The sequence below is a fragment of the Emys orbicularis genome, chromosome 2 (genome assembly GCF_028017835.1).
Source record: "Emys orbicularis isolate rEmyOrb1 chromosome 2, rEmyOrb1.hap1, whole genome shotgun sequence".
Lineage (NCBI taxonomy): Eukaryota > Metazoa > Chordata > Testudines > Emydidae > Emys > Emys orbicularis.
The window spans coordinates 226299608-227453040 of record NC_088684.1 but is presented as its reverse complement, the minus strand read 5'-3'; the positions used below and the strand labels follow the sequence as shown (position 1 = coordinate 227453040).

Genomic DNA, 1153433 nt, shown 5'->3' with positions numbered 1-1153433 from the left:
TCGCACCTTTTTCTGAAGCAGCTGCTACTGCTCGCCCTCAGAGGCAGGATACTGGATGAGAAAGACAACTGGTCTGATCTAGTATAGCAATTCCTGTGCAATGGAATTTAGAGCCTTTCATCTCTAGGTTACAGCTTTGAAACTGGCCTAAGCAAATGGTGACTGGAAATCATTATCTGATAGCTACTACTAGTCAGCATTCTGTGTGAAATGAACGAGGAGTACTTGTGGCACCTTAGAGACTAACACATTTATTTGAGCATAAGTTTTCATGGGCTAAAACCCACTTCATCAGATGCACGCAGTGGAAAATACAATAAGCAGATATATATATACACAGAGGACATGAAAAAATGGGTGTTGCCATACTAACTATAATGAGGGTAATGAGTTAAGGTGGGCTATTATCAGCAGGAGAAAAAAAAAACCTTTGTAGTAATAATCAGGATGGCCCATTTCCAACAGTTGACAAGAAGGTGTGAGTAACAGTAGGGGGAAAATTAGCATGGGAAAATAGGTTTTACTTTGTGTAATGACCCATCCACTCCCAGTCTTTATTCAAGCCTAATTTAATGGTGTCAAGTTTGCAAATTAATTCCAATTCTGCAGTTTCTCGTTGGAGTCTCTTTTTGAAGGTTTTTTTGTTGGAGTATTGCGACTTTGAGGTCTGTAATCGAGTGACCAGGGAGTTTGAAGTGTTCTCCGACTGGTTTTTGAATGTTATAATTCCTGATGTCTGATTTGTGTCCATTTATTCTTTTGCATAGAGACTGTCCGGTTTGGCCAATGTACATGGCAGAGGGGCATTGCTGGCACATGGTGTCATATAGTTAGCATTTTCAGGCCACTTCCTAGCTGCATCAGAATTAGCACATCTGTTAGCAGTCTGCAAGAAGCCTGAACACTGAATGGGATAATGATTGAACTAACCTTTTGTACCTAGTGGTGGTCTTTGAACAGTTGAATTGAAGTACACTGCTCAATTCACTTAAACTACATCCAAAGAGGGAGGAAAAATAGGATTAAAAATCAAGTGAAAAATGTAGTGCGACTAGTCATAATGGCTAAACCCATTAGACCTTCTGCTTAATCCAGCCCAGCCACAGTTTAACTGTGCTTCAATTTGATGTGTTCAGAAATAATAATAATAATAAAGGTCTTGTGGGAAGAGTGGAAACATTAACAGGATAAGTGAAGGTGACACACTTGGCCCAAAATATCAGAGTTGGTTTGTTGGCTGCAGAAGAATACTAAATATACCCAGGAATGCCTTTAGAGATATCATGGCAATGCACTCAGAAGGGATTAATTTGCCACCAAAAATGCAGAAGCATGAAAACAAAAGGTAGCACAAAGGGATGTGAAATAAAAGCAGTTCAATTCCCCATGGCCAAATTTTAAAGAAATGGGAACATAAAGTGTGCCTGCAATATAAGAATAAGCAGTTGCAATTTTGTTGCATGCACAAAAACCTGTATGTGTGTGAGGCATGGCTGGTTTTTCCAAACATTCATATGAACAACAAATAATTTGCACAAGCATTTGTGAGTAGCAAATAAAAAAGAGCACAAACATGGTTCAAGTAAACAGCTGTTCAGAATTTGAATGAGTGTTGGCATACACTGTTTTTCTGTATTTACCCAACTCTGATAGATAGATATTGTTCAGTATGTAGATGGTGCTGTTATAACGGTGTATACCTGAACTTGACACTTTCCGCTATATCTGTTTAGCTTTAAAAATACTTCAAACTGAAATGGAGTATGTTTAAAACAGTTTTTATATAACTTCATTTGAATAATTGAAGATACAATCCATTTTCCCTTGGGGGAAAATGCAGTTTGGAAACCTAAATCAAGTTATTATGGAACAGGGGTCATCTGGAGATGAATATTTTGAAATGTTGTTGGAACAGTCTTTATAGGGGGGAAAATGCAATGTTATTAAAGATTACTGAATTGTGTGGCTGCCAGGAAAAACAAAACAAAAACCAAAAAATTCCATATGGTTCTAGATGAAAAGAGAAGACTTGGATTTAGGTGAGTACAGTAGTTCTTAAAATGGTGCACCGGTTAGAAGAAATATTTTCAAGTGCAAAGAAAATATCATTAAAATTATATGAATGTTACTTCCAGAGTTATTTTGGCAAGAACTAATGTTATCCTGAAGGGATTCTGACTTCTTGAAATGAGAAGACAGGGCTACAGTTTGCATGTTGCTTTTGAAAAGCTCTAGAGCTGATCCTGCTGTATGAGAGCGTTGCCATTTACTTCAATAGGAGAGAGTTTTTTTTCTTCTCCTTCCCCATTGTTTGTATGAAAACCCAATGTTTACTAGGTGGTGCAGTTGAAGTGACATGGCTGCAGGAGGTACAGAAATTCTTTGTGACTTAGGAGTGAGGTTCTTCTTGAGTTAGGATAAAAAGTTATTTGTAGTTGGCTTTGATTCTGCCCATCCTCACACATCTGAGACCCTTTAAATGAAAATGGCACAAGCCTGTCATGTGAATCTACTAGAACGTTCAATTTCATCTAAACTGACTTCTCAGTCGTTTATGTGGTGTATTGATTCTGGAGGGGTTGTCAAATGTGGCTTTAAGGAGAAAATGAAGATTTGGAGTCTGCTTCTTTACTCCATTACATTGTTTTTTTTTTTTTTTTTTTTTAAACTGCATTGAATTCATGTTCTCTGCCATTAATCTCTAGTTTTCTCCAGAGTATTATACCAATGATTGAACCCTGAGATAAGGTTCAGTGGGGAGTGGTAGAAGCATGTTAAAATTGGCATTTCAAAAGACATTGCCATGTTCCACAGTGACACCGAAACTGGGCATTTACACCACATGCTGTATAGGTGTGTATATATGGAGTGATAAACCTTTTTAAAACAAACAAACAAAACTTTCAGCAACATCTCCCATTGAGGGACACATACCTTTATTACTCAAGCTGATGTTTTGTGGGCATTAGATGTGGAAAGTAATCCAAACTAATCATCATCGCTAAGAAGCTTAGACATGATGGGTGAGGATATGTAGATTGGTCTCTTCATGTTCACAGCCACAAAAATTATCTTAACCGGTTGGCTTAATCACACTCTCACAATTATGCTTATATTGACTTTTGAGGTAATTGTGATGGGGCATTTGCCCCACACTGGCAAGGAAGTGGCTGTTAGAGCCCTAGGGAGGCTGCACAAGAAGCAGCCAATAGGAGAGGTGATGTAAGGATCAGCCAGTCAGAGCCTAGCAGGCCTAGATAAAAAGAGCCACAGGACAGAGCAGGGTCAGTTGCTACTGGGAGCTCAAGGAGTGAAGACTGTCTTTAACAGGCTGAGAGACCTGCAGCACCTTGGACAGAGTAACTGCTGGCAGAGACCAGGGGGGCAAGAGGCACTCCTGGCTGGTGGCCAAGGCTGGGTAGTTGCAGGTCCTGAGGAAAGGTGAAGAAGGTGCTAGAGCCATGGGGAAGTGGGCCAGGGAGATATAGCAGCAGTGAGAGGAATTTGAGGGGCAGCAGGAGGCTGCAATCCACAGGGTCCCTCAGCTGGGACCTAGAGTAGAGGGCAGGCCTGGGTCTTCCCAACTTGCCACTGGGGAAGTGGCTGGACTGTAGAACTGGGATATGCCCCTCCCCACCCCCCCGGAAGGGGGAAAACATGGATGGTGGCATGGCCGGAGGGCCAAGTCATGAAGAGGACGCTGTGGAATTTGGACTGAGGCGGGTCTGCAGGTGGAGACGATGATGGGAGAGGCACCATCAGGAGAGGGCATGCCGGCTGAGAGAGCTAATCCCCAAGATAGCCAAAAGGTCCAAAACAAAATAATAATGAATGGATCATTGACTAAACTGCAGTCGATAGGCGATTATAATTTTCCTTAATACAGCAATATTGCAGAGTTTTAGTTTATCTGAAAGATTACAGTAACTGAACAATGACTATAAAAACAAACATGCATAAGAATAATAATGAAGATAAGACACACAAAAGCATCTAGATAGTCTAACAATGACAAGAAGGCACTTAAAAGCATAATTGTGTCAAGAGGAGGAAAGATGTTTTTAAGGCCAATCTAATTTAGAATTTGCATGTTCTTTGTCAACTCAGATCAGTATTGCTTCTGCTGCTATGCACCCTGTGCTTAGTAGGGATGGGCAAACTCCCCTCGCCTAACTTTGGATTCACATAAACGTTGTTAATTCAAAAGCCTGACTCCTATTTTATTATTATTGGATTACCATTTCATTTAAGAAACACAGTAAAAATTGGAGGAGGGCGGGGACAGAGTTGTTAAAGGAGTCGAACCAAATTGCTTGTTGTCCAGAAATGGAACATTTTGGGGGTGGTTTCCAGCTGATTTTCTTTTCAAACGACCCCTGATCCACAATTTCTATTATGTGATATTAGAAATGGCAGCAGCCATCTTACGGATTGTTCATCTGCAGCATATTAAAAATAGCTCATGGGCCTTTTGGAATAAAAAATGTTTGTTAATCAGGGTAATATAAAGAGGTCTGTTAGTGTAGCTCATGCAAAATGTTATAACGCTCAAATCAGATCCCCCTTTGAAAAACTCTGAATATTCAGATAAACATAATACAAGAAATGGAGGAAATTATTGAAGGGCTTCCACACATAGGGGAACTTGTTAGAAGGAGGTGGTTATTGATTTTGTGATTACAGGCCACATTCAGACTAAATGACTCCTATGAGTGCAGTCAGCTAGACAGATGTCTATCTTCCATCAGTTGCACCTGCAGTTAATTGAGTCTGCAATTAATGGGAGGCTAGTTTTCAAAATCAGACCCTGAGAGACTAGCAGGGGAAAAATAAACAGTAGGAAAATGCCTATGATTTTCAGGTGTTGGAGGTGGGGGAAGATATTTGCAAGCTGTGAGGGGAGGTGTTTCCTGTCACCATTGTGTGTGGTGTTTCACGTAGTTAACAAGGCAGATAGTGAAGTGTGTCACTGAAGCTGGTGTGACCTCACCAAACTGACAAAAAAGATGAATCATGAACACGAGAAAGGATAGTTAAAAATGGATTTGAGCACAAATACAGTTTGTGTGCAGCAGATAAACAGAGAAGCAACCCTATAGCACATGGAGGCAGATCCTAAAATAAGTAACACAGCTACCTTGGACAGCTGCTCCCGTCATATAGTTATAGACAGCACAAGAAGAAAGCCAAGAGTAGAAGTAGGCTGGGTTGCAACATAGTCAAGAAAATGAATGACATGATGAATGCATTGAGCTGGAAACAGTGGGCCTTCCATTGCTTTTTAGCAATGATGGATGGCGCCAAACGATGCATCAAAATGATGCTGAGACATGTAGAAAGGGAATTACAATGTGGTGTTAAGAAACCCCCCCCCCCACAAGGGATAGTGACGGATCCCTGGGATGCAACCTGGAACTGTGGGACCACTGTGCCCCCTTAACTTTCAAGCCTGGGCTGTGTCTTATGATGCTATGCTAGTGACAAGCATCAAACTATTCCAGATGCTGTAATCAGTTAGGGAACAACATGCAGAAACACACCCAGGTAAACTGCATGAATGCTCTCTAAGCCATTCATGAATTATACAGAGGGAGACACCAGCAATGATGAATATAGGGGCTACAGGGTGCAACCTTGAGGTACAGTGTGTCACAGGGATACAATAAATTAAGTCAATATTGGTGAGAAGATGTAGCAAAACCCAGCAGGGTATTTGGTACAACTCATCTCCCTCCATGAGGTAAATGAATAGCAGTGGCCAAAATATGAGATGAATTCATAAACTTGGGGGTCATACCCTATGACTGGAGCACTGCTAATATAGTACCAATTTTTAAGAAAGGGGAAAAAGTGATCCAGGAAACTACAGGTCTGTTAGTTTTACCTCAGTTGTATGCAAATTTTGAAAGAGGAAGTAGTTAAGGACATAGAGGTAAAGGGTAATTGGGATAAAATACAACATGGTTTTACAAAAGGTAGATTGTGCCAGACAAACCTGATCTCTTTCTTTGAGAAGATAACTGATTTTTTAGACAAAGGAAATGCAGTAGATCTAATCTAGCTGGATTTCAGTAAGGCATTTGACACAGTTCCACATAGGAAATTATTAGTTAAATTGGAGAAGATGGGGATTGAGAGGAGAATTGAAAGGTGAATAAGGAACTGGTTAAAGAGGACACTACAAAGAGTCATACTGAAAGGTGAACTGTCAGGCAGGAGGGAGGTTATTAATGGAGTTCCTCAGGGATTGGTCTTGGGACCAATCTTATTTAACATTTTCATTCAAGGCTTTGGCATAAAAAGTGGGTGTGCGCTAATAAAATTTGTGGATGAAACAAAGTAGGAGGTATTGCCAATACAGAGGAGGACCGGAATACAAGAAGATCTGAAGGACCTTGAAAACTGGAGTAATAGAAATGGGATGAAATTTAATAATGCAAAGTGTAAGGTCATGCACTTAGGAACCAACAACATCAATTTTTGCTATAAGATGGGGACTTCTCAGTTGGATGTGACAGAGGAGGAGAAAGACCTGGGTGCATAGGTTGATCACAGAATGACTATGAGCTGCCAATATGATGCAGCCATGAAAAAGGCTAATTCAATCCTAGGATGCATTAGGAGAGGTATTTCCAGGGGAGACAGGGAAGTTGTACAAGGCACTGATGAGACCTCATCTGGAATGCTGTGTGCAATTCTGGTCTCCCATGTTTAAGAAAGATGAATTCAAACTGGAACAGGTGCAGAGAAGGGCTGTGAGTAATGGAAAACCTACCATACAAGAGAAAACTCAAGGAACTTGGCTTGATTAGCCTAACCAAATGAAGGCTGAAGGGAGATATTGTTCTCTAGAAATATATCAGAGGGATAAATACTAGGGAGGTAGCAGAGTTATTTAAGTTAAGCACCAATGCTGACACAAGAACAAATGGATATCAACTGTCCAAGTTTAGGCTTGAAATTAGATGAAGGTTTCTAACCATCATAGGAGTGAGGTTTTGGAACAGCCTTCCAAGGGGAGCAGTAAGGGCATGATAAGTTTATGGAGCTTGATAAGTTTATGGAGGAGATTGTATGAGGAGATGCCTACATTAGCATGTGTCCCATCTGCAACTGCTTGTAGCAAATATCCTCAATGGCCAGAGATGGGGCAGTAGATGAGGAAGCTCTGAATTACTACAGAGAATTCTTTCTCAGGTTTCTGGCTGGTGAGTCTTGCCAACATGCGCAGGGTCCAACTGATTGCCATATTTGGGGTCAGGAAGGAATTTCCCCCCAGGTCAGATTGGCAGAGACCCGGCTGGGGAGGGTAATATCACTTTCTTCTGCAGCATGGGTCACTTGCACATTTAAACTAGTATAAATGGTGGATTCTCCGTAACTTGCAGTAAGACATGATTTGAGGACTTCAGTAACTCAGCCAGAGGTAATGGGTCTATTATAGGAGAGGGTGAGGCTCCGTGACCTGCCATGTACAGGAGGTCAGATTAGACTACCACAATGGTCCCTTCTGGCCTTAAAGCAGGGGTGGGCAAACTTTTTGGCCTGAGGACCACAACGGGTTTCGTAAATTGTATGGAGGGCCGGTTAGGGGAGGGAGTCATGGCCTGGCCCCCACCTCCTATCTGCCTCCTCCGGGACTCCTGCCCCATCCAACCCACCCATTCCCTGATGGCACCTCTGGGACCCCTGCCCCATCCACACCCCCCTGCTCCCTGTCCCCTGACCGCCCCCGGACCCCCGCTGCCCCATCCAACTCCTCCTCTCATTCCTGATGGGCCCCCCCCGGGACCCCTGCCCCATCCAACCACCCCTTCTCCCTGTCCCTGCCTGCCCCCGGAACCCCTGCCCCTGACTGCCCCCTACCGCCCCATCCAACCGTCCCTCTGTCCTGACTGCCCCCTGGGACCCCTGCCCCCATTCAACCCCCTGTTCCTCCCCCGACCCCTATCCACACCCCCACCCCCTGACCACCACCCCGAACTCCCCTGCTCCACCCCCCTTACCGCACTGCTTGGAGCACCGGTGGCTGGCGGCACTACAGCCGCGCCGCCCGGCTGGAGCCAGGCCATGCAGCCACAGCGCAGCACAGAGCACCGGTTCAGGCCGGGCTCTGCAGCTGCGCTGCCCCAGGAGCTCACAGCTCCGCCGCCCAAAGCATTGCGCCGACGGCGGAGCTAGAGAGCTGAGGCTAGAGAGCCTCCTGGGCCAGGAGCTCGGGGGCCAGGCAGGATGGTCCCGCTGGCCAGATGTGGCCCGCAGGCCGTAGTTTGCTCACCTCTGCCTTAAAGTCTCTGAGATTCATTTTAATGGAGTGCTATGAGACAACCTCAGTGCCTCACAAAACTGAATTAAAGAACAAAGCATCAAATTCTTCCCTCAGTAATACCTGTGTAACACAATAGAAGTCACTGTTGGATTGGTGTAATCATGTGCAGGATTTGTCCACAGTCTAAAACACTGCTATAGTAGTCTGGGCTTCGCATTTGTAACTACGTATTTTTAATTCAAGAATTATAAGGAGCAGAATACTGAAAAGCAGCTGCATTCCTTACATGTGAACACATCTGCCAAATAAGCTTTTGTCCCCAATGCTATACTCAAGGTCAGAATGAGTAGAATCTGTAGTGACCTAGAAGAGGCTACTACAGCTGTCATTTGAGGATGATGCATTCTGCTATGACAAGATTTGAGGCTGGGGTTTTCAAAGGAGCCAGAGGGAGTTAAGCATCCAAATCCCATTCAATGAGATTTGGGCACCCAGCCTAAAAGCATAAGGGACCACAAATTCAAAGGTTTGAATATACTCTGTCTTTTGTGAGCAGAAATGCACTTTTGCTCATGCAGTTACGCATTTTGCCTGCACAAATACAAGTTTACACAGACATGACAGGTATATATGGCTTATTGTCTCTTTAAAAGAAAAAAATGCCCAAAATATCCTGCCTAAGTGCTAACAAAAACCCAGCCTTTGCTCAGTTTATAAATGTTTGATGTAAATTCAGTATTATTGCATGTATTTGGCTGAATCTCTGATGTCCTATGGAGTCCTCCTATATCTTTTGTACTTCAGGAGCTTTAATCTTTTAGAAATGCTTATCAGCTCTAGAAATAACTGTGTTCTTTCACCTGGCAATGCCAACTTCCCTCCCCTGTTTTTTCCTTTTCCTTTTGTTTTTGTGTTTAATTGAATTACATTTCTGACTCATGCTGAGTGTGGTATACTATGGTTCTTGCATTTGTTGTTATCAATGAATAGAGATGGGCCTCAGCCAAATCCCTATATCTGAACCATCTTGAATTTTGGGTGGAGTTGAAATTTTAATCTGAAATGTTCACCTTAGATCCATCTCCATCAATAACCCTTAATTGTTTTAGAGAGCTGGAGTGAATCTCCTTTATACAGGAAGACTCTAAACCTAAACACTAAAAATAACCTTTCAAATTCCATAACTGAGCTAGTTCTGAGAGTTCTCTCCCACAAAGTACATACAATACTATTGATTTGACCTCAGCCCCACAATTTATTTTACTGAATTTTCTCACAGCTGTAATCCCACTATCTGTGCATTTTTAGACTATCTTTTTATAAGCAGAATAGCTGGGAGAAGGGCAAGTCTAGTTGTGTCACCACTATATAAGAATGGCCACTAGGGCAGACCAATGGTCCGTCTATCCCAGCATCCTATCTTCTGACCATGGCCAGTACGAGATGCTTAAGAGGGAATGAACAGAACAGGACAAATACTGAGTGATTCATTCCCTGTTGTCCAGTATCAATTTCTGGCAGTCAGACCTAGGGACACCCAGAACATGGGGCTGCATGGCTAACCATCTTGGCTAATAGCCATTGATGGACCTATCCTCCAGGAACTTATCTAATTGTTTTTTGACCCCAGTTATACATTTGGCCCTCACAATCTCCCCAAGCAACATATTGCACAGGTTAACTGTGCACTGTGTGAAGAACTACTTCCTTATGTTTATTTTAATCCTGTTACCTATTAATTTCATCAGGTGACCCCTGGTTATTGTGATATGTGAAAGGGTAAATAATGCTTCCTTATTCACTTTCTCCACACCATTCATGATTTTATGATATCCCCCTTAGTTGTCTCTCTTATGTTGGACAGTCCCAGTCTTTTTGATCTCTCCTCATGTGGAAGCTGTTCCATATCCTTAATCATTTTTGTTGCCCTCCTCTGAACCTTTTTCAATTCTAATATATCTTTTTTTGAGATGGCGTGATCAGAACTGTAGGCAGTATTCAAGGTGTGAGCATACAATGTATTTACCATAGTGACACTATGCTATTTTCTTTCTGATTATCTATCCCTTTCCTAATGGTTCCTAACATTGTTAGCTTTTTTTGAATGTTGCTGCATGCTGAGCAGATATTTTCAGGGCACTATCCATGATGTCACCAAGCTAATTTAGACCCCAGTACAGCTGGGGTTAATTTTTTTTCCAATGTGCATTACTTTGTACTTCTTCTGCCATTTTGTTGCTCTGTCACCCAGTTTACTGAGATCCCTTTATAACACTTCACTGTGTGCTCTGGCTTTAACTATTTTGAGTAATTTTGTATCATCTGCAAACTCACCTCACTGCTTATCCCTTTTTGCAGATCATTTATGAATATGTTGAAGAGCACTGGTCCAAGTACAGATTCTTGGGGGACCCTGCTACAGTAACTCCTCACTTAACGTTGTAGTTATGTTCCTGAAAAATGCAACTTTAAGTGAAACGATATTAAACGAATCCAATTTTCCCATAAGATTTAATGTAAATGTGGGGGGTTAGGTTCCAAGGAAATTTTGGGGGGGCAGACAAAAGGCATTATATACTGTACAGTATTGTACTGTAATGTGGTTGGGAAGTGCCCCGGCTTACCCCACATAGGCACAGCCTGCTGTAGGCAAGGACGCTAGGAAGCACCTTCGCAGCAGCGGCAGCTTCCCCGGAGAAGAACAGGCGCTGACTTTGCAGGGAATGCTCCAGGCCCACCTCTTCCCATCCCCGCTCCACTCCAGGCCCACCTCTTCCCACCTCCACTCCACCTCCTCTCCGGAGCACACTGCATCCCCGCTCCTTCCCCCCCCAAAAGTCCTAAGCGCTGCCAAACAGCTGTTTAGCGGCACTTAGGACTTTCTGGGAGGGAGGGGGAGGAGTGGAGACGCAGTGCTTCCCCGCTCTTCCCCCTCCCTCCCAGAAAGTCCTGTTTGGCAGTGGGGGAAGCACTGGGAGGGAGGGGGAGGAGGCTGAGAAGAAGAACTTGTGCAATTCTCCCTTGTAAAGTCGCTGCTCTTCCACAGAATCTTACAAGCAGTGGACAGAGCAGGCAGCCAAACAACGTTATAAGGGAGCATTGCACAACTTTAAATGAGCATATTCCTCAATTGAGCAGCAATGTAGCTTTGAAACAATGTTAAGCAGGAGGACGTTAAGTGAGGAGTTACTGTGTTTACCACTTTCCACTGTGAAAATTGACTATTTATTCCTACCCTTTGTTTTCTATCTTTTAACCAGTTACTGATCCACGAGAGGACCATCCCTCTTATCCTATGAATACCTATTTTGCTTAAGAGCCTTTTGTGTAGGACCTTGTGAAAGTCTTTCTGAAAGTCCAAGTACACTATATCAACTGCATCAACACTATATCTACTGGATCAACATACTTGTTGATACCCTCACAGAATGCTAATAGATTGGTGAGGCATAATTTCCCTTTATAAAAGCTGTGTTGATCTTCTCCAACAAATAGTGTTCATCTATGTGTCTGATAATTCTGTTCTTTACTATAGTTTCAACCAATTTTTCTGTCTGGTATTGACATTAAGCTTATCAGCCTCTAATTGCCAAGATTGCCTCTGGAGCCTTTTTTAAAAATTGGTGTTGCATTAGCTATCCTCCAGTCATCTGGTACAGGGGCTGATTTAAGTGATATCTTACATACCGTAATGAGTAGTTCTGAAGGAATTCACATATGAAATTTCAGAAATCTTGGGTCAATACCATCTGGTCCTGTTGACTTATTACTGTTTAATTTATCAATTTGTTCAAAAACCTGCTCTATTGACACCACAATTTGAGACAAGTTTCTCAGATTTGTCACATAAAAAGAATGGCTCAGATGTGGGAATCTCCCTCATATCCTCTGCAATGAAGACCAATGCAAAGAATTCATGTAGCTTCTCTGCGATGACCTTGTCTTCCTTTAGTACTCCATTAGAACCTTGATCGCCCAGTGACCCCAACTAATCGTTTGGAGGCTTCCTGCTTCTGATGTATTTCAAAAAAATTGCTGTTAGTTTTTGTGCCTTTTGCTAGTTGCTCTTCAAATTCTTTTTTGGCCTGCCTAAATATACTTTTACACTTGACTTACCTGAGTTTATGCTCCTTTCTTTTTCCTCAGTTGGGTCTGACTTCCAATTTTTAAAGGATGCCTGTAGTGAAGAGGCGTGGCCACTCTCGGAGACTGGCAGTTAGAGGCGGCCAGACAATCCCTGGTGGGCGGAACCTGGAAGGCCAGGCTCTCCACGCCAGAAGCAGAGGGGCAGGACAGGAACAGGAAGTATAAAAGGCAGGCCCTGTAGCTCAGTCGGGAAGCAGCTGCCAAGGGAGACAGACGTGTTCTCCCCGCTGCGGATGCAGGAGCCCACAGAAGACTTCTGTTGTCCCGAGGAAGGCCCCGAGATACCTGTATGATCAGACACGCCGGATGCTGAAGAATTGCTGTGACAGCCACTTGCAGTGTACTCTGGGGAGACAGAAGCCGATCCTTGGAAGGATAGGAAGCAGCCTAGGAGAACCAGACTACCGTCTGGCTGTGGCACCACTGGAGACTTGGTCAGTGTGTTGTGAGTGGATTCCCCACTGACCCAGTGGCAGACCACTCTGCTGCTGTTTGGGCCCTGGGCTGGGACGCAGTGGAGTTAGGCGGGCCCATGTCCCCCCTGCCACCCTTCCCCTGGGGTGGCAGTACTCCCCCTACCCCTTAGGTTGGGACACCTGCGCTTGCTGGGGCGCTCACCCCTTGCTGGAGTCCCCTAGACTGTGTTCGGGTACTCACCCCTTGCTGGAGTCCCCTAGACTGTGTTGGGGTGCTCACCCCTGCCTGAAGGCTGGGCTTCTAGACCCATATCTGCTTTACCCTGCTTGAGGATTGTAGTGCTAGACTGCCTGGTGCCCTGTCCTGCCTAAGGGCCCAGGCCTGCGAACTGGTCACTACTCAACCCTGCCTGAGGGCTTGAGTCCTAGAGACAGCTAATTTCCTCCTGTACAGACTGTTGTTCCAGGTGTGTGACAGCGAAGAGGCGTGGCCACCCTCAGAGATTGGCAGTGAGAGGCGGCCATGTAAGCCTACACCCCTACAATGCCTTTTTGCCTCTAACCTCCTCTTTTACTCTGCTGGTAAGCCATGGTGGCATTTTTTTCGTCGTCTTACTGCTGGTTATTATTATTTTTTTTTAATTTGGGGTATACATTTAGTTTGAGCCTCTGTTATGGTATTTTAAAATAGTTTCCATGCATATTTCGGGCATTTCACATAGCTACATTCTTTTGTTATCATCCATAACACTAACTGTATAATCCGCATTGCTGAAGTATGCGTCCAAGGAACATGTTGTGAGATGGACATAGGTATTATATGTTGTCTTTAGTAACTACTAACTAAATATTAGGTTACTTAGTAACTAAATATTTCCTTCTTTGTTCTTGAAAGTAGAACATCATAATACTGCCTGCTATAATGTTGTTCTTATTCCCATTCTCCATAGAGCTCATGACAAATGTGCTTAGAATACTTGAGAGACTTCAGAGAATTTATGGTTGGAGATATTGGACATACAATAGAGGGTCAAATTTTGAAATAATGTCCTTCATTTGTTTGTGTGCTGCTCCAAAATTCTGCACTCACATGTCTATTTTGTGTATGCTCTTAATGGTGTGCATCAGTACATCCCCAGTACTCACATATTTAGCACCAGTCAAGTACAAATAGGGTTTACATATGTATTATTTGCACAAACAAATGATAACGTGGAAACAGAACTTCATGAAGAATGAATGCTTATACAATTGAGCCTGCGTAGGGGACGCTGGTTTTAAATCCCTTCCAAAATTTAGCTCAAGACCTGTATGTTGATGACTAGTGTTGAAGTTGGGACCAGCTTCTGTCACTTTTGTGATCTCAGCCACAGAAACATTATTTCCCCACTTTTGGCTTTGTATCAAACTTACCAATGTCAAACTTTCCCTAGGGGGAAAATTGGATATGTATTAAAAATAGTAATAATGAATGTAGGATGTGCTGTATGTTTATACACCTCTATCTCGATATAACGCTGTCCTTGGGAGCCAAAAAATCTTACTGCGTTATAGGTGAAACCGCGTTATAGTGATCTTGCTTTGATCCACTGGAGTGGGCAGCCCTGCCCCCCTGGAGCACTGCTTTACCGCGTTCTTGCGTTATATCGAGATAGCGGTGTATTAACAAAAGCAAGGTTGAAGAAGTACACTTTTCACTTAAAACAGAAGGTAGTGAGGTTTGTGATGCTGCTCATGTCTCAAGGGAGTTCATTCCACAGTCTTTGACTAGCCCCCAAGAATGCTGTCTCCTGTACAGAAAAGCTCTACTCTTGTAATAGGCACTGGTAGTTCTGTCATACCAGAGGAATAGATTTCTTGGTGGTGGTAGCAGACCAAGAGCCCTGGGCAATCTTTTAGGAACCCCATCCCTATATTTTTAAATTCTTTGGAGGTAAGGACTAAGATCTTGAATTGGACATGATATTCCATGGAGAGTCAATGTAGCAAGTGAAGGACGTGTCTGATGTGCTTGCCATAGCTTATGTTGCTGCATTTTGCATTTCTACAGCACCACAACTATGAGAACAGAAACAGGAAAACTCAAGTCAGTCACAACCAGTATTTTAAGATAGCAATCCCTAATGAAATCAGCTATGCATAACAGAGGGATCTTTCTCAAAACTACTTCTAGAATAATGCCAGCAAGAAATTAACCAGATAATAATCTCCAAATAGAAAGAAAGTTGAAGATACATAAAGAAAATCCTGCTTGCATATTGCATCCATTTTCCCAATCCTTCATGGGTTATTTTTTAGGGTTGTCAAAAAATTAAAAAAATTAATCCTGATTAATTGCGAGATTAAAAAAAAGTAACCGTGATTAATCGCTGTTTTAATCGCACTGTTAAATAATAATCAAATGCCAATTTAAAAGTATTATAAATAGTTGTTGGATTTTTTTCTACGTTTTCAAATATATTGATTTCAATTACAATGCAGAATACAAAATATAGATTGCTCCATTTATATTTTATTACAAATATTTGTTCTGTAAAAAAGGTAAACAAAAGCAATCTACCAGGTGAAGCATGAAGGGGCATATGAATGTTTAGCATATCTGGCACATAAATACCTTGCAATTCTGGCTACAAAAGTGCCATGCAAATGCCTGTTCTCACTTTCAGGTGCTATTGTAAATAAGAAGTGGGCAGCATTATCTCCTGTAAATGTAAACAAATTTGTTTGTCCGAGCGATTGGCTGAATAAGAAGTGGGACTGAGCAGACTTGTAGGCTCTAAAGTTTTACACTGTTTTGTTTTTGAGTGCAGTTATGTCAAAAATAATTCTACATTTGTAAGTTGCACTTTCACGATAGAGATTGCACTCCAGAACTTGTATGAGATGAATTTAAAAATACAAATTCTTTTATCTTTTTTACAGTGCAGATATTTGTAATAAAAAAATAAAGTGAGCACTGTACACTTTGTATTCTGTGTTGTAATTGAAATCAATATATTTGAAAATGTAGAAAAATATCCAAAAATATTTCAATTGGTATTCTATTATTGTTTAACAGTGGAATTAAAACTGCGATTAATCGCCATTAATTTTTTTTAATTGCGTTAATTTGTTTTGAGTTAATGGCTTGAGTTAACTGCGGTTAATTGACAGCCCTAGTTATTTTGTCTTCTAGGTTGTAAGCTGCTCAGAGCAGGAATTAGTGCTTCCTATGTGTGCTCCCAGCTCCAAGCACATTTGGGATGCTAGCACTAATATATATATATATATATATATATATATACATTAATAAAATAAACACTACTACAGAATATGAAACAGTGAAAAGATGTAAACTTTCCCCTTAGAAACCAAACCCATTCTTCAGATTCATATAGGAAAGGGAGCTGAGACTGAGGGAGAGTAATAGGCACAGAGTTATAACTACCTAGCAAATGTGTTTTTTTTTTTTTTTCTTTCTTCCCCCCCGTGGAGGGTAGAATAATAGGAAAGCAAGCTGAAGAAGTACCAGATGGGAGACCTTACACACTGTAAATTGGTCAGGTGAATCACTAAGAGATTTAATGCAGAAGAGAAAAGGAGCTGGAGAATGTAATATGGACTCAGATGATATCTTTGCTTGGCCCTTCTGAGCATTTCTCTACAGTAGGAAAGTAGAGGTATTTATAGCATTTCCACTTCCCTCCGAAAGATTTTTTTTTTTAAATGATTTTGGTATAAATTTTTGAAATGGAACCTGGAACATTTTGCAGAGCCATATCCTCTTCCTTGCCTATGGCGCTTAATATGATAATGTTGGAATGCTGGAAAGAGACTTTGAGCTGTTCTATTAGCAAGTTGTATAGCTCACTTATTATAGTAATGGAAATTATTCTTGAAATGCACTCTGCAGCACAGTATAAATGACTATGTGAGAATGAGTTAATCAGCTGTCTTTGTTAAATGTTTTTCCATGTGTGGGAGGCGTTGGCAGTGAATGCACCTTTCCCTGATTTGCAGCTACTGTCATCATTGCTATATGTGATTGATATGTCTGCCTTCACAGATTTGCAGCCTGACACTGACACTAATAAACAGCTTAAAAACACTGATAATAATTTCCGAAGAGACTCGCAAAATGTGGAGTTTTGGGGGCCATTTTTAACTTGCAGTTTTGTGTCCTAGTAAAGGTGACACAGCTTTGGCAGCCTCGCTTTTATTTTGGCACATGAGTACTTGAGGACAGGTTTGCACTGGGTTAACTGCAACCCCCCCCCCCCAACCTATTAAGCCAATAATGTAAAATTAAATGTTCTGCAGTAGGAGGATCTAATTACAACATTCATAGTAGGTAGTTACAGAACTTCAGGTAGCTCTGGATTTCAGGGCCTGGGCCCAAGTCTAGCCCTGTTGTAACTCTATTGCCTTTAGTGGAGTTATGCCAGGGACCATTTTGGTCTGCTTCATTTTATTAAATTGTAAAAAGAAATTAATGAATCAATAGAACTAAATAGAGGAAGCAATAATTTCTCCTATGACTCTAGCTGGGTCTCACAAGAGTGGAGGAGGCCTATATCTCAACTTTCCATCTTAGTAACTACGTGGTTTAAAAAAATCTATATATTTAAGATCACTTGTGGCTGGGAATAACTTTCAGTGCCGGTGTATAAAAATCCTCAGTAAAATACTGTGTGCACATTGCCAAGTCTTTTCTATAACTACTTTTCACTCGCTTGTTGGGAGCTTTTTAAATAACCTGGGCCTGCCTTGACTGATGCATATGTACTGTAATATAGTTGTCATCCTTAACCGTGTACTGCTTTTCATAGAATCATAGAATATCAGGGTTGGAAGAGACCTCAGGAGGTCATCTAATCCAACCCGCTGCTCAAAGCAGGACCGACACCAACTAAATCAGCCTAGGATGGGGAATTATAGCAAATACCTTTTAAATGGTTGTATTGAGAAGTGTCAAGTTTGAAAGATGCCTTTGTAGCTCTATATATTCCTTAGTACAGCATATGGATGAATACCATATGCATTATTTAACTGCCTGTGTGCATGTATATGTATGTACAATATAGTATGGATATGTATGAAGCTATTCCCGTGTTGTTCAGCTATCTGTATAACTGTACATATGTATAAATGCAGGAATGCAATAAATCTGTTTGTTTCTTTTTTGGACTGTCAGTTGTCTGAGACGAGTGCAATTAGATTTGCAATTGGCTGAAACTTTTTGCACTATTGCCTTTTGGGCATGACATTATTTTACAGTCACGCACCTTAATTCAGAAAAGTATCCCATCAGCACATTTAGGGTTAAAAGGCCTTGAATCAGTAACATTTCATTGAACTGGTTGCTTGGCAAATGCATGATTAGTGCTAGAATTCTTAATCCAGGAGGTGAAGCATCTCCAAAGCGCAGTTGAAGAAGTAATCCATTATGTGCCTCTGCTGTGGCTGGAGGAACCCAGGGCTACATTTTGTCATTTTGTCAAATGTGCATGGAATGCCACTGGGGGTGCTAGTGAGAGTTTGGGCTGCTGTGTCATTAAGATACGGTATTGATGCCATTCATCTGTAAGTTTCATTTTCAGCAGACCAGGATGGTGGTGTTTATCTGTCATTTCCATTACTTGACCTAGATCGGGGTCGGCAACCTCTGGCATGCGGCTCGCCAGGGTAAGCACCCTGGTGGGCCGGGCCAGTTTGTTTACCTGCCGCGTCGGCAGGTTCGGCCAATCGCGGCTTCTACTGGCCGCGGTTCGCCATCCCAGGCCAATGGGGGTGGCGGGAAGCCACAGCCAGCACATCCCTCGCCCGCGCCGCTTCCCACCGTCCCCATTGGCCTGGGACGGCAAACCGCGGCCAGTGGGAGCTGCGATCGGCAGAACCTGCCGACGCGGCAGGTAAACAAACTGGCCCGGCCCACCAGGGTGCTTACCCTGGCAAGCCGCATGCCAGAGGTTGCCGACCCCTGACCTAGATAGTATTTTGGCTGAAGGTCAAGCAAGATGCTGGTAGGCAGAGTGAGCTCTTGTTACTGAGGGCTTCTGTAACTGATGTTCACAAACTGGGGATGATTTTGAGACCACATTTGTTTCTGGATTTTCAGATAATGGTAGAGGTTAGACTTGCTTTTTTTTCCATCTGTGTTTGGTTGGAATATTGAGAACTTTCTTCTTTTGATTCAGACCTCTACACAGTCATCCCTGCATTTGTGATCTGTAGAATACATTACTACTATGTGTTCTATAACAAGCAACTTTTGAAGATCCTTCATAAGTTTCAGAAAATGCAGAACATAACAGTTCACCGTGAATGGTTAGTTGTGGGGAGCATATTGGTAGAAGTGTATAAGGGGGCTGTAGTTTACTTCTGGGTGCAGTTCCAAATATTGATTTTAATTGGCCCTTAGAGCTTTATGAGAGTTGAAAAATACTCCGCACTCACACTTGGGGCCAGAGGAACTCGGATCCCATTTAGGCACAAGAGCCAAGTGGCCAGATGCTCAAAAGAGCGCAGTGTGATGTGGGGTCCTGAGCTCATTTGAAAGTCTGGCCCTAATTGTTTGTCCCCAAGTGACCTTAGAAGCAAACTCTATGTTCCATCACAACATTTGAGATCAGTAAGGGGCACTTTGCTAACAGTTTCCATATATTAATTCTGGGGTCTGGGTGCAGGGGCCTTTGACTCTGAAATGTACTTTCTTTGTTTGCCTGCCATAGCCTGAGTTTGTTGACCTTCTGGGTATAGTATAATGTCATCTTTTTGTTCAGTATTTTCCCTAAGGAGGTTGATGTTGGACAAGAGCTTAATTCACCCTGTGTTGGAAAAGTTCACATCATGAAAATTGGTCAATATGTATACATATTACCCCTGGGGGAATTCTGTGCCAAAAATTTAAATATTCTGCAGCAAAAAATAAAAATTCTGTGCACAATATTTTAAAATTCTGCATATTTTATTTCTCAAAATAACACAATCTAATCACACCAGTTTCAATTATTTTTGGTCATTTATTTCAAAATGCCTGTCAGCAAGTATGTCTGTAATAATACAGACAACAAAAAAGATTCAGGAAATGTTTCTTGACAAATAGATTCCTTACTAGGCATATTAATACATTACAGAGTAATACTTCATTTTAAACTACAATACAGAACTGTATTTTCTGCGCCCCACAGAAGCAGTGCAAAGGCTTGGGGGAGTCAGGGGTAATGGAGGAGCTGAGAGAGAGTGAAGTAAATTGCTGGGAAGAAGCCTGGGTGTGAACTTGGAGGGTTGTTGGGTATGAGTATGGAACAGGTGTTTTTTTGGGGGGAGGCGGGGAGGGATTGTTAGGGAGCTTCCCCCCCCCCCATAGAGAACCTGCCTGACCCCTAGCCTCTCCCATTCAGTCAGGCACATCTGGCCCTGTCCCCATTGTTCCTGCACCCCCATGTGTCCGTGCACCCCCCTGTCCATGTGTCCCTCCACCCCCACTCAGATACCCACCCCCTGTCCCTATGTGTCCCTGTATACCTGCCCCCATCACCATGTGGTCCTGCACCTCCCTCCCTCCTGTGGCCCTGTGCCTCCACTTCCATTCAGCCCCCGCCCCAGTCTGTCCTCCCCCACTAGCCCTTATGAGCCCCTGTCTGACCCTCCCCGCCAGCACTCCATGCTGTCTGTCTCCCCATAGCATTGTCTCCTGACCTGGCCTGACAGGAGCTGTGAAGAAGGCAGGCTGTTTCTCTTCTCTCGCTGGCTGGGAGCTGCTGCTGTGTTCTATCGCCACTGCGACCTCTGCTGGGCAAAAGGCGGAACTGCAGCAACATTTCAGCAGAAGCTTTTTTCTGCACAAAAAATTAAAATTATGCACAGCTCATTAATTATGCACATGCAGTAGTGTAGAATTCTCCCAGGAGTAACATGTGAATGGGGTGAATGTATTTAATAAAATACATCAACAAATAAAATAGAGTAGCATTTTTAACTAGGGCTATCAAGCGATTTAAAAAAATTAATCGTAATTAATTGCGCAATTAAAAAAATTGTGCAATGAATCACACTGTTAAATAATAGAATACCATTTATTTAAATATTTTTGGATATTTTCTACATTTTCAAATATATTGATTTCAATTACAACACAGAATACAAAGTGTACAGTGCTCACTTTATATTATTTTTATTACAAATATTTGCACTGTAAAAAACAAAATAAATATTTTTCAATTCACCTAATACAATTCCTGTAGTGCAATCTCTTTATAATGAAAGTTAAACTTACAAATGTAGAATTATGTACAAAAAAATAACTGTACTCAAAAATAAAACAATGTAAAACTTTAGAGCCTGCAAGTCCACTCAGTCCTAGTTCTTGTTCAGCCAATTGCTCAAACAAGTTTGTTTACATTTGCAGGCGATAATGCTTCCCGCTTCTGGTTTACAATGTCACCCAAAAGTGACAGCAGGTGTTTGCACAGCACTGTTGTAGCCGGTGTCGCAAGATATTTACATGCCAGATGCACTAAAGATTCATATGTCCCTTCATGCTTCAACCATTCCAGAGGACATGCGTCCATACCGATGACTGGTTCTGCTCGATAATGATCCAAGCAGTGCAGACCGATGCACGTTAATTTTCATTATCTGAGTCAGATGCCACCAGCGGAAGGTTGATTTTCTTTTTTGGTGGTTCGGGTTCTGTAGTTTCTGCATCAGAGTGTTGCTCTTTTAAGACTTCTGAAAGCATGCTCCACACCTCGTCCCTCTCAGATTTTGAATGGCACTTCAGATTCTTAAACCTTGGGTCGAGTGCTGTAGCTATTTTTAGAAATCTCACATTGGTACCTTCTTTGTGTTTTGTCAAATCTGCAGTGAAAGTGTTCTTAAAATGAACATGTGCTGGGTCATCATCTGACAGTGCTATAACATGAAATATATGGAAGAATGTGAGTAAAACAGAGCTGAGGACATTCAATTCTCCCCCAAGGAGTTCAGTCACAAATTTAATTAACACATTTTTTTTTAATGAGCGTCATCAGCATGGAAGCATGCCCTCGGGACTGGTGGCCAAAGCATGAAGGGGCATACAAATGTTTATCTTGTCTGGCACATGAATATCTTGCAATGCCACCTACAAAAGTAACAGGAGTACTTGTGGCACCTTAGAGACTAACAAATTTATTAGAGCATAAGCTTTCGTGGGCTACAGCCCACTTCTTCGGATGCATATAGAATGGAACATATATTGAGGAGAAATATATACACACATACAGAGAGCATGAACAGGTGGGAGTTGTCTTACCAACTCTGAGAGGCCAATTAAGTAAGTGGAAAAAAAACTTTTGAAGTGATAATCAAGATAGCTCAGTACAGACAGTTTGATAAGAAGTGTGAGAATACTTACAAGGGGAGATAGATTCAATGTTTGTAATGGCTCAGCCATTCCCAGTCCTTATTCAATCCTAAATTGATTGTATCTAGTTTGCATATCAATTCCAGCTCACCAGTCTCTCGTTGGAGTCTGTTTTTGAAGTTTTTCTGTTGTAAGATAGCTACCCGCAGGTCTGTCATTGAATGACCAGACAGGTTAAAGTGTTCTCCCACTGGTTTTTGAGTATTATGATTCCTGATGTCAGATTTGTGTCCATTAATTCTTTTGCGTAGAGACTGTCTGGTTTGGCCAATGTACATGGCAGAGGGGCATTGCTGGCACATGATGGCATATATCACATTGGTAGATGTGCAGGTGAACGAGCCCCTGATGGTATGGCTGATGTGATTAAGTCCTATGATGATGTCACTTGAATAGATATGTGGACAGAGTTGGCATCGGGCTTTGTTACAAGGATAGGTTCCTGGGTCAGTGTTTTTGTTCAGTGATGTGTGGTTGCTGGTGAGTATTTGCTTTAGATTGGGGGGTTGTCTGTAAGCGAGGGATTGGAGCAAATGCGGTTATATCAGGCCCAACAAAGAAAATAACAGAACACCACTAGCTGTCACCTTCAGCCCCCAACTAAAACCTCCCCAGCGCATCATCAAAGATCTACAACCTATCCTGAAAGATGATCCCTCACTCTCACAGATCTTGGGAGACAGACCTGTCCTCCAGCAACCACACATCACTGAACAAAAACACTGACCCAGGAACCTATCCTTGTAACAAAGCCCGATGCCAACTCTGTCCACATATCTATTCAAGTGACATCATCATAGGACCTAATCACATCAGCCATACCATCAGGGGCTCGTTCACCTGCACATCTACCAATGTGATATATGCCATCATGTGCCAGCAATGCCCCTCTGCCATGTACATTGGCCAAACCAGACAGTCTCTACGCAAAAGAATTAATGGACACAAATCTGATATCAGGAATCATAATACTCAAAAACCAGTGGGAGAACACTTTAACCTGTCTGGTCATTCAATGACAGACCTGCGGGTGGCTATCTTACAACAGAAAAACTTCAAAAACAGACTCCAACGAGAGACTGGTGAGCTGGAATTGATATGCAAACTAGATACAATCAATTTAGGATTGAATAAGGACTGGGAATGGCTGAGCCATTACAAACATTGAATCTATCTCCCCTTGTAAGTATTCTCACACTTCTTATCAAACTGTCTGTACTGGGCTATCTTGATTATCACTTCAAAAGTTTTTTTTCACTTACTTAATTGGCCTCTCAGAGTTGGTAAGACAACTCCAACCTGTTCATGCTCTCTGTATGTGTGTATATATATCTCCTCAATATATGTTCCATTCTATATGCATCTGAAGAAGTGGGCTGTAGCCCACGAAAGCTTATGCTCTAATAAATTTGTTAGTCTCTAAGGTGCCACAAGTACTCCTGTTCTTTTTGCGGATACAGACTAACACAGCTGCTACTCTGAAACCTACAAAAGTGCTATTCGAACGCACCTGTTCTCACTTTCAGGTGACATTGTAAATAATAAGCAGGCAACATTATCTCCCATAAATGTAAACAAACTTGTTTCTCTTAGCGATTGGTTGAACAAGAAGCAGGACTGAGTGGACTTGTAGGCTCTAAAGTTTTACATTTTTTGTTTTTGTGTGCAGTTATGTAACAAAAAATTCTACATTTGTAAGTTGCACTTTCACGGCAAAGAGATTGCGTTACAGTACTTGTGTAAGGTGATTTGAAAAATACTATTTCTTTTATCATTTTTACAGTGCAAATATTTATAATAAAATAATCTAAAGTGAGCACTGTACACTTCGTATTCTGTGTTGTAACTGAAATCAATATATTTGAAAATGTAGAAAAACATTTAAACAATAGAATACCAATTGAAATGTATTAAATATTTTTAAAAGTGCGATTAATCAAAATTATTTTTTTTAAATCATGATTAATATTTTTTGAGTTACTTTCGTGAGTTAACTGTGAATAATTGACAGCCCTATTTTTAACACATTGGTAAACGTATCCCATTGTTTGAAAAAGTGATCTTTTGTAGACAATAGATGGTGGGTATTAAATCTCAGTGACAATCTATTTTTCAACCCTTTGTGTTTTAAATAATGTATTTCTATTCATATCCTGTGCAACCTGTACACTTGAGGGTGTCAACCTACTGTTTTAAGAGTCTGAGACAAGTTATTCCTAAATAAGTGCAATTCTGTTCCTCCTTGGTTAGAAGACTATCTCAGTTAAGTAACCAATTATTGTCTATCTCCTGAGTAATTACATAAATTAGGTTTCATTGTGTATTTTATATTTCCATACAGGATAACTAGATTCCCCTTCTTGGTCTGTGTGTGACACACAATTACCTGGCTACTTTGTGTGAGTAATTACTGTGTCTAACTCTCCATCAGTCATGAATCTACTGGTTATATGATTTCTGTGTTCAAGTAAAGGAATTTCATGCACAAATAAGACACATAATTACATGCACAGTTACATGTACACATTTCTAGGAATTGGTTCCATAATGACCAATTACAAAAGTGTGCTATTCTAAAAACTAAAGTATGGCTGAGATTTTGATAAATGGTAGCCTAAAATTAGGCTGGAAACCAACATTTAGGTACCTAAAGTAGCCTGACTTTCATAAGTGCTGAGCACCTATCAGCTCCTATTAAATCAGTCCATTGTTTGTGCCTCTGTGTGGATTTTCTGCTCCTGTTTTTTTTTTTTTTTAAAAGCTTGTAGTATGGCTTTTGCATTCACTGACAAGACATGAAGGGACTTGTTTGACCTTGACAGCTGATGGTGCAAGAGAAGGCATTGCATTATCTCCTTTGTCTACTTTTTTTCACACTAATGTAGATAAAAACATGATCTGTCATGGATATGTCATAAGTGCTCAACACATTTCTCTTCAAACATGACTATCATGTCTTTTAATACCAAATAGAGTTCTCAGCCAACCACTGTGTTATGAAAAGACTTTTATATGCTGCAGCACTTGTCTCAAGAGAACAAATTGATTTTAAAAGCCACAAAAAATAAAATGTGTTTTGGTGCTTTCAGTTCTCTGAAGGCAAATTAAAATGATCTTCAAGCCCGAGCCTTCCAAGGGCAATAGGGGTGTGTGTGTGTGTGTGTGTGTGTGTGTAAGATAATCAACAATGATGCATTTGCATTTTACTTGCTAATAATAAAAACATGTCCCACCTAAAAGGCTCCAATCATGAAATGAGCTAGGCATATACTTAACTTTGCACACTGTGAGTTTCCTTATTTAAACCTTTCCAGTATTTAACTGCTAACAATTGTAATCCCTTGAGACTATTCATATCTGTTGTTTAGTGAGCACCAATAGTGTGCTCAGCACTGTACATAGAGGAAGACCTAGAACTCGCTGGATGATCATCTTCAGACAATCGAGGAAACTCTCCATGGGGGAAATGTATATTTAGGAAGGACTTTCAGGAGCAGAGGGAAATAGTGATGTGCTCCAAAAATTTTAACAAGGGCCTTCCTCAATTTTCTGCTTTAATTGAGTAAAATCTTAACACTTCCTCCCCCCAAATCCACTGATTCCATACTCTTTCCCTCTGCCAAAAATGCCATGATCACTTCCACCTCTATCCCTCTCTGTCCACCATGAGTCCCCTTCCCCATAACTTCATGAAGATTCTTCTAAGGTGGGACCTCTGTCTGGCACCTGTTCCTCACCACAACAGCAGTATTACAAGAAGGTGTGTGCCCAGGTGCTTTACTTGGCTGCAGAATTGGTGAGATAGGTGGCCCTGCAGTCTCCATCTGTGGAGTGGTGGTAGTTCTGGTGGACAGCTGGTGCCCTTTGGTGGTTTCTGGGGGGAGGGGGATCAGTTGAGGAATGACAGGACTTTCACTGCTGTTGGTGGTCTCTCCTAGCTGATGTAAGGATCTGGAGGAGGGAGTTGCTCTCCCCTGATTTAAGGTGGAGGCTGGTGGCTGGGTTTCCCTTATATCATGGGGAAGCTGGGAACAAGGGGAATGAGATTTTACATTCCCTCTCAGTAGAAATTATTCATACACCAGTCTGGGGATGGTCAGGCAAGAACTAGCAGGAAGGTAGGCGAATGGCTGAACATGTACTCAGTGTGACTGAACCTTTAGTAACTACGTGCATGAGAGTGGAATATACACATATCTGTTTCCCAGCTCATTCTGTATGCATGGTGACTCCTCCTTTAGGGAGGAAGAATTTGAATTATTAAATGAGTACTTATTAACATTCCCTATGGTGCAGTTTTCAGAAAATCTCGAATGTTCTGCAGAAATACTAGGAGCTCTACAAGTAGCAAGAACCACACCAGTGGAAAAAAAAGTTATTTTTCAGTGAAATTATCTGTACAATCAGCTTGGAAACTTTCCTAGCCAGGAACTTTCCCAATGCTAACATCTAGTCATCAGAACCAATTGAATACTAACAATACCAGACAGATAGATTGCATCGCAACAATGGGTGCCGTTCTGCCTCATTAACAATTACACCAGGAAAAGTGACATGTGTCTAATCCTTACTGTGACAGTATTTTTAAAAAGCACCTACATTTTCCAGACCAAGAACATTTATTTTACTTTGAAAATTAAAGTGGGACTTTTATTCTCCCTTATTAATGTGATTTTCCATGTTGCAATTTTTCTGGAATAGAAATGAAAGTTTTTAAAAAATGGAGACAGGGGAGTGGGGTGGTGAACACAAGCTTCCATTGTTTCCCATGTTTGTCATCATTGTCCTGATTATGCTAATTAACTAATGTGTATGCATAGGAAGGGTCATGGATCCAGGATGCAGTGGTCAGACATCTTGTAGGCACAGAGAGCAAGTCAGTTCCCCCACACAGTGCAACAACCAGCAATACAGTTACTATTAACAGTTGTTATGTTATACATATTAAAATAGAAATCCTCTGTATTAAACAACATAAGCCTCATGAAAATGGCAGAATATCACCAGGAGTGGCCGAATGGGAGAGCGCTGTTTGGAGAACACTTAATGGCAGCATGTGAAGGAGAGAGGGACTGTTTCAAGCAGCCATTACAGCAGAGAGCAGATCAGAGATGCATCAAGATAGATAGCATAAAGATGGATCGCATAAAGCCTCCACCAGAACTCAAGTTACTGGGGATTATGGAGGAATCCTGGAAGAACTTTAAACAGTGGGGTTTTTTTGCTGTACATGATGGCAGTAGATGCAGGTTCCTTGAGTGGAGCCCAGAAAGCAACTTTACTGCTAACTATAGCTGGTGGGGAAGCTCTAGATCTTTTTAAGAGCTTCCTGCTCTCCCCTGAGGACCGTGAAGATTTTGATAAGGACTTAGCACAGTCTGAGACTCACTGCATTCCTAGAAAGATTGAAACTTATGAAAGATTCCTTTCCCACACAAGAGTGCAAAAGGAACATGAAGGCATTGGGGATTACCTCAGACTTGCAGTGTACTTGACCCAAGAGTCAGTCTTGCAACTTTGGGCCCCTAAGAGATTCCTTGATTAGAGCTAGGCTGATGGTAGGTTGTAATCATGCAAAGGTACAGTAGTGTCTACTGAGAGAGTGTGACTTGACTTTGGAAAAAGCCATAAACATCTGCAAAGCAGGAGAACAGGCACAACTGGAAATGCAGGGTTTTAAGCAAAGAGGGTACCAGGGACACTGTGCAGGAGGTCACTACACAGCAGGACAAGAAGGCAACGCACACAAAAAAGCAATACACTGACAAGGACAAAGGAAAGGCAAAATATCACTTGATGGAAGGGCCAGCCCAAACAAATGTGTGGGAAGTGTTGAACCAAACATGCTTGCAGACAGTGCCAAGCATTTGGACAAAAGTACAGTGTGTGTAATAAATACAACTATTTTGCTAACCAGTGCAGACAACAGAATGCCATGAATGCAGTACAGGAATATGGTGATCGCTGTAGTGAGAAGTCAGTGTATGTTAATGCCATACAGCAATATCTCCCATAGACAAGAACCAGTTTGTTATTTTTAATACTAATGGCTCACAAATCACATGTAAAGTAAATACGGGTGCTGACACCAATGTAATTCTAGAACAATTGTGGTGAACTTTAAAATACAAGCCCATACTGGAGAAACAGGCAAATGTCCTGACAGTTTACAGATCTGTGGTGGGCAGATGTCTTCTCAGTCTCACACATAAGAAAGAAAAGACTAAAAACACATTTGTTGTTGTTATAAGAGATAGAACCCCTATTTTGGGCCTGGAATCCAATCAACAATTGGGACTGATATACAAGCAATTTAATATAGAACAAACTTGTCACAAGGCATTGAAATTTAGTAGCGGGATATATGGATGTGTTCAAAGGCTTGGGAAAACAGCCAGTCATGCATAAAATAACTTAGAAGTATGGACACCCTGTCATACATGCAGCCAGGAAGGTACCTGAGGCCATGAGAGGTGGACTCTGGCAAGAACTGCAACATCTCCTAGCCATGGAAGTAATAGAAAGTGTTGAGGAACATGCAGATTGGGTGCACTACCTGCTGATAGTATAAAAGAAATCTGGATTGTTGTGCTTTTGTCTTGATCCCAAGGAATTAAATGCTAACATAAGAAATGAGTGTTATCATGTACCGATGAGAAAAGAAATCTTGGGAGAGACAGTGGGTGCCAAATTTTTCATGGTTCTAGATTCATCTAATTTGTTTAGTCAAATCCCTTTGACTAGACTAAACAGAGAGTTTATAGCTATGTACTCTTAACACTATTAACAGATACTGCTTCAAACGTCTACCTTTCAGAATTTGCTTTGCACCTGAAGTATTCCACAGAACTATGCAACATTTATTGAAGGTGTCAAGGTGTAAATGGATGATATTCTCATGTGGGGCATTACAGAACAGGAATACAATGTGGGACTGGCCACAGTTCTTCAGATTGCCAGGGATAAAGGATGAAGTTGAACAAAGAAAAGTGCCAGTTCTTGCCAAAATAATTTCTCTATTTGGGTAAATCCTGTCAGAAAGTGGTGTGAAGCCAGATCCAGCAAAAGTGCAAACTATCCTTAGGATGGCAAGCCCAAAACAGAAAAAAGACTTACAAAGGTTTATTGGCATGGTGACTTGGCTGGGCAAATTCATAGATAACATGGGTGATTAAAAATATATGACAAAGGTATTACTTAATGGTGTGGAATAGAACTGAACTAGAAGCATGAACATGAATGCTCCCATGCTACAATACAAAGTTATTCACAGATGCTTCAAAGGAAGGATTAGATGCAGTGCAACTTCAAAAGAGAGGCTGTGCCTGGAGACCAGTAGCATCTGCATTGAGAGATTTCACAAATACAGAGTACAAATATTCACAGATTGAAAAGGAAACGCTAGGAACTGCATATGGCTGTGATGCTTTTCACAACTAAGTTCATGGAATATCTTTTGTAATTAACACCAATCATAAACTGTTGATAACCATTTTAAAAAGAGACCTGAGGAAAACACCACCTAGAATTCAAATATTACTAATGAAGCTTCTAAAATATGTCTATACAATCAAATTCGCTCCAGGAAATCATTTAATCCATAGCAGTTACCCTATACAGCATCTGGGATAAATCTGAGAGAGGTGAGGGTCTAAATATTGATATCTAGATATAGATATTCACATCAAGATGCAAAATATTCAGAACCTGTTTCATCTCACATGTGGGCACAGTTAAAAATGCTACAGTAAAGGATGAGATGCTGCAGTCAGTGATTCATGCTCTATTCTGGATAGAAAAAACAATTAATGCCTAAACAGTATGTTCCCTTCAGGCATGAGATGTCTATGGGTTCTGGTGTACTTCTCAAAAGAAAGTGCACTGTGATTCCATTTGAACTCAGAAAAAACATGCTAAGGGCCATTCACGAAGGACACTTGGGTATATAGAGAAGTGCAAAAGAAGAGCACAATAAGCACTCTATTGGCCAGGCATGAATGATGACACCATTGACATGATAAATACCATTGCCACATGCCAAATCTATAGGCCAGCCATACCCAAAGAATCATTATTAAATATGGATCTGTCAGCTGGTGTTTTGGGACACTGAGAGAGTAAATACTTTTACCTTAGAGGACAAAGATTATTTGACTATATTTGATTCATCCTCGCACTACCCAGAGGTAGAAATATTGATGGATGCCGCATGAAACCAGGTCATCCTGAAACTCAAAGCTTTCCCCCACCCCCAGATTTGGGATTCCACAAGTAGTGAGGGCTGACAATGGACCCCAGTTTGCTAATAGAGACTTCAATACTTTTGCAGATGAATATGGATTTGAATGTATTATTTTTAGTCCTAGATATCTGCAAAGTAATGAGCTTGTTGAACGTGGTGTAAAAATTGTTAAGAGACTGTTAACAAGACATGCTATGGAAGACCTTCTCTTGTTGATTGCTGAATTACAGACCAGCACCTTTAGAATGTGGCTTCTGCTACTAGGTCGGACATGAACTAAACATCATCAGCTGAAGATGAAACAGGGTGCAGCTCATGAACAAACGCACGAACGGGTGCAGAAGTAAGGCATAAAGTCCCATTATGAGAAAACCAGGGTGCACCTGAGGGAAATACACCCTCGAGAATCTGTTAAAATTTGTTGGGGAGATAAGGCTGAGGTGCTTCATCTGTTTGCTCCAAGATCATATAGGGCCCTACCAAGTTTACGGCCATGAAAAACACGTCACGGACTGTGAAATCTGGTCTTTTGTATGCTTTTACACTATACTATACAGATTTCATGGGGCAGAACAGTGTTTCTCAAATTGGGGGTCCTGACCCAAAAGGGAGTTGCAGGAGAATCACAAGGTTATTTTAGGGAAGTTGCAGTATTGCCACCCTTACTTCTGCGCTGCCTTCAGATCTGGGCAGCTGGAGAGCAGCGGCTGTTAGCCAGGCACCCAGCTCTGAAGGCAGTGCCCTGCCAGCAGCAGCGCAGAAGTAAGGGTGGCAATACCATACCATGCCACCCTTACTTCTGCGCGGCTGTCTTCAGAGCTGGGAGCTGGAGAGTGGCAGCTGCTGACGGAGGGCCCAGCTCTACAGGCAGCAGTGCAGAAGTGTAATGAGGCTGCCTCGGGCAGGACACTACTGAGAGTATCAATTCAGGACAAATTGCTTAGAACAGGGCAGTTACAGCTGAAGACTGGTGGTCTCTTGCACACCAAACCAGCCAAACAGAGAGGACTTCAGTTTTACTCCACTGGCTAACCAGAAGTCACACAAGCAATTCCCTTAGATACTCCAGTTTCCCAGTATCACCACTAGCACCGCTCCTTATGGGGATGAATGATTATGAAAACCAATACCCCAGTAAAAGAAAAAAAGTTCTCCCGATCCCAAAGGACCAATCCCCAGACCCAGGTCAATAAACGAGTCAGATCTTACCCACATATCATGCTGTTGCCAATCCTTTAGAATCCAAAATCAAAAGGTTTATTCATAAAAAGAAAAAAATATAGATGAGAGCTAAAATTGGTTAAATAGAATCAATTACATGCAGTAATGGCAAAGTTCTTGGTTCAGGCTTGTAGAAGTGATGGAATAAACTGCAGGTTCAAATCAAGTCTCTGGAGTACATCCACAGCTTGGATGGGTCATTCAGTCCTTTGTTCAGAGCTTCAGTTTGTAGCAAAGTTCCTCCAGAGGTAAGAAGCAGGATTGAAGACAAAATGGAGATGATGCAGCTGCCTTTTATAGTCCTTTTGCCATGTGGCTTGTGCTTCCTTTGCTCCAAACACAAGCTACCCAGCACATGGCATGGAAAAACCTTAGCGTTCTCTCCATAGGCATGTCCCTGCATGCCTTGCTGAGTCACAAGGTGTATCTGCCTTCTCTCAATGGGTCAGTTGTATAGCTGATGGTCCTTAATGAGCCATCAAGCAGGCTAGGCAGTGCTGAAGCCAAATTGTCTGGGGTGTCACCCAGAAGCATAGCACAAATTTGAAATACAGACGGTATAGAGACAATACCTATAACTTTAAATACAAAAATGATACATGCATACAGATAGCATAATCATAACCAGCAAATCATAACCTTGTGATTGACACCTTATTTGATCTCCTTTGTACAAGATTTGGAGCCACTACAGGACCTTGGTTGCAACAATGATCTATAGGTCACAGTTCATGTCAATGACGTCACAAGAAGTAAGGGTGACAATACCATACCATCCTCACTTCTCCACTGCAGCTGGTGACAGCTCTGCCTTCAGAGCTGGGCTCCTGGCCAGCAGCTGCCACTCTCCAGCTGCCCAGCTCTGAAGGCAGCACCGCCGCCAGCAGCAGCACAGAAGTAAAGGTAGTAGTACCGCAACGCCCACTACAATAACCGTGTGACCCCCCCAAAACTCCTTTATGGATCAAGACCCCTAAAATTACAACACTGAAATTTCACATTTAAATAGTGAAATAATGAAATTTATGATTTTTAAAAGCCTATGACCATGAAATTGACCAAAATGGACTATGAATTTGGTAGAGCCCTACATATGAGATGAAATCAAAACAAGGATTTCTGTTGAGAAGGTAATGTAAACATCTCTTTATTGATGCCAGTAAAAACCATCTTAGATGAGCTACCTCCTTTGGAAGAATAACACAGTTTTTGCTCTTAGGTTGGTTGCAACATGTCAGAGGCAGTTTATTCTTAAGCAATATTGCAAGGGGAAGAGTGCACAACGGCAGGTCTTCCCAAAAGATAAACAATTAAGGCAAGCATTTATACCTTTTGTTACAGGCAGTAATGATCAACAACTGCATTTTGTTTATATATATTCCTTTTTGGTATTTTACTTTTCTTAACAGTTTTTGCTATAGTCTGCGTTTTATTTTTATTTAACACAAGGTCAAAACAACCTCTTTTACAGTTCTTTTGTACTTGCCCAGGCCCTGCCTGGAAGTCTCACGTTATTAGCTGTTAGAGTTAGCCTGACTCTTGCTCTTCCTAGAAAACTAAGATGTTTGCGCTTTTTTTTTTTTTTTTACTTTCACACTCCACATGGAGAGCAGCAGTTACCAGTAAAAACACCTCCACATTAAAGTAGGGACATCCCAGTAATAACAGCAACCCCTACCAAAATGATACTGCCTGCTGTGACTACAAGGGATGTGGACCTGTCAGATACAAGATCATTGGATACCCAGGTCAATTATCCGGGAAACACACCACCATGACCACAGGCAACTGATGCTGTCCCAAGGCTGCTAGTGGAGGAAACTATCTCAAAGGAGAAGAGAACAGACAGTAGCAGAATGGTCAGAAAACCAAAGAGTAATTGAAAGCTACTGCAACAGATGAGAGAAATAGATCTTCCCCCCCCCCCCAACTTCTATTCTTCTTCTAGTGTTGTGTGGCCCAGCCTTTTAGAAATGAACCTCAAACGTTTATAAGAGCTGATCCTCCCTCCCTAACAAACCCGAATTATATGAACCGAGTTTGGTTTTAGCAGGTCTTTACGCAAGCTTCTTCTGCACTACTCTGCCAATGCCTTTCAGTCCTGACTTCTAACATCTCTACTTTTCCCAGTCTTGAACTTCTCATGAGCTGAGACTGCCAGTTAAGTTACAGCTAATAAAAGTATCATAATTTGAAACAGTCCTACAATAAAAGTAGAAAGATTTGGTAACTATCAATGAAGAAATGATATCATAGGCCAAATTTTTCCCTCAGTTACACCCATGTAAACTCTCTGAGTTCAATGTGACCTGTGGAACTCAATGGGGCTACATGAATTCAGAATTCTGTCCCCTGGAGCAAATTTATCACTGATCTACATCTTGTGCAGTCCCAAGGCAGCCATGCATTTGTCTGCTCATATTTATACTCCACTGTGGTGAAACTCTATTTGAACTGGTAGCTGCCTAGGAGCATTGCTCAATCTAAATTATATGGCTATTTCTTCAGTGTAGTATTTCCAATTCTTTAAATGGACTGTGTAGTGAATAACACTTAATAAACAAAGCTTTTGAACTTGGATTATAACATCATCTATATGATGTTAATAAAAACAAGTGCTGCATGGACTAACTTTCCTTAAGAGGAACCAGGTGAGATTTTATTCGCAAGATCTGAGTTCAATGTTCTATGCTTCCCTTTCAGTAGCTTGTAATCTCATTAATACCTAAACGGTGCAGAGCTGCATGCCCTCCCTTCTTCAACTATTAATAATTTAATCAACTAATGTTACAAAGGGAAAATGGAAGTCTGAATGTAGGTCTTGGCAGGCACATGTTCTAGGAAGAACAGGTTTTCAACTATTTTATTTGTGATTTTTAAAAAAAATCTACATAGGCATTCTGGAAATGATTTGGAACTTCATCAGGTTGGGTTTTTTGTATTTTTAAGGGGTGTGACATAATCCTTATGTTATGGGAGCGCTCTATATCTGCAATCACTGTGGGGCAGGAGACCTCTCTTTGTTCTGTGTTTTTGTACACTGCCTAGCACAATGGGAGTCCTGAGTCTTGACCGCATCTCCTAGAATCTATGGTAATACCAATAATAAATAAATAATGATAATAGATATGGAACTAGTTAATAACTAAAGTGCCTGTTGATGGCACTCCAGAATATGTAGCATAGTTCCTGATTAAATTCCCTCTCTTGGAATATAGTGAAAAAAAACTTCTTGTGCTCTGTAACTGGCTTCTTCTGTGCAGCTCTTTTCATTGGTCCATAACACCATGGAAGGTCAGTAGAATGGAGAAAGTATAGCCCAGTCTATTAGATAGAGTACTGGAGTACGAGTCAAGAAACCTGTGCTATGCCACTGCTTGTCTGTCACCTAACCACTCTTTGCCTCAGTTTCCTCATCTACAAAATGGGGATAATACTGCTTACCCAAAGGGCTTTGAGATCTAAGGATGAAAAGTGCTATATATATCTTAAGTATAAAGTACAGTTATATTACAAAGGCTGCAATTCTTCTTGCTCATGTCCTGGTAGCTCACTGAGAGCTGGCCAGAAGTCAAGCCCCCATAAAGAAATTATATGGTTCAGATTCTCAAAGGTAGGTAGGCATCTAACTCCCATTGATTAAAAATGTGTTTGGAACCAAGGAGAGAGTGGGAGTCAGTTTAGGGGTGCTGAGGTGTCTACCCAATGTGCAGGATTTCAGAGGAGTGGGAGCCAGTGGCAGGTGAAGCAGCAGGTATCATAAAACTTTGATCCTATCAATAACAGCTAGGATCACATTTCTAGGTTGATAATAAATTAAGCCTTTTTTTTTACAAGCATTTCAGTTCACCTTTAAAGATTTTACTTGGATGTTTTGATGGTATGGGAGACAGGAACTACAGAAGGTCATTGAGAAATCAATATACCATAAGCAGATCTCAGTACTGCAATTAACATGCTATTGTACAAATTAACTGAAGGCAAGTTGTTCAGCTGTGCACTAGCTCTAGATAATCAACTCAGAGACAATGGGTGAGATTTACACAATGTTGCAATGAGAAGAAAGTGAGTCAAAACACTAGGGTCTTTTCAATGCATTATCTATCAATCCTCTAGTCAGATTGTATTCAATCTAGATGAAAGGAATCAATGAAACATTTAATTAGGAGTGTATTACTTTTGAGAGAGATTTACAGAAGGAATTAAGATCCCCAAAAGGTGTGATCAGTGTCTGCCCCAGCTCCTCCTCCCCAACACATCGTATCAAGGTTTACATTTCTAACACAAAAATTAAGGCCAACCTTTTTCAAATGTGGATTTTTGCATATTTAGATACTTAAATAAGTAACCTGCTTTCCATAGGTGCAGGGCATTGAGTTCAATAGGAGCTTGGAAGTCCTCAGGGCCTCTGAAAATCAGGCCACTTATGTAAGTACCTAAATATGGATTTTGGGGGCATTACTTTGGGCTGCCAAGTTTGACAATTTTGACTTTAATAAATAAAACAACCCTTCCTAGCTGAAACTATATCAGCAAACGTGTGCAACAACAAAATGTGCATCCTTTGGGCTCATTCCACAAACTCTTGAGACATGCCTTGCAAAAATCCCAAAAGAAACAGGATGGGGATGTTAGTTTGCAGTAAGCTAGAGTGTGAATTTAAAGTACACTAACTACTCCATGCTAACTCCCCAGGTGAACACTCTTCCTGCACACTCAGGCTTTGTCTACACTGGGGGCAGTGTGTTGGCTATGTGTAGCCCATTCAGCAGTGAAAAGCAGCCTGCAGCCACACCACAATGTGTAGCTACATTTGGCAGTGAAGGGCTCTGGTGTGGGTGGGTGGGGGGAGTGGGACACTACACTGCTAAATATTACAGCGTGGATATGGGAGGCTTTGCTTGGGTGTGCGGAGAGTCGTGTAGGGGCATATACCCTAAGGTTCTGAGCATGTCTATCTATACTCTACTTGCCTAAGCAATGCCTCATTCTCTACACTGCTCTTTATACCAGTGCTAGCTGGTTGTGCTGTGTATATACTCTACCCGCTGTGACAGACCCAGACCAGTGGGGTACAGGAGTCTGGTAGAGGGCAAATATACTGATCACTGGATGAGTAGTTTTCTGTTCCCTGAGTGACCAGAGAAGGGGCTGCAGTAGAGTAATCAGGAACCTGCTAGAACCAGTTAAGGCAGGCAGGCTAATTAGGACACCTGGAGCCAATTAAGAAGAAGCTGCTAGAATCAATTAAGGCAGGCTAATCAGGGCACCTGGGTTTTAAAAGGTGCTCACTTCAGTTTGTGGTGTGAGTGTGAGGAGCTGGGAGCAAGAGGCACAAGGAGCTGAGAGTGAGAGGGTGAGCTGCTGGAGGACTGAGGAGTACAAGCGTTATCAGACACCAGGAGGAAGGTCCTATGGTGAGAATAAGGAAGGTGTTTGGAGGAGGCCATGGGGAAGTAGCCCAGGGAGTTGTAGCTGTCATGCAGCTGTTACAGGAGGCACTATAGACAGCTGCAGTCCACAGGGCCCTGGGCTGGAACCCGGAGTAGAGGGTGGGCCCGGGTTCCCCCCCAAACCTCCCAGTTGACCTGGACTGTGGGTTCTTCCAGAGGGGAAAGTCTCTGGGCTGTTCCCCAACCCACATGGTGAATCTCTGAGGCAAGAAAATCCGCCAATAAGCGCAGGACCCACCAAGATAGAGGAGGAACTTTGTCACACCTCGTTGTAAGTGTAGCCATAGCCTAAAGAGTGCCTTTGTGTGCATTCGCTTAATGCCCATTGGAAGTGTATTAAGCTAAACCACCAGATGGCACTCTGCACCGTAAGTGTGTCCACACAGGGAGTTAGAGTGGAGCCCCATGCAGACAAGCACTAAATTGTTGTAAACAATCAAAATAAAATAATCTCTTGTATTATTTTCTTTTACGGTGTTGGCTGTTGTACAAGGTAAATGTTTTGACAGACTATCACTAAACCCCGTTCTTATTAAAAATAAAATCAGACAGTCTAGTTCTCTTTTCAGATAGCTTTGTTACCAAAGCAGGCATGTCCGTAGCCTTCTCAACAACTTCCTGACCAACAGCACCATGCTCTGCTCCTCCTGGGGGACTATTCATGTTTTATAAAATCAGGGCTGCATCTCCAGTATTGGAATTCTGTGTGGCTCCTTTTGGCCTTTGGAGCTGCAGATTTAGCCTTTGATTTCAGATGCTGAATATGCTTTATACTGAACACAAAGGGCCAGATTGGTAGCTGGTGTAAGTCAGGGTAGCTCAATTGCAAGTCAATGGAGCTATGCTGATTTGTGCCAGGTGAGGCTCTGGCCCAAAATACAGATGCCAAAGACAAAGACATTACTCATTAGGCTCCCTAACTTTTTTTAATAGGCAAACTAATAACTCAGCATCCTAGAATGGAATGGTACCGATTTACATTTAATTATGCTGCTTGTTTTAATGGTGAGTCCCTTTAAGGCCACCATATGGCTGTAACCTAAGAACCCCAGAACTGCTGGTAGAATCGGTCATTAGAGCACAATCTGTCAGTGTAAAGCAGACTGCTGGACCTTTGCCAGCATAACAGTGTTGGATCTGTTCCTGTGTGCGCGTCTGGATTTACTTCCCACAAGACAGTATGCTCGTTGCCTTCACAGATCCCTGCTTGGTCTGCCTTTCTTTTCTGGTGTGTGTGTATATATACACCTCTACCTCGATATAATGCGACCTGATATAACATGAATTCGGATAGAATGCGGTAAAGCAGTGCTCCGGGCGGGCGGGGTTGCACACTCTGGTGGATCAAAGCAAGTTCAATATAATGCGGTTTCACCTATAACGCGGTAAGATTTTTTGGCTCCCGAGGACGGCGTTATATCAAGGTAGAGGTGTATTGCGCATGGCCTCAAAGGGTGAGATCCTCAGCTGATGTAAATCAGTGTAGCTCTGTGGAAGTCAGTGGAGCTATGCTGATTTAAATCAGCTGAAGTTCTGGTCTGAAGTTGGTCACTTTTGATCCATTATTTACGGTTTGCCGAAAGTAACCGCATATGGTCTTCATTATTAACAGCTTTAACAAAGAATGTTAACCAGGTAAAAATGTAGGGTCCCTGCACATATATGGGGAGAAGGATGCAAGGATCCTTTTCTCTAACCTCCTGCATCCCTGTGCAGAACTGAAGCAGTCAGGACTAATTACAGTCTTCCCATTCTCCTGACGGTTCCTGGCTAGTGCCACTAGAGACAGCAGGAGGAGGCAAGGTTGTGCTTCCAACCCTTCTCCACGTTGGTCAGTGACCAAGCTCAGAGGAGAACATATGCTGTCCCCTCTAAAATTGTGGCATTGAGCACTGGGAGGCATTGTGCCCCCAGTGAAGGATTGTTGCACCTTAAAAGCATAAAAGAGCCTTAAGGGAATAATAATAAAAAAAATCCCCTGAGAAAGGGAAATAGGATTTAACTCACTTACTCACCCTCTGGGTCACAGGGGAAGCCAGGCCTTTCCTGATATCAGTAACTGGCCTAGTGTTGATTGCCAGACCTGCTGAAGTACTGAGATGGATGTCAGCCAAAGCAGACAGTCTGCTGGAGTTCAGCAGGAAGGAGGGAGAGAGGTACTTGTGTAGTAGAAAGACAGCACTTCATAAATACTGAATTGTGCTATTATCTACATATGTGCTGGGATTCTATTAACATAGCACTAATTTTGCTTAAATGCAGACATTTGGTACTTATCATTAGAAGTGTGCATTTGTCTGCCTTTTATTTTAACTAATAAATGCTATTTGTACGCTAAAATTACAGATGGTCCCGAATCTAAACCCTGGATCCAAGCAGCCTTTTTTTCCCCGTCAGGGTGGTGGTGGTTCAAAATCTAATTCTGAATTTTGCCTCTCTAATAGGTTGAATCCATCACCTGGGTCTGAAAATCCCTGAATATATTTTAAGTGGCATTTTGGATACAAATTTTGCCCTTCTCTAGCTAAAATTTGAAAACCAAAATAATTTAGCTCTGTTGCTCTTTGATAAATCTGTCTCATTGCTCTCCATAGGGAATAGAAAAGTGGTATGCTTTCAACTGGCTATTTCATCACAAAAGCCCACTCAACAGGACATTTATTTGGCAGACAAAAGTTTAAGTCTAAATCTGATACATGCACCCAAAACTCCTATTGAAGTCTTCATTGGGAGCTGCATGCATGTATCTGATGGCAGAATTCAGACCTTGCACTCTCAAGTCTGACTTGCAGAATTCTGCATGAACCTGTTATAGTAAAAATGTATGCTTAATTTATGCATGCCACCACTGTGATTTACATGCAAAATTGTGGCATTTTCTGGTGAAAATTGTAGTTCACAAAAATCTGGGCTAAAGAGTCACATTTGCAAGTTTTATCAGCTCAGCCTCAATATTGGCATCCACAATTGTGACAGTGCAAACAATAGTTACATGTACTAATTGGGTCGTTAGTAGTTAGAATTTCAAAAACACTCACCTAATTCTGCTTCTACTGAAGTCCATGGTACCCCCTTCCCCCCTGCCCCCCCCTTAGTTCAATGGGAGCAGCTTTAGGCTGTTACTGAGTGCTTTTGAAAATCCCACCCTACATAGCTGTCTATCTCATCTGTGCCTGCCAACATCAACATACGAATAAAGTTTTCATTCACAAAATTTCAGATACAGAGCTAGAAGTTAGGCTGCAGACTCCTTTGAAAATCTGGGTCTTGGGGTAGGTTGCATACAGATAGCTTAGCATTTTCCTTGGTTTAGTCCCCAAATTACCTATGTTGCCCACAACTTTGTTGCTCTTTGTTGTTTACAGCAGAAATAAAACATCACAGAATTGAGGTTAAAGTTATTTCCATTAAAGCAATGGGTCCCACAGCATTTCAAGTTTCCTTCATGAGCGAGTCATCTGTCTTCTACATTGAGTCTTTGTCACACTGTCTCACACTGGTGTGTGGAACACAAGCTGAATGCTCACTGGGACACAGCATTTTGTGGAAACTTGATGCTATCCTATAGAATTGTTCTGCCAGCCTAGGTTAGCTTAAATTTATCAATAATGGCTCTCCCTTCAAGGTGAAATACAGGCAGAATATGATGAATTGTTGTGTATTACTCTGTTAATATAGTCCTGATTCAGGAATGCATCCCTATTCGGGATTAAGATTAAGGTGCTGTCCTGAATAAGGGTGGACTGAAACAAAAAGATTAAGTGCTTTTCTAAATTAAGGCTATGGAATCAATGCTATTATTATTAGATTCAAATTCAGATATGATATTGAGCCAAATAGCACAGTACATTCAAAAATGGGATTATTAGTATGAACATGAATAGCATCTGCAGTTCCACCTGCTAAGAGACATCAGCATGCTTTATTGAAGAAACTGGTCTGGAATTGGGGACAGGAAGAAATTTACCCCCATTTTACAATATTGCAGCGTTAGGTGAATTATGGAGGGTTTACATCTTCCTTTGTTCCTCTGAAGCAACTGGTATTGCCCTTTGCTGGAGATTGGTCCATCAAGTCTGGAATCCTATGGTTTATCCTACTATGCTTCCAAGTGCCACTTTTGGATGTTCAAAACACTTCTAATCCCACTGTTGGGCTCCCTCTCGTCAAAGCAACCTGCTTTCTGAACAGTTTTACTACAGAGCTGAGGATGAGCTTCATTAAACCTGTTTCCATTTGGTGAATTAAGCAACACTTATCTGAAGCCCGTTTGCTTGCCTGATTATGACTCTTAGGTAGTGGCTCAGCAGTAGGGCTTTCACGTCCTTCATTCTCTGAAAAACTGACAACATAGTAGAATGAATTGTCATAGCCAACACAGAAGCAGGTTGTTGGATATTCTCGTGTAGGGCCTGGGTGGATGTGCTGGACTGAGAGATGAGGTGCTTTGCAGCCTCACCCCTCCCTTCCCAAGCACACCTGTGCCAAGAAACTGTAACGGAACCTGCCACTGCTGTAAATAATGGAACATTAAATTAAATGAATTATCAATTGGTGCATTGTAAGAGTACCTGAAATGAAACCCATTAAGCATTAATTGAACTCCTTAAAAACCCAGCCGCCTTGGTTTTACGTCGGATTCCTAGATGAGGAGGTTGTTTAGTGTTCCAAGGGGAAAGCCACCCTCCTGAGATGCCCTGAAGCAAATTGACTTAGCTATCAGTCACCTCTCTGACTGTTCCCATGTCCAAACCATGGGAACAGCCACGGGTACTAGGATAGCTCCCCAATATGGCAACCTCTTCATGGACCACCTTGAAGAAGAAGTTCTTGACAAATGCCCCATGAATGAGTAGTACACCTCAATTGTCTGCTTTAAAAACTATAGAAAGGCAATGATCATTTTAAGTCTGTCTTTTAGTAAAAACAATAGAGTAAAAGAGTTTATTGCTGACCTGCAGCTTGTACATTCTATTTATCTGAATATCTATTGAAGTACTAAACTTAATGGGAGCCCCCCTCTTCATGAATATGTAAAAAGACACTTATTGTTGATGGGTTGGGACTTTTAACTTCTTGTGAACCAAACCTCTAGGGGTTAAAGTAAATGTTGGGCCTGGGACAAAATCACAAGAAAAGCCAAACCAGGAATAAAACTGTACAATTGTTATAAGTTTTCTATATCTGTTTAGATGTATAGGGGGCTCTTAAAGATTCAGGAAGGTGACATCTAAAAATGAGAGACTGAGGACAAAAGATTAAAATAAAAGTTCCCTCAAAGTTCTCTGTGATTCCATTTTGTGAAAGCCTTTTATGCAGGCATGCATTTGGGAATCACACGCTGTTCATCAGGCTTTGTTCATGAAAGCTTTGCCCCAGAAGTATAACTAACACAATTATCTCTCTTAATTTTTGCATTAGTCATGGAACACTAATTAGGAAAAGTCTTCCAGGGTTAGGCATTGTGTCACTGTGTTATATGATTCAACAGACTGGGACATAGTGTACAGTAACTGCACGAACTGGAACTGGCACTGTAGCTAAACGGATGCACATGAGATCTCCCTCGCAGATTGGTTAATTGTTTTCTCTTAGGGAAAGATCTGAAAAATTGGCAACATTTGTGCAATACCCTTGTTTTATAAGTAAATCACCAGCATACTTGGTGTTCACTCAGTCATGTAGCTACTGAGCAGAGGTCATAGGCAATGGCCATCTTTGTATTCAGTACTGGATTAAGGCAGCCTGGGGCCTAGGTACACCATGGCACAGTTCTACCCCAGCGGGTCTGCCCTCTGGCCCTACCTACCACTTGGAGTGATGGTGGCAGCAGTCCAGCTCCTTTCCCAGAGAAGCCTGAATAGCAGCATGAGCTTTCCTTCTCCCTTCCGGTAGCAGCAGGGACCCACCTTCCCATGTGAGAAGTAAGGCTAGCATTAGCCCTCCCTCTTGTCAGTGTGTGTGGTGGATAGGGTGACCAGATGTCCTGATTTTATAGGGACAGTCCCGATTTTTGGGTCTTTTTCTACTATAGGTTCCTATTACTCCCCCAACTCTGTCCCAATTTTTCACACTTGCTGTCTGGTCACCCTAGTGGTGGAGAGAGGCACAGTATTCATCCAGCAGCTGGGGTGTATCTGCCTGGGACAGGGGATAAGCATGCAAAGTGTGAATAGTCCCACTGAAGCCAATATGCTCATGAGTATATCAATGAGACTATGCACATGTATATGTGCTGAACAATGTGAATAAGGACTACAGAGTTGGGTCCATAATGTAGATAGGCTTTAGAGTCCATCAACTGAGAGTTTTGTCCATAATATCCTTCAAGAAGCCAGATTAGAGAATAATGAATAATGCATTGTATTATCCATGCAGTGACTTGAATGAAAATGATTTGCAAACAAGACTAAACTGGCTGAACAAATGGTTATTTTTCCAATTGGACAAATTCACCCAAGGGTCAGTAATGTATTATTACATGCACTTTTCTCACCAGAAACACTATGTTGATTGCCTGGTCGCAAATTGGTTAAAATTTTCTCACTGCCTTATCTCTTCATCATACTAATCACTCACACTGGTTCTCACCTGATCATATCTTTTCAAAGTGCTTATTTATTCCTTCCTTGATTGCACACTTTGTTTTGCTAAGGCCTAATTTCCGTTTGCCGGGGTTCTTAAAATAGAGCATCACTGAAGATCTATTTTAGACTCTCAGTCTGTAATGTAAATACAGTAGATGTTGTTGCTCAGTCCACGTTCAGTCTTTTACAAAGCATGTTTATGTCTTGCTGGAAAATAATCTAGATAATCTTTATTCTATAAGAAAATTACTCTAAAATGGAGAATGGTGGCTTTCTAAATTTAGCTTTTTGATTTAAAAAAATGTTCACCTCAGAAGCTGCAGGAAGGGAAGGGAACTTTTTACATCTTTCACTCTAAAAAAAAATCCTATTTTTGATTATAATTATAGCACTACAGTGGTAATTAGAGAGAGCTGATAGAAATGCTATGCAGTGCTGTTTTCCTAAAATATCTTGGGGGGGAAAAAACCCTCTTTTGAATTAGATCACCTTATAAAGGAAAATCCAAGCCTTTTAGAAAGGTAGAGCTAAATTCTCTACTGCTATATATTACCACAGCTCCATCAAAGTCAATGGAGCTGTGCCAGTTTATACTAGCAGAGATTTAAAGGGCCTGATTCTGCTCTTGTTAACACCACTGTAAATGAGGAATGACTATAATGAAGTAAATCAGGTGTAAAACCAGTGTAAGTAAGATCTGAATCAAGTCCTAAAAGTGCAACTCCCAAGTTAGCCAGTGTGAGGATTATGATGCATGGCTTTACTTTATCTGAAAGAAGCAGACTCTGCTTTTTCATGTAGTGTTTGATGTTCCTGTTCTTAAAAATATGCATGCAATTTGTTGGATAGAGTGACCTGCAGTGGATCTATCTTTTAAAGACTTTAATTTGTATTCATTTCATACAATTATTCTGCTGTAAACTCACCATGCAAGACACCATTCTTGATTACATTCACCTTACTGGTTCACTGAGCAGGATGATAGGAAATCACACATCAGACTAGTCATTCAAGGTACAACTGCCTGCCTGTCACTTAATCAAGATTCAGCCTCCTTGTGGCTCCGTAATTTAAAAGCGGGCACTAAAAGTATTTCATCCCTATTTTTAGTCATAAGATTGCTGAACCAGCAAATCCAGCCATCTCAGAAAGTCTGATCATATCCCTTAAAATAAGGTGATATGCTATCTGGTTACTGGATTGATGTACATCATGGTGAATCGACCACCACCGCTTTCAAAGAGCATTGTGACCTCCAGTAAGTGACATTTTCCCTGCAGTTGCTTTTTATTAAGTGACAAGCTACTGCTACTTGCTTAAATGTTGAATGTTTAAAAGGAATTGACCCCTCCCTTGCTTTGTATTACCTGTCTATTATCCCCAAATATCACAAAAGAATATTATACTATGCTTTAATATATTTATATTAAATATAGTAATATTGTACTTTACATAGAGCCTTCCAGGATCTCAAAGGATTCTGAAAACAGTAGTGGTATTATTTGTATTGCTGTGACACCCAGGAGCCACAGTGATGGACCATGACCCCGTTGTTCTAGTAAGTTCTCTGCCCCCAAGAACTTACTGTCTCAGTAATGAATTAAAAAACAGTGCATTCTTGTGAAGTAGTACTGGTTGAATCTCTCTAGTCCGGCACCCTTGGGACCTGACCAGTGCCTGTTGCCAGACCAGAGAGTGCTATACTAAAGAGGTTCAACCTGTAGTTTCCTTGTTTTCCAGGTGGGGGAAACTGAGGCATAGAGCCGGTTAAGTGACTTCTCCACAGTTGTACAGCAAGTAAATGGCTGAGCCAGAAAGATGGAGACAGCTCTTGCGACTCCCAGTCATGTATTTTAACCACAAAACCATACGCCCTTCTGAAAATGAAGCACATTTTCCTGTAAAATATTTGAAAAAGAATTTGGTATTGACTGACTTCAGTAAGCACAATGTTATCTCTTACCTTTGCCGAGTCTTCCTTCTTACCTTGCAGCTACACTGTTAATTGTCAATGTTTCAAGTTAAAGAAGGAACCCGCTTTTGATACCAAGGAGGACTTTAGAAGATAAGGCATGTACTTTATTTTATTTTTTTTGCTGTGCGTAGCATGTAAGGCTATTAGACATAACATCAGGGACATTTTGTAAATCGTGTGGTTGTTATTTAGTAGTGTAATTCCACAAGATTATGATTGCAGTAATGTACAAAGTTCTCCTGGTCTACACTGGGGGGTGGGGGAATCGATCCAAGATACGCAACTTCAGCCACGAGAATAGCGTAGCTGAAGTCGACGTATCTTAGATCGACTTACCTCCCGTCCTCACGGCGCGGGATCGACGGCTGCGGCTCCCCCGTCGACTCCGCTTCCGCCTCTTGCCCTGGTGGAGTTCCGGAGTCGACAGGGAGCGCGTTCGGGGATCGATTTATCACGTCTAGACGAGACGCAATAAATCAATCCCCGATAGATCGATCGCTACCCGCTGATCCGGCAGGTAGTGTGGACGTCAGGATCAAGACCCCATTGTGCTGTACAAACACTTAGTTAGATTTTGTCCCTGGGCCAAAGAGCATTTAATATAAAGACCAGAGACCACCATTGGATGTAATAAACAGTAGGAGGGAGGATGAGGGGAGGAGGAAAGAAATCCAATGTGAAATGAACCCAGGTCTCATTATACATTTTATGTTGAGGAGGATTAATTGAAAGCAGATTGTGTTTGTTTTCGCAGCATGTGTGCACGTTTGTGAAATATGCAGAGAAATTACTAAATGACTTTGAGACAGAGGAATGACAGCATGCTGCCTCTGTAGGCTTACAATGACATCAGTGAATACAGAACCTGTTCTGTAAAGCTAACTCTGCATTGTTAGCATGGAGTCAATATGGTCTGGTCTGAAGCCCACTGAAGTCTTCCATTGATGTCAGTGAGCTTTGGAGAAAGCCCTGATGCAAGTGTAAATCAGGAGTAGCTCATCCCCTGAGGTTGGTCAAGTTGCCCTCTGGTAAAACTAATGTAAGAGAGAGGAGAATCCGGCGCTCTAGCACCTATCTTCAGAGCTGCACCGAGGAATTCCAAAGTGTGGCAATCTCTCTCTCTCTCTCTCTCTCTCTCTCTCTCTCTCTCTCTCTCTCTCTCTCTCTCTCTCTCTTTTCTCACACAGGACTTACTGTGGCCTTTCAGCTCTGCTATTTTGGTGTTGTCCTTTAAAAAGGTTGGATCTCCATGTCCTTATGTCATCCTCATTATCTCACCTGCTTCCCGTGAGGTTTAATTAATATTTGTAAAGGGCTTTGAAATATAAGGGTTTCAATTAAATATTTGATGTAAGTGCAAATTACTACGATTGTTGTCACAGGGCTGCCACACCCAGTCTCCTTTAAGCAGGTTTGTTCTTTAATACAGGCATGTAAACAAACAGAAATGGGCTTTTAACTCACTCCTTGCTCTCAGGCACCAGAGCCACCTGCCCTTCTCTTTCCTGCTTCCCAGTTTTGATCAGCTCTGCTTCCTTCCTGGAGCAGTAGCTCCAGAGCTGGATCCTCGAGCACCAGGTCTCTTGCTCTAGGGACCCAGCACAGGAGTTATCTCTATTCCATGTGGCTTCCCTTTCCCAGGTACAACCTGTCCCAATTAGTCCCTTCCACTTCCTTATTTCCTGCCCTCTGACAGCCCTTTTTACGCCCAGGTGTGGCCCAGCCCCCTTTAACTGGCTGGATTGGGCTCACTTGCTCTGGCAAAAGGGAGCTGAGCCCAGTTCCACTCACAGGGACATAAGAACAGCCATACTGGGTCAGATCAACGATCCATCTAGCCCAGTATCCTGTCTTCTGACAGTGGCCAATGCCAGATGCTTCAGAGGGAATGAACGGAAGAGGGCAATTATCGAGTGATCCATCCCCTGTTGTCCAGTCCCAGCATCTGGCAGTCAGAGGTATAGGGTCTCCTGGAGCATTCCTGACCATGTTGGCTAATAGCCATTGATAGACCTATCCTCCATGAATTTATCTAATTCTTTTTTGAACCCAGTTATACTTTTGGCCTTGACAGAACCCCTGGCAATGAGTTCCACAGGTTGACTGTGTGTTGTGTGAAGAAGTACTCCCTTGTGTAGCACTCAAGTCCATCATATGGATTTGGGAGTGGTTCAGATCCTTCTTGTGAAGGAAAAAGTTGTGTAGCATTTTGTCTAAATTAGAAGTATTTGTTCTTCAGTGTTTGGCAATTGGGATATTTTCCTTGATATGTTCAATATAAATATTAAATTGTTTATTACTTATTATTATTATTTGTATTACTATAGCACCTAGGAATCCCAGTCATGGACCCCGACCCCATTGTGCTAGGCACTGTACAAACACTGAACAAAAAAGACAGTCCTTGCCTCAGCAATCTTACAATTTAAGTATTAGACAAGAGACAACAAATGGATACAAATAGACAGATGGGGGAGTACAAGGAAACAGTGAGACCATATTGGTCAGCATGATAGGCAGTGGCATCAGCACACCATTCACCTAACCATCCAGAGTTTTTGTAGGCATCACGGCAAAGGAATTTTGAGGAGGGATTGGGAGGTGGATAATGAGATAGCTTTGTAGATGTTTATGGGAGCACCTCTCAACCACAAGGGGCAGTTTGGGAGGAAGCACAAAAGTGCTTGTTTGGAAATTTAAAAAGTGGGTGCTGGAGGCTGCCATCATTGGCTGACTGAAAATGGGTGTCAACATTTTGATAGCGAATGAGAGATAACAAGTAGGATGGGGATAGTCTGTGAAGGGCTTTGTAAGGCAAACATCTTACGTTTGATGCAATACAGAAGGGGAAACCAGTGGAGGGATGCAAATATAGGGATGGTATGAACAAAGTGGTGGTCTAGAAGAGTAAACTTTGCTGTATTTGTAGGGATATGAGTGAGGCAAGATTGCATTTGTCAAGATCAGAGAGAAGGATATTGCAGTAATTGAGATGTGAGCTGATCAGAGCCTGGCTGAGAGTTTTAGCCATATAGATGGATATGAAAGAGTGCATCTCAGAGATGATATACAGAAAGAATCTGCAATATTGAGACATAGCCTAGATATGAGGACCTAGAAAGAAGTTTGAGTTGAAGATGATGTCCGGGTTACTGGCCTTAGTGAAAGGCAGGATGGTGATGGTGTCCACAGTGATCAAGCAAGGAGGTAGCAGGAAGGGCCTCAGGGGAAACATTAAATGCTCTGTTTTAGACATATTGAGCTTGAGCTGAAGGCTACACATCTATGAGGAGAAGTCAGAGAGACAAGCCAAGATTAAGTTTGGACAGAAGGAGACAGGTCTTGAGCAGAGAAGTAGATCTGTGACTTGTCAGCATTTGTGAATCTGAATTTATGTTTGTGGGTGAGACTACCCAGAGATAAGTATATCAGGGCTAGTCTACACTTACCCGGTAGTTCGACGGCTGCGGATCGAAGTTCCGAGTTCGATTTATCGCGTCTGGTGTGGACGCGATAAATCGAACCAGGAAGTGATCCCCGTCGACTGCGGTACTCCAGCTCGGCGAGAGGAGTACCGCGAAGTCGACGGGGGAGCCTGCCTGCCGCGTGTGGACCGCAGTAAATTCGAAGTAAGGTATGTCGAATTCAGCTACGTTATTCACGTAGCTGAATTTGCGTACCTTACTTCGACTTGGGGGGGTAAGTGTAGACCAGGCCTCAGGAAAAGAGAAAGGGACCAAGGACAGAGCCCTATGGAACCCCCAGAGAAAGTTGGAGCAGGATTCTCCGAAGGACATGCTGAAGGAGCCACTACAGAGGTAAGAGGCGAGGCAGGAGAGATCAGAGTCATGGAAGCCAAGGGAAGACAAGATTTCAGTTATTTCTACTACTTGTTTAGTTGTTTCTAGCTGATGGCTTGATTTAGTAAATATGGGAGGTTTTCTCCAGTAGGTGTTGCTCTTCTTAGCTCTATAGCTTGCTATGTGTTTAAAGACACACTGCCAAAACTGGTATGTCAAGTTTTAATCAGTTTTTAAAATACCATAATTATATTCTCACTTCCCTGATTGCTTGAAATAAATCCATTCAACCAAATGAAAGCCGCAGTCTATGTAAAACTGAATTTACTTTGCGAGGTCAACTCTACAGTCGCAACTCTAGAGGAGCTTAAGTTCCTTGTGGCTATGTGTAAGGACCTGGGATCATGGGGGCTGGGCCGCTGACACTTCCACATCGCCACTGGAAGCTTAGGCTTGCTTTTTTGCTAGAGGATCCTGTGAACCTAGGCTCAGCAGGAAGTAGCGCCCATCAGAATCTGAGTGGTGGTCCCCCACAGCCCACTGATTGGCTGAAGCTAATAATTAAACCAGGAAGCCATCAGGGGGCATTGTCTGAGCAACAATGCAGACTGCCTGCCTGCCTCTGCTTGCTCTAGACTCTAGATGCTGGCTTCTGAGCATGGTTTGTCCTCAACTTTGCTATTTGATTGCTGTCTATAACCTGGTGCCTGACCTTGACTTCCTGACCCAGCTTTACCATGACCCTGCTATCTGCCTGTCACCTGCACCTTGGTGCCTGACCCTGACTTCCTGGTGTTTTGACCTGGCTCGAACCTGACCCCACTAATCATCACCTGACTGCAACTTAGCAGCTGACCAATGCATGCAGGCTACCTGTGGCCTAGCCCTCGCATTGTTTCTGCACCTGTGACATTGTACTTCTGTTGTTTGTTAATTCCATTCTTATGAGCAGTCTAGAGTATAGAAATATATCAGAAGATGCTTGTTCTCTGCAGTGCTTTCAGTTTAGGATCCTTGCATTGACAATGGAGAAACAGGCTGCAGTAGAAATGAAACATTTGAGTATCCAACAGCTCAGCTTTGAAGGATGACTCTGCTACACCAGGCCTGTGTTGCAATAATGCACAGGGTGTTTGGACACACAGGGTCAGTGGGAAGTATTTGGAGGAAAATGTGTTATCTTCTCTATTCTCTGTTGAAAGGTTATGTATATAGCAGTTTTTACTGTGGGATTTATCTGTGCATACTCATTGCATAAACTTCCTCCTGTCAGTAGAATTAGTAACCCAACAATATCTTATTTTCCACACGTGCATTTATTTTAATGTGTGATGATTCTTGATCCCTAAGGGCCTTGTCTATGCTAGGCCACTGCTGCTAACATCATTTCAGCTGAACTAGTTTTGGCAACATTAAGAGACCTAGATTAGACAGGCCTCTGGCTGCCAACACAGTTTTCAATACACAGGTATGTATCCCTTCTGGGAAAATGTCTAATCTATGTGGTGCTGAAAAATGTGCTGACAGTCAGTGGGCTGTCCACACCAGAGCTCCCAATGGTGCTAACACAGGTTCAGCTGAACCAGTGTTAGTGACGGTGAGTATTTATTCAAACAATTCCCTAGTGGAGACAAGGGTCACCTGATCAGCCAGCTACACAATGAAACTTGTTGAACCTTTTCAGTGAAGGCTAAAATAAATGAGGCTTTTGCTTTCATCCAACTGTCTCTTACTTTGAAGGCATAAAAATGTTCAACAGTGACTTGTGAGTTTGGGTGCCTCACTTTGTGGGTGGCCAACTTGAGACACTGGAAAGGGGCCTGTTTTTTTTTTGGGTGATGGGTGTCCCAGACTTGGCTCCCCACATCACTACCCCTTTTGAAAATGTAGGCCATGGTGTTTAAATTTACCAGGTTGAGGTGTCCTCTTTAGGTCCCTCCATAATATTGAGTAGCAAGATTCAATGGTTAGCCTCTCTCCCTCATGATACTATACTCAGTAATGTACAGCTGGATGGCCTGTTTTTTTTCACCTCTCCATGAAAATTTCTAGAATGTATATCCCGAGAGTTTCCCTAGCTACTGGCCAGCAGGCAGTATAACACTGTCTAGCACATACACACTCATTTCAATAGTAGGAAAATCTGAATATATTTTCAAAAGACAGTGATGATGGACCCAGTCTTCCTTGGTCACTGGAACTCTGGTAACTCCTAACAGAACTTTCCACCTTCCCCTGGGATATTTTTGATAGCTGTGACAGGGTTTAGAAGTCTTCCTTAGAGAGGAAGGATGGTGCAGTGCTTAGGGTATTAGCCTGGGACTTGGGAGACCTGAATTCAATTCCTTGCTCCTCCACAAATGTCTTGTGTGACCTTGCGTAAGTCAATTAGGGCTTGACTTCATGAAGACTTAGGCCTGGTCTACACTACGACTTTAATTCGGATTTAGCTGCCTTAATTCGAATTAACGCTTGACCCGTCCACACAACGAAGCCATTTAATTCGAATTAAAGGGCCCTTTAATTCGATTTCTGTACTCCTCCTCGACGAGAGGAGTAGCATCAAAATCGGTATTGTTAATCCGAATTAAGGTTAGTGTGGCCGCAATTCGATGTTATTGGCCTCCAGGAGCTATCCCACAGTGCACCATTGTGACCGCTCTGGCCAGCAATCTGAACTCGCATGCACTGGCCAGGTGGACAGGAAAAGCCCCGGGAACATTTGAATTTCATTTCCTGTTTGCACAGCGTGGAGAGCACAGGTGACCACAGAGAGCTCATCAGCACAGGTAACCATGCAGGCTGATAATCGAAAAAGAGCACCAGCATGGACCGTACAGGAGGTACTGGATTTGATCTCTATATGGGGAGAGGATTCAGTGCTAGCAGAACTGCGTTCAAAAAGACGAAATGCCAAAACTTATGAAAAAATTTCCAAGGGCATGATGGAGAGAGGCCACAATAGGGACACAGATCAGTGCCGCGTGAAAGTCAAGGAGCTCAGACAAGCCTATCAAAAAGCAAAGGAGGCAAACGGTCGCTCCGGGTCAGAGCCGCGGACATGCCGCTTCTACGCTGAGCTAAATGCAATTCTAGGGGGGGCCGCCACCACTACCCCACCTCTGACTGTGGATTCCGAGATGGGGATAATCTCATCAGGTACACCTGATGATTCCGTGGAAGGGGAAGAGGAGGAGGAGGAGGACGAGCTGGCAGAGAGCACCCAGCTCTCCGTTCTCCCCAACAGCCAGGATCTGTTTCTCACCCTGACTGAAGTACCCTCCCAAGCCTCCCAAGCCAGCACCCAAGACCATGACCCCATGGAAGGGACCTCAGGTGAGTTTACCTTTTAAAATATAAAACATGTTTTAAAAGCAAGCATTTTTAATGATTAATTTGCCCTGAGCACTTGGGATGCATTCGCAGCCAGTACAGCTACTGGAAAAGTCTGTTAATATGTCTGGGGATGGAGCGGAAATCCTCCAGGGACATCTCCATGAAGCTCTCCTGGAGGTACTCCAAAAGCCTTGCCACAAGGTTTCTGGGCAGTGCAGCCTTATTCCGTCCTCCATGGTAGGACACTTGACCACGCCATGCTAGTAGCAAGTAATCTGGTATCATTGCCTGACAGAGCCTGGCAGCGTATGGTCCCCGTGTTTGCTGGCATTCAAGCAACATCCGTTCTTTATCTTGCTGTGTAATCCTCAGGAGAGTGATATCGCTTAGGGTAACCTGGTTGAAATAAGGGAATTTAATTAAGGGGACAGAGGTGGCCGTTCCTACTGGGCTGTTTGCCTGTGTCTGAAAAGAAATCCTTCCCTGCATTTAGCCAAGTGCAAAGGGGGGGGGGGGAGGATTGGCCCAGAGCTTTTCGCGTTTTGCTAGCAGGGATCTTCCCTGATACCAGCCACGCGGTGGGGGGAGGGAGAAAGCACTCATCCCAGAGAATTCATGGCGGGTGTGTGGGGGGGGGGGTGTTAGTTTGGTTCCTGCAGGGATCTTCCCTGATACCAGCCACGCGGTGGGGGGAGGGAGAAAGCACTCATCCCAGAGAATTCATGGCGGGTGGGGGGGGGGGGGTGTTAGTTTGGTTCCTGCAGGGATCTTCCCTGATACCAGCCAGGCGGTGGGGGGAGGGAGAAAGCACTCATCCCAGAGAATTCATGGCGGGTGTGGGGGGGTGTTGTTAGTTTGGTTCCTGCAGGGATCTTCCCTGATACCAGCCAGGCGGTGGGGGGAGGGAGAAAGCACTCATCCCAGAGAATTGGATGGGGGGTGTGTGTTAACCTTCAGCAGCAGAAAACAAGCTAACAGGAAAACTGCAGCACAACGGGCTTTGCTTGGTATGTGGGAAAGCAGGGCGCAGAAGCCTAAAGACAGTGGCTTACCATGGCAGCATGCAAGGTGAATTCTGTTGCCCGGACCTGCGTCTGTGATCTCTAGCAGCAAAGCCACAGGCACTCAATATTAAGAGGCAAAATGCGACCTTGCACAGAAATCACATGTGCTATGTAATGTGAATAGTATACACCGTGAAAGAGTATAAGCATTGTTCTGAAAAATGTATCTTTTAAAAAAATTCTCTCCTTTTTTCACTCCCTCCAGCAGGTGCAAATGTTTCAAGCCTCCCTACTCCTTCCCGAAGGCTATCCCAGATAAGGCGTCGTAAAAAAAAGACGAGAGAAGAGATGTTTGCCGAAATCATGCAATCCACCAGGAGTGAAAGAGCTCATCTGAATGAGTGGAAGGAGACGGTTTGCAAGTATAGGAAAGAAGCCAGTGACCGTGAGGACAGGAGGGACCAACGTGAGGACATGAGGGACCAACGTGAGGACAGAAGGGACCAACGTGAGGAGAGGAGAGACGCTCGAGATGAGAGGTGGCGGCAGGAAGATCAGAGGAGTCGGGAAGCAACGCTGGGGCTGCTGCGTGAGCAAACAGACATGCTCCGGCGTCTGGTGGAGCTTCAGGAACGGCTGCTGGAGAACAGAGTGCCGCTACAGCCCCTGTATAACCCCCCTACCTCCTCACCATGTTCCATAGCCTCCTCACCCAGACGTTTAAGAACACGGGGGGGGGGGAGGCTCCGTACACCCTCCCATTCCACCCCAGTGGACAGCCCAAGCAAAAGGCTGCCATTTTTTTAACCTTTTTTTACTGGGCTTTTCCTTCCCGCAGATCCTCCTCCCAAACCCCACTCAGGTTCTGTGCCGCTACAGCCCCTGTATAACCCCCCTACCTCCTCACCATGTTCCATAGCCTCCTCACCCAGACGTTTAAGAACACGGGGGGGGGAGGCTCCGTACACCCTCCCATTCCACCCCAGTGGACAGCCCAAGCAAAAGGCTGCCATTTTTTTAACCTTTTTTTACTGGGCTTTTCCTTCCCGCTGATCCTCCTCCCAAACCCCACTCAGGTTCTCTCCCTCTTTTTATAATCAATTAATAAAGAATAAATGATTTTTAAACAATGGTGACTTTATTTCCTTTGAAAGCAAGCTGGGGGAAGGGGGAGGGTGGGTTCCTTACAGAGAATGAGTCAATAAAGGGGGCGGGTTTTCAGGAAGGATAAACAAACATAAATTTCACACTGTAGCCTGGCCAGTCATGAAACTGGTTTTCAAAGCTTCCCTAATGCGCAGCGCTTCATCGTGTGCTCTTCTAATCGCCCTGGTGTCTGGCTGCGAGTAATCAGCAGCCAGGCGATTTGCCTCAGCCTCCCACCCTGCCATAAAGGTCTCCCCCTTGCTCTCACAGAGATTGTGAAGCACACAGCAAGCAGTAATAACAATGGGGATATTGGTTTGGCTGAGGTCTGAGCGAGTCAGTAAGGATCGCCAGCGACCTTTTAAACGGCCAAATGCACATTCTACCACCATTCTGCACTTGCTCAGCCTGTAGTTGAACAACTCCTGACTCCTGTCCAGGCTGCCTGTGTATGGCTTCATGAGCCATGGCATTAAGGGGTAGGCTGGGTCCCCAAGAATAACAATTGGCATTTCAACATCCCCCACGGTTATTTTCTGGTCCGGAAAGTAAGTCCCTTGCTGCAGCCGTTTAAACAGATTGGTGTTCCTGAAGACGCGAGCGTCATGAACCCTTCCCGGCCAGCCCACATGGATGTTGGTGAAACGTCCCTTGTGATCCACAAGTGCTTGCAGCACCATTGAGAAGTACCCCTTGCGGTTTATGTACTGGGTACCCTGGTGCTCCGGTGCCAAGATAGGAATATGGGTTCCATCTATTGCCCCACCACAGTTAGGGAATCCCATTGCAGCAAAGCCATCCACTATGACCTGCACATTTCCCAGAGTCACTACCTTTCGTAGCAGCACCTCCGTGATTGCTTTGGCTACTTGCATGACAGCAGCCCCCACAGTAGATTTGCCCACTCCAAATTGATTCCTGACTGACCGGTAGCTGTCTGGCGTTGCAAGCTTCCACAGGGCTATCGCCACTCGCTTCTCAACTGTGAGGGCTGCTCTCATCTTGGTATTCTGGCGCTTCAGGGCAGGGGAAAGCAAGTCACAAAGTTCCATGAAAGTGCTCTTACGCATGCGAAAGTTTCTCAGCCACTGGGAATCGTCCCACACCTGCAACACTATGCGGTCCCACCAGTCTGTGCTTGTTTCCCGGGCCCAGAATCGGCGTTCCAAGCCTATAACCTGGCCCATTAACATCATAATCTCCAAAGAACCGGGGCCCGCGGTCTCAGAGAATTCTGTGTCCGTGTCCATGTCCTCATCACGCTGGTCGCTGCGCTGCAATCGCCGCCTCCTCCTCCTCGCCTCTTTTTTCTGGTCCTGTGTAAGCATAAACTCCACGAGAACGCGCGAGGTGTTTATAATGTTCAAGACTGCGTTCTGGAGCACAACGGGATCCATGCTTGCTGCGGAATGGAGTCTGCAGAGTTCACTCAGGAAAAAAGGCGCGAAATGGTTGTCTGCCGTTGCTTTCAGGGAGGGAGGGGGAGGCTGTACCCAGAACTACCTGCGACAATGTTTTTTGCCCCATCATGCACTGGGGTCTCAACCCAGAATTCCAAGGGGGGTGGAGACTGCGGGAACTATGGGATAGCTATGTAAAAGCTACCCACAATGCAACGCTCTGGAAATCGATGCTACTACGGTAGCTTGGACGCACACCACCGAATTAATGGAGCCTAGTGTGGCCGAATACATTCGAATTTATAAAATCGGTTTCCTAAATTCGAATTATATAAATTCGGATTAATCCTGTAGTGTAGACATACCCTTAGTTCATGGTGAGCTGGGGTGGGGTGGGGGGGTAAATCTACCCCACACTAGTCTGCCGCACACCAAGTATCTGTGTGCACCCTGCTGCCACATGCTAGAAGTTCTATAGTGCACTTTGATCTACACTGCTTTGAAATGGGAGTAGATTAAAGTGCATTAAGGAATTGTTAGTGTGAAGCAGTAGCAGGATCCACAATGACATCTAGTGTGAGGCAGGCAAGTGTGGGGTAGATTTACACCCCAGCTTGCTGCAAACTAAGTGTTTGTGTAGGCAAGCCCACAGTTTCTCTCTCCCTATGTAAAATAGGGATAATAGTGCTTCCCTACCTCACTGGGGTGTTGAGAAGATAAATGTGTTGGAAATAGTGAGCTGTTCTGATATTGCAGTAATGTGGTCAATACAAACATCTTACATATATTTTTGGTATTGTCTGGATGGGTTTCACAGCCAGGATGCCTTATAGTGGTGGCAACACAGAGAAGCCCCAATGAGCCAAAGAGTGGCATGGCTTTTGGGTTTAAATTCCAGAAGAGTTTTTCCATCTAGGAGTGGCTCCCTGAGCTTAGTGAATCAGATGCATCTGAGTCTAGTTAAACTGGGATTTTATCAGAGAGGAAACAACTGGAGGTAGGGGATTACAGTGGATGAAAAGCTGAATATAAATTATCAGTGTGCCCTTGTTGCCAAGAAGGCTAACGGCATATTGGGTGCATTAGTAGGAGCATTGCCAGCAGATCCAGTGAAGTGATTATTCGCCTCTATTCGGCACTGGTGAGACCACATCTGGAGTATTGCATCCAGTTGTGGGCCCCCCGCTACAGAAAGGATGTGGATAAATTGGAGAGAGTCCAGTGGAGGGCAACGAAAATGATCAGTGGCTGGGGCACATAACTTACGAGGAGAAGCTGAGAGAACTGGGCTTGTTTTGTCTGCAGAAGAGAAGAATGAGGTGGGATTTGATAGCAGCCTTCAACTACCTGAAGGGGGGTTCCAAAGAGGATGGAGCTCAGCTGTTCTCAGTGGTGGCAGATGACAAAACAATGAGCAATGGTCTCAAGTTGCAGTGGGGAAGGTCTAAGTTGGATATTAAGAAACACTATTTCACCAGGAGGGTAATGAAGCACTGGAATGGGTTAGTTATGGAGGTGATGGAATCTCCATCCTTAGAGGTTTTTAAGGCCCAGCTTGACAAAGCCCTGGCTGGGATGATTTAGTTGGTGTCGGTCCTGCTTTGAGCAGGGGGTTGGACTAGATGACCTCCTGAGGTCTCTTCCAACCCTAATCTTCTATGTTCTATGAGGCTGTGTGCCTAGAAGACAGGCAGCTGCCTTGTTTATATTGTTTTCCTTGGTGTTTATATATGGTTTTTTATTAGGGTTTAGGGATTTAGGGTACATTTATGGCCATCCTCTGGAAAATAAGCCTGAAACTGCAAATAGGGTGTTTTAGCTTGGAAATTGCAAATTTTCTGTTCAACCGCTGAGACCTTGACCCTGCTGTAACCTACCTAAAATGAAAACAATGTTTTGTATGAAATATAGGAGATCATGATTGAAAATGTGTTGTTATTGTTGGGCAAGATTGTATTGCCTCATAAGTGGCCTGCATTTCAAGCATTCCCAGCTTCTCCCACTGGCTTCACATTAAAACTATGAATGTGATATAGTGACTTCAGCATGAAACCAAAATGTGCCCAAGTTGACATGAAACTGGACTAAGTTTCACCCAAAAGATTTGTGAATGTCAGGAACATTTTTGATGATCTGGTCTGAGCTCTGTGTTTGAGATGAAACAAACCATGTCCACTTAATGGGTTTGGGTTTCATTGCACACAGCTTTTCTCAGCAAGCAGCTCTGCCTGTTTCTAGCCTTCTTTTGCTGGATTATGTTGTTCTTGTAAAGATAAAGGTGGATTTCTAAGGGCTTGTCTACACTACAAAATTAAGTTGACAAGTCGGCATACAGCCACCGCAGTTAAAGTGATGGTTCACATCCACATTACGCCCCCAATCCAACCCCATTGGAGATGTGTGTCCTCACCAGGAGCACTTCCACCAACTTAACTGTGTGGGGCATTGACAGCTGGAGCCCCACCGCCAGGGACTGACCGCCTGAGCTGTCAGCCCCGGGGTGGGGTGGGGCTCCAGCTGTGAGCCTCGGGGCAGGCCTGAGAACCAACATGTGATGTAAGTAATGCAGTGTCTACACGGACATTGCATTGCCCTAACTATATCGACCTAAGCGCTACGCCTCTTATGGAGTGGGCAACTTACGTTGGTGGGAGCTACACTGTAATGTAGATGCTTACAGAGTTAGGTCGACATGTGCTGCCTTATGTCAACCTAACTCTGTAGCATAGACCAGGCCTAAGTCTGAGCCATTAGACCATCTTACTAGATGCCCTTACCTAAGCTGTGTTAGACCTTCATCAGCATGTGTCATTTTGTCACTGAGGCAGCAGTTAAGTGTTTTAGAGCAAGTTTGACTTGAAGCCGTTTCTACTAACGCTACAAATAATGGATATTAAATACTTAATTAAACTGGGAATGTTTCAGGTTGGAGGAGATTCAACCAAAACACTCAGATAACAGCTGACAATCTGTACCTCCAGGGGAAACACATCATTAAGTGGTCCTTCAGTGGTTTATGTTCAAAAAACCATTTCATCCAACTCCAAGAATGTACAGCTCACTCATAACACACGTAGCAAAGAATATGAATCTCACATTATCCTTCAGATTCAGGCATTAATGGATTTCTCAGACACTGCCATTTTTCAAATGCCAGTGGAAAAACTGTTTCCCGTTTTTGTGTATAAAAAAAAGAATATGGATTCAATCTCGCTCATGCTGAATATTAGTGCCAGCTTGGAAGCTGCTTCAGTGACATGACGACATTGTGTAATGTACTGAAGAGCTTGTGGCAGCAATGTAGAAAAAGTCTGAGTTTCGCTCTACAGCCTTGGCAAACACCATTGCAAACTGTGTGTTGTAAAAAAGCTGAAGATTAATCCTGCCTCTTTCTGTCCAAATTCTTATCTAAATCTCTGCTCTAAGTGTTACACTTTGTTGATCTCTCCTGAGAGTAGGACTCCTATTCTCTTCCCTCCCCTCTTCTTCGTGGCAGATTGGACCCAGGTCCAAAACTGTAATGTCTCCTACTTCAAATCTGACTCTAGGAAATGAAAAGAGATTTAATTGTTGCTCAATATGTCTGAAGAATGTTTATTTGAAATTATATTCTCAACTAAAGTAAGGAAGAAATATTTTAATTCCTTTATTTCTTAGGTTTATGTTTATATTATGAGTGAATGAGATTTTCTGTTATATTTGATTCTATTTTCAGCTCAATTTGTTACACTAAAACCAACATAACGAGCATACTAAAAACTATCCATTGAATAATCAATTAAGCACACTGACAAATCACTGAGTGGCATATGTACTGTATTGCACAGAATAAATTACATTAAAATACTATTAAGGCTGCAAAGTCAAGCAGTCTAAAGTTAGGAAATGTCAGCATTAAGGTTGCCTTTGCAACCTTAATTTGATCCCCTTGTGTGTGCATTCATAGATTCCAAGGCCAGAAGGGACAACTGTGATCATCTAGTCTGACCTTGTGTATGATACAGGCCATAGAAATTCCCCAAAAATAATTCCTAGAGCAGATCTTTTAGAAAAACATCCAGTCTTGATTTAAAAACTGTCAGTGATGGAGAATCCAGCTCATCCTTGGTAACTTGGTTCCAATGGTTAATTACTCACTGTTAAGTATTTATGCCTTATTTCCAGTTTGAATTTGGCTAACTTCAACTTCCAACTATTGGGTCATGTTATACCTTTCTCTGCTAGACTGAAGAGCCCATTATTAAATATTTGTTCTCCACACAGGTAGTTATAGACTGTACACAAGTCACCTCTTAAAGTTCTTTTTGATAAACTAAATAGATTGAGTGCCTTGAGTCTGTCACTCTAAGGCATGTTTTCTAATCCTTTAATCATTCTTGAGGCTCATCTCTGAACCCTCTCCAATTTATTAACATCCTGTGGGCACCAGAACTGGATGCAGTATTCCAGCAGCGGTCGCACCAATGTTAAATGCAGGGGTAAAATAATCTTTCTACTCCTACTTGAGCCTCCCCTGTTTATGTATCTAAGGATTGAATTATTATTGGTATTATTTTATTTATTGTTATATTAACACCCCGAGGTCCCATTGTGCTGGGTGTTGTACAATGGGAGACATGGTCCCTGACCTGAAGAGGTTACAATCTAAGGGCTAGATTCTGACTTGTATTATGTGCCCACAAAAGGGAATACGAGGCCATTTTACATTCTTATGTGTGATAAATGGACTTTGAGTCCAGGTGTCTGCTTACTTCCCACCCCAGAGTAGGTGGGCATGGAATGATCAGGGAATAAATAAAGCATTGGCACCACCGTATACCTCCTCCTTTCTTACTGGCTTGAGTAGCTGAACCAGAGCCGGGAGATGGTTAATGATTTACTGCTGGTATAGACTAGGAGCAGATGTATTACCTTCTGGGAGCAAGGAGAAAGCAGAGGAGGAACTGTGATTCATAAGTGTGTCTCTGGATCTCAATGCCTTCTAGTGCTGCTCCTGGATTAGTGCAGTTTACGCATCACCCCTTGCACAAGTTTAGTCACAGTCTAGCCCCAATTTAAGAGAGACTGAACAAATGAACCTGCACATATATACATTGGATAATTCTTATACTCATATGTGGATCCATGAATGATATTTGAATCTTAGTAGTGTTATCCCAATACCATACGAGTGATGTTTAATCTAAGATCTCATTCTGATAGGAATGGATCCTGAGAGCTTGTAAATGTTAAAGATTTGCATACAAGTAAGAGTAATTAGTACACCTGGGCAAGTACTGCCAAATAATAATAATAATAATAATGTTGGTGAATAGTTATATGAATGAAATCCACAAATAAAATGCATAGATGGTTTCCAGAATCCCCTTTATTGCCTTATGAAAATATTGATAAAATATAACCTATCAAATACTATTAGTTGACTTCATTATTTGATGAATTTTGCCATTTATCATCAAATAAAACACTTAACAAAATCAGGGTTTTTTGGAGGGAAGCGGGGGGAGCATTTGACCTGCTGCACATACAACCAAATTTTTGGTCACAAGAATTCTGCTTGTTCTGAGACTATGTTTCTGCTAAGCTCAGTGTTATCATTCCCGTGTCTTCCCCCTGTAACTTCATCCCCATTTCTCTGTCTTGTCCACCTGTCTGACTGCAAGCTTTCTGGGGCAGGAACTGTCTTTTTTTAATGCTTGTCTGCACAGTGCCTAGCATAATAGGGCCCTGACTGGGCTTCCAAGGTGCTCTCATAATATAAGAAGAAGGATTTTGATGGAAAGTGGAAGCGTTTCTGAATATTTGTGCAGGGCCCCCCGCGAAGCTAAGTTGCTCAGGCTCTGGCTTCAGCCCCAGGTGGCAGGGCTCAGAGCCCCAGGCTTCAGCCCCATGCGGTGGGGCTTTGGCTTTCTGCCTTGGGCCCAGCAAGTCTAACACTGGCCATGTTTCGAGGACCCCCTGAAACCTGCTTGCCGCCCCCCCAGAGGCCCAGGACCCCTGGTTGAGAACCACTGCTCTAGGGTACGTTCTCGTTTCATTTTTACATCAACTAATATTACTTCTAACTAATATATGTTGTGGATGTTATCAAGAATAGTTCTTATAGGCTTTGGCATGGGGCCTTCAGACATATTGATAGGATAATAAATTACCTCCTGACAAAGCTTTAAATAAAAATATTCAAACAATAGTTTAAAACAAAATCCTTCATAGCAGACAGGTAAATCCTGAAACAAGGAAAGGAGACTTAAAACATTCATTTTAATCATCCACTTCTTCCTTCCAGAAAGAGGAGGTGGACAAGCCATCTATTTAAATCCATTTTCATTTCCTCAAGTTGCTTATTATAATTATTCTTATGCAAAATCTTCATGTCTGGATGCAAATTAATACTTACATATTTAAAGCTGTTCCCACTCCACAGACGTTGGGTCAAATCAGGAACTCCTCTAGGATCAGAGACATTTTATCATCATTATAGCATCAGTCTTTGATTTAGTTGGGGTCCAATCCTGCAAGACCGTTGCATGCAGAACTTCTACTCATGCCAATGGGACTTTCATATGGGTAGTGTCTGGATTGGGTTTGTATTTTGTACCCCAGAATAAAGATGAATTAGAGAAGAAATGTGAAGACTGATTTATGATTCTAAGCCTATATTTGTGTTTCAAACTCTTTGGCAATTACTGTGCACTGTCCCAGACATAGCTGCATATTCAATGTGGTTGGAAAATTTTAATAGAAAATTTATGAAGCAGACTGGCTTTCCAAGTAATTTTTTAATGAAAAATTGAGACCTGAAAATGATTTAGTTTTTGAAAATTGATAATGTTTACTGGAAAAGTTTCAGTTTTTGATTTAAGGAAACAACCCCAATGTTAGTTTTCAATTTTGGCAAACTGAGAAATTTTACCAAAACCCAAAAATGTGTATTGACATGGAATACCGTTGGGTTTCCAAAACTTTTTTTTCTAGTTTTGGTTTTTCATCGGACGTCTTTCAGGATTGTCCTTCATTGTAAAAACTAAAAAATTGGGCATTTTTCGACCAGCTCTCCTGCATATAGGCAAAGTAATAACTGGGAAACATGTAAAAGTAAATGGGAGCCTTCTCTAGAGTTCCTCCTAACTGCTTGTTAGTGAGGTTCCCAGGTTTTAGTTCAGTCAGATTCTTTGGTCATAGAAAAATACCTTCCCCTTGCCCCCTTCCTTACTCATGTAACTCTAGTGCCTTCATGGCCAAGATGGAGTCTGCTCTGCAGGCAGCTCAGGCCAAGAAAGGCACGTGCAGGAGTGCAGCAGGGAAAGTCCCTTCCACCCCAGAGGCAGCTGTTCCACACACACACACCGGAGTAGTACAGTGAATATAGGAAAGGGAAATATTTATTTACAGAGGGATGGATAGAGAAAAAAACAACAGGGGGGAAGTTAGGCGGAGCAAGACAGCGGGGTTACATCCACCACGAGGCCCCACAGGCCTAGTGGTACCACAATATGAAAGGGCAGACACCGAGCAATGCGGCTACACTCAGAGTTTAGGAGTTTTGGGCAACGTTCCAGTCTGGCAGTGAGTCTTGTATGATCCCGGTTATCTTCGACACCAATAAACTTTCTCCAACAAATGCCTCCGGTGCCCTCTTCTGCCACGCTCTGCAAAGCCACACAGAGTGACAACCTCCATACTTAGCTAGCTACAGTCTCCCTCCTTATCTCAATTCAAAGTCACAAGCCCCAGTACTCACAGCCCCATACAGCTCTGGGCAGCAGTGATACTGGGTCCAGGTCCGGTTTGTCCTTCTCGGGCAATTCCTCCCTGGCACAGTGCTCCTCCAGGCTCCTGTCCTTGGGCATCCTTTTCGGCCACTCTGTACCTCCCAGGCTTTGGGCAGGTTCTTGGCTCCTTCACTCTGTGAGGGCCTGCTTGCTGTAACCCTTCTGTCTGGAGGTACAGACATACATCCATTCACTCTCCTTTCCACACTCCTACAATAACCAGCACTTTCTCTTCCTGCAACCATCAGCACATCCTTGCCCTCAGGACAAGGTTTTAAAGGAGTCATGCTGTCTAAACCCCAAAGGGTTTACACTTGTGATGTTAGAGGGTCTCCACATTTCTGGAATCTTTCTGTTTAACCTCGTTGATATCATGTCAGGATCATTAATGAGAAGACAAACATCACAGTGAAAACACTACCAAAAGTGCATAAAAGGCATCTCTTACTTTGTTTACTGTGTTACTGCTTTCATCTGGACCCTGTTTCATCAGTAGAGTATCAAGGAGGGACCATGCACTACCTAACTATTTAGGGTGGTTTGGAGGGAGAAAGCAATCGGAAAGAGCCTGTTATATTACTTAACAGCTAGAGTGCCAGGCTGGGTTTCCTTGAGGAGAAGTCGCACTATGGTTGTCTGAAAAAAAAAATCCTAATCTTGCTTCTTTTTAAATTTTTTTGGTGACAGCTTTGGTTTTGTATGTGTGTTTTTAGCCGATCTGTTAAATAGAATCCCTGTTCCCCTAGAGATGTAGCCTGGAGATGGAAGGAAGAAAATTACACTGGGTTGTGGCTTGTAGATTTTCTGAGAAGGCGGTCTTTCAGGAGTGTCTCATTTTTTTCTGCTTTATTCACGCCTTTCAATAGCTCCCAGCTTGCCCAAGGAAGAAATCTGAGGCCTGTCAGTGTTGCTCTGAGTCTCCCAGAGGGGCTTCTTGAGACAGACAAAAGGCTCTTCATCCTCTCAGGGGCAGTTCATCCACAAAGGTTCCCAGCCCTTGCTGGTGTGCTGGAAGTGAAGCATCAGATGAGAGGCTGCCAGACTAGCCCTGTTTTTTTTTTTTTTTTTAAACAGTGCTCACATTCAAGAATTTTTTTTGATCAGATGAGCAAACACAAGGGCAGGCTGGGACAAGTGTTAGCAATGGAAAGGATGGAGTAATACACAAGTACTCGAAACCAAATACCACTGTTTGCACAATTTAATAATCATGTGAGTGGAGATAGATTTGTATCTTCATTGGGTTATTTTATTTTTTTAAGAAAATAGTTTTAAATTGTGCATTGCTTCCTCAAACAGACACCTGGTGAAAATCTTACGTTGCTACTTCAGTGAGTATGAGGTCCTGCCATAGGATTCATGCTGGGAGATCCCACTGCCCGCATGGAGCACTATTAACTTCAAGAGGGTCATCTATCAGGATCCTGTTGAAGTGCCTTGTATAGCTATTTTAGTAGCTATTTTACGAATTAAAGTAACTAAGGCCATGTCTACACTTACCGGGGATCGATGCTGAGGAGATTGATGCACCGGGGATCGATTTAATTGACCACAGATCACTCTCCTGTCGACTCTGGTACTCCACTGGAACTAGAAGCGTAAGGTAAGTCAACGGGAGAGTTTCTCCCATTGACCCAGAGCGGTGTAGACACCGCAGTAAGTTGACCTAAGATACGTTGACTCCAGCTACATTATTCACGTAGCTGGAGCTGAGTAACTTTCCCCTGTAGTATAGACCAGGCCTAACATAACTTGTCTTGCTTATTTAAATGTCCAAAAGTGCCATATAATGTTCTGGGGCATTTTATAAGCATTATAAAGTAAGTATTAATAGATCCCAAACATCATTTTAAAAAGTCTTTCCATCCACCAAAACAAACTGCTCCATATCCACCCACTGCACATCCCTTATTAACCTCCTTCATTTTCTCCACCTTGACACTCTCATACAAAAAGTGTGGGTGGGGAAAACAGATGAAACTTATAGCATGTCCTGAAGGTCCCCCAATCCTACCTAGCTTTGGTTGCACCTAGGGTGAAAGAGCATTGTAGAATCAGGACTTTTCTACATGGGGAAATTGATTAGCACAGCTATAGTGGAGAAATCATATTAGAATAAAGTCATTTTTGTGCTGGAATTGAATGTCACAGGGGAGTTATACCAACATGACTATGGAGGTAAAAATATTCCACTGTAACAATGCTGTAACAATTTTCCGTGCATAAAAGAGCTGTAAAGGCATACTCACCAAAAACACCCTGCCACTGTATCCATCCCCTTTAAACCAGGGAAGCCCCATAATAGCTACAGTATCACACAGGGATAGAGACAGGGCCAAAATTTCCCCTCCTTTGTGCTATTCCACCAGTGCAAAGTGGCCCTAAAAGTCTGCTTAGCAAGGGTCAGAGCAAGGATGTCTCTGAGCCCTAGATCAGGATGTCCCGGGTGCATGTAATAGTCCCCTTCTGATCATTTGCAGCCATCTTTGCACCCCTTCCTCCAGAGTTGCATCAAGCTGTCCTCTATTACAGTGGTCTCCAAACTTTTTTGATCGTGCACCCCATCAGTAAAAAAATTTTGAGCACGCACCCCCTGTCGCGCCGAAGGAAAAAAAAAAAAAAGCCGCTCGGACTCCCGCCTGACGAAGCAAAAAACCCCCAAAAAACAAAAAAAACCCCACTCCTCCTGCCGCGCACCCCCAAGGATCCTCTTGCGAACCCCCTGGGGTGCGTGCACCCCACTTTGGAGACCACTGCTCTATCAGACCCACAGTTCCAGGCCATGGTTTCTCTAGTTGTTATTAAGTTGTTATTAAATATCCATAATTTCTGGCTGCTCAATGATAGTTTGCTGTATGAACATTACAATAATTAACAAGAACGTTATAAAAATGTTAATGGAGTAGATTTTGTATTTGTAGAAAAGTCTGTAATCTAATGCTGACCTACATAATGTACAAATACATAAGCCATGCTATTAGCTGCATAGAAAAAAAAATCCGGCAAATATTACTGTATTAGACTGCCAGCACTTCCACACTAAATTAAAATATATGTTCTAGAAGTCTGAATGCTTAGTCAGCCTTTTCACATTCCCCACTCACTGACTTCACTGGGAGTTTGGCCTTAGTAAAGACTTCAGGATTTGGCCTTGAATGAGTTTTAAAGGAAACAAACGTGCAATTTGCACATACAAAGCAAGGGTATGTCTGCACAGCAATGTAAGCCTGGGCTTGAGCTTGGGCTCAAATCTAATCCCTCTCGTGTCCACACACCATTATGCTAACCTAGGGCTCAGACCTAGGACCCAGGACCCTGCATGGCTGGAAGGCAAGCCCATGTTAAGCTGGGACCCTGGGTCCAAGCCCTATTGCTTTCCTGTGTGCACGCAGCTCCAGCTTGATTCGGGTCCCAGAAGTCCTCGGGATGTATCTCAGTGTTCCTGGCGGCAGAGGGGAAGTGCTGCAGGCAACCAGCGCATTGGCTGGAAGTGCCACTACTGCCTGATCAAGCACGCTCCTCCCTCTGGCTCTGGCTCCTCCTTGCTGCTGCATGGAGCTTGCCTGGAGCAGGGAGCCAAGCTGACAGGCAGGAGGCGACTCCTGGCCACTGGTATGTTGGGGGTCATCCCTTCCCTGGCTGTGCTGAGCTAGGAGCTCTGCCGCTTCCCCTCCTGCAGCCACCCCCAAAACTTCCCCACAGTGAGACGATGCCAGAGCCCCTGCTGTGGAAGGCTGCAGGGAAGTTTTGGGGCAGGATCCCACTCACCGCCCTCACAGTGCATTCAGCGCCAGGGAGGGAAGTGGGGGCCTGCGAGCAAGAGCGAGAGAGCGGAGCGGGGACTAAGTGGCTGCCCTGCAGGGAGGGGGAACAACAGAGCTCCCAGCTCAGCATGGCCGGGGAAGAGATGGGGGAAGAGATGTAGACATACCCCAAGAGGGCAGGGAGGACATGGGGGAAGGAATATCATTGTTGTGTTAGCAAAGCTAGTCAATGAAATGTGCAATATATTTGGTTAAAGCAGCTTGGCAGAAGGAGTTATTTTTCACTTCTTAACATATCTTTAGCTTCCAAATTTTGCTGACATCCATTCCTCTTTGCTGTATTGTTGTTCCCAGTAGAAAGGGTAGGTCACTTGCAGTAGGGGCATGGAGATTTGTGTGAAGGACAAGAGTCAAGACTGAAAGTATAGAATAAATATTAAGGCATGGTATATGGTAGTGGAGACTTTAGGGGAACGATGTGGTTTAAGATGGAAAAAAGAACTGAATCACAAAACATGAGAGAACAGATTTTTGCCCTGATATTATTTTTCTCCTTCCTAGCCCAATAAACTGAAAATATAATATGTTTTTTGTTAAATTGGATTCCCCACACAATGATGTCTTCAAGATTTTGGTCCCACTGCACAGGATTCATCTGAGGTCTTCAACAGGCACTGCGTCTGAACTTGTCCCAACACCTGCCCAAACTTTGGAGATGTCTTGATTCATTTCTGATTAGAACTTCAGGACTTGGGTCTATCTCTATAATGGGCTGAATTGCTGTACAGAATCTGAACAACTCATGTTTTGGGGAAGTTTGGATTTAGATGTGATTGTGTATCTGGGCATTGCCACTTGGGTTCATTGCTACTCTTAAATAATATTACCACTGAAAATAGAACCCAGCTCAAAATAGTAAAGGTTTAAAAGACAGTAGCATAGGACATTCAAATGTTGATATTTCAGTGTTTGTCAACCTGATACTTTCACCTTCACTGTATAATATCATTGTATAAAGGGGATGAAAGCTAAACTTTGATGTTTTGTTTTGTTTTTGCAGTGATGCTTTTCTAAAGAAGATATTAAGTGGGCCATGCTTGACCCCTATTTCTGTTTGCATTCTGCAAAGTTGAGCAGTAAGTTTTACTGGCACACATATTTGCAGAAAGCAAATGTCAGAGTTCTCTGCAAGGGAAGGTCTTCTGGTTAAAGAACATGTCTGGGATGCAGGAGATATGGGTTCAGTTCTCAGTTCTGCCTGAGGCTTCCTGTTTGGCCTTGGGCAAATGATAGAATCTCTCTGTTCCTCCTCTGTAAAATAAGGATAATAATACTTGCCTACCTCTCCTGGGATACTGTAAGGATACATTTGTTAATGTCTGGGAGGAGCTCAGATACTGTGGAGATGGAGCCAACTAATTCCTATATGGACATATATACTCTCAACCTGAATTTGCACATGGCAGTATTCAGGCCAGAAGTCCATTCAGGGATCAGAAAAGGACTGATCTGACCATTCATGAACACCCATCTTTACTTTTGAATATTCATGATCAATTCATAAAATATAATATTTGGTGTATAATATCGAAGAGTGAATAAATTCTAGAAAACTGCAATTGGCAGTTCCATGGATGTTCTGCAAGCAGAAAAAGGGGCTAAATTCACTGAATAAATTATTCTTGGTCAATCATTTGGTCAGTTCTATGAAATATCATCATCATAACACAGTGTTACCAAACAGCAATATCAGGTTACAACATAGTGATATTTCCATTGTGAAATTGTGATGCATCACCGCTCTGTGCTGCAGCAAATACCAAGATATCACAGCACAAATGATTCAACGTTGTGACAAGATGATGTGGACCTGGAGGATAAAGTTGGAAAAAGCAGCCAACTCTGTTCTGCAAATTGCCTCAAAATGCACCTCCATCATGATCTCCAAGTTCATCATATCTAGTCCAGAACTGGGCCTCTCCCCAGCAAGTCACTGCTTAATTAGGTGATGGTAGTTTTGAGAAGTAGACAAATGTCCACTAGGGACTAGCCTGAAATTACCAGAGTTATTTTACTTGCAACCTACTTTGAATCCAGGTCTCCAGAAGTGAAGGGCAGGCAATTGCATTAACCTATGTTTTTCTAAGCCCTTGATCATTTGCCTTTCAAATTAGGACTATTTTTTGAAAGTTTCCATCCATCTCTAGAGACTTTTTTGTAAGAGGAAATGGGACTTTTGCATCCCAGCAAATCCTAAAGAAAATGAATCACTGAAAGCTCTTTTCCTAAACGCCATCACAATTTGGCTATTTTTGTAGACTGCAGCTGTCCAGAGTCTATCCCTAATTTAATTCCTTCCAGCACAAGGAACTGCTATCAGAAAATTGCCCTTCAGGTGTCCCATCAGGTGCTCTTATAGCCTGGTTACCAAAAAAAAATCCTTTGATTAACCATTTTGGGTACTGATTTGCATTGCACTGCAGATTTCCCACTAATCCTTGTATGCTTAGCTGGAATTCATCAGTTAACAAAAGTAGTTAAGCATATACCATTAAAGGCTAAATGCTTAGGGATTGCTCAAAATCCACAGATGCTTCTTGAAAGAGCTCTGGTTCACTGCACAGAGAGTAGTAATGTTGTCTGGGCTGAACATAGCTGAAGAGATATGTGGCTGATGTAACTTTGGAAGGTCACAGTGGCTGTATTTGCTGGAGCTTATTATTAGCTGGAAACTCTATTTTTGCTATCGAGTGCGCTTGTCAAATGCAGGCTCATTGTCAAGGGGCACTGAAGAAGTGATATTCCCTGAGAAGCTGTCCTTCTTATGAGCATTCAATAGTATCCATTAATGAAGATTTAATGTGTTTTGTATGGAAAACAGAATCTGTATTTTATCCATTTTGAGTCACAGAAAAACAAAAGCATAAGCAGCACTGAGCCCTCTCTCCATGGATAATTTTGTGAAGAGCAGCAGGATTTGGGCAGCATATCTGGCTTCAGAAAACAACCACAGTTATAAAACACAGGAGTTTGGGGGTGGTATGGTTAGTGAAAATGGCATATTTTGAGGCACAGACTTCAGTGATTCCTGAAGTTCCCTTCTTTATTTTCCAGTTGTTTTTTTCTGTGTATCATTTTCTTCCCTTTCCATGTGTTGCACATCTGCTCGGCAGGCTCCAGCCAGGAGAATAGCCATATGGGGACCTGGAAATCTCCTCTGCACTGATGCCAGAAGACAACTTTATATTCATTCCAAATGGCATGAAGAACCATTTGTCAGTTTTCCCTTTACCTCCCTTCTAGTGACTTAAATGTACGATGTTGTCTAAAACACACAGAAAATTACCTATTTGATGACAAATTTAAAAGACTCTTCATGTTAGTTTAATTCCTAAAACACTGAAAAACATAAGGCCAGAAAGTCCCACTCTTTAGCTCTCTGTGAGCTAGCAGAAGGACTAACTCCTCCCACCCCCCCCAAAAAAATGTTTTCAGTAGTTTTCACCCATGTTTCTTTTGGCATTTTTTTCTCTCTCTGTAGCGATATTGTCTCTGGAGGCAGATACATTCATTTAAAATTTCTCCAAAGTCTGGCCATTAGCTTAAGTTAATGTTCAACCCTCTGCATTATCTTCAGAATTTCAGTGACGTTCATATTAATTTTCAGGAAATATAAATCAGGGGACAGTGTACAGGAAAGACAGCCAGCTTAAAAACGGCTACACCTGACTCGCATATCGACAAGATATATAGATATCGTCGCTTCGTGTTTGTCTCCTAGGAGTTGCTTGTCAGAAAATGAAAAGTCAAAGAAAGTGAACTTGAATTGTATTGGACAGAGCAGTGTTTAGAAAAAAAGAATCTAAGGGCCTAATCATACTCCTATTCAAATCAACAACAAACCATCCATTGATTTCAAAGGAGCAGGGCTGGGTACAATATTCTCTTGGGCATAAATATCTATTGGAAGCTATATGTGAACTTGGGACAAACACTAGCTTCACATATGAATCTGGTATTAAAGGAATGTGGGATTTGTTCACAGAGGGTGAAATTCCCTTCACTTGCATAACGCTCAAATAACCCGGTTTATGATGGTGAAATGCAGGCAAAATCCACCTTCCTTACTCCCTGGCATGGGCTCTGGGATGCAGCACAGCCCTAGCACTGCCCACTACCAATGGCCATAGATAGACCCTTCGTGCTACTTGCACAGCGTGTTGGATTTACATGTCAATCAGCCCCCGGTACCATGCCAGCCTATGCACAGTTGGTGCAGAGACCTCTTGGGCTGATGTTGCAGTCTGAATGGTTGTGTGGATTGGGAGGAGTGTACAGGCACAGAAACTCATGCTTGGGAAGCTGAACAGAAACATATTGCAATCACACTCAAACCATCATTTACAGTAACTTCTCTGGATATCTCCTTAGTTTCCCAGGGCTCTTCCCACCCTTGCTTCGTCCTGAACATGGTTTGGACTGGGCATCTCTGACTGTCTAACAGTCACTCCTCGTGCTGAAAGGCTCAGTCATCTCCCCACTACCACACAAGCTCCCCATTTATTTTTTAACCTTCTAGATTTGGCTTTCCTGTCCCCACCTACTCTGCTTATCTGCCAGATGGGAGTTACAATGAACAGCTCCCCCCAGTGGTCCAGTTTGGAAATATATCTCCGATTTTAATAGTGGTCTGATTATCATTATACTCTCCACAAATAAACATCAGTTCTGAAAATGTCCACAGCCTTACACTGGTCCTCTGTACTCTCTTTTTCACTCAGAGAAAACCCAGATGGCGGCAACAGGAACAACTGGTATACAGTGTTCAAGCCCTGTGCTTTGGAATACTGTCACAGTTTGTGTGTGGTAGCAGCGGTAAGCATTAATCCCCAGGGAATATAGGTACTTCTCAGAGGATGTAATGTACTAGGTACATTGGGCAATACCAAAGGTACACTTTTTTTCTCTATACATGATATGGCATACACCATGTTAGATACATACATACACCAGTAGTCTCTTTTATCTTATAATTGGAGCGTAAACTCTTTGGGCCAGAGACCATCTTTCTGTTCTGTGTTTATACAGTGGCTATCACAATATGGCTCTGGTCTATGACTGAGACTGCTAGGTACTACCACAATATAAATAATAAAAATAGTACATGGGGTGGGGAAATTGGGAATAGTAATGCTAACTAAACATGAAATGATTGTCTTGATTTGCTGTGAGGTCCTCTTTAAGCCTTAACATTTGCTGTGTTTTCAGTCAGCTTTTCCAATGTTACTTGCCATCTCCCTAATTGTTGAAGTTGTTTTGAGTCTATCTTTTAAAACAGGTTCTTCTTGTTGCATTCACCAGTTCATATCTGACTTCAGACACTTCTATTCTGGCACAATCTTAATTTCCCCTCAATATTCCTTACGGATTCCCTAGCTAATATCTGTCTGCTTCTGGAATCTTTTCCTGTTACTTCTTCGTAAATTCCAGCGCAAGTAACATGTATTGTTTTTTAGAAATACCTTCTTCATTATCCCAGCCTTCTTTAAAAAGCTCTATTGTCTTTTTCACTGGTCTTTCGTTATTTTCACATGTGTAAATACATCTAATTTTTATGGTGTTGAATTAACAGTGCAAATGTTATCTCTGATTCTCCTTAATATTGTCTGTCTCTTTTGCTGTTCACTAATGGCCAGATTCTTTCCCCCCTTGTTCATCAGTGGTTTGAGCATTGGCCTGCTAAACCCAGGGTTGTGAGTTCAATCCTTGAGGGGGCCACTTAGGGATCTGGGGCAAAATCAGTACTTGGTCCTGCTAGTGAAGGCAGGGGGTTGGACTCGATGACCTTCAAGGTCCCTTCCAGTTCTAGGAGATAGGATATCTCCATTAATGTTGAATGGTACCTTTCTTCATGAGAAGCCCTGTTCGTGTCAATAGGACTACACATGGAGTAGAATATCACTCACTGTAGGAGTGGCAGAGTCTGGCACTAAATTAATATTGTTTTTCTTCTCTATCTTCATTTCTTTTTTATATATCCCCCTCATATGCCTGAGTTCAGTGGGAGTTGGATCAGGATTTGACACTCAGGTCTAGATTGTTCAGTGTTCCAAATTTCCTTCTCTAGAGTGTAAGCAGAATACATTCAAGGATTGCCTTTATTAAACAGAGGGTGTGTGTGGGGAGGGAGTGAACGGAGGGAGGAATCAATTTTCAAATGGAAGATGACAAAGCCAACTTTAATATTCTTCCCTTATCTTAATTTCCTCTTGGTTTCCTTGATTAGGAGAAAATAGTTTGAAATATAGAAGGACCCTCATAAACTTAATTTTACCAGTTTTAAAAGATCACAGTTAAGGTGACACAAACTGTGGCAAAGAACTCCTTATTATGTCAGATTATAGCTTTTATAACACTGAACATGACCTCATTTTGGATTAAGTAAAGTTCAGATTGCAGCTGGGAGTCTAGTTGAAAACCTACATTTAAATTGCCTTTGAACTTCTGATTGCTAGGGGAGATTAAAAATAGGAACTCACCCCTCACCACCACCACCACCACCACCACCGTTTTTGTGGCACAGGGAAGTTTTAGAACCAATGGATGACATACAGTAAACAGCAACCTGTAAGTATCAATTTTTGTGCCAATCTGAACTAGGGATGGTTGAATCTTAAGAAGTTTGAAGTTCAGGTTTGGATAAGCACTCCAATGTTTGGTTGTATATCTGGAATTTATTCAAAACCCTCCAGTCTGCAAAATAGACTTAGATATCTTGTAAGAACAGGCTTTCTTATAAGATTTCTGGCATTTTTATTTCTTTCCCCTAAACCAGTTGATTCTTTCCCGCTTATTACAAGCCTATAGTCACTGGGTACAATTATAAAATTGTTATTCAGTCCTTACTCAGAACTGATATTGGACTAAATTCTATTCTGTAGTACGCTCATACAGCCCCAGGGAATTCAGGCATTTTAATGACATTATGGAGAGCAGAATCCGGTCTGTTGTTTTCAAATGAAATCCCTCTAACGTTAGTGTGAACTTTGCCTGTATAAGGAATGAGTGAGAACTTTAGTATAGCATCTCAACGCAGCATTGGGGGAGTATAAGAAGAACGGAGACAGTCTACATAACTGCTCATTTAGAGATAGAGCCAGTAATTATTTTCCTATTTCTGTGGCTTCTACTGGTTTTATAAAGAACGTTGTTTTCTTTAAATAAACCCACGAACTTTGTTGGACATTTCAGATGTTTACATGAGAGCTGTTATCCTGGATTGGCTCCCATTCACCCCAACAGATCTTCTATTTTAAAATTATTTTTCTTTTCCGGTCAGAAGTATGTTTTCAGTGTGAGTATTCTGGGATCAATATTTTGCAGGTAGAAAAAATTAAACCCACTTTCATTTTGCAGATTTTCTTGTTAGGAGAAAATCAATCTAATCAATAACAGCAAAGTTTTAAAAAACACCCTGCTATTATGATTTCTACCTATCAGTTTGCTTTCAGATCACTTATTGACATTATTTCTCAGCATGCAAACAATTAATGTAAATTCTTTGACACGTGATTCCTAATAAAACTGAAATTATTTTTATTTTCCCATTAACTTTCAAGTGGAAACCTCAGCATTGGTGTTTTACAGCCATTAACCGTTACAGTCACAGTGTATTGATGCTGAGCAATAGATTTTGTTTTCTCGGCATCTCCTGTCAAATCTCCCCTTATTCTTTTGATAGGAAAAGCAAAAGGCTTTGGCAGGGTAATTCAACCTTGCCACTCTGTGCCGCTGGGAGAGGTGCTAGAGGAGATTCGATGATATGCTCATTCTTACTAGCAGTGAAGACTTTTTACAAGGTCTTTCTACAGAGAAGATGAACAGCCTTTCCTGTGTACATCCTTCCCTCATGGCTGACTTCATCACTCGTATGGGAGTGATAGGCTTCCAGCCATAAATTCAGCAGCAAACATCAATTATTTTGAATAATTCTAAGAAGATTTTTGTTTAATCCTTTCTACTCTGTCCCAAGTAATATTTTTGTAGCACAAACATATGCTGTCTCAGTAAAAAAGAAGCCATATTTAGACTGAGTTATGATGGAGTGAGTTGATTCATTATGTTTGTAACTGAGTTCTTCATGGAGAAGACAAGAAGCAAGAAACTGTATTTCCTTTCCAAGCCATTTCCACTTCATAGCAGCAACTCCACTCCCTGTCAGCATTGTTATCTGTTATGCTTATATCTCTGCTTAGCAGTCAGTCCTGGTTTGGGGATGTAAAGGTGTAATGAGTGCTTTGGGTTTATGGATTTCTGCAGCTGCTTAAAATGGAATTAAAACAATCATGAGCTAACCTCAGATTTAAGCCTTTTGAAAATCCAAGCCAGGTTGCTTTAATCTTCACAAAATCCTCTTTCATTAAAAAAAAATTCAAATTCGCTTTCTTCCCCTGCCAACGATACAGTCATTGTAGTGAAGCAAGAACATGAAGTTGATTTTCTAAAAAACGTACACTGCCACTTTTGAAAATCTGCCCAGCACTAAAAACCAGACACTTGGAGTTTGTGGTGTACGTTGTAGAATTAGCATGGCATTCTCTACTAAAGGCAGTGATACCTTGATAGTTTTTCAGGTCCTTGTGTTTAAAGAGAATCGACATGCTCCCATCAGACATTTGTATTTGGCTAAACCCCAGCCAGAGGATGGCTAATTATTTTTTATGCTTGTGGGTAAAATTATTATTACAGTATTAAGCCAATGTACCCACCTAAAAGGTCAAAACAGAGTACAAATACTCACATTTTTAGAATTTTGCTTATAAAAGTGAACAGTCAAAAGGTTTTTTGCCCTTGGACATCCCAGGTTGTGCTGTGTGTTTTTAGTTACTGTTTACTTTTGCAATTCCTTTAGTTAAGCCAGTCTACCTTCCCACTAAACAATGACTTTTACCTTATCCCTGCCAAACTCAGTCATTTATTTTGTGCCCCAGCCAGATGTATATGTTTCATTCTTGGGTCAACCCACCTATTATCAGATGCCTACATGGTTGTAATAGCTGGAGAGTTTACAGCACTTGCAGTCAGGGTTTGTGTTGTGGTTATTACAGCTACCAACCAGGGTCTCTGCGCACCACTGCTCTGATGGGATCAAGCTCATGCCTACCTAAGGCAAGGAAGGTGGTTCTGTTACAATAAATTGCAATAGACATACTTGATTTGAGGTTTCATCTGAGAAGGTTCACACAGCTTTACTGTTAATGTACTTTGTTTTTTATTCATTAAGAAATAAAAGCACAAAGATAGTGTGTGTTGGGGCGGGGAAGTTCCCTCAAACTTTTTTGCAGATTTTTTTTTTTATTCCCAATCTGCCATGTGAGCTGCACGCTTGCCTGAAAAGGAAATAATGTCTTAAGTGGATGTTGACCAATGTCAACATGTTGTTTATGTCAGGTCACATTTGTATGCAGAAATCAAACATTGGTTTGTGGAAGCATTCAGATTTGCCGATAGGTGAACTGATCCAGTGGCCAGCTATGGGAGCTTATCTAGCGTCTCACAAATAGAATGGCAGCAGCTGCCTTCCCATGGAACGCTATTGAGCAGAGAACTGTCAGATGTAATAATTCATTCTCTCTTTTTTCTTCTGTCTTCATAATTTCTTTTAAAGACCAGCAAAGAAAGAGAGAATTTTATGCAAAGGAAAATTCCCCTTTCTCTTCCCCAAAGCCCCCATACTATGCAAGAACTGGATGTATTGTTACTTGCTGAAATACAAGGCTTACTTTCCAGTTTTTAAGCCAATAAAACATGTACAGATGTCCTAATGACATACCACCTTGGCCTTTTTATATAAAGTTATTAGACAACAAAAAGTTGAAGGGGAATGAATGTGCAAAATCAAGTTGGCAACTAATCCTCTAAACTGTTTTCAGCTCTGATTTTAGTAGTTATCCCATCCGTATTTGGTTATTTTTACTTGCTCACTCATTTTTATACTGATTTTGTTAATTTCTGAAATTCCAAATTGCTGTTACCTCTTTCAAAGTGTTGTTGTAATTTCTTCTTCTCTATTTGTTTGGAGCCAGGCCTGGTTTGCTAGTGGCTACCACAGAACTGAGCTGAGGCTTGAGCTTGCCTATCATTTCTGACACACCTCTGGATATTGCTGAACTGTGCTGGGTTTATGTTGCTACCATTGGACTATGCTAAATTCCTAATTGACTACTGCTGCAGAATTGGGTGCGTGTGTATTCGGACTTACCAACTTTCTGGACATTTTGGCTTTTCCATATGTGTATCTTTCCATTCTTGTCTCAGGAATGCCTCAGTTAAAAATATTTAATGGAAAAGTTGGAATCTCCATTCCCTCCTTTATGAAGATTCTGACTTCAGAAGGAACATGTTCTGATTCTTGTGCTGAGTTTGGCCTTACTGCTCAAGTAGTATCCTTGAAATCTATTACTTACTGCAGATTCATAGATTTTAAGGTCAGGAGAGACCATTACGATCACGTCGTCTGACCTGCAGAACACAGGTCCAGAATTTCACCAAACATTCCTGCATCAAAACCATAGCTTCTAGCTGAGATAGATCTTACCTTTTATCAAAGCTGGGTGTCTTTCTGAAAGATATCAGAATGTAGCCCACAGAAAGCATGACTCCCATTCAAAAATCTGATAAGTTATTGGCCAATATTAGATCATTGGAACCAGCCCTGCACTCACTGGAGTCGATAACAAAAAATCCAAGTCGGTGCAACAGTCAGTATTGGGCCCATTATTTCCAAGGTAAGTTCTGAAGAAAATAAAAACCCAAATCCAGACTCACTTGTCCATTAATGATACATCTACACTATGAGCTAGCTGTGTGATTCCCATGCTTGTGTACACATACTCTCACTCATTGAGCTAGCAAGAGTATAAATAGCAGTGTAGCTATGGTAGCCTAGGTAGCAGCAGTGGACGCATGGCTTAGCCAGGCCAAGTATGTACCCACCAGATTCAGGCAGGTTTGTATTAAGCATGACTTCGCCACCCTCCACTGCCGCGATCCACACCACCACAGCTACACTGCTATTTATACTCACACTACTTTGAGAGCTACTACAAGAATGTGTACATGAGAAGGAGAATCACACCTCTAGCTCACAGTGTGGACATAGCTTAAGTGTTGAGACTATACCAGAATACAATGTGGAATTGCTGGTGTTGTCATATTGAGCTATGATGGCATGATTTTACATGATTGTATTTGCAGAACTTGTAAACATCTTGGGTCTTTGAACTGAGCTTTGTTAGCATGTCCTTCTGTAGACTGCTTTAATAGAAAAGTCCTATAGAACTTAATAGGTATGAAACCAATAGGGCTCTATGGAAATGACTCTAAAATATGTAGAATATAATAAAGAATGCATTTTCTAGTCATAGAATTCTGTAGGATGGTTCAACAAATCTATAGAAAGATGGTTAATTTCTTTTACATTCCATAGGGCTTTTTCCATAAGGGATAGTTTAGCTGCTTCTTCTAAGTTGTCTCCTTCTGTCATTTTGCAGTAGTGATAGTTCCTGCTGAGAGTCTGTCTAGCATCTCTCGGGGCGCTACTCTAACTCCTAGTGTCAGTCTAGACATTATTGTTCTAATTGCCAGAAATGTCTCATCTTGGTATCTGAAAATCAGATCAAATTCTTCATGCATTTTTACTAGCCACTATCATCAATAAAGATTCCAAAAGGAGAATTTGACTGGCAATTTTGCTGATGATTCATAAGGCAGAAAAGAATACCTACCCTTTTCCAGCACTACTACTTCTTGTGTATAACTTGGATATGTGGCAATGATTACAAATGTATATCTAGTCCTTCATGCCCCTGGCGAAAGAATGAAGGGGACACTCAGATATGATGTGCTCCATCGTTTGTGCCTGGTGACCACAGTCACATACAGGAGTTTGCCTCATTTTCCATTTAAAGAGGGTTTGTCCACATCTCTCAGGAGATGTCCTGATGCGATTCAATCTGCACCAATCTTTCCGACATACATCAAAACCTGGTGGCTCCTCTGCAGGGCCAACAATAAGCTGTTTGTTTTGAGCAGTTGAAATGCTCCATGTGGCTCTCCACTGAGCCTCAGCGTCGAAGTTGGGAGTAAGGGTCTTGATGTGGTTCCATAAAGGATTGCAGGATCTTAATCTCATCTTTGGCAGATGTCAAGGCTAATTCCCCACTCTGGCACTTTGAGTGCAGAAGGTGGGGGCCCGCAAAGATTCTAAAAATTAATACTGGCCACTCCAGGCTTGTATTAAACTCCCAAGATTACAGCTTTTCTTTGACCTTGGATTGGTAGATGCTGCCACCACCCAAGTGCAGAACCCCTTTGAGAGCCCAGGAAGGCACACTTGGGAATTCCTTCCTTTGGGGTACCCTCAAGCCCTTTCACCCCGCCCCCTCCAGGGAACAGCTGAGAAAGAAAACAAAAGGAAATCAGTTGCTACCAGCTAATTAAACAACATGTGCACAAACCTCTTAATACACAAAAATCCAATTCTGTTCTCAAAAAAGGTACATTTTATTAATAAAAAAGAAAGAAAATACATCTGGGAACTCAGGCTATTGCTAGATTTTAAAAGAGCAACTACAAGGATTAAGCACCAAGAATAGCTTTCTTGAGGTCCAGCTTAAAGGTTACAAGCAAAACAAAAGCACCTGGAGTTAGCAAAGAGGAGTCCACAAGCCATAAAGAAATAAAAAGAGATAAAACTAATCCGTCTTTCTAGACATATCCTGATCTACTTACGTGTCTGGGAGTTCAAATGAATAGTTTCCAGGTATGATACTGAGGATTTTTCATACCTGGCCCAAAGCTTCCTACAGCATAGCTGTTGCCCCGTCTGCCTCTCCCCGGGAGAACAACAACAGACAGACAAAAGGGGAGTCTTTCTTCAATTTTAAAAAGTTCTACCCTTCCCATTGGCTCTTTTGGCCAGTTCCTTTTACCTATGCATTGCAGTGAGACTTTTTAACCCTTTACAGGTAGAGCAATTAGAGAACAGCTACTAAGAGGGATTTTATAGCTACTGGCTGTCTGGGTGTCCATAAAAGGGAGCTGACCCCCCTTCATTTATTACAGCGGGTTCTGCAGCTCATTGTGCAGTGGGAGTCTCGCATGTGCCTTGACATGGTTGAAAAAGCATGTGATAGGTGCTGTGCATGGTCTTGTTCACAGAGAAAGGCTATGTTCTTTGTTCACAAAATTTTTTTATCTTTCTGAGGAATTCACTCCCTTTTTCCCATCCCACAGCTGCGACTGTCTCCCGACCTACCCTGGCATCACACTCCCAGAGGCTAGCGCAGATTAGGCGTAGGAAGAAGAGGACACGGGAGGACATGTTCTCGGAACTTATGGGCTGCTCCCGAGCCCAGGCAGCCCAGCAGACCCAGTGGAGGGAGAACTTGTCCCAAATCCACCGATATTACATTGAACGGGAGGAGAGGTGGCGGCAGGAAGACCAGCAGGCGACTCAAACGCTGCTTGGACTAATGAGGGAGCAAACGGACACGCTCCGGCGCCTTGTGGATGTTCTGCAGGACCGGAGGCAGGAGGACAGAGCCCCGCTGCAGTCTATCTCTAACCGCCCTCCCCCGCCACAAAGTCCCATACCCCCCTCACCCAAAGTCCCAAGAAGGAGGGGCGGCAGAGTCCGTGAAAACTCTCACTCCACCCCTGCAGACTGCTCAAGTACCAGAAGGCTCTCATTCCCAAAAATTTGATAAGTCCTTTCCTTCCCGCCTCACCCAAGCCCCCGTCCCAGTTTCATCCCCCAGTTTCATGTGTAGTTGCTAATAAAAAATACGTTTCTGTTAATTACTGTTTCCATCATGTTCTTTTAGAGGAGAGTCTGTTTGAAGGGGGGGAAGGGGGTTGGTAATTGGACAGGACAGTCACCTTTACCAGGGTACAGACGCGGGGGCAGGTTCAGCAGCAGGGCACACACACATTGCAGTCACTAGTTACCCTGGTCAGTCTGGGAGGTGGTTTTCATGTTCTGGGGGGGGGGGGGGGGGAGGGGCTATGTGACTTTGTGGCGGGGGAGGGCAGTTAGAGATCTTATGCAGCGGTCCTTATCCTGGATCACAGAGCCATGCAGCAGGGGATCTGTAACCGTCCTCCCCCTGCCACAGAGTCACGTAGCCCCCACACACAGAGTCCCGAACAGGAGGGGTGGCAGGCTCCGTTGAAACAACCAGTCCACCAGTGCGGAGCCTGTCATTCCTCGAGTTTAGAAGCGTCCTTTGCATCACTACACTACACCCGCTCCCCACCACAGTCTGCGTCCCAGGTTCAACACTTTACCGCGAAAACAGTAATAAAGAAAACGGTGTTCATTAACAAATGTCAAGTGATTTTATTTTTAAACGTGTGTTGGAAGGGGGGGAACGGGGTGAACGGGGTATGTAACTGGAGAGGATAGTGAACATTCACTGGGTAAAGAAACGGGGCCAGGTTCAGCTTCTCTGTAAACAAACTTAATAGTCACAGGTTACCCTGCTCACTCAGGAACCTAGCTTTCAAAGCCTCCCGGATGCACAGCGCGTCCCGCTGGGCTCTTCTAATCGCACGGCTGTCTGGCTGGGCGTAATCAGCAGCCAGGCTATTTGCCTCAACCTCCCACCCCGGCATAAAGGTCTCCCCCTTGCTCTCACACAGATTGTGGAGCACACAGCAAGCTGCAATAACAATGGGGATATTGGTTTAGCTGAGATCAGAGCGAGTCAGTAAGCTTCTCCATCTCCCCTTGAGACGTCCAAAAGCACACTCCACCACCATTCTGCACTTGCTCAGCCGGTAGTTGAAGAGTTCTTTTTCACTGTCCAGGGCGCCTGTATAGGGCTTCATGAGCCAGGGCATGTAAAACGTCCCCTATGGTCCACCAGTGCTTGCAGCACCATTGAAAAGTAGCCCTTTCGGTTAATGTACTGGCTGGCCTGGTGGTTCGGTCCCAGGATAGGGATGTGAGTTCCATCTATAGCCCCACCGCAGTTTGGGAATCCCATCGCGGCAAAGCCATCTATGATGACCTCCACGTTTCCCAGGGTCACTACCTTTGAGAGCAGTAGCTCAACGATTGCGTTGGCTACTTGCATCACAACAACCCCCACGGTAGATTTGCCCACGCCAAAGTGGTTCGCGACTGACCGGTAGCTGTCTGGCATTGCAAGCTTCCAGAGGGCTATGGCCACTCGCTTCTGGACAGTCAGGGCTGCTCGCATCCGGGTGTCCTTGCGCTTCAGGGCAGGGGACAGCAACTCACAAAGTTCCAGGAAAGTCCCCTTCCGCATGCGAACGTTTCGCAGCCACTGTGATTCATCCCAGACCTGCAGCACTATGCGGTCCCACCAGTCTGTGCTTGTTTCCCGGGCCCAGAATCACCGTTCCACAACATCAACATGACCCATTGCCACCATGATGTCCTCGGCGCGGGGTCCCGTGCTTTGTGACAGGTCTGTGCCACTCTCAGACTTCAGGTCCTCACCGCGCTGCCGTAGCCTCCTCGCCCGATTTCTCAGCATCTGCCTCTGGGAAAGGTGGATGATAAGGTGCGAGGTGTTGACAACGGCCATAACTGCAGCGATGGTCGCAGCGGGCTCCATGCTCGCAGTGCTGTGGCGTCCGCGCTGTCACTCACCAGAAAAGTGTGCGAACTGATTTCCCGCCGGCGCTTTCAGGGAGGGAGGGCAGGAGTGACGGTTGGATGACGACAGTTACCCAAAACCACCCTCGACACATTTTTTCCCCAGAAGGCATTGGGGGCTCGACCCAGAATTCCAATGGGCAGCGGGGACTGCGGGAACTGTGGGATAGCTGCCCACAGTGCACCGCTTCCAATGTCGACGCTTGCCCCATTAGTGTGGACTCACAAAGTCGAATTACTGTCCTTAGTGTGGATACACACGTTCGACTTTGTAATATCGATTCCACATATTCGATTTAAGTAAAATCGAACTACTCTCGTAGTGTAGACATACCCTTAGAGACAGCCACTCATGGACAGTGATCAAAAGCTTTGTTAAATTACATAAAAGCAAATGTTTCCTTGAGGTAAAGAATGCATTTTGTGTTTTCCAGAATAATGTATGTAAAAGCTCAGAAGCATGAGACAAATAAACTTTTATGAGCAGGTCTTTTTGTTCTGATTCTTAATAGCCTATATCATTTTAAATTGACATATTCTGTTTGATAGTTGCAATTTTAAGTAAACACATCTAAAACAGTCATGGAACAAAGCATGGCCAGTTGCTAAATGTTTCCATTTGAAGCAGTGTTGCTCTGTGCAATATGCCATTTGAAGCGGTTAGTGTTTTGCAAGCAAATGTGATCGAATATCAATAAGAAAAATTCTGTGAAAAATTCTGTGAAGCAAATGCTTGTATTGTTTTAATTATAAAGACTGGCATGCCAGCATTTTCCTTTTGTTTTGTGAACCGTTGACAAAGAGGCTATTGGGGACCATGGCAATGGTCATGGAAATATTGCTGATAGCAATGTGTACTTCCAAAAAATTAAAACCTCTAGATCCTAGCGCTTTAGCTGTAAATACAAGCTCGAGCCCATTCTTAATACATATGGGAAGGGTTGGTTTAAAAAAAAAATCTAGCAACCATTTGTTAAGCATTTGTGCCATGAGTACACATACATATAACAGTGGGAAATGTCACGTTCAGAATTGAAGCTTTAAGCCTTTCAGTTAAACACAAACAACAACAACAACAACAACAACAACAACAAAAATGTAGCTCAGCTAGTAGAAAGAACGCACACACAGACACACACACACACACACGCACTCCTGTCTCTACTAGTTTGTAACCAGTTACTTAAATGTTTTTTGTCCATGCACAATATGGTTAACACATATTTAGTAATTGTGGTAGGTAATGACATGTCACTCTTATGCCTACTACATGGTGATCTTTCTGTAACCAAGTTGCTTCAAAGACTCATCTTACCAAAAGTGCACCTATGTCACTGATGGTTGGTTGTCCTTCCTCCCTGAGTTACTAGGACATCTCAGCCCGATGAGCTGCTGATACTGCTCAGTGTGAATGTCCTGTAGGCATTGTCCCTGGCTGACTGGCTGCCCAGAATGCACTGATACAGACACAGTTAAGCAGAATGGTAAGCGTGGATGCAGAAACGCAGCTGACAAATAGTTCTGTTGTGAAAGCAGCTGCTTTGTGGATGAAACACAACTGAGTTTGTTGTATCCAGATCAGAAAAGGGTGTCATGAGCTGGTCATAAGAATGTCCATACTGGGTCAGACCAATTTAATCTAGCCCAGTATCCTGTCTAGCCCAGTATCCTGTCTTTTGACAGTGACCAATGCCAGGTGTTTCAGAGGGAATGAACAGAATAAGCAATCATTGAGTGATCCATTCTCTTTTGTCCATTCCCAGCTTCATGGGCTTGCATCCTTGACCATATTGGCCAATTCCATTGATGGACCTACCCTCTAGGAACTTATATCTAATTATTTTTTGAACACCATTGTAGTTTCGGCTTTAACAACATACCCTGGCAACAAGTTCCACAGGTTGACTGTGAGTTATATGAAGAAGTACTTTCTTTTGTTTGTTTTAAACCCACTGCCTATTAATTTCATTGGGTGATCCCTGGTTCTTGTGTTATGTGAAGGAGTAAATAACACTTACTTTTTCCACACCATGCATGATTTTATAGACCTCTATCATCTCACCTTTTAGTTGTCTCTTTTCCAAGCTTAACGGTCCCAGTCTCTTTTAAGCTGTCCTCATATGGAAGCTGTTCCATACCTTTAATAATTTTTTGCCCTTCTCTGTACCTTTTCCAGTTCTAATATATCTTTTTTTGAGATGGGCCTCCCAGAACTACATGCACTATTGAAGGTGTGGGTGTACCATGGATTTATATTGGCATTGTGATATTTTCTCCCTTATTATCTACACCTTTCCTAATGGTTCCTAACATTCTGTTAGCTTTTTTGACTGATGCTGCACACTGAGTGGATGTTTTCAGAGAACTATCCACAATGACTTCAAGATCTCTTATTGAGAGGTAACAACTAATTTAGATCCCATTATTCTGTATGTATGGTTGGGGTTATGTTTTCCAATGTGCATTACTTTGCATTTATCAACACTGAATTTCTCTGCCATTTTGTTGCCCAGTCACCCAGTTTTGTGAGATCCCTTTGTAACTCTTTGCAGTCTGCTTTGGACTTAACTATTTTGAGTAATTTTGTATTGTCTGCAAATTTTGACAACTCACTGTTTACCCCTTTTTCCAGTTGATTTACAGTTGTATTCATAGTGTAGAAGGGGTCGTAGTATACCTCAGTGCCTCACAGCATCATTTGATTACATGATGGAAAATGTGTAATGAAAAGGTTGCTTGGCACATGGTAATTCACTAGTTAAGTATTAATTATGAGAAGAGAACAATCATACCATTCTAGTATCATTCCAGAGGAATTTTTTATACTGGGTTCTCAATCTGGGGCTCATGGACGTGTCAAAGGTCACTACCACCGTATCCTTCCCATAATGCTAAATGGGAGAGGGGTCCCAGCTAGATCCAGATTAGAAGGAAGCCAGGTGCTGAGTGTGGGGAGAGGATACTATGGAAAAGGGAGTCTCATTATGGAAAATTATTGTTCTCTGCCAAGCAGTGTAGTTTAAGGAAGGATTAAAATTGCTTTCTTTGGTACTTAAATGCCCCCTTCCATCATCATAGTAGCTGAGCACCTCACAACTTTTATATATTTACTCACCCAAAACCCCTGTGAGTAGAAAAGACTATTACTCCCATTTTACAGATAGGAAACTAAGGCCAAGGAGACTAAGTGCCTTACCCAGGATGACACAAGAAATCTGTGGCAGAACAGGAACTTGAACCCAGGTTTCCCCAGTCCCCGACTAGTTCCCCAACAACTAGACCATCCTCCTTCAGAAAAACAGTGGAGGGGAATCAGTGACAAACAGGACCCTTCAGCAGAGCCCTTCCACTAGGGATGCACTCCTTTTGCCTCAAGTGCACCCATCTCATACCTTAAGAACTTCACATACAATAAGAAGACAACATTCAACACAAACAGTTGAGATCTCACAATATGTTCATAATAATTATTATTAATATTGCAACAGTGCCCAAAAAAGATGCTAAGCGTTGAAAAGAAAACATTTGGGAAGACCCAGGACCTGCTCTGTGCAGCTGATTTTGCTAATATCTGCAATTTAGACATTTATTAAGCAGCCAGTTGCTAATTAAAAGCAACTCCCTTTAAAAACTGGGTTTGCTAACATTGCTGCATCGAGAACTACTCATTTAATGAAAGACACAGAGGAAAGTATGAAAGCAATTCAGAGTACAGGATTAGGAAGCCCCTCGAGTTCATTGCAGTGGAAAGAATTGGACATGATACAAATTACTATTCTGATTTGGTAGCCTTTATCGCCCATATTGCATAGGTGAGTGTGACTAGACAAAGTGCAAGGCAGTGGACTCTCACACCCTCAGTTTCTCATGTTAGGCATACAGAATTTCAGACATACAGAATTAGATAACACTTTTGAAAATGTGGGCCTTTGTGTGTGAATACATCCATTGGGTCAGGTTTGGAGAAGGGAAAGAAACACCAAGAGGGAGAAATGGCATGTGTATGTGAGCAATGCAGTAGTACCAAGAAGACTGCCGCACCACATACCATGTGTGTAATCTGTTGCACTAGGTGAAGAAGATGATAGCTAAATCACTGACCAGATACTCTCTTTCCCCCAAGGTTTGGCCTCAAACGATGAGACCAGTGTGGCACATGGAAATACAACCTAGGTGGAGCTACTATAAGGTGAGTGAATAACTGGTTGGAAAACCATTCCCAGAGACTAGTTATCAGTGGTTCACAGTCAATCTGGAAAGGCATATTGAGTGGGGTCCCACAGGGATCAGTTCTGGATCCAGTTCTGTTCAATATCCTCATCAGCGATTTGGATAAAGGCATAGAGAGTACACTTATAAAGTTTGTGGACAATACCAAGCTGGGAGGGGTAAGTGCTTTGGAGGATAGAATTAAAATTCAAATTGAGCTGGACAAACTGGAGAAATGGTCTGACGTAAATAGGATGAAATTCAATAAGGACAAATGCAAAGTACTCCACTTAGGAAGGAACAATCAATTGCACACCTACAAAATGGGAAATGACTGCCTAGGAAGGAGTACTGCGAAATGGGATCGGGGGTTATAGTGGATTGCAAACTAAATATGAGTCAACAATGTAACACTTTTGCAAAAAAAAGCAAATATCATTCTGGGCTGTATTAGCAGGAGTATTGTAAGCAAGACACAAGGGGTAATTCTTCCACTCTACTCTGCACTGATAAGACCTCAACTGGAGTATCGTGTCCAGTTCTGGGCACCACATTTCAGGAAAAATGTGGACAAATTGGAGAAAGTCCAGAGAAGAACAACAAAAATGATGAAAGGTCTAGAAAACATGACCTATGAGGGAAGATTGAAAAAAATGGGTTTGTTTAGTCTGTAGAAGAGAAGACTGAGAGGGGACATAACAATTTTCCAGTACATACAAGGTTGTTACAAGGAGGAGGGAGAAAAATTATTCTCCTTAACTTCTGAGGATAGGACAAGAAGCAGGGCTAAAATTTCAGCAAGGGCGGTTTAGGTTGGACATTAGGAAAAACTTCCTGTCAGGATGGCTAATCACTGGAATAAATTGCCTACGGAAGTTGTGGAAGATTTTTAAGAGCAGGCTAGACAAATACTTGTCAAGGATGGTCTAGATAATACTTAGTCCTGCTATGAGTGCAGGGGACTGGACTAGAAATCCTCTCAAAGTTCCCTCCAGTCCTATGATTCTATGGAGTATAGGATTTCCATTGGGAAATAGAGATAAGAAGAGTATTAATTAAATGCTGAAGAGGCATTGTGGTGGAGTGGATTAGCGATATGAGTAGGCATCAGAAGACATTACTTTTTAATCCTGGCTCTGACACTATGTATGATGTTGGAAAACACACATCAGTATAGCTGGGTGAGAAACAGGAAGAAATGGCAATGAAAATTTTAACAAAGGATTTTTGCCATTTTTTTATAGAAATAAAATTGAAATTGAAATTTCTAGATGGCTCTACTTAACAGGACTGTGTTGCCTTTTCCCCAACCATAAAAGAGAGATAATTATACTTTGTCTTACCATGAGCTACTGAACTGATTTTCTTCACGCTTGATTTCTTATGTCTCACTGGAGTTTAAAATGAAACTGAGTCTCAAGACTGCATGCACTTTAATGTAACTTACTATATGTAAAGATGTAGAAGAGATGCCAGTTTGTATTACATTATACAGAATTATATTACTCTTATCATAATTATCTATTAGAAGGGCTATGTTTTAAGGCCTAAGCACAAGAGGGCAGAGTTAAGGCTGAGCTTTCAACTGTAACTGCATTTTCTGACTTGTGTGAGCACTTCATTTCTCAGTCTTAACAGTTACTTGACACTCTATGTTCTCCTACTACGGCTTGGTAGGTGATCAGAACATTGTAGAGAGGTTAATGGAAATTATATTTAACTCTCTGGGTACGTCTACAATACCCGCCGGATCGGCGGGTAGCGATCGATCTATTGGGGATCGATTTATCGCGTGTAGTGTAGACGCGATAAATCGATCCCCGATCTCTCTCCCGTCGACTGCTGAACTCCAGCTCGGTGAGAGGCGGAAGCAAAGTCGACGGGGGAGCAGCAGCCGTCGATCCCGCACCGCGAGGACGTGAAGTAAGTGATTCTAAGTCTATTCTACACTATTCTCGTAGCTGAAGTTGCGTATCTTAGATCGATCCCCCCCCCCCCCCCCAGTGTAGACCAGGCCTCTGTCTCACAAATCCAGCTTTAACTGTGAGGACTCGAAATGCCAATTTGTACAATCTGAACCTTTTACTATTTAAAACAGAATTTGGTATTCTATCTAGTTTGTTATTCATATTGTACACATTACTATAGATGGATCCAGCCTTCAAATCAACATGTGCCCTTTTAAGCCCTGTTATCATGAATTTGTTTATTGGTTGCATAAAAAGGAGTTCCTCTAAGATTGGCATTAGTACCTATTTTACTCATAGAAGAGTAGTATGTTTGTCTTCATGTTAATTGGGGTGTCAACCCAGTTATCCGAGATCAGAAGATGCCTTCCTAGTTTAATCTTAAAGTTAAATAAGAAAGGTTTATGGAAGATGTCACTATGATACATAACCCGCATAGAATCCAATAATTTCATTTTAATCAGTTGCACATTGTTGATAACATTGAATTATAACTTTACTTGTTTTTCAAGGACATTATGACCTTGTATAGTTGTAGCAAGTGAATCAAATTCTGGATCTGTGTGCTACACTCTTTTCAGAACAGTTTCTTTCTTTCTTTCTTTCTTTCTTTCTTTCTTTCTTTCTTTCTTTCTTTCTTTCTTTCTTTCTTTCTTTCTTCTCTAAAATATCATAGAAAAATAATCATCCAGCAAAAGAGTCCTTGGTGATTATACACTGATCCTTCAGCTGGGATAAATATTGGTGAAAGTGAAGAAGACGTACTGTACTGGAGGTGGTAAAAATAACTATGTGCCCAGCTCTTTGTGTTTTCTTTATATCTACAATCCAATATATATTTCAGGAAGAGGAATATCACTTTGACAATTTAATATGAATACCTAATTCTTTTTGGATAATTTAAAAGCAAAATTGAAGAATAACATTTGCTAAGAGATAATTTACACAGCAAGATTTATTTTGCTTTACACTATATGTTTTTATTAGAATTTCAAAATTGAAAACTAAGATATATTGCCTTTCTCCATGTGTATAATAGCATCTCAGAATATATTTATTTTTAGTGTGCTGGAGTTGCTGAGACTTTTGTGGATTTTTACTATAAAAGCATTTTTAATATTCCTTTTGATAAATATAAAGGAAAGGAGTTTGTTGTAGGAACATATATAATCATATGGTTCAGTTTTGAGAAACAAACGAATGTTGACTTTCAAGCAGTAAAGATGTTATAGATTTTAACATGACATATCTAAAAATTCAGTGAAACAGTGCACTGTGTATTAAAAAAAAACAGACAACTTTTCTCCCCCATCTAAATTTTGGTCTAACTTTCCAAAAGAGACTAATGATTTTGGGTTCCTCGATCTTTGGGTTCTCAATTTGGGGCACATTAAAGAGACCTGATTTTCCGAGGTCAGCATTTTCTGAAAATCAAGCTTTTGTAACAGATCTCATTCTGACCTCCCCCCCAAAATTGAGACACCCAAAATCACTATTCACTTCTAGAAATTTAGATCATAATACCAATAGAGCTATGCTGATTTACATGACTGGAAGATCTAGCCTTAAATGTACATGAAACCCTGAACCTCAGTTGGAATACATTACAAACCTGACCTACTTATTCTTGTGTACTTTTTTCTGTAGCCTTTGCCTGAATATTTTATTAACATTATTACAAAGCTGTAAAAGTGAAGCACAGAAGTTCTGGGTGTACTGACAGGTTTACAGTCCATGTGGTGACTTCAGTGATGTACTTGTTTTCACTTAGGGCAAGATCATCCCCACCCATGGAGAAACCTGTGGGAGAGAACATAAAACTCATGTTCATTTTGTTCATCTGAATTATTCAGAAAATGCATGTCTGTGGGTGAATGCGGTAAAGCTGTACATGCAAAACTTGCACCAATTTGAATTCAGTGATTGTGAGCAATGGGTGTAATTTACATGCTGACGGGGTGCCTGGGGAAGAGCAGTAGTGAGAAAAACAGTTAAGTTTGTTTGCAGTATTGTAGCCGTGTTGGTCCCAGGATATTAGAGAGACAAGGTGGGTGACGTAATATCTTTTAATGGACCAACTTCTGCTGGTGAAAGAGACAAGCTTTGAAGCTACACAGAGCTCTTCTTCAGGTCTCAAGAAGAGCTCTGTGTAGCTTGAAAGCTTGTCTCTTTCACCATCAGAAGTTGATCCAGTAAAAGACATTACCTCACCCACTTTATCTGTCTAACAGGACGGTCTAAATTTGAATAAATTATGGCGTATAGTGTTTAAGATAGATGCTCATTCTCTCTCCCTCAGTACGTGTATTCCCAGACAGAAACTATGCTAAGATGCAGTTAAGGCTGAGTGCACATATCAGTAATTTAGGGTGAATTAATTACAAGGATATCCCAGAACCAAGCATTATAACCCAGCAAAATCATAGTTAAGGTTAAATGTAAAAGAAATTCAAACATGACAAGGTATGGTAATGTACTGTTAGGGTGCCCATAACAACTTTAACTCATTCCTGTAGTGACACCCTGAGATAACCATATGATTAGATGTTTTCATGTTTGTGGTCATAATTTAGATTAAACTGATTAAAGTCACATTAGATTTTTTTTACCCACTTCCACTGAATCAGTACAGAGCAGAATTGCCTTCATTTAAAATGGCTGCCATTATCTATAATTCCTGATGGGACTGAGACCCCACAGGTTCTCAGTTACTGTGCCATCTTTCAAAATGGCCACCATATCCCATTGTTTCCAATAGCCATCTTTGTTAAAAGTCATCTATGTTAAGAGCATCTTGTGGCCTCAGTCCCACTGAGAACAATTGGAGATAGATGATGTTCTCAAAATGGTGATGTAACGGTTCCATTGAGAACAATTGAAAATGGCAGCCATTTTTTTAAAAGGGCAGTTCTACATGAAGTTCTCTGTAGTAGAACATTTTTCATTAGCTTCTGCTGAAGAAGAAACTCAGTTATGAAGAATTATGGGAAAAGAAACACCAAAGAATGAATACATTTAATCATCTCAGGGGGAGGCTAAACCTTACTGTGGGGATCCTGAAACATGCCTGCAGGAGTGAGAACCTTTTCCATTGATTGGGGGAGGTGTAATACCCTCTTCTGGGACAGAAACTTGGGGTTACCCTCCCCTTCCTCACCTCCTTGTATGTTTTTAGCATCACAGCTCATGCCAGTGTCCAGCTCTCACTATGAAGAGGTGGTGGTAGGACTTTTTGATGTTCCACTTAGAGGCTTTCCTCAATAAGGGGCTCTTACTAGGTCTTGGCCAGGTCCCCTGGGAGGTGATTGGAGTACTCAGGTCTGGGAGTAATGAATGTTCTGCTTGGCTTTCATCTCAGCTTTCCTTAACACTCACTCCATTGGATGTCCTATGGGGCGCCAAAACCTCCCTTGGCCATCTGAACCTGGCAGCTGATTGGGAGCCAGAGACTCATTTGGTAGCTCTCAGGAGAGTCATAGTTACCCTGCACATGAATGCAGGGTGAGGCAGCCCAGCAGCACTGGTAGAAAGCCCCTTTCCTGGCTCAGAAGTCTAAAAATTCCAAGTCTGAAACCTCAACTTTAACTCTGACCCTTGGCATGTGCCTTAAAAATAGTCTCATTTTATCTCAATTTAAATTATTTTGCAAATAATGCAACCTATAATTTCATACCAACTAGAATTGTACATAGACCTCCTACACAATAACTCTCATGCACACTCAGCAATATCTCAGTGCTTTAAAGGCTACCCTTGCACTCCTTCCTCAGTTTCCCTGGCAGCCTTTAAAGGACTGATGGCCAAGTTAGCATACAGCCATGAAAATAGCAGTGCGAGTTGGCCCAACCCACTGTTCTACACAGTTCTAATCCTATCACTGACCAACCTGGTTGTCTGAAACATTACTATATCAAAGTCCCAAGAAAGATATTTTTCTCATAGTGGACAGACTGTTTCATAAGATTCCCCTCTTCTGGATGAAATGCTGTATCTGCTTTCTGCATAGATTGGTCCTGCTTTGAGCAGGGGGTTGGACTAGATGACCTCCTGAGGTCCCTTCCAACCCTGATATTCTATGATTCTATGATTCTAGATTGCATCCATGGGTTGTGATCATGGAGCTGCTAATTTTGCTGTCTCTACAGCTACCTGGGCCTTTGGCGATGTCACAGATGGTATTTCTTAATTTCTCTACCTGCAGTTGGTTGTCCATAGTGTATGCAGCTATGCTTTGCTACATGCTGTGCAGGAGTTGAGTGTCCTCCAACCAATCAGCTCTCTGTCTCCCTCATTTATTTAGTTTCTTTTTATTTTAAACTGAATGTAGATTTTATTAAATGTGACAGACAGAAGTTCTGTTAATCCACAAGATAGATACAGAAATGGCCAGTAGCAAAGCAAGCATGCTACCCCACCAATATGTTTCAATCTTGACCTGGAGGAGCCATTTTATAAGGAAGAGGTTTCTCATTTTCCATACCAACGTTTATTTCAGAGATGGCTAACAAGAGTCTCAATTAGTGTGAGTTGTGATGATGATTATTTGATTTTATACTTGTCTGCTAGAAATTAGTTTAATACCAGCAACTCATTTCACTTAGGCCAGCAGATTTTGGACACTACTAACATTTGTATGCAGTGTAGTTCTAGCAATGTCAGTCCAGGAATATTAGAGAGCCAAGTTGGGTGAGGTAATATTTTTTATTGGACCAACATCTGTTGGTGAGAGAGACAAGCTTTTGAGCCACACAGAGCTCTTCTTCGAGTCTGGGAAAGATACTCCCAGCATCACAGCAAAATACAAGGTGGATCAGACACATTGTCAGACTCATCCATTTCATCAACCATAACAATCTTACATTGAACAACAAACACTTTGTCCAAACTATGAGAACAGCCATGGGTACTAGGATGGTTCCCCAATATGCCAACCTCTTGATGATCCACTTTGAAGAAGAATTTCTGGACAAATGCACCATAAAACCAATGACATACCTGAGATGCATCAATGATATTTTCATCCTCTGGACAGATGGCTTAAAGTCCCTCATAGATTACCATCACAACTTCAGCAACCACCACCCATCCATTAAACTCTCTCTGGAACACTGTCAAACAAGCATCAACTTCCTGGACACCACAATCAGCTTCAAAAATGGAACCCTATACAAGAAACCCACAGATTACCACACTTAACTTCATAGATCCAGTAACCATCCAGATAACCAAGAAATCTGTTATCTGCAGCCAGGCACTCAGATGCCCAAGAATGTGCTCCAAGAAGAAAGTCTATGATATGCACCTGAACATACTTAACACCACTTTCACCACACAAGGATACTCTACCAAGGAAGTAGATTGCATCATGTAATGGGCCACCCAAATACCCCAAGAGAACCTGGTTCAATACAGAAATAAAAACCCCTCTGACGGGGTCACCTACCACCCCACACTGGAACCCATATGGGATATCATCAAACAACTACAACCCATACTCAGTGAGGACCCCATCCTGAAAGAAATTTTTCTTGAACCCCCACTTCTGGCCTTCAAGCAACCTCCCATCATCAGAAGCAAGGTCCGCACAGACCAGGACACACCAACTCAAAATGGCACCAGACCCTGCCAGAACAACTGATGCAAAACCTGCAGACATATCTCCACTGCTACAATGATTAACACTCCCCACAACACACCCTTTCAACATCTATGGATCCTACACATACCTATCACAACATGTGGTGCATCTCATCCAGGGCACTAAATGCCTCAGTAACAACTATGTGGATGAAACTAGACAATCACAACACTCTCTTGAATGAATTCATACAGGAAAATGGTAAAAGACAAAAACATTCTATTACCTCTGGGTGAACACTTTTCACAAAGCAGTCACTCAATATCTGACCTATCAGTCCTAATACTCAAAGGAAACCTGCACAACACTTTCAAAAGACGAGCCTGGGAGCTTAAATTCATTACTCTACTAGACACTGAAAATCATGGACTGAATAGAGACACTGGATTTATGGTTTATTACAACAATCTGTAACATAGTAACCTCCTCTTTCTTCCTATGACTGCAGAGGTGGTATCGGACCACTCGACCTTGAATGGTCCCTTACAATATGTGCTAACTACTTATGCTGAACAATCTGTTCCACCTTGCATTTAGCTGTGATGCTGAGAGTACTTTTCCCAGACCTGAAGAGGAGCTCTGTGTGGCTCAAAAGCTTGTCTCTCTCAGCAAAAGAAGTTGGTCCAATAAAAGGTATTTATTTTATCCAACTTGTCTCACTAACTGTCTCACTGTCAAACAGATGACCTATAATTGCAAGGTTGCATAGTCATTCCCTGAACAATCCAATACTCTGTGCTTATGTAGTTAATTTAAAAAGAGAGTTTGTCATAACTATAAAGGGAAGGGTAACAGCCCTCCTATGTACAATACTATAATCCCTCCTGGCCAGAGACACAAAAATCCTTTTACCTGTAAAGGGTTAAGAAGCTCAGGTAACCTGGCTGACACCTGACCCAAAGGACCAATAAGAGGACAAGATACTTTCAAATCTTGGGGGGGGGGGGAAGGCTTTTGTTTGTGCTCTTTGTTTTGGGGGTTGTTCGCTCTTGGGACTAAGAGGGACCAGACATCAATCCAGGCTCTCCAAATCTTTCTGAACAAATCTCTCATATTTCAAACTTGTATGTAACAGCCAGGCAAGGCATGTTAGTTTTATCTTTGTTTTCTCAACTTGTAAATGTACCTTTTGCTAGAGTGTTTATCTCTGTTTGCTGTAACTTTGAACCTAAGGCTAGAGGGGGTTCCTCTGGGCTCTTTAAGTTTGATTACCCTGTAAAGTTATTTTCCATCCTGATTTTACTGAGATGATTTTTACCTTTCTTTAATTAAAAGCCTTCTTTTTAAGAACCTGATTGATTTTTCCTTGTTCTAAGATCCAAGAGGATTGATCTGGACTCACCAGGAATTGGTGGGGGGAAAAGGAGGGGGATGATGATTAATTCCTCCTTGTTTTAAGATCTAAGGGGTTTCGGATCAGTGTTCACCAGGGAATTGGTGGAGGAGTCTCTCAAGGCTACCCAGGGAAAGGAGTTAGCACATTGGGAGTGGTGGCAGCAAAAGCAGATCTAAGCTGGTAGAGAAGCTTAGAGGTTTTCATGCAGGTCCCTACATCTGTACCCTAAAGTTCAGAGTGGGGAAGGAACCTTGACAGAGTTGAATTGGGAATGAGGTCAAATGGAAATTTTTGGATGGCCTGTGTATTGAATGTATTTGTAAAGATGGGTGGTAGCATCAACTGAACAATGTGTTTAGTGAAGAAGCCTGAATTCCTGGAAGCTGTTTCTCTAACTCATATGTAAACTGCAATAAAAGAGAGCTCTTTTTTGACACTCATTATATTAGTCATTTGGAATATACCATACGGTGTCTGTGTTACATTTTAAAAGAGTCATCTTCAAGTCCTCCCTCATCAGTTGTTCAGGATCTTGTCAGAAGCAATTATCTATTTCTTGTCAGCATCTCCAGTCTCTGTGGCAGTGAGGCATCCCTGTGCATAAAGCCACATCTCAGGGATGATGATGATGATGATAAATGATTCTCTTCCTTTGTTCTTGAAGTGGGACATTACATTTCAGAAGCTGAAAGAAACTTAAAGCTGGAGTTTAGCTTGCTCTCATGTTGCTGCAGCCATAGCCTTCCACTGTACATGTGACTCCTGTCTCTCACTAACTTCATTACATAGGAATGTGCTCCAGGAGATAGATAGAGTTGGGCAGTGGGACTCTTGTTTTCTTTCCGGAACTGCCATTCACTTACTGTTTAACTTCAAGCAAGTCATTTAAACGTCTTTGTTCCAGTTTACTCATCTTAATAATGGGCCAGGTCCTCAGCTGGTGTAAATCTTACTCACTTTTCTGGGCTACTGCTGTTCCTGGTCTAGCATGTCACTGTAGGACCAACTGACTAGGGCTGGGGAGTGGGTGGAACTGTGGCTCAGCTCCCTTGCCCCACGCACTGCCAGCACAGCTGAACCAGTAACGAGGAGGAAGTAAGCTATGCCAGGTACTGGGCTGGCACAGCTTACTTGTCCCACCCAGAGCCAGGTGGAAGCAAAGACTGAATTGTGTCTGTCTGAGTCCCTGGTTTGGAGGAGGGCAGCTACAAAGCTGCCTCTTCTTTAGGGTTCATGATAATTCCACTGTCTAGGCCATGAAGTTCTTATGTTTGCTCTTTCAGGGTGACTGGATCTTTTAGGAAACGGAGGCAGGCAGCCTTTCACTACTAGGTCATCAGTTTAAATCTGGCCCAAATGACCAAGGGTTTGTAACATCTAATGACTGTATGAAATATACTGGTATCTCTGGTCAGCTCCTAGTGGACAAGCAGCCGCATCTCAAAAACCCTTCACTATACTTAGCACTGACTGCCTTGCCGGCAGTTTCAGAAGAGAGCCCCTGGTATGAGTGGCTTTGGAGAGTAAAATACCTTGTTCCTCTCCTAGAGGTGGTTTCTTCAGGTTGGTTTATGAAGCAATTGCCTATGTAACAGCTGGTCTGTCGATGCAAAGGGGACTTCACTTTTCAGGGCTCTCAAGCCTTTGAATTTCACAAGCATTGCATTGATTTTAAAAAATGATGCAATGCTTACCTGCCGTTAAAAATAATATTAAATCCAGAATTAGCTCTAATTTCTTTCAACTGTGTATTAGCTCAGTTTATTAATGAATAGGGACAAACGTAGTTAAAAGAACTGAGACCAAAAATAAATCTCATTCTATTTTCCATAATGAGCAGAATTAATCACAGATTTTCATTTGAATGCCCCATGATAGTATTTAGATAATCAAACGAACTCCTCTAACAAACTCAGTGATAAAATGCTTAGATGGAAAAAAACCAAAAGAACAACTAGCCAAAAATAGAGGTCCTCTTTGGGTGAGAATTCATCAAAGCTTGTTCCTTCTGTGATTTACGTACAACACAATCTGCCTGGTCCTCCTCTTCCTCCTCCTTCAGAGCATCTGTAGGAAAAATACAGATTTGTGAGGGTTCTACAGTAAACTCTCAATCTGACAAAAGAAAGCAAGGCATGATACAGGCCTGTATTTACTGTCAGCCTTTGTCTGAGAGTTAGAAGTCATGCCGTGCAGCTTTGAAGGAGAATTGCAGGGAAAATTCAGGTAAAAATGATTTATCTACACCCACAGACTAGTGTTTAAGTGTAGAAATGGTAAAATGATGAGCAACAAGAGTGTATGTAGCAGAACTGCCAGAACTGGAATTGTGTCCTTCCCCCCTTGAACACAAAGCAGGGAAAGTTCCATAATCCATCACTTTCCAGACAAGTTAGTCTCATCGTAAGCCATAGTTGTCAAAAGGGGCCAATAATTTTAGGTGCCTAACTTGAGACAACCTAGGGCTCTGATTTTCCCCCAGAGGTGCTGAGTACCACAACTCCAGTGGAAGCCAATGCTAGCTGTGGGTGCTCAGCACCTCTGGAAATCTAGCTTTCTCAAGGACATCCAAAAACTGAGGCAAGTGAAATTAGCCGTTGTGAATATTTTGGCCATAGTCATTTTAATGCTGGCAGAGCAGGTGCCAGCTCATGCCAAGGTCTCCATGTCTCAAATGAATACTGACAAATACATAGCTGGAATCAGTCTTACTCACCTGTGTGTTAATATTGTTAAAATAGATATTAGAATTATTACAATATGTTTAGAATTTAGACTTTATTGAATGCTTGTGAGTTGCTGCATGCATTAATCTCACAACATCTGTATCCCATTTTATAAGGCAAATCACCAGACAGGAAAGAGACATTAATTAGTGTGAAGGGCTGATCTTCAACAGAAGGTGTTATGCCCTTTGTGAAAGGAAAGGTCCATTAATACCAGATGGAATATTGTGGGATGTTGCAACTGGAATTTTCCCACGTATTGTCAACAAGAGTACAAGAGACTTTTGTTGTCCTGCTCTTCTCCCTGTGAAGATGAGTCATGCAAAAGGACTCCTCCCATCAGCTGAGTTTGCAGCTCAGAGCACATGGCAGCAGGAGGATAAAGAACCCAAACAAAAGGATATAGGTATCTCTATGCTGCTTGGACTCTGGGATGCAAAGTGTTTCTACACATAAGCAAGAGCTACCCAACTGCTTAAATTGCTTAAGACATACAGAGCTTGCTGATTATAGAAGCTTCTATTACCTTTTGGAACTTAAGATTGTAACTTATTAGTGTATATGTTTCCCTGCTTTAACCTTATAAATAACTCTCTAATTTCTTTTTTCCTGTTTAATAAATCTTTATATAGTTCATTAAAGGATTGGATACAAGCATTGTCTTTTGTGTGATATCTAAGGTGCAATTGACCTAGGGTAAGTGACGTCCTTTTGGACTGGGAGTAACCTGAATATTCCTATGATTCTTGGTGTCAGGGATCATCTGTCACAAAGGTACGCTCACCTGGGTGGCGAGATAGATTGAAGTACCCAAGGGGACTGTGTGTAACTCCACATTAAGGCAGTTAAAGTGCCTGAGGAGTTTATACTTGCAGGGCCGGCTCTAACTTTTTTGCTGCCCCAAGCAGCAAAAAAAAGCGCCGCCCCCCGAGCCCCCCCGCCGAGCGCCGCGCCGCCGGAGCCCGCCCCCCCCCGCTGAGCGCTGCCCCCCGCCGAGCGCCGCGCCGCCGGAGCCCGCCCCCCCCCCGCCGAGCGCCGCCGGAACACCCCCCCCCAGCGCCGCGCCCCCCGCCGCCCCCCCCGCCGAGTGCCGCTGGAACCCCCCCCCAGCGCCGCGCCCGCGCCACCCCCCCCGTCGAGCGCCGCGCTGCCGGAGCCCGCCCCCCCCCCGCCGAGTGCTGCGCCGCCCCCCCCCCCGGAATGCTGCGCCGCGCTCCCCCCGCCGCCCCTTACCAGGTGCCGCCCCAAGCATGTGCTTGGGTGCCTGGTGCCGGCCCTGTATACTTGATAATTGGTTGGTGAAATCTAAGTATAGAACTCCCAACCAATTTGGGGTTTGTGCCCTGCTTCTTAACAGTCTGCCCTGAGGCTGGTACTAATGCTCTTGAGTCACTGTGGGCAGCATTACAATCATTATGGAAAACCCTAAGGTAGATTGTATTATGTTCTGTACTGAATACTAGCATTGTTATGGTGCACTCCCAGTAAAATCTCTAATTATATAAAGTGCATTACCTACTGCTTAAATATATCCTTCTACTGCATACTGATTGACATTCCAGTTTAAATAATCCAAAATTGTGTGGAACTGCGGATTCTCTAATTGCCGTAGGGGTTCTTATCTGACTGTCCTTCCGGCAGGGGCGGCTCTAAGCACCAGCAAAGCAAGCACGTGCTTGGGGCAGCCCATTTGCAGGGGCGGCAGGGATCCAGCATGGGAGCTGAGAACCAACAGGGGGCCCTGGGAGTTGTAGTTCCTTGGTTAGCTCCCTGCCTATAGAGCCAGACCTGGAGCAGGGAAAGAACTACATTTCCCAGCATTCCCTTGGCCACTACCAACAGGAAAGAGGGGGAGGGAGTGAGGTAGCTGAGACCTCATGCTGCAGTGAATGGAGAGTTGCACTGTGAAGGGTAGGGATACCATATTTTAACATTCAAAAAATAGGACACGCCACGGGGAGGGAGGGTAGCCCCACCCTGCCCCCATCCACTCCCTCCGACTGCCCCCCACAGAAACCCCAACCCATCCAACCCCTCCTGCTCCCTGTCCCCTGATCACCCCCTCCCGGGACCCCTGCCCCTAACTGCCCCCCAGGATCCCACCCCCTATCTAAGCCTCCCTTCTCCTTGTCCCCAACTGCCCCCTCCTGAGACCCCCCCCAACTTCCCCACTAGGATCCCACCCCCTACCTGTCCCCTGACAAACCCCCGGGACTCCCATGCCTATCCAACCGCTGCCTGTCCCCTGTCTGCCCCCCAACCCCTGACCCATCTAACCCCCCCTTCTCCCTGCCCCTGACTGCCCCCCGAACCTCCACCCCATCCAACCCCCCAACCCCCTTACCGTGCCACTCAGACCAGCGTGTCTGGCTCCACGCAGCGCCAGACACACTGCTGCATACATGCTGCCGTGCTCCCCAGCAGAGCCACAGCCCCCTCCCCCCCCAGCACCTGCCTTCCAGATTTGAACACCTCAAAATTCAGGAGTGCTCAAGCTCAGTTTGGGCAGCTGTTACTTCATTTCTCCCAAATCAAATATACTGATCCACTGTAACTTGCTGTAGAAAAAGTAGCATAAAATTGAGCAAGAAATGCTTCCCAGTGGTTATTAGGACTGGAATTGCTATTTTCAACAGCCATTGTCTGTTTTGTTTGTTTGTTTGTTTGTTTAAAAGGAAGACAGTGATATTGCATTGGCAAATTCCCCATAGAAAGAAAGAGAGGGACAAAAGAATAATAAAGGCACCTCAACTTTTCTTCATTTATGTAGGACAGTCTTATAATATGCATCCAGATATCCTCCAGTCACACAAGCTGAAAATTGTTCCACTTTACTGCAGTTCTGTAACCATATGGGAACCAATCCTGTCTGTGTTCTGTGCACATCTAAAATTTCTGCTGAATGACCTGCTGTGGGAGCGAGTTACCAGTGACCCAGGGCTGCGGCGGAAGGAGGGTGCAGGTGGGGTGGGGGGAGAGCCCAGGGCTGGGGCAGCAGGAGGTGTGTGTGTGGGGCAATGGTAGGGGGGAATGAGGGAGCCCAGAGCTGGGGCGGCAGGGGGTGTGGGTGGGGGGGTCCGGCGAGGAGCCTAGGGCTGGGACGGGGGGGGGGGCAGCCAAATTTTTTTTTGCTTGGGCGGCAAAAAACCTAGAGCCTGCCCTGCCTTCCAGTGTAATATGGCATGCTATGGGAGATTGTGTAGGGAGTTTCAAAAGTCCATTTATCCCCAGCACCATCATAGCATTATCAAAAAGGTTTTTACTTTCCTCCATTTCATTGCCTTTAAGTATCCTTCCCAATCTTTGCTAAAAAAAATTTCTCCGGCATTAAGTTGATTTCTGCATGCCCTATAACCTCTACCATCCACAGAATGCAGCTGCTTGGTGTCCACTGAGTACTACAGCACCTTCCATTTTTTTCCTTGCCTTGAACCAAAGATTTCAAACTTTTTATTTGATTGCAGCCGTTATTGCTTGAGTTATGTTTAATAAAAGCCATCTTTTGAATAATAATTGCCTTCTAACTTGGTATTACTTCATTAGACATGTTTGGAGGTATTCAGTTTTGAACATTTTCTGAAAACTTGTCACCCAGTCAGTATGATATAGTTCTAGGGAGTGGCTTGGGGCTGAGGGAGAGGAGGCAGAGAGAGAGAGAGAGAGAGAGAGAGAGAATATAATTTAATTCCATGGCTTGATTTTGCCATCGAAAGATACAAGCAAGTCCTATGGTTTACAAGGGGACTCCCTTGTATTCCACTTGGGAAGAAGAAGGCATCTGGAATCAGTTTAATTTTCTACATATCTTTTATTTTAAGAATGTGTTTCCAGGCCTAGAAGGTTAAAGATGAAAAGCCAGATTTACTGCTGACCTATACCCTGCTCTAGGTCTGTGGTAAATTTGGCCTGGAGTCTTCAGAAATTTATCTTTGGTCGAACACCCTATTAAGTCAATAGTGAAATCAATGGAGTTACACCAGGGGTGAATGTAGCTCAGTGAGGTTGCAAAAAAGTAAAATGTGCTTGTGTGTGTTAGGAAGGGAGTCTTTATTGACCTTACACATGACAGTAACTACAAAAATCATTGCAATGTAACTTGTAAACATTTCTATGTCCCGTGACATCCTAGCAAGTGAGGAGCATCCAGATCCCAAATATATTTTAGTTTGTTTGGTTTTTGAGTAGGGAACTTAAACATAGCCATCAAACAACTCACTCTACCATGCTGCCTATAGTGAACATTGTTGATTTGTATAAACATTTTTGTTGGTCTCCTTCCCTATCCTCTGTCAACTTGTTTGTCCTTAGATTGTGAGCTCCTTAGGACAGGGACTGCCCTTCTCAAAAATCTGGAAAGTGCTTAGCACATTGTAAATAAATAATAAATAATAATAATTGTCCATGGTGAAGCCCCTAACGAATGGACAGGATAAACAGGCTTACCACAGTTGGATTGTTACATTTGTCACTTAGGTCTGAATGGAGCCATTTCTCTGTTATGTTTATGCACACAAAAGTCCAGGGGTGTCTGATAGAGCCATGTGAATCCTAAGGCACATGGTTTGGTCGGTTTCTGTTGGATCAATCCCTGCTGGTTCTCAGAAGTGGTTGCATTTCAGTGCTGGCTGAACTGATCCATGCAGTTTTTAAAATCTGCTTGAAAGTTTTTAGGGCAATCTCTGGATGAAAGACACTAAGCTAAATGTCAGTTATAATTGCTACTTATAATCATTTTAAATGTACAGTAATTTTCTGTCACATCTCTTTAATATTAGGGACACATGGAACTACACTGCAAATTACCCTACCCATCAGTGATGTTCCAAGGATAATTTCTCATCAATGAGTGATGTTCCAAGGATAATTTCTCATCAATGAACTGTTCATGAATAATTTCTTAAATGTATTAGACATTCTGGCATTTATGTCTTTCACTTTCCAGCTACCTCCTGGTTTTCCTTTAAACTCTTTGGGGGCAGGCTCTGTTATGTCTGCATGTTTACAAGGTGTGCAGCACAATAGGGCCCAGGACGATTGAGTCCCCTAGATGCTACAGTAATATAAGTGTTGGTACCTCATAAAACATGTCAGAGTAATGATGTACTGTAGCATGTCATTCCAACTCAAGAATATTTTTTTCAGTCCTCTAAAGTTTTAGTCTAGAAGATTAGCTGGTAGTACTTATATTACTCCCCCCAGTATACGTGCATGCTGTTTAATCATCAAATTTGTAGAAGCTGCAATTCAGCTAATGCTTCCATCTTCCCTTGCCTAAGAAAAGAAGATTCTAGTGGACCAGAAGCTCAGGTGGTGCCAACAGAGTTATGCTGCTTTATATCAGCTGGAAATCTGTCCCAGAGATGAACTTCATAAGAGTCTTAAAACTTTACAAATTTTGCCTAAGAATTACATCTGCAGAGGAATGTATTTTCTGTGGAAAGGTCTGCCCTATGCAGTAAAATCCTATTATAATAGGGCCATATTCTGAATTCATTAACACCAATGAAAATCCAGTGTAACTCCATTGATGCTGGTGGAGTTACTTTGGATTTTTACTAGTGTAACTGAGCTCAAAATATGGCCCACGATCTTTACTGTCAACAGTTCACTTTCTTACTAGACAAATGCATTTTTAGTCGTTGTGTTTGCCCTTTTCTCTACTGTCTTGCTGACAGGTAGATACTGTAGTTACTTTCAAGTACCCCAAGTCCCAGTGGACAGAATAACAGGGCTGATCATTGCAACAAGCTTTCTATTGACTGCTGGAGCAGTCTGAGTTTAAGCTGCTATCCATCTCCTAGTCCTTTCTAGCTTCCAGCATGTCATTTGGCATTAGCCCTCCTACTCAACTGAACTAATCTGGACAACACTGGCCTCCTGCCAGCTCTGTACTTCATCATTAGCTCCTCTACTAGAATCTCATTTTTTGTGTGGGTATCCATTTTATTCTGCCTCAACCACTTCCATTTAAAACTCTTCAATCTTCTAAGCAATAACCTTTTAATCTGCATGCTATAATATTTGTTTAAGAATTTATGGTTTCTCCATTCCTCTTCCTCTCCCTTCTTTATGTGAATTGTCACATTAGCCTGCTTATAGGAATAGTTTGCAAATATTCAGTGGAAGGTGACTTATCTTGGTCCTTTCCTCTTCTAGGGAAAAAAAGAATAAGCCTTTAATGAACTTGCTGCTAAAGTAGATTAGCCATTTTCTGGTGACAAGATTGATGATGCTATCAACATTAAGTCACTAGGTTTGAATTCCTCATTGTGTAAATCCAATGAAATAACCACTATTAAAGCTCCTGTCTATCCATCTCAGTGTTGTCTTTTTAGTGTCCTGTCCAAAATGAAAATTGAAAAAGAGAGATGCCTAGTTTTCAAACTGTGGTACTTTCGGCTGCTTACATTTTCCAGCTTTGGATGTTTGGATGACTGGTTTGGAGAACACAGAACACCTAATTACCACAGGATATAATCCAGGTTTGTAAATCAAACAATTGACCTATGCTGGCCATGGTCCCATGGAGAGGAATTTATTTTCTGAAATCTGGTTCTACTCCATTTAAAAATTAATGCTTAGTTTTAAAATTATTCTCATTATTAGGACATTCTAGGGTGGCAGTCACTGGACTATTTTGGCATCATTTTAAGAATTTAAAGGAATCAGATTCTTTTCTCCTTTCCTCCTCACCAGATTATTACGGTTTACTTCTGACAAGTTACCAGGTCTACTTGCAGGAGTCGCAAAGCCAGGGCAATGTCAAACCTCATTTGTGTGCTAGGAGAATTGCCCAAAGTGGTGAACTATGTGATACACCTAGAAGGTCATAGGACTTGGATTCCATCTGATTTTTTGGGGGCAATGAGATCCAGCACCAAGGATGCTGTGCTAGTCTCTGGCCCCCAAAACTTGTATATTTAGATAGTCCTGGGCTTCATCAGAAGTAATTTCCCTATTGAGTGAAGCTGATCTATAACTTAGGGTGGGCTGAGAAGTCAGTATCTGAGTTAGCCAGGTTCCAGGTAACCATTTGTTGGTTTATCAATGAAAAACAATAGCTTGGATATGGAATTTAACAGGGGAGAACAGAACAATCCTGAGGGTTATTTTGTCTTTCTCAGCATTTCTTCCCTCCCCAGCTGCCCCTCTCCCCCCCCCCTCTTTTTCCCCCCCCCATGCTACTACTAGGAGAGGATGCCTGAAAGGAGATTGGAGTGGAAAGCTAACCAAAGAAAATGAGCGTTGAGGACAATAGGAAGAGACGAGGGTATGTCTACACTACGAAATTAGGCCAAATTTATAGAAGTCGTTTTTTTAGAAATCGTTTTTATACAGTCGATTGTGTGTGTCCCCACACAAAATGCTCTAAGTTCATTAAGTCGGCGGACTGCGTCCACAGTACCGAGGCTAGCGTCGACTTCCGGAGCGTTGCACTGTGGGTAGCTGTGGGTAGCTATCCCACATTTCCCGCAGTCTCCGCCGCCCATTGGAATTCTGGGTTGAGATCCCAATGCCTGATGGGGCAAAAACAGTGTCGCGGATGATTCTGAGTACATGTTGTCAGGCCCCCACTCCCTCTCTTCCTCCCTCCGTGAAAGAAACAGCAGACAATTGTTTCGCGCTTTTTTTCAGCCCAGATGCCATAGCATTAGGATCATGGAGCCCGCTCAGATCACCACGGCAATTATGAGCACTATAAGCACCACGTGCATTATCCTGGAGTATATGCAGAACCAGAACCTGCCAAAGCAAAACCAGGTGAGGAGGCAACGGCAGCGCGGTGACGAGAGTGATGAGGAAATAGTCATGGACATAGACTTCTCACAAAGTACGGGCCCCGGCAATGTGCACATCATGGTGTTAATGGGGCAGGTTCATGCCATGGAACGCCGATTCTGGGCCCGGGAAACAAGCACAGACTGGTGGGACTGCATAGTGTTGCAGGTCTGGGATGATTCCCACTGGCTGCGAAACTTTCGCATGCATAAGGGAACTTTCATGGAACTTTGTGACTTGCTTTCCCCTGCCCTGAAGCGCCAGAATACCAAGATGAGAGCAGCCGTCACAGTTGAGAAGTGAGTGGCGATAGCCCTGTGGAAGCTTGCAATGCCAGACAGCTACCGGTCAGTTGGGCATCAATTTGGAGTGGGCAAATCTACTGTGGGGGCTGCTGTGATCCAAGTAGCCAAAGCAATCAAAGAGCTGCTGATATCAAGGGTAGTAACTCTGGGAAATGTGCAGGTCATAGTGGATGGCTTTGCTGCAATGGGATTCCCTAACTGTGGTGGGGCGATAGACGGAACCCACATCCCTATCTTGGCACTGGAGCACCAAGCCAGCGAGTACATAAACTGAAAGAGGTACTTTTCAATGCTGCTGCAAGCACTGGTGGATCACAGGGGACGTTTCACCAACATCAACGTGGGATGGCTGGGAAAGGTACATGACGCTCGCGTCTTCAGGAACTCTGGTCTGTTTCAAAAGCTGCAGGAAGGGACTTTCTTCCCAGACCAGAAAATAAACGTTGGGGATGTTGAAATGCCTATAGTTATCCTTGGGGACCCAGCCTACCCCTTAATGTCATGGCTCATGAAGCCATACACAGGCAGCCTGGACAGTAGTCAGGAGCTGTTCAACTATAGGCTGAGCAAGTGCAGAATGGTGGTAGAATGTGCATTGGGACATTTAAAAGCGCGCTGGCGCAGTTTACTGACTCAGATAGACCTCAGCGAAACCAATATTTCCATTGTTATTACTGCTTGCTGTGCGCTCCACAATATCTGTGAGAGTAAGGGGGAGACATTTATGGCGGGGTGGGAGGTTGAGGCAAATCGCCTGGCCGCTGATTACACGCAGCCAGACACCAGGCCGGTTAGAAGAGCACAGCAGGGCGCGGTGTGCATCAGAGAAGCTTTGAAAACCAGTTTCATGACTGGCCAGGCTACGGTGTGAAAGTTCTGTTTGTTTCTCCTTGATGAACCCCCCCCCTTGGTTCACTCTACTTCCCTGTAAGCTAGCCACCCTCCCCTCCCCCCTCGATCACCTCTTGCAGAGGCAATAAAGTCATTGTTACTTCACATTCATGCATTCTTTATTAATTCATCACACAAATAGGGGGATAAATGCCAAGGTAGCCCGGGAGGGGTTGGGGAGGAGGGAAGCGCCGGGTGGGGTGGGGGAGGAGTGCTGTAGTAGTGCTTTTCCTCTAACAGCCCAATCCTGTATTCCTAATCTGGGCACCCAAGTTATGTCAGTCACCTCAGCGACCATGAGTTTCACTCAGAGGCTGTAATTAATGTAATTTTATTCCATTAGCATTGACTCTTCCCCTTTTCGGTGTCACTTACCTGAAGAGCTTTTTTATGTGTGAGATTATAGACCCTTTTTTCTTTATACCTGGATAAGGAAAGGGCTGAGTTGGTCAGGGCTTTGGGTTTCTTTGGGGAATCACAGGGCTGGGAATAAGTTGAGTTTAATTTTTCTTGCTGACTGGTTCTTTCGTGTTGGGTGGGGCCTGCTCCTGTTTTGTTGTTATAGGTGTGGATGGTGGCTGGGATTTTGAAAGCAGCCTAAGGAATTGGATGCCCAAATCACACTGAACTTCAGTGGCATTTAGGCAACCGACCTCCCTTGTGCTCCTTTGAAAAGCCCAATCTGTATTTTTAATAGATGCCTATTTTAAAAAGAGATTTTGGCAAATCCTATTGAAAGTCAACAGGGCTTAGCCTCCTAAGTTTCTTAGGTGCTTTTCAAAAATGTACTCATGGTGCCTAGAGCCTCGTATGGGCATCTTCTATGATGAAAAATCAAAAATAAATACAATTAGGACCAAATGATGTCTTCCATGGTGCCAGTGCACTGGGGTACAGAAGGTGGAGAGATTCCCTTTCCTTCCTCCTCCGTGATCTCATACAGGAGATAGCTCGAATCTGGCTCTCTGCAAAGGGTGCTCGTGTGTGTGTGTGATGGAAGAGGTGAATGGTCCAAAGGGTGTATGTTTGGGCCAAAACCTTGCTCTCCTGAGCACTGAACAGTGCTTGGATTGCTACACAAGGAGGTGGGGGAACAGATGCTACACTATTTCAAAAGCTGCAGCAGGACCTGCCACTGACCATGTTTCCTTGCATTGCTTGGGGCAGTATGCCTGCTCCTACTCTTCACAGCCCCCAGAGTTTGCATAATTCAACTCCTTTTCCATCCCCGTCTCAGTTTGAGCTGTGCCAGGGCCTTAAATTTGCCCTTGATGTAATTTTTCAGGTTGGAAAATCTGGGTGCACTCTTACAGGCCAGCCTGATAATCAGATGCTAATTTGGAGGGTGTGATTAAAGTGATAAAGGGATAAAGTGAGAAGTTAGCCTGTTAACATTCAGATCTCCTGCAACATTCAGCTATCCAGGGCTAAATGCTACAATTCCCCATGTCAGAATCACGGTATGTCAAGTCCAATGCCATGGCAGTTTCTTTGTGCTGAGTATGTGCTGTGTGTTCTAGTTTCAGGTGTACTAAACTGCTGGATGTGAACTGGAGAACAGTATAAGTTAAAAGATGCACAGTGGACTTATACAATTCTTGTTGTATTTTAAGGCAGCTCAGTCGGTGGCAGTGACCTAGTTATATTTTTGCTGGCAGGAAGGATGACCATTTCTTTGTATGTCACAACAAGTGATGCTTTTGTAAAAGATTTCAGCCATGTTATTCAAGTAAAACTATTTGCTTCTGCTTAAACCTAAACAGATTGGTTTTTATCAGAGCAAGCGGCTATTGGCTACTTTTGCTCAATATAGTGTTGGAGTCATGAAAGTTTTGATAGGATTCCTAACCATCTCAGCGACAGCACAGGCAAACTTTCCCCCTGTGTCAACAACACTAAGACAAAAGGTTTATCCTAAGTCTGCTCTTCTCCTACATGTATTGTGTAGAATGCTAAAATGAGGTCAGGCCTAGGACTTTAGAGCTTTTCTTATGGTGGGACTGAGCAAGCCTCAGGGTATGTCTACATGCAATGTAACCCCGGGCTCAGGCTCAAACCTAGCCCCCCTTCCGTCCACACACAAATCACACTGACCCAGGGTCCCAGTATCCTGCAGAGTCTGAGCCCAGCTCAAACCTTGACCAAGGGTTTGAGCCATTATATACTATCTTGGATGATATGGAGACAGATATCACAATGTGAAATTGAAAGAAATCGTAAAGTAAAGACACAAGGTGCTACAACTGACTAGACAGGTTATGTTGTACCACAGGGGTACTTCAAGCTTTTCATTCTGCAGACTACTTTATGAGAGAGAAAGGGGGAGAGAGAGGAGCAGCTCTCCTCCCAACTACCCCAATTCCCTGTTGTTTGATTCTCAAAATATTTCATTCTGCAGACTGTCAAGAAGGGCTCCATGGACCATGGTTTAGAATCACACGTGTGCAGTGAGTCTACCTCTGATGACTGCAAAAAGGGAGAAGATAATACAGTTCAAAGATTCTTCTAGCCTCCGGGCCGGATTTGTAAACAGATCCATGTGCAGGGCAGACCCTTGCAATAGGACTCCATGCGGAAGTAAGGATCCACAAGAGTGGATCTGTTTGCAGGAGCGGGCCCTAAATTACTACAGGATGTGTGGCATGTGGGAGTCAGGGCAACATTGTAGGCCCATTGAAAACCAGGGCTAAAAATGTAGTTAAAACCTAGGGAATGTCTCAGGCCCCATGTTCTGCCAGCTTCTACCTTCCAGGTTGGTGGACGAGTCCAGGCTGGTGAGGAAGAAAAGCTTTCATTTTTGGATATCCTATATTTCAGTAGGCACAGTACTAGGATCTTTTTAAGGAAGGGTTCATAAATCGTGAATTATTTATATTGAATTTGATTTTCCACTTTCCTTCATAACAATATTTTATCCTTAATTAACAACTGAGATTGAATTTGAAGGGTAAGGATTTATGTCTCTCATCAATCTCCCCCACTTTTAGGAAGGTAGTAATTTGCTCCAGATCCTGAGTTTTATCCACAAGCCCATTTACTAAATTAGACATGTGACCTGATTTTCAAAAGTGTCCAGCACCAACAGTTTCCCTTGTTCTGCTGGGCATAGGTCACTTTTGAAAATCTGGCCACGTACAGAGCTGCTTTAACGGGAGCTGAGCACTTTTGAAAATCTGGCCAATAGAATCTAGCTTTAGTTCCAGATGGTGCAAAGCAGCGGTTTTCAGAGTTCCAGTAAATGTCAGAACTAGGTCAATGGAATCAAAACATCAGAGAGGATAGGTTGCATGTGAGAATGGTGTGGATTTTTCTTGGATAATTATGAAGTTGTTATATTTGAAGCTCCTCCTTAGTCCTGGATGTCAGAAGAAAAATCCAGAGAAGTTACATATTTCTATGAAGGAGGATGTTGTGTTAAACATAATTTAATATGGTCTGCCTAGGGCTAGGAGTACTTGACCAACTTGAGTCATTCTTCCTCTAGCTATTGTGAGGCATTTTTAATAGTGGGGGTTGGGAGAGAGGAAGAATGCCAGCTAACAACAAACAACAAACAATGCCGAAAGGAAAGGGAGAGAATATCCTTCCTCCCTCCCTCTGTCCTCCAGTTCCTATGAGTGAGAGAGGCTGCCGAAATACTGTTCTTTCTGATCTCCCCTTGGAGAAAACAAACACACAATAAAGAGAAATCTCACTCTTTCAATATCCAATGGGAGAAAGCCAAGGTTTCTAATGGGGACTACTTCAGGAGAATATATCTTAGAAGCAAAGAAAAAAAATGGAAGCTTCTTAAACAAAAATCCCCAAGCCTTAAATTACATCAGAGATAACAAAAGGTATGTAGAGCCATCAAGGAGTGTAATGTGACTTAAATGTTGATAGATGTTTCACATTTCTTCTCAAAGACCTGGACCATACTGTCTTCTAGTACTGGCCCTCCACAGTTTTGATACTGTTGGTGAGAGAGCCTTCGCCTCTGCAGCTGCTGCCATCTACTAGTATTTTTATTCCTCTACTTTTCCACGTCACTGATTTTCTATCTTGTTTAAAAATGTCAGCTGAAAACGCATCTTTTTCTTCATTGTCTATACCACTTAATTCATCTCTATTTCTATCTCTGCTGCTATTTATTATTTAGCACTATAATTCTGTATTTTAACTCTCAAAAGTGTTTTGGGATTTGGTTTGTATGAAAGAGAAGTTATACAAACGAAGAGTGTAGTACATTATGGTTGTTTTGATTAATGTTCTCTAGAAAATAGCACTGCACAATAACAGCATACAAATTCGTTAGCTCCAAGCTTTATAGAGCACTTCTCAGTACAGATTTATTGGCAACATATCTACAAGGAACTAGAGCTATTTAGGCTTCTTTCTTCTTTTCAGCAAACAAGGCTTTTTTATCTCCTGGGGCAAGCCCTCATAAATGGTAAATGTATTTGGGGCCCTCTATACGTCTGTCTCTTTCCATATTACAGTAACTCTCATTTCTACATCTAAAAATTCCTACATCTGTAAAAAAAATCCTGTCGTCTTTTTTCTGCTGTTGCTATTATCTCTGGTGCAGGGATATATATTTTAATTCCAGGTAGAGAAGGAATCTGTTGATGGGATGAATTACAGCTCTTTGCAGCAGCTCCTCACAAGCAGTTCATTTAAACACCTCCGGTAGGGCTGTTTGACTTCTGTGTGTGTTTGTGCTGTTTTCCTACAGCAGACACCATGCAGGGTGCCTGGAGATGGGAACTGTTGGCAACCAATTTTTAAGGCAATTGCGAGTATACACATGTGGAAAGGGCATCTTTCTGGGGCGATTAAAGAAAGCAAAGACATCCTATCATAATCAATATAATAATCAACCACTTGTGTTCCCTTAGAAAAAGGCAGGAGCTTTCTGAAGCACAGAACTTACTTCTTTTTCCTATTCTTACCACCTTGCCTTTTTTCTTTGGGTAGCAACTCTCCACTGGAGGGAATGATACTTTCTAGGGTCCACATGTACACTTTCTGGTGTATGCTGTTGTTGATTTTTTGAGATAATTAATGTAATTGTTTTTTGTACACAGTTGTTTATGCTGCCAGAATGTACATCCTCTTCCTTTCTGTTCAGCTGTGCCATTGTAACTGGATAAAACCTTATGCAATGGGGTCAGCTAAAAACTTGCTAACAGCTCCTGAAGGTCTTGCAGGGTTTTACTGTACTAGCTGGCTCTAGGCAAAAACAGTGCATTGTAACGGAGAACTATAAAGCTAAATACCTCCACTCAGGATTTAGCTGTGCCTTCAGATTCATAATATGCCCACATTTATGGTGCTACTATTTCTGAGCCTACTAGTCTTGTAGAGCTGGGTGATATTTCTTGTCTGAAACATTTTTCATCAAAAAATGCAGATTTGAGTTGACCAACACATTTTGTGGCGTCCTGTCAAATTAGGGTGACCAGATAGCAAATGTGAAAAATCGGGACGGGGGTGAGGGGATAATAGGAGCCTATATAAGAAAAAGACCCAAAAATTGGGACTGTCCCTATAAAATCGGAACATCTGGTCACCCTATGTCAAATTCACCCAATTGTTTCAGTTATTTTTATTAGAACAATCAATGCATTTTGTGTTGACATTTTTGAAGAGAGATGTTTTGATTTTTTTTCAATTTGAAATTATTTTTGTTTAGAAATTTGTCAATTTAATTTAAAAAAAAAGCTAACTGCCCTGCCCGAAAACAAAATCAAATGTTTTGTTCAAACCTGAAATCATTCTTTATTTTTTTCAGATCAGCTAACAACCCAAAAAATCAGTAATCTGCACTGCTGTAGTCAAGGAGTTATTTTAAATCTTTGTTTTAAATCCTGCATCCTAATTCATCTGATTTGATATCTATCGTCCTTCTCTGTCATTGTTTATGAGCTAAGATTATTGGCTCCTCCTAAATCTTCTCTGTAGCTTATTTACTTGGAACATGAAATCTTTAATTTTTAATATGGCACTGTGACTTGTGAAATCTAATGATCTCAGCATGCTGTGTTCAGTCCTCGGTACATCTGGAGCATGGCATGCTGGGACCAGTAATCTCCACAGGCCATTCCACCACATTGAAGGCAAAGATGCCTTGCAATTTCTTCTGTATAGTGCAAATTAGGTGCACCTTTCAGGCTCCTGGCAAGCTGTCAATGTAGCATCTTAAACTGGATAAAGTGTAGATGCCCTGTTCTATATTTTATTCTTATATTGTCTATCTAGCATACTCTATTTCGGAGTATATTTCGTGAAACCTATACTGTAAGTATATGTTATTATTTCCATTACAGTAATGTCCAGAGGCCTTGATATGACTAGGGCCCATTGTGCTAGGTGCTGTACAAACACATTTACAACACACATGAAAAATAATAATGCTATTGCAGATGAGCCTCAGCTACAAAATTCACATCTGGATCCAGTTTTTGAACTCCCCCAAATTTGTATTAGTGTTCAGTTTGGTCCATTAGAAAGGTAGGGTCAGCAGTGATATTTAGATCTAGATCCTAAACCTGACTATTCCTCCTCTCAAGTGCTCCCTCACTCCCACCCCACCCCCTCACTAGAAAAAAGGTGGAGGGTGTTCAGATCCAGGATTTTGGTTCAGACTAATCTCTAACAAATACCTTTGAAAGTAAACTGTGCTGGTTGGCCAGAGAGTATATGCTGTGAGAATGTTATATTGCTCTATAACTCTGGTGTAAATCTGAAGTAATGCTGTTACCCTTGGTATTACTTAACCTTTATACCATTGTAAGCAAGAGCAGACTTTGGCTCCCTGTTCGTAACATTTGCTTCTTATCTTAAAGGGGTAGATGGAACTGGATAATTTGGAGTTCTGAATATAAGTACTTGCAGGATTCCAAGCAGAAATATGTATGGCCAAATTCTTGAGTGTGATGCTCAAAATTTCCTCCTATAACTAAATGATAAGAAAGACAGCAATATAAGTAAGATAGCTGAAGCAGCATTGTCCAGTGGCTAGGAAACTGGACCAAGACTCAAGGGACCTGCCAGCTAATCCCAGCTCTGACCTGCTGAATGACTGTAAGCAAATCACGTTCTTTTTCTGTGCTTCTGTTTCCTCACCTGTCTTGTCTATTTAGATTGTAAGCTCTTCAGGGCAGGGACTCGTCTTACTATGTGTTTATACAGCACCTAGCACAATGGGGTCATGATGTCAGTTGGGGCCTGTAGACACTATTGTAGTAGTAGTAGTAATAATAATAACAATAAAGGGTCTTAATACATGGTGTGCTAGCCCTTTAAGGGAGGCTAAAGGCCCAGCACAGCCTGTTCTTCTTTGAATGCTTGCTCATATCGATTCCAATTAGGTGTGCGCGCGCCGCATGCACGATTGTCAGAAGATTTTTACCCTAGCAACACTGGGTGGGTCGGCTGAGGCGCCCCCTGGAGTGGTGCCGGATATATGCCCCAGCCGACCCAGCGCCCCCTCAGTTCCTTCTTACCACCCATGACGGTTGTTGGAACTGTGGAGCGCGGCTTAGCTGATCTCCACTTCCCTAGCTCTTAGCTCGTTTATACTTGTAGAAAGTTGTTATAGTGTAGTTGTTAGTAGTTTCTAGTTGTAGTTAATAGTAGTTATTGTTGCTAGTGTACATAGTAATTGGGGTTAAGGGGTTTCTCCCCTTCCCTCCCTCCCGGTACCCGGGCTCATGCCTAGGTCTCCGGGTTTCCAAGAAGGAGCACAAGCAACCTGCTGCTCCTGTACAGTTGCTGGCACTGCCTGTGCCCCCCTTGGAGCAGCGTCCCGTGCCGGACCGCCCCGTGAAGGCTCCAACTCCGGCACCGTCGATTCCGGCACCACAAGTGCCGTTGAGTCCAATGCACATAAGCTCCCCGGTGCGTACCGTGGTTGAGCTCGGCCTACCTTCCACCCCGGAGACTTTCTCCATGGCACGCGACCTGATGGCGCTCACCGAGCCGGGACCGTCGCAACCTTCGGTACCGCTGGTGCGGGCTGTTCCCTTGAAAGGGAAGCCCTCCATGATGCGCCTTCCGTCGCAGACCGAGATGGGTCGGCACCGATCTCGGGTCCCAATCCAGGTCACAGTCCCGATCCAGAAGCTGGTCTCGTCCACGGCACCGCTCGCAGTCCCAGCATCGATCACCATCTCGGCGCCGGTCGCACTTGCGGCGCCGCTCCGCCTCACGAAGATCTTCGTCCCGCTACGGTTGGTACCGGTCCAGCTCCCGGCACCGATCCCGGCGCCGATCTACTCAGAGACAATCCCGGCACTGCTCCACCCGTAGATCTTCGTCAAGATCCAGATCTGCCTCCTGGCACCGATACGACTGTCGGTCCCGATCCCGGTTGCGGTACTGCTCAAGACCGCGGTGCCGATCTCCATCTGCGCAGCGCGAGGCGACAAGGCAGGACAGTGCGACCCAGCATGAGCGCTCGGCTCCGCCTTGGCTGTCCTGCCCTAACTTGAGGTCGTCCCAAGCGGAAAGTGGCTACCACGTCCATGACCAAGACGCGGACGGCGCTAGCCAATGGCACGACGAAGGGCAGAATCCTGCTCAGGGACCCCCACAATGGTCCTTTTGGACCCCTTGGGCATACCATCAGGCCCAAGGTGTCCCCGCGGGGGCTTCTCGCTCTGCCCACTCGGAACCCCGGGTCCCGGAGGCCACTGTCAGTCGCCCCCTCCAAGGGGCTCGGAGGCAACGGCTCTACCCTCAGCTCAGCCCATGCCCCTAGCATGGTGGACCTAGGGCAGCCGGACCCCCCCCCGCCCGCAGCAAGACTTTCCCCAGGACCCGTTAATCCCAGGCGTATCCTTCTCATCTTCGCCTGATGAGGCAGTGGCGGGTACGTCCTCCTCTGGCCCCCTCCCTATAGACCTCTGTGCACACCAAGACTTGCTTCGCAGGGTGGCACAAAACATGAACCTCCAGGTGGAGGAGGTGGTGGAGGTCGAGGACCCGGTAGTCGACATTTTATCTGCTGATACCCCAACATGTATAGCCTTGCCGTTTATTCAGACCATCCAGGCTAATGCCAATACGATTTGGCAATCTCCGGCATCTATTCCTCCCACTGCCAAGGGAGTGGAGAGGAAGTACTTGGTCCCCTCCAAAGACTACGAGTACCTGTATATTCACCCCCAACCGTGCTCCCTCGTCGTACCATCCGTTAATGAGAGGGAAAGACATGGCCAACAAGCTCCCGCTTCTAAATCCAAGGATGCTAGGCGCCTGGATTTGTTCGGGCGCAAGATATATTCTACCGGTGGCCTACAACTCAGAGTGGCTAATCAGTAGGCCCTCTTGAGTTGCTATAATTACAATACCTGGAACTCTATAGGAAAGTTCAAAGAGCTTATTCCTCAGGAGTCCAGGGAGGAGTTCAGGGTCTTACTGGAGGAGGGCAAGAAAGTAGCCAGGACATCTTTGCAGGCCTCAATAGATGCGGCAGACTCAGCGGCTAGGACTCTGGCCTCGGGCATAGCAATGCACCTCGTTTCATGGCTGCAGGTCTCCGGTCTCCCACCGGAACTGCAGCAAACTATTCAGGACCTGCCCTTTGATGGCCATGGTCTATTTTCAGACAAAACTGACTCCAGACTCCAGAGTCTGAAGGATAACCGGGCCATCATGCGCTCATTGGGCATGCATACCCCGGTGATGCAACGTAGGCCCTTCCGACCCCAACCACAGCGCACCTACCCTAACCCCAGCCAAGACAGGACTTCTCTAGAAGACGCGGCCGGGGTGGTAGGAGGAGACAATCTGGTCCTCAGACGGGCCAGAACCAGCCCCCCCCCCCAAACCATCGGTGGGGCCCAAACAAAATTTTTGAAGGTGCACCCGAGGGCGGAGCACCAGTCTCCTTCCAGGATCCTTTCCCACCTTTCACCAACCGGCTCTCCTATTTTCTCCCTGCGTGGTCCCGCATAACATCAGAGTGCTGGGTGCTACGTATGGTGGAAAGTGGATACCGCCTTCAATTTGTTTTGTCCCCCCCTTCCCACCCTCCCTCCCCATCCCTCTTCAGGGACCCCTCTCACGAGCAACTCCTCCTACAGGAGGTGCAAACGCTCCTAACTATCGGAGCTATAGAGGAGGTTCCAATGGAACTGAGGAGTAGGGGGTTTTACTCCCGCTACTTCCTAATCCCCAAGGCAAAGGGGGGGCTACGGCCCATTCTGGACCTGCATGGGCTCAACAAATTCATGGTAAAGTTGAAGTTCTGCATGGTTTCCCTGGGGACCATTATTCCTTCCCTGGATCCTGGAGACTGGTATGCCGCCCTCGACATGAAGGACGCGTACTTCCACATAGCGATTTACCCGCCGCACAGGCGCTTCCTTTGCTTTGTGGTCAATCAACCGGCTCTCCTACTTCCAATTTACCGTCCTTCCCTTCGGCCTATCCACAGCACCAAGGGTCTTTACAAAATGTATGGCCGTTGTGGCTGCCTCACTCCATCGGCATCGGATCCAAGTGTTTCTGTACCTCGACGACTGGCTCATTCGGGGTCGTTCCAAGGTCCAGGTGCAATCTCACGTTCAGTTTACCATGAGCTTGTTCAGACAGCTGGGCCTGCTGCTCAATGTCGAAAAGTCCACTTTGCATCTGACCTTGAGAATAGACTTCATCGGAGCAGTCCTGGATTCAAATCTCGCCCGTTCGTGCCTACCGCACGCCTGCTTCCAGTCCATGGCAAGCATTATTCACGGCCTCCAAAGCTTCCCAACCTCGACAGCACGCACGTGCCTCGGTCTACTGGGACACATGGCGTCCTGCACCTTTGTGACCAGACATGCCAGACTGCGCCTCCGGCCACTTCAGGCCTGGGTCTTATCCGTGTACCGCCCAGGCTGGGACAGTTTAGACACAGTGCTCACGGTACCGACGGAAATCAACCTCCCTGATCTGGTGGCTGAATCCTAACTCGGTATGCGGAGGGATGCCATTCCATGCCCCACAGCCCTCCCTGGTCCTAACCATGGACGCATCATCTCTGGGCTGGGGCGCTCACCTTGCGGACCTTCACACACAGGGCCTTTGGTCCACACAAGAGATATCCCTGCACTTCAACGTATGGGAACTGAGAGCAGTACGCCTGGCATGTCAGGTGTTCCACAAACACCTTCAGGGCCATTGTGTCGCAGTTTTCACAGAAAACACAACGGCCATGTTTTATATCAACAAACAAGGGGGATTGCGATTGTCCCCCTTCTGTCAGGAAGCCATTTGCCTGTGGGAATTCTGCATAGCCCACTCGATCGACCTGGTGGCGTCGTTTCTCCCAGGAGTCCAAAACACCTTGGCAGATCGCCTCAGCAGATCCTTTCTGGTTCACGAGTGGTCGATTCGCCCGGACGTTATCCATTCTGTTTTCTGGAAATGGGGATTTCCCCACATAGACCTTTTCACCTCTCGCGAGAATCGGAAGTGCCAGGTGTTCTGCTCTCTCCAGGGGAGCTCCCCGGGCTCCCTGTTGGACGCCTTCCTGATACCGTGGAAGGACCACCTGTTCTACGCCTTTCATCTATTTTCGTTAGTCCACAAGGTCCTTCTCAAGTTACGCAGAGACAAGGCCCGCTTAATCTTGATCGCCCCGTTATGGCCCAGGCAACACTGGTATACCACTCTCCTCGATCTGTCGGTGACCACCCGAATACCATTTCCGTTGTGGCCAGACCTGATCACTCAGGAACATGGCCGACTGTGTCATCCGGACCTGCAATCCCTCCATCTCACAGCATGGATGCTGCATGGCTAACCCAATCTGAGCTATGTTGCTCCCACTCAGTGCAGCACGTACTTTTGGGTAGCAGAAAGCCCTCTACTAGGTCCACATATCTGGCCAAGTGGAAGCGTTTCTCCTGCTGGTGTCCCCTGACCAATACTGCCCCTCTGGAGGTGCCAGTACCTACCATCTTAGACTATCTCTTGTCCTTGAAGCAGCAAGGCCTAGCAGTTTCATCCATCAGAGTACACCTAGCAGCAATTTCGGCCTTCCACCCAGGCGAAAATGGGCGCTCGGTCTTCTCCAATCCCATGGTCAGCAGGTTCCTCAAGGGATTGGAATGTCTGTACCCGCAAATTCGGCATCCGGCCCCTACGTGGGACTTCAACCTGGTCCTATCCAGACTCATGGGTGCCCCGTACGAGCCGATGGCCACTTGCTCGCTTCTGTACATTTCCTGGAAAACAGCTTTCCTCGTAGCCATCACTTCGGCGAGACATGTGTCGGAGCTTCGAGCCCTCGCGTCGGACCCACCGTATATGGTGTTTCATAAGGACAAGGTACAGCTGCGACCACACCCCGCCTTCCTTCCTAAGGTGGTGTCTGCCTTCCATGTCAACCAGGACATCTTCCTTCTGGTCTTCTATCTGAAGCCGCACACTTCTCAACGAGAACAACAGTTGCACTCCCTAGACGTTCGCAGGGCCCTCGCCTTTTACATCGATTTTACAAAACCTTTTAGGAGGACGACCCAGCTGTTCATAGCTGTGGCAGACTGGATGAAGGGCCTTCCAGTCTCCACACAGTGCATCTCGTCCTGGATCACATCATGCATCCGTGCCTGCTATGACTTGGCTGGTGTCCCAACTACGCACCTTACCGCCCACTCCACTCGGGCTCAAGCTTCGTCCTCAGCCTTCCTGGCTCATGTACCCATACAGGAGATCTGTAGGGCAGCAACTTGGTCATTGGTACATACCTTCTCTTCCCACTATGCCGTAGTGCAGCAGTCCAGGGGTGATGCTGCATTTGGTTCAGCGGTCCTTCACTCCGCAACATCTCACTCTGACCCCACCGCCTAGGTAAGGCTTGGGAGTCACCTAATTGGAATCGATATGAGCAAGGACTCGAAGAAGAAAAGACAGTTATTCACCTTTGTAACTGTTGTTCTTTGAGATGTGTTGCTCATATCCATTCCAAACCCAGCCTACTTCCCCTCTGTTGGAGTAGTCAGCAAGAAGGAACTGAGGGGGCTCTGGGTCAGCAGGGGCATATATCCGGCGCCATAAGGGCGCCACTCCAGGGGGCGCCTCAGCTGACCCACCGAGTGTTGCTAGGGTAAAAATCTTCCGACGATCGTGCACACGGCGCACGCATACCTTATTGGAATGGATATGAGCAACACATCTCGAAAAACAACAGTTACAAAGGCGAGTAACCGTCTTTTCTTAGTTTCAGTTGAAAAAAGAATTCTGAGAGGTGCAGTTCCCAGAACAGGTGGGAGTTGTAGGCTTGGGAGCAATGCATGCTGGAAAGGGATAGAAATATAAAACAATTGCTTTGTCTCTGCTAAAATACAGATCAGAAAAGACCTGATGGTGGCGCTACACAGCTTGGAAAGGAAAGGGACTGGCTGTCGGGTTTCTCCATTCGAAGGGCTTGGGAAGGGTTTTGGAAGCGCTTAGGGGAGACCTAGAGAGATGCCATCAGAGTTCTCTAGTGAAGGGACATTGGGGCTATGGCAAAAAGACTGTGGAGAACAGCTGGGATGACCTGTGGAAAGACGCCTGTGGAATGACTGGAGAAAAAGCTTCAGGGACAGGCAAGCAGACAGAGAAGTCTCCCCTATGCCTCATATTGAGGTGGTGTGCTGAGCACTGAACCCTGGGTAAGAGCTGTGGACCTGGGGTGGAAGAGTATAAGGTTAAGGACTGGTTTGGGGATCCCTGCATCTAGAGGAAAGACTCCCACAGACCCTGTGTTTGTGGCCCAGCACAAAGGGGCAAAGGGTTTTGTCTGTTTTTGTTTGATCTTCTGAACCGGTTTGGTATTGGACATGGAATTTGTGCTGCAGCGTTTTAGAGGCAGTCCATTATGTCAGTGTGGGCAGCCACAAACCATGGCACATATTGTTAAGGACTGCAAAATAACTGAACTTCCTGGTGGTCTTCGTGCCTTGAACATCGTTGATAAGAACGCTATGGCTTGGCTTGACTGGATTGCATATGCCAAATAATAACAAACTTTGGTTACCTCAGATGATCTGTCCAGAAGGTTTATCAACCCACAGCAAAGGGTAAACTGGCTAGTCATTTGGAGAGAAACTGAAGCAGCAGATACACTTACAGATGAGGTAAACCACTGCGACTGGTCCTGTCCCTGTTAGAGTAATGGCTAACATAGCCTAAAATATGCTTGGTTTTTTTCCTTCTTGAATGCATTTTATATCTTCACTTTTATATCTATAGGCTTTCCCTTGCTTACCATAACAGCTTGAATAACTTTGAATAGTGTTATTAATTCCCAAATCATCGCCATAATATGGTGTCAGAGGGGTGCCTTGAGCTGCCTTCTGCCTCCAGAGTGTAATAGGAATAGGTTATTTTTCTTCCATTTTTCCAGTCCTGATACAATCTTGGTCTTAGGAACCAGGTGTCAGAATTTTAATAGCTAATGTATTCCATGAATGACAGCAGAACACTGCAGTAGTTTCAAGGTATCAGTAGTCTATATTTTGACTGGCTAGTCATTCCAATTTCCTCCCTGTAGCCTAGTGATACTATTAAATGGGGAGAAATGGAATCACCAAGTAATCCATATTACAGAGTAATGGAAAGGTCAATCTAGATCAAAAGATTACTCATTTTTCTAAAAATTGAAAGGTGGTGGTGGGGGGGGACAATTTTAAAAGGCTAGCCATTTTTAGCTTGACAAAGAGAGACTTTATCCTTTAATGGAAGAATTTAAAATAATGCTAGCTGCTTCAAAATGAGAAACTGATCTTCAAATAATTGTTTTGTTTTCTCTTTGTAGGTGACTGCCTCTCAATTTTGTAATGTCTCTGTCTGTCTCTTGCAGCCAGCTAGAGTATCTGTAAAAGCTTTTTCTAATGGATTTGGGAAACAAAATGTTACAAAAAATATTAATCTTTCAGACTGTTTTTTGCTTTCTTTCAGTTTTCAGACATATGAATCTTTTATTTTTTTCAACAATCTCTACCACACTCTCCTCCCACTCTCTCTTTTGTCCACCTTCCCCAGCTGAAGAGCCTAAGGGTATGTCTACAATAGCAATGTATGCCTTGGGTTAGTGGGACTTGAGTCAGCTGACTCCTGCCAGGGAACCTTGGGCTTGAGCATTTTAACCTTAGGTTAAGGATTTTCTGACTCATGCTCGAACCTAGAGCTCTGGAATCTACACCACAATGCAGAGAACTGAGTCACTGTAACCCTAGCCCAGAGTGTCAAGTGCCTAGCCCCCACCCCAGTGTTGACATCTAGCCCAAGGGTTCTCAAACTGGGGGTTGGGACCCCTCAGGGGGTCACGAGGTTATTACGTGGGGGGTCGCGAGCTGTCAGCCTCCACCCCAACCCTGCTTTGCCTCCAGCATTTATAATGGTGTTAAATATATAAAAACAGTGTTTTTAATTTATAAGAGGGGTCACACTCAGAAGCTTGCTATGTGAAAGGGGTCACCAGTAAAAAAGTTAGCCCTACATATGTGTTGCACTGTGGGAAAACTCTACTGCCCACCCTGTTTCCTAATTGAGGCAGTGCCGTTAATGGGACTCAGGTGCCCATAAGGAGCACACGAGTACATAAACTGCATAATTCGCTCCTTTGGTAACTGTGTCAGTAGAATGACTGCAGTGTGAGAAGACTTTATGCTGAACTACCATCTAATCTGAGAATAGGGCTCTCCACCACTAAGATGAGTAATATTGGCAGGAAAACACCCTGTGCACCTGTTCTGAGGATAATTAGCAGATCAGTCTCCATGGCTGTCAGACTATTAAAATGAAACTTTGCAATTGTAAATTTTTAACATGGAATGTTCAATGAAGGTGGGTTTTTTTGGGTGGGTTTTTTTATTTTTATTTTTGTCTGTTTGTTTTGAAGTTTGACATAAAATGTAGGGTTCAGAGGAAAAACACAAACGTCCCAGCCTGGCTGCTGCCAGCTACAGATGGTGAAGTGCATCCCCAGGGCTCGGGGTGCTGTGTGCTCCAGCACCCCCCCCCGGGATCCCTTATCCCTGCCCCTGCCGCACCCCAGGAGACAGGGATAAGGAATCCCTGGGAGGCTGATGGGGAAGGTATGGGGCTGGCTCCCACTCACTACCCTGACAGTGCACTCAGGCACCTCTGCCCTGGCACCTCTGCACATGCAGCCCTGGGGAAGGCCGGGGGACCCAAAAGCAAAGGACATAGAGTGGAGTGGGACCAAGCGGCTCCACTGCAGTGAGGGGAAGCAGCCGAGCTCCTGGCTCAGCACCACCAGGGGAGGGATGATCCCCAATATCCTGGTAGCTAGGAGCTGCCTCCCACCTGTCAGCTTTTCTCCCTGATCTGGGCAAGCTCTGCGCAGCAGCAAGGAGCCGGAGGAGCTACCGCAAGAGGCAGAGGGGAGGTTTTGTATATGACTTCCATTTGCCGCCCTGATAGTGCATGCTGCCTGGGTGCTCCTGCGTACGCAGCCCCAGGGAGGGCAGAGTGAGCCAGACAGCAGAGTGGGAACCAAGAGGCTGCCCTGCAGGGAGTGGGAGAAGCTGGGGTGTTGGGCATCATCCTCCCTCGGCCAAGCTAAGCCAGGAGCTGGTTTGCTGCCCCTCAATGCAGAGCACCCGCTTAGTCCCTACTCTGCCCTCTGGCCCTTGCTCCCTTCCCTCCACCCTTCCTGGGGGCTGTGTCTGCAGGGGCACCCAGGCAGCATGCACCAAATCTGGATGTTCTCTTGTGACCAGGAAGCAACTCTCTTTGCAAAATGTTTCTTCTGACTGTCTCCATTGAAACCCCTGCAAGCTCTCTGATAGTGCGTTTGCAGACCAGTGTTCAGCAGACAATGGGTTAATGCTGACCTGAGCTGCTGAAGTTTGCAATAGAGTGCACCACCGATTGTAAGCATAGAGAGGACTAAGGAAGTTGCCTCAAGGAACTCTGGGATACATGCGGAGGACTTCCAGGACCCAAGTCAAGCTGGGGGTCATGTACACACAGGAAGGCAATAGGGCTCGGACCCTAGGTCCCAGCTTAAAATGGGCTCAGACTCTGCAGCCCTGTAGGGTCCTGGGACCCTAGGTTCGAGTTGTAGGTTAACACAATTGGTGTGTGGACGCAAGGGGGGTTAGGCTTGGGCCCAGACTCAAGCCTGGGCTTACATTGCTGTGCAGATATATCTTTTGGAATACAGACTTCCTATCAAGATTGAAGAGTTGGTACAGTCTCAAATTATATATATAACGCCATATACAAAACTAGAGTAATAGAGTGTGTGACTGTTACTCCTGGGAGAAATTCTGCGCCATTGCGCAAGCAGAATTTGCGCAGAATTAATGTTCTGTGCAGAATTTCTCCCCCCCCCCCCCCCGAAATGGGCTGCAGAGCTGCTGGCTGCCACTAGGGGCCACTGGACTCAGCAGAGCCCAGCTCACAAATAGAAGACACTGCTGTGGGGAGGGAGCTGGAGGGTGCAGTTCCTGGCATGCCCTGAAGAAAGGCGGCATTGTGGAGGAAACTCCATACAGGCCCGGGACCCGGCATCATGCTGTTTCTCCCTCTGGATCCCTGGGCTGTGGGAGGATATGGGGTGTGGGTGTCTGGGCTAGGGGGTGCCCCATGGCAGGGCTGGGGGGAAGGGGACAGAGAATCAGGAACTGGGTTGTTGTAATGGTTTATTTAACTCTCTACTCCTGGGGAAATTTTTTTGTGTCTGTATTGTTACAGTTATAGTTGCTGACAGGTATTTTGAAATACATTACCAAAATAATTGAAACTGGCTTGATTATATAGTGTTATTTTGACAAATAAAATATACAGAATTTTGTAGAATTTTAACATATTGTGAGCAGAATTTTTAATTTTTTGGCGCAGAATTTCCCCAGGAGTAGACTCTGCAACCTTAATTTAGCCCTCTTGTGCCTTATTGAACATTCTTTAGTTACATGATTTCATAGTATTTTTTTCCACAGGACCCTTACTCACTGCTTCATTCAGTGCATAGGCTGGATGGTGCATACTGAATGAACAGCTGTTCAGTATTTTGTTTTCTCCTTGTTGCTCAATGTGTGCTCCTAGACAGTGTGTAGTGCAAACTATTCAATCCTGCTCTGACAGAACTATTAATGTCTATTATTCTTATCACTTTATAGTATTTGAGTGCTTCACACACATTAATTAATCTTCACAACAATCCTATGAGATGAGTGGATATAACCCCATTTCACAGATGGTGAACTGCGGCACGAAGATTAAGGTAAAAAATATCCACTAATTTTGGGTTCCCAGTTTGAGACACCTAGGACCTGATTTTTCCCCCCCGAGAGCATTTAGCATTACATAATACTTCATATGTTCAAAGCACAGCTCCCATTGACTTCAGATGCTCTTATGCAAATCAGACCACACAGGGTCAAGTCAGGCCCACAGAAAGTGAGGAACACGCAGTTAATGACCACCTGTAAAAAGCTTGGTTTAAGTGACTTGTCCAGCATCACATAGGAACTCTATGGCAGAGGCAGAGATAAAATCCAGTTCTCCAGGACAGCATTCAACTGCCTTAAATATGAGGTTATCTTTTCTCTCCCTGCAATCCCCTTCCTATCATTCACTACACACCTTCCAACTTCTGCAACAAATGAGGCAGAGGTCCTACAGACAAATGCCTTATTAACTGCACAGGCCTGATTTGTTCCCAAAGCATGGTTCTTGCCTCAGAATAATTTATGTCTAAGGAAGTAAAGTAGAGGGGACTGATATTGAGGCATGCTAACTATTTCTCTATAGAATCATTACATCCTTTTCTGTGCTTTTGGCTCAAGATGCAGAATTATGGCTATTTTGTTAAATTAGAAGTGTGATTCTGGCTTATTCAGTCCTGGATCTGTGCTTTCATTACACATGGGAACTATGGTAATGAGCTCCCAGCATGGTCTTTTAATAGACATGTTAATGAAGTCACTTTCAAGGAAGGTGTTAAATGAAATCTTTAATAACACAAAGTGAGGGTTAATTAGGAAATTTATGCAAGGGAGGTGTTTATAACTTTATTTCAAGGCTGTAAGTTGCCTAGTGTTCTGTTTACAAAGGCAGAAAACAGGAATGAATGGAAGGAAACTATATCACTAAAAATATTTGTTTTCCTCTAAAGCTGCTCATTCTACAACAATTAAGAAATTATAAATTTTAGGTACTCCTAAAGCTTCAAACTGCAGATGTTTGTTAATCAAAAACTAACCTCTGTACCAAAAGATTTCACACCTCTTGTGTTTTAGCTCACTTCTGGGATCAAAAGACAGTACATTCTACTGGTTTCCACAGAGACAGTGTATTGCTGTCTGCTGACTGTCACATGCGGTTGCTGGTGCTAGGGATGTTTCTATCATGTGAGAGGAGGTAATTTCCCCCCCCCCCTTAAATTTGATCTTTATTATCAATAACTAAGATTTCTGAAAATACCACATTGAGCTCCTTTTTGAAGCTAATTTCTTGCAGTTAATTGATAAAATCTTCACTTACTATTTTTCACCTGCCTCCCTTTTTTAAATAAATTTCTGTTAAGTGCTAATTCTTTTTTAAACTGTGATGAACTGACATGGGCTGTTCAGACTTGTATAAACACAACAGTTGCACCAGTTTAACTTAACTGGATTTAGAAATCATTGTAGTTACACAGAACCAAAACCTCTGGGTGGATATTCTTTCATTAATTCTTAAACCAAGTTTATATTGGTTTTGTTTAAATTAAATCCTTACCAGATTAAGCTAAATCAGTAGAAGACAGGTTTACGTCGATAAGTGTCTACACAGAAGTTTGCACCAATTTAACTAAATTAGGGCTGTCAAGTAATTAAAAAAATTAATCGCAATTAATCGTGTGATAAAAAAATTAATCGCAATTAATCGCGCTGTTAAACAATAATAGAATACCATTTATTTAAATATGTTTGGATGTTTCCTACATTTTCAAATATATTGATTTCAATTACAATATAGAATACAAAGTGTACAGTGCTCACTTTATATTTATTTTTTATTACAAGTATTTGCACTGTAAAAAACAAAAGAAATAGTATATTTCAATTCACCTAATAAAGGTACTGTAGTGCAATCTCTTTATAATGAAAGTTGAACTTACAAATGTAGAATTATATACAAAAAATAACTGCATTCAAACATAAAACAATGTAAAACTTTAGAACCTACAAGTCCACTCAGTCCTACTACAGCCAATCGCTCAGACAAACATGTTTCGTTACAATTTGCTGGAGATAATGCTGCCCACGTCTTGTTTACAATGTCACCTGAAAGTGATAACAGGCGTTCGCATGGCACTGTTGTAGCCGGCATCGCAAGATATTTATGTGTCAGATGTGCTAAAGATTCATATGTCCTTTCATGCTCAACCACCATTCCAGAATATATGCGTCCATGCTGATGACGGGTTCTGCTCAATAACGATCCAAAGCAGAGCAGACTGACGCATGTTCATTTTCATCATCTGAGTCAGATGCCACCAGCAGAAAGTTGATTTTCTTTTTTGGTGGTTTGGGTTCTGTAGTTTCTACATGAGAGTGTTGCTCTTTTAAGACATCGGAAAGCATGCTCCACACCTCGTCCCTCTCAGATTTTGGAAGCACTTCAGATTCTTAAACCTTGGGTCGAGTGCTGTAACTATCTATCTGTTTTGTCAAATCTGCTGTGAACGTGTTCTTAAAACGAACATGTGCTGGGTCATCATCCGAGACTGCTATAACATGAAATATATGCAGAATGCGGGCAAAACAGAACAGGAGACATACAAATCTACCCCAAGGAGTTGAGTCACCAATTTAATTAATGCATTATTTTTTTAACAAGCATCATCAGCATGGAAGCATGTCCTCTGGAATGGTGGTCAAAGCATGAAGGGGCATATGAATATTTAGCATAGCTGGCACGTAAATTCCTTGCAACACCGGCTATAAAAGTGCCACGCGAATGCCTGTTCTCACTTTCAGGTGACATTGTAAATAAGAAGCAGGCAGCAGTATCTCCTGTAAATGTAAACAAACTTGTTTGTCTTAGCAATTGACTGAACAAGAAGTAGGACTGAGTGGAGTTGTAGGCTCTAAAGTTTTACATTATTTTGTTTTGAGTGCAGTAATGTAACAAAAAAAAATCTACATTTGTAAGTTACACTTTCACGATAAAGAGATTGCACTATAGTACTTGTATGAGGTGAATTGAAAAATACTATTTCTTTTGTTTATCATTTTTACAGTGCAAATATTTGTAATAAAAAATAATAATATAAAGTGAGCACCGTGCACTTTTTTTTGGTGTTGTAATAGAAATCAATATATTTGAAAATGCAGAAAAACACAAAATATTTAATACATTTCAACTGGTATTCTATGGTTTAACAGTGCAATTAATCACGATTAATTTTTTTAATCACAGTTAATTTTTTTGAATTAACCACATGAGTTAACTTTGATTAATTGACAGTCCTAAACTAAAACAGTTTAAAAATTCATATGATTCAAAGATTCATATGTCCCTTCATGCTTCAACCACCAGTGTTTAAAAACACACTGTTGTGGCAAAGAAGCTAGCTGCACATCTGTGCCCATTCTGGTCTCTGAGGGTATGTCTACACTGCAATTAAAAACCTGCAGCTGGCCGGTGCCAGCTGACTTGGGCTCATGGAGCTCAGGCTGTGGGCTTTTAATTGTAGTGTAGACTTCCAGGCTTGGGCTCTAGGACCCTTTGAACATCTACACTGCAAAAAACCAGCCCCACAGCCTGGGCCTTCCATGAGCCTGAATCAGCGGGTACAGGCCAGCCGTGGGTGTCTATTTGCTGTGTAGATGTACCCTGAGTGCACCCCTCGCCTTAGGTGTTAGGTCTCTTGCCCTTACCTTTCTTGGGATGGATTCTCATGATTCTTAGACCAGGAGCCAGGCACGCTGCCCCATGTATACCAGCTGCTTATCACCCTGCATGCCTGATTTGGATTTTGGGTGCCTGCATTTCCTCCATTTGGGAACTTGTGACTGGTGATATACAGAGCAACACCTTTCTTAAAATAGTTTTATTTAGCACTTGGAACAAAGCATTCAAGGATTTCAAATCAACAAACATCCTGCATGAATGTTTAGTTTCATCTAATCTTACCCTTCATTATAAGATAGGTTTTTCTCTTAAGCTGCAAGAAGTGAACAGAACCAATTTACATTCCCTGAGAAAGGAAGGTCCTCCTGGGACCCACTCTTGTCACAACTGACCATATGCCTTGTTGATCTTCTAGCCCCACCTTCCTTTTCTGTGAGAATCTGTCTTAAGTAGAAGAGAGGCCTTCTTATTCCGGAAGTGAGAGCAACCCTTGTCCTTTTGCCAGCCAGGGCAGGAAATATTTTGGGTGCCTGTCCTCCAGCAGTCAAAAAAAACCAACCAACCAAACAAAAAAGCCAGCGAATCAGTGGAGTTAAAAACCAAACAATCACCCCTCTACCCCAAATAGGCCAATCAGAGCAGAAGGGGGAAAAAAGAGTAGCGCAGCAGTATGGTGGCTCTAGGACAACCGCCCTGCTCACCCACACCTAAAACCAGCCCTGTCCAGAAGAAATCTATGACTATATTGCTCAATTTTGTATTTATTTCAGGGCCCAGGGGTGAAGACTCCTGGTTACAGCTGGGTGGGAAATGGTTTATCCAAGTTGGGAAAATTTTCAAGATTTAAAAAATGTTCCTGTCCCAAATCAGCATGAAAAGTCACTCTCAACAAATTTCTTGAACTGATAGTCCTTCAGTTTGGATCTATCAAAATGTTTCCTCTAGATTTTGACCCTTTTAAATTTTTTACTAGAATTAGCTTACATTTTAAAACAATTTTTTTAAATGTCAAAATGGGACATTTAAACAATTTTGAAACTATCTTTTCCAAAAACTTTTTAAACTGAGAAATTAAAACAAAACCTTTCCTTCAAAGTTTTGATTTTGATGAATCAGCATTTTCCAACAAAACATTTTTTTTGAGAAAAGATTCCCAACCAACTCTACTCCTGGTGCCTCAGCTTGTTTATTACTGGTCAGGGGGCACATCCAGCAGGGCATGCCTCCATAATCCATGCCCACCTCTTCATCATTGCAGGGGGATTAGTGTCATTTGGTTTTTAATAGACTGTAATCCCTGGCCTCCAATGTCCCTGTCTCTCCTGTGGGTGAGGGTGTTGAAACTCTCTGAGGAGGTGAGCACCCCTCAGCTCCGGTTGTCAGTCTAACATACACTCTTCAAAATCAAACACATAAATCACATTTTGGATACAGATCAAAATATGCAGCTAACACAGATATTTATGGTCCTATATAGTCTCACAACTTGAGTTAAACCGGGGCAGCTTTGTGCGTAGATAAAGGCATAATAGGATGTAGGTACCACTGTGAACATATACAAGTTGAGCAACCTCAGGGTTCAAGGCATCAGCATAGGCTAGTGCCACTGAAGCATCAAGATTCAGTGCACGGGTCACTGGATTGGGAGTCAGGAGTCCTGATTTCTATTTTTATGGCTCTGCTACTGACCGGCTGGGACACCACATGCCAAGTCACTTCATCTCTCTGTGCCTGGTTCCCCTTCCACCTTTCTTCTGTCTTGTCTAGTTAGAGTGTAAACTCTTGGAAGCTGGGGCTGTCGGACTGTCGTGCATTGGAGCCTGGATCTGAGATAGAGCCCTTAGGTGCTATTGTAATACTACTGCTACTTATTAATTATTGAATTCACCGGTAGAGTAACCACTTCCAGCCACTGGGACCCAGATACTGTGATACATTCCAAATGCTTAGGCTAGATAACACTTTCTTGGATAAGCAGTTATCTAACCGCTCTGGCCATACTCTCTTTGTGCTTGTCAACTATAGCACACATAAAAGTGAATGAAAGAAAAGGGAAAAGAAAAAACAGTAACAATAACCAATTTCTGAGCAGTTTATTGCTCATGGCTTGAACTGAGGCCACTAACTCATCACTAACTGACCTCTTAAAGACATAGAAACCCCTCCCCCCCAATCCAGTATGCACGTAGAACAGTGCACCGGAGTCATCTGCTCAGACTGGCATGGTGAAGAAGGGAAATGGCTATAATTTTTGTCTTGCTTTTCTTTTGCCAGAGATCATGCAGTTCTTAAGACCTTTGGATATTCTTCAGTTTCCATGGGGAAAGTGAATGTCTCTTGTAGTTGAAAAATGGATAAGAAAAGCGAAACAGTGCTCAGGACATAAATTCCAGCTGACAACAATGGGATTTCACACATCTAGCTAATAAGTTGCTGTGCATAAATAACATGCCATGATGAATCACCAAGATTTTATTAACCTACACTGAATTAGCCTTCTCACACAGGAATATTTCACTGCATTATTTTATTGCCTGTTACTGTCACAAAATAAAGTACCGACTACTGAATGATGTAGGAGGCGTGGACGGGATGACTGATCTAGATTACTTTTAAAAGAGATGTCTTCTCCGAGCATTGCAGCAATAAAGCAATTTTGATGTTCATAAAAAGTGATAGCAGTCAGTTGCAAATCTCAGCCGAGGTAGGGCAGGGAAAAGTGACTGACAGATGTAAAGCTGACATAGGGAGCCTGGATTTGTTATTAAATTTTAAACATGTGATTGGAAGACTTTGGAGTTATTAACATCCCATAGGACTTACCATGGTTGTTCAGAAATTCTATTGTAAACCTTAGCTTATATAAATTGATTGTATACATCAATGGAAGTACATATGTGAGTAAAGCTAAGCATTTGCAGGATCAGAGCCTAGGTCCTGAGCCTATAAGTCACTCTGGACAGTCAGTTTTCTGAGCCTACATGGAGCACCACTGGAGTCAGTAGTGCTCCTCATAGGCACGGGGGGCCACTAAAGCAGGTACACTTTCAGGATCAGGGCTCTAGTATCCCCGTATAATGGAGCCACTAGAGTGGTTCACTTTACCATTCTGTAAGTTTTAATAAGTGTGCACATACAAGATGCTGACTTTTGCATCTGGAATTGGAATTTGGAAAGGGCTAAAATAGGAATTAGTTATATGATGTACTTTGACATCCTTTTTGAAGATGAATACTTTGTCAAATTTTCTGAGATACTGAAGTTTAAATACTAGCTACTGTGCTTAGCATTTTAAAATAAAAACAGAATATGTATTATCACCCCAAACCCGATATGTATCTGTGGCAGCCTGTTAGACTGTAATATCTCCAGGGTCTATTGTGTCAACAAATTTGTGTATTAAAAAGTGGTGACCTACAAGTGTAAAAGTGAGACTGCAATAGATCCTCCAAGTCAGGTCAATCTACTGTTTATGTACTATGAACCTAATTCTGACTGTCTTATTCATATTGACTAATTCCTTTTTCCATTAATAGTCCTGTAGAAATCAATGGGACTGTTTAGAGAGTAAGGTTTTGCTGGTACTCTGTGTAAGGGTAGGGGACGGAAGGGGGTAGAATTGGGTTCAGAATGAAAAAACATACAACATTAATAGCTGCAATGAACCCTGGGTAAACAATTATGAGAGCCAGCTATGATTCTGAACATAATTAGAAAAAAACCTTTCCAACGTCACTTACCTATACCTTCAGAATCCTCCCAAATATATTTAGCCAATACATTAGAATTGTATCTCAATTTTCATCATTCAGGTTACTAATTATCATGTGTTTATATAAACAGTTTTCTGTAACTTTTGTTGAGGTTTTTAAAATAGTTGCACTAGTAACCATAAGATTCTATCAATGGAAAATCCAAGAATATTTAGACCCAGCTATTCTTACACATCTCTGAAACTGCACATCAGAAAGGGCACATGTGCTTGTTCCTACATAATGACATGCCCAGTGGAAGAGTGGGTTTGCTTGTACAATTTCACATGCCAGGTTTTTCAGTGATATCTCAGAGGTTCTTTTGAAAGCTTGATGCTTACAGTTAAGTATATACACTAAAGCATGTAAGCCTGTGCATAATATTAAGCCTGTGAGTAGTCCCACGAACTTAAAAGTATAAATCCAAATTGCTTTATATGGTGAAGAGCTGCTCAAACTTTTTGTCTAAACTTTTTTTGATGAAACTTTTTCAAAAGATAACTTTCAAATTTTCACCGAAAAAAATTCTAAAATAATTTTAAGTTTTGAAAATTGGAAACATTTTTTTTCCAATGAAAAGCTGAAAAACTTTGGGGGAAAAATAGATTTTCATTTTTGTAAAATAAAAACAAATGTGGGGAAAATGAACGGCTCTACACCACGGTTGTTGCAAATTTTTTGTATAAGGTATTTGATGGCAACAAACACTGGGTCATTTTTATTCTCTGAAGAAAATTGATTTTTATCTCCATGTTCTCTTTTATATTAGTACACAAGAGCACTGAGCAGCAGAGTGAGTAATATATGTGTGGTATTTGAGCAAAAACACTCCAGGCAGCCTACCAAGTTCAATCCATGCTCATAAAGAGCAATGCAAGCTGGGAGTTCTAATGGGAGCTAATAACACTCTTAAAATAAACCTCTCAAGTGTATATCTACACAGCAAAAAACAAACAAACAAAAAAAACCCCAACCCCAACTGCAGTGAGTCTCAGAGCTTGGGTCAACTAACTCAGGCTTCCAGGGTTTGTGTTGCGGGGCTAAAAGTAGCAGTGTAGACGTTCAGGCTCAGGTTGGAGCCTGGGGTCCGAAACCCTCCCCCTTCACTGAGTTTCGGAGTCCAGGTTCCGCCCAATTCCACATGTCTACACTGCTATTTTTAGCACCACGGCGTGAGCCCGACTCAGTTGACTCTGGTGCTGAGACTCGCTGACATACAGTGTTTTTCTGCTATGTAGACATATCCTCAAAGTTTTATAGATCTAGATAGGTGATCTAGGAACAGTATTTTCCTAGCAAGTCCATTGCATGGGACAACTAAGGCCCAATCATGCATCACTGAATGGGAGTTTTGCCATTGACTTAAATCAATGGGAGCAGGATTAGGTCATTGGTGAGGAAACCTTTCATTGTGGAGGTAAGTTAGTGTTGATGTTTATAGGACCAGGTATATATTTCCAGGAATGCCTTTAGTGATGATCTTTAATACAAATAACATGGCTGATAAACTCTGACTGCTGACTTTTTGAACTTCTGGATACTTTTCACAAACTATTATCCGGGAGCGTGTCAGGCACCTGCAGACAGTTTCACAAACAGATTACTTCATTTAAGCTTTACCGAGGCCTTCAAGGAAGCAAAATATCTTTGTAGTACTGAGGTTAAAATGGTTAATTTAATCACTGAATCAAATCAAAGCAACTGAAAATAGCAATGAATGATTATTGCTCCCCACGTTTTTGTTACATGAGCATCCCAAAGTGTCACTATGTACAATAAATGTTCAGTGCAGCATAGGAGGATCGATCTCCATTTTTATTATAGCATTAACTGTTCTGATTCTGCAGTCCTCCCAAATGAAAGCTTATCTTTAACTCTATTGGGAATAGTGCCCACTACTCAGCAGGTCACTTAAGCATGTGCCAGCTTTAAGTGAGTGAGTAGGCTCACTGAATTCAAGCCAATTGTAATGCCTGGGAGTCCGGTGGTCAAAGGGCAGTCCTGATCAGTGGTCAGAGTTCATGCTAGTGGTCCAATCGCCAGGAGATCCAATCCTATGGAAATGCTCAGAAAGGCGGCGGGCGGGGTCAGATTGGTTCAAGTAGCAGCTAGCAGGCAATGATTTGGTACTCAGACAAGACCAGAAGGGAAGCAGGAAATTTTAATGTCACCAGCCATTCAGGGTCAAGACCATGTGGCCAATCAGGGAGTGGGTCATGAATTCCCTGGTAACCAAATGCATTGATATGGCATGACAACCAAGGCTGTTTCATGAAAACCCAGTGGGCCTGGGTTTGAGACCTGCATCCTGACGTCACGACAGCTTATCTCAGGGGTGATTCTGGAAGTCTGGGCTTATCTGAGTGTGCCCTGTGGAAGGTGTTGACTTTTTCAGGGGCATGTGCATGGTGAGATGGTTCCTAGGTCCACTCCTTGGGCCCGTATCCTTCCTAATCGATAAGGTACCACAACTTTATTCTATGTATCTGGGAGTCTAGGATCTCATGAATGCAGGAGTGCCGCCAGCTTTTCCGCCGCCCTAGGCGGCGGAAGGTCCCGCCCCAAAATGCTGCTCCCCCACAGAAACGGCGGAAGGTCCCGCTGCTGAAATACCGCTGCGGTCGCCACCCCCCAAATCGCAGCGCCCTAGGCGACCGCCTAGGTGGCCTAATGGGTTGCGCCGGCCCTGCATGAATGAGATACTTTTCTTGTCCCTGAATTTGAGCTGGTTAGCGGGAAGGTTGTTTTTGGTTATGGAAGAGATTGTCAGAGAAGAGTTTGAGGAGAGAAGCATGAAATACAGGATGCACCTCAAGGGATCAGGGAAGTTGAAGCTTGAAGGATACTGGGTTGATTTGTCTGCAAATCTGGTAAGGACCTACATATTGACAGTCTAGTTTGAAGTCAGAGTTGTAGCTGGAGCTATAAGTGAGGGGTTGATGTTGAGGAGGTGGGACAGATGTCTAGAAGTGCCTGCCCAGTGCGGTTTTCTATGTTACCCAGACTCGATCCCCTTATTGAGACTGGCTGAGGGAGTTTCCTGAAGCTGCCTGGTTTGGGGCGGTTGGCCAGGCAAACTGATACCATGTGGCCCATGCTGCCAGAGTAAAAGCACAAATTCTCTCACCACTGGTGTTACCATTCAGAAGGGTCTAACTGGAGTCATACTGAATGCATCTTCATGGGCTCAGTCTGGGGGGCTTGTAGGTGGAGCATGGGCACAAAATGGGTCCTCTCTCCTCTCGCTAAGTCGAGGGTCAGTCTGAATACAAGGATCAATACAGGTGTCAAATCTTGTGGGGGGGCTCCATGTGGGCCAATTTGTCTTTTATCTCATTGTTCAAGCCTGTCCAAAATTGAGGCATCTGGGCCAGCTCATTCCAAGCCATATCTTCTTCCAGGCATCGGAAGCGGCCTGCATATGATGATGCTGATCCCAGGGCCTGATGGAATCTCTGTAAGGTCATCTCTGCAGTGCAGTCCTATATGGATAATCAAAAATCATTGCAAAAGCCCCTAGGAAGGATTCTCTGCTAGCCAATACAGGAAGATCTTGTTCTAACAGAGGAGATACCCGGTCTAGGGCTTCACCAGTCAGGAGACTAATGACCAGGCCTACCTTAGCCTGGTTAGTTGTGTAGACATGCGGCCACAACTTAAATAGGAGCCTGCACTGATTTATGAAACCATGAAACTTGCTGCGGGCACAATCATAATGCTCTGATGAAGGTACCATGGACTCGGATACTGTATCTGTATTTGCATCTCTGTAATCTGTTCCTGAAGGATGTGGGTTTTCACCTGAAGCCGGTCCACCATGGTCCATATAGCTTGGTTTTCTGCTTGGAGGAGTGTAACCTGCTCCTGGGGACTTGATGTTCTGTGCCCCTTTCCTTGGAGCAGGGGCAAAACCAGGAGGAGATCAAAGGATGGTCTAAGCATCCTGTAAGGCTCCGGAATTGGGCAGGTCAAAGGGCAGTCCCAATCATTGGTCACAGTTCATGAAAGGGACACAGACCATGGGAAGTTCTGCCTCAAGGATTTGACAGACAGCAGTCCCAAGGCTACTGATTGGCTCCTTGCCCTATATAAACCCAAGGGATATTCCAGGAAATGTCCAGGCAATAGCACAGATCTTCTGTAGCTCACCATTCCTGCTCCTCCTCCTTGAATTTTTGCTTTGATTTCAGCTTGATTTGGCCTTTGCCACCTGACTCAGACCATGAAACCTGATTCGGACTCTGACCCTTGGTATCAACCCTGGCCTAGACCTGACTACAAAATCTGCAGCTATTCCTGGGCTCAGATTTGCTTCTGCTCTAACCCTTGGCCATGGCTGCCCTTCTTGGGATCCTGACAAATATACATTTCCAAGATATGTTCAGTCTGTGTGTCAGTATTAAGACTCCTAGTTTTCCTTCTGTCATAGTGGCTTTTTTTAGTTTGGTTTATTATTTCAGCATACATAATTCAGACACTGTGACTTTAAATTGTAAACAAATCAAAGTATAGTATCAGATTGGTACTAGAGATGAATTACTCATCTCTCTTTTATAAAAGAGATCTTAAATTATCACACTGCTTTCTTGTAACTGTTCTGATGGTGTCATTAGTAGAGCTGGGCAGGAACTGGAATTTTGGTTTCATTTGAAAAGTCACTGGAAATTCTGCAATTTTGAAATTTGTTTCCATTCCAAATTTCAAAATTTTCCATGAAGCAAAATTTTGGGGGAAAAAATCATATAAATTGCAATATTTTGTTTTGATTTTGACTGTTTTTTTCTACAATCCCTAAAATAAATTTAAAACAAGTCATTTTGATATGAAAAACTGAAATGTTCCATTGCAAAATTATCAAAATAGGATGTTTTGACATTATCTAAATACTTCACTTCCAAAATGAAATTTCACTGAAATTGACACTTCCTGCACCAAATTTCACTTTAGATGAAATGGCATTTTCTGATGAAAAATATTCCACCAGAACATTTTTCAACCAGTTCTGATTACTACAGATAATGAATTAAAAATGAATGAAAGTGTGGTACCAATGAGTCTGACAACTCATTTTCAATATTAAGATAACTTCTGCTGTATAGAAAGAAAAGATTTAGCTTCGTCAAAGTCAAAGAATGGATAATTTAGTCTGATCTTTGCTGAGATATTTAGCTGGAAGTAAAGGCTTACAGACAAAGAGTTGTCAGAAGCTTCATTCTTGAAACACATGCATCTTTTTTCCCCCTTTACATAAAATATTCCTATCTTCCCATCATACCTAGGTTATTGACTTTTTGAGGTCAACAGGAGGCAGAAGAGATGAAATAATTATATGTTCTGATGTAAACATTAAGCCACAATTCCCATGGACTTGGATGCAATTAAAGTGTTCAAGTGCTTTGCTGAATAGGGATGGAGTTAAACTGTGCTTACATGCTTTTGCTTAATTGGGGCCTGAAAGAGTAGGGCTACATCTACACTACAGGGGGGGGTCGATTTAAGATACGCAAATTCAGCTACGCGAATAGCGTAGCTGAATTCGACGTATCAGATCCGACTTACCCTGTTGTGAGGACGGCGGCAAAATCGACTGCCGCGGCTCCCAGTCGACGGCGCTTACTCCCACCTCCGCTGGTGGAGTAAGCGCGTCGATTCGGGGATCGATTGTCGCGTCCTGACGAGACGCGATAAGTCGATCCCCAAGAGATCGATTTCTACCCGCCGATTCAGGCGGGTAGTGTAAACCTAGCCTATGTCTCCACTGCAGCTGGGAGCAATCCTTCCAGCCCAGGTAGGCAGACATATGCTAGCATGCTAAAAATAGCAGTGTAAGCATTGTGACACAGGTAGTAGCTAGTTAAGACCCAAGGGAGCAGGCAGGCTTTTACTTGGGTAGCTAGCTCATGCCACTGCCCAGGCTGCCACATCTCTCATGCTCCTTTTAGTGCACTAGTATGAGCAGAGCTAGCACATGTCTATCTCTATGTAGACTGGGTGCCATGCTCCCAGTTGCAGTGGAGACATACCTAAAGAGAATCCTTATAAGAGAAACAAAATAGCCTGAGTATTCAAAAGGGAAGATTAAAACTGTTAACAAGAATTTAGAAATGGAGAAACCCAGAATGTGCATGTTACAATTCTTCACAGAAAATAACGCAATGAGATTTTACATTGAAAATCCTAAACTGGTATTTGTGCGTAAAATAACCCGAACTACAGATTATCAGTGTGGATTAAAAAAAGAGCCTATATGTGAGTTTATACGCTCTCTTTAGGCATTAAAATATGACCATTTTGGCATAAATAAGCTAAGAACATCAGAATTGCCATATTAGGTCAGACTAATTGTTCATCTATCTTCAGAGGAAGTGAACAGAACAGGGCAATTTATCAACTGATCCATTCTCTGTCATCCAGTCCTAGCTCCTGGCAGTCAGAAGTTTAGAGACACCCAGAGCATGGTGTTGCATCCCTGACCCTCTTGGCTAATAGCCATTGATGGACCTCTCCTCCATGAAATTATCTAACTCTGTTTTAAACCCAGGATGTTGCTTTCACAACATCCCCTGGCAATGAGTTCCACAGGTTGACTCTGCATTGTGTGAAGAAGTATTCCTTATGTTTGTTTTATACATGATGCCTATTATTTTCGTTGGATGACCCCTGCCTTATGTGTTACATGAAGTGGTAAATAACACTTCCCTATTCACTTTCACCACACCAGTCATGATTTTATAGATCTTTATCATACCCTCCCTCAGTCATCTCTTTTCCAAAATGAACAGTCCCAGTCTTTTTAATCTCTCCTCATATGGAAGCTGTTCCATATCTGCAATCATATTTGTTGCCTTTCTCTGTACCTTTTCCAATTCTAATACGTTTTTTTGAATGGGGTGACCAGAACTGTATGCAGCATTCAAGGTATGGGTGTGTCATGGGCTTATATAGTGGCATTGTGATATTTACTGTCTCATTATCTGTTCCTTGCCTAAGGGTTCCTAACATTCTGTTATATTTTTTTTTACTGCTGCTGCACAGTGAGTGGATGTTTTTAGAGAACTATCCACAATGACTCCAAAATCTCTCTCTTGAGTAGTAACAGCTAATTTAGACCCCATCATTTTGTATATATAGTTGGGATTATGTTTGCCAATGTGCATTACTTTGCATTTATCAAGGTTGAATTTCATCTGTCATTTTGTTGCCCAGTCATGAGGTTTTGTGAGATACTATGTAACTCTGGGCAGTCTACTGTGGACTTAAATATCTTGAGTAATGTTATAGTGTCTGCAAACTTTGCCTCTTCACTGTTTTCCTCTCTTTTCCCAGATCATTTATGAATATGTTGAACAGCACTGGTCCCAGTACAGATCCTTGAGGAACCCTGCTATTTAAATTGCCTAGGGAGGTTGTCATTGGGGATTTTTAAGAGCAGGTTGGAAAAACACCTGTCAGGGATGGTCTAGATAATACTTAATCCTGCCTTGAGTGCAGGGGACTGGACTAGATGACCTCTCGAGGTCCCTTCCAGTTCTATGATTCTATGATTTATCTCTCTCCACTGTGAAAACTCACCATTTATTCCTACTTTTTTCCTATCTTTTAACCAGTTACTAATCCATGAGAGGACCTTCCCTTTATTCCATGACTCCTTACTTTGCTTAAGAGCCTTTGGGAAGGGATCTTGTGAAAGGCTTTCGAAAGTCTAGGTATATTATATCCACTGGATCACCCTTATCTACATGCTTGTTGATACCCTCAGAGAATTTTAATAGATTGGTGAGGCATGATTTCCCTTTACAAAAGCTGTGTTGACCCTTCCCCAATGTATTGTGTTCATCTATGTGTATAATAATTCGGTTCTTTACTATAGTATCAACCAGTTTGCCAGGTACTGAAGTTAGGCTTACCAGCCTGTAATTGTCAGGATTGCCTCTGGAGCTTTTTTTTGAAAATCAATATCACATTAGGTGTCCACCAATCATCAGGTACTGATGCTGATTTAAGTGATAGGTTACATGCCACAGTTAGTAGTTCTGCAATTTCATAAGTAAAGTAATAAAGAGGTGCATGATAACATGCCACAGATATTTGAAATGTGTGAAGAAGGTGGGAAAGCAAAGCTTAAAATGGTTTCAAGGAGGTGTTGGGTATGTCATTGCCTGATAATGGGGTTGCCTGAGTTTGCAACAGATTGTTAGGGCTCAGACAGCTTGTTTAAATACATTTATGTCCCAGTGCCAAAGAACTACGTCCCTGTTATGTATTTATTTTTGACTGGTCTTTGAACCAGTCTAACATAATTCACTTTAGGCTTTGAGAGAAAGAGATTATTTAGGGTGATAAAAGGGTTATAACTAGAAGTACTTGTAATGAAATGAAATTAAGCAATGGGAAACTTGCCTTGAATATCAGAGAGTTTCCTTCAAATGAAGTCTGGTAAGGTACAAAATAGGCCCCAGAGAAATGAGAAAGCCCCATCACATGAGAGATTTGTTCTAGCCTGTGGGGAGTATTACTAATTTTATTTGTGTTACAGTGGGGGGGGAAATGCAAATCTAGGTAATTCATATGATTACTATTTGAACTGGTATTTTAGTTAATTTTCACTGATAAAGGATTAGATTTGATTTTTATTATTGCTGGCAAAATCGGCAATTTAATAAAGCAGCAGCCTTTAGAGATGTGAGCAATCAGTCACTGCATGGCTCATGGCAATGCATTGGGTTCTCTAAATGCTTCCCAGTTCAGTTACAGTAAATGAGTTGAAAAGGAAAAAAAAATGAAGTCTGAAGAGCTATTTAACTATGAATAAAAATGTAGTGTTTAGAGAATAAAATATTAGTTTCAGAGGAAGCAGAAAATGGAGATGAACTTCCTCAAATGAAAAATGATGTTCATTTCTCTGACACTTACAGAACTAAGAATGGGGGTGTGTGAGTGAGCTGGCCTTAGCATTTCTTGATGAGTCTGTGAAACGAATTTTGCTGCCCCTTCCCACCCATCCAGTCTATTTGGGATTTGGGGGAAGATTAGCAAGATCATTTTCAAACATTCTTCTTCTGTAACTGATTCTTTTTACACATGTCTATGTGTTTAGGTCCCTCTCAGCTTCCTGCTGCAAAGGTGGAACTCAGCTGCTTGCAATTTTTTTTAAACCCTTGCAAAATGTAAGCAAGAAACATGAGTCTATGGGTATGTCTACACTACGAAATTAGGTCGAATTTATAGAAGCCGGTTTTATAGAAATCGGTTGTATGCAGCCGATTGTGTGTGTCCCCACATAAAATGCTCTAAGTGCATGAAGTCGGTGGACCGCGTCCACAGTACCGAGGCTAGCGTTGACTTCCGGCGCATTGCACTATGGGTAGCTATCCCACAGTTCCCGCAGTCTCCGGCGCCCATTGGAATTATGGGTTGAGATCGCAATGCCCGAATGATGCAAAACAGTGCCGCGGGGGGTTCTGGGTACATTGCGTCAGGCCCCTCCCCCTCCGTCACAGCAACGGCAGACAATAGATTTGCGCCTTTTTACCTGGGTTACCTGTGCAGACAACATACCACGGCAAGCATGGAGCCCGCTCAGCTCAGCTCACCGTCACCATATGTCTTCCGGGTGCCGGCAGACGTGGGACTGCATTGCTACACAGCAGCAGCAGCTAACTGCCTTTTGGTGGTAGACGGTGCAGCATGACTGGTAGCCTTCATCGGCGATCTGGGTGCTGGTAGCTGTGGGGCTGGCAGCCGTAGGGCTGCATTGCACCAGCCCCTTACCTTTTGCCTTTTGGCAGTAGATGGTTTATTACGACTGGTAACCGTCCTCGTCGGACAGCCGTGGCCATCAATCATTGGCACCTATCGAACTGTCTTGACAATGATGGCTATCAGTCGTAGTATACTATTTTCTGCCAAGTATTGTCTGCTAAGCACCCAGAAGAGGCCGAGGGCGATCTGGGTGCTGGCAGACATGTGGCTGGCAGACGTGGGGCTACATTGCTACACAGCAGCAACCCCTTGCCTTTTGGCAGTAAATAGTATATTATGACTGGTATCCGTCATCATCATACTGCCAAGCGCCCAGTATTTGCTGCCAAGCACCCAGAAAATGCCGAGGGCTATCAGTCATGCTGCACCGTCGTATTAAGATGTAAAAAATAGATTTGTTCTGTATTCATTTCCTTCCCCCCTCCCTCCGTCAAATCAATGGCCCGCTAAACCCAGGCTTAGGAGTTCAATCTCGGGGGGGGGGCATTCTGTGTGACAGTTGTTTGTATTTCTCCCTGATGCACAGCCACCTTTCTTGATTTTAATTCCCTGTACCTGTACGCCATGTCGTCACTCGCCCCTCCCTCCCTCCCTCTCTCTTTCCCCTGGTCCTTCAGATACTAATTTCGTGCCTTTTTTCAGACCAGACGCCATAGCTAGCACTGGGATCATGGAGCCCGCTCAGATCACCGCGGCAATTATGAGCACTATGAACACCACGCGCATTGTCCTGGAGTATATGCAGAGCCAGGACATGCCAAAGCAAAACCAGGACCAGCCGAGGAGGAGGCGATTGCAGCGCGGCGACGAGAGTGATGAGGAAATGGACATGGACCTAGACCTCTCACAAGGCACAGGCCCCAGCAATGTGGAAATCATGGTGTTCCTGGGGCAGGTTCATGCCGTGGAACGCCGATTCTGGGCCCGGGAAACAAGCACAGACTGGTGGGACCGCATCGTGCTGCAGGTGTGGGACGATTCCCAGTGGCTGCAAAACTTTCGCATGCATAAGGGCACTTTCATGGAACTTTGTGACTTGCTTTCCCCTGCCCTGAAGCGCCAGAATACCAGGATGAGAGCAGCCCTCACAGTTGAGAAGCGAGTGGCGATAGCCCTGTGGAAGCTTGCAACGCCAGACAGCTACCGGTCAGTCGGGAATCAATTTGGAGTGGGCAAATCTACTGTGGGGGCTGCTGTGATCTAAGTTGCCAGGGTAATGAGAGACCTGGTGATATCAAGGGTAGTGACTCTGGGAAACGTGCAGGACATAGTGGATGGCTTTGCTGCAATGGGATTCCCAAACTGTGGTGGGGCGATAGACGGAACCCATATCCCTATCTTGGCACCGGCGCACCAAGCCACCGAGTACATAAACCGCAAGGGGTACTTTTCAATGCTGCTGCAAGCCCTGGTGGATCACAAGGGACGTTTCACCAACATCAACGTGGGCTGGCCGGGAAGGGTACATGATGCTCGCGTCTTCAGGCACTCTCTTCTGTTTCGAAAGCTGGAGGAAGGGACTTTCTTCCCGGACCAGAAAATAACCATTGGGGATGTTGAAATGCCTATCGTGATCCTTGGGGACCCAGCCTACCCCTTAATGCCATGGCTTATGAAGCCGTACACAGGCAGCCTGGACAGGAGTCAGGACCTGTTCAACTACTGGCTGAGCAAGTGCCGAATGGTGGTGGAATGTGCATTTGGGCATTTAAAAGCGCGCTGGCGCAGCTTACTGACTCGCTCAGACCTTAGCGAAAAGAATATCCCCATTGTTATTGCTGCTTGCTGTGCGCTCCACAATATCTGTGAGAGTAAGGGGGAGACATTTATGGCGGGGTGGGAGGTAGAGGCAAATCGCCTGGCCGCTGATTACGCGCAGCCAGACACCAGGTCGGTTAGAGCAGCACAGCAGGGCGCGGTGCGCATCAGAGAAGCTTTGAAAACTAGTTTTGTGACTGGCGAGGCTACGGTATGAAACTTCTGTTTGTTTCTCCTTGATGAACCCTCCACCCCCCCCACCCGGTTCACTCTACTTCCCTGTAAACCAACCACCCCACCCTTCCCTCCCCCCTGCGAGCACCACTTGCAGAGGCAATAAAGTCATTGTTACTTCACATTCATGCATTCTTTATTAATTCATCACACAACTAGGGGGTTAATTGCAAAGGTAGCCCGGGATGGGTGGGGGAGGAGGGAAGGAAAAGGACACACTGCAGTTTAAAACTTTAAAACTTTAACACTTATTGCTCGGGAAATCATCTAGGGTGGAGTGACTGGGTGGCCGGAGGCCCCCCCACCGTGTTCTTGGGCGTCTGGGTGAGGAGGCAATGGGACTTGGGGAGGAGGGCTGTTGGTTACACAGGGGCTGTAGCGGCGGTCTCTGCTCCTGCTGCCTTTCCTGCAGCTCAACCATACGCAGGAGCACATCAGTTTGATGCTCCAGCAGCCGGAGCATCGACTCTTGCCTTCTGTGTGCAAGCTGACGCCACCTCTCCTCTTCAGCCCGCGATTCAGCACGCAACCTCTCCTCTTCAGCCCGCGATTCAGCACGCCACCTCTCCTCTCGCTCATATTGGGCTTTTCTAAAATCAGTCATTGACTGCCTCCACGCATTCTGCTGTGCTCTGTCAGCGTGGGAGGCAGTCTGTAGTTCAGTAAACATTTCATCACGCGTCCTTCGCTTCCGCTTTCGAATATTCACTAGCCTCTGTGAAGGAGAAACATTTGCAGCTGGTGGAGGAGAAGGGAGAGGTGCTTAAATAGATACATTTTAGAGAACAATGGGTACACTCTTTCACGTTAAATTTTGCTGTTCACATCACACAGCACATGTGCTTTCGTTACAAGGTCGCATTTTTCCTCTTATATTGAGGGCCTGCCGGTTTGGTGTGAGAGATCACTCACGCAGTGCCAGGCCACAGATTTCAGCTTGCAGGCAGCCATGGTAAGACACAGTCTTTTGGCTTTTTTAACCTTGTTAACATGTGGGGATGGTTTCAAACAGTACTGCTCTCATTAACCATACCAAGCACCCGTTGGGTTGGCCATTTAAAATGGGTTTGCAATGTAAAAGGAGGGGCTGCGGTTTCAGGGTTAACGTGCAGCACAAACCCAACTAATTCCCCTCCCCCCCACACCCAATTCTCTGGGATGATCACTTCACCCCTCCCCCCCACCGCGTGGCTAACAGCGGGGAATATTTCTGTTCAGCAGAGCAGGAAGGGGCACCTCTGAATGTCCCCTTAATAAAATTGCCCCATTTCAACCAGGTGACCGTGAATGATATCACTCTCCTGAGGATAACAAAGAGCGATAAGGAATTGATGTTGTCTGCATGCCAGCAAACACCGGGACCATACGCTGCCATGCTTTGTTATGCAATGATTCCAGACTACGTGCTACTGGCCTGGCGTGGTAAAGTGTCCTACCATGGCGGACGGGATAAGGCAGCCCTCCCCAGAAACCTTTTGCAAAGGCTTTGGGAGTACATGAAGGAGAGCTTTCTGGAGATGTCCCTGGAGGATTTCCGCTCCATCCCCATACACGTTAACAGACTTTTCCAGTGGCTGTACTGGCCGCGATTGCCAGGGCAAATTAATCATTAATCATTAAACACGCTTGCTTTTAAACCATGTGTAATATTTACAAAGGTACACTCACCAGAGGTCCCCTGTGTGCCCACAGGGTCTTGGGTGAGTTCGGGGGTTACTGGTTCCAGGTCCAGGGTGATAAACATATCCTGGCTGTTGGGGAAACCGGTTTCTCCGCTTCCTTGCTGCTGTTAGCTATTTACATTATCTTCATCCTCATCTTCCTCGTACCCCGAACCCGCTTCCCTGTGTGTTTCTCCAGTGAGGGACTCATAGCACACGGTTGGGGTAGTGGTGGCTGCACCCCCTAGAATGGCATGCAGCTCCGCGTAGAAGCGGCATGTTTGCGGCTCAGCCCCGGACCTTCCGTTTGCTTCTCTGGCTTTGTGGTAGGCTTGCCTTAGCTCCTTAATTTTCACGCGGCACTGCTGTGCGTCCCTGTTATGGCCTCTGTCCTTCATGGCCTGGGAGACCTTTTCTAATATTTTGCCATTTCTTTTACTGCTTCGGAGTTCGGCCAGCACTGATTCATCTCCCCATATGGCGAGCAGATCCCGTACCTCCCGTTCTGTCCATGCTGGAGCTCTTTTGCGATCCTGGGACTCCATCACGGTTACCTGTGCTGATGAGCTGCGTGGTCACCTGTGCTCTCCACGCTGAGCAAACAGGAAATGAAATTCAAACGTTCGCGGGGCTTTTCCTGTCTACCTGGCCAGAGCATCTGAGTTGAGAGTGCTGTCCAGAGCGGTCACAATGAAACACTGTGGGATAGCTCCCGGAGGCCAATAACGTCGAATTCCGTCCACACTAACCCAATTCCGACCCCCTAAGGCCGATTTTATCGCTAATCCCCTCGTCGGAGGTGGTGTAAAGAAACCGGTTTAAAGGGCCCTTTAAGTTGAAAGAAAGGGCTTCGTCGTGTGAACGTGTCCAGGCTAAATTTGAATTAACGCGGCTAAAGTCGACCTAAACTCGTAGTGTAGACCAGGCCTATGTGAGCTCTCCAGCAGGGTAAGTCTGGAACCAGACTGAAAAATATGAGGACAGGCTCAGGCAGTTCTTCCATACCGTTAAATCTCTCCTCTCTTGACCTCTGGTCTCAGGACTCACATTTTCTGAGAAGTGCTAATGGGCTGTACACAGGTCTCAGATCCCCTGTGTCAGCACAGGGACAGCTTTTGAACACTTACAGTGCTGCAGTGGCACTGCTGTACCGCTTTGTGAAGACGCTACCTATGCCCACGGGAGAGCTTCTGCTGTTGGCATAGGCATTCACCTCCCCAAGAGGTGGTAGCTGTGTTGGTGGGAGAAGCCCTTCTGTCGACATAGCGCTGTCTACACTGGGGGTACAGTCGGTATAAATGCCTCTATAAAATCCATACACCTGAGTGACATAATTATACCAACATACGTTTGCAGTGCAGACAAGGGCTATGTCTCTCAGAGGACAAGCTCTGGTTGAGCCCTCCATTGCCCTGAGTGCTCCTTGTGTGACTCACTCAAAATTCAGAGTTGCTTCCCCTAAGCATTTTACTTCCCTTCCTACGATAGGAAAACTCTTTGGCTTTTGACCAGGCTACTTCTTGAAATGGTGGGCTCCTGTTACAATGGGAATTGGAGTCAAACTCTGAGCTCCAATCAGAAGCCTTTGGGGAAGTTTTTCCTGGTGTTACCACAGTTGCAAGTGGGCACTGTATTTACAGAGGCCCCTCCGTCTCTACAGGGAAAGATGGTCAGGTCTCACAAGTAAATCTAAACTTCTGGGGTGGGGGGAGGGAGAGTCTTTATTTTGAAAGAAATAGGAGATTCTCTTTTACATTTCTAGTGCCTGTAATCTAGGAGGCACAATTGATTGGATGCAGAGGCTTGAAATGGTTTTATGCCAATATAGCACCCCAATTACATATACAGTAACAGATAAATGTAAACAAAAATACTACTACATGCCAATGGGATGTGACATTGGCAGTCCAAATAGTGCAAATAAGCCAGCTTGTGATCAGCTGCCTTTGGGAGTCCTCCTATACTGTAGTGATGTTACATATTTACGTAGCAAAGAAAAGAGTTTAGAGGTCAGGCATCCTGAGAAGAAAGATCACAGACATAGGCCCATAGGGGTTGTTATCTGGACTCTGACTTTTGACTGAATTCATGTTATTTCAGAGACATTAGTCTGGTTTAATAATAGTAGGTTTTTCATGTCTGTTCTGATTATTTCATTTAGTTACTAGTTTAATGGGGTTTGTAATTATTCTTTTTTTTTCTACCTCAGGGCTGTGTTATCTTTACAAGTCTGTTCACATTTAAACCATTATAGATAGTATTTGCACATTAACCAATTCATTTTGAAGGACCCCAGAGAGCTGAGTAAATCGGTTGTCTTCCACACAGCAATTCACAGACTACCCTGCTGTAGAATACCTAGAGTTACACATCAATGTTCCAAGGCAGATCAATTTGCCATAACGATAGTGTAGCATTTGTTACAACCCTAAAACCATAGCTGCTATACCAACTACTAAAACACTCTGTTAACCAATAAACACACTCCTTCCAATCTGCTAGCCTTCTTTTAGGCTAACTTCATTTCTGACTGGCATTAAGATTGTAGTCTAACAGTCTTACAAGTCTTCCTAAGCCATTTTATAATTCATGCATAACATGTAAGAGTTTGTCCTTTTATTCTTATATATAGGTCATGTATTTATTTATAGTATGGTGGAGACTGGAGACCCCAGCTAAGATCAGGGCCTTACGGTGCTAGGCACTGTACAAACATAAAATGAAACACTCCAGCAGTCTGGAGAGACAAGACAGACAAAGGGTGGGAGGAGAAAGCAGTGACTTATCTAAGGTCACACAGAAAGTCAGTGGAATTGAATCCAAGTTTCTTCAGTTCTAGGCTAGTGCCCCATCTGCTGGCCCACACTACCTCTTCAAGAAAGCTTAGTGGACCTGAGCAGATACTATTTAGATACCTAACTTTCCCCATCAACCATTTGTGGCTTCCTCAAGCTGCCCCCACAGTTATCACTCCACACACAGCAGGTGTCAACCTTCCCTTTCTCCCCCCGCCCCTGGATCTGATTTGTTAATTTCTTTTTCCTTCCCCCATCCCAATTCAGTACATGGCTCTTGTTGAACTTGCTGTTAATAAAAATCTCCAATTCTATTGAAGAAATGTGGGGGCATATACACTCTGCCAGATCTTGAATTTGTAAAAGCAAATATCGCATGAAATTGAGCTATATAAAATGTAGATGACATTTTAGCAGTATTAACATATGATTTTTTTAAAAAATGATCATAAGACATGCTATTCTAGTAAAGATATTCAGGCCTTTCCCTAGTGCGGATATAATTTACAATAAGTTCTTTGCTTTGACTAGTTTGTTTCTAATCGTCAGTGGCATTAAAAAGCAGAATTATCTTTATGATAAAATTGATCCTTTAATAATACACACATCCACACTGACTGAAAGCTTAGCCTTGGTTTAATCTCAAATTCAGCAGCAGACGGTTTTTTTGTGATAGTACTAACAACTGAAATAATAATCCTTATAAAACAGAGACGGGAAGTTGGAGCAGGACAGTGATATTCTTATGATGAAGTTAGCAGAAATGTTATCAAAGAATACCCAAGAGAAAGTGGATGTCTCTTCAGTTTTGTTGAATCTGGCATCTAAGAAATTCTTGACTCCTTCTTTCCATCCATCTTCGGTTTTTGGTAAGGTGCCTATCAATATCAATATGTAAGTGCTGTACAACACTAGCAGCTAGCATGCAATGTCAGGATGGTTTTGTGAGTAAGGCACTGGCTAGGATTCAGACTATTTGGTTTCCATTTCCAGCTTCTCCACTGACTTCCTGTGGGATCTTGGACAAGTCAATCTCTTCGTACCTCTGGTCCCCATCTGTAAAATGTAGATAATAATACTTCCTTTCTCCCACCAGTTGTCCATTTTGTCTATTTAGAGAGTAAGCTCTTTGGGACATGGACTATTTCTTACTATGTATTTGTACAGTGGCTAGCACAGTGGGGCCTGGTCTCAAATATACTAGTAAAATAATAATGGAGTATACTTTAAATAGCAACGATGAATTTCCTAATTGCTATTTTACCAGAATATGAATGTATTAGTACATTGTAAATGCTTCAGAATGGTTGAGGTGTGGTTAGAAATTTTTGGAATGACTTAAAGCAAGAGATTCCATCATTTACGTGCAGAACAAGTGATATGATAGGGACACTACTTCCCCCAAGAATATGCTTATATGCATTTGATTACCTGTATTCATATGAATAAACATAAGAACTTATGTATATGATAGGGATATGACTTCCACCAAGAATATGCTAATATGCATTTGAATACCTGTATTCATATGAATAAAGCTCTTACCTAAACATCTGAGTGAACAAAAACTGGTTGCCTACATTTTCACGGAATAGCTGACAAACAAGGATGTAAATGTGGCTGTATTAAGTGGTGAGTTGGATGTATCAAATAGGCTTTAGAACAGATTTTTTCACTGTTCACCCCACTCTACCCCAAGAAATGTGCAGCTTTGCGGAGATCTTGCTGGGATTCTTTAACCACCCCTCTAAAGTTATGAGATCTATGATTGTCATTTGCTGAGGCAGCCTTTGCAACAGGAGCAGGCATGTTTCCCCATCTGTGTGTCTTCAGTGAGTGTGGGGAAGACACGTTCTGCACCATGTTCTGGATTTGAGGGAATAAATAGTCTTTGTCTGGAAGGCTCCAAGAGCTATACAATAGCCACCCAGAACCCTCTGAAAATTCCAGAATTCATGAGGGAACACAGTGGGGAGGGAACAGGCCACCAGCCCCAACAAGATACCAGTGGGGTGGGGTTTCTTTTATGGATGGGGACACAGGGAACCTCAGCAAGTGTGGTAAGATATAACAGTAGAGCAGTTCCCCAGGAGAAACTGGGCATGATAGTTTCCTTCAAGTTTCAGGATAAAGGAGCAGGGGGTAATGTGTTGCTGACCCTTCTGAATGGACTCTGTAAGGTCCAGTTCATGCAACCCATAAAATCTATTATTGATAGTAGACGTCTTAATTAACTTAATGTATCTTTGTAATCCATTGTCGTATTTTCAGGGAGTGGAAGCAACTGCCTTCTGTGTCTTCCTTCCCAATCCATATCTGCAGTAATACAAAAGGCACTGACTCTTTCCAGGCAGCTACTTTAGCATATCATGAAGGCAGCACTTCAAGCAGAAGGCAGCACATAGTTGAGAGGGAAATAATTTCTATGCACTTAACGGTCTGTGGAAACAATTCATGCACCACAAGTATTACTAGTTCACCTTCTGAAATTTCCCATTTGACAAAACAAGAGGTACTCACCATAGTAACTAGTTCTTTAATCGGATTGCCAGTTTGGAGAAGGATGTGTGTGTGTTGTATACCCATCACTGCCTGAGTCACAGATGCAGTCACAGGACAAAAAAGTGGCGGTGAGTATGGTAATTAGCCATAAATCCAGTGTCTCTATTCAGTCCATGATTTTTAGTATCTAGCAAAGTTGCAAATTTAAGCTCCCAGGCTCGTCTTTTGAAAGTGTGCGGGTTTCCTTTGAGGATGAGAATTGAGGTGTCAGATATGGAGTGATTGTTTTGTGAAGTGTTTGCCAATGGATGTTATGGCCTTTTTCTGTGTGAGTTCATTTGAGAGCATAGTGATTGTCTGGTTTCACGCACATAGTTGTTATGGGGGCATTTAGTGCACTAGACGAGGAACACCGCATGTTGTGATAGGCACGCGTAGGACAAATGGATTTTGAAAGGTGCACTGGGGGGGGGTGTTGAGCATCGTAGCAGTGGAGATATCTCATACATTTTTGAAACATCACTGCAAAGGTGTTTACGGGCCACTTCATCTTGGGTGGGCCCTTAGAATATATGCTAACTACTTCTGGTAATCAATCTGTTCCACCTTGTATTTAACTGTCACCCTGAGTTCCTTTCCCAGACCTGAAGAGCTCTGTGTAGCTTGAAATCTTGTCTCTCTCTGACCAAGAGACATTGGTCCAATAAATGATATTGCTTCACCCACCTTGTCTCACTAATATCCTGGGACCAGCTCAGCTACACCACCACTGCAAACAATCCTTTTTATTGGCAATTTATTTAAAAATGGCTAAGAACAGAACATGAATGTGCTGTACCATACCTGATTCAAAGGGGTTGTTCAAGAAGAACTGACAAACCAGAGGCTGTTCTTTTGCTGGGGGAGTGATTCACTGTTGCCTCTTTACTCATGAAGTGGTTGTACTAGCTTCTCCTCTGCAGACACAGGGCTGGGTTTCTCACACATCTATCAAGACAGACAGCTCTGCCTTTCAGTTTGCACAAACAGCCCAAACTCCCTAATGTTGTAACATGAACATAAGTAAGACCTCATGTAAATTCTATTAAAATCCAATCATGGAAAATAAACTGCAGATGTCTGCTTTTCACCATGGTGTCAGGAGGTGTTTTTCCCTTGGTCTGCACAAAACTGCTTATGTAGCTTGAATAAATTCCAGGCCAACATTTCAGAATTTGATCTGCTAAATAACCATGTGAACAACAGCACTGAACAGATACACGAGAAGGTGAAGGTATTACAGGATATGCATTAGCTGGCTCCTGTTTCTTATTCAAAAATTGCTGATGAGTGATCTTTTAAATTCTGATTAGAAGGAAACGTTGTTTTCATTCACTTAAGGAGAAGACAGTGACCTTTATGTTTCAAAAACGTATGAGACAGCATTTAGAGGAGAGCAAATCTCCTGGGTAAAAACAACAACAATAATAATAATAATGAATGACTCTGGAAAAATAAATATAAAAATAAATAATAATAAGACATACCTTAAAAAAGCAAATAAATTTCTCACCTTTCTACTTGTAGTCGTAAAACTCCTTGAATTGTATTATTAGGTCAAATTTATCCCTAGTGTTACTCCATTGAACTCAGCATACTTACACTTGGGATAAATTAGGTCCAGTACTTTTCTTTTTTAAATATCTGCCTTCCCCTACCAGAATGTTTAGGGCACAATTCACAGTGTTAAAAGACAGTCATAACAATAAAGAATTCACAGAGCAGCATTCCATTGTTGGATAAGAGATGCTGCAGCCCTCTGGCATTGGGGTTGGGCTATGGATCTGCTCCCTGTCAACTCTTTCAGATGTTGTTACTCCTTTTGGCCTTAGCAGCTAGTGAATTTAAATAATTTGTGGGGTTTTGGGGGTTGTTTCCATTAAGGGGAGAAATTGATGATAGTTAGGTATTTCTTTGATGCCATCCTGTTTATTAAAAAGAACGTACAAATTCTTTTTGTTTCCCTGAATAGAGTAGGAATCAAACAGGAGACAATTTCCTTGCTCAATAGTGCAAGCCTCTTTTCCTAGCCTGCACTCTACCCCAAAAGCTCTCTCTTAGCTTTTCTCTCGGGGTCATGCTTTGCTGGCTGTCCTTGGATTTTGGATGCCTTGATTGTGGTGCTTCTGGCTGTGCACACACACATGAGCAGCTCCAACAAATCAATACCCAGCCCTTTGCATTTGCATTCAGCCCTCAGCAAAACCCCTCTGCCCACATAACTCATCTCCTGACCTGTCTTGTATGTGGCCTGTTTTTTGGGTGGTGGATCTCATTTTTTCAGCTATTTTACTCTTAAAGGAGCTTACTTGAGTCTTACATCTATATCAATGAAGGGTGGCAGGTATGTCCACCAGTTTCAGCAAGGTTTCACCCAAGCTCCAGCTCAGCAACATGTGTTCAAGTGTTAATTAATTGGAACTGGAAGTTCTACCTTCAGCAACGTTCCAAGTGGCCATGAGCATATCTCCTGGGAGTAGTAACCTTTTAATTTATCTTTCTGATACCAGGCATGATGTTGGCCGAGCATTTCTCATTTAGGTGGCCAAACTGGTTCTGGGTGCCAGAGCTTGGGAGGAGTGTAGAAACTGTCCCTTTGTGTGTGTGGAGGGGGAGTAAAAGTCCCTAAAGGGCATGGGGAAGAACAGGAAGTATGTGTGGCCATGGCCACCACATGCGTTAGCCTGCAGAGCTTGTCTAGTGCACTGGAGGAGAAGGCTGCTCTATGCAAAAGGATGGGGCAATGTGCATGCTCCCTTTGTATACTCTGAGTTCTTTCTGGGGAGGTGCACCTCCATACTCCTCCCAGCATGGGCTAATGCATAGATGTCTCTGAGTATATCTCCAATGAAATCAGAGGTATGACTGCAGCATGTGTATCCAAGCTAGCTTTGATCTAGCTAGCTCAAGTAACAATAACAGAGAAGCCATGGCAGCACGGGTGGGTGCACAGGCTGTACAAGCCCACCTAGGATTAGGGTGACCAGATGTCCTGATTTTATAGGGACAGTCCCGATTTTGGGGTCTTTTTCTTATACAGGCTCCTATTACCTGCCACCCCCTGTCCCGATTTTTCACACTCGCTGTCTGGTCACCCTACCTAGGACCCTGGATACATACTAGAGCAGCTCGCCTGTGCTGCCAGCCATGCTGCTGAGGCTTCACTGCTCGTGTTAGTCAAGCTAGCAAGATCAAAGCTAGTTCGGGTATGTCTACATGTGCTGCAGTCACATCTCTGATTGCAGTGTAGAAATGCCCTCAGTTTTGGAGCATCTGAAGATGCTTGTCCAAACCGGACTTCCAAACCCTGTCAAGCTCCTTCATTGTTGCCTCTGTGTCTTAATTAGAAGCTTTGGGACCAAGTCCTGAAGTCCTTACACAGGCAAAACTGTGACTCATGGATGACTTGGGGTAAGGTGACATAATATTCTCTTGGATAATGAGACCATGCAGCATAATCTCTGAAAAGAATGTGCTGAGTTTAGCATGTCCTTCATCAGCTCTTTAAAAGAGAGAAAAACAGAGAAGGCTATTCCCACATCACTGGCAGCTGAACTCATGGTGTGGGCCTGTCCCAAAAATAATCAGTGTTAAGAGTCTAAATTATTCATTTTGAGTAGCTACGGCACACTTCTTATTCCCTGTCTGTTCTACTCTATTTATTTATGTACATGATAACCAGACATCAGACAGAAATAGGCACAAAGTTGGTATTTGCTCAGATCAGTGAAATGAGTGAACAGGCTGGTGGCTGCATCTTTTCATACCCCATGAGAACTATTGATTTCTGCTCTCTGGTCTGTTGGAGTAACTACAGTAGGAAGCTATGGGTTATGGCAGAAAACTAGGAGCCTGGAGAACTGGATTTTAAACCTGGCTCCACCACACAATTCCTATATGATATTGGGCAACTCCATTCACCTCAGTTTCTCCATCTGTAAAATTGGAATGATACTTTCCTACAAATATTTCACAGGTGTTTGTGTGTCTAAAATCATTACACGTTTGTAGATTGGTTTGAGATGCTGTAAAATTAACATGGGGAGGTTGATATTTCTCTTGCTGTACTGCTAAACTGCCACAAGAGGCCAACGTTTCAGAATTTTGCTGCCTAATAACAACAAACAGGTGTTTATACTGTATTAGCTGACTCTCTATGTTGTGTGGTTGTAGCCATAAAGGCCAGGGGCTTAGGCTGCTAAATTGGGTGTGATGCTGTAATCAAGATATTGGAGATATTAAAAAACCTGGCAACCCACTGAGGTATGTTATGCTACAGCAGTTGTTCAGACAAAGATATACTAAATCTAGCAGTTGCCCTGTGTCAGTCATTTGGGACAGGCTGTCACATAATCTCTCAATACATAATATTTTTACCAGTGGTCTAAATACAAAGCCTGTTTATTCTTACCATTCATATCTACTTTGGAATTGTTGAATGAAATATTATTGCATGCAACACGAAAAGTAGCAAAACTAGAGGTCAGACAGCAGCAACATCATTATCACTAATAAATCACATCAGTGTTGTATTTTTTAAGAATTGTACTTCTTTCACTGTTAAGCTCCCTTGATTATTAAGGGACAGTTACTATGCTCCCTTTCAAATAAGAGAGATTAAAGGTTGACAGCACGGACATAGAAGATAAAGACATAGAAGATTAACAGTAAGACTGAGGAGCACCTAATATGGTATTTTTAACATTTGATTTAGGTCTAGATTACAGATGGAAGATTTTTATGGTAACTTAAGTTTTTCTATCATTACTTTCCCCTTATGCTGGTGAGGTGGGGTGTGGGGGTGGTAGGAGGAAGGATGAATTTAGGCTTGTTTTTATGAAAATAGAACTCATGCTTGTGGGTTTTCTTTAACTGCTATACACAGCTCCCAGATGTTTTCATATGTGCATTTTGATAAGTATGTTTGCAAAGAAGTTGCATTTAAGAGAATATCAGTATCCAAAAATAATCCACATTTTTAAAAACAGCCTGTGAAATACACATCTCCTCTTACTTTTCAGTTACTGTGTATTGATCCTCGAATAACTGTATGGAATATCTATTCCAATATCTGAAGAGCTAATGTTGTTTACTTACAGCCCTTATTACTATCAATATTTTATTAACAGAAATATTATATTTCTAGCAAGATTTTATATCACATCTGCAATGCATTTGTACATATGTATTATATATTTGCAAACATATACTTAATGAAAATGTGGGAACATATATATCCTGTATCTGACTTCAGCTTTCTTGTATGTTAACATTGTTCACTTCATTCATGTGTTCCATTTTATGTTCTTTCTGAATGCAGCCCACTGAACACAGCAAAATTATAAAATCAAATGGTGCAGGAAAACAAGGTATTCATCTTGTTAGCAAGAAAGGCCCTGGAATGTAATAAAACTAGACCAAAGTTGAGATTTTCTAAGGTGACCAGGGGATTAATCACATAGCTCCCAAAAATTAATTGGAATGCTGTGACCATTAATTCCGATGAGAAATGTGTGGCTAAATCCCCTGGTCAGCTTTGAAAATATCAACCCAACTTTCTTAGGCCTAAATGGTATTATCTAGGCCCAGCCCTGCACTGGGACTGATGGGAGCTGCACCAGCCCAGGGAGAGCACAGAGAAGGAATTATGCCACAAGGAGGCACAAACTCCCTGGTGAGAACTGGGAGGGAAACAGTTTTACCATTCTGTGAACATTTCTGAGATATTGAAATCTTTTCCCATCCTGAATTGGGACAAAAAATTGAAATCTCAAATTTTTTGCAAACTGAAAATCTGAAAAAAACAGAATAAAACATTTTAATGTTGAGCATTTTTTATTAGTTTCTTGTGACTATAGGAGGTTTTTTTGGTGGGGCGGGGAGGGAGTTATTTTGAACTGGAAAACCAGGGTATTTTTGTTACGAAAAATGTCAAAAGAAAATATTTTTACAATTAAAAAAAAATCAACTTGTTTTCAAATTGAAAACTTTGTTGCAACTGAACCTTTCCTTCACAATATTTCTTTTTTGACCTGTTAGCATATTTTGGTGAAAAAAAAATAATTGAAAATTTCCCAACCAACTCTATTCCTGGTGTGCCTGGGAAAAAGGTATTATGCATGATCCTTCTGGTGGTGCCATGGCTTCTTACCTCTTTGGGATGACTTACACCTGGGAGGATGCACTGGAGGATAAGCCCTTCCACTCATTACAAATCATTGTCTCTGCCCCTTCTCAGGGGTAAATAAGCCAGAGGAAAGAAATGTTCCCTCTCCTCTATACACTTATGAAAGGACCAGCCTATCTAGCTCTTAGCCTTTTTCATAACAGTATTAGACAATTTCTTTCTTAGATTATTACTTACCAGTGCTGTGCTTTAATATCTGGGGAAAGGTCTAGATCTGGAGGAGGAAAAAAGAGCCACTCTCTCTTTGGTCCTGTGAACGTCAATAGCAATTTTGCCACTGACTTCAGTGGGACTAGGATTTGGCCCAGTATATAGTTCTGGAGAGCCGGTACAGTCATTCCTAAAATTCCTTCACCAACATCAATTATTAAGAAACTGCCATTACTAATGCAGAATAGATGGAGAATGTCACATTCACGCCATCAGGAGTGCTTTCTGAGAGTGAGACACATTTGCCTATCAAAGGCCTAAATGAAAAGCTACGAGACTGGAAGCAGACCAAATCTGTGACATAAATTTGAGAGTTGGAAATGAGACACTGCACATGTCACAAGGGGAAGGAACTCATATCAAATAAAATTTGCTCTCTTGATAAGACAAACATGCAACTCCACGACTGATCTGAATTCTTTTCAGGAATTATTCTTATTAATTATTATCCTTTGCACATTGCGTACGTACTATTTGTTGGTTCTATCCAGGCCTGGAGGTAGACATGCCGAGTGAGAAGCTGTATTCCCAGCCCAAGTGCAATTAGCAAATAATGGAAATTTCTCAGAAAGCCTGTTCTTATGCCTGGAACTTCTGACATTCTCCTAATATGACTCCTGGTGCCATAGTTCATTGGTGGACCTGGAAAGACAATGAGCTGACCTCCTGTCATTTTCACACATGAGGAATTATAAACCATGCTGTCTTACATTATGAATTAAAAGCTTGATACAGGTTAGTGACTCCCTGAAATGTTTATTTAGACAAGCGTCTTGTCAGCTGGGCCTGAATAGTGATCACCGTTAAAATGGTGGATTTTATTACATTCAATAAAATACATGTTGCAGAAATGACATCTCTGTTTTTCAAATGGCTGAAATTGCTGAGTTTAATGGGTACTGGAGTGATGATATAATCATAGTTTTCTCCAGTGCACAGCCTCTATCATTTATTATTTCCACTCCTGTACATTAAAACCGCTTATACTGACAGCTCTGCTTTGCCACGGATTAGTTTGATAGAACCAGCTAGGAATGGGTAATAACCAATTGCAGTGACAGCAGGCTTGGCAGAGCTAACTTTAAATGTAGAAACTGGCTTAAAATACATAAGGAAGATGTGACAAAAATGTGAATTGAAGCAGGGCCTCGCTCCAGTATTGCATAACTATTTAGATTTTTTGATTCCCAGACATCTCAACTATAATATATTCCCTTCAGAATTTTATTATAATTACTAAATGTCAGTCACTTTCAGTTACTCAGGGATATGATACTGAAGTTATTTAACTTCTGATATATTGCAATCATCCCGCAAATTTTATGGAGTGTCTACTTTTCAACCCTGAAAAGTAGATTTGCTAAGGGAATTCAGTGGTTCTTACCCTCGGATGTTGAACGAAATTTTAGCTATGCACTTCAAGACAATGCGAGTTGCATGGCTAAATCATGGCACATGCTTTGAAGATATCATGGTGCACTAGTCAAAAGGCTGTTATTTTCTAAGGAAATAGCTATTTTGAGTCCAGCCCTTGTTGCTGCTGTTGGCACCTGGCAGTAGGTAGTCATATCTTGTGTTCTCGTTTGCTCTTAGTTTTACACCCTTTTCATTAGTACACCTTATTATCTTGTCTTCCCTTAGCCATCTCCGAGCCATGCTCTATTTAATCTCTTCCCATGAGTCTGTCTGTCCCAGTTCAATAAATCCACCACAATCATTGCTGCAATCCTTTTTATTGCAAATCCCTAATTTCCCCTTCAGTTTGTGCATATATCTTTTTGGCCATAAGTTGCCCATAAACTATTTAATAGAGTATTCCAGATAGAATCATAGAATATAAGGGTTGGAAGGGGCCTCAGGGAGGTCATCTAGTCCAACCCCCTGCTCAAAGCAGGACCTAATCCGCAACTAAATCATCCTAGCCAAGGCTTTGTCAAGCCTGACCTTAAAAACCTCTAAGGAAGAAGATTCCACCACCTCCCTAGGTAATCCATTCCAGTGCTTCACCACCCTCCCAGTGAATTTCCCCCCCCCCCTAATATCCAACCTAAACCTCCCCCACTGCAACTTGAGACTATTACTCCATGTTCTATCATCTGGTACCACTGAGAACAGTCTAGATCCGTTTCAGGTAGTTGAAAGCAGCTATCGCCCCCCCCCCCATTCTTCTCTTCTGCAGACTAAATAATCCCAGTTCCCTCAGACTCTCCTCATAAATCATGTGCTCCAGCCCCTAATCATTTTTGTTGCCCTCCGCTGGACTCTCCAATTTTTCCACATCCTCCTTGGGGCCCAAAGCTAGACACAATACTCCAGATGAGGCCTCACCAATGCTGAATAGAGGGGAATGATCACGTCCCTCGATCTGCTGGCAATGCTCCTACTTATACAGCCCAAAATGCTGTTAACCTTCTTGGCAACAAGGGCACACTGTTGACTCATTTCCAGCTTCTCGTCCATCGTAACCCGTAGGTCCTTTTATGCAGAACTGCTGCCTAGCCACTTGATCCCTAGTCTGTAGCAGTGCATGGGATTCTTCCGTCCTAAGTGCAGAACTCTGCACTTGTCCTTGTTGAACCTCATCAGATTTGTTTTGGCCCAATCCTCCAATTTGTCTAGGTCGCTCTGTATCCTATCCCTACCCTCCAGCGTATCTACCACTCCTCAGTTGCAACAAAGTAATACAAAGAGGGACTATTTTCTACGCCATGACTAGGTACCTCTGTCTGTTACTTGGATTTTATTCCCCCCACGTCCCCGCGATATCATATTTCAAAATCCTGTCTAAGATGCTGGCCACAATTTCTTCCAATTCTCTTTTGGTATTTTGACTTTCCAGGTTATAACCTACCACTGAATAGCTGTGGTTTGGATTATTTTCCCCAAAATGTACTAACTTGCATTTTTCCAAGTTGAATTTCATTTTTGTGGGGTTCCCTTCCACATTTCTTACCTATCTTCAATCCCTTTGTATTTACTCTCTTAGACCCTCCTCTGATTTATCAGATGAATGTTGATTGTGGATATTATGGTTACATGGGTCCATGTCCTTAGTATACTTGATGACACATTCCTCTGTCTTCCTCCGTTTTCTAACTGTTTCTCACCTTACTATCTTTCATCTAATATATCAGACTACCTATTTTAGTTCACTTCATCACTCTTGATGATTTCAGCTACCATCCAGCCCCTGCAGCTTTTCCTTCAGAACACAAAGCAATTTGACACTTCATATATCTGTAAACCCTTTATTCAAGATCAGGAATACTCTATCCACCTTGGATTGCCCTGAACCTGGATCAAATAGCTGCCTTTTTTACTGAGGAATATTAAAATACATGTCTAAATAAGCCAGCACAAAATCAAAACAATAATAATCTACATTTAAAAAAAAAAGGGGGGGGGGACAAAACCCACCACCCAGCCATCTGAAGGAATTAGTATTCTTATTTGGCATAGTGGATGTCAGGTTATTTTGTTTGCTAATCATTTTCTTTTTTAAAAAAAAAAGGCTTATTCCATTCTATTCAACTTCTTATGGTGTTCCCATCTCTCCTTGCACACCAACTCATTTTAAAATTAATTAATTAATTACATCAATATAATAATAATTAATAATAAGATAAAAATCCAACTTGTAGCCAAATATTCAGTACACGAGGGCCAGTCTCTGATTTTTACATGGAAAAGAGCATTATTTAACATTAACTTAGAGTACAATAATGCTAAAGATGTTTAGTAAAATGCTCCCAATCATCTTGAACGCTTTCAGCAAAAAGCTGCTAGTGCTTAGAGCTTTACTGCCACCAGCTCTCTCCTATCTAGCAGGAAGTGACTCACAGTGGTCCTTGATCCTGGGAAATGGATACAGTGTTTAGATCTTTGTTTATTTACTATTTTCTGCTGGTTACTTCCATTAGCCTTCACAGTGCCCGCTGACTGCAGGATGACAACAAACATTCTGAGGGAGGATCCTCCAGTAATTCCTGCCATGCAACTTGTTACTTAATTCACCAACCCAAGTTCTTCTTTGGAGGGTTTTTTATATAATAACACAGGACATTTGATGTCCACAATTACCTTTATAGCTATGCCTTAATTTGCACATGGCATTTGAGGATTTCAGGGGGAAGGTAATTTTAAAGAAATCTTGTGAATAGTTTTGAGGGGGAAAAAAGAGTTTCAACCTTTTTGGTGAGAAAAGCAAAATGGAATATCCTGTTTGCACCTTGGTACATTTCTTATTGGACCTGGGGAAAATAGTGGTAGACTGTTTCTTTTAATAACTGATGCTATTCTGGAGGTAAGGTCAAAAATGCTACTAAAACTAAGAAAGCAGAGTAAAGTATGTAATGATCTTGGGGTTCATTAAATAACAAACAAGTGAATGAGAAGGGAATAACACTTTAATAAAATAAACTGGAGTGCTTCTGTAGTGAGCTGCTGCATAATTCATAGTTCATAATATTGTCCCTTATGAGGGAGCATCTCTAAATTATAATCTTCTACAAACATATCTCTACATCTTCCCTCTTAAAGAAAAAACAAATTAACTCTTCTATACACATATATATAAACAACTAACAACTATCTAATAACACATGTATTAAATTCTCAATCTAGTACATTTCCATAAACCCAATGTGTCAACTAACTAGAGAAGAGAGGTTACCAGCAAATCACTCTGAAGTGAGTCTTTATCACTCACTTTCCTCAAATACCCCTTCTCTCAAGGCCGGTTATCAAGTCTCTATGAGTCTTTCAGGATGTTTAATCTCCCTCTCTGATCTTCTCAGAATCAGCCTTTAATTAGCATCTGAGTTGTTCTCTTGTTCCTTGACAGTTTTCTCCTTTGTGCGTTGATGATAAAGGATCAGTCAGATGGGAAATGCCAGAGTCCCACCTCAGCTGTCAATGTGTTAGAACTTCCTGGAATTACTCATAAATACCTTAGATTACATCAAAATGTGTCCCCCTGGTCTTTCTGGATTACATAAAACCTTGGATGCAGCTATTCTTTAATCGCCTTTTGCCCCAAGTATGGGTGTAATTCCTCAGGCACATTTTATCACCTGGGTTAAGAGATGGGAGATCACTGGCCCTTTTGTCAAAATACTATTTCTGCTTCCATTTCTGATTTTCTTTCATCTTTCGTACGGTTTCATTGTTATGAGGTTTCAGCAAGTTATCAGTAGTTGGTAAATTAGATCTTCTTCCCATTAACAGCTGAGCTGGAGAAAAGCCATTCTCCAGAGGTGTACTTCGGTAAACCAATAACGCTTTATACAAATCACACCCACTGTCAAAAGTCTCTTTCATAAGGTTCTTTACTGTCCATATTGACCTCTACAAAAGTCCACTTGTTGGGGAGAATTTGGATTTGATGTTTTGTGATGAAAATCCCAATGTATGGCAAATTGCCTAAAATCTGCCCTGGAAAATTGCAGCTCATTATCGCTAAAGACTTGGTCTGGAATTCCATGTCTGGAGAAGATTCCCTTCATGCTGGCTATCACTGACCTACTATTAGTACTATGCAGTGTGCAAATTTCTGGATACAGAGAATAATAATCTGTGACTATTAAATAACCCTTTGATTGCTAGGTGAATAAATCAGTGCTGACCTTCTCATTAAGCCTTTGTGAAATTGGATGAGGTCTCAGTGGATCTGCCTGTTGGCATGGCTTGTATTTCAAGCATGAAAAGCAGTTTTCTACCACATTAGCAATGTTGTGATTGAGCCACGGCCAATACAGCATCTCTCGTGCTGGTTGTTTGCACATCTCAATTCCTAAATAACCCTAGTGGATCTTCTGTAGCATTTCTTTTTAGAGGCTCATTGGAATTACAACCTTACTGCCCTTGAAAATCACCACTTCTATCACAGTAAGTTCATGTCTGCAGTTCCAATAGTCTCTTATATTTGGACAGTAACTGCTTATTTCTTTGGGCCACCCTTTAATGACTTCTTTAAGGATTCCCAATTATTCATCTTTCTCTGTTCTTCTGTTATTTGTTGCAGTTTCCTGTTAGCTTTGGGAATTGACTTTACAATCAGATCTACATAGGCTTGCATCTCTATCTCTAACGTCTTCTCTGTTTTTTCGTGGGAACCACTGCTCTGGAAAGTGCATTTGCAGTGAACATGAATTTCTGGGCGTGTAGGTCACAACCAAATAATACTTTTGTGGCTTTATCATCATTCTTTGAAACCTTAAGGTACAGTCATTTAGCAGTTTGCTAAATACAGTAGAACTTCAGAGTTACGAACACCTCAGGAATGGAGGTTGTTCGTAAATCAGAAATGTTTGTAACTCCGAACAACACATTATGGTTTTTCTTTCAAAAGTTTACAACTGAACATTGACTTATGGAAGCAATCTGGATGAGCTCTCCCCTGACATCTAGTGGTGAGTTGTGGAAAAAGACTTCAGAAGCTGATCTCGTTTGCATGGACACACCCACCCTGCCTAGGTGCTCAGCATGATGGGATTGCTTGCCCAAATAATCACTTGTGGCTGGTGTTGGATCCCCAGTCTCCTTGTTATTGGGGCAGGAGTAATAAAGGGTTGCTATCCTTGTTTATGTGAACCGAGGGCATCAGAACTGTACCTGGCATACCCCAATGGAGAGACTCACCCTCAACTGAACAGCACTCAGTAGGCAGGGGACATGGGTTCCAAAGCCCAATGAGTTGAGAGAAGGTGGGGATAGGTACTTGTACTTGGTGGTGTGGGCCCTGTTTAAGGGGCCTAGACACCATTTGACCCTTCCTCTCTTCATGGTATAATAAAGGAGATAATTTAGACTCAATTGAGAGTCATGTTGCAGTGAAATCACTGATACCTAGGTCTAAGTATTAGACCTACTTTGGGACAGTGTCTCTATTTTGAGAGACTGTCCAGTGTGCACCAGCAGTGAGGCTCCCCAACTAACAGTCAAAATCACTGAGAGCTGTGTTAAGTGTGTGTGGGGGGTCTTGAAGACATCTTGGTGAGTTGGCGGCTGGTGGAGAGGCATGGCAAGCGGCTAGCAGGGCGGCTGGCAGAGAGGTGCGACCAGCAGAGTGACTGGTGGAGAGGCGTGGCAAGCAGACAGCAGAGAAGTTGGTGGAGAGGGCCAGAGCAGAGCCCTGCAGAGGCATGGCAATCGGCTGTTGGGGTGACGAGTGAGTGCCTGAGCAGTGCAGTGCAGTGTGTAAGGTGCCTCCCACGCAGGGTGGGAGGTGAACTCTGCGGATGAACCTCTGAGCGCTGGGGCTGCACTGGCCAAGGACAGCAACTGTGAGTGGGGTACAGAGAAGGGATGGGCATGTTAAAGGGACTTTTGCGTTGCTGGACTTAAGACCCTGAGGGGAAAAGGACACTGCCCAACTTACTTGAGGGTGGGTCTTTTGCTCATGGTTTGAGTTTATGAGCCCTAGTTGTGGTGTTTTCCCAAATTAATGCTGAGTTACTTCCCTCTTTTTATTAAAAGTTTTTGCTACACTCAGACTGTGCTGCGAGAGGGGAAGCATTGCCTCTTAGTGGCTTGCAGGGGCTGGTGTGTAATTGTCCCAGATCACTGGGTGGGGGCTCAAGCCAGTTTTGTGTTATATTGTTGAAAAGGAACCCTTAGATACTGAACCCAGCTCTTGTTGCTGCTGGCTCCACCTGGCAGAAGGGTTATATTTAATACAGCTCCAAAACGTTTCTATGCAGAAGAAAAATGCTGCTTTTAACCATCTTAATTTAAATGAAACAAGCACAGAAACAGTTTCCTTACCTTGTCAAATCTTTTTTTTAAACCTTCCCTTTATTGTTTTAGTAGTTTACATTTAACACAGTACTGTACTGTATAGTATTTGGTGTTTTTTTTGGTCTCTGCTTTCTGATTGCGTACTTCCAGTTCCAAACGAGATGTGGGGTTGACTGGTAAGTTCGTAACTCTGGTATTCGTAACTCTGAGGTTCTACTGTAATGCCATCAGGGGCTTGTGGTCCGTTTCAACTTCCACTGTCTGTCCATAAATGTACTGATTGAATCTCTCACAGGCAAACAATATTCCTAAAAGCTTTTTTTCGATCTGTGCATGTCTGGTTTCTGCCTCAGTCAATGATTTGGAGGCATATGCCACTGGCTGCCAGAAATCCTCATCCTTCTGTGAAGTCACAGCACCTAACCCAGGCAGTGAAGCATCTGCTTAGTTTTTAACAGGCCTTCCTGTGTATACAACTTCATCACTGGTTCTTGTATCAGTTGTTGTTTTTTAAAACTTTCCTATGAACCTCCTGTTCTGCACCCTAATACCATTCATTTTTATTCTATAGTTTTCTCAAAGCTGCTGCTTTGGTAGCTAGATTAGGTATGAATTTTCCAAGATAACTAATCATTCCCAGGAACCATTGGACATCTTTCTTTGACTGGGGACGTAGAATCATTTCAGTGGCTGAAATCTTCCTCTTATCAGGTTTTACGCCTTTGTTGGAAATAATGTCCAAAACAAATGTCAATTCTTTAACCCATAGAACACATTTCTCCCTATTTAGTTTGAGGTTTGCAGCTCTAGTTGCATCTAGGACTTCCTGAAATCTATGCTCATGCTCCTCTTCTGTTGAGCCCAAGGTGATGATGGTGTCCATTGAGGTTTCAACACCATTACTGTGTTCAGAGATCATATGTATGGTTTTGTGGAACACGTCCGGTGCTGAAGCTATGTCGAAGGGTAAGTGTAAGAATCTGTATCTTCCATATGGTATATTAAATGTGCATAGTTTTGAGCATTCTTCAGTTAATTTTAGCTGCCAAAAAACCCGAGGATGCATCCAGTTTACTGAAATATTGAGCATTTGCAAATTGAGTCATAATCTCTTCTCTGGTTGGTAGTTTGAAATGTTCTCTTTGTATGGTCTTCTTGAGGTCTTTGGAATCTAAGCATATGCGTTATCTGGCCATTACTTTTCTCCACAAATGACTAGGGAGCTCACCCATTCTGCTGGCTCTTCAATTTTTGTATTACTTGCATTACTTCCATCCTTGCAAGCTGAACCTTGAGTTTATCACAGAGTGCAAATGGCACCTCTCCATATGGATGGATAACTGGAGGGACCTGCTTGTTTATCCGGATTGTATGTTCACCCTGCAAGCAACCCAATCTTTGAAACTGGTCATGATATTCCCGAAAGAGCACTTCATAGCCAGGTTCAGTATAGTCTTGTAGTGAGAACACCCATTTTACCAGACTGAGTTTCTCACATGCAGCCAGGCCTAAAATTGGTATCACCTCTTTTGGCACTACAGTGAACAGTAGCTTGTACATGGTGTTTTTATGGTTGATGCTAGCAATGCACCTCCCCTTCACTGGTGTATTTGTTTCAGAATAACCAGTTACTTTTATTTTTTTGGTCCCAGTTTGGTCTTATTTTTAGTCTCTCATAATCTTGTTCAGACAGAATATTAACCTGAGTGCCTGTGTCCAGTTTCAGTGGAATAGTTTTTCCATTCACTGTCATAGGCAGTATCAAGTCCCTCTCATCAGACTTGCTAGATCCCAGTACATCTATGAAAAACTCTTCAACCAGATTGTCTTGAACTGAATACGCTTGACTTTTCTGCATTTGGGATCTGCAGCATTTTTCAAAATGATTATTTCCCCCCATATTTATGACAGAGTTTCCCAAAGGCAACACACTGTTTGGGGCTATGCTGTGATACACACCTTCTGCATGACCGTCTGTACCCAGTCTTCCCCCAAGCCGTGGTTTTCATACCAAGTGGTTCCACTCTTTGATTTGACCTAGTCTGTCTATATTCGTTTGTACTTAGTACATGGATAACCCATTCTGGTGAATTAAGCTCTTTGGCTTGTGCTTTCACATTTTCTGCTGCCCTGCATATGTGGAGAGCTTTTTCTAAGTTAAATCTCCTTCACAGAGCAGTCTCTCTCTTAACACATTGTCTTTAATGCCACAAATGATTCTATTACTGACAAGAGACTCTGTCAGCTCACCAGTCACAGGTTTTACTGACTTTCCTTAATTCTGTGACACATTGCTGTACAGTGTCATCAGTTTTTTGCATGCATGTAAAAAATTTGCATTTCTCAAAGGTTTCATTCCTTTTTGGCATGCAATGTTCCTCAAATTTAGTCAGTATTTTACTTAACTTCATGCTTTCACCTTCATCAAACTTAAAGTTGTTTTAAATATCCAATGCTCCCCAGCAACATGCAAAAAGATTGATGATTTCACTTTATCATGTTCTCCTCTTTCTCTATGGCTGCTAAATACAATTCAAATCTCTGAGTTTTTTCCAGTTCTTTGCCAAATTGCCTGACAATTGCTGACTGGATGGAGGTCACAAGACATCCATTTTTGATATTTCCCCCTTCTGACGGTAGTCAGGCTCACCAAATGCATTCAAAAGCCTCTGTGCCCGATTCTCCATATGCTTCTTGTGCCTCCTTTTGTCTCTGCTTTCAGTTACAAACACAGAAGTTAACTTCAAAATGACTGCAGTTTCCTTCTCATTCAGCACTTCTGACACCGTGTAACCATCTTGGGGTTCATTAAATTACAAGACAGTGAACAAGAAAGGAATAAAACTTTAATAAAATAAACTGGAGAGCTTCTGGTTGCACACAGCCATGTGATGTTCCCAACCGCCCGCCTCCAGGGCACATATCCAAATTCCTATGTTCATAATACTGTCTCTTATGAGGGAGCATCTCTAAATTATAATCTTCTACAAACATAACTCTACAAAGTAGTAAAGATTACAATGATTTTTCCTAGATGTTAATTAATGAGATCACAGGAGATGACTAAAGCTAGTACATTACCTACTGGTCAATTAATATTATATGCTGAAACATGTCACAAGGGAAGAATTGGCTATGCTAATATTGTATGAAAGAGATTGCCATTGGCAAATGTTTCACTGTAAAGAGTTCTACATTAAGTATACACTCAAGAAAAAATGACAATATGTCATGAATGTTTAAATGATTAGAAATCATTAAAGAAAGATAAAAGCATGACTGTACACCTTTACTTCCTTTTGATTACACTGCTCTACAGCCAAAATGCTTCTGAAATAAATGTAGTCAAACTTTACTAATTCTGGGTCACTGAGAATGAAAATGATGCTTAAAATTGTTGATTGGCTCTAGTTTTCAAGATATGCTATTGGGTCAGTATATACGATCCTTGACTTGGGAATGGCGGAGGATAAGTGAGTTATAAAGGGAAGGGATCTCAGTTTAAACCAGAAATTACTAAAATACATCTTTGACTGGATCTATGAATAAATCTATGACTGGGTTTGGACAGTACTTGCTTTTTAGGCAAAACAATGAATGATGCAATCTGAAGCTGGTATTGCGTCATACATGATATGAATTGCATCATGTTATTCCTAGAAGTCATGGATGATGCAATCATAACGAAGCTTACATCACTCTGCTGAACAAATTGCTCTATATCAGCTCTAGAAATCATACAGTGTCGTGCTCTCTTATTTGTCAGTGTTTGATTTTGCAAAGGGACACATTTCTGTTTAGCCAAAGTGAGCAGAGATGCCTCGTACTTGTGTGAACCAGTACAGATAACTTCTGCTATGTATGTGGTGAAGTGACTTTTGCATCACAAAAGCACAGTATAACCACTATGGTTAAGAAAGCCTATCACCTTTATTTTGGCTGCAAAATTGGAGATCAGGACAAGAGGTGGGCCCCACACATATGCTGCAACACTTGTGCAACAAATCTTCGCCAGTGATTGAACAGGAAAAGGAAATCTATGCCTTTTGCAGTGCCAATGATTTGGAGAGAGCCAACAGATCATACCAGCAATTGTTACTTCTGCATGGTGCCTCCAGTTGGGAAAGGTGTGTCAAAGAAGAAAAAGTGGACTGTGCATTATCCAAACTTTCCATCAGCTATACGCCCAGTACCCCACGGAGAAGGACTGCCAGTTCCTGATGCACCAGAATCATTCTCACTTGAGTCAGACGAGGAAGAGGAAGAGGATGAAACTTCTGGTCCTGAACCATCAATGTCACAGGACCCACATTTTCTCCCATCCTCCTCCTCTGAACCACACCTCATAACACAAGGTGAACTGAATGACCTTGTCAGGGATTTGGAACTACCCAAGAGTAAGGCAGAGCTGTTGGGCTCCAGACTACAGCAGTGGAATCTCCTGGCAGGTGATGTTAGGTTTTCCATGTTCCGTGACCGTCAAAAGGATCTTGTTCCATTCTTCTTCATGGAAGGTGATCTTGTAGCCTGCAAGAACATCGATGGTGTGATGGCAGCCCTCAACATCGTTCACGATCCAGATGAGTGGAGACTGTTCATTGATTTATCAAAGACGAGTCTTAAAGCTGTTTTACTGCATAATGGCAATGTTTTGCCATCAATTCCAGTTGGTCATGCAGTCCATATGAAGGAAACCTATGACAACATGAAACAACTTTTGAGGTGCATAAACTATGACCAACATCAGTGGCAGCTTTGTGGCGATTTGAAGGTTGTTGCTCTCTTGCTCGGTCTGCAGACTGGATACACAAAGTACTGCTGTTTTCTCTGCGAATGGGATAGTCGTGCAAGAGATTCCCACTACATCAAGAAAGATTGGCCACTCCGACAGTCATTGGAGCCTGGGAGGAAAAGTGTTCAGCACCCACCACTTGTTGAATCAAGGAAGATTTTGTTACCACCCTTACACATCAAGCTGGGTCTGATGAAGAACTTTGTCAAGGCCATTGACAAAACACAAGCAGCTTTCAAGTACCTCCGTGGAAAATTTCCAAGGTTAAGTGAAGCTAAGATAAAGAATGGTGTCTTTGTTGGTCCTCAGATTCGTGAACTTCTTCGAGATGATGCATTTGACCATGCACTGCGTGGCAAGGAAAAGACGGCATGGAAAGCCTTCCAGTTAGTGGCAATAAATTTTCTCGGAAACAACAAGGCAGACAACTACAGGTTGTTGGTGGAAAACCTCCTCAAGGCATACAAAAGCCTTGGTTGAAACATGTCACTAAAGATACATTTTTTGCACTCTCATCTAGATTTTTTTCCACCGAACTGCAGAGCAGTGAGCGACGAGCACGGCGAGCGATTTCACCAGGACATTGCAACAATGGAGAAACGCTATCAGGGCAAATGGAGCCCATCAATGCTTGCAGACTATTGCTGGACAGTGACAAGAGATGCTCCATTTAATGAATACAAGAGACAAGCCAAGAAGTGCCGAGTAGACACTGAATAGGATTAAACTATGTACATAATAGTTTTTTGCCTTTTGTTTCATAATAAATATTTATATAACCCTTTTGCTGATTTTTAAAGTGTTACATAAACAGGACAGGTGAAATATTATCATGTAAAGCAACCATAAACACATGAAAAGACCTAGGTTTACTATTTATGATTAAAACTCTACTATCTACACAATATACATAGACATAAAATGTAAAAACTTAAATATCTTAGAAACAGTAGCCAATCAGTTGTTTTAATTGTCACATTTGAATTCAGCACATCAAAATACATAATAAATAGCACATTTTATCTCTGAAGCAGACGACTTCTCAAAAATTGTAGACCAGTGTTATCTGTATTGACCATTGATCTTGGCTCATTTTTAGAAAAGCTGTGGGTTACTGAATCAGTAATAGGCTGCTTTTGACAGACGTGCAGTATTAAATTGTGCTTTCTAAACCATGGCAGTCATGCCCATTCATAATTGGATTTCACCTAACGTGCCCTTGTTGGGATACTTGGCTTTGGAATCACTGTCCCCTCCTCTCCCCCAATTGATTCCATGCAGCCCTGACTTGGTGATATTCATGTGATGCACCTGTTTTCCTGGCTTTTGTTGTTATTGTTTTTTGTATGTGTGGTTCACTAGGGGTGGGGTGGGGGAGTTGAATTGAAGCTGGGGTTGTATTAATAATGTCTGTTTTTATAATGTTTTCGTAGGTGATTATTGGTTGTGCTTTCTAACTTTGTAACATGCCCAGCGCATTTGCAGTTTGTAATGGATCAAATCTAAATAAAAACAAATAAATACTAGGAAGTAGAATGTTGTGGGGTTTGGATTGGAGCAATCTGTCACTCAAAGCAAACTCTAAACAAAACTTCTGTGTCTTGCCTTAGTTCAGATGTAAAGCATACAAAACAATGGAATTTTACAGAATTCCACCCAATACCGTAAGTCTGCCTAGCTTCACTAAAAAGTTCACTTACCTCAGTAAACCTTGTGTTGAATTTGACCCAACTTTCAGTTTTGTGATGAAACCTCAACATAAGTGGATTTCAGATTTCATTACATCAAAGTGATACAAAAATACTGCATGAAAAGCTGACTACTGCAAGGAGGAAGTACCAGAAATCTCATGAATTTCCAGCCCAGTTTTGCAGACTGAAGAAGTCTGGGTAATTTGGATAGGCTTTATATGCATCTGAATTTGGGGCTGCTTATCTGAGCCAGTCACAAATAGAAAACTCTGAATATTACTAGTGATATAGTCAACTGAGTAAACTCCCCCCTCATTCATTCAGTTCAATTTCTTAATGCCACTAAATCAGGGGTAGGCAAACTTTTTGGCCTGAGGGACACATCTGGGTATGGAAATTGTATGGCAGACCATGAATGCTCACAAAATTGGGGGTTGGGGTCCAGGAGGGGGTGAGGGCTCCAGCTGGGGGTGTGGGCTCTGGGGTGGGGCTGGGGCAGGGGGTTGGGGCGTGGGAGGGAGTCAGGGGTGCAGGCTCCGGGCGGCGCTTACCTCAAGCAGCTCCCAGAAACAGCAGCATGTCCCCCCTCCAGCTCCTACATGGAGGTGTGGCCAGGCGGCTCTGCACGCTGCCCTGTCCACAGGCGCCGCCCCGCAGCTCCCATTGGCCACAGTTCCTGGCCAATGGGACCTGCAGGGGCAGCGTTTGGGGCAGGGGCAGTGTGTGGAGCCCCCTGGCTGCCCCTACGTTTAGGAGCCAGAGAGGGGACATGCCAATGCTTCCAGGAGTCGCGCGGAGTGGGGCAAGCCCCTGACCCCGCTCCCTGGCTGGAGCTCGAGAGCCAGATTAAAACGTCTGGAGGGCCGGATGCGGCCCCCAGGCCATAGTTTACCCACCCCTGCACTACATAATACAAAATAAACACTGTAGAGCTGTATGCAGCAAATACATTTTGTGAGTTGCCCGTTTTTATTGACTGATGTGTTCAACAACTAACCTTTTGGTATTAGCCGGTTGCACCGAAGACTGAATACTAATCACTGGTTTGAGTATTTGATAAATAAAAGCAATGTTCACTGAATAAATGATTCAACAAAGAATTTTTTCTGGTATTTGATAAACTGTAGTTGTTTTTAAGTTTCAAGTTAATTGAAGAACCAAATCTTCAGCTGGTGTTATCTGGCATAGCTTCACTGACCTCACTGTAGCTCAACTGGTTTACAGCTATTCTGGATTATGCCAACTGCAGATCGGGCTCTCTCACTCCAGTTGTTTTGAGATCATAATTAATGGGTGCTTGAATATATTTATTCGTGTCTGGAGCACAAAGTACACTATTAAGGGAGGTTAAGTACAGCCAAAATGTCTTTCATGTTTTGCTTTATTTTGAGAGGGAAATTTTGTTTATCTAATGGGCGTATAAGAGCTGAAAAAAATCTTTCCTTTAGATTTGTATTTTGTCATTTCACTTGTTCATTCCCAGCTCCTTTCTATTCAGCCTAGTCTATTCCCTGACATTATTTATCTAGCATTTCTGTTGCTAGCCCCATTTTCCTGTCTTGTCATTCTCTCCATGATGGTATTTGGCAGTTTATTGGCTGTTGTTTAGATGTCCCAACCAGTGTGTCGTGTCTTCCAGATGATGGTCACAGCATTATCAATTGGAACAATGTTCAGAGAGGTTTGTGACATCAAAAACAAACACATAAAACAATGACTGCATGTTTCCAAAGCTCTGATTCATAGCAGCACTAGCTAATATGTTTACCCCTCCAACATAAGTTGACAGCTCTCCTTTTAAGGTTCTGATTTGAAAAATGTGCTAATATGAAGAGTTCAGCCTTTTGCATTGTTGTTTCTGATTCTTGGCTCTGTAAAGCACGATTTCCCAACATAAATGTGATCTGTGCACAGAGTCTGGTACCACAGTGTAGCCATAACAATCCAGATGAAACTGATGATGTGCGTGAGAATGAATTGGGTAAGACTCTAATAAGTGGCATGCAAAGGGTTGTGACCTCATTTGGTTTGTAAGCAGCGTAAAAATACAAACCCAATTTTCTCTTTTGTGAAGTAAATGCATGTAAAGTCATTTTGAAGTTTCCAATAGTAATCATCCTCTGATCTGGCCATGACATTAGTTAGACAAGCACAGAGTGCATTTCACTTCTGCAAGAATTTTGTGGCATCTAAAACTACCTCCAGGGACACATGTCCCAGACTGTCTGTAATCCTTCAGAAACATTCTTTTTTAGTGATAGAGAGTTTGTATGCCATTATCATAACTGGGACAAATGAAAGACAAAAAATGTCTTGAAAAAGACTTAGAAGATGATGAACTTTTGAATAGATTTGTAAGAGTCTATATGAAACAAAACTAAGCATGTGGAAGGCACTTGCATACCAACAAAGAAAAAGGAAGTTTACTTAAGAGAAGATTAATGATTTTAATATAGGTTGGGAAAGACAAAAAGCGAATGAAAGTGGAAGGGCGAGAGAGAGGGCCTTATTCTAATCTCACTGATCTTTTTTACACTGGTAAAACTTCATTAATTTAATGGAGTTACTCCTGACTTACAGGTAAGAAAAATCAGACTCAATCACTTATTCTGGGCGCAATTGGCCTGCAGCTGCCTGGAGGACCTCAAAGATGGCTTTAAACTATCTGGGGTTCTCCCCTGCCCACAGGTCTTGTGCCAAGAACATCTTTGCCTGACTTGAGCATCTGGTCCTTAGTTATTTCAAATGGTGAATGAAATGAGTTAGCTTCACTTCACACATGGTCAGTACTCATGACATTCTGATACTATGTCATGAGGTTAAACAGTAGTTAGCTTTTGTCATCATGACAATATATTAGTCAGTTCATGAGCCTCGTCATTGTCTTTATCAAAGAATTCTGAGACCTTTTCACCCGAGTAAAATAATACTTTTTAACAGTCTTGTACTAAGGACAATTGGGATCTTTGATCAGGACTCCCCTACATGTCTAGGGAAGTACAAGCTAGTTCCATCAGTAAGAGGTGGGACTCTTTACAACATGATCTTCTTCATCAGTGATATCACATGCCCCTGCAGGTGATCTGGAAACTATTTTTTGTTGTTCAAATTCCCAGGGCTGACTGGCTTCCAATGTAAATTGCTGGTGCTTAAATAGTGTAAACAGTTTTGGAAATAAAAGGTCTGATTCTCCTCTCAGGTCTTGCCTGCACTAGGGATTTGCCTTTGTTACAGCCACTGGTGGCTAGACACAAATGCAGCTGCACTGGTACAAACCCCTAATATAGACCAGCAAAGCTATTCTAACCTGGGATTTGTGCTGGTAAAGTTTCCAAACAGGGCTAAACTGCACTGGTTCAAATCATGGCTGAATAGTATTTTACCTGGGATCACAGTGGTGTGGCTATACTGGTGATTGTCAATTAGGGTTACCAATTTTGGTTGGACAAATTCCTGGAGAGTTCATCACATGACATTATCTTTAATTAAAGACTAATCTTTAATTCCTGGAGACTCCAGGACAATCCTGGAGGCTTGGCAACCCTATTGTCAACCAGTGGCTGAAATTTCCAGTGTACACAAAGCTTCACTTGCACTAGTTTTAGATCACTATAACTCTAGTGACTTCAGTGGAGTTATTCCATACGTATACTGATGTGAGAAATGAATCAGGCCCATATGTTCTTTTAGCAGTGCCCATAATACCTCCCTTTTCACAGGTGCTTACAGTTAAATTGGAGTTGCTGCACTTCTAGTTATCTGATTTGTGCCTGAACTGCAGCCACATAGCTGGAGGTGCAACTACTTGGATTTGCATTCTCAACTGGACTGCGGGCCCAAAAATGCAAAATAAATTTTCCGTATGCCCACAAAGGTGGCCACCCTTCTGAAAATGTAATGCAGAGAGGGCTAGCTGTGTATAAAAAAACCCCATTTCTTTGGAGGTTGCTAGCTGAAGAAAACAGATCCTTACCTATAACCGTGAAGAGTAATCATTCCTGTAAGTGAAACTTTCTACTGTAATCTTTTAAAGGCTTGAGAACTGTGAAGGCAAAATTAAAGTGCTAACAGACAAGTTGTCCTCCAGTTTATTAGGGTTCCTTCCCAGGAGGGCTGGATTCAATTATGCTCTTCAGTGGTTTGCCAAAAGAGCTTCACAGTTAAGCCAGCCAAGTTTGCATTCAGATTTTCATCTTCAGGTTCCAAGTGTCCTGCTTTTCAAGGCTTTTCAGCTGACCTAACGTGGCATGCTAAAGGTACCACATATAATTGAATATTTGTTTCATTCTTGCAGCTCTGCCTCCTCTTCCTTCATTACAAAAGGGAAATGTCTGAATAAGAAGAGACAGGGACTAAAATAATCTAGTAATCTGTGACAAAACTGTTCCTTTTATTTTAGGGTTTAGCCACTGGATGCTACTATTAGCTCATATTTGTCTTAAATGAATACTTTTTGGAAATTAATAGAGATCCTCAGTAGCAGTAAGTGGACGTAAGTGTGCAGCTTTATTTGCTGCAAAGCAGCCATCTAGTCTTAGGCCTGGTCTACACCAACCCCCAACTTCGAACTAAGGTACGCAACTTCAGCTACGTGAATAACGTAGCTGAAGTCGACATACCTTAGTTCGAACTTACCGCGGTTCAGACGCGGTCCACACGCGGCAGGCAGGCTCCCCGTCGACTCCGCGGTACTCCTCTCGCCGAGCTGGAGTACCGCAGTCGACGGCGAGCGCTTCCGGGATCGATTTATCGCGTCCAGACCAGACGCGATAAATCGAACCCGGAACTTCGATTCCCAGCCTCCGAACTAGCGGCTGGGTGTAGACAAGGCCTTAGTCTCCTGTAGGTGCTGTACTCAAAAGTTCCTAAGAAGTTCTCAGTATCTCTGAGCGATAAGGTAGAGAAGTTCAGACCCAATTGTCTAACTGTTCTGAGGACAGTCAATTTAGATAATTCAGGTTTTGTGGGATTCTTGGGGAATTTTCATAGTAATTATCAGTGGAAATTACCTTGATTTGGCTATTCAGTGCTGTACTGTGTTCCATATAAGAGGAAATCGTTTTGCATAACATTGTATCTCTCAGTTAAAGAAAATGATCAGTTGCAGACATTTAGGAAATAGACCCAGGAGTATTTCTTATGCATCACAGAAGAACACCAAATATTAGCATTATGCTCAATGTTCCTTTGCAGTTCATAATCCCTTGAGCCTTCTGGTTCATATAAACAGCTGTAGCAGAAGTGTACACAAGGCCAGGTACACAGTGAATTTAGGCAGAAGTATTGTATGGCTCTGAAAATAAAAAAAACGTACTCATGTAGAACAATATTGCTGTTCAATAAAGATTATTGAAGTAGAAAATGAGCAAGGCTCAGCATTTTTTTCCATCTGTGTTGGATGTGAGCTGATTCCTATTTAAAAAAAAAAGTTGAGTCCCAGCTTCTGCACTTTGGGAGCTATTTTATATCTGTCTTCTCCACGATGTGAGTTCACTGTACATAAAACATTATTAAAATTCTAAACACTACATAGTCAGGGCCTAAGTCTTGTAGCACACCATTTTAAAAAAATCTTAGCCACAAAGTTATTCCCTTTTACAAGGTAATCTCAGTGAATTTGCCACTGGACCTGCTCAGACTCATGAGCTACTTCTGTTTTCTGGTCCCCTATCCCTGTCTTGTTAGCTGCGCAATATCCAGCTTCTTGGGGAGTGTTGTATTAATTTTGATGGAATATATGGGCCAAAAGCGCCAAAGGTGTTCATAAGACTTTGTCACTGTCCAACATTAAACAGTGTTAAACAAGGTTCAGGGGAAATAGTACATGAGAGACCTCGGCCTGCTTAGTATCATGGCAAACACGCAATTAAAAATGTTTAACCCTTTAATAAAGATACGAGAGTGGAGTCGGGGAGAAAAACAGTTAAAGCATTTGAAATGTAATGTATAAGTAAGGCTTTTATTTTAACATCCCTTCTTCTCTTTCTCTTTTAGATGGTATTAAATATGGTAATAACTGGCGTTTTGGGGCAAAAGCGTCAAGGTTTGTCAAGATGGGCTGGAGTTATTGTTGCTGTTGTTAAAGTCTGTTCCCTAGAAGGCAAAACAAGACAGAGAGAAAGAGAAAAGAACAGCAAAGTCTCTGGTGTTGACTCTCACTTTCTGTCTCCTTGCTGGAGAAACACAGGCATGGCACACGGTCTTATCATCCATTCTGAGGCCTGGGAAACTTGTACCAGGCTTTTAGGGCATTGCTTTCATATGCCTTTTTCTGGCCACCGGCTTATAGAAATGTTGCAAAATGTGTAGTCTTGGCTGGTTAAACCAGACTCTTATTAGCTAGAAGAAAAAGGGAAAGGGACAGGAAAGAAGAAATAAGGTGCAGAAGGAAGAGGACACAGGAGGTGGGGAAGTCTCACATCCCAGGTGGTGCTTGGGATTTAGTCAGAGCCAGTAGAATTAGCTGAGTCCCTCTCAGTCAGATCAGGACATCTCTCAGAATCAGGTCAAAGAAAGTGTCACAGTGGATCCCAGAGTCCCAGGAGATGGTGGGGCCAGCAATCACAATGGTAAAGCTCACGCCTTTCCTGTTCTCCTGTCTCTCAGTCAGTGATTATTGACAGCCAAGTTCTTGAGTCCCCCCCTTTAAGTCTTTTCTTTTAGGGACCCTGTGATGGGGTATCCACCCCACACAAGTCCTAAGCAGGTTAATGTGGGCCAGACAGGGTCAGTTAACCTTAGATGCTGCAGCTGGGAGCCAGGGATTGAAAGGGTCTAGTGGCAGATGAAACCAGGCTGGGGGAGGAGCTGGGCTAGCATTACAAAGCCCAGAAGTGAGAGCAGGAAAGGGCTGAGAGGGAGGAGTTCTACAGTCACTCCCTAAAGGGAAAGAGAGTTGGCCAGGGACCAGGAGCAGAGTAAGCCCTGGGTAGTCCAGCAAGAGGCCAAGAAGGATGAAGTAGCTACGGGGAGCAGAGGAATCTCTGGTGGTAAATCCAGAAACAGCAACAGGATCTGACACTGAGCAGATCTAGGTTGCAGTCCTGGGGTCCCTGGGCTGGAACCCAGAGTAGCAGACAGGCCTGGGTTCCCTTTCCAGCCATTGGGAAAGTGGCACTGGATCTAGACTTGGCATGGGAAACCATCTGAGACAGCATATGGACAGCTTGTGCAGGTCTTTGTAACCCTGGAAGAGGGAGGGAGGGAGGGGTGTGTGTGTGTGTGTGTGTGTGTGTGTGTGTGTGTGTGTGTGTGTGTGTGTGTGTGTGTGTGTGTGTGTGTGTGTGTGTGTGTGTGTGTGTGTGTGAGACTGACTATATAGTGATTTGGTCGGAGGGCTGAGTCACAAAGAAGGAGGACCCTGAGTCATAGAGAGAGAGGCCAGAGTTCAAGCAACCAACAGACAGGGACTCCAGACAGGGCAAGAGCCAGTTCTGAGACCCAGCCCCAAGGAAGTGCATGTCTGGTCAGTAGAACCCTGTTACTGACCTCAAAAGGGAAGTGATGGGCAGAATAGCCCACCGCCTGCAGTTTGTCTGCCAGTTAGGTCTAATTTTCAACACACAGGTTTTTGTCCATTGATTTCCAGTCCCACACATCTCTTGTTTACCAGGCATGACCTTAGTACAGTCCTTGAGTTACAGCATATTCCTCTTTGTTTCCTGACAGTCTGTCTCCCTTTTCAACGTTTCCCTTCAGCACATGTTGTGGTAGGTTATTGTGATGTTTTTATGAACTTCCACTCATTTTTCACAACTGAGCTCACAAGTAAGATAAATTTTGTAGGTGCAGGTTTCACAGCAGGAGGAAGGGGGTCTCAGGTGGCCATGACAGGGCATGTGGGTCTTTGGAGAGGAGTGTTAGAATGTATGTGAAGAATACTTGAGAGGGGAACAGGCTTGACTAAGCCTGTCTGGAGTGGAGGGAGGCCTGATGCAAGAAGGAGCTAGTTCCTCTTGTACTGAGGTTTTGGCACTTAAAGCCCTCATGTTACTGCCTTGGTTCCCTGGTCAGTGAAGCAGCAGCACAATGACAAGTTCTGCTCTCAAATCCTGTGCCTTAGTGCAGAGACCATGGGCTCCTCTGCAGCTGCTGCACTGGCTCTCCTGTGCTCCAAGGCAGCATTTGAACTTGCAAAGTTGTTACATGGCTCTGTCAGACAGTGATAAACCAAGGGATCCCTAGGGGCCTTCTGCCCCCAGTGTACTAGGGATCTGAGGCAGCAGCCCCAGGGGAGCCTTTCAAGTGTTGATGCCTCCCTGCAGAGGGATTCAGAAGAAAGAGCACCATAAAGCACTAACAATTCCTGAAGCAGCTGATTTTTCTTGGAGGTCTCCCCTTCAAGCACTGGCTAGCAGGGGGAAGACTTCCCCATTGCCTATAGTTAAGGCTATGTTTATGTCACAGAGGTCATGTAAGTCAGGGAATCCTGACTTCCAGAGACCTCTGTGACATTCTCTGCTTCAGCCCCAGGGGTTGCAGGACTCTGGAGCTGACAGCCAGTGGGGCCCTGGCAGGGTTCCAGTGACAGGCTACATCAGTGACAAGCAACAGGGGCCCCCCTGCAAAGTTCTAGGGACAGGTGACAGACTCCTGAGGGGGCCTCCTCAGGGTTCCAGCCACAGGAGAGGGAGGGCGAGCGGCTGGGGTGTCCTGTTTTCTCTTTGGGCTCCCAGCCGCTGTGGGTGGAGGGGGAAACCATGGAGCCACAGCAGCAAAAGTCCCAGACAGGTCACTGCTTCTGTGAATTTCTGTTTATTGCCCATGATCTGTCCATGACTTTTACTAAAAATAACCATGACACAATGTTAATCTTACCTACAGTGCTTAGTACACATGGAGAAGAGGAGATTCCATTTTGTAGTTCTCTGAACTTTGTGCCTAAATTCATTCAAAATTGGTTTAAAAGTAAAACTACTTGCTTGTGCATCAACACTGATGTCTTCATCAATGGTCTTCACACAGTTGGAATACATTTGTTATATTAACTGCAGCTGCAAAGACAGCAGAGGGATTATAAAATCTTGGCCCAAATCATCCCCTGAGTAATCCTTCCTGTAGCCCTCCAAGAGGTTGCAGAGAATGTGAGTCAGAGTTTGAGTGTCTTATTGGCCCTATAAAGATAATGGGAACTGTGTTCAGCTTTACACAATGAAGTAGCACATTAAAAACTAATAGCTGTTTGGATTCTGGAAGATATCATAGTATAGCATTTTTAGACAGGGCAAAGGTAAGGTCTACATTACAAGACAGTGTTCTTTAAAAAAATATTGAATTGCTTCATTTGTTCTTTATTTTCATGCGGTCTGAACCACACTATTTTGGGCCGCTCCCTAAACCAAACAGGCTCCAGAGGGCAGGGAGAGAAGGGTTGTAGACTAAAGGGCTCATGCATGAGAAGTTAGATCAGGCAAATACCATCATGAGCTGATCTGGATGAATCACAAAGCTCTTATTGAAGTTTATCTGCCATCAGACATAAGGACCATGGAAAGAAAATTCCTTGTAACCAGTCCAATAAATTAGCCGAGGCAGATGAAAGGTTCATGTCAGAATTCAGAATAAAAGTCATTGCTGGGCAGGCTTGGATGATTTGTTGGCATATGCTTCATACTTTCACACTGTTTCAAGCAGGAAACATGTGGTAGGGCTTTTTGGAAATCCACTGGACTTAGGAAATGTGTGTTATTGCTTAAGTCTTTGTTCTGCAGGCAAGCTCCATGTCCATAGTTCAGGGATATTCTGTCAGCTGTATGAATGACTTGCAGGTTCCATTGGAATGCTTCCACTGGCACATTGTCCACAGCAGAAAAATTGCTATGAGAGACTGAGATTCCATTTTTAGAACTTATACAAAGTTCTCCTCTGAAGCCCTTCATTTTGTCTCCTCCTAGAAAAAAGTGCAATTTTGGGTGGGTTGGAATTTGCTGAATACTGTCTCACTTTTTTCTTACTACAAATCAATCTGCTGCATGAAGAGTTAATAACTCAGTGAGATGGGTGAACTGGTTTGACTCAAATAAGAGCCATCTCAGACCATCACCTCTCAAACCTTGCATGGAACCAAACACTTTTCAAGATTTGAAATGTTTGTTTAACTTGGAAACAAATCTCCCTATATCTTTTCATAGTTTAATGTGGGGTCAGCAGTGGAAGTACTGCAAAAAACAACCCCAAACCCATATCACAATATTTGTGAGTATGACCCAGTTGAAACCCTTAAGTAATAAAAATCTTGCTTTCAGACTGTTTGTTTTTTGGTCTAGACAAGCTTTGGATAGCTACCAGAACTTTGGATGATTGATGTCTGAACTAAGTATCTGAACCATTCAAGTTTACCCATCACTAGGTCCTGTTCCTGAGAGGTATCAAGTGCCTTCTGCTCCAATTATTTCATGTAATATGAGGATGCCCAGCATCTGGAGGAAAAAACAGTACTTTTGAAAAATCTCTTTTTAGACAAATAGTGTTTTCTGCAAGTTGTGAATAGTATGGAATTCTATAAAACTTTGAGAAACTGGGGAGAAAGCCCCAGTTTTTCAGTTTTCAATTTTCCAGCATCTTCTTCTAAAGCTACTGTATTGTCAGTGCTTTGGGTATCAGTATCTGAAGTAATAGCCTTGCCACAGCACTGAGCTGGTGACTGGGAGCAGAGTACATACGCTTTCTCAGCTGGCTCTGGGCAGAGTCACCTAGCAACCCAATGATCTAAGATTGTCCCAATAACCTCTCACTAAGTATCTGTGCTCCCTGATTGGACAGAAGGGCCAACAGCTCACCATCTGAGGCCTGGTCTACACCACACAGGTTGACGTTACCTGACTAATTATGTCAGAATCTACACTACAGCCTTGCTCCCGCTGATGGAAGTGCCGTGCTACACCGACATCATAACTCCACCTCCACGAGAGGCGTAGAGCTTATGTCGGTGTAGTTAGGGCAAAGCAGTGTCTATATTGTCAAAGCTGTGTCTATTCACAGCAGGAGCTGTGAAATTGACAAGAAAACCAGGCTGCCCCCCGTCCCCCATGTCCCTGGAAAGCAGGATGGCTGGACCCTGCTCCCAGCTGGGAGGTTGGCTGTCTTGTCGATTTCATGGCTCAGCCATGAAATTGACAAGGCTGCCTGGCTTCCGGAGGGGGGGAGGGGGCAGAAGCCAGGGCAGCTGGACCCCAGTCCCGGTGGGGAACGGGGAGGCAAGAAGCCATGGGTAATTTTCCCCACAGTCCCAGCGGAGAAAGCCCCAGGTGGCTTCCCCCACTCCCAGTGGGGGACAAGGGGCCAGCAAGAAGCTGCCAGCAGAGCTGAGAGACCAGGCTCTCAGATCCCCACACTGCCCCTGTTAGGTCAGTGGAAGCGCTCCTGGTGAGGACACACACCCTCAACCCAAATTGGGTAGTGTGGACATCAACCATCACAGTAATTACTGCAGGGGCTATAAGTCGACCTAATATAAGTCAACTTAAGTTTCTAGTGTAGACATACCTTAAGCCTTGTAGCAACAGCAGCACAGTGGCTGCTCAATGCCTTCCACAACCACAGCTGCCCCTGTACCAGTTCCTGTACCAGCCCTTGCTCCAACCCATGCCATACCTGCTCCTGCTCCAGCCCTAGTCCCTATCTTCCTCCAACCATTGGCTTATCTCCTGACCACAATTCCTGCTCTGCCCTTTGTTCTGTCCTGGTTACTGAGTTCTGGCTCTGACCATTAGTTTGTCCCCTGACTATGCCTTTGGTTCTGTCCGCTGATTGTGCTCCAACTGTAGACCAGACTCCTGTACTGATCACTAGGTTGCACGGCCTCTAGCCTGAGGTAGGACACATACTATGCATTTGAACACTAGACTTCATGAAAAAGCCCATAATGAAATAGGATATTGGAAGACATTGATTGACACATTACATCTAGTACATCATCTACAGTGTTTTGTGTGATTGAGTGCATACAAATAACTAGCTCACGGCTAAAATACTATGAGTTTCATTCAAATAAAATTACCTGTCTGAGTCTCTACTAAAGTTAACATTACAAAAAGATTTTGGATACAAAAGTACCAAAAGGGGTGATACCATTTTTCTAATGTTGCCTTTTTTCACTCACTTTATGTCAATTTAAGTCTTTTTAAAAAATGGTTTCAGTGATATCTTTTAACAAGCCAAGGACCATAGAGAAGACACAATTTGGGCTAAAGGCTCAAAATGAGGGGAGATCAGCAAGAGTAATAGCGTGAGAAATTGTTAACAGCACAACAGCCCTGTAGCATAATATCTTCTACTTGGGACTTACGCGTGGGACCTCGGTCTCTGCGTGACAAAGAGTTGGGAGGCATAACTCACATTCTTAAAAGAAGCCTTGCTCTTCCAATAGTGGTTCAGCTGCCTTCAGTCCTGCTCCTAACTTCCCCCTCATTTCTCAGATGGTTGAAAAGGTGACCGAAAGCACAGCTTCTGGAACATGTTCAAACTTTGGATACATGATTGCCTTCATTAATTTCAGTTTGTCTTCCCAGTCTCCTCACAGTCCTGAGATTTGGACAAATATTACTGTCTCACTATGCCCCAGAGAGGTAGGCATTGAACAGTTAGCACTAGATATAGATTGAGCTGTAAGGGCTGGATCTAAACCCACTGAAGTAAATGGACAGTCTGCCATTTACTCCAATGGACTTTAGATCAAGCTGTAAGTCCTGTGTATGGGATGGCAAGTAGTTAATTCACCCCAGAAAGGCTCTGAGGAAGGAATCATGGCTCAGAGTACTAGTTCCTTCCCTGCTTTCCCCTTGCTCCTGGAGGAAAGATATTTACTTCAGCCCTAAAAAGGGTGCAGCTTACTTCTGTTTGCACCTGCTCTGTGCTGCTGGTGAGTGCATTGGGGGAAAGAGCAAAGCTTCACCCCGTCCTCACCCACCTGCTTGGGGGAGAATATCAGGCATGCAGTCTCTGATCCTCTCCTGAGTCATGATGTGGCAAACCCTAACTCCCTATCATATATCTGAGCAGTCACCTTAGGGCCAGTCACAATCTGACCACTGATGCCTATACAGCCATTTGAAGATGTGTGATACATGTACACTAAGTGTTCTTAGAGCCTTTGGAACAAATTCTCATTGCCATGGAGGGAAAAAAATCACATTTTCATTGACTGATGGAGCAATTAAATCTTTCATTTTTGCATCAGAGGTATAGCAGTATTTACTGTACTGCTATGAAAATAGCTATAGATTTTCTTTTTTTAAAAAGGTTTAAAATTGGGGGCAAATTCATGAGACTGTGTGGGGATTTTCCTAGCTGGAGAAACTTTAGCTGTATTTTCTGGTGGAAAAGTTGAAACTACCACGGTATTTACAAAAGTATCCAATTTTGTGTATGAAAATGTGTGCCAAGAAAAAGATTGGTCATTTCACCTACCTCTTAAATCTGATTTTATTACTTTGAGCCTATAATAATCTTTGTCTGTTTCATGAGGAGAACATGTTGATATTCTTGTTAATGCACTTTTAATTTGAGTGAACGGCATTGACTGTACGCGCTATTAGACTTGGAATTTTGTATCAGTCTGTCTTGGATTGGTTCAGAGCTTTATTTCTTCAGCGCTTCTCAGCATGGCACCAAGTGTTTGAAATTCTACAGATTCAGTGTTACGTGTGACCCAGTAAAGTTAGTCTAAAACTTGAACAGTTTATCAAAGCCATTGCCTCCTCAGCCTTGGAGGGAGGAGGGCGCTCATAAAAAAAAGGGACCCGGATCCAAACCATAACTGGTTTTAGTTTCGCTCAACTATGAGGTGCTGCAAAAACAAAACTGCTCTTCTCCTGACCCCACTAAATAAACTCAGCATGGCAAGTCTGGTTTAGCTTCTTTGGAACGCAGCTAGGAAATAAAGTTTGAGTATTAAATCAATAATGGCTTTCTCCTAGCTCGTAATCATCAGAGCAAATGAAACATTAACGATCTCTTTCCTAGCCAGATAGAATTAATTCTGCACATCATCCATTTTTTGCCTCATGTATAAAACTCACTAACCAGGACACACAGAATGATGGCACAAATTCAAGCTACCAAAAGAAATCACGATAACCTACCCAGCAGTTCTGAATTTATTTGAACTATCATGATTAGCTAGTAGGTATGTGGGGGTGGGGGGGAATCACATTTTTGGTGAAACTGGGGGAAAAATATTTCTGCCTTGCCTGACAGTCTCTTAAAAAACAAACTCTAGCTCCCAACTTGAGCCCTTTTGTCTAGGACAAAAAAACAACAACACAAATTTTCACTTTCTGTAAGAGGCGGGTGGCCACCTGGAAGGTTTTAGAACAACAACTTTAGGTCTTTAAAATGTTTTGCATACTTATGTATTGTTTCTCGGTAGCTATGGAACTAATTTGAAAGCAGAACAATGCAATTCAGGCCGATAAAGCTTCAGAGAAGTTGGCTGGTTTAATTAATGAGCTATTCCTAGCACTGACATGTTTTGTGGTTAGTAACCAATCTCGGACAGATTTTTTTAAAAGCTGGCCTCATTTTTTAACAATCTAAGAACGGGCACAAATATTGTGGGTACAGCTTTGTGTTTACTTATTTATGGGTACATTTAGTATAACTTGACTGCCTCAGTATTCATTTGCAGACACAATCATGTACTTATTTACCTCAGTGACATTAATTGCACCTACAGAACTGCAGGTTCAAAAAAAGCCAGGTTGAAAATGGCTTACAAGTCAAGATCTGTGTGTCTCAGTTTTTCCACCTGTAAAATGTGAATAATATGTACTTGCCTATCTCACAGAGTGTTGTGGGGGTTTGTTAATAGTGCTTTGATAAAGTGCTACATATGCTATATTATGCAATGAACACAAGAAGGCTTTTCTCAACCTGAGTCCCAGGGAAGAAACAGAAGTCTTCTCTTAGCAAGAGTGAGCAATATGCAACTCCCATGTTCTCTCCTCCAAACTCCAGCTCTTTCTGGCTCTTCCCACCTTTCCTGTAGTCCACTCAGCAAGTAGAAGCTTGCCTAATGTGGACTCTGATTCTACTTCTCACTAGTCAGTTTTGGCTCATCAGAGTAGCCAGTGACCTTGCCTTTGCCAAACTGGTAGTTCCACATGGTCTAAAGTGCAATTCTCTCCACCTAGTTCCTGACATTGTCCTGTGAAGGGTTTATTCACCCTGGTAGGCTGGTGACCCTGCTCACCAACCTGGGGAATAATCAGCCATACCCACATGAGTCCTTAGACCTTGCCTTAGGGTTTTGTCCATTCTTCCAAATGCAAAACAAAAATGATAACATAAAGCAAATGCCCTGCTGTCAAGCCTGTCAAAGGGAGGTTGTGGGCTCTGTGGCCTCTGGCAGCTAATTATCCAGGATCTTTCCTCAACCCAGCACGTCTGTAGGGCCTCTCACTGCATTCTGTCCATCACACTGTCCGTAGCTTGGCATTCAGTTACAAGAGGATGTATAAGAGGGTGCAGGGATAGCTCAGTGGTTTGCGCATTGGCCTGCTAAACCCAGGGTTGTGAGTTCAATCCTTGAGGGGGCTACTTAGGGATCTGGGGCAAAATCAGTACTTGTTAAGGCAGGGGGGCTGGACTTGATGACCTTTTGGGGTCCCTTCCAGTTCTATGAGATAGGTATAGGTATACCTTTCACTTTCTCCTGGTCCTTGGCATCTCCTAATAGGACTGGGCCCTCCTTTATATGCTCTAGCTGGCAGATATCAGACCCTCTCATCTGACACTGCTCACCTGGGTCTGACAGTTCCCAACACCTGCCTACTAACCTCCTCCCTGGAACAGGGATGGCTGCTTCCTGGTCCCTCTGGCCCTTTAAGGGGCAGGCTCCCCCTGTTACAGCCCTGCCATCCACATGTAAAAAGAGCAACGCACAGGAGTGCTGGTAAGAGACTTGCTCTTGCTTCCTGGCTGAGCACCTGGCCTGGGTGAAGGTTATAAAAGGTTAACACCCCTGCCACCTGACAGGTCAATATCCACTTACTCCACTGGCTACTTTTATCACTTGTTTACAAAATGGCAGCATATCATAATTATGCCTAGATAGCACAGGGATCAGCACTGTATTAATAGGCAATGTCATGGCTGTGGCACCTCCTTGTGGCCCATCTGGGGATTAGCTCACAACCAGTCTGACACCCCCTCCAACCGTTGGCCACTCACCCCATGGTCTCACTCTCTCTCAAATCAGGTTACTCCCTCTGGCCAGGTTTCCCCTTCTAAGGGTATCAAAGTCCCATTGAATGACTGTCCCAGTCACTCTTCTGCTCCACTGCCTAGCCTGTGCCATTTTCCCAGTGGCTGGTAGGGGAACCCAGGGCCACCACTACTCTGGGTTCCAGCCCAGGGACCCTACAACCAATAGCCAAGGTCTGCACTGTCCCAAACCTTGCTGCTGTTTCCCTGGGCTGCTTCCTACTTCACCTGTATCAGGCTCCTCCTCCACCCTCCTGTACGTATGCCCTTCCCTCAGGGCCAGGATCCCAGGGTCGCTCATCTCCCCCTGGTTTCCTCCTTTTCCTCTCTAAACCCAGAGAGCGACTGCAGGTCTTTTGTACTGTAACCCCCTTCCCACTGGCTAGTTCCAGGTTTTATAGCAGTTGGGCTTCATCAGCAGTTACAAGCTTATCAGCCCTGACTATCCCCCAGAGGCAGCCTGTCACAGGGTTAATTGACCCTTTCTCTCTACTCAGGCCTTGCGTGGGGTAGGGACCCCATCAAAGGCAGACATAAAAAGAATTACTCCATGGTGTATTATAAATTATGATGGATTTGAAGGAACAGCTTGGATTTGAACATTCACAGACTATTGAGAAGATCTGGATTCTAAGCTCAACTTTGCAGTTCAAGCCCATGTCTAACTACAAGATCTCATAAGGCCATCCAGAAATTAACTCCTTATACTGTCCCAAGATCTGAATCTGTCCCTGGGGTTCAGAATACAATACCTTGTCCATAAATTATCATACCACTGTTTTCTGCCCTGATCCTATGCTCGTTGAAGTAAATGAAAGCTTTGCTCTTGACTTTAATGGCAACCAGATCAAGCCCTTTGCGTTGAAATTTGTAATTAAATGCAACCCCTGCCACAAAGGGGAAGTGCATTCTGGCTTTTGATTGTTGAATTTCCATGGTATATTTCTTAATTGTCTTTTAACAAAATCACTCTTCCAAGACCTTGCCCTGATGCATGTATATTTCTAACATTATTGAGAACCTGAAAGGGCAGGTAAATTGGCTGTGTTTTTCTGAAAACCACTTCCATTTCAATCTGAAACCTGACTGCATATTGTAACATAACAGACAGTATAAACTGACATGGAAAAGATAAGCTTTATAACAGAATATAAATTTTTACTCCACATAGGAGATAGTAAAGAAAAAATAAAATAGAAACCCAATCTGAATGTGTAAGAGCCTTTCTGAAAAGCAGTGATAGCAATTTTGCATGTCTCCCCACACTTTCATCATTTTAAAGCAATGTTATAGCAATGCTATTTTATTTTAACAATTTCTCTCACATAGATTTTTGAGCTTATAAAAAAAGGCAGCCTTCTTAAATAGAAAGTCAATACAATAGCAAGCTTGGCATGGTCTAGAAGTCATAAAAAAATTTCAGCAGTAGATTCAGGTTTGCACAACCTATAATTGATAAATGATAGAAGTCGAGAGAGTATTTGTAAGGCTGGATACTCACCATAGCAAAAAATAACCCTATACTGTTGCCATTTCTTATCTTTGTGGTTGTCCGTTATGTTCTACCAGGAAACCACTGTGATATAATCCTGAACTCTGATGGAAAATGTAGCTATTAACCACTGAGTTGACATATACCTGAAATAAGAATTTTCAATAATAATCTTCACTTCTTGCATTCTTGTGCTTAGAACAGAATTTCTAATAATTGTGTAGCTGTATTATTTGCAAATTGTAGTCATCATAATTCCTTTTATGTATTCTGAAATTCACAGTTAAAATGTGATGTGTTCTCTTTTACTCTGTTTTTGTAATGCTTGCCAGTAAAACCAAGTTTTAATTCACAACCAACAATTTATTCAATTAACTTCTCCCTTTTTTCCCTGTGTGTGAATTGTTCACAGATTAAGAAATTCTTGAATTTATTTATTCAAAATAATCCATGAATTTCTTCAACAGACCTTTATCTACCAATCATTCATTAGTTTCAAAAATATTAGTCAAATCTGCAATTTGCCAAAAACAGTTTGTCTGTCTTCCCTGCTTCTGGAGAGGTTTGCTATTAACGACACAGCATCCTTAATTTTTCATTCTAAAAAAGGTTTCTCTCTCTTACTGTCCACAATAAAGAAACAGCCAACTTCCCAATAGGCAATGTCTTGTATAAAGAAGTTCAGTACTAAAATTAAAACTACCCTTACAGGGCAAAATTAATCCCTACAGTAACTCCACTGACACCAAGGATGAACTGGGCAAAGCTTCCATTGACTTCAGCTGGACCAAAGTACGTGGACAATACGTTGTACCCACATTACTACGAATTCCCCTTTCAGTACAAACCTGAGGTGAGGTCAAGTTTGCAGAAACTGCTGAGTTTTCAGTGAACTCTGGGACAATTTATGGATATGGGTAGAGATGTGAAAGTAGAGAATCTGTCAAACCAAGAAATACCAGTGGTTTCAGTGATACTTCTCTTTGCGAATTTTGTTTGAACACCAAACTCAAAATAATAAAATTCAGGGAGTGCAAGCCACTGGATTTGAACAATATGCATGTAAACAGGCTCACCCAACCCCCCATACAAACTGAAATTGTATCATTTCCTACAGCTATTGATATCCTAAGAAAAATTGGCTAGACTTCATGTTCAGATTCCTGGGGTGGTTGATGTCCTACAGCATAAACTGCCCTTCCAGAACCTTAGAAAACACATCACTTTGTGTTGACTTGTTGGTCATAAAGAATTTCACTGAGAATCCATTAAACCTTGGTGAGCTTTTCTCAAATAACTGCCTTTGGAATAAATCCATATCCCCTGTGGTATGTATGCTATGATACTGCTTCTACAAGCCAGACAAATATTTACTGTTTTATCATCTAAACTTTGCCATCTGTTTAAAAAAAATGGCTCTACAAATGTATAGCAGCCTGTTACTGCTTTGGGGTTAACTCAGACCTTTAGAGGCTCTAAAATATTTAACTATACAAATCAGACAGAAGCTGTGAAAAACACAAGCTGAATCTGCTTTTACCGTTAAATCGGGTGACATTAAGATCTATATAGGATTTCATTACAATATTGCACAAATGTTAACCGGCTATCTCACCAACCCGTCCTGCATTTTGGGATAAAAATAAATAAAATAAAAGCCTGATCCAAACATGGCCACTTTCTGTAAAAGGTACATGTTAAATCTTCATTCTCTGCAATGATCTCATCGTCACAGCCTGGCTTACAGATGCTAATTGCTTTCCAGGTTGCTGCAGTCACATCTTGGATACATTATGGCTTGCAGGAACCAATAATAACACATTTAGGCCAATACATCCTGAAATTGCATTATGTGGTTTAAAGGGGGGGGGGGGAGCAGTGTCACTGGAGCATTGCTTCTGAATGTGTAGCATGAGTGTAAACTCCTGGAAGCACAAATGAGAGTGGCTAGGCTGAAACTGAGAACTGGGGTATATTTCTTGGCTCATACTAAGGCTTACCATTGTTGAAATATAACTAAAGAAAATGTGACACCTATAATAACTGAAATTGCCTAATCCACTACGGGCACTGTATTGTTTAGTATCTTAGTCCTCTCTTCTACATGGTTATTTAGAGATTAATATTCTGAACTGGAATCTTGTGGAATAAACTAATAATTCCCTTGAAAACAATTACACACTGTTATTTAGCTCTTGGTAGATCACTGTACTATTTGGTGATGCAGCCTGAAATGAAACTACATCTTGATGAGCTAAAGTAAAAAAGATGGTGTACTTCACCAAAAGAAATAAAACATACTGTAGCACTTTGACAGCCTTGAAGGTGACTTCTCCAAACCATTGATTAGCAGGTTCATGCCCTGAAATAAAGCTCAGTGAGATTCATTACAGTTCCCTCAGTCACCAGAGTATTAAAAACCAAAATGCATCATTAACTCACAAGTGGGCTTTAACCATTTGGCAATAAGGAATCAACTTGACTCTAGTGACAAAACCATCTGCAAAAATACTTTGGACTTCTACTGTAAAAGGAAGTAATTGCTTCTACATTAATGATGAAAGAACTCATTTTGCTACAGTTAGTAGCCTTTGTATCTTTTGTCACGAACAATAGTTTGCTGTATAAAGGACCTTGACTGGATTTCCATAAGGAACAGAGGACAACAAGCAGCTCCTTTTTCAAAGGACTTAAAAGAGACTCTTCAATCTATGAGTCATAAGGTTAGCTACAGCTGGCAACAGAAACATAGATGTCAGATATAAAAGCTCTCCAAGCCTATAGGCCTTGACCAACAATTACCCCACCTTTTGTTTATATATAGCGGTGCAAGGAAGAGAGGTGGGAAACCATCATTCTGAGATAATTTCACTTCTGAAGTACTACTTAGGCATGTAGATCACTACTATAGGTTTAGAGCTGGCCAAAACCTGGGAATTCTGGTTCATGAGACATTTTGATAATTTGAAATTTGGGTTTGTTCTGAATTGGACTGAAACCCAGTTTTTAAATTTCTTGCAAACAAGAAATCCTGAAAATATTTTGGTTTGGAAATAATGACACATGTTTTTTTCTACAACAAAATATGCTCCCCAGGACTGGCAGCAGCTGACTGAAATTGCTGTGATTAGCAGTGGGGAATCTGACAAGAATGTCAGTTTCAGTCAGCACCTGCTGGGGCTCCCAGGGTCCACTCTGGAGCAGCCCTGACATGCGGCCTACCTTAGGGCTGGGCATCCCAATGCTTCCTGACTCCCAGGATAGCGGGCTGACTAACTCCCAAGCTGGCCTGGGGAGTCTGGAAGCCCTGGTGTTCACAGCCTGGGGGAGCCTGCATAGTGGGGTTGCTCGGGTGCCATGGACCCTGCAAGCCCATCCCTGGACTTCCAGGCCCCTGACTCTGTAGCTCTATGGCTTCTCAGTAGCTCCAGAGGAGTGCTGGCAGGGAACCAGGTAGGTTTCTGAGGGCATGTCTATACTACAAAGATAAGTCAACATAATTTAAATTGACATGTAACCACTGCAGTAATGAAGTTGGTTGGGCGTGTCCACACCGCGCTCATGGTCTCGATGGAGTGCATCCTCACTAGCAGCGCTTGCATCGATGCAGAGAGCAGTGCACTGTGGGTAGCTAACCCACTGTGAAACTAGCCGTAGAGGGTTTTGAGAAGGGCTTGCAATGCCTCCTGGGACCAAAACATTGTCGCAGGGTGGAATGGGAACATGGCTTCGACCTCCCACAATGCAGTTTCCTCCCTCCCTCCCAACCTACTTTGATATCAATGGCAAACAACCGATACTTTTTGGTGCCTGTTTTCAAAAGCCTGGCTAACCATGCATACACCATAGCCCAAGAAGCATGGACCCCACTCAGCTGTACACTGTTGTGAGCGTTACAAACACCTCACACTTTATCCTGCAGTATTTCCAGAGATGAGACAGGAGCCACAGTGCGGAACATTGCAATGTCCTTCAAGCAGCTCTGCTGCAAGCCATAGAACAAAACAATTCCCAGTGGCTGCTGGCAATCGTGCAGCACCTGAACACAATGGAGCGCTGTTTCTGGTCCCAGAAACAAGCACTGGAATTGCATTGGAATTGCATCATTATGCAGTTATGGAAAGATGAGCAGTGGCTGCAGAACTTTTGAATGTCCACTTTCCAGGAACTTTGTGGAGAGCTTTCCCCAGCCCTGAAGTGCAGCAACAATAAAATGAGACCTGCTTTGCCAGCGGGGAAGCAACTGGTGATCACTCTGTGGACGCTTGCAATGCCAGACTGCAAGCCTCTGGGTACAGACCTGGTCCTTGTGCTGCTATGCTGTGTACTGCAATGATGCCAGCAGAATTAATACTGGAGTGGTGTGGGAAAGTGTCCTACCATGGTGGAAGAAATAAGGCAGCCCTTCACTGAAACCTTCTGCAAAGGTTGCATGAAAGTTTCCTGGAGATCTCCATGGAGGATTCCCAGACCATCCCTATAGACACAGACAGTTTTTCTGGGGGGGCATCCTCTGTATAGCTGGAGCACACACTGGGAAGCAGATCCCACTGCACCTCACTTTTTCTTCTTATTAAACATAAAACATAAGAGCATGTAACCCCTACAGTTTGCTTGGAATTGCACACTCACCAAGGTTGCCTTCCCCGGCATCACACCTGGGCACCATGCTGTCCTGCGACCGGCTGGACTGTTCCGGGGTTAAAAATAGCTCCTGGTTCTCGGGGAGAATGGATCCCTTGCTGTCCTCCTCCTCCTCGTTACATGAGGTGGCCCGGGACTCCTGTGAGGTATCCATGCTGCGTTTGGGGGTAGTGGTGGAGATTCCGCCGAGAATCGCATGCAGCTCATTGTAGAAGCGGCATGTCTGTGATGCAGAACCAGAACGACTGTTCACCTCCCTTGCCTTCTGGTACACCTGCTGCGTGTCCCTGGTGTAGCCCTTCTCCCCCATGCCCCGCACAATCTTTTTGTAGATGTCGATGTTTCTTCAGCTGGATCAGAGCTGTGCCTGCACAGACTCTTCTCCCCACAGACTAATAAGAACCACCACCTCCTGTGTACTCCAGGCTAGAGCATGTTTGGGGCAATGCGTCACCATGATCAGCTGGGTTGCCGAGCTCTCCATGCTGATCAAACAGGAAATGGGAATTCAAAAGTTCCCAGGGCTTTAACAGGGGAGGGGCTGTTTCCTGTGTACCTGGCTGCTGTGTACCGGAGTTGAAAATAATCACCAAAGCGGTCATAGCAGAGCAGTGTGGGCCACCTCCTAGAGGCCAATTCAGTTGACCTAAACAATGCTGTGTCTACACTGCCTCTCTGTCGACCCATCAACATCGAATTAAGTGCTAGGCCTCTCGCGGAAGTGGAGTAATTAAATCAACGTAAGAGGAGAGTTAAGTTGGCAGAAGGGACCCAGTAGTGTAGACACATACATTATTAGGTTGATGTTAGGCAGCTTCCATCAACCTAAGTTTGTAGGGTAGACCAGGCCTGTCAGACCCTGCCTGTGATCTGGGGAAAATTCGTCAAACTGGATTTCCTTTTGTGAGATGTTTTGGGGTGATGAATAGATGTTTTCTGGCCAGGCCATGCACCTGCATTAAGTGAATACCTCAAGGCAGTGGTGTGTTTCCCAGTGTTAATTTTATGTTATGGTTAAAAATAAAAAGAAACAAACACACACTTGAGTACTTCAATATGAGTTAAAGATGTGGGTGTTTATCTTTCCTGCTGGAGAAACAGGAAGGAGACCATCAGCAATAGTTGCAGTATAGCTAGTACGGTTCATTAGAGTAAGTGGTCTGGGACTCTGGAGTAGACATTGTGTTGAAATGATGCCATATTTCAGGTGTTAAGTCAGAAGGTCAGGGCTGGTTGCTTAAACTAGCCAAGAAAGAGAGAACTTGTGCAATGCACCCTGGAGTGCTTTATTGAGATCAGAGTGGTTTGAAACACTACAGTCTGACTCTGCTACTTTTGCTTATGTTATGTAGGAGCTTATCTATGTAAGTAGTTGAAGTCCTTTTGGCAACTCCCCTGTGTAAGGGATCACTGAACAGATAGAATTGGGGCTTGATTTCCTAAAGGCGCAATCATATTTCCCCCCCCACACACACACACACACCCCAGCAGCTTTGTTTTATGGATGAATTGATTCAATGAACTACTTTACATTCCCTACACACAAACACACAACGGGGTTTTGTTTCATAGTATTTGAGATTTAGGAACTATACTACATAATGACATGGATAATGCCTCCATATACATAATGGAACCAGAAAAAACATACTGTACAGTTGTGTAATAAGCAAAAAAAAAGCTCTCCTCCTGCTGAGAGAATGCTTGCAATAAACAGGTTAGAGGAATTTTAGAATCTGGAAGGAGAAGAACTGGACACATGGCTCATGGGACTGATCATTGGCTTTTTCACCTCTAGCTTGCTGGTTTGTATTCAACCTACATCATGAGAGAGCAAAAGTAGTTGCTCAATGGCTAGTTGGCAGTTTATGTAAAATGAGGTTGCTGGTGTTGGTTTAGTTCTCAGCAGAGTGTTGTCCAGATCCAAATAGTACTAGCTGACATCCTTTTTGGCAGTCTCAGTGTTAAAGACTCAGTGGACATAGGGGTTGAATTATCCTTCTGCCCCTTAGAGGTGGTTTCCCCAAGATAGGGATAAGGTTGCCGGCATGGCAGTGAAGAGAAGCTTCTACAGATGTTGCCTGTATTTGTTATACGGATAAATAGAGGACTTTAATCTCCGTGGCTATTACTTCTTTATCTTCCATTAATTATTATTATGGTATTATCATAGTGCCTAGGAGATCCAGTTACAGAACAGGACCCCATTGTGCTAGATGCTGCACAAATACAGAACGAAAAGACAATCCCATCCCTATAAGACAAGAAAAAACAAATGGACATAGAGTGACAGAGTACAAGGATACAATTATTGATAAATTGGAGGATTCAGAGAAGAGCTCTGACAGTGATTAAAGGATTGAAAACATGCCTTATAGTCATACTCTCAAGGAGCTCAACCTTCCTCCAGTGCCCACTCTTTCTCCAGTCCCTCCTAGTCACTGCTTAACAAAGAGACGGTTAAGGGGTGACCTTGATTACAGTCTGTAAGTACCTACATCGGGAATAAATAAGGGCTCTTCAGTCCTGCAGAGAAAGGTATAACCTGATCCAGTGGGTGGAAGTTGAAGCCAGACAAATTCAGACTAGAAATAAGGTGTAAATGTTTAACAGAGAGAGTAATTGACCATGGGAACAATTTACCAAGAATCATTGTGGATTCTCTATCGCTGACAATATTTAAATCAATACTGGATGTTTTCCTAATTGATCTCCTCTGGGAATTATTTTGGGGAATTTATATGTGGCCTGTGTTATGCAGGAGGTCGGGCTAGATGACCACAATGGTCCCTTCTGGCCTTGGAACCTGTAACCCTGTAAAGTCAGTGGCATGCAGGGCAGTACAATATTGGTCACCGTGTTAGGCAGTGGTCTCCTGTGGCCTAACGTTGCCAAACCCAGTCATTTAAAGAGAAATAATGACCATAGTGAGCATGATTCTCTCTGATTCTTACTGTGTTTGACCAGTGTAACTACTGACTTCAATCAGGTTACTCCTGCACAAGTCCCAGAGCATCCATGGGAAGCCAGGGCCATGGCTGCTCATTCATGTGGGGAGGAGCTCAGCAGAATGGATAATACAGCCTGAAGTTGTGTTATCTTTTCTGCCTGAGCTCTGTGGGGCTGAAGGAAGGACCACGTGTGTCCCCTGACCTTGCCCATTCTTCCTCCAGTCACTCCTAGTCACTGCTTACTTCCCTTGCATGGAGCCTCGACCTACAGAGCATCCTCTGCAGAGGAAATGGTGCCACTGAGGGAATTGCCCCACCCCCCATGCACATGCAATGAAGTCTTATGTAGGGATCCAAATCATCCAACCCCTCACTTAGGCATTGGAAGTTTTATGAAAGTGTTGCCTGAGTGATGAGTTGAGGATTGTGCCTCAAGCCTTTAGAAAGGACGGCAAAGTTCTGTTTCTGTCCGACACCACAGTTTCGTTTGTGATTGTAAACATGCTCTGTTCTATGAAAGGGCATCTGGAATGTTTTAGAGGTTTTCCTAGAGCAAAAACATTATACAGTATAGATTTAGTAGTAACCAGCATAATCATCAGCTATTAAATTGCCATTACTGAGTCTCACATCAGCCTAGACAAGCTTCTGCAGAGGGGCTAGGGCAACACTGTTTTTAAACACTTCTTCTCTGAGCAAGAGAGCGTGCGTTTGCCATCGAAAAGGAGAAAGATAACAAATCCCCAGATTCAGCTCTTTTGCCCTAGACAGCGAAAATGCATCTGCAGGAAAAACGAGTAAAACGCAGTAGCAGCACCAAGTCAAAGAGAGCGGCTAGGAGGGGGCTGCTGGGGAAATCTGTTTATTTTAATTGTCGCCACAGTTACTCTTTACTTGCACTGGTTTCTATCACTAGGCTGAGGCCATACCAACCTGCAATAAACACTTTTTTGTTAAATATAAAAATGTGTCATGGAAAGCTATGCAGTGCAGCCGGATATGTAGTGTGTGATGCTTCAACACGTTTTCTTTCCTCACCTTCTTAGTAGAGAGAGAGAACACACACTGTCTTCTCCCTCCTCCCCCTTTTTCCTCTCTCATGCAGCTCTTTAATTTGTAAAGGTAATTATCCCCTACGATGACTCTGTGCATGAAGTAGATTTCATTCCAAAGGCAAGAGCCTGGGAAAGCGGGGGCTGAGTGGGCAGGAAACCTAATGGCAAACAGGCATGTGTGTGCTGTGGTATTTAATCTTGAATGTGTCTAAACAATCTGAGGCTGGATGAATTTTGACATGTCCATTTCCTGACACACTATTCATAACTAAGGAACAGTTTTAAGCCAAGATCTTCAAAACTAGGAGTTTTCTGCCAGGTTCCTAAATCCATATTTAAGCACCTACACAAGTTGCCTGATTTTCCAAAGGGTTCCACGTTCAGCAGCTCCCACTGAAATCAACATAACTTCTGTATGTATTGAAAAAGCCACATTATTAGAGTATGTCTATACTGCCATTAGACACCTGCAGCTGGCCAGGCCAGCTGATGAGGGCTTGTGGGGCTTGGATTCTCCCACCTTGCAGGGAACATCTGCACCACAATTAAACAGCCCCTTAGGCTGAGCCCCACGAACTTGAGTCGGCTGGCACGGGCCGGCCACAGGCTTTTAATTGCAGTGTAGCATACCATTAGTGTGGACTACAACAGCACTTTGGAAAATCAGGTCATTTATTTAGGAACCTAAATGTGTATGCAGGCATCTAATTTTAGGCTTTTATTTTTGATAATCTTAGACTTAGGCCTAGATCCACACGGGGACTTAGGCACCTAAATCCCAGACTTAAGTGCCTAAGTCCCAGTTTTAGGCTCCACTGCTAGCCACAAAACTTTGGCTGCCGCCGAACCCTGTAGACACCAAAACTCACTCAGCACCTAAATTTTCAGGCCAAACATTCCCTAGGCACCTAAATTCCTGTCTCTGGGCATGCGCACGCCTCCCTCACTCCAGGTTTATTGATACCTATCTCCTGCCCAGAGTGATCCAGAACTGGGGGAAGATTAGTGCGTCTCTGCCTATCTTACCTGTGGGGCCCAATCTGGTAGACAGTCTCTGAGCACGCCCACCAGACTGGGTTTCATTCAAATATGGTTGCTGGAGGAGGTGCTGCTGCTGCCAACCTTGTAACTTTTAGCTCCATGGGCAGAGCGCTCATCCGGGATATGAGAAACACAGGTTCAATCCCCCCCACAAGATGGGGAGACAGTGACATAGTTATACCAACCTAACCCCCCATTTAGACAGCGCTGGGTTGGCGGGACAGCTTCTCCCATCTACATATCTACCACCTCTCGGGGAAGTAGACTATCTATGCCAAGGGGACAGCTCTCTCTCATTGGTTTAGAGCAAGAGTGGGCAAACTTTTTGGCCTGAGGGCCACATCTGGGTATGGAAATTGTATGGCAGGCCATGAATGCTCACGAAATTGGGGTTTGGGATGTGGGAGTGGGGCAAGCCCCTGGCCCCGCTCCCCTGCAGGAGCTTGAGGGCTGAATTAAAAGGTCTGATGGGCTGGACGCAGCCCACGGGCCGTAGTTTGCCCGCCCCTGGTTTAGAGCATCTTCACTGAAGCGCTACAACAGCACAGCTGCTTCAATGCCACTGCACCGTATATACTTACCCTGAGTAGTTATAAGGGACTCACTGTTAAGATGGGAGGACATATCTAGTGTGGTCTACAGGGGTCAGTGCTTGGTCCGGTACTATTCAATATTTTAATTCATGACTTGGATAATGGAATGGAGAGTATGCTTATAAAATTTGTGGATGACACCTAGCTGGGAGGGGTTGCAGCACTTTGGAGGGCAGGATTAGAATTCAAAATGACTTTGACAAATTAGAGAATTGGTCTGAAATCAACAAGATCAAATTCAGCACACAAAGTGATCACTTTACATCTGACCTATCAGCCCTCATCCTCAAAGGAAACCTGCACAACAATGTCAAAATACAAGCCTCTGCTAGACATTAAAAATCATGGACTGAACAGAGACACTGGATTTATGGCTTATTACAACAATCTGTACCCCACTAATCCCCTCTTTTTGTCCTATGACTGCAGAGATGTTAATGGGCCACTCTACCTTGAATGGTCCCTTACAATACGTGCTAACTACTTATGCTGAACAATCTGTTCCACATTCCATTTAGCTGTGATACTTGGAGTATTGTTCCCAGACCTGAAGAAGAGCTCTGTGTGGCTTGAAAGCTTGGCTCTCCCACCAAGAGCAGTGGGTCCAATAAAATATATTATTAACTCACCCACCTTGTGTCTATAATAATGCTTTGGGGTACGCTAACAGACAACCACCAAATGCACCTATTAGTGACCCACAATCTATGATAGTGAAGCCCAGAATGGATGCCTTGATGCTCACCTTCTTGAGCTGCATGGGGAGTACACTGGGACTGATTTATGGGGTTGTATGGCACATTGAGCTGTTGCCTGGAAATCATATATAGTGCTTATCCATGCATTAAAGAAATAAAGATTCCTTCTTTACCATCACTGAAATTCATTTATGCTAAAAATGTGGACATGTCACTTACTAAACAGAATTCAAAGGTGTGCAAAAGTAAGATAAATAAAAACAAAACCATGGCAATAAAAAGGAAACTCCAAATCATTGGTGCATTTGTTCTCTTTTTCCTGCATTGGAGCAGGTGTACAGAGCAGTTGATACTGCTGATGGAGTGAGGTTCCAAAGCTCAAACATTGGCTCATGACTCCCCCAGACATTGTTAGGGACAGGCTGTAGGACATGGGAATGTCAAGGTGAAGCCACACGGCTCATGGGAGCAGGGCCGGCTCTAGGATTTTTGCCGCCCAAAGCAAAAACAATTTTGGCCGCCCCCCCCGTTTTTTAATTACCCCACCCCTGGCCCCGCCTCAACTCCGCCCCTTCCCCAAATCCCCAGCCCTGCCTCCTCCCCCAGGCTCTCAAGCCTAGGAGGGAGGGAGGGGGAGAAGCGGCGCCCGCGCCGCGGCCGCTCGGGATCGCCCCCTCCCTCCCAGGTTTGAGAGCCTGGGAGGGAGGGGGAGACCCCGAGCGGCCGCGGCGCGCGAAACAGCTGATTCGCGCGCCGCTGCTCCCCCTCCCTCCCAGGCTTGAGAGCCTGGGAGGGAGGGCGAGTAGCGGCGCGCGAATCAGCTGTTTCGCGCGCCATGGTGCGTGAGCGGCAGCAGCAGCGGAGGTGAGCTAGGGCGGCCGGGGCACATTTTTAGGGGCGGCATTCTGGCGCCGGCCATGCTGCCCCTAAAAATGTGCCGTCCCAAGCACCAGCTTGTTTTGCTGGTGCCTAGAGCCGGCTCTGCATGGGAGGGGCCAGACTGGAAGACATATGCATAGATTCTAGAGATTGGCCAAGGGTGCACATTTTCACTTCAGTGATCTCGGGTTAGCAATATGTGGGATAAGCTATGTTAGGATGTGTTCTGTACCTTGGGCATGGTGGCTTACTCACTGGGTAGCACGGAGGGAGGTGTGTGGATGTAGAGTATGTTAAGGGAAAAAACCCACAGTTTAACCCAAGCTGAGTCTGCAGTGAAGACAAGAAGTAAGAAGCCAGAGCCAACTAAGGTAGTGATGTAAGGCCTCCCACTGCAAGTGAAGGATTCCATTTCTATGAGCTTGCCCTTATTTAGTTTTCGCCTAACTTGGAAAGAGCTACTTGTCAAATTTTTACTGCAAAAGCTATTCTTGCTACTGCAAAGCCATTTAGAAATGTGTTGCAAAGTGCCTTGGAACCATTATGTTCAACATGGACCTGGAAAAACGCCAACATTCTCCACTTTGCTTTGTATCTGAACATTTTCTCCCATCTCTAGTCCTAGCTTCTTACCAAGACAAGGGCCTGACCTCCTTTGGGCTCATGGGACCACTCACAGAAAACTAAACAATAGTACAAGGGGATTTTTACAAATTTAGAAAAGGAGAATAAAGAGCAAATTTTGCTGATTTTCTGTGTTCTTCTCCCTCCTTTTGGCTTCATTATGGAGACACTAATATATGTGAGACAATGCAGAACATGTGCCTAGTAGTGAAAACATCAGAGCAAAATATATCAGTGGTGCAGGCTTGACAGCAAGGTCTGTGAGCATAACAAAGGTAGGTGACGACAGCCCTGTATCCAAATCAGGGCACAGCATTAAGTACCTTTAATATATCAGAGTAGAACTTAGTCTTTTTTTCTTGCAGCTCAGTAAATTGACATTACATGTGAAGAAAATCAAAACTGGCAAAAGACACTCACCAAAATTAATGTAAAAAGAGACAAAATAAAAAAAATACAAAATCGGGAAGCACAACACCACTATCTGCAACTAGTGCTTATCAGTCATTGGACACAAACCCTGACTTTGAATTGCCCCATAGAGAGTTACTGTATCACATCACCTCTTTCTCCTCACTGGTTTCAAAATTTGTGCTTTAAGAGCTCTCTGCTTCACACCTACCCACCTTCTCCTGTGGCAGAGAACTCATAATTCTCTGCTTGACACAGCAGCCTCTTGCCACAGAAATGATTTTGTTGACACAAATGCAATGTTGTGCTCAGAGTTCACTTCAGGAGCCAGGAGACGAAGATAGACTCAGGGGGGCTGAGGCATCTCCTGTTCAAACATTTTTGATTAACAAAAATAATATGAACAATTATTAAAACGATAATTAACCTATGCCCAGCGGTGTTTTTAAAAACACAACGATGGAAAGTATGTGCCCCTCTCAGTGTGTGTGTGTAACAGAAGGTTTTCCCAGAGGAAGGATTGTTGTCCAGGGGTTACAGCACTAGTCTAGGACTGGGAGACCCACATTTGGTTCCCTGCTCTGCCACATACTTCTCATGTGACCTTGGGTAAGCTACTTAGGGTACGTCTACAGTACAAAATTAATTTGAACTTATTCTATTCGAATTTTCGGAAGCGATTTTATACATTCGGTGTTGTGTGTCCCCACTAAAGTGCATGAATTCGGCGGAGTGTGTCCACAGTACCGAGGCTAGCATCGAATGTCGGAGTGGTGCACTGTGGGAAGCTATCCCACAGTTCCCGCAGTCCCCGCCATCCATTGGAATTGTAGGTTAAGCTCCTAGTGCATGATGGGACAAAAACATTCTCGTGGGTGTTTCTCGGTGTGTGCCGTCACTCGCTCCTCCCTCCGTGAAAGCTACAGCAGATGCCATACTGCCAGCAGACGGTGCAGTACGGTGCACTGCCTGTCTCCTGGTACTATGAATGCACCTCGCATGTCCTCTCATCTTTCTATCTACTCTTTTATCTAACCATTTCCCGCCTTTTTTTCAGCTACCGTGAACCGAGCAGCACAGCTTCCGCCGCAAACTCTGCTCTCCTGCTCTTGCATCGCTAGCTAATTTTTCCATGTTGTCTGTCCTGGGCTCGTGTGCAAGCTACAGAAGGCAACAATTCCCCGCCGTTTTTTGGCCATCGTGAACTGAGACGCACAGCTTCCGGCGCAAACTCTGCTCACGCTTCCACCGCAAACTCTGCTCTCCTGCTCTTGCAGATCTAGCAAGCTTCCAGACTCCGTGAAAGCTACAGAAGACAACCATTTACCGCCTTTTATCGGCCATCTTGAACCGAACAGCTCTCCTACGTTTCACGCCCTTTTTCCAGGATTACCTGTGCAGGCGGCATAGCGTGGCAAGCATTGAGCCCGCTCAGATCTCCACTGCAGTTTTGACCATTGTAAATACCTCACGCATTATCCAGCAGTATGTGCAGTACCTGCAAAACTGGGCGAGGAAGCGACGACAGTGCGATTACTATACTGATGAGGACATGGACACAGACGTTCCTAGAAGCACGGCATGTGGCGATTGGGAGATCATGGTGGCATCGGGCCAGGTTCATGCTGTGGAACGCCGATTCTGGGCCCGGGAAACAAGCACAGACTGGTGGGACCGCATAGTGTTGCAGGTCTGGGATGATTCCCAGTGGCTGCGAAACTTTCGTATGCCTAGGGCCACTTTCATGGAACTTTGTGACTTGCTGTCCCCTGCCCTGAAGCGCAAAGACACCAAAATGAAAGCAGCCCTCACAGTTGAGAAGCGAGTGGCCATAGAACTGTGGAAGCTTGCAATGCGCGACAGCTACCGGTCAGTCGGGAATCAGTTTGGAGTAGGCAAATCTACTGTAGGGGCTGCTGTGCTGCAAGTAGCCAACGCAATCATTGACCAGCTGCTACCAAGGGTAGTGACTTTGGGAAATGTGCAGACCACTGTGGATGGGTTTAATGCACTGGGGTTCCCTAACTGCGGCGGGGCGATAGACGGAACGCATATCCCTATCTTGGCCCTGGCACACCAGGCGGCCAGTACATAAACCGCAGGGGGTACTTTTCCATGGTGCTGCAACCACTGGTGGATCACAAGGGACGTTTCCCCGACATCAGTGTGGGATGGCCGGGAAAGGTGCATGATGCTTGCACCTTCAGGAATTCTGGTCTGTTTGAACAGCTGCAGGAAGGGACTTACTTCCGAGACCAGAAAATTACCACTGGGGATGTTGAAATGCCATTCTGGGATAGCTCCCAGAGGCCAATAACACCGAATTGCGTCCACAATGCCTTTAACCCGGGATTGCGATCTTGATTTAAGCGCTACTCCTCTTGCCGAGGTGGAGTACAGAAATCAGATTAAAGAGCCCTTTAAATTGAAAAAAAACGATTTGGTCGTGTGGACGGAATCATTTTTTTTTTCAAATTAACTCTTCTAATTCCGAAATAACAGACTAGTGTAGACCAGGCCTTAGATTTGCTGTACCTCATTTCCCGATCTGTAAAATGGGGATAATATGTCCATGCCTCACACGCATATGAGGATAAAGATTATGAAGTGTTCTGAGATCTACTGATGAAAAGTGCTACATCAGAGACAGGTGTGTTGATTTAAAGAGGCATTACTTAAGGCGCAATGATTTCAGTTAAAACGGTTGCCGCAGGTCAGAGGGGAGTCATGCCACTAGCAAATGAGAATCGCTTATGCCCATCTTTCCAGAGTGCAATGGGGCCTTGGGTCCACCAATCACACTGTTCTAGGCACCAAGCCTGCAAACACTCATTTATGTTAGTAGTGGGATCACTTGCGTATGTCAACTTACTCATATGCACAAAAGCTTGGTAGTGAAAACCCCCCAGCAAAGCTATGAAGCATTAAATACAATTTTCACTGGGCTTACCTGTCACAGCCTGGGCACCATCTCTGCAGATTGCAATACGCTACTCCCACAGAATATGGAAACCTTTCCCTGCCTCCTGAAATGTCATGAATAATTATCTTCCTGTTGTGCAGCCTGGCACAGTTTCTTCAATAACTGTACCTCACAAAGCTTTGCTGCTGTGCAGCCCCGCAGACACCATTTGACTCATCAAGTTGAATGGCTAACTAGTGGCTTTGCCTGAGTTTTGAAAGCGGTTGCTTTGAGTCATGTCGCTAATGCTGTGTGAAACAGTGTTAGCTGACAAAGGCACTGCCTCTGTTTGGTAGCTGCTTCGGGCCGCATTGCTTTTGAAGCCACGTCTATTCCACAGGCAGGGATAAGCCTTTCTGCAGTGGCATGTGCCTTACACTGGTGTGTGATTTGCAGAGATATCAAGTTAGCTGCCTGAAGGGTGTATGTGTTTGACATTGCCAGATTCAGTAATCAGGTCTTGTTGTTTTTTGGGTTGTTTTTTTTTCTCTTCCTAATGGCTTCAAGTTTCCTCTGGGTGAAAAAAAAAATCCTCAGGTTTGTCTGTCAATGATGGATGTCTGGTTTTTAAATGGCTCAATGATTTCAAAAGCATCATACTCTCATTTAGCCCTCACTTCAGAACATGGCACACACACACACACACACACACACACACACACACACACACAGCAGTGTGAAATCAATTAATGTAAAACCCACACATCATCTATTTGTGACTGGCCCCTTTAAGAATGAGTGGACGCCAGTGCACCTGTGACTCATCAGCTGCCTCCCAGTTGGGTTGAAGTGAAGGCACCTGGGCCATATCAAAAGGAAGACAGGAAAGGGCCATGTGACAAGGAGAGCTGCTTGAGCAGAGAGTTAAGGAGTCAGGAAGGGCAGCTGAGAGCTGTCTGAGAACAGAGGTGAGACAGAAGGAGCAGTAGAGAACTGCCTGAGGGAGGAAGCATCAGGAAACCAGAAGGAATACAGTAACTGAGAGTGGCTGGTGATAGAGTTCTGAGGAAAACTGTTGAAGGACTGGCTTGAGCTGGGGAATGCTGTCAAATTTCAGGAAGGCTATGCAGTGGCCCTTAAAAAGAGGTGATGAACCAGCATGGTCCGTATAACCTGGGGCCAGAAGCAAGGAGTTGACTGTGGAGCAAAGATCTGTGGAACAGCGGTAGGACTTGCAGGCAAAGAAGCCTGGGAAATGTAACACTGCAAGGGCCCTCTATCAACAGACCCAAGTGGAGGGCTATGGGAGGAATCCAGGAACAAGGGGTTGCCCTGACCAGGGGTAGGACTTACAGGTGAGGAGGTTTGGGGGACCCCTCATGGGAGAACTGACATGAGGCTACAGAAAAAGACTTCCTGGAGAGAAGCAAGTATTGGAACCCTCAGATAGAGGGCCTGGAGAGTGGGACCCTGGAATGGGGCTAAAGGAACTGGAACTGAATGGTTAACGCTCCTATGGGCGGCCTGAGAATGGTGACCTCTGAATAGGACTGAAATGCTCCTGCATTGCAACCTTGTTTTTCTGTGGGGGTTTGAGAGGAGCTATATTTACTGTGAGGGATCTGTGGGCTAAACATATCAGGGTCTTAAACCATTTGATTTACTAGATCTCCTTGGCCCTGTATTCCTAACAAATCCTGTAGCTCTGTATTGCTCTGGTCCCCCAGGCAGCCCTTTACTCTGTGGTGTGGCATAACTCATCAGCAATGCGTGCCATATTGCTTCTCTCTGGGAAAGAGCCAAACTATCAGCCACATGATATTCTTTCAGATTGTTGTGGCCTTACTCTTTGCTCTACATTAAGTCTATGGGGAAGCCCACACTGGCACAGCTGGATTCCAAATAACCAGGTTTATTAACTAAGTACAAATAGACAAGGCCTAGCTACTGTCCACAGCTGCTCTGGCAGGGTTCTGATGACTACAACAGAAGACCAGGGAAGCCAAACTATAGGACAGGGTCTCTTTCTTGTTACAGCTATTACACTTCGTATAAAGTAATTAAATAATCATTGGAGCAGGGCTGGAGTCTGGGTCTCCCAAGACGGAGTACTAAGCACTGGGTTATAGAGTTAATCATATTCTATGTGGTGGTCGGGGACTCCCTCCTCAGGGGGACTGAGTCATCTATCTGCCGCCCTGACCGGGAAAACCGAGAGGTCTGCTGCTTGCCAGGAGCTAGTATACACGATGTGACGGAGAGACTGCCGAGACTCATCAAGCCCTCGGATCGCTACCCCTTCCTGCTTCTCCACGTGGGCACCAATGATACTGCCAAGAATGACCTTGAGCGGATCACTGCAGACTACGTGGCTCTGGGAAGAAGGATAAAGGAGTTTGAGGCGCAAGTGGTGTTCTCGTCCATCCTCCCTGTGCAAGGAAAAGGCCTGGGTAGAGACCGTCGAATCGTGGAAGTCAACAAATGGCTACGCAGGTGGTGTCGGAGAGAAGGCTTTGGATTCTTCGACCATGGGATGGTGTTCCAAGAAGGAGGAGTGCTGGGCAGGGACGGGCTCCACCTAACGAAGAGAGGGAAGAGCATCTTCGCCAGCAGGCTGGTTAACCTAGTGAGGAGGGCTTTAAACTAGGTTCACCGGGGGAAGGAGACCAAAGCCCTGAGGTAAGTGGGGAAATGGGATCCTGGGAGGAAGCACAGGCAGGAGAGCGCAAGAGGGGAGGACTCCTGTCTCATACTGAGAAAGAGGGATGATCAGTGAGTTATCTTAAGTGCCTATACACAAATGCAAGAAGCCTGGGAAACAAGCAGGGAGAACTGGAAGTCCTGGCACAGTCAGGGAACTATGATGCGATTGGAATAACAGAGACTTGGTGGGATAACTCACATGACTGGAGTACTATCATGGATGGATATAAACTGTTCAGGAAGGACAGGCAGGGCAGAAAAGGTGGGGGAGTTGCGTTGTATGTAAGAGAGGAGTATGACTGCTCAGAACTCCGGTATGAAACTGCAGAAAAACCTGAGTGTCTCTGGATAAAGTTGAGAAGTGTGAGCAACAAGAGTGATGTCGTGGTCGGAGTCTGCTATAGACCACCAGACCAGGGGGATGAGGTGGACGAGGCTTTCTTCTGGCAACTAGCAGAAGTTGCTAGATTGCAGGCCCTGGTTCTCATGGGAGACTTTAATCACCCTGATATCTGCTGGGAGAGCAATACAGCGGTGCACAGACAATCCAGGAAGTTTTTGGAAAGTGTAGGGGACAATTTCCTGGTGCAAGTGCTGGAGGAACCAACTAGGGGCAGAGCTTTTCTTGACCTGCTGCTCACAAACAGGGAAGAATTAGTAGGGGAAGCAAAAGTGGATGGGAACCTGGGAGGCAGTGACCATGAGATGGTCGAGTTCAGGATCCTGACACAAGGAAGAAAGGAGAGCAGCAGAATACGGACCCTGGACTTCAGAAAAGCAGACTTTGACTCCCTCAGGGAACAGATGGGCAGGATCCCCTGGGAGAATAACATGAAGGGCAAAGGGGTCCAGGAGAGCTGGCTGTATTTTAAAGAATCCTTATTGCGGTTGCAGGAACAAACCATCCCGATGTGTAGAAAGAATAGTAAATATGGCAGGCGACCAGCTTGGCTAAACAGTGAAATCCTTGCTGATCTTAAACGCAAAAAATAAGCTTACAAGAAGTGGAAGATTGGACAAATGACCAGGGAGGAGAATAAAAATACTGCTCAGGCATGCAGGAGTGAAATCAGGAAGGCCAAATCACACTTGGAGTTGCAGCTAGCAAGAGATGTTAAGAGTAACAAGAAGGGTTTCTTCAGGTATGTTAGCAACAAGAAGAAAGTCAAGGAAAGTGTGGGCCCCTTACTGAATGAGGGAGGCAACCTAGTGACCGAGGATGTGGAAAAAGCTAATGTACTCAATGATTTTTTTGCCTCTGTCTTCACAAACAAGGTCAGCTCCCAGACTGCTGCACTGGGCAGCACAATATGGGGAGAAGGTGACCAGCCCTCTGTGGAGAAAGAAGTGGTTCGGGACTATTTAGAAAAACTGGATGTGCACAAGTCCATGGGGCCGGATGCGCTGCATCCGAGGGTGCTAAAGGAGTTGGCGGATGAGATTGCAGAGCCATTAGCCATTATTTTTGAAAACTCATGGCGATCGGGGGAGGTCCCGGATGACTGGAAAAAGGCTAATGTAGTGCCCATCTTTAAAAAAGGGAAGAAGGAGGATCCGGGGAACTACAGGCCAGTCAGCCTCACCTCAGTCCCTGGAAAAATCATGGAGCAGGTCCTCAAGGAATCAATTATGAAACACTTAGAGGAGAGGAAAGTGATCAGGAACAGTCAGCATGGATTCACCAAGGGGAAGTCGTGCCTGACTAACCTAATTGCCTTCTATGATGAGATAACTGGCTCTGTGGATGAGGGGAAAGCAGTGGATGTGTTATTCCTTGACTTTAGCAAAGCTTTTGATACGGTCTCCCACAGTATTCTTGCTGCCAAGTTAAAGAAGTATGGGCTGGATGAATGGACTGTAAGGTGGATAGAAAGCTGGCTAGATCGTCGGGCTCAACGGGTAGTGATCAATGGCTCCATGTCTAGTTGGCAGCCAGTTTCAAGCGGAGTGCCCCAAGGGTCGGTCCTGGGGCCGGTTTTGTTTAATACCTTTATTAATGATCTGGAGGATGGTTTGCATATAGAATCATAGAATATCAGGATTGGAAGGGACCTCTGGAGGTCATCTAGTCCAACCCCCTGCTCAAAGCAGGACCAATCTCCAGACAGATTTTTACCCCAGTTCCCTAAGTGGCCCCCTCAAGGATTGAACTCACAACCCTGGGTTTAGCAGGCCAATGCTCAAATGTGCAAGTTTGCCAATGACACTAAACTAGGAGGCATGGTAGATACACTAGAGGGTAGGGATCGGATACAGAGGGACCTAGACAAATTAGAGGATTGGGCCAAAAGAAACCTGATGAGGTTCAACAAGGACAAGTGCAGAGTCCTGCACTTAGGACGGAAGAATCCCATGCACAGCTACAGACTAGGGACCGAATGGCTAGGTAGCAGTTCTGCAGAAAAGGACCTAGGGGTCACAGTGGACGAGAAGCTGGATATGAGTCAACAGTGTGCTCTTGTTGCCAAGAAGGCTAACGGCATTTTGGGCTGTATAAGTAGGGGCATTGCCAGCAGATCGAGGGACGTGATCGTTCCCCTTTATTCGACATTGGTGAGGCCTCATCTGGAGTACTGTGTCCAGTTTTGGGCCCCACACTACAAGAAGGATGTGGAAAAATTGGAAAGAGTCCAGCGGAGGGCAACAAAAATGATTAGGGGTCTGGAGCGCATGACTTATGAGGAGAGGCTGAGGGAACTGGGATTGTTTAGTCTCCAGAAGAGAAGAATGAGGGGGGATTTGATAGCAGCCTTCAACTACCTGAAGGGGGGTTCCAAAGAGGATGGAGCTCGGCTGTTCTTAATGGTGGCAGATGACAGAACAAGGAGCAATGGTCTCAAGTTGCAGTGGGGGAGGTCTAGGTTGGATATTAGGAAACACTATTTCACTAGGAGGGTGGTGAAGCACTGGAATGCGTTACCTAGGGAGGTGGTGGAGTCTCCTTCCTTGGAGGTTTTTAAGGCCCGGCTTGACAAAGCCCTGGCTGGGATGATTTAGTTGGGAATTGGTCCTGCTTTGAGCAGGGGGTTGGACTAGATGACCTCCTGAGGTCCCTTCCAACCCTGATATTCTATGATTCTATGATTCTATGATACTCTCTTTCTCCAATCCAGTATACGCTAAAGAATTCACTCTTCGAAGTAAGAGTAATTTTAAAAGGCCAGCCCTGTAACTGCCTACTGGTTAGCGTGTTCCTGTTCAAACCAGTTTATTTGTTGATCCAATTACAAGTATCCCAAATAGTCTGCTTTTTACTCAGTGACCATTACCTCTGCAAATATTTATGGCTCTGACACATTAATATAATACCAGTAATAGTCTAGTTCATAACCCATTTTTCATCTCCTCCCCCATGACATTCCTCCCTCTCCCTCCTTCCCCATCTGTTCCATTTCTGTTCCTGTCCTTAGATCTAAATGACTCCTCACCTTCTCAAGGTGTTTTGTTTTTGTTTTGTTTTTGACACTTTGTATTTATTTTCCCAAAATAATTTTTGGCAATTCTTTGCATGATTACCAACTATTGGACAAGAACAAATCTCAGAATCCGGTCCCTGTGATATAGCCTGTGGCTTTGAAAATTATATTGGAGGAATAGTCAGGGCCGGCTCTAACTTTTTTGCTGCCCCAAGCAGCAAAAACAAGCACTGCCCCCGAGCCCCCCTGCCGACTGCCGCGCCGCGCCCCCCCCCGAGCGCCCCGCCCCGCGCCGCCCCCCCGCCGAGTGCCGCCGGAACCCCCCCCGAGTGCCGCGCCCCGCGCCGCCCCCCTGCTGAGCGCCGCGCCGCCGGAGCCTGCCGAAACACCACCCCCCCGAGTGCCGCGCCCCGCACTGCCCCCCCGCCGAGCGCCGTGCCACCGGAGCCCGCCCCCGCCCCCCGCCGAGCGCCGCCGGAACCCCCCCCAGCGCCGCGCCCACGCCGCCCCCCCCCCCCCCGCCGAGCGCCGCGCCGCCGGAGCCCGCCCCCCCCACCGAGCGCCGTGCCGCCGGAGCGCCCCCCCCGCCGCCCCTTACCAGGTGCCGCCCCAAGCATGTGCTTGGGTGCCTGGTGCCTGGAGCCGGCCCTGGGAATAGTCTCTCAACAGAAACATGATTTTAAAACCGTAGCTTTTTAAAAATTGTAGATGATCCATAAAGAAATGTAAAGATGAATGAGGCTTCAGAATCTCTATGGGTGCAACATAAGGTGCTAGATGAGATCTCCCATGTGGCCCTTGAGAAAACTGTATTTTCAGTGAAGGACACCATGTTTGTTTTAAGGAAATGGTTTTCTTTCACTTGAGATAATGGACCTGCTCCTGCGAGGGTTCCATGTGTGGGCCTCCTAGTCTACCCACTAAATAGGAGTACTTCATGTGGAGAACTTCTCTCCACCTGTGTATATTTAAAATACCCACCACTATGCATTGGTGCTGGACCTAGCGGTGCCAGAACCCCCTGGCTTGAACTGGTTTCCATTATATACAGAGTTTACAGTTTGATTCAATGGCTCTCAGCACTCCCACTATAAAGTTTGTTCCAGCACCCCTGCCACAATGTTTTCTGAGCAGGAACAAGCCCAAAGTGTATACAATTCCTAATGATGTGTCTGTCCAGAACACTTCCTGAGATGTGTCTGCTGTAGACTGACACCTTGTCATTGTGGTCTTTGTTTTAAATGATACACCAAGTTAAACAAATATGGGTATTAAAAAGATTGGTGCATCACAGATAGTTATTCTAGTATGATATTGTGACCTTGCCAGTTAAACTGTTACTATTGTGTAATAAAATTTTAAAGGTTAATGCTACAGCTGGCTTATATTATCATAAAAATCAATTAAAATATTCTAAATGTTCTCCCCATATAGCCATCCAGCCCGCAAGTAATGTCTCTCCTGGACCCGGGTAATAAGCTCCACTTCTTGCAGTGACATGGTGCTCAGCCAATTTCCCAACCATGCCTGTAATAGTGCATTAATAGCCAGCCTGACTGTTTCCCTAGCACAATATTGGATCTGTCACCACAACAAATTGCAGACCAGTGACCTCATAGGTAGATGTTTAGTATTGTCTTTGGCCTGGGTCTTGTGGTTTTTTTTTTTTTTTTTTTTAATCCAAAACAAAGACGGAGATTCAAGATAAACACTGATGTTCTATATTCCTCAGACCTCATGTTTTAGAACTAAAGAGACACAAAGAGAACTATATTTTAAACATAAAAATATGTGCTGTTTCCAGCTCCCATGCCATTTGTCTTTTTGATGTTTCATCCCCCTTTAGGAGAGCTTCAGAATAAAAAATATAGTTTGCTTTTCTCTGAAAGCAAATATAGAGAAACAGTGTCCTTCCTGGGGCAAAAATCTCTGTCAAATTAATGCCTAAGTTGGTCCATGTGGACTCCTGGGGCCAAATCAGGCACACAGGATCCTACATAAGGAATGTAATAATAATTCAGGTACTTCGATTTGCGTATTGAGAGGTATGAATAACTAATGTCCATAAAGCACTTTGATATACTCTTATATAATGTGCTATATCAGTTTAAAGTATGATGATCATTATATTGCAATGCAGCTAGCAGCCACTCTCACCTTTAATAAATTATATGTGACAGATAGAGATTGTGTCCCAGCATACAAAGCACCAGGATGAGATATCCATTTGAATCAAGATAGGCTACTGTGTGCTGGCATGTGTGGGTTTCATGGTATATTCTGTGATTTTTAAAGACAAGGGTGGTTGTTATTTTAATACAAATTTGGTGTCACTCTTGGCCAGTTGCCAATATGGTCCCCTGGTGGGATATCATTGATACCACTGGACTAATGAATACAAGTTCTGCATTGCTCTTGTAATGCTGGGTGCATTGTATTGCCTCACAAATGACCATAAATAGCACATGGTGGCTCTGCCTTTGGGGCATCTTAGGCACTGTCCCACCAGAATAAATTGCACCGGTTCTGTGTGCTATTCACAACTGTCATTTAAGATGATAACTATTCCGGATACATAGTCTTTGCGAGAACACTTGCTCAGTACCCCAGACTACAGTTCTGGACAGTTCGCACCAGCAGGGTCCTCTAAAGCAGGACTTCAACAACTTGACAACCGCAACAGAGCACTGAGGCCCTAACTCCAGGAGCAACATGATTACATCAGACTCCCAGCTTTCTTTAGTAGAAAATAAGAGTTTAGCCCTCTTGGTTGTGAAGAAAAGCTTGAAAAGATGAACCATTACAGTCATGGTTCCCTGAATCTGCTGATAGCTCAAAAATCTCCCTCAGAGAGGGGGAACTGCCCACGAATCTCACTGTGTCAGCTGCAAAATCCGCTCACTATTCTTGGTGCTCTGCCAACATCATCCCAACTGCAGCTTCTGTGCAAGAGTACACTGGGCCTGTCCTATGTAGTGAAGCAGACACATCCCAACTGCTGCATTAAGTATTGTGCATAAGAATGGTCATACTGGGTCAGACCAAAGGTCCATCTAGCCCAGTGTCCTGTCATCCGATTGTAGCCAATGCCAGGTGCTTCAGAGGGAATGAACAGAGCAAGTAATCAAGTGATCCATTCCTTGTCGCCCATTCCCAGCTTCTGGCAAACAAAGGCTAGGGACACCATCCCGGCCCATCCTGTCTAATAGCCATTGATGGACCTATCCTCCAGGACCTCATCTAGTTCTTTTTTGAACGCTTTTATAATCTTGGCCTTTAGAACATCCTCTGGCAAAGAGTTCCACAGGTTGACTGTGCATTGTATGAAGAAATACTTCCTTTTGTTTGTTTAAACCTGCTGCCTATTGATTTCATTTGGTGACCCCAGTTCTTTTGTTATCAGAAGTAGTTAAGTAACACTTCCTTATTTACTTTCTCCACACCAGTCATGATTTTATAGATCTCTATCATATCCCCCCTTAGTTGTCTCTTTTCCCAGTCTTATTAATCACTCCTCATATGGAAGCTGTTCCATACCCCCAATCATATATTTTTTTGAGATGGGGTGACCACATCTGCATACTGTATTCAAGATGTGGGCGTACCATGGATTCATATAGAGGCAATATGATATTTTCTGTCTTATTAGCTATCCCTTTCCTAATGATTCCCAATACTCTGTTAGCTTTTTTGACTGCCACTGCACATTGAGTGGATGTTTTCAGAGAACTATCAACAATGGGTATGTCTACACTACGAAATTATATCGATTTTATAGAAGTCGATTTTTAGAAATCGATTTCATATAGTCGATTGCGTATGTCCACACTAAGCGCATTAAGTTGGCAGAGTGCATCCTCACTATCGTGGCTAGCATTGATTTACGGAGCGGTGCACTGTGGGTAGCTATCCCACAGTTCCCGCAGTCTCTGCCACCCATTGGAATTCTGGGTTAAGCTCCCAAAGCCTGATGGGGCAAAATATTTTTGCGGGTGGTTTTGGGTACGTCGTCAGTCTCCCTTCCCTCCGTGAAAGCAACGGCAGACAATCGTTTCACGCCTTTTTTCCACGCAGATGCCATACCACAGCAAGCACTCAGCTCACCTCACCGACACTGCCGCTGTTGTGTCCTGGGTGTTGCTGGCAGCAGACGGTGCAGTAGGACTGCTAACCGTCATCAAACCCCACTTCCGCTGCAACTGTGCTCTGCTGCTATTGCCTCGATAGCAAATTTCTCCATGTTGTCTGTCATGAGCTCCTGGGTACGTGTGTTCTTCCTCGGGAAATGTGCGTGGTGCTAACCGTCGTCCTCCACCGCTTCCGCTGCAACTCTGCTCTCCTGCTGCCATGAATCCACCTCGCAGGTCCTCTCGTCGTTCTGTATAAATATCTATTCTCGTGACATCTGTTGTCATTCCACTGCAACTCTGCTTTCCTGCTCTCCTTCAGACGCCATACCACAGCAAGCATGGAGCCCGCTCAGCTCACTGCTGCTGTTGTGAGCATTGTAAACACCTCGTACATTATCCTGCAGAATGTGCAGAACCTGCAAAAGCAGGCGAGTAGGCGACGACAGCACGATCACGATAGTGATGAGGACATGGATACAGACTTCTCTCAAATCACGGGCCCTGGCAATTTGGACATCATGGTGGTAATGGGGCAGGTTCATGCCGTGGAACGCCGATTCTGGGCCCGGGAAACAAGCACAGACTAGTGGGACTGCATAGTGTTGCAGGTCTTGGATGATTCCCAGTGGCTGCAAAACTTTCGCATGCGTAAGGGCACTTTCATGGAACTTTGTGACTTGCTTTCCCCTGCCCTGAAGCACAATAATACCAAGATGAGAGCAGCCCTCACAGTTGAGAAGTGAGTGGCGATAGCCCTCTGGAAGCTTGCAACGCCAGACAGCTACCGGTCAGTCGGGAATCAATTTGGAGTGGGTAAATCTACTGTGGGGGCTGTTGTGATCCAAGTAGCCAACGCAATCACTGAGCTGCTGCTATCAAGGGTAGTGACTCTGGGAAATGTGCAGGTCATAGTGGATAGCTTTCTGCAATGGAGTTCCCTAACTGTGGTGGGGCGATAGACGGAACCCATATCCCTATCTTGAGACTGCACCACCTTGGCAGCCAGTACATAAACCGCAAGGGGTACTTTTCAATGGTGCTGCAAGCACTGGTGGATCACAAGGGACGTTTCACCAACATCAACGTGGGATGGCCGGGGAAGGTGCATGACACTCACATCTTCAGGAACTCTGGTCTGTTTGAACAGCTGCAGGAAGGAACTTACTTCCCAGACCAGAAAATTACCGTTGTGGATGTTGAAATGCCTATAGTTATCCTTGGGGACCCAGCATACCCTTAATGTCATGGCTCATGAAGCCATACACAGGCACCCTGGAAAGTAGTAAGGAGCAGTTCAATTATAGGCTGAGCAAGTGCAGAATGGTGGTAGAATGTGCATTTGGATGTTTAAAAGCTCGCTGGCGCAGTTTACTGACTAGGTTAGACCTCAGTGAAACCAATATTCCCATTGTTATTGCTGCTTGCTGTGTGCTCCACAATATCTGTGAGAATAAGGGGGAGACGTTTATGGCGGGGTGGGAGGTTGAGGCAAATCGCCAGGTGGCTGATTACGCACAGCCAGACACCAGGGCGATTAGAAGAGCACAGCTGGGTGCCCTGCGCATCAGAGAAGCTTTGAAAACCAGTTTCATGACTGGCCAGGCTACGGTGTGACAGTTCTTTGTTTCTCCTTGATGACAACCCGCCCCCTTGGTTCACTCTACTTTCCTGTAAGCCAACCTACCTCCCCCCTTTGATCACCGGTTTCAGAGGCAACAAAGTCATTATTGTTTCCAAATCATGATTTCTTTATTAATTCATCACACAAATAGGGGGAAAACTTGCAAAGTAGCCCGGGAGGGGTGGGTGAGGAGGGAAGCACCGGGTGGGGCGGTGGATGAGGGGAGAAGGGAAGGACAAGGCCACACTACAGTTCAAAACTTATTGAATGCCAGCCTGCTGTTGCTTGGGCAATCCTCTGGGGTGGAGTGGCTGGGTGCCCGTAGCCTCCCCACATTTTTGGGCATCTGGGTGAGGAGGATATGGAACTTGGGGAGGAGGGCAGGCGGTTATACAGGTGCTGCAGCGGTGGTCTGTGCTCCTGCTGCCTTTCCTGCAGCTCCACCAGACGCCAGAGCATGTCAGTTTGCTCCCCTATTAGTCTCAGCATTGCATCCTGCCTCCTCTCAGCGTGCTCCTCCCTCCTCTCATCGCATTCATTTAACGCTTTCCTGGACTCTGCCATTGTTTGCCTCCACGCATTCTGCTGAGCTCTTTCAGTGCGGGAGGACTGCATGAGCTCTGAGAACATCACTTTGTGAGTGCGGTTTTTTTCGCCTTCTAATCTGCGCTAGCCTCTGAGACGAAGATGATAGGGGGAGCGTAGAAACATTTGAAGCTGCGGGAGGAAAAAAAGGGAGAGTAGTATTTAAAAAGATACATTTTAGAGAACAAAGGAAAGACTATTTAACACTGAATCAAGCGATTCACATTACATAGCACATGTGCTTTTGGTACAAGGTCGCATTTTGCCTCTTATATTGAGTGCCTGCCAGTTTGGTGTGAGACATCACACACGCTCGGCTGGGCAACAGAATTCGGCTTGCAGGCAGCCATGGTAAGGCAAAGGGTTTCGGCTTCTTCAACCTTCATAACATGTGGGAATGGTTTCAAACAGCAGTGCCCTCCTTTCCCATACCAAGCAAAGCCTGTTGGGTTGGCCATTTAAAAGGAGGGGCTGCGGTTTTAGGGTGAATGTGCAGCACAATCCAACCGCCCCCCCCCCCCAATTCTCTGGGATGATCGCTTCATCCCGCCCCCCCGCCCCGGCATGGCTAGTATCATGTCAGGAAGATCCCTGTCAGCCAAATGCAAACAACTCAGCATGAATGGGCCTCCCCCCACTGTGTGGCTAACAACGGGGATGATTTATTTTCAGCCAAAGGCAAACAGCCAAAGCCTGGGCCCATTCGCTGCAAGGTTTTGTTCTGCAATGATTCCAGACTACTTGCTACTGGCTTGGTGTGGTAAATTAATCATTAAACACGCTTGCTTTTAAACCCTGTATAATATTTACAAAGGTACACTCACCAGAGGTGCCTTCTCCGGCTTCATGGTCCGGGAGCCCACCTTGGGAGGGTTGGGAGGGTATTGGCTCCAGGATGATGAACAGTTCCTGGCTACCGGGGAGAAGGGATTCTCCGCTTGCCTGCTGTGCGCTATCCTCAACCTCCTCCTCCTCCTCATCTTCCTCATCCTTGTTGCATGAGACTCCCCTCTTGCAGGTGTCCATGGACAGTGGTGGAATACTGGTAGGGGCCACCCCTAGAATTGCATGCAGCTCATCATAGAGCCGGCATGTATGGGGCTCTGACCCAGAGCGACCATTTGCATCCTTTGTTTTTTGATAGGCTTGCCTCAGCTCCTTAACTTTCACGCGGCACTGCTGTGTGTCCCTGTTGTAGCCTCTGTCCATCATGCCCTTGGAGATTTTGGCAAATATATTGGCATTTCGTCTTTTAGAAAGGAGTTCTGCCTGCACGGATTCTTCTCCCCATACAGCGATCAGATCCAGTAACTCCTGTTCGGGCCATGCTGGAGCTCTTTTGTGATTCTGGGACTCCATGGTCACCTGTGCTGATGAGCTCTGCATGGTCACCTGTGCTGATCAGCTCGCCACGCTGGCCAAACAGGAAATGAAATTCAAAAGTTCCCGGGGCTTTTCCTGTCTACCTGGACAGTACATCTGAGGTGAGAGTGCTGTCCAGAGTGGTCACAATGGAGCACTCTGGGATAGCTCCCAGAGGCCAATACTGTCGAATTGCATCCACACTACCCCAAATTCGACCCAGCAAGGTCGATTTTAGCGCTAAACCCCTCGCCGGGGAGGAGTACAGAAATCGATTTTAAGAGCCCTTTAAGTCGACAAAACAGGCTTGGTCGTGTGGACGGTGCAGGGTTAAATCGACCTAACACTGCTAAATTCGACCTAAACTCATAGTGTAGTCCAGGGCAATGAATCCAAGATCGCTTTCTTGAGTGGTAATAGCTAATGTAGACCCCATAATTTTATATGTATATTTGGGATTATGTTTTCCAATGTGCATTACTTTGCATTTATCAACATTGAATTTTAGCTGCCATGTTGTTTCCCAGTCACCCAGTTTTGTGAGACCCCTTTGTAACTCTTAACAGTTTGCTTTGGACTTAACTATCTTAAGTAGTTTTTAATCCTCTGCAAATTGTGGACCCCCCCATGACCACCTTTGCTAATCCAGGGCTCCATGGTACTGGCCCTATATCTCTGGGCCTCCCTGCTACCACCACTCCAATTGGATGTGGGTGACTGGGCTGTGCGGGGTATAGACACAGGACACCTTGTCTCTTGATGTGCCTTAGGCCCCAGACTGCCTTAATCTGTCTCTGACCAAGAGGCACTCTCAAGTGTGCTATTAGTTGGGCTCTCATCATACATTTATTGGGTGTCTACAATTCCATTTGACTTCATGGAATGCCATGCCATTCCAGTTACATGAAAACAACTTTTAATCACTTGCCTTTTGACTGTATGTGCTTGTAACCTGAGGTTAAATGCTGTTCTCAACCTTTTCCATGCCAGGACTCCACATTAACATAAAAGAAAATTTCAGGATCCCCCTCTCATCTAGCCAATTTTGGGAAACCCCTCTCGCATCTGGCCCCTCATCCCTAAGACAAAAACTCATGTTCTAGGTAAAATAATTGCAGTATCCTCCCATTTATCCAAAGGTTCTGAAACTTTTGGATAAACAGGTGTTCAGATAAACAGAAGTGCTAATTTGGACTGCCGTCTCTGGAAGTAAAAAAAATGCCTCTTTGCCATTCAGCTCTTTGTGGCAGTGTTTTGCCTTCTCTTTAAGCATGAGCCTGGTTGTTGGTGCACCTTTCATATGATTTTTCTACAGACTTCATGTACACCACTTTATGTGGGGCCTCACCCTGGCACATGCGCTTGGGTTTCCTTTCTTCCACCCCAGTATTGGTGTCTGTGGATGCAGCAAGGCTCTGCAACTTGTCTCATCTCCCAGATATTGTAGATGGTGGTGTTATCAAGATTGGATCCTTGTGCAACATTCACAACTGTTTCTAGGTCCTCTATAATCTGTAGTGTCTGCTTTATATCCAGTACAGCTCTTTCTTTTAGACATTGTCCTGCCAAGCGGCTGTTGCTACTGAAATGATCTGTGGGTAATCTCTCATCACTGCTGTACAAATACAGAACTATTGATCAGTTTCTAAGAGGCAAATTGAGAAGTTATTAGTGACTGCTTAACTAACATAGGGCTATGTGGGGGGCCTGGATTCAGAAAAATAGGGTTTTTGCACAGAGGGCATTGGGAGAACTGGAATTATACTATATATTCAAATGTGTTTTCCACCAACAGTCAGGTAAGGTGGGGTAGGAAAGGTGGTACTCCATTTAAACTCCACCCACAATCCCTGAACAGATGGGTGTTTCTCCTAAACTGATATTAACAATACTAATGGTTAGTATCTTCACAGTTGGGCTTCCGAGTAGCACAGTAGTTGACTGGATGCATTTCACACCTTTTTTAGATGTGAAATTGGCTTTTTTCTGTTTCTATTGGCTTTTTTGTAGAAATATTGCATTGGCTCACATTTAGAAGCTTATCTTTACAGTCACAAGTGTTCGAAACTTTATTTTTTTAAAGAAAGCTAGAGACAAATAGGACCACCTGACAGGTGCCGGTGCTGCTGTATACCAGCTCAGTGTGAAAAGTATCTGATGGCAAACCAGCATTTTGACTTTTGCTTTTGAAAAGTTTATCCTATGTGTTTTTCTTACTTCAGTGTAAACCAGAAACACTGAAGAAATAAAATGTATTTTTTGTCTTAGTGACACCATTTAAAAGATGTAATTAAAAATAGCTTCAATCAGCCAGGAAAATGAAGTGTACTGAGACTAGGACAGGAAAACTGCCAATAATGTTACAGTTTACATTACTTATACACTGGTGATTGTATTCCTTATGTATCAATGAGGTTTCTGGATGTTATATAGGGGCTTGATCCAAAGCCCACTGAAGTCAATGGGAGTCTTTCCATTTACACCATTGAGCTTTGGCTCAGGCCTTATGTTAGACCATACGTTGAGCTCTTTATCTCAATGGTGCCTGTAGGTCACACTTAAGTACAGCATTAGCTTATGTTAGGAACCAAAACTCAGGCTGAGTGCATACAAGGAGGTGGAGCCAAAGTAAGGACCCATGTGACACTGGTTAGAAACAGGGAAGATATAATGCCGTGCTATAAACATTGATCCAGAAACATAGGCAAGACTTCCAGTGTAGCAGCTTCCCATATAAAAATAGTAATCCCAGCACAGTTCCAGTTTCTGCTCGTGTTTGAAGTTATTCTAAATTGCACTATTTAAACACAAATGGAAGTGAGTAAGATTACATATTTTTCTTTATTTCCAGTTTAACTTCAGGCAAGAAAAAGTGTCATCAAAAGTAAATGCCTAAAAACAGATTTTTACATTTTTTTTCTTCATGTTTGAGACTGTGTGGAGCTCAGAACAATAGGATGGTTGGTTTCTGCAGATTTTGTTTGACACCCTTAAATTTAGTCTTCTAGCATTTAATAAAACTGAGATTATACATGTTGTCAGACATACGTGCAAAAGCTTTCTTCACTTGGAGGTGAAGCGAGTCAAACCAGCAGCTATTTATGTCTCAGGATTTATCTCTGTGATCCCTGTTGCTTAGAAATGTATCATTCTATCAGCACAATATCTTTATTCAACTAAGAATCAGCTCTACCACTCCTGTGCAATCAGAGTGGCTATTCTGAAGTTGGAATAATGAGCCTGACGGGGTTATGAATTTCAGAAACTTGACTCACAACCTGCTACTCTTTCATATGTCATTTTCTGTCCTCTTCACTTTCAGAAATGGAGGCTACTAAATGTTGTTATGCTTTCCTAAATTAAAGGCCTGTTAATCATTCAAGTCTTTCTACTCAATTCATATCCAACTGGATGTCTCTACTGTTTTTGATGCTGTTGTTCTTCCCCCTCCTTATCAACATTGTATTGACCCTGTGCTTCCATGACAACATCCTCTCCCAGTTCTCCTCCTTCCACCCAGACCATTCCTTCAATATGTGTTTTGGTGGCAAGAAATTCTGCTCTACAGCTAAGTTCTTTTTCCTGCTTTTGAGCTAGTTTTCTATCTAACAAGCATTTCACCCCATACCCCTCGTGTGAAATCCTGGCCCCTCTGAAGTCAATAGGAGTTTTGTCATTGACATTACTGGGGCCAGGATTTTACCCTCTTTACTTCTTAGACATTATCCTTTTTTGTGATAGAATGGTCACCATTTAAAAGTCAACATTTTCCAATCTATTATCACTGTGTGGTAATGGTCAGTAACTATGGATATTTTAGTGGTGACCAAAGTAACCTATCAGATACCTGCAGAAATTTGAGTATACATTTTAACATCTACTCAATTCTGCATTTTCTTTGTTGTCCAAGATGGTGTCTTGCAGTATACCATTAAGACAGTTACTTAGCTACTGTCAACTTAAAAAAGTTCTCATTGGTAACACATTAGAAACCTAAAAAAAGTTTGTTTTCAAATTGGATTTGGCACCTCCAATTTTACAAATTGTTTTCACGTTACAATTCCCATGGAGCTTGTTAATGCATAATGGTATTTGCTGCTCTTTTATTCATGCACTGTTTTGGAAGTAACTTGCACTATCTCTAATATAATCTATAGGATTAGATATTGGTATGACAGTAGTGCCTAGAGGCCACAACAAATATCAGAGTCACTGTACTAGGCACTGTACAGAGTCCCTTCCCAGAAAAGCTTATAATCAAATAAGTATAGAAGACAAAAAATACAAAAGGAACAGAGAGATGAAATCATAGAATCATAGACTTTAAGGTCAGAAGGGACCATTATGATCCTCTAGTCTGACCTCCTGCACAACGCAGGCCACAGAATCTCACCCACCCACTCCTGTAGCAAACCCCTAACCTACGTCTGAGCTACTGAAGTCCTCAAATCGTGGTTTAAAGATTTCAAGGTGCAGAGAATCCTCCAGCAAGTGACCCATGCCCCATGCTGCAGAGGAAGGTGAACCCCCCCACCCCCTGGGCTTCTGCCAATCTGCCCTGGAGGAAAGTTCCTTCCCGATCCCAAATATGGCAATCAGCTAAACCCTGAGCATGTGGGCAAGACTCACCAGCCAGACACCCAGGAAAGAATTCTCTGTAGTAACTCAGATCCCACCCCATCTAACATCCCATCACAGGCCATTGGGCATATTTACCACTAATAGTCAACGGCCAATTAATTGCCAAAATTAGACTATCCCATCCCCTCCATAAATTTATCAAGCTTAGTCTTGAAGCCAGATATATCTTTTGCCCCCACTGCTCCCCTTGGAAGGCTGTTCCAGAATTTCACTCCTCTGAAGGTTAGAAACCTTTGTCTAATTTCAAGTCTAAACTTCCTGATGGCCAATTTATATCCATTTGTTTTTGTGTCCATATTGGTACTGAGCTTAAATAATTCCTTTCCCTCCCTGGCTCTAAATTACACCACAGGTTATCTGACGGATCAAGGAACAGAACCCAGGTCTCCAGACACTGTTTAGTTCATTAACTGCTAAACCCCACTGTCCTGGTTTGTGAGGATGACTGGTGAAAGATTAGCAACCCTTTTTAAAAAGTGCATGTCTTTGTTTTCACTTTTGACTCAAATCCTCAGCAGGTGTAATCATCCTATCTCAAGAGAAGGAGTTGACTGTTCATTGTTATAAGTTCTCAAATTCTAAACCGAAAACTAGACCCTCTAACATTACGGTTTAAGGGTATAAACTCTCATTATATTTTGGCTACATGTCTAGAAATAACATTTAAATGGTCACAACCCCCCTGATAACACCCTGCCCCCTGCCCCGCATGAGAATGAATGCTGGAAGTTCATATGTCTATCCTTTATCTGACAAGCTGTAGACTCTCTGAGACAGCAGTGCTCTGATTCAAATAGTGAAGGCTATTTTGAAACTAATAAAAAGCTAGGGGAAAAGCCCATCATACATAAAATGAAACTTTAATTTCTGAATAACAAGGCAAACATTACAGAGAACTGAAATGTGCAGCATTATTTGCTCAGAAATAGGAACTGTTTTTGTTAATTGTTGCGTACATAATATCCATAAAACTGGATGTTGGCTCCTCTCAAAGTAAATCCATTCTTTTGTAAACTCAGGCAGAATCCTAACTCACAGCAATAACAATGGGCAATACCATTGCAGAGACTAGTAATTTTTCAGGCTTCAAAATTAGCTTAAATTCCCATAATCCCTCTGGTGCTATAAAGGAGAAAAATGCTTCATGAAACTCATATAAACCAGCACATAACACCTACTTGTTCCATATTTGTCCAGACTCCCAAAAGACACAGACATGCTCCAAATATAAATCATATAGTAATATGATGGTTTTAAAATCATCTTGTAGCCAGTCATTCCAAATGGATACACATGGTATAAGCTACAGAGAAGGGCAAGTGGTGACTAGAATGATATCTGGGGAGAGGTTATTGATTTGAGAAGGTGGATTCTGTAGAGTGTATTTAGAAATGTTTTTCAGTTCTAGTTCAGGAAAAAAGGAAATGTTAAATGCTGTCAGGTGTTAATAGCTACTTGTCTCATTGAGGTTCCTTTTCTTACAGAGGTACTTCTAGTTGCAGAATGTAGCTTTAGGGATTAGCTTTTTCCTTCACTTATTTGTTTTTGGGGTTTTTTTGTTTTTGTTTTTTTGCCAAGGCAAAGTATGCAACATGTATAGTCCTTCTCCTACCAGCCCCTCTTAGATCGAATTCCATGGACTGACCTATCCCTGGCAGTGGATTCAGAGTTGTAGATGTTCAGCATCCATTATGTGAGTGACCTGCAGGTGGTCTCTGGGGTCTGACAACTGGATATCATTATATCATAGCATCAACCCGATAGAGCAGAGATAGTCAGTTGCTGTTCTTGTTATGAATCCTTTTTGTAGACGTTTATAAATTGTAACGATTATTCTTCAAATCAACCTAGGAACTTCACAGTTAAGGTCTGATGATATACCAGTAGGGGAACCCAAACAACTGTAATTTCCCCATATAGTTACACCAGGCAATAACCACTTTATTATGATAAAGGCCGCAGTGCAAAAGAGAATTATGCACATGTTTAACTTTATGTAGAGCTGAGTGAATAATGGGTTTTGTTAGCAATTCCAAAAATCAGAACGAATAATTATTTGGGGCTGAACAAAATGTTTCATTTGACCTGAAACGGAATGTTTGGTTCAGTTCTGTGCATTTTTTTTTAAATGACTGAGTTTTTAAAAAAAATAAATAAACAAAATTTTAAAATGAAATGCCATTTGAAACCAAAAAATCAAAACATTTTGTTTAAAAAACGTCAGCATGAAATATGTTGGTTTTTCCATTTAAAAAAATTGTTTGGACTGATGTAATTTGGTAAAATTGACATGAATTTCTGAAACGTTTTTGGTGTCTCAAATCTGCATTTTTCACCAAAAAGTTCTGACTGAAAACTTTGACCCTGCTCTCACTTTACACATTGTGAGTAGCCCTGTTGCCTTCAATGCGACTACTCACAGAACATAAAGATTAAGCATATGCAAAATTCTTGGCAGGATCTAGGCTAAATCATTTTCGTGTTTGTGGTCCCAGATTAGATTAATATGTCTTTAAAAATCAGTTTATATTTCTTCCTCATGATGTCATTACAGGGGTTTACAAGGAATGTGCAACATAGGCTTGATTACCTTGATCCTAGCTGGCTCCTGCACTGGGGGGAATTCTTGCCAGCGCCTATACGCTGCTGCAGTGATGAACAGGGGCTGGAGTGGAGACCAGAATGGGCCCCTCTATGTTTTTTTTGGAAATAGGATCAGGAATTAAATACACCAAAAATTTAATAACAAAAAGGCCTTGCAAACATCTACTTTGCAATGTTCTTTAAGATAAGAATGGAACTTAAAAAAAAAAAGCTAGTAACTGTAGAAAAACTGTTAAGATCTGAATAAACTTCAGTATTTAACTGCTTCCTTGGGAGCAACTGACTAACAAGAGCAAGGTATTTATGATTTCTGATATAACTTTACCTCAGCTGATAGTATTACTTTTATAAACATTGCATCAGTTGACTCTAACAAGAAGTAGACAGTGTCATGACATCAAGAAAGCTAGTTGCATCTTATTTCACATTCATGTTATTACTCATATCTTGAGAAGGGATATACTTTGTCATTTTCTAATTTATTTACATTCCTTATTCTGAGAATGTACTAATGGAATTGCCAATCTTTCTGCTGTACAGCGAACTACATGGCAATGTGCTGAAGCAGCAATGTGGGGGTGACCTTGTCCTCAGTCCAGATTCTAATGACAAAAGTTGCAAGGAAAGCAAAGAGATCTCCAAAATAAATGTATTCTTAGAGGAGACTTGTAATTAGAACAGTCGATACAGGATCAAAATTGATCCATTCTCAGGACACGTTTACAACTAGAACTAGGTGGTAACATCACAAAGGACACCACTACAAGTGGTGGTAACTGGCATTCGTGTGTGTAGTCTCAGCAACAGTTGAAAAGACTATATAAACAAAACTGCTCTGTCACATATAAAGAGGGTCTCTCCCCTCCAGGAACTGAGGGATGTTGACAGGACACTGTGCAAAATGTGTATTATCTCTAACTGTTCTGGGGATAAAGATTGGCCTTCAGTCTTGAAGAATGTAAGTGGCACATAAGCACCTAGTTCACATCAATGAAGGTTGGGGAAAAAATCTGTTTCTTTGCAGGTTCATAAAGAAAAGCAAGCATCAAAGGAGGCTTTTGGAGATACAGTTTCCTAGCCATATTGTGGCTATGTGTATAAGAGTGAGGACTTGTAGTCGCTTTCCTTTAGGTGATCGCCATCCTGATGTGTAGTTTATTGCCCACAGAGAACTATTTCAAGAGTGAGTCCGAGCTTCCTGACACTAGTGGCAAATGACCAGGTTGAGATTCAGAATTGGAAGGCATTTGAATTTGGGCCTCCTATTTAGACATATTTTTATTCTGTACTGGCCTTTGGCAGGCATAGTCCTGACATAACTTTCTGTTTGTAAGGGAATAGCCTATTTTTGTTGGTGTGGTCTACTCCTTGTGCTATATGTGAACTAAAATAGGCAGTTTGGTATAGGCAGTGGTGCCAGTTTGTAGAATAGTAGCAATTTATATACATTTAACACAGTAAGGTAACAAAGAATCATAGAAGTGTATGACAGGAAGGAACTTAAATAAGTCACCTAGTCCAGCCCCTGCAGTCAAGGCTGGTCTATGTAATAATTAGACCATTTCTGACAGGTGTTTGCTTAACCTGTTCTTAAAAAGCCTCCAGTGATGCAGATTCCATAACCTCCCTAGGCAATCTGTTCCAGTGCTTAGCTACTCTGACAGAAGGTTTTTCCTAATGTCCAACATAAACCTCACTTGCTGCAACTTAAGCGCATTATTCTTGTCCTATCCTCAGAAGTTAAGGAAAACATTTTTTTACCCATCTCCTTGTAATAACCTTTTTGAAAACTGTTATCATGTCCCCCCTCAGTTTTCTCTTCTTCAGACTAAACCAGGGCCGGCTCCAGGCACCAGCTTAACAAGCAGGTGCTTGGGGCGGCCAAGGGAGAGGGGCGGCACCTGCGGCAATTCGGGGGCGGCAGGTCCCTCACTCCCTCTAGGAGCGAAGGACCTGCCGCTGAACTGCCGCCGCCGATCGCGGCTTTTTTTTTTTTTTTTTTGCTTGGGGTGGCAGAAATGCTGGAGCCGGCCCTGGACTAAACATACCCAATTTTTTCAATCTTTCCTCCTAGATCATGTTTTCTAGACCTTTAAAAATTTTTGTTGCTCTCCTCTGGACTTTCCCCAATTTGTCCATGTCCTTCCTGAAATATGGCACTCAGAACTGGACACAATACTCCAGTTGAGGTCTTATCAGTGCAGAGTAGAGCGGAAGAATTACTTCTCATGTCTTGCTTACAACACTCCTGCTAATACATCCCAAAATGAGGTTTGCTTTTTTTGCAACAGTATTACACCGTTGACTCATATTTAGCTTATGATCCAAATCCCTTGTTGCAGTATTCCTTCCTAGGCAGTCATTTGCCATTTTGTATGTGTGCAACTGATTGTTCCTTCCTAAGTGGAATACTTTGCATTTGTACTTACTGAATTTCATCCTATTTCCCTCAGACCATTTCTCCAGATCCAGATAATTTTGAATTCTAATCCTATCCTCCAAAGCACTTGAAACCTCTCCCAGCTTGGTATCTTCTGCAAACTTTATAAGTGTATAAGTATGCCATTATCTAATTTATGAAGATATTGAAGAGAACTGGAGTCAGGACTGACCCCTGTGGGACCCAACTCAATATGCCTTTCCAGCTTGACGGTGAAGCACTGATAACTACTCTCTGGGAATAGTTTTCTAACTAATTATGCACCCACCTTACAGTAGCTCCATCTAGGCTATATTTCCCTAGTTTGTTTATGAGAAGGTCATGCGAGACAGTATCAAAGCCTTACTAAAGTCAAGATATACAACATCCTAAGGTGAACCGCTGATGTTTGCTAGCAAAGCCAGTGCTCAAAGGAGAACATGTTCCCCGTGTAGGACAGTCCAGCAGTGTTGATTACCCATCAGTTGAAACACATTCATCCAGTGATTAGAATATGGTAGATTGGTATATATTGCATTAATGACACAAGGCTGCTGCTCCTAATAGTTCAGTGGTCACCATTTAACAGGAGTGACTACAAAGTGTGTCCTCTCTAACATCACTCTGTGGAAGCTCCTGGCAAATATTAACCTTTTTAATGGTTAACACTGTAGTTGGTTTTTGATGGGCTACATAGAAGTGTAACATCTGCTCCTTCCTTGCATCTGCTGTTACTATTGTGGCAAAGACGGAGAAGGTGAGAGAACTGTGGCAGTCATTCTCCCAGATCTAGATTTTTGGTTGTTGGAACATGTTCTGCTTTTGTTTGTGTGGTCTGCCAGTTTGGAATTGTAGTGGATAGGCCTATCACTAAACAATACTCTCACAATAACAAAAAATGATGATCCCATGTGACTGGTGTGTCAGTGCTTGGTCGTCTAAATTCAGAGGCTACAATAGCATAAATGAGTGGGTGCTCCTGCCACCCCCCCCACACACAAATTTTTGCACTTGCTCAATGTTCCATGGCCCAACCACTCTTAAACAGTGGTCCTGTACTAAATTTGTAATGGTTGCTGAAATTTGAACTGCTGCCCCTCTGTACAGATGGAGGGGCAGCTAGGCCAAATTGGTTGTGACTTGGTATATGGGGAATCTGTTTCTGTGCAATGGCAGACAGGGGAATCCTCTAAGAATCTGACTTCTATTGGCAACTACTTGTGCACTCTGTGAGCAAGAGAGAGGGACTGAAGGAGACTTGAGATCTCTGGGAAGAGGCAGGGCATAAGCAGTGACCAGAACAGGGTCCCTGCTGGGCAGGGGAACCACAATCTCCCACCTTCTCCAAGAAATATCTGAATGATGCCACTGAGGGGCTAGACACTGATAATAGGCCGTGTATGCCCTGACTGTGATCAATAATAAATAGAGCATGATGTACCTAATCCAACTCCCATTGAGTCTATTCATTGACTTCAATGAGAGCATTATAAAACTGTAACAAGAGAACAGCGGTGATGGCATGCTGGCGGCCTCAACCAAGCAAGCTGCCTATTTTAAAACGGATAATTAAAAATAGGCTTCCCTTGACCTAAAGCAGTTAATATACAGTCACTTCTGGAAATGACAACTAAATAAAAATTTAGCAAAGAAAATATCCCTGACAGATTCTATAAGAGTTTTTAATCAGCCATTGGCATCGAGAAAATTGCGTAGCTGAAACTAAGGTCAAATCTGGCCCTAAAATCCAGGCCAGGGGCTGTTTTAATATGTTAGATGCTGCACAAACATAATAGGACACCAATCCTCATTGAGGCTTTTGGGCAACCCACAATATAAGTTATACTGTACATTTAATAGGCCTTTTTTATTTCGCTGTCATGTTCAGATAGTGAAAAAGCTCCCTCAAAATTGTAGTTCCAGAGAACCACAAGTACTAGTGTGCCAAGGCAGGAGAGCCTGAGCAAGAAGAAAACTAAAGTTGAAATTTTTGGCTCATTATCTCTCTAGCTCATTATCTTTTCCATCCCATTATCTATCTACTGCTCCAAGGTCAACCATAAATAAATATAAAAGGCCAGCCATCCTGCTCAATAGATTAGAAACACACGGTATCCATGCTTTCAGCAAGTTCACTTCACTGCAGAGAAAACATTTTTTAAAAAATGATGGCACTCCAGTCCAAAGCATCCATTTGCTTCATCTCCATTTGTTTTAGCTCCCAAAAACATCTGCACAGCACTTGAGGTTGACCGCTATACAACAGGCTTGGAGGGAAAGGGGTGAACCCATCACAGCATATATCAAGGTTTAAACTTACATTGAACTTAACTGTTTTTTTAAACTGTTTGATCCCTGTTAAAACCTTGCATGGATTTCATCACTGCCTGACAAGGTTCTGACTTGACAATGTAACTAGAACATCATCATTCAGTTAGATTCAACACAAGAGAAATAGGAGCGCGAATGAAGTGTTTTCTGGACAGATCCTGGTGGCTTTTGTGTGAGTTTTCAAAGAGTGGGAGGGGGTTAGGGGGAACACTTTCGTGTACTGACTCCAGGGGAATCCAGAATCATGACACTTGCACTCCCAGAATGTAAGCAACAGGGGGGTTGCCAATTCCAACACTAAGGAGGCATGCAATAAGGGAGAACTAGCTAGTTCTCCTAGGTCATTGTGTGTGGTGTGGCACTTTAGTGGCTCATGTACAGAGAGGATAAGATAAACTTACACAAATGCCAATTAAGGGAGAGCAAATAGTTGAGAAGCCTCTATGCTTAGTACCCAAAGTCCTGGCTTTATCCCCCAGTGATGAATATATGTGCAGTTTACCTTGACAGTCAACGTGGGTTTGTTTATACTGTGTTTTTTTTCTCCCTGCAGCCCAAAGACACATTCTGCATGCATGGTATGTTCAAGTTGTGCTAATCCTTCCCTCCCTAGCCACCCCTTCTAGGGCATTGGCTAGACTAATACAGCCATTTATGTGATTAACCATGTCTCCAAACTACAGCTGTGAAATACTCATTAGACTCAGGGTTCGGCACCATCAAGTTGCGCGACGGACACTTGACAAAATGATCATACTTAGTGACAGACTTTGGGGGTGGGTTATGTCATTCAAACATTCAATCTTTTGAAAAATTACCACCGACCGCAAATTTTTTACAGCGGACACTTGTGTCCGTGTACAGACACGTTGCTGAACCCTGATTAGACCTCAAGCCCAACTGAGTAGAACTTTGCATTCATATCAGATCATGCACTCAAATCTTAGTGAAGGGTTTCTGAGCACATGAAGGAAGAGGCACACAGCTGCAAAACTGAACCAGACCTGCCTAACCTCCATCTTCTGGCGAAAGGCTACTTCTTTCATGTCTGTTTGCTGGTATCTCACCAGGTTGGATAGCTGCTAGAGTGGGCAAAGCTAGTGACAAAGATTCCTTCCACTCTGGCAAGGGAAAATTAGAACATACTGTGCCCTCAGCTCCTTCTCAGTAAGTGAGACCGAGGGAGTTGTGCAGAAGCTGAGGAGATGGAGAGATCACAAACTGTTGTTGCTTTCTTCTTCTTCCAGCTATGGAACACTAATGGGACCCGACGTACTAGGAGCAGAAGTATTGATGATTTATGGCTGAATCATTGGGATATTGCAGGGAGGACTGATGGATTTGGAGGGAGCTGTGTAGTTGGGTGTCCACTTTGGATTTTGGTGCAAATAATGCATTTTTTTCCCTCAGGCTTTTTGCTGAGCCCTTGTAGGCAGGTCTGCTGTGAAGCCCTGACCTCAAAAGGGAGTCCTCTCACCACATTATTTCCAGGAACATCCTACTTATCTGACATGGTTTTTTGGGGGGGAAAGGGGATTCAGTGACTTACCCACTTTCCTTAGAGCTGGGTGGCCTCATTGTCATAGGTCATTGAGTGGCCTCTGGCCCCACCCAAGCAAGCTTTGCAGGGGGCAACCTGAAGATTTTTTTTGAACTTCCATTTTTAAGGGATGATTTTCATATGAACCTTTATTCAGTCTGGTGCAAAAATCTTACCTCCCCATTAATATTTCTTCCAAGAATCCCTATTGCTTAAACAATTATGAAACAGGAAGTAATTTGCGTGAGAAAAGCAGATGTTTACTTTGTGAACCTGTCGCAGGAAGCTAGTTTTTCCTGAATATTTGAAATAATAATCTGTTACTAACAAGTCTTTGGCTAGATCATTGTCATACTGAGCTAGAGCTATGCAGATATTTAACTATGCCCACATAACCTCTCATGGCAGCAGCTGTTTATTGCCCATTCTGTCTAACATCTGCTTCAAAGCAATAATCCTCTTGAAGCCTCTGATGTATCTGCCAGCTGTTTCTAATAGACCAGGAAAGTTACTACCCTATAAATGACAATAATTCAAGATTCTTCATAATTTTAAAACTGCATGGAAGAATCAGGAGTCTGAACCTGATCAGATGAATATTCAGATCAGGTGCTCTTTTCCCTGGAAAGCTATTCATTGTGAATGACAACACTGAAGAGAAAATAAAAACAGAATTGCACACTGAAGTTAGGCATACACCCAACTGCAATAATGAGGGAGACTAAAGAAAACTGCTGTACTATAAAATGAACAGGAAATTGCAGAGATGTAAAGTTTTAGCATGACAGTTTATACTAAGGTCCTGAATGCACTTTTATTCTTCTCTAACAAATGGGCCAAAACACTACGAAGAATGAGAAATCAGAAATGCCCAGAACATAAGGTTCATATTCACCCAGGACTTCTAAAGTTGTCACTTTAGAAATGTTGTTACTCAAAAAAACTCACCATAACAAAATAATATCACTTAACCAGTAATCCAAAGGGATTACAGCTGTCTATTATGGAGATAAAGGGCCTCCTTGTTTCCTGTGGCAAAATTTGAGCACCTCCATTTAATGAAAGTGCAAAAATCACATTTGTATAGGCAAATACTTATTCATGAAGTTATGACTTGTTTCTCCATGTCTTCAATACCCTAGAGGGCTTAGTCGTTTGGCACATGTCAATATCATATGGCAAAGTACTGGATTTTTGTGTGTGAGTGATGTTGCTCTGAAAAGACTGGTCCAAGGCAGAATGAGGGATCTGCTTCTCCTAACAGTAAAGGAAATGTCTCTTAGCGCAAATGGAAGTCTGTGGTTTTAGAGGCTGAAGGACCAGGATTTTAGCCCTAGCTCTATATGACTAAGGGCAAGTCTACACTACAGCCGGATCGACGCTCTGAGATGGATCCACTGGCGGTTGATTTAGCGGATCTAGTGAAGACCTGCCAAATCGACAGCGGATCACTGTCCAGTCGACCCCTGTACTCTACCCCCGACGAGAAGAGTAAGGTAAATTGACAGGAGAGTTTCTCCCGTCGACACCCCCCCCCGATGTAGATCCCGTAAGTACGTCGACTCCAGCTACGTTATTCACACGTTGAAGCTTTTTATTTCAAAAATTTAAATAAGCTTGTAAAGATGTTCAGGAAAGGCGGGGGGAGATTCCATCTGAGAGAACACTTGTGTGTGATGTTGCCCCTTTCAAATGGAAAATGAAATATCTGATTGCAACTGTAGAAAATTCAAGAGTCATATTGTAATAAAAAAATCTAGCTGCTGCTGTGAAGGGGCAGCGTTACCGAGTAAGGCAATGTCTACAGTACCACGGTAAGTCAACCTATGCTACGTTATTCACGTAGCTTGAGGGAGATGGAAAGATAAACATTACATAGAGGAATTTGCTAAAACTAAATATTCACTAATGGAATGTTCTCTTTTGGTGCCCTCATCCCAGGCTGCTGCTGCTGTTGTATTTGCACTGAATATCTTATTACAAAATACACAAGAAAGTGAAGAAGATATATGCCGGCTTGTTTTTATAAGTTTGGTCTCAGCTCATTGTGCACATATTTCATTTGGCTGCATCAAAACACAACAAGTTACTTCAATTACTTCGGCACTTGGCCACCACCACAAACTTGCCATTTCACATCCTTGACACATTTTTCTTTTGTGCGTGTCTTTTCTCTTTCTCAGTGAAATCTCAGTTCCTCAGCTCACTGCCAAATTAGGTCTTAGTCTGTAACAAAGTTGGCTTCAGAATGACAAATGTAATGAACAAGGCATATCAACATAGAGAGAGAACTGCTTGCAGTCCCTGAAAGGTTCCCACTCATAGATCCTGTAAGTTCTGCTGTATCATTACCCCAGCCTAATTCAGAGGATATGCCACAGTCAGCCAGCCTCCACCACAGGCTGCTGCTTGCCCATTACCACCGAGATATTGTTTAGAGGAGGGCCTGAGGTGCTGAGCTCAGATGTGGCACCTAAGTTCCCTAGAGTTGTAAGGTTGTTTGGATCTGGGGTTTTGCTTCTGTCACCAACACCGTTCATCAAGACACCTTGTCGAGAACGGTGTTAGTGCTAACTGTCAACCTGGGAGAACCAGGAATAGTATTCACTGCCACAGCATTCACCCTTACTTCCCTTTCCCTAACCTCCTTAGGAAAAATACTAACACTAATGAAGTTGAAAGAACTTAGGTTAGGGTATTACATCTGTAATATTACATCTGTACAAATTACATCTGTAACCTGCTGCCTTGCATATTAACCAATGGACCATCCTTGGGTCCAAATTCTGTTCATTAATACACATGCACAGCTCTCAGTGACTTCAATGTAAGTTGCACTTATATATCGGAGTATGTGGCCATTAACATAAACATACTTGTTATCAGTGATCCTTCCTTTTCTATGGATGTTTTCACTTAGCTATAATCCGTAGTAGAAAGTTCAGGTTCAGAGGAGCAGTACCACTGATCATGCAATTTGTACTAATTATCCTGTACAATACAGAGAAATGGGAGAGCAAATAAAGCACAGTTATGGGTAAAAGAATAAATTATGTCAATTCCCTGACTCTAGTGAAACAATAGCTTAACCATCCAGCCCAGCAAGAGCCCAGGGCTGGAAAGCCTGCATGAGGTGTGGAGATTCCAATCCTATTGTGTGCGCTGTGTGTTCAGTGAACAGGCTGAAAGCAAAATACAGATCACCTCTGTCAAATTTGTCCAGGAGCCCATTTTGTCATATTGGCAACCTTCTTCCTGACTATCAACTTTCCATTTTAACACATTAGTAAAAGGTATTGATATTCTCAGTTGTGAAAGAAAAAGTGAAGTGATTGATATGAAGCAACTTCCATGTTGTGGTAGTGAAGAAAAAATAATATGCTATTAGAGAGTGGGAAATTACCAGCAGTGGGAGACCATGTGTGTTACTGCAAAGGCATAAGTACAATTCCTTTACGTCTTTACTTTCCCCCACAAACATTGTTAAAAGGTTCCCTCATTGCCACAATAGGCTCACTCAGACCTGAAAACTACCCAAATTGCAATCAGTGTGATTCTAAAATTCTAATTCATGTGTGAACCAGAGTAAAGTGCTACCCCCACACCAAAAGCAATAAAATTCACATTCACACTTAGGATTAAGTTTTCATGAGGGAAGCTTCTCCTTTGTTGATGCAATTTACACCTGCAGTTGATTTACAAGTATAAATCTACATGCTAACAACTTGAAATACTCATCTGCCAATACAAAGCAGGTAGTTAGAGGTGTAAGTGCACCAATCTTCATTTGTCATTTTTCAGTTCCAAAAATGGTGCCAAATCCCAGCTCTTCAGAAAATTTAACCACATGTGTGCTTTCTGATGGACTGAGGGCTAGTCTACACTAGCAGCGCTACATTGGCACAGCTGCACCCATGGAGCTGTGCCGCTGTAGCGCGTCTGGCGAAGACGCTCTATGCCAATGAGAGAGAGCTCTCCCGTCGGCATAATAAATCCACCTCTGTGACAAGCGGTAACTACAGTAACCCCTCGCTTAACGTTGTAGTTATGTTCCTGAAAAATGCAACTTTAAGCGAAACGATGTTAAGCGAATCCAATTTCCCCATAAGAATTAATGTAAATAGGGGAGTTAGGTTCCAGGAAAAAGTTTTTCACCAGACAAAAAGCTATATACATTGCCTTTTTAACTATATCAGGAAGTTGAGAGAGCAGCTGCGGACAGCAAGCTCCCTCCGTCCTGAGCCCTGTTGTGTCTCCCCCCTGCTCTATGGATGGGGTTAGTGAGAGGCAGGAGCAGGGGGAAGGGGGACACCCTGACATTAGCCCCCCTCTCACTCCCTCTGCACAGCAAGCAGGAGGCTCCTAGAAGCAGCTCCAAGGCAGAGGGCAGGAGCAGCACATGGCAGTGGGGGGAGGGACAGCTGAACTGCTGCAATTGGTAGCCTGCTGGGCGGCTGCCACACAAGAAACTTAGGGGAGTGGGGAGCTGATGGGGGGCTGCTGGTCCACCCTGATTCCAAGCCCACCAGCTAGCTGCAATGGGCTGCTCTTCCTGCAAGCAGTGGACAAAGCAGGCGGCTGCCAAACAACGTTATAAGGGAGCATTGCCCAACTTTAAACGCACATGTTCCCTAATTGATCAGCAACGAAACAACGTTAACCGGGATGACTTTAAGTGAGGAGTTACTGTATGTCAGTGGGAGAAGCTCTCCCGCTGACATAGCGCTGTCCCCACTGGTGCTTAGGTCAGTGTAAATTACGCCACTCGGGAGGTGTCTTATTCACACCCCTGAGCGACGTAAGTTATACTGAAGTAAGTGATAATGTAGACCTGGCCTAACAGTCATCATTTTTCATAGAAGGTGGTAGGCCATATCTTCAGCTGACATAAGTGGCATCACTCTATTGCCTTGAGTGGAGTTATGCTGATTTACACTGGCTGAGAATCTGTTCCAGAGTCTTGTAATCCCAAGACTCACATTTAAAAGCTATAAATGGTCATAAGATAACCTGCTCTTATTAACGTATATCATCACTGTACTGTGCCATATGTACCTTTAAGCCCTTTTTTAGTCCTACTGCACTGCTCAACTTCAATCTGCCATTGATACAGTTGGAGCACTAATGGAAGAAAAATTATAGTTGTTACATTAGCACTGCCGATTCTATAGCAAATCCTTGTTTGTCAAAACTTTTGCCTCTACAGCATCACATACAAAGAGAGGCTGAAGAGTGGGTACCAAACTCTGACTGCATTTTTAAAGAAAATTTGGAAGCTGAGAAAACCTTAATATTCAGTAGGATATTCAGTGTGCTTGGGTAGCAGGTATGTCCAGTCTTCAGCCTCTCTTTGTATGTGATGCTGGCTGGAGAGGAGTCTTGCTTATCAGCATTCTGCACCACTGCCACAAGTTGAAGGGGGGGGGGGAAGAGAGCAGAAACATAAAGAGCAGAAGATATAAAAGGAGATCAGTGAAGTGGAAAATAAGGACAGTGTCAAGTTGTTTAGGAACAAAATTTCACATACCTTAAAAGTTGTACATTATAATAGTAGCAGATGTCATCCTGATTCTATTCATGTTTCCCTTGAAACTGATGGCTGCAGCAAGGAATAATTTAGGGGATGGGCAGGAGACAGTGGCACTTAAGGTAGGTCCCACATATAAGCAAGTCTGCATTGCTGTCACTGATTCGAGAGGAGAAAGATTCATACATCCTTCCCAGTCAGAGCATGAGATGAATGGATACAGAGTGGAAAGAGTAGATACTGCTCTTTATAGCTTGGCTTTTGCCTCTTGCTCTTCTGATAACCGCAAAATCTATGGGGTGGTTAGTAATTTTTCCTTCCCCTCCCATGGTATCCCAACTGTAACTGTCAGTCCACAGCAAAAGAAAGCTATTATTTTAAATCAAATGGGCCAATTTATGCATTAAAATATTTGCACTTTATAATGATTTGTGGGCAAAAATATTGGAAGTCAAAAACCTAACTGGCTGTTTGTGGGAGTGAAATCCCCCACTTCTTCACAAACCCAAACATCTAACTATAACCTGTTGGCATAAATCCAGTAGTTAGACATCGAACAACTGGAATTTTTACTATTTTTATTCTTACTTCTTAGGACTTATGTAGTGCTTTTCCCTGAACAGATCACAAAGCATTTAAAGGTGGGGAAGCATTTTTATCTCCTTGTTTACAGGTGAACAGACAGAGGCACAGGTAAAAGATTTGCTTAAGTTTGCATGGCTAGTAATGGTAAGGGAACAAACAGAGCACTGGTTTCCTTAGTCCCACTCAGATGCCCTGTCTAGTGTAACAAACTGCCTAATGCTGCATTGGGCAAAGAATGGGAGAAATGATTGCTAGGCCGGTGCTTTCATAATGATAGTGAATGTGAGCCCTGGTAACCATATTTGAGACCAAATGATGCAGTCTATTTCACTAATATGCTGACCACTACCCATGAATGACACAATTTCTATCCCCAGTTCTAAAAACACAGATACATACGCCAAATATTTATACTTTTATTGCTTTCTTAAAGGGATTGTCAAAAAAGAGGCTATTTGCTTTTTCTTTAAAGTAAGCAAACTATGATAGTCAGTGGTGGATGGTGGCAGAAACAGAAAATATTATATAGCACATCAAAAAAACATACCAGTCTTCCATATCTTCATAGATCATAGAATCATAGAATATCAGGGTTGGAAGGGACCTCAGGAGGTCATCTAGTCCACCCCCCTGCTCAAAGCAGGACTAATTTCCAACTAAATCAGCCCAGCGAGGGCTTTGTCAAGCCGGGCCTTAAAACCCTCTAAGGAAGGAGATTCCACCACCTCCCTAGGTAACCCATTCCAGTGCTTCACCACCCTCCTATTGAAAAAGTTTTTCCTAATATCCAACCTAAACCTCCCCCACTGCAACTTGAGACCATTACTCCTTGTTCTGTCATCTGCTACCACTGAGAACAGTCTAGATCCATCCTCTTTGGAACCCCCCTTCAGGTAGTTGAAAGGAGCTATCAAATCCCCCCTCATTCTTCTCTTCGGCAGACTAAACAATCCCAGTTCCCTCAGCCTCTCCTCATAACTCATGTGCTCCAGCTCCCTAATCATTTTTGTTGCCCTCCGCTGGACTCTTTCCAATTTTTCCACATCCTTCTTGTAGTGTGGGGCCCAAAACTGGAAACAGTACTCCAGATGAGGCCTCTTCCACCTTGATCTCCCCTAAATGTTGCTATGCCACCAGTGCCGTCAATTTATATATAATGACTTCAATTTATAAGGCCCTTTGGCTTCAGACTTCGGTCTTCAGCCTGCAAAAACTTAAGTATGAGCCTAACGTTACGCATGTGAGTTCAGTGGAACTAATTATGTGCTTAAAGTTAAGCATGCATATAAGTCTTTTGAAGGATCTGGACTTAAGCTGATAGGCAAACTATTCACGGAGGAGCTCTTAACAACCAAAATGTGAAACATGGCTTTCTTGAATAGAAGGCAGCACCAGTTTAAGGGATTAGGGTAGAAATGGAAAAAAAACCAACCCCGCTTATCAAGAAATATTCATAAGGAATTTATAGAGGCCAAATACAACTCTTGGTACCTATGATGAAATCTAGCTAGGTCAAACACCACCATCTCTACTCAGACAAACTTCCCGGAAACTTCTATTGGCCACAACACATCATCTCCTTGCAGCTCCAGCAGCACAATGCCCCCCAGAGTGACACATACTGAATTACTGGACCACTTCCTGCAGTGCCTACGTAGACTTTAGAAGTGTGCCACCCAAATACAGCTCCCGCCCAATTTTGTTAACATGTAAGGGCTGATGGACTCAGAGCTCCAGGTGACATGGCTGGAGGACACACCCGAAAAGTAATGCATGTCTTTTAAAAAACACCAATGGTGTCTAATGAAACAATTATCTTTAGAAGTGTCAGCGTGAGTTAGATCCCAAGTAAAGAACAAGTGCAGGTAAAGTGAGCACACAGACCTTGCTATAGGCTGTCAGTGCAGCCTCTCTCAGAATCACGAGGTAGAAAAATCTCACATTTTCAAAATACTAAATTCCCATGAAGTCAGTAACAACACGGCAAGTTCTGCGGCAGTGGGCAGGAGGTTCCCCATGACGTAGCTGCGGAGGGCAATTCCATTTCTACATGTTTCCTTTGAGCAGAGGACACCATTAAGTTTGCTGAAGAGCAGCGGAGAAGCATTCCTGTGGTGATCTGATCATGCCATTACCTCAGACCACCTTCTTGTCTAGTATACATAGCTCTCAACATATGCGTAATACCATGCATAAGAGTTTTTTTCAATGATTCCTTCACACAAATTATTAGCAGTAAGCTTGAATTTGTAGCCACAGGCAGGATCAGACACTGTGGACTTCAACTCAGCATTGCAAAGCCTAACGTTTAGTCCCCCTTTCCCCTAATGGAATCTACAGCCCCACGTTAGGCAAACAGACTCCTCTATACAATGCCTGCGGCAGGAGTGGGCAAACTTTTTGGCCCAAGGGCCACGTCTTGGTATGAAAATTGTATGGTGGGCCATGAATGCTCACGAAATTGGGGTTGGGGTGCAGGTGAGGGCTCTGGCTGGGGGTGCGGGCTCTGGGGTGGGGCCAGAAATGAGGAGTTCAGGGTGCGGGAGGGGCTCTGGTCTGGAGCAGGGGGTTGGTGTGCGGGGGGGAGGGGAGGACTCCGGCTGGAGGTGCGGGCTCTGGGGTGAGGCTGGGGATGAGGGATTTGGGGTGTAGGAGGGTGCTCCAGGCTGGGACCAAGGGGTTCAGAGGATTGGAGGGGGATCAGGGCTGCGGCAGGGGGTTGGGGCATGGGAGGGTCAGGGGTGCAGGCTCCGGGTGGCACTTATCTCAAGCAGCTCCTGGAGGCAGCGGCACGTCCCTGCTCCTATGCGGAGGTGCGGCCAGGTGGCTCTGAGTGGAGGGATGGGTACTAAGTCCCATTCCTCAAGGGACTTAGGTACCTCAACATGTGTCAGAAGGAGACACCTGTCTCCACTTGGGATTCACAGCTGTGAACCCTCTCCTGGAGTTAGGTGCCTAAGCCCTTTCCTGCAAAAAACAGAGGAGGACCCCCCTACTTATACCCTTAGCCCAATGATTAGTGCACTCACCCCAAAGTGGGAGACCGAAGCTCAAATTCCTCCTCTACCTGATGTGACCAAGCATTTGAACTTGATTCTTCCATCTTCTAGAAAAGTGGCCTAACTACTGGACTATGAGGTATTCAAGCTCTGCTGTTGAAGCTGTTTTACTTTATATGAATAATTAAATAGTCAGAGGGCCAGAGAAACAGTGAAAATGACTCTATGTTTAGGGTCTCCTACATCCTAGGTGAGTGCCCAAGTTCCAGTCCTTGCTTCACATCAGGCAGAAGGAGAATTTGAACACAGGATCCCCACATCCTGGGTGTATGTTCTAGCCCCTGAGCTAAAGTTACAAGTGCATTGCCAACCAGCTTTTGTGCTAGGCCCAGTCTGGCAGGCAGCCTCCGGAAAGGCCTACTGAATCAAGCTCCACAGGTGAGATTGATGGGGCAAAGCCTAGTTTGGGAATCCTGCCGGGGCTTAGTCTTGAGTTTGCCACCTTGGCATCAGAACTGAAGGGTCAGTGCGTATGCGCAGACATCTAAGAGACTACAGGATTAAGGGGGATATTGAGGATCTACATTTTGAATATAGGTGTCTAAATCTCTGTGGCTCTAGGTCTGCGTGCCTGCACTCTTGTCACTCATTTCATACTGGTGTAGCTCCACTGACTTCAATAGCATCTGTCTAGATTTACACCAATGGAAAAGGAGAATCAGGCCCTGGTTCCAGAGGTTCCACATACCGATGGGCAAAGATACAATATTCACCCCTGGATTTAAATCAACTCCCCATGCTGCCCAGGGTGGAGGGGAAGATGTTGGATCCTGGCTATTGGTTTGGCCATTATAAAGAGCCTGGTCAGCTGTGAAATGTGGATTTAGGATTGGGGTTTTTGTGCCACCCCCCATCTCTAATTCTATGTCAACGATGACCGAGTTCCATGTTAGATGGGGGATGGGCAGTTGGTGGGTGAGTAAGGAGGGGAAGAAATATGCTTCTGTTGCAGTGGAAAGAAAATGAAAATCTTATGCCCAAAATGAGGGCAAATGACAATAAATCATTAGAAGCTTATGTAATAGAATATAGATTTCATTGGTACTCAGCAATGCATATTAATATATCAGTGAATCACTGCAGCAAGCAGGCTGTAAGCAGTACCATTTTAACAGGAGGCACTTGGAATCAATCTTGATGGTATAAGAAAAATGTTTCCAGTTTGCTTTGCTAATCAACAGCTTTTGCTTGATTGCGGTTTCCTGCTTATTTGTTGAAATAACTACATGCCCAACTATACAAGCATCACTCAACTAAAAAATACACAGCTTTCAAAACAGTGCTTTTAAAGCAGTTTGTGATTTTTATATGAATGACACACTGGGTACACGTCACGATAGATTCCTCGTGGAGTTTTTTCTTTTATAAAGCAAATGACTAAACAGCACTGTGCATGTAACAGATCACAGCCTGGGGACTCAGCAGGTTGTATACATCTCAACATGTCTGCCGCTGATCAGGACAGGATGGCCAGGGAGGACAAACACAGGAATAGTAGCAGAATGCAACTTTATAAAACCTGACACAGGGGAGGAGGTGCTACCCACCCTGGCACCCATATGTTTCAGGCATTTTAAGTGGTTCAAGGACAGGGGTTAAAGGGCTCCCACCATATAACCCATAACTCAGGCTAGACACTCCTCAGCCTACCTCTAGGACTCAGCTTGCTGTTTTGAATCCTTTCACTGCCCCTCCCGCTCCCTGAGGAGGACTGAGTGTACTAAAGTGGCAGCCTCTCAGCCAGCAAGGTCTCCCTTATCCTATAAGCCCAAGGCTCACCAGCAAAATCCCAGGTCTTTTAATCCTGGAAACCATTCTTTTGATCCTTTTAATTGCACTGGAAACCCCAGGTGCAAGTTACAATAAAATAACATCCCTACCAATTACTACCACCAGTTATTAAATCCAATTCCTATTGAACTGCAAGGAAGGCAAAAAAAAACCTACCAGGGCTTTGCCAATTTAGCCCCTACAGGACGAAACAATTCCTTCCTGAGCCCAACACAGCTGATCGGTCAGACCTGCAGAATCTGCAAAACACCGAAACTACCAGTACAGGGCAGTGCCGGGGCCGAGGGGAAATACGCGCGTGCTACTGAAACAAAGAAAAAAGAGGCACCACATGGCCCAAGCTAGGGTTTTAATTAATGAAATGGGGACTGAGGGACCAATTATCTCCATTCCTTCCCAGACTGGCAAGTGAGTGGCTAGAGACTCTGGAAGGGGCGGAGCTACCCCTGACTCATCCGGCATATGTTCTTGTCCCTTTTTCTAGTGGGGCTGTGCAATCACTGGGCCTATCAAGTTTTCCACCCATTGAGGTGGGTGGGTGGTAATGGCTTGAGACCACTGAAGTCACTTCAGCTAATTAAGGGCCAAATTGTGGCTTGGCTAACACAATGGTACATGGGTGTAAGAAGACGCCTTTCACCTTTTTTACACCCTCGTGCTAGTTGCCAACTTGGACTTAGCTGAGGAGGTGAAGCAGGTCGAGTCCACTCATTGCCACTCTGACTGCATGAAGAAAATGTGGCAGTCTTGCAGCTACTTCACAGTTTGGCCACCTGGCCGTGAAGAAATGCCATTTTTCACAGCTATCCTATGCGTTTGCATTGCAGCGGGGAACAGAATATTATTCACTGCCATTGCTGAAATGAGCCATTGTTTCTGGCTAGCTGCAACAAAGAATTAAAGCAAGAAGAACTAGTGTACCCTGGCACCATGTTAGGAGTTGCCAGGAGAAAGTGATTTTCTGTAAATAAAATACATTTTATTGGACTCTATAGAACTGAGGAACAATGTGGCATATTCTTGAGGGCCACGTGCTGGCACCTTATTAAATAATTGCATAGACAGTGTGGAGACTGGGTGTAGCCCCCAACATGCCAGTCGGTGTAGCTGTGCCAGTATGCAGAGGAACAGACACTGTGCCAGACATAAACCTATTTCAGTTCCTTCCTTCTGGGGAGCAGAGCGTCATAATCTGCTTCCCGAGCTGTTCCTGGGGCAGTCAGCAATGAGCACTCCTTACTCTGGGTATGTGGCAAAAGCCATGAATGAATGCATTTTGTCACATCACAGTGCATGCACCTTCACGACATGCAACAGGTGACTAACTTATTCATGAAACTGGAACATGGAAAGGAATGCATGCAGCATGCACTTTACTATATGCAGAAATGTCACATACGTACTCTCTCAGAGCAGGTGTGGAAGCCTCTCGTAGCAATCAGGGTGCATGCACAACACCCACATCTGCTGCAGCAGGCAGAAACTGCAGGCAGCAGACCATAGTAGTAAGCACTGAAATTGCAATAATCAACCAGAGTGGGGACCCTACTGAGCTAGGTGCACATATGTAAATGGCAATGGCAAAAATAGCTAACATATAGCAAAAGACTGTCTCTAGCCAAAAGAACTTGAGTCACTTAGATTTATAAAGCTTAATTATATTCAATAGTCAATCAGCAGCATTGTGTTTTATATACTGAACGTCCCAGAGCATGTTCATCTGCGTATACTAGGAAAAAATGAAAAAAATTATCCACTGAAGCAAATTATCTATTTCTTATAAAAATGAACTGCCTCTCGTAGATAAGCAATCAGCAAATTATACACCAGACTTAAGTTCCAATATTGCTATTCCAAATTGTTTTCTTCTTCAACAAGTGGACAGGGCTTGGATTTGAGTGACATCCTGGCTTCTAATTTACAGAAGAGTTCAGGAATATTGAAAGATTTTATGGAAGATCTTTATCATTGATAATACGGCACATCAGTTTTAATTGCTCTCATCAATAAAGACACTTTTGTTTGTTTCAGATAGTTAAGGAATCCCCACATACTATTGTTATCAGGTGTGCATTATCAGACGGCCTTCTGTAACAGGAGAGAAGGAGTTATTTCCCCCAGTAAAGGTTGTGAATGATTTGATTTGTAGGCTTCTCTCAGTTTCCCTTCTTACAGTATTTTGCAACTTTTTCAGAACACTGTGCTCTTGGCCTAAGCACCTGGTTTACCATATAGGAGGAGACACTCAGAAGGGGTGCTCTCATTTATATGCAGCTTCTGCTGGATTTTACAAAAATACATTTGACTCTTTCCTTGGGTAGTAAATTTTATTCCTACTGACAGCAGGGATAAATACTTTACTTAAAACTCAAAATGACTGTTTAAGAGGTTCGGCTCCTCTTTCTTGCTCCATTTTATAATATACATGCATTCTATGCTGAAAAGAACAAAAAATCTTCATACTTGCCAATCAATTTGGGGCACAAATTCAGGTTGTTCTGTATTTATCTGAACTGGATCAGCCAATCCTACCGACACCACTAGGCCAGCATATCAACCTTAATGGAAAACACTCTGATCACTGAGCTATCCACACTATGTGCTCATGTTGATCACACCGGGTAGAGGCGGAGGCCATATGGAGATTACCAGTCTGAGAGACATAACTTATCTTCTGTGAACCATCCCCATTAGGGCTTTTTCTCTGATAGAGCAAGCATTTACAAACTCTCATTTATCTTTTACTGATATCCACATCACATACACTACCTTTATTTGGGCTATTAACAATTTTTGGCCCTTTCAAGTTTTCTAGGTAAGTGAACACAGATATGATACAGTTGTAAATTATTTTATATTGCTGTCTTTAAGTTTCATTTATGACAGTATGAAAAAGACATTCAGGGTCAAATTCTCAAGTGGTATAAATTGGCATAGTTCCACAACAGACAATTGAAATGTACAGGCTTCCATTAGAGGATCTAGCCCAATAAGAGATGAGGTATATGTAAGAGAAAAAACACAACAGCAGTTGCACTAAAATGGGAAGTGTGATCATAGAATCATAGAAGATTAGGGTTGGAAGAGACCTCAGGAGGTCATCTAGTCCCACCCCCTGCTCAAAGCAGGACCAACCCCAACTAAATGATTCTATTCTAGGAAATAGCATGAGGAATAGAGATTTTGTAGATTATAGAGTCAAAATGATTGTATAAGGGATAGCTTAGTGGTTTGAGCATTGGTCTGCTAAACCCAGCATTGTGAGTTCAATCCTTGGAGGGGCCATTTAGAGAACTGGGGTAAAAATCTGTCTGGGGATTGGTCCTGCTTTGAGCAGTGTTGGACTAGATGACCTCCTGAGGTCCCTTCCAACCCTGATATTCTATGAAAAACAATGCCCACTGTAGTAAAAAAATTCAGGTGTTTTGATCTCTAAGTCCAAATTTTAATATCTATATTAAGGGGGACTACATTGTTAGGGGACTGATAATTAGAGGCTTCCCTAAACTAATTCACTCATTTATATCAGACCCAGAGCTCTAGTGACCAAAGGTCACTACCATCTGAAGGCTGGAAGGGAACTGTGTTAAACGGGTGGTGGTCTTAATCCAACTTCTGGGAGTCTCAGAGAGGCCAGGATTGAATGGGCACATAGAATTTACTATCTGCTCTTCGTTACTGGTGATGCCTCCATGGTAGTGGGGAGGCACATTGGAAGAGCAGCATGGGGAAGTTTGTGTTTCTACTTCCTGTGTTGTAGCCGTTTGTGGGATAAGCAGAGTACTAAAGTGTTTCAGCTCTTGTCAACAGAATATAACCATATGTAGTGTGTCACTCACTACTGCTTTTGGGCAGCACCCGCAGTCCTGTAGATGTGTCAAACATGTTCCAACCTTTTCTTGGCTGTTTAAAGCAAACAATAGTACTTCAAAAAGATTATTCACCCTTTTCCTCCTGTTTCTTCATCGTTCACGGTTGCTATTCCATTCTTGAGGTCCCCACCCCTTTAAAAAGATCAAGCTCCTAATGATGAAATAATACAGTTGTGAAAATAAATTAAGATTTCAGTTCAGCTTTCCCCAAACATACAAGATTTTTTTTAAAAAATCCCAGTAGTTTAATGGCATTTTCCAGCATGTTGTAAAAAGCATACCTAAGCAAATGGAAGTAAGATCGCATGATGCTTGCTACATTTGCACATTATACTCCTCTACTCTTACCATTTAATCCATACTATTCTACTATACACTCCCACAGTGGAGTAGTATGCCACTAACTATCCCCCGACACTCCAGTTATTTGAGAATAAGAAGGGGAGACCTTTAGTGAACTCTTTACATTCCTTTAAAAAAAAATCCTGCACTAAATGTGTTAGGCTAACATGCCTTGTTATAAGACATCATGCTTGGGTATATAAAGCAACATCATTGATGTGAACATCAACTAAAAAAGTGAAAAACATTTTTAGATAATATTTTTTAGCGATTGCACTCAATTTAAATTTATTCATAAAGTGTAGATCAGAAATTCCAGCTCGCCCCCTCGGTTCAGGAGTTATGTTCACGCAGAGGCACCCAAAGCACTGCTGAATTTGTTCTCCTGTTTTTCAAAGAAAGGCAATATAAACAGAAGATCAAATGCTTGTTGCCTGCATCTTTAATATGTCAGCACCTTCTGTCTAGGGGGAATGTTGTGCCAGACAGAATGCTGCATAAATAGTGTAGCAGACAAATTACATTACCTCTTGTGGTGTACACACTGACACACAAGTACCTTGAAATAACGAAATTACATCTTTTGTCCAAATCTCAGCCATTGCATTTCAAGTCAGGTAAAAGAGAGTGTTTGTTCTGCTCAAAAGTAATGAATAAAAGCTGCCTTATGTGGTAGTAAAACATGCACTTTCTATTAATTATCTTCACATTAATGTTTACACTAACATATTCTCAAGCACAGAAAGGTTATAAATAGGATGATAGGACTGCCAACGTGATTACCTTTTAAAATGCCATTGCATTTTTATGAGCATTCTGAGGTGACTGCATAAGTATATTAATGCATAGAAAACTGGAAAAATTGGCATATTCTTTCTGGTATGTTCAGCTGAATAATGGAGTTTACATCTGAACAATATTCTAATTTAAACATAGGACAAAGCAGCTAAATAGTTTCGTGCCCAAATTATGGTGATTAATGTTAGACACTATGCACGGACTCCATTGTATACACACTGCATTGTCAGAGCGAGCTGGAAAAGGGAATTTTTGATTTATCTGCAGAGTAATGTAGTTCTTATAGGTTTAGAAAATCTAAATCAGATTTATTTCTATTTGAACAGAAAACAAAACAAAACAAACAAACGCCAATAACCTACTGCTGCTTATTCCCATGTCTTAAATTAACAGAGTATTTGAGACTGAAATAATAACTTTTTAGGCTGGAATTAAGCTCAATATTTCAGAAGATTTTAAATGGTTGATGTTCCACACAATAAACATTTCAAGAACTAGATTTTTGCCACCACTATACACATTTTCAGTGTTAGAATGAAGAGCTTTTTTTTTTTAAGGGGGGGGAACCCCAACAGATTTTCCTTCAACTTTTGCCCCCTAATTTTTTATTCTGCAACTGTATCTATTAGAAAAAAATACTGTGAGCAAAAATTATTATTTTGTGTTAAACCAATGTATTAATCTAGCCTTTATTTTGGTGATATTTTCATGTTTCTGTTTTAAATACAATTTAGCAGGCAAAGACAAGGGTTTATACACTGCTTGGTGAATTCATGGATTAAATTCATCTTAATTGTATAGTCCTTAATCTTACTGAATAGACAATGAAACTCATAGTTGTATGACTAAGTGCAACGTTTGACAACTTTTTCAATTTTGCACTAAATTAAAATTTCATTGAAACACTGATTGTGGGTTAATTAAAATGCAATATTCAAGTGAATTAGTTATGTAAATAAGATATTGTATAAGTTATGCAGCAATTACCCAGTCTACATTTATAACCTTATTGTTTTTCAATAAATTGCAACAAACATAAAATTTGCAAAATGCAATTAAATAAGGAATTACGTGCAAACAGATATTTGGTTTTGGCTATATCTATTTTAGGTACTTCTATGGCCTGCTCCCCAATCATCATATTATCTGGTTGCCTCACAATCTTGAATGTATTTAGCTTCACAACACCAGTGTGAGGTAGGGAAGTGCTATTTATCCCCATTTTACAGATGTGTCACTGAGGCACAGAGGATATGTTTACAAGCCTCCCAGCCTGGGTAGACAGACTTGTGTTAGTGGGACTCTGAGCATGCTAAAAATAGCTGTGTGCACGTTGTGCCTCAGGAGCCTGAGTCATGCTATCTCAAGTCCCATTAGAACAAGTCTATCTACCTGGCTGGGAGGCTCCCTCCTAGCTAGAGTGTAGACATACCTGGAAAGGCTACATGACATGCTCAAGGTCACAGTGGATGTCTGTGAAGGAGCAGAGAAATGAATCCCTCTTTCCCAAGTCCTAGACTAGTGCTCCAACTACTGGACCATTCTTCCTCTTTGTTGACATTAAATCATTACTTTTCATTCCTTTTAAGCTAACTCTTTGGAGAGCGCAGATCTAGAGATTGTACATGTTATCTTAAGAATCCCTTCTGGTTGCAGTCTGGAAAATGCCAGCAATCAAAAAGGTCACATATTTTACTTTAGGAAACCTAATTGCCCATCTGGAGGCAACATGGAATCTCCTTAGTACTGGTTTTATTCCTCATTACGAGAGATCAGACTTCCAGCTCTGGGTATTTATTACACAAACATTCATTACCACATGATTTGTGTTGTTACACGTTTTATTATAGTGAGGTGGGGCCACGCTGGACCATAAGATAGGTTGGAACACAGAGGATGAAACCAACAGCTATACTCTGTCACCAGTTCTTGCAATAATGTAGAGTATGTTTAAGGCTCGGGCATAGGGCCATTCATATGAAAATTACACCAGTCTCTCTCCAGCCATTGGTAGGCATTTTCTTGGAAACATGACTAGATCTTCCCTGTGAAGCAACTTATTAGCTCCAGAAGCAAGGCCTCCCTTCTAATTATAGACAGAAAGGTTTGGATCACCACAGCCATGTTCGATGTGCATTCTGAAAACTGGTGCTCATGATCGTAGGGGTAGGCCAAACTGCCTGCATCTGTGGGGGGCAAGTCAGTAGCTCATGGGGACTAATGCCAAGTCTGTTCAGCTTGAGTTTTGGTAGGTTTCACACTATGAGGTACTAGCGGCGTAGGGGGCACTTTATGTCAGAATTTGTGCTTTGGACTAGAGCAGAGCAAATAATTGATTTTTGGAGTCAGGAATCAAACCAACAAAAATTTGGTTTGATTCAAACTGAAATTGAAGGGGTTTTTTTATTATTATTTTTCTTGCCAAAAACAAAACAAACAAAAACAAACTGAAAAACTTTTTGTTCGACCCAAAGTGAATATTTTTTTGCGTTTGTCACCCAATTTTATAAAAAAAAATAGCTAAATTACAAAACTAAACTCTATTTCAAAACAAAGTCAAAACATAATTTTGAAATAAAATGTCAAAATGAACCATTTGTACTAAAAAAAAAAAATCCATTTTTTTCCAGCTGAAACTAATAGTGGATTTGACCCGAATCCGCAAATAGTTTGGGTGCCTCCCACAGTGAATGTTTTGGCAAATTTAGTATTCACAAAAATAATACTACTAATTAATCCAGCTCCACTTTGGACTCCTTTCCATTAGCCTTCATGAACCAAGATGGGGAGGGAGTGATTTCATTGTTGGAGAATGTCAACCTTTCTTCAATGTTTTTATTATAAATCCAAAAATATAATGCCAGCCAAATGCAAAGACAGGGGACTCGAAGTGAAGTATAATGTGAGTTTATCACAAACATGGGATAAAATAAGTCAGACTTTATCAGAGGACTGTCTACTCACTTAACTAATTATATTCATTGGGCACAGATGTTGGAAAGTTTAAAAAGGAATTGAAAGGCAATTTACTAGAGAAAAAACTTTATTCTCAGAATCAGTGATTAAAGACGGTAAACTTGAATATTATTTAGTTCTATAATAATGGCATCATTCTTATAATCATCTATTATTAATTTTTTTTAAAGAGCTGCTAAAGATTATTCTAACAGCTTCTCAAAGATGATTGGTCTAGTGGTGCTCTCAGATACACCGATGCATCTTCCCAACAATGGTATGTAATAGACTGAGGAAAGTTCTCCTTGGGGAAGTGATGGTGCTTGACACATTTTTAAAACTAAACTAGATTAAAGCAATAGGAAATATACTGCCATATATGAAAACCACACATCCCATTAGGGAGTTTAAACAAGGCGTACCAGTTTATCAGAGAACAGAATTTGGACCAATGAGTGACTGTAACTAATTACAATGTAATTATTATAACATTTCATCAAAACCTTTTAAATGTATTGGAATTTTTATTATAACCTCAAGGCATTTGAAAGGGACGCTGTCTTGCTCACTTTTCTCAATGTTAGTAGAACTGCAGCAGTGATTATAGTGTGTACCATGACAAAGCAATGTTACAGACAGAAGTGAGCAAGTCCATGGGACTACACACCCTTTACACTGCACATGGAAGAGCCATGTGAAAATAACAAGTCCATTTTAAATAGAGGCTGCTGCTGCCAGATAAAAGTTTGAATTCAGCTAATGCAGAGTTAACAGCTAATGTTCTAGGGATAAAGTGTGCCTTCAAGGCACCATCCTTCATTGGAAGTTGCCTGGTATTGCACTGCCCAAAGAGCAGCACCAGGAGTATTGAACTTTTTGGAGCTCCCAAAGACCACAGTTGCGGTACCATGCATTCATAGGTGCAGGCTGGGATCTCTCTGACCATTGTGGAGTTGGAATGGCACCACAGCCCAGCCTCCTCCCAGCTTGCTTAAGAATAGCTGATGCTACCAGTGGCGATAGCCAGACCCATAATCTTTGTGCTTCCCCAGGAATAAGGACTACAGTTGTTTCTAGCCCTGTGTGTGAGTGGAGGCAGCAGGATAGGGTTAGAGGAAGAAGCAGGTCTGTAATGCTGCAGGAATTTGTTATCCTTATTGCTACCTGGTGGCTAATGTGCGAATACTTTTACGGTTAGAATATAGCGAATATTTACTGTTAGAAGCCTTAAGGATCTACTGAGCGTGCTCCAGCTGAGTGGCGGGCAGAGGGCTATGTGAGGAAGTTTTTCCAATATGGAGCTGGTTTGTTGTGTATGTGAACCTGTAACAGAAGAAAAGCTAAGTTCTATGTTTTGGGTCTCCATATACTACAAGGTCATTATCTTTCTTCATTTGTACATCCTCATAGCACTCAAACACAATCTGCTCCTATGTCAGACTGGGATTATAATATGGATTCTTTACTTTCTTGTTAACAATACAGTCAGTTTCTCAACTGTCTACACTGGGTCCAGTTGTGTAATCTATTTTTGTGTGGATGAACACTTGCTCACACAACAATCCCATTCAGGTTGACAGACTTGATGCTCTACTCAGCACCAATGGAGTTGCACTGCCATAAAAGAAGTGTAACAGAGTGGAGAATCAGGTCTAGTGGGCGTACTCACAGGAGTAAGTGCTCCAGCTGAGTAAGGACTGCAAAACTGGGGCCACTTGTTCCATATATATTCTCATTTATGGAGACTAAGATTATTTTATTCAAAGTTTAGGCTTTCCATTTCAGAAAAAGAAAAGACTTAGTAATGATTAACGAAGGAGCAGAACCTTACCTTAAACCTGTAATGTACATTCTTCCTTAGCTGGCCTTCTTTCCTATCACTCAAATGACTTTTCCAAAATAATCTCCCACTTCTGAGTTTAAGAATGAATGGCAGTTTTTCTCTTTAACTTAAATTTTTCTCATTTACTTAAAAAAAAAAAATCAAATCTCACAGCATTAAAAAGCTCACTCGGGGACCTGTATTTTATTGACTTTGAAAGGTATTTTAGTGCAGCAAATACCTGGAAAAGATGCAGAACTAGTTGAGTACAGGGATCAGCAGAGACTCAAAATGAGCATTTGGACTGAACATCAGGGAAAACTTCCTAACAATGGGGATCTAATAGACTGTGGAATAGTCTCCCAAGGGAAGTAGTGATGCTTGACATTTAAAACAAGACTAGACAAAGGAAATATACTGTAGTGTAGTGCACAACACTGCATTAGTAGAGGGATGAACTAAATGACCTATTTTTTTTCTCTCTCTCTCACACTCTCACACACATCTCTAATTCAGCAAATCTTGTAGTAGTATGTTGCTGATATATACTGTGTGGCATAAAACCAATGCCTATGTGTGCTATACCATGATTTTGCATAACCAGAGTTATCACTGGTTTCACGAGAAGATACCTTAACGCTGACTAATGAAGGGTGAAATCCTGGTGCTGCTGAAGTCCATGAGAGTTTTGCCATTGACTTCAGCGGGGTCAGGATTTCGTGCAAAGTCATTTTCAGAGCTAAAGAAGTAATGAATAAGCTGCAGCAGATCACCATCTGCTGAAAGCTTATGCTGAAGAGAAAAGGGGATTCCATGCACATCAAGCTCCAGAAGATCTCTGTATTGAAAGGAGAGGCATGCCCAGAAGTGAAGGAGGCAGCAGGAGACATTACCATCAGTGACTGTTTCAGTCTTAATGCAGTATTTCTGTGCATGAATATTCCTCCCAATCTTCTCTTCCATTCAGAATAGAATGTTTACATATCCTTTAAAATTCTACAGGATTCAAAACAAGAACAGCAACTAAAATTAGTATCAAACAAAGGATGCAAGGAAATGTCTTGCTTTGAGAATTCTGTGAGCACAAAGTGGTAAAAAATGTTGAAAGGAATAAACATACAATACAGTGTGGCTGAGAGTATCAATTTTCTTTTAACTGAACAGTAAAAGATGTTTCTTTGCAGGAGGAAAAAATACTGTACTGGGACTAAAATAGTACCATTTGGCTTAAGCATGCCATTATGGCTCTGAGATATGTACAAAGGAACTATAGCAATGAAGCCACATTTGTTCTGGTTTTGCTACTCTGTATGACAATGAGCTTTCTATATTAGTCTGTTCAAATAAATTAAAATCTACTTTCTAAGTGAATGGAAGCTGGAAGTGAGAGAAAAAGGGAAAGTGCAGCTGATAGTGCCATTGATCTGTGCAAAGATATTAATTTGTCCTTTGTTGTAAGTTCTTTTTATCATGAGAATCTCTATCAGTTGAAACACCATGTTCCCAGTGAATATCCTGAGGGCAACAGCAGGAGAAATTCACTCAGTGCCACACAAATGCTCAGCTTCAGTCTGTAAAGGGGTGATCAATTCAAAGCGTAAACAATAACATTTAAAGAAATAATAAAAGGGAACTGAAAACAAGTAACAACATAATTAAAAGGCAGCCTCCTGAGAGATGTGGAGAGGCTGGGGGCAGGGGGAGAGAGGGAGGCAGAGAAACAATCCAATCCTGCAGCAGGAGGACTTCTATGAGGAAAAAAGCAGTTCAAGAGAAATTGCTTTCAGAGGAAAACGGATTTTTTTTCCCCACAGTGTGTAGAATTGGGTTTGAAAACCTAAGGATCAAATCAAATCCAAGTCACGGTAAAGAATAATCAATGTGACTTATGATTTGTTAGGTGGCTGCAGGGAATCATTCAGCTCAGATTCCTGTTCTTGAAACAATAAAGTAGAGTTAATTACCAGTGCAAACAACTCGCTCTCCTCCCCACCCCAGCCACCCTTTTATGAAAAAGCATATTAACTTTAATAAATGGAGCTTTGCCATTGACTTCATTGGACACAAGAGAAGGCCTCTAAATTGGTAATTTAAGTAGGGAGTCCAAAGATGGAAGAGGCCATGCACTGAATTGCATTTTCATCTCTATAGAGGATTCCTTTTGGTCAGGCACAAAATTTGTGCAATCATACAGTCATAGAGTTTAAGGCCAGAAGAGACCACCAGATCATCTAGTCTGACCCCCAGTACATCACAGACCACCAACACCACCCAGCACAAAATCCAACAACTGAAATTAGACCTAAGTATTACAGCCCACAGGAGGCTAGACCTTCATGTACCACAGGTAGAGAATAGGAGGGATGAAGGAGCACCAATGCCCTATGGCTCCCACAATGGCACAGAAATGATTAAGTGAGATATACTCGGATAATTCTGTCAAGTGACCCGCATCGACATGCTGCAGAGGAAGGTGAAAACCCCCCAATCTTACCACTAGTCTGATCTGGGGGACAATTCCTTCCTGATGCCATTTATGGCTGTCAGTTAGACACTGAGCACGTAAGCAAGAATCAGGTGCTTGGCTGGCTGGGAAAGAGAATGTTCTGTGCCACCTCAGAGTCCTGGCCCTCCCAGGCTCCAGCTGCAACCATCCCAGAAGGGAACCTTTAAGCTGACCTCCTGTATATCCCACTACCACCACCACTCAGCACCCATACACTAAACCCAACAACTGAAATGAGACCAAAGGTTTACAACCCACGGGAGACTCAATTATTGTGTGTCACTGGCATAGAAGAGGAAGGACAGAGGTTCACCCACACAGGGGGAAAAAATCTCTTCCTGGCCCTTGCAGGTGGTTGGCTAAAACTCAGAAGCATGAACTTTAGGAACATAAGACAAACTGGAATTGAGCCCCAGGGTTGTTGATCCCTGCCTCCTGCCATCACAAGCAACCCTGTCATATAATTGCACTCATAAACTTGCTCATTTCTCTCCTTAAAACTAATTAAGTTGCTTGCTCCCACAACTGCTATTGGGAGGCTGTTTCAGAACTTAATCCCTCTAATGGTTAGAAACCCTCTTTTAATTTCCAGCCTGAATTTGTTCATGGCCTGTTTATATCCATTTATTCTTGTGCCAGCATTGTCCTTTACCTTAATAGTCTTCACCTTCCCTGGTATTTACCCCAATGTATTTATAGAGAGCAATCCTATCACCTCTCAGCCTTCTTTTTGCTAAACTAAAAAATCCAAGCTCTTCCAGTCTGCTCTCGTAAGATAGGCCCTCCATTCTCCCAGGGCCGACGAGGGGAGGGGGGAAGCTGGTACAAATTACCGGGGCCTGGCAGTCCGGAAGGGGGCCCAGGGCCCGGCTTCCCTGGCTTCCCCTCCCTCTCATTGGCCCTGTTTAGCCAGTCTGCCCTTGCTGGGGGGGCCCTGAAAAAATTCCGGGACCGGCTTCCCCCCCCCTCTCGTCGGCCCTGTTTAGCCGGTCCGCCCTTGCTGGGGGGCCCAAAAATTTTTTTTCACTGGGGCCCGAACCCGCTCTCAGTGGCCCTGATTCTCCTGATCATCTGAGTAGCTCTTCTTTGCACCTGTTCAGTTTAAATTAATTATTCTTGGTCATGGGTGACCAGATTTGTACACAGTATTCCAAATGAGGTTTCACCAGTGCTTTGTAAAATGGCATTAATACTTCTCTGTCTCTACTGGAAATACCTTGCCTATGCATCCTAGGATTGCATTAGCCCTTTTCACAGCTGCATCACACTGGTGGGCCATAGTCATCCTATGATTCACTCACAACTCAGCTCTCTCTCTTCTCCTCTGTCGTCCAGATGATGATCCCCGAGCTTGTAGCAAATGTTCTTATTAGCCCCAAACTACATGACCTTGCTCTTCGTACTATTGAATTTCATGCCATTTCTGTGACTCCTGTCGTCAAGATCATTCAGATCTTCCTGTATAGTATTCTGATCCTTCTCTGTATTGATGATGCCTCCCAATGTTGTATCATCAGCATATTTTACTAGCACACTCCTACTTTTTGTGCCAAGGTCATTGATAAAAATATGGAACAAGATTGGTCTGTAGACTGATCCTTGAGGAACTTCATTAGTAACCTCCCTCCAGTGCAATAATTCACCTTTCAGCACAATACATTGCCTTTTCCCTTTTCGTCAGTTCCTTAGCCACCTTACAATTCTTGTACTGATCCCCACCTTCCCTAATTTAACTAATAATTTCCCATGTCAAATGACTTACTGAAGTCCAGCTATATTAAATCTACTTCACTTCCCTATCTAAAAAAATAAAAAAATCAGCTATTGTCTCAAAGAAGAAAATCAGGGGCCGTAGATTAGCTTTAGTCTCCTTCCCATCTGCACTGCATAGCAGCCGTCATCCTTCCTTATTCTCTTTTTCTTTATATAACTAAAAACCTCTTATTATTTATTTTAATTTCCTAGGCAAGAACAAATTCAGCTTGGCCTTTAGCAATTCTCACTTTATTTCTACATTTATTCACCTACACAATGTAGCTATCTTTGCTCACCAACCCCTTTTTTCACTCCCCTGAGAGTCTCTGCTCACTCCTAATAACCGTTTTGAGACAGGTTTCAGAGTATTCAACCAACTGGATTGGCACCTTTCCCTACAAGATTCCTTTGCTTGGGATGCAAATTTCAGATAGTTTTTGTATAGCTGATTAGAACGAATTCCAAGCCTGCTCTGTGTTTAAGTCCTTGAGCTCTTCAGTCCAGTTAACTTCTTTATCTAGTTCCCTTAATTTCCCAAATTCTGCCCTTTTGAAATAAAAAAATCATAGTTGATGTCCTGATTTTGATTATTCTTCCATTTAATTAAAACTGAATAAACTTGTGATCATTTGATTCAAGGATATTTCCTACAATCAGCTCTTCTATTATGTCCTCACTACTTATCAAAATCAAGTCTAAAATTGCATCACCTCTTGTTGTTTCGGTGACAAATTGATGAAGAAAACTATTGTCTATCACAGGGGTAGGCAACCTATGACACACGTGCCAAAGGCGGCACGTGACCTGATTTTCAGTGGCACTCACACTGCCCGGGTCCTGGCCACTGGTCCGGGGGTCTCTGCATTTTAATTTAATTTTAAATTAAGCTTCTTAAACATTTTAAAAACCTTATTTACTTTACATACAACAATAGTTTAGTTATATATTATAGACTTATAGAAAGAGACCTTCCATAAACGTTAAAATGTACTACTGGCACGCGAAACCTTAAATTAGAGTGAATAAATGAAGACTCGGCACACCACTTCTGAAAGGTTGCCGACCCCTGGTCTATCACATCCAGGAATAACTTCGCCCTATCAGTATTAGCTGCAATTATTCTTCATTCTACATCTGGGAAGTTAAAGTCTTCCATTATGACACAATTACCAAAAGTATTTGTCTCTCAAATAATATTGAGGCGATCTCTAGCCAAATCCGACCCTGAGGGTCTATTGCAGACCTCTAACATTTTCCTAACAGAACCTCTTTTACAATCTTTCCCCAAATTGATTTTTGACCCAAACAGATTTTGTTTTGTCTATGCTGTTGCTTTTTATTTCTTTACAGTTTACTGCTTCAGTGATGTACAATGCTACCCTGCCACCTTCACCTTTATTTCCATCGCTCCTAAACAGAACATACTCTTCAATACCTGTATTCCAGTCATGAGAGCTTTCCACCATGTTTCTGTAATCCCTAGGATATCTAGTTTGACTTCCTGCACCAGTAGTTCCAGTTTTTCCCCGATTTGTAACCTGCTCACTAGTCATATAGATGGATTACTCTTGTTACTGACCATCCTATTACTGTTTTTGCATTAAGGAGGCAATTTTGGGCTCCAGGATTGTCAATCTGGCAGTTTTCATGACCACTAAGTGCACTATTAGTAAATAGAAGCCATGATTTTCTTAAAGGCTATTGCTCAGTCAAGGTGGTGCTTGTGACTTCACACCAATTCTTCCTGCGGATGCTGGCCTTTTCTATATTATGAAAAAGAGCAGTGCATCCTGGGTGCAGGAAAAAAATCAGTCGGGAGGACCCCGAAAAGGAAGGTGGAGAAAGGTCTCAATAAATGAAGAGTTTCTGAACAAGAATGTTTTCTCTCTCCTGCTGTCATTTATGAAGATTTTGGAAATAAAACAGAAATTCAGTTACCCAGATGCAGAGGGTCTATTGAATACAAAAATATATTTATGTTTGCTTTAGCACTAATAGGTGAGGATGCTCGCTCTGGCTATGCTTAGGGTTGCCCAACACTTCCGATTACAAGACCCTGTTTTCAGTTGAATATAACTTTGCCAAATTTTACCATTCAGACTGCAAATATCCATCCTGGTGTCTGCCTCAAGCTAGTTGTTGCTGTTGTTTACTTTCAGCCAAATCACTTCATCCTTTTCCAAAAACAAGGCTAGGGAAAAATAGGTTTCTCAATGTTAAAAAAAAATTCCTGGTGACCTTTTCTTTGGAAAGCTGTAGCACCCCTATGGTTTGAAGTAGGGACTTGACATCTGACAGTGTAATGGCTTTGTGTTAGGGATGTGCCTTTAGCATCCCCCTGAAAATCAGCCCAAATTTAGCCAAGCATTTGGGAAAAAATTGCAGTTTGTACATGCTCAATAAAGACTTTCTAGAGTTTAATAGCTGACTCTCTGAAGATTCCATCTTCAATGAGCATGCTCCATCCCCTCACCAATCCTAGTGTTGACCAGAATGCACATGCACCACCCCGACATAGTGACTGAGCATGCTTCAGCCCAGGGCTACGGGGACAAAGTTGTATTTTCCCTGTAATGGCTGCTCCTGGCTGTTAGCAAGGAGATTGTCTTCCCTGTGCTCTCAATGTCCCCCCTACTGGCACCCAGGCAGCTGGAAGGAAGAAGCCATCTGATTCAAATGCAGAAGGGACAAGAGCCAGACCTAGGGTATTGCAGGGAGGGCCAGAGGAGCAGATGGGAACAAGGAGCCTGGGGGTGGAGACTGGGACTGGGGGCTGTTAGGAAAGTGAGTGCGTTGGGGGAGAAGGGGGACTGAAATTGAATGAGGAGCCAGGGGAGGAAAACACTGGGACTGGGAGCCAATGCGGAAAGGGAATATGTTCTGAGAAGAGGAGCAACTGGAGACCATGGGTGGGGGAAGAAAATAACAGATTAGGGAGTAGAGGAGGAAACTGGGACTGGCTGGGCAAGGAGACTGGCATCAGAACATGAGGACTGGGTAGTCAAGGAGAATGGGATTGGGACAAGAAGCCAAAGATGGGATAGAGACATGATTAGGATAGATTAGCGGGGACAAGGGAAGAAGAGGTCAAGCTTACGGGGAATTGGCAGTAGTGTCTGTGCTCACTAGGAAACACTCCCATCCAGAATGGAATGGAAACCATGATCTGCGAGTTTCACCATTCCTCTGCTGTCCACAAACAGCTGTGAAATACACTGGCAAAGTTCCTATTCCCCTCTAGACCTGGTCTACATGGAAGAAATTACTCCGTTAGCTCAAGTGGCAGATGTCTGTGCAATGGATCAAAAGGTTGCAACCCTGCTGATGACCCACGTGGGTGTCAATATAATGGAATTGTTTTTTTCCCGGTTTGCTTTTTTTTTTTTTAAGTAGGAAATTGCATTATTCTGCATTATTCTACGTTAACAGAATATTAAGGTTGCAAAGTCACGCACTCAAAAGTTTGGAAATGCCAGCATTAAGGTTGCCTGTGCAAATTTAATTTGGCCTGTTTATGCATATGCATTACAATACTATCTTTAAATTACATGATCACACTTTCCCACAAGACCCCCCCCCCCAGCATCATTCATCCCCAGAGCAGATCCATCGTATGCACTGAATCACAGCTGTGTAGTGGAGGAAGCTGTTGGCTTTTTTTCCTGTAGGAACCTTGCATCATTGATTGCAGAAGTTGGAAAGTGGACAGTGAATGAAGTAGGAAATTTCAGGAAGAGAAAGAGCGGTTTCATGGTTAAGACAGTTGAATGCTACCATGAAGAACCGGATTCTATTTCTGCTCTGCGACACCGTTTCTATGCAGTGCTAGGCAAGTCACTTAAACAAACTTTTCACAGGTGGTCACTAACTGTGTTCCTCATTTTCTGGGTGCCCAGGTTGATGCCCCTGAAGTTTGATTTGCAGAAGTGTTGAGTATTCAGAGCTGCAACTGAAGTCAAGGGGAGCTGGGCTTTGACCACAGTAAGTGCTATATTATGCTAAGTACTCTGAAAAGTCAGACCCTCGCTGTCTCAAGCTGGGCACCCAATTTTAGTAGATATGTTTAACCTTAAGCTGTGTGCCTCAGTTTGCCAACAGTAAAATAGGAATAATACCCACTCATCTCACAGGAGCAATGCAAAAATAAATTAATTAATATTTGTGAGATACTATAGTGGTGAGCACCATAGAGGAGCCCGGGAGGAAGTTAATAGTTCTAACTACTGAATAGTATCTGGTAAATAAGGTGAGGGACCACACATTGAAGAATGAGGAGAAAGCCATTGGAACAAGTTACCAAGGGTTGTGGTGGATTTTCTATCACTGACAATTTTTAATTCAAGTTTGGATGTTTTTCTACAAGATCTGCTCTAGGAATTATTTTGGGGAAGATCTATTGCCTGTTTCATGCAGGAGGTCAGACTAGCTCAGAGGTTCTCAACCAGGGGTCCAGGGCCCCCTGGGGGGCCGTGAACAGGTTTCAGGTGGTCCGCCGAGCAGGGCCAGTGTTACACTCGCTGGGGCCCAGGGCAGAAAGCCAAAGCCCTGCCATGTGGGGCTGAAGCCTGGGGCCCTGAACCCTGCCAGTGGGGGCTGAAGTCAAAGCCTGAGCAACTTAGCTTTGTGGGGCCCCCTGTGGTGTGGGGCCCTGGGCAATAGCCCTGCTTGCTACTCCCTAATGCTGGCTCTGGCTTTTATATGCAGAAAAATGTTGTTGTGACACAGGTGGGCCATGGAGTTTTTAATAACATGTTGGGAGGTTTGGGGGGAGGCTCAGAAAGAAAAAGGTTGAGAACCCCTGCACTAGATGATCACAATGGTTCCTTCTGGCCTTAGAATCAATGAATCTATGAAAAAACACAAAATATTGACTACCTACACCCTGTCTTCAAGAATGGGTTCTGGTTTGTATCAGTTTATTTGAATGGCTTTTGGTTTATCAAAGTGTACCTTTTGCCCTGTTCCCCAACCCACTCCTGCTTCCATACAAAAACACACGCTACTTATTAAGTTCAATACCCTCAACTTCTAGAGAAGCCTTTTGTCAAGGGAGTTTAAGACACACACTGTTACAGTGGCTGGTAGCTTAGGGCACAGGCTATTTGCAAAAGAGCAGAAATTATGTGGTTTTGCTGACGACTTGAATTTACAGCAGCGCGTGTCCACAAGCAAAGTATATGGGTGTCTTTAATCCACTTCATTGTTTGGAGCTACAAATAATCAATTATTTTTCCTGTGCTGTTTTGGGGCTTAGATAGTTCTACAGCACTATGTGTGACTAATTCTAGAACCACATATCACTAGTTATACTTCCTCTGAAACAGGCAATAGCTGTAATTATGTAGAATTGAGTAAGCTGGCAGTAAGCTACTTCATTGCCCGTAGCTCCTGAGTCATAAAAACTTTAGTGCTAACAGGAACGTGGACGGTTGTAGCTTTGCTGCATTGTCCCAGCAGACTCAATTAGGAAAAAAACTGCATTCCTTGGAATTATTGGGGGTTGGGGGTAAGTGAGTTGGTTTTATTTTGATTTTCCAGATAATTTTAGATGGATGGAACTCAAGATGCACTGAAAGATTTTGTAGAGCCCAATATGTGTGTACCATCATTTGAACCTTTGGATGCCTTTACTATTCCATCCTCAACATTGTTGTAGACCCAATCCCCAAAATCTCTCCTAGCTGTTATAACTATACCCACAATTCTTTTCCCAATAACCCCAACTCACTGCTCCCAACCGTCCTCTTTCACCCCTGTTCTGACTCTTGGCACTACTTCAAGAGACATTTGCATCTAGGAGTTGCTATTTCTCCTTTCGTTTAGTTTCTCCCTCCCCAGTTCTCTTACCCTTCCCTTCTTTGCCCCATACCTTTGAGAACAATCCTCTGGCCTTGAGTCTAGCAACTTAGCACACTGTCACAACTTTCCATAATTTGTGATCCAATAATATTCTGTGATGTTTTGTATCAGAACCTGGCCCAGTCCTGTTCTCTGGACTGACACCAGTCTATTATGAGGAGACCCAACCACTGAATCCCATATGTTGCTTAGCCCCCTGAGCATGGGTATTGACTGATCACTGGTCCTAGCACTAGGTCTCTTGGGTGCATGCACAGGTGCACACCCCATGTCTGACACTCTTAGGGGCAGTGAGACTCACTGTCAGGCCACCTAGCTCTCAGAATCAGTGCCCCAGCCCTCCCAAGACCCCAGTTATTTAGAGATATTCCTCCTCAGAGTCCATCTGGCTTGGAAGTTCTGGTTTCCCAGTTACATCTTTCAGGGACCACGTGACAATAAACCAATGATCACAGGCTTAGGCACAGCACTTGCAGCACAGCAATCGTATACTGGTGAAATAAAAATGTATGTCTCCATGGGCAGTTATGTGCATGTTCTACCCTGATGCAGAACCCTCAGCCTGCAGAACTCCCTGAAATCTCCTGCAGCCAGATAAGCATTAGCATACCAACTGTTGTTCAAGAACTGGATGAAGAATTGGCTTGAAACACAGAGTTCTTCTTGTGTGTGGTAGCAAGCCAAGAGATTTGACAAGAGTACAAACTTGAGGCCCTCAAACACCCTAGCACCCCTCAGGGACACATCAAAACAGAGTGAGGTCCCAGGGTAAGGGTCTCAGGCAGTAGCAACATATGGGAGCAGACTAAGTATGTTCTTCAGATCTAGGGAAGGGAAGCCAGGGAATAGAATCATAGAAGCATAGGACTGGAAGCGATCTTGAGAAGTCACCTAGTCCCATCTCCTGCACACATGGCAGGACTAAGTATTATCTAAACCATCCCTGACAGGTGATGGTCCTGCTCTTAAAAATCTCCAAAGATGGAGATTCCACAACCTCCCTAGGCAATTTATTCCAGTGCTTAACCACCCTGACAGTTGGGAAGTTTTTCCTAATGTCCAACCTAAACTGTCCTTGCTGCAATTTAAGCCCATTGCTTCTTGTCCTATCATCAGAGGTTGAGGAGAACATTTTTTTTCCCTCCGATGCTCTTCTCTGGACTTTCTCCAATTTCTCCACATCTTTCCTGAAATGTGGCACCCAGAACTGGACACAATTCTTCAGTTGAGGCCTAATCCACATGCAGTAGAGTGGAAGAATTACATCTCGCGTCTTGCTTACGACACTCCTGCTAATACATCCCAGTATGATTGCTTTTTTTAAAAAAAACAAACAGTTTTATACTTTTCACTCATATTTAACTTATGACCTACTATCACATTTTGTGCAGTACTCCTTCCTAGGCAGTAGTTTCCCATTTTGAATGTGGAATACTTTGCATTTGTCCTTATTGAATTTCATCCTATTTACTTCAGATCATTTCTCCAGTTTGTCCAGGTCAATTTTAATACTATCCTCTAAAGCACTTGCAACCCCTCCCAGTTTCGTATCGTCCACAAACTTTATAAGTGTACTCTCTATGCCATGACCTAAATCATTTATGAAGATATTGAATAGAACTGAACCCAGAACAGATCCCTGCAGGACCCCACTCGTTATGCTCTTCCAGCATGACTTTGAACCACTCATAACTACTCTCTGGAAATGGTTATAGTACCTCATAGTAGCTCCATCTAGGTTGTATTTCCCTAGTTGTTGTTGTTTTTCACCAGGGGTGGTAAAAAAAGATAGTTGCTCAAAAGCTGAGTAGTCTTCTCAGAATTACTAGTAGTGCAGCAGGCAGGAATAAAAAGAATATTTGGTGGCAGGGGAGAGGAAAAAATACTTTTTATCTGAACCTTTGAAAATGTTCAGGATTGCTTGAAACAGAAGACAAGACTGAAGCTCAGGCTAGTTTAAGAAGGAGCTGGAACTTGCTAGCATTTGGGGGAAGTACATATCAATGATTTTGGGGAGGGGAGGAGACAGACCCTTATGTTATTTATAGCTACGCTTTTTAAATACTATCACCCACCACTTTACACTCACAAATCACTTTTCAACCCTGGATCTCAAAGCATTTTGCAAAGCAGAGTAAATATCATTAATCCCACTTTACACATGGGGAAACTCAGGCAGAGAGGTTAAACGAGTTGTTCAACATCACACGCTGAGTCAATGGCACAGCTTGGAATACAACTCGGGTCTCCTGACTCCCCGTCTCACGCTCCATTTACTGAACTGTTTCTCTTTACGCTTAATTTTTTGTAACATTAACAATGTTTCTTGTAAATGCTAATTACAGACTAAGAGACTATTTACATTTAAACAACATTTATAACAAAAATAAAGGCAGTAGGAGAGATAATGTGAATTATCTTTGCTGTTGCCAAGGGACTCAGTGTTTAATATCTGGATTATTTCACACACACTCTCTCCAGTATGCTGGTGTTCTTAGATGAGCTAGCAAGCCTCTCAAACCCTGTCTGAATTAGCATTGCAAGTTTCTAGACACTTTCTCTTAACAGGAATCTTACTGTACCCACTCTTATAAAACCACATCTTTGAAAAAATGATTACTTGAACCTCGCTAATCTAGTAAAAATGCAACAACCAAAAGCTATTAGAAACCAGGCTTTATTTTACTAGCAATTTTTTATCTTGCCTGAGAACACAGAGCATCCATCACAGGAGAACAGCGGAAAATACAGCGATGAGATACAATCCAGTAAAGAACACATCATTTTGTTACATTTTACTCTAATCTGACCACTCTCCAGATTTATGCCTCAATTACTGCAGCTGCAGAGGAGGGCAAGGAGCATTTTATGACCAATTCAGTGAGTGATTGACAAACAACTAGGCATGATTTAGTCATAGTTATCAGCGACTTTAATGTAAACTTTGCAGGTTGATGAATTACTAAAAGCTGACCTACCAATATGTCCTGATTTTATATCAGGACAGAGATATTGGTGTATTAGAAACACAATAGATTAGATCTGCTGGATAACCTATTTACCTGTAGGATTTTCTCACACCAGACAGCATCTGAAGCTAGTACTCTCAGCCTAGTTCAGTAGTTCTGCCCCACCACCCTGGTGCATAATATGTTTCGCTCTTTGTTGCTCACCTTAGTAGCTGTCTGTGAGTGTTAAGGACAGCATAATCGATGCACTGATCCAGGCATCTCAGCTTGGGATTTTTGTCATGATGGATTACTTGCTGTACACAGTGCTTGGTAGGATCGTGGGCTAAGAGGGATGGGATAATATTTAAAAGTAGTCTGACCATGGAGTACATACTCTTCCAATAAATATGTCTCTTCAGACTATACATATTGTATGCAAGAACCTGTCCAGATCTCTCAACCTTCCCCTTTCTGGCCTCCAGAAGTCTTTGCTTGTTTATTTCATGCTGCATTGTGCTCAGCCAGTGATTCTCCCAGTGGTATATCTGAAGGAGGGCTAAGGGAAATCTAGACTACAGCTCATAGATACAGTATGCAAGTTCAAATACTTACCTTCATTTTTTCTTTCTAACCACATGAGAACAGAAAGAGCAGGGTCAGTTGCAATCCTGCAAGGCTCTTTGGAACAACAGACCAATAACATGAATCCAATGCCTATTATTAATATTGCCACAATGAAGTTCTGTGTTTATAATTTAAGGATCTATCAGAACTACCACCCCGTTTGATCATGAATCAGCATCTACTTTTTCTTTTCTAAGAACTACAACTGCTACAGGGACACAAGCTTGTATCCCCATTCTCTTACCTACATTAGTCATGTGCTTTATCCAGTGTTTAACATATTTGAGTTATCAAAGTTCCATAGGGATTTTCGGTACTTTCCCGCTTCAACAGTTTTGTTGGTAAAGCTACTAGCGCCACATTTTGAAAAGGACCCAACCCACACACAACACTTTGTCCATGCAGACATCTGCACCTCCATTTTTCATGCACTCGTTCCTGTATGTGCATATGACAGATTCAAACACATGCATGGGCACTAACATTTGTGCTTGAAACACCTGTATATGCAAAAATTAATAATCAAAGCATCAAAATTATACGCACACACAGGTTGGAAAATCTGGCCCCTAGCGTTCAACAGGGCTAACAGAAAACTTGCCTTAAACTATACAATCCTAAGTACAAGTAATTGCACTGATCTAAATTGGGACCCCCATGTGATCTCTGACTATCAGTTTATACACTTGTCTTTAACTAGTAGCAATCACCAGAACTGGATTTAGGGTTGTAGGCACCACTATTAAGGTTAGCCTTCAGGGCTACCCAAACCCCATTCGCTCCTAACACCCACAATGCCCAGCAATAAAGTTCTTTCTCAAGACACCAGGACCCCCAGTAATATACCAGAGAAAGCCCCCTACCAAGTTCCACAATGGCATGCCATCTTAGCATCTGGATTTTATCACTCAGCTAAAAAGCAGAGTTAAACTCACCAGTGACATAGGTAGACAGGCACAACATTACTGAAGCCAATGGAGTTGGATCTACTTATGGTAGTAATGAATTTGGCCCTCAGTGTACTTGATTAGGCCTTTTTCATCAGAGGCTCCCTGAAGCATCCATTGACTTCAAGGGTGTCTAAAACTAGCTCTCTCACCATCTCACAGTATAAAATGTACAATAGTGAAGTGCTTTGAAAGCCTACTGCTCTAACACAGACAGTTAAAACTTAGAATCTTTGCACATAGGACATTAAGCATAAAGGCCCGCCTGTCCATTATGGACAATTTATTACTGATTACAGATCATAGCAGATTAACAGCCTAACCCCTTTTCACTTAGGGCTTTCTGCCAGAATACGCAAACACTGGGTGATGAATAGCAAAAGCAAATTAAACCCTTATCTTCAGAATCTCTTCTGTACTCTCAGTAAAGCATCTCTCACACATCCTGTGTGTGTGTGTGTGTGCATGCGTGTGCTGTATTCAATATGAAATCCTTACTTAAGGGAATTTCTAGATTTTCCACTCACATGCCAGAATTAGTCCCTTGGTTGGGCATATCAGCTGGGGAAATGAAAAAACACTCTGGCCTTTCTGCATGAAAACTGATCCTCCTACTGACAATTGCTTCTCTTGAGAAGAGCCTTGAGGTATGATGCTGCAGCAGACCCATTGCAGAGGAATCAAAGGAGCTGTTACAGTGTAATGACTAAAATGTGCACTCAGAGCTAAAAGTGCATGGAGAGAAGCCCCCTTACCACAGAATAACCTCTAAACTGTAGATTTGCCATGAAACAATTAATCGTATCAGTCTATTGCCTGACTACACCTGGGCAACACAATCTCAAAGGTGTTCAAAAATGTTTATTGAGAAAAGTTAGTTGTATACGAGCATTCTACTAAAATCAGCTATCAAATATTACAACAGAACACTTCTCAGCTGTCACATCAACATCGAGCTCCTCAGCTGGTGTAAGTCAGGATAATTCCATTGTTACTACCTCAGTCCACAGCAGCTGGGGATTAGTCCCAAGGCTCCAGTCTGTGAAGATCAGGTCTACACTATCAGCTCTGTACATTTGTGCAGGGGCGGCTCTATGTATTTTGCCGCCCCAAGCACGGCAGTCAGGCGGCTTTCGGCGGCGCGCCTGCGGGAGGTCTGCTGGTCCTGCGCCTTCGGCGTACCCACCAACGAATTGCCACGGAAGCCGCGGGACCGGTGGACCTCCCGCAGGCAAGCTGCCGAAGGCTGCCTGACTGCCGCCCCCACAGCGACCGGCAGGCCGCCCCCCGCGACTTGCCGCCCCAGGCACGCACTTGGTGCACTGGTGCCTGGAGCCGCCCCTGCATTTGTAGATTCTACAATTTAATTTCCCAACTGGTGAGTAGGGTGACCAGACAGCAAGGGTGAAAAATCGGGACAGGGAGTGGGGGGTAATAGGAGGCTATTTAAGAAAAAGACCCAAAAATCGGGACTGTCCCTATAAAATCGGGACATCTGGTCACCCTACTGGTGAGTGAGCACACCTCTCCAAAGTAAAGAGATCCCTAAGAGAATACTGAAGTTTCTGTAGCAAGCAACATTACTCCAAAAGAAAAGCCAGACGTACACACTTAGGTATGTTTAAAAATCACATTGCAATTGCAGTGTGATCATTGATGGGAGAGCAAGGCACCCATTAACATTTTAGCCTGCTGCCTTTTCAAAGACTCACCTGCTTCATACTGTAATTATTAGCATCATAATTCACTTCTTTTATTCTGAGATTGCCTTTGAGCTGGACCTTTAGTCTGATTTTAAGTATATTTGTATGTCTAGGCTAAAAAATAAATAAGTCAGCAATAATCACAAATGAGTGACCCTGAAACCTAGTTTTATTCATTTTTATTAGGAGTATATTGTCAAATTGCAGATCTGAAAACTTCTAATTTTTTTTTGAATTAGCAGTCAAGTGTCATTGTTTGTTCATTGAAATAATAGGGTCCATTTCAACATAAGAGATTAATGATCCATATTAATCAAGAACCTGTTTCCTGTAGCAAACTACCAGCTTGGGAAGTAACACCAGAAATTAGATTAGCTATTGGGATATATGGCTGATTTTTTCTAACCATGCATTTTAAGTGTTGTAGATAAATGAAAAACAACTTATTTTTGGCTTTAGTTTTCAGTGTGGAACACCAAGGCTAAAAATACCCCCAAACCTACATCAGCTACTTTCCCATGTTATATAAGAAATTGTACTGCCTAATAGTTGCAAGATGTGGATAAGAACATCACCAAGTCTATTTTTCATGTGGTTCCCTATTCAGGAAAGGGTGTGCAGTTTGTTTCCACTGTACAACAACAGCAACCATGCCTCAGTTTGCCTTTCTTGGTATGGCAGGTTAGCTTTCCCGCTAGACTGAAAGATTCATCTCTTCCAAGGTAACAAAAACAATGCATGTCTTCACCAAGTCTTTTTCCCTGGATCACAGCCCTCCACTGAGGGTGTGTAAGACTTCTCCTCTCTCAGGATACAAGAAGAACACACCCAGCTGACTCCTGAGTGTCAGAGGGGAGCTCATGCCTTCCCTCTTCCAAAAGTCCTAGCCTTTAACGCCTCAGCAACAGTGAAGCAGGTTTCAGGTATGACCACCAACTCTTTTACTGGTTCTTTATGCTATCTTTGTTTCGCCACAAAAACCATGTACTGTTGCCAACCCTCATGATTTTATCACAAAACTTGTGGTTTGTTTCCCTTCTCAAGGCCCCAGCTCTTTGAATCAAGAGACTGCACGAGAATCTCAGCTTTCTTTTTCAAGGAGAGTAAGTTTATTGTCCTCCTGGTTGTGAAAAACTTAGAAACAAAGTAAGTACACCCTAAAAGCTCAGAAACCAGAAAGCAAATAAAACCCAATTGTTATTATTTTAAAAAAATCATGTGATTAAGCTGATCTCATGATTTTTGAACACTTACGATTGGTAGTACTGCATTACCTCTTCCTTGCTACCCAGACTTTTAGCTATCTTTTTAGGCCACTTCTGGACCCTTCTTCAAAAGCCCCCTCAAAGCTTTTCTAGGTTTTTGGGTTAATGAGACAAAACTCTTACCCTCTTTTTCGCTTCTCTTTCACTCAGTAGAAAGACTCACAACAAAACTTACTCCTTCCCAGTTCTTGGGGGAAGGGAACTTATATTCCTTGGCACACTTTCCCATCATTCCTTGTTTTGCTTTTAACTCCTATCAGCCCTGGGAACTACAATTCCCAGAGTTCCTCTGTTCTAGGCTGAACTAGAATAAGACAATGGTGAGCCTGTTGCTTGCTCTAAAGGGTCGGCATACTGTGTTATTTAGGATATGCTATAATCACTTCAACTGAAATGCGGTTGGGGTGTCAGCTGTTTCACTGTATATGTAGACCCTCCATAGCAGTTTAGGATGGAAAATGAAGAAGAATAGCACATCCATATGAAATTATATGGGGAATTTAGATATGCAGAATGAAGTTACATGAACCAGAATATGGACAGGACACTGTGGTAATGCCTTTTATATCATAATAAAGCCTTGGGAAATGTTTTGAGAAAACTTGGGCTGAGGTTGAGAGATTTGGACTGAAATTCAGTCATTTCTCTGGATTTTGAATTTTTTACTCAAAACTCAAATAAAAACTCACGTTGCAAATTCATTTAAAGAAAACAACAACAAAAAATATTCACAGGAAATCCTATTAAGTGATACCACCAAGTTTCACTCAGCTCTAGTTTAATATTTTGCCACTGCTCTTTTGAAGAGTGCCATGCAATGGTTAATAACCACAAGGGGGTTAAGATATTGGCATTACATGATTCTGAAAGGTTTTACGAGTAAGGTGGTGAACCCTAACTTGATTTAGGAAGAATCTAACTAGATAACCTACTGGTGGTCCCTTCCTGCCCAAATGATTTAATGATAATTCACAATGACTATTCTTTTATAACTCTTATAATAACTCATAAGAAAAAACAACATAATTCTTTCATAAAGATGAATGTTCTAGCAGAGATGAGCCATTCTACATTATCTGTCTATTTGCAGTCTATATGCATACTCTACTGACATTTTTAAAAGATTAAAAGAGATACAATTTTCAAAGGATTGCAGTCATTTTACTTAGGCAATATAATCCTGATTTTTGGAAGCAGGTTCCCAGTTTGTACCCATGAGTGAAGCAAGCAAATAAGATATGTAGATGTCTTAACTACATCACTTGCATCCACAAAATTGTGGTGGACCTCAAAACAGGAAGCTGGGTTGAGTTCTGTCTTAAAATCAGGCCTGTGTGTGTCTTACGGTATCACACACAATGACCTTTTATAAGAGCACTCAGAGGCATAACAGCCTATTCCATCAGATTTTAAAAGCTAGGCTGGTTTGAATTGAGTCAATACTTGATGAGAGACTCCTAAGAAACACCTAGCTGCTGTATGAATTACTGATGGTGATGCAGTATGTGGCACGCATTTGCATGCCTAACAAATGAATGCTCTATCATGCTCTTAGGCCCACTGTGCTTCTGGAGGTGTTGGGTTTTGCATGAGAGATAAATCTTCAGTGCTTGTTGTCATTAAAGATTTTACAGCATTGTAAAAGTTGCATTAATCCTGATGTCCTGGGCAAATTCCAACCAGCATAATTACTCTCTGTCTACCTTAACCACTAATTTGAATGGAAAAAGCTTTTCTGCACTTCCTGTCCTAAATAGTAGTGTACTAGCATCACTCTGTGCTGTTATCACAGCTGCACTGTTTCATCAGAGGGGTTGCCTTTCAGAGCTGGATGTGAGGGATCACTGTGTATAGTAAACATATCAGTTTGTAAAGCACTTTGGGATAAGCACTATACAAATGTAAGATTATTATTAGAACAGCTTGCACAGTCTCAGAGGATGTGCTCATAAGCAGTGTGATTGTATATCAAAATATCTTGTGTGATATAATATGTAGAGTCAATGCTATACTGTAGTGTTTACTGTATATGAAAATACTTTGTATCATACAAGGTATAACATAAATACAATGAAGACTGGCCAAATTAAAAAAAAAAAATCACACTCTGTCACATATATTTTACATGTATGTTGAACACATTTGATCTTTCACTATGCAACAAATGCATGAAACATGCATTTTTGTCCCCCTATAATTTATGAAGAGGAATAAAAATTTGATTTCTCAAGAACAGTCAAGATGTTTCCTGCAGAAATCCCTTTCTTGCTCATAGAGGGAGCTTTTATAAGACATGAAAATGTATAACAGATTAAGGAAACAACCTTCCATTTTGCTTATTATAACAAGGTTTTCATTTATTCAGTTTTACTGCATTTTCCTTCACTCAAAACCAATTTCCTTTCAGGAAAATGGTTTCTGTACTATTTTAAATTGTTTAAATATTTTACTTTATTAAAGTTTCACTAAAATGCTATGGTCTTGATAAGATGGGGACTTCTGCCTCCAATAACTAGCTTGTGAAATGTCAATCAAGACCTTACTTTTAGCAGGAAACCGATTACAATGTTTTTTGTAGATTTCTTTCCCAAGAAGCTCTGCTAAGAACTGGTGCTTAATGGAATGTGATCTGCTTAAACTCAGTCTGTGCACATCAATTTCATTCAATATGTATGGTTAGGTATCACCTAAAGTCCTCGAACCCTGAATCCACAATGTCTCCTTCTCATTTTTATTTGATTCCTTTCTGAAGAAAGTGGCCAACCTAGTTTCCTGTCAGTTAGCAAAAAGGTTAAGTTATCTTTGATTGTTGAAGAACACTAACTGGCTTAAGAAAACTACACCATTGCCTGGACTTTAGGTTGCATTTTAGTATTTGCTTTTTTCTCACAAACATTCCGATGACATATACAGAAGGTCCAGTCAAGACATCCCCAGGAAAGAAAATGAGACCAACTTTGCTTAGAAAGAAGTGAAATCAATGAAGAGTTTGAGAGCAAATTCCTTGTTAATGACTACCACTTTTCAAAGTGTACACATGATGCCAGGATAGCAGGGAGACACATGCATTATAATATGATAGACAGATGACAGATTTGAGAATGCTAACATTAAATCACATTTACTAACAAAACATTTTAAAGTTCTGTTATACACAGACATTATAACAATATTTGTCAAGAAATGGAACATATGTACTTGCTGTTCCTAGCTGTTGGATATTTTTTTCTGTGGAAGGAATACATATGTAACGTTCAACAGACATCATTAAATCTTTTCCCTTGCCAAATCAGAGTAGCTGATCTTAATACATAAGGTCTTTCATAGGTAGGAAGATGTTCTTCTTAGAGGATGTAGATTGGTTGAACAGTCAGTCATTACTCTAGGCCTGAGGCTGAAGAAAGTCCCACTGCTCCCATGTCCCTGATCCACCAGAGACGAGTGACTGGTGGATCTATGTGGCCAAGCAAAACCAACGCACTTCAAATTTCAGATATCATAGATTCCAAGGCCAGAGAAAGGGACAATTGTGATCGTCTAGTCTGACCTCCTGAATAAACAGGCATAGAACTTCCCCCAAATAAGTCCTAGAGCAGATCTTTTAGAAAAACATCCAACCTTGATTTAAACATTTTCTGTGATGGAGAATCCTTGGTAAACTGATCCAATAGTTAATTATTCTCACTGTTAAAAGTTTTTGCCTTATTTCCAGTCTCAATTTTTCTAGCTTCAATTTCCAGCCATTAAACCATGTTATACCTTTCTCTGCTAGGTTGAACAGCCCGTTATTAAATATTTGTTCTCCCACATACGTAATTATAGGCTATGATCAAGTCATCCCTTAGCCTTCTCTTTGTTAAACTAAATAGATTCAGCTCCTTGAGTATATCATCTGTTCTAATCCTTTAATCATTTTCCTGGCTCTTCTCTGAACCCTCTCCAATTTATCAACATCCTTCTTGAATTGTGGACAACAGAACTAGACAAATATTCCAGCAGCGGTCACACCAGTACCAAATACAGAGGTAAAATAACTTCTCTACTTCTACTTGAGATTCCCTTATTTATGCATCCAAGGATTGCAAGAGCCCTTTTGATCACAATGTTGCACTGGAAGCTCAGATTATGTTGATTATCCACCACAATCACCAAATCTATTTCAGAGTCACTGCTTGCCAGGAGAGAATTCCTCATTGTGTAAGTATGGGCTACATTCCTTATTCCTAGAGGTACTTTTTCTTTTAGACATATTAAAACACATATTGTTTGCTTGCACTCAGCTTACCAAGCAATCCAGAACGTGCTGTATCAGTGACATTTCCTCTTCATTATTTATCACTCTCACAATTTTTGTGTCTTCTGCAAACTTTATCAGTGATAATTTTATGTTATCTTCCAGGCCATTAATAAAAATGTTAAATAGAACAAAGCCAAGAACTGATCCCTGCAGGACCCACTGGAAACACACCCGTTCAATGATGCTTCCCCATTTACAATTACATTTTGAGACCTGTCAGATAGCCAGTATTTAATCCATTTAATGTGTGCTATGTTAATTTTAGAACTTTCTAGTACTTTTAATCAAAATCCCATATGGTACAAAGTCAAATGCCTGACAGAAATCTACCTTATTACTTTTACCAACCAAACTTGTAATCTAATCAAAAAAAGATATCAAGTTAGTTTGACAGGATCTATTTCCTATCAGCCCATTAGTTACATTAGCCTCCTTTAATTCTTTATTAATCAACCCTTGTATCAGACACTCCTTTATCTTGCCTGGGATTGATGTCAGACTGACTGGCCTATAATTATCAATTATCAAATATTCACAATCAATTACTCGTGACAAAAGCTAATGACTAAAAATTCTGTGCAGAAGCAATTCAGTGAATTTTGAGATCACCCAAAAAGGGTAAAAATGTATGCATAAATGTTCTGCTTTTTTTGGTTGAAATTCAAATTTTGATGACAAGTTTCATCAATCATCGTGGGCCATATTGTGAGCCCTTTATTCCCATTGGTGAGCAGTTACACCAGCAGCAGTGAAGTTAATTGGACTGCTTGTATGAGTGCTGCTCTTCTGTGGAAGTAAGGGGTTCACAATCTGACCAAATATTAGGTAGTTGCTTAATCTATTTCTTGGTGAGAATTTATTCTAGAATAGAGTGCTCCTAGAGCCACATACTGCCCTTGCCCTGACATGGGTTGAGTGGAAAGTTACTTGATGAACAGTCCCATTGAGTTCAGTAGTGCTACTTGTGAAGAAAAGCACTACTCTGTTTATGTGAGTGCTGGGATGATGTGGGTTTTATTTTTATTTTTATTTTTTTGGCAGAGTTCATTGCTATAGCACATACCACAGCCTTTACACATTCAAAGAGGGACTGTTGTTTCTCTTCTTTAATTAGATGGCAGAAAGTCCACATCTTTTTTCTCATTATTTCCTCCTTTTACCCCTTAATGCCCCCTCCCTGCAACAAACTCCCACAACTGTTTATCAACAATTTTAAGTACTTGTCCAAAGTTTGGTTGTACTCTAATTACATGAAAACCTACAGTAAAAAATAAGGTAGGTGAGGTAATGTGGTGTACCTTATCCAGTGCATCAAATGCCCCAACAACAACTATGTTACTGAAACCAGACAATCACCATGCTCTTGAATGAAAAATGATAAAAAACAAAAACACAACATTATCCATAGGTAATGGATAAATTCATAACTCTGCTAGAACTAAAAACCATGGACTTAACAGAGACACTGGTTTTATGGCTCATGACAATTTCTAGCACACCCCGTTGCCTGATAATCCTTAACTTCCACTTCATTTTAAGGAGTGTCCTACAGCCTGTGTGAACCCCTTGTGGTTAACAATCTGTCCCTACTTGTATTTAGCTCAGACACTCTGCTTACCTTCCTCAGACCCAAAGAAGAGCTCTGAGAAGCTTGAAAGCTTGTCCCTTCCACCAAGAGAACTTGGTCCAATAAAAGATGTTACCTCACCTACCTTGTCTCTCTAATATCCTGGTACCAACAAAGCTACAACACCACTGCAAGAAAGAATAAAGCAGATAAGATAATCTGATTTTTAAAAAAGCGGAGAGCTGGGATGTATTTTGTACAAAATATATGATTGATATCTTTTGAGGCAAATATGAAAAGTAAAGGCAGATGAGAAAATTAAATCTTATCTAATTTATAGATGTTAGCACATAGAAAATACATATATATCTTTTAGATAGCTATTAAAATAATGATACTCTCTCTCTACTAAGAAAATTCATACACAAGGTCCAAATAGTTATTATTTATTCCATAAGATGTGCACACTCTTTAATTTGTACATGTTAAGGGCCACATTTTCAAATGGCTTAAGCAAGAAAAAACTAGATTTCTATTTGAAACTAGTTGTATGGCATAAATAAGTCCAAGTTTCAGTGTGCATAAATGCATGCCTCATGACGGGAGAGATTCCAGAAGACTGGAAAAGGGCAAATATAGTGCCAATCTATAAAAAGGGAAATAAGGACAACCCAGGGAATTACACAACAGTCAGCTTAACTTCTGTACCTGGAAAGATAATGGAGCAAATAATTAAGCAATCAATGTGCAAATATATAGGAGATAATAAGGTGATAGGTAACAGTCAGCATGGATTTGTCAAGAACAAATCATGTCAAACCAACCTGATACCTTTCTTTGACAGGGTAACAATCCTTGTGGATAGGGGGGAAGCGGTAGACATGGTATATCTTGACTTTAGTAAAGCTTTTGATACTGTCTCGCATGACCTTCTCATAAACAAACTAGGGAAATGCAACCTAGATGGAACTACTATAAGGTGGGTGCAAAACTGGTTAGAAAATCATTCCCAGAGAATAGTTATCAGTGGTTCACAGTCATGCTGGAAGGACATAATGAGTGGGGGTCCCACAGGGATCAGTTCTGGATCTGGTTCTGTTCAATATCTTCATCACTGATTTAGATAATGGCATAGAGTACACTTATAAAAGTTTGTGGATGATACCAAGCTGGGAGGGATTGCAAGTGCTTTGGAGGATAGTATTAAAATTCAAAATGATCTGGACAAACTGGAGAAATGGACTGAAGAAATAGGATGAAATTCAATAAGGACAAATGCAAAGGAAGGAACAATCAGTTGCACATATACAAAATGGGAAATGACTGCCTAGGAAGAAGTATTGTGGAAAGGGATCTGGGGTTCATAGTGGACCACAAGCTAAATATGAGTCATCAGTGCAACGCTGTTGCAAAAAACACGAACATCATTCTGGGATGTATTAGCAGGAGTGTTGTAAGCAAAACATGAGAAATAATTCTTCCGCTCTAGTCTGCACTTATTGGGCCTCAACTGGAGTATTGTGTCCAGTTCTGGGCATCACATTTCAGGAAGGATGTGGACAAATTGGAGAGAGTCCAGAGGAGAGCAACAAAAATGATTAAAGGTCTAGAAAACATGACCTATGAGGGAAGACTGAAAAAAATGGGTTTGTTTAGTCTGGAAAAGAGAAGACTGAGGGGAGGACATGATAACAGTTTTCAAGTACATAAAAGGTTATTACAAGGAGATGGGTAAAAAAATGTTCTCCTTAACGTCTGAGGATGGGACAAGAAGCAATGGGCTCAAATTGCAACAAGGGAGGTTTAGGTTGGACAGTAGGAAAAACTTCCTAACTGTCCGGGTGGTTAAGCACTGAAATAAATTGCCTAGGGAGGTTGTGGAATCTCCATCATTGGAGATTTTTAAGAGAAGGTTAGACAAACACCTGTCAGGAATGGTCTAGATAATAGTTAGTCCTGCAGTGAGTGAGGGGACTGGACTAGATGACCTCTCAAGGTCCCTTCCAGTCCTATGATTCTATGCCTCTGGAAAATGGACAGACACAACTGAGAAGGCTGTTTTAAAATTTGATCCTAAATTCCTTTTGGCTCTGAGAGACATATTTTATTAAGGCAATTGTTGTAGCCTATTGGAATAGCATTGTCAGTCTATGGAATATACAATATAAAAGTGAACACATGCTAAGATTATACACGTTAAGTTAATTTGGTTCACATACTGCACAATGTCAGAGATGACCTGGCAATATGCATAACCAGCTGAAATTCAGCTGAAATGAAACTGAAGAAAATTATGTTATGCTGTTTTGGATAGAGGGAAAATTTCCCCTTTTGGCTCATCTAATACAACTGCGGTCTGCCGCCCTCAAGGATCTTGGCTTGAGTTCCATTGTGGCAGTCAGCATGTTCTACCCATGTCGATTCTGCTAAATGGCTAAGTCTGCTTTGAATGTCTGGCCAAAAATTTGCAAACATAACAAGATCTGAGATGTTGTATCAAAGAATCTCCATACAGGTGGTGTACATTTATGAATATTACTGTAGGTCATATAAAATAAATTGTACACCAAGAAGTGAACTAAGCTTGTCTTAGGCTCACATCCATTGAACTTTTGGGTGTTTCCACCTCTGCTTCCTGTCCCATAGCCTTCCACCTTAGAAAAAAAGCAGCATGTGGATGCATGCAAGTCATGTGAAATCTAGCCACTGCCTGCCTATCCTTCTCTCAGGTCAACTGTGCTGACAAGCTGAGAGAGAAGCACCTTAAGTGCATGGTGTCTTTATCTTCCTAAGGTTAGGCTAGGGTAGGTCTCTCTCTTTCTCTCTCACTCATATTATCCTTAGGACCACCTCCTGATCAGGTCTCATTGCTGCATTGAGCTCTCAGAGTACTGGGATTGGATGGTAGGCATCCTCTTTTCATCCACTGCTGCTTTCATAGAGAATTCATCTCTGAATTCCACTAGATTTTCACAGTTTTAGGACCAATTTTTTTAAAAAGACCAGCTCAGGATCCTGGTGCAATAGTGCACCTATACTTGTGCATGTAATTACCGCAATTCCCATGCAAATTGGGAGATCACATACACAAATGTCAGAGTGCCTAAGATCACATGATTTTCACACGCAAAACAGTGGCAATTGCACCTACCCAAGTACAGTTCTTTGCACATGGCTATTTTAAAATGTGTCCCTTATTGGTTTAAGTAGTATTTTCTAATCAGGTTGTCAAAATAATCACAACTAGAATAAGTGCAGCAAGTTTGCCCACCAGTTGTTTTGAAGTTTTTCAGTTTGAGTTTATTTTTGCCAACTCACAACATTTTACGTAAATAAAATACTGTGCAATATAATCACTTTGTTGCACTTTGACATTAAACATTAAATATGGGTATAGCAAATACATTGGTCTTGCAATATGTCTGCAATCTTTTCTAAGCGCATACACAATTGCTTGGGTTTGACTCTGAACATCCAAAATCATCATGATGGGGAACGGGTGGAAAACATGCCCCCTCCAGTGGAAAATGCATTTAATTTTAGAAAAATATTTTAAGTATAGTCATCATGGGCCAGATTTTCAGAAATGGCCACCTTAATTGAACCTGCAAAATTATCACACAAACTCTTTCTGAGTGCAACATAGTATCAACACATGCTAAAAATACATTACATGTACAACATGTATAGCTACACATTTACCCATGTTGTATGTGCCAGCACTTGTTTTTGTGTGTGCAGTGGGTGCACTTGTAAATTTTGTCGGTGTGACTTAGGGAGCAAATACAGCACAAATGACGGAGGGATAAAGCTATAGAGCCAAATTATCTGCAGTTGTATTTTATCACAGCGGCTTTGATGTCAGGAGGAGCTATGCCAGTCAGAGAATTTGGCTCATGTGTTACAATATAATAGATGGTTGTAGTGTAAAGTACAAATACTCTATTATTTTAAGACGCACAAAGAGTTGTGTGAGCTGAGTAAAGCTTAGCACACCTCATGTTAACTTGGCCAGGGGGATGGATGCTCATTTTTTGCTCACCTATACTTACACTTACTATGGACCACAAGGTTCCTGGCTAAATTTTCAGCTGTAGTACATACATAATATTCACGATACTTACAAAATAACTGGCTAGAAGACGTCTGGCGATCACTAGTGTTTGACCACCAGTTGGTGACAAGCACAAATCACACTTTCCTCTTTCATTTACAGTCTGTCTGCTTAAGAGTCACCTGAAAACTATGGTGGCTCTGTCATAACATATTGCAGTTGGTAAACTGTCTACCAAAAAGGGGATCTACGTTGGTGGTTTAGTTAACTAGGTGATTTAAGATGATTAAACTACTGAGATTTCAAATATGTACCTTCATCATTTCATTGCCATTGTATTTTATGCCAGGGCCCCTTATACTATTCCTACAAAACATCTCAACTGCCATGTAAGTAAACCCCAGTTAGGCTCAGCAGTTCTACAGGAACAAATTTCCCAGGAACTAGGCGGACTGTGATTGCTTATGGTTTCCTTGGATAAAAGGAGATCAGTACTCCTAGATTTTCCTTTATACTGACAGCCTGCCTCACTTCACTTGTATCTTGAGAATTAGTTGTCACAGGCCAAGGAGATGGGGCAGCAAGTTTCTAGCTTAACTGTCACTCCAAGAAAAGAAGGATAATGAAATGTCCTCCCTTCTTGAGCCAAACCCCGGCCTCATACATACAAAACATATGGAAGGTCTTGAAGAGTCTTCACACAAAGTGACAATAACATTCAAATTGAACATTGAGTCTAAAAGTACTTAGTAATGAACACAGAATTAATACATCAGATTCTCTATGTCAATGATCAAATGATTTGTTAAAGGGGCACTTACTGATGATTTTGAGACTCATCTAAGAGACAAATGAAGTTTTGTCATATAATTAAATGAGCAAAATGCATAATCACATTCTTATTAATATGTTAACCTTGTAAAGAATAGTTTGGTATTGCAGGCATCTGACAAGATAGCTACGGCAAGCTAATTAGATTTTGAGTGAATTGCTAACCATGCTAATTTATATTTTATAAGAATAGTAATTAAAAACCAAAATGGTATAGCTGCACTACAGTATCTTATTATATTTTATAACAACTCTGCCTTACAAGTAAATTAAACAATGCAAATATAATGGATTAATAAAAGGACAACTAGCCATTTATTGCTAATATAGTAAAAATTATACTGCAAATGTTTTATCTCTTATATATTTATTACATCTCATCATGGGCTCTTTTAGCAATCACTTGGTGCAATGAATTATTTTTATATGCAAATTTAAATACAGGGTTGACAAAATAAATATGTATTTTAAGCACAGGTTCTATGGCCTCATTTCATCTGTATGAGACAATTAAATTACAGTGGCGCCAAGGTCACTTGGTATAGAATGCCATGTGCTAAGAAGTACTGCATTACAATAGCGGTATTAACCCATTGTACGTGTGGTGCACATCTTCACATAAATCCTTTCTTCAGCTCCACTGAATCCACATTGGGTCAATGGATTGTGCCCTTTTCAAGCTTGCTTGCTGAAATCTAACAGCAGTAACCATTTTGGGATATTTCTGTTAATGAGTTCATTATGGATAATTCTCAGTTAGTGCCGCAGGCTATTCTGCCCCATGCTAACTCCCCTTTGTACCACCCCGGTGATTCAGTTCGGACTTAAAGTTGCCCTAAATAGGAATCAGAGGAGTCCCCAACAGGTGGTAAAGTCTCATATTATAGAGCCACCATAAGTGGTCCTACATCACCCTCAGCATAAGGGATGTTCTTGGGGCATAAGTGGGTGCTGCAACATGTCCACTAAAAGGCTATTTACAAGCCAGCACATTGTAGACCAGCCTTGTGGGCTACGCTAAATTACAGAGAGATCAAACTATACCTCGCCACCTTCAGGATCAGGGGTAGAAAGGCAGTAGAAAGTCACCTTTGTTTCTTCCCACCTAGATGCTTTAACGGTACCATATTGTGCGATACATTCTACATTGCTTCAGGCTCCCACATTGTCAGGCAGTGTCCCACAGGGCCAAGGAGCCTGAAGCAGCCTGGCTGATGGGCTTGGGATGAAAGAAGATGACTCTTCCCCTGCAGCTCCTGGACTATTGTTCTCTCTTTGCTCCTCCCCTCCTAGCAGAGAGGCTCCCAGGGAAAGAGGGCAAGCCCTAACAAGCGAGAAGGGGATGAGGAAGTTGATCCATGACATTATTTGCAGAGGGGAGGATTATAAGGAAATGGAGCAGGTCTTCACTGAGGCTGGGAGACTCACCTCTTCTCATGAAGAACATAGCATCCCAGCCTGCTCTCTCCAAACTCCCCACTCCCCTGTGAGAAAACAACCGTCAACTTCTGGGCAGTGGAGACTCCTTTCTCTCTGCTCCCCACAGTGTGGGGCCGTCAAGGAGTGGGGAAGAGCAGGGACTGAAAACAGTAGCTAAGACCACCTGGGGGGCAGTCTTCCCTACAGCTGGTACTGTCCCTTTACCGTATTTGAGAAATATACAGCACTTTCCATGGCTATTTTACTTTACATGTTTTGTTAAAGGTATTGCAGAGACACTATATGTACTGTGTATATTTTACAAACTACAAGCCAGCTTTCGTAATAGGAAGATGAGAATAGGTTGCCTCCCTTCCATGGCTCCTCTGCTCCCCACAGGCGCGGTAGCCCCTTATTCCTCTCTCTGCAGGGACTCGGCGGCCTCCCTTAGGACCAATGGGGCCCTGCGTCCTTGGTGCTCAGTGTCTTCACCTAGTGCCAGGTGCATACATCCACAACCAACCTTCATGGATCTCCCAACTCACAGGTCCAGCAAATCAAGGGCCAACAAAAAAATAAGGCACACTTTGTCCCCCGAACGGCTGGGAGTGCATTAAAAGGGGGAGGAATAGAAAAAGGAATCCAAGCTGTTAAATAAATGAGGCTCCCCTAACTAAAAGCCCACAAATTACATCAATATAATTTGAAACTGCCCTCCCCCCCCCCCCGTACCTCCAGGCCTGATGTGGGTGGTAGGATTGTCACTCAATGTGAAGGGCTGATATCCCTTCATGGGGGATGGACAATTGGTATCGGCAGCTCTCACAAACTGATTGTGAGTCATGGGAGTTGGGAACCTGCAAGAGGAGTTGTCATGATGACGTGAGGAGTTCCTCCATTCCCCTTATTTTCAGGGCTGGATATGGGGGGGCACAGCTCCTTGTGAGAGCCTCAGGGCTGCCCTGCCTTGCCATTGAGCCCTACCTTCATATGTGTATCAGCCTTAGCATAGAAAGGGTCGGGGCAGTGGGAGGCAGAGGAAGGGAGAGTTGGGGAAAAGGTGTTGCTGGACCCAGACTCAGTTGCTGCCTCCAGGCTGCTGCCCAGGGTCTTCTCCTCTGGCCAGGACCAGCAGCACCACTTCCAACTCAGACCCCAATCCCCTCCTACGCCTGCCTCCTGCTGCCCTCAGGGCTTCCCCTCTGCTTGGCTCTGGTAGCACCATTTACCTGACTCCTCCTGGTCCCAGGCAGAAAACGCTCCGGGTAGTGGGAGGCGGGGGCGGGGGGGAGGAGGAGGAGAGTTGGGGAAGTGCTGCCAGACCCAGGCAGAGGAGAAGCGCCAACCCAGTGGGAGGAGAGGAAAATCAAAATTAAATAATTATTTTAACTATTCAATTTGGACAAGTGTGAGATTTAAAAAATTTATTGTAATTACTGGATGATTCATATATTTATGTAGTTATGAAAGTTATTGGAAGAAAGCAGAATGATTTTAATTTATTTTTGAAATGCTTTGAATGTGACTGAATTGATTCCCTTTAAAATATATTATTTAAGGATTATAAAAATGATTGCACTGAGATATAGAAAGTACCCCTGGGGTTAGGGGTTTCAGCCGTTAGTAAGGTAGTTGGCGTGGTAAAGACATTCTCACATAAATCGTTATTGCAAAATAATTGGAAAACTTGATACACAGGGAGAGTGTTTTGTGATTCTTGGATGTTAATTGTTCATTTTCCAGCTCAATTTTATAGCCCTCATATAGTATATTTTAAAATAACATCATGATTCTTTGTCTGATTTAGGAAGGTGCAGGTGACTGTGCAGGAAGACAGGAGAATGCAGGGTGCTAGGGGCCGGTCAGGGAGGATGGTTGAGGAGATGAATATGGGCAGGGGAAGGTGGGAAACTAGGAGGGGAGAGAGTCAAGCAAGTAACAGGAAATGGATGGCAGTTCCTTATCTTAGGCGGGAGAAGAAGGTACATGGAATCTCCATCTGAGCAGCCAGGGAGAGCTGTGCATATTTGTATGCATTAAAGGCTGACTTTTCAACCTGAAATTATCATACATCCATTGGCAGAGGAGTAGAGGGGATATATACAATGATTTTGGCAGCCAATCTCATGGTTTTGTGGAATCCAACTAATGATTTTGGGTCTCTTGAGGTTGGCAGTATTCTACAATCTTCCCTTTCTGCTGGATGGAGTCCCTAGTGAGCAACATATAGACAGCCAGTGTAGATCCCGGAGCACTAATGTCTTGTGCTTCCAATAAGATGCCCTGCTTAATAAGCAAGCTGCCATATGCTTCATCAACTTCAGACCCTGAATGGTTTTAAGGTCTAGCCCCTGGTGGTGTGCATAGCAATAGTCCAACTGTGAAGTAACAAAGCCACGGATCAGAGTAACAAAGTCCACATCCAAAAGAAACAGATACACCCTCCCGATTAGGTCCTGACTAACATGGTAAATAGGCAACCTGGTTACTGCTGTAATATCATCGTCCAACAGCAACTGATTGTTTAACGTGACCTCCCATGTTGTGAACTCTTGTGACCAACAACAGACACTACCTCAAGAGCGGGTATTACCTCCTCCATTAGCTTCCCCCAGCTCTCCATCACCATGTGGTCTTGTCTGGACTGAGCTTCAGCCAGCACATTCTCATCCATTCCCCAGTCTCTACTATACCTGGGGTGAAGTTTTGAAAACAGTGTCCAGTTTTCAATTGGCCTTCAACTGGCCCTTTCTGTGGGTGCTGTAACAGGGTGTGCTGAGTCAGGAGCTAACTCAGTGCCCTGTCACTCTAATACCTACCAGTATATATGAATTAGGGCCTAATTGGAAGATGGGTGGTTGACAGTGGGTGTGAATTAACTGAGCAGAGCTACAGCTAAAGTGGCAATTGTAGGGGAAGCAATGCAGTTGGGATTATATATATTGACAGGAAGGACACCCTGGAGCTAAACAGATCCTGAAGGAAGGCAGAGTTAGGATGGCTGGTCTTGGTTCCTAGAAGCAAGTAGAGAAGCTGGCTGTGGATTGTAAATAATACACCTCCCCCTGGCTGCTCAGATGGAGGTTCCACTTACAGTAGAACCTCTGACTTACAAACAAGAATGTTACAAACTGACCAGTCAACCACACACCTCATTTGGAACTGGAAATACACAGTCAGGCAGCAGAAGAAAAAAAAAAAGCAAATGCAGCAAAAACAGTACAGTACTGTGTTAAATGTAAACTACTAAAAAAATAAAGGGAAAGCAGCATTTTTCTTCTTCATAGTAAAGTTTCAAAGCTGTATTCCATCAGTGTTCGGTTGTAAACTTTTTAAAGAACACCCATAATGTTTTGTTCAGAGTTACGAACAACCTCCATTCCCGAGGTGTTTGCAACTCTGAGGATCTACTGTATCTTATTCTAATATATGGAGATATACCTATCTCATAGAACTGGAAGGGACCCTGAAAGGTCATTGAGTCCAGCCCCCTGCCTTCACTAGCAGGACCAAGTACTGATTTTGCCCCAGATTCCTAAGTGGCCCTAAGGATTGAATTCCCAACCCTTGGTTTAGCAGGCCAATGCTCAAACCACTGAGCTATCCCTCCCTCTCATACCTCAGATAATGGAATTGCTATCCATTTCCTGTTACTTGCTTGACTCTCTTCCCTCCTAGTTTCCCACCTTCCCCTGCCCATATTTGCCTCATCAACCTTCCTCCCTGATCTGCCTCCATCCCCCGGCATTCTCCTGCCTTCCTGCACAGTCACCTGCACCTTCTTAAATCAGACAAAGAATCATGATGCAAGAAGAATATAATAAAGCATCGTGGTGGTGCATGAGAGATGGAGTGGTTGTGATCTGTGAGTAAGGCCTGAAAGGACTCTCAGGGGGACCACCCTGCGACAAGGGTATAATTACTCCCATGGCAAGAAGAAGATGCACAGGATGACAGTTGAACTTCTAACTACCCACCTCCATGAACAAATAAGGATTTAGATGACCAGTCAATTCCATTTGCACCTTTTTTTTTTTTTGCTGGTTCAAATTTCCACCCATAAAGTTAGAGGTTTCTTCTGAAACTGAAGACGTCAGAGTATTGAGTTAGACTGTATTTTTAAACAGTCAAAATTGGTCCTGGGTGTGTATGTAAATGACATACATGCAGTGGCAGATTAGCCACTGGGCCAACAGGGGCCCCTGGAAAAATGGCCACCTCCACGCCCTGACCCACTCCACCTGCCCAGCGCTCCTGCTGAGGAGTGGGGCCAGGAGTCCTGCTGAGGGGGCTTGCTCCACTCCACCTGCCCGGCGCTCCTGCTCGCCCACCCAGAGCTCCTGCTGGGGAGCGCGGGGGAGGGAGCACTTGCTCTGACACAGGGCCCCACAAAACAGTAATCCGCTTCTGCATGCATGAAGTGTTGTTTATCAGCAATTATCATACGCATCACAAACAAGCATTGGGGGGAAAAAAGATACTGGTGTGTTATTGCCACACATCATATAATATAGTATACTGAAAACAGAAGTGCTGAAGTGCGGCGGGGGAGTTCTTAAAATATTAAAGATACATGATTTAAAGGACTTTGCCACTCCCATGATATTGTATGAGTGTAATTTGTATTTAATAAGTTCCAAATGCTAACTGTCTTCATTTTATATTTGTTTTGCTTAAGTTGAAAGATGAAGACAAGCCATGGCTCTGGACTTGAAAATAAAAGCCTGTAGGCTACACTGAAACCTTACAGCCAGAACTTCTGGCCAGGAAAGTTGGGAGCAATCAGAACCAAGGGGTGTATTAACATAGGGCTGGACAAAGTCCTTTGGCATCTAGAGCTACCAACTCTAAAAATGGCCTGTTTTCAATAGTTTGTTAACCTTTCATTGGAGACTTGGAACGCTTGAAATAAAAACCTTATTTACAATGAGTGGGAAAAAAACCATGTATATAGTCTTGTAGATGAAAAAAGGGGGGGGGGGGGGGAAACAACCAAAAACCACACAAAGCAGAATGTTGTGACCAGATTTAAAACTTTTGAAGCATTGGCTTTGCCAAGGTTTCCTTTTTAGTATGCATGCCACATTCTCTTATTTTTTTAGTTTGACACTTTAGCTGTCATAAATCATATACAAAATTGATAAAGGAAAAGAGCACAGCCCTAAGAAAATTCAACAGGTTGGCAGCTCTTTCTAATTTGATAATTTATGAGAACAAGATGTCTCAATTACATAAATATTTCCTTTGCATTTCATTGGATTACACTGTGTTATTTTGGAAGTTTACAATTAATATAAAGCAGATTTGTGTGTGTATGTGAGAGAGAGAGAGAGTACGAGAGAGAGAGAGAGCTGATATCAATAACTAGAATCACCAATAGTACAAATGCTAAACCCACATGCTGGCAAGTAAAACAGACTTCATTGGCAAAAGAGTATCAGACAAAACTGACTAGGTCTCTATTCAATAAGCAAGGGAATTGTCTGTGCTATCTGAAACTAGGAAGGGACAGTGCTCATGAGGTATGCAAACCTTTATGAGAAGATAAAGGAGGGCCAGAAAACCCCTTGAAAAAGCACTTAGCAAACCCTGAAAAACTTGTCAGCTCCTGTTTTTTAACTATTCAGAGGTGGGCAACTTGTGGCCCGTGGGCCACATGCAGCACAGCCTGCCACTTCCCACAGCTCCCACTGGCTGGGAATGGTGAACTGCGGCCACTAGGAGCTGCGAGGGGCCGTGCCTGCGAACGGTGAACGTCAGCAAAATGTCTCATGGCCCGCACTCAGAGTGCCCTGATGGGCTGCATGCAGCCCGCGGGCCGCAGGTTGCCCACCACTGTATGAATCGACCTCCGCAGATCATAGTATTGCCAGTTTTTCCTGAGTCAGTTGTTCTGAACTGAGGGTAGAACAGCTGTTAAGTATTATCTAGATTTGCCTTCTCTTGCCCCTCCCACACCCATATCAATGATTCAAGGGTGAGATTAATAAAATTCCTGTAGGGTTTGTTCATACAAACAGTACATGTACAACTTGTCATATAGCATATGTACAACATGTGTTATGAGTGTTTTCTCTCTCTTATTATGGTGCCCTGGAGAAAGCACAGTTTATCCATATGTTTTCTACATATTGTGTAATCAATTGATACAACAAGAAAAAATGATTGAAGGACATCCATCATTGAATAGCCTCATACTAAAAACATATACTTTCTTCTGCATGATTACCATATACTTTGTACTAGATAATTACATGTGGAGTTGAAAAATAAATTCAGCACATCTACAGAACCATATAAATGTTTTAAGACACTATTTTATAATCTGTAAACTTTGTTATGAGTCTTTTGTTCCATGGCAGGTGAAGCACATAGATCATCATGTTACAGCTCTCATGGATGTTGTTTTAGCAGCATGCTGAGTCACATGCGATATATGAAAAACAAGCCAATGGATTGGATTAATGGTTCCACTGAGCCCCCTTCTATAGTAATACTGGCTTGAACCATAAGTGAATTCCACACATCATGATTTATGTGCATAACGTAAAAACACAGGTTTCAGAGTAGCAGCCGTGTTAGTCTGTATCCGCAAAAAGAACAGGAGTACTTGTGGCACCTTAGAGACTAACAAATTTATTAGAGCATAAGCTTTCGTGGGCTACACGGTATTTACCTATAGATCAATAAAGCTCAGAGTCAGTGCATATCTGAATGGATATTTCTAGTTCCCTTAAAGTAACCCTACTTCTTCCACCACCTCCACACTTTTCTTTGCTCTCCAGCTATTTTAGGAATGAGCAGAAATAAAACAAAACCGTCAATAATTCAATGTAAATTAAAAAAAACTGTTCAGAATTATAGAATTTTGTCCAGCACTTTGCAATCTGCTGTACAGTCATTCAAAACATATTTAAAAAGCAGCTTCAGTAACTCTGGAAGGCATCAGCTGATGAGATTAGCAGGAATTCTGACAAATATGGAAATGCAGTCAATGATACACTGACAAGTACTGTAACTGAAGTGAGATCAGATTGAATTACTGTAGTATAGAGTAAATTAAATTGCTGTGGTTGAAGGAGATTTGCCCTTTGTATATAATCTACATTTAGCAGCTGGAACTCTGACTGAAACTGCTACATAGAAAAACAAGTAAGATCTTTCTACAAACAAGATGGCAGTGCAGCAGCTGAACTGACAAATTAAAATGTGAATTAAAAGAGGAAAAAATCAGGTTGGCGCCAGGCCCTCCATGCTGATTAAATCCAACAGGGGGCTGGCAAGGAGGCTGGAGCTGCTGCTTGACAAGATCTCAGTGCAACTCTGGGGATTTTTTTAAAATGATATATGGCATAATCTTCAATGTCTAATAATCAAAGGCTGACCATTCAAATATTCTGAGTGCCCAAGTTGTTTGTTTCTCCTCCTCCTGGAACCTAAAGCATGCCAAACAAATCAAGTAAAGAATCAGGAAATGCCTGTTTACCTCTGTCACGCATAATAATACCTGGATCTTATATAGTGTTTTTCATCAGTAGATCTCAAAGCACTTTACAAAGGAGGTCAGGGTCATTATCCCACTTTTACAGATGGGAAACTGAGGCAGAAAGAGGCAAAGTGACTTGACCAATGTCACCCAACAAGGCAGTGTCTGAGCTGGGAAAAGAGCCCAGATCTCCTGAGTCCCAGTCCAGAGTCCAGCCAGGCCATAATGTTACTCATTAGGCAGAGGGATGCCTGAGTTCCAGCCTCATGTTTATAAGAGAGAAGGGACAGCAGGTACCGCATTCACCATGAAAGTCCCTAAAGTTTGCTGCTCACTGCTCTCCTGGCCTACAACAACATGTTGACTTTTAAGGCATTTTGCAAGGTCTATTTCTTTTCCTCAGCTGTAAGGCAATGGTGGAAGAGCTTATGTATGGTTTTTGCCGTTGGGTTATTGTAGCTTGTAGTGTATGTGCTGATTAATAGTTGTAGGGTGCTGGTTATAAGAGGGCTGTTTTATGGTTGTATATTGGAGAACTGTCAATGAGCACTGAGAATAAGGGACCAGCGCTCCTATTTAAATGATAAAATCCAAATAAATAAATTCCATCATAGCACCTCTTCATTTGATAGCACAAGACTGAAAATATGTCCCAGCATATGTTTCACTTTGCATCCAAGACCTGGAAGTGCACAGACTCTGAAGTAATTCTTTTTTTAATACTTATTGCTTATCAAAAATTAATGAGAACAACTGTGTGTACTCTCCACATTTTTATTTGATGTATAAACAGAGCAGTGGGGTTAATTGTGAAAACTGTTTGCTTTTGAAAAACACTCAAGTGCATTTTTTTGTCAAGCTGTGAATCTTTTCTAGCTATAGCACATATGCCTTGCAACAATATGCCAAAACATATATAGAAAAATAAACCATGATTATAATCCCTACTTAGACAGCCTGCAATAGAGACTCACATCAATTACATATAGTTTTCTTTCTCTACCAAAAAACAATGACAACACCCATTAAATGTTGACCTCCTCTCCAGGACTGCCTTGGCAGTCGGACATGCAACAAGTAACAGGTAAGGAAGGAAAGCACACTCAGTTTCAACTATTTTCTGATCAAAAACTTTAAAGTCCAATAAAACAGAAACTCAGGTTAATAACAGGTCACGTATGTTAGATGCACTCTGCAGGGCCAATAGCCTAAAACAGAATTTGTCACTATTAAATATAATACCTGCCAGCAGGTCTCCCCAGCTGTACACAGTCTTTCCTGTCTCTGCTTTCTCTGCCTGAATGGCATCCCCCTGTGAGTTACAAGCTTCCCCTTGCCCAGAGGTCACCATACTTCCGGACATGAGAAAATAGTGTATTTTGGCAAAGATGCAGAGATTAAATGAGCCAAGGCTTTTATACTTCCTTTCTTTTAGTGGTAAATATACTAAACTGTAAATATATATATATTCAATAGTTCATGACATACAAACTTTGGGACATTCCTGCAAACTACTTACTTGTACTGGACTACTTTGTACCCTGGTCCAAAATGGCTATGCAGGAAGGACGGGGGAGCTGCATTCCACTCACCAAACCCAAATGGCTGCCTGGGACCTACTTGGACCATGGTTCTCAGCGCAGGGGAGAACCAGGACTGGGCACTCAACACTCCTCCCATGAGTGATGGGGAATGGGATGGAGTAGTGGGATTTAAGTGAAGCCACAGGTCTGTTTTGCCTCAGTGTAGAAGCCAGCAGACCCAGATAGGTGCATGAGTTAGAGTATGCTGTACCCCAATAAAGAATGTAATAAATTCCTCCCTCATCCCCAGTTCAAGGATGGTACAATTGCATGGTGTCCCATGCCCAGGTATGGGTCTACAAGTCCAATGTACTCCATAGGAACTACTCATGTGGGCAGCTGCATTGAATTCTATGTGACGACCCATATAAGTACAGCTTGGGTCTTTTAATTTTTGATCTTTTAATATACAGCAACAAATGAGTGTCGATATTAATGTAACCAACAGAACAATTATAGAGGATAACAATAGGAAGGCCTTGGAAACAAAACAGGCTGCAGACCTGAGGGTACTGTGCGCCTGCACTCTTCCTCACCCTCTACTCCCGCCTCCCAACCACTGCAGCCAGGGAAACCCATCCTGGGACAGCGGGTAGCGATCATATTCCTTACACCACTCTTTTGACTATTCTGACAGCACCAGGACTTTCTAGGGTGCAGCTTGAACCTTCAATTCCTCTGGAAGCCGAGCAGCAGCAAGAGAGGGAAGGGCATACCTGCTTCCTCCCTTGCCTTTGCTACTCTCCCTTATAGCCATTGGAATCTACCCAGAGACAATGCGCCCTGGCACCTCTCTTCAACCCTTATATCACCCTCTGGCCTTTGATGTGTCTGCCAGCACCAAAATTTACTGAGATGGAGCCTTCTCACATTCCTTTGGTAGCCTCCAGCAGCTCATCATCTCAACGTTTTGCCACTCTTCCTCTCACGCGTTTTCCTTCGGCCAGAGGCTGCTTCTCTTCAGATCAGCATGCACCGCTGCGCCCAGCCACTCATTACTTCTTCAGCAGCAGTTACCTGAATTTCAGTTGTCACTTATCTCCTGGGGTTTAGGATTTTTTTTTAGTATAAACCAACTTTTCTTGCTGCATAATCCAGTGGATTAGTTACTAGACAGCGAGTCAAGAGAACAGAGTTCTATTCTCCTTTCTGCCACTGACCAGTAGTATAACTTTGGGCAAATCTCTCCATTTCTCTGTGTCCTAGATTCCCCAAGGTGGGACTGTGAGACCTCACCTCCTTTGAGATCTATGGAGTAAAAGAGCTTTAAGAGCTTAGTATTACTGCCTCCATTTTAAGAACACAAGAGTCCTTTCTTTTGGTAGCTATGAATTCCTTGATGTGTGCAAAGAGGAAGTCCTTTTTATTTGTAAAATTGTTCTCACTGGTGAGAGATTCAAAAAACTGGGGATGACAATCTAAAACGAGCAAAGTAGTAGTAGATGGGGACACTCAGAACTATTTCAGGCAAAGGGTTCTAAACATATGAAATAAATACCCAGGGAAAGTGACTGATGCACAAGAGTATAAAGGAGTTCAGGAGAGATTCAGATTTATATCTGGAGCAAGAGGAGGTTGAGCACTATAGTGAAAAAAAGCAGGAAAGTGAGATTAAGTTAAATCGAAAAAGGCATGCTGGGCCAGATGACTGTTTTTCTTGTTTGTAAATTTCATATGTTTTTGAACAGAAAAATAACTACACAGATGGTCTGTGTTACGCCCACATCCTTTGAAAGTCAGTATCCAAAAATGTCACCTTGTTCTGAATCCTCTCATGTAGCATCAAGTGCATACGTTTTCCGATGTGCATATATGTGCTCTCATGCTCATGTGGTCTTCGTTAGACAACATTGTGGAAAAATGTGGGGAAAAGGAACATATGTGGGGATGTGTGCCACCAGATTCTGCTGCAGAAACGGCTGCTGGTGGCCCACGCAATCACCAAAGCTATCACTTAATCAATTTGATTAACCTTCCTGAATGCTCTTACTTTCTTGCTCTTCATATCAATCTCTGCTTCTCACTGGGGCTGCCTATTCAACAGAATATGAGCACTATATGCTCTTACAAGCTGCGTATAATGCAAAGAATACAACTGTTTTCATTTTCTTTTCTATTTCAGCCTTGAGAGATCGAATAATCTTAAACAGCAATCCTACTTCGGGGCTGTGCTATGCCCTTGATATCCTTAGATGCATTAAAGGAGGTGCAGAGGGACACAGTGCAGCCAGGTTACCTAAGATGAAATCTGACCTAGGCAGCCAGAATTCCTCCTAGGGAGGGGGGAGATCATGTACAGAGAGCACCAGCACAACAGCTACACCACCTGTGTTGAGGGAGCAGAATACTCCCCTTACAGCTCAGTCAGCTCTGTTGACTGTTGCAAGGGTGTGTAGGCTTATGGCCTCACCTCATCCTGCTTTCAGGAAGTTAGTTCCCTTTGAGGTGCTCTAGGCGGGAGTGCATATGCAGAGTTGATGGGTATGGGTGAAGTATAAGACCCTGAACAGATCAAGGCTTCTGTGATGGGAGCTCCCTTCTCTGATAGGGTGTTCCAAACCCTTACAAGCTTTGGGGAGGCTGAAATTCACCCAGGAATTTCTCCAGTGCACAGGGCCATCCCAACTCCTTTACTAGCACAGATAGAATCCCAGTCTCATTGCAAAGACCGGTCAGTGGGAGAAAAATCCAAGGTGAACTCTACCTCCAACAGTCACAAAGAGCCTCAACGATCCCTCCAGTCTCACCACCTTAGTCATAGATTAAAGCATCACCTTCCCTTTGGGCAGTGGCCAACTCTTGCATGCCCTACAAGCTCATAGAGCCCATGGCCCAGCCCTGAGCTCAGGCTCCACTTGTGTTTGCTGTGTCCCAGCAGCAGTACAGCATGTCCTCTCCTGCAACCTGTGGCAACCACTTCTCTAATGACCTCAAATCCTCATCTCCAGCTTGAGGAGAGCTGGACACAGGAAGCCCTGGTGGGATTTCTTGCCAGCTCTCTAGTGAGCCAGGGTGAAGATGCCAGTTCCACCTGGCTGGGAACAGGCAGACAATCAGGGCTCCAGGGAGAGGGACATCCTACACAACACTGCTACTGACCTGTGGAGTGGGGGCTGCACACTTGTGATCCTCAGACAAATGGTGGCTGATCTGTGTGCAGAGATACAAGAGCAGGGAGAAGTTTATTATTTCCTTCCTCCTAACCATCGTCCCCCCACCCCCACCCCCCAACACTCATCTGTGCAGGGGTCAGCCCCAGTCTGGTCCTTTATCTTTTCTGGAAGGAGCTATCTTTATTTTTAAAGAATGTTGATGAATACGAAGAAAGGAAACAGTCTTTTGATGAATCACAATCTAGTAATAACATAACCCTGAAGTCAGTGGAGTTATACCATTGCAAAGTTGGTGTAAAGTGAAAGGAGAACCAGGGTCTATAGCTTTAGGACCAAGTCTTGCTCACAAATAAGCCTTACAAAAGTAATGCTGGTGAAGTGAGTGCCACTGGTCTCCTAAGGACAACTCTAGCCTGTAAGGGTTATATGACCAGGCCCTTTTTTTTAGGAATTTTCTAATCCCTACTAGGTCTCTTTCAACATGAATTCAGCTTGGTTTTAAATGAACCTCAGGATTTTGTAATCCCCAGGTATTCACAAGCACAGTTCATGTCCTTTATATAAATCAGGATCCAGTTACATTAATTCCACCTGCAAATATTTGTAGGTGTAATTTCCCCCCTGCAATTATTGGAGCCTGTTGGTGCCAAAAGTAAGCCAACTTTTAAAAATCAGGGCCACTATATATAGTGAATGTGGGAGTAATCCAGACCATCTGTTTAGTCATTTTTTTCTGTTCACTATGTATGAAACTTACAAACAGGAAAAGAAAAGTCATCTGGCTCAGCACACTTAAACATCAACATGGGTTGATGTTCTTTTGGGTAAAAGAAAAAGAAAAATGAGAAAAAAACCCTACAAAATAAAGAAAGATGTGATTTTTTTAAAAAAAAGAGACATTAAAATGAGCATAAAGTTGTTACCTGTACCCCTGAATAAATTCAGAGTCTATTGCAAAACAGAATATGGTAAAATTTCCTCCAATTTGGTGACTAAATGGTTAAGCTTATTCTTTCTTTTCCTATATATTGTCTCTGCTTGAGTGATTGCTCAGTATCTGCTAGGATACCACATGGTGCTTTACCAGATGCTGAACTGTCAGACAGGCAGAGTTGCAATGACATCATGAATATATCTATTATAGCCATATTTTCTCTGCACCCAAAATACACACACACACACACACAAATTGTGTTTTTTCCCTGTGTCTGTCTGTTTTGGTTTAGTTACTTCAGAATTCAAAAATAAAACTACAATAACATACATGCGCCAGGAAAGCCAGGAAGCCAAAGAGGGTGATCTTTCTGTTGCTATTTATATGACTGTCTATCTACTCTATTCATTTGCAGAGGAGGGTGGGAAGGTAAGGGGTTAAGTGACAATATGCATCACATGTCTTTTTCAATGACAGAACAGAGGGTTATGCAGCATGGATCTCTGAAGAAGGTGAATGTGTCTCCTAATGAGGTGCAGCTGATGGATCTAATGCAGTGGAACAGCTGCAGGGGGCTTTTTCCCAGTTTGGAGTCATACTGAGATCAGATTTGGCTCATAGTGGCTCTATTTTCTTCACACACTATAATTATGATTGATTGGCAAAAGACATAAAATATTTGACCTTTCATAGCAAGAGCTCTTAGTTTGTGAGGCGTTGAGAATTAAAATTTTTGTTAGTGTCCCAAGAAGAACTAGTAGAACTGTCTGAAATTGGTGGGAACAATCCACAGATTAGGGTTAAATTATCATAATGCATCATTTCCAGCACAAATCTACAGTGTGGCCATCAAAAGAAGATATGATTTAAGTCCAGAAGAGATGATATGTTGCTAATGTGGGCTTTACTGATATTGTATAATGGTATTTTTTTTAATCATGCTGGTCTGTGGTACTAAGGCAAATGCCTTACATATATCAAAATATATTACATTTATGCAGTTCCCTTTATCAACCAAACTTGTAACCTTATCAAAACATGAAATCAGGTTGTCTGACAAGACCTATTTTCCATAAAGCCATGTTGACTGTCATTAATTATATTACCATGCTTTATTTCTGTAGTGAATCACCCCTGTATGACAATCAGGGCCCAGATACCCCAGGGAAAGAACAGGTGGCCTGAACCCAGAGAATAAGCAACTGAATCAACTGACTGTATACAAGATTATTGTACTATAAAAGTGTACCAAGTAAGGTATTTTATGAAAGCTAGTGCCCCACAGGTGATTAATAGCATTGTGCAATTAGGGTTGCCAAACTTCTACTTGCACAAAACCTAACACCCTTGCCCCCCGCCCCGCCCCTCCTCCAAGGCCCTGCCCATGCCCCACCCCTTCTCACGACACCTCCCCCCCCCCCCCGTTTCTTGCTTTCCCCACCCTCACTCACTCACTCATTTTCACCAGCCTGGCTCAGGGGGTTGGGGTGTGGGCTCCTGGTTGGGACCAGAAATGAGGAGTTCACGGTGCGGGAGAGGGCTGTGGGCCGAGGCAGTGGGTTGGGATGCGGGAGGTGGGTGAGGGCTCCGGCTGGGGGTGCGGGCTCTGGTGTGGGGCCAGGGATGAGGGATTTGTGGTGCAAGAGGGTGCTCCGCACTGTGGCTGAGGGGTTCGGAGTGTGGGAGGGGGCTCTGGTCTGGGGCAGGTCTGGGGATGAGGGGTTTGGGGTGCAGGAGGCTGCTCCGTGCTGGGATCAAGGGGTTTGGGAGGCAGGAGGGGGATCAGGGCTGGGCAGGGTGTTGGGGCGCGGGCAAACCTCGGGCCACTCCCGGTCAGTGGCACAGTGGGGCTAAGGCAGGCTCCCTGATTGTCCTAGCTCTTCGCTGCACCCCGGAAGCAGCCAGCAGGTCTGGCTCCTAGGCAGGGGGACCAGGAGGCTCCGCGCGCTGCTCTCGCCCACAGGCATGGTTCCCAGCCAATGGGAGTGAGGAGTCGGTGCTCGGGATGGGGGCAGCGTGCAGAGCCCCGTGGCCCCCCTGCCTAGGAGCCAGACCTGCTGGCCACTTCTGGGTGCAGCACAGTACCAGGACAGGTAGGGACTAGCCTGCCTTAGACCCACAGCACCGCCGACAGGACTTTTAACAGCCTGGTGAGCGATGCTGACCGGAGCCTCCAGGGTCCCCTTTTGACGGGGCGTTCTGGTCAAAAACCGGACACCTGACAACCTTATGTGCAATGTATTTATTAACACTATATGAGGAATTATGAATACAGTACTTACTGATATTATGCTTTAAAGTCTGTGCCCAGACAAAGGGAGAAACAGGTTCTCTCCCAGACAGTAAAGAGGGTTCTGCCCACTGCTTACAGTTCAGCCAGTGGCTGACCCACCTACAGCACTGTAAGAATGGAGGTGTGATGGTGGGTCATCACACTTGCTCTTTTTGAATATTTGCACAATGTTTTAGGACTTTTGGGTGCAGGTGATCTGGGCCTGCCGATTTAAAAATGTTTCTCCCTAGATGTTACTCCTTAGTTACTAATGGACTGGAAAAAAGTCCATCAGCCTCATGTGATACAAGTACATCATCCTGTTTTGTTCCAAACACAGATTACATATAAAACCCCAAATAAACACTTCTGCCTTTTCTGCAGCATTAGTCAGTTTTACCATCTCCAGATAGGAGTAGGTCTACTCCATTGTTAAGCTTTGTATCAGATTTATGTACTTGGTTTGGTGTATCCTCTAGAAATACCTTCCAGCCAAAGAGAAATAGAACCCAAGATGCTTGATACCCAATATTTCTCTGCTGTCTTGTAAATAGTTGTACATGCTACTGCTAACGTGTGTGTAGCAGCCCCCTCTAATGGCTGGTCCACAGAGAGACAAAACTCAGCAACCCTCACAGCATAGAGTGGCATTGCAGCCACCTGTCTCAGCTTCTCCACTGTGCTCTTTGGCCTACTTCAGCCAAAGGTATGATTTGCTCCCCGCCCAGCCAAGTCACTTTATAGAGTTTCCCTATCTTTGGCTTAGCCAGGCTCAACATCCAGTTTTTTTTTTTTTTTTTTTTTTACAGGCAGGCCCCAGCTACAACAACCTGTTTCAACACCAACCAGCACTCACCTGAGCTCTGGTCAGCCCAATAGTTCCATCCAGAGCCACCCTTCAACATAGAACTGTGGCTGGCCCCAGTCCTCAAGCAGCTCCTGACCCTCAACAAGGCTTCTAGCCCCCAGGTGGGAGCAGTCTGTCCACTCTCCTCCCCACTCAGCCTTCATCAGGGGGCTTTCCCCTTTTGAAACCCCACACCCTAGACAGGTATAGCAGGGGCAGAGCTAACTGAACAGGACTGACTAGCTCAAGGCCTCCTAGCTATTAAAGGGGCAGGACACATTGTTACAAGCCCACTGTTGTTACCAGTTACTCCTGTAGCTCAAATGGTCATGGTCTGTGCTGTGGCTCTAGGGCAGTGATACTCAGACTGAGACTTGCAAGCTGCAAGTGTCCCCTGTGGCTCTTTGCAGCACACAGTATTAAAACACTATGTGATTTAATTATTAACCAATTAGGTTAAAATATCTAAAATTATTCTCACAGCAAAACGAGTGACCAAGTATTATTATTTTATCAACTAAAATGGTTGATAACATAGGGAAAGCATCTTGATTGGTTAATAATTAAATATATAACTTTCCCCTCATAATGACAGGTTTCAGAGTAGCAGCCGTGTTAGTCTGTATCCGCAAAAATAACAGGAGTACTTGTGGCACCTTAGAGACTAGTTCACCTGCACATCTACCAATGTGATATATGCCATCATGTGCCAGCAATGCCCCTCTGCCATGTACATTGGCCAAACCGGACAGTCTCTACGCAAAAGAATTAATGGACACAAATCTGACATCAGGAATCATAATACTCAAAAACCAGTGGGAGAACACTTTAACCTGTCTGGCCATTCTTTGACAGACCTGCGGGTGGCTATCTTAAAACAGAAAAACTTCAAAAACAGACTCCAACGAGAGACTGCTGAGCTGGAATTGATATGCAAACTAGACACAATCAACTCAGGGCTAAATAGGGATTGGGAATGGCTGAGCCATTACAAACATTGAATCTATCTCCCCTTGTAAGTATTTTCACACTTGCTTCTTATCAAACTGTCTGTACTGAGCCATCTTGATTATCACTTCAAAAGATTTTTTTCTCTTACTATGCTCTAATAAATTTGTTAGTCTCTAAGGTGCCACAAGTACTCCTGTTATTTTCCCCTCATATTGTTTAAATATGAATATATAATAAATGAAACAATGAATTCACACTACTGTGGCTCTTTTGGGTAATATTGATCAATAATTTGGTTTCTGAAGCACTGAGGTCCAATGATCTAGGGACAGCTGATGAGCATTGGTGGGTGGGTCCAATATGGGCCCCCTGATTTCAGTCTGCTTTTTTAAAAAAGGCTAGGAAACTATATCGAAAAATATATTTTAAACATTTCAGGTTGAAAAGTCAAGCACTCAAGCAATAGGAAAAGAATTAAGATTTTTCCCATCTGACCTAAATTAGAACCCTATAATATGCATTGTTATATAGTCCTTAATTACAAGCTCCTGTAAAGTTCACAGGATGAACAGTGAATGAAGTTGCCAGGGACCAGGATATGGGCAGTCATACATAAAGGTGGGAACAGGAGTCAGGGCCTAGTGGTTAGAGCAAGAGTCAGTAGCCAGGAACAGGAACCCAGGTCAGAACTGGAGTGAGAAATCATAGCCCAGAATCAGAGCCATGTTACCTGGGGTAAGCCGAGACTGGGAACAAGCACGGGAGCTATCACAACCATGGACAAATGCTTGGTGCAGCCACCAAACTACTGCTGCTGCTGGGCTTAACAGGGGGTCTGCTGAGTCTTCCCACCAATCAGGCAGCTACTACTGGCCACCTACACTCATTAGGTTGACCAGACTGGCTCTGCTACAGGCCCTGCTTCCTGAAAGAAACAGAGGGTTGCCCAAAGAGAAAAGGCTAGTCACTTGTATTTGAGGCATTGGACCAGGATCCAAGAGAACTAGGTTCCATTCCTGGCCCTACAAAAAAGTTCCTATGACAAAGTGAGCAAGACCATCCAAAAAATCATAGAATTTTAGGACTGGAAGAAATCATCTGGTCCAGTCCCTTCTATTCAAGGTAAGACTAAATATTATCTTGACCATCCCTGACTAACCTGCTCTTAAAAATATCCAGTGATGGAGATTCCACAACCTAGCTAAGCAATTTATTCCAGTGCTTAACCACCCTGACAGTTAGGAAGGTTTTCCTAATGTCCAACCTAAACCTCCCTTGCTGCAATTTAAGCCCATTGCTTCTTGTCCTATCCCCAGAGGTTAACAAAAACAATTTTTCTCCCTCCTCATAATAACCCCTTATGTACTTGAACTGTTATCATAGAATATCAGGGTTGGAAGGGACCTCAGGAAGTCATCTAGTCTAACCCCCTGATCAAAGCAGGACTAATCTCCCATAAGATTTTTGCCCCAAACCGCCCCTTTAAGGATTGAACTCACAATGCTTGGTTTAGCAGGCCAATGCTCAAACCACTGAGCTATCCCTCCCCTGCTCAGTCTTCATATCCCCCCCCAGTCTTCTTTTCTCCAAAGGAAGAGAAGGAAAATAAAGTCATGTGGGCACCTTAAATTTGGCATTTCCTACATTCTGAGTGCTTGACATTGCAAACATAACATTCTTTTAAATGTAGCAGTAAATGTAGCTAAAGGTCAATTTCACTGTCACCCACACAAATCAATAAAAAATAAGTCAATTATCAATAATAATCAAAATTTACTGATAGGCAAAGTGAGAAAAATGTTACTTGAAAACGTATTACCGTTTGATTTAAGGATATTTACCTTGCATATTTTGACATAGGATATTCACAATAGGTATTTAAATGGTTACAAAGCTTTAACTTTTTGAATCTTAATTGTCTATAGTCGTTACAATCATTGTCTGACACCCCATTTTCTGACCCCCCCCCTAATTTCCCACAATTATGAAAATTTAAATTGGTTAAAATAGAAAAAATGCTAAAAATATTGATATTAGACACCTAATAATAAAAAATTGAATTCTGCTAAGTGTGAGTAGACGTGGTAAATTTTCAGTGTAACTGTATGTGAGTTGTGATTTAGCAGAGAGATTTTTCTTTAAAGTTTTTATACAAGATAATAGCATAAGAAAGTGATTACTGCTAAGTTAAAACCACAGGCAATATCCCTTAAATTTATTATAATGACACAATCTTGTCCATTGCTAGAGTCAGAACTGCTTCTAAATGCAGTGGAAGATTTCAGAAAATATAGTTGGCAATTTTAGAGGTGGTAATAAGGAAATCATAATAACTAATATTAATAGTATTTTAAACAAATTGTAGACACTTAAAGGAACGAAAGCCTTAGACCCAACTCTAATCCCATCTCTTCTGAAGAAATAACTGCACAAGTTAAAAAACTGTTTTATTATCTCTGTATGTTATTAGGACAGCAGGACTGATTCTGTAGCCTAGGCTTATTTGTTTGACTATATGATATTAGGTTAAAATGTGTATTTTCCCTCTCCAATATTCCTTCTTCCATAAATATATGGAATTGCTGTCTCTGCAGCCACCCTCCATCAGCCTTTTTATGGTTGTTCATCTCAACATCTGGACATAGCATTATCTGAAACACAATTAAATTTCTCTGGGGGTAGGTGGAGAAGGGAGAACCAGGAATCCAGTATCTAATCTGAAATAGTTCATAATGGATCACCCTGGACAACAGATATAAAAATGTCAGCTATCATCATAAAGTCAAATATAATGTAATTCCTGTGCTAGACCCTCCAACAAGATATAATTATAGTAACCTAGAGGTTTGGGTCCCCAACATAATAGATAGAAAGCAAAGGGCTCCTAGCTTTTTGCAAAATGCACTATGCATACAAGTAAGGAAAAAGAAAGATGTCTTAAAATATATCCTCCTTCATGGACTTGCTTAGTAGCAATTCTTCTATCCTTGTTAAGGATGACAAGGAGAGAGACTGAAGTGGAGAGATACTTGCTACTTCAATGTCCCTGTCTGTAAGGGACGCCTGATCTACACTACACCTTCAGCAGCAACAAGGCCTGAGTTCAGTATCTATAGTCTCCTTTTCAACAATACAACACAAAACCAGCTCGAGCCCCCACCAAGTGGCCCGGGACAATTACCCACCACCCCCTGGGGACCTCTAAGAGGCAATACTTCCCCTCTCGCAAGCACAGAGTCTGATTGTAGCAAAAACTTTTAATAAAAGGAGGGAAGTAACTCAGCATTAATTTGGGAAAACACTGCAACTAGGGCTCATAAACACAAACCATGAGCAAAAGACCCACCCCCAAGTAAGTTGGGCAGTGTCCTTTTCTCCTCAGGTTCTTAAGTCCAGCAACCCAAAAGTCCCTTCGATGTGCCCATCCCTTCTCTGTACCCCACTCACAGTTGCTGTCCTTGGCCAGTGCAGCCCCAGAGTTCACCTCCCACCCTGTATTGGGGGAGGGAAGGGAAAGGGAGGCACCTTATACACTCCACTGCTCGGGCACTCACTCATCGGCCCAATGGCCGATTGCCACACCTCTGCAGGACTCTGCTCTGGCCCTCTCTGCTAGTTGCCCTGCTGGCCACTTGTCATGCCTCTCCACCAGCCATCCTGCTGGCTGGCCACTTGCTGTGCCTCTCCACCAGCTGCCCAGCTCACTAAGATATCTTCAGGGTCCCCCCACTTAACACAGCTCTCAGTGATTTCATGTTAGTGGGGGAGCCTCACTGCTGGTGCATATTGGGCAGTCTCTTGCAATAGAGACACTGTCCCAAAGTAGGTCTAATACTTAGAGCTAGGTATCAGTGATTTCAGCTCAACAGAATGTAACAAGACTCTCAATTGAATCTAAATTAGCTCTTTTATTATACCATGGAGAGAGGAAGGATCAAATGGTGTCTAGAGCCATTAAACAAGGCCCACACCCACATACACATCCCTCCCCCAACATCAATGGGCTTTGGACCCATGTCCCCTGCCTAGTGAGTGCCACTCAGTTGAGGATGAGTCCCTCCATCGGGGTATGCGAGTTCTGCTGCCCTCGGTTCACACAACAATGGTAACAACCCTTTATTACTCCTGCCCCAATAACAAGGAGAGTGGGGATCCAACACCAGACACAAGTGATCATTTGGGCAAGCAGTCCCATCATGCTGAGCACCTAGGCAGGGTGGGTGTGTCCATGAAAACGAGATCAGCTTCTGAAGTCTTTTTCCACAGCTCACCACTAGATGTTAGGGGAGAGCCCCTTCAGACTCTGCTTACACTAGAAAATTAAGTTGACAACTACATCGCTCAGAGGTGTGAAAAATCCACACCCCTGAGCAGCATAATCAAGATAACCTAACCCTTGGTGTTGACAGCACTAGATCAATGGGAAAATTCTTCCATTGATGTAGCTACCACCTCTTGGGGAGGTGGATTACCTATGTCAACCGAAGAACCCCTGTAGCATTTCAAGTGTAGACAAGGCCTGGGTGGGTGAAAGATGTTTCCTCAAATTATCAGGAGTGAAAGCAGACATCATCCAGAAGTATTGAGAAAAACCTGGGCATGACCCTGGGAGAAAGGAGAGAGATGGATGGACACCAGCTGTAGAAGGAAGAATGACACTAGGACACAGGGGATTAACTGAATGTGAAATCTTATCCCGGTCAGATTTCCCCCATCTGTTAACAGATACTTGATGATTCTCTCTCTTCCTTACACTATGAGGTATAAACTGTCTCATCAATAAAGCTTTATCAGATTTGACTTGATGTATAAAGATGACACTTGCTCTGGGGAGAGCACAGGAGAGTTCCCCTGAGAGGAAAAGCAGGCGATGGGACTTAGTCCCAGCTGCATTCCCAGAAGGAAAATGCCCCAATGCTGAGGACTAAGGGAGAGGTTGCATGAAGGGTACTATGCCACTCCATCACCTGAGGATGCCTCTATATTTGGGGACATCCTCAGGTAATGGAGGACTCAGACAGTTGAAGGAAATGTAAAACCACATGTACTGTAGGTAGACATTTCCTTACAGTGCTTTGTGTTTTAAGAGACCTTTGAACGTTATTTATCCTGCCATACATATAAAAGCGGTTACATGTGGAGGAGACAAATTCTCCCTTTGGATGTCGGTGAGTTCAAGGGGAGTTGAATAAGTATCTTAAAAAGAATAAAAATCTTTCTTGCAACACCTACTATGAATAAATAGAAGATAGGCCTAAGGCTTCCCATTTTTGTTCAAACCAGACTGTCGTAGAATGCTTGGAGCATAAGTGCATTAAACACGTACAGCTGTGCCAATACTTATCTTGGAGGACTCCTTCAGAGCTGCACTTTGCACAGATTATTCTGTTTCAGCAATACATCTGTTCACCTGTGGTTGGAATTGGGCACCTTCTAAGGCTATAGTATAATTGTCTTATTCTGAACTTAGGCTATCAGGAATTGGTGAATCATTCTAAACTACAATTTGCCTTTTATAACATACCCCTGTGTTGGGGACAATATGGAGGCACCCAGACGCAGCAGTTCATCCTGGAGGCATGGTGACTCACTCAAGCACAATGCCTCCTGGATCTCTGAGATCTGCAGGGGAAACACTGCCACTGCACCACCCATTACAACAGACCAATCCTATCCTTGGATCAGGGCCAGCTTGCTGGACAGGACTGTGGGATGGGGCAGAGCCATGATTCCAACCCCAACCCTTCCTGGCCACTTTGCAAACAAACTCCAATGCTGGGCTAGCACATAGTTCCTCAACTCAATGAGTACAAGAACCAGATTATGCCCAGACCCAGTACAGGGAGAACATGTCTTGAAACCTTTCCCACCACTGACACGTACTCAGAGAGCAAGCAGCTCTATGACAGTTAAATTAACATGGTATTGCTGTAATTTTTGCTGTAAAAGAACATCAACAATACCATTGCCTCTGTTGACATTAATAGTAACAGAAATAGTCAATTAAATTAAATTAAAATAAAATAACACAGCTAAGGAATCTTTAAGTACAGAATACAAAAGAGTGGGAAAGGGTAGATTTTTATCATCATAGCTACCTTTCCCCCCTTTGTGTGCCCTGGTTTTAGGAATATTGCCAGAATACATCCTCACCTTGCTGATGCAGAGGTTCTTGCTTTCTGCTTTCCTCTTGTTCTGGTTAGACTACTGTAATGTCCTTGTCTTGCTAGCAGCTGTGTGCGCACAAATAACTGCTGACACCAAATGCTGCTGCTTGATTGGTGTTGGCACAAGATGGAGAAAGCTCTTAACTCCAGATCTGGCTCAGTTACACTGCTGGTAGTTAGTCTGAGTCCATATTAGGTTCAAGGTGTTCCTCCTGACTTATAGAGCCATTTATCTATTTCTGAGATCTGACTAACTCTGGGACCCTCCCTTCCCATTCACTCCCCTTCACCTAAGTACCTGTGAGGTCCTTCAGTGCTGGCTTATGTTTTCATCATAAACGAAGGCCTCCATTTCCACACAGGTTGACCCAGGTGTTCATATGGGACCCCACTGACATCAGTGAAGTGCTTGCAGGCAGAGAGGTTCACCCATATGGAGCAGTTTACAGGACTGGGGCCTGTATCTGCCATGCCGGTAGGCTGATGCTTTAGGAATTTAGCACTCTCTCAGGGAGACCCTACCCAGAGAAGCCAAAGCTGCTGCCATTTGTTAAGTCAGTATGACACGCTGGCTTGTTTTCCACCTTTTGCTTTCAATAATGGACTTGGCATTGCAGACTGTATTATTAAACTACTGTGCAACTTTTGAGAGCACCTTGAGATGTCTTAGCATAGCAGGTCCAAGAATGTATCAACTAAATTTGCTGGCTGCCATTGCGAGATATTACTACTTCCAAGAGGGGAGGACAGGCAATTCATTCAAAGCCAGTGTTATCCAGGGCTCAGATAGTACTCATCTGGACACAAACTCTTACCCAAAGCTTGAGATGGGCTTTTATTAGGTTTGAAAAAGTTGGGTTATTTCATTTCCCTCACACTAGGTCTCATTCCATTTTGTCTACCTCTGCACTGTCTGGTTCCATGCAACCCAGAGAGCAAATGGCCACCAAATGTGCTGCTTGAAAAAGCTGTGTGACATTTTTACCAGAAAAAATAGAGTTACTGGAAATCTCCATTAGATTTTCAGCCACTTTTCCAGACTAAAGTGGTGTAGAAGCAAAACTTAACAGGAGGGACAGCTTATGTGTAGGGTGACCAGATGTCCCTATTTTATAGGGACAGTCCCGATATGTGGGCATTTTCTTCTATAGGCTCCTATAACTCCCCCACCCCCATCCTGATTTTTCACACTTGCTGTCTGGTCACTCTACTTATGTGAACAGAAACACCCCTTTTGAGATTCCACCACTACAAGTACTAATGCCAATAAGGTGAATAGGATCATGTATCTGGATGGAAAGGACAGAGGGATGCTGAGGTGTGAGCTCTGCAGCTAATACCTATTAATTTAGGGCTTGATTATTCCAGGAGCTGTGCACCCTCGACTCCCTTACAGCAGAGCTCAGACATTCCACACCCTTCCTCCTTAAGCATGCTACCTATTTTCAGGTTAAAAAAAAAATACCTCACCACCAGTTTCCTCTCCAATGGGAGTGGAGGGTCCACAGCATTTTCAAGGAAGCTCTCAGAACCCTTATTTAATAACCGTTACCTCAATGAGGTGGTGTTAAACCTGGGCCCTGAACCAGCAATAAGCGCTACACAGGCTGACTCCCACAACCATGCAGCGCTCCTTGCAGACCTGAGGCCTTTTTTTTTTTTTTTTTTTTAACTAGCTGTAAATCATTTTAAACTCCTCAGGCAAAAGGTGCTAGACATGTACAAGTAATGAAATTGATTCATTATAATTTCATATCCCTGGAGCCCATTCATTTCAACTATGCAATATCCTTGAACCTTCTTTTTCCTGGCAGATTAGGCCCTCCCAATTCACTTCCAAACTTCGGCCTATATCTTAGGAACTTGGTCTTCCTGCTCCCACACCACTACCATACACAGATCGAGCATCCACAGGGTAGTAAACTCTAAAGTATATTTGCTATAACATCACTGTTGTTATTTTTAAACAGAAATTCAGATGGGAGTGAAATCTTCTAGGCTTTTAATGAGTTTTCAGAATTATCTGGGACTGCTATAATTCTTCAGGGTTAAAGAACTGAAATAGGTATTGACCTCAGTCTTTTTTTTTAATTCAGATATAATTATTTCCTCAGCTGTCTTCACACAGCTATTCCTGTGGAGATTGAGATTTTTTGACCTTGGTCCAAACATTAGCTCTTTTTTTGCATAAAATTACTGAGAAAGCTGTACACTCAAGGAGCATCATCACCCCAGTGTGTGTTGATGGGCATATGCCTATTGAAAACTTCCAAAAAATTTAGCCCAGAATGGAATTAAAGTTCTACACATTGAAGGAATTAACTTCAGTGCAACTAGAACTCAAAAACAAACAAACAAAAAATCTCCCTACTACAAGTTTTTGAAAGGAACTGATCACAGAACAAAAAGTTAGAGGTTGCTTAGGTGAAAGGGATCATGGCATAATCGCATTTGTCATGTGCAAACAGGATAAAGTACCAACCACCAAATATATATATTTGATGTTTTAAAAGGGCCACTTTTACAAAGTTGATAATTATGAGCCAGATCAGATGGTTTATCAGGGATATCGTTATCTTCAGATGGTCTAATGCAGAACATGTCAAGACAATATATTAAGGGTCATACAAAAATCCACAAGAAGTTTTAAGTTGAACCAGCTTCCCCCATTTAGTCAGGCAATGTAGCACGATTATGGACTAAATCCTGAGACCCTCTCCCATTTTTTTTTAGTTTTTATTCAGGGCAGACTCTTGTCAACTTCAGTGTACTGGCTATGAATAAGAACCATATATAAACAGATTTTTAGATTGGACTGGCTGAACTTTCTTACTGCTTGTTCTGTGTTTGATGGCTTTCTTAATCCTCTAATAATTCTTGTAGCACTTTTTTGAACACTTTCTAACTTGTCAATATTCTTTTTAAAATGTTGACATGAGTATTCCAGAAATGATCTTACCCATGCCCTCTGCCATGGTAATAATATCTCCCAGCTTCTACTGGAGCAGTTCCTCAGCTGGTGTAAATTGTCGTAGATCCAGTGACTTCCTCTGCTTAGACAGGGTATAATATGCATGCATCAAACAACAGAATTTAGAGCATAGTCTTAGTCCCTAAAAACAAAACAAAAAACTACACACACAAACTACAACATACACCTGTGACAGGAATCCCCAGAGCAGGACATTTCACATACTGTAGGGATTCCAATCATGAGACCATTCTGCATTCTGGAACAACCCACAGGGAAGTCCCATGGTCCATCAAGGTGACACTGAATAATAACCAAGGGCCAAAAGCAGAAGCTACTAGGCCAGTCAAGTCTTTAAGTGCTATTTAAAAAGGGATAATGGGTAGGGTGCAGGCAGAAGGCTCGGTGGCAAAGAGGGGACCTCCTTGGGACTGGGGGTTCTGATAAAGTTCTTTTGGGTGCATATCTGTCCCAAACCTCTGAACTATCTCCCTGTTATCCCATTGACAAAGCCAGCCCATTGGAGGCCAGGCAGAAAACTTCATGTGAGAGTATTGTCAGCCAGAAGGTAAATGGCATCTGATAAAAATGAATGCACTGAAGTAAAATGAAATGAGATTTTGCCATTTATTGAATGGAATAGTGTCACAGTTCAGAGCGGTGAACAGACTTCAGACCTGAAAAGCAGGTTACTTCTTTTAGGAGAGAAAATTGGATTAAAAATTATTCTAATCTATGTTTATTTAAAACTGTTCAAGTCCTGCACATAGGATTTCAAAAGATAGGGATTAATAATGAAAGTAACATGATTCAAGCTTGCATGCTTAGCAAAAAGTTTCTTTCACATGTGCTCCTTAGACAAACTGTATATCCTGTTCTTCAGCAAAGGTCAGATGCTTCTCCGCCTTGTAAAATTCAGCTCATACTTCCAAAGCCCTGTGTTTGCAACTCATTCTCCAATATACGAGGGCCCCTTCTCACTGACTTTTGGAACAAAAACTCCCACTGAATCCATTTAACTGTAGTTAGGCATATGGAGGAATTACAGGGGGTTCCTCTGTTTCATGGACTTGAACATGTGCTCTTAGAGGAGGGGGGGAGGGGGGAACTATCAGCTCTTTTTCAAGGTACCGAGACAAATTCAGCCTTGGTGTAACTGTGTTTCTTAAAAGAGGGCTACTTCATTTGACCCATGATGTCCAGGGCCCCATTCGTATTCCAAAACCAAACCCACTGAAATGCTATCAAGACCATGTCTTATCTAATAAATGCTTGTTTTAAAAGTGACTTGCAAAAGAAAAAGAAAAGGACATTGGGATTGTGCCATTTTTTAGTTTGCTGTGATCGATAAAGAAGGCCTGAAAGGTTGATTTTTTTCCCATTGTTTGTTTTTCACTTTCTACTTGTTCTCCCACACTAGACATGCAGATTCTTTCAAAATTGGAAGACTCTTTGGGTATGTCTACAGAGCCCACGGCAGCGAGCCTCCCACTCAGGGCTGACAGCCTTGGGGTAGCAGAGCGTATGCCAGAGCCCTAAAGATAGCTGTAGACAGCACTTTGAAGTTGCAGCTTGGGCTCTGAAGCCTACAGAGGGGGATGGGCTTCAGAGCCTGAGTTCCAGCCTGAGCTGCAACTTCAAAGTGCTGTCTACGCAGCTATTTTTAGGGCTAGCACAAGCCCACTAGCCCAAGTCTGTTGACCTGGGCTGGAAGCTCCTGGCTGGGGTCTATGTAGACATACACTGTGATGACAGGAAAACTAGCGAAATGGAAATACCACAAGAGAGTGAAAACTGAGTTATTAACAGGAAATATTAGTTTATTAGCGATTTGATTTCAGTGACTTATTAACATTTTAGATAAAATAAGCTTGTTAAGAGGATTCAACCCACTGTCCACGTTTTAGATTTTTAAGACCAGGAAGGACCACTTGTGGCAATCTAGTCAGACCTCTAGTCTGACCTCCTGTATGACACTGGATTTAGGACTCCCCTGAGTTAATTCCTGTTTGAACCACAGTATCTCTTTTAGAAAAACAATCTTGAATTTAAAATTTCCAGTGATGGAGAATCCACCACAGACCCTGGTGTGTTGATCCAATCTTAATTACCTTCACTGTTAAAAAATTGCACCTTATTTCTAGTCTAAACCAGCTTCAACTTCCAGCCACTGTATCTTATTATACCTTTGTCAGCTAGACTGAAGAGCCCTTTATTATCAAATTTCTGTTGCCCATATAGGTATGGTTTTAGGTATACTAAAAACATAACTAGATTAAATCATGTGGGTGAGAAATGATCACAGGCATGGTTACAAGGGCATTTTATGGCTTTTTTTTAAGCTTGCTATGTCACTTTTGTTTTAAAATGTGCTTCTTCCCAGGCCAATAGCTGCCAGATAGGGGAGGACATGATGAAGGGTTCTCCCTCCCAACAAATCCAAGAGAGGCATTGTTTTATTTAGACCTGAATGTGCATTACAGCTTGAAACTGGCTGAACTGTTCCTGCTGAAAATTCTGGTTTAAAAGAAAATCCTTGATTTTTACATACTGTCTGTAGTCCTGCCCTTGTGAGCAGCAACTAAATAAAATACTGATTCAACACTTTCCTGTACTCCTACAACTGTGAGCCTATTTAGGGACTTTTAAAAAAAAAAAAGAATCTCAGAGCTTACATTTACATCTCCATACTTGCATTGCTAATAATACAATAGTCAGCTGATGAGTAAGTTCTGGAGCAAAGGTTTTGGTTTTGTGCTGCTCCAGTCCACAATTCCTTTCTTCCCTTCCTTACTCCTCCCTCCCCCAGAGGAAGAAACAAGAAACATCACTACAGGGATAATTAGTATTTTTTCCTATGGATTTTAAATGAAAAGTTAGACAGGTTGCATGGAAAGACTTCCAGTGTATTTGTTGTTGAGCAACCAGAAACCTTTGCAAATTGTTACCAATAAATGTCCAGCTAATTAGAGATAGGCCATACCCAGAATCCCACATCTGAAACCTTTTGAAATTCTTGGGGTTCATAATAGAATCCCCAGATCTGAACCTGCTCCTGTGTTTTGATTCCAGGATGAACCCAGCACTAGGCTTGGGCCATGTTCTGATTCTATTACTGGCATGGCCAAGACCTTGCGAGAACACCTTGTGAGATATTTGGCACAATGAACTGGAATGAAAATTCGAACCCTAATTCATCCTTCAGTGCCAAAACCAGTCCTGTGACCTGCATCTGTTTGTTTTTAATCTCAAAGCATGAGGTCCCCATTTGATTTTATGGCAAAGGTTTGGGGCCATTTTTACGTTGTCCAAATTAGTTCATCCATTCTTATGACAGACATCATTGCACTGCCATGTCCTCCATTACTGCATGTTCCGCACTTTCAGCCAGAACTCATCCTGAGGCTGTTTCATGAACTAATGCTTAGGTGTGCATGCCATTTTGTTTATGTTCTCATAGGCCATAAAAATTACACTAACCGCCATAAATATTCATTGTACATGCCAATAAATACATTAACAAACGGTATAGTAGGTTGAACCCTAAGCTAGATGGTTTAGAGTTTTGAACATAGAACTCAAAGCCAGGAACTCTTGGGTTCCAATCTTGGCTTTGATACTAATTCCTTGTATGACCTTGGGCTAATCACTTAACCATTCTGTAGCCAGGTTCCCTGGACTGGCTGAGCTGTGCTTGACTAATGCCTGGAGGAATGGTGGCAAAGGTGACTTTAAGAGACCTTTTGTTCCTCCGATCCAAGTGTTGGTAAGTGTCATCCCAATTCCCTTCATAACACAGAGCAACCCTTATGCTATTCAGCAGAATGCAATTTCTTGTGTCCAGCCTCTGGCATAGAATACTTTGGCAACATCTCTTTTCCCTGGCCTCAGTTTCTAAATTGGTGGCCAGGAGAAAGGTGTCTGAGGAGCTGCTACCATGATGTTCTTCCACAAAGCTATTTTGACATGATTCTCTTATCAGTTACACCGGTATAAATCAGGAGTAAGGCCACTGAAGACAATGTAAAACTAATGTGAATTAGAGGGCTGTAATGAGAGAAAGTTAAACAATGCACCCACCCAGTAAATTTTACAGTCTAGGGACAATGGCCCAGACAGAGCCTGCAGGGCACAGAAAAGAAACCCACAAGCTAATTACTAATCCTGCTTATTTGCTACTTCTCCTTGAGAGACACAAAACCCCAGTGGTTTCTTCAAACCATGCCTCTGACTATAAGTTATGCTCCTTCCGTTAGGGAATGGAAACACCGCCATGTGACTTATGTGACCAACCACAACTATCCAACACCATTGGAATTTGGGCTATTTAGTATTCAATAGATTTTCTAAAAAATGAACAAGAAATACAAGTTGGGTGATGGATAGTCTGAGAGCATAAAGAAAATACCATGTATGTTGAATAAATTATTCTTTGTGTGTTACATGCTCAACTCAATTAATTCATGTGTATTAAGAGCTTTGAAGCACTATATTAATGCCAAACTGTATTAATACATCTTTTACTCCTCCCCTGGCTTCCCTAATCACTTCATTGTCTGGTCTTATAACCATGAACTCTTTAAAACTTAAAAATCACCCCATAATCGCCTTTTTCCTGGTCTTAGAAATAGTTTGTAATCCATTAACTCCTTAATCCAGGCCTCAAAATTATTATTTTTTTCAAAAATTCATATGTTATTAAACTGAGAAAAGAATTAGGATAATAAGTATCATACCACATATTACAATCTAAGAACTGGGAGACAGGCACATTAAATATGGTGTATCAAGTCAGACATGCACATAGCTACAACAACAAAATCAGAGTAGGGTCTAGAGCTGGTTGGGAATTTTTTGATTAGCCTTTTTTTCTTTTTGCTGCAAAATGCCAATTCATTGAAACTGCAGAAAAGTGCAATGTCCATAAAAACAATTCATTTGGATTTGGACTTGGGAAGTACTGAAAACCTGCCATTCCCATGCTCTTAAACTGGGTCCATAACTCACCAGCAATCCTCTCTCAGCTCCAATCAACACAGTCTCAAGATATCGTATTTGTGCACAAAGTTAGAGGTAAATAGAAGAAATTAAAACTGACAAATTAATTCAATTTGTTAATTAAGAGAGGAAAGTCTTGAATCCTAGGAACAGTCACAGGGAGACTGAAAGACAGTGCTCAGGTAGTAAATGCTACCGACAAGGTCCTAACACTGGGAAGACTCGGTCCCAACCCAATCTAGATTGAACCTCAGGATGGTAGTAATGAAAACCTACATGATTTCGGTTACTTTGGTGGGACACAGGATAAAATATGGACATGGTGATTATTATAATAAACTATGAAATTCTTAAACAAAGTGTACATTGTGGAATCAAACAATTAACAAAAGGAAAGTTAGGGTAACTTCTTTGATTTCTTACTTGCCATTAGAGTGCATTGAAGTTCTCCCATAAGAAAGTGTGGCTTCATCAAAAATCAACATTTTCCTCGGGAAAGTGTCAACTGGGCAACATTTTCTTTATTTTATTTTTTTTTGAGTGGGAAAATTCTAAACCAAAATTTTTGATTTTGTTTTGACTTAAAATGTCATTTCTGTTCAGATTTCAGGAAAAAAAAGTTCATCCAGTCTAAGGGGAAAGGAAAGGTTAAAAGAAAGTCATATTTATAATGGACTATCACAGACAGACTAGGTATGTCAGAGTTGGTTGTGTTATGAGGTCTGAGATGAAAGTGCATGCTACATCGGAAAAATGATTGCAAGCATTCCTTTTGAGCTTTTAACCCCCCCACTGCCTTTGTATGTGTCGTTCAAAGAGTGGACTGAGTGTCCTGCAGGCCCAATCAAAATTTGAAATTCACTTGTCGAGCCAGACTTTTAGTTTCTTAAAAAAAAAAAAGCCATGTTGACAGCCGTAACCGATGCAACTGAGTTTGACTAAATGTTAGTTTTCATGTAACAAGCCTAGTTATAATGGTTCCACAGTTCCATCACTCAAACAACAAGAAAAAACACCTCACTTGGGCCATTCAGCACAAGACAACAAACAACGACAATTGTACAAGTCTGGACCTAAGATGATGTAAGTGTCAAAAATGCTGTATTATTTCCTTTAATCTAAGTCAAGTTAGCTGTAAATGATCACACTCTTCTCGTTTTCTAGGAATAATACACATAGTTAATTTAAACATGTAGAAAGGAATGGGGTGATCTTCCAACACATAGAGTGGAAGGGACACAAGCTCTGTAAAAAGATTACTCTTATCATCGCATCCAGAATAGAGTTTGTGTTGCTGGATTTCAAAAGAAAACACCTAGAGTGACCTACCTATATTTCTCTCAAAACCAGTCTAGAATTCCCGAATGACCAGGTTTTATTAGAACAGCTGAAATCCAAATGGATTAAAGTACATACCGATATGAGTGCCAAACCTTTACTTAGATTAATGAAAGACACAACATAATGTAAATCTGCATAAATATCTAGTTACAGAAAACTGACTGCATCTAAAGTTTCTTGAAAGTTATATGAGAATATAATTGAGGATACTAGTGGAGGGGGCAGCCGCAGAATTGAAGAAGAAAATGTTTGACATATGATAAGAGAATAAGTGAGGAAAAAGCCTTTCTTCCATCCAGGGTCCACATGCTGAGTTATTGCTCCAGGAGAAGATTAGAACTTCTGTGAAAAACACCACTGAACTGCAAAGTTAAGACAGGGAGAATACAAATGGTGGGAGAAGACTGTTCATATCTGGATAAGGTTACCATTCAAGGTTTGGGCTCCAGGACAAGTCTTGGTTAGAGTTCAGGCTTGGGACTCAGTACCTAAATCATGCAAATTGTTCTCAGAATATTTTGGACCCTAACAGTGGAAATCTCGCAAAATCAGCCAGCTTCATGAGCTTTCTACCATTGAGGATCAAACATCTCATGAATGAGAAATGAATATGCTCATACTGATTTTGAATCTTGCTCAAAACAAAAAGCATTTTGAAATCTACAGTAAAGTTTCTTAAAAAGGGTGAGAAAAAAAGTAAGGGACTATATCCTTAACTGGTGTAAATCAGTGTATTTACACAGATCCATTTACAGCAGCTGAACATTAGGCCCAAATGTGTACAAGAGGCATCAGCTCTTAAAGTGTAAAGATGAAGCCTGAAATCACATACAGGATGTTCACAAACACAATGCAGTATGATACACTTAATACTGCATAAGAGTCTATATATGTTTCCATTGGCCACAGTCCCAATGGAAAACTGATACAGAAATGACTGATTTTAAATAAAATATATGAAATCTTCATTGTCTAGTGAAAACACCAAACCAAACCCTTCTTGGAGCAGTCTGAAAAGGTTTGTCTCTATTCGGAGCACATTTTGTTTATGTTTCAGGGCCGTTGCAGTGAAAGGAACCTTTTCTGACTCTTTTTGAAAGTGGATTTTTCTAAATGCCTGCAGGAGACAGCTCAATATGATGAATCTCATCCTATGCTGTTAATCTCTAAAGGTATTGAGGCTGGTATTTTCACACAAGACTCTTAAGAGGTGCTTTAGAAATGTGAAATTATCACAATGTTCATTTCCCGGTAAGTTTTGCGCCACTGCACAGCTGTGCTCAATTAGGGAGACATTTGAAAAGCAGCAGGAAAAAAAGTAGTGAAAACAATACATTCTTCTCTCTGTGACATCCTCAATTTAAAAAATACAATTCCTAAAAATGGGTCATATCAGAAAAAAGACTACATGGAATGGAAAGTGTCTGAAGTTGTGTGTGACATATTACGCTTTACTGGGGGAAAACAATGAGAGGGTCTTTCTAATTCCACTAGTGTCACTGGTTTCCTGTCTTTTTAAGTAAATCTTAACCACAGTCAAGGAGAAGACTTATTTCAACATGTGTTATTTGCCTTGCAGTAGCATCCAAAGGTCCCAACCAGGATAATGGCCCCTTTTGCTCTAATCTAGTAGACAATCATTCCTGTCTTGAAGAGCTTACGTTCTAATTTGAAACAGGACACAACAAATGGGTGTCAGACAATGAGAGGGTCAAGGTTAATGAAAGTAAGATCACACAGAAAGACATGTTAGCTCTCTGAAAAGCTATTCTGGGATTGGTCTCATACTACACTCATTTAGGGCACCATCCTGCTGAGTGCTAAGTGCGCTCCATCTTCCAGTGATTTCCACTGGCTCTTGACACCTCACAGGGCTGATTCCTTACTGGGCAAAATAAAAGAAACAGAATGAATATGAACTTTTTTCCGAGGGAAAAAAATAAGTTATTGGTAGAGATGGGCAAGCCTCAAAAACTTTAGAGATTTGGTTCTGTTCAGCTAAGTTAGGATGCTTCCTTCAGAAGCTATCAGGTTGTGCAAATAAGAGATTTTCTGTGTGGGAGAGTAACTGCACATCCAGTGGGTATTCTTTGCCTTTCCTATCCAGTCTCTTGTGAGGGATTCAAGCTGGCAGGCAAAGTCTTTTCTTGTTACATACAATGTGGGATTATCCTACTAAATCTTTGCCCTCCAAATATATTTTTGGTTGGGATTTTAGTAAAAAGCCATAGCGGTGCACATGTTTGGAAAGCATAAGGCTAAACTTTCACAACTCTATGAGCCATACTGCTTTCATACTTTCAGTATGAGACACTCAGTATTATGGCTTAATGTATTTCAAGAAAAAAAAACAAAAAACCCTGGTGTGTTGGTAGTTCATTGCATGAGCCAAGGCAGCCTTGGTCTGTTCTACCTGTTGCTTGGGTTTGCATAGATTTTCCAGGACACTGAAATTTTCAGAGCAGGTCACAAACATTAACTACTTCTTCATCTCAATTTCCACTAATTTCCTCTATTATGTGTTCACAGCTAGAATTATCTGGAAGCTGCTCACTGCTCCTTCAGCAAAGAGAGTTAAAGAAGGTAGAGTGGCACTGGCCTACTTCTTCATACTTCAGTCTTTTCATTTTTAGTCTGCTGCTGCTATCCTTCTGTTTCTAAGAGAAAAACAAGGCAATATAGGAAAGCAATTATCTCTTGAGAGGTACACTTTTACCAGCCCCTAAGCAGCCCAAAGTAGATTGATGACATAATCAGCCTATCTAAGTAATATTGCATCTATGTCAGACTTTCGGAACATGGTATGATCATTTTTCTAGTATACTAAGCATCATCATTTGGAAACTCAACCCCAAGACAACAGTGGCAAATAAGGTGAGTCTCTTGAAAGTTTAGTTCCTGTCTAAGAGGTGTTGAGTGGCTGTTTCAGCACAAGAGAAACTTTTGGTAGAACTGAAATCAACCCGATGGTTGAGGCAATTGATAATAAGGCAATGAAAAAATGGGTATTGCAACTTCTTACAATATGTAACCAGACCACACTGAAATGAAACATTCCAGTTTCTTATGGCTCCCTCAATCCAGAACCGTAAGTATTACTACACAGTTTGCAGATATCTGTAGGTGTAGAAATAATTCATATACTTTTGTTTATTTTCAGCCACAGGAGGAAGAGGCGAGGATATAGAACTTGAAAACTAACAAAAGATGGAAGACATTGTCAAGCTCAAGTCTTTAAGAGCTTTGACAAGCGGTTGTTTCTTGTACTAACTGATCTTACCTTAAATCAGTGTTTCCTAACCGTTTGAATGCTGAGCCTGCACTTCAGGAAAATAGAACTCTGCTATGGATTGTTAAAGGCCCACACATCTTCACGTGTGCATTTTCTGCACTCCCGTGGCTGATCCTTCCCATTGAACTTGCGATCCTTTACCCCTCACTTTTCAAAATGCTGATGCAGATTTTCATAAGATACTACTTGTCTTTTCTAACATGCAGTGATGAACAGTGATAGTCAACAACTGTCATGGTTAAAGGGCTAACTGCACCTCTGACCCCTTCTCTGGCCTCCCTGAGGGCACCCCCACAGGTCTGAGGGCTTGCGTTATCACCTCCCTGGGGCACAGCACTGTGAATCTCCCACTCTCAGACCAAGTGCAGTGCTACAGTACTCTGTGTACCCACCATACTTACCCAGCAGGTTCAAGGGGACTCGGTACCTGTGGTTCTTTCCTTCGGGAGCTGTGACCGGGGGTGAATTCAGTGAACCAAAACAGCATTCTTAAAAGAAAACATTGTTTAATCTTAGCAATAGGAACAAGGCAAAACATAAGGTAAGAGGGTTTTAAAACAACAATAGTCTATATGTAAGTCTCTCATACATAAAGGCTTAGGCAGGCCAATCTTATTCCAGACCCTTGGGATCTCGATGTCAGTTTTTACCCCAACAGTTTCTCTCTGTCGGTACTTGAGGACTGTGTCTTTTTATTCCACTCCAAGACATTCATTCTCTCCTGTGTTTCCCGAGCCTGGTTATACTAGATCAGTAGGGTGTTGGAGCTGCACTTCAAAGCAGATGCCTCTGCATTGTCCTTCAAGTGTTTGCTCCAAAGTGAATATCAGGATCCATCCCCATCTTCCTGGGTGTATTTTCTTACAAACATGCTAGTGAACTTACTCAATGTATGCATACGGGAAACACCACTGGTCAAGATACAGTATTCATAGATTATTACGGGCAGCTCCAAAATCCATCACAACAAAAATTACCACTGATATGTGAGTTTATCCCTTTGCAATCAATGGGGCAGTTCATGGCTCAGAGCTATTGTTTCAAGCTCTCTGCAAAGACTGGCAGACATCTCTTCATCAGTTATATTCCAGGTTTTGAAAGTCCCCCCACACACACACACACGCACACTATTATAACAGCCAGAGACTTTGGCGGAGGGTGGCTGGTTTAAACAAAAATAAAAACCAAGACTCTGGAGAATAATTGCGAGGTCTTTCTGGACCAACCTGGCTAGCTCTTTGCATATATCCTGGCCAGGTATTTATGTAAAGAGCTGCCTCTTAATGAGTGTGTTTTTAACAGGGAATGTAATATGTTAAAACACAATTTTTAACAGTTGAGGTAGGTGACATGATGGTGACCATGTCTGACTGTGTAGTGTAGAAAAGGACAAGCTTTGTGTAAACTTATTCAGCTTTGTGTAAGCTAGTTGTCGGTAAGTAGTGATCCTAATTGGATTTATTCATGACTAGCTCACGTGATACCGAAAACAATTCGTCTTTGTCTGCACTGACCAGTCAGAATCATGGCAATTAACTCTTATTAAAAATAGAGTTCAACATTATTACATTTCTTAGTGAAGACGAGGCCATTGAGGACTAGCTGTAGCACTCATTTGTCTCAATTTAATACAGAGTTTTCTCTGGGGTCAGTACATATACAGTTCCTTCCAGCCTTGATGTATAAAACAGGTCCACAAGCTTCATTATAAAGCTGTTCTACATAATGATGAGTCTACTGTGTAAACCTGCTTTGCCATAACTCACATTTAACCAATTAGTAAATGCACAATGGGTTGTTTTCCAAGGAAAACCTTGTTAGACACATTTTAAATTAAATTGATAGCATAAGGGGGAAAAAATATTACTAAGTACCATCCCAAATGTATTTCCTTTGCTTCCTTTATGTTTGTTAAGTTCCTTCCTCCTAAGTGGTAAAAATACAGAAAGATCTCACGCGCAAAATAAATTCAGATTGAGTATGAATGATGAATAATACATGGAAGTTTTTCTAATATATTTTTCAAATAAATTTTAAGTATGCACATTTTCATATTACATTACCCAGATTTGAAATAATAAAATACCTCTGATATAGCAATTTTCATCAGTAGATCTCAAAGCTTTTCATGACCTTTTAACATATTGATCCTCACAACACCCCTGTGGGGTAATACTTTCCTATCATCTCCACTTTACAAAAGGGAAACTGAAGCATAGAAAAGCTAAGTGACTTAGCCTTCCTGTGTGACCTTGGCTATGGCAGAGCAGGGAATTTAACCCCATTCTCCCAAGGACAACCATACAATAAAAACAAACACTTCAAAATCACAATTAAAGAAAGCAATAACACATTGATTACATTTTAATAAAGGGAAAGAAATAAACATTTAAATTATCAGTTAATGAACATTCATATCATATATAATATGATTATTTTATTATATTTTTAATTACTTTTATAACTTGGGATTATATACAATATTTTCTAGATGGACTATGATATAGATTATGATAGCAGATAATATAAAGAGAAAATATTTAATACAATTAAAATACAGTTGTGGTAGGGCTTAGCACAATACCCTGGTCCTCCGTTTCTCTTCTTTTTTCCAATTTGTCTTTTCTCTTATATGAATTTAATCAATGCATGTCTAATTGTTTTCTTGGAATTGTGATTGTGAAGGGTTTGTTTTTTGTTGTATGTTTGTCATTTCACACCTTGGTAGCATAAGAAAATATATGCGTACTTACCTTTTCAAACACACATATCAATTTATGGTTCCTAATTAGAGCTGAGTGAATAAAGCTTTGTGGTTGAACCAAAAAATAATAATAAAAAAAATCAGTTTATTTCCAATCAAAACTGACATTTTTGTTTTTTTCTTGGTGAAACAAACAAAAAACATTGACAATTTAATTTGGGTCAAGCAAAACATTTCAAATGTCAATAAAAACCAACATTTCAAAATGAAATTTCATTTAGAAACTGTCAGCATTTTGTTTCCAAAAGATAGATTTGGAACATTTCATTTTGTAAATGTCAAAACATTTTTTTCAGGGGGAAAAATTAATTTGTCCAGTTTGACTGGAATTCATGAATCACTTTTGGTGCCTCCCCAAAATGCATTTTTTTGGGCAAATTTACTGTTCACCAAAACAAATTCACCCAGTTCAGTTCCTGAAAAAGGTTAACTATTGGGTGATATTTCTGGAAGCTTATACGTAAAATCTGTGTGCACATGTAGGTACACATACAAGCATTTTTTATTAATAAAGTTAACATTTACCCAACATAGAATCTCTCTTTACTTAGAGCGGGAAACAACTGCAGCACTTCAGATACTATTGGGTTGTAACGGTGGGTGAATGTTGACTTCTTATGGCATTCACCCTACTGCAATATTCAGGAACTGCAGGAAATTATACTGGCTGTTTTATAGGTCTGACCAGTAAAAAAGCTGCTTCCAGGGCCACCCTGAGGCAGAGAGGGGCACAAAAGGGGCAGTTTGCCCCAGACCCCTGTGACCTGAGGTGCCTAGGATAGCCCACACTGAAAATGCCAAGGTCAGGGCAGGTTGCAAAAATGAGAGCAGATTCTTCCAAACCTGGTGGTTAATACTGTAGTTAGACTCACCAACCGGTCACAAACTGTGCTCCTGATCCTTCCCCCCCTCCCCCCACTAGTTAGCAAGATGCTGAAAAAAAATTCACACAAACCCCTCTATTGCATTCCAGTCTGTGGCTCCCAATCAGCAAATAGGTCCAGTAAAGTGACAAATTATGTAAAACTCTATTCACTATACAAAGTGTTCTTCTGATTCCCAAAGGGCCAGCCACATTACCATATCAGTACTAGTTTGGATCTTACTCAAAATACCATGCTTCCAGTCAACCCTTTAGTATCTAAAACTAAAGGTTTATTATAAAATAAAAGGAGAAGAGAGTTGTTAAAGCAATCATATCCATACATATGACTTCAGAGTCCATATATCAGGCTCTTAGCAGCACTGGTGAGTTTGCTGGCTTATAAAGTCCCTCTGGAACACATCCAAAGCTTGGATGGGTCTGTCAGTCCTTTGTTCAAAACTTCAGATTGTAGAGAATTTACTCCAGAGGAGATAAGCAGAATTGAAGACAGAATGGAGAAAATGCAGCTGCCTTTGCCATGGGGCTTGTACATCCTTTGACCCAAACACAAGCTCACAGCACATGGGTCTGGAAATGCTCTTGGAGCCCCTGTCCACAAGCATATCCCTACATGTCCTGCTGACTCATAGGTGTAGCCCCAGGCTTCTCTCAGTGCGTTCACTGTACAGCTGAGTGGCCATCAAACAGGCTAGATTGGCATCAGCCAATGGAAACACAGCACAGGTTGGAGATGCAGATATATCACACATCTATAACTCATGATAATACATATACACAAGTTATCATAGTTAGCAAGTTATAACTTTTCCACTGATACCTTACATGGCATATCTTGTAAGATTCATTGCAATTTTGCCATATTGGTATCAATAGTACACCTCTACCTCAATATAACGCTGTCCTCGGGAGCCAAAAAATCTTATCGCGTTATAGGTGAAATGCGTTATATCGAACTTGCTTTGATCCACCGGAGTGCGCAGCCCCACCCCCCACGGAGCACTGCTTTAACGTGTTCTATCCGAATTCGTGTTATATCGGGTCGCATTATATCGGGGTAGCGGTGTATTATAAATGGTCACCCATATTCCATACATCATGCCCTCCATTTGAGAGGGCCCCAAAACTGAGTGCCATTGTGATCTGGCACTGTGACCCCATGCACTGGATCACAAAGCTACTCACTGAAATTTGGCTCAGTGGCCAAACCTGAGTACTACCGAGACCTCGTGCACTGAGTCACAACACCCAGACTGGGGAGCCAGCACATTGCAGCAGGACAGGAGCTGGGCCACTGCTGTAGGGCGAGACAGGTGGGGGCTGGCTTTCCACACACGCACACCCACACCCCGCACTCCCGTCAAAGGTAATTTTTTGGTAAGGTGGGTTGGGGCTGTAGCCTATAGGAATAGGTATTTGTTAGAAGCTGCATAGGTATAAGTTAAGGCAGTCATGCAATGAGCTTGGAAAGCCTCAAAGCCCATAAGACAATAGTTTAGCCAAACTAATTAAGGCATAAGGCTCCAAAACCCTTAGCATAAGTAGTAATCAAGAGTAACCTGAGCTCATAGGATATTACAGCATTCTGTCTTGTGATGACTAAACTGTTGATAGGCAATCACAAGATGCTAGTTTATACCAGTTTGGGATATTTTTAGTTAGGGACATCAGATGATGTCTGATCACAGAAATACCTTGGTAACTAATTGACATATATGCTGTTAAGGTTGAGATAAATGGATTAATAATCTATGGGAGAAGGGCTCCCCAACATTAGTGGGGTGAGGAACTATAAATAAGGGAAAGGGGCTGAAACTCCTACTGAATGCACATTATGCATAGTGGCATCAGTGTAACACGCTATAAAAGCTGTATCCCGGCCTGTGAGTTTTGGCGAGGGCAAGATGTAGCCCTTAGGAGATGCCAGGATGCAGGGCTGGCTCCTGTCACCAGCTCAGTAAGCAGGTGCTTGGGGCGGCCACGGGGCAGGGGCAGCAAGCCGGGCTCTTTGGCAGCAGGTCCCTTGGTCTCTCTCGGAGGGAAGGACCTGCCTCTGAATTACTGCCGAAGAAGAAAGCGGCGCGGTGGAGCTGCCGCCGATCGCGATCGTGGCTTTTGGGGCGGCAAAAACCCTGGAGCCGGCCCTGCCAGGATGACAGCCACTAGGGACAATAATGATGGCGAGGGAGGAAGATGATAACTAACACTTCAGGGTGTTTGAGAAGGGGTGATGTAAGTATATTGATGCTTAGCTCATTCAGTATTATCTCTGCCTGCCTTGCTGGGTTGGAGTGTGTTTGAATTTGCTAATTGTGTTAATAAAACCATTATAAATATAGTGTGATTCCTTAAGTGAGAATGTTGCAACCATGCACCATTGGGGCTCCCAACTGAACAATAATTCTGATAATACTGGGACAGAACTTGGGACAATAACCTACCAAATTTCAGAGTGCTAATTAGGGAAACTAAAATCCCTAAGTAATATAATCAATATACAATCAATAGATCAGGCACCAGTGCCTCAGTTTCAGATTTTGCCCCAGGTACCCCAAACCTCTGTGCAGCCCTGGTTGCTTTATGCTTCCATTATTCCTATTCCTTTTCGGATTGTACTCTTATTGGGCCTATGCCTCTGTTTACTTCAATGGGAATTTTCCAGTAATGTTTATTTCATGAATTTGGTTCTTAAAAATTCCCATACATTTATGGGCCAGATTCCTCAGCTGGTGTAAATCAATGTTGCTCTATTTCAGGGGTGGGCAAACTACGGGCCACGGGCTGGATCCGGCCCCTCAGGGCTTTGGATCCGGCCCGCAATGCCGCCGGCACCACATCCCTGTGGCCCCCGGTCGGGGGGGAGGGGCAGAGAGCTCCGTGCATTACCTCCAGGCACCGCCCCCCGCAGCTCCCATTGGCCGGGAACAGGGAACCGCGGCCAATGGGAGCTTCGGGGGAGGTACCTGGTGGCGCAGCAAGGGCAGCACACGTGGAGCCCTCCGCCTCTCCCCCAGGGGCCGCAGCGCTTCCTGGAGCGGCGTGGGGGCAGGGGCGGGGAGAGGTCAGGCGTGCAGGGAGCCTGCCCTGGCCCTGGTGCGCGCCGCTGCCACCCCGGAGCTCGAACCCCTCCTGCACCCCCCCAACTCCCTGCCCTAAGCCCCCCACCTGCACCTCGCACCCCTCCTGCACCCCAACCCCCTTCCCTGAGCCCCCTCATACAACCTGCACCTCTCCTCTGCCCTAATCCCTTGCCCTGAGCCCCTTCCTGTACACCGCACCCCCTCCCGTACCCCGCACTCCCTCACACACCCCACCCCCCTGCCCCGGCCCTGCATACAATTTCCCCACCCAGATGTGGCCCTCAGCCCAAAAAGTTTGCCTACCCCTGCTCTTCTTTGCTAAGACAAGTATGGAAAGAACCTTAAGAAACTGCATTAATGTTAATATTTAATGTCAACATCACCCGTCGGAGCAGGTCTAGCCTTCTCAGGTAATGATTCCAAGTTCTGATTCCAGGTTCTATTTTCCCCAGTTCTTAGAGAGGGTTTTACAACTAATGATATGTCCGTATAACACATAACTCAAAGTCAGATGAACACCGTATCTGGATAAAGTCAAAACTGCAGAGTTCATCTGTTCATCTACTTGTGGTAAGAGATTTAAATGCAAAACAAGAAGAAAAAAACCCACAGCAAACCCTCTTCTCTTTGTTGTTCACCATTACAATGTTCACTCAGTACACATCACTCAATATAATTTTCCTGTCTCTTTTCCTTTTTCCCCTTGAAAGAGCTAATGAAAGTTCATCTTCAGAGCTTTGTCAATCCAGCCAGAAAACTGTGTTAGCTCTGAAGTCTTTGATCAGACCCTAAGATTTATACCTAATCTTTGTAATGCAAATACTTTCAGTGATGACAGCTCTAAGTCAGGTCCAAGACCCATAAATCATTGAAGGATAATGTTTGTAAGATGACCATTTGTTTTTCTTGGCCTTGTACTTGTTCTTTACAGCAACTAAAGACCAGAATTTATAGGGCAAGGCCCAGGGGGGAAAAAAAGCCCTTAGTCCTAATATGTACAATTACACTGGCAGAAATCCGCTTCTTTTCTATAAAACAAAATAATGGTACAACAAAAGGATTAGTTTGTAAAACTGTTACTCATGACATTAACATTTTATATTTGAATCAAATCCCCACACGATATGATCAAGCAACGTGCATGGAGATCGCAAAGTAAATATAGATAAGAAAAATGAATTACCTGTATTCTACTTGCTCTTTGATTCACATTTGGAAATTTTACATTTACTGTAGCTATACCAACACTGAAAAGTGGATTAATGCTGTTATAAAAAGAGGCTCTTGCTTCAGAGAAATGGGATTTCACTGAATTTTTTTTTTTTAAGGTATATAATGTGATTTTCGATAAAGACCCAAAAGGAAAAATGTGAAGGCCATGTTTGAAGTCTTGTAGGCTGCTGGATGTTAGTAGTGTTTTAATGTCAGATGCAGAGCAGAAAAAACAGCCCCCCAAAAATGCAGAAATTGGGTGTGAGTTGCTTGTTGGCTAGTTTTTGGCTTGTAGCTTGCTTCTTTTTTTGATCATCTCCCAGCAAGCAGGGGCAAGGGGGGAGGAGAGTGTCGGGGTGCACAGCGGGCCCACCACACAGTCCCAGACTGCACACTGGGGGGGGATCTAGTCACAGAGAGTGTCGGGGTTCTTAGGGATTGGCTTGTTTTGAAATGGGATTAGCTTGATTTTTGGCTTATTGTGAAAGTCAGGGTGCTTATTTACCGCGTGAAAGTTGGCAACTGTGATGCAGAGCTGTATGAAAAGCTCTGTACGTGAATGTGCAATAAAGCCAGAGAGGTTTAGGCTTTTCACTAGCTTTGTGGATGGAGGGGAAAAACAACAACAAACAAACAAAAAATCCCTCTGTTGTTGCAAGGCTCATTTTTTGCTCATGGCAGGTTTCAGTCCACAAACATGACACTTGTTTGTCCGGGCAGTCAGAATGTAAATTCCACTCCAGTGACCCTTTTGGAATCTTCCACTCTCAGTCAGTGGTAAATAGATACTGTAAAAGAAGGAGCATCCTGACAAGTGTCCTGGCATTATGGTTGTTATAGTGCTCTTCTCATCAGGCACACCGCAAAGCCTTAGCACAGTTAATCGATAACAGACATGCCCTGACAAAACACAGCACTTCAGCATGCCCACAAAAAGAGCAGCTGTCCTAGACCCAGATCTAAAACCCACTAAAGTCAGAGTCATTATTGACTTCAATGGCATTTGAATCAGGCCCCTAATTCCCAGTGTTTTACCACACAAACTTCCTCCTTCCAGCCTGCTCCCCTCATTCCTCTTAAGTAACAGCACCACAAACATCAAAGAGAACAGACTTAAATAACTAATTATACTGCCAAAACTACAGTAGCAATGGGAATTTTACTTTCTTCTCAGTATTTAAATAAAGATTCTACAGTTCAAAATGTAGCAAAGTGTAGTTAGATATGCATAGCTTTGGTAAAAAAATACCATGCCTTGCTGACTCGTTGAAGTTTTTTGTTTCTGGAAAAAAGGTAATACATTAGCATATAGAAAATGACCCACTGGAACTAGTTTACTTCTGTTTTCATAAAGATTTTCAGAGACTGACTAGCACAATGCAGCCCTGATTTTTGCTGGAAGCTCCAGGCACTACTGGAATAACAACAGCCTTCTTCAACAACACATCAGCTGATTGTTGCAGAGAAAAATGCCTTGCTGACTCCTATGTAGAACATTGCAGAATTGACCTGGATCATATGCATTTTAACATTTCTCTTGAGCATCAGAGGTAGGTCATTGCTGGAAGCAGTGTAGGATACCCAACTAGCTGGATTTTTGGTTTGACTTTTAAGGAAAAACTTTGTAGACGTGCTAAGGAGGCAGAGTTTGAACAAACTGTTTACAGTGTAGTCCTAATAAAATCATGGTTCTCTTCTCCCACCATGGTGAGTGGTGGTTGAATTTCCTCCCCACAGATTTTTTCCCTTGTCCATGTTCTCTCCAACGTTGCCATAGTCCAGGGGCTATGCTATTTTTGTTTTGTTTTGTTTGTATGGGGACCTATTTTTACAAAGACTTTAGTGTACAAGGCAATTGGTGGGGTGTCAAGCTTTGGTTTTTTTTCATATTATAAATAACAAAAATAAGTCAGAATGAGCTAAATGTTATATTAGGAAGAACACAAAAACAGATTTTTCTTCATCAAAGAAGAAACCTTAAACCAGAAAGTTGGTCTGGTACAGAGATTAATTCTAATTAGAGCTCAGAAGAGAGTGAAAAATGTATTGATAAATGGCTGTCCTTTCTCACTGTTTCATGTGCTCTGTTTCCAGTCAAAAGATTTTCTTGGGCTGCAACAAGGTCTTATTACATAATGTAAGAAAGGAAGAAAGTCATAGGCCCAACAAATAAGTAACTGTCAGTATTAAAAGACAGATGACTTCAAAAACAATGTTAGCAAGAGAACATTGGCAATGTCATCTGAAGGGGCTCCTTGGAGTAATACCGTTTGAATTCAGACTCAAACTTGCCTCCTACAAATTGTTGGTGTGAACAAAAATGTCCAGAATGGTCCATGCGCTGTGTGGAACAGTGGGTTAAGAACTGAAAGACATGACAAGGACTGCTGCTGCTGCTAATTATCACACCACAAATTACTCTGACCTAGTTTTTATTTTTTTATAAATATATTCCTTAAGGAGTATCTTGTACTACATATAAAAGCCAATATAGGCATAGTTCAAGTATATATGTCCTATTTTAAAATAGCAAGACAGATAGACTTTTATAGCCTTTAAGGCTAGAAGGGACCAGTAGATCATCTAGTCTGATCCCCTGAATAATCACAGGCCATTAAATTGCCCCTGTATGTGTGTTGGGGTAAAGCATATTTTCCAGAATGGCATTCCATCAATTTGAAGACATCCAGAGATGGAGAATTCACCATTTCCCTTGGTAGTTTGTTACCCTCCCTTTTAAATTTTTTTTTGGAATTTGTCTGCCTTCAGCTTCCAGCCATTGGTTCTGGTTATGTCTTTTTCCACTAAATTAGAGTGCCTTTTAGTACCTGGTATTTTCTCCCCATTAAGGTACTTACACACTGTAATCAACTCTCCTCTCAGTCTTCTTTATGATAAGCTAAACAGACTGAGTTCTAAGTCTCTCAGCATAAGGCATTTTCTCCAGCCCTCAGATAATTTTGTGGCTCTTTTCTGCACTCTCCAAATTTTCAAACATCCTTTTTAAAATGTGAATCCCAGAACCGTAGGCAGTATTCCAGTGTCTCAGGAATGCTATATACAGGACTTAAATCACCTCCCTAGTCCTACTCCTCTTGATAAAGAGTATCCTGCCATTTCAAAATAGTCAATGTTTAAAAAAACTGGCCTTCAGCAGCCCTGAGGGGAATTAGCTGAAATGCAAAAGAGGTTGCCAGAATTCTTTCAGCCCTCAAAATTAAGCCATCCTTTCACAAAAGGATATTTAAAATTGTGGTCATGGTTTCGCACAGGCTTGGAACAAAACCATCAAAGGTATGTCTACACTGCAATTAGACACCTATGGCTGGCCCGTGCCAGCTGACTCGAGCTCATATGGCTCAGGCTAAAGGGCTGCTTAATTGCAGTGTAGACATTTCGGCATGAGGTGATTTAAGTCCAGCCTGAGCTCTGGGACCCTCCCATCTTGCAGGGTCCTAGAGCTTGGGCTCAAGCCCAAGCTCGAACCTCTACACTGCAATTAAACAGCCCCATAGCCAGAGCCCCATGAGTCTGAGTCAGCTAGCATGGACCAGGTGTCTAATTGAAGTGTAGACATATCCTAAAATGCCATGAAAAATAGTAATCCTACATATCACCTACCCTGTCAAAACTAGAAGGTCATAGAAAGCTTATGAGAAAAACCTGAAATCTCACGATACTAGGCTAATTCTGTACCATATTAAGTATTTCAGAGGAGACAGCAAGGAATGGAATTGCTATGCCTAAATCACTCTCCCCCAGGTGAATAATGGTCACCTGAAGAGCATGAGAAATGCCTTCTGTACAGGGGATGAAAGGGGCCATCTAGTCCTGCAGCATGATTCTCCTCCTCTGCCATCTCACACAGGTGGCTGAATTGGGGTTGCCTACAGCTGGAGTCCCCCATGTTTGCCACACCCCTTTTTCTGACCTAATGAACAATGATATGGCCATATTTCAATAGATGGGGCCTTTCCACCCAATTCTGAAACAGAACAGGTAATACATCTAACACTGAAATTTTAAATTGACCTATTACCCCATGGGGTGGCTGAATGTAGGACCTAAAAACACCCTGACTGCAAATGCTAATAGATTATATCTCTTCAGTTCCCATTCCTAATATTGCAGCAGATGTATCCACTCTTCTTCTAAACAAATGAAAGCTGAAATCCTCGGAAGTCAAACACAGAAACTTGGCTCCTTTCAACACCACACTTATAAAAAAGGGATAAAGAGTGGACCTGGCACAACAGGCCCAGTTGCAATGAATGCTTTCAAAGCCTGCACTGGGCAAAGGTCTGCTTCACCACTCTCCTTCATGAGAATCTTTGTACCATGACCAAATCGATCTGTTTTTGATTCATGTAAAATCAAGATGATCTTTCCTTGCTCCCATTGCAAGTCTCCAGTGGCTAATGCCTTGCCTGACTTAGTTCCTTTGTCCAGAAACTAGCTCCCCATCTTAAAAAGGCCACCCAGGAAGGTTGCCTTGAACAGCATTGCCTTGCTGTGGCTACCACAAACCTTGGGGAGAGTATGGGCACTTGGGAATAGCTCCAAAAAGGCACTTAGGTTTTCGAGTGCTCAGTCTTGTAGGTGTGGCAACTCTCAACCTTTTAGTTGCACAGCCACCCAGTGGAATCTTCAGCTGCGAGTTAGGTGTCCAGGATCACTGTACAATGTATGGGGAGAGGTAGGTATCTAAGAAACCAACCACCTCAATGGGGAACTGCCTAAGCTACCTCGCAGGAAATGCTGAGGAGGTAATTAGCACCTAACTCTGGGCTGGAGAGAGCCACTTATCTCCATTTGGGATTCACAGTCATGAACCCTCTCCTGGAGTTAGTCACCTGGTCAGTCCTTTCTAATGAAAAACAAGTGAGAGAAAGAGAGATCCCCACTGCATTATAGCCAGTAGTCAGGTGGCTAGGGACCTGGGAGACCTGTTTTCAAATTGTTCTTCTGTCCAATTTGTAGACAAGACTTGATCTTGGATCTCCAACATTCCAGATGAGCATCATTGAGCTATAGGGTATTCTGGGACCCAGACATGTGCCTAGCTCTCCAAAAATTTCTGATCTGGTTGTCCCCAGCACTCTTTTCTGCAGGTTAGGCATTCTATGAGAATCTCTTTCTCTCATTCTATGAGAATGCCTACCAGATTGGGCCCTGCGGGTTAGATAGGCAAGGCAATGCCAAGTTTGAAAATCCTTCTGGGGCTTAGGCATGAGCTAGCTGAGATTCTGGGATAGGCCATATATGAGGTGAGCCTTGGCACACCCTGAAATCTGTGGTGTCTGGAAAACATGCTGGGTAAGTTCGAAACATCCAAGGGTCAAAAATAGTTTTCCATCAGTCCGAATAGTGGCAGTGCCATTTTAAATCACAGAAATATACCTGGCCATGAAGTGTATATTCATATGCAGGGCACTACAGTACAAATACTTGCAACCACCACCCATGCTCTGGGACTTTGCAAACTGAGCTAACTATCCATACCATGTTGTCACTCCAGAAGCTGACCCACTTATTCTGGAACCTGTTTCCTCACATAGTGATTGACAGTAGCACTGGAACCAGAAATGTGATATGCTCTTTGGTGACATGGATGATCTGATTCTCCAGACACCTTTGAGCACACCACTCTTCTTCAAACTACACTCCAAAGCCCAAGCCACCTGCCATGTCTGAGTTGTAGCCATAAGGATTTAAGGCAGGAGCAGGCCATTTGCCCCTGTACACATTTAGGTTGTTTAGCCATGGTGTCGTTCTGAGGGATAAACCAGTCTAGGGTACTTTTATGGATTTAAAGTGAGCAAATATACACCTAAATAAACATATTACTAACTAAACTTACTATAATTAAATATGGAATAAAATTAATCAGTTTGAAGTCTCAATGTCTCAATCAAAAGTAAAGTTAAAACAATGCAACTGAAATGTAATCAATAAATCAGTGGTTCAGTCTATGAGTATGTTCAATTAACTCCACAGCCAATTGAAACAAATTATAGGGTTACAAAAAGAATTACTTTGACCCTTTACAGGAGAGCAAGTTTCCTTCACTTTAAGCTCTCAACCATGTAATGACATCTTCTCTCTCACACACTGACACACACATGGAAAATTGGGCATTTAGGATGACTCCTTATGCCACATAAGAACAACGAGTTAGAGTCCTCACTTCTTGTTTCTTGGGATCTTTGACTTGTGATTGTTATTCAGCTGGAACAGGTGACTTGAGCTAGTAGATTCAGGCATGCAGCAGGGACCGGGGCAGGGGGTGTTGGTCTCTTCTCTTAGCTGTAGACTTGAGGCTTGGTGCAGCCAGTTGTCAGAATCCTTCACCTCTTCAACTGCATGGCTAGCCCAGGGAGAGAGGGGCATGGGTGGTGTCAATGTTATGATGGAGAAAACTTCCCCACACTTCTCTTCCACTTGGTCTTTGATTTTTAAAGGGAGTCTGTGCCCTCCCTCACTCCACCTAGGGGCCACCTTTGCACCAGGCCAATTAAAGGATTCCAGCATATTGCCTGCAATTCAACATGGCCCAATCCTTTGGGCAGAGTCTTTGTCTTAGGTTACTACAATGTTCCAGTTAATGATAGAAGATATCTTGCAACATTTGCTGAAGGTGACCACACACAGTTGTCCTATTCCAAGCAGGACATGTTCTAGCATGGACTGCTCACTTTTGATCCCAGACTTCTGCCTAGACCAATAACATAAGACCCACACTTGGTCCTTGATAATTAATAGCTATCAGGTAACTTGCAAACTCTTACATACATTCTGCACTCATGACTGTTTCTAAGCAAAGCATTAGGGAAGTGATTTTTGTGCCCAGACTGGTACAGATTTATGAACTTCCCCACTAACCTTTAGCCTAACGGCATAAAGCTGCTTTAACATTTATATCAAGCTAACTTTATCTGGCATTGAACAATTAAAATTATCCAGGCCAACCCAAATATAGGCCATATGACTTTCAGAGTGGATCTGCAAGTTGGCATATAGCAACCACTCTTCATGACAAAAAGATATCTATTATATTCTGCTAAGAACAAGTCCCAAACCTTTAGGTCCTCACTTATCTCCATGGTCACGCTAATATAGTGGTGAGGCCTAGAGACACCCATTTTGTACACTTCCAGCCATGCATTAAAGGTGCAACCAGGAGACATTTTCTTGGCCACCATTATGGTGGACAACAATTTTTGCAGTTTTTCAAATTTTTCATAAGGAAGATGAGACATCTGCCACAGTATCCAATTCAATACTCAGTATACTAATCAGGTACTAAGCCTTCAGTTTTCTCCTCTCTTATGCAATTCCTAGCCTCCTGGACAAAGTCTGAAATGTTCTCAACAAATCTGACCCCAGTCTCCCTAGAAAAGGAAATTAATTAAGATAGCAAGATACCGGACAAAATCTAGATTTCCTGACTACTGCCCATTTTAACAGTGAATTTTACAAATGCCACACAGGAGCATCCTACTGGCATAGTTTTGTCAAAATAAAATTGTGCATCAAATTGAAACCCAGTAGGTTGAAGCTGGAAGGATACACAGGCAACATATGACTTAATATGACTTTGGTCATCAGTGCTTTTTTTCTCCACATGGTCTTGTCCTATTGACTGTAGAATCAAAGAGGGAGTAGTGTACTGAAAAGAGAACAGGATCAATAGCGTCTTTCATGGGCTCCCAAATGATAGATTAATTGGAATTCCCCTGGTGTCTTCTTTGGAACCACCCCAAAAGGGAAGGCCCATTGGTAAATAGAATTTCATTGGTAAATGAAAACTCAACTGAGCATTGGATGGGATTTGAACCCAGTTTTCCCATGTGGCTCATAAAAATTCTACTTCTGAACCACCAGTAACACACTATATAAATGATATCAAAAAATAAAAGTGAAAGGCATGGAGGCATGTGATTTCATGAAACAAAACAAAAGAAAATATTTATATGAGTTCCTGTGGAATTGAACTGCTAAATTTCACACACACACACACATCTCCTGTTGTGGGTGTGTTTGTGAGGTGTTAATTAGAAACAGTGCTGCTTAAGTAGTCTGAAAATAGAGCCAGGAAGAGTCAAGGTTAGAAAAAGAAGGAAACAGAGAGAGAGAGAGAGAAAATGAGAGAGATGCTCATTCGCAGTGCAGCACAGTAGCAATAACTGCTGCAGAAAATTTGACCACCACAGAAAGCATAACACCTGCCACCCCTTCACTGCCTCTTTACTCAGCTGCTATGGACAATTTGTATTTTAGCAATGACATTTTATTTTAACTTTCCAGTAGTGTATATTGTGATCATTCACTGAAACATATTTGTGCTACCAATCCCATTCATGTCTACAAGCAAGTCAGTGTTATAGGTTCCCTCCCCCTCCACCCCCCCGGCAATTGTTCTTTAGTGCAAGTCTTCCAGGATAAAGAGATGCCACTCACTCTCATAAAAGCAAAAAGTCTATAGAAGACAAGCTAGGAAGGGTCTCTAATGTGCAGTTGCCCTCTGTGTATGCCTGCAAGAAAGTAAGTATTAGGAATCTGTGTTTGTTCTATAGTTCAGTTGACTGTGGTCTCTCTGTTATGGACCCCAGGGTATGATCTTGTAGACTTTAGTCAGGCCAGAGGAGAGGCTTCAAGATTAATGAGCATCTCAGACATTTTAGTCCTAAAGGTTTTATTTTGTTTTGGTACTTCCCTGCTCCACTTGATTGTTCCATCAGAACATTCTTCCTCCTGCCATATGCAGCTAGGGTGCTATGCCCAGTCCCAAAGGATCTTGGTCTTCAGTAGTCTCCACCTCGCCATTCAGTTCATTATATAACAAGAGGTTGGTTTGTAAAGGTACTTTTAGGAATGGTTTTGATACTAATCTTCAGCTTCTCTGTACCTCTTACACCCGACCAAACCCACGAACCATATGCCGGTGAAGTATATTTTACTGGATACATTTAAATCTGTATTAAGATGAGATATGGATAGTGATTCTAAGTCTGAACCCTCAAATTCAGAATAGTCAGTGTCAACTTCTTCCAGTTATAAAACTAAAATCAGGCTCCTTAAGCAGCACTGCTTCTAATTAATACCCACAAACATGTGCACAACTGGAGATGTGTGAGAACCTAGGCAGCTCAATTTCATAAATATTTTATTTTGCTTAGCATTTTCTGGATTTACCGTCCTCTTTGCATTTCACTTTTAATTATGGTTTTCAATCTTTCTTGTATCTGTGTTGATTTGTTTCCTGTGCACTTTGTGCCTCCATATCAAACCTTGACGTCAGGGAGACTTAAGCGTGTGCTTAAAGTTAAACAATTGCTTAATAGTTTATACCTCAGTTGCGGCCTTGATTTTATCATACCCAGTGCTGTCAAATCCAAAATAGAAATCTCAAGTCAAATAATTTTCTATTGAGCAATATGCGTGCCTAAACAACCAATTTTACAATTCGATTCAAAGGAGCCACGGATGAAAAAAAATGTAAAACCAGAATCAAAGTCCAGTTGTGCTAAGTCCTCTGCACACATTCAGGGAGGTCCTGCCTCAAAAGAATTTACAATCTAATCATAATCCCTCTTTACATACCTTAACTTTTCCACATAATGGGTCAGTGAACACTCCGGTTTCTTCTATGATGCCTAGATTAGGTTAAAGAATCAAACCCATTATGAACTGGAGTTATGTGTCATTATCATTTAGTTTAATGCAACAATCAGTGGGCTTTAAAGTACTCAAACAAGCATCAAACTAAGATGCCTGATAACTAGTGGAATGCTTAAAAAACGTCAGAACCTGAATGGGTCTCCTGTATACTCCTTGAAGTATCTACTTTAAATTTCACTATCAAGCATCCTTGGCTTTGAAGCATTGAACTATGAAAATGTTGAGCTCTTTCCCTCCTGATTTAAGATGAAATAGTCAGTTCACTCGTGTTTCCTATAACATTCATTGAGGAGCAGTCATTTTATGACTTCATGCCTCATGTGATTTCAGCCTTGTAAATTACTGGGAATTGTCATCAAAACAGAAGACAATACCTTATTCTATGTACTTTTAAATTAAGTAGGAGACAGACAGAAAAGGAAGTGGTTCCCACTATTTTTTGTAATCAGAGTACAATAAAATCAGCTGAACAAAAGATGGCTAAAACTCTAATCCTGCTGCTAATCCTGCTGTTGTGACTGCTCCTGGCCAGAGTTTTTATTTCTAAGACTGAAGACTTCCTAGTCTGCATGCCAAGTGTTTCTTCCTTGTTGTCTTGTAATATCCCAAGTATTAGTTACCAAGTCTATCTTTTCTCTATTTTATTAGAGAATGGAAGCTAACTTTAGAAAAGAATGGTTTCAGAGTAGCAGCCGTGTTAGTCTGTATCCGCAAAAGAATGAAACTTGTCAGATTCAGTGATTCGCCACAATGCATGTGAGCATAATATATGCAAACCTAACAAATGCCCCCTTCGGTCATGCAACCACACCTGCAAAAAAGGATGTCAGTGATTCCATTATGAGCTTAAAAAGTAAGAGGCAGAGCAGCAGCCTTTTTGAGCAGCTTTAATGGTTTTTGCATTGAGCCATTCTGGAGAGTGGCAAAACAATCTGATCTCATTCAACAGAAGAATATTCTGCTTTGTATTTTTACTTTGAACATCAATATCATTGGCCCACTAAGACAGCAGTCAGCACTAATGTCCTACAGTCACTTGTTTTTAAACAATAGAGCAAAAAAGCTCATTTATGCCTCTTGTTCTCAGTGTTGATTAAAACTCACGTTTCATTTTTGTTTCAATATAGGTTAACATAAATCATTCTCCATATACTCTCATTAGCATGGGGATGCCCCTAGAGAATGGCAAAGCTCATCTTCCCTACTCTGCTGCACTCAGTAACCATTTTATTCCTAGCGTGCAGTTCTACTTTGGAGGGGGGAAAAGGATTGTTTGGTTGCATGCTTATTGCCTCTCCATTGTTTCCATATAAAATATGCTATGTTTCCCCTTTCCCAACTACCACACCTTGAAAATTCCATCTAGACACTCCGATTCAAAGTAGATTTTTTCCTTCTTGTTCATCATCACCAGAAAATAAATATTCTACAGGCCAAATTAGTGCAACCTGATTGCTTTCATCTTGTGAACTCAGTGATACTTCTACCAGCCCTCAGAGTGGGAAAGGTTTGCACAGGTGTAACTAACTGGAACATGGTAAACATTTCAGTTGATGAAACAAGGAAGGCAGTCTAGCTAACTCACTCTTAGCGGTGTTGGTTCTGCAATAATGACAGGAACAAACAGCAAGGTATTTGTTTTTGTCCCCCATGACTTGAATATATATGGGCAGCAGATCTGTTTAGTAGGAGGTACCATTTAAACATAGTTATTTCTCACAGTAGAGTGACATTTAAGGAGTCAACATCTTTACTTGATGAAGTTCAAGTTGTCCAAAACATTTGCCGTTACCTTCGTAAGGGTAGATATGCAGTCAGTTTTGAAAAGATATCTTGAAGTCTGATTGGTTCTATTTGAAATTTAAGATGGAGTAAGTTAGGAGACTCAATGAAGAGACAACTCGCTCAACTGCTAATTTTGTCAAAGGGCTGGCAGCAGGACGGTTCATTCGATCAGAATGCCTACAGATCTGGGCCTCCAACTTAGGGATGCCAACTTTCTAATCGCACTAAACCAAACACCCTAGACCCTCCCCTTCCCTGAGACCCTTCCCCTTCCCCAAGGCCCTGCCCCCTGCTCACTACATTCCCCCTCCCTCGGTGGCTCGCTCTCTCCTACACTCACTCACGGTCACTGGGTTGGGGCAGGGGTTGCGGTGCAGGCTCTGGCCAGAAATTAGGGGTTCAGGGTGCGGGAATGACCAAGTTGCTGATCAACAAGTGTCCTGAGAATCCATCTGAGATGGCCTTTGGATTTAGGAAATATCAGGAGTAGAACCCTTGGCCCTTTAACTGTGGTTGAACATCTTCCACAGCTCCCACCCTTACCTCTTGGGCTAGAAGTTGCTCTTGAGAAGGGTCCCTGAAGAAGGATGTGGGTGGGAGAACTGAATTGAAGGGTATATCCCACGGCTATCATACTTAGCACCCAGCAATCTGTTATAATACAGGCAGAAATGAGATAAACGGTCTGAAAATACTGGGGAGGTTGGATCCAGGTTCTTTCCTGGTACGTCATCCCCAAGCATCCCATCAAAATTCCTGCTTGGAGCCTCCAGAGTCACTGGGGCTGGGGTGGAGAGTAGGCATGGCTGCAGATCAGGATTGGGGAGGAGGTATTCTCGTAAAGCCCCTGCTCCTCTTCCTATGAGAGTCCTGCAGGGCAGGTGGTGGAAAGAATCGAAAGGCTGGTTGAGGCTTATAATGCTTCCTTGTGGATGCTGATGTATAAAAGCCTCAGGACTTCAAGGTAGCCCTGGAGTCCTTTAAGCTGTGCCGCTTGAGTCCATCTACTTGGGAAAAAAAGAGTGACATGTCCTCAAAAGGAAGGTCCTGCAGTCTGTTGGGCCTCATGTGGGAAGCCCGCAGATTGAAGCCATGAGCGTCTAAGCATTGCTACCGTGGAGGCCATCGATCGGGCTGCCAAGTCCACCGTGTCCAAGGCCGCTTGTAGGAACATTTTCACCAGACTTTCCTTCCTCCATGAGAGATGCAAACTCCCATCTGGACTCCTGGAGTAACAACTCCTTAAATTTTAGCCCGGAGTCCCAGGAATTAAAATTGTATCTGTTCAAGAGCACTTGTTGGTTTACAATCTTGAGCTGTAGGCCCCCTGTTGAATAGCCCTGTCTGCCAAAAAGGTTGATTTTTTTTTTAGTGTCCTTGGCCTTCAGGGTTGCCCCTTGTAGCCTGTCATTCTCGCTCATTGACTGTTGACACAACCAAAGAGCCCAGTGGTGTGAATATAAAAATTCATATTCCTCAGCCAGGACAAAGTACTTCATTTCAATCTTCTTTGCTGTCAGCTGATGGGACATTGGGATCTGTCACAATGCCTTTTTGGGGTCCACAATTGCCTAATTAAGGGGCAGTGCTACTCTTGATGGGCCCGTCGATGTTAGAATGTACACCTAGACATGGGAGGAATACTCCCTGACCTCCTCTACCTGGACCCCAGCTTTTGAGCCACCATGCTAAGGAGCTCCTTATGAGCTCTAGAGTCATCCTGAGAGGGCACTATAAGCGCTCCTGCCACTGCCTCATAAGGAGAAAAGGAGGAGGAAGACTGCACCAGTAGAGGGCACTGTTCTTCATCTTCAGCACTGGATGGGTTTCAAGGGGCTGGCTCTTGGTATTTGGTACCGGCCTCTGTACTGGAGCCTGGATCCGGTTCTGAGCAGAATGATGGTAGTGCTCTCGATTCAGATGCAAGCGTATGACCTTCTGGATTGGGGCCCCTGCATCAGTGAGAAAGCCCAGGAAGAACCATTATACTGGCATTTGCCACTGCCCTAGGGGCCATACTGTGGGTGGGATGCCTTGGCCTGGGTCCATGGCAGGATAATGCCAACTGGAGTAACGGTGTCAGCTCCTGCGTGAGGCATAACTCTGTCTCCAAGTCCAACTCCAAAGACTCCCTGTCTGGAGACCAGGGAGCAGCAATGCTAAGAGGGAAGGACATCAGGGTTGGGCCATCATGGCAGGTTTCCCCTTAGAAGGCACCTGGGGCCGATGCTGTCAGCTCCTGCACAGCTGCGGATGCCAGTACCGGCAGTGAGTAAGTCTCTCACTTCAGTGAATGCCTCTGGCATAGATGGTACCACCAAAGCACGAGTACTCCTGTGGCTCTCCTATGTTGGCGAGTCCATTGGTGCTGGAGTCAAAGGTACCCACTCCAGGGCTGGAGTCAATGGTGCCAAACAGGTTGGGGTTGGGTGAGCATCCTGTCAGTCTTCTCTTTTTTCCTCGGCACCAGAGACGGGATGGTGCCAAGGCTCATGAGAAGTGGATGGAGTGTCTACCCTTGGTACCAGTGATGAGGAATTGTGCCAAGGGTCCTGGACAGCAGCTGGCGTGCTCCTCTCTGAGGCTGAGGTACTCAGTGCTGAGTCAGAGTGAGCCAGTTCTGAGGGAGGTCTCCATAAGGATAAACTTCAGTCTGGCGTCCCTGTCTTTTTAGTGTGGGGCCTGAAGTCCTTATAGGTCTAACAGTGCTCCCAAACATGAGCTTCCCCAAGGCACTTAAGGCAGCAGGATTGGGGATCGCTCACAGGCATAGGCTTGTGACATGAGGCACAAGGCTTAAAGCCCAGAGACTGAGGCATGCCCTGGCACCAGGGTAAAGACTATCTCTGCTAAATAGAGTTCCGCTTATCTAACTAGCTCTCTACTAACAGAAACTTTACTACTATGGAAAAAGGGTAACCATATACAATAGAGAGAGAAAACAAGAGAGAGTCCTTGCTGATTGCAAGGACAAAGTAGTTCCAATGACCATCATGGGTGGTAAGAAAGAACTAAGGGTGTGGGTTGGCAGGACCCTTTATATCGGCGCTATGAGCACGCAACTGCAGGGGGCGCCAGAGCTGACCAGAAGGATACCTCCGAGGGAAAAAATTCTGGCAGTTGTGCTTGAGGCAAGCGTGCACCTACATTGGAATGGACACATGCAAACCCTTAAAGAACTTGAACTTTAATTACACTGCTCTACAGCCAAAATGCTTCTGAAATAAATGTAGTCAAACTTTACTAATTCTGGGTCACTGAGAATGAAAATGATGCTTAAAATTGTTGATTGGCTCTAGTTTTCAAGATATGCTACTGGGTCAGTATATACGACCCTTGACTTGGGAATGGCAGAGGATAAGTGAGTTATAAAGGGAAGGGGTCTCAATTTAAACCAGAAATGACTAAAATACATCTTTGACTGGATCTATGAATAAATCTATGACTGGGTTTGGACAGTACTTGCTTTTTAGGCAAAACAATGAATGATGCAATCTGAAGCTGGTATTGCGTCATACATGATATGAATTACATCATGTTATTCCTAGAAGTCATGGATGATGCAATCATAACGAAGCTTACATCACTCTGCTGAACAAATTGCCCTAGATCAGCTCTAGAAATCATACAGTGTCGTGCTCTCTTATTTGTCAGTGTTTGATTTTGCAAAGGGACACATTTCTGTTTAGCCAAAGTGAGCAGAGATGCCTCGTACTTGTGTGAACAGTGCAGATAACTTCTGCTATGTTTGTGGTGAAGTGATTTTTGCATCACAAAAGCGCAGTATAACCACTATGGTTAAGAAAGCCTATCACCTTTATTTTGGCTGCAAAATTGGAGATCAGGACAAGAGGTGGGCCCCACACATATGCCGCAACACTTGTGCAACAAATCTTCGCCAGTGGTTGAACAGGAAAATCTATGCCTTTTGCAGTGCCAATGATTTGGAGAGAGCCAACAGATTATACCAGCAATTGTTACTTCTGCATGGTGCCTCCAGTTGGGAAAGGTGTGTCAAAGAAGAAAAAGTGGACTGTGCATTATCCAAACATTCCATCAGCTATACGCCCAGTACCCCACGGAGAAGGACTGCCGGTTCCTGATGCACCAGAATCATTCTCACTTGAGTCAGACGAGGAAGAGGAAGAGGATGAAACTTCTGGTCCTGAACCATCAATGTCACAGGACCCACATTTTCTCCCATCCTCCTCCTCTGAACCACACCTCATAACACAAGGTGAACTGAATGACCTTTTCAGGGATTTGGAAGAGTAAGGCAGAGCTGTTGGGCTCCAGACTACAGCAGTGGAATCTCCTGGCAGGTTATGTTAGGGTTTCCATGTTCCGTGACCATCAAAAGGATCTTGTCCCATTCTTCTTCATGGAAGGTGATCTTGTAGCCTGCAACAACATCGATGGTGTGATGGCAGCCCTCAACATCGTTCACGATCCAGATGAGTGGAGACTGTTCATTGATTCATCGAAGACAAGTCTTAAAGCTGTTTTACTGCATAATGGCAATGTTTTGCCATCAATTCCAGTTGGTCATGCAGTCCATATGAAGGAAACCTATGACAACATGAAACAACTTTTGAGGTGCATAAACTATGACCAACATCAGTGGCAGCTTTGTGGCGATTTGAAGGTTGTTGCTCTCTTGCTTGGTCTGCAGACTGGATACACAAAGTACTGCTGTTTTCTCTGCGAATGGGATAGTCGTGCAAGAGATTCCCACTACATCAAGGAAGATTGGCCACTCTGACAGTCATTGGAGCCTGGGAGGAAAAGTGTTCAGCATCCACCACTTGTTGAATCAAGGAAGATTTTGTTACCACCCTTACACATCAAGCTGGGTCTGATGAAGAACTTTGTCAAGGCCATTGACAAAACACAAGCAGCTTTCAAGTACCTCCGTGGAAAATTTCCAAGGTTAAGTGAAGCTAAGATAAAGGAAGGTGTCTTTGTTGGTCCTCAGATTCGTGAACTTCTTCGAGATGATGCATTTGACCATGCACTGCGTGGCAAGGAAAAGACGGCATGGAAAGCCTTCCAGTTAGTGGCAATACATTTTCTCGGAAACAACAAGGCAGACAACTACAGGTTGTTGGTGGAAAACCTCCTCAAGGCATACAAAAGCCTTGGTTGCAACATGTCACTAAAGATACATTTTTTGCACTCTCATCTAGATTTTTTTCCACCGAACTGCGGAGCAGTGAGCGACGAGCACGGCGAGCGATTTCACCAGGACATTGCAACAATGGAGAAACGCTATCAGGGCAAATGGAGCCCATCAATGCTTGCAGACTATTGCTGGACAGTGACAAGAGATGCTCCATTTAATGAATACAAGAGACAAGCCAAGATGCGCCGAGTAGACACTGAATAGGACTAAACTATGTACAGAATAGTTTTTTGCCTTTTGTTTCATAATAAATTTTATTTATAGAACCCTTTTGCTGATTTTTAAAGTGTTACATAAACAGGACAGGTGAAATATTATCATGTAAAGCAACCATAAACACATGAAAAGACCTAGGTTTACTATTTATGATTAAAACTCTACTATCTACACAATATACATAGACATAAAATGTAAAAACTTAAATATCTTAGAAACAGTAGCCAATCAGTTGTTTTAATTGTCACATTTGAATTCAGCACATCAAAATACATAATAAATAGCACATTTTATCTCTGAAGCAGACGACTTCTCAAAAATTGTAGACCAGTGTTACTGGTGCAGTTCGAAATATTACCTGTGCTGGGCCTTAGATCACTGTAATTCTTTTTGAGGAGGGTTAAATTCCATATTTTGTTTACCCAGATTTGCAATCTAAATGCATACCTTCCCCCTACCCCAAAAAAGTTAATGAAAACATTTCCCTAGTGTATTTATTATTGTATTCAAAGCTGCTCAGTGTTTAGAATAAGTCATGGGGAGATGGATTACTGGGCAGAAATCAGGTGAAAACCATCACAGGTGTACGTTTAATAATTTATCTAAGGTTCTTATCCGAGCCAGTCCAATCTTTAATGTATTTATCCTCACGACATCCCTGCAAGGTCGGGAAATACTCTCAACATTTTACAAAACTGAGGCACAGAGAGTCTATGTCCACGTCTGCTTTAAAATCCATGTCGGTGAGTCTCAGAGCCTAGGTCTATAGGCTCAGGCTTGTGCTACGGCGCTAAGAGCAGCAGCATAGACACTGCAGCTTCAGAGCCCAAGCTGCAATGTGTACACTGCTGGTTTTAGCGCTGTAGAGCAAGCCAGAGTCTGTAAACCTGTTCCCTCAGGCTTGCCGCTGCCGGTTCTAAAATGCAGTGTAGCTATATCCCTAAGTGAGTAGCCCACCACCACACAGGCTGCTTGAGGCAAAAGAACTTGAACTCAGCTCTCCCATTCCCTTGCCTGATGCCCTAATGCTGGACCACCCTTCCTTTCTATCCTTTATCCCTGGTTCTGCATTTTACCACATGGATACCACCACCAAATGTGTGATGTGTGGTTCTATATGTTGGGGAAGTAGATAGCGGAAAGGGGAAGAGAATGAGGAGGCAGTGAGAATGCAAGGGGGGCGGGGGTAAGAAAGAAAAACCAAAGGGGTAGAGAGGAAAGAAAAGTTTAGAGAGGAAGAAGGAGAACTAACTGAATGTTCTAAGTATATGACAGCTCACATATCAATTTGATACTGTTTGGTCTCAGTTTTTCAATCAAAATGGAGGGGAGAGTGGGTATCCCCAACTGATTTTAAGTGAGCAGGGGAGGTTTTAATAGATAAGATTTTAAAAAATCTTAACCTCTCCACCAAAACGAGTGGAAACTGGACAGAATATCAGACAGTGTTCTTTCTGTCAGTATAGATTGCTAAAGACCCTTCTCCATCTCTGTATTTTATCTCATTTCCCAAGACATATCACACCAAGCTTCGTTTCCCTTAATGCTCTGAGTATAGTTTACTTTCTTCTTATTTATGTTAAAGAATTACTGCCCCTGTACTCCCAAAGCTCCCCTGACTGATAGATCCACATTAAACGAGCAGTTTCACTTGCTTTGGTGATTGATGGCTCAGCAGCCAGAAAATTCTGAAGTGACCTAGTACTAACCAAGATATATAAAGGTTTGATGCTGGCTTCATTAATATAGATTGTCCTTGTTTTGAGGCCATCCAGTCGCTGCACATAGCAGAAAGCCTCCCAGGTTAGTATGTTAGAGGATTAATACTGGGTACACTGTTGGACTGCCCCATTCCAGATTTAGTCCAAACTCACTGACTATTGTTGCATCTGATGAAGTGGGTTCTAACCCACGAAAGCTTATGCCCAAATAAATTTGTTAGTCTCTAAGGTGCCCCAAGGACTCCTCGTTGTTTTAACAATTGAAATTTAGATCCAGTTGAAATGGGATTATAGACTAAAACTGCTAAATTAAAATCTACTAATCTTAGTGCTTAATGCTTTGTAGAATTTGCATAGAGTTTATTTAATGTAACTAGACTGAATGAACCAGTTGATCAGCTGGTGTAAAGCAAAATAGCACTATTAACTTCAGTGGAGCTATGCGGATTTCCATGAGATGAGGATTGGCCCCTCTATAGCAGCTGTCTGGTTTCTTTCCGCTGTGCGAGCAGTGCTATACAGCCAGCATGAAAGCCAGGGCTGCAGTAGCTCCTGGGGCCAATGAGCTCTGAGCAGATAAAAACAGCCATCTGATCAGAGATTCACCAGTCCCAGCCCAATATTTCTGAAAATCCCAGTGGACTGGGCACAAGAAGCCCTCAGGGAGCAGAACTCTTCAGTATGGAACCCACATATGCTGGGTGCTCAGATTTTACCCCTCTTTGCAGCAGAATTATGCAGTTCCTCTGGGTAAGAACCCTCTATTACTGCAGAGGAAGGGCAGGATTTGGCCAATACTGCATAAGTTAGACAGTGATTTACATACTCCATGCCGTTATGTACTATTGTTTGCATATAACTGATGAGTACATTAATACTTTTGAGGAACTACATGCAATATGACATGCAAATAAAAACATCATTTTTTGTTGATAAATTAGTGTCCATTAAAATGAGTAGCTGCAACAGCTAGAGCTAGGCATTCTGTGAGGAGATACTGGGCAAGCTTCTCCACTCCATTCTGCCAATATACATCATTCCTAACTTGAGATGCCCTGACCGCTCTCCTCCTAGGCCTTTTCTGGGCTGTGTCTGCCAATCATGATGGACTATGCCAAACCATTCGGTGTATTTTCTGATGTGCATCAGGCGGATGTCTGCTAGTGACTGTAGAATCAAAGAGGGAGTAGTGTACTGAAGAGGCTACAAGAAGTCTCAGAATTTATGACAGAGTTGTGAACCCAAAGATCTAGCAATGAAAGGTTAGTTCACTAATCCAGTGCACTGCTTAGCTCCCTTCCCACATGGTTATATAATAACTACTGATTTCAGATACATAAACTGGAACTCACACACCACTAGAATTGAGAGAAAGAGAATGCATTTCTTCATATACCCCTTGGGAAGTGAATCTCTAACTGTCCAGTAGAACATATTTTCTTACTTTATGGACATTAAAATAATTAAATCCTGCTTATTTATGTTCTTAAATGGTCTCTGCCCATGACAGTGTATTAAAAACTGTATACCTGTGACATCCTCTCTACATTCCTAATTAAGACTGAGTCATAAGGAATGACTCTCTGGCCACATTTAAAGGCCATTCCCAAATGCATAACTTTGGATTAATAGTCAGCCTTTATAATAAGCAATTATCTTAAGATCAATATTTTAAGAGAACAGTCAAATCAATTGAATTAAGAACACCTGTGCAATGAACATACTATTTTAAAATAGGTTTTTAAATTGTGGACCAGATACTTGGCTTTCATTCTGGCTGCCTTGCACAGGTCAGACAGCAAAGAGAAGCTGGAGACTGCCCTAGAGCAACAAGTGGGGATCCCCTTGATATTCACCCACTCCTGTCTGCCCCTCGACATGCAGCCACCCCCACCCAGGATTCCTCGAAGAGCCAGCTATGCCTCCCTCCCCTCTGGTGCGAGCCATGTCTGGAGCAAATGTGGCCAGTGATCCTCACTGGAACAACAGCTCAGAGAGAGGCATTGCAAGCTGGAAGTTAGGCCAGCCCTAGTATCAATGAAGAGGCGAGGGGGTGGGGAAGCTTATCCTCACCCTCTTCCCTGCACTTAAGACATTGCAGTTAAGATTTGATCATCATCATCATCATTATTAATTATTTTTATTATTATATATGATTTGTCTTAAAGTAGTACCTACAGAGTGGATGACTTCCTAAAAGATATGCTCTAATTCAACCACAAGTTGTTGACCTATATATGCAGGGATGACCCATGTAATACAGGAAGTCTGACTAGATTTTCATAGTGGTCTCTTCTGGCCTTTAAATCTATAGGTCTCAATTGAAATGGGGGGGTCGGGTCCTCATTGTGCTAGGCATAATACAACCACATAGTAAGAGAGAGACTGCATCTGCCCTAAAGATTTTATAATCCAAGTAGACAAAACAGAGGGTAGGAGGGGGAACATAAGCACAGATGAGAAGCGACTTGCCTAAGGTCACACAACAGATTATTGTCAGAGCCAGGAAGAGAAGCTAGGTCTACCAACTCCCTGTGCAGATCCCAGTCCAGTAAACCTCACCAACTGTCTCACTCTAACCTTATACATGTTAAAAAATAAAGTTTTAAAATGCCACTCATCTCCCCCTCCCCCCCCAAACAAACAAATAAAAAAAACCCCAAACACCTCGACTCCAACTGGGGGGTGGGAGGGGGGGCAGAAAGTATTTTTGTAAACTTGTCTTTCAAAGAAAAGATGAGGTGAGAGAACCACTCAAGTCAGACCCAGAGTTGAGGGAGGAGCAAGTGAAGGGAATGTATGGAGAGTAATGGTGTGGACAGCCTCAATCCGTTACTTTCAGTGCAATTGATTCTATTGTATCACTCTCACTAAAAAACAAATGAGGTGTTTTTTCATCCTTCTCCCATAATGGATAGGAATATAAACTTCATTTCAACATGGATGAGCTGAACCAAATACAAGATGTTCAGCTTGTCAGCATCTCTGCTGAGATGTGATCACATACGCCAGTCTAAATTATAGCATGGTTTCAAAAGGCTCTCTCTCCTTTCTTTGTTGTAGTACATGCTAACTGCACAGTGGCTTATATGTTAATGTCTTATATTTACCTGAAAGAGGCAAAGGAATGTAATGGGGTTTATAAAATTAATACCGCAACAACTATTAGGTCCTTTTTTTGTACTCTTCTAGAATTTTAAGGAGTCTGCATTTAAGGAGTCTGCATTTGCTCCCACTGAAGTCAATAACAAAACATTTTAACTCCACTGAGTGTGGGACTGGCCCAGGGTGAGGTTCAGTATTATCTGGGACATTGATAAAAAGAATAGCTGTCACAGTATCTCTGCACCCAGTCATGTTAGGGGGAAGCAGCAGGCAATATCCAGCAATTCTGGATTAACCCTTTGTATTGCCTGCACTAAGACTCAAAATATTGTCCTTATTCCCACACCAGTAAAAGGTCAGGATTTTTTTTTTAAAGCTGTGTGTTACGCTAGGGAATCAGAGAGTCACCTGCTGGGCCATAGTGCTGGGCCGTAGTGCATCACACCGATAGCGTCAGAGCTGGCTCCAGGCACCAGCCCAGCAAGCAGGTGCTTGGGGCGGCCAAGGGGAAGGGGCGGCATGTAGGGCTGTTCGGCGGCAAGTCCCTCTGGGAGGGAAGCACCTGCCGCTGAATTCCCGCCAAAGAAGAAAGTGGCGTGGTGGAGCTGCGGCCGGAGTGCCGCCAATCGCAATTGCGATCACGGCTTTTTTTTTTTTTTCTTTCCGCCGCTTGGGGTGGCATCAACAAAAACATTATTGAAAAATTATCTAATCCATCTCTTTTGAGCACTGTATGCTGCCCCAACCCATGGCCCATAGATAAATGCACCACCAAGCAGGTGGTATAGCCTACTGTAGACACAAACAACAAATGTAACAGATCACAGAGTGAAGTATACAGTTGCACAGAGACCCAGCTCAAGGCCTATGCATATAAAAGTCTCATTTAAACCATGAAAATAAGGTTTGTTTGTGAGCTATGAATTGTTCCTCTTCACAGGGGAAAGAGAACACAAAAAAAGAATATCCTGCAGCCCACACAATAAACAAATATGAATCAAAGTGATGGAGTCATTTGACTTTGCTATAAACTCACTGGGCAGCATCCATATCTTCTCTTTATTTTTTTTAAATACATAGTCTGAGATTCACAAGAGGACATATTTCAGAGTAGCAGCCGTGTTAGTCTGTATCCGCAAAAATAACAGGAGTACTTGTGGCACCTTAGAGACTAACAAATTTATTAGAGCATAAGCTTTCGTGGGCTACAACCCACTTCTTCGGATGCATATAGAGTGAACCATATATTGAGGAGATATATATACACACACATACAGAGAGCATGAACAGGTGGGAGTTGTCTTACCAACTCTGAGAGGCCAATTAAGTAAGAGAAAAAAATCTTTTGAAGTGATAATCAAGATGGCTCAGTACAGACAGTTTGATAAGAAGCAAGTGTGAAAATACTTACAAGGGGAGATAGATTCAATGTTTGTAATGGCTCAGCCACTCCCAATCCCTACAATACCCACCTGCTGAAGTGAAAAAACAGATTGACAGAGCCAGACGAGTACCCAGAAGTCACCTCCTACAAGACAGGGCCAACAAAGAGAATAACAGAACACCACTAGCTGTCACCTTCAGCCCCCAACTAAAACCTCTCCAGCGCATCATCAGAGATCTACAACCTATCCTGAAAGATGATCCTTTACTCTCACAGATCTTGGGAGACAGACCTGTCCTCGCTTACAGACAACCCCCCAACCTAAAGCAAATACTCACCAGCAACCACACATCACTGAACAAAAACACTGACCCAGGAACCTATCCTTGTAACAAAGCCCGATGCCAACTCTGTCCACATATCTATTCAAGTGACACCATCATAGGGCCTAATCACATCAGCCATACCATCGGTGGCTCGTTCACCTGCACATCTACCAATGTGATATATGCCATCATGTGCCAGCAATGCCCCTCTGCCATGTACATTGGCCAAACCGGACAGTCTCTACGCAAAAGAATTAATGGACACAAATCTGACATCAGGAATCATAATACTCAAAAACCAGTGGGAGAACACTTTAACCTGTCTGGCCATTCTTTGACAGACCTGCGGGTGGCTATCTTAAAACAGAAAAACTTCAAAAACAGACTCCAACGAGAGACTGCTGAGCTGGAATTGATATGCAAACTAGACACAATCAACTCAGGGCTAAATAGGGATTGGGAGTGGCTGAGCCATTACAAACATTGAATCTATCTCCCCTTGTAAGTATTTTCACACTTGCTTCTTATCAAACTGTCTGTACTGAGCCATCTTGATTATCACTTCAAAAGATTTTTTTCTCTTACTTAATTGGCCTCTCAGAGTTGGTAAGACAACTCCCACCTGTTCATGCTCTCTGTATGTGTGTGTATATATATCTCCTCAATATATGGTTCACTCTATATGCATCCGAAGAAGTGGGTTGTAGCCCACGAAAGCTTATGCTCTAATAAATTTGTTAGTCTCTAAGGTGCCACAAGTACTCCTGTTTTTTTTACAAGAGGACATAGGTGCCTAACTGCTATTTTAGATGCCTACATCCAAAATTTAGATCCTCCAAAACCCTTGCTCAGCTGCCACCTGATCCTGTAGGTACCTAGATTTCATAAGTGTAGGGAGAGGACAAACACAAAGAGCCATGCCTTAAACAACAGCTAGAAAGCTTGCTAACTAGGAAGTTTCTGTGTTTAAGATCCTCACTGCAACACATCCTGGTCCTCTCTGGTAGTGGTGGGACCAGGAACTCCATAGCTACTCTAGAAGCTTTTGAGCCAAACTTCATTCCTTGGTCTTAGTTCAGGTAGTGCTTTTGCTCTGTGCCAAACATTGAAGTTTAGTTGCTGAATTTTTATTTCAGCATCCCATTTTCAAAATTCCTTCAAGTTGAGCCAGTTAGATTTAAGCTGTACCAGTGCCACAGGTAAAGGCATCTTTAATCATCTTCCCATTAGAAGTTCTGCTGTAGACAGCCCAGACACAAAAAGTAGTGTTTTATATGGGCCCACTTATTTTTGTGGGAGTCTTTTCAGAATCTGCATGGCTATATCCATCTCCTTATTGCTCTGAGGGTAGTGTGGACTACAAGTATGATGTTCAAAATCAAAGTCCTGTGCAAATGCTAGAAATGTTGGAGGCAACTTGAGGCCCTTTACCAGAGATGAGGACTTCAGAAACTCCATGTCTTGCAAATACTGACTTTTGTTTCTGGATGTCCTGTGCAGATGAAGTCTGTGTAAGTATAGCCAAGTTAATACATCTGGAGAAGTAATTGATTAAAATAATGTATTGGTGTCATTTCAGAAAAAACGATCTGTGGCTACCCGCTGCCTGGGCCAGTCAGGTAGCTTTGTAAGGAGTAATGGTTTTGAATTTTTCCTTGTTACATATTTCACAACCCTCTGTTAAGGTCTTCATTTCTGAACATCTTTCTGAAGTACCATTGGGATAAGAATGAGCTGTCTTTTCAGGAGTAGGCCATCAGCCATGTGAAGGTCACTTTGGTCCTGCCAATACGGTAGTAGGGCTGTTGGCAGTTGAGTCCTTTGACCCCAACCTCTTTGGCAGAGTTGAGTCAGTTTCTAGAAAGTCTCATTCTTTAGCTGTTCATCTCTAATTTGCTGAAGTCAGCTGACAGCACGGGGTCAATGTAAACTGAAAATCTCTCTAAAGCCTTTTCTTCTTCCATTGGTGGATGCTCAATTAGTACTTTAGTAGCAGACACTCTATGTGTGCTTTCATTGTTCCATGTTGAAAGAAAAGCACATCAGCTGTAGTCAAAAGTCTTTGAAACCTGGATGGAAGATCATCCAGTGGTTTTGAACCCAATAATGCCACTAAGGGTTTGTGGTCTGTTTCTATGTCAAAATTCAAGCCAAACAGATATGCACTGAGCCATTCATAGGCCCACAGGACTGCTAGAGCTTCCTTTTCCACTTGAGCATATTGCAGCTCTATTTCTGTGAGGCTTCTTAATATGAATACAAGATGTATCTGGTCTCTTTCTGGATGCTTTTGTGGGAACACTGCTCCTCAATCATATGAAGACAAGTCTGCTACTACTACTGTTGGATAGTTTAACCAAATACTGTGCCAAAACAGGTGGAGATGTCAGTTTATATTTAATAAAATTCATCTTATTGTGGGCTACCCTATATCCACATATTGTGAACATTAAGAATCTCTCTAGGGTTGGGTACATGAGCTATGTTTTGTATGAATTTACCAAAATGATTTGTCATGCCCAGGAATCTTCTTCCAGCAGAAAGATCTTTTGATTTTGGTAAGGCAAGTAATGCCTTCAATTTGTCTGAATCTAGCTGAATTCCCTGTTAGTTATCCATCCTACAAATTTTTTACTACTCCTTTCCAAGTTCACATCTCTCAGAGTGAGGCCAGTATGTTGGAAATTGCTCGTGTTCAGGTATTGCTCGTGTTCATTTTTATCTTTGCCATATACCAACACAACTGCAGGCAAACCTGACATGATCTCAAAGATTCTCTTTTGTGGTGCTGAAGATATGGTGAATGGAAGACGATTGAAACAATACCTTCCAAATGGAGTGATGAAATATAGATAATGGTATAGGTTCTTTAGAAAGGGGGATTTGCCAGAAGTATGCTGAAGCATCTAACTTTGACTTCTGCTAACTGAACAGATATATGGTCAACTGAGGGAAGCATGTGTCACTCTCTACACATGCTGTTACTACGTTGTGTAAGGTTCAGACAAATCCACATTTTGCCATTGGGCTTTGGTACTGTAACCATCCCTGCATACCAGTCAGTAGGTTCTTGTATCTGGGACGTGACCACCATTTCTTCTGTTTTCCAATTCTTCTTTGACTTTCCCTAACAAGAGAATAGCGATGCAGTGGAGGGCTGTGAGAGCAAAGGCAATTGCTGATGGCAACAGTTTTAATTTTACTCCCTTGACAGCTTTCCTAGCCCCGTGAAGACATGGGACACATATCCTGTAGAGTTTTCTTTTTTTACATTAATTCAGTCCAGTTTCTCTACTAGGTGTAGCCTTCATATTACCAGCAACCCTAGTAGGGGAGTTATTAATCCTTTATTGCATATATTTTTTGTTGAAGAACTCCCCCCCCCCCCCCCCCGCCCCAATCTTTCCAGTTTCCCAAGGAACTAGCCACAACCATCTGATGTAGCATTACATGTAAAATCTTATTTGGTCTTTTCAGATCTCCATCCTGGGATCAATTATAATTTTTTTTAATTGCAGTGACTGCAGTCCCAGTATCAATTTTAGAGTTAGTGTTTTAACCATTTAAATTCATGCTTCTGTACCAAGATGTCTGTTTGATTAAGGATCTAGCCTCCAGAAGTGTGGGCTCATTGTCATCTGAAGATAGCACTTCCTCTTGGATTGTTTCCACTACTCTTGGTGACCTACATGATATTGCAAAGTGTCCCATTTTGTGGCATCTCCTCCATTCTGCCTCTTTTGCTGGACATCGTTGCCAGCTGTGGCATGATGTCTTTCCACATTTTCCATAGCTTTTCCAAGCTTTCCTGCTATTAAGTTTCTTTGGTCTCCAACTGTAGTGGTGCACTGTGGTTATATTGTACATTAGGTCTGACTTCTCCTTTGACATTCGTCTCTTTTCTCTTTACTATCTCAATATTGTCCAGAGCAGTCTCTATGTTGCTAGCTTGTAAGTCACGTTGCGGTTTCTTTATGGTTTTTTGCATTATCACTCTTACTATAGTTTTTGCTAGTGAGAGATCTGGGTCTAACTGAAGCTGTGCTGATAAATTGGTTTCTCAACTATCCTGTCCCTTATTTGGTCTTAACACTCCATATTTGCAATGTACAGCAAGACTATCAACTGCAGTAATAAAAGTCTCAGCTGTTTCCCCTTGTTCTTGGCACCCCCTATTACATTTGGCCATTTCATATGTAATATTCTGTCTGCCTATTAAATGAGTTTCTAAAAGCTTCTTTCACTTTGGAATATTCTCTCTTTTCCTCAATAGTGAGGGTTAGGGCACACAGGATGTCATCAGCAGCATCCCCTATTACAAGTATCAGGGCATTTGCCAGGTATTCTTGTGCTTTTTCTGGTAAACCAGAAGTCATCTGCAATTGCTCAAATCTGTGGACCCAGAAAGACCAGCTGCCTGAGCTGCCAAAATTAAACTTCTAACAGTCATTTGTGCTATGAGATCCCTTGCTGTATTGAGACAGGGCTCTGCCCCCTTCCTCCTGCTGCTTTCACAGGTCTCCTCCCTGATTTTCCACTTTCCCCACTCAATCACCACTCTAGCAGTTTGGGAGTCTCTTTTCTTTCCGACACCATGTAGCATGAGGACATGAACAAAAAGACATGCCTGAAGCAGCAGCTAGAGAACTCCCTGACCAGGAAGGCCAGACATTTATTAAACTCCCTGCTGCAACACATCCTGGTCCTTTTTGGTAGCTGTGGAGGACCAGGAACTTTAGACTCAATCCTCTCTAGATGCTGAAAATTCCACTAATAAAATCCCATAGGCATCCAAAGTTCTGCCGGTGAGCATGTGCACAGCAGACCTGACACCACCATGCAGCTTGATATCTAATTCCTGCCTCACCCCAGGAGGATTCACAGACTATGCATTCTCCCATCTAGCTCATCCATGGGGGCCCAATTCAGTAGGCCTGCCCAGGGGCCACCTGAGGTCATGTCTACTGGATTGGGTCCCACACAAAACATGGCTGGAGGAAGAGGTGGCGGTGGCACTCACACAGGATGCAGGAAACCCAGGTTCAAATCCTCACTCTGACTGATGTAGACTAGGAACTTGAGTCTCCCCCATCCCAGCTGAGTGCCCTAACCACTGGAATATTGAGTAAAATATGGGGAGGGAAGTCACCTCCTCTTCTTCAAGAAGGGCTGACCTGGCTTAGATGCCTAGCTCTAGTAAAGGATTCATGAGAGTGTTGGGGTGCATTCCTCAACACCAGACTTTGTGACCAGGTGCCTAAACTCAGCCTAAGCTCTTCTGGAAAAATCCATATCTTTTTTTCAGCACAGTGGGCTGAAGAGCTGCTGTGACCATTGATTATGTTGATGTGCAAGACATTTCTGATCAAATCAAATAAAAATCAGCTCACTTTTTGAGAGGCTTGGAAATTTTGGGGAAAATTTTGACAATGAGAAAGGCTAGTCTCAAAGTAGCTCTAGCCTGGATGAAACTATGGAAGTACGATTGCCATTAAAGTGTTCTCACAGTTACCACACAGTATGGTATGAGAAATTGTTTTACTATACTTAAAACAGTAAAAATAACAATGCAGGGTGGCCCTAGAGACCATTGTATCTACTTTTGCATTTGTGCACCCAACAGTCACTGCAGTATCTGAGAAATGTACACATTAGACTGGCAATAGTGAAGTCCCAAATGGATGTCTTGGAGTCTCTGGTCCTTCTCTATGTAGGTTATAGAAAGTGCTGCTTAGAGTAGCTTTTTCTCTCTCTCTCTCTCTTTTAAATAGGTTGATCTGAGTCATATTTTGATCATTTTGCAAGATAAGATTGAGTTAATACATTCCATTGTTTTCTCCTTATCACGCCTTCCCTCTTAAAGAGCCGTGGCTCATGTGCTAGGATGGCTTTTCATTAGTATTTTAATATCTATAGTCATTCTAAACCAAAAAAAAAAAAGGTTCAGACTGAAATTCATCCCTGTGCATATGGCCATCCCCAGGCTTTTGGGGGCTTACGTGAGATTGAAAGGGTCATAGGCCAGAACTTAGCTCAAGGATAAATTTCACCCTGTGAGTCAACATTCTTTTGTGTCTCTCCATCAAAGTAAAAAAGTTTGAGACATTTTGTAAGTTATTTATTTTACATCAAGATTGCAAAGCTCAGGGTTTTGTTTTTTTCTTCAAATTGTCATTTAAAATGTTAGGAAGCAAGATTTTGGGGGGGGGGGGGGGAGGGCGTGCTATGTCAGGTTCCTTGCAAGAATAAATTCCTCTTATGTTTTCCACACCTCTTTATTGAATGTTACTGCTGTGATGGAGGCTTTACCCAGCATCATGATCATCTTCCTACTCAAGATGATTAAGGGTAATATTTTCAAAGAGTGCCTAAGTGAGTTAGGAGCTCAAGAACCATTTAAAGTTGACTTAGGAGTGTAATTCTTATTGAAAATCAGTAGGCTCTTAAATATAGCTGTGCAAATAACTGATTTTCCAGTTTCCTGGCTGTGCTTTTTTTTTTTTTTGGAAAACCAAAAACTAAAAAAAACAAAAAAAAAAACTCAAAAGACCTGAAATGAAGCATTTTGTTTTGTCTGAGGTTCATAAAATGTTGATAATTTTCAAAATAATAAAATTGAGTTTGTTTTGAAATTTACTTCATTTCAAGTGAAAGTTTAGTTTAGTTCTGACATTTTAAAACATTTTAGGGTTTTTTTCGGTCAAACAACAACTCACCAAAAATTCAAATGATTTCATGAAATGTTTCAGGTCACGGCAAATCTCAGTTTTTCAATAAAACAAAAGTTTCAGGTGAAAGATTTCTCCCAGCTCTAATCCTAAATCACTTAGGTCCTACTGAAAAAAATTACCCCAATTGCTGTTACTTCCATTTGTGATGAACAATGGGGCCCTGTGTATGCAGTTCACTTGTAAATTTTCCTCTTCATTCTTCTAATACATATGTAAATTGAAAACAAAATCATGAATTATATGCGGAAAACAAAAATGGAAAACAAAATCATTTCCCACCCTCTCTCTGATGCCTTCATTTCTTAGCCTCTCTTAAAGTGCTCTCTCCATCTCCAGTTTCACCTCTGTCAGTTTCCCCACATTGGCCCTCACCTACAAAGGTATTTAGGCATTTAAACACCAGATTTAGGCACCACTGTGATCCCCAAAACTCCTTTTCAGCTGCCACCTGATCCTGTAGGCACCTAAACTCGACTCAGTGCCTAAATTTCCACTGTAAAGAGTTCCCTAGATGCCTAAATTGCTGCCTTTGGGCATCTGCACTGCTGTTCACTCTAGGTGTCTGGGTACCTATCTCTTACCTGAGTCACAAACAAGGATAATATAGATGGGCAAATGCCTATGTTGCCTGCAAGACCTGATCCAGTAGGTAGCCTCAGATCCAGATTGGGTTCCATTCAACATCTGGCTGGAGGTGATGGTGGTCCCCACCTTATATCTTTTAGTCCAGTGGTTAGAGGACAACCCTGGATTTCTCGCATCCCAGGTGAAATTCCCCCCTCAGGCTAGGGTTGCCAGTTTTGGTTGGACGTATTCCTGGAGGTTTCATCACATGACAAAATCTATCATTAAAGATTAATCTTTAATTCCTGGAGACTCCAGGACAATCCGAGGGTTGGCAACCCTACCTCAGGCAGAAGGAGAGAAAGGATTTGAACAGTGGTCCGCCACCTCTCAAAAACAGGGTACAAGTCCTAAAAGCAGGAGTGGTTGGAATGCACTCCCTGTATTTCTGGAATTATTACTCATAAGTGATTGCGCTGGAAGTAGTGGAACACCCTTCTAGCTCCCCGGAATGGCGTTCCAGCAGAACTTTAGCCCTGCTCAGAAGACCACCTTAACTGCTGAGCTATGGGACATTCTGTCTTATGGAAGCTTTGGATAAATACTTAAAAAAAGGCATTGGAACAGGAGGACTGGACCTTGAGTCTCCCAGCACCTAGGTGAATACCCTAACCGCTAGGCTAGAAAGGCAGTCTCACAATAACTCTAATAACTGACCCCTGTTTAAATAAATAGTTTCTCCCCCACCCCTCAGACAGTGAACTGAACACTGGTCACCCACATCCTGGGTGAGTGCTCTAAGCACTGGGCTAAAATTTATAAAAGTGGGCACAACCAACATCTCCATCTCTTTTGTGGGGATTGAGGCAAGTGTCTAAATCATTCTAGCAAAAAAACAAAACAAAAACACAACTTAGGCACCTAAGCCGCCTGACTCCAGGAAAGGGGTGCCTCACTATGGATCACAAGCAGAGATAGGGGCATACTTACCGCCTGGACTTAGGCACCTCTCTCTGAGAGAGAGGTGGGGCTTAGGATACATTCCTCTCATCACATCTCCCATTGGCTATCTTAGGCAGCTCCCAACCTAGCATGCTGGCTTTTGTGGATCCCATTCTCAGGTGCCTATCTTCCCCATTCATGTATAGTGAGTCTAGGAGCCTAACTCAGGCTTTGTGGACCCATTGTTGTTCCTGGGATTTTATAGGCACTTAGGTCCCTTTGTGGATCCAGGTCTTTGTCTCTCCTTCTTTCTAATCCAGATCCTCTTTCTCACTTCCTCCCATTCTTCCGCAATCCATCCCCTTGGCTCTACTTTCTCCCCTCCCCCCCTCCACTTCTTCCTCAGGTATATAGTTATCAATGATGATATCTTTAAATGGGAGGGCAAACAGGCACAGAGAGGTGAAGTGACTTGCCCAAAATAACACAACAGGTCAGTGAGAGAGACAGGAATAGACCCCCAGCTCTTCTGAATCGTAGTTCTGTGCTTAACAACATTGAAGAATCAGAGCCTATATGGGTCTTGTGATCACAGATACGTTTATATTTCAGCATAACACAGAATTGTTTCCTACTATAATGGAGAAAATTCGCTAGCTCTCTGTGCAAAGGAGATTTCAGTCCCCTTGGCTGCCAGCCTACGCTGCTTTCTGCAGTCGTGAGTCATGAGCCTCTACACTCTGAGTCAGATATATGTATCTACGGAACTCTTCCTGTCACAGCCCCCCCAAAACACAAGTTCCTTCATATCAAATTTCATCACATGCATGGAAGGACACTATTCCTTGCAGGAGCAGTCCACAAAGATACAATAAGTATATGTATATGCAGACGCGATAGCATTATTGTGGAATCTCCTTCACTGTAGATTTTTAAGAGCAGGTTAGACAAACAACTGTCAGGAATGGTCTAGCTAATACTTAGCCCTGCCATGAGCGCAGGGGTCTGGACTAGACCTTTTGAGTCCCTTCTAGCCTATGATTATGCTGTGTAGCTGCCTGCCATCAAATCACGATCGAACAATAGTGTCAAGTGGGCACAGGGAATAAAAACCCCAAACAGTATAGACTTATGCTGGGCAGATTGTACTCACATCTAGAGGCAGAGTATCTAAGGATCTGGTTTTTTGTTTGTTTTTTTACAGTTTGGCACCACTTACATAGCTTGTCATGTCAACCGAATATTTTGAATTGAATTTTATCAGCCACTAGTTGACAACGAAATCTAAATAGCAAATTGCTACTTCTGAGCATACTTTCCAGAAAGATGTTACTTTGAGTTTGCCACTAGCTACCAGAGCTCAAGTACTCTCAGCAAACAGAACCTTGATGGTACACTAAAAATATTTATATATATTGGGCTTACAGCTCAATTCATTTCATTCTCTCACTCATGTAACTTTATTAAGAGCATATCTCTAGCAGTCCTGGTGCCTTATACAGTCTTTAAACACTGAACTAGATCAAAATTTTATTATAATAATATAATATAAATTACACATCTTACACTCCACAAATAAATCCCTTACCCTCATCCCACTCATATTCCAGTCCAGCTATTCTTCCTCCCTCCCCCGCCCCGGGAGTGTCAGAAACCAGTTCTGTCACACTAAGCAGAGAAGTAATTCCCACTCCTTTCCCCAAAAAGGTGTTGTAATTGGTCACTTTCTGTTTAAACCAGGGATCTGTAAACTTGAGCACCTCAGCGGCTGCCACAGTATCACACAAGGTAGTGCTGATGATAGCCAGGACACAAACCACTTAGGACTTTCTAGGCCAAACATCGCACCTCAAACTTCACGTGGAAATAAACTAGCAACCAATGAAGATTATAGAGCCCAGGTGTAAGATGCTTCCTATTAGATATACTGCCTGGAAAATGGCCAGTCAGGTTCCACATCTGTTGAACTTGAGTGCTTTTCATGTTTAGCCCCAGGAATAATCCAGTTTTGAAGTGACAAGGGCATGGGTCACTGTGATGTTGAGGTCAGCATTTGGAAGCTGAGGTGGTACCCTTTTTGTCAAGCACAGATAAAGAAAAGCAGAGACTTTGCCACTGTCACTACCAGGGTAGCTAGAAGTAGGTAGGGCAGGCTACAAATTAACTCTCAGCTTGCAAACATGAGCAAAAAATACTGCAGGCATAATACCTTGGTTGAGGTGGCAGAGATTATATTTTTTATGGTTCCTTCCCCACAAGCAGCAATTTCTAGTTTTATTTTATCTAATCTCAGCCAGATAATTCTTATCCAACCTAATCCAGACACTGGTTCAGTCACTCAATTGCACTGCCTGGGTCTCATGAAGCAGAGTACATAGCAGATCACTGGTGGAATACATTCCACAGCATTACCGGTATGAGCAAGTCTACTTTTTAAAAAGTCAGTTGATTTGGTGATTTTAAAATTTAAAGTGGATTTTAGTTATGATGACTCAGATAACACAAGGTCCCCCACAAATCTGGTTGCTGGACCAGAGTCATACTTAGGACATTGTCAATCAGTTGGCTACTGAAAATACTAGTATTTAATTTAAAAATCAGAATTACAAAGATGAAGATACATGCCTCCCTGCTCCTTGAAGTAGGTAAAAGTATACACCATTTATTTTGTCAACCAAATTAAAATTCTCTCTTTAAACTAAACTAAAAGTAGTAAGCCATCCATCTCTCAAGGTATTATTTATGAAGCCCTGACCATGTCCTCAGTGCTGTCCAAGACACAAAGGAAGAAGATCCTCGTAAGCACTCTTACAGCCTAAAGCTCTTGTTCCTGAAACTCACTGCATGTTGGTGCAGATCTATTTACAGAATCTAGCTCTAATAGGTAATCAAACAATGGATGCTGAACCAACTTGGCAAGAGAGGATGGCGCTAACTCAAAGCATTTTTATTTAACAATTAGGCTGATAGCATTATGGACATTTGTTTGCTGCATGGAAAGTTAAAGTTATTTATAAAGACAGGTTGTCAGGAGAAATGCAAGTATGAAAATTGTAGCCACAATGAGTTCATATTATTTCCTAATCTCTTTACACCAAAGCGATTAATATCATGGTATTTTTCTGCTCTTGTTACAACTTTGTCATGAGAATAAGACATCAGTAAATTAATGCCTGAAGTAGTATGTGGATGATAGTAGCACTATACGCTGGACTGTCTTAACCATGAAATATTATGTGATTTGATTGGCTGGCAATCATTCATTACACAGCTCTCCTATAATGCTAAGATTGAAAAATGATAAAACAGGACGAGCCAGCATATCAGAATTGTAATCTACTGTTCTCCTTAATGTGTACAGTAAGGGGGATAACCTCAATTTTGTGACAACAGCTGGAGGTGGACAGAAAGTAGCACAGCGGGTATCTGTTCTCAAGGCCATGTGTGCAATGGGGACTAGAGTTACAGATACTTGCTCTATTATTATAATTGTAATGTTGAACACATGCTAATTCTCATATTTGTAATGTTAACCACAATTTATTATGCACTATATATTTAATCATCCCCATAGTGTTTTGCATGGATTTTAATCTCAACAGAGCAGATTCAACTGGCCTTTTTTATTCTTAATCTAGCAAAAAAAATTATCACTATGACATCAACTGAGAAAAATGGAGTTAGACTCTACCTCATTACCATAAATTAAAATACCTTTGGTTCCCTTGAGGTCCCAATTAAAAAACAACAACAGTGAATCATTTTCAGAAAAAAAAATTATTTTTCCAAAAATAGAGGACCTATTTAAAGCTGGATTTTCTCTTAGGGCTTGGTCCTACTCCCACTGATATCAGTGACACTGCTGCTATTGATTCAGTGGGAGCAGGATGAGCCCATGCTTGCTAAGCTGTCTCTAAATTATTTTTGTTTTGTGTTGGGTCATGTGCTTTTTAATCTTGTGCATCTCCCACTCCCCCCGGCTCTGACCCTTTTCTGCATCATAACATCTGTCCTCCTCCCTTCCCTGCCTCTGTGTCTCTCTCCCCCCACCCCATTAGCTCCATCTTGCCTGCCTTGTCACCCTCACCTTCTACAGTTCTCATTTCTGTCCGCTCCTCTTCCCTCTCCACCCTTACTCCCTGCCTTCCTGTCAGCAGTCTAGGTCACATATCTGCACCCTCCTTCTTGCCTCTGGTGACATTTGCCTCAACCCTGGCATTCTCTCTCTCCATTCCCATTTTCTCCACCACACACCCCTTGACTGGCTGCCCGAGCCACAAACCCTAGGAGCCCTGCAGTCCCTGGTTCTGGGGTAGTCCATCTGATGGGCTGCCCCAGAGCCATGGACCTTGGAAGACTAGATTCACCATCTTATGCAAACATCTTATGCAAAAAAAGCCTTCTCTTTACAATGTAGAATCCCTGAAGAAGTTTACCCAAACTGAGTGACAATTTAAGACAGCTAAATCCCTAACAAAAAAGATCATTTCAGATAGCTCCCCAGGTTCACTAACAGAATAGTTTCAAACCTATGAATTTGAGCACCTTATTTAGTTTTTACACCGTCCTTTCTTGGACAAATTCCTGAGGATTGCATAATAATGTAATAGGATACCTTGATTCAGTGTAAATTGGGGGGGCCTCAGCACCCCACAGGACTGGGCCCAAATTAATCTGGAATATTATCCCTACAGATTACCAAAAAAAAAAAGTTTCCTTTGTGTATCGTAGATGATTTAACTGGTCAAGTAAATCTAGGGTGACCATATTACCCTATGCTGAATATGGGACACCTGGTAAAATTACTTGTACTCAAGTGAGATCAATGGCAATCAGTCAGAACTATGCAGTACAAATGTTCAAATTAACATCAAGTTGACTGAGCCCCTGTTAAAAAGAAATACTATGTAGTTGGATTCTTTTTGCTTACCTTCTTATCTTTTAGGGCATTAGGCTGGGAGCAGGACATGCCCTGCCTGGAGAGGGCAAAGCAGGGAGAGGACAGTGTGAGGGGGAGGATGTAAAGGACCACTGATGACACTCACCAGCCACTGCAGCTCACAGCGTGCAGCCAGTGCCAGCCAGAAATGGGACGAGGGACAGGGCCCTGCTGGGGGGCGGGGTCAGGGGGGCGGCTGTGCTGATGGACCAGCAGGGGGAGTACCTGGCCATGCACGCGGCAGCTTTGCCCCACCACCAGCTTTGCACACCCACCTCTATCCTTGGCCACTGGACCCCCCCTCCGTCCCCCGCTGGTGGGTGGGCAGCTGGCAAGAAGGGATCTGGCCAGCAGTAGGACCCACCATTACTGAGGGGAGGAAGAGAGAAAATATGGGACAATTTTCCCATTTTTAAGAAAAAGTCAGGACACCTGCAGGAGAGCTTAAATACAGGACTGCCCCTTTAAAAATGGGACATCTGGTCACCTTAATTAAATCACCCAATTCACCCCCCTGCAAGAACCAGGATTCTCCTCTACTTTTGCCCCCTTCACATTTATCTAGCTTATTCTTGACCACCACTCAGGGCAGTGCAACAACTGCCTCCCTCAGCCGATTGTTCCATTACTTAGTTGTTTTTACAATTAACAGCCCTTATAGTGTCAAGACATTGCTCTTTGTTATGCCATGCTCAACCACAGCAATCTGCTCTGGATTTGCAATCATACCAGTGATTTGCTGTTTTTAAATCTGACTCAGCTTTTGAAGCATTGCTTGTATTTCACAGCTGTAGAGGAGACAAGTTTGTGTTTGTCTTTCAAGAAAGAAGTTACATTTCCCTAGTATCACTATTTTAGTAGAAGTCAGCCGTTGTGAGGACTCCTTTATTACATAAAACTAAGGATCAGAATAACATTTTGGATTGGGGTATAATCTCCAGTCTCTTCCTGTCATGATTCTCATATGAGAAGATAATGGTCTACAGCTGTACCAGATGTTTAAAGGGTACACATTTTTAAGAGGACTGCCAGATTTAAAAAAAATAAATCTGTTTTGTTGAATGCTCTTTTGCTGATTGTCAGGTTCCCAAGACCACTTTGTTTATCTGTTTCTTGGACAATGTGGAGTGATGTTATTTCTGGTAGTAATCTTCCATTAACGTGCTCTTACAACTCCACATACTGCCAAGTCTTAAAATACTTGTGTTTGAAGTGAGTGAGTGATAGGTAAGAGCAGATGATTGATTATAACTGAGCAGGTGGGAGGAGCAGGGTGCATTTATACTGTTGAGATACAAATACAGAGCTACTTAGCTAGAATTCCTTCTTGACTTGAGAGAGGCAGGTCCTAGTGTAATGCCAACAGACCCCGGTCATCAGATGGTGGGATTGAACCTGGGACCTCTAGAGCTTAGTGCATGAGCCTCTACTCCATGAGCTAAAAGCCAACTGGCTGTTAGCTAAGGCTGTAGAGCAAACTCATTAATCTCTCTCTCTAAGTGGTCTTAGTGCCACTAGATGGGACAGAACACCACACCCAGGAGGTGTGTGGGTTACACTAGCAAACAGTGAAAGGGCTACTTAATGCACAACTTAAGCCCTATTTTTAAGTTTTCAGAGGTGCTTAGGCCTCATGTTGCTCCTCTGCACAGAGGGTGGATTTCAGCTAGAGAGAACTCAGTGTAGTTCAGCACTTAGGGGGAGTAGGCAGTCTAACTGCTTTTTAGTAAGGACAATCTGTTAAAATGCTCAGAACTACCAACCCAAAGCTTCTTACTTAAAGACCCTTCTAAAACCTAGCTCCTAGTCACAGGATAAAAACTCCAGTTTAACTAGAGATAGACCACCAGCAGATTAACTGGGATGGGGGCGGAGGGTTGCTGCCCAAGTTGATGTCCCAGAACATAGGACTTCTTGCCTTGTGACCAAATTGTGGATGTATGTAATGTATATACACCTCTACCCCAATATAACGCGACCCGATATAACACGGATTCAGATATAACGCGGTAAAGCAGTGCTCCAGGGGGGGCGGGGCTGTGCACGCCGGTGGATCAAAGCAAGTTCGATATAACGTGGTTTCACCTATAACTCGGTAAGATTTTTTGGCTCCCGAGGACAGCGTTATATCGAGGTAGAGGTACTTGGTTCACGCATCTAATGGCTTTGAGTCCACGTACCTTGATGCCAAACTTGAACAGGAGGACCAAAGGAGTGTAGAGTTAGTCCACTTCAGAAATGGCTGCCATGAGCCTCCAGTGTGAACATGCCAGTCTTGGACCAAGGTGGACTCTCCAGGTCAGAGACCATTAGCAAGAATGCATGCACTGGCAGTGCTCATACTGCACTCTGTGTGCGGCTATAAAGGAAGTTTCTAAACCCTGGTCTGTGGATTCACAAGCACTAAAATCCATACACATTTTTTTTTTAATGAATATTTTCTCAGGGATGAATGGTAGCCATCTACTCTGCTGTTCCTTAAACAGAACCTGAGAGATAGGACAGGTATCAGATTTCAAATTACTCATTCTGCTGCACTACTTCTCAGTAGAGCTTAGTCAGACTAAGGGTACGTCTTCACTAGCCACTGGATCGGCGGGTAGTAATCGATCTATCGGGGAATCGATTTATCGCGTCTCGTCTAGAAGCGATAAATCGATCCCCGAACGTGCTCCCCGTCGACTGCGGAACTCCACCAGAGCAAGAGGCAGAAGCGGAGTTGACAGGGGAGCCGCGGCCATCGATCCCGTGCCGTGAGGATGCGAGGTAAGTCGATCTAAGGCTACATCTACACTACAGGGGGGGGTCGATTTAAGATACGCAAATTCAGCTACGCGAATAGCGTAGCTGAATTCGACGTATCGCAGCCGACTTACCCCGCTGTGAGGACGGCGGCAAAATCGACCTCCGCGGCTTCCCGTCGACGGCTCTTACTCCCACCTTCGCTGGTGGAGTAAGAGCGTCGATTCGGGGATCGATTGTCGCGTCCTGACGGGACGCGATAAATCGATCCCCGAGAGGTCGATTTCTACCCGCCGATTCAGGTGGGTAGTGTAGACCAGGCCTAAGATACGTCGACTTCAGCTACACTATTCTCGTAGCTGAAGTTGCGTATCTTAGATCGATCCCCCCCTAGTGTAGACCAACCCTAAGTAACTTGTCTATAGAGGGTTTAAAAGCAGACTTAAGTTGGGACTGCCGAATATCTATCACACAAATCCCACATCAGACTCTCTCTTGTACTAAATCAACACTTTGAATGAAGGTGTTAATTATCTCTAGCCCTTTGCTTTAAAATAGTTTGTCATCTGAACACAAGTTGAATTTGGTTGCATGATTTGACTCTTTTCAGAGAAAATAACTACCTATGTTTCAGCGAGATAAAGACAACTTTATGAAAGATACAGGGTAAAGCTTTCTTAGGGACACCACTTGTAATACTTAATTCGTTTGTATTTAGTTTCATTTGACCAAAAATGAAATTTTTGAATTCACCAAAAATTTCAAAAAAAGTTAGCTTTAACCCAAACTGATTATTTTTCTTCAATTTCTGAGAACGGACAACCAACCAAAAGAGATTATTACAATTAGAAGTGTTTTAACAACTGTGATTTTGGTTTTGATCCTGTCTTCATGTTTTATGAAATAGTCCAGTTTTCCCCCCACTCCGTATGTCATTCACTTGTAGTTACACTGTATGCTTCTGTCATGGTTACCAGGCAAGCTGTCCTTAGACCCCTTTTATTGCACACCTTTGGGGACATTTTTCACTATCGTCACCCCTCCTTGGGTGGAACCACATGGTCCTAGCATTCCTAGACTGGGTCTCTGGGCTGCAGCCCCCTATTTGCCAACTGTGTTAACCCAACAGGTCCAACTGTGTTTAGCACCTACAAGCCATTTGCTTCTGGGCCCCTAGGAGCAGCAGCTGAGTAAAGTATGTCAAAAGTAGCTTCTTCAAAACAATGCATTATTTATTCATGCAAAGGTACATGGCAATCAGAAACAAGAGTTAAAACATTAAAGGCCTATATGTATGTCCCTGTACGTAAACCTTAATATTTCCTTAAAGCTTTGGTAAATTCCATTCAGCCCAATTACCTCCAACTCTAGCTGGGAGAAGCAGATGACCTTGCTGCATTCTCTCCTTCTTCTGTGTGTCTCTATCAGCCTCTCCCTTTGGGCAGCTCCTGACAGCCCATTCAAGACCCCTTCCACTTTAGACCAGCATCAAGAAGATTTTAGTGTTTCTTTTGATCCTAGGTTTGGGTCTGGGAAGAATAAAGCTTGCTAGCCTAATTGCAAACAGGAAGTTGTGGAACACTCTCCTCCCCCCCCCAATAGTTTCCCCCATTGTTTCACCAAGGACCATTGGCATTTTTTATGACAGTACCTTATCTTTGTCATTGTTTAGTTTCGTGATGGTTTTCTCCCTAAAAAAAAAAGGGTTTTCCCTGCCTTTGGTTTAACTATGCAGCCAGGGAGGATAATATCACAGAAGTAAATGGAGGTGCACATTTATAAAAAACCAAAAACAAAAATGCCACACACACAGCTAGGTCCTTCATTCTGCACAGCTTGCCCTGTAACTACCTTGATTGTGTGGTGGATACTCACTCTAAAGCTGATGCCAATCCAATTCCAAGGATTGTCAGGCTAGATGTAATTGATGGTCATCATCACCCCTTTTCCCTTATATATTGAAGAGTTCCTCCCATCACAATTTCCCCTTTCACTACATTGTCCTCCTTTAATAGACTGCCTTAAGAGTTTCTGACAACTTCACAACGATTCATCTCCCATAGCAGGGGGAGTCCTAGAACATATTCAGTTGTGGCCCTCTGTTGCAATTGGTTTTATGGATCCCAGGAGCCTCAAGGTCCTTCTAAGGAGTGATTGCCATGAAAGCATTTTGTTGTTGATTTGTGTCCAAGAAATAAACCAACGATGTTCCTTATATGCACATTCTGAGCTGTACTTTAAATGTCACATAATTTTGACTTTGTATATAGCCAGAATGGTTCTCTCTGCAGCTTATACTTTTGCATTATGCATTTATGTAAAACGCATTTAGCCAGGAGGGAGCCTTTGAAATTCTCATCTTTATTCCACAGGGGAAAATTATGGACTGGCTTTTACTTATACAAATCCAGAAATAGTTCTCTGAGTTAGTATATAATTTAATTCTTTAATTTGAATCTAAACTTAATACCACGCACCCCCTTTGCCTGAAATTTGATTGACTGGCATAAAATCATCCTGTAACTATTGTCTTTGATTAATGCTTTAAGAGCATGTATTTCCATTTTGTCTTTTCATAATTGTTTTCTGAATACAATATCTATGATAATTTTAATCCTGGTTACTTTTTACAAGATGCTGCAGAGTGCCTTTTCCTTCACAGCCTCATCTACTGTAACCTCATCATAAACTTCTGTTAGAAAGCTCTGCCTGGGGCAAATGTACTGGATCCTCAGATATTTCAAACACCAACAGTTACATTTGTTACAACAATTCCTCCTATATTACAAAGTGTTTTTCCATCCATGAAACACTTCCCCTACTCTGACACCTCTCTCATCACTTTACAGTGAATATGCATTTTTAGTTCTATACCGTTATTCACATTTTTATTGCACCAAACATTGATAAATGCAGAGGTAGTCGTAATCCACAAACAGTATTTTTAAATTTGATAAAACACTTCTTTGCATATATTTCAATTGCAAATATAGCCAAGGTAGTAGGGGTTTTTTGATGCTAAAGGAAAATCCCATGTAATTGAGTAGATATCATAATATGACTGCAATAAGTTCCTCTCTAATAGGGGATTTGTCCAGTTCCCTGTTGCAGCCAATTTTCAGCCATTTTGCATCTCCTGAGTTGTGCAAAGAGGCCAGATTTGTACATTTCTATCGTGCTCTCAACCTAGTATCTGAGTGTTTCTCAAACAAATTAATCTTCACAACGGCCCTGGGAGTGAGGGGTGATATTATCCCCTTTTACAGATGGGGATGTGAGGCACAAAGAGATTAAGTCCAGAATTGTCAAAAGCATCCACTAATTGGGGGTGCCCAACATGAGACTTCTAGGACCTGGTGTTCCAGAGTATTTAGTATTTTATAGCACATTATATGTTCAAAGCACAGATTTCATTGACTTCAGTTGCAGTTGTGAGTGCTCAGCACTTCTGAAAACGTAGCCCCAGGTATCTCACACTGAGCACCCAGAAATGAGGAACACACAGAGGCTAACTGAGAAAATTTTGATTTAATTAAGTGACTCGCACAGTGCCACACAGGAACTCTGTGGCAGATACAGAGGCAGAATCCAATTCCCTAGTTAGGGCAGCATTCAACTGCCTTAACGATGAGACTATCCTTTCTCTTCCTGCAACCCCCTAACACATTCACTGCTAGAGTAGAGCGAAACTGGGAATTTCTGTCCCATGGGCAATTCTATTTCAATATTTGTTTTTCCCAAATCAGGATGAAAAGTTAAAATATGGAATGAAAAGTTCTGAAGTTCCTGAATCAAAATATTTCTTTAGAGTCCTGCGCAGATACAAAATTTATATCTGCGGATATAAATCTGTATCTGAGGATCTGTGGGGCTCTACCAGGAACCACAGCGGTGAAAGCAGAAGGAGCCTGGCGGGCTGCCACTCCCAGGAGCCAGTGCCCCGCTCTGGCAGATCCTCTGGCATAACTGTACCATCCCCAGCCCTGCCCACTGGGGCAGGCACCAGGCTCACCAGCAGCTATCCCTGGTTGTGGTAGTACAGTGGGCGAGGCTGGGTTGGTACAGCCACGCTGGAGGAGCTGCCAGCACAGGGCGCTGGCTGGTGGAGCGGCGGCCCACCAGCCTGCTTCTGCTTTCACCACTGTGGTTCCTGGTAGAGCCCCACAGATCCTCAGATACAGATTTATATCCGCAGATATAAATTTTGTATCTGCGCAGGACTCTACGCTTCTTCCCTCAGTCTCCCCGATGGTCTTGGACCCAGCTGGATTGCATCTTCCATGTTGCACTTGTAATCATGTCAAAAAGTAGTTTGGCCTGGGATCCTAGCCCATTGGAGAGAATAAGGTCATGAGGCAACCAAACTACAACTCCCATGAGGCAACACAGCAAAAATTACAGAGGGAGTTTAATGGTGAACTGATTCAAAATGAAACATTTTGGTTCAACTAATGAGAATATCCTGATTTGTGGGAAACGCACCCAAAACAAAATATTTTCTTTAATTTTTTCCTGACAATAAATAATAGTGTTATTATGAGGGACATCAGAGTTGGAATATTTTATGAATATTATACATTCCATCTATTTGATTCTTATTGTGACATAGGTCATCGCTCTGATTTTGCTGTAGACATTTGTTTGGACTTGATTCTAGAGCTGGTTGGAAAAAAACAAACAGAAAAAAAATGCAATTTAAGGATTTTTTAAAAATTGAGACAAAGTTTTTCAAAAATAAAAAAATTGACCAAAACTATTTTATTGTTTCATAGATCTTAAGGGCAGAGTGACAATTAGAACAGCTCCTCTGACCTCCTGTATCACAGGAGCCATAATATTTTACTCACACTTGTTGACCCACTGATGAATAAGGGCTGCAATATCATGCCTGTTAGTGGGACATTAGTTGGGTGCATGATGGGGTGTGTGTGTGGAAGCAATGTGAGATGGTTTGGTTCAAGCTGTACCACATACTTGCATGTTTTGTACCAAACTGGACTGACTGTGTTATTTAGAGTGTTTCCATGGTACTCATTGCTGTAACAAATAAGAAATGAAATCCCAAGCCAACAAACAAACATTAGCAATGCCAACATTATTGTATTGAGTATTCCTGGCCTTCCCCCCCCCCAATTAGTGCACTGTGGGCGTGTGCTTATTCACATCTGTCTCCTCAGGGACAGAGATGAGCATCATCTCAAAGTACATTATGCCTACTGCTGTTTAGTTTTAAGCAGTGTGTAGGCGTCTGCCGCATTTGTTCTGTTCTCCAGTTGGTTTGTTGATACCCTGGTGGTTTTACTGAGAGTGGGAACTTAGAAACAGAGGATGAGATAGAAGCTGCGACACTAATTAGCAAGATACCGCATTCCAGGTCTGGAAGGGTATTGCGAAGGCTTGGGAGAGCAAGCAGATTGGAGAAGAACAGTGGGTAGAGCCCACTGAGGTTCTCCTCCCTTAAAAAAACAACAACCCATAATCAACTTGATGATTATAAGGCCATGGAGTACTTGTGCAGTTCCTCCACAGCCCATAGGCTATAGTTACAGCTGTTGGCCAATGGATCCTTTTAGTCAGGATCTTCCAGCCCGTCATACCAGTGGCCTGCTCTACCCCCAACTTCCTCCTCCATGCCATTAAGGAGGAGCACGGCAGTACAGTGCTCATTCTACTGCATCCTCTTAAGTGGCTTCTATGCTGTCTGCTTCCATTGCACACACATTCACACCAAGCACTACACCATCTCACTCTGCACACACACACAAAAAACAACCCAGGAAAATTATTCTCTTATCAAAGATTTGCCTGCTTTTGATGTGCCTCAATGCACTTGAGGACTATAGCTTAGGGTTAGAATATGAAAAATGACAAAAAGAGAAACCAAAACTAAAAAGTTTTAAATTTGATGAAAAGTATTGTAGTAGAGCTGGTCGAAAATTTTCCAACTGAACATTTTCCCATCAGAAAATGCCATTTTGTCAAAATTGAAACTTTCAGAAAGAATATGTTGATTCTGATACATTCTTTTGGAAAAGAGTGGAAACAAAGAAACTGATAAAGTTGAAATATTCTGTTTTGATCTGATTGGAGCAGAATATTTTGATTTGTCATTTCAAAATGTGTTATATAATTTATAATCCAATTTTGACTTTATTTTGCAACAAAATATTTTGATTTTATTGGAACAAAAGGTTTCAGTTGACCCAATACTCCCCACCCCTTTCAAAAAAAATTTCCGGGGGGGGGGTTCAATTTGTTTTGTTTTGTTTTTATTCTAAATTAGAATGAAAGCAAATTTCAAAATGTGGGATTCAAGTAGACTGGAAAGCCACGTTTCAAGCAACTATATATTGTAACTATTGTATAATGCTGGTGTACATCATTCAGGGTCAGAAAACCAATTGTGTCTCAGTTTTAAAACTTCTGCAGATGCTTTGGTACACAGTCCTAGAACCTTACAGTATGGAACAGAAGGTTTCCCACAAATTCACATAATATATAGACCTCTTCATGTAAAATTATAATATACAAGTCTTTCAACAAAGTGTCTGTATACATTTTCCAGCTGTATAATGCACAAAACAATGTTAATTTCCATTTGCTAAATGAATATAGTTATGTGAACTCTCTTCTATAATGGCACACGGTTTGTTTGTTATCAACATGAGAAGTAGATGTAATTTGATTGAAATTAAAGCAAGTCATTGTTGTTATCTACCAAGTAGAATTTTGGAGCCCACTTCTTGCATACTGCTTATTAGTTTCCTTGGTAACTTGTAATCACTTGCCTTCCTTAAACAAATGAGATGTCAACAAACATGTACTGGAGTAGTGGCTTGATACATCAGAAAAGAAAAGTGCTGTCATGACAGCACAATAAATCTAACATGAAAACTTAATGGCTACATTAGTGGCAGACTAACTATAGTCTCAGATACACACTGTCCTACATTACATACTTTTCTTTTGTAGCATGTGGTACTGAGTGCTGTATGGCCTACGAGGTCTTTCCAGCCCCACCACAAAGTAAAATAAACTCTAGAACAAGAATCACAGTCATTCTATATATCAATAAAATATAGCTATTTATTAACAACTGCCATCCCTCCAAGTAATGCCACTACAAGCATCCCCAGCTAGGTTAATCTTATTCTGTTTCAACCTGTCACTTCTTGCTTATGTAATGTATACAACATTAAACAAGGGAGTGGGCTATATTTGTATATGCATAGATAGTTCCCAGTGCTGGACTGGAAGAGAAATGATGAAAAGTTCGGTTTCCAACTTAAGAACAGCCATACTGGGTCAGAGCAATGGTCCATCTAACACAATATCCTGACAGTGGACAGTGCCACGTACTTCGAGAAGGAATGAACAAAACCAGGGCAATTGCAAGTGACTCATCCCGTCATCCAGCTCCAATTTCTGGCATTTGTAGGTTTAGGGGCAACCAGAGCATGGGGTTGTGTCCCTGACCATCTGGGCTAACAGCCATTGGTCGAAGTATTCTCCATGAATTTATCTGAGTCTTTTTTTAATCCTGTAGCGATTTTGTGGTCATCCCTCCCAGTCAGGCTCAGAGGGAGGCCACTCTGCCTCACTATGTCACACAGAAAACAGTCAATTAGCAGGCTAGGGCTCTACCTTTCCTGTAGTAGAGTTTGATTCATTTAGGATTTTGACTGTATTTGATTCTATGCTTTCTTTCACATATAATACCATTCCCCCACCAGTGCAACCTTCTGTCATTCCTGTATAATTTTTACCCTGGTATTACCACATCCCAATGATTACTTTCATTCCACCAAGTTTCCATGATGCCTATTATAGCAATATCCTCATTTGACAACAACCACTCTAGTTCACCCATCTTTGGAATTCTGGTATTTGTATACAAGCACTCGTACATTTTGTCAATATTCAGTTGCTTGTCTTCATGAGCTATATTTCAATGGGACTCTTACATTTGACTGTTCCTCACTACCTCCTACCTGTAACTTCTCCAACTTCTTCCCTATCCTTGTTACTGGGATATAGAGCTCCCTCTTTAATAAAGTCATCCCTAAGGGATGTTTCCAGCCAAATCATGTGCTCCTCCACACCTGCTGGCTTTTTATCCCAGCTCTTAGTTTAAAAAAAATCCTCTATAACCTTTTTAATTTTATATGCCAGCAGTCTGGTTCCATTTTGGTTTAGGTGGAGCCCATCCTTCTTGTATAGGATCCTCCTTTCTCAAAGCGTTCCCCTATTCTTAAAAACCCCTCCTTCCTACACCATGGTCTCATCCACATACTGTATTGATACCCTACACTTGTGCCTGTCTTTATGGTGGTGTGTGTGGAACTGGACATGTTTCAGAGAATTCTACTATTGAGGTCCTAGACTTTAATTTGCTAGCCTAAATTTGGCCTCCAGGACATCTCGCCTATCTTTCCCTATGTCACTGTTATCTACATGTACCATGACCACATGCTCCTCCCTGGCACTGCACATAAGCCTGTCTAGATGTCTCAGAGATCTGCAAGCTTTGCACTCAGCAAGCAATTTATCTGGTCATCACAACTATCTATATTTCTAATAATCGAATTGCCTATTACTAATATCCTCAATGTGAGAAGATACCATGACATCATCTGAAAGGAGGGTCAGTCTCAAGCTTGACTTCAGCTTTGTTTTTGGAGCAAAGGACATGAAGCACTAGCATATTTAAGCCAGGTGCAAGGAAGTAAATAATGTGTCACCTCCTCAAGTATGAGAAGGAGGATGGCATGGTCCAGTGATTGGGGCCCTAGCCTAGGATTTAAGAGACCTGGGTTCAAGTCCTTCTCTACTATGGACTTAGGCCCAGATCCTCACAAGTTTGAAATCAATGGGAGTCATGTGCTTAAATGCCTCAGAGGATCTGAATCTTAGTTTATTTGTACTTGAGTTCCCCCCATCTGTTAAATAATAGTACTTCCCTACCTCACAGGGGTGTTGTGAGGATATATATACAGCAAAGATTGTGTGGCATTCAGATACTATCTGGATGGGGGCCATATAAGTACCTACAATAAATATATAGAGATTGTCCTGTCCTTCTGAGTGGAAGCGCCTTTAAGATCAGTGGTCTTTGGCTTGGCAATAAGACACTACCTCTTGGAAGTAGCAGGCTAGCAATTGCCCATAGTACCTTCCCCCTCTCATAGGGTTTCCCTAAATATGGTAATGCTGATGGAATTGTGACTGGAGGGTGGATGGTGCAGCAGGAACAGCTTGACTGCATGACTTTGGAACAAGTGAAGAGGAGGAGGCTTTCATAGAAGCCATCTAAACTGTTACATGAGAACTAATGCAAAGACAGATTTTGAGTTGATTAGTCCAGGTATACCACCAGCCATATCTGATGTGGTCAATAAAGTCAGTAGCTCTACTTTAAATAACTTGAGACATAGTAGGGTTAATGTTAGTATATTGGCTTGTTTGTTAGCCTGGGAGAGAGTTTGGGGTTTGACTTTTTGATACTCTTATATCCTTACTAATAAGTGTGGACAAAGACATTGTGTGTTACATCGGGCCACAAGCAGATGGGGTGAAAAGAGAGAAGAGATGGAGTTAAAAGTGCTACAGGATATGGTGAGAGCGTAATATTTGAGCATACACTGGAAGGCTTCCTGGCTCTTCTCTTAAGCCAAAGTCAAGCATTCAGGGAGGACTGGGGAAGGCATAAGAAACACTAAAAGCCAAAGATAAGCCCGGCCTTGGCCAGAACACAACCTTACCCCTTACATGGGATACAAAAGAGGTGGGACAAAGACCCCAGACTCACAACCCTCCAAAACAGAACATGACCATAAGTTGTAAGGGTTGGGACGGGGCATGCATTGCAGGTATATCTGGGCATGCTAAGGAGGAGGAAAATTAACTTGCTTGAAATTAACCCCAATAAACATCACATTGTCTGCACTTCAGACTTCTAGTCTCCTGCTTTCTGTCTGCATGAAACGAACCGGAGAGGGGGCGAAGGGAAAGCCATCTAACAGAGAATGCATACCAAACTGTGCACACATGCCTCCTCTAGCATGAGTATGACTGATGCGCATTAAGTCGTTTGCTGCTCTGCTTATCTATGTTTTTAATCTCTACATTGCTAGCTGGTTTTGCAGAATTACAGTGATTTGTGAGCCAAATGGGATAAACGCAGAGATGGTTACAAACCCATCTGACTGACAGATTAATTGTACACACCCATACTTCAAGCAGACTGGGCTAAACAATTTAGGGGGCCAATTCTGCAACTTGCATGCTGTGGTCCTTGCAACCTTTGTCCTCAAGTAGCCCTTGGTACCATGTGCTGTGTACCACTACTCAGGAGCACCTCTATTTACTTCATCTGCTAGGCCCTAATATTATGGCATTAGGAGAGTTCAAAGAATCACTCTGCTAACTACCACACTCCTGCCAGGGCCCTGGATACTCTCTTGACCCACTCCTCACCAAATGCCACCTGTCACCAGAACCTTTCCCTCCTGGTGACCCCCACCCCTCTTCATTACTGGGAGAAGAGCACCAGTGGATTCACCCTTAGCAGATTCATCACGCTTCCCCCTCTGATCACCCATGCCTGCTCAGCAGATTCATGACAGTTTATTTCACTAAAGCTACCACCTGGACACCAACCTGCATCTTGGTTTCCTAGTATGAAACATTATGGAGTTCCCCAAGCTCCATAGTTTAGTTGGGCATGAGCCACCATCCCCTACCCCCAGTGACTGCACAGCACCCATAACTCTGACTGGTAACCTTAGAGCCATCTGATCAATGCCTTATTCACTGCAGTCAGCAGAGGAGCACCCTTCAGGAGCTCCACCCCATCATCCACTGCTTTAGCTTTATAGCCAGATCATCAAATGCTCTGGAGCCCTCAAAGGGAGCATGCTAGCGGCATGAACCCTCAGCTACCCCTACTTACATTAGTCAGATTTTTTGGCTGCAGTTTGTTGGGGCAGGGAGGGTAGAGTGCATGGTTACACCACCTATCCACCCCTGCTCTTTTGGGACAGGGCTAATGCCCCAGGAACAGCAACACACCCATACAGGAGCCAAAGAGAGCCTGGCCTCTGGCTATACCAGACTATTTAGTGAATTAATATATTTGCAATCAGTCATTTGCCATGTGATAAATTCACCAGTATAAAGCATTAGGAGTAGGAAATTGAGACTAAAACACAGTAAAAATGGACCATATTAAAATAAATGCTATGTATAGGTTTGGTAGTTCAGGATCTCAAAGCAGCTATAAAAAAAAAAAAAACCACAACAACCAAACACCTCCCCCACCCACCACCCTACTATAGGAGGGAACAGGACTCCCTAGATTTCCTCTCCCCAGGTCCTACTGTAAACCATTTATCCTCTCTACTTCCCCAGTGGCTACACTTGGGAGAGTTCTCCAGGAGGGGGAAACACCCTGGAAGGGAAATGGTTCCTCTTCCCCCCTTACCCTTGCAGGAGAAGAGCATGTGACTGGAATAGGGGTCAGCCTCTCAGCCAGCCCCTGGATAGAGCTTTGCAGGCTCAGTCAAAGTTTGGTGCCCCTTCACAGGGTCTACCTCCTATCCCTCTTCCTGGGGCATATTGTCTGGCTATCAGCCAGGACAGCTCCAGAAGCAATGATGGAGCTTAGTCATCTCCTCAACTAGTCTACCTCTATTACTAGCATCCTTTGCATAGAGTAGCCTTCTACCTGGTCACCACTGTCTTCCTATGGTAAACTTTTAAGCCCCTCCTCTTTCAGGCTTAACAAGCCATGCAGGTGTGTTTCCTTAGCCAGGGGCGGCTCTAGGCACCAGCAAAGCAAGCACGTGCTTGGGGCAGCCCATTTGCAGGGGCGGCAGGGATCCAGCATGGGAGCTGAGAACCAACGGGGGCCCTGGGAGCTGTAGTTCCTTGGTTAGCTCCCTGCCTATAGAGCCAGACCTGGAGCAGGAAAAGAACTACATTTCCCAGCATTCCCTTGGCCACTACCAACAGGAAAGAGGGGGAGGGAGGGAGATAGCTGAGACCTCATGCTGCAGTGAATGGAGAGCTGCACTGTGAAGGTAGGGATACCATATTTTAACATTCAAAAAATAGGACACTCCACGGGGAGGGAGGGTAGCCCCACCCTGCCCCCATCCACTCCCTCCGACTGCCCCCCACAGAAACCCCAACCCATCCAACCCCCCCCCGCTCCCTGTCCCCTGATCACCCCCTCCCGGGACCCCTGCCCCTAACTGCCCCCCAGGATCCCACCCCCTATCTAAGCCTCCCTTCTCCTTGTCCCCAACTGCCCCCTCCTGAGACCCCCCCAACTTCCCCCCTAGGACCCCACCCCCTACCTGTCCCCTGATAACCCCCCGGGACTCCCATGCCTATCCAACCGCTGCCTGTCCCCTGACTGCCCCCCCCCCGAACCTCCACCCCATCCAACCCCCTAGCCCCCTTACCATGCCACTCAGACCAGCGTGTCTGGCTCCACGCAGCGCCAGACACACTGCTGCATACATGCTGCCGTGCTCCCCTGCAGAGCCACAGCCCCCTCCCCCCCAGCACCTGCCTTCCAGATTTGAACACCTCAAAATTCAGGAGTGCTCAAGCTCAGTTTGGGCAGCTGTTACTTCATTTCTCCCAAATCAAATATACTGATCCACTGTAACTTGCTGTAGAAAAAGTAGGATAAAATTGAGCAAGAAATGCTTCCCAGTGGTTATTAGGACTGGAATTGCTATTTTCAACAGCCATTGCCTTTTTTGTTTGTTTGTTTGTTTGTTTGTTTGTTTGTTTAAAAGGAAGACAGTGATATTGCATTGGCAAATTCCCCATAGAAAGAAAGAGAGGAACAAAAGAATAATAAAGGCACCTCAACTTTTCTTCATTTCTGTAGGACAGTCTTATAATATGCATCCAGATATCCTCCAGTCACACAAGCTGAAAATTGTTCCACTTTACTGCAGTTCTGTAACCATATGGGAACCAATCTTGTCTGTGTTCTGTGCACATCTAAAATTCCTGCTGAATGACCTGCCGTGGGAGCGAGTTACCAGTGACCCAGGGCTGCGGCGGAAGGAGGGTGCAGGTGGGGGGGGGAGAGAGCCCAGAGCTGGGGCGGCAGGGGGTGTGGGTGGGGGGGAAGAGCCCAGGGCTGGGGCAGCAGGGGGGTCCGGCGAGGAGCCCAGGGCTGGGACGGGGGGGCAGCCAAATTTTTTTTTGCTTGGGGCGGCAAAAAACCTAGAGCCGGCCCTGTCCTTAGCACAGGACAGGCCCAGAAGAGCTTGTTAACCTCTTCCAGGCCAGTGGGAGGGCGTGTCCTTTCACACCCACACACACATAAGGAAGATCAGGAGTCTTCTTGCAAGACCCTAAAATGCTGCTGTGTTTTGGTGCAGCTGCATTTGCTTACTACCTTCACTTAAAAAATAATAAAGAATTCAAACAGCAATCTAGTTGGAACATTTTCACATCACCAAGGTCTCCTGGAACAGGGCCGCCCAGAGGATTCAGGGGGTCTGGGGTCTTTGGCAGCGGGGGGCCCCTGCCGCCAAATTGCCGCCGAAGACCCGGCGCTTCGGCAGCGGGTCCCGGGGCGGAAGGACCCCCCCGCCGTGGGTCTTCAGGGCACTTCAGCGGCGGGTCCTGGGGCGGAAGGACCCCCCGCTGCCGAACTGCCGCCGAAGACCTGGAGTGGAAGAAGCTCCGGGGCCCCCGGAGCGCGTGAAGGACCCCGCTCCAGGGGCCCCGAAAAACTCTCGTGGGGGCCCCTGTGGGGCCTGGGGCAAATTGCCCCACTTGCCCCCCCCCCCTCTGGGCGGCCCTGTCCTGGAAGCCAACAAATATTTACTGTGGAATGCCCAGGTTTGTAATAGGAATCATTTCTCTGGACACAGTTTGAGGATAAAAATTATGAGGCAGCGATAACCAAACTGACCTATGTGCCAGATCCTCCGATGTTACCAATTGATATAGATCTGCTAAAAATGCAGCTACACTGGTTTGCACAAGCTGAGATCTGACCCTGAACTTTTAAATAAAACATAGTCATTATATTCTCCTTCCTTAGCTTTTATAAAAGAAAGCTGCTATGTAAAGTAACCTCTCTGCACATACCGGGAATAGCTATGTGCAGCACAAGGAAATACAGGACTTCTCCTAATTGCGTGCGGAATCCTGGTGGCTGCAGAAGGCTGATAATATAGCAAACCACTATGCTTTTGTTGCTTAGGAGGACCTTTAAAGGCCAATGAATGCAGCGAGACATGCTCCCTAGGGTTATGGAAAGAGGGCAGGACATGGTCTGGATTCAGCAAACTCTGCAGACATAGTATGCATGTGTGTGGAGTCACTACTTTACCTCACCTCCCACTAAGCTTCTGTGTTCATCCCGTGTGTAAAATTCATTTACTGTGGCCTCTCATAGCACTAAGATTCCACATTCAGAATTTATCTTGGTTAACTGGAGAGGCAATGTGGTCCAACGGATAGGTCACTGGACTGTGGATCAGCAGCCAAGTTTTATTCCAACCTCTGCCATTGACCTGCTATATTCCCTTGGACAAGTCACTTTACCTTTTGGTGGTGCTGGTTTCCCCTCCCAACCTTTGTCTTGTCTATTTATATTGTAATCTCTGTGGCAGGGACTGGCTCTTATTATGTTTGTACACCACCTAGCACAATGGGACTTTGAGCCCAGTCGGGGTCTTTTAGCACCATTGTAATACAAATGAATAAATAATAAAACAAATAAATAAAATCCCATCCACAGTACACACGCAAAATAGTAGATATTTTTAGCGTGCATGTTTAACTGCTCATGAAACCAAGTCACATCAAATATTTCTGCAAATCTAGGACACTTAGCTTCCCAGTCACCTATGGCATGAGCTTCAGTTCTCAGGTCTAATTGCTCACACATTCAGAGTGCCCAAATTACAGCTATGACAAACAGAACAACTGTGCATATACTAATGTGGCAATATTTATTTGCTGAGAAATGCCGTATACTCTGGTTTTGACAATAATTAAAAAGCCAAGAGTTGAAATTGTTTGGCCTCAGCTGTACAGAAAGCAGAAGGCTTCCTTTTTTAGCCAAAACATTTTGAATCATGTTTTTATATTGCAGTCACACAAAGCTTTTAATTCTGCAAAGTGTTTTGGAAGACTGAAAGATGCTATTCCAAATCAAGCAATAAAGTAGGAAAAATATTGTTGAGCTTTGACCCAAAACTTTTCCTATCAACAGTAAAAGATTTGTGGAATTACATGGGAAGCTGAAAACCAGTGCCAGGGGGCCAAAACATTTACCCAGTCCTTCCTAAAAGGTCTGATCCTGTGACTCATTGAGGGACAGATTTTCAAAGGTATTTAGACACCTAAAGATGCAGACAGACACTAGTGGGATTTTCAAAAGTGCCTAGTATTGAAAGCAATGAGAGTTAGGCACCTAGGTGTTGAAAACCTGGCTTGCAGGAGTGCCTTCTGCAAAGTACTCAGAATCTCCCCTCCACATTCATCATCTTGCAGGATCAGGCTCTTAGACCAAACACCTATTGATTTCAAGCCCAGCAACATTTGGCCCAATTTGTCTTTTGTGTTTTTTTTTGAAGTCAAAACTTCTTTAGTTTCTGAACAAACAATGAAAATAATCATTTATGTAAACTACTCTGATAGCCTTCAAATATTTCATTTACATTAGGGATACAATCAATCTGGTGAATCTAAATCAATAGCCATACTATTCTTTTGGGGATTGGAGCAAATGTGGTTGTATCTTAGAGCTTGGCTCTAGACAATGGGTCGTGTGATGTGGTCTGGATGAAAGCTGGAGGCATGTAGGTAAGTAGAGATGGTCAGTAGGTTTCCAATATAGGGTGGTGTTTATGTGACCATCGATTATTAGCACTGTATTAGCATTGTCTACAGCCAAGCTCTAAGATACAACCACATTTGCTCCAATCCCTCAGACAGAGACAAACACCTACAAGATCTCTATCAAGCGTTCTTAAAACTACAGTACCCATCTGGGGAAGTGAAGAAACAGATTGACAGAGCCAGAAGAATACCCAGAAGTCACCTACTTCAGGACAGGCCCAACAAAGAAAGTAACAGAACACCACTAGCCGTCACCTTCAGCCCACAACTAAAACCTCTCCAGCACATCATCAAGGATCTACAACCTATCCTGAAGGATGATCCCTCACTCTCACAGATCTTGGGAGACAGGCCAGTCCTCACTTACAGACAGCCCCCTAACCTGAAGCAAATACTCACCAGCAACCACACACCACTCAACAAAAACACTAACCCAGGAACCTATCCTTGCAACAAAGCCCATTGCCAACTCTGTCCACATATCTATTCAAGGGACACCATCATAGGACCTAATCACATCAGCCACACCACTAGAGGCTCGTTCACCTGCACATCTACCAATGTGATATATGCCATCATGTGCCAGCAATGCCCCTCTGCCATGTACATTGGCCAAACCGGACAGCCTCTACGCAAAAGAATAAATGGACACAAATCAGACGTCAAGAATTATAACATTCAAAAACCAGTCGGAAAACACTTCAACCTCCCTGGTCACTCAATTACAGACCTAAAAGTTGCAATTCTCCAACAAAAATCTTCAAAAACAGATGCCAACGAGAAACTGCAGAACTGGAATTAATTTGCAAACTGGACACCATTAAATTAGGCTTGAATAAAGACTGGGAGTGGATGGGTCATTACAGAAAGTAAAAACTGTTTCCCCATGCTAATTTTCCCCTACTGTTACTCACACCTTCCTGTCAACTGTTTGAAATGGGCCATCCTGATTATCACTACAAAAGTTTTTTTTCTCCTGCTGATAATAGCCAACCTTAATTGATTAGTCTCGTTAGAGTTGGTATGGCAACACCCATTTTTTCATGTTCTCTATGTATATATATCTTCCTACTGTATTTTCCACTGCATGCATCCGATGAAGTGGGGTTTAGCCCACAAATGTTTATGCCCAAATAAATTTGTTAGTCTCTAAGGTGCCACAAGTACTCCTCGTTCTTTTTGCTGATAAAGACTAACACAGCTACCACTCTGAATAGAATTAATGTGATAACCGAAATAGATACCAGTTGGTATTCAAAAGACCCTCTCCTGTGAAATGCAAATATACACACCCACATTTCTTACACTCCTCCCCAAGTTTTCAGCTCATGACAAAAAGTAATTGAATAATCTTTTGGAGCGGCATGCAGTTAGCACTCAGTGAATCATTTTAAATTGCATTATGATATAAGGAGGCACCGAACCTGATCCATTGTCCCATGACAGCTCTGAAATTCTTCAACAAATCTTTGCTCTGTATCGTGAAAGATGTGGAAAGAAAAGAATACATATAGAAGTATGGAAAAATATTTATAATAAACTGTCACATTACTTAAAATTAAAGGTTTTTTTTTTTTTGATAGTTCACTATGAATTTGGGGGTGGGGAGTCCATGGAATATTTGGCTAGGGCACATTCAAGTAACAAAAAAGTGTATTTAATAGTGCAAATTGTGAAATTTGCATCTGTATCTTAACTGTCCCCAAAGTTTTTTTAATGATGTTAAATGGGTTCAGGCCCATCTCTTGTTTATACATTGGCTTGCAGTTTAGACCGGGGCTGGTGAAATATCAGTCTGGTGGTGGAAACATCTACTGTGGAAACACTTCAACTGTGTTCAGTATGTGAGGGTATGAACGTATACATGGGCACATAATAGACACCTGCAGATGTTAATTACTGGTTATATATATTGAACGGACTCACCAGGTTGTTTCCTCACATACAATACACATTAGGCGCAGGGTATACTCATGAGAGACAGCTCTATGATATCTTGTGGACAGCATTGTGGAAATATTAGCTTGCAAAAACATCGCTGTGAGGAAAGTGTTAAGTGTGTTTTGAAAGATTATTAGCAATGCAGTTGGAAAAAAGAGCTTGATCCTACGTTTATTGAAGTCAATAGCAAAATTCCCATTGACTTTAAATGGAACAGGATTGGAGGGCTTTCGTGATTAGGAAAGCTTTGAAGCTCATTGGAAACAGAGATCTGCTGCTTCAAGGGCCTAGTCCTGCAAGGTCGTGAGCATCCTCATCTCCCATTAAAATCATTAGGAATTGAGAGTGTTCAAGATCTCCAGAATGGGCCCTGAATCATGCATGTCTGAGAGATACAGCAAACTAGAGGGTGCTGTGAATTCTTACGAAAACACAGATAAAGTGTTTCTATGGTAGTTGTTTCCATCACCAACATCCCGCTAGTTTGCTGGACTGTTGATGTTCAGATAAACGCTGTGGATGTCAGTAAAACATGCAAGTCACATTCTTTTCTCCACGCATTTGCTCTGCTTTGCAAAGGGAATGAGAATAGCAGTAACTCCTCTGCTAATGATTCACCTAGCATGGGGGAGTGCTTGGGTGGTGCAGAGCCCCCTCACACAGCATTTGGCATCCCAGCCCTTGCATAAGGGCTGTATTGAGGATGGAAAGAGATGGGGAGCAGTCTTAGTTGTAGTTCAATCACCAGTAGGAATACAGTTGCTCGGGGAGCCTCAGTCTGCTCTAAACAATGATGAGGCAGGAGCTGGTGCAGAACTGGGTAGAGAATCAGGGAGCTATAACTGGCTCCTGGGTGCCCACCACCACCCAACATAGAAGCTGAGCCATAAACTTGGTTAGAATGGATCATCAAGACAAATATGCAAGGGAGAAGCATATGCAGATACTAGTTCATCCAAGAGGATTTTCACCATTGTGGTCTTCCAGCCAGCAGGGGTTTCAGGGAAGACTGATCTTTTCAAGTAATTAACTATAGAGTTTGTGAGGATTTTATAGTAAATTGAATTTTAGAAGCAGAGTAAATGAAACCTAGATACTTTTATGATGTAGCAGCCATACTGGCTCCATCGTGATGGTTAAATTGAGATTAGCACTTCCAGCAAGGATTACACCTTTCTTATGTTTCAGTAATATAGTCCATCCTCCCCAAACTTCTGGCACTTGCTCTTTGCACACACAATGCATTTTCTGAGACTTTTCAAATGAACATCTTGATTAGTGTGGAAGTTATAAGTGTTTAAAAATGATTCTTCTCGGAATTTTATTTTTCCATCAAATGGATGCACCAAGATGTAAGATTTCAATTAACCCTCTCCCCAACTTCTTGGGTAGCCTTAGTGGTTGTGAAAAGATAGATCAATTTTGAAACGGCATATCAACTTTAAATCAATTAAGTATTGTCTTTGGAGTGTGTGGCCAGCTAGAAAATAATAGCCCTAAGAGGTGTGAATTATCACATTTATCTCATTGAGGTTTTTAACTCTGAAACCTAAGGATGACAGCTATACAGGTAACATTGTTAACTGTTTCCCTGCTGATCAGTTTAGCAGAAACATTCTATGGAAAACTGACAGTGAAAACATTCTCCGTCAAAATATCGGCCTTATTGCTCAACCAGTGAAGGAAGAAAGCGGCCACTCCTAGCTTGTCTCTCTGGACCTCAGAAACTCCACAGGAGGCAAATTGCTCTCCTATAAACTTTCTAAGCTTGCCTACCAACATCCCCCCCTGAGGGAGCACTAGTAGTATCTCCAGATCTTTCTCGGGATCCCCTGTTGTTTGGGGAAAAGGTGGAACAGTAATTTGTTACACCCTTTTATGGGATTCTGCATACTCCTCTTATGTGGCTAGCCAGCTTCACTGGACAGCACAACGGGGGGATCAAAACCATGGCTCTGCCTGCTCCCTGCCCCTTCTCATTTGGTTGCTCCCAGGGGAAGCATCTGCAGTGTAGCCTCTGGCAAACCAAGTCAAAACCAATTTTAATCCAAAGGCACTTCTCCATGGCCACTGTCAACTCTCTGTTCCCAGCTGACATGGTGCTAGAACTGTTAAAAATGTTGTGAGAATTAATGTATAGTTAATGGTTTTTATTCCCTTTCCATTTTCCTTCGTCTCAAAAATGTAGACCCATGTTTAGTACACATCCAAAATAAAATTCATGTTTAATCAGAGATGAAGCCTGGAAGATATTAAAGCCCCAAAGATGAATGTTTCAAAAAGTTGTGAGCAGTTGAAACAGGGGTTAGAATGGAAAGCACCATGAAACCTTAACTATGGCAGTTACTCTACCGTAATATACATACTCCCTCTATAGAAAATATATTATTATTATTATTTCAGTACTGCCTGAACTTCATCCTGTGATTTATTGACTCTGATCCAATGGCTCACCAGCTAGGTTTTTGAATGCCAGCTTCTTCAATCTACATTTACAACTCCACATTGCACTCAAAGTCTCATATGAAAAGAATGTATGAATACAGAAGCACTGCTAATGAAAGCTTGAAAGGGACAGTTGAAATATAGTGGAAATTTCAAAGACTATTAAAGCAAAATATAAACTATAAATCCTGGAGATCCTTTTCAGGGACAAAACTATGTATGAAATACATTCCATACGGCCAGTTCCTCATCTGGTGTAAGCTGGCATACCTCCATTGATTTAAATGGAGCTATACTGGTTTACACCAAGTGTGGATCTGTCTCATGCACCCTATATGTTATGCTATTGCACTAGACACTAATACCCAGATTTGTTCCTAAGTATACAGGCAAATGTTCAGTTCCAGTTGTGCACAGTACAAATATTAGATTCCAGTCATGCCCACACAAGGTCACTGACAAATGTGAGCCAACCACTCTCCCATAGGTTTCCTTTACTATCACATTAATTATTTTTAAAAAGCTAAGCTCATGTAACTTCACTGGTCCTATATGTCATCCAACAGCTACAGAATTTTCCTAGCTGTTAATGCTTCATGCACTTCACCAAAACATAAGAAAGAAAAAGGCCCATGGGGGGTCAAATTCTTTTCCTGTTTTCCATACATTTCCTGGCCACTGAGTAGCAGTCCAATGCAAAGTTGGTTGCAAATGTTAGACAGACATTAAAAATGCAGGCTTGAAACTCAACCAAGTTTATTTATCCATTTTTGTCATCTGAACTCGCCTCAGAGCCCCCAGTTGACTGACACTTGGGAGGATGCATGATTGTGAAGAGGTTAGTATCAGCCTATTAGGCTCCAGCCATTGAGGGTGAAATCTTATCGCCATTGAAGTCAAAGGAAGTTTTGCCACTGGCTTCAAAAGGAACAGGCGTTCATGCTGAAACTTTACAGGCTTTAGACATCCCATACTGTTCTTGTTTTGGGTCTGGGACTGTAAAGCCTACTAGGCCTTGTTTCATTTCCCTGGCCGCTGACCCTCTGGCTCTGTATGCATGATAACCATCTTTCTCCTTGGTTTATGGAATGAAGAAGGTTAAATACAGCAAGGTCCGGTACAGGAATAACCTCTTAGAGTGGAGGTTTGGTGCTTCCTTTGCAGAGTTGTTCTTCTCAGTTAGATTCTTAAAGATCTGTTTGAGATAGCAACGAGTTTAATGGAGACCTATTAATTTATCATTGGTGGAATGTTCCCCTCAACTGTGGGCCAAAACTTAAATCAGAGATTTCCATGATTCACTGTCAACAAAGTAATGGGACTTGCTGATGAGCAAATATGGCCTGGGACACAAGGTGCAAATACGTAGGTACCATGGGGTAACATTTTCAAAAGCACCTAAGTGACTTAGTCACAGTTTGAAAAGTGACTTAGACACTTAAGAGCTTAAGTCTCATTGAAAGGCAATACCTTTAAAAATCTGGTCCTATGTGTCTAAGTCACTTTTGAAAATGAGACAGGCTCCGAAGTCACTTAAGTGCTTTTGAAAATTTTACCCCAATTCTTTCGAGGTAGAAATTTCCGAAGGAAACTCAAAAAGAGGTCTACTGTTTGGGGAACAGAAGGCAGAGGAAGAATAAGATATTAACAGGTGGCTTCATCTCTTATGGAATGGCATGCCAAGGTTCTGCAATCCCATTGGTCACTTAAGTGCAACGGACAGGCAAAACCATCAAGGTAGAGAATGACCTTTTATACTGGAGGTCAATATATGAATGAGTGAGAGACAATAAAAATTACACACATGGCTTCTGTGCATTGGCTCTGTGCCTTCAGCATTTGAAAAGACTGTATGTCTTTACAAATGTGCAGCCTGTTTTGTGGTTTTCCCCTTCTAAAATGACAGATTTAATTATTCTAGGTATAGAATGTAGATCAACTGTTTTGAAATAATTAAGATGTATACTTTAAAAATAAATACTTCTTGCTACATCCATGCCATTGTTCATCTTTTCCAGTTCACGTGAAGTTTCTGTAAATACACCATTTGCTTACTGGCCTTGCAGAGCCTAAAGTCTATACTAGCTCTCAGGAAAGAAACTAACCTCTTTTCAGAACAATGATGAATCTTCAGACCAAATGTCTGAAGGCACAAATGCCTGGAAAATTATAGAGTTTATCAGAAAAGATAGTTTGTAAAAAAACAAAACAAAACCCCTCCCATAAATATAACATCATGACTTCTGGTCAGACCAGAACAATCATTTTTTAAAACTTAGTATGGAATCTGAGAAAACATCATTGAGCATATCAGCTTGTCTGAATACATACACAGCCCTTTCCCCAGCAACCATGATTTCATTCTGTCAGTACAATGACTTATTCATATCTTGGGTGAAGAGACGCATTTCCATGGGCTTTAGGCTTCTGTCTAGTCCTGTAGTGTTATTTATATTTAGTTAAAATGAAATAAGAAAAGACATTTTTTCTTTTACTATTCTTGCTGCCATGGGCATATTGACACAAGTGTGTATAATGTTGCTTAAGTATGACAGTTCCAATTCCAAATGCTGTGGTCATGCACATGGATTGGACTCACCATTCACCAAGCAGATTGCTCTGCTAGTAGTTTTCACATTTATTTTTTAAAATATTAAGCAAACAGCTGTTTAGCAGAGGAGATTGGATCCCAATGGATGCTGATCTATTCCTGACAAACAGGTGCTGCTCAACAGGTAGGGGGACAGCAAGGCACAGAAAATCCACTATACATTCTAACATTCAGGCTTTATCCTTTATTAGGTAGTGAGTAAGAGACATAAAAACGTTTGAGATTGTTGTGTACAGCTGAAATTTAAAAGAGGCTTGTGTGACCAAAAATTGTTCCATAGAGCACTGTGACAAAAAAGGTCCAAGAAACAGAAAGTGAAGTTGCAAGTGGAAATAGTTGGAATGACACTGTTTATTTCTAGCAAAACTTTTATTAATTTTCCCTTTAGTACTGTGCCTCCATACATGCCACAGGCCACAACATGTTCACAAAGATGGGTCTGTTGATTTTAATGGCATTGTGATAGCGTGGCAGAATGTACAGTATGTGCCCCCCACCAGTAGGCCATGCACAAGACTATAAAATAGGTTAGCGGTTCTCCTACTTTTCCATTCTACATATTATTTCATCTTCCGTCCCAACACTCCAGTCCTCCTCTTGATTCTCAAATGTTTCAATTTGTGGACCAGTAGGAAAGACTCTGCTGACAAATGGTGTCATTGAGCATAGATTGAAAACCACTGTCCTCTTCAATAAGGGATATGCACACATGTTGATGACATCACAGCTACTGCATACAGAACATAGGCTGAATATTCTAAAGACCCAAGCCAAGATTTTAAAAAGAAGAGATCAAAGTTAGGCTCCTAAAACTATATTTATACACCCAAACAAGAGGACTGACTTGCAAATACTCTGAGTGTCAGGCCCAACGCTTTAGAGATGGGCCCATTTGTACCCTTGTTGGGTGCCGAGCACTTTTTAAAATCATCCCACCTATTTAGGTGCCTGAATATGACGTTAGGAACTTAACTCTTCTCTCCTATTTATGAATATCTTGGGCCAAAGAAATTCATGTAATTAAGTAGTCCTGAAATCACCACAGTATCTAGTTTGTGTCCTATATCTGATTAAGGTGATTACTATCAACCAACTTGATTTCAAGGCACAAACTTTTGCAGATAAACTGGACCAAATCATAGACATGATTAATACAGAGCTTATTTTAATTAATCCTTACAGAGAAATAAACACACCTCTTTGGAATTCTTCGGACACAGCCATCCATGGAACACCTTTTCTTTCTCTCTTTTATTTATTTTTGTAAAAAAAAAAATTATATGCAGATAAGCTTTAAAAAATGTGTATGGAAGGCCCACTAATAACCTGAAAGTCCAGGGTGCTGCATATTCCCATCTTGTACATCTCCCAAACTGCTAATGTTAACCCCAAGCACTTTTAGGTAGCGACCACATGGCCATTATTTTATATTAAAAGCATTGTTATAAAATCTTTTAAACCACCACCCCCCCACACACACACACACACCTGAACTTAAATTATGGTTTCAATTTTTTTCTTTGTCTTAAAAGTACGGTAGGCTTTTCACTGAGCTACACATCAGAGTGGCTGAATCAGACTCAGCAGCCCACTCCATAATCTTAATAGATATTTTTCAGATCCCTATGGGGAAAAGCAGGTAGCACGTTTCAGAGATTCAAGACATGCCACATTTTTTCTCTGCTCTTTGTTACTATTTAATGATCCACATATGAAACTGAATGGTTATATAATTACTTTATATAGTAGATTTTTCTGTTTATAAGTTATTTTTCTTACTCTAACATATATACAATATATCTATATATACCCCTGATGAATCCTATTTTATAGGGACACTATCAACCCCTTTAAGCCTCATAGTGAATATATAAGGCTTTAAAACCTTGCAAAGAAGCAAAGATCAGCTACAGAATGTAGGGTCCATTAGGATCCTAAAGGTGGTATTTGCTCCAAACCCATGATGTGCAATTATCTCATAATATGTATATTGTGTGTTGCTGCTTAGATTATATATGTATATATATATATATTTTATATCACATCAGTAGGAAATAAAATCATAGAACATATTCATTTCTATTACCATACCTATAACAAACAAGTTTTGACCTCTACTTAATACAGACAGTCCCACTGGTATGATATAAAAAGAATATGTCCTAATCTTGGGGTGAAATCCTGGCTCCTCTGAAGTCAATGGCAAATCTCCTGTTGTCATCAAAGGGGCTAGTTTTTCACAGTTGGTTTTCATTTGCTAGGTATGACCATGAGTAACCCACTCTTGACATCACTTTGTTCTACCACTAATGAAGTTATACTTCTCTGTGACTCATAAAAACAGAATATTTTTGCTGTCCACCTTTATGCCTTTCATGTTAGTTCCATCCTGTAAGTATTAGCTCTTTTGGATATATACACTGTACACATATTTTTCATTTAGATAGAAATGTGCCTATTTAGTGTACAGCATATGGATTTTTTGCACTAAATGTTCTTTATCTCTTATTTTGTCTTAACCATAGATCTACTGTATGTCTCTGTACTTTAACTTTTTCTATTAGGTGAGGAAAAGAAAGTTTTCTAACTAGGAACACCACATTATCATTGTCATTTTGCCTATTTAACAAAGTGAGATAATTTGTTCATTTTACCTTTTGCAACTCAGTTATAAACCTAGTGGCATAGATAGAGACACAATACTATTGTTGTACAAGACATCTATTGTAGCTACTTTTGTTCAGAAAAATACCCAGTAACTGCTGATTTGGCAGGAGGATCAGTAAGGGTACTACTATTCACAGTGTTTCTTTTTTCTTCTTCTTCTTTTAATCTACAGAATAAAGTATTTTATGTACATTGGAACCAGTTAATGCCCTTTAGACAAATTTGTAAGTTGTTTCATAAAGCAGGAAAGACATTTCAGGGAAATATGTGCCAAAAAGCACAGTCAAAAAGGCTTCGCAAGTTCTGTATATCACTGTGAGTCAATGCTGGAGATCGCTTCTAAAACGGTCAATATTCAAGAGGAATGCTCTCATTTGGAGAAAATACTGCCCCTTCCCTCTTTTAGAATTTGATCAATTCTCTATCAAAAGTCCTGGCTCTTCATATATACTTTAAACTATAAATAAACACTGCATAGTTCCATGTTCTTGATTTGCTTCTTTTTGTTTGTTTTTGTTTTGAAAAATTATTGCAGTACAATTGATTCCTGTTTGGAGTTCAGTAAGGAGCAAACAGCACAGGAGTATGGGTGGTCCGTATAGGCCCAGGAGCTGGTCGTAGGAGTGCTGGAGGAAGTGCTGTAGTCTGGAATAGGGTAGCTGCTGGGGCTGATCGAAGACTGAAAGGGGAATTCACAGCCACAGCAGCAGCTGCTGCTGCAGCTGCTAGTGGGTTTGGTAAGATTCGTGGAGCCATTGGCTTTGGAGGTTCCTTTGAAAATACTAATTTTACCTGTGAGGAAAAGAAAAAAACAAACAGAGAAAGCAGAATTTGTTCATATTAGCCACGTGACAGGTTACTCTTCTTAGATTATATATGAAAAATATAGACAGAGAGGAGTGGTATTAGTTTCTGGCACTAAAAGTGAGCTGCATCTGTGTAACAAAAGAGCTGCTAGATCACACACTCCAATTAGGAAGGAGTACGTCCATGTTGTTTTGGTAGAGGCTACTGAAATCCAATATTATTTTGGTTTTGGTTTCACATCTTAACGTGGAAACCTATAATTTGATACGTAATTTCAAATCAACATTTTAGTGAGTCCTGACAGGGGCTGAGCAAACTCAACTTGCACAAAATTTAAGGGGAGTTGCAGTTGTCCTGGAAAAATTGAATAAGAAAGAACTGACAATCAGTGAGGAAGCAGCCATCTGGACAGTCTGATGTTGCAGACTAGAACTTAGTGAAAACACATCCCATTTGAATGCATTACAAAGCAGGTACTTTCTTTATTGTTGCTAGGTAAATTCTATTAAAAAAAAAAAGATAATCAGTGAACCACTGTTTATTAGCACCTGTCCCTGAAAAATATAAACAAATTTTACCTAACAACAGCTATGAATGTCTCCTGATTTGTCATGCATTCAAATGGGAGATGCATTCCCTGTTCCCTATTCTACATCATCTGACTGGATCTCCTGCTGGGAGGAATCAGTAAAATAGCATTTCTCAGTGAGATGCTGTTCTCAGTTATGGAGACAATGAAAAGTGGCAGGTATCTTAAAAACTTGGTTTTGAAAATTCATTTTTGATGTACATCTTTATGCGATCACTATTTAGTGAGCCTTGATGTAGTATTGTAGCTAAGCACTGCAGCTTTTTCTTTAACCAGCTTTTAAAGCATCAGCACCATGCAACTCTCCATTTACATCTTTCAAACACACACAATGTGTACAAAATGCTTATCTATATCTGAGTATAATTAAAAATACACTTTGGGGTAAATCTCATTTTAGTGTATTAGCACTGATGTTTGATACGTGCATAAACTATCCCAATATGAGAGACTACAACCTGAGATGAGAATATGGGCCACCTCCAAAGCCAGTGGAAGACTCCTGTTGACTTCAGTCGACTTTGGATCAGGCCTTGTGTCCCTGGGCTGCAACTCTCTCTCTCAGTAAGTTGTACATCACGGAATAAATATGGACATTTCTCACTTATTGGATAGGGCCAATTTCACCCCAGCCAATAGACTGTGTGTGTGTGTGTGTGTGTGTGTGTGTGTGTGTGTGTGTGTGTGTGTGTGTGTGTGTGTGTGTGTGTGTGTTCAAATAACACCACACTGTCCCAGCTTGGCCCCTTTGACTCAGGAGGATTGTCCCATAAATCAACAGTGAATTTCACCTGTGCAGTCCATCAACGTTATCCACCATCCAAAAGTTCAGTTTTTATCTACCAGCTATCAGCTCACAGGTCTTGGATCTGCTGCCCAACTTGCTGACTTCAAGTTTGCTGAAGAATTTTGGGGGAAATTTTCAAAGGCACAAAGGGAAGTTAGGCACCTAACCCCATTGAGATGTTTGGGGTGTTGGACACTTAACTCCCCCCTTGTGTCTATGAAAATCTACCCCCAGGTTTTCGTCTTGGTCATTGAAACACCCAATGTCACACCCTTTAGCAGGTCTTGGTGCAAACTCTCTACTTCCCTTTCTATGATTTTATTTTTCCTCATTTTCTATTTATATTTATATAGGGTTTTTTTAAAATCTTTATTTAGAATAAATTCATCAGAAAAATCATGTTGATATGGGAGCTTTTTTATTATATAATAAAATGGATTTGAAAAGCGAGAAAATGAATCACAACAACTTGGAATTTTTGTCATGTTAGCTTTTTATGTGCAGGACCCATCAGTTTGGAGAGGGACAGAGTGAGTCCCAATGTAGTCTGGAACTGCCTAACAGTGAGACCTATTAAACTGTGTAATAGTATCTCAAGGGAAGCGGTGAAGCCCCTTTGTATGAGACATTTAAAACTACACTGGGCAAGCATTAGAAAAATATACATTAGGGAACAATACTACATTGGTAGAATGTTGAACAAGATGAGTTACAGAACTGTAATAAGTCTTTCCCCATCTCTAAATTCTATGATCCTATGAATGTAGCAAAGCTGTTAGTGACTCTGGTGTATTTCTGCCACTGGGAAAAGAGGAAAAAATCCCCTTAGGATACTGTTGATGTAGAAGGTGCAGCATGGTGCTCTGATTCTTTGAAAAGTTTAAGAGCTAGTATTCTATTGAAACTATATAGGCTTTCAATTCATTTGTTGAAATGCTCATGGTTCTATTTCCAAGAGAGATTAAATAACAGTAATGCTTAGTGCATACAGTATATAGCACTATACATTTTCAAAGTGCTCTACAAATACTAATTAACATACAGGGCATCCCTGTGAAATAGCTAAGTATTATTGGTCCCATTTTACAGGTGCGTAAACTGAGGCAGAGCAACTAAATGACTCGAAAAACTAAAATGTTGAGAAAAGAAAGTTAATCAGCTTTAGAACTTACCAAAAACATTTATAATCAAAGGAAGATCAGTGTATTTTTGGCTTTTTGTCTATTCTGTTTGAATTCCAAATAACAGCATTGTCCATGTTATTTTGCAGAAGGAAAACAAAACAAAAACAGCCCACCACCCCTCAAAAAAACCCCTATTTTAACCTTATCCCGAGTAAGTTATAGCACTTCTGCTTCTCTGCTAACTTGTGCTTGTTTACTACTACCTCATCCTCCCACCACAGTTCATTTGCCTCTTACATCCAGCTATTGACTCCTGTCTGTCATGTAGATTGTGAGCTCTTGGGATGGGATTGTGTTCTTTGTTACTCATCTGTAGAGCACCTAGCACAACAGAGCCCTGATCCTTGTACACTGCAGCTCGCGAACAAGTGGCTGATACGTACAGCACCAGGGATTTGTTAAGAGCCTCCATCAAATACTAGAATAATGAATCTCAGTGAAAAATTGTATTGCATTAGCAATGTTATATGAAGAATTCCCAGGTAGATCATCTGATAGATGGATGCTATGTTACACTCCACTATCCCACCAGGGAGCTAGAGTATTTATTACTAATGCAAGACACTAGGAGGGTTTTATTAAATGCAAATATACATTATTTTTCCTTTGGCCCAAGTGTTTGAAGTTAACAAGATCTGGGCCTGAAATAGTTTCTCCCATGGGAGGGGAATGTGACCAGCCCTGGTTTGAAATTGCACAAGATAAAAATATAGATTTTTGACTATGTTTAATTTTATCTAGGTAATTTTAATAAATACAAAATTAGAATAAAATAAAATAAAATAAAAATGTTGTGTGTTTTATGGTGGATCCTGTCCAGCAATCTGAGCATTAACCTCTTGGGCATTCACTGTGGAAGGTGCAGGTAGGATCTTTACAGCCCTTATCATTCTGGGGAACTATCTTTCTACCCCTTTGGATCGTCTTTCTTTCTAATGACCTTTATAATGGAACCCTGATCTGAGATCATCTACAGTACCACTCCAAAAAGGGTGCTTATGGGGCTTAGTCCAATGTCCATTGAAGTTAATAGAAAGACTCCAATTGTCTTCAGTTGTACAGTAAGCTATCACTTCCTACTTCCCACTTCCATCAATTACTGAGAACTGACATTCCTCACTTCTAGGATGCATTTGAGCTGCCCCAAGAGATGTAAGCAACAGATTTAGGAATGTGATCAAACCTAGATTCTGTGCTATATCCCGCAGCATGCACACACTCTGGAACCCACTCTGTCATTCAACTTTTGCACATTTTTCCCAGTGATGTTTTCTGAAAATCCTTCTCGGTAGGACATCATGGAAGAGAAAATCATTTGCTTACCCCAAGCGGATGTGCTCCCTTTTGGAGTTTGTTGTAAGGACTATATTTAGGTTTAGGGGGTTTCCCAGCAGCTCGATCTTTGTGCCTTCTACTACTTATGTGCTGTTAAAAAAGGGATATTACAAAAATTACCTTCTTTCAATCAGTATCACATTATTAATAGTTCACTTCAACTCCTGCCTTTCAACAGGCATACTCCAGTCCTGAAGACTATTGCTCTCCACAATAGTATTAATTTGACTAATTAAAATAAAATAAAGCAATAATTAATAACCATTTAGATGTATTTCAACTTGAAGGAGCTTTTAGTGCTTCATGTATTTGGGTGACATTTTCCAAAATTCTCAGCCATGGTCTTACTCTGCTCTGAGTGAAGTCAAATGGGAGTTTTAGCACTGCTGACTTCATGGGAGCAAAGTTAGGCCTTTTTGAAAAATCGCACCTTAAAGCATCTGTGAAATGCAGCCAACTGCTGCACAGCAGAGCAGGGGCGGCTCCAGGCACCAAGCGCGTGCCTGGGGCGGCAAGCCGCGGGGGGCGGCCTGCCGGTCGCCGTGAGGGCGACAGTCAGGCTTCCTTCGGCGGCATGCCTGCGGGAGGTCCGCCGGTCCCGCGGCTTCAGCGGCAATTCGGCGGCCGCGGGACCATTGGACCTCCCGCAGGCATGCCGCCGACAGCCGCCTCATTGCTGTGCTTGGGACGGCAAAATACATAGAGCCGCCCCTGCAGCAGAGATGGGAGAACCCAGGAGCATCCCCTACTGAAAAACAAAGTGCCATGAGACTTTTAATGTCCATGTAGGACAGACAGGAGCTTTCAATATTTCACCTGAAAGACTGCCACACAGAATGCTGAGTGGCAGTAAATTAAAAATAAAACCATATCAATGCAGAGCCTATACATAAAAACTATTAGAATATACTGTAATTTCCTGTACAGATTTTATGGTGCATTAGATGCTAAGAATTGTTTTTTTCTATATATATTTTTTTTCTGAAAAGAGTTATAGCAAGTAAGATAAACAAGGAAAGGAACCTTTTTTCCCCCCTGAAAGTGTAAGACAGGTACAAATGTAGTCCATCAGAGTATTTATCTCCATACTTTTCTTAACAAGTTTTCAATTCCAAAAGGCACATAAAGTAACTAAGTGTTTTCCAGAACAATGGCTTTGTTCATCTGAGAGAGAATGATTGACTCTAACTTAGTGTAGTTGCAATTTAGAGGTGAGGCTTATTGGCTGCAGAGGAACACTGATAAAAACAACCCACACTGCTAAGGAGGTTTTTCAACGTTCTATAAAAAGACTCTCTCCACACACACACCTACATCCTCGTGAATATAAATATCACACAGCACACAAAATGATAGGGTTTATTAAGCCATGACAATAATGGTAGTCTAAGGACACTTGTAACATTGTCGTTTAGAGAAAGATTCTATAACCGTTTAAAAATATATATAATCAGCAGGTTTTGAGGAATTGTACTTTATCTGATGGAAAATCATACTGAAAACAAACACACAGAACACAAGCCCAAGTGCAAAGGGCAAAAGCAGCAAGCTCCATTTAGATGTGAATTCTCATCACACTGACACATGCTAAATGCACAGGTACTCCACCCTTATGAAAACAAGGCAGAGTCAAGGATTCAGTGTTGTCCAAGCTGTTTAAGTACCTGTTTAAGTTGTGTCTCAGAGTTTACGTGCACATCGCAAATTTCACAGTGAAATGTTTTGTTTTGTAGGCCTGTGTTTCCTTTATTAACAGGTCCCTTGCCTTTGACGCCTGCCCGGGGAAAGGCTTTAATAGTTCCACTTCCATTCCGAGCTTCCAACATAGTTTTGTGCTTAGTCCCTGGAGAGATTCCAAATAGGAAAGAGATATTTTGGGCAAGTTGATTGCATTTTATTATTTCAACTTTTAAATACATATTATCTATCTATCTATCTATCTATCTATCTATAAAATCTCAGTTTTGTCCAATGTGTTATCTTTGAAACATGTCCACATTGCCTATATCAGTAGGATAATAGAGTAACAATATTTCACATTTAATATATAATTAACCTGGAATTTAATTATTAAATGCACCTATCTAGGCAACAGAACAGGAACAAGCAGCCACCACCAATAAGTAATGGCATGCTCAGGATGTCCTGAGGTGAAGTTAAATAGGTGTGACTTCTTTCATTAACGCCTGCTGCTAATAAGACATAAACTGTAGTTGAAAAGGAAGAGAGATTTAGCTATTAAAAATGTTGTTGCAAGTGATTTGTAAGCTTCTGTGATGAGGATGATAAACAGTACTTTTTAAGTACCAGAAACTTGAATCTGCAATTAAATAATCAGTTCCCAAATCCTGGAGCTTCCAAAAAAATAAATAACTCAGACAGAGCACAAGCTCCAGGCAGAAATCTAAGGATCTTAAGGGCCTGCGACAGAAACCAAAACATAGGAGAAATATGGACATTGCTCACATTTGTTACTAACAAAAAAAATAGACAAAAATCAATAATAAAGGGTATGATTGTTATATCTTTACTCATGTTAAATAATACCTTACATAATTGATTTTAATGCGGCCACTCATGGTTTAAGCCACTATTCAATGCGAATAATGGTGTTACAATCTTTATTCAAAATTAATACACACACACATATACTTTAGCAGACTAGTAACCTAAATTTTGAAGATTTTTTGACTTTCTATTGCGATAAACACACAAGGCTGGATCTTGATCTGATGTTGAATTGATATGACTACATTGACTTCAATGGAGCCATACCAAATTAAAGTAGTTAAAGATCTGGCCCATAATATTTAAAACTACTCAAACTTCTTTTCACCATCAGAAACAATAAATTAGCATGTTCTTTTCAGTTTAAATGAACATTGCACCATGCCAAGGTTATCTCTTTTGGATTTCTCACGCTAATACAATAAGGCCTTTAGCCTAATAACCCCATTAGTTATGTTTACCTACTTGCCCACCTGTGTCTTCCAAACTAGAATGAAATACACACCTGTCAATACTATACCCCTACAGTGTCATTCTACTTATAGCAAGCTTAAGATCACTCATAAGACGTTAGATAATCTCATAGGTCAACACTGAGTAATCTCTATCACTATGTTATATTTCAGGTTTTAAGTTTAGCTTTCTCTCTCTTCTTCAAGTCTATTCTTTCTATTCTTGGCTATCTCCTAAGGTCTTATTTTTCCAGCCTTGTCTACATTAGGGAATGTTTTCAAAACTGATGCTAGCAATGTTGGGAGTTCTATTATAGACAAGATGCTGGCTGGTGACACCAGAATCCTTAACCCTGCTCACAACAAGTCGAATCGAAATGGTGTTTAACATGCTACAGATGATGGCCTGTCTACACCAGGGCTCTCCCACACTACTAACACCAGTGGCAAGAAAGTGTTACATCTAGGGGAAAAACAGTCACTAGTTGCCAAGCAGTAGCCATCATCAGCCAATTAGTGCAGGGATTATTTTTTTTATTCTGTATGGTTACCAAAAATTATTGTTCAGCAAGAAATTTGATCTCTGAGCTTTGTATTTTGACTGGCTGATGTCCTCTATTTCAGAATAACTGGTTATATTTTATACCAAACTATTCTCTTTGCTATTTGACATAAATGAAAGTATGCAAATTCTGAGCACCAAAGGTAAGAACAGCCATACTGGATCAGACCAATGGTCCAGCTAACCCAGTATCCTGTCTTCTGACAGTGGCAAGTGCTAGATGCTTCAGAGGGAATGAACAGAACAGGGCAATTATCAAGTGATCCATGCCCTGTCATCCAGTTCCAGCTTCTGGCAGTCAGAGTAACAGAGTCTAAGCTGTTACTTAGCACCATAATGTTTGGAAGCAACGAAAAGTGAAATTTCAGAAAACTGGTAACTTGCAGACACTAGACTTCCTTTTTTCCCCTTACGAAAGACTCTTTGCTTGTCATTTTTATTCTTTAATAGTTAATGAATTCCATGTAATTGCCAGTTTTCTGCCACCTCTTTGTCCCCTGCTGCAAGAGATCTAATCTATTCAGAGGAAGATAATTGCAGAGCTCTTGAGACAGAAAAGAAATTGCTACATCTCACCACTGTTGTGCGCCTCCAGCTGTGAGGTGGAGTTGACAGCAACCTTGCATAGTGAACAGTAAAGCAGCCTTTTTGCCTTTTCTTCCTCAGTCTCCACGGAAGGGCATGTGTTGCTGCTAGTGGCTGTGGTGGGGATTTTTTCCACTTTAGAGGTGATCTCAGTTGTCAGAACACTGCTTTTCCGAATTTCCACTGTTGGTGTTGATATTGCTGGTGTCCCTGTGGTAAGGTCTGCAGTCAAAATAAGGAGGAGATGGAAACAAAATGAAAGTACTGACCTTTTTCACTGGGCATGTTAATATTGCAGCTACAAAGAGACGCGTAATATTTCGGCAAAACTTTGACTACTGATAATCAACTGAATCTGACCTTTTTCTTATTACTAGAATACATTTGCAAAATACAGTGCTATATTGAAACACCACACATACTGTGCCCCTTTATAATATAAACACTTACGACATACAAATTTCTTAAACTGAAAAGGCATATTATACCATTGACACCATTCCTTTACAAATGCAGGATTTGGGATTTTTAAAACTAGACTGAACAAAGATGTATTGTATGGGACACTCGTGCATTAGCAATGTAGTGGACTTGACGGTCATTTTCATCTGTAATCTCTATGAATTTATTAATCTTCTCTCCTTTCTCCTTTTTGGATTTATATTCTTATAGTTTCAACTTGATTAAAGTGTAAGTCACCTGTCCATGCAGGGAGACAATCAAATTTAACAACACTAGAGTTGAAACAAAAATTTGCCTTTAGAGGCAGGAGATATAATCATACAGTATAATGAGAGCAGTCACTCTCGTAGTCCCAGAGAAGGCACATGGAGTGGAGAGAGTAAATAGCCTCCTCTTGTCTTAAAGCTTTCTCCTTTCTTCTTATCTTCTTCTACTTCTTTAATTCATTGTGTTAACATGGCTTAATGTTTTCAAATTTTACTTCATATTAGAAGTAAGATTTTAAAATGCTAAGTACCAAAAATTAATCGCGCTGTTAAACAACAATAGAATACCATTTATTTTAAATAATTTTGGATGTTTACTACATTTTCAAATATATTAATTTCAATTACAACCCAGAACACAAAGTGTACAGTGCTCACTTTATATTTATTTTTTATTACAAATATTTGCACTGTAAAAAACAAAAAAAATGTATTTTTCAATTCACCTAATACAAGTCCTGTAGTGCAATCTCTTTATTGTGAAAGTTGAACTTACAAATGTAGAATTATGTACAAAAAAACTGCATTAAAAATAAAACAATGTAAAACTTTAGAGCCTACAAGTCCAGTCAGTCCTACTTATTGGTCAGCCAATCACTCAGACAAACAAGGTTGGTTACAATTTGCAAGAGATAATGCTGCCTGCTTCTTGTTTACAATGTCACCTGAAAGTGAGAACAGGCATTCACATGGCACTGTTGTAACTGGCATTGCAAAATATTTACGTGCCAGATGCACTAAAGATTCATATGTCCCTTCATGATTCAACCACCATTCCAGAGGACATGCATCCATGCTGCTGCTGGGTTCTGCTTGATAACGATCCAAAGCAGTACAGACTGACGCATGTTGATTTTCATCATCTGAGACAGATGCCACCCGCAGAAAGTTGATTTTCTTTTTTGGTGGTTCGGGTTCTGTAGTTTCCGCATCAGAGTGTTGCTCTTTTAAGACTTCTGAAAGCATGCTCCATACCTCGTCCTTCTCAGATTTTGGACAGCACTTCAGATTCTTAAACCTTGGGTCGAGTGCTGTAGCTATTTTTAGAAATCTCACATCAGTATATTATATCATAGTGCATATTACATGTAGTTCCATTTCAGGAGCCGTTCCCATATTTGTAAACAATGACACAAGCTGTTTGGCTCTTTTGCATACCTTTAGTTTAATTATGAGTAAGGTCCGAAAGGTGCAAAGTTTTGGTTACATATATCGCATTCCAACTGGGTATTCAAAGGTTATTTGAACGTCTTAGGTCTAGTCAGTAGGCGGTAAAAATTTCAGAAGCAGGCTCTGGTTTCAGTCAGGCTAGAAATAAATCTAAAGTAGTCTTACTCATAGCATAGTATCTCTGCTTTTATATGGATACAGGATGCTTTTATAGGGTTACATTGAGACCTCCATTATAGTTTCTGTTTTCAAATGTAAAGATGAATATTTTTGGAATGTTTGACTAAAATCTATTTGCCCATTTTTGTGCTATTAAAGGGTGATGAAAGTTACCTTCTTTTCTGCTGTAAATGTTTGTTGTGGTGGTGGTGGTGTGTGCTAGCTTTGTTTTGGAGGTTTTTACACACATTCAAGTTAACTGAAAAAAATGGCTCAACTATAAAAGTTGAAGTTTTTCAGATCAAGTTAAAAAAATCAAAACGGATTGTACTTTTTTTTTAAAGAAAAGTGTTTTGCAAGTTTTTACTATGTTACTCTATTTATGGAATTATGGAACAGGGTAAATATATATTTCACTATGTTTATCACTACATATTGACCTACATACTGTAGAAGTAGTTGCTATTTTAATGCTGCTCATGCAACTATTGAAGTACACATATACATGAATGTCAATGAAGTCAACAGAAAGACTCCCATTCATTTCGAAAGTCTTGAGATCAGGCTCTCAATCCCATTCCTTTCCTTCTTACATAAGAGAAATTAACTAAACAATCCTCAATTCATGTAACAGTAAGGTTACATTTTTAAAAGCTGAAATATCAAGAAATGCAAATGTTAAGGTTCTAGTTGCCACCTCATCTCACTTACATTGCTTATATGGCACATTTTGTTGGACTAATTATCCTGTTACTTGTGAACTTTAATATACAATGGGTGCAATTTTGTGCTCAGTAATGCAATCACAGCTCTAATTAACTTAAATGGAAGCTGAACAAATATATCAGGAAGCAAAATTGGGTCTTATGTGTGCACTGTGACATGTTAAGATTAATATAAATTTAGACAGATCCTGCGAAGCCTTACTATACAGTGGAGGCTTTTTGTTTTCTCTTTAAGTGAGCGTAGTTACACTGACATCAATCGGACTATGGCCGGCAGTAAGCAATACTCCGTTTTCACAGTTGTAAGGATTAGGCCCTTACATTTTGCATTTTCTGACTCTAAAGTGTTTAAAATATTTAAAACCTTAATATTATAGCTGTGAATGTAACTATGATATTTTTTGGAAAAATATGTGTGTGTCTGCTCATTCCCCCGTCCTGCAGACTCATATTTTAACCAAGGACACTGCAATGTGCACATCAATTCCAAAGGATAACAAGCAGGGAGAGAAGTGGAGGGATGACTTCCCTCTTATATTAAATGGGAAAACTCAGAAATGAGCTGTTCAAAAGAAAAAGGATGAGAGTGAAGAAAAGGAGCAGAAAATGAAGCATGCAACTTCTCATGTCACAATTCTCTCCATTCATAACCTTTTTTTGGTGCCACTTATTGCATGGGTAAAACAGGTGCTACTGGCCTCAGAGATCTCAATGTATGGGGTGTATATATATATTTCCTCTATACATGCTCTCTCGTTAATATTTCCAGAAAATCAATATAAAAACTTCTTGGGTTTGTAAAGTGGATACTCTAAACATCTGTGACATATTATGGTACTGCTTTTCTGGGATTGGAAAAGAGCACCTAGAAGAGCACAATTTTATGGACAGATCCAAAAAAGACCGTGTTCATATTTTTCTTGGGAAATGCATGGGTGTCTAAAATACATAGTTTTCTTTTGAAATAGCCTTGGTAACTTGCTTAAAAATATTAGTACTAAGCAAGGTAGCTGGTGTCATATCCTACGACACAGGATTTTACTTCTCCTTAAGCACATTAAGTTGATGCCCAAACCCAATATCATCTAGGGAAAAAATGTTCTGCTTAGACCAAGACCGGGACAATGTATTATGCTACATGCCTTAACACTTGGCTGATATGAGAGCTGCCATATTTTTTTTTTTAATTTCACCACTGAATAATGATACTCATGTGGGTGACCTTGCTAGGTAAGACATGTTACAGGATGCAGTTCTTTTGAGAATGGTAAAAAGAACAGGAGTACTTGTGGCCCCTTAGAGACTAACAAATTTGTTAGTCTCTAAGGTGCCACAAGTACTCCTGTTCTTTTTGCGGATACAGACTAACACGGCTGCTACTCTGAAACCTTTGAGAATGGTATTACATCCTGACTCTTAGGAGTGCTTAGAACTTATATAATATGCTGTATTTTGGTGGTATCTATGGGAGATATAGGTGATGAATATTTACCAGCCTGTTCATCCTTCAAGTGTTGATGTTGTCTTTCCTTCTACTGAATACTACTGCAGCAAAATTATTCTAATTAAAAACTATTCTCATCAATGCTTCCCACTACTTTAAAACTTTAGTTTCTTCCTTCCAAAACTGTGAAACAGTAGTACTAGGCAATGCTTTTTATTGGTTTAAAAGTCAGATACAACATATAGTACAGGGGTCGTTAACCTTTCAGAAGTGGTGTGCCAAGTCTTCATTTATTCACTCTAATTTAAGGTTTTGCATGCCAGTAATACATTTTAACGTTTATAGAAGGTCTCTTTCTATAAGTCTATAATATATAACTAAACTATTGTTGTATGTAAAGTACATAAGGTTTTTAAAATGTTTAAGAAGCTTCATTTAAAATTAAATTAAAATGCAGAGCCCCCCGGACCAGTGGCCAGGACCCGGGCAGTGTGAGTACCACTGAAAATCAGCTCACGTGCCGCCTTTGGCACGTGTGCCAAAGGTTGCCTACCCCTGATATAGTAGGAGAAAAAACAAAACTTACATAGAACAACATTTCTTAAGGCATATTCCGTGCATGGGAAATGCTTCAGGGAATGGATGATAAAAAGCATAAATCATAGAATCATAGAAGATTAGGGTTGGAAGAGACCTCAGGAGGTCATCTAGTCCAACCCCCTGTTCAAAGCAGGACTAACCCTTACTAAATCATCCCAGCCAGGGCTTTGTCAAGCCAGGCCTTAAAAACCTCTAAGGATGGAGATTCCACCACCTCCCCAGGTAACCCATTCCAGTGCTTCACCACCCTCCTAGTGAAATATCTAGTTTTAACTCTGTGTGAATATCTGACCTCCTATATGTTTTTTTATTTTCATTTCACCATGTAATTAGCTTGAAGTGAAAAAGGAAATACTGTCAATTCTTATTCTATTTGAGTTCTTTTTAATATATATTCTTCAAAGCAAGAACCTATACACACATTTAACTAAATAAGCCAAATGCCACCAGCCTGTTATGTGACAGATAGCAAACACTAATGTGCACTCCATATATCTTATTTATACACCTTTCAATAAGTTGCCCTCTTATAACCACATACATTCCATTTATACAGTTTTATTAATAACGTGAAAACCAATAAAAGGGAAAACTATTCAAAGTACACTTTAGTTCACAGTCAAAAGTCATGCAAAGTCTAAAGCTATAAGGACAACTTTACTCATGTAGACTTTAGAATTGTCTGTAAAGGATTAAGGTAGAAACATACTAAAATCTGTCAAGTCAGTTTAAAAAGAGGAAACTAAAATCCCCTTCCCACCATTCTTCCAAGTTAACCAATATTCAGATCTTTGACTATATTAAGTTTCTGCTCTCTGCATGCAAATTGGTGCCCTCAATACAGGGAGCTGCATTAAACGTATAAAGGATTTTAAACACCAGCAATCAGTCATTTTAATTGACAACTGCTTGAAGACCGAATCAGCATCTATTAACAATGTATTATGACAACCCTTTAAGAGCTATTTCAATAATATATAACCTAAAATCAAGCCTGAAATTAATTCAAAGTGCAAACGTGAAATAATTGTTTCTGGTGACGCTGGCTTGCAGCGCTGTGCTATTTTCATACCAATGCCTGCAGAAAATATTCATTATTGCAACTGTCACTGTTTGGCTTTGGCATAGAAAGAGATTACTAATATTGTGCAGAATAGGACGTCAGCAGCAAATAAAAGGAAACACTTCAGGTTTCACAATGGACTGATGGACTCATCTTAATACAGTAATAGTGTAAGTACTTAGAAAAATCTATAAAAGACAAGACCTGAGCACTGGAAAAATCAAAGATTTATTTTCATAATAAAAACAAAACCAGAGAATACATAAAAAGCATCTGTGAGTATGAATTTATTCCATAAGGCACAGACCTCATAATTCAAGTGAGAAACCACAAGTGAGTTATTAAGATCCTTTTAAGTATGCAGGATTAATTTTATATCCCAAATAAGCAACTCATGAATTTTCTTTAGATTAAGGACACAGAAATTATAGTTAGTTCATTTCCCCCCCTGCTCTCTGAGAATGTGATTCTCACCCATCAGTTCTTACTACTAAACCTAAGAGTCCTTCATTCTTAAACTGTACGTACACTCCCGCACCCCCACCCCCGAGGAAGGTGTTCTTTGGTTTAAAACAAATCATAACTGTTAATGATCTTATTTTTTCTCCCAGAGTCTCAGATGGCATGGATGTTAAATATCCAATTTAATGTGTTCATATACAACCAAAACAAGCTCCCATTTAAGTCAGTGGAAATTTTGCCATTGATTTCAATGGGTTGAGGACTTGGCCCAATATACTGTACATAAAAATATTTTAAAGCTAAAAGTAATTCTATATTCATTAATTTAGTGCATCATAATAACTAGAAGTATTACAGTGCTTACATTCCGCTACTTCAGAAGTTATTGATTCCATCGCTGGTTTCATTTTATCTGAAACTCGTCTTGTAGCAGACTGCTTATGGTGCTTGAGACCAGGATTTCAAGAGGAGACTGGGGAGTTCGTTGTCCAGACCCCAGTGAAATTCAATGGGACTTAACTTGGTTGCTTTGAAAATCCCATTCTTAGTGTACTCTCTAGTAGTTATATTCATTTATGAGATACTATTTGCATCTATTAATGCAACAGAAAAGTATATTAAAACAAAACTGCCTTCTCACAAACATATGTAGGCTAACATTTTCAAACTTGGGTGACTTCACTGAAACTACTCACATGCTTAAAGTTAAGTATGTGCTTCACTGGATCAGGGCCTTCAATAAGTAGTCCGGTTTTCAAAGTTGCTGACCCCTGCAGCTCCCATTTCTTTCAGTTCGAACTTGTTGGGAGCTGTGGGTGATCATCACCATCTCTGAAAATCAGGACATTTGTCCCTATGACTAAAAATTGATTTAGAGGCCTAATTTTTGCACCCAAGTTTGAACATTTTGGCCCCAAATGTTTACACACACCCACACCCACAGTCTTGTAGTATAGTGTTGTGACAGAATACACCCGTGTTCACACCCTACACACTATTGTAATAATCTTTCTACAAAGTATGCCTTGTAAGTCATCATTTGAAAACTCATAATTTGCCGGTCAATATTGTCCTGGTAAAACATGTATGGCAACATTGTATGTGAAGTTATAAGATTCCCCTATATGATGTTATTAACATGTTTCAACCCAGTCCTGTTCAGGCAGAAATCAGGACTGTCCTAAACAAAGGAATGTGTGCTCTGCTTAATTTGCATTTAAGCAGTAAAGAGAATCATCAATCAGGAAGGGAAATAAAGGAAGTTCAAACAGGTGGAAAAAACCCAGCAGCGAATATCCTTCTTTGGCTGGAAATGTTTTTCAACACAGGCACTGAAACTATAAAATGGAGGGACAAACTCCCCAAAAGATTCCCCCACCTCTTTCCCTGCCTATTGCTTTTACTGCACCTGAAGAGACAAAGAAAGCAGTCATTGGACTCTGGAGGAGGGGTCCTGACCTGAAGAGTTTGGTCAGTAAGACTGCTGACAGAATGTGGTGAGAAAACTTTGCTTTGAATCTAATAGAGTTGGTTAAGTTAAGCATCAGTAAGTGTTTTATCTTTATTTTTCTTGCAACCCTTTATGACTTTTATGCCTCATTACTTGTACTCACTTTAAATCTCTCTCTTTGTAGTTAATAAATGTATTTTTTGTTTTACCTAATCCAGTGTTTTTAAGTTGAAGTGCCTGGTTAACTCCATTTGGGGTAACAAGTTGTGTGCATATTATTCCCTTAAAAGAATAATGGACTTAATATAGTCATACTGTCCAGGAGAGGGCTGGGCAGTACTAGACATACATTTCTGAGGGATTGGGACTGGTAGTGTATTGGGGGTCACCCTGTGGTAATTTTTATAGCTGGTAAAAGCCCAGGTGTTGCTGGCTAGCTGCAGCACACACAGAAACATAGATGGGAGTGACTTATGTGTTGAAGACTGTTTGTGAGCAGCAACGCATTGTAAAGGACAGCCCAGGTTGCAGGGTAGGGGTGACACAGCTCCTCTTTAGTCTGGTCTGTACCCTGGTATGTCTCAAATGTTATAGAATCTCTAGTTGCTGTTTCACAATTAGGGCTGAGATGCGTTTTGCACTTAAAGCAGGGATTCACTCACTTTCCTACGTATGAAGAATGCAGTCTAACCGCCCCTTGACAAATACACTCACTCTTCAAGTAAAGAATAATTTTTCTGAGAAGTTAGGCATTTTTCTGAGAAGAATTAGGCATGTACTTCAGTTAAGTATCACCAACTATTGACTTATATGATATTTAAAAACATTAAAGTGATATTGTACATGATGGAGGCTATTGAATCTGCCATAATGTAAGAGGTCAGCACTCTGGACAAAAAACGGAACTATTTCTATTGAAACCAGCACAGCATTTGAAGATCACTACTGAGGTGACTCTTCTGGCTTCACTTTTAATCACTGGGCATTCTCCCCACTTCACTGAAGCCCTGATAAAACTCCATTATGCCTACACTTTTTTTCTTCCCTTTGTTGAGGCCTGCATCGTGGCTACCATCCTTCAGCCTGTGGTGAATAAGGTGTGGCTTTTGTTGGAACCCCTGAACACTACTCCCTAGACAGATGGAAGGAACACTGTTGAGAGACTTAAGCAGGGGGTTGGACTAGATGATTTCCTGAGGTCCCTTCCAACCCTGATGATGTATGATGGTCTAGCAAGTTAAAGCTTGATCCAATGCCCATTAGAGTCGATGGAAAGATTCTCAATTTAAAATAGGGGGGAGGGATAGCTCAGTGGTTTGAGCATTGGCATGCTAAACCCAGGATTGTGAGTTCAGTCCTTGAGGGGGCCATTTAGGGAACTGGGGTAAAAATCTGTCTGGGGATTGGTCCTGTTTTGAGCAGGGGGTTGGACTAGATGACCTCCTGAGGTCCCTTCCAACCCTAATATTCTATGATATAAGGACTGTTGGTCTTCTCCAGGCCCAGCATATTGCCTTTCCAATGCTCTCAACTTCTTCTGGCCATGGAAACCATATACCAAAGCAGGGGTGCTGGAACAGTGCGGGTGCTGAGAGACATTGAACAAAACTGTAAACCCTGTATTTGATGGAAACCACCTCAAACCAGGGGGTGTGGCAGCACCCCAGCACCTATGTACCAGAGATATCCTTGGTGTTTAATTGGAAGAGTGCTGACTACACTATTTTGACCAACTCCTGCTATTCAGTTCTCCAACAAGCCACATCAATTTGATGTACTCAATTGTTTGTGACTCAGAAGCAAAGGATGAAGAAACCAGTAATTTCATTTCACCCTCTTCTCACTGATGCCTCAGCTACAAGTTCTCTGTTGATATATCTTGCTGGTGAGTCAATAGGAAGCAAGCAGAAAAAGATGACTGAATGTTCAATGACTGAAAGTGTTTTGAAAGAGATTAAGGAAAAGGAAAACAGAAAACTGCATGCAAGAGGTTTTTGGACTTCTGTAGTTCAGCTGGATTCTGTTATGTCCTAATATGGCCTGTTTCTTCAATTAGCAGTGCATAATTTTGAATAAAATCTATATTACATTTTTACCATCAGTCCCTTCAGTTTAATGCATAGGTCACCAATCTTGAGAAGGATTAACCACAAAAAAGGGAGGACTACATTCCTGCCGAGGTTTATTGAATGGAGCTGGCAGTAACCACAACAGGTGGGGGTAAAAAGGCATAGGGCAAGGAGCAAGAGAGGAAAGTGTGAGACACTGTCTGAATTTTGGAACTTTCTGATAAATGTTGCTTACAAAACAGACAAAAGGAAAAGGAGAGGAAGAAGGAGAGAGATGGGGGAGGAGAATCAATTTATTCTCAAGATATTTTAAGTAATTCCTGGTTGTGAGTAGATTTGGGAGCTGTCCTTTCAGGCCTATCACACAGATTTCTCATCTGTGAGGCAGAAGAAAATCTGCTTTCAGAAACTATGAATGAAAGGGTCTCTGCTCAAGGAGCTTTAGGGAAAAAAAGTCTTGCTAGCTGAAGCTACTGTTGCCATTTAATTAGTGAGACTTCTGTAGTGAAAAATTCAATTTAAAACCAGGACAAAGGACAAAGAGTTAGCTTAAAGGGTGGAGTTTACAATCAAGCGTAGAGACGATTTTGCTGATTGTAGTTTTGGCTGACCTGCTAAAATAACATTTGGACTGTGACTCTGACTTCAAGGTTAAGCATAAGGTTAAGTATAAGGTTTAATTTCTGTAGCTACATTGCTATTTTGGAGACTGCAGTGTAAGATTAATCATGTAAAACATAGCTTTGAAGAGAAGGCACAAAACCATCAAATTTATGTGATGTTACATTACCCTGTATCTAGGATGCCCAAGCTTCACAACACCAAGGGCCACATCAGCAAACTGCGATGAGCCTAATAGCTGCATGTATTTTCTAGATACATTTCCATACTTTTAAATCAAAAGAAAAACAAGCATCATTGTACTTTTATCTTAGAATCATAGAATCATAGAATATCAGGATTGGAACGGACCTCCCGAGGTCATCTAGTCCAACCCCCTGCTCATTTATATATCTCATATATCTTCCACTATAAATGAATTGAAATTGCACGATGATTGATTGTCAGAGGGAACAGCACATTAAGGGGGTCTGGACTGTTAAAGCCATTTGTTTCCATAGATTCATACCTACACACGGAGGCCAGATTGTATGAATTACATACAGGCCCATACTGAGGACAGTACAGAGTCACACTATCCCAGGGAGGGCTCAAAGAAGGATTGTAATTCAAGAGGCAAAATCCTACCCAGAATTCCATTCCTTCCAAGAGTTCCCTGGTGTGAAGTGAGGGCACATCCTGCACTGTCCCTTAGGCAGTGTACTGTCCAGTGCAGAGGGAAGTTGAGACAGCAGCTGGAGGTGGGTAGGTGGGACAATGGGAGAAAGCATGGAGTACACTGGCAGCAGTTTTCTGTGCTGCACTACAGAGGGTGGGATTTTGAAGTGAGGAAACAATTGAAGCAGCGGTAAGTAGGGAAAGCCCTCCCACCTAAGTACCGGTATATTTAGAATAGTCTGATGCATGTCACTACTGAATTTAGCAGGGCAATTTCTCAAGGGCAAAGAATAGGGAGTTCATATGGGAAGTCCAATGAAATAATAAGGAGAAAGTAGGAAGTTAAATCTCAACTAACAGCAAAAGGTGGATATACTATTGTCGATATACTGCTGAAAGGACTGGCTTAAAAAGACTACTTTCCCACACAGTGCTGAACTATGGCTTTGCCACAAACCTCTTGAATGGGACAGTGCACAGTTCTGTGCCCCATGAGCAGGTCAGGAAGAAGAATCTGACTCAGTCAAAATGTGCCTCCCAGATTTCTCCAGCTATGGGGATAAGTACCTGTACCAGCCCTATACCTGGCTCAGTGTCTGTCCCTCAGCACACACTGGCACAGCTTAACTGGCTGGTTCACTGGGGATGATGGCAGAGCAAGGGATCTGCCCACATTCTGCCCATCCATGGGCAAGCAAGCAGAAGCTACTTTCCCCCACCTTACACTGATACCTGCAAAGCAGAAAGATGGCACAGGGGTGTATAAGGGACACCTTATACACCTTGTGTAGGAACAAAAAATGGGCCCCAAACTAGGCCATAAGGTATTAGTGATTTCAAAACTAATTCTCAATAAAATAAACGAACACAACCACTGAAAACTTGACATTAGAGACATTTTTAAATGTGGGAATCTCAAAGCTTGGTAGCAGGGATTGAATAGCACTACAATGAGGTAGACCCATTTAGAAAGGAAAAAACACCTGGATGTGATGGGAAGGCACCAGAGGAGGAATCCTCTATAGTGTCTATTTCAATCTTGCAAGGACAAGAAAAAGGGGGAAAAAAAACAACCCCATAATACTCCAAAAGTCCGGAGAAGTATTCATCAATGACAGAAAAGAGAAAAGAAATTGCTTTCATTAATCAAAAGTGAAATAAGAGAGGAAAGAATGAGTGAACTGAATTTCAATTTGCAAAAGCTCTCTCCATATTTTAAGAAGGGAGTTTATGCCTTTTTTCCATTTTTAACCAAGTCTAGAGTTTCACAATGTCCTCTTCTACACCCCATGTATGAACACTGAGTTCTACAACAGATTTATAATCCTAAAATTTAAAAATAGATTCAACTAACTACAAACAGAACCTAGAATCTCAGAGAACTAACTTCTGACAACCCTCTTAAGTGCAATACCACATGGTATTCCCCCTGTACTTGGTCCAGGAATAATTAAAGTTATTCCCTCTACAAAAACTGACTTCCTATACAGGACAGCATCAGGCTAGTAAATCTGTTTTTGGCAACAAACTAATGTTGTTTCTATCATGAGAATGGTCAGAAGCTATATAAGCATCTGTTGTAACAGTATCATTTTCTTTATAGAAAGAAGAGGTGATAGAGAGCATTGAGAAGAATATGTGCATTCTTTCATACATTTGTCTTGGAGAGCACTCTAAGTAAAACATATAGCAGATTGATCCAGAGTGACATACTTACAGTTGTCCATTGGCACATAGATGTTTGAAATTATACATGGAAGACTCCCAGATATCACTGCTCTACAGCCAAAATGCTTCTGAAATAAATGTAGTCAAACTTTACTAATTCTGGGTCACTGAGAACGAAAATGATGCTTAAAATTGTTGATTGGCTCTAGTTTTCAAGATATGCTACTGGGTCAGTATATACGACCCTTGACTTGGGAATGGCGGAGGATAAGTGAGTTATAAAGGGAAGGGGTCTCAATTTAAACCAGAAATGACTAAAATACATCTTTGACTGGATCTATGAATAAATCTATGACTGGGTTTGGACAGTACTTGCTTTTTAGGCAAAACAATGAATGATGCAATCTGAAGCTGGTATTGCGTCATACATGATATGAATTGCATCATGTTATTCCTAGAAGTCATGGATGATGCAATCATAACGAAGCTTACATCACTCTGCTGAACAAATTGCTCTATATCAGCTCTAGAAATCATACAGTGTCGTGCTCTCTTATTTGTCAGTGTTTGATTTTGCAAAGGGACACATTTCTGTTTAGCCAAAGTGAGCAGAGATGCCTCGTACTTATGTGAACAGTGCAGATAACTTCTGCTATGTTTGTGGTGAAGTGACTTTTGCATCACAAAAGCGCAGTATAACCACTATGGTTAAGAAAGCCTATCACCTTTATTTTGGCTGCAAAATTGGAGATGAAGACAAGAGGTGGGCCCCACACATATGCTGCAACACTTGTGCAACAAATCTTCGCCAGTGGTTGAACAGGAAAAGGAAATCTATGCCTTTTGCAGTGCCAATGATTTGGAGAGAGCCAACAGATCATACCAGCAATTGTTACTTCTGCATGGTGCCTCCAGTTGGGAAAGGTGTGTCAAAGAAGAAAAAGTGGACTGTGCATTATCCAAACATTCCATCAGCTATACGCCCAGTACCCCACGGAGAAGGACTGCCGGTTCCTGATGCACCAGAATCATTCTCACTTGAGTCAGATGAGGAAGAGGAAGAGGATGAAACTTCTGGTCCTGAACCATCCATGTCACAGGACCCACATTTTCTCCCATCCTCCTCCTCTGAACCACACCTCATAACACAAGATGAACTGAATGACCTTGTCAGGGATTTGGAACTACCCAAGAGTAAGGCAGAGCTGTTGGGCTCCAGACTACAGCAGTGGAATCTCCTGGCAGGTGATGTTAGGGTTTCCATGTTCTGTGACCGTCAAAAGGATCTTGTCCCATTCTTCTTCATGGAAGTTGATCTTGTAGCCCACAACAACATCGATGGTGTGATGGCAGCCCTCAACATCGTTCACGATCCAGATGAGTGGAGACTGTTCATTGATTCATCGAAGACGAGTCTTAAAGCTGTTTTACTGCATAATGGCAATGTTTTGCCATCAATTCCAGTTGGTCATGCAGTCCATATGAAGGAAACCTATGACAACATGAAACAACTTTTGAGGTGCATAAACTATGACCAACACCAGTGGCAGCTTTGTGGTGATTTGAAGGTTGTTGCTCTCTTGCTTGGTCTGCAGACTGGATACACAAAGTACTGCTGTTTTCTCTGCGAATGGGATAGTCGTGCAAGAGATTCCCACTACATCAAGAAAGATTGGCCACTCTGACAGTCATTGGAGCCTGGGAGGAAAAGTGTTCAGCATCCACCACTTGTTGAATCAAGGAAGATTTTGTTACCACCCTTACACATAAAGCTGGGTCTGATGAAGAACTTTGTCAAGGCCATTGACAAAACACAAGCAGCTTTCAAGTACCTCCGTGGAAAATTTCCAAGGTTAAGTGAAGCTAAGATAAAGGAAGGTGTCTTTGTTGGTCCTCAGATTCGTGAACTTCTTCGAGATGATGCATTTGACCATGCACTGCGTGGCAAGGAAAAGATGGCATGGAAAGCCTTCCAGTTAGTGGCAATAAATTTTCTCGGAAACAACAAGGCAGACAACTACAGGTTGTTGGTGGAAAACCTCCTCAAGGCATACAAAAGCCTTGGTTGCAACATGTCACTAAAGATACATTTTTTGCACTCTCATCTAGATTTTTTTCCACCGAACTGCGGAGCAGTGAGCGACGAGCACGGCGAGCGATTTCACCAGGACATTGCAACAATGGAGAAACGCTATCAGGGCAAATGGAGCCCATCAATGCTTGCAGACTATTGCTGGACAGTGACAAGAGATGCTCCATTTAATGAATACAAGAGACAAGCCAAGAAGCGCCGAGTAGACACTGAATAGGACTAAACTTTGTACATAATAGTTTTTTGCCTTTTGTTTCATAATAAATTTCATTTATATAATCCTTTTGCTGATTTTTAAAGTGTTACATAAACAGAACAGGTGAAATATTATCATGTAAAGCAACCATAAACACATGAAAAGACCTAGGTTTACAATTTATGATTAAAACTCTACAATCTACACAATATACATAGACATAAAATGTAAAAACTTAAATATCTTAGAAACAGTAGCCAGTTGTTTTAATTGTCATATTTTAATTCAGCACATCAAAATACATAATAAATAGCACATTTTATCTCTGAAGCAGACGACTTCTCAAAAATTGTAGACCAGTGTATTTGGTAGGTAAATTACACAGAGAATAGTTGGGGCAGGAGGGGAAGAGGTAATATCCTATTTTTACTGTAAATACTTAATGTGTCATTACTTTCACTTCCCAACAACTCTGAGTCCCTGTTGGACTGTCAACCCATCTCCATAGTTTGATAAGGAGCCTTTCCATTGGCACACTTGTCTCCACCTAATAGCTGTACATATTTTTGGTACTCCATTTAGAAAGTTCTGAAAATTGACTTTTATCTCACTTGTGGTACTGGTGAAGAAAGAGACTAAGGGTATGTCTCCCGGTACCCGGATCGGCAGGTAGCAATCGATCCAGCGGGGGTCAATTTATCGCGTCTAGTCTAGATGCGATAAATCGATCCCTGAGCACTCTCCCGTCGACTCCTGTACTCCACCGCCACGAGAGGCGCAGGCAGAGTCGACGGGGGAGCAGCAGCAGTCGACTCACTGTGGTGAAGACAGCACAGTAAGTCGATCTAAGTACGTCGACTTCATCTACATTATTCACGTAGCTGAAGTTGCATAACTTAGATCGATCCCTCCCTCTCCCAGTGTAGACCAGGCCTAAGCGACTTTGCAGATAGCTTGTGAGGAAAGCTTCTGCTAATAATATCTGTGCCGTTAATATGAAAATCTCTGCTCTTACATCTCAAACAGGCTCCGGCCCAAGATTTTCAAAAGTGACGTGATTTTAGGTACCTCATATTTTAAGATGCCCAACTTGAGATGCCTTAAATGGGCCTGGTTCTCAGCTAATGCTAAGGAATTGCCCTCTGAAAATCTAGACCCCTTTCAGGTGCGTTAGTTGGATTTCAGATACCCAAAATTACTAGTGGGTTATAGCCTATGAAAGCTTATGCCAAAATAAATTTGTTAGTCTCTAAGGTGCTACAAGGACTCCTCATTGTTTTTTCCAAAATCACTAATGACTTCTGCAAATATTAATCTCAGTTACTACAATCCTAGTTTCAAAAACCATGATTGATATGGACACAATTAATAAATAATTTACTATGTTACTGATAAAATGATCAATCAATATTTATAAATATAAACAAAAAATGTCAAAAGAAAAAAATGTAGGGTGTAAAGTCAAGCATTTAAAAGCTAGGAAATACCAATTTTACAGTTTCTCATGCAACCTTAATCCCCCACTTTTTTCTCCCTACCCTCCCATCTGGCACAGTGCATCTATCCTGTGCCCTGAATGAGGCAGAGGTCCTCATCTGCACAAGGTGGACGGGGGGTGGAGGCAAATTAGAGTTGTGCAGGCAACCAAAAACTGGCATTTCCTAATTTTCAAGTGCTTGACCTTAAACCTAAATAACTTTCTTTCAACAATGTTTTTATAAGCAATTTCTAAGTGTTTTTAAAAAAAACAAAATAACTCACAACAAATTGTATTATACACAACCGTAACAATCCCCCTTACTGTACATCATAATCAGGCTTTGAACCCAGAACCTTTACCATGTCTGCACACCCTGCTAGCAATTCAGTTACCAGGTTAACTACAAGAATGGGCCACTAGGTCTAGGTGCGGTATGGCGGGGTGACTGTAACATAACCTGTCTCCCTCTTTCCAGACCCTGGGAACTGGAGAAATTCCTGACCCTGTGCTGCCCCCAGGTGGGGATGTGGGCCACATGCTGGGTCTTGTCTCCCACTCCTGACCAGAACTGCTCTGGCAGCTCCCACGTGTTCCCAGTAGAGAGGCTGCTACAGGTGTGGTGGTAGTGGTTCATCTTAGAATGTTCATGTGGTCAATTATTATATTGGCAGCTGACAACATTTTCTTGTGGCATTAAGATAAGAGAAGGGAAATAATGATTTTTAACAGTTTCTATCTCAGCAAAAGCAGAATGGTGTGTGCACATATATTTTACATGGCACTTAGCTCCATGCCAATTATAACAAAGGCCTGCTGCAAACAATTAAAGTATTAGACCACCTCAAAAAAGGTCACAACAATTTTTTATTTGGGTAAATGTTAGGGAACCTAAATATAGAGGGTGCTACCAACTCCCCTTATAATTAAGAAAAAGCAAAATTATATTATTTCATTCAATCAACTCAAAGATCAGATGGGGACTGGACCTTGAGAAAGAAATGACAGCTCACAGATAGCTTTGACAGAGAAAGAGAGCAGCTGAGTCTAAAGGAAAATCATCTTCATAGCAGCAGTTTATGCTTTCTATCTTTTTCCTATGCAGCTAAGTTTACAGAATAGCTTTAGCAGCGCTTCTGAGGATCTTGAATGAAGCATTTAATGTTTGGCTTGTTTTGGTTTTCTGGCATGCTTTCCCTTGTAAGCCGGTTGACATTAAACACCTATTTGATTTGGAAAATCAAAGTGACTGACGTGGTTAATTTTGGGGAACGGTACTGATTATTAATGTCCGTGAGAAAGGTTCTGTCCTCTTGCTGAAGGCAGGTAGAAGCATTGCAAGTGGTGTAGCTGCCCAGCTGTTAGGCATGGGCTAAATGAAGGCTGCAGTCTTTGCTCATAAGAGACAGCACAGATGGACATTTGAGGAAAACAATCATAAGGTAACAGAAACAATACAGCCACTAACTGCAAATTCTTCATGTTGCTTCTATAATAGCTTTTGGTCTTTTTACAATTTGTTCACTAGAAGAGGATATTAGTGAGTGTAATTACTGCTTTTTATTAATGTCAGTGGTAGACTCAAATTGGCATTCTCTACTTACACCACATTGTCCTTTATAAATGGTTCTTTTGCTGCATGCTTTCCCCAGTGGACATAATATAGTAGCAATACAAATGGTTTTTATACCTTACCCCTCTAAATTTGGCCTCACCCAATGTTAGAGAAACTACTCAGCCGACGAGATTGCATCCAATAAAGCCTACAGCTAATTTCCTATGTTAGGATTTTCTCCCTCTTTGACATAGTGACAGGTATTCAGACATAATTCAGCTTCTGGTCCTAAAAAATTGAGGAATTAAAAGCGCATTTTGGGAGTCTAACATACTATGCAGTTGGTTTCTTCACTTTCACTCTGTTCTCGCTCTCATATAGCATAACCAATAAAGGTATGTGAATCAGAATAAAAAAGTAGAGATACAAGTCCAGCCATTTAAAAGTTGTCCTCATTTTCAGCTCCTCAAAATGCAGCATTGTTATGAATAACTAAACGTATCTCTTCAAACATTCACGTTTACACACTGTCCTGGAAGATAGCGACAAAAGAGGCTTTCAGCCATGTAATCATCTCCTAATGAATACACAAGTTCAAAATATCAAGTGGCTGCAACAATCAGATCACCATTCCATAGCCATGCCTTCCACCCAGCTGAGTACCAATGATTTTTTTTAAAACCCTCATCCTCTTCATAATAAATAGTAATATTTTGCATTTCTACCATGCTTGCCATCAGATGGTGTCAAAATGTCATACAAATATCAATGAGTTAAGTTTCAGGGCAACCTGTGAGATACAGATAGGTATAGATTATCATCCTACTTTAAAGATGAGGAAGCTTAGGCCTGGATGGGCTCACATTTACAAGAGTAGCTAATGCTTTTGGGTGCTTAAATGGTTTTCAGAGGGTTTTCACAGGGTGGGTGCTCAGCATTCACTGAAAATCAGCCTCCTCCAACGTGTTTCAAGTTGGACACTCAATTCTAAGGTTCCCAACACCATTAGTCATTTTTGATAAATTAGGCCAGAGCTGAAATGTGTCCAAGGCCACAATATATATGGAACAAGTACCTATATCTTCTGTCTCCCAGTCTCTGTCTCAACCACAAACCCATTTTCTCTCACTCTGCTTTGAAATCTCTCCTTCTTCCTCACAAACTTTCTACTTCTTTTCCTCTTCCCCATACACTTGATTTTGGAGGAGCGGCACTTTAAAGGAGAAGTAAATATACAGGGTCTGGATCACACCCCAATAAAGTCAAAAGAAGGACTCCCATTAAGTCTCTGTGATGCCAAATAAGTCACAATTTAGCTTAGGTACTAATATTTCCAATTCTTCCTGTTTATTCCCAATGCCCTTCCTTCAGCTAGTTTCGGGATGAGGACGGGGATAAAACAAAGGGGAAGTCTTTTTAGCACTAGGTCATTTTTAGGTGCAATCATATACTCTGTGATGGTTGTTCACAGCCAACGTGCGCACATACGCATATGTAACTGTGCACTTAGATGCGCCTCATGCCACAGGACACCCAAAGTGTGCTTATACAGGATGGTGAACACACATTCTCTTTGCCATTCTTATGTGGCAGTATTAGGGCATTTCTTATGCCTTCTGCAGACTGCAGCCATTATGTAGTAAGCCATAAGCACGTGAAAAGGTTTGACATTCCTCTCAGTAGAGGGCAGTATTACTACATGCACAGGATTGCCAGAGGACAGGCTAATGTCATAAAGCACATTTTGGATATTACTGTACTATATGTTCTCCCTATTTGTTGTATCATCCCATTGCCTCTCATCATATACTTAGGTTATCAGCTCTTTGTGGCAGAGACCACATTCACATTGTGTGTGTGTGTGTGTATACAGTACCTAACAATTTCTCAGTCCTTAACTGGGGTTTCTAGGCACTACCACAATGCACATAATTGCAGTCACTAGTACCAATCGGCTCTACACAACAATAGAACTGTTTCCCCTCTTTTTTCTTCTCTTTCTACTGTTTTAGGGCCCACTGAAATTAATGTAAAGACTCCCACTGACTTGGATGATTAAAATATTCTTCAGAAAAACAATCAGCAGAAGCCCCAAAGTAGTTTTCTTAACACTTTTACTGGGTTGAAAAACCCAAATATTATATATTTGGTTCTAGATTTTTTTTAAATGGTGCTTTGGGCTTATACTGTTGCATCTGGCCCCAACGCACTTATGCATCTGCATAACTTTCAGCATGTGACTAGACCAATTTACTTTTACTAAGCTACTCATGTGCTCAAAGTTACATATGTTCTTAAATAACCCACTGAAGTGGAGCCCCAGATAGGAAGCTATGGGGATCTAAAATGGCTCTGAACAATATATATGTAGAAACTTAGAAATTACTTCTTTCCATAAGATGCTAAAGCATTATTTTTTGGAATATTTATATTATTATGAAGAACTATGATACAATGGAAAACACAAATGATTAAATCTACTTTTTGTTTTTCCCCAGCACCATAAATCAACTATCATAAACAAATAAACAACAAATATGAAATATTGTTCCAAGCTAAACAAAAGTAAGCTGGAAATCCCTTAGGAACAGGTTCTCTTGTTATTTTGACAATTCCAGTTCTGGTAGCCGCCCATAAAGAGGGCCAAAACAGAAACAATTGAATCAAACTTTTTAGACCTTGAATAGGTAGAGCACATGAGTAGCTTAGTAAAAGTAAATTGGTCTAGTCACCAGGTTAACTACAAGAATGGGCCACTAGGTCTAGGTGCGGTATGGCGGGGTGACTGTAACATAACCTGTCTCCCTCTTTCCAGACCCTGGAATAGGTTTATCTGGCATCAGGGTTGTTTTTTGTTTTATCGGATTTAGTTTACCCCTCTTTAGCACAAGGAATGGCCAAGATTTTCAACGATAATTCAATTACATGTTAATGTGTCCTCAGACACTTTTGAAAACCAGACCACTAATTTAGGTGTCTAAACATGGAATGATACTTTAGATACCCAATTTGGAAGATCTTAGACTATAGGTACAATATTACAACACATTGGGGGAACAGCAGCAGCTACAACATACTTCTATATTCTGTTCAGGTTCTTCTGCAGCAGCATCCCCAGAGATATCTGGGCACCTATATAACCTTGAAAAAATTTTGCAGCACTAAATGCCACATTACAAACTTGTCAGGAGCTCAAGGACAGCACCTCATTTGCACATAAATTTGCAAAGGAGTTGAATCAGCGATAAATGTACACAGTTCTATGTATTTATTTGGAACACTCGAAGTGTACATGATACTTTACGAAATTCAGAATATGCTTTCAAGACTTTAGAGAAAAATAGTAAGATGACACTACTTCTCTGAAACAATTTTTTTTATGCGTGACAGTCTCTGAGGTGGCTATATACATTATGAAATGCAGGTTTGAAACTCTTGGGTAATGGTAGTGTTTTCATTTGTTCAGATTCAGATTTAAAAAAATGCTCTGTTCACGAATATAAGGACTTTGGAAGAGACTTAGAACAAATAGCAGCCCTCTGACATAACTGTAGGTATCTGTCATTTGGCAGGTGGCTACTGACATTGCTTAAGTTTCCTTCATAAAATTTGCCTGGAAAAATTCGGTGTACTTTGGCTTCAGCTTTATTTATTTGGAGAGGAGCACGGACTGAAAATTAACCAGCTAACAAAACTGAATGTCATTTTGTCCCTCTGAAAATCTCAGAGCCATTGATCAAATGAATCAGGAAGGCTCTTGATCTGTTAAGCATAGGAACACACTTATATTGCTTGAGAGCCGATTGGTCACACAGATGAGGAAACAGGAATGAAAACAAAGAAGGCCTGCATCAGCAAAAGCTTCAATTCTCTTGCCCCTTCCAATAAAGGCCCCTGCACTCCCTTCTCCTCCCTGGAAGACGCATACAAAGATCCTCATCTCCCCTCTACAGTTTAATATGTTCAAATATATGAAAACCAACGTTTCACCAGCTGTTGAGAGTCAAGAAGCAGCATCAGACTATTAGTGAGTGATAGCTGCAGAATGTACCTTCTACCACTTTCCACAGCCAGCTGCTGTTGAAACTCCCAGATCTACAAGAATGGTTCTCAACCTTTCCAGACTTCTGAACCCGTTTCAAGAGTCTGATTTCAGCCCTGGGCAGTGCGGCTTGGGCTTTGGCTTAAGCACCAGGCAGCGGGGCTTGGCCTTGGGCTTCAGCATGTATCTCAACTTCGTGGGACCCGTGCTTGCCACCCTCGATGCCAGCCCTGCACTTGGGACCCCCTTAAATCCATCCTGTTACCCCCCAGCGGGTCGACACCCCCAGATTGAAAAACACTGATATGGTTCAAAGAGCAGTATAAACAAGTCATTGTCTGTATAAAATGTTAGTTAGTACTGACTTTGCTAGTGCTTTTTACATACCCTGTTGTAAAATTAGCCAAATGTCTAGATGAATTGACGTACTCGCTGGAAGACCTTTGTGTACCCGCAGGGGTACACCTACTTCCCTGGTTGAGAACAAGTGTCTACAACACAGAAATCTGACCTCTTCCCTGTGCCTACTGCCACTGGTACTACTTCTCTGGAGACATATACTGTATAAGGGCAGAGTCAGCCCAAGGGCTATGTGTTATTCAACACAAACCTAGTACAGCAGGTCTTTTCCATGTTTAATTTCTATGATATTCAACCACAATGGATAGGTACATTAACTACCTTTTAACTAGCTCTTCTGCTAAAATGAGGAGCAGTGACAAATTACCATCAATTGGCTAATAAGTGTGAAGACACAGTGAGACAATATTGCACCAGGTCCATTTGGAAGGTTTGTTTTGTACCCATACGTGTTAATAATGTGATTTTTAAACATGAAAACTAAATTCTGCAGAAGTGGAGTGACCATCAGTGGACTACCATCATCTCAAGGAGCTAAAAGGGAGCTTGGAGACTACAGGTTGTGCCCCCATATTTTGTGTTATTTATAAACTCTTTTCTGCAATCTTTCCAACATAATTTTAATGCACCAAGCTACAAATCCTAAGTAAACTCTGCAAGAAATAAAATTAAAGTGAGCCCAGAACATCTTGGAATTTTTTTAACTCTTCTTTCTTTCCTTGTTTGTTTCCTGTTTTTATTCATCAGTCCTCAGCATACAGTAGGCATGAGCTGACAATTCTCCAAACAACACTACATTTATGCTGTAATGTCACCTTTCAAAGACAGTAGAATAGTATGTCTTGGGATACTGGAAGAATTCCTAAACACAGTGTAAAGATAATGTATTTCCCAATTTTACATAATAGGGCTGTATATCTATCAAGGTATTTTGGAGACACTGTGAATTCTGAGAGTGAAACGTCCAGAGGTTTGTTACTGTAACCAGACCGCCACGATAAAATTGCAGATTTAGTTTACTAGCAGTTCTATGGAGGTTTTTAAAATACACATGGGTTTTGTTTAGAGTTGCTGAAGACATACTAGCAATGGCAATAGTCAAATGAAGCCACTGAAAGGCAAATGGTCAAAATGTTTTCCTGTATGCTTTTCCCTTTTTTTTTTAAAGGAAGTAATGACTTTTGCTGAAATTTTTGCAGCCTATTCATTCCATTGCATGTGTTATGGTTTAGTTCTTACACTCTCTACTTTTCTGCTTATTAGAAAAGTACATAATAAGCCTGACATAATAAGCCTTCACTCAGGCACTTGCAATCAGCTTATTATAAGCTTCCATATATAATAATCACCATTGTCTTCATCAAACTGTAACCTCTGTCTCTTTCTCTCATATTCTCCTGTTGACAGTTGGTTTAGCTGTGCCAAACAAGATAGATGGTGTGGATTAAAAAAGAAAATTAAAACACTCTCCTCTTTGTTCTTTTGGGACTCCAGAGATATAGCGCATAATCACTAACGTTGCAGCCCCATATTAGGAAGGGTTATGACTGCAGGCAGGATTCTTTAATAAGTTGTCTTAAGCAGAATCTTAGACAACTTGCCTTGCTGTGGAAAAATCATGTATGTTGATTTCAACATTCAGCTCTCTCTTACCACACATCCTGCAACACACTTTGCATTTCCAGCTTCCTAGTAACCATTACAACAAGGTTTGTGAGCTTAGCTTTTCCTTTAGCCACAGCTATGGAAACATTGATATCGCTGTAAATCATGTGAACTTCCAAGCTGGTAACCGAGACATTCTAATGTTCAAATCTCAGTTTAGTCAACTGATCAATGCATCTCTCCATGGAATTAACTTTTTAGCTAATTCGGAAAAAAAAGAAAAAGAAAAAAAAAAGAATGGACTGGACTAGTGTCTTTCCTATTGTGACCTGAGGCTGTGGCAGTGGTTTCAAATGTGAGCTGATAGAGCAGAATTAAAAAGGAAAGGTAACAAGAGCAGGGATTGCAGATATAACGTAGACACAACAGATGTCAAGATTTCTGCAGATGGATAGAATGATCATCAATTCTTTTATCTAGAAATTACTTTTAAAGCAGTCCAACTGTGCAACTGCAGCAGTGCCAAATGAGATGATTTGGCCAAAGTTCTTCCTTTTGCTCTACAGGGACTCTAAACACATGGTTCTTAATGACTGACATTCCATCTACACTGCAAAAATCTACAGTTCCAGTTTCTTCACTGGAGGTAATTGGAACATAGTGCATTAAGTTTTATTCATTAGTTTGGGAGTGATCACTTTGGCACCAGCGTTTGTGAAGAATAACTATGAAAACACATCTGTTAGATTATTCAGAACAGATCGATCAATCACACACCAGTTAAAATTATAGCTAATAAATCAGCAAACCAGATTGAAGGTTCCTCACTCCATCATATGTTTTCCAATGTGTCTTACTTTTAGTACTAGTAAAATCACATCAGTTTAGGTGATAATCATGTGTTAGTTGGTTTGTAGAATTTCTCTGATCAGCTACTGAAGGTTATATTAATTTCTTATCTTAAAACACTCACTGATTCATAGCAATAATAATCACATTCAGACTGGATTAACTTCACTGACTCCATTGGAAAAACAACAAGGAGTTCTTGTGGCACCTTAGAGACCAACAAATTTATTTGGGCATACGTTTTTGTGGACTATAACCCACTTCATCAGATGCATGGAGTGAAAAATACAGTAAGCAGGTATAAATACACAGCACATGAAAAGATGGGAGTTGCCTTACCAAGTAGGAGGTCAGTGCTAACAAGGCCAATTCAATTAGGGTGGATGTGGCCCATTCCCAACAGCTGACAAGAAGGGGTGAGTATCAACAGAGGGAAAATTATTTTTTGTAGTGACCCAGCCACTCCCAGTCTTTATTCAGGCCTAATTTGATGGTGTTAAGTTTGCAAATTAATTCCAGTTCTGCAGTTTCTCGTTGAAGTCTGTTTTTGAAGCCCCCAACTAAAACCTCTCCAGCGCATCATCAGGGATCTACAACCTATCCTGAAGGACGATCCCTCACTCTCACAGATCTTGGGAGACAGGCCAGTCCTCACTTACAGACAGCCCCCGAACCTGAAGCAAATACTCCCCAGGAACTACACACCACACAACAGAAACACTAACCCAGGAACCAATCCCTGCAACAAACCCCGTTGCCAACTCTGTCCGCATATCTATTCAAGGGACACCATCACAGGACCTAACCACATCAGCCACACCATCAGGGGCTCGTTCACCTGCACATCTACCAACGTGATATATGCCATCATGTGCCAGCAATGCCCCTCTGTCATGTACATTGGCCAAACTGGACAGTCTCTACGCAAAAGAATAAATGGACACAAATCAGACATCAAGAATTGTAACATTCAAAGCCAGTAGGAGAGCACTTTAATCTCCCTGGACACTCAATAACAGACTTAAAGGTGGCCATTCTTCAACAAAAAAACTTCAAAAACAGACTTCAACGAGAAACTGCAGAACTGGAATTAATTTGCAAACTTGACACCATCAAATTAGGCCTGAATAAAGACTGGGAGTGGCTGGGTCACTACAAAAAATAATTTCCCCTCTGTTGATACTCAAACCTTCTTGTCAACTGTTGGGAATGGGCCATATCCATCATGACTGAATTGGCCTCATTAGCATTGACCCCCCCCCCCACTTGGTAAGGCAACTCCCATCTTTTCATGTGCTGTGTATTTATACCTGCTTACTATATTTTTCACTCAGTGCATCTGATGAAGTGGGTTATAGCCCACAAAAGTTTATGCCCAAATAAATGTGTTAGTCTCTAAGGTGCCACGAGGACTCCTCATTGTTTTTATTGATATAAACTATGACGGCTACCACTCTGAAACCTGACTCCATTGGAGTCACTCCTGATTATCACCTGGGTAACGGAGATCAAAATTAAGGCCTTAATTATTTATGAACATAGAATGAAAATAGGTGTGACTTGTTCTAAGATTCTATGCATTGAGATAACCTACCAATATAATTAATCAAGTAAAACTGCTCACATTATTGACCATAGACCAAGTTTTCAGCGTGTCTAGATTCCTAGCTACTCAATTGGCATATCCAAATGCAGGTTTAAGTTAATGAATCAGAGTTTTTCTGCATCTAAAAGGCAAGACTGAAAAATGGGGCATGGAAAACTGCTTGTGCAATTTCAGAGGCCATGTTGAGGAGGCCCCTTTGAAAATTTAATCTACAGGGGGCACCTTCCAAGAAGGCGCTGCACTTGTATGCTTTCTGCTGTTTCCTATTTGTCAACTTTATGATTGTTTGAACTGATATTTTAATCTGAAGGGAGACTGACAACAATTCTAGGCCTAACTTGTGACCCACCTTTTTTAAAAATAATTTCTCATACCTGTTTGCAAAGTCCATGTAGTTCTTTATATGTGTTTTTTCCAAAACAAATGCTTCAATGATGTTTTTCTAAAAAAAGAAAATAAATAATGCCAGCATCCATACAATAACAAACCGATCTGCATGCATGATAGGGGGGAACACATGGTAAGGAAACCTGATTTCTATTTCAAGCTTCCAAGCAGGGCCGGCTCCAGGCACCAGCGCAGCAAGCAGGTGCTTGGGACGGCCAACGGAAAGGGGTGGCACGTCCGGTTCTTCGGCGGCGGGTCCTTCAGTCCCTCTCGGAGGGAAGGACCTGCCGCCGAAGTGCCGCCAATCGCGGCTTTTTTCCCCCCCGCCGCTTGGGGCGGCAAAAACGCTGGAGTCGGCCCTGCTTCCAAGAGGTTATGTTGTTATTAGCAACAATAAATCAAATAATTAAAAAAAATATGAAAAATACTTCAGTAATGTTCTTGTAAACAAAAAATGTATATTTAGCTGTGAGACTTATACACTCTACCTTTAATAAATTTCAGCTTTTTTTTTTTAAGCATTCATTTCCCAGACACGCTTTATCTGTGGATAAACTACTAAAACTTCCACTAGTCTTGCATACATGGCATCCCTGCTTTCCCTTGTGAACTTTTAGGCAATACTTTGTTCTTTGAAATTTTGCTCCTGCTCCTCTTTCTAACAGCTCAGTAACTCTCAGGCTGTCACTTTATAACCAAAGTCTCGATCTGCACTGGCTTGTATCACTAGTATCAGCAGCTGCTGTTAAATCACCTGTCAAATTTGCAAAGTTCTCACTCAATTTACCCTGAATGTCAGGCTTGCACTTTTTTTGTCCATGTTTCTGTTGATGTTGTTTACGCAAGGATTCTGCTGGGACCAATGGACTAGTCTGAGCTTCATGCACAGATGATCCTTTAGTACCAACTGTCTCTCCACTATAAGTGCAGAACAGAGCAAAATTCAAATGCATGTTGAATTTTTATGTACTGGTTTGCATGATCCATTGATCCATACACAAATCAGACTGCATTACATCATTAATATCTGATTGAAAAGCCAGCGCACCAATTTATGATGCAAATTTATTACAAACATGTAGTCAGTGTGTGATATACTCATCAATTTAAAAAATAATTTTACTGCTTTGCATATAGGGAGCATAAAGTGGCTTGCATGTGTAGTGTGTCAATGTCTCTGAAAATTTGTTAACAGGTTCAGAGCAGATGATGACATCAAAATCTTGTGATCTGTGACTGTAAGATTTCAGCCAAAAACAATGCAAATTTCACACAATCTTTGCCATTTAGTGAAAATGACCTATGAGGAAAGAACCAGGTTTAGTCTAGAGAAGAAATGACTGAGGGGTAATATGATAGTCTTCGTATGTAAAAGGTTATTATAAAGAGGAGGTTGATAAATTGTTCTCCTTATCCACTGAGGAGAGGACAAGAAATAAAGGGCTAAAATTGCAGCACGAGAGATTTAGGTTAGACATTAGGAAAAACTTCCTACCTGTCAGGGTAGTTAAGCACGAGAACAAATTACCTAGGGAAGTTGTGGAATATCCATCATTTGGAGATTTTTAAGAACAAGTTAGACAAACACCTGTCAAGGCTGGTCTAGAGAATACTTAATCCTGCCTCAGTGCAGGGGACTGGACTACATGACCTATTGAGGTCCCTTCCAATCCTACATTTCTGTGAGTCTCTGAATCTACGATTTTAGGACAAAATCATGAGGGAAATCAATGAAATCTCCTAAGAACCACACTTGCAAGTTTTCTGCCACATCTATACCAGGCTCTTCCAATTTTGGATCAGATTCATAGAGTAAAAATGTTTGAGCTTCTTTGGATTGAAATCCAAACCCTTCCAATCCAATGAAATTCAGCAGTTAAAGATTAAACATCTTGGGTGTGGTTCACAGGTTCTGTTAGCACTATTAAGGATGAATGAAATAAATCTTATGAAAAACTTTTAAAATATTACAAAAAAATCATCTACCACAATTTCATTTTAGTAATGCCCTCTCTACAATAAAAGCTTTATAGATGTTTAGCATCATGTCCTTATTCATTTTAAACATATCCTTTCCAGATGCATTGTCACTTATGGTGCCTTTTTAAATACAAAATTAAACAAAAAACTGGACAATTTACTAGCTTTACTGTCTTGTACAGTTTGTTTGGGAGAGAGGGTGGTGGTTGTTTTCAAATATCTTTGAGGGTTAATTTGAGCTGTAGCTAAGTTTTATTTTTAGTATGTTGATCATGTACACTGTTGATGCAGAAACCTCTGTAATAAAATGTGATGCTAAGTAGCATACAGCTGCTACATTTGTGATTCAGTCTGTCACAGACACACCTCACTGCTTACCCTGTGAAATATTAAATTGTTTCCCTCTATCTGCATGAAGAAGATACCATTTGTTGTTGTTTTTATTATTGATTTTTTCTTTTCTTATTCTTATGGCTCATCAGCATTTATTTTTCTCTTTAAAATCACTTTGCTGCTTTGAGCAATGTTGTCCATTTGTCCATTTGTTTGATAAAAAAATGGTTTCTAAACCCTTCTATACATAAATATCATTGAACTTTGATAATACGTTTTTAGGGCATTGTGTCAAACTACCCCAATATTAGTAGTGATGCTTTATGCCGTGATTTTGTACTTTAATAAATAGACCATGGTATTGTAAACCAGACTGTTAAACAAAAGGTGGTGCTGAAAAGTTGTGCACTTTGCAACATCACCCCTTTTCCATATACCCTGAGAAGCACCTAAGCTAGTGATTGGGATGCATGCCAGGGGAAGGATGCCACTGGTACTATTTGCCATCACCTCCTCTCAATAGTTCTACCAAACAATGGCTGCCTTAAATTCTGTCCGACACTCCACAGAAGGCCTACTGCCTGAGACCAATCAGCAGTAGATATCTCTGGGTCCTTCTGCTCATGTCTAGGGCAATTTTTCCAAGCTCTGAGTTTCTTAAGAGGACCACATTGGGAGGCCCAGAGCCTGGGGTTCCATTGGTATATCTGGGCCCTAGGTTTTGCCATCAACATGAGATTGTGTTGGTCCTGCAACAAACAAAGTTTCCAAACCTTGGCACTGTCAGATGTTGGCTGTGTGGGAATCTATTATTGGAACAAAAGTGTTCAAAGGGAATATTTTACAAATCTATATAAATACATGTATAATGACCCCTTTTTAGGACATTACTATTAAATAGCAAAATGCTGGCTTTTAATTTTTTTTTAATAGTTTGAATTCATGGTATGAATTCAAGTATTGAATTCAAAAATGATTGTTGAGTTATTGCTGAAATTATTATCACAGTATAATCAACTGAATTCAATACTGCAAAACATGGTGTGACTTTACTGTAAAATTTAAATAACTTAGGGCAGGACCTTTGTCTTTTTGGTATGACTCTGCAGGCCCATGCACACTGGTTATATAACCATTTCCTGTAAAATCAGGCTTTTGAACCAATAGATTGATTTGTTCATTTACATACTATAATCCTATTGGTTAAAAAGTGTATTTTATGGGAAATTGTAACATAATTAGATATGGCTCTTTACAGTTATGCAAAAGACAAAGGCCATGTCCTAAGGAGTTTTCAGTCTAATTAAAAAAAAATTAAGGCCCTGAGCCTGCCAAGACTTACTCATCTGCTTAACTTGAAGCAATCCCACTGAAGTCAATAAAACTACAGAATGTGTGTAAAGTTAAGCCTGTAAACAAGTCTTTGCAGGATCTCGGCTTCAGAATATTAGTCACAAAAGTGAGGGCAGGTAAAGTGGAGTGGCAGAGAGGAAAATGATGGAAGGCTAAGAGACAGCGGGGTTTTAAGAAGAAAAGTGGGGGAGTCACCTGGTACATGTGAAGCACAGAGATGATATGATCCAAGAACAGAGATTATGTGAAAAAGTATCCAAATCAGCATAGAATGAAAAAAAGCAATCACTTAGCAGTGTGCAGAGATTTAACAGCCACATAAAAGGACTTTCTGAGGAAGGGTTTTCTTGTTTCTGATGGCGAGCTTTTCATCACATCCATAAACATATATTATTTATACAGTAGATGGCTTCTAAATAATACATTTATCCAAATTGTTCACAAGTGTATTAAGGACAGGGATACTCATGAGGGGCAAAGCCATGAATGACCTACACAATTCCACACATGAACCGGGGTATAATCTAACAGAGTTCTATTTGAAAAATGGTTATATTGCCTTAATTTAAAACAAAATAAAACTTTTACTATGCTCATGAGTTTCAAATAAGGAGAACATTGAAAATTATGTACTCTATATCTTTCTGACCAATCATATCATTTGCTTCTCAATATTGAATACATGATGTCATGATTCTGTGTCTAAAAATTATTTATTTCAGCAGCAGAAGCATTTATTTTTAACAGAAAAGTTCCAGTACTTATTTGAACAATAGACCCATGTAGAGTTTATATATTATACCACCATGAAAGATTATTGGTGGAAACATAGTCAAATAACTACTTAGAACCTAGTCTACTCGTCCCTTAGCTAAATATAAGGTAAGAGTGTACAACACATACATGTATTGTACCTTGCTTTCCAAAAGCAAAGATCACAGAGATCATAGACATGTTATTCAGAGAACTTAGCACTGAATCACACATATCCTTTAGAGAGCACACGTTCTTTAGTCAACTCTCAGCTGATGATTTACATGACTTTTATTAAACAAAATTTAGATGTTAGAAGCAATAATTGCCCCAAATATTTCCCTCAGGATAGGAAAGGTTAATTTTGAAATAATACGTTTACAGTATATCACAAACTTAGTTAATTTCTCTCTTGCTACAGTATTAAAACTCTTCAGGGTGCAGGTTAATAGTCTATAAATATACTTCTCAGGTGGTTCAAAGAAGGCATCATAGTCACATATTAATGGATTATTCAAAACTGAAGTTGTCGGATGGTAGCAACACCTGAAACGTGTTCCTATACTGAATCCATTAAGTAGTCTATCCAGACTGCAGATTTTGCTTAATTACCAGTTAAATGGCTTTCCCACAAACCCAGATTAAGGGGCAACACATCACTGTGCTGCCCAAGGAGCAACCCAGGAGGACGAATGTGACTCAGAGACTCATTTCATTGTCTGGTTTGCTTCTGGTGGGGCTCAGCTATGTACTAGCCCTTATCAGAGAAGATTGTGTAGTTACAGTCTAGCCCAAGGATATTACTAACCAGAGCTGGTCAAGAATTTTTTAGGAAATGCTGATTCATCAAAACCAATACTTTCTGTGGGAAAGGACAGGTTTGAGAAAACTTTTGCTGAGGCAGGTTTCTTAGGTCCAGGATGGAATTTCTGGTCAAAACACACAAGAGAGAGACCCACATGCCAGAAGAGCCAAGAACCTGAGGGTTAGGGCATTCATCAGGTATGTGGGAGACCTGGGTTCAGCTCCTGCTTTGAATCTGATCCGACCGAGCAGGGACTTGAACCCAGCCATCACACATCCTCTCTGAGTACCTTAACCAGCAGGCTATTGTCTATTCTGGGGTGTGGGGCTCTCTCATCACAAAGTTTCAAATTCCTCTCCTGCAAAAGCAAATGGAAGTCCTGGGTGGTTTTAACAAACAAACTTAGTAGCCTAATTTTGCAAAACCAATGCATAACAGTTATACAAGTGGAACATTAGACATTTTGTTTTGTGTGTGGTATCTTTCCTGCTAGCTAACTAAGAGAAATCCACAGGTCATTTGACCAAGCAAAATGTTCTGGGTATAAAATAAATGGGCAAACAAAGTGAATTCTCTCCTGTTCTGAATTCTGCCTAATACCGTACTATGTAAACAGAACTTCCAATAGCTAACAAAGTATATGGAGTAGTTGGGCATTTTGCTAAACAAAGAACTATCACCTATAGTACGAGATAATATTACTGCAGTAATGCAGTCACTGCAAAACCACTTTACGAACTAGAGCAAATTATTGGGTCAATAGCAAACCATCACACTGAGAAGAGAATATCAGAAGCTAAATTACTTTTTAGTATGGTGCCACTTAAATCCCATCCAATTACAGTAATTTAGCAAATGATTCAGACCTTCCTATGGGAAGGGAAAAGACCAAGAGTTATTCTGGAGAGATTAGAAACCCAAAAAGCAAAAGGTAGTTTAGGGATTCCAAATATAGAACTAGACTATATTGCAAATGATCTTTCACAGTTGGTGTGACTACATAATAGTGTGTCTGCCTTGCTCCTGGGGTAAGTGTCACCAATCCTTTAAAAAGAGAGTGGAAAACCAAACTCAAAACATGTTAAAACCTGCATATAACAGGGCCCTTTTCTAGCCCAGGGCATATCTTCGGTTTTCCCCCCCAGGAAGGAAAGAAGAGTAGTCTGTCTCTCATGGCAGGACAATTAATCACTCAAATTTTTTTTCAGCAGGATGGCTTAAATAGTCCATGTGTTGCTTTGCATCAAAGTTGGATAAACGATGCCCCCTCGTCTCATTTTGAGACAATCACTCCAGTCCGTTTTCCTAGGAGTCACCCCTCATCCTACTGACACCTTTAGCCTCTTACAGCTTCCTCTTAATAAACACCAGCTGTCAACTCAACCTTTCAGCTTCCAGATGGGGAACAGTTGTCAGCTTTTCTCTGCAAGCATGACTCTTAAAATAGTCCCCATTGCCTCTTCTGTTCCTAAGGTGTGGGTTTCTTGGTTCAGCTGAGAACCAAAACACATACACTCACATGCTGACTCATTTCATTCTTGAATACATTCAGAAGTCCTAGAAATTGTATCTTTCCCAACCTAATATTACCTAGTTACATCAAATGAAAAAAGTGCCAGTCTTAAGAATGTTTCAGTAAGAACACATAAACTGATCAATGTTTTACCAGTATTAACCCATTGTTTTTTAATCAGGAATGGGGCTAACATAAAAATTGAGGGCAGGTTCTTTTACTAAAAGCAATGGCAATTGGAAGGGATAGTTTCTCTTGGAGATTTATATTAGGAGGGTTTACCAGCTACTTTACCTCCTAGCAAAATGGCTTTAACTTGAGAAGCAATCAACAACCAAGATTTCATATAATTTCAAGTTATTAGTATTCCTGCTTGCCTGGAGTAACTAAGTCATCTCCGATAGCAATTTTAATATTAAAATGTGCATCTTCCTCTCATCTAATCTCAAAAATGTACGTGATGTTATATTTCCCTAACATGTGTATTTCAGTTTCTCGGAGACAGATGGGGATGTAAGTTAACTATAAGGCTTGATGACATAAAGAGTGGTCAGATATATTAGACTAAACAACAACAACTACTAATGCATCTAAAATGAAGTTAGATCACTTTAAAATCATAAATGTATAGGCCATAAATGTGGCCTAGTTGACAGAGATATGTGCAAGTAGTGTGAGAATGAAGGTGTTAATTTGACACACATTACGTGGCAATGTTCTAACATTGGAAATGTTTGCTTAAATGTTCTGTTATAAAAATAATGTGAGATCATAAATTACCAGCTGTCACAGAACTATATATGGTACATGAATTTTTTTCACCCCCTAGGACTACAATTTATTTTTTAAATGGATTGCAGTTGTGCTATCAAGGGCCAAGAGGTAAAGCTTGAGAAGCTAGAAAAGTTGTTGTGCCCTACTGATACGGCAAACATTGCTACAAAAACCATAGATTCCACATGTGGTAAGAGAAGAATTTCTAAATGAGAATACACCTGTAAGTGAGAAATATCTGAGACTATTAAAAAAGTGTGCAGGGGTGCAGTGGTGTAGCAATCTATGGCTTTGTTTCTGCCAAGTGTTTGCTTGTTTTTGGTTTTGTCCATATTTTTGGTTATTATTGTGTATAGTTTTGTATAACTATTTTAAAATTTAAGAAAAAAACCCTTTTAATTGCACAATATCTGTAACACCTGCTCTAGGATTAAATTAAAATGTGACTAAGTCAAAATATACACTATTCCTTACAATTTACAAAACTAAACCCCTTTATATCCGAAGTTTAATTCTAATCATTTTTGGTTATCAACCATCCCTGAGAATTAGTGGCTTTGAATGTGTGTGGCAAAGATACATTATCTGAAGGAAGTTACACTGATTTGTAACTCTGTTAGCTGATACTTTCAGTAAAGTAGGTCTGAGGATGGAGGGATTAGATTGGATGTTAGCTCCTCTACACTTTAAGGAGCAAGGCCATATCCTGATTAAATGGGAGTTAGGTGCCTAAATACCTTTGAGAATCTGGTCCGAACACTTCAGTGAGTATAGCAACATTCTCCATTATTTCATTCAATTACTCCAATCGAGGGTCAGGCCCTATGTAGTTTCTGGCTTGAAATGTTTCTCCACTGTTGAGGAGAACAGCATGCTCATACACTCATTTATTTTTCCCTAGAGGATTTTTTCCAAGGTCACTCAACTCTCAAATATTAAGCTAAAACTGATTTGTTTAATACCCCTTGGCTTACCCCTTGGAATACTCAGAAATTTTAAAAAGGACAACTGCTATTTTCCAAGCATTAGCATGTCACTGTTAGCAGAGGCTAACAGTTGTACAGAATTGGTACAATATTGGTACCACTAGTGTAATTCTTATACAAGTTAATGGTTACTTTGTTATTAGTTCACTAACTGTGTAATACTAAGCCCTTAGAACTTATTGTCTAGATGTTCTTCTGAACCACAATGTGATTTAAATCCTGCAAGTCACTTTGAAGTTCTTGAGAAATTATATTCAGATCACTTTTTACTGGATAATTGTGTCTTTCCTTGGATCTAGTTCCATCACAGATTTGTACTTTCAGACTAAAAACAATTAAAATGCTAGTGCATTTACTGGGCATATCAGAAACACCGTGTGAGGCACTGAAAAGGATAGCAAACAAGTCTCACAAATGAACAAATCAGGCATTCATTGAAAATGCTTACAAAATACACGCTGTGGTAAATGTTATGGCCCATACTGACTGGACACTTCCATTTCTTATTTATCCTACTCAGATTAGTACAAAATGTAAATTTAAGCACGCAGGTGGGCCAAAAAGAGATACTCAGAAGTGTGTGGTTTGTTAAAAACTCATTCAGTTCTTAATCAGAAACAAAGAAACACAAGAGTCATTAAAATACGTTTGAAGTGCAAAATTGAGCTTCCAAATGCCTTTCCTAGAATTTAAAATGGCCTGGTCCTTTCCGCTACTTCAATTGAACCAGTCAGTCATCTTCAATAAAAAGGATCGCTCACATCCTGACTTCCTCTCCACCCCCAAAATTAAACATTCAGGGGGGGAAAAAACAGGAAACACACTCTGAAAAAAAATGAATATGGGAACTGCAATTTAGTTTAGAGAGGAAGGATGCTCTTGTGGTTAAAGGACTAGACTGGGATGCCACAGTCCTGGGTTTGTTCCTTGCCAGTGCAGAGCTCATTGCAGGATTGGGACCCACGTGATAAATTGCAGAGCCATGCAATATATTGCATTTGTCATGTACCCTTGAGCACTTCATCTGATCCTTTGCTTACTTATCTCTCTCTCCCAGGTCTGTGTCTAAGGGTACGTCTTCACTACCCGTCGTATCGGCGGGTAGCAATCGATTTATCCAGGATCGATATATCGCGTCTCGTTAAGATGTGATATATCTATCCCCAAACGCGCTCACCGTTGACTCCGGAACTCCACCAGAGCGAGCGGCAGTAGCGCAGTCGACAGGGGAGCCGCGGCCGTCGATCCCGCGCCGTGTGGACCCCAGGTAATTCGATCTTAGATACTTCGACTTCAGCTACGCTATTCGCGTAGCTGAAGTTGCGTATCTTAGATCGATCCCCCCCCCAGTGTAGACCAGCCCTAAGATTCCAAACATCTACACATCTTCAAACAGCTGCCATTTGACAAAATAAGGATAATAAAAATCTTAACCAGCCAAAAGAAACGTTTTCTTTCTTTCTCCCACATGTAGATTGTGGAATTCTCCCACACCATTACCCTGTGTTACATACCAGACAGATAATCAATGACAGGCATAAGATCCATGTCTTGTGATCCACTGAGGATAAACCAGGAACTGTATATCACCAGTAAAGAACCAGTGGTCCATCTAGTCCAGTATCCTCTCTCCAACAGTTGCCAGTACTATATGCTTGCAGTGAGCAGTTATGGAATAACCTGCCCCCAAGGAAAGTTTCCTCCTATTCTTGGAAGCTGGCTTATACCCAAAGGCGTTTTCTAAGTTTTCCAGTATGGAACTCAGCTCTTGCTTCCAGCCCTGGAAAGTCCTCTGATACCAGATTTTAAAGTGTCACATTTTAGATATGTACACAAACTATTTCAAGCATTTTTAGAGGTTTCATACCATTACATTTTTTTCCTATTCCTCAGAGTTCTGAACAACTATAAAATGGAAGAATTTGTCTGCATAAATATTACACATATTGTTCAAATAGAAAAAAATACAGTCATAAGCAGGACAGAAACTGTTCGACAATTTCTTACACTGGACTTCCACCAGGGATGCAGTCAGAAAATATATCAAGTAATCTCATTTGATAGCAGTAGCAAGACAACAACAGGATATCCAGTAAGGCAAGCTCCAGAAAATTTGGATTTTAAATATTACTACACATTTGAAGATTTCATTCTACTGAAAAATAAGGAACAGACAGTATCTTATCATTTTCAGCATGTGTGGAGAGGGACAGGGAACTGGGAAGAAGACAGACAACTCTGGAAAGAGTACTGTGAATGAACGGAAGCCATGTTCTATGTCTGGAACAGGAAATTCCCCTTGTTTGTCAAGAGACTGGCTCAGTGATCTCATAGTTCCTCCCGACTGTTAATACTGTACAATGATATACAATCTCTCGCCCTTACATCTTTATTTACCCTTCGCTGGTGCCTCCGAACAGATCCCAATGTACAGATATTTTCCAGAACCAGTAACTGTTGGGGACTGCAGTATACTGAATGTGCAGCTCCTCTTACTCTAGAACTGATAAGCTCCAGGCTCCTAGGCCTGATGAGAGGGATGATATTCTGGTGAATGTCTGAATTGGGACTCATGATCCAAGAGATTATTTCCCAGTTCCATCACAGATTTGCTGTGTGACCTTGAGTGCATCACTTAATTGTTCCGTGACTCAGTTTCCCATCTGTACAATGGATGGCTGTGTTTGCAAGGATTATAGCGCAGGATTGGGCTTTACATTGTAAATTCTTTGGTATAAGGTATGTCTCTTACTATGTGAATATACAGCATGTAACACTATGGGGCCCTAATTTGGGTTGGGGCCACTAGGATCAATTGTAATAATAAATAATGAGGTGGCTTTTGTGAATGTAATCAGTACTACCTTCTCCAGCTTTGTGAGAAATTCATAAATACGTATTTTGGTGCATGTAAATGTAAAAATATTATTTCTGAATTTTCCCATGCTTCAAATCATTTTCAATCACCCAATATTTCTCTCCGAAAATAAAAAATATTCAGGAAAATAAATCACACAATATTAATTGGTGGAATGCATGAATTTTCATGGGAAAAAACACCCCCATTTCAAGCAATTTTGTTTACCATCTTCTGAATGAACAAGCTTAGCCTGAATAATATCATTAACTGCCATTTCTCCTGTTTAGTCCACTTCGCCTAGTCCCAGGATTTAACATCACTGTACCTTAAAGAGATAATGTTTATCAACTCTCACTATCCTTAGCATCGCAAAAACCTAAAATATAACTCTGCTTACACATTTTCTCCCTGAGTGCATTCTCAGTTTTTCCAAGCTTTCTGCATATGTTAACCCTTCGAACCCTTTAATCATTCTTGTTGCCTTCCTTTGAACCTTTTTCCATCTCTTCTGTATTCTTCATACAGCCTAAAATTATACATATGCTCAAAATCAGACACAGCTGTCCAAACAGTCTAACAAGCCCCTCCTGGAGCTCTAAACTAATTTCCTCTAACTTGTGTTCTATTCACCTCCTCATACAGCTCTGTTCCTTTTGCCTTTTTAAGCTTCATTTATGCATAGTGTGAGTGTATTTACTGGTTCTGTCCACTGTCACACACACATACTTTTTCTGTACTGTGTTTTGCAGAGGGTGCCTATTTAATATACATTCTGGCTATTTTAAACTTCTTGATTCACTGTCTTATGCTTGTTTAGCTCAGATATTGATATCATTTGTCCCTTGGTGTTTCGTAATCAAATGCCACTTTTCAATTAAATTTCTGTCGTCACCATGAAGGATGTGATTCAAAGCACATTTAAATCAGTGGAGGTCTTCCCATTGACGTCAATGGACTTTGGATCAGGCCCTATATGCTAGTCCAAAATTATCTAGCTCAGGGATCGGCAACCTTTGGCACGCGTCTTGCCAGGGTAAGCATCCTGGCGAGCCAGGCCAGTTTGTTTACCTGCCGCATCCACAGGTTCGGCTGATCGCGGCTCCCACTGGCCGCGGTTCGCCGCTCCAGGCCAATGGGGGTGGCTGAAAGTGGCGGCCAGCACATCCCTCGGCCCGCGCCGCTTCCCGCCGCCCCCATTGGCCTGGGACAGCGAACCGCGGCCAGTGGGAGCCGCGATCGGCCGAACCTGCAGACGCGGCAGGTAAACAAACTGGCCTGGCCCACCAGAGTGCTTACCCTGGCGAGCCGCGTTCCAAAGGTTGCCGATCCCTGATATAGTGTTATCTTCTTTTGAGTCATTTATTGGGAGAAGAATGGAACTAATCAAGTGAACTTCTCTAATATGTTTTTTTTTTATTATGAACTGGGCTCTTGGTACATACAACCACAATGATCTAAACCACTCAATACAATGTAAGCTCAAAGAAAGACAATATTTTCCCCAAGACTTAACTAATTATTTAATTTAAATTTAAGGGGGAGGCAAGGACTGACAATGAACGTAGCATGCAGAGTTGCCACGGATGTGCAAACTACTGGTGGGTTTAACTTTGATCACAATAACTTCAGCAAGCTAAATGGGCCTAATTACTTCATCTGAAGAATGAAAATTCTAGTACTTAAACAGCTATTGTGAAACTTAGTAGCAATATTCATTTGAGTAACTTCATTCCAGTAAACAAAGCTTCATTTTAATGATCTATTTAGTTTAGATAGTAGTTAAAAAGAAGAAAAAGAAGAAAGCATGAAGAATGCCAAATAATGCCTGCCATCAGATTGAGAAATATATGATAGAAAAACACCTATCAGATCAACCGACCACAGAAATTAGTTATGGAAAAGATCTATTACGTCATTTCGTCCATTCCTCTTGCCAGTGCACAACTGGTTCCTACAGCATAAGCATAAATATAGAGAAGTTCACTCTTTCTGTCATTTGCTCTGAAGATTAATCTGAAGCAATAAGCAGCTAAAATCAGTAACATATGTAATATAAATAAAATAACAGACCATTTATAAAAATATTTAATTTTAATTTGCCAGCTGGATGCAGGTTTCTAGTGCATTTATGGGTGATTGCTGAATATTGTAATTTGTATTTTTAATAAAACTCATCCAGAAATTTAAAAACTCCCTATTTAGCCTTTTTTGATTAATATACAAATTAAAATGTAGCGCTGCTGCCAACAATGAGCAAGGCAGAACTCCGCCTCTGGCTGACAGATTCATGGCAGCAAGAGTTGGAGATAAAAGCAGCTGCAGAGAAAGATGAATAGAAAGTAAGGGTTGCAGAAGCTCTGAGGACAAAGAGGTGAAGAAGTTGCAACATGGGTTAATGTGGGGATAGTAGAAGAGTAGAGCTGAAGTGGCAGGAGAGAGAAATTGGTTTGGAAATGTTCACTCTAGCTCCATCTATCACCACCTCTCCTCTGGCAACCTTTCCTCTTAGTTGAAGTGGAATGCTCTGCCCTCCCCATTAAGAGCACATCAACATGTAAATTTCACTCTTGATTAGTGGTAGCTAATGGATCCATTGTTATAGAATCATAGAAGTGTAGTACTGGAAGGGACCTCAATAGGTCATCTAGTCCAGTCCCTTGTACTCAAAGCAGGACTAAGTAATCACTAGACCATTCCTGACAGGTGTTTGTCTAACTTGTTCTTAAAATCCTCCAATGATGGAGGTTCCACAACCACTCTAGGCAATTTGTTCCAGTGCTTAGCTACCCTGAACTTAGGAATTTTTTCCTAATGTCCAACCTAAACCTCCCTTGCTGCAATTTTACGCCCATTGCTTCTTCTCCTAGTGTCAGAAGTTAAGGAGAACAACTTTTCATCCTCCTCCTTCTAACAACCTTTTATGTACTTGAAAACCATTGTTATGTCCCTCCTCAGTTTTCGATTCTCCAGACTAAACAAACCCAATTTTTTCAATCTTTCCTCATAGATCATATTTTCTAGACCTTTAATCATTTTTGTTGCTGTTCTCTGGACTTTCTCCAATTGGTCCACATCTTTCCTTGAATGTGGCACCCAGAACTGGACACAATACTCCAGTTGAAGCCTTATCAGCACTGAGTAGACTGGAAGAGTTATTTCTCATGTCTTGCTTGCAACACTCCTGTTAATACATTGCAGAATGATATTTGCAATTTTTGCAACAGTGTTACACAGTTGACTCATATTTAGCTTGTGATCCACAATAACCCCCAGCTCACTTTTTGCAGCACTCCGACCTAGACAGTCGTTTCCCATTTTGCATGTGTGCAATTGATTGTTCCTTCCTAAGTGGAATACTTTGCACTTGTCCTTATTGAATTTCATCCTATTTACTTCAGATCATTTCTCCAGTTTGTCCAGATCATTTTGAATTTTAATCCTATCCTCCCATCTTGGTATAATGTGAAAACATTATATATGTACTCTCTATGCCATTATCTAAATATTGATGAAGATATTGAACAGAACCAGACACATGACTGATCCTTGTGTGACCCCACTGGATGTGCTCTTCCAGCTGGACTGTGAACCACTGATAACTACTCTCTGGGAATGGTTTTCCAACCAGTTATGCACCCACCTTATAGTAGCTCCATCGAGACTATATTTCCCTAGTTTGTTTATGAGACAGTCATGCGAGATCAGCTAAGATGATAAATGCCGTCTTCTAAAAAGCAGTTTAATGCCAATTTTGAAATACACAATTGTCCTGCCAGAGCTCAGAAAACTATCACATGGTTCGAATGACCTAATCAATAACCACACTGTCTTGAACCAATTCTGTATGCAGAGTAGGGTGGTAGGGCAAGATGACAACAACAGTACCTGATCTCTGTTCGTACCCTAGACCCTTCTCAGTCAGACTTCAGACTAAGATATGGTACTGAAACGACACTGGTTAAGCTGCAGGTTTACTCTCTTCTAGCCACAGGCAGATAGCAAGTGTCCATGACAGCACTATTACATCTTTTGGTAGCTTTCAACACTAATGAAAAGGTGCTGTTGGCTTGCCTTTTGGACCTTGCAGTCACATGTAATGACCATCAACATTAAGATGACTTAGCTAATTCCACTCACATACATAATAGAGTATCATGATGGGTAGTTACTTTTCCTCTCTCAGAACTCTGACCAGCGGTGTCTTGCAGGGTTCAGTCCAAGCTCAGCTTTTATTCAACATATGTGTTGAGACATTGTAAGATGCTTTGGTCTTGCTTAGTGTTGACAATGACATCTATCTCTATCTCTCTGACATTAAAGATAGACAGTACTATTACCCAGCTGCCCAGTTATCTAAGAGAAATAAATACCTGGGTTACAATCAACTGGCTTAAGCTGGCCTTGGCCAAGGCATATGTGATGCTGTTATGGAGAGGGAGCACTTTGAAATGCTGTCCAGAACTCTGACCTCTATTTTGAAATTTTACTTCTGTCAAAGTGGTGGGAAATCTCAGCATCCTACTTAATAACCAAACAACAGCAGTGTATAGCAATTCTCTATTTCCATTTGCGGCTGGTCAGGAGACTCTGCACTTTCTTTTTTGGATGCAGACCTACAAACAGTAATAGGTGATTTGTCACTTTCAGGCCAGATTATTGCAATGTGTTATATACATGGGGATTGGCTCCAAAAGTCAAACTGGTTCAATATGCAATAACCCACCTCTTCAATCAGACAGACTGATGAGGGCACATTACACTATTCAATCCTGGATCAACTTCAAGGTTCTGGTTGTAAAATCTTCAACAAGCTAGGGTTTAGCTATCTCTAGGATCACCTCACTGTCCATAACCCACCACAAATGTTGCTCTCAATGGTAACACTATAGTTTAAGGAATCCAGGGTGGAACTCTTGGTATCAGGGTTCAGGGCATTCTTGGTGAAGAAACCCCAGCTACAGAATTCCATACCACCACAAATAAGAACATATTTGTATATGTTATCCATATGGTTTAATGAACAAGTTTCCCTTTAATTCAAGATGACTCCAGAATAGGCAGACATACTTTCCTTGGGAGAACACCAGTATGAACAATTCCCATTTAAGAACAAACAGTGACGGAGGGAAAGACTATGATACTTTTGGAGAGAAATATTGTTCTCTTAAATTAGACATTAGAAATAGATAAATGTAAATAGATAAGTTCCAAGCAGTGCTTTGATATGAATCAAAGTCCTCCTGTTGATGTGTAACACACACAGAGCTTTGATATTGAAAAGCCTAAGGATAGTATGTGTGGCTTATTTCTGGTTGTAAAAACTGAAAAGACAGAAGCAGGAAGTAGCCCAGGGCAGTGGACTTAGACTGTCTGCCAGGAGATTCTCTTTGTTTCATACAGAGCCCTGGAATGGCACCCAGTGGAGAGGGAGAGCTCGGGTCCCCCATCACACCTCTGTAAGGACTGACTCACCTCTGCCAGGGAAGCAAGGGGTCAGATGTCAGACATGCCAGCCACTAGGTCACCCGGTCTTCTGAGCACCCTATTATGCTGATGTATTAGGCTGTGGGGGTTTTGTCCCCAATAAATGGGTCAATATAACTTTTATTTAATTACCCTTATATAAACAAATATATTTTCACGTATTAAATTAATCTGCAATCCATAATCTTTTTAGTGATCTGAAACCTCCAGAGAACTAGTTACAAGGCTGTTTTTTCCCCACGTTAAAACATCAACTACTTTAATTAAAATTAATAGGGTCTTTCTTGATATGGCCTAAAGTCTACATGCTAATGTTTCCCTTTGGACTCCTTAGTCCTCATACAATTATAGTGAAACGACTTATTTCTAGCAATATTTACAAGGCCTGTCAGAGAAACTTTTAGCATGAAAATCAGAGACAGAAGAATAATCAATTAATGTTTGCTGGGAATGTTCCTTTCCTTTGGCTATAAGCTCAAAGAAGAATACTTATTCTACCATATACTAAATGCTATATTTATAAAATACACAAATTTTGGCCACAGTACAAATAAGCAATGGTCACGTTACCGAAAACCCACCGACCGCTACGCCTACCTTCATGCTTCCAGCTTCCACCCCGGACACACCACACGATCCATCGTCTACAGCCAAGCGCTGAGATACAACCGCATCTGCTCCAACCCCTCAGACAGAGACCAACACCTACAAGATCTTCACCAAGCATTCTCAAAACTACGATACCCACACAAGGAAATACGAAAACAAATCAACAGAGCCAGACGTGTACCCAGAAGCCTCCTATTACAAGACAAGCCCAAGAAAGAAACCAACAAAACTCCACTGGCCATCACCTACAGTCCTCAGCTTAAACCTCTCCAATGCATCATCAGTGATCTACAACCCATCCTGGACAATGATCCCTCACTTTCACAGACCTTGGGAGGCAGGCCAGTCCTTGCCCACAGACAACCCGCCAACCTTAAGCATATTCTCACCAGCAACCACGCACCGCACCATAACAACTCTAACTCAGGAACCAATCCATGCAACAAACCTCGATGCCAACTCTGCCCACATATCTACACCAGCAACACCATCACAGGACCTAACCAGATCAGCTACAACATCACCGGTTCATTCACCTGCATGTCCACCAATGTTATATATGCCATCATGTGCCAGCAATGCCCCTCTGCTATGTACATTGGCCAAACTGGACAGTCACTACGTAAGAGGATAAATGGACACAAGTCAGATATCAGGAATGGCAATATACAAAAACCTGTAGGAGAACACTTCAACCTCCCTGGACACACAATAGCAGATGTAAAGGTAGCCATCTTACAGCAAAAAAACTTAAGGACCAGACTCCAAAGAGAAACTGCTGAGCTTCAGTTCATTTGCAAATTTGACACCATCAGATCAGGATTAAACAAAGACTGTGAATGGCTATCCAACTACAGAAGCAGTTTCTCCTCCCTTGGTGTTCACACCTCAACTGCTAGCAGAGGACCTCACCCTCCCTGATTGAACTAACCTCGTTATCTCCATACTGATTCTTGCCTGCATATTTATACCTGCCTCTGGAAATTTCCATTACATGCGTCTGACGAAGTGGGCATTCACCCACGAAAGCTTATGCTCCAATACATCTGTTAGTCTTAAAGGTGCCACAGGACCCTCTGTTGCTTTTTACAGATCCAGACTAACACGGCTACCCCTCTGAAAAATATACACAGTTTGAGACTATATGGAATACAATTTAAGAGGGATGGGAATGACATCCAGTAATACCTCTTGGAGTTCCAATTTTACAATAATGTTCCTGTTATCCCCACAATTCAGCAGGAAAGGAGAAAAATAAAAACAAAACAGTACACAAGCTCCAGGTCTGCAATATTATCCCCTCGGTGGGAGGGCACCGTAGCCACAACGAGTGTCCCATTAAGGAGCCAACATGCTTCACTGGGCTACATCATCAAAAATAATACAGGCAGGTGATACCTGAAGTTGAGTATTCTTATTCTGCTCTTTTGCATATTCTGTATTTAGATTTCCTGTAGTCCTTTACATCAGCTACATATAAACCAGTGGTTCTCAAATTGTGGGTTCGAACCCCAAAGTAGGTCGCAACTAGGGTGACCAGACAGCAAATGTGAAAAATTGGGACAGGGGTGGGCGGTAATAGGAGCCTATATAAGAAAAAGACCCAAAAATTGGGACTGTCCCTATGAAATCAGGACATCTGGTCACCCTAGTCACAACCGAGTTTTAATGGGGTCACCAGGGCTGGCTTAGACTTGCTGGGGCCTGGGGCTGAAGCCTGAACCCACCTCCCGGGGCTGAAGTCCGAGGGCTTCAGCCCTGGGTGGCAGGGTTCAGGCCTGGGGCTGCCTGGGACTGAGGCCCTTGGGCTTTGGTCCCTCCGCCAGGAGTGGCAGCCTCAGGCAGGCTCAGGCTTCACTCCCCTCCTGGGGTTGTGTAGTAATTTTTGTTGTCAGAACGGGGTCATGGTGCAATGAAGTTTGAGAACCCCTGATATAACTATATAAATATCTATGGGAACCTCTGTAGATTCTAGCAAGAAAATACAAGTTGGTTTCTGATTTTACACAAAATCACAGAAAAAACATTCAGGGTTAGCTTTTTCTAGCTGAAGAAATGAGGAGTAAATCATCCCCTCTACTAAGAGGCAAAGAGGACACAGAAATGTGGCAGAAATAACAAAAGGAAGAAAGAAGAGCCAGTGTCACTTGCATTGTAACAATGTATGTTTTACAGCTGATTTTAGCCTGCACACCTTGAGCTTGTGTAACAGTTTAAGGAGGAATAAATCCTTGAGCAAGTACAGTGGTGGCCATTAAAAAGTCAACATTTGACAAGAGTTGGTACACAGCATTATCCAAGACATTGCAGTATTATCCTAATCTTAAAATAAAATAAAAAAAGAATATGAAATCTCAGATATGACCATCTGAAAACTACTTGATTATGTTAATATATACAAGTAGTAAGATCAGAGGTGGGCAAACTACAGCCCGTGGGCCATATCCGGCCCGTGGGACCGTTCTGCCTGGCCCCTGAGCTCCTGCCCTGGGAGGCTAGCCCCCGGCCCCTCCCCCGCTGTCCTCCCTCCGCCACAGCCTCAGCTCACTGCGCCGCGGGCACAATGCTCTGGGCAGCGAGCTCCTGGGGTAGCACAGCTGCAGAGCCCGACCTGATCCGGTATTCTGTGCTGCGCGGTGTGTGGAATTCTTTTGGTGCAAATTGGCAGAATAATTTCGCAGCAGTGAAAATTTATACAGATGAAGAACTTTTTATTCTCTGATTAATAAGACACTGAAAATACATAAAAACAAAATGAACAACAATTAACAAGGTTACTTAACTGAGTGGTTTCAAACCAGTTTGCAGCAATACAGCCAAAATGATAATGTTGCTGAGCATGTCTGTAATAGTCACAGGCCCCTGGCTCCTCACATTTTCTTGACCAGTTTCCTAATCATGGAACCTGGAGCAGACAGAGGACAGCCTGGCTTCAGTTCCATTGAAAAACAAAGGGAAATAGACAACTTTTCTAGATGCACTCTAGTTTCCTCTTACAAGGTTTTAGGGAAATGGTATTCACTTTAACCAAAGACACTCTGTAGCTTCCTTTGCACTGAGAATAATGGGAAGCAGTGGACATCTTTATTAGGGGTAGTCTAATATCCACGTTGAAGATTTAGCTTCACTGGGGAAAACTGGATAATTTCTTGCTGAGGTAAATGGTGGTAAAGCAAATTCATTTTCAAACTAAGATTACTACCTGTCTTTTCATTGCAATCTCTTTATTTTAAATATTTTTAAAAACTCAGAAAATTCAAATACAAAATTACTTACATAAAACTAGTTATGGCTACTAAGGCACACATACACAAAAAGCTAAAGTCAAAATTACAAAAAGAAGGAAACAAATACATTTAAATGACCATGAGTTGACAGGCATACCTCTGATATGTATGCATGGAATGTTGACTTGTTAATATATCAATTCCAGGAAAAAAAGAAGTTGTAATAGTACAGTGGTCACTATTTACATATATAATCGTCTATACTGACTTTCTAATGTTGACCACTGTACTATTACAACTTATTTTTTCCCTTTAATTGGTCAACAAATGTAAACAGCGTAGGCTAAGAGCAGTTCTCAATCTTTTTCTCTACATATATATATATATATATTGTACATATTCTAAAGTGTCTATTATAAATGCTATACTACTAGGCTAGCACACAACTTCTCACTTAAATTTTTTAATGTAAGCATGTTATAGGGCAACTGGCAGTGCCTTGTGCTCTCTCTCTCTCTCTCGCACACACACACACACACACACATACACACACACACACACAAACTAGAGAGAAAACATAACAATGAACTCTACCTACACATTTTTTGTCCAATTCCTTGTTGGGATCTCTATTTTACTTACAAATATATAAAGTGAGGGTTAGGGTTAGGGTTAGGGTTAGGGTTAGCCCTGAGCAAATTTCCTTAGAGTTTTTACCAAGGACACAAACAACTACTGATTTTTTACTTTAACTTCCTTTGCAACCAAATGGTAAAGCGAGACCACAGGACTGAGATTAAGAATGAAAAAGTTCCTGCACTTCTTGATAGGTTATTGTTATGCAGCATCTGCAAGATAAACCATTGCTTGTGGCTTGGCTGGGAAGTCACTATGTTTTTATGCCAAGCTGATGAAATAAATGAAAATGTTGCACTTGTGTATTTGGAGTTTGGGAGGGAAAGAGATGTTTTAAATTGTCCTTTGCAAATCACTGAAAATGCAGACATGGAATATGCTATTAAATATGGCCAATAATACTTGTTTTGTTATTCGCTAGCTTGGAGAGAAAAAACAGACCATTTAGGGATTGTCTTGTTTTTAGATCCATTCAATACAAATATTAACCCATACTTGAAAAAATAAATGAAATATGTTTAGATAGTGTTCCATGGCAATATATTATGTAACAAGCTGGAAACAGCCAGTTACAACTATGCAGCTTGAAATGCAGATGAGTACCAGCCCCTGATGTCTTGAGCGGCATTTCTATTTTGAGCAATTTGTTTCTTTCAAATCAACTCAGTCTTATTACTAATGACAGGCAGTGTGTGTAGATAACTGAAAGAAACTCAATATCAGAAAGCAATTCATTATATGCCTCAAAAATAATAGGATAGAAAGGATCACAAAGATATGGGGCCAGATTCACTCCTGAGTTACACCTAAAACTAGAGTCACGCAACTGAAGTCACAATGATGCTGTTAGACTTGATTTACACCTGTTTAACAAAGGGCATTCTAGTCATGTTGATTTTTTTAAATAAAAGTGCTGAGGATGATACATATTTCAGAACTACAAGGATGTAGTTTTATGTACATGTGACCTTGTTTTGTTTGCCTATCTGTATTAGCTTTTCCTTCATTTTTCTCTTACTTTTGTTATTCAAAATTCTTTGTCTTTTTGAACACTGTCCATTGCACACAATTTTCAGAGATATCATCTTGAGGCTTCTCAATAAGAACTAAGTACATCAAGTGAATCCTTTTTATCAGCTTATAAATGATGATCACGCGTTAACACCATTACTATCTTATTTAATTTATTTATTTATTTCCAGGACTACCAGTGTCATTTGCTTTGACTGAGGATTAACTCGGTATTTGTTGACATGTCCAGGGGAGAACAATTTAATTGGAATGACTTGATGGAAAGAACAAACATGACCCATGGGCAGCACTTCATATTCCAAAAAAAGACAGAGAGTATAATACTGTTCCCTCTCTACTAGTGTAAATCAAGAGCAACTCCACTGACATGAGTGGAATTACCCAGAGGTAAAATTGGTGAGAGATCAAAATGCAAGGAGCTTGGAATCACTTTTTTGATTTAAAAGATTTATCTGATGTTTACAGAGTAGAAAGACAGCACACACATGTCTGAATCCTTAAAATCTTTCCTTAGCCCTAGCCATTTTTGCCTGTGACTTTTCCAAAGATCTAGAAAACTCTTTAAAAAAACCATTGCCAATGAAGTAATGTGCTTCACAACCATTCACTTGAAAAGTTGAAGCTTCATCTTACCAACAGTTGTGCTTCACAGTTCTTAAAACTTAATTTGTTTGGGAATTAAAGGTCAAGGGTGAAATCCAGGCTCAATTTAAGTCAGTGGGGGCTTTGCCATTGACTTCAATGGGGCCAAGATTTCACTGCAACAATTTTCAACAGAGATAATACAGAGAAATGAAATGTATTCTTCCTGGAAATAACCCTCATTATTTGTAGTTGTTTACATGTGCATCAAAGTCTTCTTTAGATGGATATTGTGTAAAATTTACAGCGTGCCCAATGTATGATTTTCAAAGCCACTTTTTTTTCATTGAAAACTATTTCCTCTCCATATTTTCTCATCTTTATATCTCTAGCTATTCCTGCTGTAAAGCTGTTAATAAAAGTATTACAAGATTCAAACATCCACCCAATAGGAATTTTTTTTCTATTTTACATATACAAATGGCTCAACAACTGTCTAAAAATATTCACCTTTGGTCACGGATAAACCATGGAAAAGCTTAATCCTGAAAGGTGAAAGATGCAGAAGACTTTGTGGGAATTACACAGAAATAAACTGAAACAGTCATTATAGTGGCTGGTAGCTTGTATCCCAACAGGATATATCACAATGCCTTTTATCAATACCACTGCATCGGATGTGCATCATGTTTAAAAATGCACTTAAATCCTCATCTCATTCTTGATATTATAGTACTGGGAATCTCTTGAGTAGAGACTGCCAACTGTGTCACATTGAGTGGTGGCGTTATTATATAGACAAATATCCACTGGGATCTAAACTGAAACTACCAAATTCATTTCAATGGTGACCTACACATTTCTGAACTCAGATTTTTGAGGTCTAGAACACTGACCCCTTTGCACCACCATAGAGTACAGCAGTGTCAAACCACCTTTGTTTATTTGTAAAACAGCATATGAATGTGTTCGTATAGTGCCTAGCACACTGGGGCCCTGATTTCCGGTTGTGGCCCCTAGGAACTATCAAAATCCAAATAATAAAATATACTTTAAATGAATATTTCACCTACTTCCCTTTTCCCCCTTTTCTACTGTGTTTACTAAGGTAGATGCATCAGGAGTTCTCAGGACTAAATATAAACTGGACATTGGTCAAAACTGTATCATGCAATGTTCTTTCATAAAATACAACAAAATGAAATTGATCTGTTAATAATATACACCACATACAATGAGAAAATAAATATCTTAATTTTTCAATACAAATCACAGCAGATAAGCAATAACATTTCAGTCTGGTTATTCAGTATTCTATCTAATGTACTTATATGGCCCCCACCATCACAATTTTGGAGTTCCTGTTTATATTTATCCTCACAAATAGGAAAGTGCTATTTTCCCATTGTACAGATGGAGAACTGGAGTACAGAGAAACTAAGTGACTTGCCCAAGGTGAGATTCAAAGCTTGTGGTGGAGCAGGGAATTGAACCCCATTCCTCGGCTACGGCACTATCCACTGGACCATCCTTCCTCTCTATTCCGAAACCATCTTTACACTGAATCAACTCATACTTCGTTTAATATGTTAAACTGAAGCATATGGTATGGGGGAGAAAAGAGGGTTCAAATCATATTCGAAGTACTAATCACAACCTTACTGCAGCAGAATTATCTTAGTATAGTACTGCATTCATTTAAATGCTCATTCATATGTATTTATATTGATAACTGTATAGTCTCATGCAGACCATTACAAATATTGACAAGGCTACATGGCCTAATTTTATGAGTAAAATTCCATGCATGTTGTAGTCCTGCCTTGATTTCTAATAATTTATTTTACAGACTAAATCAGAGATTGGCCCAAACCAAAACCAGAGAGCCAAGCTTGGGGGTATATTAAAAGCCTGAACACATATCCAGACCCATATGTCCAAATAGTTCCTACCCTCTTAACAGGCCAATTAAAAAAATCTGGGATTAAGCTTCCCACCCAAATTTTAGGATTTTTGAAATCTGGATCAAATAAAGAGATTATGCATTTAAAACTCACACCGTTTATTTTTAATACATTGGATAATTATTATATGTATTCCTTAACTTGTCTATATCCCAGTGCATAGCTGAATAGCAGATAAGTGTTTTGATGTGTGAACAAGAATTTAAGATCTATGCAGAAAAAATTGCAGGGTTGATGACCTGAGTGCACCTATTGTAAACTAATTTTTGTGAGTAAAGCTTTTAATTTAGAGCCAGATATATGAGCAAAGTACTTTAAAACTCATATCAGTGTTTAGCAGTGCCCAGCTGACTTCCAAGTGGCATAATTTTTTTTTACTAACATCATAGGAAGAAATTAATTTACAGTGAAAGACTACATTGCTGTAGCAGCTAATACTAAATTTACATGCCTCTATAATTTACTTCACTTACTGCTGTCTCATAATAATATTCATTATAAAAGTCCTCTTCTAATATTGCTTGATTTGACAGGAATGCATTAGCTATGACAAATGCTTTATAATGTACTCAGACAATATTAATATAAGCAGAAACTATGGTAATTGCTGTTAATTAAACACCAAGATTATATATATTTTTAGGGCTGTCGATTAGTCGCAGTTAACTCATGCGATTAACTAAAAAAAATAATTGCGATTAAAAAAATTAAACGCAACTAATCACACTGTTAAACAATAGAATACCAACTGAAATTTATTAAATATTTTTGTATGTTTTTCTACATTTTCAAATATATTGATTTATATTACAACACAGAATACAAAGTGCACAGTGCTCACTTTATATTATTATTTTATTACAAATATTTGAACTGTAAAAATGATAAAGAAAAGAAATAGTATTTTTAAATTCACCTCATACAAGTACTGTAGTGCAATCTCTTTATTGTGAATATGTAACTTACAAATGTAGATTTTTTTGTTACATAACTTCACTCAAAAACAAAACAATGTAAAACTTTAGAGCCTACAAGTCCACTCAGTCCTACTTCTTATTCTGCCAATCGCTAAGACAAAAAAAGTTTGTTTACATTGACGGGATATACTTCTGCGTGCTTCTTATTTACAATTTCACCTGAAAGTGAGAACAGGCGTTTGCATGGCACTTTTGTAGCCAGTGTTGCAAGGTATTTACATGCCAGATATACTAAACATTCATATGACCCTTCATGCTTCGGTCACCATTCCAGAGGACATGCTTCCATACTGATGATGCTCATTAAAAAAATAGTGTGTTAATTAAATTTGTGACTGAACTCCTTGGGGAGAATTGTATGTCTCCTGCTCTGGTTTACCTGCATTCTGCATATATTTCATGTTGTAGCAGTCTCGTATGATGACCCAGCACATGTTCATTTTAACAACACTTTCACAGTAGATATGACAAAACACAAAGTAAATATCGATGTGACATTTCTAAAAATAGCTAGAGCACTCGACCAAGGTTTAAGAATCTGAAGTGCCTTCCAAAATCTGATCGGGACGGGGTGTGGAGTATGCTTTCAGAAGTCTTAAAAAGAGCAACACTCTGATGTGGAAACTACAGAACCCGAACCACCAAAAAAAAAGAAAATCAACCTTCTGCTGGTGGCATCTGACTCAGCGATGAAAATGAACATATGTCGGTCCACTCTGCTTTGGAGCGTTATCGAGCAAAACCCATCATCAGCATGGACACATGTTCTCTGGAATTGCGGTTGAAGCATGAAGGGACATATGAATCTTTAGCGCATCTGGCACGTAAATATATTGTGATGCCAGCTACAACAGTGCCATGTGAATGCCTGTTCTCACTTTCAGGTGACATTGTAAACAAGAAGTGGGCAGCATTATCTCCTGCAAATTGTAACCAAACTTGTTTGTCTGAGTGATTGCCTGAAGTAGGACTGAGTGGACTTGTAAGCTCTAAAGTTTTGCATTGTTTTATTTTTGAATGAAGTTATTTTCTGTACATAATCCTACATTTGTAAGTTCAACTTTCATGATAAAGAGATTGCACTATAGTACTTGTATTAGACGAATTGAAAAAAATTCTATTTATTTTGTTTTTTACTGTGAAAATATTTGTAATCAAAAATAAATATCAAGTGAGCACTGTACACTTTGTATTCTGTGTTGTAATTGAAATCAATATATTTGAAAATGTAGAAAACATCCAAAAATGTTTAAATAATTAGTATTCTATTATTGTTTAAGAATGCAATTAATCACAATTAATTTTTTTAATCGCTTGACACCCCTACTTTTTTTACTTGATTTCACCCCTAAAAACATAAATTTTAGAAAAAGTGGACACTGCTCAAATGTGTCTCTAAAATCAGTTTGTACCAATCACATTAGAGAATAAAACTAATATTAAAGAATAGGAGAGAGAGACATGAACCCTTTCTGGTTATTCTAAAAATATAACTTGCTGATTCTTGTTAGCATGTTCATTTAAATTCTAGTATAGACATCATAATGAAGTTAAACATTTCTAAAATTTTCTTTAATTTGGATTTCTTAAACCATATTTTATGTTACTAACAAGCAGATTTTTGTCCTTGAGAAGATCACTATTTGGAATTGTTCCTTACAGGTCTGTCTCATCTTATGTGGGGGTTCCGTTCCGCGGTTAGCGCGTAAAGCGAAAACCGCTTATAGCCAAAACCCCATTGAGTTCAATGGCGGGTGAAATCGCCCGCACTACAGGTATAGTATTAAAACTCTTGTTTTTCTCTTTTTTGTTTTTTTTTGTTTTTGTTTTTGACGACCGCGTAAAGTTGAAATAGTGCATGTTAAATGCGCATAAGTTGTGATAGACCTGCATTGATAAATAATCTAGGATCATAGTGTTTTACTAAGTGTCTGACAGTCTGGACCTAACTCTGTCTTATTAAATGATAGCTTGACCTGTCTGGGAAAACAGGCATTTAAATTCCAGTGCATATAAGGCCAATGATCTTACATGAATTAAATTAATGTTTTGCAACATGCTTTAAACAAATGATTAGTCCAAATGCTCACTGGGCTATATATGTATCCATCTCATGATACCATGAGAAACCACGGTATAGGGACACTTAAATATGGATTTGTACAATGGACTAACAATTCTGGGCAAAATCCCCTTCTTAAAGTTCTCCCCAAAGACTCATTTACATAATCATGTCAATAATAATCCAAATCTTTAGAAGTACTTAAATACATACTTACCATTCAATGGCTCTAAATGTGAATGAGGTCCATTACTATGGTCTATTGGGCCACATTAATAAGTCTTTAAAGAACTCCCTACATATTATATACAGTCTATATTTATAAAACTGAATAACTGTCTATATTTAAAGTCATTATGAAGTGAAGAGCATTGGCATTTCTTTTGAAGCTGGAAAGTGCATCTGGCATCAGTCAGCATGGTTGATGGGGCAAATAAACAAATTACTTGTAGTCATGAGAATGACAAAAAACAATAAAAGAAATCACATAACTGCAGAGATGATATAATGCTGGGTATCTCTATCAGAACCATTTTCATGGTGTCCCATTTGAGAAATCTACATATTGCACTATAGCTCTCTTGCCATGGTCCATAACCCAGTAGTAGCAGTTACATTTAATAAGAGAGTAAAACACATTCCAAAATGAGACCAAACCTCAAGGAAGAGTGTAAACTTCAAAAATACAGAACTTGTACATGTATCTATGTGTGTGGAAGTGTATTATGGGGGATCAATTTCTCTCTTCCAACACTTCTCATCCTCCATTTTTTTCATGTAGTACACTGGTGACATAGCTTATTGTGTTACCCCCTCCCCCGCACTGAAATCTTTCAACTTATTATGACATTCTAAATCATGGCCCTCAGAGGTAACCATCAAACATATAGTGAAATTAAATTAACTTGTGCCATTGCTGCATTACACTTTTCATGCAAAAAGTACACATTTTGGTCATCCTAGGATTTCTCTCATTTAAATAAAAGTTTACAAGTCTAACTGTCTGGTCAGAATTCTACCATAGCACTACATAAATAGAAGTGAGATGATAAGGCAGATGTTTAGTGTTATAAAATAGAAATAAAGCAGAGCTTGAACTAATAGTAGTATACTAAGTTAACCACAGATGAGGACAATAGACTATTGACAATAGTCTATATCCTTTTCTTTGTGCAGTTGATATTAAGGGATATAGAAACTAACTCCAAAAGTACTCTATTTGTATCAAATAGCTTCTTTACTTCAATAAAATATCAAATTTTGTATCTGCCTTGAGTGACTCGCCAAAAGTATAGATAATGACTTCAAAGATGTCATTATCTTGAGACTTGTATTAAAAGGAAACAGTAAAAAGGGCTGGGAAGCATTCTCTGTCAATTCCAAAATATGCAGGGGCATAGTGTCCATTGGTCAGATCATGACATTCTGCCAAAAGAAGAAAAATACACTCCCAAATATGTAGGGCTGGAAATGTCAGCAATATATATCCCTGGTTCTATAATGACAGACATCTTGAATAGATATACATTCTGAGTGTATAAGGAAGTGACAAAGACTAAATTTAGACTAGCACAGATCCATGCCAGATGACAGCAAATGTTGTGACTTGTGCAGGATGGATTAGATTAGTACCTACAACTCTTGGGTTCTTTTGGTACTGTTTGTGGGATTTTCAGAGCATGCATATCTCAGTTGGGCATTGGCCTCTGCAAGCTCTCAGGGAAGTGAAGTTTGGATTTTTTTTTTACTTTAAGTCTCTTTAAAGAACTAGAACAATTATTACCTGAAGGAAAGACACAGAATTGGATTTCCAGCCCCAAAGGACACTATTGTTGTTAGTGCCAGACTAAGATACTGGTGTAAAACGTGAGTATTTACAGTATTTACATGTAATAAGATGGTGGGAGAAGATTAGTTAAAAGCTGAGAAACTCCACCAATTTCCTTCCATCATTTAAAATTAACTAAGATATGATAAAATGTCACAAAATAAGATGAGGGAAAACTGGGGAAAAGACAAGGAGACAGGGATAAAGCCATGAGGTATTAGGATGGATAGGTTTCACAACTAGGAGAGAGGAGGAAGGAGCAGATAGAAACCTTGAGCTCTCCCTGGTTTGGAATTAAGCAGACCCTTTGGTATCCTAAAGTGCTTGCCATTAAAAATGTAACATTTGCTAACAGGTGCCACCATAATCAGCCTTTAGGAGCCATACAGCCTGCAATTGTGGCCTCCCTTAAACTGGGGAAACCAGGAACATAATAGAGAATCTCCGTTTTAATTTTAAGAATAAAGTTGGTTTAGAACCTTTTCCTTTGTGAACCAATGGCTAGAGTTGAACTTGACACCACTTCTGCAGGAAGAAGTTGGGGTGCTGTTACTTTAACATTTCTCTAGACAGTACACTCTATTTAAGTAAAAGAAGACAGTTAAGTCAGTTTTGGTCGATTCCCAAAGGATCATCTTGCTAACTTTCCTCCAAATCCTTAGGTCAGTCTTGTGTATGTTGGTATGATAAGTAATGGATTATAATGAGTGGGATGGAGTGAAACGTGTGACAAAAAATTAATTTGCAAGATCAGCCATAAAATGTTGAGGGCTGCTCTGATTAGCATTCAGTGACTGTCTGAGATATTGTTATTTCCCTGTATTTAAAATCAGGAAATAACTGTTGGTGAATGTTGATTTATTAATGGCAACCCCTGCTAGTGAACTGGATAGGGTGGATGAAGTGAGTAATCTATTTATGGAACTTTCAAATGGATCTGCTTAGGCTATGCTAGAAACTTCACTTCCAGCCATTAAACCATTGGAGTAGAAAATAGACACATTTGGACCAGAAATAGTAAAAAGCTGGATATAGCAAAGAAATGGATTAAAACTGTATAGCAGATGTCTCAGGACTCCCATGATATGGTAGATGAACTAAAACAGCTCTTTCAGGGGCTCTAATGTAAGAGAAAATCTTTTTGCATGCAGAAATGGAAACTTGGAAAATGTGGTCAAAAGTACAACTGATAGGAATGTTGCTCTCCCTTTGGTATTGAGAGGAAACAAGTAGAGGGGAGCTAAAAATGATGTTATTATCTATACTTCCATTAACATAGATCCCGTGGATCAGACTAGGAGATACTTCTGAATCCCTTCAAATGCTTATTTTCCAGTTGTTCAAGTAAGGGATAGGGAAAAAACAAAATAAACTAAATTCTGATAGAAAGATGTGAGTGGATAAGAATGCTTGTAAATGTAGACCTTGGAGAATAAGAACATAAATTTTAATTGTCTTATTATGTCTAAGTCTGCCCAAGACAGAAAGAAAATATTAAAATTAAGCTTCCAGTCAATTTTTTTAAAATTCTCCAATCTCAATTTTATGACACGGTTAAGAATACAGAGATTATTCTTCTTGATACAAGATGCATACAGCTCTGTGGCTTGAAGTCCTTACATTACCAAGAACAAATCTATACCAGCAATTAAATTTGTTGGTTTTTGATTTGTTTGTTATTTATTGAACACTCAACACATGTCCAGTGCTGTATAAAACACAGAGGGATATTGACCAAGCAAGATACAATTGAAGGGCCCGATCTTTAGCTTTGAGCATGTGAGTAGTTTCACGGAAGTCAATGGGACTAGTTATTTGCTTAAAGTTAAGCATAAGCATAAGTTTTTACCACAATGGGACCTAAATTACAGCACAGTTCAAATGCACAATATATATAACAGATGAAAAGGTAAAGTCTTCAAGCATGGCAGATGCCTGTTTTTTGGGGGGGGGGGGAGGGCAAGATGGGAGTCATGAACATATATTTCTTCAGTGGATTATATAGTCATAGATTCAGATTTTTAAGGCCAAAAGGCACCATTCTGATCATCTAGTCTGACCATCTGAATAACATTGGACATAGGACTACCCTGAATTAGTTCTTGCTTGGTAAATTGTTCCAATGGTTAATCACCCTCACTTAAACATTTGCACCTTATTTCCAATCTGAAATTGTCTACCATCTTTCAGCCACTGGATCTTGTTATACCTTCGTCTGCTAGATTGAAGGGCCCTCTATTATCAATTTCAGTTTCTCAGGTAGGTTCTTATAGACTGTAATCAAGTCACCCCTTAACCTTCTCTTTAATAAACTAAATAGATTGATCTCTTAAGTCTATTCACTATAAAGCAGGTTTTCCAATTCTTTAATCATTCTTCTGGCTCTTCTCTGAATCCTCTTCAATTTATCAACATTCTCCTTGAAATGTGGAAATCAGAACTGGACAGTGTCAAACACAAAGGTAATAAAAGTTCTCTACTCCTACTCAATATTCCCATTTTTTTATCCAAGGATCACATTAGTCCTTTTGGCTGCAGTGCCTCACTGGGAACTCACATTCAGCTGATTATCCACCACAATGCCCAAGTCAGAGTCAGCACTTCCCAGGATAGATCCTGCCATCCTGTATTCTTTGTTCCTAAATGTATGACTTTACGTTTGGCCATACTGATATACATATTGTTTGCTTGTGCCCAGCTAACTTATATATTACTCTATATCAGTGACCTGTGATTTTCATTATTTACCACTCCCCCAATTCTTGTATCAGCTACAAACTTTGCAGTAATGATTTTATGTTTTCCTCCACGTCATATTGAATAAAATGTTAAATAGCATAGGACCAACAACCAGTTCCTGCTAGAAATGCACCCTACGATGATTTAGATCATTCTAGTTTTTTAATCAAAATGCCATGCAGTACCAACTCAAATGTCTTACAGAAGTCTAAGTATACCAACACTGTTACCTTTATAAACCAATCTCAGAAAATATAAAATTAGTTTGACAAGATCTATTTTCTGTAAACACATGTTGATTGGCATTAATTATTCTACCCTCCTTTTATTCTTTACTAATCAAACCTCTTATCAGCTCTTCCACAATTTTGCTTGGGATCAATTGTCACGCTGACAGGCCTGTAATTACTTGATCATTTTGTTTATCTTTTTTAAATACTGGCACTATATTAACTTTCTTCCAGTCCTCTGGAACTTTCCCAGTGTTCCAACATTTATTAAAAAGCAACATTAACAGCCAAGAGAGCTCCTTGGACAGCTCTTTTAAAACTCTTGGATTCAACTTATCCAGACCCACTGATTGAAAAATATCTAATTTTAGTAGCCACTATAGCAGCTGGTTAGCATCCTCCTTAGTTACTGCTGGACTGGAAATATTTCATCATCCTCATACGATATGAATACATCCTCCTTTATTGAACACTTGTCTTTTCTGCATCATTATTGACAATTCCGCCTTTTCCAGACAGTAGTGGAATACCATTATAAGTCTTAAAAACTCCTTCTTACTATCCTTAACTCTACCACCCATGCATTTCTTCTTCTGAACTCTTGCTTCCTTTATCAATTTTCTACAGTTTCTAGACATTAGTTCACTTTAATTGCAATCAACTTCCTGTAGTACTAATATGTTTTACTGAATAAGTATTTTTAGAAGAGGGTTTTTGCCAGTTGAGGATAGCATGCCTCCAGCACACTCCTCTTCACTCTCTAAACTAGGGGCTACAGGAGTGTGGCATAGGAGTTGTCTATACCAGTTCTAAACCTGCTGTGGAGATGTGGACTCTTTGCATTACTAGCGGCTACCCTCCCTCCCATATGTGATACAAAGTAAAAAACACAAAACACCCCCAGGAAGCACAAACAAATAATCACTGTTATTTTCCTGCATTACCAACTGTCTCACTTGCAAGCTTGAAGCTACTGGAGCGCTTGAAGGAAGATCTGTTTCCTCAGTTGTATTTGTATGGAGAGCACTGATATAGTTTTCCAGACACTCAAAAAATTAACAACCATTTGCAAGTATAGGGTTATGGGATTGGTTCCAATTCCATAGCAAATTAGTCCATAAACTCAGAAAATAAACAAGCAGATTAATATAATAAATCTCTAATCCTAAGAGTTTATAATAAAAAGGTGACAGAGTATGGGGGAAGTATTGCAATGCTACAATCTCTTGTAAGAGCCCAATGGCTACAATGCCTTTGACCCCTGCCTCCATAACTAGCTTCAGGACTGCTCAAACAACAACAAAGCAATACACAATCTGGAAGGAGCCACTGGCAGACATAGTGTATTTCATGTATCCGGTATTCCGTTTACATAGCAAAGCTGATGAGTGTAAAGATATCGCCTGACAAACTAGACATTATTCCAAGAGTTCTAGCAACAAACAAGCTGACAATTGAAATGCTATGAAAGGCTCTATTAAATGTTTTAGTATAAAATGCTTTTCCATTCATATGTCCAATACTAACAAAAGCATTTTTCTTTCTTTCTATCTGGGTAGGATGATCCAGATTTTGTGACTGACAGAAGTTTGTATCTGCAGGAGTATTCAAGCATAAAATTGTTGTCCACGCAATCCCAATCAAAAGCAGCTGGGTCCCCAGAAAGCACATGGTGTGCATATGATGAAGGTCTTAGTTGCAACATATATAGATGCAATAAAAAAAGGATTTTATTGCACATTAATGATCAATTGATGTACATATAAATTATTGTAATTTTATGTTACCATTTGACTACACTGAAAAAGAAAGAAAAGTACTTCTACACACAAATCAAAAGAGAATCTATTGTTTCTCAAATTACCATTAAGCTCAAATGCAAAAATGGCACTACCATCTGCGGAATGCTAACAACATTTTGTGCTGCAATTAATTATGGATGGTCTAAAGTATGGAAAAGTCAAAGCATAGGTGATTTAAAGTCAAGGATGTTGGGGTTTGATCAAATATGGCTAATTTGGGTCATTATACTGAATTCTCCAAGAATGTAATCAAGAAGCTATGTAATTGTTCATCCATAATCTGTAATTCTCTGGCAAGTAATGATAGCATCTATGAAACAATGTGCCATTTGCTCTGTTGGTGCAAGGCTATATCTAAAGCTTTTACTTTGGAAATAACATTTAAAAAGGCAGCCACCTAATGTGGGATTTTCAAAGCTGCCTAGGGGGTTGAGATGCCCAATCCTATTAAAATTAATGAGAATTGGGCATCCAGATCCCCTAGCTCGATCTAAATCTCTGACCCTTAATGTATAAATTACCAAGCGATTATACAGAAAGACTCACATCTTATTCCAAGCATACAACTCTGGTTTCCCCTATCCAAAATATGTGAACCAATGAGGTCATATGAACCAGAAATGCCTAAAAGATTCAGACTTTAAAATCATCAGTGGTATAATGATCTGTACCAACATATGGACTTGTGAAGGAAGAGAAATATGTAGCAGTGATCTCTACAAGCCTGGACACAGCATGCAGTCCATTAATGCTGATCTGCCTTAAATGACTGAAATAGCACTTAGACATTATATGTTAAAATCACAGCACGCTTCATGATACAACAAAGTATGATGAAACAAAGTATTGCTAATTTATATAACCATGTACTGCACTGTACTGTCTTTTGGGAATTAGAATATTAAAGAGTTTTATCTATTTGTAGGTGTATTCACAGTCTATAACATTTTGGCAAATTTTATACTTGAATTGTACATAAAACTGCTCTGAATCCAATAGTAGATTTCAGTTAGTATAAAATACTATTATGAATTTGAGATATATTAAACATTCGTATCATCATTACAAGTATTAGGACTGCTATAAATTCAATTTATGTTCTTTAGTTAAGAGAAAGATTACATAAAAAGCTGCTATGCTGCTAAAATGCTAAAAAATAGAGGTGTTGTCTATAACTACTTGTAAGACATCATGAAAAAATTAATATGCTTTCTTCTGGGTTTCTTATGAGAGGAAAATTTAGTATGGTTGATCTTTGAACAATAGATTATATACTCTAATGTACACAAATGAATGGTTACTGAAAAGTCCAATGTTAATTATACCAACGTCACTAAGAACAGAAATAATCCAATGATTCCAAATTTGAGGACTCTTTCATAAACTATCAACCCTATCCACTATTGATATAAGTGGGAAACAGATGCTTGTAGTAAAAATGAAGTCACAGAGAAATGAGAGGGAGATAAAATGAGAGCAGCAAGAAGAAATTGGCTGTCCTTTTCTAATGGGAGCCCTTTTCCAGGCCAGGTCCTGGAGATGAATCACAAATGCAGCTCTGCATATATCTGGAATACACATGGATTTGACTATTTTCAGCCATAATATAAATGTATTAGACAAGGAGAGCTCACTCAGGGAATTTGAGAAAGGAGTAGTCAATCAGCATTATAAACATACCAGGGCAAACAACACAATGTCTATATTTCATTTTCTGAAATTTTCAAATGAATTCACTGTGATAGTGGTTGCACAACTTGTGACACATTCTCGGGGCTCCCAAAACTATGGGTGATGTGATTACCTCTCTGCCTTAGGAAAAGAACACCTGTACATATATCTCACAATACTTACGGTGATCAGTATGATACAAACTCTCATTTGATACTTTATACAACATTCTTCACCAATGAATACTATGACAACAATGTGTTAAGTGTAATGAGTACATCAGGCCTGATTGACTTCTTGTTTCATGTCAATAAAACCTTTTGCCAACTGGCATTGAGGGGTCCTTAGGGTTATACACCTATTATAACAACAAGGAGTCTGGTGGCACCTTAAAGACTAACAGATTTATTTGGGCATAAGCTTTCGTGGGTAAAAACCTCACTTCTTCAGATGCATGGAGTGAAAGTTACAGATGCAGGCATTATATACTGACACATGGAGAGCAGGGAGTTACTTCGCAAGTGGAGAACCAGTGTTGACAGGGCCAATTCAATCAGGGTGGATGTAGTCCACTCCCAATAATAGATGAGGAGGTGTCAATTCCAGGAGAGGAAAAGCTGCTTCTGTAATGAGCCAGCCACTCCCAGTCCCTATTCAAGCCCAGATTAATTGTGTTAAATTTGCAAATGAATTTTAGTTCTGCTGTTTCTCTTTGAAGTCTGTTTCTGAAGTTTTTTTGTTCAATGATAGTGACTTTTAAATCTGTAATAGAATGACTAGGGAGATTGAAGTGTTCACTTACTGGCTTATGTATGTTACCATTCCTGATGTCCGATTTGTGTCCATTTATTCTTTTGCGGAGGGACTGTCCGGTTTGGCCAATGTACATGGCAGAGGGGCATTGCTGGCACATGATGGCATATATAACATTAGTGGATGTGCAGGTGAATGAGCCCTTGATGGTGTGGCTGATGTGGTTGGGTCCTCTGATGGTGTCGCCAGAGTAGATATGGGGACAGAGTAGGCAACGAGGTTTGCTACAGGGATTGGTTCCTGGGTTGGTGTTTCTGTGGTGTGGTGTGTAGTTGCTGGTGAGTATTTGCTTCAGGTTGGGGGGTTGTCTGTAAGCGAGGACTGGCCTGCCTCCCAAGGTCTTTGAGAGTGAGGGATCATTTTCCAGGATAGGTTGTAGATCGTGGATAATGCGCTGGAGAGGTTTTAGCTGGGGGCTGTATGTGATGGGCAGTGGTGTTCTGTTATTGTCCTTGTTGGGCCTGTCCTGTAGTAGGTGATTTCTGGGTACCCGTCTTGCTCTGTCAATCTGTTTCCTCACTTCCCCAGGTGGGTATTGTAGTTTTACGAATGCTTGATAAAGATCTTGTAGGTGTTTCTCTCTGTCTGAGGGGTTGGAGCAAATTCGGTTGTATCTTAGGGCTTGGCTGTAGACAATGGATCGTGTGATGTGTCTTGGATGGAAGCTGGAGGCATGTAGGTACGTATAGCGGTCAGTAGGTTTCTGGTATAGGATGGTGTTTATGTGACCATCACTTATTTGCACTGTAGCGTCCAGGAAGTGGATCTCATGTGTGGACTGGTCCAGGCTGAGGTTGATGGTGGGGTGGAAATTGTTGAAGTCCAGGTGGAATTCTTCAAGGGCCTCCTTTCCGTGGGTCCATATGATGAAGATGTCATCAATGTAGCGCAAGTAGAGGAGGGGCACTAGGGGACGAGAGCTGAGGAAGCGTTGTTGTAAGTCAGCCATAAAAATGTTGGCATACTGTGGGGCCATGCGGGTACCCATAGCAGTGCCACTGACTTGAAGGTATAAGTTGTCCCCAAATCTGAAGTGGTTGTGGGTGAGGACAAAAGCACAAAACTCAGCCACCAGGCGTGCTGTGGCCTCATCAGGGATACTGTTCCTGACAGCTTGTAGTCCATCCTCATGTGGAATATTGGTGTAAAGTGCTTCTACATCCTGGCCACCATGGTGGCTGAGCTTTGTGACTTTGTCCTCACCCACAACCACTTCAGAAACAGCAGAACTAAAATTCATTTGCAAATTTAACACCATTAATCTGGGCTTGAATAGGGACTGGGAGTGGCTGGCTCATTACAGAAGCAGCTTTTCCTCTCCTGGAATTGACACCTCCTCATCTATTATTGGGAGTGGACTACATCCACCCTGATTGAATTGGCCCTGTCAACACTGGTTCTCCACTTGCGAAGTAACTCCCTGCTCTCCATGTGTCAGTATATAATGCCTGCATCTGTAACTTTCACTCTATGCATCTGAAGAAGTGAGGTTTTTACCCACGAAAGCTTATGCCCAAATAAATCTGTTAGTCTTTAAGGTGCCACCAAACTCTTTGTTGTTTTTGTAGATACAGACTAACACGGCTACCCCCTGATACTTGACACCTATTATATTCGCTGTCCATTAACTTTCGTCTGACTAAGTTTCTCTCACACAAACAGTTGTGGATGGTGAGTTTTAAGTTTGCATACTTTGCAAGCTTGCAATTCAAACTAGAAAGAGGATTCTGCAATTCACACAGACAAAGACTTGACTGCAAACTTTACAGGTAGAACTCTACACTACTAATTAGTTTGTGTGACTGTGATGAGAAAGAATTGAAATTTATAGTCTGCAACTAGTCAATACATTCTTACTCGGAATGATGTTTTGGCCAACGCGTATATGTCTTAGAATGGAGAGGATTTACAATTTTTCAGCAACTCCTTAATCCTGTGCATCTCTTGCCAACTTCTCCTAAACTGTTTCCTCTCCCTCAGAAATTCATAGGCCATCCATTCTTATTAGAAAGGTTATGTTTATCCAGTAAGAAACAGTACCAGCAGATTTATGACCAATCATAGCTAACCAACATAGCTCAAATTTTGATATTCCAGCATCAAATACTGAAAGACGGTCCACTGTTGAGTAAAAATACTCAAATTTGTCAAGGAAATTTGAACAACAAATCTGAGGAAACTGCAGTTTTGGTCACAGACATTTTGTGAGCTGAAAAAGATTTACTCAGCAAATAAATTATGAATTGTTTGTTCAGCTTGAATTGTTACTTAATCATTGTCACTCTCTCCATCGCATACTATATAAATCAGAGGGACAACTGGGTAATTTGAGAAGTTAACTAGTTTCACTTCTAGAAAAATGATTTATTGCACTGGATGCAAGGTTACCCATTGCAACAGCGCCACCGGACATACTGGGTGTTGAGAACTCAGTTTCTCAGCCCCCTACACCAAATTCAGCCTTAGTGTAATTGGATGAAATTACAATGAAGTCAGTGGAGCTGCACCTTCTTACATCAGATCTGAATTCAGTTTCTAATTTCTAAGACCTTTCAGCATGGAAAATATCTTCCAAGCTAGGTGTGCAGATTGCCTGGATAGGTCTGACCCACAGGGAAATGATTAGAAAAGATCAAGTTATCCAAAGACAATGGAGCCTAAATATGGCACAAAGAGAAAACCAGGTAAGGCCAGAATCTACAGTTTCACGTTTTCTTGTATTTCAGCAGAAAGATGCAAAGAAGCAATTTGAAAGTGCAGGCAAAAGACACTTAGCAGTTTGATCAATCAGATTCTCATCAATAATGTTTCTTACTGTAATGCAATATGAATCACATGTCTGTGGGATGGCAATAGTGTATGTTCCAAGGCTTCTTTTCATAATTGAAAACCAGTGCAAATCCGAATCTCAATAAACCTATGGAATTTACACAAAGGAATATGCTAGGAGAGTGCTGGGTAAATCTTTTAGGCACAATATATAAAAATGAAACAGAAAGTTGCTGGAATACAGCTGTTGTGGCATTTCTGTCATCTCGTCTCTACTTTTTGACATCTCCTTTTCCTGTTATCACTCTCTCTTCCTCTAAGTTTTCCCCCAGTCACCTCCTCTTTCCAAGTTCCTCATATTCCCCTTACTCTTTCAGCCTACCTCCTTGTCTCCCATCCAATACATCAGCACTTCGTTGCACCAGATGCTGAATGGGCTCACCTATGTCACCTGGATTCCATTTAAGAATTGTGCACGCTGGATTGAAATTGGGTGCCATTTCAGGCCCAACTGCCATCTGTTCATCATCAATGTCCTGTTATACGAGGATTTTCTCAGTTTTCCAATAAATCCATTTATTAAAGGCTTATACAAGTCTGCTAATAATTGACAGATTAATTCAGCAAAAAATTGTAGCTTCCTTTAACCCTTCATATGATGTATAATCCCAACTTCCCTAAAGTCTCTAAGGTGCCACAAGTACTCCTGTTAACTTCCCTAAACTTTCTCACCCATAGTGTCAGCTTTTTGCTTCAGATTCTCACATATTATTTTTTCTAATATTTTCCCATCAGCACCCTAAAGCTTAAAAGAATGTGTATCAACCTGTTGCCCTATATACGTGAGAAGATAATGTATTATGCCACAGCTCTGTGAGCAGCAAAGCATCTTCAGATCATATCTATTGTGCTAGAAAAAAAAGGTTTTATATATATATATATATATATATATATACACACACACACACACACCATGGCTTATAGAATACTTTTTCTGTTCTCCTAAATAAACTTTTGTTCTGCTTTTAGAGAAGTGTTTTGAATATTGTACTTTAATAGGAATTTTGAGGATCTGGGCCTAAGTCCCCAAGGCATTTAGGCACTGAGATTCAATTGAAATCAATGGAAGATGGGTACTTAAATACCCCTGAGGATCTGGGCCTAACTGTATAACATCCAGAAACAACATAGAAACTGTTGATCTCTGTGGGTGGAAGCTCTGTCAATGACTGTCACATTTTCAATGGCCTATTTCGCTGTATTGATATCAGATGCTGGACACAACCACGAGTTATGTGTGGCCTGCAACGTATGGAGACAGAGGAAGATGAAGCGACACTCAAATTCTCTGATGGGTAGAACAAAGAATCTGACCCTATGCCTTCAGGACTTGATTTATAAGAGCATATTTATGCGGATCTATGTCTATATGTGTGGAAAATATGCATTTTTGTCACCTCTCAACCATTCCACAGATTCAGCAGAGGGAAGGAATCTTAAGTGCTGGTTTTCGTATCAGTGTAAATTTAGCATCACCGAAGTTCCAATACGTTGAGAGCAGGGATATCTTCCTTTCAAATTGTTGTGATTGCCAGTACATCCATGCATAACTCTTTGCTGCTCCAAAGAATCTCAGTCATTTAGAGCAACTAGCTGAAGCCTCCCATTGATTATAAAAGTTATTCAGATAGGTTAAGATATTAGTGACCTTCACAGAATGAGGAAAATGTCCCCAGATCTTGCTTTCCACCCTTAGTATGCAGTGCCATCATTTGTCCAAGATTTTAAGCTGTGTGCCTTGTATGGTAAGATGCATAGTCACCATTATTTATTGCACTAAGACATGTTGACACCACTGCCTGACAAAATACTTTCGGGAGAAGCAACATAACAAATTGCTGCTTCAGCTCCTGCATCATGTTGTATATTATGTGGGCTTTTTCATAATCTTTATTGCATGGCACTGCAGGTTTCCTAATGAAGGTGTTGCACAGGGTAAGCAGAACCAGTGAACTGAAATCTTGACCAATGTGCTATGACTGACATGTAATCCACCATTTAACCACTGTTGTACATGATGTATTAGTGGTGATGTGAACATGACCCCTTCTCAGCTTACTTGAGATCATGCATTAACCTTCTGTGTACCGCTTCATAAAGTTGTAGGAAAAAGCTATTTCCAAATGACCATGTGAGGAGGAACTAGTAATGGAGGTTACTCAAAATCATGGACTGTATAAGAAATTAGTGAAACCATATGGAATAGCAACACATTCAGATCAGTGATGTGAATTTCAGTGTACATGCTTTTTATGGCCACCATTCTCAGAATACATATATGTGGTGCACAAGACTCTCTTTGCCTTTCATAAAATATTTTTCATAGAAGAGTTCTATGAAGCCCGCGTGGGATGGAGGGCAACTGAAAAGAAAATTCATATAATCCTGCAGATAATGAGTCTAAATAGTCCTGCTTTTGCCAGGAAATGTCAGTCACTTGGCTACCCAAAATCTTTGTACTGTTTTTCTTTTGCTACTGCAGATGATGTTTTCTATATACATTGTGTTTAAATAAGAAGGTTCAGTTCTGCTCTCAGTTACGCCAATAGAAATCCAGGGTGCAGAATTGGGCTCCAAATGTCCACAGGTGTTCCTTCTTTTGGCTGATACATTTTAGGGGTGACAGAAGAGCAAGCTTGGTGAGTTTTTGTTTGCATCGTATCTCTAAATGTCAACAGTTACAGAGTTTGTAATATTTTGTGAAAATAATTCTATCATTATATTTGTGATTTTTTCCCCAGTTGATCTTAATGTATTTCCTTCTGCCATGGTTTCTGGTTTGTTGGCATCATGCCAGCATCCCTCGAAACAGATTCTTCCTCGGCAGAGGTACTTTTACAATCAGATCTTTCAATCGGCATTTTCTCTTTTTCTTCCTTCTCCTTTCCAAGAATCCATGACCAATCCCTATTTTCACACTAATCTGATATTATCCTAACAACATGGTCCTCATTATTGCAAACAGTTATACACACATAACTTCAGTTCTGTGAGTAACATGGCTGAACTCATTGGTACTTCTCACATGAGTAAACTTACAGAAATACTTAGGGGGTTGCGGGTTTGGGGCCATGGATAGGACTTTGGCATATCAGGGTAACGTAATTAAAATTAAATCACTGGAATGGCCCCAATGGCAAAGATAGTACAGAATGCTCAAACAACCACCAAAGGCATATTGTTCACATAGGATATACACCTAATTTATGGAATGTCTCCAGCAATTTATAAATGAGATCTGAAAGTGAAAGGAACTTCTCCCCAGGCCAGTGCTTCCCTGTGCAGTTTTCTTTCTTGTATGCTGATATAATCACAGATTCAAAATACTGAGTTCAGATATACAACAGATCATAAAACCTGTCAGGGACCTGACTGAAAGCCCCATAAAGTCAATGGAAAGACTCACACTGATTTTGATGTGCTTTGGATTATCCTCTGAACAAATGTCTGCCTCAGATAAACAAAACAAAAGAATGCAGGCAAAACTTTTTAACAATTAAAAGTTACAACATTAAAATATTTCACTTTTGTCTTCCTCCCTTGTCTATTAGAAATCTGTCATGATCATTTATAAAGCAATAAGTCAGTCCTTCACACAAAACTCACTCTCGACATATCAACAGAATATCCAGTTCACTAACAAGTAAGAGAAACCCAACATTTAAAACTATGGTTAAGTTTTAGTTTAGTTTTGTATTTTTTGTAACTATGTTTCAGTACTCCCTTTCCTTCCCTGCACTGTTCCACAATTATTAATGCTTTTAGTGTCACTAAAAAATTGGCTACATTCAGTATTAGAAAAATCTCATGATGTAACAGGAAGCCCTTTATAGGCGCCCCTTATGCCAAGTTCAGACATATGACAAGTCTGAAAAAACCCACCTTGATTTTTGAACCACAATTATAACATGAATTTCCACATAACACACATACTGCCTTTACCTTATGTCTTCCGGCAAAGACCTTACAAAAAGAACTAAATGCGTGTTTATATGATACTTATATTTTTGTTGTAACTCTTTCAATTGTTTGTACATTTCTATTTACAACACCAAAGTCACTGACACAGGAGAATTTGTTCCAGATGAGCAGCTCTCAGCAGCAACACCAGAATATTATACATTATTTGCGCATCATGCATTATTTTTTCCTGTAAGACTTTGTGTATGCATCTCATGAGTTGCATACAGTACGTATGTTGCAGAGAAATATAAGAGCAATTATTTCTTGTGAACAACTAAAACTATCTTCTTTAAACTTACATCCTTCCTTTGAAATTTCCAATACAGTAGCCTATATTTAAAATGCCAGGTTAATTGAATCCCATTGACTTCCCCTGATACTTGCATGGGTTTTGTTTGCAAGGAAAAAACCTAATCCCCAAGCAATAATTTAAAGAATATTATTTCAGTATGAAGATTCAATTTAGCAGAATAATTGGCATCAATAACACTTACCTGTTTATGTGGAGTGGAAGTTATACAGCTATTACCTAGCTCAAAATCATGCACTTTAAATAATAATGCAATGCTTGAAATTTATGACAGTGTGTCTTTTACCAACAATGCTTTTATCAGAGGCTTCTAGACACAATTAGTGCAATTTGCTGCATTGTTTGTAGTTAAAACAAATGTGCCATAGGTAATTATGTAGAGAGAGACATTGCATACAAACTACAAGATTTAGAGCAGTTCGTATTTAATAGTTCATTTGCCATAAATATTACTTGAGTCGTATGTATGCATTCTAGCCTAAAAGAATGGCAAGCCTCTTTTCACAAAAGAGAAGTCAGTTACATGACTATTTTACTCTCACATGTGTGTTGAAAAGAAGAACAAAATCAATATTACACAGGAAAATGGATCAAGCATGAATCAATGTGGCAAGCACATAACCAAAGAGACATGGAGTTAAACAAGAAAAATAAAAAAACCAACAAAGATTATCGCTTAACCTGTTTTGTCAGAGCTGGTATTGATGGTATTGGTAGTGATGGAAGTGAAGGTAGTCTTTGCGCTGTCCTTGGTAGTAACAGATTTCTGCTTATTTTTCATGGCTTCCAGTGCTTTGAGCTTCTTGGCATGTTTAGTGCCTTTGTAGTGGGCCGCAGCCTGGCTCTACAAAGGAGAACAAAATGAACCATGCAATCAGGCTCATTTCTAAACTGGCATTCTCTGTATTAGTACAAATACAGACTACCTTTCAATAATGGGTACCATTCACAATACATAGCCAGTGACCAAATTCTGTGCAGAATGATGCTTAGGAAACAATGAAAATCATATTCAAACAACCCCAATATGATAAATATTATGTAATACTATATTACTTTCAGATCAATCTAATAGAGTTTTACTTTACCACATGGAAAATATATCCGCTTTATCAGTTTTGCTATCAAGAGCTTTTTTATATCACATAAAGATTCAAAGTCTCAAGGAGCAGGGAGGAAGATACGTTTTTCTTTTGATAAGTCTAGGGTTTATACACTTTTTATTACAAACTTTGCCACAGGTTTCTATAGATGGTTTACATCTAACATTGGAAGCAGGAACTTTTCAAATGGAAAGCAAGGACTCACTGTCCAGAAAACCCCATCACCTAAGAACTAACTGAATACAACACAGATGTGCAAATGTCTGGATTTTTAACAAATTAGATCACTTCAGTCTAACTGCTACAAAGGTAGCCTGTGAAATTCAAGGTGAGAGGAACTTTTCAGTGTATGACCTTCCAACCAAGCCTAGTGTGTTGTCAGATGTGTTTTGGCTACTTGATGTTAGATCATGGCCAAATTTGTATGTATACTACAGAGATTTTCACACTACTCTAAAGAACCTTGAATCCCTACTATTTTAAGAGCTCATTGTGATAACTCTTCTCTTCATTTATGCTTCAGATTTTGGGGGGTATTTAAGTATAAAATGTATCTTATTAAAAATATGGTGGAACTCTGTGGATATTCTTCCTGAATAGTTTCTCTGGTTATTTACAGCTCGTCTGCAAAACAGGAACCAATCCTGCAGTTCATAAATGAATGGGATGCCTCAAGCTTTCTGCTACTGAATTTCAACTCTGATTGGTAGCAACTCATTTTTTGCTAACGGACAAGACCACTAATTCTTCAGGAAAGACCTCAAACTTTAATTATTTTAGAGTCAAGAGCTAAGTATGTTCTATTGTAGAATTGCAACTTGTAGTGAAAACAGCAGGAATTCATTATGTATGGAACTGAAAGGATCAAAGCCATAAATAACATGATTTAGTCATTCAATGTAAACCAATACTGCAGAGGTGGGAGGTTGCTGCGTTATCTACGATCTCTTAGAGTTTTATTTGAACATTATCTTGTGGCAAATTTTCTGGGGTGATGCCAGGAAATGCTAAGCTAATATTTATATTATACTGAGGTTTATTTATAGTTCTCAGCACTGATTAAAAGTCATGATTCCTGCCTGGATGCCTGAGATCTGGGGTGTGGGGGAAGTGTAGGAGTGAGAGATTTCATCTACTCCAGCAAAAAACCGTTAGCTCTATTTTTACATGCATCATTCAGTTTGGTTGAAACATTGATTTCTCTATCCCTTAAATGATTAAAGTGCTATAGTAGGTACCCTTATTGAAAGAACACTGGACAGTGAAGTTATTAATTAGAAACAACTTGAACAGAAATAGCACAATCATGCATCTTTTACAGTTCCCAACACATAACACTGAGACGTACTGTAAGCCAAATATGAACAGTTAAGTGATGTTAATTACTGTTAAATTGAAGGACCAATGTCAGGTTAGGATGACTGCATTAAAATGGCACAATACTGTTTGTACATCCTTATACCACTACTGAATCATGTCTATGTCTATGGTTTATAGCTAAGTATGATTATCTACTCCAAAAAATGTTTTTTTAAATGCATTCTATTTTATTTAGCTCAATCAGGCCCTGACACTGATATACTTACTTACATTGACTAGTACCTTACTTCTCGAATGTGAGTAAATGTATCAGAATTTGGCCATGCACAGTTGATTATTAATATGGTATTAGACTGACACACTCTCTTAAGCTTCTTCAGAGAACCAAATTTGGATTTCTTGTGCAACCATCATTCCCCTTAACTTCTACATTCCTTGGTATAGCTCCACAAACTTGACTTCAAGGAGAGTTTTGAGTGTACAAGTGATGCACAATGAGGCCCTGCATGGGACTCTGTGACCTTTACAGAGTTCTGAAATATAGAAACAGAATTGCTCCAAGTAGAAACACATTGCTTCAATTTACAAGTAAAAATGGCTGCTATGGAGAACTGTCCATTACTCACTTCCCACAGAGGGCTGCCAGTTTACCATAGTCTACTTACAGAAGATTTTTATGTTTTTTTTATTTCAGAATGTAAATTTCCATTCTTTGTGGGGCTACAAAGGCATCTGAGGTTCTTTCAAGATAATCATAGCTGGCAGGTTAATGGTAGTTCTATGTGGGATGGGATAGTTTGCTCCATAAGCATTTAACCAGCCCCAAATGAGCTTACACTGTGAACTGGAACCCTACAAAAATCTGTCATTGTCTTCCCCAGCAGGAGGAAAGCAGTGGGGGAAATAATGGAAAATGATTCATAAATATTCTATCCAGCGTGGCAATAGAAAATGTGATAGCAGCACCTGACTGAATCATTTCTTAGAGAATGAAAGAGAACTAAATAAATGTCATTACTAGAATGCCATTACTACTTAAAGCTTAAGTCAAAAAATCAGATAGATTGTAAGATACAATTATTCCAGAATGTCATGCAGAATTGTTAAAAAAAGTGGCGAGGAGGGGAAGGTATAAGTCAGATTTTTTGTGGAAACCATGATGCAGAACTATGCGAGAAGAGTGAATAACTGACGACTCCTGTGACACTCTTTAAGATAACAGTGGCAGAAAACAAAAGTGAACTGGAAAAGACCTGGCTAGAGGAGTACAAGAGTACAAGTACGAGATGCACTGGCTGAAATCCTGGACATATTGAACTCAGTGGAAATTCTGCCATTGACTTCAGTGGAGGTAGGTTTGCACCACAGTGTATTTTAAAAGGACTATTGCCTGTTTTAATTGCCAGTTACGGGGGAGGCCCATTGTCCTTGGGAAATTATATTGTTCTAATTTTACCTAAACGAGTAGTTCTATCAGATTAAATTGATTAAAGGTAATAGTATGGGAAGAAGCTCCTCCTTTACTACAGTATATTTTGTGATTTCCTCCTCCTCCTCCTCTCCAAAAAACCAACGACCTGTTGCTTAAAATTAAAGCCTGTTTCTCACCATCAGTACAGCCTCTATAAACTATGTAAATATAGTTTAATATTTCCTTCTTTACTCATGACTTCATAATTTGATAAATATCACCACTCTTGGCATTGTAAAGCTGTGCCACTGTCACATGATGTGAAACCAAACCAGCGATGCATATAAAATATTACCAATGCGAACTTACACTACGCTGTAAGAGAGTATGCATTATATAGCAGCAATTTGAAACGCTACAAATGGGAGATTTTTAGGTTATACCCAAAGCTAGATATCTATGGATCCTAAACTAAGCTTTGAAGGCTCTGATCCTGCGCATAACTAAGTGTGGGTAGGTTCAAGTCTAGGAGAATTTGTCTCCACCTCAAGGCCAGATAAGCCATAAAATGCCAAATAATTTTTCACTAGTTATTTATAAAGAGCTCCTAGTAATCTCAGTAGTGTAGATCAACTTAAGAACCCTCTGCAAAACAGATAATTTGCCCTGGTTTTATTTATTTATTTTTATTCTAATCATTAATAGCAAGGTATCAGACCTGCTTATGTTGAATTTGTATAATGTATACATGAATTAATAAAACTTCAGCATTAACTCAGATAAAATGACTTTTCACATTTCTATATGAACAATTACATATTTGGTTATATCGCTATTTCATTGCACCACAATTACCATAAAAGCATCACATTACCAAGCAAATGGCACTGAGTGAGCAATAGGAAACAGATGAAATATTTTAAACAAGCCAGACATCAGAATTTTCCTAGAATTACATTCATCATGTCTACAATGCAGTCTTGAAGAGAACCCTGTGAACCTGAGAAGCTGTGGACATGAGTAAATCATATACCATCTCAGTTAAGTTCTTTAGGCTTTGATCCAACAAAGACCTAGGTGTGTGCTTAACTTTATGCCCTGTGAGCAGGCCCAGATTAAGTCGTACATAGGCACTATAGCCCCCAGGCCTATGGCCCTATTCCCGTGGTCATGATTATATCAAAATCTTAGCTTTAATTAAAATAATGAAATAAAAGAACTCCCTCGCTGCTCTCACTGTCTTTTCACTCAGTATCACCGCACTTGCCTTTGATGCTCTCCTCCCTCTTGTTCCCTGCCTTATCTCCCTTCCCATCTACACCCCCCTCCCTTCCTTTGTTTTTCCTTCTAGCTAAACCCTTCTTAACAAAACCCAACCCAAAGCAGAAAGATTTTAAAAAATCATGGAACTAACATTCGTAGTGAGCCCTTGGGTGCTCTGATAAGACATACAATAAACAATAAGAAGAGTTGTCTGCCTGAGTCTGCAGAAATCCTAAAACAATACCTCTGTGAGAGGTGAAAACTGAAGCCCTGTTCATCCCTCTGAGGTGTTGACTCCAAGATGCACTGCTTTAGGGGACTTCAGGGACACCATCCCAACAGAGGGCTCTCTGTGTGCCAGGAGAAGAGCGCAGAAGTCCTGGCTATTCAACCAAGCAGTTCCACACCAGTTGTGGGGTAGATACTGGGTCCACACTTTGCTGCCACCCCTGCATTTCTAGGTTTTGGAGAGGGAGGAAAAGGTTGCTTTTGCCACTCCTGGTGGGGAGAACAGACCCCTTTCCCTGCCTTTTTGGGAAGGAAGAGGGCCAGCGGCCCCAGTTACTCCCAGGTTACAAGTGTGATGGCAGACATCTTAGCCAACGCACTCGGACTTGAATTGGGACCCTTCAAAGCTAAAAAGCACAAGTTGTTTGAGCTTGAGGTAAAGCTCTCTAGCAGGGGCCGTAACAAAGTATCATCATCTACATACGGACACAGAGGGGAACCTGTAACACACTCACCAGTCTGTGACACAAAGAGGAGGACTTGCAAGGTGAGGTGGTAGGGGACTCGTGTTGTGGTGTGCTGAGAGCTGCAGATTGCCTTAAATTGTGCCATTGGAGTCAACTGTACTCTAAATGTAGGAATGCCATATTTCTGAACACGCGCGAGAGACTCTGATCAAAATCAGACACCCTCTGTGGAAAAAGTTGCATCATATTTAGTTGAGGGTTTTTTAAAAATGGTTTAGAACAACAGATAATCTGGCTCTTTATGCCTCATTACTGTCATAAGCTCTGTGCGGGTGCAGGGACCTTAGTGCTCAGTGAAGTCGAAGGTGAAGGGGAAAAAACAGATATAAAAATGATCTGAATGTTTCATACCTCCATTGATAACTGGGGAATGACTGAAATCAGCCCCAGAGCAGAGAACCCACACAAGGCCCTAAGCCTCCTACAGGCCCCCCATCATGCAATGGGATCTGCATATGCAGATAGGCAATAGGCATTGAAGTCAAGGAGGGCTTTGCACATGCCCAACCAAGCATGTGACTGCAGAACTAAATACCTTATTACTGCTGGATCCTGCTCCCATCAAAATCCAAAGTAGTTTAGCCATTGACTTAATAAAGGTCAGATAGGGCTCCTAATGCAGCAATAGCTAAGAAAAAAAGATGATGGATAAATAATCTCTTACATGGACCCTCTTGTATTGGAGTGTATTTTCCCCAGTGAACAGTGTTTGGGGCTTTCATGGGATGTAAAAACCCTGCACCAGAAAGAAAAGGGTTAAAGAGCTACTTTGGGTCTAGGCAACTCCACCATACCTGTAAAGCATGTGTGGGCTGGAGGAGCTTAAAAGAGGAGAAGACCAGCTCAACAAGAGAACAAACTGTGGAGGTGAACTGACCTACTGTCCATACCCCTGGGGCCCTGCTGTAGCAACTTTATCAAACCAACAGAGAAGAGATTAATGGCACTCAGAAGGTCAGAGACTTAACCTTTGAATTCAGAATGTCTTTACTTTATTTGTTGGGAAAGGGACAGGTACGAAGTGATCCAGGGAGGCAACAGTATAGCACTTATGGGTGCACGCCTTACCACCCGGCCCTGGATTGAAACTCGGTGGACAGGGTGGGCCTGGGCTCCCCTACCCACACTTAAGTCTTTTCCTGATATTGGGAATCTAAATGAGAGAAGGCCCTAAAGACAGAAGGGTCAAGATTGTGAGACCTCAACCCAGGGACGGCCAGGAGCCCCTCACCCAACCCATAGGGATACCCTGTTGCTGGACTCTTTATATACCTCCAAAGAGGTGGACATATACATGTGACCTGGCTGGAGGGCTGAATCAGAAGAGGGGCAGACTGCCACAGAGTCAGAGCGACTGTCAACACAGGACAGCAGGAAAGATGAGAGCTTGCCTCAGCCACAATGGGGCACCTGTGGTGAGTGAACCCCTCTCACAGAAGTGATATTTTAGTATTGCATTACAAGAATAATCTGTCACTTAATATTCCAAAAATGCTGTGGGTTGGTTGGTTTTTATTTTGTTTGTTTCTAGTGCATATATTGACTTCAGTGGGACTACTTACAGGAGCAGATCTTCTGCTGGTGTAAATCAGTAAAGCTCTACTGACTACAATGGAGTCTTGCAAATTTACACCAGCTGAGGACCTTGTAGGGATATTAAAGAAGGTACTAACAGTGATTACCCCAAGTGACAGTGACCCCCCAATAATTTGCCCCACACACTTTAAAATCCAACAGTTTCACCAAGTACAAAAATCCCTTGGGTCTTCTGTTAAAACTTGTAAGCTACTGTCTGTAGAAACCATTGATTGTATCTATCCTGTGAAAGATACTTTATTACTATGTAAAACTTACAAACAAGTTAATTGACTTTGTTCTTGAAGTAATTAATACAATATAAACAAACACTATAAGCCGTTAAGTGACTTTCACTTCATTGTAACAGCAACGGCTCCTAGACCCCCCACCCTCTGTGATTAAAGGGCCGGGAGTCTCAAATGAATTAGCACACACCCTGAAAGTGGTGGAGACAGTACATTAAAATATGGTTAAGTTATGAAATGTATGTTGATGAATGCTTGATGTACATGAATGGTTAGGGAGGTGCCAGCCTAGAAAGGGAGTATCCATTGGCCGAAGAATGTGTCAAGTGGACCACCAGAACCCCCGGACGGTAAACTGGGATCCACCCCATCACCTGGAAGGATGAGAAACACAAACTTTGGACAGTTTGGAGCTACCAGGAATGTGCCATCTGCTGATCGAGTCAGCAACAGCAGAATGAAACAGCTCCCATAAACTAACATAGGAATTAATTCCTATAAGAATGGACTCTCAAGACTGAGGATTTTGAGTCTCTGGTTCTGCTGCCAACCTCCAGGAGCATCAGGTGCACCTGACACAGACTTGGCTCCATCCTCATGACCAAGATACCTGGCCAGTAACTTGGCATGAGCAACTTCTAGGCTGGTAACTATAACACCTATACAGAACTTGAATGAATGATTGTGTGAATGAATATATATATATGTGTGTGTGTGTGTGTGTGTGTGTGTGTGTGTGTGTGTGTGTGTGTGTGTGTGTGTGTGTATAAGGAATAAGTAGTGATAGAAATAAGTAGTCAAACAACGTTGTTTACTTTTATCTTTTGCTTTATCATTATATTTACAATAAATGTGGCATCTTTGCCTTATCCCTCTTAATAAGATCCTGCTGGTTTTTATTCTATTGGTATAACAACCTGCCCAACAGTGCATAAAGTCAAGCATGCATGTAAGTTATTGCAGGATTTGAGCCTAAATATTCACATTTAATTTGATATCATTTATTTTTTAAATGTGATGCATGCATTGTAAAATATTTTTATGTTCAACTAGAAGAGTACTCAATTCTACCAGCTTACAACAGCATAAGGGTGTTTTTACACAGTATATTTGTTTGTAGCTGTGCTTAAAAATATGCACAAAGCCCAAGCCACAGAAATTATTGTAGAGCAATCTGATTTTTTTTAAATTATTCTGTCATTTATTCATTCTGTAAAGCCAGTTTTTCTTCTAAATCTCTGTCACATCTCAACTTCTTGTGCAGTATAGGCCTCAACATCAGTGTGCTTGTAATTCAGTACCACAACTTAATTACTGCATGGCTCAAGTTGCATCTGTAGCACAGACCCCCAAAGACATTTATGACACAGCAAGGCTCCTTGGCCTGGGATGGGTGAGTGGACTGATTAGGACAAATTGCCCTTTTTCCAGGGGTCAACTCTGTGACAGCAGACCAAGCACCAAAACTGAACTTTCAGCCGGAGAGAATAAATCTTCCCCATTGCTCTGGCAAATGGTTGGAGAACAGAAGAAATGCCTACAGCCAGTCATTCCAAGGTAAATTTGTGACTCTTTCTTTGGAGTAACAAATCTCCCTTTTCCTCCCCTCCCACTCATCCTGCAGGAACTCTGACTCAAGCACTTGGGAGAAAGGACTGTTCCAAGGCCAGAGGTGTCATTTGTATGAGCTCCTCCCCTCACTATGCAGCTCCATTGGTCCCAACTATGGAACTCTTCTACCCCTTTGAGCACTAGATCAGACTGGTCACCATGGTGCAACCGTCTTTGAAAAACGCTACGGCCTCAATGGTTTGCAGCAGGACCTGGACATTTGGCAAGGAAGATGAGAAGATTGCTTTTCGCTGTCTCCTTGAAAATCCATCTGATTTGGCCAAATTACAAAAGGTCAAATATCACCATTGCTCATCTGTTTTTCACATAGCGGTTTGCTTTTGACTATATCAGAATGCATGTGCACAAGGGACTATAGTTCCAGTTGCACAGGCAACCTTCCATGGCAGTTTCTAACTTTTGAATGTTTGGCTTTGCTTCCTACATAACTTCCTTTTAACCCGGTTCTTTTTTTTTTTTTTTTTGGCATGTAATTATATGTAAAGGACCTTGGTATGTCACCGTTCACCATCTATTATTCCCCTTATTGATGTGTAAAGATAGGTCAAGTTTAAGCATGTCTGTAAGCTTCCCAAGTCCCAGGGAGGACTTCATGTACTGACATTCAAGATAGCAGAAACTATATTTGTGTAAACTTATAACGTGATATCATTAATCATAACACTTAGGGTATTAGCAAAATGTGTTTTTTTTCTGTTTGGGTGGGGAAGGGGATTACTCTCCCCAAACCAGCATATTAGATGGAGATTAACATTAGCACATAAAAGTCTATAATCTAACCAGTAATACATTGACAAATTGGCAGACAGACAAGCATTGTCTATTTTTCTGCCCACATTAAATCTTTGTTAGAGTCAAAGCTTCAAGAGCAAATGAAATTCACTTGACATTTCCACTCAGATGAACCAAGCCAGTAGTCTCAGAGTAGGGTAGACGGTTTCCCAAGAAGAGTATTTCATTTGTGCAATTTACATGATAAATTAATCCACATTTAATGTCTACAGTTAGGTAAAATATGTATATTGCTTTGAAATAATAGGCATATTCGGAACTGAGAACTTGAGCAACAGGATATATGCCATTATATATATATATATATATATATATATATATATATATATATATATATATATATATATATTACAACGTTCTCTTCTGTAATTGTAATGACACCCACACATGTTTTGTTCATTATGTTAATACATATCAATTGAATGATGTGCTATTAATGGCAGCCTTGGAAGATTTCAGTTGGAGCAGCTGACATACAATTAAACTACAAAACAGAAGAAAAACAGAAACTTTCACATTGTTGTGACATAAAACAAGTTGGTGGTTTACTTAATAACAGGCTTAATAACCTCAAAGTAATTCAGCTTTTAGATTGTTTGTTTCCATATCATGTTTATTTAAATATAGGATAAGTGCTGCTGATCTTAAGATAAATCCACAATAGCAATTGCTCCAGGATAAAGAGTAATTTTCTAGATTGTACTGAAAAGATCAGAGTATAAATCCTGATCTCAGCTGCAAAGAGAATCACAGTCACTGAAATAAAGTGTGTGCCTTTTTGAGTATCAGTTTGCCACAAGTGGAGATCCTTGCCTCAGCAGTTCACAACTGCAGTTGCAGCAAACAATGTACAGGACTTACCTTTCCTGAGCCCCTCAGATCACTTGAAAACTTCACATTAACTGAGTACTAGACATTTGATTCTCCCTGGATTCCTCTTATGAACTGAAACTAAAGGAAACTTGAGTGGGTGAGTTTAGTGTAGCTAATTGGAGTGTTTTCACCTGGTTTCTGTTGCTAGGGAAACCACTTCTTTTGTGTGCTTGAGTTCAAAACAATGGTTTCCCTGAACTCCGGATCTTATCTCCCTGATTCAGTTAGGGCATCAGACAAAAAGGTGGTGAATGGGATCTAAAAATAGCATGAGAAACTTAACATAAAGATAGGAAAGGCCAAAAAGTGTACATTTTAAATTGTGCTTTATTTTGTATTTGAAGAAGTCATTTGGAATTAAGGGCAAGTTAGTTCCTCTCCAGAGGTAGAGTATAATAACTGAAGATATTTCCTCTACTGTGCTTTTGTGATATGCACACATGAACAGGAACGACACAGATATTTTATTTTTATATTATGGAGTATTAGAGTTGATGAAATTTTCCAAGTTTAACATTTTCAACTATTTTTTTTCTAAATTTTAATTTGATTGGGGGCAAAATCCTGAAAATTTTCTATTAAAGTTTTCTGTTTTTTTCTGCCTGTTGCCTGTTAGAGAGATGATTGAAGAATTCTGATTGAGTTTATAATGAAATCTTCACTAACTTGATGATGGGGGGGATCCCCTGGAAAATGTATGTTCAAACTGTGTGTGTGGGGGGGGGGGAGGTGTTCAGCTCTACTTTGGTTATGTCTACACTGCAATAAAAGACCCATGGAAGCAAATCTCAGAGCCCAGGCTCCATCTGAGCCCAAACATCTACAATGCTATTTTTAGCCCTATAGCCCAAGTTGTAGCTGACCGGGGCTCTGAGACTCGCCAGTCATGGGGTTTGTATTGCACTATAGACATACCCTTAGTGTGTGGAAATTCAAATGCCACCAATAAGATTTGTGAATGCTATCTCATTGAATAGTGATCTCTGTGTCCAGTCCATCTGCAGGATCAAACGTTCCCCTGGGTTAAATCCAGCCTCCTTCTTCATTGCCCTGGAGGGCATGGAGTGTTTCAGAGGTCTGTTCCATGTGAACTTTCTCCACAGCAGCACACAGAGAGAGGGAGAGGGCAAGACATCAGAGGGCTAGGCACAGGACTGAAGGGTCTGATGCTGTATGAATCCTTCCGTCCTCCCCAAAGGCCAAAGGGAAACCAAGTCTTTGGGGTTGCAGCAGCCTCCACACAAGGGCTGCACAGTTTCTAGGAACAAAAGAATTACCATAGCAGGTCAAACCTATGGTCTTTCTGGTCCAATATCCTATCTTCAAAAGTGGCCAGTACCAATTGCTTCACAGGAAGCTTCCAGATACCCTGAAGTAGGGTATGGAATAACCTGTTCACAGAAAAAGTTTCCTCCTAGCCCCCAGTTGTTCCCAATGGCCTATGCCCTAAAGCATGAAGTTTTATATCCAACAATTCCTCCACAGGGCATTGTTTTCTATCCCACAATGCCTCCCAAGAGTCACTGGGTTCTGGATGTGCTCCTCTTTTGCTTTGTACTTCAAAGAATTTTGATGTAACTCACAGCCAGCATTACATCTGGAAGATACACATGCTATTGTTTTGGGGTTTTTGTTTTTTTGCTGTGACAACACCTATTGGTAGCAACCTGTCTTGTCTACAGCACTTCTCCTTGGGACAGATTCAGAGGTATAATTAGTAGATTTTTTTTTGAATGTCAATGAATAAATGTAATTTCTAATTGTGAAAACATGTTAATGTGAAAGTAATTAATAATATTTTTCTAGTAATAATTAATAATTAATTATAGTAATAATTTTAATTGTATATATTTATGAAAATAAATACCTAAATGATATGCACTATTATTATTGCAATAAGGAAATGGTTTTCTGTAACTATTTTCTCCTTAATGCCTATCTAAATGTTGTCAAACAAGATGCAGACATCTTCAGCAAAGCAGTCAAAATACAGAGAAGAAATAAGCAGTGCGGGCACAAGAAGAGCCCTCATCAACATGGAAATTGTTTATGCCACAGTCTTGAAATAAACTGGTGGACCCCGGCACCTATGCAGAACCCCCACTGAAGTCAATGGAGTACCATTTATGAACCCAAGGATCTATCAGTACATAATACATTGCATGATCAGGGTCTTTGAGAGTAACCACCATTTATACAAATATCACACACAGATGTCCATCACATAGAACACAAAATTATCTATACAATTTATTTTCATTTTACAGTAGTACATAGGTGTAGTCAGACAAAGCTCTTATTTAAAGTCCTACCTTTTAGGTCTGAAATCTGTGCATACAGAGAAAAATGTATTTGCAATAAAAAACAAACTTGTACACTATTATCAGTACAGAGGAGACAAAAATATTTGTTCTCTTGGCTATCAGTTGGACTCTGCATAGGGAGACCACATTTGCAGATCCTAATGCAGGATGCAGACTTTAAAAATATTCTATGGCATTACTCTTAACAATACAGTTACATTACATTTCCTATCCTTCATTAACTTTCTTCCCTCTGCCTAGTGTTATTACACTAGAATCTCAAAATCTTAATTTGTTCAAAAATTTTAAATACATAAATCCAAACAAACACCATGAAACTACAGGGCATAGGCTTAACTTTAAACAAAAGAATAGTCCCACTGAAATCAATGGGCCTACTCATGTGCTTACGTGTTGGAAGGATCAGGACATAAGAGATGTGCGAAATTTCCTAAACTCAATCACATTGTTTTTGCTGTTTCTTATCTCCTTTTGTCAAATACAATTTTATTGGGCTCAGTACAGGATTAACTGCATGCAATTTTATGGCCTGTGTGACACAGAGATCAGCCTAGATGAGCTAATTAGACTGGAAGCATAATGTAATAAAATCTTATTCTATGGGTGAGTTAGTGATAGCAAGGTAAAGGATTTGTAAAACTCTACAGAATCATAATTTCAATGGTGTCACCCTCTGTGGCATGGCAGGGGGGATGGCTGCCCCCGCATCCCAGATCCAGTTTGTCCGGCTGGTGAAAATGTTGATAACACAATTTCATTGAAAATGGGTTGAGTTTGGGTATCATTCAAAAGCCCTTTCTTCCACAAACACAATGGTGTTTGGGAGAGGAGTGAGATTGCTGCTGTGGAGCTCTGTCCATACCAGAAGCTTTTGCTAGGAAGCCAAAAGCTGCTGCTGGGAGCCTGTAGGGACTTTGAGCAGGGAGCCTCAGAGGCTGTTGGTGGCTTCACTGGAGCCAGTGCAGAGACTGTTGCTGTGCCTAGAGCTGACTGAGCTGGGCCTGCAGTGAAGGAACTGTGAGTAAATCCCACTGTGAGTAACTTTCCCCACTTGTTTGGGAAAGTACTTGCAAGGGAAGGGGCACAGCAGAGAGACTGAGTCTGAGGAGAGGTAGAGTGATCTTCCCATCGAACAGGACCCTGCTGGTTTTGATTTTTAAATTAATTAATCTCAGAGCTGCTGACATTTGGTGGGGCCAACTCCAATTTCAGAGGGGTTGTGCAGCTTGTTGTCTTGGCAGGACTGATACACAGAACCAACAAAGTCCTGTCTCCAGCTGCAGATCTTCAAGCACGCCCACGCAAGCGTCTAGGACTCTGAAATTCTGAGGACTGTACACTTAGGGGTGGGGTAAGTGGTGGCAGTGTAAATGTCAGTTAGATACATTTCATTTATCACTGTATCCTATATTTGTCAATTGATTTTATTCAACTGCTCTCGTGGATTTAAATTAGAAGTGACATTTAACCTTAGTCTGTTGTACTGTTTCTTTAAATTGTTAAGTAAAGATGTGTTTAATTTAAATATATTGGATGTATATGATTTATAACTGGTATTTTTGAGTTAGACTCATGCCACAGACTATTATTAATTATTATTAGTATTAGAATGGGTTTATTCCTGGAGGTTCCCAAGGCACACCATTGAGTTTGTATGGGGGCCAGCCAGCTGGAGGCACCACCAATTTTAAATTCCTTTAGGAGTACAGGGACTGCAGCACAGGGATAGATAGAGGATACTCACCTAAGCAATATCACCACTGGGATACTCAGGATCTCCTTTAATGTCAACATTAGGCGCCCAAGCACACACGTAAGTGTTGCCCTGCTCCTGAGTAACCCAGGGAGGAAAGAGGGAGTTACATATGGATCCCTGAAATGCCTATGTACTGTAAGACAAAATTCTTTTCTGTAAAAATGTAGCAGCTGCAAACTGAGTCTTCATATTACTGTTATATCAGCACTTTCTTCCACTTTTGATAGCACCAGGTCTTTTGCAGCTTTTAAGGATATGTGCTGTGATTCATTTCTGTGGGTAGGCTTGCTAAAATCTATGCCCATATCCTACACTAGTTCATCTTCAATAAGTGCTTTAAGAGCCTTTCTGCTAAGCCTTTGTTCCTCTTCGATCATCTTCAAAGCACATATTTCTCTGTATTTAGCCCCTGCATCAGCCATCACTACCACCTTCCCCTCTGTTAGAACCTCTGCGAGGCAATTCATGAATTCCAGCTGAGACACACAGTTTGCAGTAGTAAAATCAGTATTTGTATCTGTTGCTTTTGCTTTTTGATACACCACATTATGTACACTCGATGTGACACTCACTGCCATATGTGCGGGCATCTTTTGGGTCAATGCACCCATTTATCTTTACTTTCCATGCAACGTTCTCACTACATCATACAGTTTCTCACCTGTTTCACATGTTGGAACTGTGCTTAATGGATGCCTAGGGTTTTCGTCTTACCACAAAAGCAAATGATGTTCTTCTCAGAATACATGCTATGGGACTTAGTATAAGGCAAGTCTTGCCAACAGCTGGCACTTGTCCTGGCATCTTCAACTTTTTCCTGATGCTCAATATACTTCCTCTCCAACCTTGCTGAATTCAGTTAATGGGCGCACTTCTTATAGCATGTAAAATGCCACTGAGTGTTGTGTTTAACCAGGTCCTCAGCATTGGTATTCTCTAAAGATTGGTCTGGATCATTTTTAGGCATCAATGGGCAGACAAAGGGTACAAAGTGAAAGCAAGGATTTTGTAATAAATTACTTTGTGATTGTAATTAATTATGATACATAATGAATGTTATGTAACTACGTTCATACTATTTATGGATGGATAGCAGTAATTTCTGGCTGAACGCTCACATCTTGACCAGTGCCTCATTACAACTCTGTTGGCATAATAAATAAAGCTGATAATCAATACCACTGAACCACTTCTTTTTTTGTGTGCCAATGATGACATATCAACTTGAAACACTCCTTCCATTTTTGGTAATCTGTAACATTAAAAAAATGAATCAGGTATCATGTTCTGAGCATTAACTGATACCACAGTATTATCAGTCAAGGGCCACAACTTAGTTTGGGAGGTCTGCATGTTTGACATGCCTGTGTTAAAATATAATTTTTAAAAGTTGATTTTTAAATATTTTCTCGAAGATATATAGCTACATAATTGTTCTAGGTTTGTCATGTTTGGTACCATTGCGTTCATGGGAGAAAGGGCTTTCGAATGATAATCTACTCGACCCATGTCTGACAACACTGTTATTATCACCATTTTCACCAATCGGAGAACCGGGAGCTGGGAACCAGGGGGCAGCGAGTCCCCCCTACCACGCCACATAGGATGATACCGTTGAAATGATAATTCTGTTGATTTTTACGACCCAAATGACACCTTCCTTACCTTTCTATCACTAACTTGTCCACTGAATTACGCATAATGCCAGACTAAATGGTCACTTTTGACTTTAATCTGTGAATTCCCCCTTGTGTTTTTCTATTTATTTTTACTTAGTCTGGGATTTTTAAAGTAGCTTAGGGGAGTTAGGCACCCATGTCCATTGACATTCAAGTCCAAGCTTGCAAACTCTTTGGGGCCAAGGAGCTTGTCTTCATAGCAGCCTGTAAAAAAGACCAGTCTCTTATTTATTCATGAATATGCATTCATTTATTGTGTGGTGTTATCCTCAGGCTGTTCTTCCCTTTATAAATTCTCAGTGTTGATTTCCATCAACTTTCTCAATGTAACAGAGACAAAAATACAAATTTCCCACACCCCAAAGGTATGCATCACAGCGAAAAAGTTTAGACAAATGTTGGTGACACTGTATTTTATTCATGTCACTTTCTTTTGGCAATTTGCACCAAGATATAGGAGTAGAATGCTCGGAAGTGCTAGCAAAGCACTGCAAGTTGCCAAGACAAGGTTAATTTAACCTTGCAGATATGGCCTTACAACCTGAAGAAATGCTGACTTTTTCATGTGGCACCACTGTGGTATGAATGGCATTTGTCTCCCATTTTATCAGAGGTAAGTCATGGACACTTGACAACCTGACTAATCAAAGACTAGATTGTGCCAGCAGAATTAATGAGGCACTACAACATTTTAATGAATAAGTGGGGATTTTTAAAATTCCAATATGCATTTTATCATTTAACAGTTGTGGCATCCACTGATAGGCATATAAAAGTTTGGTACTTAAAGAACTCAGTTAAAGCCTCTCAAAGGGTGAATTTCACACCCATGCACAAGGCCCTAAAGTAAAGCACCACTTAAGCCCAACTTCTGGAGATTTCCTCTGTGGTGTGAAGATGTCAGACTTGGGGGACACACATCTTTTCACACAGCCTGTGTGGTGTGAAACCCAGCCTCAATGGAGATCTCTGTATAACAATGCATAAATAACTTGGCATTATGGCTAGGCTAGACTGGACAAGTCTGCAAAGCGGCTGACACAGAACCTCCATTCACAGCCCTCACCCCAAGTTAATCCTGTGGAAATTCATGTCTAGAAATAGTTGCAGCAAGATCAGGAGTCAGGGATTCCTTCTTCTGACATGGAGAAACCAGTTTGGATACAATAATAACTGTCGTCAACCTTCATTCAAAACCTGAACTGAACTTTTGGGTTTGGAAAACAGTTTGGTTGGTTTTTAATTCTCTCTACCTGCCGCCTCATTTCAAAGCACCTGGTGACTCTGTCCAGAAATGGCAATGAGAAAGGTTGTTCTGATGGTAACTTCTAGTCTGAATGGAAGCAGAAATCACCAGAATTCTCACTGAAGAGTATAGTTGTTAGATTTCAAACCAATTTTTGCACATTCAAGATGTTTGGATAGTTTCCACAGCATTGGATAAGCATCTGAGCTTTCTGATACTTTCTGGAGGTCATCCATTGCTAACTAAAGGTGACGTAGTGACCGGGACAGTTACATTTTATATTTTTGTATACTTAGGACTTTAACTCATTCCTAAATAGTTTTGTTTCTAATATATTATGCTTAATGCTACCGCTAAATTGCTTAAATCAGCAAGTGGTTTTCCCCTTGGGTACATATTAACAATTTACTTTTTGCAGACAAGTGCACAAATATGATTAGCTTTTGCAAATTGCTCCTTATTCTGTTACTGGTAAGTAATTTTTATATTATTACAATGTAAACAGATGCCATTTTCCACTACATATTCAGCAGTAATGAGCTAATTTAATGTGTTAAAAACAACAAAAGAACTTCAAGAATGAGCTATTTGCTTGAATAGTTCATTGAAATCTATAGTGAAATCAACCAATGATAAAGTTAGCAAATGTCTCTAGAAGCCCTATTGCTTTCTTTTAGCTTCCTTATTCAAATACTACGGTATATTCTATTAGTTCCTTCCTCTGCATATTATTTGACCAACTTCTCATATACATATTTTCTGAGTTTAGCTAAAACCTTATTACCTTTTCCACAAAGAAAAGAAATTTTGGCAAATCTTGACATGAGTCCTTAAATCACTTATAAATCCCTCCCTACAAATCCATTACACAATCAACCAAAATCTATAAACACTCAACCATCTTGTTTCTGTTGACATGTGGATACTTTAAGGTTGTAATAAAGATAGCAGTCCTGCCTCATGGGAGCAAAATATAGATACTGAGTATATCAATTCTCGATCACTTGGGATGAAATCCTGGCTCCATTGAAATCAGTAAGAGCTTTGCCATGACTTCAGTGAAGCCATGACTTCACTCTAAAATACTTACCACTACTGTCAGGAATGCCAAAATAATCTGAATTTAAAGGGAGAGGGAGTGGAATAAATTAGTGGCTACTTGGGTCTTTTCTAACTAGTATAACAATAAATTAATAGCATTAAAGCCTGTATCAGTATACGTAATGGCTTCTTCTGGGTGGAAAAGGAGAGGAAATGAACAGAAAGCAGCAAGAAGAAAAAAGTAATGTGATTGTTTAATTGTGGTGCAGAGCTCCCTTTTATAGATTCATAGATTCCAAGGCCAGAAGGGATGACTGTGATCATCTAATCCAACACAGGTCATAGAACTTCCCCCAAACAATTCCTAGAGTACACCTTTTAGAAAAAAACATCCCAGCTTTTACTGTATCTGCAATTCCTCTCTCCTCACCCTACACAAACACATGGCCTGAGATGGGCTCTGCTAATTGTTCAGTTGTGGCACCCAGATCCATAGATTCTAAGGCCAGTACAGATTTGGCATGCCCTTTGCCCCCACTTAGAACTTTTATTTGATAACACTGCTCTGCTATGAATAAAACCGTCACAAAATCCAATGTGGTATAGGCAAATGTCTATGAACTAGCTTTCGACTGAAAGCAGACTGACCTCTCTTTGTGTTTTCTAATTGCTTTGTTTCCATTCTCTTCTTCCCCATTTCTATTCCATAAACACATCACAGAAAATGTTTGGAATATTTTAAAGAGTAGCCACTCTTGGGCAGGGATGCAACCACATGCTCTGAATATCCCTACCACAACGGTGGGCGAACTTTTTGACCCCAAGGGCCACATCGGGGTTGCAAAACTGTATGGAGGGCCGGGTAGGAAAGGCTGTGCCTCCCCAAACACCCTGGCCCCCGCTCCCTTCCACTTCCCATCCTCTGACTGCCCCCCTCAGAACCCCTGACCCATCCAACTCCCCCCACCACTCCTTGTCCCCTGACTGCCCCCTCCCGGGACCCTCCGACCCTAACCGGTCCCCTGGGACCCCACCCCCATCCAACGCCTCCCGCTCACTGTCCTCTATCCACACCCCCGCCCCCTGACAGGCCCTCTGGGATTCCCATGCTTACCCAACCCCCCCGTTCCCTGACCCATGACTGCCCCCCTGGGACCCCTGCCCCTTATCCGGCCCCAGCCCCCTTACCATGCCGCTCAGAACAGCATGTGTGGCAGCCGCGCTGCTCGGCTGGAGCCAGACACCCTGCCTCGCTGCCCTGCAGGAGCGCGCAGCCCCGCCACCCAGAGCGCTGCCCGCGTGGCAGCGTAGCTGCGGCGGAGGGGAGACAGCAGGGGAGGGGCCGGGGGCTAGTCTCCCCAGCTGGGAGCTCAAGGGCCGGGCAGGACAGTCCCGCAGGCTGGATGTGGCCCGCGGGCCATAGTTTGCCCACCTCTGCCCTAGCCTCTGTTTGCCAGAAACTGGGAGAGGATGACAGGGGATGGATCACTTCACTTGATGACAGCCTGTTCTGTTCATTCCATCTGGGGCACCTGGCATTGGCCACTGTCAGAAGACAGGATAATGGACTGGATGGACCATTGGTCTGACCCTATATGACCGTTCTTATATTCATTGTTTAGGGCCATTGACACCTCAAGCCATTAGAAGTGTTTCATGCCAGAATATTTCCATGGTCCAGTGTATCCTGGAAGCCAAACTGTGGCCTGTCACTGGTAGACAAATGTCTAACATTTTAATATACACACAGACACAGGCACATGAGCTGCTGCAACTTGGTGTCTACCATAGCAGCTTCATCAGAACAGATGTCATAGAAGATAGGCAGGCATCCAATACTGACTATATTTGTTGTATATACAGCAGGCATCCGTCCATAAAGCTGAGCAAGGCTTCCACCTGCCTTTCAAACAGATAATCCTCTGTCCTTTATTGGGCGGCAAATTAGCTATACAGCAATTTTTGGCCAGGTGCAAAGCCAAAGTGCTCAATGGAAGCACCACATAGGGACCCAAAATGGTTAAAAGGAGGCATACACACCTGGACCTCTGCAGTCTGTGTTGGTCCTTTGCTATTACCCTTGTACTTTAGTCCTGTATTTTCTACTCTCACTCAGGAGCCATCTTTGTCCTGAAGATATTACCTTTCTGAACTTCTGTGCAGACTGGAGTTTTTTATGTATACCTGAAGCCTGTTGCTGCTCTTTGAAACCTGTTGTTCTACTTAACTACCCCATTTGAGTGCATGTATCACTTTATCCGATGGTTTTGTCCTGCATGAGGGAAAGTGGACTACCTTTTAGCTAATGCCCCCATTACGTAGTCAACTTGTTTGTTCAGGCTAGTAAATTTTTGCAGCAATCTACTTCTAATCTACTTCTGTGCTGCTATAACTGCCAGGTTTTGGATAGCTCTCTCACAGATCTTAGGGTCCTGTGGCACCTTTAAGACTAACAGAAGTATTGGGAGCATAAGCTTTCGTGGGTAAGAACCTCACTTCTTCAGATGCAAGATCCACATACATATAAACTTTCCATGACAGTAATTTCATGATACAATTTAATACATTAATTCACAATTCAGAAGTAGTACAGACAGAACCCCCCGAGATCATTGAAGTCCTATGTCTGCAAATTACATAATTAGTCAATTTGCATATTTCCAAATTTATACACAAGTATAAACTTCAGGATTTTTTTAAAATGTGCAGATTTATTGCTCATGAAAGACATTGGCTTGACAGCACTGGTGAATAAAGCTTTCAGTTTATCCACAGGGCAGCAGAAGGGCAAGCTATCAACAATACTGCCCTACTAGCATGCTTAAAAATTTGGGAAACTTCCTCAAAAAGGAGAGTAAAGGTAGTTCAGGAACCATAGCCTACGCAGTTCCTGGCCTTCTCCTGACTCTGCCAATTAGTCCAAGGGCAGTGGTGAGTTTTTGATGTAGAAATGGGAATTGAGCCACCAAACTCATCTCAGATGCGTGCCCACCAAACATGCATAAGATGGGAACAACTTTTAGCCCCTACTGAACTCAGATGGATTCAAAAAATCGACCTACAGATGCAAGGCTCTGTAGCTCATTAGCAATGCCCTGAGACAACCAAAACCCCAGTAAGTGCTAATATTATATCATCAAGAACGAGGCTGTCATTCTCAAAAGATAAGTTTACTAAATGAAGTTCTGACCTACATGGAGCTTGTACAGCCAGTCTTTCACTCTGTAGACAGACCTGTAAAATCTCACATACATTGCCTTCAGTCACCTATCACACTATGTAGTCCAAGAGCTACACCATCTTAGAGAGACATATTTTTATTATTTGTATTCTGGTTAATGGGAACTAATAGTACAACAAATACTAACATAACACGCAAATTTACTTCCAAATAGAGAGTGTTGCAACATAAAATTATTTCAAGAATTACAATTATTTCAGGGTTCTCACATTAACTTAAGGGTGGGTCATAGATTAGATAGAACAAAGGGAAATAAGCTATATTAAAAGGTCTTTTGACTACAAATTCAAGCACTCAAAGTTTGGAAATGGACATTGAGTCCAGGATCTTTTGATCAACAGCACAAGACACTTGCACTTGAGCTAAAAAGAAACTGGTTTCAGCAGTAGGTTGTTATATTCTATGTGGACCAACCCCTAGATGGGGATATGACAAACTCTGCCAGTACGTTACACAACTATTTGTGGGACAATAGTGGAACATCTGGGTATCCAGATTTCTGGTTCTCCTCCTGGCTCTGAACGCCCAGTGTTATCTAGCAGTAATGGTAACTGACAATATAGCCACGTATACAGATTTAACACATTCATTTTGAAAGGCAGCGTGACTGAGTGGATTTGACTTTGTTTTTTCTGTATTTTACAAATAAGACAATGGAGAGAGATGCACAAGGACACTTCAGGCAGAACTGGGAATAGAACCCAGGTTTCTACTATGACAGTTACCTAGTGATAAGAGGCGTTGATAAGGAATGAAAACTGTCAGCTGCATAACAATATGAAGAGTGTTCAGTAGAAGAGATGAGACCAGAAATGATATTCTCCTGGCTCCTGACACAGGACATCTCCCTTTACACTACAGGGTATTTTGTGGGGTCTCTCTCCCTGAGATGTTACCTGAGCTGCAGGCAGGCATGACAGGATTGCCAAATGCATCAGAGTGGTGTGAGATGTGTGACAGTTGGCAGGTCTGCAGGTGTGTTGCAAAACCATTTGCATAGGGGAGAGCCACTGGGCAGTACTCAGTTCCACTTGGTTTTACACATTGGTTCTGCCAAGCCTCACAAATATACATTAGAACAATGGTTCTCAAACTTTTGTACTGGTGGCCCCTTTCACACAGCAAGCCTCTGAGTGCGACCCCCACTTATAAATTAAAAATACTTTTTTTATATATTTAACACCATTATAAATGCTGGAGGAAACGCGGGGTTTGGGGTGGAGGCTAACAGCTTGCGACCCCCCACGTAAGAACCTTGTGACCCCCTGAGGGGTCCCGACCCCGTTTGAGAACCCCTGCATTAGAGCTCCTGATGTGGCTTAACTACTCCTATGTCTTTCCAGCACAGCACTTATTGTTACAATGTTATGTTTTGGTTTGGTTTTTTTCCCCCCCATTCATAAGCGGAGGATTGAGCTTTTGGTTTTTAACTCAATCTTTCTTCAATTTCTTCTCACAGTGACAATTTTAGCTTCAGTATTACTGCCCTATCCTTTCCCCCCCAAAATAAAACTGTATCCACTCCAAATATAAACCAGATATTGCCTTCCAGCTTAGAGGTTTAAGATGTATTAGTACCTTTGGGCTTCTTATACATGGAAAATCTAATGGGTTCCTTCAGGCAGACAACCAGTCAGGGGAATGGTTTAAAGCTTGCATGCTAAACCAAGGAGCCTGTTGGTCTGAATTTGCTAGTAGGGCAAGCAGCTCTTGACTGGGGATGAATTTAATCTATAGCTGAACAGTTTATTCAATTGAATGGAACATTCCTTTCAGTCACCCTCATGTAGGTTTATGACTTATGCAGGCTTCAGGAGCCAGGGCCTTAAAACCACCCTCACTAAGCAGACCACAGCACTAGTCCCAGAAGTCTTTTGAGTTCATTGTTTATTACTGCAAAAGCCGGCAGCAGAATTTATCTATAGCAGTGGTTCTTAACCTTTACTGCAGCCTGCACCCCTTTGGTTCTCAAAATATGTTCTCAAAATATGTTCTCGCACCCCTTATCAAAAATCAAAATATGTTCTCGCACCCCTTAAACCTAAAAAAGTTAAAACATTAATAAAAGAGTTGACCCTAGAGCAAACATTAAACACACAGGTGGGAAGGGCGGCCTTGTTGTGTAACAACTTAACTGACTCCAAATTGGCCAAAGGGCTGGTTCCCTCATCTAAAATAGCTGAACCTTTACTGAATAGGTCTGCCTGAAATATTTATATATGCAATGCCGGGATCAAGATAAAATGGATCAAGATCTGACATGAATAAAAGGGTCACCAGACTGTTCCTCTGTCTTGTGTGGTGCTGATACAAGAGAATTATAAGCAAGTATTCTGCCTCTGTCCCCAGCCAAAGGGCCTCCAGTGCCAACCCATCACTCATCAGTGGAAAATGCATCTTTTGCACATGCTGAACATGCTGTGGTGAAACTAAAGGCCACCCATCTCCTGCAGGCAATTCATGTTTCAATGCACAATACATTGAAAGGTAGTCACTCTCTGTTAGCCCAGCAGTTCAACAACATTTTGGCATGTTAGCTACAGTTATAAATCAGTCTTTCCTGTTTAAAGTAAAGGTGCTCATTTTATAATTCATATACAGTAATTGGTGGGACCTCATTTTCTAAGAAAGAGAGGGCATGCCTGCAGAACACTCTCTCAGAGTCCATGACCCGGGACATTAAGAATATATAGATTGAAATCAAAGCTCATAGCCAATAACTGTACATGGCTGTAACTCCCTAGAGTAGTTCACTTAGATCTTCTGTTATTCTGTCACCTTGCTCCTAGTCTGGCACACCTACATGTTTCTTAATAACCTTTGCAGACACTGACTTTCAAACCGATTTAATGGCTTCATTTTTTGTAAGATTAAAAAAACCACAAATCTATTTCACATTCAGTTCCAGGAGATCTTGCAATTTGTGTCTCTCTCTGAAACAACAAACCTGAGGCTAGGGAGCACATAAAGAAGGACGGACATACACACTACATTCATTTAAAAACTCTGTTTTAATACAGTGAATGATTTAATCATGCTGGATGTGCCTTTGTGTGCTGTCCCCTATAGCAACATTGGAAAACAGTGAATTGAAAGGCTGTGTCTGCATCAACGTTCACCTTTATAAAAGTCTTTAATATTAGCGGGGGGAAATAGCGATTCACACTCCCCAGAAAATGTCCCATCAAAAATTAATTAAGGGAAGATCTTTGAATCCTTGGAGTTCAGAACCTAGTATTGCAGAAGGTCCAGGTGTATTTGCTAGAGACAGAGAAGTAGATGGCTAGACTAGTGTCCTGTCCCTGAGCCTCTCCTCTCTTTTGTATATACATGCACAGTCCCTCTGCAATGTCAGCTACTCCCATTGTTTCAACAAGCACTTCATCATGATTGATTCTCAGATCTTGCTGTCTATTCCTGACTTTGCTCCCTCAGTCCACTCTGAAACATCTCTTGGATGTCCCACTGCCGTCAGAAACTCACTGTTTCTAAAAACGTACTTCTCTTTCCTCCTGATTCTTCTCCTCTGCCTTTCTTCTCCACCTGCGTTGATAATTCTGCTATCCTTCCATTCTCCCTGATTTGTAACTTTGGTGTCATCTATGACTCTTTCTCCATTTCCCCTCCTATCCCTTTTAGCTCTTTGAGTATCATTAAATCCTATCATTTCTTATATACACCCTCTGCTAAAAAACCTGCCCAAGTCTGGCTCATCTCTCTAATTGCTCACCATAATTTTGTACTTTCTGAACTTTTTTTTCTTGCCTTTCCCCATTCCATTTTATCCAAACCAGCATGCCTACAGTCATTGCTCTCTCCTGTCATGCTCTCCATATGACCCCACATGCACAATCATACATGGAATTCACCACTGTTTTCCTCTCTCTTACCATATGACATTTAAGCTCCTTGTTCTCACCTTCAGTAAGTGCCCTATAAAAAAAATCTACATCTCATTTTTTCCCCTAATTGCCTCAACCCCCTAAGTGCCATTATCCAATCCTTTTGCTTTTATGTGCCCATAGACTCTTCTACAATCTTGGCTTAGAGTATTTTATCGTGCTGCCCCCTATACTTAAATTATTCTCCCACTTCCTGCCTGTCAAATCTCCTGTCCTTCAAAGAGCTGTTTAAAACCCACTGCTTTCAGGAAGCTTTCCTTCCTCCATCACTTTATTAATAATCTCTCCCTGTGCTCCCATGCCTAAATTGTTGTTTCATGTCTTGTATCTTAGAACGTAAACGCTTTAGGGCAAAGATCATTTTCTCCCTGTCTGCAAAGTAAGCACTGTGTATATTTACAGTGTTATATACATGATTTTTATAATTATTTTAGTTCTTGAACTCTCCTTGTATAAAAGGACTATAGTATTCTCCAGTAATGGTCCCAAGTACTACCATTTACAATAGCGCTAACCCAATTTTTAGGATGATAATGTAGATCTTATTAATACAGGTCTCCTTGCGAAATGATTGCCAACTCTGTCTTGTGTGTTGTGTGATTATTGTTTGCTGATGTAAATAAACTTCAGTAAGAAATAAAATGTGAACACTGACCTCATTTTCACTTGGGACCTAAAGCACTACTGGCTGATGTCTGAAAATAAAGATAATAATAACCAATGCAGCCACAGCTGGAAAACCAGTCTCAAAATGATGAATTCTCATTAGAAACTTAGGCTATAAGAGTCCTTGGAGCAAACTAGTATTCCCTTTTGGTGCTCATGTGGTGCACCCACCCTTGATAATTGTCATTCACTCTGCTATTGGACTGTAAGAGATAAGACTCTGATTCTTGTCCCTACCATCGTGGCCCAGGATCATTATCAACATCAGCTAATTTTGATTTTGAGAATTGGGTTGCTGTACAGGAGTGGTAAAATCTACACAAAGTACAGCTACCGGTAGCTCAAAAAACATGACCTTCCTTCAGTCTAAAAAAAAGTACAACACAAACAAACTGCAAAAAGCATTGCCTAAACTTACATCATGATCATCTGAGAAATCTTCCTTCTCACCCTCTTAGCTTCGACAAAACCCGTAACACTCCTGTTAAGTGTGACATCTGCACCCTGCTCATCACATTAGCCCTTCTTTAACCTTCTGTCAGTGGAGAGAATATTCAAGGAAGACATCCACATCCTTTATGCATGAGGGAGATGGTCTCTGCACTAGCCCCCCAATAGGCTCACATGTAGGGGGACACTGGGTATGGTTTGTCATTGCAGGGCTACTGGATCTGTGGCCCAAAATATTGACAAGGGGGAATATGGAGGGACACTAACCACTATGGTACTCTAAAGGGTAAAACAACAGCCACAGGGGCATGGTGCTGCAGCCTAGAGCATCTTCCTACATTGTAGTGTGTTCAAATTTCACCCCCCATGTAGCTCCACACACCTGGCACAATTACTCAGCTTTTGTAAGAGAGAGGCTGAATTTTACCCTTTCAGAATTTGCAGGCACTAAAGAGATACCGTTTGTCATGTGCATCTACATTTGGAAAAGATTTCCCAGGGGCTTAGATAATATACAGCAAAACCCTGTCAATTTGAGTAACATTCAATATTCCTCCAATAGTGACGGAGATAAAGAATTCAATATACTCCATGTTTTCCTATATCTCCAAACACTACTACTCACTTATTGCTGCTTCTCAACAGCTATTTACTATTAGAATTGACTTTATTGTAACTGTTTATCACCACATACAACTCTGATGTAAAAATCACATTACAGAATAAATTGACAAGCAATGAAAGGAATCCTGTGGACTGTTTGACTAGAATTATTTTAGTCAGTAGACATCAAATACCTCTATTCAGCAGCAACAGAAAATTTTCTGTTATTTAAATTATAATAAAGAGTGATGGGTCTATGGAAGGGTAATACAGATTGATGGATCCTGTAAAATAATAATGCTGCAGTGCACTAATATTAATTATTAAACCATAAAAATAAACAGTTGTGTCACTCTGGAAGAAGAATTTCTGAACAAGTGATCAAATCCTGTACTAGGCAGAAGAGGCATTCAAGAAGACAGATCATAAGAAATGAGCCTGTTTGAGTGATTATTCGATTTGTAATTTAGTGCTTTTATCATCAATTTTAAAAGAAACAAAATAAAGCCTTTGAGTGAACACTTCATAGTTTTAAAATTACTGTATATATCACTGGCCTATTAAACGATGACATTTGACTATGTTTTGTACCATTGTGTAGATTAAGGTTAGAGATAATAATGTTGAAGTGTCTGCATCTAATGAAAACATAACACCTTCTATTTGTTGGCATGACTCCGTGCAATAAAGCAATATATCACTGTCCTGAAATGCTAGCAAGAACAGGAAAATGAGCTTCTGCTAATTAAACCTTTTATATAAAAACATAACTGCTAATCAAATCTTCATTATTCCATACTCTCAAATTCTACTGTGTTTTTCATTTACACTTGGTCCTGAACCTTTTAGTGTCATGTTTATAGGCTTCTTTTAAATTGTTCTTTTTGATACTGTAGAAGATTAAACTTATGGTAATAATGAACAAAAAGTATCTCTAGAATAAGACGAATGACTGAGTGGAAATAGTATGGCAACATTAATTTACATCTGGTTAGCCTGATAGCTAATTAAAAGTAATTTTTAAGTTGTTAGTGAAGTATAAAGTACTTAATCAGGACAAGTTACATCATATTGATAACGACTGCTTAATACTCCTATTACAAGCAAGAAAATATTTGGCTGTAGAAACACAAAAGAAATTTATTTATTTACCTAAATGTGGCATGCAACAAAGATCACAGCAATATAAATCATATTTCCTTTCAAGAAATGAAAGATATGTTTAATTTTTAAAGCTCTCATTACTATGAAGTTAGCTAACCAACCACTTAAAATAAACCAAACATTAGAGATAAATATTATCCCAAACAAACCAAATAAAATTCCTAGGGAACCTATTAAAAATTGACAGAATGGCCCTTGCAAAAAATTCTGGGCAAATTTATGCTAAATTACTTCCCAGCAAAGTACCACGTAGTTATTTAATTTGTAATTCATGTAATTTTAATTATTGCAATATTTGTACAGTCAAGTGAAAAAAAGGTACAACATAAGATGTTATTTCAAAACTAAAATGTTTTTTTTAATTATCTTGGCAAGGATCAACTGAATTTACAAGGATTATCTTCATAAAAGAAATGGTACAATCAAAGCTAGAATTGACAACTGCAAGGAGACCCAAATGTAAATGAAAGTACTCTTGACAAAAGCCTTGAAGGCAAGTGATTCTCCCATCAAGGGATGATTTTCACGAGTATCCAGGTGTAATATTATGTGCACTGATGAGCTGATCAACAGAACAGAACTTCTACCCAGCTGTAATCAAGAGTGATTGATGGTTGGGACAAAAAAGTTGATTATCATGACAAGTTCACTGATGCAGAGAAAATAAGCTGTGCTGGGGAAAGGATAAAACCTGTTCAGAGTCTACCTTCTGAAACCTCCTTTATAAAGAATATGAGGAAACATTTATGCTCATTCAGATAGATCTAATACAAATGAACCAAGAGTAAATTTACTATGCATCTGTACCTGCAGTTGTTCCACCACTGTACATTGAAACATATATGAACCCAACAGAGAATAAATCTTTATATTTCTAAATCATAATATGAAGATCAATCTGCTCTTCATCAGTGTAAGTCAATTATATATGAATGCAACAGTATGTTTGTACCCGAGTTTGGTCTAGGTTTTCAATATATGTTCTGAAGACCAAGCTTTCAAAGGCTGTGGGAGAGTCACTTGAGACTGCCATATTGGATTCAGCCCTGATAAGGAGCGAGTCCCCTATGGCCATTTTAAACCTTTAGAGACTTCATTTTCAATTCAGCTCAAAACTTACACATGAGCAGAGGCAACTCACCCTCATAGGCATTGTTCGAACATGCATTTTGTATTTGATTACAAAGCTTTTAAAACCTGGCTACTGTGTCCCATTCCTACAGAGAATCAAATTCCAGTTGGTGACTGGAATACAGATAGGCACGTGTGACTGCAACATCTCACAATTTGTCCTAAGAATGTAACAAACTTTTCAAGTGTTAAGAATGCAGGAGCTAAGGAAGAGTCAGTTCTACAGGTTCTTAGGTAGAATTTAATTTACTGAATACAGTAAAGTCTGTTAGTAATTGTCACCAAAGGGACTATTCTTCTGTTAGTTACATTAGGAGGCTGCACAGTGCACTGTGATTAACATTTCCAGAACTCTTACGGGAATGAGATTTTATTGGTCATCAAGAGAAGTGTCCAGAGTTAGCAGAAGAGCATTAGAACAGGTGTCACTGTGCTTAATATAGGGGTATAATCAACCAATGTCAACCATAGGACCAATTAGTATACAGCATGTTCAAAAGGGAATTAGGACACAATTTGGAGGGGGGGGGGAATCACTGTGGGTTACAACTGCTAACTGATTTTGAAGGAGACACTTCTACACCACATGAAACACCTAAACATTCTCTGTTAAGATCTGTGTTCCTTCTCTGGGCCACAATATAATATATAACTCTCCTCTCTCACATCTTTCTGTCCTCAGTGAGCCCCCCGAAAAGGTGAAGTGTGGTGACCTAAGTACGGAAATGCATTACGAGGCAAAAAGCAGGAGCATTGATTAATGGGGACTCAAACAGATAACATTTTGTTATCAAGATGTGAAATGTGTGGACTGTACCCATGATTACTAGCCCAGTGCTTCAGTGTCCCTGCTATTTGAATTTCTGTCTTTTTTACATAAATATATTGAGAAAAAGCTACAACAACAAATTAAATAAAGCAAAGTAAACATGGCACACTAAATAACAACAGCTAAATCCAAACATTAGGCAATTCAACCCCCTTTTGTGGCAGCAGCTAGTATCTTAAGTGATACCTTAATTTCATCACTTTGGGGGGGCAAGAGAAGGCTTTAATATTAATTGTCTGGATGTGTTTAAATGGTGGGGGGAGAGTCTTCTCTCATCTCAAACCTTCTCCCTTTTAAATTAACTCCTCCAGCTGCTCTCACCTTGGCCTTTCCCTCTTTCCTCTGTTGCTCCTAGCAATTTTAAGACAGTTTGAGCCCAGGCATGAGCTGAGAGTCTGGCCTATCAATAGTTTCTTCTTCAAAGGGCAAATGCTGAAGACTCTGAGTTCCGTGCTAGAAGCAGAAACCTTTGAAAACAATTCATCTCCATACTCCACAGTTAGAAGAATGGTCATTAAAAAAAGACAGATCTCGTGTGTTTAAAGCATTGCCAATTCTGCATAACTTGACTATTAAAAAGAGGAGGGCTCTGCACACTCAGAGATCTTGTGCATTTGCTGCACTGTGCCATTTTTGAAAAATCTCACATCTTTTGCAGAGCACAGTTGCTACATCAAAGGAACATCTCTTTGAAATGTACCAGTAGGACAGGCAGAATGTGGAGCAGGAGAAATCATCCACAAAGGTTGACCCAATGCTCAATGTTGCCTGAAAAGTCAATATAAGGGCAGTTGCCCTTCACCTTCCTTGCTCCCCAGCAATTGTTAGAGAGAGTCTGTCTACAATTCACATATGGCCAAATTTTGACCACAGCTCCAGCCTGACCAGACTCTGTGCTCATACAGCTCTCTGATCAGGCAGGCTCACCTCTGAACCAGACATGGTAGTGTGGGCATTCGAATCTACTTCCTACCTAGAGGTAGAGTCTGACTCCATATGTGGCCACAGTTCACTGGAGAGTGATGTTTGGGGAGGCAGAGATAACTCTGTATGGTGGAGGGCTAATGGTGGTGATGTCTCCTTGGCTGAGTGACAATGACACAGTCAGTGAGTAGACCAATAGCTTCTTTCCCCATCTCTCCCCATCTCAGCACTAGAGTGAGCTGTCAGCTGACATGCAATGCTACTAGCTTGAAAATCTCTCCCCAACCCTAAGGAAAAGGAAGGTCTGAGGGTGGCGGTGCAACTAAACCCCTCACAACATCCCTACCATCCCTCGCGACAAGCAGTACTTTTGTGTGGATGGGAGGTAGCCCTGCAGGCCTTAAAGCAGCCCATGAACAACAGTAGACTCCACATTCCCTGCAAGAGAAGAGAGGGGCACTGGGATCCACTGAGAGCTGATGGAGGGAGTGAGAAGGTCATTTATATGAGCGTCCCACCTTATGGGCCCTCTGCAACAGCTAGCCATAGAACAATTGAGCATCTTTGTGCCCCATACTGTGCTAGACATTATCAGGCAAGGGTAAGGAGCTTCCCGTACCCCTCAGGATTTCATCCAGGGAATGCAGCTCATATAGCCCCATAAATACTCAAGAGCTGAAGAAGAAGATAGAACATGAGGTGTGCTGAGATCCTATGGTTTTCAAATATGTCAAAACAATGTAGCCTCTGCATGTATGTTATAAAAGTAGGTATATTATATATTGTATTAAAAACCCTACTTTTAAAATACACTAAATACACCTGTTGTATAACATGATTTTTACCCTGATCAGCAAATCATTTAATTTCTGCTTTCTGGTAATCATTTTAGAAATGCTCTGAGGCAACTCAGGAGGTGTGCATGTCAGCTGGATATTGCTTATCTAGATTTCTGGCATGTTTAAATAATTTAGAAGCTATAATTCTAGATTTTAAAAAATGGTTGGCTCCTGTATAACCACAAAGAACAAACTAATGGCAAGGAGAAGAAAGAAATGAAGTAAAAAATGTTTTCTTTCAAAATATAGAATGCAGTTCAAAATAACAGTTCCAGTTTTACAGTATGGCATGACACTGCACAGGTTCTGCCTGAATTTTTTTGTCCAAGCCTTTAAACTTTGTGACATAGGAGAGAGGAGGTAACACTTGTTAAAATGTCCTGCATATGCCTATAAAAACAGAAGCCATCTCATACCCAAAACAAAATGTATTGGGTTGTTCTCAAATTTTTTATTTATGTTCTATAAGTGCAAAGTATTCTAGGTTATTTTACTGGACTTTAATAATGCCAAAAATCTTATATCTCAAGTTATTCTTCAGAAATTTTTTAGGGTTGCTACAATGCACTGATATAGATGCTAGAGATTCCCTGGACATCTCTACATCTAGTCACTTTCTGTTACTGTTTATTACTTTTTTCCAGTCAATGCTTTAAACCAGCATCTCTGGAAAAGGGTAGACATAAAAGCATATTTCCATTTTGAGTCACGTTCTGATCACCAATGAATAGCACGTGCAATTCCATATTTGAAATCTGAAATTGCTCCTGAATGTTGATCTCCACACTAAATGAAAGATGGTGCTTCACTGAACAGCTGTAGAATAGGACAAAAATAATGTACGACACCCATGTCTGAAGAAATTAAGTTAGGAGAAATTGGTCTTAGTCTTATTGGAAAATACACTCTAAGGTACACGCAGATGTTTCATTCAATATTACATGTGTTTACATAGGGGCTATCCACCACCCGTAGAGCATCTACACTGGTAGAGTCTGATCACAGTTGGCCATTATCCTAATTAGAGAACAACCTTTACAAATTCTTGCAACCACTGGAGTGCCACTGACCTCACTGAGATGGTGGGCAGGCATAAGGATTTGGATTCCCCACTTCCCCTCTCCCCCACAAGGATCAGGATCTAACAGTGAATTCATAGAGCTAGGGTTTTGCTACTAATAAAGGACAAAAGAAGAAGAAAAATGTACCAGTTACCAAAGAAATGTTGTCCTAAGAACAGTTACAATTTTGCTCTGTGGCTTGCAGTACATGGTACATGCCTGTATATAATCATGACTGAGTTTGAAAGGTATTTATTAGAATGACAATAGAGGCTGATGTTTTTCTACTGAGAATGGATTCTAAATTTAATGGATACAATCTAAAAACAATCAGGATAGTAGGAGCAAGTAGGATATAACTAATTCATGGAAAGGGTGATAAACATGGAGGTAGATACCTCAGAAGATGATTGAAGCAAATAGTGTAAACAAATTCAAACACCACCTAGATTTATAGCTGAAGAGAAAGTGTATTGAAGGATAACAGGTGTGAAAGCAGGAAGGTGGAATTCAATAACCATGAGAGAATAGGGGTATTACCCTGATTGGCCCTTTTCTGTTCCTAATGGGGTGATTTTTGAAAGGCCTGCACAAAATGTGACTCATGCCATGTAAGTAAATTCTCAACTACCTATTTATCCATGCAAATACAGCTGTATATTTAAACAGTCAATATGCACAGATCCTGCCCATTGAGTGGGGTTTTGGAAATCTCTGCCCAAATGTCTAATATTTCAGCATGCAATGTAGTTGTAGCCATGTCGGTCCCAGGATATTAGAGAGATAAGGTGGATGGGGTAATATCTTTTATGGACCAGTTCTGTTGGTCAGAGAGACAAGCTTAATATTTTTTATTGGACCGACTTCTCTTGGTGAGAAGTTGGACCAATAAAAGATATTACCTCACCCACCTTATCTCTCTAATAGTTCAGTAGTTTTACATTTCAACATTTTCTAATAAAACATCCCCAGAATAAAATTTTATTTAGTATGTATCTTCCATTTCTCTAATTTACTCTTACTAATCAGTATTATTCCAAAGGCTATGAACAAGGAAGAAATAACACAGATAAAATATGATTCATCCTTATTCTGCATGCATCCTGCAGTGGTATTTGCTAGCACAGACTTCTGTGTCAATTTAGAATTCCATTGACATCAGCTGGTCTCCATATGGGTTCCAGGATCTTGTTTGCAGGATTAGGGCGATATTAAAGTGAGGGGGGGAAACAAGGCAAAAGGATGATTGATAAGGTCTTTCTGACAAATGTTCAGCTCAAGAGAGCTTTGCTACTATTGCTATTTATGTTAAACAATTATTTCTGGCAAGCACAGTAGGAAATACTTTTATATTTGATCATAATGGCAATCTAGTGCTATGCACACACCAAATTTCCTGTCCAACCTTCCAACACAAGGCAAACTGGATGATCACTCAGAGATCTCCATTACCCAAGAGTGAAAGGAGAAGGAGTTTGTAATGTAACAGTTGACCTAGTTAACAGGCCATCACTGTTGACTTGGTGACCTTAGCAAAATAAGATTGGTCCTACTCAAGACAGAAACCAAAATGGTGGAAAAAATTAGAAAAACTTGGCATAAGTATATTTTTAAGTACTCATTCCTTGCTGGGTTTTTTCTGCAGTTAGTTCCCAAACCAGCAAGCACTTAAGCATGTGTGTCAGTAAGCACATAAATAGTCTCACTAAAGTCAATTGGGGCTTGATCCTGGATGGTGCTTAGCACTATGATCACAATTCAGCAAGATGTTTAAGCATGTTCTTAGTGTCACAGACTTAATGAGAGTAATCCCATGCTTAAAGTTAAGCAGGTATTCAACAGTTTTCTTGGCTTGGCACCAGACTACTCTGGCAGCTGGCACAACTGCGCTCTTGGATCACTCACGTGCTTACAGTTCAGCATGTGCTTAAATGCTTCACTGGAACGGTACCGTGTTGAGAATGCAGATATTGAATGGAGATCTTTGTGGGACAAGAGGCTCATTGCTAAAAACAGATAGAGCAGAGGCCACCTTTGCTGTTTCAATGTTCTTCCTCATCTCACAAGTTATTTGCTCATTCCTCCCTTCTCTTGTATGAGGAGATTTATTTTAAAAAGAAATAGCGACCATACCGCTGACATGACGTTTTATACATAACTTCTTCAGAAAGAATATAAACAGTTTTAGACTATTGTACTGCTTTTTTTATTTTTCCTTTAAACTTAATTTTGTGACCATGCAACCAGAAAAAAGGCTCTTCTGGATGAAAAAAAGCTGAAAGAAATCTATAGAAAAAGGGAGACAATTCTGTATCTTGAACCAAAATGAAAAAAAATCCAAAAGAGCAGTTTTACTATAAACATTTTCATAATACTTTCATACAATAAGGAAATAGGATTTATCAGCCGGTAATGAATAGAAACTCCATCTCTGGGATCTAAAAATAAAGTTTCATCAGTAGAACTGCCAGTAAGGTCTGGTTCTTATGCCTTTAAATTACATTCAACAAAACACGGTAGAAATTAAGGGTAGGAATGTTCAGTAAGAGACAAACATTTCTTCAAAAGAGAAGAAAAACTTGCAATGCACGTAGATCTGCCATATTACAGTACCACTAATCACAACTTGTTACCTGATGTCTTCCTTTCTGAAAGTGACCTTTCCCCTAACCTGTGACATTTATATCTACACTGCATCTGGAAGCAAGCCTCCCACCTTGGGTCCGCAGACTTGTGCCAATGGGGTTCAATCTAGAGGGCTAAAATCAGCTGTGTTGATGTTGCTTTGCTGTTGTGGCTTGGGCTGGAGCTCAGGTTCTCAACCCTGGGAGTAATGCAGGGGGCTGTGGTGTGGCAGGAGGCACTTGAGAGCTGAGTTCCAGCCCAAGCCACACATCAAACAACGTTGACGCAGCTGTTTTTAGCCCACTTGCATAGGCCTGTGAACTTAGGATGGGAATCTCACTCCAGATGCAATTTAAACACAGTCTGCTGCACCTCTTGTACTCCAAATACTGAAAGGAGTTCAAACTTACCCATGGGGCTATGGAGCTTGTTTGTGCTCATTCCACCCACAAGCCAGATAAGTATTTGCAATATGATATTGAAATACTGAATACTTATTAGTGTTTTTAAAGCATCTGTACAGCAATTTCTGTAATTCAACAGTGATAAGAATATAAGAATGGCCTTACTGTGTAAGACCAATGGTCCATCTAGCCCAGTGGCCTATCTTCCCAGAGTGCTGGATGCCAGATGCTTCAGAAGGAATGTACAGGATAGGACAATCATCGGCTGAGCCATCCCCTGTCATCCAGTCCCAGCTTCTGGGATCCAAAAAAGAGCATCATAGAGATACCAGAGCCCTGACTTTGGATGGAGCAGAAGGAAGAGATATGATCCCGAGAGGAAATCATTAGGTAACAAATTTTCCATTAAGGACCTTGACCTCTACCTCAGTCAGAGACACTTGAGATGCAATGAAAAATAGGGAAATATTAAGGAGAAGGGAGAAAAGTAGACAGATCCTCCCTTCCCTAAAATTAGTGGCATTATCTAATTTGGGATCACACATAAAGCTTCATCCTGCAGAAGGATGCTGCTCCAGGGAACTGGAATTCAAGCCTGTAGCATTTTAAGGTGTTATGACATGACCAGGCATCTGCTTTACAGATTTCTTTCCAAAAAGCTGCTGTGAAATGTACTGAATGAACTGATTCCTTCTGGGACTGGTTTATTTGCAGCTGCACGTGCCTCTGAGAATGACCATTGTGTCATCCATTTTTATCTTTTGAATTATTCTTCCTAGCAGCAGAAGAGGAGGAAGACTATAAAAGCAGATTCAGACATCTGTGTGCCAGCATCGGCTCCCAGTGACATATTGCTTGCTTCCCTGATGAAGAATATTTTTTATTTCAGTTTCAAATGGCTGTGAACAGTTTCATCTGAGGAAAGCCTACCTCCAATCAGCTGGAATACTTCTCGGTTCAGGGACCACTCAGTTGAGTGTCTGCCAATGACTTTACCAGTTCAATTGTGTGTTCTGTGTCCCTTTTATGTGGGCCATCTGGATGCAGAGTAGGTGGCACACTTCCCAGGAAAGGATGTGTATCATCACTACAGTGTTGAGACTTGAGGATTTTGTTCCCGCTTGCAGATTTACATATGCCACATCATGTTGTCTGATTGAACCAGGACATGCTCCCCACTCAAATCCTGAAGGGCCAGAGTGGCTGCTGTGATCATTAGAGTTAACGATTCTCTGAAGCCTCACTGACTTTGCCAATGTTCCCTTCTGTTGCTATGCCCCAAGTGAGCTCCCAATCCTGAAAGTCTTGGTGTCCATAGTAGGATTCTGGAGTTTGGATTACAAAGACAGGATCCTACCTTCATCTGGGTATCCTGTTTTCACGCACTGAGAGGCCAGATAACTCTGAATGGTATCTTTACCCATCTTTGTATCCCTTGTTGGAAATAGTTCCAGGGCTGTGAAAATAAGCTCTTGTATGTGTGCAGGGAATAATCTCTATACATGAAAGCAGAAGATCCAGGACTGCAAGTAAAGATGAATGCATGACACTTGGTTGACTGTGGAGATCAGTGTCTGGATCTTGTCATCAGGAAGACACTAGGCTTATTTGAATTTATCCTACTCCCTAGGGGGGCAACACTTACAGAAGAGATTCCTGATCCCCTCTTAAAGTTTATGACAAACCTTCATTGCTGAAGCAATGAATGTTCCTCTGAATTACTTCTCATGAGGAGGTCCTTGAGAATAATGCTTTGATAAGTATGATGTCTAAGAATAGGCCTGGACGAGCTCCAATATTTTTCAACCTATTATCTCTACCAATACTGTTGTGATCACCTTGGGATTGGACAGCAGATCAAAGGTTAACCTATTGCATTGGTAGTGGTTATTTTAGAAGGCAAACAAGTGAAACTGTCAATGACAAGGCCTGTTTGGAACAGGCAGATAAGTTTCTGCCAAATCCACTCATATGAGAAAGCCTCCAGGAAAGATGCAGTGCCTGTGGAAGAGAATATTTTGTTTCTATGACCCTGCAGTATTCCAGGGCTTGCCAGCTAAGCCTCTTTCCTTTGTCAGGCACTTCCCAATTCTTTCTACTTGCATCTTCAAAGGAGAAAAGAAGGGGTTTGGATTGGGGATGTTTGCACTTGACTTGAATGTGCTCATCCTCTTCCCTCTGCCTGGCACATAATAGAGTCTACCACCTCCTTACTTTTAAATATGTCTGTGTACAGAATCTTGTCTGTTCTCTCTGGCTCAGGGTTATGATCTGGGGAGAAGAGTTCTGCTTCTTTGGGAGGGGAACTGGAGCTTATGGTAGATACTGGAGATCTGGAACACTTTGGAACTTTTTGGTGGCATTTGGTGGTTTATTCCTCACCGGGCCACCTTTCTTTTCTTATTGGGGGATCTTTTTGGTCCTAGCCTGGGTGCGAGGGTCTTGAGCCCCTCTGCTATTAACTGGCTAACATGTAAATGGAGAGGAAGCACAGGGGCACTCCTACAGAAAGAGCCCAGATCTTCCTCTTGGGAAGAAGAAGAGTCTGAAAGGATGGCAGATTCCATATCCAATTATTACCCACTTATGAATGTGGAATGGGAACCTAGAACTTTTTTTTCTTTTGAAGGTGGATTGAACCAGGAGAAAGGGTTGAGGAATATTTTGATTTATCCCTGAAAAATAGGAAAGGATGGGTCCAATCGGTCATGTCCCAAGTTCTGAAGATGACTGATCTGCCCTTGTGGAGGTGCATGCAGAGAAGGCTTGGATGGAATGTGAGGATGTGGAAGGTCCAACAAACCATCCAGACTCTTCCCCTTACAGAGTGAGAGTTTTCAGGCTGGGAGCAGTCCCCTTCACCTCGCATCATTTGGTTGCGGATAAGGTGGGGGACAAATAATGAAAATAACCTTTGTTTTTAAAAGCTAGGATTGCAGTGGATAAGACAGCAGCACCGAACTGCCACAACTGTTTACACTACTGGAGGTACAAATTTTGGAGCATGAGCAGAAGAGGTACAGCTAAGCCATATGGACAATGCTGAAGTGCCTCTGGTACTTAAAGGAAAAATAGTGCAGCCAAATTATCTAGTACTGGTCGAGGCATTAGGCTCTAGAAACTATATTGCACCCATTAAAGATGGTGGATCAGTCCTGCCCTCACTTATACCCTGTGCAGCACCACTGAAATTAGTAAACTTGCAGGAATGGAACCGAGGGGAGAATCTGACCCATCATGTATAAAGTACCAAGTAATTGCCTCTGTGTACAGTATCCTACATCCTCATCTACTATGGATCCACAGTCTAAAATCATTATGTTTCATTTAAGCTCAAATTAATACACACAGAAAAGTCTCTCTCATTGCACATCCAGCATAGACTAATACATATTTTTTAGACTAATACAAAATAGTCAACTTACATCAGAATTAAATCTCAGCTGGCAAATGTTGCATGATATGATTTGCTTTCTTCGATGAGGAAGAGGAACCCCAAATGTATGATTTATTACAGCTTTCTGAATTGGGTCCATCTGTAATGAGAGAAAGAGAAAAATAAAAGCTTTTCTGTTCCATTGGAAGGTTGCCTATGCCACTTATGGTATTAAAGAGAATCTGTCCTGTGCCAATCCATAGCAAACATTATTCATTTGGTGACAGTACCTTTCTCCCTTTCTTTTTCTATTATTATTGCTGCTTTTTACTCAGAATAAAAAGGGGGAAAGAAAAAATTTAATTAGTAACCTTGAAAAGAGTTTTTTGGCTACTATTCATTCCTATCTCACTTCAGTGAAGAAAGCTGAATCAGTTAACACTAAACATGTTTACCTACCAACATGCTAATTTCTATTTTTACTTTAGGAAAACAGCAGAGTAAAAATAATACAATTGTAAAAAAATAAAATAAGAACCTGGGGAAAAGAAAAAAAGAAAGGGAGTATGAAGTGAAATGTGAATAAGGATGTATAAACAACTCTATATACAGTGTGGTGCTTAGCTGGCTTTGCATCATGGCAGGATTCCCAAATATTATGAAAATCTTCAACATTGTCCCAGGTTCCAGAAATGAGTCTTTTATATGAGGCAATTTCTGTCAGAGTCAGGGTAAATTCCAAATCATCCTTCAAGTGTCTGAAGATTATTTTTCTGCCATTTAAATAAACCTTTTTTCAACCATTTTATCCCTCCTTTAGAGAACACTTCTCTAGGTCAAATCCCGCTCCCCAGCACAAAGTCTGAGTAAATGGGCTTTACACAAAGTATTTCAACAGGGGTCAGAGGGGAATGATATCCTACCTGCCCCCTCCAGGCTGTGGAGTGCAGTGTAACATTTAATACATGGCTGGCAGAGCAGCTGCCATACTTACACTCCTCCCATGCCAGCCAATTCTTATAATCATGACCCCACTAGCTGTACTTTAGTTTCTCCCCTTCCCCCAACTGTCTCTCCAAAAGCCCTCACAATCCTCCTTACCCACTCGCCATGGAAGCATGGGGTCTAATGCAGTCATCCTATCAGGGAACCTCTCTGGTCACTGCTGCTCTTTGAGCCCTCCCAAAGGAGGAATCAGCACTGTGGAGGGTGCTTTGCGAGAAAGGCAAAATAGTCTTTATTATCTTTCTTGGACAATCTTCATGAGGCCAGAGTGGGATCATGTGTACCTGTAACCCACACACCTCTTGGGTGTGGTGCTCTGTCCCATCTAGTGGCACCGAGACCACGGAGAGATTAATGAGTCTGCTCTACAGCCTTAGCTAAGGGCCATATGGCTTTTAGCTCATGTAGTAGAGACTCATGCATTTAGCTCCAGAGGTCCCAGGTTCAATCCCGCCCACTAATGACCGCGTCTGTCAGTGTTACAGGTTCATACCCACCCATTGTGGGCTGCCTACCAGAGCTGGATTTCTAATTAGGCACAGTAGGTACATGCCTAGGGGTGCTCGCATTCTAAGGGCACGTAACAGTTAAAAGTGGGTTAAAAGTTTCATTTTTTATGGAAAACACGAAGGTCTGCTGTAGGCGGGGTGGGGGACTGAAGATGCTGTGCCTAGGAGCACATAAAGTGTAAATCCGGTCTGCTGCCTACAGTCCGTCTTCTCCCTCAATGCGTAAACCAAACAACCCTCTGCACAATCCAGGAAAAGGGCAGAGGCTGCTAATGTAAAGGAAGGTGAGTGCCTCTTTCCCATGCAAGTGGTGAGAACTTTGAGCAAAGGAATCTCTCTGCATGCTGATCTGGGGAACATAGTTGGATCATGGTTTTGGTGCCATGGTTAGATCCAATAGGTAGCCTATTTTATGGTTCTATTTCAGCAATGGCCAAACTTTCATGAAAATCATCATTCCGGCGGAAAGGAAGCAGAAAACCTTGCAAGATTGGCTGGTCCTGTAAGAAATCTATCATTTAAATTGCAGCAAGGGAGATTTAGGTTAGACATTAGGAAAAACTGTAAGGGTAGTAGAAAGCACTGCAACAAATTACCTAGGGAGGTTGTGGAATCTCCATCATTGGAGGTTTTTAAGAACAGGGTAGACAAACACCTGTCAGTGACGATCTAGAGAATATTCAATCCTGCCTCAGTGCAGGGGACAGGATTAGATGACCTACTGAACTCCCTTCCAGTCGTACATTTCTCTGATTCTATGATTTAGGTCTAAAATCTCACAAAAACTGTTCATGAGATTTCATCACCAATTCTGAAATAAACTTCCATAAACCTCCAGGTTAAAGTTGTCATGACTCTTCCTTTTTTGACAATAACCATTTGATAACTATATTTTTTAAAAATTTTAAATAGCTGTATACTAATTCATGAGCCACTCATTTAAGCAGCAGGTAATCTTTATCTTTGAGACATGCTGTCACAGGGCTGTACAAAGTCATCATCTGAGTCATCCAACCCCTAACCATGATGCATCCAATACTCAGATTGTGTAATTTTTATATTTATCTTAAAAAAATGAATTTTGTTCTGAACTAATGCCCCTATGGTTCACTTACTTCTCAGAAGGCAACATATGAGGTATTTGATAAATCCAGGATTGGTGCTTTGTCTGTGGGTAATTAATGATTCAGGGGAATTGTAATAGTAGGGAGATGGAGCTTTTCATCTCTTCTAGTATGAATCTGGACCAGCTCAGCATTGAAGCATTGTATCACGTGATGGCTATTCAATAACTCATGTTAAATGGGTTGTGATCTTAGGCCAGTCCCTGGTGGAAAAGTGTTCAGATCATAAAAACAACAACACAAGGTGGTAAAGCTCCATGACAGGGTATATAAACCCACACTGGCCAAGGGAGAGTTAATGAACTGCTCTGGACTCAAGCAACCCTACCTTTCCACAACTGCCAGGCATGTCGGGGGGAGGGGGGAAGATGTAAAGGGAGAAGCCCAGCTCAGCTGGTAGCAGACTTTGAAGAACAGAGAGCAGAGCTTCAGCCCTCAGCTCCTACAGAGGGCCTGGCTGAAGGCAAGAGCTGTTCAGGAGATCACTACCTGTTGAGGTCCACTTTGAGAAAACGCAGGCCCCCTCAGCAACAAAGACACTAGAGACACGCGCCTGTGGGCACTGAACTGTGCCATGGCCTACTGGAGGTCTGTGAAAGAAGAGAATCCTTCCATGGAAAGGTAGACTCCCATGGACTCAGTTGGAGGGCTGAGTATCCCACAACCAGACCCATGCTGCTGGCAGCCTGGAGATCAAAGGCTGGGGGAGTTCAGAAACCCGTCATGTGCCCTGGAGGACCAACCCTATGACAGTTCTGCAAACAGCTTGTGGGGAAACTATCAGCTTTTGCTAGCCCTGTTAGATTTTGCTGAACAAAACACAAACATCACATGTGTTTGTACCATGCCCAGCACAATGGAGCTCTGAGCCCAACTGGGGCCTCTGTTTTCCACTGTACTACAAATAATGTACAACAACAAGGATTAGTTTGATTATACCGAGGACTGTAATGACAACATGCTGTGGCACACTGTGATGATGTCACACTTTGATCTAATGTGTGTGCTGCAATCTTTTCACGCGGTAACATCATGTTTGAAAAGTCCATGCTCCAGAATGTAGTATAGAACACAGAGCAGGAGAGGGGCAGCTATATGGGGAAAGCAAATAGCCTGCCAATTCAGCAGTCCATTCCTGGGTGGTACAGAGAGGAAAAAAGAAGACTGATCTGCTTGTGCCACCTGACTTCCATCACTAGAGCACAGGGTCTGCTTTGGCTGATTTTACCACATTTCATTGGTGTTGAGGCTTTGGGAACTGTGGCGTAGATATGTCTATACAACCTGGGAATCACACCTCCCAGCTCAAATGCAGACATACCCTTAGCCCCAAGCTAGAAATGGGAACCTCTTCACACTTACCCTATCACCTCAGGTCAGATTACAAGAACTGAAGAGATACACTCTTTTCTCTCTTCCAATATACCTTTTCCCCGAAAGGCTGAGATTTTTAACCCAGTACCTTAATACTCAAAGTATACAAACAAGAAAAATGTGCACTGTTTGAATACTTCCTGAGAATTAGAAACATATTTTCCTTCCAGCTGGTGGTACAGAGAGGAAAAAAGAAGACTGATCTGCTTGTGCCACCTGACTTCCATCACTAGAGCACAGGGTCTGCTTTGGCTGATTTTACCACATTTCATTGGTGTTGAGGCTTTGGGAACTGTGGCGTAGATATGTCTATACAACCTGGGAATCACACCTCCCAGCTCAAATGCAGACATACCCTTAGCCCCAAGCTAGAAATGGGAACCTCTTCACACTTACCCTATCACCTCAGGTCAGATTACAAGAACTGAAGAGATACACTCTTTTCTCTCTTCCAATATACCTTTTCCCCGAAAGGCTGAGATTTTTAACCCAGTACCTTAATACTCAAAGTATACAAACAAGAAAAATGTGCACTGTTTGAATACTTCCTGAGAATTAGAAACATATTTTCCTTCCAGCTGGTCCTCACCTCTAAAAGATAGTCCTTTATGTCTCTTATCCCATCACATCCTTGACTCTGCCAATGAAATCAGCCTTGAGTGCCTGTCTGTTTTCCCACAAATATCTTCATGCTTTCTTTCATGCTGCCTCTAATGTGTGGATTGCCCTTCCTGACCTAATCTTTAATTCAGATCCCTCCTCAAGACTCACTTCTGTTGAGACACCTTCAGGAAATCAATCAGCTAACAATGGCTAGGCTAAACAGCATTTGGGGGATAACTTATCTATTAAAAAACAAAAAAACGTTGATGATTTATGTGATCACTCCATTCCATGTCTATCCTATCTTTTTTAATGTTCTGATTAAAATTAAATTGTGATCTCTCCTCAGTAATGATTATTTCTACCTATTTGTTTACTCCGTTCCTAGCGTAATACAGTCTGACCCTCATTGGTGGTTCTAGGTCTTACCGCAATAAAAATCACTATTCCCTGAAATTGCTTGTCTTTTTGAGTTCTGTAACTTCTATCCTTTAATCGGTAACATTTTAAATAAAGTTGGACCTGGAATACCAAAATAAACATTAGTATCAATTTTTGTAACACATAATCCACAGGCGCATTAGAGAAATTAGTTTCATCTGCCAACAGGAACAGATCACAATCAGTGGTTTAGCAAGCATAGCTTATCTGATTCTTCTACTAATGCTCAAACTGCAATGAGACTCTCAGATTCTCAAGTGGATTAGATGGTTTGTCTGCAGCTTTACATGCCTCATATATGGCCACAAGTTCTGTGACATCAGCTGGGAATTACTGATCTTCCAGTTAATTTCTCCAATATGAAATGTTTCGTAGTGATGGACCTTGATCTGTTGTCTCTACCTGTCCTTTCCCTCAGTTTCTTTTCTCTCGTTCCTCTTCCTTTGTCCCTCTCTCCCCAACCATTCTCTCCCCTCCTTCCCCCACCTTCTCCCACATATGCACTGGCCCTCTGACTCTCTACATAGCTGGGTGATGATACCAGAACTTGGTTCAGCTGCTATAGTACTTGTGCTGGTTTCACAGATGATGGCCTAGACTCTCAGCATTAACACACCAGGCTGTAAACTAGCCACAGAAGCACTATATTTTTCACATGAAATCAGGGAGTCAACCATCCAGGAAACAAGCACTTAAAGTACAATACAAAAGCTGCTTCAATGGCGACTTGACTAGAACAACTAATTTCTCAAGGATTTGGGTTTATCCACCTCTGTGGTAAGGATGCTGACTCGAAAGGGGCTTGGATTTCTGGTGGAACTAATGTCCTCCCATTAGGTTTAACAGGTTTGCAGCACATAACTTTTGTAAGCAGTTGGTTTTTGGTTGGGTGGCTGTTTGGTTTTTTGGGGGGGAGGGTGTGTGGAAAGAGGATCAAATATTCTCCACAGATTTACTCTTCTTTTCTTGCTGATAAAGAAATACATGCCTGCGTATTTCCCTTCCTTTTTGTATAGATTTGTACTTCTCCTGCTCACTACAGAACATGGCCCTATTGTGAACCTTATGATTTGTGCTTGTAGTGCTATAAGCAAAGCTCTCTGGATAACCTCCAAGGTGATTAAGGAAAGCTGGTTCAAATGCAGGAATCCTTTCTCTGCCAATTGCTCTTTGACACAGTAAGTCAGAATTACTTTTCCCAATATGACTCCATAAACCCGGCTCCTAATAAAGTCAGGGCAGACAACCGTAAGTGAGAGTGAGAACGACGGAGTGATATTTGGCTTTATTATTTTTTCCTAGAAATCTCATTTGGGAATCGCTGCCAATGCATAGATTAAAAAAAAAAACATTCAAAAGCATCAGAGAAGCATCCAAAAGTTTGTTGTAGGAAGGCAGAGAAAAGCAAATACATTTTTGAGTGCTGCTTGATGGGAACTGGGGACTGACTGACACTGGAAGGCAGAAGCTTGGGGGGCCTGTTGGGATCACACAGATGGATGGAGATAGTTAATTCTCAGAGGGATCTAGGGAGGAGGGGTTGCAGGCAAGTTTGAGGGGAGCAATAGCCTCCCAATGTTTAGAGAAGCAGATGAGAATTTAGATGCTTAATGGAACTCTTTTCAGGTTCACTGATTGCTACTAATTATACATGCAAATTGTATCCCACATTTTAAATAGCATTTATGTGCTAACTATATGCTTTTATTTGAAAGAGGTACTATCAAGATAACAATTATTTTATAAAATCTGTTTTACTGTTCTACTAGTGCTATGTTATTATAGTTTGTTAATTAAAAAAAAATCTCCTTTATTTTTTCTATTTAGGATGCAGGGTTGGAGGTGTGAGGTAGGGAGAGACTGCAATTCACATAGGAACAGATCGTGCTTCTGCTTTTGAGGCTATGCTGGAGGGTATGATATTGTAAGATGCCCCCTTACTCTTCCTTGAGCCGGCTTCCTGGATTGTGGATTGCAGCATGGGGAGGAAAGCAGCCTCCATATGTAGAATATGTCCCAACCCCCACATTACTGGCTGGGATGGAGAATGGGTGCAGCTTTGTCTCTCCTTCTTCACACATACAAACATGCTATCAGAGTTATGCTGGCATACTGGAGTGGGGAAAGTACTCTGCACTAGATCTAGATCTGGTACCAGTTATTTCCCCCTAGAAACATGGAGGAACCTGGAAGGCTGACTGTGACTTTTGGAGTCACAATGTGACATCTGGTCTGCTCCTGGGACAGTGTATTGCTCCGGGATGGTGGCAAAGCCATGATGGAACTCTTCTTAGCTCTGGCTACTAGGCAGGAAAATTTCACATTCCAATCTTAGTCACTTTTCCTTTTTGATACCCAAGCACTAGTACAATGGTTTTTTGTTTGTGTTTTTAATTATTCAGATAAAAGCTTGTGGGTTTTTTCCATTGTTTTTAAATTACAAAATATTTCTATTCTTTGGTCAAATACTATAATCCTTCTTCAAGACTCAGTCATGTTAACTTACATTGGTAGCTTTGGTAACTGCCTGAGTTAATGTTCAATATAGACGGCAGACGTTGGCCCCTTATTTAGTTTTGTTAACCCAAACTCTTCCTTTCCCATTCATTTATTGTTAAACAAAGTCCACATTTTGAATCTAACCACTTGACAATGTCCCTCTCAATGTTTTTAAGCAACTATTCTAGAGTTACCATAGCTGTTGTCCTCTCTATCCAACTCTCTGTGTGGGGTCTTGTTAATGACAGGGATGAAATCTGGGGTGGGAGTTTCTACTTAGCAACTGTTGATACAAAATTTAATAGTCATAAGGATCATTTCTGGAAAATAGTTATTAATTGCTCTTCCTTTTGTTGATGATCCTTCTTACTGAAGCCATTAACTAACAAATCTGCCAGGCATATCTATTTAATCACAAACACAGAAATAATGTCCTAATTATCTGGCGACTCATGAGAGCTGTGTGTGGGGGGAAAAGTTTACGCCTACAAAGAATTTTGTTCCTTTTCAATTTTCACTGTTTCAAATGGGAGGCAGAAAAAAGTAGTTTTTTTTATTTTTATTTTTGTGTTTTATTTCCCCCCCTCTGTTTCAAGAGTTTAGCCATAAACAGAAAACAACTTTCTCCAACATCCAGACCATGTAAACCAATGCAGATGAGACCCAGGGACACAAGAGAGGTAAGGCTTGTGACAGACTGATCAGCTGTTGCCAGAGCAATGCAGGTTGCCTCAAAAAAACTATCTTGTTTATGGGAAAATAAAGTTGCAGCCACTTGGCCAAAATTACAGATGTCCATCGCCATCCCCACTGCCATTTCCATCACTGTCCCCAGTGCCATTTACAATAACGTATGTGCAATTTTCCAGGCATCGGTGGCTCTGTATAATAGGATTGGGTGAAAATCAATTTGTTGAATTGCTAGAATATTTGCCAAATTCAGCCAGCAAAATGCTACTAAATTTCAACAGGTTTATATTGGTTTCTGGAAAGTCATCTGTTTGGCTCCCTTACTGCTGCTGACATTAAAGAACTGACATCTATACCTCTCCTTCCTATAGAAAAGTGAAAGAAATAAAAATCTTCCCCAGCCCCACCACATGATTTCTTCTCAATAGCCTCAAGAGGAGGGGCTCAACAGCCTGTCCCAGAAATCCAGATGAAAGAAGATCCCATCAGCAGCACCCCAGAGTTAAAAGAAAGGCACAGAAAGGGGATAAGTAGGTGGATGTTCATATTCAGGGATTTCCCAAATGCTGTTAGAATGCATGATAATTATAGTGTAAATAACCTTAAGGGATTGATTTTTTTTTAAAGCGCTCCAATTTTGTGTGCAATTTTGCACCATCAATTAATGGCAAGTGCAAAAATGCAGGGACAAATGCCCCCTTGCCCATTGTACTCTCTTAATACATTATTGTGATTGTAAATCACTTTTTAAACCTCTAAATGAAAAACTTATGCCCACAAATGAATTTAGACCAAAATTTAATTCCAGGTACAAAACTGCATAGCAAAAATTGAAAACTCAGTAGAGGGGGCCCCCTTAAGAATTAATTCCCGTTAGGGCTGTCGATTAATCACAGTTAATTTATGAGATTAATGCAAAAAAATTAATTGTGATTAAAAACTTAATTGTGATTAATTGCACTTTGAGTTGCATGGTTAAACAAAGAATGCCAATTGAAATGTAATATTTTGATGTTTTTCTATATTTTCAAATATATTGATGTCAATTACAATACAGAATACAAAGTGTACAGTGCTCACTTTATATTATTTTTATTATAAATATTTGCACAGTAAAATGATAAACAAATAAATAATAGTTTTCAGTTCATCTCATACAAGTACTGAAGTACAATTTCTTTATTGTGAAAGTGCAACTTACAAATGTAGATTTTTTTTTGTTACATAATTGCACTCAAAAAACAAAACAATGTAAAACTTTAGAGCGTACAAGTCCACTCAGTCCTACTTCTTGTTCAGCCAATCGCTAAGACAAACAAGTTTGTTTACATTTATGGGACATAATGCTGCCCGCTTCTTATTTACAATGTCACCAGAAAGTGAGAACAGGCATTTGCATGGCACTTTTGTAGGCAACATTGCAAGATATTTATGTGCCAGATATGCTAAACAGTCATATGCCCCTTCATGTTTCAGAAACCATTCCAGAGGACATGCTTCCATGCTGATGACACTCATTAAAAAAATAATGCAGGAATTAAATGTGTGACTGAACTCCTTGGGGAAGAACTGTATGTCTCCTGCTCTGTTTTACCTACATTCTGCCATATATTTCATGTTATAGCAATTTCATGTTATAGCAATGACCCAGCACATGTTGTTCATTTTAAGAACACTTTCATTCAAATTTGACAAAACACAAAGGTACCAATATGAGATTCCTAAAGATAGCTATAGCACTTGATCCAAGGTTTAAGAATCTGAAGTTTCTTCCAAAATCTGAGAGGGATGAGGTGTGGAGCATGCTTTAAGAAGTCTTAAAAGAGCAACACTCCGATGTGGAAACTACAGAACTGAACCACCAAAAAAGAAAGATGCTGGTTGCTCTGACTCAGATGATTAAAATGAAATTAGTCGGTCCACACTGCTTTGGATCGTTATCGAGCAGAACCTGTCATTGTCATGGACACATATCCTCTGGAAGGGCGGTTGAAGCATGAAGGGACATAAGAATCTTTAGCGCACCTGGCATGTAAATATCTTGCGACGCCAGCTACAACAGTGCCATGCAAACAACTGTTGTCACTTTCAGGTGTTATTGTAAACAAGAAGCGGGCAGCATTATCTCCTGCAAATGTAAATAAACTTGTTTGTCTGAGCGATTGGCTGAACAAGAAGTAGGACAGAGTGGAGTTGTAGGCTCTAAAGTTTTACATTGTTTTGTTTTTTGAGTGTAGTTATTTTTTGTACATAATTCTACATTTGTAAATTCAACTTTCATGATAAAGAGATTGTATTACAGTACTTGTATGAGGTGAATTGAAAAATATTATTTCTTTTGTTTTTTACTGTGCAAATATTTGTAATCCAAAATAATATAAAGTGAGCACTGTGCACTTTGTATTGTGTGTGGTAATTGAAATCAATACATTTGAAAATGTAGAAAACATCAACAAATATTTAAATAAATGGTATTCTATTATTTTTTAACAGTGCTATTAATCGCACGATTAACCACGATTAATTTTTTTAACCACACGATTAATCAAAATTAATTTTTTAAATCGCTTTACAGCCCTAATTCCATACATCCAAACTGTGACACTATAAGAATGTTGCAAATCTAGACACAGATTCCATGCCCAAGCATTATACTATATAACGTAGAATATAATATTGCTACACTAAGCTATTTTCCCTCAAAGCCAATAATTTGGTGGACTTCATGTACTTTAAAAACTGTATGGCTGATATACACTGCACAGTTCAGAACATGGGACAACTCTCCATGTTGTTTCTGAGACACATTGAAAGGGTGGGGATGCAACTACTGCAACTGAGCCAGAACCTCAACTGGTGTAAGTCAGCATAGCTCAGGGATCTGGCCCTAAAATCATTTGACATTCATTAGGACTTAGCAAAATAAATAAATAAAAAATAAAGATGCTCAAATAATTTGCTTTTATGTGCAACTGGAAAACTATGATATCAGATGTTTAAAATGCATGTTCTAGATGTGCTATCATGCATGGCTCATCCTCTTATTGCTAATTTATTCAGTGTTGCCTCAGTAATTATGCTGAATAATTACCCAGTGAATTGAAATTCAACATTACAAGTGCAACCTTTCTTAGTGATCTACCGTTTATGATCTTATCAATGAAACAGTGTAATACTATAATGTGCTGCTTTTCATACATCTCATATAGAAACACTATTTACCCGAATTAAACAAAATGATTCAGGAGAAAAATCTCTCTAGCAATTATAACCACCATCTGCAGTATTTGCAGAAGGACTATTTTTTAGAAAGTAATTATTTAAAATTGGGCAGAACTCTAAAAATGAATGTCTGAAGACACAATCATTGTGCTAATTTGGCACACTAGAACAAAATGCAAGGAATTGTAAAACTAGACTGTGCACATGTGTTTGTGTATATATATTTTACATACACAAAAACTACATTAAAAGAACATTATTATGGTTACAAAATCAAGCGTTCAAAAGTTAGGAAATGCCAGAATTAAGGTTGCCTGGGCAACCCTAATTTGCCCAACTTACGTGTTTGTATTATGATACAGTCTTTAATTTCACCACATGCTTTTTCCTCAAGACACCCCTGCCTCATTCAGTGCCCCGAATGGACAGTGCTCACTTAATGAACAGCTGTTTAATATTATGTTTTTTCCTCGTTACTCAAAGTGTGTTCCTGGGCCTTATTTACCGCACACTAACCAAACCCTGCTCTGAAAACAGAATTATTAGTTTCCTCCTGGGCTTTTCTGTGGCACTAATCAGTATAGTAAGTGAGTGCTTCACAAATATTAAATTAATGCCCAACACCCCTCTGAGATGGGCGAGTATTATCCCTAATTTACAGACAGGGAGCTGAAGAACAGGGAGGTGAAAGTCAAAAGTATCCATTCATTTTGGATGCCCAATCTAAGATGCCAAGGACCTGATTTTTCAGAGTACTTAGTGTTATGTAGCAATTAATATGTTTAAAGCACGGCTCCCATTGACTTCAGTTGCAGCTGAGAGTACTCAGCGCTTCTGCAAATCAGACAGCAGGGCATCAAATTGGGCATCCTGAAAGTGAGGAACACACAATTTGTGACCACCTGTGAAAAAAATGGTTTAAATGACTTGATTAACTTCACACAGGAACTCTGTGGCACAAGCAGTGATAGAGTCCAGTTCTCTAGAGCAACACTCAACTGCCTGAACTGTGAGATCCTCCTTTATCTCCTGCAACTCCCTGCCTCATACACATCTTCCAACTTCTGCAACGAATGAGGCAGGGGTCCTACAGACAACAGCATCTTTCACTAGTCAATCCTGATTCATCCCCAGAGCAGATCCAAAAAACCCTCTCAAACCTTATCAAAACAAACCTTACCCTGCACACACAACTGTCCCTGTGGGGAGCAGATGAGAGAGAGAACAAAGCACCCATCATAGATGTTTGTCATGTCATTTAATGCACTACCGAAAGGTGCTCAGATGCTACAGTGATGAAGGCAGTATACATACATACATACAGAGATTAGAATAGAATGTGGTACCTTAATTTAAGGTCCACACATACATCATGTTGGTTTTCTAACCATATAAGAATAAAAGAGCTCAAGCTTAAAGTACTGAAAACGAGATTTTTTTTGTAGGCACTGTGGAAAAAGTGGTATTTCAGGAGACTTAAATGAGGAGAGGCAGAGGTAATAATATTATTAAACATATAACAACGTCCTAAAACAAAGAAAGGGAGAAATGTTAAGCTTTCTGTAAAGATACCAATAAAGTTAAAATTCTAACTTTTTCAAAGTCTCATTGTTTCACAAGTTCAACCAAGAATGAAGCACATATAAAGTCTGGAGAAAACAACATCATAATAAAAAGCTAAGAGCATTTTCAAGCTTAGCCTTTAAGATAGAGTCCGGAACAAAAGGTCAGAAAGTGTAATGAAGATTACATAACGCATTCCCAATAGGATTGTTCAAATGTTCATATGTGAATGAACTTTGAAAAACTGGACCAAAGGTTATAATTGTTTTTAGTGACAGTGGATCCTTTTAATAACTCCTAGTAAACAAAAGCAGGATGTTTGCCAGACAAATTTTATTAATTTCTACAGAATTGGGCCCTGAAGGGAACATATCCTCAGAGTGCATGAGAGTCCAAAAAGGCCATTACAGACTATTACATACACACATTTGAAAAAATTGTTAATGGAAAGGCATGTTTAGGGACTGAAGAATAGTTCTCACTGTTAATCATGAGGGCTGCATTGCATTATGCCAGTACTGCTATGCCCAGATAGGCAATTTTTAAAAACACTTCTTATTTATGCAATAGAGTGTAATGATTCCGAAAAAGCCATTATAATCCAACATGCTATATGTGATTAGAATATTTTTAAAATGTTGAATTCTTACCTGCGAGAGCTCTATAGACCTTTCAAACAACATTATAATATATTCTATAGTGTCTAAGACTTTTCAGTATTTAAACACTTTATAGAATGTGTCTTTATAAGTAAGGTAAAAGTAAACCATTGAGAAGAAGTTACTGTACATAAATAGTAAGCATCTTGCAAAGCTAAATGTCTTAAAGGGACAGTGTCAACTGGAGTTATTCAGTTAATTTTAAAAAGTAGTTTCAAGCAGGCCCAGACTGAGACATAGAGAACATCTACACTTGCAAGTGTATACAGCTACAAGTGTGGTTTTGGGCCATGCCATAACCCCCCTTACTGTCCACATCTGAAGCCCTGAAGCACATTCCTGAAGGACAGTGCAGGTATGTACATGTCTCTGCTGTGGCATGGCCCCATACCCGTTGTCAAGGCTGTATCCCCACTTTGAACTTTAGGGTACAACTGTGGGGGCCTGCATGAAGACTTCTAAGCTTAACTACCAGCTTAGATCTGGTCCGCTGCCACCATTCCCAAAGCTAATTCCCTTCCCTGGGAAGCCTTGAGAAACCTTTCACCAATTCCCTGGTGAATAGAGATCCAAACCCCTTGGATCTTAAGACAAGGAGAAATTAACCATCCCCCTCCTTTCTCCCACCAACTCCTGGTGAATACAGATCCAAACCCCTTGGATCTTAAAACAAGGAGAAATTGACCATCCCCCTCCTTTCTCCCACCAACTCCTGGTGAATACAGATCCAACCCCCTTGGATCTAAAACAAGGAAAAATCAATCAGGTTCTTAAAAAGAAGGCTTTTAATTAAAGAAAAAGGTAAAAATCATCTCTGTAAAATCAGTATGGAAAATAACTTTACAGGGTAATCAAACTTAAAGAGCTCAGAGGACTCCCCTCTAGTCTTAGGTTCAAAGTATAGCAAACAAAGATAAACACTCTAGTAAAAGGTACATTTACAAGTTGAGAAAACAAAGTAAAACTAAGACGCCTTGCTTGGCTATTTACTTACAAGTTTGAAATAGGAGAGACTTGTTTAGAAAGATGTGGAGAACCTGGATTGATGTCTGGTCCCTCTCAGTCCCAAGAGCGAACAACCCCCAAACAAAGAGTACAAACAAAAGCCTTCCCCCCCCCCCCAAGATTTGAAAGTATCTTGTCCCCTTATTGGTCCTTTGGGTCAGGTGTCATCCAGGTTACCCGAGCTTCTTAACCCTTTACAGGTAAAAGGATTTTGGAGTCTCTGGCCAGGAGGGATTTTATAGTACTGTACACAGGAGAGCTGTTACCCTTCCCTTTATAGTTATGACACGCCCCCCAAATCACAGATAGTGTTGGACGTCCGGTTCCACACTGGCTGTGATTTTTTCCTGGAGCTCTAGGAGAAAACAGAGTTAATAAGACACATGTACCTTTAGACATACTACTGATTATATAAAAACTAACAATATGTTCCATTCCAAGAACAATTTTTAACCAGTTGACTCTGGGAAACTTTCCTGGGAGAGTGCATCAGCCACTTTGTTAGAAGCTCCTGAAATGTGTTGTATTTCAAAATCAAAATCTTGGAGAGCTAAACTCCACCGAAGAAGTTTTTTGTTATTCCCCTTGGTGGTATGAAGCCACTGTAGCGCAGCATGGTCTGTTTGTAGTTGGAAACGCCGTCCCCAAACATATGGGCGTAGCTTTTCCAGCACGTACACAATGGCGTAGCATTCCTTTTCGCTGATTGACCAGTGGCTTTCCCTCTCAGACAGTTTCTTGCTGAGAAACACGACAGGATGGAATTCTTGATCCGGTCCTTCCTGCATTAAAACTGCTCCCACGCCCCGCTCGGACGCATCTGTGGTTACTAGGAACGGTTTGTCAAAGTCTGGGGCCCTTAGCACAGGGTCAGACATGAGTGTCGCCTTAAGCTGGTTAAAGGCCTTTTGACACTCATCAGTCCACTGAACTGCATTTGGCTGTTTCTTTCTGGTTAGGTCTGGCAGCGGGGCGGCGATTTGGCTGTAGTGTGGTACAAATCGCCTATAATATCCGGCCAAGCCTAAGAAGGATTGGACCTGTTTCTTTGACTTTGGAACCGGCCACTTTTGGATAGCATCCACTTTGGCCTGTAGGGGATTTATAGTTCCTTGACCCACCTGGTGCCCCAGGTAAGTCACTCTGTTTTGGCCTATTTGACACTTTTTAGCCTTAACAGTTAGTCCTGCCTGCCGGATGCGCTCAAAGACTTTTTCCAGGTGCTCCAGGTGTTCTGTCCATGAATCAGAAAAAATGGCCACATCATCGAGGTAGGCAACTGCAGATTCTCCCAATCCCGCTAGGAGACCATCTACAAGTCTTTGGAAGGTGGCGGGTGCATTTCGCAACCCGAAAGGGAGTATATTGAATTCATACACCCCTGCCTGGGTGACGAAAGCTGACCTTTCCTTAGCGGGTTCATCTAGTGGTACTTGCCAGTACCCTTTTGTTAAGTCTAAAGTAGAGATGAATTGGGCATGTCCCAATTTTTCCAATAGCTCATCTGTGCGTGGCATTGGATAGTTGTCAAGATGAGTTACAGCATTTAGCTTACGGTAGTCCACGCAAAAGCGTATTTCCCCATCTGGTTTGGGAACTAGAACCACTGGAGATGCCCATGCACTGTTAGAGGGGCGGATTATACCCATCTGTAGCATGTCCTGGATCTCCCTTTGTATAGTAGTTTGGGCATGAGGTGACTCCCGGTAGGGTGGGGTTCTAATTGGGTGAGCATTACCTGTGTCAATGTAGTGGTATGCCCGTTCGGTCTGTCCTGGAGTGGCTGAGAAAATTGGTGCAAAGCTTGTGCACAGCTCCTTGATCTGCTGTCGCTGCAGACGTCCAAGGGTCGTGGAGAGGGTCACCTCTTCCACGCCACCATCCTTTTTTCCTTCGTAGTAGACACCTTCAGGCCACTCCGCATCATCTGTTTCCTGGGCTGTAAACTGGCAAACGTTTAATTCTCTGGAATAAAAGGGCTTAAGAGAATTAACATGGTATACCTTAGGCTTTATGGAGGTGGGGGAGGCTATGAGATAGGTAACAGCTCCTAGGCGCTCCTGGACCGTGAATGGTCCTTCCCACGACGCTTCCATTTTATGGGCCTGGAGCGCCTTTAAGACCATGACTTGGTCTCCTACTTTGAAGGACCGTTCTCTGGAATGTTTATCATACCAGGCCTTTTGCTCTTCCTGAGCATCCTTTAGGTTTTCTTTAGCAAGGGCTAAAGAGTGTCGGAGGGTGCTTTTTAGGTTGCTTACAAAGTCTAGAATGTTAGTTCCTGGAGAAGGCGTAAACCCCTCCCATTGCTGCTTCACCAACTGTAATGGCCCCTTAACCTCGCGGCCATACACAAGTTCAAATGGTGAAAACCCTAAACTGGGATGTGGTACAACCCTGTAGGCAAAAAGCAACTGCTGCAACACTAGGTCCCAATCATTGGAGTGTTCATTTATGAATTTACATATCATGGCTCCCAAAGTTCCATTAAACCTCTCCACCAGGCCATTGGTTTGATGGTGGTAAGGGGTGGCAACCAAGTGATTCACCCCATGAGCTTCCCACAGGTTTTTTATGGTCCCTGCCAGGAAATTAGTTCCCGAATCTGTAAGGATGTCGGAGGGCCACCCTACCCTGGCAAAAATGTCTGCTAATGCCTGGCACACACTTTTAGCCCTGGTGTTGCTTAAGGGTACTGCTTCCGGCCATCGGGTAGCAAAATCCATGAAAGTCAGTACGTACTGCTTTCCTCTGGGTGTCTTCTTTGGGAAAGGACCCAGAATATCCACAGCTACTCACTGAAATGGGACCTCAATTATGGGTAGTGGCTGGAGAGGGGCTTTAACCTGGTCTTGGGGCTTTCCCACTCGTTGGCACACCTTACAAGACCGGACATAATTAGCAACGTCCTTGCCCATTCCCTCCCAGTGGAAGGACTTCCCCAACCGGTCTTTGGTTCTGTTCACCCCAGAATGGCCACTGGGATGATCATGGGCTAAGCTCAAGAGCTTTACCCGATACTTAGTGGGAACTACCAACTGTCTTTGAGGATGCCAGTCTTCCTGGTGTCCACCAGAAAGAGTCTCCTTGTATAAAAGTCCTTGTTCTACAACAAACCGGGATCGGTTAGAAGAGCTGAGAGGCGGTGGGGTGCTCCGTGCCGCCGCCCAAGCTTTCTGAAGGCTGTCATCTGCTTCCTGCTCAGCCTGGAACTGTTCCCTTGATGCTGGAGACATCAGTTCCTCCTTGGACTGTGGACTGGGGCTTGGTCCCTCTGGAAGCGATGCAGGTGCTGGGGCTGTTTCCATTGACTGTGAACCGCTGTCCGCTGGTGCACTATGTGGTATTTCAGGCTCTGGCTGAGCCTCTTGCGTAGGGTTATCTGCTGCTTCCGCCAGTTCAGGCTCGCTGGTGCCCTCTGGCCTTGGAGTTGTAGACGGGTTTGCAAGCGCTGGACTCAGTGCTGGCAATGGTTCTGGTGCTGGTTGCGTTGCCAGTTCCGGTTCTGGGACTGGCTTTGGCTGGGTCTCTGGGATTGGATCCGGTTCCACCACCTTTGTTTGGGTCTCTGCTAACTCAGACGGGGCCCTGGTGGACGGCTCAGGAACAGGGATGGGGGTGAAAGCTTGCTTAGCCTGGCTGCGGGTGACTATTCCCACCCTCTTGGCTAGCTTCACATGGTTGGCCAAGTCTTCCCCCAGCAGCATGGGAATGGGATAATTGTCATAGACTGCAAAAGTCCACATTCCTGACCAGCCCTTGTACTGGACATGCAACTTGGCTGTAGGCAAGGTTACAGACTGTGACACGAAGGGTTGAATTGTCACTGGAGCCTCCGGGTTGATGAGTTTGGGGTCCACTAGGGATTGGTGGATAGTTGACACTTGTGCCCCAGTGTCCCTCCAAGCGATAACCTTCTTTCCGCCCACTCTCAAGGTTTCCCTTCGCTCCGAGGGTATGAGAGAGGCATCTGGGTCTGGGGATCTTTGGTGTGATTGGGGTGTAATGAACTGTAATTGGTTGGGGTTCTTGGGGCAGTGAGCCTTTATATGTCCCAGTTCATTACATTTAAAACATCGCCCTGCTAAGGTATCACCGGGGCGATGTTGGTGGGTGGAGACTGGTGTGGTGGGGTGAGAAGGCGTCTGGGGTTTCCCTTGGGATGTGGGTGGGGCCTTGGGTTGTCGCCGGTGGTAAGGTTTTGTTTCGGCTTGCCCCTTCTGATATTCGCTCCAACTGCTACTAGTTTTTTTCTTTTCTGCCACCTCCACCCATTTGGCTCCAATCTCCCCCGCCTCGGTTAAAGTTTTGGGCTTCCTATCTAGGATGTACCTTTCTATTTCCTCAGGAACACCCTCTAAAAACTGCTCCATTTTTACTAGGGAAACCAGATCTTCCAGAGATTTAACATTTGCTCCTGATACCCAGGCATCACAATTTTTGTCAATGTGGTAGGCATGCCGGGTAAATGACACGTCTGGTTTCCACCTTAGGGCTCTGAACCGCCGACGGGCATGCTCGGGTGTTAGCCCCATTCTGAGTCTGGCCTTGTTTTTAAAAAGTTCATAACTGTTCATGTGTTCCTTAGGCATTTCAGCCGCCACCTCTGCTAAGGGTCCACTGAGCTGCGGCCTCAGCTCTACCATGTACTGGTCTGGAGTGATGCTGTATCCAAGGCAGGCCCTTTCAAAATTTTCTAAGAAGGCCTCAGTATCATCGCCTGCCTTGTAGGTGGGGAATTTTCTGGGATGGGAAATGGTACCTGGAGAGGAGTTGCTAGGATTGGCTGGTGTATTCGGCCTAGCCCTTGCTACTTCCAGCTCATGCTTCCTCTCTTTTTCTCTCTCCTCCATCTCTTTTTCTTTTTGCTCCATCTCTCTCTTGTGTGCCTCCTCTTTGGCTTTTTCTTCTCTTTCTCTCTGCTCCCTAGCCCTCTCATCAGCTTCTTTCTCAAGTTTTTTAATTTGAAGCAGTCTCTGATGTTTTTTCTCATTTTCTTCTGCTTCTAGTCTGGCCAGTTCTATTTTGTTAGCTACTTCTTTGGTAGTCATTTTCCTGTTTTCTTGTGCTGGGTCACACCCCTCTGCAGTTGACTGAAACTGGGATGTACTCAGCTCAGGCTGCTGCTGAGTTAACAGACTTTCTAACTAGCTACTCCCGAGGATGTAAAAAGAAAAAAAAACAATTCAGCTTGTAAATTCCTTTTACCAGTCGTTTGCTCATTAATTGAACCCTTCTCTTAACAAAGGCTCTTGTTAAAAAAACTTAACACCTCTGCCTTCAGGCAAGGAGAGATAAGATATGCATCTACCTTCAGCTCTGCTTTCCAAGCAGCTAGAAGGAAAAAAAAATCTTACTGGCTTTTGGGTTTAAAATGTTTCCCACCGCTATGCCACCATGTCAAGGCTGTATCCCCACTTTGAACTTTAGGGTACAACTGTGGGGGCCTGCATGAAGACTTCTAAGCTTAACTACCAGCTTAGATCTGGTCCGCTGCCACCATTCCCAAAGCTAATTCCCTTCCCTGGGAAGCCTTGAGAAACCTTTCACCAATTCCCTGGTGAATAGAGATCCAAACCCCTTGGATCTTAAGACAAGGAGAAATTAACCATCCCCCTCCTTTCTCCCACCAACTCCTGGTGAATACAGATCCAAACCCCTTGGATCTTAAAACAAGGAGAAATTGACCATCCCCCTCCTTTCTCCCACCAACTCCTGGTGAATACAGATCCAACCCCCTTGGATCTAAAACAAGGAAAAATCAATCAGGTTCTTAAAAAGAAGGCTTTTAATTAAAGAAAAAGGTAAAAATCATCTCTGTAAAATCAGTATGGAAAATAACTTTACAGGGTAATCAAACTTAAAGAGCTCAGAGGACTCCCCTCTAGTCTTAGGTTCAAAGTACAGCAAACAAAGATAAACACTCTAGTAAAAGGTACATTTACAAGTTGAGAAAACAAAGTAAAACTAAGACGCCTTGCCTGGCTATTTACTTACAAGTTTGAAATAGGAGAGACTTGTTTAGAAAGATGTGGAGAACCTGGATTGATGTCTGGTCCCTCTCAGTCCCAAGAGCGAACAACCCCCAAACAAAGAGTACAAACAAAAGCCTTTCCCCCCCCCAAGATTTGAAAGTATCTTGTCCCCTTATTGGTCCTTTGGGTCAGGTGTCATCCAGGTTACCCGAGCTTCTTAACCCTTTACAGGTAAAAGGATTTTGGAGTCTCTGGCCAGGAGGGATTTTATAGTACTGTACACAGGAGAGCTGTTACCCTTCCCTTTATAGTTATGACACCCGTTATACAGTGCTGTATGAAGGGGGGCAAAGAGGGCATACCAGGTCACCAGTATTGATAGTCCTCCAGGGCCATTCCCACAATGCATCAATCCTTTTGCTGCCTGATCCTTACCCAAAGGTACTGAAGTCCCTTTAGCCAGCAGTACTAATGACCTGTGCTAAGTACTTCAGAACAGTTTTCTGCTGAAATCTATTGATCAGTACAGGTGATCATGGATCAGCTTCCAACGGCAGACGCCTGGTCTCTGGAGCACACCTGGGTACTGATCAGTGTTTGCTCAGAGTACACCTTCCTCTGCAACTTCGCCCGAGTCGGCTGGAACATTCATCTGTACCAGGAGATTTCATGGCAGCTGGAGGAGGCTGCCATTCACCGGACTCTGTCCCAGCGCCGGGAACACATGAAGCACCTGAGGCTCCTGAAGGACTCAAACAATCGCTCTGGGAGGGGACCTAGCTCATGCCCCAGCTATGATGAGTTGGACTGGGTGCTTTCCAGGGCTCTGGGCACAGAGCCCAAGGTCACTCACAATCCCCTCCTCAACCCCACACCTGTTTCATCATATAATGGGATGCCGATGAGGGGCAAGATGAGGAGGCAGCGAGGACTTCTAAGGAAGCCCTGAGAGGAGAATGTGATTCTTCTCCTATAGCCCAGCAGACCCCCTTGAGGAGCCTGAGGAGACCCTGAGCTGCAGCAGAAACCAGAACCTGAGGCTGGTAAATCACAATACATCCCCACACAACCTGGAAATATCCCTTCTTGCTCCAGTAATACATGCCTGAAGCTGCCCCCCCACCACCACCCCTTACCTCAGTCCATCCTGACATGGTCCCTGAGCAAGACACAGTTGCAAATAAAAGGTTTTATTGAAATCTCAAGAACCACTGTAAAACATTTATCATCAACTGTAGCAAATTATTAACAAGCAGTCCCTGTGCTCCTGGTTGTCTGTGAATTTTTCAGCCAACACTCTGAATGGCGATAGTCCCTAGGCAGAACCTGCTGGGGCAGAAGTGATGAGGGAGAATGTGGGTTCTGAAAGGGTCCAGGTGGGGAAAGAACAGTTTTATGATACTTATGGCTGCTCAAAGACCAACAACCACTCCTCTCCCTCCCCACCTATTTCCTTCACCTTGTGAACGGGAGCCAGGGGAGTGGGAGGGAGGGACTGGTGGCTCAGGTGTCAGTCTAGAAAGGGAAAGAAAACTATTTACTTGTCCAAAGAAAGTCAGAGCAGTCTGTTAACCCTGTGACTATTTCAAATGTTTTGTATCATTCCCAGTCCCTGGTGTCTGTCCTCTCCCCACACTGAACAGCTCTGCAGAAGCCAGGAGAAGTAGGTGTGGGTGAAGCATCCACTCCAGGGATTGCACAAACACAATTCCATGTCCTTCACCAGTGGAGGGGTGATTGGCTTGCAGTGTTAACCAAAACTTCAGTGAAGAAGATACATCTGTTTCCATGTCCCTTTCAATACTGTTCAGGGGACATGGGCCGGACCTAGGAGGTAGGTGGATGTTTTCTGTAGTTATCTGTTCCTCTTCCATGGCAATTCTGCCTGCTAGCATAGAATACAGTCAATTTCCTCTCAAATTGCCACCCAGTCCTGTAAGCCTAATTCTGCAAACTTTTGGCATAGCAGAAATTTAAGCTGGTTTCCTGAGGTTTAAAAGCAGGGCAAATGTGCTGGGCTCAATTTCGTAGTTCACCAAACCCCTCCACTCAGCAATATATAGAGGGGTCACCATTATCAGAAATGTCCCTCTAGCATAGGTGGCTGAGTGTCCTCCACAGTCAGGGCCGGCTCTAGGTTTTTTGCCGCCCCAAGCAAAAAAAAACAACCAAACAACCTCCGAGAGCGCCTGGAATGCGCTCCTGAAATTGTGCCACCGCCCAAACACAGGCTTGGTTTGCTGGTGCCTAGAGCCGGTCCTGTCTACAGTATTGGAAAGCCACCTCTCTTTTCCATTCCGGTACCTTCAAATAACTATGTTCTCCAGCCTTTAAAGAACACAAAGGTGACATGGTAACATCGCCCTGAAGGAACCAAACCCCACCCCAAGCAGTCCATCCATGCACTGTAAACATTACAACATTTTAATAAAAGTCCTGCAGGCATCTTACCATTTTTAACCTTTGCTCCTTCCTCATGTGCTGCAAAAGTAGTCTGAAGGATGGCGGCTGTAACAGCTGCATTCCCGGGATTCTAAAAAGCATCACTATTGTGGCTTTTGGAAACAGAGTTGTGTTACATGTGGGGATTTAGGATATTTTGTTTGACTTGGCAGGACATTCCAATGCCAAGAGGGAACCTATTCTGCCAGGAGGGCAGGAGCAGCACTGCAGGGAGAGCAGAGGAAGCTGCCGAAGGACTCTGCAGGATCTACTTGTTGGCATAGACAGAAGGAGTCAGGAGCAGTTGGACTTTCTTAGGGCAAGGGAGGATCAGGCTCTTAGGCAAGATGAGGCATTTGACAAATGAAGAGACAGCACAGGCAATGGGACTATGCAAAGAGGGAACAGGACTATGCGCTCATGTAGTCCCTAATCCAATTGGTGGCAGAATGTTTTCAGGGCCCGCCCACTACCCTTGCCACTGCTCCTTTCCCAGAACAGGCTCCTCCTCCTGCTCCCCCTTCTTCTCATCCTCCCGCTGATACCCAGGCTGCTGCCTAGGCAGCATCTCCCCCCGCCACCCTTCATCAGGGAACAAAATGCTGGATGCCCAGCACAACATACTCTGCTTGCACCCAAAATCCCTCACATGGGAACCACTAGAGCATGGAGGAGGGGAATGACAAGCCCCATTCTGTCGCTGTGGCTTAGTCCCCAAACCCCACACAGGAGATGTCCACATTTGTCACTACCCACGATATTCTGCGGATGTTCCCCCCTTCTCAGGGCGAGGACAAGGGCATGGAGACACCTCGACAGAATTGGTTGCCCACTTCTGCGAGAATATGGCTTTTTGGGGGGGGGAGGTTCATTTGTTCCTGTTAGAAACCATTTTAGCTCTATGTCCCCTGTATATGTGTAAATAAAAGTTACTGTTCACTTCACTTGTGTGTGCACCTTGTTTTCCCGAGTATGAATAATGCAATAATCCCCAGAGGTTTGGGATGAGGTAGCAGTATTCACAGCACAAGACTGCGATTTCTGTTAAAATCTGGTTCCATGGACATGCTAACAATTCTGTACCTTCCACAACCCCTTCCCCTTACCCCCAGCTGTGAATTGGCTAATGTTTAAAAGAAAAGGAGGGTGGGCAGGGAGCTCATAATAATGATGTATGCTGTGAAATAACTGTTGCTTGTCCAAAGCACCACAATGAAAACCGGAGGACAAGTTAACTGAAACATCTTTATGTGTCTGTTGATAATCAAGTGAGAATACAGACAAAGGAAAAAAAGTAACAGTGAAGGTACCTAACAGCCAGGTGCTTTAATGACTCCCTACCCCACCAAACAGTTCCACTTGCAGTCATGTGAGTTGTCATGCTGTGGGAGCAATCCAACATAGCTCCTGATAAGAGCTTTGAGCTATAGTGGCAGACAGAAGAAGTGTAAGGAAGGAATGTGTTAATTCCCTACCAAAACCTTTCAGAACTTTTTTAAAGTACTGTAAAAATGCTTAAGGGCTCCCCATAAAACTACCCGAAACACAACAGTTAACATGAAACAAAACCATTGCTGAAGGATGATATTAAAGTGTGTTAAAAGTCCCCATAGCACAAAACCACAGCCAAAGCTGTTAAGATTCAGGGTCCTCCCCAATTGTCTGATTTCAGTTAGTACATCAGCTGCAGGGGATCAAAACCCACCCCAAGGTATCTCACAACAGAAGGCAATGCTCTACTGAGCTTGTCAAGCAGCACCACAGTGTCACAATAATGTACCTTGGCACAGTCCCAGGTAAGCTTCTGGCTCCCCACTGGTCCATTATGTGCGAGCTCACATCATCACAAATTTCTCTGGTTTCCTGGGAACCAGAAGCAGTGTGCATGCGGGTGAGATCAGGTTGCCTGTACTGAATTTGAAAAGCAATTGTGTCCTGTGCCCACTCCCCGTGAAAGTATTCCCCTTTAGCCTCACATACGTTATGCAAAGCACAGCATACCACAATAATCCAAACAGTACTGGACACACTGGCATCCCAGTAGGTCCAGAGGCATCACCAATGGTAGTTTGTTCTGCAGCTACTCAGTCTGCAGTACAAATCCCTTGTTCTTGTGTCAGCAATGTCGGGGTGCAGCTTCACGAGCCATGGTAGCACCAGGTATTTGGGGTCCCCCACAACAAATGTCGGCACAGAAACACCATACATAGTCACGCCTTTTCGGGGGAATAAAGTCCCTTCTTTCCCCCTATGGTACAACCCCAATCTCCTGAGCACTCTGGCATCATGGATCTTTCATGCATGTCCATTGTTCGTGTTCATGAACCGACGACCCCTGTGGTTCACTAAGCCTTGGAGAACCAGTGGATAGTAACCTTTGTGCTTCATGTAGTCATTGGCCCCTTTTAGTGGGCAAAATACAGGGATGTGTGTTCCATCAATGGCCCCCACACTGTTCAGAAAAACCTATCCTCTGAAATCCCGCTATAATTTCAGGGACTTTGGTTTATGGCCACCACCAGCGGGCAGATCACAGTATTGAGAGCCTGGCAAACCTGTACAACCACTACCCTAACAGCTGACTTCCCAACCTTGGACTGGTTGGCAACAGACCAGTAGCTGTCAGGTGTTGCCAGATTCCAAAGGGCAAAAGCCATCTGCTTCTGCACTGATATAGGTTTCCAAAATCAAGTGATCTGGTGCTGGAGGGTTAGTGCAAGCTCCTTGCACAACTCAATGAAGGTCTGCTTCCTCATTCTGAAGTTCTTCAGCCCTCATCATCATCCCAGGTTTCGAATATGATGTGGTCCCACCACATCGTGCTGGATCTCTGTGACCAGAAATAGTGGTCAATCCATGTGTGTACCATGGCAATTCTAGCATTCAAAACATCTGTTGCACGGGACCTGACTGGATTGTCATTCCTCCTTTGGGTCAGCAGTCTTCACCCTCTGACAACTCTCCGAACCAATTCTGTCCAGTATGTGATACTGCAGTGCATAAACATTTGTCCCAAGAGCAGGAGCAGAAGCAGGAACGCATCTTCTTAGACTTGCTCCATTTCCCCAACACTGTTTGGCAGAAGGGAGAGATGAGCAGGAGCAGCTATCATCAAATGCCTGAAGGCAGCAACATGCAGCAAAGCATTTCTTACAGCATCTGTTCTGGCACACAGGACTTTGGAATGCTGCCCCTGAAATTTTAGTGTTAATGTCACATACCAAAAAGGGGCAGTGTGGATATGGGTATATGCCTGTGTACAGCATGTACCCTTGCCGAGCACAGTATATGTGGACACTCAGCATGGGTATGTGGTATACACTCTAGCAGTACGCGCACATGTAACTGTTTACAGTCACAAGTGTAGAAACAGCCATAGGCACTATAGGACCTGACTCCTGGAGTCACTAAGTTGTCAGAATCTCAGCTTTAATTTAATTTATGTTTCTAGTGCTTATGGTTGTGAAGAACACCTTGAACACATGACCTTAGTGTAACAATGCAGTGGTGTTTGCCTGATTCTGCAGACAGCTTGAAACAATAGTTTCTGAAAGGTGGCAACTGACCCATTCATCCCAGCCATTGTCTAGTCTAGGATAAAAGGGACTCTTTTTAAAAGGGTTAGCTAACATGTTCCATCTCACACATTTTAAAACCTTAGCATAGACAGGACAAGCTGTATTTTAACATGTTAGCTGGTCGAGCATCCAATAATTAAAATGAAGGGTCTGGGACCACATGCTTGGCAGGTATTAAAGTCCCTTTCTTTCACCAGAGTGACATAAAGTGAACATAAAACATTCCTGATGAGCACCTGAGAATTTCCTCTCTGTCTGGCTTGAAAACTTGTCTCTCTCACAAACAGAAGTTGGTCTAATAAAAGATATTACCTCACCCACCTTGTCTCTCTAATGTCCTGGGACCAACATGGCTACACTATGCTGCATACTTGAAATGTGGGCACACCAAATGGCTTAAAGCTGGTGCAGCCAACTTCATGCCCTCCACTTCATGCCCACTTCTGGTCCCCAGAGTGATGAGTGCAGAGCTGGTCTGCAATGCACTCTGGTAATCATGGACTGGCAGAATGTTCCCTAGAAAACTATTCCAGCTGGGGTAAGTAAGTTGCGCTGGGGACCGATTAGCCAACACCCATCCCTATGATCAGCGTAGTCAGAAAACTGGTTTAATTCTGCCTTGGATTTTTGAATTCACATCAATCTAACCTCAAAGTCTGGGGGAAGCAATTAACTGTGGGTAGAAATGCAGATTTACATGCAGATTTTCTCTGACGGGCTCAGAGAAACCATATAAAATTTTACCGCTCTCTCTTCTGAAAAAATGAGCTACAATAGCTTCTGCTGACCTATCTGCTGACCTAACCACATGGGTTAGGCTTGGACAATTTTGGAAACAGAACCACGTGACCAATCCCAATAAACCTATCTCAAAACATGAAATTAAAAATAAATTTCCCCAAAAATGTTTCACTGTCATTCATTGAGGACAACAACATCAACAAGATTGTGTGTCTAACTTCAATGTTTTTCACTGAGGCAAAAATGTCTAAATAATGTATGTTTGCAGATGCATCTGAGAAAACTCAAATAAAAGCTTGACTCTGAGTACTTTTGAGTTTCAGGTTGAACATTTTATGCAGCTGATGTCACAGCTTTAACTATGAACTTCAGAATTGCTATCACAGCTCTATTACAACATCATCACTGAGCTTTAAGGAGAAGGTTTAGTTCTGCAGGACTGGTAACAGTCTGGCCCAGAGCAGAAGCCATTAATTTTCATGCTTTCTCAGTGGTGTCATCAGAGGAGAGTCTTGCCTGAATTGCTGATCCAGAAGAGTAATCCATGGGAAATAGCTTGGGAGATGAGCTTTCACTTAGGGTAATGTCCATACTTAGGGTGACCAGACAGCAAGTGTGAAAAATCGGAACGGGGGTAGAGGGTAATAGGAGCCTATATAAGAAACAGACCCCAAAAATCGGGACCGTCCCTATAACATCTTGTCACCCTATCCATACTGCAGCCTGGAGCACATTTCCCAGCGCTGGTAGGCAGACATGCACTAGCTCCATTTCAGCTAGCATGCTAAATATAACAATGTAGCCTGAGTAACATGGGCAGCAGCTCAGGCTAGCTGCCTGAGTATGCACCAAGGGGTCCGTGTGGGTTTGTACTGAGGTGGCTAGCCCAAGCAGCTCCCATACTTCCACAGCTACACTGCTATTTTTAGCACACTAGCTTGAAGACAGCTAGTGTCTGTCTGTCTACCCACACTGGAAAGCACACTCCCAGCTGCAGGGTAGACATACACTAAATTGTAGCCATGTTGGTCCCAGGATATTTGAGGTACAAGGTGCGTGAGGTAATATGTTTTATTGGACCAACTTCACTCACAATGAACTCACACAGGGAAATGATAAAAAGACAAAAACACCACATCACCTGTGGGTGAACACTTTTCACAAAGCAATCACTCTATATCTGACCTATCAGGCCTCATCCTCAAAGGAAACCTGCACAACACTTTCAAAGGATGAGCCTGGGAGCATAAATTCATAACTCTGCTAGCCACTAAAAATCATGGACTGAACAGGGACACTGGATTTATGGCTTATTACAACAATTCACTACCAACCATCCCTAGTACTCCCCGCCCCCTTCCTATCTTCTCTATGGCCTGGTCTACACTAGGAGCTTATATCGAATTTAGCGCCGTTACATCGAATTAACCCTGCACCCGTCCACACCAGGAAGCTACTTAGTTCGAAATAGAGCTCTTTTAAATTCGACTTCTGTAATCCTCGAAAACGAGAGGAGTAGCGCTAAATTCGAAATGGCAATATCGAATTAGGCTAGGTGTGGATGGAAATCGACGGTAATAGCTCCGGGAGCTATCCCACAGTGCACCACTCTGTTGACGCTCTGGACAGCAGTCTGAGCTCGGATGCTCTGACCAGCCACACAGGAAAAGCCCCGGGAAAATTTGAATTCCTTTTCCTGTCTGGCCACTTTGAATCTCATTTTCTGTTTGGACAGCGTGGAGAGCTCAGCAGCACTAGCAACGATGCAGAGCTCTCCAGCAGAGTTGGCCGTGCAATCTAATAGAAAGAGGGCCCCAGCATGGACTGATCGGGAGGTCTTGGATCTCATCGCTGTGTGGGGCGATGAGTCCGTGCTTTCAGAGCTGCGCTCCAAAAGAAGGAATGCAAAGATCTATGAGAAGATCTCTAAAGCCATGGCAGAGAGAGGATACAGCCGGGATGCAACGCAGTGCCGCGTGAAAATCAAGGAGCTGAGACAAGGCTACCAAAAAACCAAAGAGGCAAACCGACGCTCCGGATCCCAGCCCCACACATCACATTTCTACGAGGCACTGCATTCCATCCTAGGTGCGGCCGCCACCACTACCCCACCAGTGACCGTGGACTCCGAGGATGGGATATTGTCCACGGCCGGTTCCTCCTCGGAAATGTTAGGTGACGGGGAAGATGAGGAAGGAGATGAGGAGGACGAGGCAGTCGACAGCGCTTGCACCGCTGATTTCAACGACAGCCAGGAGCTCTTCATCACCCTTACCGAGATCCCCTACCAACCGTCCACAGCCCTTACCCCGGACACCGAATCAGGGGAAGGATCAAGCAGTGAGTGCTTTAAACATCTAAACATTTCATTTTAACATAAGTGGAATATTTATATTGTTAAGAATGGGCTTTTCAGTCACTCAGTTAAACATAGAAACTTTTATTAATAACAAAACAGGAATAATAACTATATCAGTAATTTGTTGTTCATGATTTAGTTGGCTTAGTAAACTTTTTTCTACTAACTATGTATAGAAAATCAAGTACTGTCCGGATATTCATGATTAGTCCACAACACGGCCCCTCCACTCTGTAGTCCGTTATGCTCAACTTAAAGGAAAAGGCGGTCAATGTGCCCGGGAATGGACAGACAGTCCTCCTGTGATAGCTCCGCATAGCTCTCCTGGAGGTACCGCTCCAGCATGCGCACGAGGTTCAACGGCAGGGCAATCTTGTTTGGTCCCCCGTGGTAGCACACGTTCCCACGCCATGAGTCCATGAGGTAGTCGGGGATCAGTGCGCGGCACAGCATGGCGGCATATGGCCCAGGCCTCTGCATGCATTCACGCAGCATCCTTCCCCTCTCGGTCTCCGAGATCCTCATGAGGGTTATGTCACACATGACGCCCTGCTTTAAATTAGGGAGGGGAATGTTAGTATTTGGACTGCTTTACAGCCACGCGGTGGAGGCGGCAGAGGGGCAGCATACAGGGATCTTTCCCGGGGACAGCCGCGAGGTGGTGGGACAGGGGCAGAGCTCATGCTTCCCTGATTGCTGCCAGCAGAGAGTGGCCTTGCATTCAGTGCGAAAGGAGCCCAGTGCTACTATTACATGTTTAAGCTGCCACAAGTCTACGGCTTACCATGTTTTCCCGCAGCAGAAGTAGAGGTGTCCTGCAACGCTTCTCTGATCGCAACTGCAGGACCCCAGACACATAAGGCGAGGGCCGAAAATTCGACCTTGTCCTGAGTGCGCATGTGAAAGGTGCAGTGCATGGTGTTGTTCACAGAGAAAGACTATGCTCTTTGTTAGCAACTTCATTTATCTGTCTCAGGAATTTACTCCCTTTTTCCCATTCCAACAGACACATCTGCGACTGTCTCCCAACCCAGCCTGGCATCACACTCCCAGAGGCTAGCGCAGATTAGAAGAAGGAAGAGAAAAACTCGTGAAGACATGTTTTATGAACTTATGGAGTGCTCACGAGAGCAGGCAGCCCAGACGACACAGTGGAGGGAGAACTTGTCACAAATGCACAGAGCAGTCATGGAACGGGAGGAGAGGTGGCGCCAGGAGGACCAGCAGGCTACTCAAACCCTGCTTGGACTAATGAGGGAGCAAACGGAGACGCTCCGGCGCCTAGTGGATGTTCTGCAAGACCGGAGGCAGGAGGACAGAGCACTGCTGCTGTCTATCTCTAACCGCCCTCCCCCGCCACCAAGTCCCACACCCCCCTCACCAAAAGTACAAAGAAGGAGGGGCGGCAAGGGCCGTTAAAACTGTCAGTCGGCCACTGCACACTGCTGCAGCAATGGAAGGCTCTCGTTCCAAAGTTTGAAAAGTCCTTTCCTACCCATCTCACACTAGCCCATGTCCAAGTTTCCTTCCCCCCCCCCCCCCTTTTCATGTGCGGTTCGTAATAAAACATCGGTTTCTGTTAAGTACTGTTTCCGAGAGTGTCTTTTGGAGGGGATTCTGTCTGAAGGGGGGGAAGGGGTTTGTTACTTGGACAGGACAGTCACCTGTAGCAGGCTACAGAGGCGGGGGCAGGTCCAGCATCAGGACACATACACAGCACAGTCACCAGTTACCCTGGTCAGTCTGGGAGGCGGTTTTCTTGTTCTGGGGTGCGAGGGGGATTGATCTGTGACTTTGTGTCGGGGGAGGGCAGTTAGAGATCCTATGCCGCGGTCCTTATCCTGGATCACAGAGCCACGCAGCAGGGGATCTGTTACCCTCCGCCCCCTGCCAGAAAGTCACTTGGCCGACACATACATCCAGTCCCGCCCAGGACTGCTGGCAGGCTGCGTTGAAACAACCAATGCAGCACTGCGGAGCCTGTCATTCCCGGACTTTGGAAGCATCATTTGCATCAAAACAGTAAGCCTGCCCCCCGCCACAGTCTGCGTCCCCGGTTTAAAACATTCCCGCGAAAACAGTAAAAAAGAGAACCTTGTTCATTAACAGAACAGAACAGATTTTATTTGTTGGGAAGGTGGGGAAGGGGGTATGTAACTTGGAAGGATAGTCAACAGTAACTGGGTAAAGAAACGGGGGCAGGTTCAGCATCTGTGTCCACAAAGTAAAAAGTCACTGGAGACCCTGTTCAGTCAGGAACCTGGCTTTCAAAGCCTCCCTGATGCACAGTGCGTCCCGCTGTGATCTTCTAATCGCCCTGCTGTCTGGCTGGACGTAATCAGAAGCCAGGCTATTTGCCTCAACCTCCCACCCCGACATATAGGTCTCCCCCTTGCTCTCACACAAATTGTGGAGCACACAGCAAGCAGCTATCACAATGGGGATATTGGTCTCGCTGAGATCACAGCGAGTGAGTAGGCTTCTCCATCTGCCCTTGAGACGGCCAAAAGCACACTCCACCACCATTCTGCACTTGCTGAGCCGGTAGTTGAATAGTTCTTTCCCTGAGTCCAGTGCGCCAGTGTAGGGCTTCATGAGCCAGGGCATTAGCGGGTATGCAGGGTCCCCGAGGATGACTGTAGGCATCTCCACATCCCCAACAGTTACTTTGTGGTCCGGGAAGTAAATACCTTCCTGCAGCCGTCTACACAGACCAGAGTTCCTGAACACCCTAGCGTCATGAACCTTGCCAGGCCATCCAACGTAGATATTGGTAAAACGTCCCCGATGGTCCACCAGTGCTTGCAGCACCATGGAAAAGTAGCCCTTCCGGTTGATGTACTGGCTAGCCTGGTGGTCCGGTGCCAGGATAGGGATGTGAGTCCCATCTATAGCCCCACCGCAGTTTGGGAATCCCATCTCGGCAAAGCCATCTCTGATGAGCTCCACGTTTCCCAGGGTCACTACCTTAGATAGCAGTAGCTTGACGATTGCCCTGGCTACTTGCATAACAGCAACCCCCACGGTAGACTTGCCCACGCCAAACTGGTTAGCGACGGACCGGTAGCTGTCTGGCGTTGCGAGCTTCCAGAGGGCTATGGCCACTCGCTTCTGGACAGTCAGGGCTGCCCGCATCCGGGTGTCCTTTCGCTTCAGGGCAGGGGACAGCAACTCACACAGTTCGAGGAAAGTCCCCTTCCGCATGCGAAAGTTGCGCAGCCACTGGGATTCATCCCAGACCTGCAGCACTATGCGGTCCCACCATTCCGTGCTGGTTTCACGGGCCCAGAATCGCCGTTCAACAGTATCAACAAGACCCAGTGACAGCGAGATGTCCTGGGCGCTGGGTCTCATGTTCTCAGAGAGGTCGGAGCTAGTGTCCGACTTCATGCCGTCACGGTAGTGCCGTAGCCTCCTCTCATGATTGATCTGCAGCTGCCTCTGGTACAGGTGGAGGAGAAGCTGCGAGGCGTTGAGAACTGCCACAACTGCAGCGATGGTCGCAGCGGGATCCATGCTCGCACTGCTGTGGCGTCCGCGCTGTCAGTAATCAGAAAAGCGCGCGAACTGATTTCCCGCCGGCGCTTTCAGGGAGGGAGGGAGGGAGGGCTTGAGTGACGGACGGATGACGACAGGCGCCCAAAAGCACCCTCGACACATTTTTTTACCCAGAAGGCATTTGGGGCTCGACCCAGAATTCCAATGGGCAGGGGGGACTGCGGGAACTGTGGGATAGCTGCCCACAGTGCACCGCTTCCAATGTCGACGCTTGCCCCGTTAGTGTGGACTCACAAAGTCTCACAAAGTCGAATTACTGTCCTTAGTGTGGACACACACGTTCGACTTAGTAATATCGATTCCACATAGTCGAATTAACTAAAATCGAAGTACTCTCGTAGTGTAGACAAGGCCTATGACTCCAAGGGTATTAACAGGCCACTTCACCTTGAATGATCCCTTGAAATATGTGTTAACTACTTATGCTAAACAATCAAGTTTCTCAGACCTGAAAAAATGCTCTGTGTAAGGCCTTGTCTACACTACACAGTTTTGTCGACAAAACACTGGAGGTGAACTCACACAGGGAAATGATAAAAAGACAAAAACACCACATCACCTGTGGGTGAACACTTTTCACAAAGCAATCACTCTATATCTGACCTATCAGGCCTCATCCTCAAAGGAAACCTGCACAACACTTTCAAAGGATGAGCCTGGGAGCATAAATTCATAACTCTGCTAGCCACTAAAAATCATGGACTGAACAGGGACACTGGATTTATGGCTTATTACAACAATTCACTACCAACCATCCCTAGTACTCCCCGCCCCCTTCCTATCTTCTCTATGACTCCAAGGGTATTAACAGGCCACTTCACCTTGAATGATCCCTTGAAATATGTGTTAACTACTTATGCTAAACAATCAAGTTTCTCAGACCTGAAAAAATGCTCTGTGTAAGGCCTTGTCTACACTACACAGTTTTGTCGACAAAACACTGGAGGTGTACACACTGAAATGCTCCCCCTGCCAACGTAATGCCCCTGTTATGCCGACAAAATAAAACCACCTCGATGAGGCACAGAGCTTTTTGCGGCAAAGTTAGATCAACACTGTGCTTGCTTATGTTGCCATAAATGGCCTCCAGGAGGTGTCCCACAATGCCCATCCTGACTGCTCTGGTCAGCAGTTCAAACTCCGCTGCCCTGCACCCAGGTACACAGGCATCCGCACCTCTCCCTTTAAAGGACCAGGAATTTTTGAAATTCTACTTCCTGTTTGCTTGGCGTGGAGAGCTCACATTGCACCTTCCCAGTTGACCATGGAAGCTCTATGCAGTAAACGCTGTCTGCCACTTCTACAAGGAGCTAGATGCCATCCTCAGCAGTGACCCCACCTCCACCGCCAAGAGCCCTGTGGATACTTTGTAGGGGCTGGAGACAGCGGACTAAACCCCGAAGACAAAATGATGATAAGAAAGTGGAGTTGAAAGATGAGGTATGACAGGCAACGGGGTCATCCGGTACCGTGGTTAGCAAGGACCTTTTCTTGACCCCAGAGGATTCAAGCCAATCCCAGCACTCCAGCTCTGGTGCACAGGATGCAGGAGGGAGGAGCTCTGGTAAGTGATCATTTTGATTCAATACTGTTCGGTTACATGAGCTAGGGCTGTCCTTTGTTTTGTTTTATGTAGAAGTTGATTAAGGGATAGAAATGAACAAAACTAGCAATGTTTGCATCTGATTCCAATTTCCCTATGCAGCTTCACAGTGAAGACCCTGTGGAATAGTGTGTTAATGCACAGAGATTTCATGGAAATCCTCCAGAGAGATCTCTAGGAAACTTTCGCCAATCCTCTACCAAAGGTTCCTTAGCAGAGCTGCTTTGTTTATTCCTCCACTGTAGGACACTTTCTCATGCCAATTGGCAATCACTTGTGCAGGGACCAAAGCACCACACAGCAGGCAAGCAGCATAGGGACCCGGTCTGAAGGTCCCTTCCAACACTGATATTCTATGATGCCGCATGCATGTAGGAGATATTGGCTTCAATGACCCCCAACTGTGGAAAATGGTGTCAGAATTTACAATAGTGTCCTTAGTCCAGGGGTGGGAAAACTTTTTGGCCCAAAGGCCACATCTAGGTATGGAAATTTTATGGCAGGCCATGAATGCTCATGAAAATGGGGGTTGGGGTGCAGGAGGGGGTGATGGCTCTGGCTGGGGGTGTGGGCTCTGGGGTAGGGCCAGAAATGAGGAGTTCAGGGTACGGGAGGGGGCTCTGGGCTGGGGTAGGAGGTTGGGGTGTGAGGGGAGGGGGCAGGGCTCCGGCTGGGGGTGCAGGGTCTGGGGTGGGGCTGGGGATGAGGGGGTAGGGGTGCAGGAGGTTGCTCCAGGCTGGGACTGAGGGGTTCGGAGAGCGGGAGGGGGATCAGGGCTGGGGCAGGGGGTTGTGGCATGGGACGAGGTCAGGGGTGCAGGCTCTGTGCGGCGCTTACCCCTAGCAGCTGCCAGAAGCAGCAGCATGTCCCCCCTCTGGCTCGTACGCAGAGGCACAGCCAGGTGGCTCTGCACGCTGCCCTGTCCGCAGGCACCGCCCCTGCAGCTCCCATTGGCTGTGGTTCAATGAGAGCTGCGGGGGCAGCATTTGGGGTGGGGGTTGCGTGCAGAGCCCCCTGGCTGCCCCTACATATAGAGCTGGAGGAGGGACATGCTGCGGCTTCCGGGAGTCGAGCGGGGCAAGCCCCCACCCCGGTCCCCGGCTGGAGTGTGGCAAGCCCACCCCTGCCCTAGTCCTTGCAGTAATTCCCTTAAAAAAACACCACGATACTTTGCCTCATCTTGGACCTTCCGCCGCCACCCCTAGCCCAGGCCGAACTCACCATGTTTAGGGCGCTCATCGAGTTGTGTGCTTGCCCAGGGAGAGTGAGAAAGAAGTGTATTTAACGGTTATGAGTCAATTATGTGAGTTCACTCACAATACTTCCTCTTTATATGGTTTCTTGTATTTCTACAGATGTGGCCTTGAAGGGAACCCCTTACACACTGGCAAAGTGCCTCCATCAGATAAGGGGGTGACCAAGGAGTAAGGAGGACATTTTTAGGGAGGTGCTCCAATAGTCTGACATGATCACAGAGCATAGCAAGAGCCAATTAATGAAAAATTAACAATACATAGCCAGGAGAGGAAGCAGGGCCAGGAGCATATTTTAGAGGGCCAGGAGCGGATGATAAAACTGACGGAGAACCAAACAGAGATGCTGAAGTGCCTGACTGCACTGCAGGCAGAACACATGCGTGCTCACCTCCCCCTGCAGCTCATACAGAACTGCTTGCCATGCCCGCCCCAAACTCCCCACGCACATATTTCTTGCATGTCCCCAGCCTGTCACAGTATCCCTTTCATTCCATGCCTTTGGACAGGTTCCCTGACAGCTGGACTTACACACAACTATGAGAGCCTCCATTAAGAGAGTGCTCCTCAGTGTTCTGTCCCTTGCAACACATCAAATTCTGTGGTTTAGTTATTGCTGTTTAAGAAAAATGTACTCATAGAAAGAAAATGAATTTTTATTTTTCTCCTATACACAGTGGTTGCTGCTGGAATTCATACACTGTGGCAACTGGCACATTTGCAGACTACAAATCACGCACCGGAAGCAATTATCACAAGGGGCATTCCAAGTGGCTAGTAAACAAAGCCTGGCTGAAGGCATTACCGAAAAACACATTACTGGGGCTCATTGTCAAAATTCTGCTTCAAAGCCTCTCTGATTCAAATATCCCCCCATTATGCTCCTCTAATAGCTCTGATATCTGGCTGTTCTAAACCAGCTGCCAGACAATCTGCCTCAATGCACCATCCCTGGGGAAATTTTTCCCACTTACATTCACAAATATTATGCAAAGTACAGCAGGTTGCTATGACCATGGGATTATTTTCCACATTGAGGCCGTATAGGCAGCGCCAGCGAGCCTTTAATCTGCCAAATGCACATTCAACAGTCATTCTGCAACTGCTCAGCCTGTTGCTGCTATCAAGGTTTCTGGTGTAAGGCTTCATGAGCTGTGGCAGTAAGTGGTAGGCTGGGTCTCCCAGGATCACTATGGGCATTTCAACATCCTCCATTGGAATCTTCTGGTCTGGAAAGAAAGTCCCTACTTGCATCTTCTTGACCACCCTGCACTGATATCAATGAAATGATCCCAGTGATCCACAAGCACCTGCAATACCACAGAGAAGTAGCCCTTTCCATTGATGTAATCTGTCGCATGATGGTATGGGGCCAAAATTGGGATATGCGCAGTTAGGGAATACCATTGCCGCAAAGCCATCCACTATTTCACACACATTTCCCAGAGTAACAGTGCTTCATAGCAGGGTGAGATTAATGACTCTGCCCACTTGTGTGAACACAACCCACATGGTGGACTTTCCAACTGCAAACTGATTCTCAACTGACCAGTAGCAGTCTGTAGTTGCCAGCTTTCACACAGGGATCACTGCGTGCTTCTCCACCGAGAGGCCAGCTCTCATTTTGGTGTCCTTGCGCTGCAGGGAAGGGGCGAGTTTTGCACATAGTTTCAGGAAGGTGCTACCACAATGCACTGCACTGCTCTTTGTGGCATTGCAAGAGCTGCTAATGTGGCCATGCCAGTGCACTTGCAGTTGACAGTGTAAACGCACAGCAGCGTTTTCTCTGCTGCGGTCTCCGAAGGCTGGTTTAACTCCCAGCGCTCTACATCTGCAAGTGTAGCCATGCCCTTGTTTACATTTGCAGGAGATAATGCTGCCCACGTCTTATTTATAATGTCACCTGAAAGTGAGAACAAGCAGTCTTATGGCACTGTTGTAGCCGGTGTCACAAGATATTTACGGGCCAGATGCGCTAAAGCTTCTTATGTCCCTTCATGCTTCAACTACCATTCCAGAGGACATGCATCCATGCTGATGACAGGTTCTGCTCGATAACAATACAAAGCAGTGCAGAACGACACATGTTCATTTTCATTATCTGAGCCAGATGCCACCAGCAGAAGGTTGATTTTCTTTTTTGGTGGTTCGGGTTCTGTAGTTTCCGCATTGGAGTGTTGCTCTTTTAAGACTTCTGAAAGCATGCTCCAAACCTCGTCCCTCTCAGATTTTGAAATGCAGTTCAGATTCTTGAACCTTGGACCGAGTGCTGTAGCTATCTTTAGAAATCTCACACTGGTACCTTCTTTGTGTTTTGACAAATCTGCAGTAAAAGGGTTCTTAAAACGAACAACATGTGCTGGGTAATCATCCGAGACTGCTATAACATGAAATATATGGCAGAATGCGGGTAAAACCATGGAGCAGGAGACATACAATTCTCCTCCAAGGAGTTCAGTCACAAACTTAATTACCACATTATTTTTTTAGCGAGTGTAATCAGCATGGAAGCATGACCTCTGGAATGGTGGCCGAAGCATGAAGGGGCATACAAATGTTTAGCATACCTGGCACGTAAATACCTTGCAATGCCGGCTACAAAAATGCCATGCGAACGCCTGTTCTCACTTTCTGGTGACATTGTAAATAAGAAGTGGGAGCATTATCTCCTGTAAATGTAAACAAACTTGTTTGTCTTAGCGACTGACTGAACAAGAAGTAGGACTGAGTGGACTTGTAGGCTCCAAAGTTTTGCATTGTTTTGTTTTTGATTGCAGTTATGTAACAAACAAAAAAATCTATCTTTGTAAGTTGCACTTTCACGATAAAGAGATTGCACTACAGTACTTGTATGAGGTGAATTAAAAATACTGTTTCTTTTGTTTACCATTTTTACAGTGCAAATATTTGTAATACAAATAATATAAAGTGAGCAGTGTACACTTTGTATTCTGTGGTGTAATTGAAATAAATATATTTGAAAATGTAGAAAAACATCCAAAATATTTAATAAATTTCAATTGGTATTCTATTATTAACAGTGCGATTAATCACGATTAATTGTTTTAATCACAATTAATTTTTGAGTTAATCACCTGAGTTAACTGCGATTAATCCACAGCCCTAGTTTTTTTCCATGGGACACAGCATGGCAGGTATCAAATTGCTGTTCAGATTTGCAGCTCATGAAATACTGCGTGATCAGCCACATTGTGTTCATAACACTTATCACAAGACTAGAGAGCAGTGCAGGATCCATGCTCTCAGGCAGAGATGGCGGGTGCACAGTTTACAGGAGCTATTGAAAAACAGTGCGAAATGTAGTCATAAACCCATGGAATGATCGGACCGAAAAAAACTGTATCATGGGACGGTGAGCCCGTACCGAGGGTGCACTGCAGTCTATTTCCCATTCCCACAACTCCTAGTGGCAGAAAGTGATGAGCTGCACAGTGGGATAGCTACCCACAGTGCACTACTCTCTCTCTCTCTCTCGCTTCTAGAGCACCACCTGTGGATGCGCTCCGCCGACACAAGGAGCATTGTGTGAACATGCATAAGAAATGTAATTATAGCAGTTTATGATCATCGGTGTAACTTGTGTCGACTCAATTCTGTAGTGCAGATATAGCCTAAGCTTGAAAGCTTGTCTCTTTCACTAACAGAAGTTGGTCCAATACAAGATATTACCTCCCCCATCTTGTCTCTCGAATACCCTAGGATAGACACAAGAGAAGAGGACGAAGTGTGAAAACCATAATAAGGCCCTCATAGGTACACTATGGTAGCTTGTGAAGCAGAGAAATGAAAATAGACCTTTGTGCAGGTATTGCCTGAACAGTATCAGGATCTCCTTGGTGCTAAATTAGGTGAGATATAAGAGAGAGAGATACAACCAGAGGGTCTGATTCTTTGTTGGCCTGCACTTTCTATAGTCATTTACACCAGTGCAAAGTAGGAATAAAAACACTATCACTCTGATTTCTGCTTCAGTTCTTTTAGGATTAAAAAAGCAGGGGAAAAGTGAAAGGAAAATAGATTTACCACACATTGATGTTATTATAAAAATGTTGTCCCAGATTTTCTGAGATGAATTGTATTGTCCTCCAAACACAGGAAATCAAGAGCATGGCACAGACTTATTTAATTCTTCTGTTGACTATAGAGTTAGATGTAGATCTTCTCACTCACTAATGATGCTAAATTGGTCAAAGATTCCCCTTGCTTCAGAAACTCAGTTTTCTTGCAAACAAGTTTTAAAAGAAGGTTGATGCGGGGGCTTCTATTACTATGCTAAATAAATACTAATACAGAAACACAAATTTTATTCACACTATGACTTCTGGTGAACAGAGCAGACTCACACCTGCAGTGTGTCTCCACAGCTGTGACTCCACTTAAAAAGTCTAATTTTCTATTGATTGCATTGAGGTTCATTCCATATCTCCTGTTGGACTTAGTGAGCAGATCATTACAGTGATCCTGAGCACAGTGAACAGCTGTGGAAAATATATTTACAGCTCATTCATTACCTAGAGTACTTTCTATCCTCTCCTACCCTATAAATGTGATGTATTAAATAATTCTCATCGTGTTTTACATCATTTGGAAAAAGACGGAAATTAACAGTGTGCACTCTAGTGTAGAATGAGGCAATTTTATATTTTTTCCCTAAGAACAAACTAGGCTTGTTTGACTCTAAAATCAAAGCTTTAATCAAAATACAACTTTCTATTTTCAAGACAATTCCATTACACCCCCACTTCTGTCCCTGACCTTTATTAAACTAGACCACCACAACTAAAAGGGGCACAATATTGAGTTTCATGGAAAGAATATTGATTTTTCTTTTGCAGTGCAATCTAAAATACTATACTGAAGATTCAGCACATTTTAGACAGACTTAGAGTGGCATCCTCCACTTTGTTCTGATGTAATTCACTAGGGCTATGTCTGGCCTTAAATGAAACTGATATTGGACATTTGGGCTCTTGAATATATTTAATAATGAACCGAAGTATGATCAAGCAATTGACTACACAATCTATCATCAGATTAGTTGTGTCCTTTCTTTTTAATATTAATTTTTGACATATAGGTGTCTCTGACTGACCCTCTCCCTTTTCCTCATGTTTGCAGGTAGAAGCTCTGGCTAGATAGAGTCCGACATCTTAGAAATGGTGGGAGGCACCAGGTAAAGTAGCAGCTGCTTGAAGGACTTGAAGATGATCAGGAGACAGGTGCACCTATACCCACCAAAATGATCTGATTCTATGTATCTGTCTAGGTGCTTCTGTGGTTCTCGTCACCATAGCATCTGGGCACCTCAAAATCATTCATGGATTTGATCCTCCTGACAGCCTTGTGAGGAAGGGATATAATATCCTCATTTTACATTTGGGAACTGAGGCCCAGGGTAACTTAAAGTGATTGGCCTGAGTTCACGTAGGAAGACTGTCTTAAAGCGGAATTGAGTCCCACTACAGTGCTCTATCCAGTGCTTCCTAACAGGTCAGGGGAGAAATATTTCCACCCGCCACAGAAGAGAGACAGCAAGAGGTTTGGGCATCACTACCTTGCCAACAGTGGCGTTGGAACAATGTTTATAGTGGGGGTGCTGAAAGTCATTGAACAAAACTGTAAACCCTGTATAGGATGGAAAACACTTCAAGCCAGAGGGTGCTGCCGCAGCCCCAATGATCATAGTTCCAGCACCCCTGCTTGTCACCTTAATCTACAACAGCATTTTTTGGGGGGGGGGCAGGTAAAGTGGTGGTGGAGAATGTCTGGAAAGGAGCACTTGTGACATCTCACAAGAGCCCCAAGAGGCTGGGGCACCCCTGGGAGCAGGGAAAAACAATCCCCCCTTTATAAATGGATGGGGGCCAGAGAGAGAGAGATGTGTGTGTTTGGAATTCTGCAGGAGAGCCCACCGAACAGAAGCTCCCCGCAGAGCTGCCAGCACCCTGATAACCCAGGACCCTCTTAACTCCAAGATGGTATGTGTGCATCGCCCACTCCCCAAGGGAGGGCTCCTAGATGTGGGCAAATCCCCTTTCCCTCTCTCAGCAGCAGATCGAAGAACTACTGGGAGGAGAATGCACTGGGAGCCACTCTCTGTTCTGCAGCGACAGTAGGAGGTGCAAGCATTTCAACACTCAGAGTCAGGGTTACTATCCACCCCCCTGCAGTGCTCCAAACCTCTTCCCTGCTCCCCTCCCTGGTCTTCTTAGGAGTGCTACAAGCTCTTTCAGCAGCTATCTGGCACTACCCCCTGCAATGGTGCAGGAGTCCACTTGAACAGGGCTCCTGCCTGCAAACAGGAAGGAAAAAAGAGGGTTAGGAGTCTCAACTATAGAAACAGCAGTAAATAGTAAAATAGTGTATTTTCTTAATTCTAAGGATGGCTGTGCACTCTCACTGAGCCTTACTTTCATGAAAAATTAGCATTAGTAAAAAAAAGGTAAGCATGCAGCCACCCTTTAAGCTACTAATCTGAATTCCCCTTGGGAAAACCAAAATTAGCTAAATGCTTCGTCTTTATCTCAGAAAATGCTCCCTCTGTTCAAACTCTAGAAAAGAGCTGCACAGAGGAAGTCATATACAGTGCAAACAAAAGTGATTGTTCCTGCCAAACCCAGGAACTATGCTACATATTCTTGAGAGCCACCAACCGGCACCTTATCTATTAACCAGTTACATATCTACAGACACAGAGCACTCCAGTCACACCCTTTCTCTGATGATTTCTTTGCGACCCCAGCCACCACTTAAATTTGTGTGTGACTGTAAAAAGAACACCACTGCATTTATGTTCTTTTTAACTCCTCCGTCTCTTTTTCTTTGAGTATAGAAATTGTATTAGAGAGTGACCATATGCAAAGAACTGAATCCATCCCCTCTGGAGCTTTGGGGGGTTCAGAACCAGATCTGACTCTGGGTCTTAACTTTGACAGTTAAGCCCATGTCTAGTACTTATATGAAAGTGTGTGTTTGCATGCAGTAGGGGATTTTTTGTGTGTCTTTATTCAGTGCTATTTAATACTGGTGATACAATACTTGGACCAAAGCCAAATACTCATTTTGTGGGTATAATTTATTCTACTGACAAAAAACTTGACAAACACTTTTTGGATACCAGGCAGGTCGGGTTTCCTGATTATTATTAACAGAAAATGTGAGGTCATGAAGAGCATTTCCTTCCCAGGCCTGTCACTAATAAAGTCCAGCACTTCATCAAATCCATTCTAAATCTGAAGTTGATATTTGAATTTGGGCTCTTGTTTTGTCCAATATGGATAACTGCTTATCAGCTCTCCAACCGGGACATCCACGATGACTGTGACATGAAAATCACAACGACATCTTCTGGCAGTAAGTGTGCCCCGTGTGGAACCTGCACAGAAACCATGGTATTCTATGAAGGGCACCAAAGATACACTACACGTGCTTGCATCAATACTTCTTGAACAGCATGAACACACTGCTAATGATGGTCAATTACTATGCAAATGCCCCATAACTGTGCTCCTCAAAAGCAAAGCATGGTATGCAGGGCATTTAAAAACAGAGAAATAAGAAATGATTTCTACTTAGCATGGGTTACATGTTGAGAAAAGAAAAGGACTCAGTTCTTAGCTTCCCATCAAAACTTATGTTACTTACAATGATACAAATATAAAGAAGCAAAGTTACAACCTTAAACTAGCACACTACAAGTCCTGTGTTTCTATAATTATGCTTATGCTGTCTAAGATTAATCAAGCAAGTTAATGATGCAAAAAATTACATTTATAATCCAGTCTGAATACAGCTGTACTGCAAGCTACGATCTAAGTGCTATTAAGTTAAATGGAATTAATGGGCTGTCCCTGCCAATCTTCATATCTATCAGTTACTAATTAACATTCTTCTATAAAGAACAATTTGTGAAAAAAATATACAGAAGGAACAATGCTACCACTTGCAATATCCATTGCTGTTAAAGGACAGTCATACAGGCCATAATAGAAACACACTGTGTTCATTTCACCAGTGAACAAGAAACTGCCAAGTGGCACTGCAATCAGTAATATATTTTATGTAAAGTCATTTATTTTATACGGCAGCAAATTATCACTACCAAAGATGAACTTTTGTGGGAAATGTCGACTTCAGCTAATAATGGAAGGACTGAGCAGGAGAAGCAATAAAAACCTGGTAGTTAAATTAGCTACCGAAGAAAAATGAATGCAGTGTGTTATCTTTGTAGATAATGTAGCACATTTGTTACTTCCAACATATGACTCCCAACTTGATTACTAATTTTATTCTTTCAGTACTTGTATTAATTTTAATTGTTCCTGCCAAACCCTTATCACTATGCTCATTTGACTCTCTTTTGTTTTTGTCTTTATTACCTGTGAATATATGCTCTGCCACTTCACATGCCAGGAATTTAAAACAGAGACTAAATCTGGTAATAAGTATCAGAAATTCTTTTACTGTAGATATTGTGTGTCTTGACTCATTTAAAGAAAAATCACACTCAAATTAATACCTCCATTAAAAGAAATCAAACTTTGTACCTATTGCATCTGAATGACAAGGTGTTTTGTTTTGTTTTGTTTGGTCCAAGTTAGAATTACTTAGCAGTTTTAAATCAGCACTTACAAGTCTAAGCTTATTGAACTTATTGTGAGGAAAATCGTAAATGTCCTGAACTTACAATAAACTAAATTCTCTTACAGGAGAACATTCCAGATCATTAATGACATCAAAACACCACAAAGTTGGGACATTTTTAATCCTATATCTCCCAGCCCAAACTAGTGGCAGATAGGATATTTATATAACCTAGATTCATTAGACACAAAAGGAATGTCATTTATTTTCAAACTTACTCCCTGTGTCATTTTATTGCAATTAGTTTTACATTTACAACTTAGATGTGGTGATTGACTGTAACCACCATTTCAAATACCTTCCAATTAAAATGATAAAAGCAAAAGTTTAGTATATTAATAATTTTTTCTAACTTAGTCTGTAAGATGCCAGTGATAAAACCTCCTAACTTCAGAACTTATGTGAACAGCTATTTTGTATATACACTGTAGATAATTAACAGATAAGGTTTTTAATTAACTCACAAAGACTTAGCATAATTTTCCACTTAGGAAAAAAAAATCCATGACTCTGTGAAAAAATTAATTACACTGCCACAAAAATATATGTTATAACATTAAGAGTTCAATTCTGGTGCTTAAGATACAAGCAAACACCCTAATATTGCTGTACTGTAAATCTCATCCCCCCACAAACTCAGTCAGCATTACCTTATGCACTGTAGAATTCGGTCTTTAGCAGTATGGCAGAAGAAGTTTGATGGAAATACAGACAGAATTACAAATGCCAATAAACTTGCAGTAAAAAGAAGGCAAATGACTGTAAGCCTTACACTAAGCATACAGACCCAGTGTATTCAGCTGCTTTGAGAGCATATAGGGAAATTCATAATTTCATTTTTCTGAGGAAACTGAATGAGATAACAGATAAACCCTGTCAGGATGGATCTGACTGCAATGCAGTAAATGCTAAAATGGGTGTCCAATTTCTTCATTGTACTGTATGGTATGTTTTCACTGTAATGTATGATTTGTATTCAAATCAATGCTATTTTTTAGCAAAATGCTTTCTGATTATAAAATGTACTGCTGTAAACAAAATACTGTTTTTAAAATGATTATTCTGTCTTTCACTGGAGCTTCCCCTTCTAGCTTATAAGATATATTATTGTAGGGCCTAGTAGTGCTGCTATATTGAAGGTTCTCTCCTGGAGAACCCTCTGTTCAGGAATTTGCTCTGAACTTTGACAAAAAGGAAAGTAAGGTCTTCACCAGGAAGGAAATTTATTTGTTAAAAACATCAAATAGAAGTGTCATTAAAAAAGATAGATATTCATCAGCTTAAAGACATCTTAATGCTTCTGTAATGCAAAGGGAGAAAATAAAGCAAGTATGGTAATTAGTTCGAAGTGTGGTCTAATCACTGGTAGTTATTTGTTTTTAATTAGTGAATGTTGTCCTGGTGAGAGGTGTTGGATTTACAGCACTGCAAAGTGAAGTTCTATATTTAGCCAAACAACGTGTAAATACAAGCAGTGGCCAAGCTTCACTCAATGTGCCAATCAAGTTCTGCTCTGTAGGTGAGTCTTTATGTCTTTGATGCTTGATCTCTGCTAAGACTTCCAACACAGATGGATGCTGTTACTGTTGTGGTGATTTTGTGATATGGACAACTATTCACCAGGAATAAACTGAAACCACAATGGTTGGGCAGCTTTTCTTCTCAGGAGTATGGATCCTAGGTTTGCCTGTAAGGGTGCCTGGTGCCTCCACCTAACAAATCCCTTCTTAATGTCAAGAAAACAGAGAGACTTCCAATGGGAAAATATTCGATACCCAGTTTAATACAGAGTGGTGTCAGTTAGGACACACATAAATAAAATAGCTATCACAATTCAAAGAATAATAAAACAGTGACTGCAGCTTATTAGGTATGGGGAACTCAGGAACAGGGACAATGGAGAAAATGGGACCAGGATAATAAAAATCAATACATCATCTCCACCCCTCCCAACATTTACAGCCAGTACAAACCACCCTGTGCTCCCTCCCAGCACCTGCTAAGGCAAATAGTGAGTTTGGGCTCAGTCTTTGATGGGCGGTGCAGCACTGAAATTGGTAATCGGCTTAAAACACAATATCAACAAAAATAAACAGGGTGCTCTTACAAAGATTTCCTACCAAGGGTGGTCAAATCATCCTTGTGGCTCTTTGGCCTAGATTCCAATGTGCAATTAGGCTGGATCTTGGTAGCCTGACCATGACTCTCACCTCAGCCTCCTGGGTTTCTGGTCTCTGCTGAGATGGCGCTGACCAGTGTCCAAGAAATCCCGAAAGGGCTCAAAGTCTTCCCTTGGTAGCAATGTGCAGGGAAGAAAGGTTCTCCCTGGCTGAGATGCGTCTCTGCCTGCTACACTCCAAACATAGTCCAAAGTAAAACCAAGACCTTTGTCTCTGAGTTCTGGCTTCTGACTGGTTCTGGTAATGTTGCTAGCTGGTTCTCTCTCTCTGCCCTGGAACCTAGGCAATCTGGGAAACCAAGTCCTGACCCTCTGTAGCCATCTCTTCTGTAATCCAGGGGCAAGTTCTCTAGAGTATCAGTGTGGTATTTCAGGAGCAGCCCCTCTACAGGATTACATATGTTACCATCAGTAATGTGTATTTTAATTGTGTGGGCCTTTTTTAACTATTTAGGTGATGGGGCCCTGTTTTTATTAAAAGGACCAAAAAGTAAACTCGTATGTACAAGATGCAAAGGAGTTCCAGATGAATATGGTCCAGAGTCTGCACTGCAATAGGACCCTAGCAATCCCACTGAATTCAAAAGGGGTTGTGTCAGAATTTGATCCTACATATTTAGCCCAACACCTTTGGACTTGGCCAATTGGCTCACAGTTGCAGCTGCTACTTATGGACTTTAACAGGTCCATATGGACAACAAAAGGGCCCAGATGCCTACGAGGGATGCACTCAGAATAGAAGCTTGCTCATTCTCCCGTTAGTAATCTGCCTGCCTGTTAATTCTAAAAAACACCTCTGGTCTCATCTAACTTCTCAACAAACATTTAATAGCCTAGAGACCTCATATTCCTAAAAATTAAAGTGAATATTTTGTATGATATCCTCTGTACTGAGAACTTCTGTGAGGACACTTGAATTGTTCCATTTTGCCTTTTCAATGAAACAAAACATCAAGGTTTTCCTGACTACAAAATGTTAGTTTCAAGATACATTGCTGTACTTATGCACAATACAATATTTTGTCTATCTGTCACTCCTCATGCACTGATTGTGTGTTTCACACCAAATCACCCCTGCTATGGCTGCAGGGGGTAGCGGGGATATGGGCAAGAATGGAGTCCCTTTGTCAGTTACTTATCTCCTCCCAATGATCACCAGCACCATGCAGAGAAAGGAAACAAGGGTCTCCTAAGGGACACAAGAGGTCTAATCCAGGGATCGGCAACCTTCGGCACGCAGCCCACCAGAGTAAGCCCCCTGGCAGGCCGGGCTGGTTTGTTTACCTGCCGCGTCTGCAGGTTCGGCCGATCGTGGCTCCCACTGGCCGCGGTTCGCTGTTCCAGGCCAATGGGGGCTGCAGGAAGCGGCGCGGGCCGAGGGATGTGCTGGCCGCGGTGTCTCACAGCCCCCATTGGCCTGGAACGGTGAACCGCGGCCAGTGGGAGCCGCGATCGGCCGAACCTGCGGACGCGGCAGGTAAACAAACTGGCCCGGCCCGCTAGGAGGCTTACCCTGGCGGCCTGTGGGCCAAAAGTTGCCGATCCGTGGTCTAACCCCTCAGTCTGCCACTGATTTACTGCACATTCTTGTTATGACACTTATCTTCCCTTTGCCTCCATTTCCTCACCTGTAAAATGGAGATGATAATAGCTGTGTCACAGGAGCACTGTGAGAGATTAATCTATATAAAGTGCTAAAGTGCTAGTAGTAGCTGTAATTATTACTATTTATTTTTAAATTCCCATAAAGAGAAAATAGTCAGATAATGTACATTTTAATGGGCATTGTGCTTGCTCAAGGGCAAGTGGCACGTGTGATCTCCACCCCAAGTCTCACCGTGGGCACTCCATCCAAGTGACAGGCCTCTATCTGCACACTTCCCAGAGTGGAGCTCCTTGGTTCACCCCCCTTTTGATTGGATCAGCAGGCTATGACGTCCCCCTACTCCCAGCAACCTGCCATGGTTACAGGGTAAGCAGCGCCTTATATCCCCTTGGAGTTCCTCATGAGTGCACCCTTCAGGTGACAGGTTTTGCCACCTTCGCCTCTTTCCGGGTGGAATCCCACGGTTTTACCACCCAGACTGGATCCGGAGGTGGCAGCCCCTGTTCACAAACTGTGTTGACGTGACAGGCAGTGCAGTTGGGACCTTCGAGACACTGCTCTACAGGTGCCTGTGATCAGTGGCTGATTAAAATGGCTCAAACAGCTCCTTCCAAACAGATGTATTACATAAGAACATAAGAACGGCCATACTGGGTCAGACCAATGGTCCATCTAGCCCAGTATCCTGTCTTCTGACAGTGGGCAGTGCCAGATGCTTCAGAGGGAATTAACAGAACAGGCAGTCATTGAGTGATCCATCCCCTATCATCCAACCCCAACTTCTGGCCATCAGAGGCTGGGGACACCCAGAGCATGGTGTTGCATCCCTGCCCATCTTGGCTTATTGCCATTGATGGACCTCTCCTCCATGAACTTAGCTAGTTCTTTTTTTAACCTTGTTACAGTTTTGGCCTTCATAACATCCCCTGGCAATGAGTTCCACAGGTTAACTGTATGTTATGAGAAGTACTTCTTTTTGCTTAAACCTGTTGCCTATTGTTTCATTGGGCGACCCCTGGTTCTTGTGTTATGTGAAGCGGTAAATAACACTTCCTTATCCCATATTATCCATTCACCTGAAGGTACACAGCAAACAAAGTGAAGGGTTAAATTTACTCAAGGTCCACACACCTGAGTCTTGCTTACAGTTCATCACCTCTGCCCAGCTGCTTCAGACACATCCCACAGAGTCCCTGCCTCAATTCCACAGCCATATGGCAGGATCTGCCTATCTCTGGTCAGGGAGAGACAGACTCTCCTCTTGCAGTTTCCCTCTCTCTGTGTGTCTTTCCTTCATTATCTCTGAACAAGGCTGCCAGCTCATCCCCCCTTTTCCCTCTAGGCAGGGATTTCTAACAGCTTACTGTTCTTTTGATCTTAGGCACTGGCCTTGGAAAAAGAAGCCTGTTACTTATCTGCCTGCCTGTCAGCAGCCAGGGTGGTATTTCCCAATGACTAGCTCACCCATTGCTCTCCTAAGGACACTTGGTATTCTTCTTGTTATTTCTTTCTTGTTCCCCTCCTCTGATTTAACTTTGTGCAGTCAGCCAGAATAATATCAAGCAGGTAAAATGAGGTGTAGTATTAATCCAAAATAATACAGATATCTCCCTCCTTCTCCGTGGTCATAAATACATATAACTGTACCAAAGAATTCATTATTGGTCTCAGATAGTGTCTACTGTTCAGTTTTATGTAGGTTTTTCTCTTGTGCAGCATTGCCAATTAAATAAACAGGGAAAAGCACTCAAACTTTCTCTGTTTAAGAGACAATAGGCCAAATTCTGCTCACAGTTACGCATCATCATCAGTGGGAGTTGCACTGGAAGAAATGGCAGCAGAATATAACCTACTGTGTTTAAGAGCTTTTTAAAAAATGACTAAGTCAGGTAAATGCCACTTGCCCTATTTTGGGTGTGTTTTACATTTACACTATGTGGCGCTAGTTAAAACCCATCCTGACAACTGTCTGCAGCACTATGGCCCAATTCTGTCACCACAGGATGCCAAGTAACTCCCATTAAACACCTGGGGCTGGCCCATGTCAGCGGACGTGAGTTACTGGTATCCTGCAACAAGTAGCACAACTGGAAAGTTATTACTGGAGAGGGTGAAGGGCAGGTAGGGTGACCAGATGTCCCAATTTTATAGGGACAGTCCCAATATTTGGGGCTTTTTCTTATATAGGCTCCTATTACCCCCCACCCACTGTCCCGATTTTTCACAATTGCTGTCTGGTCACCCTAAGGGCAGGTACCAAAAATGCCATCTAGGACTCAGTCCTGAGAAACGGTGAGTATCTCACCACCTTGTCAGACTTGGTTCTGAGTTTCTTCTTTGTTTATACAGTTCACCCACTACAAGATACCAATCAATGGTACCTTGTAGTGAGAGTGCTCAGGACCTTGCAAAATTGGGCCCCAAGATTGAAGGACTTAAAATATAAATTAAGTTGGAGAAAGTTAATATTCCAGTATTCTTCTCACTGGTAATAAGGAGACTCCACAGAGGAATTTTAGAAAATATTAAACATATTGGTAAAGTTGCTAGAGATAATTATATATTCTGGTACAAGGATCAAAAATTAAGGGACTGTAACAGGGTCACTTTCTCCTCAGGGTATGTCTACACTGCAATTGAACTAAATTTTTTGAATTAAAAAATCAAAATCAAATTCTGCCAATCCTAGACATAATCTAAGCATGAAACTACTATCAGAATAAATAGGGAACAACTAGCACAGCTACAGCACCTCATGCAAAAAGTAAAATACTCACAGTACTGTTGGTTTTACATATTTTTACAGAAAGTGGGATAATCACTGAACATGAGAGTGCCATTTCCTTCATTCTCCTGCCCAACACAAGGATGGTTCATCCCCCTCCTTATAAAGCTACCTCCAATCTCACATTTTCTATTTTCTTCCTAATTAAAAAAAAATATTACTGATCCCACTCTCAGCCCCACAACTGAGAGGCCCCAATTAGAAAGGGGATGGCTCTCTATCAACAATGTTTGCTTGTCACTAGGGCTGTCACGCGATTAAAGCGATTAATCACACTGTTAAACAATAATAGAATAGCGTGTATGTAAATATTTTGGATGTTTTTTACATTTTCAAATATATTGATTTCAATTACAACACAGAACACAAAGTGTACAGTGCTCACTTTTTTTCATTACAAATATTTGTACTGTAAAAAACAAAAGAAATAGTATTTTTCAATTCACCACATACAAGTACTGTAATACAATCTCTTTATCATGAAAGTTGAACTTACAATTGTAGAATTATGTACAAAAAATAACTGCATTCAAAAATAAAACAATGTAAAACGTTAGTGCCTACAAGTCCACTCAGTCCTACTTCTTGTTCACTCACTCACTCAGATAAACAAGTTTGGTTACAATTTGCAGGAGATAATGCTGCCCGCTTCTTCTTTACAATGTCACCTGAATGTCAGAACAGTGTTCACATGGCACTGTTGTAGCTGGCATCCCAAGGTATTTATGTGCTAGATGCGTTAAAAATTCATATGTCCCTTCATGCCTTCAACCACCATTCCAGAGAATGTGTCCATGCTGATAATGGGTTCTGCTCGATAACGATCCAAAGCAGTGTGAACCAACGCATGTTCATTTTTATCATCTGAGTCAGATGACACCAGCAGAAGATTGATTTTCGTTTTTGTGGTTCGGGTTTTGTAGTTTCCACATTGGAGTGTTGCTCTTTTAAGACTTCTGAAAGCATGCTCGACATCCCGTCCTGATCAAATTTTGGAAGGCACTTCAGATTCTTAAACCTTGGGTTGAGTGCTGTAGCTATCTTTAGAAATCTCACATTGGTACCTTCTTTGCATTTTGTCAAATCTGCAATGAAAGTGTTCTTAAAATGAACAACATGTGCTGGGTCATCATCCGATACTGCTATAACATTAAATACATGGCAGAATATGGGTAAAACATACTATTCTCCCCCAAGGAGTTTAGTCACAAATTAAATTAAGACATTATTTTTTTTAACGAGCATCATCAGCATGGAATCATGTCCTCTGGAATGGTGGCCAACACACAAAGGGGCATACGAATGTTTAGCATATCTGGCACGTAAATACCTTGCAATGCCAGCTACAAAAGTGCCATGTGAATGCCTGTTCTCACTTTTAATGACATTGTAAATAATAAGTTGGCAGCATTATCTCTCATAAATGTAAACAAACTTGTTTGTCAGTGATTGGCTGAACAAGAAGTAGGACTGAATGGACTTTTATGTTCTAAAGTTCTACAATGTTTTGTTTTAGATTGCAGTTATGTAAAAAAAAAACACCCTACATTTGTAAGTTTCACTTTCACGATAAAGAGACCGCACGTCAGTACTTATATGAGGTGAACGGAAAAATACTATTTCTTTTGTTTATTATTTTTACAGTGCAAATATTTGTAATAAAATAATAATATAAAGTGAGCAGTATACACTTTGTATTCTGTGTTGTGATTGAAATAAATATATTTGAAAATGGAGAAAAACATCCAAAATATTTAATAAATTTCAATTGGTATTCTATTGTTTAACAGTGCGATTAAAATTGTGATTAATCGACAGCCATACTTGTCACTTTTGGTCATCCAGATGCCTATATTTGTTTCTGAAGAAGTACGAAATTGAGGGTACGTTTAGAAGAGGAGGAAGATGAGATTAAAATTAAATCAACCTTATTCCTAATACTTCTTATGCATGTAACTCAGATGAAAGTTGATTCCACATGAGCTGCTGGACCTGGAGGGATACCCATGAGTTAAGGACATCCTTATCAAATGTTTCAGCTCTGGTAGGTTTACATCGCAACCTGTGTTCTCTGAGCACAGTAGGTGTGCTCAGTCTTGCATAATACATATAGAAAGACTTGGTCTTTGCCTCGAGGGCTCAGATTCTAAACCAGATACATGATACAATTCAGACCTATAATGTATCCGTTGGCCAAAGGAAGGTCCAATTTCAGGAAAGTGCAGATTTTTATATATAATTGCTTTGCTGGATTAATACTGAAAGGTTTCCTAGAATAAATGTGTTTTATCTAAATATAGCTTATTCCAAGATTCAGTGAGCACAGCTGGCCATGCTGACAACACAATAAACCTAGACGGCACATTCCCAAATATATATTGAAGTGGGAAGGATGCATTACTTTTTATAGAATTTACCGCCTGTCTGTAGGAGAAAAATGTTTGATAAGGACTTTATTGTTTCCATTAAATCAGTCTTCTCTCAATGTAATCCTTAATGATATTTGCAAAGTGTTGTTTTATGAGAGGTTATAAGTCTTTGCTAGTTGGGGGTGTCACAGCAATAAAAATATTAACATAGTGATATTTGGGGAGTAATGTTTTAGCCATTTCCAAAATGCAACAAATCTGACTTCATGCAAATGACTGGGGTGAAATAGGAGATATCCCACCATAAATATAAATATACTTTACACTTGAAAGCATACTGTTTATGGAGGGATTCTACTAATCATTTTAAATTAAAAATATATCCCACAGAAATCCAATTAAACAGACATATCCAACATTGCTGGTTGGAAATGAGTCAGAAAGACATAGCTCAGCTATCTAAATCCTGGTCTACACTGGGGGTGGGGAGGAAGGGAATCGATCTAAGTTACGCAACTTCAGCTACACGAATAACGTAGCTGAAGTTTACGTACTTAGATCGACTTACCGTGGTGTCTTCACCGTGGTGAGACGACTGCTGCCGCTCCCCCATCAACCCTGCCTGCGCCTCTTGCGGTGCTGGAGTACAGGAGTTGACGGGAGAGGGCTCTGGAGTCGATTTATCACGTCTAGACTAGACACGATAAATTGATCCCCGCTGGATCAATCACTGCCCGCTGATCCAGCAGGTAGTATAGACATACCCTAAATCATTAAGTAATCATTGTCTGAACTGGATAAGAAAAGTTTGCCATCTCTGAATGCTGGAGGTACCCTGCCAAAATTGGCACAGGTAGTGGAGGCTAACAAATCTGTGGAAAGGATTATGGTTTGCAGTAATAGCGCCACTTAATCCCAGAGACACAGGGCTCACCAGGGACTGCAGCTGCCACTTCCTGATCTGGTAGTTAGCATTAGTCTGGGAATCAGGAGACCCTGGTTTAATTCCCTGCTTCCCCCTTCCTGTGTGACCTTGGAAAAGTCCTTTGTGCCTTAGTTCACATCTGCAAAGAAAATGGGGATAATAATGCTTCCTTTCCTCTCAAGGGAGTTGGGAAGCTAAATCTGCTACAAAACATGAGGCACTCAGATACTATGGTAATGGGTGCCCAGGATAGAGAGGGTGCAGCCAATTCTGTAGGTCAGTATGGAGAGTCGGACCATGATAGTGAATGCATCCCCAACCCTCTGGAGAAGCTGACTATGGCCTTTGGAGTCCCTGCTTAATTCCATTTGATGGCACTTGTGTGGCAGGTAGTAAAAGAAGCAGGTGAGGGAAGCTCCTTGCTTCACTCTCTCCTTTGCAAACCACAGAGCCAAGGGGCTGGGCACAACCTTACCTCTGAATCTGCATGCCTGCAAAATACTCCCCCCATGCTGAATGAATGGGACCTTCTAGTATAGGGGTGGGCAAACTACAGCCCGGGGGCCGCATCCGGCCCTTCACATGTTTTAATCTGGCACCTGAGCTCCTGCCATGGAGCGGGGTCGGGGGCTTGCTCCGTGCGGCTCCCGGAAGTAGCGGCACATCCCCACTCTGGCTCCTATGCGTAGGGGCAGTCAGGGGGATCCGCACATTGTCCCTGCCCCAAGTGACGCCCCCGCAGCTCCCATTGGCCAACAAACAGGGCCAATGGGAGCTTCAGGGGTGGCGCCTGTGGATGGGGCAGCACGCAGATCCACCTGACTGTGCCTCCGCGTAGGAGCCAGATGGGGGACATGCCGCTGCTTCCGGGAGCTACTTGAGGTAAACCCCTTGTCCCAGCCCTGATCCCCTTTCCGCCCTCTGAACATCGGTCCCACCCTCCTGCACCCCAGAGACCGCACCCCCAGTGGAGCCCTCATCCCCCTCACCCGCACCCCAGCCCAGAGCCCCCTCCCACACCCTGAACTCCTCATTTCTGGCCCCACCCCAGAGCCCGCACCCCCAGCCAGAGCCCTCACCCCCTCCCACACCCCAACCTCCAATTTCATGAGCATTCATGGCCCACCATACAATTTCCATACCCAGATGTGACCCTCTGGCCAAAAAGCTTGCCCACCCCGTTCTAGTATGAGTGTGGAACTGGGGAGCAGGAAGGAGAGGCAAAAGAACTGAGCCTGAATGGGTGAGGGAGCCAGGAACAATGCAGACCCACAGTTGGCCTAGGTCTGTAGGGGTAAGTGCTGGGGCTGCAAGCGGGAGGGGAGGAATTGGTGCAGGCAGGGAAGGGGAAAGCATTCTCACAGTTTTTCTCATAGAAACAGATATCTGAACCTTTGGTCTGCATTGGAGCTAAAGCCACAGAGAATGTCCCAGATCCTGATCCTCCAATCCAAATACTTGAAAACTTAAGGACCGTGGGGGGAGGGACTGTTCCACAAGCACTGACTAATTTTTCTGGGTGGGTGCTCCACCTCTGCTCTGCCCGAGGCTTCCCCCCCCCCCCCCCCGCCACTCCGTCCCTTCCCCAAAGGCCCCACCCTTGCTCCACCTCTTCTTGCCTCCGTTCTGCCTCTTCCCCCGAGGCCCTGCCCTCACGCTGCCTCTTCCTGCCCCTGCTCTGCCCCCTCACCCGAGTCTCCACCCCTGCTCCATCACTTCCCCTGAGCACCTCCTGCCTGCTGCCAAACAGCTGATCAGCAGGTGGCTAGCGAGTGCTGAGCACCCACTATTTTTTTTTTTGGAGCACCCACGGAGTTGGTGCCTACGGTTTGTTCATATTTAGGTCTGACCTTTGGTGTACCTCAAGTTAGACAGAAAGATATCACCTACCCATTTGTGGTGTGTAACTATGTAATAAACTGCAGACCCATGAGGTCAATTGTGTTTATTGTGGATCCTTGACCACTTGGACTCTGCACACACACCCATCTCCCTATGACTCATTCTGACATTCCAAACACCTGAGCACCTTCAAAGAGCTGCCATTTTAAAATATGTCCTTAAAAATAAAAACAACAACAACAACAACAAAACAAACAAACACTCAACACATTCTTTTCATGGGTGTCCTTAAAAACATGTCCTGAAAATAGAAATAGAGCAATTCTAACTTGCAGGATGAGTGAAACATTATGAACTTTTAATGTGAGTGGATGGCAGAAAGTGGTAAATCCCCAGAACAGCTGCCTTTAATTTATTCAAGTAGCTGTAGCATTATGTCTACCTCAATGGCTTCTAGATCCCACCCCCTTAAAGGGGATATTAGTGTATTGCCACAATGGGGGAGCCAGCCAGCCAATGTCAGGGAATGAGATGGCAGGGCAAGGCAGCACAGCATGTGAATGGGCAGTTCTTCCACAATGAGTATTTAATGGCGCTGGGCAGGAATTCTCTGAGTCCTCAGTCTCTGTGAGGTCAAAGTCACATCCTTTGCCCTTTTAGAATAAGTGTTGATGTTAATATTTGTGAAGTGTTACGTATACATACTACATGCAGTGTTGCTATAGCAGTGTTGGTCCCAGGACATTAGAGAGACAAGGTGGGTGAGGTAATGTCTTTCATTGGCCCAACTTCTCTTGGTGAGAGAGACAAGTTTTCGAGCTTACACAGAGCTCTTCTTCAGGTCAAAGCTCAAAAGCTTGTCTCTCTCACCAACAGAAGTTGGGCCAATAAAAGATATTACCTCACCCACCTTGTCTCTCTGAGTATACATACTGTTAGTGCACCTTTAACTCACATAACTGAAGTAGTTTACTAGCTTCCTGCATAGCTATATCAAATTGTTGGAACATACTACAACTGACAGTGTATTTGAATACAGGTAGTCCTGAATTGTGAAATACAATAGTAAAAAATAATGTAATCGGTGAGGCTCTCTCTCCGTTAATATTAGTCTAATTTTTGCATTATAGGCACCTCCGATGAAGTACATAACATAGATACAAGTGGTCACCATAACAAATTCAGCATTTAAAAATAGTTGCCACAGAGTGGTGGCTGAAAGACCGGAGTTATGTACACAGGAAAATCATGCTATCCCACATACCACTGTGTGGTGACTTTTGGAAAATGCTGACTTTGTAAAAACACTGTGCTGAATTTCCTGTGATAAAATCATATTAGGCCCTACCAAATACACATACATACAGGTGGTATACCTCTACCTCGATATAACGCTGTACTCGGGAGCCAAAAAAGCTTACCGCGTTATAGGTGAAACTGTGTTATATTGAACTTGCTTTGATCCACCGGAGTGCGCAGCCTCGCCCCCCCGGAGGACTGCTTTACCGCGTTATCTCCGAATTCGTGTTATATCGGGTTGCGTTATATCAGGGTAGAGGTGTAGCTTTTGTTTTGCTGGGTGACATTTTCTTTTTTGATTTTTTTTTTGTCTGTTGTATTTTTCTACTGGAAAAAAAAAGGCAGATTTGCTCAATTTAAATACAAATTACATCAAATTATAGAGAAAATAGCTCAAGGAGGCTGAACCTTTCCAAAAAGCCCCATTTTGCAGCAGCAGTAGCAGATGTTTCAATAAGTAGAACTCGAAGCTGTCTCAGAGCTCTAACTGTGACCTTCTCCTTCATCAGTGTGAACTTTCCAATACTGAATTTCCCGCTATCTAATTGAATCACGCAACAAGCATATGTTCTACTCAAGTAACTGTGTGAAGTTTGAAGTACTGTGTATAAACAGTATTCAGTGTTGTTTGCCTTCAAGGCACCACACTCCTGGGAGTGACTACTCCTTAATTTGAAGCTGACATAAAACTTCAATTTATTGAAAAGTGCTGCTGCTTTTGGACGGGAAGACAATTTGTAAATACCCAACAGAGAATGATGTCAAGGTTTAATTAAAAACAGCAATTCCCACACAAGCTTCAGTCCTACTTATATTATTATTTTTACAACTTGGCCCAGCACCATGTACAGATATCAGTCTGTTACTAGTGGACCCATGTGCTTCCAAGCCAACTGAATCTGGGTGAAGTCTACTCGCTGTTTCTATCCCTGGGATATCGGACACCCTGTCTCAACCCTCTTCTCTGACACCCATCCTTGTGTGCCACCAACTAGCTGCTCTGGATCCTGAAATCAATGTCTGAAACCTCCCCAGCCTGCCCCTCCCCCCAGTCATGTACACATACTGTCCCAGAGCTGTACTGAGACTGTGGACTCTGGGATAACTCTTTTAGGAAAAATGTGGCAAGAAAGCAAGGAGCACAGGCTGAGCAAAGGAATTTCTTAACCACAGACCTTTGAAACAACAAGAGTGCTCAAATAGATCCTCCCTAGTCTGATCTTGCCCTTCCTGTGAGTCTGAAATTTGCGAGTGTTTCAGGCTGGGTGCAGTCCCTCCTGTAAGCCCTTCTTATCTGTGGTGATGGTCAGCCCCCCTGAACAGAGCAGAACCCTGATATTAGGTACAGTACATTGTGTGCTATGTGCTCAGCTGAGAAGCTCCAGCCTCTCCCTTTTGTCATATTTGTATCACCTGTGGGCCCCAGTGTAAAAAGAAATGTTCCATTGGGGTGAGCCAGTAGTTGAGTCAGAATCAAAGTCAATGGCCCGAGATTGAAGTCTTGATTGCTTCTCTGAAATACTCCTTCACCAAGGTGTCAAGCACCTTTCTCGGGTAAGGCAGCTGTCTGGAATCCAACACAGTAGGCTGCACTTTCCTGAAGGCAGTCACAGCATCCTCCCTTTCCACACACCCACACCCCCCAAGATAGAGCTGACAGTTTGACTCAGACATATTCTACAAAAAGAACAGGAGTACTTGTGGCACCTTAGAGACTAACAAATTTATTTGAGCATAAGCTTTCGTGGGCTACAGCCCACTTCATCGGATGCATAGAATGGAACATATAGTAAAGAGATATATATACACATACAGAGAACATGAAAAGGTGGGAGTTGCCCTACCAACTCTAAGAGTCTAATTAATTAAGATACGCAGTTATCCAGCAGGAGTATTCTTGTAGTATACCTGATCCAGACAAAGCCAAAAAGACCTACTGGAAATCACATAAGAAACAACATGCATACTAAATTCACAGCTCAATTTATTACCTAAGGATCTGGGTCAGCTTTAGACAGCATCCAAACTATGTCCCCAGTCCTGCAATGAGCTCTGTAAAGATAGATCTCCTGTACCCAGATGGAGCACTATAGACTTCAGCATCTGCCTGCATGGAGCTTATTGCAGGACTGGAAACTGTTGTCCAAATGGAAGCACCAAGTCCTTTGAGGATCAATCACTAATAAGAGTATCCTTCCTTGCGTACATAATTTTTAATTTTGTTAAATATACAGGGTCTGAGTCTTATCCCACACCAGTAAGAGTCCGGAGTATTTAAACTGAAGTAAATGATGTTATAACACTGTAATAAAATGGGTAAGGAAGAGGAGAAACAGGTCCCTGAACTCAGAAATGTATATTTGGGCTGATCCTGACTATTTTTTCTGTGGACATTTGAAATACAGAATTATGCCTGAGAAGGTTGCACGAAATAGCTTTGAAATGTGGTAAGGAAAGGAAGAAAAAAATCGAGTGGGACAATTCCTAAAACACTGACAACTTCAAAGCAAACTGATTTATATTAAATCTCCTTCTTTAATACTGACTAGCATCTGATGTATTCAAGTATACTGAAAGATGCCTTCTGCCTCTTTACAATCACACAAGTTCTGAAAAAGGCATGTTTATCACTAGTAGCAGTCATCTAAAAACTATTTTACAGATGATCAATCTGCTTGAAAAAAATCTAATGTTAAATCCCTGATTTGGTTCAAGACTCAAATACTACTAAGTAATAGACAAAGACTAAAATAGATGATGATTACTGCTGGTTTTTTTTAAATAAAAACAAATATTAAAAGAAGCTCTACACCAATACTTGTAACTAACATCAGGAGTGTTTTGTATTACTAATTAATCACTGTAATTTATAGAAATCTTAAATATATTTTAAGTACACCTTTAATTACTAATCTTGAGATTCTTCTCTACAACCCCTGTTTTCTGGTGTATACTGCTTCACATATAGGCAGGTTTAAGTAACAGGCAAAACCACAGTATAGCATCTTTTTGGGGGGCAAGACAAGAAATATGCAGTCACGTATATAATATGCAGTGTGATTTTTAATCTAAGGTAATCAGATCACTTAATTGACTAAACATTAAACTTTGTATGTGCTTTTGAGCTACCAATTGGTGAGCCTATACCATTTTCATGTTTAACAGAGAAAGGAGAAAACACGTATTTGATCAAAATTAATTGGATCTTCTTTCATTATATTTTAAGTGCAATGCTAATAAATGTTTAATGTGTAACTAAGGATATGTATTAATCACACAGCTTTGCTTTTTAATACTCTCACCTAAACTACTCAAAGGACACTAAATTTAGCATTACATATACAGAGCTCTCCACCCTTAGGGTCACCATCAATTTATGTGGCAAACCTCTTCCCTAACAGAGCAGCCCCTTAAAAGGAAATTGAGTGCATTAAGTCTTTTCAAAAAGTTCCAATGTTTTGCGAAGTATCAGCTATGGGGAATATTTCTGAAAGCAATAATAACATTTTCTAACTAAACTGCACCTTAGGGTAGAAACAATAAAATAACATCTCAGATTCACAGCTTTGGTGTAACCATGTGTCATTTGAAATGGCCACTTTTTTAACACTTTACGTTCCTAAGAACTCTGCCTGTCTGAAAAGACACTAAGCATTTTTTGCTGCTGCCTAGGAGGGAGATGCACACTGTGTGTTCTCTAGATACATTTAATATTAAGAGTACATGCTTTTCTCTTTGTGGATGGAAACTTAAGGGCAACTTTTTCATCTGGTAGGCTTTTCTAGGGGCACATCCTGAGTTGATAATTTACACCAGGTGAGAATTGCCACCCTAGAGCGGAGTTTTCCATTCTTTTCATAACTGCGACTCCCTTTCAAAGGCATGAGCTATTTTTACTTCGGTACTCATTTTAGTGCAGTTTGAGACATGTTTTCAACATGACGTGGGATAATTTCCTTTTTTTGTGTGTGTGTGCAAATTAAGCTGAAAAACAGATTTGGATTTCAAGCAGACACAACTGCCGAAAGAGAGAATAAGTCAACAGAGAGAGAATAAGGTGGAAGGTGGTGGGTAGGTAGTGAGAGAACAAAGTAGCTTCCAAATAAGTCAGCTTACATTTTTATAGTTAAAATTAAATTAAAATGCTTAACATTTTAATTTTTTATTTTAAACAATTTTCTGAAAGTGTAAGAGCTTTTAATAGTGAAGCAAGTTTAAATCATCCTATGTGTCTTTCCCCCCCACTGTTTTACTAAGTGCATCTAACAAAGATAGCAATTTAAAAATGTCCATGAGAGCAACCTCTGAGTACAAAGACCTAGAAATATCCCAAATCCAAGGCCTTATCTTCCTTTCCCTCTCTCTCCCAGGCTCTCTCAATGCCCTCTATCGCATGGCCTTTTCCAAGTTCTTCACTGCCATTCTGAGTGTCATCCTCTTCTTCCAGATACTTCTCGTGTTACTTCCGAACACCAACAATAGCTAATGCTATTTCCTGGTGCTGATGCTGCAGTCCTGGAGGGCACTGCTATGATTAGATTTGACAGTACTCCTTTGGGGTTTTTTTCCCTTCTAATCCCAGAGTCCTAGCAACACCAATAATATAATAGTTTGGTTCCATTAGCAAATCAGTAAATTTCAAAAACAAAATGCAAGCCAGAAAGTGAATATAGGACATTCCTTTACCTATTCCCTACTGTCACAAAAGCACAGCACCCTGCATGTGCCCATTATTAAGAACAATGCTTAGACTTATTTGCTATAGCAAGTCACAGTTGAAAGCCTGTGTGTTATGAGTGATGATCTCCCTCTATTTGCCTAGGGCATCACATGCCCACCCATGCTCTCTGCCTCTAGTCTCTCCTCAAGCAGACTTTTTCAAAGTTGCTTGCAACCGTCTTTCCTTAGAAGCCACAGAGTGTACCAGTTTCTATAGGTAACTGAATTACAGGGCTATCGTTCCACTGATGTGAAGTGATCAGCTCTTGCAATATAGCACTGGAATAAAGGCTTAGCCGTCTGCACAGTCACCACAACCTCACAATTGAATTGCAACTCATCACTCCAAACTTGCTTATACCTGTATTTATTTATTTATTTATTTATTACTCCATGGCTGTGACATGGAGCAACGTCTTCATCAATGGCACCGGAGCAGTTTCTTTGGAAGAAGTACTCAGCTGGCTTTACTCTAAATGTCACAATGGTTATTTTTCAAATGCGTTGGCAGGATATGACAAGGGCTAAAACTGCAGCTTTGGTGACAGACTCGTGTCTGGTGCCTCCACCTGGAAATCTCTGGGGAAATATACAATTTCTAAAGGAGCTACGTAACCAGTAAAGCTCAGTAGGTAGAATGTTTCTGAAATGAGGTGGCAGCAAAGGGTGGGTACTGCAGGACAAAGAGAGCTTGCAGTTAGGAGCACAACATTAAACCATTTGTACAACAAATATGATATAGCTAATGTTTCAAAACAACAAACTATAAAGGAACCAGCGGGAGCCTCATGCACAACTCCCCTTTAATGCTGCAGCGCGGTGGCAGAGTCAGTGAGACGGGGTAAGTGGGGCTTATGCAGGCACAGCGCAGTTCATCTATCCAGCTCCCCTCAGCAGCATCTCAGTGTCCTCTACTCCACAAGCTTCTCTTAAAATGGATGCCAGAGAGTGATTTCCTCCCCATCCTTGGTCCCACCCGTCCTTGCCAGAACCCCTCTAAGTAGAGGCAGGTCACTCAAGGGAAATCTTTCTAGGAGTCTCCCTGCCCTGATACATTCAGACACCATCTAGAGACTGGGATGAGTTAACAGTCAGGAAAATCAAGCTCTACTTGCCATAAGCAAACTTACTGCTTCCATGATCATACCAACTCAGTCTGTGGCCTAATCACATCTCACTAGCTAAATAAGATCAGGTTGGATCAGTACTTGGAGGGAAAGCACCAAAGGAAAATAGAGGGTTCTGGAGGAAGTTGTATGGGTGATTTGGTAGATACCACTGTTTTCTCTAAGTAAGCAATGACATGCCTCAGCACTGGCTTAGGGACACTCTGCTGTCGGGGACTCCATCTTTTGGATGAGACACAAAAACTGAGCTCCTCACCAGTTGTGGTCATTAAAGCATTTTTGACACTTGTGCAAGTGAGGCAAAGGCAGCTTTAAGCTACATTTGTGATTCCTTGAATTATGGGATGACACTCCATTAATATGTTGCTTTTTGATATATAGTAAACATTTGATTAATGTTTTATAATAAACATATATTTTACAAAAAATATAATGTAATCTTTTGCACAATTAATTATGAATTATTTTGTTAGTTTCATGTGTCTAGCTCTTTTTATGCAGTATTACTTCAAACATTTAGCAGAGCCAAAGGCAAGATGCCAAGAAAAACAGCAGCTGCATGAGAATCTTGATTTTAAAATCTCAATATGACTGTACATGTCCAACATATAACCTTTGGGGACTGTCTTTCCTTGTTAAAAAAATGGTGGGATGATAAAGTAAATCAGACAGAATATGGACACTATAAAAATATTCCATTTTATGAGTCATTCCATGACACATGAGATAAATGTGTTCCTAACCATGTGTCATTTACCAGCCAAAATCACTGTGATTTAAAATTGTGGAAAGGGAAGAAAGAATCTCAAATCTTGTATTTATTTATCATCATGGATTAAAATGTGTGTTGTTTAGGCCAACTTCTTAAACAAAGGCACCAACACTATTGCTAAATATATACACACACACAAAGAGGTAAATGTGCTCAAAAGTTATTTTTTATGTGCATGTCACATTCCAGGGTGCCTCACAATGCTTTGCTGTTGTAGCTCGCAACCTGGGCCCCTCACAAACAGCCTACCAGCATGCAGGTCACATCCTGGGTGTTTCTATACAGCTTTAACCCTGGTCTAGCATCTGTGACCCCAGCAGCCTGTCAGCAACATACCAGTCACAATCTGGTTTCCACCAGCCTTGGTTACCATTTGCAGGCTCCCCCCAACACTCTCCAAGTCCCAGATTTTCCCCAAACGGTGTCTTCTGCACTGTCCAGCCCTCTCCTGGACAGTTTATGATTCCTGAAAGGAGGCAATATTTAACAGTTTGCAACTTTAACTGGAGTTACCAAACAGTTCAGTTTAAACACAGCACTGGATTGGTTTAGATTTAAAACAATAAAACATGTTCATTAACAAAAGAATATAGGATTTTAAATAAATTCAAGTACAGGAGATCAAGTTGGAAACGGTTACAAGAAAATAAAAATGAAAGCATGCATCTAGCAAGTTTTGGTTCCAGGCTGTGTTTAAGATGGCCTTTCTCACCTACAGTCTTCCAGCAAGATGGTGACTGACCCTTTCCTTGGTCAGCATCTTTCCCAGCGGCCCAAAAGTGCTGGTGCCTTTGTCTTCTTAGGCTCCTCTCTCATGGTCCAGTGAAACTCTGACATGGATTCTTCTGAGGATTACCCCTCAAAGCAAAATTGATTCAAACAGTGAAGGTGGCGATTGGTGGTGTAGGAGGCTCCATGCTTTTTCCTCTCACCTGTTTGCTGAAATATAAATTTGCTGTCTCTCCTGCCATTTCCTCTCCCTGCTATCTGGAGAATCCTGTTTACTACTTCTATGTAAATTGAGGTAAAAACACATTCCTCTGTTTAGGACAGACCTGTTGAACAACTTTTGCCTAGTCCGGGCTGAGTAGTTTTCAACAAGTGCTAACAACACCATAGAGTGGGATTTTATAATTTATAATTGTAACCCCGAAGGAGATTTACTAGATTCCTGGGGCTCTGTCTGCTGGCAGCTCTATGCAGGCCTGGGACTCACCAGCTCCCACACAGCCAGTCCTGCCCTAGCCCTGGAGCATACAGGCCTGGGACTCACCAGCTCCCCACACAGCCAGTAGTGCCCTTGCCCTGGCTGGCTCCAGATTGACTCAAAAATGGCTTCTCCCCTTTCCTGAACTCCCTGGGAGGGGCATCTCACTCCCTATTGGTTGCCGGGCAGACTCTGAGTTTGCCTTGGCTCCCCCTCCCTACCAGGGACAGAGTTCCTCTCCCTGAGCTGCCAGCAGACAGAGCCCCAGGAATCTAAGTAATCTCCTTGGGGGTTACATAATGTTGCTACAAATATTTCACCATGATATTATTGACTAGTGAGTTATTAGTTTTCAAATGATACCTCTCAAGGCATATTTTGTACACAGATTATCACACTAGCGTGTAAGGTGCCAAAGGGGTGCTTTCGGTCAGAGTGTAAAATTTCCTGTGTTGAACGTGAATGCTTATTTCCATGCCTCTTCTTGGAAATTTGTCCATAAAAGAACAAAGCATAGATTGTGGATAAATTCAGTAAACCAGTTATTCATCTAGATTAGCGATGCAAGCAAGTCCCTGTGAATATGTTTGTCTCAATAGAAATATTAATGAATTTAGAATGTTTTTCACTCTTTTCCTCCTCAGACCACAATAATCAAATAATTTCTTTAAGTGATTCCGTTTCACTTTAATTGCAGCTTTTAAAAACAGGTTAATACCAGCCATCCATATTTAAACTGTAGATTTTATGATTATGCTACCCATTAAAGGTTTTATTTTCTTTGCAGAATAAAATAATCATTGATCTTTTTCAGCTGAGTGCTATTAAGACAAAGGGTGTAAACATCAACTGATTAAAACATTGCTTTCAATGCTTTATTAAAATTTATTTTTAAGCAGTTCTACTCATTAAGACTTGACAAATCTGAAGAGTACTTCATTTAATTTCCTTTATGAGAATGTTTTGCATGCAAAACAGAGTCTGAGGAATCCTTAGTCCCCCAAAAGGGCTGCTCTGTAGCCGAGTAGTATGCTATGACTTTCAGATAGCTTCTTACCTGCCAGCCCACTCTGCAGTGCCCGCTAGCACATATGCAATGCAGAAATAGTTAAGTAGGAAAGCTTTATTCCTTCTGTATTACTAACCATCAATTTAAAAGCAAACATATATAAGGTCTTTAGATGCTATTCATTTTTTTAAATAAATAAATAAATTACAGAAAATTGGAAGACACATTTGGGATTTTTAAAGGAAAATTTACCCTGACTCAACTTCAGCTCAGGATCTGATAATGGCACACATAGGTTTTCACCTCCAGGTCACAAATCAAATCCAGTCATTTGGTTGACAACTACTAAGACTAAGACTTAGTGGCAAGGGGCACCTTTGGCTAATTACACGCAAATGAACCAGTGGGTGCAGGTTATAAATCAGTGGGGCAGCCTTAGGAGTAGCAGAACCAAGAACAAGCACCAATAAGCCACGATGAGTGACTGAAGAAATAATATACTGCCAGGAATATATTGGAGAGGTTGCGTGCTATCATACAAGAGTTGGAATTCCACACGCCACAGACTCAACTGATTCCATGAACAGCATTTCTCTCTGCATTGATATACTCAGATCCAGAAGGAATACAGGCTGCAGTGACTGCCCACAAAGACCATCCGTAAGGAGACATCAATGGGGACATTCAACGAAGCCATGAAACTGGTCATTGAAGAAGGTGCTGTTTTTTGGCCAACACCACTATTCTACCTACTGGGGAAAAATCATACTTATGGTCCATCAGCAGCTGAAAAGACAGATCTACCACTGACACATAGCGCACTCCAAACAATTGGTAGACAACAGGAAATAGAGGAGATGAACAAAGGAATTATATCCTGGTTACGTATGGAGACCCTAGATTCAAAAATACCATGGGCACTATGTTGTTCAAAGTAGAGAACAACGTAGGATATTTTAATGTGATCTTAAAGTTTGCTTCCCATTGCTGGAAGAAATGTGATCACTTGAATGTCTGTAGAAAGCAAATACAGAATGAGTGTGAACACAGCTGTTGCAAATATAATTTAAATTCAAACGCAAACTTTTCATGGATTTGTTTTTGGCAACATTCATCCAGTTCTGCCCAGAAATAAGCCCTTCTAACCTTGCAAGACTACTGCCATCCATCTGGCAAAATGTGTCTGCTGCTCATCACGAGCACAGAACAGCTTCAAATTCTCTTACTGGAGCATAATCGGAAAAGAAAATTGCAGAACATTGCTCCAACCAACTGTCAGGAAATTCAAACAGCTCCAAGAGCAGGGCCAATAGAGCTGTTGAAACATAAGGTAACATTTAGAATGCGATTACAAGGACACCATTGTTGGGGTCTGGACTGAAACCTGCTGGAGACCTAGTTGGTTGGGTGCTAAAAGAAGCTGAAAGCTATAAAAGAAAGACAGCAGTGGAAAGCAGTCCTAAAGCAACCGCAGTCAGTCATGCTCACCCCAATATAGGAGGATCAACCAGTAGTACAGAGCCAGAATAGCAACTCCTAGCATCCCTGCCATGTCTGATTGTTGACATAAGCTATAGATGAAAGACAGGAGAATGGCTGGAGCTTCTTTGGGGTTGTTGGCAGTAACTGGTCTAAGTTGCTCCAGGGGACTGAATGCCTGGGTAAACACAATGACCACCTTTTCACTGTGCTTCTTGAGCTGTGTGCCCTTCAGCGACAGAAGAGGATCTGAGCAGTATTAGGGCGTATTTCAGGAAGGGCGTAGTGCAGGAGTGGCTAACCTGTAGCTCTGGAGCCACATGTGGCTCTTCAGAAGTTAATATGCAGCTCCTTGTATAGGCACTGACTCCAGGGCTGGAGCTACAAGCGCCAACTTTCCAATGTGCTGGGGAGGGGGGGTGCTCACTGCTCAACCCCTGGCTCTGCCACAGGCCCTGCCCCCTCTCCACCTCTTCCCCCAAGGCCCACGCCCCTTCCTACCCCCTGCCCAGAGCCTGCCGCACCCTGGCTGCTCCCCAGAGCCTCCTGCACACCGTGAAACAGCTGATTGCAGCAGGCAGGAGGCCCGGGGAGGTGCTGATCCATGGGGCTGCTGGCAAGCAGGACACGCTGGGGGTGGGAGGAGGCAGAGCTGATGGGGGCTGCTTCTGGCTTATTACTGTGGCTTTTTGGCAATGTACATTAGTAAATTCTGACTCCTTCTCATGCTCAGGTTGGTCACCTCTGGCGTAGAGCACAGATTAAGGGTTAAAGGATTCAGCAAACAAACCTGGCCTCTGCAAATAATTGAATGTTTCATACTAATGTTGATTCATTCGTTTGAGAGTACCAAAACAAAATGTCTGAATTGCCTGGATTTTGTTTTGTTTGCTTGTTTGGCTACCCCCTACCCCCTTTTTCTTCTGTTTGTGAACCAGGCCATTATTCCTAAATTTACCCAGTTCTATTAAAGTCTGATTACAGCTTTTTCGAACATTTTGGCAAATATTCCAGTTGAACAGTGCTGGAGATGTGGGCTCTAAGAATCAGACACCAGAGTGAAGATAGCTCCCAAATGACTTTTGCTATTAGCCAAAGACAAAAATCCTGCTCACAGAAACCTGTAAATGACCGGCCAAGCAGTGGAATCTTGAGGCTCTCTCTCTTCTCTTTACCAGAAGCAATAACATCACTCCTGCCCTGTTTCACCATTACAGTTAAAAGGGTTTGCTACATTATGGCTCCTCACCTGACAGAGTGCCTTCACTTTTAAGCCAAGTTAAAAATCAGTGACAACGTAAGAGTTCGTTATTATTACCAAGACCTTGTATAAAAATGCTGTTTTGATTCATACTAAATTGAAGCCATATTTTGCCATGACTATCCCTTCATTGAACCAGAGCATTCTGACTGCTGCACTTTAAAGGACATTCTATCCTGCAGAAAAATAGTCGCATTCAGTTAACCCAGACAGTTTGGCCATTGCGCAGAGTAATGCAAAATAACCAGTTTTCATTTTGTCAATTTCCTACTGCCAGCAGTGACGGTTTGTAAAACTCACCAGTATTTCTGATCGCCCTGGCCCCCAAAGCTACATTTCATCCATAATAAACAGCAAACTGGCTCTTTCCTGGCTGAAAAATTACCTGAGACCCTGAGCCTAAAGGGAAGATTTTCAAAATATCTTCTGGAGGGCTCTTTGTGAGCACCTCTTCTCCATATGTCCTGGTCCTAAACCCCCAGGAAATTCCTGGGTCAGCAACAAGTCTTTGTGTACTGTCTAATCCTACCAGTTGCTTGCTCAGGTCGCTTACATCTCCTAAGCAACCATAGGGCTACCTCCTGTGTTAATTAGTTGAATTGCTAATAAACAGTAGCTTGCCCCTGTGCAGGTGTGCAAGGCTGCAGGAGGAGAAAGGCAACTGCCAGCAAAAGGGCCAGTCACAATTGCTCCCTGCTAACACCTATAGGGATGGGGTAGGGAGGCCTCAGTTACCTGAGCATCAGCTAGTCAGGGAGGGTGTGCTGCAAAATCTGACTTACAGCTGGAAATTAGTACCCCTGGCAAGCATGTTCATGCATTTTCCAGGAGACACTGAAGTTCTTGTCTCCCAACTCCATTCGCTTAATGCCTCACCCTCTTCCATATGGCTAAGTGCTCCATAGGCAGAAGAGAGATGTGGGGCCCTTAAATACTGCAGCAGTGTGTAAATGGCTGGAAGAAAAGTCAAGGCACTGAAGACAAACTATACATTGAACAAGAGGCCTCTATAGAATATTTCATCATTTAAAAATCCATGTGTACTGTATTTCTGGCACATAGCTGCACTTCTTTAAAACCCAAGCTGAGACTCTAAAGAGTAATCACGGGTTTATTGCTTGGCAAAGGACATGTCCAGGGGTGTGCACAGAAATAAAAAATTAGCTGCTTTTGGAGGGGCACTTTCTGTGCCTCCCACAGCCAAAAGAGCTGGCTCTCCCTCTCCCCCCCACCCGTGCGGCTGGAGGAACTGGCTCTCCCTCCACCCCACCCCCATGGCCAGAAGAGCTGGCTCTCCCCTCCCCCACGGCCGGAGGAGCTTGCTCTCCCTCCCCCGTGACCAGAGGACCTGGTTCTCCCTGTTGCGGCCCCAGGGCCAATGGAGCTGGCTCTCCGCCCTTCCCCCTATGGCCCCAGAGCCAGTGGAGCTGGCCCTCCCCCGGCAGCCAGAGAAGCTGGCCCAAGGACACAGGCCCAAGGCTGGAGGAGCTGTCATCTCCCGCCCTGGCCCGGGGCCAGAGGAGCTCGCTCTCCCCGCCCCAGCCCCAGAGGAGTTCTGAGCCTTCACTGACTGGGTGGGGAGCCCGGCATGCCCCTGCTTGCCTCCCCTTGCGCACACCCCTGGACCTGTCTTACCCACGATCTTGGTGCAGACTTTCCATTGACCGCACCGGGAATTCAGTATGTGGAATGAAGCTAGAATGGCAATTTCACAACCAACATGTCCAGCTTCTGGCCTACAAACAGTTGTTTGGGGTCAGGGAAGTTATGAATATTTGTTTTTTCTAGCTTTCACATTACATAAGATAGGCATATTCTTTAGCAGAATAAGTCCACAAAATGTCAAGTAATACTTATAGAAACTTTTGCAGAGTAGCGAGTGATCAGAAAAAAACACAGCTTGGAGAAATTCACTGTTTAGTTTTCAATGCAGTAATTAAAAGTGCTTTAAGTTCATATTTCTAAGACTCCAATGCTCAGATATTTTTTTAAAGTATTTTATTTTGTAGCTGAAAGGTGTGGCTTGCCGAGAATACCAAATGTATGATAAACACATTTGAGATGTTTATTTATATTTATATTCCTTATATTTATTTTCCTACTGCACAGATATTCTTCTTCACTGTAACCAAAGTTATGATACATTTTTTTTAATTAACAAACTATATAAGTATTCCATCCTGTTTCTATCCAAAATCTCATATGTCCAGATGCAATAAAAACTCTGTTTAGCTTCTTTACCAGATAAACTCACACTGAACTGATGAGTTTGAGAGAGAGAAAGAGATTCTTCAGGGCTTGCACAGCAGTATGCTGTCTTCCATTTAAATGGCCAAGTTGTTAAAATTCTTTTTTACGTATGACTCCGTGGTACGCATTTGCTGTACAATTAAGTATATAGCACCTACAAACGTTCAGCTTACCAGACTAATTAGCATGCTGCTTTTATGCTTTGTTTTAAAAATAGAAAATGTCAAATTCATGACACAGAATGAACATTCAAAGATAACCTGAAAAACACAAGAACCTGAAAAACACATGAACAGGAGGCTGCCAGGCAACTCACCACATTCTATAGGTCACTATCCTCCGATCTCACTGAAGGGTAGCAAAAAAAACTACACCATCTGCTCAAGAAACTCCCTGCTATCGCACAGGAACAAATCTACACAGACACACCCCCTAGCGCCCCGACCAGGGGTATTCTATCTGCTACCCAAGATCCATAAACCTGGAAATCCTGGACGCCCCATCATCTCAGGCATTGGCACTCTTATAGCAGGGTTATCTGGCTATTTAGACCTCTCCTCAGACCCTACGCTACCAGCACTCCTAGCTATCTCTGAGACACCACCGACTTCCTGAGGAAACTACAATGCATTGGTGATCTTCCTGAAAACACCATCCTGGCCACCATGGATGTAGAAGCATTTACACCAATATTCCACACGAGGTTGGACTACAAGCTGTCAGGAACAGTATCCCTGATGAGGCCATGGCACATCTGGTGGCTGAGCTTTGTGCTTTTGTCCTCACCCACAACCATTTCAGATTTGGGGACAACTTATACCTTCAAGTCAGTGGCACTGCTATGGGTACCTGCATGGCCCCACAGTATGCCAAAATTTTTATGGCTGACTTAGAACAATGCTTCCTCAGCGCTCATCCCCTAGTGCCCCTTCTCTACTTGCGCTACACTGATGACATCTTCATCATATGGACCCACAGGAAGGAGGCCCTTAAAGAATTCCACATGGATTTCAACAATTTCCACCCCCACCAGCAACCTCAGCCTGGACCAGTCCATACAAGAGATCCACTTCCCGGACACTACAGTGCAAATAAGTGATGGTCACATAAACACCACCCTATACCGGAAACCTACTGACTGCTATACTTACCTCCAGCTTCCATCCCAAGATACAACCGCATTTGCTCCAATCCCTCAGACAGAGACAAACACCTACAAGATCTTTATCAAGCATTCTTAAAACTACAATACCCACCTGGGGAAGTGAGGAAACAGATTGACAGAGCAAGATGGGTACCCAGAAGTCACCTACTACAGGACAGGCCCAACAAGGAAAATAACAGAACACCACTGGTCATCAAGTACAGCCCCCAACTAAAACCTCTCCAGCGCATCATCAACGATCTACAACCTATCCTGGAAAATGATCCCCCACTCTCACAGGCCTTGGGAGGCAGGCCAGTCCTCGCTTACAGACAGCCCCCCAACCTAAAGCAAATACTCACCAGCAACTATACACCACACCACAGAAACACTAACCCAGGAACCAATCCCTGTAACAAACCCCATTGCCTACTCTGTCCCCATATCTGCTCTAATGACACCATCAGAGGACCCAACCACATGAGCCACACCATCAGGGGCTCATTCACCTGCACATCTACTAATGTGATATATGCCATCATGTGCCAGCAATGCCCCTCTGCCATGTACATTGGCCAAACCAGACAGTCTCTACGTAAAAGAATAAATGGGCAGAAATCAGACATCAGGAATGGTAACATACAAAAGCCAGTGGGAGAACACTTCAATCTCCCTGGACATTCTATAACAGATTTAAAAGTAGCCATCCTTCAACAAAAAAACTTCAAAAACAGACTTCAAAGAGAAACTGCAGAGCTACAATTCATTTGCAAACTTAACACCATTGATTTGGGGTTGAATAGGGACTGGGAGTAGCTGGCTCACTACAAAAGCAATTTTCCCTCTCTTAGTATTGACACCTCCTCATCAATTATTGGGAGTCGACCACATCAACCCTGACTGAATTGGCCTTGTCAACACTGGTTCTCCACTTGTAAGGTAACTCCCTTCTCTTCATGTGTCAGTATATTTATGCCTGTATCTGTAATTTTCACTCCATGCAGCTGAAGAAGTGGGTTTTTTACCCATGAAAGCTTATGCCCAAATAAATCTGTTAGTCTTTAAGGTGCCACCAGACTCCTCGTTGTTTTTCTGAAAAACACAGTGACGATATTTGGCTTTCCCTGTCCCCTTTCACCAGTCTCCCCATGTCCTCCATCCCCAACATCTTCTACCCCAGATGCTTGATACTTCTTGCCCTGTCTTCACACAGGCCAGAGGTCAGTTTCTTTCTCGGTGGCACCCATTAGTAATTGCTTCAGCTAACCCTTCTGAGACCCAAATTGAGAGATTTTAAACAAAATAATATTGTATTGGGGATTTTACTGAAATGTGGATAAAATCATAACATAAAAGATAATTGTTAGCATTATTGTTTAGTTCTATTTCAGTAACTCCTAGAGCCCCAATCAGTATCAGGACATCATTGTGCTACGCAATGTGTACGTACACACACACACATTCTCTCTCTCTCGCCCTTCCCGCCACTCCCCGCCCCAGAGAATTTACAATCTGAGTAAACTGGATTGCTTGTATACACGTCACTCCACATTGCTTTTATATCTAACTCAACTAGATCCAGAAAGTCATCTAGCATCACCCCTTAGATCTATTAAAAAACTAATGTAGCCTGCTTTTAAGCAGAGTGTTTCTCTAGAAGCACATTCATTACTTAATTGCACTATGATTTTGCACTGGCTGCATGTTTCTAGGGAGAGTTGTTTTTCATTGATAAAGCCCTAAATGTCTTGGGACCTGCCGACCTGAGAGATGTCTACTCTCCCCTGTGACACTGCTGCAGCTGCAGTTAAGCAGAAGCATTTAAGCTAGATTCCCCCTACCCCCACCCCATAGTTTAAAAGAAAGGGAGCTGGAAAGTTGGCAGCATGGGGCCCAGGACTCTGGAACTTACCCCCAATTTGCTCTGAAATGCCCAAATGAGCTTATCTTATGCATATACTGCAAAACCCATCTGTTTGCTAGGACTTTGGGAGAGACAGAGGGGTTTTTTGAGGGTCTGTTGCCTCATATAGGATTTGTCACTTCTAGGTCTCAGTAATTTGGTCAATGCTAATATATCTGCTATTGGAATGAGTACCTCCACTAGTAGCGAGATGGAGTATAATATAGCATTTAAAGCACAGGGTCAGAAAGCCAGAGTTATGGATATTAGTCCCAATTCTACTACTGACTTGCTGCTTGACTTTACTTTAGTCTCATAACACGACTTATTTATTTCATACGACACTGTGAAACTCAGTTAATACAGGTTTGTAAAGGAATTTGAGATCATTGGTTATAAAGCACTCTACATATTTACAAAAACATGATCATACATGAACAAATGTATTTGGGAAAGACATCTTGGTCAAATCTTACATTTGTTCTCTTTCTCTCATGCTAAATGTACATCCTTGTCAGAATGTCCTGTTGAAAACCAAAACTGGCTTGTGCGCTACCTTCTCCTTAGGCTGATTATGTTCCACTGCAGCTGACATGTCCTCACAGATTTTTTTCAGACTGGAAAGAATTTCTAGAAAAATGCAGGATTTCTCAGCCAACCTACATGTTTACAGAATGCCTTTATCCAACTCAGGTTTACAAACTAAATGTAGCAACGTTCAATATTGTATTGTTCAGATGGAAAAGTGGAACTCAAAGCAGGATACCGCAAATCAGAATGCAGGGGTCATGTTGCAGCTATGAAGTATGTGAGGATGCTGATGGAAACAGCTGAGAAGACTGGATCCTCATGCTCAGGAATTTCACCTTCAGCAAAGGTGAATTCAACAGATGGCAAAGTATCAGGGCTTGTCTGTACTTAACATGCGGCTTAAAATGTGGGGCTTCAGTGTAGATGCTACCTATGCCAATGGGAGGGGTTCTCCCATCAGCATAGGTAATCCATCTCCCTGAGAGACAGCAGGTAAATTGACAGAAGAATTCTTCCATTGACCTAGCACTGTTTACACGGGGGGCTAAGTCAGCTTAACTGTGCTGCTCAGGGGTGTGGATTTTTCACATCCCTGAGCAACATAGTTATGCCAACATAATTTTCTACTGTACACCAGGCTTTAGAGACAGCAACAGTAACACTGCATGAGACTGAACTTCAGGCAAGGGACTAGGTGTTCTGATACATTAGTCCCAGCATGCTAGAAAGATGGGGATAGAAGCAGAGAGAGTCTAAGTATACATGGTGGTGGGGTAAGCAAAGAAAGGATTGCTAGTAGAAAAATGTTTGGTGATGAGCAACAAAAGGGGCACTGGTAGGAGACCATTTTTACTTTCTCATTTCCTGAATAATTGTAATGCATCCTTTTTTTTTTCAAAATGTACTATAGTAGGAATGTATATGTTTAATTAATAAATACTTAATTTGAGTTGGGACACTCAAGAAATACCTGCCACTTTTGCAAATGTGGGGAGGAAGGCAGCTCCCAGCACGCACCAAAACACACACACACACACACACACCCCTACCTTTGAGGCCATTTCCAGAAGCATTGATTCTGAGAAAGGGCACTTCCTGGAATGGCCTTATAGTGCCTGCTCATCGGCCACTTGCAGCACTAGTATGCTTTTGCAAGTTCCACGTAATGGTACATGACATAATAGCCCTAAATGGGGGTTTTGTTTAAAAAGAAACAAAGAGAAAAGATGTGCATGTAGCTTCATAATTTAAGTTATACTTGAAGACGTTTAGGATTCAGTCAACACTGCAATGCTGCTAGTGAACAAAAACTGGCAAGTGAAACTAACAATAATAGTGTAATTGGCCAGTTTTCTACACTGGATTAGATGCAAAAAGTAAACAAGCAGCAAAAATCATAAAAAGTAAATCAGATTTTTAATTTCTTTTTTAATTTCGTAATAGGCCACAGAGCCAGTGAGAAAAACCCAGGCTATGGCCTGACCACTTTTTGGTCAAGCCAAACGTGAGTGGTGCTGCAACCCCATGCACCAAGTAGAAATGCCACTCACTCAGATGTGGCTCGGTTATCCCTCTGTCATAGTTTGAGTAGGTGACGTTGCAGCCTGGTGCTTGGATCACAGTGCTACTCAGGTTTGTGCTAGGTCAAAATGCCATTCACTCAGATTTGGAAGGGGTGGGCACAGGGGCTCATGGGCCAGGGGGGTCAGGCTGCTGGTGTGGAAAAGGATTGTCAGAAGGGGGCAGGGCCGGCTCCAGGCACCAGCTTAACAAGCAGGTGCTTGGGGCGGCCAGGGGAGAGGGGCGGCACCTGCGGCAATTCGGGGGCGGCAGGTCCCTCACTCCCTCTAGGAGCGAAGGACCTGCCGCTGAACTGCCGCCACCGATCGCGGCTTTTTTTTTTTTTTTTTTTTTTTGCTTGGGGTGGCAGAAATGCTGGAGCCAGCCCTGGAAGGGGGGCAAATCAATGTCCTTCCCCCCCCCCTCCACACACACACACTTGAAATGGGACTTTGCAGTCCCTGAGTTTCAAAACTTGTTATCAGTAACACAGGTAAGAAAAAACTGTGGGGTTTAATCTTACTACATTTCTGGATATGATTTTTATCTTGACAGGGTGTCTTTCAAAGAGGGATACTCTTTTAGGGAATAGTTTAGAATTGGTGCTATGCTCCTGAGGATTTCAAAGTAATCAGCTTGCAGCTTACTGCTTCTGGGGTCTTCATTAATGTGTGTTCTTGTTAATTGCTTGCATTTAAGACTAGCAAATATTATTAGCAATTAGTACATTTTAATAACTTTATAGTAAATAGAATACCCATAAATATAATAAACAAGTAGATTAATTAATATTTAATTACTGATATTTGTTATAAATTATTAATTACTTAGAAAATTGACATGTTCCTTTACTACTCCTAATTATATATATATATATATATATATATATATATATATATATATATATATATATATATATATATATATGAATTAGAATTATTTTCTTTTGATTTGGAAGTTTCAGCTTCTTCTATCTTTTCTTAATGTCATTCCTTTTCAATATCTAGTATTTGTATGTAAGGCAAGGGGCTTTGTGCATCTTGCAAAAGGGGCTATGATTGGTGCTTGCTTTTAGTGCTGCAATGGGTGCTTGCTTGCTTTTAGTCAGGCAAAAAGTAGTAAAATGCAGCAAATGTGATATCAACTTAAAACCAAGTTACAATTTTGTTTACAGAATTAATTATCTCAGCAGATATAGGAAAAATGGAAGGATTATGAAATAGGCTTTTGTTAGAAAAAATGGATGGAAACATTTAAGTGGTAACATTTTTCTCAAAGTGTGATGGATCATTTATAATTAGCAATTATTAAAAATACAACTACCATAGATTTTAGTTTCAAGGGCAAACAAAGAAAAAATCCTCAGCTGAAAAAGAAAAAATACATTGTTTTGTTTTCTGATATTCAAATCTGCAAGTATACCATGTATTAGTTATGTTTTCATTGTTGCTTCAGTTTGTCCCTGAAGTTTTGCTGTCGATATTCACGCACATATGTTACTATTTAGGATTTTTAGTGAAGCGTGTTGGTGACTGACAATGGAATTCTATCATCATGAGAGCTATTCATCTTGGATCCACCCCGTAACACATGTACCAAAACCTAGTCTGGTAAAATGTCCTCATATCCTAAGTGAAGACAAAGTTCCATTTGGAGCCTATTTGTGTCTCCAGAGAATTGTAAATCGGAGGAATAGACATTAATCCATCAGTGTGGTACTTACTGCATTGAAATTGGGGAAGAGATTGACTGCTGCTGCTGTATCCAGGGGAAATGGAAGAAATGGTTTAATATCCAGCGATGGTTGTAATGGTGGGGCTGGAGTACGCACCAGGGCTGGAAGAGCAGGGCTCTGGCATGTGCCACCTTCAAGGAAAAATATGAAAGAAGATAGTAAGCAAGTGATTCTTGGTATGAAAAACAATATAGAAAGAGTTTTATGCCAATATCAGGTTAAACACACACATTTGTATTTACCATCAAATTACTACCTTGTTAAGTGTGCAACAGGCTTTACTAATGTTTATGATTCTTTGCCGATAATTGACTAAGATATCAGTCTTTCAGTTCTCTAAAATTAGCTAGCAAACCTCCATTTCCCTCCCCTGGATTATCTTGAAATGTTAGTATAGTTCAAGTCAAACTTTCCTTTAGACGTTCAGCTAACCTGATTCTATTATAAAATCAAAGCTGAAACCACACACCTTTACTCAAACACTCCAGGTCAATTTAGCTCCAAAAGACTTTTTTTTACTCTTCCATGCAGTAAAAATGATTTCAGCTAGTGACTGTCCAAGACTCTTCCATTCACTTGTTTGTTTTAAATTTTATTTTCTTAAATGCGCATTTATTTCTCTAGCCCAGCAACTTCAGCACAAACTTAAACCTAACTAGCAAATCATACCTGGCTGCCTCAAGCGTTGATCAGTAAAAGTCTATTGTGAATGCACACTTATAAAACAAATTCTACATTACGGGTGTTTGTCAAAGTTCTGAGTGCTACTGCAGTTCTAAAGGTACTGACAGATACTTTTTGCTGTTGTGGTAGATGGGCTTGGTTCAGAACTCTATAAGGCAGAAAAGCTCCTCCTTGCTAAAGCTACCAATGAACAGTTCTGTGGGAACATTATGTAAATGAATAAATCCCCTTGCATACCAATAAGCAGCCACCCGTTTTTTAATGAACCACGATTTTACAGATTTGTTTGCCCCTTGCCACAGATCCTAACATAGTCCAGATGATTGAGAGCTGGAAATATTCAAGCCCAATCTCGGCTTCCAGTGTCTCCCATCTTCTGGTTACATTCCAAAACATCAATTCACTGTTAATTAAAGACTGTTTGAATCCTAGGAAACTGTTGAAATATGCCAGTGTTGTTCTAATCTGAGAGGCAGGCAGCAGACTGTAAAAACCTGCTGGTAGGAGGCCAAGAAACATTCAAAGAACAAAATGGAAAGGGAGTTTTACCCCATCACGAAACACAGAGAAAGACAGATCAAAAATTTCTCTCTCTCACACACACACACTTATTTCATAGATGAGTCGTATTTTTTTTCATTAGAGTTCATATATACAGCAGTCAGAATGACACACTAAATCTGTCCACATTTGGTCAGCAAAGCTGCTAACCAGAGTTGCAACTCAATGCTTCTAATTGAGGGCTAACAGCATAAGATTTAATTAACCAGTTGTAGCAGGGACATCAGCATTTCGGCTTCTCAGTATAAATTCAGCTGGAGCCAAATGATCAAAGACAATATTTTTTAACATCTTTTCAGTTCCTCTATGAAACACTTTACAAAGTATTATTGAAAAGGATGCATTAATCACTAGTAGACCAAAGGAATTAACTTAGGGCTCATCATACTCTCACACTGGTTTCACACTAGGGTAACTGCACTGACTCTTTTGAAGTTACTGCTGATTTACGTTAGTGTAAGAGTGCACAGAATCAGAACTGTACAGTAAGGCAGTTGAGCATACAGAGACTACATAAAAACACTACAAGAAGTCTGCATTCACCACAGTCCATTAGAAAGTTATTTATCATTTGCTTGATAATAGCAGAAATTAGTGGAGTGGCTACTGTTGGAGATAGGATACCGGACTAGATGAACTGCTGGAATGTTATTATGGAATTATTACGTAGACTATGTAAAAAATAACTGACAGGCCTCAGTGTAGTGCTACACAAGATAAATCCAGCCAAACAGAGAAAGAAAACTTGGTAAGTATATGGGTAAGCAAGAGGGTCCCAGGATGTTTGCAAAGTAATATTTCAAGGTGGTGTCCGACCACAAAGCACCCACACCATTACTAAAAAGTAAAGTCCTAGCCAAGGTGCCTATTAGATGCCAGATATTCCTCATCTCTTTGTTGGGATTTAAATTTATAGTAGATTAGGAATTGGGAACCTCCTACTAGTGATTAACACCTTATTGAGGACTCCCCCTCATGGACTTCACTTCCACCCATTCCGCATCTCATCTGCTAAATGATCAGCACTAACTATTTCAATGCTGGCATTCTGAAATATCATAAGGCTTTTGAGTCAACACCCCAGTGAGATAAAGGGTGCATGTGAGAGCACGGCCATTGCTCCAGGCTGTATGTTTGCAGATGCAGGACTACAGCGCTGCCCTTGCTTACCTTCCAAATGTAAACCAAATGCAATGTTTGCACCCATAAAAATGAGAAACTTAATTTATAAAAAAATGAAAGATCAAATTTTGGAGAATCTGACAGTCTTACAGCATACATAACTACATCAAGTGGGGTGAATGTTTGACACTACTGCAATAGCATGGAGCAGCTGGGCTGCTTAGTATATTTGTCCTCTGTTAAGCCCGGATTGTCCTGGGTTTTTAAACTCAGTTCTGGAGGCTCCTAGTCCCAACCAATGGCCTGTAGAGCTGGCTGAAGTTTATGTTCTTAACTCTGTTCCTCTCACTAGATGACACCATGTGGAGATGGGTGGCAGCAGTAGGTAGCTGAGGCCTTTGTCATGTGACAGTGATAAAGGATCATAGAAGGAGTCACTTTATCCTTTATGGTATGTCATCCTATAAGAAGATGGGGACTACAGTGCCATCGCTGTATGTAATCAGGACCTGGAGCTTTGGAGAGTTCTGCTGTCATAGCATTGACATCACTCTGGATGTGGGTTCCCTGCTAAGAGCCAACCCTGTTCAGTACACTTGGATACAGTTTGCAGTTGTATACCAGCACTAGTGGCTATTTAAGCAGGTCTAATTTCATTGAATCTAATTTCATTACTAGCAGAGGGAAGGAAAATGAGGATAGACAGGGAAGAGAGAGACAAAAAGAGGAAGGAGAACAGGGGAGGAAAAGAAATAAAATATGGTGGTCATAGAGGTGAGTACATTTTCCCACTGAGCAATGCTGAATGTGACAACAATGTAGTTAGCTAGTAACAACAATACCTACACGGTTTTAGTTATTACATGAAGGAGGTACTTACTCTGGATCTTTTTGCAAACCTCTCATTGACTGTAGTTGGAGTTTCACTGTGGATGGAGGGAGATACGCAACTGTATATTCACATCCCATCCTATAGGCCATAACTAAAAATGGAATATTGTCCTCCTCACACCATGTCTTTGATACCCTGTGCTTAGTGCCTGAAGCAGACATAGGCTCCCCTCTCAGAGGTCATTAGCAGGGGTAGAACAGAGTCTTGCTATGAACTGGGCTCTGCTTGAGGCCCTGAACATTCCCTCAAAAATTATCCTGAGATAAAGCTATTCTTGACCCTCACTATACTACTGCTTTTTAAAGTGGCAAGACATCTGTTAATACTTTAGTATTTGCAGACTAGTGATATTGTGGTTCAGCCAGAGTCCCAACAAAAAGTTCAGATCCTAATCTGGATTTGAACTTCCCCAAAATTCAGAAGTGTTCATGTTTGGGGTTTGAGCCCAGCTTTTTCTTCATAAGGGAGAAAATATATTGTTGTTTAGAAACACAGTTACCTTAGTATTTGAACTAAGTTTGAGGCAATCATTTGTTGGCTGAGATTCCAAAGAATCTAAAATACAGGCATCATAGTTCCTCTGCCAGAGTCACTGACAACACATCCATGGTAAATACAGTGCTTAATTTGAGCCCCAGCACCTCTACGCTTGGCAGTTCATGGCCCTGGCACCTCTGGGCTTGCCCCTCAGTTATGAATGTAAAAAAATTGCTTGAGCCCCAGCACCTCTTTCATTACAAATTAAGCACTGGGTAAATATAAGTGAACTGGTTTTGAAAAAAATAAACTCACCCACCTGAACCTTTGCCCTTTCCTATAACCAAAAGAAACACTTTTTTGTTGAAATTCTGAAAAGTTCAACTAATTCCACTCACTCCCAACTCAACATTTGAATATGTTGCCACTAAAAAGTCTATTTTGCAATATTTTAAGTCAAGTGCAGCAAACAATACTGCATTTATGTCTGTGAGCATACACTATACGTGGCGCAGCACTTTCCTGCCACGTAAGATTCACATTCTAGATGGTATATTTCACATGAGCAGATGTTACTCCAAAGCCAGCAGTGATTTGTGCATGAAACACCTTTCCTACCCATTCCCTTTAGCATGCAATTTTATACTTTGTAATGCATAAAGGGAGCATGGTTTAACTAGGGCTACCATACGTCCGGATTTCCCTGGACATGTCCGGCTTTTTGATCGATAAATAGCCATCCGGGGGGGATTTCTAAAAATCTAAAAATGTCCATGATTTCCCCCGGTCGGCTATTTATAGCTCGAAAAGCGGCGGCCAAGCGCCAGCTCGGCAGCCAAAGCCCCTTCCCGGCTCCCTCCATCCCCTGCAGCCTTAGCACGCCGTCCGGCCCGGCAGCTGTCTTCCCCCTCCTGCCCTCCCCTGAACGCTCCGCCCCTCTGCTCCTCCCCCTCCCCTGCTTCCCGCGAATCAGATGTTCGCAGGAAGCCTGAAAAGAAGCAGGGGCAGGCGGGCAGCAGCAGGTAAGCTGGGGCGAGGGAGGGGAACGCGAGGAGGAGGGCTCCGGGGAGGCGCGGCGCGGCCCAGTCCGGCCTTGGCCGAGCGGCTCCCTCCGGCCCCAGTGGCTCCGGCCCGGCTCGGCTCGGGCCCCGGGGCACCGGCCGAGCGCGCCGGCCGAGCACCCCCGGCCCGGCCCCAGCAGCTCCGGCCCTGGCCCCAGTGGCTCCGGCCCAGCTTGGGCCCCAGGGCGGCAGCCCCGGTTCCGGCCGAGCACGCCGGCCCTGGCCCCAGCGGCTCCTGCCCGGCCCCAGCCGAGCACCTCCAGCCCGGCCCCAAGCCCCGCGACCCCGGCCGGAGCGCAGCCCAATTCCTGGGCTCTTGTTAAAGCCGGCCCTGGTCAGGGGACAGGGAGGGGGGGGGGGGTTGGATGGGTTGGGAGTTCTGGGGGTCCTGTCAGGGGGCGGGGAGCAATTGGATAGGGCATGGGAGTCCCGGGGGTCTGTCTGGGGACGGGGATGTGAATATGGGGTGGGGGTATGAATAAGGGTCGGGGCAGTCAGGGGACAGGTAGGGTCCTAGGGGGGCAGTTAGGGTGGGGGGTTCTCAGGAGGGGGCAGTCAGAGGACAAGAAGCAGGGAGGCTTAGATAGGGGGTGGGGTCCTAGGGGGCAGTTAGTGGCAGGGGTCCCAGGAGGGGGAAGTCAGGGGACAAGGAGCAGGGGGGGGTTGGGGGTTCTGAGGGGGGCAGTCAGGGGGTGGAAAGTGGGAGGGAGTGGATGGGGGTGGGGCGGGGCAGGGGTGGGGCTAGAGCGGGGCTCCTCCCCCCCGCCCTCTTTTTTGATTGTGGAAATATGGTAACCCTAGGTATAACAAAGAATTTTGAAAATTTCCATGAAATAAAATTAAAAATAAATCATTTCTGTTCAAATAAAAACCTTCTGCTTTTTGTTTTTGATTATATTATATTGTATGATATTCTAATTTAAAATAAATTTCTGAACAGAAAGTTGTTTCCAAATGAAAATTTGATATACTCTGTAGGTCACTGCTAGGTGAGGAGGAGGAGTGTGTACACACACACACACACACACTAAGTGTGTATATATGTATGTATATATATATATATATATATATATATATATATATATATATATATATATATATATATATATATATATATTACAATACGGCTACCCTTTATCTGGTTTAGGACCAGGAGCAAAATCAACTATACAACAATGATGACACAGCAGAAAATAGCCTGGGAGTACTGAAGGGCCTACCAATGATTGTTTACTACTCAATGCCCTTATCCCTCAATCCCACTGACATTCTACTCAGAACAGCTTGGGCAACCACAATTCTTGTGACCTGGACCTGGAGAAAGATTTTCTACTTGTCAGCCTACATGTCCTCTCCACGTTCACATGCAAATTCCTAGTCCTTTCCCTCAACTTCAGGTTTAAATTCCAGAAGAAGAGCCAGATATCTCAGAAATGAAATTTCAATGTTGCAGACTCAAACACTTTAAATAATTTGCAAAAGTATTTGGAACCTTTAGGTGCTATGCAACTGAGCACAAACTCTAAACTCGTATAATCTATTAATCGAATCCTTTCAAAATTATTCCATCACTAGCTGCCACCACAACAAAGATAAGATGAAAGAACAATTCAATTCTGAATTCTATTTTCATTCTTTCATTACTTGGCAAACACTTTCCCTTTTAGGCTGTCTGAATAGGCTGATTCCCTAATTCCATTCTCAGCAGATCACCCAGACCCTAAACTAGTGTCTAAATTCACTCCCGTCCTGGAGTCTGTTTTTCAGTAAAACAAAACCAATAGCAAAATGTAAGTCTTAGCATTCTCTTTCTCCCCAAATGGCTATTCCCAGGAATCCTCTCCAGCACCTTCATTCTTACCCTAGTTCTTTCTGGCTCACAGTAACATGCATATTCCCTTTATAGCCTGGTTGGAGCTAATGGGACTCAGAAATAATAATCCTGCATCTTAATGGAGGGTTTTTACTATCTGAGCCAAAGGTGACAAGAGAAAAGCCTCCCATTTTTCTACAGCAGGGGTTCTCAACCTTTTTTCTTCTGAGGCCCCCCCAACATGCAATAAAAATTTATCGGCCCAGCTGTGCCACAACAACTGTTTTTCTGCATATAAAAGCCAGGGCCGGCGTTTAGGGGTAGCAAGCAGGGCAATTGCTCGGGGCCCCATACCACAGAGTGCACTGTGAAGATAAGTTGCTCAGGCTTCGGCTTCAGCCCAGGGTGTTGGAACTCAGAGACCTGGGCTGCATCCTTTGCAGCGGGGCTTTGGCTTTCTGCCCTGGACCCTAGAGAATCTAATGCTGGCCATGCTTAGCAGCCACCCCTTGAAACCTGCTGGCAGCCCCCCAAGGTGCCCTGGACCCCGGTTGAGAACCATCATTCTACAGGACCTTAAAGTCAGCCAGCCAATCACTGTTAAGAGCTAAAATTTATCACGCAGAGTCTGAGACCAAAGGTGATTTTTTTTCCCAGAAAACTTTCAACAACATTAGCTGAGACATTTTTTACAGTAAACAAGTGTGTTTGGGTAGGGGTATGCATGTTGTTTTGTTTTATTTTAATTAAAGTTTTTTGTGCTTTGAAACTCAAAACAGCTTAAATTTTAAACTTGTCATGGATCTAGGGCAGTGGTTCCCAAACTGGGGTTCACGAACCCCTGGGGGTTCGCAGAACGTTACAGGGGGTTCGCCAGAAAAATTTCACTAATGGCGGACAGAGGACCCTGGGCATTGGAGACAGCAGGTGGGGCCCGGTTGCAGGGCAGACACCCCGAGCCCCAGGGAGAACGGGGCCGGGCAGTTGTGGCTGGCAGCCCAAGTCCCGGCGGTCAGCAGGGAAACTGGCAGCCCGAACCCCAGCGCTCCGTGCGGGGCTGACAACCCAAGCCCCAGGGAGAGCGGGGCCGGGCAGTTGGGGCCGGCAGCCCGAGCCCTGCCCTCGTCAGCGGGGGAGCCAGCAGCCCAAACCCCAGCGCTCCCCATGCAGTGCTGGAAGCCCGAGCCCCAGAGAGAGCGGGGCTGGGCAGTTGGGGCCGGCAGCCCGAGCCCTGCCCCCGTCAGCAGGGAAGCTGGCAGCCTGAACCCCAGCGCTCGGCGCGGGACTGGCAGCCCGAGCCCCCGGAAGAGCGGGGCCGGGCAGTTGGGGCATCCATCACACTGAGGAAATTTAAACTTAAATCCCTGAAAATATTCATTTTTAGGAGGGGGTTCACGAGATTTCAGTTTAGTGAAAGGGGTTCGCGGGCTGTTAAAGTTTGGGAACCACTGATCTAGGGCTAGATCCACAAAGCAATTAAGGCATTGCAATGCCCTAACTTCTAGATGCCTTGCCACCCTGTGGATTAATTAAATATTAATTGGGCCAAAGAAAATGAGAATGACTATAGCCCAGTTAGGGTACTAACATGGGAGACCCAGGTTCCAGTCTGCCTGCTCCAATGGCTAATTATTTATATACAGTGGAATGGCTTCCACAGGAGAGACAGAGAAAGATTCACCCCAGAATACCTCCCAGCCCAGTGGTTAGGGCACACAAATTCAAATCTCTTCTCCACAGCAGGCAGAGAGGGCAATTGAACCTGGGTCTCCCACAGCCTGGGTGAGTCCTCACATCACTGAGCTAAAAGAGGATAAGGAGACCAACTCCTCTGCCGCAAGTTGATAGTATGTTTAGGCATGCTCAGAGCATGTTTCACAAATTGGGACCCATAGGGGAACACCTAGTTTGAGGTTCCTGCCCGGGTTTAGGCATGGGATAGGCACCTAGGTTGAGGTAGCGGTACTCCTGCTCACTGGCAGAAACTTAGGCACCTAAATTTCTATTGTTAAAGTCCCCTCCGTGCCTAAAGAGTTAGATGTCAGCTGAGCAGTGGTTTTGAGGTGCCTAAAGGGGCAGTTATACACCTAAGTCCTTTTGTGGACCTAGCCCTTAGTCATCGGTGAGGACAAGTAAGTGTTCTTGACATGTCTGAACAGATCTTGTTCACAAATTAAGAAAAGATATAAGCATTAAGAATGAGGGTCTGGCTATGATGGATACTAAATTTTCATAATTTCTGAACAAACGCTGACTACACTCAGATCTGCAGAGAAATTGGAAGGAGATTTTTAAAGAATTGTAACAAGACAGAAGAAAAAGGCTCTTTGATCAGGGGAGAACTACAGTAAGCTTGAAAATAATTGGTTTGCCCATAGGATATGAAATGTAGATCTGCCTTTTAGGAATATTTCAGGCTAATGTGATTTGCCAGGACTTACAACCACTAGGTCACATTCCCTTACTAATGGTCTTACTGCTAAAGTGTTCATTTGGCTCTGAACAAGCTCCCATCTTTGGATCAATGGTCTTAATTTTTGCAACAGATGCTTTTCTTAGAAAGTGCTATACTGGCACTTTCAAGATTACTTTTGTTCCATAATAAACAGTATCTATTGATGAATTATTTTAACCTCCATTGGTAAAATATTCTTTGTTTAAAGGCCAAATGACCTTTATACTATACTATTTTAGTATTTAGAGCATGCACACACTCAGCGTACAGAATATTAATTTGATTTTCATGCTATATATTATTTATATGTAAATAGATCTATTTTAAATATTAAAATCTGGCAGACTAAATTCATCGCTGGCACTCATCCCTGTTGATCTTAATGAATCTATACTAGGGCTGAGTTACTTTGTCCAGTGCTTCAATAGCAACATATTATTTGGAAGTCTGATGATGATGCCTAACATTTATAATGTTAGGTTTCAATTCTTTGAAGTTTTTTAAAGAAGTATATGCACTTGATTTCTCATTTGGTATTACAGGTTTTAGTGCTGTTCTTTCATATTGTACAAATCTTAAAGATGCTTTTGAAAATTAAAATAGTCAGATTTCAAATACAAATGTGTGATATAATCATTGTTAATTTCAGAAAAGATGACATAGGAGACCTAACAGAGAATAAACCTTAGAAATGAGGGTCCAGTCTGTAGTCCTTATTTGTGCAAAACTCCCCCTGACTTCCATGAGTAGGGAAGTTGGAAGCCTAGAAACCTGTACAACATATGGCAATCCATGCTTTTCTTTCATAGGCTTTGCAGCTGGTCACATTAACAGTTGATAACTTTGCAGAAGATGAATTTGACAGTGCCTCAGCTGTTGATATCTAGAGAATTGTTTTTGTCTAGAGGTAATTGTGATTCCTGCAAAGTTAGGAATTTGTTTTGGAAAAATAAACTCTAATTTATTTATAGCAACCAGGGACTATGTATTCTGATGCAAAGTAATGCACCCTCAGTTTTACGTTATTTCTTTGCATTTACAATATGGCTGCAGCATGTTGGGAGATATAAACATGTATTTTAAGACAGATATATTTAAATAGGATAATGAATCTGTCTCTATAGTCATGCATGTATGGGAGCACATTTCTCTGCTGCTTGTATGCAACTCCTATGGTAGTCACATGAAGCTGACATCATGACCTTCCACCTCCTCCTGTTTTTAGCACAAGAGAACCATTCACATCCCCGTACTCCTGATTCACAGTGCATATGGGGAACATAAACAAGAATTAAAAAAAAAATCAAATTAATATAAAATCTACTAAAAACAGGATCTGAACCCACAACCCAGTACGTCACACATTCTAGCCATAAAGCATATTAACCCATTGTACCCCACATCTCACGTATAATCATTGCTTTCCAAGGAATAAGTGGTACCCGAGTGTATCACAATGTTTAATGTATTTATTAGAGCTGGTCAGAAAAAATTCCTACAAAACTTTCGTTGGAATTTGCCCATTCATCAAAATTCTGTGGAGACAGTACAATTTCAACCAAGTTCCAAAGGAACACAGGTACGTTTCCTGCCAGCCCACCAGCCTGGCTCCTCCGCAACCTACCATGTAGACTGCTCCAGAGTCAGGGACCTCAAGGCATCTAGGGCCAGCAGCTCCAGCACAGCTCACGTTAGAGCCTGGGCTCCAATCTCTTTCACAGAAAATTTAGAAATGTTTGGTTTTCAATTCCAAACTAGAATGAAAGGATGTTTTGAATGATCAGATCCCCCACAAAACAGAATTAACTTTATCTGCACAGGTCTACTATATATCCTCATAACACCTTCGTTGGATGGGGAAACGCTATTATCCCCATTTTACAGATGAGGAACTGAGACACAGAGAGGCTAAGGGATTTTTCCAAGGCCACACAAGTAATTGGAGGCAGAGTAGGAAACTGAACCCAGGTTCTCCAAGTTCCATACCAGCCTCCTAACCACAGAACCATCATCCCTTGGTCTCACAAGCATTTGAGCACATATTCACTGGGCTGTATATGTTAACACCTATAATGAGTTTTGTCATGATCAGATAGATATCTGTTTATAGCTCCATAGAATGGAGATATAGTAACTGACAGTATTTTTAATTATGGTACATGTAGTGTTTATAGGCAACAATGTCTAATATGCCTTATGTTTTTATGAATTAATTACTGTGCAATAATTATCACAGGACACAGAAATTATGGAAGCTCAAGTATAACTTTTAGTCAGAAATGGTATGTTAACTACATGAATAACTGTGTCTGAACCAGGTCTTAGAAACACAAAATAACCTGGTATGCCGTAGGCCAAATTCAGCCCTGACTTAACCAGGCCCAGCTCTAATGATTTCAGGGGAGTTGTATGCTCTTTCAATATCATGAAGTTGGTCTCATCCCTTTCTGTCTACATTGAACCTTGATTTTTAAGGTTTTCCTAAAAAACAACAACAACAACAAAAACATGCCTATTGCAACCTTCCAGAGAAGCATGGAGGCTTACAATTATCCATCCTTAAGATACATGAAAAGTAGTGGTAAACATATTTATTTGATTTTAAATGCCAAGCAGGCTTAGTATGTTGAACAATAAGGAGAAAGAGTGTCATTAAGTCAGTGTTTCTCAAGCTTTTCAAAGCAAAGCCTCACCTTCAGTAAAATGAAAATGTTTGCAAATCTAGTGTGGTGTTAATGACCTACATGTACATCTTAATTTATGCAATTTACACATAATCCTGGCTTTATGCCCCATCCTACACCCTGTAGCACTTCAGTGAAGACGTTACCTATGCTAACAGGAGGGGTCCTCCTTTCAGTGTAGATCATCCACCTCCCTGAGAGGTGGTAGCTAGATCAGCAGAAGAATTCTCCCATCGACCTAGCTCTGTCTACACCAGGAGTTGGGTTGGTTAACTGCATTTTTCAGGGGTGCAGATTTTTTCCTGACTGACATAGTTATACCAACCTAATTTCCTAGTGTAGATCAAACCTTTTTTTTTTTTTTTTTTTTAAAGGTGAAAACTGAGACTCTGGAGAACAACTGAAAGATCTGTCTGCATCTGCTCCACTAGCTCCCCTTCCTCTTGGCAAACTACAATGATTCTCATTTCTTGTTGGCCATTCCCTCCTCCGCCCCCTCCCCGCCCCCCGCCCTACCAACTTCTTTACTAGAGCAGGGTGATCATAGGGAAGCCTGGGTTATAGCGGCAAAGACTAGCTTGCTGAAACCAAGCCCATAATGCATAGCATTATGCTAACATTTTCATCATGACATGAGAATGCCAGTCCAGAGGATCTTGTCCAGAGTGCAGGTGACAGAAGAGGGCCAGCTACAGGGGAAAGCAGTTGTCCCTTTTCTTTCGACCATGTAGACTCGTGTAAAGAACCAAATGACTGCTCTTGGCCAGGCACTTCCATGTGCAGCTTTCACCCAGTGTCTATGCTCAGTCCTGTTCCATTTGAAGTCAATGGATATTTAACAAATTAAATGCAATGGCAGCTAGATCCGGTTCTCATGAGGAGCACTGGCTCTTTTTGGCCGGCATTGCAATGTGATGAACTCACAGCATGAACAATGATATAAATGCATTCATCAGAAGAGGAAAACCTGCAGTGTTCAGGATCTCTTCAGCCAGCTTGGATTTTTGGCCAAACCATTCACTCAGCACGACCCCTTTCTTTTGTGGGGTTCAGCAGTTGTGGCAATATCTTTGCCGGGAACCAGATTGACTGCTCTATTATTAGCTGGAGCATTCTGGATTCCCCCACCCTCCAAGAAGCTTATAATATATTGTGATCAAAGACCTCCTAGATAGTGTCATGGAGTAACTGATGCAGGGCTCAACAAAAAGGTTGTTATAAACCTCATGGACCCCACAGTGGACCTGCATGTGGGAGCCTGTTAAACAGCACCAGAGTCAATCCAACGTACCCTCCTCCATTGTCAGGTTCCATTAATATACCTTAACCATGAAGCCTTAAAAAATTCAAAAATAATACTAACAGTTGAGTACTATAAACCCACATTAATTTAAAAGCATTATACTTGCTGACATTTAAAAATCTTTGACCTGGCATATTCAGCAGTTGGATTTTTCTAATGTCCTTATAAAGGTCATGTTTATGGTATAATGAACACACATTTGCAAGGGTTATTAATCAGAGGAACACTATATCGCAAACAGTTTTTTGAGGAATTTTTCATTTTTATGCTGAATATCTTAGCTATTTAAAAAGCCCCATTTTTCAAGAGCACGCTTGGGAAAAAATAAAATTAATTAACTTCTGCAGCTATGATATCTTTATTTTAAAGAAAATAGATACACAACTCAGAAACAAATATGACAAATATCATAAAAGAGATTCTGTTATTTCAACAGACTCCACTGACATTTAGTAAAACTTTGGCAATGAAGCTAGTAGTGTACAACAATGCCATTTTCAAACAGCAATGGGAAGTTTGAGAACTTAAAACGTTATTATTAATCCAAATGGTTGTTGTCATTACACACTTCTTTAGCCACAGGCACTGAGGAGCAGAGGGGACCTGATCTTAACAGCTATGCTGCTACGTATATTTTTAGGAGCAAATCCTACCTGCCTCCGTCCATGGAGGGTCATGCTAGCAGCAAAACCAGTGTATGGATGGAAAGGTGGAGTATCCAGGGAGTTAAGGATTAGGTGAGGGAAGGATGATAGAAGTCTATAAAGGAAGATCAAACTCTAACCATGTCAAGGACAGCTCCAGAAAGCAACTTCTACCCTGATGCAGAAGGGAAATCAGGACGGGGCCAACAGGTACATGGCTAAGTGGATCCACCAGACCATACCCCTTATACTGGGGCATGGAAAATTCAAAACAAAGAAGATGTACTGCAGCACTTTATACTAGTCATATGCAGCTGTGGGGTATGATTCTTCCCTGCCTCAACCCCCATATAGTTTTCTTGCTTTAAAACACTGCATTGGTAGTAATTCTACTGTATTTTAGAAGATACCCAAAACAATTCACTGAAATTAAGCATGGTGCTCTGCACAGTTCAGCTTTTAAGAGGTCTGATTATTTTTTGTGCATAAAAGACAAAATGTGACATACTGTACTTTAGAATTCCTCTATTACAGCCTCTGGGTTTTGATACACAGTAAATATTGGATGAATAAATGTTTAAATCTGATGTCTGGTAGGTTTATGTCCCTTAAGAAGTAGACGGGGGGTAAGATAAATTGTTTCTAGCTAAATATTAGTGGGTGAGAAAATAGAGTGGAGCCAAAAGCACAGAATTCACAAAAGGATATTTATATGGATGAGAACATCCACAGTCACATTAGATAGGAATAAGATTTATAAGGGATATAAAGCCTCATACTTCTGGGCATAAAGCAACCACTAAAACAGATAGTAGTTTGGAAGAAACTTGCTCCAATGGGCAGGTTATTTTATAATTTTCCCCAATGAAATACTGGTCACTTTCAGAGACATGATATCTAACTAAATGGGCAACTAGTCTGAACTGGTATGTTCCTGTGTTAAAACACTAAATATAAGCTGTTTACATTAAAGAACCACAGCTTGCTCCATCTACAGGCATTCAAAACTCAGATATGCAAAGCTTCAACAGTAAACTTTACAAGACCAGGGACTGTGAATAGCTTTTACACCATACTTCACTGTTATGAAATTCATCCAGGCCAGCCTGAATCATACAAACTTGGTTGGACAACATAAAATCAGACATTATCTACGACAGTCCTATACCATATGATTGCAGGTTAACCTGGACCACTGCTATGTAACAAATCAAAAATGACTCGTAAAGCAAAAGCATGCAAAATGATAAGACACCAGCCTTTTAGGATTAAGCAATCAGTCATTTAAACACCACAAATTGCCAATTGTCACTGAATGTCATAAAACCTTTGCTTTGCTGTACTGATCAACACATCTGCCATTCTGAATTGGGCTGACAAGGGACAGGGATGCAAATGATTAGCTACTCCTGGACTGCAGCACACAGTGTTTGGGTTCAGCAAGGGGTCAAGCATGAAAGAAGGGCAAGTGCACACTCAGGCTTAAATCTCCCAAGTTTAGAACTGACGGGTCACATCAAATTTGGGGGGCAGGAGGGAAAGAAGAAAAAGAGAATGGAAATAAAGCAGGGACTGTCTGAACAAATTTTAACCTTGGCTGGAATAAATTACAAGGATGGTTTATGGAAATTTTATATCCAGTCACTTTTAATAAAGTTTAATTAGGGAACATAAAACATACTTAAAAATAAATTATTAGTTGAATCTTAAAATATTGTTCATCATAATCCCTCTTAAACCCTATTCTACTAAATTTTTCAGCCTGGTGGCATTTTAAGGTAGTAATAACTAATGCATTTTAAAATACTAAGTCAGTTGCTAAAATACTTCACTGAAATAACACAAGGTGCTCTGTGTATTTTGAATTTTTAAATGGCTGCAGGTTATTTTTTTTAATACAAACATAAATGTGACATACAGTACTTTGGAATCCATCTATTACAGCCTCTTGATGAATAAATGTTTACATCTTATTGCAAAAACTGTGTGGGTTTCTGCTACCAAAGACTGGGTTATTACCAAGAAACTCCCACCCTATAAAGCAGTAAGTACTTATGCTTTCGGTGGGAGTAAACAGAAAAAGGAAATATTGGGATACCATCGAGCAGATATTAATATAGAGGAAAGTTTTCTGTTATATGAGAAGTTGGGTGGCTAAGTGGGCAAAGCACTGGTCTTCCACATGTAAAACAAAGATGCTATGGCAGGGAATTGATTAAGTGAGAATATCCAGATGATTCGAGGAAGTGACTTACATCCAGTGCTGCAGAGGAAGGTGAAAAAACCCCAAGGTCACTGCCAATCTCACCTGGAGGAAAATTCCTTCCCGGACCCACATATGACAATCAGTTAGACCCTGAGCATGTGAGGAAGAACCAACCAGTCAAGCACCAGAGAGAGGGAATACTTTGGGCCACCTCAGCATTGGCCCACCCTGTTCAGTGTCCCATCTCCAGCCATGGCCATCTCTTATGTTTCAGAGAAAGGAGACCAAAAAATAGCAAACATTTAAGGATAAACCCTTCCTGACTGCTGCAGATGACCAACTAAAGCCCTGATGCATGAGATTTTAGGAACGTAAAACATAAACCAGAAGAGACCCCCCAGGGCTACTGAGCTTGCCTTCCCACCATCACAAGCAACCCTGGCATACATAAATTTTTCCAGCCCCCATGACTCCTACTGGGAGGCTGTTCCAGAACCCCACTCCTTTGATGGTTAGAAACCTTATTCTAACTTCCAGCCTGAATTTGTTCATGGCCAGTTGATACCCATTTGTTCTTGTGCCAGCATTGTCCTTTAGCTTAAACAGCTCTTCTCCGTTCCTTGTATTTACACCCCCCCCCCCCCCGCGATGTATTTATAGAGAGCCTTCCAGTTCCAACTGTCAGGCTGCCTGCTTCCTGGCCTTCCCTTCACAGCCAGCTCCTTGGCTGCTGCCTCCAGCCTTCAGCTCTCACACAGCTTCTCTCTCTCCTGTGTCCTGGGCCTGGTTCCCTCTCATTTCAGGATATTATATTTCTTTACTGTGCTCTGGGAATTATGTAGCCCTCTACTAACTAGATGTTGAACTGGGTAACAGTGCAGTCTAGACACTTTCTCTGCAGTTCATTCAGTTGAATGGAGAAGGTATCCAGTAATGAGCCAGCAAGTTCATTAAATTGTCATGACTATAGAGCACTGTTTAACTGAGATGACTATACAGAAAATGTCCATCTCTATAACCCCATTTACTAAAATCAACCAATGCAAATAGCAATCTCCTATTCCTCATCCAAAAAAAAAAAGTCAGATACACTGATATTTTTCATGAATTCTGTTACGCAACTGAAATGCAAAACAAGTTACCACAGTTTCATGCAAATGATTCAGCATTGTATTTACTGGGGGTTTTTTTTAGTATTTTATCAACCATCCTCACATAGTGTAAGGACGTCCAAACAGCTCAGGGTTTGAGGATTAGAAGTATCTAATGACTGTCAGCCTAACATTAGAGTTAATTTGGAATTTTCCATCAACTTTTTTTATTTAAATGAAAAATGTGATTTTTGCAAATCTGAAATTTTCCAAGGGAAAAATTCAATTCTATCCCCCAATTTTTGGTTTTCTGTTGAGAAACCTGAGGTGCTGCAGTGCCTCATGCATGTCCTCCCTCTTCATTTTCGGCGGGCCACCCTGGCCGAACTACATCTCCCATGATTCATGCACCATGATCTCTTTTTTGGTTGAAGTACTGGAGTGCATCATGGATGCCCAATGACTGTGGTGCATCATGGGACATGAGGTCTATCTTGGGGATGATGGCCAAACCCTTATAAGAAAATGGAGACATGCGGTACCAGAACTATAACTCTCACAGGGACCAAAGCAGGTCAAACAGATGCAGTTCAATATCAAATCAGCCCAAAGTGAAATGCTTCAACATTTCCAAATTGAAATTTTTTCTGGAAAAAAAAAATCATTATTTTAACTTTTCATCCCAATTTGGGATGAAAACAGATGATGAAATGCCAGAATTTCTCATGGGATGTAAATAATGATTTTTGACCCACTCAGCCTAATTTCTATGCACACAATAGAAAACCATTGCACAGATAAGACATCTTCATTCCCGTTAAAATAACGTTAATCTGGGTCAATCCATCACCTCCTGCAGGAAAACACACTTCCAACTATCATGAGGTCAGGCTCGCCCAGTTGTCACCTCATTCTCTTCTCAGGAGGAGGGGTCTGCAACCATATAGTGGGGACAGAAGACAAACACTTCCGAGCCCTGAAGATCAGCATGAGATGTTGTTATTCACAGACTCACAGATGCTTTATTGGAACCCTAGCATGCTGACCACTCTGCGCTGCTCCCTACGTTCTCACCTCTCCAGTAGAGCTGCTCAACATTTTTTCCCTCAAAAATTTTCTTTTCTTTTTTTTTAATGACAAATGGCTTTTCAACCAAAATGAAAGTTTTAATTTTGGTTTAAGTTTTCCAGTTTCTTAATGAAGAACCAAAACATGTCACTGTTTGTCCCCAGCTCCTCTTCTCTCTCCTTTTTCCATTTTTCCCCCTGGGGGAAAAAAAACAGAGGGGGAGGAAATTAAGAAAGGGGGGGGAACTAAAACACTTTTTTTTTTTAAATAGAAAAACTAGAAAATTCTGCACAAAATAAAAATATTTCATTTTTTGGAGGTTGTATAGCTTTTTTCAACCCACTTTGTCTGTCAGTATTCATTAGTACTGATACTAACGAGAGCCTTTTCAAGAGGGCTGGCAGAGTCTGAGTGTCCTGGCTCTCTGCCTTCCCAACAGCCAGACCGAGGGGATGCCAGGGAGACAGAGGGCTGAGTACTCAGCCTCCAGCAGCCCACCTGAAAGGCTCTTGTCAGTTTCAGTATCTACCTGCAGGCAACAAGTGAAATTGATAAGAGCCTTCCAAATGGGCAGCCAGCAAGCCCCCAAATTCCATTGTGGTTTTCCTGTAATAGGGTTTTTCTGGAAATCCCTTCCCATTAAAAAAATTAACATTTTTCACTTTTCATCCAGATTAAGGATGATTTCCCCCCTCCCCCCCGCCCCCCAAAATGTGCAATTTTTCATGGAAAGAGATTTCCATTTACCAGCTAGCTCTAGTGGTCATATTGAAGTCTAATTCAGCTAAAAGCTCTGCTTCACTATATTGCCAAAAACTGCCTGTCAGGGTCTGTTACCTCTTTACTGATAAGAGGGGAAACAGAGGAATCCTTACCAGCTGGAAAAAAGGGAGATCTATCATCCAACAGCCAAACAACCAATTTAGGACTTGCAGCTGCTGTCTCTGCCAAATTTAAAAGGCCAGCTACCAGAAAAGGATGCTGGGAAAGATTCATTTTAAAAAGGGCATGAGGGATTAATTACCACATTTCAGGACTAAACTCTAGACTTGCTAGCTCCTGATTGGTGGGGTAGCCAGGGATGTGGCCCTCAACCAGCCTGTCCATTTGCAGCCCACATCCTTGGTAGGGATATGCATTAGAGAGGGGTGGGGATCCACCCTCCTGTTCCTATCTTGAGCTGGACTTTACTTTTCCTACCATCTAGCCCATAGTGATGGAGTCCTGCTTTCAGATTCACAACCATTCTCTGTCCCCATCAGTATGGATGATGTTTTGCTATAAGGTATTTATGTGTCATTGTCTGTGAGAGGGAGGCAGGACCTTGTGTTATTTAATTTGCTTCTGTGTTGCAAAAGTGTACCATATTTCAGTTTTGTTCATAATTTCCATATGACCCTAGGCACCCCTGTATTCATAACCGACACATTACTGCACTAATATTTGTACAAAATATGCCTTGTGTGGTATTATATGAAAGCTAAGTTCCACATTGGTTATTCATATAATTGTAAAATGCATGTGTTAACATTATATGTGAAGCAATGAATTCCCTTGTTCTAGTAATATCTAGTAACATGTTTAAGATCAGACAACCTAGCCTAGGTAATAAACAGGTCTGTCCTACAAAGGAATGTGGGTTTACCTCGATTTACATATATTAAGCTGTAAACAAAGCCATCAAGCTAAATCTGCAGCAGTTATCCTGTTCCTGAACGCTAGAGACAGAGAATTAACATGGCTCCTGCACCCCAGAGAGACGCAGCAGACTGAATCCCCAGGAGGCGTTCCTGACTTGTAAGACAAAAAAATCTCTTTGGTGCTGTGAGAGAGAGAGAGACTCCATCTTTATCCTTCACCTCAGGAGACAAAGAAACTAAATGATTTGATCTCTGTGATGGGTCCTGGCCATGCTGGCCAGTAAAATGCTAGAAAAATAGACTGGGGGGTGGGGGGTAAAAGATTTAAGTTTTAGACTTTTAGATGCTTGTTTTCACTTTTATTTCTTGTAACCATTTCTACCTTTATCTCTTTTACTTGGTATCGCTTAATCCATGCTCTTTTGTTAATAAACTTGTTTTATTTTCACTATAAACAATTTAAGTACTGTGTGTGAAGGAAAGGGTGTATTTACCACCAGTTAAATAAATACGCTGTGATGTACTGATTCTTTAAGAGAGCTTAATATCGTTTGTGAAAGCACAGTGGTAGGGACTATGCATTGCAGAGAAACATCTCTGAGGAACTCAGGGGTTGGAGTTCACTGATTGTTATCTGCTAAGCAAGTTTTGGGCCAGGAGAGCTTGAGGAGTTTGCTGGTGAGGAAGGCAGACAGGTGTGGCAGGGAGCTGACATGCAGTCTAATTGCCAGCTAAACTGACTCTTGCTGAGGCAGAGAGGTAACACAGTGACTCATAGGTCTCGGTATCCCCAGCAGCGTGTTACAGTATGTATATATGGCCTCACTCTTTATGCCTACTTGCTCTGGTGGTAAGTCCTCACAAGAGAGTCAAATAAATTGGCCTCTGGTATAAGAAGGAGGCAGGGAGCGATTCATTCCTTCTGCAGACAGAAAAGTAGGGCCTGATGAAAATCTGTACGTGCTAAGACCCTGATTCCTAGCATTTCAGCAGCAGCATGCCTAAGTGATCAGCTTGGTGACCTCTTGGCTGCTCCAGACTGATGCCCAGGATTGGGAACTTGAGGCCCCTGATGAATAGTACAGGGAAGTGGATAAAGACACATCCTCCACACAGTTAGCTTACAAGGACTACCTGTCCTTGACCGATACAAACTGTTAAAAGACACATGCAGATAACAACTTTTAGTAAAGCAGCTTGAACTATTGAAACTTTTCGAAGCCTACAGCCACTACCAGCAAAGTCAGCTGGATCGTATTTTTGCTACCTGTGATGTGCTGGCTATTCCACGGCTTACGTGGAAAGGAAATCTCAGGATACTCTTTTCTGACGGTGTGATATTATTACAGCATAACTACACACTCTGTTGTCTTTTTGCCATTCTACTGTTGAACTCATTCAAAACATTTTTTCAGAGAGGACAACATTTACCAATGAACATTTTTAGCTTTCTAGCTGTATATTCTGAAAAGGTTTTGTCATGTTTTCTTAACTGACCAAATACAGGACTTTTATAGAGGATACACTGAAATATAACCTGTATGAACAGGGCACCAATACATCCCCTAGGGAGATATCAGGCATTCTAATTTACGGCAGAATTGTGACCTGCCCTTATGTTACCATTCAGGGGAGTAATGTAGCTCATGCAAGGCACGTCTTACTAACTTGCTTGGGCTACCCATATTTCAGGTCACAGCATGTGGATGGAAGGGATAGCAACCTGCCACTTGCTTAGGGGAAGGATGAAGGAATAGATTGGGCCTTGCCCTCCCACCATCACCCAAAATGGAGCTGATCTGGCACAGAGGGGGGCAGTAATCAATATGCAAGACACTTGCTTCCCTTCCTGGAGCAAGATGGTTACCATGGAGGGAATTGTGCTTTAGTGTTACAATTCCCTTGCTGATCTGCTTCTGAGCCAGCAGAGCTATGCACTCCCCCTTACTCAGAGCATATTATAATGTTACAGTCTAGCTCTAATTCAAGAGCTGATTGTGGGCATGAGATGGAAGATTTCTAAGAATCCTGCTCCTTAATCAAACAATTCTAGTGGTATTATATGCAAAATTAGGAGCATTTATTGATTCTCTAAAATAATTTTAAAAGGTCTAAATTGTGAGTGTTATAAGAAATACAGCAAGTAACATAACTACTCTTTTCTTTCAACTGTTGTGCGTGGACTAGAATACGGAACTTCTGAATTGACTAAAAATAACATACCTAGAAATAGGCCTGAACCAATCCAGAGACATGAACATTTCCAAAAGTGAATATTAAATAATCTTGTGTGTAACCCTGCCGAAGTGTTGGAAATATAGACCCTGGGGTGTAACACAGTAAAACCATCAAAACCTCACTTACTGGTCCTTAACAATTGCCCCACAGCTCAAAGCAAGAGTCTTGGTTGAAATATTTCAACCATGTATTTTATTAAACCACTCTCTGCTTCAGGACCTAAATAGGTATTAGAACGGAATTGCCAACACCGGTCCATCTTGGCTAGCATCGTTATCTGACATAGGCCAATGCCAGATGCTTATGAGAAGGGATAAAGCCTCCTAATTCTCCTTATGGTGCAATACTGTGGAGTACCATGATGGACCCTTACTGATACCAGTTTATGCCCTGAAACATGAGAATTGTTAATCTTTATAACGTTTATACACTAGCTAGTCTAACTGCAGATGTTGTTAAATGTTGCATACACAGTGTTTCCTATTATCCATTTTAAACAAGTTACCTTTCTGTTATTATGTTATTTTTTCTTGTGTAGTAGGAATGAATAAATAGGAGCCACCACTTGACCTCTAATGTCATCCTTTATTTTCCATCCTGCTATCATATCTCCTCTTACTCTTCTTCAAACTAAAAATATCACTTAAACTAAGCAATAGACACATGTGCATTTAGTTGCATTTTGTACATTAAATAATCAATCTGTGTTTTCATTAGTGATGCACCTGTACAACCCCCCGCCCTGATCTTAACACCCCTGAACTTTGAAGAAGTTCAGATCAGATCCTGATCTGAATGTTGGAGCTCAGGCCTCACCACTCACAAAACAACAGAAGGAAGGAGGAGGTGTTACTGCCACTCTCCTTACACCCAGTAGTCGGGGGACTCATCTGAGATGTGGGAGACCGAGGCTGGAACTTCCACTCTGGAGTGGAGACTTGAACCCAGGTTGGTGCCTTAACCACCAGGCTATAAAATCATTCTCTCTTTTTCACACCTACTGAGTACTTATTTACACAAAGTGGAACAACTTTAACAGAAGAGATTGAGAGAAACCTGTCCGCCGGTAGCCTGGTGGTTAGAGCACTCACCTGGAGAGACAATGACCTGGGTACAAGTACCTCCTCTAGAGTGAAGATTCAAACCTGGGTCTCCTACAGCCCAGGTAAGTGCACTACCCACTGGGCTGTTGAATATAACAGAAGGGGGATGGGCTCCTCCTCTGCTGGTTTTGTGACTCTAGCCCTTCATTTCCTTTGCTTTTATTTTTAAAAAAAGCTGTAAAATAACCAGAAACAAAATGAAGTTTTGTCAACTCATTTGATTCGCCAAAAAATTAAAAAAATATTTCACTTTGAGTTGAACCAATATTTTCCCCTAGAATTGCCAGCAAGCCAAATATGCAGTATTGTTGTAGCTGTGTCACGCCCAGGATATTAGTGAGATAAGGTGGGTGAGGTAATATCTTTTATTGGACCAACTCCTTTCCCAGACTTGAATAAGAGCTTAGGGTGGTTCGAATGCTTGTCTCTCACCAACAGGAGTTGGTCCAATAAAATGTATTACCTTACCCACCTTGTCTCGCTAGCAAGCCAAAAAATCAGTTATTTGTCCAGCTCTAGTGAATACTCACAGTAACAAAATTAATCCTGTAAGTTTGCAGAACCAGGGTCTAAACTTTGTTTGCACGACGTTAGTGGCACCAATTTTGTTTTCAGATGATTGCGCTTCAAAAAGTTGCATAACAATCAGTTCTTAAATAGCATACATTACTGCCCTATTAACTATAAATTAAATCCTCATAAGAGATAGTGAATGTAAAGTGTGAAACAAAAACCCAAATAATTGACCTACATTGTAGTATACAGGAAGAAAATTGTTTACAGCATCAGACATTTTGGCTTCTTTAACAAGTCGCATAGTATTAAAAATGGATTAAACTGTATTGGGAAAATCCATATGGTGAAACCTGAAATGTGAGTTTAGGTCAATCCTTAGTCTCAACACACTGGCAGTGTCCTTTTAAAGATACATTAAGATTTCCATCTTTTATTTCCTACATGACATCCTTAAAAAGAAACAGGAATATTCCAGAGATGAAAACATGTTTCTTGAATCTAGGAAAGGTATAAAAACATCACACTCATGGCAAAGAAAAAGTCTTGGGGACAAGAGGCCAACTGCATCCCTAGTATAAGGATGTTCTTAATGAAATTGATTAGTTTGACCCATAAAATTAAAGGTCAATTACTGTGGTTCACTGAATCTGTTTACTAGAGGTGTCAATCTGAGCAATGTAGAAATTTCATACTGAAACCTTTATGACACCAGAAACTAAGCATAATTTGTCTGTTTCATTCCAAATCCTAAACTCAAGTCAGGTTTACAAATCTGGAGTTGCAAGCAAACATGGTCTGATTTATGGTTTGGGGAAATAACAGAGTTGAGTGAACGCTTTGGTCTGTTTTAACATGAAACTCTAATCAAAACTCAGCAGGTGTGGAACAACCCAATCCAAATCCTAAAAGAAGGTTTGCACAAACCTCTTCAAATTGAAACAACTGAAGTTTGCATAGCTCTAGTGACAAAACTGTGTCTGAATTGAAGACTGGTTCTTTCCACATTCCCGGGACCTAATTTAGACCTGGTATAAGTCAGTGCAACTACACTGCCTTTAATGGAGTTGCTGCTATTTTACACCAGGACTGAATTTGATTCAATATTTAAGGGGGACTGAGTGTGTATGTTGCCAGCTATTCCATTTTGTTGTGTACTTGGACAAAATCTGTTAGAACTCATGCCCGGATAAAGATAGAATATAAATGGGGAAGGTCACGATTTCTTTATTATACTCTTCAGACAGCTAAATTATACTTAACCCATTTTAAGACGACCTACAGCACACACAGCTGTTGAGTGTTGCTATGCAAATTCTGTTGCTACCGCATGTAGAAAAAAATCAGCATTTTGTTTCCAGGAGAATTCTTACTTAGCGTGCTATTTAAGTTCACAGAAAGCATTCAGATGGCTGTGGTGTTTAACTATATTAGCATATGCATTTCCAAAAATGGCAGAAGCAAGGCAAATCTCCATGTCCTAGGCCAAGCATCAGCTGTGTTAACAGAGCTGTGAAGTATTCACAAGCTGAAAGCTACATGCAAAATAACACTGCGGTGGTGAAAATCCAACAAAAGCAAGGCATAGCAGAGTTCAGGCTCAAATTCCATCAGTAAACTACCCTGTTATGCATGGGAGTTTGACACAGCGGGTGATTTCTGTCCAACGGTTGCCGAGGCCAGACCAGGCAATACTGCCAAACCTTCAGCCTCAGGGTATCCCTATATGCTGGAGACTGCAGCTCACAGGCAAGAGATTGAAATGACTGTCATCAGCAGTCATGCTCCAGTATCACATGGTCTGAACTGAAGTACACAAGTTGCTTACTGCTGAGAAGTACGGCTTACTGCTATGTGGGGATAACTCGATGCCCTGGGAATTTCCCCCCTTTCCTTGTTTAACTAGAGTGTTCCATCAACTATTTCTACAACTTTCTCCACAAACGTACATTAATTCTGGACACATTCGCTTTTTTCCATCCTCATACTATAGGACTGGCTCCTCTCACTCCAAACAACTATGCCATGCCAGCTGATAAGGAGTAGGATGGGATGATCGGGTGTATGTACACCCCTCAAATCCAGGGCAACATTCCCCCCTTTAAAGGTCATCTCTCTTTAATATTAAGGCCTTTACATAGAGAGAGAGAGAGAGAGAGAGAGAGAGTGTTCAGTGAGTTACATTTTGAAAGTCCAGCATTAGGCTCAAGACTCAACACTATCCTACTCCTGAAGCTTAGTTATTGTATGTGGGAGAGACCTGATTAATGGCATGCAGAGGGCTCCAGATTTGCTTGATTCACATGATATTTGCACTACTATTTCGCACTCAAAATTTTGATATTGGAGAATTCTTTATGTTTCTGACATGTCCTGCCATTATGTATGATGCTGCACGTGGGACAGCAACATAGGCTCAGATCTGCTGTGATTGAAGTCAGTAGCTAATTTTCCATTGGACTCAATAGGAGCAGGATCAGACCCTATATTTGATCATGGCAGAAAATCTCCATATAATATAATATTTTGCATGATAGTATCAATGTAATTAAAATATACTAAAGCAGCAACCTAAAAAGAGCATTTTTAAAAAAAGGAGAAAATTATTAAACATTTTTAATTAGGTTGTCTCCAAACACGGAGAGGAATCGGAACAGAAGGGAGAACAAATACATAATTGATTCTCTCTACTAAACTGAGACTCGGGATCAAGACAAGAGTTTTAGACTTGGCATGAATGGGCTTTCTTCTGTTAAGTTTGTATCATAAACTACTTTATCTAACTAGATACTTTATCTACTTTATCTCTTCCTTTTATTGCTTTACAAAATGCCATTAAAAAAAGAAAAAGATGGAAAAAGCAACTATATTTCCAAGACAGACATGACATAGGCCCCAAACTTTGACTGAATCCACCCTGGAAGAACCTTGCTCTGCAGTGATGCAAGAATCCACCTGCACTATTGGAAATACATATTGGAAAGACACACATTAACAGCTGGCATAAATAATAAATGGTTTTTTCTACTCAGGTTATCAGAAGATAATTGTTCATATTGCAGTACACATACTAGCCAATTAGAACACATTTTCTGGTACTAATATTGAAAACATATGTAAGACAGTGGGCCAACTCACCAGCAAGTGCATCAAAAATCACTCCCACCAGTATCAGCAGCATTTCAGTCCATTCTCTTCAGAGTTGAATTTTATTTCTCCAAATTAAAACAGTTTTACATAAATTCAACCAGGACCAGCCCTAGACCAGCTGCCCCCCCACTCCATTTGTTAAACTTTTGAATATCTTATTTTGTATTGCATTTGTAGCCCATTTCACAACTTTGATGCACAATTTGCATGCATGATTGATCTCTGTCATATAAGCCTGTCCCGCCCCTTATATACCCGCAAGGGCATGGCTGACAATATTCTAGGAGGTTCAAGGAAAATGTAGTTCTCAGAAAGTCTGGAAGGTTCCATGAGATTCTACAAAGGTCCAGAACATTCTAGGAGGTTAGTAAAAAATGAATCCACATACAGAAGACCTGAAACATTTTACTTCAGACATTCTATTTTCCCTTTTGTCACCAACAACAAAAACAACACCCCAAGCTCAGTACCCCCCAAGCCTGGCACCACCTGCCCCTAAATCCAGCCCTGAACTCAACATATAAATCAAATCCTTTTGCCTAGCACAGGGCCTCTACTGGGAAGCTAAGGAGAATCTCTCTCTCTGCTCCTTCCTGTCCCTTCCTTAACTCAAGTTGCCTTGGTTCCCAGTCACAAGCTTCTACTACATGATTTCAGGACTTGTTCTCTTCACATGGGGAGGAAGGCTGAGCCTGGCATAAGGTACAGCTGAGTCCCACCCCCTTAAAGGGCCAACTATCCCTGTGACAACATGTAATATAAAGTAAAATACACGTCTGTGCATACATTGTGTGTGTGTGTGTGTGTGTGTGTGTGTGTGTGTGTGTGTGTGTGTGTGTGTGTGAGTGTGTGTGTGTGAGTGAGAGAGAGAGAGATGGGAATTTTTTGTTCTTTAATTTTATTTTTCACCTTTTTTTCCCACTTTGCACATGCCTGGACCTCTTGTTATACACTCTTTCCATTATGATGTGTTTTTCCTCCCCACAAAATTTTAAAGCACTGTAACATGGCTTAACCTCTCAAAAATGACTCCTTTAAAAGTCAAAGCCACTTTCCGGTTATGAGTAAAAACAGTTCTCTCACTAAAAAACCCTTTTTTGTTGATGTTTTTAATACACTTCAAACACACAACTGGAAATGTTAAAATTTTGGTTTGGAGACTAAAATCAAGTTTCATCCAAGTACAACATTTTCTGGCTGAGTTGCAAACCCCTGAAAATGAGTGTTTATATGATTTGCAAGTGTAATCTTAAACAGGTGACATTATTAGACAAATGTTAAGACTATTCTGCTTACAAGAAAAAATTTAAAATGTAAACCAATAGCTTTTCTTTACACCTATTGCCTGTGAGCTAGCGAAGAAGCACCAGATAACCAACAGAGTCTGTTCTCTGAAGTGAATTGATATATTTAATGATAACACCAATAATGTTGATCAACAAATAAGAAAAAGCCAGCGTGACCCATTCTGGCAACCCCTTACATATGTGAAGTCATAACCTGGTAATTTTCCCCATTGAAATTAACTGGTTTCAATCAGGACTACTCTTGTGAGTAAGGGCAGCTGAACTGGACCCTGCTCATAAGCAGCAAAGGGAAAAAAAGATCACTCTTTACTAAGTATAACATTTTTAAAAGGGCAATAACATTAGTTTTCAGATTTTAAGAGAATGGAAGGCAATGATACAGGAATATATATTTATGTGGGGAAGTGAATGATTCAGATGTCTTAAAAAGTTACATGGAGTCTTTCACATTGTTGCCAGTAGGTCAAATGCGACTTGGGTTGAACTATTGCTTGGAACAGATAAAATCATGAATAGTAATAATTATTGAAACTTATTGTGATTTCAAAGCTGCTTGTGGACTTTTAGAAAATGATTTGGTGTCTGAAGTCACTTCCTCAAAGACAAAACCCAGCCCAATTGGCACTATTTGTTATGCATTGGCAATCTCAGCACAGGGGCCCAAAGCTTTAACAGGCATGGAAACTGAACTACCATCTTACCATTAAACATGGATCCCCCCACAATAAAATCTTAAGGTTCTCAGGCAGGAGAGCTATAGACAGAAAAGCTTTTATTATAGCCAACTTTATCTTTATAGAAATGAGGGGTTTCAGTCTCTAGGTCATCGATTCAGGATCTTTAAAGAACATTCAATTAACATTTTAAACATTTGTACTGAAGCTACAATGCTTAACAATTGTTACCAATTATTTTACAATCACTTTAATTAGAGTAGCCCTGATCCGTCGTTCCCAACAAAAGCAAATTTCCCATTCAACTGGAGCCAATGGGAGTTTTGCCTGCTCAGGGACTGCAGGATTAGGTACAGTGTGCAGAATTGATTTGAAGCCATCTCTTTCCAACACAGTCTACAGTTCATTACAAATAATGATTATTTCCTCCTCCCAATACTTCCCCTATTGCTAAAGAGAAGGACTCTTTCATTAGAAATCAAATCCAACATAGAAAGCTGCCCTTTTACCTAAGGACTCCAAGAATTAATAGCTTATTTTGTATCAGAAAGGTATCTGCCAACTGTTGCCACATACCCCATGCAGTGGTCAACCTTAAAAACCAGTTTTATTTTAGATGAACTGATGAGGCTACCCAAGTATTTGCAGTATTATCTAAAGTTCCAAATATGGTACCTACTGTGGTCTAATTGAAAAATACTGTACATATTGAAACAACTGTATTTATTTAAGGCAACCTGGAAAGTTTTAACAGTGATGACTGTATCTACTATTCTATATATTGTGGAATACTGTGATACTCATCTCACTTTTAGCTTCCTAGAGCTGGGCTAATAACATCTGATGGATATGATTTATTTTTGTTTGTGATTTTTCTTAAAGGTATTTGAAATGCCAGAATATACACCAAATAATTCTTAACTTGCTGCTTGTGTTTGAAATCCCATTTGTTGCAACGTATCTGATACTCAGCATTCAAGCTTTGTTGATTGGACACCAAGGTCATATGGCATAATTTCTGTTTCATGCCTGGATGAATCTTAAAATCATTTTTGTTGATTTTATTATAAAATTAAAATTAGTTTTCTGCAAATATTACACAATATTTCATTACAATTTGCTGGTTCTGTGAAATGTTCCTGCTAGGAAACTTATCTGGCTAGAAATTCACAGAAAGCAATCACAAAAGTTGCGAGAACACAGTCATAGCAAACTCAGTTAAATATTTGTTGGAATATTAATGGGAAATGTCCACCCAGTTCTAGTGGTACCCATTGGAATATACTGTTAACGGTGATAGCTCTATATTAAAGATAATTTCCTCTCACCAACTGGATTCACTTCAGTTTGTTCAAATTTCTATTTTAGAATAAAATGTAGGTGGTAAAAGCATAAACAATGTAAAGACGTTAATGTCCTTTATGTATTATTGTCTAGGTGTCAACAGTGATGTACAACGTCACCGTACATTGCCTTCATGAGGGTAATGCTAGACCATTTAAATTAATTTTCTTCTCTAAATGCTGATCTTTGCAACTGACCATAGTGATGTGCCCAATTAGTCATTAATGGAAAAATGCATCAATTTTTTGTGGTGACCTGAGTCTTACAGGGGCAGGTGGGTTATCAGTCTATCCTTTTGCCTCTGTAGACCCGGAGCTGTAATAGGGTTTACCTTCTGCTTTGCTCTACGAAGGACAGGGCACTTTTAACCCCTTTTAAGGTAGATTTCTTTTTCTTTTATTTCATGTGGCCTTCTGGAACTGCATTTTGATTGCATTCCTGGGTTTTACAGTGACTTTAATTGCTGGGGTTTTTGTATGTGTTCTCAGTTTTTTAATCTATGTTTGTTTTATTGTAAAGTACATTTTATATCTGCTACGTAAATACCACAATGTGTCCCTGTACAGCCGCTGGATTATAAATTGTGAACCCCAGCTCTGCTGGAAACTAGTGATGTGCCTGGAGAGAGTTATTAGCAGAGCTCCAGCAGTCTGCACTAGAACACTAATCCCACTTCTATAGGTCTGACTAGACTTACTTCCACAACATGCTGCTCTGTGAGACAAATCTTGAGGGACGTTGAGCATCTTGCTGGTTCTAAAAGCGCCCATTCAGTGAGAATCCCAAGTGCTGGGTAGCTGCTTGTCACCCCTCAGTATCTGTCCAGTTTCATCAATGTACAAAAATATCATTGGTGGGCTAGAATAAAACAACTATTCAGTCCAAGACTGAAAACATGCAAGATCAAAGCAACAGTTAAAATCACTATAAAAACTATACATTAAAATCAATAGCCCATCTGGAAAAAAAAGAGGCTTAAAAATCTCATTTAAAAAAGGAGTTAGTTCATGGTCTCTCAGGAAAAAAAAGGGAGAGTATGTATACCATCTTGTAATGGCCAATAGGAATTGCCAGTACTCAGCACCTCTCAGGATTTGGTCCAATAGAAATGAAATATTATGATGTGGTTAGTGTAAATGACACACTACCGCATGTGGCATGGTAGATTAAATACTCAGTATTGCAGGGTATAGAGTTTGTGGTCAGGATTAGTAGAACAATGTTTGTCAAATTATTACTTCATGTCTTGGTGCTAAATGTGTAACAGGGTATTGAAAATATTCCATAAAAATAGCCCTAGGGCACCGATACTTGCCTGCCTGGCATTCCTTCAGAGAGAGAGAGAGAATGGAGAAACAGTATGAAAATACTTTGTGGCACACACATACACAAACATACTCCCCATTCTACAGCCTGTTTGGCTTGTAAGAATGTATCTTTACTGGACCTGTAAACTGCAAGAGTAAACTGTGCATTTCTGAGAAACGTTTAGGTGTGTTTTTTTATTATTTTTTATTATTAATATTATTATTAGTAGTAGTATTCCTTATGGCTGAAACTATGGCTACCAAAAACAACACATGCTGTACTGAGGAGGGGTTGTTTCTGTTTTTAATGCTTCTCAGCAGCAGACAAGCTCACATAACCCATACCTTTGAAGAATTGGCTGCTTCTATCAGCACCACTTACCAATAATAATAGGAAAACACTGTGCTTGCTATATAATAGTCACATATCGGACAGACTAAATGCTTCTGATAAGTGGCTGGTCCTGAGAGAAGGTGAGTGGATTGACTTTCACAGGTAAATACTGGCAAACAAAAACTCATTTGCTAAACATTGGACTATACAGACAATACAGTCTCAAGTTGTTAGTGACAAATGTCTTGGCTTAGGAAGAAGAGCACTGATCTCAACTGTGGTGCCAAGGCTAGTCTTTTATTTTTCTTGTCCCTTGTGCATTTACAACTGCAGATCTTGTCAAGGTTCTGCTTTTTAAAATATTGATCCCTAACACAATGATGGGTAACAGTATTGGAAAACACAGCCATTATTTCCTTCTGTCCTCATAAGTTACCACACTCCATAGTAAACAAACTGTGAGTAAACAAGGTCAACAAGAACAAAAGAAACTGAACAATAATTCCATGGCTTGTAACATTTGAACAATCTGGAATCTGCCTCTGTAGTTTTCAGGACAGGGAAAAAAATGCAAACACTGATGGAGTAGAAATCAAACATTAATTTAAACTCAACCATTGCTTTGTTTCTTCAAATCTTGGTAAAGCAGATTTTTATAATAGTGGGATAGACTTCTCCCAAACTAGCCCTTTGTGATCTACATTGTGTTATGAAGGAAAACAAGAGCAATATGTTTCCCAATTTCCTTTTATTCTATGTAGAATACGTTCACTATATGAAATACAAATTCTCAATATAAGCCAAAGCCTCTGGATTCTGATGCATCCCACTAAAATATCAACTGGTCATACATAGAGTAAGAAGACACTGCAAGGTGATCTCATTATTGTGTCTCTTGTAACTCTGCCTCAAGATCAAGATCAAGTTACCATAAGTTATAAAATACCAAGGAGCTTTTTCAGCTGTATTTGAAGACAGCAAGATTCTGATTCTAGACTTTGAAATCAATGTGACTAGATATGGAGTGAGGTGTTACTCAACTTGAGGAAGACTATCCGAATCTGACCCCACAATGACGACTGTTTTCCCTTAATTTCCAAACCACTGATTTGACCATTCCGTCCAGTTGTTTAAAAAATAAACAGATTGAATAGAATGTTATAACCATAGTGCTTATATTTTTAAACAGTTGTTAGCCTTACTAAACTGGAAAGTGAAAAATTAACAAACACCTTTATTTAAAAGCCATAAACATCTACTACAGAAGTCTTAACTTCTTTCAAAATGATAGAAGCTTCTAATCATCGTAGCTTCTAAGCATAAAGGTAGACACAGGGCAGATGTATTCACGATGCTATAAGGACACAGTAACGTCCCTAATAATCCAAATTTCAAACTGCAATTATGTTTGTTTTTCCTTTGACATTGGCAAGAACTTGAGTCTACACTCTCTTGATTAGTGTCTTGCCATGCCACATTTATGATTGTGTTAGCCTTAGATAAAGCAAAATGAGAGATAAGAGGACAATAAAAGGGGTGAAGAGATGTGGGTGCTACATGGAGCTAGAATATTTTATATATATTAGATTTTGCAGTCCCATATAGATTTTGTAGAAATATCTTTTCAAATCTCAGCAAACCCAGTGTTTGTGCTCAATACAGGCGGATTTACAATATGTGGCTCTGCTACATAATAATTAATGCTGCAAGAGAGCAAAGCTTCTTCCCATTTTCAACCCTAGCAATTTGACTCAACTAGGATCTCAAGCACTTTAGGTTTTGATATTTTTAGCCAACCTCTTATGCTGCATTTTCCCTTAATGCTACCAATCAACTGTGAAATTCAGTGGCAAAACTAATCTTTGCAGTAAATGATATGTAATAACCCCTTTTTAAAAATAAAGACTGTATGACCTTTGCTGTTTCTTAAGAACTTTTCATGGTCCAATACCAAACTGAAACATTCCCTTTCTCAAGATCAAAGTCCAAATACATTTCTGCTTTTTTATCACTGTTCTCTCTGCCATAATGAGAGCCAGAGGCTTTGAAAGGATTCTTGTAACCTGATAACATTTTTGCAACTGCAAGAATTTCTATAATTGCGAACAGGCTACACCATATAACAAAAATTTCATATATTTTTTATTTCAACACAGATACATAGAAGTAGAAGCCATATGACTCAAACAGAATTCTGGAGTCAAATGCTACATTCCTATTTTAAAGTATTTTATGATAAAGAATTTGTATTAAATATCATTTGGAAGAAAAAAAATTATGAATCCTACATAGAGATAGAACTAAGAAAAGTGAGAGATGGTAGCTGGGTGCTATGGGTCTGACCCTGCATTGTGTAACAGCGGTGAGAGATTCTCCTGAGCAGGATATATGATTAGGCCCGAAACAAGGAAAACTCCATTCATCACAGTTAAAGCAAATACACACAAACACATTTGCTGTTAAGGGAGGTGCAGTCAAAAGCAGCTGTGACCAAATGTTCTCTAATGAAGCAAGAAAGCACTAATTTAAATTTTGCATTTGTTCTTGGAACAATTATGCCACCCACAAAGGGATAACCTTGGGAGCCACAATTTCTCATGAATTTGGGAACTTATCTCTCAAATAGACACACGCCACATTTCCATAAGTATATTGCAACCAGTTAAAGAAACTTTTAACAACCAGCTTTCATGATATCTGGATGGAGGCATAGAACACACCACAGCACTGGGTAAGTATCTAGCAGGATTTATAATTATTATTATTTTATGTATTTGTGTGTTAATTGATTCTTCAAGTTTCAAGATATGAACTTCACTTTCCAGAAGACGAATACTCTGTAAAGACATATACACTGTAAAGTTCTCAGTATAAATATAAGGCTTCTTTAGATTTCAGGAGACTATACTTTGGCTCTTCTCAACTACATTCTTCTGTCATATTCAGCATTCTTTATATATTAACTACACTTTATATCGGATATGGCTGGTAATAAACTACAGTACAGTGCATAACCCAGTATCAATAGTTTTTTTACATTTTTTAGAAGTGTGATCTTAAAGATGCTCACTGATTATCTTCATGTAAGGAAGGATGAAACAGAACTAGTGAGGGGGGACTCTGCTATATGTAATCTAGCATATACATCACAACCTTCTAAAAACAAATTGCCAACTGTTAAAATGTTTTCACTAAAACTGCTGTGAAAGCTTTATTTCATTTTTTACAATATGTATTTTCTTTAAAGAGCCTGTGAGATTCCGGGGGCATTTTTTCCATCATGACTCATCCAATATGAATTTCTCTTTCAATAAATTGTTCCAGGAGTAAAAAGTGATACTCAGAGTGGTACCGTCAATGCAGACAAAATACTATGTTTGCTGGAAAATAAAACTGGACCTGGAAACAGCCAATGTGCTAACAGAAATGTGATGGAATTTCAGGTTGCCTAGAATTAGGGATTTTTTCTATTTGTTCTTTTTATTTATTAATTTGACCCTTACAGAATATTATCTCCACCTTCAATCAGGCACACACCACTGCAAAATGTTCCACTTTTTTCATTTTTAATTAAAGTTTGTGTTAATCTGTTTTAAAAATCTTTCCTCCATTCCTTTGCAGGTTTACTGGATTCTCAGGAACAGTGTTCACGGTCCCTGAACTGCAATACCACTGCAGCGTATCCCCTGGTTGACAATCATGTAATGTGCTGCTAGCTCACAACCACGTATAACCCTCTTAAAATGCCCTCTCGGCGGCTTCATCTCCTGCCTGAAAAGAATGAACTTCACATCACATCTAGACCCAACCACCTTGCCCCAAATATATATTTTGACCCAACCAGCAGCAACAATGACCATTACAATGGTGCTTTAAAATAAGCAGGCTCTACTCACTGGCCCATATCGTCATGCTGGGGTGATATAAATGCATGGTGCTAGGAGAGGGTGCTAAACTGTGGTAGCAATCCCAAACTGGACCTTTTTTTAAAACAGACTTGGCATACAGGAGCAAATAATCTGTCAGTCATAACAATGCTTCTGCCTTAACCAGAAATTACGGCACAGAACTGGAGCAGATCCCCTGTTACCACTTTGCAACATCAGCTCTGTGACACTGACAACCACCCACAGTCTCTCTTCTCTAATCTGTGGAGAAAGTTCACAGCAGAGACTTTTATCGGTTGCTAAATTATTAACATGATAATCATCTTTGGCAAAAGTTGTTTGTTTTTTTAAAACAGTGTAAAATATTTAGTTACAAAATACTTTATAAGTATTTACTATTTTCATTTAGTTTCCACAAACTCCAAATACACTGCCAGGTAAGGTTGTGGTTTGGTTTTTTATTTTAATTCCACAACTCATATTCAACTCAAAATGTTGAATGCACAGTCAGTAGAATAGGTAACACAAGTATCCACAGTGACTGAACAGCAGACTCTACATCACAGCACAGTGAGTGAAAATTAACAGTTCCTGAAATCACTGTATTGAAATTCCAATAGAAAGCAAGTGTAGTTTATGTCATTAAGAGCGTCCATTAGTTCGATCGTTTGAAAGCTAAGTTTTACACTATATAGTGGATCTATATATACAATACCTACACAAAATTTTCTTGGGTATTGCAGGTTTAAATATAGCAAAGTGCACAGTTATTGACTTCTTCTGCATTCAGTAACCTGGCTTTGATAGAAGAGAACTTTAGAGAGAGTGCTTCATATAGGCTTATTTCAATCATTGGATATTTACTATGTAAAACTCATATTTCCAGAGGGAAAGGGTTTAGATTTTTTTCATGGGAATTATTTTAATATTTACTTGGCACCCAGCATAGGACATGCTCTACCATCATGCTACCTTACATCAGCACCAATTAGCTGGTAAGGCCTAATGAAGCAAGTAAAACATGTACATACACACCTGCAATCTGGAGAGGGTTTTCCCCCCTATTTTAGTCTGAAAGTAGATTAACATCACACTAATAGACATTCAAAAAGAAACAGCAGCAAGAAAGATTTTTTAAAAAAAGTTGGAAGCAAAATAAAAAAAAATACTACAGTAAATTAAGCGTAAACTATAAAATGTCTATTTTGTGTAAATGGTGGATAGAGCACAATTTTAGGTCTTAGTGTGTGTGTGATGCACACTGCTCTGCCTTCACTTGGGTTTGTGCAGTATTGCTCAGTACCAGTACAATACTCTACTAGGGCAGGTGAACTTTTAGGTTTCTGACAGTTGGACTATGAGACTGCCTAGAATAGCTCTAGATGAATGTGTCATTCCCCCCAAGAGCATGGTTTGTTACCCAAAAGGAGGAAAATAGGAAGCCAGTTTTATACTAATGTTACTTGAAGTTTCAGGCTGAACAAAGCATACTGAAAACTTGCGTAATAGAAACTTTAGTTGAACCCTCAGAAGAGAGGTTTCCTATGAAGCAGGTCACATTTCAGTTTTCCCCATTAAAAACTTGAATTACACAATTAAACAAGGTTTCAGAGTAGCAGCCGTGTTAGTCTGTATCCGCAAAAATAACAGGAGTACTTGTGGCACCTTAGAGACTAACAAATTTGTTAGTCTCTAAGGTGCCACAAGTACTCCTGTTACAATTAAACAAATTACCATGTGAATCACTGGGCAGTACACCCAGTTTGGAATGGCAAAACATTAGTAAACGCTGACCGACCCATGTTACATAGATATGAAAATGTCATTAAAACAGCAGATACATTTTAATTTAAGATAGTACAGCTGACCTCTACCCAATACTTCTAACCCTTACAACTATAGTCAACCAGAAAGTCTTACCACAACTAAGCAGGCAATCAATGCAAAGCTTACTGCAAAGAAAACATTAAGCACTTGCAGTGATATAAAAACAAGCCAAATAAAAAAATAAAGCATGTTTTTAATCATAAGGAAACAATCAAAATTATCCAATTCACTCAAACCTAAAATGTTTATGGCATAAACAATAGTTCAGCCAATGTACATAAGTGATCTATTCCCACTCTTCTGAGGATATATTAGAGGAAATTAATCTTTGAATGTGGCTACTTCTGCCAGTAATTTAAAATATCTTTTCTATTACGACAATTTACAGCAAAATCACAGTTGCTTTCAAGGCAACTGATGGACGTCAGCTTTAGTAAATAAGTTGGGGGCCCTATATTTTTAAGGACGGTAAAGAAAATAAGGAAATAATGGCTACACGAAAACCCCACTACTATGTACAGGATCACACTCACAGTCAATCATAATATCAAAGAAATACTTTAAGCTTAAAGTGAACTGTTGATTTAATATTTAAGGAAACAGAGAAAGCTGCTGGATGTCCCAGAAATCCTCCAGATCTGTTCATTAATAGGCATTGTGCAGCAATACATTAATACCAATGTTGCATGAGACTTCAAATATAAAAGGATGGGATTTTCCTCCCTTTCATCACATTTTTAAAAACATTTTCCATCATTAAGTTGCAGTATTACAGTGTGATTGTACATCCCAGCACGGTATTGCAGCACTACATTAGTAACACATATCCAAGATCCAGCATGTTTTTGGGTATGCAGCCAGTTCAGCTGCAAACCTAAGGAAGATTTCCATCAAGCCACGAAACTAAACTCTGCACAAATATTTAACAGTTCTGAGACCTCTAAAGGCTTAAATAACATGTATTTCATGGTATGCTAGCAGCCAGCCCCATAGCTGTGATCTGCAAAGTGCAGGGTACTCGGTAAACATACCATTGCAAATAAAGCATTGTTTCTCCTTTCAGTCTTAGAATTCTTAGAGCTAAATGCTGAATGATAACCTAATACTTACTGAGACTTCAAACCATAAACCATGCAATAGTAGCTTATATATTTCATTAAGTTTGTCTGTAACTTCCCATGCTTCACATCAAATCTTCATCCCCCCCGAGCAGACGAAACACAAGTTCATTTAAAACAAACTGTAGGGTGAGTTCATTTTTTTTCAGCAGCTAACACTAAGCCATAACCCATTCAAACAGAATCCTTTCTAAGACAATAGGTTCCTTTTTAAACTGCACAACCAATGTGGTTTTCTAGTTGTCAGTTTTAGGTGCGTGCCAGCATGAAATGTTCTTGCATCTAAAATTTTAAATAATTACTCCTATTGATAAGATGTGAGCAGAAGCAGAATTACATCGTCATAGTTAACACTTACCAAAATACATGATGTTTCTCATTAATCATGCAGTCAGAATCCCACCGCTGTGTATTCAGCATTAGCTCCCGCACAGGGCTGACATGTAAAACAGAGCTCTTTCATTCTACATTGCGTGGAAATTTCCCAGCATAGGAACAGTGAGTGAGTAGTGTGCCTCCTCAGGATGAGTGCTTTGCAGGCAGTCTTATCCCTGATACAATCCCGGTCTGATTTAGCGTTTACTCTGGCTGCATGCTGCACTGCCCATTCTTACTGTAATCTGACTCCTCCTTGTCATGTCCTTGCTGTGCCTGTGACATCAGTACTAAGAGTACTACAAACAGATTTTTTCTTTAACTAGCTCCCATTGGGGTGTTCTAATGTCCTGGTTTAACTAATCTCGGCTTGCAAAAAATAATCTTAAAATCTTATATTGTTTGGCAAGTGTGTGTGTGTAATAAATGCACTCAGTGACATAATATGGTCAATTATATAATAGGTGGGAAAAGACAGCACGTAGATCGTTAACATATTTTCCTCACTAAGAGCACAATCCGGAAGGGTACTGAATGCCCTCAATTCCCATGGACCTAAATGGGATATGGAGGTGGCTGGCACTTTGCAGAATGAGCCCCTAAAAGGTTAAATAGATGTTTCCATCCAAGTCTTGTTTGAAGCTCAGTTTCCCTCTAAATGCATTTTTAAAAACCCAGAAATCATAAATAGAAATACAGTTGTGCTCAAATGATTGTTCAAACTATGATTTCTGCCCATAAATAACAACGCAAGAGACAAACTTGATGGCAGAAAAGATTGATAATGAGGTTAAGAACCTTTCGCCTCTAGCTCTCAAGGTCCTGTCCAGGTTGGTAAGTCATTAGCAGTTGATGGCTAGTTTGTTGTCTCTGTGACAAATGTGGTGATCCAAAGCCGGGTCCTAATAGACAGATCCCCGCATGATCATAGCTGCTATTACAACTGGCATCTTTGTTGGCAGTCTCCAAAAGAAAGACAGAAGACATAGATAATGAAATACCCTGTTGCCCTAGAGGTCATGCCTCAGGTTAGATTTGATGCACATTAGCAGCACTGGTGAGGCTGCACTGTCCATGCGTCTGTATGTACTGAGTCTGTTCTGTGGATCAGTAAAGGACAGTATCTTTGTGTATTGCCAGTATGGCATCTTTCACTAGTAATACACTTAAGATAAATAAATAAAAATAAACTAAAAATAACAAAGAAAAGTATACTGAAGTGTTTATCTCTTTATAATGGGATCTAATGGGATAAATGCTTTCATGCCACAGGCAAGAGGATGATAGATATCATAGAATCATAGAATATTAGGGTTGGAAGAGACCTCAGGAGGTCATCTAGTCCAACCCCCTGCTCAAAGCAGGACCAACCCCAACTAAAGTATCCCAGCCAGGGCTTTTTCAATCCAGGCCTTAAAAAGCTCTAAGGATGGAGATTTCACCACTTTCCTAGGTAACCCATCCCAGTGCTTCACTATTCCTAGTGAAATAATTTTTCCTAATATCCAACCTAGACCTCCCCCACTGCAACTTGAGACCACTGCTCCTTCTTCTGTCATCTACCACCACTGAGATCAGCCTAGCTCCATCCTCTTTGGAACCCCCCTTCAGGTAGTTGAAGGCTGCTATCAAATGCCCCCTCACTCTTCTCTTCTGCAGACTAAATAAGCCCAGTTCCCTCAGTCTCTCCTCATAAGTCATGTCCCCCAGCCCCCTATTCATTTTCGTTGCCTTCTGCTGGACTCTTTCCAATTTGTTCACATCCTTTCTGTAGTGGGGAGGGGGGGGCAAAACTGGACGCAATACTTCAGATGTGGCGTCACCAGTGCCGAATAGAGGGAAATAATCACATCCCTCAATCTGCTGGCAATGCTCCTACTAATGCAGCCCAATATGCTGTTAGTGTTCTTGGCAACAAGGCACATGTTGACTCTCATCCAGGTTCTTGTCCAGGTCCTTTTCTGCAGAACTGCCGCTTAGCCAGTTGGTCTGCACTTATCCTTGTTGAGCTTCATCAGATTTCTTTTGGCCCAATCCTCCAATTTGTCTACATCACTGGACCCTATCTCTACCCTCCAGCATATCTACCTCTCCCCCTAGCTTAGTGTCACCCGTGAACTTGCTGAGGGTGCAATCCATCCCATCATCCAGATCATTAATGGTATAATTCATTTAAAGCTCCACTTCTTATCCTTAAAACCTCTACACTACACTAAGTTCAGTTTTTATGAGGTCCAATTACTTAGGGTGAAATTATTCTAGCATCAAAGGAGCCAAACAAAGTTCTGTTGTAGATGGTGGCTATATACTAGGCATGCAAGGGAACTCTACATCCCGTACAAGACTTGACTGGGTTCCATGCTACCTCCACAAAGGCCAAAAGAGTTGAGTGCAGTATGAAGGAGGGAAGGGCCATGGTATGAATTTCATGACAAGAAAGCCCTGCAAAAGGGGTGTATCGGGGTCGTGGCTAAACCTGGATGAATAACTCTTTTTTTCCTCTGGCAGAGCTAAAAAAAAAAAAAAAAAATCAGTTTGACCTAAACAAAACCCAAGTGTTCCAAAAAATGGGCAATTTGAAAAGTCAACAAAAAACTATTTTGGGTCAAACAAAATGTTTTGGTTGATTAAAAATGAACCATTCCATTGTGTTTCCAGGCACTTTTTGATACAAAAGCAAAGGAAACAAAGGGCTAGGTTCACAAAAGGTGAGAAGGAGGTAATGGAAGCCTCCTTTATAACCTTTACCCAGTGGATAAAGCACCCACCTTGGATGTGGGCAACCAAGGTTCAATTTCCCCCCTCTGCAGGACAGGGATTTGAACTTGAGTTTCCAACATTGCAAGCAAGGTCCCTGACCAGTGAGGTATGGGATATTCTGGCGTAGGTTTCTTTCAGCCAGTCCTGTTGAAGCTTTCCAACTATGTATAAATAATTAAATATTCACCAGACCGGGGACTTGATCTTCGGTCTCCCACCTCCCACAGGGTGTGCCCTAATCACCAGACTATAAAGTCATTCTCACTCACTCATTTGCTTCCTCTTTGTACAGGGGAATATATTTCACCTGTAGCAGAAAATGTGGTTCCTGATGTCCAGTCCAAGTATTTCAGATAAGAAGTGGTGACATCTTTGGAGGAGGGGGAAGGAATCCTCACAGATCATCAGCAGACTTACTCAAGGGCAAAAAGACCAGAGGATCTATCCAATGGCACATCCTTCAACTCTACTCTTGGCCTAGCCTTGCCTGTCCCCAACATCTCTTCAGATCTTTAGGTTACAGGAGGTCCCAAATCCAGCCTCCATCTTGAACAGCAAAACTACACTGAGCATGCTGAAGGAGGACCCTCTACACCAAGGAAGGTAGAGGTAGCTGTTACATTTAGATCTAACAGCAAAGGTAGGGTGACCAGATGTCCCGTTTTTAAAGGGACAGTCCTGTTTTTTGGGACTTTTTCTTATATAGTCGCCTATTACCCCCTCACCCCCATCCCTTTTTTTCACAGTTGCTATCTGGTAACCCTAAGCAAAGGTTATAGACATAGGGGAAGCTGATAGTAACACAGCTATTTGCTGTGGTGGCTTTATTTTTCTGGCAATGAACAGGGACAAACGAAAGTGAGGCTCTGCCCAAATAGTTAAAGGGGCAGATCACCACAGTAGCATTTGCGTCTTAGTTGCCGGCACAGAAGCCATCACCTCCTCATTCTAAACAGCTGCTTAATGTGCAATGCTGCCTGTGTCATCGTAAATTGTCATGTATCTTGGGTCAGATCCTCAGCTGGTGTAAAGCACTGTAGCTCTGTTTAAGTGAATGGAGCCTAGCTGATTTACACCACCAGAGGATCTTGTCCCTTTTAAAACTCATCTTTAGTACAGATACAGTTCGGATGATTATTTTCACTTTTATATTCTAATGTGTTAAAACTGTCACTCCAGTTAGTATATGTTTGTTGTATAGACAAAGAAAATCTATAATCAAAAACAGCCATAAGAGAACTGGATATTTTATTTAAGTAACTTTGCATTTCCATTATGGAGCAGATGCAAGGGAAGAGGCTGGTCTTTCCTTCTGGCAAGCTTCCATAGTCCAAATTCACATACTTTGGGCCAAATCATGCTTTCACCACATGTATAATTCCCCCAAAATTGCAGAAAGCATCAGAGCTCCAATAAACACAGGCCAAATTCTGATCCCAGAATGGAATTGCATGGCTGCAAAGGAAAACAGGATTTGGTGCAGTAATTTGAACCTTCAGTGATTGGTGTTTTAGGACAAGCATTTAGGGCTCTACTGCACAGATCTATGCAGGGTCATAAAGTAAGTAAGAACCTTCCTTATGCCCGTGGGTACACTACTTGGACCAGGCGTCTGGGCATGCAGGAATAAGCTAGTGGGCAGGTAGGGAAAACCCTGGGTTCTCCCCTTCTGATACATAGACCAGCAGAGCTGAGCTGGCACAGAGGTGTTATAATTTCCTGCAGGTATAGGTCAGCAGCATGTTACAACCTGCCTAGAACAAGGGAGAGTAGGGTGGGAATTATACTTCCCAAAGACATAATTTGTGCCCTGTTTCTCTCCTGGGGTGGCCCAGCCCTATGCTCAGGACCAAAGCCACAATACAGCCCTTGGTAAGGTATATGCTCTACCATCCTGTTTTCGAACTTTGATCCCACTCTTTTCACACACATTTTAGTGCTAGGTTACACACTGCCCCCGTGTTGGGAACTAAAACTACTTGCAGACATGTCTACTGCAAACATTGATTAATATTTAATAAAATTAATGTGCCTGCTGATTCCTGGAAACCTCTCTTCTGGTTTTGAATTATCCCAGGAAGCAACCAATAATAGATTTATATCAAGATTCTTACTGGTTGGCTTTGAGGAATTTCAATCTGAGAGGCTTACCACACTTTTTTTTTTTTTAAGGTGAGTGCAGAAGCACATCCAGGGACTCTTTGTTGGCAGAAATGTAATAACGTGCAACAAAAGACACCAGTGACACAACATTATCAGTTTGTGTGTCTCGTATAGAAGGTTAAAAGATCTCATACACCTGAGAGGGTTCCAATTTTTCTCAAAATAAATTTCATCTATTGTGCACAGACAACCATGAACAACAGAAATGTACTGTGTTGAATCCGAAAGCAAAATGGAAGCAGCAGCCCAAATCACACGGAATCTCTTTGTTTCCCTTTGAAAAACAAAAAAAACCTCTTCAAGGTAAACTGAGTAGAATTTAAGCAAATTGGGGATGGGGGAACATTATGGATAATGAACATTTTATTATTATTTATGCCATAACAACCACAGTGCAGAAAGAAGAGTAACCAAGCCACAATTTTGCAAGAATCCAAAAGTAATTGGAAGTGTTTCCAAGTGAGCATAAATTTGTGCCTGAAGTCAAATACACTTAATACATTGGCTAGAAGTTTGGTTTGTTTTTACTTTGAAGCCATCTGGAATAGTTTAAGACATATGGCATTTTTACTACGAAATAACATAGATTTTGTGATTCCTAACTAATCCCCTGAGGTTAAATTAAAGGAGAAGGAAGTGTGTGTGTGTGTGTGTGTGTGTGTGTGTGTGTGTGTGTGTGTGTGTGTAACTAGCATAGTAGCTCATCTCTGTTCTGGTCTTTTTCCACTGGATAAAACTACCAAATGTGCTTTTTACCCTTGACTCAAAAGTGTCACTTCTAGAAATCTGCAGTATTTGTCACCATGAATACCATTTAACTGCAGCAGTACCCAAAGGAACTCTGTACTGCCACACGTGAATACAACTGGAGGAACTTAATTAATCTTCCTGTCACTTCCATGATGCTTTTCATTAGTTTAGCTGCTATCTGATCAACTGGTCCATTCTCTATTGGAAATGACTATCCAGAACCTCTTATAAAAGCATTTTCTAGAGATAAACAAAGACTCTCCTTTTGACGTGGCGAGCCTTTACAAATCTTAGTCATGCAGACTTTATCTATTCAATAACAGTACTTGCAGCAAACGTTATGTGTAAGAAGCTAGGATTTTCCAAATATGAGGTTTAAGAACTATGAATAGCACCAAAATGCATTTATGTGTAGAAACCAAGTGGCTTAAATTTTATACTGATACTAGTTTACAGTCTGGACATAGATATATTTCAAATGAAAGGTCACATTTTTCTTCATGAATAATGATGTTTATTACAGTGCCTTTAAAAAAAACCTCAATCCAACATTTCAGGCACTGGCTCTGCTTGTTATTCCGCTAAGGGACCCAGTCAGGTATTTGATTGGGTTTAAGATGATAAATCAGAATGAATAATATGCCTAATGCAGAAGCTTCTTTGATCATGTCTATTGATCACAATTTGTTAGAGATATTATAATCATATAAGCAAAAAGTGGTGGCAGGAAGTGGTAAGTCTTATTCATGGTTCATGTTATAGATAAAATGTTTTTTAAAAGATCCATAACTACACCTCTACCCCGATATAATGCGACCCGCTATAACACGAATTCGGATATAACGCGGTAAAGCAGTGCTCCGGGGGTGTGGGGGGAGGCTGCGCACTCCGGTGGATCAAAGCAAGTCCGATATAAAGCGGTTTCATCTATAACACGGTAATATTTTTTGGCTCCTGAGGACAGCGTTATATCGAGGTAGAGGTGTATTTCAGTCAAGATCTGGGCTAAGGCAATTTATGGCCCTAGACAAACCCACTGGCCCTATCAAAGTGCCATTGCCCCTAGACTGTAACCTTATCCATTCCTTCAGGTGGCAGTGACAGGAACCATCCACATAAGAATATTAGTTGGACTAATGAGAAATTCACCACCACTTCTGTTTCAGCAGACTGGGCCTTTACTTGCTTCTGAGACCACTGTTCCCTGCACAGGCAGGTTGTGGTCCATCCTGGAGGACAAAGGATTCAGATATGTAGGGCCCCCTTATGTATAGATTCATAAGGAATAAGGCCAGAAGGGACCATTAGATCATCTAGTCTGAACTCCTATATATCACAGGCCATTATATTTCACCAGTTACCCCTGTATTGAGCCCAATAATTGGTGTTGGCTAAAGCGTATCTTCCAGAATGGCATCTAGTCTTAATTTGAAGACAGCAAGAGATGGAGAATCCACCACTTCCAATGACTAATCACCTTCATTGATTTCCAGTTTAAATTTCTCTGGCTTCAGCTTTCAATCATTGGTTCTTATTATGCTTTACTCCACTGGATTAAAAAGCCTTTTCTACCCAATATTTTCTCCCTGTGGAAGATACTTATACTGTCATCAAGTCATCTCTCAATCTCCTTTTGGCTAAACTAAACAGATTGAACTCTAAGTCTCTGACCATAAGGCATTTTCTTCATCCCTTGAATCATTTTTGTATCTCTTTTCTGCACCATCTCCAATTATTCAATATCCTTTTTAAAATGTGGACACCAGAACTGGAAGTAGTATTCCACTAGTGGTCTCACCAATGCTGGACCCAGAGGTCAAATCACCTCCCTACTCCTATTCACTACTCTGCTGTTTCTACACCCAAGGATCACATTAAACCTTTTTGCCAAAACTTTGTTGAGTTGCTCATCCACTATGACCCCTATATCCTTCTTAGAGTCATTACTTCCCAGGGTAGAATCCCCTGTCCCCCGATCCTATAAGTATTGCCTACCTTCTTTGTTCCTAGATGTATAAATTTACATTTGGCCATAATTAAACATATATTGTTTACTTGCACAGCTTACCATATGATCCAAATCACTCTATATCAGTGACCTGTCCTCTTCATTATTTACTCCTCCTCCATTCTTTGTGTCATCTTCGAACTATCTGTAATGATTTTATGTTTTCTTTCAGGTCCTTGATAGATATATTAAACAGTATAGGGCCAAAAGTGATCCTTGTGGCACCCCACTAGAAATATACCCTCTCTCTAGTATGATCGATAATGTATAATAACATTTTGAGAACTGTCAGTTATCCCATTTATAATCTGTTTAATATGCGACATGTTAATTTTGTATCTTTCTAGTGTCTTAATCAAAATGCCTTACAGAAGTCCAATTATATTACATTAACATTATTGCCTTTATCAACCAAACTTGTAATCTCATAAAAAATGAAATCAGGTTTGTCAAGACATATTTACCATAAAATGATGATGATTGCATTAATTGTGTTTTAATCTGACCTCCTGTGTTATACAGGAAGTCAGACTAGATGATCACAATGGTCCCCTCTGGCTTTGAAATCTATTCATTTTATGCTTTAATTTTTTATCAGTGGAATCCCATATTAGCTTTCCTATTATTTTGCCCAGAATTGATGTCAGGCTAACTGGCCTATAGTTACCTGTGTCATTTTGCATGCCCTTTTGAATATTGGTACATTAGCATTCTTCCAGTCTTCTGAAATTTCCCTGTTGTTCCAAAATGTATTAAAAATGGACATCAGGGGGCCAGAGAACCCCTCAGTCAACTCTTTTAGGACTCTTGGAGGCAAGTTATCTGGGCCTTCTGATGTAAAAATGGGTTTCCAGAGTAGCTCTTAATATCCTCCTTGATTACTAATGGACTGGAAAGTATTTCTTGTGATAGGCATAGTACATCATCCTGCTTCTTTTCAAGTATAGAATGGTAATATTTATTGAGCACTTTTGCCTTTTCAGCATCACTATTGGCAGTTTTACCATCTCCATCTAGTAATGGGCCTATACCATTGCCAGGATTTCTTTTATTCTTAATATACTTTAAAAAACTTTATTTTCCATAGTATTGTCACCCATGGAGTCTCCCCCAATATCTTTGGCTTCCCTTTTCTATTTTCTATACTTTATAACTTCTCATTTATATTGATTGCTAATTTATATTGATTGCTATCCATTTCCCCCTTTTTTTGCTTTTGTTATATGTTGCCTCCTTATTTGTAATTGCAGCCTTCACTTTGCCACTGAACCAAGATGGACTTTAGGCTAAAGCTACTCTCTTTGTTGATTATTGAATCCTGGCTTTTTAACTATCTAGTAAATACTGCTGATAAATAAATAACTCCTGATACTCATTTTTATTTTTCTGTCTGAATTTTTTCCCTAATAACTTCATTAATAATTCTCCTCAGTTTGAGAAGTTAGGCCCTTTGAAGGACAAGTATATACTGCTGGGAACTGTCCTCTGTTTCGCCATATTGAATGTAATTAGATCATGATCACTGGTCCCTAGGTAACCAGTCTAGTGATTCATTCATCGCAGCAAGGTCCAAAATTGAAGGCTGATAATGAACTAAGATCTCTCTTTCCCAACATACAATCTATGATATCTTCTATACTTGTAATTCCAAACTGGAAATTGTTGCAAAGAAGGAGCCTGAGCCAATGCCTACTGAAGTCAATGGGAGTTATTTTGTTGATTATAATGGGAATTGGATTGTACCCTAAATATACAATAAATTAAATTAAATTAAATAAATGGAGATATCCTATCTCCTAGAACTGAAAGGGACCTTAAAAGGTCATGGAGTCCAGTCCCCTGCCTTCACTAGCAGGACCAAGTACTGATTTTGCCCCAGATCCCTAAGTGGCCCCCTCAAGGATTGAACTCACAACCCTGGGTTTAGCAGGCCAATGCTCAAACCACTGAGCTATCCCTCCCCCCTCAAATACCCATGAAGAAGAGAAGGCTACAAACCATGTTAATTAATTCCATGGAAAACATGCACAAATTCAACACGTCAAGTATAGTCCTCAAAGGAAAAACATTCTGGGCAAAATTCTGGTGACATAAAAGATGGGGCAAGTTACACAGCAGTAAGCTGTAATACACCAGTAACTTGTGTACCGAGTAGGTGGAAGGATGGGGTAAGATAAAGTACAGGTTCTGCTCTTTCAACAGCTATTTTAAACCAACTTACACTGACTTTTTCACATCAGTTCTGAATTTGACCCTTAAATCCACACCTTGTACTTCTATACCTGTGTGCTACATAACACGGTGTGGAAAAAAAATGAGTTGGCATATAGAGAAAATGCCAGTCACTTATATTTATACACTGCACCTCAGGAGGCTTCGGAACTTGGGATCACTATTGGATCATTCACATCCACTGAAATCCAGCCACCTCTGGGATGAACATGGCAGCTGGTGACAGTGCACAGAAGCACTACACAGCAGTTTAGAGCAGAAAGTGAGGAATATCTTCCACTGAAACCAGAGCTGGAATGTATGTGGGAAGAATGTAAATTACCCACTGACAATTTGATGAGAACACTGCTGTTAATAACACCCCTACACTTGCAAGATTTCCATTGGATCTTTAATGACCTTAATTTTTCATCCCATACTAAAGAATGGCATCTCCAAACTTCTAAGAAAGTGCTGAGGCACTGGTTCCTTAATCTATAGACTGAACACTGTGATCAAACAACAGCCAATACAGCATCCTACAGTAACTAAGTGTTCCACTGAGTTCTCTGAGGACTGACATGGGCCATCCATGCTTATCTTTAAAGGCAAAATGGGATCAAAACACAAAATGCTTGCTGCCATTTACTGTTTAAAAGAAAAAATATTGTAAAATCACCCAAGAACAATTGATTTCTTTTAAACTCTGAATACTCCAGTACTTTTCTTACAGAAGAAGAACAAAGACACTGCTTTTCTAACACACTGCCAACAACATTCAAATACTTTCGTATCTGGTTTATAATAGTTAGCTTTAAAAGGAGGGTTTCATCTCTGTTCCCACCTTTTGATCTTATTAACAGAGCCTCTTGTAATTCTAATTCAGAAAGACATTTACACAGAGAAACTCTAATTTGTATCCGCACCTGATTTTCTTGTTACATCTTTTTGTACTGGTCCCTTTTGATCTGCTGTATCTCTGAATTTAATTATGAAGTCTGAAAACACCCTCCCACTATATCTGCCCATAAAGTAATTCTCTCTGTTTCCCATGTCCCAGTGAAAAGACTGCAGGCCTGTCCACACTTACAGCAGTGTGGCAGTGCCTTGCATGGTGTCAAGTATCAGAGGGGTAGCCGTGTTAGTCTGGATCTGAAAAATGGGGGGGAAAATCAGTTCGAGTCAAACCAAAATATTTTGAATTTCTGGCCAATGGAAAAAGTGAACAAAAATTTTGTTTCATTTCCTGGCATTTAAAACATTTTTTAAAATAAAAGCAAAAGGCTGGATTTACCACCCACCCAAACAACAACCAGTGACAACTGTGCATGCACACACACCCACATCCACACCCATGTAACCCTGACAGGACAGTGATTAGGGAACTCAGCTGGGATGTAGGAGTCCAAGGTTCAAATCGCCACTCTGGAGCAAGGACTTGAATCCAGGTCTCTCTTCTCCCAAGTGAGTGCCCTAGCTACCAGCATGTTGGTTATTTGCAGGGGGAGACTCTCAATCTCTCCCTTTGAAGCTGTTGCACTTTGTATAAATACATAATAATTAAAGCAGGGAATTGAACCTGGGTCTCCTTTCTTCCCAACAAATGCCCTCACCACTGTACTATTGGGTGAAAGGAGGGGACTGTTTTGTGAATGGCACCTAAGCCCCTTGTAAATCTATCCCCCCGCTGTTTCTTGGGGGGGGGGGAGGGGTTGTTTTTGTCCAAAACTACTCACCACCACATTTGTCTCAAATTTGCAAACAGTTTGGTTGACCAGAGTCTGAATTTTGGGGCGAATAAACTATTTGTTTGAAAAATTTAGCCCAGCTGTTGAGGGAAGTTCACCTCAGTGCAGAGGATCTGTACTAAGCTCTGTGTATCACTTTAGCTCTGCAGTGGAGCTAAAGTGAGGAAGGGCTTGCTGGTGGATCAGCATGGGGGTAGGGGGATGTGTCTCTCTGCCTCTGTGTTCTGCACAAACCAGAATCAAAAGTGATGTTGAAGGTGGCAGTCCGGCAAGGAAACAGGGTCTTCGATAATGGAGGCTGTGACCTTAACACCTACTAAAGTTGAGGGGAACGGTTGAATGCAGCCACCATTTTAACCCATGACATGGAATAGCAAACTTGTGTTGGGGAGTGAGTGGCAGTATACTGCAACCCTTCTGCCTTGTCACCGTCCCATCTCCTCTGAACTTCATATGCATAAAGCCTGATTTCTCATTTTTTGGTGAGGGAATTGAGTTTTGTTTAGGTGGATTTCTTTTCCAACTCCTCCTGGAAAGTTGGCTGCAGTATAAAAGTGACTTCTAGCTCATACTTGTGTTGCAGCGATTTGGCAATTTAGCTCTGAGTAATAGAAAATGGGATCGCTAAATGGAAAGTCCACACAGAGAAAATGGTGGAGGAGACAGAAAAACCCAGTGTAACTGTTTTATCCAAAAGCCTATAGCATCCCACCAAAGATAATCTTGTTTTAAATTGTTGCTCCTTTTTGTATTAGAACTCTTTTTCTTTACTTATCTATCATGTCCTTCCTTGAACACTGACCCCCAGAGCATTTCATCAAGTAATTATTTTTACTAAAAGTAGTTGCCTACACATTAAAATTAACTGAGTCGTGTTTTATGTTCATTTTCCTACAATGCCATTGACTTTAAGGGCAAGTTTGGCCCACTCTTCAGACATCAACAGTAGATGGTATAATATGTGAAAATAATGAGATGTTGGTTACAACACAATACAAAAAGTTAAATTTTAATTATGTCTAAAAGGTCTTTTGCAGAAAAAAATAGCTGATAGAAAAGTATACCAAAAATCCACCGATTTCTGAACAAATTAATTTAAATACATGATTAATAATCAGTTAGCTCAAGAAATGTATATCATACAAGACAGCATGAAACTCTGATCTCAGTTATCAAACTCAATTGAGTTACTTTGGATTTACTTATAAACAGAAATCAGAATTAGGTCCATCTATGATGAAATATAAATGTTCTCCATTTATTAAAATGCACCAAGAAGAAACCAAATAGGTTATTTTTCTCAACAATGAGGCTAGTTTCACAACAGCTGTCTAGTCATGACATCCATGAACATGTGAATAAATCTGAAGTATAAATAGAGCTATAAAAACTTTCCAGTTACATAAAACCAAGGACAGGATATCAAATTTAAGTAATATTGAGCCAAACAACTTTTGGTCCTATCAAAAAAGGCTCACTGACAAATAAGAGTCAAAATGGTTATTTGGTTATCATTACTTATTTTCTTTGGTTAAGTACCCATGCCATACTATAAATCTGCAGTAACAGTTTCACTATAACCATTTCACAAGAAAAGCATTGGATAAACTGTAATGTCTCAAATGAACCTTACCTATTATGTTTGCCAATAGCAAATTCTGTAGCTAAGACTGAGAGTAGTTTCCATTCTAACTCTCCCATGGCACATCATTTTTTCAGCCAACTCCGTCTTTTGTGATGAAATATTCCATGGGAATCAATCCAAACAAGATTTTGTTTTGTATATGTGTGCACACACAGGTGTGTGCATGCAGGAGAGAGAGAAAATCTTGTTTGGATTGACTGGATAGGTAAATATTATATTTGGTATGTATGAGCAAATCTGAGCAACTACTAAGCTCACTAGCTAGAGTGCAGCTTTGATGAGGCCAGGAGTAGTGGAGTCACCCTCGGCTGGGTAGAGTGGGAAAAGATCACAACTAGGATCAGCTAGGGCAATGCTTCATGTGCTCCTCTGCTTCCCCTTCCCCCTCTCATTCTTTCAGCATGTGTTGATGAGACAGCTGCTTCTTTGTTTTCTCCCTTCCAATCCCTTTCCCGCCCACCACTACAGCCATTGGATAGTAGGGGTGGTAATGGGGCCGGTGATAGGCTCTTCCCTGGAGGAGCTGGAGGTTGCTACAGTTTGCTCTAAGGCAAGTAACCCTTTGAGGGTCCCACTCCTCCCCCTCTTAAACTATTGTTCTGGATTTCCTTCAATACCAGTGCCTAGGCTGAAGTACAGTCCTGGAGTTTGGAAGGGATGTCTCTCTCATTCGGGTTTTCACCTTTCATTCTGCATCGTAGAGGTCTGGTCTTGCAGGCTTAAATTACAACCGTTCCAACACTAGCAAGTTGTTGTGCAGTTGGTGGGTTAGCAAGTGTGTGCAAATGAGGCCCCTGTAATCTAATGGGCTGTTTGGGCAATGGTGCTAGGCACAGCAATCCATACTGAGGGGGTGTGCCTCTACGTCTCATGCAGCTTATGGCTTCATTCATCTCATCTCTGTTACCTCCAGAATGGAGAAAGGGAGCACTTTCAGGCTCTGGCTTCTGTCAGGGTCCCTGCGCAGGCCTGAGAATAGAGAGGGGGCACGGTCTTCATACTCACCCAGGCCACTGGAGCTAGTTGAGATCTGCACTGGAACAAATCATGAGATGGGTCCCAATGAGATTTGTCCGTTAGAAAGGTCCAGTCTGAGATACTTGTAACCCAGTGGGCTGCTTGGGCATTGGCCCCAAGCATGCACTGCATGGTGAGGAATTGATTTAGTATTTTAAATTTTAAAACAAAATCAAATGGTTTCAAGCATTTTTAAAAACTAGCAGCTAAGCTAAAAGTGCACTATTTATCTCAGATCATCAATAGAAGTGACTACTTTCAGTTTTTCAAGGGAAAAATTACTCAAAGAACTATAAGGCAATACACAAAACAAACAAGATTAAAGATACACAATTGTTTATATGACTTATGTGATTATTTAGCAAGATTGGCTAAGTAAATAACAAATGAAGAACTACTGGGCATACTACATACTTTCAGAATTAGTCTCGCTGAAGTCAACACATATTGCCAAGGTTAGTTTTCAACTTTCTGTGAGTGTCTCTCAGGCAAAGACAATTCTAAGAGGAAACTAATGGATTAGTCTTTGATCTCAGTTCCATGACTCAAAGGCATTCAAACCTGCTAAAGATTTTTTAAATGTCAGAAATAGAAGTGTATACAAAAGGTAAATACTAATGTACCAAATTGGCCCATTACTTTGAGGGGAAAAGGGTTGGAATAATCCTTCCCTCCAAAAATTATTGAAGGGACAATTTATAAAATATGTATTTATGGAATTTTAAGAAAGGCAAATGTGCAACAAGAAATAATGTATGTGGGAAGAAAAGAAAATGTACAAATATTAAATATATCACCCATCTTGGACATTTAATTGAGAGTTAAAGGGTACACCCTGCCTGAATCATGAAGACAAAAATTCTGAGAAGGTATAACCAGTTCAAAACAAAGCTTGCTGAAAGACAAACAAGCAAAGACTGGCCAAATAATAGCAAATAGAAATACTGTATGGCTGTCACCAGAGGATTATGCCATCAAGATTTTATGAAATGGGTGAATTAATTCAAAAGGGACAAATGCTATGTTTTAAATAAGACACTACAGGGGAAATCCAAATTGCTCCTCCCTTTGATTGATTCTAGTTATGATTATAAACGCTTGCCAACAAGCAAGCAAAAGGTATATATTGAAAGTGTATATAATGAGATGCCAGAAGGTGCAAAGAACCTCCTGCAAGTCGCTGAGGACTCTAGTTCCACTGATTCAGCTCCCAAATGACTTGAGAGTTGAGGACACCCATAATCCTACATGATCAAAGGATAGTCAGAAGCCTAGAGAATATTTAATACTTATGGTATTAAATGGCAAAAAAACCAACAACCCTTCATTGATGCATGGTTAAGGTTGCACAGTGGTATCTTGCGCCCTTCCAGAATGTCAAGTTCAGCAAAACTCAAACTTGTGAAAACCAAGAAATACAGAATTAAGGTTAAACACCCATGCATCTTTAACTCAGTCTGGCTGGAGCAGGGAATAGCTACTGGAAATTATCTGCATGTACTCCAGTTGAATTCATTGTGTTAGGTGTACTTGTACTGAGTGGTGGAGGAATTAGTTGGAGCAGCTTGGAAGAGCTGTGATTGTGATATGAAATGATCTAGGGGGACCATGCCCCTCTGGTTGTGTATGTGAGCCCCCCTCTCTGATCCAGGTCTGTATGATCAAAGGAAAGAGGTGTTATGTGTGCCTTAAGAGATCCAGAATGCCTCATTTCTGTGCTGTTTCTTGTAGGTTGTGGCAGTAGTGGGTCACAGAGGTCTTCTTGACATGGGGATTGTCAGCAGTTAGGTAGGAGATGAATGTGGTCTGTGAGTTTAATGAAGGGTAAGTGAAAACAAAGTGTTTGATGGCATAAGTGTGAAGGGTTTGTAAAGGGACTGAAGGGGCTATAAAATTTAGCAGATGGGGTGTTCTTTCTGTGCAGTAGGCTAAGCGATTGTGTGTAGGATGGCTGTGGGTAGCTCCTGTTAAGTACAGTGTAAAGGCAGAGTATATGTTTTAAGAGAGTAGTGTGGTATCACTTAAGAGGGCAGAGTTGAGGTTCACACCCATACTACCTTAACTCTGTATTTCCTGGTTTTCACAAGTGTGAGTTTTGCTGAACTTGATGTTCTGGAAGAGAAACTTTAATTCTCTATTTTTAGTGCACTAGCTCAATCAGAGCTAGTGGAGTATGTCGCCTCAAGCTGGAATCATGCCCCCAGCGGATAGTGTAGGCACACCCTTTGTTATAGCAGAATGGGGATAATGGTGGTTGTTTGAAATGTTTGCAATATGTAGTTGCTAGCAGGGCTGGTGAGAGAAATCTCAGACATGTTCTATGTTCCAAGGTTTCAACAGTTTTATTACATGGTTGTTACAGGAAATGTAAGCATGTGAGAAAAGACTGGTGGCTCTCTCTCTTTTTCTCCCCTCATCCCTCATAATTCCCCACATTGCTATCATTTCCAACTCACTGTCCCGACAGGAGACTCATGGAGACAAATATAAACTGAAACAATAGCTCTGAGGAGTATAAAATGCTCCATTCATATCAATGGATGTTTCCATCCCCATTCCCCTGGGCTGGAGAACCTGTGCTATGCATCAAGCATCATTGTTCTCAATTCCTCACCCCAGTGTCAGCAGTGTGTTCTTGGTGCATCCTCCTAGCATGCCTGTTCTCAGCTTTACACGCAGAGGGTCAGGGTTGCCCCAGATCCTTGCTCACATGTTAGGGAGTAGGGAAAGGATCTCAGACTTCCTAGAGGGACAAGGGACCCCAGATCTCAGCTCACATTAGGAGGATAGTGAGAGGGGCTCAGACCACCCCCAGAAGGCAAGACCCCCAGAACGTAGCTCACATGGGGAGGGGGAGTCAAACTCCTAGAGATGAGTAGGGGGGCCCCAGATCCTGGCACACACACAAGAAGGGAATGTGGGTCTGACGGGTGCCCCTGCTTCCATTCTCCCCTAGTCCTGTCACTACTCCCATGTCCCGCTTCTCAGTGACCCACCCTTCCCCTCCCACTCTTTTTGGCCCCTTCTCACCTTAACCCTCAACCCCTCTCCATTTATCCCCCTCCCCTTGCTGAATCCCATCCCTCTCCCCCTGCTCTCGCTTACTCTTCCATCCCTAATAATCCTCCCTTCCCAGCAAGCATTTGCACATGCAATTGATTTTCTTTAAAAAAATAGTTTGAGCACCTTCTGAATATTCTGCTATACTCAGATTACATTCCCTCCCCACCCCCACCCCCCAAAGCAAGCCATCCACAATCCCCCTTTACCAGAGGCAGATTGGAGCAACATGCCTTCTTTTTTATTTCAGATTTCTGCCCAGATTGGCTCTGAACTCACAGTGCCCATTTCCCCCTTGAGCCTTTCAGGTCCCATGAGTCCTGGCTAGCTTTCAGTCCCCTCATCCCCTCTCTCTGCACATGCGATCCATTTGGCATGTGAGCATTAGAACTGCTTGCAGCCTACCTAACTGAAGAACCAAACTCTTTGTCTAACAACATTGTAATCTGATTTCCTCCAAGGGGCTGATGGGTGCCATGCACGTCTTGGGGGGGGGGGGGGAGGGAGGGACTCTCAAGGATTTGAGACCCTAGTGTAATTATTTCAGTCCTGCTTGGATCCCTATGACTGCAATTAAAGTTACAAAAAGTAGGCCAACCTTTCGCAAAGCTGGTTTTTGGGAGGATAAATCTCAAGAAATCCTTGGTCCAATGGCTCTAAAATTAGACTAGTAATCAAATGTCCCCAAATGTTAAGGTAATCTAAGCAGTGGGAACACATGGGGCAAGGCACATGGGGTCACATGCCCCGTCCCCCCTGATTTCTGTCAGGGTGGGAGTCAGCTGAGGGGGGTGTGCTCTGGGAAAGGCATCAGCACCTAGCGCTCGCTTTGAGCCCCACTAGATGGTGCCCAGAACAGGGAAGCAAGACTGGGCTGGCAATACAACTCCACCAGAGGGGGCGTGGGGAAGCCTTCTGAGGCCCGCCCCTTTCTTGACTGTAGTCAAAGGTTTAAACCTTTAAATTGTGCCCTCTCCTCACTATCAAGAGTTACGGATCATCTCTGAATGCGAGTAACTGTGAGGATTCTAGAGCATTTAGAAAATTCAAGCTTTAAACGGAAACTAATCTTAACCTTAATCATAGCAGAGCTGGTGCTTTACCTTTTCTAAAGGGTGTTGTAAGAATGTAAATTAATTAATCCTATTTCCCGACCCTGGCTGTTGGGCAGTATTATCTTCATTTAACCCTCTGCATTCCCATCTGTAAAATAGTTTGAACAAGGTTACATCAGATCAGTGGAAGAGCCAGGATTAGAACTTCTGAGTCCGGACTACTAGCCCTGCATTCATTCTGACTCCTATCAAACAAACAGTGTAACAAAGCAGATTGTGTAACACCTGTACCACTCTTCTACAATACAGCAAAACAATAAGCAACATGCCTTACAATGTTTTAAGAAGACTTTGATTCATATTTCTTTTCTATCCACTACATTTGCATTCGTTTGTTTTCTGCATGATAAAACAGGCCAGATTTATCCCTAGTGTAATCCAGTGAGCCCAGTGAAGTCACATCAGGGATGAATTTGACCCATATTGTCTCCATGAGGTGACCAATAAGAAAATAGGTTTTATTTTCATAATGCCACTAGTGAGCAGCCTTTCTTAAGAATGCTTGCAAACAATTGTTGTCAGCTTTCAAACACAATTTTATAATACTCTTGTGGCCTTCAAACATGCTACATTTTCATCCTTATCACCACATTAAATCGTGTTGCCAATAGTGTCTTTGGGACGAATTTGAATTTTTCAAGCTTGAATTTAATTACATTATGTAAACTAGAAAATATCTCCACCAGTATGCTTTAAGGGAATAGTTTATCTTGGCAATTTTAAATTCTATTTTGTTTAAAATATTTGCATTTTGATAACTTCACTCTGCTGTATGCAGCATTTATTGATCTTTGTCGGGAACCCATTTTCAATTTACTGAAGTGCGTTTATTTTCCATAAACACTATATTGCAGCACATTCTTACACAGTGTTTAAGGTGAAAAAAAAATACTGAAAAAGTGTTTGCCAAAGGAAGCAGGATAATATATGTCAGAGAATAAAAGATTTGCGGTGACATCACTGCTTTGTTTCATGCCAGTGTGGTAGATAGTGTAATGGTTCAATGGCAAGAATCTATGTTTACTCTGGCCATAGTGGTTTAGTAGATCCCTTGCAATAATGCAACCACATTTCCATTGAAAGATCTCATGATAAAAATAAAATTAAGTAGCATCTCAGTTGCATTTAGAATTTAATTTTTGCCTTCTGCATCTATGTCAAATGCACATTACTCAGTCTTACAGAAAGTTTTTTTTTCTTTTGTTGTTCATTCAATATTTATTTTTAAGATAGCATGTTTATGGAACATTACTTTTCCCCTGCCTTCCTTTTCCATCTCTCCATTCCTCCTCCCCTAGCTCACACAGTCTCATGATGGTGGTAGCTGCATTCTGGTTCAGAAACAAGCAAAGGACTTATTTCATATTTAACTCACATATTTATCTTCATAGTTCTCTCTCATTTATCTAAATGTGGAGGCATTTTACAGTCAATCAAGCAAGTCTTGCCTCCACCTGCAGTTGAGTGCAGCTCTTGAAATGCACTGGAGAACAATTCTGATTAGGCAACCTGGGAGGAAATACCATATGTGAAAATATACATACATTTCAAAGAGGCATGGAGATTTTCACATCCTTTCTAATTCCTAAACTCTAGGAAGCTGGGACAGTATGTGAAAAGTCTCATATCACAGCTTGATATTAGCAAAATGAATAAGTCTGCTGCTCTGGCATGTAGTAGCCAACCATTTCGTAAACATACAGTGAATCTAATAAAAATATTGCCATGAAAAGAGTACTCTCTCTATATATATTCTGTCACAAAAATGCATTAATAATCTTTACGTAACAGTTTTCTACTAATATCTTAGTTATTTTTTTTATTTTTTTTTTAAAGATAATAAACCTACTTTACCTCAATTCTCAGGGCAAAATTCTCCCACTCAGATCTTCAAGCAGGGTGAATCTCAGATAAACGGAAGAAATGAAGGATTATTTGAGCTGTACAACGGGGAATTTTTTATTCAGCTGGATGCTCCCATGCTGGAAATAGCGTTTAGTTGCACACTGCATCTGCTCTGGCACAAACAGATCTCCTAAAGGAGATATTGGCTTGGCAGAAAGATCATTTTTTAGCACAATTTTGGATTCTACTATATTTCCAGCAGTTGAAATACAGGGCAGAAACAAAAGTTATTCCAGCTCTTAGGTGGTATGCAGCCGTGTCGTCAGATGTGGAGCTATTATACAGATGAATGAACACATACATTATGATTGTGTACAGATCCCATTGCAAATATTGACACGTGAGAACTTTGTGTGGATTTGGGATTTTAGTTCCTTCACAAAGCATTTGGTAATTTAGGAGAGGTATAATCCTACCCTCAAAGCTTTCAACCAATTTAAAGGGAAACGGTAGCTCAGACAAGTTCTCTTAAAGTTAAAAAGGTAAGAAGTATCTCTGCTCCTCTGTGTGTGTGGTGTGTGTTTGTTCCTGTAGTAGGAGACAGACAATAGAATAGGAAAGTGTTCGACCAATATGTGAAAAAGATGGTAGAATTCTGTGGCTTGCAGGGCCGGCTCTAGGTTTTTTGCCGCCCCAAGCAAAAAAAAACAAAAACAAAAAAAACCCTCCGAGAGCGCAACTGGCGAAGCACGTGCTTGGTTTGCTGGTGCCTAGAGCCGGTCCTGTGCTTGTGTGCTTGCATAGAAGAGAGAAATATGACATATCCCTGCTTTTTTGGTTTTGCCTTTGCGACTTGGTAGCACCCAAAAGAAAGTGTGCAGGCATGTAACAGGAATAAGAAGCTTATACATTGATGATTAAATGACCATAAGATGTAAATGCATATAAAGGGAATAACATATTGCAGTTCCTATTATTTGCTTCTAGAATCTAGCTGTTTGGTCTCTGTTTACATGAGAAAACAAGGTACCTTTTCATTTGTGTTAGCTTAACTCAACGGATGCCCTCCCACACCCATCTTAAACTGTGCTAACATTTTTCAGATTGCTTAAGCTAGTTGTGTTGCAGCCTGGGCTCCTACATTTGGTTGTATAAAGAGAGCCTTCGGGACAGTGAACGTGGCATATCATGACATAGCAGCCAGTAAATAATTGACAATATCTTTGAATTTTGTGGAATAGATTAGAAATTTTGAAAATAATATATCTGGTGATCTATCATGGAATATTCTTATAGATTATCTGATGTGTCCCTGGTTTACCAGTTCAAAATCATTCTGTAAATGTGTTTCAGATAATGTTAATGTAATATTCTGTATAAATTTGGATTGGAGAATAATTACAGTCAAGAAACCTTGAACTGACAATACATAACTCATTTTTGCTGCTATCCCAGGTAGCTGAACAGATCTGTGAATATTTCTGCAACAGAGTGGCTGGTTCTGGGGACCTCAATAGAATATAAGTCTCCTCTGGTGGGTCACCCTAAACTCAAGTGCTACACTCCTGCAGGGTCACTGCTGCAGACAGGTGGACCGTGTTAGCTATAGCAAGGATATAAGGCCTAGGTGCTGGAACTAAGGATGTGAGGGGTGCTGCTGTACCCCCTGGCTTGAAGTGGTTTCCATCATATACAGGGTTTACAGTTTGGTTCAATGGCTCTCAGCACCCCACTATAAAAACTGTTGCAGCACCCCTGCTATAAGGTGGTTAACTTTGGAGTGTTTCTCTGGGGCAAGAGGAAGTCCTTCAGGAAAACACAAGTGTAATCTCTTTTGGAGTTTTGAGAGCTCCTGGGATGCAGGTCTGAGCCTGTATGGCACCTACCCTATGGGCTACAACATTGGCTCCAGAGCCTCCAAACACCAATTCCCAGGATGTTTAGAGTCGGGGCTGCAGACAGAATAGACTGGAAACTCCTGCACAAGTCAACAGAGAGGCTTCTGAAGGGGTGATTAATACAAGACAGTTTGCAGGACCAGTGAGGAGCCAGGACTGCTCAGTCCCTCAAGTCACTTATGGCAGTGTGCCTAGACACTGCACGCCCATATAGCACAGGTATAAATAGCAGCGTAGACAGTGAGACACAGCTTAGGTGAATATAGTGCCCTACATGCCTGAATCCTCCAGGATATATACCCTACAAGGCTCTCTATACACCTAAGCTATACCGCCCACATCTACATTTCTATTTTTAGCTGTGTAGTGTCCCACTGCTTCCCATCTACCAGAGCCTTTCCTCACCAGAGTGAAAGTCTCCGACAGCGGAGCGCTGCTGACGCCTTTCTCCACTTCAGGAGCCTTTCACTGTCGCATGTAGCATTTCATTTATTGGGATTTGTCGGATTGTATTTTGTTTCTTATGTGTTGGGTCATACTCATTGTTAAGAGTAGTAGTTTTAGTTATTTTCCCAAGGGACAGCACCCCTCACAACAAAGAACCCAGGACCCAAACCATGTAAGGATGAGGGAGAAGACACGCTGATTAGCAAGCACTAGGGAAGAGGCTTAAGCCACACCTCAGGGGAGGGGCTACACTAGGAAAAACTGAACTTGGAGAGAAAGCTTAGGCTGAAGTCTAATTTTTGGTATCTGAGTTATCAGTAGGGCCAAACTCCAGGAAAGGGATATGTTCGGGTTCTATATGGTGTGTGTCACTTCTTTTCAAAGCAAAGTAGTAATTTTATTTGCTTATTGAACACCCTGTATGTGTCAGGATGAGAAAGATTTGGATGCTATCTCTCTGTCCTACTCTTATGCAGAACTCTACCCAGACAGTTGGAGCGATCAGTCCACAGATCCATTTGACAATAGGATTCAGCCCTAAAAGGGCAATATTAACGGCTGCTTTGAAAGAGGCAATGAAAACAAGCAATTTAAAAAAAAATAAACACCTGGGAGACAGCCTCTGAAGAACAGGTTTGTGATACTTATACCATCTATTGGCACCTCCTTTCTTTTCGGTTGTGATGAAGGGGTAACAAGATCATGAATATAAAAAAAATAATAAAATTTCTGCTCTATTCTTTTGATAATAAAATGACACATCACAAAGCAATAGACTTCTGTCCTCAAACTCTGCTCTAATAATGAGAGTTATTCTGGAAAGGTGGATTCCTTCTTTTCATGTCAGGTCAATAACCATTTCTTCCTACAAGTGCTGCGTTCGGATGCATTTTTGTTATATGTCAATCTAAAAAACAAATGCAAAGCCTGAATGCCTGGGGCCAACTGAGTGACCTTGCCCTCTGGAACAACGATTATATCCAACAGAGAAGTGGTCGTCGTTCATTCTTTTTGCTTTATTTCCCTCCACCTTAGAGGTTGTTGGATAGATCCATAAGCTAGGACAAGTACTTTACTGTTGTTGGTGCTTATCTTCTCTGGTCTGTCCCGCTGCCTCTGGTGAGAGGCCCATCAGAAAGAATGGCTCACATACACATCCCCATGTTATATCACCATGCATTACTGACACTCCAGTACATAATGCTGCGTTCAATCTACTAATTCAATTTAGAGCGTCACACATTTAATTTAACTTCCTTCTCCAAATATACAGCAGTGTTTGCTACTTCGCTGGATGCCACTGGGCTGAATGCTGTCCCTGGAAGGATGTTCATTTTAAACTAGCAGAGACTAAACGATTAATACAGTATTGATTGCAAGGAGTTTGTGTACAGAGATTTGCCATGCCACTGGTTGCAATACCTTATCAACAGTCAGCTCTTTGACAGACTCATTTGATGCCTAATACCCATCAGCTACCTCATACATTCTTAAACAAGGTTCAGTGTAAATTCTGCAGACAGAATAGGCTAGTGAAAATAACAGATGTGGCCATAAAGAGGAATACATTTCCCCCAAGTTTGAATTTTTCCATATAGCTGTGTAATCACTTATATTTTACCCACATGCTTTTATGCCCCTGTACATTGTTGGTTTATGAATCTTATATAGAATATACATGCTGAATCACATCTACAAAGCCATATATCAAATCCATACAAATACAATTCATTAAATGCCCTCTTCTAAACCATCTTTAACCTATTTAATTCTAATCCAATTAGTTGAGCTCCCTTACTTTCAAAGTGTACAGCACCAGACTCTGAAGTCATGTGCACAGAGCACAAGTTAGGATTTAAAAGTTATCTTTGAACTCCCCTGATCCTGCTGCTGGCTCTGTGGGCTGGTCCCTCTTCCCATATTAGAGCAGCTCATGCATTCAACCAGAGGTGCCCAAAAGTGCTAGCCAGCGTTAGAAATAGCACAGGACATCCAGGTCATGCCCGTTCCCCTGCTTCACCAGCAGCATGGGTATAAGTGGTGTAAGAGCCCCTATACTGTCTTTATGCCATCGAGGATCACACATATTGAGGTGATGCATGCAAGACTGGTTAAACTGACTTTAGGACCAGATGATGCAGTGGAATAGCACAAAATGGCTGCAGAGATTCTGGTCCATAGACCCTTTTCTAATATCTAGGGGTGTCACCACTCATTTACACAGCCATTAGTTACAAATATGCTTCATTTCTTTAGGCTTAGATTTTCCAAACAGGCTTGAGAGAGTTTGGTGACAACTGGGATTTGGGCTCCCAACTCAGGCCAGTTTGAAAATCCCAGCTTTAAAGACTTAGCGCAAGAAGCATTATTTCCCCCCCCCCCCCACTGATTGGAGGATTTGGGGGACATTTATTTGAAGAAAACATTCAAGGCCAACTTCTATCTTTGGGAAGTTAAGCCATTTCCACAATAACTTGATTGACATGCACATGGTATGCAAAGACTAAATATATAGGTTGTAGGCAAATCTCATGGCATACACTTTTTTTTTTTTCATTGCAGACATTATAGACCTTGCTATGGAGTTATCAGTATTACCAGACTAATTCAGTTGGCAATCAGTTTCTTTCACACAGGTGCTTATCACTCTGGTATAAGAGCTTTATCATTTAGCACAGTATGGGTATTACACAGTGAACATTTCTTCAGAGTAATTTTTGCCAGTATTAAAAGTTAAAAAGAAATGCTTACAAAAAACAGTGAATAAACAGGGGCAAACTTCCCCATTACAAAGTGGCCATTAACAACTCTCAGGCCTATTTTCCAGACAATGGAAATTGCTTTCAAAACTGTGTATCCCAAATGTATGTGTTATGTCTGATGTACCCACAATGATTAAGAGAAAGCTTTGAGCGGCAAGAAAACCCAAAGCCAAAACACAAGTTGATAGCAGATTTGTTAGTGCATAATCTGAACTGAATTAAAGAGTCAGAAATAATCAATGCTGATGATGATATTAATTACAGACACAAAAGATAAATACCAATTTCTAACCAGTATATCATGAGGTGCTTCAGAGAGCAGAGAGAAATTTCAGCTCTTAGGGGTAAGTTTCAAAGTGCTACACATTTTTTAGCCACATGACTCCAATTGATATCTGTTGGAGTTACCCAGCTAGGTCCTTACCCACTGCTTTGAAAGGGTAAATGATAATGGGCCAAATTCTCCTCTCATTTATGCCAGTTCTATACCACTTTAACTCCACTGGTTTCAGTGGAATTTCTCCTTATTTACACTGATATAAGTGATCGAAGAATCAGACCCAGAGTGATTTTAGCAGCAAGTTAGCACTTTTTGGCCCATCCGGTTTTTCTCAATCACTCAAAATGACTGGATTATTCTTATTTTGTTAGTGGTTATTTTTATTATGAAACACATAAAAGCCTCAGTTCATGAAATATAATACCTACACGTTTGAAACATTCAAAAGGCTTTACTCTGAAGGTTTGCACTTTTGCCAAACATCTTAAAATCCTATACCCACTTGTAGTCAGTATATTACCTCAGAATCAAGCTATGCTGGTACATTTGTGATAAAAAACAACTTTAGAATGCCTCCTATTGTGCAATAGCTACATTCTGGAACAGTACAGCACTAGATGTGACAGAATAATAAGACCATTTATATCTTTAGTGCTTGGTAATTCATAAAACCAAGTTACATCTAAGTAATTTTTCGGGCATTAAAGCTTTTCAGTGTCTACTGAATAGAAGTATGCTAATGAACTAAACATTTTTTGTATGTATAAATGAACGTTATCTTTCAAACCAGAACCAAATTCCCCAGCTAAATCTCTGAATATAATTTCCTGAGCTTGTACGAAGTACTCCTTTATGTATGATTATTATTTTAGTAGCTCTGCTAAAAAAATAAATCTCTTACATTCATTAAAAACTAATAGTTGCCTTTTAAGCATATTACTGAAAATATATTTATCTCTATCGCAAAGAATCAGGCTACGTGTTGCTGATTTTCAGAAAATAGTCTTATTTTAATTCCTTTAGTGAGGTTTGTTTACTTGGTTATATTTTAAAAACAAGTGCTAAGAACAACAGTCAAATGTAAATTAAACTCAATGTACCATTAGACATGGATCCACAACATGCAAAGCTGTTAGCTTGGTTTTGAGTTTATTCCTTTTATTAAAAAAAAAGTTTTGTGGTTGTTCTTAACACACATTCACAGCACAGGTCCTAAATGAGGATTTAGAGCATTTAATTAATAACAAATACTCATGTCTCTATTCTGATCTTCAGGATAGAGACATGTTTTAGCTGCTACCATCCAGAGCTATTTTATATGGGCCCACCAACACAGTATCTGAGTGCCTTAAAAATCTTAAGAAATTTATCTGCACAACACCCCGTGAGGTAGAAAAGAATTATTAACTTTATTTTACAAAGAAAGAATTGAAGTACGAAGAGATTGAGATCCTACAGTGTAACTAAGTTTGAGAGCAGTAGTTTTATTGAAGCTGCTGCTCAAGTACCTTGCTGATGGCTGAGGGCCTAGATGACTTGCCAATGGTATACAGGAAGTCTGTGGCAGAATCAGAAATAAAACTCAGATCTCCTGAGAGCCAGTCCAGTCCATTGCACACTACGATTTCTTATCTTTAAAAGCAGATATTCTACTTAGGAGCACATGGCACTAGCCAACTTTGAAACTTATGTGGTGAATGCAAAAGGAAACAGGAATGTATGAATTCAGAATCAAAGAGCTTACCACCCCCAACAGCCTCAGGTTTTGTGGGACTGTCCTACTTTTACCCCCAAAATCCTCTGTCCTGACTGAAGAGCAGTTTGACCTGGGCCCCCTGTTTAACTAGGTCCTCAAACTGAGCGGCATTGCAACTTTGCGCACAGCACTACAGCACCACTTAAGTTTGACCTGGCCGCCGCTCTATGGAGAGGTGGATGGGCCAAATTTGAGTGGTGCTGCAACCTAGCCCACAGGGCCATAGCACCAATCAAATGTGGCCCATCCACCCCTCTGTCTCAATCTACGGAGGGGTGTACAGGCCAAATCCAGTGCTGCTGAATCCCATTTTAACCACTTGAAATCTTGACAGGTAAGAAAGAGTATACATTCGGGTATTCTGAACTCCCAGACTAAATGTGCATAGCATAGTAGTTACTGTGAATATGTAGGAATTGTGGTTCAAACCACTACATCTCAGCCATTCAGGATATATTTTCTCCAGGTACTGACTTTCGTGTGCATTGAAAGTCTGAAAATTGTCACTGAAAAATATTAAGTCATATTGGATTAGATTTTGCCACTTCACCCAAACTGAGTAATACTTTACTAAGGGGATAGTAACATTGCTCTGCAATTAGTCCTATGGATTTCAAGTTACTACTCAACATGAATAAGGGTGTCAGATACTTGCCTATAGGAGTTGCAGTGCTTTTAAATCAGAAATGTGGGAGTTTTTATGTCCGTACTGTGAAACTATTCTATAAAGCCTCCACATATTGGTCAAGACTGAGCAGTGACATGAATATGAAGCATCATATTTTATTATTTGTAGTGGCAGCCTAAAAAGAGCCCCTTAGAAGAACTGTGACATAGTCATACTTCTTCCCCTTGCTCTGGAGGGAGGGGGTGAGTAATGTGCTACACACCTTTCCCAAGTGTGACATACTGTCCCCCTCATGTGCCATCTCAGCTCTGCTCACTGGCACATTGGAGGAGACTGGACCTAATCCACAACCCTTTCTGCTCCTTGGGGCAATCTATAGTGGTGCAGGAAATGGTTAAGGGGATCTTTCTCCACCCTCTTATTTTCCTCTGAGATTTTGTTAGGGTCACACTACTGTCCTTTATAGAGAAGAATGTGCTGGCTTCCAGGCATTGGCACTGGGAACTAGGGGTGCTGGTTTAATAGTCAATGGGTCATATTTTTTTCCCACTACTGTGATCACGTTCAAAGTTCAGTGCACATTTAAAAATGTCACTACACATTATTTTTGGATCCAACAGTTACATTTGTAAAAGGTTTCACAGTTTAGAGTCTTGTGTGTTTTACACATTAAGCCCATTGTCATAAAGACTGGATTAAACATGCTATTATGCCATTTTAAATTATATTTCTCCAGCAGATAGATAAAATAATGTATGGAGTTCAGATGATTTTTAAGGGGGGGGGGAATCCAGAACTTTGCATAACACCTCAGTAAACAATTTCTTATATTAACCATTTGGATGGAAGCTAATGTGTTTACTTAGATCATTTAGTGACTTACAGTGTGGTCCATAACTGTGATATTTAATTGCATTTTGAAGGATAATTTGTATGACTTGTGAAGAGAAGAAGATGACCTTGTTTAGAATTTCCACTCCATTTCATCCCTTTTCTCCTTTTGACCTACCACCAGCACCAGTCAGCATCTGTGGAACTCTTCTAACATGGTAAGAATTGAACCAAAGTCTGAGTATATTAGGCATGTCAAATTCAAAGCATAAGAAAAACATGTTATTCTTATTTTTGTAAATCAATCTATCAGTTATTAAGAGCAACAGTTATCTTGTAGCAATGCACCTTCAAAGAGAACAATTTTTATTTCTGAAGAAATTAATTCTGAAGAACACTAAACACAATTTTTAAAATACATAAATAAATACTTTAAGATACACAAATTCATAATATGTCCCTGAGCTTGCTTCTACTGGCAAGCAATGGGAAAACTCCCACTCATCTCACTGGGAACAGAATAGGGCCATGTGTGCAGATATTGAGTTTATAAATTTATATTACTTAATTATTGTATTTTTTCAAGTTTATAAAATGATCCCATTGATCATCTCTAAGTACATGTGCATAAAACTAATTAAAAAAACAAAATTATAATTCACAAATTAATCCAAAGGGATTTGCAACCATAAATCTAATTAAAGAATTCAATAAAATTGCTACCCCCAAAGTGACCTCCACCTTCTGCAATACCTAACACCTCTCATTATTTTATAATCAGACTAAATTTGCAGCACAGCATGCTTGAGAGGTTGAACAGACTTGAGTCCAGTAAGAACAGGGATTCTCATTTTTTTCCACAGCTGAACAGACTGTTTCTTGTAGACCTATGCAAATAATGGATTATTTGGTTTGATGGCCATTCTGAAAAGTGAAAAAATAAATTAAAAAAAAATTATATGAGCAGTTTTAACATTTTACATAACTTTAGTTAAATCAAAGGAAATTTCTAAGCAAAAAGTCATATCAAATTGAAAAATTAAAATATTTCTTTTTGAAAATATTGAAATTAAACATTCAGATTTTTTGGGAATGGGGAGTGGAGGGGCATCTACCAACACAATTCAGCCATATTGACTTTGCAGAGTGTTTAAGCATCACTGAATCTGCATTTTTTTTTTGACAAACACCATATTTGGGCCAAAAAATGTCACTCAGCTCTAGTTTCATGGAGTACCACCTCTCAGAATCATGAACCCATGAACTATGACAAAGGTATCTTCAGCACCCCAATCTTCAATCCAAGATGAGATAGTTTTGAAGTGTAGTTAGCCTGATGTGTTAAGCCAAAATGTATTTTGGACACTCATGAAAATCATAAGAGGAATCACCACGTGGATTTTGAAGTCACCCAAAACAATAACCTCAGGAACCCCAATACTGGGTTTAATAAGTATTTCATTATCTCACTCCAAAAATACCAAATTGTGGCAGAGTGATCTGTACACCAACACTCTGCCCATTTTAACTCTTGTCCTACACAAAGTTAGTGGACAAAATGGGTTGATGTTGATGTTGTGGCGACTGCAGCTGAGGGAGTGGGCCCAAAACCCACCCCCTTCCACCAGCTCACTCGAGAGATATGTGAAGAGGATGAGCGATAGTTGCAGGTGGACGCGGTGATGCAGCTGAAGAAGGTAAGGAGTTACATCACCACAGTGCTTGGAGCGAGGGAAGAGGCCCCATCAGTGGCAGCAGTTCTGAGAGATTTGACTTGAGAAGTGATCATGATGAAGGCTCAGGGACATACTGTGCCACCTGCCGGAGGGGTGATACCTGTGAGAAGATTTCTGTTACAACTGTGGGAGAAATGGTCACTATGCCTTGAACTGCCAAAACAAGACAGATCATGTAAGGGTATCTCAGAGATTGTAGCAAACCATTAGGAAGCTTCAGGGAAATGCTAAGGGGGGTTGGGGAAGGAGCAACCCAAGACCCTGAAATTCCAAAACTCCCTAGCAAATACCACAGACAGGGTTTACCCATATGGGCTGTTGGGAGCCCTGGCTATAGTACCCATTCGTATAGAAGGACGGTTGTGTGAGGCGTTGCTGGACAGCGGATCACAGATCACATACTTTATGGATCTTACTACCGAGAACACCTGCGGCATTTACCCTTGTGTCCCCTGTCCAGCCTGACAGTCTGGAGAATTGGTTGTGACTTCTGCCCCTATCGGGGATATATCCTGTTGAAAGTCCAGTTTACAAAGGACATTGCAGGGGTAACCCAGGAAACAGAAACATTGGCGCTGGTCTGCCCAGATCTAGAGGGAACAGAATATGCACCTTTTAATCTTAGGGACAAATGCAAACCTGTTCCAGAGATTGGCACGGAAGTGCTGTCAGGTGGCAGGGTACAATGATCTGCAGGAGCTGCTTATGCACACTTTATGTAAAACCGAATACCAGTGAATAAGGGGCCACCCATTCCAAAGAGGAGACCAAGGCTCGACCTTTTGGGAGGGATACTTTCCAGTTTGAGGATTCCACTGTTCCTGCCAAGTGGAAGGACCACCTGTGCAAGAAGTTAGTCAAGAGGAAGGCTGTTTTCTGTACACACGAGTAGGATGTTGGGTGTGCTCATGATGTGGAGCCCTATATCTGAATGCAGCATGATTGGCCTTTTCGAGTAAGGGCAAGACAATTAGCCTCCGCTGATATCAAAGATGTGAGGCAGCACCTACAGGAACTGGCTCAAGCAGGTATCATTGAAGAGTCCAGGAGCCCGTATGTGTCTTCAATCATTGTAGTTCGAAAGAGAAGTGGCAAGGTGTGGATGTGTGTCAACTATCGCACCCTCAACTGGCAGAAGATTCCTGACTAATACACAATTCCCCAGGTGGATGATGCCTTGGATAGTCTGAACGGCAGTCGCCGACTCTCTGTCCTTGATCTCTGCAGTACCCACACACCAGAGGACCGTGAGAAGATAAATGCTATCTGCCCCTGGGGTTTTTACCAATTTAATCACATGCCCCAGGGAGTGACTGGGGCTCCAGCCATGCATCAGCAACTCATGGAGCGAGTGGTAGGGGACATGCACCTGTTAGGAGTTTCTGGTGTACCTGGATGATATCGTAGTGTTTGGGCACACTTTAGAAAAACATGTGACTCAGCTGTGCAAAGTCCTGGATCGTTTGAAAGAGGCTGGCCTCAAGTTATCTTCTGCCTGATGTCCATGACTATGTGGGACACATAGTATCTGCAGATGGTATAGCTATGGACCCAGAGAAGGTGAAAGTGGTAACCACCTGGCCGAGACCCACAACTCTCAAGGAGTTAGTGTCATTTCTGGGATTCTGCGGCTATTATCACAGGTTCATAAAGAATTTTTCCCACATCATGCATGCACTCACAGAGTTCACCAAAGGTTACACACAAGAAATAAACAATTATTCCACAAGTATATTCAAGTTATTAAGTAAAGTTCAAAATCTTTTTGCTGGGAGTAGTAGCCACTTGAAATAATAAATATTCACTTTTGGGTAGCCCACTTTGCTGGGGATGACATAATTAAATTACATGTTCAGTATACGATTGGCAGAGGGGAGAGAGAGGAAACTTGAAGCTCAGATAGCGATACGACCATTTGTTTGGAAGATTCAATTACCTTTTCTATAAAGAACTTGATTCACTCCCATCCCTGCTGACACCATTTCCTACTGTAGTGCTTTAAATTTATAGTAAGTAGTTTTCCCTTTTCTCTAAATGGATCTGAACTGAAAGACTTTCTGCCACTTCAAAAACACAGAGTCAAAATCACTGTTTAAGCAACAGACATTTTCAAATAAATAATGCAAAGCACTTGAAGCTATCAGCATGAATTGCAGAGACGATGTACTGTTTACATTGCATGTCTGGTTTGATTCAGAGAGCATATGAGGTTTACTATACAGTACAGATATGTAAAGCATATAAGAAATTACAGTCATACCCCCATGAAATACCTGCTATGGAAACACTGTGAAAGAAATACACATTGATGTATTTATCCCTTTAGTAGTCATATCCTACCATAATACATCTCCTTCATGTATGGAGGTGGGGGGTGGAAATTGAGCTAACATTGAACTAGTTAAGAATATACCAATGAATCATTAAACTGCCTCTTCAGATTTTCTACTACTCTAAGACAATCACAACATGTCTCTGAATTGTACCAAAACACATTACAAACATTCCCTTTAAAATATCATTCTTGTTGTAGCTTACAAGTATTGCACCAGCTTAAAAGATAACTGAAATTTTGAAAAGAACAAATTTGTGAGTAAATTAAGAAGAGGCACTGTAGCTGGAATGCCCAAAGAGATTTGAAAAACGAAATAAATGTGTAGTATAAAAGAATTATTTGTAAAAGGTAGTTTTCATAAGGTCCTAGAAACAGCATCATGCCACCAGGTTATGAACAGCCACGGGGAGCTTGTTCTGAGGAAACACATAATGTGGCTTGCTTAGTGTTTCACATGCTGAATTTATCACTTGATATCCTACTGGACAGTCAGGTTATGTGGAAGCTCAGAACTTTTTTTTCCTGCTCATGCGTACTTATTAAACTCAGGTGTTGATTTTCTAAGTTGCCACCAAGGTTAAAAACTGTTGTTCCCAATACAACAAATACATGCACAGATGTGCAACTGAAGAAGGTTTGTAGGTTTGTTTCAGTGTAGATAATCATATAAAAAATGGACAATTACCCAAACAATTTATCATTTAAAAGTGATGGAAAAAATATTATCTGAACCACAAAGTTTTGGCTTATCAGCTTAACTAGTATCTTATTACATCCAATGTGGTTTGGCCTTCTTTAACATACATACCTGAAATGAGGAAGGAAAAATAAAATGAAAAGTAGCCATTATCTAGTAGAGCAACAATAGTGTGTCACAGAGTGGAACTGAAAGTAGCACGCAAATTACTCACTAACAAAAATGTATTTGCAGAAAAATTTGACCTAACACTGTGCTAATTGCCCTGGAGGCATAAGTTCCAATTTTCCCCTAAACAGTACATAAATTTGGTTGAATCAACAAAAGTTGTGCATGGAGGAAAATATTCAGATTTGGATTTCTTGCTCCATAATTCAGACATGAATATTAATAATAACCCATTTTCTTAAGGGCAAGTTTTTGTCTCTACCTTTCCAACCATGTGCAGCCCAAAACTGTCCCTACAGGTTTCACAGACCAGGGTTCTTCTTCTTAAATAAAATAACATTAAGGGGGGGGGATTCTTTTCTCAACCCAAGTATATGTCTCTGAAGTTGCAGCTTGCCCCAGTGTCTGCCTGAGAAAAATATTCAACATCCTCTTGGGATTATCCTATTTAAGTAGGGCCATATGTTTGGAACTTCATTCAGGGAGACTGAAAGTACATCACAGGAGTGGGACTCCCACCAAAGAATTATTGGAGTTGTATGTATGTGTATATTTAGGTGGGGGGAGAGATTTGCAAAACCTAAAGGCCCATAGGCCTGTGCCCTGGTGTAATTTTTTACATCGGACAGAAAGATAGCCTTTCTACTCTTCTCATGTACATCCATATGCTGATATAATATCTGGCATCAGTAATTACTTCCCCAGAAAAGTGGTGGGAAGGCAGTCCAGGACTAGAGATATATGAATGAAACGTGGCCCTAGACACAATCTAGTTTCTACTTACAGTCAAAGTTAGGTACAACATTTAGATTGTGAACAATCTCTAATTATCCTTTGGGGATCATTTAACTGTAGGAACGTTTGGATCCAATGGGAGCAATGCCACCTAAACTGCACTTAACATGAGTACAGATAGTTTTGTATTCCTCTCACTTCCAGTTGAAATCTGTTCTGGTCCTTGATGGAGCTTGGCTTAATAGTCAGGTAATTATATGGCAGCTGAAATGCGAAGGGGATTTCACATCAACTCACCCAAAAGCAAAATTAAGACTTTTATGAAAGCATCATAGCTATGATACAGTGAGAGATTAGCAGTGTCAAAAAACCAAAATAGATAAATAATGCCTCATTATATACTTAATCTACAAAGACTATTTTAGAGGCAAGATGGAAGACATTTATGCCCTAAGCAGCAGAGCATTCTTACTTATGTAAGCCATTGCTATGTGTACATTATTCACAGCTATGCCTCTCTGTGAATTTTTAATTGTTTTATTTACATGGTGAAATGTGACAGTCAGCAGGAATTGAGACAGAAGTAAATCTCTTGATGTAAGCTATAATTAAAATGAACAGAAATGTGGCAATGGTAGCTATCAGCGAAGGGTAATGATTCAGAGAAATCAATCAAGTACAAAATTAACTCTAAGAAAAAATGACTTAGCATCATTGGTAAATTCAAAGTACAGATGAAGTTTCCATAGCAAGCTGAAGTATATCAAAAGTAGAGTGAGTGGGATTATTTTTTCTTATACAAACCATCAAAGCTGATTCTTGTTTGTTTGCAGTCTGCCCTTTGGCTGTCATGTACAATGCCAGTCCTTCTGCAGTCTCTAAGTGGCTAAACTTAACACATTAGAAGGCCCATAATCACTTTGTTTATAGGGATGGTAAAAAAGATTGCAGACATCATGAGACACCCAACAAAGATTGCCAACACCTCCTCAGAAGAGGGAAATCTACCACTCACCCTAGAACATGCAATAGTCTGATTGATACTAAATAAATTATCATCACTTGACATTGGAGACCTCATGAACTGCCGACCACTATCTAACTTCCTTTTCCTACGGCATTTTCTTCATTGCTAAAAAAGGTGTCTTTTTTTCCTTGGGGCATGAGCTAACCTGTGGGGTTGGGGGGCGGGGGGGAGGTGGGAACCAGTGAAGACAAGGCACCTGGAGGTAAACCTAGGTGAGGTCAGTACTATATGCCTCCCTTGGGTTGACCTACGTTTACCTCCAGATAAAACTAAATTGCTTTGTCTTCACTGGGTTTTTTACCTTGGGATAGCTCATTCACATTAGTTACCCTGAGATAGAAAAAGTAGATCTTTCTTAGCAGTAAAGTCAAGAGCTGGACCTAGACTATGGAATTCATTCCTGCAAGACATAATAATGACCATAGAATTCACCAGAACTAAATGCAATATTAATTTCTTTGACACAACAGTCACTCTACACTTTGACACACCCAAGAAATCCACACACAAACAAACAAAAGAACAAACTGATACAATGAAACAAGCAAAAACCTATAAACCACTAAGCAATTTCTCCTTCAGACTGGGAAGGAATGAATTTTTGTTATTATTTCAGTTTCTAAAAAATAGGCAACCAATTTAGGTCATATGAACACCTACATAGACAAACAGAAGGGACCCTGAATTTAAATAAAAAGACACCTACAGCCCTATAAATTGTAACACATAATACCATTTAGAGACACATTTATCACATGTACAATAGAAACTGTTTATTTCATGTGCCACAATTTATGATGGTATGTTAAGTCCCATGTTTATTATTTTTTTAACACGTGACCAATTTGTTTAGTTTGCACATGTCTCATGCACTTTCATAGAAATTACAGTTTTGTAGTAAGGTAGATGGGATTTCTTTGTATTCCTCATTACATTTTACAGTAAGATGTGATCATATTGTGAAAATTAAAGAGCAAATACTTAAATGATCATCACTGCATATTCTTTTCAGAAAAAAAACAACTTATCCAAGGCACAACCAAGATTCATTAGATCATTACAAGTGAACTATAGTACTTTCTAATTCTTCAAGTATTTAATTCCTGTTGCCTCTTTGTGGTTGCCAGTAACCTAATGTCAAACCAAAATGCAAATATTGAAAATTATTCAATGAATAGTGTTCATCAAGATCTTTGGGGCATGGATGTGGCTTTTTGCTGCAAAACAGAGCTTTGGCAGATCTCTGGTGTCATGTGGACGAGCATCTATCAGCCCTCACAAAGCAAGGGGCAGAAGTGGAAAAGACTACGACAGCCTGAGGATTGCAGTAGTGGCTACCTAGTTACTCTGCAGCTGAGGCCGATCAGTTAAGGTGGAAAAGTTCTACTAAAAGAGGACATACCGAGATGCTTTTCTGTTCCTTCCCTCTTCCCTCCCCCAATCACAAGCCTAAAAGGCATTGCCATCTCCCTCTAGAAACAATTCCTTGGAGACATTTCTGACTGGTCTCTCTCTGGCACTTTGCTCTTTCCCCCACCAAGAATCCAACTTGTTGTTGACTCCCATGTGCCCCACCTTTCCCCCAAACACCCCCACCCACCCACCCTGCCTCCTTTGAAGGACCACCCAAAACATGCTGCTGGCTTTTACCAGGTCAGGTCTGTTGTGGAGTCCAGCTCCTGCCTCCTTGCTGTGCACTTAGCCCCATCACTTTAAAATACACATACTGTAGTATTTTTGTGGAATGTAAGAGTTCATGAGGGATAAAGAAATGGTGCACTTTGACCACCTCCTTCCCAGCTGCTATCAGCAGTGGCTCTGTGACGTTTCATCCATCCAAAGAGTTGCTGCCAGTGGGAGACGCTAGCGGGCTGTGGACCGTCCTTAAAGAGGGGCAAAGTAGCCAGGGAAGGAAATTGTGCATACCCTGGAGGAGGGCCCTGAAGGTGGAAAGTCTTAGACGGGAGCAAGTTGCAGTGCTGGAAAGTGGTCAGAATTTCCCCTCCACCAGAAGAACAGTAGGAGACCTACCCAACAAAGAAGTGGGCATGGCCAGGGCAACCAAGAGATGTGCTAATTCAGCACATACCTTCAGCAGCCTCTGCAGAGAGCACCGATGAACCCCCAGTCATATACTCAACCAACCCCTTTCCTCAGCAGAATCGTCAAGCAAGGGAAAGTAGTGGCAATACCATAGTACCCGTGGTCCATCAAGTCCAGTACATGCTCTCCAATGACAACTCATACAAGATGCATCAGGGGAAGATGAAAAGCCTCCCATCACGGACAACACTACCTGCTGGCTTTGAATGGTGCAGAGAGCCTAATGGCCACCAGGAGAGATACTTTACATTCCCCTGACCAAAATCAATGAATCTGTCCTTTTGACATGTTTAATCAGCCTCCAAATGATTTTCATTTCTGTTAGAAAGTACCAATCTAGCTGGTGAATATTTACTTCCATATAATCAATAGTAACCGTTGGAGATGGGCTCAGCTTAGTCACTTGTTAAAAGAAAAATTCCAAAATACTTTTGAAGATGTGCGACTAGGTCTTAAATTCAGCTCCAAGACTGTCACATTTTTGTTTAGGTCAAGGAAACTGTTCAGCTTTAACTCAACACTACTAAGAATGATGTCAAGAACATCATAAAGTGCCAAACCAACCGAAGCTGCATCAAGCTGATAAGAGATATACAGTGCATTCATATAAAAAAAACCCACTAAAATCGATAAAGAAGCCTGGATTTGAACAGAAAGTCATTTCTATTGCTCAGCTGCTAATTTCTGTGACTAAGATAACAATCCATTTTCTTATATCCCTTCGCCATCTTCTCCTGGCTTGCACAAAGTTGTGAAGAATATAATTGGTTGGATAGTTTGTTGTGAATATGAGACCAGATTCTCCCCTATACTCACTGGTTCCTTTGCAATAGACTGTGGCCAGCAGCTCTGCGCAGGTCAGAATTCCCTTCCCTAGCTGACATAGATCTGGCATTGCTGCTTCCTCTATCACCCGGCTACTCATAGCCACTGGCATGGGAGATCTAGTTGAAATGCTGCTGCAGCTCCCTGATCCCTGGGTTACATCCTGGTTTTAAGGTCCATAGCCCGACAACATATTCTAGGGGTTCTCAAACTGGGGGTCGGGACCCCTCAGGGGGGTCGCGAGGTTATTACATGGGGGGTCGCGAGTTGTCAGCCTCCACCCCAAACCCCGCTTTGCCTCTAGCATTTATAATGGTGTTAAATATATAAAAAAAGTGTTTTTAATTTATAAGGGGGGGTTGCACTCAGTGACTTTCTATGTGAAAGGAGTCACCAGTACAAAACTTTGAGAACCACTGTTTTAGAGGAACACTAAGTGTGATCTAAAGTACTCTATGGCACCAAGGTAGCAGAAACCAGTTCCCCACCAGCTGCACACAACAAATATTTGGCATGGCTGAGAATCTTGGTCACCATTCTTTTTGATTTGGGGTGTTTTTCAAAGTAATCACAAATAATTTTTCCATTGTTCAACCAGCTCTAGGAAAGAATTTCTCCCTGAGACTAACAGCACATGTAAATTATGTGAGATCCGCCCCTTAAGTATTTTAATGAAATATGTGGGTGTTTGTTTATGAGCCTTATGCTACGGACAAATTAAATGCTGGTCTCGAGGACACTTACTTCTCCAAGTGGCTTCATTTCAGCATTGTGTTTTCTAGATGTAAAAAGCCAGCAAAGGTTATTTCATGCTGCAAAATTATATAGTATCTGTCTTTTTATGCACCCACTTGGGTCACTCTTTAGCAAATTCTGCCACAGCCAGGTACTCAAAGATTACATCAAAGTTGCAATTATTATACATATTAACAATTATTATTATTGCAACTTATTGTTTCCAAATATGCTTTTTGCAAGAACAGAATGGCAACGATTTTGCTGATTTATGCAGACCTTCAGAACATATGTGTGAACATATTCTTTGAACCAGTAAATGAATACACACGAGTTATCCAAGAGAAGGAGTGGATCAGATTAAGTCATATCACCTTGAAGTGCTTTGTGCTCCATTTCAACTCATTACTTTTGATGGAATTGAGACTTTCCTTAGCCCACTTTAATAAACATTCTTTAAACAAAAACTATCCTAACAGAATCCATGGAGATTGAATTCTGAATTAGTGTTAGCTTTTATTAATAAGTATCAATAAGAGACATAAATATATAGACACACTGTTATAAATCCCTCTCATTCCTATTATAGTATATATAGAATACATATAAGCAGTTTGCTTTACTTCACTTCCTTTCTCATCAGGCATTGCAGGCTTTCTCTGGGGATCAGGTTGAGCATGGCCGTGTACCAATGAATTTTCTGGCCCAAGTAACTAATTTTGCACAGTTAATAGAAATATGCCAGAATTTAACCAGAAAACTCAGCTAGTGCAACAAAATTCAATAACAATATCAGAACAGAAAACTCCATAACCACAGAAGGCTTTCTTTCCAAATAACACACCACTAAATGCAAATGGAGCAAGTAATACTTACATATGATCAAAGCAGATTATCTGACTGCATGGCACAAAGTTGCAACAGAAAATATTCTGCTTCTGTAGTCCCCATTGGGACTCAACTGCTTAGGTTTATTGAAAGTCAATATATGTTAATGGATTGTACAGAACTGTATATCAAACTTGGGGGGAACTTGTCATTTTATTGAGAAATCATTAGATTGTTAAACTACTTTATGATGCATGGAGGAAAAAATGCAATTCTAACCAAGCTTTTACTGTAGGTACTGCATCCCATTATCTTAAAATGGATGTTTTGTTTCTGTCTTCTCATGCTAGTGCAGGACGGCCATCTGTGCAAACCATAAAATGAAAGGCAATAATAAAAAGGTAACTAATTGAATCATGACTACTTATAAAGTATATTATTTCAGTCAAATCCATGATTTTATAGAGCCTGAGTCCCCAGTAGATATCAATGCTCAGCACCGATAATGATCATTCAAGATCTCCAGGAGCAGGAGCAGTTTTAAATACTGCGCAATCTCTGAACAAAAGATACTAAAACAGCAGTTAACACAAAGTTGATTTAACCTGACATTGCCAGGTTATAAATCATAAAAAAGCTTCCGGTATCTGTATTATTCATTGTTTGTATTTCCGTAGCACCTGGAGTCTTCAAGCAAGATCAGGGGCCCATTGTGCCCAGCACTATACAAATACAGAGATAGACTGTAAGCTACGTGGGACAGAGACTAAGACTTTGATTCTGCAAATATTACCCAGATGCTTAACATTAAGCATGTAAGTAGTCCTATTGAAGTCAATAGGACAACACGTGCTTAAAGTTAAGCAACTAGGGCTAGTGTTTGCAGGAACACCACCTAAATAGTCTATACAGACAAAATGGGGGGTGGGTTGAAGAAAGAAAGAACTATTATTCCTATTTTACAGATGGATAAGTGATGCTCAGGGAGATTACTTTACTTTGCACATATCAACTTTTAATTTCATGTGCCATTTTGTTGCCCAGTCACCCAGTTTTGAGAGATCCCTTTGTAACTCCTCACAATCTGCTTTGGACTTAACTAGCTTCAGTAATTTTCTATTGTCTGCAAACTTTGTCACTTCAATATATTCATTAATGATCTGGAAAAGGGGGCGAACAATGAACAGCACAGGTCCAAATACAGATCCTTGGGGAACCCCACTATTCATCTCCCTCCATTGTGAAAACTGACCATTTATTCCTACCTTTTGTTTCCTATCTTTCAACCAGTTACTGATCCATGAGAGGACCTTCCCTCTTAGCCCATGGCTACTTAGTTTCCTCAAGAACCTTTGGCAAGAGACCTTATCATCGGCTTTCTGAAAATCCAAGTACACTATATCGACTGGATCACTTTAACCACATGCTTCTTGCTAAGAGATTGGGGAGGCATGACTTCCCAATTCAAAAGCAGTGCTGACTCTTCCCCAACAAATCTTGTTTATCTATGTGTCTGATATTTCTGTTTTTTACTATAGTTTCCACCAATTTGACTGGCACTGAAGTTAGGCTCACTGGCCTGTAATTGCTAGGATCACCTTTGGAGCCCTTTTAAAAAAATTGGCATTATGTTAGCTATCTTTCAGTCACTGAAGGTTATATAGAATAGTTAATAGTTCTGCAATTTCATATTTGAGTTCCTTGAGAACTCTTGAGTGAATACCACCTGGTCCCGGTGACTTATTACTGTTTAATTTATCAAATTGTTCCAAAATCTCTTCTAATGACACCTCAGTTTGGGACAATATTTCAGATCACCCTACAAGAACAGCTCTGATATGGGGATCTCCCCCAACATCCTCTGCAGTGAAGACCAATGCAAAGAATTCATGTAGTTTCTCTGCAATGGCCGGATCTTTGTTGAGTGCTCCTTTAAGACCTTTGTCATCTAATGACCCCACTGCCTGTTTGTCAGACTTCCTATTTCTGATTTTAAAAAAATTACCGTTAGTTTTTGCATCTTTAGCATATTACTTGTCAATTATTTTTCTTGGCCTGCCTTATTATACTTTTACACTTAACCTGCCAGAGTTTGTACTCTTTCCTATTTTCCTTATTAGACATTGTTTTATGACGAAGTGTTACATTTTCTACTGATTTTCATGTAAATACTGTTTTAAGTAACTGGATTACAATAATAGATTACATTTTTCTATCCTTATTCCGTGCAAGGTATATCAATTCTACATGATGTCTGAGAGTAGAATATGGCCCTAAAATGTAATTCCAAGAAATAATCCGATTACTTTTCAAGTCAAAATTTGACATGGACTACTACTCACCATTTTTTTTTTTTAGCATTCCTCCCATTCCTAACCAAAATGAAGTGCCACTTATAGGAATCAGGCCAATTATTCACCTGGTGGAGATATGCCAACTTACACCAGCTGAAGATCTGATTCAATGTTTAAGTGTTTTGATGCTGTAATGCCAAAATTCCTGTACCTTTTGTTAGCGTACTATGAGTAAAATGTCTTTCTTTCCTTGTCAGACCCTGGCTACTGATCTGGGCTACCAGGATAAATTATACTGACAACCACCATAAGATGTAGTTTTCAGTTTACAGGAGCCAGGACACCTATTTTAAACTGTGGTTTGGCTTTTAGTTTTAGTCGGGATTTTCAAAATTTTGTTTATAAGAGAGGAGTAAGAAAATAGCAGAGACATACATGAATTACCAAGCTACAAAAGGTGAAATCTTGGCTCCAATGAAGTCAATGGCAGTTTCATTATGGACATCAGTGGGGCTGGGATTTCAACCAATAATTCTGTTTTCAGGCAAGAATCCCCAGTAATGAAAGCATAAAATGTATATACATTGTAGGCTGTCTCTCTCTCAATACCATGGCTTCAAATTGTTTCCATGAGGTGTCAGCAGGTCTTTGAGTTGTCAGCAAGTGTGGAACTTAACGTGATGAAAGAACCAAAACAACAACAACAAATAAAAGAGTGTAATGTTACTACGATTATTATTATGCTGCAGATGTTGTAGGAAGGTACATTACAGATTATTGAAGATATAGATTCCAAGCTGCATACAAAAGGCAGTGGGCATACTCCCCCGAAAAACAAACTAGCTAGTGACAGCAGTAAGACAAGGTTCCCTAAAAACTCAGTAAATAAATAAGAATGCTTTAAGAATGATTTGAAATGTATTAGATGTGCAACTGGCTATATTTTGTTTTCGTCAAGATGTAGATTCCCACAATTTATAAAAACAGCATACATTTTAAATGCAGAATAACATTACAGTATAGGGAAGGATTAAATGATATCTGTTAGATGGTATTGTCCTAGTCCAATTATCCAGAAAGAGTTATTGTAGAAGTGGGCATGTGTGTACTTCACAAAAATTACCACTAAAATTGTCATCCTTATTGGTAGTTTCAGGAGAGAGGGCAAGGAGTACATATGCCATGAAAATCGAATTACTTTCCTACCCTCTGGAGATGATCCTTCTAGTCAGGGCTAAATCACATTGCCATGTAAATATGCTGATGTCCAAACCTGTTGTGTGCAGAGACAGCGGACTTCAATATCCAGTCTGTCAATCTGCAATAGCTTTTGCTAAATTAGAGTGTGGTCCTGGACAGAAAATTGGCTACATAGAAAGCTATCTTCTTATTCAAAAAGTCTGCTCCTTGTGTATTTCAAGTCAAAACTCCTTACTTTAATAACAAAGCAGTACAGTCCTTGATATATCCAAGCAATTGATTTCTCGAAAACATCCAACAAAACTACTTCTAATTTAGTAATAGCAATTAGGGGATTGTTTGATCTTTTACTTTGGTGATGTCTTTTTTTTTTTTACCATGAGGAAAGCTACTATATATTTCAAGCAGGTACAGAATGAGGTGACAGAGTATGGGAGAGTGTACGGCTCCAGATCTCATTTAGGCCAAGGTTGGGCATCATTGGTGCCAAAATCTCATAAGCCATTTTCATGACACTTCAATCAAAAATGGTGGCAAACTTGTGCAGTCAGTGGAGCTGTTGAGATTTTCACCACCTTGAGACAGAAATATTTTGGTTATGTCCAGAATGAGAAAATTCAACCCCTTTTAGTTTTGGATCTGACACTGTGGATGTAGGGTTGGGTTTCAAATGCAAATTACCCCTCACAAAATTCAAAAGTGTTAATATTCCAGGTTTCATTTTTGAAACATCTCTAATTTCAAGGGGTCTTTTGTTCTGTTTTTGCTTTTTGGGGGGGGGGGGGGATTTTAATGATTATCTTCTTCAGAGTCAAGTATTTTATTTTGTACATACGATGGTGAAGAATGTGAAGTCACACTAGCCGCAAGGTATGGAAATGTTCAATTACTCACATTGTTTCCTTTTTTCTAATTATAAATACAGTGAGGTGTGCTCACATTATTCCTCTGAATAAAGCAGATTGATTTGTGTTCTGATTTTATATTGTTGCCCCAGTAGTATATACAACATGTTGTTTTATTTAAAAAATAAATGTTGCTGTCTTTCATTTTTTTTGGAAAAAGTAAACCTGCCAACCCACAAAAGATTAATGAGATTAGGTAAACAGTTAAATCAATGTACTGTATGTTTGTAGTAATAATAATAATTAATAGCAATATATGCCACTTGCTCTTTTTACAGCTTTTCATCATCAGAGTATTTAAAATGATGACTTGTTTATCCCCACAATACGGCTGTGAGGCAGATAATTAAATTTTATCTAACCATTGTATAAAGGATAAACTGAGGCACAAATATGCCAAATCTGTGCTTGAGCCAGAAATAGAGCCCAAGAGGTCTGACTCCCAGTCCTCTGTCTTAACTACTTCCACGGCTGGAGTGTAGAGATTTAGAAAAGGGTTAACTTCTCAGAGAATAAAATCCTTGCTAATTGTTGCATTATAAATCTTTTCCTAATTCTTTCTCCTGGGCACTAGAGTGATGGGAGGCATAAAAGAACCTAACTAGAGCTATACATTTGAAATCTTCTCACTCATTTCCATTCAGCACCTTGATATGCAGCATAGCATATTCTGTGGCTTTGGTCATTCAACTATATTTTCATTCGGTGTATGCATATCCATTCTAAAGCATTCAAAAACAGAAGAAAAATCTCCTATGGATTGAAAGTGATGGTTGCTTTCTTTGCTGAATGTCAGTACGTATAGCTTTTGTTCATTTCATTTTACTAAAATTTAATGCCATGTACACTTACATTTGCTTAGTAAGGCCTCTATCCATCTAGTTTAGTGGCTTCCATAGCTGAAAAGACTTTTTTTTAAAAAATGGAATATAATAGCACTAGTATTAGATACAGCATATTTGGGGCTTTTATGAGTTCATGGTATACCAAAACAATTATGCTTATTATATTCCATTAGGCAAGAAGTCACATCTTTGTGCTGAGAATACTTCTGTCAGGCACAATTTAAATCTCTGCACACTGACTTCTCATCACAGACAGCTAATTCCTATTTTAAATAGCAACTTTGCTACCCAAAGAAGCAATACACAGAATTTAGCATTCCTAAAAGTTGACCAATTTAGTTAAGTGATAATATACCTCTACTTTATTGTTAAGATCAGCATACAGCTCAGACATGATATAATCTTACATAGTTTGGAGGTTAATAAAGTCTACCTATTTAACCTTCTTGTCTTGCTTTATGTTTCTCAGTGATGGAGTAGTGTGTAATTAAGAAGCACAATGTTTATTTCATAATTAGTATCTTTATGAAGTAGTCATTAGAAGCTTTAACTTGGAATAATCAACTCTACAATTGCCAGTTGTTTCAGGATGAATAAGTAATCTGGTATGCTTTTTAAAGTGAGGTTCTGCGGCAAAAAGTGAATGTATAAATGGAATATTTGTGCTATATCTCCCAATGTATGTCTGTCTCCATATACAATTTGCTCAGTTTACAGCAATGCAAACTCAGCCAAAGATCTGAAAGTTAAACTGTATTTTTTCTGGTTCACACATAATCAGGAGGAATGAAGATTCCCCAGATGAAACTGAATGGACAATTCTTTTAAGATTGTAAGTTCTTTGGGTTGGGAGAAGGGCCATCTTTTTGTTCTGTGGTTCTACAGGGCTTAGGATAATGAGGTCCTGCTCCATGATTAGGGCTGCTAAGTGTTATGGTAATACAAATTGATCTGAAAGACAATATGCCTCTTAGTTGTTTTGACTCTTTAAGGCATAAACAGCAGGGGACAGGGTTTGAAGTGAGCCAGAACTACCAGTAACATGCAGGTCAGAATCTCCATTATCAAAACATGGTACTGTGGAAACATTTAATGTAAATTATATATTCCAAGATAGATATTTTATGAGGTAAAAATAATTAGTAAAATGTTCCTGTTTCCACTACTATGGACCAGGGTAATGGGTGGGGAACAACTGCTAGTGTAAAGCACTGGTTATGCATCTTTCTGTATGCCTGATCTACAGAGAATATAGTTCTATTATAGTTCTCAACTTGAGAGTTTAGCGCAGTGCTTTTAACTCTGACGTTCTCGGTTTCGTTCCTAGTACTGACCAAGAAGACACTCATCACACCAAGTTAGGATGAAAGGAGAGAGTCTGGGTACGTCTATACTTACCTCCGGGTTCGGCGGTAAGCAATCTATCTTCTGGGATCGATCCCGGAAGTGCTCGCCGTCGACGCCGGTACTCCTGTTCCATGAGAGGAGTAGGCGGAGTCGACGGGGGAGCCTGCCTGCCGCGTGTGGACCTTTGGTAAGTACCTTTAAGTTCGAACTAAGGTACTTCGACTTCAGCTACGTTATTCACGTAGCTGAAGTTGCGTATCTTAGTTCGAACTGGGGGGTTAGTGTGGACCAGCCCTCTGATGGATCCGTCATCAATAAAGGTGTTTCTGATATGTACTCATCCTCCTCTTCCTCAACCTGGTCTACAAGGGGGTTTAGATAGTTGTTGAAAAACCAGAATAATTTTATATATTGGCCTAAGACCTGACTGCAGCCCCGAGGCCATGAAAAGATGTCTCTGTAAAAATATCCAAAATTAAATCACTCTTTTTTAAGACAAACATATTTCATTTAAAGCTCATATCTAATTTGTGTCTATCATAAATCTAGATGTCTTTCTGCATTACTGTATTTCTAAGCATCCTCCAACCAATGGATACTGTGACAAAGTTCCTCCTCTATCTTGGTGGGTCCTGTGCTTATTGGCGGATTTTCTTGCCTCAGAGATTCACCATGTGGGTCAGAGACCTTCCCCTCTGGAAGAACCCATGGTCCAGGTCAATTGGGAGGTTTGGGGGGAACCCGGGTCCGCCCTCTACTCCGGGTTCCAGCCCAGGGCCCTGTGGACTGCAGCTGTCTAGAGTGCCTCCTGTAACAGCTGCATGACAGCTACAACTCCCTGGGCTACTTCCCCATGGCCTCCTCCAAACACCTTCCTTATTCTCACCACAGGACCTTCCTCCTGGTTTCTGATAACACTTGTGCTCCCCAGTCCTCCAGCAGCACACCCTCTCACTCTCAGCTCCTTGCGCCTCTTGCTCCCAGCTCCTCACACTCTCGCACTACAAACTGAAGTGAGCTCCTTTTAAAACCCAGGTGCCCTGATTAGCCTGCCTTAATTGATTCTAGCAGCTTCTTCTTAATTGGCTCCAGGTGTCCTGATTAGCCTGCCTGCCTTAACTTGTTCTAGCAGGTTCCTGATTACCTTAGTGCAGCCCCTTCTCTGGTCACTCAGGGAACAGAAAACTACTCATCCAGTGACCAGTATATTTGCCCTCTACCAGACTCCTGTACCCCACTGGTCTGGGTCTGTCACAATACATTTGCTTCGGATTATATTTTTCCATATATCACCAGAATTTCCTGCTTTTCCAAAAATAGTATGCTATCATAAATATGATAAACTGCATTTTTCCAGTGAGAGCACTGTTTGTAATACTACTCAAAAATATAAAATTAAAATTGTGGCGAAATTAAGATATACAGCTAAAAACACTAACCATTTTTTTTTAAAACTCAACTCCAAATATGTCTTCAACCTTTATATCTTCACATTTCCTTGTCTATATATATCACACTGTTCAAAAGATCAAACATGAAGATGAGACATTTGACATCCGAAGCTTCTGATGCAGAGTAAGAAAATCAATGCTGTATATTACAAAATTCATCACAAGAAGCTATGGAATGAAATAATTAAAATCTAATTAGCAAATGGTTATGGTTATGGGTTTTAATATGGCGAGTGTCTTCCTTGACTAACTGTGTAGTGCTTGTTTATGGACTACCACCATATGGTCCTCTAATAGATGCAAAGCTATGAGTCAGGAGGAGAAAGCAATGTCAAGAAAAGAATATTTGTTCATAACTAAGGTTGACCAGAAAACAACAATTACATTCTGCAAAAAATGTAGCAGTTTCAAGCAGTTGGCTTTGTTCTGTATCATGATAAAACTGAGACCTTTTGAATTTTTTCATGAAAAATACAGAACGATACCCAACTCAGAAAAGCCAATAGCCCGAGGGTTAAGGCACTCATGTGGGAGGTAGAAGATACAGGTTCAAGTCCTTGCTCTATATCTGGGGTTTTCACTAGGGTTTCTCTCTAGTTTTGACCAGAAATTCTATCCTGGACCTGAGAAACCTTTCCCATTGAAACTGATGCATTTCTGCAAGAGAGTTTTGGTTTCGACAAATTGGCATTTTCCAGCAAAAAAATGTTTTGTTGAAACATTTCCAACCATGTCTACTCATAGCTTTTTAAGATATCAGAGATGAAAAAGATCTAGTCATATAGAATATAACCACATCTTTGCCAGTGAAGAACATTACAGGCCTCAGCTGATGTAAATCACTGTAGCAGCACTGGCTTAACTCCCCAGCATTTTAGCGTCTTGTCTAGTCTATTTTTTAACTGTATCCATTGGTTGTTCCTTCTACTTCCCTTAGGACATTATTCCTAAGGCTTGATCCTGCAATCCCTTACACAATTAAGTAGTCTCCATGAATTCAGATAAATATATTCACTCACATGCAGGACCAGATCCTAAATAATTCCTATCCCTCTTGAGAGCGGACAAGCAGATGTTAATTTATTCAAATTCTTGTGGTTTTATCATATTTCTGCCTAGTTCTGCTTGGCCAAACTATATAAATTTAGCTCTTTTAAATTGTCCTTATAATAAATCAGCCCCCCTTCAGCCCCATAACATATATGTTGCTTTCTTCTAATTGTTATTTTAATTAATGTATTTATTTGATTAACATAATCTGGGGTTTTCAAAGGGGGCTAAGAGTTAGGAGGGTGTCCAGTATTGAACTCAATACTGGAGGTACAGTCACAGCAGGGCTATAGAGAACGTATTGCTTCCAAGTTCTGCTATGTGAAACTTCTGGGATAGGTAGCCTGTGGCTTTTTTACTACCATATTGCATTGCAAGATGAAGTCTAATGTGTTCTCTACTATCATCTCTAGATCTCTTTCAGTATGATTGCTTTCCAGGTTTCCACTCTCAGTGAGTAGGTGTTTAGGATAATTTTCCTCTTGCATTTTTCTAACATCATTTCATTTTCCTATCTGCCACTAAAATATCACTCTTCATATCAATGACTTTACAACTTTTTGCCATTTAAGTGATCAGTTATACAAGCAAATTTCAGTGGAGAGTCTACTAATAGCTAATCCAAGATATTAGGCATGTGTCTGTCATTTGCCAGTGTCTGTAGTTGAAATCTCTATGAATAATGTAAAGAAAAGATGGATCCCTAAAAGTTATGCAAATTTACAGGTATTTACTTATCCATTCGAATTTATCCAAAGCTTTAGGAGATGTCTGTTGGAAGAATTTTACCACTGATTTCGGAGGGGCCTGGATTTTGCCCTTCATGATGACGAAGTATAATTGGGTGGACCAACAATTCTCTCCTCTATTATTCCACTAGGGAAAAGGAAAGCTGGAGTATACTGCTAAACTTTCAAAATCCAGGGTTAAAAAAAAACCAAACAAGAAAATGGGCGTAATGGTGACAGAACAGTCCCAACTGATGTGAGGGGAAGGCACTTCAGTGCTATCTGTACATTTGCACATTTTGCTAGCACGTAGCCAGAGCATATAGGTCCTGCTTCTAATAACTTCATAGCTTCATAAGACAGTCTCTAACTTACTGAATCAAGTTCATCCCTACCATAACTTCACTGAAGACAATGAAGTTAGACTAGGAGAGTATTGGGATCCACCATGTTTGAGTCAGTTCCACTTTTCTTTATGTGAATTCTCCTGACTCTAAGATAGTGTACTCTGCTATACTGTATATCCCCAAAATGAATATTGTAGTAGGAGTTCTAGGTAAGTATTACACATTTGAAGAAACATGAAAATGTCTATTTGTAGAGTGCTTGAACTATGCTGGACAGAACTGGTGCCTGTGTTGTGCATTTAGCCACTATTTCTCCTTTCCACTATATCAGCTTTTCACATTTTGACCATTCAAAACTTTAGTGGGGGCAGGGTGCAAACAAAAAGAGCAAAGAAACCTCAGACACATGCATTCACTAATATCTATAAATGTCTCGTTCCAGCACCAAAAAAAAAAAAAAAAAAAAAAAGTTTTCTTTCCTGTTCTCCAACTGTGTATGGAATAATTCCCCCATTTCACTAGTACATGGAGCATGATATATTCTGTGTCCCAGCGTAGTAAGTCATACATAATGTATGAATCTTTTGAAAGATCCCTTGCCTTAGAAATAATACACAATTACACAGTGCACTTCAAATGGGGGATGGGAGGAGAGAATCTATTTAGAACTTTAAGTTTCTGAAAATATCTGTTTACAGTAATAATTTAAATAATTAACATACAGATTAAAACATTTTCCTTATCTACTCCTTCCAGCAGTGGGGTCAGCACCTACAGCTACACAGAGAGTAGACATAAAGCTTCCAGATTCAAAGCTGAGGAGTCTGTTGTTCCAGCTGCAATCTCAGCATATGGTGCAAAACTCCATATGTAGTTGCACTGATGGGTTTGCATCTTGCCATCTAGCTAGATCATTGATGTGCTATTTGCCCTGTCTTATTCCCCTGAATTCCTTCTTACGTTTGATACTAAGGAATATGTAGGCTGTACTTTTATCTACACTATGTGTGTGTCAAACCAATTGTATATATACATGACTGATATGGCAGAAAGGGACGGAAATGTGCCCACTATAAAGCATACATACCTTCAAGAATCAGCTGTGTCATTTGTAAACTAAGATTTGTGAATCAGTAGCAAATTCCACAATAGCTCTGTTGCAGATGCACTTTAGAGTGCATTGCCACAAAACAAAGTTGTTCTGAAACTATGATTTTGAAAGTGGAAAAAGCTCAGTAGTGCTGCTTTCATCTTTTCTTTAGCTAATAGAATATACACTTCAGTGGAACTACTCAGTGGAAGTGGAGGGTGACGGGATTTTTCCCCAGATGTATTTGTTTTATACATACATAAGATATCTCCAGGTATAACTATAGTACTATAAATAAAGAGTAACAAAGGCTACAGGTTTTCAAGGAAGTAAGGGAGCACTGGATGAAACAGCTACATGAAGGTTATGATTTATCTTTTATTTATTTCTATCTTTTTAACTACAAGTGTTGTTTCTAATTTGTCTCAGTGTCAAAGTTGGGAGGATGTTCAGTAACAAAAAGGGATTTTAGGCATTCAGCTGCAAGGAATGGCAGGTAGGACCTAACTGGGCCATATTGATCCTGAAGTTGAGTTAGCTCAGGGGTGGGCAAACTATGGCTTGGGGGCCGCATCTGGCCCTCCAGATGTTTTAATCTGGCCCTCGAGCATACGCCAGGGAGTGGGGTCTGCAGCTTGCCTCGCTCCAGCACTCCAGCCGTGGAGCAGCGTCGGGGATTTGTCCTGCTCCACGCGGCTCCTGGAAGCAGCAGCATATCCCCCCTCTGGCTCCTACACGTAGGTGCAGCCGGGGGCGCCGCATGCTGCCCCCGCAGCTCCCATTGGCCGGGAACTGCAGCCAATGGGAGCTGCAGGGGCAGCGCCTGTGGACAGGACAACGTGCAGAGCCTCCTGGCTGTGCCTCCACGTAGGAGCCAGAGGTGGGATATGCCGCTGCTTCCGGGAGCTACTTGAGGTAAGCGCCATCCTGACCCTGCACGCCTGACCCCCCTCCCGCGCCCCAACCCCCTTCCCCATCCCTGATCCCCCTCCTACCCTCCAAACCCCTCTGTCCCAGAATGGAGCAACCTCCTGCACCCCCAACGCCTCATCCCCAGCCCCACCCCAGACCCCGCACCCCCAGCTGGAGCCCTCACCTCTTCCCCGCACCCCCCCACACCAACCACCTGCCCTAGCCCAGAGCCCCCTCCCGCACCCTGAACTCTTCATTTCTGGCCCCACCCCAGAGCCCTCACTCCCAGCCAGAGCCCTCACCCCCTCCTGTACCCCAACCCCCAATTTCGTGAGATTCATGGCCCACCATACAATTTCCATACTCAGATGTGGCCCTTGGGCCAAAAAGTTTGCTCACCCCTGAGTTAGCTGGTACCTGAGTATTTCAGCTCTTCATTTATTCTTTGTATAAGCTTTAAGATACTATGGTAATAAATCTAACCACATGCTAAGCCTGCTGCCATGTAAAACTTAAAGTGCCATACCTAAAACTAAATGGAAGTGTAAAAATTTCTGTAGGCATTAAATAATGTTAATGGATTACAGTGCAATACAGTTTGGTCATTGCTCTTTTTTCATAGGAAGCAGAAGACACCATGCCTGACTTCTCCTATCTACCCTGTCATAAATAAGGAGTAACTCCTTTGAAGCCAATTGAGTTACACAAATATAAAACCAATGAAGATGAAAAGAGAATCAGGCTCTTTTATTTTAGTTGGAATAATCAGGTGTTAAGACCTTGATCCACCACGCTCAGTGGGTGTCTCTCTAGGATGGCTGTGCTCCATCTCTTTTTATTAGTGTCTCTTTCCAGGATGGCTACGTTCCAGTTGTGCATCTTTCTCCATTAGTATATAACCACCCAGGAAAGACATAATCCATTATGTGATCTCTCTCCAATGGTGTCCTTCCACAAACTCCTTTTGTTGAACAGCTGAGTTCCAGTACTTATCTCTCCCCTCTCCCCTGCTCCCTCCCCCGCCCCACTCCCTATGAATGTACTCCCCACACCATCCCTTAACATTGTGCAGGATATCGTCACCTGTGTGTCTTTACAGCTCTGCCGGATGGTGGGGAGGAGAGGACATGACCATTTCAGATGGCTGGCATCCAGATGAGTATTTGAAGAGAAGAGTCCCTATGCTCACCAAAGTGCAGCAACTGTAATTGCGGAGAACCTGTCCACAAGAGGTGCAGTGGGGAAGTTGTGGGGAGAGAGAGAAGAGCTCCCCCCACCATATGCAACCACAGTATCACCCTTATATTTATTCAAAATCTCCTGATTTTGTCGCATAACATTTTGGTTAACAGCAGAACCTAAACTTTGCCTCCCCCTATCACCTAAGAGGTAGGTAACCTCACTCAAGCTGTTATTTCCAGGCATGCCTGGGAGTTAACGTTGTCTTGAACATTTTTATGGATATCACACGGAAAGCAAATCATCCATTTCTCAAGACTCGATACAAGTTCCAAGAAGATGGTAAGTAAAATTAATTGAAAATACAGTGAAATGAAAATGCTGTTGCTGTGGCTCTCCTTCCTAGTTTAACAGCTTTTTACTGTAGCAGGAAAATGTGATCCATCTGTTAGATAGACACTGAAGGCAAATGATGCCTTGCAGGAATAGAACCTATTTGTGGGGATGGGATTTGGGGCCCCATCACATTCTCTGGGAATCTTGAAAAATAGGACATTTAAAAACAGGAATATCAGACAGCAGGAATTACATCAAAGGAAAGATAAAATATATCTTTTGTTTCAGTATGCATTGAAAAAAAATTAACCAGTTATTTTTAGTACACTTGCGTGCTGCATAACAATGCAGTAAGCAGCATTATACAAACTCATTAGCACAAAGATTAAGGCAACAGAAAGAGATTATCCCATCATTTAATTTAAAGACTATTTTACCAGTGCTAATGGGTTAGTATATTTCTACAGGGATGAGGTGCAGTGTCAGAGAGCACAACATTGGCAAAGAACGTCAAAGATTCTTCATCAGTCATGTTCTATAGCTATAGTAAGTACCAGTATTTCCAAACATATCAACAAAATAGGTTTTTAGATTTCATGGATGGCTTATTAGCTGCAGTGTCCTACAAATACTATCATGTATCATAAAATCCTGATCACTTTAATATGCATTCAATAGGAAAATAAGAAATAAGTCACCTACAGTATAGAGCATCCAGTGCAGACACCTTACCAACTTTTCTTTATAAAATGCAATTTAACTTATATTTTATAATTAGCCATAATTAACAATCAAAGTGTGTTTATAACAAACCCAAAGCAACCTTTGTTACCTGTCCTACCTTATTTGCAATCATTGCCTTTTGTGCATGTGTGTGTGGTGATGTCAGTTTTGTGCATCAAATCTCTCTGGTCCCCATCTGCAAAATACAGATAATATTTTCCTCTCTGCCACCCTCTTTCTCTAGTCTGTTTAGGCTCAGATCCTGCAAAGATTTAAGCATATGCTTAACTTTATGCACTGTGAGTTCAACTGAACTCAAATCATTTCCATTACTTGTTTTGCATTGCACATGGATAGAAGACATCCTTTGTCTTGAATAAGGATCATTAAACAATGTCCTACCTAATCAATAGTAAATTGTTGTTAAGGTAAATGTGGTGCTATTAGAAAACAAGAAGATTTATGCATTTTAAATGTGCTGTAACAGCCATGCAGGTTATTATATTATGCACTGTAGGCAGTGTCAAAACAAAGGGAAAAAATGTTCTGTGCAGGTCACACTTTGTGCATAACAAATTTATTAGTGACAGTAAGGTTTAAGTTGAATATAGAGGTGGACCTCCTCCCCTACCTGGATTGTTAAGTAAATGTGAATTTTTCACAACATATGGTGTTGTGCAGCGGTGGGCAAACTTTTTGGCCCAAGGGCCACATCTGGGTATAGAAATCGTATGGCAGGCCATGAATGCTCACAAAATTGAGGGTTGGGGTGCAGGAGGGGGTGAGGGCTCTGGCTGGGGGTGCCGGCTCCGGGGTGGGGCCAGAAATGAGAAGTTCAGGGTGCGGGAGGGGGCTCTGGGCTGGGACAGGGAGTTGGTGTGCGGGGGGAGGAGAAGAGATGAGGGCTCCGACTGCGGGGTCTGGGATGCGGCTGGGGATGAGGTGTTGGGGGTGCAGGAGGTTGCTCCGGGCTGGGACAGAGGGGTTCGGAGGGTGGGAGGGGGATCAGGAATGGGGCAGGGGGTTGGGGCACAGGAGGGGTCAGGGGTGCAGGCTCTGGATGGCGCTTGCCTCAAGCAGCTCCCAGAAGCAGCGTCATGTCTCCCCTCCGGCTCCTATGTGGAGGCACAGCCAGGCGGCTCTGTGCGCTGCCCTGTCCACAGGCTCTGCCCCTGGCCAATGGGAGCTGCGGGGACAGCACTTGGGGCAGGGGCAGCGTGCGGAGCCCCCTGGCTGCCCTACTTTTAGGAGCTGGAGGGGGGACATGCTGCTGCCAGATGCGGCCCCCAAGCCATAGTTTGCCCACCCCTGAGCTAACTCAACTTCAGGATCAATATGGCAAATCCCCGATCCCACTCCCTGGCTGGAGTGGGGCAAGTCCCAGACCCCGCTTCCCGGCACAAGCTCGAGGGCTGGATTAAAACATCTGGAGGGCCGGATTCAGCCCCCAGGCCATAGTTTGCCCACCCCTGGTGTTGTGTTTTGTTGTTTTTTAAATAGTAGTCTGATTTTCAAAAGTGCTGATTAGCCCCAGCTGTCACTGAAAGTAAGAGGAGCTGCAGGTGCTCAATACCTTCAAGAATCAGACTACTATTAGGTTCCTTACACAAACCAGTGCTACAGAAAATGTAAGTGCTTGAATTCACCTAACAGTAATTACAATTTAAGGATAGGACGGGTCATTATGCATACCAGGACCCTACCCCATGTGTGATATATAAAGCACTGCTACCTAGGGTGACCATTTTTTTAAAAGGCAAAAGCAGGACACATGCACGAGCCCTGCCCGCTTCGTGGCCCTGCCCCCTGCCCCTCCTCCCCCCCGCCCGAGACCCCACCCCCTGGCCAGGTGGGAAGCCACAGCTGAACTGTGGTAAGAGACACCCAGGGAGCCCGGGCTACAGAGGGGAGCCCCGGACCCTCCACTTACTCTGGGCAGGGTGCCGGGGTGCCTGAGAGCAGCCCACACCCCGTGTCCCTGCCCCCGAGGGAAGGTTTTGAGTTCAGGGGTCCCTGAGCAGCTCTTACCACTGCTTGGCTCTGGCTTCTGACCTGGCCAGGGAGTGGGGCCTTGGGGGATAGGAGGAGCAGGAGGCAGGGCCTTGTGGGGGGTGAGGGTGAGGGAATTCAGGACAAATGCTGTCCCGGAGTCATTCAGCCGAGGACTAGGACTTGAACGCTGCATTTTGAGACTGTCCTGCCCCATTCTGGATCGGTGGTCACCCTACTGCTACCTCCAGCATGTCACTGCCTCAGGCTCACTCTCACCTCTTTTACAACCCGGTGTAACAGCGGAAGTGAAATGCTTTTTACAGGTATGATCCAATCACAGCGACCTCTGTAAGAGTCTCTCCGTTAACTACAGTAGGAGTCAGATCAGGCACTAGATGGAAGATGCTAAATACTGTTTTAGCTGCTCCAATATTAAAGGGCAGATTGTCATTCTTACTCATTGGTGAGCAGTTACTTATATAACTGATCTGTGAGGGTGAGTCTTACCTCTCTGACATCCTGAGCTGCTGCATCTCAGTTTGCCTGCCCCAGACTCTATACGAGGAACAGCCTTTTGTTCCAGCCACAAAAATCCTTACCCTTTCTAACAGGCTCTCTCTCTAGGCCTCTTTCCCAGCACACTCAGGTACAATCTTTTTCTCTCTGGTTCTCTCTAGCCTGAGCCACACAGGTATCTGAAGTGTCCCCTGGCAAAACTGACTCTCAGGCCCCTCCCCTCTCCATCACACAACTGATGTGAAGGGGAACCAGGCACAGGTCAGCACCCCTTAAAGAGACAGCTCACCACCTGGCAAAGTCCAGTTGAAATACACACGTGACTTACAGTTCTTATTTAAATGTTTGTAATTCTGGAAGCTAGTCCTAACAAAACATTTAAATGCTTAAAACTCTGAAGTACTTATAAGGAGCTGATACTATCACAAGCATCTAAAGTAGGCACAAGAATGCAGTACATCATCATCTAAAGCAGTTCAGGCTTTAGCTTGATAGAGAAACACAAAACCCTGGACTCAGATCTTCTATCTTAACAAGTATCTTTCAATTTTGAAGTGTGTTTATTTATTGAAGTCACCAGGGTTGTCTGTGGATGCAGGTATCTGCCTATGTAGGTCTCATTGCAGGTTCAAGGCTTTGGGCAATATCTTATGAAGTTGTAGGGAGCAACTTTGTAAGTATAAGCAAAGACAGTATTTGGTCCTGCCATGAGGGCAGGGGACTGGACTCGATGACCTCTCGAGGTCCCTTCCAGTCCTAGAGTCTATGAATTTATAAATCTATGAAACTCCATAGTTAAGATTATGATGAGGCTCTAAATCCCCTTTTTCCACACTTTGATGATTGAATTTTGTCTTTACTTTTAACACAGCAGCTTCAGAGCACAGCTAAATTTTCCATAATATTTGTTTAATAAAGTATTTACATACATTGGCAGAAAAACTTTAAAACAATCATCCCTTTTTAAGATTTTTCCCGTTGTCACTTCAATGTTCTTTCAGGTCCCTGTAACTGTTAAACCACAGTCACTACAAATTGCACACTGCCAGACAAATATTCTCAGGCATGAGGCTCTTTCAAATGTTACATACAACAGAAAAAAAAGTTGTTCATTGTGCTAGTGCTAGCCTAACTTAGGTGTGCAAACAGTAACTGAAGGAATGGCCCAGATTATCCAACTGCTTCCATCCTCTGATGCTGCCTCCTGAATGTTCCTATCCCATTTCTTTCCCTAGTAGTTTTTGACACTAGATGCTCCACTGCCCCTCTGCTTGTCCACACCTCCCCAAAGGACTTAAATCATCACCACAGGAGTCCCCTGAACAGACAAGCCAAGGAGCATTCAAATGTTTATTTGCAGAGTGTGGAGGAGCAGAACTGGACATAAAGCTCCTCATTGATTCCCTCGCCCTGCTATTCACCCCTCTTCATCCTCGCTGCCTAGCCAAGTTTGTTTCCTAATTCCACATCTCCTATCCACTTTCTACAGTTATTTATTTGGACATTTAATTTTTTCATAAGAAACCCCCCCAAACATGAACAATCTTTCATCTTGGAATAGCAAATGGAGGAAAAGGCTCATGAAACTGGGAGTTGGACTAGCAGGGGGGCCAGGGAATTGGACGAGGCAAGCAGCACATCCCCGGAGTCAGCAGACAGGCCTCCTGCCCAGGCCCACTGCCCACCTCATCAGATGTACAGGGCACAATGGCTCCCCCAAGTCAGTTCCCCCTGCCATGTGCTTCTCCCCAGCCCCCTACGCTGTTCCATTATTAAATATTAAAATCTCAACATTAAAAATGAGGAATAAGGGACCTTAAAAGGGAGGCAGTAAGGGGGTTAAGGGAGGGGGCATGCAGGTAACCAGGGTACAATGGATCACTGAGGCAATGAGATTTCAGGGGATAGGGGGCCTGAAAGGGAAGTTTGGAGGAATCACAGGAGGGAGGCATTCAGGAGTGATGCAGGAATCTAGGAAGTACACTGGTAGAGTGCAGCTGATGAAGAGGTCCATAGAAACTGGGAGAGCGGGGGACACTATAATATTTATCATACAAAACCCATGAAATTCCCCACCCAAAAAAAATTAATTAACGTAGAGTTAAGATTGGTCAAGTTCACTTCTTAACAATGCAATGAAGGACGATACTGGTTCAGGTAGCGCTATCTTCACCAACCCCAACTCTCATCTTACTACCCAGGCATCATAGCCACATATATTAGTAGAGTACGCTGCTCCCCAGCAAAACATCTGTACAGTTCCAGAATGTAACTATCCACAACATACACATCCATTTCTTCACAATCACACCCATTGGGTAACCTGAACAATAGCCTCCCCTACCATCTTGTGTTTGGATTTGCTGACAGAACTTCACACCACTGCCTTTGCTTTGGATCGCTATGCTCCTTGCTAGACGTATTAGATCCTGTGCTGGTGGAGTTTGTCATCACCTCCTTTGAGGAGGGCAGAGGGCCAAGCAGTCAAGGAATCGTGTGTCTGGCCTTTGTTAAAGAAGTCATCACTCGACACTGGCAATCTTGCCAACTACAGCCTGTTGCTAATATTCCTTGTTAGTTAGGACGATGAAGGTTTTTTCATGTTCAAACTGTGTTCGCTGTGAGAGGTCACATGATGTTTTCTATTATTGATAATAGCCCCACATCCCCAATCCCTAATCTTGCTTCTGGCTTTGTAATGAGATAAGGAGACCAAATCCACACCTGTAACTGCCAAAGGTCCTGGTTTGGCCAGGGTAGTCCCACGTTTAAAAGCCATTACTGGAAAAATGTATTCTTGCCTAGTGTCCCAGAACTATGTGCAAGGCAGCTACAAAGCCACCCCTCCCTAGACCCTGCTGGCTGCCTCTCTTATATGCAAGTTCACAGCTTCACACCTTTGCTGAGTTCAACACAGCTCTAGAAGCAGCTGGTGGGGTGGGGAGCTGGCAGCTGGTGGCCTGCAATTGAGAGAGGAATCTGGCATAGGGTCATGGAAGGAGCAGCTGATATGATCTTCCTGTAATTTAAAGGGAAAGAGCTGGAATGTGGTTTTTGCCCACATTTACAAAATCAGTATGTGTTGGGATGGAATATTAAAGACCAAAATGAAGCAAAGAGGCCAGATCCAGTATTTGCCTGCAGTGTGTTGCAGATACGCCAGATCTCATTGACCCTCTCAGAATTAGTCAGCACTCTTTACAGAGAGTGTACAATTCCTCAGCCAAAAATAAAAAAACTACTTATTTCAATATAGGTTTTTACTGAACCTCCTTTTCTTAAGCAAAGATATTCCTGATGAACAAGGCAAGAAAAATTCCACTCCTATTTGTGTTAGTTCCTTGTGCCCTTCTGGATGCTGTCCCGGGACTATAAAGTAACTCTGAGTCTGCAGTTCCCCTTCAAGCACCGCCTAACAGTGGCATGAGCAACAAAATGTATTATGAAATTCCACCCCACTAAAGTCAATGGAAAATGCCCTTTGACCTTAATGGGGCCAGTATTTGACAAGAGAACACTACTTAGGAATTTAACCCACATTAGTTTATGAATATCAACCACTTTCTTGCATCTCACCCTAATGGCCTTTGGCATCTAGCCATGTGTTTCCTCTGGCTGAAGAGGTGAGATCGTCATTGTGGTTATTGTCTACCTGAGCTTTTCAGAAGATAAGTTTCATGCTCCTTCATGTATCAGCTATGTATCTAAGGGAATATATGTGAATCTGTATTCTAGCTGGTTGTTCTGAGTGTATAATTGATAATTAATAGAGTTCATATAAAATATACTATAAAGATAATGAGAAAAGCAAGTTTCAGGACATTAGTATGCCAGGGAGCATTGAGATTGCTGAAGTGAAACATTCATCTGAGAGGGAGATGCTGTCCGGAAGCAAAGACTGCAAAGGAACTCCTGAGACAGTGCAAGACACTCTACTAATGGTCCAAACTGATTGAACTGTAGAGCTGGGCAAATAATTTTTAATTTAGCTGACAGTTCTGAAAAAAAAATTGTTTGGGGTCAATATAAACTGATTTTTGTGTGTGGAATTTTTCAGTAAATTGAAAAGTCAGGGGGAAAACTGTGTTGAATGAAAAGTTTAGTTCAACCCAACCGTAAAATGTTTCATTTAATTTCCAGCCATTTCTAATTTTCTTCAAATAAAAGCAAAGGAATTTGGGAAACAAAGGGTGACAGAGGGAGGTGGTAGTGCCGATGCTCAACAATCCATTGATTAGGGTACTCACTTGGAATGTAAGAGACCTAGGTTTGACTCTCCACTCTAAAACATGGACTTGTATCCAGGTCTTCCCCCTCCCAGGTTAGTAGCCTAACCAGCAGCTTGTAAAGTATTATGGGGTATGAGACACACCCTAAAGTGGCCAATAGCTTCATGGTTAGGCATTTTTAATTGAAACAAAAGTTTTGGACATCCCCAAAAAGGTAAACATTTCATTTTTTCTGTTGAAATGACATAAAATGCTTTGTTTTGAGACATTTCAACATTAAAGTGCATTTTCCCATTGCTTTTTGGGAGTTCTAATTTGGAATCCTGATGCCCCCACTCTTCCCTATGGGCCAGGTTTCCTGGCCAGACTCCATATCACATAATGTACCTAGTCATGTGACTCCCGTGATGCATCACAGTGCTCAGTCATGGCATAAGTAGACCCCCCCCCAGGGAACCCAGCCCATAGGAGAGAATGGGGGCTGGAACTACAATTACTATGAGGCATCATAGAGAAATGCAGTTAATGTTTTGTTGTGCTGACTCAAAAGAAAATATTTGGGTTCAGTTCAAAAAATGAAATATTCCACTTTTGGGTCAAATGGATATGAAATGAAATATTTTATTTTTATTTTCCTGATAAAAAAATCAAAAGTATTCAGCAAAATGAAAATTTTCCCAGAGAAAATTTCTATTTTGTAGAATCTGCATTTTCCAACAGAAAATCATTCCCATTCCAACCTCGTATTTAGTCCTTACATTATTTTGTTAGTATACATTGTTCATGTGTTAATTGCTACCTCTTTTTATATAGTCCAGAAAATTAGGAGGAAGTCTTCAATAGTGTATAGGTCTGAATGCTTTCAGCCAGAGGGATTGAGTGTGTGTTTGGCATATACCATGCTAGAGCAAACATGTCATCAAAACACGTACATTTTTAACAGATACTTTACATCTATAGGACAGCGAAATCATTACAAGGATAAATGTAGTTATGTGTTTCTGGGAATTACTGCACTAAAATCTTGCATGTGGATCTTACAGATGGAGGTCTAAACACAGCCCTGGTATTAACAGTTACAACTTGGCTGTGGGCTTAAACAGAACTATTCCTTTTACATTAGGGCTGAATTTGACCTCCAAAAATTTAATAGCCAGTTAGGAGGAGAGTGAGGTGATCAGAGGACAGGTATGGAGTCAGAGTCTCCATTCTTATATTTTCTGGAATACAAATATTTTCTCAAATATATTTAATGAGAAACTTGAGAGCAAAGAGGCCTATGGGCTTATACAGTTCATTTACCTGATGATGTGATATAAAGATCATACAAGAGAACCTAGTAACTCCTTCTAGTTGGTTTAAAGGAAAGAACAATTAAATAACCTGATGCACAACACATTAAGGAGTGTTTTTAATTCACTTGTAAAAGATTACCAGTATTTTATTAGAGGCAGTGCCTATTGAGCTTGCATCCCATATTTTAAAATAAAGACAAATATGATGAATTAAAATGGAATAAAAACACACATGAGCATTTGCTGTTTGGAGAATTAACTCCAAACATGCTGTCACTTTTTGGAAGGTACTATGATATATCATTAGATCAGGCTAGACAAACTCATCATGTGCAATTGCAGGGTCTCCCCTCTTGCTTCTCCCCCATTTTCACATTTTCTTGAAATTTTGTGTCATAAAATAACACACTGTCTTTTTCACGCTCTTTTAGAATTAAGGAGCAGTTTTACAAATTTGGCAATGGTTATGCAGGTTTTCCTTCAAATGACAACACAAAATGAAGCCTCACTTGTTAACATGTCAGCTGTTCTTGGGATTGTAATTACCATAAATGCTTTCCCTTCGTCATCTGTGTAATTATTTATAATAATATCATTCCCAATTGTATTTACATATGCCACCAAGATATTCTGCTATGGTAACACTGAAAACTGGGGTGCCTATTTTTTATTCCAACTAAAATATACACCTTTGTGGAGGGGTTTAACATACAAATATCTCCAAGTTGTAAAATGTGTCAAAACCTTCATGTTTTGCTCATCAGAAAGTGACACTAACAAGCCAGTCAGCTGATGAGATAATTCGCCTCTCATTGGATTAAAAAAATCATGGATAGAAAAAAAATCACATTTTGCTGCCTGCCATGCCCTATCACTTCAATGAATAGAGTTGCTTAATATAAAATAATATATTTTCCTAAATACTTTCTGCCCAACTGTAGAGTTCTCTAAGTGACAGAATGTATACTCATGAGAAGACACAAGGGATCAATTTATTGCTGTCCTTGTGATCATACTGTTGGCTCTCTGCTACCTTTGCAGCTGCTGCTGTCTTTGTTTTAATATAGCTGTTTTGTACTGAAAACAGTGTATTAATGCAGCATACCAAAGAGGAAAAGGAAAACAAATTTTCACCCTATTTAATACTAAAATATATTGTGCACCAAGTCACTGATGCTACCATAATAAATGAACTAATATTATAAAGCCAGTATATGATCTGGATTTATCTGTTATAAAATAACTCCCAGATTTATTTCATAAGTAGAAGAGTTCTTCAACAGCTGTTCCTGTTGAACACTACTTCGATTAAAGAAAACAGTGCCACCTAGGAAAAAAAAAAGCCTAACAACTAATAAACAATACCTCATTTCATGGCACAACATGCCAGACACTATAGGGTACCCAGGAACATATTCCATTCTTCAAAATTATCACCTTTTAAGTTCAGCAACAGAATTACAAACACCACTGCAGGATGCAGCTGGGATATTTCTGATCCGTTTTATAACCTCAGCACTCCCTGCCTCTGGTGATGAAGAATGAGGATTAAGGGAAGGATAACAATCCAACCATCACCTTCTCTCCTGACCACTTAGAAGTTTGCCTCCCTAAAACAGGAAGAGTTATGAAGGAAATCGTTCCAGGTATCCCTATGTCTGAATAAGCAGTTGGCAGTGCTTGGGTTCTGCTGTGTGGAAACCATACAGCTAACAGGAAAAATGACAGTCAGAGCCCATACATATGCAAACCATCATGCAAAGCAGGTTGCAGAAAGCACATCAAGTGGCATTAAAACCTCCCACACCAGTTGGTGCTGCTTTAAAGCCTATGAAAGAGGGGGAAATGTTATAAAATAAAGAATTATCTGTACAGCAAGAATCGTAATCTTTCTATTTCCAACATGGCTGATATGCAAGCCATTTAAGTGCTCTTCTATTCATTGCTAAAGCATTTTAATATGACATGTTTTAAAACTTTTAGCCAATTATTAAGATATTAATGTATACAGAAGTACAACACTTCTGTCATTCAAACTATCCCCAGAGATTCTGAGCATGCGTTTTTTCTGATGGGGGGAATACCATTAGGATAATAGAAAACAAGTAGGATCTTATTACAATAGTTCATTTACTTTTTTCTTTGTTGAATCTTAATCAGTCATGTAAGGCAGTTACACACAATTCACTGTTAAAAATTATCTTCATTAAAAGATCATTCTAAAATCCTTATTGATGGCTATTTGGAAATGATTGATGGGTTTTTTGGCTCCAACCATATTAAAGAAAAGACAACAGAACACACTATGTATCATCAATAGATTAGACTGTAAATAGATAAGGATGACTTTCTAATCCATATGGGCAGATTTATGTCACTGATTTGATAGCATGAGATGTCATCCTTGCAAAAACTCCATTATTTATTGTTTAATGATTTGACACTACAAAGATTAGTCCATGGAAGAAATGTTAAATTGCTTTTAAAGCCCTTGATGCTTCGTAATGCTCATTTAGTTTTGCATTTTTAAAAATTAGATACATTGCAATTTTTTTCTCCCTCCCCACAAATTTCATCTGCAGTGTTTCTTCTGTTTACTGCCATTGCGGTTCACTATAGCTGCAATCTGATGGCATTTTATAAGATTTACTGGATGTGTCTCCAGTAGGAATTTTCTTCAAAGGTTTCCCACAGTTGCTACAGCCAGTTAACCTGCTCTAGTGGTAAGAAAACCAGTCTAGCTAGGGCTCCCATTGTCATAGGATTTTTAAAATGATGTCCTCTAATCTAGCTCAGAGCCAGGTCTGGCTAACATGGTGATTAAAAATACTGGCAGCTGCTCACACTTTGTCTACACTTATGCCTCCATTGTTTCTCCCACCAATGGAGATGAATTGATGGTAGCCATGGTGGGAAGTTTCAGGAAAGAACTCCTAGCATCGATAAGGCCACTCAAGTTTGAATGGCTGGTGCTCTTTGAAAATGTAAAGAAACTATTTAAAGTAAATTTGTTCCATAGAGAAGAATCCATGTGATCCTTAAGAGCAGGGCTGTTAGAAATATTCACAGTGGAAATGCTTAAAATGGTATGGGTTCATGTTTTGATTTTAGGGAAATTTTCACTTTTGTGAAAATCTGTTCATTTTTGTGGGGGTTTTCTAATTGAGAATGGGCCCGTTATTTCAATAAAAATCTCCCCGTTTTCCCTTAATTTACCCTATTCTTGAATAAATGCTGAAAATTTTCATTTTCACATAATTTCATATGCCTCTGCTTCTATTCTTACTTTGTCTTCTCTGGTTAGATTCCAAGTTCCTTTGGCCTGGAACTCTCTCTTACTATGTGGTTATATAGTGCCTAGCACAAGGGCCCCTAATCTTATGGGGAGCCCCTAGCTGCTGCCCCTAATATAAATAATGTTTCAAAACCATTCTACCACTTCCCAAAAATTTCACAAAAGCAAAATTTTTGAGTCAAAAATTGGCGCAGTGGGAAATGGGAATTTTCCACGATATTTCTTTTAAAAAATCATTATTTTTGAATAGCCATTTCTAATGTCTAAAACCCATTTTCCTTTTATTTTTATGCATTCTAAAAAAACCACTGAATTCAGAGAAATACCACTCAAGAATGACACACACACACACACACACACACACACACACACACACACACACACACACCCCAGTAGCCACATATTTAAGTTAAGTCACTCACTTTAAAACTGAATCAGTATTTCCAAACTGCTGTTAGGAAGTTAACTCAGCAACAAACCCCCAGTCCCAGGTATGGGATCTGATTCATGGTTGCCCTATGGCTCCTTAGTACTGCAATGACATAGATGGGCCACAAGACAGGTGGACATACTCCCCGGAAAATACCCTTGGAAGCTGCAGAGGTATCAGGGTGCATTCTGAGGCAAGCTGTGGGCAGGAGGGAGAGTGGATGGGTTATTCTTGGCAATTCTTCCCCTATGGCAGCAGCCTATAAAGGCCAATGCCATGGGGGCCCAAGTCAGGGAAGTCCTCAGGGTTCCACTAACCTGACTGAGGCATGAAATGGCTCCCAATCATCACTGAATAAGAGAGGTGCAATCCACCTCTTCTTTTGTCCACGTGCCAACCCTAGCACTGGCACAGGAAAGAACTCTCTTCTTGGAATCCAATTTGCCAGTCTTAAAGTCACACAACTCCTGATGATGATAACAAGCATTAAAAACTGAGCAACAAAGAATTAACAGGAATTTCAGTCCTTTTTTGCTTTTGTTGGTTTGTATTTTAGCACTATTTTGAAACAGGTTTATTTCTGTTAATTTAAAGTACAAATTGCCTTAATTTTCTCTTTCCCTATTTGCTTCCTTCCTTTACTTAAGATCAAAGACAGTATTTATTTCTTTTATATAAATGCTTACTTCAGTGTCACACAGAGCAATTAAAATCCCTTCCTAAATCACTAATCAACCTTATTTTTGTTTTGTTTTGTGTAATCATCTACATACCAAAACCATAGTAGTTCCTTGCTGTTTAACAAGGCCAACTTGTAAATAACAGGTTGGCATTCCAGAGAATTTGAAATCTTTAAAAATGGTTCGGTATTAGTCATTAAAATATACCCTGCAGATGGCTGCATAATCTGGGTTACCATTTCCTTTCCCTGTTGCATAGTCTTTTCATTTATTTTCTTTTTCTTGCCTAATCCTGTTGCAATTCAAAAACAAATCAGTTCTCTCCCCATATTCCTTTGAACGACTACATCCGCATGTCAATATTACTTTATATTTTTCACGTCTTTAATCAAAGGATTTCAATGTGCTTTACAAACACTAGTTTAGCCCAATCTAGTGAGGTAGATAAGTAATACAATGCCCATTTTACAGATGTGAAAACTGAGCTACACAGAAGTATTTGCCCATAGCCAATGATGAGTCAGTGGTATAGCCAGGAATAAAACCCAAGAATCCTCTGGTGCTTTAATGGGTATTTAACTGCTAGACAAACTTCCTCTCAACTGCAAATGATTAACACAGTAAATAATTTTGGGCCATTTGTGTATACTATATGTTCATACCTGAACAAGCTTCTATCTAATTTTTCAGGTGAAACCAATCCTAATGGGAGCTTGAGAGGGCAGAACCAGAGCTGAGAGTCACAGACTAAGTTCTGCCTAACTACCAGAGATAATTTACACAATTGCAATACATATATATGTTAGTACATACAATATTAAAAACTTTAGATATTATTTTTCACCTGACACGCACTCTTGACACACGTTTTGTTATCACTTGAGCATGTGTGCCATAAGAAATGAAGGAGGGAACATGCTTTTGATTTTGTAAGCTTCTGAAAAATGCTCTCAGCCTGTGATCACTCATTGAAAAGACCTACATATTTAGGACAGTTCAATGCAAACATCTGCTCAATGCAGAATAGCTATGTGTATAAAATGATATATTATGTCTGTCATCTCATTTTTTCCCCTCGGTAGTTTTGGACTTTCAAGAGGGACTTGATCATCTTTTGGTAAATCAGTAAATAGTCAAAGTTATTTTACCTCCATTGGCTGTCCATCTGAGTTTGTTTGGGACCACTGGCCAAAAAGGAGAGAAGTCTTCATCCTCACTAACCTAAGTTCCCAGACTGTGAGAAACAGTGAAACATGCAATCTCTGTTTGGCAGCATCTGCTAACATCAAATAGATTATTTCTATTCTTAATTGTCCCATCAGTTATCTTTCTCAATTGAAATTAGAATCTCTTCAGGGTATGCCTATATCTCTGTACACAAATACCCACTATTGACCAGATTTTCAAAAACATTCAGCACCCAGCAGCTCCCTATTTTTTTAGTAATGCACATTGAAAATCTGGCCACGTATGTCTGTCTGTTTACTTGGACATAACTTTTGGCCACACCTTTGTCAACTGAGTTTCTAACAAATTTGCCTCTGAGGTATTTTGATGTCAACACAAGTTGTTGTCTGGAAGCTAAGATCCCTCTAAGCTATGCCTCTCCCCCAGCCTCAGCCCCATCCCCGGAGCGGCCACGGCCAGGGAGAGGTGCCTCTCTCCCGGCCCCGGGCTGCTGCGGCGAGAGAGGGCTTGAGGGAATCCTCTCCCCCCGCCGCAGCCCTGGGGCAGCCTGCACCCCAAACCCCTCATCCCCAGCCACAAGCTAGAGCCCTCCCCCCCGCACCCTAACCCTCTGCCCCAGACCCGAGCCCCCTCCCACACTCCGAACCCCTCAGTCCCAGCCCCGCCACACATCACCTGCATATTGGTGCACATAACAAAATTAATTCCACGCATGGATATAAAAAATTAGAGGGAACATTGGCTGGAAGTCAGTTTTCCAGGCATAATCTAACATATCACACTGTTAGATCTAGCTACAAAATGGAGACAGCCTAGGGATGAATCGGACACTAAAATGTCTCAGGATGAGGGGAGGGAATATTTTCTGAAAAGAGATTTTAGGCTTTTTATCTTTGAAGGAGTAATTGTATGGGGACACCAGGCAAGAATGTCTTAGGCCATGTCTACACTAGCACTTATGTCAGCAAAACTTCTGTTGCTTAGGGGTGTGAAAAAAACCACACCCCTAAGTGACATAAGTTTTGCCGGCATAAATGCTCTTGTGCACACCAATGTGTTGGCGGGAGACACTCTCCCGTCAACATAGCTACTGCCACTAGTTGAGCTGGATTTATTATGTCAGCAGGAGAGCTCTCTCCCATTGGTATAACATGGCTACATGAGCGCTCTTACAGCAGTACAGTGTAGACGTGGCCTTAGACTACAATACCAGAGTCAGCCAAGGCTTAAAGAGCCTTTGAAGAAAACTTATTATTAGGGAAGACTGCATTCTTCTCTCGGTTAGTACCTTGACAAGGACGTCTTTTTCAGATGGATGAGTATGTCCTGGACTAGTAAAAGCCAAGGCTGTCTCCCCCTTAAAGACAAATACAAACCTGGATTTATTCTTTTGGACAATGCAGGACTTCTGAATTTTTCTGGTTAGATGGATTGATTTACTGGGATACTTTGTCTGTTTTTATGACTTTTGGGATTAGAAGTGCACAACTACCTGACTTTTCAGTTTGCTGTTGGTTCCAAAACGTTGGGGGGGAAAATGTATTGGGCTAACCAAAAACAACTTGTTTTCAATTTTTGGGCAAAATGAAAAGAATAAAAATATTTGTTTCAGGTTGAACCACGTTTCATTTAGACTCATAGATTTTAAGGTCAGAAGGGACTATCATAATCATCTAGTCTGACCTCCTGCACATTGCAGGCCACAGAACCTCACCCACCCACTCCTGTAATATACCCCTGAACTGTGGCTGAGTTACTGAAGTCCTCAAATCATGACTAAGACTTTAAGTTACAGAGCATCCACCATTTACACTAGTTTAATCCTGTAAGTGACCCATGCCCAGTGCTGCAGAAGAAGGTGAAAGGCCCCCATAGTTTCTGCCCATCTAACCTGGGGGGAAATTCCTTCCCAGCCCCAAATATGGCAATCAGTTAGACCTTGAGCATGTGGGCAAGACCCACCAGCCAGACGCCTGGGAAAGAATTCTCTGTAGTAACTCAGAGCACTCCCCATCTAGTGTCCCATCACAGGCCATTGGAGATATTTGCTGCTAGCTGTTGTAGATGGGCCATATGCCACTGTAGGTAGTCTCATCATACCATCCCCTCCATAAACTTATCAAATTCCGTTATCAAGCCAGTTAGGTTTTTTGCCCCCACTGCTCTCTTTGGAAAGCTGTTCCAAAACTTCACTCCTTTGATAGTTAGAAACCTTTGCATAATTTTAAGCCTAAACTTGTTGATGCCAGTTTATATCAATTTGTACTTGTGTATTTGGCACTTAAATAACTCTTCTCCCTCCCTTGTATTTTTCATTTGAAATTAAATATTTTGTTTTCATTTCAAGCTTTTAACTTTTTAAAATAAAAGTTAAGGACATTTTAAAACAGCCGTTTTGAATTAGAAATTCAAAAAGTTTAATTTCAACAATGTCAAAATGGAATGTTTGGATTTTTTTTAAACAAACAAGCAATTCAAAACAAAACCGACATGTACTCGTGAAATGTTTTGCTGTTGTCGAATCTGCAATGATAGTTCAGCTTTTGTGGTGGACGAGGAGTTAATCAAAAAGGAGTGTTTTCTCTTCTTGGATATCCAGGCGGTAGGTGCTTTAGAAATAGACAGATTCTTGGTGTGTTGTGATTTTCTTCACATTCTTTTGATGAGAGTTTTTCTCCACTTGTCTATCTGCTGGTTTGGCCTAGGAAATTGAGGACATTTGGGTACACTTTGTAATTTTTATTTTAAATTACTGAATATAAGAGCTTTAGAGTTTGCAAACTTTTACAGAGGTATTAACCTAACTCAGGTAGAAAAGAGAGTTGAAACTCCAGACTGGAGATAAGCTCTCTTTCTATCTTTATTACAACAAGAATGGAATTTGTCCTCTGGTTTAGGAGAGTTTTGATCTGTCGTTGGTTTTACATGTCCTTTCATGAGTCAAGAACACTATTCTCTGAGAGCTAATAAAGCAGCAGGAATCTTAGATGTAGGCTGGGTAGAATTTCAGAAATCGGATGATTTTCCTACTTATATTCAGAATGAAGGAACTGAGCCCAGGGAGCAGTAGGAAACAGAGAGCAGGGGGTGAGTCTGCAGATAGTGCTATGAGGCAGAGGCATTCTAGGAAGTTACATTTTACTTGAAACTACCATTACTACTGGCTGGCGAGAGGTAGAAAAGATTGTAGAAACAGGAGGCTGACTAACCCTTTATTCTGTGGTGGAACAAATGAGACAGCAGCTTGTTTGTAATCTACATTCTTTGATCAATGAGTGTCTTACCTGTGCACTTGCCAATGGTGGGAGTTTTATAAGCAGTTTCAACATGGAGACTTTGCCTTTCTCTAAGGGTAGGTCTACACTTACCCGTTAGTTCGGCGGCAAGCAAATCGAACTTCTGGGTTCGACTTATCGCGTCTTGTCTGGACGCGATAAGTCGAACCCGGAAGTGCTCGCCGTCGACTGCGGTACTCCAGCTCGGCGAGAGGAGTACGCGAAGTCGACGGGGGAGCCTGCCTGCCGCATCTGGACTGAGGTAAGTTCGAACTAAGGTACTTCGAACTTCAGCTACGCCACAAGTACTCCTGTTATTTGTACCTTAGTTCGAATTTGGGGGTTAGTGTAGACCTGCCCTTAGTGACAGTCCAGAACTTGTGTGGCCTAGTGGATAGAGAACTGGATTGGGACTCAAAAAGAGCTGGTTTCTGTTCCCTACTAGGTGCAAGTCACATCACCTCTCTGTGCATCAGTTTCCCCATCTGTAAAATGGAGATATGATACTGACCTCCTTTGCAAAATGCTTTGAGAGCTGCTGATGAAGAGTGCCACACAATTATTGTATTAATTATAACTTTGTGTTCCCTGGAGCTCCCTCACACTTAGTTGCAGATAAAACAGAGGCACCTTCTTCATGAGGCTGCCTGAAACTACTTCCTGGGCCCCCTGTTCGGTCTTCCAGATCTTGTCCCTCAACTCGGTTTACTGAATTTATTACAACCAATTCTGAAGCCAAATTATAAGTATTGTAGACTTTAGCAGTATTGACTGTGTCTAAGAAGAAGTTGGATAAACAATCAGCAGATGAAGGTCTAGGCAACGCAGTTGCTGCTTTGATTTTTAGAGGTGCTAAGGACCTGCGCCTTTTACTTGGGATTTTTTCCAACAAGTGGGGATTATCTATATCCAGTGACCTGCATATGTGGTCTAGTGGACAGAACACTGGACTGGAACTCTGGAAATCTGACGCTAGTCATTGGCACCGGTCTGCTGGATGACCTTCGGCAAGTAACTGTCCCCGCTCTGTGACTCAGTTTCCCTATGAGTAAAATGAAGATAATTACACTGACTTCCTTTGTAAAACACTTTGAGATACATGGATGAAAAGAATGATAGAATATATAAGTATTATTATTATTATTATTATCTCATCCCAAAGCTCTAGGGATGAGATAATAGACTGAAAAGCCTTTGTGAGGATCAATGAACCTTAATATGAGAGCAGATGGAAGCCCACCTTTGAAAGTGTGACACTTTGTGTTGAAATATCATTCTCTAGGCAGTAGAGTTTACAATTTGCACACCTAAAACATCACATTTGTTTACCTGGAAAGCAACATACCTTTCAAAAACCCTTCAGTATGAATATTTCTGCTTATTTGCATTTTAAAAAGACAGATGTTTACATTTATATGTTTACAGAGCTGTTTACATGCACTTATCACATCTCTGTTTTTGCCACCCTCTTCTCCTGAAATCCTTAGTGTAAAATTCTCTATAGATCACCCCAGTACGTTACTGGAGAATCCTAAAAAGAGTGGAGTAAAAGACTTGCCTCAGGCTTGTCAGAATAAATTCTCTAAGAATAAAATCTCCAGGGAATTTAAAGTCTGGAATGATCATTTCTGAAATGTACTTTTCTGCCCTTAATTCAATAGTGCTTCACAAGATAGACATCCCTATTTGCTCACCTCATTAAATAATGTCCTCAAATACTATCCTCATTTTTATTTTAATATACAAAACTATAGTTCTTATAAACATAGATTGTCTTGCAACGCAATTATGTGAAATCTAAAGAAAAGGTTGAAATCCCACTGCCAATGTGAAGGGCACTTATACAAATAAAAAAATCCCCTACTATTAAGGGGGTGGTTATGCACAGAGGTGAGAATAAACCTTGTAGTCTAAACTGATATGGAACATTACATTTCAATTATTAATGTGAGGAACCGCTAGAAAGTGATTAATGAGGGGAGTAAAAATATGTGAGCTAAGACTAGCTGGGTGAAATCTTCAGTACACAATGAACCTCCAAATCACACATTTCAAATAGAAAATATTTTACTCTCTCTATGGAATGCTTGCTGAGAACAACAGGGGATAGTCTAAGATGTTCCAAAACCTCCAAAAATAACCCTTAAGGGTTATATGATAAAAAAATTATAGCTTAATTATGGAAACTGAAAACTCTTTCCGGCTTCTGAAATTTTGTTTTAAAATATACACAATGATAAATATAGCACGTTTTTCTTCTGACCTAATCCAAACATCTGAAATCAAAGCAACTTGCCAAAGCCAATCAGTATCTTTAAAAGTGTGCATATAACTCTACAAAATTAACACCATTTCCCAATTCAAACTAGCTTACTAAGTCGCAGGAATTGTCTGAAAAGCACAGATGCTGCTGTAATATGACCGCACATCTTCTTCTAATTTATATTAAAGGAGAAGATGTTTACATTTCTTCATCCACCAAAGTCTTTGTGATACAAGATCTCATTTCATCATGTTATCTGAATTATAGTATTATCTGTCCCCACTGGGGCCTCTTGTGTGGAATAACAATGTCAGCATGAACTCTGTACTGAATTTAGCTTTCTGGTCATGTTATCACAAATTGGTTTGAGTACACCGGCTGCAGAAATAGTGAATGACAAATCAAATAATCCACAAGGGAGAAAAAAGCTTTAATACCTTCTTGCCTGTCAACTGGTTATTATAAGATGATGACAAACAGCATTGCACCAGTAACTTTTCTAGGCATCAGAGCCTTGCTTTATAGCTGATTAACTTGGATCATATCAAAAAAGTCAGAGCACAGCTATAACAAAGAATCACAGTAGCAACTACAGCCAAATTAGAAAAAGAGCACTATCATTATTATCTATGAAGGACCAAACTTGATGGGGAATCTAGGATATTAAAAAATACAAGTACAGGATATTACCATGAATATACAAAGCATGGGAACTATATTCATTTTGGTTGTATCGATTTACTCAAGTATTATATACTAAAAGTCATCTTAAAAGAGACAAAGTTGTAACCCAAAAGCAGGCAACGCCTTGCTTTTCTAGCCTCCTCATTGTCTCTCTTTCTTTTTTCATACATTAAGAAGCAAAAACAATCTGACTTTCAGAAATTTTGCATACATGTAGATTCTGTTAGAAGCAGGAACACACATTGTCATTTAAAGCTGCACAATATTTCATATTCATTTTTTCTTTGTAATTATCAGTAGGTCTCTATAACATTCATGGAATCTGGGCTCCCTCCAGTGGTTAAATAAACATCCACAAATTTGAATAGTTGTTAATTTAAAACTGTGTAGCCTAATCAACAGTGTGTCAGACATATACCTGGAAGGTTGCAAGTTCAAACCCCCTTAAGGGGTGGAATTTTTATTTAAAATTCTACACAGCTCTTTTTCTTAGTGTGACCTGCATAGCTAATGTCTTTAACCTCTTAATTGTATTTATCATACAAAAACTTCTTGTGTCTGAATGAAACATGTCAAACACTTACTTTAAGTTGCAAAACAAAACAGCTAATTATGTTTGACATGCAGCTAGAACAAGAAAGAAGCAGGGAATGTCCTTTTCTTTAAATCTATATAAAATATATTCCTCTTATTCCCACCCCACCTTGTGCTTCTTTGGCTACCTTAAAAAAAAAAAAAATCACACTCCAAGCAGTGGAATGTCAGGACATACCAAGTACGTTTTGCAGCACAAGCAGGTGTGCAATTGAGGAACATACTTGTTTTATCTGGCAGAAGGAAGGCAGGATTTTTCCTTTGTTTGTTTGTTTTGTTTTGACCAGTGAGACTATTTCTGTTACACTTACAGGGCAATGAGAACTCATCATGGTGACTAATTTATATGAACATTCCTGACTGCGTCTAACTACAGACATGCTATAGCCTAGTGGAAGACTGTTAACTTTGTTATGAATGGCTTCAGATGCTGTTAGGATTCTGTTTGCATTGTAAAAAAAATATCTATTTGCCTTCCTCTCAATCCTCCTGATTTGCTCACTGTGAAGGAAGCTTATTTAGCACGTTCACAGCAGTGTGTCTATGGTCAATTTAAAAGAAAAAGTGTTCATGTTGATTTTTCCTTTTTTGTCTACATCCCATCCCCCCTTTCAACTAAAGCAGATTTGATAAGAGAAGCAGACTGAGAGAAGCCACCATGGGGGACTTTGCCCCTCTCCCCTCCCACCCCATACCACAAAGTGGTTACATTCCAGTCCAGAGAAGTTCTTCTATGTTACACTTCAAGCACACATAGTCCCATTGAATTCAGTGGAGCTACTTATAGCTTAAAGTTAAAGTGTTTTGCTGAGCCTTAGTGCTCTGCTGTGGCACATCTGCAACAATATGAGGAAAGCAGAAGCTGAGATTGGGGTGCATGGCCAGTGGGGTCCATGATTATGGGGATTCATTTGCAAACCCCACACAAGAGGAACAGACATTACTGTCAGTCATGTGCTGTAGCAGTGACTGTGGAGTGGTGGTTATATTGGTACTCTGACAAAGATTTAGTTCTCCGCAAACCTCACAGAGATCCTCATTTACTGAGTATTGCCACAAAGAAACAGGAGTCTTGGATTGTAACATGAGAGACTCAATGGGTCTGGCATGTTGGTTGGTAGCAGGGCATGGCTGTCCTCCTTTAGGACATCTGCTGACCGATGTTCCAGCCCTGCAGTAGCCTGGCTTCTTCTTGTGACTAGTCAACCCTCTGATTGGGTCACACAGCGTTCCATCCCTTCCCATGGAAACCAACAGTTCAATAACTAATACTCTTTCAATTTCACATTGGCCCTTCAGTCTGAGTCCTTACAAGTCCTTACCTGGTATAGGCAGTTTTGGTAGCCCTTACAGCTTGTCAGTGGCTTCCACTCCACCTTCCTCGGTGGGCTAGGTAGGGGAACCAATGCCGTCCTTCTCCACAGGGTTCCATTCCGGGGACCTTGACCAGGCAGTCACAGTGTGACTCCACAGACCCCTGGACTTCATCCTACCTTGCCCAATCTTGGGCCTTTGCCTCAGCCTCTTCCTTAGGAGTTATATGAACTCCACTCCCACTAAGCCTTTTCCACTACCTCACTGCAGAGCTATTTAGCCCTTTCTGCTAGCCAGAACTCTCTGTCATGGGAGAGTTTTCTCAACTCCCCTTGCAGGGCAGTCCCTGACTCAAATGAAGTTTTCCCGCAGACCTTTCCACCAACACACACAGTCCTGGATGGACTGACTTTCTGACCCTTCTTCCTAGCTGCCTTGGGCTCTCTGTTGCAGGCCTGCCTTCCTTCGGGGAGGCTTTATCTGCCTGCAGTCCACCTCAGCACCCTTATTTCAGCCAGGCTTCTCTCCCTGAGTGAGATCCAGAGATCTGCTCTCTTTCCTGGTCAGGCCTCAACTGAGCCAGATACAGTCTTTTTCACTCCTCCATCCAGGCCTGACAACTGCTGCAGGTGTGCTGGGTGAGGTGATTGCACCCACAGGCTGTCCTCAACCCCTGCAGGCCTATTGGGGGTTGGTATACCCCATCACACAGAAACGCAATACATTTTTTTATCTGATGTCATATATCATGTCTAGTATTTAAACTGACATTTATTCTGTTGATTTTAGACTTAAAATTATAGATAAAAACATTAAAAATTCTAATGTAGTTTTCTAAACAAAGCAAAGCATTATCCCACCCAAAATATATGGCATTTCCAAAAACATGCCTTGTTTTAAAATGAAAAGGGTCAGCTGATATATTTATAGCAAGAAGACAGTAGAAAAGAATAAGTCATTTAAATAGGCAAGTTAAGCAAGACACAATTAGGGCTCATCTAGCCGTGATCCCAGGGCTCAAAAGTATGCACAGGAGTTCCTGGAGGCAATAATGTAGCTGTAATGGTGTCTTGCTTTATTAGGCTATTTAAAATGGTTAACCCCTTTTCTAACAAGGCAGCAAACAGGTAGATTAGACAGATAAGCAGACATATGTAAGCCTCAAAGCACAAACACTTATGGTCGTCATATGCATCTGTGTTTGTGCAATTGTCTTGTTTGAAAAATATGTATGTACAAGGTTATACAGGGAACTCAGAAAATCTGACTGTTATCATATATCAATTATGTCTGTATGTCAGATTCCCTGATGTGTTTGAGTACTTCGCTGTTTCAATACATGTCAAATGTTTTTGATCACATAAGAGTACCTCCAGTTCATTCATATATCAGACTGCCCATTGTCCATTAACTACTTCTCTGAGCTGCAACTCGGAAATATTTCCCAATCACTGTAGAACAAGAAGTTATTCTTCCTTAACACTCAGATATGGAAGGTGACTCGCAGGGATGGCCTCATGATCTTTCCAATGATCATGCTGACAGAAAAAAATAAAAACATGCACAGATGGGAGGACTCTCAGAGGCAGCCTGACCAACATTCCAGCTCCCCTGAAGTGATGTGTATGGCTTTGGAGTGCCATCAATCTGCTAACAACCATTTAAAGGAGTTTGATTTTGAGGCAATAAGCAGCTGTGTTAATCTACTAGTGTATACTGTATGAGTGTACAGAGTAGCCTGCAGAAATCCCTTCTGTCCTCCTGCCTCTCACTAGACTACCCTCAATAGAGGTAGTCATGCTTCTCCAAGGACTCAACCCACCTCCCATTAAAGTCAGTGGGACTAAAACTCCCCAAGACTTTAAATGGGAGTAGGATTGGGCCCAAAGAAAGGAGCAAGGCATTATAGGTGTACATTAGAGCAGCCTAGAAAATTCTCAAGCTTGTGGTGGGGACTAAACTTGCCTCCAGCAGCCACAGCGGGAAGCATAAAGATGACGTGAAGCCATCTTTGCCTCCCATGATTCTGTAGCAGAGCCAAGAATCTCAGCCACGGTGAAGTATGACCCTACATTTTAGAATCTCAAAGTGGTCTTTATGTGGCATTCCAAACTGCATGCAGACTGTTTTGTTGGTGGTGTATGGTCTACTTCTAAAGGTTAAGAAGTTCAATTCAGATAAGCAATGAGAATTTTAGATGCTTATCCAATCTTTTCAGATCTGCATATAAGGGGTGGAAATCTTATGAGGACAGGCCCACTGTAACTTATGTCAGGAACTACTAAAACAAAGAAAACCCACTCAAGCTGTTTCGGGTCTTCTACTTCCATTCCCGGCTGGAAGTGAAGAAGTGCATGATGATGAAAGTTTTTAAAAAGTTTACCTAACTCATAAAACTAATTACTTTTCTTCCCACCTGCGCTTTCATACAAAATCCTGTATAACTAGTTTGTTGCATTATACAGGCATTTCACTTTCCTCTGACGCATCCGGTATTGGCCATAAGGGCTCTGCTTTTCTGGATTTATAAAAATTAATAAAGTTCTGACCTGTGAATCCTTAAATTCTAAATTTCCAGCCTCAAGAAAAATATTGAAATAGGGCCCAACCACACAAACACTTATGCACATTCATAACTATTCATATCCACAGTCCCACTGAATGATAAGGCCAGTCCTGCAAAGCAGCACATACTACTTAACTGAATTCAGGGAGACTACTCACAATCAAAGCTACTCGTGGCATATTTGAGTATCAAGACTAAAGTTTGGAATTCTAGGTGTACACATATTCTCAGAAGCCTTCACTGTCAATAAAAGGAAGCTTAATGTCTAATCAATGTCACAACACTGAAAAATACACATGTTAAATTGATTAACAATTTATGCTCTTACAAAATAGCCATGTCATGTTATAGGGAGGCAAATGACTGCACCACAACTAAGGTGGGGCAGAGTTTGTCATACCCAGGAAGGACAGCTCTGCTTTATGATGGGGGGAAGGGGGTGGAGGAAGGAGGTCAGAAACTGCTGTAAAAAGGGTGCTCGGTGGTCAGCTTTGCAGCAATGACTCACCTTCCACTCCCAGGAATGTGTGATCCGAAGGGCATAAAGGTAAGAAACCTGGGTGGGGCAAGTCTCTCTGTTCCATGCAGAGAGGTGAATGTTCAGTGCAGGTACTCTATAGGGAAGGCAGCAGTGACCAGATAAATGGCCTTTTAAAGGACTTAAAAGGAGGTACTGGATAAAGGAACAGAACAGGGGATGGGGTTGGGGACTCCTCTGATTGGTATGGCACGGAGCCAACCCCCACATTCTCATAGCCCACCTTAACCCTCTTCCGAGGGTGGTGGATGGTAAGTTCCAAGCCATGGGTTGGCTGGGGGACCTGGATAGAAACAAAGGGGGGCTGGTGGAAGCCCTGGAGAATTGATTTGAATAAGCATGGATTTGCCTGCACTGTACGCTTTATCTGCCCGGTAGTCCCAGACATCTAATAATAAAGTTGTGGCCTGATTAAAATCCATAACAAGTGTCTCCTGTCCTTTTTGTGGTGTACCCAGACAATCATCTGCGTGCAACGTGGACCACACAGGGTAACAATCACCTTCCCTTTTTGGAATCACCTGAGGAAGCTCTGTTATGGTATAAATTGCCATTCTCTGTGTCATGCAGCAGGAGTTCACCCTATTAAGATAACATTACTCTGATAGATGAGAATTTGGCAGACATTAAGTTTTCAGCTGTGTTGTGTAGGACAGATTTTTAAAAAACAAAATGAACAAACTCTAATACTAACAGCATTACAACAGACTCTGTTCTGTGCTCAGCAGGCTGCTGCACTGTATTTTAGTTCTCCATATACAGTGGCAGTGGTGACCCATGTTAATGGAACACAGTCACCATAAAACAACCTGAAGTACAGCTTTAGAACGACAAACCATGGGGGGAAATTGCTGGCAAATGAGGTAAATACAAATGCACGAGCTTAATGGAACTCAAATAGGATACACCAAGGGTGAACGACTAATGAACTACTGCTTTAGTGCAAATAGACTGTATCCCAAAACTTAACAATGAGTACTTTTAACACAAATGGCTTAGACTGACCTTAACTACATGTCATCAAAGCTACTGATACATGTCAGGCTTCTGTTTATCAGCATTATGTATCCTGTTTTGATTGCATAAACTATGCTTATGTGCTCAAGGTGGAAAGAAAATCAACTGTGTGGACATCTTCTTGTCATTGAACTGAAATTGAACATCATCAATGATTTGCTTATGTTGTGACTTTGCTAATGATACTCTTGTTTCCCTAAACAAAAAAAAGTCATAGTACTTGAGGAATTATGGCTGGTGATACATAACTAGGAGTCACTATTTTGCTACAAGGCAGGAAACATTATAATGATATGATTATTAAGATTTTGTTAGCATTTCCATGATGAATCTCTTTATTTTATCCAGGAATGGAAAGCTTTGTCATAAAACATGCCTGGAGCTAAAACTCACAGTATTCATTAATGGACCAGTAGCAATGTTTTTCCTTTAATCAGAGTTGTTGTTTTTTTAATAAAAGTTTAGTATTTTGTTCAGTTTCAGATGCTTTGTTTGGTATTCTATATTAAAAACAGGGAATTTTAAAGTCAGTTTTGTCTTTTGAATAAACCATAATAGAAAAAGTTTGAAATTAAAATGTTTGAGATATTAATGTTACAGATGGAGTGATTATATAGGAACAATAATCACATTTACTATCTTTTCTTTATTATGTAATATACATAAACAGTCCATTATTATGACAATATGTGAAGTCCAAGAGGTTCAATAGTACTTGAGTATTATCATTTTAATGCTTTATAATCAGTAAACAGTGTTTATGGTAAAGCTCTGCAAAACCATCACATCACAACTATTTTTGTGAAACTATCCAAATTGCACAAGGTTTTTAGTCAGATTTGGCAAATTTTGCTGTCATTTTTTGAATTTATCATCATGAAATTTAATCAGCAGTTGAGCAGCAAAGGTACAGTAAACTATTGTTTCCCCCAAAGATAACACACACAGGGTTAAATTCATCCCTGGTGTAAATCTACTGAAGTTACTGGACTTACTCCAGGTATGAATATGGCTGACACTACTTAAAAAGATGTTTGGTAGGTGCTAAGTGTCTGCATTCTTGGAGCAAGCAAAATTATGAGTTGTTGAGCCCCCTTAATTCCCAAGGAAGTCGACAGAGTCGAGGGCACTCAGCACTTCACAGTGTCAGGCCATTCTGATTACATGCAGGAGCATGATAACCCAAAGGAAAAACAAAGCCCTCTGGTAGTAGCTTGGAGTACAGAGTAACAGGAGAGTAATCATCAGCATTAGGCAGTTCAACACCCCAAATGTAAATAAAATTGGGGTGACAGGAGGGAATATACCTAGGTGGTCTTATTGTATTTTTATCATTTCATTGCTATTTAGCACATAAAGTCTCAGTCTACAAATTTACCGTAGACAAAGTACTCACTAAATGAAACTTATTTCTCTATGGTGTGGTTCTGTTGACTAGATGACATGATTTTATAGAGACAAGTATCATTAGAAATATTTATGGAACTGAAATTAGGCTGTGAAGGCCTAAGTGACTCCATGAATTAAATCACTGCTCTTATCATCCTTAATTTGAAGTCGTTTAACATCAAAATTGCAGAGAACTAATCCTTCCTAATAGATGTCAGAGGTTAAAGAGGCGCATTTTGATAGCCTACATTGTACCCAATGATGTAGTAACTACATCATGAACCTTCCCTCTTATTTAAATATAAATCCTAAAGTGTTTCTATTTCTTCATTAAAAAAAACAACCAAACAAAAAACCCATAAACCTGCCACAAAGGACATTTGTATTCCACATAGTGCTCCTATCAAGTCATGATAAAGCCTCCACTGTTTGGCTTTCTGCTCAGAGATTAGGACTCTTACTTCATGGGGATTAGTAATTCTGAGTTTTTTCTTTGATCATAATATTAATTCATTGTAGATTCATACCTCATAATGATCCATCTGTTAAGATTTTCTCTTCAGTGGTTGTTAAAATTAGGACAGGATTTGTTGGTGGGTTATTTTTATTCACAGACACATTAATGCAAGTCCTAAAGTAATCAGTTTGCATTATGTAGCCTTTCATGCAGTTTGCACAGATTTACAGCTTGGTTGCTTTATCTAGTCTCATGCTTGTGAGACAGCTGTTAGGCATTTAGCTAATATAATTCTAATCCACAAGAGGTTTCTGGTTTGTCCATTCAAAGTTAGATGCATGCACCACAGCTTACCATAAGAAATAACTTAAGATATATTTTTTAATTATTTGGGTTCCTGAATTTCCTTGCAGAGTTCATTAGAACTGTCTGACTAATCAGGATGTAATAGCTATTGGCTACAGTTTTGTTCTAATTTTAATTTTCTCTTGGGTGTGTTTAACATACCTTATATCTTTGAAACAGCAAGATAAAATATCTACTTCTGTTGAAAGGTCATGATGACTTCAAGGGTTAGTAAGCAAAGATTTTTTTTTAAATTTATTCAGTCTACATAAACCTTCAGTACATTTTCTGTGCAGCACTTGTCTCTTCAGTCACTTAAATGTTTACTCTCATCTCTTTCACAATCCTTTAAAGAAATAGAAAAAATGAGATTAAACCTTCTCTCATTTGATTGTGTCCCCGCCAACAGATCATATCTGCAGAAGGCCATTCAGCTTCCTCATTAAAATTCACAGTCCCTAGATGACTAAACTTAATTGGCAAGAAGTCAAGGAACATAATTGTTTAAATTATGAACATTTCTAAAAACAGTGCATTATGATGAAAGTAATCTATTTATATTGTGCCATTTCATTACCATTAGTACTTTCAACAGAAAGAGATATTTTATCTTGCTGTTAAAGAGGTGGTAAAGAGAAAGCTTGACAAAAATGAAACAGTTTAATCCACTGAATACAAACTATCTTCATAGCAAATTTTTTCCACACAGAAAGTGTTACATTTGGATTTAACATTTTAATGCATTTTATTCACAATGCAATTTATATTTATAAGTGGCATGATAGCTTGAAAAACTAATACGCAAGCTTCCATTAGTCTCTCCTTTTGCCAAGAGGCCCTGATAAAGTTTGAGAAATATTATAATCAAGAGGAATTTTGCATCTCTGGTCCTCAACAAAAAGTGAGACATAGTGGCAGAAGATGAAGATTACAGAGCAGATTTTGCATCCATTGAAATTAATGGGAAAACTCCTATTGTCCTAGACACTGCAGGATAGGGTTACCAGATGTCCTGATTTTATAGGGACAGCCCCGATTCTTGGGTCTTTTTCTTATATAGGCTCTTATTACCCCCCACCCCCATCTCGATTTTTCACACTTGCTGTCTGGTCACCCTACTGCAGGAAGCCAGACAAGACACCAGGAATGTGGTTTAATTAGGCCTCAACACTACTAGGTAACACATCTGGGAACTATCTGATAACTCATCCAGTGCAGGTCATCATTCCTTTGTAATCCTTACCACCTGGTGGAGGACTGACATCAGTCCCCAACCCCATTAAACCTGGTCCCAATAATAGTGTAACAGGTTGGCTTTCCCTGTGGGCTGGAGATCCTGGGACTAAGTCAACCTGATTAGAGAATGAGCCTGACCTGAGAGGAATCAGGCACATTCTCCATATTGCAGCCACCTACTGCTCTTTAATTGGAATGAAAACCAGGCTTAAGGAGTGATAAAAGTCTGGCTGGGTATAGGGTTGCCAACTGTCTAATCACACAAAACCAAACACCCTTGCCCCGCCCCTGCCCTGAGGCCCCGCCCTGCTCACTCCATCCACCCTCCCTCTGTGGCTCCCTCTCCCCTATGCTCACTAACTTTCACCAGGGTAGGGCAGGGGATTGGAGCCGAGGGGTTCGGAGTGTGGGAGGGGGCTCTGGGCTGAGCTTGGAGCAGGGGGTTGGTGTGCAGGAGGGGATGCTGGGTGAAAGCTCTGGGAGGGGACTCAGGGCAGGGGGTTGTGGGGTGGGAGGGGGTGAGAGGGCACAGCCTGCCTTAGCCCCGCTATGCCACTGCCTGAGGTAAGTGGGGCTGGGGGGCTCCGCACGCTGCCCCCGCCGCATGCCACTCCTGGAAGCAACCAGTACGTCCCTGCGGCCCCTGCCTGCAGGCACCACCCCCACAGCTCCCATTGGCCACAGTTCCTGGCCAATGGTAGCTGCGGAGTCAGCGTTCGGGGCGCGGGCAGTGCCACAGGGATGTGCTGGCCACTTCCGGGAGCGGCATAGGACCAGGGCAGGCAGGGAGCCTGCCTTAGCACCGTTGCGCCACCTAACTTTTAGCGGCCTAACATCTTCCAGTTTGGCTTCAGTAGCATCCGGGAGATAGAGCCTGATTCCAGAAGACTCCTGGCGAAACTGGGAGGGCTGGTAATTCTAGCTGGGTAGCAAGACAGGCAGAAAGCTCACAGAGTCTGGAAAAAGCTCTCAGGCATCCATGCCTGGAGAGAGACCCTGACAAAAACAGGGAAGAGAATAGGAAAAGCTCTTCAGGCAGGGAGGCCAGGGAAGAGACAGACACCCACAGGAGAACTTAAAGAGGCTGGCCAGAAAACTGCAGCACAGGGAAAAGAGCAGACCTAGCTCTTCAGTACAGGGCCCTGGGCTGGAACGCAAGTTGGGACTGGGTTTCCCTTATGACCCCAAGGCAGGGGGTGTGCAAGCCCACCACAAGAGTTGTTGAGCCCAGGAAGGGGTCTAGAGGCTGAGACGAAGACAGGCTGAGGAAGATCCCCAGAAGGAGTAAGGATTTTTGTCTATATTGAAGACATTTTGGGGACTTTCAGTTTGGACAACTGTAACTGTTGTGTATTTGTTTACAATAGTAACCCCAGAAGGGGTGGACTTAAGAGGATGACCGGACCAGAGGGCTGAGTTACTGGAAAAGGAGTGCTGAAACGACTGTTGGCAGATGCTAGCCCAACAAGACAGTTGCTATGCCACACCTGACTTCAAGGGGGTGCATAGTGGTGAGTAAACTTGTTTGCAAACCCTATCCCTTCTTTGAGGATTAAATGGCTGGGAAAGAGGTTTGTCTCCTTGCTGTACCACACATTAGGAGACCAGACCCTATTTCTCAGCTTTTTAGGAGATGCCTTTTCTTAATCTGCTTCCAATTCCAGTTTACCTGGCCATCTATTGATCAATTGCCTGCACTGGGCACCTGCCAAGTTATGACAAAATGAATTTTACAACCTCACCTATCCACCAGGTCCCTGGTCTGCTGAGAGAAAGGTTAAAAACCCCACATTGCTCAGGCCAATCTGACAGTGAGGAAAAAATCCTTTCCCACCGTCAAAAGGCAATTGCCATGATGCTCAAAGCAAGACCAAAAAACCAGTCCTACTCTAATCCCAAGGGTAGAGAGGGAGGGAGCGTTTCTTCCCAGGGTCCCTAGTCAGGGGGAGGGCTTATAAGCACCTCCCCTTTGGTGTGCAGGAGCCAATGGGTTATGCTGCATCTCTTCTGACCAACCAATCAGCCACAAACCCCCCTCCTCATGCCCCAGAGGAGAGGAAGGGTGTATGTGCAATTCTTTAAGGAGTCAAGGGGGGTTTCTTTTCCCTGCTGTCCTTGACAAAGCCTCCCCACCTCTAAGGCTCCACACATGTGAGAAGAGGAAAGGCATTGAGTTCAGTGAGAGCAGAACTGGACCCAATATAGCCAGGAGACAAATGGGTAAAGAATACAAATTAAAATGTTTCCCTTATGCATCAGCCTCAGAGGGTTATGTCTACACAGCCAAAACACAAAAACACCACAGATCTGCAGCAATGAGTCTCACAGGCCAGGTCAACAGACTCTGGCTCAGGGGGCTTGGGCTATGGTGCTAAAAATAGCCATGTAGAAGTTTGGCCTCAGGCTCTGAAACTCATCCCCCTCTCAGGCTTCAGAACCTGAACCTGAACATCTACACAGCTATTTTTAGCACCATAGTGCAAGACCAAGTCTTAGACCCGGGCTCTGAGACTCGCTGTCACAGGTGTTTTTTCCCCCCTCCTCCTCCTGCCATGTAGAGGCACTCAGTTTGACCTACATCATACTCACCTAAAATCAGAGGTAACTACTCTTCCCCATTCCCCCTGCTTATTTCTAATATTAATGGCAGCTATTTATGCATCTAAAGCCTTCACTTTTCTGGGAAGCTGGAATCATATCTTCCCAGACCATTGTCACATGCATGTCTGTAATGTGTTTCCTGGCAAGATGTAGGGCCAGCTAAGCAACATATGTTCACTCTATTCTGCTAGTATTTATTAAACCAGATGGTATTCAAAGAATGCAACTCAGTGGAGTTCTCTGTTCATCCATCTGTCCAGAAATCCTTTTATGGCTTGTATACTCTACACTTTTATCTCTAAACACTATAATTCAATTAAATACCAAGTAACTCTGTTAAAGTAACATTGAGGGTCAGGGATAAACTCACAAAAGCAAGAAAACAGAAGAAAAAGCAAATTAGGGTTACCATGACATCCTTAATTCATTCCATTGTGAATAGGTATTTGCAGTACACAGCTGGTATGTAACATCAGTCACTGTTTTGAGATAAGCTGAATAAGGTTGCAATAGTGTAACTATGGTGTGTTTAGCCACGCACAAAAATGTGCGCAAGGACATCATAACATCCTTGAAGTGATCAGCTTGTGTCTGACTGCTGGATTCTTGGTTTTATGTCCCAATTTCTTATTATTTTGAGTAAAATTTCAGTAAGTTGTAACAAGGTGAACGTCATCAACAATGCAACATCTTGAAAGTTCTTAATAAACTCACTGGACAGAAGTTCAGCTGCAAGTTTTAATATCTCTCACTTTTAGTACTATATCCTTCAAAATAACTACATAGAAAGTACACACTTATGTTCACTACCATCATCAGTGAAGTTAGCTGGTTTTTGTTTGGGGTTTCATGAAAAGAATTTAATATAAATAGCTTCATTACTCAAAGTACGTTGTAGAATAAATACATTAATGCAAGGGGGAAAAAAAGCTCTTTTCATCCACATCATAAAGTGTATAGAAGACCAAATTTCAATGAGTAGCTGAGATATTGAGTTCCCCATATTTGGAACTTATAGTAGAAACAAACATTTAACTGTAGTGGTACTGGTTTAATGTTGTAATAAGTAAGTTATGCATTTTCAGAGTTATATATGGTACTTATAATATATTCCTTAATAGAAAAGTTATTGTACTCTAATTTCAGCATATATCCCTCAGTTGTAATTGAATTTTTATACTTCTTTCCTTAAAGCTGAATTAAAAACAGAACATTTGGAGTAATTCCTATTCATAATGGCTATTTACAAATATCCCTATTACATAAATTTTGTGTGCATGATAAAGTGCATGCAGATAACAAAATAAGGTTGCAGATCTCTATTGAACATCTTATTAACTGCTTCCACTTTCCAGATAGATGCTCCAATGCCTATTTGTTTGATTTAAAGTCCTATTTTGTATTTTGTCTTTGCATATCTTAGGTTGTCAAATAATTTGACTGAAAATGTTGTCTTGTTCACCCTTCTCTTTCAAAATTATTTGCACATGCACTTTAGTACAAATTAATCAGAAAATCTCATTGTCAAAAAATAAAATAAATTAAAATCCCCATTCAGTGTCTCAGACTAATTTTGGGGGAAGAGGACTTTCTTCTGAAGTTGGGTCCTTATTTTGAAGGACTCTGCTTCAAGACTCCAGCACCATAAACTATTAACCCTTAATTTTCAAATATTACATGGACTTTTAGCCAGACAGCAGTCATGAAAGTCAATAAGAGTTGTATAACTAAAATCCCATGTACAATTTGAAATGGTTTCCATTGCTCTTTTCCCAAACAGCACAGCATTTTGGGTAAGAGGAGTTGGAGTTTGTTGTCCTTTTGGTACGTGAAGTTCTTGCGTGTACTATGTGCTCTCTCCTAAGAGCATGCATGGACATGTATGGTCCTGCTTTGAGCAGGGGGTTGGACTAGATGACCTCGTGAGGTCCCTTCCAACCCTGATATTCTGTGATTCTATGATATGAAACAGAGGATGGGGAGTCAGCTGTTTCTGAGCTTGAGTACTGGCAGCATCAGAAGAATAAGTCTGGATTGATTGTTTGGGCAGTTCTTCCAAATATTTCCTTGTGAATCCAAGTGATTGCTTCACACAATCTACTTTCTACGGCAGGGGTGAAAGACTGGCCTCACTGAAGTCTATGATAAAACGTAGAAGAGTTAGAGTAAAATTATCAAAAATACCTATATGATTTAGGAGACTAAGAAGCAGATTTTCAAAGGTATTTAGGCACCTGCAGATGCAGATAGGTGCCTAGTAAGATTTTTTCAAAGGCACCTAAAAAGATAGGCACCTAACTCCCATTGGTTTCAATGGGAGTTAGGTGCCTAACTTTCATATGTGTCTACTGGGATTTTCAGAAGCATCTGTTCACATCTTAGGGTGCCTAAATACTTTTAAAAATCTGGCCCAGAGTGCCTAAGACCCATTTTCAAAAGAGACTTAGTCTCTTGAAAACTTTACCCCTAATCTCTTAACTGCAACATGCAATTCCTGCTTCACAGCTGTGAAATTGCCCTAATTTGAGACTTTGTTCAATTCTCTGAATGTATTTTTTCTTCATTGCTAGTTTAATGCAACATTTTGCTTACAGCTAAACCATTCATGAAAAAGAATATTTTCATTTTTGTTAGCTTGTTGGTAGGCTACAGCTACACATTCCACTCATATCAAGGAGAGGACATGATTTTTTTTTTAAAAGGACCGATACTAATTAGGCTTACATAATATGAAAAGGAGAAAGAAGTATTTCTAAGCTTTTAAGACAGCATTTTTGTAGAGAACCATGTACATCTTAGTTATACATGCACAGTAAGTATACCACTGAAGATTTTTAGTGTCACTTTTAGTAGAAATAATGATATAGGATGACACATCTGTCCTCATAGTTGAAGGAGAGAGAGAGAAACCTTGCTGTGGGGAAAAAAATGTCCATATGCAACACCTTTGATGCTATATTATGACTCAAATACTTTGGCCTTAACTGAATGAAGTATAATGTCTATCGATAACATACAATATATGGTAGCTTAGTAAAACCATATTTTTGTCAAGCAAGTGTTGATAGCCAATAGAAATTAATTTGCAGTGTTGTTGTAGCTGTGTTGGTCCCAGGATATGAGAGAGACAAGTAGTTGAGGTAATATCTTTTAGTGGACCAACTTCAGTGGGTGGGTAGTATGAGCTTTTGAGCTACCCAGAGTTTGAAAGCTCATACCTTTCACCAGCAGAAGTTGGTCCAATAAAAAAAATTACCTCACCTACTTGTCTCTGTCAACAGAAAATGTGTTATGCAGCAAGATCTAATAAAGACTTACATTCACAGTTGTTAATATTAACACTAGTCAGTTGTCATTAGAAGCCATCTTATGGTGCCTACAAATGTGCAAGGGACTCCACAAGAAACAAGTACCTGTGCAAAGAGTTTACTATCAAAGGCCTCAATTCCACCAATGCTTAGGCATATGAATAACTTTGCACACATGAATAGCCCCATTGTAATACACGCAGAGACGTGTTTGCAGGATGGGCCTGAATGATGAACATGGATGGGAGAGGGAAGTGAGGATGTAATACACATCAGACATAAATTAAAGGACAGGTTTAGACATGTGTGCACTATGTGGCTCAGATATCTGTGTCTTTAATTTCAACACCCATTTTTGGAAGGATGGGCTGCAGAAATGAGATTTAGGAATGTCACTGGATAAATAGATTTTGGAAAACTATTCAAAGCATAAATAGGTGAATCTCAAAAAAAAAATGGTTTTGAGCTGTAATTCAGTGAAGTACTCAAGTTCAAGGATTATTTAAAGCTTTCCCAAAATACACAAACCTCTTGGGGCTAAAAAAAATTGGCTAGGAAATGTCATACAAATAGCCGCTTACATACAGTTTGGAGCCTAAGGCTTACCTAATTGCAGAAGTGCACAGCAAAAAATTAAAACTATTTCTGTGCTTGCCATTCTCCATACTCGGTTACCATAGGATTGGAGCTCTTCTCTTAGTGAAGCTAAGAAACTATGGAATTTAAAGAGCTTTTGATGGAAGAAAAAAATATGTTTCCTAGGAGGATTTTCCTAAGCTTCCACAGTTCTCTAATTGTAACTAGCCCTTGCTACTTTTAAGCGTTACAGTTTATTACCTTTTTTCTTGAATTGAATAATAGGATAATCTGTACAAGCTGAAAGGCATGATCTTAACAAAAAGGCCAATATAAGCAGAGCAACTGAAACAGTGATACAAGACTCAGTGATTCAGTTCCAGAATGAGAAAATTACTCGTTTCAAACCGTGGTTTTCTTGCAGTATTTTTAACATAGGGATTTTCAATGTTAAGATATTTTATATGCCTTATCTACAATGCAGTGGGAGTTTCATTATTCAGATCAGCCTCAGTGTTATGACAGGTTGATAATCAGTTAAAGTACTATGAAAGAGAGGATATCCAGGCTATTCCTGCTTCTTAATAGCATATGATGAAACCATATCCTGAATGACTAAAATGTATACCTGGGTTCCACAGTTTAATACGGTATCTGCACAGAATGCAGTCCACAGCCTTATTATGTGGCTTATTAACTATAGACAGTCATTTAAACAATTGCACGCGACATGCTTTAGCATTCATTACATTTTAATTTGTCACATTTTTATTTACATGTTGCTAGTTCTTTCTTACTATTTTTAGTAGTAAATTATTTTTTTGGTAATAGTAAACCTAGGTACAAAGACTTTTTAATAAAAAAAAATTACTCTCCAATACAGCAAACACCTATGTACGTGCTTAACTTTAAGCACATGGGTAGCCCCTCAAAGTCAGTGGAACTATTCATGTGCAAAAAGTGAGGTACTTGCTTAAGTGTTTGCAGGATCAGGTCTTAATTTTAATAGTTTGGGTTTTTGCCTGTTGCAGCTTTGTAAAATTCAAGTAAGTAATGGCATTTACAAATTAATTTGTTATAAAGTTGCAATAGCACAAATAAGTCTTATAAAGTCTCCCCTTAATATAAAATTAATGATTTTTAAAAAATGTGATTTAGATAATGATTTCAAACAGTGATTGAAATTGCCTTCATTTAAATCACTCCATTCTATGTTAGGATTTGGCCCATTATGATCATGAAGATCAGTGATAATTTAATTATGTTCTAGAATTTTGAAAGTTAATTGGTATCTGTAATATATTATATACTTGTGACCAGAGTTATCTACAAATATTCAGTTGTTAAAATCATGGGACTCATTGAAATATTGATGATTAAAAAAATCAGCCTCAGATTGATAATGTCACAAAGACTTCCTAATTATGTTAATGAGAATCAGGTGTAGTAGCTAGATTGCTCCGTTCAAACTGTAATTAAGCTATATTGACACTGCTGAGCTCCACCGAAGGTCAATTTGTCCAAAACATCAGCAAAACTTTTAAATTTAATTGTAAGTGTTTTGGAAAAAATTGAAAGCATTTTTATTTCTATAAATAGTTTTTCACTAAGTTCAGCTGTGAACTGAAAATTGTTTTACAGGATAAATGGGGGAAAGAGCATGCAACACAAAATGCAATATTGGCCTCTAGCAACAAGGTAAACATATATGGGTGAACTGAAGCTGTGTACTTCGTTTTCAGATGATTCTTTGCTTGTATGAAAAAGGGAAGGGAGGAGGAGGAGGACTGTGTGATGAAGAGGAGTTAGTAATACAATGATGACATGCTTGTGTAACCCACACACCTTCTGGGTATGGTGTTCTGTCCCATCTAGTGGCACCAAGACAACTTAAAAAGAGAGAGATTGAGTCTGCTCTACAGCCTTAGCTAACAGCCAGTTGGCTTTTAGCTCATGGGGTAGAGGCTCATGCACTAAGCTCCAAAGGTCCCCGGTTCTATCCTGCCCGACAACGACTGGCGTTACACATGCACTAGTATATCTCATGAGTTTGTGTGGTGGGCTGCTTTATTTCATTGTTTCCAAGAATGTTGTAACATTCAGTCCTACTGTTATCATTAATGTCATCATTAATACATCTCCATGATGTGAAGTGAGAGAGTTATCTCTTGAGACACATTTATTATTGCTCTTTGAGGAGGTTATACTATGGGACAGTTCCTTGTAAGTTTCCAATCACAAGAGGTGTGCTGTGTGAAAGGGGTCACCAGTACAAAAGTTTGAGAACCACTGAGTAGAATTTCTCCCGGAAGTCAGATTAAAGCAAACCTTTTAGACAGATACCTAGTCTCAGGATTGTGGTATAAAACCTAGGAGCTGCAGCAATAGACCAAGACCCCATTGTGTTAGGTGCTGTACAAACAGAACAAAAAGCTTACAGTCTAAGATTACAGCTATTGTAAAACTGACCTAGCTAAATCAGTCTTTCCACATTTCAGGCTTGAAATCTTCTGAACATTGTTCCCAATAATACAAACCTAGAAGAGCAATCTTTTTAGAAATATTTTCAGCTTCTACACAAAAATGGAAAGGGCAACATATAGCAACCCTTGCTAAAAATCTAATCATGATTACAAAAAATCAAAAAAGCAGACAGATTTAAAATGATGGATTGCCATTTTCTGTTCAGCTCTGAATAGCACTGGAATCGAGAAGTCACAGCACATACAAGGAAAAGGGAAAGAAGAATTATAAAATTATTATAAAATTTCATTTTGAGGTGGATATTTGCCAAAATGCACAGACTACCATTTTCTTACCCTCGTGGAGAAAATTCCAGTGCTAAGTAATTACACTTTTATTATTACAAACAAAATGAACTCAATCAGTTCCAACATCTGCTAGATCTGTCAAGCAGAGCACCATACATACTCTATTCCCACATACATAAAAGCTAATAAAAATGACAATTTTGGATTAAAAAATCATCCAAAACCTACAAAATAACAAAATATGTTTATTCAAAATCATAATAGCAGCAAAGAAATGTAGTCCCAAATTATGATTTATAGCTGATTGACCCTATAGTTAAAATACATCTTAAAATAGGATAAACTGATAAGGACAGATCACAGCTTGCATTAGGCAGTTACAAACTGATTTGAGAAGCCCTGGGCTTGAGTGATATGCTATGTGCAAGAAACAAGGACAAAAACCAGCTGAACCTAAAACTACCCTGTATTATGTCTAGAACGATGTCAGTCTTAGTTAATGACAGCTGCACCTGAATTCCTCCTCTATGATCCAGCAATGGACCCACTGTAGGCTCCCAAATATTCAGCTGTCACACCACTTGGTGTGACAGAGTGCTAGGTAGGAAACCCTGAGTCAGCTCTCTGTTCACAGCAGCTCCAATCAGGCATAGCGGATTGGAGCTGACAAGGCAGACCTGTGCCTAATTTGTGGGTGGGACAAGACAAAAAGGCTAATGAAGCCATTAGCCAGAGCCCACAAATAGGCACAGGAAGGAAGTGAAAAGGGGGGAAATCAGGCAGTGAGAGGAAGAGAGAGATTGCTCTCTCCCTGCTTGTAAAGGTGCTAGGTTTGCTGTGAAGGTGGTGGGACTCAATTATAAATAAACTGCACAGGGTGTTGAACCAACACAAGGGTCTCTGTATGGTTTGTTGACAGAGACAAAAGCAGAACCAAGGAGGCCTTGTTACGCTTGGGTAGAGACCTGTATCTCTCTTCTTCCTCACTGGGGCATTTCCAGACTGCACAGCCCCTGGCTTACACTGTGATATCCCTCAGCAAGACAGACTGCCTAAATGGCCAGCATCTGCATTTTGCTTTCTCTTCCGAGACTAATAACAGTATAATTGCCAACAGTTATAAGTTACTACACAGTACTTTCTAAGCAAGCACATAAATTCTTAAGGTAAAAGCATTATAGAGAAAACATTAAAAACAATAAAGGAACCTACAAACATGCTAATAAGCTTATCAGAGATCACCCTCTAACTCCAACAAGGACTCTGGTTGGTGATTAGTCCTTCAAATCCCACACAAAGGTTTTGCCTGTGGTCACAAGTTCATAACAGTTTTTACTCAAAACTACCTGACTGGACCAAGTCAATGCAACCCCTCCCCCTGCCACTTGGACAGGTGGTTGTAGCTCTCTGGAGGCATTACAACCCGAGTAAATTTGCCTAACAACCGCCCACCGTTCTTAGTTCCTGGAGGGCTGTGATCAGTTTTCCCCAGGGAAATACATATAATCCCTCAATAGTACATAAACATTTGTATTTTAAATTAAACAAATTCCTAAAATACTTAAACTGAATTCAGTAAGGTTTAACTTAATTCAATAGGTTTGTTGAGGATAGTGCCATACCTGTCACAATGTCAATATCACTTTTATACATACTGCATACTTCGCTGATTATACCTAGTCTGCACCAAACACTCAGGTAACCAACATGTATTTAAAAAAAAAAAAACCCCACCCAGAGCCTAGTTTGTGGACCTTTGAACCTCTCAGCATTAAATATTGCAACAAATATTTATATATGTGCATATAAAATGCTGAACCAGGTACTTGTGTTCTTACCTAATATGTTTATTTCTGTGATTCCATTTTATATGTTTATTTACAAGTGCATGTTCCCCCTGGAATGCACAAATAAACCATTAAAAACAAGAAGCCCGGCACAGATCATATAGAACTCCAGCATCAATTATATAGAACTACATAAGGAACATTAATTGTTAGACAGAAACATAGACTTCCTACAGTACCAGTTTAGCTATTTAATTGTTTTTTTGATCATGTTCACAAGTAAAAATGCTTCATGAGCGTGCCCTGTGAAAGGTGGTGGGACAAAATCCACTCTCTATCCAGGGACAAGTCTTGAGACTACCCCTCCACATTTGCTATTCTAGTTTGAGTGTTGGAATAGTAACAGTTGCTACTCCATGTTGCTCATACAGGCTCCACGTTGCTCACAGATATGGACACAGTGGCTGCTCTCCAGTGCTCCCCTGAACATCAGCATATCTGGAGCTAACAGAGTTCTCCTTACCAGCAAACAGAAGATAGGAAGTAGTTCTATATAGCCCTTTCAACCTTGTTTTCCACCCTATTCCCTCAGGCAGGGCTATGAGATGATACTCATAAAATACAGAGTATTGCCTCAGTAGAAGAGTACTGAAAAACATTTCCACAAATTTTAACTTAAGAATCCTGTTCATCAACAACATATTCCTGTGCATTCATGATAAGGTTTAAATAAGCCAAAGTATTTATTCCATAGAGATCTAAAATGTTCACATTTTGGATGATTCAGGAAATAACAAATGCTTTTGTTATTAAATCAAATTGACAAAAAGGGGGATTGATTAAATTACAGAAGCTGTATGGAGAATTAAGGCTATTCAAAGTAATTTGGACACAGACATCTTGAAATTACAATTGTCAGTTTAAGAGAAATTTTTGTTGCTAGGAGATTATAATCACAAGATAGCGTCTGTAATAAAGGTAAACATATATTCCTGGTTTAAGAAATAGTAAATGATTGAATGTTAATACACCCAACAGATAATAAATATATTCAAGTAATCAAAGACTAGATGAAAAATGTATTTTATATGTTAGAAAAAGCCAATGCAAAGTGAAAGTCTTTAAGGTAAATCTAACCAAAATGTGTTCTAAGAATCTGAATGGGCACAGATGCTTGTTAAGTTCTTGATTAGAAGTGCACACAAGTTCATAAAAATAAATGAAGATAGATTAAACTGTTATTGTTATAGAGGTTAGAGATTTATACAGCTGTTTCATCCTGTGGTGCTGCACCACGCTTTGTCTTCTTAAGGACAGATGACCTAAGTGTAGGGCAAGTCAGATAACAATATTTCTGTTTTATGAAATATTTTGATGTTTGTTTTAATTCTACATTGGAACAGAAATGAGACCCCTCAATTTTTTGTGTGTCAGAGAAAAAAAAACATGAGAGACGACCCAACCCCAGAATATCCAATAGCCTAGTGGTTAGGGCACTCCGTTGGGGTATGGGAGGGACAGGTTCAATCAGAGAAGGGTCTGTATCTATCACATCGTAGAAGAATGAGCTAGCTAGTACCACTAGAGCTAGTTAGGAATTTTTCAATAGTTTTTCATGAAAAATGACATTTCATTGAAAATAAAACAGATCATGAAACAGACATTTCCTGACTCCCTCAAAAAAAAAAAGAGCTAAGGAAACAAAATTTAAATTGTCAAAACATTTCCTTTTGACATTCTCTAAACTAAAAATCTGGGGTTTTGGTTCAAAACAACTTTTTTTTTTAATTTAAGCTACTTAGAATGGGAAGAAAATCTAAATTGACCCTAACATGGGGTGGGGAAGGGTTTTCAGTTTGTGATTATTTTTGAGATTATGACTTTTCATTCTGATTCAAAATGGGAAAAATTTTGGACTCTCAGATATTTTCCCTCACCATTCTACTAACACCCATTCTATAGAGTTACTCTCTCTCTCGCTCTGAGGATTGTGGGAGTTAGGCTGGGAGTGGATGTGCTTTGCTGATCTCTTTGTGTTTCTGTAGGGGTAATGGGATTTTGGGCTTTGTGAGGGTTTTTTTTTAAGTTTTGTGATTGTTGTGGGTTTATCTTCAGGATTTCTTTCGTTTTAGCAGGCTTTTTGTCTGCATAGGCAGTCCACAGGACAGAGACCTCAGTTTGCTGTGGATTCTGAAGGTTTAACCCATGGCGATGGGTTGTGGATTTTGTTTCCAGACTCTGTGTCTGCGGAGGAGTGCGTTCTAGCTATGGGGAAGGCGATTGGGTTTAAAAATGTGAGGTATGCCTCCCACATGAGCAAGGCTGTTGTGTTTGTTGCCATGCTTAGCCTTGTTGAGCAGGTGATTGTGGAGGGGATTATTGTGTGGGATGTTTTTGTCCCTGTAGTGCTCCTCTCAACACCTGCTATTCAAGTCACTAGTACTAATGTTCCTCCCTTTTTAGGAAATGAGCAGCTGCCTAGCGCCTTGGTGAACTATGGTAAGATGACTAGCCCTATTACGGTGATTCCTTTGGGCTGTAAAGCCCCAGAGATTTGGCATGTCTTGTCCTTTCATAGGCAAGTTTGTAGAATATTAAAAAAATGCTTCCAAAGTTTTAAATCCTGAAGTATAGAATTGGGGAGTGTGACTATATTGTATTTGTTGCCACTGAGGGCATGGTCTGTGTTCATTGTGGGATTCTGAGATATTTGGTTAATTAGTCCCCTAAGAGGAGGCAAACTGCCTCTGAGAATAGTGACCCTGTACCTGGGAATGTGGGGGTTTCTGAGAGTAAAGCACAAGGTGGGCTGGCTGTGGCAGAGACTGGATCCTAAGAGTCTCCAGATATCTGTGGGGATATTTCTGAGAGGTTAGTGCCCCCCTTGCAACCTGGGGGAGATGGCATTACTGGTTCTGTGGGTCCTGACTCAGTGGCCTCTCAGCCTGAGCCCAACTGCGAAATGGAAGCTGAACCAGTTGCTATGGAACTCAAAGCTGCAAAGCAAAAAATGGCATATAAGGAAGAGGGAGCTATAGTTTCTGAGGGGGCTGTGAAATGGGCTAGTTTGGTCAGTGCAGTTGGGAAGAACACTGTTCTCCGGTCTCTCTGAGGTTTCCCCCCTTTGAAGTCGGTAGCAACTCTGAGTCGGAGGGTATGAAGGATGACAAACTCACAGATTCTTTGGGTCCTGAACAGGCTCAAGGGGATATATTCTGGACACTATTTGGTAGGTTTCTGGATGAGACAAAAGGGAAATGTGGAGCAGAAGTGGCAGATTGGTTTCTTAACTTTAATTTGTTTTTGTTGTCTGCTCAGTATACTATGAGACATATGTTTCTGTCTGAGTCTGACAAACAGAAGCATTACAGACTGAAAAATACTCTGATGACTAAAGTGTGTGTCTCTTTGACCAATGGAAATGTTGGGGATTCATGGATCTAGGAGAATTTGGTGGTTTTATTTGAGGGGTTGCTCAGAAGCTGGGAATGGGCGACAGGGGATGGATCATTTGATGATTACCTGTTCTGTACATTCCCTTTGGGGCACCTGGCATTGGCCACTGTCGGCAGACAGGATACTGGGCTAGATGGACCTTTGGTCTGACCCAGTATGTCCGTTCTTATGGGGTTCGGGGGGGGGGGGGGGGAGAGGAGTTCTATGTCTGTCTTTTTCTTATTTTTTCTGATGAGTATTAGTCTGGTGGATAATTTTGTATGTGGCTCTCTGAATGTGAATGGGTGCAGGGACATTAAAAAACGTATGGCTCTTTTTGAGTATCTGTCCCAGAAAAAGGTGGACATTTCATTTTTGCAAGGGATGCACACAGATGCAGGCAACCAAACTGATTTGCTGCTGATTGGGAAAGGGAGGTTCTTCTGAGTCATGGCTACACAGGGTTGCCATTCTCTTTGCGTACAGGGTGAAGCCTGATTTCAGTGGTTGTACAGGAAGTTGTTCCAGGATGTTTACTGATAGTTCAAGCTACTTTTTGATCAATGTAATTATTTTTTTTAATTAATGTCTATGCTCCTACTGCAGGGAAAGTCAGGCTGAGTTTTTTCTGACCTGGGGTGCTCTTTTGACAAATTGTTTGACAAGTAATATTTTAATTTGGGGGGGGGGAGGGTGATTTTACTTGTACTTTTAATGCGAGATTGGATAGGAATAATTAGAACTGCATCCACTGTCTGCTCAGCAACTTACAGCTTTTTTTCAGGCTTCTAATCTGACTGATGTGCAGCAGTATATCTGGTTGAGTGTTAGTGCCAGCTCTTTGTGGACCATTTGGACAGTTTTAATGTTTTTAGGCACCATTTTTGTTTACTTTCCAGTAGTACTGTCCCTACTGGGATTTCAGATCAGGTCTTACTTGTGTTGTCTCTTCCTTCTAGTCAAGCCCATAATCCATATAGGCATTTTAACAGTCACCCTTTTCCAGACTCTCTATTTTTGGGGCGCCTGAGTTGCCTCAAAGGACTTTTTTACCTCCTGGAGGCAATGGTGAGTGGTGTGTAAGGTTAATATGACATGTTTTTGGCAGCAATACACACAGCAGACAATCCTGTAGCCTTCGCTGGAGTATGGAGGAGTTAGAGTTGGGGATTGTGGAACTTGAAAAAGGCTTTCATGGTGTAATGAAGTTGGGTTGCATAAGAGCTTGAAATATTTAAAAAAAAACCAGCTCTTGAAGGACCTGTTGGATAGCAAAGTTCAGGGTGCACTGGTTAGGGCCCAATTTTAGCGCCTTTCTTAAATGGATGCAACTACTCAGTTTTTCTTTGGCCTGGAAAAGAAAAATGAAGAGCAGATGTGTCCATTTCAAGATGTTGTCAGACTGAGTGCTTTCAGATCCTATGTAGATTAGCAACTTTGCTGTGGACTTTTTCGTTTTTCTTTTTTTCTGCAACAGAGCCTATGCATCCATCATTCCTGTATATCCATCTGAGACTTGGTGGCTACTTTTTGGATCTTTCTAGGAACTCAACTTTGAATGCTGACAGAGTTGAACAGGACCTGAAATTCTCAGAATACACTTCTGTTCTAAATGACTTTGCTCCAAGAAAGGCATTAATGGTTTGCTTATTGAGTTTTGTGAGGCCCTTTGGATCCTTCTTGAGCCTGACTTGCTCCAAGTCTTTTAGGAGAGCATCAGAGAGAAGATATTGCCACTCAGTTATTTTCAAGTGGTTCCTACCCTGTTCCCCAAGAAAGGGGACCTTGGGGAGGTGAAGAGTTAGAGACCTGTGTCCCTGCTTTGCTCCAACTATAAACTTTTTTCAAAGGCCTTGGCAAACAGACTGAAAACTGAGATGGATTTGGTCATGCACCCTGATTAGACCTTTTGCATCCCCAACAGGTCCATTTTTTTATACTTTTCCTATTGTTGGATGTAATTTCAAAAAAATGCTTGATTTGCATGTTGGGTTGGTTTCCTTTGATCAAGAGAAGGCTTTTGATTGTGTAGATCATGGATATTTGTTTCTCACCCTTTGTGCTTTTGATTTTGGGCCCAGGTTTGTCTCCTGCAGTTATAATTATAATTAATGGAGATATCCTATCTCCTAGAGCTGGAAGGGACCTTGAAAGGTCATCGAGCCCAGCCCCCTGCCTTCACTAGCAGGACCAAGTACTGATTTTGCCCCAGATCCCTAAGTGGCCCCCTCAAGGATTGAACTCACAACCCTGGGTTTAGCAGGCCAATGCTCAAACCACTGAGCTATCCCTCCCCCCCTCCCTCGGGGGGGAGGGATGTGTGTATATACACATACATACATACATATACATATACAGAGAGAGAGAGAGAGAGAGAGAGTCTACTTAAGGTGAATGGTATTTTGAGGTCCCCCTTTCCAGTCTGTAGGGGAATCTGATGTCTGGGTTATTGTGTGTTCTGTGAGCCTCTGTTATGCATGTTGCAAAAGAGCCTTTCTGACCTTTCTCTTCCTGTTCCAGCTTGTACTCCAGTGAAAGTCACTGCACACGCTGACGACGTAACTGTGTTTATTACTCATGATTGTGATGTCCAGCTTTTGACTGAAAGTCAGCGCTCTTTTGAGCAGGCTTCTTCAGCTTACATAAATTGGAGGAAGAGTGACACACTCCTGCTGGGGGCATGGGTGATCTCCCACTCCTGCCAATGAGGCTATTGTGGAGCTGAACTGGCTTTAAAGCACTTCGGAATTATGCTGGGACTGGATGATATTTTGGGTCAGAATTGGGAGGGAGTTATGGAAAGGTTAGAGGAGAGGTCGCAAAGGTGGAAGTGGTATTTTCCTCAATTCTTCTTCTGAGGGTGGGTGTTAGTCATTAATAATTTAATTGCCTCTGTGTTGTGGCATAAATGTTTAACTGTTTTGCATCTTCCTCCACTCTATTTAGAAAAAATTCAGAAGATTCTTTTGGACTTTTTCTGGGATGGTTATCATTGGCTGAAGCAGAATATTGGTGTATCTGCCCATTGTGGAAGGGGGTCAAGGTCTCATTGATCTTTTGAGCACAGTTGCTACTTTTTGGTTACAGTCTCTGCAGAAGCTGGTGTTTGTGGATGAACCTGTTCCTTGGATGCAACTGGTCTTTGCTTTTCTTCAGTAGGTAGGAGGGTTGGGTTTTGATAGGGAACTTTTTTGGTGGACCCTGGGTGCCTCAATTTTGAGGTGTTACCTTGTTTTTAATCAAAGCCTTTTTAATTCTTGGAGATTTTTTAAACAGAGGCCACAGGATAGGCAGCGGGAGTTCTCCGGGCTACATACTGAACCCCTTGTTTATAACCCAGCCATGAGGATTCCAGTCTTATTTCTAGGAGTCTTGTCTCTTCCCTTATTGCAGCAGGTGTAACAAAACTGGTTAATTTAATTGATTTTGCTAATTTTCTCTGGGTCTGAGTGGATATCTTAGCTGTCAAGCTTGGTTTTCATTTCAGTCACTGGATTTCTCGATTTTAATCAGGAGGTGGAATCAGCCTTTCCTGGGAGCAGTATTGCCAGGCTAGACGGTTGCCTCCTTGTGGGAGCCATTCCTGATTATACTAATGTTTTTATTTTCTTGTCTGTTGTTCCTGCTGTGGATTGGGATGTTGACAAGCCGGGCAGCTTGCATGCCTTCAACGGGTCTTCTGAATTAACTTTTAATAGCTAAGGCCATAAGTCACTGTATATGCTTGTGGAAAAGATTAATCATTTTTGAACTCTTGTTGATTATCCCAATATGATATGAAGAAGACAGCTTCTGGGCACGGACTCCAGCCAACCAGCGTGTCAAGCTGCATGCAAGCCTCCAATTACGAAGAGGATGGGTGATCTCCAATGGAGAATTCTTCATGGAGGTATCGTCACAAATGTTTTTGTGCATTGTTTGACTCCAGAGAGGTCCATGTTGTGTCACTGTCTTATGACACTGTTTTTCTTACTTGTTCCAGGTTACACCCATTATTTGTTTTACTTCATGGTATTTCTCAGGTATTGTCCCTTGATTTTTCTCCTACTTTATTTATTTTTGCTATTAAGTATACGTTCACAAATAGATCTATGGTATGCCTTGCAAATTTTATTTTGGGTCAAGCAAAGATGGCCATTTAAAAAAAGTAAATGTAAATTATTTGATACTGGGGTTGCTAAAGTTCTTCAGTTTTTTAGATTTTTAGTGGTTTTACACCTTCATTTGGAGTTCAGATATTATACTCATAAGCTATTTGGATCAATTTATTCAGCAGTGGGCTATTGGAAATGCACTTTGTACTGTTTGGGATGGGCAATTATTTTTGAATTTGTAATATATTTTCTTGTTTTTACTTCTTGTGTTCATATACTGATTTTATTAAAAGTATTTTAAAAGTCAAAGGCTCTCTGGCCCAAAGATTATTATTTACACAAAGTAGAACAGCTTCACCAGGAGAGACTGAGATACTGATTAATAACCTGATGATTAGGACACTTTTCTGCCTGATTCAGAATAGGGTGTTGAACCTGGCTCTCCCATATGCTAAGTGAGTGCCCTAACCACTGGGCTATGGGGCTAGCATGCATTTGTGAAATCTTCCCAATGAAAGTTTCATCAACACATACATTTCCTCAATGTTTTGGTATTGAAAAATTAGCATTTTCCAATGAAAAATATTTTATTGTAAAATTCACAGCCGGTTCTACTTAAATGACTTCAAATTTACGTATAAAGGATTAAAAACATTTATAAAAACAAAAAAGTGTGGTGGTACTCCATTTACAAACCAGAAAACTTCAAAAATGGACTTAGCAAAGTGGGGACGTAACATTCTGTTAAAGGAACACGCAGCATGCTAAGCTAGCCAAGGAGCCAACCACCAGGGAGGATAGCCCCCGGGAAGCTTTGCAAAGGCTTATCTTAGAGTGAATCACAAACAGTGAAAATTCTTCTGTTCCAGTGTATTCTTACTGGTCTACATGAGCCTTATGAACAGGAAACTGGTCAATGAATCACCATCAAAGCTGAAGAAAATAAAGCTACCACCTTCAACAACTAACTTGTCACCAGCCTGGACCCCTTTGGCTGTTCACCAACAACCCCTCATTCTGTAGCAACAGAGACATATTACAGGTAAAAAATCTAGCTAACCCTTTCTATTAAGCCCCTGTGGGAAGTCTGTGCTGATATTAGAAAATGATTAGAGCTGTAATACCACCTTGAGGTAATATCACTTCGAACTGAAGTTCCTATCTTTCTTGAGCAACCAGCCATTCAGAACCTTGAAATCTGGCTGTAGTGTTTATTCACAAACTAGTTTGACTCGGCAAATACTTTTGTATACATACTTTCTTTAGCCATGTGATGAATGAGTTATTCTAGGTTAAACTGCTTCTTGTGAAGTAGGTACCCAAGTTATGAAAAAGCATGTAAATAACTAAAGTATATAATGCATGTTTTATAAGTTTCACTTCAGCTGTGTCTCTACCATTCATCCTTCTGGATGCCTCACAGATCACTTTGCACCACCCTACTTACTGCATACACAGCCTGCATACTTGCTCTATTTCTCCTACTGTGGTGGAGAAAGAAAGGAAAAGAGTAAGACACCTGACATGGGAGACATCTAGAAACTGTCCTGTCCTTAGCACCCCAACAGTGTGGGAAGATAAAGTACAGTAACAGCACTTTTATGTTTCCTGCAGTCTGTAATAGCTCCAGAGGTGCAGGGAGACGCTCCTGTGAGAAGGGAGTTGGAGACTGAGGAGTAGAGAAAAGAAAGGGTTCAGAAGAGGGAGAGGAACAGCAGAACCTGCCTGGAAACAGCTGTTCCCTAGCTGGGTTTTAAAGAATAAAGGTATGGAACACTTCAGCAATTCCAGCAACTTCTTCATGGAAATCTTGTCCTAGTCTATTGCCAGGGCAAAAAAAACACTCAGTGCTCTTTCTATCCCCTAACACAGACTTAAAACCTGGATGACCAGGACACAGGAAGTCTGAAGATTCTGGCAATCAGTAGAGTTAATCTGCAACAGCTTTCTCAAAAAGCTTTTCCCAAAACAGGAGATTCAATGCAGGCCAGGAGTTGGCCATATCATTAGTGTGCTGTATTGGGTTTATTAAGGAGGGGCTGCACAATGACTTCCTTACCTCCTAAAACAGAGGTACAACCCCAAATTACTAATTTAGAGGGACTCAGAATGTCCCCTTCAGAGTTCTCATTTCCCCAAAATAAATAAATCTCTACTCCCTGTGAAACTTCCACCTCCTCAGAGTAGTACTGTACAACTCCACCACCATCACAGAAGAACATCCCCAAAGATGGATCTCTCACCTCTCTGGCATAGTGAGAACTAATCTCCTTGCTTGTAAAACATTGCTCCAAAAAATGCAAACATCAAATCTCCTCCATAGAGCTCACACCTTCAAAGAAAAAAGAAAAGAAAGAGAACCATCTCTTTCATCTTCTCGCCACCATTAAACTCTTCTTTCCAAGCTTTCTTATTTCAGCAATCTTAATCCTCTGAACCAATCGAGCAAATTTTACTCTTAATAATATCCTCTCTCACTTTCCCATCCACTTTGTAGTAATCCACATCATAATCCATAACCAATAGATTAATATTTTAAGCACCACTCAGATCTTCACTATCCTTTTGTCTACATTTTAACAGGCAACAATTTCCTAATGGAGTTAAGAATGTCAAGAATGGCCGCTTTTGCCTGCAGACGAATAAAATGAAGTATTTATGTCAAATAGATTCCCCAACTTTACTTGCTTAAAAAAAGAACAGACTGTTCTGTGGCCCAGGAGTGTTTAATGAGCTAGATAATGGGTTCTTTTTAAAGGTTACCCCCTTTCTAGTGGTCTTGTTGTAGATGGGACTGAGACCCTGCTGAGTATGTTATGGCCAAATCCTTAAATCCTTATTCAATGTTGACCCTATCCTTACATTGACATCAATGATATGTTGATGATGATTTTAGGATTTGGCCTATAGTGGGCAGCATTAAAGGAACACCAGCCTCTTAGGAATCATAATTGGTCTGAAAGTTTCTTACCTACTATAATTACAAGTAACACTAACAGAAAGAGGTTAGAGAGAAAAAGAGCTTCTCTATTTTTTCAAGTTGCTTTCTTTGCTAATTTGACAGGACTTTGAATATAGTCTGTTTCACTTTCCCCCTTGCATAGTCAGTCCGTTGTCTCTGTTATATCTGTGTGCCTTAGGGGAGAGTTGCAGACTGCAGTCTCAGAGCACACTCCCTTGTGGCATGACATGGAACTACAGACATTTCAGTTCCCTTCTGGTTCTCCCAATAACTTTTCTACAGCTCAGAATAGGGCAAGTAACATCCCCCTTTCCTTAGGGTCTAATTTATCAATTTTTTTTAATATAGACTCTTTTGAGCCTTCAGGTCCAAAACCTTCCTTTTGAGGGTCTCCAATTCACTTTGCTCCAGGGCTTCAGGTACCCAGTACCCTCACTCCCACCAGTTCCTTCTGACCTGTGGAGTTCTGCCAGTCCCACTGAAGCTCCTGGCCTCCCTGGAGAGTCTTTCAAATAGGTGTCCTGCTCTGGTCCCTGGACACTCACACTTTTCTTCCTTTGGGTTCAGGGAACTCATAACCCTCCTTCCTGGGGCTGTACTGTGATTCAAGCAGACTTCCCTAGCCCAGCAGTTCAGGTCCCCATTCCAGGGACCTGCTCTCCTGATTCTATGCTCCAAGCACACTCTTTGACTGTCACACACACCCTCCTCCCCAGTCACCTCACAGCTTGGTTTTATCCTGTCATTCAGGAGGTAGCCATTTTATTAACACCTGGCCCCCATTCCCAATTTGTCTGCTGATCCCTTGAACATCTGTTTTCTTAAAGTGACCATGTCATGGAACAGGGGCTGGCCAAGCCCCACTGGCCTTTAATGGGAACAAAATCACCCTGGTACAAGAAGAAAAAAATTAAAAACAAAAAAAAGTAAAATGTGAACTATGTCAAACTGACAGTGGGATACAAAGAAACTACTTTAAACTTTGTTTTTCAAATTAAGTATAGTTCAAATGTGTCCCTCTGGAACATAGTCATTTAAAGGGATAAAATGAAGTGGCAATATTTTATGGACTGCTATGTAAAATGAGAAGGTGTTTATCTGAAGAGGAACAGTCTATGCCCACATTGTCAAAATAATGAATAGTTTCTAAGATGGTAGGAGCTTCTACTGCCAATTTTTTGGCCCACAAACACTCTAATGTGAGCACAAACTTCATTTGTACATAAGAATCAGATAATTTAGTTTGAAAATGTAGCCCTAAAGGCTTGTTCACATTTGAATAAACTCTTATCTTAGAGCACTATTTAGTATTCCTTACTCACTTGTTAATCCTCAAAATGCCCACTGAACTCAATGGAAGTTTGAGTGACTAAAGAATGCTGAACAGGGCCCTCAGAGACTGTTAAAAATACTCTGTACAAGAAATTATTACAGGTTATGTTTGCTGCAAGGCACTGTGTTTGTTTTTCTATTATTATGAGGAGAAATCAACAAGCAAAGCTTAACCCTTTCAAAGGAATGATGCCTTCAATAAATGCATGTAGCGATAGAGGTACATCTATCATGATTATTGGTTTATCAATAGTATTCTTGATGTACTGTTTTGTACATGGACTTTTAAAATGCAAAGCATGCCAAAAAACATTTGAAAGGAATAGGGAAATCAACTACTTGCTGAATTCCTTTTAAACATAAATGTACACACAGGCTTGCATGGCTTTAAAAACTATAATCTTATTTCATTTTAGTAAGTCTTGCTTATTTTCCCCCTCCATATTTTAGTTTAGAGAGTAAATAATAATCCTGGTTCCACTGAAGTGGGAGGAGCTTGCCACTGACTGAAATGGGGCCAGGATTTCATTCCAGGTTCTTCCAGGTGAGTAGCCTGGTTTTTCAAATTGCTGAGTTACTGTAGCTGGCAGAAATAGACCACTGTAGAACAACTTTGGAAAGTGGCATGTTGTCTAGAAAGCCAATAAAGTGTCATATCTTTAAAAAGAAGTAATTCTATCCACTTGAGACTTAAACAGCTTTTCTAAGAAATGAATGATATTATTTCTATTTTACTGGGGGGGGGGGGAGAGAGAATCTGAGGTGAGCATGACACTTCCATTTGTTTCCTTTTCTATATAACTATGCATGAGTAATGGTCTCTTTTAGGCTCTGATCTACATTACAGTTTCCAGTGAGTCAACCTTCCGTCCTATAAAATGATACAAATAGAATTCAGGGAAATCAGCTACAAGCCACTGTAGTTGTTTAAGGACTTAATAACTGTGAGTGATTATTTGTAACTATGTGTATGCATGCAAATTCAAAGACAACATAAGCAAGAATATAATTTGTTTCTTGATTTATGATATTATTTTCTGGCAGTGCTTCAACATACAATGCATATATGGGCAACTGGGACATCAGGTATGCAGAGTTGCTGACAGCAGTATGGTCTGTGGTAACATGATTTCTTTAATAAAGGATAGTGGTAAGTCAAATCTATCAAAAGTTATCGCTACTTTAATATTTCAAAATGTCAAAGACACCAGCAAAAACACTCTGGGAAAAATAATAAAACTTTGCTCTAAAATTTCTGTTTATTGGTATATATTTTACTAAGAAATTGCTTTATAAAGCTTGAACTTATGGTCTACAATTCAGGTCACACTTGTTTTGCTCACTCTCTTAAAAGCATCATTCTCGCAAAAAATGTTTCCTTGGAGTTCTCAGTATTTTTCTAGGTAATTATTTTTGTCTCTATTTCCTGGTAGAGTGGTTGAGTTATATTCTGGGCATATCTGTGGAATGCAAACACAGCAAACATGCATAGCACACCAAGAGAAAAAAATATCAAAGAAAAAGATTCAATTTGCTGCTGATGAGCAGTATGATTAATAAATTCAGTGATGTAGCAATCTTCTTTTAGTGACTATTACCATTTATCATTAGAGTCACTCTTCTGAATGTATATATGTACTGGATGAGTGACTTGTATTAATTTATCAAATGTAGATTTTAACATGTATCATTCACCTTCTGAAAGCATTATTCCATAAAACTAATTTACGTTTGCTGGTTATCAATAATGTTCCTGGGGAATTTTATGTGTCCTGAAATTTTGGGAAAGTGATGATATTGGTGATAATACAGTACAAATACAAAAAGAATGCCATCATATGTACAGACAATATAAATCTTACATATTAACTATACTAACATATAAAACTCAGTGCTGAAGTACCTCTATTTCTCAGCCAAATTTAACCTTTGAAGTAATTATGATCCAAATAGCTATTGTACTGTACCCAATAAGAATTTGTATACTACAGTTGTAGCTTTTACTAACAAATCTGCCCAATCTTCCTTCCCAGATTCAAGTAGACAGGAAAAGAAAAAGTAAACACATCTAACAGTAATTTAAGCATGGCAGGTAATGCAACGTGGTGGTCACAGTAAGCCCCTGAAAGACTGGTCTATTTTGTTGCATATAGAAATACAAAGAATTATTAAATAGTGTTACATTCCATGACAGAGACAATGATTGTGTTGAAAATTCAATCAGGTTTCCTTGTCAGTCTAATAATGAGAATTTTAACATGCTCCTGCCAAAAATCAGTGAAGCATAGTATTGCATTCAACAAACAGACTAAAGCTAGAATCTAATTCTCTGGCTCAGAACAGAAAATATTTTAACTGTTACACTTTGCTTTATTTTTGTCTGCATCCTATACTGAATGAGTTAAGAAAAGTAACATTAAAATGGATTAATGAGGAACTATATATTTTTCAAATTCCTGTGCTTTTCTTTTTATAGTCTAGCACATTAACTTACCCAACAGCATTGCACTCACTGCTAATGAAAAGAAAGCAGGCAGTACAAATCTTCTTAAGCCTCCCGTGGCAAAAAAACTATTACAGAAATGAATAGAAGAAAGTCTCTTGAGCCTTTCCTTTGCCTGCTTGTTTTACAAAAGGCAGTTAGGATCACACTGAGAAGTGTCAAAGCTGAATAAACCACTAGCAATTGGGTGTATACCCTTTGGGCAGTTAGTCCTTCATAGATGATGATTCGACTTTGTCCAAAAACCAATATGTGAGAAACAATGCAGAATCTACGAGAGACTGTAGCCAAGCTTAAAACTGTAGACAAAGAAACAGTTTGCTTCTAAAGGTTTGCAAGGGAGGGCTTGTCACAGAACATTAATTCAGGCAGCCTGAAATTACATCAAACCAGTGCATCTAAATACTGTTAATCTGCAGCTTTTCTCGATGCATTTTAAGAGCAGTTCAGCTGCAGTGTGGTGGAGCCTCTGGGCTTATAGTGTAGCTTAAGAACATGGGAGCTCTCTGCTCTCCCATTTCACATTAAAATGCATACTTAGCACTTAGAAAAGCATGTTGCAAAATGTATTTTTCTCATGCTATGTTAGGAGCTGCAGCTGAGCATCTAACATTGGATTTTAAATAGTATGATTTAAAATTACTCTCTATATACTGTACATGTACTTTTATCTAAAGGAAATGAGTTTTAAAATGATAAAATATGGAGAATTCTCTTTTGAAGATACCATATACAGTATATTGGAGCCTGCCAATGAAATAGCTAAAGAAGAACATTTATTGTAATGGGTATTGTTAGGAAATAAAATAGAATTGTTTCAAACTTGAATTTTCATTTAAACTTTTCTTATATAAATTTGAGTCTCTTTAAATTATAATACCTGGCTGGAAAAGCAAAATTTGGAATGAATAATTTTCTTTAGCATTTTACTCTACATACACACTGAGCATTTCTATTCTTAAGTGATTTGAAGTTTAATCCAACACAAGCTTTAAAACAGATTTTAAATATTGGCTATGTTTCCTTTAATAAAAACAGGAATCCCTGTACAACACATGGAAATCTGGGCTTTGAGTAGTGATAAATATGGTAAGTACTAACATCTATGAAAATGAAAGAAAATTCCACTTGATGGTAATGAGCTCCCCATCCCCCAGTCTTTCCTTTTGGCCATTCTCCAGCTTTTGAGAGCATCCATTAGAGATGATAAATTTCCAGCTTTCAAGTTTCAAATTGTTCTGAGGCTGCAGAATATAGAAACAGCATGCATAGATTTAGCATATTGGTTACTATGAGATGGGTCTGAGCCAAAAAGGATGGGCACAATGATGGTCCAAGTCATTTTTTTCATTTTACCATGGAATATATTGAAAGATTACTCACGGTGACCTTAGAGACCGACTGGGCTATGGGCTAGTGTGTAAGGATAGCTTGGGCTAGGTCTACACTACAGCGGGGGGTCGACCTAAGATACGCAACTTCAGCTACGTGAATAGCGTAGTTGAAGTGGCGTATTTTAGGTCGACTTACCTGGCTGTGAGGATGGCGGCAAGTCGACCGCTGCCGCGCCGCCGTCGACTCCGCTACCGCCTCTTGCCGCGATGGATTTCCGGAGTCGATGGTAGAGCCATCAGGGATCGATTTTATCGCGTCTTCACTAGACGCGTTAAGTCGATCCCCGATAGACCGATTGCTACCCGCCGATCCGGCGGGTAGTGAAGACGTGCCCTTGGGCTCCTTCATGGCTCAATACTAATGCTCCCTTGCCCTGCTGAGCAGGGCTCTAAGCCATTCCTGTAACACTGGCACCCCTTTGTGTCAGTTTGAATGCAATTGTCTGTAGGGTTTTGCATTCACAATTTCCATTTCTCTACTTCTTTTATAACTCTTCCCTATATGTTACCTTAACTTGTAGTTTAGAAAGGTGTTATGCACTTTTACAAAAGTAGCATGTGCAGGACACCAGGTCATGGAGAGAGAAACATTCATCTGCCTCCTCAATTGTCTTTGTGTTATATTGAGTGCACATTTACAGATGAAAGGCCTGATCCAAAAAATAGTGAAGTTAATGGGAGTCTTTCCATTGATTTCAGTGGATTTGGGGTTAGGATCTAAAATTGACTGTTGATGCCTGGTTAACTGGCAGTGTACTGCACAGTGAAAATATCAAGTAAATTATCCTTGCCAGGCGGTTATCCTCACTGGCTGCTTCCAAATATTTATTTAATTTATTATTTATTTTGTTGGGTTTCTACCACGACAAAAAGGGGTTTTAAGCATCACTGACAAAAGTAAAATAGACAGAAATTAAATTAAATCCCATCAGGTGACAGAACTGAACCTCCTACTAAACATAAACCTCCCTAAGCAGATAAAATTCCCATACTAGCTTTGGGGTTACTAGCTTTGCTGAAGAGTCTCTTTTCACTTGTTTGTTTCTGTCTTTTCTGGCCATGGATACAATTGCTATGATCACATGCAAAACACTTTTGAGATGCAGGACGCCATGAAGGTTTTATTCTAGCAGCAACATATGCCACAGTACTTGAAACATCTGGGATAATGCAGTTGATTAGCACTCTGAGTTACACTGGCCTTTTTCTACATAGTATTAGGCCACCATTATACCCTCATTTATTATTACACATTTATTCATTTTTAACTGAATTTCCCATTAGATCAATTTATTCAGACACATGTAGAGTTAAACAGCCAAGAGTCACCAAATAGTTAGTCAAGGTGGGCCAGATACTTATCTGGTGTAAATGGGTATTGCTCCATTGAATCTGTGAGGTTTCTGTTCCTGGAGCCATTTATCCTAAAACAGAGCCCTCTACACCAAGCAGGTCTCTTTAAAAGTAAGTTAACTTTACAGGCCCTCTGCTTTTTAAAAAACAAACAAAAATTCTCAGCACGTCCTTGTGGAAGAACAGCTTTGGAATACAATGTGCTATGGAGCCTTTAGTACAGTAGTACAAAAGAAGCCTTTGTGTATATAGAATAATCAGAATTTTAGTTTTTAATATTCATAGTACCGAAATAAAGGAAAATATGAAAAAATAAGAGATCAAAGCTGTTTCAACTCTAGGTTTCTATAAATATGCAGGTGAAGCATTTGAATATTAGGAAGTTATAGATTTAGATTTAATACAACAAAATTACGGTGGGGCAGTATGATACAAATAGAGCTTGACAAAATTTTCCATCTAAACTTGTTTCCAGTTCAAAATGGTGTCCTTCCCCCGCCCCCAAATAAACATTCTTTTCCTCCTAAATGTTCCATTTTTCAATGAAAAATCAACCCTCCCCCAAAATTTAGGTTTTGACAATCTAAAAATGCATTATATATCAAAACCCAAGCTGTTTTTCAGTTTGTAGTCCAAGTTTTTTTCATTTTTTAAAAAAATTTCTTTCAAAACTGATGGCAGAATGTAGCTACCATTTTCCAATCAGTTCTAAACATAGATGATGACAGCAATTTTCAAAATGAAAAACAAACATTCCTAAGATATTTTATACAAGTAAATAATTGACAATGATATCTGCAATTCTAAATCACCTACATCTATACACTTTTGCATGGTTGCAAGAGCAACAAGTGAAAGTTTGGTGGCCACATCTTTCTACTAGGCCTCTATATATCAGCATTAACCTGTCAAGCTACATGAGTTTTCCCCATGAACCCTGGAATCCACATGCCACACAAACTCTCTTTTTCATGAGATTCCTAATAATCATGGCCTGCCTTCCAATCAGTCTAGATAACTAGGTCCTTCTGTTTTATGGCAACATAAAATTATCCCGAGCTTGAGCAGCTGTATCGGCACCAAAGGGCACAATTTCCTGGGTTCTATCAATACATCACCAGTGAATGAACACAGCTGTACCAAATGTGTCCTTAAACCACTTTTACATCCCTCCTCGGATATCAGCTGGTAGAGTTGCCCCAGCCCTAATGCCAGGGCTAATTGTTTCAGGATTAGTTCAAGTAAGGAAATGGGGAACCAATAGGAAATGGTTTCTTCTAAGCAAAAATCCATCCTACACAGAAATTATTTCCAACCTGTAGATTGGTATTTTGTTAATTTAATTAATGGCAAAGCCAAAAACTGTACCACATTTTGAATAGTAATAGAGGTGGAAAAGGTAGCAATGCCTATAGTTGAGGTTACTTGCCACTTTCCATTATAAGCCCATGCTTTCTCTCTGATAATTTTGCCAAAGATTTAGACTGAAATTCTCCATGCTTGCTCTCTGCCTCAGGATGGCTTAAGTGTCAGCAACCATGCTCCAGTCATTTCTGAGCACAGGGATTTTTAAATTATTGAAGCATCACCATAAGATTTTATCCAGTTCCCTGCACTCTGATTGATTGAAGGTGTCTGATTTGCAGCATCACGTTATTTTTAAAATAACCACATAGTATACCAGTCCCTGTACTCTGATTGCCTGAAAGTCATTATTAACCAATCAAAGTGCAGGAATTTGCATAACCATTCTGAAGTTATTTTTCAATAACTGCTTTGTGAATATGCAATTTTCTTTACTATGCAAATTTCACTAATATAGTCCCACTGCTCTGATTTCATCCTTTATTCAGAATTTTCAAGTTGTTTTCTAGTAAGAAAGCTGCCACCTGAAGTTCCCATTCCTCCAGCAGATGTAATATATATTTTAAAAAATCCAAAACTTACATGACAGAGCAAAAGTTCTAAAGCATATGAACTGAATGGAGTTTACTAAACAATTTTGTTGCTGATGTACAAGAGGAGATAGAATCCAGCTCATTCCATCTGAACTATGTTAGCTTCACAAGCCTAACAGGAGTAGAGTAGTAAAATCGTATTTTGTCACTAACATCAGTAGATACAACCCCAAATATTCACAGGGGGCAGAGCTGTTGAATAAGAAGTTGTCATTTTAAAGTAACTCTGCAGAGTAGATACGCATTTTAAGAACCATTTCACTCAGCCTTCAGTCCTAGTCCTGCATCCACTACAATTAATGAAAGTTTTCCCAAGTGATCTTACTGGGAACAGGACTGTGTCTTTTCTTGGATTCCTAGCACTCCCTACAAATCAACTATAAACTTGTTCATAGACTAATTGTCATGTTGTTTTGATGTACTATGTTTGTTTATTCTGGGAGAATTTATACTATGCACAATACTTTTTCTTAGACAGATACACAAAATAAATTGTATCACAAAATGCTTCCCAGCCAATTACATTCCATGTGTGCAAATAAATAATGAAACACAAGGTTATAAATTGGAAGTAACACAATGGCCATATTGGATGAATTTTACAAAATTGCAACTTCCAGTACTATTCCAAGTCTAAAAGAATTTGCCAAGATATAAACTTCATCAAATATGTATGTAGTGGTTTCTTTTCTTACTACCTAAAACATGTGTTAAAAAGCTAGATATATGCTTTGCGCTCATGATGGGAGAATTGGTTGGGAACTCATGAATATGAATTGTAGCTCTGATGTCCAGAGCCAGAGAGCAAGTGCTTCAAGCAGCTACAATAATGTCTCTGGATCATTGTGATTTTGGCCTGTGTAAGGAGTACAGGATTTAGCCCAAATATCAAATGGGAAAATTAATATTTACAGTAGAAAATTTTGGAAAGTCAGCATTTTCCAAGCACTGTCACAACTTCTACGGGTCCTATATCCTATCCTAAGAACTGCATATGGAAAAAACTGTGATAATCTCACATACCACTTGGTAACTACTGGGAAAGGTATGCGAAGCATTGTACTTAGACCATTGGGATTGTGTGAGGGATTATTTACAGAGTTTTGCAAATATAAGTGTTATATGTGGGGTGGTATTTTAAAAACAGGAACAATGAATATATACCATGGCTTTCCAGTTGCATGAAATATTTTGCTTTAGAACAACCATGAACAACTCCAATCAATTATGCTCTGGAGTTGTGAAGTCTGACAGAACGTGTCAAGACTTGTTAGCTGATTGTCAGAAGGCGTGGACACTCCTCATCCTGAATGATAAAAATATGCCCACTTAGGCGCATGCTGAAGGGTAAGCCACAATTTTCATAGGAAACCAAAACTTTTCCCAAGTTTAGGAACCAAAGGTGCTGGAATTGGAAGTAATATTCAGAACCAGGCCACTGTATAGGCTCTTATTCTAAATGTGTATTGTTGTCAGGGAGTGGAAAATTTGAGATGATCAAAGCAGTGCATGTGAGAGATCAAGGGGTAGTATGCATTTAACTCCAAAACAGTTATTCCAACATTATGTTGTGATCCTCTCAGATTTCGCAAGCTAAAGAGAGATGGTCCTGGAAAATGCTTGGACTGCAAACCACCGAAGAAAACTGAAGAGTGTGTCAGGATGTAGTTAGTGGTGGTGATACAAGTCAGGATAGAGTGGTGGCACTCTATCTTCAAAGCCTGTCCTCACTATTTCTAGAGTTTTCATGACTAGAGCTGGATAAAATACTTCAGACAAAAATGCTGTTTCAGTGGACCTGAAAATATTTATGAATTCCACATGAATTCACTTAATAATTTCAGCTAAAAAAATATATGGGGTGGGGATGTGATGCTAGTGGTGAAGGATAGGGAGATATTTATGACCTTTATCCCAGTGATTAGAGTGCTCACTGGTCCAATTACTGTTCATTGTCATTCACAATAGCAAGTCATAGTCATTCACAATAACAAAGAATAGTCATTGGACCCAGAAAAGAGTAAGAGCTTGGTGGTTAGGCTACTGATGTAGGATGGGGAAGCCACAAGTTCCAATCCCTGCTCCAATGACTAATTATTTAAACAAAGTGGAACAGCTTGAACAAGAGAAATTGAGAGAGACCAGGCAGCAGGGAGTTCAACCTGGGTCTCCCACATCCCAGGTAAGTGCTCCAAGCACTGGGCTATAGGCTATAAAGGGAGGCCACTATCTCTGCTAGGAAAAATCCATTTCAGATTGATTTGGTTGAATTTAAATGGAATTTTTTCAATTTGCCAATTTTTTCATAATTTTTGGATAGAAAATTTATATATATAAAAATATATTGGAATTTCCAGCAAACCAAAAAAATCAGTTACCTCACCCAGCTCTAGTCATGACTAGAGCTGGCCAGAAAACAGTAATTACATTTCATGGAGGATTCAGATATTTCATATTTGGTTTTGCTCAGATTCGAACGAAAAACCAAAATTTTGAAATTCTCTGCAAAACAGATTTATTGTTCTCCTCCCAGTTCTACTGGGAGCACCGGCTCCAGGATAGTCTACCTGGTGGGCTGCCTGGAGCAGAGGACCCTGGAGTCCTGGGACCTGAGCTATGAGGAGCTGCAAGCCAGGCGGGCTGCCCAAGAGCCAAATGGGCAAGCTGGCAGGAAACCAGACAGGTTTCCAAGGAAAAGTTAGGAGTGGGGCAGCCTGCCACGTGGGCAGAGGGGGAGGCGAACAGTCCAGGCAGCCTCAGAGCCAGGTAATCCAGCAGATGGAATGCCCTGTTCCCTGGCAGTCTCAGGAGCATATTTCATTTTGGAAACATCAAAATGTAAGTCTCCCCCCTCTGCCGCCCCACCAAAAACTCATCTTGCAAACTCATTTTTCATGGGACAGAAATTCTGTTTCCTGGCCAGCTTTAAATTGTAACTCATTAGAATCTCATAAGTATACCACCAAAAAAGTGTTTGTAATTAAGAGTCAAAATGCAAAAAAGTTACATGTACAATGACTCACTTGTTCTGTCTACAGGAAATCCATTTAGCAGCTTCTCTGTTAGTCCAGCTGTAGTTATTTTTCAAGTCTAAAGATTCTCTGTAATATATTAGCTGCCAAAAAAGAAACTATTTACCATGTTCCCTATTTATACTGAAAATGTCACTTTTACAGAGTTCCCGGGACCCAGCATTGTACACTTTAGCACAGCCAGACATTCAATATTTGTTTGCACAATCAATGTAATGTGTAAAAATACCTTCTGCCTCAAATTAAAATAATTTGGGAGAAGATAAAAGAACTTGCTTTTTTCTGTTTATGCATGTACCAGAAACACAATGGTCAAAAAATATTCACAGCAGGAAATCTTGTATGCAGTTGTTTAGATCAGAAAATCTACAAGAGATAGAAGATGAAAATAGCAGTTCTATCCTTACTGTGACTAATACATCTAAGCTTCAATAATCTCTTTGTTATAATTAGTAGAGTTGGTCAAAAAAAATCTGACAATTTTTTTCATCAAAATTGACAGATACCATAGTATCCAAACGTGTGAGTCAGACAAAATTTCATTTAGGAAAAAAATTAAAAAATAAGCATTTTGATAAGGCCAAAACATGCTGTTTAAGCCTTTTGGAATGAAATGCTCTTTGTTTCAAAATGACTATTTCAAAATCTTATATTATAAATTACAAAAAAGTAAAATAAAAAAAACCATTAAAATCAGAAGAAGTGTTTTGATTGACTAGAAATGAACTTTTATAAAATATTTAATTTCAGGGGAGATTTCAACATTTTGCCTTTTTGTTCTAATTTTTTTCAAAATTTCAGAATTTCCTGTGGAACACAAATTCCAGTTCCTTTAAAACTTTCCAGGAATTTAGTCATTTTCTTGTCATAGAATTTTATAGAATTGTATTGCTATTTTTAAATAAATAAATAAATAAGCACTTTGCACAAGAAACAACAGAATGGGTTGGAAGGGGAGAAGTCCATCATTGAGAAGGACATGAAATAATGGAGAAATAGTATTAAATGTATTCTATTTGGGGAATATTTGTTGGGCAAGTTGTGAAATATATCACAACTTGAGATGGTGATTAGCCATGGATCAGAACGCTTACAAATGGGTATTGCATATTCACAAAATAAATATAATCATAAGTATCTGTGGAGGTCAGGTGGGAACCCAAGAGCAGTATAACTCAGGTAGAGCACAGCCTGCAGGAGACACAATGTCATTACAACTCAGGAAGCCTATTCAGAATGTATTTTGAAGGCCCAAAAGTACCACCAAATACAAACCCAATACCCTATTACTGAATTCTATGTGTGCCAAGAAGCTGGGGCTTGACCTTTTCCCCAAGCGTAAGGTGTGGGCTTTCTGAAAAATAATGGCTCTTGCTGTTCCCTAGAGGCAGATGCCACCAATTCCCCTCTCAAAAATCCCTGTACCATATCTTTGCCAAGCTGCAAAACCTTCAGAGAGCTCCGAGGCCACTGATTAAGTGTCTGCTAGTGCACACTGGGCCAATTTCAGTAGCAGCAGCAACATCATTATCTGGCAGATAACACTGCATATGTGGATGAGAAGAAACACAACATATTGGAGAAGTTGCATGCTGTCATGGAAGCAAGGCATACCAACGCTCTCACTCAGGTTCATGGCCTCACAGAAGGTGCAACGTAGGAAGCAGACTGTATGTGATAGTCATACTCGTTCATGCAGTGCCTGAATCTGCATGTGACGATATTCTTTAACGGTAAAAGTGAGTGGTGTCCTCTCCAAAGCCTAAAAGATCTATGCCAACTTCAGCAGTCTTACATTGTGTTATCTGAGAGCTGCAGTCAACGCACAATCTTCTCTGCAACCAGATGAAGCAGGAGGTGATAACTTAGTAGAATTCCACATTCTGTGTATTGTGCCCATACGTAATTGTAGTGACTGTCAGAAAAGACACATGCAATTCTGCAAGTTTGATAGCTATTGTTAAGTGCCAGGGTCTTTTTTTAATTGAGTTAAATATATGTATTATTGTTTTATTACTATAACAATTAGCCAAAGGTAAAAGTCCTCAACTGTAAATTCAACCATCACTAAATGAAGCAAAACAGAGAGATTACATCCATTGGTTCAAGTTGGAATTTTCCTTTTCCTTCCACATTTATGAATTAGGCTTTTGAAGATGAGCTGTTATTTCCTTTGGTACTCTTACTTAGTTTTTATTTCTTTTTGGCTTGATCAAATGATATTGCTGGTGTTACAATCATTTCAGTGTTCAGAATTATGAGTCAGGCCTCAAAAAAATCATGCACTAGACTTCAAAATCATGAGGTTTAAAAAAAATGATGATTTTGGGGTCTTTTATTTGTCTTTTGATTTTTGAGCCTTTAGGGTAAAATCAAAAAAGTCAATAGAACTTGGATGATCTTTTTATGTGGTCACTCAAGCCAGGTGTGATTGTATTTGTTGCAAATACCATACTATATAAACTAATTTTTCAACAACAATTTTGACTATAAAAGTTAGTGGATTTCACTGCTTACGAAGGACAAAGATTTATATGGTTGGTTAGAGTAAAGCAGAAGGCATATGGTTTGTGTGGTCAGAGGCTGAGTAAGACCCGAGTTAGAACATTTTGTCTTCCTCTTAAATATCCTTATAAAATTTCCAGAAAAAATGATATCTATGTGAGTGCTGCAGAGACCCAGGTGTGAGCAGTTAAAAATCCTCACATCAGACAAGACGTGAACTGTTTGGGAAGAAAATGCTTATTTGTCTCTTTGTTGTTATGGGAACTACATCACACCAAAAATACCTTTAAACCCTTTTGGGGCAGTATCTTGCTACTATGTGAGGTAGCCACATAAAGGGAGGGGAGGGCAAAGCAGTGCCAGCTATGAGGCCAGCATATGAATCATACTAAACTAACAGAGAAGGCTAGATAGTTTGGCTAACTATTAGGTGCATTTTCTACTTCTCTTAAAAAGCATTTTCAGACCCTGGCTTGAATATGCTGCCGATGACACAACATATGTGCTAGCTGAATTATAGAACCACAGGGTTAGAAGGGACTTCAAGTGTCATCTGACTGGGTTGGTAGAGACCATATCTCCTCTGGGATACCACCAACCAGCATGGTAGGTGGTATCCATACTTCTCCTTCCAAGCATTAGTAAGCACAACATTGCTGCTCAGTCACATGAGGGGAGAGGCTCCAGTACACAGAAGAATAAACAGAAGTTAATGGAATGAAAGTAAAGGAAAAATTAGTCCAAATGGAAAACAGTTCCTGATGGGAGATTTACCTTAAGCTGTGGACTAATGGTTGAAGCCCTAATCTCTTTGTGCCTTTTAAAATAGACTGGAAAAAAATGCAAGATGTATCGTAAGAAACTATCCAATCCTGGCACTGGGAATTGACTGGATTATAAAGTAGGCTATTAACATCTCTAATTTATATGACTGATCCTAAGAGTCCTATAAGAAACCCCATATAACTTATTAAGTTCAAGTGAGACTATCTACCTCCTTTCATTTCTGCCTTCAGCCACGTTTAACAGATCTTGAATGTCTATACTTGGGTTTGTAACATCAGTGAAGTGAATTAAAGCGATTCTGAAGCAATCTTTGGCCACTGCACACACAAGAAACTGGAAATTCTGTCAATAGGACTGTCAACACTCCAACATTTACACACCAAATGGAAAAATTAAACCGTCTTGTGTTTTCATACTTCTTCTTTAGATATATTTATAATGCTTGTAATTTTGTCTTTCATCCTTCAACTGAACTTCAGTAATTTAAAGTAAAAATATATATTTTAAAGCTATTTCACCATCAAGGAAATTTGAGAGGTAATAACAACATAAAACAGTGTTGGGGATTCCCCCTCCTCCCCCCCAGAAAAACAGTTTGTTTGCCACTGGGGTAGAAAGAAACATAATGCAAGGTAAAGGTCTAACTTACGATACAATGCTTTTCTTCTTTCATCCATGCCAGATTGCCTTCGCTACTCCCTGTACAATAAAATTAGTGCTTCTCCCTTTTCTGGCTTAGCTCATGCCATTTCTTGTGATGAAATCTGTCAAACTATTAAGCAAGACTATATTTTTACTTTTGCTGCCACTGATTGCTATATATGTGTTCTGGTGATTTAATGCAACACATTATATATGACCTTTACGGCAGCTCAGTAAATTTTTTTTCCAGTTTTTTTATCTTTTCATTTTCAGCTTTAATTCAAAATGAATCCCAGAGGGTAAGTACTGAAGAATCAATGCCATGCACTATAATCCACTTCTCCACTCTGTGCTGTAATTTTTGTGTGTGCATGCACCATGTAAAAATTACCCTCCTGGAACATTCTGGAGGATATTTTTCATTTGAAACATAGTCATTATTCCCCACCACCACAAGGATTCATATTGGCTCTCTTATGTAAAAATCACTCAATTCACAAGCTGTTGTTCCATTACTGAGATGATCTGCAGCACTTGCAAGTTTATTAGATGAGAGAGAAGAACAACAGACTCTTCTGTGCCCTTCTGTTGTTGGATAGCAGCAGAAGGGCCATAGGGCTCAGGCTGGCACAGTGCTGAATGCTCTTGGCCTGATACAGCAATATACTTGAGCATGTGCTTAGCTTTAAGCATGTGAGTGGTCCCATTGACTTCAGAAAGCTCATCCCCTTGCCAGAAGAGCCCATAATGTGGTACGGGGAAAGGACACAAAAGGGATGGCTGTGCAGTAACTCTTTCTCCATGTAGCTGACTGCTGCCCTCTCTGCCAATGACTTTATTGCTGTGCTACCCAATCAGTACTGGGGCCCTGTTGTACATAGGAATCCATCATCTCTGCCCTAAAGAGCTTACAGTTTAATTTGAAATAAGACAGCAACAAGTGAGAAAAACAAACCATTGAGAGTGGGGGTAGGGGAGGATGAAGGTAACAATAATAAAATAATATATTCACATAGCATATACCTAATGTGATGACTTGGAATCATTTGAAAGCTTTGTTGTTCTATTTTTTTGTTTGTTTGTTTTTGTTACTTTACTAAACTATGCATCCTATCCCTGGCAGCTGCTCAGCCTAACTATCTTTACCTGGCTGATTTCTTGTAGGTTCTAAAACAGAAGAGGGTCTTGAGGAAAGATATGAAGGATGATAGGGTAGGATAGCCTTATGGAGTACTTCATTGGTGGTGGTTCCTGCTGAAGAAGCAATGTACAAGAACATGCAGGGAGAAGCAGACAAATGGCTATTCAAGGCTGGCATCATTGAAAAGTGGAATGGGAGGGAAGCGACGCAGTACGAAACAAGACCAGACAAGCAGGGAACACACAGAGTTATGAGGGGCCTTAAGACTGAGGAAAATAATCTTGAATTTGATATGAAAGAAACCAGGGAGCCCATTAAAGGATTCCAATATGGGGGAGACAGTCAGTAACTGTGATTTGTGTGGATTAGGGGTGGGGTGGGGTGGGGAATTCAGCAAGATCAGAGAGGTTGCAATAACTAAGCCATAAGATGGTGAGGGTCTGCAGATGAATTTCAACTGATTTTTGCAACTTTTCCTTTTCCACGGGTTTTTATATGGAAGAGAAACTTGGAATCTATTAAATAATGCAATCTATCCCCCAGTCACTGTAGGATTTTTCCTTATTAATACTTCCAGTGCTTTATCCACTGTAGTGTATTAGGTTACTTTCTCTTACAAAATTCACCTTTCTTTTAAACTTACTTTCAATGCATTCACTTTTCATCCTTACAACTATTTGTCCCCAAAAGATAAGGAACCAGGTTGCAGATTAGTGACCCTCATCAGGGAATTCTAAACTGCGTAAAGAAATGAGAGATATGCTGCCTCAATTTCACTCCTAAAGTAGCATGTTATATGTAAGAGCAGCAAATCATCTGGCAAATTGTTCCAGTTTAGCAGACTGATGCTGTGAATCTGCCATACTAAATACCCAATTCAGGGTGATGTGAGCTCAGATGAATGTGTCCACATCCCACAGTACCCAAGAACTGCAATGCTATGGCAAAATAGCTAATTTACCACGGCCTCTGACTATCATTTTTCATTTAAACTGTAAAATTCCATATAAAACTATCTTAAATAATTATGAAAATTTAAGTGAATCCTGTGCTAAAAATAATTATGGAAAGATACTTCCTTCTTCAGTGCTTTAGGCACATGTTTGTGTCTGTCATAGAGATGGTTCTCTGTAAGTAAACGAAATAAAATATTGCAGGATGTACTGGGACAACCTGTAAGTAACACTGTTGCAAAAAAAAAAAAAAAAAATCAAAGTACATTGAAAGCCATGGCTATTACAAACTGCACTACCTACTTTACCAAACACGAGCCAGTCATGTACACCCTGGTAGCAATGTAGTCTATCGGATGGGAAGCTTGAAGCTTCTCTAATTTATAATTATTTAAGAAGATAGATGATGATACAGTGAAAAGGGTTCAGCGCAGTTGCCTCTTGCACAAAGCCTGAACAGCCTTTCTGCAAGGAATTTAAAAGGATTTCTGCCGGTCTCTTTCTCCCCTCTTGAGATTTTCAAAACACCATTTTCAAAAGTCAGTAGTGTTGAGAGTGTTTTTCACAATGTTTTTTACAAAACTGCCCTCACTTGTACCTGTGAGTATAACTGTTATCCTATTATTTTTAAATGGGTTGGAGCAGTTTTGGGGGAAGGGGTTAAAATGGATTCTTAACTGGTAGTAACTGTCCTTTAGACACGTCATTGGGACATATCATGCACCCTTTTCCCATCAGAATGCCATTTTGTTATGGTTCCTCCTTTCCTGCACATACTGGTCAGGGGAGATGTACAAGATTAGTCAAGGGGAAGAGGTTTTTTTCAGCTGTCAGAATAATGAGAGAGAAGTTCATGATTAGAGCTGATTGGAAAATGGAATTTCTGTTCCACAGAAAATTCTAATTTGTTTTTGTTTTCAATTGGAATGAAAAGTTGAAATTTTGAAATGAAAATTCTGAAAAAGAAATTGATTTTAATCTACTGCAATGTTTCATTTATAAAGTGTAAAATTGTTTCATTCTCAAAACCTTGCAATATAAAATATCAAATACAATATTGTAATACATTAAAATTCAACATTATCAAAACAAGAGTTAAAAATTCATTTCAACTTTTTCCTGAGGAAAACTGTCAAAAATCAACACATTCCCATGAAACATTTTGATTTAAACAAAACTATTTTCCAACAGAAAACTGCTCTATTGAAAATTATTCAACCAGCTCTTTTTATGATAAAGTCCACGTTGAAAATAAAAGATTCTTCCTCCAGCAGAAGGCTGGAAGCTAGCTAAGGGCTTGACTGTGAGAATCATATTGCTTACTTGTCTTTTCAGTTTGTTTTCATTACTTTCAAACAAGGAAGGATGCTGTGATGACAAAGGAGATGCAGAAGTTGCCTTCAGTGAGGTAGCACAAGAGGCAGGAGACCAAAGTCTCAAATCCAGGAAGGAAATATCAACTGTGTCAAAGATGGCAAATAGAGCCAGTAGAAAAAAACAACAGAGAAGTTTAGCTTTGCTAGTAGACTTGGTATTGCATCATTACATTTAATTGTCCACATCAGAGCCTGCAGTTCATTTGGAAAAAATTGCCCTCTTTCCTTCGAAGTGATAGATACTATATTGCCTGTCTGAATAAAGGGTTCTTAGATGTTCAGATCAGGTGTTCTATATTTGATTTTGGAGGGGGGGGATGAAGAGTACTGTGCATCTTTATTTTTATCATAATAGAAAGGGACTTTCTTTGCCTTCAACTACTCTTTGCACTACATTTTGTAACTTGAAATTTCATGAAATTTCCGTGTTAAAAGACATCTGTTTGTAAATTAGAAAGTTTCAAAGAAACATTAGATATCAATCCTAAAATTTTAAATCAGTAACATAACAACAAGAATGATACCACTTCCTCTTAGGGTACAGATTTAATTATCTAGAAAGTCAGAAGTAAATGTATTCAGTAGCATAGGCATTCAAAAGCGTTGGAAAGGAATCATTTTAACTTTTGAATGCCTACGCTACTGAATACATTTACTTCTGACTTTCTAGATAATTAAATCTGTACCCTAAGAGAAAGTGGTGTCATCCTGGTTATGATAAATATTTGTTTTCATCCCTAATGAAATGAAAAGCTCAATGCTGCCTTAACTATGGTGCTGACAATACAGTCTCCATACTATGTATTGCCATAGCTGGTATCTTGTCCAATCTCATAAGCAAAGCAAGGGTTGACCCAAAATGGAATCTCTCAAATTCTTGAATCTTTGGTGCATTTTTTCATTTCTGACACTAACTTCTTGCAGTTCTGGTTGAAGACCTCCTTCACCCCGACCTACTTAATATTTTTATTTGGGTTTTTTCCACCTTTAATATTTTTTTAAAAAAGAAACATGAAAAATATGTTACTGTGATATTAAGGTTGAGATCACTATCAACAAGGCTTTTTTATTTACTTCTTTGGCATTAATAGGTTAACATCTTTTAAAAGCTACGAATTGATTACAGCTATATCTTTCTATGATCTGTAACCCCCTTCCACAATTAAAAACCTGTCATGCTTTTATGGATGATTTCAGCTCCATTTTTTTTTCTTATTGCCCTATTTTCCTAGTGTATATAATTTTTCCATTTCTTAACCAAAGCATGGACAAATTATCATCTGATTAGACCACAACCTCTTGAATGAACAGATTCAAAAGAACAGTGTGGAACCTTCTTCCTACTTCCACAAAAAGGCAAGCTAGTTTAAAGGCATCTGAAGTCTTTTCAAGTATAGTTTTGATCTCACTGAAATGACAAATTAGGAACTCTTCTTTTACACAGTGTTTTTTTTGAAAAACAAATAATGCATTTACATCACAATTCCCTACTGGATTTCTCCCCTTCTCTTCTGTTTATCAAACATACACCTTTTGTGGTGTCTGGGATATATTAGACTTTTTACTGAGAACCAAATGATGCTAATTGTGTGATAACTGAATAAGAAAATGTCCCTTAGTTTATGTGAATTACAACTGTAATCTTATTACAATACAGTATAGAAATGTAAATGGAAGAAAATAAAAAGTCTCTAGATTACAGTGAAAAAATATTACTCAGGAATGTCAACTAGAACTTCTTCAGTAAGCAAAATGGCCCAGATGTTCCGACAAAATATTAAGAATCCTTCACAAACACTGAGCTACAATTTTGCTCGGGTGTGGCACCTGGATGCAGCTTTGGTGGTTCAGACATTTTAGTAATCACAATTGTGCTACTATGAGACTACTATAAATGTAAACAAGGCAGCCCCATTCTGATCCAGGCAAACAACTGCTGAGATTATCTTCCTTCCCTGTCACTCTGACCATAACACTCCCACACCCACCCTTTGAGTCCTCCACTAGTTCCCTCTCTTCTACTATATCAAATTCCATCTTAAATCTCCTCAGAACACTGCCTCTCCCTACTTATCCACTCATCCTCCTATCGGACCACTGTCCCACTTCTCTCCACACGTCCACTGGTGGCAGCCTCAAAAGCCAGCTCATTGGGTCCTTTCACAAATTTCTTCATATCTTCCTCCGTACTACCTTTATGCATGGAGTACACATTAAAACAAAAACTTAACAGTGACCTCAGCAGTGTTACAGCAAAATAACTTCCCAAATACAATGACTGTATGACAGATGTGCTGCTCTGTTGATATAATTAATATAAAAGCATATTAATATTAATATAAAACCTGTTAAGGTTTTGCATTAAAGAGCAAGTCAGATGAAGTTGGGATTTCTTTGGATATCTGATGGAGATGGAAGTAAAAGCATTCTGGAGTACTGGATTATGCTTAAGGCTGCGATTCTTTCATGGAGGTCGCAGAAGTCATGGATTCCGTGTCTTTCCATGACCTCAGTGACTACCACAGCGGCTGGTGTAGCTGACTTCAGGGTTGCCCAAGCAGTTGGCTGGGGCCAGCTGCTCGGGCACTCACAGCCAGCTGCACCGACCGCTGCTGGAGTGATCCAGGGCCAGCTGCTCCGGTGGTCCCCGGAGCCAACCGCACCAGCTGCTGCTCGGGAGGCTCCGGGCAGCTGGCACAGGGACCACCCAAGCAGTGGCTGGTGTGGCTGGCTCTGGGGAGTGCCTGAGCAGCAGTCCTGGGGGTTCCCTGGGAACCGCCCAAGCAGCAGTGGTAACATGGCAGCTGGAGAGCTGCTGGAGAGTCATCCCCGGGAGCAGTGGCTGGGGTGAAGTCAACCCCCAGCACTGGAGCAGGGGCCCCCTGGAGCAGCAGGGCTCCAGAACTAGAGATTTAGTCACGGGTATTTTGGTAAAAGTCATGGACAGGTCACAGGCCATGAATTTTTATTTATTGATCGTGACTGGTCCATGACTTTTACCAAACATACCCGTGACTAAATCTTAGCCTTAATTATGCTATCAGCAATGTTGTAGGCAATATGAAGGTGGATAAGTCTTTCCCCAAAACTTTGTATCTCCATACTGTTAAGGTTTGGGGTGGATTGGGTGTGCCCTGAATCACCCATACCTGCCACTAAATATAGTTTTTGTTTGCTAATTAAATAATAATAGCACAGCTTTCACTGCATCCTACCAGACAAGAAAAGGGTTGAGAAATCTGAAAAACTTGATTCTAGAGGAAAAACATCTAGAAAGAACCTTAAAACCTACCCACTGTTGGATATGTCAATCAACAAGTACAGAAGCTATTAAAATGTGGTGTGATATGAACTGAAAAAGATGGCCATAACATTCACAGCCAGTTAGAAACAAATTGTTTACTATATAAATGCAGCAGAAGATGAAACATTGCATGTTATAGTACATTATTTGGTCACCAGTTATTGTTTGAAAAATAAATGTTATGTATACAAGAGTTTATATAACTACAATGCAGTAGATACACACATACGGTATATATTACAGCATTTCATATACATGTCTCAAGATGACAGCTGCAGCGTAAATGCCTAGACCCCACAAATGTTGTGGTGATATACGAGAGCCAAGTGATTCTGAATAATGTAAGTGATCCTGAATCTTTGACTGCTTCACTGCCCTTCACCACTGCTCTCTCACTAGAAGTACTTCTAACATTTCAAACTTCCGAATAGCTTAAAGCAGCCTCCAAATTTGTCAGCTGACCCCAAAATTGCATTGGTCTGAGGTGCAGGACTCGGGGTATTATTTAGATCTGGCCCAGTACTAGCTTTCAGATCCAATATTTTGCAACAGCTCAGGTCTAGCTGGTAGTTTCTAAACTTTATTATAATTTTCTGCTCCCTCCAAGATCTGTACAGTAGGGCTCAAGGGAAGCAGGGGTTACAGCGGTTCTCAAACTGTGGGTCGGGATCCCAAAATGGGTCATGACTCCATTTTACTGGGGTCGCCAGGGCTGGCTCAGACTTGTTGGGACCTGGGACTGGGGCAAAAGCCAAAGCCTGAGTCCCACAGTCCGGGACCTAAGCAAAGCCCAAGGGCTTCAGCCCTGGGTCACGGGGCTCAGGTTACAGGCCCCCTGCCCGGGATGGTGGAGCTTGGGCTTTTTGCCCTGCCACCTGGGGCAGCTGGGCTCAGGCTTCAGTCTCCCCTCCTGGGGCCGTGTAATAATTTTTGTTGTCAAAAGGGGGTCGCAGTGCAATGAAGTTTGAAGATCCCTGTGTTAGAAGAATATCAAACACAGATGGAAGGATATGACATACTATCAATGCAATTTTTTAAGATGATCTAAAATAGTTTTTAGTTTTCATATAGAATGGGTGGCATGTACAGAGTATGATGATATGTGGTATAAAGGTTTTCATAAGCATTCATTTGGGGTGATCATATAGCTCACTCATGGCTTTACTTTTCATGACTGACGTCTTGCCAGAAAGCCAGCATACCACACCATTACATATTCCCTTCCTCCTTGTCATATTAACTGTAGATAATTTGAAAATGCATTTTAATTCAAATAAGCATGTTTCATTTAATACATTTTCACTAAAATATGTGATACATAATTTCATTTTGTTTGTAGAATGTTCTGCCCTTTCGGAATAGTTTTTACAACAGACAAAACACGTGGATGTAGAAATACTAATTGTCACATTCTGGGCATTTAAAAGTGAATGATTTACAGATATGTATACAGCATATATTGTGGACCATTATAGCTTATATTTATATTTTAAGAAATCTAAATACATTGACTAGAATGACTATACTTAAAGCATACATAACAGAAGAACTCCAGAAAAATCCAAACCAACAGAACAACAAAACCCTATACAGATTGTATTTTGCATAGGGTGAACATATTTCCCTATGCTGAATACGGGAAACCAGGTAAAATTACTCATATTCAAGAAATTCAACTGCAATCAATCAGAACGATGCAGTACAAATGGTCAAATTAACATCAAGTTGACTGAGCCCCTATTAAAAAGAAATACTGTGTAGTTGGATTCTTTTTATTTGCCTTATCTTTAAGGCTTTAGGGTTCACAGGTGGAGAGGTGACACACACACACTCCTGTACTCCTCTGTCACACGCCCCGGGCCAGAGGGTCTTGGGCTTGCCTAGGGTGCCAGCCCAGCCAGAAGCAGTTGGGAAAGGAAGGAGCCTGCCAGCCAGGCTGTTGGTGAGCTGAGCACTCCGACCAGGGGCTGGTTCTCCGCACCACGCTGGGAGCGGGACATGCCCTGCCGGGGGGGAGGGATATGGAGGAACAGCAGGGGTGTGTGTGTGTGTGTGTGTGTGTGTGTGTGTGTGTGTGTGTGTGTGTGTGTGTGTGTGTGTGTGAAGGGGCAAAACAGGGAGAGGACAGTGAGGGAGGCGCACATAAATGGCTGATGGGTGGGAAGTAGAGGCGACAAGTAACTGGCCGCCGCCTAGCGCTACTCACCAGCTGCCACAGCTCGCAGCATGCAGCCAGCGCTGGCCAGAAATAGGACAGGGGGTGAGGCCCTGCTGGCCAAGAGCTGGCATACAGCAGGGGCTGTGCTGACGGACAAGCAGGGCGAGCAGCCGGCCCTGCATGCTGCAGCTTTGCCCTGCCACCAGCCTTGCATACCCACCCCCATCATCAGCCACTGCACCCTCCCACTCACCGCTGGTGGGCAGGTAGCTGGTAAGCAGGGATCCAGCCAACAGCAGGACCCGCCAGTGCTGATGGGTGGGGGAGAGAAAAAATATGGGACAATTTTCCCATTTTTAAGAAAAAGTTGGGACACCTGTAGGAGGGTTTAAATACGGGGCTGTCCCTTTAAAAACAGGACATCGGGTCATCCTAATTTTGCATCTGTGCATATCTAAACTGAGCACACAAATATTTTGTGCATTCCTTCCTTTGAAAATCTGGCCCATAAGATGTTAGTAGCAACACAGACAAGTAAATTTCTTCTAAAATATACTGTAATATTTTTAAACCTTAAAATCTCTTTGTTCTTCTCAAAGAAAAAATGCAACTTTACATATGTTAAACAATTGAAATCAACTAAGATTTATTTTAAAGGTGAGATATTTAGTATTCACTGTGTTAATTATGGCCTTGATTCAGGAAGATGTTTAAGTATGAATTATGACCCAAGGATGTTTCTTTTATGCCAACCACAAAGAGAGGCACATAGAGGGATCCCTATTCAGGACTGCACTTAAACTGAGGTTTAAAGTTAAGGACAGACTTAAGTCCCAATGAAAATAATGGGAGTTAAGGTCACAAACAAATTTGTGCTTAGCTTAAAGTGCAGTCCTGAACAGGGATAAACTGAATCACAAGTTTAAGGACTCTCCTGTATCAATGAAGACCAGATTTCATGGATTCTACAGAACAGACTCCAACAAAAAGACCAATAAAGCAGCTACAAAAATATAGTTTTTCTTAGAAATATGGAGATGGGTAAAAATAATTTCTTGCTACCTTCACATAAGGGACTTTATTATTTGCTACTCTGATATGTAATCAGAGTGTAGTGTAATGTACTAAATCCACAATCTACATAAATAAAGCATCAGTTATTACATGTGGCACCACAACTCAGAACTAGAGCAGGTAAAAAAAAGTTAATTTTTTTTAAAGTAACATCATTTTGCAAAAATTTCAAAAAAGTTTTCTGCTATACAGGATAGATTTACACACATAACAGGTGTACTCTCAACTTTCAGGTTAAAAAAAAGAAACAGGATTACAGAACAAGAGCTAAAGACGACTTTCTATCAGCTCTAGAACTATGCTGTTTTATATCATCTCTGTGCCATCCACTGAATGTTAAGAATTAGACATTTGAGCTTGTGTGACAGTTGATCCAACAGAGCAGTGATACAGAAACACTAGCCGTAACATCATAGCAAGTCTACTCTTCTCCACTGCAGAGAAGCTCCTTTCAGGTTAAGATTTAAATATTGATAATCAATGTTTGTTGCTATATTTACACACGCACACGGCACACTGCATTTACAGCAGGATATACTTGCAGACAAAGCTCTGTCGAGGTGAGGAGGCAATATTTACTGAGAAGAGAGAATTTAGACTGGGATTTTTGAAGACATCAAAGTGATTTGGGAGCATAAATCCCATTGACCCAGCAGGCTGATTTTCAGTGTGATTTGTGATCTTTAAGTGACTTAGCAGCTCTGGACTTCCCACCCATAGAATGCAGAGATGGTATATCCCACTGGCTTTGAGATAGACATAACACTTGATGCAAGCCTATATGTCCCAGATGCAAAGGGCTGATTACAATTTGGATTCGCCATTTGCAGACTTGCTTGCTTATTAGAGAGATCTGGAGTTGTGTATGTTAGATACTGTCAGAATCCTTAAAGATCTGTTCTAGTTGAGACTGACCAAACTCAAGGTATGGCTACACTTTGAGCTCGAGGGGTAAATTCCAGCTCAAGGAGACATACTCAGGCTCATTCTGGTTGAGCTAGAGTGCTAAAAATAGTGTATCCATGGCAGCACGAGTGAAAGGAGGAACTACTGGTCCTGAGTACATGCCTAGTGTCTCAGATGGTTACGCACTCGAGGCAGCTAGCCCCTCCTGCTGTCATAGGTACAGACATCCCCTCATTTGTGCTTATAAATGGGGCCGGTTATGCTTCCTATCATTAAGTTTGCTCAACACTTCCAACTATAAAACCCTGTCTTCAGTGGCTTATAATTCTGTGAAACTTCAACCTTTTGGGCTGAAATTTTCCATGCCGGATGACTGCCTTAGGCTGAAATGTATTGGAAGATTACAGCTGAAATGGTTTAGCCATTTATGAGAACAAGGCTAGGGAAAATATATATTGTTTTCCCCACATTGAATTCTGGTGACCACTTCCTTGGGAATTTCTACTGACCTATGCTTTGTTTCAGGGACTTGAAATTTGGCTAGGCCTTGGATGTGCCTTTTGATGCCCCCCATGAAAATCCACCCATATTTGACCAAGTTACAAGCCTTTGACAAATTGAACTTTGCACATGCTCAGTAGAGACTTTAATTTTAGCAGCAGATTGCGGCTTGGAGAGTGAGCCCAGAAGGGGCATCTAAGACTGGTTGATCAAGGATACTGGGGATTGGAAGGAGAAGCCTGAATACTGGCACTGGGACAAGGAGACGGAGGGGAGAAGCAGACAGGACTGTAAAACAGGGACAAGTTGGAGGGGATGGGGCAGAAGGGGTCGAGCCTGGAGTGACCGGCAGAAGAGCCTGTACCGCAGGAGTACACTGCCCTCCAGAGCCTGGAATGGAAACCATGATTCCTGAGACTCACCATGGCTCTGCTGTCAGCAAATATCTGTGAAACCCATGGGCAAAACGTCTCTCATCCTCCTCTTATACTGGTCCACTCAGAGGATGGCAACCAACTATTGTCAAAAGCAACAGAGTCCTGTGGCACCTTTAAGACTAACAGATGTATTGGAGCATAAGCTTTCGTGGGTGAATGCCCACTTCGTCGGATGCATGCTTATGCTCCAATACATCTGTTAGTCTTAAAGGTGCCACAGGACTCTCTGTTGCTTTTTACAGATCCAGACTAACATGGCTACCCCTCTGATACTCAACTATTGTCAGATACTCTCTTACCTTAAGAGGCAGGGGTCCTGAGGACAAAATTGTATGTGATCACATAATTAAAAACCATATCATAATGCATACACACACACACACACACACACAAACAATAAGAACCTGTATGCCAGATTCTCAGTAGGTGTAAGATGACATAGTTCCATTGACGTCAACTGAAGTAGGCAGATTTCCACGAGCCGAGGATCTGGTCTTTTGTCTCCAAAGGTGAAGGCCTACATTAAGCCACTGCATTTTCTCATCTCAATGGGAGTCGCACCCACACATAAGAATACAGAATTGGGACAAAAATGTTTTGCTTGGCTAGAATACAACCCAGAGAGACTGACTTCTGGAAAAGAATAAATGAGTAATTGTCTCTGCCCATACAACAGTTATTTCTAGTTAATCAGACTTTTTTAAAATCAATGAAACAGCTCTGTAAAAGGTAAAAAAATCTTGGAAACAACATGTGGAATTTTCTGTTCTCAATTTATAATCAAAAGACTTCACTCCTGCAACCGCCTCAGACATGATACACTGCTTTCCACAAGTTTTAGCAATGAATCACATCTAAATTGATCCCAGAAGCATAATGAATTATTTTTCAAGACTTGATTTACTTTCACATGTAACTGCAGTAATTTATGATGGATTCCATTTTGTCTTTCCATGCTTATAAAACAAGCACACGTAAGCAGAAAATATCCCACAAGATGGAGCTTTTCTGTGTGAAAACAATTTGGAAAAGACAGTTATTTTATAGATGGCTAAAAATTTGAAGCATGAGATGCTTCTGAAACAAATCCTTGGGCACAAAACAGGGATGGCTCATGTATTTCATGTGCCATCCAACTTTTTATCTTTTTTTTCCTAACATCAGCTACACCAATGTTACCAGATAACAATCTGGCTCTCAAATTCTGGCAAACAAGCACCTCAAAACTTGCATGGAAAAGGTATGGCTCACTTCTGCCATTTTCACATCAGGATCATATCCACCTCACCTTGCTTCTATTGCCCCGTGATGATATCCAACTGATTTATCCTGAGGTAGGGAGAGGCACTACTGATGTTATGAGGTGCTCTGCTTCAGTCCCATTTTGCTGCAGTTGATAACGTGGCATAAAAGAAAAGAAATTGGAAGTGATAATGCATATATTTATATTGGGGTGGTAGGAAAAATCAGCTACTAAAAACAGAAGGGCAAAAGACAGAATGATGGTTCATATTGTGACAGACCCAGACCAGTGGGGTACAGGAGTCTGGTAGAGGGCAAATATACTGGTCACCGGATGTGTGGTTTTTTGTTCCCTGAGTGACCAGACCTATTGGGATCCAGGAAGTGGGCGGGCGAAGCAGAGGGGATCCTTTAGCCCACTGCTAAAGGATCCCCCCCAGCCTAAGGGGGGGTCCACAGGACCTGGAGACCAAAAAATTACGGGGGACAACTAATAAAAGAACAGGGACAGGAGTGAGGTCAAAGGGTCAAACGAAGCGAACCAGACGGGGACACCGAGCAGAGAACCCCGGACAGCGCCCACTGCTCCTCGAAGGCGTCAAGGGAGCTAGTGGACGCCACCCAGAGGAACTCTGCCCGGATACGTGAAAGAACGGAGGACCTGAAATACGCCCCACAGTCATATTACCCCCTCGAGGGTCCGGAGCTCTTCCCGCTTCTCCCGGCACGCTCCGCAGAGGGATGGATCACCGGGGCTGGCGGCCAGACGCCTCTCCAGCTCTAAGACCTCCCGTTCCAACTGCCCTATCGCCGCATCCCTCCGTCGGCTGGCGCCCCGGGTGTAGTCACGGCAGAAGAGCCGGGCGCGCACCTTCCCCAGGTCCCACCACCGCCGCGCCGAGGGAAAGGCACGCCGTTGCCCTCGCCAGGCCAGCCAGAACTCCCGGAAGGACGCCATGAAGCCCACATCCTCCAACAAGCTATTATTAAAGTGCCAATAGGCCGGCCCCGGCCTCTCCGTGCAGAGAGAAGCTGTCACGGTGGCTAGATGGTGATCTGAAAAAGGGGCCGGCCGGACGCTGGAGGAGTGGGTCCGGGAAAGATGGAAGCGTGACATATAGATGCGGTCCAACCGGGAGTGGTACGACCGATGGACCTCCACCCGGACAAAAGTGAATGTCAAAACGTCATCCGGGTGGTGGTCGCGCCAGACGTCCACCAGGGAGTGATGTTCGACGATCTCCCGGAGGACATCCGCAGCGGCCGGGTGCTGCTCGGTCCCCGAGCGGTCCTGTTCCTCAAGGGTGGCGTTAAAGTCCCCGCGCAGGACCAGGCACTCGCGAGGATCCAAGGTCCCGAGGAAGGCGGACGCCTGCTGATAAAAACACAACCTCTCCGGGCCCAATGTCAGGGCGTAAACGTTGACGAGATTAACCACAAGCCCCTCCATGCGGACCCGGAGGTGCAGCAGGCGGCCTGGCACAGCCTCGGCGACCCCCAGCACCTCGGGCCGTAGGTCGGGGGAGAACAGGGTCGCCACTCCAGCCGTATGAACTGTGAGGTGGCTAAAATAGACCCTGTCCCCCCACTCCAGCCGCCAGCTAGCTTCAGCGGCCGGATCCGTATGGGTCTCCTGCAGGAAAATCACAGAGTACCCCCCCTCCCGAAGGAAGGTGAGCACCTGGCTCCTGCGGAGACCCATCCTACAGCCCCGGGTGTTTAATGTTGCAAAGATGATCGGCGCCATAAGGAGGGCTGGGGGGGATCCTCGCCGGCAGAGACGCTCACGGCCTCCGTCGGGCCGCGCAACAATCCGTGACCTACCCCGTGGGCGATTAAGGAGTCACGGAAGGTAGGCCGCAGCGGCCTGCCTCCCGGGCCTCTTACCCTCCCCCATGAGGGCCCTCGCGGCCCGGAGGATCTGATGAAAATCCCCCCATCGCTGGAGTGCAAGCTGTACCTTGTTGTGGGAGCCACGGACGTCCTCAAGGAACTCCCGTAGCTCCTCTCTCAGCGTATGGGGGGGTGGGGTCACTGATCTATGGATTTCCCCCAGTGGGGCCCCTGTCACAGCCCCGTGGCCCACCGAGACGGGCAAGCAGGGGGCAGACCCTTGACGTGGCGTCCGATGGGCCGACGCCACGTGGCCCGCCTCAGATCCTGGCTCAATGGGGGGCGGCGGAGGGAAAATAGCAGCCCCTGGTGGGTCGGGACAGGGAAAAACAAAGGCCGCTCCTTGGGGGTCATCCTCTGGGATATAGAAGGAGACAGCCCCAGGGGCGGCAAAAGCATCACGGGAAGTGGAGGGGACAGGGACGGGGTCAGTGTCAGGGGTAGGGCTGGAATCAGGAATAGGGACAGGGGAAGGGGCGATATTGGGATCGGGGGTCCCAGCAGCCAGGCCACTGGGTGGGGGGGGGTAACACCCCGCAAATGGGCTCAGGGATTTGCAGGGAGGGAGGTGGGCCCTCGGCGATGCCGGACTCGTGCTCCAAGGCAGATGGTAAGGCCACGGCATCCGTAGGTGGAGAATCAACGATGGGGCCCCCACCTGGAAAGGAGGTTGGCTGCCCCTCAGCCATGAGGGAGTCCCCTGGCGACTCGGGTCCCGGTTGCATGGCACTGGCCGTCGCCTCAAGAGGCTTGGCGGCCACTAGTGGGGTGCCATCTGCAGCCGGGTTGGTGGAAGAGTCCAGGGGCTCCTCGGAGGCGGGAGCAGAAGCAGTGGGTAAGGGGACAGAACATGGGGAAAGGGGGGCTGAGGCGAGGTTGCTCAGATCGAGGCCCACTGGCAGAGGGTCATCCTCCCCCTGGGTAACCAGGGTCAGACCCAGGGCCTCGATCTCCTCATAAATGGAGGGGAGATTGCCATCCACCACTCCAGGGCTCTCCCCGCCAACACCCGAAGCGACGCTCGCCTTGGTGCTTGCAGGGGCTTCAGATTGTAAGGGGCGAGATGGGCTCCATCAGGGGCTTTCATAGGAAAGGACTCTGGAGGAGGGGCGATATTACCTTCCAGTGCTGCCACGGCATCCCCAGCCGGCACCATTGAATTGGAATCAGCAGGGGGCAAAGCGGAAGGCTCGGCATCGGTGCCCCCCTTCCTGGTCTTCCGGGATGCTACCGCATCAGGTGGGAGGAGCGGAGCTCGAGCCTTCCGCTTGCCCCGCTTCCCCTGTACTAAGGACCAGCCTTCCATGGCATCATCCGGGGGTTGGCTAACAGGGGTCGGGTCAGGGAGCAAGGCGAAGGCTCAGGGACTCGGGGAGGCAATGGTGGGGCAGCATGTAGGAGGGAGGAGCCACCCTGGGGCATGCCCTTTTCTATGCCCGGCGGTATCCCTACCTCACCCTCCTCCACAGGCCCCGCCAGATCGCAGGCAGCAGAGGCGGGGCCCTCCCGCTCGTCTGGGCACACTAGGGGAGATTCCCCTTGGGCCCGAGCGGGAGCGTTGTTGGGCCGGAAAGGAGGAGGGGCGGCTTTGGGCGCCGGGCAGCCAGGGGCGCCGGCGATGATGGGGCCGGCGCCCTGCCGGGGCTCGGGGGTCCCGGATGCCCCTCCGTGCCGGGCCAAGGGGCAGTCCCTCCGGACGTGCCCCATCGCCCGGCAGAGGTAGCACCGGGCCTCCCCCGTTGAATAATGCACCTGGTAGCGGGACCCCTGGTAGGGGACCAAGAAGGACCCCTCGAGCACCTCACCGTCACGTGCCGCCGGCGGCAGTTGTAACTGAACCTGCCGGCGGAACGAGAGGACATGATGGAGGGCGGGGTCTTTGCAGCCCAACAGGAGAGGGCTGACCACAGAGATCGGCCTCCCCAGGGTAGAGAGGGCAGGTAACAGGGCGGCATTAGGAAGGAAGGGAGGGACAGAAGTCAGGACCAGTCGGGCGCCCAGGTCTTCTAGCGGCTCCAGGGGGACGAACACCCCCCCCACCGCCAGGCCCTTCTCCACCACCTCCTGGGCGGCGGCCTCCGATGCTAGGAAGAAGACGACCTTTCCGTACATCTTGGAGGCCGCCACAATGGCCGTGGGCCCCACCACCCTCGCCAACTCCCGCACGTAGGTTTCCACGTGGGGCGAGGCGGGTACCAGGAGGCAACGGACGCCGTGCTTCCTAGTCAAGGTGGGGAAGGGGCCCCGGCCACTATAGATGGTAGCAGAGGCGGTGGTTGATTGAGATGATGATGCAGCAGCAGGTGGGGGGGCCGCCGCTACCTGGGCATATGCCCTGGGGGTCGGGGGAGGGACACCTACAGAGCTGGTGGAGGGAACAGCGGGGAGGGATGCCGCGGCTGATGGCGGGGCCATGGCAGTGGGGGCAGCCCCCGCCATGGAGGGCCTGGCCTTCTTGGCGGGGCCTTTACCTTTCTTTGTGCCCTGGCCCTTCCTGCCGGCTGGGGGGGCTCCCCCAGAGTCGGAGGGAGCGAGGGACGTGGCAGCAGCGGAGGTCACCTCGGTATCTGCCGCTGCCGGCGCTCCAGCAGGGGCGTTAGCAGGTGGCACGGCAGCGGCGGTTGAGGTAGAGGCTAGGGGGGACGATGGTGGGGCGGGTGGAGGAGGGGCAGCAGGGTCTGCCTGAGAGGTCCCACTCGCCTCGTCCCCTGCCATAATGAGGACGGGGGCAGAACAAACACTGGAGGGGGCAGGGAGAGGGGAAGCAGGTCGACCACTTCTCCCCGCTAGGCTGCAGGCAGGGGAGGAGGGCGCCAAAAAGGGGTGGGCTGGATGGGAGCGGGACTATCAAGGGCTAGGGGTCAGTCACTGACTCGGGGAGGGTTTCCGGCTCCTCTAGTCGCACCAAGGAAGGGGGAATATAACAGCATTGGGGGGTGCAGTGAGACAAGGTCAAACTAAAACGGGAAGGGGCACAAGCGCAAGGGAGGGGACATGGGCGCACGAGGGGAGGGGCTAATCAATGCAAGGGGACCGCAGGGGAAGGGGAACCATCAGGCTGGGAGTGGGGCAGAGGAACCACGGGGCTAGCTTCAGAGGCTGGGGCGGGTCAAACAAACAAAGGCTGCAGAGGGAAAGGGCGGGGCAGGCAAACAAGCCAGAGCTAGCGAGGGGTTGGGGCTAAGGGGAGGGGTAAAAGGCAGCAAGGGGCAAATGGGTAGGTAGCAGGGGCAAAGCTGGGGGCTTGCTGCAGGGGGGAGGGGGTCAGTCCAAAAGGGGGGGGCACGTGCACCCACGTGCGCTTGCAATGAAAATAAAGTCTTTTAAGGTTGGCTGCTGTTTCAGGCCCAATGGTGGCAACAGGGCGTGGCAAGCCTAGGTGAGCAGCTGAGTCCCAGAGGTAGGAGTTCGAGGCAGATGGTGAGTAGCCGGTGGGGGTGGTGGAGGGGTCAACGATGATGGTGGTGATGGGGGTCGGGGGGGACACAGATGGACCAGGGGGCAGGCTCCACGCCACAAACACAGTCTAGACCCCCACCACAAGAGCACAGTTCAAAAGTTACTCAGTCCGTAAGGGCCCCCTCCACGGTGGTCTGTGGAATTCCTACGCGCTCCCCCACTGGTAGATGGTCTTCTTCTTCTCCTCCTCCTCGGGGCTTCAGCAGCTCCCAGCAGCAAACACAGCAGCTCCAGGCAGCAGTCCGGTGGCCAGCAGGAAGGACCCCTCTCAGGTGGAGATGGTGGTGGTGGTGTCCACAGCAGCAGGAGCAATGGCTGGGGTTTCTCCCTCCCCTCCTCTGGGGAGTGGGCTAGCAGCCCCCCCCCAAGGGGCTGTAACTGGAGCAGCAGCAATCAAGGGTGCGGGGGGTCTAGCAGCCAGCCAGCAAGTAGGTAGCAGAGAAGGGGAGGGGGGGGTTCTGGCCCAGCCAGGGGAGTAGCTGGAGCAGCAACAGTAGCTGCAGTTGTAGGGAGAGCCCAAGGCCTAGTAGCAGGAGGAGCAGGCCCCTACCTTCCTCCCTCCAAGCCAGAGGGCTACAGGAGAGCGATCTATGGGACAGATCTATTAGTCCCAGGTCAGACAGGGTTTCTGTTCCCTGAGTGACCAGAGCAGGGGCTGCACTAGAGTAATCAGGAACCTGCTAGAACCAGTTAAGGCAGGCAGGCTAATTAGGACACCTGGAGCCAATTAAGAAGAAGCTGCTAGAATCAATTAAGGCAGGGCACCTGGGTTTTAAAAGGAGCTCACTTCAGTTTGTGGTGTGAGTGTGAGGAGCTGGGAGCAAGAGGTGCAAGGAGCAGAGAGTGTGCTGTTGGAGGACTGAGGAGCACAAGCGTTATCAGACACCAGGAGGAAGGTCCTGTGGTGAGAATAAGGAAGGTGTTTGGAGGAGGCCATGGGGAAGTAGCCCAGGGAGTTGTAGCTGTCATGCAGCTGTTACAGGAGGCACTATAGACAGCTGCAGTCCACAGGGCCCTGGGCTGGAACCTGGAGTAGAGGGTGGGCCTGGGTTCCCCCCAAACCTCCCAATTGACCTGGACTGTGGGTTCTTCCAGAGGGGAAGGTCTCTGGGCTGTTCCCCAACCCACATGGTGAATCTCTGAAGCAAGAAAATCCGCCAATAAGCGCAGGACCCATGAAGATAGAGGAGGAACTTTGTCACATTATATATTATACATTACACTGGACCAAATGAATCCCTAGTATAATTTCAGTCAATTAACTGGGGTTATACCAGGGATTAATTTTACCCACAGTATATTCTAGTTTAAAGTAGTGGGCTTACAATGGGTGGGAATTTTCAGATAGGAAATGCTTAAGAGCAACTGATTTTCACCTTAATAAATCTTGAGATCCATGGATGCAATGTACTATATAAGATGTAGATATTTATCATTATTAAATCATAAGTGAAGATGGTGAACAGTGTTATGGGTAGTTGAAATCTACAGTTACATGTTTTATCTTAGTTCTGTTATCTCCCTTTCATATTTTAAACACTGTACATATGCTTATTGGATTTCAAAGGAAAAATTAAAGGTGGGAACTGGCAATGGCACGGGGGTGGGGGGAGGACACAACAGCAGGATTACTGTACCTTTATGACCTGTCGCTTTAAAATCTGCCTGCTTTCATGTTGACAGGGCACTGAATCTTTTGAAAAAGAATTAATGTCAGAACATCATATTTTAAAGGAAGAGCAAGTTACTGTATTGAAGCTCTACCTAGATTTAAAAGAAGAGATTTCTTGTCAGACTCTCTCAGCTCTGTAGTACCCAGGTAATTTAAATTTTTCATTCACAAAACCATTTACAAGAGAAAAACCTGGTTTTATACAGCTGAGATTTCTCAACACTGATAAGACATTTGTTGTTTGTTTTTTGTCTAGGCTTCCAGTAGTTTTGTCATTTCAATTTGCCTAATTAAAACTTTTTAGTGTAGATTTTAATTTGTCCTTCTTTTATCTGGCTGCCTGTTTGTAATATTTAAGAAAACAAACATTAGCCTTTCTCTGCTTCTGCCTACAAAGTGGTCTACATGAGACACTAACGTTGAGTCACTTTCCCACTAAGGGCAAGAATATTAATGTAAAACACAGACATTAGTTTCAAGCTTTAAAGAGGAGGAAATCTGGTTCTTCTTATACCTGCATTTTATCAGTTTACTCACTGAATTACTACAAAAATATTGCAAACATCTAAACAGATGGCAAATTCGCATATTACATTATCCATCCACTTTCCATTTCCCATAATACGCTCTTGCACATTTTCAACTGAATTGGCCTGGTCTTCTACAGGACACCTACTGCACCCCTGCATAACTGCATTCTCACTCAGAGTGATATCCCTAATCACAATATGCACATATGTAAAAGCACTTGCTGAAGAAAACCTCGGAAAAGGCATTTTGTGGGCTGGCTTGGAAATGTAATGGCAGTGGAACACACTGATTCTTAGGGGGCACACACAAGTGTTGAGATCAGCTGCTCAGTACTCAGGCTGGTGGAGGCGGTACATACTCAGGTCAAAAGGTTATACATTGAGCTCCACAGCTAAAATCTAGTTTGATCATCTTGGCTTTTGATGGAACAATTAAATGGAGAAAACTAAAGTGATCCCAAAGGTCCACCTCTTAAAAGGCTTTTTGAAAGGAAAATAAAGGGACAGGGAGAGAAGAAAGAAAGAGGCAGAAAACGATGAAAACGTCAACTGAGAAAAAAGCCTATCTATACAGCTACTATATGGATAAATTATTTACATTCTACTATCTTATTTACAGAGTAGGCCTCAATCTGGTTCCCTATGCAAGCATTCCTATGTCTTGAAAAAAAATCAGTGATTGGCTTTGTAAATTTGATAAGGGCCTTCCACTCCAGCTTCTGAAGAGGAGACCTGGGACATCCAGCGTCCCTTCCAGCTCCCAGAGAGGCAGAGAGCCCATGTACTCAGTCTATTCACCTTTCCCCCACCAGCTCAGCTTCAGCAACCCTGGTGAAAAGCTTGCAGGCAGAAAGTGAAATTGACAAGAGTCTTTCAGCTCAGCTGCTGAAGAGGCAGATAGCCAGGGCACTTCAGCTTCCCTGCCTCCCTACATCCTGAGCCTGGAGAGGCTGAGCACCCTCACTCTGCCCCTCTCCAGTGTTCAGAGGTGGAGGAGGAGGTTGGGAGGCAGAAAGGGCCAGCACTCAGCTCTGCAACCTAGCAGAAAATGAAATTGTCAAGAGCCATCCAGTCCAAACACTTTATGCATAGCAATCTAACCCCCAATTGCCCACTTCATTTCACGTGATCACTTCCAACATGCATTATCCCTTCTGCTTAACAACCTGTCCCAATTTGTATTTAGCTCAGACGTCCCGCTTCCTTCCCTAGATCTGAAGAAAAACCTGATGTAAGCTCGAAAGCTTGTACCTTTCACCAACAGAAGTTGACCCAATAAAAGATATTACCTCACCTACCTTGTCAAGAGCCACCCAGAATATTTTGGCCAAATTGGATTTGTGAAAAAGGTAATTTTAATCAGCAAATCGTTCAGATGAAAAACATTTGGCCAGCTCTAGCTTTATCAAGTAGCACATCTGGGAACTATCCAATAATAACTCATCTGAAGGAGGGCTGTCTTTAGCCACTATCCCATTAGTCTGGTCCCAACACCACTCCTGAGACCCCATTGCTCTTCCTCTTCTGTAGCTTAAGGAAGTGGAGAAAAGAGGGTTGTGTTCTCGCTATACCTGCCATTAGGAGACCCAACTACCATTCCCCACCTTCTTTAGGAGATTCCATCTCCTAATCCTGATTTGAAGTCCTAATTTGCAAGAGCACTAGACTACCTGCTGATCAGTTTCCTACTCTGGGCACCTGCCAGCTATGATCAAACTAACTTTAAACCTAATCTACCCACCAAGTCTCTGGACTGCTGGGAGGAAGGTTAAAAAACCCAATTTGCCCAGGCCAACCCAGAAATGAGGGGAAATTCCTTCCCAGCCCCCCAGAGTCATGTAGCATGATGCCCACAGCAAAGACCTGGCCCTAATCTATTTCTGGGGGGAAGGGGCTTTTCTTCCTGACCCAAAATGTCCCCAGTGGCAGAGAAAGGACCTTATAAGCCCTCCCTTTGAGTGCACAAGAACCAATAGACTTATGCTGCACCCTTCTGTCCAACCAATCAGCCACAGAACCCCCATCCTCATGCCCATGAGGAGGGGAGATGGGTTAAAATCCTTAAGTCTTCTTTCCCCTGCTGACCCAGACAAAGCCTCCCCAGCAATGAAGATGCAGGCAGAGGGGCATTTTAAACATGATATATAGTAATGGCATCAGCAATGCATCTGAGAAAAAAGCCAATTTCTTGTCTCTTTCCTAATCTTTACTGCACAAAAATCTCAAAAAGATTCTTGAGGTTAACATTCACCTGGCTATTCAGTGTGGAAAACAAGCATTTGTTAAAGAGGAATTAACTTTAACAGCAGCCTTGATGAGACCATGCCATGCACAGCCATAAAAATACTGTCATACCCCGTATAAGAGTACAGTGTTCGGTACTGAGAACCAAATCATTACATTATCTTTGTGTTGGAAATAACATGAGTATGACATAGCTCCAATTTAATATTACTTCCCCCCCACTGAAACATTTCTACATTGCAGCAAAATTATACCTATAATTAGATACACACACATATATGCTCTACAGTGAAAAATCATTTACATGATTTCAGACAAAAAATAAAAGATAGGAATAGATTTTTAAATATTTAACAAATCAGCTTGACATAAATTGCCGGATGTGACTGATGGACAAAAAATGTGTGATCATTTGGTGATGCTACAGAACCCACCAAGCAAACAGTTAAATGGCAACTGAGACGTATAATTTCTTCCTGACATTTGTTCTTGTATTACAAAGTACACTGTCAAGAATACTTTTGAGGTTATTAAGAATAAATAAAACATTGACACCTAAAGAAGTATCCTCAAAAGCAAACTATATGATTAGCTGCAATTAATATCTTCAGTTTCATCATATTTGTACGAATTCTTTATTTTCATCCAGTATTATACCATCAGATCCATCACAATGATGAAGAGGAAAGGCATATATTCAGATACTACAAATATCTTTTCCCCCAGATATTATATATTCTACTCTAAATTTTTATTTTGAGTCTGATCACACATTGCCTTTTCCAAATCACTACCTCTGACAGCTTTATAATAATGAAACACACACACACACACACAGTGGGTCTGATCTTTGCCCCTACTATTCAGCCCCTTTGCACTATGGAGAAGTTCAAAAGAGCTACTTTAACTGAGCCAACAGAGATCTTCAGCAAGGTCAGCTCTTCCAAACCACCCAGAATAGAGTGCTTGCCAGTAACTGCAGAGTGTTTGTCTGTTATAATCCTTTGGGAGCCATTATCTGCCAGAACATGCTAGGGCAACCCTGAGTCATGTTCTAAAATGTGTGTGCAGTGGGGATGCGGGCCGGTGTGGCTCTCAAGGACTGCTGTTCCTTAACCTCAGTTTCTCAAATGAGGTCAACTTAGCTAGACCCAAAGATCAGACCCTATTAGTATTGCAGGGAGGACCTTCAAAGATCTCAAGTTCAAAAATGTTTTAGAGCAGTAGCTGTGTTTCATTACATTACACCTAAATCTCAGATTTTTGAGCTCCCATGGCTGGACAGGTTGGATGGACCTCTCAGCTTCTTTGGTTCTCCCTCTCAGTCTGACTACAGAAAACTGCCGTGTCCCAAAGGATTAAATCAATCACAAGACAAAAACAGGAGAGAAAAATTAAGAGGCATAGGTTCAGATGGACGGAGTGGTTCAGCAAGCTGAAAAAGGAGGCAGGAAAAGAAAATAGACCAGGAGGGAGGAGGTACTTAACTACACAAAGGGGGATGTAGTAGGCCAAAAGGGAAGCTCAGGTGGAAATGAGCAATGGACGTTTTTTTGTGACCAGTGCAGAGAGAGATTACTTCCTCAAGCACCTAGAAGAGTAAGGGAAGGCCAAAGTTGTAAATACTATAGCTGTCATTGAACTGTCATCATTGGTAAGTGGCACAGGTCATTATTTCTTATTCTAAATATATGGGGCAAACTGTAATATCTATTTGTACATGTTAATTATTTAATATTGACCACCCTGTGTGATGCCTCTACTGAAATAAATCACTACTGCACTTCAGCATAGGCCATGAACTTTAAAATGATCACAAGTATTTCCTGAACAAATACACAATTACTTAGTTTTCTGGAAACACAGCTTTTAACTTCTTAAAAGGCAACAAAGCCATGCAAACTTGTGTCTTTCAGGTTCTTTGAAGAATGCAGAACACATACCCTTCCCCAGTAGCTGCATTGACTACTGGCTTGGAAAGGAGTGAAAATTACCTTAGTAATTAGTTTTCCCACACTTTGTGTATAATTTTACAAAAAATAAAGTTCTGTTTAAGAGATCATGAATATTGGCAATCGAAATGTGTGTGATTTCAATTTTTAATCAATTTTCTATAAAGCCACTGATAAATTGCATGTCAAAGATGACACAAGCCCTTGCTAACAAAAGCAGATCATAGAGCACACTTCCAGGGGACTGCATTCAATACTGAAAAAGTTGAGAAGCACTGAAATAAAATCAATGTGGTATAGCCGCCATATTTCCACAGAGCTGACAAAACGAAAATTCATGTATTCATATTGCTGGCTTGATTCATCTTTTCAAATATGCAACTATTTCAGGCACTCGCTAAAACCAACCAACCGCTATCACAATTGCAAAAAGCTCTGAACATGTCATAAGAGACAAGTATTTTGGAATAGTTCATTTCCTGACAGATCTAAAATTCTATCAGTGTGTTTTCAATATCTGCATTTAAAGTAAGGTGGTTACTTAATCTTACACAAAATTTACAATGGAATAGTATTTTAGACACACACATACAGATGTCTATGTATAGAAGTTGCATATGTATTGATAGAACTTTTTAGCAGAATAATATATGTGTGGTCCAATTGAAAACACACTACAACACAACCGTTTCTAATGTAAAATAAAAGTATTATGTGTATTGTAAAATGGACTGGTGTGATCCCCATGGTACTGTATTACAAACAGTCAAATCAAAGTGTTTTAGGTCCATTTAATCCTTCTACAATCTGCTCGCTATTTTCTACAGCTGAAAGCCACTCAAGTCCAATAATTGACAATGCTATAAAAACCCAGCTGATTTATTCCCCAGCTGGGAAAGTCAATAAAACAACCTATGACTTGACATCTAGCACATCATTCAGCCAACAAATCAAAATCCTGACAACTATTCAATTCAATCCTGGATGTCTTTACTGCTACAGATACCTGCTATAAGACATTGCTACCTATGGGTTTATTATTGCACTTAAGAAAAAAAACAGCAACAAAATATAAAATAAATAATGCAGTTTTCTGAGCAATGTTTATACACTCTTGCTCAGATCCTGAGCCAGAGGGAAACACGTATTTTTTCATTTTTAATTCTCTCTCTGCCTAAGCATTTGGCTACTGTAAGTTAGTGGCTAAAGCGCTTTTCTTTCTGGAATCTCATGTCAAGCTCAAACTTAAGGTCTACATGAAATGAGTTTGTCTCCAAGTTAGCGCTCAACAAGCACTGGCTCATGTCATGCAGAATTTGGGTAACTTGCACATTTTTAATGCATACGAGTTCAGCACTTAGCATGACAAAATTTGTTCTTACCCCTTAAAAGATACTAACCTGTACAGGACAGGACTGTGGCTGCTACTAGAGCCAGATGAACAAGATTGATCTGTGAGTTCGTTCCCTTTACCCACACACCCGATAATAGCTCATTTTCCACTGTTATATCTCCATTTTTCATAGGCATAAATATCTTTTGAATTTATACTATCAATTGGCAACAAAAATAGCCTTTATGAAGAGGAACAGTTTTATGGAGTAATAAGTGTTTATCAATGTGCCCGTACACAAGAGAGAAACAGAGGCAAAGTAGTATGAGAGTATAATGTGTGTATATGTGGAAAACAAATGTAGATAATGTTTAAGACAAAGTGATGCAGTACAGCTGGGCTGGCTGGGGCATATGGGTTATTTCACTTTCAGTATGTGTAAGATGAAATGCATTACAACACTGCCACATGGAAAACAGAGCTCAGACTCCTGGTTAGGTCCTGAGCTCCTGGTCAGGGGTATACGTAGTTCTTGAGAGGAAGGAATGTGTCACATTGTCTCCAGTGACCCTCTGGCTAACATAAGGATTATCTTCCATAGTTTCTGGGAAGCGATGTTCAGCCTTCCTCCACAACAAGCCAGGTCACCAAGATATGAGATTTTTGAGAGCAGAGAAAGTTAAAGTATAAAAAAAAGAATTGGGAAGATCCTTGGAACCCTCTGACTCCTGGGAGTTGAGAAGCAATATAAAAACTAAACAATTCCAATAGCATGTTTTTTAAAATTGCAGTAAATGATGAATTTATAAACACTATTTGAACGCTGACATTGAAATTTAAGTGTAATTGTAACCCTGTTATATTAGTCTGCTTGCTCTCATGGAACCAAGATAAACTGGATTCAAGAACAGTCAGTCGAGCAGAGAAGACTGAGCGGGCAAGCAATTTATGCCAGCTGCTGCTGAGAACTTCGGTTCAGTTCACCATATTAATCTGGGTGAGGAATGGTAACTGTGATCTAAATGAATTTTCATATCTCAAAACCTCAGGTGAGGACAGAGGCGCTTTCCAAAACTGTTCTCCCCATGAAGAAAAATAGTGATTGAGGAGGTGAGTGACTAAACATTACTGAGCTAGCACTTATTACTCATATAATTGTCAACCTTGGCAGATACAATGGAGAATAATCTGTGGCTGTGTCAATGAATCACCATCACCAAGAGAAGGAGTTACGGAGGGCAGGGAGGGGGAAGTCTGATCAAAACAGAAGGGCCAGTTAGATACCAATAGGAGAATATTGAGAAGAAATATTAATAGCAATTCAGTGTTCCAGTTAAATAAGGCAAGAGAAATTTTTACTGTAGATTAAAAAGAAAAGTCCTTTTCTGGCAGAGCTCACTTCTTTTTACAAAAGAATTCTTTGCCCTCCACAACCTCAGTTTCCTCTCTGTTATATGTTCTCTTCCTGGGAGCCCTTCAAGCACCAACCCAAAGGCATCCACAAAAGTCTGTTTGCTGGATCCGGGCTTAAATTTGTTTAATACAGTCCATTAAAAACAATACTTTTTGGGAGATCTGGTCAAATAGTTAAACCAAGGTGTTGAGTTTGGGTTATTATGGTTATAGGAGTCATGTAACTCTTTAGTTATAAGTATTTGGAAAATCACTCAGTATTACTGAGCGAAAGTGTTGATGAATCCCAAGAGTTAAATAATTTTAAGCACAAATACATGATACCAGACATTGTTTATTCATTACTCTCCTGTTCAAAATCCATCAGTCACCCAAAGAAGGAAATTAAACAATATCTTCTGGCCTAGGTGACCAGCAGTACACCATGAAAGCAAACAGTTCTCAGACACATCCTTGTTCTGACATTCACAGAGTATTTGGTGAATTCCTGTAAATAATAAATACACTTTTTAAAAAAAATCATGAACGGTTTGTGCAAGATTCACTACAGCTAAAGGCATTATAAATATGGACTTAAATGGAACTGCTCACTGTGTAAAGGTGGAAGTCTGCAGGGTTGGGCCATTATGTATAATGAATAGTATTTTGATTAGCTTTTCTCTTCAATAGCAAACAATAATAATTTTGTGACCTACAGAAACTGACAGCTATCAAAGCCAAATTAATGAAAGCCTGCATACAGTTGGTAAACAACTGATTTAATTTAATTTAACAGTAACCTGGGTCAGGGATCTGAGACAAGGATTTGGCCTTTAGCAAAAAAAAACCAAAAAAACATCCTAGCTTTTACCACAAACAATTATCTCAAGTTCAATAGCTTTATTATCCAATTACTATATAGTGAGGTTTTCTACGCCTTTCAAAGTAAGAAGCAGATGTTCCAGCAGCAGAAATTGTTTATACTGGTAATGAAACACAATTCATGACACATTGTACCCCAGGGCATAAAGTCGTTTGGTTAAGCAACTGTTTTCATAGCAGCTGTACAACAGGCTGACTATAAGAGTCTATGTTGAGTTACATAAAAGGGTTCTAATTCACCATTGTTTGAGGGGAAATATTAACATAGTAGTAAATTAAATTAGAAGGGACTACATGTATTATAAGCCACTGAAAACCAAAGCAAAAACAAAAACAAAAAACACAAAAGTTCCTAAACCAATCTTAGAATACCAAATTTGATGTGTCAAAAAAGTATCCTAGTGAAACCTAATAAAAATTATAGTCTATTGGATGGGACATATATTATGGAATCAACTGCTCTATTAATTCCAGCTAATTTATAGCTGGGTCATTTTAAGAGAACAGAGGGCCAAAGAAACCTTGAACCAAATTCTTTGCATGTCCTCACTGCTCCGTTAGTCCAAAGTAGCCTCTTAAAATTAATATTTATTATTACTCTACAGTGAACAAAGGTTTATAAGTTCATAATCCTTTATATAACCTGAAGCTAAACATTGTTAAATTGGTGATCTCAAATTCATGCAGATCATAAATGGACAGCCCGTGGGATATTCACTTTCCTTGGTCCTGTGGTGTGGTTATTACTGAGAAATTTTAAATGAATTGACGATTAAAATAAAGACTGCTTGTTCCAAATATTATGCATACCACATATTTATGTATTCCTTTCAGGCTGCATTAGCCAGTGAGAGTGAAGATTAAACAGACATCAAGTGCTACTGACCTCTCATAGGCACTAAAGCTGTTTCTCTTTTCTCTTATATATATATATTTTAAAATTTATAAATAAAATGGTTTGGGGGGGGGGGAACAAAAAACCCAGATACCATAGAGATATTAACTGCAGAGTGTAGATCAAACCAAGCACACGGAAAACAAAGTAGTCATCAATACAAGGAAATCTAAAACAAGTTCTACAGAAAACATGAGCTGCATTGCTAAAAACAAATTGCACTTCTAGTGTTTCATCAAGATCAATGATGCCCATAATCAAAAGTGTTTCATCCCTGTTTAGCATCCTTACAACCTGAACATTCATCAAACCACTAAATGGATTATGAAAGCAAAGATCATACTCAGATACTGCACCTAATGTGACTCTAAAGATGCATTTTTGCATAGTGAAATTACTCTTTTAATGTTTCTGCTTTCTAATTTATTCTGGTAAGGAGCTCTAAAAATAATGGCAGAGGTGTTAGAACATAAAAAGGCTGTTGGCAAGAAAGAGTGCACAAGTTTGTTTTATATTTATCATATTTTCTGTTGCACTTAGATCATCATTTTAAAAATTATCTCATTACTTTCTTTTATGTCTGTGGACATTAAGGCCATCCCACATGTGCTGTAAAATAAAACGAGCAGCATTCTTTAACTTCTCTAAATAATCTTTAATAACTGTTTAGAACTCAAGTTGACAGTAAGCTAGTAATAAAATGCCTAATGCCACTTTATAGGTCACATAATATGACAGTTTATTTTAGCTCAGCTGAGCAATAGCATGGGACAGTTAATGCTGTTCACTACTTTCCGTTCATGGCTTCAGAATTGGTAACTGCTTCAAAGCTCCTTTTCATATCTTCCTTAGAGACCTCACAGTACATAATTGTCTGTTCATTTTTCCCATTCTAATATATCAGCATGCTTAAACAGGCCTTAGAGGTGCACACTTGTTTTCAATTAAAAATCATGTGTCACAATACATATGTGGAATAATATTTAACATGCTGCCAGCAAAGCACTGCATGTCAGTGCTACATAGAAGGAAGTGAACAAAGCAGGGGCTTAAAACTATCCAATTAACCTCTCTGAATTGTGTATTATCCATAACTGGAGGGTGTTATAACAATAGGGTGAAATGATAAAATTAGTATCCATGCCAGGAGAGGTATCTCTGCACAACTGAAAACAGTGCTGGTATGCACCCACCTGTAAGAAGATGTCCATATGATGGGCCGTGGTATCAAGGATACATAAAGTATCTTGCAAAACAGTTTAGGAGAGTATAAAGGGCTTCCCAAAAGATATTACACAGACTGCCTGAGCCTACCAGACCACCTTAGAGAAAGAGAGAGAGAGGCTGTGAGGAGCTATTAAGGGATAAAGGGGTGAAGGTGGCTAGGGTCACAATGGACTTTTGGGAGAAGATGGGGATAGAGGGGGACTTTGAAACTGTGGGTAATAAGGGCCATTTTAAAGGTTTGCCCTAGGGATGGCTAACTCAGCTTTAAGTCCCTGGGTCCTGCCTGAAAGCAAGACGTGATGAAACTTGTTGAAAATTAAAGACAAAGTCCAAAAATTAATGGCTGTCAGCCAATACCCATTAAGTCTCTCTTCTCCAGTCAGCGAAGGGAGAAAGTCTACTGCCTTCATGTGTCACTCTCCCACCCCAACCATTTGTAGCAACAAGAGGACTGAAATTAGACAAAATGCAAAACTGAAGCACAAGTTCAAGTTCTCATCATAAAAAGCAAAAGATAAGTATTGCCCAAAGGAGTCCAGCAATGGGGTCCCTTTCAAAGTCAGCATCACAAACCTTAGTGCTGGGGTCAGCTCTCACGGTGCTACACCTCAATATCAAGGAAATCTCAGCAGCCAAAAAGTATATCCTCCTCCAATTGGTCGCAGAACATGAAACACACATAATCTTGCTTCAGGAAACACGTATTACTGACACAACTATCAGCTCATGGTGGAAGAGGGCCTCAATTAGTCACCTAGAGGGCAGTTTACAACACCTAGCCTCCCTTGATACAGTGGCTAACTTCTGTTTATGGAACCTGGATATTGAGCTCTGATATCTGCTTACAAGAGAAGATAAATGGTCTGACTATCTAGTTATTTATATCAGGTAACATTTTCAAAAGTGCCTAAGGGACCTAGGAGCCTAAATCCCAATAGGAAATTAAGTTAGTGCCATAATAATCTAATAGTGAATAACAGTTAAGTTATCTGAGAAATATGACAGCCATCTATATACCCTTAAAGAGTTTTGAAAAATGAGAAGGCCCTTTAGAGTTAGTGGAAGAGACTAACCTATAGATAGAATATGATTCAATTTAAAAGAATATAGATCATAAATTAGCATTCATTTCTTCAGGAAGCGGGTATCTTTAGCCTCACTTTAATATAGAAAATTAGGTTTTCTGTTTTTCATTTAAACCGTGAAATGTGACAAATCACTGTTTAAGAACTGGACAGATATTCAAAATAGATACGGAAAAGAACCAATGGTTACTACTTTTATCTCTAAAAAAAGTCACAACTTTCTTAAGATTAAGACCCAAAATATACAGTGAATGGATCCCTGTCAAAAGGAACACTGTCCCCTGAGCACCTGGTCCCTTGTTCCAGGGATCCACAACAAGAATTAGCTCCATTCCTCTGTGGTTCCTCTCCTCAGGCACCGCCTGTCCTAATAACTCCTCCCCTTCCTTCCCTCTGAAAGGCCTTTATAGCCCCAGGTGTAGCCCTGTCCCCTAATTGGATCAATTGGGCCCACGCAGTGGCACTGGACCTAGTCTAGGCACAGGGATCAGCTACCCTGTGACAATCTCATATTGGTAGCTGAAGCGTGATAGTTTCTTTTTGGTTTAAATATTTTGGACCCTATGGATTCCTGGTGTAACTCCACTGATTTCAGTGGAGTTACACCATGAAAAAATTTAGCTCTTTGTCTCTCAAGACCTCACATAATCAGGAGACACCAAGGTAAAGAAATACCAGGTCTTATCAGTGACAGGATAGAACACCACAGATGAATAGCCACACCAGTACTTTGATTTCTTACCACCACCAGTTTGAAGCTTAGGATAAAATCTCAGTTGAATTATATTGCTTATTCCTCAAACTAAAACTAATGATTTTTTCCCCAGTTGCAACAGTATCACTAATTTTGTACCTCTTCTATCTACACACAAAGGGCCAAATTTATCCCTGCTGCAACAACATCGCTCCAGTTGCTTCAGGAATTAATACCTGTCTTCAAACGGATGTGTGCAACTCCTATTGAAGTTCTGCTCACATGTTTGAAAGGAAGGCTGGTCCAGTAGTTAGGGTGCTCACCTGGTATTTAGGGGAACAGCTCTATTCAGAGTAACATTGGGAAAGTCATTTAGAGTCAGATTTTTAAAGTTATTTAGACACTGAAAGACACAGACAGGCATCAGATGGGATTTTGAAAAGCATCTACATGTCTAACTCCCATTGATTTGAAGATTGATTTGAGGATAGATGTGCCTCAAAGCCCCAGGGATCCCCCAGAAAGCATCAAAGGAGAATCAAAGTTTCACTGAGGATGAAAAAGTGTTAGGAGTGCAGGTTGTTTTAGCTACACAACAACATGTGTTGGGAACATTTTTCTCTCAGTGGAACTAGCATTCTAAAATTTAAATTTCCTATTTCTATAATGCTAGTTTATAAATGTGTTAAGACTCTTCATTATTTTGATCAAACCGCTGTCATAGCAGCTTCCATACATGTCTTGTGGTCAACCCACACACTAATTTTATCCTAATTTATAAAAAACCTCTTTGCAATGGCAGTTGACATATCTCACCACAAAAGTCATTGACAGCAATGGACACAGCAGAAAATGCCAGTGTGAAAGCATTACAATTCTATTCGCAAAAGTACAAACAGCTGTCTGCACACAGGTGCACCTCTCTTGTGTCTTACAAAATAAAAATAAAAGCATTGTGAATAAATAAAAATAAGCAAACTATCTGAAAGTAGCAGTGGGTGCGATGAAAATACTTTGGAATCTTCCCAACTCAAACTAGTGACTAGAATACCTATTGCAGATTGCTGAATTTTGCAAATAAGCAAGCTAATATGGTAGAAAACCAAATCAAGGCTATTGTACTGAAAGTGCATTCTGATCATTTTTGACAACTGTAGTTTGGTTTAATTATATTTCAAACACTAATGTGCAAGCAAACAACAGTAAATTTTGTAAAAGTTGTAGATTCTGAGGTTTTAAGGCCAGAATGTGGCCATTTAGTGTGACCTCTTGCATAACAGACCACAGAATTTCTCTGATGTCTTAGCAATTATGAGACCTCACTGCAGCACTCTCTTATTAGATCTTATTTTATTTTCCAGAGAAATGGGGCAAGACTGCTGAGTTTTGTGAAAATTGTCATGTTTGTAAAATAGCAAAGTGAGAATTAATGAGGTTTTTACTGTAGTTAAAAATATACGTGTATGTAATTGAATGAGGCAAAGAGGGGCTAGCACAACAGATGGGCTTGTGGTATATTTTCTACAGTGTTGAGTAAGGTGTAAAGTTATATTTGGAAGGTGACATAAAATACAGAAAATACTAAGATGACAATATATACATCATTTTTATATCCTTTATAGTAAAAAGGATTAGATGAACAGTTAGTAGACCAAATCCTAAAGGGCCAGATTTTCAAATGTAGTTAAGCACCTGAACAGGCAGATTAAAAACAAACAAACAAACAAACAAAAAACCCCAACAAACTTTTGTTGTTGTTTTTTTGAAATCCCACTAGACAGCTAAGTGCCAAACCTGGTTAGTAGAGCTGGAAAACAATTTATTGGCAAATATTAAATTCACACAAAAAAGTGCAGTTTCAGGGCAATCAAAACTATTTGCAAAGTTAGGTCAAATTTGGCAAATAATTTTGGCCGAATAAAATATGATGATTTTTTTGACAGTTTCCATTTATTTTCTTTTCAACATTTTCAAAAAGAGATGTTTCGAAATGTCATTTTAAATTAATATTTTGTTTCAGCAATGTTGATTCAAAATCAACCTGCACAATTTTTTCAGTTTTCTTTTTTTTGGCAAGAAAGCCAGGAAAAAAAGTTTTCAATTTGAATCAAACCATTTCATCTTTTTTATGTTTTGGTTCAGCTACCTAATGGAGGAATCAATTATTTGCTCAGCTCTACTGCTTAGTTGCTTCTGAAAATCCCACCAGGCACCTCTATATGTATCTAAATAATCTTTGTGAACAGGTCCTTATTCAGGCCATAGTCAAGTAAATCATCATTTGAAGTCAATGAGAGCTTTGCCAGAGTAAAAACTGAATAGTGATTTCAGTATTTGCCCCAAGAACAGAATCTGCAGTTAAACAAATGAAAATAATTACAGAGGCTTACTCTCTGGTCAAGCATGGGATACCATACTGAAGAAATGGACAGATGTATTACAGACATCTTTGAAGCATCCAACAGAGACCACTACGAGTGTCAGTATATTAGAATGCAATTGGTCTACTTCAGTACTTCAATTTTAATATTCATAATTACTGAGATATGGTCCTTCTTTTCCATGGTCCTCCCCTGAACTCACCAGAGAGCCGTGGAAATAACTGAATCCAGAGACGGAAGAAAGTGCAGAGATTTTTCTATATAGTACATTTCCTAGTACTTTGCTCAGTCTACTTTACAAAGTCTCAAGTAACGGGCCTTTGCCCCTTCCCTTAGGAGAATATTCTGCACTCTGACAGATCTTAATATCATGCAGAGTAGCACCTTAATTTTCAAACAGTCCCACTGGAATCAATGGGACTATTCACGTGGTAGTGTGCTACTCCAAATGAGAAAGGGTAGCAGTTTGTCTGGCATTGCTTGTTCTTTAGAAATCCATGATTCTTATTGCACAGGGTTCTGTTCTTCTCTAGATGCTCAGAAACATTTTTAAATAATATTTGTTCCATTATTTTACAAGGAAAGCCATTCAGATTTATAGGATTCCAGTTGCCAAAGTCACACTTTTGACCACATGCCTCAGATGGACCACACTGAGAATGCCACACTCAGGGCAGACTGCAAGAGACAGGGCAGATGATCCTCAAAACTGGTGGTTTATTCAATAATAAGATTCACCAAGCCAGTAATAAAAGAGCTTCTGCAGTACCACACTGGTTAACCAGAAGCCAAATACAGTCCCCTTTATGCATTCCAGTCCTTGGCTCCCATCCAGACAAACTGGTCTAATATACTGAGGGGTTACTGAAAACCCATTTCACCATATGTGAGGTTCTTATTAATCCCAAAGAATCAAACGCTTACCCCCTGGTCAATATGTGTCTCAGATCTTACCCAAACACTACGCTGTCAGCCAATCCTTAGTAAACTAATTAAAGATATATTAATAAAAGAAAATAAGAGAGTTATGAATGGTTAATAGATCATATACATACAAATGATGACAAAGTCCTTATATCAGGTTTGTAGCAGTGATGGAATAGGTTACTGGCTACAAAAGTCTCTCTGGTAACTTCCAAAAGATTGGAAGGTCCTCAGTTCAAAATACTCCTTTTAGTTGTAAATCCACAGTCTAGAGAATTAGAGCAGGAAAGAGGCAAAATGGAGGTATGTCAGGTGTCTTTTATATCCTCTGACCTGTGCATGGAAATTTACTGTCCTAAACAAAGCCCACAGCCCAGGTACATGCAAAGTTACTGGCCCAAGATGGAGTCCAGGGTCACTTATCGCATGTCCTTATCGCATGTCCTTACATGCTTTGCTGACTAACAGGGCAGCCATTGCACATACTCTTTCTGAGGCATCCACAGGAAAGGTTTACTGGGCCGGATGAATTTCTTCAATGACCCATTGTGAGCTGAGTGTCCTTAATGGAACATCAACACATAGTTGTTTAGCCCTGATGTAAATCTAATCTGGAGAATGTCACCCAGGAGCACAACACATGTTTAAGATACAAGTACATAGCCAATATTCATAATTTCAGATACAAGGATGATACATGCATATACACAGGATAATCGTAACTTTCCCATTGATACCTTACATGCAAGATACTTTGTGCAATGCAGGCTTTGTCGCAATTGTATAACAGTGGTGGCAACAATGATATAAATGGTCATTTTTCTTATACACAGCATCACAACTCTTTTTCTATTGGAGATCATTATAAGCGTTTCTCCCCCGCAATTCCCACCTAATTTACCATGACTTCAGAAATAATGGTCAGAGCATAGCTAATTCCCTTAACACTGTAGAATGCATATCATTCAAACACATCAATTAGCCCTGTATATGCTCCAGTCCCTTCAAGTATGCCATTACCTACTTTTTTAGCAATACAAAGTCATTATTTCCAAATTGTCCAAAATTTCTTTTCCTTATTTTTCTTTTTAAAGAACAGCCTTTAAAAGGAGTTCGGTATTTCAAGTGATTTGAGTCTCAGTTTCATCCCTCTACTTAGTGGGCCTATTCTGCTTCTAATACTACTCTGTTTGCAAAGCCCTTTAACAAAGAGAGGGTCACCTTTTGAATCCCATCCCCTTAGTACCAGATGATTCCTGCCATACCTGTAGTGCATGAGGGACCAATTACAAATGTATTTCTCCTACAAGGAGCTAACAGTGTTGGAGAGCTTTAGAGTGTAGGGCCCATTTATTTTTTCGCCTGATATGAGCTAGTGAAATGCGAGTAACAAATGAATTTGAGATTAAACTGAAGTGACAACCAGGTCCCCACTATGATATCAGAGATCCTCATAATAGCTAGTGATGTAGGCTCCCTGTAATACAGACCAGGAAACCATCTGTAGCTTTTTATTGGTCTGAAGGAAGATCATGAGCTTCAAGTCCAGCATGACTAATTACAGTAATGAGCAGGGTCCCAGAAATTATCCTCACCTCTTCTGAACCTGTATCCTAGAGCATTGTTCATCAGTCTTGAATCAAACCACTATCAGGGAGGCTGATTCTAGCCTTTTGTTTCCATAAAGTACACATAGCACCTCAAGAAACAGCAGGCCCCTAAGGAAAACTATCACTTCCAGAAGTGTCAGTGGTAAGTAAAGGAAGAGCCCAGGTTGATAATGATTGTACAAGTATTTATTTTCACAACTCTGCTCCGTAGGCTCCACTAAATGCCAGAAAACATTTGTATTTTATCCAGTTATTTGTATTTTATTTTTGTTTTTAGGGAAATAGGCAATTTAATACTATGAGGCCTGCTCTACACTAGGAGTTTATGTCGAATTTAGCAGCGTTACATCGAATTAACTCTGCACCCGTCCACACAACTAAGCTATTTAGTTCGACATAGAGGTCTCTTAAATTCGACTTCTGTACTCCTCCCCAACGAGGGAAGTAGCGCTAAATTCGACATGGCCATGTCGAATTAGGCTAGGTGTGGATGGAAATCGACGCTAATAGCTCCGGGAGCTATCCCACAGTGCACCACTCTGTTGACGCTCTGGACAGCAGTCCGAGCTCAGATGCTCTGACCAGCCACACAGGAAAAGCCCCGGGAAAATTTGAATTCCTTTTCCTGTCTGGGCAGTTTGAATCTCATTTCCTGTTTGGACATCGTGGCGAGCTCAGCAGCACTGGCAACGATGCAGAGCTCTCCAGCAGAGATGGCCATGCAATCTCAGAATAGAAAGAGGGCCCCAGCATGGACTGATCGGGAAGTCTTGGATCTGATCGCTGTGTGGGGCGATGAGTCCGTGCTTTCCGAGCTGCGATCGAAAAAACGGAATGCAAAGATCTACGAGAAGATCTCAAAAGCCATGGCAGAGAGAGGATACAGCCGGGATGCAACGCAGTGCCGCGTGAAAATCAAGGAGCTGAGACAAGGCTACCAGAAGACCAAAGAGGCAAACGGACGCTCCGGATCCCAGCCCCAGACATCCCGTTTCTACGAGGCACTGCATTCCATCCTAGGTGCGGCCGCCACCACTACCCCACCACTGACCGTGGACTCTGAGGATGGGATATTGTCGACGGCCGGTTCCTCTGAGATGTTAGCGGACGGGGAAGATGAGGAAGGAGATGAGGAGGACGAGGCAGTCGACAGCGCTTACAACGCTGATTTCCCCGACAGCCAGGATCTCTTCATCACCCTTACAGAGATCCCCTACCAACCGTCCCCAGGCGTTAACCCGGACACAGAATCAGGGGAAGGATCAGTCAGTAAGTGTTTTAAACATGTAAACATTTATTTTTAACAGAACAGGAATATTAACAATATTAACAATGGGTTTTTCATGATTAGTTTGCCCTAGGCGCTTAACGTTTCAGTCCTTGGCAGTGCAACTACTGAAAAAAAATCTAACAATGTCCGGTTTAGCATGATTGGTTTGCCCTACGCGCTCTACTGTTTAGTCCCTGCCAGTGCAGCTACAGTAAAATCCGGTCTATATGTCCGGGGATAGAGCAGAAATTCTCCTGGGACATCTCCACGAAGCTCTCCTGGAGGTAATTGGAAAGCCTTTGCATCAGGTTCCTGGGGAGAGCGGCCTTATTGGGTCCTCCGTGGTAGGAAACGTTTCCGCGCTAGGAGACAAGCAAGTACTCGGGGATCATTACCTTGCAGAGCATGGCGGCATACGGCCCTGGTCTTTGCAGGCTTTCCCGAAGCATCCTTTCTTTCTCGGTCTCTGAAATCCTCATCAGAGTGATGTCGCTCATGGTGACCTGCTTTGAATTAGGTAGGGGAATGTTAGTATTGGGACTGCTTGCCTGTTCCTTTACAGAACTGTAACCGGCGGTTTACAGCCAGGCGGTGGAGGCGGGAGAGGAGCAGCATACAGGGATCTTTCCCTGGGACAGCCGCGAGGGGGTGGGACAGGGGCAGAGTTCATGCTTGCCGGATTGCTGGCAGCAGGGACTGGCATTGCTTTGAACGTGAAAGGAGGCCAGTGCTATTATTAAAGTTTTAAGCAGCCACAAGTCTACGGCTTACCATGTCAGCCTGCTACCCAAATTCCGCTGTCCTGCCCCGCTTGTCTGATCTGCACTGCAAGACCCCAGGCACTGAATGCGAAGGCCGAAAATTTGACCTTGTCCTGAGTGCGCATGTGATAGGTGCTGTGCATGGTCTTGTTCACAGAGAAAGACTATGTTCTTTGTTCACAAAAAAAAATGATCTTTCTGAGGAATTCACTCCCTTTTTCCCATCCCACAGCTGCGACTGTCTCCTGACCTACCCTGGCATCACACTCCCAGAGGCTAGTGCAGATTAGGCGTAGGAAGAAGAGGACACGGAAGGACATGTTCTCGGAACTTATGGGCTGCTCCCGAGCCCAGGCAGCCCAGCAGACCCAGTGGAGGGAGAACTTGTCCCAAATCCACCGATCACACATTGAATGGGAGGAGAGGTGGCGGCAGGAAGACCAGCAGGTGACTCAAACGCTGCTTGGACTAATGAGGGAGCAAACGGACACGCTCCAGCGCCTTGTGGATGTTCTGCAGGACCGGAGGCAGGAGGACAGAGCCCCGCTGCAGTCTATCTCTAACCGCCCTCCCCTGCCACAAAGTCCCATACCCCCCTCACCCAAAGTCCCAAGAAGGAGGGGCGGCAGAGTCCGTGAAAACTCTCACTCCACCCCTGCAGACTGCTCAAGTACCAGAAGGCTCTCATTCCCAAAAATTTGATAAGTCCTTTCCTTCCCGCCTCACCCAAGCCCCCGTCCCAGTTTCATCCCCCAGTTTCATGTGTAGTTGCTAATAAAAAATACGTTTCTGTTAATTACTGTTTCCATCATGTTCTTTTAGAGGAGAGTCTGTTTGAAGGGGGGGAAGGGGGTTGGTAATTGGACAGGACAGTCACCTTTACCAGGGTACAGACGCGGGGGCAGGTTCAGCAGCAGGGCACACACACATTGCAGTCACTAGTTACCCTGGTCAGTCTGGGAGGTGGTTTTCATGTTCTGTGGGGGGGGGGGGGCTATGTGACTTTGTGGCGGGGGAGGGCGGTTAGAGATCTTATGCAGCGGTCCTTATCCTGGATCACAGAGCCACGCAGCAGGGGATCTGTAACCGTCCTCCCCCTGCCACAGAGTCACGTAGCCCCCACACACAGAGTCCCGAACAGGAGGGGTGGCAGGCTCCGTTGAAACAACCAGTCCACCACTGCGGAGCCTGTCATTCCTCGAGTTTATAAGCGTCCTTTGCATCACTACACTACACCCGCTCCCCACCACAGTCTGCGTCCCAGGTTCAACACTTTACCGCGAAAACAGTAATAAAGAAAACAGTGTTCATTAACAAATTTCAAGTGATTTTATTTTTAAACGTGTGTTGGAAGGGGGGGAACAGGGTGAACGGGGTATGTAACTGGAGAGGATAGTGAACATTCACTGGGTAAAGAAACGGGGCCAGGTTCAGCTTCTCTGTAAACAAACTTAATAGTCACAGGTTACCCTGCTCACTCAGGAACCTAGCTTTCAAAGCCTCCCGGATGCACAGCGCGTCTCGCTGGGCTCTTCTAACCGCCCGGCTGTCTGGCTGGGCGTAATCAGCAGCCAGGCTATTTGCCTCAACCTCCCACCCCGCCATAAAGGTCTCCCCCTTGCTCTCACACAGATTGTGGAGCACACAGCAAGCTGCAATAACAATGGGGATATTGGTTTAGCTGAGATCAGAGCAAGTCAGTAAGCTTCTCCATCTCCCCTTGAGACGTCCAAAAGCACACTCCACCACCATTCTGCACTTGCTCAGCCGGTAGTTGAAGAGTTCTTTTTCACTGTCCAGGGCCCCTGTATAGGGCTTCATGAGCCAGGGCAGTAGCGGGTAGGCTGGGTCCCCGAGGATCACTATAGGCATCTCCACATCCCCAAGAGTTATTTTGTGGTCCGGGAAGTAAATACCTTCCTGCAGCCGTCTAAACAGACCAGAGTTCCTGAAAACACGAGCGTCATGAACCTTGCCCGGCCATCCGACGTTGATGTTTGTAAAACGTCCCCTATGGTCCACCAGTGCTTGCAGCACCATTGAAAAGTAGCCCTTTCGGTTAATCTACTGGCTGGCCTGGTGGTCCAGTCCCAGGATAGGGATGTGAGTTCCATCTATAGCCCCACCGCAGTTTGGGAATCCCATCGCGGCGAAGCCATCTATGATGACCTCCACGTTTCCCAGGGTCACTACCTTTGAGAGCAGTAGCTCAACGATTGCGTTGGCTACTTGCATCACAACAACCCCCACGGTAGATTTGCCCACGCCAAAGTGGTTCGCGACTGACCGGTAGCTGTCTGGCGTTGCAAGCTTCCAGAGGGCTATGGCCACTCGCTTCTGGACAGTCAGGGCTGCTCGCATCCGGGTGTCCTTGCGCTTCAGGGCAGGGGACAGCAACTCATAAAGTTCCAGGAAAGTCCCCTTCCGCATGCGAAAGTTTCGCAGCCACTGTGATTCATCCCAGACCTGCAGCACTATGCGGTCCCACCAGTCCGTGCTTGTTTCCCGGGCCCAGAATCGCCATTCCACAACATCAACATGACCCATTGCCACCATGATGTTCACGGCGCGGGGTCCCGTGCTTTGTGACAGGTCTGTGCCACTCTCAGACTTCAGGTCCTCACCGCGCTGCCGTAGCCTCCTCGCCCGATTTCTCAGCATCTGCCTCTGGGAAAGGTGGATGATAACGTGCGAGGTGTTGACAACGGCCATAACTGCAGCAATGGTCGCAGCGGGCTCCATGCTCACAGTGCTGTGGCGTCCGCGCTGTCACTGACCAGAAAAGTGCGCGAACTGATTTCCCGCCGGCGCTTTCAGGGAGGGAGGGCGGGAGTGACGGTTGGATGACGACAGTTACCCAAAACCACCCTCGACACATTTTTTTCCCCAGAAGGCATTGGGGGCTCGACCCAGAATTCCAATGGGCAGCGGGGACTGCGGGAACTGTCGGATAGCTGCCCACAGTGCACCGCTTCCAATGTCAACGCTTGCCCCGTTACTGTGGACTCACAAAGTCGAATTACTGTCCTTAGTGTGGACACACACGTTCGACTTTGTAATATCGATTCCACATATTCGATTTAAGTAAAATCGAACTACTCTCGTAGTGTAGACATACCCTGAGAGATGTACTTCTCCTAAGCCATGTCACCTACGTGATACCAATTTAGAGACTCAACTGTTTGGAGGGTAAGCTGGAAAAAAAAAAGTGTTCTGAAGCTGTGAGAGATATAGAATGCTGTCCTGACCATGCTGCTTTTCCGTTTGATGCTGATTTGAGGCTCAAGAGAACATTTGGAGGCAGAGTTAAAGAGTGTGTTGAACTAAGCAGTAACGGAAAAGTGGCACAGTCGGGATTTACCTCCTGAACAGTTTCAGAATGTTTTTGCTTTTTTCAACAACTCCGCCTTGCAACACTTAAGCCTTGGAAAGGCATTGAACTTGAAAGCTGCTCACTGGTAGAATCCTGTTCATTTCAGTCCAGGGCAGGCTGACCCTGGTAGGTACAGTGGGACAATATACTTTTATAGGATTTGAAGTCCACTGAGTAAATCAAGAAGCATTTAGACTCCTGTTAAATTTAAATCTCTCTCTCAGTTGTTGGCTGCACTAAGATCTCCATAAAAAAATAAATGTTCATATCATTTCAGTTCAGGCTAAAAAAGGCCTATATGAGCTGCAAGCTACTAAAATTTCAGAACACTTAGAAAACCTGATTGAAGTCTGGCTTTAGTCTGATAAACATGTTCTATCTGAAGCTAGGACTGAAGATGAATCATAACGACTGGTGTCTAGTTATAAGTATGTTAAAAACAAAGTTACTCAGTGTTAAGCTGGAAGGGAGGTTTGCAAGCCATCATGTTAAAATTCTACCACCAAATCAAAGGGAGGATTTGGATGATTTATTTGCACCCTCTGTCATAAATGACAATTGTCCCCAGGCAAAAACACTAATAAAGAGCAATATTCAATATTTTTAAAAGAACTTTATTTTTTGTATTGCAGTCCAGAATAGTAATCCCAGTCGGGATTTAGGGTCCCATTGTGCTAGGCATATACACACACACACACACATCACAAAAAACATGGTACTTATCTCCAAGAGCTTAGGTAGGGCTAGATCCACAAAGAGAATCAGGTATTACAATGCCTAGCTCCTAGGTGCCCTGCCACCCAGAGGAACCCTCAGCCCTGAGTTAGACAACCAGGTTCCTCATACAATGCAGGGGAGAGTTAGGAGCCTGAGACAGGGATCTTCAGGAACCAGCAAGCTCAGCAAAAGCCACCTAAGCTAAGCAGGAGTGAAATGCAGAGGGATGGTATGGTGCGCTTAGGGCCCAAATTCACAAAGGGACTTAAACATCTAACGCCCACTGATCTGTACTTGGGAGCTGGAGGGAGGAACCGGTCTGTTTGCTCGGGATTCTCAGATGCAAACCCTCTCCTGGAAATAGGTTCCTAAATCAGGTCATCCCTTTCTGATGAAAAACCAGAAACACACCCACCCCACTGTAGTTAACCACCAGGATATGAAACATCCAGATGCAAATTCCTGTTCTGCCTGATTCAGGGACCTTGAACCCAGGTCTCCCACACCCCAGGAGAGTGCCCTAAACACCAGACTATTGGTTATTCCGGGGCAAGACTCTCTCAATCTCTCCTGCTGGAGATGTTCCACCTTGTATGAAGAATTAAATATTCACTGGGCCAGAGGGAAAAAGGGACTTTACAGCCCAGTGATGAGGTCACTCACCTGGACCTTGGGAGGGTCAGGCTTGTCATCTTTCCCCAATCCAGACCCAACCTGCTTGCCCCAGCTGTCTTTTCTAAAAGGCTCAATCTGGTTGGCATGCTCAGAGCATGCCTAAGCTCTAAGCAGCTTATTAGCATCAGAACTCAGGCAGTTTGTTGCATTCATACTGGTGGAAACGTTGACACCTGTAGGTGTTTGGGAGCCTTCAGGGATATGTGGCAGCTGAGTGTTGATTTTGGGACTGTCAGTGGTGCTTATGTATTGGACTTAGGCAGCTATGTACCTTGGTACATCTAGCCCTTAGAGTTTACATGATGGACCTGACAGATAGATGAGGATATAAACATGCAGCAGGAAGAAGGGAAGAAGTAAGTTGCAGGTTAAAGATATAGGATTATGTGTACCCTCAGTTTAGGGAGACGTGCATATAAATGGGTCAAACTTTTGTTTATCATTTAATTAAAAAGCGTAACACGTCATTCTGTGTGGTCCCGGTGGCCAAGGAAGCATTAAGAGTGATTTGAATGAGTCAAGGGGGGAGTTCTGACTTCGGAAGCACATTCCAAGCTTAAAGCATGGTATGGAAAGAGGCAGGTATCTGTTTGTGAAAGGAGGGGACAAAAGGAGTATCAAGGCTGGCAGTGTTAGCAATAAGTATAACACGTGTAATTAACTTCTTTGTTGAGCTTCATGGCAAATCTAATAGGCACATGTGGTTATCTGGGGGCAAATCATGGTCCCCCTGATGTCATGAGCAAATTCTCACTGACTTCAGTGATACTTGGAATTGGCCACTAGCATTAGGGGTGGTGAGAGGAGTCAGTGTATATTACTGGCTGATTTGACTGTAATGGCTTATCTATTGCAAGGATTGATACTACGTCTGGGGACATTTTAATTTTATTTCTTTATTTTATATTTTATTTTTTGCCATAGCTGTTTACCTTGTAAGCACCATTTGGACACTTTTTAAAACTTGGATTATTCACATGTCTATTTCTAATGGCTCCTGTGAGTCATTCTACTTTATCACATAAATTTGTGCATTATTGACACAACGGACTATAAAGTCTCTGAAGTCATTATGATGTACAGTGTCAACAACTACTGCGGGACTCTTTACTCCATATATTATTGACAGACTCATCAAATGTGGCCACTGCACATGCTCTTGAGAATGCATGTCAGAAATACTGATGCCATTTTTAGTGCACTGAGGGCAATTTTCTTGACAAAGGAACTCTATTTTGTTTTCCCCTCCTCCCCAAATACCCAAAGGCATTAGCATTACCTATTATGACCATCCATAACTATAATGGCACTAGTTTTTTTCCCAATAGGCATTTTGGGACCACAGGTACAGTATTAACCAATACACAACAGTTATTCATGTTCACAGGATGAGGTATTCTATTTCACTGAAACAGAAAATGAAAAAAACAACTCCACATGCAACACTAAAACTTGAGAAGTCACCACAAAACAGACCCCCAAGGACATAGCTCATCTAGTACCAGTATACACAGAGCTGAGAGACAATGTGTAGTCTGTGTTTCTGTTTTAGCGATGAATTCACGCCTGCAGGTACATGACATTAACAACCTATATCCCAGAGGGACACCCTTGCTACTGCCTGCCTTCCACCAGATTTTCCATCAGGAGAGAACAACTTTAAAATGTGCTTCATGCTTGACTGAAAACTTGCTGACACAGGCACTTGTAGGGAAGCAATGAATCAACATATGATGCAGCAGAGATTTGGCCAGACCTGCGGAACCCCACCAGCCCACTCTGGCTTTTGCTGCTACTGCCTACAAAAAAAAGGGTAACAAAGGTGAGAAAGCGTGCCCCCACTATGGCCTACCCCTTAGAGATTCCTGAGGCATGGAAAGAGGGAGAAGACACTCCAAGCCTCCACCTGAACACAGGCCTGCCATTCACATTAGAGGCCTTTTCCCTCAAGTTCCTGCCACTTACACAGTGAGTGTATGAACCATTATAAGAGCAAATATATTGGGGCATGAGAGTGCAGGATGGAAGGGAGCCAAGACTTGTTGTGAAGGAAAAAAAGCCAGGGTACTATTAGAAAACCAGAGAGGGAGAGGGAAAGGGGGTCTCAGAGGAGCCTTTAACAGCTCAGAAAAGCTTTCAATGAGCACCTGAACTCAGGTGATTATGCAAATTGCATCTTTACTGTTTCACCCTAGCGTTGAGGGATTTTTTGTTTTGGTTTTCTGATTCGTTTCCAGTTCCTAGCACTGTTCAGATGATACAGCACCCTTTATTATTTAGTCAAATCTATTTTTGTTTGATTTATCCAACTATAGAAATAAAAAGGTGCTTCGAACTTACAACCTGAGGCAATATTTTTAAAAAATCATTTATAAAGTATGGTGTTCTAATAATTTTTTGTCATAATTTTGTGGCTCAAAAGCTCTGAGTCTCCAGTTTTCTCTTTACAGGGATGTCTTGCTCTCCAAATTGCACTCTACTCAACTAGGTTTAATTCAGATTTTTCAACTTATATTTTTTACATTTTTATATTTTTTTGTTTTAACCAGCTCATAACTGATTCTCCTTTTCAATCAACTAAGAGAATGGAATTTAAGATTAGTTTGAGGGTTATTATTGCTTTCTGCTTTCCCTTGTTCCTGTACATCCAGCTGCTTTAGCAACCTTTGGACATTCTGCTTTACAAATGGGCAATAATTAAAAGGATAATTATTTCAATTGAATACAGGAAAGTCAGTCTCCCATGGAGCACACGTATGACATAAAGTAAGAGAGGCAGAAGGAAAGGAGACTTGTTTGTAAAAACTAAGTACTAAACATACCAAGATTACTACTCCCAAGAACTTTCAGCTAAGGAAATATTAAAAGTGCCCTCTTTTCTCAAAGCAACTGGCTATTGCTAGCAACACTCAGCTGGAGTGATTCAAAATACACAGTGGACAGACTGTGAAGTTTACTCTTAATTTACAAATAAAGCAATGTGCAAGACACCTGTTCCCTCAAATGTGAGTAGTCCTAGGAGACAGCCCACAGTTCTGCCAAAGTCATAAACAGCCACTAAAAGCTGCTTGTTAAAAAAGTAGTAAAAGGACCCTTGCAAATAAATCTTTAAAGACCCTCTCCTCCTGCAGATACTTATGTACAGCTGTAGGAGCACCTCTGTAGAGGGTTATCTCATAGTCACACAAATGCTAAATGTATTAATCATTGTGAATTACATTGCAGTGATATGAAAATCAAATGAATTCTCAGCAATGCATCTCCTATATTCACACTTACAGGATGCTCATCCACTGCTCTGGTGAGCTGTGCCAACATTAAAAAAAAAGGCAGCTCAAAAGGCGTAAAAAGACAATGAAAAATCCTCATTTTTCCTCACAAGAAATCACTCTGCTAGAGCCAGTCCTAGACCAATCTCCTTCGCATCAGGATGAGAAACAACAAAGATGATCCTTAGAAAGGAAGAATGGTTCAGTGGTTTGGATGCTAGCCTAGCAGTTGGGAGAGTCAGGTTCTATCTGTCCTGCCACAGACTTCTTGTGTGACTGCAAGCAAGTCATTAATGTCTTTGTGCCTCAGTTCCCCAGCTGTAAAATGGGGATAATAGCACTTCCCAACATCAAAGGGATATTGTGAGGACAAACATTAAAAATCTCACTTATTACAGTAATGGGGGACGTATAAGTTCCGTATGATAGATAGGTAGTATATTCCCTTCAGTCCTCTGCTGGCCAAGGGGCTAAAGTTACTCAGCACTCACAGGGCCCAAAAATACAGAAATAATTTCCCGTAGAAACATCCGATTGCTAAATGGCATCACGAAAAGGTTCACAGCACTAGCTATAAATGAAATGAGTGTTAGCCTCAATTTAATCCTGAATGAAAATGACTGAGATTTTCAAAGCAATTCAATGATGTAGTTAGACATCTTCCACCAGTGAATGTAATGTAGCTATATCCCCTGCACTACTTTGAAAATCTCAACCAATGCATCCACACCCATGCACAATTCAATAGAGATGATATTCATTAATGAACATTAACAGAGCTCAGTAGGATAACATACGGTCACTTGCCTATGCTACTCTCTCTCCCAAGGCCTGAACCAAAGCCCAGTAAGTAATTGGGGAGACTTCCATTGACTAAAATGGGCTTTGGATCAGACTTTATCTGTCTTATTTGATGTGCACTAAAATATCTTCCCCTATTTCTAAAGGGTGAGGAGACTTACGGAGTTCTATTGCTAGATTTCTGGAATCCAGTTTATCTGTTCTTGTTATTGCTTTCTTTGCAGAAAGAATTACATAAAATTAGAATGTTTGGACTACTCTAACACATATTTAACATATCTGCTACCTACAGATGCTTAATGCTTCATTTATCAGAACTGCAAATTTCTCTTGGAATGCACTGAAACAAGTAGATAAACACCTGCTGCAATGGCATAAAAGCTATGGCTCCACATATTGGCATTTCTTTGTTTTCCAAAGTTTGTGTGTGATGTTTAGGGTGATCTTTCTTGTAAGTATGTGCAAAATAAAAATTGCCCCAATAGTTAATAAAATATTTGCTATATGCCCCAGGCTACCTGAGGCAGAGCTGTGCTGGAAGGAGGTGTACCACTTTAACTCTGAGATGCGGAAAAAATAATGTTCATTGGAACACTCCGTATCACTTATCCTCAATGGGGATCTTTCTCTGCCAAATTCCAACTTTACCCCCAGCTGCTCCCACAATGGATACATTAAAGTCTCAGTAAGTATTGTATCCCCACTCTCTTTGTACTCCCAAACAGATTAATTTTTTGCTCAAAGTTTCCCCCCAAATTCTTCTTTAAGCAGAAACCAAGCAAGAGAAATACCAATCTGAAGTTAAGAAGAAAACAGGGTATTAGAAAGAAAACTTATTTCATACATAACATAATGTGTTTGTAATGTAGCCTATAGGATTAACCTGCTTGCTTGCATATATATATTTTTCTCATAGTTTAAGTATTTAATGTATTGTAATAGGTTTATAAATTTATACTAAAAATAAGTTTGGCTGTAATGCAAGAGACCTACAGGCCATATCCTGTACGTTAAGCAAAGGCAAAGTTAGCATATCTATATTAAGACCTTTTACTCAGAAAGCAAAGTTGACCTATATCTTGTTACCTAAATAGATAAGTACCCACGCCTATGTCTATGACCTTTTATCTAGACCAATGGAGAATGGCATATGGGGTTTTACAATGTTGTACCCACAGACTTAACAGGTACACCACAAGAAAACTTATGTGCGTATATAGGTGTCATCAATACGCTCAAACATACTAGCCTATGGAGTAAGCGTATCCTAACATTTTGTGGGTGAGGAATGAAATTTGGGCATAGGAGGAAGGATTTCCGGCACTTGTGCCCTATAAAAGAGGTGACCCACCTTGCTAGAGCACTCTGCTCTATTATTCTCACTTACTTCCTCCACTCTCTCTATCTATTCTATCTATCTACGATGACTGCTACTATTAGTAGGCTGTACTTGTTTTTCTTAAACTTTAAATTTCAAGGGAACTAGGCTAAGCTTGGTTTCCCTAAGTTTTTATTCTTAGTTTATTAGGTTTTGATTTTAAGTTTAAGTTACTCAAGTAAACCCTAAGTAGCATTAGCTTTTTCTAAGCACTGCATCCCTCACTCAAGAATTGAGAAACCTGAACTGCAAGGCTGGTCCTGTGTCTCTTACCACCCGGTTATCAAGGAAGGGTGTGAGTATATTAACAAACCTTTGTTGCATATAATACTATATTATCATATGTATCTTTTAAATAGCAGTAATGCAATTGTAACTCTGAGTATTTTACCATTTACTTACTATTACTGATTTTAATAAAAAGTCTTTAAGGCTATATCTGTCTGAAGTATGAGCTTCCTGTCATACCCCCGAGGGCCATTTGTAAATTCTGTGGAGCCTGATTTGGGACAAGAACTTTTATCTTCTGATCAAACAGATTGGCGAGCCTAAAACCCATACTATTAATATTACTAATTAAATTAGCATTAATATGATTAATTAAATAAAAATTAAAACTGATAAATTAAATTAATATTATTAGAACACCCTAAATCAGGCTACAGTTAATCAGTGCCCCACTATAATAAATTCATATATTACACCAGGCTGATGCACTTAAATACTTTGCACTGTAAAAAAACAAAACAAGATGTACCAGGCAACCTGATTGGATTCCAGCTATGTGATTATAATCTATCAAACCGGAAATTAACTAATAATCACTACACTGGTATTCAATTGGGACTGACAATGATCTGAAATAATCTGTTTGGGGAACAGTATATTTAGAATATGTTTCATGTTTTTTCTGTTCATTTAATCATTCATTATATTTGCATATAAAACAGCAAAGGGACCTTGTGGGATTAGAAAGCCTGTACAAATATTCAACAAACTGTTGGCTGCTTCCACCCAAGCTGTGCTAATGCCAACAGACCCTTTGAAGTTGTTGCAGCTCAGGAAAAAGCAGCAAATCTTTACAGAAAAGCCAGTATTTCAATACGGGGGAGAGGTCCCCCACCCGTCGCCCTTGGTTGGAGCCAAGTTATAAAACTAATTTCTGATTTTAAAACATTTGTACTTCTCTATCCCCCTAAATAGCAAGTTTTTATGTGCCCTTCCACCACTGAAGCCACAACTCATTCAATATAGATAAAGCTGAAATTATAAGTATGTTGAGAAGTGCTTTAGGATCATAAGTCTCTAAAGTCAATGGTCACTAACATTTATTGAAAATTAACTGCATTTTGAAGATTTAATTAAAACCTTTCCTTGCATATTGTGTTTTCACCTAAGTATTTATAATAGCCAATTAGAAATGGAAAAAGACTCGTTAGCCATTTAGTCCAGCTTCTTGCTGTTTCAGGATTGATGTCACAATATATTTTCTTGAGTTTTGTCCAATCTTGTTTCAAGTAACATTGCTTCCATCACTTTCCTTCGGGATTATTACACAGTCTAACAGTTTTAAATGCACTTGTGCTAAGGGGAGATTTTGAGTCTTAATAAGAGGTTTTCCACATATTTACCCTATATTACCCATTTGGCTCCATTATTCTTAGATTATCTTCTGGTGTCACTCTAAGCAAATCCATATTATCTGCACACTTCACTCATTACCAGTAAAAAGTATAAACCTTTGGGGGTTCTGATGAACTCCTCACTAACCCTGGATGCCCAAATAGCAACAGTGGCAGAAATGCAGTCTTCCTCCTTTAACTTTCTACAAGATTGTCCCATTTGCTATTGATTAAGGATGTAGTCACAGTTATCCAAACATTTGTCACCAACTGTTTACACAAAATGAGCAGCATGCCTCTTCATGAAGGCAAGCCACTGAGAATACAGCACACCAATTCTCTACACACCTCATTAATCTCAAATTTACTTTCAGTGCCAAGTCTAGGCATTGTTCTTAATCTGCAAAGCCATCAATGGACCGGGAACCATTGTCAAAGACATCCATGACACCCAAAGACAGCTGTGCTTTTCTGGAACAATGCAGCTAACCAGACCTAGGACAAAGTTTTTAAGTTTAGCCTGAGATAAAATATTTGACCTTGAAACAAGGAAATATAAGACTTAGCCAAAACCTTCTGGTTTTTAAATATGCCAGAAGACTCATCAAACAGACAACATTTTTCTACCATAAAAGAAGATAACACTGATATTGCAGGAGATACACTAACATCAGAGAAAGAGGACACACACACACACACACACACACTCTTCCTAAAATCTGGGATAGGCGAAGAGCAAAATCCACCATGGACCATCTACATTAGGGTTTTGTACTGCTCTCTGATTATATATTCCACACTTAGGTACAACAGTGATAAGCTCTGTAGAAAATCATAAGACAAAATTTCACACCTCTTCCTCCACACTAACCCCAAGGAATCAGACTTTTGGTATATGGAATTGTGCTGGGGAGGCGAAGAGATACAAATGATCCATCCTCACAATCAAGGAGGCAGGAGGAATACTGCAGAGTTACAGCATAATCCATCCATGGCCACTAGTCCTGCTCAATAGTACAATAGCTACAGATCTTACATAAGCATGCATCTAGTGGCTCTTTCCTCAGTTAACTCCAATTCAAATTGTGTGGCTGCATTTACACTGACCCCTTCCGCAACTTGTTTGCCAGCCTCTGCCCAGAAAACAAGGATTTAATGACTTGAAGACAATATTACCTTCTAACATACTGGAGAAATGATCCTTCTAGAAAATGGTTGCGGCACAGAGTTAGGAAGTAAAAGAGAGATTGAAATACTGCTGTCAGAGTTGTACATGTTCATTAAATAAATAAGCCTTCGGTCTTCGGAGCTGTCCGTCTGGTATCTTTCACCAGCATTAAATTCACTTTTTTAAATGGTGGTAGTGAATGTAATATGATCATTCACTACAGCCATTACCCAGATTTCTGTCTCCCTTTTGTCTCACACACTAAGTAGTTATCAAATATCCAACCATTTCAACCCAGATAAGAGTGACCATATGGACATGTGCATAATAATGTCTAAAGCACAGAATCTTTTCTATTGTCAAAGAACTGATCCCATAAGTCTAGCAAAAGTTCTGATAACTGCACTATGTAACTGCACTATGATTTGCCTAAACCACTTCAAATGAATGAACTTAATTTTTAAAATGTTTAGTACCAAGAAAAAATATAACATAGGACATTAGCAATATTAGTCTCTACAAAATTCTGCAATTTCAAAAAATTGTTTTTATTGTTAATATATAGATTTATTATTTGACATGGTCTGTCTGTTATTTCTGAAGCACCATAAGCATGGCTGGTGTTTAAGAGAAAATTCAAAAGAACAGTGTCTGCCCAGACATAGGACAGAGAGAAATGGTGGGGAGGTTAGAGGAGGATGAGGTTTGCAACAGCAAAAAAATCACAAGATGGAGTTCTTTTTTAACATTGTTGTTCTTTAATACCTTAACACATATGTATGGTTTGTGGGTCCAAGTTCATCAATAGGACAGGAGTGACAAAGTAAAGGCCAGTGCTCAAAGCCAACTGAACAAACAGCAGCAGCAAGGCAACAATGGATGTAAATAGGGTATGCTCAACCCTCCCCTCCAGTCCAAGGAGACTGTGTCCCACGAGCAATCCACTATGGCTGCTTCCTCCACAGGCCCTTCTCAGTGGAAATCAAAGGCCCCAGTTTTCCTAGAATACCAGCATCACCTATTTGGTCACACCCAACACAGCAGCTAGGGGAAGTACTGCCTGTTCAGCCCACTCTGGATCATTGGGCAGTTATCTGGAGACCCCGTGTGCCAGCAATAGTTCCCTTCCCTTCCATCTGCTTCCCAATGCAACACACTTTTTTCCTTCAAATGCTGAAAACTAGGTATTGCAAGCACATAATGGACTTGATTCAATCCCCACTGTAGTCAATGGAAACATTCCTGTTGACTTCAGTGGGAGCTGAATTAAGTCCCTCATGCTTTCTATATGACATTCTTTAAATTAAGTATTGTTGTAACCATGTCAGTGCCAAGATATTAGAGAAACAAAGTGGGTGAGGTAATAACTTTTATTGGGCCAACTTCTGTTGGGTCCTACATATGCCTATCACAACGTGTGGTGTATCTCATCCAGTGCACTAAATGCCTCAATAACAACTATGTGGGTGAAACCAGACAATCACTATGCTCTTGAGTGAACTCACCCAGGAAAATGATAAAAGACAAAAATACCACTGGCTGAACTCTTTTCACAAAGCTATCACTCTATAACTGACCTATCAGTCCTCATTCTCAAAGGAAACCTGCATAACACTTTCAAAAGATGAGCCTGGGAGCTTAAATTCATAACTCTGCTAGACACTCAAAATTATGGACTGAAACTACATACTGGATTTATGGTTTATTACAACAATCTATAACCCACTAACAACCCGCCCAGCTGCCAATCCCTCCCTTCACCTTGAATGGTCCCTTGAAATATGTGTCAACTACTTCTGCTAATCAATGTGTTCCATCTTATAGTTAGCTGTGACACACAGGGTATGTTTCCCAGACCTGTGCAGGTTCAAAAGTTTGTTTCTCTCACCATCAGAAGTTGGTCCAATAAAAGATATTACCTCACTCATCTTGTCTGTCTCATTCTTCAAAATATAAAATCTGGATCATATCCATATTAACACCGAAATAGCTCTGTTGACATAATACATCATAATCGCTGCAAAGTCACTGCATCAAAGATCCACTTAATATTTCTGTGCTGCAAATTGATACAGTGAAATATAATAGCTCTTCAGAAGCTAATCCAATGAACTGTATCAATGATTCATACTCAAGTGTCTTTTGATTCCTCCACATGCAACAGAACACCTTGAGATGTATGCTGGGAGTTAAAGGTAGAGTAGTAACTGTACCTCATTCTCTTGAGATTATGATTATATCTGGAACTTTAAATCTCATTTTATTTTTTAAATTTAATATTTGTGTTTCTTTGGAAGTCCTGTAATGTAAAAAGGCAAACAGATCATAACTAAGACCCTGCTTAATTTGCAATATTGTGGTAATTGCGGATCCCACATTAGGCTTCCATCACAATTTTGACAGCAGGGACCCTCACTCTCAGCTCCAGGCGTCCAACAGCGGAAAATCACAAAAAAAGTAATAATGGACCTTATTACCACAAATAATAAGCCCTTGAGATGTGGCAGCACAAAGCCACTGCAACTGCTGCATAGCCCAAGTTGCTGTCCCCATTTATGCTTCTCTAAATCAGCATGAATCAACAGTGAATTTGTCTAAATGCATCTTCTTGCTGATTTATTATGTAATCAAATATCTATATTTCAAAGTAGGAGAACGGTTAATCTCTTTCTCCTGATTTTATGTAGCTTTTTAACACTAATGCTCTCAACTACTCAGAAAAGTAAGCAATGGTTGTTAAGTCACTTGGCTTTCAACCCTGTTTCATTGCTCTATTCCTACTCCTGAGCAGTTATACAAACTTGAATAAAATCAAAAATAATTTTAGACTATGGATCCCTGTATTTTTACATCATCAATAAGCTTGGCGTAGTGTTCATTGACAGGCACACCTTCAGCTATTAATGCAGTTCTAGAATTAAATGTAAAATAAATTTTTAAAGAATGTATGAGGTCAGACTTAACCTGATTGTTATTTCTGGTATTATAGTTAAGTTCAGAGCTTATTATGGCCTGGTATATTTTATAAATCAATAAAACCTGGAATAACAAAGACTCTAAGCTAACGATCTTACTTATGGCTATTAAACAAAAAATAGCATACAAATCTCTTTCTTCCTAGAAATAGTCTGTCTAATATAGTCTACAAAAAAGAGTCATAAAAGTTTAAAATACTAGACTTGTGCACTGAACATACTGTTCTGTTCTGAAAACTGACAAAACATTCATAAAGAATGTAATTTATGTCATCTACCATAAACTGTTTTAGTGCTCTACAGATGGATATCATAAATAATCAGGTGGCAAAACCATGATGCCTATGATAAACATGTAAAATCACAGGGCAATTTAAAAACAGATGGAACTATACCTTTTCTAAAATAAGATAATCCAGGACACAGATGCATGTCTCCATAATTATTTTGTAAATGATAACCCCGGAGTAGAGGACCATCAATATTTTATTTCAACTTCATATTACAGCTCTCAAATTCGGTGGCTTTTCATAAAGCAATAAGAGTAGCAAACAAGGAATTTTCTTTTTGTTGACTAGAAAAACCTTCCCATCCAAGACTTCATTCTATTATCACAGTAATAAAGGTGTTGTGCTTATTTATACTGGCAGTGAGGTGTTTGGCTATGTCAGCCTTTTCTAGTTACATTCCATAAGGAATGTAATGACCATGCAACACATTCAAACAAATCAGATGAGCCAAGAATAAAAGAAATAGATATATCAATGGTTATAGTCTTGAACCTTTATCATAGGACATTTTGCTATGATTCTCCCTTAAAATTCTAGTTAATTGAAACAAGGTTTTGCTCTCTTCCAAGACTGTTTTCACCATGGACTTTTGGTCTCTACACTGTTTCTTAACAATTCACTGCATGTGAATGTGTCTAAGCCAATTTAACTGCCCCCCCTTAACAAGAATAGAACTCTAACTCTCTATATTATTAGATGATGTCACGTATTCAGAACTGATCTCAGTTTCATTTGAATTGTTATTGTTTAACCTTTGCCAGAATTGCCAACCGGTTATTACTAACTCCCAGGATACTGTGTGTCTGTCGGCTGCACATATGCAGAGCTTATGATGACTTTTTTGAAAAAGGTGCTCATCAAAGATTGTTGACAGCTATATGAGTTTTCAATAAAACTAACAAAGCAGTTCCCTTGGTTCTGGAGTTTTAAAAAAATTGGAGGTTGCAAGAGCTGTTAGGTACTTCAGTGCTAAATATGTACCCCAACCCCAACACTTTGTCCACTGCAGATGCATGTTACAGAAGAAAGTATTGCAGCATATGTGTGGCACATTTCACTAGGAGGGTGGTGAAGCACTGGAATGGGTTACCTAGGGAGGTGGTGGAATCTCCATCCTTAGAGGTTTTTAAGGCCCGGCTTGACAAAGCCCTGGCAGGGATGATTTAGTTGGGGTTGGTCCTGCTTTGAGCAGGGGGTTGGACTAGATGACCTCCTGTGGTCTCTTCCAACCCCTACTCTTCTATGATTCTATGAAAAGACTGGAATGAAACAAGGTTGCATAACAAAGAAATAGAGCTGAATTTGAGTAACAGGATATTGGAGCAAAAGGTTTTGATGGTATCAGACAAATGATGAATAGATCAAACAGCAGGTGGCAGATATGTTGGCACTACAGTTGTGTGAATAAACTGTTTTTTGGTTCAGTGGCCAAACTGAAAGTCAAAAAAATTGTTTCCGGTCAAACAAAACAAGTTGTTTGACCAAATTTTTGAGCGTTTTTTTCTTAAAAAAAAAAAAAAAAAATTTAAGTGAAATCTGAAATGAAAAGTCATTTTGAATCAAAAAGTAAACCATTATGTAATTGGGGGCGGAGCCTAAATCAAGAGCGATTGGGGCAGATTCCCTAGTGAGTTTATGGCCTCTTTTTGCCACTGGCTGCAGGTACTTGACAGAGAACACCTCTACCACAATGGAACTTGGCTGGGCATTGGTGTACTAGATTGGTCTTCGACTGTGCCTCAGCATATCCCCTTCCCTTGTCTACTGTAGGGAGCAAGTCAAGGCAGAAGAGTTTGAGGAATGTGTGCGACAGAACTCTACTATGTTGCAGTTATCGTTCACTGGTATAGGGCCCATTAAAGACCATATATCATTGGTGTAATTTTGAGCTGGCAGCAGTTCTAACCTGTGTCATGCTTGGAAATAACCCTGAGTAACAGGGAACTGGAACTTTAATTGCTGGGCCCACCCCACTCCAACTCTCTCCTGACAAGAGCTGCACTATGGTATAAGAGGAAGAAATCTTATCATTGGCTCAAAGCTTGGCTGTCTGCAGTAGCCACCGTAAACGGACAAACAAAGCAAATCATTTCCCCACATTACAAGATTCCCCAATGTTTCCCTATACACAAGATAAAATGTAAGCTATAAGAGAGGTATCTGAGCTTAAGATCAAGTGTATTCTCGGCTCTCTGTGAGCTGAGGGGTGAAAACATTTTCTACTTTTAAAAATGGTGACAGCTGTCGCTTTATTGTTTCTGGTAAAAAATGGTAGGAAACCTGAGCTTTTCCATTGTGCAGAGCTTTTTTGTTCAGGTGTCAACATATAAGAATAAAAGCTTCTAAAAATAAAATCAAACAAATGTAGTGCTAGATGGGAATGCAGGAGGTTATGTAGTCCATCTTACCTGCTCAGGCAGGACCAAGAGTACCTAGTCCATTCCTGACAGGTGTTCTTAACCTCCAGTGACGGGGATTCCACAACATCCCTTGGTAACGCATTCCAGTACTCAACCATACTTATAGTTAGAAATGTTTTTCAAATATCTAACCTAAATCTCCCTTGCTGCAGATTAAGCCCATTACATCTTGTCCTACCTTCAGTGGAAATGGAAAACAATTGATCACTGTCCTCTTTATAACAGCCCTTAACATATTTGAAGACTGATCAGGTTCCTCCCTCAGTCTTCTTTTCCCAAGACTAAAGATGCCCTGGATTTTTTACCCTTTCCTTATAGGTCAGGTTTTCTAAACCTTTTATCATTTTTGTTGCTCTCCTTTGCAGCTCTGTCAATTTATCCATATCTGTCTTAAAGTGTGGTACCCAAAACTGGACACAATACTCCAGCTGAGATCTCACCAGTGCTGAGTTGTGTGTAACAATTACCACCCATGTCTTGCATACAGCACTCCTTTAATACACCACAGATTGCAGTTGCAAAAAAGGGCACTATCATTGTTGGCTCATGTTCAATTTCTGATCTACTATAACCCCCAGATCCTTTTGTGCAGTCCTACTGCCCAGCCGTTTATTCCCCATTTTGTAGTAGTACATTTGATTTTTCCTTTCTAAGTGCAGAATTTTGCACTTGTCTTTACTGAATTTTATCTTGTTGATTTTAGACAAATTCTCCAATTTATCAAGGTCATTTTTAATTCTAATCCTGTCTTCCAAAGTGCTTACAACCCTTCCCATCTTGGTGTTGTCTGCAAATTTTATAAGCTTAATGAAAATGTTGATTCATACTGGACCCAGGGCAGACACTGGTGGAACCCCACTAGATACATCATATCCCAGTTTAACAGTGAAACATTGATAACTGCTCTGAGTACAGTTCTTCAACCAGTTGTGCACCTATCTTTATAGTAAATTCATCTATACCACATTTCCTTAGGTTACTTATGAGAATGTCATATGTGACCGTGTCAAAAGCCTTACTAAAATCACAATATATCATGTCCACTGCTCTCCCCCCCTCCCCCAATCCATTAGGCCTTGTCAAAGAAGGACATTACATTGGTCTGGTATGATTTCTTCTTGACAAATCCATGCTGGCTATTACTTAAAACCATATTATCCTCTAGTTGCTTACAGACTGACTGTTTGATGATTTCATTATCTTTCTAGGTATCAAAGTTAGGCTGACTGGTCTCTAATTCCCTAGGTCCTATTTGTTCCCCTTTTTAAAGGTACTATGTTTGCCTTTCCCCAGTCCTATGGGACCTCACCCATCCTCCATAAGTTCTCATAGATATTTGATAGGCGTTCCAAGCTTACTTCAGCTAGTTCCTTAATAACCCTAGGATGAATTTTGTCAGGCCCTGCTGACTTGATTACATCTAACTTATCTAAATATTCCTTAAGCTGCTTTTTTGAACTCCATTGTCCTTACTCTTCTGCTCTCACTCCTTCCTTTCCTTAGAACCATGAAATCTGTCATTCCATGATCATTTACATCCTAAAGAATATGGGTGAATTTGGGTGTGGTAAAGAATGAAGGGCTTTTAATTATTATTAAAAAATAAGTTCTAAAATTGTCAAATTTCGGTGCATAAGTTTAGGCTCTTAAATAAAAATAGCCTAATTTCTAGATGTATAAAAGCCCCATAAATCCCTTGAAATGTCAAGGGAGACGAAGGAGCTTGGCACCTTTAAAATCATGTTTATTTTTCCTAAATATGGGTTTAGGTGCCTAAATTTGTATAACTAAGGTGAAACCCTACTTAATGGAGACAAGATTTCACCTCAACTTGCCTACACTTTGACCCAAGTCTAAGTTATTTGATTGGGGGTGAATGGTGATGTTACATTATTTTCACATAACTGAACTGAGTGGAGTGTTGTACTGAATCCAGAAAAATATTTTGATTACTAATTTGTACTATCAGCCTGAAGATCAGTTGAAATGGTGCAATTTACAGTAAACTAGGTCAGGTGGGAATAATACAAAGCATTAAATAAAATAATGAAATATTTGTATTGGGTGTTAATTGGACTGGAATTGTTACTTTAAGGTACCTAGTGTCTGACTGGTTGCATTTGGGGTGTCCTATTTTAATTAAACCAGAATGAGCATTTTCAAACAGAGACACTAATAATAATAGGTTTCCAAAACAGCCATCACAGTCGCTTACTTGGCACAGTCAATAGTTAGCTATACTAAATATAAGGACTGAAGCAACAGATCTGCTGTGCAAGAATCTTGATGGAAGGCAAAGACATGACCTGCTGCACAATGACCTTTATGACAACCTAACTGCTTCTCCAGAATGGTGTGAAGTGCTACTAGTCAAGCTCTTGGTTTCAACACCATGCCATAGATTCCTATTAAGGATACTCACTCCAATTGCTTTTAGATAGAATAGTGTGGTTATGACATTGATTCCTTGACGTTTAAAAAAATAATGAAGACACCTTTCATCTTTCATTTCTGTCTGGCAAATATGACAAAGCCATCTGGCTCCTCACATTAGCTATTATGAGCAGGCTGTATTTTTTTCTTCTGGATGACAACGAGGCAAAAATGATCCATCAAGAGCATTACAAACATATTAAGCAATTCATCCATACTTCCCTCCATCAAATTCTTCTAATTGCTGGCATCTTGAGATCCATATCCTTGTAAGCCATAAAAATCTATTATCTTATATACTCACTATAAGGGGCACAAATCTAGAAGTTGCAAATTGTGGGACTGCAGTTATACTATCTTTTCTTTCAAAGATTTCCTTTATGCACCCAAAACTCAATTAGAATAAGATATCAGATTAAAAACCACAGTTTAAATGTCCCATCAGTCTGATTTGCAGAAGCTGTCAGTGAAATTCATCAGCAATCCAGAGTACAGTCAGCTATAATTTAAAATTCCTGCAGTTACACTAATGAAATGCCTTTTGGGCACTCCTTCAATAAAGATATATGGCAGGCCACATAAAAATGTGATCCTTACAGATACTCATGGTCACTGTTCCTCTATATTCCCTAAGTAACAATTAAGATTAGGAAAAGGGAAAACCAATCCTCTCTGAACCGCATGTAACATTGCTGTACACTGTTAACACAGCTACTCCGTTTCATCTCTAAGCTGAGCGTGTTACATAGCAGGTGAAGTGATTCTTGTGTTTTCATACAATTTGATTAAATTTGTGAAGTGTTTTGTGAACTTTGGGTCTGAAAGGCACTGCATAAGAAAGGAATTATTTTATACCTTTAAAAGTACCAATGGGAAAAAATAATGGGAAATCTGTACTTTTAAATAATTTCAAATCAATATCAATTTAACATTAGAAAATAATAAAATGGTTACAAATGCAGCTCCACAATCTTTGTAAAAACATATTAATAAAGCTTGTCAAAAGCAATAGAGTTAAAACTTCAGAACTTCAGCATCCCCACTCCTCTCTTCGGATGAAATGTGAATTCTCTGTTAGACAGTAATAGCTCAAATCCATCTCGAAACTGCTCAATCTATTTAGAAGCTCTTCAATGATAAATTGATAACTCAAGAGTTTTCAGCACCTGGGTTAGTTCACAATGCTACAAATAAGAATCCTGAGGTAGGTACCTCTCAGCTCTCCAAAAATTGGAAGTTTTTAAGCTTCAGTATTTTAATATATACACTGGAGAGTTGATACAGAAAATCAAAGAAAAACAGTGCTGCCTTCAGTTGCTTATCAGTAGAATGTCTTTCAAACTCCAACTGTAGTAATGGCTTACATCTAGTAGTGCTATGGCAACCAGGGTAGCGATGGAAGTTTAGTGTTACACTGGTCTACAATTTTTGAGAAGTCGTCTGCTTCAGAGATAAAATGTGCTATTTATTATGTATTTTGATGTGCTGAATTCAAATATGACAATTAAAACAACTGATTGGCTACTGTTTCTAAGATATTTAAGTTTTTACATTTTATGTCTATGTATATTGTGTAGATAGTAGAGTTTCAATCATAAATTATAAACCTAGGTCTTTTCATGTGTTTATGGTTGCTTTACATGATAATATTTCACCTGTCCTGTTTATGTAACACTTTAAAAATCAGCAAAAGGGTTATATAAATAAAGTTTATTATGAAACAAAAGGCAAAAAACTATTATGTACATAGTTTAGTCCTATTCAGTGTCTACTCGGCGCTTCTTGGCTTGTCTCTTGTATTCATTAAATGGAGCATCTCTTGTCACTGTCCATCAATAGTCTGCAAGCATTGATGGGCTCCATTTGCCCTGATAGCGTTTCTCCATTGTTGCAATGTCCTGGTGAAATCGCTCGCCGTGCTCGTCGCTCACTGCTCCGCAGTTCGGTGGAAAAAAATCTAGATGAGAGTGCAAAAAATGTATCTTTAGTGACATGTTGCAACCAAGGCTTTTGTATGCCTTGAGGAGGTTTTCCATCAACAACTTGTAGTTGTCTGCCTTGTTGTTTCTGAGAAAATTTATTGCCACTAACTGGAAGGCTTTCCATGCCGTCTTTTCCTTGCCACGCAGTGCATGGTCAAATGCATCATCTCGAAGAAGTTCACGAATCTGAGGACCAACAAAGACACCTTTCTTTATCTTAGCTTCACTTAACCTTGGAAATTTTCCACGGAGGTACTTGAAAGCTGCTTGTGTTTTGTCAATGGCCTTGACAAAGTTCTTCATCAGACCCAGCTTGATGTGTAAGGGTGGTAACAAAATCTTTCTTGATTCAACAAGTGGTGGATGCTGAACACTTTTCCTCGCAGGCTCCAATGACTGTCGGAGTGGCCAATCTTTCTTGATGTAGTGGGAATCTCTTGCACGACTATCCCATTTGCAGAGAAAACAGCAGTACTTTGTGTATCCAGTCTGCAGACCAAGCAAGAGAGCAACAACCTTCAAATCGCCACAAAGCTGCCACTGATGTTGGTCATAGTTTATGCACCTCAAAAGTTGTTTCATGTTGTCATAGGTTTCCTTCATATGGACTGCATGACCAACTGGAATTGATGGCAAAACGTTGCCATTATGCAGTAAAACAGCTTTAAGATTCGTCTTCGATGAATCAATGAACAGTCTCCACTCATCTGGATCGTGAACGATGTTGAGGGCTGCCATCACACCATCAATGTTGTTGCAGGCTACAAGATCACCTTCCATGAAGAAGAATGGGACAAGATCCTTTTGACGGTCATGGAACATGGAAACCCTAACATCACCTGCCAGGAGATTCCACTGCTGTAGTCTGGAGCCCAACAGCTCTGCCTTATTCTTGGGTAGTTCCAAATCCCTGACAAGGTCATTCAGTTCACCTTGTGTTATGAGGTGTGGTTCAGAGGAGGAGGATGGGAGAAAATGTGGGTCCTGTGACATTGATGGTTCAGGACCAGAAGTTTCATCCTCTTCCTCTTCCTCGTCTGACTCAAGTGAGAATGATTCTGGTGCATCAGGAACCGGCAGTCCTTCTCCGTGGGGTACTGGGCGTATAGCTGATGGAATGTTTGGATAATGCACAGTCCACTTTTTCTTCTTTGACACACCTTTCCCAACTGGAGGCACCATGCAGAAGTAACAATTGCTGGTATGATCTGTTGGCTCTCTCCAAATCATTGGCACTGCAAAAGGCATAGATTTCCTTTTCCTGTTCAACCACTGGCGAAGATTTGTTGCACAAGTGTTGCAGCATATGTGTGGGGCCCACCTCTTGTCCTGATCTCCAATTTTGCAGCCAAAATAAAGGTGATAGGCTTTCTTAACCATAGTGGTTATACTGCACTTTTGTGATGCAAAAGTCACTTCACCACAAACATAGCAGAAGTTATCTGCACTGTTCACACAAGTACGAGGCATCTCTGCTCACTTTGGCTAAACAGAAATGTGTCCCTTTGCAAAATCAAACACTGACAAACGAGAGAGCACGACACTGTATGATTTCTAGAGCTGATCTAGGGCAATTTGTTCAGCAGAGTGATGTAAGCTTCGTTATGATTGCATCATCCATGACTTCTAGGAATAACATGATGCAATTCATATCATGTATGACGCAATACCAGCTTCAGATTGCATCATTCATTGTTTTGCCTAAAAAGCAAGTACTGTCCAAACCCAGTCATAGATTTATTCATAGATCCAGTCAAAGATGTATTTTAGTCATTTCTGGTTTAAATTGAGATCCCTTCCCTTTATAACTCACTTATCCTCCGCCATTCCCAAGTCAAGGGTCGTATATACTGACCCAATAGCATATCTTGAAAACTAGAGCCAATCAACAATTTTAAGCATCATTTTCGTTCTCAGTGACCCAGAATTAGTAAAGTTTGACTACATTTATTTCAGAAGCATTTTGGCTGTAGAGCAGTGTATTAGCTTACTTCATCCATATAGGAAAACCATTTCCTGCTCTCGCAGTAGAATTTAAAAACTTAGCATGCCAGATTCTCAGCTGGCGTAAACTGTGTAACACCATTAATTTAAAAGCAGCTATATTTATTTGCAGCAGTGGAGGATTTCACCTATTAGTGAATTAGATAAAAAATAACTTGATGCATCCTTTCCACTGCCAACAATCTGATAAATGTGAATTTCCTCCCGATAAAAAAATCCATAAAAATGGAAAGTAAGTTTTGAGTTCTGCCCACAGTTTTCCAATTTAGGTGCTGTCAGTGGGAAGTGTGGATGTGCTCAGCACTTCTGAAAAGTCGGGCCACTTTTATTCAAATATGGAGTTCAGTACCCAACATAAACCACCACTTTTTTCAATTTTTTTGTATATTAGAATTAAATGCCTGTGAAGTCTTTCCCTATTTAGAGTTGTTCACCTTTGCTAAGAAACAACAAATAGCTTTGGGTTTGGAATGAAATAGTACAGTGTAATATCACAATGGTAAGTGCTTTAAAAAGAATCATATAAATAACAAAACTAAAGTTTTCTCTCCATCTGGCTGAATTCTTTACTGTAGATTCTCATGTACAGTTGCTCAACATCTGAGTCAAGTGCTGCAGTGCCCTCTCATGGATACCATACAATTAAAAGGAGAAATAAATACACCTGACAATTTGAGTAAGAGGACACGCTGTCAGAACTCGTCCACTCACAATATTATACTCCAGCATCTAATGGATTAACTAGGAATCTATTGCACCTAGATTAATTCTAACAAGTGACTACTAACTACAAGTATTGTTGCAACAAATGTTCCAGATTGTGTCTATATTTACTACTGATCCCACAGATTTTCAGACAGTGTTTGAAAACTACCCTAGTGAAGGGTGTCAGTTGCTTCTCTGCATTGGGAGATCTCCAGATCACCACAAAATATTTCAATAAACCTTTCATCACCACAAACTTCTCAAATCAATCCATCCTCAGCCATGCGTACCATAAAATCAATCAATGCCTACTCCATGCTTTACTCTTTCCTGCATTTCTTATCCAATGGCAGCACAGCACTCCCAGGTACACTTCCAGATGGTAGCCACTCAAGTGTCTTGTCCAGCAGCAAAACTAGGATCTGGTTGGAATCCATTTGGGAAAGTATAAAAAAATTGCAACTGGCTTCTTAAAGTATCATAGTAGATACAACCCATAAGAGGGAAATCAGGACACCTACAAAACAAAAGCTGTATTATAGACTGTTACAAGCTACACTTGCGAAAGCAGCTAGAAAGGGATACATTTTTCCAACAATCTGGCAAATTTAGAGGAAGTAGCAGAAAAATGTCAGTTTGGGCCAATTTTAGATGAAGCAGTTTATGACAGGTATATGGCATGCAAAACACTGCACTACCATAAACAGATGACAATAGCTTTGGCTGACTTTTTAAAGAGACAAAACAGTGCGCACAACCATTTAGAAGTAGGTGATTTTAAAACTATATTCAGTTAAAAAAATAAGTTTAAGAAACAAGGGAGCTATTGTTCAGAATGTGACCTTATAACCAACACAGTGCTCTCAAAACCTCTGCCAAGAAAAACTCTGGATAATGGATCAACTATTACAGATTTTGATCAGAGTAATATGCCATCTGGGTAATATATTCTTTACAGGTGCAAATGATGCAGCATTTTTCAGATATGTACATTATGTGCTGAAATGGTTGAATAAAAGATTGGGACTGCAGGTGAAAAAAAGAGGAGCTCTTTTCTTTACAGGCACAAGTGATTTATTTGTCTCATATGGTCAATGAAGAAGACTTAAAGCCTTGCCCAACTAAAGTGGCAGAACTGAGAATCTTTAAAAGTCCTGTTTAATTATTATGGAAAGTTTCGAACTGAACTTGAGTACAGAGATAGACCCAATTATTCCACTGTTTTTAAAAAGACACCATTTGGGCTTGGACTGACAATTTTATGGCATTTGAGTAGACTAAAGAAATGACTGAAAGACTAAAGAAATCTGCAAAGTACATTTTGATCCCAGTTTGGAACTAATGTTAGCATGTAACATTTGTAGCTATAGGTGCTGTAATTCAGTCAGAAAACTTATTTTCCATTTTGACAGATTCTGCAGTTGAAGTAGTACATATAATGAAGGATGCTTGTGGAAATAGTAAAAATTGTCACAATGGAGGATAAAAACAGTTTAAGTTAGCCCACTGTACCACTTAAAATGACAGGTGGAATTGAAAGGTCAATTGTCTCCACTTCCAGAATGAGCTAAAGCAGAAAAAAAATAGAAGCCTATGCTCTGACAGAAAAAGAGGCTCTGGGTATTATATTTGCAGTCAAAAAATTCCATGAATTTCTGTAGGGGAGAAAGATTGCATTGATTATTACAGAACAAGCATCTTGTTAAAAGAGGATCTAAAAAGGTACAGTATACTGAATTTAGCTGTTGCTAAATTACAGAGTTGGGTCTTACTACCATGACATTAAGTAAAAGCAATCTAAAAATAAGGAAAATTTGATACATTATCTTGGATAATGTCACTGGAGACAAAATATCCACAACAACTGAATCCCATTTTCAAAGGTTTCTTTTTGGAAGCATTTGCTAGAATAAATTGAAGAAGAGAGAGTGAAAATGACTGTCTTACAAAAGACTCAATTGTCTATATTAGGATTTCGTGTGAGTCCTATGATTCTATTTAAGACATACACAGTGCAAAAAGATGAATTAGTAGCCCAAACCAACTATATATTTTGGGGCTTCCATGTACTGGTATCAAATTTTTGCAAGGCAGATTATTAGTTGAATTGTGAGAAAGCCACGCTTGAATTATTAAAACAGTTCACTATTAAGCCACCGTGGAATAGTTAAAATGAAGACTTTCAGATAAAGCAGTGTTTGGTAGCCGAATATATCTTGGATTAGGAAAAAGAGTTGGTAAATACACAATCTCATGCATCTCACTTGTTGCTTTGACATGACATTCTTCAAAATGGGTTCAGAAGCAGCAGAAATTTGCACAGGACAAATGAACATTCTTTAGAATAGTCAATGCATATTCAAGGTGACCAGAGTTAATAAAATAAAATACTACTGTCTCCAAAAATGTAGTAATTTAGGAACATTTATATGCTGTACACAAACTTCCAAAAGAAATCACATTAGATAATGATAAATAAAATGTATATGTCAGGAATTTTACATGTAGTTAAAGGGTAACGGTGTAAAACATAGTAGGTTAAGCTATTTAACCTACCCAGCTTCAAATTTTTAGCAGTATCCTTTATTAAAAAACATTACAGAGTGATAGAGAAAGGTAATCGTTAATCTGTGTTAGTGAGTCACTGTGTGGCTGGCTAAGTTTTATCATTTCTTTGGGGTTCTTTTTAAATCTTACCTGCTTTAAATAATCTGTCACTTCTCAAACAACTCAACGAAGCCCCACTGAGTTGTCTGGGAAATTATATCTAGAGAACCAGATTCTCCTTTTACAAAGAATACAAATGACAAGGCAATTGCAGGGGGGAAAAAACAAGAGAGAGAAATAGAAAAAAAGGGAAAGAGTAAATAACAATCATGTATTCTCAGCTGAATGACAGATGTTAGATACTACATGAGGGAGAGAAAAAGATAACAAAAAAGTCATTTCATCCAGTGACATATCCTGTGATTATAGATGCATCCTACTTCAGTAGTCCCAGACTAGCAAACTGCTTATTCTACTCATTTTGGCCCCTATGCAGGGCAGGAGGGGTGGTGGTGGCAGTGAGGGGAAAGGTTTCTTATACCTTCTTAATTTTACTTCATTGCCCACTCAAGGACCATATACAATCTGGCCCAAATGACCGTGATGTAAAGCAGTTTTATATGTAAAACTAAAGCATTATCAGATCCTGGGGACCAAAACAAAAGACTTGTAGGCCCAGCAATAGTTGTGTAGATCCTACCTAGCAGTCTGCACATGCAAGCACACAGTCTGCACAATCATGGCAGCTCTGCACACAAAAGGCCAGTGTTAACTTTTGGGACACCTGTACCTGTTGCTCCAGCTTGGTTTCTCACTATTACCCACCATAGCCATCTACAATATACCTCTCTGGGAGAAGATCCCTTGACTCACACCCCTTTTGACCAGGACAAGAGTAGGTCTCCTAGATTCCTAGATACCACTCTCTCTCTCTCTCTCTCTCTCTCTCTCTCTCTCTTTTTTCTCTGAAGTTACTAACATGTTTTCTTGCCAGAGATCAAAAAACGGGGTGAGTCTTTCCAAACACAAGCAATTTATATATAGCATTAGAGAGAAAAGGTTTTAAACATAAAAAGTATTCCCTTATGTGTAATTTTTACACTTTGCTGAAAGTTAAATTCAGACAGGCTATTTCACCTGAAGTTACAAAAAAGACGGCACATAAGGTAAATTCTTGTATGACCTCCTTGGTCAGCCAACTGTCAGCACCCAATTTAATTTGTGAGAGCATTCCAGTCCCCCAGATATATGCTAAAGAGCATTCCTTTTGTCCCATCATGGACATTATTTGAGAAACATTTGAAGGTGCAGAGGCAACATTTGCTTTCCTAATGACCATCCCCAAATTCAGCATGAGGGCTGCAAAAAGTGGAAGACTTAAATGCATCATAAAAAACTCTGAAGAGTTGGAAGGGAGGAAAAGCAAAATCAAGGTTGGGAAGCAACTGCCCCTTTTGCCCCTAATTATCATATTCACAATAGACTTTGTGGACTACAAAGGTGTTTCCTGGGGAAAAAAAACTGCTTTCTCCCCAGAGACTCTCTTAATGGTATTTTTGAACACCTTCTTTGTCTTAGGAGATGTCTGATAGCCCTTTTCCCTTCCATCTCAAATTTGCTTGGCCATGTCTGAGGAAACTCCAGGCTGGTCAATGAGCAATGAATGGCCCCAGGGAGAGCTGTTCCCAGGTTTGGATGGCTGGGCTTGTGAGTCTTAATGGCCATCAGGTCCAGAAAAAGTATTTCCTTGGGAAATGGAGGCCTGAGATCAGCACCCTTTCCTTTCACAAAAAAATCTGCTCTTAAAAACTTTGCAAGTGTCATCTGAGAATGAAAAAGACCATATATTTTACTTGTTTTTGCCCTGAAAAATCATGTAATCATTACCCTTCCAAGATTTGTATATAGTTTTTCAGTGCTGGGCAATACTCCACGACCTCTTGCAGGTGTTGGACCTCCTACACTTCAATGCTGTAATGGACATTACTTTCCAACAAAAAAAAAACCCCATAAAGAGATAGGAACCATGTAAGAGGTTTAATGTGTGTTGTAAACAAAAATATGTTACAGTACGGCAGTGGTTTTCAAACTTTTGTACTGGTGACCCCTTTCACATAGCAAGGCTCTGAGTGAGACCCCCCTTATAAATTAAAAACATATTTAACACCATTATAAATGCTGGAGGAAAAGCGGGGCTTGGGGTGGCGACTGATAGCTCGTGACCCCCTGAGGTGTCCCGACCCCCAGTTTGAGAACCCCTGCAGTATGGTATCAGTTGCTAAGTCTTGCACTTATATTTCATTAAAGCTGGAGATGAAGCTAAAAATATAAGTTGGTAATATATATTTCAAGCCTCGGTAAATCTATGTTTAGTAAGAAAGAACTTTAGTTAAGAAAATCCAAGTGGATGTTTGTGACTTTCCAGTATGCAAACAGCATTATATCAAGTAGAGCCACCCTGTACAACTCTTAAGATTTCATATCGATTTCTTTAACAACTTCTTGGTGCTCTTCACCCCAACAATGAATTTCATACAAAAATTAGTATGTGTTTTCATGCAACATAAGAATTTCTTATCTTTTTGGCAGCTTTCAAGACGTATCTCTATGTCTTATTCTGTATGGTTCAGCAATGAAAAGAACAAAATAAAAATCTTCAAACACATGGAGCAATGATATCCTAGCAAACGTGTGCAACATTCCATGTCAAGAAAATATTGAATGATTTTTTGTATGCCACTGTATCATCAGGACTTTCCCCTCTTGTGGAGTTCATCATTGAAATCTTATTATAAAAAGCAAACCAGGCAAGCCAGTTCAGCAGGGAGCATCCTCTTACCAACCAAAAATCAGATGCTGAAGCTCAATTATTCAATCTACTAGCATACATAGATTGCCATGAGCTGTTGCTCTAACAGGTTAAAAATAATCTGGAAATGTCTGAAGATAACTGTTTTAACATTAAGAAACTGTTAACTCAAAAAAAGGAGTTTGTGTGTGTTTATCTTTTAAGCAAGTGTTGCTCTTGGAACATTGATATTTACAATTCTGTTAGATACACAAAAATATAGCTCTCAAATACATATGTTTTGAGAACATAGAATCCAAGTGTATTAATATGTATATGGCAGCATAGCAAAGACATCATTGTGGCTTAGTACAATCATACACTCAGTACTTTTTAAGCAGGCTATTCTTGTTTTGGGGGGTTTTATGCACTACTGAACTAAAAGGCATCTAGGAATGAATATCTGGTAGTATTACAAATGAGAGGGAGATAGTTTAGAAAAAAGCAGCCAGCTTGAAAGTACAGTGTACAGTATGAGCGTACAGAACTGTCGTAAGAGGGGGCATGGGTGTGTGAAACACAAACTAATCTCCTTATGGGTCTCATTCCTACTTAAAATATGTCTATAGAAAAAGAGGTTATCCTATTGGATCATGCCTCAAGCCCCACAAACCTTGCAGCAACTGTTCTATGATAAATCATTGCCATTGTTAACATAAGATATGGTACTTTACTATATATCATTGTAATCCAAATATTCACTCCTATGTCACCCTCCTTTTCAGTTTTTGGTAGACAGGCAATGTCATCATACTCTCAAAATAGTGTTCCCCACCTCCTAATAAGATAACCCAAAGCAGATCTTTATGGAAGGGTGCAGGCTATGTGGATTTACTCGGCCCAGCCAAGATAGAGCACGGCTGATGAGAGATCTTTGATGAAACAAGAAAATCTCCTCTGGCAAAGACTGCAGTCATCAGATCCCTTTGTAGTTGAGGGGAATGCTATCCAGAAAGCATTAATACAATGGGCATCCAAGACTCCCTTTCTGGGAGGCTTATAGTTTCGGCTCTGTAAAGCTAAAATGGAGCCCAGAGAGCTCCGTCACATAGTTCCTCTTTACTATGGAAATGCATCTACCCTGCTCTAGTAAGATTGCTATAAGCGTCAGAGCAAATTCAGTCAGTCTTATTTTGATTTTGATTTAAATTGCTAAGTACTAGTCAAATACTTAAGCACATTTAAGTTCAATGATATAGTTTCTATGTTTTTATTCACTTCTGCCCTCTATACTCTGCACAAATTCCTGACATCTTTTCTTTTAGTCATGGATTAGATGGCTTTATGAGAACTGAAAATAGATTGTTTTATCCTCAAGACAAAGTACCAAGTTTCAGACTATCAAACTTGTTTTGATCCTACTAAATGATAGGACTATAAAACAGAAATGCTAAGCACTCCACCTGTTAACTAGCAGCTAGACTTGACTCTCATTTCAATCTAGCATGGCTGGTAACTTAATACAATGCATCTGTGAATCCCCCAGAAATTCAACTCAGGCTAGGAATGCACAACAGCAAGTTAACGTTTAATACAAAACTCTACATAGTCGTCTTTTTAAAACGTGTCTTCAGGTTGCTGTTTGCTAACTTTAAAGTATGGCTATGGCTAGAAAAGTGATTACATCTGTTAGTTCTTTCTTGCTCAACATATCTGTTCCCTATTTGTCTTGGTGTAATATCAACTTAGTTTACTGAGAAAACAAGCTTTCCTGCTGTTAACATAAGAACGGCCATACTGGGTCAGACCAAAAGTCCATCTAGCCCAGTATCCTGTCTACTGACAGTGGCCAATGCCAGGTGCCCCAGAGGGAATGAACCTAACAGGTAATGATCAAGTGATCTCTCTCCTGCCATCCATCTCCACCCTCTGACAAACAGAGGCTAGGGACGCCATTCCTTACCCATCCTGGCTAATAGCAATTAACGGACTTAACCACCATGAATTTATCCAGTTTAACATAGCTAATATAGCTATACAAGAGTGAGCTGCATTCTATTCTGCCCTTTATTGTTAATCAACAAAATAGTTAACTAAGTTCTAGGCATAGAACCTTTATTCCTGGTGGAGGGTGAAAGGCCACAGAGATAATCTCTTCATCTGTGCTTGTACAGCATGTGGCACAATAGGACTCCAATCCTGACTTAGGCCTTTGGACCATCATCATCTAAATGATTCACGATAATTATTATAAACAGTTTCATTTTCAGGTCCCCAATTCATTCCGCAGTGCTGACATATAAACAAATAACCTTTCATCTTCTAAAATGGTGATTTTAATTTGTAAGTCACTGAATGAGAACAGAATTTCCTGCCTATACATTTGCTTTCTCTGGGTTTTTACATCCACAGTCACATTGGCTGTTCCACAGTTGGTCCTATCCAATTAGAATGGTAAAGGCAGTTGAAAATGATGGAGTGAAAATCCAGCTGTCAGTGTAATATAGAACCCCATAATGGAAAATAGAAACCTGCAATGCCATTATACATACTCTTTTCAGAGTATAAACATGCTTTAAGTGTTATGTTTTGCTCTTAAAATAAACCTCCATTAAAGTAACACACACTGAGAGGAGATTATACTGCTAAGTGTGTATGTGGCTTGCTTTAGATCAACATGCAAAAAGTCTTCATGCTTGTGTGTGTGCTCAAGACAACCTTTCAAAGCTCTCATTTAGAAAATGGACTTGTTACATCCTTTTACATTTTCATAGCATGATTTTTCAAAGCAGTGAACTACTTATTAGTTCCTTAATGCCCAAAGCAAAATACCAAGTACATCAGATTCAACTTTCCCCATTCAACCGATCAGGGAGGTTCACTGTCTCAGTGATCTGTAAATAATTGACTGGCCAAGCAGTGAAGCACAAAGGCAAATAGATCAATACCTCACTTGCAAACCTCCTTACAGAGCTGAGAAAAGACTTGATTCACTTCATTTCCTATCACTTTGTGCCTCACTCATGAATCAATTCACACTTTGCTGCACCAAGATCTAATTCAGCATATATAATCATTAACAATTGCTGCAGACTTTGATTAAACTTTTAAATTGCCTCTTAATATAATTTAAATGGAAAAGGTATTGATTAAAGTATCTTAAAATGTAACCTAGTAAATGAGAATGGAAAACATTGGGTAACATGTTGCAATGGCAACAGACAGCCTTTCAGGTTTGCTAGAAAAGCATTATGTGAATTTTGTCTAAATAAAACAAACAATGAAAGCCTATTTCTCTGGTTACGGATTCAGAGAGGCCGTTGAAAGAGGGTTCTCCTTAGAGAAGAAAACAGACACACAAAAGGAGCTTTTGCATTTGAAATGATCAGCCAGCTCCTACAGCATCATTTTCCTTTGCTCCTTTTTGTCCCTTTGAGTTTTCATTGATGCTGTGAAACTCTATTTACAACATTTCTTTTTGTGGATACCTCCTTCAGAAAAAAGACTCACTGGCACCACTGTATGCTAACTGCCTGGCCATCCCGTCAGATAAAAGAAAAAGCAATGTAGGTCTTACTCCACTATTTAAAAACGTCAGGTGTCCTGACTCCTAACAGGACTCCTAACAACTCCTGTTGTTCCAAACACAACAATTCAGGAACAGCAGCATCACAAATTTTCAGTGAACTTTAACTATAGAGGTTGCTTTCTCTGTCATTTTTCCAACTATCAATTGAGGATCGTTCCTGCCTGATAGGACATGAACCTGAAGTCTACCAGAAATTTCCCTTTTCTATCTGCACAGATAGAACTTGCCCACCAGCAATAATCCCTGACAACTAACACATATATAGGTCCCAAAAGACCTGCAATACTATTCCTAATCAACTACCAAAAATTCCAGCCAGAAAGAAGCCTCTGCTCAGGGACTGGACATGTCGCATGATTTTTCAGGGCAAGAGCAAGTAAAATACATTCATATTTCTAACCTATGTATTAATATAAACAGAGTTGAATTTTCAAGTTACGTAAATGTTTCTTACTTTTCAAAAGCTAACATCCAGGTTAAATACAACTTAAATGGAAGTGGAAGAGATTCGAAAGGTTTTAAGAATATATAAACGAACTTTAAAAAAAAAATGTTTGAAAAGCTGTTGCCAAAAATATTTTCAGACACACCTTCATAGGTTTTATGGACTCATATATAGAAGAAATACATTCAGGAGAGTAAAGATTTAGTATTTAGTTTATTTGTAGGAGCTAGTAATTCATTATTATTTTCAGAGAGACCATTAAGAAAATACAAACATTTTCTGAAAGGTTTATATTTATTACTTAAAATAAAAAACAAAATGGTGCTGTGAAATTAGACACAGAAGGAAGCATACAAGAAAGAGCTTTGTTCCAAACAGTTTTCCAAAATAGAAATAAGTACACCAAAGAATTGATATTAATAGTAACTACAGAAGTTTTAGTAAATCCATCATGATTAGCAGGGAGAGGCAATCACAAAGATGTAAACAAATACAAAAACACCACACTAGTCACATTTCACACATTATATTTACAGGGACAGATTCTTGGCTAGTATATAGGTCAGTGTAGATCCATTAGAAAAAAGTCAATGGAGCTTCAGCAATTTATAACAGCTGAATACTTAACCATAGTTTTTTTAAAAATATGTATGTTTGTATATATATGTGAATACACTTCAAATAATTACAGCATTTGCCTGGTAAAAGTTGAACAACAGCTTCAACTAACAGCCTCCATTTTCACCTCATGTTTTGGTTCAGGAAGGGGAAAACAGATAACATCTTATAGATGCTTGTGCAGGCATGTAATATTCAAGTCCCCCAGTTCACCAGAAGTGGTCATTTTAATTAACCCCGCAACCAGATTCTTGATAGAGCAAATATATTTTTAAGTCAAATCTTATTCAACTCTAGGAAATAACTTTAAAAAGTAAAAAAATATATATATGAAAAATCTGGGCCTGTCATGGCAATATATTTACATACAAAGTGTACTTCCGTCATCTTCTGCATAAATATACATTCACAACTATCACCAGTATGAATATACATTTTTCACACTCCTCCTCTGAGTTTTTAGGTTCCAGACCTGTAAACACTCACAAACTTGACTTTAAATATGTGAGCAATCCCATTATCGTCAGTTACTTGACAAGGACGATTCACCAGCTTAAAGTTAAGCATGTGCATAATTGTTTGCAAAGACTGTAAATTCTTCAGAGAACTGTTTAGACAGTGCAGAGATTTTTTTTTGTTCCTATCACACTAGAAGTAATAACTGTATTTAGTATGTTATTAACAGTGCAAGAACTTATGCAAACAGTCCTCAGAGCAGGGACTATATTTTACTCAGTTTAGACCATGCAGAGAACTTTTTTGTTCCTAGCACACTAGCAGTAATAACTATATTTAGCATGTTATTAATATGCCACTATAAATATAGCTCTCTTCGGGACAAGACAAAATGCCAAGTTGGCTGATAGTAGCTATACTAAGAGTTCACAAGGTTTAAAGTAATATACTACGAACCAGCACTCCCTGCTCTTGATGGAGGAAATTTTTATAATACGCAGAAAACCTACAGCCAGAATGGTTGAGGTCTGAATTTTTAATAAGATTAATATCTCACATGTTTATTTGACCCTAATCAAGAAACTGTGGATAGAATGAAAGATACATGATGGTCATCCAACAAGTTTGCAATTGCTGACTGTGGTGGGGTTGAATAAAGCTCCAAAGGATATTTGTGGGCCTGACCCTGCAAAGTATTCAGCATCCTTTCTCTCAACAACCTACACAGGCTGTCCCTAAAACTGTCACTGCACCAGTGTGCAATACCCAGCCCTACCAGCTACTTCTTGATAGGCAATCAGACATACTCAAATACTTTAAGAGATGGAGAAAAACAGTCGTTCAAACTGACTGTCACTATATGTAATGTTTTGCACCAAGCTTTCAAAGTATTCAGATATATAGATATAGCTTCTGGATATAGCTACAGATATATGTATACAGAACTGAAACAAGGAAGGTACACATCTTTGGATAGTCAACAAGTTAGTTAAAACAGTGATCAGAATACAAATACCATGTGTTAGATTAATCTTGGTAATATTAATGATGAAATGAAAATACATCCAAATCATGCTCACTGTATTGGTGATACAAATAAAATAAACAACAACTAGTAATCATAGAATATCAGGGTTGGAAGGGACCTCAGGAGGTCATCTAGTCCAACCCCCTGCTCAAAGCAGGACCAATCCCCAACTAAATCATCCCAGCCAGGGCTTTGTCAAGCCTGACCTAAAAAACCTCTAAGGAAGGAGATTCCACCGCTTCCCTAGGTAACCCATTCCAGTGCTTCATCACCCTCCTAGTGAAAAAAGTTTTTCCCAATATCCCAACCTAAACCTCCCCCACTGCAACTTGAGACCATTACTCCTTGTTCTGTAATCTGCTACCACTGAGAACAGTCTAGATCCATTCTCTTTGGAACCCCCTTTCAGGTAGTTGAAAGCAGCTATCAAATCCCCCCTCATTCTTCTCTTCTGCAGACTAAACAATCCCAGTTCCCTCAGCCTCTCCTCATAAGTCATGTGGCTCCAGCTCCCTAATCATTTTTGTTGTCCTCCGCTGGACTCTCTCCAATTTTTCCACATTCTCCTTGTAGTGTGGGGCCCAAAACTGGACACAGTACTCCAGTTGAGGCCTCACCAATGTCGAATAGAGGGGAATGATCACGTTCCTCGATCTGCTGACAATGCCCCTACTTATACAGCCCAAAATGCCGTTAGCCTTCTTGGCCACAAGGGCACACTGATGACTCATATCCAGCTTCTCATCCACTGTAACCCCTACGTCCTTTTCTGCAGAACTGCTGCCTAGTCATTCGGTCCCTAGTCTGTAGCAGTGCATGGGAGTCTTCCGTCCTAAGTGCAGGACTCTGTACTTGTCCTTGTTGAACCTCATCAGATTTCTTTTGGCCCAATCCTCTAATTTGACTAGGTCCCTCTGTATCCTATCCCTACCCTCCAGCGTATCTACCACTCCTCCCAGTTTAGTGTCATCTTCAAACTTTCTGAGGGTGCAATCCACACCATCCTAACAATAGTTATTATCTTTCTACTGCTATTCTGGGAGTGGTTAAGAAAGTAAGCCTATTCAGAGGGAGATAAGGAGATGGATACAGGGGAAATCTGTTGGATCTAGACTACATCTGTCAAAAAGGGAGGCAAGAAATGATAGGGCACTGCAATGGGAATTAGGAGATTGGCATTCTAGTCCTGGCTACCACTGACTCATTGTGTGACCTTGGGCAAGTCACTTAATTTCTTTATGCTTCATTTTCTGGCCCCTATCTGTCAAAGAAGGATATTAATACTTGCCCACTTATGGATGAAAAGCATCATGTAAGCACTATTATCATTGCCATTAAAAGTCATGCAAGGCTATCAGAGAAATGTCCAGCTTAGAAAAGTGATGTAAACTAGGCCACATGACAGTGTACTGAAGATATCTGTTGTACCCACTAGTATGGAGTTTTCCCATCAATAGGCCACATTGCTTCCAACATTCATAATCAAATGCCTTACGATATATCAAGTTAATCGGTGCAGAAATTCTAGTGATGACTACAGTAGAAATACCAAGAAAGCCAGACAGGCACTATAGAACAGAGCTGGGTCAATAACCGATATTTCAGTTCACTGGAAGTTCCAAAAAATAGAAAAAAAGTTCAGTTTGGGTTGAACCGAATCTGATTTTTTTCAGAGTTTTTGGCAAATCAAAAAAAAATCCATTTCAAGTTGAAGAAAACATTTCATTCAACCTGAAACATTTTTTTTTTCCACCAGGCACTTGAAAAAGAGCTGGTTATACACAAAAAAATGAGAAAGGTGGTGCCGCCTTTATAAATTTTAGCCCAATGGTCAGGGCACTCACGCAGCATGGGGGTGACCTGGGTTCAGTTCTCTGCTGCCTGATATGACATAGGGATTTGTAACTTGGGTCTCCCACCTCCCAAGAGAATGCCCTAACCAATGGACTATGGAATATTCTGGGACAGGTCTCAATCTCTCTTGCTGAAGCTGTTCCATTTTGTATAAATTATTATATTAGTGGAGCAGGAACTTGAGTCTCCCCCTCCCTGATAAGTGCCTAACCACCAGGCCATTCTCACTCCTTCTTTCTGGCCCTGTGTTACATTATTTATACAAAGCAGAACAGCTTCAACAGGAAAGATTGAGAAAGACCTGCCCAAGAATACCCAATAACCCAGTGGTTAGGAAGGGAGTGGGGACCCAAGTTCAAATCTCTGTTCCACATCAGCCGGAGGGGAGAATTGAACCCAAGTTTCCCACATGATAGGAGAGTGCTCTAACCACAGGGCTAAATGTTTTAAAGCAGGCACTGGCACAGCCATCACCACCAGCCATTTTGTGAATGTGCTAAAGTCCCCTTGTGACTTTGTGTCCCCCTCCACAAAAAAAAACCCACTGAAAGCATTCAGTGAATTCATATCAAATTCACAAATAGTTTGAGGTTAGCTGAAACACATATAAACTATTCATGTGACAAATTTCACCCAGGTGGACTATTGAAATGTGAGGGGCCAGTAGTTATAAGCAGGACAGATCTTCACTTAGATATAGGTATTAGATGCTGGAATAACAAAGGAAGCTAGTACACCAGATAACGACAACTTAAAGCCCTAAATTACTTGAACAGAAACTTGAGTTCTTTCTGCCCATAACTTTCCTTAAGAGTCAGAAGTGAACTTCCCAAATTGTTTTCACACCTTAAGTAGATGGGTCTATGTGACATTCTATACCTTGGGGGAGCTTACTGTAGCCCCCATATTCCTCATTTTCATATAATCATGATCTTACATATTAAGCATGCCTTGTAAAATATCAGGGGGAGGGTTATGAACTCCTAAAAGTCATTTCTCTATCCACATACATGTATCATTAATGCATATGAAGTTATGAGAATTGTGTTGTATGGTGGTTACTAAAACATACAGCCAGATATTAGCTCTCCAGAGGCAACAGCAAGGAAAGTAACCAACGCCCAGGCAGGGTGTCAAACAAGTCATCCACAGCCATTGTCCAGCAAGGGAGCTACAATGCAATGACTCACCTGCATGAGGCCACACCAGGGGAATTGCTCAACCTTGCTTGGAGAGACTCAGCAATGTCCCCCAGACATGCCTGGACTTGTGCCCCCCAAGCACATAGACTGAGGTATAAAACAGATAGAGTGGACACATACTGGGCCCTTCTCCTGCCCCCACCTTCGCTGCAAGCAACTAAGATGCTGAGAAGAAGACAAGATTCCAACAGAGGAGATTGGGCCAGGTTTAAGGAACAAACCTGTATATTAAGGACTGCAATATCCAGTGGGGTGAGAAAAACTGCTTAATCTAGATGTTGACCAGTCTAAGAGGGTTGAGAGTTTAGACTGCGTGCTTATATTTTATTTTATTTTGGTAACCACAATGACTTTTTGCCTATCACTTGATATCACTTAAAATCTATCTTTGTAGTTAATAAATGTGTTAGTTTATTCTACCTGAAGCAGTGCGTTTGGTTTGAAGTGTGTCAGAGACTTCTCTTGGGATAACAAGCCTGGTAACAATTTCTTTGTTAAACTGACGAACTCATATAAGCTTGCAGTGTCCAGCGGGCATAACTAGACACTGCAAGACGGAGGTTCCTGGGGTGTCTGGGACCAGAGATATTGGCTAGTGTCATTGGGTTGCACAATCTAAGGAACAGCTTACATGCCAGAGGTTGTGCATGAACAGCCCAGGAGTGAGGGTTCTCACAGCAGAGGAGGGTAAGGCTGGCTCCCAGAGTCAAGGATGGGGTGACCTAGCAGATCACCGGTCCAGATAACACCAGGGGAATGTCAGAGTCTATATAACCTTTTTTAGTTCCCATTACTCCGCAGCTTGCAAAAAGAGAGACTATAGTGGCAACAGTTCACAAAGGATGAGGGAAAATCTGGATTGCAGCTCCCTCAGACATCATGAGGATAACAACTGCCCACAGCCATCAGTCATGAATGTAAAATAAATGCCATCACAAGGAACGTTAACCCTCTTCCTTCAGGTAAACTATTCTGAATTACCAATTAAATGTGTTTTCAAACAGATGTACGTCTAAGACATATTTTGGTATTTTTATGGCTAATACATGGAATATAACTGCTAAGAAATATTTTCACTCTGCAGTGCAATTCGTAGTAAATATAAAACAAGAACTGTGTGTGACCAAAAAAACCAATCTCATAGAACATTACTTTACTAAAGAAAATATTTAGATTGTGAGGTTTGGAAGAGTCCTACTTCAGATAGACTTAATGTATGATTAGTTTTCCAGAACTATATCTTCATTTTACCTTTGAACATTATGAAATTCACTTACAAGCTGTTGTATAGGTATATGATGTTGTACACAAGGCAATATACAAATATCTCATAAAAATTGTGATCGTAAGCAATACTTTCCTAGCTACATAAACGCAGTCCACTCCTATATTAATATTTGCTTAAACTGGAGACAAGATAAGCCATGCTCTTTCTCATTTATGATTCAGAACCAAAATTTGCTGTTGGCCAGAGCTTTGCATCCTAGTGAAAACAGCTCTACAAGTTTGCAAGCTGATTCCTGTTCACCAGTTAGTGCTGCATCTGACAAAGACTAGAAGGCGTTAAGCAAGTTTCGTAATCTTAGCCCCTAGAGGGTTTATGGCAGTAGGGAATGTTAGGGTACAGGGCTGCCTCTGGCCATGCCTCTTCCCTCCCCTCCATCATCTGGCCTGCCCCCATTAATGCTAATGAAAGCTGAGCAGCACCTTGCAGAATTGGGCCTTTATTCAATTTTCTTCCTAATGTCCATCAGTATATACTCCCTAAAAGATTAGTCATACTATTATGACCTGAGTCAGACTTTTTCAACATTAAAGAGGAGGATCCTGGCAGGACATGTCACTATTTACAAAAGCATCACATTTTTATTAACAATTTGATTTCTACTAAAAGTTATGCTTGAGACAAAGCCCTGTAATTTTTTTTAAAGTACCCATTGGTAACAAGATCTGTGTTGCACAGCTCACCAATATCCTTTACACACTAGTAGGAATAGTTTCAAATGTAATATTTCAGATTAAATACATTTACAAAAGAAACCCTTACAAATCTTGCCAGTTACCAGCAGTAGCTATATAAGTATTTGAAGTTAGATAATATGAGTATGCTGTAAACTCGCTAATGTACCCACTCTAAGCTGACAAGAGAGAGCTCTCCCAATAGCTTAACTACTCCAGCTCCTGAAGCAGCAGTAGCTAACCAGGGCTTTGGAGCTGTGCTCCAGCTCCGCTCCAGCTCCAGGCAAAAACTTGCAGCTCCACTGCTCTGGAGCTGCTCCGCACTCCAGCTCCGGGCTCCACTCCAAAGCCCTGGCTAAGTCGGCGGGAGAAACTCCATACCAGTATTTAGATCATTGTAACTTACATCACTCAAGGGGTGATACCCCACCTCCAAGAGACATAAGTTATGCCAACTTAAGTTGTAGTGTAAACATATTCTAAGGCCATGTCTACACTACAGAGTTAAGTCAATTTAAGTTACATCGATGATCATAAGCTGCTTTAAATACAACGGTTGTGCACATCCACACAACGCTGCTTGTGTTCGCAGAGTGCATCCACAGTCAGTGCTCTTGCATTGACAGAGAGAGCATTGCATCGTGGGAGTGCGCTATCCCACTGTGCAACTTGCCACCCTCTGCCACTGGAAGATCTGGGAATAGATCACAGTGCATCATGGGGGCGTGCTCACCAACCCATGATGCAGTTCTTTCAATCCCATCATTCCATGGGCTTCTGACTTCATTTTGCACTGTTTTTGCACATCCCCTGTAAACTGTGTGTCCACCATCTCTGCCTAAAAGCATAGCACCTGAACTACTGACCAGTCTGGTGATGAGTATTATGAACACAACATGGCTAGTCCTGCAATATTTCATGAGCTGCAAAACAGAAAATGAATCTATGGTATCTGCCTTGCGGTGTGCAATGGAAAGAAACAATTCAAGATTGCTGCTGGCATTCACGGAGCTGCTGCACATGGTGGACCATCAGTACCGGGCTTGGGAAATAAGCACTTAGTGATGGGATCGCATCATATTGCATGTATGGGATGATGAGCATTGGCTGCAGAACTTTTGGATGTACAAAGCCACCTTCCTGGAACAAAGCCCACTTCCTGGAACAGTGTGCGGAGCTTGCCCCTGCCTTGGAGTGCAAGGACATCAGAATGAGAGCTACCCTCACAGTGGAAAAGCAAGTGATGATTGTTGTGTGGATGCTGGCACATCCATACTGCTACTGCTGGGTCATGAATCAGTTTGTAGTTGGAAAGTCCACCGCGTGGTTGTGATGATGCAAGTGTGCAGGGCCATTAATCACCTCCTGCTATGAAGGATGTGGCTCTGGGTAATGTGCAGGAAATACTTGATGGCTTTGGGGCAATGGGATTCCCTAACTTCGGTGGGGCGATAGATAGAATGCATATCTTAATTTTGCCCCAAGACCATCTTGTGACGGAATATATCAACCAAAAGGTCTACTTCTCCATGGTCTTGTAGGTGCTGGTGGATCACCTGGGCCATTTCACTGACATCAATGCAGTTTGGTCAGGGAAAGTTCATGATGCACACATATATAGGAACACTGAATTGTATAGAAAGCTGCACGCTGGGACTTTCTTTCCAGTCTAGAAGATTCCAAAGGGGGATGTGCAAATGCCCATAGTGATCCTGGGAGACCCCGTCTATCCCTTTCTCCCATGGCTCATGAAGCCTTACACCGGGAACCTAGACAACAGCAAGGAGCGCTTCAACAACAGGCTCAGCAAGTGCTGAATGACCATTGAATGTACCTTTGGCAGATTAAAAGGTCACTGGCGCTGCCTTTTTGTCAGGTTAGACCTTAATGAGGAAAATATTCCAATGGTCGTAGCAGCCTGCTGTGCTCTGCATAATATTTGCAAAGCAAATAGGGAAAATTTTCCCCAGGGATGGAGCGACTGGCTGCTGATTTTGAGCAGCCAGATACCAGGGCAATTAGAGGGGTTCAGCAGAGTCTATTTGAATCAGAGAGGCTTTGAAGGAGCATTTTGACAATGAGCCCCAGTAATGTGTCTTTATGTGATGCGTTCAACCAGGCAATGTTTACTTGCCACCTTGAATGACCCCTCTAATGCTTACTACCTGTGCTTTAACTGTAGTGAGCAAATGTTCCTGCCTATAGCCACTGTGTTTGAATTTGTTGGCATAGCAGGAGAGTTTCATTGGTGGGAGGAGCATTTCAGTGTGTACACCACTCTTGTCAATGAAAGCTGACTTTTGTTGACAAAACTGTGTAGTGTAGACAAGGCCTAGGAGTAGGGAAAGAGAAGAGAATACTGCAGGTACTGAGGGCTGTTTGTTTATCTTAAGTATACTGGCAATAAACTGGTTTTGAGGGTCACCATTGTATTTGAAGTTATCTAGGCAAAGTAGTTTGAATTAATATAGGTATGTCTGAATTAACAGAGAACTTCCTGCAGCTGCAGTGAAGGTGAGGGGAATTTGTAGTTTGGGACTAGGTGGTGGGGGGGCGGAGGAGAACAAAGAGAATATTTGGTTAGACACGGAGGTCCAGAGTTTAGCACAGAGGATTTGACTAGATGTCAACACAACTAATCAATTATTCAGAAGCAAATCAGTTCATTGATAGTGTCAGTTATATACAAGTTATATATAGAGGGCCAATTTATAGTCAAAGAACATTATATAGGTATGGTAAACACAACTGAGAACTCTCCTTACTACTATTACATACATGTTCCTTAATTTATTTTTTATGGCAATGGTGTTGCCAAAATTTAGATACTTTCTTATATCAACAGAATAGGAAATATTGGATGTTCAAGAGATAGTTGCCTCTAAACTGTGCAATTGGACTCCCGGCCTTTATGTTTCTCTTTGTAATTACAATATAATCAAAGGGTACAGACTTAAAAATTGTATTAAAAAAATAGGTGGCACAAGTTAAGCACATGTCATCCTAATGTGCGCATACTGTCTGGTGAACATACACCCTTCAGTGAGTTACTGCTTCCTTAAAGGAACAGATTGAGTTATGCCCATTTATAGCAACTGAGGATAAGTACCACAGTTTTGGTACAGAATATAAAAAAGTGCTGGAGTCTTACACAGCAGTTTCAAATGGCTCTCAGGCCCAAATCAGACCCATCACGCTGTGCAACACATTACATTCAAAGTTCTGTAGCCTAATGTATGTCCATCTGCTCTATGTAAAGCCTGGAGAAAACTTTTTGTGGACCCTGCCTGTTTTTCTTCCACATAATTGCTTTCTTTAATGCTGTAATCACCAAGGGCAAGCAGAGGTTGAACTGTACGCTACTAAAGCTGAAATGGAAGCCAAATGTGGCAGAGCTTGGATTTTTTTTTTCTTTTCATCCGGAGTTGTTATGGTGAAGCCCCCACTAGGAGTGCATGAAAACAGATAGCTCAAATCTCAGACATTCATGCCTGGATTTAAATACAGATTGGACATAATGCCATGTGGATAAATGCCTGTGAACAATCTAGAGGAGAATAAGTGTCCAGGGAGATTAAGAGATTTATTATAACTCTGAAAGCTGTACCTTTATATGGCAGGAATCCTCACTTTTCAAAATCACTGAATTTAAAGGAGCACAAATTTATATGTTATTCTAGTAACTAACCAAAACCCCCTCAGTACTAAGCAGCGTATGTACATTATTAAATAATTTATGTAGCCATTCTTCTTTCCATTCAGCAAAATGAATTTAACTACGAATAGCTGATCCTCTTCTCATATATACACATGCAGTACTTCCATAACAAGTCAAAATAGTTCAGAACTGGTGAGTTACCAGAATTTATTGCTCAGGACTGTTCACTGAAAACACAGGTAAAAAACAACTCTTATTTTCTATCTACATAGTATATCTTCAGTGGATGGGAGACTGCAAGTGGAACTTTGCTTTGAAATTCTCCTGCCTTTTCCACATACTATTTTCTCACCAATTTATGGCCCAAACAGGAAAACCCATGGGGGGAGGGGGGAGACAGAACACCATAGAAAACCTGCTAATTTATACTTGTGAGTTCCTGTCTCATTCTCCTCTCAAGGCTGAGAGGCTTAGAAGCACACAGAAGATGGGGCGAGGGGAGCGGAATAAGAGTGGAGGAGGGAAAACTGCAAATTTCTCTCTTACACCAAAGATCCATGAGAAAACAAGTCATACCCACAACATCTAAAGCCATCCTCGCCACGCTACCCTCACCACACACAAAACAATAGCGTCACTACTAAGAGCCATGGCAGCACTGATTAATTCCCCTGCCTTCATTTTACCCTCTCCAAGATGGGTAATATACATGCAGGGCTAATTACTGATGGTCCAAGAACAGTAATTTACAAGCAAATTTTCAAATGGAAATATGTCCAGGTCCACAGAGAACTGAATTTGCACAACAATTCCTCCCATGCACCTTCCACTATAAAAGTTGCTGAGGCACCTATACTGCATGCATTTGGAAGGAGGGGGCCTCCAATGATTTCTGGAATTTCCCATCTTTTCCTTCTCCTGGAGAGTCATTTCTTCCTCTTCTCCCCAAGTTTGAGGGTTTTTCCTACTATACAGTCTCTTTTCATACTGTGCAGTGAAGGGTAACATGGCTATGTGAGTCTTCAGAAAACTCCCCAAAAGGCTATTATTTGGAATCATGTAAAAATAAATAAGATATTTTATAGGGCTCCTTTCCCCTTTCCAAAAGCACTTTGAAAAATAAGGACCAGGCCTGAAATCTTTACTCAAAACAAACTGCCATTAAAGTCAATAGCAGCCCCATAAATCAAGGAGGCAATGCATCAGTTATACTTCATCCATTTTTCTAACTGAATAATCCCACAGACACAATGATCTAATGAGCATATGGTAATATTAGGCCTGACGCGCTGACAATCTGTGAGAGATAAAAAACTTATCTTGATCTCCACATAGGGTAGATCTTCTGAGTAATACTACAAATATCATGAAAGTTTGGCTGCTAGGCCATTCAGTATTAAGTGGGAAATTCAGAAATGAAGCTGAGGGGGCTTCTGAGGGATTTGTTAGAAACAATGTCTCCATAGAAGATATCACTAATAATTGACTTTATTCAGTGGAAAGGGGAAGAGAAAAGTTTCCACCCATTGCACACAGTAAGCATTTCATATCCCTTGATACTGTAATACTGTAATGGTCCATACTGAAGTTACCTGTAGTACTATTTGTTTATGGAAGGATATGATTGGAATTTAAAGAACTTAGCTACTTTTGTTTGTGGTGTGCGTTCAGTGCAAGCAAAAAAGGAAGGAGCATGAGACAAGTTCTCTCTTAGGTTCATTCCAGAGCACTTGCTTAATGCTTGGGTTGAAATGACTAGACTTCTTGGAACCCTGGATTCAAATGCCACAAATGTCAATTTACTCCATCTTCACAAGGATAAACAGAGTATGTTACCATTAGCTTGGTGTTTTTTTTAAGAGACCCATATAAACAAAGCGCCTGTCAAATCTTTATTGATATTAAAATCCATGAGTTTTGCCTAAATAAGGAATTAATAGGTCCTGCATAACTGGAGTTGACTATTCAAGATAATCACTACATATAGATATCTCTGGGGCAATAGACAGGAACCAAATTGCACATGGAATGATACATAAAAATAGCAAGAGAAGGGCAGGCTGGGGAAATGTCATTTTAAAAAAAACATTAAACCAATTGTTCTGAAATGAATCTGAAAAGAACTTTTCTCAGGTCTTTTCCTCTCATGTTTCCAACCCCTCAGAAGCCCCTTCTCAGCTTCATTTTTAAAAATCCCAGTTGTTACTGCCAACATTTTATGCTGCAGATAGCATTACTCAGAAGTTGTCAGACTTTCAATCTTAAATGGAGATCAAGATAACAAGACTACCACCTCACACACACATTGTCAACATATTAGATCTAATATTGCCTTTAGATCATTGTATCTGTGGGATTATGCAATTAAAAAACTGATGGAAGTATAATTGATGCTAGCAATTTGTTGTAGATACTATGAGACTGCTTCAAATTTCAGTGTTGTTGTTTTTTCCCCCAGCAGAGTGGGGGAAGCATCTGAAGTCATATTTCCATGAGAAACTTCTTTCGAATATCACCAAACTTTTAACGTGAGGAATTATATGTTGCACTGCTCAGTAATTTAATGGTCAAATCACCTAACCTCCAAAATGAGACAAATTCCTCTTCTACCAAGACAAGTTACAGTTTGTTTGAAGATTGCTTTGTTTTTTAATCTTTACATTTGCTTAGCCGTGTGGTGAAACAAAGAACAAGAGATACAAGTAAAGGGGATTTTTTTTTTCAGTTTTGATTATCTTGGGGCTTGGAGAAGAGTGGTTTTGTTTTTCTAGCTTTAGTGCAATGTGAAGCCTCTGATTATGGGCTCTGAATTAAAAAAAAAAAAGGCTGGGGCATCTATACATGCATATGGGGGGGAGGAGGAGAGAGAGACAGGAAATCCTGAAGTCCTTATTCAAATCCGAATCAAGCAATCCCTATTGTCAGACAAGATTTTCATTGAAGTCAATAGAAGTTTTGTCCAGGAAAGGTCTGCATGGAATGTCCCTCAGTTTTTTCCCCTCAAGTGTTTACTCAGGTAAAATGCTCATTGAAGACAATGAGACAATGATGGGCCTGGAACCTTATCGCCCCTTTGGGGCGGAGGTATGAGGTGTTGGAACCTTGCCACTCCCAAGTTCGCATGCTCGCCTCTCTGTGGGTGGCCCGATGTGGCCTAACAGCCTCCCTTCACGCAATCACCCCTTAGTCAGGGCAGTGCAGCCTAATGGCCTGAGTCCATCTAATCCCCCTCGCAAGCGGGGTAGTGTTTATTTATTATAGCATGTCAAACTTTGCTTGTCTACTTTAGCGAACGCTCAAAAACATCGTGAAATACTTCATTATGAATGCAATCTTTCAAAAGTTACCAATGTATGGAGGGTTGTCAAAGGTGAAGCAGACATGTTATTTGATTGGATGTTTTTGTTCTTCAGAAAATGCATTATAAGCTCATCACTTCTGCCATTTTGCATTTGCACGCACTGCCTCAACCACCGGCATTTAATGGCATCTTATCTATAGCAGAGTGACTGTAGAGCAGGAACAGTCCTGTCAGAACAGATTAAATGGAAATGCACACTGTATCCAGAAACAAAGTATGGTGACTGATTTACACATGAGTAACTGGGGATCAGTTTAGTCAGATTTCTTGAGCTGTCTCTATGATTATATGTAGTAAAAGCATAGTGTATTAGTGATAAGGCCTAAAACAAGAAAAGAATAACAGCATGGAAGTTACTCTCAAATTTAGTGATAAGAAGCTACACATTTGTTCTCACTAAAATCCCAGAGATATTTTAACTGCACTGAATTGCAATTATACCACTTGATATTACTATTGACAAAAATCATTGTTGCATAAAGGTACGACTAGCATTAGTAATACTATCAACAACTCAATTACTCAGGATGTCACACAGATCTGTCAAAAGTTGCAAGACAAATCAAAACAACAACATTCTAGAAATGTTAAGACCCTGATACAGTTAGAGTCTTTAGTCTCAATTATTTTGCCTTAAATGGGCATAAATCAGACCCACGTTATTACTGGAATACATAGAAGATGATTTTTTTTTGGTGATTAATTTTTTGGAAATATATTGGAGAAAAATTTAAAAAAACGAAAGAAAAAAATTATTCTGATATATCATTGTATGTGATTTGATTCATTGGACTTGCCAGTTACACTATCAACAAGTAGAGTCAACTATTAAAATATGTAGGCTAAGAGTTTCAAAGCCAATTTAGGGATTTGCATGCCCAATTCCTATTGATGTGAATTTGCAAATCTTATCCATATTGTTTGCCTAGCAAATTAAAGCCACAATTAGATGCTGTTTGGAAGGTTAATTGATGAGCCAAAATAATTAATTTATTCTAGATCTTTGACAAAAATCAATTCAACAAAATTCTGATGAGCACCTGTAAACATGAATATCTGAACGGGTAACCCTGCAAAAAGAACTGCACTACCATTTTGGCTCAAGCTAGCCCCAAGATCTAGGTATTTCTACTAAGAATAAGAATAAGCTGATGGGGACTGTGGCTAGAAACCACTGTCATGTCAAGAAGTGTATGGAAGTGTATAAGAAGTCTGGTTCAGAGTACTTGAAGGAATGCTGTCACTTCATCAGTCAATCATTGCTATCTTTTCTAGAATATCCACTTTTAAATCCAATAATATCTAAAATGTTAAAAGTAAAACTAAGGCAGCAGCACTGAAAACAGCCAGAAATAAGTTGAGGAGAGCCAGCTGCATATACTACCTCCAGGTTTCCAAATAGCCTCATTTTGGGAGATACCCAAATGGTTTACCAACCAAGGACCTGATCCTGCATGGATTCCAATTGTGAGAAGGATGTGGAAGTTGAAGACACTGAATGCCCTGCATGATTGTGCCCAAAGGGAAGCTGGTTTTTTTGTTTTGTTTTGTCTCTGTGTCCTTTTTCATTTACTATATTTCTGAAGCTTGTAAGAAGAAAGACTCGAAAAATATTTTTTAAAAGTCCAAAAGAAAAGTTATACCACTTTGTTAAAATCTTAAGAATTTATAAGATGATGGATTTCTTTGAGTAAAATATGTAAGAAGATGAACAGTCTGGTTTAATAAGGCTACAGTTGGTGATGATTACACAATTAGGGAATATATCAAGTGATTCTCTGTAAAGAGCAAAGCAATGAAGAGTTTCAAAGGGATCTCACTGAAATGGGTGACTGGGTAACAAAATGGCAGATAAAATTCAATGTTGATAAATGCAAAGTAATGTACACTGGAAATAGGGTGACCAGATGTCCTGATTTTATAGGGACAGTCCCAATATTTGGGGATTTTTCTTATATAGGTGCCTATTACCCGTACCACACACACACACACACACACACTCTGTCCTGATTTTTTCATACTTGCTATCTGGTCACCCTAACTGGAAAACATAATCCCAACTATATGTATAAAATTATGGGATCTAATTTAGCTGTTACTACTCAACAAAGAGATCTTGGAGTTGTCATGGATAGTTCTCTGAAAATATCTGCTCAATGTGCAGCAGCAGTCAAAAGAGCTAAAAGAATTAGGAAGGAATAGATAATAAAACAGAAAACATTATAATGCCACTATATAAATCCATGGTACACCTACCACTTCAGTACAGCGTGCAGTTCTGCTCACCTCATCTCAAAAAATATATATATTAGAATTGGAAATGATACAGAGAAGAGCAACAAAAATGACTAGGGGTATGGAACAGCTTCCATATAAGGAGAGACTAAAAATACTGGGACTGTTCAGTTTAGAAAAGAGATAAGGGGAACATATGATAGAGGTCTGTAACATCATGAATGGTGTGGAGAAAGTGAATGGGGAAGTATTATTTACTCCTTCACATAACACAAGAACCAGGGTCACCCTATGAAACTAATAGGCAGGAGGTTTAAAACAAACAAAAGGAAGTATTTCTTCACAGAACACAGAGTCAACTTGTGGAACTCATTGCCAGGGGATGTTATGAAAGTCAAAAATATAACTAGGCTAAAAAAAGAATTAGATGAATTCATGGAGCATAGGTCCATCAATGGCTATTAGATAAGATGACCAAGGACACAACCTCTTGCTTTGGATGTCCCTAATCATCTGTCTGCCAAAAGCTGGGACTGGATGACGGGATCAATCACTCGATAATTGCCCTGTTCTATTTGTTCCCTCTGCAGCATCTGTCAACAGCCATTGTCAGCAGACAGGGTACTGGGCTACATAGACCATTGGTCTGACCCTGTTTGTCCATTTTTATGTTCTTATGATTTGCTGTCTTTTCAATTGCTCATAATTGGCATATCTCCTTCTTCAGCTTTTTTTTTTTTTTTTGCGCAAAAGACACTGGGCCAAGTCCATCCCTGCTGTAAACCCATTGTCTTCAGTGCATATACAGGACCTAGCACAAAGGGCTTCTGACCTGGTTTGCCTCTAGGTATTACCACAATAAAAATAAAATTAAAATTATAATGATACAGCAGAGATTAATGTGGCCCTGTGAGTATGAGAAACTAAGAGCATAAAAGGCAGCTGTAGTATTTGTAAGCAACTTAAAACCTAGTGTTTACTTCCTGGCTGAAGTGACCTGGAGCACTGAAAGTGCATGCAGTGCCAGCTTGAAATGCCCCAACAAAAAGACAGCTGGGATGAAATACTTACTCTAATTAAATCAGTGGCAGTTTTGACATTGACTTCAAGGGAGCCAGGATTTTACCTAGATCTTGAGGTCCAATTTGCTCCACTGTGTAATATTCAATGAATGAAACATTAGCTGATGAAAAATTCAGAACGGCAACAGGGCAGATTTTGAGTGAGAAGAATAGAAGACCAAGAACAGAAGTGCTACCTGGATTAATGTGGACAGAAGAGAAAGGAAATTGTAATGACCCATGTAAATCTCACAAGATATATTACCAAACAGAATTTTAACTTCTGTGAGATCCTAAGTATTACAATGCATGCACAGTTGGCGGAACAAGGAAATGTAGGTTTAAGACGTAAGTGTTGTACATATGCCTCTACACGGGGTGGGAGAAAAACTGGACAGTTGGGGAGAAATTAATACCTTGAAATGTTAATAAGTATAGTGTGTGGTCATGACTCATATGATTTGTTGCCCGCCAGATGCCAAAGCAGAAAAAGACATCATATTAAAAAGGAAGACAAGTGACTGACAGGGTTTGGAAAGAATTCACAATCATCATAGTCTATATTGAAACCAATGATATAAACAGAATGAGATGGAAGGCCATACAAACCAGGCTTCAACAGTCGGGGAATTTAAACAAGTACAGCTCAAATGCTAGCTCTCTCAGAAATGATACTAATGCCACACTCAGGAAGAAGTGAAGAATGGCAGATTAGGAATTTCCATACATCTTTAAAATTATACAAATGGGACATGGGACTATTCTTAGAGTAGCTGAAACGAATACAACTATGTTAGTATTTGGGTTTCAAGTGTGCTTAATGCATCCAAAACCGATTAAAACAATCCCTACCTAAGGGAACATTCATTTAAAATTGGACAGACAATTCAGTTCAGCTAAACAATGCATCAAATGGCAGTATCTGTCCCAAAGTGATACAGGAATCTATATTATTTAAAATAGATTTGGGGGGGACACTATTGTTGACATCTTTATGGAAGAAGCATGTTTTAAACACAGATTCAGGTAGAGAGAGTGTAGTTGTTTGTAAGAAAGGAAGAGGACAAGACAAGGGTCAGAAAGCAATGAAGGGAATAGTGGGAGAAGGAAGTTTGGGAGGAGAAACAGAATGAGAAAGAGGAGTTGAAAAGATGGAAGCAGAGAGACAGGGTTCAATGTAGGGTGAAGGTGCACAAGGAAGGGAGAAAAAACTTCAGGTCTGGCACTTCTTATCTTAGATATAATGGCAATCTTTATGCTCAACTGGCTTAACAGAGTAGCTGAGTGCTCACTTGAGTTCCCTAGCAGCTATCATCAGTTTGCTAGAGAACTCCCATGAGAACTCCCATGTTAACCATGTTTGCTCTTGAGAAAAGACAGCTCAGGGCGGATCTGATAATATTCTTCAAATATATTAAGGGCTGTTATAAAGAGGATGGTGATGAACTGGCTCTCCATGTTGAGTGAAGGTAGGAAAACAAGTTATTGGGTTCATCTGTAGCAAGGAAAATTTACGTTAGATAGTAGGAAAATCTTTCCAACTATAAAATAGGCTTCCACAGGAGGCTGTGGAATCCCCATCACTGGTGGTTTTTAAGAACAGGTTGGACAAACACTTGTCAGGGACGGTCTAGATTTACTAGGACTTGTCTCAGTGCAGGGGGCTGGACTTGACAACTTCTTGAGGTTCCTTCTTAAGGAAGCAGCATTGGACGGGGGGAGGGATTCTGACTGAAATACATTCAGCCAATAAGACTTCTGAAATACCTGGGGAGAGAGACCTTTGCTTTGAATTTATTTTAGCTTGTTAAATTAGGCATTAGTTGCATTTTACTTTTCTTCTCATGTAACAAATTCTGCCTCATTACTGGTAATCACTTAAAATCTATCTTTCTTTAGTCAATACATTTGTTTTATTGTTTTATCTAAACCAGTGTATTTGGACTGTAGTGTTTGGAAAACTCCATTTGGGATAACAGGATTAGTGCATATCATTTTCTATTAATAAAATGGTGGATTTTATATGAGCTTGTATTGACCAGAAGACAGCTGGGCAGTACATGACATACGTTTCTGGGGGCAAAGTCTGAGACTGTGAATTTGCTGGTGTTGTGCTACAGTGTAATTCAAGAGTGGCTGGCTGTAGAACTCATACAATACAACTGGAAGTAACTGAGGCCTGGTCTACACTACGAGTTTAGGTCGAATTTAGCAGCGTTAAATCAAATTAAGCCTGGACACGTCCACACGACGAAGCCCTTTTTTTCGACTTAAAGGGCCCTTTAAACCGGTTTCTTTACTCCACCTCTGACGAGGGGATTAGCGCTGAAATCGGCCTTTCCAGGTCGGATTTGGGGTAGTGTGGACAGAATTCGACGGTATTGGCCTCCGGGAGTTATCCCAGAGTGCTTCATTGTGACCGCTCTGGACAGCACTCTCAACTCAGATGCACTGACCAGGTAGACAGGAAAAGCCCTGCAAACTTTTGAATTTCATTTCCTGTTTGCCCAGCATGGAGAGCACAGGTGACCACACAGAGCTCACCAGCACAGGTAACCATGGAGTTCCAGGACTGCAAAAGAGCTCCAGCATGTACCCCAGTCTGTGCTTGTTTCCCAGGCCCAGAATCGGTGTTCCACGGCATGAACCTGCCCCAGTAACACCATTATTTGCACATTGCTGGGGCCTGTACTTTGTGAGAGGTCTATGTCCATGTCAATTTCTTCATCACTCTCGTCGTCGCGCTGCAATCACCTCCTCGCCTGGTTTTGCTTTGGCATGTTCTGGCTCTGCATATACTCCAGGACAATACGCGTGGTGTTCATAGTGCTCATAATTGCCGCGGTGATCTGAGTGGGCTCCATGATCCCAGTGCTATGGCGTCTGGGCTGAAAAAAGGCGCAAAACTATTGTCTGATGGAGGGAGGGAGGGGCAAGTGACGACATGGCTTACAGGGAATTAAAATCAAAAAAGGTGGCTGTGCATCAGGGAGAAACACAAATAACTGTCACACAGAATGGCCCCCCCAAAGATTGAACTCAAAACCCTGGGTTTAGCAGGCCATTGATTTCACGGAGGGAGGGGGAAGCAAATGAATACAGAACAAATCTGGTCCATCTATCTTTTACATCTTAGGCTGGCAGCAGACGGTGCAGCATGACTGATAGCCATCGGCATCTTCTGGGTGCTTGGCAGAAGATGCTGCATTACGATTGCTTGCCATCATCGTCAAGACGGTCCAATAGGACTGCCAGCAGGACTGAGTCTCCAGGAGACAAAACATGTCTGCCCAGGCGCCTCTGACCGAACTCACTGAGGAGTACGACAGTGATGGATACCAATCGTAATACACCATCTACTGCCAAAAGGCAAGGAGCTGCTGCTGTATAGCAATGCAGTCCCACGTCTGCCAGCACCCAGATAGCTGATGACGGCTACCAGTCATACTGCACCGTCTACTGCCAAAAGGCAATTAGCTGCTGCTGTGTAGCAATGCAGTACCACGTCTGCTGGCACCCAGATGACATAGGGTGACGGTGAGCTGAGCTGAGCTGAGCGGGCTCCATGCTTGCCGTGGTATGTCGTCTGCACAGGTAACCCAGGAAAAAAGGCGTGAAACGATTGTCTGCCGTTGCTCTCACGGGGGTGGGGCCTGACGACATGTACCCAGAATCCCCCGCGACACCGTTTTTGCCTCATCGGGCATTGTGATCTCAACCCAGAATTCCAATGGGCGGCGGAGACTGCGGGAAGTGTGGGATAGCTACCCACAGTGCAACGCTCCGGAAGTCGACGCTAGCCTCGGTACTGTGGATGCGGTCAACCGACATAATGCACTTAGAGCATTTTATGTGGGGACACATACAATCGACTGTATAAAAACGATTTCTATAAAATCGGCTTCTATAAATTCGACCTAATTTCGTAGTGTAGACATACCCTTACGTGCTGGAGGCTGTGTGAGAGCAGACCAGATGTGGTAGCTCTCCCAGCAAAGCAGTGTAAAAGGCAGGTTGGAGAACTGAGGGGACACTGTAATTCATCAATCCAGATTGTACTCTGGGTAATGTCACACTGTCTTCAGTAAAAGGTTCTCTAATATTATCAGATATGGTACAGTCGTCACCTTAACATCTGAAATAGATAACATAGAATCATAGAATCATAGAATATCAGGGTTGGAAGGGACCTCAGGAGGTCATCTAGTCCAACCCCCTGCTCAGAGCAGGACCAATTCCCAACTAAATCATCCCAGACAGGGCTTTGTCAAGCCAGGCCTTAAAAACCTCCAAGGAAGGAGATTCCACCACCTCCCTAGGTAAAGCATTCCAGTGCTTCACCACCCTCCTAGTGAAATAGTGTTTCCTAATATCCAACCTAGACCTCCCCCACTGCAACTTGAGACCATTGCTCCTTGTTCTGTCATCTGCCACCACTGAGAACAGCCGAGCTCCATCCTCTTTGGAACCCCCCCTCAGGTAGTTGAAAGCAGCTATCAAATCCCCCCTCATTCTTCTCTTCTGGAGACTAAACAATCCCAGTTCCCTCAGCCTCTCCTCATAAGTCATGTGCTCCAGACCCCTAATCATTTTTGTTGCCCTCCACTGGACTCTTTCCAATATTTCCACATCCTTCTTGTAGTGTGGGGCCCAAAACTGGACACAGTACTCCAGATGAGGCCTCACCAATGTCGAATAAAGGGGAACGGTCACGTTCCTCGATCTGCTGGCAATGCCCCTACTTATACAGCCCAAAATGCCATTAGCCTTCTTGGCAACAAGAGCACACTGTTGACTCATATCCAGCTTCTCATCCACTGTGACCCCTAGGTCCTTTTCTGCAGAACTGCTACCTAGCCATTCGGTCCCTAGTCTGTAGCAGTGCATAGGATTCTTCCGTCCTAAGTGCAGGACTCTGCACTTGTCCTTGTTGAACCTCATCAGGTTTTTTTTGGCCCAATCCTCTAATTTGTCTAGGTCCCTCCGTATCTGATCCCTACCCTCCAGCGTATCTACCACGCCTCCCAGTTTAGTGTCATCTGCAAACTTGCTGAGAGTGCAGTCCACACCATCCTCCAGATCATTAATAAAGATATTAAACAAAACTGGCCCCAGGACCGACCTTTGGGGCACTCCGCTTGAAACCAGCTGCCAACTAGACATGGAGCCATTGATCACTACCCGTTGAGCCCGATGATCTAGCCAGCTTTCTATCCACCTTACAGTCCATTCATCCAGCCCATACTTCTTTAACTTGGCGGCAAGAATACTGTGGGAGACTGTATCAAAAGTTTTGAAACATCACCACCTGCATAAGGGACTGCACTGCTATTAATACATTTCTTCTCTCAGATTCAATAAGACTATCCTGAGATGATGTAAACTTGACAGCAATTTACACCACCATGCCAGTATGTCATTATAGATGATAAAAGAGATCCTGGAGATGGTCAACACCTTTCCCTCCCAATTGCTAAAAAGCTAGAACTTAGTCTCTGGATCTCCAACTCACGTCATATCCCCCTACTGAAACCTGGGGAAAAAAACTGTTTAACTGCCTTTGCTTTGTAAGTGTGACATCTATATTAAAGGAAGCTCATACATCTGGATGAGCTTAACAATATCAAGACCAAGAAATCAATATACAAGTCATTCTTAATATGGCACTAACTCAGTATTCTCTCACTACCACTAAAAGTGACTTTCCAAACTCAAAACCCTTTCAATAACTATTTATGAAACTGGAAATTGATACTGAACAAAATCAATGCAATAGAACATTTCTCAGTTCTCCTGACCTCAGTGTTATATAAGCCCCACTTTACACAGGTTCAGCTTGTCTGCATTAGAGGTTTGCACAGGTGTAATTAAATGGATGTACTTACACTTATAAACATTTTATTAATGTAGGTTCCACTGTGCCAATTGCCTTTGAACATAAGCAACACATACCTGGCACGTGTGATTGAGTCAAGAAAAAAGGAACAGGCATTCAGTGACATCCAAACTGTTTCCAATGAGATTAATGGTGATGTCACAAACCGTGAATTGAGACATCATTGAATTCATCAGAAGAAGTCTAATTAAAAAGAAGTAAATCTTTGTAAGCACAAGTAGTACTATAAAAAGAGTATATTACTTGTAAGATATTTTCATAAGCAACAGTTAATATTAATATTTCAGTAACAGGCATAATAGTCTGATGGAAAAGGAAGCAGACAAGTGTATTGCAACAAGAGCAAAACTTAGCATCTGGTTGCAGTGGCAGAACAGTGCACTGGTGATGGGCACAGCACTGAGCTGATCTCACTTGTCCGGAGATAGCGAGTGATGACATTTGAAAGTCATTATCGAAAACCCAGGAGGAGCCTCTTGTGTTGCTCAGCTGAGGCCTCTTTCCAGATGTCAGCAGCTTTATGAGTCAAAAAGTAGATTTAAACCAAAGGATAAGTCAGGAATCGGCAACCTTTGGCCCGCGGCCCACCAGGGTAAGCACCCTGGCAGGCCGGGCTGGTTTGTTTACCTGCCGCGTCCGCAGGTTTGGCCAATTGTGGCTCCCACTGGCCACGGTTCACCGCTCCAGGCCAATGGGGGTGGCAGGAAGTGGCGGCCAGCACATCCCACAGCCCACGCCGCTTCCCGCAGCCCCCATCGGCCTGGGACGGCAAACTGTGGCCAGTGGGAGCTGTGATCAGCCGAACCTGCGGACGCAGCAGGTAAACAAACCGGCCCGGCCCGCCAGGGTGCTTACCCTGGCAGGCTGCGTGCCAAAGGTTGCCGATCACTGAGATAAGTCATCCTGAATTTACTGATCGGAAGGAACTGGCTGAGAATGTGAGATTAAAAAAAGAAGCTTGGACGACAAGCTACTTGAGTTCAGAGTAGTAAGAACCCTCCTGAGGACTAGAGTTGTAAGAATAACTGATTGTCCAATTTGCTGGCAATTCAGAGAAATTTTAAAAAGTGTTTTGGGTCAACCGAAAACCAATTTTTTTTCAGAAAATCAAAAAGTTGAAAAAAGTTGTTTTGGATCAAATAAAAATGTTTTGTTCAAGCTGAAACAAAATATTGTGTTTTGATTTCCAACATTTTCAAGTTTTATTTTCTTAAAAAGTTATTAAAGGAAATTTCGAAGTGAAAAATCATGTCAAACTGAAAAATTGAAATCTTTCAACTTTTTTTATATTTTTGGGTTTGGGGTTGACATTAACAATTTGGGAAACTGATAAAAATTCCTCAAATATTTCAGCTCCCAGCCCCAATTATCATCCAACATGACAGCAGGTGGCGCCACTCACCCAAACCGGGCTGAGTGCAAACAACAGACATCAGCCAATTTCCCCAGGCATGCACCCCCCTCTGGAGTATAAACCCAAAATTATACCATCTTATGCTGCACAGGGAACTGTACAGCGTAAGGTCATAGAGTTCACCCCTCCCTCAATGTGGCGAGGAAATGCAGCAACCCCTGCCCCTTGAGCTAAGATTCCCAAGCATTTCACTCCAAATTTACTGGTTTAGATTAAAACATAAAATAAGTTTAATTACAAGAAGCTAGATTATAAGTGATAGCAAAGAGATCAAAGCAGATTATCTAGTAAATAACAAAAACACAAACTAAGTTTAACATACAAGTAGGATAGGATTTGAATTAACAATCTCTCACCCTGACTGATGATACAAGCAGACTTGCAGATTGTAGAGGCACCAGCTGAACTTGCTTTGCAGCTTAGGAACCCCAGTCCTTTTCTTTTGGAGCTTCTCCTACGTGTTCAGTTGTGGGGGAGTGAAGGACAACAGATGATGTCACTCCCTGCCTTATATAGCTTTAACATATGGTGGGAACCCTTTGTTTCAAACTTGGTTCCCAGACCAGTTTGTGGAAAAATACAGACATCCTAAAATGGAGTCCAGAGTCATGTGGGCTGGTCACATGCCCTTGCAGAGTCATAGCAGCCATTACTTACAGGCTGGCTGAAACGTCCACAGGAAGGCTCACCAGGTGGGGGATAAGCTTCTCCCTAAGGCCTATTGTTTTCCCTACTGGCCTATTACCCTGAATGGACCCTTCACAGCCAGCTATTTAGATGGGAAGCATCTTGCTTAGTGGGTGTTACCCAGGTGTGACTACATGTGAAATACAGATACATAGTCAATATTCATAACTTGAGATACAAAAATATACATGTACACAAATAGGATAATCATATTCAGCAAATCATAACTTTTCCAGTGACACCTTATACGCCCCAGCTTGTACAAAATGCACCATAACTATTCCATAATCAGATCATATAATAATATTACTATGAAGAATACAGGGTGCAGTGTCACAAAGGGAGTAACAGTTTTTGTGTTAAGTGTAATATTTGAAAAGTGGCCTTCATGTGAAAGGTTAGGAGAATACTGGAGTTTGAAGTGATTCAGGTTTCTTAGCTATAGAAAAAGTCACCATCTTATGGCAAAATTTCAAAACGGGCTAATATTTAGATATTTCCTTTGCACCACATTATAAGAATTTTACTAAAGTGATATGGAAGATTTGCTAGTCCTCTGAAGCACTATTGTGCTATATTTGGAAACTAAATTCAATCATTCAAGTGTAAAACAGATGGATTTTAATCCTACTTTAAGCACAAATCTCAGTGTAAACATAACTATGGATTGACTACTGATGCTCAATATTTAGTGCTGAATTATGAGCGTAACAAGTCTCTACAATTAGCAGCATGTACAAACTGAACATTTAATAGTAATATATGTCATCCTTTTAAAATATAAGTTTCTAAGAACACACACACACACACACACACACACACAGGACTAACTTACACTACAATAAATTTAAGATCCAGTTTATAAAAATGGAATTTTTTTGTTCCTGAAAAGACTTAGATTTCAGTTTATAAGACAGTAAATAGGACTCACTATATTGAATAATTCTTGGTCTGGGTTGTGAATTCAGGAATTGAATAATCACAGAGCTTGGTAAAAGACCTACTGCCAACTGCCTCACTGAAGTAAATGCCTCCTGCGTTCAAAACAACAAATAATGCCCTAGAACGCAATTTTTTAAAGTCATGGGAAGTGGTGTCATATGCATTTTGTACATTCAGCTTCTATATGCCAGTATTTTCTACCTTATTTAAAATATTGACAAAAACTATTGCACAGGGAAGCAGTTTTAGTTGTAGCAGCACCTCATTCGTTCACATTGCTCAGCAATTACTTTAAAGAAAGCACTAAAGTGTTTTTCCTTCTCAGTTTCAAAAATTCAATACAGACACTGATATACCTGCAAAGAGATGCAGTATTTAGCACGGTAATGCTGCTGTTTATACCCTGTATTTTTTTCTGATAAACAGGCTTTATATTTAAGACAATGTAATTTATAATTAAATAATGTATGGATACTAAAGTACAGTAACTTTTTTTTGATATTTGGTTTATATCTAGCCAGATATTTAGTCTATCTGGTTTATATTTTGAAGATAAAGACTGTAGTGACTGTAATTACACAGTCAAACATAATACAGCTGAATCCTACTTCTATTCAGTGGCCCATTGCAAATTTGTTTGGAAGCAAGAGAGAGGCTGTTACTTCACATAAATCTGTTCTCAATTTCTATTACTCCCCTCTCAATATAAAACACTCAAACTCTTCTTGCTTTGTGGGAATAACTCACAGGTGACACAAAACAAGGAGCAATTGCGCTCCAATATTTTCACCAACCTTGCAATTGTGTATTAGCTTCAAAAAAGCACACTCCTCTGCATTGCACTGATCTTGGATGTCTTTGCAATCAGTGAATCACTGGGCTTGGGAACAGGATTTTCTACTGCAGATGGCAAGCATTTCACTGTGCCAGACAGCACAGGAGATGCCCAGTAACTGCTGATGTGTAGGCTTTAGAAAACTTTTTCATGAAACAAAGGCTTCAGTTTGTTTTCATCATTTAATTTACAGCAGAATTTAGTCTATTAAGAATGATTGGACAATAAACCTGTACATTGGGCTTAATAAGTGCCTGCTTTTACAATCAGATTTTATATACATATGTATATATAATGGTATTTTATAAAGAAATCAGCTCAATAGCCTATTTTAAAAGTTTATGGTATTATTTAAGCAACAGTTATTGCAGAAACAGTGCTGAAAGTATTCATCCATGTGCATGTGATAAACAGTGGCGTAGCCAGGTGGAGGAAACAGGGGGAGCGATCACAAAAAAAGACGCCACCAGCTGCGGTGCTTTAACTCACGTGGCGGCGCTTTTACTGACAGGGCAGCGCTCCGGGTCTTCGGCGGCTCCTCAGCGGCGGGACCTTCACTCGCTCCGCGGGTCTTCGGTGGCATTTCGGCGACTGAAGGGCCCGCTGCCGAAGACCCGGAGCACCACCGGGTGAGTAAAAATTAAAAAGGTGACAAGAAACTGAAAAGGCGCCACTTGTGCTCAGTGGGAGAGTGGCCGCTGCCCCACTCTCCCCCTAGCTACGCTACTGGTAATAAAACAAATGGGCCAGATCTCACTCAGGGCCATATTATACTCTCAATTTTTAAGCAAACAAGTCCACAGTAAAATCCTGCCTAAAATTCAATGGGTTTAGGTTACCTCCTCCCACGGAGCCTGCTCCTGCCCACACTAACCCATCAGTGGGTGGGAAAGCATGTGTGACCTACCCCAAAACCTAGCAGATTCCCCTGGGATCCACATGAGGTCAGAGCCATCCCAGTGGATCCCTGTGTTTCCACACTGACTCTGCATATAAGCAGCACTTCCCAGGCTACATGGTTGTATGCTTTGACACTGTTTAAATAATATCTATTTTTGAAGATTTTTTAATACTCAAATATATTTGGTTTGTATAGAATTTGATACATAAAGAGCACCTAATATTTTAATATATATCCGAAATGAAAGGGATCAAATTATAACTATTATCTTGATCAAATTAGCTGTTTCAAGGTGGAGTCTCATTCTCATCTCAATATCCAGGGATTTACATGTGTAACTCCTGCTAATGGAAATGGTGTTTGTAGATCCCTGTGTATGAAGATGAGAGCATATACCACTAGACTATATCCTGTCTGCTCTCAGGGATTCATTGAAATGTACCATTGTATTGGCTTTGAGATTCTGTCAGGGCGCTGGAACAATTTTTATAGGAAGGGTCCTAAAAGCCATTGAACCAAACTATAAACCCTGAATATTTCAAGCCAGGGCACTCCTAGTTCCGGCATCTAGTCTGCTGGGAAAATGCAGATTAATAAAGCTTAATGTCTAACCCATTTTCAATGGCAAAACAGAATGGAAACGAAAACAATGAAACACAAATAAAACCTGCAGCAGTGCTGAGATTTTGCCATCTGACTTGTAAATTCCTAATTCAAGGGTACAAAAACAGAGATACAGAAATAGTTAGGCAAAGAGGACAATACACAACAAAGATTCACTTGCCATACATTGTGTGAAGACTTCCTGATTTTTCAGGATTTCCTATGCTCTCTAGACATGGTATGAAGTTAACCAGGCCCACATTTTTAGCTGTTTTCTAAACAGACTGGTATGGGTGAAAAACCTTGCATTTCTTCAAGCAAACTGAAAAACTGCACTCACAAACAAGGAGCTAGATGTGCAATTACCTCCACTCTGATGGATGCAGCCATAAATAATGTGGGAATATTTTAGAGGAGACAAGAATAAATACTCTATATTTCAGGTAACTCTGAAATATAAATACTTCAATATTATTCAAGTCCTGTGTATCTTACACATTACTCATTTCAGTGATGCTTCATAACAAGTTCTGTTGCTGCCATGGCATAAAAGTACAAAAATAATCTTGTTTTTCTTACAAGGAGCACTTTTTATAATCTCATAAATTAGTGCACATTTCACTACAATAATCCAATCTGCACTTCATTGAAGACATTTAATAATAATAATGATTTATTTTTATAACCTCAGTGCTTTTGATTATCAGCATTGTTGGTGTTTAAATCATGTGCACAACTGATTCAGGTGCACAACTCCCATTAAAATTAATAGGGATTATGCCTACACCTGAACTATGAACAGTTCCATAAAACTACTCTTTAGCAGTCCTACAATTCTAAAAGACAGCATTTGGGTTGTTTTAAAGGGAAAAAAAGACACATTCACCTACACGTGGTGAAATATTCATTCCCTTTATTTCCGCAACATTATCACATTATTTCCAACAAATTCTCAAATGGTGAACTACTGCCATGTGCACAGAGGCAGCATAAAGACTACACACAATTTAAATCCTGTTTTCAGGATGTGTATGGCGCATAGGCCTTGTGCTAGTACTTTGCACAGGTAGGGTTACCAGAATACCCAGTCGAAAAGGGACCCTGGTGGCTCTGGTCAGCTCCTCTGACCGGGTCATGAAAAGTCCAGTTGTCGGTGCAGTGGGGTGACAGGCTGCAGGCTATGCACAGGGGTGGTCACTGGGGCTCCACGCGCTGTCCCTGCCCCAAGCATCAGATTCCCAGCTCCCACTGGCCAGGAACTGCAGCGCGCAGAGCCACCTGGCCGCAGAGCTAGAGGGACATGCTGGCCACTTCCAGGAGCCGCCTGAGCTAAGCGCTGCCCGGAGCCTACACCCCACACTGGCCCTGAGCCCCTTCCTGCACCCAAACTCCCTCCTGGAGCCTGCGCCCCAATCCCGAGCATCCTCCCCCACCCAAACCCCACACTCTCTCCCACACTCCAACCCCCTGCCCCAGCCCTGAGCCCCCCTCACACTCCGAAACCCTCAGCCCCAGCCCAGAGCCCCCTTCTGCACCTCAAACCCCTGATCCCCGGCCCCACCCCAGAGCCTGCACTCCCCTGCACCTCCAGCACCCCAAACCCCTCATCCCCCGCCCCACCCCCAGAGCCCGCACCCCCAGCCAGAGCCTGCACCCCCTCCCGCACCCCAACCCCCTGCCCCAGCCCAGTGAAAATGAGTGAGTGATGGTTGGGGAGAGTGAGCGATGAAGGGAGGGAGGATGGAGTGAGTGGAGGCTGGGCCTAAGAGAAGGGGCGGGGCAAGGGTTTCGGTTTTCTGCAATTAGAAACTTGGCAACCCCTATGCACAAGTTGAATTTCACCCCAGAAGTGGATTTTATTACAGAACATTTTAAGGTATGCATTTAGTTTGAAGAAAAAAACCACAAGACAATCATATATACATCATATAAGGCCTCAGTCCTGTAACTTGTAGCATGCAAACAGACTGGCTACAACCAGATAGAGCCCCACTGACTTCAATGTAGCTCTGCATGGACATAGCAGCCCAGCTGAGCACTACACGTTGCAGGATCAGGGCCTAAGAATTTAAGGTATTAGATAAATTAATATTAAACTAAGTTTTTTGGGGCAGATACCATATTTTTTGCTCAGTGTTTGTACAGTGTCTAGAACAATGTAGCCTTTAAGTATGATTGGAGCATCCATGTGTTGTTTCAATACAAATAATAAATAATTACACTGATCCTAGATGAAACCTATATTTTTCCTCCCTTTTATATGAAAAAAAAACAAAACAAAATGATGTTAAAAGATACTATCTCAGATTGGTTCCTTTTGCTTGTGTACATAAATTTCTAACCATGTTTATATTATAAGCATCTCATTCACCTTGATTACATATAGAAAAACACTGCACCAAGTGACCAAAACTACTCAGGCAAAACTCTCACAGATGTCAGTTGGTCTCGTTAACATAATAGAATCTTTGATCCATCTCCCATTGAAGTCAATTAGAGTCTCTTGATAAACTTCAGTGGGCCATGGATTAAGACTTGAATGAGTAAATCAAACAGGATCAGGCTTGGAATGATTTTCTTAGCATATACTGTAAAATACACCAGCAACAAAAGTATCTTTATACACTATATTAGAGTATTATCACTATATGCAAAACAACAATTAGAATCAGATATGCAAATAGTCAATTAATTTCAACAAGTGTTGCTACTGCCTTAAAAATATGAAAAGTAAACACTCTATTAACAGGCTTTACAGTTCAATCAAAATCTGAAGACACTAAAAGCCACTGAATAGGTTTAATCTATGTAAAATGCAAGTGGAGTATAGGAAGAACCTGGACCAACAACAATGTGCGCACTGAAGTTTAAACCAATACCTTTGAAACAATACAGGCAAAAAACCATTAGCAACAGGCTTAAACACTCAGGTTTAGTCTCATCCAAAATCCACTGAAGCCAATGGGATTCTTTCCATTAACTGCAGTGTGCTTTGGATCAGGCTGATATCATCTTTAAATCATATTTAATGTTATTTTCTCAAATCCACATCAATAATACTCTTTACCTACCACACAGTACATAGTGGGCTAAACTGTGGTACAAGTTTACTTGGCTTGCACAGAGAACATTTTGACATACGTTTAGTTCCATTTGTTTTAATCTGATATTTACCAAAAAGAGAATGCTAACATGAAGATTTACTTGGAGGCATATTTAAGTCATTTAAAAACCTTAAACCTAATGCTACTCCTCAGTGTTATAGGCATAGGATATCAACTTTGCTGCTTCTATTTCTCATTGGCACAGAAACTGAAGTAGATGTGCGTATAAACCAAGAATACTACAAAAAAAAATGCTGAAAAATACTGATATAATGAACATTTTTCACATGACATATTTGACAAAGTCAATTACGTTAATATTGCAAAGAACCAACAGTTTAAATTGTTTAAATAGGCCTGCATGAACTAAGCAGACAAGCGCATACACCTCACACAAGACAGAAGATATAGATTTTTAAAGCTTACCATTATCATTTTTAAGATTCCCATTGCTGAGCTGTTTTAGTCTCTTCTGATGTGATTTGCCATTATAGTGGATTTGTGCTTGAGCAGCAGAGTTCAACTGAATGTTACAAACATTGCACAAAGTGAAATTGGTGTGTTTTTTCTCCTTCTCTTGCTTTTCCTCACTGTCATCAGGTGCTAATTCTGTCTCACTTTCCCTGTCTGGTACACTTGGGAAACCTGGGGTGTAAGAATGATTACCATGGGGGACATCAGGGCTCCAGGGCTTCTTCATATTTTCTAAAAAAAATAAATAAAACAAAATCATGAACGATGCACAGTATCAACACCTGGAAAGTAGAGAGAAGCGCTATTGGTTAGTCTTCATATTTTATTTTAGCTCTTAAAGTATACAGTTCCATTTCACACATTTTGCTTCCTCTTGGTGAGTCTTCCTTAAACCCCAAAGTTAAGCAAAGGCAGGTATTTACACATTTTAACAGGACCTGTAAGTCTATCCCTGGAGTTAAACTGTCACTGCAAAATCCTTTTCTAATTAAGTTCTATTCTGACTTTCCAGTTATTTTGCTGTATTTGTTCATTAGCTGAACAAAAAGGGTAGAATGAACCATTATGTGAATGGAACATTACTCTAGTGGTTAGAGTCACACAACTAGAAACCATGAAACCTTTTTTCTGTTCCCAGCTCTGTTAATAACTCACTGTGTTTTGGGCAAGTAACAGTACTTCCTCTCTATACCTCAGTTTCCTCCAGTGCAAAAAAAGTGTGGGGGTGGGAGGGGAGCGGAAAGAAAGAGAGAGAATGATGCCTACCTGACTTAATAAAGTACTTTGAGAGTACCATAGATGAGGATTAAATAATGCCAAATACAATTATAACAACTGGAGTTTAACACACCAGCGATATGTTTATTTGTGAGCTACACACAGATACAATAGTGCTGCTCTCAGACAAAGCAAAGGTACAAGGCATTGCTTGCCTTAGCCAAGCCCAAACCAAAGTTTTGAAACATGGCTCATTTCACCCAACTCCTTCAGCAAGGAAGAATGGGGGCAGGGGAGAGAAGTAAACCCACTTGGGTTACTGCTCAGCCCCAGTTCTTCTTAGAGATTCTTTTTCCTAACTACTAGATTCAGATCCCCAACCTCCAACTCACTTCCCTCTTATAGTGTGCTAGGATGACTCAATTCTCCACAGTTGGTCCAGCCCTAGGATTCTGCATTAAGGACAGGTGATTATATTCCTTCTTCTTGCCATAAGGGAAGTTAACGTTTTCCTTAGCAAGCTCTGAATGGGGTCTATAGCAGCCTAACAGTAACCTTCCCTGAGAAAGCACAATTATTTACTGTAACAGAAATACATTCACATATGAGATGGAATGTATAACCCCACTTTTCCCCAGCCATGAAGGAGTTAAGGGACAGAGTTGCTACCTCCTTAGATATGGCTAATTGGTTGACCAGTAATAGCTGGGATAATAAGCTTCAACCCAGGCAGATCAGAGTGGTTGTCAGAGAGGGTGAGGTCAATCCTGCATGAGCAGCAAACTGACAAAAAGCAGGACTTGAACTTCCCTGAGGATTGGGGCGGGACTGCTAGGTTGGGGGAACCCTGCCAGTTTAAGCAGGCTTCCAGTCTCCTAGTCTTCACAAGCTAGTACTCCCCAGGGTCCTGCTACCAAGCCTGGGTGGAATACCACATTTGGGGATAGTGAGAGCTAGTGGAAAGCTAGGAGAGAAAGTTCTTAAAGGGTAAGTGTACTTCTAAGGGCCCCAAGAGCAAGTGAGATGGCTGAACCCCCTTGGAACATACTTACAGTTTTCTTTATGATTAAGTAACATGTTATGAGTTTTACACATCAACTAGTACTATAAAAAGGCCAGTGTTAAGCTCTGTGGGGAGGACAACATATAAATATATTCCAATATTTATACAATTTTTGTGTCTGGCTACAGGGGACAAGCAATAAGTTGCTTTGTTGGTGGGAGTGCTATAAGGCACACCCCGGAGGCCCTGTTGCAAGATTTCCATCAAAACCCATGGAAAGGCTGAAGTCTATTTCCAGTCCTTATAATCCAGTATGCTGAAGATACCAGAAGCATAAAAAAATCCTGACTTTGCAAGTTGCAGACAGATCACTCTTGTATTGATCACTTTAATTATTGTACAACTCCTACTCACTCTCTCTGCATTTGTCTGGACTGCTTTCAAGTCAAAATCTAAATTAATCATAAAATCATGAGTAAAATATCAAAGATGATTCTGTTTTTGTTTAGATTCTGCCCATTTTCTCCTGCTCTGCTCCAAAAGAGAAATAATAAACAAGCATTACTGGCAGGGCTGGCTCCAGCGTTTTTGCCGCCCTAAGCGGGGGGGGGGGGGGGGAGCCACGATTGGCACTTCTACCGCCACCGCTTGATTCTTCGGTGGCAATTCGGTGGCAGGTCCTTCCCTCCGAGAGGGACTGAGGGACCCGCCGCCGAATTGCCGCCACAGAGCCGGACGTGCCGCCCCTTTCTGTTGGCCGCCCCAAGCACCTGGAGCCGGCCCTGATTACTGGTCTCTTATTTTTGTCTTCATGAATTATAATTTAAGGTAAGGTTAATCTATAAATCTAGACCCTGATTCTCCTCTCACACCAGGGCGAACCAAAAGTAATTCCCATGAACTCAGTGGAGAAGAAGGGAGAGGAAAGTCTGCCTCCTAGAAGCTAAAGTGAAATAAACGCAAATATGAACATTTAAAATTAAAGCAGCTAAAATTGGGTGGGCAGGAGTCAGATAAGTCAGACAAACTTATGAGTCATGCTCCATGCACACACAACAAGATTAATTCATTATTGAAGGAATATGGTATATGAATGCAGTACCCAGTGAGGTAGAGTTTATTAGGCAAAATACCAGTTCTGCAAACTTAGTGGATATTTGCAGACTTAATCAAGGCACTTTGTGCTTTAAGTGCAGTCGCATTCAGTTTTTCCAAATATGGTGCCCCTTTTGATGCCTCAATAATACAGTCAAGTCAGTCATACTAAGGAAAGTGAAAGTCAGCTGCTTCTATACATGAGGGCTAGCAAAGGCCATCTTTATTTCCAGAGCCAGACTAGGTTTATGACACAGTTTGACTCCAAAAGTGAATCAAAACTAGGCTGCAGATTTTAATTTGACTACACCAGAGGTTCTAAAAGTGGGAGGTGTCCCCCTCCCTCTCACCTCCCAGGAGGGGGGGGGGGTGGGACGACATGAGAAGCTTTAGGGAAAAAAACTTACTGCATACATTTTACCCACAGCAATGAATAACTATCAAAGCCGATTCCTCCAGACATCTCAGATCCTCAGATGGTGCCGTGCATTTTGACAGATTTCTTTTAAGCTTGCATAGCAGTAAACAAAGTCATTGCCATCTGTACATTAACCCGATGTGCACATTTAATTGTAAACATCGACCACAATCTCAGTTTTGCTTTTGCTCTTATTACAATGGATTGTTGACTGTGTTTGAATCAATGCCTGGCTGTTTTTAATATTTAGAGAGAGTTGCATATTTTTTTATTGGTATATGTACTTGTGTAGTGGGAGGGGGAGACAGCACGTAAAGTAGTACAGACACAAAGAAGTGAGAGTGTGATCAAATACATCTGAGAATCACCGGACTACACAAAAATACTGAAAGCTGTTCTACCCAAATGGTAGACATTTCATGTGTCCAGCTACCATCTCAAGCAGTGGTGGGCAACCTGCGGCCAGCAGGCCGCACGCGGCCCGTCAGGGTAATCCACTGGGAGTTGCGGGTGGCCGTGCAAATGTAAACAAATTGTCTGGCGGTCTGCCGGCGGATTACTCTGATGGGCCATGTGTGGCCCGTGGGGCACAGGTTGCCCACCACTGATCTCAAGACTTTGGCTATATCAGAACCAGAAAGTATTCACTGAATTGGAACCAAAGCATAAAGGGCAAATTGAGAGATGAACATTCCAGTCCTAAAATTTGAGAGTTTCAATCTGAGTTTCCAGATTTGCTTCATCTCCAATTAATATTGGGTTCATTTATGTAAATTGAAGAATATTTACTCAAAACAGTTTGCTACAATTATGCAAAGAACAAGCACCCAAACCTGAGAGGCGCCTCAGCATTTGCTACTTTCAGTAAAGTCAGCATCTCTCAGGATCAGCTGAGTCAGTTTTATTGGCTTATTTTCTGCTTACAAATACAGTTAACTCTCTATATTGTATAGGATTTCAGAAATCTAAAAGAAGATTAAACCATTGGATCCAGGACAAACACCAAATGAAAAAAAAAAACGACCCCAACATAGAAGTGAATAATTATCATTAAATAAATGTATTATACCAACAGTGATAATGGTGTCTCTTTTATGGGTCAGATCACATTCCCTTATAGGAAAACCTGTGAGAGGTAGTGAGAAAACTCAGATTCTTCTTGTGGAGTTTCCTCCAAATACTTCTTTGTGGAAGTAAGAATATCCCCTAGGGAAGAAAAAGGGATCCTCCAAAGTCTAACTCCTCTGGAATCTGCTGGAAGTACTAATCCATCATCAGAGAGTTATATTTTATCGATCTAACACAATTTTAAATGAAGAAATTTAGCATTTAATCAAATGTCAAACAGAAGAAATAAATAATAACATACTATTAATTTCCTACTATTATTAGAAGTTAATTAGATAATAACTAGTCAGAAACTCCAGTTTGTATATGTTGTACAATACCTAACATCTTTTGCATTGAAAGCATTCCCCACTAGAGAGCAGTATGATTTTAAGATTACAAACGCAGTACTGTATCTCTCTAAGCTTATAGTGTTATGAGCATAGAGTTACTGTAATGTGTATGTCTTCTGGCCAATACATTCAGCTTTATAAGTAAATATTATATAGTCCATTACACATGCCTACTCAGTGTGTGTACTCATACATGGATAATACTTTTTCTTAACTTTCACAGAAATAAGCAGACAACATAAGTAACAATAGTGTAATAAGACATCACTAATATTAGGATAAATATGACAACTTTGTATGATTTATTCTGCAGTATGGAGTGTAAGACAATCAAAATATTCTAGAAAAAGATAAAATGCAAAAGAATGTAATGCAACAAAATGCCATGTTGGAAATAAATAACTCAAGCTCCAATCATTTGATTAGTGCTTGCATTAGACACCTGTGATGGCCTTATAGTCGTAAAACACTGACTATTGCGATCTCTTTCTGAAATCTGGCGCAACAAGGGTAGCATTTGCAGAAGCAGAGCAGGATGACATAGGTAGGCACAAGAAGCATGTCGTGTCATGCAATTCTGACATGGTCTTCACACATGGACAGTGAATTCAGATTATGTAACAGCATTACTGGAGGTATTGGCTAACATACTATAAGTCTCAGGTTGTACAAGCCACTTCTCTTCCTCACTCCGATGCACCTCCATGGGAGTGTTTGAGAATTTTATTTTGTATGTAGTTATGGACAGAAATGGTCTGAACAAAAACCCAACCCTGCAAACTGACAATTTTTTTGAGAAGTTCAGATACTGGTCTGGATCCAAACTTTATGGTTCCAGACCATTCTCTATTATTTTTGAAGCGGGGGTGGTGGTAAAGCAGGCTAGGGGATGAAGGAGATAACTTGTTGTACATCATTTGTCGATGTTATTTTAAAAAATTATGTTTACTAGTCAATCCACTATTTTAGAGGAATGTAAACAAATACCCATTAAGTCAAGCCTCCAGCAGTATAACTGTAGTAGTTGACTCTCATGAGGACTGCAGGTACACTAGCATCCTACTACTCACTATATAGTATAGAGGCAAAAAATAATGAGCCAGGAAGTCTCAGAAGACCACACTTCAAAAGTGGCCTCTAAAAGTGTATACCCACAGTTACACACTTCTATTTTTGGGTGTCCCACAAATTGATATTCAAATACAATTCTGGTTGTTTGCACAAGCAAGTTCATTTTGTGGCTGCAGGAAACATGTCTCATTAATACTAGTTGGTAATTCTGTTCAAAATGTTTAAAAGCAAGCACACAGTCCTATTTTTTAAAAGTTAAACACTTTCAATTGATATGAATTACTTAACTAACTTATGTTATCTATCCTACAAACTATTATTAAATGAAAGTTGTTTCCTTTCCATTGTAGCATAGAACTTATCTTCACTGTATTAGATTAAGTGACATATGTGGATAGTTATTACCTTTGTAAACAGCTTTGTTTTGGATCAGTGACTATGAAGCACAAGCTAAGTTCTCAGATGTTAAGAAGAGCAGTAGTGCACTACAACTGAATTGGCAAACTGAGAATTAAAAAATTTCAGCCAGCTAAATGGCATTGTGGATAAATGCTCAGGCCTATTTTCCCTGGAGCTCTGAACTCAGTTCTGGTTCAATTATGCTTACCAGTAAAATGAACTTTGCATGAAGGAATAGCTTTGAGTAAAGTAGAAAACTGTCCTGCTACAATCTGTGGTGTTTGCTGGCTCAACTACACTCTGGGGATTTTGTTTCTGAGATGGGATTGGAAGTGAGGGGGTAGAAATTATATCCCTGTCATGAACCAACAATTACCTCTCCTGATTTGAGACAAAAGTGCACTTTCCATACAGGGAAAAGGAGAGACAACTTTGTTCTCTTAAAGTGCAGCTAATTATGTTGTTAGCTGAGTGTCTAAGTATAAAATTATCGAAGTCAGTACTACTCTCTATTATTCTATTTTGCATAGCCACGCACATTACGTCCATTAAAGAGGCTACTGGAGCACAACAGGCTTCACAGGAAGAATAAAGTGTTACCAATCCACCACTGTACTGGTGGGTTGGTGATACTCAACAACCAGACAACCAAATACCAGTGTCTCTTAAAGCCTCTTTTCCTTGGCTTTGTCCTCTCCAGTTACCATGGCAAACAAATATCCTGAAACAGATGAAACAGAGAATAAAGCTAGACAATCAGTGGCAAAGTCCACTAATTGCAGCATAAAGAGATTTGGGGGGCTTAGCAATGGCTGTAGAGGAAGCAAAGAACAATTTACTGTATTCACTTCCACCATAGCATCCTTGAAACCCAGAGTGGCATAACTGCTCTGGGCAATTAATACTCTTGTTAATCCAGCTAGTTTACATCTGGTGACAGAGTCAAGTGTTTCTCATTGAGAAAGAGTTTTCAAACTAGCATGAAGATAAGATTGCTTAGATAGGAAGTAAGCTGTCTGCCTCTGCAGTTACAGCATGAGTTCTTAGTAGCATAGCCTAGCCCACAAAACTGCCTCTGCTTGAGTTTCAGTTAGTGACACTTGCTGAAATTCTGTAGGCACTGGAGTTTGCCTAAGTCATGACCTGTGAATTAATCCTGCATCTTCCTGGCTGGTGAAAGCCTTTTGAGAGATATTGGGATCTTTGTTGGAGAGGAATGTCAAAAGGGAGCAAAAGGAGTCAGCTTCTTTCAAATAAGCAGTTGTTAGAACCTTGCTTCAAAACCCATCTCTTGACATAGATTATCTATCCAATTATCACCCTGTCTCAAGTTTCCTACTTTGGGGGAAGGTTATCAAGAAAGTTGTAGCAAAACTCCCACAGTAATAGCTGGACTCTTCAAGTCTCTTCAAACTCAGTCAATTTGATTTTAGGCTTGGCAGCTGCATTGGTGGTGTTGATTGATGATATCCCTTTGACAATTAATGAATATGTTGTCATGATTACAGAGCAACCTGTGTGTTAGACCTCTTTAGTCCCTCTTGAGTCCACCCCTTTAGTTACAGGTTTCTCTACCTTCACCCGCCATAGCTGGGAACCACCTACTATTCCCAGACTTGATCTCTCCTGCAGTCCCATTTACCAACTGTGTTAACCTGACAAGCACAACCATGCTGGCAACTGTAAACCCTTTTATTCTGGGGACCTCTGACAGTGGTTCATTAAAGTGACACAAAAACAGATTCAATATAAAGCATTATTTATTTGTTCACCCAAAGGTACATAGCAAGCAATGACACATGTTATAACAATAAAGACCTATATGCATATTTCTCCTTTCTTACCTTTAATCTTTAAAATTGTAAACTTTGGTAAATTCCATTCAACCCAATTACTTCCATCTCTGGGCTGGGAGAAACAGATACCCTGCTGCATTCTCTCCCTCTTTCTGTGTGTCTCTGGTAGCATCAGCATCTCCCCACAGGCAACTGCTGACAGCTGTCTCAATCCCCCTTGTACCCTAAGGACCTTAGGGCAAGACTTTTAAGATTTTATTATCCTCTTTGATCCTAGGCTCAGGCCTGTGATGGGTAAACCATGCTAGACTGGATGGAGCCAGGCAGGGGCATTCCCAATTTAACAGCTCCCCATATTGTTCCCTTAAAGGGCCTTATCTCTGATATTGTTTCATTTGCTGTTTGCTTCCCCCTACCAGCCTCCTTTGATTTAATTCTGCGCAATTGGGTAGGATAACATCAAACAAGTACACTGAAGTGCATATGATATTTATAAAAAAATAATACACATAGCTGCTTCATTCTCCATGTGCCTATATTGATTTTTTAGATTGTGGCTGACCCAGTTATTGACCCTACAGGGTAGCTGGAGTAGCATGAGTGGTTCTGTTTTGTTCTTTCTGAGAGGTCGCAGAGGTTAGTGTTGGTCAATTTTTCATCTATCCTACGGATATGGAGGCTATTACAGGGTTTGTTCTGTCACACTAATTTATCACGTAGCTAGTATATTTGGAAGGGTTCATGATAGTGTATGAGTTATGGGTATTTATTATGCTTATGTCACCCATCTCTATATTTCCATATCTTCAGATTCTGCTAATATAGTGAAACAATTTGTCCAGTATCTACAGAGACTGAGCATAGAAGAGACTCAATGCAGACAAGACTGAGATGATGCTCATGTTATAGGAAGCAATAGCAATAATAGCAATTATATCAGCAGACCTGACTTATATGGTTTGCCCCATGTTTGTTTCTAAAGTTTGCAACTTGGGTATCTTGTTGGATCCCCAGATATGTCTGAATACCAAGGTACAACAGTTATCCAGGCCTTGGTCACCTCGAGGCAGGGATTATGGCATTGTCATAGGACTATACGTTCAAACCATGTAGATATTGCAGTGAGCACAAAGTAGAGGTGCCCATTTGCAAGGCAGTGTTCCAGGCAGAGAGGACATTACACCTGTGCTTTCCAATCTGCACTGGCTCCAGGTTACAGTGGAGTGAAAATTTAAATTTCTGTCCCACTGGAAATTCTAATATTCCAGCTTGGTTTTGTGCAGTTGAAATACCAACATTTTTCACATAATGAGAAGTTCTGAAAACTGTTAATTCAGAAATGGCAAAATGTTTCATTTTGAGTATGAGTCAATTCAACATTAAACTGCATTTCTCTATAGTGCTGCATTGCCTCATATGAGTTGCATTTCAGGCAACTCATGCCCCCTTTCTCTCCGACTGGCCAGGCACCCTGGCCTGATTATATCTCCTGTGGTGATATGACCCCCATGATGCACCACATTGTTCAGTCAGAGGTGAGACCATGTTGCGTTGTGAGAGATACAGTCCAATCAGGGAGCAGAGCCCATAAGAGAGAATGGGAGCATGAGATGCCTGAACTACAGCTCGGATGAGGCACCATAGGGAAATGCAGAATAAAACGTTTTATGGATGTTCAAGAAACTAAAATGTTTTGTAAAAAGCAACAGAGGGTCCTGTGGCACCTTTAAGACTAACAGAAGTATTGGGAGCATAAGCTTTCGTGGGTAAGAACCTCACTTCTTCAGATGCAAGTAATGGAAATCTCCAGAGGCAGGTATAAATCAGTATGGAGATAACGAGGTTAGTTCAATCAGGAGAACACTTCAACCTCCCTGGCCACACAATAGCAGATGTAAAGGTAGCCATCTTACAGCAAAAAAACTTCAGGACCAGACTCCAAAGAGAAACTGCTGAGCTCCAGTTCATTTGCAAATTTGACACCATCAGATCAGGATTAAACAAAGACTGTGAATGGCTATCCAACTACAGAAGCAGTTTCTCCTCCCTTGGTGTTCACACCTCAACTACTAGCAGAGCACCTCACCCTCCCTGATTGAACTAACCTCGTTATCTCCATACTGATTTATACCTGCCTCTGGAGATTTCCATTACTTGCATCTGAAGAAGTGAGGTTCTTACCCACGAAAGCTTATGCTCCCAATACTTCTGTTAGTCTTAAAGGTGCCACAGGACCCTCTGTTGCTTTTTACAGATTCAGACTAACACGGCTACCCCTCTGATACTAAAATGTTTTGATTCAGCTTGATTCAATGCAAAATGAAATATTCCAACTGAAAAGTCATTCTGGCAGAAAATTCCCAACCAGCTCTTGATGATTGAAAGTGGAATTTTGAGCCAACAATTTTAAGCCCTGGGTGATTTGCGCCCTGGCTACTCTATCCTATGCAATATTGTGGCAGTGTCACACAACTACTGTGAGGACTAAACAATTGAGAGATCGCGGTTGGACCTTCTGATTGAGAGGCCCTTGGGTCTGGAACAAATTTCCCTCCCAGATGATCTGAGGAAGCTTTAGGAAATGCTGTAAGACTCACTTATTTTCCCCAAGTGGATGAGCGTGGATTTATTGGAGGGAGTAGTAGGTGGTGGGATTCTTTATGAGCTCAGAAAGATTTGTTTTTGTTTTAAGATTGTCTATTTTTTTAAGATCTGTTTTGTTCTGCGTTGGTTAACGGTTGTCTTTTAAATTGATGTCAGTACAACTAGTATATAGTATGCGATGTGAGAAACTGAAATAAACAAACACTTTACATAACTGGACAACGTTAGCAGGCTCCTCAGGTCATACTCCCAAAAGTTGGCCTGGTAGTTATTAGTCAATGCTGAAACTGGGGCAGAGATTGGTACTTCTCACTGCTGTTTCCTATATCTAATCTACTGGCATTTCTGAAGCGCCCATCATCATGTTCTCTGTGACTGTTAGAACAGATTATCCCACCCCCACTCACCACAAAGTAGAGGGATGGATTGGAAAAAAAGGTTGGTGGATTGGGGAGCAAATAGCTACCTTATTTATCTGTTCATTTTTTCCTACCATTACCTTTTCCTCCTTCCAGTCTGAGCACTGTGATTAGCCCTGTCGCTGTTGTACCACCTCAACCATCCATGTGAATAATCAAAATATACTAATAAATTCAGATGTGTTTGCTATTTTTAAGAGAAGAAGAATCTCTTGGGCAAAAACATTATCAATTACTAGTAGCAAAGGTGTGAGTTTCCTTGAAAGTTTTATATTTTTTTTATTTTCCCCCTTCATTTTAAAGCCTACAATTCATCCCAGGGTAGCCTCTCTATAAACTAATTCCTATAACTACTAAATCCCAAACGCTGGGATAGGTTCACCATATGCTGGTACATTTTCAGCCATAGTGCAGAAAATAAAACCTGGGGCTTTTTTTTTTTCTTTTTGGCCTGGAAAGCACTTAAATCTTTCAAGACTGTGTTTTAGTATTGCAGCATATGAACAGACTCCATTCTAGTTCCCAGTCACAACACTGCACACCATGAATTCTGAAAGGATCTTATAGCTAAACTAAAAGAAAAAGTTCATCATTTCTCGGTTCAGTAGTTCCTACATGCCAGAAGCAACCTTATCCCAGCCATCTCATAGTCTTAAAATATACTGCAGTCATGTCTTTAATTGAGTTCTATAAAAAGAACTAAGCACTAATCAACACCATATGTTATTCAATTAGATAGTAATACATATCTATTTCTCTAGCTTGTGTTAACATAATGGAGCATTTTGGGCGGTTTGGAACTATTTAAGACCAAGTAATTAATTTGCAAACATCAACTGTTAAAATCTGAGAAGCACTGCTGTGGTGATTAATCTCTCTACAGTCAGAGAGCCAAACCCTGAAATCCCTACTAGGTTTTTATTCTGTCGTTATTCTGACATAACTCCTACTGAAGACAAAAGGACTAAAAAACTGAGGGCCCAGCCATCCCCCGTCCCCTGTGATCCATGCACAGAGAGGATCCCTCACACAACAATCTTGCCATTCCCATGCAGGGAAAGCAAGATGAGTCTATAGCAGGGGTCGGCAATGTTTGGCACGCGGCTCACCAGGGTAAGCACCCTGGCGGGCCGGGCCAGTTTATTTACCTGCTGCCGCGGCCAGCACATCCCTCGCCCACGCCGCTTCCCGCTGCCCTCATTGGCCCGGGACGGCGAACCGCGGCCAATGGGGGCCGCGATCGGCCGAATCTGCCACGTCAGCAGGTAAATAAACTGGCCCGGCCCGCCAGGGTACTTGCCGACCCCTGGTCTATAGCATCATTTTCATCCCTTTGACCCTCAGGGTAGAGGATTTTTTGGGGTGGGTCTCTGGCACTCAATGGTTAGGGCACTCATCTGAGATGTCAGAGACTTAGGTTCAAGTCCTTGCTTTAAATCAGGCAAAGCAAGAACTTAAACTGGATTCCCCTGTTTCCTGCATGCCAGCTGAGTGCCATAACCACTGAGCTAATGACTATTCTGAGGTCTCGCTTTCTGTCAGGTTTTTGGTGGAAATAGTTTAAAGGCCTCAGTTTTGTGTCAAGGTGGAGTGGGATTTTTTTCAAAATCATGAAAATTATTACAGGACAGGAAAACTTTTTCCAACCCAGTTCTAGTCAGGGACAAAGCTAGGAAGGGCACACATCAGTCCAACAGGCAATTCTTACACATGTCAATGCAGTCCCATACTGTTATTACTTTGGACTCTGGCCTTCCATGCCTGGAAAGCCCTTTTTAATGAGAGTTTTGAAGACAGCTACTGGCTTGGGAGGTCCTGGCAGCATTGCCCTGAGATGACAGTGGCTTGGGAGCGAGTGACCCAACAATGCAGAGTGCTCTGACATCCTGCAGATCTTTATTGCAGGCATATTCTCTGTCTGCTCCTTTGTGGAGCAAATCCAGCTTCCACAACTCTTCTCCACTCCCACAGACCTAGCAATATTTCTGCAGGATGAGGTGAGCAATGTCTGAGTAGCAGAGACTACAGACCTTAGGAGGGAGACAAAAGAATGTCAATAGCTGAAAAGTCTAGTAGGAAGATATTTAATTTAATCCCTTTGGTGGGAACCAAGAACATTAAGTAGATTGGCATTGGAAGAACATTTATTTAAAGGAAATTCTTCAAGAGAAACCTATGAGAAAGTAGATTAGGAGACCGAGGAAGGTTCACTGCTATCAAGTATTTTAATATAATTTGTTCATTACTATTATAGTATTCACAAGTAGCACCTTATTTTAAAATTGATATTGTCTGAACCTCTCCTCTCCCATTTAGATGTTAATTTCTAAACTTTGATCTCAATACAGCAGAAGGCAGCTGTTGACTCACACAATGATTTTGGAAGGCTCTGGAATAGAGTTGGGTGAAATTTGGGGGGGGGGAACTTTTGTTCACCTTAAAATGCAGATTTTGGGCAACCAATCTGGGGGGAGGGATAGCTCAGTGGTTTGCGCATTGGCCTGCTAAACCCAGGGTTGTGAGTTCAATCCTTGAGAGAGCCACTTAAGAATCTGGGGCAAAAATCAGTACTTGATCCTGCTAGTGAAGGCAGGGGGCTGGACTCAATAACCTTTCAAGGTCCCTTCCAGTTCTATGAGATAGGTATATCTCCATTAAAAAAAAAAAAATTCTCAAATTTGCCATATTGTTTCAACAGTTGAAAAACAAATTTCCAAAAGAGTTAAAATGAAAAAAATTATCTTTTCCATTTGAAACAACTTTTTTGTTTTTAATTTTACTTCAATTTCATTTAAAAAATGTTAAAAAGAAACTCAAAAACAATGAAATGTTTTGTTTCAGGTCAAACAAAAAAATGTATTCAAACCAAAACAAAGGATTTGTTTATATTTTTGGCATGCTGAAATTAAAAAAATATATTTAATGTCAATTTTTGTCATATTTTTCTTAAGCCACAGAAATTAAAAAAACTGTTATTTGCACAGTTCTACTCTGGAGGTCCCTTTTGATTTTTTGGGAAGATCTCCTCTGCTACTTTTCCACAACAAAGCCCTGATACTAATCATCCCCAAATCTATATTCAGGGAGTCATATAAATATCTTCCTAGGTGCTAGATAGGCACTTTGATGTCTTTCATCTTCATAGTATCTAAGTACCTGGATAGATTGTGATAGCCTAACACTGGGTGAGCACAACTGACTTAGCTTCATAGGCAAATCATTTTTCCCTAAAAAGATGTGGGGGAAATGTTCTCTGCATCATTATTGCATCCTAATGATCCCTTCATTCACTGCCAACTCTAATGTAGTTGAACTCTGACCTCTGAGCCACTGCATTACAATCACTGTCCTTCTGCTGAGAATGAAAGGATGAAACTATCAAAACTCGTCAATACTGCTATTTATTTGTCTGGTGAGATGCACTGTTTAGAACATGTCACTTTTTTCCTCCTTTGTGGCTAAGCATGCTGTCATTTCAACAACATGTTCATAAAACAAAACCTACAAAAAGAAACTCCTTAAGGGAATTCAGATTAAGAAAAAAAGCTCACTTGTATACATGTGTAAAAAATGCCTTGCAGAATAAAGAAATCTAGGTTTGAGACAGAAATTTCATCCCTAATAATCCTTCTTATACCTAGGAATTATAGTTATTAGAAACTGCATCTGATTAAATTAACTGACAGTATGTTGAAAATAGACTCAGCTGGGAAAATGGTAGTAAAAGATTTTTTTAAATTTGGGCTTGGGCACATTTTTGATTATTTTTGATTTATAAAGTAGGTCTGAAATTTGATTTTGCTGTTAATTGCTGTTCTTTACACATTAGATATAACGGGAGTGATTATTTTATAAGTTTTGCTAAAGGATTTCTGGGGCTCCCAGGGTTGGGTTGTTGTTGTGAGCTCTCACAAATAAAGGATTGGGAGTTTTGGAAGCATTTCAACTGTAAAAAACAAAACCTACAAGGATCCTCCCCTACCTTAATTTTTTGTTATTTAGAAAAACCTTTTGGACATTCTTCATAAAGCACAAGACTGAATTTTTCCCCTTTATAACTCTCACTGTAGAATCAATTTTGCAACTCTCAACATTAGTAAGAGCTACAGAATTTAGGTGCATATTTGAAAATTATAATTATATTTACATACAAGGAATTGTTTTCATCCATGAGTTATAAATTGCTCATATAGATCTGACTTTTAACAAGGGTATTGTTTTTATTGCTTCACTACACTCACTGGATCATTTACTGTTGAATTTAATAGAGACCAGATCACTTTCTGAACAACGTGAACATATCAAGGTAAACATTTATTATGTTAATAAAGGTTAACAGATGCTTTTGCTAGTGTGTACCAGAAATTTAATGATGTTGTTTTGAAAATTACTACAGTGACTTTGGAGAAATTCAGCACAGGGTACATTTTTACCACAGTGCCAGTGGAAATTGGTACATAACTCCTGTTAGGAAACACACTCGGAGTTATTTGAAATCTATTACACAATGCCTATAACTTAAAAAATATATTCTTCCTTATGCATCTTGAAAATTCATGTCTCCTTTTCATGAGTTTCCTGGCTGATACAACGGATCCATTCTTGATGTTAGCTACTGTATTTATGTTAATCATTTGCCCCTATCTTTCCAGCAATATTAGGGATGTCTGGCATAAACAGGTCAATTCTTGACAACAGTCAGGAAAGAGCCCAACAACAAATTTTGGGCCATAGTCCTCTTCATGGTCCTCCTAGTTTTAATCCTTAATCCATGCTGACCTAGGCAGAGTTCACTACAGAGGCAGCCTCATGTATTTTACTGCAATCACAATGGATCATGAAATCAATAGGGTTGCACATGTATAACAGAGGGAGGAATTTGACAAAATACTTTGCTGTTAGTATTACATTTCTAATATGCATATCACCACAGTTAGATGTCACGTGATTCTAGAAAGCATATCCAACAGACAGAAATCTAACTACTGAGAAACTATATTGCATCCTATGGAACATAGATTAATAGGCATAGTTTAATATAATTCTATAGGGAAACCTGAGTTTACCAATATACCGTATATACTCGATCATAAGCCGGTTCGTTTATAAGCCGACCACCCCCCCCCAATATGGATAAGTAAAAATGGAAAATTTTTATAACCCGTTCATAAGCCAACCCTACAATTCAGGGGTCAGCAAACTTTGGCTCCCTGGTGGCTTGAGATGGTTTGTTTACCTCGAGCGTCCGCAGGCACGGAGGTAAACCTAAGTAAACAAAGTGTCTCGGCGCGCCAGCTGCTTACCCTGATGGGCCGGGACAGCAACTGGTGGGGAAATTTTTTTGGGGGGAGAAGCTGGGAGTCAGGGGAGTAACCCCTGTGATCACCCCCTACATGACTCCACCCCTAGCCCGGGACCCCCACACTCTCCCCATCCCATCCTTTCCCACCTTATCTGGGGAGGGCCAGGGGAGGATGTCTCTGGCCTGGCTGGAGCTGCTCCAGCAAGCTGGGCAACGCAGCCGCAGCCTACCCCGGTGGGCCAGACCGAGCGGCGCGGCCACAGCATGGTCCAGCGGGCTGAGCTGGGCAGCATGCCCACGGTGTGCTCCGGTGGGCTGGGCGGCGCGGCTACAGCCTGCTCTGGGGGGTGGAGCCGAGCGTCACGGCTGCAGCCTGCCAGCCCTGGAGCTGCAGCTGCTTCAGAGGCTGGGAGGAGAGCAGCATGGCCAGAAGTGTCTGTTACAGCTTTCCCCCTATTCCATTTTGTTTCTTACAGCTGTCCCCTTACTCCATTTTGTTTTTGTTCTCCTCCTGTGGCCGCCCCTCCCTGGCTGTTAAGTTGTTTACCAGGGCCACTGCCCTTCTCAAAGGGAGGGCCCCTTAAGTTGTTTACCAAGAGCCATTGCCCTTCTCAAAGGGATGGCCACTTGTGCTACGTGCTAAGTGGGACTACTGCCCTGTTCAAAGGGTTGGTCCTGTTATCACCTTGTTAAACCTGGGCTCGGTGTAGGGTAGGCAATGTCCAGAGCTGCAAGACCTAATGTGTTTTTAAGATCCTGGGCATGAGTCATAGGCCTCATGTGCTTTTGAGTCCTGAGGTGGGAACTCACGCCTATGGTCCAGGACTCTGCCCAGGCATGTCTCTATGCTCACCTGCAGTTTTTCCCTGTATCTCCTCCCCTGTGACAGAAGGAGCCTATCAGGATTACTGGTGGGGAAACTGCCTGAGATTGCCTTTAAGAACAGGCATTTTTGAAACAAACATCAGAAAGGTTCCTGCATTGCTACCTGGTCTGATCAGCCAGAGGTTCTGGGGGGTCCTTTCTCCGCTCTCGTTTTATTTTTGAGCGTACCCCCGTTTTTAAACACCCCCCCCCACGAAGAACGAATTGCTGCCTGAGAGACCTCCTGATTATCAAGACCGTACCGAGCCCCCCTTGCTTCTTCTGATGTTGTTGCTGCTTCTGCCTTTGCTGCTGCCTTGGGGACTGGTAAGAATCCCTCTGTGAAACTTTCTATACTTTTATTTTATTACTTTAGCTGCTGGCTCTGTTTCCCCAGCACACAGACTAAAGCTAAACCTTGGTCTGTGTCTTAAAACCTCTCTTAAACTCCTTGGTCTGTATCTGTAATCTGTTTCTTGCTTTGCAGCGCCTTTGCTGTTAGAAATAAGCCTGTGCCTTCCTGGACTGTATCCTGGGCTGCCAGCTTGCAGCCACCACCCCCGCTTGCAGCCACCACTAGTTAAATCCCCCTCCCCCCTTGGAGCTGTATCCTGGGCACACACCACTGTGCCCTCTGGAACTACCCCTAGTATAAGGTGCACCCATTAGGTTAGATTTTGTCCTTTAGTCTAGATAAGTTGTAATTTCATTTTGCATAGCTGTAGTTAAGTTAGGTTTAGAAAATTGCTTGCATTGTACCCTGTAAGTTAGGCTTAAAGAACTGTTGCATTGTGTTTTGTTACTTGCTAATTTGTGTAGTTTTGGTTAAGTTAAATCATAGATAAGATTTTGCTGTGTTTTGTATAATTGTCTCTCTGCTGTTTAAACTTGCAGCCTGTCTGCTCTCTGTGTCTCCCTGAGTTTAAATCTCCCTCTGCCTTTGGCCTCTGCTCCACCACGTGCTCCTCTTCCCCCATCCCCCAACCTCACTTCTCTACCACTTTCTCTCTCTCTCTCTCTCTCTTTTTCTCTCTGCGGTTTAAACTTGCAGCCTGTCTGCTCTCTCTCTTTCTAGCATAAAACCCCATTGGTTACCCCTTTTCTCTCTAACACACCTCACATTTTACATTTACACCACTGTGACACATTTTTTACCTAAAGTTGTTGGTTATTTAACACATTTTACCCATACTGTTAGTTGGTTATATGCTGCTGTGACACACTCTTTACATAGAAATTGTTAGCTACCTGTTACATTTATACTTCAGTGTTAATTGGTTACCAACTGTATTGTACCCCACTATTGAAACCCCCTATCCCATTTACTAAAAGAAACCCCTCCCCAATTGTCTACTTTAACAAACCTCATACCCCTCACTATTGAATTTTCCCTGTTTTTTGCATTTTCTTAATAAAGAAATTAATTGGCACCCCACCTGTGTGGTAATTGCTCCCCAAGATCCCATATACCTGCTGGCAGGGACAAGAAGCAGAGAGAGTCTGGCCCCGCCTCTTCCCTTCTGGCTTTGCTGGCTGTGCTGCCTCTCCTTGCTTCCTCTGTTGCGGGGAGGGGCTGTGTCCCACTTCTCCCTCTCTGTACCCGTTCATAAGCCGACCCCCGTCTCTGGTGCTTCCCTTTGTTACTAAAAAAATTCGGCTTATGAACGAGTATATACGGTAGTTGCAGAACAGATTCCACAGTTACATACATTTGAATCAGACCCTGAAAACTCACCTGTATATACCCATAATGATAAGAAGTGAATCCAATGAAACTGTGTGTAGTAGGAAGAGAGCCTGAGACATAAGCTCTTGTATCAGAGGCCTGGTATGAGGCCTGGGCTAAAGCAGTGGTCAAATCTTTGCTAATATAAAGCAACGTCAGCAAGTGACAGGCTGTAAGCAGGAGTCAGGCTCTGCCTGTGTACACACTCACAGAGCCTGGCAAGAACAGGGCTGGTATTGCAAAAACATACACATTCCTAAGAAAAGCCAGGCACAGGACACTCATACTGCTCAATTTCATGCTCAAAAATACTGCCATATTGTTGCTAAAAAAGAGAAAATAAGTTTTAGAAATGGGGGGAGGGATATTTTGGGTTTTATTCAAGATTAAAAAAAAACATTTGTTCCATTTTCTACCCATGTGGAGCTATCGCAGCCCATATATTGTGCCCATGATTCCTACCTGTTGTTACTCCCTTTTTCTCCTTAAAATTCCTTCTCTGTCATGGCTGCCATCTTCAAATTGATAAATTATCCATTTATATTTATGATAAAGCCATGTGGAGCACATTACCCTACTTCCTTCCCATCTGTCTCTTTCCAGTCCCCAAACCCCACTGTCTTGTACAAATTTTATAAAAATCACAGGAAAGAATATTACTTTTCTATACACATACAGTAACTCCTCACTTAAAGTCGTCCCGGTTAACGTTGTTTCGTTGTTACGTTGCTGATCAATTAGGGAACATGCTAGTTTAAAGTTGCGCAATGCTCCCTTATAATGTTGTTTGGCAGCCGCCTGCTTTGTCCACTGCTTACAGGAAGAGCAGCCCGTTGCAGCTAGCTGGTGGGGGCTTGGAACCAGGGTGGACCGGCAGCCCCCCATCAGCCACCTGTGCGGCAGCTGCCCAGCAGGCTACCAATTGCCGGCAGTTCAGCTGTCCCTCCCCCCACTGCCATGTGCTGCTCCTGCCCTCTGCCTTGGAGCTGCTCCCGGGAGCCTCCTGCTTGCTGTGCAGGGGAGGGGGGAAGATGGGGGGTTAATGTCAGGGTGTCCCCCCCTACTTCAACCCTCCCCCCCGCTTACCCCTTCTCCAATATAGAGCAGGGGGAGACACAACAGGGCTCAGGACAGAGAGAGATGGCCACAGCTGCTGTCTCAACTTCCTGATCTTTTTAAAGGCAATGTACTTAGAGTGTGGTGTCAGCATACTTAAAGGGGCAATGCACATCTCTCTCTCTCTCACACACACACACACAGGGTGTGTGTCTCTGTCTCTGTCTTCCATGCTGTCTCCCCTCCCTCCATTTGTGCTGCCTTGTAGAGTGTGAGGCTACATTAACAATGTGTTAACCCTTGAGGGCTCAGCCGAATGCTAGTTCATCATTTAGCAGTAAGGCATTCCCTGGGAAATATCCCACCCTCTAACTTCACCACCTCAACCAAGCTTCACAATCATCATTGCTGTGTACAGTATTAAATTGTTTGTTTAAAACATATAATGTGTGTGTGTGTATATATATAATATATTTTTTTGTCTAGTGAAAAAAATTTCCCTGGAACCTAAACCCCCTCCCCCCCATTTACATTAATTCTTATGGGGAAATTGGATTCGCTTAACATCGTTTCGCTTAAAGTTGCATTTTTAAGGAACATAACTAAAAGGTTAAGCGAGGAGTTTCTGTATACACATTGAAGCAGAAGTTATGTTTTCCTCCACTCCCTGAGGGACCCCAGCACAGGGGTGGGCAAACTCTTTGGGGTGAGGGCCACATCTGGGTGGGGAAATTGTATGCAGGGCCGGGGTAGGGGGTTGGGGTGCGGGAGGGAGTGCGGGGTGTGGGAGTGGGTGCGGTGTGCAGGAAGGGGCTCAGGGCAAGGGATTGGGGCAGAGGAGGAGTGTGAGGTGTATGAGAGGGCTCAGGGAAGGGGGTTGGGGTGCAGAAGGGGTGTGGGGTGCATGAGGGAGCTCAGGGCAGGGAGTTGGGGTGCAGGAGGGGTGTGAGGTGCGGGCAGGGAGTTGGGGGGCGGGGTGCAGGAGGGGTTCGGGATCCAGCCCAGCACCGCTTACCTAAAGCGGCTCCGGGGTGGCAGCAGTGTGCACCAGGGCCAGGGCAGGCTCCCTGCATGCCTGCCCTGTCCCCGGCCTCGTGCCGCTCCAGGAAGCACTGCGGCCCCGGGGTGGCGGGCGCGGAGGGCTCCGCTTGCGCTGCCCTTGCCGCGCCTCCAGGTACCTCCCCCGAAGCTCCCATTGGCCGCGGTTCCCCATTCCCAGCCAATGGGAGCTGCACGGGACGGTGCCTGGAGGCAAGGGCAACGCTCGGAGCCCTCTGCCCCTCCACCCGGGGGCCACAGGGGAGTGGTGCCGGCCACTTCTGCAGAGCAGCGTGGGGCCTGCGGTGCCACGGGGGGTAATCGCGGGCCGGATCCAAAGCCCTGAGGGGCCAGATCTGGCCCACGGGCCGTAGTTTGCCCACCCCTGCCCCAGCAGCAGCAGACTTGTGGTTTTCCACCCACTTACTGTTTGTTGTGTTTGTTCAGACTAGATCCATGAAGCTACTGCTATACTGAAGTATGGGCACTATGCTTGTCCTTTGGAGCGGCTCTGCTACAGCTGCCGAATCTGCAAACTACTTCAAGTTCCTCTGGCTCAGCTGGCAGACTGCAAACTCCGGCCCCCCTAGCTAGGCTGGCACGCTGCTGAAAACCGCTGAGAAGAACTGATGCATGGCAGAGACCTATGGAGAAGTTTCTAAATTCCTTCATCAAAGCTGATTCAGCTGGACAAGCTTCTAAACTTTGTTAGACATTAGAAGAAGTTTATAAGATCCCCTAAGAGTTGTCAGAGGATTTGATTGTTCCAAATCCATAGCAAATTACCCCCTAAAATTAGCATTAAAAATATTCCTCTGCGGTGAAGGGTATTTAAGACTATTGAATAAAATGAAACTGAAATTCCTAGAACAAGCAGGTTTTGAGAAGTGGTTATACAAATAAAGGTTGGAGACTTTTCAGAAAATGTAATCCATCTCATCTTTTAAAGCCCCATATCTCAGAAATACCTTGTCTGATAAACTAATCATAAAAAAGGGCTTTAGCTAGAAAGTACGACAGTACAAAACTTCAATCTGAAAGAAGTTTTTTGGAAGAAGTTAGGTATAAAAATTGGATTTATAACAGAACAAGGTTTACAACCTTAAATACTAACTTACTGATGTAACTCCACAATGGGGAAAATATCATACTACACAATAGATATCTAAACACACCTTATCCCTTAAGACTGCAAACCAGTTTCTACTGTCATTTATGCAAATGAGAAACAGGAGTAGGTCCATTGAATTCAATAGAGTTTCAATGGCATAAAAATGGCACAATATCAGGCCCTGCATTTTCAAGTTAAATCTAAAAATCCCTACAGTAGTTCTACACCTAAATAGTCACCAGACTTTCTGCAGTTCTTTGCTATGGCTTATGAAAACGGTCACTTTTAAAATCTATTTTATCTCGTATTTCTTGGCTTAAAGAAAACTTACTTCACTTACCATGTTTGAAATACCTCCACTTTAGAATTCCATTGACTTAGTGGGATTACTTTCATGAGTAAGGACTTCTCAAGTGAAAAGGTTTGCAGGATTGCATTTTAAATAGATTTGATAAAACAGTAAATGATAAAACTGTACAAATGTTCCAATAGCTGAGTAGTAAGAGCTAATTACTCTGCAGTAAAAGCCTGTAACAGTTTGCCATTAACTTAATCAATCCTGAGCAAATCAGCTATTTTTAGTTCTCTGGGAAGATTTATTAACTGTGCTGAATTAATGTTTTCATGCTCAAATTTACATTGTCAGTGGGTTTGTTTCTTTTTAAAGAACTATGTTCTAATGCCAAAAAATTGTTAGAATAAAGTGCAGGCACCAGAAAAACAAACAAACAACCCCTCCCCCCCCCAAAAAAAAACTATATTAAATTCCAGACCCTTCATACACATCTGTCTTATTTTAATGGCAGTTCTTTTGATATCTCTGTCACACTTTCCTTGTGTGTTTATTACAGAGGCATACAAAGAGTAAACACTGCAGGCAGGCAAAACCATCAAAAACACATTCAGGCTAAAAGTAAACAATTGAACAACTGACCTTCCCCCAAGCCTTTACAGATCCGAGATTGTTCCATCACTAGCTGCCACTTCCTGATTTAGATGAAATCATCATTCTACTACTTAAAATTACTGAAAACAATCCTAATAATGGAATTTGCAATTGTCACTCACTCAGGAAGGAAATTTGAATGACTTACCTTGGAACATAGCAATGCTATGTACTACAATGAGTCCTGCCCCTACAGTGCACATCTGGAACCAACACACACTCACTGTCATCAACCGCTTTTCACAAATCACTTGATTATTGATCACTACACTTATCGCTCTTCATTGACCGAACCTCATTTCACATTACTGCTGTCCTGCTGCTTCAGCAAGATTCTGATATTTCTCCTGGGTAAGATTTCACAAACAGTCTAGGGCAGTGATCCCTTTTACCATTTCAAGAATTTTTACACTGATCTGCATTTTTCTTCCAAGAAGAAAAAAACAAATTACACTTTCAAACATTTCTACCTATAAGTAAACCATGGAGGAAAACACAGACCCAAAATATCTCACCCCATCCACCCCAACAGTGTAGATTGATTGATATTAGACACATTTTTAAATATACAAGTTTATTCCTAGATGCAAAAGAATCAAACTTTAACATTTATAAATGCATATCTAGATAACTTTTTAAAATAAATGTATTGCTTGGTGTGAATAATACCCAAATCATCCTCCAAGTAGGCCTCTATCAGGAACAGGGGCAGCAGTGAAAACTCCTCCACTTTGTCTCATCAGTATGCCTATACCCTGACCTGGAGGAAATATCTTTAGGAATGATAGAAGTAGCTCCATTTTCTACACCGTTCAGTCCTTGGCCTTTCTGCTGTGCCTGCCAGTAATGGTGTGAATTCGTGATAAAAGTAATGATAATTTTGTATGAAGACCCTGAGTAGTTGCCCACTGAGAACTAGACTGAAAGGATCAACGTTTTTTTTCACATAACTCAACGTGGGCTGAGTTTGGATTGGCAAAGTAGTGAACGTTTTTATGTCCCATTACCATTCACTGTACATTGAACGGTTGATTTGTATTACAGCTAATTGGTTTTGTTAGGATAGTGAGCACATAATTAGCAAAGGCACTAGACCTTTCTAGCTGTTTAAGTTACACATTTAAGAACAGTCAGTAAATCACAGTTATGTGCTATTGCTATTTGTATTAGCTAAGTTACAAAGTTTGGAGACAACAAGCAGCTTCCATTCTAAATTTCAATCTTTCACATAACTTGTCCCACTCATTTATAATCCTTATAAAAGGATATTTTAAGAATTAGCCCCACTGTGGACACAGCCCTCATCAACACCATGACCTTAACTACAGAATGCAAACTGAGGCAAAAGCAAAGAAACCACACGGTTTGAGTGGCAGAAGTCACTCTCCTGCGAGGAAAAGTGTGTATTGGAGAACTGGAGCAATAACTTATTATGCCATATCTGTTATCATATTATAAAATGGAGTCTCACACATCAGAGCATTTGGTCAAGAAAGAAAAGGGGATTAATGTTAAATTACAACTCAGATCCTCTTCTCTCTTCCCACAAACCTCACCCCCAAAGGGGATGAAAACAGCAGAGACCCGGATGAAATAGATTATTATTAAATATTGTGTATTTGGCCAGGGGGAGGAGGTTGTGCCAAAACATTATCATCTTAACCACCCATATACCCCAGCTTTGCAGAAGTCACTGCCTGAACTTCTTGTGTTTGGGGCTCCACCATTTTGTGGGAGCATGGTAAGAGGTGGAGGATCCTGGAGAGAGCCACTCTGCAGTGGTAACCATTTCCGTTTCCAAACACACTGGTCTTTCCTGCATAAAAATGACGACTTTATTCTTATATTATATGGAATCCAACTCTCTGGGGAAGGTAATTGCACAGATAAAAGCAAGGAACCAATATCTGCACAGCTCCATTCAAGGGATCCATATTGCTATGGGGGACAGTAGCCTAGGAAGGTGTGGAGGCACTGGACTTCTGCTCTAGTATCCCAGCCTCTGTGGGATCTCTCTGTGGAGTTTAGGACATCCATGGGTTAAGCAGGTGAGTAAGGGAAAACCCAGCTCCAGAGTGGATAATTTTTAGCAAACTCCTCAAGATGAAACCCAAACATTTTAATTTAAAAATTGTATGGTTTACTCACAGTACATTGCAACAGAGGGTCCTGTGGCACCTTTAAGACTAACAGAAGTATTGGGAGCATAAGCTTTTTGGGAGCACTTGCATCTGAAGAAGTGAGGTTCTTACCCACGAAAGCTTATGCTCCCAATACTTCTGTTAGTCTTAAGGGTGCCACAGGACCCTCTGTTGCTTTTTACAGATTCAGACTAACACGGCTACCCCTCTGATACTTGTCACAGTACATTGCGACATACATACATTAGGTTAGAAAGAAAACAGGTTTGATGGAGAGATTCTCCGAAGAAATCTGGGAGGAAAAAAATTCTGAACTCACAAATAGAGTAAAAGGAAACTCTTTAAATTAAATGCATTATTAAACCATAAGCCTGAGATGCTGGAAAATAGTATCAAGTACTGTAATATTGTGAAGTATTAGGATTGTCAGAAGGTGTAGGGGAGATGGATCCAAACAGTACTGATTTTTTTTTATTAGTAGTGATACTTGTGGAAAATACAATAATACTCCGAGCCCTGCAAGTAGTGACCTTGTGCAACCTCTGAAATGTCTTCATTTAAGGGACAAGATTTTCAAAAGTAACTAGTGATTTTGTGTGCCTAACTGCAGACACTTTGAAGTCTAAGCACCTGCACTTTTGAAAACATAGGTCAAGGTGTCTAGAAGGTAAAGATGATAAATTGAGTCTGAGTTATATGATTTGCTTCAGTGTTTCCCCTTATTTTCTAGTTGAGAATACATAAATATATGTTTACAGATAATAAATAATTTTTTAAATAAAAAAAATCTTTGCCAGGCCAGTTACAGAAGAGAGGCATGCAAATGCATCAAATTATTTACATGGACAGTTTGTTACTTATTTAGTTACATTTGGCCATTGTCTGATTATATTGGATTAAGATGTTCTTCCAAATGTATTCACCAGACACGACAGTACAGTGCATCCTCTGAATCTGCTGAAACAGATTTAGAATCCATTTATTGTTGTCATAATGTGTGCTAAGCACATTCTGCTTCAAAAGTGGGAAGATAATCAATTAACTTAAAGAAGTAAATAAAGTAATTAGTTAATGTTTGTGCAGTGCCTTCAAAATGTAAAGTTTTTACCAGTGCTAACTATTGTTATTATAATCAGTCGTTCAGGACAGATTTTTAGTTATGTTTCTTTTGAGGAAATTATAAGGAAATATTGAATGAGCTCAAGCAATTGGGACAATGGTGACAGCTGAATGACACAGCGTGTATACATATTTAACAGACACGATTTTTCCAGTTGTTTTACGGAGCAGAATTATATTTTTAGATTATTTTTCTTTCATTTATTCATATGTCTCATGTTTCCTCTTCTATACCATTTTCATCTCTGTTTTTTCTGATTAAAGAGGTTAGTTTATTAGAACAGTGATACTCAGACCTCAGTGGTTCAGGAGCCAAAATAGCCATCAGCTTTACCCAAAAGAGCCACAGTAATGTGAATTCATTGTTTCATTTACTATATGAATACATATATAATTACTCTCACAGCACAATGACTGACCAAGTATTCTACAATTGGTTAATAACATAGTAAAAGCATCCTGACTGGTTAATAACTTAGATTAGTTAATAATTAAATCACAGTGTTTTAATATCATGTCGCAGGAGACACATTAAAGAGCCACTTCCAGCTCCCGAGTCTCAGTCTGAGTATCACTGTTGTCATAACTATAAAGGGAAGGGTAACAACTCTCCTGTGTACAGTACTATAAAATCCCTCCTGGCCAGAGACTCCAATATCCTTTTACCTGTAAAGGGTTAAGAAGCTCGGGTAACCTGGCTGACACCTGAACCAAAGGACCAATAAGGGGACAAGATACTTTCAAATCTTGGGGGGGGGAAAGGCTTTTGTTTGTGCTCTTTGTTTTGGTTGTTGTTCGCTCTTGGGACTGAGAGGAACCAGACATCAATCCAGGTTCTCCACATCTTTCTAAACAAGTCTCTCCTATTTCAAACTTGTAAGTAAATAGCCAGGCAAAGCGTCTTAGTTTTACTTTGTTTTCTCAACTTGTAAATGTACCTTTTACTAGAGTGTTTATCTTTGTTTGCTGTACTTTGAACCTAAGACTAGAGGGGAGTCCTCTGAGCTCTTTAAGTTTGATTACCCTGTAAAGTTATTTTCCATACTGATTTTACAGAGATGATTTTTACCTTTTTCTTTAATTAAAAGCCTTCTTTTTAAGAACCTGATTGATTTTTCCTTGTTTTAGATCCAAGGGGGTTGGATCTGTATTCACCAGGAGTTGGTGGGAGAAAGGAGGGGGATGGTTAATTTCTCCTTGTCTTAAGATCCAAGGGGTTTGGATCTGTATTCACCAGGGAATTGGTGAAAGGTTTCTCAAGGTTTCCCAGGGAAGGGAATTAGTTTTGGGAATGGTGGCAGCGGACCAGATCTAAGCTGGTAGTTAAGCTTAGAAGTCTTCATGCAGGCCCCCACAGTTGTACCCTAAAGTTCAAAGTGGGGATACAGCCTTGACATGGTGGCATAGCAGTGGGAAACATTTTAAACCCAAAAGCCAGTAAGATTTTTTTTTCCTTCTAGCTGCTGGGGAAGCAGAGCTGAAGGTAGATGCATATCTTATCTCTCCTTGCCTGAAAGCAGAGGTGTTAAGTTTTTTTAACAAGGGCCTTTGTTAAGAGAAGGGTTCAATTAATGAGCAAACGACTGGTAAAAGGAATTTACAAGCTGTATTGTTTTTTTTTTCTTTTTACATCCTCGGGAGTAGCTAGTTAGAAAGTCTCTGTTAACTCAGCAGCAGCCAGAGCTGAGTGCTTCCCAGTTTCAGTCAACTGCAGAGGGGTGTGACCCAGCACAAGAAAACAGGAAAATGACTACAAAAGAAGAAAAAGCCAAAGAGGAGGCCCACAAGAGAGCTATGGAGCTGAAAGAAAAAGAGATAGAGCTGAGAGAAAGAGAAGAGAAAGCCAAAGAGGGGGCCCACAAGAGAGAGATGGAGCTAAAAGAAAGAGAAGAGAAAGCCAAAGAGGAGGCCCACAAGAGAACTATGGAGCTGGAAAAAGCCAAAGAGGAGGCGAGAGAAAAAGAAAGGAAGCATGAACTGGAAGTAGCAAGGGCTAGGCCGGATGCACCAGCCAATCCTAGCAACTCCTCTCCAGGTATCACTTCCCATCCCAGAAAATTCTCCACCTACAAGGCAGGCGATGATACTGAGGCCTTCTTAGAAAATTTTGAAAGGGCCTGCCTTGGATACAGCATCACTCCAGACCAGTACATGGTAGAGCTGAGGCCGCAGCTCAGTGGACCCTTAGCAGAGGTGGCAGCTGAAATGCCTAAGGAACACATGAACAGTTATGAACTTTTTAAAAACAAGGCCAGAATCAGAATGGGGCTAACACCTGAGCATGCCCGTCGGCGGTTCAGAGCCCTAAGGTGGAAACCCGATGTGTCATTTACCCAACATGCCTACCACATTGGGAAAAATTGGGATGCCTGGATATCAGGAGCAAATGTTAAATCTACGGAAGAGTTGCCCTTCTTAATGCAAATGGAGCAGTTTTTAGAGGGTGTTCCTGAGGAAATAGAAAGGTACATCCTAGATGGGAAGCCCAAAACTGTAACCGAGGCGGGGGAGATTGGAGCCAAATGGGTGGAGGTGACAGAAAAGAAAAAAGCTAGTAGCAGTTGGAGCGAATATCAGAAGGGGCAAGCCGAAACAAAACCTTACCACTGGGGACAACCCAAGGCCCCACCCACATCGCAAGGGAAACCCCAGGCGCCTTCCCACCCCACCACACCAGTCTCCACCAACCAACATCGCCCCGGTGATACCTTAGCAGGGCGATGTTTTAAATGTAATGAACTGGGACATATAAAGGCTCACTGCCCCAAGAACCCCAACCGATTACAGTTCATTACACCACAATCACACCAAAGATCCCCAGACCCAGATGCCTCTCTCATACCCTCGGAGCGAAGGGAAACCTTGAGAGTGGGCGGAAAGAAGGTTATCGCTTGGAGAGACACTGGAGCACAAGTGTCAACAATCCACCAATCCCTACTGGACCCCAAACTCATCAACCCGGAGGCTCCAGTGACAATTCAACCCTTCGTGTCACAGTCTGTAACCTTGCCTACAGCCAAGTTGCATGTCCAGTACAAGGGCTGGTCAGGAATGTGGACTTTTGCAGTCTATGACAATTATCCCATCCCCATGCTGCTGGGGGAAGACTTGGCCAACCATGTGAAGCTAGCCAAGAGGGTGGGAATAGTCACCCGCAGCCAGGCTAAGCAAGCTTTCACCCCCATCCCTGTTCCTGAGCCGTCCACCAGGGCCCCGTCTGTGTTACCAGAGACCCAAACAAAGGTGGTGGAACCGGATCCCCTGCCAACGACTGCAACAGCCGTAGTGGATCCAATCCCAGAGACCCAGCCAAAGCCAGTCCCAGAACCGGAACTGGCAACGCAACCAGCACCAGAACCATTGCCAGCACTGAGTCCAGCGCTTGCAAACCCGTCTACAACTCCAACGCCAGAGGGCACCAGCGAGCCTGACCTGGCGGAAGCAGCAGATAACCCTACCCAAGAGGCTCAGCCAGAGCCTGAGATATCACATAGTGCACCAGCGGACAGCGGTTCACAGTCAATGGAAACAGCCCCAGCACCTGCATCGCTTCCAGAGGGACCAAGCCCCAGTCCACAGTCCAAGGAGGAACTGATGTCTCCAGCATCAAGGGAACAGTTTCAGGCCGAGCAGGAAGCAGATGACAGCCTTCAGAAAGCTTGGGCAGCGGCGCGGAGCACCCCACCGCCTCTCAGCTCTTCTAACCGATCCCGGTTTGTTGTAGAACAAGGACTTTTATACAAGGAGACTCTTTCTGGTGGGCACCAGGAAGACTGGCATCCTCAAAGACAGTTGGTAGTTCCCACTAAGTATCGGGTAAAGCTCTTGAGCTTAGCCCATGATCATCCCAGTGGCCATTCTGGGGTGAACAGAACCAAAGACCGGTTGGGGAAGTCCTTCCACTGGGAGGGAATGGGCAAGGACGTTGCTAATTATGTCCGGTCTTGTGAGGTGTGCCAACGAGTGGGAAAGCCCCAAGACCAGGTTAAAGCCCCTCTCCAGCCACTACCCATAATTGAGGTCCCATTTCAGCGAGTAGCTGTGGATATTCTGGGTCCTTTTCCAAAGAAGACACCCAGAGGAAAGCAGTACGTACTGACTTTCATGGATTTTGCTACCCGATGGCCGGAAGCAGTAACCTTAAGCAACACCAGGGCTAAAAGTGTGTGCCAGGCATTAGCAGACATTTTTGCCAGGGTAGGTTGGCCCTCCGACATCCTTACAGATTCGGGAACTAATTTCCTGGCAGGGACCATAAAAAACCTGTGGGAAGCTCATGGGGTGAATCACTTGGTTGCCACCCCTTACCACCATCAAACCAATGGCCTGGTGGAGAGGTTTAATGGAACTTTGGGGGCCATGATACGTAAATTCGTAAATGAACACTCCAATGATTGGGACCTAGTGTTGCAGCAGTTGCTTTTTGCCTATAGGGCTGTACCACATCCCAGTTTAGGGTTTTCACCATTTGAACTTGTGTATGGCCGCGAGGTTAAGGGGCCATTACAGTTGGTGAAGCAGCAATGGGAGGGGTTTACACCTTCTCCAGGAACTAACATTCTAGACTTTGTAAGCAATCTACAAAGTACCCTCCGACACTCTTTAGCCCTTGCTAAAGAAAACCTAAAGGATGCTCAGGAAGAGCAAAAGGCCTGGTATGATAAACATTCCAGAGAACGGTCCTTCAAAGTAGGAGGCCAAGTCATGGTCTTAAAGGCGCTCCAGGCCCATAAAATGGAAGCATCGTGGGAAGGACCATTCACGGTCCAGGAGCGCCTAGGAGCTGTTAACTATCTCATAGCCTCCCCCACCTCCAACATAAAGCCTAAGGTATACCATGTTAATTCTCTTAAACCCTTTTATTCCAGGGAATTAAACGTTTGCCAGTTTACAGCCCAGGAAACAGATGACGCGGAGTGGCCTGAAGGTGTCTACTACGAAGGAAAAAAGGATGGTGGCGTGGAAGAGGTGAACCTCTCCACGACCCTTGGACGTCTGCAGCGACAGCAGATCAAGGAGCTGTGCACAAGCTTTGCACCAATTTTCTCAGCCACTCCAGGATGGACCGAACGGGCATACCACTCCATTGACACAGGTAATGCTCACCCAATTAGAACCCCACCCTACCGGGAGTCACCTCATGCCCAAACTGCTATACAAAGGGAGATCCAGGACATGCTACAGATGGGTATAATCCGCCCCTCTAATAGTGCATGGGCATCTCCAGTGGTTCTAGTTCCCAAACCAGATGGGGAAATACGCTTTTGCGTGGACTACCGTAAGCTAAATGCTGTAACTCGTCCTGACAACTATCCAATGCCACGCACAGATGAGCTATTGGAGAAATTGGGACATGCCCAATTCATCTCTACTTTAGACTTAACCAAAGGGTACTGGCAAGTACCACTAGATGAACCCGCTAAGGAAAGGTCAGCCTTCGTCACCCAGGCAGGGGTGTATGAATTCAATGTACTCCCTTTCGGGTTGCGAAATGCACCCACCACCTTCCAAAGACTTGTAGATGGTCTCCTAGCGGGATTGGGAGAATCTGCAGTTGCCTACCTCGATGATGTGGCCATTTTTTCTGATTCATGGACAGAACACCTGGAGCACCTGGAAAAAGTCTTCGAGCGCATCCGGCAGGCAGGACTAACTGTTAAGTCTAAAAAGTGTCAAATAGGCCAAAACAGAGTGATGTACCTGGGGCACCAGGTGGGTCAAGGAACTATAAATCCCCTACAGGCCAAAGTGGATGCTATCCAAAAGTGGCCGGTTCCAAAGTCAAAGAAACAGGTCCAATCCTTCTTAGGCTTGGCCGGATATTATAGGTGATTTATACCACACTACAGCCAAATCGCCGCCCCGCTGACAGACCTAACCAGAAAGAAACAGCCAAATGCAGTTCAGTGGACTAATGAGTGTCAAAAGGCCTTTAACCAGCTTAAGGCGACACTCATGTCTGACCCCGTGCTAAGGGCCCCAGACTTTGACAAATCGTTCCTAGTAACCACAGATGCGTCCGAGCGGGGCGTGGGAGCAGTTTTAATGCAGGAAGGACCGGATCAAGAATTCCATCCTGTCGTGTTTCTCAGCAAGAAACTGTCTGAGAGGAAAGCCACTGGTCAATCAGCGAAAAGGAATGCTACGCCATTGTGTACGCGCTGGAAAAGCTACGCCCATATGTTTGGGGACGGCGTTTCCAACTACAAACAGACCATGCTGCGCTACAGTGGCTTCATACCGCCAAGGGGAATAACAAAAAACTTCTTCGGTGGAGTTTAGCTCTCCAAGATTTTGATTTTGAAATACAACACATTTCAGGAGCTTCTAACAAAGTGGCTGATGCACTCTCCCGGGAAAGTTTCCCAGAGTTAACTGGTTAACAATTGTTCTTGGAATGAAACATATTGTTAGTTTTTATATAATTAGTAGTATGTCTAAAGGTACATGTGTCTTATTAACTCTGTTTTCTCCTAGAGCTCCAGGAAGAAATCACAGCCAGTGTGGAACCGGACGTCCAACACTATCTGTGATTTGGGGGGCGTGTCATAACTATAAAGGGAAGGGTAACAGCTCTCCTGTGTACAGTACTATAAAATCCCTCCTGGCCAGAGACTCCAATATCCTTTTACCTGTAAAGGGTTAAGAAGCTCGGGTAACCTGGCTGACACCTGAACCAAAGGACCAATAAGGGGACAAGATACTTTCAAATCTTGGGGGGGGGAAGGCTTTTGTTTGTGCTCTTTGTTTTGATTGTTGTTCGCTCTTGGGACTGAGAGGGACCAGACATCAATCCAGGTTCTCCACATCTTTCTAAACAAGTCTCTCCTATTTCAAACTTGTAAGTAAATAGCCAGGCAAGGCGTCTTAGTTTTACTTTGTTTTCTCAACTTGTAAATGTACCTTTTACTAGAGTGTTTATCTTTGTTTGCTGTACTTTGAACCTAAGACTAGAGGGGAGTCCTCTGAGCTCTTTAAGTTTGATTACCCTGTAAAGTTATTTTCCATACTGATTTTACAGAGATGATTTTTACCTTTTTCTTTAATTAAAAGCCTTCTTTTTAAGAACCTGATTGATTTTTCCTTGTTTTAGATCCAAGGGGGTTGGATCTGTATTCACCAGGAGTTGGTGGGAGAAAGGAGGGGGATGGTCAATTTCTCCTTGTTTTAAGATCCAAGGGGTTTGGATCTGTATTCACCAGGAGTTGGTGGGAGAAAGGAGGGGGATGGTTAATTTCTCCTTGTCTTAAGATCCAAGGGGTTTGGATCTGTATTCACCAGGGAATTGGTGAAAGGTTTCTCAAGGTTTCCCAGGGAAGGGAATTAGCTTTGGGAATGGTGGCAGCGGACCAGATCTAAGCTGGTAGTTAAGCTTAGAAGTCTTCATGCAGGCCCCCACAGTTGTACCCTAAAGTTCAAAGTGGGGATACAGCCTTGACAACTGTATTAGAACGTTGTCGCTTCTGTAATGAATTACTCTCTTCAGCCTCCTAGTGGTATGGTTATTAGAATGATATACCACATTAACAGTATGTGAAGGATGTTTTCCCATCCCTACATGCACATTGTAAATTCCCTCTCAGAGCTTCCCTTAAGGGCAGTTCCAAATCAACTCCATTGTAGGATAGTGTGTGAATTCTTCCAACTTCCCTGTGAGGAAGCTGAGAAAACATTAATGTCCCTCTCCTGCAGGTATAGATATTGAGGCAGAACTGCTAAGTGGCTTTTGCAAGGTCACAGAGTAAGACAATGCCAGAGACAAGATTAGAATTTAGGAGTTCCTGGGTAAACCCCAGCAAGAGAAAAAAAACCTATCACATTGAAAAACAAACTGGCACCTGCCAGTTACTGTAACTGTAACTGAACTGTAACTGAAATGGCCATTGGATCAAAGTAGGTGACCAGCTCAACAAAAAACATCAGCAATCCTCTTTGTGCACAAACTCCTTTCCTTTCCCCACCATACACCACAATTGCCTAAGGGCAGGCAACTGAGAGCTGATGGGTATGTGACAGATGAATCATTCTCTGACCTAGTCTCAGTCATTTCCATTGTAAACTTAACTCTGTTTACAATGTCATCAATATTATCTGTCAAAAGAACAAAATGGGAGCAGGAGCATTCCCAAAATAACTTTGCATTACCCTGTTCATATTTTAGCACTGACTCTCTGGAGCTGATTTTAAGTACCCAAAGGGAAGGAGATTAGTGTTTCAAACTAATCATCTTTGTTTATTTATTGTTTCTACTGCACCACAGTATATGAATCAGGCTTATCTTAATTGTACTGGTGTGCAGTATTTCCAGTACACATTGTCTGAATTCTGCATAATCAATGCCAGCAGTGTCATAACCACAACTTTCTGCAGAAAAAAACAGCACGGTTTGCTTCTAGAGGGGTTGCTCCAAATATCTCAATGTTTGTTTGAGAGAAGATAAAGCAGGCTGATTTCCCAGCACCATCATCCAGCCCAACTCTCTTGTGGGTGGTTTCATCATTGCTGATAAACACATTTCTGTACATCCATGCAGGAGGAAAGGAAGACTACTGTGAAGTCTGACAGATTCATCCTCTGCATCATACTCTTCCATGGTGGAAACATAGAGAACTTATGGTTGAAGTACTTTTCTGATTACTTTAACTGGTTTATTATGCAATTCTCCTTAGTTCTTCACCTTGAATTTAACATTCAAATTCTGTGGATGTGCAAAAGTCTCCCAATCAGTTGATAATACAAAAAATAGGTTGACTATAACAATCCATGGAAGTAGTGAAGAACTGAATGAAGCATGTGAAACTCAGCAGTTTTGGTTTATAGGGCTCAAGCAAACCTTTGGTTTTAATTTATGTGGGTTCACACATCCTGAGCTTTGCTTTGAGCTTCACATTTGAACAAACCAGAAGAGAAGGGGGGGTGAAGAGTTTTGACTCATTTATAGTTAAAATTATAAAAATCTGCCCAGCACAAATGGGAATTACAGGGAGGCATGTATGAAAATCAGTTCAGATTAAAAAATCATGGTGAACCTGGGCTAAATTTCTGTTTGATAATGAAACTCAACTCACTTGGTTTTAGGTTTAATTATAAAAAGCTTTCACTCATCTAGTTCTAAAGCCAAGAGTATGATTTTTTAAAAATAAATTAAATCCACTGAAGAGGCCCACAAAGAAGGGAGAAGTATAAACAAACAGAATCAACATTTAATCTGAATTTTAGAGAAGTCCAAAATATCTCCATAATTTTCATTTCTTTATTCCTGTCACTCATAGTGATCACATGGTTTTCTCTGTACATCTTGCTGACCACAGGAGCATCCTGGCAGCAACTCTTGGGGGACACATAGTGTTTTCCCTTATGTCTTGGAGCTAGTATTGCAAGTTAGGCATCTCTTAACGAGGAACAAAGGTTCCTTTTCCTTGTTCTTGAGAATGCATAACAGTGAATTATCTCCCAAACAGTCCCAAACCAACAGGGTCTCAGAAGAAACGTTGATTTGTAAATCCAGAGAAAGTAATATTAAATTAAAAGGAAACTCAATAAAATCATACAGCAAGTGGTCAGGTTAGCCAGATATGATACAACTTTACAGTTATAGATTTAAACTAGAATTCACTTGTATCCTAGAGTTGTTTGTTTCATTCTATCAGGTTCTTTCTTGCTCTCCTACTGTAATACCTAAGAGGCCTCTGTAAACCATTTCTTTCTCTTCCTTCTTCTGAGAGCTCCTGTAGTCATTCTGAAGTATGAGTGGTGATCACACAGTACCATATTAGCCATGCTGTCACGGGTCAGATCCACAAGGAGAGCATAATGCACATCGTGCAATATCTTTTGAAGTATGTTAACCTCTGTCCCTTTCTGGGAATAACCACATTGTATATCACATTTAATTAATGGCCCACTCCACTGCAGAACAGTAATTTCTCTTCATTTTTCCTGTCAGCAATTCAAAAGCTCTTTTGAGCCTCTATGGCTGTCAACCTTTTTCTGGCTATACCTTTGTCAGAAAAAAAAATTGCTATGATAATAGCCCCATCTCTCTAAGGGGTAGTTCATCCAACATGTGCATAAAAGGTACTATTTTCTGCATCATTATTTATTGTGAAAGGGTTATAATTTTCCATAATACCCTATTTTTCATTATTCCAATTTGTATAGAAATTATTTCTCAATAGACAGTATGAAGTTCTGTCTCAGTTCGAGGACAGAATCTTATTGAGATGTTGCCACTTCCATTCAAATATTGAGAGGAAGGCCAAGAGCTTGAATGCGCACACACACGCAACTTGAAATTTCAAAAATTGGAATTTTGGAGTCTGAAAATAAAAGGTGAAAAAGTTTCCACGTTTTTGTGAATTCTTTCCCCCCCCCCCAATCCCCCTGTTTTCTGACCCATTTTAGAGCTGGTTGACTATTTTAAATTTTGAAATTTGTAAAAAGGGAAAAATTACAAAAAAATCTCCAATCTCCAATTCTCTCCCCTCCCCAGTTATGATCTTTCAAGACCACATGTGATCAATAGTTGCATCTTACTCAAAAAGTAACTAACTCCTCCAGCAATGCAGTACCCCCAATGTCCTTAAAATCTTATGAAAGATAAATGGCTTGAAACATAAATAGAGGGGGTAAATGATGCCCTATGGGGGAGTTAACTGCAAAACCAATCTCTTCACTTGAACTTTATCAAATTAGTACTGCCTTCTCTTTGTTTTATTTACACACTCAAAACCCTGAACATGCCTCTTACCAACAAGGAACCGAGAGACGTAATTATAATTGGGTTTGTTGGTGTGTTATTTTTTTTACTCTTGGAAGTTGCTCAGACACTACAATGAGTAAGGCAAATAGAATAGACATGGCTCTTGCCAGCCTGATTATTTGTTAGGAAAAAACAAGGTATATTTAAGCCAATTTTCCTGGAAGAAGTGAAGATATTTTTGTAACAAACTAGATTTGAATGCATTCTGTGTTTCTTTATTTCCCTTTCTGGGAGTGACTCTTTAAAGTCTATTGCATTTACACCAATAAAAATAATGCTGTAATTTCATTTCATGGTTACAGTAGTGAGATTTACAAGAGAATATTTTAATAGCAAAGACAGTGTGCAACCTTGAAAACGTTAATCTAGTTTTGGGGAGCACAATATGTTTATTTGGCCTGTTTCACCAAAGTAATGAACACCCTCAAATTCCACCAATGGTCTTTGAACTAAAGAACACTCAGAACATTGCAGGTTTGGCCATAACTTTACACCACTCTTTCCAGCTGCTTTATCCTATATTCATTGTAATTGGTTTGTTTAGATTATTAAATAAATTGTGCCCATCCCCAGACTTTTTGATTTACCTCAGTCTCCTACTTTTCTGCTTGCCATGGGTGTACACAAGAAACAATTAATTGGTGCACATTTACCTAGTCTCTTATGGCAAGTAATGGAAAAAATACGAAGAAAACAATACAGAACCAGAAAACGGGGAGGGGAGGAGAGAGACACAGAGACTTTCAATATCAGACTCCTAAATACACCATCTGAGGGAAGTGTGATATGTCAGAAAACCAGTTCCAGTTCCCCAATTCTGAGGGTCAGTGGCCCAGCCCTGGCTCCTGTGATACTTAAAGCTGATGCTCAGCAGCTCTAACTTCCACCACTGGCTTAGAGTATTAATGGATCTAATGCCAGCAGAGGATTGAAACACCAGAGGGAAGCTGTGCCATGCCTTTCCCCTGCAATGACCTATCTTCAACACAACCCCGGCACCAGGAGGTGGGGGCATAGAGGTGCAATGTGTGGCAGTGGAACAGATCCATCAGCAGGAAGTGCCTCTAAACAAGGAGATTTCTCTGATGATGATGCATCTGTATTACAGACCTTTTATGTCACTTGAGAGGCACAAAGAGGTTGCAACCAGCCCTGAGGATTTGGCCCATAGTTTGAACAGCAGGAATACCCTTAGGGTACATCAACACTGCAGCTGAGATCTTGCTTCCCAGCTCAGGTACACAGACACATGCTAGCTGCTTGAGCTACTGTGCTAAAAACAGCAGTGTAACCAGAGGTAGCACAGGCGGCAGCTTGGGCTAGCTGCCTGAGTACACACTCACCCAGACCCCAGTTCACCACCCATGCTACCCCCGCCTACACTGCTATATTTAGTGTGCTAGCTTGAGCACAGCTAGTACATGTCTCTCTAGTTGAGCTGGGAAGCATGCTGCCACCTGCAGCATAGGCATACCCAGACGGTAAGAATATGATCAGTTGTACTCAAGTCTATAACTCACTATCTCAGCATTTCCCAGACAGTGAGTCTGGTTGTAGGAAGTTTCTAAATGGGTAGCAGGCCCAATGCTGCAGGGAGACCTGGTGGGAGGGAGTTGGAGAATGAACCTACCTTTAACTCACCCAACAGAGGCAGCTCCTGTCCTGTGGGGCTGGACCTGGCTCCCCACTCCAGGCGTTGCGACTTGGCACACAGATAAATCAGGTTTGGCCTGCCCACTCCTTCATCATGATGGAGAGGCAGCTTGGCCAAGTTTGAATGAATGATGTTGAGACCTGCAACCCTGGGCAGCAGGTGGGTGGGTCACAAAAAAAGACAAAATGCAGTTGGCGGGTCTCCTTAGTAAAAAAATTGGGGAACCAGTGCACTAATATCTGTATTTTGATTTTAAAATTCCCAGTAACTAGGAATACAACAAAAAACATTCACCTTGCCAAAAGCAATGCCAAATTATTAGAGAAGAACTTTCAGAGAGGACAAACTTGTACAAATAAATTTAACACCATCCATGCCCTTGCAAATAACTGATCTTCACTGTGCAAGAGAAAATAAGTGACTTCATCTACATCAGGGCCGGCTCTAGGATTTTTGCCGCCCAAAGCAAAAACAATTTTGGCCGCCCCGTTTTTTAATTACCCCACCCCCGGCCCCGCCTCAACTCCGCCCCTTCCCCAAATCCCCAGCCCTGCCTCTTCCCCCCAGGCTCTCAAGCCTAGGAGGGAGGGAGGGAGGGGGAGAAGCGGCGCCCGCGCTGCGGCCACTCGGAGTCTCCCCCTCCCTCCCAGGCTCTCAAGCTGCGGCCGCTCGGGATCTCCCCCTCCCTCCCAGGTTTGAGAGCCTGGGAGGGAGGGGGAGACCCCGAGCGGCGGCGGCGCGCGAAACAGCTGATTCGCGCGCCGCTGCTCCCCCTCCCTCCCAGGCTTGAGGGCCTGGGAGGGAGGGCGAGTAGCGGCGCGGGAATCAGCTGTTTCGCGCGCCACGGCGCGCGAGCGGCAGCAGCAGCGGAGGTGAGCTAGGGCGGCCGGGGCACATTTTTAGGGGCGGCATTCTGGCGCCGGCCATGCTGCCCCTAAAAATGTGCCGCCCCAAGCACCAGCTTGTTTTGCTGGTGCCTAGAGCCGGCCCTGATCTACATTTAAATGCTGTGCTATTGTTCCCTATTCATGGTGGATGTAAAAGCCTAATTCACTCTAGATACAATTAATGTCTTCTGTCACCAAGGAGCAAATATCAGGAGAGTACTGTCTACTTGTGAGTGAGATGGTAGTGAAGCTTTGGAATGGTGTAGATAAGCTTTTTTAGCTCTGTTTATCATTGGTCTCTTTGCATAGATTCTTCCTGCTGAGAATATAGTGTTCAAAATTTAATTCCTTTTCCTGGGTTTGTTTACTTGGTTAGCTGGTATGATTACTATCCAGGTAAGAGATGTCATATCGGGCAGCACTGGAGCCAACTTTCCAAAAACCCCTATATCCTTTTCAGAAGGTTTTCAAGTTACCCAATTATTTTGGGTGAAATCCTGGTTCCACCAAAGTCAGTGTCAAAACTATCATTGACTTCAGTAGGACCAGGATTTCACCCTTTGTGTTTAAGGGCTCTAAGCCCAGTTTCTTCTCCTGTTTGATCCTAAAGTGAATTTAGATGGACTGATTCTTTTCTCACTTACACTGCTTTTACATTTATGTAACTCTACCAACTTCAACTGAGAGTAAATCCAGAACAGGATCACAGGAATCCCACTCCTTCTCATTCTGTCTGCAGCTTGCCCCTTACCAAAACAAAACTACCCCACAAATTCCTCCTAGCCTGGCTGTTTCTAATACATTTGCACATGCATTAGCACTTTTCCAGCAACGCTCACCGCTGGAGGCAGAGAGAGAATTGATGTATTGGTTTCAGTCTTTTGTGTGCATTTAGGACTGAAGAGGAGGAAAGAGAGGGAAGATGGAAGAAAGTCACACCACTTACTGACCTTATTCATAGCTTCCTCAATGTAGCTTGATGTCAGAATCAAAAATAGTGGCGTTCCGAACACAGATGTGTGAATAATCAATATTTTGGTTAGCTAGCCCCGAGGCTAGAAGGCACTCACTTGGGACTTGGGCCATTTCATTGGGACAGAGAGATCGCGCGCGTGAGAGAGAATGACTGTATAGCCTGGTAGTTAGGGCACTCACCTGGGAACCAGTCCCTGCTCCAGTGACTATTTAAGTATTTTATAGAAACTGGAACAGCTTCAACATGGAAAGACTGAAAGAGACCAACCCCAGAATACCAGTAGTTAGAGCACTGACCTGCAATGTAGGAGACTCTCATTCAAATCCTTGCCCTGAATCAGGCAGAGTGGCTCAAACATCCCAGGTGACTGATACAGCCACAGGACTATAGAATATAAGGGATGGACCAGTGCTATCACCTCCTCCTCTGGTTTTGTGAATGGCACCTAAGTTCCCTTTTGAATCTAGCTCCCCCCCCCCCAAAAAAAAAATGGAAAGAGGGCAAAACTATTCCCACAGCTCTAATTTGTGAAGGTTCAGCGAGCACTGTAGATTCTGCTCAATTTTTGGCCTTCGAACTTCATTTTATGATAGTTATATGGAAATATAAATACAGGTGCAATTCCTTGGTAACAAGCAAATCTCCTGCACCCACATGCCTGGCAGGTACAAATGCAAGATTGTTGAATTGGTGGCTCTATGTGCCATCTCCCATTCTTGGGATCTATGAAGGATGTCCCTAATTTGGAAGAATTTACGCAAGTAGTTGGCACATAAATCTCTTTACTAAATGATGTATTTAAGTACTGAATTCATCTATCAGAATCACACAATAGACTAGTGTTTGCCATCTCTAGGTTCAGCCATTATGCCTAGAAATCTGATGAGTGTGTGTGTGCACACACATTTGGGAAGGCTTGTAGCAAAAGGCAAAACTCTAGAACACAAGGCAGAGGGGAAAAAGGAAGGATAATAAACGAGAGTGCCAAAGTTAAAATGCTGCAGGGACTTCTGCGGTAAGCATAAGACTATGGCTAGTGCTCCGTGAATAATGGATTGTTCAGTTTCCTGACAATTCTGAAAAACTGGGGGAGGGGAAGTGTTTCAACTTGACCAAAAACAATGTTTATAGTTTTAAAGAAATTAAATACATTTGAAGGAAATTTCTAAACAAAAAATCATTTCAAACCAAAAAAATCAAGATACTTTGTTTCAAAAATGTCAAAATGAAATGTTTCAACTTTTCAGATTTTTTTTTACACTAAACATTTGCTGAAACAGACATTAATTTGCAAAACCTTTTATAGTGTCATCTAATCTGCATTTTTCATAGGAAAAAAAAGTTTTGGCAGAAAAATTTCACCCAGTTCTAACTGTGACTTTACTGCAGGATCAAGCAGGAAAAAATGCTAGACTGTGAAGGAGAAAGCACCTATTAAGCACATTGTTTATAATTGCAGAAAAATACAGGCCAAGTACATTTATTTTTGTATAATGCTGTCTGGTTTTGTTTTTCAAGTAGTTTGCCCCAGCAAGGAAGCCTCACCTTCCCCAGCCTCTGACTAGCATATGCTTTCACCGCAGCTGGGTACATAAATTATAAACAGGCATTTAGTAGTGATAAAGGCATTGGAAAGCATGAGGTCTCAGCATGACACAAGTCCAACAAGAGGTTGGGATGAAAAACAGAATACGGAAAAGAAAGATTAAAAAATTCAGCACTGAATGGGAGAGAGGCACTTGAACCATGTCAGATACATACATACATACCAGTATCAGAAGATCCCCTTTTATTTTTTTGCCATTGAAGTATGTTGCTCTGCATGTTCTTAAGGAGTGATCACTATGGAGCTCAAAGGTTCTACCATTTTATATATGCAAGAGGTAGCTCTTTTGAACTTTCTCTTTTGAGAAAGGATGTGAACATATGAATATCACTATACACTATAACTATTTAAATAGCACTGATTTATTGGGTTTTAAAGATTACAATTCTTGTTTGTATTTTCTGTCAGGTTTTCTTTCATAGTTCTTTGTTTCAGTATTGTGTTTATCAGCAGAATGTATCTTTATACTCTCTGTATAACCCCTTTAATGTTGCAAGGAATGGTTATTCATAAAAACTAGGGCTGTCGAGCGATTAAAAAATTAATTGCACGATGAAAAAAATTAATTGTGATTAATCACACTGTTAATAATAGAATACCATTTATTTAAATATATTTGGATGTTTTCTACATTTTCAAATATATTGATTTCAATTACAACACAGAATACAAAGTGTAAAGTCCTCACTTTATATTTATTTTTGATTACAAATATTTGCACTGTAAAAAACAAATAGTATTTTTCAATTCACCTCATACAAGTACTGTTGAGCAATCTCTTTCTCAGAAAAGTTGAACTTACAAATGTAGAATTATGTACACAAAACTGGATTCAAAAATAAAACAATGTAAAACTTTAGAGCCTACAAGTCCACTCATTCCTACTTCTTATACAGCCAATCGCTCAGACAAACAAGCTTGGTTACAATTTTCAGGACATAATGCTGCCTGCTTCTTGTTTACAATGTCACCTGAAAGTGAGAATAGGTGTTCACATGGCACTGTTGTAGCCGACATTTCAAGATATTTGCATGCCAGATGCGCTAAAGATTCATATGTCCCTTCATGCTTCAGCCACCATTTCAGAGGACATGCGTCCATGCTGATGATGGCTTCTGCTCAATAATGATCCTAAGCAGAGCGTACCAACATATGTTCATTTTAATCATCTGAGTCAGATACCACCAGCAGAAGGTTGATTTTCCTTTTTGGTGGTTTGGGTTCTATAGTTTCTGCATCGGATTGTTGCTCTTATAAGACTTCTGAAAGCATGTTCCGTACCTCATCCCTCTCAGATTGGATGGCACTTCAGATTCTAAAACCATGGATCCAGTGCTGTATCTATCCTTAGAAATCTCACATTGGTACTGTGTTTGCGTTTTGTAAAAATCTGCAATGAAAGTGTTCTTAAAATGAACATGTGACGGGTCATCATCCGAGACTGCTATAACATGAAATGCAGCTAAAACAGAACAGGAGACATACAATTTTCCCCCAAGGAGTTCAGTCACAAATTTAATTAATGCATTTTTTTTTAACGAGCATCATCAGCATGGAAACATGTCCTCTGTAATGGTGGTCAAAGCATGAAGGGGCCTATGAATGTTTAGCATATCTGGTACGTAAATACCTTGCAATGCCGGCTACAAAAGTGCCATGCGAACGCCTGTTCTTACTTTCAGGTGACATTGTAAATCAGAAGCAGGCAGCAGTATCTCCCATAAATGTAAACAAATTTGTTTGTCTAAGCGATTGGCTAAACAAGAGGTAGGACTGAGTGGATTTGTAGGCTCTAAAGTTTCACATTGTTTTGGTTTTGAGTGCAGTTATGTGAAAAAAAAATCTACATTTGTAAGTTATACTTTGACGATACAAAGTGAGCACTGTACACTTTGTATTCTGTGTTGTAATAGAAATCAATATATTTGAAAATGCAGAAAAAACATCCAAAAATATTTAATAAATTTCCATTGGTATTTTATTGTTTAACAGTGTGATTAATCACAATGAATTTTTTTCATTGCGATGAATTTTTTTGAGTTAATCGCGTGAGTTAACTGTGATTAATTGATAGCGCTAATAAAAACAAAAGATTACAGAGTTTTCTTAGCTTTCTTTGGAAATAAGGGCACTTGTTTTAAGGGGAGACTCCTTACAGATAAAGCCAAAGCCCAGCCATTGACTGCCTGGAACTAGAACACTGATGTGCAATATCTGTAGTCTGCAACACAGATGCTACAACACATCTCTGTAGTAGCGGGTAGGAATGAAAACAAGTTTACAAAGGGAGGTATTTAGACCTCAGGGTGGGTTGTTGGTTTTTTGAGAGGGTTTTTTTTGTTTTGTTTTTTGCATATATTGAAGCAGCCAGCAACACCCTGCTAATATTAAAGGATCACAGTTGGTCACTAACAACACTGCATATCCTATCAGCTACAGTGAAGGAACAATGGCAAAGAGAGGCAAAAATGAAGCCCAAACTGTTGGTTACCATTTATTCCATCTTATTCAGGTGTGTATACGGTTCCCACCATGGGCACCCATGGAAGTTTCACTAACACTGAGAATCTTGCCTGTGATTATGTACTGTGGGATTACATACTGCTCACAAAGCCTGTGGAAAGGGTGAAGGGATGTAATACCCAAGCAACAGTGCCTGAACGCATTGGGTCAAAATTATCCTTGATGTAACTCGACTGAATTAAATAGTTACATTAGGGATGAATTTGGTCCATTGCACTTGGGCAAAACAGATGTAGAAACAATGTCTCTGGGACAGTAAGGGGAGTTTGCTCAGCAGTGGGTCTTGCTATCCCCTTCTAAAAGCTGTAATATGCTGTCCACCTATCTATTACCTCCCAACACTAGCCATTGTGCTTACAGATGGGGACATAGACATGCCAGCTCTGGTTTTTGAGGTATTGCTGACAGAGCTAGACAGCAACAAATACGCACCCATTGCACTCAAGGATCACAAGCGGACACATTATGGTTGTCTCCTGCACGATTGGGGAGATTGGCCTCCTAGTGGCAGTCGAACTTCGGCCCTGTCTTTGGTTCATGCTAAAATGACTGAAATAAGGAAGGTGTACATATCATAGACCTCTCTCTTAGGCATGGACTTTTGCCTGCACTACAGTCTTTACTAGCTAACTTAGGGCCTGACCCAATGCCCTGTGAAGTTAATGGATGGACTCCCATTGACTTCAGTGGGCTGTGGATTGGTCTTTTACTGAACTGGAAATTTGCAGACAGCCCTTTGCAAGAACATCAAGCTACAATCATGCAGGTCTGAAAGAAACTTTTATCACATTATTAAAATGTTTGAATTGACTGACAGGGATAAAACAGAGTCTCGGACTGTTGGCCATTCCTTTGAATTCAGTGTAACAGTTGGTACACTCACAGCTAGAGGCAGCATTGGTGTCTGTGAAAACAATTTCAGCATTTAGTCTGACCCATATACTGTCACTGTTCCTGCATTTACTGATAAAGGAGTCTGATCTTGTGTTGTTAGCATGCAATTCTGACAACCATGTTACAGCTACGTGATGCATACCACAGAAAATTTTCCTAAACCTTCCTTGGCATTTGTCACTGCTTTGACATTGACAGGGAGCACTGATTTAAAATGCATAAGGATGACTATCAGCATCATCATATTTCTTGACTGCAAATGTATTTGTCATTTAGGTTTTTATATTGATTACAATTCACAGATACCTGTCATATCTCAGGAAGATTCTGCAACAACTTTGGGGGCTCATTAGTAACCTGAGGAATGCTGTTTTCCAATATAGTGAATGTAAGAAACAAAACCATATTTTTAAAACCAATTAAATTTATGAGTGGTAAAGTTATGCAAGAATTTAATGAAGTAAGTTGAATCAGAATTATAAGGAATTCTGGGAACCAAGATCAAAGGAACCAAGTTAAATAATAAATTACATTCATAGGGCATCACAGATGTGTATGTCAATTTACAGATATATTGGGACTGATTTAATTCTTATTTACACCACGGTAAATCAGGAGTAATTCTCCTGATGTCAAACCAGTGTAATTGAATTCAGAATCTGGTCTGAGCTTATAGAGATTCCGATCTCACACCAGTTTTTACACTGCAGTAGTACTGAAATACCAATGTAAGTGAAAACAGAACCAGGACAGTAAACTCTATGGAAATGGAAGGAAAATATAAACTTTCAGTCTTAGTTGTAAAAACTGGTGACAAATCAACAAGCACAGGTAGGGGAAATATAAAGCTTCTACACTGAAGTTTGATACTGGGGTTGCAAATTTGCTAGCCCTAATCAGAATCTCATTGCAATAACATTTTCTCAGGGAGAATTCAGTAAGTTTAAGAGAGCTTTTTACAGTGGGTGGTGGTCAGGAGTTTAGAAACCATGCAAATTGTGCTTCTGATGCCTAGATCATGCCTTCCTCAGGAAAACACATAGGAAGGGTCTGGGGAAGAGGAGAAAAATCAGTGAAGTACCTCTTGCTGAATATCCTTCACCTTCTCAAGGGGTTCAACACCATCATTCCATGGATTCCTCCAAGGTCTACGGAATCTGCTGGAAGGCTATTAATGTAGTTGCAGTGTTGTATATCTTCCCTTTCTGTGCAAGGGATGGCAACACTGTCTCTGCTGAACCACCTCTCCATCTCACGTTCCCTTACCTGGCCACTACAGGTGCCCCTCCATATGAACTCCACTTTATGTATAATTTCCCAATTATTATTTGTGTTCCCTTTCCCCTAATCTCTGTCTACTTGTCTGTCCTTAGACTGTGAGATTGTCTCATTACAAGGACAGTCCTTTGTGTGTGTTTGGAAAACACCTAAGTCTAGACCCTCAAAGGTATTTAGGCACCTAACTCCCATGTTAGGTGTCTAAATTAGGGCTGTCAAGTGATTAAAAAAATTAGGGCTGTCAAGTGATTAAAAAGATTAATCACAGTTGATCGCATGATTAATTGCGCTGTTAAACAATAATAGAATACCATTTATTTAAATATTTTGGATGTTTTCTACATTTTTAAATACATTGATTTCTATTACAATGCAGAATACAAAGTGTACAGTGCTCACTTTATATTTGTTTTTATTACAAACATTTTCACTGTAAGAAACAAAAGAAATAGTATTTTTCAATTCACCTAATACAAGTATTGTAGTGCAATCTCTATCATGAAAGTTGAACTTTCAAATGTAGAATTATGTACACAAAATAACTGCATTCAAAAATAAAACAATGTAGAACTTTAGATCCTACAAGTCCACTCAGTCCTACTTCTCGTTCAGCCAATCACTCAGACAAACAAGTTTTTTTACATTTGCAGGAGATAATGCTGCCCACTTCTTGTTTACAATGTCACTTGAAAGTGAGAACAGGCATTCACATGACACTGTTGCAGCCGGCGTCGCAAGATATTTACATGCCAGATATGCTAAAGATTCGTATGTCCCTTCATGCTTCAACCACCATTCCAGAGGACATGCATCCATGCTGATGACAGGTTCTGCTTGATAATGATCCAAAGCCGTGCGGAGGAATGCATGTTCCTTTTTATCATCTGAGTCAGATGCCACCAGCAGAAGGTTGATTTTCCTTTTTGGTGGTTTGGGATCTGTAGTTTCTGCATCAGAGTGTTGCTCTTTTAAGACTTCATAGAGTCATAAAACTGGAAGGGACCTCGAGAGGTCTAGTCAAGTCCCCTGCACTCAAGGCAGGACTAAGTATTATCTAGACTTCCCTGACAGGTGTTTGTCTAACCTGCTCTTAAAAATCCCCAATGATGAGATTCCACAACCTCCCTAGGCAATTTATTCCAGTGCTTAACCAGTCTGACAGTTAGGAAGCTATTCCTAATATCCAACCTAAACCTCTCTTGCTGCAATTTAAGCCCATTGCTTCTTGTCCTATCCTCAGAGGTTAAGAAGAACAATTTTTCTCCCTCCTCCTTGTAACAACTTTTTATGTACTTGAAAACTGTTATTATGTCCCCTCTCAGTCTTCTCTTCTCCAGAGTAAACAAACCCAATTTTTTCAATCTTCCCTCATAGGTCATGTTTTCTAGACCTTTAATCATTTTTGTTGCTGTTCTCTGGACTGTCTCTAATTTGTCCACATCCTTCCTGAAATGTGGCGCCCAGAACTGGACACAATACTCCAGTTGAGGCTTAATCAGCGCAGAGTAGAGTGGAAGAATTACTTCTCGTGTCTTGCTTACAATACTCCTGCTAATACATCCCAGAATGATGTTTGCTTTTTTTGCAACAGTATTACACTGTTGACTCATATTTAGCTTGTGATCCACTATGACCCCCAGATCCCTTTTTGCAGTACTCCTTCCTAGGCAGTCATTTCCCATTTTGTATGTGTGCAACTGATTGTTCCTTCCTAAGTGGAGTACTTTGCATTTGTCCTTATTGAATTTCATCCTATTTACTTCAGACCATTTCTGAAAGTATGCTCCACAGCTTGTCCCTCTCAGATTTTGGAAGACACTTCGGATACTTAAAGCTTGGGTTGAGTACTGTAGCTATCTTTAGAAATCTGATATTGGAACCTTCTTTGTGTTTTGTCAAACCTGCGGTGAAAATGTTCTTAAATTAAACAACATATGCTGGGTCATCATCCTAGACTACCATAACACAAAATATATGGCAGAATGCAGGTAAAACCATGGAGCAGGAGACATACAATTCTCCTCCAAGGAGTTCAGTCACAAATTTAATTAACACATTTTTTAAACAAGCATCATCAGCATGGAAGCATGTCCTCTGGATTGGTGGTCGAAGCATGAAGGGGCATATGAATGTTTAGCATATCTGACACGTAAATACCTTGCAATGCTGGCTACAAAAGTGCCATGCAAACACCGTTTCTCACTTTCAGGTGACACTGTAAATAAGAAGTGAGCTGCTTTGTCTCCCGTAAATGTAAACAAACTTGTTTTTCTTTACATTGTTTTGTTAATGAGTACAGTAATGTAACAAAAAAAAGTTGCACTTTCACTGTAAAGAGAGTGTACTACCGTACTTGTATGAGGTGAATTGAAAAATACTATTTCTTTTGTTTATCATTTTTACAATGCAAATATTTGCAATCAAAAGTAATATAAAGTGAGCACTGTACACTTTGTATTCGTGTTGTAATTGAAATCAATATATTTGAAAATGTAGAAAAACATCCAAAAATATTTAATAAATTTCAATTGGTATTCTATTGTTTAATGGTGCGATTAAAACTGCCATTAATCATGATTATTTTTTTCGAGTTGATTAATCACAGTTAACTCACGCAATTGACAGCCCTAGTCTAAATACCTTTGAGTATCGGAGCCCTAGCACATAGTAGGCAGTACTATAACTAAAAAGAATGAATACCCCATGCCATTGGTTAATGTGAATTGAACCTGGGACCTTCAGTCTTAACAGAACATGCCTCTAACATTTGAGCTAAAGAAGTAACTTCGGCAGTAGCACATCCACAATTGTCCAAGTCAGTCTGGAGTTTAGTATTGCTCCTGGCCCATTGCCAATTCCATGCTCTCACACAACAGAGACCACAAATAACTCATTCTACCATTTGCAGCTAGCAAGGGAATGCCATGCCATCCTGGTGGACAATGATATGACCTCAGTAATTCAAGCCTTCTTCACTGTGGGCTGAACTACAGGAATGCAGTCTACTTTGACACAAAGCCATCAGTCCTCAGAAAACTGTAGCTAGAAGAGAATGCAGCAACACACCTCCCCAAGCCATACAGGCTATTGCAAGCAGATCATATTGCACTCAATAGACTGGGCTTCTGATGCCTAAAAGATGGCCTGAAGCCCTGGGATGATGAACATGGTTGACAACACCACTCCTCAGGCACAATGGAGCTGTCTGCTACTAGAATAAAGCTCTTTTGTGCAGGAAACAGACTTCTCAGAGGCTGAACTGGGCGTGTAGAATCAACCTCCACAGGAACTAAGCATCAAAACCCTAACCACTTTTCATTCCAAGTTCTTTCGCTACTATAAACACATAGCACAGTGCACATATAATTTATTAAAAGAACCCACACTGCTCACAACTTTCTATCTAGGGAGAGGAGAAAAAATAGAACAAACCACATGACAGACAAAAGTTGCATTGCTTAATGCACTACAAGAAGGTGTTCAGATATTACAATGCAGTATAAAAGCCTGAATAGAATAATAAATAAATAATAATAAATAATAAATTAACTGACTTCACAGATTTTGGGGAAAGGCATCTGTTCTCCATGGTACAATCCCATAATATGCATCTTCATTTACAGATAGGGGATCCACTTATGCTCAGATTTCTGAGATGCACAAGATCCACAATTTTGGGGACCTTCTATCTATAGGAATTATTGCTACATAAGGAAGAAAATAGGATCCCTTGTCATTAGTTTTCTCTGTAATACTTTGAGTTGTCAGGGTAGCATGGTACTTTGTTCTTACCCTGACTCTTTTAATTTTTCATCAGACCACATCCCCTACCACCTTTTATTTTTGAATGTGCTGATATTTTGCTGATCTTCTGTGTGGGAACATTTGTGTGACTTGTTATGGCAGAATAATAAATAGGAGATTTAGATGTGTGTAGAATTTAGAGGCAGATTTTGTAAGAAATTGCTACAATTTCAGTATGCAATCCTTGGGAACACATAAATATTATTGTTGTAAAGCAAATCAACACCCCTTTGCTTGCTAGGGAATATTGGGGGGAAAAGCATGACATCCAGACTTTTCCATAAAATAAAAGGGTTAAAAAATATTGAAAGCACTTCACTGGTGCTTCCTAAGGAGGCACCATAGAGCTGAATATCTCTATGGCAGATACATTCTGTGGCAAAAATCTGTAACCCCAGAATTAGAAAATACTGGTAACTGAGCTAACAATGCTAAAGAGAATTACACAATAGGAGGTAAAATTAATTCCCTTTCCCAGCAGTTTTTTATTTTCTTGTGACAAAATTCTAACTGCATTCACATGAAATTCATTCCAGTGAAAGGAGACAGTGTATGAACTACACACCACTTAAAGTAGGGCTTAAATGGTTCTTGAGTGGGACTGAACTGATGTGTAGGTTTTGTGCTGACTCAGAGTTGAATATCAGAGAAGACAATAACTGGATTATCTCAAAATTATAACTGCTTCAGTCTGATTCGGAGCTAATTCTTTTTAACCAGAGATGGGCTCAATTTTTGAGTCATCTGATTCCACGAATAATTGGCTTATGTACAAGTAATGAAAAAAAAATCAAAGTTAAAAATAAAACTGTTCTAACAAAAAGCAGCCAATTCACTTGTTGGAGGGTTTGCTTATATCTATCTAAAAAAGAAAATCACTTATTCAGCTGATAGAATTTTCAATGCATTTTTAAAATAAACTTTATGTCCAGAGCAGAAAAAAATACCATGCATTTTCTTGTCTTTAGCATGTAACTAACAAATCTGGTCACTCAACATCAACTAAATCATGGTTCTGATGATAAGTCAGAATAATAGAAAAAGTAAAGTAGAAGAAAGGAAAAACTAAATATACAAAATGGATATAGTCCAATGCTTAGACAGCCCATTGATACTATTTTTGCCACCTTTGCCTTATACTGAACCTGAATTACAGGAATTCAGCCATTTTTCTATATGACTCCCAACTCTTTTCAACCTATCCCAGGTGTCATCCTGCTTTCAGGTCAGAAGAATTGCTTCCATTTTTTGTTTTGTTTTGTTTTTCTTTTTGGTCACTGACCAAAAAAGTGGCCAAAACTAAGGGGATCAGCTATTTCACTATAGCCCTGTCTGTAAAGTAAAGCCGCCTCCTCCCAAGAGAAATTCAAAGCTCTTTCATGAAGTTAATCTCGCCTGGGATGCATTTATATAATTTCTACGTCCTTGTGCCAATATTATGGCCCAATGTTTGCAAGAGTGATATACAATTGAAGTCCACTTTATATATCAGTGAGATTCATGAAAAGATAATGCTACTCCAGAATAGATCTGGGTGGGAAAAATTTCCCATCCTGCAAAAGTTTTCAAGATTTCAAAAACTTTCCAGTTCCCCATAAGGACAAAACTGGGACCCTTCACAAAAAAGAGCAAGTCCCTGCCTCAGAACATCCCTGTGGTTAAGGGACTCAACTGCAATGTGGGGGACCAAGGTGCGAGTCCCTGGTCTGCCCTAACCACTTGGCTATTTGTGGCTCTCTCACACCAGATATTCCACACTGGACCTGAGAAGCCTCCCAAAAAGAGCTTTGTCAAAACCAACCTTTTCTCATGAAACTTTCCGTTTTGATTAACTGGTATTTTCCAACAAAAAAAAACATTTAACTGAAAAATTCCCAGCCAGCATTACTGCAGAGTGATGTCTTTTGAGCAGCCCCTCCTAAAGATTCCTATTTCTTGTTTTATAGGAAAGGGCGAGGAGAGGCTAGATCTTTGGTGTGGGGATGGGGGTGTGAGGAAAAAATAGGGCGGAGGGAAGCAGGCTCCTGTGAGAACCTGGAATTCTGTGAGTGGAATGGGACTGAGAAGGGAATTAGCCATAAGAAGTCTCCACTGCAAAATAAGCTACGTCCACATTTTCTTTTTTATTTGTCTGAATCAGATGGCACCAATTATAGACAAAGGACAAGAATTTTTTTAAAGAAATTTTTGAGTGTCCTGTTTGAGACACCTTATTTTCAGAAAATACTGAGAACAGCCACTCTGAAAATCAATTCCTTTTAAAGCACCTCAGGCTGGGCACCCAAAACGTGATGCACCCAAAATCACTAGTCATTTTTCAAAAAAATCTTGGCCGAAATGTGATATATTGTCATTCTGGGTAGGATGGCACCAATTGCAGTATACTCAATCGTTTATCAGTGCAGAGTTCCAAATCCAATATATGAAAGGGAGAGACATTTCAATTGACAGATTTTCTCAATTCAGGGTATCATTGTTCCACAAAACACACCTTATATGTATCCCACAATATTATATATTCAGATTTATCAAGACATAAAATTAAAATTATCATGCCTCTCTCTCTACATCAAAAGTGTATTAAACTTATCAGAAAATGTCTGAGAAGTCGTTATATGCTTCCATTTTTAATAAACTGTTTTTTTTCCCCCTCAACTTCACAGGAGCCAGTCCCAATCTATTTTTTCTTGATAGCTCATAAACTTGTAAAGAGATCAGAATCTATAAACAGTTATGTGCTTTAGAGAATCTTTTAGCCAAAGAGATTTCCTTCCTCTCCCTTCACCAAAATTGGCAATGAGTACTCACATGTGAATATAAAAAATAGAAAATATGGAAATGGGGGGGAATTGTTGAATATCCAATATTCACCCGACACTGGTGCAAAAACCCAGATCATCTACTTGCCACTCATTTTTCAAAGAAACTTCCAGATAAATAATTCATGAATTATAAACCTAGAAAACTACACAAAAAACAAAATGTACATTGAAAAGTGATGGAATAAAATAAAAAAAATTAAAAATAAGTTAGAGAACCAGTGAGGCTGTTAACAGGGCATAAAGTAAAGAACTTCACATAACATAAATAAGAAATGGTTGAAGAACTAAATGTTTTATTTGCATCTGTATTTGATAAGGAGAACATTAATAATGCATCTGTACCGGACGTGTTTGTGAGTATCAATGAGGACAAATTGAAAAAGACTGAGCTTACATAAATAATCTTCTTCTTTCATACCAGAGCATCTTTGCAGACATGGGCAGCAATACATCATTGCCATTCATTTCTTTTCATGATTTATTCCTCCACTGAGCCCAGCCTGGTCATGTCTCTGTGTACAATGTCCCACCCTCTAGTCAGTGGTCAGCCTTTAAGTCAGACTGATCTTGATTGTGTTTGCATTATTTTCTTTGGCATCCTCTCATCTGTTTTTCTTCTACAATGCCCCCAACATAGTCATCTTTTTGATTCTACTCTCCTTCTAATGTCTTCATTTGTCTTAAAATCATTCCAATTTACACCTGCCATCTTTCAAATAACTTTCATCTCTACTGCCTCTAGCCTTCTGATGTCATCTGAATTAATGATGATTCTCTTCACTACCTTTTAAATTGGTGTAGTATACTTAGACTTACAATAAATGCCAAGAAGATGAAGTGGTTACATGTCGGAAAAGGGACAATACATAAAGTGTTGAAATGCAGCTGTGAAGTCATAGAACAAGCAAAATCTTATGTGTACCTAGGAAGTTTGATCAGTGCCAACAATTTCATCAAGGATGAGGTAAATGGAGATGTACCTTAGCAATAAGTGTTCCACAGAAATTGATGAAATTACTGACAAAAATTATGATGTTAGGTACTAAAGTAAAAATGTATCAAACCAGTGTCCTAATAATAAGAACAGGAGTACTTGTGGCACCTTAGAGACTAACAAATTTATTAGAGCATAAGCTTTCGTGGGCTACAACCCACTTCTTCGGCTGCTACTCTGAAACCTGTCCTAATAATATTACTTTATGGTCTGGAAGCAGTTGCACAAAAGAAACAGGAACAATGACAAACAAGTATTTGGAGAAAATAAAAAACAAACAAATCATTGGATATATAAAGGCGACATCCCTTACTGATAGAGGACTATAGGGATCAACATTGAGAGTTCATTCAGGGGATAAGATTAAACTTTTGTCATGGTCAGAAACTGACCAAACAAACACATTATCATTTTTTGTCACTGCAAAAGATTATGTTCTAGAGCCAGTGTTGTTTAATAGACTGTTGTTATCTTGACAAGTTGGCAAGTAGTGAGGTGACAAAATTTGCAGGTTAGCCAAGGCCAGATTTGACTTTGAGGAATTATGTAAATGGGCAACATACTGGCAGATGAAATTCCAAGCTGATAAAAAAAAGTTAATGCACATAGGAATAATTTGATTATTTGGACACCTTTCTGGATTCTAAATTAATTGAAACTGCCCAGGAAAGAGACATTGGTAGAGTTGACCAGAAACTGGAATTCAAGAAAAAAAGAAAGAAATTCCGATTTGAAATGGAATGAAAAATGAAATTTTGCATGGAATGCGAATTCCAAAATTTTGTTTAGAAAAAGTAAAAACTATATTTCCTTTTCACCTTTTCTAAATGTTTCTGAGGCTCCCCCAGTTGCCCAGATTCCCAGCAGGAGGGAAGCCAGGAAGCTGGCAGGATGCCCTAGAGCCGGGAGCTTATACTGCCCTGATCATTAAAGCCCACTGAAGTCAATGGGAGTCTTTCCCACTGATTTCAATGGGCATTAGATCAGGCTCATAATGTGAACACACACTGTACAAGTAAACAGATTTACCACTCCAAATAGGGTTGCCAATCCTCCAGGATTGTCCTGGAGTCTCCCAGAATTAAAGATTAATCTTTAATTAAGATTATGTCTTAATACAGGAATACGTCCAACCAAAACTGGCAACCCTAACTCCAAACTACACATATATATACTCACATATGTTATTACTCACAGTCATAGATCACCACCACACAAGCTCCACTTATATAAACCCATGGAGTTTCATTCACACATCAATCTAAAACCCAAACAAACAATTTTTGACCTATCGCACAAAATTCACACACCCAAGACACCCATGCCCATTATAGATGCTTTGGTCATCTGTAGACATTATGTCTGTGAAGCACTTTATACATAGTATTAAACCTGTGCAGTTTACAATTGCTGTAGTTTTGTTTTGTACATATTGTCTTGCTATACCATTCAGGCACAATAAAGTGCTACAGCTTGAGAGCTGCAACAGTGGAGACAATCACGCACACGGGAAGCAATACTACCACTGTACTTCCCAAGGGGTCTTCAGTGACAGTCTAGGGTTCCACAGATTCCCCAACACTTCCTTAGCCCTGCTGCCTCTGTGCCCAGCCTTGCATACTTTCTAGGAAGTGTCAGCTGCTCCAGGTCACACATCAACTTGAACCATTGCACTTTTTTCCCTTTCCACCTCCCCATCAGACCTTCCAATATTGGGGGGTCTGTAGCCCGGGTTATATTTTTATATATTCCTAGATATTCATCAAATAGTTTGGATGTATAAAATTTCAGACTATGAGCACAAACTATTTTCAATTTTTTTCCTTTGACTTTTCACTATTCATTATTATTTATATGTTGTGTAGTTGGTCATCTAAATCATATTAGTATTGTTCCTGCTAAAAAACATTTTAACATGAGCATAATAAATAATGAACACTAAATTTCTGATATAAATTTTCATACAAATAATGATTTGTGTAAAAATTCATGACAATACTGAAATCTGCAAACATTTTCATGAATTCCCAGTGGTTGCCCGAATACTCATAAATAACTAATTACATCCCACAAACAGTAAAGAATTGATCTTGGGGCCCATGTTCATGAACAAATTCACAAATCAGATTTTTCACTATTCAACTAGCATTGTTTTGCATTGGTAACATCGGAGAATAGCTAATTTTAGAGGACTGCAATGAGGATGAAAAGTCAGTTTTTAGTTGTTTATGAACTGAATGTTTCTATTAGCCTTGTTAACCCTGCTGTTACATATTTCTCAGTGTATATTAAATGTACCCATTTTGGCCCCAAATCAGGAAAATGTCCCTATTCAGGAAAGCACTTAAGATATGCTTAACTTTAAACATATACTAAATATAAAAGGCTTGAATCATGTTCTTAATTTGCAGATCATCTTTAATATTCAGGACAAAGCATATAGAGTTCTCAGTGATAACAGAAAAAAAAAACAGGTGAAAAGCTATACTCAGGACTGTCTTTTGATATAGATCCAAGCACAATTTATTTATTTACTGCATGGCCCAGAAGTCTCTGTGCTGTTCATTACTGCTGTGATTATAGTCTTTATAAGTAAAACACATTGCTGGTTTCAGTACATCAAATTCAAAATAACTCAGTGAGCTCTACAATCAACTCTACTTTTTATAGTTAATATGATGTTGTCCAACTCAGTTGTATTACCGGAAATTTAGATGTGTCAAAAACATATTGGGGAATGCCTATTTATATTTCATGAGATTACTCAGTATACTGCCAATTTTCTGCACATGGAATTCCATTTTTTTTTAAAGATGAGGGGATACTATTTTAAATTTAATATTTAGCTGCTCTGTGCAGGAGATGAACACACAGCTACTGTGAAGGATTTTATTAAAAATTGTGAGGGAAGGTTACCAAGCTACTCTTTCCAATTTATGTGGAAAATATTCAGTTGAACACCAATATCAATCAGAATGATAAATTCCAACTCTGGTACATATAAGGCCAATTCATGATTGAAGCTGACACAAAGAACCACTTTAATCAACTAATAATCACTCTAAATTACCTCCAGGAAAATCCCTGTAACTACAGTACTTAGATTAAGTGTCAAGGCAGATCTGAACTTCTTATGAAGCAGGCAGCTTCACTTACAACAAATCTCTGTAAATTGACAAAGCTAATGCACCTGGCAGCTATTCAACACATAATAGTTTTTAGACACAGAATGCAGACTACATTATAGCATTGTGCTAGTGAAACTAGTTATGGCTGATGAGAAGGAACATTCAGTGAATCACTTCTGTAACTTTCTAAAAGATATTTCCCGTAGGGCTGAAATCTCTCCTGCATGTGTTTAGCCTCAAGGTGATTTTCATGGAGGCGGCTTGTTAAAATTACATTTATTGATTTTTCAGTTACCTGAGCCTCGATTAAAGGATATTTTTCATCACTTCATATTTTTTCAGACCTTTTTGCATGCTGATAACTCAAAATATATTTTGTAAAACTTGAAATTTGGCATGGGTGTAGTCTAGCTCTCAATGAGACCAAATGCCACAGAAGTTTTTCTAAACAATATTTGTTGCAGCAAAACTCAACCTTCAGCGGTACAAAAGCATATACATGCAGACAAATATCCATACTGTAAAAAATAGAAAAATTAAGAATTCCTAGTTTAAAAATCAGAAAAATTCACTTTTTGCCAGATTCCTGGATCATCTTAAAGGAGAAGTATAAGTAAGATGCAATGAACCCTAGGATGCAAAACACTAGAATTCAGGAAATGTATGTATAGATATATAGATTGCATGTGTGTATATCTGTGTATATCTCTATTGAATGTGTGCATGTTTTTTCTCAGGCATTTGCTAGAGGACTTGGGGATATGAGTCCTACGAAGATTTTTTTTTTTTATGAGGTTTTCCTTTTTTGCCTTCTCTGCCTTTAAAAGACAGATGTGAGTGTGTTTTGGTTATATTATGTGCATGTTGCCTTGGTCAGGTAGAGAGCATGCATTTTATAAATCTAAATTTATTAATATAACAAAATATCTGATGCACCAACAACTTTCTTACTCTCTTTTAAAATAAAAACCAAGTATATCAAATCCAAAAAAATCATTAGTGCAATATTAGAGTGGAGATTTTACATATAAAATAGCCAAGAAATTGCAAGTTATCATTCCCACAGCCACAGTAACTCATTCACATTGCATTGATTACATTGTATTTTCCACTGAATCTATACAGTTCTGTGAAAAATCTGCCTCTGCAAATACTTCAAAGTGGTATGAGAAAAGACACAATTGCCTGTCTCATGCTGCTGGGAAGAAGCATGGTGATCAGTGGTCCACTAGCTCTGCCTGGGCTCCTGCACAGTGTCATAAACAGCAGCATTCCCCTATCAGGCAGACATGATCAGTGTGGAAGGATAAGGATTCCCTCAAGAGCATTAGCAAGGAGAGGGAGAAAGGGAAAAAACTGAGGGATAGTATTTTTTTATCATATTTATTTCACTGATGTTATCAACTGATTTTGCAATCTTATATGGCCAGGGAAATTAAAATCCCATTAAAATTTCAGCAGAATTTGATGCTGCATGTGAAACAGCAAACAGATTATCCTTCCCAATGATTTAAGAGTGCTTAATAACCCACAAATCCCTACTCAGGGTGTCACACAAAACACTATCCTCAGTATGAGCAACAGGACAAGTTATGGTTATTGTGGAAACCATTCTTCTGAAGTTTCCTGACTTTTATGTGTGTAAATCTCAGTCATAATGACCTATTGATGTAGTTTGAATTTAATATACTCATGTTTATAAACAAAAGTCGCCACAATGACAAACCATTCTCCAAGGTGCACTCTGGAGAAGTAAATGTCAAGTAGCAGGAGAGATTTAAGTAATGCAGTATCACATATGTGCAACATGAGCAAAACACTTTTTGCTTTGTATTGTGCACCACTCTTTCTAGTGTACCTCTCTTTCAGCTGACCTGATTTATAGCAATGGCAATTTTTATGCAAATAGACTGAGACGCTGCAGTTGAATCTATGAATAACTGAAAGATAAGAACAGCAACCATTTATTGTTTCTTTTTTAAAATATGTATGTGGAAATATTGGTTTTCATTAAATTCCAGATGCTGATTTTAAGCCATTTAGTTAAACTCTCTGGCCCAGATCCTGCAGGATGCTAAGCTCATCATGAAAAGTACTAAGTATGTTCATTTCCCTTAGTTGTCACTGGAAGTTGAGGGTGTTTAGTGTCTTGGAAGATTTGGCAAATGCCATTTAAACTGAGCATGGGCCTTGCACTGACCCTCTGCATAGAATTGAATTTCAACCAGGGTGTTTACAGTGTTGCGGCTGTATATTTTCAGTACCCACCTTTGCATCAGAACCAGAATGGTGTCCTAGTAACCATAAAATACAAAGAAGCATATCAACGGTTCACCTTAGGAAAACACCAATGAGGATCTTTAGGGCTGCCTTTGCATTTACTTGAACTACCTCTTTTATTTTAAAAGTATAGACAGAAATAATCTAAAGCAATGATGTTGTTATTTTTCCCAGAAATAATATAGCACTAAATGCTCATGGACAGAGCAGAGCCTCTCCGTGAGAAACACATTATAATACTGAAAGTCAATTATCATCACTATTATGTATTTCTCACAATATGCTGGGTGCTATACAAGTACAGAAGGCACAGTTCCTGCTCTAAGGACCTTATATACTTAAAAATACATGTCTTATGTATTCTCAGATTTGTAACTTTGATCCAGAAAAATCAGCCCTAATGTAAGCACTCAACTTCTACAAGGGCTGAATTTGGCCCATAGCTTTTCTATCCTAATTTAATAACTTAAAGGTAAATTGCAAGGAAAAATCAAAAACACTGTTTAAGATTCCAAATAATTAGATAGATAGATAGACTTAAAAATCACAACCATAGAGTTAAATAAAATACTTGAAAAATCAGTTTTTCCTAAACCGCGGGTCCAGAAGTCACATCATAGTCACTTTAGGCAGCATTCTCTGAACTGGTGATTTTCCTAGAATTTAGTAATTTACCACTGCATGCCACCTGATTGTGCAGTATGAAGTGAAATGCTAAATCCTTCCTTCCCTGCCTTATGTGAGTAGTCTTGGTGAATTTTATGGTGATATCTGTGGGTAAGGCAAGCAAGATCTTGCTATATGTGCTGAGTTTTAGGGGATAATGAGATGTATGCCCAAGAGCCCAAGGGTGCCTAGAACATGAAAAAATTGGGAGGCTGCCCTCGTCGTCTAGGCGGGTGTTATGGTACAGGCCTACCCAGACAGCAGGCCGGCTTTGTTAATTATACAAATATAATTAGGTGTGCACCCAATATGTTTGGGGGAATGTAATAAGCAGTTTCCATTAAGGGCAGCAACACAAACTGGAATAAGGTGGCATCACACACTGTTGTTCAAGGGCATAAGACCAAGGGTGCCAGGGGTTTGTTCGTACTGCAACAAGCCCAAAAAGGGCTCCAGGGACATAATAGTATTTGCTGGGCATTTAATAATGGTGGTTGTTTAAGACGCTTACCGCCGGCAATTTTATTCTGACAAGGCTATGCCCATGGGCTGTTCAGTATCCTGTGAAGCTTTTCAGAACTTTAGTACAATGTTGCACTTGGCAGTGGTGCAGTCAGTGGGACTAAACCAAATAGTGCATTATTTGCACAATTTTCTTCGCAGGGCGAGCTGGGTCAAATGAGTGTTTTCACCTGTTGGACACATTTCAGGCCCTGGCTAAATAGTTGCAGAAACCCTTAGTGAAGGACAAAACAGAAGGAACTTTCATGATGTTAACCTACCTGGGCTTTGAGCTGAACCTTGCTTGCAGGGTTGTTGCCCCGAGGCGGGCTTTTTTGTGCCTGGCTGGCAGCAGCAACAGCTGGCATAGCCAGACCACACAATTACATACGAGTCACTACACAGATATAGTAAGACTTGTGGGTGTGGAAAAGTTTTCTAAGTCAATTTAAGCGGGTATCATTGTGGAGGTACAAATGGTTATTAATTTGGGTCTAATATACGGGTGTGCCATTGGTGCGACAACATGGCAGTGGTACAGGTTATCAGTCGCCAAACTTCCATATCGCACAGGATTAGAAAGTTGATAAGGGCATTTGTTCTCCAATGCTTAACCTTAAACATCTGTCTTTTCTTCCAATCACGTGCCGGGCATGGATAATGGCATAGCAGACGCCTTGTCTCATTTCCAGTTTGTCTGGAACCTCGGAATATCATGTGGTTGGTGAAATGCAGATTTTTTGGCTCCAGATTACAAGTTGTTTATTTTGTTTTCTTTTAAGGAGTCTTGTCAATACAAGGATCCATAGAATGGGTCGCCTATGCGGCCCTCCATTAAGGGCGGTTGCTGCAGTAGCAGGTCAAGGACAATGCAGCTGCTGGTGTCCCTTGACAATCACACATGGGACAATGGGTTCTTTCTCCCCAGTAGGGCTGCTAGCCAAGAGGCCATTTGCAGATGTCTGGGAACCCGGCGGGGTTGGGAGGGAGGCAGCCAAGCAAATGGCTGGCGCCTCCTTGTGGCGGATGTTCAATGCGGGTACTCCATAGGGAGGGCAGCCAGTGACCAGATAAATGGCCTGGTAAAGGACTTAAAAGGCAAGAGCTGCAATGCTAGGGACACCTAACTAGAATATACATCAAGAATGCATAGCCGGAAATTCATGTAGAGCGCAGATATCACGAGTTGATACATGTCAAACGGTCATTTTAAGACACATTGCAGGTAGATGGTTAAGAATCGAGCGAATACTGTGGAAAATTGTGTTTCTTGGTGCTAAAGAATAAAGTCTTTCAGCATTATAAATCCAAAATATAAGTATTTTTAAGCATTACTAAACTTTAGCATTATTATTGGGGTGTATAATTATGAACTTTTCTTTGTTATAACTGGTTCACATGTAATAAATAAGGTCCATAAAAGAAAAGTAACAGCGTTAATGCTTAATAGACTACGAAAGTGATGATGTCACACTCCAAGCGGGTAACCCTGAGGAAGGGGATTACTTTCCAAACAACCGGTGTCGGGTTATAACATCGAAAAAGGTCATTTTGTTTCCGTGTAAATGCTGTAACTAACTGTTTTAATAGGTAAGTGAGTGTATGTTACTAATCATTGAACCTTTAAGCAGTGAAAAGCCATGTTGGGATGGCTGCAATGTGGTTTAAATTACCAACCATGTGGTGGGTGTGTCAGCCATCCTTAACGCTATAATGCTTGCAGTCGGGAACACAGTACATAACAATATTCAAATGCCCCATGGCAGAAAGAGGAAAAAGAAAACCCTCAGGACCTGAGTATCATAAACAAAAGGCTGAGAAGGAAAAGGACCAAGCAAAACAGCAGGGATCCTTCCTGAAATATCTTCCCTTTAATCCAAATAAAGATGGAAGCAGTTCACAGTATCCAGATGAAGGAATTTTACTTGGAGAGGAGAAGGTTAGCTCACATCCGCATGGAAGCAGTTTGGAACATCAAGATGAAAGTATATTACTTCGAGATGAGGGTAGCTCACATCCACAAAAAAGCAGTTTGGAAACTCAAGATGATGGAAACTTACTTCTAGATGAACGCAGCTCAGAGACACAGCAGAAATTGAAGTAAATGAAGTAGAAGGAAGAAAAGATGAGGAAGTTACAAACAAGTTACAGTATGGGGACCCAGCTTCATGGCCCAGATGTGATGACAGTGTGCGGCAAATTCTCGTGGAACATGGACCCAAAGAAGTTCATGAATTTCCCTTCCCTAAGGATGGAAATAAAAGAAAATTCTCTGCTCAGCATTACAAGAGGAAACGCATTAATGGGGAAGAAATTCATCGAAACTGGTTACAACATTCAGTGTCGAAGGACTCTGTGTTTTGCTTTTGCTGCAAGTTGTTTAGAAATCAAGCAATTGGTACATCACTTACTGAAAATGGTTCGAAGGACTGGAAAAACACATCTTAAATTCTCTCTTCACAGAACATTTGGAATGTTTTCAAAATTGGAAAGAACTTGAATTACGATTGAAAAAAGGAAAAACTATCAATGAAGAAAATTTACGTGTGATCAAGGAAAAAGAAGAATATTGGCAACAAATATTAGAGCATCTGTTTGCTTTAGTGAGAGTTCTCAGTGGGCAAAATTTAGCATTCCGCGGCCGCAGTAAAAATGAAAAATTATACACTCCAGGTAATGGAAACTTTTTAAAATTTGTTGAATACCTAGCTTTGTTTGATCCAGTCATGAAGGAGTATCTACGTAAAATAACTGATCATGAAACACAGGTTCATTACTTAGGAAAAAATATGCAGAATGAACTGATTCAAATTCTAGCAAATGCTATTAAAAAGAAAATTGTAGAAGCTGCCCATTCTGCAAAATACTTTTCAATAATACTGGACTGTACACCAGATGTGAGTCATGTTGAACAAATGACAATGATCATTTGTTTTGTGGATATGGAAAAGTCTGCAGATGAAGAGAATGTTGAAGTGCTCATAAAGGAACATTTTTTGGGTTTCATACCACTGAAGGAGACGACTGGAGCATTTATGACTAAAACTATTCTACAAGAGCTTGAAACAATGTCATTATCTGTTGAAAACTTACATGTCCAAGGGGAGTAATATGAAGGGTAAAGACAATGGTGTGCAAAGGAGAATGATAGAAATCAATCCTAGGGCCTTTTTCGTTCCTTGCAGTGCACATTCTCTGAATTTGGTTGTCAATGCTGCTGCTAGATTCTGTTTGGAGGCAAGCAGTTTCTTTGACCTGGTGCAATGTGTTTATGTGTTTTCCTCAGGCTCAACATGCCGTTGGGAGATTCTGACTCGCCATGTGAATTCTCTAAACCTATTAATCAGACAAGATGGGAGAGTCGCATTGATGCTTCGAAGCCTCTTCGCTATGAACTTGGAAACATTTATGATGCCCTAATTGAAATGTCTGATGATACTACCTTTATTGGATCATCTGGCAATATGGCACATTCAGATGCAGAAGCTCTTTCAAATGGCCTTTCCAAGTTCAAATTTGTGACTTCACTCATTTTGTGATATAATATCCTTTTCGAGATTAACCTCACTAGTAAGCAACTTCAGCAAAAGAACTTGAACATATATTCTGTTATTCAAAAACTGCAGCAAACTAAAAATATTCTGGAGCAATTCAGAAGTGATGAAGGGTTTGAAAGAACACTGGTAGATTCTCTCGAGCTTGCTGAAGAAATAGACTTTCCGAATTTGAACCAGAGCCAGTTCGCATTCAGCAAAAGAAACAGCAGTTTTCATATGAAGGATGAGACCCATTCAGAACCCAAAACAAAGGTTCAAAGTGAATTTCTACTTTGCAGTCCTTGATACTGCTATTCACTCAGTTGACAAAAGATTTCAACAGATGCAGCAGCTAGAGTCAGTATTTGGCTTTCTATATGATATCCACAGCTTGCAAAAGAAAACAGCAAAACAGATAAGAGAATTTTGTATAAAACTAGAGTCGGCTTTGACTCATGAAAATTCAAAAGACATTAATGCTACAGATTTGTGTAGTGAGCTTCAGGCTTTTTCAAGACAACTTAAGAGACATTCCAGTCCTGAAGAAGTACTGAAGTTTGTTTGTGAAAATAAATTCACAGACAGTTTTGTAAACATTTTTATAGCTCTACATATTCTTTTAACTTTGCCAATGTCCCTAGCTAGTGGGGAACGTAGCTTCTCAAAGTTAAAATTGATAAAAACATATCTGCGTTCAACAATGGTGCAAGAGAGACTTGTTGGACTTGCCACAATGTCAATAGAGCATGAAATAGCTGGAAAACTGGATCTAAAAGAATTAGTGACTGAATTTTCAAAACTTAAAGCAAGTAAAGTCATATTTTAAGAGCACAGAGTGTTTTTTATTCGGAGTGTTTTGTAAATACAGGTTAAAGTTCATTGAAGAGTTTTCTTATTTCTTTCTAGATTGGATGTGGTGGTAATGGCAGTTAAAGCAGGATAGTGTAATGGATTATTTTGGATTTGTAATAATAAAAATTATAATGAACATTTTAAATGCATTTTTATTTGAAATCGGACTGAAATATCATCTAGCTGTTGTGTACAAATCTATTCTGAAAATTTCGTGTCTCTATTTTATCTGATCTCAGAAACATTGGTTGGACAGATGGACCGTATAGCCAAATAATTAAGCCTCTGTTTAAAAAAAAATGCTTAAAAAACATTAAAAGGAAAAAAGAGGGGCAAAATGTTTTCCAGTTTACCAAAAACCTCAGCTTAGAACTGCCCTTGGGGTTTGGGGGTGGGGGCGCCGATTGCATGGGTCGCCTAGGGCGCCAGTTCCTGGCAGCTAGTGTAGGGCTGCCCCTGTCCCTAGCCTCTGTTTGCCAGAAGCTGGGTATGAGCGATAGGGGATGGATCACTTGATGATTACCAGCTCTGTTCATTCTCTCTGGGGCACCTGGCATTGGCCACTGTCGGAAGACAGGATACTGGGCAAGATGGACCTTTGGTCTGACCCAGTATGGCTGTTCTCAGGGTGGGAGAGATGCAGTGATGGTGAAGCCATAACTACATAGATTGATTCACCCAGCCATTTCAGCTATGGAGTAGGGCATGGTACTCGTAGAGGCTACCACTGCCTCTGGATTGTAATAAAGGCCATAAAGCTGCAATTCCATAGGCTGATAGAAGATATTTTTTCACATTTAAGCTCTCCCTCCCTTCCCTCCGCCCCCCCCGCTCCCCCCCCCCCCCCGGACCTCTCAGCATACAGCCCTTTTATTCTAGCTATGCACTGGGGACAGTATTTTTCCCTAAATGAGCCTTCAGCACCTGATATAGATGTGTACAAAATAAATGTTCCGTCACAAAGGAGTTTATTTGTTATATTTCCGTGTCTCATTGCAAAGTCCAAGATGAAGTTTCAGCAAGTTAAAAAAAATTAAGAACTTACATTATTGCTAGCATTTCTTTATATATCATACTGCTAGAATTGCTCCAAAATTAGTTCACCAAAAGCAAAAACAAAACGGAAAAGAGGAATCTCTTCTCATTCTGGCATGATTTATTAAATTAGATGTGATCTACACAACTGACCATTTCAGACTTTACCACTCTACCCTACCAGATGGGTCTTAGCTTCTCTGAAGTCACCAAGAACCAGCTCTTAGCACTATGCCAAAACCTTGACTAAACTTAAGCATAATGCACTCTTTCCAACCCACCCCCGATTCAGCAATACATTTCTGCATCTACTGAGTGGCTTGTATAGTCCTGTGGAACAATACATCACCTCTTTCTTCTCATATCCTTCAATTTCCTCACATACACACTCTTCCCGCACCTGTATCACTTCACCACCAAGATTTGCTTTTTTTAGTCTCTTTATCTTTTGTAGCTCCTTTTCATTTTAAAGATCAGCACATTGCCTTTTTTTTTTTTTTGGAGAGTTGATTTGAAACTATTGTAATTAAATTCAAAAGCAGTTTATTTTTGCCTGATTTGGGGTTTCAAAATAACTCCAAACCTTGACCCAAAAATCAGTATTTTGTAGAGAAATTTAAAAAGTTCCACTGAGAAGATAGCCCCTGAAAAGTTAAATCATCAGCTTACCTGGAGTCCTATTAACTATTATAAATTTCTAATTAATAAGGGCTTATCCATTCCACCACTACAACTCATGAAATAAAATGTGCAATGACTCAAATAATGTTTAAGGTTGCCAGGCAGTTATATAATTCTTGGGCTTTGTTAAAACTGTTAATTAAGATATTAAACTATTAGAAATAATTATTTTTGTGACCATACTACCTAGGAACCCTACTCAGGGCCGCTCAGAGGGGGGGGCAAGTGGGGCAATCTGCCCCAGGTCCCGCAGGAGCCCCCACGAGAATGTCGGAGGCTCCCCCCCGCCTCCGCCTCCGCCTCCTCCTTCCCCCATCCCCTGCGCCTCAGCACACCGCATCCAGGAGCAGCCCTGGACAGCGCTGCAGCCGTGTGGCCTGAGCTCCTCCCTCTCAGAGCCGCGTGGTAAGGGGGCGGGGCTCCAAAGTCCGGGCCGAGCGGCGGGAGCTCAGGTCCCATGAAGCCATGCCGCTGCAGCGCTGTCCAGGGCCGCTCCTGGACGCGGCGCACTGAGGCTCCGGGAGAGGGGGGAGGCGGGAGTAAGCAGCATGGTAAGCCCCCTATGAGCCGGACACCCCCCTGACCCCACCCCCCCGACAGCCCTGACCCCCAGCTCCGAGCCCAGCCCCTCTGAGCCAGGCACCCCCCGACCCCATTCCCCCACAGCCCAGCTACCCACCCAGCCCTGGGCAACAGTAGCGCCACCCCCAGGCAGCGACAGCCCATAGGCACCAACCATCACCATCCCCCAGCGACAGCCAATTATGTAATTGCAAATGTATACATACTATTACAGCATTTAATGTTTTTAAATAATGTATTTTGTGTATTTTCAAATTATTAAAAATTAATTTTTGAATGTATTTCACTGGTTATTTTTTACGTTTCCAAATACATGTTACTGTAGTATTGCAACTTTTTTTTATGGAAGGGGCCCCCGAAATTGCTTTGCCCCAGGCCCCCTGAATCCTCTGGGCGGCCCTGACCCTAATAAGGAATCCAGGTCCCACTGGGTTAAGCATTGTATATAACCAAAAGACAGTCTCTGCCCCAAAGAACTAATTGATTAAACTTCCAGTTTGAAATGAACTGTTCTTTAAACGAATTCAGTATAACGGGACTGTTTTGAAGCACTGGGGTGTCTTACTCAAACTAATTTTCCCTTTCTCTCATTTTGTTGATGCTTATGTTTTACTGTTTGTTCCACCCTGAAACAGAACAAAAGATCACATTTATCTTCAGTGAGTGACAGAAATCAAAATATCTCTATGACTGGCATGCTGATTCTCAGACAGTATAGCTATTAATTTCTTTTCTTTCAGCTATACATATACTTTAAAATCAATGCATTTCTGAAGTATTATATCAAGTGAACTAAAAAATCTTTTAAAATCATTCCATTTGAGTCACATAAAAAATACAAAACACTTAAATGATTGCCATGAAAAGGAAAAAAAATAAAACTAGGGGGGAAAAGTCTCAGTAGTAGTTATAGACACACATGCAGTCAACTAGCTGAAAAATAACTGCAGAAGTCCTTCCATAAAACTCAATTACAATTTTAGAAAACCATAACATTTATGAAAGGCCAAAGTGGCTTTCTTATTTTTCAAATACCAAAAAAATTCAACCCATTTAATAAAGTCAATAAATTTAATGAAATTACCACCAAGTCTCAGCAAGAAGCCCAATAGAGTCAAAGGCATTGTGACAAAATTTGTTTAAAAATGACTGAAATCTCAACAGCCCAGAGCTGGATGTTGGCACAGGAAACTGTTCCATTAGGATACTACTGGTTCATGTCATAGGGTCAAATCGGACATACAAGATTCCCATTGGAAGGATCCTCTTCACAAATGGAACAAATGGATCTCTGTACCTCACTTTAGAAAGGAGGTATCTTTCATTACACTGCAGCAGCATTCCCCCGGGTCCAGGCACAGATAGAAGGAGAAAGCACATAGCGGGCAATCTGGGAACAACTGGGGGGAGGAATTGTGCATCATCTCCCCATGTTCTCAGCCTCTAGCTATATTATGTTTCCATACTCCACCTCACACTCGGTGGAGGTCCCACTCAAAGGACCCTTGAGAGCAGCCACATGCTATGGGAATCCTGCCAGCATTACTCAATATGTGTTATGCTGCTTGGAGACCCAGAGTCAACTCAAAAGAGAAGAACTTTCTTGGGGACGGTCCTGATTTTCTGTGGATCCGTGGGGGTGGGTTCCGTCTCTTGGGTTCTGTGCAGGTAGAGAAAGTGGAATGCAGAGAAGTTGAAGTGGTTCATAGATTCCAAGGCCAGAAGGGATCATCTAGTCTGACCTCCAGTGTAACACAGGCCATAGAACTTCCCCCAAAAATTCCTAGAACAGACCTTTTAGAAAAACATCAAATCGTGATTTAAAAATTGACAGCGATGGAGAATACACCACTATTTTGGGTAAATTGTTCCAAAGGTTAATTATTCTTACTGTTTAAAATGTATGCTTTATTTCCAATCTGAATGTGTCTAGCTTCAACTTCCAACCACTAGATCAGAGGTGGGCAAACTTTTTGGCCCGAGGGCCACATTGGGGTGGCAAAATTGTATGGAGGGCCGGGTAGGGAAGGCTGTGCCTCCCCAAACAGCCTGCCCCTGCCCCCATCCGACCCCTCCCACTTCCCGCCCCCTGACTGCCCCCCTCAGAACTCCCCACCCATCCAACCCCCACTGCTCCTTGTACCCTAACCACCCCCTCCCGGAACCCCCCCCAACTTCCCCCGGGACCCCACCCCTATCCAACCCCCCTGTTCCCCATCCCCTGACCCCAATCCACACCCCTGCCCGGCCCCCCCAGGACTCCCACGCTTATCCAACCCCCCCGTCCCCTGACCGCCCCCCAGAACCTCCACCCCATCCAACCGCCCCCCTGCTCCCTGTCCCCTGACTTCCCCTTGGGACCCCCTGCCCTTTATCTAACCTCCCGGCCCCCTTACCAGGCCGCTCAGAGCAGCATGTCTGGCAGCCGCGCTGCCCAGCCGGAGCCAGACACGCTGCCGCGCTGCTCGGCAGGAGCATGCAACCCCGCCGACAGAGCGCTGCCCGCGCGGTGGCGTGGCTGCGGGGGAGGGGGGATAGCGGGGGAGGGGCCAGGGCTAGCCTCCCCAGCTGGGAGCTCAAGGGCCGGGCAGGACGATCCTGCAGGCCAGATGTGGCCCGCGGGCCGTAGTTTGCCCATCTCTGCACTAGATCATATTTTACCTTTCTGTGCTATACTGAAGAGCACATTATCAAATATTTGTTCCCCATGTGGGAACAAGTAGGCTGATAGACTGCGATCAAATCAACCCTTAACTTTCTCTTTGTTGTGCTAAATATATAGATCTCCTTGATTCTGTCACTATAAGGCATGTTTTCTAATCCTTTAACCATTCTTGTGGCTAATCTCTGACCTTCTCTCATTTATCAACATCCTTCTTGAACTGCGGACACCAGAACTGGATACAGTTTTCCAGCAGCAGTTGCATCAGTGCCAAATGCAGCAGTAAAATATCCTCTCTACTCCTACTTGAGATTCCCCTGTTTATGCATCCAAGGATTTCAATAGACCTTTTGGCCACAGCATCATACTGGAAGCTCATGTTCTGTTGTTCTTTTCCAGAGTCACTGCTTCCCAGGAAAGCATCTCCCATCATGTAAGTATGGCCTACATGCTTTGTTCCTAGATGTATACATCTACAATTTAGTCATATTAAAATACATATTGTTTGCTTGCACACAACTGACCAAGTGAAATCCACACACTCCAACCAGTTCTTCACATACACACACACACACCACTCCCTGCAACTGTTGTTCCAGGTGGTGATCTGGTAAAATCTGTCATTAAGATAGGAGTAAGTTTGATAATATTAATATTAATGGACTTTTGTAATTTTTTAAAAATAAACCTTATTAAAGCTCTAACCAACCCTCTCTCTATATAAAGATTTCCAGTAGCCCTGCCTCAAAATGTAACACAGATCACAGATAACCACCCTCTCCAACAAAATACTTTATGCTAGCTTACAAAGCACTAAAGAACATGTCTATATAGGACTGGAACTCTACACTCACCAGATTATCCCTCCATTATAATCCCAAAACATCCTACTTTCATACAAACCAGAGATTATACCCCTGCCTCATCCACCATCCCATTACAGATCAAAACAACCACTGGACCCTCTGCACCCTCCTGAAATAGGGAGAATGCTATACTATGTTCTTTTTATGTCACAATACAGATTGAAAAATACATACTCCCCACATACAGACTACCCATCTCTCTGTGCCCTGTCTACCTGACACATCAAACAAATAGAAGCCCAGTGCTAGTTTAAACCTAAGCAGATGGACCTTACAAAGATTGGGAAAACATTGAAAAAGAGATTGGTTTTCTCAGTATGGCACTCATGACCAACCACAGTGCTGTAGTTCATGTACTTTACCAGAGCAGAACTGCATTTCAAGTAACAAGTAAGGAAAATCCCTAGTGTATACGAAGAGGATATTTTGGGCAGAGGTAAAGCTGGCAATGAAGATTTAATTTCAAATTCCAGTATTTTCAAGCATTTTTTTTTAACAGCATCTATTTTTGTGTGTGTCTGAAACTTACTCTGTTTAAAGGGGGTTTTGTTGTTGTTGTTGTTGCCTGAAAAGGAAATATGAACAAGAAATGACTATAAAGCAACAGCCTTAATGTGGTAGATTAAGGAGCTGCTTGTCCGACAACAAAGGCAAAACAAAAAAATATGACCTTGTGTCTGTCTGTCTGTTTAATACACACTGCAGAATTGTAATACAGGGACAATGGAATTAAAGTTGCAATTTTTTGATGTTATCAGTAAGTGTTGTGATATGTGCTGGTTCAGAGGAGCCAAACCACAATGAAGTAGGAAATGGGATGTGGGGAAAAAAATAAAAGAAGCAGTAAGGCAAGTCAGGAACAACTTTTCTATTTAAGGATTCAGCTAAAGATAGTTTTACTGGTGAAGTACAATACTGTTTGCCCTGGGTGGTGCCCTGTATATACATGACATGTAATAAATCCTATTTTCGATTGAAGCTAGAGAGCTTCAACAGTTTGTACAAATGCTATTCTTGGCTTGTCAGCATATAGTCATTTTCTGGATTTGTTGCAGTCTGTGCTGCATTCAGCTTTTCCCATTATTTGGTAAAGTGGCTAGAGTACTATCACTGGACAAGCAAATGAGTGCAGGATGAGGCACGGGTGACCTAATGAAACCCAATTTCTCCTCCTAGGGAACACTAATTGGTCCTCTTCATCTATTCAAAAACCCACAGTTTAAAGAGCATTGCTCAGTATGAATATTTTACTTCCAGTTTGATTTCTAATGGTATGTTTTTAAGTTATGTAACATTGATTTATTTTTTTTAAGTAATTAATTGATTTGCTGAACGTTCTTCCTGACAGAGAAGAAGCCATATTCCTCCCTGGTGTGTCTCCAGCGTGTAGGGTATGTGTAGCTACATGCACAGTGAAAAACAAGCTGGATCCACATTGCAGGGTGTAGCTATATGCATCAGTGAAAGGCTCTGGTCAGGGGAGGCAGCAGTGAAAGGATGTACCTTGCCCCACTGTGTCCCCCTGCTAGAGCCTTTCCCTACTGCCAGAGCCTTTCCCTGTGGTGGGGTAAGGCTCCAGTAGCAGGGAGCTGCTGGAGCCTTTCCCACTGCCAGAGTCCTTACCTGCAGCAGAGAAAGGCTCCAGCAGCAGAGAGATACCAGAGTCTTTCCCTCTGACAGCACTGGGGAGCTGTCAGAACCTTTCCCTGTTGCCACAGTCTTTTCTTGCAGCATGGAAAGTTGAGTAGAGAGCCATTACGGTAGGTACTCAGGTACATCCCCTTCAGGAATGTCTATATTCTACTCACATATGCCATACCTCACCATCTACACTGCAACTTAAACTTGTGCTGGGGGTTACCTGAGTACATACTCTAGAAACTGCCAAATGAAGTGTGCAGTATAGATGTATCCTCTGTTGAATCATAGACTCTGTTCAAATTGACGTCAATGGGGTTTCACCAGGGATGGCTTGGCTCAGTGTGTACACGGTCAAATTCTTCTACATGGACTTCAATTATTTAAAATAAATCAAGCCTTGCATACTGAAGGATTGAGGAAAATGTGTTGCTATTCATACATTTCCTATTACATAAAAAGGTAATCGCTTTGATGGAATGTTGTTAAATATTGTATGCATGCCTACTTAATGTTTAAAATCTGCAACTTGTTTATATTTTATTTTTATCTGAAGGCTTTTGGTATATTAATAGTTGAAGTAATGCAAACATTCCATCCTTTTGGAGCCATTTTCTTTCCTCTACTTCCAGTTACATGCTCTAGAAGAGACAAATTATTATGTAAATGTATTTTGCAGTTTGGGATTGTGCTAAATAATTGCTAACAAAAATGTATTATTTAGCCCCAGGCTATATTACTGCATTAGAATTAAATGGTAACTATTGCTATTTCAGTGATGGCAAGAACCACCAGGCTGATGTCAACATCACTCTGAATACCATTATCATGGTCTCTGCAGTAATTTTATAACTCTCCCTTGTTCTTTAGAAGAAAGATGCAGAATTATTTATAATGTGATGAAATTTCAGGCTATTTTGAGCATGACACCATTGCAAAAATTACTTTTTCTATGTCTTTCTACCACATTATTAATTACCCAGAGTATGTTAGGTTTATTAGAAATATCTGCTTATTAAGATGGTTGATAAGACACTCCCTGATGTGCATGAATACTCATTACTGAAGTTTACTTGGGTTATGCATCATTTTGACTGCATTTGGCAAATATACTTGTTTCCTGTAAGAAAAGTGCCTGTTGCAATCAATGGAAAATATAACAACAATAAATCTACATGATAAAATTTCATCCCTTTAAAGGTCTGATTCTGATGGTTCTTGTGTGGGTGCTCAAAGATTGGCAGGTGGGGAGCTTTTCCTGTCTTCTGCTCACGTGAGCAGGAGGCAGTCAGAATCCTAGTGTTTGTGCTCCTTGAACACAGGTATTAGAGGAGTTGTAGTAACACACACTTTGTTAGCACTCCAAACAGAATAGAGTGGCATGAAGACAGAACCATATCCCAGGCAAGTGCTGTAATCCCTGAGCTGAAAGTGATAAGGTGGGCATCACTTCCTCTTCCTCCAACCATTTTGTGTGGAGCAAGGCAGGCATCTAGCTCCTCAAAAAACATCTTAGGAGCCTAAGCCACTGGATTCCAGAAATTACCTTTCCCTTTATTATGAGCCAAATCAGCTGGGAGGAAGAATTTAATCAGAAAAATGTGAATGATAATTGGGAATTGTTTAAGTACACTTTACTAGATGCCCCAAAAGCCACAATCCCACAATCAAGGAAGAAAGTCATATTTGTTTTAAAAAACAACCCAGTTTAGAGGGAAAGATCCTGCATCGCTAAACAGAGACAGATCTCTGTTCTACATCTTTAGTTTAAATTTCTAAACGCACTTTAGGAGTAGGCCCACATACAGCACATTATAAATCATCCTATTTGGAGGTTACAATTAATTGGATAATTGTGGCAAGGTCCACATCTGTCAGCTTCTAGCCAAGTGCAGTTGGAAAAAGCATTCCTTGACTACTTCTGACATCGTGTCTACTAGAAGTAGCTCAGGAATCAATGAGACCTCTGAATCATTAAAAGTAGTAAATAAAGGCAGACACATGTAGTCTGTCTTAAACAGTGTCAGTTATTATCATTGTCATTCCTTCTGGTTGGTTACCCTAGCTCACAACTAACAATATTTCTGTCTAATTTGGACTGAACTTCAGCCAAATAGGATTCATCCATGACCCAGCCTTGACTAGCCAGTAGGCAAGCAAAAGACCATACAATCTAAGGGTTAAAGAAACAAAGTTGATTTAAAATAAAAAATCCTAGAAACATTCTTTCCTTTATCAAACTGAAGAGAACACTTAACATAATTAACACTAATTCATGGTCTAATTTTAATAAACATCTGATCAGAATTTGGATGCTTATGTCTACAGTGGATGGTCCATATAACTTTAATTTCAGTAAAAAGATACAGCAATGTGGCTCAATCTCAACTCATTTAGAGATCCATACCAAGGTTTTACCACTAATCTTCAAGACCCTTCATGATTTAGATACAACTACCTCACAGATACTGCCTTCCCCTCCATTATGAGACAAATTAGCTGGGAGGAAGAATTTAATCAGAAAAATGTGAATGATTATTGGAATTGTTTAGGAACACTTTACTAGAAGCCCCAAAAAGCTGCAATCCCACAATCAAGGAAGAAGGATATATTGGGTTTTTTAAAATGACCTGGTTTAGAGGCAATTGAAGGTAGCTAAAATATAATATTTATTGGAGAAAGGGGAAGTTGATAGTAAATAATATAAATCAGAAGCTAGGAATTGTAGAGAATTGAAAAGAGAAGCAAAGGGACACAACAGGGAGAAAGCTATGGCCAGCAGAGTTAAGGACAATAAGGAGGAGGGTTTTGTTTTTTTAAAAAGTATGTTAGGAACTAAAATAATCCTAACAATGATATTGGTCCTTCAGATGGAAATGGTAGAATTATCAATAATATTGCAGAATAGGCAGAAGTATTGAATAAATATTTCTGTTCTGTATTTGGGGAACAAACAGATGATGTAGGCATATCCTACAACAAGACTCTTTCCATTCTACTAGTATCTCAGGAGGATGTTAAGCAGCAGCTAGTAAAGTTATATATTTTCAAATCAGCAGACCCACATACTTTGCATCCAAGAGTTTTAAAAGAACTATTAATGTTGATTTTCAGTAAATCTTGGAACACTTGGGAAGTTCCAGAAGACTGGAAGAAAGCTAATGGCGTGCCAATATTTAAAAAATGACCCGGTTAATTATAAGCCTGTCAATCTGACATCAATCCCAGGCAAGATAATGGAGCAGATGCCAGAGGCCTCAATTAATAAAGAATTAAAGGAGGTAATATAATTAATGCCAATCAACGTGGGTTTATGGAAAATAAATTGTCAAACTAACTTGATATCTTTTTTTTTTGCTGAAATTATAAGATTGGTTGATAAAGGTAATGGTGTTGATGTAATATACTTAAACTTCTGTAAGGCGTTTGACTCGGTACCGCATGACATTTTGATTAAAAAAACTAAAACAATATAACAACATGTAACACATTAAATGGATTAAAAGCTGGCTAAGTATTAGGTCGCTGATGTGAGAGTAATTAACCATTAGAACAACTGACCAAAGTTTTGGTGGATTTTCCATCACTGTCAATTTTTAAATCAAGATTTTTCTAAGAGATCTGCTCTAAGAATTATTTGGGGGAAGTTCTATGGCCTGTGCTATACAGGAGGTCAGAGTAGATGATCACAATGGAATCTTGGCCTTGGAATCTATTAATGTATTACATACCAAGCCAACTACGCTGTCATTTGAGGACTATCAGAGGCTGGCTGGTCCTTTAAGGGGAGCCAGGCTCAGCCTCGCTTGTGAAATAGCAATTAACCCCTAGCTGAGCTGATGACTTAATTACAACTAGTGATCCCAAGTACAAAAGGATCAGAAAGGACTAAAAGAGAGAAGAGAACTCAATAAGAGAAGACTTAGGAGCCGGGGGAGTTCCCTCTCTCTGGGAAGGGCTTGGTGAAGGCAGGCTAGAGAGAACCACTGGGAGCAAGTTATGCTCCTGTGGGAGGTCTGGAGACAGGGCCTATAAGGGTATGTCCATATGGCAAAAAAAAAAAAAAAAAAAAAAAAGCCCTGCGACAGTGAGTCTTAGAGCCTGAGTCTACAGAGTCATGCTGGAAGGGCATAATGAGTGGGGTTCCACAGGGATCGGTTCTGGGTCTGGTTCTGTTCAATATCTTCATCACTGATTTAGATAATGGCATAGAGAGAACACTTATAATGTTTGAGGATGATACCAAGCTGGGAGGGGTTACAAGTGCTTGGGAGGATAGGATTAAAATTCGAAATGATCTGGACAAACTGGAGAAATAGTCTGAAGTAAATAGGATGAAATTCAATAACGACAAATGTAGAGTACTCCATTTAGGAAGGAACAGTCAGTTGCACACATACAAAATGGGAAATGACTGTTTAGGACGGAGTACTGCGGAAAGGGATCTGGGGGTCATAGTGGACCACAAGCTAATATGAGTCAACAGTGTAACACTGTTGCAAAAAACACAAACATCATTCTGGGATGTATTAGCAGGAGTGTTGTAAGACAGACACGAGAAGTAATTCTTCCTCTCTACTCTGCGCCAATTAGGCCTCAACTGGAGTATTGTGTACAGTCTGGGAGCCACATTTCAGGAAAGATGTGGACAAATTAGAGACAGTCCAGAGAAGAGCAACAAAAATGATTAAAGGTCTAGAAAACGTGACCTATGAGGGAAGATTGAAAAAAATGGGTTTGTTTAGTCTGGAGAAGAGAAGACTGAGAGGGGACATGATAACAGTTTTCAAGTACATAAAAGGTTGTTACAAGGAGGATGGGGAAAAATTGTTCTTCTTAACCTCTGAGGATAGTTCAAGAAGCAATGGGCTTAAATTGCAGCAAGGGCGATTTAGGTTGGACATTAGGAAAAACTTCCTAATCAGACTGGTTAAGCACTGGAATAAATTGCCTAGGGAGGTGGTGGAATCTCCATCATTGGGGATTTTTAAGAGCAGGTTAGACAAACACTTGTCAGAGATGGTCTAGATAATACTTAGTCCTGCCATGAATGCAGGGGACTGGACTAGATGACCTCTCAAAGTCCCTTCCAGTTCTATGATTCTATGATTCTATAATAGGCCACAGAGAAGCTATGGCAAAGAGAGTCAGACAGAGAAAGAGCCAACAAAGGCTCGTGCCTAGGACAGCATGAGAGAAAGTTCTACTGCTCACTGTAGCAATGGCTGCCATGTACATTGGGCAAAATCCTGCCTTATTGACATGAGCAGGAATTTTGCCATGAACTTTTATGGGGCAAAGATTTCACACATGGTCACAATCAAACACACTTAAAAATTACATTCATGAATATCATGATGTAAGACTGAAGAAAATTAATTACTATGGGCCTCCTTTTTAGAGCTTCCAATCACCCGTAACTCCCATTGATTTGTAGGTACCCCACACTTCTGAAAATAAGGCTCTAGATAGTCCATATAGGCAAAACACCTATTGGAGGGGAGTCCCACTAAGTTTCCCAAGAAGGAAGCAGGGAGGGGAGGAAAGTGAGGGGTAGGAACATAGTCTCACCACCTCACTCTGGACCTGCCAGTGGAGTTAAGCAGGCATGGAAACACATGCTCAACTTCACCTTGTAAAAGAATATGAGGTAGCCGCTTCTGCAGTAAGCACTTTCCCAAGTACTCTTAGAGGCATTTCACCTGCCTCCGTCACAAGGCCTCCATGACCTGCTATCAGGCAGCAGACCCTCCACATACGCATCCTCCACCCCCAAAGTAGGCTGTGGCTTAAAGTCACAATCTTAAGTATACGTAATGTTTGATTTTCTTAAGTGATTAGTATGTCACTAATCAAAATGAGAAACTGATTAGCAAATTTAATATCTGATTAGCTCTTTTCCGTGATGCAAAAGAATTAGTTATTAATCAAAACTTGAAGATAAACATAGCTATTCTCACACTCAAACCAATCACTTGCATTTTGTAAGGGGGAAAAATAATAATGATTAAAACCAATGAGTTAGAGTGCTTTGATTAGTTCCAGGCACTGTTTTTCTAATCAAGGTAATTATTACATACAATAACTCTTATAATGCATTTAACAGAGCAAGTCTGATACATTTGTACTTAATAAAGCCTGCATCCTAACTAGTTCTGTACCTGACTAATATCTAACTCTGTAAGATGCACTACTATAGAATTTGGTTCAACTCCAACAACTACCAGCTGGGTTGGTGATCTTGGCATCAAACAAGTCACTTGCCCTTTCTTAGCAATGTTTGAGTTTGCTCTTGAGACGAGGAAGAAAATGGGCCATAAGGTTCTCATTGACTTGAAAAAATACAGGAAAGAAAAAAAGACAAAAAAAAAATCTGCTGGTGTCAAGACAGTTTCTTGGCGGAATTCAGCAAGAGGGCAGCTTTCAGTTGATTAGCTCTGCCCTCATAATTAAAGAGTCATCACAGTCAATGGGAATTACTTTAAACTGCTTCAGGAGTTAGATTCATCCATAAAAAAATTAAAATACATTTCAGCCAGAATGGTCGCAGTACAGTTCTATGTTGTACGTGTCTAATTTCTTTGAATTTAAAATTGACGAGCCATACTCAGTCTGCTTTAAATCTTTATCTTTCTGCAATTCATTTATTCTATTACCATTCTGAAAACTATAATTTAGTAATTTCCACTTTCACTTTTTAATGCTCCCAAGGAAACATGCTCTAAGGGCTCCCTGTTTGTCATATTAGTTTCCAAAGAAAATTACAGCCAAGTTTAACCGCATCATAATTTCTGAGATATTAATTCTCACTGAGGAGTGAACTGAAACCTAAATTAACCCTTCTATATCCATGGCTGTCAAGTGTGCTTCAGTCAATTACATCACCATGTGCATCGGCTATTGTGTTGGATAAAGCTGTTCAAGAATGAACCTACCTCAACCCACTGTTCTACAACCTGCCTATTCATCTATCCTACTGATAGGGACCAAGTTGTTCCATTCAGTTCCCTCCTCAAAGGAATGAATCTGACTGGCAAGAACAGCTGGCTGCCCTGAGGTACATTCCTCTGCTCCCTCAGTCACCCCCAATACTAGGGAATGTCCCATGTTCTCCCCCACTTGCCGACAGCTCATGGAAAATCATCCTCCCAGCAAACATTGGTATGTTGCCTGTAGCTTCCAAACCCACTGTGGAGGGGTCATTAATGGTCCATTTTCCCACCTTTGTATGGGGGATTTATTTGTAAATATCTCAGAGAGATTTTATGAGACTATTTGTAAAACATGAGGACCAGGGCCTTTAAAATGCATAACAGACCCTTTTCCATTTGATATTACAGAAAAGGAGGATTCACCAGGAATGGCTCAACTTTTTCTTAAGTGTGCTGAACCAATCACGATAAGGTTACTGTACATGCATTCATTTGTAACATTTCCATTTCCATAATTGAATTCTAGTAGACCTTTTGTCTTATGAGGAATATAAACATAATCCCCAAGAATGCATAATAAGCATAATTTTATGCATTAAAATATAAACTAAATTAATATTCTTCAGTCAAGAAAATTGTTAAATTTTCAGTAAGTAAACCTCAATACAGTATTTGAATGCTTCTCCAGACATCCCAGATCTATTGCTAGTCATTACATTTTGATTCTGAAGGAAAAACAAAAGGAGGAAACTTGAAATGCTTAGCAACAGAAGGACGTGGTATTAAGTCATCATCAAGTCTTTTATTTTTTTAAAAAATATGTAATATAGGACATACAAATATCACAAATCTGTAGCTATCTGCATACAACCTTCACAGTTGCCAAAGGAGTAGAAGCCAAGCCCTTCAGTATCATAAGCACAAGCCGCAACCACGTTAACTGAACAAGTAACTTATCATCACCAGGGTCAATTCATTGATGGAAAGACAGGATCCCATGAGCACAGCCACTTTATTACACATAGAAAGAGGATGATACTGTCTACATATGTACATATTTATGGAAGTCAGCACATCTAGTGACAAAGCAATGAATATGTTTAAAAATGATATCTATCTGTATATGAAGTGATGAATATCTATATTACTTGTTGTTATACCATGCTGATAAGTCCTAATGGTTCACACTTGCATTCTGAAGTTTGTCTAGTTTAAGCTTACCCCTAGAGCAAAGTGCGGTGGAAGCACAGGTCATGAAATTCTGAAGTAAACTGGAAAGCTTGCTGTGCTCATTAAGCTCAAATTTTGACTGGCCTTGTGCAGATGTACGTGGGGAGGCAGAGAGTACAAAGGCTCTCCCACCATGTGTTACTACACAACAGCCAGAGTTATATATCTTTGCAAAAAGTGCTCCATCTAGTGCTGACAGCAGCATACCCAGAGACAACAGGGTTAGGCTGCGGCCATGGCACTGCGCTCTCTATATGAGCCAGTAGATGTAGCCCTGTACAGGACAGAGTACATGAGATACCCAGTAAAAGGGTGTACACCAGGGTCCACTCTGGCTTAGGCTCCCCCAGAGCCCCTCAGGAATTGTGTCTGCAAGATGTCCTACTAGGTCAGTAAACCTCACCTCCAACACCGAGTAAGCTTTAAAGCCCAATCTTGCATTACCATGCCAAATAGTCAAAATGTACTCCCAGCTCAATTGTGGTTCTGTGCTATTTTAAACTGAGTGCTCTGCATTACGTTGTTTGCACTATACTGCATTACAGTGTTTGCATGGTTTGCATTATACTCAGCTGAAGTATGCTCAAATAACACTGCATGACGGCTGTCCCCCTAGGACATGAAAATGAATTTTCCATCTCTGGAGGCTATCCCAGTGAGAAAAGCTTAAATAAACAAACCTCAAAGCTATTTTACAAGCCAGTGCTGGTGTCTGAACTCTGGGAATAAACTGAAAGGTCTGGGTATATTTGTGGTGCACAGTGCTACTATGAATGATTTGCAAATCAGAGTTGTTGAAGATTTTTCACTCAGAAAGCCTACAGTTAAGTTAGAACCATTATTATTACTTATTTTAATAATCTTTCCCTAGATCTAGGTCTCTAATTTTAAGTTGCACCATGAGCAGGACTTAAAAAATGAGAAAAAGCAAGTGGATGCTCACACCTCTGGATAGGACTCTGAATGACAGCCGTTATGGAATTTCCACTTATTTATTATTACTCAATGGCTTATTTCTCACATTATGGGCCCAATTGTTCCCCCTGATGAAAAACCTCTAAGAGGAGTAAAAGCCCACCTCATGGAAATTCCTCACCCGGGGAGAGTTGCTAAACCTCCAATGATTAGAAGGGTCTAACTGGAGACCTTATGGAGACATGAGCTGCCTACTCAGAGATACCAGGATAGAATCATGGGGAGCCAAACCTTCCATTGAATCCCACATACCCCAGGTAGCATAATTATTCCAAGTGAGGGAGGTGGTGTGGATGGAAAGTTAAAAGTGGCTTAGAGCAGTGCTTCTCAAAGCCGGTCCGCCGCTTGTTCAGGGAAAGCCCCTGGTGGTCCGGGCCGGTTTGTTTACCTGCCACGTCTGCAGGTTCGGCCAATCATGGCTCTCACTGGCCGCGGTTCGCCACTCCAGGCCAATGGGGGCTGTGGGAATGGCAGCCAGCACATCCCTCGGCCCGCGCCGCTTCCCGCAGCCCCCATTGGCCTGGAGCGGCGAACCGCGGCCAGTGGGAGCCGCGATCAGCCGAACCTGCGGACGCAGCAGGTAAACAAACCGGCCCGGACCGCCAGGGGCTTTCCCTGAACAAGCAGTGTCCCGTCTTTGAGAAGCACTGACTTAGAGCATCATTAACTGCTTGTGTGTTCTCCATTTGTAAATCCAGTTGGTTCAGAGAGGAACAGCTTTGTGTACCACTGATACCTATCTTCCCTGATACATCCCTTTTCAAAGGCTTTTCCATGTCTGAGCAAGGGGGGCAGTGTTACCTGCCTTTGTGACCGCCTTCTCGATACCTCTGACCTCTGCTCTCATAGGTAGGCGGACCTGAGCAGCTGAAAAGGAGGCCACCCAGGAGGGAGAAGCACCCGAGTCTGACCCCCACCCTAACACTTCTGAACCAGTAGAGGCAACAGAGACTGGCCCCCTAGATCTCGGGCAGATTAGCCCCGGGAGAGGAAATTTTGGACAGGACCAGGCAGAAGACCCAAGGTACGACAACATTAGGAAGGAGGTGACTGAAATAGATGGGGTCCCCATGGAAGGGAAAACCCAGGGACCAGGACCCTACTTCATAATGAAGAAGGATCTCTTATAGTGGGTTGCACCAGTACAGGGGCAGAAGGTACAGCAGATCCTAGTACCTCAAAAACACCAGAATGCTGTATTAAGTCTTGCCCATAGTCATCTTTTTGGGGGACATTTGGGGGTAGAGAAGACCCTGGCCAGGGTCCTACGACGGTTCTTCTGGCCCGGAGTACATGAAGAAGTGTGGAGGTACTGTGCGTCCTGCCCGGAGTGTCAGCTGCACAGTCCCCGTCCCCACTTGAGGACACCTTTAGTACCCCTTCCCATCATAGAGGTCCCCTTCGAGCGAATAGCCATGGACCTAGTGGGACCCCTGGAGAAGACAGCCCGGGGCCACCAATATATACTTGTCATTCTGGATTATGCTACTCGCTACCCAGAAGCCGTCCCCCTGCGAAACATGGCCTCTAAAACGATAGCTAAGGAGTTGGTGGGGATCTTTGCCCGAGTGGGGCTACCAAAAGAGATATTAACAGACCAAGGAACCCCATTTATGTCGAAGCTAATGAAGGACGTCTGTACCCTGCTCCATATACATACCCTGAGAACTTCAGTCTATCATCCGCAGACTGATGGGTTGGTAGAAAGGTTTAACCGAACCCTCAAGGCTATGATAAGGAAGGTGGTAAGTCAGGACGGGAAGGACTGGGACACCCTACTACCTTACCTTATGTTCGCTATCCGGGAGGTACCTCAGGCCTCAACTGGATTCTCCCCCTTTGAGCTGTTATATGGGCGCAACCCCCGAGGCATCCTGGACATAGCCAAGGAAATTTGGGAGGAGGAACCCAGTGAGGGGAAGAACATAATAGAGCATGTGCTACAGATGAGGGACCAGATAGCCCGGGTCACTCCCATAGTGAGGGAGCACCTAGAAAAGGCCCAAGAGGCCCAGCAAACCTACTACAATCATCAAGCCAAGGTTCGTCAGTTTCAGCCCGGTGACCGAGTAATGGTACTGGTACCCACAGCCGAAAGTAAGCTGTTGGCCCAGTGGCAAGGGCCCTACGAAATAGTTGAACCCGTAGGGGAAGTAAATTACAAGGTGCGACAACCGGGACGTCGAAAACTAGAACAGATATATCATGTCAACCTTCTGAAACCCTGGCATACCCGAGAGGCGTACACAGTGGTTCGGGAAGACCTACACCCAGGGAACAAAAACCCTGGACAGGTGAGGGTGTCTCCCAATCTAACGACAGCCCAGAAGAAAGAGGTAACTGAGATGATCGCCCAATATCAAGATGTATTCTCAACAAAGCCGGGTCGCACAACTGGGACATATCATCACATCGTCACGAACCCTGGGGCCAGAGTAACAATGAGGCCCTACCGGGTGCCAGCAGCCAAAAGGGAGGAAATAAAAGCGGAAGTCAGGAAAATGCTGGAGATGGGGATCATTGAAGAATCTCACAGTCAGTGGTCCAGCCCAATAGTGTTGGTGCCCAAACCTGATGGCACCACGAGGTTCTGCAATGACTTCCGGCGACTAAATGAGATATCGCAGTTTGATGCCTACCCTATACCCCGCATAGACGAATTAGTAGACCGTCTGGGGAATGCCCGGTACTTAACGACCCTAGACTTGACAAAGGGGTACTGGCAGATTCCCCTAGCTGAAGATGCAAAGAAGAAGACGGCGTTCTCTACACCAGAGGGTCTTTTCCAGTATACGGTCCTTCCTTTTGGACTACATGGGGCCCCAGCTACCTTTCAGCGCCTCATGGACAAGTTATTACGCCCCCATGCCAGCTATGCTGCGGCTTACTTGGATGACGTGTTGATTCATACCCCAGACTGGGAAACCCACTTGAAGAAGGTGGGGGCGGTCCTTGATACCTTCAGGCGAGCTGGCCTTACGGCAAACCCTGTTAAGTGTGCTGTGGGGTTCACAGAGGCCAAATATCTTGGCTACGTGGTAGGAAAAGGTCTGGTGAAACCTCAACTGAACAAGTTAGAGGCCATCCAAAATTGGCCACGACCAAGTAGTAAGAAGCAGGTCCGAGCATTCCTAGGGGTGGTGGGGTATTACCGGCATTTCATTCCCCATTTTGCCACAAGAGCAAGTCCCCTAACAGACTTAGTGAAGGCCCGTGGTCCGGATCCAGTCAGATGGTCCGACACAGCAGAGAGGGCATTTGCAGACCTACGGACTGCCCTCTGCAGTAACCCCGTATTGATAGCACCGGATTTCACCAAGGAATTCATCCTTCAGACAGATGCATCCGAGGTGGGGCTAGGGGCTGTCCTGTCGCAGATGGTTGGGGAAGAGGAACACCCAATTCTCTACCTCAGCAGGAAACTCCTTCCGAGGGAACAAAAATACGCAGTGGTAGAGAGAGAATGCCTCGCCGTAAAATGGGCCATGGAAACGCTGCGTTACTACCTGCTGGGGCGCAGATTTGTCCTCTTCAATGGATGCAATGGAACAAGGAAAAGAACACAAGGGTAACCAGGTGGTTCTTATCCCTCCAACCTTTCCAGTTCCGCATACAGCACAGAACAGGGAGTCGCCATGGCAACGCCGATGGCTTATCACGTGTACACTGTCTGGCGTCCCAAGCTGCCCAACCCCTTGGTGTTGAGCAGCAGGGAGGGATATGTGATAGACCCAGACCAGTTGGGAACAGCAGAGTAGCAGAAGGGAGATATACTGGCCACTGGATAAGTAGTTTTCTGTTCCCTGAGTGACCAGAGCAGGGGCTGCTCCAGGCTAATAGACCACCTGACTCCAATTAACCTGCTAAGAGTCAGGTGAGGCAGTTAAGCACCTGACTCTAATTAAGGCCCCTCTGATGCTATTAAAGGGCTCACTCCAGTCAAGCCAGGGAGCCAGAGGAGAGGAAGTGTGTGTGAGGAACTGGGAGCAAGAGGTGTGCAAGAAGCTGAGAGTGAGTAGGCGAACTGCTGGAGGACTGAGAAGTACAAGCGTTATCAGCCATCAGGAGGAAGATCCGGTGGTGAGGACAAAGAAGGTGTTGGGAGGAGGCCATGGGGAAGTAGCCCAGGGAGTTGTAGGTGTCGTGCAACTGTACCAGGAGGCACTCTAAACAGCTGCAGTCCACAGGGCCCTGGGCTGGAACCCGGAGTAGAGGGCGGGCCCGGGTTCATAGAATCATAGAATCATCCCCCCATACCTCCCAACTCCTGATCAAACACAGGAGGAATTGACCTGGACTATAGCTTCTACCAGAGGGGAAGGTCTCTGGACTGTTTCCTGACCCACAGGGTGAATCTGTGAAGCGAGCAAATCCGCCAATAAGCGCAGGACCCACCAAGGTAGAGGAGGAACTTTGTCACAATGCCTATATATACACTGTAGCTGTAGGGTTAAACTGAGGCTGTGCTAGGCTGCAGTATCTCCCAGTAAAACTGTATAGTCCTTGTGCATCTTGGACTAACTGAGCCAAAGTTGTGTACCTTAAAACAGGATATGCAGGCACCATTTAAAACCACTGGTTCACTGGCAAAGTTTACAAGGCAGAAGTCACATATATGTACCATAGGAATTGGTGCTGGGCTAATTGTATGCAGCATTTCTGTGCACATGGAATTTGCTGCAGAATGCAACCCTTGCTGACCTGATTCTATAGAACTCTGCTACAATCCAAAGCTGTACTTTTTTAAAAAGAAAGAAATTAAATCTAGCTTTCACAATTGCAAACAAAACCATGAAACAAAATGCAAGTGTAAACCAGTGCAATTTGCCATCTTCTTGAGAGTTCAGGCAGTCAGAAACAAGGTATAAATTGTCCCAATCATCTCAATGTCTTATGAAAGCCAAAACCTAAAGATGACGATTTAAATGTCAATATTGTTAACTTTCACTGCTGATCATTTCCTGCAGAAACATCCTGCTAATGGGTTTATTCCACAATCCTAAACTACCTCCAATGCCTCCCCCAGTGCCACAAGCCCCAGCTGTTTCCTTCCCAGCAGCCAAAACCTCCAGATTCACTCCTGACAGCTTCTATGATGCAGTTAGATATTGTCCATACAAAAATCAAAAACTGAAAATGAGGGGACAACATAAAATAAATAGAGTTCAATATCAACATAAATCACAGAGGCTAGTCTACTGATTATATTCTTCATCCGCATGTTTAATTTAAAATCTTCATTTTTAAATTTTAAATGAAGCTGCAGATGAATTTCCAGTGTGTTGCAACAGAGTGTTGTGGTATCCAGGAATCTTGCCACAGAAGTTAGATCCAGCTTGCTACAGAGTACAAGGGGTCTTGGCTAAGATACATGAACTAGTAGCTTCAACAAGAGAACTGAGCCATCAAATATTTGACCAAAAGGAACACATTTGTTTGATGACATTTTTAACTTGTCCTCCAGACAGCACACAGTGATGCAGAGTTTCCCTTCTTCCACCAGCTGTGTGAACTGTAGCCCAGCCATGCCCTTTATGACAAGGGCCAGTTGGCAAACTGGCAGAATTGCACAGAGAAGTTGGAAAAGGAAAGGTTTGTTGCTGCCACCTGCAGAAACCTGGGAACATCAATCCAAGTGAGCTGCAAATCTCACAGGTACAGAATGGACATTCAGTCACAGTTGCAGGATGAAGATGACCCTAGCAGAAATGCAACGAGCAATATTAGGAAGAAAGTTAAAAGGCAATTATATAAAAGACAATTTCCAGGAACAAATATAAATTCTTCAGACGTTTCTATGGCCAAAGAGAATAATTTGCATTGACTTAAACAAAATAAAATATAGAAGTTAATAACTGTCTTTGCAAGTAAAGGGCCTCTGAAGGACAAGATTTCTGTTAAAACAATTATGTATGTGTACATACAAAATATGTAATTTTATCATGCATATATTTACGTTTTTCCTACTTGAACCAATACACAATTACCTGTTCTCTGTGTACCGATGCATGCGTGTATGTGCAAGGCAATTTAGGTGTCTGAGTTTTGAAAATGTGGACTCTAATGCTTATTTGCAATAAATCACACTGATACCTCAATATCTACATGTTGATAGATGTACAGATGATTTGCTGAGGTAGCTGCTAGCATGAATAGTAGTGACCCACATACATTTTCTGCACATCCCTGAAATAAAATCCTTTGATTGCAAATGACATTTTGTAACAAGAAAAATGCATACTAGGGTGGAAACACAGTATTTAAAATGAGTCTTTTAAATAGTCTTGGATTGCTTTTCATGCCACTTTGGTTGACAATAAAGTCTACATGCAGAGACAGAGAGCAAAGGCAATGGTTCAGGGAATGCTCCAAAACACTGTTTTATTCGCTACCAGAAGGACTGAGTATTAATGATGCATACATGTTTTCAGAAAAGAATTCTAAAAGCTTGTGGGCCATATGTTATCATCAGACCTGAACTATGGAATGCAGAAATGTGGCTTTATTTATATGTTTATGGGGCTGACAGCTGCCTCCATACATAATTTACTAGTGTGCTCCATTCTCTAAAAAATCTGGATCTCAAGATACACATGCATACAGTAACTCCTCACTTAAAGTCGTCCCGGTTAAAGTTGTTTCATTGTTATGTTGCTGATCAATTAGGGAACATGCTCATTTAAAGTTGTGCATGCTCCCTTATAACGTTGTTTGGCAGCTGCCCCCACATCAGCTCCCTGCTTCCCTAAGTTCCCTGTGCGGCAGCTGCCCAGCAGGCTATCAATTGCCAGCAGTTCAGCTGTCCCTCCGCCAACTGCCCTGTGCTGCTCCTGCCCTCTGCCTTGGAGCTGCTCCCGGGAGCCTCCTGCTTGCTGTGCGGGGGGGGGCTAATATCAGGGTGTCCCCCTCCTCCCGGATCCTTCCATCCGCTTACCCTATTTCCATAGAGCAGGAGGGGGACACGACAGGGCTCAGGACAGAGGGAGCTTGCAGGCAGCAGCTGCTGTCTCAACTTCCTGATGTACTTAAAAAGGCAGTGTACTTAGTGAGGTCAGCGTACTTAAGGGGCAATGCACATCTCTCTCTCACACACACACACAGGGTGTGTGTCTCTATCTGCCATGCTGTCTCCCCTCCCTCCATTTGTGCTGCCTTGTAGAGTATGAGGCTACATTAACAACAGTGTGTTAACCCTTGAGGGCTCAGCTGAGTTCTATTTAATCATTTAGCAGTAAGGCATTCCCTGGAAACATCCCATCCTCTTCCACCCTCTGACTCCACCACCTCAACCAAGCTTCACAATCATCATTGCTGTGTATAGCATTAAATTGTTTGTTTAAAACTTATACTGTGTATACATATATATAATATAGTCTTTTGTCTGGTGAAAAAAATTTCCCTGGAACCTAACCCCCCCATTTACATTAATTCTTATGGGGAAATTGGATTTGCTTAACATCATTTCACTTAAAATTGCATTTTTCAGGAACATAACTACAACGTTAAGCGAGGAGTTACTGTACCTGTCAGGCCCCGCTGAAGTGGTAATGTCATGCAGTGGTGACCTTTCTCCTGTCCCCACAGCATACTGTATCCTTCGTCTTATTCCTGCATAGTAAACCTACCAGCTGTTCCTACCACTTCCTGGTGTCTACACCAAAGATCTTCAGTTTGAAACCTACGAGGTTTTAAGATCACTGATTCATAGATTATAATGCCAGAAGGGACCACTGTAATTGTCTAGTCTGACCACCAGTATAACAAAGGCCAGAGGACATCCCTAAATTAATTCCTGTTTGAACAACACCATATCTTTTAGAAAAACTTCCAATCTTGATTTAAAAGTTGCCAGAAATGGAGAATCACCATAACCCTTGGTAAGTTGTTCCAAATGTTAATTACCCTCACTGTTAAAAATTTGAATCTTACTTCCAGTCTGAATTTATCTAACTTCACCTTCCAGCCACTGGATCTTGTTATACCTTTGTCTGCTAGTATGAAGATACCATTATCAAATTTTTGTTCCCCATGTAGGAATTTACAGACCGTGTTCAAGACACCCTATCTCTTTGATAAATTCACTTTGCCTTGGAGCCAACAGTGCTCAAGGTAGGGGAAAAAGGAGTAAAGCCTAACTGTTTTCCTCGCATGGTGAGCCACAGAGTGTTCCACCTAGTCAACTAATCATTATGATTGTTCCACTCTACAGAGACCACAATGGGTGGTGGTGGGAGAGGGAGAGTAGGCAGAGAAGCAGAAAATGGAGGGGAAGGGAGGTAGCAAGTAAAGCTCAGTGAGATTTTTTTGGATTAAATCTTTTTTGGTGAAAAATGCAGATTGGGGTTGACTGAAACATTTTGCAAGTTTGTGTCAATTTGAGACAGTTTTAGACCAAAACAAAATTGTTGTTTTTGTTTTATATTCAACATTATCAGAACTAAACATTTTGATTTTTCTGGCTAGATTCACAGAGGAGTAGATGGTGGTGATGCATCCTTGCCCCCCAATCCCAGTGGTTTGCAAATTCCCCTGGAATATAGGAGATCCAGGTTCCAATCCCCCCTCAGGAGCAGCAACTTGAAACCAGGTCTCCCACCTCCCAGGTAAGTACTCCATAACCTTGTGGTTAGGGATTGGTCTCTCATTTTCTAACTTTTTCAAATCAATGAAAATTCTAAAAACATTTAGTTCAGTCTGAACCAATTTTTTTTGAACCGCCGGCAAACTGAAAAATGTTATCTGTACAGTAATCCTAAAGTTTAATAAGCCCCAAGTGCTCCCCACTCAGTTACCAGATCTCCAGTTTTGAACCTGACAACTTTTCTGATAGTTATGAAATGTCAATAAATAGGTTTTGGCACATGAAAAACTGAAAGTTGGGAACAATGTACAACTAACTGACATATTTACATAAAAATATATAACACGGGGCTACAATACTGATTTTAATACCTACTTCCATATTCACTTCATTAAAAACATTGTTAAAAATTGAAATGAAAATGAAGTAGAATTTCCAGTCTGCCACACCAGGGTCCATTAATTTAGGTCCTTATAGCTGTGGAGTACATATGGGGCTCGGGTACAGTATTTTCATCTATAACCCGCACGTAGTGTTGTCGACTCAAATTATTGTATTGTAAGTCTTCTATTTGATTTTTAAAAGTCTCAGCCCCTGGATTCATATGTTTGCATGGAATCTCAACTTTTACGTTTTTTGAAAAATTACGTTTCAAGCCTGAAAACCTGAATCCTAAAAGCTCGAACACCAGAAGGCAAATGAAAACAACTCAAAATGTATTAGATTTTAAAATCTCATGGGATGAAAGCCTGACCTTACTGAAGTCAATGGGGCTTTTGCCATTGAGTTCAACAGAGCCATGATTTCACCCATTATGTTTAAGGCAATCGTGATTTATTTTTTGGGGGGTGGAGGAGGGAGCTGACTCATGATTTTTCAATGGTTGATGGTTGGTAATACTACATATATTCCACATGTGAATTCATTATCCTCAGTTGGTCCAAAATTTCTAAAGAAGTACCTCCAAACAAGAAGAAACTAAAAACGGTGTGTGACCATTTGAAATGAGGGCAGAAAAAAATAGAATTTTCTCCTCTTTTTTTTTTTTTTTACACAAAACAACATGTGCCTGGTGCAAATACAAACATAATTAGGAATTTGCTTTCTGTGAATATTCTCCAGAGTATTTACATAAAATACATGATTTCAGCAAACATTCCTGCCAGTAAATCCATTTATGCACATAAGAGGAGCTAACCGATTAAAAAATGCACAAAATATGCACAATTTTTTTCCCAGAATTCACCCAAATCTTTCTAGTATGTACTAATCAAAATAGCTGTAGCACAATGAGAGTGGTTAGGTTTACATCATGATCATTTTAATCACACATACATCTGTTATATAATAAAATTGCTACTCTTAACCATTGTGCTGTTTACAATAGCAGGCTTTTTATATTTATCCTTGTGCATTTTGTTTTGCATTGCTTTTGTTAATAAATGCATATATTCTGTGGCACTGATATTTGATATAAACAAACATAAGAAAAGTTTGAACTAGTCTCACAGAAATCTTTTCCTGCTGGGGTGCTGGCCTGGGACTTGGCAGACCTGTATTAAATTCCCTGCTCTGCCACCGATTTCCTGTCCAGCCTTGGAAAAGCCATTTGATCTCTCTGTGCCTCAATTCCCCCTCTGTAAAATAGAGAGGATAGTACTTCTTTACCTCACAGGAGTGTTGTCAGGATAAATACATTAAAGAAGGACATTATGAGATGTAATGATACAATGGTAATGAGGGCCAGAGAAGTCTCTAAAACAGATTAGTGGAATCTCATCTCTCTTTATCTAAGTTCTATGGTTTTTAAAAGAGTCTTAAGGCAAGTTAAATGGGCAGAGCCAAGGATGGAGGTGGCAGATGAACTGATAGTAGCAAAGTCCACTGTTGCCTGTGTCACTTAGTTGTCCGGGAGACAGCAAAGGATGATGGAGGAGGAGGGTTTAGCTGTGAGAGAATCACCCATAAGCGGTAGATGTGATAAAGCTTGACTTTAGAAAAGTGTTTGATATGGTCTCACATGACCGTCTCATAAACAAACTAGGGAAATGCAACCTAGATGGAGCTACTATAAGGTGGGTGAAAACCTGGTTGGAAAACCATTTCCAGAGAGTAGTTATCTGTGGTTCACAGCCATGCTGGAAGGGCATAACAAGTGGGGTCCCGCAGGGATCAGTTCTGGGTCCGGTTCTGTTCAATATCTTCATCACTGACTTAGATAATGGTATAAAGAGAACACTTATAAAGTTTGCAGATGATACCAAGCTGGGAGGGATTGCAAGTGTTTTGGAGAATAGATTAAAATTCAAAATGATCTGGACAAAATGGAGAAATGGTCTGAAGTAAATAGAATGAAATTCAATAAGGACAAATGCAAAGTACTCCATTTAGGAAGGAACAATCAGTTGCACACATACAAAATGGGAAATGACTGCCTAGGACGGAGTACTGCGGAAAGGGATCTGGGGGTCATAGTGGACCACAAGCTAAATATGAGTCAACAGTGTAACACTGTTGCAAAAAACACAAACATCATTCTGGGTTGTATTAGCAGGAGTGTAGTAAGACAGACACGAGAAGTAATTCTTCCCCTCTACTCCACGCTGATTAGGCCTCAACTGGAGTATTGTGTCCAGTTCTGGGCACCACAATTCAGGAAAGATGTGGACAAATTGGAGAAAGTCCAGAGAAGAGCAACAAAAATGATTAAAGGTCTAGAAAACATGACCTATGAGGGAAGATTGAAAAAAATGGGTTTGTTTAGTCTGGAGAAGAGAAGACAGAGGGGACATGATAACAGTGTTCAAGTACATAAAAGGTTGTTACAAGGAGGAGGGAGAAAAATTGTTCTTCTTAACCTCTGAGGATAGTTCAAGAAGCAATGGGCTTAAATTGCAGCAAGGAAGGTTTAGGCTGGACATTAGGAAAAACTTCCTAACTGTCAGGGTGTTTAAACACTGAAATAAATTGCCTAGGGAGGTTGTGGAATCTCCATCATTAGAGATTTTTAAGAGCAGGTTAGACAAATACCTGTCAGGGATGGTCTAGATAATATTTAGTCCTGCCTTGAGTGCAGGGGACTGGACTCGATGACCTCTCAAGGTCCCTTTCAGTCCTATGATTCTATGATAACACTTTTATCTTGGTGACTGACGACGATTTCCCCTTCTCTATCCCTTGTGAACTGGGTAGTAGTAGCAGCTGGCCAATCTGTAACAATCAAAGGCTAGCAGTTTGAAAACATGCTACAGGACACAGTTCCTCTGCAGTACCAGGTAGCATAAATACATACTTTCACCCAGCATCAGGATTTGCAACTGCTGAGTATAATCTTAAAATTATAACTTTCCATATTACCTGGACATGGTCCTAGGGATGGCATTCGGTTTTCACAAAGCTTTCAGTAAGAGATGGTGAGAGATGTTACCAGTACAGAGCTTATCCTACCTTATACAAGGGCATGTGTTAATAATTTTTATTAGTTTATATGTAGTGTTCTGCGTTTTCAGTTTTTACTGATTTTCACCAAAAAATTGCCAGGTTTTTTTTGTTAAAGAAGTTTCTTTTTTACCGATTTACACCCATTTATCAATCCACTCAATTTTTTTGGGGGGGGGGAGGCACTAATTTTTGTTAAACACCAACACTTTACACGACCGTTGTGTCCTGCACTCTGAAACTGAAGCAGTTCTGCAGTGTAAAAAACACAGAATCCACACACAGTGCAGGTCAGAAGATCAAACAATGTTAATATCACGCTATGATCAGCTCACAAGGAGACGCTGCCCTCCTATTTCTTTGCATCTGTTTAATGCAGCACAGAATTTAAGCAATCAATCCTCCACAAATAAAGATAAGGTCAAAAGTAAACATGGGGCAAAAGCACAAATCTATGCCTGAATACCAACAAGAAAATCAGTGCTTAGAAATGTTCAAGAAAAGTGACAATGGGAGTGAAGATAACGCATTGTGCTGCAAGTACTGCAGCAGTGAGGTCAGTGCTCATGCTGACAATATAAGGAGGCATGTCGAAAGCAAGCAACACAAGAAGCTTAAAGAAGAAAGCGAGTATCAGGATAAACAGTCAATATCAGGAGCTTTAACCGGGCTTTAATGAAAGAGAAGACACAGCACAACTGTGTCAATGAATTTCTGCATGCTCTTTGTTTCGCTGGACAACCACTGTTAACTGGAGAGGGGCCTATTGGTGACTTTTTGTGAGACAATACTGTCCAGCAGCAAAAACCTTTCCTAATGCAGGCAACCTCACTGGTAAGTAACTGAAAGAGAATGATGATGCTTTAGTATCTAAACTGATGGAACAAATTGGTGGAAAAGTGGTGTTTAGTCTGATTTTTGACAAGTCTCCTGATGCTTGGCCTTGTGTTTTCATTTCTTGATTTCAAAGCACATAAACCCTCATTGTTTTGTGCTGCTGTGACATTTATCCCCTCTGCTGACACCTGTTCTGTGGGCACAGCAATAACTGACATGTTTAAGATGTACCAACTAACTTGGGAAAATGTGGCCACAACTAACACAGATTCTGCTTCCTACATGGGAGATTACATTCAATCAGAAACCAGAGCTATTATATATTACCTGTCCTGTTCATCTGATCAATGTTGCGCTGTCAGCAGCTACTGCTACAGAAGAAATGAAACACATAAAATCTTGCATCATTGGATTCTGGAGCATGCAAACAAGTTGAAGGCTTTGTTTTACACAGTGCGAGACGAGTGCAGAGCCGACTGCCATTTACCTACCCCTGTTGTGACACATGGATGGCTGAGCTTGTACTTCGCTGGCTGTCATGTAAATAACGCATGGACTGTGCTAATGTGTCTCCTAGATCATTCTGAATTTGTTGGTTCTAGAGCAGAAACTCTGAAGAGACTGGCAAATAACCAAAATGATCACCAGATTCTGCACACCAAGGTAACATTCATTGTTGAAAACTCGGAATCACCGTGTGACACACAGAAAACATTGGAGTTTTCTCTGACTACTGCCAAAACGTTTGCCAATACAGACTTTTACCAGGTCCTGACAAGCAAAATCTCAGCTGAAATGAGCACAAAAGCTGCAGGAGAAACATACAGCAGGAAATCTGGATTTCTAGAAATCCTTCCAACCCCAGAAAATTAGAAAATCAAAAAGCATTCAAAACCTTCAACACAATGCTCAGAAAGAAATGGGAGACAACTGTGGCCCATAATCTGAACCCTGAAGTGTTTGGTGATGAAGATTCTTTTTGGAATGTCATCCAGGTGTTTCATCCCTTCCTCAAAGTGAATTTCGCAACAGACTATGACTGTTATGCCAAAATGTTTCTACCATTTGCCATGAAAGATGAAATTTCAAATCTGAAAGGGAAATTTATTACTAATGCTTAACCCTGAAAACGTGAAACTGGATGTGCTGGCTTTTTGGAACAGTCATCAAGACACACTTCCCAACTTCAGCAAAGCGGCACTGTGAGCTTTGAGTGTACCTCTTGAATCTATTGATGCAGAGCGCTTATTTTCAAAGTTGGACTACCTCCAAGACAGCAAGAGGCTCAACATGAGTGAGGATACTTTGAAGAAAATTATGCAAGCGTACACAAACCAGTATTTCTGGAAAAACTACTAGATGTGAGATATACAAAAAATATCTCTGTACATAAAAAAACCCAATTTCAATGATACTGTAGTAAAATGTGTGTATTATGAAAGGGTATTTTTGTTTGTTTTTCTTTTTTCCCAATTTTTTAAAATTATTTTTAACCCAATTTCATTCCGGTTTTAATATTTGGAAAATAAATATAGAAAAATTCCCAGATTTTTTTATTTTTACAAATGAAAACTGAAAACATGGAACACTATTTATATGTTACTGTTTATCTGATTTGTTATATGTTTAGTGGACGTTGTTATGAATAAAAGGAAGTTTAATCAAAGGCTATTAATAAAAATAACTCATTTGAGCAAGAGACATCATTTGCTCCACATTTCCAGAGATGATGTATCCTAGTGACACTACTACGTTCATAGAGTCAGACTAGTGATGGTGCTGCCAACAAACTCTTGTGGGAGCAGCTCTAATAAGCTTGAACAGGGGCCTAGTAGTAGTAGACAACAGTGTGCTCATTGGCAGTTCTGCAGTCAGGGACTGCAGCCAGGAGAGCAGATCCAGAAGCAAAAGCCTAAAGGGTGAAATTGTGCACTGGCAAATAACTATGTGCCACCAACTGCAAAGTGAAACTTACTAATGATTTATTATCAGCTAGAAGCCCACCATACAGATAGATCACAATGGGACACAGTGCCCTGAACAGACAATACAGCAGGTATGAAAAGAAAAGGGTGAGGGGAGAGAGACAAGACAGAGAAGATGCTGTTCTGGACTCTCTCTTTAAAAGCATCAGACCGATCCTGCTCACTCTACCCCATGGTCATGCAATGTCCTAATGCATGGGAAAGGAAGTAGTATATGAAGAACCAATGCAGGGGGATCTACGTATACCCATTGTGTGCCATGGAGTGGTGCTCCATACAGTGACTTCAGTGTCAGTCTGGAATTGGGAACAAGGCAAGACCAGTAGGTACACAACTGCGTGCAGCAGGAGATCTGTACACAGATGATCCCTTTTGTGCATGGAACTTGAAGGACAATTTCCCTCACTTCCTTTGTAGTTCATATAATTGCTATAGGAAATCTAGTAACCTTAACTTGTCCTTCTGCTTACTTATCATTTAAAAACAATTTTAAAAGCTTGCAGGTGTTTTATAAGAATACCTATGATTTAGAAAACCAAACAAAAAATTTGCATATTAATTCAAGCTTGCACTTCTATAACTAACTGTAATTAATCTACATTACTACAGTAGATTTGAGACCCTATCCAAACCGTGTTTCTATTTTTGTATTCCTATTAAAACACTAACACCAAAATAGTAATAAAGTAGAAAACTATAGTTTTCCCGGGGTGCCAAGATGCTCAGCTAATTGGCTTGAAACAACAACAAAAGTTGACTTTGATTAACCTCCAGTCTGCTCCCTGTATGCCTGATCCAAAGCTCATTAAAGCCAACGTGAGACTTTCTATCAACTTCAATTTATTTTAATCAGGTCCCTTTTTTCACTGCTTATTCACAAATATATGAAAAGACTGCAAAGATCAACTAACTTTTTATATGTGCCAGCAATAATTATTCTTGATTAATTTTCTGCAGTTTGTCTTTCAGAAAAAAAACACAGTTTGTCTAATTATTTGTTAATAACCTGTAATTTTCAACTATTCAGTTATTCATATACCAAGACTCACTATGGTACACCGTTCAAGCAATGAAAGGAAGGAAGAAAGAAAGAAACCTCTCAGGAGGACACTTGCTGCATGAGACACATGGGCACAAATCCACAAAGGGATTTAGGTAGAAATTTAAGTGCTGAGGGACTTTATGCACTTCTTTGGTAAGTCTGCAATTTAGAAGAAGTTTTGAGAATCTCAGTGGTGCCTAAATTTTGGACTAAGGCACCTAAAATGGAAGTTAGGTGCCTAAATCCTTTTATGAATCTGGGCCCTAGTTCCTTTGAACTGGCTCCTTGCTCATGAACAGCAATCTATAGAGCATTGTCACAGAAAGCAGCATAATATCTATACCGCATAACCAGAGAAAGCAAGTATATAAGGCCTGGTACTGGCCCACTCAACTGGGTAAATTTCACCCTATGTTCTCAAGATACATATGAAAGGTTACAGATGTGGAATGTTTAATATTTCACACACACAAAATCTATGTGTACATTTCCCCAGTATCGATGGCCAAGCGAAATCAGATGAATTGTGGGTTCAGCTATCCAGCAATAAAGAGAATATCCATTCACCAGCACAGCTTTTTATGCCTAGAGTTGGATTTTAAGATATTTAAACCAAATTATGTTTCACAGAAGGAAGCTGACAGTGAACTAGAAATTTCCCATACTATTTAGTGGGGCCATAAGGCTAGTCCTCCCCGATATGGAAACCTGAATGAAAATCAAACAAACAGAAATGGAACAGTAAAAGAGAACTATGCCTTTGTTATAACTTATTTTCAGACATACTGTACTTCAACATTATTGTTTTCTAATGTTAATACAAATATTCAAGTTTAAAGTTAATTCTGATCGGTACTACACTACCAACAGAAGACTTTCTGTTGAAGGGAATAGTGAATTTTGGAGCATAAGACTTAAAATCACTATCACCACAAGGAGGAGTCTGTGTACAATAGCTGTACCTCAAACTACTGCACATACTATTCTGGCAAAAAATAAATAAAAGTAGAGGCAAACAAGGAAATTTTATGCCCACAATCTTTTAATTTCTCCCCAGCCAGATATGAACAGAACATAGCTATATATTAAGCAAAGTGTGCTTGTATACAAAGTTATAAAACACTATAAATAGTTAGATAACAATTTGCAGTATTGTTGTAGCTGTATTGGTCCCAGGAAATGATAGAAACAAGGTGGGGGAGGTAATACCTTTTATTGGACTAACTTCTGTTGGTGAAAGAGACAAGCTTTCAAATTGCACAGACCTGAAGAAGATCTTGTCTCTGAGATATAGATTGATAAATACACAGAGTAGGTGATAAAGATATCCATATGAGAAATTGCAGAGCCACATGGAATTGAACTTTGACCTCATCCATGCTCTGCCTCCAATCCATCTTCACTTACAATATTTCAAGCATTCCAGAAAAAGGGTGCCAATTAGGGAGGAATGTGGGGGAGGACAAATGCTCCCCTTAAGGTTTAGGCACTTGCTCAAAGTAGGGGCATAGCAACAAGTGGGCCTTGATGGGGCATGGCCCAACCAATTAGCATCCAGGCCCATCCAAAACTGAGCCTGTGTGAATGCTCTTGAATGGCAGCAGTTCGGAAGCTGGCCCAGGTCACGTGAGCCAGTGACTCTGCTGCCAATGTTGTTTCTTCCCCCTTCTCAACCCCACCCAGATAACAGCAGTGACAGAGGGAGCTGCACGGGCCAGCCTCCAATACCAGAGGTGCCTCTCCCCCAGGCAGTGAGCGCTTTCCCCAAGCTGGGGAATTAATGTCAACAGGCCCAGCCAGTGACATGGGGGAGGGATCTCAAAATGCCCTGGCTCCCACCCGGGCTTGGCAGGTACGTAAATCATCCCCCTTCCCTGGGTTTACTCTTGCACACACACCCCAGATACTCATGGCAGGGGTGTCTGGCTTAACTAGTTGTTCTTAATTGCATATTTAAACTCTGATCTGAAAAATTTTCCCCCACCCCAGAAATACCTGACTTGGTATCACTGTTCCAAACCTTTTAGTAGCTTCTACGCAGGGATAATCTAAAAATATGTATAACTACCTGTGACGCTGGCAGACCAGGTGTCAGCTCCTGCAAAGGTCCCTAGGTCTCACTGAATACTTACAAATGCATAACAGGAAACCAGTCTGGCTTACCTCTGTGTTAGCATTATCAGAATAAATATTAGCTTTATAACAATGTATTTAGTGTTTAGACTTTATGGAATACTTTTATGATGCTGCATATATTAATATTACTTATAATGTCTGTATCCCATGTTATAAGGTAATGTTTAAATGTTTTCTCTGTAACTATAAAAATGATTGTTAAGACTGTAAATTCCCCACAGTCAAGGGAAAAGCGTTACCAATGGTGAAATATTAGATCACCCCAGGAGCTGTTATATCCTGTCCATCAGGAAGGACTACTGAATCCAAATGAACCATTTTTGAACAAAGACTTTGTCAATTGTTTCCCCCACTCACCCATGAAGAGGCTACGTGCAGGAGCACTTGTCTCATCAGCTTGGACTCTAGAAGGGGGGTGGGGGGTTATAAAAATCCCTAGCCAGAAGGAATTGGGGTCTGTTTATGCTAGCTGAACTCTGAGGGGCAAAGAAATAAGCAAGAAATCCCCAAGCTGCTTGGCTTGGGTTAGCCCTAAAGGACATAAAAGCTTGCTTGCTATCAAAGTTTCTATTACCTTTTGAACTTAAGATTGTACCACATTTGTGTGTGTGTGCGCGCGCGCACGTGCGCTTACCTGATTTAATCTTATAAATAACGGTCTTCTTTCTTTTCTTAGTTAATAAATCTTTAGTTAGTTTATTACATGATTGGCTACAGGCCTTGTCTTTAGCTTGAGCTCTGAGTACAATTGACCTGAGGTAATTGACTGGTCCTTTGGGACTGGGAGTAACCTGAACATTGTTATGATTTTTGGTGTAAAGTGACCATCTATTGCACATGCCTGAGTAGCAAGAAAGACTGGAATACCCAACAGGACTGTCTGTGACTCCATGGTAAGACTGTTGTAGTGCTTTAGAAGTTCACACTTGTTACTGGGATGGTAAAATCTAATTAAATTATAGAATGTACAACCAGTTTGGAGTTTCTGCCCTGCCTTTTGGCAGTCTGCACTGAAGTTGGCACTCCCACTCGTGAGCTATACCAGATAATGCTGACTCCACCTACCAGAGAAATGTTTCTTTTTCCTCGCCACACTCAAAATGTGAAGTTTTCTCTCCAAATTACACAGGTCTCAGGTGCAAGACAAAATTTAATGACTAATCTCTCTTAGTCCATCAGATCTATACCACTGGAAAGTGGACAGTCATATATTTCCAATAGGATGCACAAAATTAGCATCTAGCTTCTGTAGGTCCTGAGATAGAGTTCTTAAAATTAATACATAACTATATTCTGGTATAAAAAAGTAGGAAAAACTATAATAATTTTAGTTCAGTTTTAGAAGTTCTTAATAAATATTAGCTGTAATTTCCCTCTCCTCTAACTGATATGGGATTCGACTCATGGATTGCAGGCAGGAAGCCTGGCTTTTGCAGGCACAGGGACAGAAAACCAATAAAATGTTTGAACCCCATAAAAGGAGCATTTCTAAAAGGAGTTTTTCTGCAGCTCCCAAGGCATATACCGAATACATGACCTTGTGACATAAAAGGTTTTACTGGCACTAATTTGGGATACTAGTGTAATGTAGCTGGACTACTTGAGAGTAATACAGGTATCCCAAATAAAGCTTTTATTCCACACCATTCCATTATGTACTCTCAATCACACACATGCAGATGAATCATAAAAGATATGTAAATTGTAGTTACATAATTTCATAAATATATGGGTTCTACAGGGTTTTTTTTTTAGAAACAGGAAGTTAAACCATGTCTCACAGCAAATATCTTTAAAGGGACAGTGGATTTTAATTTTTAATTATGTCTTTTAATTGAAAATAATCAATTTTCTGATACAAGACAAGACACTTTGTATTGTTAAGTCCTGAATTTTTAAAAAACTTTTGTTAAGCTTTTTTTTCCTGCTCCCTTACAGATGTTTAAGAAGGACTTTGGGTGGATCCTGAATCAACAATGCCAAATACACTTGGTTCCATCATACTCCCCTCCACTTTACGTGAAGATACTTGACTACTGCCTCTTCACTTTCAGCTTTAATACAGTTGTTTTAAGAACATACTTCATACAAAGCCTGGGAAAATTTTACATGTGAACTTTCCCTGAATAGAACCCACGAGTGACGTTATCATGCTAGTGAATGGCACAGAAAGTACAACAGATCGTCAGCTAACATATGACTATACACAAAATGCTATTAAATGTACAAAGTCAGTAAACTGAAAACACAGATGAAGTATTTTTCCTCAGATCTCTTTCAGTCACTAAGAATATCAGAACAATCATACTGGGTCAGACCAATGGTCCATCTAGCCCAGTATCCTATCTTCCAACAGTGGCCAATGCTAGGTGCTTCAGAGGGTATTAACAGAACAGGCAATCAACTGATTCATCACCTGTTGTCCATTCCCAGCTTCTGGCAGTCAGAGACTACGGACACCCAGAGCATGGGGTTGCATCACTATTTTAGGACTCAGTCCTATACACTCATGCACATGCTTAGCTTTGGTTTCAATTATCAGGGGGTAGCTGTGTTAGTCTTTATCCACAAAATCAACAAGGAGTCCGGTGGCACCTTAAAGTCTAACAGATTTATTTGGACATAAGCTTTCGAGGGTAAAAAACCCACTTCTTCAGATGATGGAGTGAAAGTTACAGATGCAGACATTATATAATGACACATGAAGAGAAGGGAGTACCTCACAAGTGGAGAACCAGTGTTGACAGGGCCAATTCGATCAGGGTGGATGTAGTCCACCCCCAATAATAGATGAGGAGGTGTCAATTCCAGGAGAGGCAAAGCTGCTTTTGTAATGAGCCAGCCACTCCCAGTCCCTATTCAAGCCCAAATTAATGGTGTTAAATTTGCAAATGAATTTTAGTTCTGCTGTTTCTCTTTGAAGTCTGTTTCTGAAGGTTTTTTTGTTCATGAATAGTTACCAGTACTTTTAAATCTGTTATAGAATGTCCAGGGAGATTGAAGTGTTCACCTACTGGCTTTTGTATGTTACCATTCCTGATGTCCGATTTGACTCGAAGGTATAAATTGTCCACAAATCTGAAATGGTTATGGGTGAGGACAGAGTCACAAAGCTCAGCCACCAGGTGTGCTGTGGCCTTATCAGGGATACTGTTCCTGACAGCTTGTAGTCCATCCTCATGTGGAATATTGGTGTAAAGCACTTCTATATCCATGGTGACCAGGATGATGTTTTCAGGAAGATCACCAATGCACTGTAGTTTCTTTCCAGGTTTATGGATCTTGGGTAGCAGATAGAATACCCCTGGTTGTGGCTCTGGGGGTGTGTCTGTGTAGATTTGTTCCCATGCTGTAGCCGGGAGTTTCTTGAGCAGATGATGTAGTTTATTTTGGTATTCCTCAGTGGGATCAGAGGATAGTGGCCTGTAGAATGTGGTGTTGGAGAGTTGCCTGGCAGCCTCCTGTTCATAATCTGACCTGTTCATTATGACTACAGCACCTCCTTTGTCAGCCCCTTTGATTATAAACTTCAGAAACAGACTTCAAGGAGAAACAGCAGAACTAAAATTCATTTGCAAATTTAACACCATTAATTTGGGCTTGAATAGGGACTGGGAGTGGCTGGCTCATTACAAAAGCAACTTTGCCTCTCCTGGAATTGACACTTCCTTTTCTATTATTGGGAGTGGACTACATCCACCCTGATCGAATTGGCCCTGTCAACACTGGTTCTCCACTTGTGAGGTACTCCGTACTCCCTTTTCTTCATGTGTCATTATATAATGCCTGCATCTGTAATTTTCACTCCCTGCATCTGAAGAAGTGAGGTTTTTTACCCTCGAAAGCTTATGCCCAAATAAATCTGTTAGACTTTAAGGTGCCACCGGACTCCTTGTTATTTTTGATTTCAATGGGACTAGTCACAGTAGTGAAGTTAAGCACTCTCTTAAGTCTTTAAATGGTAAGGCTAGGGCCCAGATTTTTGAAGATATGTAGGGATTGCTGTGCTCAGCATAGTAATGCTTAACTGATGTAGGAACCTATGTCTCATTTTTAAATGTGATTTAGGCACTTAGCAGCCTAAATACTATCAGCTGTCAATAGGATTTTGGCTCCTAAATGCCTGAATTCCTTTTGGAAATGTGATTTAGGCTCTTAAATCAATTAGGCATTGCAATGCTGAATGCATCAACACCTTTAAAAGCCTGAGCCTGGGTGTTCACTGTAATAACCATAGGTATGCACATTTTACAGATGTAAATGAAGGTTGACAGTTTTTCTTTAAATAACTTTCCCACTGAAACTCACATTGGGGCACTACATATTTTAGTGGTTTATTTTCCCCAATAGAAAATCCATTTCACAACCACTTAATCCCTCCACATACCCTCTAAAGGCTCCACATCATAAACAGCATCCTCTAGTAAAGGAGACTGAATGGGGATCCCTTTGGAGCCCATCAAAACCAATCTTTAATGTGAGACGGAAACCAGAGTTGAGTAATGTGAGACACTCACTTTCCCACAAGGGCTAAGCTGGCTGCTTCTATGCCATTCTCAGTGGATCACATTGCATTTGAAAAAGTTATCTGTGTATCACAATAATTATGAAATATGAGCAACACTACATGCAAATTCCTTCAACTTCCCTTTTTATAGTAATATAAAAAGTTTTTTAAAAAGAGAGAGAGAATGAATTGTCATGTTTAAATGTTAAACCAAGGAGGGGTTAAAATCCTGCATTACGTGGATTTAAACATAGCTTAATTTTGGAAGGCATATGAGAGTCTCAATAAAAGATTACTAAGATGAAGTTAACATCAACTTTCCCCCCCCAAAATTAGTAGTCAGTTGCATTATGTAAATGATACTGATATGTAAAATTGATTTTCATAAAAAAAACAAACTTAAAATGCCAGGTTAAAAAAAACAATGAATTTAGACATTGAAATTGCAATTTTTAACTGAGGTTTGCTGTGCACAAATATTGTAGTACATGGGGTCCTCTATGAATAGGTCTCAAAATGCCATTAGTGCTCGATTGCTTCTTTGCATTCTTAAATTCATCACATGAATAGTGCCATTGAAGTGAATGGGTTACTTACGTGCTTAAACTTAAGCAATTAGGCCCCAATCCTAAACTGACAACATATGGACTCTGCATGAACACAGCGTCTACTGACAGTCAGGTATTAATGGGGAATCAGGTGGATGATGGACATGTTTAAAGTTATGTCTCTCTTCCGCCCCCCCCCCCCCCGCCCCCATCTTTGATGTTGTTTGTTGGAGGAGTTAAAGAGCTGCTCTACCCTGCCAAGTGACTTTGGAAAAATGCCAAACATGGATCCTCATGATATTGTCTCTCAATGATTTCCGTCTCTGATGATGTGCCCAGTTTACAAGTAAAATGATATTTTACTAACACCAGCTAGCCCTGCAAACTGGACCTAGTCTCTGAGGGAAAATATGATGCTGAATACACACAAAGGGAGGAGATCTATTGATTTAGAAGGTGTTATTTTTACACAATCATTTTTAAAGTATATATTTCACTTTAAAGCCTTTTGTAGACAACTATTTTTTGATAAAAAATACTGGTCAGGCTGCAGGAGTGAGATAGCAGCAGCAAGTATATATTCCATGTAGCTTTATCTGCAAAAAGTAACATTCTCCACTGACAAGAAGAAATCATGCCATGGGATAGCTGTGAACTCTTAGTTACTTCTCTAAATGAACCTTGCAATCCTCTACCTCTTCTACACAAAGGGTATGTCTACACTATGGGATTACTCCGAATTTAGAGAATTTGATTTTTGGTAACCGATTTTATAAAGTCGAGTGTATGCGGCCACACTAAACACATTAATTCGGCGGTGTGCGTCCATGTACCGAGGCTAGCGTCGACTTCCGGAGCATTGCACTGTGGGTAGCTATCCCATAGCTATCCCATAGTTCCCGCATTGGAATTCTGGGTTGAGATCCCAATGCCTGATGGGGCCAAAAACATTGTCGTGGGTGGTTCTGGGTACATCCTCCCCCTCCCTCCGGGAAAGCAACGGCAGACAACTGTTTCGCGCCTTTTTTCCTGGGTGAACAGTGTAGACGCCATACCACGGCAAGCATGGAGCCCACTCAGCTCAAGACAGCAGTCATGAACATTGTAAACACCTCACGCATTATCGTGCAGTTTATGCTGAACCAGAACCTGCAAAACCAGGCGAGGAGGAGTAGGCTACGGCAGCGCGGCGACGAGAGTGATGAGGACATGGACATGGAATTCTATCAAACCGCTTTGGAGATCATTCTGTTAATGGGGCAGGTTATAGCCGTGGAACGCCAATTCTGGGCCCGGGAAACAAGCACAGACTGGTGGGACCGCATAGGGTTGCAGGTGTGGGAAGATTCCCAGTGGCTGCGAAACTTTTGCATGCGTAAGGGCACTTTCATGGAACTTTGTGACTTGCTGTCCCCTGCCCTGAAGCGCCAGAATACCAAGATGAGAACAGCCCTCACAGTTGAGAAGCAAGTGGCGATAGCCCTGTGGAAGCTTGCAATGCCAGACAGCTACCGGTTAGTCGGGAATCAATTTGGAGTAGGCAAATCTACTGTGGGGGTTGCTGTGATGCAAGTAGCCACAGCAATCACTGAGCTGCTGCTACTAAAGGTAGTAACTCTGGGAAATGTGCAGGTCATAGTGGATGGCTTTGCTGCAATGGGATTCCCTAATTGTGGTGGGGCGATAGATGGAACCCATATCCCTATCTTGGCACTGGAGCACCAGGGTAGCCAGTACATAAAACGCCAGGGGTAATTTTCAATGGTACTGCAAGCACTGGTGGAGCACAAGGGACGTTTCACCAACATCAACGTGGGCTGGCCGGGAAGGGTTCATGACGCTCGCGTCTTCAGGAACACTACTCTGTTTAAACGGCTGCAGCAAGGGATTTACTTCCCAGACCAGAAAATAACCGTTGGGGATGTTGAAATGCCTATAGTTAACCTTGGGGACCCAGCCTACCCCTTAATGCCATGGCTCATGAAGCCATACACAGGCAGCCTGGACAGTAGTCAGGAGCTGTTCAGCTACAGGCTGAGCAAGTGCAGAATGGTGGTAGAATGTGCATTTGGACGTTTAAAGGGTCGCTGGTGCACATTAATGACTCGCTCAGACCTCAGCCAAACCAATATTCCCATTGTTATTGCTGCTTGCTGTGTGCTCCACAATCTCTGTGAGAGTAAGGGGGAGACCTTTATGGTGGGGTGGGAGGCTGAGGCAAATCGCCTAGCCACTGATTACGCGCAGTCGGACACCAGGGCGATTAGAAGAGCACACCAGGAAGCGCTGCGCATCAGAGAAGCTTTGAAAACCAGTTTCATGACTGGCCAGCCTACGGTGTGAACGTTCTGTTTGTTGAAAACCCGCCCCCTTTATTGACTCATTCCCTGTAAGCAAACCACCCTCCCCCCTTCGATCACAGCTTGTTTTCAAAGGAAATAAAGTCACTATCGTTTAAAAATCATGTATTCTTTATTAATTGATTATAAATATAGGGAGAGAACTGACCAGGTAGCCCAGGTGGGGTTTGGAAGGAGGATAGGAGGGAAGGAAAAGGCCACTAAAAAAGTTCAAAGTAATGACAGCCTTTTTCTTGGGCAGTCCACTGGGGCGGAGGGGGAGGGTGCACGGAGCCCCCCCCCCCCCCCCCCGCATTCTTACACATCTGGGTGAGGAGGCTATGGAACATGGTGAGGGGGGAGGGAGGTTATACAGCGGCTGCAGCGGCACTCTGTGATCCTGCTGCCATTCCTGAAGCTCCACCAGACGCCGGAGCATGTCTGTTTGATCACTCAGCAACCCCAGCATTGCAGCCTGCCACCTCTCATCTCGAGCGTCCCTCATGGCCTCACGTTCACTGGCATCTTTCCTGTACTTTGATACTGTGTCCTTTCACTCATTCAGATGAGCTCTTTCATTGCGGGTGGATTCCATGATTTCAGAGAACATTTCGTCTCGCGTCCTTTTTTTTCGCCGCCTTATCTGAGATAACCTTCGGGATGGAGGAGGGAGGCTTGAAAAATTTGCAGCTGTGGGAGGGAGGGAAAAAAGGTAGAGAAGTATTTTAAAAGATACATTTTACAGAACAATGCTTATACTCTTTCACGGTGAACAACACTATTCACATTACATAGCACATGTGATTTCGGTACAAGGTCGCATTTTGCATCTTAATATTGAGTGCCTGCGGCTTTGGTGTTAGAGAGCACAGACGCAGGTCCGGGCAACAGAATTCGGCTTGCATGCGGCCATGGTAAGCCATTGTCTTTCGGCTTCTGTAGCCTTCAGAAAAGCAGCGTCCTCCTTTCCCACATACCAAGCAAAGCCCGTTGAGTGCTGCGGTTTTCCTGTTAACGTGCAACAACAGAAACCAAACTACCCCCCCCACATCCAATTCTCTGGGATGATCGCTTTATCCCTCCCCCCACTGCGTGGCTGGTATCAGGGAAGATCCCTGCAGAAACCAAACTAACCCCCCCCCATCCAAGTCTCTGGGATAATCGCTTTACCCCTCCCCCCACCGCGTGGCTGGTATCAGGGAAGATCCCTGCTAGCCAAACGCAAAAAGCTCAGCGCCAATGATTACCCCCCCCCCCCCCCCGCCCGCTTGGCTAACTGCAGGGAAGGATTTCTTTTCAGCCACAGGCAAACAGCCACCTCTGTCCCCTTAATTAAATTCCTGTATTTCAACCAGGTTACCATGAATGATATCACTCTCCTGAGGATAACACAGCAAGATAAAGAATGGATGTTGCTTGAATGCCAGCAAACACTGGGACCATGCGCTGCCAGGCTTTGACATGCAATGATACCAGATTACTTGCTACTAGCATCGCGTGGTCAAGTGTCCTACCATGGAGGACGGAATAAGGCTGCACTGCCCAGAAACCCTCTGGAAAGGCTTTGGAGTACCTCCAGGAGAGCTTCATGGAGATGTCCCTGGAGGATTTCCGCTCCATCCCCAGACACGTTAACAGACTTTTCCAGTAGCTGTACCGGCCGCGAATGCATCCCAAGTCCTCAGGGCAAATTAATCATTAAAAAACACTTGCTTTTAAACCATGTTTTATATTTACAAAGGTACACTCACCGGAGGTCCCTTCCATGGCCTCATTGTCTGGGGGTTGAGAGGGTACTTCAGTCAGGCTGAGAAAAAGATCCTGGCTGTTGGGGAGATCAGAGTCCTGTGTGCTCTCCGCAAGCTCGTCCTCCTCCTCATCTTCCCTGTCCGCAGAATCCTCAGGCATGGTTGAGATTACCCCCTCCTCGGAATCCACGGTCGGGGTGGGGTAGTGGTGGAGGCCCCCCCTAGAATTGCATGCAGCTCAGCGTAGAAGCGGCATGTCTGCGGCTCTGACCCAGACCTTCCGTTTGCTTCCTTGGTTTTCTGGTATGCTTGTCGGAGCTCCTTAACTTTCACATGGCACTGTAGTGAGTCCCTATTGTAGCCTCTCTCCATCATGCCCTTGGAGATTTTTTCAAATGTTTTGGCATTTCGTCTTTTGGAACGTAGTTCTGCTAGCACGGAATCCTCTCCCCATATAGTGATCAGATCCAGTACCTCCCGTACGGTCCAAGCTGGTGCTCTTTTTCGATTCTTGGACTGCATGGTTACCTGTGCTGATGAGCTCTGTGTGGTCACCTGTGCTCTCCACGCTGGGCAAACAGGAAATGAAATTCAAAAGTTCGTGGGGCTTTTCTTGTCTACCTGGCCAGTGCATCCGAGTTCAGATTGCTGTCCAAAGCGGTCACAATGGTGCACTGTGGGATAGTTCCCGGAGGCCAATAGCGTCGAATTGCAGCCACACTAACCCTAATTCGAAATGGCAATGTCGATTTTGGCGCTACTCCCCTCTTCGGGGAGGAGTACAGAAATAGATTTTAAGAGCCCTTTCTTTCGAAGTAAATGGCTTCGTTGTGTGGACAGGTGCAGGGTTAATTCGATTTAATGCTGCTAAATTCAAACTAAACTCATAGTGTAGACCAGGCCAAAGGATGAAATGAATATTTACTCCAATCACTGCTCTACAGCCAAAATGCTTCTGAAATAAATGTAGTCAAACTTTACTAATTCTGGGTCACTGAGAACGAAAATGATGCTTAAAATTGTTGATTGGCTCTAGTTTTCAAGATATGCTATTGGGTCAGTATATACGACCCTTGACTTGGGAATGGCGGAGGATAAGTGAGTTATAAAGGGAAGGGATCTCAATTTAAACCAGAAATGACTAAAATACATCTTTGACTGGATCTATGAATAAATCTATGACTGGGTTTGGACAGTACTTGCTTTTTAGGCAAAACAATGAATGATGCAATCTGAAGCTGGTATTGCATCATACATGATATGAATTGCATCATGTTATTCCTAGAAGTCATGGATGATGCAATCATAACGAAGCTTACATCACTCTGCTGAACAAATTGCCCTATATCAGCTCTAGAAATCATACAGTGTCGTGCTCTCTTATTTGTCAGTGTTTGATTTTGCAAAGGGACACATTTCTGTTTAGCCAAAGTGAGCAGAGATGCCTCGTACTTGTGTGAACAGTGCAGATAACTTCTGCTATGTTTGTGGTGAAGTGACTTTTGCATCACAAAAGCGCAGTATAACCACTATGGTTAAGAAAGCCTATCACCTTTATTTTGGCTGCAAAATTGGAGATCAGGACAAGAGGTGGGCCCCACACATATGCTGCAACACTTGTGCAACAAATTTTCGCTAGTGGTTGAACAGGAAAAGGAAATCTATGCCTTTTGCAGTGCCAATGATTTGGAGAGAGCCAACAGATCATACCAGCAATTGTTACTTCTGCATGGTGCCTCCAGTTGGGAAAGGTGTGTCAAAGAAGAAAAAGTGGACTGTGCATTATCCAAACATTCCATCAGCTATACGCCCAGTACCCCACGGAGAAGGACTGCCGGTTCCTGATGCACCAGAATCATTCTCACTTGAGTCAGACGAGGAAGAGGAAGAGGATGAAACTTCTGGTCCTGAACCATCAATGTCACAGGACCCACATTTTCTCCCATCCTCCTCCTCTGAACCACACCTCATAACACAAGGTGAACTGAATGACCTTGTCAGGGATTTGGAACTACCCAAGAGTAGGGCAGAGCTGTTGGGCTCCAGACTACAGCAGTGGAATCTCCTGGCAGGTGATGTTAGGGTTTCCATGTTCCGTGACCGTCAAAAGGATCTTGTCCCATTCTTCTTCATGGAAGGTGATCTTGTAGCCTGCAACAACATCGATGGTGTGATGGCAGCCCTCAACTTGGTTCACGATCCAGATGTGTGGAGACTGTTCATTGATTCATCGAAGACGAGTCTTAAAGCTGTTTTACTGCATAATGGCAATGTTTTGCCATCAATTCCAGTTGGTCATGCAGTCCATACGAAGGAAACCTATGACAACATGAAACAACTTTTGAGGTGCATAAACTATGACCAACATCAGTGGCAGCTTTGTGGCGATTTGAAGGTTGTTGCTCTCTTGCTTGGTCTGCAGACTGGATACACAAAGTACTGCTGTTTTCTCTGCGAATGGGATAGTCGTGCAAGAGATTCCCACTACATCAAGAAAGATTGGCCACTCCGACAGTCATTGGAGCCTGGGAGGAAAAGTGTTCAGCATCCACCACTTGTTGAATCAAGGAAGATTTTGTTACCACCCTTACACATCAAGCTGGGTCTGATGAAGAACTTTGTCAAGGCCATTGACAAAACACAAGCAGCTTTCGAGTACCTCCGTGGAAAATTTCCAAGGTTAAGTGAAGCTAAGATAAAGGAAGGTGTCTTTGTTGGTCCTTCAGATTCGTGAACTTCTTCGAGATGATGCATTTGACCATGCACTGCGTGGCAAGGAAAAGACGGCATGGAAAGCCTTCCAGTTAGTGGCAATAAATTTTCTCAGAAACAACAAGGCAGACAACTACAGATTGTTGGTGGAAAACCTCCTCAAGGCATACAAAAGCCTTGGTTGCAACATGTCACTAAAGATACATTTTTTGCACTCTCATCTAGATTTTTTTCCACCGAACTGCGGAGCAGTGAGCGACGAGCACGGCGAGTGATTTCACCAGGACATTGCAACAATGGAGAAACGCTATCAGGGCAAATGGAGCCCATCAATGCTTGCAGACTATTGCTGGACAGTGACAAGAGATGCTCCATTTAATGAATACAAGAGACAAGCCAAGAAGCGCCGAGTAGACACTGAATAGGACTAAACTATGTACAGAATAGTTTTTTGCCTTTTGTTTCATAATAAATTTGATTTATATAACCCTTTTGCTGATTTTTAAAGTGTTACATAAACAGGACAGGTGAAATATTATCATGTAAAGCAACCATAAACACATGAAAAGACCTAGGTTTACAATTTATGATTAAAACTCTAGTATCTACACAATATACATAGACATAAAATGTAAAAACTTAAATATCTTAGAAACAGTAGCCAATCAGTTGTTTTAATTGTCATATTTGAATTCAGCACATCAAAATACATAATAAATAGCACATTTTATCTCTGAAGCAGACGACTTCTCAAAAATTGTAGACCAGTGAATCAGTTCCAAACTAATTAGGAAGGGAGGATGGACATCAAATGAGCCCCTGGAAGATAAATACTAATATGCCCCAGCCAAAGGTTTCTAGTTGAAGGAAAACAAGACCCCTTTATACTTAGCAAAAAAAAAGGAGGAAACCAGAAAACTTTTCTAGCTGTATAGTGAGATTAGCTATACTCCTTGCAGTAGTCACAGGTTTAGTCCTACATATCATTAAGTAAGTCATTAAACATGTTTAGTACCAAAACCCCCAAAAACAATTCACTGAACTGTGTGGAGGTTATACATGTGTAAAATGATGTTACAGTGACAACTGCCATCTAATATGCACACCAAAAAAAGGTGGATGACAAATATAAGACACTAATAGCAGGAAAACAAACATATTTAGACTGCATTTTTTACTCTTATAATATAGGGATACCAATAGGGATACCAAAGACAGGCTGGTACTCTCACATATGCTTAGAAAATATACCTTGGTCAGGGTATTCTTATATAACAGAATTCTTTTGTTCATATAAAAGACAGAGGTGTCAACTCCAGGCTTGCAGGTTGGATCCAGGCCATTTGACATATTGGGCTCACGTGGCACATTTAAATTTGTCAGAATCTGAGCCTTCATCTTTTTAATTAAAATAATTTTCTAGTGCATTGAAATGCAAAAAAACTCTGACCTTTTAAAGGGTGAACCAAGTATAAGCCAATACAGTGTTCTGTTCTTGAATCTGCAGAGAGCCATTGAAGCCTCATCTCAGGGTTAACAGACTAATGATAATACTTTAAATATCAGCATCAACTATTTAATTGCTGAACTTTTTAGCAGATGATGCCCCTGGGATAGAATATTCACATGAAGAATAAATTTGAGATGTGTCTGGTTGTTTTTTGGTACATATCAATGCTAAAACTCCAGATTAAAGAGGCTGCAGGATTAATGTCAACTACCAGAAATTTAAGCAGAAGTGCAACACAAATGTTCCAGTCACTTAGGCTTTACATTGCCTTTGTTCCTTGAAAACTGATTTTATATTGCATTTAGTTCCAGAATGAGTATTTTTTCTAAATGATTATTTCATCACTACAGCAAATAATATCTTAAAGACTACCAAGTGAAGAATAAAAGCAATAAATGTGCTCTAGTTTAAGTCAAATTAGTATGCTGCTTACCTAAGAAATGGAGCCTTGAAGCAGTCCACCTGGAAATACACTTCTTTGCATTAAGACAGAGAGATCATTCTGCCTCCAACCAAGCACAGTGACAGGAACAGTGAAAGCTACCACAGGATGGGAATTCTTTTGAGATTACTAAAATGTATGATTAAAAGATGTTACACCTGATTCCTTATTACCTCAGTCACAAGTTTCATTGTATTCTAAATGGAGTCATGTGTCTCTACCTACTATACATCAAGCAACACTTTTTGGAGATTGTTCCCTCCAAAAATCACTACTTGTAAAACTAAACACTGTAGTTTCAATTTCAAACCTGCCTCCGTGTACTGACTTGACAGAGTCAAATTTTATAATGAGAATGCAATTCTGAATTATAAAAACAATACCAATGTGACCTGGATATTTCTTTTCCAGATGCATGCAGTTATTTTCACTCAGAGGAAGAATAATTTAAAAAATATTTTAACTATTGCTTTTGCCTTTGTACTTGTACATCACTGGCATAATGATGCTAGTAGGGTATTTGATTGCTCCAAGAAACATAAACATATAAACTTAGGTTCATCCTTTAATATATGTTTCAATTAGGTGCAGTTGAAAGTACATTTCCACAGACTGACCAGAATCTGGTCTTTAGTAGTACCCTAAACAGAAAGCACCAACATTCTAATTATTTTTGGTACCCATCTGGCACCATTCACATCAGTCATGGATTTCCTATCAGATGGTCTCAGATATTTAACTATGCTTCTTCTCTGTGCAGGATTGAAGACATGCATCTTACACAAGATAAAAGTTTTTAAAAAATCCTCATGAGACTGGTTGGCTCATGTGATTGGTAATAGAAACTTTCACTGTTAAGTTCAAATCAGGTCTGGATTGGTAATGAATTGAATCTGTTACCTGTTGTTACCTAAAGAGTGGCAAAGTCTAGTTCATAGCAGATAGGGGCCCATACCAATTGGTAGTAACTGGAACCCTTGTTAGAGGCCTACTATTGAAGAAATTAATCCAAAATGTCGTTCATTTTCCATTCCACAAAACAGAGTAAAAAACCTGCAACAATGTATTGAACAATGTTGCTTTTTTCTGTTTTCAAATTGTCCACAATCAGATCATTCTTTTCTTCAATTTGTTTGTATTTTAAGTTATTTTCCAAATAATTTCTACAAATAATTTGTGCTCTACACATTTTTGTGAGCAGATCATTGATTTTTTTTTTTACATTAAAAATTCAACTGCATTGATCAGTCTTAATTGGATATGTTCAAAGCAGTTCCCTGACTGGATGATTGTAGCCTGGTGTACAGTAGGAAATTAGGTCGGTATAAATTCGTCACAAAGGGGTCTGAAAAAGCCACACCTGAGTGACACACTTTAACCCCCAGTGCAGACAGTGCTAGGTCAATGGGAGAATTCTCCCATCAACCCAGCTACTGACTCTCAGGGAAATGGATTACCTACACCAGTGGGAGAACCCTGCCTGTTGGCATAGATAGTCTTATCACTGAAGCAGTGTGGCTGCACCACTGCAACTGTACTGCTGCAGCATTCTAAGTGTAGGCAAGACCTTAGCAATACTTAAGTTTACAAATTTAAAAATTTATTTTCTGTTAAAATTGGCCAGTATTTGCTTCAAATTTGCTATTTCCAAAATTCAGATGGGACACACTCCACATGCAATCATTTAAAAATTCAAAAGTACATTTGTGTGATTTTTTTTGGCTATATAGTCCCAGATATTTAGCAAAAACAATTACACAGCAGAATGCAAGTAATTAAACAATGGGTGTACGTTACACTTTGCTAAAGAAAGTAAAATCTGATTCAGAGTATACATTGTGCCTAGCAAGTTACAACTACTTGCATCCTTCCCTTTGTCACTTTTCCTACCATACCCTCTCTTCCAGTCAGTCAGCACATCAGCTGTATCATAGTAGATCCCATCAGGTTTAGGGAGATGCAGTGGATTAAATTCCAAGGTGACATGCATTGGGGTATGAACCTAAGGGACTCTAAGGCATTGTCTACACAGGAAAGTTTTCTCAGAATATGTTTTTAACTAATGTGGAATTACTATAGAAAAGGCATGTGCCCACACAGCTTTGTTTGCACTGGCTTAAGCTACTTCCTTTGTGAATCATGTGTCTACAAGGCTCTGTGCCTTTTTGAAATAACCACACAGCATTCTAGGCAGATATTCTGAAGTATAATGTCCTACCGCCAGGCTCTATGCATTCTGGGATTTTTCTCATGGTGCATTTTAGGATGCCTAACAAAACCTATTGGAATTTTGGGACTTGGGGCCAAACCAAATAATTCCCATGAATCATCTCCTAGCATCCCATAAGTCATCTGGGTTTTTTTTGCAAAACAGCACCATTTTCAATCTGCTGTTGGGCACACAGAGAAAACTGTTCACCTTGGCTATTCTGACTGTCATTAATACACTAGGCTGCTCCACATGTATTGCAGGTAAATGGCTTTGGATGGGTTAGAAGACCAAGACAGTGATGTTGCTGCGATATGGGTAAAGGAAGGAGGATGAAGATTAAATCAAGCAGTTACTTCTGCAGGAAATTTTCCTGGAGTAGCTTCACTCAGTGGAGCGCCACTTCTGTGCTCAGCCAACTAGGACTGACTAGTGGGACAGAATAGCAATGTAGACCTGAAATGACCAGTAGGGGCAGCAGAACTTTAGAGTAAGGCTATTTTCCTAGAAATCTGTCCAGAGCTCACTCCAGAGCTGCAGCAGCAGAACACCAACATGAAATTTCCCCTCAGCATAGAGAAGCATGTGGACATCATCATCTGGACGCTAATCACTCCTGATTGCTACTGGCCAGTAGCTAAGCAGTTTGTTATTCATAAATCAACTGTTCTCATGAAGGTGTGGGCTGCTACAGAGAAGGTGCTGTGGCAAACCCAGGACAAACAGCTACAAAGGGGGTAGTAATCAGTCCCAGGGGGTTAAAAAGGCCTCTCCCAAGCCACTGAAGAGAGAGAACCATGGGGAAATAAGGTTCAGCTGGGCAAGGGGTTACTAGGGAACTAATTAGGTTCAGCTGGCTCCAACTGCTTGGGACCTTTTTAAACCCTCTCCGGCATGGAAGGGGTGGGGGGAAGAGAGAGTGAGAGTACCAGGGAAGCTGCCAGTAAGCTAGGAGTAGCAAGGCTCTGAACCCTTCCTGCAAGGAAGGCTGCACTCTGTCCCCAGAAGGGAAGATAAACAAGCACAAGGGGCTGACTGAGAAAAGGAATAGCCAAACCCTGGGCTACCTGCAAGGATTTGCCTTGCCCAAGCCTGTGTCTCCAAGGCTAAAAAGGACTGAGCCTGCTGAGGAGAAGAAGGTACTTTGCCACAGTGCTATTGTACCAAGTCATAAAGTTTGTCAATGCACAAGTGATTATTGATAGCTTTGCATGGATGAGGTTCTCAAACTTTATAGGGACTACTGATGGGACCCACAGGCTTATTCTTTGCCCTCCACACCAGGCCTCAGAATCATCAACAGAAAGGGGTATTTCTGCATGGTGTTGCAAGACCTGGTTGATCACTGTGGTGGGTTCACCAATATTAACATGGGCTGGAAAGGTCTATGATGCCAAGGTCTTTAGAAACTCAACCCTCTTTATTCCAGTGAGTTAGGGAAACCTCTATGGATATTAATCGTGTTGTGATTCCTTCTGTTGTTCTGAGACACATCTTACCTTCTGTTTCCCCAGGCTTATGAAGACTTGTATTGCATACTTGGACAGGAGAAAGGAGCTGTTTAACTATAACCCAAGTAGCTGCAGAATGACTGTGGAGTGTGCATTTGGAAGACTGAAGGGAAGGTGAAAGTGCCTCACAACAAGGCTGGATGCTTGCCATATTTTGCACATCTGTGAAAGCAAGGGGGAGATCCTCTCTGATGGCTGGTAGGCAGTGGTGGAGAGACTTTCTGTATGTTAGTAGCAGTCAGAGAGGGTGCCTCTATATGGTGCCCCAAATGGTCTGTGAAAGGGGCTCATGGATGTGTTGTGCTCCTACTTTGACGCCAGAGTGAAGTGGTGGAAAAAGGAATGTGGCTGTAACAAAGATAATGAATGAAATGTGTTTGAGTAAACATTTTATTAGAAACTGATGTTATTAGGAGGAGCTCTATCCTCAATGAAATTTTTCAGCAGAGCTTTTCATAGTAATTGATTCAGCACAACAGTACAAACTTAAAACCAATGGAACTGGTGCAGAACATGTCTAATGTGCTGAGTGCTCACAGGTTTGTAGCGAAGGGCTCATAAAAGTGGATTAAAACTGTTTTCTTTGTCCAGGGGGATGGGCAGACTGGCATGGGCAGGGCCTGACATCTGGGGGATTGTAAGGGAGCTGCCAGTGCCCTGTGTCCTCCACAGGGTGCAGGACATGGCTAGGTTGGAGTGCTGGTTGGGAACATAGTGCCACAATGTTCTCCTGCAGAACTCTTTGCTTCTGCATCATGTCTAGCAGACAATACAGAGGGCCTGATTTAAAATAACCATGAGTGTCTTATAATCTCTATGCATTTTCAAATATCTCTGTAGCCTAATTTTGACAATTTACCTCATAAAATGTAAATATAGCTAAAAGTTGAGGATGCTGATCAAACCGTGAATTTTTTCCTCTTTCTGTATTTGTCTTTACAATAAACATGTCTGCATTGCACTGTGTTTAGTTTTTAACCCCTGTGGCGTGGCCTTTTTGAGTAGGAGGAAGGAGAAGTGGAGCAGCAGTTGACTGCAAGAATCCAGTGGCACAGGAAGTGGGTAGAGAAGGGCAGGCTGTTTTGCTGACGATTGCAGAATTTGATACTTCAGGGAAATAAACCCTTTAGTGTTTAACTATCCAAGCAGATGCCATTTTGAACCTGCTAAGTGGTGGTGGGGAAAGCTGATAAGACAGAGGCACGTAGCTCACATCTGCCCAACATTGCATCTCTCAACCAGTACCCAGAACAAAGTTATTGAATCCACCTATATAGTTGTATTGTAACACAGTACATAATACTGACTTATGTAGTTGCAATTAGAGTTGCCCACTGCAACAGTTTCAGGCTGACTCTCCTCCTAGATTTCAGAGGTCATCTCCAGCACCTGGGTCTCTGGCTTGGGCATCCCAAATAGCTCTTGGCTACCTGGGGTTATCACCTCCTGATCCGGATTGTTTTGGGCACCTTCACTGGTTGCTTGGGAATGTTCCAAGGCCTTCCTGTCCCACATTGTCCAGACCACATACGGGGGTTTAGTGGTGGCCTCTCTTACAAAACTCTTGTACAGCTCCTCATTGTATGGGCGGATAGTGGGAACAACACCAGAGATCCTGTTCTTGTCCCTTATGTTCCTGCAGTTCTATTAGAGCTTCTTTGCTTTGAAATGGCAGTGGTCCGTGTTTCAGGAGTATCCCTTCCTTTGCATTTGCTCAGTCAGCCATTTTTTAGACCTTAGAGAGACAATGTGGGTGAGGTAATATCTTTTATTGAAACGAGTTCTGTTGGTAAAAGAGAGACAAACTTTCGAGCTACACAGAGCTCTTTTTCAGTTCTAGGAAAGGTATTCAGAATGTCATAGCTAAACACAAGGTGGAACAGATTGTTTAGTAGAAGTAGTTAACACATATTGTAAGAGACCATTTAAGGTGAAGTGTCCAGTTAACACCTCTCCAGTTATATGACAAAATCCAGGTTAGTGGGTTACAGATTGTGTAATAAGCCATAAATCCTGTGTCTTTACTAAAACCATGATTTTAGTGTGTAGCAAAGTTATGAATTTATGCTCCCAGGCTCATCTTTTGAAGGTTGTGCAGGTTTCCTTTGAAGTCAAGGACTGATATGGAGTGATTGTTTGGTGAAAAGTGTTCACCCAGAGGTGATACGGTATTTTTGTCTGTTATCATTTTTCTGTTGAGGTTATTCAAGAGCATAGTGATTGTCTGGTTTCACCCACATAGTTGTTATCGGGGCATTTAATGTGCTGGATGAAGGGAAGCCAGACAATCACTGTGATCTCAAATGTATCACACAAAAAATGATAAAAATCCAATAAAAGATATTACCTCACCCCCCTTGTATCGCTAATATCCAAAACGGCTACAACAACACTGCAAACAACAATAGCAGTTTGTAGACAGTCTAGTGACTCCTGTTCAGATGGGCCCAGACAAGGAATAGGAAAAAGAAGTCCAGGACTTCCAGAGAGGTCCATGTGGAAACATAGGGCATGGCTGCTACAATGAGTACATGCCTCTAGGTGGGTGAACCCACCACAAGCTGGCTGCACAACAGCATTCATATGGGGAGAAGACATCTAATCAAGATGACCCCAAAGCAATAGAAAGCACACAGCTAAACAGAAAGGCCAATCCAAGTGTAAAGCTAAGCAGTGTAAGACAGCAGAGAGTGGACTGCCAGAGGGGGGAATAGTTAATTTAAAATATGGATATGTACACATGAAACTTATTCCAAAACAACTCATTCCAGAACAGAGTTATTTCACTTCCAAACTGGATCAATTATTGCGGATAAGATGCCAGATAATTTGGGGGGAAAACCTTGTGTATGTGGACTCGAGGAAGTTTATCCCAAAATATCTAGTTATTCAGAGAATAACTTAATAAGGCTAAGCCCATGTAATTTACAGGCTAAACAATGCCCTGGATAATTAGATTCTATCCCTACCTCCACCATAGAGTTCCTATATGATGCTGGGCAAGTTACTTAAAGCAAACTTTTCACAGGTGGTCAACAATTGTGTGTTCCTCATTTTTCTGTGCCCAATCTGAGGTCCTGGTGTCTGATCTGGAGTAGTGCTGAGCACTCACAGCTACAACTGAAGTCAATGGGAGTTGTGCTTTGAACACATAAAAAGTTATATAATGCTAAATACTCTGAAAAAAAATCAGCTCCTAGGCATCTCAAACTGGGCACCCAAAATTAATGGACACTTTTACCTTGGTCTGTCAGTACCAAATCTCCCCATCTCTAAATTGGGGATAATAACCCCCCTCACCTCACAGGGGCATTGTGATCATAAATTCTTTTTTTGTGAAGCATTCAGAGGCTATGGTGATTAGTGTCATAGAAAAGTCTATGAGGAAATTCTGTCTTCAGAGCAGGGTTTGAATAGTGTACAGCAGGGGTAAGCAACCTTTCAAAAGTGTGTGCCGAGTCTTCATTTATTCACTCTGATTTAAGGTTTCGCGTGCCGGTAATACATTTTAACGTTTTTAGAAGGTCTCTTTCTATAAGTCTATATTATATAACTAAACTATTGTATGTAAAGTAAACAAGGTTTTCAAAATGTTTAAGAAGCGTCATTTAAAATTAAATTAAAATGCTGATCTTACGCCACCAGCCTGCTCAGCTCGCTGCCAGCCTGGGGTTCTGTTCACCTAAGCCGGCAGCGGGCTGAGCAGAGCCTATGGCCGGGACCCCAGACCTGGGGGTTGGTGTTTCAGGGGTCAGGGCAGAGGGCTAGGGGAGGGGGTGCAGGGCAGAGGGCTGGGGGTGTGTGGGGGTGCAGGGCAGAAGGCTGGGGGTGTGTTGGGGTGTGGGGGGTTCAGGGCAGAGGGCTGGGGGTATGGGGGTGCAGGGCAGAAGGCTGAATGTGTGGGGGGGTTCAGGGCAGAGGGATGGGGCTGTGGGGGGTGCAGGGCAGAAGGCTGGGTGTGTGTTGGGGTGGGGGGGTTCAGGGCAGAGGGATGGGGGTGTGTGGGGGTACAGGGCAGAAGGCTGGGTGTGTGTTGGGGTGGGGGGGGTTCAGGGCAGAGGGCTGGGGGTATGGGGGTGCAGGGCAGAAGGCTGAGTGTGTGGGGGGGGTTCAGGGCAGAGGGCGATTGAGCTGTGGGGGTGCAGGGCAGAAGGCTGGGTGTGTGTTGGGGTGGGGGGGTTCAGGGCAGAGGGCTGGGGGTGTGTGGGGGTGCAGGGCAGAAGGCTGGGTGTGTGTTGGGTGTGGGGGGTTCAAGGCAGAGGGCTGGGGGTATGGGGGTGCAGGGCAGAAGGCTGGGTGTGTGTTGGGGTGGGGGGGTTCAGGGCAGAGGGCTGGGGGTGTGTGGGGGTGCAGGGCAGAAGGCTGGGTGTGTGTTGGGTGTGGGGGTTCAGGGCAGAGGGCTGGGGGTATGGGGGTGCAGGGCAGAAGGCTGAGTGTGTGGGGGGGTTCAGGGCAGAGGGATGGGTGTGTGTTGGGGTGGGGAGGGGTTCAGGGCAGAGGGCTGGGGGTGTGTGGGGGTGCAGGGCAGAAGGCTGGGTGTGTGTTGGGGTGGGGGGGTTCAGGGCAGAGGGCTGGGGGTATGGCGGTGCAAGGCAGAAGGCTGAGTGTGTGGGGGGGGGTTCAGGGCAGAGGGATGGGGCTGTGGGGGTGCAGGGCAGAAGGCTGGGTGTGTGTTGGGGTGTGGGGGGTTCAGGGCAGAGGGCTGGGGGTATGTGGGGGTGCAGGGCAGAAGGCTGGGTGTGTGTTGGGGTGTGGGGGTTCAGGGCAGAGGGCTGGGGGTATGGGGGTGCAGGGCAGAAGGCTGAGTGTGTGGGGGGGTTCAGGGCAGAGGGATGGGGCTGTGGGGGTGCAGGGCAGAAGGCTGGGGCTGTGGGGGGGTTCAGGGCAGAGGGCTGGGGGGTGTGGGGGTGCAGGGCAGAAGGCTGAGTGTGTGTGTGGGGGGGGGGGTCAGGGCAGAGGGCTGGGGTGCTCAGCTCATGGGGGTGCTCCCAGCCCCCTGCCCTGAGCGGCTCAGGGCAGGGGGCTGGAAGGGATATGCCCTGTTCCACCCCTTTCCCCAGGCTCTGTCCCTACTTCTCTCTGCCTCCTCTACGGAGCTGTGCGCACGCCGCCGCTCTTCCCCCTCCCCCTCGCTAGGGCCATCAGCTGATTGGCCAGGGAGGGAGAGGAGGCGGGGCAGGAAAGCACCACGCTGGGAGGGGGAGCGGGGGAGGGGGAAGTTTGGCTGCCGCAGAACCAAGCTTCTGCCTCCTGCCCCCGCAGGGGAGAGCGGTGGGCGGGGGGGCTGAGTGGGGCTGGGGGCCGGGACCGCATCAGGGGAGCTACGTGCCACTCAGAATCGGCTCGCATGCCGTGTTTGGCATGCGTGCCGTAAGTTGCTGACCCCCGGTGTACAGTAAAGAAGGGATAGGGCCACATATTGAATGTGGATCAAACAAAATAATGAATAGCTGCTTGTTAGCTGAGCACCATCCATCCTGTCCCCTGAAAGAAGCAGAGGTTGGAAAAAATAGTATATGATCATGTAATTAAAGACTGTATCATAATGCATATGCACAAGGAAGTCAAATTATGGCTGCACAAACAGCCTTAAAAGTTAGGAAATGCCAGATTTGAGTGTTTGACTTTGCAACCCTAATAATGTTCTTTTAATGTCATCTTTTGTGTGTTTTATATATATATATATATATATATAACACATACACACACACACACACAAACAGAGAGAGAGAGTTTTGCAGCACAGAGCATGTAGAAACTTTGGGCCAAATCCTTGTTGCAGTGAACAGCCAGATAAATGTGTAGGGAAATAGAAGGGGAGGGATCTTTTCCCATGAGCTACAAGGCAGCTGCCAAGATGTTTTGTGGAGGTTGCTTCAACTCAGTGGCTGAAGCAGCTCTCCATGCACTCCTGTCAAAGGGTAGAAGACTGGAGAATCCAAACCATAGCATGGTCTCTGGCCACTTGTCTAACTTTCCATATACACATAGCTCTGTGCTGCAGAGAGGATGCACACCCCCTTACATGTCCCCACTACCAAATCCTGCCCCAGATTCATGGCCAGTTTTGCCCTTTTGTAAGAAGTTTGGACATTTCTTTGCACATTAGGCTGAAAACCCATCAAATGTGACAGACATTGGCACTTTATATTTTTATTTTAATGTTTAAGAGTAGGAAATTTTACTGTTTTAATAATGACTCTCAAAGAGCACATGTAGTGCAGTTTCAGTTAATTAATCTTCCCAGTCTTTCACCTCAAATTATACCTTCTACAATCACAGGTCTATTTACAGGGCCAAACCACACACAAGCACAAACAGTGGTGGTTTGCACTTTTGCCTTAATTTCAAACTACTAGACCTGCAATCTGTTTCCTCTTTTAAAATCCATTTAACTTGTGTTTCTCAGTTAGAGTGCAATTTTCATCTACCAGAATGTTCTGTTCTGGTTCATGGTCAGTCAGACACTGTAATATGCTAGCAGGATTCTTCACAATCCAAATGTTCACCTATGGTGAGTACCATCTGTATTCTTGTAATGCTGCCTCACATAACATAGCCGCCAACACATATAACATTAATTTAAAAAAAAAAAAACAGCAAAGAAAGAAATACACCGGTTACAGTTAAAAAGCTTGCCTAAGGGAAAAGTAACATTAATAAGAAAATGTAAATGCTTATTTACTGCATGGAACTTTTTATTACCCTTTTCAAAGTTCTATAACCACCTTATAAAGGGCCCCATCCAGCTCTCATCCAAGTCAATGGAAGCACTCACATGACTTCACTGAGATTTGAATCAGGCCAACAAAGAGGCACCATCCCAATTTATACCAGAAAGCATTCATAGGACCTGATCCAGTAAAGCTTTCTAGCACATAAATTCAAGCATGAGTTGTCCCACTGAAGTCAATGAGACAACTCATGCTTAATTTAGAGATTTGTACAGCATATTCTAAGTGCTAGAATCTGATCAGTTGTTGCAGGGGTGTCTGAACGTTCTGGCCAAAAATCACCTTGGGAATCATGGTCCCTGTTCCCAGTTAGAGTCTCCATAGGTGCAACAAACCGTACAAAGGGTAGGATAAAGGCTGGACCATGGCCACACCACCTCCATCATGGTCAGCAAAACTAGCCAGGCACTGACCAGAGAGTAATTTGCACATTCCAACAAAATCAGAGATGCTACTCTGGTAGCTCCCAAGAGAAGTTCCAGATGTCATAGCTAGAATTCGTAGAGTCTCCTGCTTGAAAGCACCCCTAGGCGCCATCCTCCAGCATGTTTTCAACATGCAGATAAGACCCTTGCCTGCTATAATTTTCATACGTTATTGATGGTTAGATTTAATTAGAAAACATTACTAATACAATAGATCTTATCTTCAGAATTGTTAGTGACAACAGCATCCTCAAAAGAGAATATTCATTAGCAGTATTGGCCTCCAGATCATACAGGTCAGGTTTTCAACCAAGAAGCATTTGCCCTATGTAACACTGTAACTTCAAGGTGTGAAAAGTTGGTCTTTCTTGAGTCATAACCACAAAGCCAATAAAAATAAGAGCGCTCCTGGACAAAATTACATAACAAGGGCTGTGAGACTGGATAATGCCATCCGCTTCAAAGGCTAACCAAACTCAAGTATTTAAAGAGAGTCAGAGTAGAGCTCTTTCAGACTGACAATTTTTGTTTTATAAGACTTAAGCTTCCGAACAAACTAAAAAAAAAAACTTCAGAAAAACAACAGAAATTTCTCTAAGTTTTTTTAAACTAAACTGACTGTATTTTAATAGTACTTCATTTGTCTTCATCCAGAGGAAGAAGCACTAGTTTCTAGTATTTCTTGACCCCCTGCTGGAGGGGAATTTAGATGGGAAAGCAAGATGAGTTCCAAGTCCTTGAGGGAACTGGTTAGAGAGGTCAGGAGCTGAGTGGCCACCATGTCTCTGCTCTTCCACAAAGTGGAGCCAGAGAAGTTCTTCTCTTTTTGGAAAAGTGGGGACATGGGTGAGAAGCCCAGGTGTGGGAGTGGTTGAAAAAGATAAGTTAAAAAAAAAAGAGAAGCAGAGATTTTATGGAAAGACTATATAGGAAGGAGGTAGAGAATACAATATAAGGACAGAAAGAAGGAGTGATATAAGGGATGAAGAAAAAGAAGAAACAACAGACACCAAATACAATATCAGGAAAAAGTATACTATGATATATGATAGAAAGAACTATGGCAGGAAAGAAATAGTGGGACAAATCTAGGAAGAGAAAAAAGTTTAGGCTAAAGCAAGATAGACATAGTAAATAAAAATAAATAAATATTATATAGGAAGTGGAATGACAACATCTTACAATTAAATACAGTACACAACTGTTGTAGTCCTAAATTTTCGCCTAGAACCTGCAATGACTTACACGTTTCATTTTATAGGACTAGTCACAGTTCATAAAGTTAAGCCTGTGCTTAAGTCTTGGAAAAATATGGGCCTTAAATTTCAGGGGGCATGGCTTGGAGAGGTGAGGGGATGGAACAGGGATTTTTCACAATGGCTAGTACGGTTAGTCCTTGACTTCAATTGGGATTTATGAAGATGCAAAGCCCTAAGAATGCTGAAACTGTGTGTGAAACATCCAGGGACACAAACCATGCTGAAAATCTTTGAAAAGACTGTTGCGTGCCATATAAAAATGAAGGAAACACTTGCAAATGTACTTAGATCTGGCCCAAAGTTATACATATTGATGATTATCAACAAATGGCAAACAATGAGCTTTTATTGACATTGTTAATGTCAGTGTTCAGGAATAAGAATGATTATGCACAAGTGTCTATTTCTTAACTGAAATCAACATGCCACCAAGAGCTGCAAAGGCAGAACAATTAATCCATTTGGAATAAGCAATATAGCTTTCCAGAACATGAAGAGCATCTTGTTACACAGAAAACAGATACTGGGCTTGCCTTCTTTGATCAAAGTAAACAGCTAACCTTGTAAACTGATGCACTTAAGAATGGCCTGGTGAATTACTGATATTGGACATACATACATAAGCTTCAAAGTCACTCATGCTGACTAAATAGAATTATATCAAAGGAAAAAAGAAATTGCAATTCTATCTGGCTGCAGCCACTACCATCAATATATTTATGCTCATCCTGTCACTGTCAAATCTGATCATAAGCCAATGAAACAGAAAACAAACAATTAGAGAGGCAACTGAAAAGACGGAACAAATGAAACTGATGAAAACTGGTCATACAGGATGGATGTAGAAATGATCATCTAGCTTTACTGCATATTGGAATAGGAGATATGAGCTTGCTCACTCTCTTTGAAATGTAAATGAAAACTGTTGGTTTTGTGGAATAGCAAATGCTACCCTTTTTATATATTGTGGGGGTATCCTCATGTTAACAAGTTTTGTGGAGCATAGGGTCAGCATTATATTAAACAGAGATCCCTGCTGATCCTCTGTTTTTCTTATAAGGGAATTTGGCTCATAATATATGCATTACATTTCTATTCTATAGGAGAGAAGAGAAGAGAACATTATGTTTGAAATATGCTATGTAATATATTACAATGTATATTTATTTAAGACACTGCATGAACAGCGAGGGCATGTGAATATTTATCTTTGCCACAGGGAAGGTGAGCCTTTGTCAATAGGAGGAGAGGTGCCCACACACTGAAATGGTTTGAGAAACCCTTAGGGGAAAGAATTTGCTGCACAAGGACTAGTGCACAGACATAGTCTCCATCAGATGTGTGGCCTATCAGGGTTGCAGAGCTAGGTCCTAACTGTACAAAATAACTGCAGCTTATAAGACAGTTAAAGTCTTGTACGTTTATATAGTCCTGTTCTTCAGTATTCCGGGGAGAAAAAAGTAAGTAAGTAAAGTTTATTTATTCATGACTAAATACTGGTGACATTATAGCAGAATTTTCTGAAGCCTTCTCAGTCTATTACTAGCTTTGAGCACTCACCAGCTGATCTCACAGTGATCTGTCATACACCATTTACCCATCTCCTCGCTGGTCATCCCCTACTATGATGACCCACCAGCATTCCTTCCATGGTAACTTTCCTCAAGGTTATTTCCAAAGTACGTATGTTTGTACTTTGCCTGATATGACCAGTACATAAGTTTGGACCTGTTAATTTCTAAGACCAAGTCCATTTCTCTCCAATAATATTTCTAACATAAGATACACAAGAGTCTTCACCAGCACCACATCTCAAAGGTGTCAGTTTCCCCCTTGTCAGCATTAGTTTCCCAGGATTCACATCCATTAGTTGCTATGGAAAAAATTAAGCTTTTCACCGGTCAAACCTTTGTACATTTCATGATGCTATGATTTTCCTACACATAAGGGAGCCCATGGCTGAGTGAACCTCTTTTAGTCTTCTGATTTTTTTGGAGCTGCCTCCTGGGTTGAACACATATGATCCCCAATAATTAATTTAATCTACTGCCTCTATAGCTTGACCATTAATTGTGATATCCACTTGCATCCTGTTATTATTGATTGGGTTGATGTGCCTTGTCAAGGCTGATTCCCCACTCTGGCACTTTGAGTGCAGAAGGTGGGGGCCCGCAAGGATTTTAAAAATTAATACTGGCCACTCCAGGCTGGTATTAAACTCCCAAGGTCACAGCTTCTCTCTGACCTTGCATGGGTAGATGCTGCCATCACCCAAGTGCAAGCCGCCCACCCCTTTTGAGAACCCAGGAAAGAACACTTGGGAATTCCTTCCTGTGGGGTACCCTCAAGCCCTTTGACACACACCCTCCCCGGGGAAGAGCTGAGAAAAAAACCAAGGAAATCAGCTTTTTGCCACCAGCTAATTAAACAACATGCACAAACTTCATAGGGTCACAAAAATCCAATCCTGTTCTTAAAAAGGGTAAAATGTATTAAACACAAAAAGAAAGGAAATACAGTTGGAACTTAGGCTTTTTGCTAGCTCTTAAAAAAAACAATTACAAAAATTAAGCATCAAGATTGCTCTCTTGAGGTTCATCTTAAAGGTTACAAGCAAAACAAAAGCATCTGGGGTTAGCACAGAGGAGCCCACAAGCCAAGAAATAAACAGAAATAAACCTAATAGCGTCTTTCTAAACATTCCTAATCTACTTACAGATTTGGGAGTTCCAAATAAGTAATTCTAGGTATGATCTGATAATTTTTGATCATACCTGGCTTAAAGCTTCTCATAGCATAATTGCTCCTTGTTTCCCTCTTTCCCAGAGAATACAACAGACAGACAAAGGGAAGTGTTTTCCCCATTTTAAAAAGTTCTAGCCCTCCCATTGGCTCTTGTGGTCAGGTGTCCACTCCTTTCCTTTTACCTGTGGGCTTTTTTAACCCTTTACAGGTAAAGCAAGCAGAGAACAGCTACTAAGAGGAATTTTATAGCTAATTGGCTGGCTGGGTGTCCATAAAAGGGAGCTTCCCCCCCTCCCATTTATCACATACATGGATTTAGTTTTTGCTATGTTCAAGGATATAGTCTCCAATATTTATTGCATTGCATTGATGCTGTGGCAGAGTGTTTTATCATCAACATATCTGAGGTTTGTTAAGAGGTGTCCACCAATGGAAATCCCAGCTCCTACCACTTTCTCAAACTTTCCAGGGCTTGTCTCATAATAAATTGTGAATACACGTTGAAAAGACCAAATGCACCTTTGTCTCACACCCTGCCCAGTGGAAAACCACGCACTGTCACCTGCTGCTGCTCACACCGTGGTCTATTATTGAAGTAGAGACTTGCAATTAGTTCCACGAGATGCTTTGTAATCCCTGTGTCTGCCAGTATCATCCAGAGATGGTCATGTTGGATGGTATCAAACGCTTTGGAGTAGTCAATGAAACACATAATCAATAGGTGATTATATTACCTGCATTTTTCAATAATAGATAGATATTCGCAATTTGATCATGTGCCTTGACTCCCTGTGAAACCAGCTTGCTGTGGTGGTAATTCAGTTTCTATTATTTGCTTCATGCAATTCTATATTACATAGAACAGCACTTTACTCATAGACAATATCAGGGAGATGGCATGATATTCACTGCACTCTGTTATACCCCCTTTCTTTGGTAAGGCAGAAAGTTTCCCTTTCTCCAGTCAGCCAGCCAATTTCTAGTCATCCATACATCACTGCAAATTTTCCATCAGACCAATAACACAGTCACCAACCACTTTAAGCATTTCTGCTGGTACATTATTTACCTGGTGTTTTCCAAGGTTTTATTTGCATAATAGCATGGCTTGATTGTACTGGCTCCATACTCTCTTTTCTGTCATGCTGATGAGGTAAACATATTGGCACAGTAATCTCGCAACCTGTATTTGATATCATCTCCTTCAGTAAGAACTCTGCCATCATGATTTTTGTTATACTTGGTGGCAGGGAAAACTTTTAGTAAGGAGTCTGACCACTGTGATTGTACCTTTTATATTATTACTCTTTTTATAATTCTTTAGTAGTTCCTTGCCTTTTGCCTGGATATATTTGCTCTTGTCTTGTCTAGTCTGCCTGTGAATCTGCATACAGAATTCTTTGTATTCTCCCCTGCATTCTTTAGTCTCTCAGATACTCTCTTTCATTCTGCATCATTTTTTCACCAGCTCAGACACCTGCTCCATTAAACATGGCGCAGTCCAAAGCTGACTTTTCAGAATGTATGCATTGGTGGGTTTGAGCATAATAATTTTCATTTTATTCCAAAATTTCCTTGTGTTGTTATACTTTTTCATCTGTGACAATGCCTAAAACCCATTCTGGAGAGAAGTCCTACAGCTTTTGTTGATTCTGGACAAGTCCAAATGCAGTGGACCTGCCAAACGTCTTATCTTTTAAAGTTTTGATTTTATGTTTTAGGCCAACATTTGATGGTCTGACCTTCAGTCTGCACTCAGGAAAGTCTTTGTCCATTGGATGCTCAGTTTCCAGCATCCCTCTATCATTGCAAAGTCAATTTGGTTCTTTGTCATGTCCTCAGGTGACCTATATATATATCAATGTCTAGGATATAGGTTGAAGATGGTGTTTGTGAAGATCAGATGATTAGATCAGGAAAATTTGACTAAAGACCTTTCTCTCTCATTTTGTAAACCCAGACCATTGTTTCCCATTACTTCTTAATGAAAGCTTACAGCTCCAACTTTCATGTTATGAAGATGATGTTTTGGCTTGTTTTTTTAGTGAGCATCTCATCAAGTAGTTCATAGCACTCAAGCACTTTGTCATCAGTTGCTGTTGAAACCTGCATGATAGACATATTAACTCACTGTACTCAAAGACAAACTGTAATATTTCTAGTGCTGATTGGATTGTATCCAAGCACACACTTTGATGCCTTGTTGAATAAGATAATTGCAACCACATTTTCTCTCACATTCTTGGATCCTAAGTACCACACCACACTCCTATCCATTGTCATGAAATGACCTTTACCATTCCATCTCAATTCTGAGATTCCACATAAATCTATTTTACATCTTTCCAATTCTTTAGTCACTATGATGAGCTTCCCTTCATACATATGCCTTATATTCCATTTTCCTGCTCTGGTGATTCGTTTACAAAGTTTCAGGTCATTCTTTTCCCTCGTGCAAACATCAGGCACTGTACTTCCCAAATGATTTGGTATAGCATCATCGTAACTGCAAATGGTACTTCTAATGGCCTGAACCTTCTCAGTATAATTTCTCACACTTTCCATCCTGCACAAGGTTCTGGATGATCTCACAATCCAGCACCACACATGGAACAGGATGCCTTTCTTCTGTCATGATAGTGCTCCTGGGAGAAAATATAGAGGTTGGTTTCCCTATTATCCTCTCTCCCTTTTGTGTCTGCCTTTGGTTAAATTGTGGTTTAACTCTTCTACCTTTTTATGGCATTTCCTGAATTGGGGGTGGAAGGGCTACTGGTATTTCCTGAGGCTTTGACCAGTTATAGATGGTAGTGTCTACTGCCGTTATGATAGCAGGCTACAATACAGTCTGACCTGAGAAAAATAAAACATTATAAATATTTTTAGAGTTCTCTTTCCATCGTATAATTGAACAAATATAAACAAGTTTAAGTTATTTTCTAACATTGCCAACGTGCTTAACAATTCTATTGATGAGTCCTACTGCCCCCAGTTATAGATTCACAATTTCTCAATTTATTACCTTACAAAATAATATGTATTGTAATTTAATAAATGAAACAATGCAAACTAAGAATGGTTATGTTTGAATTAATCCACTGCCTAATATTCAGCCTGAACGGTAACCTTTCGGAGCAAATATACATATTATAAAACAGCCAGTATCTCATGTTCCCAGCTTCAAGAGATGAACAACAAAACTGAATAGGAATTTAAAATATTCAGTCTCCACATTCATGTTCACTTCCAGGAAATGACCTTTTTAAAGAAAAAATAAAATAAAATACATTTGCTACAGCTCCCTAGCTAAATTCTAATTTGGGTAGTAAGATGGGCCAAGATCTGGATATAGAAGTGACCCTCCATGTACTAAAGAAGGCTCAGCCATATTCAGGGAATTGTATTGCCCATGCAAAGAGCATTACTCAGGTATGTTCAGGAAATAGAGTGGGGAGTCTCAGAATACTGGAGTGGAGCCGGTTTAGTTTAATTCTTTGTGAACAGCAAGGGCAGTGACTTGCTGCCTCCTGGGAAAGTGAAGTAGCAGCGGAGGAACTATCCCTCCATGGCAGATTTTACCTGTGACCAAAAGCACCCCTATATTTACACCCTGGACATTATTGTAATAAACATTGTACAAAATATGCCTTATGAGATATCATTTGAAAACTAATAACTCACTGGTCAATAATATCATGGTGAAATGTATGTAGCAACATTATATGTAAAGTTATGAATTCCCCGTGTGGTGTTATTTGCCCATGTTCAAAACCAGATAGTCAAGCCTAGACAAAAGCTAAACAGGTCTATCCTAAATGTGGTTACCTCAATTTACATATAAGTAGTAAAGAGGGTCCTCAAGACAGCAGGGAGAAGAGACGGCAGGAGATAACATGAATTTGCATTTCAGCAAACACTAGTGAGAAGAAAGAATATGAAGCCTCCTTCACCACCAGACTCCATGTCACCTTCTTTACTGTTTTAATAAACTTTGCTTTGAGGATCAGAAGAATCCACTTCAAAGGTTAACTTGACTATAAAGGAAAGGGGCACAAAACCCCAAGCTTTCTCTCTCTCTCTCACCTCAGAAGACAAAGGAACCAGCACTTTGACTTTAGGTGGAGATCCTGACATGAGCATTTGACCAGCCCTGTTGCTGGGAACATGTGGTAAGAATTTTACCTTGAACCAAATCTAACTTGTTAAAAGACTTTCTAGTAGCTAAAACTTATCTTTATATCTCTTGTAACCATTTCTGACTTTAATACCTTATACTTGTACTCACTTAAAACCTCTCTTTGTAGTTAAATAAACATGTATTATTTTTAAGCTAAACTAATCCAGTGTTGTGTTTAAACTGAATTGTTTGGTAACTCCAGATAAAGTAGCAAACTGTTGAATATTGACTCTTTACAGGGGCAATGGACCTGGCCAGGAGAGGGCTGGACAGTGCAGAATCCATTTTTAGGAAAATTTGGGACCAGAAGTGTGGTGGGGTCACCCTGCAAATGGTAACTCATGCCGATTAAAGCCAAAGTGTGACTGATATGTTGCTGACAGGTTGCTGGGGTCAGACCTGCTGAATCAGGGCTACAGCTATCCATAGACCACTCAGAGTGTGACCTGTATACTGTTAGGCTGTTGGTGAACAGCCCAGGTTGGGAACTACAACAGCAAAGCATTGTGAGGCACCCAAGGTTGCGGGGCAGGTGGCTACACAATCCCTCATTGGTCTGGATTGCATCCCAGAATGTCACAGTGTGTAGTTGAAACAGGATTTATACACAGCTTGTTATTTTAATTGAGATTTACACTTTAAGCACTGGTGTAACAATTTTAAGTGAGTCTCAAGTGTGGTGGCTGGGAACAGTCACAAGAAAGGTTATAGCTTTATTATTTTCTGTTTATTTCGGGTAAGGGAAATAAAACAATAGTAAATCATAACTATGAGTGCCAGCGAAGCAACTATAAAGCCAGACCTGGCCAGGTTGGAGAAACAACAGAAAGACAAATAGTGTGAATACCAAAAGTGGCCAGCAGAGATGAGAGCCAAAGAGAGGAAGACAGAAAGGCAGCGGCAGTAAGAATCACACTAGTGAGCCATGGAACTTAAAGACAAAGAAGCCCTAGAAAAGGATAAGGAGACACAGTATAATCTGGACATGATGGCAAGTCATCGACAGATCCCACAGTCCCCAATCACTCCCTCCATCCAAGGAACACTCAGCTGGGACAAGTTGTGCCCTGCATACAAAGAAGCAGACTCTACTGGAGAATACCGTAACACTTTTGAAAGCTTGTGTGAAGTTCATAAAGTTCCAGAGGACACAAAAATCCCCACACTGATTGCACAACTCTCTGGTAAAGATTTAAATGTATGGAATGAAATGCCAACTGGTGAGGCTTTGAAATATGCTGATATTTTTCAAAAAAGCTGTCTTGCAAATGTTTCAAATTACCCCTGAGATGTATAGATTGAAATTTAGAAATCTCAGGAAAAGTGCTGCCATGAGTCATAGTAAATATGCCTATAAGATGTTTGACCTATTGGTAAAATGGGCAAAGAGAAAGAGGGTTGAGAACTATAACCAATTGTCTGCTCTTTTTGCTCAAGAACATTTCCTAAGCATATGTTCTGAGGCAGTCAGAGACACAATATGGGACAAATCTTTTAATTCTGCTCAGGAAGTTGCCATCCTGACTGATTCCTTTGTGCAAGCCCAAATGTCTAATAAGCACAAGCCACAGAGGCAGGGGCAGAAGCCTGGTGTAAAGGGGGCACTCAGTTTTACCGCTAGGAAGGAGGGTGGCTGGGAGCCGAGGCACTCACCTCCTCAGAATCAGTCCTCTCATAGAAATTCGCATCACAGACTCCCTGTGTAGGAAAATGATCCAAAAAGGTGCTTTCAGTATAACTCCACCGAGCATGTGAGAAATCATTCCCCTAAGCTAAGAGAAAATAAATCCACATCCCATCCAGCCCAGGTTAATGCAGTTGTACTTAACACAAAATCCCAAGAGGCACCTGCAGGTCCTCTGATGAATTTTATGAGGTCTGATCCTGTGGGGGTTGACCTGAAAATGTATTAAAGTTGCCAAGGTGAATGGCAAAGAATGCATAGGGTGGCGAGTCACTGCTGCCCAGATATGTCTGGTCAGTGGAAGCATGGTTCAAAACACTGACATGCTGCCTGACCAGGAGGTAGAGTTTCTGGCACTGGGGAAACATAAAAATCTTGTGCCTTTGGCTAAGGTTCATTTGGAATGGGAAGGTTTAGAGGGTGACTTGGCTGTGGGGATTCCAAATAGTAGCCTCATGGAAATGCTGGGGGGAATGATATTTTGCATATGACTACGGCTGCTAATGTTGTAACTTGTAATAAAAAGAAATACTGTGCTGCGGTCCCAGAGAGAAATGGCAAAGACCCGGAAACTACTAAGGGGGGGAGAAGAGGATGAAATCAGTGTTTCCAGGTGTGGGAGGGGCCGAGGCCAGGTCATGTATGGCAGAGGAAAGCAGCATGCCCTGGGGGCTGTGGTAAGTGGGGAGGAATTAACCCCTATTACGGAAGAAGCTGTCCCAGTTGTCAGCTGCCAATGTTTTGTAGACGAGCTAAGGGCAGACCCCACTCTAAAGTGCATAAGGAGATATGTCCTAGAAGGAAATCCCTGGAAGGAAAGGGTGTGGTTTTTTGAAGGGAAAGGGAGATTATACAGGGAAGCTCCCATGGGAAAAAATAAGAGCCCTGGAAAACTCAACAAACAGCTGGTTGTGCCTGCTCAGCTCCGTGAGGAATTAATGTTACTAGGACAAGATTGCCCTTTTGTTGGTCACTTGAAGGCACAGAGAACCTATGAGAAGTTAGAGAGAATTTTCTACTGGCCAAGGATACAGAATATAGGGAATTTTTTAGATGTGTGGATTGGTGGGAAGGAAGAAATCCCATGAAGAATTAAAAACCCCACTGCTCACGCAAAACTTTGAAAAAAATATGTTTATATAAAATAGTTCCCATTTCTTTTGTAAGAAAAAGAGTTCTGTTTCCATACAAAACTTCTATTATAGTAAAAGAACAAAAAAATATAGGCTATATACTGGAGGCAAGCAAAGTTATTTTTAAAATGAATGTTTTCTACACAGCATAACTGTTTTCAGATATACTGTATAATGATAGTAGTGACTAGATGCTAAACTATGCATATACATATGAAAACTGACATACAACATTAACGGACAATGCTAGCATAGATGGCAGTAGAGTCCTAAGTCATACTCGTAATGCTTGCTGAGCCTGTTATCTACGTCAATAGCATATATCTGTAGCAAAAAGCACACAAGTTACTTAATAGAGTAACACAGATATGCAGTATATAGTGGTGTTTGAGTTTGAAAGTACTGTTTGTCATCCTGTATGGGACACATTTTTCCACACCAGATCTGAAGACGTGTAAGTTGTGACCAGCTAACACAGTACATGTGAAGGGATGTATTAGTTCATTTTAAGTCCTTCAGATACCAGAATTGGTTTACTTACGCATCCTTATGTAGGAAACTGTGTCATTAAGAGGCTCTGGCAAAAGCTAGTTGGAACTGGTTATGTTATGCAGGCTCCTGTTACATAATGTTTGCTAATCAGTTAGAACTCAGAGACTGACCTCTGCCAGGCTCCCAAGCTCTGAGTGATTACTGAACACCCACCCCAAACTTTCCTTCCTTCTATAAATTATCAAGTGCAGCAGTTAAATTTCCACAGAAGTTTTAAGTGTGTGGTAATAAAGGAATTTTGTCTCACTACTGAATGGCAAGGATCAGATTCTGGACTCCACTCCGGCTACTTTGTGCCAGCCACTCTTTAGTGCAAGGCAACCACAAAACCAGCAGATTCAGTCCTCTGAGGATTTCCCCTGCATTGGGAAACATCTGGCTTCTATACCACTCCCCTTTCTATCCTGTGGCACATGAAGCATTACTGGGGGATGGTACTTGGCCTGGGCATCGCTACACCCCAAACATCACTGACAGCAGAAAAGATCTGTGGGGCTGTTGGTAGCCCAGCAAAAGTTAGAGCAGCCACATTGCCACTTACTTCTTAATTATTTTTTTTGCTAAGCAGAGGTTGGCCAAACAGAATAATTTGGTCACAAAATCTTCAAGGTTTAAGAGAAGGTCTGAAAAGAATGGGGAAGTACAGAGTGACTTGGACAAAGATTTCGGAATTAACAGACATATGATAACAGGGGCATTTTAATCACTGAAATACTGAGATTCCTAATGTTTTGTTATATGCTCCCCTCTTTGATGTAGTATGGAGCAGAATGGTGAAAAAAAGTCCTGCAATTTGCAGAAGGGAAGGAGCTCCACTCTGATATGTGCTTCTGCCTGCCACTAGACACTGCAGAAGCTCCTTTGAATTTCTGCTGTTTAGAAAGGAGAAAGGCTTTCCAGGTACTGGGAAGAGAGCAGCTGCTATATTTGGCATCCTAGCATCATTGTCTGGGCAATAATATATGGACATATCAGAATGGAATTCTGCATGGGAATTACTGCTGCTTGAACCAGCTGGGACAGGCTTCCATCTTTTCTAGCTCCTAACAAGGGATTAGGACTTGAGGGCATAACCTCAACATATTTCAACATAGAGTCCCCAGTGAATCCAGAAGATCTCCTGGTTTTCTTGACTGTGTTGCCTTCTCCCTCTGTGGTGAGCAAATCAACTCCTCTTTAGGAAAGCAATTTGATAGCAACTCAATGAGTTGGTGATGTATGATTTAACCTCCTGGGCTTTATCTATAGAGCTATAGAAGGGTAATACATGGCTCTTTTAAATGCAAAATTGCTATTCAAATATACAAGACCAAATAATTTGCACCCAAAAATATTAAAACAATTGGCTGAAGAGGTCTCTGAACTGCTAAGGTTTATTTTTTAACAAATATTGGAACAGTAAAGAAATTTCAGAGGATTGCTAAAAAAAAGCTAATATCATGCCAGTATTTTAAAAGAATAAATGGGATAACGTATGTAACTATAGGCCTCTTAACCTGATATCAATTCCAGACTAAAACATGGAAAGGTTGTTATGAAATGCATTCAGTAAATAATTAAAGGATGGTAGCATAATTAATGCCAGTCAACATGATTTTATGGAAAATAGGTCTTGTCAAACAAACTGGTTTGGTTGGTTTTTTTTGTTTTGTTTTTTTTTGCTGTGATCATAGGTTTGGTTGATAAAGGTAACTGTTCTGAGATAATAGACTTCAGTAAGACATTTGTCTTAGTCCTATGTGACATTCTGATATAAAAAGTTATCATTATACAAAATCAATGTAGACCACATTAAATGGATTTATAGTTGGTTAACCGATAGATCTCAAAAAAGTATTTGTAAATTTGGAATCATCATACTGTGCGGGCATATCTAGTGCACATCTGCAGGGATCTTTTCATGGAAAAATGCTATTCAGTATCTTTACAGTTTTTCTGGAAAAAAATGAAAATCATTGCTGGTAAAGTTTTCACATGGCACAAAAATTGGTGGAGTGGAAATAATGACGAGGACAGCTCAGTTGTGCAGGTTGATCTGGATCACTTGGAAAGGTGGGGCTCATTTGACAACATGGATTTTCATACAGCAAAATGTAAGGTAATATGTCCAGGTACAAAGAATGTAGGTCACACTTACAAGATGAGGGACTGTATTCTGGAATGCAATGTCACTGAAAGGGATTTAGGGACCACAGTAGATAACCAGTTGAACATCCCACTGCGATGCTGTAGCTAAAAGGATGAGCACAATCCTTGCATGCATAAGCAGAGGAGCATCAAGTGGGAGTAGGGAAAGGGTATTAGATCTGCATACAGCATTAGTGAGACCATTACTGTGATGTCCAGTTGTGGTGTCTACACTTCATAAAAGGATGTTCATTAATTTAAAAGGGGTCAGAAAAGAGCTACAAGAATGAATCAAAGTCTGCAAAGCCTGCCTTATAGTGAGACATTTAAGAGGCTGATCTATTTTGTTTATCCAAGAGAAGACTAAGAGGTGATTTGATCACAGTCTACAAGTAGCTATATGGGGAAAAGATATTGGATAGTAGATGGCCCTTTAGTCTAACAAAAAAGGCGTAAGAAGATACAAGAGCTAGAAGCTCAATTTTGACAAATTCAGAAGAAAAATAAGGCATGCATTTTTAAGAGAGGGTAATTATCCATTGTAATAATTTACCTAGCGGTGGGGCATATTCTCCATTACTTAAAGGGTTAGGTCCATAAAGAGGAATTAGGCAATACAATGCCCAACTCTTAGGTGCTCTGCCATCCAATGGAATTCACAGCCCCAAGTTAGACGCCCAGTTTCCCCATGCATCGTATGGGCGACAGTTAGATGCCAAAGAAAGGGATTCACAGAAGTCAGCATTCTGACTGGGAGCTACCTATACTAACCAATAGGAAATGCCCAGGGATGGCCTAAGCCCTAAGCCCTACCCCTCAAAAGGTAGTTAGATAACTAACTCCAGGCTGGAGGCAGGTAACTCCTTCTGTTTAGGAGTCACAGCTATGAACTCTGTCATGATGTTAAGCACACAAACCAGATTAGCTCTTTCTTGTGAAAAAACAGAAAATTACCCAGCGATCTCCTAGAATGTGGGAGACCTATGTTTGAATCTCTCTTCTGCCTGATTTGGGGGATTGATTTGAACCCAGTCCCCCGCATTCCACAAGATTGCTCTAACCCTGTGGTGGGCAACCCGCAGGCCGCATGCGGCCCATCAGTGTAATCTGATTGCGGGCCGCAAGACGTTTTGCACATCCCTGCAGCCTGCTGCTTTCCGCAGCTCCCATTGGCCAGGAACAGCGAACCGCAGCCACTGGGAGCTGCGGGGGGCCGTGCCTGCAGAAGGTCAATGTCAGCAAAATATCTCACGGCCCACAATCGGATTACCCTGATGGACCGCATGCAGCCCGTGGGCTGCAGGTTGCCTACCAGTGCTCTAACCACCTTGGTATTCTGGGATAGGTCGTTCTCAATTTTTCCTGCTGAAGCTGTTACACTTCGAATAAATAAATAAATAAATATTAATTAGGCCAGAAAGAGAAGAAAAAGTTAGAGATTAACTGGATAGCCCAGTGGTTAAGGAACTCCCTGGGATATGGGAGAGTCGGGTTCAAGTCCCTACTCCAATTTATATTTGATTATTTATACAAAATGAAACAGCTACAACAGGACATATGGCGAGAGACCCACCCCAGAACACTAAATAGTCTGGTCGTTATGGCACCATTTGGGGGGAGGCTCAAGTCCCTGCTCCAAATCAGGCAGAGTAGGGAATCAAAGCTGGGTCCCCCCACACCCCAGATGCATGGTCTAACCTGTGCTCTATTAAGTATAATGTAACACAATCCCTGTCTCACATGCTGTCTTTTGTGTGCTGCCCAATCTGCTAAGTACACTCAGCATGCCAAACAGATCAGGCGAGATAGGTGAGACTTGTGTGACCTAGGCCACTGAGCATCTTGGTGGCATTGGGACTTAGGCAGCTGTGCACATGCCCACTGGGAGAAACTTTGTGGCATAGGGATCTTATGTAGGTTATGTAGCAGCTGAGCAGGGTTTTGAGGATCTCAGTTGCACCTAAATGTTGGACTTAGGTGCCTAACTGCCACTTTAGGCATCTAAATTCCTTGGCAGATTTAGTCCTAAATCCTTAAATCAAAACTGGACGTCTTTCTAAATGGTATGCTATAACTCAAACAGAAGTTATGGGTATGACGCAGAGATTACTGGTGAGGTTCTTTGGCTTGTGTTATGCAGGAGGTCACACTAGATTATCATTGTCACAGTTCAGGGCAACTGTACCTGTATTTCCCCTCTATTGTTCTGCAAGGACACACACTTTAGGGTCCCAGCTCCTCAACCATCACTTCCCTTGGGCGGACACCCATATCCCACTCCCTCCGAATGGACTGCTCAGGACTGCTCAGCTTTTTCTCCACAATTATGACACAGCTCTTTCTAAGCAAGCACATTTATTCTTAAAGTAAAAGCATTGCAGAGAAAACATATTAAAAACAGTAAAAGAACCTACACACATGCGAATAAACTTGCCAGAGATCATCCACTCACTTCAAGAAGTGTTGTGGCTGGTGTTAGTCCTTCAAACCATCAACAGGGTTTTTTTCATGAGGTCACAAGTTCATCACAGTTTCAGCTCAGAACAAGCATCCTCATGAATCTGAGAGTCACATCTTTATACAGTTTGAGTCTTCAAGGAGACCATGAATAGGTAATCAACCAGACAATCGGTTTCTGCTCAAGGCACATCTTCAAAAGGGTGGATCAAGAAGTAGGTAATTTGCATTCCTCTACTCTATTTGTCTAGCACAGTGTTTCAAAGAGTCCCTTGAAGCTTATAACAGGTCCCAGCATTTACCTTAGCTGTACCTCTTCCTTAAAGAAGTTACATACAATTGTACAATAGCACATAAACATTTGTATTTTAATACCATGAACTTCTAAAATACTTGAACTTAATTCAATAAGGTTTAACTAGGATATTGCAGGAAATTGCCATACCATCACAATCATAATGGTCTCACGTGGCCTTAAAAATGTATTAATCTATTTGTAGACAAAAATCTGTAAAAACATTGGGGCAAAAAATGGGATTTGAAAATTAGAACAAAACAAAGAAATAAAGACTCAAACAGCTGTGGGGAGATGAGGGACAATACAAACGGAGAGGAGAAATTTTAGAAATAGAGGATTATATTAATTTTAGACACAAAGTACAGAAACATTTGCAAGTCCACTGATTTCAAAGAATAAAAGCAGACTTTAGAGAACACCAAATATAGGTGGAATACAATACCAGATAAATTACTGTTAGACTGGAGATGAAGGAGAACACATTTATAGTGTCCCCAAAGAACTGAATTTTCCTCCAGACAACATTTCATCTGAATGGCTTGAGAAAACAAAATATAAGTTGATGGGTACATTCTGCACAATTATTCTGTACATGATTCTATATAATTACTTTTAACATATTAATTATATTCACTAACAGCAAAAAAATCAAGGAATGAAAAAGAATGGGTGTTCATACTAAAAATTATACAGTGTCTGCTTGGGAATTGACATAATAAAGCTTTTACATGGAAGGAAAATAAATTACTAGTTACACTGTTACCAAATAATCACCAAGATCAGATAACACACGGCCCTTTTATGACAGTCTTATCACTAAGATTAGGACTAATATGTGGCCCTTCGTGGCACAATCAAGGACATAGGAAGGAAGTCAGATGATTTTCACTGGTGGTTTTGTAAACCATCAGTCTCTTGACTGGCCACCAGGTAGCCATGTCAAGAGACATGTCACCATAGGGGGGCATCAGGAACACATTATTGCTTCTTTGTGGATGACTGGTGTTCCTTGTCCAAAAGATGCTGAGGAATAGATAAGACCTGAGATGACACAGCACAAACCAAGCCTGGAACTCAGCTCAATTCAATGAGAATTTCATTAACATGATAAGCCATAGGTGCTGACTCCAAGGGTACTCCAGCATGTTGGCCTGCAGCTTCCCGCAGCTCCCATTGGCCTGGAACGGTGAACTGTGGCCACTGGGGCTGCGGCAAGCCGTGCCTGCGGACAGGCAATATCAGCATAATGTCTGACGGCCCACAATCAGATTACCCTGATGGGCTGCATGTGGCCCCCGGGCCGCAGGTTGCCCACCACTATCCCTACTCCCTCTTTCAGTTTTTCAACACTTTCCAGAAAAAATAACATCAAAACCTCTCAAACTTCTCAACCAATCAAATGCTACTCTTGAGAGCATTTATGCAAAAGAACACTTTGATATTCGCTGAGACAATGTCTCTGTGATATTTGCTGAGACACTGTACATATTTCATGCCAATATTTTAGTTCCACTTATTGAGAGCAGCTTCTCCAGTGTTTTGATGCTATGAGGAACCATATACTTCTTAAAAACAAACAAAAAACCACTAACGAAATAATGGAAATAATTTATATCACACAATGGGCAGTACTTGTAAGTGGAGTAGAATCCATTTGATCAACATCTTGATAATCAACTCTCATGATTTTGTCACAAGTCTCATAATAATTATTGTTTTCCTTAAAGCCCCAGCTCCTGGAGTCAAGTGGATATCTGATGATATCTGCCTTCATTCTTAAATAAAAAGTAAGTTTCTAGCCCTTGTGGCTGTGAATAAAGTTTCTAAATGTGACCCCACTGCACCCTAAAGGCTCAAAAAGCAGAAGGCAAATAAAAAGAACACCCAATCTATTATTTTTACATAATCTCATTATTTTAAAGCCAATCTCATGTTTTTGGTGAGCCTGACTTCTGATTTTTTAACATTTGGGATTGGCAATATTGTAAACTGCCAAGGAACAGCCAGTGTAGTGCCTTTCCATGACTTAACAATAGGACCCCTCATTACAAAAAGTCTGTTTAAATGGCAGCTCTATTGCTTTCTGTAAAGCTATTCACAGGCATAGGTGTTGGAACTAGGGGTGCTGCCTTACCCCCGGCTTCAATTTGTTTCCATCATATACAGGGTTTACAGTTTGGTTCAATGCCTCTCAGCACCCCCACTATACAAATTGTTCCAGCACTCTTGTTCACAGGTTGACAGGTGTGAACTGGTGTTTGCTGGCACACATTTTCCTGCAGTATGTTCAGTTCATGCTAGTTATCTTTTAGCTTATGCGACTATAGTTTTTTGTTTTTGTTTTTTAAATGTGTTAACAGTTTGAACACTGCTTATTTTAAATCAGTTAATGAAATAGAAATAAATATCACAATATATCCATATGAGCCTGTGGTAATCACAATGATTGATTATTTGTTCAGTTCCTGTTTACATTGTTATGTATCGATTAAGATTATTCTGCTGTCATTTTATTTAATTACCAAATATTACATAGTCTAATAATTTTCAGATCAATTATCCACAAAGACAAAAAGCAAAAATGCTACTTTATATCTGCATGAGAGAAAGAAGTCAAATTCCAGTTTTTGTGATGTTCTGAGCAACGGAAGGATTAAACAACACTGGGTAAAGTCCAGCCCAAATACATTTGGGAAAGCAGTTGGAGTTGCCAGCATTCTAATAAATTATTATGGCGACGTGATGAAACAAATTCAGTGTATGAGCAGACATTCCAAGTTTATTTAATGGACAAGATGATTCATTTTTATAACATGGCAAGGCTAAATGGAAAGAGGAAGAGAGAAAGCAAACTGAATACTAAGACTGGAAACTTCCAGATGTGAGCATAAAATGCCACTGAGCCAGTGTTACTCAAAACATAACATACTGCATCAAACTGTAGTAAAATTTGTTAGTTTCTATTGCTCTGTCAGAGTAATCATTTCACAAATATACAAAACTTAAACAGCCACATGATCAATGAAGAGAATTCTCCCTACCTTTTAAAAGCACCTTTCATGTCCCAGTAGAGCCATTTGTGGTCAATGCATGATTAAAAATCTCCACATCATCTTTATAAAGAATTCTGTATAGCCCAGACAACTTATCAGGGCAAAAGTGAAACTGAATAAGAGTCAGAGGGGAATCTTTTTGCATATAAGCTTCAAAAGAATACTATTTGTTTCATTCACAAACATTATGCATCTAAGTTCTAAAATTTGTTTGTCCCTTTATTGCAAATTCAGACTTAGGGTATGTCTACACTACGAGAGTAGTTCGATTTCACTTAAATCGAATATGTGGAATCGATATTGCAAAGTCGAACGTGTGTGTCCACACTAAGGACAGTAATTCGACTTTGTGAGTCCACACTAACGGGGAAAGCGTCGACATTGGAAGCAGTGCACTGTGGGCAGCTATCCCACAGTTCCCGCAGTCCCCGCTGCCCATTGGAATTCTGGGTCGAGCCGCCAATGCCTTCTGGGTAAAAAAATGTGTCGAGGGTGCTTTTGGGTAATTGTCGTCATCCATCCGTCACTACCGCCCTCCCTCCCTCCCTGAAAGCGTCGGCGGGAAATCAGTTCGCGCACTTTTCTGGTCAGTGACAGCGCGGACGCCACAGCACTGCGAGCATGGAGCCCGCTGCGACCATCGCTGCAGTTGTGGCCGTTGTCAACGCCTCGCAGGTTATCATCCACCTTTCCCAGAGGCAGATGCAGATAAATCAGGCGAGGAGGCTACGGCACCACGGTGAGGGCCTGAAGTCTGAGAGTAGCACAGGCCTGTCAGAAAGCACGGGACCCAGCGCCGAGGACATGACGGTGACAATGGGTCATGTGGATGTTGTGGAACGGCGATTCTGGGCCCGGGAAACAAGCACGGACTGGTGGGACCGCATAGTGCTGCACGTCTGGGATGAATCCCAGTGGCTGCGAAACTTTCGCATGCGGAAGGGGACTTTCCTTGAACTTTGTGAGTTGCTGTCCCCTGCCCTGAAGCGCAATGACACCCGGATGCGAGCAGCCCTGACTGTCCAGAAGCGAGTGGCCATAGCCCTCTGGAAGCTTGCAATGCCGGACAGCTACCGGTCAGTCGCAAACCACTTTGGCGTGGGCAAATCTACCGTGGGGGTTGTTGTGATGCAAGTAGCCAACGCAATCGCTGAGGTACTGCTCTCAAAGGTAGTGACCCTGGGAAACGCGCAGGCCATCATAGATGGCTTCGCCGCGATGGGATTCCCAAACTGCGGAGGGGCTATAGATGGAACTCACATCCCTATCCTGGGACCGGACCACCAGGCCAGCCAGTACATTAACAGAAAGGGCTACTTTTCAATGGTGCTGCAAGCACTGGTGGACCATCGGGGATGTTTTACAAACATCAACGTCGGATGGCCGGGCAAGGTTCATGACGCTCGCGTTTTCAGAAACTCTGGTCTGTTTAGACGGCTGCAGGAAGGTATTTACTTCCCGGACCACAAAATAACTCTTGGGGATGTGGAGATGCCTACAGTGATCCTCGGGGACCCAGCCTACCCGCTAATGCCCTGGCTCATGAAGCCCTACACTGGCGCCCTGGACACTGAAAAAGAACTGTTCAACTACCGGCTGAGCAAGTGCAGAATGGTGGTGGAGTGTGCTTTTGGCCGTCTCAAGGGGAGATGGAGAAGCTTACTCACTCGCTGTGATCTCAGCGAAACCAATATCCCCATTGTTATAGCAGCTTGCTGTGTGCTCCACAATCTCTGTGAGAGCAAGGGGGAGACCTTTATGGCGGGGTGGGAGGTTGAGGCAAATAGCCTGGCTGCTGATTACGCCCAGCCAGACAGCCGTGTGATTAGAAGAGCCCAGCGGGACGCGCTGTGCATCTGGGAGGCTTTGAAAGCTAGGTTCCAGAGTGAGCAGGGTAACCAGTGACTTTTAAGTTTCTGTACAGAGAAGCTGAACCTGCCCCCGTTTCTTTACCCAGTTAATGTTGACTATCCTCTCCAGTTACATACCCCCTTCACCCCCTTCCAAAAAAATAAAATCAGTTCTATTTTGTTAATGAACACCGTTGTCTTTATTACTGTTTTCGCGGGAATGTTTTAAACCTGGGACGCAGACTGTGGTGGGGAGCGGGTGTAGTGTACTGATGCAAATGACGCTTCTAAACTCCAGGAATGACAGGCTCCGCAGTGGTGGACTGGTTGTTTCAACGGAGCCTGCCAGCCCTCCTGATCGGGACTGCGTGTATGTGGGGGCTATGTGACTTTGTGGCAGGGGGAGGAGGGTTACAGATCCCCTGCTGCATGGCTCTGTGATCCAGGATAAGGACCGCTGCATAAGATCTGTAACTGCCCTCCCCCGCCACAAAGTCACAGATCAACCCCCCCACACACACACACAGAACATGAAAACCACCTCCCAGACTGACCAGGGTAACTAGTCACTGCACTGTGTATGTGCCCTGCTGCTGGACCTGCCCCGCCTCTGTACCCTGCTAAAGGTGACTGTCCTGTCCAATTACCAACCCCCTTCCCCCCCTTCAGACAGACTCTCCTCCAAAAGAACATGATGGAAACAGTAATTAACAGAAACGTATATTTTATTAGCAACTACACATGAAACGGGGGGGGGTGAAACTTGGACGGGGGCTTGTGTGAGGCGGGAAGGAAAGGACTTGTCAAATTTTGGGGAATGAGAGCCTTCTAGTAGTAGAGCAGTCTGCAGGGGTGGAGTGAGAGTTTTCACGGACTCTTCCGCCCCTCCTTCTTTGGACTTTGGGTGAGGGGGGTATGGGACTTGGTGGCGGGGGAGGGCGGTTAGAGATAGACTGCAGCGGGGCTCTGTCCTCCTGCCTCCATTCCTGCAGAACATCCACAAGGCGCCGGAGCGTGTCCGTTTGCTCCCTCATTAGTCCAAGCAGCGTTTGAGTCGCCTGCTGGTCTTCCTGCCGCCACCTCTCCTCCCGTTCCATGTGTGAACAGTGCATTTGGGACAAGTTCTCCCTCCACTGGGTCTGCTGGGCTGCCTGGGCTCGGGAGCAGCCCATGAGTTCCGAGAACATGTCTTCCCGTGTCCTCTTCTTCCTCTGCCTAATCTGCGCTAGCCTCTGGGAGTGTGATGCCAGGCTGGGTTGGGAGACAGTCGCAGATGTGGCTGTGGGAATGGGAAAAAGGGAGTGAATTCCTCAGAAAGATAAATGTAGTTGTGAACAAAGAACATAGTCTTTCTCTGTGAACAAGACCATGCACTGCACCTATCACATGCGCACTCAGGACAAGGTCGAATTTTCGGCCCTCGCATTCAGTGCCTGGGGTCTTGCACTGCCGATCTGAGAAGCGGGGCAGGACACTGGAATTTGTGTAGCAGGCAGACATGGTAAGCCGTAGACTTGTGGCTGCTTAAAACTTTAATAGTAGCACTGGCCTCCTTTCACATTGAAAGCAATGCCAGTCTCTGCTGCCAGCAATCCGGCAAGCATGAACTCTGCCCCTGTCCCACCACCTCGCGGCTGTCCCAGGGAAAGATCCCTGTATGCTGCCCCTCTCCCGCCTCCACCGCGTGGCTGTAAACCAGCGGTTACAGTTCTGTAAAGGAACGGGAAAGCAGTCCCAATACTAACATTCCCCTACCTAATTCAAAGCAGGTCACCATGAGCGACATCACCCTGATGAGGATTACAGACAGTGATAAAGAAAGAATGCTTCAGGAAAGCCTGCAAAGACCAGGGCCGTATGCCGCCATGCTCTGCAGGGCAATGATCCCGGAGTACTTGATTGTCTCCTGGCGCGGAAACGTTTCCTACCACGGAGGACCCAATAAGGCCACTCTCCCCAGGAACCTGATGCAAAGGCTTTCCAATTACCTCCAGGAGAGCTTCGTGGAGATGTCCCAGGAGGATTACTGCTCTATCCCCGGACATGTAGACCGCATTTTACTGTAGCTGCACTGGCAGGGACTAAACAGTAGAGCGGCTTGGGCAGAACAATCATGCAAAACCGGACATTGTTAGATTTTTTTTCAATAGTTGCACTGCCCAGGACTGAAACGTTAAGCGCCTAGGGCAAACTAATCATGAAAAACCCATTGTTGTTATTGTTAATATTCCAGTTCTGTTAAAAATAAATGTTTAGATGTTTAAAACACTTACTGGTTGATCCTTCCCCTGATTCTGTGTCTGGGTTAAGGGCTGGGGACGGTTGGTAGGGGATCTCTGTAAGGGTGATGAAGAGATCCTGGCTGTCGGGGAAATCAGCGTTGCAAGCGCTGTCGACTGCCTCGTCCTCCTCATCTCCTTCCTCATCTTCCCCGTCCGCTAACATGTCCGAGGAACCGGCCGTGGACAATATCCCATCCTCCGAGTCCACGGTCAGTGGTGGGGTAGTGGTGGCGGCCGCACCTAGGATGGAATGCAGTGCCTCATAGAAACGGGATGTCTGGGGCTGGGATCCAGAGCGTCCGTTTGCCTCTTTGGTCTTCTGGTAGCCTTGTCTCAGCTCCTTGATTTTCACGCGGCACTGCGTTGCATCCTGGCTGTATCCTCTCTCTGCCATGGCTTTAGAGATCTTCTCGTAGATCTTTGCATTCCGTCTTTTGGAGCGCAGCTCGGAAAGCACGGACTCATCGCCCCACACAGCGATCAGATCCAAGACTTCCCGATCAGTCCATGCTGGGGCCCTCTTTCTATTAGATTGCACGGCCATCTCTGCTGGAGAGCTCTGCATCGTTGCCAGTGCTGCTGAGCTCGCCACGATGTCCAAACAGGAAATGAGATTCAAACTGCCCAGACAGGAAAAGGAATTCAAATTTTCCCGGGGCTTTTCCTGTGTGGCTGGTCAGAGCATCCGAGCTCGGACTGCTGTCCAGAGCGTCAACAGAGTGGTGCACTGTGGGATAGCTCCCGGAGCTATTAGCGTCGATTTCCATCCACACCTACCCTAATTCGATATGGCCATTTCGAATTTACCGCTACTCCCCTCGTTGGGGAGGAATACAGAAGTCGAATTTAAGAGACCTCTATGTCGAACTAAATAGCTTCGTGGTGTGGACGGGTGCAGGGTTAATTCGATGTAACGGCGCTAAATTCGACATAAAACGCCTAGTGTAGACCAGGCCTTAGTACAATCCACAGTGCACCTCTTATTAAATACCTATTTCCAATGATGGAAATTGTTACCCTAGTGTTTTATCAGTGCCATAATTATCCAATCCTACAGAAGCTGTAAAAATGCATATATAGCCACTGCAATAGGTATTTATTGATTTATTATTATTTTATAAATTGGTGGACAAAACTGTCATCTTATAGGTACAGTATTCCAAAATTGATTTTAAAATAGCCTGTAGTTTAGGAGTTCAGGTCCAGATTTTCCAAACATTGTAAATATTCAGAGATGGTTCAACCTTAGTTATATTAGGTAAAATGTTCAAAAGTATTGGAGTGATTTAGAAGCTTACATTCCACTGAAGGTCAGTGGGACCTAAGTGCCTAAATCATTCAAGCAGTTTTGAACATTTTACCCATTATGTACCTTGACCAGCTAAATCCAGGTTAAAAGTGTCAACCTGAGTCTACACTAAGGAAAAGGTCAAGGTTAGATAAAACATGTTTACTAACCCAGCCATTTTTCCTAGTCTAGTCAAAACTTTTGTCTACCTTATTTGTTTAGAATGTAAACTCTACATGTTTCTTTTTATATATTTGAACCATTCCTTGCACAACTGGGCCCTAATCTCTGTTGGGGCCTCTTGGAAATACAAAAGAATGTAAAACTACCTTCAGAAATATAGAAAACAAGTCTATACACTTTATGAAGATTTATTGCTCTGCATCAACAAAGAATATAAAGTACAGAAATAGAAAGAAGTTAGGTTGTTTGTTAGTTTTAAAAAACTGGCTATCACGCTTTAATTCAAAGTTTCACAAACTGTTCCATGGATGGCTAATTGTCCGTGGAGCATTTGTTGGTGAGCTGAATGGTCACATGATGCTGAGAGTAGTTTGTGTACATATGATTAGGCAAGGAAATGGCATCTTTCATGAACAATAAATTCAGTCAATGAATACATATATTTCCATATGTTAAAACATCAACATATATTCATGTAGGTTATCCCACACTGTTCAGTTCTGTATCCTAAGTATTCAAAAATCAAGGAAATTTTATAAGAGAAAGGCAGAAATATTTGCCTTATAAGAGTATAACTTGACTGTAACACAATGTTTTGGAATGAAAGCAAAATGTGCTCATTTTAAAGTTATTTTTGGTGTTGACAAATAATTTAAATACTCTTTCTTTTTACTACTTCTAGTTATAAACATTCCACACCTGTTCTTCAGAAAAGGTAAGCTACAATAATCTTTTTTGTCAATGTATACAAATAATTCAAACTTTTCTTAAGTAGCAACCTAAAACTATTTGCTTGATTTACACCAGGGTTTTCATTAGAGTACTTCTTAACACCTACTTTGAGAGTACTTGTAATAGAACTCTGCCTGTAACCATTCATCTAAATCTTCCAGTTTTGAGTGATTTTAAATTTAAATTGCCAATGCTCATCCAATCCTAAATCCCTTAAAACCAGGCTTTTTATGAGTTCTTTGATACTTATAATCTTAGCAAGATCTTACACTTTTTAAGGAACTCTCTGTCCTAACTTGCTGTCTAGACCATATCAAGTGGAAATGTTAATCCTATTTTATATTGCTCCAAATCTGAGTTTCCAAGGTGATTTTTTTTAAATATGCAAGACAAGACTTTGTGTGTGTGCCATCAGAGGACAGATTTCAAATGTTTGTACTTATCTTTTTAAGTATTTTGACTGGTGTAGAAAACATTGTCCTCACAAACCCATTAGTATTATGTAAGTTTGATGTTGATAAAGTGCTCGTTTTATTATTAGTTATGTTTACTTAAGAAAGCCATTTTGTCATTAAAATGGTAAAGATGAACTCATGTCAGTATTACAGTGTCTTAGAATATTTTGGATCTTTGGATATAGATTGAAGATACATATTATTTTTGGCTGCAGACTGGCTAATCTAGTATGGGAGCAGGAGACAAAAGCCCACTGTAAATCCAGAACATGGAGACCTGGATGAATGGTCAGAATCTGTGGGAACATGGCAATCATAGCAGGGACAAAGGAGAAACAAGAGGAATATAGAGGGGAAATCTAATGAACATCTTAGATGGCTGTATGTTAATGAAAGAATTATGAGGAATAAAACAGGAAGAATTAGAAATACTAGTGAATAATCACAATTATGACAAAATTGGCATCACAAAGACTTGGTGGGATAATTCACATTACTGGGATATTAGTGCAGAATGGTACAGCTTGTACAGGAAAGACAGGCAGGGAAAAAAGTGAGGAGGCGTTACCCTGTAGATCAAAGATGTATACACTTGCACTGATGCTGAGACAGAAGTGGGAGGCAGCCTGTTGAAAGTCTCTGGGTAAGTATAAAAGGGGTAAAAAACATGGGTGATATAATAGTATGGGGTTACTATAGACCACCTAACCACGAAGACAAGGTAGATGAGGTTTTTTTTAAAACAACTAACAAAATCATCCAAAGCATAGGACTTGGTGGTGATGGGGGACTCCTAGACATCTGTTGGGAAAATAATACAACAGGGCATAGATTATCCAACAAGTTCATGGAATGCACCGGAGACAACTTTTTATTGCAAAAGGTGGAGAAAGTGCCAAGGGGAAAGTCTGTTCTAGATTTGATTCTGACAAATAGGAAGGAACTGGTTGAGAATTTGAAGTAGAAGGCAGCTTGGGTGAGAGACAAAATTATAAAGATCATGATTCTAAGGAATGGCAGGAGGGAAAACAGCAGAATAAAGACAATGGACTTCAAGAAGGCAAATTTTAGCAAACTCAGAGAATTGGTAGGTTAGATCCTGTGGGAAGCAAAGGGAAAAAGAGTTCATGACAAATGACAGTTTTTGAAAGAGACATTATTACAGGTACAAAAGCAAACTATCCCAATGCACAGGAAAGATAGGAAGTATGGTACGAGACCATCCTAGCTTACCCATCTCTTCAGTGACCAGAACCTCAAAAAGAGTCATATGAAAAGCTGAAACAAGGTCAAATTACAAAGGATGAAAATATATATATACACACATATGTAGATATATATACACATCATGCACACACAATGATTGGAGGGTGTGTGTGTCTGTGTGTATAAAAAAAAGACAACACAAGCATGTAGGGACAAAATTAGAAAGGCCAAAGGACAACATAAGCTAGGGACATAGAGGGTAACAATAAAACATTTTACAAACACATTACAAGCAAGAGGAAGATCAAAGACAGGTAGACCTATTACTCAAAGAGGAGAGAGAAACAATAACAGAAAATTCAGCAAAGGCTAAAGTGTTAAATGTCTTTTTTGTTTCAGTTTTGAACAAAAAGGTTAGGAGTGATTGGACAACTAACGTAGTGAACATCAGTGTAAATGAGGTAAAATCTGAGGCTAAAATAGGGAAAAAAACAAATTAACAATTAGTTAGGCCTGGTCTACACAACAAAGTTAGGCTGACATAAGCCACCTTACATCAACCTAGTTGTGCACATGTCTACACTTCAATTTGTCTCCCACTGATGTAAGTGCTCCACTACGTCAACATAGTAACACCAGCTCCCTGAGCGGTGTTGAGCCATGGTCGATGTATGGATGTCGACGAAGCACGAGTGTAAGCACTACTTTACCTATGTCAACCCTAACAGTCCTCCAGCATCTGTTCCACAATGCCTAACACTGACCACTCTGTTCACAATTGTTAACTCCACTGCCCAGAGATCATGCACATCAGAAGCTGCCTTCTCCCCTCACTCCTGCCATCCCCATCCCCTGCTTTCAAACCCTTTTGAATTTTTGAAATGCCCTTTCCTGGTTGTCCAGCTTGGTGAGCACACCTCTGTCTGCTCTCTGTTGAGCACAACTGCCCAGCTGACTACACACTTCAGATGCACTCCTGTCTGGAGAAGACAGGAGGTATCGGATCTCCTTGGCCCATGAGACGAAGAGATTGTGCAGGCATGGTTCTGAACCAGTCGTAGAAATGTCAACAACTATGAGCAGATTGCTTGGGGGATGCAGGAGAAGGGGTCAGACAGGGGCCAACAGCAGTGCCGCTTGAAAGCCAAGGAACTACGACAGGCACACCAGGGAGGCCAACAATCAATCTGATGCTGAACTGCAGACCCACTAAATGCCATTCTTGGCAGAAACCAATTATGCTGATGGGAAAGCGCTCTCCCGTCAGCATAGCATATCTTCACCAGACATGCTACGGTGGCGCAGCTACATCGGTGCAGCTGCACCAGTGTAGTGCTGTAGTGTAGACTTGTCCTGAGAGAGTAATCATCAATGGTTCACAATAAAGGTGAAATAGTATACCGAGTAGGGTCCCACAGGGACCTGTCCTGGGTCCAGTTCAATTCAATATCTTAATAAATGATTTGGATAATGGCATAGAGATTGCACTTATAAACTTTGCAGATGACACCAAGCGGGGTGGGATTGCAAGTGTTTTGGAGGACAGGATTAGATTTCAAAATGTCCTTGACAAACTGAAGAAATGGTCTGAAATAAATAGGATGAAATTCAATAAGGACAAATGCAAAGTAGGAATAATTAATTCAGGAAGGAATAATTAATTCCACAAATACAAAATGGGAAATAATTGCCCTCTGAGGTCCACTATAAGAACAGGAAGAAACAGCATGATTTCCCAACTTCCTAATTAAGGAAGGAGTACTGCAGAAAAGGATCTGGGGGTTATAGTGGATCACAAACTATATATGAGTCAACAACGTAATACTGTTGTGAAAAAAGTGAACATCATTCTAGGATGTATTAGCAGGAGCATTGTAAACAAGACACAATAAGTAATTCTTCCACTCTACTCAGCATTGATTAAGCCTCAACTGGAGTATTGTGTCCAGCTCTGGGCACCACACTTCAGGAAAGATGTGGACAAATTGGAGAGAGTCCAGAGGAGAGCAACAAAATTATTAAAGGTCTAGAAAACATGACCTACCAGGAAAGACTGAAAAAAATATTTGGTTAGGCTGTAGAAGAGAAGACTGAAGGAGGACATGATAAAAGTCTCCCAGTACATAAAAGATTGTTATAAAGAGGAGGGTGATAAATTGTTTACTCCTGAGGGAATTCTGCACCAAAAAATAAAAATTCTGCACACAATATTTTAAAAGTCTGCAAATTTTGTCAAAAAATAAATGTGGAGGCTCTAGCAAGGCAATGGGGAGCACAGGCCACTGGATGCATAGAGGTGGAGATCACCCTGCAGCACCTCACCCCCCGGACACAGACTCAACAGTGAGGCTGCACCCAACCCTGACACTGCACAAGGACCAGGCCTGCCCCAGAAAAACTCCAGGGCCCTGCCTCTCCATGCCAGGTGTGAGCAGGCAGGCTCTGTCTGGCAGGATCCAAGTGTGGAGGGGCTTAGTGTGGGGGGATCCAGGTGTGGGGTGAGAGGATTCTGTGTGGGGCAATCTTCTTGGGGGCGGGGGGTCCGGGTGCAGGAAGAATCTAGATACACAGGTGCTCATTGGAGCGTACTGGGTGCAGGGGCAATGGGACTCTGCCAGGGGGTCCAGGTGCAGGTGGTTGGGGCTTATCAGGAGAGATCTGGGTGTGGTGGGATGGATCTCAGTGGGGGGGTCTGGGTGTGGAGGGCTTAGCAGAGGGTGGGTGCTGGGGGAGTGGAGCTTGGTGGGGTCATGGTCCAGGTGCAGCTGTTTGGGGCTCAGTAGGGTAGGGGTCTGGGTGGCTCATTGGGGCAGTCCAGGTGCAGGGATGGGGCTCATCTGAGTGGGGGTTCAACTGTGGGGACCTCACCGGGGAGTGATCTGGGTGCAGGAATGAGGGTCCAGATGCAGAGGGTGGAGCTTGAGGGGAGGTATGGGTACAGGGGGGCTAAAATGCAGGGGCTAAGGCTCAGTGGTGGGGTTCTGGGTGCAGGGCGAGGCTTAGTGGGAGGGCTTGGGTATGGGGAGTATGGATGCATGGGGGTTGGGTGGACAAGGAATCAGCTCCCCATACAGTGACCCCTCCCCTGTGGCTGATGAGCAATGGGGGCAGGAAGCTAGTGGGGTGGAGTTGGAGCTTCCTGCAGCCAGGGGAGGTTTCTAGAGAAGGGTCTAACCTGGTCCCAGTCCTGGCCACTCCTTGTAGGGAAAGAGGAAGTCCCATCCTCACCTGCCCCAGCCCAGCCAGGACTAGCAGTTGAACCCAATGCAGATTAGGAGCCACAGGCCAGGGTGTCCCCAGCACCCCCCCCCCCCCCCCACCCACACACACGGTGATGTACCTCTCTGCCAGCTCCTCCAGAAGCCTGAAATGATGTGCCTGTGCTTCTGGGAACGGAAGAAAACATGATTTTCCAACTTCCTAATAGCTCCCTTTCCTACTCTGAGATGTGACTGGTACTTGTTTCCCGCAGAACCTCTACAAATACCATTATGATAATTCTATGCCTGCACCAATGAGCCAACAGTCCAAGTCTGTTTGCTGCTAAAAAATAAATAAATAAAATTGCTGGAACAAGCACACATTGCAATGTTATTTAAATACACGCACACACACATATAGACACATGCATACATATATACACATACATATATGTTTAAACTAATGTTATAATTTATATATTTATAACAATTTACAAGATTGCATATTTTATATGTGTGTGTGCATACACACTCTGCTTGCCTCTTTGTAATCCCTGTATTCTTTGTAACCTAAGCATTTTAAGTAGTTTCATTATACTGACAGAGAAATAATCAGTATTCTTAAGAGATGCTAACATTTATCTGATGTCTCACTTAGAAAATAAAGTGTTTCTTTGAAGTTGAAGATTTAAAATTTTTAAAAAGTGTACTGGAACAACATTCTAAGATTTTTGTACACACATTTTCTAGTACTCAGTGCACCACATAATTAGCATTAGATCATACAAATTATCCTAACATTTGTCTTTGCCATCATTTGGGGCTGTGTACAACAAATGCTCTACATAAATAAAACGGATGCACTTTTCCAACTGAAGGCAGCAGAAAGAATGATTGTCTTTTTAAAATACCATTGAAATGAAATAAGATACAAAATAGATGTGCTCCACTACGCTGTAGTTTAACATTAAACATTATTTATTGCTATTACTATTTATACAATGCCTTAGGTGTGCATGGATTTTACATAACACTTGTATTAAGAAAGTGTTCTCTCAGACTGACTGATAAACATGACACTATTTTGTGTTTTAGATTAGAACCAAAACAGATCAGAAGTTATAAAATGCTTATTTAAAATATCTAGTTTATTGTAAAGTAATTTAAAAACTGTTTTAATCACACTGACATAGTCTAGTAAATATACACTTTGTCATAATGGCACAACAACATCAGCCAAAGGCTCTCAGCTTGGCCTCATGCCTCACATAATAACATCTGTGGGTGAAATCCTGGCTCTACTGAAGTCAATGGCAAAACTCCCATTCTTTATTTCAGATTTCTATCTATGACTGGATTTGAACTCCCAGTGCTTGGGTGTGGCTCAGACTCCATAGCCAGTACATTCTCTTTTGAGCCATTCAGGTTCTGGCAAAACTCTTCTTGACTTCAATAAGGGCAGGATTTCACCCTGTGTGGTTGGTTATTACAGAATATCCCTGCATTCCGGAGTCTGACAACTTAAAGGGACACTACCAACTTAAAAAACATCACTGCTTTGTCTGAATTTTTCCACTACTGCTGTGACAAGTAACATTTTAAATTATTGTAACTGAAAGAGATTAACAATGTTTGATGTATTTATATGGTTACTTTGTGAACTTGATAGCTCTTCAAGCACATTTTCCAGAGTTTCTCAAATGTAGTCTTATATACTCTGGCTCCTCTTTCAGTTTGTGAAAAACAGGGCAGACAGAAAATATATGTGATTGTAAAACCATGATTATTAGCAGAAGGATTTTGGTTCACGTATAATACCAGAAACAACTTTAAATTTTCATTTTTAAATGACTACTAGGTTTCAGGATGACAGCATGCATTTAATTTTCATAGCAAGTGCGGTCTTCAACAAAACACACTTAATACCGCTAAGTTCTCACTCATTATGGCACTGTCATTACCAATGTAGCTATTCTTACACTGTACTATATATCTCTGAGAGAATACTTAAGGCTGCCTAGTGATCTCCATTGGAATAGCACCAAAGTTACTTTCTGGCAAAGACATCTGGCAACAAACAGCACAAATTACTGTAAAATGTGACATGTTAAGCTTCATCTGCATAATTTAAGTGGTCCATTTTGGGCTTTTGTGGTTAGATACCCCGGATTCATACAAACACACTTATCTAATTTAAGCCAAATAGTGGTTTTAATACCCCACTGACAATGAACCACTACAAGGAATTCTAGACAGAATTCAAAACAAACTGACCTGTATCAATAAACTGTTGGTTTTGTTCATCAAAGCAGACAACGACAGCCAAGTATTACAGTAGGAAATGGTACTTAACAGATTTGTCTTTGGGTAAAGGAATTCATCATTCAGTAAATGAGGTTATAAACCTGAACACTTATTTTCGATAGCTCATAAAAAACTGCTCACTGCCTATATTTCCAAAGTGTGGAATGGCTTTCTGAAGAACTGTTAGCCCTTGAAATATGCATCTGCCTTCAAGTAACAACACAAGAAGAGTGTTTTAAAAAATGCTTTCCAAACATTAAGATCGTTAACATGTGGGCCAATAAGAGTTTGAAGGGCTCCTTCCAGATTTAATGAAGTTCGCCTGTTCATAAATACCTTTAAAAAATCCTTCTGAATCAAGCAAAAAAGTCACTATCAAAACAAGATGTCAAAAGACATGTGAACACTGTTTTTTTCCCATCCAGCCTTGGGATGGAGTAAATAAAATGCATGAGCAGCAGCTTAAAGGAGTTTAATCACAGAGATGTCCCAGGACAGCTTTTGTCCCACAAGGCAAAGATGCTTATACAGAAATTACTACAGATTCTCTGGGCGACAAAATAAGTAATCACGTTCTGCACAGACCTCAACACTTTAACCCTTCCCCTCCCCGCGACATACCAGCACTTTATTATTTACTCACCTAAAAGAAGAGGGGTTGCAAATGTCTTTGCGCCTTTCAACAGAGGAAAAAATAAACAGCACCCGCTGCTGCTGCTTTACTAAGGAGAGACCTGGAATCTCTACCCTCCTCCGCTCGCTGCCCCCAGGAAATGCAGAGGATGGGGAGGGTCGTTCCCCCCGTCAGACACAGAAATGAGGACAGCCCACGTTAGGAAAGGGGGAGCCGGGGTCCCCCTAACTTACCGTTGCTGGGCTGGCATTTAGCTCCTGGCAGCTTTGCCCTCCTGCCCCCAGCTGAGCTCTTCATCCTCCAGGAGGCTGCCCCCTCCTGCCCACCGAACCAGCCACGCAGGGAGGAGGGCGAGCAGCCTGGGACTGATGCGCACAGGGGAGAGCGGGACCAGCCTCGGGAGGAGAGATTCGGGGTGTGGGGGGAGCTTCACAGGCGCTCGTGCAGAGTGGTCCCGGCGACCCCGCCTCCCCTCCGGCCGGGATGTCAATCAGCAGCGGGCGGGCTGGCCGCTGCCCGGCTCCTGGGCACTCGGCGCGGTGCCACCTCAGGGGAGGCAGGGCGCGGGGCCCGGCTTAGCGCCTTGCAACTTGCTCCCCGCCTCCCCCGAGCGCAGCGAGCCGCGGAGACCCGGCTAAGCCGAACACACTCCCCCCCCCCCCAAATGATAGGGGCTCGCTGGGGTTCGGGGAGCGGGAAGCCGCTAGAACTAGCGCGGGAGATGGGGAGGGAGGCGGGAGCCTTGACAGGCAGTGCCAAGGCTCAGCGGCTACATTCCTCCCCTATGTTGTCTTCCCCCTAGGGTGACCAGACAGCAAATGTGAAAAATCGGGACGGGGGTGGGGGGTAATAGGAGCCTATATAAGAAAAAGACCAAAAAATCGGGACTGTCCCTATAAAATCGAGACATCTGGTCACCCTATTTCCCCCTCTGGGCTGAGGGCGCAGCAGAGTGATAACCGCGGCCATCCTCTTCTCTCAGACTCCCCTGCCACATGCAAGGCCCTGGCATCAATCAGGTCCGATGCCATCCCCAGCACTGGCCTCTGAGCTCCTCCGCCTCCTCCAGGAACGAGTAACCCACGGGTCAGTGCCTGGTGGGCATCCCCGTCTGTGCCCCCAGCCACAGGGGACAGGCGTCTGTCCCAGTGCTCCGGGTTCCCCACTGTCAAAAGCCAGCCACGCAGCACGGAGACCCCCCAACTCCTCTTATCACCAGATAGTGCCTATCCTCATTTAAGGGCATGCTCCCACTGTGTTATATGCCAGCATAATCAAAACAAACCTGGAGCTTACCCTCACGCTGGAGGAGGCACACGTCACAACAAATCCAGAGGGAAATTTTGGAAGCCCGTGGTTGTGAAGGGATGCTCTACCTTGAAAGCTTAATTTGGGCCTTGGCTGCCCCAACTGCTTATCTAGTGCAGCCTAGGGAGCCCAAAAGCAGGGTATTAAGGGACCCATGCTTTAGAGCCTTCATGACACACTACAGCTTCATTGGGATGCTCCACAATGTTTCCTAGCCGAGAGGCAGCTAAGGCTTAATTTCAGCTTTAAAAAGAGGAAGAGATGTATGAGCGGAAGAGAGGGACACAATCAACTGGGGTAGGTTTCCAGGGCTAGGACCCTTCGACACCTACAGATAATAATTCTCAACATAACCCTTCTCCTTCAGAGCTACCAAACTCTCCTATACCCCCTTTAAAGAAAAACACCTGTTACCAATCCCTTCCAATCCACAATATTTGTTATACGTAATTCCCCCAAGTCCCAGTGGCAAGCAACCCAACATGACTGCCTCTTAGTTAAAAATTTCTCTCATACTCGCTGTGTGCCAATCCTCCCAATTAGATCACTCACTGCTTTAGTGAAATTTTGGAATGTCCCCATATGAGCCTTCCCTTACTTTGGCTGTGGCCTTAAACATTTTAACAAAACAATCATTTGATCCCAGAACTGATCAATGTTGATAATTCCTGCTTTGATTTCTGGAAGTGTAAAGTTCTCTGGAAATTTTGTTTGTTTGTTTAAAGTCAACATGTGCTGTTTAGTAAATTACAGACACAAAAAAGTAAACAAATTTGCATGCAAGAAAATATACATTTAAACATGTGATAGTGTAGTCCTGAGCAGATTTCAGAGCTATTTATGCCTTTTTACTAGTAACTTGAGTGGTAATGTAACTGTATGGTGTGTAACTTTTTGTTTATATTCCTTCTTATGTGTTTATACCTGTGTGCCAAATTATAGTAGTTACTGTAGCAGCACTGAAAAGATGGTCAACAGCTGCTGTTAAAAATTGCTCTACTTGGAGCAACCAGCAGATATTCCTTTCAGCAAGCATTTGGGAAAACTTTCTTACTAGTCATGGTGGGTTGCAGGCACAGGGCACATAGAAGTCCCAGTGACTTTTAGATTTAAAGAAAATGAACTCTGCTTTAAGGAGCCATCACAGTTCTTATTTGTTTTGTTGTTGTTGTTGTTTTTTTGTGACACTCTATTCAGTCTGTTTGTTCCTTACTGCACTGACTTCATGGAGAAAGATATTAAGGGTACATCATTATCATAACTTTGTTGCCCTATCTTTAACACTCTCATTGTTATAAGATGAATTTTTTTTAAAAAAAAAGCACATTTATGATATTCAAACTCAATAACCCAACTGGAAAGCCCTTTACTATGATTCAACAGCACTTCTCCAATTTCCTTTTTAAAGTTATTCTTAGGGCTTGTCTTCATTGAAGCCCTGTCTACACTACAGGAGAAATTCAATCTAAGCTATGCAATTTGAGTTACATGAATAGCGTAACTCAAACTGACATAGCTTAGATCTACTTACCGCGGGGTCCACACTATGTGATGTCGACTCCCCCTACACTTCTCGATCCCGTGGAGTACAGGAGTTGACGGGAGAGTGATCTGTGGATGATTTAGCGGGTCTTCACTAGACCCACTAAATCGACTGCTAATTCATTGATTGCTGCTCATCGATTCCCGGGTAAGTGTAGACAAGCCCTTACTGGGGGATCACTGAGTGGCAATCGATGCATTGGCAGTTGATTTAGCGGGCCTAGTGAAGACCCACAGATCGCTCTCCCATCGACTCCTGTACTCCACCAGATCGAGAAGAGTAGAGGGAGTCGAGGGGAGAGCGTCTCCCATCAACACTGCATAGTGTGGACCCTGCGGTAAGTAGATCTTAGCTACGTTGATTAGAGTTATGCTATTCACGTAGCTCAAATTGCGTAGCTTAGATCAACTTTCCCCTGTAGTGTAGACAAGGCCTAAGTGAAGACAAGCCCTAAAAATAACTTTAAAAAGGAGATTGGAGAAGTGCTGTTGAGTCAGAGTAAAGGGATGTTGTAGATAGCTTAGAAAGGGAGTGGAAAGTAAAAATACTGTAGTAGGTTAGGTAGAATTAATATCCTGAAATACTTGGAAAGGAATAAAAGAAAAGGGGGACAACAAAAAACAGAAGCATGATGCCAACTGAGACCTCATATATTTAAATTTGTCTTATATAATGAGATAAGATATTGTGGAAATTTCCATGGCCGGGGGGATTATATTTTGCTTTTGAGTGAATGAAAAGGGCGGGAGCCCTCCTACACTCTAGAATATTTTTGTACAGTGTGGTACATATGAGGTAGAGGGCCATATGATTATCCATATTTAATCAAAATATAGCTTAACAGAAGGTGTGATGGAGAAGAAGAGAGCCTCTGTGACAGGAGAGAAGAGTACAAATGAGCATTTGATTGGTCATATTTTCACTTTTTTGGTGTAGAACTATAAATGTGTTTTCATTTGCTTTTGTGTGTATTTTCTGTTTGTTAATTTTTAATTCAATATGTACATAATGTATTTTCATGCATTAACTTGATTTATTTTCCCTGGCAAAGTGGTATAAGTCATATTAAACAGGTAGAAAAAAATATCTCTGCACACACTGGTGATTAAAAACAATAAAAAAGTATGTTTTCACATTGCTTATAGTGAATTTGATTATTAGGAGGACACCAAATCTATGCAGAATGTTAACCACATTTGATTTTTATTTTTATTTTTTTGGTGGGGGAAGTTTAGGCATGTATGTCTGTATATGAATTTGTGATACCACCATTTCTCTGTGTTTGGGATATAGTTTCTTTTCCTTTGGCATGGAGATATGTACTGCCAAGGAGTCAGAATTCTGAAAATGTGCCTCTTCTGCCGCTGACAGTTGGGGACATTTTTGAAAGATGCTCTACTAAAAAGAATGTGCATGGTGGAGTCAGAACATTGCATCTGGGAGCTTGAATAGAGAAACAACCACTGTAATTTAGTAATGAGCTGAATAAATTAGAAGAAATGGTATCATAGCTGCATAGCCACGAAGTTCCATTCCCAGATCACCTACTCCTATATTTCCACAGACTTTCCAGAAGTCTTCAAGTTTCAGCATGTCACTTCTACCACCAGAAACTAGGGAGGAATGAGACCAGCTCACAAATGGATTGCAAACTGCAGTAGCAGCACCTTGTGTACAAACTATAACCTTGCTCTGCATACTCCTACCAATCTGTGTGCTTTGTTCAGTCCAAATCTGCTTACTTTGTTGTTGTGCAACATGCATAGACCAAAAGCTAATGAAGCGGTACATTGTCACCATGCACGACAGAATGCAGAGAATCCATGTATGGTATCTGCACTCCCCAGTTGAGTTCCATGTCAATCTACTATACCATAGAGGGGACATGGGAAGTAGGGGGTGGACAAAATGACATGCAGGGGTAACAAGTGAATCCCACCCTCAGAGACCCACCAGCCAAATTCCCACATTATGTTAAAAAGTAAAGTGGATATAGAGGTTCAGAAAGCCAGTATGCTGCAGTACTGACCCTAGAGCATCTTAATTGCCACTCCGCAGGCCAGAGCTGGAGAAGTTTTGTCACCTATAGAACTTGCTTGCAGAAAGCCCATTTACTCAGGCTTTGTGCAGAGGAGAGGATTTCAGCCTTAGGAAGATAATGCTCAGAACACTATATTGGCAAATCATAATGGGAGCACTGATAGGATTCATTGCTGTTTGCACATACACTCAATCACAATCCCCTCAATCCTTTATCTGACGATATTACCATGGAACAAAGGTATCAGCACATTTTCATCTTTCCTTCCAATACAATGAATACCTAGGACATTTCTAATCCAAGGCTCAATTTTCCTAGCATTGCTGCTTGATTCAAGATATTTCAGCACACGGCAATGTAACTCTTATGGCTAGATATTTGAAACGTTTCATGCAAGTACATTTCTAAACTGCTTCACAAAACATTTACAGAAAGAGTACATATATTTATATGTGCACAACTATTCAGCATTTCTCAAACAGAGGTGGAGGGTGACTAGAACAAGGGGTGCACATTAAGTACACAAAACGTATAAACAAAAATTTTGTGGGTAGCTTCCATTCAGGTCAGGCAACTTTAGATGCCTGAAACCCACAACTACTGCACAAAATATATAAATTCCCAAGACTGTATGGGTTATTCCTGAAGTGCTTCTTAAGCACTCATATTAGCTGATAAAATACCTCTTGTATCAGAAAAAGGATGATCTTTAGAATGTTTGGGGAACAAGGTCCCATGGAGGCAAATTGACCCATAGGTATTTAGTAGCTGCTCCACTTTTGATGTCCTTGAGGACATGTTTTTAAGATATTGAGAAAAAAAATCAGTGTGGATCTCTGTATGAAGAATTGAAAGGTAAAGCATCAAGGGCTAAATTCAACCTATAGATACTCTAGTCAAGGAGTTTAAAAAAACATGCAGGGGGAAAAAAGTAAGGGAGGGCATTCCTTCCTATTTTCCTTCTCCTAATTAAATATATTTTTCCCTTGAAACTTTTCCTTGAAACTCTTAATTCCCAAGCAAGCAGATATATCTAATTGTTTATTCCCTCTCTTTCTTTATTCCTTCTAACACATATTTTGGTGTCATCTGTAATTCTAACAGACTAAATTGTTATGTTGCTTGTCAGTTTGCCTTAGCAGTTGGCTTGATCTCTATAATAAAGATGTTTCCTTGTCACGGTTTGGAAATGTATTTCTCATGTTTTATGGAAAGATTATTGTTGGTGATAATTTTAGTTCTCAAAATTATTTGAAATTGAAATCAGTGGGATTACACTGGTTGAATTGAAGACTGAGTTTGATCCAATGAGTTAGTCATTGCAGGAGGGGAATGAATGTGTAAATTGCACATAACTGAAACAGGCCCATTTCACTTGAGGGAGGAGTCATATTCCTGAGAAGTGCTGATTGTTTTATACCTGCCAGCTTCTTGGAGGTTCTGGGAGTCAGGGGCAGCTTTAGTTTCCATTCATGTCTTCATTAGAACCCTCCTGCCAGATGCTGCAAAGGGTGTGCACTGAAACATTGCATCTCTTGGCCATGCATCCTCCAACTTTCGTCTGTCTTGCCCCTCTCGCATAAGGCAGATGGCAGCAGATTGTTTATAAATCCAGCAGATTTTATGCTACAAGGGGCTCAGAATTCTGATTTATGCCAAGGGTTAATCAAGCATCCAGTCCTGCCTACCATTGGAGTTTTGCTTGAGTAAGGACTCCAGGATTGGGCCTTGTTTGTCCTGGCTAAAATGCACATTGAATGTGACTTTAAGCAACAGGCTTACTGAACTGTACATTAGCACGAAAAATGTAATAAAGATACTCAGGTCTGAGCATCCTCCCCAACTCCCAGTAGAGCAACATTGCTCAGCATATTTCTGGCCCTTAAGGAAGAGCAGTCACTTTTTAAGAGAGCACCTCAGTATCAACCCAGGTGTGATAAGATATTGTAAAACGATTTCATCATGTGTGCCTCTGAAAGACGGATTTATGATTTTTCCCTTGAAGACTTCTTCACTGTTTACAAACAAACATACGGACATGAATTGTCTAGTTTAGTCTGTTTGAATCTCTCCCCTTCTGATAATTCACCTTACTGTTCAATAAATGAGTTTACTGAAATGTTATTTATAATGGTTTTAAGTACATTACATAAGTGTTAAAACAATTTGGCCTACATTGGTTAAAAAATGATCTCTAGGTGCTGCTGTTCAGAAATGCTGAAGAATATAGAACCAGAAGTGCCAGCGATAACACTTTGAAAATTCCCATTAAAATCCCTAATAGCTTCTATATATACAAAATGTTTCCTGGACAGAAAGATTGGTAGCCCCAACTCATTTCATAACTATTGAATCCTTTGAAAAAGCATCACTTTTTCAGCTGCACACATGTAAACAGGAAAATGATTTCACACAATTATTAGAACATCTAGTGTTATTCTTCATATTGTGATTACCCATTTTAAGACTTCAGTGGAAGCTGTCTCCCTGGAGGAGACACTCAGGAACTTGGACCCATGACCCTTAATGTGCTGGAGTGATTGAGGGAAAAGTATTTCTTCAAGCCATAGGTACTGCACATAACATTGGCCCTGATCTTACAGTAGAGACCACTAGCACAGAAACATGGTCCTGGGTCTGTTAGCTAAAACAGATGACTTTAAAAAGAAACATCCATTTAGTAGCACACTCATCACGAGTATGGCATAATCCTGAAGGACTGAACAAAACTAAATAAATGTATAACAGATCTCTACAGAGAATAGGGGAATAGAATCATCCCCATGATGAGTACATAGCAACAATTTTGGCTGTATAAATAATTCCCATTGTCCCCCCCACACACACACTTCCCCCTAACCACCAAACACACAGGAGTTTTTGCTAATGGGTCTGTATACTTGTTAAGCCACTAGCCACAGTCCTGCTTCCGAGTATGTATACATTGGAGCTGGAGGTGTAATTTCCAGCTCGAATGTCCGCACTAGTGCTGACTGAGCTAGTGCACTAAAAATAAAAGTGTAGTCACAGCAGCATGAGTGGTGGAACAGGATAGCCACTCCAAGAACATACCCAGGTCTGAAGACCTGAAGAAGAGATCTGTGTAAGGTCAAAAGCTTGTCTCTCTCACCAACAGAAATTGGTTCAATAAAAAAAATATTACTTCACCCACTTGCTTCTCTCATATCCTTGGACCAACACAGCTACAACACTGCATACAAAAAAAAAATGCGGCAGTTCTGCTGTTTTTTATGGTCTCTCATGTCTATGGAGGAGGAGTGGGGGGCAAAAAGGAGAGGATGAAATCTGAGCCTTAAGCGGTACATTAGGCAATGTACATTATTGCTGTGCAAACATTTTGTTATGCACACGCATACACACACACAGATTATCTAGGCATGGCATAAAAGACAGATGCTGGCAATGTTCAGAATTATGATGCATGTCAGGTCATGTTCAAATTGACTGGCACATCTCACAGCTGGCAGAGTCCAGAATTGTTTGCATGTTACTGACTGGAATTTTAGAATGGAGTTTATGTCAGCATTTTCTAACTGTTGTAACTGGGGCAGCAGGTGGCTGCCTCACCAGTCAAAACTCTTAGGGCCATATTGTGGCTTGACCTATATGATCACGTAGCTTTCATCAAAGTAATACCTTCCACACCCTGAATGGTTTTCCTGCATTTCTCTGCAAGCATTATGGGGAAGAGAAAACAGGGTCTGCATGCCTAGCACTTCATCAGATATGTGGAAAGGAAGTGAAAAGAGATGGGTGAAGTATGGGCACAGCTTTTGCCTTCTGGGCCTCTGAGCTGGCACAGAGGACAACAATATGCTATTGGTAAGGGGCTGTCACAGATCACTGTTCTTGGAAGGCCAGGCAGAGTTCCCACTACTGTTCCTGCAGTAGCACAATTGAACTTGGCCCTTTCTATGGGCTAGAGGTAGAAGGACACTAGTACTTAATGTTTTGTGGGTTCCAAATACATATTTTAAATTAAGATTTTATGGTCTGAAGACTCTAGAAGTACATGAAAATGACCATACCTAAGAACCATATGATTCTCTAAGAAAGACAACTCAAATACAGATGTGCACAGTGAGTAATCACTTAACTGATTTTTTTTATATCAAGAGGTTATAAAACTCAGAGATGCTATACACATAACATGTAGCTCCCACTAAATCATTTTCTATTTGCATATGACATTTCTGAAGACCATTAGGGGTGTAAGATTAACAAATTTTCATAGTTGATAGTCTGAAACATTTCAGAGGTACTATGTACACAAATAGACACAGTGGGTTTTTTAGTTTTCGCTTCTGAAATGGCTTTGGTATTTCAAAGCTTCATTTCTGGAACTCATAGGTCCATGCTAATACAAAAACAATTATAATTGTAACCGCTCCTGCTCCATGATCCAGGAGTCACAACTTCTTGTAATGAGGCAATCACTCTTATCCTGTTGGACAAAAGTCAGGTTTCCAGTGACGTGTTCAATTTAATGATAGAACTTCCCCCCCCCCACCCCATTCCTCCACAGAAATAACAAAGTGGAGACAATGATTTTGCTAGAAAACCATCAAACCAAAGCTTTAACACACACAGAAACTTTACCTCTGAATACAAGCCTAAATGTGCTCCTAGAACTCAAATTCAATACAAATCCTAATGCAGCAGTGCAAGCAAAATAAAAGCATAAATATTGGTATGCAATCCTACACACCTATTGTCCCTCATCCATTCCAAAAGTGCCTCATATAGCACTACTATACAAGAGCAGAAACAAAAGGCCTACAATGTTAAAAGATACTAGGTTTCATCAGCACAATGTAACAACCCTGTAAGGCGCTGGTACAACAAGTACAGAAAATCCTTCTACCATTATTGCTCTATTTTGCTGGTGAAATCGTTTACTCAAAAGGAGACACTGTCAATAAGTGGTTTCGTTTTTGTACCAGCAATTACTTTATTTGTATAGACAAGCAGACTGAGTGAAATCCTGCCCCTACTGAAGTTGGAAATTTTGCCAGGGACTTCAGTGCGGCCAGGATTTTGCCCAATATATGCAGAAACAGCTGCATGAGCAATTTTGTGTATGTTAACTTTGAGGCCAGGTCAAAGTTGGCTGAAAATTTGGCTCACAAAGTATGATCTCAAGCCTGCAAACTTTTATTCATACAAGTAGTTCTATTAATTTCAGAGGCTGCTCATGTGAGTGAAACTACCTATCAGTTGTAAAGTTACAGGACTGAGTACTTGCTATGTGTTAAACACAGTAAACTTCAAAAGTGTTATATATCCTGATAAGAAAAAAATTATTGAACCTTTCTACATAACTTGAAATGAAATTTAATGGCGTGAACAATGACCAACAATGTTTGACAATGTAAAAGTCTCCTGCCATAGATACTGTTATTAATTAGATTTGCTAAACCACAGTTTGTTGAACTTTTAGGCACCATAACAAAAATATATTTCAAGAATATGACAAACATATGGCACATTAAACATGGGGTAGTATTCCCATGATTCATCTGAGATACATATTTCTGAAGTCTAAATATGAAAAAAGCACAGCAAAATTCAGTTTGGGCCAAATCCTGAAGACCTTACTTAGTTCTTAGTCCTACTGAAGTCAAATGGGAATTTTGCTTGAGTAAAGACTTAGTGAGAAGCTAGTAAGGGCTTCAGGATTTGGGACCGCTATAAGTATTTATTAATGGAACCAAAGGTTTTCAGAACAGGCCCTTGGCATTTTATATTCCAAGTTTAAAATACTTCTGGCATGTTAATAGACCATTCTGTGGTTTTGATATTATGTTGAATCAAGACACAGTGCAAATTTCATTTTTAAATAATTTTCCTCACTATTGCAGTCTATTGGAAGTTTGAACTGAAACTTGCATCCTTATTTAAATGTAGGCTTAGAAGGATTATATTTTGATCAGCAAAGGTTGGTAAATGTTGCATTCACTGTGTGTATATATATAAATTCATAGATTTTAGGACTGGAAGGGACCTCGAGAGGTCATCGAGTCCAGTCCCCTGCCCTCATGGCAGGACCAAATACTGTCTAGACCATCCCTGATAGACATTTATCTAACCTACTCTTAAATATCTCCAGAGATGGAGATTCCACAACCTCCCTAGGCAATTTATTCCAGTGTTTAACCACCCTGACAGTTAGGAACTTTTTCCTAATGTCCAACCTAAACCTCCCTTTCTGCAGTTTAAGCCCATTGCTTCTTGTTCTATCCATAGGGGCTAAGGTGAACAAGTTTTCTCCCTCCTCCTTATGACACCCTTTTAGATACCTGAAAACTGCTATCATGTCCCCTTCTCAGTCTTCTCTTTTCCAAACTAAACAAACCCAATTCTTTCAGCCTTCCTTCATAGGTCATGTTCTCAAGACCTTTAATCATTCTTGTTGCTCTTCTCCGGACCCTCTCCAATTTCTCCACACCTTTCTTGAAATGCGGTGCCCAGAACTGGACACAATACTCCAGTTGAGGCCTAACCAGCGCAGAGTAGAGCGGAAGAATGACTTCTCGTGTCTTGCTCACAACACACCTGTTAATACATCCCAGAATCATGTTTCCTTTTTTTGCAACAGCATCACACTGTTGACTCATATTTAGCTTGTGGTCCACTATAACCCCTAGATCCCTTTCTGCTGTACTCCTTCCTAGACAGTCTCCTCCCATTCTGTATGTGTGAAACTGATTGTTCCTTCCTAAGTGGAGCACTTTGCATTTGTCTTTGTTAAACTTCATCCTGTTTACCTCAGACCATTTCTCCAATTTGTCCAGATCATTTTGAATTATGACCCTGTCCTCCAAAGCAGTTGCAATCCCTCCCAGTTTGGTATCATCTGCAAACTTAATAAGCGTACTTTCTATGCCAATATCTAAGTCGTTAATGAAGATATTGAACAGAGCCGGTCCCAAAACAGACCCCTGCGGAACCCCACTTGTTATGCCTTTCCAGCAGGATTAGGAACCATTAATAACAACTCTCTGACTCAAAGAATACTTTCAAGATAACACTGAACAGCGCACTGATACACAGATACCCTCCCACCAACAACACAGGAAGAAGAACTCCACATGGACTCCTCCTGAGGGTCGAAATGACAGTCTGGACCTATACATAGAATGCTTCCGCCGACGTGCACAGGCAGAAATTGTGGAAAAACAACATTGCTTGCCTCATAACCTAAGTCGTGCAGAACGCAATGCCATCCACAGCCTCAGAAACCACCCTGACATTATCATCAAAGAGGCTGATAAAGGAGGTGCTGTTGTCATCATGAACAGGTCTGACTACCAGAAGGAGGCTGCCAGACAACTCTCCAATACCAAATTCTACAGGCCTCTTTCCTCAGATCCCACTGTGGAATACACTAAGAAACTGCACCATCTACTCAGGACACTCCCTACACTAACACAGGAACAAATCAACACACCTTAGAGCCCCGACCGGGGTTATTCTATCTACTACCCAAGATCCACAAACCTGGAAATCCTGGACGCCCCATCATCTCAGGCATTGGCACTCTCACTGAAGGACTGTCTGGATATGTGGACTCCCTACTCAGACCCTACGCCACCAGCACTCCCAGCTATCTCCGTGACACCACAGATTTCCTGAGAAAACTACAATGCATTGGTGACCTCCCAGAAAACACCATCCTAGCCACCATGGATGTAGAGGCTCTCTACACAAACATCCCACACACAGATGGAATACAAGCTTTCAGGAAGAGTATCCCTGATGATGACACAGCACAACTTATTGCTGAGCTCTGTGACTTTATCCTCACGCACACTTATTTCAAATTTGGTGACAATATATACCTCCAGACCAGTGGCACCGCTATGGGCACCCGCATGTCCCCACAATATGCCAACATTTTTATGGCTGACCTGGAACAACGCTTCCTCAGCTCTCGTCCACTCACGCCCCTTCTCTACCTACGCTACATTGATGACATCTTCATCATCTGGACCCATGGGAAGGAGACCCTGGAAGAATTCCACCATGATTTCAACAGCTTCCACCCCACCATCAACCTCAGCCTGGACCAATCTACACGGGAGGTCCACTTCCTAGACACCACCGTACAAATAAGCAATGGCCACGTTAACACCACCCTATACCGAAAACCCACCGACCGCTACGCCTACCTTCATGCCTCCAGCTTCCACCCCAGACACACCACACGATCCATCGTCTACAGCCAAGCACTGAGGTACAATCGCATCTGCTCCAACCCCTCAGACAGAGACCAACACCTACAAGATCTTCACCAAGCATTCTCAAAACTACGATACCCACACAAGGAAATAAAGAAACAAATCAACAGAGCCAGATGTGTACCCAGAAGCCTCCTGCTACAAGACAGGCCCCAAAAAGAAACCAACAGAACTCCACTGGCCATCACCTACAGCCTCAGCTTAAACCTCTCCAACGCATCATCAGTGATCTACAACCCATCCTGGACAATGATCCCTCACTTTCACAGACCTTGGGAGGCAGGCCAGTCCTCGCCCACAGACAAACCGCCAACCTTAAGCATATTCTCACCAGCAACCACGCACCGCACCATAACAACTCTAACTCAGGAACCAACCCATGCAACAAACCTCGATGCCAACTCTGCCCACATATCTACACCAGCAACACCATCACAGGACCTAACCAGATCAGCTACAACATCACCGGCTCATTCACCTGCATGTCCACCAATGTTATATATGCCATCATATGCCAGCAATGCCCCTCTGCTATGTACATTGGCCAAACTGGACAGTCACTTTGCAAGAGGATAAATGGACACAAGTCAGATATCAGGAATGGCAATATACAAAAACCTGTAGGAGAACACTTCAACCTCCCTGGCCACACAATAGCAGATGTAAAGGTAGCCATCTTACAGCAAAAAAACTTCAGGACCAGACTCCAAAGAGAAACTGCTGAGCTCCAGTTCATTTGCAAATTTGACACCATCAGATCAGGATTAAACAAAGACTGTGAATGGCTATCCAACTACAGAAGCAGTTTCTCCTCCCTTGGTGTTCACACCTCAACTACTAGCAGAGTACCTCACCCTCCCTGATTGAACTAACCTCGTTATCTCCATACTGATTTATACCTGCCTCTGGAGATTTCCATTACTTGCATCTGAAGAAGTGAGGTTCTTACCCACAAAAGCTTATGCTCCCAATACTTCTGTTAGTCTTAAAGGTGCCACAGGACCCTCTGTTGCTTTTTACAGATTCAGACTAACACGGCTACCCCTCTGATACTATCTCAGAGTACGGCTATCCAGCCAGTTATGCACCCACCTTATAGTAGCCCCATCTAAATTGTATTTGCCTAGTTTATCGATAAGAATATCATGCAAGACTGTATCAAATGCCTTACTAAAGTCTAGGTATACCACATCCACAGCTTCTCCCTTATCCACAAGACTCGTTATCCTATCAAAGAAAGCTATCAGATTGGTTTGACACGATTTGTTCTTTACAAATCCATGCTGGCTATTCCCTATCACCTTACCACTTTCCAAGTGTTTGCAGATATTTCCTTAAATACTTGCTCCATTATCGTCCCTGGCACAGAAGTTAAACTAACTGGTCTGTAGTTTCCTGGGTTGTTTTTATTTCCCTTTTTATAGATGGGCACTATATTTGCCCTTTTCCAGTCTTCTGGAATCTCTCCCGTCTCCCATGATTTTCCAAAGATAATAGCTAGAGGCTCAGATACCTCCTCTATTAGCTCCTTGAGTATTCTAGGATGCATTTCATCAGGCCCTGGTGACTTGCAGGCATCTAACTTTTCTAAGTGATTTTTAACTTGTTCTTTTTTTATTTTATCTGCTAAACCTACCCCCTTCCCATTAGCATTCACTATGTTAGGCATTCCTTCAGACTTCTCGGTGAAGACCGAAACAAAGAAGCCATTAAGCATCTCTGCCATTTCCAAGTTTCCAGTTACTGTTTCTCCCTCTTCACTGAGCAGTGGGCCTACCCTGTCTTTGGCCTTCCTCTTGCTTCTAATATATTGATAAAAAGTCTTCTTGTTTCCCTTTATTCCTGTAGCTAGTTTGAGCTCATTTTGTGCCTTTGCCTTTCTAATCTTGCCCCTGCATTCCTGTGTTGTTTGCCTATATTCATCCTTTGTAATCTGTCCTAGTTTCCATTTTTTATATGACTCCTTTTTATTTTTTAGATCATGCAAGATCTCGTGGTTAAGCCAAGGTGGTCTTTTGCCACATTTTCTATCTCTCCTAACCAGTGGAATAGCTTGCTTTTGGGCCCTTAATAGTGTCCCTTTGAAAAACTGCCAACTCTCCTCAGTTGTTTTTCCCCTCAGTCTTGATTTCCATGGGACCTTACCTATCAGCTCCCTGAGCTTATCAAAATCCGCCTTCCTGAAATCCATTGTCTCTATTTTGCTGTACTCCCTTCTACCCTTCCTTAGAATTGCAAACTCTATGATTTCATGATCACTTTCACCCAAGCTGCCTTCCACTTTCAAATTCTCAATGAGTTCCTCCCTATTTGTTAAAATCAAGTCTAGAACAGCTTCCCCCCAGTAGCTTTTTCAACCTTCTGAAATAAAAAGTTGTCTGCAATGCAGTCCAAGAATTTGTTGGATAGTCTGTGCCCCGCTGTGTTATTTTCCCAACATATATTTGGATAGTTGAAGTCCCCCATCACCACCAAATCTTGGGCTTTGGATGATTTTGTTAGTTGTTTAAAAAAAGCCTCATCCACCTCTTCCACCTGGTTAGGTGGCCTGTAGTAGACTCCTAGCATAACATCACCCTTGTTTTTTACCCCTTTTAGCCTAACCCAGAGACTCTCAACACTTCCATCTCCTATGTCCATCTCCACCTCAGTCCAAGTGTGTACATTTTTAATATATAAGGCAACACCTCCTCCCTTTTTCCCCGTCTATCCTTCCTGAACAAGCTGTACCCATCCACACCAACATTCCAATCATGTGTATTATCCCACCAAGTTTCAGTGATGCCAACAATGTCATAGTTGTATTTATTTATTAGCACTTCCAGTTCTTCCTGCTTATTACCCATACTTCTCGCATTTGTATATAGGCATCTAAGATACTGGTTTGATCTTGCCTCCCACTTTTGCCCTGACCCTCCTTTCTCTCTGCCATTATAGCCCACGCTCCCTCTTGTTTCCGATCCATCTCCCAGGTCTCCATGTTCCCCACTTACCTGTGGGCTTTGCTCACCTGTCCCCGTCGAACCTAGTTTAAAGCCCTCCTCACTAGGTTAGCCAGTCTGTGTCCAAATAGGGTCTTTCCCCTCCTCGAAAGATGAACGCCATCTCTGCCTAGCAGTCCTTCCTCGAATAGCATCCCGTGGTCGAGGAAGCCAAAGCCCTCCTGGCGACATCATCTTCGCAGCCAGGCATTCACCTCCATGATGCATCTGTCTCTTCCTGGGCCCCTACCTTTGACAGGAAGAATCGAAGAGAATACCACCTGCGCTCCAAACTCCTTCACCCGTACTCCCAGAGCCCTGTAGTCACTCTTGATCTGCTCAGTGTCACACCTCGCAGTATCATTTGTGCCCACATGGATGAGTAGCATGGGGTAGTAGTCAGAGGGCTGGATAATCCTCGACAATGCCTCTGTAACATTTTGGATACGGGCCCCTGGCAGGCAGCATACCTCCCGAGATGAAATGTCAGGGCGACAGATGGGCGCCTCCATCCTCCTCAGCAGAGAGTCTCCGACCACCACTACCCTACGTTTCCTATTCGCAGTGGTGGCAGCAGACCTCCCAGCCTTAGGGGTATGAGACTTCTCCTCCTTTACTGTAGGGGGTGATTCCTTCTCTCCTGTATCAAGAAGAGCATAACGGTTACCTATTACCACGGCGGGAGGGTTCGGAGCAGGGGTGGAGCACTGCCTGCTGCCAGAAGTAACCAGCTGCCAGTGTCCACCCTGAGCCATCTCCTCCTCCACCAGTGGTGTATCAGCAGTCCTGTGTACTGGGATAGCTACCTCAGCTGTCTCCACATGGACACTGTCCAGAGATTCCACCAGCAGGCACCTTTCACATTGGATGGTCCCCCCAGCCTGGATATCAGTAAGTGGAAATTGCAAGTTACAGTCTCTGCAAAACCACACCAGGATCTGGGTATAAGCACCCATGCTCAGGCGCTCTGTCTGGCTACAGGAGCAGGTGGAGGAGACAGAAGCAGTGCTGGCACGGGTGTTGCGGGTCTTCCTAACCATCGTAAGCCTCCCTCTGTCAAACTCCCCTGTCTGCAGCCCCCTGTCTGCTGAAAGGGTTGTTTAAGCAAGACGTTTTGAATGTAGTTTGGTTTATAGGTTTTAAGGGGAATAAAGGGAAACAGACAGAAACAGACAGAACCAGCAAGGGACCCCCGCTCCCTTCCCTCTCCCCTTCCAAACTCCCTTGCAAAACTCCCTGTTAGCAGCCCCTGTTCGCAAAAGCACACACACACACACACACACGAAAAATATTGATAATCTAAATTTACAGAGATTCTCAACCAGCATTTTCTTACTTTGTGTAATTAGTTTGATTTAAAGATCTTTATACAGTATATTTTGACATCCGATGTTAATTTGCAATTTAAATGGTTATAAAGCTTTAACTTTTTGAATCTCATTATTTACTGACAATAAGCAATTATCGTCTGACCACCTCTATTGCCTATCCCCATAACTTCCCACAACTGTGAAAATTGTTTTAAAAAGCTTTAAAATAAATATTAATATTAATGTGTCAAAAAAAAATAATTAAAAATCTAATTTTGCCCAAGACTACTTATGGGTTATTTCTCCTCTTATTATGACCCCAACCCAGGAAAGAAAGCTCTGAAATACATGTTTAAGCATGTCTATAGTCCCATTAATTTCCCTGAGACTTCATATGTGTTTAGAGTTAAGCATGTGCTTGAGTGCTTTGATGAATGGGATCCTATACCTGGCTATTATTCTAGCATTATTCACATGGAGTAAACTCTTTAGAAAAATGAAATATCTATTTGGAGAATATGTTGGGCCTCATTATGCATTCCTTCAGCATACAAGACTCCTATTAACTTCATTGGAAATTTGGGATACTCAAAGAATGCAGATTTAATCTTAAAATATGTATTAACTTTATAGAAAGCTATTGTAAGTTTGGAAAATAAAGTCTTCAGTAGAGCTGGCTGAAGTATGTGTAAAACAGATTCACTAATAAGTTCAAATTTAATTTGCAGGAATGTAATATTTGTTATCGCATGTGTAAGCCTGAAAATGTTTGTGAATCCTTAGAGTTTCAAATACTCTTATGGGAAGCACATTATCCATTATTCAACATGTGGCTTGTTTTACTCTCCTTAGAAAGAAATTCAGTCATCCAGTTGGAGTGCAGAAAGAGTGTCATGTGACAAATCACACACCATAAATAGCAAAAAGTAAAGATGAAAAATTCAGTCTGAAAGTGCTTCATTCTAACTAGTTGGTGAATATTTAGGAGTACCAGATAAATTTGTACCAGATGATGGGACTTGTCCCTGAACGATTCACAAAATAAAAAAAGAAAATGTTTTGAATTTTTGTATTTACAAATATTATTGGACCATTTTTAATCTTTATTATAAAGCAATAAGTTGTTGTTGCTATACTGGACTATTTCAGCTGTTATTTTTCATTTAAAAGAATCTTTAATTGACATTTACAGTTTGAACCACAAACTTGATTTCCAGGGTAAGTGTTAATACAGCATTTCATGATTGTTATATTTGGACCCAGCAGAGAAGGAGATCAAAACACAGATGTCTGCTGTGCTCACTTTATTGTTCAGGCTGCAAAACTGAAAACACAAAAGTGAGGTCCTGCACTGGGGAGGAGAGGAGTGCACAAACATTTAAAGGGACAGGACATCACGTTCCTCCACCCTACTTTCAGAAACTTCCAAAATAGTTAGACACATTGTTTACATGGGTAATGTAAGACACTATATAACCTAACTAAAAGTTGCAAGTGGACTACCACAAACTCAAATTGAAAGGGTTTATTCTGCCCTGGAATAGGGCAATTCACTAAATAACACAAATTCAGGCACACCACAGGTTTTTGCACTCTCTTGGGACAAGGTGGTGGTGGTGGTGGTGGTATGGCAGTGTCCTGAACAACAGGAACAGTCAATGGTAAGGAATCAAAAGGATCTGGTACCAAAAAGTTTCTCCCAATAAGTTATCAAAATCAGGAGTTGAAACAGGAGGCGGTTAGATCAGAGCAACAGAAAGTCTGACTAGAACATCCCTAGACTCCAGTACTTGCCAAGGCTGCAACTGGTCTATGTGTCATTTCCATACAATACTGTCAAATAGTTTTACCACAGATTAAACAGGCCCCAGGCATTTTACAAGTTCTCAAGGTACCCATTTCACTCCACAATTGTACGAGTCCATACTAAGTCTCCTACTTGAAAAGAACAAATGATGAGTCTCACATCATTGCTTAATTTGCATAGTTTGGGATTTTGCTACAGATGAGGCAATATCATCAGGATGTAGCAGGTTCCAAGAGGTATGCAAAGATTGCTTCAAGACAAGAATTTCAGGTAGCTCCCGAGCAGTAACATGTGTAGTGTTCCTGTAGACAAGCAAGAAATTGTTCAATTTCTGCTGATGACTCAAAAAAGACTTTAGTTTAAGGAATGCTCAAGTGTCTGTTCAAAGCCTTCCTCTAGTCCATTTGTAGCAGGATAGCATGAAGCGGAATGTATGTGCTGAACTCCATCTGAAGCTAGAAATCTTTGAAATTCTTCAGAACAGAACAGAATTGAGGTCCATTGTCACTCACCAACTAACAGAAAATCAAATAGGCTAAACAAGGTACAAAGATATTCAGTGGTCTTGGTAGCTGTAGAAGTCATTCTGAAAATTTCTGGCCATTTCGAATGAGTGTAAACTATGATCAAAAACATATAACCTTCTAAAGGTCTGGCATGTCTAAATGAATATGCATCCAAAGGAAGCTGAGGCCACAACCAAGGGTGTAGACAAATTGGGCCAGGATCATGCTGAATTTGCTGACACTCAGTATAGCAATTTGCCTTCCTGTCAATGTCTTTGTTGATCCCTGGCCACCAGACATGACTCTGGGTTATGACCTTCATCCGTAAAATGCCAAAATGACCTTCATGAAGAGTTTCAAAAACCTGAGATTAAAATGATTTCAGAATTATCACTTGCATTTCCCATAGAAAGCAACTGTAATTTACAGATAGTTCATGTTGACATGACAAACTGTGTAAACCAGGGATTCTTCTCATCCGTCACTGTACCTTGCATAATCATTCTTTACACAAGAGAAAGCACATCATCCTTAACAGTTTCTTTCTTGATGTCCACACTAGTAAAGGGTAACCTATCCATCAAAATTGAGATAGAACACTTAGTTTAAAGTTTCTGTGCATTGACAGGAGCTTGGGCATGGCAAGCACGACAGCCCATCCTCATTGCTGTGATGAGTCTCTTTATGGAACTGAATAATAGGAAGGAGCTGAATGTAGCAATCTCCATCGTTGCATACAAGCAGCAGCTAACGATGGAATTCCATGTTGCGGTCCAAGAACTGAAAGCAAGATGTGATGATCCATCAGCAAGGTCAAATGTCTACCATATAGCTAGGTATGGAATTTATGAATTCCAAAGAGAATGCTGAGAGCTTCTCACTATTTGTGCATAGTTCTTCTCAGGCATAGTGAGTGTTCATGAAGCTAAGACAATTGCTTTCTCCATGCCATGAGAAAAAATGTGGGACAGAACTGCATCCATTTCATATGATGAAGCATCACAGATGAATTGCAATGACAGTGAAATGTCAAAGTGCACAAGAACATCTGTTGATATCAACAGTTTCTTTGCTTCCTTAAATGCACACTTACATGCAAGAAAAAATGGAAGTAGACTAAAGAGTGCAACAGTTCATGTAAAGATGCCAATACTGTTGCCAGATTAGGCAGAAATTTACCATAGTAGTAGAGCAGTCCTAAAAATGAACATAACTGACATGCTCTGGTGGTGGTAGTGCTCGAAGAAATGCCTTCTCTTTCACTGGTGATTTCCTTAAGCCTATGCCATCAATCACTGTCTTAGATATCCAACTGAAGGTTTGAAAAACTCATATTTGTCTTGAATTACTCTCAGTCCATGGTCTTCCAAACATTGCAAGATAGCATCCAAATTTTGAAGATAATCCTCTTGATCCTTTCTTGTAATAAGGCTGTCATCCAAACATTGAACTCCATTCACTGCTTTCAGAATCTCATTCACTGCTTCCTGGAACAGGGCAGGTGCCAATGTGATACTGAAAGACAAACTGTTGTAACAAAATAAGCCTTCTTGAGAGTGGTCTGACATTGTTGAGAGATGCCAGATCAATCTCCATTACTAGGTATGAATGAGCAAATCCAGTTTACTGAAACACTGTCCTCCCAAACAAAACTCCAATGAGGTAATACACACTGGTCTGCACATAAAAATGGATTCAGTGTCACTTTGAAATTTCCACATATGTTGATGGAGCCATCCTTCTGGATCACTGGTATGATGAATGTAGCCCACTCACTGTGTGAAACCAGTGACAGGACTCCAGTGTTCACTATATGGTCTGAATCAGCTTCCACCAGAGGCTTCAGAGCATGAGACACAACTCTGGGCTTGCAATATTTTGGCTGGCTGTCACACTTAACAGTGAGCTTCACTAAGACTTTTCTCATCTGTCCAAGTTCTCTTTCAAAATATTTGGAATGCCTGTCCAGTGTTTCTTGAAAATTGAGGTGCTTTTATGATCACTTTGATCTCAGTCCAATTCACCTTGAGCTTCTCAAGCCAAGATCTGCCAAATAATGGTGATACATCCCATCAATCACATACAAGGATAAAACTGATTGTCCATCTCTTGAACTTGAACTTTCACTGGCATATTCCTTTTGGAACTAATTTTTCCCCCAGTACAAATCTTTAAAACTGTGGAGGTTTCTTCCAGAAGAAGTTGTGACAAAGTCTGATGATTGGTAGATGCAGCAGTCAGTGAGATGGCAGCTCCTGCATCATGCTATTTTCTCATAGAAACTCCTTCGATCCAGTGTGTGACCCTGATGCCATCTCTGACTCAAGCTTCGGATTACATGTATAGGGCTAGGCCTTGGTCAGTGTCATTAGAGCTCTTGTCTTTTTCCACATTATAAATTCCCAACTCCTGTCCTCCATTTTTATGTTCAGTCTTCATAGGTGTTTTCTTGGGTGTATGGTTACTTTGTGTTGCTGGTCATTGACTTGTACAACAGGTCATGGAAATGTGTCCTTTCTTCTGACACTTTCTGAAAATAACCTGATGTGCCCAGTAATCCTTCTCAGCATACGTAGTTTGCACACAATGGCCACACAGAAATGCTTTACATCGCCATGGACCGCTGTCTTGCCGATTCAGGAGATTAGCTTCTCGGTTCACACTAAATTCCAGAGAATCCTTTTCTGTGGTTTCTGTTGCAACTGATACATTCAAAAAGACTGTTGAAGTAAGCATCGATACAGTCATTAACTTCTTCTGGACCTGGTCATTGCAAAATCTAGAGATTAACTGGTCATGCCGGACACCACTTAATGTTTGTCCAAAGTGACAATGTTCTGACAATTTCATTAGAGCAGCAAAAAACTGTGCTACTGACTCTCCACTTCCCTGATGTTGCTGATGGAACCGATATTGTTCTACTATCATGGATGTGTGCTATCATTGGCCTCAGCACATTTCAGGAACACCATTCACTCAAAGCCTGCTATTATTTCAGGGACATTAGTAATCTTCACTGTACACAGGTGTACCACAGCAATGATCACCTCACAAAACCTCCATCATGACAGCACTGACAGTCTACTTGAAAATGCCAAACTGATTAGCCACTGACCTCTAGCAGTCTGGGGTGCCACTCTTCCGATGGCAATAGCAACCTGCTTCTGGACTGCAGTAGCCTCACTCATCTGCATGTCTTGGAGCTGAAGGGTTGAGGCAAGTTGCACATACAGCTCTATGAAGTTAGACTTCCATACGGAAACATTCTGGGCCCAATGCTGTTCTTCCCAGGTCTGCATGACAATGTAGTCCCAACAGCCAGTGCTTGTGGTCCTTCTCCAGAACCACTGGTCAGCATACTGGGAAAGCTGCAGCTATTACAATTTGCATCAGGAGCCTTCATGACCTCCTCATCAAGGAACACCATCTTCTCAGGCTGACAAGACACTGCCAAAATTCCTTCCACCATGTCTCATGTCCTGCATTTGCTTGCTGTTCCCAAAGCGAAAGTTGCTTTAATTCCAACAGGTTATCAGCCTGAGCTGGATCAATGATTTGGCACCAGCTGGAATGAAAGCAGGGATGACAGTGTGTAGCATGCTGAGCTGAAAGTGCCTTTGTTTACTGAAATGATGGGCTAAGAAAAGTTCTGGGAAGGTCAGACAAGTTCTTCCATAATACACATGAACTGATTAAAAGAAAAAGCAGTTTACTGCAGTGCTAAGAATCATGGGATAGGCCCACAGAAATCCTAGCACCTAATGTGGGCTATTGCAACACCAGCTTGGATGTGGCTACATGGGTATGAATCCAATTTGTCTTAGCAGTGTGAATGCTCACACCCAAGCTTGGCTAACTCAAATTCCCAGACCTGGGTAAACTCAGCAGTGAAGACATACACTAAATTTTCCCCATCTACAATGACCTGTCAGTCTGGATCAGCATTGGGTTAGATAATTTGACTTTACAATCATGTTCAAACATGAAACATATTTTAGTGAAGACAAGTCCACAGCATTATATATAGGTGGAGGAGAGTATGTTTATGAATATAATTAGAATGATTTCGCCAAACAGATCAATGCAGTTAGGTTTATACAAGGTCAACATCCAGCTACAAGTTTGTATTTTTAAATATACTAGCTGTACTGTGCAGCAAATAACAAATCATTTTTCTGCAGCAAACAATGTTATTACTATTGTATATTGGACATGGATCCCTTGAACAGGAAATGAGATTTTATACTTTCCTGGAAGCTTCTTGTTTTCCAGTTAGACAACTCCTATTATAATCTATAGAATTCTGAAATAATTTACCCTGGATTTACTGCTTTCAAAACAATATACAAAATTAACAATCTGAATATAAAACAAAACACGGTGGCAAAGTGAAGGTTGAGTGGGAAGATAGTGAGAAAGGTTACATCTGCTAGTGGGAAACTGGCTAGATCTGTTAGCTGCTACTTCAGTCTATTTATTTATATGTGTATACTTTCTTTAGGTGTTTACTGGACTCCATTGAGATCCAATGTCAACCTTAACACTTCATAAAGATTTTTTTGTCAAGGAATTTAATGTGCATCTTTGACTACGTTATTCTTTTTTAAATTACAGTAATACAATAAAGCACATAATTGATAACGTGTATTTTTATTTATGCCAGTAATATACAGCATATTATTGTACACCAAAATGCAAGTAGAAAAACAAAAAAGCCAGATATGTATGTAAAGAATGCTCAGCCTGCCAAACTCCACAAATGGATGCATATCTGTACAGTAAATGGACTGCATATTGTTGGATAGCATACACTGTATGTGGAAATATCTCTGTATGAACTATTTCTTCATTCAAAACTACAGTAATAATTTGAGATCCTGGCAATTCTCTTACATTCCAATCTTGTAGCACTCTTTTACTAATTTGTCTTCAAGAAAGGAGAACCAGTTATTTCTAAGAATCTTAATGAGAAGTTCTCTCCAGGCTTTTGAAATGAAGTTCGTGTATGCCCTTTAGGCTATATTTTCCTTTGAAAAAGAGGTTCTGTTACAAGGAAGTTTTCACAAAATAAGATTGATATGCTCAGAGGGATTACATAAATATTAAAAGACAGTCACAACCTTCTACTATTTTTGTTTCAGCATCTCAGACAAGATCTTCATCCCTCTTAAGACACATTTTGGCTACAGATTGCTAATCGACTTTAGTTAAAATCCTTGTAAGATAAACTTGGTAAATGTTATCATGCAAATGTTTTTTGATTTATAAAACTCTGTTTCTGTTCTGGTTTAGAAACAATGGGAGAAATTCAGTTCTACTGTAACTCCTCTGAAGTCAATGAGAATCACACCAGGAACAGATTTAGCCCAGTATGGTTGAGCACATTGTATAGTGCATCACTTTATGCATTCCTTAATTTGCAAATTGAAAGACAATTATTTCACTTCTAAACAGACAATGGATCTGATCCTGTTATAATCATAAAACAAGAAAGTTATTAAATAGAAAGTGAACTATAGCTCAGTGAGGATGGACTATATGACCTAATTTAAGACAATATTCTCATTAACTTCAGGATAAGACCCAAATCAATGGGCCCCATACTGTTGCCATTGAAGTCAGTGGTAAAACTACCACTCGCTACAAAACAAGATTGGTCCAATTTACACTGGACTTACATCAGAAAAACCTTGATTGAAATCCTGGCCCTAATGAGCTAAATGGGAGTGTTTCCTTTGATTTTAATAGAACTAGGATTTCACAATTTTAAGTTTGCAAAGATAAAGCCAAATTGAATTGCTATGTTTCTTTTTTTCTTACCTTTTACACATGGACAAAACAGCTTGATTATTACTGTGGTGGTAACTACTATTATCTCCAACAAATTTCTTATCCGTAAGAGTGGTGACTTTCTCCAGTGTCACTACAGTTTGTACAGGCAGATTTGTTCCTGTTTTCTCTCTCCTCTCACCCTGCCCCCCCCCTTAAATTTTAAGCTTCTTTTCTTTGATTGTCTCTATCCTACGCTAAATGATGTTATTTCTTCCTCAATCATAAAGCCAACTTCACAATCATATAAGGAAGAAAGGTAGTCTTATGGTTGAGGAACTCAGCTTGGACTTAACCTTTCTGTACCTCATTTCCTCATCTGCTAAAGCAAAATAGGGATAATACTTTCATACCTCACAAGAGTGTACTGAGGATAAATCTGTTAATGTTTATGAGGTGCTCAGATAGTGCAGTGATGTGGGCCATACAAGTAGCTAGCTAGTTAGCACTTTCCATCCATAGATATCAAGGACTGTGCCAGAATTTTTATTTTAATGGAATGTTTGTTCACACACAAAATAGTGAGAATTGACATATAAATATTTGAAAGATTCCCTCATGAGATATTAGCAAAGGAAACAGCTATTATACTAACCATGATCTGGTTCTGCTTCCACTGAAGCCAATTATACTGTTGCCATTAACATCATGGGATCAGAATCAGTCCCAGTATAGGTTAATGCATGGAAATATGTAATAAAGTACAATAGTAGAGAGCTGAGAAACACAATCATATCTAGGCAAACTTATGTAGCATGTTTGTAATTTCTCCTTTTCTTAAGGGTTTTTTTCTTCTTCTTTTTTAAAGAAATAAGGTTATACGGGTTTGAAGAACATGCACGAACTTAGATTGAAAGCTCTTTGGGACAGGGACTGTGTCTTTTTGTTCCTTCTTTGTACACTGCCAAGTTCAACTGGGTCCTGGTCCATGGCTGGGGCTCCTAAGCACTACAAAAAATAAAAAAAAATTAATAGCAACAAAGCATATGTTATTTCACTGGATTATTAACATTCCAAGCAAATGCTGGCTGTTGACAGCTGAAAGTGGGTTGATCAAAATGACACAAAGAAATGCACAGTGCCAAGATTACAGGAACGCATGCAAAAATATTTCTCCCCTTTTCTTCCCCCATTCATTAGGACTCTTTCTCAACAGACAGCTAATGCTAGCACCCAGATTTTGGTACCTGCAAAGGATATGTATGTTGATGAAGAACAGGTGGCTTTGAGCAATGAGTTATGGGTTTTGTTATGAAATTCTAATGAAGATTGGAAATATTTGAAGCCAATGCAGTCATTCTGGTTTTACATCAGTGTATATGAGAACAGAATTTTGGCCTTTAGACTAAAATGTATTGGTTCCTTCTTTGTGGTCATAGGTCTTGCATTTTACATGTTTACAACTTCTTAGGTTATGTAATTAATAGGAGTGGTATTCTGTAACTCCTTTTGTGGTCATGTAATATGGCTTCTTTGATCAATGAGTTAGGTTTGTTTGCTATGGCAAACTTTATTAGAAAGTCATAACAAAATATTGGCAGTCTCCCATTAAATGATTTCTCTACTAAGGAAAAGGCACACTGTTTTTCTTCTTACATTTTCCATGGTTTCAGATAGAAGTATTTGCTTAGGAGGAAAATAAATAATGGTTCTGGTGGTTCTATAAGCATTTTAAGAATTTTCAAAAATAAATGTCAGAAATTATATTTAAAATTATGTTTACCTATAATTATATAAAAAGCAAATCATACAGACTATCAGATTTAACAGTCTTGGGGTATGTCTACACTACGAGAGTAGTTCGATTTTAGTTAAATCGAATATGTGGAATCGATATTACAAAGTCGAACGTGTGTGTCCACACTAAGGACAGTAATTCGACTTTGTCAGTCCACACTAACGGGGCAAGCGTCGACATTGGAAGCGGTGCACTGTGGGCAGCTATCCCACAGTTCCCGCAGTCCCCGCTGCCCATTGGAATTCTGGGTCGAGCCGCCATTGCCTTCTGGGTAAAAAAATGTGTCGAGGGTGGTTTTGGGTAACTGTCGTCATCCAACCGTCACTCCCGCCCTCCCTCCCTGAAAGCGCCGGCGGGAAATCAGTTCGCGCACTTTTCTGGTCAGTGACAGCGCGGACGCCACAGCACTGCGAGCATGGATCCCGCTGTGACCATCGCTGCAGTTGTGGCCGTTGTCAACGCATCGCAGCTCATCATCGACCTTTCACTGAGGCAGATAGAGAGAAATCAGGCGAGGAGGCTACGGCACCGGGGTGAGGACCTGAACTCCGAGAGTAGCACACGCCTGTCTGAAACCACAACACCCAGTGCCGAGGACATCACGGTGGCAATGGGTCTTGTGGATACTGTGGAACGGCGATTCTGGGCACGGGAAACAAGCACGGACTGGTGGGACCGCATAGTGCTTCAGGTCTGGGATGAATCCCAGTGGCTGCGAAACTTTCGCATGCGGAAGGGGACTTTCCTCGAACTTTGTGAGTTGCTGTCCCCTGCCCTGAAGCGCAAGGACACCTGGATGCGAGCAGCCCTGACTGTCCAGAAGCGAGTGGCCATAGCCCTCTGGAAGCTTGCAACGCCGGACAGCTACCGGTCAGTCGCGAACCAGTTTGGCATGGGCAAATCTACCGTTGGGGTTGTTGTCATGCAAGTAGCCAAGGCAATCGTGAAGGTACTGCTGTCAAAGGTAGTGACCCTGGGAAACGCGCAGGCCATCATAGATGGCTTCGCCGCGATGGGATTCCCAAACTGCGGTGGGGCTATAGATGGGACTCACATCCCTATCCTGGGACCGGACCACCAGGCCAGCCAGTACATCAACCGAAAGGGCTACTTTTCAATGGTGCTGCAAGCACTGGTGGACCATAAGGGACGTTTTACTAACATCAGCGTTGGATGGCCGGGCAAGGTTCATGACGCTCGCGTGTTCAGGAACTCTGGTCTGTTTAGACGGCTGCAGGAAGGTATTTACTTCCCGGACCACAAAATAACTCTTGGGGATGTGGAGATGCCTACAGTGATCCTCGGGGACCCAGCATACCCGCTAATGCCCTGGCTCATGAAGCCCTATACTGGCGCCCTGGACACAGAAAAAGAACTGTTCAACTACCGGCTAAGCAAGTGCAGAATGGTGGTGGAGTGTGCTTTTGGCCGTCTCAAGGGGAGATGGAGAAGCTTACTGACTCGCTGTGATCTCAGCGAAACCAATATCCCCATTGTTATTGCAGCTTGCTGTGTGCTCCACAATCTCTGTGAGAGCAAGGGGGAGACCTTTATGGCGGGGTGGGAGGTTGAGGCAAATCGCCTGGCTGCTGATTACTCCCAGCCAGACAGCCGGGAGATTAGAAGAGCCCAGCGGGACGCACTGTGCATCCGGGAGGCTTTGAAAGACAGTTTCCAGACTGAGCAGGGTCACCAGTGAATTTTAAGTTTGTGGACTCAGAACCTGAACTTGCCACCGTTTCTTTACCCAGTTACCGTTGACTATCCTCTCCAGTTACATACCCCCTTCACCCCCTTCCCAAAAAATAAAATCTGTTCTGTTTTGTTAATGAACACCGTTGTCTTTATTACTGTTTTCGCGGGAATGTTTTAAACCTGGGACGCAGACTGTGGCGGGGTGCGGGTTTAGTGTTGTGATGCAAATGATGCTTCTAAACTCCAGGAATGACGGGTTCCGCAGTGGTGGACTGGTTGTTTCAACAGAGCCTGCCAGCCCTCCTGGGCGGGACAGCGTGTATGTGTCGGCTATGTGACTGTCTGGCAGGGGGAGGAGGGTTACAGCTCCCCTGCTGCGGGGCTCTGTGATGCATTAGATCTGTAACTGCCCTCCCCCACCACAAAGTCACAGAGCAACCCCCCCCCCGCCCCAGAACATGAAAACCACCTCCCAGATTGAACAGGGTCACTAGTCACTGCACTGGGTATGTGTCCTGATCCTGGACCTGACCCCGCCTCTGTACCCTGGTAAAGGTGACTGTCCTGTCCAATTACCATGCCCCTTCCCCTCGTTCAGACAGACTCTCCTCCAAAATAAAATCATGGAAACAGTAATTAACAGAAATGAATATTTTATTATGAACCAGACATGAAACGTGGGGGTTGAAACTTGCACGGGGGCTTCTGTGAGGTGTGTAGGAAAGGACTTTTAAAATTTTGGGGAATGAGAGCCTTCTAGTGCTAGAGCAGTCTGCAGGGGTTGACTGAAAGTTTTAACGGCCCTGCCGCCCCTCCTTCTTTGTACTTTGGGTGAGGTGGGTGTGGGACTTGGTGGCGGGGGAGGGCGGTTAGAGATAGACTGCAGCGGGGCTCTGTCCTCCTGCCTCCGGTCTTGCAGAACATCCACAAGGCGCCGGAGCGTGTCCGTTTGCTCCCTCAGAAGTCCAAGCAGCTTTTCAGTAGCCTGCTGGTCCTCCTGACGCCACCTCTCCTCCCGTTCCATGACTGCTCGGTGCATTTGGGACAAGTTCTCCCTCCACTGTGTCTGCTGGGCTGCCTGGGCTCGGGAGCAGCTCATTAGTTCTGAGAACATGTCCTCCCGCGTCTTCTTCTTCCTCCTCCTAATCTGCGCTAGCCTCTGGGAGTGTGCTGACAGGCTGGGTTGGGAGACAGTCGCAGATGTGTCTGTGTGAATGGGAAAAATGGAGTGAATTCCTGAGACAGATAAATGAAGTTGTGTACAAAGAACCTAGTCTTTCTCTGTGAACAAGACCATGCACTGCACCTCTCACATGCGCACTCAGGACAAGGTCAAATTTTCGGCCCTCGCCTTCAGTGCCTGGGGTCCTGCAGTGGTCTTGCAGTTATCTGAGAAGCGTGGCAGGACACCTGAACTTCTGTAGCGTGCAATCATGGTAAGCCGTAGACTTCTGGCTGCTTAAAACTGTACTAGTAGCACTGGCCTCCTTTCACATTGAAAGCAATGCCAGTCCCTGTCCCACCCCCTCGCGGCTGTTCCAGGGAAAGATCCCTGTATGCTGCCCCTCTCCCTCCACCGCGTGGCTGTAAAGCAGTCCCAATACTAACATTCCCCTCCCTAATTCAAAGCAGGGCGTAATGAGCGACATCACCCTGCTGAGGATCTCGGAGTCCCAGAGGGAAAGGATGTTTCGAGAAAGCCTTCAGAAACCAGGGCCGTTTGCCGCTATGCTCTGCAGGGCAATGATACCAGAGTATCTGATGGTGTCGTGGCGCGGTAATGTGTCCTACCACGGAGGGCCCAATAAGATCGCCCTACCCAGGAACCTGATGAACAGGCTGGAAATGTACCTTCATGAGACCTACGAGGAGTTCTCCTATGAGGATTTCGCCTCCATCCCCGGCCATATTGACCGGATTTTCGCATAGGTGCACTGGGACTAAAGAGTGGAGCGTCTTGGGCAGCATAATCATGACTTACCGGACATTGTAAAAAAAATTTTAAATACTTGGGACTAAATTGTGAAGAGCCTAAGGCAGACAAATCATGAAAAACCCTTTGTTACTATTGTAAATATTCCAGTTTTTTTGCAGATAATTGTTTACATGTTTAAGCACTTTAAGAAACAGCCACTGTTAATATTATAAATATTTCAGTTCTTGTAAAAATAAATGTTTAGATATTTAAAGCACTTACTGCTTGATCCTTCCCCTGATTCTGTCTCCGGGGTAAGGGATGGGGACGGTTGGTAGGGGATCCTGGTAAGGGTGATGAAGAGCTCCTGGCTGTCGGGGAAATCAGCGGTGCCAGTGCTGTCGACTGCCTCGTCCTCCTCATCTCCTTCTTCATCTTCCCCGTCCGCTAACATGTCCGACGAGGAACCTGCCGCGGACAATATCCCATCCTCAGAGTCCACGGTCAGTGGTGGGGTAGTGGTGGCGGCCGCACCTAGGATGGAATGCAGTGCCTCGTAGAAACGGGATGTGTGGGGCTGGGATCCGGAGCGTCCGTTTGCCTCTTTGGTTTTTTGGTAGCCTTGTCTCAGCTCCTTGATTTTCACGCGGCACTGTGTTGCATCCCGGCTGTATCCTCTCTCTGCCATGGCTTTAGAGATCTCCTCGTAGATCTTTGCATTCCGTCTTTTGGAGCGCAGCTTTGAAAGCACGGACTCATCGCCCCACACAGCGATGAGATCCAAGACTTCCCGATCAGTCCATGCTGGGGCCCTCCTTCTATTAGATTGCACGGCCATCTCTGCTGGAGAGCTCTGCATCGTTGCCAGTGCTGCTGAGCTCGCCACGCTGTCCAAACAGGGAATGAGATTCAAACTGCCCAGACAGGAAAAGGAATTCAAATTTTCCCGGGGCTTTTCCTGTGTGGCTGATCAGAGCATCCGAGCTCGGACTGCTGTCCAGAGCGTCAACAGAGTGGTGCACTGTGGGATAGCTCCCGGAGCTATTACTGTTGATTTCCATCCACACCTAGCCTAATTCGATATGGCCATTTTGAATTTAGCGCTACTCCTCTCGTTTTGGAGGAGTACAGAAGTCGAATTTAAGAGAGCTCTATGTCGAACTAAATAGCTTCGTGGTGTGGACGGGTGCAGGGTTAATTCGATGTAACGGCGCTAAATTCGACATAAAAGCCTAGTGTAGACCAGGCCTTGGATATTATGGAGAAGCTGCAGTTTCTCTCTATGTAAGATTATAAAGGAAAACTGCTTACAATTTTGACTCCCTCCAGGTTTACATTAGTGCAACAAAAGAACCTGGCAGCAGTCGTCAACGGATGTGAAAATAGTGTCAACTGTAAGCGGTTCCACAACTATCTCATTATTGTACTTCTGATATTAATTTAAAGCAACAGATTGCGTGACAATGCACAATCTGTGTGAAACAGAATGAAATATGGACCCAAGACTGAGGAGTCTGAACAAAGCACCTGTTGCAAGGTAGTTGTGGTGCTGCCAGTAATAAAGCCATACTTGCTTCACAGCTAAGAAAGCAGAAAGCAAGGCTGCTAATGATCCCTCCTAGATAAAGTAAAGGTTAGAATCAATTGCATGTGTCTGACAGTCAGTATGATACGCCAAACTTTCTGCTCCCTTCCCGCCAAGCCTTGGTTCTGCCATTATCTAGTGCCTTTCTTCAAACGTAAGAGAAATCTCACATCATTGCCTCAACTATTTCAGAAAATCTACAGTGTTTTTTTTCTTATCCCTGTCCTGCTAATTGGGCATGACTAATAACCTCACTTACCAATGTACTAAGTCTTGCATTAGTTTGAGGTAGCTTGGACAGACATCTAATTTTGGGGTGGGATTGTTTAGTTTAATTATGTATATATTTTAGGTATTTCATGTTTACATTAATTCAATAGGACTTATATGGGAATGTAAGGAATAAGACTTACATGAGAATGTTAGCTGCAATAAGAGAGGATTCTAGTATATTAAAATCACATAACAAGCATGGTGATTTGTACTTTTTGAAACACTTTATATGAATGTTTCAAAACCTGTACAAAGCTGGACATAATGACTGGAGGAATTCTGAACATAAGTAGAATAGAACAAAGCAGTATTCTCAGAGTCCTATCCAACTCCTGGTAAAGTCAATGGAGTCCCTTCTATTGATTACACATTACTTCTGTTCATTTTTTATTTTAAAAAGCTAAAATATTTACCTTTGTGCACAGTTCAGAGAGAAGTTATACATAGCCAAATTCAGCCCTGAAATAACCATTGAAATTAATGGAGCTGTGCCTGTTTAAACCAAGGTTGTTCCATACTGTGCTTTAGTATATTTATTATAAAATAACAAAATATATTACATTTGAGAAACAGTCCAACAAAAAGAAATGTCACTATTTGTTTTTGGATTTGGGGAATAAACACTGCTTCTCAGTTGTTGGAAAAAGGCAAGAGCAATTACATCTGGAAATATTCCTACAAAGGAATTATTTGTAAGAGCAACTGAAGAACTGTGGGAAAAAATTAGTAACAGAAACAACATTAGGTACTTGATGACTTCCAGGGGTTCTAGCCTCATAGGCATACAAGCAAATGTCTATCCTGGTAGCTCACGGTGTCCCACATAAACAGTTACTGAACTTTTTGCTAGCCTACGCAACTCCTTTTTCCTGTCCTCATGGTAGAGCTAGGCTTGGTTGAGCATCTGTCCATGCCTTGCTTCTGGTTCACACTTTGCAGAATAGCCACTCAGACAAAAGTGTGGCTGGATGGTGGAGATAAAGCTCATAAGACTATAATTTTAAAAAGATAGGTAATGGACTTAAAATGGACTCTTACATCAGCTGTTTGATAAGCTTGAAATAAGATTCAGAGGGATGGAAGAAAGGACAGAGTCACTGGAAGAATATAATTTTGTGCTTAAAAAGAAACTTAAACTGATCACAGCTATGATTCAGGATAAGGTTTCATTTAATTTCAAAGCTGAGTCATTAGAAAATACTTAGAAGCATAAAAATGTATGCCTATTGGGCCACCCACCTGGTTTGGAAAGAGAGAATCTGAAACAGAAAGTTAAGTGAAGATCTAGACAAAGATACAAATAGCCACCACACTATGCAGAGAAGTGTCATGACTCCTGGTACCACTGGTCTCCATCTTTGCAAATTCTTACTCACAAGTAGTCCTAATTACTACTAACCCCATTTAATTAGACTATACACATAGATAAGGACTACTCACATGAACAGGTATTTGCAGGATAAGGTCCCTGGTTAGCAGTCTCAGAGAAGCTAATAAATAAGTGAGCAGGGAAGTGGAATTATCATCCTTTACTCCTACCGATGTGTCAGCTACGAATGAGGCATACACAATCACCAGCATAGGGAATATTACATTGTGAGTAAATAAGACTTCTAGGAATATGAATTTAGGATCATTAGTCTAGGACCTTTCATCTGCCCAAAATTTACTTGAAGAATTAACATAAGACAATATAAATAACAGAAAGGCCTAGCAGTCTGTCAGTGAGTTGTTGGAGTGGGCTGAGGGATGGGTGGGGGAAATCAGAAAGTCAGTTTAGCTAGTTTGACACATTCCTACGAGAATTCCATATCTTCATCACACTAAGAACTGGTTTTAGAAAAGCAGAAAATTCATGTCCTTCCAGATTTATCATCAAGAAAACAAAGAAGGTGGAAAATGGTTATTTTAAAATCTTAGTTTTGCAGGGCAAACATGTCAGACTGCCAGCATAAGTCCTGAACTCTAAGGATTAGTGAAAACAAAAGATGGACATAATCAAAAAAATGCATAACTACACTACAAATCTGAACAAGAGAGATATTCTAAACGAAAATAATTTCAAAACAACTGCCTGGTATGCTGGTTAAAACACACTGATGTCAAGTCTATCAGTGCAGAAAGAAATACAACTCTCGCAGCCCAAAATGTTTTTCCCTCAGCCCTAACTTGAGAGTTCTGAAAATTAGAATACAGCATTCCTGTAAGAACAAAACCAGGGAGATTTTGCTTTTACAAAAATCTAGTTTGTTGGGTTTGGGTTTTGCAATACCCAAATCAAAAATAATTCAGATCTGGAGGTCTAGGTTCACTTTAAACCCCCAATTCTGATTTCAGATAAATGATACCAGGTTTTGCCCGTCTTAGGTTATTTTTAATTTAACAGTAATGACTACATGAAAGTTTGGTAGCGTTGTCTTTTATAGCCCCAATAAAGATTTAAACTTGTAATTGTTTATTTGTACAATATTTTTCATCTAAATTTCCTTAGTAATGAAGTTAAAAGAAGCAATTGTAGAATTTCCCTCCTTTAATCCAAATAGGTACTTTCACTTTTTTGGTCTTTGAGTATTTTATTTTGCAATCTCAGTGCTGCATAAACAGTCCTGCTTGCTTGCTTCTTTTTGGGGGAGGGTAGGCAGTGTATGGGAGTAACATTTAATTTCTCTGGTTTTTAAAAAGTGGGGAACAGAAAATGTGGAGCTACTTGCTGAAAAGTTCTGAGGGTTTGTCAATGGTGCTTGCAAGATCCTTGCTTCACAGCAAGACAAACTTCATTTCTGAGCTCTAGATAACCAAAACTCTTTGCAATCTAAAGATTGAAAGGAGGAGGAGTATAGTGTTCACTGGACTAAAGGTTTCCATGTCAGACCCTCTACTCAGTAATTACCTTATGAAGCCTCCCAGTCACATGGGAACTCTTCAGTCTGCAGCTTGTAAGATCAAACACTTCACTGAGCATGGTTCCTGGAGTCCAGATGTGAAATGGAAGAGGTATATTTAGAGATGTGCAAAACTTGTGCCAGGTTCAGTAAAGGTTCACATGCTCCTGTTATAGGTGGACTGAATTTAATACAAACTTGGACCCAATTACAGTTTTGGATAAAAATTCAAAAACTTTTGGCTTCACGTGATTTCAATCCAACACCAGAAAAGCTTGGTAGTTTCAAATGAGTTTCATTTTTCACCTGGTGTTCAAAGCAAGACACAAGAAACAGACAAACAAAAATATTTGAATAAGCTGCCTGCAAACTTAAACCACAGAATTTCACACAGTTCTAGAATGTTCAGGCTGTATTTTATAAAATTCCCAGATATTTTCAGAATAACTCCTACTGACTTGTTTGAGGTGTGTGGTAGAAAGCTACCAGGGCACGGTCTGGCCCAAATAATTCCTCTGACCTTAAATCAGGACGCTGCAATTATTGCATTTAAAGGTAGAGGTTAATTATACAGCTATACTTTAAAATGTCAAACAAGGTAAGGGGAGGGTAGATTCTCTCCCTTAACCAATTCAACACTACGAATAAAAGGATTCCAGCACTGCACATCAATGGAGAGAAAAGAAAGGAAGAGTGCCAATGCAAAAGTATTGACATGTAAGGAAAAGAAAGAAGAATAAAGAAAAAAGAAAGTTGCCTAGTGTTGATCATTCACACACAATGCAAGTTCAAAGGCACATCTTCTACAAGAGGCTTCTCATGGACACTTCAAATATTCTGTATCAAACAAAGTCACTGTAGCTTGGAGATAAAAGTGAATATTCCTGTGCAGACCGACCAATGGAAGTGGCAGAACTGTAGAAAGATGTTCACAAATCAAATGTAGCAATTGTGACCAAAAGCACTCCCATATTCATATCCTACATGATATTGTAATAATCTTTTACAAAATATGCCTTGTTAGGTATCATTTGAAAACTAACAACTTGCTGGTCAATATTATCATGGTGAAATGTATGTATCAACATTATATATAAAGTTAGGAATCTCCCTTGTATGATATTAGCCTGTGTTCAAAAGCACACAGCCCTGACTAGGCAAAAGTTGTTAAATAGATCTATCCCAAACAAAGGAATGTGTGTTTACCCCAATTTATATATAACTAGTAAACAGGGTCCTCAAGACAGTAGGGGGAGGAGATGGCAGGGAACAGAACAATTTGCATTTTAGCAAACACTAATGGGGGAAGAAAGTGCATGGATCCTCCTTCACCACTGGACTCCATGTTGACTTCCTCACCTTTTGGATAAACTTTACTTTGAACAGTGATCTTAAAAAGAATCCAAGTCAAAGGTTCACTGGATTATAAAAGAAAAGGGCAGAAAATCACAAGTTCTCTCTCTTGCACTATCCTGCAGGAAGAATCTGGATGAGTTTATGAATCCAGGCAGGTAACAAGCATCCAGACAATGACATCTTCAAAGCTCATTATTCCTGTATAGCAGTGGTGGGCAACTTGCAGCCTGCATGTGGCCCATCAGGGTAATCTGATTGTGGGCTGCGAGACATTTTGCTAACTTTGACCATCTGCAGGCACGGCCCTCCACAACTCCCAGTGACAACGGTTCGCAGTTCCTGGCTTTTGGGAGCTGTGGGAAACCACAGGGGCATGCTGCCGCCACTTCCCACAGCTCCCATTGGCCAGGAACGGCGAACTGTGGTGACTGGGAGCTGCGAAGGGCTGCACCTGCGGATGGTCAACGTCAGCAAAATGTCTCGCAGCCTGCAATCAGATTACCCTGATGGGCTGCATGCGGCCCACAGGTTGCCCACCACTGCTGTATGGTATTGTTTTCAGGCCTTTTTCCTACTTCCAATTTCAAGATGTAACATCCACACCTCACCTAAGACAGCCACAGATGCTGCACCAAACCACTCCTGTGGCATTTGATCCATTCTCAGAACATTCCTGGTGGGAGAGAAAAGTCCCTCAACTAAGAAAAGTGAGGCATGATGGGACCTGGAGTCCCCAGGCCTGTGTAATTCATATTATACATGCTTTTGTATTTACAATTTCACCGGTTGCAATAGAGAAATGTGAATCATCTAAGGGGCAGTTTCTATATACTTTGATCCCAAACAGACAAAATTTGAATAACAGCCCTTACCCTTGTATGTAATCAATCTTTGTTTGCTTTGTAAATCTCAGGGAGATTTAGATTAGGGCTGTTCAGGAAATGGTTTTCCCATCCTAGGAAAATATTCAAGATTTTGAAAAATATTTACTGTCCAATTTAGAGATGGAGAAAAAAAGATGAACAAGCAAAAAAATTTATGAACCACCATATGAAAAAGTCATTTTAGGTCAATCGAAATAATTCATTTCAATAATTTTGAAATGTTCTGTTTAGATGTTGACTCAATTATATTAGCTCAATTTTTGAAACAAAAAGTCATTTGAACTAGGAAACCAGAAATTTTAGTTTAAAACAAGTCCTAAAAAGGACATTTCAATTATTTAAAAAAAAAACCGACACAAAATTCATCAAAACGGACTCTTTCCTGTGAACAGTTTTGGTTTCAACAAGTTAACATTTTTGACAGGAAAACAGTCCACCAAAAGAATTCCCAACCAGCTCTAATCAACATTGTGTCTTCTTGGAGATTCACAATCTAATCCAAATTTTTCAGATGACAGCAGATATAGTTATAAATTCCAAGGGACTATTTCCTTATCGTTTAGGTAAAAAGAAAAATAAAGTAGCAAATATTTAAAGGGACAATTGAAATGTTTTCCAGGATTGTTTTTTTTTTAAACTGTTTAAACTGTTTTTTATTTTTTTTTACCTGTTATATAACCAGCCTACTTTGTTAGGCTACATCGCTGTAGTAAGCCTGCTGCTCAACTGATACAGATGTAAGGGAACCAAATCTCTATAAATATAGGGAGCTTCTATGGCTTCAGCAAAGAAAACTCTGATCCATTAAAAAGGCCTTTTTTCAGATGACTTTCAACAGGCCTTGGGGGCTGCTAAGTCTGGCAAAAATGAACATGTCAGGTTTCATTGAAAATCACTGGCTGGCTAAAATGGGATTTTGAAAGATGTGCCACCTGCTTTATTAACAACATCCAAAGAGATTTTTATTTTTATTTTATAGACCTAAAATACTGTGCTCCACAAATCATTTTAAAATGTGAATATTGCTTGTTTTTAAACCTGTGTTATTTTTCTAAGGATTTTTTCCCCTCCTTGTCACTATGAGCCTCATAAATATAAGACTTTTACAGCAAAGATTTCCCCTTCATTCTCCTTTGGCTCCAGGGAACATCTACAGGAAAATAAAGCTATACCTACCATATGAGGAAATCACAACCATGAAATGTAAGCAGTATTACTGATAGAAATGCCTAAAGATAAGACACAAATCTCCCAGGGGGCAAGAAGACAGGTACATTAACCTATTTACAGACCATTTTAAACACAAAAAGTGCACAATCCATTGTAGAGGGAAGTGGCATACTATGAGCTAAAAGGTCACTGTTTTACAACATGGCATAACTGATAACTAAGGCTAAGATTTAGTCATGGGTATTTTTAGTAAAAGTCATGGACAGGTCATGGAGAATAAAAAAAATTCACAGCCCGGTGAACTGTCCATGACTTGTACAATATATCCCTGACTAAATCTTGGGTGCTTGGGGAAGTGGGGCAGCTCCAGGGCACCCGTTCATGCTCGGGTTGGGGCGGGAGGGAGGCGGTGCAGCTGGCCTGGGGTCAGGCACACCGGCAGGTTGCAGAAGTCACAGAGGTCCCAGAAAGTCACAGAATCCATGACTTCCGTGACCTCTGTGACAGACTTGCAGCCTTACTGAGAACCAATGGGATCCAACTACTTCAGCTCACTGGAGACTAGGAGAAATAACAGGACTCAGTCAATCACACCAGGTTTTCAGTATATGTACAGCACAGTGCACTTTTCATCCCAAAGCACTTTGCAAATTACTATCCTAATCTTGAGAAGTGCTGAGATCCCACAACATTATTAAGATCAGGATTTGTATAGAAAACAAACACTTTATCTACCACTGAAATGCAGACACCTGTAGGTAAGATCATGCAACACTGAATAATAATTTCAGACAGGCAGTGAAAAGAGAATATTGCACCCAATACCAGTAGCATGGAAATTCAAAGGCAAAATTTAATTAGGCTGAACTCAAGACAGAATTAGGCCAGAAAACCAGAGTTAAACAGTCCTAGTCATGCAAAAAGTTCTGAGATCTTTAGTGAATTAAGTTATTCAAGACTCTTCATGTTTTACACCTCATTTGAGAGCCTAGCACTTCAGCAAAGGCTCTGATGACCCATGAGATGTGCCAGTTAAATTTAAAACAGGACATTCTCATGTGGTGGAACAGCTAGCGAGAACCTGTTTGGGAGACCATGCTCCTCCTGGGCCTCTTTCAACTGGAGATGGTTCACGTAAGCAGTTCTTACCTGCTCATGAAGTTAATAAAGCTTTTGTTCTATTATTTAAAATATAGTAACCCCTAAAAATATGATTATTTCTAGGGCTGTTGCCTGGCTAGAGGGATAATGGATTTGCACAGTGCAACACAGGTCTGATTTTCTTCATCATCTTTTCTCCCCTTTCAAGGTCTAAATCATCACGCTGACAGATCACCTTATAATGCATTTCCTTGTCATAGTTCAACCATTCTCTCCAACAAGAAAAACAAAAAGACTGATGCTGTGAATGTAAAACCTTTAATTTATCACTGAATTGAAATGGATGCTCAAGAGAAAATGGAGAAGAAAGTATTCTTTATCCACAGAAGAGGCCCACCAATGGCAGAGGCAGTGCAAGCTTCCCCATGCTGGGCCATGAATGTGCCTTGCTGACATGGAAGAGATTTATTCCAAGCAATAACAAACATTGTAAAGCCATCACCTCCTCTGGACCTCCTGTGCCTGGACTTACCTGTGTCTGCCCTTCAGCATGGGAGCTTTATGTGACAGGTACTTTCCTTTTTGTGCTTGTATCTAGCACATGGTCACTGCTTAGCAAAAGACAAATCACATTTGTAATACACCCCCCTCAGGCAGTACGATAGTTTAGTTTTTCCGTCCATTCGGTGTTAGCAGAGGGTACTTCTAAATAGCAAAAAAATTAAAATAAAAAAAAGCCAGAGCAGCGGGTCTCAGAGCCCTGCTTAAGTGACTTGGTCTCACACTGCAGAACTAAAAATAGTAGTGTCGACACTGAGGCTCAGGCTGATACCTGGGCTCTGAGACCCTCCCTCCTCACCATGGTTTCAGAATCCAGGCTCCAGCCCAAGCCCAAAACATCTACATTACTACTTTTAGCCCTGCAGCATGAGCCCTGCAAGCCTAAGTCAGTTGCCCTGGCTCTGAGACTTGCTAGTATTGGCCTTTTTTGCTGCGTAGACGTACCATTAGGCTGCCAGCAAAGGTACCAGTTAATACAAGCATTGCAGTATTTGTCTGATGTCAATACCAGTCCATTAGAAATTGGACTGATATAGAGCTGATTAAAAGAGATGTGTTGCCAGAATTTTTCCAATCAGAATTTGCTGATTTATCAAAATAAAAATATTTTGGAGACTGTTTGTTTTTGACAAAGTTCCTCCAGAACTCAGGCAGAATTCCAATAGAAACCTACCTGGTTTCCTGCCAGCTCATCTGCCCAGGTCCTTGGCAACCCACCTGCCAGACTGCCTCGCAGTTGGACACCCCAAGGGCTTCCAGACTCCCTGGCAGCCCACCAGGCAGACTGCTTTGGAGCCAAGGATTTCAAAGCCTTTAGGGTCCATGGCTCCATTCCCTTCATGGAGAACTTTGAAATTTTGAAATCCTCTGAAACAGAAACCTTTCTTCTCACAGCTCTAGACTGATACTACAGAATATTGCACAGCCACGCAACTTTTAGTTATTGTCCTGTAATGGATTTGAAGTGATGACAGAGGTGAAAGGGTTTAAAGCCCCTCACCATTCCCATGAACCATCCAGCCCCTCCAAAAATGTGTTTGAGTCTCTTTAAAATAATCTTCTGTTACCCTAGTGTAAACAATTGTTGGAACCTGACACTCTTCCATGATGACACAGCACAACTTGTTGCTGAGCTCTGTGACTTTATCCTCACACACAATTATTTCAAATTTGGTGACAATATATACCTCCAGACCAGTGGCACCGCCATGGGCACCCGCATGGCCCCACAATATGCCAACATTTTTATGGCTGACCTGGAGCAACGCTTCCTCGGCTCTCGTCCACTCACGCCCCTTCCCTACCTACGCTACATTGATGACATCTTCATCATCTGGACCCATGGGAAGGAGACCCTGGAAGAATTCCACCATGATTTCAACTGCTTCCACCCCACCATCAACCTCAGCCTGGACCAATCTACACGGGAGGTCCACTTCCTAGACACCACAGTACACAGGGCCGGCTCCAGGCACCAGCCCACCAAGTGTGGGCTTGGGGCGGCACCTGGAGGGGGGCGGTGCGGCGGGGCGCTCCGGCCCGAGAGCGGGGCCGCGACTGGGCTCGCCGCCCTCCCCGCGGCGCTCCGGCCGCTGGGGAGAGCAGGGCCCCGGCCGGGCTCGCCGCCCTCCCCCCGATGCTCCAGCCGGTCGGGGAGAGCGGGGCCCCGGCCGGGCTCGCCGCCCTCCCCCCGGCGCTCCGGCCGGTCGGGGAGAGCAGAGAGCCGCGGCCGGGCTCGCCGCCCTCCCCCCGGCACTCTGGCCGGTCGGGGAGAGCGGAGAGCCCCGGCCGGGCTCGCCGCCCTCCCCCCGGCGCTCTCGCCGGTCGGGGAGAGCGGAGAGCCCCGGCCGGGCTCGCCGCCCTCACCCCGGCGCTCCGCCCTCCTCCCGGCGCTCTGGCTGCCGGGGGCTCTCCACCCTCCCCCCGGCGCTCCGGCCTACAAGATCTTCACCAAGCATTCTCAAAACTACGATACCCACATAAGGAAATAAAGAAACAAATCAACAGAGCCAGACGTGTACCCAGAAGCCTCCTGCTACAAGACAGGCCCAAAAAAGAAACCAACAGAACTCCACTGGCCATCACCTACAGTCCTCAGCTTAAACCTCTCCAACGCATCATCAGTGATCTACAACCCATCCTGGACAATGATCCCTCACTTTCACAGACCTTGGGAGGCAGGCCAGTCCTCGCCCACAGACAACCCGCCAACCTTAAGCATATTCTCACCAGCAACCACGCACCGCACCATAACAACTCTAACTCAGGAACCAACCCATGCAACAAACCCACCAGGACCTTACCAGATCAGCTACAACATCACCAGCTCATTCACCTGCACGTCCACCAATGTTATATATGCCATCATGTGCCAGCAATGCCCCTCTGCTATGTACATTGGCCAAACTGCACAGTCACTATGCAAGAGGATAAATGGACACAAGTCAGATATCAGGAATGGCAATATACAAAAACCTGTAGGAGAACACTTCAACCTCCCTGGACACACAATAGCAGATGTAAAGGTAGCCATCTTACAGCAAAAAAACTTCAGGACCAGACTCCAAAGAGAAACTGCTGAGCTCCAGTTCATTTGCAAATTTGACACCATCAGATCAGGATTAAACAAAGTCTGTGAATGGCTATCCAACTACAGAAGCAGTTTCTCCCCCCTTGGTGTTCACACCTCACCCTCCCTGATTGAACTAACCTCGTTATCTCCATACTGATTTATACCTGCCTCTGGAAATTTCCATTACTTGCGTCTGATGAAGTGGGCATTCACCCACGAAAGCTTATGCTCCAATACTTCTGTTAGGCTTAAAGGTGCCACAGGACCCTCTGTTGCTTTTTACTCTTCCATAACTCATCATTCTACTAATAATACTAATATATAGTAAATTGATGATACTCACCAGGAAACAAGAGATGACCACAGAGGAAGAAAATGTCACAAGCAGAATATATATTCCTATTTCCCACCACGTCATTTATTTCTGGGTCTTCTCACATACAGTAAATGTGAGACCCAGACCTCTCTCCATTTGTTGGCTTGCACCTCTTACTCAGAATTTTACCTATAGCTGTAAAAGATCCTAATACCAACTTTGCTTGTTAGTCTATATTTCCCCTTTAATTTCCTATAAGGCAATATTAATATTCTTCATAAAAATATCTTCCCCTATAAACTTCTTCTGGGTTTTGGTGACAGATGACATTTCTAGTAGGAGAACTTATTTTCCCCTTCAGTCCTGCTGTTCCCTTGATACTTACAGGATGAAAATCTTCTTACCTGGACTTCAAAAGCCAGTTGTATTATTATTGCTATTTATTACTGGTTCACAGTAGCTTGTAAGACTGTATAAAAAACCCCCAGATATTTTAGAGAGTTAATAATATCCTGACACTCACAGTTGAGTCACAGCTGTGTAACACATAATATAATGGACTGAAAGTTAGAAGCTAAGTCTATTCATCATCACGTAACTAGAGAACCAACATGGATTTAGATAGAAAATATCTTGGATAGGCAGAGAATATGAGAAGAAAAAATATGAAATAAAGTGTTAAAATTGCATGAAGCAATGAAGCAAGAATGTAATTTTATTTTTGGATTTGATGCATCATTCTCAAATCAAGCACCCTCACTCTGCATGAGTATAACATTTTAGCTGACGACACATTCAATAGAGCTCTTTTTTACTTATCTTTCTTTAATATCTCTCATGAGAAAAATCTAACCCTTGACCAGTTTGAAGTTATAGGCAAGACCGGTGATAGCAAATAATACAATGTATTTGGCTCTCAGAAAGCCTTTGATAAAACTAGGGTAGGACAAAACCCCTTCATCTAAAAGGGAATGTACTGCACTTGGTCTTAGGGTAGGACATTGTCTACAGGACCAGTCAAAGTGTTGGAAAGCTGAAAACTATTCATAAATAAAGTTACATTTAACACAAGGGCCAGCTAATCATGTGTAGATAGACCACCAGTGGAACAGATGACTTATTTTAAAAAATTGGTTGTATGTTTTATCCCTAACCCTTTGTGTATGTTTGTCTTCCTAGACTGTTAGCTTTTGGGGGTCTTCATATAATTGTGTGGAGAACATTTATCACATTGTGAGTGCTATCATAATCCAAATAAGGCTAAGTCTACATTAGGAGTTTGGGGTGTGATTCCCAGCTCCCATGGATATACCCATTCTAGCTCTAATTTGAGTTAGCACACTAAAAGTAGTAGTGTTACTGCAATAGCATGGGAGTGGCATTGGTGGCATGTGCTAGCAACCACCAGTCCATACCCATGAGGTTCAGGCAGGTTTGTACTTGGGTGGCTAGCATAGTGTCGCTGCTGTCGCTGTCCATGGTAGCACAGCTACACTGTTTTTAGCATGCTAGCCCAGATGAAAGCCAGCATGGGTACGTCTTTGTGAGCTGGGAATCACACAGCCAGCTCATAATGTAGACATAACCAATGAAGTGTTAATAAAATAAAGCAAAAATTATATTATTTCATTCTCAACAGGAGTAAGTTTTAGAGTTCTGCTATTTCAGATCCCTAGGGAAGAGCAAGAGAAAGGAACCACCAGCAATCAACTAATCAAAACTGCTGATGGCACAGAGAACATAGGGCAATGAACACAGAGGTAACAGCAAATGCAGTTATCAAAGATTTGGATCTACTCTGCAACTAAGCTAATATGTAACATCCTTGTATACATAGTAAATATAAAATGAATGGAATTGAATTAAACCCTGGAGAACTTCAAAGAGACCTTGCAGTAATGGTAGCATTAAAAAAGATTGGGACAATCTTTTCTACCATGAGCCAATTGAATTAGTTCTTTACCTCCAGGACAGACTTCTTTCTGCATTCTACACTCAAAGACCCATAAACAATTTCTTCCTATATTTTACTACTTGAATAAACTTAGTCCTACTTATTGAAATGGTGGGTGGCTGTCAACCTATACTACAACAAACTATAATTGTACATCAATTATAACAACTGGTTCCTCCAACAAACTTAAAATCATTTTAAGAAGATGCAAGTCAGGGAGCCGCATAAGAAAGATTACTCCTGGTGCATCTAAAATTGTTACTTATGATGCAGAGAGTGGCAGAGATATAGTCTCCATTTTGATCATACCCATGCTATTCCTGATATCAAATATTGATAGAAAGGACAACCAAATCTCCAGCTCTCATTTTATTGTCTCAATTATTTAAAAAGAGTTATATATTGAATACTCTTAATTCAGACTAATTGGGACCACAGATTGATTAGATAGGTTGTCTAAAATTAAAGGCCTTTATATGGGAATAAAGGAAGTTTAAAAAAGAATCAAATTTCATAAGAAGCCAATGTAAAAATGATAATACAGGAGTGATGTGCTGAGCTTTATACAAGTGAGAATGCAAGCTGTATTATTTTGTGTAAGTTTCATCCTATGAAAAACATGCTCACGGAGAGCTACAAATTGAGAACTACAATAATCTAGCCTTGAAATAACTAAGAAATTGTATATTCTTTAAACGATACACACACATACTCAGAGTCAAAAAAGATATATCAAAGTAGACATATAGCGACTCATTTTTGTCAGATGAAAATCAGTGCATCTGAAGTGTGATTTCCTGCAGCATTCCTTTCCTCCATGTAAATCATTCAGATATTTGTACATTTCCTGTGGGATAACAGAGTTGCTCTTATTTCTGGACACATCTTGAATGCTTTCTCCTGTCTGGTTTCCAGCATGTTATTGCTTTCACCTGCCCCATCACAAATTTTCAAATCAATGTCGGGAAAGTCTATTCTTCCACTGAAACACACATACTCCAACTAATAATGCAGGTTATGGACTACGCATATTGCATCACTGCACAAAAGACCCACTAGATTAGTGGTTCTCAACCAGGGGTATGTGTACCCCTGTGGATACACAGAGGTCTTCCAGGGGGTACATCAACTCATCTAGATATTTTCCTAGTTTTACAATAGGCTACATTAAAAGCACCAAGGAAGTCAGTACAAACTAAAATTTCACACAGACAAAATGAGAAAGCGAGCAATTTTTCAGTAATAGTGTGCTGTGACACGTCTGTATTTTTATGTCTGATTTTGTAAGCAAGGTAGTTTTTAAGTGAGGTAAAACTTGGGGGTACGCAAGACAAATCCAACTCCTGAAAGGGGTACAGGAGTCTGGAAAGGTTGAGAACCACTGCACTAGATACCATACCCTTTCTGATGCTGACTTTCTGAAGAATTCCCCAGCATTATTGACCACCAATGTATAAGAGAGAAGAGTACAAGACGACTGTGACATGCATAATGGGCCAGAGCCTAACCTAGTGTATATTAGCTTTAATGAAGTCAGTGCAACTACATCAATTTACACCAGCTGAGGACCTTGCCCATTATGATTCACTGTAAAGTAATAGAGTAGTATAACAATTTGTGCTTCAAAAAACAATTTATGTATGTGTATCTGTACATAAAAGATAATGTACACCCATCTATGAGACACTCAATGAGGATCTGCAGCCATGCAAGTTTTTGAAGTAATTTAATTTAAACAGTTACAAGATTGCATTTCCAACCTTTTGAGTCAACTAAATGTAAAAATCTGAATTTATTAAGGACCATGGGTAATGGATTATATTTTGGCAAACCAGGTGGAAGGAAATATCTGGGTTTTTTTATGTTTTTGTCTTCATCCCCTCTTCCCCAACTGCCCAAACTAACATGATCTATTAAAAATCTTGACCAAAAAAACCTAAGATAGAGAGATATCTGTACTGAACACAGGTTCTCTATTTGGCAGTTGCTGTTCTTGACATTTTTCCAGCGGCAACTATCACTAAAATTGATTTGTGAACTTTACCTCTGACTAATAATTAGTAAATGGTTTGAGAAATAATCAAACTCACACTGAACTTGGAGGGAAACTTCCATTGCTAACAAAAATGTAAGCCCCGAAACCTCAAAGATAGGGTGTGTAGGGGGACTTTGTCTGGTTAGGACCTGGTGACTCCTTTAAGCTCCTTAAAGAAGCTGGGGAATGGGGTTGGGGCTCTCAATGCCTAGTAAGTGAGGAGACAACGCCCTTTCCTTAGCCCAGGGGTTGGCAACCTTTCAGAAGTGGTGTGCCGAGTCTTCACTTATTCATTTATTCACTCTGATTTCGCGTGCCAGTAATACATTCTATCGTTTTTAGAAAGTCTCTTTCTACAAGTCTAATATATAACTAAACTATTGTTGTATGTAAAGTAAATAAGGTTTTTAAAATGTTTAAGAAGCTTCATTTAAAATTAAATTAAAATGCAGAGCCCCCGGACCGGTGGCCAGGACCCGGGCAGTGTGAGTGCCACTGAAAATCGGCACGCGTACCATAGGTTGCCTACCCCTGCCCTAGCCCCTTAACACTCATACAAGGGGCAGGCAATGGCCTGGAGACAGGTATGGAGGAGACTGGGGCTAATGGCAGCCTTCCACAAGATGGAAACAATTAAGGAAGGAATCATGACCTGCACCATACAAGTTATTGTCAAGTAACTCCAAAACAAGTTAAATTAATATAGTTGTAGCCTAATTAAACTATGTCCCTTGTATCTAGTCTTTCTTCCCACATATCCAAGACAAAAAGTAAGGGGCACATTTTTTTATTAAGGTACTGGCCTACTTTAAGGTGGAGTAGAATTACAACATTGGGATTGGAGTGCCAACAAAGATTGTTCATCAAGACAGCTCTCTGGCATGCAAAAGGAGTGCACTCAGTGCATCACCCTTTAAGGAGATTCAGCAAGACCTACCCAGTGCCAAAGCAAAGCATGACTCTACCTTCTCTCTGCTCCTTTAAGGAGGAATGGAAGTTCCTTTTGCCTTCTCATTCCTTTGCCAGCCCACACAGGGGCCAGCAAAGATCTATGCCTAAGCATTATGATTTTGGGAATTAATATCTCACTCCCAATAGACGTTTCTTCCTCAGTAAGGGTCACAATCTGATCTCAGCGATAACATTACAGTCAGCTGATTTACACCACTGTATGTGAATATAGAATCTGGTTTACACCACAAATTTACATTGGCACAGCTGCAGCACGTCTGGTGAAGACACAAGACAATGGGAGAAAGCTCTCCCATCAGCTTAATAACTCCTCCTCTGTGAGAAATGGTAGCTATGTTGGTGGGAGAAGCTCTCCAGCTGATAGAGTGCTGTCTACATGGGGGATTAGGGTCTATATAACTATGTCACTCAGGGGTGTGGATTTTTCACACCTCTGAGTGACGTAGTTATACTGAATAAGTCTGTAGTGTAGACCAAGTCTCGTGTGACAAACAAGAACAGAGGCATAGGAAAAGAAGCAAGAGAAGCCAAGCAGGAAGAGCCTGTAAGCACAGTGTGACCTTGGAAAGAGCTAGAGAGCTTTTGGCTAAATAGGCTTGGGAGCTGTAAGCTAAGAAACTGATATTTTTGTTCTTGGTTCCTTCCACATTCAGAGGACTTTGTACATTCCTTGTAAACAAAACTGCAAGAAAGAAATACCTATCACCAATTTCTACTTCCAAATGGAACATTCCTAGGGCACCAAACTTTGACTTGCCACTCAGGTCAAGAGGGGCAATGCTATCATTTATGTACAGATATACTGGCAGACAAATATACATTTTTACAAGATACTGCAATGGATCATTTATGTACAGTAACTCCTTACTTAAAGTCGTCCTGGTTAACGTTGTTTCGTTGTTACGTTGCTGATCAATTAGGGAACATGCTCATTTAAAGTTGCGCAATGCTCCCTTATAACGTTGTTTGGCAGCCTCCTGCTTTGTCCACTGCTTGCAGGAAGAGCAGCCCATTGGAACTAGCTGGTGGGAGCTTGGAACCAGGATGGACCAGCAGCCCCCCCATCAGCTCCCCGCTCCCCTAAGTTCCCTGTGCAGCAGCTGCCCAACAGGCTATCAATTGCTGGCAGTTAAGCTGTCCCTCCCCCCCACTGCCATGTGCTGCTCCTGCCCTCTGCCTTGGAGCTGCTCCCCGAGCCTCCTGCTTGCTGTGTGTGGGGGGGAAGAAGGGGCTAATGTCAGGGTGTCCCCCTCCCCCCTGCTCCTACACCCTGCTTACCCCTTCTCCATATAGAGCATGGTGGGGACACTATGGAGAGAGACAGAAAGAGCTTGGGACAGCAGCTGCTATCTCAACTTCCTGATCCACTTAAAAAGACAATGCACTTAAGAGTGGGTCAGCTTACTTAAAGGGGCAGTGTGCATCTCTCTCTCTCTCTCTCTCCCCCACACAAGGTGTGTGTCTGTCTCTGTCTTCCCTCCCCTCCATTCCTGCTGCCTTGTAGAGTGTGAGGCTACATTAACAACAATGTGTTACCCTTGAGGGCTCAGCCAAGTGCTAGTTCATCATTTAGCAGCAAGGCATTCCCTGGGAAATATCCCTCCCTCTTCCACCCTCAAACTTCACCACCTCAACGAAGTTTCACAATCATCATAGCTGTGAACAGTGTGTATATATATATATATATATATAGAGAGAGAGAGAGAGAGAGAGAGAGAGAGAGAGAGAGAGAGAGAGAGAGAGAGAGAGTTTTTTTTGGTCTGGTGAAAAAAATTTCCCTGGAACCTAACCCCCCCCCCCCCCCATCTACATTAATTCTTATGGGGAAATTGGATTCGCTTCAAGTCGCATTTTTCAGGAACATAACTACAATGTTAAGCGAGGAGTTACTGTATATGTTACAATTTGTAGAATTACCCCTTTCCAAAATTAAAAAAAAAAATGAATTCATCTGAAAAGGATTCTTTGCTCAAGTTTTCAGGAAGCAGTCAGTTGTACAGTTCTATACATAGATATCAGACAAGAACACTGGGGAAGTCTCAAGACTAAAGAGAGACTATAATTACCTTTTCACATGTATAATTTATAAAGATTTTTATTAAACAAAACATCAATGTCTATCTTTGAGATTAAAGGAGAATAAAAATCAAAAGTAAGGGTATTTCTAGTGGCATATTAGGCACTCTCCTTACACACCCAAAACTCTAGTTGACTTCAGTCTGAGTTTTCTGTGCTCAGGGAATACAGGTTGGGCTCATGCTGTGTAATGGGATAACTATACATTTTTATCTTATATTAAACAGTGCGAATTCCAAATGTTTTTGACTCAGCCACTTCTCTGGACTCTCACATCCAGACCATACCTAAATCTTGCCATTACTTCCCACATAACATTCCAAAGATGTTTCCCTTCCTCTTAGTCCACACTTTCAAAACTCTTTACCATGCCTTTATTTCAACTCTCTCTTCTCTAGCCTAGACTGCTGCAATTGTCCAGCAAATGGCCATTCAGAATCCTGCTCAGATCATCATCTTCCTGACCAACCCACCGTTCCCACCTCAGTGGGACACACAAGAGGGGAAGTAGCACTGGATGAGAGCAGAAGAGAATATAAAACAAAAATACCAAACAAGTACAAATTTCTTGTCCTTACTTTCCACAATGTATCCCTGCCCTAACACTCCACCCTATCATCTTATGTCATCAATGCCCTATTGCTCTTCTGATAAAAGCCCCTTAGCCCATTTGTCCACTTCAACAAGAATCTTCATGCTTTCTTCCTTGCATGTGGAATGCCCTCCCCTGACAATAAATAAATCTATAAAAGCCTCTTTCACCTTCCCCTTAAGATTTACTTCTACCATGATTATTATTAATTATTTGTTTGCCCTCCAAACACTGCCAGATCATAATGGTCAGGCAGGTGGCAAGTTGAGGCTACTGCTACAGATCAGCTTATTTGTTTTCATTTACTAAGAACAAAATACACCCCCCCCCCCACACACACACAAATATATGACTCTAACTACAAACTGCATAGAACTAGTCTATGAAAAACATATTTGTACTTTGTGCTCTATGCCTCCTCAATCCCTTGTTTGTTTCATCCACTTGCTACATCATATCATGGATGTTGCAAAGTTTTACACATGTACTTGACTTTACATATTGTGAGACAACAAGAAGTGTTAAGCATGTGTGTAAGCCTTTGTAGGTTCAGAGACTTAGATTGCAAGCTCCTAAAGTCAGCAGGTACTATCATCATACATCTTTACAGTACTTAAAATCGGGCCTCTGGTGCAACTAATTCAGATAATAAAGGATAGAACAGATTGCTAATAAGTTAATCAATAAATCACTTAAAAGGCTCACTTTACATATTGTTTCATTCATTTACATACCAAATCTACACGAGTTGTTAAAATGTTCATGGTAATTTTTAGATCAAATTCTACTGAACCCTATTTTGCCTCAGGCAAAGAAGGGTTATTCCAGAGAGCGTTGTTTCATAGAATATATGCTAACTCTGATTTTATATATATATATATATATTAGCTCTTACACCTTGTTTCATCAAATTTATCCCTCCTTTTATGGAAATATGTACAGGTCAAGGGAACAGTTACAATTTGCATACTAGATACATAAAAGTATTATACAATTCTTCACTCTTTTGCCTCAGTACAGTGCTTAAAATTTCTTGTTCATATAATTTTAATGAGTCGAAACAGACATTCCATTTTTAATCCTTTTACACAAAAATGTTAACAGACATTTTTCATCTCTGCTTTCTTTTTCTGTCTGGTAACACACATACCAAGAATTTTCTTTGTTCTGTGATAAGTGGTTTGTGCATTACAATGAGTTATATACAGGGAAAATCTACATATTAGTGAAAAACAATAGAACTAAGGCTTATATCAAACTGCCCTATTTTCAGGGCTTTATTATTTGAAAAAAGGGGGAAGGGTAGAGAGACTGACCAAAAAAATTGATTTCAACATAAAGGAAAATAAAGTACACATATAAAGGCTCCTTTATACCACTAACCTTTGGAAGGGATCTTACTGTAAATGAGAATCAAGCCCAAACTACTATTTCAAATTTGAGTTTATTTAATATTTATTCTAGTCATTGCTAGAAGACCAAGTGTGGCCTGCAGTCAATGACATTGTTTTTTGACTACGCTTGGCAGCTGCTTTCTGCAACTGGAAATTATAGGTTGGACAAAAATGACCCAAACTTGTCACACTTATCTATTAATTACTTTTCTCTGTTGTACTTTTTTTTTTTTAAGATGGTGTTGAGAAAACAGTGTTCCAGCTCACAAAACAAGTCTGGGTTGTATGAACAATTTGGATCTCTTTTCTGTGAGCTCCTATCATAAGGAAGGATATAAGAATCAAAATCCTACTATTCAGTTGCATCCACAGGTAATGACAAAGCCCACTGTTGGAGAGTTACCTAGTCTACAGTTCACCCATATGGAAGCAGGCTGGTTTGGAATCCAAACTAGTTAGCTCAGGATGACAGCTCAAGTTGAGCCAAGTCTTGTGACACTGGTATTTAGGACAAGTTGGGGGTAAGAAGGGGAGGAAGAAAAATGAAGAGAGATGATTAAGGGAGAGCAGTGGGAGAGAAAATAGGTATTTTATTTTTTGTTGATAAGAATTTGCCCTCCCAACTTACCCAACAGCTTTCCCTATGTACTACATGTGGATCAGCAAGGAGACACACACTAGATCTAACAGACAGGTGTTTAATTTTGCATGAAACTGTGGCTGCTAGAGAGGATGAAAATTCTGTGATTGTTATTACAAAGATGACAGCACTGTAACCAAGTCCCCCTCACTGCCTCTCTGTTTGGTGTCAGAGAAAAACGAACTGTAACCTTGGAAGTTTCCCAAGTTGGCTTTAAGAAAGTAAAGCACTCATAATATTTCTTGGATTAAACAGAGTTCTTTAGTTTGCCATAATGTCACTGCCTTCACTAAGTATTGATGCTCTCTGTGGTAAAAAAAAACTAAGGTGGAGAGCACACAAATCTCACTAAAGGCCATTTTTCAGGTTTTAAATCTTTAAGGGCTCATATGCTGTGCCTGAAAATTGCTTGCAACCAGAGTTGCAGACTTTCTGATTTGCTGGGGGGTGTTCGACCCCTGCTCTGCCCCAATCCTACCCCCTACTCCATCCCTTCCCTCACAGGCCCCATCCACACCCTGCCTCTTTCTGCCCTTGCTCCACCCCTGCTTCACCTCTTCACACACCATTCTGTCCCCTCCCCAAAGCGTGCCCCGCCCTCACTCCCCTCTCCCCCAGCGCCTCCTGCACACCGCTGAACCTGATCTTTGGCAGGCGGGCGGCAGAGGAGCTGATCGGCAGGCCCGTCAGTGGGTGGAAAGTGCTGGAGAAAGGGAGAAGAGTTGATCGGTGGGGTCCACTGGTGGGTGCTTTTTTCCGTGTGGGTGCTCCAGCAACTGAATACCCAAGCCAGGTATTTTCCTACATAAAAACACCCAACATAAAGCATAGCTACCCTTTTGTGAGTGCAAGCACAAGAAAGATGATCACATTTGAAGGAGTGATCTTAAGAGTATCTTATCTTTACACCTAAAGAGACTTTTCATACTAGAAATAGTATTCATTAATAGTAACACAAAATTGAATAAAGCCTAGATAGTGCCTTCCCCACTTTCATTGGTGGAAAAAGCCCAAGCCTCACCACACTGCATCATTATGCTGCTAACCAGGACTGGCCAGCATTGAAGTCCTTGTCCTTACCCAAGCACAAGGAGTTGGGGGAGCAGGGGTAAGAAACAGGGCAATTTTATATTTTGTTAGACACCAAGCAAATTTTATTTAAAAAATTACTACAAATATTTAATTTAGAGAAAAAAGAAATATTAGGCTCGCTCTTACTAATTGTTTCTCTCATTGGCAAAGCAGGGAAAACCAAATCAAAAGATGGAATTAATACAGACTATTCATAAAACAATCTCAGGAGATGAAATTCCCATTGCTTTAGTCACAGGGGTTCTTTAAGTACCTTAGGGGATATCAGGATCAAGACCAAGCAAAATAATTGATTAACAACCATGGCTATTTTATTATTAAAAAAGGAAAAGAAAATATTAAACACCACAACACAGATGACAGAACACATTATCAATTGGTTACTTCTGTTACAAGGTCTTCTGTATGCCTCTCTGTGGAGAGCTTTTAACAGATATAACACCTTGGAGAGCGGACTCACATTTGGTGGGGCACTTCACTCTTGATAAATTGAGACCAAGGTATTATTTCCCAAGATTGTCATGAAGCCAGTCTTAGAATATCCTTAGATAATTAAGAAGGATAATGGTTGAGCAAAAGAGTTTAAGGGCAGGTGGATCCTGTTGGATATTATTAATAACCAGTTTATAATTGGTCAAAGTAAGCAATATTAACTAAATCCTATTATATCAAAGAAAAAAAATTAAATTAGTTACTTAGAAGAAGCCATTTAAGGAATGTAAGACAGGCCAATCACAAATATTAAGAATCTTAAATCCAATTAAATCCTGCTGTTTCTTTGTTCACACAGGGATCTATAGTATCACCATTTGGTGATTAACAGGAGAAACTTAAAATATTAAGTTACAGCTTTTTCATATCCCAGTAAACTCATTACAAGTGTTTTAAATCTAATCCCTTGGTAGTGTCTCAGTTAACTTTCACTCACCAATCCATGTTGAAATCTTGGGGAGGTACCCTTGGGTTGGTTTCTTCTTGAGTCTTTTCTGTTTTCCTTAACTGTCATGGCTACTTCTGTAGAGATGGACAGACTCAGTTGATGAGCGTGTACCAGATACGCAGGGTAGCAGAAGGTGGGTGGGTGGGAGAGAGAGAGAGATGCTCACTTCAGAGCTTTTAATACTCTTTTCCTTCCTATTTTGCCTCTTTCAGGCTTGTTTAGATTCACAGTCAATGAGTCTGGTAACTATCTATTATTCTTTCACTGGCTCCATGCCTCCTTGGTTGTCTTAGATAACACCTTCAGCTCCTGAATATACCATCTGCCTAATAAGTACACAATATTTAATTATTTTATAAGGGACGAGAGCATGGGAAGTCTGGCCTAGCAGTCACAACTGGGCTGGTGTTCACAAGTCGAGGACAGCCACAAGGGGGCAGACAGCAAGCGGGAATCAGAGTAATTGCTAGAGCCTGAATCAGCAGGCATGAGTCAAGCTCAGAGTCAGACTGGAGGTCAGAAAACAAGGTGAGGTCTAGCGTCATAGCAAGCCAGAGGTCTACATGGTTACCCAGACAACTTCCTGGGACACCCTTAGGGGTGAAATAGTGAACATGGGCCAATCAGAAGGCCACAGGGTGCTGTTCCTCTGGACCCTTTGAGCAGTACTTCCTGCGGTGCTTAATCTCCACAGTTCTCTTTGGAGGTGGCACTGCACGGCCTCCTGATAGCAACGTACGAATGTCAGCAGTCCCAGGCACTACAGGCCTCAGTTTAAGTCCCACACATTCTTATGCCTTTGTTCTTCTTGTGGTGGGGAAGCATCAGAAAAGAGAGAGTTAAAACTAACTTTAAAAGTTTTTATTCAGTCCACTTTCTGAGATTAAACTCTAATAAAATTGAAAGAATGACGGGGAATAAAATTCTGTTTTCCAAAAGTCCAAGCACCCCTATTATTTCCATAAAACTTGAGGGTTTTTTGTAAACAATCTTAGTATTAAATAATTCTTAAAGAGAGTATTTATCTTAAATATTATTAAAGAAGTTGTTGATTCTACATGACAATTTTTGGAGAGATGTAGTGGGTATTGTCTTCCTGAGTTGGATGAGATTCTTGCTTGAGCACTACTAGTACTTAATTAATTCTTCATCAATATAAATATTCTATACTATAAATATTCCATACTTAAATGGCTTCTTAACCTTGATAATCTAATTTATTAGATTTCATGTTGGTACATAAAGCATTTAACCATTTACATAGCTCTGATAGTAGGAAATTAAATTAGGAGCTTTTCATTCAACGAACATATTTGCAAGTATGCATTTCACTAAGATGTTTATCATTTCAACATTGAAGAAATTAACAAAAAGCTTACAATATTTCCGACTACACATAGGTTTCCTAGGAGACTTTTCTGAAGACACAAGCAGAGGTTTTCCTTTGAAAAGAAATGCGGATTGGCATAGGCCCACTTTACAACCTAGATTCATTGCTCTGATAACACATTCCTACATTCCTTTTTGCAATATCTTAGTCTAGATAAGATACTCTTAGTGCTTTGTTGTCTCTTGGCCCAAACGCCTAAGAGTTACAATCTCTGTTATAGCAATTAAACTTCAATTACATTTTTGTAAAAAGCACAAATTTCAATAATCAATCTCTCTTTTAAATATAGCAGAAAAGAAAATGGTATAAAGTTAAAGCAAGGTAATGTTTCAAATGCAGCTTCTCTGAATTTCTATAACACCCTTGGGGTAATAAACATGGTTTTATGTTTAAAGAAGATTGTCCCTGGAGACAAAGTAGAAGCCCTTGGAATTCCTTGGTTAGCTTGAATATTTCATATAATTAAACAAACAAAAAATATGCATATGAGGTACTTTTCTCCTAGCATCATACTTATGAAAGTAATGATAAATATATTTAAGCGTCAGTAAAGAACAGGCAAGTTTAATGACTAATAAATATTAATTGCAATATCATTTTTGCATCAATGTCAAGGTCTGTCACCAGAGATTTTCCTCACTAGCACACCTGAGGGTTTTATCCAACCCAAAAGAGGTGAGGAAGAGTAGGGTGAAAAAATTCTAGAGTTCCACTGCCCAAGCCAGTAGAGCTCATATTATGACAGAAGGATTCCCTTTGTCCCCGTGGTATCGCTGTTGTTAATATAAGGTGTTACTGATATATAGTTTTAACTGTCTTTCACCCTAGTCTTTTTGCACTGTGGAATGTTCCAGGATCATTGTACTTAATGAGGTGCATTTAACTACACATGAGAGACAGAACTGAGTGAAGTTTAAATGTCAGTAATGCTCTTTAAACTGCATACAAAAGTTCTTTTCTCAGGGACAGTGGCCTTGGCTTCCCTGGGAAAATGCATCCCCATGTTAGAAAATGGGTGAACCAACATGTAATTGTTAAATACAGTTTAGCACCTAGTGATGGTCATGTTTACAAACTTGTTAGCTGGTCATGGTTACCCCTGGGTGGAGGGACATCAATGGGATTACTCACATGCTTAAAGTTATGCCTATGCTTAAGTGTCTTGTTAAATCAGAGCTAATACAAGCAAAAATTATATATATTGACTATGAAACAGAAATATTCAGAATGCATAAAGAACAGGAGTACTTGTGGCACCTTAGAGACTACCAAATGTATTAGAGCATAAGCTTTCGTGGGCTACAACCCACTTAATTATACAAAAAAGTAATCATGTGATAGGTACATACCAATCTCCTTCACTATGACAAACCTATATGGACACAGAATTGCTTAACTAGCCAAGGGAGTATCTTATGAAGTAGTACCCTCTTTACAATTATTCAGAGAGCTTCTTTTGTTGCCAGTGTGAATGAGTTAATACTAACTCTTGGATTACCAAAGTTTGGGACAGCTAAGTAATGACCTGTTCTATACTTGGGTAGGAGAGTCAGTTATTCCCTCCTCTGAAGTACTTCCATTTTTATATGAACTATTCTAACTACATAAAGATATTGTGTGAAATCCTGGTCCTACTGAAATCAGTGGAAAAATTCTTTAATGGGCCAAGATTTCATCCATTATTTACAGGAAATCTGTACACGCCTTGCTTTTTAATGCAATCCTAATTTTCCGATGTAATTAATTACAACACAAACACTCTAATTTGGTTTGTCAACAGGCAGAATAAAATTATATCCACCGACTAGACACTATTGAGTTTGTCTCTTTTCAATGGAAAAAAAAATCACCTTATTGGCTAGACATTTTGGGTCACATTTTCAGAGTTGCTGTGCACTAGAAGCTCCCAAGAAGTTGTGGATTCCTAGCACTTCTGAAAATCCAACCTCGTAGTTTTCTCCACTCAAAGATTAACATTTCAAAATCTATTAAAAAACGGTTACTCACCTTCTCGTAACTGTTGTTCTTCAAGATGTGTTTTTCATGTCCATTCCAAGCAGGTGTGCACACACCGCGTGCATGCCAGCCAGAAGATTTTCCCTTAGCAGTGTCTGTAGGGTCGGCCTGAGCGCCCCCTGGAGTGGCGCCTCCATGGCGCCCAATATAGGGGCCTGCCGACCCTCCACCCCCTCAGTTCCTTCTTGCAGGCACTCCGACAGAGGGGTAGGAGGGTGGGTATTGGTACGGACATGAACAACACATCTCAAAGAACAACAGTTAGGAGAAGGTGAGTAACCGTTTTTTCTTCTTCGAGTGATTGTTCATGTGCATTCTAAGCAGATGACTCCCAAGCCAGAGTTCAGGCGGTGGGGTCGGAGTCCACTACAGACTGAAGCACTGCACGACCGAAGGCGGCGGCATCTCTGGCCTGATGCGTGATGGTGTAGTGTGACGTGAACGTATGAATTGAGGACCACATGGCCGCCCTGCATATCTCCTGGGTTGGGATCTGAGCCAGGAATGCCGCAGAAGAGGCCTGCACCCTGGTGGAGTGGGCTGTAATCAGTGGGGCGGCCACCTTCGCCCGAGCGTAGCACTCACGGATGCAGGACATGATCCATGAGGAGATATGCTGTGACGAGACAGGGAGTCCCTTCATCCTGTTGGCCACAGCCACAAAGAGTTGGACTGATTTCCTGAACGGCTTGGTTCTTTTGATAGAACACCAGGGCCCTGCGAATGTCCAGGGAGTGCAGTCTACGCTCCCTGCTGGAAGAGTGTGGCTTAGGATAAAACACAGGGAGAAAAACATCCTGGCCCATGTGGAATTGGGAGACCACCTTAGGAAGAAATGTCGGGTGTGGCCTGAATTGAACCTTGTCCTTATGAAAGACAGTGTAGGGAGGCTCGGACGTTAGGGCTCTGAGCTCCGAGACCCTCCTAGCTGAGGTGATAGCCACGAGGAACGTGACCTTATAGGAGAGATACAGCAGTGAGCACATAGCAAAGGGCTCAAAGGGGGGGCCCATGAGGGCAGAAAGGACCAAATTAAGGTCCCAAGCCGGGACAGGCTGTCGCGTATGCGGGAAGAGTCTGTCCCGGCCCTTGAGGAAGCAACTGACCAGTGGGTTCGCGAAGAGCGAGAAACCGACAGCCCCTGGGTGAAATGCAGAGATGGCGGCCAGGTGGACCCTAACTGAGGAGAGTGAAAGTCCCTGCTGCTTCAGGTGAAGTAAGTAATCTAGTATGAGCGGGACTGGGGTGAGCAATGGAGCCTGTCCCTGTTGTGCTGCCCAGATGGAAAAACGTTTCCACTGGGCCATGTATGTGGCCCTGGTAGAGGGTTTCCTGCTACCAAGGAGGACTTGCCTAACTTGATGGCAGCATCCCATTTCTACAGGGTTCAGCCATAGAGCATCCAAGCTGTGAGGTGGAGCGACTCCAGGTTCGGGTGCCGGAGGCGGCCTCAATCCTGTATGATCAGGTCCGGGAGCAGAGGCAACGCGATGGGCGCCTATACGGACATCTGCAGCAGCGTCGTGAACCAATTCTGGCGCGCCCACGCCGGCACTATCAGTATGACTTGAGCGTGATCCCTGCAAATCTGGAGGAGTACCCGGTGGACCATCGGGATCGGTGGGAAAGCGTAAAGCAGGCCACCCTCCCGCGAGAGGAGGAAGGCATCCACGAGTGACCCTGGACTGCGCCCCATGAGGGAGCAGAACTGTTGACACTTCCTGTTGTCCCGCGTGGCGAACAGGTCTATCTGGGGAGAGCCCCAGAGACAGAAGATTGAAATGTACCATATCCCGGCGGAGAGACCACTCGTGACCGTGAAACGATCAACTAAGGGTGTCCGCTAGGCCGTTCTGCACCCCCAGAAGGTCAGACGCCATCAGGTGAATTGCATGCTCTATGCAAAAGTCCCATAGTGCGAGGGCTTCCCGGCACAGGGGATAGGAGCGTGCAACCCCCTGTTTGTTGATATAGAACATCGCCGAGGTATTGTCCATGAAAACCGTGACACACCTGCCTGCCAAGTGGGATTTGAAAGTCTGGCAGGCAAAACGTACCGCCCGCAGCTCCCTGACGTTGATGTGCAAGGTGAGGTCCTCCGAGGACCAGAGGCCCTGGGTCCTGAGACCCCCCAGGTGCGCCCCCCACCCCAGGTCCGACGCATCGGTCACCAAGGATAGGGAGGGCTGAGGGCTGGCGAAGGGCACTCCCGCACAGACGTCCCGCGGGTCAAGCCACCACCAGAGGGAGTCTAGCACCGCACGGGGAAGCGTCACCACAGAGTCCAGCGCATCCCTGGTTGGTCGGTACACAGTCACCAACCAGAACTGGAGCGGGCGCAGTCTGAGCCTGGCGTGACTCACCACATAGGTGCTCGCAGCCATGTGCCCCAGCAACTTCAGGCAGTTCCTTGCTGTAGTGGTCAGAAAGCGCCTGAGACTGAGAATGATGTCGGACATGGACCGGAACCTGGACTCTGGGAGGTATGCTCTGGCTTGAGTCGAGTCCAGGATTGCCCCTATGAACTCTAACTGCTGGACAGGGTAGACTAGGCCTCGTTTATCAAGAGGGCGAGCTTGAGGAAGGTCTGTCTGATAAAGACCCCTGAGCCTCCACCTATACCTTGGAGCGGCCCTTGGTGAGCCAGTCATCGAGGTAGGGAAACACCTGAATTTGGTGCTTGCGCAGGATGGCTGCAACAACTGCCTGCACTTTGTGAAGACCCTCGGGGCTGTCGACAGACCAAACAGCAGGACTGCAAACTGAAGATGGGTGTTGCCCACCACGAATCTGAGGTAAAGTCTGTGTTGAGGTATTATCGCGATATGGAAGTACAAGTTGAGGGTGGCATACCAGTCTCCTTGATCCATGGAGGGAATGATGGAGGACAGAGAGACCATACGGAACTTGAGTTTCTTCACAAACTTGTTCAGACGCTGCAAGTCCAGAATGGGTCTGAGGCCCCCTTTCGCCTTCGGTATTAGGATATACCGGGAGTAGAACCCCCTGCCCCTGAGTTCCTGAGGAACTTCCTCCACTGCCCCTACAGTGAGGAGGGACTGCACTTCCTGAACTAGAAGTTGCTCGTGAGAGGGGTCCCTGAAGAGGGACGGGAAGGGGGGATGGTGGGGCGGTAGGGAGGATAATTGGATAGAATATCCCCTCTCTACCATGCGGAGCACCCAGCAGTCCGATGTGATTCAGGACCAATCATGGTAGAAGGGGGATAGACGAGACAAGAAGGTAAGGTTGGTAGGATCCAAGGTCCTGACTGGTAGGTTGTCCTCGACTGCACCATCAAATTTGGGGTCTAGGCCCTGACGGAGGCCTTGGTTGGCCTGAGGACTGTCCAGCAGACGGATATTGCCTCCTCCTGCCACTCCTACTCCTCCTGCATGGGGCCCCTGGGCGGTTCTGGGGCTGATACAGCCGCGGGGCTGGCTGCGGCCTAAATTGTCTACGCTGAGTGGCCGGAGTGTGCAGGCCGAGCGAGCGTAAGTAGCCCTTGAGTCCTTTAGGCTATGGATCCGCTTGTCCATTTTCTCAGAAAACAACGTGGGCCCCTCAAAGGGAAGGTCCTGGATGGTCTGCTGGACCTCGTGGGGAAGGCCGGAAACCTGAAGCCAGGACCCTCGCCACATCACCACTCCGGTGGTCAGTGTGCGGGAGGCTGCATCCGCCGTGTCCAGGGCTGCTTGGAGGGATGCTTGTGAGATCAGCTTCCGCTCCTCCACCAGTGCGGAGAATTCTGTTCGCGATTCCTGGGGACAAGGCTGAGCATGTGTTGTATCCATACCGGCTCACAATAGCCTGTTGGTTGGCTATGCGCAGTTGTAGGCCCCTCGTTGAGTAGACCTTCCTACCGAAGAGGTCTAGCTTCTTGGCCTCTTGGTTCTTTGGGGTAGACCCCTGGAACTCCTGACGCTCCCTTTGGTTGGCCGCATTGATGACCAGAGAGTCTGGGGGAGGGTGGGCATACAGGTGCTCATGCCCCTTGGAGGGTACAAAGTAACGTCTCTCCGTCCTTTTGGCCGTAGGGGCTAGAGAGGCTGGGGTCAGCCATAGGGTGCGGGAATTGTCTACTACCATCTTGATTAACAGTAAAGCGACCCTAGATGGGCCCGAGGGAGCTAAGATGTCCACTACTGGGTCCACATCCACCTCGACCTCCTCAGCCTGAATAGCCAGGCTCTGGGCAGCTTGTCTGAGCAGTTGCTGAAGCACCCAGTTGTCCTCCAGAGCCAGTGCCGTCGAAGTCTCCGCAACAGCTTCGTCCGGCGAGGAAGAGGAGGAAATCGCCGGCAGATGACCTTCCTCGCTACCCTCAGCTCCTGCAGGGTCCCGCAGCACACGGTACTCGGGTTGCGTGGCCGGTGCAGATGGAGGGGGCGGCACCGCGACCGGTACCGGGGTCGACGCCGAATGATGAGGCGTGCTGGGCGGTGCCTGTTGCGTCGAAGACTTGACCCCCATCGGTGCTGGATTCTGTTGAATAGGTGGCACACCCCTCTCGGACGGCGGTGCCGCTGGTAGAGGCAATTGCGCCTGAGCTACCGACGTCGCGGAGACCGACGCGGACCTGGAGTATGGACCATGCACCTGCCCCTGGGTCTGATGATAAGCCCAGGGAGTCCAGAAAGGCCACTGGGAAGGTGGCTGCCAATGCTGCTGCCACGGCGCTGGGTAAGGTTGCTGACTTCTCTGTGAAGCTGACCTCCGGCTCCTTGATCTGCTGGAGTGATAGGATTCCCCCTCTGACTCCGAGGTCTCTGAGTATAAAGACCAAGGGAGGGCAGTACCCATGGTCACCGGCGAGCGGTGCCACGAGGCTGTGGAACGGGGAGGCACTTCCCTCAGCACTGGCAGTGCCAGAACGGCACTAGGTGGGGACTGTGGCACCATCATGGTCGGCTTCCCCCTTGATTGGATCGGGGGCCAGGTAGTTGCTGGTGGCTCTTCCCTCCTGCGCAGGGAGGCCGGCACCGGCAAGCTCATCAGGTCCGAAGCCGCCTCGAACGCCTCCAGTGTCGATGGGAGGCGCACGTCCTCGCAATGGTCCGGGGACCTGGACCAGTCCGGACTCAACTGGACCCCAACAGGGGAAGGAGTCAGCGTGACCTTGGGAGGAGGCGCCAGTGGCGCAGCTTGTCCCACCACACTTGTGGACCCTGCCAGCCTTTTAAGGTCCTGGTGGGGTGACCAGCCCCTCACTACCCTCTTCTTTTTCGCGGGCACCGGGGATGGTGAGCGGTGCCGCATGGAGGCCGACCTACTATGTGCCGAGTCTCTCTGGTGCCGGGGCCTGGAGTCCTTAGACTGGGCCTCCTCTCTTACTAGCGGTGCCGGAGTTCGTGGTCCACATGTGGCCGCAGGGCCCCCTCCATCAGGAGAACGCTAAGTCTCTGCTTTCTATCTTTGAGAGTCCTGGGACGGAACCCCTTGCAGATACGGCACCGATCTCTCTGGTGGCCTTCTCCGAGGCACCTCAAGCAGGAAGAGTGCGGGTCACTCTTTGGCATAAACTTCCCGCAGACCGCACAGAGTTTAAACCCTGGGGTCCCGGGCATGCCCCAGGAGGGGACAGGGGTTGATTTGTGGGGGGGAACCCCCCAACAGCTAGCTAACCAACTTACAACTAACACTAACTATAAAAACTATGAGAATCAGAACCATATACACGAACTGAGACACTGCTAGGCTTGCTGCAAAAGCGCAGCAAAGTTCCAGCCAGCCGTCACCGGCAGTAAGAAGGAACTGAGGGGGTGGAGGGTCGGCAGGCCCCTATATTGGGTGCCATGGGGGCGCCACTCCAGGGGGCACCCAGGCTGACCCTACGGACGCTGCTAAGGGAAAAATCTTCCTGCTGGCGCGCACACACCTGCTTGGAATGGACATGAACAATCACTCGAAGAAGAACTTACAATTTGCTTTTCTTTAACTTTGATGAATCATACAATAACATGTAGTATATGAACTGCCACCAATGCAATTGGCTTTGTTGACTAATATATGCTGAGTAGGATGCATTAAACACAAACATGATAGCAGTTATATAGTCTAAATTTGGTCTCTGATTTTTACATAACCCTGCTCACTTATGCTAAACATCCCATAACCCCTTCCAATCACTGAAGTAAGTTTTGGCTTGAGCAAATAGGGAAGCTGTCAAGATCAGGACAGTTGAGTGCTTTATCATAGCAACAGGAAGGGAGTTACTCTCTCAGGTCTGTACTGAAATGTCCTAAAGAAAGAGAAGACGACATAGGACTGTTCTATCCTAGTAGCAGCCTAGGAGGTGCCTTCATTCCCTTGGATATCTGAAATACATGTGTTCAGAACAAAGAGAAAGGGGTAAACCACAGTACCAGAAAAACAAGATGGAAAGTGGATTGGTTAAATCTAGTTTCAGATTACATACACAGTACCTCTTACTTGTAAAGAAGTAGGGTATAAAAAGATGGCTTTAGGGATGTAACTTTGGGAGCATACCTTCTGCATAAGGTAAAAGTAACATTGTTGCCACGAGATGGCTTCACAGAGATTGATATTGTATAGAACCTTGTTTCCTGTACTATATTATTGGGTTATACTTCTAGCAATAAATCTGACTGCCATTGGTTATTTGGTATCTTGAGTATATTTCATAATGAACCACAGTGTGGTCAAACAATTGACTGTACAATTTATCAACAGCTTTAATAGTCAGATGATCAGGAGAGCTCTGCTCCCACTTAGGCCAGACTTTCATATTGAATGTTGAGCTCTTTTTAAGATCTGACTATCAGTGTCACAGTGGGAGCTGTCAAAAATGCTCAGCAACCACCAGTCTGACCTTTATTTAAGCACCCAAATGGAAGCTTAGCTCTTTTGAAAATCTGGTCCCACATGCCTCCCCTCTGACATCCCCCGCTATTCTATTCTAGTTATTCCATCACTGTGTTATCGGACAGCTGTGTCATGAAATAATAAGAGAAAGGGAGGGAAACTAAACATTCAATACAGTCATTTTATGTATTTGTGTTTAATAATTACTTCTTCTGCTCACCCATACATACAGTGGTACATTAATAATTTAAAAGTGAACAAAGATTGGAGAGCCAGAAAATATCCCTCTAGTTCCCTACATTAGTGCTGTGAATTTCTCATGATCTGTGATGGACTTAGACTACTCAAAGTTTTACCATAACTCCTCAAGAAAGAATTGGCTGAAGTAAATTAAAACATGATGGATTTTGTATTGATTTCAAGTGTCCATGTATAAGTGGCTATGTTTGGATCTGAAAGAGTGGATCCTTTTATTCTTACAGAAATGTAAATTCCATTAATGTGAAATGGAAGGTACTGTCAGTTATGATGGTACAGCAAATGTGTTTTCAGTATTGTCCCAGAAAGCCACAAACCTGGTAAATAGTTTACACACCTTAAGAATTTTACAATGATGCAAAATTTAAGTGAGTAGACTTCATAAAATAAATGTAAATTAAACTGGCCTTTGTGAAGTGTTTTGAGATCTATTATTTGTGTTATGGTAATGATCAGAGTTGCCAATCAAGATCAGCACACAGTATAATGGGGCCCTGGTCAAAGATACAATACAAGATAGTCCTCACTGAGAGGAGCTTAAAAACATAATGGGAAATGAGTATAGCACACAACCAAGAAAGAAGGGGGAGGAAAGACAAAGGCAACAATAATCAGAACACATGGTTATATTGCATCAATACTAGATTTCAATTTCAAATTATTTTTTTCTTCAAACCACATCATTTAGCTTTGTTTTCTGAGTAGAAAGCACTACAGTGTACAAGTGTTCAAACAGCAGTACCATTTAAGCACACATGCGGGCATGCACCAACCTGCCATGGAATGACGTTCCATAGCCTTCCAGGGGTAGAAAGTCAGGAGTGACAGGCATTTCTGCTAGGGCGGTATCTACTATTAATTGTACTGAAGTAGCACCGAGAGTTCCCAACCAGCTTGGGACTCTGTTGTGTTAGATGCTGGGCAGACATATCGTAAAAGGAAGATTTTAAGACAAAATGCAAGAGGAGAGTGAAACAAAAACCAGGGGTGAAGAGAGAGGGGACAGGGTAACTGTAATGGGAACATGTTTTGTAGGTGCTGTGTCCACAATTTGTGAGTCAAGAGTTTTGCTTTAATTAGGGCAAATAACCAGATTAATTCCATTAATGGAATTATTGTTCCCTCTCCATACACACCTAGAGGAGGAAATGGAAGAGAAGTCCCTCTTTCATTTATACTCTGAAAATGTTCCCTAGCCCCTGATGCATTTACTGTTTCTACAGTGTTATTTTAAGGCTGCTTTGTTTTCAACCTTTGTTGCAAGCAGAGTGCAGTTGATTCTGTAGTACGGCACAATTGTAAAATCTGTTACTCTATTGATCACATTATAGCACCCAGGGCACATTTGCTACAAGAAATAGCAAAGAAATGGACAAGTGTCACAACTTGCTTTGTTTCCTCAATTTTCACTACACATATCTGGTGAAATCCTGCCCCTATTGAAGTCAATAGCAGTTTTACCATTCACTTCAATGTACTATGATTCATCCATCTTCTTTACATTTAATTTGTTGCAAAAATTTTCCCCACCAAAATCCATGACCAATCTCAACTCATAGGTTATGTCAGCGTTTCTCAATCTTTTGATACCAGGGACCGGCTTGCTGCCTTCCTCAACTGTGTCAGGGAAATCTCAGGGACTGGAACCTGTCCACGGACCGGTCATTGAGAAACACTGCATTATGTGACAAGCCATGTTGTCTAGTACATAAACTTGGTCCAGGCCCTGCAGCCTAGTGCACATTAGGAATGTTCTTACTGACTTTTCAGCACTGGTACTACCAATAGAATAGTTTTAGTGTATATCAGGTTCAGACATTTTAACCTTTGATTATGATCATTATATCATTAGATGATACATCATGATAAAAACTCGTTTACCTGGTCCACAGTAGATATATTGCAATACCAATGCAGCTACGCCACTACTGAAAAATGATTATGCAATTTCCAAATATAGGTGCACTCTAAGTACCATAATTCAGCAGCAGCACAAAGGAGAAGTATGCAATGTGAGCAAAAGGCTGCATTCAGATAACCAGAGAACTTCCCAGCATATCCACACACTCATTTGCCATTGTATTTATTAAATGACAATTTTGTTATTCATTCTCTTTCTTCCCTTGCTGTGACAGTTCTCATTGTTCAAAAGTTTTAAAGAAGAATTTCAAAGGAATTCCATTTTCAATAATACATCAAACACAATCAACACATTCAGGAGTGATGGATACCATTGTAAATCACCTGTTGTGAAAGCCTCAGCATCCAAATACATTACTCCATTTCTTCAAGCTATCCTGTCAGACCCAAGTAACTGAAGCCATTTACTGTCATGGCTGAGTCATGGGGCCCAGACCTAGTCATCAGAGCCAGAGTCTGCAATACTGAGACAGGAGTCAAGAGTGAGCTGGGTCAAGATATCAAGAGGTCAGAAGCAGAAGACAAACTGGAGATCAGAACCACAAGTCAGATGCCAGGAGTCACACTAGGTCAGGATGGCAGGAAATCAAACTGGGAGAGGGAGTGGGTGCAGGAACAGTGGGGAGCTCAGTTGTTCAGACTGTTTCCTGTTCCTGCTGCTGGCTTATGTAGGGCCAGTGGACCAATCATCCACTATGGGATTCCACCAATCAGACCTGGGGGTGGAACCTCAACCAAGGGCTGGGCTTCTTGTGTCCCAGATAAGCAATTGTCAGCAGGCTGTCAGATAGGGTTGGAGCATGGCTGCTCCCATGAATCCTGAGGACCTGGGTTTGCGACCCCTGGTCATGACATCATTCCTTTCCCTAGGAGTGCCTTCCAAGTGACAAGGGACCAGGTTTCTGAGGGTGGCTCCTATGGAAGGCCCAAACTGGGGCAGGAGCATGCATGTTTTCACCTGGCTCCCAAATGTGTTCCTCTGGGCTGTAACCTTCCCAATCAATCAGGTACCATAATTTGTCTCATTTACTCTTAGAGTAGAGGACTTCATGAACAATATATTCCTCCTGACCCTGCACATGTACCAGTGGGAGCAGTAATTGGGCTTTATGGGGAAATCTGTTCTCAGTGTATGGTTTTTTAAGTGAGACATGGAATGAAGGGTGGATTGTAAGGGATCAAGGAAGCTGGAGCTCGAAGGTAACCAGGTTGATTTGTCACCAAATCTGGTATGGGCAAAGGAACTGATAGTCTAGTTTCTGTGAGGGTCTGTCTATGCAGAGGTGTTCTGTTGAAAGCCATACCTTTTATCCCAATAAAGTAGGTAGGTCCCAGTTGTCTATGTTTGTTCTCATGCTTTTAGTAGTCCTCCTTCACCTTGTCAAGGTGTCCCTTTATCTCCTCTTGGATGAGATGGATGAATTGCACTAGATCCAAGAGAGATGGGTTGTGGGAGGATGTGGGCATTTCTAGGTGACGTTGGGGGTGGTACTGTGACTGGGGACACTCACCTCTCGTGAGCACTTTGTCAGTTGGGTGTGAACCTGCACACACACACAGTCTCTCTCTCTCTGCTCCTGCACCCTGTTAACCTCATCAGATAGGTCTTCAGTGACCTAGTCTCACACAGTCAATATGCACAAATGAACCGCCCCTGGGGTAACAAAAGTACCTCAGGGCCTGTCCCTGTGCCTTTATTAAAAAGTTTTTAGTCCTGTCTCTGGGCTCAGTCCTCAACCACTTCTGGGCTAAGTAAATCTGTGCCTGGCCTGGTATAGAGCAGTGCCCCAGGGTTTTCTCCCTGGAGACTTATCAGTTCTGTGATGTCCCAGCTCTACAGCCAAGTCACTCCTTCACTTCAGTCCCCTCTCAGCATAACAAAGTTTAACTAATGATTGACCTTCTCCAGGGTCTTCATACCCCATCTCTAGGCCTGTTTAAATTCCAGCCCTTTGCTTGGGTTCCAAAATAAAACTTGTCCACTTCTCAGGACTTTGGCCACTTCACCAGTGGGGGGACCCAGGCCTGCCTACTTCTCTAGGTCCCAACCCAGGGACCCTAGAAATAGCAGCCACGTGCTGCTTTCTTTAATATCTATTGCATTCCTGGGGCTGCTTCCTACTCTGTCCCATCACCTTCACCCATTACCTTAGGATTACAGTCCTTGGGTTCTCTGTCTGTTCCCTGCTTGAGCAGGATCTTTCCCAGGTCTCCTTGCCTGGAGACTTTTATGTCCCTCACTCCTCTGGTCCCACTCAACAACTGATCTGCTCAGCCCTGCAGCTCCTTGTATTTGACCCTGGTGTGCTCTAATTGGCTGCTTCACTGCAGCCTTTCTAGGCAGGCCTAGAGGACCCAGCTTTACTGCTCCTTTTCCTGGGGCGGGGTGTGGAGGACTGCAAGGCCTCCAGTGGGGGGCCTCAAAGGTCCTGGTACATCCTGTCAAAGGAAGCCATAGTGGATAAAGAGGGGCCACTCAGAGACTCTACCAATTGGACCTCAGGGATGGACCCTCAAGGTGAGACTGGGCATGGGTCCCAGGTAAGCAACTGCAGGCAAGCTGCCAGGTGTAGGGTTGGAGCACAGCTGGGTTCAAGACTCACAGGTCATGACATCTACATGTTATTTTGTATCTAGATTATATATCTATAAAATGATGAGATGGGTGACTACAGAAACAAAATTTAAAAAGTTGTGCAAGCATTCACTTGAATTTGAAGATGAAGTCATTTCAGCAAACTGCACCTGTTTTGAGTTTCCTTTCCATGGAAAACTGAGTGATTATCTTTTGACTGTTTGAATCCTCACAGAGACGAAGTTTTATGATCATAAGTTCAGTGTTTACAGATAGTGATTTTTAAAATCATGCCAGAAGTCCTTATGTGGCCACGTAACAAAATTACTTTGCAGGAGAGAGTAGGGAGGAAGCCAACATTATATACATGAAAAGGGGGGCGGGTAATTAAAGAGAGAGAGTAAGATTTCTTTTTTAAGAATTTTCTTTGGTTACATTTTTAACATTTAAATTTTTTCAGAAATTACAATTGCAAATTATAAAAAAGAATATAAGAGTTCAGAAGTTTTTGTGGAGAAAAATGAATGCTAGTTGGATTAAAGCATTTTTATTTTTTCCTCTAGCAAAAAAACCTCTCCTTTATAAGAACAGATTTCTCTTTCACTTAAAATAATACTGTTAGCTTTAGCTCTCATATGATAGTGGTTTTAAATTGGAAATTATGGAGCTCCTTTTAAAAAAAAGCAAAATTTGTCATTTGTCAGCATGATTTTGAAATTAAAATTCGTTGGTTCTAGTTAGGATTTTGTTGATGTTTTGTCTTTTTTAGGGAGGCAGGTATTGATGAATGAACATGTGGTTTGGTGTATCTGGGTTTTCTGGTGCCGATCTTTGCTTTGGTCACCAGTTTGTTTGAAAAAAGGAAATAGTGTAGAATTCAGCCACAAATGGAATGGTATAAAATGCAATTGATCACTTGGCAACAGAGCCAAGATTTCAGAGATAATTGTTTGTCTGAAGCATTAGATAGCATGCAGTTTACCATCTCTCATAACTACTAAATCAAAGTATAATTGATCAATATGTGTGCTCTGCATGTACACACACACACACACACACACACACACACACAGCAATATAATTGACCAGTAAGGCCCCCAGAATAGAATTCTGCCAGCAGCACCATCATCACTTATACAGCAAGTCCAAGCTTCCTTTTCCCCACAAGGTAGAAGCCTTACCAACCCAAATACTCCAGCATTTTTACTCCTATGCAGAATAGAGCTCTTTACACCACACTCACAAAAACTGCTTTAGGCTCTCCAGATCCTACATTGTCATCTGTGTGGGCAGACTACTGTGCCCATGCAGAACCCCATTGAAAACAATGGGGCAACACGCAGGCACTTTAGCTAATGTCATATAATATAAAGCAGAGCAGGTCGAAAAAACAGGGGGGTGAAATTTATGAAAATTTCATGAAAAAACTTGTATCCCTTTTTTCTTAATTGAAATTTGAAATTGACAAAAATATTGTCAACACTTTGAAATTCAAAAATTCTAAGCAGTTCTATTATGTATTTTTGAACAATATTACCCACACAAACATAGGCCCCTAAAAAGAACTCTACTAGCAGTAGCATCAAAAGTGGGAGGAGGAACATACAGCTGCCTGTTTTCCAGGAGCAAACTCCATATCAACCTCAATACAACCTGTTAAGCCTGTTTCTTGTTCTTTTCTATCACAGACTGCAGTTGATCCAATAAGTATGCAAAAATCATATGGTACACAATGCAATGTGATTTACATGGGATGCTGCTTAACTCTGCAAGGTAATGATGTTTCCAAAATCCCTTGCCGAAAGCAGTTATATCAGCCACTCACACAAGCATTTCAAACCTTACAGAGCAAACACTTCTTTTGTGGCATTGACAGAGAAATACACACCAGTAAATGTAATGCATGCAGTATTATTTCATGTGGTGTGAGACATAACTTAATACAGCAGGATAATATTCCTAAAACCCCACACCAAAGCCCTGGAGATGAAGAAATTTAAAAAGTTAGAAGAAAGGACCTGACTGCATATTTCATAATCAGGGCTATACAATCACACTACTACTTTGTATTAATGAGATGAGAGAACATTAAATATAAACTCTGAACTCTGCACCCAGTCAATAAATTGTACAGTAGCCTAATTTTACCTAATGTCTTGGGCAATATCTATGTAGTGCAGAAAAGGTTTCCAAATTCTCAGGAAGTCCCCATATCATGCTTATCTGCTTCGTCTCCCTGAAAGATTCTAAGCTTGGCTGCCTCCTCCGCAAACCCAATCAGGTTCCCAGACACCTCACAATGCCCTCTTTTATATCAGCCAAAAACATGTTGCGCCTAAGTCTGACAGGTGAAGCCCATCCTCCCGAAATAATTCTGGTGCCCCATCTACTATGCCAGAAGGTGAAATTACAGCCTCCCCTATGGTCTCAGGGAATTTGGCCACCTCCCTGTTGGTCACCTCCTTGCCATGTCCACCATGGGGGACCTCACAGCTCCCCGCCAGACCCTGCATTGAAACATGTCTGACCATACCATTTTAACTCCTGGAAAAAGTTCAAGGATCAGCTTCAAATCCCCCCTTGCTGTGAGCATTAATTTGACCCCTTTACACATTCCCAAATTGTTTGCCCCAAATTGTTGGCCTCTGACCGGCCCCATAGCCTATAGATGTGGTATCAGCTGATCCATAACATGCCCCTGTTTCCATGCCAACTCAGCATTGTCTCACAGCCAAAGCTCAGTTGCGAACCCTCAGGCAACTTGGACGCCTGATTATGCACCCAAAAGACAATCCTGTGCCCGCAGATCCACACCACTGTCTGCATGGCTGGTCGTCCAACATCTGGAATGAGAGTACAACAAATTAATGCTGACTTACCACCTCAGGTCTCACATATATTTGGTGCGCTTCTGAATGCCAATGCCCAATTGCCTGAATTGCTTCTGCTCCCATACCTAGCTGTGCTGCTGCTGTTGCTTACCCATTCTGAATGAGTGGGAACCAAATTTGTGGGCTGGCAGCCCCAGCCAAGTCAGTCCCTGTCTCAACACTGTAACAAATTGATATGTTGTGAGGGGACTCCTGTCACCATGCATAAAAAGGGGCCCTTCTCCCCCTTTCCCATCCCCCGATGTATCGCCATGTAGGCCCTGAAAGCCTGCACGGGGCAGACATCAGGCTCACTACCCTCCCATAGGATAACAGATGCATCCTGATCTACTTGATCCATCTTTGACCTTCGCAAGTGTAATATTATTAAATGCTCAGGTACTAGCTCACAGATCCTGAAAGCGCAAAAAAATGCTATCAAGAATGCTGCCCTGAACAAGGTCACCTGCTTTCCACTAAGACATACGGTGCCAAGGATCTGCACGAGATCCCTGAGCATGTAAACTGTGATAGGATGATGTGAATCCTCCCTGAGGCCACTGGTATGCGACCACCCTGTCAAAAACTAAAAAAAATACTGTGAGGATCTGGATCACCATTTAGCCTACTGATGAAATGTAATGGTAGAAAGACGATTCGAGATTGTTGAGGATGCCAGTTGATGGGTTGCCAACAACACCATGTACCTCAGCACCCGCTCTTCTGTAATGGGCCACATTGCTGACCGGCCTTCCCGATCCTGAAATTGCATGAAATCATTAAAACTTCTCTCATAGCTCAGCAACTGATCTCTGCACCACACTGACAACCATCCTCTGTTAAGGTTCCATAGAGCTAGCGGCATCTGCTTGGGTTCCTAGCTGGCTCCTGGTGCCAGCGCTAGAAATCTGTGCATCTGAAAATGAGACAAGGCCTCTGCCATTATCAACCCCAGAAAGGCGATGAAGAAATCTATATTTTCCTGGAGACTTCTTGTGGGGACAAGCCATGGGGGAAAAAACTCACAAGTTCTCCACAGGCAATTGCTTGAATGGCCCTGCCACCCTACCCTCAATTCATTCCTGTGGAATCATTGTATTAACAATATAGCCAATCCCTACCTCTGACTTCAATTATTATTATTTTAAACATAAAGGGGATCAGAAACCCCCATTAAACCTCACCCATAAATCCACTCCATCACCTTTGCTAGAGTAGTCCCACAGGAGTGCCCTTAACACCTCCAGCTTAACTGGAAATGGTGCCCTTGCTTATTCCACTGTTTTCCGTTTGTCCCCAGCCCCCACTTGCGTTCTGTCCCCTATGCCCCATTCCTGCCGAGCCAAACCTGTGGGTGGCATTTGTTCTACCCTCCATCCTGTTTCCCCCTTGGGACCTCCCCTTACCATTCTGGCATGAATGTACTGTATGATCCCCAAAACACATTTTGCAAGCATGCCTGAACTTACCGATGCTGCGAAAACAACTGCTATCGTTAAATGCCCAGCAAATACCATCATGGAACCCAGGCCCCTGCTGGGCTTGCCATGGAATGAACAGGCCACTGTCTGTGTGGACACCAGGTCCCTGCAGTGTCATTCATTCCAAACACAGCATATGATGTGGTATGTCCCACCGAATCCCAATTTGTGTTGCTGCCCTCAATCTAAACTGCTAATCATAATGTACTGTGTGTCCGCCTGATTAAATCCATATATTTAAACAAGGCAGGGCTTCTCTCTGGGTAAGCTTCAGTTATAACACCTGCATTGATAAGGAAGGCAGGCTCCCAATTTTCCCATGTTCTAGGGGCCCTCGGCCACTTGGACATCTCTCTGTTCTGTTTACTCAATCCCTGCTTATTGTCTGCCAACACCTCCTTGTTAAACAGTGATAACATAGCCACATATTCACCTCTCAGGATTTTACCTTAGTAGTATTAAGAAGGTGAACTCCCATTGGGTCAGCCACCCTGGCATAACTGTGTACAGGACTGACCGTTGTGGCACCCTTGTTGCCCTGTTGCCCCCCCCCCCCCCCGGCTACCTGGGGAACAACAACTCTATCCCATGTAGTTACAGTCCTTGATAGTGGAAAAGCAGAAAGCTTCCCAGTACTCCCCAACCCCGCACAAGCGGTCTGCCCCACCTGCCTTTCACCTGTCTCCACAACTCGTGCCCTCCTTATGCCTCCAACACCACCCCGGCAAGACATCTCTCCCGTGGGTGTCCCAAGCTGTTGCAACAACTGCAATTTAGCCTGTAGCAACTGTGCAATACCGTGAGCTTCCCTACAGGTGTGTGCCTCTGATGAGCCTAATATAGCTTCTAAGACTCCCAAGCCTTGCCCCAACCCATTCAATACCCCATCAGGTCCATCCCCATTTTCGCCATGTAAAGCCTCAGAGGAACCCATAGTGCCCAGACCCCGTGCCTCACACATCATGTGGTAAGGGCCCACCTGTACCACCTGCAGCCTCCACTCGATGCAGATCCAAGCACCCCTGCAATCAGGAACCTCTCTCTGTTGTTAATTCAACTTACCCCTGCACTCAGCATTTCCATCATCTCATGCAATCACCTGAGTCGAATATCCTGGCTCCGGGTGACCCCTTACACTTTGTACATCCTATAATGCTGCAGAAACAGCCTCAGACACAATCGCCCTGGCCACTTGCATCAAATCCCTGCTGACTGTCCCACCAGCAAACCCAGCCAGCTCACTTGCATTGGTGTTTGCTTCACCTGGAGCCGCCCCTTTCATCAGCCTGGGGGGCTGCCTTTGGTAACACTGGTCTACAATTTTTGAGAAGTCGTCTGCTTCAGAGATAAAAGGTGCTATTTATTATGTATTTTGATGTGCTGAATTCAAATATGACAATTAAAACAACTGATTGGCTACTGTTTCTAAGATATTTAAGTTTTTACATTTTATGTCTATGTATATTGTGTAGATAGTAGAGTTTTAATCATAAATTGTAAACCTAGGTCTTTTCATGTGTTTATGGTTGCTTTACATGATAATATTTCACCTGTCCTGTTTATGTAACACTTTAAAAATCAGCAAAAGGGTTATATAAATAAAATTTATTATGAAACAAAAGGCAAAAAACTATTCTGTACATAGTTTAGTCCTATTCAGTGTCTACTCGGCGCTTCTTGGCTTGTCTCTTGTATTCATTAAATGGAGCATCTCTTGTCACTGTCCAGCAATAGTCTGCAAGCATTGATGGGCTCCATTTGCCCTGATAGCATTTCTCCATTGTTGCAATGTCCTGGTGAAATCGCTCGCCGTGCTTGTCGCTCACTGCTCCGCAGTTCGGTAGAAAAAAATCTAGATGAGAGTGCAAAAAATGTATCTTTAGTGACATGTTGCAACCAAGGCTTTTGTATGCCTTGAGGAGGTTTTCCACCAACAACCTGTAGTTGTCTGCCTTGTTGTTTCCGAGAAAATTTATTGCCACTAACTGGAAGGCTTTCCATGCCGTCTTTTCCTTGCCACGCAGTGCATGGTCAAATGCATCATCTCGAAGAAGTTCACGAATCTGTGGACCAACAAAGACACCTTCCTTTATCTTAGCTTCACTTAACCTTGGAAATTTTCCACGGAGGTACTTGAAAGCTGCTTGTGTTTTGTTAATCGCCTTGACAAAGTTCTTCATCAGACCCAGCTTGATGTGTAAGGGTGGTAACAAAATCTTCCTTGATTCAACAAGTGGTGGATGCTGAACACTTTTCCTCCCAGGCTCCAATGACTGTTGGAGTGGCCAATCTTTCTTGATGTAGTGGGAATCTCTTGCACAACTATCCCATTCACAGAGAAAACAGCAGTACTTTGTGTATCCAGTCTGCAGACCAAGCAAGAGAGCAACAACCTTCAAATCGCCACAAAGCTGCCACTGATGTTGGTCATAGTTTATGCACCTCAAAAGTTCTTTCATGTTGTCATAGGTTTCCTTCATATGGACTGCATGACCAACTGGAATTGATGGCAAAACATTGCCATTATGCAGTAAAACAGCTTTAAGACACGTCTTCGATGAATCAATGAACAGTCTCCACTCATCTGGATTGTGAACGATGTTGAGGGCTGCCATCACACCATCGATGTTGTTGCAGGCTACAAGATCACCTTCCATGAAGAAGAATGGGACAAGATCCTTTTGACGGTCACGGAACATGGAAACCCTAACATCACCTGCCAGGAGATTCCACTGCTGTAGTCTGGAGCCCAACAGCTCTGCCTTACTCTTGGGTAGTTCCAAATCCCTGACAAGGTCATTCAGTTCACCTTGTGTTATGAGGTGTGGTTCAGAGGAGGAGGATGGGAGAAAATGTGGGTCCTGTGACATTGATGGTTCAGGACCAGAAGTTTCATCCTCTTCCTCTTCCTCGTCTGACTCAAGTGAGAATGATTCTGGTGCATCAGGAACCGGCAGTCCTCCTCCGTGGGGTACTGGGCGTATAGCTGATGGAATGTTTGGATAATGCATAGTCCACTTTTTCTTCTTTGACACACCTTTCCCAACTGGAGGCACCATGCAGAAGTAACAATTGCTGGTATGATCTGTTGGCTCTCTCCAAATCATTGGCACTGCAAAAGGCATAGATTTCCTTTTCCTGTTCAACCACTGGCGAAGATTTGTTGCACAAGTGTTGCAGCATATGTGTGGGGCCCACCTCTTGTCCTGATCTCCAATTTTGCAGCCAAAATAAAGGTGATAGGCTTTCTTAACCATAGTGGTTATACTGCGCTTTTGTGATGCAAAAGTCACTTCACCACAAACATAGCAGAAGTTATCTGCACTGTTCACACAAGTACGAGGCATCTCTGCTCACTTTGGCTAAACAGAAATGTGTCCCTTTGCAAAATCAAACACTGACAAATAAGAGAGCACGACATTGTATGATTTCTAGAGCTGATATAGGGCAATTTGTTCAGCAGAGTGATGTAAGCTTCGTTATGATTGCATCATCCATGACTTCTAGGAATAACACGATGCAATTCATATCATGTATGACGCAATACCAGCTTCAGATTGCATCATTCATTGTTTTGCCTAAAAATCAAGTACTGTCCAAACCCAGTCATAGATTTATTCATAGATCCAGTCAAAGATGTATTTTAGTCATTTCTGGTTTAAATTGAGATCCCTTCCCTTTATAACTCACTTATCCTCCGCCATTCTCAAGTCAAGGGTCGTATATACTGACCCAATAGCATATCTTGAAAACTAGAGCCAATCAACAATTTTAAGCATCATTTTCATTCTCAGTGACCCAGAATTAGTAAAGTTTGACTACATTTATTTCAGAAGCATTTTGGCTGTAGAGCAGTGGAATCAAACACACTACCCCAGGCTTCACCAGCCCCAGCCTGCTCTGTGTGTGAAAGGAGGCTTCACTGCACTCGCTGCCCCTTTTAAACCTTTCCGCCCATCTGTATTCCAGGGGATACGTCAGTGTTGCCGCTTGTCCCCTTTTGCAGCAGTTTGACCTCACCTCCCCCCAGCAATAAAGTGTTATTCCCTTCTTTCAGCCTGCCAGCCAAATTCCCCCACACTTAAAGGTGCAGTGTGGTCATTTTCGTGCTTTTTTTCCACAATAAGGGCTACATACACACACATTTATAAAGAGATAAAAGCTGAGAGTCTCTCACAGTCACATGATTCCAGAAGCTGAGGCCGAAGGACACCATATATTGCATGACTCATGATAAAAATCTCAAGAGCTGGCAAGATTGTGAGGATCTCAGTGCACTTTATAAAAATTAAAGAATTAAGCCTCACAACATCCTCTAGTGTAGACAAGTATTATTCACATTTTATGGTTGGGGACATAAAAGTCCCTAAGCTACAGTGAGATAAAGGCCAATATTTAGAAATGGGACCAATATTTGTGTGCCTCAATTTTGTTGTGTTCTATCTGAGTCAATACGGGGCTGATGTTCACAGGTGCCTCTGGCTCAAGCAGAGCACCCAAAAGCTGAGGCACTTTAATCACTGTTGAAAATTTTGGCCAAATGACTTGTCCATAGACAAACAGGATGTCTGTGAAAGATCCAGAAATGGAACCCAGAACTTCCAGTTCCCAGACTTATGGTTGAGCCACAAGACTACCTTCTTGTTAATAGACATATGGTAAAAGCAGATTTGTATAATGCCTTTTAGAAGTTCATATGTAGAACGTAATCATACGGCTGACTTTGTAATTTGTTTACATCTGTCCTTTTAAGAGAGTTGCTAGAATAGCACAGAATGTGTCTGGTATTTTAGGATCTGACAGCAAGGCTCCAATGTGACAGGGCCCTGAGGACACATGGACATACAGCTCTGGATTTAAAAAAAAAAAGAGAGAGAGACGGAGATAAAAATGTAACTGAACTAAATTTGTATGCAAGCTGTTCATGTAGTGCAGTAAGGCTGTGAAATGAAGAATTGCAGAAGAAACTTTCACTAACTGTGATGGGGTGTACAAACCCCACACTTGAGACAAGGTGATTAAGGAGCAGTTCTGGTCATAAGAGGCTTCACCCAGCACACCTGCTGGGTGTGCTCTCAAAGGAGATGGAGCTTAAAAGGGTGCAGGAGCAGCACAACTCAGTCAGGGTGGTCAATGCAAGAGAGCAGACCTGAACTGATAGCTCCTCCAGGAGTCCACTAAGAGCCCCACGCCACCCTGAAGCAGACCTCAACTCAGAGCCTTCATTGCGCCTCTGGAGAAGGTAGGAAGTAATCAGTGCTTTTGGCAGTTCATAGCCCTGGCACCTCTGGCTTGCTGCATCAGTTATGAAAGTAAAAAAAAAAAGTGCTTGAGCCCTAGCACCTCTTTTATTACAATTAAGCACGGGACGTATCCCAGGGAGTAGGTTGGGAGATACCTGGCCCAGGTTGCACACTTGAACTGCCTGTCCCAGGGCTCCGGGTTGGGGCCCAGAGGAGTGGGAGGGCCCAGGTTCCTGGGTTTGTACCAGTAGGTGGTATGGCTAGCCAGTGCTCTGACCATTAAGGGTTGTGTCTAGGGAAACGATCTCCCGTCACACCAAGCTAGAGGTGTGAGGAGGGAGGGGGCAGGGAATATCAGGCAGAAATATACTAGATAAAGTTAAATCAAAACCAATGAATATTTAAAAGGGAGTCTTAGAGAGCTCTGCACAAATGAAATTTGGCAATGGGCATGGAGCCATTCTTTTGATTCAGCACTGAATTTGGCCCAAAAGCCAGAGGTCTGCCACTCCTGAGTACTATGTTTTGTTTAAATAAATTAATGGAGATATCCTGTCTCCTAGAACTGGAAGGGACCTTGAAAGGTCATGGAGTCCAGCCCCCTGCCTTCACTAGCAGGACCAAGTACTGATTTTGCCCCAGATCTCTAAGTGGCCCCCTCAAAGATTGAACTCATAATCCTGGGTTTAGCAGGCCAATGCTCAAACCACTGAGCTATCCCTCCTCCCCTATTTTGAGAATGTAAACTCAATACATTATACATAGATTAAATTTTATTTTATGCTGACAAATTATGGACAGGCAGACTTTTTTCTGTAATTTTCCTTTGCTATTACTGTAGGTTTGCTCATCTTTTCTATAAATACAAACTCAAAAAAAGACTGCTGTTAAACAACTTGAATGTCACAGTTGGGGATCAGCAAAATCTATTGGAATCTCTCTAATGGATTTTGTAAAACAAACTCTTGATGTTCAATGTATCAGGAAAAGCATGAATTCTTAAATGGCAAAATATATAAAGTAAGTCAAATTAAAGAGGATTGTAAAGAAAAAATTCAAAATGATATGCAAAGCCTATAACACAAATTCCAAGGTTTAATATATGACCACATTATTCAAATATACAGTATTCATATTTTAAAACGTATACATTTTATTGCATCACTAATCAGTTAAAAGGTGACACACATCTTCAAACACTATCAAAAAGGGTCAACACATGAAACAAACTTGTTTAAGTTCTTGGATACTATCAAACAATAAAATAATGATTTTAAGACGTGAGGAACCATATCATTTTTGTAAGAAGAGAACATGCCAAACAGATTCTCTGCAAGGTACTCAATCCTCTTAAGCATGCTGAATCCGGTCTATTGTGTCATATGCCAGTTTAAAAATATATTTCTAACTTGTCAACGGACTAGTTCGTTTTTCCCCTCCAACTTCAAAATTATTTTTAAAAAACTTTAAAATGTAAGAAGGCTTCAATATGTAAATTACATTTGCAGTGGGAAACAAAGCTTTCTTAGGCCTGGTCTACACTAACCCCCAACTTCGAACTAAGGTACGCAACTTCAGCTACGTGAATAACGTAGCTGAAGTCGACATACCTTAGTTCGAACTTACCGCGGTTCAGACGCGGTCCACACACGGCAGGCAGGCTCCCCGTCGACTCCGCGGTACTCCTCTCGCCGAGCTGGAGTACCGCAGTCGACGGCGAGCGCTTCTGGGATCGATTTATCGCGTCCAGACCAGACGCGATAAATCGAACCCGGAACTTCGATTCCCAGCCGCCGAACTAGCGGCTGGGTGTAGACAAGGCCTTAGTAGTTTATGATTAAATATTATGGGCCTGTGTATGGACGTAATGAAGAAGGGCAGCTGCAGGGAATCAGTTGCAGCTGCTTGATACAGGCCCCATGTAAGTTAGGGCCCTAACCCCAGTGGAAGGTCCCTTATGCCAACTGAGGAGCATGCATAACAGAGCTAAGATCTGCTTGTCCTCAGCATACCCGCCTCTTACACAAGATGGGAGCTGCAGCTGTATAGAAGGCAGGAAATCGCTATACCAGCCGACATTACTCATATACAGGGAGAATTCTCCACTGGGAATCTCCAGACAGTGTTTTACCATACTGCAGAATGAGCATCATTACAACCCCTATGATATGTCATTTCTAGTGATCTTATTAGATTTAGTGACATCTCTATATATGCATGTAATACACTAGACACATCCATCAAATGTTAATATTGAAAAAATTGGACAGGTGGAGTTGGCTTTTGTTTGTTTTTTACAGGTGAATGTACTTTGAATATTGAATAAAAGGTAACCAAATATTTATCTGTGTCTTCTCTCTAATTGGTGTGTTAATTTTTCCATAACCACAACCTCCCATATTTTTCTGAACCATTTCTCTGTGGCTGGACTATTTTTCTTTTTCCAATAAGAAGCTACCAATAGCGGAGCAGCTACTATTTACATGGCAAGGATTTGCGAAGTTGTTAAAACTTCCTAAATAAATACATAGAAAAGTCACTTAGTGCTGTGAGCAGTGCAAAGTGGTCGTAGCAAACCAGAGAATCCTACCCTCTGATTTTCTTGGCAGCGGTCTTTACAGGCATCTGGAAACAGGAAAAATACATCCCTTCATTCTGAGGGCACTGATGCTTCTGCTAACCACCACAACTAAACTTTCTCTCTGTCCTGTAGCTGTGGCCCAGACCAACATGAATAATTAACTCATGGAGGGAAGCCTCATTTTCTGGAAGATAGAATTATGAATGTAAATGAATCATCGGGTTGAAAACAGAAGGTTTGTGCTAAATAAGAGAAGTAAATAGGTCAGTAGGCTAAGATGACAGAATGTCTGCGCCAACTAAGACAAGAGGGAGAGAACACAGGGAACTATTTCTATAAACTAGATAACAAGGAACAAAATACGTTAGGAACGTAGAGATGAGGTAAAAAGGAAGTCTAACCATGGACATTGTGTGGACAGTGCATGCTGCACAGGGATTGGTTCCTGCAAAGTAACCAATCCAATCCAAAAATGTGTGATGCAATGTATAGTAAATACAATGAGAGGTGTAATATATATAAAGGGAGAATGGTTTTGTGTAACTTTGTGGCTATGATGTACCCTGCATTCATCCCCCCTGCGTTTGAGTCTGATCAACTGAGCCTTGTACTTCTATATACCAAATAACGATACCTTAGTGACAAAGGCTGGAATCGAACTGAGTACTTGTGAAGCCAAGTGGAAAGAGGTCTCAGAAGGAATCCCTGTTAGAGCTGAGTTCTGATTTCTGATATGAGGACATGTGTCACTATCCATCTTTAAAATCATTGGCTGCAGAAACCTGCAGACTCAGCAGTTAATTTTACAAGTCACACACCAGCAAAGCAGAGGTCAAAGCTGAGTCTTTAGCACATTTTAAAAAAAAATTAAAAATGAATTCCATTGCCTCTGAAACATGGAAAAAATAATACATGATCGTACAACTTCATTATAGCACCTTTGTGCAACGTGCTTTAGAGTTCTTACATTTACACAATTAAATAAAAAAATAACAGAAGGGAAAAAGAAATTAAGAGGCTTAGGCAAAGGAGAAATGCTACATTTTCAGATGAGATTTTAAAATAGGTGAAGAGTTGTTGAGATAAAGGGGAAATTGTTTTAGATGGCAGATGCTGCAAAGGAGAAGCTCTTACACAAACAGTAAAAATAACAGGAGTACTTGTGGCACCTTAGAGACTAACAAATTTATTAGAGCATAAGCTTTCGTGGGCTACAACCCACTTCTTCGTATGCATCCGAAGAAGTGGGTTGTAGCCCACGAAAGCTTATGCTCTAATAAATTTGTTAGTCTCTAAGGTGCCACAAGTACTCCTGTTATTTTTGCGGATACAGACTAACACGGCTGCTACTCTGAAACCTACACAAACAGTGGTTAGATTACATCAAGGAGGGACAGAGAAGAGGCAGGTACTAAAAAGAGCTGCATAGAGACAGGCAGTTTTGAACTGGATTCTGAAATGCATGCAGTCAGTGGAAGTGTTTAAAGAGGAGTGGTCAGATATTTTTTGTGAGAAATTAAGCTTTCTGCACATGCCGGCATGTGAAGGACTGGGATTTGGAGGGTCCTTCAAGAGGAGAATTGCTATAGTCAAGTTGACAGGAGATGAAGGCATGGATCAGGATTTTAGCACAGGTGAAAAACAATAGTACTCCTGGGCAATGTTGCCTAGGGGGAGATATGCACCGCTACTGCCACAGAATATGTGGTAGGACAGGGAAAAAAATTCTGGATAACAAGAGATGCTTACAGGATCATGGAGGCAATGGAATGGCAGTCACTGAGTGAGACAGAAGAGAAAGCATCCTTAAACACCCATCTCCCTTTGCCCAAGAGAAGTATAACTGACTATGAAAACTTTATTTAAAGGCAGTTGAGGTGAAGCCACAAGTTTACTTGATCAAGGAAGGTAGAGAGATGCAGTCATTAAAGGTGTTTCATGGAAGACATGTATAGTTTAATAGTTCAGTATAAAAGTGGTTGAGGATGTCTGAGAGGGTGAAGGTACATCAGATATTTTAGAAGAGAGCAGAAGGCCAAGAAATGAACCATCATCTTTAATATCCAAAGCCAGCGGCTTAAAATGACAATGAAAGGTGTTTGTTAGTGTATGTATCTGGCTTGCTCCTTTTGTGTTTCCTGTTAGCTGTTTGTCATTTACTGATGACAGCTTCTTGCAGTTTTTTTTTCTTTCCTCCTAACTTTTTTATGTTTCATGAACTAATATCACAATTCTAAAACAGTTTGTAATGTGTATTGAATCTGTTTTTAACCAGCAGCTGAGATGAAGGAGCATATGCTGCCCATAACTGTTTCTCTAAGTGTCAATTGGAAAAATACATGAAATACTTTAGAACAACATTGTTTGTCCTTGGGAACAAAAAAAGAATTTGGTAAATTATTTTAATCCTATTATCTCACTGGCTCATATTTACAAGAAGCACTTTCCTTCTATTCCATCTTCACCTTCCACTAGCTAGAGTTATTTCTGATATACAGAGGCAGGAACTCAAGGAGGTGGAGAAGTGCTAATGCCCTGCTAAAGATAGAGTTTTTCAGCTGTACATATGAAATCAGCAGTAATACTTTCTCTCTTTGTACCTTTTCTAAGCTAGCATGGCCTAAAGAATTGTTATGTTTGTTTAAAACACCATTTCTACGGAAAGACTTGACATTGTCTAATGAACATTCAGTTACAAAAAATAAATTCTTAGTCATTTCCACTCCTAGTGCACTTGACAGTCTGAAATGACATTTTTCTCAACTAAACCATAAAGGCAGCTTAGACTAAATATTTCCAGTTACATTAAGGCATTAATAATGTATCACTTCATCTATGAGAGATTTTTAAAACACTGCTTTACTAGCCTGGAGGATTTCATCAAAATGTACATATGAATCAAATCTTGGCTATAGAAAGGTAAAAAGTGTAACAGTTTTATATCTGAAAACCCAAACGTGTTGCATAAATAGTGTATCATGTCTGTATAATTTCCAATTAGGTATATTACACAATAGAATGCATTTTCAAAGGAATATGAAGAAAAATGTAATAAAAAGTATGTTTCAGGGTCCGCTCATGTGCTGGTGATATTCTCCCCACTTACTAGCATTCATATTATGAGATTCTTCAGCACATCTGTTCTTCTTCAACATAAAGGACACACTGAATCAATTTATCAAAAAGAATCAAGTCAACTGACAGTGTAATCCCTACAGGGAATTGTCTCTATCACTGCAACACAATATCTTTGCCTGGGCATATCATGCTAACTAGCTATCTCACTACATTTAGCAGAAGAGACTGCCAAATTACTGTTTAATTCAGTACGGATACATATCTAGAGAGTACCTTAAGATCTTTACATTGGATCATGGGCTGATTTAAAAGGACAATTCAAATGTGCTCTTGTATAACCATAAAATAATATGATAATAATAATACAGTTTATCCATTTCCACACCAAGCTAAATTTCAAGCATACTGTCAACATGCAATGAAAAAGCCAAAAATTAAGCATAAGTAATAAATGAGGAGAGCAAAGAAAGGTAACCACAGCATACAAGTTCTTTTCTCTGCTGCTGTTTATATTGTCAGCCTGTGTAGCCAATAACAGAACTACTTACCCTAATAAATTAAACAAGAGTATCCAGTTGCAATGGTTAATATGGATACATTTAAAGGCATTGCCAGCTTCTACTTTCTTCCAAATTTTGAGAGCAATGACTCAAAGAAGGGAAAAGGTCATTCTGAGGGTATATTACAGTAAGCAATGTCACAGTTCAGGGCAGTTGCACCTGTATTCCCCCTCTGTGGTCCAGCAAGGGCCCCCACTATTAGACTTCTGGCTTCCCTCCCCAGCCATCACACACACCTCTCTTCCTCCTGACTAGGGTATTTCCTGGCTGAACAGTTTCCTGCCTACACAGTGTTATACCCCAGCAAGGCAGACCGCCTAAACAGGCCAGTGTCTGTGCTTTTCTTACTCTTCAAAGGCCATAAACAGTGTAATTGCCACCGTTGTAAGTTAACACACTGCTCATTTACTCCTAAGGTAAAAGCAACACAGGGAAAACACATTAAATAAACAATAAACAAAAAATCAAAAACCAACATGCATGCTAATAAGCGTACCAGAGATCACCCCAACTCCAATAGGGGCTCTGGCTCATGAGCAGTCCTTACAACTCCACCCAGGGGGTTTTCTGTGGTAACAAGTTCATAACAGCTGTTAGCTCAGAACAAGCACCCCCACCAGACTGTGAATCCTTCTTTTATCCAGTTTGAGCTTCTGGTCTGATCCTTATGTTACAGCAGTAGACAAAGGTTTTCCTCCTTATGGGACCGCTCTAAAATTAGGGGTCCGGAGGTGAGAAGTTGCCTTCCCCCCACCCACCCCCCAAGAATTTCCTAGGAATCCCACTTAACTTTGTTTGTCTAGCACGTTGTTTCAAAGAGAGCTTTGAAGTTCATAACACTTTCCAAGGTTTGTTAGGCCTTATCTATACTACATCTATATATAGTAGTTTTGTCTACAAAGTCAGGTTTCATCGACAACACAGTGGAGGTGTATACACTGCAGTGCTCATTCTGCTGACAAAACCCTCCTGCTTTGCCAGCAAAATAAAACCACCTCGATGAGAGGCGTAGAGGTTTTTGTGGCAAAATTATATTGACAAAGTGTCAGTGTAGACACCATGCTTGATTATGTCACTGTAAATGGCCTCCAGGAGGTGTCCCACAATGCCCATCCTGACAGCTCTGGTCAGCAGTTCAAACTCTGCTGCCCTGCACCCAGGGACACAGGCATCCACCCCTCCCCTTTTAAAGGCCTGAGAATTTTTGAAATTCCACTTCCTGTTTGCTCAGCATGGAGAGCTCACATCACATCTTCTCAGCTGACCATGGTGGCTCCACGCAGCAAACGCTCTCCTGCTTGGAGCACACCTGAGTTGTTGGATCTGTTAGCACTGCAGGGATAGGAGGCTGTCCAGTCCCAGCTCCGCTCCAGCCATAGGAACTTCGATACCTATGGGCAGATTTCTCGTGGCTTATTGGATAAGGGCTACAGACAGGACACCCAGCAGTGCCATGCAAAGATAAAGGCGCTGAGACAGGCATACCAGAAGGCAAGGGAGGCTAACTATTGCCCTGGTGCTGCACCAAAGACCTAGCGCTTCTATAGGGAGCTGGACATCATCCTTGGAGGTGACCCCATCTACACCACCAAAAGCTCCATGAATACTTTGGCAAGGCTGGAGGTGGTGAACAGTGGACCTAACCACAAGGATGAAGTCATGGATGAGGAGGTAAAGTTGGAGGATGATGTGAATCACATGGCAGGGTTGTACGGTGGTGTGGCAAATCAGGAACTCTTTCCCACTCCGGAGTGGTGTAGCCAGACCCAGCAGTCCATCTCTGGCCACATGATGCAGGAGAGGCAAGCCCTGGTAAGTTTTCTTTTTGAGTTGATGCTGCTCAGTTATATGAGGTAGACCTGACCTTTGCTCTGTATATTCTAGAAGTGGGTAAAGGGATAGAAATGTACAAGACTAGCTGTGTTTGAGTTTAATCCCCTGTGCAGCTAAGCAGTGTGGTGGAACAGTGTGTTAATGCACACCAAGATTTAATGGGACTCCTCCAGGGAGGTCTCTAAGAAACTTTCCTGGAGGTATTTGCCAATCCTCTGCTGAAGGTTCCTTGGCAGAGCTGCTTTGTTCCTTCCCCCAATATAGGAAACTTTCCCGCTCCACTTGGCAATCATTTGTGCAGGTGAGCAGCATAGGGCCTGGGTCTGAAGCTGCACACGTGCAGAAGATGTCCCCTTGCAGCCTTGCTTACCCTCAGGAGTGAGATATCAGCTTCAATTACCTCTGCCTGTGGAAAATGGTGGCAGAATTTACAATATTGTCCCTAGTCACTTGCACTGATCCCCTTAAAAAAACACCTAGACCCTTTGCCCCTTCTTGAACGCCCAACCCCAACCCGGGCCAAACTCACCATGTTTAGGGTGTTCACTGAGATGTGTGCTTGCTGAGGTACAGTGAGAAAGTGATTTTCAAAGAGACGTATTTTACTATAATGATTCAATCCTGTGCATGAACTAGCAATCATCCTTCTGTGTATTGTTTCTTGTGTTTATGCAGATGTGGCCTTCAGGGGAACCCCTCACACTGGTGGAGTGCCTCTGCCAGATATGGAAGCGACCAAGGTGTAGCAAGGAGGACATATTCTGAGAGGTGCTCCAATCCTCAGAGGCTGAAAAAAGAGAATGCAGGGAGTGGAGAGAGACCCTGAAGGAAAAATTTTAAATAGACAGGCAGGACAGAAAGGAGAATGAGGAGTGCATTGTAAAGGGCCAGGAGCAAGTGATGGAGGAGGAAACAGGGATGTTGAAGTCCCTAATCACGCTCCAGGCAGAACACATGTGTGCTTGCCCCCCTTTCCCCCACAGCCAATTCAGAACTGCTTTCCCTGCCCTCCCCAAACTCCTCCCACACATTCCTTGCAACTTCCTGGAACATCTCGGTACCCTGTTCACTCCACCCCTTGAGACAGCTTCCAAACTGATAGCTGGACTTACACACATCTATGAGAGCCTACAGTGCCCTGCACTGTTCTCTCTTCCCACCACACTTTTTGTGTGTGTTGTTAATTAGTATTTAATAAAAACAACTCTCTGAAAGATAACCAGTCTTTGTCTCCTACACGTGGTGGTTGCTGCTGGCAGTCATATAGAGTGGAAATTTGATCATTTGCAGACTAAATATCCCAGTCAGGAATCATCACAATTTTCATGCAAGGCAGCAAGTTAACAAAGAATGGCAGAGCACTGTACAGAAAGACGTTACTTGTGTTCATTATCAAAATGTTGCCTCAAAGCCTCCCTGATTTGGATAGTCCCTCTGATGTGCCCCTCTAATAGCCCTGGTATCTGTCTGCTCAAATTCAGCAACCAGGCGATCCTCCTCCACACTCCACCCTAGAGTGAACTTTTCATCCTTAGCCTCACAAATATTATGGAGTGCACAGCAGGCTGCTATAACCACGGGAATGTTTTCCTCATTTAGGCCTAACCTGCCATAAAGGCAGTACCCGCGCACTTTTAATCTGCCAAAGGCACATTCCACTGTCATTCTGCACCTGCTCAGCCTGTTGTTGAAGCTCTCCTTGCTGCTGTCCAGGTTTCCTATGTAAGACTTCATGGGCCATCGGAGTAAGGGGTACACTGGGTCTCCCAGGATCACTATGGGCATTTCAACATCCTCCACTGGAATCTTCTGGTCCGGAAAGAAAGTTCCTGCTTGCAGCTTTCTGTACAGGCCAGTGTTCCTGAAGATGTGTGCATCATGAACCTTCCCAGACCACCCCGCATTGATGTCAATGAAACATCCATGGTGATCCACAAGCGCCTGCAATACCATAGAGAAATACCCCTTTCTACTGATGTACTCTGTCACAAGATAGTTGGGGCCAAAATTAGAACATGCGTGCCATCTATCACCCTTCTGCAGTTAGGGAATCCCATTGCTGCAAAGCCATCCACTATTTCATGCACATTGACAAGAGTTAAAGTCATTTGTAGCAGGATGCGATTAATGATCCTGCACACTTGCGTTAACACAGCCCCATCGGTGGACTTCCCAACTCCAAACTGATTCAGGACCAAGTGGTAGCAGTCTGGAGTCGCAAGCTTCCACACATCGATTGCCACACACTTCTCTACTGATAGGACAGTTCTCATTTTGGTGTCCTTACACTGCAGTGCTGGGGCAAGCAATGCACACAGTTCCGGGAAGATGGCTTTCTGCATCCAAAAGTTCTGCAACCACTGCTCATCATCCCAGACATGAATAATGATGTGATCCCACCACACAGTGCTTGTTTCCCAAGCCCAAAAGCGATGGTCCACCATGTTCAGCTGCTTCACAAATGCCAAAAGTAATCTGGTTTTGCTTCTTTCCATGGCACACAGCAGATCAAGCAACTCTGATTCCTGTTCAGATTAGGTATTCATGATATACTGCATGACCATCCACAATGTGTGCATAACAGTGACCACAACAGTAGAGAGCAGTGCGTAATCCATCCTTTCAGACAGAGATGGCTGGCTCACAGTAAACAGAGGCTGTTGAAAAGTACTGCAAAATGCAGTCGGAAGCCCATGGAATGTTGGGATGGAAAGAACTGCATCATGGGATGTTGAGCCCACACCCGTGATCCACTCTGCCTTCCCACAACTCCTAGCTGTAGAAGGTGGCGAGTAGCACAGTGGGATAGCTACCCACAGTGCGCTGCTCTCAGTGACAATGATAGAGCACCAAGTGTGGATGGCCTCTGCCAATAGAAGGAGCGTAGTGTGAACATGCACAAGCAATGTAAATATACTAGTTTTTGATTGTTGGCTTAACTTGCATCAACAAAACTCTGTAGTGTAGACAAGGCCTTAGTCAAGTTTCCTCTTCAGAGACATTAGATTCAATTCCACAATAATACATAACCATTTGCATTTTAATACAATGAACTTCTAAGATACGTGAACTTAATTCAATAAGGGTTGTCCAAAATATTGCATTAAATTGCCATATCTGTCACAAGCATGCATTTTCATCTAGAGATTGCACCCATCTCTTGTTTTGGCCAAACTGCAAAGTCCAGCTTCCCCAAAGTTATGATGTTTGGATCTGTGGTTTGATTCATCCCATTATAGACACCAGCTAGAAAGTTCAGTAACAAATTTCTCTCAAATTTATGTGGTGGGGGTGGCAGGAGGAAGGTTGTGGAGTCAGAGTTTTGGTTTAGGGCAAAAACTGGAACCATTTATCCAAACAATTGCCACCTTTAAACCTACCTTTAAAATCCAAATTCAAATCTTTGGTGGAGTTTGGGTAAATGGGATTGAGACTAGAACTATCCCTGGCTGTATATGAATTTGTATCTGTGCCCATCTCCATTTATAGCCCCAGTCAGTATTCATAAAATTGTCCTGGGACTATGTTTGGAAAAAAGGGAATAAAAAGGTTTCCTCCGTGGTCAAGTCTTCATGTAACTCCAGTGGTTAGCTGTCTCACCATCTAGAACAGTTCCACTGACTGGGATTATGACACTGGAGGAGAGGGAATTGTTAGCATTGCTCATCACAGTAGCAAAGGAATTACTTATACAACAGTCAGCTAAAATGAGATTTAGTTCTTCACCAGTATCATTTCAAACTTCTGCCTTTCCACTTCATCTGCCATAAATTATCAAAAGAGAGGCCTATAGACTAACACAAATTGTCAACAGAGTTGTAGTACCTACCAGGCCATCACTGCTCTGAGATCCAGCACCTGGTCAGTATTTTTCAGCAGGAAGACCTGGAAGCCTGTGAGTTTCAACAGTTTTGGAGACAGACTACTGCAGTTGGTCCACACCACCACGAGAGAGGTGGTGGTATGGCCATGTCCCACCATCTTTACAATGGGGCATTTCCTGTCTCCATGGCAACTGGAGGCAGACTACTAGATTTTTGCTCTGAAACCTGAGCTTAGGACCACCACTCAGGATGAACCATCCAGAATTCTCTGCCTCCAAGCAGCACATAGAGTGGATTCCAGGACTCCCTTTGTAGCAGACCTTTCACCAGATTTTTAAAGGATTTAAAGGGTTAATGTGTCTCAGTTGCTTCATTGGCTTCAAGGATTTCCTCCTTGAAAAAGCTTTTGGCTTTTTGAGGAGGGTCTGAAGGACAGTATCTCTCTGCCCGAGAGACAGCAGTCCATAGGAATTCAACTCCCAGCTAGTATGGGCACAAGGTCCATACCACCATGAAACCTGGCTTCCAGCTGATGTGTGAGCAAGATCCATGCTGAGTCAGTTGAGCAGGCTGCGTGAAGGATCCTTTCACTGAGGACAAGCTACAATCAGTGGCATGAAACTGAAGGTAAGTTTTTTGAAGCTCACCCTGCTTCTCCCTGAGGTATCCTGTAACAGGGTGCTCTGCCCCCTTTAAGGAGTAGTAGGGCTCAAGGCCAGTGACCCTGTTCCATGACATGGCCCCTTTAAGTAAATAGATATTTAAGGGAGCAGCAGACAAACTGGGAAATAGGGTCCAGGTGTTAATCAGGAAGCTATCTCCTAAAAGAGATAAAAATACATCAGCTAGCTGATTCTGGGAAAGAAGCTCCATGAAGCAGGTCTAAAAGCCAGCTATTGGAGGGGTCGAGGAAGCGGACTTAAGCCATTGCACAACCCTGTGAAGGAGGTCTGCGGAATCCCTTAACCTAGGGAAAGTGTTTGGGGCTAGGGGGCCAAAAGAGACTGTATTTTTATATGGACTTAATAATTTGGACCTCAAAAAGGGGAATATTACTCTAAGTACTTTGGACCATGAAAAAGTTATTTGGAAGAAGCAAGAGGGAAGAGTTGTATAATACTTCTTCACCGGACTGATGAGGGTGTAATTAAGATGGAGTGGGAATTCCCTATCAAGACTGTACCTAAGGTTCTAAAAGGTCCACATTACTTAGCCTAAGGTTAGGCCTGCTTCTTAGTAAAGGACTTAATAACTTGGCGGAATACTCCTGCCCAACCCACAGACAGGTAGAATGAGATCATCACTAAGACTTAAATTGGAAACAGCACCCTCAACTTTGAGAATATTGGCTGGAAATGCTTATTGTGCAATTCTGGGCTCATCTGGGATGCCATTGTGTACATGTGAATAAAGAACTACCTACCTAGCGGCATCTTCTGGACTCCTATATGACTCAGGAGGGATGTGGCCCAAGGAGGAAACATTGTGTATAACCTGTCTCATGCAATGGACAATAGAGCTCCCACACCCCCATTCCCAATTTCCAGCATGGGATGTATATATTTACTAAAAAGGCAGAAAGCCTTCAGCACAGCTTAGAGAAGCATGATCTAGGCAGTGTCTCACTCTATTCCTTAGGGTTCTACAACAAGAAGGAAAATCAGGGTCAACTGGCTCAGCAAGACAAACTTAGAAACAAGGGTATGCAGTCTAGGTTAGCTAGCCTTTCAGTGCATCACACGCCAGGTTGGAAGTGTACTGATTTACCTATTAGGATCCAAGTCCAGTTGGAAAACCAAAAGAAGTATTATGGGATGAAGACACACTAAAAAGTGGAAGGTATCGTCTCATTATCTCAGAAGTAGGGTACAAGGCCTTTTTTATGCCTTTCCACTCCCCTACTCCCCCTCAGTCAACGAGTGAAAAGATGGTAAAGAAGATCATGAAGGAACAGACCCCAGGGGAACATAATCCCCTTTTCATTAACACTCAGGTCTTGATTCTGAGGTCTAATCTGGATGTAACTAGAACCTTCTCTCAAAATACCAAAACACAAACCAAACAGTGCAACAGAGACCTATCATGAACTAATATCCAGTGCAACCTAAACCTGTCAGCTGGGAAGCTAAAAAGAAGGAACCACAGTCACTCATTCTAAGAAGGTGTTCAAAACCCTCCTAGAATCTCTGAGGAAATTCACAAACAACATCTATGTATCACTTTGATGTTACAAGGGACATACATTAGGGCAAAGTCAGCTGAAACAAAATACATATTCGTGTTTTTACAAGATGGCTTGGCCATGAGGCTCAAGGCCAGCACTTTGGAAGAGAAGTTAGTGACTGTAGGCATATTGCACTGTAAGAAATCCATGAGAATCTCTCATCACTGTCACATAAGAGTGATGGTACTCAGCATGGCCAACCTTATGGGGGGGGTGACATGGTCAGGCAGGACACTGTGGTCAAGAGGCTGCAGAAGGACCATGCCCACCTGGGAGGCAGGGGGGAGGGGATCAAGAGGGCTGTGGGGTGGGAGCCAAGCACTCATATGCATCCCCTCTCCACCCTCCTGGCAGCATGACACTTGCAGTGCTGCTGCGGCTCCACCTGCGGCTGCTCTGCCTTCTGAGCGTCTGCCAGCTGCTTGGGGAGAAGAATTTAAAGGGCACCAAAGAAAGTTCACCCAGGGGGCCATTTTCCCTAAGACCAGCCCTGGTCCTCAGGAATCTGTTATCAATATGCAGATTCCTATCATGAACTTGATCTGTGGATTATATGCCCTAATAAAACTACCTTTCAGCATCACGGATGGTAGGTCCCTTCTCCACTGCTCCACTGAAAGCATCTTGCCTACTCGCCACCTTCTTGTCCAAAGGAGTTACAGAGTTTGGCATATTCTTAATGAGACTTCAGTTTCACATTCTGTCAAACATGGTAGTTTTGTGAATTAAAAAGGCCTCTGCCCCAAGTTCACCACAATCTTCCTCCTATAAGAAGAAGTGGAATTATTGCCCTTCTGGTTCAATCCAAACATCTTAAGGAAATAGAAATACATAAATTAGAGGCTGAGGAATAAATGTGTATATAGCAGAGAAACAAGGTGGGTGAAGAAATCTCTTTTATTGAACAAACTTCTGTTGGTGAGAGAGAAACTTTCAAACCTACACAGAGTTCTTCTTCAGACAGAGGCAATCAAAGTCCCAAGAACAACTCCTCTCAGTACTATGCACTCTGAAAAGAGCAGCAGTTTTGTTTTTTTGGGAGGAAATGGATCATACACCTTATGAGGAGGCTTGTAAGGCTACTACAGGGTCTTCCAGCCACACTTTCTTAGACACTACAGAGCAGACATCCTCACCCCTAATGATGCAGCATTTGGTCGAAGGGTGTTACGAAACAGAGTGCCCCACCGGCACTAGCCTTTATGTTCCTTCTCACTGTTCTACATGGGCAAACTGAATCCTCCTCCCTCCTTAGGTATGATTCACTGCTTTCTACATCCCACTGTGAAGACTGATATGGAGTGGACTGAGAAAGGGAAAACTTTCTCTTACCTGTGAATTTTCAGTCTAGGATGTTACATGTCGGATAGTCTGGCCCTCTCTCAGAGGAGTGCATTATGTCCAGGATTTTTTTTTTCTGGCTATTGTTCATTTATTAAGTAGTTTGAGAGGAATAGAGTTTCTTCAGAAATCACTAAAATTCATATCAGGACTCTGCTGCAAGTGTTTTGAGTTGAATAGCACTTTTATAGAGCTAGTATTTTTCAGCTTTGGAAGCTATTGTTCTGGAGAGTTCTTCCTGCGGGGCGATAAGAAGATGAGGCTAGGGGCACAGATCTGGGGTAGATCAAAGTTACCATGGAGATGGGGAATGCTCCATTGTGAAGACTGACAGATATGGAAGGTGCTAGAATGAAAATTCTACAACTGCATTTCAGCTTCCCCCCACTTTCATATGTTTCAATGAGCTTCCTGAATAAGTCCACATATCCTTGTTCAGATTTGCTCCTCCAGTTAGTGAGAAATAATGAGTCCATTAATAAAACAGGAAGATGGATTGTGAGCTTTATATTAATACAGGGGTATCAAGCTCAAGTGAATAGTTTCCCTCAATCTATTAATCACAAAAGGGATATCTCTGTGTGTGTATTTATATAACTATATATATAAGCACACACTGAAAAATCTATATGCTTCAAGGTTATTGAGCTAAGCTCTATTTTATTACTATTATTATTATTATTATTAGCAGAGTAAACATTTAAACCAGAATAAATCCCTAAAATTTATACAAATGGAGGTGTGAAATCTTGGTTGTACACAATCAGTCCATTATTTTTAGTAACTACTTTAAACTGTGGTGTACAGAAGGCCTCATTGTGTTGCCTAGATGTAAGGTGCATAAAACATTCAGTCACTTTTACTGAATGGGAACAAATTAAATAAATCACTAAAGTTCACACTTAAAAGGCATCTATTTTGTACCTCTTCAATGCAAAATATCTAATCCAAACTACATTAAAGGGTTTTAAAACCTAATTGAATCTGCCCTGCTGGCTTATCAACATTTTTATTACATTCTAAAATATTTCAATAAACTTAAATTCGTTTAGACTGTTTTCTGTTCTCTCAGTTGCCAAACTTTCAGGTCACAGAACTTTCATGTCTGAATTTGCAACACTAAATTATTTCAAAGCAAATAAGTCCTTGGAGATGTGTGGCTATGATTAAACTTAGCAATTCCTATGAACTATATGAAAAACGTGGAAGCCAATGCCATTATCCTATAGCTATTATTTTATTTTACAACTATTTTATTATTAAAAGTGTAGTAAGGCTCGGTGCAATTGCTAGGACAAAAGCAAAATATTTTTAAAGGTAGAAATCCCAGTGCAATATGAACAGATTTTACACACAATGCTGGTGTCTATAATGTACATAGTGAATAATGCATCATAAAAGGTTTAGATTTTGTTTTTTAAAAGTAGGATCCTCATTCTTTTTACATGATAATTATTTGCTACTGAAGGAGTTTTGGTATATTACTGATATTATGTCAAGAATTAGATAACAAAATATAAACAAAGGAAATGGTTGCAGAAAAGTGTAAATTTAACCCTATTTACATTGTAAACCTCATATTAACTAATAGTGATATAAATAGCCCCCATAAGAATACATTGATTACAAGTTCACTCCCTAGATAATCTGTCTCATCCTGTCTTCCACTAACCACTCACACCATCATAATAATACTTTGGATATATAATGCCTTTCATCAGAGAACCTTGATGTACTTTACAAATGGAAGTATTATACATTTTAGAGATGAGGTAGCTGAGCTACTGAGTTGCTAATGTAAATTTGCCCAAAGTCACACAGCAACTCAGGTACAGAACTGAAAACAGAATACAGGTCTCCTGACCCCCAGTTTTTGTTCTAGCCATTAGACCTCACTTCCCCACTATCAGCCCATTGACTCCACTCCTGCCTTGTCTTGTCTTGTCTTGGTAGGGATAAATTACCCCTTGCCCTCTTGCACACATCCCAACACCTTCACACAAAAGCCAAGCCAAGCCAAACAGCTTTTAGTTTTGAACAGTTCAGCATCGTTTGCCCTCTCAACACTCCTTATCTTTGTTCTCTGTGAAACTTCTGGGTTCAACTCAGGATTGGAAGCCAAAGTGCTTAAATACCTTTAGACAGTAAAGGGATTTCCAGCTCAATTTTTCAGACTTTAGGGTGTTTATCCAAGCCAAACTGAACATGAGCATCACACACAGCTGCTTTTGTCACCTTCCCATGACTCTCCACAGTCACTTTTTTATCATTTGTGATGTGCCATCCAACAAACTTCCCTTTCTTCTTTGCCAATACACTCCCTGGCCAAATTCTTCACTGATTTAATGGGATGCAAGGGGCACCTTCTTTATATCTTCCCTTAAAAATCTTCCTTGCTCCTGCTCTCACATGTGACTCTCTGATAACTATGTGCTACTGTTCATAAAGAATACCATATAAAAATAAAGTATATCATGTTGTAGAGGCCCTTACCCCTCACTCACTCACAAGAACCCAATCTCTCTAAGAATCCTCCAAACATTGCAGGTGTCCTCTTTTCAGTTCAGTTGGGCAGTTTCAATCACCTTGCTCACCAAACACTCCAAGAAGGGCAGATTGAAGCCTGTCACTGAGTTTGTTGCTCTGCCACCCAGCCCCTGAAAATGTCAGCAGAGCATATTCACAGATTTACTGGTGTCAATATATTAATTTTACTACATTAATTAAAAATATGCAGGATGAATACTGAAATATTTTCTCTCTCTCCAACCCTCCTTGACCACATTTAAGGGGGAAATGATCTCATGGGCCCCAATCTATTAATTTGTCTGAGTGAGTCCTAGCTCTAGCCCCTCCATTCTCTCTTCTGTTGCTTTTGTGAGCAACCAGTTATGGCACTACAAACCACAGGGGCTGCACCTATCCCTAGCTGTTATACAGGTTGTGTGGGAGGATACAAGTCTCATAGCTCAATCACCCTCCTGTGCACCCACAGGACCACTCCAGTCATAAGTCTCATAACCACTCTGAGAATAGGAAGCATTATTATACATGGAGAAACTGAAGTAGTTTAAGAGAGATTAGGGAGGAGACAACAATGCATCAGGCAGACCGCTTAAAAGGGAATGACATTGACAGTTTTTGGCTATGGAAGTTCTAAGGTTGACCTGAAAGGGAAAAACAATTGTGTTTGTGTGTTTGTTTGTGCCTATTTATGTTTAAACAGCATCTGGACTTTTAACAACAACAACAACAACAACAAAAGGCAGGGGAAAGTACTTTTCAGGCCTCCATCTACAGAACTATTGAAATGATGACATCACTAGCGCCTAGAGAGTGAAAGCTGAGAAACTGACAGAGGAAGGCATATTTTAGTCCAACTGTTGTAAAAACTCTTATTAGTTTTTAACACGCATTTAACCTGACCGACTAGAGGAAGGACATCTTGTTTAAAGTTTGCTCTCCTCCTTCAATTAAGGGGAGAGAGTTAATGTACATCCCCCTAGCCCAAACCTGTCCTCCAGCAAATCCAGGGAACACCAGACTTGATGTTCTTGATAAAGTTAAAAATTATCAGAGGAAAAAAATCTCTTTAAGAAACAACACAACTGTGTGAGGCTTTTGTCATATATCACAAAGAATTAAAAATATATTCAAAACAATTACAAGTGATTTTTTTTAAAAAATAGTTGAAAGTCATCTTTAAAGGGGGCTGTACAACATGAAGTTTGCCAGCAGGATCCGGCAGCACTTCCAAGCTAAGGGCTTGTCTACACTACACAGTTAAGTCGACTTAAGTTACACTGAAATAGGCCACCACTGTAATTAAACAGCTGTTACATGTCCACACTATGTTTCTTGTGTCGGTGAAGTGCATCCACAATAGAAGCTCTTGCATCAACACAGAGCAGTGCCCCATGCGAAGCTATCCCCCTGTGCAACTGGCCCCATGGTGCTTTGGGAAGAGTTTGCAATGCCTCCTGGGGTCAGGTGCAGTGTCACGTGATGAAGGTTTCTCAATCCCATCATTCCATGGGCATCCTACAAGATTGCCAGCTGTTTTTCAACTGCTCTGGTAACCTGCGAGCCAGCTATCTCTGACAGAACGTATGGATCCTGCACTGCTCTTCAGTATTGTGCATTATGAACACAAGAGCTCAGCGGAGGGCGGGGGGGCTATTTGGCTGGGGGATGCCTTGAAGGAGCATATTAACACTGAGCCACAGTAATGTGTGTTGCTGTAGTGTGCTGAACTTGGCATTGTTTGTTTGCTCTGTGCCATGAACCTTGTAATGATGGCTGTGTGTGCCCAAAAAGTAACACATTTTAAATCACTTTTTAAAGTAGCACTTGGTAATATGACCAAACTGACATTGCTGAACACTAACACAAGAAGCCCACAGAAGTGGGGGGATTGGGTGCAGTGCGTAGGTGCTGGAACCAAGGGTGCTGCTGCACCTCATGGCTTGAAATGGTTTCCATCATGTACAGGATTTACAGTTTGGTTTAATGGCTCCCAGTACCCCCACTATACAAATTGTTCCAGCGCCCCTGGGAGTGTTTGAGGGTTAGAGAGAGAGAGACAGCGTGTGTGTTAGGGGAGAGTGAGTGCATAAGCATGCTGTATCTTTTTTAAGTATAGCACTCATCAGCCTGAACACTTATTCAGACAGCAGCCAGAAGCAACCAATCCTGAGGCAGAAGCTGGTGAACAGACAGATGGTGTGTCTCCCCCCCCACACACACACACCTCAGCTCAGCGGAGACCAGTACACCAGTGGGGGGGAGGGAGACACCCCTGACATCAGCCCCCACCTCCCTCCCTAGCTCTGCACAGCAGGAGTGTCTCCCCCACCCCAGAAGCAGCTCGCCCTGCCTGCCTTCCTGCCTGCAGCTGCAGTCCTAGTGCTGGGGAGAGCAGGATTCCTCTTCAGTGTTTGATTCCATGATTCCCTCCCACATTCTCCCACAGCCTTCTCTTCCCACAGACCAAGGAGATGCACCTCCTCCCCTGTAGTCCAGGCAGGAGTGTATTTGCTGCCAGGAGCCGGCATGCTCAGCTGGGCAGTAGCTATTGGGGCTATCCATGCTGAGCAATTTCACCCCCAACACTTCCTGAGGATTTGAAAGGGGAGGGGCGCATGCCTGTGTAGCTAGATACCGGGCAGCGGAGTTCAAAACGGTGAGCAGAGCAGTTATGGTGGGCATTGTGGGATACCTCCTGGAGGCCAGTTACAGCGACATAATGAACATAGTGTCTACACTGACACTTCGTCGATCTAACTTTGCTGCAAAGCTTCTTGTCAAGGTGGTTTTGTTTTCTCGGCAAAGCAGGAGAGTTTTGTTGGTGGGAGGAGCATTGTAATATGCACACCTCCATTGTTTTGTCAACCAAAGGCTCCATTTGCTGAGAAAACTGTGTAGTGTAGGCAAGGCCTAAATAAGATTAAGCCTTGCTTGAATGGTTGACCTCTAAGGGTGCTAGAGGAGGTGGTATTAGTGAGGAAGAGCTATTGAGACTACAGCACTGGAGACCTGAGTTCTGTTCCTGGCTCTGCCACAAACTTCCTGTGGGATCTTGGGAAAATTATGTGACCTCTCTGAGCCTCAGTTTCTCATCTGAGACAATACTACCATACCTCAATGTGGTTTTGTGAGGACAAAATAACATTATATATATATATATATATATATGTCAGGTGTTCAGACAAAATGATGAGCACCAAATAGAAAAAACACTCCTATAAATAAAATAAATGTAATAAAGTAGGCCTGGGACATGAATGGTGGAAGAACAAACTGAAATAAGGCTGTTCACATGACAGAGAGCTCTCTTTGTGAATTCCCAGCCCTCTGAACACTTGCTCAGCTCTTGTCTGTGCAGTGGATTGTTTTGTTAAAGTTTTGACTCTAGTGCACAGGGCTAACCTCATAATAGGTCTGCTCATTTCAGTCTTCACCTACAATCCCTTTGGGTTAACATATCTCAGAAGACTGATTTTCCTCTCTGCTGGACAGACCCTCAAAAGGTATTTAAGTGCCTTATTCCAATGGGAGTTAGGCACCTAAATACCTTTGGTGATCTGGGCCTTAGCGACTTGCCCAACTTAAAATAGGGTCAAATTCAGCCATTCTTACCTCACTCTGAGTAGTCCCATTTTCCTCAGCGTTTGCACAGTAAGGTACTCCTCAGTGTGCATGAGGGTAGCAGAATCTGGCCCATAACACACTGGTAGAAACCTGGGCATAGAATTTAGGCGATCAGATCCAGAGGCTCCTATTTTAGAGACCGTACAAACACTTTATTGCTCTGAAAGTCTGCACAGTATGAAAATAAGTGTTATGAGGGTGGTTTAAGCATTACATATGAGGGACTCTGCTGTGGGCTTCAAAGAGAAATGTAGCATTCTGTGCAAGCAACATTTTCTCTGTATGTTTTGTGATGCTTGCTCCATTCAAGAGCTCATTGAGAATACAGGTGCACAAATGTTCTAGGATACAGTTAGATCCATACAGAATCATGTTTTAGTGCTACACTTGTACAATATGTGGATAAGGACTTTTTATTGTGTTTTTATTACGAAGTACTGTGCCTAGCACAATGGGACCCCAAACTGGCTGCAGCCTCCAGGCAATACTGTAATACAAGCAATGAATACTATCACTGTTACTACATTTCATGTTAGGCTGACACTAGTATGCCCTAGAGGATTATGTTTTGTGGGCTACTCAGAAAAATATCATTTGATCTTATCTCAGCCAAATGCAGATCAGTCTGAACTATAGTTCACAAATACAAGTATTACTCAGCTGCAGTAGCAGGGCAGCAAACTTTTAAGTGACCCTGTCACAGCCAATTGGATTGTGTTAGATACTACAAGGATTTAATAATAAATATGTATGTATATATCTTAAAATTCAGCATTCCCTTGGAAAGCTCACTTGAATAGCTCTATAAATCCATATAAGAAAACTGGTACAAGAGTTGAAGGCACTTCAAGACTCACTTTTAGAAAATATTTGAAGCTCTGGAAGAAAATGACGACCAAATAGCTAATCAGAAATGAGAAGCTGATGAAGACTATATTACAATGTGCTATTCAAAACAGCAGGGAAGGAACCATCAGCCAAACAAATGAAAAAAAATCCCTTTGTAAACACTGAAAAACATCTACAGAAATGAGGCATAGCAAGGAAACACATTGGGAATGCACTGTACCGAACTTGTGTAAAACAATGAGACAGATAATGAGCACAGTAAAACACAGCAGAATGCATAAGAAACTTACAAGGCTATTTCTAGTGGCAAAGGTATTAAATTAACCAGAAGAAACCAGACTTATGGTGGGGAGAGAAGTGAGGAAAGCAACACAGAGCACTTTTAGAGAAACATATATAAAATATCATTTACAAATGGAATGGAATACTGAAGAGAATAATATAGCATGAAACTTTAGGGAAGCCCAAACTATCTTTGAAATGTTCAAACTGCAGAACAAAAAGCACATTTGCAGCATACTAGTAAAAAGTAATACAGCATTAAATGGAACAACTAACAGTAAGTCACTGGAAGAAATAAGAGTGAGAGGGTTGTAGCAGAAATATTTTTGAAAAAAAAATCAATGAAGGCTCATCATAGGAAAGTTTGTCACTCAGAACAACCTAGAAAAAAAAAATAAACTTAATCTACTTTGAGATTGTATATATCTATTTTCCCCCACAGACATTTTGTGGCTGAGCTGGGTATTTAGTGAAAGCAAGGGACTAATCACTATGCTGAGCCAGGAATAGCTCAACTACAGGAGGTGTGAGCTTCCCCAAAGTTCCACTAATATGTCTCAGCCCTGACCCGCAACACCTCTGTCATTCCAGCCCTTGGCCTCTCTTGAAGGGAGATGAAACCGTACCATATTGTACTATAGCGTGTGGTGGCTTTGTGAGATGGACAAATGTTTATTATAGAATAGGAATACAATGAGCAGGTAGAAGGGTTGAGGGGGATAGGGAAATCAGAGTAGACAATGGTTACCATTTGGGAGCCTGGAGTCATAACTCTGCTACAGATTCCTGTGTAACCTTTCATAAGCTGCCAAATGTAAGAGTGCCTCAGTTTTCCCACCTGTAAAATGGGGGAAACATGGGGCATTTTGAGGATGAATCTATCAGACTATCTCTTAGCACATTACAATTATTCAAGACCTTAAAAGTGCAAACTATTAATATTATTTTAGATGTTTGCCAATGTTTTCACCTCCTGCTCAGAAATATGAACAGCCTATAGAATGAGCTGTAGCTAGGATAGAAATGTATCATGACAACATTCTTCACTATGTTAACCAGCTGATTAAGAGAGAACTTTAGAACATAAGTCTTTGAAGTTTGATTTAGCCGATAAAAGATAACCCCCTTCCCATCATTTGTTACAATTACAATTACCAAAGCTTTGGGGGGGAAAGTCAAAGTATTAAGCCAGTTTACATAGAAACATTAAGGCCATTAACAACAAAAGAACTTCTATAATTTGACTCCATAGAGACAGGGAAAAGATAACAATACCAATGACAGCAAAGAGACACAGAAAGAGTATGTTTCAACCCTAAAATTATAAAAATCTTGAGGGAGACAAGAACGGAGAACTAATGAGTGAACAATAAGGAAGCATGGTTTAAACAAACACCCTAGCATTTGAATACTTCACCAAACCTTTTTGGGGCTGGGACCAGCTTTCACTAGGTGTCTGCACAGAACCTAGTGAAATGGGGGTGTGGCCCCCCTAATACAAAGCACACAGGAAATATTAATTAATACACCAAAGAGGGTTATTTATCAGGTTGTGAGATTTAAAAAAAATTACAAGAAAGCTTATTCTAAATAGTTCCTTACTGAACCAGATCAAATACTGGGAATACAACCTCCCTCATGATATTTCAGTACCTCTCCTTTCAGCGCCAGAAGCAGCCAAGAAGTAGAGAGGTGTTTGAACATTAAACAGAAAAACAATTTTAACCAAACTGTTATTTCTTCCAAAATGTATCTGAATTTTGGGCAACATTCTATGTGCATTTATTGGTTGAACACACATTGCATCATATTGCAGCTTGAACTGTTTAACTGTGAAACAGCAACTTTTTTTTTTTTTTTTTTTTTTGCGCTAGCAGATGCTGAGATTTTTTGGGGGAGGTGGAGAGCGTTAATATAAACAAATACGCACAATGGACTAAGGGAACTTGAGTAGGTGAACAAGTAGGAGGGAGGGCACAAGGAACTAATGAGTACTGACAACTCTACAGGGGACTGTTCCCTGTTAGTACACCTTTTTCTATGAAGGGGTAAGCTTCAGCAGGAAGTTTAAAGTTGCCAGGATACAACACAATGCTGCACTTCCTGTTAACTTTCTCTGACCATGTCAGGAACTAGTTGCACAGATTGAGACAGACAGCCCAAATAGGCTAGATTACAGTAGTACTCTGTTTTTCTTGCTTTTCTAATTAAATAAATGTTATCTTAAAATCTGCCTTTGTCACCAAGAGGGTCTCCATCTGACTTAGAGCTACTAAAATGACTTTACAATAGCCCAAGAGACAACAGGAAGGGGTTCTTCAAACATGTCAGACAAAAAAGAAAGCTCAAGGAGGGTGTGGGTCCACTGTTCAATAGAGAAGGTCAGCTGGTAATGGAAAAGGATAGGAAGGCAGAGCTGCTCAATGCCTACTTTGCTTCAGTGTTCTCACAAAAAACAACACGTGACTGGACAACTAGCGAAGTTAACATAGACAATAAAGGGGAAGGGATAAGTAAAGAACATGTCAAAGATTTTTTGACCAATTTGAATGAATTCAAATCAGTGGGGCTGGATAATATTCACCTGAGGGTACTGAAGGAATTAGCTAAAGAAATATCGGCGCCACTGGCAATAATATTTACAAACTCATGGATGACAGGAGTGGTCCCAGAAGACTGGAGAAGGGCTAAAATAATGCCCATCTTGAAAAAGGGGGAAAAGGAGGAGCCAGGAAACTATAGACCTGTCAGCCTGACTTCAATACCTGGGAATCTACTAGAGCAATGTATAAAACATTCAATTTGCAATACCTGGCGGATAAAGGGGTAATCATTAGCAGCCAGCATGGATTTACCAAGAACAATCATGCCAGATCAGCTTGATTTCTTTCTTTGACAGGATAACTGATTTGGTGGATAGGGGGAATGCGATGGACATAATATATCTGGACTTCAGCAAGGCTTTTGACACACTCCTACATAACATTCTGATAAGTAAGTTGGAGAAATACAAACTCAACAGAACTACCATTAAGTGGATAAACAATTGCTTAAGCAACCACAAACGAAGAGTAACTATTAATGGAATGATGGGTCAGATTGGAGGGAGGTCTTAAGTGGGGTTCCACAGGGATCTGTTCTGGGTCCAATGTTGTTTAACGTCTTTCTTAATGACCTGGATATAGGTATAGAGAGCATAGTTGTAGGAGGGGGGAAATTTTGATAGCCCAGAGTCCAGTAACATGCCTAGACAACTGCTTGCAGTTGGAAACCCAATTGTTATGCTCATTGCTGAAAGCAACTAAAAAGGCCATTTCTGAAAAGGGGAGGGGGAAAGTGAGTGACCATGAGGTGTAAACATGACCTTGTGCCCTCCTGTCTTGAGCTTTTTGCTGAAGCATACAGTTTTGCAAGATGGAAAGTCTTGCAATAGTTAACTATTGCTATGTGAAACACAGCTGGTTGGCTGATGGAAAATTCCCTACCTTACCGGCTGGAAAACTCCACACAACTTAAAAACCTTCTTTGTTGTTGTTGTTGTTTTGTTTTTTGATAATCTATGTAATACTAACAAATTGGGTGTAAAAAGAGGAAGAAATCTGAGCTTGGTGGATACTTGAACACCTCTCAAGTTCCCCTGCAGATGGAAGGCTGGCCAATGGACATCTACAGAAATCCACCTCAAGACCTTGGGTAACTATTAATCTGGGATTAATTTGGGGTGCTCTACTTACCAGTTGCAGATGTGTGTAAGTGCTGGAGACTAAATAAAGTAGAAGCTTTAAGTGAAAGAACTTGTTTGCCTGCATGCATCAACTATCTATCAGCCAGATGTGCCATATCCCTACTGATTTATTTCCTGCCACTGTCGTGCAAAGAATAAAGTTACCAAGAGATTTGGGTTCAGCAAAACCCCAGGTAACATACTGATCAGGTTTGCAGATGACACAAAGCTAGGGGGGATTGCCAACACTTTGGAGGCTAGACCTAAAATCCAGAGGTATTTTGATAAATTGGAGAACTGGACTATAGACAACAAAACAAAATTCAACAAAGACAAAGAAAGAAAAACCAAATGCACAAAAACAGAATGGGGGATAACTGGCTTGACAGCAGCACTGCTGAGGAGGACTGGGAGTTGTAAAGGATCACAGTCTCAACGTGAGCAAGGCTATGCTGTTGCAAAAAAAGCAAATGAAATTTTAGGTTGCATTAACAGAGGCATAGAATGCAAGTCATGGGAGGTAAAGTACTGCTCTACTCAGTGCTGGTTAGGCCTCAGGTGGAGTACTGTGTCCAATTTTGGTCACCAATGTATAGAAAGAATATAAAGAAACTGGAAAGGATCCAGAGGCGAGTGACAAAGATGCTTAAAGGGATGGAATGCAAGCCATATGAGCAAAGGCGGAAGACACTGAGTATGTTTAGTTTGGAAAAGAGGAGATTAAGGGGGGATATGCTAGCAGTCTTCAGATACTTGAAGGGCAAAAAAGATGGAGAAAAGTTGTTCTCTCTTGTCACAGAGGGCAGGACAAGAGGCAATGGGTTCAAAGTACAGCACAGCAGATTTAGATTAAATCTCAGGAAAAATTTCCTAACTGTAAAAACAGTAGGACAATGAAATAGACTGCCCAGGCAGGTTGTGAGAGCCTCTTCATTGGAGGTTTTCAGAAGGAGGTTGGATAGCCATTTGTCTTAGATGTTTAGACATAACAAATCCTGCATCTTGGCCGGGGGTTAGACTAGATGACCTTGCGGTCTAAGTTCCCTGTAAGCTGCGCAGCTGCGCAGCAGCCTATTTAGCGCCGCGCAGGAGCTCAGGGAACTCGCCCTGGCTGGAATCTGCTGCGGCCGGGGACCAGCTGGGGGAGGGGCGCCCCTCCCCTTCTCCCCAACCTAGCCCAGCCCCCAACCTGCCACAGCCGGGGTGCCTCTCCGCCAGCCCCAACTCTGCTGCGGCCCAGCCCAGCCATGGCTGAGGCAGCCCGGCCCGGTCCGAACCCAGCCACAGCCAAGGCAGCGTGGACCCAGATGCAGCCGGAGCAGCCCAGCCCGGACCCAGATGCGGATGGGACAGACCGGACCCAAACGCGGCCAGGGCGGCATGACCTGGCCTGAACCCAGCTGCACCGGGGGAAGCGCAGACCCAGGCATGGCCAGAGCAGCCCGGCCCGGCCTAGACCCAGGCACAGCTGGTATGCCCCTCCCCTGGCCTGAACCCAGCCTTGGCCCGGACCTGCTGGGGCCAGGGAAGGGGCACCTATCCTGCAGCCCCAGCCCTGGAGCTGCTGCAGCGGGGAGAGGCACCTCTCCCCCCCCAGCCCAGGTGCTGCTGCGGGGAGAGAGAGTTGGGTGGAGTCCTCTCTCCCCACCATAGTCCTGGAGCACCTCCTGCACCCCAAACCCCTCATCCCCAGCCAGAGCCCTCACACCCCCACATGCCAACTCTCTGCCCCAGCCCTGAGCCCCTCATCCCTGGCCCCATCCCAGAGCCCACACTCCCAGCCGGAGCCCTCACATCTCTGCACCCCAACCCTCTGCCCCAGCCCTGACCCCCCTTCCACACACCAAACCCCTTCGCCCCAGCCCCACCACATACATTTAGTTATGTGCATCAATATGGAGGTGATGTGTCACACATCACCTCCATATTGGCGCACATAACAAAATTTATTCCGCACATGAGTGGGGAAAATTAGAGGGAACACTGCTTGTGGTCTCTTCTAACCCTATGATTCTACTGTGCTCCATCTATTGTCACCTGGTGGGTACCCTTCCCCAAGTGACGGTGCAACCAGTGCATATGTCAAATCAACCCTGAGGCTTCTCTAACTTATGCCACAGGCTGAGCAGCCTGCCCCCTCTTTCCTCCCCCTCCCCGCCCCCAGGTGCGCACACACACACACACCTGCTACAAATGCGCAGCTCCTTCTTGCATTTGGCATAGGAGTAGAGTAAGAGAGAATTCTGTTAATGATTCTTTGTGTAGTCTAGGGCAAGTCACCTAACTTCTCTGTTCCTCGGTTTTCTCAGGCTTGTAAAAGGTGCCATTGATCCCTACTGTCGGGACTACCTCCTCTTTCTAAAAACATCAGGACTATCAGCTCCTTGTGTGTGCACTTGCCAGCTATTAGCACCTTTCCCCCTATGCTGGACAGCTAGTTGATCTTTGCCCATCTCCCTTTGTGATCTTAAGATGAATGCTCAATGTAAGTATGAAGTAGTATTAGAAATAGCATAACCCTTTCAAGTGTAAATTCCAACTTTTCCGAGGCTATTTCATATTCATTTTATATATATCTCCATTTGTCCCCTTTGTAAATCTCCCATTGAGACTAGTGTTGTCACTAGTCGAGACTGGACTGACTTTTCTGATGTGGCACTACATGGCAGTTGGCTGAGGAAAGAGGGGAAAGAAACAAAAAGCAAAGGCAAGAAGAAAGCAGAGCTCTGTAAAATTATGTTTCTGCTTTGTTAGTATTTGTATCTAAGACATGGGGGTTTTTTTGCAAATGTTTGGGAATTGGATCCAGGCTGAAACCTTGCCATTTCTGCTGAGTAAGAGACAACCGTAACTTTGCTGGCTTAAGAAAGGGTAACAATATGCACTGAGGAGATAGCTGGATAGAAACTGGCAACAAGAAATCATACAGTAAAGAGACTGGTGTTTTCTTATTTTTTGGGGTTGGGCTCTGGGAGGGGGTTTGGCTGAGGGAGGGGGTGCGGGGTGCAGGCTCTGAGAGGGAGTTTAGGTGCGGGAGGGGTTGAGGTGTTGGGCTCTGGGAGGGAGTTTGGGTGGGGGGGATGTGGGTTATAGGCTGGGGCAGGGGGTTGGGGTGCAGTAGGGGGCGAGGGGTGCGGTCTCTGGGAGGGGGTGTGGGCTCTGGGAGAGAGTTTGGGTGCAAGAGAGGGTGCGGGCTCTGGGAAAGAGTTTGGGTGCGAGAGGGGGTGCGGACTCTAGGCTGGGGCAGGGCTTTGGGGTGCAGGTGGGGGTCAGGGGATCTGCGCTTACCTTGGGCGGCTCCAAAAAGCGACCGGCACGCCCCTCTGGCAGCGGCTCCTAGGCAGGGAGCCCAGGGGGGTCTCCGCGCACCACTGCCCACAGGCACTGTTCCTGCAGCTCCCATTGGCAGCAGTTCCTGGCCAATGGGAGCTGCGGAGCTGATGCTTGGACAGCATGAAGAAACCCCCTCCCTAAGGGCCGCAGGGATGTGCCATCTGCTTCCAGGAGTGGCATGGAGCTAGGGCGGGTAGGAAGCCTGCCTTAGCCTCACTGCGCTGCCAGCGGGAGCGGCCAGAGGCCCACAGGCCCTTTTAAATCACCCGGGTCCCTGGGCAATTGCCCTCTTTACACCATCACCCCCCGTCGGCAGGCCTGATCCCAACCAGGGGCCACACAGCTCTGTGAGCCCTAGTACTTATCTTTTTCCTATGTGTCTGTCACAATGCTACTCAAATTTGGCCCAGCTGTCCCTCCGTCATGCTCTGCCATTACACTACCCAGCTCCGATCAGGGGCCAAGGCAAGGAGAGGCTCCAGTCAGGCACCCGTGTGGAGTCCCTAGCTGAACAAAAATAGTCTTGGAAAACTCTTTCACGACTTTACCTTCCTCAAGGTTCTGCTACCTGAGTGAGCCTAAGCATGGACTCTTTTCCTTCAAATAAAAACCTTATTAGTTCTATGGCACTTCCATTTCCTTAAGGGAGAGAACCAGGGTGCATTAACGGGGAATTAACGCTCAGCATGCTGTTTATTACATAGCTTTAGCCACCCTGTGTTACACTGGATTATTCCAGGCTATAGATTTTTTGTTGGTCTTTCACTTTCTGTCATATAGCAGCTCTACCCCAGTTGGTAGCTGCAGTTTAATCCTCACCTAGAATCTAAGGGCTAGTCTACACTACCCGCCCAGATTGGCGGGTAGAAATCGATCTCTCGGGATCGATTTATCGCATCTCATCTAGACGGATAAATCGATCCCCGAATCGACGCGCGTACTCCCACCTCATCAGGAGGAGTAAGCGCCGTCGACGGGGGAGCCGCGGCAGTCGATTTGCCGCCGTCCTCACAGCGGGGTAAGTCGAATAGGATACGTCGAATTCAGCTACGCTATTCGCGTAGCTGAATTTGCGTATCTTAAATCGATCCCTCCTCCTAGTGTAGACCTAGCCTAAGGCTGTCTACAGTAGCACCTCTGTTGGTATAACTTATGTTGCTGAGGGATGTGAAAAAAAAACACCCTTGAGCAACATACGTTACACCGACAGAAGCGCCAGTGTGGACAGCCCTGTGGGGAAATAGAGCAGGGTGGCCTTCTTTCCGATAACCAAGATCCTGGGCCTGAAGACCCTGAAACATCTCCCCTAGAAATCTGCCATACTGAGGACTTTCGTGGGTAATGGGGTAGGCCTAAAAGCCTGAACCAAACTGCTCAAATCAGTTTGTGAGGCTATGCCCAGTCAAAAGTAGCAACAGAGGAGGGAATGACACCCCCCCCCCAGCAGCACTGGTAAAATATGTTCATGGCTAATGAAATATAATAACCGCTTGTGTGAAGCAATAGGTAACTGTAGCTAAATGCAAACTGACTCATGCAATTTCTCCTTTGCATGATCTATGACCTATTCCGTGATTCCAGCTATCTGCAAACTAGCCCCCCCCTTAAGCCTTTGCTGAAATCCCCCGGAAAATGACATAGTTCAAGTCTTAAGAAATGTACCAAAGCTAGGGCCGAATACCACCCCTGCGGAAACCACCAGGCGCCCTTCTACCCAAACAAACACCCACTCCTCGGAAATTAGGTCAGAGGGTAGGGAGGGGGGTGAGAGGACTGACCCCAACCCCAACACCCTAGCTCGTGATCACCCCAAACCCAGCCTGTGATTTGCCCCCGAGCTCGTGTTCACCCCATGCCCAGCTTATAATTGGTCCCCAATTTCTTAACTCATGACGTATTGTTTGTACCCTGCTTGTGGTTTAATGGAATAAAAGCAGCTTGTGAGCTGTTGCTAGGGTGTTGGTCTCCGGACCACACCCCAGTGCGCACTGGTTTGTATGTCAATAAACTGGCCTCAGGTATGAGTCTTTGAACTAAAATGACTGCGTGGGGGTCTTTGGCCACGACAATTTGGGGGCTCGTCCGGGATCACTCGACGTCCCACCGGACCGGAGGACCGTGGACCGCTCTCACACCGATCCCAGGCGCCAGGTAAGAGACCCTTGTCTCTATTTGGGCTTCGGTGGGGAGCTGCCCATAGGCTCTGGGTTCAGGTAAGGGCGCGCTGTGATCCGAACCTTTTGAGGTAAGACTCATTTGCCTGACGCCTGTTCGTTTTGTGTGTGTCTGTTCTGTAACTTGTCTGTTTAAATTCTTGCATCATGCTGCTCTTTCTCTATTATTGTTTCCTTAGGCTATAAGCTAGGGGGTGGGGCGTAGGTGACTGTCTGTTTTGTGGTGTGTACACGAGGTCTTAGACCCAACGGTTTCCTTGGAACAGCCTCGGTGAAATTACTGGGACATCCGTCTGGCAGTTAAACACTTTTAGAGTGCCAGCCCAGAATAAAAACAAGTTTCGGATGACAGGAGATTATTCAGGCAGGAACAGAGGCTGAATAGGCTGGGTGATCTCTCTGGGACATAAAGGAAACCACCATTGACTCAAGAACTGAGTGGCCCGAGGACTAGAGGTAAACAACTGAAAGGGTTTCTAATCTTGATAAGAACAAGAAGTATGCCAAACTTCTATGCTTTGCCTTTTTAAGCTTTCTATATTGTTGCTTGCTTAGCTTTGTGGCCATATCCCTCTGGGCAGTGGTGATCTCAGAGGGAGGTGAAAATCAGGCTGCAGGAGCACCCCGGGAAAGTGGACCCCATAGTGAGTAGGGGACTGAAGCCACTCCCTGGAGCCCACTACAGGCGGGGTAAGGGACCGAGGATAGCGGAGACCCCCGCCTAGAGTGACAGTGGTGGGATGAGGCCAGGGCACCCTGGAGCCTACTATGGGTGGGGTAAGGGACTGGGAAAACCGGAGACCCCCACTTAAGTAAGTAGTAGTAGGGCAGGACTTTAGGGAATCCCGGTGCAGCCGAAGGGGGCAAAGGACTCCCACCAGCAATAGGCTGTGTGGACTAGTGAGACCTGCGACCCGGGGATTGACAGGACTCCCACTAGCAATAGGCTGGGGGCTGGAAAGGACTGTTATAGCAAAGATCCCAGTTTAGGTGTGGTGTGATTGTAGGTCGTAAGGTGGTTCCGGGACCTGCTACGGGCGGGGTAAGGGACCGTGAAGGGAAGTAGCGGAGACCCCCGTTTTGTGTAAAGTAGAGTAGTAGGTCCCCACCCTTTTCTACCCATTTAAGTGACAATTGTGTCCCTTCTCGCTCGGAGAGCGGGAAGGCCCCGGGAAACCGTCCAAGTACTCCTAGGCAGTGGTGCAACCCATCCCGTTCTCTTGAAGACGGGCCGGTGCTCCCTGCTGGGGGAGGAGTGTACGGCGACCACCTCCTTGCTCGGAGAGCGGGGGGGCCCCTAAGGAATCCGTCCTAGTACTCCTAGGTAGTAGAGTATCCCATCCCGTACTCTTGAAGACGGGCCGGTGCTCTCTACTGGGGGAGGAGAGTACGGTGACCAAGGCTTTCCTAATTTTTCGTGTGATTGACCTACGACCAAAAACCCTTCCCCGAATCTTATCTTCCTCTGGAGCAAGAACTCGCGTGTGGGTTGGATCACTGTGGAGTGAGCTCCCTCCCCTTGCTGTGTGTGAAGGGGAGCCCCTGGAAATCGTTTGCCAAAACCTGGGGCAATCGGGCATCCTACTCCGTTCCTCTCAAGGGCGGATTGGTAACTCGTTGCCGGACAGGGTGCATGCGAGGACCTCCCTTATAAATCCTCCCCAGTGGTGTGAATGTTGAAAGGGGTGAGGCTACACCCAGGTTTAAAAAGGAGCATAGGGGAAGGATTGCTCTCCCCCGGAAGAGAGAGCAGAGCTTATTGCAGTGTTCTAATTTGTGTAATATAGATTTTAGTGTTGTTTAACTATTCTTCCAGCATGATAGCAAGTGTTTTAATGTTGTTGTGTTGTTTAACCACTCTTTAAGTATAATAATAATTGTTTTGTTAAATAATTGGTCCTCTTCTACAAGGGGGGTTGGTAAAAACAGCCCACCCTCCTTGCTGAATTGATAGTAAAACAGTGCCTGTGCCCATAAAAGAAAAAAAGGATTGGGCCCAAGCGGGCAGACAACCGCAGTTTGAGGAAGTCAGGAGAGGGGGGGTTGAGGGGTTAACTCTGTAGTTGCTGGTGAAAATTAAGTAATTGCAGAGTTGGCTTCTTGCTTTCTTTCTTTTATAATAGTAATTGCTTAAATAATGATGTGACGTGCAGTCTATATGATTTTATAGAAACTTAATAATAAGTCAATATAATGTAACTGGAATAGTTTTAGAAAAAATATGGTAATAAGTGAATATAACGTGACTGGGATATGTTTTATGCAAAAGGTCTCTTGTAAGGTATCATTACAGAGCTTATAATTTACTGAGTATAGTCATCTGATTTGTACCACTCTTGCATCTAAAACTGGAAATATAAAATGTATCTCTCTATCAGTGTTATGGAGGGCAAACAGTTTATGAGTTCGCCCTGCATGGGCTTGTGCAGGGTAAAACGGATTTATTTGGGTTTAGACCCCATTGGGATTTGGGCATCTGAGTGCTCGAGACAAGCACACTACTGTGAGCTGTTTTCAGGTAGACTTGCAGCTTTGGGACAAGTGATTCAGCGGGGTCTGTGTTAGAGCGGACTGAAGTGTCTGGCTCGGCAAGACAGGGTGCTGGAGTCTTGAGCTGGCAGGGAAAACAGGAGCAGAAGTAGTCTTGGTACATTGGGTGGCAGCTCCCAAGTGGGTTTCTGTAATCCAACCCGTCACAAATGGCATAAGCGGTAAAACTATGAATAAATGTTAAAAAAGAAATTCTTGGTTTCTTTGCAGCCATTCCTTTGGGAGTGTCTGTAAGTAATCCAGGCAAAAGGTTATTAAGGTAAAATCATTTGACTATAAAAAAAGGTTAGTTAAATTTGTTAAGAAACACTCCTGGTGTGTATAATTTTTGTTTTATAAGTTTAAAATAAGTTAATGTTGTGTTAGGGTTATAGAACCAAGAAAAATACTTTTGCCAAACAAAATAAACTAGTGTTGTTTAGTTTTGGTATTTAGCATTTAATCCTTAAAGTAATTTAGTGCTTTGCAAAGTTTAAATTGTTTTAAAATGGAAAATTTTAAATCTGTTTTGGATATTTAAATTAATTTGTTCAAATGTTTAAAAGTTATAATTATAAGTGTGTGTTAGTTTTGGTGGTGTATTTTCTTGCAGAGAGGGCAAATGCAGGATCTTGGATGGAGGTTTTGCAACAGTTTTGCATTGGTAAAATGTGTCATGCGTGGGCTGTTGTGGGACTTTTGCTTAAGGATTTTGTATCACAATCTGGCATATCTGAACTGATTATAAAAGAGCTATGTGCAGCTTCACAGATCCAGTATGTGTGCAGCTTCACAGATCCAGTATGGCCAAATGCCCTTTAAAGGCCACTCCTAATCAAAGGACCAAATTTAGCCCTCATAAAAATTTTTACCAGGGCACCCAATGCAGCTACCAACAGTGCCCTGCTGGCCTAGCTCAAATAAACAGTCATTTAATAAATTACACAATAGTCAGGCACTAACGAAATGTGTTAGGTCTTTTTATATACAGCAGTCCTGCCACTCACTGAAACCGGAGACTGGGTCTGCATAAGGGTCCATCAGCAAAGAACTGCCCTCGCCCCGTGCTATGGAACTCTTGTCCGCTGACAAATCCATTAAGCCTTCGGACCTTGCTAAGAAAACAACTTCTCCACCTGAGGCCACAATAAAGCCTCCAACCAAGCAAGGTGATTGTGCTGGTAACCCCTCCCTTGCAGCCTCATTGCCGGACAGCTAAGTGAACTGAGACTACGAAATCTTGAAGAATAGCTTGCGGAAGCTAGCCAAAACTACCTGAAAATGAAACTTTTAATATTTCTCAGCCTCTCCTCCTTAACGAACTTGGGGTGGGGAGGGAAAAAGTAATTTTTTTGTTTTGTTTTTGTTTTTCTAAATCTTGGCCAATCAGTAGCCTTCGGTTTGGCCTGTGTCATATTGCAGTGTATTCCGGCTCTATATGGTTGCCCATTGTTTTAGTCCCTGCTCCCCAGCTACTCCCCCTCGTATCTTCTCCAATTCCCATACAAATCTGTCTGGCCATAGCCTCAGGGAAATTCAAGTCTCGGAACAACGAATGTGGTATAGCACATCCTACCGATGGAATTGTTGTTTACAGTGGTGAATTGTGCTAAATGCTACTATAAGAACCACCACTTTCTCATTTCCCTCTCTGCTTTCCAAATAACTACCTAGTACCCTGATTGTTTTCAGAGAGTGGCCATTCAACTGGCCCAGCTTGTGCAGTGGGAAAGTTTTTATTGGGGAAAGGGAGGCGTAGTAGAAGGAATCTTACATAACCTAACTAGAGTAGCCGCTATTTGGACAATAGATAAAACCCGGGATCACGAAGAACGTCTGGGAAATTTGGAAAGGGCATCAGGCCTCCTTACTGAGGCAGGGTTAACTAACACCTATACCAATATAAAAGCCCTCCATGCCTTGTCGGGACTGGGAACCACAATTCAAACCCTTCTATCAAAATTAATAAACACCCTTGCCTTAGCAGGAAAGGACACTGTCTGGGATTCAGCTTGTAGTCAAATGCAGGATTTCTTTAACGGTCCCTTTTAAATCAGCGGTGGCCTGAAACCACCACCACTACTGTGGGAGTGCCACCCAAGCTGTGGAAGTGGAGAAATACGTGAACATTGTCAAAATAAAGCTGTGACTCTGTTGCATGTACCTTCCAAGCTTCGGAACCGGTAAATGGCACCTGGGCTCCAGTGCACTTCCTTGTGCCAAAACCCTGGGCGAATTGTCTATGAAACTGAGTTATCCACCGGCAGGTATGGGAAGTTAAACCACCCCATGAACCTAGCCATTTCATCACCACTCCCTATGATTTCGCTGCTCAACATATCTGGGTGGGTATCGGAACCTTGTGGTCATTATGGCCCTTGGAACCCCCACAGCTATTTTGCCTCCGCAAATTGCATCCTGGGGAAATGATCAATGTATTGGACATGGCCTGTTGGGAAGGAGAAGCAATTGGAAAGGACCCAGAGGGAAAATTATTGTTTAGCAAAAAGGATGGGTGTGCCCTGCCATCTCAGCCCCAAATCCCCATTCCATACAATCTTAACTTAACCACTGCACAAGGCAGCCGCTTTATTACCTGGCCTGGTATGCCCCAAATCTATGTGTCTCTCAACCCAGCCATCCCTCTTACTTTTAATTGGACTCCTCTCCTCTCTAACCGTTTCTTAAATTTAACCTCTCTATTTAACCTCCTCTCCAACCTATCTCGCTTTCAAGCCCAAATACATGTAATAGAAGTAAAATATAACAAAACAGTTAAAGCCTTTCAGGCCATTTATAAATTAGGTGCCTTATGTTTTTCTCATGATATTGCGTGTTTTGTCTCTAAAAAATTGGCTCAGCTTGCACCCAGCCTTTCCACTTTTATAGTTGTAAAAATTTTGCTTGGTATTATTTTAGCTGCTTGTTGTGGATTGTTAATTGCCTTTTTGTGCTGCTTATGTAGAGTTTGTCCTATATCCCAGCCTCAGCCACAACCACCCCTCAGGGCCCTGTTCTTTTCCACCGATGTTAATAATCTTTCAGACCCAACTGTTGACCACCTTAGTATAAACTCGGAGTCTGAGTATTGCCCAATGACCTCCATTCTAAATAAGGATAGTGATGCCTATATGGCATCAGAGGAGGGAGATTGTGGGGAAATAGAGCAGGGTGGCCTTCTTTCCGATAACCAAGATCCTGGGCCTGAAGACCCTGAAACATCTCCCCTAGAAATCTGCCATACTGAGGACTTTCGTGGGTAATGGGGTAGGCCTAAAAGCCTGAACCAAACTGCTCAAATCAGTTTGTGAGGCTATGCCCAGTCAAAAGTAGCAACAGAGGAGGGAATGACACCCCCCCCCCCAGCAGCACTGGTAAAATATGTTCATGGCTAATGAAATATAATAACCGCTTGTGTGAAGCAATAGGTAACTGTAGCTAAATGCAAACTGACTCATGCAATTTCTCCTTTGCATGATCTATGACCTATTCCGTGATTCCAGCTATCTGCAAACTAGCCCCCCCCTTAAGCCTTTGCTGAAATCCCCCGGAAAATGACATAGTTCAAGTCTTAAGAAATGTACCAAAGCTAGGGCCGAATACCACCCCTGCGGAAACCACCAGGCGCCCTTCTACCCAAACAAACACCCACTCCTCGGAAATTAGGTCAGAGGGTAGGGAGGGGGGTGAGAGGACTGACCCCAACCCCAACACCCTAGCTCGTGATCACCCCAAACCCAGCCTGTGATTTGCCCCCGAGCTCGTGTTCACCCCATGCCCAGCTTATAATTGGTCCCCAATTTCTTAACTCATGACGTATTGTTTGTACCCTGCTTGTGGTTTAATGGAATAAAAGCAGCTTGTGAGCTGTTGCTAGGGTGTTGGTCTCCGGACCACACCCCAGTGCGCACTGGTTTGTATGTCAATAAACTGGCCTCAGGTATGAGTCTTTGAACTAAAATGACTGCGTGGGGGTCTTTGGCCACGACAGCCCTATGTCAACGGGAGATCTCTCTCTAGCCAGCATAGAGCGGCTACACAAGCAATCTTACAGCAGTGCAGCTGCATCAGTGCCGCTGTAAGCTCGCTAGTGTAGACATGGCCTTACTGAAGAGAAATGTCTCTGAAACAGATGTGAACGATGAGTCAATAGAGATGTCGGATATTATGTCTCCAAATCCAAATAAGACCGTCGTGTTCTTTTAATTAACTAAAATGGCATTTACTGATTAAGAATAAGAAACATAAGAAAAAACAATCAAGCACAGTGAGTGGATCCTTATGTACAAGCTACACCCACTTCATTCTTGGGTTCAGTCTCTAACTTCAATTGCTAACTAACAAGTTTTTTTTTAAATGTGCCACACAGACCCTGATTCTTCACTGCCTTGCATCTTGGGTAGAAATTTATCAGAGCAAAGTGGGTGAGAAAACTACTGCATTAGAGCACCATTTTACACCCTTTTCACCCACAAGGTTCAGAACAATGGAAGAATCAGGCCCACAATCTTCTACACTTTAAAGGTAAAAGTAACCACTTACAAGCCTAAATTTCTAAAAACATCTAACCACCTTGAATGCTTCAGAGTTTTGGGTGCCGAGCTTAAGACACACATCAGCTTCTCTCTCTCCCCCTCTATATAAAAAGAGCAGCACAAAAAGCCCCTCTCAGATGTGTAGGTTACTAATGGCTAGAGTTGGGCAAAATATCTCATACTACGTTTTTTTCTGGAGCAGAGGGGGCAGTGGGGGGATGAGGGCAGGGGAGTTGGCAATACCAAAACGTTTCATTAATTTATGTTAGTGTAGCTGAATTGTCCCAGTAAACCTAAAAAATTTCCCCAAAATGTCAAAAATGTTTTGCTTTAACATTTTTTAAATTAAACATTGATTTTTTTTGTTCAAAAATCATTGTTTCACATTTCATTTAATTTTATTTAAAAAATTTCAAAATTCTCAAACCAAGCCAGAACATTTTATTTTGCAAACAAAATTTTGTTGAACCCAAAACATTTTTTCCTGAAGAAAAAAAAAAAACCCCACCTGTTATTCTGTTGCCTATATGTGTAGAGTTGATGAGGGGGAAAATATATGGCTAGGTTGTATTTGGAGAGGGGAACCATGTCAGGAAGGTTGATGACAATGGTACAGATGGAGTTTTATTTATTTATATTTTAACTTAAAAACAGCCCTGAACCAAGATCCTATTTCCATCCCCACTAACTTTGATGCGTTGAGAATCTAGACCTGAATTCTTCAGTTTGGACTTGTCTTGTTTTTTTTAAATTGGTCCCACCAAAGTAATTTTAGCTTAATATGCTAAAGTTCCATTTGGATAAAAATTGCATGTGTCTGTTCTCTCTCATGCATAAAGGAACAGATTACGTGATCCAGTCTTTCACTGCTATAGACTTCTGGTCACTGTATACAGAGGGCCAAAATCTGTTTTAATTTACATCTCTGCAATCCCTATCAAGTACTATACAGTACATGCAGACCAGTGTGCATATTTCCATTTTCATCTCCCATGTTCCTTCGGATACCTGTGAGGCTGTAATAAGTGGTACAGCTGGGCAAATTTTGTATAGCAAATTGTAAATTTGCTGGGGCAAATTTGGCAAATTGTTTTAGCTGAAATGTCAAAATGTTTCAAATTAACTCTAATTATTTTTTCAGATTTTTTGGTTTCAGCAAGAAGAAATAGAAAAATTCAGTTTTGGTTCAGAACTAACCAATTTTTCTCCCAGATGGTTTGGCTTGGCCATTGAAATGAAAAATCAATTATTTGCTCAGTTGTAATAAGGGGAGAGTGAAATGCTTCAACATTGCACCATTCTTTAATGCAGCTAGGGCTATCATATAGCAATGCTTATCTCTTGTGGAGCTTATGACAGTACACCCCCAAAAATACTTTGTTCCACCTTTCATTCATTCCCCCAGTCTCTCAAGCCACCCCCACCTGCAACCCAGCTAATGGGTGAAGGGGATAATATTCTTCTGAATGTTAACACTTCAAGTATGTAAAAAATTATTACAATGCATCACTATAGATGAGCATTGCTTAATGATTTACACTTTGTAGCATGTCAAATACCATTTGGGCAAAGAAACATGATGGAGCACAAACCAATGACATGCTCGCTATCTGGGCAGCCTTTTAGCAGTAAAGAAGGGAAGGATATTGATGTCTTGCAAAGGCTTCAATCCTTTATTACATTTAATTTCATGACATCGTTCTGGCAGCAGTCATTAGCAGAAGACACCATCACAGCCTTAAGCCAGGGTGTGAGCCCTATATATGTTCCAATAGTTAGAATTCAGCCATCAATATCATCCTCCCTGCTATATCAGGAATGGGGGTGCCTTGCACCACACCATGTCAACAGCAACTTTTCAAGACTTTTAATCCTCAGCAGCACAAGCAATAGAAACTGGGACTCTGATTTAAGAGATGACAGAAGCAGAACAGCTGCAACATTTCAGCTCCAGGATCTTTCCTTTGAATGTGCTGCATTTTTCGTTTTATGTGAATTCTCAAGTGACAAATCAAGAAAGAGGGAAAGAGGCCAAGATTACAGAATGAGAAAGCATATACAGAAAAGGGCTTCCAGAAACAGCCCATTGTTTATAATTGGCCTCAGACACTGAGATTACTTACATATGAGTTTTCTGGAATGAAACATCTTCTAGGAAAATAGAAGCAAAGACCATTTAGATGGTTTGTGGGACCTACACTATAGATCATATTTCCTTGATGGTGATGGGGAAGATAAATTACTCTTAATGGAGTGGATCATGCTATTTGGTACTAGCACAAATGTTTTTAAATTTGCCTGCCATTACCATTCCACTCCCTTTTATCAATGCTCTAAAGTGACTTACCTTTATATACTGCCTTCCATTCATTAGGACCCCCACCCCACTTTGCCAAAATAGAATCATTCCACTGGAACTTTCTCATGTGAAGTTGACTGCAACAGGAAAATTTTGTTGGAAAATTGGGGGCTGATGATTAGACAAGGCATTTCTGAGAGTAGATAGTGTGCAAAGTCAGAGCCTTTTCATTGTAAACAAAATTGTATATCCCCTGCTCAAAAAATGGCTTAGTCCAGAAATATCTACTGAATTTAATTACATGCTGTTAGCTCTCCACTAGCAATATTCATGACACCCAGTGTACTTAATGAATATATAGCAAACTCTTCAAGGGGTCTTTACTGTGTCTGCAATTGTTTCGTTTTTTTCTTCCAGACACCTTCCATGAGTTCTCCCATGCACATTTTTCAGCATTAAAATGATCTACTTTCTTGACTTGGCATTATCCACAATGCCACACCAGCTAAGAAGAGGTTGAATCCTCAGAAGCCTATTAATGCGGTTCCTGAATCAGCCACACAAATAAATGAAGAGCAATGCAGGGCAATCAGCTGTGCTGCTGCTATATTGTTCCCAAAGAACCGATGCTGCACTGCTATGATTGGGTCTCTTGGCCACTTGTGCTGAAGGGTTGTATAGTGTGAGAGTCCACTTGCACTCCATGTTCCTCAGCATAGTTACCATGTCATTCACTTATGATTTGTATAATCCCCATTTTGCCCCAATTTTTTCATTAAATAGGATAGATAGATGGCTGGTAACATTCCCTAAGGATTGGACCCTAACCACAGAATTTGGATCATAGTTCAGAGGACAACTTACTCTAAATTTGTGGATGTTCAGGTTCACTGTTTTGGTTCAGCCCATTAAAAAAAAAAGATAGAGGTGAGCTGTGAAGTTTGGCTCTAGATCCAAACTCATGCTTCCATGAAGTTCAGGGCTCTATATATCCAGGGCTTTGGTTTGGGCCTGTCCCTTCTTGAGAATCTCTCACTTTTTAGAGCTCTCCCTTCCAAAGCCATGAAAATGGTGCTTTCAACACAAAAGTGAATAAAGAAGCATTAATGGTGCTGCTCACTGTCGGTGTCCTGCACTGCTGAAGTCAACATGTGTTTTGCCAATAGCTTCATAACTTCAATGGGAGAAGGACAAAAAGCCAGATTCTACCACCCTTACACTGAGTAGCATCTTACATTACAAGTTGCCCTAATGAAATTGGTAGGACTATTTGCAGAGTAAGATACTATTTAGTGAAAGTAGAGTGGCAGAATATGGTCCAGAATGAGAGAAATGTTCATTTCACACTGTTTTACATTCTTGAAAAATCAATAACAATTGTGCTGAGAGAGAACAAGCCAATTATGTTCCATCATCTTCCCTTTTTATTATTTTAAAAGCAACTAAAGTGTGTTGATTCTCCATTTGACATCTGGTTTTAAAAAAACCAAGACTGTTACAGAAGGCAGAAAAATGAGCCTCCTTTGCATTGCTCAGCGTCTGGGTTGGGGCAAATGCAAACTGGACTAGAGCCAAGCATGCATCTTCTTGGGCTCTAAACATTATGTCCTAGCTTGTTAAAATGAAGAGAAGCAAGGAAGCCATTTCAAATTAGCAGTAGGGATGCTTAGGTCATCTTTGTATATTATAGAATATCAGGGTTGGAAGGGACCTCAAGAGGTCATCTAGTTCAACCCCCTGCAGGAGCGATCCCCAGTTCCCTAAATGACCCCCTCAAGGATTGAACTCACAACCCTAGGTTTAGCAGGCCAATGCTCAAACCACTGAGCTATGACTTTATACAATATTTAACAGATAATTCATGGTGTAAACCTGCTATAAAGCTGAGCGGGATGACATGGAGAGCAACTTTTGCAGAAGTGGCACTAAATACAGTGTGATGTTAAAGAAAAAGAAACACTAAAATGGGCACCCTTCTTTTCATGTTCCTGACTGCACTAGCCAACAACAACTCATGTATGAGAAGCAAAATGTTTCTATTCATCCTATCCTCTGGCCTCTCAGTCATAGTGCACTGCATAGCAGGGGCACTAAAGACAAACATAAAAGAAACAGATATAACTAAAATATAAAAAGAAGTTTCAAAAACTCTACAGTCTTTGCAGAGACTTATTTTATTATAAATCAAATTGCCCAGGATCATTGGGGTGAAACCCACCTAGACATTTTTGGAGAGGATGTTGAATGATACTGTGAAAAAGCAGAGATGTGGTTTAGATAAAGGCTTGGGACACTAACAAAGTGATTAGTTTGAATTTGGGCCTGCTTAGTAGTGGTTCATGCCATTATCAAATATCTGTTTGATAGCTTACGTGAAACGAGTCAGTGGTCTCAGTCTCATTCCTACCTCACAGGCATTCACATGACAAGATCCATCATTACAATGAGCATTATTTGGCAGCTTTGATTTTTAATGATTTGTGTGAATCTAATGCTGGCAAAGTGTGCTTGGATAGGAGTAACTCCCATTAGCTTGAATGGGGATTACTCTTATTTTGTGAGGGAAGAATAAGACCCCAGATGATTAAAATCCCTAATATCCGCAGAACAGGTACATACAAATATTGGCATTGCACATTCCTCCACTTCTGCGCTAACATGGCTCAACTCTGACCATGAAGTACAGCCTCTAGTGATGAAGGGTAATTTAGGTTCCCTTGTCCACTCAATATTTGATCTCCAATAAGAATGCCAACATGAGAACTGACACCTTTGTTGAAATTTAGCAGAATGCCCAAGGATTGAATTGGGCATGGAAAGTGAACAACACTTTTCCCACTTTAGGGAGACCAGACAGCAAGTGTGAAAAATTGGGACGGGGGTGAGGGGGTAATAGGATCCTATATAAGAAAAAGACCCAAAAATCGGGACTGTCCCTATAAAATCAGGACACCTGGTCACCCTATCCCCCTTAGAGATGGAGGGTGAAATCCTGGCTCCACTGAATCAATAGTATAACACGCATTGATTTCAATGGGGCCAGGTTTCACCCGGACCCTACCTCCACATCAGGGTTGGGGCAGGAAAGCACACACTATCACTGTCTGAGCTGTACTATAGCCATTCTCTTGAGAGAGGTCTCTCAGGCTTTCACTCTGGCACCTTCTTAAAGAATGCACTAAGAAATCTTGAAAAAGACTCCTCTTTAATAATAAAAACAGAGAATGTTAATAGACTGTGCTCTTTTCCAACCATTATTGATTTTGTAACAATAAAACTTTAAAACTAATAAAACCTTGTGACTACATCAGCTTTTTCACATTCTTGGAATGTACTGGGGACAATTTTTTGTTCCCAAAAGTGGAGGAAGTAACCAGGGGACAGGCATTGTAGACTTGATTCTGACCAACAGGGAGGAATAAGTTGTGAATATGAAGGTGGAAGGCAATTTGGGTGAAAATGATCATGAAATGACATATTTCATCATTCTAAGGAAAGGAAGGAGTGCCAGCAGCAGAATAAGGCCAATGGACTACAAAAAAGAGGACTTTAGCAAAGTCAGAGAAATTTACTCAGCTGGAGTACTGTATCCAATTCTGGGTGCCACATTATAGGAAATATGTGGACAAATTGGAGAGAATCCAGAGGGGAGGGAAAAAATGAACACAGGTTTAGACTATCTGACCTATGAGGAAAGGTCAAAAAAAATGGAAATGTTTAGTCTTGAGAAAAGACCTGATAGGGGAGGGTGACCAGTTGTTCTCCATGGCCACTGAAAGTAGCACAAGAAACAATGGGTTTAATCTGCAGCAAGGGAGATTTAGATTACATGTTAGGGAAAACTTTTTAACTATGAGGGTAGTTAAGCTCTGGAGTAGGCTTCCAAGGGACGTGCGGAATCTCTATCACTTGAAATTTCTAATAACAGGTTGGACAAACACCTGTCAGGGATGACCTAAGTTTACTTGGTCTTGTCTCAGCACAGGGGGTTGGACTTGATGATTTCTCAAGGTCTCTTCCAGCTCTACATGTCTATATTCTTGGCATATTTATCTGGAACACTCTTCTACCATATAAAGCATTGTTATATATTTATGTCCACTTCCTAAATAAAAAACAACATTCTGGATATGCATCCTCTTTTCAGAAACTTAATATCTTTATTTCTTATCCTCCTGACTTTTTTCTTTATAAATTTGCAATCATTTTTGTACATAGACTTTAGCTCAGGACTGGGCTATATTACCGAAATCAAAACATTTTTTTTTTAGGATAACTTTTTAAAACAAGTATAATTATCAATAATCAATACCTTGGTCACCAATCTCAGGCAGAAGGATAGAACTAAGGAAATACTCTGGAGTAAATTATTTGCTCCATTAATTTTGATTTGTTTTCTATTTGTGAATTATCTGCAATTTTCACGTGTGCTCATTTCAAAATTATCCATTTATTTAGAAAATAATTTTTGGCATGCAACTCATTTGTGAATTGTGAGTTTCCACTGTTTGAGTGAGTCATAAATCTTGGATGAAAACCTGGTGTTAATGAAATCATGGCAAAATCTGCATTAACTTCAGTGAAGATAGGATTTCACCCATTGTGTATTGTTTCTGTTCCTTGATTAGATGCAATTAATGAGTATTTTGAAATGCAAATTGTTAATATTAAAACTAAATATACAATTCGAAGTTCAGATTGTGATGATACAAAGTTTGATCCAAAGTCCACTGGAAAGACCTCCAGTGACTTCAGTGGTTTTTGGATCAACCCTCTACCATGAAACAAACAATACTTCACGCCTTGGCTTACATAACTAACTAGTGCAGCCCAAGTTGAATTATATACTTGCAATTGCAGTAAGATTTGCAATTCACATCATGTTAGTTCCAGAAATAAGGTGGTATTGTCTCTGTTCTCGTCAGATACACCTGACCCTTAAAATTTACTTTTTGTGAATATTCATACTAGTAAAGTTTGAGTGCTCCAACATTCATAGCAAGTGAACACAAATAGATAGCAAACATGAAAGAGTCATTGTACCAGTAGGCAGGGCACTTTGGGTGACCTACTCTGTTAAGGGATTACATAGAACCCTGCATAAAGCTGCTGATGCTCTGCTGACTCACCTTGGCAGGTTCAACTAGTAACCACGTGGGTTAGAAGGAAGAGTTGGAACAGATCTCTAGGGGAGAGAATGTTGGGGAGCAGGGACAGAGAAGATTCTGGAGGAAAATCCCAGAGACAAGGTGGAAGCTTAGGCTGAGGTTTATGCTGTGTTGTAGTTCTTGAGTTACCAATAACACCCAACCCCAGGGGTGAAGGGGTAGTTTTGGAAACTAAGGGCCAGATTTACAAAAGTATTTAGGCTCCTAAAGATGCAGACTGGAGCTTAGTGGGATTTCCAAAAGTGGCTAAGGAGGTTAGACATCTATCTCCCATTGTAAAGTAAACTGCCATGGGAGTCAAAGTAATTTGAGATATGTTGACACCTAACTTCCATTGACATTAGATGGCTAAATGCCTTTGTAAATCTGACCCTAAGGACGTTTTCCAGAGTCCACTGGGGATCTGAGTGATCTGTCAAGGATGAAGCAAGGCTCAGGGCATATGAGCAATCTAACAAAGCTATCTTCATTCCTCTAAGCACAAGTAGTCCCCTAGACTACATATCATATACTGGATCAAGGCCTTAGTCATGAAGAAACATAAAAGAATCAAAATTTGCTTTTAAATTTGAAATAAATATTTCCATCTCTCAAATACACATACTTTACTTAACTTTAACCAAATATCAAATCAGCATGGAGACTAAAGTACCTTTTATCAGCAGTTCAAGCTTGGTGAAAGTTTGCTCTGCTGTTAGTCTATTCTTTTGAGGCTAAACAGTGGAGGAGATAATCTGGTAACTTTCATGAGCAACAAATTCACTGAATTACAAAAAACAATTTCATTAAGCTATCTTTTCTCACTATATTATTTATTACATTTCCCACAAAAAGTAAAATCATTGAAAAAGTGTGAATAAAGCCTGAAATCCTGTGACCGTCTCTGACACCAGGAGACAAAGGATGTGTGTGCATATGTATATATGGGTTGTTTGAGGTTTTTTGGTTTTGTTTGGATTTTTTGTTTTTTAGGAATCTTCAAAGAGCTAAACACATTCCCATCTAACAACCTAAATATTATTTATTGCTTTCTATGGGACAAATTATGCTGTGATTTATCCTTGTGTAAATCCAGAGTAACTCTATTGACTTTTCATGCATAAAGGGGAGGATAACTTGCCCTGCGTGGTCTAACTGTAAGTGCCCAAAATGATAAGATTACATTCAACCAGTGGTAAAAACTAATACATATATATTGTGTGACAGACCCAGACCAGTGGGGTACAGGAGTCTGGTAGAGGGTAAATATACTGGTCACTGGATGAGTAGTTTTCTGTTCCCTGAGTGACCAGACCTATTGGGATCCAGGAAGTGGGCGGGCGAAGCCCGCCCACTGCTAAAGGATCCCCCCCAGCCTAAGGGGGGGTCCACAGGACCTGGAGACCAAAAAATTACAGGGGACAACTAATAAAAGAACAGGGACAGGAGTGAGGTCAAAGGGTCAAACGAAGCGAACCAGATGGGGACACCGAGCAGAGAACCCCGGACAGCGTCCACTGCTCCTCGAAGGCGTCAAGGGAGCCAGTGGACGCCGCCCAGAGGAACTCTGCCCGGATACGTGAAAGAACGGAGGACCTGAAATACGCCCCACAGTCACAGGAAACTCCATCGGCCAACCTCCTCACTCTGGTTTTATAGATGGCCAGTTTCGCTAGGGACAGAAGGAGGTTGACCAGGAGGTCCCGCGACTTTGTGGGGCGACGGATAGGGAGTGCATAAATAAAAAGGTGAGGAGAAAAGTGCAACCAAAATCTTAACAAAATATCCGTGAGGAGCCGGAATAGGGGCTGCAGCCTGGCGCACTCCAGGTAAACATGCGCCAGGGTCTCCCTCACGCCGCAAAAGGGGCAGGTGTCTGGGATAGGGGTAAACCGCGCCAAGTACACGCCCGTGCTCACGGCTCCGTGAAGGAGCCGCCAACTGATGTCCCCGGTGGGCTTCGGGATCAGAGCAGAATAAAGGCTGGCCCACCGGGGCTCCTCACCCTCCAGAGGTGGCAGAAGGTCCTGCCACTTCGTATCGGGGCGGGACGCGAGGGTGAGGACATGAAGAACATGGAGCACGAGCGTGTATAGATGTTTCCTTGGCGCGGTCCGGAACAGAACCGGCTGCAGATGGTGCAGCCGGCTCATGGCAAATGGACGGGGAGGGGGCTGGTTGGGTCCACGGGGCAGGGGCCCGATGAAAAAGTCTGGAGGGCTCGGAGTGGAGGGTGGGCGGGGCGTGCCCTCTCGCAGGACCCGGTTGAGATAGTCCCGAGCAGCGGGCGGCAAAGCAGCCCTCACCTCCTGAAGTACGCGCCGGGGAGTACGAGGTCTGGAGAGCCCCATGCGCTGAGCGAGCGTCAGGGGATCCAGCCAGTCTCCCCGGTCGTAGTCCAGGAGGTCTCCGACTTTGGTGACTTCTGCCAGGACCAACCTCTGGCGCACCATGGGGGACTCCGCAACCTGCACACGAAGCTGGGGGTTGTGTAGTAGGGGCTCCGCGAGGAGATCTGCCCCCACGGTGGCCGCCACGGACCTGGTCACTGAAAACAGTTTCCAGGTCCGGAGGAGGTCCTGGTAGAAGACCGGCAGCTCAGAGAGGCCTCGTGGAAGACCTCTCGGATGGAGACAAAGGAGCTGCCGGTCATATCGGAGCCCTCGGAAGCGGCGCAGGAAGGCGTGCGCCAATATGCTCCATGCCGGACTACCTGCACCATAAAGGAGCCTCTGCAGGGCCTGGAGGCGGAAGACGTGGACCTGAGCGTGCAGACACTTCAGGCCCTGCCCTCCCTCCTCCAGGGGTAGATGGAGAACCCCCGCAGAGACCCAGTGCAGTCCTGACCAAAAGAACTCCAGAATCAACGTCCGGAGGGTGGTCAGGAAGCCCGGGGCCGGGACCAGGGTGTTGAGCCGGTACCAGAGCATGGACAGGACTAGTTGATTGAGCACCAGTGCTCTCCCTCGAAGGGAGAGACACCGGAGCAGTCCTGTCCATTTCCGGAGCCGCTCCGACACCCTGCCCTCTAAACCTAGCCAGTTCTCCGGCGGAGACGGATGCGTGGCAGAAAGGTAAACGCCGAGATAGAGCAGCGGACCCGCGCTCCACCGGATGGCCTGAAGCGCGGGTGGGAGGACCCGTCCCCTACCACCAGGCCAGAGCTCTTGACCCAATTGACCCGGGTGGAGGAGGCCGCCGAATAGATGGTCTGGCAAGCCTCCACCCGCACCAAGTTGCCCGGGTCCTGGACCACGAGGAGCACGTCGTCGGCGTACGCCGACAGGACCAGCCGCAGCTCCGGCTCCCGCAGCACCAACCCTGCCAACCTCCTACGGAGGAGACAGAGGAAGGGCTCGATCGCCAGAGCATACAGCTGGCCCGAGAGGGGGCACCCTTGACGTACTCCTCGCCCGAAGCTGACCGGTTCGGTCAGGGTCCAGTTGAGCCTGACCAAACACTCTGCGGAGGCGTACAGCACCTGGAGAAAACCCACAAACTGGGGCCCGAAGCCAAACGCTCACAGAGTGCCCAGGAGATACCCTTGGTCCACCCTGTCGAACGCCTTCTCCTGATCCAGGGACAGGAGGGCGAACGACAGACCATCCCTACACACGAGTTCCAAGAGGTCCCGGACCAGATACAAGTTGTCGAAGATGGTGCGGCCCGGGACGGTGTAGGTCTGGTCTGGGTGGATCACGTCCGCCAGCACGGACCCTAGCCGCAGCGAGATGGCCTTCGCTACGATTTTATAGTCCGTGCTGAGGAGCAAGATGGGACGCCAATTCCGTAAATCGCGGAGGTCCCCCTTCTTCAGCAATAAGGCGAGCACGGCTCGCCTGCACGAAAGAGGGAGGACCCCGCCCTGCAAGGACTCGGCCCAGACGGTGACAAGGTCCGGGCCGAGGACGTCCCAAAACACGTGGTAGAACTCCACGGTCAGCCCGTCCATGCCTGGAGATTTATTAGTGGGCATGCGGCGGAGGGCTTCCGAGAACTCGGCCAGAGTGAGAGGTAGCTCCAGCCGGTCTCGGTCGCCCGCGCTGACTGTCGGGAGTTCATCCCAGAGCATTCTGCAAGCGTTAGGATCGGTCGGATCCGGGGAGAAAAGGCCTGCGTAGAAGGCCCTGGCCCTCCCGCACATTTCCGCCGGATCCGTGAGGGGGGTGCAGTCCTCTGCTAGAAGGCAGGTGACGTGCTTCTTGGCCCCCCTCTTTTTCTCCAGGGCGTAGAAGAAGCGGGAGCCGCGATCCATCTCCCGAAGGAGGCGGATGTGGGATCGAACAAAGGCACCTCGGGCCCGATGGTCCTCGAGGGTCCGGAGCTCTTCCCGCTTCTCCCGGCACGCTCCGCAGAGGGATGGATCACCGGGGCTGGCGGCCAGATGCCTCTCCAGCTCTAAGATCTCCCGTTCCAACTGCCCTATCGCCGCATCCCTCCGTCGGCTGGCGCCCCGGGTGTAGTCACGGCAGAAGAGCCGGGCGCGCACCTTCCCCAGGTCCCACCACCGCCGCGCCGAGGGAAAGGCACGCCGCTGCCCTCGCCAGGCCAGCCAGAACTCCCGGAAGGACGCCACGAAGCCCACATCCTCCAACAAGCTATTATTAAAGTGCCAATAGGCCGGCCCCGGCCTCTCCGCGCAGAGAGAGGCTGTCACGGTGGCTAGATGGTGATCTGAAAAAGGGGCCGGCCGGACGCTGGAGGAGTGGGCCCGGGAAAGATGGAAGTGTGACATATAGATGCGGTCCAACCGGGAGTGGTACGACTGATGGACCTCCACCCGGACAAAAGTGAATGTCGAAACGTCATCCGGGTGGTGGTCGCGCCAGACGTCCACCAGGGAGTGATGTTCAACGATCTCCCGGAGGACATCCGTGGCGGCCGGGTGCTGCTCGGTCCCCGAGCGGTCCCGTTCCTCAAGGGTGGCGTTAAAGTCCCCGCCCAGGACCAGGCACTCACGAGGATCCAAGGTGCCGAGGAAGGCGGACGCCTGCTGATAAAAACACAACCTCTCCGGGCCCAATGTCGGGGCGTAAACGTTGACGAGATTAACCACAAGCCCCTCTATGCAGACCCGGAGGTGCAGCAGGCGGCCTGGCACAGCCTCGGCGACCCCCAGCACCTCGGGCCGTAGGTCGGGGGAGAACAGGGTCGCCACTCCAGCCGTACGAACTGTGAGGTGGCTAAAATAGACCCTGTCCCCCCACTCCAGCCGCCAGCTAGCTTCAGCGGCCAGATCCGTATGGGTCTCCTGCAGGAAAATCACAGAGTACCCCCCCTCTCGAAGGAAGGAGAGCACCTGGCTCCTGCGGAGACCCATCCTACAGCCCCGGGTGTTCAATGTTGCGAAGATGATCGGTGCCATGAGGAGGGCTGGGGGGCATCCTCGCCGGCAGAGACGCCCACGGCCTCCGTCGGGCCGCGCAACAATCCGTGACCTACCCCGTAGGCAATTAAAGAGTCACGGCAGAGGCGGACCCGTTGGTAGACCGCGGCGGCCTGCCTCCCGGTCCTCTTACCCTCCCCCATGAGGGCCCTCGCGGCCCGGAGGATCTGATGAAAATCCCCCCATCGCTGGAGTGCAAGCTGTACCTTGTTGCGGGAGCCACGGACGTCCTCAAGGAACTCTCGTAGCTCCTCTCTCAGCGTATGGGGGGGTGGGGTTACCGATCTATGGCTATCCCCCAGCGGGGCCCCTGTCACAGCCCCGTGGCCCACTGAGACGGGCAAGCAGGGGGCAGACCCTCGACGTGGCGTCCGATGGGCTGGCGCCACGTGGCCCGCCTCAGACCCTGGCTCAATGGGGGGCGGCGGAGGGAAAATAGCAGCCCCTGGTGGGTCGGGACAAGGAAAAACAAAGGCCGCTCCTTGGGGGTCGTCCTCTGGGATATGGAAGGAGACAGCCCCAGGGGCGGCAATAGCATCACAGGAAGTGGATGGGATAGAGACTGGGTCGGTGTCAGGGGCAGGGTCGGAGTCAGGAATAGGGACAGGGGAAGGGGCGACAGTGGGATCGGGGGCCCCAGCAGTCAGGCTCCTGGGTGGGGGGGGGTGGCACCCCGCAAATGGGCTCAGGGATTTGTGGGGAGGGAGGTGGGCCCTCCGTGATGCCGGGCTCGTGCTCCAATGCAGATGGTAAGGCCACGGCATCCATAGGTGGAGAATCAACGACGGGGCCCCCACCCAGGGAGGAGGTCGGCTGCCCCTCAGCCACGAGGGAGTCCCCTGGCGACTCGGGTCCCGGTTGCATGGCACTGCCCGTCGCCTCAAGAGGCTCGGCGGCCGCTAGCGGGGTGCCATCTGCAGCCAGGTTGGTGGAAGAGTCCAGGGGCTCCTCGGAGGCGGGAGCGGAAGCAGTGGGTAAGGGGACAGAACATGGGGAAAGGGGGGCTGCGGCGAGGTCACTCAGATCGAGGCCCGCTGGCAGAGGGTCGTCCTCCCCCTGGGTAACCGGGGTCAGACCCAGGGCCTCGATCTCCTCATAAATGGAGGGGAGATCACCTTCCACCACCCCAGGGCTCTCCCCGCCTGCACCCGAAGCGACGCTCGCCTTGGTGCATGCAGGGGCTTCAGATTGTAAGGGGGCGAGAGGGGCTCCATCAGGGGCTTCCATAGGAAGGGACACCAGAGGAGGGGTAGTGCTTTCCTCCGATGCTGCCACGTCTTCCCTAGCCGGTAATGGTGGACAAAACCCCCCCGGGGGCAAAGCGGAAGGCTCAGCAACGGTGCCCCCCTTCCTGGTCTTCCGGGGGGCTACCGCATCATATGGAAGGAGCGGAGCTTGAGCCTTCCGCTTGCCCCGCTTCCCCTGTACTAAGGACCAGCCCTCCATGGCATCATCCGGGGGTTGGCTAACAGGGGTCGGGTCAGGGAGCAAGGGCGAAGGCTCAGGGACTCGGGGAGGCAATGGTGGGGCAGCATGTAGGAGGGAGGAGCCACCCTGGGGCATGCCCTTTTCTATGCCCGGCGGTATCCCTACCTCACCCTCCTCCACAGGCCCCGCCAGATCGCAGGCAGCAGAGGCGGGGCCCTCCCGCTCGTCTGGGCACACTAGGGGAGATACCCCTTGGGCCCGAGCGGGAGCGTTGTTGGGCCGGAAAGGAGGAGGGGCGGCTTTGGGCGCCGGGCAGCCAGGGGCGCCGGCGATGACGGGGCCGGCGCCTGCCGGGGCTCGGGGGTCCCGGATGCCCCTCCGTGCCGGGCCAAGGGGCAGTCCCTCCGGACGTGCCCCATCGCCCGGCAGAGGTAGCACCGGGCCTCCCCCGTTGAATAATGCACCCGGTAGCGGGACCCCTGGTAGGGGACCAAGAAGGACCCCTCGAGCGCCTCACCGTCACGTGCCGCCGGCGGCAGTTGTAACTGAACCTGCCGGCTGAACGAGAGGACATGACGGAGGGCGGGGTCTTTGCAGCCCAACGGGAGAGGGCTGACCACAGAGATCGGCCTCCCCAGGGTAGAGAGGGCAGGTAACAGGGCAGCATTAGGAAGGAAGGGAGGGACAGAAGTCAGGACCAGTCGGGCGCCCAAGTCTTCTAGTGGCTCCAGGGGGACGTACACGCCCCCCACCGCCAGGCCCTTCTCCACCGCCTCCTGGGCGGCGGCCTCCGATGCTAGGAAGAAGACGACCTTTCCGTACATCTTGGAAGCCGCCACAATGGCCGTGGGCCCCACCACCCTCGCCAACGCCCGCACGTAGGTTTCCACGTGGGGCGAGGCGGGTACAAGGAGGCAACGGACGCCGTGCTTCCTGGTCAAGGTGGGGAAGGGGCCCCGGCCGCTATAGATGGTAGCAGAGGCGGTGGATGGGGGAGATGATGATGCAGCGGCAGGCGGGGGGGCCGCCGCCACCTGGGCGTATGCCTTGGGGGCCGGGGGAGGGACACCCACAGAGCTGGTGGAAGGAACAGCAGGGAGGGACACCGCGGCCGGTTGCGGGGCCGTGGCAGTGGGGGCACCTCCTGCCATGGAGGGCCTGGCTTTTTTAGCGGGGCCTTTACCCTTCTTTGTGCCCTGGCCCTTCCTACCGGTTGGAGGGACTCCCCCAGAGTCAGAGGGGGCGAGGGACGTGGCAGCAGCGGAGGTCACCTCGTTACCCGCCGCTGCCGGCGCTCCAGCAGGGGTGGTAGCAGGTGACTCGGCAGCAGCGGTCGAGGTAGAGGCTAGGGTGGACGATGATGGGGCGGGTGGAAGAGGGGCAGCAGGGTCTGCCCGAGGGGTCCCACTCGCCTTGTCCCCTGCCATAATGAGGACGGGGGGAGAAAAACACCGGAGGGGGGGTAGAGGAGGGGGAAGCAGGTCGACCACTCCTCTCCGCTAGGCTGCAGGCAGGGGAGGAGGGCGCCAAAAAAGGAGGTGGACTGGATGGGGGTGCTATTAAGGGCTAGGGGTCAGTCACCAACTCGGGGAGGGTTTCCGGCTCCTCTAGTTGCACCAAGGAAGGGGGGATATAATAGCATAGGGGGGTGCAGTGAAACAGGGTCAAACTAAAATGGGGAGGGGCACAAGCGCATGGGAGGGGACATGGGCACACGAGGGGAGGGGCTAATCAGGGCAAGGGGACGCAGGGAGAAGGGAACAACCAGGCTGGGAATGGGGCAGGGGAACCACGGGGCTAGCTTCAGAGGCTGGGGCGGGTCAAACAAAGAGAGGCTGCAGAGGGAAAGGGCGGGGCAGGCAAACAAACTGAAGCTAGCGAGGGGCTGGGGCAAGGGAGAGGGGCAAAAGGCTGCAAGGGGCAAATGGGTAGGTAGCAGGGATAAAGCTGGGGGCTTGCCGCAGGGGGGAGGGGGTCAGTCCAAAAGGGGGGCGGGAACGTGCACCCACGTGCGCTTGCAATGAAAATAAAGTCTTTGGAAGCTGGCTGCTGTATCAGGCCCAATGGTGGCAACAGGGCGTGGCAAGCCTAGGTGAGCAGCTGAGTCCCAGAGGCAGGAGCTCGAGGCAGATGGTGAGTAGCCGGTGGGGGTGGTGGAGGGGGCAACAATGATGGTGGTGGTGGGGGTCGGGGGGGACACAGATGGACCAGGGGGCAGGCTCCACGCCACACCCCCTGTGTCTCCACAAACACAATCTAGATCCCCACCACAAAAGCACAGTTCAAAAGTTACTCAGTCCGGGAGGGCCCCCTCCACGGTGGTCTGTAGAATTCCTACGCGCTCCCCCACTGGCAGATCGTCCTCCTCTTCTTCTCCTCAGGGCTCCAGCAACTCCCAGCAGCAAACGCAGCAGCTCCAGGTGGCAGTCTGGTGGCCAGCAGGAAGGACCCTTCTCAGGTGGAGGTGGTGGTGGCCTCCCCAGCAGCAGGAGCAATGGCTGGGGTCTCTCCCTCCCCTCCTCTGGGGAGTGGGCCAGCAGGCCCCCCCCCAAGGGGCTGTAGCTGGAGCAGCAGCAACCAAGGGTGTGGGTGGGTCTAGCAGCCAGCCAGCAAGCAGGTAGCAGAGAAAGAGGAGGAGCAGCCCCCTACCTTCCTCCCTCCAGGCCAGAGGGCTACAGGAGAGTGATCTATTATCCCAGGTCAGACAGGGTTTCTGTTCCCTGAGTGACCAGAGCAGGGGCTGCACTAGAGGAATCAGAAACCTGCTAGAACCAGTTAAGGCAGGCAGGCTAATTAGGACACCTGGAGCCAATTAAGAAGAAGCTGCTAGAATCAATTAAGGCAGGCTAATCAGGGCACCTGGGTTTTAAAAGGAGCTCACTTCAGTTTGTGGTGTGATTGTGAAGAGCTGGGAGCAAGAGGCGCAAGGAGCTGAGAGGGTGAGCTGCTGGACGACTGAGGAGCACAAGCGTTATCAGACACCAGGAGGAAGGTCCTGTGGTGAGAATAAGGAAGGTGTTTGGAGGAGGCCATGGGGAAGTAGCCCAGGGAGTTGTAGCTGTCATGCAGCTGTTACAGGAGGCACTATAGACAGCTGCAGTCCACAGGGCCCTGGGCT

The 1153433-nt window shown here is 41.9% G+C and overlaps 1 protein-coding gene across 1 annotated transcript; it reads right to left on the bottom strand.

The window, feature by feature from the left end:
• Positions 1-394102: 394102 nt before the first annotated feature.
• Positions 394103-1017428, bottom strand: ZNF385D (zinc finger protein 385D). The gene is made up of 9 exons (XM_065399356.1): positions 1017365-1017428; positions 858712-858990; positions 592244-592386; positions 513736-513846; positions 474135-474297; positions 402345-402575; positions 399911-400089; positions 398235-398336; positions 394103-394336 (listed from the first exon to the last, which is right to left on the bottom strand). Exons 1-9 carry the CDS (start codon positions 1017426-1017428, stop codon positions 394103-394105), a joined length of 1506 nt encoding a protein of 501 aa, XP_065255428.1.
• Between the last annotated feature and the right edge of the window lie 136005 nt (positions 1017429-1153433).

Coding starts and splice junctions, on each gene's coding strand:
- ZNF385D (XM_065399356.1), bottom strand. CDS start 1,017,428: ATGAAGAGCTCAGCTGGGGGCAGGAGGGCAAAGCTGCCAGGAGCTAAA. Junction 858,991..1,017,364: donor TAAATGCCAGCCCAGCAACG/GTAAGTTAGGGG, acceptor TATTTTTTTTAG/AAAATATGAAGAAGCCCTGG. Junction 400,090..402,344: donor GCTGGAGGCGCACAACAGTG/GTGAGATGTAGC, acceptor GAATCTCTCCAG/GGACTAAGCACAAAACTATG.